At 46.5% G+C, this 1,042,158-nt stretch overlaps 44 protein-coding genes and 2 long non-coding RNA genes across 153 annotated transcripts; 20 read left to right on the top strand and 26 right to left on the bottom strand.

Moving 5' to 3' along the window:
* Positions 1-31,177: 31,177 nt before the first annotated feature.
* LOC143369084 (uncharacterized) lies at positions 31,178-78,828 on the bottom strand. 2 transcript variants are annotated; one of them, XR_013085335.1, is made up of 3 exons: positions 78,584-78,828; positions 32,180-32,417; positions 31,178-32,090 (listed from the first exon to the last, which is right to left on the bottom strand). It is a non-coding gene; the product is annotated as an uncharacterized LOC143369084 (long non-coding RNA). The 2 variants fall into 2 exon arrangements; XR_013085336.1 differs by having other exon boundaries at positions 31,178-31,951.
* A 121,615-nt stretch (positions 78,829-200,443) lies between these two features.
* LOC143369074 (mitochondrial import inner membrane translocase subunit TIM50-C) lies at positions 200,444-202,537 on the top strand. Its single transcript, XM_076812502.1, has 8 exons — positions 200,444-200,669; positions 200,897-201,237; positions 201,337-201,456; positions 201,530-201,637; positions 201,715-201,846; positions 201,918-202,041; positions 202,134-202,237; positions 202,307-202,537. The coding sequence occupies exons 1-8, from the start codon at positions 200,528-200,530 to the stop codon at positions 202,397-202,399; spliced, it is 1,164 nt and encodes a 387-aa protein (XP_076668617.1). The 5' UTR covers positions 200,444-200,527; the 3' UTR covers positions 202,400-202,537.
* A 54-nt stretch (positions 202,538-202,591) lies between these two features.
* Positions 202,592-205,748, bottom strand: Taf1c-like (TATA box-binding protein-associated factor RNA polymerase I subunit C-like). Of its 3 annotated transcripts, none has more exons than XM_076812494.1 (12): positions 205,617-205,748; positions 205,262-205,534; positions 205,091-205,192; positions 204,887-205,017; positions 204,695-204,785; positions 204,502-204,621; positions 204,218-204,416; positions 203,997-204,132; positions 203,706-203,926; positions 203,361-203,626; positions 203,116-203,289; positions 202,592-203,030 (listed from the first exon to the last, which is right to left on the bottom strand). In XM_076812494.1, the coding sequence occupies exons 2-12, from the start codon at positions 205,503-205,505 to the stop codon at positions 202,621-202,623; spliced, it is 2,094 nt and encodes a 697-aa protein (XP_076668609.1). In that variant the 5' UTR covers positions 205,506-205,534; positions 205,617-205,748; the 3' UTR covers positions 202,592-202,620. The 3 variants fall into 3 exon arrangements, with proteins under 3 accessions (XP_076668609.1, XP_076668608.1, XP_076668610.1); XM_076812493.1 differs by having other exon boundaries at positions 205,714-205,744; XM_076812495.1 differs by having other exon boundaries at positions 205,262-205,524; positions 205,617-205,742.
* A 676-nt stretch (positions 205,749-206,424) lies between these two features.
* On the bottom strand, positions 206,425-210,891 carry LOC143369075 (lysophosphatidylserine lipase ABHD12). 8 transcript variants are annotated; one of them, XM_076812505.1, is made up of 10 exons: positions 210,737-210,756; positions 209,576-209,735; positions 208,213-208,331; positions 208,021-208,126; positions 207,756-207,955; positions 207,530-207,665; positions 207,339-207,456; positions 207,096-207,257; positions 206,903-207,030; positions 206,425-206,832 (listed from the first exon to the last, which is right to left on the bottom strand). In XM_076812505.1, exons 2-10 carry the CDS (start codon positions 209,644-209,646, stop codon positions 206,793-206,795), a joined length of 1,080 nt encoding a protein of 359 aa, XP_076668620.1. In that variant the 5' UTR covers positions 209,647-209,735; positions 210,737-210,756; the 3' UTR covers positions 206,425-206,792. The 8 variants fall into 8 exon arrangements, with proteins under 8 accessions (XP_076668620.1, XP_076668618.1, XP_076668621.1 ...); XM_076812503.1 differs by lacking the exon at positions 210,737-210,756 and adding an exon at positions 210,393-210,723; XM_076812506.1 differs by lacking the exon at positions 210,737-210,756 and adding an exon at positions 210,393-210,723 and having other exon boundaries at positions 209,576-209,690.
* LOC143369083 (U6 snRNA-associated Sm-like protein LSm6) lies at positions 209,180-212,222 on the top strand. 2 transcript variants are annotated; one of them, XM_076812524.1, is made up of 3 exons: positions 209,180-209,297; positions 211,791-211,881; positions 211,966-212,222. In XM_076812524.1, the coding sequence occupies exons 2-3, from the start codon at positions 211,791-211,793 to the stop codon at positions 212,112-212,114; spliced, it is 240 nt and encodes a 79-aa protein (XP_076668639.1). In that variant the 5' UTR covers positions 209,180-209,297; the 3' UTR covers positions 212,115-212,222. The 2 variants fall into 2 exon arrangements, with proteins under 2 accessions (XP_076668639.1, XP_076668638.1); XM_076812523.1 differs by lacking the exon at positions 209,180-209,297 and adding an exon at positions 211,237-211,663.
* On the bottom strand, positions 212,037-213,413 carry LOC143369078 (TIMELESS-interacting protein). Its single transcript, XM_076812517.1, has one exon. It carries the CDS (start codon positions 213,187-213,189, stop codon positions 212,278-212,280), a length of 912 nt encoding a protein of 303 aa, XP_076668632.1. The 5' UTR covers positions 213,190-213,413; the 3' UTR covers positions 212,037-212,277.
* A 369-nt stretch (positions 213,414-213,782) lies between these two features.
* Positions 213,783-226,780, top strand: Bgm (acyl-CoA synthetase bubblegum family member 1). Of its 5 annotated transcripts, none has more exons than XM_076812500.1 (13): positions 213,783-213,807; positions 222,047-222,105; positions 222,397-222,451; positions 222,548-222,758; positions 222,827-222,961; positions 223,051-223,246; positions 223,320-223,421; positions 223,527-223,673; positions 223,750-224,225; positions 224,402-224,616; positions 224,702-224,853; positions 224,933-225,058; positions 225,183-226,780. In XM_076812500.1, exons 2-13 carry the CDS (start codon positions 222,052-222,054, stop codon positions 225,375-225,377), a joined length of 2,064 nt encoding a protein of 687 aa, XP_076668615.1. In that variant the 5' UTR covers positions 213,783-213,807; positions 222,047-222,051; the 3' UTR covers positions 225,378-226,780. The 5 variants fall into 5 exon arrangements, with proteins under 5 accessions (XP_076668615.1, XP_076668614.1, XP_076668613.1 ...); XM_076812499.1 differs by lacking the exon at positions 213,783-213,807 and adding an exon at positions 215,299-215,456; XM_076812498.1 differs by lacking the exon at positions 213,783-213,807 and adding an exon at positions 215,299-215,456 and having other exon boundaries at positions 222,394-222,451.
* A 685-nt stretch (positions 226,781-227,465) lies between these two features.
* On the bottom strand, positions 227,466-228,740 carry Endos (endosulfine alpha). The gene is made up of 3 exons (XM_076812521.1): positions 228,495-228,740; positions 228,087-228,203; positions 227,466-227,930 (listed from the first exon to the last, which is right to left on the bottom strand). Exons 1-3 carry the CDS (start codon positions 228,534-228,536, stop codon positions 227,760-227,762), a joined length of 330 nt encoding a protein of 109 aa, XP_076668636.1. The 5' UTR covers positions 228,537-228,740; the 3' UTR covers positions 227,466-227,759.
* Positions 228,741-228,972: 232 nt separating this feature from the next.
* On the top strand, positions 228,973-230,267 carry LOC143369080 (uncharacterized). Its single transcript, XM_076812519.1, has 2 exons — positions 228,973-229,299; positions 229,407-230,267. Exons 1-2 carry the CDS (start codon positions 229,282-229,284, stop codon positions 230,169-230,171), a joined length of 783 nt encoding a protein of 260 aa, XP_076668634.1. The 5' UTR covers positions 228,973-229,281; the 3' UTR covers positions 230,172-230,267.
* On the bottom strand, positions 230,145-231,844 carry LOC143369073 (uncharacterized). The gene is made up of 3 exons (XM_076812501.1): positions 231,359-231,844; positions 231,228-231,284; positions 230,145-231,164 (listed from the first exon to the last, which is right to left on the bottom strand). The coding sequence occupies exons 1-3, from the start codon at positions 231,734-231,736 to the stop codon at positions 230,289-230,291; spliced, it is 1,311 nt and encodes a 436-aa protein (XP_076668616.1). The 5' UTR covers positions 231,737-231,844; the 3' UTR covers positions 230,145-230,288.
* Positions 231,845-246,013: 14,169 nt separating this feature from the next.
* Hbn (aristaless related homeobox homeobrain) lies at positions 246,014-256,092 on the top strand. The gene is made up of 4 exons (XM_076813550.1): positions 246,014-246,625; positions 250,576-250,841; positions 254,092-254,179; positions 254,876-256,092. Exons 1-4 carry the CDS (start codon positions 246,553-246,555, stop codon positions 255,337-255,339), a joined length of 891 nt encoding a protein of 296 aa, XP_076669665.1. The 5' UTR covers positions 246,014-246,552; the 3' UTR covers positions 255,340-256,092.
* A 24,298-nt stretch (positions 256,093-280,390) lies between these two features.
* On the bottom strand, positions 280,391-316,711 carry LOC143369079 (retinal homeobox protein Rx1). The gene is made up of 5 exons (XM_076812518.1): positions 315,765-316,711; positions 302,123-302,355; positions 283,903-284,000; positions 283,646-283,824; positions 280,391-282,885 (listed from the first exon to the last, which is right to left on the bottom strand). Exons 1-5 carry the CDS (start codon positions 315,937-315,939, stop codon positions 282,722-282,724), a joined length of 849 nt encoding a protein of 282 aa, XP_076668633.1. The 5' UTR covers positions 315,940-316,711; the 3' UTR covers positions 280,391-282,721.
* Positions 316,712-335,522: 18,811 nt separating this feature from the next.
* LOC143368828 (kynurenine/alpha-aminoadipate aminotransferase, mitochondrial) lies at positions 335,523-340,312 on the top strand. Its single transcript, XM_076811933.1, has 8 exons — positions 335,523-335,914; positions 336,037-336,224; positions 336,528-336,698; positions 337,257-337,517; positions 337,863-338,042; positions 338,723-338,849; positions 339,100-339,308; positions 339,631-340,312. Exons 1-8 carry the CDS (start codon positions 335,821-335,823, stop codon positions 339,703-339,705), a joined length of 1,305 nt encoding a protein of 434 aa, XP_076668048.1. The 5' UTR covers positions 335,523-335,820; the 3' UTR covers positions 339,706-340,312.
* A 17,033-nt stretch (positions 340,313-357,345) lies between these two features.
* On the top strand, positions 357,346-381,329 carry Otp (orthopedia homeobox). Of its 3 annotated transcripts, none has more exons than XM_076811738.1 (6): positions 357,346-357,612; positions 362,523-362,663; positions 362,995-363,176; positions 375,003-375,180; positions 375,757-375,936; positions 378,947-381,329. In XM_076811738.1, exons 1-6 carry the CDS (start codon positions 357,567-357,569, stop codon positions 379,270-379,272), a joined length of 1,053 nt encoding a protein of 350 aa, XP_076667853.1. In that variant the 5' UTR covers positions 357,346-357,566; the 3' UTR covers positions 379,273-381,329. The 3 variants fall into 3 exon arrangements, with proteins under 3 accessions (XP_076667853.1, XP_076667854.1, XP_076667856.1); XM_076811741.1 differs by lacking the exon at positions 357,346-357,612 and adding an exon at positions 362,397-362,452; XM_076811739.1 differs by lacking the exon at positions 362,523-362,663.
* Positions 381,330-382,239: 910 nt separating this feature from the next.
* On the bottom strand, positions 382,240-387,829 carry LOC143368722 (peptidyl-alpha-hydroxyglycine alpha-amidating lyase 1). 2 transcript variants are annotated; one of them, XM_076811736.1, is made up of 6 exons: positions 387,211-387,829; positions 386,781-386,970; positions 386,075-386,704; positions 385,586-385,990; positions 385,304-385,513; positions 382,240-383,973 (listed from the first exon to the last, which is right to left on the bottom strand). In XM_076811736.1, exons 1-6 carry the CDS (start codon positions 387,304-387,306, stop codon positions 383,765-383,767), a joined length of 1,740 nt encoding a protein of 579 aa, XP_076667851.1. In that variant the 5' UTR covers positions 387,307-387,829; the 3' UTR covers positions 382,240-383,764. The 2 variants fall into 2 exon arrangements, with proteins under 2 accessions (XP_076667851.1, XP_076667852.1); XM_076811737.1 differs by having other exon boundaries at positions 385,409-385,513; positions 387,211-387,827.
* A 19,619-nt stretch (positions 387,830-407,448) lies between these two features.
* On the top strand, positions 407,449-583,639 carry Nolo (ADAMTS-like no long nerve cord). 3 transcript variants are annotated; one of them, XM_076812419.1, is made up of 24 exons: positions 407,449-408,090; positions 498,353-498,469; positions 519,593-519,645; positions 521,478-521,577; positions 546,214-546,540; positions 555,724-555,865; positions 556,533-556,665; positions 562,782-562,884; positions 564,169-564,267; positions 571,343-571,484; positions 571,660-571,753; positions 574,590-574,981; positions 575,939-576,068; positions 576,437-576,650; positions 576,802-577,112; positions 577,173-577,300; positions 577,371-577,511; positions 577,719-577,888; positions 578,074-578,166; positions 578,422-579,454; positions 579,550-579,632; positions 580,604-580,990; positions 581,134-581,287; positions 581,367-583,639. In XM_076812419.1, the coding sequence occupies exons 1-24, from the start codon at positions 408,067-408,069 to the stop codon at positions 581,465-581,467; spliced, it is 4,671 nt and encodes a 1,556-aa protein (XP_076668534.1). In that variant the 5' UTR covers positions 407,449-408,066; the 3' UTR covers positions 581,468-583,639. The 3 variants fall into 3 exon arrangements, with proteins under 3 accessions (XP_076668534.1, XP_076668533.1, XP_076668535.1); XM_076812418.1 differs by having other exon boundaries at positions 577,371-577,538; XM_076812420.1 differs by lacking the exon at positions 578,074-578,166 and having other exon boundaries at positions 577,371-577,538.
* Positions 583,640-583,905: 266 nt separating this feature from the next.
* LOC143369046 (hydroxylysine kinase) lies at positions 583,906-587,142 on the bottom strand. Its single transcript, XM_076812455.1, has 2 exons — positions 586,216-587,142; positions 583,906-585,197 (listed from the first exon to the last, which is right to left on the bottom strand). The coding sequence occupies exons 1-2, from the start codon at positions 586,247-586,249 to the stop codon at positions 584,104-584,106; spliced, it is 1,128 nt and encodes a 375-aa protein (XP_076668570.1). The 5' UTR covers positions 586,250-587,142; the 3' UTR covers positions 583,906-584,103.
* A 487-nt stretch (positions 587,143-587,629) lies between these two features.
* On the top strand, positions 587,630-598,740 carry Spel1 (DNA mismatch repair protein spel1). 4 transcript variants are annotated; one of them, XM_076812432.1, is made up of 15 exons: positions 587,630-587,817; positions 587,902-587,951; positions 594,865-594,988; positions 595,078-595,334; positions 595,424-595,591; positions 595,688-595,876; positions 595,953-596,344; positions 596,446-596,657; positions 596,748-597,065; positions 597,151-597,372; positions 597,452-597,684; positions 597,748-597,839; positions 597,926-598,148; positions 598,231-598,323; positions 598,467-598,740. In XM_076812432.1, exons 1-15 carry the CDS (start codon positions 587,784-587,786, stop codon positions 598,620-598,622), a joined length of 2,763 nt encoding a protein of 920 aa, XP_076668547.1. In that variant the 5' UTR covers positions 587,630-587,783; the 3' UTR covers positions 598,623-598,740. The 4 variants fall into 4 exon arrangements, with proteins under 4 accessions (XP_076668547.1, XP_076668548.1, XP_076668550.1 ...); XM_076812433.1 differs by lacking the exons at positions 587,630-587,817; positions 587,902-587,951 and adding an exon at positions 593,280-593,523; XM_076812435.1 differs by lacking the exons at positions 587,630-587,817; positions 587,902-587,951 and adding an exon at positions 593,601-593,731.
* On the bottom strand, positions 588,087-593,143 carry LOC143369038 (uncharacterized). Of its 8 annotated transcripts, XM_076812430.1 has the most exons (4): positions 593,002-593,143; positions 591,019-592,798; positions 590,361-590,412; positions 588,087-590,231 (listed from the first exon to the last, which is right to left on the bottom strand). In XM_076812430.1, exons 2-4 carry the CDS (start codon positions 592,780-592,782, stop codon positions 588,295-588,297), a joined length of 3,753 nt encoding a protein of 1,250 aa, XP_076668545.1. In that variant the 5' UTR covers positions 592,783-592,798; positions 593,002-593,143; the 3' UTR covers positions 588,087-588,294. The 8 variants fall into 8 exon arrangements, with proteins under 8 accessions (XP_076668545.1, XP_076668540.1, XP_076668538.1 ...); XM_076812425.1 differs by having other exon boundaries at positions 588,087-589,448; positions 589,707-592,798; XM_076812423.1 differs by having other exon boundaries at positions 590,361-592,798.
* A 77-nt stretch (positions 598,741-598,817) lies between the features above and the next one.
* Positions 598,818-603,444, top strand: LOC143369043 (actin-related protein 6-like). 3 transcript variants are annotated; one of them, XM_076812443.1, is made up of 6 exons: positions 598,818-599,421; positions 599,657-600,478; positions 600,550-600,694; positions 601,007-601,310; positions 601,394-601,678; positions 602,228-603,444. In XM_076812443.1, exons 1-5 carry the CDS (start codon positions 599,294-599,296, stop codon positions 601,483-601,485), a joined length of 1,491 nt encoding a protein of 496 aa, XP_076668558.1. In that variant the 5' UTR covers positions 598,818-599,293; the 3' UTR covers positions 601,486-601,678; positions 602,228-603,444. The 3 variants fall into 3 exon arrangements, with proteins under 3 accessions (XP_076668558.1, XP_076668557.1, XP_076668556.1); XM_076812442.1 differs by having other exon boundaries at positions 598,821-599,421; positions 600,550-600,913; positions 601,394-601,674; XM_076812441.1 differs by having other exon boundaries at positions 598,821-599,421; positions 600,550-600,913.
* Positions 603,445-604,377: 933 nt separating this feature from the next.
* Positions 604,378-607,565, bottom strand: LOC143369050 (ras-related protein Rab-39B-like). 5 transcript variants are annotated; one of them, XR_013085326.1, is made up of 4 exons: positions 607,431-607,565; positions 607,016-607,125; positions 606,418-606,912; positions 604,378-606,292 (listed from the first exon to the last, which is right to left on the bottom strand). XR_013085326.1 is itself a non-coding variant. In XM_076812459.1 (4 exons), the coding sequence occupies exons 1-3, from the start codon at positions 607,536-607,538 to the stop codon at positions 606,474-606,476; spliced, it is 657 nt and encodes a 218-aa protein (XP_076668574.1). In that variant the 5' UTR covers positions 607,539-607,565; the 3' UTR covers positions 604,378-606,292; positions 606,430-606,473. The 5 variants fall into 5 exon arrangements, 3 of the variants coding, with proteins under 3 accessions (XP_076668574.1, XP_076668576.1, XP_076668573.1); XR_013085327.1 differs by having other exon boundaries at positions 604,378-606,289; XM_076812459.1 differs by having other exon boundaries at positions 606,430-606,912.
* A 442-nt stretch (positions 607,566-608,007) lies between these two features.
* Uba4 (Ubiquitin-like activating enzyme 4) lies at positions 608,008-610,403 on the top strand. 6 transcript variants are annotated; one of them, XM_076812449.1, is made up of 6 exons: positions 608,008-608,143; positions 608,526-608,752; positions 608,898-609,111; positions 609,173-609,471; positions 609,542-610,009; positions 610,083-610,403. In XM_076812449.1, the coding sequence occupies exons 2-6, from the start codon at positions 608,575-608,577 to the stop codon at positions 610,232-610,234; spliced, it is 1,311 nt and encodes a 436-aa protein (XP_076668564.1). In that variant the 5' UTR covers positions 608,008-608,143; positions 608,526-608,574; the 3' UTR covers positions 610,235-610,403. The 6 variants fall into 6 exon arrangements, with proteins under 6 accessions (XP_076668564.1, XP_076668565.1, XP_076668561.1 ...); XM_076812450.1 differs by lacking the exon at positions 608,008-608,143 and adding an exon at positions 608,146-608,373 and having other exon boundaries at positions 608,502-608,752; XM_076812446.1 differs by lacking the exon at positions 608,008-608,143 and adding an exon at positions 608,146-608,398.
* On the bottom strand, positions 610,083-613,374 carry Galt (Galactose-1-phosphate uridylyltransferase). 4 transcript variants are annotated; one of them, XM_076812452.1, is made up of 7 exons: positions 613,037-613,374; positions 612,358-612,423; positions 612,110-612,294; positions 611,348-611,553; positions 611,053-611,281; positions 610,748-610,964; positions 610,083-610,652 (listed from the first exon to the last, which is right to left on the bottom strand). In XM_076812452.1, exons 1-7 carry the CDS (start codon positions 613,050-613,052, stop codon positions 610,405-610,407), a joined length of 1,167 nt encoding a protein of 388 aa, XP_076668567.1. In that variant the 5' UTR covers positions 613,053-613,374; the 3' UTR covers positions 610,083-610,404. The 4 variants fall into 4 exon arrangements, with proteins under 4 accessions (XP_076668567.1, XP_076668569.1, XP_076668566.1 ...); XM_076812454.1 differs by having other exon boundaries at positions 612,110-612,279; positions 613,037-613,368; XM_076812451.1 differs by lacking the exon at positions 613,037-613,374 and adding an exon at positions 612,503-612,545.
* A 490-nt stretch (positions 613,375-613,864) lies between these two features.
* On the top strand, positions 613,865-615,243 carry LOC143369049 (proteasome subunit alpha type-6). The gene is made up of 5 exons (XM_076812457.1): positions 613,865-614,029; positions 614,195-614,289; positions 614,454-614,535; positions 614,630-615,059; positions 615,139-615,243. The coding sequence occupies exons 1-5, from the start codon at positions 613,954-613,956 to the stop codon at positions 615,194-615,196; spliced, it is 741 nt and encodes a 246-aa protein (XP_076668572.1). The 5' UTR covers positions 613,865-613,953; the 3' UTR covers positions 615,197-615,243.
* Positions 615,244-615,334: 91 nt separating this feature from the next.
* On the bottom strand, positions 615,335-616,242 carry LOC143369051 (putative small nuclear ribonucleoprotein Sm D2). Its single transcript, XM_076812462.1, has 3 exons — positions 616,104-616,242; positions 615,670-615,925; positions 615,335-615,514 (listed from the first exon to the last, which is right to left on the bottom strand). Coding segments are annotated over exons 1-3 (363 nt in total). The 5' UTR covers positions 616,106-616,242; the 3' UTR covers positions 615,335-615,409.
* Positions 616,243-616,463: 221 nt separating this feature from the next.
* On the top strand, positions 616,464-618,890 carry LOC143369047 (rRNA-processing protein UTP23 homolog). The gene is made up of 3 exons (XM_076812456.1): positions 616,464-616,604; positions 616,690-616,922; positions 617,040-618,890. Exons 1-3 carry the CDS (start codon positions 616,485-616,487, stop codon positions 617,470-617,472), a joined length of 786 nt encoding a protein of 261 aa, XP_076668571.1. The 5' UTR covers positions 616,464-616,484; the 3' UTR covers positions 617,473-618,890.
* Positions 618,360-623,465, bottom strand: Ge-1 (Enhancer of mRNA-decapping protein 4 homolog Ge-1). Its single transcript, XM_076812431.1, has 9 exons — positions 623,265-623,465; positions 623,079-623,154; positions 622,627-622,832; positions 622,173-622,552; positions 621,826-622,094; positions 620,090-621,732; positions 619,811-620,018; positions 619,447-619,737; positions 618,360-619,357 (listed from the first exon to the last, which is right to left on the bottom strand). Exons 2-9 carry the CDS (start codon positions 623,129-623,131, stop codon positions 619,168-619,170), a joined length of 3,240 nt encoding a protein of 1,079 aa, XP_076668546.1. The 5' UTR covers positions 623,132-623,154; positions 623,265-623,465; the 3' UTR covers positions 618,360-619,167.
* An 804-nt stretch (positions 623,466-624,269) lies between these two features.
* Positions 624,270-695,011, bottom strand: Dgk (diacyl glycerol kinase 1). Of its 4 annotated transcripts, none has more exons than XM_076812436.1 (18): positions 694,766-695,011; positions 665,924-666,052; positions 663,691-663,779; positions 641,143-641,277; positions 640,584-640,800; positions 638,374-638,535; positions 632,270-632,392; positions 631,912-631,961; positions 631,512-631,586; positions 630,645-630,882; positions 630,228-630,433; positions 629,505-629,678; positions 628,995-629,286; positions 628,798-628,922; positions 628,442-628,729; positions 628,166-628,367; positions 627,899-628,080; positions 624,270-627,048 (listed from the first exon to the last, which is right to left on the bottom strand). In XM_076812436.1, the coding sequence occupies exons 2-18, from the start codon at positions 665,985-665,987 to the stop codon at positions 626,959-626,961; spliced, it is 2,712 nt and encodes a 903-aa protein (XP_076668551.1). In that variant the 5' UTR covers positions 665,988-666,052; positions 694,766-695,011; the 3' UTR covers positions 624,270-626,958. The 4 variants fall into 4 exon arrangements, with proteins under 4 accessions (XP_076668551.1, XP_076668553.1, XP_076668554.1 ...); XM_076812438.1 differs by having other exon boundaries at positions 628,995-629,250; XM_076812439.1 differs by having other exon boundaries at positions 628,995-629,247.
* Positions 695,012-696,502: 1,491 nt separating this feature from the next.
* Start1 (Steroidogenic acute regulatory protein-like) lies at positions 696,503-701,906 on the bottom strand. 2 transcript variants are annotated; one of them, XR_013085303.1, is made up of 12 exons: positions 701,671-701,906; positions 699,560-699,841; positions 699,375-699,455; positions 699,187-699,264; positions 699,054-699,107; positions 698,852-698,984; positions 698,546-698,769; positions 698,295-698,450; positions 698,132-698,236; positions 697,873-698,048; positions 696,580-697,785; positions 696,503-696,544 (listed from the first exon to the last, which is right to left on the bottom strand). XR_013085303.1 is itself a non-coding variant. In XM_076812096.1 (11 exons), the coding sequence occupies exons 2-11, from the start codon at positions 699,800-699,802 to the stop codon at positions 697,584-697,586; spliced, it is 1,452 nt and encodes a 483-aa protein (XP_076668211.1). In that variant the 5' UTR covers positions 699,803-699,841; positions 701,671-701,906; the 3' UTR covers positions 696,503-697,583. The 2 variants fall into 2 exon arrangements, 1 of the variants encoding a protein (XP_076668211.1); XM_076812096.1 differs by having other exon boundaries at positions 696,503-697,785.
* Positions 701,907-702,713: 807 nt separating this feature from the next.
* LOC143369257 (NAD kinase 2, mitochondrial) lies at positions 702,714-705,775 on the bottom strand. Its single transcript, XM_076812978.1, has 6 exons — positions 705,366-705,775; positions 704,318-704,615; positions 703,927-704,250; positions 703,760-703,841; positions 703,416-703,680; positions 702,714-703,332 (listed from the first exon to the last, which is right to left on the bottom strand). Exons 1-6 carry the CDS (start codon positions 705,397-705,399, stop codon positions 703,100-703,102), a joined length of 1,236 nt encoding a protein of 411 aa, XP_076669093.1. The 5' UTR covers positions 705,400-705,775; the 3' UTR covers positions 702,714-703,099.
* A 137-nt stretch (positions 705,776-705,912) lies between these two features.
* LOC143369254 (bromodomain adjacent to zinc finger domain protein 2B) lies at positions 705,913-850,008 on the bottom strand. Of its 18 annotated transcripts, XM_076812962.1 has the most exons (32): positions 849,802-850,008; positions 842,908-843,782; positions 784,685-784,763; positions 758,024-758,081; positions 748,504-748,663; positions 731,009-731,248; positions 730,582-730,767; positions 729,543-729,738; positions 729,377-729,394; positions 728,564-728,807; positions 728,172-728,433; positions 727,503-727,885; positions 726,939-727,253; positions 726,583-726,857; positions 725,816-725,897; positions 722,719-723,585; positions 718,686-718,751; positions 717,994-718,038; positions 716,559-716,612; positions 715,454-715,652; positions 715,268-715,387; positions 714,627-715,200; positions 714,312-714,531; positions 713,436-714,183; positions 713,093-713,353; positions 712,525-713,023; positions 712,093-712,438; positions 711,165-711,286; positions 710,943-711,084; positions 710,691-710,821; positions 709,582-709,866; positions 705,913-709,328 (listed from the first exon to the last, which is right to left on the bottom strand). In XM_076812962.1, the coding sequence occupies exons 5-32, from the start codon at positions 748,652-748,654 to the stop codon at positions 709,151-709,153; spliced, it is 7,209 nt and encodes a 2,402-aa protein (XP_076669077.1). In that variant the 5' UTR covers positions 748,655-748,663; positions 758,024-758,081; positions 784,685-784,763; positions 842,908-843,782; positions 849,802-850,008; the 3' UTR covers positions 705,913-709,150. The 18 variants fall into 18 exon arrangements, with proteins under 18 accessions (XP_076669077.1, XP_076669072.1, XP_076669079.1 ...); XM_076812957.1 differs by lacking the exon at positions 758,024-758,081; XM_076812964.1 differs by lacking the exon at positions 758,024-758,081 and having other exon boundaries at positions 726,939-727,241.
* Positions 850,009-857,686: 7,678 nt separating this feature from the next.
* LOC143368954 (uncharacterized) lies at positions 857,687-862,383 on the bottom strand. The gene is made up of 9 exons (XM_076812216.1): positions 862,211-862,383; positions 861,089-861,135; positions 860,890-861,016; positions 860,710-860,803; positions 860,499-860,614; positions 859,449-859,685; positions 859,010-859,215; positions 858,857-858,925; positions 857,687-857,932 (listed from the first exon to the last, which is right to left on the bottom strand). The coding sequence occupies exons 2-9, from the start codon at positions 861,114-861,116 to the stop codon at positions 857,784-857,786; spliced, it is 1,026 nt and encodes a 341-aa protein (XP_076668331.1). The 5' UTR covers positions 861,117-861,135; positions 862,211-862,383; the 3' UTR covers positions 857,687-857,783.
* Positions 862,384-863,299: 916 nt separating this feature from the next.
* LOC143369256 (glutamate receptor ionotropic, delta-1) lies at positions 863,300-870,490 on the bottom strand. 2 transcript variants are annotated; one of them, XM_076812976.1, is made up of 13 exons: positions 870,143-870,490; positions 869,461-869,713; positions 869,231-869,375; positions 867,412-867,591; positions 867,180-867,334; positions 866,940-867,036; positions 866,804-866,870; positions 866,340-866,580; positions 866,083-866,266; positions 865,827-865,917; positions 864,732-864,887; positions 864,578-864,661; positions 863,300-864,224 (listed from the first exon to the last, which is right to left on the bottom strand). In XM_076812976.1, exons 2-13 carry the CDS (start codon positions 869,630-869,632, stop codon positions 863,856-863,858), a joined length of 1,941 nt encoding a protein of 646 aa, XP_076669091.1. In that variant the 5' UTR covers positions 869,633-869,713; positions 870,143-870,490; the 3' UTR covers positions 863,300-863,855. The 2 variants fall into 2 exon arrangements, with proteins under 2 accessions (XP_076669091.1, XP_076669092.1); XM_076812977.1 differs by lacking the exon at positions 870,143-870,490 and having other exon boundaries at positions 869,461-869,716.
* Positions 870,491-871,515: 1,025 nt separating this feature from the next.
* Positions 871,516-874,417, top strand: LOC143369258 (3-hydroxyisobutyrate dehydrogenase, mitochondrial). The gene is made up of 7 exons (XM_076812979.1): positions 871,516-871,829; positions 871,920-871,999; positions 872,071-872,249; positions 872,496-872,617; positions 873,419-873,629; positions 873,701-873,827; positions 873,915-874,417. Exons 1-7 carry the CDS (start codon positions 871,781-871,783, stop codon positions 874,095-874,097), a joined length of 951 nt encoding a protein of 316 aa, XP_076669094.1. The 5' UTR covers positions 871,516-871,780; the 3' UTR covers positions 874,098-874,417.
* Positions 874,418-877,326: 2,909 nt separating this feature from the next.
* On the top strand, positions 877,327-916,483 carry Schip1 (Schwannomin interacting protein 1). Of its 3 annotated transcripts, none has more exons than XM_076813381.1 (11): positions 877,327-877,733; positions 884,639-884,713; positions 889,240-889,535; positions 891,503-891,834; positions 893,825-894,193; positions 896,396-896,933; positions 898,284-898,381; positions 908,288-908,399; positions 909,373-909,731; positions 910,621-910,832; positions 910,895-911,199. In XM_076813381.1, exons 2-11 carry the CDS (start codon positions 884,655-884,657, stop codon positions 910,935-910,937), a joined length of 2,418 nt encoding a protein of 805 aa, XP_076669496.1. In that variant the 5' UTR covers positions 877,327-877,733; positions 884,639-884,654; the 3' UTR covers positions 910,938-911,199. The 3 variants fall into 3 exon arrangements, with proteins under 3 accessions (XP_076669496.1, XP_076669494.1, XP_076669495.1); XM_076813379.1 differs by lacking the exon at positions 910,895-911,199 and adding an exon at positions 912,851-916,483 and having other exon boundaries at positions 877,332-877,733; XM_076813380.1 differs by lacking the exons at positions 877,327-877,733; positions 910,895-911,199 and adding exons at positions 884,325-884,394; positions 912,851-916,483.
* Positions 910,992-915,737, bottom strand: LOC143369459 (uncharacterized). The gene is made up of 2 exons (XR_013085412.1): positions 915,601-915,737; positions 910,992-915,530 (listed from the first exon to the last, which is right to left on the bottom strand). It is a non-coding gene; the product is annotated as an uncharacterized LOC143369459 (long non-coding RNA).
* A 2,102-nt stretch (positions 916,484-918,585) lies between the features above and the next one.
* On the bottom strand, positions 918,586-931,472 carry Rock2 (Rho-associated, coiled-coil containing protein kinase 2). Of its 5 annotated transcripts, none has more exons than XR_013085409.1 (12): positions 930,955-931,096; positions 929,790-930,112; positions 929,296-929,456; positions 928,870-929,208; positions 927,652-928,785; positions 927,276-927,576; positions 926,467-926,882; positions 925,686-926,327; positions 925,207-925,617; positions 924,925-925,141; positions 924,400-924,704; positions 918,586-922,184 (listed from the first exon to the last, which is right to left on the bottom strand). XR_013085409.1 is itself a non-coding variant. In XM_076813373.1 (12 exons), the coding sequence occupies exons 2-12, from the start codon at positions 929,968-929,970 to the stop codon at positions 922,097-922,099; spliced, it is 4,113 nt and encodes a 1,370-aa protein (XP_076669488.1). In that variant the 5' UTR covers positions 929,971-930,112; positions 931,368-931,472; the 3' UTR covers positions 918,586-922,096. The 5 variants fall into 5 exon arrangements, 4 of the variants coding, with proteins under 4 accessions (XP_076669488.1, XP_076669487.1, XP_076669486.1 ...); XM_076813373.1 differs by lacking the exon at positions 930,955-931,096 and adding an exon at positions 931,368-931,472 and having other exon boundaries at positions 924,482-924,704; XM_076813372.1 differs by lacking the exon at positions 930,955-931,096 and adding an exon at positions 931,212-931,348 and having other exon boundaries at positions 924,482-924,704.
* Positions 931,473-931,650: 178 nt separating this feature from the next.
* On the top strand, positions 931,651-936,013 carry LOC143369451 (uncharacterized). 3 transcript variants are annotated; one of them, XM_076813404.1, is made up of 5 exons: positions 931,651-931,791; positions 933,083-934,074; positions 934,146-934,511; positions 934,592-934,768; positions 934,857-936,013. In XM_076813404.1, the coding sequence occupies exons 2-5, from the start codon at positions 933,178-933,180 to the stop codon at positions 935,019-935,021; spliced, it is 1,605 nt and encodes a 534-aa protein (XP_076669519.1). In that variant the 5' UTR covers positions 931,651-931,791; positions 933,083-933,177; the 3' UTR covers positions 935,022-936,013. The 3 variants fall into 3 exon arrangements, with proteins under 3 accessions (XP_076669519.1, XP_076669520.1, XP_076669522.1); XM_076813405.1 differs by having other exon boundaries at positions 931,659-931,795; XM_076813407.1 differs by lacking the exon at positions 931,651-931,791 and adding an exon at positions 932,185-932,344.
* Rt (Protein O-mannosyltransferase rt) lies at positions 935,123-939,235 on the bottom strand. Its single transcript, XM_076813382.1, has 7 exons — positions 939,093-939,235; positions 938,669-938,847; positions 938,217-938,518; positions 937,969-938,143; positions 936,807-937,893; positions 936,439-936,740; positions 935,123-936,362 (listed from the first exon to the last, which is right to left on the bottom strand). Exons 1-7 carry the CDS (start codon positions 939,210-939,212, stop codon positions 936,176-936,178), a joined length of 2,352 nt encoding a protein of 783 aa, XP_076669497.1. The 5' UTR covers positions 939,213-939,235; the 3' UTR covers positions 935,123-936,175.
* LOC143369449 (ATPase WRNIP1) lies at positions 939,113-941,887 on the top strand. 9 transcript variants are annotated; one of them, XM_076813402.1, is made up of 7 exons: positions 939,402-939,659; positions 939,861-940,147; positions 940,230-940,418; positions 940,489-941,299; positions 941,389-941,610; positions 941,692-941,778; positions 941,818-941,879. In XM_076813402.1, the coding sequence occupies exons 2-7, from the start codon at positions 939,869-939,871 to the stop codon at positions 941,820-941,822; spliced, it is 1,593 nt and encodes a 530-aa protein (XP_076669517.1). In that variant the 5' UTR covers positions 939,402-939,659; positions 939,861-939,868; the 3' UTR covers positions 941,823-941,879. The 9 variants fall into 9 exon arrangements, with proteins under 9 accessions (XP_076669516.1, XP_076669517.1, XP_076669515.1 ...); XM_076813401.1 differs by lacking the exon at positions 939,402-939,659 and adding an exon at positions 939,113-939,250 and having other exon boundaries at positions 941,692-941,887; XM_076813400.1 differs by having other exon boundaries at positions 939,402-939,545; positions 941,692-941,887.
* A 1,619-nt stretch (positions 941,888-943,506) lies between these two features.
* Positions 943,507-945,928, bottom strand: LOC143369447 (dnaJ homolog subfamily C member 21). The gene is made up of 2 exons (XM_076813388.1): positions 945,787-945,928; positions 943,507-945,631 (listed from the first exon to the last, which is right to left on the bottom strand). Exon 2 carries the CDS (start codon positions 945,529-945,531, stop codon positions 943,657-943,659), a length of 1,875 nt encoding a protein of 624 aa, XP_076669503.1. The 5' UTR covers positions 945,532-945,631; positions 945,787-945,928; the 3' UTR covers positions 943,507-943,656.
* Positions 945,929-946,436: 508 nt separating this feature from the next.
* Rbcn-3b (WD repeat-containing protein Rbcn-3B) lies at positions 946,437-963,759 on the top strand. Of its 16 annotated transcripts, none has more exons than XM_076813355.1 (25): positions 946,437-946,570; positions 947,548-947,726; positions 948,105-948,337; positions 948,426-948,568; positions 950,357-950,547; positions 950,621-950,766; positions 952,133-952,159; positions 953,499-953,589; positions 953,660-954,074; positions 954,186-954,406; positions 954,574-954,793; positions 954,887-955,001; positions 955,105-955,310; positions 955,382-955,519; positions 955,629-955,697; positions 956,361-956,462; positions 957,097-957,309; positions 957,380-957,644; positions 957,706-957,925; positions 957,992-958,217; positions 958,303-958,643; positions 958,734-959,057; positions 959,135-959,227; positions 959,433-959,630; positions 959,712-963,759. In XM_076813355.1, the coding sequence occupies exons 2-25, from the start codon at positions 947,562-947,564 to the stop codon at positions 959,895-959,897; spliced, it is 4,548 nt and encodes a 1,515-aa protein (XP_076669470.1). In that variant the 5' UTR covers positions 946,437-946,570; positions 947,548-947,561; the 3' UTR covers positions 959,898-963,759. The 16 variants fall into 16 exon arrangements, with proteins under 16 accessions (XP_076669470.1, XP_076669477.1, XP_076669473.1 ...); XM_076813362.1 differs by having other exon boundaries at positions 946,514-946,648; positions 948,426-948,547; XM_076813358.1 differs by having other exon boundaries at positions 946,514-946,648; positions 953,502-953,589.
* Positions 963,760-964,540: 781 nt separating this feature from the next.
* On the bottom strand, positions 964,541-978,937 carry LOC143369448 (protein no-on-transient A). 7 transcript variants are annotated; one of them, XR_013085411.1, is made up of 13 exons: positions 978,572-978,937; positions 976,642-976,830; positions 976,304-976,522; positions 975,816-976,117; positions 975,268-975,581; positions 974,997-975,187; positions 974,551-974,722; positions 974,173-974,192; positions 966,092-966,152; positions 965,821-965,908; positions 965,473-965,628; positions 965,135-965,190; positions 964,541-964,744 (listed from the first exon to the last, which is right to left on the bottom strand). XR_013085411.1 is itself a non-coding variant. In XM_076813389.1 (9 exons), the coding sequence occupies exons 1-9, from the start codon at positions 978,782-978,784 to the stop codon at positions 970,913-970,915; spliced, it is 1,842 nt and encodes a 613-aa protein (XP_076669504.1). In that variant the 5' UTR covers positions 978,785-978,937; the 3' UTR covers positions 969,545-970,912. The 7 variants fall into 7 exon arrangements, 5 of the variants coding, with proteins under 5 accessions (XP_076669504.1, XP_076669506.1, XP_076669508.1 ...); XR_013085410.1 differs by having other exon boundaries at positions 965,821-965,921; positions 966,108-966,152; XM_076813389.1 differs by lacking the exons at positions 964,541-964,744; positions 965,135-965,190; positions 965,473-965,628; positions 965,821-965,908; positions 966,092-966,152 and adding an exon at positions 969,545-971,134.
* An 821-nt stretch (positions 978,938-979,758) lies between these two features.
* On the top strand, positions 979,759-981,996 carry LOC143369454 (growth hormone-inducible transmembrane protein). 3 transcript variants are annotated; one of them, XM_076813412.1, is made up of 5 exons: positions 979,759-979,915; positions 980,103-980,336; positions 980,779-980,890; positions 980,987-981,604; positions 981,686-981,996. In XM_076813412.1, exons 2-5 carry the CDS (start codon positions 980,135-980,137, stop codon positions 981,771-981,773), a joined length of 1,020 nt encoding a protein of 339 aa, XP_076669527.1. In that variant the 5' UTR covers positions 979,759-979,915; positions 980,103-980,134; the 3' UTR covers positions 981,774-981,996. The 3 variants fall into 3 exon arrangements, with proteins under 3 accessions (XP_076669527.1, XP_076669528.1, XP_076669529.1); XM_076813413.1 differs by having other exon boundaries at positions 979,792-979,892; positions 980,079-980,336; XM_076813414.1 differs by having other exon boundaries at positions 979,901-980,030.
* Positions 981,871-991,147, bottom strand: LOC143369442 (uncharacterized). Its single transcript, XM_076813378.1, has 9 exons — positions 990,366-991,147; positions 986,971-987,080; positions 986,303-986,398; positions 986,049-986,211; positions 984,863-985,520; positions 984,348-984,735; positions 983,966-984,274; positions 983,446-983,862; positions 981,871-983,379 (listed from the first exon to the last, which is right to left on the bottom strand). The coding sequence occupies exons 1-9, from the start codon at positions 990,405-990,407 to the stop codon at positions 982,959-982,961; spliced, it is 2,604 nt and encodes an 867-aa protein (XP_076669493.1). The 5' UTR covers positions 990,408-991,147; the 3' UTR covers positions 981,871-982,958.
* A 12,721-nt stretch (positions 991,148-1,003,868) lies between these two features.
* On the top strand, positions 1,003,869-1,041,771 carry LOC143368728 (G-protein coupled receptor Mth2). Of its 3 annotated transcripts, XM_076811748.1 has the most exons (11): positions 1,003,869-1,004,287; positions 1,004,841-1,006,408; positions 1,008,117-1,008,515; positions 1,009,531-1,009,917; positions 1,022,593-1,022,881; positions 1,023,272-1,023,506; positions 1,027,903-1,028,126; positions 1,030,522-1,030,600; positions 1,036,352-1,036,530; positions 1,040,234-1,040,414; positions 1,041,200-1,041,771. In XM_076811748.1, the coding sequence occupies exons 3-11, from the start codon at positions 1,008,231-1,008,233 to the stop codon at positions 1,041,531-1,041,533; spliced, it is 2,193 nt and encodes a 730-aa protein (XP_076667863.1). In that variant the 5' UTR covers positions 1,003,869-1,004,287; positions 1,004,841-1,006,408; positions 1,008,117-1,008,230; the 3' UTR covers positions 1,041,534-1,041,771. The 3 variants fall into 3 exon arrangements, with proteins under 3 accessions (XP_076667863.1, XP_076667865.1, XP_076667866.1); XM_076811750.1 differs by lacking the exon at positions 1,004,841-1,006,408; XM_076811751.1 differs by lacking the exon at positions 1,003,869-1,004,287 and having other exon boundaries at positions 1,004,812-1,006,408; positions 1,036,352-1,036,534; positions 1,040,238-1,040,414.
* The last annotated feature ends 387 nt before the right edge of the window (positions 1,041,772-1,042,158 follow it).

Here is a 1,042,158-nt window from a genome sequence, read left to right as displayed (position 1 = left end):
CATTGAATGATCAGTGTATCGGGCGTGTTTGTGTGTTTTTGCGCGGCCGTATGCGCGCCTCCGTTTGTAGGAACAGGTCGTGTCGCTTAATGTATTCCTGGCGATAAAACCGCATGGTTAAAATATAGGTCGGTTTCTAGGTCGGCCGTAGCCTCCTGCTACTTCGGTGGTACCTATTGCCTGTCTGGCGTATGAACTACGCGGCCGCTTGCGCCGCCGGTATAAACAAGTCACCTGTAAAGGTGTGCTCGCGCTTTTCGCGTCGCCAAACTGGAAGAAATGACCGTAACGCTGTCGTCCGCTTTTGTAGACCAACGCGTGCTTTACGGTCGCGCTGAATTTCGAACTGTAACTGGATTTTCCTCTGTCTCGTCGAGAAACCCAGTTCTACCGTTCTTCTCCCCCTCGAATCCCCTGAACACTGTGGGCAGATGGAAAAACTATTTAACACCTCTCTGTACCGGGTTCGCCGTCGCTTTCACCGTCGTACGCGGGATATAAGTACGAAGGAAAATAATTACGAGACCGAGAAGAGAGGTAGGGTAAGGAGTGGAGAATCGATGGTAACAACTGCAACAGCAATTTCCACGCTGAGTAGTCTGTGTATGCGAGCTAGAGATAGGTTCGTAGCAAGTGGAAACTGGTAACAAGAAACACGGGCGGCAGCCAAGCAGATTTGCGAGTTGGAAATGGATGCGCTGGGGTTCCTTGGCAAACGATCCGGCCGAAATTAACAAGGACATTATCGTTTGGACTCAATTTCTGATGATAGCGATCCCGAATGGCGCTCCGGGGCAAATCGCCGTTTCGGACGTTTCCCTGATTGGTTTCGATGCACGTGGTCGCATCAAGAGGCGGGCAAGTCGTGGCCGCGGCAGCCCCGCGCCTGGCTCAATGACGCTGGGAATTTAATAAAGGGAATGATTATGTTTACCGCAAATCACTATCGAAATGCGTTCGGCTGACTTTGATGAATCGCGAACACCGCGCACACTCCCGCACGCGACTTTGGCCAGTTCGCTGCCCCAAGATAAACCAATTTAATTAATCCCGTAAATACATCAGGCTTGATCGAAATGATAGATCTCTCCCCCGTGTGCACCACATACCCTCGCGATACTTTGACGCGACGCGTGATTATGTCGGTGCTGCCCATTGCATGGACGCAATTACTGAGTGGCACGTCACCTGGAATCGTGGTCGAGCTATTAGAGGCAGTCCTTTTGGCAATATGGAGTTCTAATGGACGTGAATGTGTTTGTTGGGAGAATACGTAACTGGAATTTCAAGCGAATCGCATCGATGGGACTCGTGAATGGTAATGTGATTCATTTGATGCTGCGACTTTATTTTGCTCTCGTTCAACTGCGTTAGGTGATTTATCCTAATATCACCCGAGCTTGATGAAGAAACAATAGGAAGGAAAGACCGAGGAGAATGATTTAAAGATGTCTTAAGAGAGAACGATGCCCACTTGCTTTTTCTCGTGGACGTTTTTCTATCGCCATCGAGGCAGCTGCTGCTTCCCTCAGGGCCGGGGAGAGAGAGCTTTTGATCGAAGAAAGCAGGCGGAGAATCGCGGAAGGAAAGCGTTATTGTACGCTACATTACCGTGCATGCGAGCCAACGATTAGCGAGACTTCCTGCATCGAGTATTCTCTAAGAAGTAAGGGAAATAGTACAGATAATAACGAGAAAAGAAACATTCCACAAAAGGTTCCGTGCTCCCTTCTGAAACGTTATCTACGACGATCAACGCGAGACGCAGCAAGTAAATGTTGAGAAACTTGAAGATCCTCAGAGATTGTTTCTTTCACCCGAAATAGCCCGAAATTAAAAGGATAGGGTTATTGAAAAAAGAAGCTCGTGGGTACCACTGTGCGAGGGGGCTTTGAAACAGAAGGACGAGACGAAGAATAAAAGAGAAAGGACAAGGAGCGGGCCGAGGGAGAAGGAAGATAGAAGGGGAGAGGGACGGCGCGGCGGATCGCGTGTGTCTGAATGTACGCGAAATGACACGGGGGCAGTCGGTCGAAAGGGGCCCCCCACATGCATCGGACCCTATAGAAAAAGAGTCACGGATCAGAGGAGACGCAAGGATTTGCAGAGCGGGCAGGTGAAGGAGAGAAACGCCGAAGAGAAGGTAGGAAGTCTATATCGAATTTTATTCGCGCTTTGTTGTCGATGTTCATGTAGTGCTTCGGATAGATCTATCCCGATGTTTCATTTATCTCTTTTTCGCGGGCGGAGAAAAAAGGACCGCGTAGGTAGCGGCGGAGGATGATGAAAAGAAACTCGGCGACGCTTTCGGGAATTTCTACAGGAATTCACGTTCCGGGAGGTGTAGCCTCTCGACTCGGAAACCGTTCCCCATTTTCTCATCGCGCCCAGGCAATGAACGTACGTCTCTTCTATATCGCGCGTTTGTTCGACACGAGGAACATGATTCAAACACCAGATGCTATGTGTATAATTATATGTACTTGGATCCCTCTCTTGTCTTCCGTCTTATTAATGGGAGCACCTGAATTAAATGGGGACTCAGCGTGGAGGAATGATGAGGAATGCATCTTCTGGTAGCCGAAACAGCAGCGGGCAGCGAAATCAGTATGCAAACGGAGAAAGAAGGGCCGAGAGAATGGAGAACGTGTTTCGCACGGATGTGCAACGGTGCAGAAGTGAATGGGGGAACCGGCCGAAATCGTATGCACCGCGTCGGTCCGCGTCCTTTTTCGCGTGTTGCACGTGAGCAGGCTGACTCCGCTGACACTTTGCCAATTCGTTCTCCGATTGTCGATATTATCGAGCCGTCCAGGATACCCTTAGAGCGTTACTCTGAATTTCAAGTGCCCGGGCGAGGCGCTCGCAGCTACCAGAACGCGCGGGCACTCTTCATCTCGGCCCCGATGAATGGGGCATTTGTATAGCCGTTCCGGAGACAGGCTCGAGTTTCTTGATCTTCCGTCTCGTCGTTTGCCCTCTTAATTGGGAGCAGAAGCGATACAATGCGACGGGAAAGTACGTCCTCGAATTTCCGAGCGAGGCAATGTGTAACGTGAAAGATCCGAGGCGAAGAGGGATTGTACGTCGTACATTAGACGAGATATATATTGGCGAGCGCGTAACCCAGTTCTTGCCTCTGCAACCTTGCTCCGCGGAGATGTGGAGCAAAGAGGCTACATCGACGATTTTCCGTGCCAAGAATGTAACCGAGTGTACATACTTTAGGGGACCCTTTTTGCATTAATACGCTCGCGGTACTTTACTTGCACAGCAAAAGAACGGAGGGGGAGGATAGAAAATTCAAGAGAGTCTCCGAATTTCTTCGCAAGTATATTTATTTTCCATTCAGCGCGTATTCATTCGAGAAGTTCGCGCCGCGAACTTCCCCGCGCCTCGTTCGGCAGGGAATTCCTGCCCTCGAAACATTCCTGCAAAACACGCGACGACTCGAAGAACTTTTCTGCACTGCCAGGCCGTTGAGAGCCACGCGATAACCCGTATTAAGTTCTAAATTTTGAGAATTTTCATTCCTCGGTTGGTTGTTTTTGCTTCTTTCGTTCTCGAGATACCCACTTAAAGTCGTGGGTGTAACAGATCACGGAACTGTGGCGGAAGTGGCGTTCTTTCGCCCACGACACAACGGACGCTCGACTTCATACGACTTCGGTAAGAAATCGCTACAGGGGTCTCGAACTTCTCCAATAATACTTTCGACCATTCGGCGCTGGTCACCATCCGCCGTTCCCCCTTTTTCTCCGAGAAAGCTCTTTTCAAGTTTTCATCGGGAAGCAGTACAGTTATCACGGGCGGGCACATTCTACCCCCTCGTGAAACGAATTGCGCTGATTCGTTTCAGAACTCCGTCGATCGCTAGATATGTAGGTACGTCGTACACCGGGGATTCCTGAGGACAGGAATTCGTGACAGAGAAAGACTGGAGTAGGGTTGGAGCGGGTGTGGAGGGTGCAGAGGAGACAGAATAGAGTCCCAATTAAATCCTCGTAGGGGTGCTATAGTATTTAACGAAGAGTTGCGCAGCGGAGAATCAAGGACGCGAAGAAAATCATGCCGCGACTTTTCCTTTCGACGGTTCCTAGCCGAAGGTCACATTTACCCTATCAAGGGTCTAAGTCAGCGAGGGTTGGAACGCCGAAGCGGACGTTTGCGTGCCGCGACTCCGACGTGGCCGTTGCACAATACAGTGAAACGCACTTCACTCGGGGGCACTCCACTCGAAGTGCGCCTAGATTACGAGAACGGCAAAGGTAGGTACGACCCGAGTATAACCCACTTTCGTGCCTCAAAGGGGAAGGATTTATGCGGAGAGGTCGGCCCTGCGAGCATTTCGCGCGAACGATTTCAAACGTGTCCTTAACGGCGACCTCCGGACGCGCTCGGGATCCTTTGAAAGACGAACGAGCAAAGCGATGAAATGAAAAAAAGAAGACCGGAGCAAGAAATTTCTGGACTTTCGTTTAAAAAAACGAGGTCCCCTGCGACTGCAAGCGGCTTCTCGCGTCAATGTTAACCGCGCCGACGAAATGGACGAGATGCAACGACCGTGCTCCGCTCTAGTTCGACACGGTGCCGGAGCTAGAGTCGCATTGCAAAGTAAAATATTTCAGTGGCTTCTATTTATTAACCGAGGAGATTAATCGCTGTGGAAGTGAACTCTAACTTTGGTAATGTAGAATTCTGGTGAGGTAGAAAGGAATTAAGTTCGATAGCGATCCAAACTTTTCGATTTAACCGAGAAGCTCTATGCACCTTGGTTGGAATCGCACCGCGGGAATTGAGTCCGTAAAATTTCGCAATGTGTTTCGCGTCGGTCTTCTTTCGCTGCCGGCTTGGAATGTATTATTTCGAACCCTCTGTTTATAGCATGATCGTAAGACAGTTCCGCCGCAAGAACGGCTATTTGATAAGTTGTGAAAGCTCTCGAAGTGCCAGGTATACTGTCGCCGACGTGGCTCTTTCTTTTCTCCGCCACTTTCGAAACTGCATCCTGTTTTGATGGAGCTATGTGACAAGAAACACGAATCGGGGGAGGTCGAAGCTGCTTTCGGGATCGTTACGAGCGCGCGAATCGTTGTGCACGTTACGACGCTCTCCTCTTCGTTTTCATGCTTGGAGAAACAGAAGATTCGAGGCACAAAGAACAGTTCCCCCCGATCAGCCTCCGCTTCTGGCTCGTTGAAGATACTTTAAGCCACATTTCCAAACCTGATGCTCAATTGGCGGGTGAAATAGTTCTCGCTCGGTTGATAGCGTCAGATTTCACCCTTATCAAAGAATTACCTCGCAGGAACTGCCCCGACGTCATACGAACGTTAATATTCATCTGAAAGAAGTTCCTTCCTACAGGTCAAGAGAGAGAGGTGCATTTCGTGGATGCAGGAAACGGCGGACAATGATTTGACAAATAAATGACACTTTCGTGCAGTCCATAATTTACAGCGCGTCTCTTCGAGACAAAGGTTTCTTTCACAACTCCAAACTATTCACTAAACAATCGAGGCACTTTTGAAGATTATTTTAGAGAAATTCCCGCCGCGTTGCCGCAGAATTACATTACACGCTTGAGCTTGCGAACATTAGCTGTCGCGAGTTCTCATCGAATCTTTGTCGGGTATCTTTTGAATTTAAAAAGAATTTTAAAATACCGCTCCTAAGTGCACGGCCCAGCATCGAGATCTAAATTTCAATTCGAATGGCTTGCTAGGCGTCGAAACGTCGAAACCCTTTGAAAGGTACTTATATACATAACTGCGCGAGGTCTCTTTGGCTGTTGGTCGCGTCGCAATGAAAGCAGAGGTTGAAACGGTTCCGAAAATAACTGTTTCAAACTGTTATATGTCGGTTCTGACTGAAACAGTTACGAAGAACCGATATTCTGAATAACTGTTATAAGGAACTGAAATTTCTGGCTATATCGATTTCGGTTACGGTCCTACAGAACCGATGATATATCGGTTCCAAAAAGGTTATATATCGGTTTTATACGAGTAATGTATGTATCGGTTACGCATCGGGTATGCATCGCACGTTTCAAAATATTTACGAACAATATCACACTTTGTGAATGGAAATTCTATTTGTTTATAGGTTTTTTTTTATCGCCGAGCCTCTCTATTTGGAGTCTCTCTTTTCAAAACTTCTTTCGATGCAGAAAGAACCGAAATGGAAAGCAGCATCTGTAAATTAATTATTGAAAAGGGAGACTCCCGATAGAGAGGCTCAGTGATGAAGGATCTTATAAACAAACGCGAAGATCGATTCTTTGGATCGGGGGGTTTCAGACCACTGCGACCAGAGTCAGTTGTATTCCTGAGTCAGTGGCGAGCACTTCGAATTTAATACAAAAAGAATTATATTTCACAACAATTAACGTTTTCGTCCACGAGACACTGTGTTCGGTTAAAAAATAAATAAATAGTTAATAATCTTCATAATTAATACTAAATTAGTCGTAAGTTTGTACCTACACATTGGGAAAGTTATAGCTGTTAGTGTTAGCAAAAATTTAAATTAAGTGTTAAATTAATGTTAGTCTGACTGTATAACCGATATATAACCGTATAATATCGGTTCTGTGGAACTGGAACCAAAACCGATATAGGCCAGAACCTTTCTCACTCATAACTGCTTCAAGATTATTTCGGTTTTTATAACTGTTTTGACAACCGAAATCGATATCACAACTGTTTCCAACCCCTGATTGAAAGCCACGGTTCTCTGGGAGCCATTAACCACTCGGCGTGGAGACGGAGGGCTTTCCAGCTTAAAAATAATTTTAGATGGACTGTGGTCGCGTCTCCGGCAGCGCCAGATTTTTATCGGGGGGATCTCGGAGCCGCAGGACACGGGAACAACGGCAGCGGCGATCGGTCTCGTTGCGGAGGCTCGAAGCGCAACTGACGTCCTGGCAGCGAGGCACCGCCTCGCAGATGCACCGGTGCACTGCAATTAAATGCAGCTATATAGAGGAGCGTAGTGCAGATTTATGCGTCACTGCCGGCTACGCGTCGCGCCCCGTCCTCGTCGCTCGCCGCTCGCCCTCTTGCTCGGGAATTCTCCGCGAGACAGGCCGCGGAGCCACCGATCGCGGCCACCACGGCCAGACACGATCGTTGCGTATCTCAATCTCGAAGGAGGATAAGCGGCTGTGCTTTGATTAAGTATTAAGCGTGATTAACCGCGGCTCGCGACAGTGGGCAGGCTGAAACTATGACCGGCCTCCAAGGCTGCATTGTCTTTCTTCTGTCGGCCGTTTCTACTTCTCTCCTCTCCGAGCTGTCTCGCCTCGAGACTTGTGCGTGAAATAGCTGCCTCGTTTAAGGAGCCATCATTCCACCATCCTTAAACGAATTCGGCAGTCCATTGTATTCCCCCGAGCGCATCAACTCCCATACAAGGCATCTCGAGCGTACACTGCCGGACTCCTTCTTCCCATCGATACGCGGACCTTCTTCTTCTTGTCCCGATACATATAACTCGAAACCCAACGCTCCGATCAACCACTCTGGGACACCTTGCACACCATGCCACTATTTTCACGCCCACTTCCAGTCCCGAAATACTTTCGGCCCGATCTGTATCGCTTGGAAACGAATCGGACCTGCCTGACAGCCGATCGCGTGAGACAGACGAACCGCGAACGGATTAAATCCGGCAGAAAATCGTGTCGGAGCGTTTCAGGGGCACCGGGATAAAAACGAAACGGCGACGAGGGGGCCGGCGACCACGGAATCCCTCATTTTTACGTGGCGCGGCGAACCGGCGAAATTTGTTCCAGCGATTCCCGGGAACGTCTTTACGGATGCGCCCGATGAAATCCGTATCGTGAACGTTGCACGCACACGGGGACCAGAGGAGGCGAGACGCGTAACTGCAGATTATCGTGTGTATCGCGGCGTACACGTGGCGTGCGAGCAAGAATATCGAGCGAGAGCATTGTGGCCCGATCGTTCCGATCCGGTTACGACAGAACGGACGATCGGGACGCGATAGTTATTTAGCGTACCTGGCAATCAGCGACCATAAAAATGAACATAAACCGACACGTTTCGCACTGGTAGGTGCACACGCGTGTGTATGCGAAACCGTGGGCACCGCGTGTGCGTTCACCGGGCCTGATAGCAATGAGCGCCTAAGTTCCGGCAATAAAGCCTAAGTGCCAACTTGGATCGTTTACGGGGGTCCTTTTTCTCTTAACAGCTCCGGGAGACCCTCGCGGTGCGCTACGGTTGAATCGAGTTTAGAGGGAGGTTAAGCCCCGCGATCCCGTCGCAACTTAGCTCAGTCCTCTGCCAGAGATGCAAAAGGAATGACACCGCTTTTTGGGCATTTTCGTTCGTCTTTTTTACGAGAGACGCGCGAGATCCGCGAGGATATACACGACGCGAGGATGATGTCTTAGCTTTCGACTGGGATCGAGATTGCGTATAGAGTCCACGAGGTCAGCTTTGGCGAATATATATCCAGAATTAATTTGGAAAGAAATATTCTTTTATGTACCGTCCATCTTTCGTCATTTGCATCGCTGTCGGGAGAAATACCACCGGAGTAATCAGCGCGAATCATCGACGCTCGCGACGAAGATTAGCCAGAGGCCGTCGTTGCCAGTGTTGTAAGAACAATTAATAAGGATCGTTAAGGGCGACCCAGTTTTCTCGGCGGTTAAAAGAAGGAAGGACGAAGACCGCGCAGGAGGGACCAGTTCTCGGCGGGCATCTACCGTCCTCTCTCGCTTGCTGGGAGGGAGCAGGGCAGCGTGTTCTCGGGCGAAACATGATTCTTGACTATCCCGGTCGGGCCCAAGGATAGATCGTCCGCGGAGATTGTCGGGAGCGCAATTTGTTTCACTGCCTAATACGAGTCTTCTTCCACGAGACGCTCGCTACCTGGCTCCCGCGCCGAGGATAAAATCCGGCCTCCATGTATGCGAACTACAGCCAGACGAATTTGTCCGACCGGCTGCAATACCATAATTTTGCGCGGCCAACACGGGTCGGGGATTTTTCGAGGGCGAGCCGCGGTCTTGCGCGTCATCGAGGAAATTGACTCGTCGGTGTGGCGAACCGCGCGCGGAGATTCAATCCTGTTAATCGCTCGTCCCTGCTCCGTAGCGTGATAAACGCGCGCACGAGGTCCTCGAGGCTAGATCGCACGAGTTCGCGTTGAACGTGAACCAGTAATGTGACTCCAACCTTAAGGGGTTATACCTAGTCAGGCGGCCGAAAAGAGGCGAATGTTTGTGAATTTTTTTTTAAGAAGCGGAAGCATATATTGTTACAAAACCATTTGCGCTTAACTGAGCAACATTTAAAGAACATTTGGTAATTTTTTCGTAGAAAAATATTGACGTTTATAACAAAGTAACAACCGACATCCAAGGAGCATTTTTTCGTGCAAAAATCACGCGAAAAAATCAGGATTTCAACTTTAAATAGCCGCTATTTTGTTTTAAATTAATATTTCGGAAAATTCTTTGCGGAAGATACATTAATATACTAACGAAATCTTTTTTGTGTTTTGATTTTAGATAATCTGGTTCCGAATGGCAGTGCTCACCGCAATACCAATTTTTTAAAAAGGCTCCTTGGACGTGGGTTGTTACTTTATTATAAACGTAAATATTTTTCTACGAAAAAATTACCAAACGTTCTTTAAATGTTGCTCTTTTAAGTGCAAAATGTTCTGCAGGAATATATTGAAGTAAGTAAGAATAAAGTTGGATATCGTTATCCGATCTCGCGTGCAGGCTCGTACATTTTTTACTGTAATTCCTTCAATTTTTGGAATTTCGTGGCCTGGTTGCGCTTAAAATACGTAGAAAAGATGTAGCTAGCGGAATATGCAACATCCTAAAAACCAATTTTCGAACATTTCGAGGTTAACCTACCCTCTTAAGACGCGGCGGCGTTTAAGCGAGCTGTAAGAATATGAAGTGCGTCTGGGAAGGTGCTAGAGACAAGTGGTGCGGGAAAGGTGAGAACTTAAGTTGCCATGACCTTCTGGTAATTTCATGGCGAAGGGCGTATGCATTGAGAGTTTAACAGCAGCCTTGTTCACGGCCTTTGTTAAGGACTAATCCTTTTCTATCTTGTTTTTTCTTCTCGCGAAAGACCTCCGAAGTATCGACGAATTGCTTAAAAGTATTATCCCGTTCAATCAGAAATTTCTATCTCAGTGGATGGAGGCAATCGTGATAAATTATTCCGCGCTGCTCCTAAAGAAAAGAAAATGAATCGCGGGAGCTTCTGCTCTGTCCCGTTAATATCACCATCTGGAGCACTTCTCACATCCAATTTGAAATTTAAATACGGAAATACGTGGTACCGCTGTCTTGTGTTGGAGTCGCCGCATCAACGTGTCCCCCGAGTCACTTCGCAAAGTGTCGAGGGTATTAAAGTTACATGTGGAGGGTATATATTTTACCAAGTAAGGGATTCCTCTGGCGTCTTCTTGCCCGCGCGATAGATAATGATATGGTAATTATGAAAGAATATTCCAGTCGGTTCCTCTCACGTAACTGACCTTTTCTTGCGCGGATCATAAACACCTTGCGTCTCCACGTGCCCCGAGAAACGCCAGTCTCGATACATCTGGAAATATCGATGGCTCGTAAAAGTCGAAGTAACCGGGCACATCCATCGTCCGCATACGGTATCCGGGTGATAAATTTTCAATTTCCTCGATGCCAGGCGAGAGAGGAACGCACTGGGAGGGAGGAAAAATGGTTCGCGCGAGAGCATTCGAGGACGATTTAAATTCCCGTAATTGTTTCGTCTTCTGCATAAAAGAACAGTATGTCTGATTTTTCTTATACATTCAGGGATAAAAGTATTCGTCCTTGTTCCTATTCAAATGTGCCCCGCCCGATATACATCCGAGAGGAATATCGGGCAGGCTATTTATTATAAACGGTCAATGGATATTAACAGCGCGCTCCGACTAATTGAAATCGTGTCATGAATAGTGAACGCTTATAGACGTCTCCTTTTCTTTTTTAAACCGATCCAATTGAAATAGTGAAAGCCGCTGTCTTCGCTGTTAAATCGTAGAATCACTTGGAGCCCCTTTTGTAAGTTCAAGCCGTGGATCTTTCGAGCACTCCTTTCGTAGTTTCCAGCGACAGCACGGAGGGGAGAGGAGGGCGGTGAAACAATTTTAAGGTTTCCATTCGCGTAACGTTAATAAACCACCGAAGAAAAAGAATGGAGATTAACAAAAGAGCCGACGAATCGGCGGAGAGGAAAGCAGCAGGCCTGCTCACCGCGTCCAATTCGCGTGATTGATTAGTGCGGCCTGATTAGCCTCGCGGTGCATAGCGATGCAGCTTGGAGTGCCCTATTTTTCCCGGGGCGCGAGCAAATTAACGCGATATTCGCGGGAGGTCCGTTGAGAAATTAAAAGAAGCTCTCGCGCGCCGAAGGTCAAAGAAAGCGGCGGCGAGTGGAAGAAAAAGTGCACGACGACTGGGAAGGAGAGGGCGCAGAAGAAGGAGAAGAAGCGAAGGTAGGAAGAGCGAAGGGAAGAAATCAGCCGCGGTCCTAATTACCGCCGAAACACGAACGCGATGCGCGCCCGTGCGCACGTACGAGAGCGCACACCCACTCGCGAGCAGGGCCGCCGCGTGTGAAGCGAAAAAAAAAAGAAAGTTACAGATACGAGGTCGACGGGGGTGGCGAGTAGAGGGCCGTGGGTGCCCTGTGATATTCATGTTTCCAGATTATTTATGACTGGTGGAACGAGTGGTCGCACGCGCGTACAACGGGGTAACGAAACGCAACCCGTGCGCCTAACACGTACATTATACGCCGGGGAAAGAAAGGAGCGCGCGAGCCGCGGGGGTGGAGCTGGAAAAAAATAGAAACAACCCCGTGGCCAGCGTCTATAGTACCTACTCGGGGCGCAGGGGCGGTCGCTAGGTCTCGTGCTCCCCGAGCTTAACGCCACCTCGCGCCTCGACCACTCGGCCATTCGAATAAATGAGCCCGACGCGCCTGAGTACGCGTCCCACACTGCCACGACACAGGCCGTACGTGCACCAGGCCTCCCTGGGCCTCCATGGTGAGAGTAACATAATGCTTGGCAGATAGAACAGCAGGTATAAGGGGAGGTGTGGCATCAGCACGCGTTACGGGCATAATTCATCCGTGGCAACGCGGCGCGACCGGTCGCGGGGATATACACGTGTACGAATGTACGTTTTATCGTCCGATTCCGATAAGGGCGAACGTCCACGGACCGCGATCCGCGATCCTCGCCGGCAAGCGCGCACGAGCGCGAACCAAGAGTCGAGTCGAGTCGAGTTTAGTCCGCGTTCCTGCGTGACCGTCATTCGGTGCCGCCGGTGCTGTCCAGCCAATCGATATTTAATGAACATGACGAATGCGTGCCTTGCCGCTAACGATCATGTACGATGGTCTGGAGGCCGGCGTTTCTGCGCGACGATCGATGTCCCGGGTCTGGCTTGAATGCGTTTCTCGGAATCCGTCGGGGGTTCGCGGTAGCCTCGATCGTTATTGGGTCACCAGAGAACGGGAAAGTTTAGGGCCGGCGGAATGGTATCGAGTGCTTTCGAATTAGACGGACAAGAAGGGTGGAGGTAACGTTCGACTAGTAGGTCAATTTAAGGAAGATAGGCGGAAAATGGGAAAGTGGTTTCAATATTATGTACATACATCCTGATCGACCCTATGGAATAAAGAACACAGGTGGACGTCGCGGAAGAATCTACTGCAACGTTACTTCAGAACGTCTTGCATTTGCATTTGCGGTTTCTTGTAAGTTTTCGAATCATGTTTCGCCACTCTTGAATTAAACATCGGTGTAACAATCTTAGCCAAAAGTTAATCAATTTCCAAGATATTAATCAATTGTCCGGAATTCTTGTCACAATATAGTTCGGTGCTTGATATTTCTTTACACAAAATTTCAAAAACTTTGGCCTAATATTTCACTCTTAATTTTGTAGTTATATTTCTCAATATTGCGTTTTCCCATAAGAATACGCGATACATTAAAAGTTAAATAATTTAAAGACTACCGAATCAATTTTTCTAAAAATTTGCGAGGGGTTTTACTATTGCAGAAAAATTCATTCCTCCATTTTTCAAAGATTTTCGCTTATTTTGAATGTTACTGAAGTTCATCCTTAAGAGAGGGACCTGGTGTAGCGAGGCGAAGAAACCGATTTTTTTTTTGCATAAATCAATAGTTGAACAGCACGATAATATGTTCCCAAAGCCGGAACACGAAATTCGAAAAATTAAAGCGGATATAGCCGGTTTTGGAAAACAAAAATTGTTCGATTTTTGGTTTCAGATGAATACAGTAGACGCTACGTTGCCCGCAGGGGAACAATTACGCCGCTAACGAATTGGGCGCCCGTATAATTCTGTTATTTGCTGCTCTTTTTTAATACATTTTTTTTATCTACCTTAATCTGATAATACAATATCCTGAACGTTTCAGAAAAATCGATTAAATACTTTGTTTAAAAAAAAATCGCGAAAAATGCCTCAATTTTCAGCTAGTTACATCAGGCTCCCCCCCTTAAGAGTGTATTCCACTGTCAACGGTCGAAAAATCAAGCTATTTTTAAAGATTTTTTTTCTGAGTAAATACAACATGTAATGAAATAAATCTTTTTGATATTTATTAAGCTACTCTTATATTATAAAAAAAAAACAAGTAACACAAATTGAAAATATTCTTTTTAATTTTTTTGGTACAATATAAGAATAGCTTAATAAATATCAAAAATATTTACTTCATTATATGTTGTATTTACTGAGAAAAAAATCTTTAAAAATAGCTTGATTGACCGTTCACAGCGGAATACCCCCTTAAGTAAACCTTGCAGTGCAGAGTTGGTGTTACATAGGAGCGAGAGTTAATTATTCACAATTCTCTTGCTCATGTGCATTTACTGCATGGCATTATCTACGCTGATCGCCTTTAGTAGTATTTCTTGTGTTCGGGTAACGTTCCTGGTCTCATCGGTGGGTCGCTTAAAATTTACGACTGATGGAATTGAAATCCGAAAATGGTCGAATAATCAGCGGGGAAGGAACAATTCCTGATCGGTCTCTGTGTATCCATCGGAATAGTACTCCGATTAAGGGCACACGGCGAATCCTTGCGCAATTCGCTCTCCCGTAACAATCGACGCGGCCATTATTGGTATAATTTGTAAGCGACGCTTGTAGCCCCCCTGTAAACACACGACCACGTTATTAATTTATTTACGAGCGGGGACGACAATACGCGCGTGGCCTGCGCAACCGGCTGGGAATCAATTAATATCGGCCGTTTTATGCTTTCGCGGAAGCCAGCCGACCGCTCTCGCTTTATTCGCGTTTAAACAAAATCATCAGGCGATTCGACAAATACGCGAGCTCGACGGGCCCCCGTCGGAAATGTATGCAAACAGAGGAGTCAAATACGCCGCGACGAAACGGCACCGCGCCATCGGGGATCGAGAAGTGTTCGCGATTTTCGATAAAATGCACGCCAGGGTGCGCAACAAGGGTGGCTCGAATTTTTCGCGCGGAAAACTCATAATTTCGCGTATTAAACCCGTCGCCATACGGCGCAGAAATGAATAACCCAGTAATCGGGGCCACTGTGATTTACAGGGGACCTAATACATTTTCGACGCGTGCACTTTGCGCTTTGAGATTTATTGGACGTCGTGTCTTCATCCTTCGACAGCTCTTCCCGCGAACGGCAGCAGCTAATATGTGTTTCAGACATTTTACGACGTCCTCTTTCCGGTCGGATCGTGTGTTTCAATTCCAACGCGGTCCGCGGGCACGTTGCGCTTAAGGGGTTACCTACCGTCAAGGGGTAGAAAAACAATTGATTCTTTGGGAATTTATTTCAGAAAGTACATGCATATTTTTATGTAATGGTTTTTGTATTCATATGAGGGACACTTTAACAGGTTATTTTATTATGTTTTGGTATAAAAATATTTAGTTATTGCGCAATTACAACTGATTTCTCGGAAGCTGCTTTTAGAAACACGTGTTGCGGTGACAAAAATTATTCGGAACTGGGTTATCTGAAATAAAAAAACGAAAAAGATTTAGTTAGTACAATAGTTTATCTAGTCTTTAATCGTTCCGTTTTATAAAATATTAATCTGGGACAAAATGGCATAAGTTTAAAGTGAAGTGATCGACTTTCCTAAAAATAACACTTAATTTTTCATCCATAAAATAAAAACTATGCATTGGAAAAACAAATGCTTCGATTAAAGACTAGATTTTAATGTCTAGAAGAAACCTACAAAGTTTCAGAAAAATTGGTGAAGCGGTTTTGAAAAAATCGTGGTCACCGGTCTGAAAACAGCTTCCGGGAAATCAGTTGTAATTTTGCAGTAACTAAATATTTTTATACCAAAACATAATGTAATAACCTGTTGAGGTGTCCCTCACCTGACTACAAAAACCATTGCATAAAAATATGCATGTACATTCTGAAATAAATTCCCAAAGAATCGATTCTTTTTCTACCTCCTGACGGTAGGTAACCCCTTAAAGCGCGGCACAATCTTGCGGAGATATATGCTCCTGCGAGACCCGTAATGTTATAAAGTTCCAATAAAACGGCACGAAACAAGGAAATTAGTTTTTCATCCCGGTACGTTCACCCACACGCGTATAACGCGTCCGACTCGGCGTCGAGCCGCCGCCGAGCTCCTACTTGCCTTGGAATATCGCTGAGTTATTAAAGTCGCGTTATATAGGTACTTTGTAGCTTACGCGCGGCCCTCGTAACAAAGATAATTCTAAAAAAGGGGAATCGTTCGAGCGAAATTGGAGTCTCGAGGAACCGAAATTAATGAAACAGTGAAAGCTGTCGGGGTCTGAGAATAATTTCGTTACGAGAGAGTTAATCAGTTAGAACGAGCGGCGCGAGAAGCGTCAGCTCGAATGCCTCTTAAAGATGCATCCGCTGCGAGAAAGCGATCCCAGGAGCGTACCTACTTATGAGGATTGGAAATCGTGCTCGCTAATTTCAGCGATCCAATCCATTAATCGGGGGGTTGGGGCCTAATCAGCAAACTTGGCCGATAATTCGTCGCGGGTGCGACGCGACGCGAGACTTACGGGACAGGTCGTGCACGGGCTCGAGTCTGCATACTCCTGAAGGCGAGGCCGCGTTGTCACGGCGAAACGGACGAGTACAGAATCCATTTAGATAAGTAAACGACTTTGTTAATTAGATTTGTCGAAAGTCAGGGGTAGGGGCCAGCGGGAGCGTGCAGGTGGAGGAGGTGAAATAATCCCCGGCGTACTAAACGGAGGAGTTCGCGGAGGTGCAGTCGACAAAGAAACTGCACGGTGCACTTTGACAAAGATCTGTAAGGGTGGAAGAAGGGCGGAGGGCGAGGACCTCGGGAGCAAAGCGAGCAAAAGTTTCTCGCGATAATTGTCCGACTTTAAAGTGGCCCGTGATTCTAAATAACCTGCTCAAACGTTGCCATTTCCCCAGCGACTGCTAAGTCCTTTTTACGATTTCTTTTTCAGCGATTAGGGATCACCGTGGTCGTCGTGTGTGGACGTAAGTATGCTCGAGACGTGTTGCGTGTTTAATTCAGTGGTAGTAAGAAGGCTATTACACGATACATTACAACTTCGCAGTGGCTAATTTTCGAATATTCAATTCTCAACTTGCCGAAGCATTTAAAGTTCCTCTTAATTGACTACCAATATAGGAGTCTTCTATCCCTTGGAAACTCAGCGTGGAGTCGAAACTGATTGACGAGACGACAGCTTTTCGCTCGAAAGTGCGTGCCAGTGATTAAAGTGTTAATTACTTTACCGAGCGCTGAATCGGCAAGAGGACGGAAGCAGTGGTCCATTCGGCGAGACAATGGTGTTCACGATGCGCGGAGGAAGGAAAAGAGAGGAGTACAGTTTGACAAATATCTGCGAGGGAAGAGGGACCGTCCGAGTAGAAGGGCAAGAAGGGACCGAGGGTATACGGGAGAGGGTTGAAAGTTTTTCGCGATAATTGTCCGGGTTGAAAGTACGTTTGGTCGTTAAGTTCTTGCAACTTGCACGGGGCAGCAAGGTTGACCTCCTTCGTCTTGTGACACGGCGTAATGCAGCCTAGCATTTTTCCCCTCGGTAATCCGCTTCTCTGTACGCGGAGTTACACGAGCATGAGTGCAGGGGGGTTAAAAACATTTAGGCAAACGCACAAATCAACGGACAGCGACGATAAGTATTCGCGTCCTGACTAACGAACGAATTACGGAAACAAACTCTGCATCTAAAGAAGAGGAGGCTCCTGTAGAGCCCAAATTATTTGACATAGATCCGTTTGCTCCCACTGGAAGACCTCTGTACGCGATCGTAGCCACAAACGCGGTAAGCTCGAGGGAAAAACGAAAGGCACCCCGTACAGTAGTGCACGATGCGTGCGATAGTCTGCCAGGGCAGAACCGAAACGAAGGCACATGTTCGGCAAGGTTTCCGCAAAACTGTCGCTAGCAGAGGAGAGGCGAATAAGCCGTGAACAAAGAGGCAGGTCTCCGTGGACGAGGACGAAGAAGTCGGTGTTGGACGAAAGGAAACGCGGTGCGCCGTAACGGCAGATAACGATCGTGGGGATCGCGGATCTAGTACCGATTCACGGTCTCCCGTTCTCTCGAACAGGGCCATACGTATGCCCCTTTGCGCATACATCTACCGTGGCCGCGAGATTCCAGCTCCGTGGAAGTAGCTGCCTCTGCAGTTAAGACCTCAGGGTATCAGGTTTCCCCGATTGTATCATCAAACGGTCCCTGCTCGGTTTCTTCGTCATCTTCCACCGCCGCGGCGGTTATTTTCAGTCTCCTCCTGCGAGACGGTGCGGTGCAGCGTGCACACTCTGTACCCTCCGCCCTTTCTCGTCCCCTATCGCTCGTTCCCGCTGGCTGGCGGCGGTGCACCGTGTCTCGGCGTCGTGCTTTCGAGAAACGCGTTTAATCCGTAAGGACATCTCCCGCGAAAAGGGTCAACGCCAGCTGCACGCCCTGGGTGACGGCTAGTCTGCATCCTGGTCCTCCCAACCGGCCGGCACGGCGACGCGACGTCGCCGCCGCCTCTCGTTGACGCTAATTTGACGGTACTATCGTCGGGTGAACGTTGTCAGGTTCAAGAGAATTACTTTGTGACGAGCGCCGACAAGGAGGAATTTCGGTAGCCGCAACCAGTACGCCGGGTGGTTCTCGTGGATCAACGGAGTCGTATGAGTTCCTAAAGGGTGATTATACGGTGCTTCGACTTCTAGTTGCACGGTGACTCGTGGATCCATCCTGGACAGTATTCTCGTTGCTACTCGCTGGGAATCTCATCGTACGGTCGCGTAACGACGTCTACGCTGAAATGGTTGGTAGCGTCGCGCGAGGGCGAGCTCTTAATGACGTTTAATAAACCGAGAATACGCGCCTTCTGTCCGCCCCGCTCGTAGATAGCCGCGAGCCGCGACGGTATATTGCGGCCAGCGTAGATTTCGCCAGCTCGGAAGTCGTCGAAATTTATTAAAACTGCCGCCGAGACGGCGATCCTCTTAGCCGAAACGGGATATTGTCTCGGATTGCGCGCGTGTCCTCGCGCACTCAGACCCGACACCTTCCTCCCTCGCTTCTCCTTCTTTCTTTCACGCTCGCCGGGAAAAGAGGCGTAAATTAAAAATTTCACCCGAGCGCGCATAAATATTCAGCGCATTAAGCCTCGTACTCACGGATTCGCCGGTTAAAAGCCTCTATATATAATACACATAAATCGAGAGCGCTCGTCGAAAGGAAGCGAGGGTGTGCGCGCCAGGTCCAAGTGGTTGCCACTTAAAGGAAGTCACAATGGAATGCGTGGCTGTCTTGGGAAGCTTTTTAGCCGACGCGGATCCCCACCGCAAGCTTTCAAATGCTGCTGATCATGGATTCATTCGGCGAGAATCGAGGGTAACAATGGAGGAAACTGTTTCTGCAAATTAAACCACTTTGGTGGACCTCTGAGGCGATGCTCGACGCGTAACGAATTCAACGTTCGCTTTTTGCTCGCCGCAATTCACGGGAAGAACACTAAGTTGAGCAACTTAATGGAGGGATACGGTAATGGACACCTCCGGGAATAATAATTGTTTGCAACTGTGCTATTTCGCTGATTTTTCCAAATGCAAAAATTCGAAAAGCAATATCGATTATCGGCTGGCGTCCGGTAACGAGTCGATTAACCGGAAATTATATTAAATCGTTATTAGAAAATCAACGGTGTAGACTGTAGCGTATTCATTACGAGCTTATCGCGAAGTTAGCTGAGGTTTCGCGGTGGCTGTTCTTTCCGTTCGTCTCGCAGCCTGTAATGGATATCCCAACCCTGGCTGATGACCTATTACCGCGAAAATAGGTCAATTAGACCGGCTGGCCCGGGGCCACGAGGTTCGTCCCGAATTTCAGGCTAATTCTGTTGGCTGCTTTAATTACTCTGGAGGCTGGAAACGCGGCAGATCAAAGCGACATATCTGGCAAAACGATTTGCAATCGCGAGGAAAACGCGACCCCCTGAATATCGGGGCACAAGGCACAACTCGCTGATTCACGCTCGCCATTAGTGTCTCCGAGTCAGAACAATTATTGCAAGTTTTATTATTTCACGTCCGTTCGATCGACTGATTCACCCGCGTATCCGAAGATCATTCACTATAGCCGCCGTTGTGTTTAATTTCTACCCCCTCGAAGTAATGTCAGATTCGTACCTCGTTCCCCAATCTTGACAGAAACTTCTCCTGTGTGATACGGTAAACTTAGGCGTCTGCTTCTAAAGCCTGATGCTGCCCAATTTTCGGGGTTCTCAAATCGGTGGTGGAGAAAAGGATCGACGAATCTTTGGAAATTTTATAAGCAAACTCCGCGTGCGGTGTATAATGGATGGTTCGGGTTGCCAGGGGTTTTCGCGTCTCGTCATGGACCAGCATCGAAGTGGATGCTGCCACAATGTAACAGGCCGATAGGGTGGAGAACGCGAAGATACGGGCGGAGGTAGAAAATTAAGTGTTCGCGTGTGGGTTCGGCGCTTCGTGTAATTTTACTTTGTGCGCCGGCCACGGCCAAGCTGGAATTTCATTGAAGCCTCATGCAGCCGGGGGAAGTTTCTTCTGTAAAATGTACACGATACAGCTTCGGGTCGGTGGTGGTTACGAGCGGAAACGGAGCTTCGACGGGAAGATAATTTCGCGCGCGCGCTCTCTCGGCGAAGTTGAATGCGGAGAGCGGAAGGCTCGCGATAAAGTGATCAGACAAACAGGAAGTTATGCGCGGTATTTGTATCACGAACGTTCGTTGCGCGTTTTTCGAAATTGCCGGCGAACAATTTTAGAAGGATCGTATTTCTTTCGCCGGGGCGTACACTTTGAACCCTCGTTAGCGTTAATAGACGTTAACGCGCGTTTATTGTCATTGTGCCTCCGTGGATGTCGTGTAGAATGGAGGGAAGTATTTCATCAAGTACCTCATTACATATTTCGAATCTCACTTCGAAGAACATCTAAACTCCGCGCGTTTCCCATTAATGCTCTTCCATTGACAACGCTTCCAGCGATCATTGCGACGAATCGAATTGCATTTGCACGAGCCGCGAGAATGGTAGAAGCTCGCCAGCTATCAGCTACACACTATTAAATTCTGACCATAACGTTTCGCGTTTAATGACCCAGCAAGCATGATCACACTATATTTACCGCGTTACGCCAACTATTCGAGGCTTAATTAAATGTTTATGACGTATTATTCCTGGAGGATATTAAATTCTCAATTTGCATCGAATATTCGTTTGCACTATGCAAACCAATCTCGGCCCTCTAGTCCAGCTCGCGGCCTCAATTAAACGCATTGTCGAATTTTAATCGCTTTCGAAATTCGGACCTCTCCTCGGTGAATTGAAAAATGTTTCGTGTCGCGCCCCCCACCCCCCCCTCCGCTATCGATCAGCGACCCCCCACCTAGCGCCAACGTCGGACCTTAATTTTGTCTTAATCTCCGCGATTTCGTCCGCCTCAGCGAAACACGCTGATTACATAAGCGTTAATAAAAGTCCGACATCAATTTCACCGCAGTTGCAGATTAAGGTGGCTGGTCGGGGGACCCGAAAGAGAGATAAGTTGAAGGTCGTATTGGAGAAGAAGGACGAGCACCTTTGCCCGGAAGTATCGCAATAAAAGAGACCGCGGTGGTCCGTGGCGGTGATATTAAAAGTTCCAACTCGACGTTAATGAAATTGTTCCGCGGTGTATCTCGCGTTAGCATCGCTCGTTGCACGCTGGCCTCTTTATACGCTGGACATTTCCTATTTTTTTGCGCTAAAGACCACGCGTGCTCGCTGCATGTTAATCATGGTCGACGCACTTTACGTGGCCGGGCAGGCGACGGACGTAAGTCCGTCACGGAATCGAAACGTTAGATCGCGCCGACTTGCTCGGAATCGTGGCGCCCGATAATCTCCGCCACGCGTTATCAGCGTTACACGTTCGGCCTAATCTTCAGCTTGTCAGACACGATTTCGAACCCCTTTCTCTCTCCTGAACTGTAGGTACAGTTAACGGTGATCTTTTGCTCCGTAATCTCGACATAGCCCGACGTTGATTTTGGTTTTTTTAGTGTAAAATTGAAATAGAGTAGACCGGGTCGAATCAACGTGACAATATGTATATGAATTATATTTTTCTAAGTTAATTCCAAAGATTTGTTATTAAAATTTCAGTTTTATCAGAGATTCTTGGGTTATCCGATTCGCCCCAAGTTTCGGGACGAATCGGATATTTCCCACTTTTTCGTTTTTTATTTATAAAAAAAAGATTTTTATGTTTAGTTTTAATTTTGATATATTCATGTTAAAGCCAAAGGTGTACTGGTCACGAATATATATTAAAAATTAGTTTTTTAATGTCTGATTATTATTTTGTTTTTACCATCGAACACAAAGTGATCCGATTCGACCCGGTCTACCCTACTGAATATTTCCAACGAGTTCGATCCCGCTGCCCATTGCGACCAGATATTGCCGCGGCGAAGCGTTTCGCTGGTTCTCCGAGGTCGTTGAGTTTCATCGATGCCCAAGATGCTTCTGGATCTTTTAACGGCGTTTAAACGCCGCGCCCCAGACGCGGGGAACTTTCATTTGGGCCTCGCGAGTCGCCCAGGAGCCGAATTAGTCGACTCGAGGGATTATTGCTGCTCCGCCGTCGCGTTATTCCCGGCGCGGCGTTTCGACTACGTCGAAAGCATCAGGTGCAACAATATTTCTGGCCCATGTGGCGCGTTATATTGCTCTATAAAGACGTACTTTCTCATTAAGAAGTTTCATGCCATTCGCCATTACCGGCCCGCCCGTATGAGCCATGCATTCACGTGCCAGTTGTTAATAAATTCATCGCGCCCTCGCTGTAAATAACGATCATTCCGGCGACGGAGAGGGGCAAGGAAGCTAAGCCGAAGCCCGAAAGAGGTGAAAACACAGCAGAAGGCATTATTCTTCTAATCTGTCTCGCTGCTATTAAACCCGCAAATTGCATTAAGCCTACGTTTTATGGCCGTGCTCCAGATTAGTTTTATTTATATTCTTCCTCAGCCGAGACAAGACGGGTACGGGCCAGCACCTTTCGGCTTCGTTTCTACAGCCGTCCACGAGAGTATTACATATTTTTATCGCCGGGCGATAATGTTAAAGAACTGGCCGCCGTCACGACACTCGACAGGCATCCGTGAGCCTGCCACCAACGCGACGTCACGTGTTCCGCGACCCGCAGAATCGTGCCCGGCCCGCGACCGCGTCTCCTAATCCGATGGAAATTAGGGCGGGCGTTATAGCCCGGCCCGGTGACCGATTAGCATCCTTGCATAATTTATCACCTGACTCATTTTCGGCGGGCTGTCCAAGCGTAAAAGCCCGCGCAAAAACCGCGCCAGACTGCCGGCCGTTTCGGCCGCTAATGCGGTTGAAATTAAGGCCGTAATACGGAAAGATACAAGTTGCAGATCCGGCAGAAATTGCCGTGTATCTCGCAGCGTCCCGCGGGACCTGTCCGAGGAAGGAACGCGCATGCATATAAAATTGGGCGTAGGATGCGCGCGAAGGATAGCCCAGCCCTGCCTCGCCAGAAATTGTGTTTATACCCGTCGCGTAAAGAACGCTGCGAAACACGGGTGCCACGGAAACAGGAAACGTCTTAGGGAAATTTAAGATACTCCCTCCTCCGCCGCACAGAAACATGGTAAATAAAGGTTGAAAGAACGGGCAGCTCAAACAGAATGTTGCTCTGTAATTGCGTGTCAATACCGCAACGAGTAAATCCGAGGGCAAGATGGAGGAAATAAATGGTAGGGGAGAACGGGGACAAAAGTAACACTTTGTACATTTCGCCTTGCCTAGAATTATCTTTTATAGATATAAAAATGAAAATTGTGCCTTAAGATACTATGTTTCTTGGTCTATCATTTGAGCCCAGATTCAGCCTTAAGTGATAAGTAGTTAAAAAGTTATGGCAGTTTTCCGCCGTGACTGTCATTGTTACTTTTGTCCTGCAGGGGTAGGACGAAAGTAACACTAATTATTTTGACGAGAATTAAGTAAAAACACTTCGTCCAACGCAAAATAGGATTTTTATTATAAAAAAAAGATAGAAAGAAACATTTAAATAAATATATTTTAAGTAACGATAAAAACCAATAAATTTTAAATAACGAAATTACCAAAAAATTTGTATTAACAAAAAAAAAAATAGGAGAAACTTACCTGAATGATCTAAATAACAAGTTCCGCTTGACCAGGGTATACGATTCGTGTTACTGCTCAGCCTCACTCAGTACAATAAAAGAGACACTATACACGTGTAACTGTGCGAAGCAAACGTTTTGGAAATGTTTGTGGAAGGGGGCAGAAGGCGTGTTACTTTCATGACGCCGTTACGTCTGTCCCCGGTCTCCTCTACGCGATCGTAGGTTATACGGGGTTGGTTCGTCGAGTTGTTACGAGCTAACCGTTGACCTAATAATTTATATGCCGATAATAAAATCCTCTCCCTTGCTTTTCGAGTTAATCACTCGGACATTAATTGCATTCCCTGGGAAATTCAGTAATACCGGGATGATTAATTTACACGTTTGAACGGTGATCGGAACTTTTGCAGTTGTAATGTTCTCATTAACGGGTCCCGTTTGCGCAAGCCTGTCATTACACTTGCACGAGACACATGATGTACATGTTACATCATGGAACGACTCGTCCCCCACTTGATTGCTTGCCCAAAAGGCGTCAGCCCTTCGTCGCAGAAAAAAAAGGAAGGAAACTCTTTGCTTTCCGTTCGCGTTCGACTCGACCGATATTTATGAGCCGTCCTGTACAAACAGACAGCCACGATCGAGCGGGGGACGTCTTTTAGAAGAAAATCCACGGGAGAGAAAGAGCGGATACGCTCATTGTGCCACTCTGTGTGTCATCGGTGGAATAAGCAAGACGTTCCCTTGCCAATTTATCCGAGCGATAGTGGCCGTCATTCCTCGTTTCAAAGAATATTCCGATGGGGATAGAAATGAATGGACCACCCCCCAGCTTGTTTCCTCCCTCCGGGATACTCTTGATTATTGCCGGGGAAACAATGATTCGCGGAGAAAAAACCGCCCGCCACGGGAACGGCACCGCGGCCGGTGGTGAATCGATCGAGAAAAGATTGCGGTTTCTTTTGAAGGAGACGAGATCGAAGAAAATCGGCACAGCGGCTGCAAATTGATCAATAGTAATTCGTTAGGTTGTTTTTAGGCAGGTGAAATTGTATGGGAAGGACCGTGGGGAGGCTGCATTCACGGCGAAAACACGGTTCACCGGGTCCCTCACCCCCCTTATCCCGTGATCACACGGCAGAATTTGCCTTGTGGCGGGAATAACGCGAGTTCAAGAATTTCCAGGTCCATTGTGCCTGAATTTATTGTCGTTGCGGCGCATGAGAAAATTTTTTTTCCTCCTGTTTGACACCGGCCACCATCTCCGTTTATGCGTTTTCCATGGTTGCGTTAGGAGTTCCCTAACGAGTGTCGAGCGACGCGGCGTGGCGCGGCGCGTCCCGGCGCGCGATTGTGATTGCGGAGCATTGTTTTTTCGGAAACAATTCAGCTCCGTTGGACGCAGAGACGTCGACGTCGCGACGCATGGATCAGGGAAACCTGGCGATATTTTTTTCCACCCCCTCCCTCTGAGCGGTTCACCCTCGCGCGTGATTATACGGGTTGTCGCATTTCAATCGACCCATTTCTGTAGCTTTAAAACCATTGAAACCGTAATACTAGTGATGGGCGTGATACCAGTCTTTCTCATGAGTTTCAAGTAGTTCGATACCCAAAGTACTCGTTTGGAAGTTTGTTTGTTGTAGTAGCCGGTTAATCGGATCAGAAGATCCATATTTCGTTTTGTTCACGATATAATAGAATAAGGGTTTTTCCCTGAGCGATCTGGGTGGAGCATACAGTTTTATGAGTTCCGGCAGGGGCGGACAATCAACTTGGCCTTTTAGTGTTCGAGATAGAAAAGACAGGCCTGCGACCATTCTGCGTGTACGTAGAGGCGTTATACTAAGCATAATGAGGGTGTAATCATGATCTAAAAAAGACATCGGTTGGCCCAACTTGTAAACTGCGTATCTCAAAAATCTATGCTGGACTTTCTCCAGGATTTTTTTATATTTTAGATGTGTTGGAGCCCAAATTATGGATGCATATTCCACGTGGGGCCTAACCAAAGTAATATATAGTAATCTGAAGGTGGCGACATTCTTGAAGTCGCATGCCGATCGTTTGATGAAACCAAGGGTTCAGGCAGCAGTATTGGCAACATTCGTACAATGCTTAGAGAAATCCAGCCCAGGTGAAATACAAACGCCAAGGTCCATAACTTCGTTTGCAACCGGGAGTGGCGTGTCGTTAAGCATACACGAATAAACCACAGGATGATTATTACCGAGTGACCTCATAAAATAGCATTTTGAGATATTTAGCGTCATCCTGTTGACTTTACACCACTCGTCTAGGCCATTAAGGTCATCATCCGCAAATAATAGAAATTTGCTATACAAAAATACGTCAGATAAATCATTTATAAATATATTAAACAACAGTGGACCCAAGTGAGATCCCTGCGGTACACCCGAGGAAGTAGCAATGGGAGACGACCTACCATCTAGCACACGAACAATTTGATGCCTATCAGATAGGTAACTATCACATCATGCAAGAATGTTCCCAACACATCCATATTTAAAAAGTTTAGATAAAAGAATTCTGTGATCTACTGTATCGAAGGCTTTCCTAAAGTCAGTATATATTGTATCAACTTGTAACTTGCGTTCTCGTGATCTAGATATGTAATTACAAAAAATTGATAAGTTGCTAATGGTCGATCGCCCAGGTATAAACCCGTGCTGTTCATTACAAATCATGTTTGAAAAAATTGAACTTAGTTATTCGGTTTTTCGATTGTGCTTCATTCGATGATGATTGTAGAGGAGTGCTGCACGTTAACTCAGATTGAAGACTAATCCAGTTGGCACGAGGCAGGTTATAGTCTCCAAGTAGATATACAAGACTCTCTGGATGTAGGTCCATGACTTCAGTTACACTTTTGCAGTGGTCTTCGTATAAGGAGACCGCAGAGGCAGGAGGGATGTAAACGGTTCCAAGTATTGCTATATACTTCCTTACAATGAATGAACTTGATGGATCTTCGTAACTCTTCGACACTGTCGCCTATGAGAAAACTATTATCCGAACCGTTGGTCGGTGCAGATAAGGGAAGAAGACCATCGGTGACCTAATGGTCGAAACGAGCACGGGTCGCGTGAACGGTCTCGCGCGCGCGATCCGTAACGCGTAATTGAGATTAACCGATGCACAGTGCATCGCGCGGCTGCAGTGGCAAATATTGCCAATACGCTCCCGTCAATTTGCGATAAAACGTCTACCGGTTATGGACGGCAGATGGTAAATATTAATTGCTGCCTCCCTCCCCGCGGACCGAGTTGCTCGATCGAGCGGTGACCCAGCTCGACAATCTCGCCGCGTGAAAATTCAGCTGCGTACGTCACTCGCCGCGCTCGTCGAGTCGGAACACGCGCGACACGCCGCAATTTTTCCCTCTGAAAGGGCCGTCCTCCACCCTTACTTCGCCTCTTTCTGCGAGGGTCGATATTAGCAGCCCGACGCCCGCGGCGTTGGTCGCCCAGAGGGCTCCAGGACCGTTCAGCCCTTTCTGCGAGTCCTCTGCTCATCAGGATTCCGCGTTTAAGCTCGTAAAGTCAACACGCGGGGAGGGAACGCGCTGATACACGCAGAATCGTCATCAGCGGTGGCGCGTAGTCGTCATCAGAGGGCTGGGAAAGCGTGATCAGGCAACTGTTCCCGATATTAAAGCACGCCTTCCATTCAGCTCTTAATGCCGAGCCTTCGGGGTAAAAATTTGCATCGAAAGCGAAAACTACGGCCACCGTCGGCGTGCCAAACAACCGGGGGATGAAGGATTCGAACAGGGAAGGGAAAGTGAGAGCAATTGGAGTAATGCGCCCTTGCGCGGTGCATCGAGGATACGAGGTTGTAACCTCGATCCGCAATCGTCGATGGGCAATAACGCAGATTCCGCGCGTACCGCCTTCTCAATTCATCTTTTCACTTTTATTACTTTTATTACCTTGTTTCTATTTCCCCTTTGGCTTGTCGCCATGCACCACCCTCGTTCGGTTATCCGTTTATTGCTGGCGGACGCAGTATGTACCTGTTTACTCTCTATATGGATAAAATTCTATTGTCTCTGCAAATATTTGTAACGCCAGGGTAATAGTGTCATGGATATCAACAGTGAACGGTGCCAACGTAGGGTAGATGTACCGTTTGTGGCCGTTGCACTGTTTTTGGCCATGTGCATAATTATCTTATTTTTAAACCGCTCGCAGATCATTATTATGTGGAGAATTTCACACCATAAATATTTTGTTTAGTATATCGCCAGAAATATACTTAATTTCCATCCATCGCTTTTGTGGAAAGAAGGCAGACCTTAATTCAGTATCCTGCCGAAGACAAAAGCATCGTTGGAACCTGTAACCTGTTATGAATATCGTTGCAATTCAGGGTGACGGTAGGGGACGCAGCAGGCTGACGTGCCCCGTAATCTCAGACGGTAAAGATCGTCCGTTTTCAAGGATAATTAAGGATCCTCGGAACGTCTGCGACCCTCTGATACGAGACAGAAGTCAATTAATAATCCTTTGTGAAGAAGCCAGTTTAGCCCGTCGCGTACGGTGACTCTATAATGTCCTTAGCCAGCCGGTGGCAAAAGGCTGCTATTCAAGATGCCCGCCGGGGACAATGGCTCCTTAATCCCGAAATTTTTTTTCAATTATCCCCGAAGAATCGTCGGGTCGGTGGCGACGAAAACCATCGCTGCCTTGCGGCCAACCTAATTAAACTTATTTCAAAATTCGCCTCAATTTTCTTTCGCAAACATTATTCATTGTTAAGTGGCCCCTACCCGGCTTATTCTCTCTGACCGCGTTTCCACTCGCTTGCGCGCCCCCCTTTCCATCCCCCATCGGCCACTCTGGATAGCCCTCCTCTTTCTTTGGAAAATTCAACGACCTTCGAATTAATCTGGCCAGCTTGGACCCGCTCGGCCATCGCCGTTTCCGTAATCACAGCTACCCCGCCGCTCCGCCCATTCAACATTATAAAATGCACCGTCGATCAGAAAATTGGATTTCCGCGTCTCGAGCGTCTCGCGGAAACTTCCTCGTCTTTGCCCGAGGAGGAACGCCTCGCCTGGACGATCGAGCCGGGGATCGTGGAGGGACTCTTAGTGCCCAGAAACACCGACGACACCTGAGAATAGCGCTGGTCGATAGCGAGGGAGGGGGCGACGTTAGTTAGAACGAGCCCTGACTGTCCTCGCCGTGTCCAACTAATTCCGGGAGAAATAGACGAATGGAAAGCTACTTTAACGCGGCGCGAAATGGAAAGTGCAATTATTCTTTGGATCCTCTTAGAAGTTTCTAAGCTATCTCAGTTTGTAAGCCGGTCTTACCCTGATTCGGCGAAACTTGGAGCCGACGGTCACGCTAGTCGAGCGAATAATGTCCCCGTGTACTATGGATACCGGGGCTCGATCTCCGAACGGCGAGGGGACACGTCTCAGTTGGACCGCTCTTTAAATATTTCCTAGCCGCGCTGACTAGTTGGAGTTCGCGACAGGGAAGATTCAAATAAACGGGAGCTACCTTGGCAACCAATCGGGACACGCCGCAGGCTAAACACAAATTCGTGAATCTAGCCGGCAGCGATACCATATTCAAAGCAGCACTAATTAAAACACTGTAGCTACCTACACTCCTCATATTAGGGTAATCGTGGGAGAGATGCCGCACAGGGAGAGACGCCGCACCTTCGGTATTTCGGGGTTATCGGTAATAAAATACAACACAGTAGATTTTATTTGCTTTAGTTTGTTAGTTTAGGTTAGTTTAATAAGCGAGAACGTGTTTCCATTATTACTTTTAAAGATTTTGCTATTTTTCGAGGTAAGCCTGCCGCACTTTGCCTCAAACACTTATATGTTGAGTTTATTTTGGCTATCTAAGGGTGACAGATATTAAAATTTTGATTTTCTTTAATGCTAGCACTAGGACATGATGTACAACTAATAATATGTATTATTGGAAAAAATTTTGATTGCAACAATTAGACACGGTGACAATTTTGCGTAAGGTGCGGCTACTCTCCCACAATTACCCTAATTATTTAAAGGATCACCTCTAGGAACCTGAAAAATAGGGGCAAGTTCACATTGCCATAACTCCGGAAAAATAGTCATATCGATATTTTGAAAGTATGGTTTGAAAGCGTGGAATCTCTACTTTCACCTGTTTTTTTTTAGATTTTAGCTGTATTGCTTTTCGACAAAGTTATAACGATATAAAGAGCACTAGGTCAATTTTACAAAAATTTCTTGATCCTTTAATTAATGCGAGGAGTGTGTATACCTACACAGTTTCTTTTATCATTTTGGGACGAGCGTGATCGAGAATTCTACAGAATTCAATAGCATCGCGTCGACGCAAACAATTTCCCGATTCCTTATCGCCCGGGCGATAACATTTTTTGTAAATAATTCTAGCCCAGTCCGTCCGCGCGTATCGTCCGGATTTGTTCAAACGGAAAACTTATCGTCCCCGGGCAGATAAATATTTCGTGTTTAACCAGGCTCCCCTGGCTGGCCGCGCGGCAATAACGGGTGCCAATTTGACAAATAAATGATTGTTATAGACTGCCACGTCGTGTCGCCGATTGCCAGGCAACGAGAATGTAATTGTAATTGTACAGAATTCATTAGTCCCCCAATTAACGCGGTAATAATTTCAAGCCGCAACGGATAAATTGGTTTTCAAATTTTAATTCCCGATCGTTATTATTCCAGGAGTTATTGGCTTATTCAGTTATAATTATACAAACGACCGGGCACGGGACCGCAATGCGATTTCAAAATATCATCGGCCGCGTTGCTTTGTCGGCGCTCCGGCCTCGCGAGTGCCTCGTATTCGTCACCGGAAAGGCTATCGATTCGAAAAATTTCCAGATCGCTCGGCCGGGGGTGCCCGGGGATCGACCCCTGCCGGACGGACAATGAGTCCGTAGCTTTCACGCGAAATTCAACGGTACAGTGGACGATCTCGTTCTTTATTCTATTATTTCCCGGTGAAACGAAAATGAAAATGGCTGCAACGCTCCTCTGCCCACGAAAAGGGCACCGGTGAAAAAAAAAAAAAAAACACATAACCGAAACTCATCGCCCCTCGAACAAAGTTCACACGGTCGCGCCGATAAATCCCAAAGATAGGAAGCAACGTCCCTTTCGCCGTGGAAAATATGCCCACGTCAATGGCGCCGGTTTTCCCGTAAGTTTTGTTAATTTATCCGTGAAATAGCCGTGCCGCTGACAATGGTTTTTATCGGTCGCGGAAGGGACAGCGCGCCGTAGTCGCGGGCGCATGCGCGCTTCACGCGTGTACCTTGATTCAAAATTGAATGGTCCTCGCAATTACGCTCGTATCTTTAGCATCCAGTCCGGCTGGGCTCCAGCGCGGGGCCATTCAATTTTTATCGTCGTAGAATATTCAGCTTCGGAGTCGCAGTGCAAAGGGGCGAGGCCGGGGCAGAGAGGGGCGCTGGGGGTGCAACATAATCGCATTTGACGGTTCGGAGCGCTCAGAAATTAACTGGTTCAACGGCTTTAATATTATTATGAAACGCTTCCTCGAGGGCCACTCGAGTTCTCTGGCTGACTCTTAAATGAATTTTTTTTTTTTTCAAAAACTCGCTGAGAAACCGCAGCGAGTTCGGTTGCGAGGGACACTCTCGCAGAACGTAATGACAGGGAAGTGGAGGAAAGGAAAGTAGATGCAAGCGTAATGGAAATTTCTACTGTCAAAAGTGGAACGCTGCGCCAGGTTGCAGTTCTTTCATTGCCTGATAATACATACGCACGTACTACTTAATTCTTTGGTTCGTCGAGCTTCAGAGAAACCGTCTGCACCAGCCAGGAATGTTATAATCTCGTGTAACTTACTGATAAAAGGCTGCCAGCTTTCTCTGGCCCCCTTTTGTTACAGGAAAATGAAATTCGCATGGGCAGACGGAATGAAGAGTAGAACTTTTGTATTAGGTTCATTAAAGAAGATCTTTATTGTCTTTTTTCTAGTACAGTCTATTACCATTACATCGCATTGTTAGTTTCCTTCAGGTTTCTGTATCGCTGAAAGGGAACGTTGTTGTTTTCAGCTCGCGCCTCTCCCCGTTTCCGTTCCCCTTTGTCCAGAGAACAGAGCGCGAGTTAAATCGGGGTAAGCGCAGCTCCATATCCTAAATACAGAGTGGAAATCAGGTCGTGTAGCTCCGGTGGTTCAAGTGGCAAGCAATTTCTTGACTTACGGGCCACTTCGCTAAAGTAAAACGAAATTGCATTCGTTACATCGTAGACGCCCCGACGTCTCGAACTTTCCTACGGCAGGCCATTTACAACTTCGTTAGAACTTGCGCGGAAGTTGCCCGCGAGATACGAGTGTGTGCGGAGTAATTTTTAGGATTTACCGGCGCGAACTATGGACCGAAGTCGATGCCAGATGCAATTTTTCCGCGTTCCCTTTGGACGGCCAGACCCAGATACTGAACGAGGGAATGGCGTTGGCGGGTTTAAATCAAACTCACTGGCTCCTCGAAACCTCATCCGTCCGACACTTTTAATTGGAGTCCCTCGGAGTATCTTGGTCCGTTTTCATGGGTAACGAGCATGCTTAATCGCTCGATCGATGAAGAATCTTAATGACCTCTGGAAAAAGAACGTTCCAACGTAAGTTAGTAGTTAAAAAATAAAGGGGTCCCCTTAAGAGACTACAAGTTCAGGAGTCGCACCGACTGGGATTTATTCTCGCCCAAGGAAGTTGGCCGTAAAATTTCTGATAAATGGTCGTAGATACGAGATACGCGGCAGTGCCAATAACGAAACACCAGTCTTGGTATCGCTGCGGGATTCGATACACATGTTACCGTCGACGCGGTTCTATCGTTTATCATTAATAAATCAGCGCACACGGCACCGTCGCGTCGGCGGAGGCGCACCGTCTGCAATCTCCCGAAACGGTCGGGCATTAGTAAACGATCGAAGCGATATCCGGTGCCGGAGGGTAACGCGACAGATTAAGGGCAGCCGGTAAATACGCTTAGCAAATATTGGGTCGCAGGAGCGGACTAACGGAGCCTTAAAAATAACAGACTTTCCTGAAAGCTCGACGGACACGTCTACTGACGAGCCACTCGAAACGAGAGGGGAGACACCCAGAAACCCTGTCCCAAAGTAACGTTCCCTGCTCTTTCCCCGAACGACCGGCTGGGATGTACGTGTTATGATACCCGCGGCTTTTACGTGTTTGCTTTCCCAGAAGGAAAAAGAAATCGCGGAGGCCACGAATTCGACGACTCATTGGCCTCGGGTTGGTCGTTTTTTAATTTCCGTGCTATATAAACAGGTCCGTCCTGTCGTCTCGTCTTGTGAGCCGGGAATATCATCGCTGTTATTCAAGGGAACGGCCAGCGAGCCCGATCGGGCAGTCCAAATACTTTAGCTGCTTTTTCAGAAAATATTCCGGTGGCACAAAATTTAATACCGGCTAATATTGGTTCGTTGGAATCTCTCTGCAGGTGAGCTTCCTTTTGCGATCTTTTCGGTTTCGCTGTCGCCAACGTTGCTCCCAACAGTGGTGCAAGGTCCCCAGAATTTATGCTAGCCTCCCGGTGCATCGTCTATTCGATGCAAGTGTTCGCAATAACCTTCAAGCCGCTTATTGCGGTAGAGTGCATGGCTGCGATGGACACTGAAGGGGAGCGAAAGGAACGCTCGTAATTTATTCTCGTACGACGATATAATGTTGCAATTAAGGTTGCTGCGCGAATGATAAAGGCATTGTTCGCGAGCGTATCGCAATTACTGCGGTCCTGAAAAAGGAACGCGCGGCTCATTCGACGTTCCTCCACGATATCGCGGCGGGTCCTCCGCCATTCGGCTCTCAGTGTATCGTCGGAATGAAGACGAATCTAAACTACTCCATTTAAATGCGTGCGCTAATTGCGCGTACGCGCGAAGCGTGAACGGCCATTCAGAAGGGTTACGCGCTCGACGAGCACTTGAAGCGTTCATTATGCGCACTTGTTCCGCGACGTTGTTAATTAGATACTCCACGATGGAAGGGAGGGAGAAAAGCTGCGTTCTTGCGTCTACGTGCGTTGATATTTCAGAGTATTACAGCCAGTTGTGTCGCGAAGAGAAATTTATCGTGCCTCCGGAGTCGTACCTCTCCGCTTTAGAGATCGAAATTAACTTTCATCGATGCCGCTTGCATTGGTTTATTACCAATGTCTGCAACAACTGTAAGGCTCTTCTTTTGAATAATCTTTCGTTTCAGTTCCAAAACGGGAGGTTCTTAACCATTACACAATACACTCTACAGAACACAGTACACGTGTGTGCCCTGCGCTACACTAAACAACACACCATTCTAAAATTGTTTAAATTATATTGATACTACACAAGACACTGCAGAACACGTTAAACAAAACACAACGTGTTTCGCAAATCGATATTTGTTTCTCACGAAAACGCAGCAAAGTTGCAAAGGGCAAAATTTTTTTCAACAATGTTGCAAATGAAATGTCAGTGATCAGAATTCAGAATCCCGATTTGCAACTTTCCGCGTTCTCGCTGGAAGCTAAAATTTGGCTTGCAACTTCGTAGTTGCAGGGTTGAAATTTTACTTTTTGCGGGGAAAAGTATGTTCTGTGGGAAAAATGCTTGTGGGTCGCTTAGAATTCTCGAATTTGTGGGTCGTGCGGTATGAAGACAAGAAACGTGCAATGAATTTCGGAACAAGCGGTTTTCGAAGTGCCACGCCTGCAGGAGAAGATTTGCGCTACAATTGATTCTGACCATTGCAGGCCGATGCAGTTGATGTCGTTCTCCCAAGGAGTGTTTACCAACAATTGAAGAAAGAAATATCACTGGAAATTAATTGGGTATCTATTTCCGCATTCATTGCAGAAATAGGTCGGATCAAGTCGAAGTATCGGATGGACAATTACCGTCGGGCGGATTGTCTGATCTGCCCGCGACAGCGAAGTCTCATCGAGCCCCACCGGCCAGCGTAAGTATCTTCTGCCAAAGGCAAGCGGTATTTCTCACATGCTAGAGAGGAGCATCCGTTTCTAGGACACAGCGTCCTTGCTGCCAAATCGAATCCAGGTGCAGCTTGAATTACACACTCTTCAATTTTACGGTATCGGCCGCGCGCCGGGGCAGAACCAGTTTAGATAAGGCGATCAGTGACACGGAGAAGTAGGAGAAAAATGGCGGAAAGAGGTGGAGAGGGAGGTTTGAATGACGTGACCCCGATCTTTGGGCTCCGCCGTGACGTCCCGTGTAATTGGAAGCACCTCGAGGTCCTTCGTTTTCAATCGAGCCTGATTGGTGGACATCATCTCAGCCCCGCCAAAAAAGGGAAACGCGACTTCGGATATAATTGACGCGATACTATCCGGCGAAGGCCGCTGAAATCCCTTGACTTTTTCCGCCCGGTGACTCGGGAGGATTTACGAAGAGCATTCTAGACACAATTTGTATCAAACGCGACGAACGAAGGGAGAGCATTTTCACTGGATGAAGATTAACGTCGGCCATTACGCGAGATCGACGAATATTTTTTTGTTCTAAAAGGGGACGAAGGAGGTGAGTGAAAGAGCAGGAAGGAGTATAAAGGGAAAGAGCAAAGTTGCGCAGCTAGTCCACTCTCCTCGACGATTCATGGACTCAGCGCGATCTCATCTTAAAGATTACATCTGAGGAGACTGTAACGAACGGATCTTTTTTCTCCGTTTGCGACTGCTCCGATTCCTGCTACCCTTTATGATATCGTTCTTCCCCGCCCCTCTTCCTCTCTCTCTCTCTCTATTTCTCTGGCTCTCCCTCCTTTGCCGCGAGAAGAATGGAAACTTCCAATTGTTCTTTGATGACGATGCGTCGCCAACTCGTGCTGTAGCTTTATTTTATAGGCGTCTCTCAATGTAGATATTGATTGAGATTCGCCGAACTTCCCGAAAGACCCTCCCTAAATCGTCAAACGAGATCCATCTAGGAGGGTGGCCTCGCGTTCGGTATTCCAAGAACGTTCAAAGTGGTTTGCTCGCGATCGTGGATTTATAGATGGCGGATGCCAGACGGGAATGGGAATGGTAAGCTTATTATAAGGAAGACAATGATGTCTATTGTTATTACAACTGCTGCAGCTTTCAAACTAGTAAATAAACCCGTGTTCAAACTATTACTGATTTTATTTATTTATAACGCACCCACGCTTCATTATCCACGTTCCCTATAAAAAATCAGAGTCGCAAAAGACGACGTTTGAAATTGGAATCCAAGCGAATGGCACAATTACAATTTTAGATCCGCTGGCCCTGACAGTATTCTCGAGGACTTATCAACGTCTGGTAATCAGTGAAAAGGAGTCTCGTTAAAGCGTCGGAGCGGGGCTGCACGAGGACCAATCCTTGAGTCCTCGACGTGAAATCTGTCGCGTTGTCTTAGCTCTCAATCATTCAAAAAGAACGACGGGGCACTCGTGGCTCAACGAGCGCGTTAATAGCGAGAAGAGCGCAATGCGTGTCGCACAATGCGGCACGTCACGTCGAGGGTGCGCCGAAAAGGGCGCGGAGGGGTGGCGGAGTCGTGGATCCGTGGCACAGGCGGGGAAGTTTGTTGCGCGGCGCCTGCCTCGACAGTTTTCTCCCTGGTGCGTCATTTCGATGCCATATGGGACGAGAACGCGGACGTCTAAGTTTTCGACAATACCCACACTCCTTTTCTCTATTACCCCTTTTCAATCGCCCTCCACCCACCCCCCACCCCCTTTCGGCCTCCAGCGATTCTTTCTTTTTATTTGCAATTTATTGCGTACGCTCTCCTTTTGTGCATCGAGGACGCGTGAAGAATCAATCCTCGGCGCGCTCGCTAGTTTAATCTCGTTGCATCGGTTCCGGCTCGAAAGCGGCGAGATTAAATGTTTCCAGGCAAAAGCGCCGTTCGATCGATGTCAACAAGCTCGGGGAAAGGCAGGACGGAGACTGCCATCTTCGGCAGATGTCCGACCGCGATAACGTAATGTCAGCAATAATACCGAACGGCAGTAGAATCGATCATCCACGGACTTGGCAAGACAAGGGTCGTCCTAAGTGCGCGAGGGGAGATGACTGAGGTTAGGCTAGGTTACCGGGGCGTTCCATCGTGGATTTCACTCAAAGTATCATCCGGAACATCCCCCTCAAGTGGCAGACGATTTCCCGCCCCCACCCCCGTCGGACCGGGATTACGACCAGAAACAGTTCAATCTTCCCGGATTTTACACAAGCAAATCCGGCTATTTATTAAAAGAAAAAGGCGGGAGGGGGTGTTCTGTCATCGACCGATATACAGGGGGAGCGGTAGGGGAAATTTAACCTCGGTCAGAAGCGGAGATCACAGCATCCCGCGGCGGAAAGGTAACCTCCGGTAGAAGGTGACGTCTGGCGTAGGTGACTTTATTAAAATTTCATGCGTCCGGGAACTGCTGTCGGAATCATGCTTCCCAGAGTCGGGGGTTTATACTGTCAACCCTCTTCTGGGTCTGCGACGCCAACGGGGGTTGATTCGACCGGGTTGACGATGCTAGCTGCGCACCAGGAAAAGGGGTATAAGGACATCGACGTCTAGGAGAGGAAGACCGGATGGCAGCGGCGCCGTCGGGGACTGGAAAGGACAGCACGGCTAACGCTCCTATATATGTATCCCTTCCCTTTCAACCCTCTCTGTTACCAGCGCTCGCTAGCTATCAGAATTTTACCCTTTCCTAGTCGGTGTCCTCCCTCTTTCTTCGCCGAACAGCCGACGACGACGACGAAGACGACTACGTCGAGGTCTTGGGCACAAAGACTGGCACGCCTCTATGCCCGGGCCTCATTTAAATAACAGATAATTGCCAGGTCTGTTAATTGAAGCGCCGCGGGGATCGTCGCCGGGGTAGAAGAGTTACCCAAGATTTCGCGCGGTACCACCCTCCCGCTTCCGTCTGCCGTTCTCCGTCGCGCTCCTAGCGCGAGTTAATGCGGGACCCGATTTTCCGTGTACAAAGCAACGACAAATAAATCGCTTTTGTCAGTAACACTACGTCCACCCTCTCCCTTCCACGCCGCACCGTTCCGTAGCCAGGTCCCAGCCCCGCCGATGCTGTGGGATTACTATAATTATTAAAAAGCAAAAGTGATTCAACATTCAGGGAAACCTGAATATAATAAAAGATAATGATACGTCTGTAGAGCGTCTTTCTCTTTCAATATCCGGCAACGGTGATAAAACAGTCCGTTGTTAGAGAAGAGCTCACTTCTGTTCGGTACACCGTGTTAGAAAGACATTCTTTCCTAGTCGTGAAATAAAACTAAAATAAAAAATATAAAAGACTCATTTATTTAATAACCAATTTCCAACAGATGTTTGGGGTGGCGGCGGTAAAAAGTCGGAGAATCGCGGTATAGTTAATCCAGCTAATGGCGACGGGGTTTTCACGGCGAGATACCCGTTGCGCGGAAATTGGAAACGTATCATTATCTTAGGACCGCGCGCCACCCACTCCATCGACGCCTCCAACCCTTGTTTCGCCGAGCGTTCTATCTAGCCCGCGTTGAAGGACAAAACGAAGGGAAGACCTCGTTTAAATAACGGATAATTGGAAGTCTCCTTAATTGAAGCCGCGCAGCGAGCACGGAAGAGTTAGGCGCGTTTCTCGCGAGACGCCCCGTCCTGTCTACCCCGAGACGGATCTTGCTATTAACGTCAGCCGCAAATCGTCGGGCCGAGCGTACTCTCCGCGGGGAGGAAAGTTGCTTCTTCGGGAAAGAAATACGCGGCGAAATATGGTTTGTTCTTTGGCGACCTGGCGGGGAGAGGGCGGGGTGGGGTGTCAGCTGCTGGCAGATACATCGGCCGAGGGAAAGTTTAAAACGCGAACGGTATATCATTTGACGAGAGGGACACTGTGCTCTATGGTCTGTATCAAATAAAGGGCGCGAATTTGTCAGGATACACCCGGAATAGATCAGCTCTAAGTTTCCTTCCGATCGTCGCTGTAAATTTCTCGGGAGCCCGTCGTTTGTGCGAAGCACCGAGGCAAGTTGGCCGGTAACGCGTCGCCACGTAACATTTCTAATAAGAGGGTCGGTCCGCCGGAAATGGAGCATATCGCGGGTATAGATAGAGACGTGTGTGGACAAAGCGACGGATGCCCGGAGGAATTGTAAAATATGGTTTACGACGGTGCTGCAATGCAGGTCTCCGAGGCGACACGGGATTCACCTTCTCTTCTTCGACCGATCGATAGGTGGAATCGACTGGTGGCAGCCGTGTCTCGATTCTCCGAGGAAACGGATTTCTGAACGGGGGGAGTTGGGGGGGCGGCGCGGCAGGAGCAGCGGGGAGCACAGGGTGGCAGGCGAGCGGTGGATGCTGGGACGAAATTCGAAATCTCTTCGGGCAGATTGCCTCGGGGCGCGAAGTTCTCTTTAACTCCCCGCCGCACAAAGAAGCCGCGTTTGCCCGACGAAAGTGTCACGATGAAAAGTCGCGAGAAAACGTCTCGAATCAACGTGTCGTGGGGCAATCGACGCGCACACGCCGAGCAACGCTTTCAACCAGCTCTCTAGATTCCTCCGGGCGACCCGAGATCAACTAGCTTCCGGCTCCCGATTGCCACTGCGCTCGAATCACTTCCGAGTTTGACTAAGCTGCGTTTATCCAGACTGACTGCTCCGCCTGTTCACCGCTACGGGTGATAACGTGACGTAGTAAGCACGAGACAGGTAAAAGGTAGGGAATTGATGAGATTGTCCAGATGGATTCTGCTTTGCACGATAATTGTAACCGGTCGGTATGAATCAATCAAAGCTTCCTTAAGGGGGTATTCTGGTCTGACGAGGCGTTTTCGTCGCGTTATTTCGGAATTTTTTTAAAAAGAACCCAACAATTTCATTATTATTTAGTTTATTGCTGCATGTCTATTGATGTTTGAACTATATTTACAAATTTTGTCAATAGGAAAAAATTAAAATCAAACGAAGTTGACTGCTTTAAAGTAATGGTGAAAAAAACATGGTGTCACGGTGCCCATGATTGGGCTCGTTCTAGTGATCTATAACAAAAAATGAAAAGAGATTCTTTATCTGTATGCCTGTGGCTATCGTCCCTACCAGAATGATAAAAAAATTATTAAAAATTAAGCAAATGGCGGTGGTTTGAATATTAAGTTTCGATTTTCGCACAATTTTTCAACTTTAAAGGTCTGTGAAAGTTTAAAAACAAAATATTATATCATAATTCTGGTAGGGACGATGGCAACATGTGTGCTGATAATATATGCAAAACTTGGACTGAGTTGGTCCAGCCGATCTTGAAATATCATGGTCACCGGTTCGAAAAACATGGTTTCGAGAAAAACGCGTTTAAAGTTTTGCGTGCAATTTAGACAGAAAGGTGACCTCGGAGAGTAACGATCTCTTTGTAACCAAATGGTCTATTTTTGTGTTTGAAAAAACACAGAAATGCACCCCCACGACCCCCAGAAAGAACAGTCCGTCGAAACTTTGCCAAATTACACTTGCAGGAACAAAACTGTTATGCGTCGCCCGGCCCGCTCAGTGAGCGCGCCCTATACCTACCTATTCTGCACCCTGTAGCTCTGCAAATAATACGAATTGGAAAAAATCCCTTTGCACACGTATTACCCATATAATATACCTGTAGAAAATGCAAAAAGAAAATCGATTTTTTTGCCCGTCAGACCAGAATACCCCCTTAAATCGTGTTAAGGTCTTTTTCGTAACATCACTGGTAATAAATATCGTGAAAGGTACTACTTCGCATAGAACGAACCAGGGGGAAAGAACACAGCTAATCGCGTTCGAATTGCGTGACACGTGGTTCCACAAAAGGCACGAACGATATTGGAGTGACTTCTACAGGGACGAGTTGATTTTTAAATTACCAAGGTCCTTCTTGGCACGATGTCGCGGTGACGAGAAGTCGTCGCCGCCCTCGTCGTCGCCGCCTTCGTCGTCGTCGTCGTCTCTCGGGTGCATATCGACGGCCAATTTCGCGTTTCATCCGTCACGGTCAATGGCTGCCAGTGCCGTATCGTCGTTGCCCCGCGAGGGTGGCCCTGACAGTGACATGTGGCCAGGAGAAAAAACAGAAAATTCACTCGTGAAAATTCCAATCACGAGCGGGAGCCGAATGCAATTGGCATTTCGATTGGACAAGACAAAAATTGCGGTACGATCGCTCGGCGTAGCGACGTACGGCTGTTAAATCGGAGTATCGTACGCGCGTCAGCCGACGACAACATCGACATGATCGTTTGGACGAGAAGCCACGGCGGACTGTCGGCCAATTTCACAGAGACACGTATGAATTACCGATAGACCGCTGACAACTGTTCGTCATCGCCGCGTTATACTCCTCTGTTTCCCTTCTTCCCTGAAAACTGACCCCGATACTTTGCCGTTACCTTCCTTTAAACGCCTGCCCCGCCTGTCGATGCTAAACGATTCAATGGACACTGATACGCATTGGATATTCTCCATTTTCTTATATGCCTCATCCTGTGAGCTCAACTATCCCGCTCGTCCCTCGCCAATGATATTCGTTTAAATAGTCCGACACATCATTGATCCTGTTCCTGTAAAGGCTGGATTTCAACACCCCGCGAAATTCCATATTCTGTCCCGTGCATGCGTCGAAACTGCACAGAGAAGCAGAATTTTCGGAGAGACTTTCGCAATAATCAATGTTTCACCGTAAACGGCTGCTGACTTTTGAGTGAATTTGTTCCCCGGGACGGGATAAAAGGAAAAGCGTACGGAGAAGAAGAAGAAGAAGAAGAAGAAGAATCCAATCTCGAGATCACGGAATGTTATACATTCCCCGTTTCCGTTGGAACGCTTGATTTCTCCGCGAGAATTCGAATCAATCCCGGCGAGTCGTACGATCCGGATTTTATTCATGCAGGTGCGTTTGTACACATCCAAGTAATAAACCTGTCGCTCGCGAAGTAAATCAATGTACCCCCGGCGCTCGCTACCGAGGCGGGGAGGATGGCAAAGGCCACATCGATTTTGGCGCGAGATTAAAGTCAGGTAGTTTCAGAGATGTCGGAATGGAAGAACCAATTTCCACTTACCGGCGCGGGATGTAAAGCGTGCAATTTCACCGGGCAAGTCGACCGAGATTTATAGCGTGCACCGTGGTAAAGCGAACGCAACTTCTGTTTCTAAAAAGGATTTTTCGAAATATCGATACCGGGCTCCCGCGCGATTCCTAGTCTACGATGGCTGTAAGCAAATAATTTCTCCGCCGCCGATCGGCCGTAAATTCTTCCGCTCAAAATATCCGTAAAATATTCGGGACACTGGGGAATAGAGTAGCACACAGGTGTGAAGAATAGATCGAGGGGTTAAGAATATTTGTCTGGAATGTATACCTACTTACTTATGGATACCCACTGCCCAGAGTTGGGCATTAATCGAATTCTTTATTCAAAATAAAAAAATATTCGTTATTCTCAAATAAATTCATTTCATTCGCCATTCTTATTCGAGATCATTCGAATAAAAAATTTCTTATTTAACTACCTTCTGGAAGGTACTTTTGTAAATTTCGATCACAAATTTTCAGGAAACATGACATATCACACACTGAAAATATGGGAAATTATTTTTTTATCTTTTTGGCATAATTCGGTATATGCCCCTCCCTTAAATGTTTAAAAAATAGTACTGGAAAATAAAAATTCCATTTTTTTTTGTTCGCCTTCATAAATAAAAAGTGTTCGAGAAGCATTTAAACTTTCAAAATTTGAGAGAATATTAATTTACGTTAGGTGTAACCAAAAAATATTCTCGTAATCCATATTGGTTATAACGTAACCAAAAAAAAATTCTGGTCATCGATAATGGTTATCCGTAACCAAAAAAAATTCTCGTCATCGATAATGGTTATTCGTGACCGAAAACAATATCCGTCGTCAATAATGGTTATTAGTGACCAAAACATATTTCCGTCGCCAATAATGTTTATTAGTGACCAAAAAATATTTCTATTGACAATAATGGTTATTCATAACCAAAACAGGCAAATATTAATATGTTTTAATCACTGCATTTTTCGAAAATTTTCTGCAGAATTTAATGACGATTGCCTTCCATTTGAAAAGAAAAATAATTTTTTCAAACATATTTGAATAATAACTGTTATTTTGGATCTCTGTTTAAATGTTTATTTTGGAGGGTGCCCCGAAGAAAATCGTGAAATTTTTTTTTACCGAAGCAGGTAAATAAGAGCCACCCTAATACATATACATCGAGCTCTCTCGGACAAGATACCTACCTTCATCACGGAGATAGTCAAAATATCCTTCTCCAAGACTCGAAGAGAAAAGAATTCGCCGATATCCCAGAAACCCCAATCCTCGTGTTTCTCCGGTCTTTATAGAAACCGCACCGAGCTGGTGAACAGCGCATCGGGAAGGTGAAGCCTCGTCCCACCCCTAATTTCATTTATTCACGCTTCCGCCGCAGCCAGCGGAGGACGAGAGGAGGCGCTCGCCGGTAATTTGCCTGCAATGCACGCGAAGCGAGCGGTAGCGGACGGTATCTATTAGACGTATATCAATATGGGATCTCATAGAAATCGCGAGCTAATGGCCATATCGGCATGTGGCATATGGCGCGGCGAACGCGCCTCGTTGCGTCTGAGAACGCGAGGAGAGCCATGAACGCCGGCGTACAGGGGGACGATCGTGATGGAGGAACGTACGGCTACGAAAGTACTTAGTCGTGCCCTTTGTACGGGTGCTTAGAAGCATGGAGGCTCGCGCAGACAGTATTACATTACCCCGCGTGCATGTAAGGGTGGTCGTGTGCGTGTGTGCGTGCGTGTCTTAATATAACAGCTCCCTTCAGGATCGCGGCCGTACTTGTGCATCGCCGAGGAATAACTTCCACGAACCACACCTTGGTAATCGGCGCGCTTCATAGAAGCACAAGCGATACCTGCTGGATGCATCTCGTGCTGGAATCGTGTAATTCGGGGATTCTTTGGTAGGAACGTGTGCGATGCTCGGACACAAGGGTTGCGTCGAGTTGTAACTCGATATTGGAGCTAGCTGTAGCATCATCCACTTTTCCAAGTAGGTATCTACGTATCGAGAACGAACGATAAAAATTAATTGTCCCAAAGCTATCCTCGAGCGGACGACTTAAAAGGATCGAGGATACATAAAACGCGCGTCGTTTGTCGCATTCGCGACGCCATTAACCACCCGCGGGCTCCTTATCTTTCCGCCGGAGCTGCCGATTGCGACCGGAGACACGCAATTCGAGTTTCCGCTAATTTCTTCGTTGTTACCGGAGACATCTTGCACAGATCCGTGTTACCTGGTCCTTAGTAAGCCACCGCTAGGCCCCGTCCTTAATGGGGGGTCATAGATTATGGCAAATGAGGAAAGTTGGGCAGCGTGGAGCCCGAGGGGCAGAGCCATGTGGCAGCAGCTGCGCATCCCCAGCTTCCAACTTCATAACCGGGCAACGGGGATGGGCCGAGCTGGCCATGCACCATGAAATTTCCACACCGAGAACCTGCCCGTTTGCATCCTTTTATTCTTTCCTTCGGTACACGTCAGTTGGCCGCTCAAGTTTCCTCGTTAATGTCGATCGATAGCGAAAGCGTAAAAGGATAACAAAACGTTGAGAGGGGTGGCGAGCTCGTTTATGGGATTCAGCAAGTAGATCTAGCCCGAACGGTATAAGAATTGTAATACAGCCTTTAAAAACGCTGGGTTTAACGAGGCTCATTGCGCCATTGCGCCTCGTTAAGGAAATCCAAGTGACGCAAGGTTAACCCGATGCCTCTCTTCGCGTGGAATACGGTGTGCAATGAAATTTCCTTCGGAACTGCGGCCCCCTAGTACACGGAGCCACTGATTATCCGTAAATTTCGGGATGGCTGTTCGGGGAAGTCCCTAAAGTTATTACGTTCGGTGAGCCATGCCTTCGGCAGAGGCCCCGCCGACATTTCTTAGGAACAGTCAATCGATAATTGCCCGGCCTGGACCCACGTGTCCATGTAAACTGTACAGCCGTCCTGGCACCTGATCCTCCTACATCTTGGTGCATGTGCGCTGCTGGCCAAGCACCAGGAAACGGCGGGAATAAGTGCCTTGTGAAATTGCAAACTTGAACCTTGACTACGTTCCGTCGACTGTAGTATCTAAACTTGTACAGTCCTCGACGATGGATCCTCATAAAGGATCCTGTGCTCTGCCGCTGCGCTCCCGGGACATACCGCATTCCCTTGCAATAAAGTAGAGGAGGGTGAGACGCGACGGATCTTAAGCAGATTTTCAACGCGAATACCTACGGCCTGGGAGATCTGATTCGGTTGACCGTGGTCCCACAATAATCTACTTCTTTGTTATGCTTCTATCTACCCGTGGCGATCTAAAAGTCAGCCACGCGTAGCAGAAAGGAGTTCATTCTTATCTGACTCGAAGACGTTGCTTCCAGGGGCCACGTACTCTTTCCGCGCTCAACGATTCACCCGCTCCTACGAATTTACTAGTTCAGCTCATAAGAGTTTATTGCCCGGTTCGTGGTGGAAACGAGATAGTCCGGCAAGAGATACCAGAGGTCAGAGATCTATGTCTTTATCTCACCCTTATAGGGATTCACGGTTCTCCCCAGCTCCCTGCCCTTTTCCAGTCGCTCGTTTCCCTCCTGTCTGCGCCTTCTGTTCTTTCTCAGTCCGCGTCCCACGAGCGCCATTCGAGCGGAATGGTAACGCCGGCTCCCCGACAACAGTCGAGGAGTTCGGCAGCTAAATAATTAGGTTAACCCTTGTTGGTTTGTTGGCCCGTCGTGTCGCGTCGAGTCGCGATAACACCGAGGGGGTGGTGCGCGAGCTTTGGAGGGGCGAAAAAACACGAGGGGGAGCACGGGCGTTTATCTCTATTTCCCGTCCACGCACTTTTACGCTAACAAACTTCGATAATGAACAAACGCTGACGAGACGCTTCTGAGACGTGTACACCCGACGAACACTGTCGGCTGTCGGTTCCTTGGTAGGCAAACACTCGGAAAGAATCGTCGTTAACATCGATCCAGTTTTCGGCGAGGAACGGTCGCATGTTTCGCGTGTAGAAAATACTTGTAGCTAATTATTATAATACCCCTATTACAACAATTAGGGTAATTGTGGGACAGTTGCCGCACCTTACGCTAAATTGTCGCCGCGTCTAAATTTTGCGATGAAAATTTTGTTCCAAGGATACATATTATTAGTTGAACATCTTGTCCTACTACTGGCACTAAAGAAAATCAAATTTTAATATTTGTCTCTCCCACAATTACCCTATCGGAAGATCAATGCCTCCAATTAATTGGTACTTGGCGCCGAGGGGGAAGTTATTTTTTAATCGTTCGACGACGGTCGGTCGGCTGGTCGTGTTGAAGTTAAATAATTTTACGGACATTGCACGGTCATTCACTGTTCTCACTCGAGCACGCGCGGCAGTGCTGCGAATCGTTCTCTTCTCCGATCTCTGCCTTTTTGTCGACCGCAAGAGACACGTTAACCTCGTAAATTGTTGCAGGTGGGCGTTGGAGATAGACAGCGGTTTGCAAATATCGTTTGGCGAGACGGGTAATTGGAAATTAGCAGGGGCTAATAGCGGCGACGGGCGAAGAACGACGCTGGAGTGCTGTCATTTGTGCCAGAAAATCGAGTCGCCCCGGCCAGAGTGCCTTTTAATGCAATTTTATGATCGAATCCAGGAGCGAGGGTCGCGCAGCCTACTTCGGCCAGGATTTTCCTGCCCGGGTCCATTGTGGTCGATGGCCCGAGATTGACTTCGCAGACCAGGTAGGTACGATCGATCTCGCAACCACCCGCCGCACGCGGTGGTGCAACGTATTTTGTATTTTTTTTTATAGCTGGCTGGCGTGGATAAATTAAACATCACGGAGCGAAATAAGGTTGGAAGAAGTATAACGCGAGCGATAAATAACTGGCAAACACAGTGGAGGTGTTCCGACCATGGAAATGCTTGCACGCAATGGGCTTAGCAGTCTCGGTGCACTCGGGGCATCTAAAGCGACCGGAACTTTGACCAGAGGAGACTAATCCCCGAGTATCTAAGCGTGGCATGAATATTCTAAATATTTGGCCCCTCGTGTACGAAGATAAAGCTGTCGTTGCGGGTGCCCGACGCAGCGACGCATCGACGTGACGCGAGGTCCGTAAAACCGATGCCCCGGGAAGACGAATCGTTTCGCTTTACAGGAACGGCAAGGAAGGAAGCGGAGGAAGAAGACGGGGTGGAGCGGGCCATTAAATTTCGCTCGGGCCACGGGGAAAAGAATGTTTCTTCGGGCTATTGATTCGCAACGTTCAAGTAACTTCCGGCATCCTCGGTGTCCCCGACAAAGTGCCAATACCGTGGCCCGACGTCGGGAGGAGCAGCCGAACTTTCCAACTATTACAAAACTTCCGCAAACTACACGGCGAAAGATTACCCGGGAATTAGTGATAATTTCGAGCTACTTCCCGGGCGAATTCCTTCGGCCTGGTAACTACACCTAGTTACACGGCCGACGAATCTCTCCATCCCGCAGCCATGGAAAACTCCGGAATCCGTTACATCGCGGAGCATCCGAGGGGGGAACTTTTCAACCCTTTCGCTCGGCACGACGATAGGCGATACGATCGCGGGGACACGACGCTGCCATCGGCTATTAACGATCGCGGGAACCGAAGAAAGTCGGCGGAGGGCGAACAAGGGCCGATAGATAGACCAAGGAAATGAGAGAAAACGGGGGAAAGATGAAGAGAGGCGGCAGCATGGAGAAGGGGAGAGTGAGAGTTCGCTTGGCAATCTATTCCAATTTAACACTCGAGTCCATGGCATTAAATAATCGCCCTCGCCTTCGGAGGAACTGGTCTCCATTCAATAATGGACTTTTATCCAACGAGCTTGTACTTAGCGCGAAACGGGCCCGGCCGGGTTGGGATATTACCCCCGGTAAGTCGGTGTTGTGACAGTAAAGAGCTTGAAATAAATCTTAGTTACAATCATTTCTTTTGCGGCCCGCGGCCCACGACGGGCATAAATCAAATATCATCGCTCCGCGCGCTCTCTTTCGCCCGCACTTTCACGATCCCTCCACCACTCCTGTCTCGCCATTTCTGTCTTCCTACCTTTGCCCGTGCTCGTCCCCCGGCTCATTGCACTTGCATTTATATTCAAGAACATCCGAGCCCTTCTCTCTTCCTCTCGCTTCCAGGGTCCGCCGTCGAGAGCCGTTCGTTGATCCGTCCTCTCCCTTTCTATCGCGCCAGCCGCGCGGCCTTGATCGATAAAAGCGGCGCACGCGGGCGGATAGAAGGGCTCCTATCGATCTAGAAATTTATTTTCTCCAACCTCGCCCACCTCGTCTCGGGACCGTGTAGCCGTGCACGCGGATCGGCCATGTAACTCCGCAGGAACGCACGCGGGACTTGCCGTCGAAGAGGAATGCCGCCTGTTATGTATTTCGGAGATCGTCCCGCGCCGCGCCGTTGATTTATCGTTCGCGCCAACTCTCGTGTCTCTGCGCCACGAATCGGTAACGCGGCTCACTCTTGCTTTCTGCCGGTGTATTATACATCCCGCTGGAGCTGGGGAATAATACCGTTGTGATCTACAGGGGTAGCGGTGGTTCAAATAGAAAGAGAATTTTCCGCTTCTAGGCGCGCGGACTTGTGACATCGTGGACGATGAACGGATTCCCTCGGCTACGGTGCAGCCTCGCCTGTAAATAAGAGGCGGCCGGGCCGTTCGGATCGGGTGGAAGGAAGAGCGCCGCTCACACGCGAGGATCGCGGCCCTTTGCGCGCCTCCACGACGATGCAATAAATCCTCGACGATGATCGAGGGATCCAGTTTATCGGCTCGCGCCCGTCCGGAGAGGTCACGACGCTGCATGCACCGGGACATTCATTACGGCACGTTGGGAGTAAAGGGCTCGGCCAGCGCCGACCATTCGCCAGAGAATTTCCATCTCGAGACTATGTTGCGCTTGTGAACAAAGCGTTAACACCGGGCCAATTTGTCTCGTGAACGTTTATCAGGCGTTTTCGGGCTGGTGCACGATGCTCGCGCGCAGAAGACACAGTTGTGCGTGTTTGAATTGCATAAGAAAGGGTGCCTACCTCAGGAATAATAAATGTACCTTAGGGTGGACCTTAGCTACTCTTGACGAAAATTATTTTGCCAGATTTTTTTCAATAGTGCCATTGGGAATGACACGAAAATAAAAATGATAGAGGCAATAAATGCCAGTGTAGGCAGTGACGACAACGAATGCCTTAAAAAATATAAAAACCTTCCAAAGGATGTGGAACAATTGGTCAACAAAAAAATGGAACATTTTATTTCTCCTGATTCCAAAACTATACTAACGTATTAAGACGTTGTATTGGGAATTGAAACAGGATCTTCTGGGACTTACTGACGAGTCCACGAGCAGATCTGGAACGCAATACTTTGATGACATTTCTATTCGTAATTTACAAAATAGCTATAATAACTTATTTTCAGTCTTGGAACTTATTTTCTTCTGTATAATGGAGCGTTATAATGAAAATAAAAAATGTTTAATATCTCAATCGTTTATGGGTATACGAAAAAACTCTTCAGACAAAAGTTGTAGTATATAAAGAGGTAAATATAATGGAAAGAAAATTTTTTTTCAAGGTCACTCTTTCGAGTTTTCAAGGTTACGGACGTTGTTTTGTTAACAATCGTACATGCTGTGTATGTATTCTTAAACAGGAAAAAAATACAAATTCAACGATATATCATAATGTATATTGATGTCAAGGTTTAAACAGTTCAAAATTTTCAAACTCGTGGCGCTTCGTTTTCCCGTGGTCCAATTGGGTTGAAATTTTTTCCAGATCATTTTCCCAACAAGTGTCACGTTTCTGGGGGGTGGGACCAACAAAATTTGATGGTGGAAAAATAAGATTCACCGTAATGTACCTATTGTACTTTTAGCCCGTGTGACGCACGAATAAAAAAGTGAAATATTATGAAGAATTAAGTGTTATTGATTTGTCCCGTGCACTTTTATTAAAGGTCTTCAGTTAAGAATGAACTCCTGAACTCAATCGACCAGGAATAGGACTCACATTTGAAACGAGCGGAGGAACCGTCGGACATTGATTTCTTGTAAGTATAAGTGCCGACGTTGGTGTTTCATTTAAGTAACTAATTTACGAGCACAGGGTTGATCGACGAGTCGCGTCCAGCGGCCAGTAAACCACCGGGACCGATGATCTAACGGCATTCGGAATCGATTTTCGCGGCCGATACCAGTGAATCATCGGCGAATGAATATGCATCGTGCACCGTAGCCGCCTATGGCCGATTAAAAGCGACGTGCCCTGGCTGCCGTCGTTTCAGCTCGACAGAGCAAAACTTATATGCATATACGACAAAATATCGGTTCATCGACGCTCGCGGCGCGAAACGTGGTCCAGTTCCCTCTTTGAGCGCTCCACGCACCGCCGCCACCGTACGATCCCCTTTTTCCTCTCCCCCTCTTCCCAACGCTTTGCTTCTCTTATTCCTGCTGCTCGCTCGCCCAGTGTCCCCTCCGCCCGTTCGCAATTTATTCGTCGAATCCGAATGAAAATTTAATAAGCAGTCTCCGACCTCCGTGTATCTCCGATCGCGACGCGCTTTAAACGTTCGCTTTCTTTACAGACTTCTCCATTCTTCTTCCTACTCTCCCATTGCCTCCTCCTGTTCCTCCAGCGAAACGGGCGAGTCGCGACAAAAGGACGCGCGGTAGGTACCCACACCTCGCCGCTGAAATTCAGCCGAAATTACGCGGCCGTGCGTATGCTAAGCGAATGTAGACTGCGCGGGGGGCAATAATTCAAAATTCTCAAAGGGGGCGAAGATCGCGCGCTACGAAGCTTCCTCTTTCAAACGTTCCACCCGGCACCTGATTCCTCCTCTTGTCTCCCATTCTCTCCGTTTACCCTCTGCCTCCAACTCACGACCCAACACTCTCGCAGAGCGTGCGCGTGTTGGCCACGTCCGGCGTGTGCGAGGATTTTCTTTGAATATCAATGCGTCTCGGTGCGTCGCGAGTTATGTCGCTACATTCGCCGCGGTGTTATATGTCCAGGCCCGCCCGACATTACGCTCCACGCCGCGCACCAAGCGCGCGATCTCACGCGCGCGCCGAGTTCCGCGTGCCCCCCTACACGCTCGCGTTCCCCAGACGCGATTCAAGACTGTGGGAATTGAACGCGACATATCGTTCTTCCACCTTTACGCCAGTCGACGTCGTTCGCGCGTAATTCGGCTGGTCCGAATGGGGTGAGGGGCTGATCGGGGGTAAGTGGAGTCGGTGTTTATGGACAGCCCATTCCAACATCCCTTTCCTCCCATTTTTTATTCGGGCGTTTCATTGGCTTTTGAGGATACCCTTTTCTATCCTCGCATCGAAGATTGCCGAAGTTTCTCGAATTTCAAAATAATTATATTCGACATTGACTTCGACATTTTTTTATAGTTAAAATTTCTTTTGGAGGAGCTACATTTTAGTAAATTTAGTGGAAACTAACTTCAATTGTAATTGATTACGGCGATATTTTCAGTGGGAGGAGCAAAATTGTATTAAATTCAGTTGGCATTAAATTCGCATTTGTATTTACTCCATGAATTTAACGAGCACGCTAATGAGGAATTTAATCGATCGCGGGATCTTGGTGTAAACGGTACACTGCTCGACTTCTATCTTACGTGTATCTACCCAGCGATAAAAAGAGCCCCAATCTCTTGTCGTGTCGCCCTATCACCGCCGGAATAAATTATTCACGTCTGCCGAGGGTTGTAGGTTACTCGATTCAGCCCCTCGTGATCGGCGCGACGCCCGGTGTTCGAAACGCGTCCATTAAAAGTCAATATCGCGCTCGGATACGCGTCATCCGTGCTGCCGGCTGCCTGTTACGACAATTAACGAAATAATAAACGGCGCGTGGGCGCGGTAGATCGGGCCAGAGGGCGAGAGGGGTGGGTGGCCACGAAGGAAAATGTAACGATGTAGCAATTTACTCGTTACATCGCCGCGGCACCGGCGTTCCCCGCGCCGGTGTGCACACGGTGCACGCGTGTGGGTGCGTCGTAATGGAGAGTACGTAATATCATAAGCCACAATCGACGTTAGAGGTTATACGGATAATACGTACGTATCCAGGGATCGCGATTTGCCGTACACGGCCGCCCGTGCGGCATACATATTCCCGGGTACAGCCGGTAAACCCTACGGGTCCCGGCTTTTACGTGTCCAGCATTTCTAAGAGCCCGCTCGAACCGGTTACATTTCGAATTTCCAGTCCCCAGAATGCATATACATGTATATATGTTCCGCGCGGCGTTATTGCATCATTGTATCGAGCCGTATAAATCGACCTTCGTCCCAGGGAGAACGGACATTTCGAATTCGATGGGATCTCCAAGTCCCCGAGATTTAGCGGGCAACGGATAGGTACATACCTAAGTAGTGAGTTGTGGAGGAACACCAACGACTGGTTCCATGCATTAATATATCATGCTAATCCCCTCCGTGCGCACCTTTCAGGCTTCGATTAAGAAATGGTCCGGGTCGCGGTAGTCCAATGATGTTTAGGAAGATTTCGTGTTTCCACCTGTAACTCGGTATATTAACGTACGCAGTCTCTCTTTAGAGCACGCGGAACGTAACGATCGTTTCTTCGCCAAGTTTCGCGTATGTTCCGGGCGATTAATCTGCCGAGGGTTTAATTGGAATTTACAGCGCGACGCGAGAAGTCATGTTTCAAACAGCTCGTCACGGGATTTATGTGGAAACTTTAACCGCCCTCTTAATATCGAGTATCAGAAAAGAGCACGGATGGCCCAGGACGACAGCCATTTAGTTAGAACGTGGACCAATTTCACCCTCGCGAGCTTAGTCAAGATTAAATTAGACCATTCGTTTTGTCGATTGGCTCTTGTTCGCTCCTCCGTCCATCGCTGCCGTCGCCGAAACTTCTCAGCCGATAATTCCGTCCCTCGGCTTCCATCTAAACGCGATCTAACAAATCGTGGCCCATTTCTCCGAAACGATACGAAACCGATACTTCGATGCTCGGGTGTCATAATCTCCGCGAACATTCTCCACCTTTAATCGATCGCACGGATATATTTGATTCTATCTCGTGCACTGGAGGCGCTGGAGAGATACAGGACGCATAGATGTGAGGTAGGGTAAGCGCAAAAAAATGCTACGCGAATTTGCTTACGACGCGGCACCGGAGCGCTGAGTAGCAAAAGGAGAGGGAAGACCGACGAAAAATAAATTCGAAGCTTGTAAACACTACGCTTCTGTTGTTGTAAACTACTGTTCGCGCAGTATTTAGTCAGCGCTCTTGTTACCCACTTGCTCGCCGCACACTTCTCTCTGTGCCGCTGAACTTTCGTATTTATCTACCCGCAAGCAGGCGAAATTTGCAATTTGCATTGGAGATTTTTATTGTGGCTCACGCAGTGGCGACTACACACGTTGCGCCAGCCCCTTGATCACCTGCCACTGGCTGTACTGGCTCTTTGAATCCGTTTCCACTCGCGCGAGTCTACTCTAAATCGCCTGCTCCGCATACATATCCCATAGTCCATGCTCTACGATGAAATTCGTTGGCTCTGTAATGTAAAAGTCTATCACGGAGAGCTTTATGCTCCCGCCAGCCGCTGATTTTTCTGAAGCGATTTTACCATCAGATTGAAAACCTAATTTACTCGAAGAGCGAAGAAAAGAGTACGTACCGAGCTCGCCCGGCTGGCTGGCTCGGCTATCCCAACGCAGCTGATGAATGATATTTTCGGTAGGGCTGGGTATCAGTAACACGTCACGGATTTAAATGGATCCTCGAAACTATCCGTAACCGTCCGTGTCCAGGCCGCTGACGAAGGCTCCGCGCCGCCTCCGTGAATGGCAGACTAGGAAATTAGATCTTCCAACCGCTGTCTAGAAATTACGAAATGTCGCGGGCGCGAGAGAGGCAGCGCTTCCACGGAACAACCGTCTGATCCGGCTGCTAGCGTTCGCGTTCAAATGAATTATTCGACTTTCCCCCCGCCCTCCTCCAGTCAAAGACGTTTATGGAAATGTGCCGCGGGGATGACGAACGAAATGTCATTATTCGCAATCTCGCGAGCCGGCTGTCTACATCGAGTGGTTGTCCACCTTGATGCATGTAAATTGACGAAATCACGGCGTTACACTGGCAACCGTGCGGACGTCGAGCGAAGGTTGGGGTTATGAATATAGAGACTTACAACGTAGAAAACTGTCCCTCGCTACGACGTATGTACGTTGCGCTTGACGTCGATGAAAGAAGAAACGAGGCCTTGACCCTAGCTGCCGAAACGTCGCGTTGGCCCCACGAGAAGCTTCGGAGCAATTTGTTAGTGTCACAGTGGATACGTCAAGCCGAGGGGAAGCCCCTCCCAGACATCGGTAACCATTTCTTGAGCGCGGGGGGCTGCGCGCAAAAGAAATTGGAAATACAGGCGAGAACAGACTGCGGACGGCCACTAGTAGCCAGACTACTAGGGGCGAGTGTGTTTTATTCCGGCTGGAAGGAGCGCGCTTTCCCCGGCAAAAACGTGGAGCCAGACACAAATTAAACGGCTGTTAAGGTTCGAGGTTATCCATCGTCGTGGCAGTGAATCTAAGGGAGTCTTGGAAAAAGGCTTGACGCGCGGTCTATTAGTGGACAGAGGCATGTGGGCAAGATTGTCTTGCTGGGGGTCGGTATCGTTTAGAAACGCGCACACTCCGGGCTTTCCCCATTTCTCTTCCACGGGGACGTTCTCGCCCGAACGTTTCACTTCGTAGCCAGGGATAATTTTCTTTCTTCCCGTCGTGGAGCTGAAGGGAAGATAAAGAAACACTTACTCGGACGGCCGCTGATTTATCATTCGGCTGAACCTGTCACGAGGTGGCTGGCGCGATGAAAGAAAAGTTTTCAAGTTTGCTTGCCCGCTGTCTCGTCCGAAAGTTCAACGAACAATGCGCTGAGAGGGCGGAAAGAAATTCTGCGTCGAGTACAGATCGATGTTAGACATCGTCGGTTAATGTTTCCATCGTCGCGCGCCGGTAACAATGAATCGCGACATTCGAGAACTTCCATGCTCCTTGATCCCCGGGCATCGTTAAGGGATTATCAGGGCAAATCGCGTTTTCACGTAGAAACCGGGGACCGTCGAGACGGAGCGGCGCGGCGTTTCGAAGAAAATGAATTCAGATACGAGCGACGCGATGTAATCTATTTTTGATGCAATGAGGGTCTCCGATGGAAAGTTACCCCGAGGTGGGGAGCAGTTACTGGTGCTAATGTAGTTAAAAAGTGATTAGACCAACCCTTCCGTGCGCCAAATGTGCGCTGCGGTATGAAATAGTCGCCGTTTCGGTATTACGGTGGACACGGTTATAAATGATCGTGACGCAGATTGAAAACATCCTGCCGGTCGATACGCGCTGAGCAGTCGGCGCCGAGTACACAGGGCACGCTAAAATCGATTGTATTCAAATATTGGAAGAGGGGGCGGATTGAATAAATAAAGTAGAAGGCAATTCATTTGCGGGGATTATTGCAATCAGCTGATTCATGTACAGACACGCGTTTCGGGTAAATCTCCCCTCGACCTTCTAGTCTCTTTATCATTACGTTTGATGCTTGCAAATTAGGGGTGTCCGTGCTGCGAAAATCGCCCAATTCCGCGCCGCAATTTCGTCGCGACGACCGTAATTCGGCCAACAACTTCTAAGTACGATCACTGCCGGCGTCGTATGATGAGCCAACAGAGGGGAGAAACTCGAGGAATAAGAATACGAATAGAAAGTAAATTCTCCTCCCAATGAATTGGAGCTTAAAGGAGGAGTAGGTTCAAAGTGTCCTTTGGATATCACTTCAAAAGAATTTGCAACTTCCTTCGAAGAATACTTGACTGCGAAACTCGGACAGGGGACTCTTCCGCTAGGTTTACGTTTACGATGGTCATTTTGATTAAATTACTGGAGGATGGAGCCGTTCGGCGAGCCTGGATTTATGAACATTCACTGCGGGGCAGTATAAAACAATTACAAAGAAATTTATTACGCTGTAAAGCTTTACGGTAGCTTTCATCTCGGCAACTTTCGCCAGCCCCGCGTTAATTATTTCGGTATCACGGGCTTTCTTGGATTTCCGTGTTCAACGCGAAACGCTCGACATTTTCTAAAACTTTCAAACTGTCTCGAGAAACTACGGGGGCAGATTGTAACAGCAGAAAAAGGACGTTCAGACACTGCGCCGTGCATTTGTATAATGGAACCGACCATGGCAAGCCCTCCGCCGTAATTTTCACACGGAGTACTCGCATTCCCAGCAAGTTAAAACACAGTGAGGCGAAGAATGACACGTCAAACCGCGTCACACGCGTAACGACCAAAGAAACACGGGCGTGCACACCCCCTATTCTCGGCGCGAGAACAAACGACGCTGCACGCATAATTTTTACCATGCTTTCAGACACGCCGCGACCCTCGTCGCGCTCGCAATATTCTAACATTCGGGTATCGCGTAATGAAGACGAGCCCGTTCGCGGCACCGAGCACAATGCCAGGAAGGAGCAAACGTATAAAATGGTGTGTGTGTGTGTGTCTGTGTGTGTGTGTGTGTGCCTTAAGCCGCGTCTCGCCGTGTATTTAGAGTTCTTGCTAATGTTTCTCTAGACAGGCCGCGCTGTGCGTTTGCAGTAGCGTAGAATCCGCGCGTTTCCATGCCCCTTCATCGTGCCCGACCTTTCCCGACAACGAAATTACATCTGTCTGCCCGCAGTGAAAGAGCTAAACGCATCGCGCCACGTATGTATATACCCACTCGAATTAGTCGAGACGGTCCAAGTCGCTCTCGGTGGCGCGGGGGAGTTCAAGGGTTTTGCATTCTTCCGCTTCCATGGTCGCGGGTTTTACGAGCCGGACGAAAGGCAGGGGACACCTTTATGATCGTACACCGCTAATGTCGGCTCGCCCTCCAGGCACCCCCTTGTCGAGCTTTAAACGCCGCCATTAAACGAAACGTTCCAGCGCGGAGGGTATCTGGCCGCGCGTGTTGTCAAAAATTCTCGTGCCATGAATTATTAATACGGCCGGGCGAATTATCCGCGGCTACGCGTAATTTTTCTCGACTCGCGCTTACCCTACACCTCCCCGTCCCCGCTAATGACACATGTATCCCGTCACGCGGGATGTTAGTCAACTTTTTCACCCCTTTCTGACGATGTTCTATCTGGCTGGCTCGCCACGAGCTTGCTACGGGCTGCGCCGGGCGAGCCGTTCGATGGAAGCTAAGCACGCCACCGATGGCGTACCTTTTCTGCTCGTCTGACACCCGAATCCCGTTGGTAATTCACGTAACGCTCTTGCGTCCGTCGAAGGATGAAGATAGTCTTCCCTTGGAAACGATGCTCGCTCCTCCGAACCGATGATACTGTTCGTAGTCGGAATTAGAGTCACAGAGGGTGACAGCAACGACTATTTCAGAGGCAAGTCCGAACCCTTGGTTCTACGCCAATGCCAGTTAGTCTTCGACCCTTTCCATCGACAGGGACGACCTCTCTTCCTTCGAATTCACCTGCCTCTGCCTTCCTCTCTCTTTCTCTCTTTCTCTCTCTCTCTCTCTCTGTATGTGCCACGATACACGCGCGTGTACGCACGCGTTCACCCTCGCAAACACAGACTGAACTGGCGTGTGCGCGGTTCCAAGGGAAACCGAAGCACTACCCTTAATGACTCTGACGACAACCTATCGGCTCTGCACTTACTTCGCGTCCCTTTATTTATAGACGCGAAGGTGAGGCAGCCAGAGGAGGCTGAGAGAGGAACTGGTCGGAGGTCGCTGGGAACGCGGAGGTTGCCACGAGGTCGACGGAGAAGGTCGGGACTGACCCGAAAAATGAAAAATGTCCGGCTGGTCCGAGGATATCCGTCCACCGCACGCGACACCGTCTCGATAGAATCGCCCATAAAGATTCGCGGATTATTCGCCGTCGGATGCGATCGTTGATAAGGGTGGTAGCGGGTGCGTGGTCACGTGACCCAACGGAATTTTTTAGTATTTTGCCCGGAAATCGAGTTGCGTTTCGAGCAGGTGCACATTGCTGCAGGCATTACTATTCTCGATAGTCTTCGAAAGCCTCCCTTATTTCACAGTATTTCCCTCGATAGGAATAAGAATTGTAATTGAGAAACGTGCTTTCGTTTCCACCTGCCCCATGCCTGACCGTTTCCTTTTTACGACGGGAAATTGCGTTTTATTACAGTTTGGTGGCACAAAACGAGGGTGATACGGTTACCCTCGTTGCCCGATTCACGGGTTAGTCGAAAGCCACCCCTCGAACCTATCTAATCGTTCTACATTCTTGTAGTACAAGCGATAAGAGATAACGCTCACGTAATTCCAGCCGATTTCTCCGGTTACTTTGTGTGATATCGAGACGACGAAAGCTCCCTCCGTGCGAGGGGGGACAGAAAGACCGTGGAGGAAGGGAGAACGGTGGCCAGTTAACGCTTTCGTGCGATGCACGGGGACTTATCTTTTCATCGATTCCTTGTTAAATGTCAAGTCGTTTCGCTTTTACGAGTCGCGCTCGCTAATGAACATCACGTAACCGACTGTGCCGAGTCGATGTACGACGTTCGACGCGCGTGCCCTCCTGCAACCGCGCACGCCACGTCATATTTTCGCTCGGAAAGATCGAGCGGCGCGATGATGGATAGACACCGCGATTTTTCCGGATGCCGAGCAAGAAAGCGGCGAGAAATACGGCGCGGTTCGCGTTCATCCGTGTACATCGATCTGTCGATCGCGCGAATTCCAACTGCGACCCTTCAGGAACTTGGATTCGCCCGATGCAAGTAGACGTGATACAGAAAGTTTGCATTCAAGCAACAGTATTCAATGGAATTTCGACGTGCCTTGTGAAAGTGATGATAGAAGAGTACCGGAATGTAACTTCTTAGAAGAGGCTGCCGCAGCTCATACGAAGATCATTTAGACAGACACCCAGGCGGTTTCACGGGGATTAGGATGCGTGGACGAGTCTTTGTCAACCACGGTCGCGGAGCATTCCAACCGTTTCCGGATTACACGGCCCGGAAGTGACCGTCTCGGTCGGTCCATCAGCGGAACAAGGCACCGAGAGTAAACTTAATTAATAGAATAAATTTCGCGGAGCTGTAATCTCGCGTGCATTTACCTTCTTGCGAGCAAAACCGACGGCTCGGGAGCGGGAGAGGCGGCGAGGGGAGGTGGAACGTGGGTGACACCGAGCAAATGTGGAATTCCCGGGGTGATTTACGTAAGTGGCCGCGATCAAGACTAACGAGAGCTAATGTCAGATACTTCTTGCCCCGCGGCTCGCCGCCGCTGCGCGCAACCGGAAAAACGAGGCCCGCCGACCCCGTCCCACGCCGCTCGCAGAAACTACCCTCGCCTCCAGCGTTTTCAATTGCACCAGACTCCCGGGAAAATAGGTGACATCGATGGCTAATGAGTTCCCAGAAGTTTCTTCAATTAGGGAATCGCGAAAGCAGGCGAACTCGACGACGCGACGCAACTAGCCCCAACCGAGCGAAACGCTCCTTAGGAACTGAGAGAAAGAATTCTGATTAAACAATCCTGATTTCTGATTAACACACGAGTCGCATAATCTCTGACGAATCACCCTTTCCGTGTCGAGGCGCGAAGAAGATGACGCAGAGATAAGAAACTCAATCCATCGTGTACCATGTCGATTCGCGTGAACCCATCGGTTCTCACCCTTCGCGCCACTCTGCCCCTACTTTCCCATCGACGATAATCGAGTGCTAATTAGGGTAAGCACGCCAGTAGATGCACGAATCATTGGTTAATCGTTAATATTGAAAGAACTAGAGTTTTAATCTATATTATTGTTTTTTTATTTTGTAGAAAAAAACGTTTGTTGTTTTATAAAACATTGATATATTTATTGAAATTTTTTTTGTATGCGAACAAGTATTTATATGTACGGTCTTACTCCAGTTTGTTCTTTAAATTTATACACTTTTACGTGCAAAGTTTCTGATTTCTATTTAATACAACAGATATTTCTAAGAAACACCTTGATGTAAACATCGGAATCCGCTAAACCGTCCATCTACTGGCCTGCTTACCCTAGATGGCGCGAGGAAAAATAGAATACAGCCGGGAATTCGGCGCCGGCGAAATTTCCGAAAATTTATGGCCCCGCGCTGCCGCGAATTTCGAGAACTGGGCGAGAAACATCTTAACGAGGGGTTGGGCTATCGGTGGGCGGATGTACGTCCCACTTCCGGGAGCGGGACGGGGTGAGCCGGTGTAGCCCGGGGGCTGCTGAATAACTGTACAAGCGTGAGGCTCCGTCTCGTCGGTTCGAGGCGGACAAAACTTTGCCCGGCAGCCAGCACACCTGCAATAACGACGGCATTCCCTTTAGTCATTGCGAGATGCACCCTAGCAGCCGGTATACTTCAATAATTGGGCTTCGGCGTAGAGCATCCTTGCCAGAATGGAAGCGCCTCGCGTCCATTTCCCCGAGAATATTCCATGCGCAACTTCGTTTGACAGTCTCGTTACTTGGACCGATGCGGTGGTTTAATTTAATGGCGAGCGGGGCGAAAAATGATTTCGTTAACGAATAGACTGAGAAAATATCGGGGAATACGCTCCTAAATTCGCCCTGACAAAAACTGATTGATTAATACTGGTCGCTAATAAATATTAACGCCCAGTCGGCTTTCCCTCTGTCCGGATCGACGCCGCTTTAATCGGGTGTAACGAAATCTTCGTCACGGTGATATATGAGATTATAATCGCGAGATCGATGGAAAAATAGCACGTGCACGGTTCCGCCGGCGAAATTGCCTCTGCGAGTGTCCGAAAAATGCATTTGTCATTATTCCAGTGCCGCCGCGGAGGTCGCATATTTTAAATAATGCGCAGGACGTGCGCTGCATAATGTCGGACAAAATTGCGAGCGGAATTTTCACGCGTGGCCGTGCAGCCGTTGTTCAATGAAACTCGATTGCTCATTGCACGTAATTCCCCCGTACCATTAATACGTTACCATTATACGTTGCAAACCTGCTAACGAAACGTTCGTTTGCTTAATCCGCCCGACGTTATGCAGGCCGCCGGGGTCGGAAAAGATTACCCCGCGGGCGAAAAACGTGCGCGAGTGAATCTTTTAACGACTAAGGGAGGAAGAAAATCGTTCGGGACAGCTCGATCATGAATTTACCGAGAAAATTTATTCCCGCCAGTTTCATCCGCCACTGCCACGGGAAGCCTTTAAACTTCTCGCTTCTCTTCGTTACAGCCGCCATTTCTCACTTTCCGTTGCAAGCACTCGCTACAAATAGTCCCTGCAGTGCGAGGCGCGCGCCGATGTAATCGCTTAGACAAAAATCAAGGGGCAGCGGCGACGAGGCAATTACCCGGCCCATTGTGCGCGTAATGAATTCAAATACGAAATATGAGCCGTGCACCGGATCATCCCCTAACCTCTTCGTGTTCCTCGCGGATTCTTTACGATCGAATTACCCGCGGTTCCGCCGGAGTATTACAAAAATGAAGCACCGATCAAGCGATCACCTGGCACAGGTGATAAAGCAGCCACTGAACCCGCAATTATCGTCGACCAATGGGATCGAAGCGTGTTAAGCGACGTACCGTGGTAGCCGGGACAGCAAACACCTTGAGTGTACACACGACGTGCGAGAGAATTATTGCGTCTGTGATAAACGGCGCGGCAGATTACGCGATTATGGAAGTAGGTCTGCTCGGAGCGCTGCGCTCGCGCTTGCAGTTTGCACGCGGGGCATCGAAAGCGCGAGCTCGAGCCCCGAGCCGCGGCTAGCTTAGGTACTCTCGTTAAAAAGGGAACCTAAGGTCTAAAGGGCATTGCTAGGTTGCCTCGAGTGGCGAGTGATTTACGATCGAGCTTCCCGGGGGCAGGAAATTCGTTAGGGGAATCTCTGGATTCGAGATGGGCTCCCGCACGCACTGCCGTACACAACGCTCAAGATAATGTTAACGAGTCCGCTTGAATAAACGCGCGCCTCGCGCTACATACTCTCTCTCCCTCTCTCTCTATGGTTCCTCCTTAATAACCCCATGTCGTGACTTCCTCCTTCGAGCGAGCCCGAGTCCTCTCCCGACGTTCGTCGAGCAGCGAACGCTCGTCGATAAAGTGCTACGAATTCATCACGCTCGGCCCGTTGTTCGCGCAAAAACCCCGGTAATTCGCACGATATGACCGATGGCTTCTTATGCCTCGCTGGAGTAACCCCCGCGCAGGGTGCAACTGTACGAACGGGGCCGCGCAACGAGCAGGAGTCTCATGGTTCGCCGGGCTGACACCAGAAGCTGCAGCGCGCAAACACTTGCGGTTACCCAAACGCGATTACTTTTCACGCGTTTCTATCGGCGTAGATTGCAAAACGCGCGAGCGACGATCTATCACTGTAAAGTATCGCGATCGTCGATGCGCGCACAATAGTTGATTACGGGCGAAGGAGAAATTAATGCACAAGATTTATTATTCTTTTCGGCCGTCGCGAAAGAAGCCACCGAATAGAAAGCCGTACTGCCTAACGCGGAACGAAACGAAACTTATTGGGATCATTAAAGATTACGCGATACCCTCCTGATCCCTGTTACCAGATGGTACTCGATCGAGATACCCGGACGACCGCTACGCCGCCATGGGCGCGCGAATAGAATCGAATCCCTTTCCTAGCGGGAAAGTTCGATTTCCCCCGTCGTGCGCGCAGGACTTATCCTCGCCGCGCTGCCGCGTCTTTTCCAATCCTACTTCATTCTATTTTAACTCCACACGTGTCCTTGATTCTTTAAACTTAGACCTCTCGCCGGCGAATACGTAGGTATAATTCTGATTTCTCGAGGCAGTTAATCCAAACTTTTTCCCCGGTTCGCGCAGTCTTTCATTCCTACGGCGCTTTTTCTGTCCAAGAGCGACAGATCGGGCATTCACGGAGGGATCGTTAATCTTCGTGGCGCGTTACTTCGTTTCCCATTAGTTTCCTTCGACCAGCGGAATCCGCTTGCCGGCTACCCCGGGATGCGTACGCGCGCTGAATCGTCTGCTAAGTACAGAGGAGCAAGTACCCCGGAGGACTTGAATTATTTCAATTCTAGCGAAAGTCCGCAGTTTTAACGCCGGCACGGGATTCAACGGGGAATACAAGACGCTCGGCTCGGCGATCGCCCCGGGGTACCTCGTGTAAAAGTCGACGCTAAACAGCCCCTTTTACCTCCGCTTTCACCCTCCCCCTCCTCCCCCCCCCTCCCCCGCCATCGCGCTTTTCGTCTTCCCGCACGTTATACGGCCGCCGCGAGTGATTAATAACATCTTAGCGCGCGTTAAACGCTCATGCTTCTTCAGATTAGCCCGGGCAAAAATTGCCAAGTTCGAACGCGCGCGCATGCTCGCGGCCACCAAACGAAATAAATCACTTTGGGAAAGGCCCCGGTGCGTTGCTGCGAGAGGGCACCTCTTTTCGCTGCTTCCTCCTCCCACCTCCTTCACCCTCTTTCTTCATCTCCCTCCACCTCCACCGACCACCTCGTGCCTGACTTTTTTCCCCCGCCGGTGACCTGAGTTATGGCAAATAAAGGAACAAGAACGGCGGCTTCAACATATTGTACGCGCCCGTAAATATTATTTTTTGCTATGCGCGCGTGACGTCCTCGAGAAAATCCGGGACTTAAATGACCGGGCAGGAGGACGACCATGCGAAAAATTATTTCGTGGGGACCCCCGGTACGCGTCCCTTCGGGGGACGTCTTGTCGCGAAGAAAGGAGATACGGGACTGATTACACGGATGAAAGGCCGCCCCTTGTAATGAGAGAGATACATGGAAAAGAGTCTCCTTTTTTTTTTATACCGTAGCATGGCGCACTCTGGTTTCGATCAAAGCGCGCGGGATGGCTTCGAATGTAAAAGCTGAAATTATTAAGCTTCCGTCCGGGCGTAATATAATCTGTAAATGCGGTAAATTCGATTCTGCTCGATTATTTGTTAATATCTGCGGACTTTGTTCGATAAACATGCGCCACAGATGGGCCGGTGTGGCTGGCGAATTCGTATAACAATATCGTGTTCGAATTGAAAATCACTACTTTGGCACGATTATCTGCAGTTTCGACCGAATTACGTTAAATCGACGGCACGCAGCGAAATGATTATAACGTTATTATCAAACACGGAAATGCTTAGCAGGCCAGGGAGAAATCGAATTTCATCATTAATTATATGGCGCCCGGCTAAGTTAATGTGCAGAGCATTGCTTCCAAATTGCCTCGCGGAATAAGTCATTATGTCCAGCGAAGAGGAAGGTATTTCCAATGGGTGTAGAATAAATCTTCGCGAGCTGGATTCTCGTCGTGTTGAAATTACACGAACATACTGAATAATACGAAGCAGGAGTCAAACAGAATAGAAATTACGAAATCCCCTGCTCTGAATATAAATTCTATAAAACGATCGCGAAGCCTTGCGTGGCTCCACAAATGAACGTGATTAAACATTACATACGTATTATTCTGTTCGTGCAGTTATGCATTGCGTATGAAGCATTATGTGCTTCAACGTTGGAAAAGAGGCTTTCAGAGAAGTGCAGATGAAACGCGAGATGAGAATGAAAAATGTAATGTAACCAACGTCGATATTATCGCATACGAAATTCTGTGCTTCTCCAGCGAATTAATAACGCCTGATGCTTACGTATAATACTGCGACCAATGACGCGGGGTTCGCGTAGGGAATGCACGAAGATTGAAGCGTAGAATAACGAGTAACAACTTCTACGTAACACGACGAGCTAGACTCGGCATTTGCCCTTTATGAAAGCTAGGAAATTATTTAATGAAAAATCGCTGCCTCGAACTATCACTTACCCGTGATTTAAGATGCTTTGGCGCACTCGCGTCAGAAAGGGCAGGGAAATACGCGATGGTAGCGGGAGCGCGAGTGTCTCGGTCATTACCAGCGCAGTCAGTTACTGTAATACGGTCTCCCGCTTATAAACGCAAGCTGTGACATCGAAATGGAGTGTACCAGGCATTCTTACTGGGGCCGTTCGCCCGCTCGTCCGCCTCTGCTCGACTTCTGCTTTCAGCCTGGCAGCCAGGTTACATCGCGCCGTCTGGAAGCAATCCAGAAGTAAGTATTACAATTTATGAACGAGTTGAACACAGGGAATCTCCCATGAGAATCCTCCCCGTCGTCTACGCGGCGCGTAAAGTTCACACAGTCTGTACACGCCTGTGTGCGATTTAGAAACTCTCTTCCTCCACCGAGCACGTTACAAAACCGATTTTTCGTCGATGCTAGGATATGCTGGGAATGGAGGTTCGAACAGCAGCAGCCGCGCATTTTATAGAAGATTTACGCGACACGCTGATCGTCGGGGAAAAGCGTGAAAGAAGCTGGCTCCTAAGTGGCTTGCAATGGCGATTGTTTCCATCGCTATTGCGTAAGTAGAATGGTCCTTCAAATGTCAGACGTCGTTCATTTTACGATGGATAGACTACTTAGACACCTAATTACCCGAAGCTTCGTTCAAAAGTTCCCACTCAGAAATGTGCCACTGGGTTACTAAACAAATACAGCTACGTCCATGACTAACATTAAAATGGGCCCATTTGATTAACCTCCCTCCCAATAGCTTGAGGAACTTCATCGTCCTCTTCGTCTCTATTCCCTAGCAGCACGCAGAATCGTCGGCCTCAGGCTTTCGAAATTCGCACCGTTCATTATCCAAGGTTGCATTCCTCGGCTCGGACAAAGTCCTCTGCGATCTCCGGCCATTAGTCGTGGCGCGGGCAAAGCACAAGCGATAATTAAATGCGATAATTAAATTACAGGCGATATTTTTTACCGAGGGCAACTGACGAGGGACGGACAATCGAATGAATAAACGCGACGCTCTTACATAACCAAAAAGTGTCTCTGGTGTCGGCGCGGGGGCGCAGAGAGTAATCCGCCTTCATAAGGCGAGAGCCATGGAAAATCGGGGGCTGAGAATTATTGACAGAATTCTCGTAGAACTTTAGGCGTCGTAGCCGCGGCATCGCGAATACCCGGGGCCCACCAGTGACGCAAATACGAGAGGAGAGGCTGGAGGATCCACCAGAAATCCGCATCGCGAGGTCTTAGCGGTTGAATAATGTAACGGGCATCGGGCTGAATGATTTAAAAGTAAAAGTCCTGAGCGACATCACCGAAAGAGAAGGGTGGAAACGATGGTTGCTGGCCGGCGAGGGAGAGGGGGCGGGAAACGAAAAGTTTTATGTTATTCCATGCCGGGGAACAGGCCCTTTGGGGTGCGAGCAGGAGATTAACATGGAAAGTTTCAGGCGTTGCCGAAGTTTGCATCGAGTACAGGGAGGCAGGGCCAAATGAACCGGCGTCATTCTTTTGCCCGAATGGAAATGGGAAAGCTCCTGGCCCTGCTCTCGTGAATCAAGGATACAACGCATTAAACTGATTACATAACGCGGCCAGAGTAGCCGAGATAAGCAATGTTCATTGGGAGGCAAGGCTGTTGAAACGATTCTTGTGCCCGCGATCGAAATGGATTTCTAAATTTAAATAGGAAAGTGCTCGACTACCATGCGGGACTGAAGCGACAATAAAGAGTAAAGGCCTAACAAAGCGTTTTATGAACACTCACCCACATTTCCCTCCATAATTGACACGCCACCAACTACTTTAACGTCTTACTGCCACGGCGAACGTCTCCATGGACGCAAAGTAGCGCCCCAGCCGCAACGAAACATTGAATTATCCAGCGACTGGAAGCTGGTAAAAACGCTGGCGTCTCGAACGACTTCGCTAACGAACTATTCGCGTCAGAGAAATTACCCCGTTTATCCCGTCCGGCTGTCAGTTGTGGGTCAGCACGGTGTATCAGGCTTCCCTGCTCGACATTAATAACCCATAAATAGCGGCCGCGCACACGGGGACCCTTCCAGGGACCACCGTAGAGGCTAACTTGACCGGGGTGCGCGTGCACACGTGCACGTGTTACAACGAAGAATTCATTTCACCGGCTTGCCACGGGTATAAGGAATGGGGTCCCGACCTGCCCGACCGTTTCACGCCTAACGCGGCCAGCCGGCAATAGCCAGGCGATGCAGGTACAGCCTTGCAATAATAAACATCGCGCAATTGCCATGCATTGCTTTCGCGGTAGTCACGGGACCACTCCCCAAAGTCGTTTGTCGGTATCGCCGTGCACCGTTGTATCGCGCATCGATTCCTCGTGACACCGCTTCCGCGAGGGACTGATAGGTATGAAATTAGACCGGTATCTATGCGACTGTGACACACAGAGGCCAGGGCTCGATCGTGACATGCGAACGCAGGGACTCGTTTCTCGCAATTTATGGTGATCTGCCTGGCGCAAAGAGACGAATGCTTCCCTCGAAAATACAAGCGGGAAACGGGTGGCACGGAACGGGCAGCTTGGAATTTTCTTGCAAAATTGAAATCGTTCCATTCGGGCAGTTTCTCAGATTAACGCGATTCATTGCAACGGTTCAGCCCGGTGAAACGAAGTTCGCCTCTAATTTCCGCGATCCCAGATTCAGTTATTTTTCAAAGCACACTCCGCGAAGGTGTATATTACCGCGATAAGCCTTCAGCCCTTTGCAGATCGCGTGCATTTTGTAACTGGAATGGTCACGAGGCTAATAACAACGGGCCACTGTAAATTTTATCGTTATGCTGATAGTAAAACTGTCTCCATGCATTTCTGATAGAAGATACGGGGAAAACGCTCGACTTCACTACGAAAGCTTATCGCGGAAAATAACCGAAAATTAGGCACTAATACGCAATAGTCGATGAAGAAGCGAGACCAGGGCAGCGGGAAAATTGTATGTCAGAGTATGTATGTACCACTCGGACTAAATGTCCGTCCGTGCGAAGAGCCAGTGATATCTGCCGGCATTAATCAGACGCCTGATTTGCGCCATTCTTTCCAATCCACTTCCACCCATTCTTTCGCTGGATGGTTAATTTACGACGCAATGAAATACTATCTCGCACTCTTCCTATCCTTACCACTACATTTTATTGTACACTTCGCCAGGAATGCTTTCACCGGGGATCCTTAAAATATTTTACAACGCACTAAAAAGTTTCGTCTATGCGCGATTATCCCTCGCTCGCGTTACATTCTTTCGCTTTATCGTCGGAACCAGCTCGAAGCGTGCCCAGCAAAATAAATTCAAGCAACCCTTTATTCTGTACTGCGCTCGCAGGGGGGGGGGAGCGGACGTTAGACGGCATTAATAATTTTTACGCGAGGAGTACAGTCGCTTTTGAACGGCCAAGGAGCGCTTTCACGTTTCTCTGTTCCCGTGGATTCTATCTGGCTCGATACGTCGATAATCTATCCCTGCCCCGGTCGATCGAACATTCTGAACACGTACGATATCGTTAAACTCGAGACCCGTACGTTACGAGATAGTCTCCTGGCGAAATGGGTTAATGATCTCTAAATAGAGAACTATGTCACGAGCGCTCAAATGAACGCGATGGCTCCGGCGATAAAGCGCCGATACGTTTCGCGATTTCACCCGCGGATCACGGGATCGACGGCTAATGTATGCACGCGTGTGTGTCGACGAAGTTTGAATAGATTTTTATCGCGACCGAGTCGTTAAGGGGCAGCTCGATTAGACGCCGATGGAATTCATGCGAGCTGGACGATCGTAGAGCAACTCTTTTACTACCACGACCAGTCATGCGTGCGATACTGCGGTGGGTATGCAGGTACATGCACGGTTACGCTAGCAAAATGTTCACTGAGAGCACAGGGAAAGGACTAGAGCCTAACACCTTGCCACAGGTAGCTAAGTATAGAGCTGCGGAGTTCAGCATTGAAGCGAGGAGAAGACGTAGGTACGTGTAGTTGTATCGAAGAACGAAGAAACCGCGGTTCGTGGTGCAACCGCCGAGCGGTATCGAACGGATGAACGATGGTAGCCATTTCGCGGTAATTTCTTTTTAATTTCCCAGCCAATTGAAGCCCGTTTCGTGATGTAGCATCGTTCCGTGATAGCTGCGTATTCTTCAATCGTAACGAAACGCGATTTTCGTCGGATGCAAGGAACAAAACGATATCTCCGCGAGAGAGTCGACGTTCACCGCGAGCGTGGCCGAGTGTCGTAATCACGTTTTCGCGTGTTGCCTAACGGATATTCCTTTTCAAGCGTAAACGTTCGATTCGTTCGCTCGTTGGTTCGCTCGACGATGGGAGCAGATAGCAAAGGCGTCGTGGAACGCGAGCTTTCCCCGTGAAATCTCAAAGCCGCGCCAGACCACGGCCGCCGCGAAGACGGCTTTGAGCCGTCGTTATCGCCTACCTACGAATTATTCATTGTCGCTTTAGACAATAGAGATTACTTTATCTCCCGCGATGCGAGAGGCCCCGTGTACGCCTTGCGCCACGTACTTTCTCGCGCGGATCGCCGTAAAAGACACGTCGTATCAAAAGCCTGCGTTGGCCAATCGTAATTTATATCCAGCCACTAAGGTTGCCTAATATGTGGACCGCTTCCCTATTGTAAACTGACCTCTGCGCAGCGAGCGTCTCCCGGGAGAAATCGTTCCGGAGAACCGTGGTAGTGACGTATTAGCATCTGCGTATGTCACAGATATATCTATGGAATTAGGAAAGCGTTCGCTGCACGTACATATTCGTTTCAGAGACTTTTGCCTAAGCAGGTCAGTGACTGCTGGTCGCTTGAACAAATGACGGGGACAAGGTGGGCAGATAAGTTGATGATGTATTTGGACAAAATTATTCCCCTTATCTCGAACGGGAGTATAACGGAAAATGAGCGGACGTTCCTATAACCACTACTCGGATCCTTGACAAATTACGTCCCTGGGATGTATAAATCTGCGATATTTCAAACATCTCCAGTCCCTACAAGAATTCGATAAGAAATTCGAGGGAAACTTAACCACGGGGTTACATGAATCGTGTCCGAGGAAGTCTGAATATACATCGGAGCCATAAATGCCTGACTAGCGAGGAACGTACATTCCCAGGGAGCGGCATTAAGCCTGACAGTTAAGCAGGAGCGATTGGAAAACTCTTGCCGCAGAATTTTAAACGACGCACGATCAAACTATCCCCATTTCTTCGAGGGAGGAGAGCTAGAATCGTTGCCCGTAGCCAGGCACGAATGCCAGATACTTCTTTGGAAACACATAAAATCCGTCTGCGTAACGGGGAAAAGTGGCGTGGAACTACTTAGCTTGGAAAAGGAAAGATCGGCGACTTTCACGTGCTGGGACGTCGTTGCCGATCACGGGGACACAGCGTATGCATGCGCACGCGGGGATATAGACGGTAAGTGCGTTTTCCCAAGACACTCCTTGTTCACTTAGCCAGGATCTGATAGCGGCTAACTACAATCGGAGTTTTCTCTCCGATCGCCGGTATTATTTACTATATAACGTGTAGGCGAACGTGCGCTGGGGAGCGCGCGCGCGCAAGCATGCATGCCAGCTGTCGATGTATGCGCACCGAACAGATTAAACGGATATATACAGGTAAGACACGGAGTACGGTCGAACGGAGCGAGCGACCGTACAGCCTCACGGGGTCAGGATTACGACACATTGGATCAACCGCATGCCTTTTGAGCTCTGTAAGGCTCATTCATCTTGGGGGCCGGGTCTCCTGCCTCTCCAATCTCCGCGTGATTATGTATTACATTAATATGTAAGTCGGCCTACCCACGTACGGATATTGTATCCATCCGACTATGCCATTTTTACACCGCTCTTAATACCCTGTCCCACCTTTCATTTTCGGGGAATAGCGAAAAAATAGACAACAATACTGCCCTCATTAGTTAAAACGTCCTATCTAGCATTTCGAAACATCCGAGAAATTTGAAGTTTAATCATTTCCTTTGTGCCGTCTTTGTTTTTCGTCATTTTTTCTGCTGAAATTCCTTTACATCGAACTCTGGCTTTTGGTTTTGATAACTTAGTTTTCATTGTTTTTGCATTAAGAAAATTGAACTCCTTAAATTCAGCAGAAAAATCATTTTTATACTTTAAGATTTTTCCCCCTCTTGTGAATTGAACAGATACAAAATCATGAAGATATGGTCTAGGAATTTTTTTTTTAATTTGTGCTGAGAAGTGAAGTCTTCCCAATCAAAAAAATTATCGATGTCCATTTCACAAACGTCTACTTTGGAAGAATTTGTCTCATGCACAGCACATTTAAAATCATTACAATCAAACACCTTACGTTTTCTTTTTAAAGAAAGTTCCACCTGATGGTGGAAGGAATCGACAGACATGAATGTATGTCCAGCCTCAAAATATTTAATTTCTAAGCATACATACTACAATATAATGTCCTATCTGCATTTCAGATGTAAACTTAGGACAATCTAATTTAGTAGATAACACATAGGACATTATAAACTAATAAAACAATCTGAAAAGCAGTTAGGATGAATAAATTAGACTGTTTCTAGGTCTCTACGAAGCACGTTTCTAACTTTACCTAAATGGTAGAAGACACGCGGAACTTCAAATATTTCAACATATCTTGAAAAATTAGAAAAAGCTAGATAAGACGTTTTAACTAAAGAGGGCAGAATAGATAACACTCTGAACTACCCTTTATGTGTGCACTGTATCCAGCGATTTCACACTTATTATACTCTCGGTGGATAGGATTCTTTAAAGTCCCGAATACTTGGGCTACCGCCGTCTAAATGAAATACCAAGTGGTTGTCCAAGTTTATTCAGATTATCGATCGATCAGAAATAAACTAATGATCCCCAGCGACGTAACGGGAGAATTACTTGCGCGTCACATTTCATAGCGCCGTGTATCACATTCAATCGAACCACCCTTCGGTCCGTTAAAGAAACGCGCGGGACCGGGCCCGGCGCGCTGATCGTAAAGTTAATGCGAGCCCTTCGGACGCTTGAAATTGACGCGCCCCCGTGTGCCTTTTAATTCGCGGGGAAGATAGCATGGAATTATCGCGGACGTTAATCAGGATATTGTAAAATGAATTTCGAGCGGGATAGTTTTTTGTAGCAGCTGCGCGAGCCGTTTCGGAACTGTTAATTGTTGCCATTTTTCCTCCGCCCGCCATAAATACAATACGGAGCCGTGGCCGAATATGATGTATGGCGCGATACACATAAATATCACCGGCATATACGCGGCAATACGGCAAACAAGCGCAAATATCAGCGGGCCTGTAACTCACGGCCACTTCTGCCGGCCGACGAGCAACGTTTTTTTTCAGTTAGCCGCGCGATCACGACTCGCGGCATAAATAATTATCCCCCGACAGGCGATCGTTAACGAGACCTAATGGGGTACAAAGTAGCGCGGCTGTTATTTTCCCCTAAGCCCCGCGTTTCTTCCCCTCCAATTATATCCAATCTTTTAACTATACGCGCGCGCATTAAAGCACCAGTCCGCGGCCACGTTCCAGGCCCGAGCCGAGACATTTGTCTCCGGTAGCCAAGGACGCACGCCACGGGTCGCTCGAGGGATTAATGCGCCAATTTTCATAGATACGTGTCTACGAACGATCTCACCCCCCTTGGATCCGTAGAATCGAATTCATCGCCCGGAGACTGATAACGAGGCTTCCCCGTGCCTCGTAGTCCGTCCACGGGATAGCCGTGCGAATGAAAGTTCGCGCAATTACGTCGGTGAATAACGATTTTCGGCGTAGGCGTGCGTACGAGCAAGCAACGCTTGTAACCGATCGCGAGATGAATGCAAGACGTCTGACCCCCGGCTACGAATCCCGGTATTTATAGGCGTGCTGGATCGCAGCCAGATTAAGTAGATAAGCCTCGATCCGAGCCGATTCCGATTGTCTTTGGTCGATCGGCGACTGCCTGCAACCTTCGTTGCCGTTGCACCAGCCTCCAGTTTATGAGGCGTCGCACTTGCTGTAGCTGCCGCGACGAGCTTCTTATTGTAATTTACTCGGGATGAGCCGTAACTCGCGTTCCACCTATGGGACAGGTGTCTTCTCTTACGAAAAGAGCTCGAAAGCGTGGAATATCATTTTTTTCCCGCGCGATCTTTCAATACACCTGTTGGGGGTAACTTGAGTTTGTCGAGAAGGGAGCCTCGAACGTGGAAATCGTCTTGTGCCGTAGCTTTCGGTTACTTCGAGGCGAGTAATCAATTCCTCCGCGCTTGTGCAACTACTCATGCCCCGCCTCGCGTAAAAGTCAGCACCCTGGGTCGTATTAAGAAAGCAGGTCCACTTCGTAAAAGCCATTATGCAACAAAATACGCACCGTGAAACACAAGGAGATATATATTTACGACCGTGCCGCGGTGGAGCACCCAGTAACACGCGTTAACAATCCAACTGACGATTTGCAGCGTGTCGTCTACCCACGCTCTCTACGAGCCGCGCCGAATATCTATTGTCACGCAGTCGGATCTGCAGGATTTTGTGTCCCTTTTCATTCGAATTTCTCTCGTTACCCCAACAGCTGTTCGCGTCAACTCCCTAATGAACATTACGGGGTACAGCTTGCGTACAATGCCGCAGTTCTTTTACGTTTTTTTTTTCTTTCTAAATCTCTGCATGGATCCTTGTGCTAAAGAAGAGAGAAAGAATACACTCGTTCGCGTAACGTGTTTCTTATTAAAATTTTCCTATTCAAATCGAACATTCTAAATGCAAATCCAACTGGGCGAGGAATTTTTTTAATTTACCTCGAGGAGAGCGGAGCACGAGGATGGGGGATGAAACGTCATCGGGAAGACAATTTCCGTAAGATTCTGACGCTTTAGAAGCAAATCAGCGTAGAACTAGAAGCCTCGGCGTACGTACCTATAAGAGGCAATTTGCGTCGGAATTTTGACACCGTTATAAGAAACAGTGGAATAGCCGCGCAACGTATTTATGATTTTGTTTCGCTGTAAATCAGCGACGGGTTACGGCGTCATTACATCATGTACGGGGTCTCTTCCTGAAACGAGTTTGCTTGTACGTGTGCACGTAGACACGGGCGAAAACCTCACGGTAACACCCACGCAATGGTCGTTCGCTTTCCGACGCTTCATTTTCTGTCCCGAACGACCTTTAAATGCTCGTCTCCCCAGCTCGTTTCATACGTCGTCTTCATTCTCCGGGAACGCACGATTTCATTCGCGACTTCCCGTGTACTTGATGTTCGCGAATCGAAAGTACCGGGAGGGGATGTCAGCGGGGCAATATCACCACGCGTGTGTTACAAGAAAAATGTCGACGGTGGTGAATGTAGCCCGTGCTCCGTGTCCTATTACACGGCCGAACGTGTGTAGTAGAAATTGTTTCTGGGATTAAATTGACTCATCCATCGCGGAATGTGAACTTGCTTTCTGAACTTTGCTAAAAGGCTGGAGAGCGTAGGGGCCGTTCTTAAATTACGTAGCTACGGGTAATTTCGGCGATTTCTTACTCCCTCCATCCCCCCGTACCTATAAGAATTCGTATGATTTTATATCCCCCCCTCCTTGCGTAATATTCTTTACATTGCATTTTATCGGTTATTAAAATTCTTTTAACGGTTTATATAATTCATTTAACTCGGTTCCGCGTGGGAGATGGAAGATTGTTTTTTACGCAATTCATATTGAACATTGGGTTAAGAAACTATTTTACGTAAAGCCAAAAGATGTCAAAATGTAAAACCGAAAAGTCATTTAATTTAAGGACGACCCCGTAGAAGATTCTTAAAAGATCTTCCCCAACACCATATAGGTACCTTCAAATACGTAACCCGTTTCACTAGATCTGTAAAGATAGCCACACTGCCGAGTCCGATTAGCAAGTCCAGAAAGAAGTGGCATTGAGTACTTTTAGCCATCTCCAAGACGAAGAAATTAACCTGGAGCCAGTGACTATCTAAGAGACATGTCTCTCTACGTATGTAGCTGCTCCTAATTTCATTGTCCAATCGAAGAATCTAAAAATACCGTTGTAACTAGCAGTGGCTAGCAGAATGATCTCGTACACCGAAAGTGGCACGGGGCCCGGTGTTAAACCAGTTGATTCTCTGAATTAAGATAGCTAACCCGGCCCTGCTCTCGGCGGATAGCTGCAGAGTGGTAGCGGTTTAACAGTGTCGATCAGATAGCGGTACCAGGGATCGATTCCACCGTCGTTGTTTAACAAAACTACAACCCGCCGCGGCCGCGGTACACCCGGCCGGAATGGTGATTTATAGTAATTTGCATGATTGTAGAAAATGAGGGAACACGGACGGGCCCGCGTCAACGATCCACGCGAGAAGGGGAATCGGAATGGGGGAAAGGCGCAAAGGGAGAGAAGCAGAGGAACGGACGAAAGGAAGAAGTGCGGACCGCAATTGGCATTCTGTATCGCGGCAGGGCAGCACCCACTCGTGCCGTGTAACAGGTATACGTATGTACCAAGGTACTAACGTAATTACCACGTACGTACAGACTGGTCCCGCGTATTCGCTCTCATAGAAACCGTATATACCGCGCGGCTAATCCAATTAAATAGCCAATCAGATGCCCGATACGCCGTGGTTAATTAACGGCACATTCTTATGCATGTGGCTGGCAATCTCGTTAGGTCATATGTACATGCATACACGCGTCGATACCGAGGGCCCTACATATCATTATACAAGGTGTCCCGAACGGCCGCATTTGACGCGAACGGCTTAAGCCGCTGGTCCAGCTGATGTGTCGTCGACGATGTTCGATGGAAATGCTAGGCCAGCGCCTGTTCCTCCGCAACGTACACCGAGATCCGTTTTCAGAGCAAGCTCATAAATATGCAGCTTGTTATTCCGCGGCGCATTTTTTTCCACGGGCTCGCCTTCTGTCCCTGCGTTGCTCTTCAACGTGCTGCACCGAGGGGTGATTGAAAATTCATGCGGCGCGCATCTTCAGGGACACCGGCGAGGGTGTTTATCTTAAATGGATGTATCGGAGGTGGCCGTGACGCGAAACGTCTCGAGAAGAATAATATTTGATCGCGTCCCTTTTTCATGCACCTTCCCTTTTTATCGCACGAAGGACGACATTGAGTTCGATGGTGCTTCGGAGCGAACGAGCGTGCTGAGGAATGATTTACTATTAGACAGTTGCAGGTGTGAGCCGCGTCCTCTTCGAAGAATATTCCGATGTTGCAGCATGGCGGTTATCCATTTCACGCCTCTTGCCGGGAGCTTGTCAGAAGAATGACTCGGTTCATCCAAAATGCCACCAAACTTTTTCGAGCTTTCCCCGTGTCGTTCAACGGCGAAACTAGGTTGGCCAAGGTTTCCAAGAAAAGTCGTCATCTCTCTAAATGCGAAAGACCTCGATTGACCTATCTACCATTGGCACGAGAGCTGCCAAAACGTCGCAGCGAAACCGCATCAAAGGCCACTTAAATCCTGCAGCACCGAGCTGGCGTCGACCTATCTAAGACTTCTATTTCGGGGACGGTCTTAAAACAGCTTTCGCCGAGTAATAAATTAGTAATCGAGCGTCGATAGGAGAGATCGGGCCAACGCGAGCCGTCTGGTGAAATCGAGGAACTGCAAGCGACGACGGACAGGGGGCGAATCGTAAAAGATCGACGCGCGAGTCTACAACGATCGCGCTTCCCTCGAACTAATTATCCGTCCGTAAATGGAATAGAAACGTTAGCGATCGCAGTGTACGTAGGCAAGCTGGTCCCGGCGGATAAACGTGTGCGAGCGATTCCGAACGAGGACGAGACCGTGCACGCGGCACAAAGTTCATGTGAAAGGGGAACCAATGAGCATGAAACATGCCGCGAATATATACGCGGGTTCGCGAGATACGTCGGTGTACCCATACGTTTACCGCGGGATACACATGCTCGAGAGTAATCGGCGTATAAAGTCTTAGGAGTGCAGAGAGCACAGTCCCATCGACCACTGTTCGCGAGCGGGCCTAATAATCGCCCGATAATGCAGCGAGACTCGCTGGATTGCCGTGGAGTCGTTAATCTTCCCAAGCGAGATTGATACGCGAAATTTTCTCTGAATCCAAGATGACTCGTCGCGTCGCGTGGGATTGTCTGTAAATTGTTTGGCGAACGGTCCAGGAACGGTAGTCTCGCCTGTATTGATTTATGTTCTATCCAAGCTATTGGACACGCGTTAGAATCGTGGCTGTATTATTCATGAATTTCCACTTGCCTGCTGCTATAGATTGTCGTGTTTTCAAATAGCATTACGATAGACCGCGGAGAATTGTTAGATGCCGTATTTTATATGTCCTTCGCCTCGAATTAGCGGTGTCAGGGCGGCGAACTTTGAGAAATGTATTAAGGGATGAATTATCGCCTGGCTGTAGATTTCCTAAGCAGCAGTCGATATATCGTAGTTGCCGTGGGATATTTTTCGCGTAGCAACGATGCGATAGAGATAGGTGGAGGAAAGCTTGGGGTGACGATAATTTCGGGGGAGCAGATATGGGACCGAGTCGCGAAAAATTGCATCGGAACGCGTTAACGATTCACCGAAAAACCGAAACAATTTAATGGAAGTACGGGGATGGACAAATTGCGCTTCTTTCGCGATTAAACGGTGCACTTGCATTTCCCCGGAGTATAATCGAGGTCCCTGTGTGGCGAAAAAAGGCTACTTCGACTTGGCTGGCTGTATCCGCGTGTTTTCGTGCCAGCTCGTCGCCGTGCAATGGAAAAAACCAATTTCCCCTGTGGCGAACGGATGGTTGGAGGTAGAAAAAAAAGAAGAAAACAGAAAGGCAAAGAAACGGGAGAAAAAAGAAATTAACGTGCGATTTCCTAGGACCGTCTGGCCGAGCGTGCCAAAAAGGGAGCAAACCCACCCCAATTTAACACTTTGACTGCGAGACGCGTATTACGAGACACGCGTATAAATACGGCACGGTTGCATTTTCCAAGAAGATTTCTTGCGGGAAATCAAATAGCACAGAATATGGGAAACAACTCCCACCGAGCGCACTGTTCCTCTCACAATTTCACTTACAACTTTTCACCAAACTTTGCAGACAAATTACAGAATCGACAAATATTTCACCCACGCTCGGGCAATTCCGTAAACACCTAATAACGTATATGATATTTAATCTGAAAAATGGCACAGCTGGTGCGTCGGGTGTCCTTGACTTCAAACTTTCATCCAAGTAACTTCGATCTGTGCGGTGAAATATACCACGGTGAATTGAATTGAATGGGGACGATAGCAAGCTACAAACTACCAGTAAGGTAGCGAATTCGAGCGTCGGACGCCGAGGGTGGTGGGAAAAGTGGCTTGAAGTGGGCGAAGGACGCGACAAAGGGCGAAAGGGATGCGCAACACGCGCGGCGACGGAGACAGGGCGACGAAGAGGAGAGGCGAAAGAAAACCACGTGCAACAACGCCGGCGCAAAATGAGTGCCGGCCGGTATATTAATTCTGCATTTAAAGCTGCGGTCAGGGCACACCGGTCTCGGTGGTCGAGTGGTTAGTACGAGTGTAGGTAGAGAACGCAACAATTCAGAGGGGTTCGCCGGGTGTAATGGCTGGTAATTAGAGTGCCATGATAGCAGGCTCCGCGAAACCAGTTATCTCGCTACGTGCATCGTGCATGCCCATACTGAAACCCTCTCCAGAACCCGGCCCTCTCCAGCTTACCTCACTCTCATCGTCCTCCTCGCCTGCTGCTGACCTCTCTTCATCTTTGCACTCGTCCTTCTTCACTGGACCCTCTGCTTCCCGTCCTCTCCAAGCCTCTCCTCCTCGGCTCGATCGCCCCATGCTTCTTCTTCGCGCACTTGTCACTATTGCCCGTCGATTGACACGTCACGGAAAATCTATCACGACCGACAGCGAACGCTTCCGGCCAGGTATCGCGAGGCGAGGGACGCTGGAGGCGTGCGACCGCGGGGTGACACCGACACCGACTGGCGGGACCAGCTCGATTCGGGATGTTTACGATTAGGCACGGCTCAATTCGATTCTTCGCTCGTGTCAAGATCGCTAGGCGTGGAGGGGCGATCGATCGTCATTCATTGTGCGTAGTACTTTACCACTGACGTAAACGTGTACTGCAATAATTCTTCCTCAGAACCCTGCGACGTTGAACAGGTGAATCTCGTGGGGCTTGGGGCGCAGGGTGTTTCGCCATTAGCGCTCGTAACTTCGAGGGATGGATTTAGCGCAGGAAAATGATAAAAAGAAAAGTAGGAGCAGTGAGAATAAAATATTCCATTGTGTCCGTGGGCCAAGAACGAGGGTGGATCGACTGAACTGGGCGCGTTTCAGACGCTCGAGTTGAAACGAGCCGGGACGAGCTTTCTCATGCGCGGTCACTTTGAAAAATCGCGGTATTAAAGCGGACCTTTGGACCCTTATCTAAGTTATTGTCCAGTCCTGGTAGTACCTCCGGAGATTGCTCCAAGGGAATGGTGCAAAGTTATACGTACACTACCTTTAGCGCGCGTGTGTTGGCGTGGCTACATCCACCAGCGGGAAGAGGAGCCCACGAAGGACCGACGTCCGGACTCGAGACACGAGGATTCCCCCCCTGGAGCGTTATCAGTGTCTTATGACGTGCATTAAAGGATTGAAAATGCCAAAGATTGTCAACGAGGCCCTTTATCTGTCCATTAGCCAAATAGCCTCGTACGAATTTCACGCGCCATTCAGCGAGCGTGATGAACTCGGCCAGGGTCCTTTCGCTGCCCGGGACTGATCCCTGCTGTCCATAAATATGGAACATTTCGTCCTATGGAGCCTCTCTTTTCGTCCTTTATTCGTGATCCCCTTCCTTTCTCCCCAGCCACATTACTGAGAACATCGAACCTTCTAAATTCCCTTAATTCGTCCGAATACCAACGCGAAGAGCTTCTAACACGAATCCGAGGAGTTGCTTCGAATAATCGCCAGGATATGGCTGGCTAAACATGTCCCAAAAAATAGATCCTTCATCTCTGCTGCTTAGTATATAAAGTCCTCTCCACTCAAACACCTCTTTACCTCCGCGACCTAATCCCTTGCAACGCCGAATTCCATCCCTCCAACTCTAGCCATACCAGAAGTGAACACCGTCTTTCCACTCCTATTTTACATTCCGCTAAATTCTCCGGTTCATTTTCCTATGCTGCATCTCATTTCTATAATCTTCTTCCCGATGCTATCTGTTCACTTCCCACTCTACGCTCTTTAAAAAATGCCACCAAATTATTTCTTCTCAATCATCCGCACTTAACCTAGGACTAACCAGACTGACGTGATCTACCGAATCCCTTTAACGTCTTATTATTATTATTATTATTATTATTATTATTATTATTATTATTATTATTATTATTATTATTATTATTATACTTTGCACGAAGACTGGAATCGAACTTGAGATCGATTATTTCCAGTGAAAAAAACAAGACGGAAGATTCGCTGGGGCACGTAGCCAAGAAACCACGAGGCTGTAAAAAGGCGAGGAAGTCCGAAGGGGAAATCCCTCTTCCAGCAAATATATTCCTCCGTTCGTGAAAGAGTGGCCGTACGAGTGACAAAATGGACGCGAATCGGTCTTATAATATCCTTAAGGTGACTGGCGCCTTTATGGTCACCGCCGGGGCGCAAATGTACGGTCTCAACTTTCCTTCGATTGTTCACGTGCCGGTCTTCCTGCTCGTGACGAAATGGTCGGGCGTTAAAAGTGCTGCATCCGCAGTAAGTACAGCGGGCTAGGGTGAAAGAAGAAAAAGGGGGCGAAAGAGAACAGAGGAGGGTCCTTTTTTATTCTCCCCGGGCTGGTATGGTCGCGGCGGTTCCTTCTTGCGGACCAAAACCGATTAAGCCGGGGCTGTCCTGCAACGGGGATGTACCGAAAATGAAATTGCTCTAGCAAGTGTCTGTATTATCTTTCGCGCGTACGGATCCCCGGGCACTCGGTCTTGTTCATGAATAAAAAAGATCCTCCCCTTTCGTGGGAATTCTCCGGGCACGTCTTCCGCGGACAGCGGTATTGAAAGCGATATAACATCCCTGGTAATTCTTCGCGCTGGAGCAGCTAAAAGAATTGCGGCTAGTCTCCCGTTAAAGTGCGCAACTTGGGGCGAAGAGCGCGTTAACTCTGGCTAATTTAAAGGCCAAGTTAAAAAAGTTCACGTCGTTACACATTCTGACCAGATCCGTTCCGAGTTCGATATATTCAAACATTTGAATACCTAGGTAGGTAGGTACGAAGAGCGTAACCTGGCAGTGGAAGTACCTACCGCGAGCATCATTATACCTATCTCATTCTTGTACCACTTCCATCGAACACCGTTCAGTTAGAGATTACCAAAAGTGGCTTTTACATGGCAAACTGAAGCTGCGCGTTGGCAAAGCACTGTTAGCGTAGAGCACCGACCGGTTAAAGGATCTGGACATGCTAATTTATCGAAAGAATGTAACGCTGGCTCGAGGTGATACGTGGGCAGCGGTTATCAGGGCCAGCTAAGCCGACCGACTCTAAATGATCTCTCGTATCGTGATTTACCGAGACCTCCTGGGATCACGACCGTTTCACGGATCCGTCAAGTGACATCTTCCGATGGAAAGCAACGTGTCAACCAGAAGTTAGACCTCGCGACAAATGCCACGTTTAAACTGTGCCATGGACCACTGGAAATTCGTGCAAGGTTCCATTAGAAGCAGTTGCCGTCGCGCAACAAAGGAAAATCGCCGACGGATATTAGAGGAGACCGTTGGGTCTCTACCGCTCACGAGCCCCTCGACGGTTTCACTTTCCATCTCGCGTAATCTCCGTGCCTAAAGTTCAACAAGTCGGAACGCAAAGTCGTTATAATAATTTTTCCAGCGGCAGAGACAATCCGAACGTTTCCCTGGCCCGCTCCCGGTGCAATAGGAAATATAATTGCGAGAGACTGGTAACGATACCAACGACATTTTCCCCGGACAAGTCCGCGAATCGTTTCGATTAATCTCGATGAATGAGGTAAATTATATCCTCCCGGCCGATCGAGCGCGATTCAAACGGTACAAGGGAGGAGAAAAATAACGAAGGCGGCGTGGTATTGCGAAACTTGTGAGTCGAATCTAGATAAGCATCGGCGAATATCTAGGCAGAGCCCCCGGGGGCAGCAAAACTGCATCCGAATATCTCCGCGAGAGCGGAGGCTCCCACGATTCTTCGGCGATTCCTTTCGTTCACGCTAAATTGCTCCTTTATGAGAAACAAGTGGCATCGTATGGTGCTACTCGTCCCGTGGAATACAGAACTCTCCTTCGAGACTTTTAGCCTCTGTAGACATTTTCCCATCTCATTGACCGAAGAATCAAATTGGTGCATGGCTTTCATTTCGAGTACAATGGTATCTGCGATTAAACGATACATCCCCGTGCAGCAGTCGCGTGAAAAGAGCCGAGCCGGAATCGCGGGAGTAAATAAAAATGAGAAGAAGGAGAAGAAAGAAGTAGTGGTGGAAGAAGAAGAAGAACTTAAGGACGGGCATGAAAAAGTGGGAAACGCTCAGCCTTTACTCATTAGTCTTTGTACCTCCGGCAAGAATAACAAGTTCGAGTTAACCAGGCGTTTCTAAAGTCTTACGCAAATGAAAGAAAGAAATGAAAAAGGAACGAGACAGCTCCTAGAAATGGAAAGTACAGCGGCGGAGTACAGCTTAATCAGTCGGTGCCGTTCGAGATTTTCTTATTTCGTCCTCCGTCCGCGGAATACGGGATGAGATTTAAAAAAAAAAAAGAGGAGGAAAAATCCACGGACGGCCAGAGCGCAGGCTGAGCTTTTAACAGACTCTGGCCGTGCAGCATGGGGAGTAAATAAGAAACTTAATCGAACGTAGGAGCAGCCATATCGACGGCCAACGATTAAGTTTCTCGGAGTTCTCTATGCAGAAGGAGCGAGGCTCGCGTGGCCGAAAATAGCGTGCACGTCCGCGTGTGCAAATGGAAGGAACGAAGGGCAGGGGATTCCACGTAAAAGATGCGTGGAATGTAAATTGTCGAATTTCATTTTCTGCGCCGATGCGAGACGGTAAAATAAGGAGAGTTAAATGCAAGTATAAAAGGGGGGAAGGAGAGGGAATATCCGGGAGAGGGACGGCGCGGTATCGCGAAACGCATAGAGTGGTAGAGTGCAGCCGAATCTCGGATTCCTGGAAGGGACGGCATGTAAATGGAATTAAAGTTTTTTTTAAATATCGCATCGGGGCTCCCTCGCGACGTCCTCACTTGTAATTAGCATTATTATCTCGGGGCAACTGTCTGCGAAACAGACCATCGGGGCCGAGACCAAGCGCTGCGTGACTGGCACTGGCCGGTGGGAATTGAAAAAGGAGCAACCTTAATCGCACGTTCGCCGCTCAGAGACTTCTCAAACTCGCGCGTACAGGTATTCGCTAATTATAAACGGGACACGTCTCTACTCCTCTATCTGCGCGGAAATTTTCGCCGTAACATCGCGAATTCCCAACACTTGTCATGGGTAGTTTTACTTACTTTTCTCAACTCGCTTTGGAACGGATTGCGCTTTCAATCAAATGATCCGCAGGGGAAGCACACCTCTTACGCTTCGTCCCTTAGGCTCGTTTATAAAGTATTGGTGCGCAACGAAGAATCACTCTACGCGTAGCTTCTGATATCTACTCAGCCATACTTATATCGACGTTCGCAAGCACTTGCAGCGTCTGTGACCCTCGACGAGCAAGTTAATGAGTGAAATCTTCCAACTTAACAACAATAGCCTCGCTCTTCAAACGAACTTTCTTAAACTGTCTTATGTACTTATAATATATAACTACTTAAGTAGAACAGCCCTCGTTTAGTTCATTTGAGATCGTACGGCAGTCTGCGCACCAATTAGTCACAGCCTCTAGCTGCCGTTTATATCGAGGAAGTCCTAACTAATTCCATGCTTGAACGAGCTACTTCGAACGAGATATCTGTTGTACCTGCAGAGGAAAGAAATTCTCCAGAAGCTATGCACGATGGGGTAGGTGCTTGTTCCATCCAAGCAATTACCTCGAGAGCCAACCAAAGTCGGGCGGGAACAGGGATTTTCCACGCGTGTGAAAACACGCGAAGTGGAATTAGGCGGCGGGCAACGCCGGGCCGGACTGTGTTCAACCGTTTCAATCCGCCTCCCTGCGGCAAATTTCTTCATTTCAGGAAACAAAGCGGCGTAACAGCGTGTCGTTACTGTAGCGAAACAGCCTCGCCAGGAATAGCATGCTAAAAATTGCGGCCGCAAACGTTTACTGCCGCGTTCGCGCAGCCTCCTGGACCAGACTTACGTGCCGCGCCATTCAAAGGAGCTTGCAAATGTTTAAAAAAAAAATCGCACTTGCGCCTATTTAAAGCGCGTTCGTTCACAGTTTAACTTATTACGATCCGCTATCCAATGGGTGTTTTCAACGAACGTCCGTTCCCTTTAACCCGACGTTGATAAACCGGGATGCGCGTTTCGATTCATCGCCAAAGATTCCATTACGCGTTTCCGCGCGCGCTGGACGGGAACGAGCCGCGTTGGTTAAATGATTATCGCGCGCTGCCGATTGTCCGCGGAAAAACAGCACGCTTTCCCCGAATATTATTAATTGCATTGTGAGCCGCGTATTCGACGCTGTCGGCGGCGTTTTCATCAGGGAACGATGAAAAACGGATCCCCGGTGTTTCTATATCATTGCCGCGAGTCCGATTGGGACGTTGCACGCGTGTCAATTCGGCGCTCGTCTACGCGCGATATAAACTTTACACTGTGACAGCCGCTGTAACAGCGCCAACAATGGAGACGTTAATTTACAACGCGTTCGCTCGCCGGAATCGCGACGGGCCTGGGAAATCGTTAAACCTGATGGATCGCGAAATAGCCTCGCAACGATATCGACCACGAGCGTGTACGTGCAGGGCGCTCTGGAAAAGTTTGGCGCGGTCAAACTTTGGGAGCGTATCCTGCTGATTGTTAAGAGTGCAAGAGGGTTGGTGCGAAGACGATCTTCCAAGGAAATAATTCCTCGTGGTAACCGTCGAATAATTGCAACGAGTGCATCAAGTGCAGTCTTGAAAGGCGACGATAGGCAGGCTGTCGGTAATACGCACAGACGTAACGGGATACGTAAATATTTGATATCGCGCGAAAGTTTCGCGAATGTCTATGATCGAGGCGGGCTAAACGTTACGGGAACACGTAGTCGACGGCCGCCGCGAACTTTTCCCGGAAGAGCTCGATCATCCGTAATCACCGATGCAAATCTCACACCTTGGAAGCGGCACACGGTGAACCGTTCGCGCTGCCACGGGAGAAAGTACGATTTTCGCATCGGCAGAGCCGAGCACCGTATTCGTACTTGTCGATAGAAATCGCCTGCCGTACGTTTCGCTCCCGCTCGATTAGGAAAAATATTCGCCTCATCTGGAAGCGTGCTACATGCCATTGCGCAAGCCACCGCTCGAAGATGTCTGTCGATCGGCCAATTACACCTGGATACGGTCAGGGGTCAGGTGGCTCTAACGAAACACCGGGACGAATGAAATTTTCCACGGATGGATGTATGAAGCCTTTAATTAATCGGACCCGAGCATCGTGGCTTATAATTCGGTGTGATTATAATATAGACGAATATTGCGCAGCGTTCAATGTAGGTACATTACCTATATCAAGCTAGAAGAGCTGGATTCGGAATAAGCTAGTGCCCGATTACAGAGACGGATTTGATTATCGTAAAATATCATCAAATATCTTAATTCAAAAGAGTTGAGACAATTTCAGAATCAATTCGATATGGCAATTCACATGTGAGTTATTGCTAATTTGCTAGATGAAAGATAAATTTTTAAAAAAAAAGTAAAAAACCGACTTCAATGGTGCGGTAAAAGGAATAAATTTTTTTTAAGTCGGTGACAAAATAGAAACAAAATTCAAATCAATTTCTAAACCTTTATCAGTTACAGTCCGTTAGCACACTAACGCCCGGGAATTAGAGCGCCCAAAAATTTAGTGGGACGTCACGCGTCCAGCCGATTTAATTTTGTTTCTATTTTGGCACCGACTTAAAAGAAATTATTTTATTCTTTTTCGCGCACCTTTGAAGACGGTTTTTACTTTTTTTTTAAAAAAAGTGTAATATTTTATAATTTTTAGTGACCTTTGTTTGAAGTCAGTTAAAAAACATTTATCGTGGTACGATAAATCCTCCTCCTTTTGAAGTCGGTTAAAAAGTGAATTGCTAAATATTAAAGTTGTCTCAAGCCTTTGTGTTTAAACATTTTCCAATTTCTTCCGCCCAAAGTTTTCCGCCCTGGACCGCAGGCTACTTACCCTACAGTAGCGGACAAAAAAGTTACCACTTTCTCGAACCACCCTACGTCTATTACTTTTTAATATCAACTTAAAATTGCAGTATGTGCCTGACATACGTATCCTGAAAGAGAATTAAAAGATGTATAAAACCCAGTTACAGTTGAATTTATTTAACAAACAAAAGCCCTACATAACATTAAACAAGACAATACATTTTCAAAGCCAACACTTTTGAACACTAATAAAAAAAATCTAATATTTTGTGGAGGCACTTTTTGCTTTTAGGACAACCTAAAAAGTTACTAAACGTGGTAACTTCTTTGTCGGCCCCAAAAATGTGTTACCCCGTTCAATGTCATATAACACTTTTGTTTGTCAGTTAAATAAATTCAACTTTAACTGTGTTTTATACAGCTTTAAATTCTCCATCAGAATATGCATATTAAACATACCATAGTCACAAATGTATGCTAAAAAATAAAAAATAGAAAATACAACAAATCGACAAAGTGGTAACTTTTATGTCGGCTAGTGTATGTGCAAATCCACTGCTGCCCGATTATAAATACATTCTTCTAGTAGCGAGTAAAAGCTACTGTGCACGAGTAATGCGTCGAGCTGCAAACATTTCGCGTGCACGTTTGTCTGGCTCTATCCAAGTTGCCGTGTAATTTCAAAATTACGAGATGAAGCACACTCCCACACCCACCGCCCCCCTTTTTCATCGCAATTTCGCGAATTTAATTGGGCCCCTAACGGTGCAGACGAATGCGTCGGGCGCATCCTTTGGCTGCCCCGTTCAACAAGTGCACACCATGTTGAAACTGAAGGGTAGCTGGGGCGGGCGCCAGTCGACGCATTACACACGCATTACCTGCCAATCAGTAATCGATTTGACTGCCATGGTAACGGAGTACTCTTTTTTTCTGTGCCCCGATAACGAAGGGAGAGGGATAACCAGCAATCGGGTCCCGGCGATAGTACACTCGGTATTAACTCGATTCGCGCTCAGTGCGCCGTTCGACAGCTAAATGAATTAACCGCGGTGAAACGGGAATCGCCGGTCGTAAACAGCCAGCTGCTAGGAAACTTCGGTCCGCCGATGCATCCCACGCTTCTAGATAGAGAAAAGTGAACGTTTCGCTGGATGAAACGCGTGAATACGCGTCAAACTTTTCTGGCGATCTCGTTCGCGCTTGGTCACCGAGACCGTGACTCCCTCAGTTTCAAATTAAAAACAAGAGCAACTTTACTGGAAAGTTAGCAAGCCTTATAAACGTACAAAAGATCTAAGGACGCATTCACTTTTCCCTAGGCATCGTACCTGCGGTCCACAGAAAGCCTGTAGGTAACCGTCGTGCATACATCGCCGTAATCGCGGCATGCATGCATGTATGCGCAAAGTCACGGGTTGCAAAGTGAAAAATAAAGGAAAGGGGCGACATGGGAATCGAAGAGCAAAGGAGCCCAGCGATATTCGCAACGGTATTTCGATGTCGACCATAACCATTCGCCGCGGTCGTTTGGACTCGAGCTTCGCCCGCGACTTCCTGCCCGGCATAACTTTCTTGGACGGAGCGCCACCAGCGAGATTTCGGAAATGGTCAATTGCGGCGAGAGCCCCGATGCTCGCTTGCGCCGAGGGTGCATCGAATCAATTGCACGGAGTCTAAGCTCGCGGCCAAAGCTGGCAAATTTAAATTCGGACGCAACTGTTTGGAGAACGGTGCAGTAAAGGGTGCATAGCCTCGTGCCAGGCGACTGGCTGGATTCCGTAGAGAACGGCAAGAAAGATTCGCCTGATAGAATGCAGGTAACTGGCGCCTTTGTGACGAGAAGCATTAAAAGTGCTCGATCAAACGGGGATAATTAAAGAGCCGGAATCATCCGTCAAAGAAGCGTCGACTAATCGCTCACAGCCGTTCTGAAAGCGGCTGCTATTCGATTATGATTAAGCTAATTCGAGTTTGATCCGCGTCACGTGGAAATAATGGAGGTCTCGGTAATTACATATAAATCAAATTATACTTCGAGCCGACAGCTTCATTTGATAACTGGTGGCGTGCCATGTCAAGTGATCAAGTCAATTAGGACTCGCCGCCTATAACGTGTACTGAAAATTTTATCTCTATCATCCGCGCGCCCCGCATTAAAACGCGATGAAAATGAATTTTCCATCAAGTGGCGAACCCGCCATTCAAGGAGACGCGAAAAATGTCCACCGTTTTCGAGATTCCGGCTGGCAAACGATGCTTCTTAAACTTCCGCCGGGGTTCCATTGGAATTTACCGTTTTGACCGCGCCACGAGCCCAACGTCTCGCCGAAAGCTTTCGCCGAAATTCTATCGCGGTGATCCGAAGAAGATGGTCGAGAAATTCGATTTTGGGGCCGTCTTTAGTGTGGAATAAACCCGACACGCCAAAACTGAAGCTTTCCACTTCGCCTGCGGTATCTTCTAGAGCTGTGACTATTCGAATAAATTAATATTCGAATATTTTGCAAGTATTCGAATGCTACGAATAAATTTCGAATATTTGCTTCTGATGTATTCGAATAGTGCGTGTGAAGTGGGTCAAAATTAGCTTACAAGATTTCACCCTGACAAATGAACCTAAAGAACTCGATTTATAATTCACACGATACTATTCGAATACATCAGTACTCGAATACTTAAATATTCGAATAGTATTCGAGTACTTGGGTATTCGAATTATACTCGCCAAATAATTGAGCAGCTGAAGTATTCGAATATTTGAATACCGAGAAATTCGACAAATAGTCCCAGCCCTAGTATCTTCTACGTTTCCTCCGTCCGCGAAACAAACGGCCAATTAGAATAATAAGAAACGACGGCTACCTGATAATTAACATACATTACCGAGAGAAAGCGAAAGCAACATCGATTCTGGATGTTGATACACCGAGTGATTGATGCATCCAGGCGGCAGCGGGCTGCGCGAAAGAAGAGCATCTTCCCATGTCCTTAGCCCGAGCAACGAGGAAGGAGGTACACGTAAAAGGCGGCCGGTATATCGAACGTTCCGTTATCGATGTCGGATCTAGAAGGCATTTAGAAAGAGATCTCGGCCCGATGCACCACGAAATCGTTCGTCGCCAGAGGCGAATGCCAAAGTTACCGGGGGCCTCGCCATTTCCTGAGCGGCGCGTCTAATTGCGGACGGTGTTCGGCGCGGGAAACTCGCTTACACGGACAGGAAGCACACGCTGGCGCACGCTTACGTAGCGTGGATCTAGCGGCGGCACAGCGCGGCCGGGACCGTCTGCCCACCGGCTCCCGAGGATCTGCATTTAAAGGCGATAAATTAGATCCATACTGGCGGCAGCGTAAAGCGGGCGTAATTTTGGTTTCCTGCCCGTCCATCTCACCCGTGTCACCCCCACGGTAGGTCGGCCTCCCTTCGGATGGCCCGAGTTGCTCAGGAAAGAAACTGTTGATTTATCGCATCGTCTCTCAGAAGTGCCCGGGGCTGGCCGCCACCTATCCCGAACGACACGTCCTGGATCACGGGAAGATCGTCTACGGGCACAGGTGTCTGACCATTCGCGTGCGGACCTTAATGGACGCGGCGAGCCTGTGTGCCGTCGGTGAGCTGGTATCGAAACGAGGGCGTGCAACGTGCTTGTACCGCGCTGCTGCAGAGAATGATCGAATGTACCCCCGAACCACATTCTCAGGCCTGCTCCAAGCCGCGTGGACTCGCCACAGCCCCCTTCCTCGCGTCTATCGCAACCTGCCTCGGAACAATTTCCTTCAATTTACCGCCACCGTTTCACTTAACAAACGCATCAAACTTCTGGGCGAAAAAATTCCCCAGGCGTGGGACGTCTCATGACGGGGCTTCACGGGCCACGGCGCACGGCTTAATTAAACGTATCCGCGTAAGACGATACCCGGTACGTACGATCCCTGGACACGGTTTCTCACGTGTAAGCGTGCTTGCACGAATGGCGCAAGCCCGCCGTACAAGTTATCGTACAATTATCGTACCGTACAGCCATCCCGTTGACGTTTATCGCTCGACCTCCCAACATTTTCATAGTCTATTGCTCTCGCCCTCCGCTGCCCCCTTCTTTATCCGTATTCTTATACATTCTTGCGCGCGGTGCTTCGAAATCCCCGCACAACGACTCCCTTACTTTCCATTTGCAAATTATTACCGCTGCTCCGCGCGTACATCCTGAAACTATAGTCTTGTTCACTTTCCAATTGTTGGGGTCTATAAGATGACGAGTGTACGTAGTCGGTGGCGGACAATTTCCAAGGGAAACTGTGCTGTTAAACGTGAGTATTTCTTCGTTGCTCTTTCTGAAAGATCGATTACCGTCTCTTAAGGTATTTATCATTACAAAGAGTTCTGCGGAAAGGTGCTCTAATCGAAAGACACGACTCGCAACGTTCACTGGCTCTCTGCATTCTTCAGGGGCACAATGGAACCTCGATTCCCCATTACGGTAAACCCAACACCGGATCAACGAACGATTGAAAGGGGCCGACGATTTCTGCACACCCCGTACACGATCGTATCCATAGCCAAGGAATCTACTGGACGTACTTGTCTGTTAATCGTGTACAGCTATAGAACAGGAACCGCATTCTCCAGTTACCCGCGTAATAAATTAGCGGCGGGACTAATTTAATGAAGGATAGATCGCCATTATTCAAGTAATTCAATCCCAGACGAGCTCACGATTCCATTCTTCCCTCCGTAACGCCGTGCCGCGCCGCGTCGCGGAATATGCGATACAACGATATTACACTGCCGGGCAGGGGAGAGTTACCGTGTGACGTTTATCTTGTCGGAAAATGCCTGGCAACCCGAGGTGCCATATTCGACGTGATCCGGCCCCGCGGTATTGTTCCGGTGTGATTTGCAAGAGTCGTCGCAGTAACTCGTTTCCCGCGATTGTTAACACTCTTTGTTAACCGTACTTCGTCGTCACGACTAGCAGCCGCTGCCATCGCGTACTGTTGTAATATATTAATTAGTAAGACAGCGAACGCGAAACATTCGGGATATTTTTCACCGACCCCCCAATCCCGTCGACGATGGGAACATACCAATTTAATTTTTAATTAGAAACCCCCCCGACAAACACCCGCGGTCGTTATTACCTTCTGTACGTCTGACTCTGAAATTCCTCCAGCCCCGATCGACCGCCACGTTCGGTCCACTTATTAATCGTTATCTCCGTACAGTTCGAAAGTAATGATTTCGAGGGAGGAAATCGAAACGCTCGCTCGTCTAATACGCTCCGCCGCCGAAATCTGCTCCCGCGCGCTAGCAATTTCCTGTCGTTACATCCGGTAGCGGGCGCGTTCGAATTCGCCAAGCCGATAAATAATGTATCAGCGCGCGCGAAACTTTATCCCGCGATGAATCAACGTATGCGCCCGTGCGCCTGGCTGTGTGCGCGCCCGTGTACGCGTGGAAATACCGCGACGGAGTAACTTGTTGTGATGTAAATCAGGACGGATGAATCGAGACACTGAACAGAGAGAAACTCTCCGCCGCGTCGCTTCTGAACCAGCGAGCTTGTAAGCGATTCAACGAGATTACGAAGATAGCATTGATACGAAAAAGAACGAAACGAGACGAGCCGCGGAGCGCTTGGCCTGCGCGACGGCGTCGCCCGCAGCCTGGCTCAATTAGTTGCCAACGAGAAATGTCGTGAAATCGAGTCTCTGCTTTCCTATCCTCGGTCCTCGCTCGCCCACGGTGCAAGAAATTAATGTATCTTGTGGCAGTAATTAAGTACAGCAAAATGTGAAGCGAGAGCCATTGTATCTCAAACACTTGTTTGTTACTCGCAGTAATATGGCCATGCGGATTCTGAGCCACACCGTGAGCTACATACTTTCAAGCACCATTCGGTGACGATACAGAGTCTTCGTTCCAAAAGATGATGTCCCATATACCCAAATTTGATTCAGAATCCACGCAGCTACTTAAGTAGGTACACTACCATCCACGAATATAATTGCTTGAAACCAGTAAGTTTCATGGCCCATTCATGGCTGCCTGGTATGACAATCCCCCCTAAAATGGAAGATGTCTAATCAACGGAGCTTCCAAGGAAACTAACTGGTGTGGTCGCGCTTCCCGCTTGCAGTCTAGAATAAAAGCCTGAAGGACGCGTCGAGAACAGTAGCTCCCCCGAAAATTCATCGTCCTCGTCCCGGGCAGAGGTTCGCCTAACGATGATTGCCGATCGATAGTCGATGCCACTGGCAGGAGGCGATTCGGAGGGACGGATTTACGGCTGGCTCGACCTCGAGTCGTGAACCGGGAAACGTAACGACGAGTAGCCGTGCAAATTAATACACCCTGGCTCCTGCGCGCTTTAATAAATTGAATATGGTTGCCATCGACTTGGCAGCCGACGTTCGAACCGGTCGGAGCGTCATCGGGGCGTGAAGCGCGGAACTTCGTGTTCGCGGGCGGAAAGTGACGGTGAAAGCACGAACAACGCCAGCCAGGCAGCTACGATGGCGTTTCGATGGAAACCTTAATAATAGGAATCCGATAGGCGTGTGTCTGGCCGTCTGTTTCCTCTATTGGAATCCCCCGGCTGTACACACGGTAGATGCAAGTCGCGTAGACACACTGGCGCACGGTCCTGCGCTTGATACACGGTAGGATATGACGCAAAATGTACGAGCAAAATATTCTGGATTAAACCTCCCAGGACGAGGAGAGGAAGCGGGGCGTGGGAGGGGAAGCGAGACGAAGTAGCGTCCTAGAAAGAAGGAGGATGGGAGCAACGAAAGCCTGATAACACGCTCAAAGCTGTAGCGCGACGCTTTTGTTCACGGAAAACAGAAAATATTGCGAGAGGGCTGAATGAAAAACCTCGAATGTCTGATTATTAACTAGACACTATTAACCCACTTCGCACGGCTACATTTCAGGCGGGGTTAATTAAATTCCGACGCGATCCCGACATGTCGATTGTCCGATAGAAAAAAAAATTACGTCACATTTTGAAAAGAATGTTTGCCGGGAAAATATGTGCTCGGTGGTTTTTTTATTGAATATTTCCTCAGTCATAGAATGTTTTATCTCGCGCGGAGACCAACTCGATGAACTCACAATGGAATGACGTTCAGGGAAACTCACCCTACCCCGCACCTGCTCCAATTCACATCGCTACGTTTCTGAAAAAGGAGCAAACAGTTGAAAGATACTTCAACTGCTTCGCGCCAACTACAGAAAGGGTGTATCTAAACTGTTGGCTCTGCACGGATCGTTGCAGTGCTTCGATATCGTTACGAGGGTAACTCCGATGCTTTTGTAAATCACGCGTTACGACACGTCGTTTAATTGAAGTCGTCGCGGCGTCGAAGGCGCAGGCTAACTTGCCTACGTGACTGGGTTAAAGCGACGTCAAGTCGACATCCACTAATCGGTTAATTAAATCTAAGAAATTAATATTCTGTCGCCGCGCAGCACGCAACACGCGGCTGGCATACGGGATCCGCGGGTAAGAATCTTACGCGATTAGCTTCGCGGCTCTATCTTTCCAAAGGATGCACGAATCATTCGACGAGGCGATGCGAATCGACAGCTTTCTGACGGCCGATTGTCACTCATGGTGAGCAAAAGTCACGTCCCGACGCGACAAATTGCTGGTTTGCATAATTGAAGAGTCCTTATAGGAAACACTGTAAGTGCCAAAATTGGAAAAAAAATTGTTGGAAAATGTTCTACGTACCAATGGTAGCACTATAGAATAGAATTTGATTTTTGGCACTTACAGTGTTTTCTACAAAGACTCTTGAATTTATTACTGTACAGAGGATCGATAGGAAGTGTCTTCTACAAAAATCGTGCAAACATTAATCCCAGTTTTCCAGGGCTTCCTGACATAATTGCTTTTTACAAGAACTTCTCGGATTTCTTTCACTGTTCGGAGCAGCGATCCCGTATCCGATATCGGGCGCAGTATATAAGGCCTATGTCCGAGCAGAAGCGGGACTTAAGACGCAATAATTATATTCTGGGCCTTCATCTTCCTAGATCCATAAGAATAGAAAGACGCCGGCCTCCGCCGACAAAAATAATAATGGCCCGTGAAGGGGCTTCCTGTAGGAAATTTTCTTTGAGGACTTTTGACGGGCCCTGAATGCTCGAGGTGTTCTGCGTTATGGTTTATGATGAATATGTCGTATCGTGTTACCCGGCCAATGGTTTTCTTTTCTTCTTCTTTTCTCAGCATACTCGAGCACGGTCGTGGCTCCTTCCTTGCTCTCTTTGTAACGTGAGCCGTCAAACTTGTGGGATTCTTTTCCCCCGTTTTCCACGCGCATCGTGAAACTTCCCTGCTCGAGGAAAAAGGAACGAGGCACGTCGAACCGAACAATGCTCTGCAAATTAATTTCCCGAAATTGTCAAACCGATTTCAGCGTTCTTGCAAGCGGCTCGATGCGAGAATAACTTTATCGAACACTTTCCATCGATGGTATTTAAATACAGCCCGACATATATCCGTGTCGATATTATATTAAAACCCATAATAAAATGTAATCAAGCTTCACCGATATACGACAACAAATTAATTGCCGCCGCTGAGATACAATGCATACCGATACGTTAATATCGCATAAAGTGTAGTATCATCGAATTTAATTCGGGAAATGTATAGGCAGAATATTGTTACGTGCCTGCGAGACTTTATTCGACAGCAGCCTGGCAATGTTCCGCGGCGAGAGGTATCGAATCGATAATGACGCGTCAACCCTTCCTTTTTCGCGCGTTCGCAGCAAAATTTCGCGTGTATCCGGGTTTTTCAAACGCGGGATTCTTTAACAAACCGGTGGCTGCGCTCAGGACCACCGTTTAAAGCGTAATGAAAGAGTAAGTGCTCATATACGAGCACGGGAAATAGGAATATAAACCGCAACGCGAGTTCGCGCGCACCAGAGAACCCAACTCCCTGCACCTCGCTTTTAATCTAGGTCAAACACGCTTCACGGTATTCCCGTGATGAAAATTGCTGCGGCTGCAGTTTCAATCTTACAATTCTTTTTTTCTGGTCGAAATATTAAATTCGCGCGTCTCGTCAAACCCGACACGCAACAAACGGTGTCCTACCCTGGGTGTGCGCCGAATGAAAAGGGTGCAATTACCTAACCGTGTGCGACGTTTAAATTGCTATTTGTGCAGAAGCTTCGGCGAACGCGGTAAAAAACAAGGGAACAGAATTCCTCACATTTTCTGCATTTCTATTCGCGCAGCTGGAAATCCATAATTCCCTACAATTCATGGTTTCCCGAATGCACGGTGCCCCGCTACGATCATCTACCCGCAAACTTCGCTCGCCAAATTCACCGTCTAAATCCGAAGATTCATCGAGCACCGGGTGCCCCATCCGGCAAGATTCGGTGTTACAGCTTGTTGCAGCCGAAAAATTCCCACAAAGTTCGCTACCGTGGATGCTACCTCGAAAGGATGAGGGCCCGGGACACGAGTCGGGCCTCGTTCGCTCATCGCTTTTATTTACTCTCGCGCAGCCGCGTATTATACGCGCGCCGTGTAGACGTATCATTCGAAACTTTTAACACGTCGTGTCTTATCGAGCGGCGCCTCTCGACGGGCCTTAATACAACATGATAGCGCTAAATATGGTTCAGTGAGTCCTTCATGCTCGAATGGGTCGGGACCTGCTCTTAACGCGAGAATCCCAGGGAGAGAAGCGTTCGCTACTGGCTCGGTGTATACCTGGCCGACGACGGACAAGTGTATCGCCGTGGTGCGTGGATTGTGTGTCCGTTTTCTGCAACATCGAGCGCGACGTGTCACGCGGCCGTAACGGCCGATTCCGCGCGTGTTTCCGCGGCGATCCGCCTCGGGACGGGGCCCCGGTACCCGTCCCCGGCCCCAGCCGCGGAGCACCCTTTTATTTTGCGTATACATGCGTTACAATGTTCCCGAGGGGAGACGCACGCAGGTGCAACAGGCGGTTTCGTAAATTGACAAGCGTGAACGAACAGAAAAAAGGAAGAGGAGCGGTGAGGCCGCGCGGCATCGGCCCGAGTTTAACGACCGAGCGGAATCGACTGGAGGCGCAACGCTTCTAGCAACGGGCAACACTTGCTTCCTTCCAGCGTGAAAGCAATAACTGCAATTTCCCGAGGCCTCCGCCGCAGACGGATCCAACACTCTTCCTTTCGATCCATTTTAGCTTCCTCCCTCCCTGTCGTACCCTGATTGATGCATCGGCCCTCGAAAACCGGCGTCCCGACGTTGGACAGCCAGGTTATTTATCGCTCAAGCAGGCGGTGATTTAATTGAGTGGAAATTCGGAGAGTAAAGAGTTGTGTTCCAAGTTGCGCGAGGGTTTTCGGTATTCCTATCGAAACGATGGGCGAGAGGATTCCACTGCTCTTCTATCTCAATCTACTCGGGAATCTGCGAGCTTCGTTCTTACACTGCGGGAAGAGTCTCTGGAGCCTCGAATCCCACCAGAGACACGTTTCCTAGCTGCAAAGAATTTTCATAATCACGTTCCCTTCGCAGCCAAACCGGGACGAATAATATTCCAAAGGGGCTGGAGCTTCTCGGCGGCTATTTTCGATTAGCCAGCGCTGGATATCCTCGCAGAACCGTCTCGATTTTCATCTCGAGTGGCGGGAGGGCCTCGCAGAGATATAGGATGTACAATTTCGTGGCCGACACGGCCGGTATATATACAGTTGGCCCGGGCGGCGTCCTCGAATTCCAATTGTGGAGATGCGTGGTCGGTTCACGCATCTCCAGTCGGATCGTTCGGACTTAGCATATCAAAGCCCTTATCGAGTCAGCCGCTGGCTCGAGTGCGAGCAGCCCTCGCCTCCCCCCCCCCTTGGAGAGCGCTACTCGATATCCCTTTGAAAATACCCCGGGAAATGTGAAATTCAGCAAGTAGGTGCACACGCGTGTCGTTGTAAGTGTGGCCCCGTCCGGGCGGCCGGTCAACCGAACTGTAAATATGCGGCCGCGTGGTCGACAAATCACGATCCCGCGACACGCGTGTCCCTCCACCCACGTGCGCTCGATACGCGTCCACTTGAAGTGGAAAATGGTGAGGTCTGAGATGGACATAGTCGCCGATAAAAAGGATATACCAACCCCTGGCGCTCGAATTTTTCAGTTTCTCTTCTCTCGATCTCTGCTAGAATTTCGGTATTCTCACGGAACTCGGATATGCGAGCTGTCAAATGTTTGCAAACGCCAAGGGGCTTTCGTTGCAGGTGTTATTGGCTATCGTAGAGTAAACGGCTACTCCTGATCTCTTTGACAACACTGAAGTGTACTCTGCGACGATGTACATAGGATGCTGGGAACAATCAGACCGATTCGTAACTTTCAGCTCTCTCCTGGAACCCAATTATCCGTCTGTGGCCCGACACGGTTCATACTCTTCCAAGTACGAAAAATAGAAAAATAGAATTCCAGCGGCGTGCAATCCTTTAGCGTCACTTCTCGCCGATCAATAGCGATGAGGTAGGATAAATGCACGAAGGGCCTCCGCGGTATAATCCGTGGTGTGGCGCGCCGCGCGTCAACTTCGCCGCAATCTGCATAACCGTGAGCTCATTACCTTTTAATTACCAGACCCGGTGCAGCCGCGATGATTTTCATTGCCACTGAACCTCATCTAGGTACGCGGCGCGTTCCCTCTCACAATGGAAGGGACTTTTCCTCGACAATGTTACACAGCCATTAATTTCGATGGTAACTCCGGCACGGCGTCGAGGCGATAATTCTCTCCCTCTCTCTCTCTCTCTCTCTTTCTCTCTCCCTCTCTCTTCCCCTTTCTCCGTCCCTTGGTACACGCAACACGAGGAACCAAAGCAGCACGGGTATTGTAAGTACGTTTAAACGTGGCGGGTACACGCGAAATATCAATAAAGGGAATATCTAATTATATTTGATCGCGAAAATGCGCGACGCGCTTCTATTGTACCGCCGCGAATAATTCCCATTTCCTGCTCGCATTTTCGCCGTAAAGTCCTGCGCACGCTCGCGCTTTTCTTCCCTTCAATGACGCTGGTGTAATTAGCTGCGCTAGTGTTTGTCGATGCCGACGTGGTCGCCGGCAAATGGAGTGGAGCTTCCCATTTCATTCTCGGCGGTGTTTCGTCTGTGAGTGACCAAGGATCATGAAGTCATCAAACAATCACGCACAGCTGGCGAGTTTCCTCCGCAGCAACGGTGCTTTTGAGTAAACAAAGTATCGACAAACGCCAAGGTGCAAAATAACCACTTGCAATGAAACCGATAACCCTCAATCTCCCTTTAACTGTACTGTGTAATACACCGAAGCAATAGCGCGCCCCGTTAACACGCGCATTGTATATTAGGGTGTGTCAATTTTATGGGTAAATTTAAAATGTTTGAAAATTTTAAAATCACTAGTGACAAAGTAATGCTGCTTTTAATCCTGAAATTATCTTTAGAAATTGATTTGTGTGAGGTTTAGCTACTTCAAATCATAGTTGAAAAAAGTGAAAATTAAGTAAGATTTAACTGCAAACTACATATTCATATACTGCTTAAAGTGAGTCTTGCTTACATAAAAGCATGAAAATGAAAATAAGAATATGTGGAAATTAGTATTTATTACATTCACATGAAAATATATGGAAATGTGTATTTATTACAAAATGAAAATATATGTACATATAGCTAGATCTGTTGCTGAACTGTTTCTAATATGTTTACTACATAGTAAATTTAAAAAAGTTATTTAACAAAGTCCACCAAAGAAGCGATATCTTGTCTGCTTCTGTTGCGATTCATAAGCTCAATTATTATTATTTTTTTTAATAATTTTAGTAATTTTCGTATTTTTCTATAATTTCAAATGAAATTCCAACTAGGTAAATAACGCATTACTCAAAATTTAAAGGTAGGGTTTAAGTTTAAAATTGAAACTGTGCCGTTTTTCCACTAGTCGTTTTTAAAATTGAAACATTGAAAAACTTGACTTACTACTCCCTGCCCTTTCCGCGCCCGTAGCTCCGAGAATTCCAAAAGTTCCGGATTTTTGTCCCCGTTAAAGACGAACGAGCAACAAGACCCGCGGTTTTCAACGTGTCAGCAGCGGCACCACGGATGGAAACCGTAGCGACTTAAATAGGCCGCGGACGCGCACGATATTCCAAACGATCGTAATGATACGGGCAGAGGCGCGGCGTGATTTCGTAATCTCCTCGAAATGATACCCGCTGGTATCCTCGGCTGCAGGACAATCTAGCCGGGGTATTACGAAAGCACGACGGCCGACGTCTTCGTTCGTTGCTGAGGGTGTCGCGGAAATTATATCGGCAGAGGCGCAACAGGATGTCCACCGGCTAATGACGGTAATCACGTCGGCCAGGTATAATGTCTTTGTTTGAAGGTCTCGACGAGGAGGCCCACGGAGCAACTACTATTCGCGCGACACGCGAGCACCGCTGGAGGAAGTTGCGGACGCCGCCGAAACTCGAGGCCCGGCAAGCTAGAAATTGGGGGGAGACGACGAACGGCAAATAGAGAAGCGCGAGGGAGGACGAGCGGCCGAGGGAAAGCGGAGGAAACGAGCAAAAAGCGCGGCACACGAAGGGGCACGGGAAGTGGAAAGACAAATGTCGGAGAAATTCCAAGGGACAGGAAGAGGAGCCATGGGCGAGGAAAGTTGCGAGGTGTGCTGAAAAAATGTCGAGGAGCCCGTAGAAATCCAGGAGGAAGTGGCAGCAAAAGCTGCGCGAAAAAGAAGACAACCGACGGAGGGGTGGGGCGCCCGACCCCGGCAAAGAGGGAGAAGAATGCAAGGGGAGGAGAACCTTGGCACGTATGATTATACACCATCACGTACGATTATGGTCGTCGGGCCGTGCGAGACCGGTGCATGCACCGCATTACAAGCTTATCGTAGGCGTATAAGATAGCTACGGCCGCTAAATTGAGATAGAAGCGAGAGAGCGGGACGGAGGAGTCGAGAGCGATAGCAGACAGGCAGACAGACCAACCAATGGACGTCCTTGGAAGGAGAAGAATAAAGGGTAAAGGGGGAGCAGCTTGGAGAATCCTAATTAACGGCATTGATCCGTCCTCATTTGCATACGTAAACAGAGGGGCCCCCCGTTAGGCGTACTCCGAGATTCTTGGTAAATTCGAGAACGATTCTGCGTACAGCCACCCTTCCGAGCGGCTGTACGGCCGTGCAAGCACTGACGCTTTCCACTTTCCACTTTCCACGCCGGCGACCAACACTATCGGATGATCGACACACCGTCGACATCCACTGCAACGAGCCGCGGACACGGATGCGGATGCACACGACGAAGGAACCGAGGGGGTGGCGCAGGCGCTCTGATCGACCCCCGGCAGAAATGAAAATGAAATCCAACATGGCGGTGGGGTAGTCATCCTGCCACGTCGAGATTGGAGTTGCCCTTTCTCTCACATCTCCACCCTGTCCCTCGGCCCTCTCTCTCTCTCTCCCTCTCTTTCACCCTTTTCCATTCCACCCTCCTATGTAAACTTCGACCCCCGCGAGCCCTATCGACACCTTCCATTAGTCGGTGGCTGCGTCGAAGGGTGAAGGAGCAGGTTTTATCGCGCTGCGAACTGTCTTTGCCCCCGAGTCGTTCGGCGAGTCCAAGTAAACTTGCGGGATTTCACGGGTTCCTAGAAACGGAATCCAAAGCTTACCTATCCAACCGACCTCCTCCCCAATCCCTCCGCCAGCTCTTGCCACTTTCGCCACGCCGCCTTTTTCCACCCCCGGAGCCCGGAGTGGACTCTTCTGGAAACTGAATAAAGACTATCGCGCCCGTTGAAACCAGAGAGGACGGCGAACCGTAGAGGATTCGATTGATCGTTCGATTACTGTCCCCCAGCGGATTTTCAGGGAATGACTGCGCCGCTGGGAACACTCCTTTCCACTCACCCGTGCAAACAGCGGCAAAAAATGATTCTAAAGAAGCGCGCTATGGTAAAGACGTGGCAAAGAAATTCTCACCCAAAGACATTACGAACGCTGGTGGAGTGGGTGATCGAAAGACCCATTGGCAACCCAAATAACCGCGCGCACCTATAGACCAGAGATATCGATCTCCTCTAATGTACTTACATCGTGATTAAACTCATTGCGCATTCCGCGAGCAGTTTACACTCGCATCACGCGTCTCAGCGAACAACGAACGTGATAATTTAGCGACAGGAGATTGAACGTACGTCCACGATGACTACTTGCGTGCCTGCACAGACGTTCCTCTATCGCGTGGAAAAGGAAAACTTAGCACTTAACATCGCCAGATGAGATTCCTGATAAATTTTTTATAGATTCGTTTGCATCCCGTCGTAACACAGTGTCGCGGCACGTGTTCAAAAAGCGAAACTTTGAGTTTTTAAATTTTGTATTTCATTTCGTGGAATTGGTAGTAAACAGTCTTCCGATGTAAGAACCTTATAGCTTAGTAACATATATAAAGGATTTAAGGTCAGTAATTACATTCAAAGTCGAATAGCAAGCTGCCACAGACTACACATAGGAAATATTTACCCACTGCATTTTTGTTGTATTTATAAGTTCTTTTCTTTCTTTCTTTTTTGAAAATAAGCAAAATATATCCTTCTTTCGTTTTATTAATTAAAAATTCTGGCATTTAAAGATATGGATACGTACCAGTGGCTCAAATTATTACCTTTTTTTTTGTCGCATCTTCTAAATTCTGGAGAGAATTAAAAAAAAACGAAACATCGGTTCCTTCATTTTTCTACTACAATTAGTTCTTTTTATGCCCTTTAATCGGGTGTAAATTTTATCTGCTCCCGTGTGCTCCCACATAAGAAGATATACACATAATAAAACGAAAAATTAGACAAATCTGTGCTAGAATATTTATTTTTAAAAGACACTGATTGTGAGCTTTGAATTCCTTCAGATTCAACTGATAGTGATGAAGACGTATCATAAGAATGAATAATTTAAAATGTATTATCAATACGAATTATTTAAAAAATTGATTTTATCTTTTATAATTGTTTCATATGTTTGTTATTAATTTATGTTTAAATGTATTTAAAAAATATATATACTTTACTTGTTTTACAAAAGTATGCACGATATAATTAACTAATAAAAATTATGTTCAAAAATATATTTTAATGAATTATTTTATGTAAAAAATTAATTGTTTTGTGTACAAGTATGATTAACATATCAATTACACGTAAATAACTGTATCTTAATGGAAAATTGATTTTTTTTTCTTATGTACTCGTTACACTGTGCGTCGTGCGCATGGAGAAAATATATATAGCTGAACAGAAATAGAAAGGAAAACACGCGGGAAAATTGTTTCGCGGCGGAGAACAGGAGACAGTCGGAATTGAAAATATTGGATTACTTCGGTGACGCGTTGCCGCGCGATTCCCAGGCTGCGCCGACTTGATCTCCTGACAATGGCGAGCCGAAAATCCGAAATCAGTCGAAATCAGAACGCAGCGACGAGCGGAGCGTCGGAAGAGCAATGGGGGAGAGGGGGTGGAACAAGCGGATGGCTGTCACAATTTCCGGATTTCAATATTGACGGGCGGTGCAGACGCGCGCCCGCGCGCGTTATCCAATGTGTAAACTTTCGCCCTGTATTTTAATTTCGCGACGCTCAATATGCCGTCGTAGCCGTCGACGATGACGACGACGCCGGCACCGCGGAAAGTTTGCAATAACAGTTTAATCCCCGATGATGAGAGACTGGAGGCCTCTTACCTCTTACCCTTTACCCCTTTCACCCGAGTGCACTTCAATCAAGCAGTGTGTTTGATTTAGAGCTATCCAAGATGCACCCGATAATAATCGATAAATCCCGGTTTTCGAAGCGCTCCTCGTGCCTTCGAATCTTACCATGCACGCGGTGTCTCTTCGGTAGCGATTTAAAACGCGAATGCTTTAAAAGCTGCGCGGTCAGACAGCTTTGAAGTATATCAGCCTTCTCTTTTCACTATTCTACATCGAACAGCCGGTATGTACTCGAAATAAGGGCCTTCGTGTAATTCCCCTCTTATCAAGCATCTCCCTGGGAAGGAATAAAAGAAACCAGTATCGTGATTAGTCGGCGCGGGTCGATGCCGACCCACCCCTCGGCTCCCCGCGACCCCGTCAAATCGATTTACCGTTTCTAACACTTGCTTCTTAATAGCCGGTAATTGAAGGTACTCGGAGAACGGCCGTGTATCACGCACGCGGTAGACGCGCACTTGGCGGTACACGGCTCGTGGCACCGTTCGGTCGCACGACGGAATGCAATATGTCGTGAGTGGCGCTGAAGAACCGCTTCAAACTCCGCGTGTCATGGTGGATCACCGGGGACGAATTTCAGTTACGTTATTGGCACGGCGCTCATCGGCAATGCCCTGCCTTGAGAACACTTTTCAAATACCGGAATCTGGGTAATGATTTCCTGGCGAGTGCGACTAATGTAGGGAAAGAGCACGAGGAAACGCTGAGCCTGGTTTTGCCCGAGTGCGGCGGCGGTTACGTGGCAAGCTGCGACAAATCTATAAACGTAATGTTCAATAATGTTACCCCTGGCGAAAGGCAGTATCGCATGACCGCACGGCACCCTCGACACGCGAACCTCCACCGTCGACACGCATCCACGGCTCGGCCTGTATCAGCGTTTATTGCTTACGAACAACCCCCGAAGACGGCTGGGGATCGTCTGCACAGGCGTCACCTTCTAGGTCCAGATAAGACCCTGCGGTCTCCTGGAATAGGACGAATATCCTCGGGGATTATCCGTGTCGTGTGGCACTTGGACACTTTGGAGCGTTAGGCTCGATGGACCGGAGAGAAGGGGGATCGATACTGCGATTAAGAGTCACTTTGGAGACGTGTGAATGTTTAAATACCTACACTGTTTCGGTGGAGAAGGAGTAGATACTCGGAAGAACTTTTCCAGAAGCGACTCCCCACTAGCGGAGCTCTGGAAATTGGATACGTTTTTACCAGCAACGCGGTCCAACCAGCTGTGTAACAGTTCTTCGACTATACGTCGAGATGTATCGCTACGTCGCGAGATAGATGACGAAGGGGACGCTGTCGTGTTCTCGACAGGGCGAAGGGGAGGAAGGAAAGAAAGTAGGGACGGTGGACTTCTATGAGGCGAAACACCGCGGGATCTTCGACCCGCTATCCTTCGATTTAAGCATTTGTCTCGCGCCAAATAATGCGTGTTATTCAAGCTAAGAGACAATAAAACGCACATGTTAAGTTTCGCTGGGGCTTTCGATCCGACGCGACCGCCTTTGGCATCCTCTTTTTCAGCTACCCCTCTGGCCACACGGTAACCCGCCCGACGATCTACGACCCCACGAATCGGATGGCTTTCTCAACGATATCCGACTGAATCCACTGTATTTCCAGTTTGTCTTGAGGGGGTGGCATGTAGAATGGTACTTTTTCTAAAAGGGAGGGCTTCCTCGAAGCAATGGTTACAGAATATAAACGTCTTGATGTATCGCGGGATGGGGAAACTTTGGCATTCGCACGGCTAACTTCGGTGGATCGCGAATAATATTTCTTTTCACCCTGCTGGCATCGAGTGCCTTTCTATCCCTTCGGGAAGTTCGACAACGATCGGCCAAAGTAGGTACTACGAGGGAATCAGAGTTCTCTGACATGTTTATGTACTACGAATAATCAAGTAGAAGAGTTTACCGACTGACACTGGTCTCTTAACACTTCCACGCCCACCTGGGTACACAGTCGTGATTGAGAACGAAAGGGCAAAGTGCTTTCTACTACGTGCAGTCTGCAAAAGTTCGATGTCCCTACGATAATTAACTTCTAAGGCCCTCACTCCTCTTCCAGCTTCAAAACAGGGCACCTAATTCTCAAGCAGACGCCTCTAAAAAATAACAGCGTTCCCGACATCCGTCTCACAAAGCCCCTTATCAAGAAGTCCTAACGACGATCTGCGCTGCGAGCGCTCAACCAACGTCGAACCGAGCACTTAACTCCCGTGCAACCGTCGAGCGATCTAACGCGACGCGACGGTTCCCGGAAGGAACGTCTTCGACGGTGATACAATTACGCCGCGCAGGATCGCCTGATGTAGATTCAGACGTTTCACTGGGCTAGAGAAGAGAAATTATTCGGCTCGGCTCATTATCCGGCGGAGTCGATTTACCGGCGCAGAATTCGCCCGGTGCCTTCGGCCGGTACTTCATTTTCCGCGAAACCGGAGATTACGCGGAGGCTACGACGCCCTGGGTCCCCACACCGACCCGCTGGAATTCGATTTCTGAGTTGCTCCTACGTGTGCGGAGTCGCTGCGGTCTCTCTCAGCTCGCAGCTCCTCTTTCTCTGTTCCCTCCTCTGTGTCCCCCGTAGTACAGACCTCTCTATCGCCCACAGGTCGCTAAGAAGTGTATACCGCGTCGATATAGCCGGGACTCTCTTCCGCTGGGATGGATATACGAAGTTAAGCCCGATCGGGGGAAGTAGGCTTTTACCCGGTCATCGAGTTCTGCCGAAAACATGATTATTCCAAGTGCAGCTGGACCGGCTCCCATTCGCTAGATTAACGTTGCCAGTCTGGTGGTACATCGACTGGCGAACGCTTTGCGGGCAACTCGAACGATTCGATACGAAGTCCCTCCCTGTAATTACACGGGCTGCCGCGACGCGACTATTGCGATCTTCGCTGATCGCGAAGACCGTTACGTGACACTAACGGATTAATCTCTCTTGGTCAGCCTTCGTGGGAGCGATCAGCCCTCTTCACTGAGTTTCTTCGAGCTTTGCAGGAGGATCTTTAAATGTTCCTATTTATTACATCAGATCTGTTGTGCAGAAAAGGTTTAGGCAAGAGGACAAGTCGCCAGGGCAAACGGTGTGCCTAACAGTGTGCGTATCGGCAAAAATCGATATTCCCTTTGAAGAGGTATATAGGATTGGTATGACCCTTCGCGGAAGGAGATCGCTCCTGCTCCGTCACTGCAGGACTATCTATCTGACCAGTGAAGCATGCATACCTCGGACTACAGAGAAAGATCACAGCCCACCCCACGTAATGGGCTGCGGCCCGTAATGCAGCCAGATCCCTTTTCATTATTTTATGGTAATAATGCGCCACTCGACCAACTCCCTCCCTTACGCTGGATGCCATTTCCATCTCTAGATCGCACAAGGATAACCATCGAATTTCTTTTCCATCCCGTGGACGGGGATGATAAAACGACTCCGCGCTGATAATGAACTTCTGGATAAGGAATTGCGAATCACCTCTCGCGCTCCGAGTCAATACGTTTCCTTCGCTTTTCGAGCTCGATCGGGGACTGATTTAATCGAGCGGTCGCGTTAGCTGGGCGATGACTGAGGAAAGGAAGCCGACTTCTTGAAACGAATCATCGGGGGCTAACGTTAGATATTAAGGAAACGGTGGATAGAGAAGCGAATCGGACACAGAGATCAGACACCGGCGGGAGAGCTTCTGGCACTTGCTCGAAAGCAATTTGACGTGCCGATCAATCAATAAACGCAGGAATATCGGGCGAATAAAACGTAGCCGGTCAATCCCCTGTGGGAAAGAGAAAAGGAATTCGTACGTGAGTACATTTCTGACCGGTCTAGGTGGCTGCCAGCGAAGTGTGCCCATCGTCCTTCACCAATAGGGAACGTGAGCCTCGTTTTAAGTTCTCGTCCTGCCAAATCCCGAACAGATTTGGAGTCTAACCACTCCACCGGACCATTCGTCTTTCCGTTCTATCAGTATGTGACGCACGATGACCTCCTCGCTTTCCCTCCCTCGCTCCCTTTGTACCATCGCCCTCTGTCACTCGATATCGTGGAAGAAAATTTTCGCGGATCTCGGAAGTAGGTGTATTCCCGTCAACATCTACCTATCGATCTGTTCCCTCGAAAGCCCGGGTAGATATTCTCTTATACCTTAACGACTTCTATTCGCGTCACTTCTAATTATTCCCCGGGCACAATGTCGCGGCGCCAGTGTGTGGGTAAAGCAGTGTATTTTTCCTGGAGCCCCGCGTAAAAAGAATTACGGGAAATTAATTCACAGCGATTATACTGGAGCGCAAAGCGTGGATTAATAACTCCCGTCGAGCGGCTCAAAAAGTCCGAAACAGCTGCAATTTTTCCTCCACCAAGGAGAGAACGTTCCTACGGTGGAAACCGCTGGTAAAAAGTTGAGGAATATGGTGCAATCACGCAGTCAGCATTCTTGCTAATCGCGCTCCTCCCCGGCCAAGTGACCGCGCTTCGAATAACGCAACCCCGTATAATTTAATCGGGGATCAACGTCCGGTAAAATAGACCGTTCCAGCGTGAATTAGAACGACCTCTATGATTCATACTTTTATTCCAACAGTTTTGAATAAGTTACAACCGTTTCTCCTGTGCTCTATTTTAGCGTGATAACGCGGGCAGAGCTGTGCTTATTTCTGATTAATCAATCGGAGTACCTAATCAATTATTAGGGGGATCCAATTAAGATGGTTTATAAAGAATGATAGCTGTGCCCGAGGTTTAGCAAATATTTCCGAGCGACTGCTATTTTCAGCGCAAGCGGCAAGAGCTACCGGAGACAACGCAGACACGGATGGGTGAGATTGTCGACGCTGGGCTCAAATCAAGACGCTGCCTAATCCAATCAGGGATGGTAATTGCGTGCGTAGCTCGGGGCAGCAAAGCCATCGGGGGAGGGGAGGGGGTGGCGGCTGCAGACTACATCCCTGTACAGCGAGGGGTGAGTCAGAGTTCACCCCTGGTGCGCGCGCCCATTTGCTTGTCTCTACCTACCTAACTCAGCCGTTTCTACGACGCCAATAGAGGACAGACACATCCGTTGCTACCCGAAACGCAGAAGCGTCACTCTACGTCGTTATACCGAGTGCTAGGATTCTTCGAGTTAATAATTACAGCGTTTACCCCAACCGTGGGAAACTACATAAAGAATGTGTCGCGTGAAGACGACCGTAGATATAAATGGCCCCGCTTGATTGTCATTGCAGAGACAGATTTGTCGATGCAGGTTGCTGCTTCGTGTATCTCGAGCGAAATTATTGATGGAGGTGTTAAAGCACCGAAGTCACGGCTATTCGCGAAAAAATGGGTCGATTGAAAAAAAATTCGCCGATGAAATTTGGCCGAGTTGACAGTAACTTCGAATTGCCGCGGACCTCGATGAAAAAGCTCAGAGAGAGGAGGGAAATTGAAACAATGGTTCCCGAGATAGGGATGAAATTTTTAACGCCACAGAGAATCGAAGGTTATTCACGAGCAATTTTAAAAAAAAAAACACACACATATACACAGCGTGTATCGTACATACGGTTCAACTACGAGTACTTTCGTCCTCACCCCATGGAAACAACCCTTGGTGACCCTACCTAGTATTCGTGGCGTAGAACAGAGCGCCTGGATGAAGAATAGTCGCAGAATCACGTTAACGTCCCGGTGACACTATAATCTGGATAACAGATGATTCGAGCTTTTTCGTTTCCGTGCTTCGAGTTCTCTGGCACGAGAAGGATATTGGTTAAGCCACTGTAATGGCCAGCAATCGTTGCGATGCGTTCAACACCGAAATGAACAAAAATCGCAGCACTGTGGCCGGCGATTATTCCAACGTCGAGCAGAGAATTTATTAACCGACGGTAAATGTAATAGGAGGCGAAAGTTAGTTATTGCCAATTACATACGTGCTGACTTCAGCCTTCGACTGCAGGCATCAACAATTCGTTGGCAGTGTAATTATATAATCAGTTCGCAACATTAATTCCTCACAAGCCCTCAATTCACCGAAGCAAACTAGGTATGTTTCATTTCGCCAGTCCGACCAATTTTCGTCCGAAACGTTTAACCGCATTTAACAACAATGTGTCGACGAAATTCGCGCTGCGGTAACGTTTCTCTCCCCCCTTCTCTCGTCTCGCTTGTCTATTCATTGAAAGCGTGTCTACGCGTCAACTGTACGCGAGTCGATTTTCGCTGAAACGAGTGCGGCACGTGCCTTGGAAATAATAACGTTATCTTAATTAGACGGAATAACGTTCCCACGATTAATTCACCTCTATCCGTGCTTTCCACGCTGAATGGTCGCCCAAGTGGCTGTCTGTAACACTTACCATCGAGCCGCGACGTATCGTTCGCGCTAAGGTAACCAGCGCTATAAACAGGATCTGGCACGATCGTTTTCACCCAAGCATAAAGTCGATACGTGTCAAACCGGCAACAGTAATTGCACCGTATATACACCCGCGAATCTGTACGTCCAACCGCGGCTGTATACGTGATAGGCGCGTGTACGGGATAATGGTCCTGCGTCGCGGCAAGGATCGGCTTACGACACGTGTCAACCAAGGACTGGGCGCATCGGTTCGCTCGTCATGTACCCGTTGCGCTTTGGTCACCGTGTAGAATTCTCAAGCTCGATTCGCACGGATGCTGTGCTCTAGCAATGCACTTCCTTCACTGTCTATCGCTATGTTCCTCGAGTTGCTCTCGGACTAAAAGAGAACTACGCAGGGAAGCGTGAGTGTGTGTCGCGTTTTAATGTAATTAGAAATCACTACGCTAGATTATTCCAGTCCATTTGCATGAACTAATTATATTAGCTAATGTGATTGGAGACACTTTTCCCAGATGTAAAGGTGTTAAGACTCTTCCACGTCTCCAGCTGCAGCCTTTCATACGTGCATCACATATTTATCCTACGTGCGCCCGTGTGCCTGCGAGTATTCCCGATGAGTTTACAAGACCATGTAAATGCCCTACAAACACAACGACTCCGTGATGGAGAGCCTGCATGCGCGTGCATAGAAAACGACCACCGGCGCAACTCTCGAGAATCAGTGCACCCACAGGGTAATACGGGATGATCTAACTGCGTCACTGCCAGGTCATTCCACATTGTTCGTATCGAGCTGATCATCGTAACTCTGGGATTCAGATACCTATGCCAGACGGCGATCGTAATGCTGGCAACCCTCCTTCACCGGCACCTATGTTGCGGGTTCTCAAACCAGAGCCCGAGAAAATAGCCTAGAATTGCGTGTGCGAACAGCTGCGAAGATGGTAAGAGGTTGGAAATTCTTGGAAGATTTACTAGAAGCCAGAGCTTCAGCTATTGAAAGGAATACGGAGTTGAGAGATTTAAAGGAAATTTTCAACCATCAAATTGCGTTAGATTAATACATAGTTCTGTTTTTCGTTTTCCGGTACAATGGACGAGATTCAGCAACATGCTGTTTTAAAATCCTACCCTATTACACTTATAAATAACTCACAGATTTTCAGTCTTTATGCACAACGAAGCTGCTTGCCTGAATTTTTTTTTTAACTGATGGATCTAATGTTCTCAGGCAACGAGTCGTAATAATGCGTGGCCGCGAATGCAAATGCACCCCGGAATTTCGATGAATGGTGGGGGTGAGTTATATCTGTGGGATTAGAATCAAGAAGAAGATGTATGTATATGAAACGGTGTCTATCGGTAATGATAAACTGATAGTGGAGTACAGTATAGTATATCTCTTCTTGTCAACTGTTCGAAATTTCCAGGTACAACGTGGCATTGTTTGAGAACCTGTGATCAACGTCCCTTCTACCTTCGGCTCGACCCTATTCCCCGTGGCGAGTTTTAGTGATACAGCGGGTTCTCGGCGATTCAAACGAACAGTATTGCCAGTCAATCCTGAATAACAGGGTGGATGTGTGCCAGAAGCATAGACGCATTCTTGCTGATCACAGAAACGTGTACAGAGGCAAGCATACAGGGTGATCAGGTGGGATATAGGTCGTTTGATGAACCGAGCATCCATTAGCTCAACTATTAATTATTCTCACATTGGATTACCATAAACTCAGCAATCATCGGGTGTTGAATTTTAACATTTAGTATAAAATAATTACCAGCTCTCTTTTGACAAAACCTGATAGAAGCGGAGAACTTAGAACCTCCTATCGTTAATCGCTGCTGGGGAGGTGTTAATCGTCCCCCGAAACAACCCCCGGCCGGGGCTAAAAAGCTTCGCGGAAGCTCAGTCGATTCCAGAACCGAAGAAACTTGCCGGCTAAAAGCCTCACCTTCGCTGCAGAGATGATCATCGCAATACCGTTATTGCCGGCAAGTTCGTATCTACTCGAGAAAGTAGCTACGGGGAGAGAACACCAGTTCCGAATGATTCAACGTCGGGGAACAATGAAAACTTTGGCCGAAGATAGCCTGCATTAAATACGAAGAATAATCCGAGCTGCAACAATGGTGCATCTGTTTACCTGCCACCTAGGGGAATCTGACAAGCAAAATGCTCCTCGCCAGAGAGAGAGAGAGAGAGAGAGAGAGAGAGAGAGAGAGAGAGAGAGAGGTAGAGAGAGAGAGAGAGAGAGAGAGAGAGAGAGAGAGAGAGAGAGATAGAAGTGTATGTATCGCGTCCCAGATTCCACATACCTATCATTGTAACTTCTCCTTTGCTTCGCTACCCCATTTCCATCCCCTTCTTCAGCTCGACCAACACTCTCTATTGCGTATAATTAATAGCAAGGTAACTCGCGGATCGATTCGCTCCATATATGTTCTGGGTGCTTGAATAACAACGAGCAACCCCATGGAACAATGAGAAAGTTCCGGGGTGTCTGATAGACGACCGACAACCCCATATTTTCTCAATTTTCTCGAAGCGTTGTCACGGCTCGACACCCCTCGCGGCGCGACAGGCCAATCGCTCATACATCGTCGATTACCCAAAATAGATTTAATCAACGACGCATTTTCCGTGGACTGGAGAATAAGCCAGAGCGGCGAGGCTCGCGAAGGGGGATCATTGTGAAGTAGCCAGCCTCCGCTGATCATGACGAATCGATGAGACCGGGCATATGCGGCCGTGTGAACGCAAACACGCATCTCTCTCGGCATGCCTCGATATTAGGAGCCGCGTACCGGGCAATATGTTACCCGCGGTACATAAAATCAACCCTCGATACGGGGAAGAACGAGATCGATGTAAACGCTCGTCCATTGTTCGTTTCTCGTCCTCGTTACGTCGAGGAAGGATAACGGATGACGGCGAGGGCTCGCGATGTGCATTTCGTGTTCGACGGAATGTGCATCCGTGGATGCGCAATACTTCACAGGTATTGTATTATATCAAGTGGGAATAAAAGGGCAGCGTAAAAGAAACTCTGGGCGTTGCTATTTCCCTAGCAACCCCAAGTTGCACAAGTTCCTAAGACAAGAAAATATTCTAAGGAAGACTTTCCTCTGTGGCAGATCAACCCGAAATTCCCTTCACGTCCGGAACTCCCGTTTCGCCGTGTAAAAAGCAAACATTCCTGCAGCCAGTACACCCTCGAACGCGTCGCCTTCGTGTCAGCAAACTGTATAATTTTCAATCCCTATCCTGTGCACGCGATGCACGACGACGCGCAGCGACACCGGCGTCGCCGACAACTCGTTACGTCGCCGTCGTCGCCGTGACGCTCGGTAGCTTCCGGAAGTTCGGCGTGATAAAAGGATCGGTGCAGAGAAAGGGCTGCAGGAGGCGACGCTTTCCACCGTTCCACACAGAATCAGCCAGTCACAGTTGCAGCACGCCCCCGCGCCTCCACACGCACACACCCTCGCTAGCAGAAGCTCGCGCCGCGCGAGACGTGGCTTGTGCAAACGGCGCGACCGTGGAAACGCGAACCCCCCCCCCCCCGACGAAAACGCACGGTTTCGCGCCCGTTGTAATGATTTTCGGCTGGCGTGGATGTGGGCACGCTGGCGCGGCCGTGTGTGGGTGCGTTAAAACGATTAGGAAGGTGAGCTAACATCGTTGCGTCCTCCGCGAAACGCGGAGAGCGAGCGACTCGGAGAGAAGCGGTGAACAAAGTGAGCTGGAGTCAAGAGGCAGTGGGCGAGAGAGAATGGCGACTAACAGAGGGACAGAAGAAGCGGCGGAGGAAGAAAGGGGTTGCGGAACGAATGACGAAACTCGCGGCAACTCTATACAAGTGAATTACGCGTAATTGGCCTTGCCCGTGCAAGTTTCAAACATATTTTTGGCGATGCGATTCCATCCGCGCGTTTCAGACACTGCCATTAGTCGGACTTGTCTAATTGTTCGCTCCGTTATACGGTCTCGCGGCATAGCTATGTAAGCGGCTAGGTGGCTACGTCGCCAATCCCATTTCGGTAATCCGACTGCTGCCGCCTTGTTTACCCGAACTCTGGCCGCGGCTCCGGCAATACGAAAACTGGCGAACTGAGGGAGGGAATTAAAACGCCGCGACACTCTCGTGGCCGGGCAAGTTTCGTCGGCAATCCGGAAAAAGCGTCGCAATCGCGTTACGCGGTTTACACTGTCCGAATCGGCTTTGCTGTTTAGAGTCTGGGAATCCTCTGACGTCTTTGCACGGAAGTCTGAAGCGTGTTTGATTCGTGACTCGTGATCGCAACAGCCATCGACATTTACCTCGCAGCAAGTAAATCAGAGAGCGAAGGTCTGTTATCAAGCAACGTTCCACCCGGTTTCTGATATTTGGCCTATTACAGAGAGACAGATCCTCTGTCCTCGAGTACCTAGGCCCTGAATATCGCAGATTCCCGTGCCATTTATCGCGACGCTGACGATGGCTAGCGATTCGACCCCCCTCCGACGAGGCAACCATGGGGGATGTGGTAGACGAAGTATAAGGGCCGTTCATAATTGCCAGTGCATTGTGGATATTAATTTAGTGGCTCGTTCATATCGAAAGTAATATCGACCGGCCTGGCCAGGGAAAGTCTAATAGAAGTCGTCCCAAGATGAGTTACTGCCTTTAATTTCCCGATAATAGGGCTCGAGCAACCCTCCTAAACCGTTCCTCTACCCACCCTCCCGATATCCCTTGCTATTCCTTTCTCTTTCCGCGCGTCTAGCCACTTGGAAGCCAACGAACCGTCCTCCTGGTCGGACCCGGTGGCCTTCCTTCGTCCTTCTTCCGTGGCCACCACTGCTATAGGTGGCTCGAGAATTGTTCACTGATAGTTTCCGTGCGGGGGACACACTCCAGCCGGTAGTTAACTTTGCGGTCGGGGCCATTCATTGCCGCGGAACAACTATTTTATTGGCAACCCCGCAATAACCACCCCTTCCGTCCCTTTTCGAACGTTTATCAGAGCTGAACTATGTTTACCGAGGGTGCTGCAGCTACCGGCCGACTATTTTTTTCTTTTTTATTCAATAGTCGGATAAATCACTTCTCCGCGATTACTGAATGGAAAAGTAATTAAGCGATGCTTGTTCCTGTTTTCATGGACAGATAGGATGGAAACGGGAGAGAGGTTTTATTTATCGGCGAGCTGTAGCATAGTGTAGGCACAGTGACGCAACCGCGCAGCCAGAGACAATAGGATTGACGTTTGGAGCATCGGGAATTCGTCGGTCCGGTGGAAGCTCCGAATTCGTTAGAAGGTCCGTTATACTTGGCCAAGTTTCTGGCGACTCAACTCGAATGCAGCCACTCGGCGGATGGCCAGTCTGCATCCTTCCGCTTCACGCGACGCCGCGTTTCTTTTTCATCCTGACAGAAGGCAGTCTGTCAGAAAGAACGAAGCAGCCAGCCGCTGGGGCACAAAGTCGTGTCACGTAATTGAAACCGTCGAATCGTGCCGCGTGCCTCCCCCATCACGGTCACCCGCTCTCCCATCCTCCCGTCAACGAGGATATTAAACATCCCCTTTTTTTCAAACCACCGCAGCTGTGACCATCAAAAATTCGTTCCTCCGTAATTCGGACCAGCGTCGTTTACTCGTTTCGTTGCAAACGGGCAGCGCGCCTCCTTCTTTCTTTCCGAGCAATTTTTCTTTGAGGAGAGACACGCTGTTCGTTCGTAACAAGCTGTCTATTTCGGAATCACAAGGGGGATGACTGGCGGGAAAGAGCGAAAAAGAAAACGAACAAATGTAACCCTTGTTAGGATATGTGTGGTTGTTAATAAGTTTCCAGGAAGTGGAAATTGCGGACGCTCGGTGGTTTAAGTGATTGGACATTGACTGATCGAAAAAGAGGGGAATGCAACCGAAAGTGTCGCCGCGTACGGCTCGGCCAATTTCGTGGCCGTCATCGGTTTTATTGAATTAGAAAAATGACCCCACTTTCCTTGTATATCCGTATACAACTGCCAATCCGAACGCAACCTGCATCGTCACCTTTACACGATCATGCTGACGCTGCTGAATCTCCCTTTTGTCGTGCGCCTTGTATCTCTCGTGTCCCTTCTTCAGCCGTGCATAAACCTTACCACGAGCCACGGTGTTGCCGTACGTACTTCAGAAAGTTTACTCGCGCATTCCGATCATGTTGAATTAGAATGAACCGTCCTCCCCCCGCGAGCTTTCGAGCAGCTGAGAAAAATTTCTCCAGTCCAAACAGGCAGCTCTCGCTTAATGCAAATTCTTCGGGAGAAACGAACGCTTCGCGGCCACGGATTCTTTCACTTGTACATTTCGAGGGAATTCAAACAGATTTGCGAGTGACCGAAGCGAACACGTGCATAGATCGGAGCGAATCGAAGCAGGTTGCCTCGGTTTAAAGAGGGTTCCTAGAGAAGAGAGCCTTGGTTCGCTCCGAGATCTTTCCGCAATCCCTCCAGCTAATTATCGACAGCGGGCTGCATACGAAGCGGAATAGTAGGACGGGAATAGGCGAAACGGCGGGCACAGAGATACCTGGGCCGTTTCGAAAGCGGCGCGAATGATTCATAAACCCGCGGCGATCTGCAGCGTCCGCGTCGGTGCAAAACCGCACAAGAGCTATTGGAATTTGCGACCTTCGGCGGAGCGAGGCGCAGCCCGTAATGCCGCGTACTCGCGCGGCCACTTGTGGGCGTCGAAATACGTGCCGTCCGCGTCGGTGAAGTTTGAGCAAATAAATTCATTCGATGGCCGATACACGCACGCCGTGTAATACGAGACTGAATTATTTTAACCACCACCGGTCCCTCTGTATATTTAACGTGGCGGCATCGCGCGCGTTTCCCTTTGTTACGTATCAAATCCGCTGAAACGATGCCAGTGGGAAAGGTCAACGCGCGCACACGCGTCTAAATCATCGTGTTTCGTTACGATCAAAGGCAACGTCACTGATTACCATTCCGTCGATTTTCGTTAGCCACGCGATCCGCGGTATTCTTTGTCTTTTTCTCCGCACCAGCATCGATCCATCGAAGCTTTCAGCTCGACGAGAGTCGTCGAATTTATTCGCTTCTCTTTACTCTGGCGCACGCTGGAAAGTCTCCGCGGTACTTATCAGAAACGGCAAATAATTTCCCGTGCGGGCGTGAGGAATGGAAGGGCCAGCGGCTCATTAGCCCCTTCCTTTTCATTCATTCTGAAACGATTTCCCGTGTTGTCCCTCGACACGGAAACGGCTCTCGGCGAGCACCCTTATCGCGGTTCCTTCCCGTTCGCGTAAACCAACCGTGCAGGCGACGAACATCCTCCAGGCGAGCTTGCGCCTCCAGCTTTCTCAGACAAATGCCTACCCTAACCAGGGGGGGAAAAGTGTGAAGAAGAGGAGTCCAATGTAAATTGCATTGCAATTAAAGTTACGATGAAACAATCGCGAGGACCCTGAATATTAAGTTACTTCAAGCATTCGCAACTGCGGCCCTCATTCAAAGGACGAACTCTATTATTCACCCCGATAGATGACTTTCGGATGAAAGAGTTGTGCGACAACTCGACTACTCGATGGCTTTTAGCGCGGCACCGTTCGACATGCATCGAATCATCGAAGGGTGGGCGGTATGAAGACATCGACCATAACGTTGTCGAATCGTGCAATGCGTGTGCATTAGGACGGGCAAAGTGAGGACAGATGTCACGCGTCCCCCGAGCGGTGCACACGATTTTCCACGCATGTGTCGCCGCAGATTTGCCGCGCTGGCAGCGGTCGCATATGTTGTCAATATCGGGCCGCGATGGTCATTAATTATTCGGTGATTTTTTCCACGAGCCCTGGGACACTTGTTCCGCCCGATGGCTGCTCGACGTGCGTCTCGATCGGCGATCGATCGATGGACGAACGAGAATAAAGCTGCAACCGGGTTTACGGTGTCCGGCGTAATCGAGAATTATCCGGATTAGATTTGATATCGGAATGCCAACAGATCGGAGGAGAATCGATTCGGCTCTTTCACGGTTTATTCGATCAGACTGCCACGGGCACGTGGAATAAGGGAGTAGAGCGTAAAGGCTGAGAAATGACTCGTACTCCTTGCGAGAACGGGGCCAATTGCGGTGTAACAGAGCTCTCAGGTATTCAGAAAGAGGAGCGACTAATTAACGAACTAGGAGCAATGCTTTAATCCGCGCTACGTACGCGCCACCCGCCGGAATCTCCCTTTACGAGCCAATTGAAAATTCATTATCAACGGCTATTAAAACTTCATAGAAATCCGATGCGCGTACATCGGTTGATTCCATTAACTTTTCCATTTACCTACCGAGCGATCGAAGAACGGGACGAAGTAGTTGGCGAAGGGGGTGGGAAAAACTATTCTGTAAAAACTGTCGAGTGGCTGGTTGCTAAAATAAAAGGGACCTTTAAAGCTGTATCTAGTACGCGGATTTCGCTCGACAGAAAAGCCTTTAGCGTTCCCTCCGCGACCCCTCGTTGGCCCAGCTATAAATGAACGAGTTTCTTAATTAACCAAATTACACGCAACTGCATCAAAATTTCGCATTACCAGTTAAGGGTTAATTGCATTCGCGCCAGCCGCGCTGAGCCCTTCACGCCACTCACAACTATACGCGCCGGAAACGAGATTTGCATCGTCGCAATTTCCATGTGTGCACGGATACGCGGGTGTCTTCGTGTCTACGGCTGCAGCCGGTGTTGGAATTACGATTTTCACGCGAGAACTTCCAACAGTTCTCGCGTAACGAGGGTGTGCGTGGAAAAACTCTGCAGCAATTGCACTTCTTTCGACGGGGTAGCATTAGATCGCAACGCGAAACGCCGGTCGAAAGAGGCATTAAGTGTTGCACGATACCTCAAAACGAGGTGCAAGCTGGCTCAGGCACCCCGGGATCGCCATTGGATCGTCTTGGAAAACCGAGAACATGTTTCTGGGGAACAATCACCGATGCAGCAAGTCCCAAGCCCTGAGAAAGGTGAGTAGGGAAAGAAGAACTTCTAAATAAGGTAAATGTCCCAATTATTGACACTTTGTCCTTTATATTTAAATATGAATATTTTTCAGTTCGGAACGGGCGTTAAAAGTATTGAATTCGATTCGTGAATAATCAAAGTATCTTCCTGATGGTTTCGCTAATGTATTATGATATGATATAACACATAATTAAGTAATTAATAAATGTTTTCACCTGCGTCAGCTACAAAGCCGTGAAAAAGTAGTTTCTTGTTACCGAACTTAAGAACGGCCAAATTTTAGGTACTAGGTATTTCTTACACGAGTATATTAATGTAAGAAATCTATATTCAAATAAGTTAAAAAATAATTGTAAATTTACTGTTTAAAAGAATTGCATCGAATTTTTTATTAAATGCATAATAATTATGGGGGTCAATAATCGGTACTCGTAAAATGTATGAATTAATATTATTGACACGAGATGCCATGTGATGTTTCCGTCTTACGTGTTTGTCAGTTTGCACCATAAACTCAATAAGTAAAGATGGCTAAGTAGTAAAGACTAATGAATATAACCGACGTAAAAACTATTCGCAACAACAATTGGAATATGCTTTGGCAGCTATCAAATCTGGTCATAGCATTAAAACTGTTGCAATTTATTTTGTTTTGTACTAATTATTTTATAAATATCCTTTTCCGATGCAGTCATTAATTGGGACATTAGATTGCATGTCCCGACCAATGACACGGTCCGACATAGGTCAATAAAAATGACCAGGAACCTGTGTCGAAATGTGGGAGAAATTTGGAATGGCTTTCAATTCGCTGATCTTTCGAGCGAAATTAATAATTCACCCCCGGTCGTACGATTCGAATCGCAATTTCCTCGTCCGGACACCATTACAGGCATCCCGCTCAATGATAAAAACGGTATCTCCTCGCCGACGATAACGATAATAGAATTCCAAGTGAAAAAAACGAACGAAAAAGGAGTGCAGAAAGAAGAAACAGAAGATCGGAAGATTTAAACGACGCGAGCGGCGAGAAAATGGAGCAACAGGATGAGCGGAGACGAGGGAGGAGGGTGGAAGGGGGAGATATATAAAAGGTAGAAAAAAGAAGAGAAAAGGCAGAAAAAATTGATACGATGAGGAAGGTAGAGCGTAGAAGGAAGAGACGAGGCGGAAAGGAGCAGAGGAGGATGAGGAGGCGAAAGGATGAGGGAAGAAGGCAGCGAGTATCTCGCAGTACGGTAGCCACGCCAAAGGTGTATCATAGCAGGGCCCAAAGTGTCGGATGCTCGTGGGATGTTCGGGGCCCGTGAAGCCCCATGCCGATCGGTCGAGTCGACGGTGGTACGAGTAGGTGCTTCGCCAGGGGATCGGGCGGGTGCGAGAGAGAGGATGGAAGTGGGAGCGAGGGATAAGAGGTACGTCGGATGGACAGAGAGGAATGGAGGGCGAGCGAGAGAACGGAAAGAAGAAGAGCCATCGGGCAGAGGGGCAGGAAGGCAGTCGGCGTTCCGTCTTACCTTGTAATTTACTCACCGCGGGCCCCAGGCTATCCATCTCGTGGCATAACTCAGGGATGGGCCCATCGGACCCCGAAAATGTCACTTCTCGCGGGGCACCGACGCGCCGCGCCACCTCGGTGAATTTCGGCTCGCGAGCAACGACGAGCAACGCTCGAACGCGCACGACCACCGTTTAGACTCGTTACACGCGTGTCCAGTTCCCTCGGACCACCTTCCGGCGATTCGGTTATTATCGGTATAATTTCGCGCTAGGCCGATATTAACTCTGCTACATCGCGACACAGTATCCCCTCGTTCGAGGAATCGCCGCACCATTCAACGAACGGTTAATACTTTTTGGAGCAACAAGGCGAGCACCTTCCCAACACGGGGGACTAAGCTACCCGAGAACGGGAGGGGGACGTTTTTCTCCAAGGAAAATGGCTGGGGACATTATCTCGTCGTCGGCGTTCCCGTGGAGGAATCGAAGCTCGATCGTCCCCGGCCGATCGCCCGTGACAAATAGCGCCATCGGAGATAATAGAATTTATGATAGCATTATGCAGCCGCGTCTATTGTTTTCGCAACCGGTGAACCGAGGTGCGCGTGTACCGCACGTTGGCGAACCGATGCTCCGAGGCCGTCGAGCCGCACCGCGGCGATGCGCTCGCGGATAACCCACTCTTATTCTCTTCTATGGCCGAGCAATCGCTCAATTACCCCGCGCCGACTAATCCTCGTTAGAGAACTTGCGCCACCTACTAACTGTCCATTGTTCGGCCAGAATTATTACAGGATGGGCTGCCTCTCGCGTGGCTCTCGCCGCCAAGTCGGTGCGAAGATTCGCGAGGCGGAATGCACGCTTGGTTCCGTCTAGTGTTCCTGATTTCTGCATATTTTTTGTTTTTCGAGAAATCAGAAATCAGATCATATTTCTTGAGAATTCTCGAGAAATTGAAAAAAATATTGCAAACATTATATTTTTGGAATAATATTGATAATATTTATCAAAACACACAAGAAAACTTTAACTAAATGATTATTCCTGTCTAATTTATACAAAAATAGTCTTATCTCCTGTTTTCTATATTTCTTCTTTAATAGCCACAAGAAACTCATTAGGTACTTAATTCAGTATACAATTTTTCTAAATTTTTAAATAAGAATTTAAGACCACCTTCAGCAGTTAATAATATCGAATCTTCTGTACTGTGATTTTTTATTAGAATTCATATAGGTTCTAATGTTATTAATAAGATGTATTATAAATTGTAAATGTGTTTATACGTTCGCGGTTAACTAGTAATACATTCATTTACGAAAATAAATGAGATTTATAATATTTTTCCTAGACTTAAGTTTCTCGAGAAATTATAGTATTTCTCGAGAAATAAGAAATAAGCAATTATAGTATTTCTCGAGAAATAAGAAATAAGCAATTATAAAATTTCTCGAGAAATTCTCGAGAAAGCATTCTCGGGAAGGAACACTAGTTCCGTCGGTTACTCGAAGGGGCGCGCCGGACGAGTGCCGCGGCTAGGCACAGCCCTGATTTCGAAGCCGAGCTTCAATACAACGCTGCATACGTTTAGCTAAATTACACTTTATATATACCATTATTATTTCATGGGTCCCACTGATGTGCCCTCTCACGGCTGACGCCTTTTTCTCGTCCCACCCCAGCCTCCCCTGGCCCTCTCGCATCCCTCATCATGCCCTCGAGCCGAAGAAAAAGGCGCCGCGCGTTCCATCGTACCGGTATTATTTCATTGCACGTACGGATATTACCGCTAACTATATTTTTCGCGTCCGCCAGCAATGCTCGCGGATCGTTTTAATGTTTGCCAGATAAGAAGCGCGTTATTACGGTTCATTAAGTAGCCATCCGCCGGGGCCTTGGTAATGCACAAATTGCCACGGAAAACACGATTGTTTTCGACGTAATTTTTCCTCGGTCGCGTTTCCTCCTACTTCGTCTCTTTCTCTCTCTTCTGCGACGTACCATGGGGACGAAAAACGGCGGAGGAGGAAGAAAACGGGATTCCACGATCCGCTGATAAAACCATTCTAGAACGTCAATGGTTTTTCAGCGGAGGAAGTTGGTAGTCACAAAGACCCTTTACCGTAAGTAATCAGACATGCAAAATCCTTCTTTTGTGCGCTCAATCTTCCCCCCTCCTCGTTCGACCGTGCATACTGTTTCTCCTCCTCCACTCCTGTCCACCCTTCATCTCCTCGCCCCTCTGGTTTTAATCGAACCTCCTACCTCCCCTCCCTCGCCTTCTTGATTTCAACGATACTTTCGGGCAAGCGTTTTGACGAGCAAACGGAGCTCTCCTCCATGCAGAAGCATCTCTGAAACGAACTTTCCAGAGTCATTAGTAGAAGCGGCGTATGATATACGGCCACTCCTCTGCCCTCTTTTGCTTCTTCTTCCTCTTCCACGGGATAAAAAAGTGTATTAATCTGTGACAACATTCTACAGCCCCTGTCTTCCTCCGATTCTTCCTCCTTTCCTTTGTCCCTCCCACCGCCCTTCCGTCGCTCCTCCTGCAATCTACCACCAGCCCGCAACTTAAGGGAACGTTTGAGACTAAACTACCACTAAGGTTGTCATATTGCTCCCGATCCCGAATCTGAAATTCAAATGGTCGCCGCGCCATGACTTTCAAATCTATCGATTAGCAGATAGCACCGCGAGCAAGTACAAATTCACAGTAGCAGGCCGGGGCCGCCACGAATATTTATGATTTCGAGACCGGAAGAGGGTAATATCGTGGGGGAGGGGCGAATGAAAAATTTATTCCGCGGGACGTCGTCTGTCATTTAGCGTTCTCTGCACCGAGAACTGCGCTCGCGTAATTTACCGTGCGGAGCTGTTAATACCGTCGTAAATGGTTTCCACCATTTCTGATTCGCCTGTCCCGTGCAGGAGGAAGTGCATATGCACGTGAATTTAAAGTACTCGCAGAACAGTACGTTACCGCGATCGATGATCTTCCAATCGCGGACAATGGTCCCGGAAGGCCGCAAAACGTCCGTCTCGAAGGTAGGGGGAGAGGCAGAGTGGCGAAGCCCCGATTGACCAAATAGCACGTATCATGTCGCGTCGGCCACCGCGCCCCCCTCTTAAGACGTAACGATAAACCCTTAATCGTCGCCCGATCGCACGCAAATCCCCCGCTTAAAAAGATTTACTTATCAGCCGTCATGTAAGACGGTAATTAATTATTTGGCCCCGAGGGGCAGAGCGCGGCCGGGATGAGAGGCCGAAATTAATTCAATTTAATCCACGTCCGCGCTCGCGCGCGCGAGGCAGGCGCGAAGATTCAGGTTCTTGGCGGTCTTTCTTCGCGGTCGTCCAAGCAAAAACAAACGACGGCGGGGGCCTCCGAGGCCACTTATGCAAAACACAGCCGGCAGCAATTAAAACTAAGTAACAATTACACTTTAAAGGGCGCGGGGAGGGGGTGCCGAACGCGTGACCCTTTAATGCGGCCGCAAGTACAAAGGCGAATCCTGCTGGCCTTTTCTTCGAGTTTCGCCGACCCTCTTCCAACCTGTCTTTTTCCACTTATTCATTTCTCTTTCTCCCTCTTCGTGGTGGCAGTCGCTCACCTGCACAATTTCGTCCACTCTGGATGCGCGCGCGCACGAGCGGCCGCTTAAGTATGGCTTTCAGTGCGCGCAGGCAATTTGACGTGGCCCACGTTTTTGCCAGGATGCAACCTCTGGTAGCCAGAAACGCGACCACGCCAACGATCGCAACTTTGTCGAGTAATAATTAGCGATATCAATTAAAAATTTCTCCTCGTCACTGGCAATTTACCCTGGGCCGCTTTCTTTTTGCACCCCTCCTTTCTCTTCCGTGACTCCCGAACGAGTCTACTCCATCATCTTTCGGTTTCGACCCGTGCGTTACGTGCCGAGCAATTTTTTTCTCTGCTTCTTTTGCAATGACCCCCTATCGTCGTGGAATGAAAATGTGCTTCTACTCGGCGGCTTTTACGGGCGCTACACGTTGCACCGGCGAGCCGTTTATAGCGGGGACTGTTAAATATCGAAGTGGTGATTTCATTGTCCCGAAGAGGAACGTCGAATGCAATTTCATAGAAAGATCCAGCACTCGCCGCGAGAGGCGCATCACAGTCAGTGATCGGAGTCATCCTCCGCTAGCACCGCATTCCTCCGGAGAAGAAATCCTTGTAACTGATGAGTCCAATTAAGTAGACCGAGGGCGAGGCGTGTAAATTCCTCCCATTTCCGTGCCTCTCCTCTGCTACAAATTACAAAATGGCCACAGGTTGAATAAGGCGTTTTTAATGAAGGTCGAATCAGCCCCGCCACACACCAGTTACGTAACCACCTGAGGGTTAATGTTCCACGCTCGCTGACAAACAAATCGCCGTATTTCAATCCTAACTAGCCTCGCACGAGGTTGCAAATAATCCCACAGAGCATAAAGAAACTGGAACCGTTTCGAGCTATCGTGCATCGCGTTCACGGAGAGCAAAACAAGCGACATTCCTCGCCTCCGCGCAATTAAGCAATAAACGCGAAGCTCCGCGGACGTTGCTGCGTTCGCAAACGAACAGAAGTATATGCAGCCGTAATATCTATATCTCAAAGGCTGACTTACAATTAGCGTAACATTCTGCGTAGAACGGAGCCGTCCTGGTAAAGTGCGCGTCCTTGATATCTGGCGAAATTTACAATCGAAAGGCGCTTCCCATGTGGGAAACGGGAATGCTTAATGAACTCTTATGGATAATCCCGCACACTAATGAGAAAGCAGAGGAATACGCGCGAGCAAAGCGGATAGACCAGGCGTTCCCTGTGCAGTGCGCACGCGGCTAATTATAAGTTTTTCAGCCCCTCAAGGCGGCGAGATAGCTCGAGTATCGTTTATCGCGGTCCTCAAGGTCTGTCGAATGAGCATCGGACAAAGTGCGATCAAGGTCGTAACGACAGCACTCGCTGGAGTAAACTTGAAACTTTTCTCACGCGAGTACTCTCGAAACTGCCGGCTTTTAGCAAGTTAAATAAAACGATACTCGCCTTTCTAGCCGAGTGGCATTTCTCCGTTATTCAAGATGTAACTTCCTAGCCTTATAACGGGGGCCCTTGAACCGACGTTACTGCAAATAAATTCCTCGCGAAAGCTGCGCCAATCGAAGTATCTGTTATTACTTCCATCGCGAATGGTTCGCGGCCAGCGGTCCAAGGGTGGCGACGCTTGGACAGGGGGCTGAAATTCCCTTGGCCGATGATGCCACGCCGGGAACCGTCAGTAACGAATGGTCGTGGCTCGAAATCGCGCGATCAGAAGTCACGGTAACTTTAATTACCAGTTTTCGATTCGTTAGCGGCGGAATACGTGACCGGAATTCAGACGCTCCGGCTGGCAAAAAATTAGCATGCCTTCCTGCGACGGTACCGCAGTCTGGCTAATTTGCGAAGACGCAAGGAATCGATGGCTGGGAAACGTTGCAGATTGGCCGCCGTTACGGTGGAGAACGAGGGAACAATTCGAAGCGCGGCACGTCCCGATCGATTCTGAATTTCGCGACGGACCGTTGAATGATTAACTTCGAAGTTTCGGCGACATATTTCAAGAAGCGGCGACGGATGGTCAGTCTTGGAGCTCCGACTAAATGGATTCAGCACGGGAGGAATCGATCGACAAAAGATTCCCGATAAAACCGTGAAGCTGATTTTCATCAGTCGTGGATGAAGGTACGCGTCCGTCCCTTCTGGAAATATGTATGTAGATGCGCATATGAAATATGCATACGGTTGTGTTAGGCGAGCGATGAGTTTACGCAGTGAACCACGTCACTCTCGGTGATAGACACCGCTTCGGGGACTTGGCGATGGGAAATCGAAAACGGCGGAGTTGGCCGCAGCCGCGACTGCGTGACGGGGCAAACGTTTATTCATACTTGATAATTAATAGTATTATGGAAACATAGAACCGCGCGGGTGCATGGTACGGAAAGGTAACGCCAACAAGTTGCATGACGCCGCGGCCGAGGAGCGGAAACGTTAAACACGGCTACGTGGAGGAGTAAACGGCGCCGGCAATTAACCGGCGGAGCTAATTTTATTTTCCAAGAAACGTATCTTCAATTCATTCGATTACGGGGAGTACCTGCAATTTATCTCGGACAAACCAGTAATAGAATCTATCGAGCGGCTCTCGACGGAAAAATAGCCTCCCTCCCAGAATTGGCTGTTTTCGGTACACAAAGCGAGTGAATTTTAAATTACGACAGTGATGGACGGCCGATCGGCGGGTTTACATAAATTCAATTAAGAGACGCGGATGGAGAATTATCATTCGCCTCTATGAGCGTAACGCGAGCGGCATTGAAAAACAACAGCGGCCGGGGGTGTCGCCCGTATCTGTCGTAATCGCGTTATCGTAACCGGCGACACAAATGGCCAAAGAGGGGGATTCGATTTGAAAATACCGCGGCGCATAAAACACAACGCGTTTGCCGCATTGCGAAATAATTTACTCGGTCCGCGGAGCCACGTCGTGTCATTACACGTTCGCCGCTCTGGTCCCTGTGTAATTCAATGCGGCCCTCCCGCGCTTTCTGCTTTGTTGCCCGGGCTAAACATCATTATTTGTAAACGGGTATGATTGATCGAAACGCGATGAAAGTGGCCAGCCACTCGCGGAAAGATAGATCGACGTGGAAACCAACGCTATTTTCTGGCCCCGAGTAAATTTCGTTTCATGGAAATGAGCGTAACTCACCTGACTTTTGTTCCAATTCGCGCCGCTCCCGCGAGCACGTATTTATTCTGCGCGACGTAACGTTATATCTCGGCTACGAGACGAATTTTTCATGATCACGTTTCAACGTCATTCTTACATTCCATTTACCTATATTAGTCGAATCGGAATCGTCCGTTTCGTTTAAGGAATCCCTCGAGCACCGCCTACATACGTCTAAGAACATGACGTTCGCACCGTCGAGTGCTCTTTAACAGCACCACTTCTTCCAAAAATCGTCGGGCTGAAATCGTCCGTAAAAAAGATTTAATTGAGGCAATTAACGGCGGCAGGAGTCTAGGGCGCGGATCACAGGGAAGTGGTGCAAGAGAAGGGTTGTCGACGAGAGTGTGGCGATCTGAAAGAAAGGAACCGACACGCGTGCGCCTCGAAAATTTCTGTACAAGGTGTGCTCCAGCGCTGCAAATTCACGAGAGGAAATTTCGTGGAGAAATTACGTTGTGCTGCAAACAGAGGGATCGTGTTAATACGTACGTCAATCTTTGCGAATTAAAGGATGCGTGGAAAGGGTTACGCCCGTCTGTATCTATCGCCAAGTAATGCTCCACAAACAAAATTTTGCCAGTGAATTCGTTGTGGACTTTCTAATTAAAAAGCTGATTGACACGAGCGTTTCAGAGCGGTGAGTGGAACCGACAAGCTTTTTCAAAACCCGAGTGAAATTATTCAATAGGGTAGACCGGGGGCGGTAGTAACACTTTAACTTTGAAATACGCTTACGCAAAAACTATCACAGATACAACAATAGTTTTTTTTACGAAAATGTTACTTAATTATCTGACATTATTTGAGCCACAACAGTTTCGCTGTATGTGAAGTAATATTCCGGTTATTAATTAAAAATGAGAAGCGGAGAAAGTGTTACAACCGTCCTTGACCCCGGGTTTTGAACTTACATTATAAATTTTTCTTAACGAGACACTTAAAAGTGATAGGTAACGATCAGTATTACTTTAAAAATGGCCAGATTAAATATTAAAAAATAGAGAAAACACGAACTTGCAAAGGGAGTATTTATATTACAATTTTAAATCAGTAAGGAAAAGTTACTTTAGGGTATCGAAAAGTTATTTCCTTCACTATGCATGTCTATTATGTATTTATACTGCTAAGATATGGATGTGTGTATTCGAAATGTCATTCTTCATCGTATCAAAATTTGTGTTAATATCTATCATATGTTTTGAGATATTTAACGCGTTACTATCGCCCCCGGTCTACCCTATTGGCTTCCTATGAACGATCAGATGCAAAGGCTTTACTAAAACAGTCCCAAGAAATGATGACTTCTTCGGCGCACATTAAATGGAGCTGACAATTACACCAAAGTCAAAGAGAATCTCTATAATTTATAGAACCCCTCCTGCAACGTGTACTTTTGGGACACCGTATATGCCACGTCCAGCTATATCTACTCGTACACGTCCCGATAGATATAGAGCAGAGTGCGAGACACTCCGTAAGGGTGGAAGTCTCGCTGAAGGGTCCTCCACTTGGACGAAAAGGAAAGGACTTGGAACGCGTTATTTGAAAAGGGACGTCCGTTCGCAGGGGTGGAGACCAGCCCCGAGAAGTGACCCTCCATGTATTATTCCCTTCGAACGTCATTTCAAAAACGGCTTATCCGCCGCGAGACTATTAATGTCAAGCCTCCTCCTCGTCGACGCATAAACGGAGGGAACGGCCCCGAGGATGACGGCGACGTCGCCAACGACGACGATCTGATTTGTCCAGGGTCCTCCTGATTTAAGGCGACCCCCGGATTTAAATCCTTCTGACGAGCTCTCGACCGTAATGAAGCTGACATCGAGTTTGCCACGGCACCCCGACACGAAATCCCCGGACTTTTGATAATTATTAACGTCCAACAGAAGGTGAGAGGTGAGAGGGAGGAGGGACATGCAAACGGCGCCGAGCGTAATTCCCAGAGAAATAAAATATCAAAGGTTGGGGCAAGATTGTACGTTACGGGATACTTCACACCGGTATCTGGTAGTAGACGGTGAACAAACACTGGATGTATAAAATTATTCCCGTTCCTCGTCCACGATTAGTCAGGAGCCATTATGGAATTTTCCGTTTCGCGTTACAAGGCGCTTTAGCCACTGGTCACGCCGTCCGACGTTCGCTAATTTCCGCACACCGGTTACCGTGTCAAAGGGGGCTAAACGCGCGGGCGTAGTTGCGTGCTTCGGCGCGAATATCTCACCTCCGGGAAAGAATAATGGGATTAGGTGGCGATAAATTGCAACTAATCACTCGCGAATTCCTTTGGATCAGCCTGAAATCGTTCCAGCTGATTTTCGGGCGTCCCGACGACGCAGAATGCTGCGGGAATATCCTGTCTAATTACCGAGTCTAATAATTGGATTCTATGTAAATGGCAAAGCATCCGACTCCTCGAACAGTCCAATAAGGCGTACAAACATGAGAAGTAGTAGTATTCTACAGAATTCCAACATCCGCCGTTGTAAGCCGTCAAATTAGATCGTGAGGGTAACTAAATAATGGAGGCTGTGGAAGTTAACGAACTCCGTTATTCATCCGAGCGAAAAAAAAAGGCTATACCTACCATCGAATAAAGTACAATAGTCCTTTCTCGGGGTATTCATTTTCCTGAGCGGAAGTCGTTGTTCCCGGGGAAAATCTTTATCCCGCGGGTAGCAACGGCGAGTAAAAACCGCGGCCTGGGCTTCGCGGATAGCGTGTTTAAGCCCGTGAAAAGCGATACCGCGTATCTGCTGGTTATAACGCGGGACACTGGCATAATTAGAGGCGATCCTTAGCTACGGGCTCGCATGAAACAGCCATCGTAAAATTCCAAACATCTCGCGACCCAGCGCGTCACAAAAGCCGCGTCCCCGGTGAAAAACCCTGAGCAATGAGAATAGGCGCGCCATACTGTATCGCGGAATAAACCAAGACGTTTTATTCCCGCGTAAAAATATACAAGCCGAAGGAAAGCATTCCGCGGGGCGGCAATCAAGTTTTACGCGACACGCGACGCACGATCGTGATCGTCGAAAAAATGTGCGTCCCGGGGAATCGCTGATGTAACAGGCGACCGCGTATAAAAACCGCTCGCGGAGGGGTAGAGTCCGGAGTCCCGTGAAACGAATCGCTGACGAAACGATCGGTACGGGGAATAAAGAGGAAACAGAGGGCTCCTCCATTCTGGGGGATTAGGACGTAACGCTGCATTGTCGCCGTGAATACTTTCCACCTACAGAACCCCGTCCCTTCTCCCTTTCTCTCTGGCGGGCACACTCTTTTTTCTCCCTTTAAAATCCAAGCAACTACGACTTCATAAACGTTTTCATAAATTGTCCCTCGGCGCGCACACGGCCAGGCATAAAATTCCCCGAGCCATTTTCCTGAGGGCAGTTACGCGTTATCCGGCAGATTGTCTGCAACGTACGGACGTTTCTATCGCGGGCGAACGAATAAAAACGCATCGCCTACCAATATCGAAAAATCGTTAGAAAGCGTAACCCCGGTGAGATATACGCCCCGAGGATTCCCCCGGTCGCGTGTGCCCACGAGCGCGGCACGTGGGTGTATCTAGGCGGGCCACGGATACATCCGGCGCCGGCTACTGCCGTTTCAATTATTCTTCGTTACAGATCGCGCATCTATGAAACTCCGCTCACTTTACTCATTTGAGAGCGCGAACGCCGTTGCACCGATCCTCGTGTTTGCTCTTCGAGGATGGCTGCCATAGATCCTGCCCATTCCAATCATGGAAATCGAGGAGCAATGAAGGGTACTGGCTTTGGGGATTCGATTTTCTCCATCTGGAGTGCTCGACGCGGGGTGGAGGCAGTAAAACGAAGAATGGTTCTGGATAGGTGGGGTACAAGCTTTAGGCGTCTTGATGAACTCATCAAGAAGGCTATTTCAGCAGGCCAGCTCCACGAAGCTTTCCTACTCTTCAAGGAGAAACTTGGAGGGAGAGAGGGTCTCTCATCGAAATTGTCTGATAATGATCGTTATCGCCAGAAAGATTTACTTATCGATTCTACTTAGTATTCGCCAATTATTTATAGTGTGCTATGAGCAGACAAATCAGGACAGATTTGTAAGTGTCGCGTAACGCTGTATTTTACAGAGCCCCCTGGTGCGTGGGTGGCGTCGAGGTTGTCGCCACACGCGTCACACAATTCGTTTTCATCGTGTGCTTTACACGCGCGGATTCGCCGTCGTGAATATCGATGGGCCAGAGAACGGGACGATAAAAGAAGCATCGGTGCTGGCGACGCAAAGACAAGGGATTGCGAGTGTCGGGACGCCTACCGACGCGAGCTGCATCTCTGACGGCCTCTCGACGCTTTTATTACAGCAATCGTAAAGTAACTCACCGATCACCTGTGGCTGGTTAACCGAAGTTACGGCCAAGCGGTTTTACGTCGTCGGGGTGGATTCCCTGGGATGTCGGGAGCGCCAAGAAGTCGACCCTGACGCGTCGATTTTTCATGGCCCTTCGATGGAAATATACGAGACAAGCGTAATTGCCAGTGAGCGTTCGACAAGATCAAATACGATGAACGAGGGGGCAGCTTCTTCATAGAACGAAAGAGTGGAATCGACGGGCAGTGGTGTTGCGGGCGTGAAAGCGAGACGAACAGCGCTTACGGTTTCGTTAATTAACGAGGTAGTACTTTCTCTTTGTCCAGCCAGTTGGAGTAGCCGAGGAACCGTCTCTGGCACGTGACACTGCGTAGACAGTGCTCCGCGAGCCTGGAAAAACGATATCTGCTTTCCCTATCTACGTTGCCTTGAACTTCATCCCCGCTGAAACGGGGCAGTGATTCGCAGGCTTATTGTCAGCGAGGTAGATACAGTTATGAACGGCCGAGGGAACGAACTGGAGCAGCAGTTTTGCCCCGGTACACTTTTTGTAACGGATTTTAGGAGATTCTCGCGAGTAATACCTACCTCGTTCTAGAAACGCATTTGGTATTACAAATCATACAACAAAGTGGCTAGCTGTTAAAAGGTAGCTACGGAAAGCTCTGCCACAGCTGTAAAATGAATCACGTTCGAGGAAGCAATTGCAGCTTTCGCGATGCACATAAAATACAGACGTCGCTCGGCGACAGGCGTCACGCGGTTGAAATTCGCGAGACACGGCCAAAAATATGGCACCTCGGCGGACATTTAATCGCGATGCCTGGCGTCGTTCGCGTTATTATCTCTGCGCGGGGACTACATACGTCGAGGGCGCGTATAAACGAGCGTCGACCTTATATTAATGGCGCGAAGTTTGCGCCCTGACGTTTACCGCCTCCCTCCGCTGAGTTCTCGGAAGTTATGAACTTTTCAGGAATTATGAACCCCGGACGAACGCGGCCGAACGATTCCATACATTCCGAGCCGGGGTTCACTGAACGTGGACAAGGTCTGCGTTAAGACGCGCGAAACCGTCGAAAGTTTCAGCAAAATGAGACGTTCGACGGCCCACGAGGAGGACCAATTTGGGATCGGACATCGACTCAAGCGACGGATCTCTTTCCTCCGTTCGGTATCTAGCCGGGCGATATGTCGCGCAAGAAAATTAGCGATCATCGATTTACGGCGGTTGTTTTTTTTTATCGGCCCCGAGTGTTTCCCGGGGAATAAAATGGCGGTAAGGGTCGTAAACGGGCAACGAAGGGACAGGAAGAACGATGCCACTTGGCGGGAACAGCCGTTAAGGTTAAGTCGAGTTATCGTCGTGGATTTACTGCAATGGATCGGCGTTAATATATCGTTTTACTGGCTCGCATGCAATCTATTTACGACGAAATAACTACCGCCGCGACGCCCGAACGGAATCGAGCTATCGTAAAAATTCGATCGAGCGTACGTACGGCACGCAACTGGCAGCGCTGGCGTTTTACAAGCCCGATGAGAAACGTAGAAAAGGATGCGAGCGATTAAGTATCGCCCAGCTATCTGGAAAAACGTTTGCTTTTCCGCGCGCCTTGTTTGAGGATCGAGAATCAATCGAGGACGTGCAGCGGGGTAGTTCGGCGATCATAAAAGAGGAACAGAAAGGAGGACACGAAACGGGGGGACACGGTGTCTCTATTTGAACGGTATTTAAACGGGACAGGCTGGCACGCAGCGCGATCCATCAAACGATTCGACAGCTTAAGAGCAGATCAAGCTCAGATTTATTTATAACGCCGCGACTCGAAATGAACGATAAATTTTTCATTCGAGCTCGCGACCCGCGCGAGGTTACGATATTTAAATCGTTAAATTACTATGCAAATCCGCGAGTACGTTGCGTTAGTTGCGTCGCTGCGACCCTGTTCCCATCCATCGTTTCGTCACGCAAAAATAATGCTCGGGTTAATGGACCTCGTATGAATTATAATTACGAAGGTGAATAACAATTTGCGAGCTCGTACGCGTTTAACGAAGCCCCTTACATCACGCGCCCCGCCGCGTATCTCTTGCAAATTACTCCTAATCAACTTGGGAAACCTATCTCGCGTGACCGAGGAGGTCAACAGCAGAAGATACTCCAGTTTGTCCACTCTTCGGTCAACTAGGTTTAAAGAAATCTGCATGTACCCAGCCGAGCCTTTGAAACGGCACGATAACGTGAAATTACTCGCTTTATAGGTGGGCCAGAGCATGTTCCACTATGCTTCTCTCATCCTACCGCGGAGCATCCTCCGAAAGCATTCTAAATAACTTACAACGTATCGCGTTTCGCCTAGTTCAATTGTTCCACAAGAAACTCAAGATGCTCGAGCAACGAGCAATCAAAGTAACCCGCGGGAAGCAGAATCGGCGGCAGCAAGACTATTTTCTTAACCGAATTATATGAAATTCTCCTCGAGACGGACAGAACCTCCGACTGTATTTTGTTTCGCTATCGTGTCGGCAAATAACTTGTTCCTGGAAGCTAGCAGCGTAAACCCGACGCGTATCCTCGCCCGGTTGCTGGCGTGAACTTCTGCGTTAGCTGTTCATCCCCGACTCCTGTTCCCGTGCATCCGTACACGCGAACGAGGCAAACCGCCGCCGTTATATTGTCTATCGAAATGAAACACCAGTGAGATGGAAATCTGAGGAAAGTGTAACTGGCGAACGCTCTCTGACTCGCTAGCTAGCTCGCATCCTCACCCTCGCCCTCGCCGTCGCCTCTTCCACTGAATCTGTCTGCGCTAGACGTCGGATATCCAGGCTCCCTGTACATCTATATAACCATTCGTTCTTCCAGAAAGCAGCACACCACCACTACCACCACCATCACCACCACCCACCGCGAATTTTACCGCCTGCACGACCGCGGCAATAAACCGCTATATTTAGTGAGCTCTGCGAATCTCGCCGCCGAAGTAATGAAAAGCTCCGAGCACACACATCCGCCCGCGCAATATCCTTGAACCGTGCTACACCCTCGGGGGAAATGTCTAATTAGGTCAAGGGGCCGTGACCTCCTAACGCCTAACGTGTGTGGCCTACCGGCTCAGATGAGGAGGAGAAAAAGAGCGGAGAGGAAAACTGCTCGCTTCGCAACTCGAGTGGCTATGCTGAAAATAGTCAAGGTCGAGTTACTCCTTTCTTCTCTTCCGAAACTACGCCCTCCTTCTGCGTTTTCTAATTTCACTTGATTTAACGTGACAAGACAGAAAGAGATTTTAAATTTAAATGGATCCATGTTGTCCGTTGCAAATCTAGAGTGAACTTGAACATCGCGAAGGTAAAGGAATGAAATTCCCGTGGCAAGTGTATCAAAAATGTAGAGTGCAGGTTTTTTTTTTAGACGACACTTCGGGAGAATCGAGTTTAAAAATTAATGCTGTGTGCTTGGCTTCTACGGACTTCTGTTGTATCTACATAGGAAGTGTAGGTGAGTTGAAGTTAGTGTACTTGGAGGAAACGGAGGAAACGTAGTTTAATCCTCGACCTTCTTATTTCTTTAATCTGGTTCTTCGTGGACAGTCCCGTCTTGACTGCGCCGACATTTCGACCCGCCCTGTACACACTCCTATTTATTACGAGAGAACGGTGATTGCGTTTTAATTAAAAATTCTAAACGCCTTTGCTTTTTAATTGTCATTTAGGCGGGAGTTCTTATTGCGTTGTCAGAACGAGCGGGGCAGCTAGAAACAGCGAAATTTCTATTCACCCGCGATATTAAAACCATCCCCCCGTTACTTTGTGCAACGGCCGAATTACGAAATTACTTAAAGGATCCCCCGGCAACTTCCACCGAAGGCTCTTTTAATTAATAGTTCGCTAGCTGCCGCGTTGAATACCCAGCAATCACCGGAGTGGTTATCAAAGTAATCTCCGTTCAGCGCGGGAAGGCTTAAGGAGATTCCCTTTAACTTACTCCCCCCCTCATTGTTATGCGAAATGGAAATTGGAAAAATCAGACGCGCAATTATCCAACCGTAAATCTCGTTGCAAGATCATCGAATATTTATCAACCGCGTCGTCCAGGTCACAAATGCATATCACGATCTAGATATGCAGCTATCCGTAATCTGTTTCAATCTCGTGTCCCCTGGAGCGATTCACTTTCATAGTTCCGCGTAAAGAACAGTCCACCGGAGCGAATTATTTTCATTTTACTAGCCGTAAAGCGGGGATATTGGTCGAACGATGTCAGCAGATCCCGTCGGATGATTCGCGAAGATCGTAGCTCATATTTCTGGCCGGTGCGCCTTTTCGTATAATAAGTACCTACGACCCAGTGACCTAACTCCCCTTCGAATAGTCCGCTGCTCCTGAAAGCGCGCGGAACCGCCTATAAAAAGCAAACTCTGAGCAGTAAGTCTCGGTAAGAACCATCGACAGGGTTAGTGCCCTTAAAAATGCATACGATCCCGCTCCTATGTTTTTTATGGACCCCCTTTAGTATCCCTTCGCCTCCAACGTTTCTCGACTCAGTGTAGCCGATCCCCTGTAAGTATCCGGGCTTCTCAACCACCTCGATACCGCGGCGATGCAGATTCGAGTAATTGATTTGAAGAAATCGATCGACGAATTAAGTCGCAAAGCGAGCGCCGAGGAGCACTGTGGGTAGAACTTGGACAAGTGTCGAATATTATGCGGTTCGCGCAGCTCGTATCTGCAAATGCAAGTAGGGGCATCAATCTCGGTACAAGCTCCCATAACTAATTATAAGTTTGTTTCGCTCCAGCAGATACTAAGCATAGTACAGTCTATTGTTCGGTAACTTCAGCTAGACGATGTCCCTTTGTGCGCGACGTGAGACCTAGCGTGCTGACCCATCTACCCGCCTTCGATTCCACGATACGGCGGTGTTAATGTTAGCAAACTGCTGACAACTAATGACGCACCTACCGGCAAAGTCTCCCACCTTACGATGCTACCCTGTTTATATTACAAACTGGACATTTAAGGGCTTAATTAGCTGAAGTAATTACAGACGACGGGTCTATTACGAACTGATCTCGGAAACCGCATCGCTGACCGAGAAGCAGGGCGAGCTTGGTGAAATTCATCGAAATTCAAAATATGCCAGCTAACTAAGCTTATTGGTCTAGGGGGAGATGATTAATTGTCGGGAATAGATCGAGCAGAAGACGTGCAAGAAAATCGATGAACGGGATATCGAGTAGAACCGAATTAATCATCGTGACAAACGATGCAAGACAAGTCGGGGGGGGGGCAATAGTTAAGTCATACTTCGCGCGATGTAGTTGAAACGGTTTGAAGTGGGGTAGTCGAGCAGCAGGCGCGCGGGGAAGAAGATTCGTCGGTGACAGAAATTAATTTTCGATTGGCTGATCGCAGGGATTTGTGATTCTGACATTTCGAAAATGATTTCGCGAAAACGTTGCGCGAGAGGACATCAGGGAAGACCACTTTGCTGGATGCTCGGGGAGTAGGATCGTTACGAGGCGAGGAAGAGAAAGAGAGACAGGTCCTACAATTTATTACATTTTCCCGTTAAATAACCTCGCTCACGGGGCGGAAGGAATTTGATCAATGGAAATGTTGGCTTGGAGTCCGGCGATAATGCAATCTCCTTTATCATTATGGCAGCCGGCCGACGTAATTATACGCGAAAATGCAATTCGAGACGGTGTGTGTAACGATTTCTGAAATACATTCCGCATTCACGACGCTGCATATGAATATGTATGAAACGCGAAAGGCCGCGGGTGTGCGAAGTCGCGAAGTCTTTCGTGCCCTCGAGTTTTGTAAAAGCCAAAGTGCACCTCTGTTCGCGCAGATAGCAATCGTTGGAGCTCTAAAAAAAAAATGTAATGCCAGGGGAAAGTAATTTGGACGGGCGATATATTCCCTTGCATAAATCGATAGGGACCGATTACGTCAGACCGGGTGGTCTGCCAAACAAAAGTGGAAAGGAAGGAGAGGATATGTAAAAAGTGGGGAGAACTTCTGGGTATCCCGTGGCACGATAAAACGTTGCAAAAGGTGCACCGCGGGAAGAAAGGCGGAACAGGAGAGAGAGGGGGGATAGGTGGAGGACATTAATTTCTAAGCTTTATGCGGTTCTTATTAGAATCTCCGTGGAGACGGTGCAGGCGCAGCTGCCCCCAGAAATATGACTCTATTTTTCGTCGGCCGTCGGCCGTCGAGTTATTTGCACGACTGGCGAAAACGTCCCCAGATGGGGAACGCTAACAGTTTATAAGACGTAAAGGAGAACAAAGGTGTGATCGTAACGTCACCAGCCATTTCTCCTTTATCCCGCACGATCTCGATAACCACACTTTCTCCGCCTCTCTCTTTACACGTGTATATTTGACAGGCGTTACGGCGCATTCCCAAGCAAGTCGCTGCCTGACCGGTAACGATATATCGCCGGTACCGATAGCATTTTAAAATTCCCTCCGCCGCGTGGCTCCTGTAAAAATGCCAGGGTAAAATGGCACGACTTAATTAAATGCATTAAAGTAGTTTTTTGTCGCGGCTGCCCCGTTTCTTATATTATCACCATATTCGCCAAAGTAATGGTAATTACATACAGGAGTAAAACCGTAAAAAGCGTAATTTTTCACCAGGGAGGGGGGGGGGGGGAGAAATGTTTCCCTGATAAAGTGCATCGACCGCGTCTACCCCCCGAGAGCGTTCGCGATTACTTTCTTCTTTTTCCTTCGCCGCCCCCTCCTCGCGACGCTCCTTTCTTTCGATGTTAGTATGTCCGAATGAAAATATTTAATATCGGAGTCGCAGAACCGGTTGCTTTTTTACCGTTCCCTTTCTTCCTTCCACCCGTCCGCCCTTCCTGCCTTTCCTCTGCGCTCCCTCTCCGTCTTATTTTGTTTCACCTCGTCGAGTTACGCGAGCGCCGACGTATCTATGCTTTTACGCTTATCCCCCTTATCTCGTTTCCTTCGCGTTTCATCCATACGTCAAAAAGGTCCCCGCCGATATTGGTAGTCAGTCAAGCGAGCGGGTCATATGAAATTCCCCGGCCATCGTTTCTGCAGTAATAGAGTAGTATTTCTATACTTGGGCGGAGGGGGGGGGGGTGGAGGTGGGGGGGTGGAATTTAATTCAACGGTTCTTTTGAATGGCGCCGATCCTCCGTGCGTCGCGGATGAAAAGTTCGAGAGGCTTCATAAATTTGGTTGCAAACAGGAGCTCCTGCGTCACGTTCAGCTGAACAATGGGGTCCCGGGGAAATCAGCATGCAAACCGGGACGAATGTACGAAAAAAGTGTACGTATATTCGCGAGAACCGGGGCTGCGCAATTACGTACAAAGAATAATGATGGAAATCTGGCCGGGGCGACTAACGCGGATGCATAATTACGCGCGTCGCACCGGCAACATTATTCGCGACAAAGTGTACCTACACCAGACACTCTACCAACCCCCCTTCTCCCTAAGAAACATGCAGAAGCTACACTCGAATTGGACGGGCACAATTACTTTTGTCACAGCCATCGGAAGGCAGATAAAAGTGGAGGCATTTTTGCGCGGGAATTCGCGCGAGTGAATGCGACCGTTCTTGTCGCGTTTCGAGATCGATTATCCATACCCATTCGGTCTGGCACCGCTAAAAAACGCGAGCCCCCCCGGATAATAGTAGGTAGGTAGGTACACGAAAATGCGACGGCGAGCAGAGTAACAAAATAAGCACAAAAGATTATTTACGCTGGCTGCACTAACGTCCAATAAAGAACAAGTATCGGACGACATCGCCGGCATCGTTGCCCAGGATCCAATATGTTCCCTTGTATCCGATGCAAGTGCAGTGGGCACGAATACAAATAGCGCGAGGGGGCTGCCCTTTAAACCGACTTCCACAAAAATTGATATTCTTGCTTACTCGCTCCTGGCGCTCGCCTTAAAACGTAATAAAGCTTCGTCTGCATGGCGAATTTATCGGAGCTGGAACCATCGCAAAATCAACCAGTATTCTCCGATGTTTCGTGAAACCTCTGCGCAACCGAAGGAAGACGTTGCCCACGAATGCATCTGAGAGAAGAGGACGAACAATATGACCCAATCGATCTGTAATAATTACATAACGAAGGGGGCGAAATTACATGCAAATTGAAGTTGAAATTGCCTCATCGTTGAGTAGGGAAACATAAAGAAGATTGCATTCGTTCGTTACACCGTGCACCTCTGTTCCCGTTGAAATACTACTTTCACGTGGCAAGCTTACATCGAAATCAATGTGTGACGATACAAGATAACTTCGAGATGATAGTCTTGACGCAACAATTGTGCCAAGGATGTGATTCGAGCATGCGGGACGAACAGAAGGAAGCTACGACCTTCGTTTCTTTGGAAAGTAGCAGATTAACGAAGTGGTTAACAAGGAACTGGCACAGGAGGACGAGCACGGGTATTCGCAGCGATGAGAGCAGAGACGCAAACCGGTAGGATCGAACGTTAACCATAAAGGACCACGGGAATAAATATAAGCACGCTAAAGAGTAGGATTTATTTGAACAACTGTTAGCACGCGATTCGCACGGAAGACAGAAGGCAGATCTTTTGTAACCGTGGAAGAACGAAGGGAGGAGAGTAGACCGAATCTAAGAGCGGTTTTAAATCAGCGTAACCCAACGTATTGCTTGCGGCGCTCACCTGCGGTAATGGCTGCATAAACTGCCGACTCCGGTTCCACGTCGGTCCTTTTTCCAACCTGCCAAGAGTTATTCGGTCGTGCGCCTTCCTCCCTGTCCTCCCACCCTTTATTTTCTCCCATTTCCACCATCCACGCCATCCATACTTTAATTTACCCGTGTCCGTTTATTCGGCAAACGTCGAATGCCACCAGCGGCACGAAGAGCTGAGAAGTTAGAGAAGTTAGCCTTGCTGCCCCTTGGGAAATCTACGCGAGACAGTTCGATGATCCACGTATGAAAATAGCACTAAGAAGGATCTCGTCGATCAACTCTGAGATACGCAATAAACAGACGGTGCCATAAATCCGTGAGTGCAACTAAATTTAGTTGGTGCCTCTTAATTACAAGCGGATGATACGTAATTTGTAGCAATAAAATTTACCATTCCGCGATCGGCGCACAGGTTACGGCCACTTGAACAGGCACCGAACGATGAACGAATAGCCCACGGCGACTGGTTTACACGTTATTCGAAATCAATAGCGATCTGCAACCTCACAGTAGCAAGTAGATCAAGCATCATCAAGTTACGCGGCTTGGGAGATGTTTATCATCCCGGATTTTATCACAGGCTCGCATCGATCTCGCAGCGTTCACTGAAACAACTGGCGCAGAATTCGTTGCAGTTCTGTATTAATTAGCTGTCGTTCATCGCTAAAATTGGGCGATTCGCGGCATCGACGGGGCCCAGCTCGCGAGGGCCAATTCAAAGGATACGCGGGACAAAAAAATATACCTGCTCGCAATTAGCAAAGCTTTCGCGGGGAGACAAAGTGCGATCGAGAATGGAAGAAGTCTCGTTTTCTTCGTGTACCCCCGCCGGTATAATGGCGGGCCTCGAACGCAGCGTCGGAAGGATCCTGCTCTCGCACGAATTAACCATTATAAGTACCAGCAGAGCGGACCAGGATATCGGATCATTTGTAAAGCGGTAACGCCCGATAAATCTCCATCCTTTCATTACTATAAATTCCCGGGCGTTGCGGATTTTTGCTCCTCCGCAACCGACCGGTCAGACGGCCGGCAATAAATGTTATATAGGTATATAAAATTCAGGCTGCATCCGCGTGGCTGTGTTGTATATAATCACAATTAGCGTCCTATTAGGCACCGAATGCGCCTCCTTATTTATGCCTTGCATTAACATACCTGCCTCTATGTAAACTTATATCATTTCCATCATCCCGCGTGCCCTCCCGCCATCCCTCGCTGCAACATTCGTCCTTCGCCTGGCTTCGACCCGAAACGACGTCCGCCGTGGACGAAACTCGCAAGACAACGGCTTCCCCGGGTTGCCCGGGCGATTTATGGTTATATACATTTACACCTGGCTGAAGACTAAGTAGCAAATGCTCGTACCTCATTCTATGTACATACACACGCTGGGATTACTTTCGCCGAAGCTTTGTACAGAGATGAGGCTCGCTTGCGAGATATACGAGCCACTGTGCAACAAAGATTCTGCGGCTAACGACATCGATGGTGGTCTTTAACGTCGGGCAATAAGTCGAAGGTAAAGGCCCGGCTGCGGAAATTACTTTGTTGCTGACCACCTCAACGATTACTGTTATAGACTTAACCCGCATGTTACAGCTGGAGGTTCGGTGGAAAGAGGGGAGCGTTGATGTCTCGTACGAGAGTAAAGCTACGTTGCAAAGTCGAATCGAGAACGAACAATGAAAAGCACCGTGCGCCTCTCACCGTGTGTGCGATGCCGCACGTAGGAACCCAGCAACGATTCCCTGGACCCTGGCGATGGTGAGGGCCCGAGGTCAGGGTCTTGCCCATGGTGTATCGTGAGGACCTCAGCAGGGTGTCCATGCTTTCCTCTGTATTAATAACATGGCCCGGCCACTGCCAGCTATACATTAAAGAAAATAATCATCATAATCGTGCGTAATACGTCCGGTGAGCCGCGATTTCGTGTACGCTCATTCCGCTGCAGACAAATAGCGCTCTTCCATTCGCGGGGAACGTGGACGTTAGAATTTAGATTTATCAATGCTTCTTCTTCCTACCAAGTTCAAGCCTCAAGTGCTGTCGGTGGGTAGGTACCGATCATAGGAGCTTGAATTCATTTGACTAGAGCAAACGACATCTAAAGCTACGCAGACCAATTCCTGTTGACCCGGTACAATCGAAGATCAACGGTGCCAAATTCTCCGATCGAAATTCCGAAATGAAGCGATCAATCGCGCAATCACGATCGGGCGAGCCACCGCGACGAATAAAGAGCGGGGTCTTATGAAAACAGGTGAAAAAAATGATATTTGAGTTTTAATCTAGCTGGACGCATCGTTAAGCTCGAACCGCTCACGTACTTCGTTAAGGGGGCACGTATTGCTAACAGGGTGTATATGCAAATCATGAACGGAATTAATTTTTCGCATGCTGCGCATACACAGCCGCACGGGCGCACACGTACGGGAGGAGCACACCGCGAATCGGTGGGATAGACGCGAATATTGCGAAATGCTAGGGCGAACCGATGGCCGCGACTATGCGTACAATTGATTACGGACGTGATCGTCATACCGCGCTGAATCCGCGACATTCTCCTCAATCTTGGCTGCGGCTTTGACCACGTTCCCCGATTGTGATACGAAATAATCGATTCCAAAACGCTCCGTCTCTCTCTCTCTCTCTCTCTCTCTCTCCCACTCTCGTTTGTTATAACAAAAGTCTTCGTGTTTTCCTTGAGATGTGTTCGATTGGAGCGGTGATTCGCCAAGGCGAGAATTCCAATTTAGAATCGTTCCTTCGTTCCTAAGGCTCGCATATTTGGCGACAAGCTCCTTTACGGATAGCAGATTGACATCACTCACTGCTATCGCTCTGAATGCCCATTTACAGACGACGGAACCAGGCTCCTTAACGTGTTACTAATGGCTCCCCGAGCGGCCAGCGCGGACACGCGCTCTTCCTTCCCGGTGTCTCGGCGCACGTTTTCAATAATTCATTTTCCGGAGAAGCGTACCGGTAATAAAGTGAGTTATATCGATTCGGTGTAAGTCCTCGACAGCCACGCGTGACATTCGTTCTCGTGGAATCACCGCCGGGGTACCCCATCGCTGTCCTCCCAGCCTCTTCTCCCCCGTCTTCTTCCTCGTCGTCGTAGTTGTCCTAGTTGTCGTCTCCTATCGTCCGTCGGCGTCCTTATGCGATCCGTGGTACCCGTCACGGGCCTTTGTCATGTATTTATGTGCATATTCGCCTATTTGTCGAGAAATTCCAGCGCCGTGTCGGCTCTAGGCTGCTCACGACTCGCTCCATGCACGATCCCCTGAACGTCGACCCCGAGGAGATGTGCTTTACTCCGCGTACACTCGCGTCCCCATATACGTTCGTACACGGGAATACCGTTCCGAGCGCGGGCCGCGACTGTCTTCGTGCCTGTTATTCACGTGACTACCCTCGCACGGCGTTCTGCCATAACCGAGCAGATTTCTCATAGATTCGATGGGATTTCTCCGACGGGGCATGATCTCGATCGCTGGCGATGCCGAGGGATATTAAAGTAAGCCGAAGCGAGCAACGATTCCGCGTACCTACGTACCTGTTCGTCAGCAACGAGCCCCAGCGTTTCATTGGCACCATCCTCTTGCAACAGTTACGCTTCTCGTAATGGAGACTGAACGTGGATTATCGATTATCGCCAAGCTTCTATTAATAATCATGGGCTCAGAGCGATGCGGATCTCAATTGATACAGAACTCCTGGATTCTAACGTGCATGGAATCGAGGCACCGCGAGTACACGGTCGTTTAATTACATGGTCCCGATTAATGTTCCGGGCTTCAGCTGCTGTATCATCTGATACCGATGGTACGGGATTTGCAATGCGATTGCAACGTGCACTATCCTGATGTATCGGGAATTACTTTTGCCCTGGTCCGACAGGATCCTAGCGTGTCAACGTTCGTTTCGATGGGTAATGGAGTAGTTATATCAATTCGTAGAATAAAACCGGGACCAGGGAATGAAGAATATCCAGCAAACCGTACAGGCTCGCATTCCTTATTGCGACGTGTTTCTTTTATAATGCATACATTTGGAAGTTACAGTGCTGTTATTATCAACTGCAACGGTTGCCTTGCGCAAGCAAATTCTGCGGGGAATGGAACGCATGCGAAGGAATCTTTACTCAAAGTATATACCTACTCATTTGCCGTCCCGTCGCTTTCTTGCAGGGAGAAAAAGGGATTCGACAACGTTTGCTGCAAGCCCGAAGGCGCAATCTTATCACGGCAAACAAGAGACACAAGCCTCCGTGCGCGAACACGCGCCATTACACAAAATAAGTATGTAGCGCGATGATACACGCCGTCGACCGGTGACTCTGACGCGGAAGACGCGAACAACAACACCGCCTTCTAGGTATGTGCTTTTCATCTGCATTCTTTATCGTCGATAAATTATCCGCTGCAAGTGCTCGTTGCTTCTTGCTGATAAAGTATTCATCGTAAAATCAACCCTGCGGAACTGCTGTTACGAGACTGTGCGCGATCTCGGGGAAAGCTTTGGTCGATAAAACCGACCTGTGTATGCACTCTTAAATCTGGCGGAACGGGTCGAACTTGATAAATAAATTCTTCGCGAGAAGGCTCTCGGAATACAATGGACATTCATCGCGACGCTGCATCCTCGCGGTGCGGACGCAGCCCTCTCGAAAATGGCCTACGAGTAGGTAACTCCCTACCTCTCCCTCGAGAGGGCCAATTTGCAAATTCACGCGACACGATCCGAAAAAAAAGATGGTTGCGAATGACAGCGAGCCTTCGTCACCTCTGGCGTGACTTAAGACTTGCACGCGTGGAACAGCGATGTCACGCAAAAAAGCGTTGAGACGAGAAATCTCAGGGTAAACGTATTTCATCGAGGAATGAAGTTATTCTACTTCATTAGGTGTCGATAAAGGGAGAGGGCGGGGCAGAAGGTGGAAAAATGCGCGGAAGATAGATGATTTTTCCAGGGACGATCGCACGGTGCCCGTCGTCTTGTAAACACACTTCCTCCCATTCGCTCGTTGCAAATAACGAGCAGGCGGTGCTCTCGCCCCGGAAAAATCTCCCATTCCGGTTTACTTGGCGTGCGTTCGTGGAGGCGCTACGCCGTAGCACCGAGGTCGTTCTCCAGATTTATTGATTACAAATTGCACGGCGATCAATCGCTTAATGGTACCCGCGCGCCACGGCCATCGCGAGATGTATTTATGAATCAATACGAAATATAGCCTTATTAAATCACCTATCGGCCCCCACCGAGCCCCGTTGCGAGAACGTTCGTACATTTAGCCGCGATTAATGCGCTCTCCAACGCGATCCCGGGGGCCATTATTTTCTTTCGCGGAGCGCGACATAATCGACATTTCGCCTGATGTAATCTCACCGCGGGATAAATTGAAATTTTCGCCCAGTTCCGATGCGTGGGTCACGACGCCACGGGATTCGATTCCGCGTCCACAGAGGAGCAAGATAAATATGCACCGACGGTCATCGGATCCCTCGCGATTCTTCCGCGTAGGTATTTAGATGTCTACTTACTTGCTTAAATTCGTTTATTTCACGCGACGAATAGCGCTTCGAATGGCTCCTCCAAAGAAGCGTTAGAAAGCCCGATTTTCTGTGTGTGATTATGAAATTTCTGACGAGAAGCGGCGAAAGGGGAAACGTCGGGACGAGGGCGCAAAAAGGGAGCGGCGAAGGTAAAGCAATAAGATCAAAGCTAACGATCGATTCCTCGGAGACTGCACCTTGGCACGATCCTTTGCCAAGATCGTTTCCGGAAATCGACGACTCTGTCGACGTTAAAATTCAATCGCAAAAGTAAGAGGAAGGGGGGTGGGCGGGAATAAAAGCAGGAAAAGAGTATGTACACGAACGCGAACGAGGGTCTGGAATTCCTTGGACGGTTCTCGCGATCGATATATCTCCATTTTCCGCGGCGTTACACGCGCTCCACCCGTGATCCCGGAGAATTAACAATTAACCGGTACAAATTAAAAGCCAACTCCTCCAGCGAAAAAACTTGGAGCGCTAATTTGTGCATATTAAATCGCGCTGCGCCGGAGAACTCTCTGCACAATCATCGTTCAGCTTCAGATACACTCGTCGCGTTCCCTTTAACGGAGTTTGTCTTTCATGTTTTAGCAACCCGCCGTTGCAGCGATAATGGAACAAGTTACTCGAGGCAGTTGCCTCGGCGGTGCCCGATTGGGGAGAAAGACGTTGGAACGGGGGCGAAGCGTCGACTGCGGGAGACAAAGTTGGAAAAGAAGGAAGACTTATCGCCAGGAGGGAGGAAGAAGTGGAACCTTTGAATACTGCACTTTGAACACTTTAGCGTAGCCCAGGGTTGGAGCCAATTGCCGGAAATCGGCGGCTCCTGGGCGACGTAAAAGTCGAGGAGCCGTGCGACGCGACGGAACGGAGGAAATCGAAGGAAAGCTGAGAGGGAAACAACGAGGCGGAGATGAACGGAGGGACGAGCCAGGGACGACAGCGCGAAACACGAGGAAATAAATAAATCAAGGGCTGCGGCGGTCCCGAGGGTGAAGCGGAGAGACAGGAGGGGGTCGGGAAGGCTGCGCAGGGATGGGAGTGGAGAGGGTGGAATAACAAGGAAGAGGCGAAGGGGTACGGTAGTTCGCGCCAACGAATTCGAAACACGGCTCACTATCGTAGACTCCCTCCTTTCTTCGTTTCTTCCTCTTATCCTTCTAGCTTCATTCAAATGTAAGAAACTCGAAAGGAAAGCGAATTTTCCCTCGCAGACGACGCAGACGACGATACCGACCGATCCCTTGTGCCGCGAGCGGAAACGGAAAGGAGGCCTTTCCAGAGACACCGCCGAAATACATCGTCGAACAGGCAACGTAGCCTGCCCCTCAAGATATTCCACTGATATTCGAACATTCAGAATGTAAGCGGAATCGTGGGCACATTGGAGTGTACGAGCGCGAACTTGAATAAGTACTTGACACGCGTTTTCTTGTTATGCTCGATATGAGACGATCGAGGCTGTTGGGAACTCAGACGAGGATGAGATGAGGGCGATAAAGTGGAATCGACAAATTAAACAAATCGTCTGATTATACCCAGCAGTTGATTTCGCGCGAATGAGCAGCACGGAAGCGTCCTCTGCTGAAATCCGGGAACAGCAGCTATAATCGGAGACCACTAAAACGACCTGGTCGTTATGTCAGAGGATTTACATATTAGAACTCAAGCTCCCCCGAGATTATGCGATATTTGGGCTGAACTAATTTCACCGGCTCGTAACACTATTCGATTATTGATTTACATGTCGACAATTTCGCGGCTGCCAATAATGCCGTAATTGAAAAAGCCTCTTCTGCCGCGAGCATTTATTTCAAACATGTTCGTGTATACGTACGTACATATATAATAAACTCGTAACACTGAAAAAACACGGTGCTGAATGTCGGCAAGTAAAAGAATTAAGGGGTTATACCTAGTCAGGCGAAATATTAATGTAAAACAAAATGCCAGTTTTTTTCTCTTGTTTTTTGCACGAAAAAATCAGGATTTCAACTTTAAATAGCTGCCATTTTGTTTTACATTAATATTTCGGAAAATTCTCTCCATCAATCGGAAGATACATTAATATGCTAATGAAATATTTTTCGTTTTTTGATTTTAGATAATCTGGTTCCGAATGGCAGTGCTCACCGCAAAAACGAATTTTTAAAAATGCTTCTTGGATGTCGGTTGTTACTTTATTATACACCTAAATATTTTTCCACGAAAAAATTACCAAATGTTCTTTAAATGTTGCTCTTTTAAGCGCAAAAAGTTTTGTAAAAATATACGCTTCCGCTTCTTCAAAAAAAATTCAAAAATATTCGCCTCTTATCGGCCGCCTGACTAGGTATAACCCCTTAAGAAAGAACGTTGAACTTTCACAGAGTATCGGCTTTCTAATCATCGAATCAACCACTACACGTAGGTACAGTGGATCCAGAAGCAATCGATGGCTCGCAATCAGTTATTCACGAGTTCCGAATGCTCGTTGCTCGTAGATTTCGATGTTATTTTTACTCCACCAGGAGGGTTGACTTTGTAAAGCAAATAGCCGACACCGCGATCAACAATTCACTTTTGCGGCCAGCAGAATCGCGCCGTGGACCTTCTTCGCGTTGGGCAACAGCTAACAAGTACGAACACGTAAGACTCGTTATTGCGTCTAGGGTTCTCGGTTGTCATTCTGTTTACGGGCTCTACGCACTAACTAGAGCGGAAGCTGGGTGGCCGGCATTGTGTATCCGGGACTGGCTTAACCCGTGGGCCTCCGGATTAAGTCACCGTCGCTGCATACTCCCTGTGTCCACGCTTCGCGAGCTTTCCTCTGGAGCTGTTGCTTCGTCCATCGTTCCACCTATTCTCTCAACGCGCGTGTGTGTGCTGTACGTCCGCGGGTCTGTGTCTTGCTTCTTTTCTCCTCTCTATCGTTCGCGCGCACGTGAGTTAAGAAACTTTTCCCTCCTCGTCTCGCGCAGCCCAGATTCCCCAGGCCGTGTCTCTAAAAAAGGTAACAGGTGCGGAACGCCGCCGTTGTGTGCCACGAGAATTGTCCCCTCTCTCTCTCCCATGCGCGCTACCCCGCCGAACAATGCTAATTTATTACGCGAGAAGACGGTGCTCTTTAAAAGACCGCGCCGCGAACAGTCCTAGACAAACGCGCGAGCCCACAATGCTTTGATACCGGTGGCAACTGGCTTCAGCGGAGACACCGAGCGGATTCTTCTTCGCCTTCGCTTCCGGTCCCCTCCGAAGGGAGTATCGGATCATCCCCATTGGTCGTCATGTTTTACGCGACGTTGAACATTCGTGGAACACCAAAAAAGGGACTTGAGGTCTGTCTTACGAACCACATCTTACATTTTATTACTCAACAAATTAACGGAGAATCGGAGTTCCACTACTGGCATTCGTTTAACAGATACTCTAAAGTATGTAGGCTAGGGGTGGCTCTTATTTACTCTCGGTAAAAATTTTAGGAAAACAAATTTTTTTTTACTTTTTCGGACTGTTTTCGAAAACCGTTTGTCGCACGAGAAAAAGTAGTACAACATAAAATATGCTCCTTGTCCGGATCTACAACTTTTGTTTGGCGTATTTTTTTAATTACTCAATAGCTTGGAGGATATTATATAAAATCGACTTCGCGAGCTGTTAAATAATGATTTAAATGTTTAAGGGCCCAGGGACACCCTTTCCCGTTATCCGATCGAGCTCAAACTTTACGCGGATTTTTTTTTAATTATTTGGAACTATTCTGGGGAGTGCCCCGAGGAAAATTCAAAAGTCGAAAATAAGAGCCACCCTAATGTAGGCGTAGGAAGTGAGGAAACTCACCGCGGACATACGACAAAATAATCAAGCGTTTTCGTCGAGACTTAATTGCTGCAATTATTTAAATCGTAGTTACTTATTCGCGCGTAATATCTGGTACCAGCGAATAAGTACGAGCAGTTAAATACCATGACCATTAAACCGCTTTGCTCGCTGCTGAAATTGCAGCGGAACTTATACCCTCCGGTGCAACCGGAACGTTACACTGTTTACCCGGCCGGGTAACGCGTTAATAATTAAATTTGCGCATAGTAATCGAAGGTAAATGGCAATGAACTTCTGCAGTCCCCGATAGCTGGGAATTACGGGGCCGCGTCGATAAAAGGAATCGAAAGGAAGGCGATTCGCTAGGAGTTTAAGGTCGGGGGGGGGGGGGGGCGAAAACGACTGAAAAGCACGGGCGCATGCCGCACTTACGGCGCATTATGGCGTCACGTCCGCCGTAAAATTGAAAATTATTTACCCTCAGAAAAATTCCCTCTCCCGAAGCGATTTCTAAGGGGCTCGCGCCGCCGTGTAATCCGTTGCGCCACCATTAGCGTGGTATGTAGGTATATAGGTACACGCATATGTACCACAGCGAAAGCTCGACAGCCACCGTCTAATCTCCTGCCCACGATTCCTCCGCGAGGAAAAATCCACCTTTTGTACACGCACGTAGGTACATCGGTTCGACGGCATTTTTTGCCAGCCCGCACAATGAGCCGGTGCGCGCAAAAGGTACACGCCCTCGCCCGTTCACAATGCAACCCATCTGGTTGCGCTTCTCGCCGGGCAGATGCGGCAAGCACGGCCGGAATGCGTGCCACCAGCGGACCGCGGGCTTGAAAAAAATATTTGATTGATGAAGTGCGCCGCGGCGCAAGTGGAAAAAAGAAGGTCCCCGTGCGGCGCAATTACGCATTCGAACTCGCCATCAATCTTAATTACCCGCGGAGAACAAAAATGCTTCGTTAAAATATTAAAAGCGGGCGCTTTCTTCGCACGCGGGCAGGGACGCGAGCGCGCGCGATAATTAAAAACGGAGAATGATGATCGACGGAGGCCGCGGGTCCCGCGACTACTTGTGCCCTCGTGTGGCCAGCCCAATTCAGATCGACAGGTATTAATTTCGCCGACTGTACAGCCGGTGGCAAACTTCCTTGGCACGGTCGATCCGCCATCGATGTTTCCACGTTCGATGGAATTTCGTCCAACGTTCCCGCGGCGATCGTGCATCGCCCCGTTACGTATCTGGTCTCCGAAAGGGACACACGTGTGTAATACCTATGCGCATGGTTGCGCGTCGCCTGGAAGAATTTAGAAAGTAAGCAGCAAATGGTACCTACTTTGGAAAATGTTCTCTGGCCGCTAAGATAATGCCGAATGTCGGTACTTCAAACGCGCGGGACAGCGATAGTAATAAATAAATTCCGCCGGTAGAATAAGCTCGGAACGCTATTACGGCCTCTTTGTACGCGCGTACCTCGTGATTGGTATAAATTAACGAACCCGGATTGCTTTCAGCCCGCGAAACACCGTGTCAACGTAAGATTTATCGGTTACCGTTGAAGAATTGCACGCCAGCCGGAACGACCTACCGAATTAATTGCCGGTTTATCTCTCTCATAAACTCTCGATCGTAATGTAGTCGTTCCGATATTGTTCCGTCGATGTCGCTTTTTAATTCGGGGCACCTGGCGAGCAATGGAAATCGCTCGATTCCACGCAGGACATCGAATAGGCAATCTATAGCCACGTTGAAAAAAAATTTATACGTACCACAAGAGTGCTCGACCACCTTCTCACTCAAACATGAATAACGTCGTGCAGATCCTTCAAAACTGATGGCACATCCGCGTGCAATTTATCGCCGAGATTGGAGATTTGAAAAAGTTTTATTTGCATAAAATATTGATTAATGCAACGTCCGTCATTGTACGCGTACAAAGAGATGACAGAAAACTGGTGTATCGCGGGAAACGAGAACTTTCGGGGCAAATATATCGACTTTTAATTATCTGTCGGTTTACAGAGAATGATTAAAAAGAGAGTCGAGAATTTTTGCTCCAAGCGGCAGGAGAAGCAGGACGAGCCGAGAGGAAAGAAAAAGCGCTGGCAAGAACTACTTTCGCGGACTGTACGTGGTCAAAAAGCCCCGGTCGACATCTATATTTATAAGGCATCGCCGAACGGATCTCCACCCCTCCGATCCTTTGTAATTAAAATAATAAGATTAATGTTTCGCGCGCTGGCGCGCAAATTGAGCATTTATACATATGTAGCTGTCAGGCGGCAGGACATAATGACTTTGGGTACGGTACGTAGCCTAAAATACAATCCACCTTTACAACTGCTTTAATTGTACTCATTACGCGGACCCGGGGAACCGTGCGTGGCCCATATCAATTCGTCCGGACCGTTTAAACGGATCGATTCCGGATAACGAACCAGTTAAGGCCAATAAGCTTCGAAAGAAACATTATTTAAGGCGCGAAACGCGGTGGCAGGTACGAGCAGGAAACAGCGAAACTGTATGAGAATACCAAACGCACAAGTTCTTCCAGAATGTATCGAACGTTAAGTGACTGGAGTAGAGTTGATCTTCGGTAGATGCTAACGAATCGATCGAGTCTGGTCACGAGGATTAATAGAAAAAGCTTTCGAATTCCTCGATAAACTGCGCGACAGCGGGGGGAGGATAAAATGGAAGTAGCAGAGACGGTGAAACGGAAATAAAAGGGGGCAACAAAGCCGACAAATCCGTTGGCGTTTAATCCACTGGTTGTATGGCCAGCGGAGAATGTATCAGATTTATACTGGCAGACCAGAAACTTTTACCGAGGACTGTGCCAGGCCGACCACAATGCATGCATAAAACCTCTCGCGAAGCACCTAATCGAAATGCGAGGTTCATTTGAGCACGGGGCCGCGATCGCACGAATCCAATCGGTAATCGAAAAAACTTCCCCGTGACCCTTTTTATTTTCGTTCCGCCGCGCGCCGTGGCCGTGAACGGCACCCGAAGTCGTTCGTTAGCTATCATTTGCATTCGCTCGTTCTCGTATTAGTTACATCCAAGTGTCTGATCTAATTAGCCGTCCAACTTAGCGGATCGTTAGCACGTCCGCTATCGTGTACATTATGCGAGGGCCCACGGGTAACAACCGGATCCGAGGCCCGCGGGCACCGTCCAAAGAATTATCGAAATTATCGGAATCGCGGCGGAACAAGAACGCTCGACATGTCGTACAAAATGTTCCATCCACGGTGTACAACTTAACTCTGCTCCTGACCCGGAGGAACCTGTTCTCTCCAACCTTCTCTCCATCTGCAACGAGATCGTTACGCAACGAACGTCCCTTTAACGATAACCACTCGATATTCGCAAGTAACAGATGTAAGGTCCCCGAATCGCTCCCGAGTGGCTTCCAAAAGCTTTTCAAACCACCTCCGCCTTCCGGAGGCGATCCTTTCTCGTACAAATTCGCAAGTGACGCAGAAAATCGAGCCGCGAGAGCGTGCACTCGGTGAACGTATCGCGCGACGGCGTAATCGGTGCGATTCACGGCCGACGTTCCATGAAGCGTCGAAATCGGTGAAACTTCGGTGCATCGACTGGTGCGGTTTCGCGAGACAATCTGCTCGGACCTGCGGTTTCGACGTAGGCGGGCCGTGGATACGCCAGTGCATTACGAACTGCCTGTACTCTCCGTGACCGCAATAAATACGCACGCGTATTCTTCGGCATCCGAGGGTTTCTTCCGCGGCGCGTTCGTTTTCTCACGGCCACGGAATTACAGAGCCAGCGGGCCCATTCGACGCGAACCGCACGACAAATTAAACCGTTCCGTTCGCCGAGATGCGAGCCGGCTAATCCCGCATGCTGGTAATCAAGCAGGCTTGCGAACTCGAGACAGCGTGTCTTTAATTCGTGCCCAACATCTTCCACCGAGGGCCGGAGGGTTGTGCGTTTCCTCGGCACTCTGTAGCTTCCGGCAGTGGGTCGGAAGGGCCCCGCTCCTTCGGCGTATAATATCCTGCTGGTCAGAAGAATAGGTAACGCACTCGAGGCCCCGAGTGCTATTGTTCTAAAAGCCGCGCTTGCCTCTTACGAGCGCGCCCAGCAATGCGGGCAAGTCCCTCGCCCGCCACCCTCTCGGCTGCTTCTTTCACCCAGACCTCTTTACCTATCTCCGCGCCCCTGGCGCGCAGGAAAGTGTCGAAGCCTTGAAATCAAAGGAGCAGCCGTGAGAACGGCTCAGTCTGCTGGACGAATAGAAAAATTCGGTCTTAACGTCACTTGGTCGTACCGAAGGATGGTATTCAATGTTAGGATTGCGGGCAAGGTACTGTGAAACTTCTTGCATCAAATATAAACCACCTACCCTTACGGTCGCTGTCACGACAGCCAATAACGTGTATCTTCTCTTCGTTCCGATCCTCTCAACAAGAAGACAGCTCTGAATTGATTTCTAAAGCTTTCATCGGATAGTTTTATGTTGCCTGCTAACAGATTCCCCTGGTTCGGTATGTCGTGGCTACGTAAAGTCCGGAGATAATAAGGGGAAGCACATAAGGAATGGTTTTATCAAGTGACCTTCAGTACGGAGCTCCTTTTCTTTCTTATTTCACTGTCTCTTATGCCTCCCCTTATTATCTCCGGACCTTGCGTAGCCGCCGAGAGGTTAAGCGGGGGGAAGTTCGAAGCATCCGCGAGATCAAAAGATTGAAACGTCCGTCAGACATTCCATTCGCCAAGATCCTTTGGAAAGCAACGTGGTATCTGTTCGTGAACGCTTCTGCCACGCGGATCAGTGTAAAAGGAAGCCAGCTATCCTGCATTTTGGTTTTCCTCGTCGCTGCCTGATGCGTCACGTTGCAACGTGCCGTTACAGAGTCTTATCTAGGCGGCCGCGTCGTAAAACTATCTCTAACGACCATACCTCGCCACGGATGCTTTTACAGTTGTCCTCTGCGCGCGGCATTACGCTGGGCCAATCTTGGCGAGCAGAACGAGATTCGAGATTCGAGTAAGCGTCCAGGTCGCTGCCACGTAACCTTGCCGCCGTCCAAACTCTCGGGGAAACTCGTCGTCGAGCAGAAATGCATCGAGCTGCATCGGTTACCCAGCGGGCGTCACATTTCGATAAGTTGCCCGCAGTGGAAAGGACTTTCACTCATCGGGGAAATCATAATGCTTCCAGGAGGTAAAGCTAGCAAGGGTGAGGATCCAGGAGGAGAGAGAGAGAGAGAGAAAGAGAGAAAGAGAATGAAGACAGTTAGAAATTTCGAAAATAAAGGAAACGCTTCCGTCGTGCAGTCTGGAGGCTCCGGATGCGTCAAGCAGCCGCGAACAGGTTTGAAAACGACGAAGACGAGGGCGAAAGCAAAGAGGGGTGACGTTTCTCCCAACACATATCGCGGGGTAACTTTCCACGGTGTCCCGAGTAACAGCAGATTGCTCGTGCATAATTAAGACCGGGGCAATGTTGACTCTGTGTGAATTTAGAGAGGAGGACCTTATTGAGTCCGGGAGCCCGATGAAGATCTCAAGAAATAAATACAGATGGGGGAAACAGAAGGAACCGAAGGTAGGTGGCGGGGTACGTAGCCGCGACATTGGAGGTACCGCCTTGGCGAGCGTACAGAGATTAAACCAGTAAAATGCAAGTGCCCATAAAACCGGTAAACGCTGTGCCCCCATCTCCAGGGCGCCAGGACGTCAGTTTAATGACGGGAATAATTTTACATGTGACCTGGCCGGCCGAAGAGAAGCATGGGGCCAGGGGGAACCGGTTTTGCTACCGCAATACGTCAATAACGCGGCTGCGCTTTACCAAGGCAAAATATGCATGACGATCCTGCAAACAAATGGATTTTTCTCGGCTAAGCTCCGCGGGCGCAGCGTCGACGTATACCTGGCGCAACGACGCGTCACGGGAAATATATTCAAAGACAGAAGCAGCAACGGTTTCATAAACGACGGACTGCGGGATATTGGATTGGATTATTTGCTTTATTAAAGGGTGGAGGCGACTGTTCGAAGCGCGATGCGTACGCAATCGCAAATCGGATCCAATTGCTTGCTTGGAGGCCGAGCAATTGGTCCTACACGTCCTATCCATTTACCGGGCAACTGTTCATCCTGGTAATACCTGGCTTCCCGATTGGAGATAGGTGGAGCACCATCCTGCATGAACCACATACGACATCCAATGTATAGGAGGCTCTTCATCGAGCAACTCCTGCAAACGAGGTTCTAGAAAATTGCAATCGGACGCCTCTGTTATACTGGTACGTAAGATGGAGGCTAATGAAATTGGAATAGAAACGTCGAGCGTGAATCTGGCCCCAAAACGAGCGAATGATAAAGTATTCACGGCATTTCAGCCCCGATGGACGCGTGAGCCGACGCGTAATCGCGATGGGAAAGCCCAATGAATCAAGGATCGTTTCTCGGACGCAGATTATCCGACATTTCGAGCGCGCGCGTTTCAGCGTGGAACCGAAGCGGCGAGGTCCGTCGTGTCGGGAAGCTGCGTAAATATACATGACTCTTGCAGCCACGCGCGCGTCCAAACATCAATCCCCTGGATGGCGGTGCACGCGCTGCTTATGCACCTGGTGAGCTTCCCTGGGCGTATCGAACATCAATGCCGAGTGTAATACCGAGCGAAATACATTCGGTGGTCGTCCCGTACGGTCAATCGCGCACGCGTTCGTATGTCCGGGCAACATTAATGCTCGAATCGATCATACCGGGGCTATCGGTACTACGGGGTAAATCATTTGCCTTGGCCGGTGGTGCGCGGCCGCTAGAAAGTCGTTGCCGGTACGCTCGTGTGTACCGGCCGTGCACCAAGTAGCAATTGCCGCTCATTTGTCAGACGCGCCACTGAAATATCGCGGCTGAAATAGAGGCTGCGCTCCGAAACGACCACGTTTCCCGCTTGCCAGTATCGGTCACTTTACGCTTTGATCACCATGCCCCGCGTTCCACGCGAATTTCCTTAATGATAACACCACCGTCGACGTGGCGTTGGCGTTTCCGCGCTGAGGCGTGCACGGTGGTCCGGGGGAGCTGGGCCAATTTAATCTCTTAAGCACTAGGTTTTAGCTGAGAGCCATTAGTCTCGAATATAAATGCGTAACTTTTCGATCGGATCGACTCGATCTCGATCGGACAAGTGGATCGAGATCTATATGATTCTGATTGCGATCAGTCGAAAAGCTCAAAATAGATGTGTAACTGCAGAATGGTAAAGTGTAGAGGTTAAGATAAAAGAGTATTCTTCCTTTCAAAAATCAATGTAATTTAAAAAAAAAATTATAAAATGCAAAACGTGTAGAAGCCCAGTACATGACCGCATACTTTTAATAAGAATTGGACTTATTAATGTTTGCTTAATACGCGTAACTAAAAATATAGGATATTAAAAGTTCAACTACACTCCATTTATAAACATATAATAATGTTTAAATTTATAATTGAGTTTTGTTTGCCTAATGGTCATTCACTGGTACGCGGTCAATTACTGGTTGGTTTACCCTACAACTTTTTCGTGCATTTACCCAGTTTCTATTAATTTCACTTTCCTGTTTAGTTCTAACTTGTTCTAAATTATTGACAATAAGCGATGCTAAGACGATTACCTACATCATTGCCTTAATTCTCTTTCAAGTATAGGTCTTTTTTGAAGAAATCATTCTCATTACATAATTTAGAAAACTTAAAGAGTATCTTTGGGCAGCGACTGTCACAATTTAATGGCAGAGCAAGTAGTTACTACTGTTTACGCGAAGGATTTCTCTTAACTGGTGAACTACTGGTGCCTTTACATTATATACGCTGTCGTAGCCACGCTTCCACGGGGCTTCATAGATTTCCCCCTCGCCACGTTCTTAACCCACCCTCCCTTCGCCCTTATTTTTCTCATTGCCCTTTAGTATTGCGTGTATTCTTCAAGTGCCCTTCGCTTTGAGCCCACTCTGACCAAGTCCTTGCAGAGCTCTAATCCGTAGACAACTCTCCATAGCACTCGACCCTGAAGAGGTCGAAGGATTTACCGCCGAGCTATGTGCTTCGTACTACCGAGCCCTCCAAGAAGAAGTAAGAAAGATAATACAAAGAGGAGGGAGAAAGAGCCGAATGCTGGGTATTATCGCTCCAAGTAAAAGGCATTACAGTATCCTAAGGAGTATTTATCCGGTTGCTGGTTTACTTTGATAAGTAGCTTTATCTCCTTGCTCCAAAACCGCCGTTTAATCAGGGGGCTACTACCACGGTTCGGGTGGACGAGAATGCTGGATACAACGAAGCCTGTTACTCGCAAAGAAATTGAGAACTCGAAGGAGATAATTGCTCTGCGACGGTTCCCAACGGTATGACGAATCCTGTCAAGCGTGGCGAGGGAGCGTACGTCCCAGATTCGGGGGACTCTCAGAGGACCCCGAAATCGGATCTCCACGTCCATTCCTTCGCGTCCAGGTAAGAACACGGTGATGGCATTTCGTTCAATGGAATTCCACCGTCGGATTCTTGGACGGCAATTTGCCAGTTGCGTTCGGATTTCGCGAATTCCTAGCCCGTGTATCAGGCCGAGAGGTAACCGCCATAGTCGATAGGTACAAAAAACGACCAGCATAGACGCACGGACCACCCCACGTGACCGTGTTCCCCTTCATCCGTCTCTGTTCCCTCGTCGGATCCTGGCGAGCCAACGTTTGACCCGGGTTCTAGCTGACCATTAACGTTGCAAATATCGAGGACGTCCTCGTGCATACGGATAACGTCATTGATTCATCGGCTGACCGATCCCGAATTACACCGGGCAGCCACGATGAACACTGACACACGACTGATCGCCGGCGTCCTCGTAAAGTACACCCACAGCCCGATCAATCGTCCGTCTCGCTTGATCCAATTGCAAATGGAGCCATCCACGTCTCCCATAAATATTCGACGCCCTTTGCACCTCGACTGGAGCGCGGCGGAAAAAAGCACGGAACGAAAAGTTCGCGGAGCAACGGCGTCGGGATCGATTGTTTGTCTCGTTTGATGCAATTTCAATCAGGACTTTTGCTCGGGTAGCAGCAGATCGTTTATCTTGCAAAGTTCCACTCCAGTTAGCCGGCGACATGAATTTCACGACGGAACCGGTGTTCATATTTTACTTTCCGTTGCTGCGCTTTTAATCAAATCGCTTTGAGCCCGGGAACATGGCGAAATCGAATCGCGAAGCGTGTATGCTCGTTTCGATTTTATACACGGGGCAGAAAGGAGAGGTATCCGCGCTGTGCGCAATCGTAAATCCACATTAACCGCGTTAAGAGACGAGGAAACGGTGCTCGCGCTAAATTCCGAGGCACCTGCATAGCCGGGGCAAGCGCAGGAAAAATTCCCACAAGCGTGGCAAGCGTTCGCTACCCCGGCGTATAACTTAATAACGCTCCGCTGTTGGAGCGGCGTCGGCGTCGGCGCGTTCGCCGCCTTGCACGTAGCTCACGGCTGAAATCCGCGGATGTGGGAGTTCGCAGGTACATACGTGCACGCACATGCCGTGGCGAGGCGAGGCGAGGGAACTAAGTCGGAAGGGTTATGATACGCGTGTCAAATTTGGACGGGGCCCCGAGAGACCGCCCACGCAGTCGAACCGGGCGCAACAGTGAAAAGCTGCCCCGGCGCGATCGGGGCCCGAGCGGCTCCTCGCTTAATTATTGTACCTACGCCACATTCGTGCGCGTAAATCACTTGACGATGCCTTGAGACTTTGAGACGTGAGATGTTCTCCCTCCACCCGCTTCTCCACCCCGTGGCTCTTTTTCTCCATCGCTTCATCGCTCCCTCGCTGTTGGTCTCCTTCAACTTCACGCTGGTTCCGACCGCGTCTCTTTCTCTTCCTCCAGTTCCTCTCCCCGTCTCGTTCCTCCGCATCGTTTTATTTCCTCCATGTCTTAACCCCTTTTCGCGAGCAGGCTATCCGTAGAATCTGCCCCGTCCCTCTCAGCCGCCAACCGAAAATACCTTCCCCCCTTCGTCGTCCTCCCCCGCGAGAAAACGTTCACTCGCGGCCCCTTCGCGCGGGGCCTAAAATATGAAGGGTTCCGGAGTTAATACGGCATTTAATCGGGGACGTGTAGGCACAACATCGTGGCGTAGCATGACGGAGGGGCGCGAGTGGACACGCTGGCCGCGGTGGAGATCGAGTATGCTCGCGCGCACGGATAAATATACACACGCGTGCGCAGAGCCACGGACATCGCGGCTAATTATGAAATATTGCGGCACCATTGGCAGACCACCACCGCCGAGGCTCGAGCGAGCTCTTCGCGCGTCCACGCGCGTATGTCACGCGTCTGACCTCTGTTCGGCCGCCCTATGCCCTCCTCCACGCACAGAGACCGGCCGAAAAGTTCGCACGCGAACGTCGCCCAAGGACGGCTTTTTCGTGCGACCCTTTCAGTCTCTGCACCGGGCTGACCCCGCGCCGCGTGCTTCTCGGAACCTATTTGACGGCTCTTCGGGTTCCTGCTCGAATACTTTCAAAAGATGTGGACGTGGAGGACGCCAAGTTATTGGGGATTAGGTGGCCAACTTCCCTGGGCCCAGATATTTATCTGGCTGGGGATAAACGAAAGCATTCCTCGCCATTCTCGGATTTTCTTACTCTCCCGCCTGTAAAGCCGGATCCAGACTTGAATACGTATACGCTGAGCAGGCTGAGCGCGAACGAATGGCGCATGCGGAGAGGTCGAAAGTGTCATTGTGTTTTTCTTCATCAACTTCTGTGCTTAGCTTAGCCTACTCCACACTCTATCATAGACAAGTATCACATCTGCTTCTATCTTCCACGCTGAACGCAATGCACTCCAAACTTGCTTTGATGTGTGGAAGAAAACCGACAATGGTCGGCTCAGGCCATGTGCCTTCGTCGGCGGTATTTGCGAGTCGGGTCGCATGCGTCGAGTCGCCACGAATGAAACGTCCACACTAGCATATGCGTTCACGCTCACCCTCTCTGACGTAGAAGCATGCGACCCTGGCTACCGTTTCACCCGTCCGCATCAGAATATTCGTGCGCGTTCAGCCTTGCTCAACGTATATTCATTCAAGTCTGGATCCGGCTTAACGAGGATGAATTCGCGAGGGGAGGACGAGATCCAGAAGGACGATTTTTAAAGGCAACTCGAACTGAAACTTTAAGTCGAATCACCACTCGGGTGCAAGTGGAGCGACCTCGGCACCCCTGAGAAAACCGGAGAAAAAGAAATAGACTTGTCCTATTTTCTAACATTTATTACAAAGTAAGACGAACCAACCCCGGCAACGTATTCTTAATAAGAATAACGCAGGTGTGAAAGTACCGCGAGGAATATAGCCAGCGCACTTGGTGGGGAAGGTCCTTCCTCTCTTTCGAAGGGCGCGTGATTTAAACGTGACCGCAAATTATCGAACGTCCCTTCACGGTTAATCAGAATTGTTGCTCGAAAAACTCTTCGAAAGAGCGTTTAATAATTTATATCGTGCCTCCCTCCTCGGCCCCTCTTTCTCGCTTATTATCACCCTTTGCTCCTTTTTCATAGCCCGGAGGATCTGGCCAGCCGCTTCCCCGTCCTCTTTCACGGCGCGGCCTCGCGCCGCGACCACGCGTGTGTTCGTGATACGAAGAAGCGGCCTTATAACCCCCGCCGGTGAATGGTGGTGCACAGCGCGGAAGAATGATTGGGAATGTCGCCGCGGAATCTCGTTTGCGTGCGCGAAACGCTTCCCAGGCAGGACCGTTTCGCGGAACGAATTTGATTTAACTCGGACCCGCGCGCACACGCTTTATGGCCCCGGCGAACTTTCGGGGGATAAAGTCGGATAAAAGCCGCGTATCTCCTGCCAACCCATTTGCGAAGCTGTTCCGCGCTCCTTATTGCGAATTCTCGCTGTCCCTCCTGACTACCGTCGCCAACGAAATAACGCTGTAATTGACTGGCGGAAAGAAGCCGCGTCGAGAAGCGCCTCCAACCTGGCCAATGACAATAAAGAACTGATTCCTCGCTAGAAAGCGTTCGCGAGGATACTCTCATCCGGAGAATTCTTCCCCCTGCTTTCATGGCGGACTTTTTTAGCTTCACAGAGGACCGGACCAACGTTTCGAGCGTTTCACCAGCAGGTAACTCTTACGAGCTTCGCCATAGTCTACGCTTCGTCACCCGTGCCCCCGCGAGATTAGAGATGTTAGGCTAGGCTCCCATATTTAATCTCACATTCTGCCCGCATGCCTTTTCGAAAACGTAACGCTGCGCGACCACAGAGCATTCGTTCACGCGACACCGCGGCGACCCTTACGCGTCCGGCGTGCACCGCAAAACCGCAACCGGCGCGAAATTTTCGGTGAAGAGTATTACTAAGTAATTTGTCCGCCTGGCCGTCCCGAAGTCTGCGGTTAGAAGGAGAGATCGCCGCGGCCTAAGCCGCAATATAATCTCGTCCATTCTGCGCAGCGTCTGGTCGCGGAAAGGGCCCCCGTCTGCTCGTGCGGGCGCGAGAAAGAGGGAACGCGAACCCTCACGTGGCCGTTGGCCACCATCGACGACGAAGAGTAGGTAATTAAAGCGGACAATGTCTTACACGGGGAATTAAAACGGCCCAGCCACCCCCCGTGTAGCGAGAAATACGATACGCGCGAGTTTGTACACGCGAGATCCTACGAGGCCGAGCCCTAGCCGCGAGCGCACGCGTGTACGCCTGTGTGCGTGCACGCGCCCATGCGGAACGCGAGTAGATGAAAAGCGCTTATGGATTATTCGGCAGGTAGCGCGGGCGATGCGCGATTCACAAAATCTGACAAACAAGGGGGATCGTGATTCACCCTGACGCGACACGGAAACGCTATCAGAGCCGGGGCTACCGTCCGTCGGTTTGATAATGCTCGTCGAGGATCGATGTTTCAAACCTTCCCCCACTGTGACTGTTCGAATGCCGTAGGAGCATCAGCAATGAAGTACCTACGAGGTCTAAACAGGACTTCAAACTCATCTGACTTGCTCGGAGACACGATCTGCCCGACAGCGTTCAATTATGTGCAACTAGCAAGTTTTAAAACTCTAAGCTAGATAAGGTGAATGTCCCAATTTCTGCTCATATCCCCATTTCTGCTCATTTCGTATTTTCCTTATTGCTATACGCGTTTCGTTTGTACTATAGTTGCAACAAAATAATTCTAAATTATTTAAACATTTACGCGAGTGTCGCACGATTTAGAGCATTATATATTTAATTACAAATTACTAATAGTTAAACATCTTGAAATATCTTTCATAAATAGTTTTTGAATTAGTTGATTTATTATTAAAGAATTAATCAATTACTCTGCAAATTTTGATGACAAAGAAATTTTTTACACCTTCTTTATGACGAGTTACCTCTTAAATGAGCAGAAATTGGGACATTCACCTTATGCATAAGAATTGTGGGTAAAGGTATACTGTGATGCGTGCAGGTTGCGCGCAAAATTTCGAGTGGCCTTCGCGTGTAATTTCAATCCCATTCTCCCCGGTTGACGTTAATCCCCGATAACGGTAGCAAAGACATAAGCTTCGTGTCCCCGAGACGCGTCCACGGAATACCATATGAGACAAGTGACATCTTTTCAACTTCGACCGATAAACCGCTCCACCGGGTGGCCCAAATATGGGGGGACAGGTTTTTCCCCCGGAGACGCTCCGAAATATCACGGTGCAATTAAAATCAAGCTTAAGTCTCGCCAGGTGACGTTAATCCCCGGTAATGGCAGCTAGAACATGGTCGCGATATCTTTCTGCAGACGGCAACGGATAACGATGCGACCGTAACGCGTCTCCGTTGTTTTCTCATTCCGCACCCTGTTCCCGTGAGTTTCAACATATATATTAGAAAACATGGAAACCGGGTCTGCTCTTGATGACACGTATGGTAGTTAAACGTTGTGGGACGAACACGAGATTTAGTAATTATTTCACCCCAACGCGTAACGTGTATGCATACTGTAGACGAATTTAATTACACCATAAGCGCTCGTATACACCACCAAGAAGTAGGATTTATTTAACTTTTAAGATTCCCGACACCTCGAGCAAAATAATAATTTATGGAGCAATCTAATATCTGGAAGAGAAGGAAACTGGATCCCGAGTCACTGGCTTCTTATTTAACATGTACTTAATGATATTAGTAGTTATTATGCGAAACATTGATTAATCGCGTCCAGTATACGGAGCAGAGTGGCTTTAATGACTATTAATGACCGTTAGCCGGCAGGCACGGTTATTCGTGGGATTTTCTCGTTGCTTTCGTTTGCTGTTTTCTCCCCCTCGATAGACTAAGCAACGGACAGCCGTAATTCTAATTCTGGGCGTCAAACGCGCCCAACGTTTCGCTAGGGCCCCATTATCGAGCCATCGATGGCCATTTTCCCCTCAATTACAGACGCGGTCGCCGGAATACGAAGCGACCACGGTACAGAAAGAGGAGTCAGAGTCATAGAAGACTCGGTGTCGTCGGCACTTTCATCTCAATCGACACAGTGGCGCGGGGATAAAGACATAAAACGTAACGGGCGTCCGTGAACAGAGTGCATAATGGTAGCCCGTACTTGGACGAAACGGTCGAAAAGCGATTGAATGAAGGAAGGAAGAACGAACGAATCAACGAACGGAAGAACGGGAGGAAGGTATGAAGGAAGGAAGGAAGGAAGGAAGGAAGAAAGGAAGGGAAAAAGAAAGGTCCAGTTGGTGTACGCAATGGACGGTAGAGACGTCGAAGCGGCCCGCGGTCCACGGTCCAGAGCAAAGGAGCACTCTCCTCTCCTCGTCTCTCGTTGCCGTGCTTCCCTTCTTCGCCAGTCTTCATTCTCTCTTCCTTTTCGCTTCTGCTGCTGTCGACCCGCTTCTTTCCTTTCTCCCGCGTCTCTTCCCGTTTCCCTCTGTCCGCGACGCGACGATGTGTGTGGTCCCTTCGTGGCAGCCGCCAGGGTCGACTCGCTAATAACACCCCCCCGGCCCTTCCGGCCCCGCTCACCTTCGCTCCCTCCCCTACTGTCCATCCTTCCATCCCTCCCGTCATCTCCTACTCTCACCCGATCTCGGCCGGCCGAGGAAAAGGGTAAAAAGGTACCAAAGATTCAGCAAGCCAGTCCGCAAATCGTCTTCTATGAATGCCTCCACGGAGAGGGCCCCCGGGCTCTCCTGCGGCTTCCACGCAATTCGTCATCCTTGTCCCACCTCGCAGTAGTAAGGGAGCGCCTCCAATCTTCGAGAGATTCGTTCGTCCGTTTCTCCATACCCTCCTCCTCCCTCCGCGGCCGACGTCCTCCCTTCCGTCCTTTTCTTCTTATCCTGTTCCCCGGAGCAGCGCCGCTCCGCCCTTTTTACAATACGCTCGAAAACGCTCCAACGCGCGTCCGCTTGTCGAGCTAGTGAATTTTTCGCATTCTATCGCTTCATTATAAAGGGCCCGGCCTCTTACCGGCTCCCGAATTCGGGGGATCGACGACGCGACATTGGCCACGCAGTCGAATCACGCCGTCCTTTTAGAATGTACGAACCTGTTTCCAGGCTCTGTCCCCCTGGCCCCTGTACCCTGGTGCCCTGCGCGCGCGCGCGTTTACGCTCGCGACCATCAAGGGTGCATGCTCCTTGGCCCCTGCCGTCCTTCTTTTCTTCCTCGATCCTGTCTGTCTTACCGCGTATCGACGCGGCCAACAATTTCGCCACTTTCCTGCCGGATCCGTTTCCTTTCCAGCTGAATTCCTCTCGGGGTGGTGCAAATCGTTAGGAGCAGCGGTACGGCTTCAAACGTTGGGAGTTTCTTTCGATCGCGGCGGGATTGAAACATTAATTAATGGGACTGCTCGAGTACTTGGAAGCGACGAGACGTGATCATTTCGGCGAGAGTATCTCAATTTGAAAAACTACTGGATATCGCGACGCCAGTCGTGCTCCTGATTAGTGAATTTACACAGCGATGGATTATGGCGCGCAAGCTGCTCCCACGGCAACTTCACACCTGCCTGTACGCCTCAAAGATTCCACGGGCAAATTGGCCGTAAAAAGATTGTATAAATTTCCATCGAGCGCGGGATCATCCGAGATGCTCGCGATAAGTCATTTTACGGTCGGGAGTCACGGTTGTCCGCTGGTTCTCGGTGCCCGCCGCCACCAACGAATTATCTATTCGCAAATTAAGGGAGGCGAAAGAGTTATGGCTTCTTAAAAGGCGCCGTTTCACGAGGGGCCCATTCGTGCTTTATCGTCCCGACCCTCGGTGGATCCGTATAAGCACAAAGTGGTAATCGATTGTTGTCCTCCCCACCCTCCTCGCGCCTCCTAAACGTCGGGAATTTACGTTTTGGGTTTACGAGACGCTTTCGTGACCCGACGAAACGCGTGAGTCAACGATTCTGCGTAGGGAAAAGAAAAGGAAATTGTACGATGTATCTCTGGCAATTCCCGCGAACTGCCAAGCCACACAATTCCGAGTTCGAAATTTAGGGCCTCGAACTGTAATTTATCGTCCTCTTAAGCTCCCGTTTTGTTGCCCCGTTCCCACCTTCCCATTTGGAAGCCTTTACGGGCACAAATTATGACTAATAAATTAAATTAAGCTTCGAGGCTTAGAGGTCGACTGTCAGCAGTATACCACGTGCCTTTTCTATGATTTTATTAACCAAATGTTTCCATCTTGCTAGCCACCGCGGTGGTAGAACATATGTCTGCACATCCCCGGTGGTTTAACGCGACAATCCGCGAAACACCCAGCCTGTGCAATGAACGCAGCCGATTCAGAAGCGAATAGGTATAAGCCGCGTCGCGTCGGGCGATTCATCAGCCACTCTACATCTGTCCTCTGTTTTTTAACGGGCGACAAGTGTGATCTGCGCGAGACGGGTGGCTGTCAGGAAAAAATGCATTTGAACGTTTCGAAAGGATGCATTTAGAAATAAAACAAAAACGTGTACAAAGAGAGGGGGGGAGATCGCACGCGCGAACGCGCCGGAGAGAGAGAGAGAGAGAGAGTGATAGAGATGAAAGAAATAAAGTGGAGTAAACTGGTAGACTGCGTTGCACGCAAGGGATGTGGCGCGGACGCATCGTTCATCCCTGACGCTATCGTTTCGACTCTCGCTAGTCGTACTTTGTCATCATAGCTCGCGTTTAACGATTTGTCCCCGCGTCAGGTTTCGCCTCTCTCCGGATCTATCGTCTATCGGTTTTCCCTTTTCGCGTCCGAGGTGGCCGGCTGCACCGTTCGCAGCCCCCCCTCCCAAAAAAGCCATCGTTAGCGCAATATTTTCGGTGCAGATCGCCTCGCGTCGCTGGCAGGAAAAAAGCAAAAACCGCCCGTATGTGTCCGATCCCCGCGAACAATACCCAGTGATATCGATACCCGGGGAAATCGATAACACATTTCTCTCCAGCACCGACCGGCCGGCCCTTCCAACCTACCCTACCCAAATTGGCTCCACTTTCATCCCTTCTTCCGACGACAACCCCGAAAACTGCTCCCCCACCCCGTGTTCCCGACACACCGTACGCACCGACGAGACGTGTCATTGACGAACGACGCCCGTCGAAACAGATTACTTTCCCGATGGCGACGAGTTTCTGGGTCGCGGATATTTTTTCACTTCACCTGCAGCGCATCATCGCTACGTCCAAGGGTGTCGTTGTGCGTCACGCTTCGCCTATCGCCGTTGGACTTTCACGCTGCGCTGTGCAGCGATTCGTTGGCACAGTCAGAGCTCCACTAACGGGTGATTCATTTGTCGCGCCTGTTCGTGTGAGCACTCCGCGTCCTCTTTTTCGCAAACGAGGAAGAATCGTTCCAGTTTACCACGCCCTTTCTCCTGTTAAACAGACACGGATTCGTACGACTGGCCTGTACTGGCACGATACCTACTATTCCTTTTCGATAAGTAAGTTGGCGCGTTTAGAACGGCCACACAGATTTTTCTCATCGAACACCATTAAATTCAGGAAACGGTGATAGCTTCTGGCACCCCTCCAGTGCAACATCGAAAAGGAAGGAGGAAGGAACGCTACCTGTCGGTAGCACGTGCGTCGCGGAAATTCGCAAAAAGGAAGCGGAGTTGCGTAAAGCCGAATGCTAAGGCATAAAGCAAGCGAAGTTCCGTGCCATTCCTCAGCACCAGTTCACCTTCGTCCCACGTACAAAACGAGACACTTGCAGCGACCATTTCTCACGGTGCAACAAAAGCCGCCGCGCTGTACATATTGCCTTATACCGTAACCGTTCTAACCCAACGATGTACACGCGCTCGGCTACAAAAGTATCCAGCCGGTATTATATCGTTCGGCTCTTTAATAATTGGACAGGTGGACCTTGTAAGCGAGTGGTATTTTCACGCACGATTAACGCGATTGGCGCGTGCTGCCATTGCCACGAGCAGGAATCGAGGACAAGAAGTGTGCCTATTATTCTTGCGAGTGCAAGCAACTGGCTACAGTGACCATGTTGCACTTATTTTGTAACGTTTCGGTGGGACACGAACACTGATCTGTGGCAATCTTCCTGCGGACGGGGGAAAGAATCGGCGAGCAGAAATATTTCGTTCTCGGTCGAAATAGCTAGCTGGGAGTTTGGGTAGAATTTAGAATTCGAAATAACGAGAAAATAGAAGGTAAACAGGGTGATTGCATCCCGATGAATTCTGGAAGAAGGAAATCGATCGGTCGCATCGTTGAACGACCTACTTTTTATACGATAAATCGGGGGGTGGTTTCATTATGCGGCGTATATTATGAAATATTCTATGGCCCCTTATTAACATAGTCACGGTCCGTGACTATGCCAGGTTCAAAAGTTTCCTCATATTGCGTAACCCCCCATTCTTCTCAGTCTTAAAGCAAGAAAACGTATCAAATGTTCTCTACAACTTGGTCGCGGTGAAAAGCGCTTTCTACTTCTCTACGTTCATAGTTTCTCCTCTTTTTGTTACCGCAAGCATTCGCGATGTGTGTTCCTTTTCGCTTGGAGGTACGAGCTTTGTGCTTCTGACGCAAAATGCGAAAGAAGAAAAGCGGTAATTACTATGGCAAAAGTCTCATTGTAATTCCAGCGAAAGACCGAAAGGGGTATTCGTTATTAAATCCTATAGTACTGAGAGTTGCGAGTAATGGAAGCTGCGTTATTGTGGATTGCTCGAGTTCGCCGGGAAAAGCAGCAGCTTTCAATTGCAATGTCGATGCTGTATCTAGCACGTTCAATCCTACGTTTCCCCGCCGCACAGTCGCTTCTACCATTCCACGTAAAAAAAAAGCAGCACCACAAACGATTCATAAATCAGTGAACACTCCCAGACGAGATTTTATATCCTTAGTGTCGCTCTGCGGTTATTCAGCGGGACGAGGCCTGCATAGGAAGTGTAAAATGTACTTAGACGCGACCAGGGTCTACTAAACATTCGCGTTAATTACTTTTTCAAGTCCCTCGTGGTCGTTGCTTATTCACGATGTTAACCTTTTAATCTTCCAAGGATCGTTGAAGATCGTTGAGCTTCGTTGGGGTAACGCGTAACTCGTACGCGCCTTAAAAGTAGGTAAGTATAAATCTAGGATCGTGGCCGTTCATTGCTATTACCGAAGAAGATAGAATACCTTGAAGGTGACAGAATTGGGGCTAGAAAACCGTGGGATGATGAACGAGGAGAAAGGGAGAGGGCGATCAGAGTGCCGCGCGATTATTAAAGAGTTAGTTTCACGAGTGACACCGCGCCTCATTGCTTATTCAGGCTGCATACTTTATTAGGCTGGGACGAAGACATACGCAGCAAGATTATGAGATGGCCTCACCCTTGACGGTGTTAAGGGAAGGGACAAAGACGGTTGCACGGAGGAGAAACTTCGGGGTGGCAGAGGGCAGTCTGGTAGAGAGGAAGAAAGGGGTTGCAGAGGGGGGTAACCGAAGTGTAGAGAGACAGAGAAGCAGTTAACGGGAGAGCAGAGGGACAGATGGAGAAGGGAGCGAAGAACGAGAGAGTTAGGTACACAGCAGAGTTGCAGGGGGTAACTCGGATACCTTGTACAGACCTACAGGCGTTTAACTTCTAATTGAATTGTGAATCCCAATGCTAGAGCGCTAGCACAGAAAGACCCGGCAGTTAAATCAACTGTGTGAGCCGTCTAATTGAATTATCAATCCCGGTATGGAGGCGCAACGAACAAAAAAAGCCCCTCAGTCGGAAGATCCGCGATCGAGGTAACGAGATTAACGTGGCAAAGAGAGAAATCTGGTACACAAGAAAAGCTCGCTTAATAAACGATTATTAATGGCCAGGTGACGGCCACGGAGGATTGAACTTAAGCACTCAATGGAATTAAGAAATCGATCATCATTAGGTGATCGAGGTGAACGAGACGATGGTTTATTAAAATATAAAGAAGTCTCGCGAAGTGATTAAGCAGATGTCTCTAAGATCGCGGGACCACAAAGAAGAACCTCGTATTATGAAGCTAATTTTCATTTTTCTGTGAAATCCGGCCCGCATATGGAAATTAGTTGAACGGAACAGCGTGGTTATTAAGTTATCGAACGAACGTAGACGGGAGCTATTGTACAGGGGATACGTGGCCAGAGCCGCGGTAATTGTAGTAACTAGCGGTGGTGAAATGAAGTTCGGTCTCGATTCAGGATCGAACGTCGAGTTACACACCACCGTCAACGGTCGAATTGGCACGGGAACAACTTACGCTTTTAGGTAATTAATCAAATCTGCGCGCGGCGGCGAGAGGTAAACTTCAATGAATGAACGATACACGGGTGGTTCCCGTTAAAATCTCTTAACCGCAAATATGCACCCGGAAACAACCGTACGTTGCAGTACAATGCTCTCCAACTTCCGCCTAAAAGCGAGCAATGCCCTCTCTCCGCCACTTCACGCGCCGCACTCCAATCGGTTATATCGCGCTTCATTGTTCCGTTCGGCGCAATTGTAGCGCGTGACTAATCCACCAACTTTCTATTTAATCCTCTCGTTAATAATATCACGCGCCACGCAGAGAATTCGACGAGAGTTATTGAATAAATCGGCATCTATTTGCGAGGCGCGCGATGCAGATAAAGAACGCGAATGTGGCCAATCGAAGACGTTCTGTGCCTCTTGCATGCTGATACAGTTGAACCTACGTTCATATTTCGTTGTGAAATTGATAACTGATAATAGAAAATCATTTGGAAACAGAACTTATAAGAAGATATGTAGATTCAACTAAGTATGCACTCGACTACTGATCATATTTTTCTACGCCAAGGTATGCACAAGTGATTTTAAGTGATAATTCACGGAGACTTACCACCGGCGTCCGAAGAGTGCAACGGTGTTCCTACATCCAAGTTCGCGGTGCAATCTCGTGGACGGAAACAGCGATCGCGTTCCTGGAACTATTTGCAATCACGCATTAACCTCGGCGAAACGCAACCCCGTCAGACTTCAGCTTTGCTAGTTTTCGCTCGCTACACGGCCACTTGCCGACGTGGCAGTTGCCTCTCGAGAGCATAACCACCCGGAACGGGTTGCAGCGTCGGTGGCTACCAGCTACCACCAGGGGAATGTTTCACGCCCCCGAAATGGAAGTGACGTTTCACTCATGCATCGATCGAGGCACGTGTGCATCGCGGGCTGACCGTGGGCTCATTCGTCTACTCACCGTCGTCGTTGATCGACGGACGAGCAAAACGAACGAAAGACCGGACGGGCGAAACGAATCCAGACGGAAAAACGCTAACGAGCCGAGCGAAAGTGAAGTCGAGCGGCGGTAATTAAATATGTACCCTCCATTCCCAATTTCACAATTAAACGGGGTTATGCAAAGGAGCGGGCGGTCAACCCGCTCTTAAAGCAGAGTCCTCGGCGACTAGCCGATTCCACTCACGTAATCGCCTTGGGATCGCGATTTTTTCATCTCTCCAGAACACGGAGGACCGGATTCTCACGAGCACCGCCTAATTAAGCCCTGCGAATGGCGCATAATCATGACTATCGGGATGATCCGTACCACGGGGCGGGAGGAGAAGGAGGGCGGAGGGTAGAGCAAGGGGATGAAGCAGATCCACGGTGGCGGTAGATCGTCAAGAGGCGGATCGAGCGCACGATTATTTTTAATTCAATCAACGTCACCGATGCACGCCGTTCGAGGAAGCTTTCTTTCCCTTTTTCTGTCGTATCGTGAGTTAGGGCAGTCGTCCGGACGGATTTGAATACGCACATGCCAAATGTCCCCGGGATCCGTGCGCCGTTCTGCCCGTTCTGGCCATCGATCCGTTTGTCCAGCTCGCTCGTGATCCCGCGGCAATAAATAAGGGGAGACGAGACGCAGTAGGACAGTCGCGATGTCGTGCGGAATGCATCGGCTTCTGTCAAACGGGCGAGTGCTGCCGAGACAACGACGACGACGACGGCGACGACGAAGAGGACGACGAAGACGGGAACGACGACGAGAGACGAAGAAGAAGAAGTAGAGGAGGAAAGGTAGCCCTGAAGGGGGATGAGAACGACGAGGACAACTACGACAGCGACGACGACGGGCCATTGAACGCCCAGAGGGGCACACGCTATACCCATGCGCTGATCCGAGTCTAGATTGCATTAAGGCTTTTCCAAAATGAGCGATCCCTTGCCTCGGAACGCCAAAGAGGAAGAGAGAGGAGCAGAGGACCCTCCGGAGGAGGATCCTACTAACGACTCCCAAATGCGGAACATGCCGAAGGTCCGAGGCACGTAGACCTCGTCACCTTTTCGTGCTTTCGGCCGGAGATTTCGTGATATCGAAGAATGCCACTACGCGGAACGTAGTTGCCATTTTAACGATGCAAATGATTCGAAATGCCGGATGGATTACGATAGCGGCGCATCTGTACAAACTTTGATTAAACCCACGATCATGTCGCTGGTATACGAATGGGGCGAACGCTGGTGCGATATCTTCCTGCGGCGAGCATCCGAAGAGGGTCGCTCGGAACTCTCGCTACAAATTCTATTTGTCAAAGCAGCATCGCGAATCCTTTTCGAGGTGTAATCGAAGGGATCAGTCTACGATCTGCGCTCGAGATGTCCTTCGTCTTATTCAGTACCGTGGAACGAGGGAGATTTCGAGGCATTCGACGAGGATTCCGAGTGGAAGCTGCAGAAAAATCGATTATTTCGATCACGAGCGGCCACGTCGAGGGGAGCAAGAGGTATGTGCTCAGGCGCAAGCTTCTGGCAATTTTACGAGCGACCGTGCCACTTAAAGATCATACTTTTGCGTGAATTTCACATACAACTGATGAGACACCGCTAACAATGCCCAGTCATACATCCAAGTCGTCAAGGACGCGGGTAGCCTGCATACAAACGAGCAACAGGCCCTGGGATGTGCACCGCGCACCGCGCCACCAGAGGAACAGCTGAATACACGCGAGGGCTTTTCTTAATCATGCTACCGATTCCTACCCGTCCCTTCTTTACGATCCCTGTGAAAAGTACCGCCCGGTTGTAAATCGCCCATTTGCTGGCCTCCTTTACGGAAGAACCGAGCCCAATTCTTCCGTTTTACTCGTGCATCGCGATATCCGCGCGTTCCATTTTACCAGAGCCCATGAAATCCCACCGTTTCATTGCAAGTTCTTACTGCTCCGTTTCAATAGTAATACTGCTTTCCTTCGGCTCAATATTCCCGGGTCGAGTCTAATGATCGGTCAATTAAATATTTGAACCGTTAGAGAATTGAAGGGAGGTCGAATGATATCGAGAAATATCGTCGTCCCTTGACGAAATGAAATTACGGGACGCTGAGCAAGCACGCGGCACTTTTCAACGAACTGTCCGCCTGAAAATCCTAGAAATGTAGGAATTCAGGGATCGCCGTTAACGAACGGATATTGCGTCAAACGGCAATCAAGGAATTAGTTTCATTTAGGCGGTCTAAGGGCAATCGAGCTCTGATCAATTTGAAAATTGACACGTTTCAAAGCGCAATACGAGGAACCATTCCCGGAGAGGGCACTCGAGCGAACTTTAGCCGGCTACCGTTGGATCCGCCGGAAGAGGAAGATGTAGCAAGTACCGATAATTCAATTATCTCGCCACCGGACATGAAGGACGCGGGACGATCGTATAACGAACCGATCAAATTCCCCACTTCAACATCACGACCACCGATTAGAAGTCTTTGAACCGGGTAATTTTCCTAGATTCCAACAAATTCTCAGATTAATTGCTACTTCTCTCTCTCTCTCTCTCTCTCTCTCTCTCTCTCTCTCTCTCTCCGTGTCTCTCATAAGATAACGAGTGTGTAGCGACTAAATCTACTCGAATATTAAAAACTCTTGAAAATCGATAAACCGTGGCGTCGGTGGGATGAAAAAAGAGGGTAAGTCCGCTGGTGGAACAGGGCAATGGGTATATAACAGGCCAACCAACGTCGGAATATACATAACCCTCGACCCCCTGGGTACAAATCTGATCGCCTGGAGATAGGTGAATCTATCCGGCCGAGTGTATGTGGATATGGGGCCGAGGAGGGTGCAACGATGTCGCGATCGCCGTCCACTCGCCGTCCTATCTCGATTTATACTTTCCATATATTATCCCCACGGCCGTACGTCGTAAAACGATACTCTGCTCGCGCTGTTTGTCCAGCGAGGATAAACACATTGCCACGGCTGACAAAGCCAGCAGCAACCTCTAACCACATTACACATTTCCCTTCGCGCCTTCTCGCGACTAACCGCGTCCCTTTTCATCGCCAATCTTTCCCCTCGCGAGGACGCGAACACACGTAAACGCCTGTAACCATCCGTGCCCACGACCGCTCGTCTTCATCCTCCTCGGAGAATGCGGACGGAACGACAAAGACGGGGCACGTAGCCGATATTCGAATAATAAACGAACCGCGAAAATATGCTTGTCCCGCAGGCTGGTCCCTGGTGGTCCCAACTTTTTTTTATTGTTTATTCGGCGGCAAGTTGATGGGGAGGGTGGAGCGGGAGACAGTAGGAACGCCCCTCGTCGGGGTAGTTTGTTCGCTTTAGGGGACAGATTCATCCGGAGGCGCAACCCTCGTGGTTTGTCTCAAGTATGAAATTAGCCTTCCTCGGTCTGTGATGACGACTGATTAAAGAACATCAGCACTCAAACAGCACCAAGCAAGAAATTCCAAGGTTCTGCAACGCTGAGCTTTTATCGCCAAGAGAGATCTTCGATCCACCTATGAACTAGGATATAGCTAAAGAATCTGTTCGTTCTTCAGGTTTCCTTCATGGAGCAATCATCGATACGTAGGAGTTCCCGATCGAAATGAAAATGGGGTTGATCGACGAACGCGCGCAAAGAGACCAGCTCGACCCACATCCGCCGCGAGTAGACGCACCGTGCACGCACGGCCACGATAGGTAATACTCGTATGGGGGGATTTTTGAAAGTACCAAGGGGTAGAGAAAAGGGTGGAACGGGCCCGATCCAGCGTGTCTCTCGCGTACGTACGCGCACGGGCCAGCGCTCGTTAAGCGCAGTGCGATTCCCCGAGATATCGTGCCGGCTTTAAATCAAGTCCCTCTGCCTCTCGACTGCTGACTGACTTTGAGCCAAGTCCACGGGGCTATACGTAAAACAAAAGAATCGTTAACGTCCGCCGCGACGATGCACGGAACCGCGGCGCATTCAAATGAGCTATTGGCCGTTGGAAAAATGACGACGAGAACGGGAGCAGAGCGACCGCTCCCGAGAACCACACCGAGCACCCAGAGCGAACCGAACCGATGAGAAATAAGACAGGCCTGACAATCCCAAGACCCCTATGGGGGGAATGTTTAACCTGTTCACTGGGGAGCACGAGTGACCATGTTTGAAAATGCCTCTGCATTCGGCAACACGAGTCTACATACCATTTACCGAGGCCAGAACGATCTAAATTGCCCTTATTTATTGTTAAGTACACAGACGAGGGTGCTCGGAGTTAAGAAACTTACCAGTGAACAGGTCAATGAAAGATGATAATGATGGGGTGCCAAGTGATCGTTTGGTAGCTTGTACTTTCATAAATTTATTATGCTTTCGATTTCTATGACTGGATCGAAGAGTATTAGCGAAAGCAAAGTTCACTTCGTTATCGCTGCAATCGAATGTCAAACTACTTTGAATTAACAACGAATTTATGACGAAGGGCAGAAAGGTGTTATAGAATTTGCTAAGCGAATAAAATAACTGAACATATAATTTTTCTTTATTTTCGTTATGCAATATTCTTTTATATTTTTTAACAACTTACTCTAGATTTTCCCTAAATTAGATATAAATCAAACTACGCCAAGTTTAATTACTTGTATCTGAAAAACGAAAGCTTGAACTGCAGAGTGTTAAAGAACCTTTTGACTTAACTTAGTGCAAGAGCAAGCTCGGTCTGAATAGCCTGCAAAAACGTTCGCTTGGCTGCCGATTGAAGCGGCAGCAACGTAAATTACACCGTGTTGAATTGCAAAAAAAATGAATATTGTCTCTACTCCGGGCACTAACGCTCTCTGTACTGTGTCGCAAAGGATGTTGCCGCTCGCCACTGTTCTATAAATTCTTAAGATTTACGTGACAATTAATTGGTCCGAAGCAGCGCGGCGTAATCGGAATCGGTGTTGGCGCGACTATCGCCATGCATTCAAATAAGCTGTCGACCATTGGGAAAGCGACAAGAAGAAGAAGAGCGCCGCGGCTACTCGGGATGCTGTGTCGCGTGAAAGCAATCTGACGAGAAATGAGACCGGTTTGACGATTAAGTGAGCTTGCGTGTCGGCTCTCCGTGCGATAAATTTCAGCCTGTACTATTGCACCGAGGTGGAATAAGAATCCCTGCACTTTAATATCCGCTCCTTTTTGTCGCCATTCGTCAAGCCGCGCGATTCTTCGGGGCACCGATGATATATCAAATTACCTTTCTTATCCAAATATATCACTGAGCGCAATTAGGTCTACACGCTTCATTATTCCGCGTCCCAGAAATCGAAGATCGAAAGTTAGAAAATATGAGGATTAGGGGGCAATAATTCCAGAGGCCAACCAACCAGCTGCATCTCGATGAGAGCGCGGCAATTTATCCGGGCGTTTTACCATAAAATTATTCGCCAGCGGAATTCCGTGGATACGATTCAACTACGGAGTAGGTATGTGTCTGGCATTCCGTTTCGAGCGCCGGGCAAAACATTTCGATGCAACTTCTAACGAGCTGATACGTCATAAAAGTTAGAGGTGTACAGCGAGCTGTTCGTGGCACGAGCGCGTTCGCGAAAGTAATTATATTATCGTTTAGAAGTCGAGGAAATTCGCGCGTGGCTGTTCGCGAGAACTGGTCCAAGTGCAGCTTCTTCGTCTGCTCCGCTGCGAGCATTCAGATTTATTGTGCAATCCACCGTTGCGCACCTGGAGAAATTTCATCCTGCATCGAGATGCCCCCGAAAGGGTCTAATTTCATGAGCATCTTCCACGGCGATACTCCTGATAAGCGATCGACGTCTTTTCCCTGGCAATTGCCTCGATACGTTTCACTTCGTGCGGGCTTAACGCGTCAGCGAGGCCTGGTCGCGAAATCAAAAGGCACGCGTCACCACCGATCCGCTTTGAAGTCCCATCCAGCCGAGATTGATCTTTGAGAAACTCTATTTCTAACGAGGGCGACGCCGTCGACGGGCGGCCCTGTATTAAAGGGGGACAGAGGCGATGGGGAGATTGGTATTTCTGTTCGTCAAGTAACGACGTTTCAAAAACACATCCACCGCGACTAGTATATCGGTAATTGGCAGGCCAATGGGGACAGATGAGACCGTAGGTGGCGAAAAGGTCGCGGCGGCTGGGATAGGTAAATGTCTTAAAAGTGAAATGTCGTGTCGACACTGATAGACGAAGATAAATAGGCTTCCTCCTCGCCAATTCTTTCGAGGTGACTGCTAGATGGCTCAGAGATATAAGGACGATATACAAGAAATTGCTGCGCCCCTAGAGATCAGTCAAGTGGAACGTCGAACGAACCTCCAAATAATTAGATGATCGCCTATGCAAATGAAGCAGCCGAGGCTTCGAATGCTGTTCCTGCCGTACAAACTGAATCTTCTAACTGTCTCCTGATTATCGCCACAGAGGTATAACGAAAGGTTGAAGGGTAAAGAGGGAAGGAAAGTTTGTCCGAGCACCTACGCGATAATCGTCGCGGCGATCATCGACGGTCCATTTAATTTAAAAGAAAGGGCAAACAGATACGCGTGATCGCGACGCAGAGGGGTGCAGTAGTAGACGCGGCTGGTAAAAGAGGGATAGAGTAGTCGATGGCGAGGCGGAATTGGCCGGTGCTCATCTCTGCCTAGAAGCCAGTGCATCTCCCGTATATGATTAGCATATGCATGAGTCGACCAACCCCCTTCCGCAGCCTCCAACGACTGACCGCGCATGTCAGCGTCAGCGTTCTCCGCTACCATCCCCCTTCAGCAATGTGCGTCCGTCGCTACGTGTACGCACACTCCGTGGCACACGTAAACGTTGCCACGCGCACACAAACAACCAAGGCCCCCACCGCCATCAGAAACTTCAATAATACCTTCCACGTCCCTCAATTACCTCCTATTTAATTACACCGCCGCATAATTAACGTCGCGAGAGCACCCTCGCCTGACGTGACGTGGTGGCTTGACCAACCGACTATCCGGGGACAGAAAGGCTGCGCAGTGCCCTACATCCTGGCGCCGTATCGCTGCGAAACAGGTGAAACAGGTGAAACTGGAGCCAACGATCGGCCACAGGTTACAGAGATTCTTGGTTATAAAAAAGTTCCTTGGGAAAATGGCGGGTATACTGTTTCGGGGGATCCTTACGAAGCGATGTGAGTGGCGATTAAAGTCTACGCGAAACATTGCAGTTAGCGAAGCTGTATGTTCGTTGAAATAGCGACGCAAGTGGAACGAGTGTATGTACTTGCCCCATTCCTTCGATGCACACGTTCGCGTCCGTTACATTCCTACGGCTAAAAAGATCGCGCACGCTCGATAAAACTTTCGGAAGATCTCTGTCGGTTGCATAATGCACGAAAGCAGCGGACAGTGAAGTCGCGACTGCCGAGACGCGAGAAGTTTCTCACGTTATTCCGTCGTTGAATGCCGCTGGACTTCATCCACTTAAGGAATCCGCTGGTTGGCGGAGGAATTAACATTAGAGCCTCTACGTTCCACAAATGTCATCCCATTTACCACGATATTTTATAATAAATGCACCGATATCGCGATCACTACGACCGTTTATTCCATCGGTGATAGTCCTTGTTAAACGGTTGCATCCTTCTATCCGCGGCAAATAGACCACTCGGAAAGGTAATCTGTGGCATTGCGTAGGAGCGCCGTCGATGCAAATGGAAAACTGATTGAAAAGTGGTGCCTTAACCGCTTTGATAGACTATCGATCGACCGGGACTCGCAAAGATACGGTTTTAATCTGACTGCGGGCGTAATTGTCTTCCCTGGGATTGGCATACAATTTCCGCCCAAAAATGTCTCTTCGAAAGCTGAACGAAGCTATTGCAAAGCGATCCCGCTGCTAAACTTCCGATTAAAGAGGAGTGCCCCTATAAAATCTGCTGGGGATCAAAGGGGTGGCTGGAACGGAGGTGTCAGTGGTACGTTAAACTGCGGGAATGTTTTGAGAAATAACCTAGCCGGGATACCATGGGTAGAATGAAATAAGGCCATTTCCCTGTGGAAATATCAAAGCAAAGCGTCGACAGGTTTCCAAGAGAACTGTACCCTTTCACGTCGATCGGCATATACCCACCCTTCAGGCGTGCAGGGTCGAAGTGACGGACTTAGATTAACTTAGGAAAGAGGACGGGGGAAGTTCAAAGAGGCGTCGCGACGCCGTGCCACCGCGAAGTATTCGAAGAACGGAGATTCGGCGGGCGCAATCTGAATCGGGGGAACGGCGTGTAGCAACGTCGCGGGCGGAACTTTAAACAAATTTACGGGCGCGCTGCAGGGAACTAGAGGAAGCCGAGGGTATAGAGTGTAGGGCGTACGCTGCTCTTATCGAAAGTTCCCTGTGCAGACCCTGCCGGTGACACTGAGTAAGCGCGTCAGACTTTCGTATCGATTAGACGGGATTAGAGAGAAGGCACGCGGGGACAAGCCGCGACAATCGTCCGCGAATTCACGCCAGGCGATTTCATTTATGTTCGCTCGAGGTCGGCCGGGTTCGAAAGTCTGCCTCCGCCTCCCTCGAGCAGACGCTCCCACGCATCTCGAATACAAAATTAGCCGAGAGGTAATTGATCCCCTAAATGAACATCTTGGGGGAAACTGCCCGACGAATTCGCGATGAGACCGCGCTAGTGCGAAACGGTGTCGTCGTTAACGCTTCGTCGGCTGAAGGGATGATACCAATTCTCATCGACTCTATTTATATCACGAAATATTTGAAACCCGATACACGTGACTCTAAATTCACGGAACACACACTTTCGCCATTCGTTTTTACTACCCACGCTTAACGCAGACAATCTACCTACTAGATCCCCTCCCCAACGTTTTCACCTTTCGACAAATTTCCCGGGGTCTAAAATATTCACGCAGTTTTAAAAGCATACAAACATTCCAACTTGGCGAAATCATGTGCGCTCGCTCGTATATCTACGTGTCCGAGGCACGTGAACCGGGCTCAGTGTGCATCGAAAATTCGAAATGTCCGAAAGTACCTAATATGAAACGAGAAGATTATGGAAAGTATCGTGAATGTATTCGGCCACTTGGCGAAACGTGTCGGCGGTAGGTGCATCGTGGTGTGGCGCGTGTCGACGATGAAAGGGTGTGCGACGCGGCCCTGGCGAGGGCGGGCCATTTAATAATCAGTAAACTAGTTACAAGCCCGCATACATTCATGCAGAAGCGGCCTAGCACGGTCGCATGTGCGCCCTGAATTATTTACACGTAGGATGACCGCTCGCCAAAATGGACTTAGAATTCGCAATTAAGGTGCACGGAGCCATAAGCCCGAAACGCATTATCGCATTATTATTAAAATCGAGCAGAGCCGTCGCGGCCGCCTTGCCTGCCGCAAAATGTAAGACCTTCGTTCGCTTAAGCGCCGCTTGTCAGAGCCGAGAATGAGAGGCCGACGGCGGAGGGAGAGGGGGCGAGGAATGAAAATGAAAATTCGCCGAGCGACGGCCGAGGCTGCAACCGAGGGCGGCTTACACGACTGGCCAAATTTTAATCCGGAAAATACGAGTGCGCGTTTCTGGGAACTACGAAACTCTGGTTGGACCTGTTTGTACAACAATTTCGTGTTCGCCGCGGCTGCACCCGCTCGCCGCCAGAATGCTTTCAAATAATCGAAATTCAATCAAAAGGCATTGCATCGCCCGGGCAAACGGCGAGTACAATGGGTGTGTTGGTGCCGCTTACTATGTTGCAGAAATGGAAAGCTCGTGGATTAAAGAGGGGGGACGAACGAATTTCTAAATTGCGCGGGATCGGTGCTCGAGGTCTCCAAGATAGTTTTAAAATTATTAATCGTAGAAGAGGACAGGAATAAGAAAGCTACGTGCGTTTAAGTTCGGCGAGTCCCCAGAATGTTTGCTAATTTAGAACTACACAGGTACTATGTATTCAGAGCTGAAACTGCGCAGCCGTTGCGCGTGGGATGACGGGACAAAAATTTTCTCCTACGTTGACCGACACGATAAGCGCAGAGTTTTCAGCTAGACGCCGAACGTATGGGTCGTGTACACATTAGAGACAGCCTGCCACAGAGCCGTACATGCAAATTTTATAGGTTAAATAGGGCGGCCGACCGACCACGGAAATAATTATCCTGGTTACCCTGCATTCAGTGCCTTACTCATTCCTGTCTAACACACCCCCGCGACGCAGCAATACGACGACTCACACATCGGTGCGTCCACTGGCGCTTGTACTGGCTTTGAAACAGTAATTCGTCGGTAATACGATCGGTAATTCGATTACACGGAATTTGTATCAGATTATTAGCGAATGCAATGGCTAGAAGATTTGTTGTTACAAATGAAGGTACAATATGAGCGGTTTCGTTTAGCTACTTGCAAACAACGCCTCACTTTCTGGTAATCTAAATATTCTAAATCATTCATTTCTCGCATACGTAAGCTTGTATAGAATTTCTCAACAAACAAGTACATTAATCAGGTAACACGAAAGCAGCTATATTTCGAGAAGGAGGGGGGCTTTCCTATGGGAAAGCGTCTATCGTTGAGTACCAGATTTGCATAACGTATAGATACTATGAAGAATAAGTTGTACCTCTTCAACAACCAAAGATGATGAAATATTACGTAATATTCGGAAGTGCTGCTGTCAAAGGCTGACAAATGTCGGGAATTACCGCGAAAATTATCAAGACGCTTGAACCTCGAGCAATATCTAAGGATCGCGTCCAAGAGGCTTGCGCGATCTCATGAGCTACGACACCGGCTGAACTGGCCGCTAATTCCCAATTTCAAGCACGGGAAACTATAAATCGACGGGAACGGAGTTAAACAGCAATAGGTAAACCCGATCGGTGTGCACGCGCCTTTCCCACACGGGGCATAAATTCTCCTTACGCTCTATCCGCGCCGCGACCAGCTCGCGTGTGGGCACGGGTTTTTGTTCGTCACCATCGCGAATGGTTCTTCCTACGAGCACGTGCGCGCACAGATTACTACGAAAGGTCTACAAATTGTCGGTCCCTTTGGCAATAGCGAATCACGCGGCAGCTTGCTCTTATGGGCGATTCACCTGTCCATATTAATCGCGAATCGCATTCATCATTATTTCGCGTCTTTGCAAGATTACCCCGCCAGTACCGCGGAAATATGTATGCGAAAAAAGATGTCTGATACAAATTTCTCGGTGCTCAGGCTAGAACCAGAGGCGTATCTAGGGTAGGGCAAGTAGGGCTCGTGCTCTGGGCGCCAATGACGGGGGGCGCAAAAAAAAAACTAAAGAAATTATTTCTTTAATAAAGAGTAACCCAAAAATAAGGCCCATTTAAGCCTCCTTTTGCTCCTACGATTTTGGAACTGAATTTTGTGCCAATTCACGAAAAAAAAAAATCAAGAAATATAAATGTCTGTGTAGGGGTGTTTTTTTTAAATATATCGTCCACCATGTTGAATCGGCCATTGTGAATTTTGAAAATCTAAGTTCAAATTCATTGTTAGCAGTCACCAAAACCCCTGGAAATAATTATTTAAATTATCGGACTGACACAAAAGTCCGCACATCGAAGCGTATGGGCTGACGCGTTAACGAATTTTCACTTCTTTGACCTCCCATATCTCAGAAACTAATTGTCACCTCAGCTTGAAAATTTCGTGTGATTGATGTCTCATCATAAGGTATCGTTTCGTATAAAATTCAGTTCGAAAATTGTAGGACCAAAGAGAGGCTATTTTTTGGGTCACTCTTTATTTGGATGGTTAATGGTAGTAGTTTACGCTTGTTGTTTGTGTGCTTCGCATGTCTGTTTAGGGAAGCTTAAAGAAAAACTTGCTGCACTTTTCGGCTTCATTTGCCTCCAACTTTCGTCTCTTCCGCCCCTCAGCTCCACTTTCTTTAAAAAGATTATCTAATTTCTAAATAAAATGTTTTGTGTGATGAACACTTTTAACAAAGAAGTAGAACAGCAAAGGTGGAATTGGAATGATATGCATGGGGAGAAGGGGCGGGGAGGAGGCGCAAATTCTACGCTTGCCCTAGGCACTGTTCACACTAAATACGCCACTGGCTAGAACGCAAGAGAAGAACCAGCCCCTTCCACAAAGAGCAAGCTAACTGAAATTGTAGTAAAGGAACGGAAGTGCGTAAAAATTTAATCAAAGCGGCACGGTAATCCCCGTTGCAACGTATTATAACGGGCGGCAGCGAAAATATTGTGCATTCGTATAATCCCGAGCCATTAGAGCGCGCCTTCATAACGAATAATTAATTAATCGAACACTCGGGAGCTACCTAGGCAAAGGCCGCCCGAGATCCCACGTACGCGTGTCCCGTTAGCAATACCTTAATTCCAGCCACCGCCTAGGAAGTAATTAAACGTCCGATGATTATCTATTTCCTACGTAGACCTCCAGTTACCATCTCCTCGTCCCGTCCCTCCAGCCTTCCTCGCCATAGTCGCCTTCGCACAATGACGATGCGCCACCGGACGAACCGGAAATTGCCACGGAATCGGAGTTAGTCCTCCGTGCTCGGGAACATCATCCATCGTCATTACGCATCGACAAGATGTACCCGCGCACCCCATCGGCCTCGAGAGCACGATATACATAGAACACAGCGGATCAGCCTGGAAATGCTGGAATCTGTACTTTCGATTTTCGCACGAACCACCTCCGACGATTAACACGCGAATTTAATCTTCGTTCTACACGAGGTCAGGGGCGAATCCAGAGGGGGGCGATAGGCCGATCGCTCCCCCCCCCCAAGAGTAATAAAATAGAAAAATATTATGACATTGGTGTATTATTCCGTACAAATAATTAATGTGACTTTAATTATTTAATTAATGTGAATTTAATTATTTAATTATTGTGAATTTAATTATTTAGGCTATAGTATCAGATAGAGATATTCAAATATAAATTACAAGCAAATTTTAAATCTTGTAAAAGAAGTTTCAAAAATGTACTTATGTACTTCTACATATTTCGCCCCCTCCAAGAAAGGCTCCTGAATCCGCCTCTGACGAAGGGAGGTACATATGTGCAGGGGTTGTGTTAGACAGTTACCACGACCGTGGAGAGAAGCCGTTTCATCTTTGTGGAGGATGGAGAACAAGGGTGGGCTCCCTTGTCGCGACGGGTGTAATTAATGCTCCAGCGTTGGTCCCGGGCTTTTTTCTATTTAGGTTTATCAGATACTAGCTTTATTACTCGGCTTCGCCCCACATTTAGATTCTGATTTTATAAAAAAAAATGTATTTATTTATTTTTTCAAATAGTCTCACATTCATCTGGATTGACGAGGCATAGTGAGCTGTGCACATATCGCGACGCCAGAGTTTACCGTTCGAAGCATTTTAGGCAGCAGACAAACACAAACATATAAACTTTCTGCTTTATATATAAAGATAGGAATCTACTGGAGACTTAATTAGGTGATACCATTGCTTCGCATCTAATAGCCACAGGTACTAGTAAACTAGAAGATTATCCTGACAGTGACGCAATATTCAGAATAAAAAATGTGGGCGCAATTTGCGTAGATACAAGTAATCAACGCGATGGTAAATATTGAAACGTCCGAGCCGGTTCGATCTTAGATATTTGACTTTGTAAAAAAAAATTCAGTCGAACGTGGGAGGAATTTAATTTTGCCCCAGCAGGGGTACCGTGCAAAGTCCTTTTTTCAACCCCCGGCGAACTTACAAACTTGTTCCTTTAACTTGCGTCGAACGAACGTGAGAAAGAATTCAAGCAGCGAGCGTTCCGCCAGCCAACCTCCGGTTTTAATTCTACGGTTCTCTCCCCCTCTCTTTCTCCCGCTCTGATATAATTTACCGTGTAATCAACTGAAACATCGCAGTGGGTTACTCGAACCATTCCCGGCATACCGGGAAGATTTTTCGCCTAGCTACTCGCGATAATGATACCGATGTTTCATCACCGTTCCAATAACCCTTAATATCGCATAGCCGCGTGCATACGCGCGTAACTGCATGTTCACGTGGCTGCATATTAATTCTCAGGCCCCCGAATCGAGCAAAATTGAAAAGCCGCCGAAAACCACGAAATTTCGTACGATGATGACGATGTACCGGGCAGGGGAGCTCATTCGCCCCCCGGCGTGAAAAATAATACGCGATCTCGTCGAAACCAGCGCATTCCGCGCGTATCATTCGACCGAAATTAAGAGGCATATACCGGCGTGTCTGTAGCCAAATGTTCGATAAGAATCCGCGAATGAGAAAGCTTTGTTTCAGAGGGCTATGAATACACTTCGAACACAATGTTCGCACAGGAAACACGATTTTTATTTACATTCTCTTAAATTACTCTATACTTCCGAGCGCCTAGCGTGATCGCTCCGAAAAGCGGGTCGAGTGAGAGGACCGGCAGATACTCCATCCCGGGGAAACTGAAATCCCTGAAATCCGTCTCGCTAAGCAGAAGGAAATTCATTTTACAATGGTGTTGAGAGCAACCGAACGGAGCCGATGATAATAGTCGACTGCTTACCATTCTCCTTCGATCACGATTCTCCTCTAAGCACAGGCGCATATTATATAAAGCGACGCGTGGTAATATATTATCCATATGACGACGCATATCAGATACAGGGCCGCGTACGTGATCAAGATACGAAGGATCCATATGAGGGAATCGGCTTGCGAGCATCCGTCGCGGAACACAAGCTTCCAGTTCAGGGACTGATTCATCGTCCTTGGAAGATTAATGAGTCCTGTGGGTCCCACTTTCGATCGGGTATCGCTCCAATCGATCAGGTTATAGAAAACGTATCGCACCGTTGGAAACAATTGCTAGCACGCGTCACTGCTCGCGTCCACGTTACTCCCAGACATTGGTCGCTTCTTTACTATTTTCCCCGTGAAACGGGCGAATCGAGAGATCCACCAGGCGCCCTTTCCCTGTCTATGCGCAGGAGAATTTGCTACACTAAAATCCGTCGCGAGTGCAGCCTCGCGTCTCGACATCGACAGTTCCAGCGATAACTGCCTGCTTTCGCGACTCCGCGCGTAGAGAGCCCGTAGACGACGGTGACAAAACAGCGGAAACAAGCGACAGTAAACAAACGAGAATCTCGTCTCGGTGCTGTTCCGTCGAGCATACTTCGGATTTGTTTGCTGCGAGCTCGTTCGACCGTCGTGCCCCTCGCGCCTGCTTGATTTTACAACGTCGGACGTGCACGGGCTCGGGATACGTACATAAGACGATGTTGAAAGTAATTCTTATCGTTAACGATTAATCGACAAACGATACGATGCATGTGTAATCAAGGAAAGGCGAAGGGTATATAGCGGAACCAGAAAATGGAACAATATAAAAATGCCAACTAATTTGCGAGACCGGTAGAATAGAAGTACCATTTTCGTAGTATCTTTAGGATTCTCAGCACGAGGGGATAGATGACTATCTTGGAACGACTGAGCTTGTCATCGAGATGGACGCAGTAGACGGTGCCGCCAAAGCGCGAGCTGCAACTCGATCGTTAATTTACGCGTCGGATGTTATTGTGAATCTCCTCCAGGGAACTGTCAATTGCTGGTGGGTGGTGCCCGTGTGTCGTGTAACGAGAAATTCTCACATAAATCAGAGTTATTAATGGACCCGCCCGTCGAGAAGCGCTCCGACGAAGAAAGTTAACCCGCGTGACCATAATGCGCGTATGATCCCGGGGAACGCCCGCTAATCTCGTGTACCTGGCCCCGGACGAGCAGTGCAATTTAATAACAAACGTATGGAACTGCCCGGTGTACTCTGCTCCTGCATATTCATCGTCAACTAATGATCGTTTACCTCGCCTAGCGCATTAGACGAGAACGAACAACGCGAGGAAACACGAGCTCGAACTTCGCTAGCGTGAAAATTGAGCAAGGTGAAGAAACCGTGCGGCAATAAGAAGAGCCAAGAAAGAAACGAACGAGGCTTGAAGGAGGATAGAAATAAAATAGGGGAAGAATTCGAAAGAAATGGTAGAAATTCGTGAAAATACTTAGTCAGCGACTGTGGCTGCTGTGGGTACCATTAGCGACCCAGCAAAGGCAATATTCCAGACATCGTAATCCTATTTAAAATTGACAAATTTATCGCGGCCTCGTTTCCTACTCCCCCCTCCCCGCGAGCTCATCGAATCGTCTCTTCCGTATAATTTATCCCCGAGCCCGGGTTTGTTAACGACGAGCAATTTGTTCGTCGAGTGTTTATCGGGACAATCGTTCGAGGGAAAAGGTAATGAGGTCTGAGAAAGAAACTGCCGGGACAAAAGTATCGGACCCTTTACCGACATCGAGACCCAGGGACCCGTCTACTGCTTTATTATTAATATGCAACTCGCGTTCGACTTGTCTTCTCCTTCCCGTTGCCGATCAGACGCTAACGATTGCTATTTAACGAGGTAAAAGGGATTCTTCGGTCGCGGAAGGTATAATTTGAAAAACAGATTGTGGCGCGAGGAGTATTTGGGTCGAGGCACGAGAGCTTCTAATAAATACCGCAAGGCGAAGGGAAACGTTGGCCGTGCTCCGGAGTGTGCAGAACTTTAACGCAGCCCTTCCTTCTCGAATCACTTAAATGTCCTGACTCGCAACATTTTTAGCGAATTGTGGTTACACCGTATACTTACCACTGGCCGGAATAATCGTGCCGCGGTGGAAAAATACGAGAAGCTCGGCAAATCCCCTCCCCGTTCCGTTCCATTTCTGCGTAGGGAAGTTTGCCCCCCGGCCATCGTGCTGCTCGATTTAAGCGGAAGCGAACGCGAGAGTTCGAGTAGCAACACAGATGCGTTCGCGAAAGCTCAACGAGTTAAACCACAAACTCAATTGGACGTCGGAAAGAAACTCTGCAACAAATGGGCGAAGTCTGGCCCGGACACGGGCCGGCCTTAGTCATTTGACGCCTCATTTCTGTTCCCGCAAAAACCAGGGTAACGACCACCGTCTGTATACCGTTCCCTGTGTATCGACGCTCAACATCCCTCTACGCTCTATAGTACTCTATACTTTCGTTACTATGCATTATGCAATGGACGTTCGCATTTAACAACGCGAATGGGAATAGATGGAAACGCAGATTCCCGTCGACAATGTTTATTGGGCGGGGATTGAGAACGGCGCTCATTTTCAGGGATTCATTTCCACGAACACGCCGGCAGCAATTGTCAAGGTGGATGGCCACGGATGTGCGGGAAGAAATTTGATTAACCGAGCGACTGCCAGCGTCGTTGCGCGCATCTCGTAAGTGGATGGATGAAGAACTTTGCAGAACAAACAATTCGAAGAGATTACCATGAAATAGGATATGCGGCGTGCACGTGCAGGCGCGTGTACTCGCGAAGAAAACGATCTCTGGCGCGCAAGAAAATATTATCAGAGACAGGAAATCACGGGATCCTCCCGGACTTATGAATTCGAAACATAATCTGTTTCGTCAACGGTGACGCCAATTTCCACGGAATTAATGCAACGGGGGAACGAAATGGTCGCAGGAGTGTTGCCACTGTAATGAAAGGGAGGATTGACACCGATTTTCAAGAACATTCTTCTTGTCGACCAAGGATGTTAGATGCGCGCCGAGCGAAAGAATAGACAAATCGTGCCACTCGAGTATGTTAATGCGCGTCACTATCTTACCGCGACCTTAATCGCAAACGATGTCGATGGAGAAGCCATCGCGCATGCAGCCGCTCGGCAGGCTCCTCGAGGGGTTTAAAAATGCAGATCGTAGCGTACATATGAGGCGGTGTGACCCAAGAACGCCGCTAGTCAGCTGAATCTTAAGGAGTTCACTTATCCCGCCTTACGCCGCCGTTGCTCATTAGCGGCGCTTCTAATGTCGAGGTAACATTCATAGCTCTGGCCGGAATGCCATTAGCTAATAAAACAGAACGGGCTACACGCCTACCGACACGTCCAGCCGTGTTCTCGCGTTCCCTGCCTCGGCGGCCGCAAAATAAGCATGGTTGGCCAGCGCCCAAAACCATCCGTGGACCATTACAGGCTTGGGGATAACGTACCATTCCCACCGACTTCCCCGCTCGTTTTCTGCCGTTTCCCTGTAAGTGCTGCATAAAGAATTCAAAGACGAACCCAGGCAACTCTGTATTGTGCTGACTCGAGGCAGGAGTTCAGCCCCGAAGTGAGGTACTCGAGAGAGAGAGAGAGAGAGAAGCCTGGACACTGTAACGTAGATGCTGATTAACCGTGGCTATCGTTACACGAGATGAAATTCGATCATCGGAAAATCGCAACGTGCCCGGGAGCTTTACACGCCGAGCAAGCACGCGAGGATTATTTACCTATGCAACAACGATCCCTCGTCGCGATTCAGATAATATCGTAAGTTTCATAAGCATCTATGTACTCCCTGCCAATGAACCGCTATTGTTATATCTCGCACCTGCACTGCGACCAGGCGCATGCAACGTCCCTCGCATGCACCGAACGATATTGGTCGAGCACTTTTATGGGCTATCCGTTGCTGGCTTTACGATCGAATCCAACGATCAAAGGCAAGCCGAGTAGAAGGGTGCTGACAATGACACCGGTCGACCTCCTTTTCCTTAATTTATTTACTTCCGATTGCCAGTAAGCGACAGCGTCGTAGAGCCAACGCTCCTTGCTCCAAATATCAGCCCTAATAAAACCCCCGGCTTTCGACCCACGGAACAGAAATGAAACACGACTCTCTACAACCGCGCGTATGCAGATCATCGCGCATTCCTGATCGCTTCGCCGGAGAAAGGCCGCGAGGAGCGCGACTGAACGGCGATCGCGAGTACCGCGGCGGACTGCTAATTAATCAGGCGAAAAGTGATTTAATTAACGCAAAGATACCACATCTAATTACGTCCCCGCCATTCGCCGTAGCGAATCGAGCTCGTATCTAACTCGCGCCGCGAAAGCGGCGTTTTAATGATCGGCCGCGGCCGTTCGAGGGTGGACTGGTTTTCCAGAAATTCCGTCGTCACGTGGCGCCGATGGGTGCGTGCGTAGCTGCACGCGTGGACGGTTCACACGTTGGAAAATTATGCCGATCGATGAGCGCACGGCCGGACAGAGGCGACGCGGAGAAAGGAGAGAGACCAAGGCGAGTGTGACGGACAGTTTTGCATGTACTTTATTATGTGCATAATTAGAATAACGGATAACTTAACAACTTTCCGCTCACAACTAACGAGGGTGTATCGGGCGTATTATCAGCGGCCGCGTGAGACGATGATACGAGCGGCGGACACGACGCGGATCGTCGGTGAGAACGGTGTTTTCGCCGGCGTCGGAGAAAGCTCATGGCTTAAAGGTTGCTCGTAATGAAGGACACCTGCGCCGACTCCCACAGCCGCGTGCATTTTCTCTTTCTGGTTCGCAGTACGCGTTGCACGACTGATGCGCGCGATTGCATCCCGCGAAGGCATCGCTCTGCCGGACGGCCGCGCCGCAGCGCTTCTGGGGGTTAATACGAATATGCGAGACGACTTAATAAGGATTCGAAGGCGATCCGAATATTTCTGTAGCCCCCGCAGGATCGGGCGAAATGATACAGGAAGCGCGTCGGAGGCTAGCGTTCGCGGGAAAGGGGCCATAAATTGAGCTTCACCCCTCGGCAGACGGGATGACTGATCGATAATGTTGCCCTGCGAAGTATCCGCTACCGAGCCGTAAACGGCGAGCCGGGCATAACACACTTTAATGGCGAATTTAAGCCGTAAGTGAAGAGGGCGATGGGTAGCCCGCGACGGCGGCCTTGTTGGACCATATGCCGCGTCGGATTAGGAACACATATTACGCGCGAAGCGTTATTACGAACTGCTGGAAACGGCTTAATTGCCGTTATTATCAGGACAATAATACGGATGCAGCAACGCCGACACCTGCAATCTGACGTTCTCGGTGCAGCTTCGCAATCGACCGGTTCAAGTAACCGTTACGATAATCTTCCCAGACCGTCCCGATGGTATTTTAATTACATTGCGACAGAGGGTGGTTGAGCTTACGCTCTGCTAACGCGAGGACGATCGATGACTTATCCTCGAGTCCTGATCAGGGTTCAGGAATGATACAGTAACGGACGGAGTCTACTTAATTTTATAAAAAGCCCCGCCTGTACTCGCTCGTAGCGACGGCGCGCGTTCGGAGAAGATCAATCGTGTGCGAATGGAATTCTAAAGCTGGCCGTGGAAAATAAATCACTTGAGAGTCACGTGTACACCGTATTCACGTCTGGATCGACAAACGACGCGATATATACGGTTTATTGACAGACGAAATCAATAAATGAGACTTTACGAATGGATACAGGGAGACCGTCTTTCGCGTCCCCTTCAGAGCTCTACATATAATGTTCGGAGTCCAACCCCTTTCCCTCTAGTCTCGCCCCTTTCTCCCCGGGCGATGTAATGGGTGCATAAATTATACAGTCTGAAATATGCTAATGCTAGGCTCAACCGGCATTGCTATATCGAGGGACATAATCTAATAAAAAAGTCGGGACATCCTGGGAGGAAAGTTTAAGAATCACTGCCGGAGCGCTGGCTGGCGTTTCGTGGGCAACGATAACATCGCCGTGCACGTTATCCGCGCGTTTCCTGTGTCGCGATAATTACGATCGCTGTAATTAATTGATGCAAATAGTTGAGCGATAAAACGCGCACGCTGGATACCCTGGTATTTATTAAGAACGGAAGAGCGGTTCGTTTCGCGCTGCCGAAGAATGCGGTACAATTATTTAATCCACCCCGGGGTGCGCGACTATCCAGCCGACCGGTTCACTGTAAAATATCGATACAGAGACGTCCCAGGAATAAGACATTCATGAATATTTAAGAGACGCTTTTAATATTCGACAAACAGTTCTTGGAGGTGTCGGGAAAGGGCGTCGCAGACGCTTCGCTTCGCGGCATAAATAATTCTTTACCACCTGCGCCGACGAGCATAATTATCGTCAGGCCGCTAAGTAACAAAACAATTCCAACGACAGGTTGAATGCCTCGTGCCGCGCTACGCTTGCAAGCCTAGACGTCCCTCGTCTTCGAGGCGGGGCGCGTCTAATCGGAATAGAAGCGGAGTGTAAGACGCGATTTCACCTCCAACGTACATGCAGATGGAAACATTAATAATATAGATACCATCGAACGTAATCTCGGGCTCTGGGATAGTGCCTCTATTGTGCGCAGTGTACGCCACCCACAAGCGCGGAGGAATTATTCAATAAAAATTAGCGACACCGCGCCCTGAAGGAATCAACGTTCGGAAAGCTGCTGGAAAGTTGGGTAGGGTGAGTAGGGCCTTCAACCCCGTTAAGTTCCGTGCGAGTTATTTCATGGGCAATTCCTTTTATTGAACCGAGACAGCGTTCATCTTTTCCTTGCCCCTTTCGCGGCAAAGAGGTCGTTAGTCAAGATAAGAAATTAAAGAAGCAATGATGGAACGAAGGGAGCACGGAGTGGATCCAACAAAGGCGCATTACATTCGTTTTACTGCCAAACGACCGATATATCTAATCATTCGAAATCTGCATAATGGTCAGTTGGCGTGTTTCGTACGTGCTGCGCGCGTACTTATTCTTGAAACGACCTGTGCCACCTCTCTGCACGTTCGAAAACGCTACCAGTCGAATAAAAACTTCCCGCCGCCCTAACGACCACCGACGTTACATTAAATTGCGGCGATTCGCCATTAGCGGCCGAACAAAAACGGGTCCCAAAGCATCGTTAATACATTCCCAATGTAGAGCGAAGTTAAATACAAAACCGAGCTTTTCAATTACCAGTCCCTTATCGCGCGGACGTTTCAAGTCTTTCAGATTCCAATTCAAAGAAGAACCAGCACCGCCACCTATCATCCTCGCGCTCAACTACTTCCCGCGATCCCAAAGGGTATCCCTATTTTACAGTAGTTTCTCGGGACTGTTTAAATTCCTCCACTCGCGGCACACTTGAACAACAATGACAATAATGCGCACGAAAATTAGAATATTTCATCAACGTTGCTATGTTGTACAAGAAACTTTAATTCGCTCTGCGTAGCAATGAAGAGAACGCGAACACCAGAAGGCTTTTACAAGCAGAAAAGCTGCTCTCCAACGTTCCCTTTAAATTAAGAAGATTAATATATCCGTGGCGGTGTTAACACCTGCTTTAATTGCAAAGTACTAGCCTGCGTAGAGGCTCATTGGAATATCGGCATCCTGGATGAAGTGAAACAAATAGGACTTAATAGGAGGACCAATATGGTTGACCCGACACGTCCTACTTTACATATAATGGGAGCCCATAAGTTACAGTGCACCGCGGCGGCGATACATCGCGATGGCGTGTACGAAAAGGCCGCCGTGGCTCATGGCTGTTGGCGCAATTGTACACAATGCTCGGACCCGTGGGGCCACCCGACCGAGGAGCGAGGAGGAAGAAAAAGGTACCGGGGGGAGGCCAGTGTCGAAACATTTGGATCCCACTTACTGGGCCCCGGCCACAATGCATTGATTAATGAAGGACATCAAGACCGACACGCGGTACCCGCTAAGAATTTAATATGGACCAACGCCGTGGCGTCGCCGTCCGAATGTTTTACTATCGTATTAAGCCTGTCTGACAATGCCCCGGGCGCGAGACGGGCACATTTTCGTCTTTGATATACGCTTCCTTGTCAAGGATGTCAGGTGGCGGATTCAGAAAGAGTGATCGCTAATAAAGCAGAAATAATGATCCTATACCTTGCCCCGAGGTTACTTTTCAGTTGAAAAAAAAAGAAAGGTACACGGTAGGGCAGCGAAAGTTGTTTCGGATAACTTAATGTTGATAGCGCGACTGTGTTCCGCGCACCTTTATAAATAATTCCGATTGAACGAGGCCTGCGGCTATGAAACGACTTCTGGGAGTCCTCGCTGACCGCAGGTGTTTCTGCTCCGAGGTGTGATTGAGAGAGTATTTCTAAACGAAGGGAGAAAATGGGAGTTAAAAGGCTTTGCATTGATCATGGAGTACGTACTACGAATCTGCTTGCTTCAGTTCGGACGAGCCTCGAGTACGCGGAGGTCTGAAGTGACCCCAAGAGTCAAGGCTAACAGAAGTCGTACTATTGTCGATAAAAGAATTTCACCACGTCCCGCGTCCAATAAGATTTGCTCATAATTTCTCGCGTAAGTACCGCTTCGAAATCACGGCGCCGCTGTAAATCTTCCGCAACGCGAACAATGCGCCCCGCCCGTTGACAACGGGGTATATGTACATATTATATTCTTTCGATCCGCTTCTTCGTGGAACGTATCGCCGTGCCACGTCAAAAGTTATTGCCACGTGGATGAGCGGGGGTATTGTTCGATCTGTGTGCACACCTCGTGGCAATAAGGATAAAGTCGCATTGTCTAACTCAAACGAGAGTAAGACACGAGGCCATTCATCGCGGAATGCGATTGTGAACGACGATGGACCATTAGTCACCGTTACTCGCCGGAGAAGAAGCCCACCTCGAAACTCTCTAACGTAAACCGATAAAAACTCCTCGAAGCTCTGACCGACGGTCATCTCTCTAGCAATTCTGATTAATTTCATTAACGCACCGATAGAAAATCGCCTCGAATAATTACGAAGACTCGACGAAATCGAGGGTGGAACGTTTACGAGAGGACACGAAGAACATATTTTGTTAGATGGAATCTCGTCGCTTTTGAAATGCTCGCGAAACGCTAGTCATTTCGATCACGTTCAGGCGCATGTGCGCGTGCACGCACGAAATTTAATTTGCTAAGTATTCGTGAGCGGAGAAGCGCAGGATCACGTACGGTAATCGGTCACACCCACCAGTCGTCATTACCTATGCAAATGTCTGAAATATATGAGAATTAATTTTATTGATCCCCGGCGAAAATGCGCGGGGGGCGCGGCCGCTTATTGGGCAAATTCGTTGCCGGGTTTTTCGGTGGGTTTATCCTGCCGGGCGTGAATAAAACATTCGCGAAATGGTAACAAAAAGCCGCGGGAACAAGGCGTCGCGCCGGTTTGTTTGGTTGCAGAGCGAAGGAATTCAGTTTCATACCTTCTGGCGTGTGTAAACGTCTCTTTAGAAGAATTTATGGACGGTATGCTTTACGATCCGCAGAATAGCGGACACCTAATTTGGCCCTTATGACGGCGCGGTTACCTTTTGCGCGACGGTCTAATGATTTCGCGCGTGGAAAGGGCTCGCGCTGTATTGTGCGGCCGTAACCGCGGCCGCACAATGTATAACAATGAACATCAAACTCGGAATAAAGGAGAGAGGCCGTGAAAGAAGGACAAAGGGAACGCTGCTTGCGTAACGAATGTAAATTCGCGTCTCGCTGAAATTCAGTCGCGCGGGAAGAACGGCTCCTTCGAAATTTACACTCCGCCCATTAAAAGCCTGCGCGGCTATCGTTCCGAGGCGGGGGTGCATTGATGCCGTCGCGGGCAAATATTAATTCCGGCCGGCGCGGGATTAAGTAATTTTATCAGCTCCGCCGGCTATTCCGCGGGAGAACATGCGTATCCACAAATCATCCATTGAAAGGGTAACGTTTTACTAGAATCGATCCGTTAACAAGGCCGCGGCCGACGATAAATTATAGCGTAATATCGAAATGCGCGGCGGAACAATGGGAAAGGATCACATTGCAATAGCGCCGTTTGAATAAGTTCCCAGATACGTGCCGCTCGCGGACGCGAATTCATGCAAGACTTACGAGAGGAGAGAGACGAATATGAAAGCTTTTGTCGAGGATTCTGGGCGCGAGTACGAGACGCAAAAGAATGAAATTCGCACTGTCCCGAATGGTATTGTCCGCAAGAGCACTGTAATCGATCGTCGCTCGATGAATGCCGGGACGAGGTGGCGGCGCGGGCGCGGCGGGAGGAGAAATCGAAGGGTTGGAAGAGATAGGGTGCGTGCACAGGCAGATACGCAGAGCCGATTTTTATTACCAGGCTGCGCTTCGACGAGCTTTGTAATTCCGACCATCTATATGAAATCTCCCGACTTCCTTTATCCTCCGTATAAAGGAGGAGCCTCCTCGTACACCCCCCTCTGGTCGATCGTTTAACGCGACTTCTCAACGACCTGGCACTCGTAAACGAGCGAAAACAGTTCCAATATCTGCCGCTTACCAACGGAACAACTCTTCGTGTTACTTCAGAGTGACATTGGGGGCTAATGTACAAATTACTCGGGATGTAATCGTGGCGAAAGAAGCGAACGCTGTACAGTCTTCCTATCCAGAAGCAACTGAATTACAGAGTCAGAAGGGAAGATTCTAATCTCTGGAATAGCGAGACGGTCACGTAGCCATCGTAAACCCCGTCCACGATGAAAAGCTTGTCACACGCAATTGCGAGAATTCTAATTTCTCTGACGGTGTATCGTCTGCGTGAAAATGAAGACCATGGGGCCCCTCCGTATTTTCAGCCGCCCTGAAGGAAGGACACGCGCGAGGACGCGTAAATACTCGTTCGCTTCCCGGCCGCCGGGGGGTGAAAAGCAATCTTTACGTTGGAAAAAAAAGTGGGGCGCAAAGTGGCGCGAAAAGTTAGATTATTAAAGTCCCCGAATGGCCGGAGGAGGCGCGTATTATCCGCGCCTTTGGTTTACTTCGGATTAAGAAAGTTCAACCCTGGAGGGTAGGCGGTTTTGTGTCAAAAGCCAGCGAATCATAATAACGATCCGGCGAATTCGGACGTGTGCTCGAGGGTTCGTGCATCGAATTACCTGGGGAAACTTTTCACCAGCGACAGGCGAATTAACAGCCAGCGAGCGGAATGGAAGCTGCTCGTAACAATTTCGCGTTCGATGTTCCTTCCTATAGCTGCCCAAGAGTTTCATCTGGTTTCGAGTAACAGTCGATGCGATTCGAATTTCGCGATGCGCACGCGAAACGATTGGACGTGTGTTGAGGCCATCGGCTAGCTACTCGTGCCTAAGCGTGGCCGTCCGACAAGTCTCTCCCAGTTATATTTATGCGGCTGGAAACGTTGCTTTCCCACGCGAGGAGAATTACTCGCGTATCTCACGCACGCGCTTTCACAACAACGGGCCGCGGTGATCGACGAAATATCAGATCGTTCCCGATAAAAATGTCCTGCCCCCGCCTGTACGTATGTAGGTACGTTTGTTCTCTCGCGTAATGGAATTATCGTTCCGCAGGAACCGCGGCACGCGATACTTCGATTACGCCAAATGCTCCCTTTCGCGGCTGCCAGCCACCACCCACGCCCTCCCCGTTCCCCGCTTCACCGCCCGCCCCGTCGTCGTTGTTCGACGCTTATAATTCCAACTTATAGCCGCACGTAGAAACTTACGCCGGGCAATTATAATCACCGCTTAAGGGAGATTAGCGTGAAGGAAAAGGGTGGCTAGGGGGTTGCGAAATTGTCGTCGCACGCGCGAATTTACGCGGTAAATCTGACGTTATAATCTTGCTCCTAATGGGTGATAGATTCTACGTGCGGAAGGTAAATCGTCGTCGCTGAACCTGGTGGGAAATGAATCGTGGAAAGGGAAATCGCTCTCGACTCGCGAATCGTAAATAGAACGTCGCCAGGGGCTTGAATGACGCGACTATTCCCGGCTCGGGAAGGTATTTTCGTACGGCAATCTTTATATACCTATCGCGTATAGGCGCGAGCAAATAGCGCTGGCCATTACGGTCCTAACGTGCGCGAGCATCGCCTGGTATCACGATTTTCCCATTTCCAATATGTTTATGGATCTCGACGCGTTAAGGAAGCGTCGACGAACCAATCACCGAGCATTGCGCGCTAGGAGAAAGTATACGACACAAGCTTACGCAAAGGTGAATTATGCATATTGGAATTCCGAAGACTTCTACTTAATTCGAACGTTTCGAGAATATGCAGTGGCAGGGGTGTGGACTAGACGAGGCATGACACCTGCATAAAGGATTCTATAGTGGGAGGAACGTTGAACGCCAAGAGAATATGAACGCGTGAATATCATACGAGAGGATACGTCCTTTCTCCGAAAGCAATTTGTCGCGAAAACCTTGGCGCGCAATCCGAAAGCAAAACAGAACGTCCAGGGCAACGTCCAACAAACAATGTACGCGCCCTTTTTGTGCCCCGGAACGTGGAGCGGCCATATGCCTGCTCGCTCGCCTGCGCCGTGAAAATATTTCGCATATTTTTGTTAGGAATTAATCCAGCCCCGTAATACTCGTTGCTCGGCGTGTTCGCCGCTGAAAATTCTCTTGACAAACAACCCTCTCGGCTGCATTCGCACCCCCGGCCGGCTAAACGGCACGTCGCGGTCGCCTCTGTGTTTGTACGCTTTCCGGCGCGTGTGTACACGACCGTCTGTGACCGTCTGCGGGGTGCGAGCCAGGAAAACGCGGGGAGATCCGACGAAATGGTCAGCGGCGGCCTCCGCCGCCTCGGCAACCCCTTTGCGACCCCGTTGCCAGCCGCGTATTCTCAGCGCGGAATTCCTCAAGTTTGCCCAGGGACAGAAATTAGTTGGAGCGGCGTAATTGCTCGAATGTATGCGTTCGCCCGTTAACGTTATGGCACCTCTCATTACGGTCCTAACAGCAGCTGACACGAGCAACGGACGGGTTCATCCCCTATGCGCACGGTTGACGGAAGCAAAAATTTCAGCGTCGCCTTGGGAGAGATCCCAGAAAAATTCCACGATTAATTCCCGCCCCTTCCTACCGCCCTTTCTTCCGCCTATGCTCCCCGTGTCTCGGGTAGAATTGAAGACACCAGACCACTTGAAAGGAGCTGAGCCACAAATAAAGCTTAGTTGCTTTGCAATAGTAGCTGGGTCACTGGTGTATACTGTGTCAAATCCACTTAATTCCACAGAGTTGAGGGATAGTGGTTCGAATGGTACTGGGTCGTCCTTAAATTACATAAGGCTTTTGGGGAGGGTCAGGTAGTGTAATATTTTTTAATCTAATTTTCAATAAACACAAATTCTATCATTAATGTTCCAGAAAAGTAGTTTCAGTTTAAATTTCCCGAAACCGAATTAAATGAATTATATAAACCTTTAAAAGAATTTTAATAACTGAAAAAATTATATGTAAAAAATATTACGTAAGAAGGGGGTTGCAATACCAAATCTTACGAATTCTTATACTGGGAGAGGGGGTAAGAAATCGCTAAAATTACCTTTACGTAATTTAAGGACGACCCCTGCCCAACCGCGTCACTCGATGTCAGAGGCGGATTCAGGAGCCTTTCTTGGAGAGGGTGAAATATGTAAAAGTACATAAGTACATTTTTTAATCTTCTTTTACGATATTTAGAATTTGCTTGTAATTTATATTTTAATATCTCTCTCTCGACCACCACTACCGCCCCCCTACGGATCCGCCCCTGCTCGATATGGTTTAATTCCATTACGTGGTGGCGATAAGAAGGCTAAGGGGCAGTTCTAATAATCGATATTTGTATCGGCAACGCGAAGTGTCGCAGTCCAACGTAGCTTTACATCGGTTGCAATTTCGTCGGGATCGTTAGCCGAGATTGACGCGGCTAGTGAACACCGGCGAATTATTGTCATTCCATTGGGTCATCCCGTTAATCATGATTAAGCAAATTTCATACCCGAGCTATTAATATTATAGTGGTTGACCGCACGATGTCCACAAAATTCCCCTGGCTAGTATAGAATGCATGCACTCACCCCGGCTACCACCGCTGCCAGCAAACTTCCCGTTGTTGATTAAACCAGAAAGAGCTTCGACCACTTGCGTCCCCGTTCGCACCAGCTTCGTTTCCAGAAATTCGGCGATTTATTACTTATTGTTAGCATGCCCGAGGATAAGTCCCCCGACCAGTTAGAGCGATGTGGAAAAAAAGCTACGGAGCAATGATAAATGTCGGTAAATGTAGGCGGCACGCTTTTAATTAAATGTTTAATTTTCTCGCGATTACGTGAGAGGCAACAGCGGAACGTAATCCGCTAGGTTGGAATAGAAGCATGGTTTCTACGAATAAAGTTTCATTGGATAATCTCGCGTGTTGGCAAGTTTCTTTTACAGACTACCTTTTTTCCGTATTTTTTCGAATATTTCACCCTGAATTTATGATCTTATACCTGCTAATAATGAATGCAATCCCCAGTGTCACGAAGCTATTTCCAAAAACAGCTACAGAAATTTAATGAAACCGTTACAGAAATTTAATAGGTTATTATTGTGCCGTTAACGTACATTTATCATCAATAGTATTAACAAATACCTCGCTGTGGTATACCAAGTGGTATTGCTCGAAATGCAAAGTCTTGCAATTTGAACATTAATATTTAACAATTCACGGGACTGAAGCGCACGCATTTGAAAAGCGCGAGAAACAAGCTGCTTCGTTCAAATGGTTCGTGAGGGGCCGGTGTCAGGGCTGCAACTTTCTTTAGGTCACGATAGATATACGATCTCATAGATTCGATGTAAAAAGTTGAATTAAAACTCTTACTTGCAACGTGCATGGCGCTGCGACCGTTATTGCTTCGATCCTCGACGCACTTAACCGACCGTTTCACTAATAAGTCGAAGTTTAGGAACACATCGGGAAACCGAGAGTTCCCTAAAAATCCCCAGAAATCCCTAAAACAGCGGCTGAGTATAGTAACATGAGAGAAAATGCGAGCACGAGCTTTTTGCGTACATCTGCCAGAAAGCTCATGACCTCTTTAAAGTAATGGCATTTGCTACGAGGAGTCTGCGGCATTTATATAAAATATACAATGGAAGTACAGCAGCTAGATACTCTACACTTCGCCTACCGATTGCTCGAATATCCGTCGTTCAAACGGCGCAAAGATGTTATTACAACACTGAGGGTAAGTAACCCCAGGAAATATAACCTTTTATAGCCGGAGCATACACGGCTCAAATACTTAGTGCGCACTACGATAAGTAGTATGCATGACAAAAAAGCAATCATCGTTCGTACCGACACGCAGTAACACGCTTTTATTTACCGCTGATAGCACCTGCTTAATCACTGATTTTTTATGTGAATATTTCCTATGTAAATACTTAACACATTAACTGTGGCTTTCCATAGCGCATAGACCAAAAATAACAGGTAGCTTAACAAATATACAATCAACCGGGGGAACCATTCAGTCTCTGGCAGTGGATGGTTTGGATAATAAGAAACAAGAGGACGAGGAAAAGGAGGAGGTGGAGGAGAAAAAGAGACGCGAACAATCGAGAAGGCTGCTCAAACATAGTTTTACATTCTTCGGGGTGTTCATTACTGTTGGTCTATCTTACATGATATACGATTTAACTAGAACCAAATACGACGACGACGGAAACATCATTGAGGATGAATTCTCAAATTTACCATTACACGAGAGGATATATAGAAGGCTAACAAGAGAGCTTAACTATTATACTAAGGTATAAAACTCGAGCTACCGAGGGAGGGAATGATTCAAATGAGTTTCAATAATACAGAATAATGTGAAAAAAAATATATAGAAGAAATGTATTTTGTAGATGGTTCAAGAACCTAGCAGAGATAAGTTACTTCCAGACCCTCTTAAGTATCCTTACATTCAACCTCCTTATACTTTAGTATTGGAATTGACAGACGTACTCGTGCATCCCGATTGGACGGTAAATTGCACATTAGTTGAAGCGTATTAATTCGTTTAACATAGATATTTATCTGTATTAACTCACGATTCAGTACGAAACTGGTTGGAGATTTAAAAAGCGACCTGGAGTGGATCAATTTTTAGAAGCCGTAGCTCCCCCACAATTCGAAATTGTAGTGTATACAGCAGAGCAGGGGCTGGTAAGCAATGCTGATTATATACCGTCCGCGAACTTATTAGCGAGGGATTTAAATTATTTGTTTCATATGACTTCTAGACTGTTTTCCCTATTTTGGATATCTTGGATCCTAATGGATATATCATGTACAGATTAGTAAGAGATACAACACGTTTTGTAGATGGCCATCATGTTAAAGATTTAAATGCCCTTAATCGTGATCTTAGTAAAGTAAGTACTCGGTCGATGCTTTTAATATTTGCTAAAGCCATTGTAACATATTTCACGTGATGTTTTATCAGGTTCTAGTAGTTGACTGGAATTCAAAGAGTACAAAATTCCACCCTGAGAACACATTGACGTTGCCGCAATGGACGGGTAATGACGACGATACGACGCTATATGACTTAGCTGCATTCCTCAAAAGTAAGTTTCCTTCATTAATTTCGTAAATATGTTTAATCTAATATGTTAACAATTTTTACTACTTTTGAGCTCATATTTTACACATCTTTCAGCTATATTAGCAACAAATGTCGAAGATGTGCGAGACGTCCTCAATTATTACAGACAGTTTGATAATCCGTTACAAGTTTTTAGAGAAAATCAACGAAAATTGCTGGTAACTATAGTTGACATTAATCTTTATAGTGGATGAATTTAATATTCGTTAACGCCTACAAAATTCTAGATGCAAATGGAGGAAGAAGAAAATAAGGCACAGCAAGAACACAGCAAAGTACTAACGTCAAAATGGAAACCATCTTTCCTTCGAAATCGTTAAATCATAACAGAACGTGCAACTGTTGTAAAATATAAAAACTTGTACACCATCATTAACATGTTCGTTCACTTTATCAATACACATTACATGTAATTATTGTATAATTTTTGCTATAAATAAATAAACAAGTAATTCGTACGTCCAAATGATTTGTTCTTGTAATTACATTTCGCCATATAAATTTTATCAAGAAAAAACTTAATCTCTTACGAAAGAAAACTTCACACTTTTCGTTTCTTTCGGGCGTTATCTTTTCTTCTAGCAGTTTTCACTTTCGGTAAGAGCAGTTCTTGTAACATATTACTGTCGTCTAAACAAGTTATATCTATCTCCTGAGATATGCTTATTAACTCTTGAGAATTAATTGGCGTTGCCACGTTGTCCAATTCTTCCTGTGAAGGAATTACTGCTTTCGTATCTGACGATTCTAGCCAATTCAAAACCTTCTGGTGTGGTGCGGCCGTTAATGGCAATGGAATTTCTTCGCATATTTCCCATACAGCTAGAAGTTCCGGCGCTAGTATATCCATATAACAGTTCAATTTGTCTAGAGATTGCTTCCAAGTCGGTTCAAAACAATCATCTAACTCGCGTTTATTACATTGTAACCGTAATTTTTTATTTGTAAAACCTGTCAGATTAACATATGAATAATGTTTGTCATAATATTATGTATCACGTGCAAAATAAGCAACTTTAATATCGCATTGACTTACTTTCATAAACATGTTGCATACTTGATTTATCTGAAACTGCAAGAGGCACCACGGTGTCTGTTTGTGATGTTACCGCATTTCCCCAAGCATTTAATATGCAATACAACTTACAATTGATAGGTGAATACTTGTTTAATGCAGTATCATGCGTTATGCACTGATAAAATACATCGCCTGAAAAGAATATTTTCTATAAGTCTCGCGTGAATAAAACGAGATACGCAATAAGTGAACAATATCCGTACCAATCGAATTTTGAAGAAACAAAGATATAGTTTCCGCATCGCTTTTAATAGCCGTGGAGCCGATATTACATAATTCAAATCTATTTCTTAAATATGGATTTAAACACATCCCTTGCATTTGAGATTCATTCAACGTTTTCAGAACATGAGGAGGAGTGAATGGAAAATTAAATGAATGCGAGGTCTCGCTACTTGTCCATGTGTTTAAAATCACTGTACTTTCAGTAGCTATTTGGCTAGATAAGATAAGAAATTCCTGAGTCTCTCTGAAAATAATTGTTCGTTAATCTATTTCTAATTCAATTATATTTCGATACATTTAGAATTACAATTATATTCTGTTACCTATTTATTGTATGACCCATCAGAGGCGGACCTTTGAACTGATGAGTCCATTTTTGCTGTACGCATTGTTTCGGAGAACGATTATCGCACATTAAAACGCTATGACGAGCTCCTAAATATCTACAAGAGCTGTGTCTGCTTGCGACATCGAACGAAAGATTCTCACATTTTTCCAATTGAGGTTTCGGACACAGCGTTAGCGCCGGTCGATCAAATGGAATCTAAAATACGAACGAACTTATTAGAATTTACATTTAGAATATACTTCATAAAAATACATATGATTCTTACTCTAACATCAAGATAATGAAGACAGCATCTATCTACAAGTAAAATAACATTTGGATCTATCGATTGAAACTTAATAATCCCCCAAGGGTCGTCTAATACAGTACTTTGCGGTATAGTGTTACTGTTTATATGCTTCCTATAAGAACAAAAAACAAACGCACACTTGTTACGTATTTGATAACACGCGTATACTTAATACCGCGGTTATACTTAATATTAACATTTTATTCATATCCCATAATGTCACGGATCTTTCCACATTCACTGTACAATACTGGTTTGTATTAATTAAGTTTAAGTCTGCACTAACATAAGGAATTTTTGATGATTGTTTGTGGATTTTTGTAAGGCTACACTTATTCTCATGATCTAATAGTAAATAAAAATTGCAATGATTCTTGTATCTGCCTAAAATCATACCTAAAACATTGAAAATAAATTTCAAACCTTCAGCGATAATGCTCCCTGTAAATATTACTCCAAAATTGCACACGCATAAACTTACATGTATCGACATTAATATTATGTTTTAATTCATACAATGAACCATCAAGTTCACATTTAGCTGCCGTTTGTAATATCGGTCTCCATAAAAATTCTTCCGTACTTACAATAGGTGCAGCAACTACAAATACATTGAAATAAAAGACCAACCACTTTCGATGTATAGAATAAAACACTATTCCAATAACGAATACCTAATTCTCCCATGAATGGAAAGAGTAATATATTTGCATTATTTAAATGCACATGGTCCAATGATCCACCCGTACGATACCAGTTATAAGTCTAAAATGAATTTCTTTGAACTCAATCATATATTCTCCCTCCAAATCATTTCTTTATTTAAATAAAGTTCCTGATGAATTATAGATGTTAATTTGTCATACCCCTTCAAAATAAGGATCTGGATCCATGTCAATGATTTCTGTTAAATCTGCTAAATATTTAGGCACTTTGGCTGTAACTGCATTTCCCATACGACTCCACTTTATATCCTTCTTACGTACTAGTTGTAGCTCTGTAAAAAATTCATAGAATTATAAATATGCAATCTCTTGAAGTTGCGTTTATAGTGATTACAATGTAAATACCTTTATCATGCTTGAGGTAATAATGTTTCATTCGTTGTATGTCGTCCTTCATGTGACATTTAACAGTAAGTAGTTCTAACGCAGGGTCTTCTTCATCTAACACTGTATAATTTACACAGATGTAGTTAATTTGTTTAATAAGCTACTTCAGCATTCAATCAAACTGCTTACCACTTCTAGGTAATCTAGCAGGTGGTAGCAGAGGCTTGGGTAAATCGCAATGGTACGGATAATCTTGATACTGTTCCACAACATTTTCTAAATCTACATCATCCACAAAGACATTATTATGCAAATTATAGCCTGGTACTAAATGATGTGGATAATGCTTCAGGAATGTTGGTTTCAATTTGTTCTTTAAATTTGCCTCAGCCCGCTTATATGCTTTCGATGCTAAGATACTCTGTTCTTCCATTGCTTCGTTTCCTTTATTTCTATACGACACTGTTAATAAAGAAATTGTTTCCAAAGATGTAGTTGCTACCCTTGTATTTATATATGTACTATTCAAGTAATCTATACTAACCTATATCAAATTAAATTCTTTATGTCATGCAATGTATAGAAAACATGAAAAACCTTTATGTTTAATTAACATTTTACTATGAACAATCAATATTAACCATCACAATAATTCATTTAGTACTTGTAAACACATTGCCACTACTGCCTGCCCAAGTTCCCATGTGTTGAACGTCGGCGTCGCGCGTGGCAGCTGAGCTTCCTTATTTACGCAAATGTCACCTTTTCAGCGTCGCGAGGTTTCCTTGACAACAAGCAGGGATTTTGGAGCAAAAGCGGAAGTAGACAGAGAAAGAAACTGTAAAAAAGAAAGAGACAAAAATACTGACAGAAAGAGAAAGAGAGAGAGAGAGAAATACTGATAGAAAGAGATAGATATATTTATTTCCGGTTTTGCTCCAAGATGGCTGCGGTTATACCGATCACTCCCTAGAGGATCATTAAGGCAACCGATTCCGCGGCGACACTGGTTGGCCTGGCTTGGCTTGACGGTGCGCCGTTACGTTCCCAAACTTGCATTCCCCTACCGCTAAAATAACTACCCGATAAGTTATTGCCGCCCCACGCTGGTTGAAGCTGTCTCGCAATATATTTGCAATACACTGAAGTGTATCAAATTACTATTGTCATTAGTCGTATATAACTATAGATTCTTTCTAATTAAACGATATGAACAAAGAGAAGAACAGCAAAAAGTACATACGTTACAGATAGGATTCTTGTTATTTCTCTGTCTTGCTTTGTTTTATTTCTGTAAGGAACATATACATACAGTCACATAGCAGTTTACAGTATTTTACATAATTGTATCATACATTAATTGACAAATATAAAATCACAAAAAATACTGTTGATGGTATTGAAATAGTTATCACATGACATTTTTCTATGAATAATATATATGTATATACATTTTTGCGTTTGTTTTGTAATACATGTATTAAGTGCACTGTTAATACTTGCTTGTCTGAATCTTGTATTCAAGAAAATTGAAACAGTAGAAAATGTACAATTTTAAAACTTTTGTTAATACAAAAGAATCACGCAATTTCACGGATATTGACAATGTAATTCTGAACATAAAAATTGTAAGTTTTATAAGAGTATTATTTATATTTCCGAACTACCACAATCTACCGTAAAAATACTTGTCACGAAAAAAAATTGTTTACTAAATAATTTAATCAGTCTGATTTTGATGTGTCATCTCCACAAATGATCTGAAAATCATTTAAAAACATCAATAAAGCACATCTTAAATATTGTATTGAAGTTGCGATTGGGACTTACTTAATTATATTCGGTAATTCTTTATAGCGACATATATATTTATGACCAAGACCATACGACGAATCTATTCGTACTAATTGAATATGATTTGTATCATTTCCATGATAAGATGTTGCTATATTAAATAACTAAAAATACAAGTTTAAAATGTATTATCATTATTTTATTAGGATACTGTAAATAGATTCCATACCTTTTCACCCAAAGAAATTGGTATAATATTATCATCTTCTGCGTGTAATATCATAACAGGACACTGAACTTTTTTAATATGCTTATCTGTTTCAAATCGCAGATGGTTCTTGTAAAATGGGTCGATAACCACCCAATGGAACCATGGTAGATGCCTGAAAGGCTGAAACAACAATTTTTATATACTACTTAATACTATAGCGTATTAATACTCCTACAGCATTTTTCATATAATTCCAAGTACCTGTGCTAAAGGATGTTCATTTATTTCATCGGCAATGTTACTGAACGGTGCCTCTAAAAACAAACCGGCAGGTTGAACATTTTTTCCTGCCAACAATGCTAAGGCATGAGTGGAAACACTGCAATCAAATAATAATAATTATAAGGTGCATGGAGATCGAATGTTGCTTAAAACAAATTTACAATTTTTACCCAGTGCCTAAGGAATGGCCCCACACAAAAACAGGAACTGTGCTATTTACTATTTTTAATAACCATTCAAGTACATATTTACTATCTGTAACTACACCCATTTCGGAAAGTTTTGCTCCTTCGCTATCGCCGTATCCTGTATTAATTGAATAAATTTCAGTTCATAAATAATCCAGTAGCTATGTATGTATATATTTCTTTAACAAACAAAATACTTTATACTTACCTCTGTAATCAAAGCATATAACATGATAGTCTAAATTCTGAAAAAGTTTATAAAGTTCTAGTCGATGACTACTTGCTCTATTGCCACTATTGCCATGCATATATAGAAAAACAGGTTGATTAGCATTACTTAAAACAGCCTCGTAATCATCGTCCGTTACGATAGAAGAATCGTTTAATAAAGATCGAGGTAGCGTTTGCCTAAAAACAGATTTCACCCATGTTGTATACATAAGTAACAAATGTAAACACGCACGGCTACCCACCATAATCCTATTGTTACTTGTTCATCAGTTTTTAAGTAAAAATTTCTCGTTCCTTTCACCCCAAGTAATTCTGGTTTAGCGAAATCTACATTAAATGGCCATTGTACTAAAAACAGTAAAATGCTACATTTTATTCTGTATGCAGCTAAACATGAATATTATTAAAACCATGTCTTAAATCTAGCCACTTACCCAAATTTAAAAAGATTATTTTCTCTTGTATGGTCGAAGAATAATGAAATATAATAGGCAGAAGCCCAAATAGAACAAGGTATATAATTACCGATACCTTCATTATCCAAAACAAATATCTGTAATATACATTAATCTAATTTATTCCAAATACCATTGCACTAACAATAAGATTATAAAAAAATGAATAAGAAGAATTTAATGTATTTATTGGCAGATATAACGCTCCAATTTATTTATGTCAAAAAAATTATATTCAGTCTTAAGTAACTGAAACAAACACTTTCACATTTTAACAATGTTTAAAAAAAAATTGTCAAATTATACATGCACGATATTCATTGTTAATACACACGTGTAAGATAATCATTCAACCAGCTGCAGGTTAAAATATGTATATAAAAATATTACAATTCCTTTATAATAAACCATGAACAAAGTGTCAAAGGATTTGATATTTATAAAATTATACCTTGTTAATTTCATGGCTGTTTGACGTACATATTTACAAATATTTAAATCGATAATTATTCCATATCATTTAATGGGTTTAGTTTGAAAGTTGTTTATATAAAGTACAAATTAAATGCACACCAATTGAATTTTGCAAATGAACCTTTTCACTTCTCATTTCATAAATTTAATAAAATATTTCAAAAATTTGTCTTTACTTTTTAATTGTTTATCTGTACTTTTCCCAATTCTTTAAGTGCTTTGCAATATATGTCGAATACTATAATAAAAGGGCAAAATAAGAAAGTAACCTTTTGCACGAAAAAGTGAATAATTTAAGAAAATATCGATAACTGCAGGTATAGTTATAAAAATCAAAGCAAAAGAAACCAAAGTGAGTTTTTCCTACAATAAACTACATTTGTAAAAGAATACCTGTTATGCATTTATATTAAATATACATACATTTAATTTATTAAGGAGTTAGTCAAGTGTAATCGATTTCTAAGGCATTTAATATCACCCAGACTTACAAAGAGGGTTTAAAGTTCATAGTTGCATCTAGGTACTGACATAAGTTATGTAACAGAAAACGTTCTGTCTCTGATAGAAAATTTTCTCTTTTTTTTAACGTGAGTAAGAAACCTTCAAAATAGTCATACGTGATAAATCTTTCTTTCCTTTTTTATAAAGAAACAAGGAGCATTGCCATTTAAATTTTATAATTGCAATATTCACAACACATCTGGCTTTATGCGATAAAATAATAGAATGAAAAATATATTTTAAGAGAAATTCACTTTAGAAAGTACACAGGCTTATGAAAGTATGATAGATATAGGTACATTAGCATTATTAAGAATCTGAAATAAAGAAGTGACTAAATCATCATCATGATAGAATAACTTACATTCCTGTATACCAAATATCAAGAACGACGAGTGGGGTCACTGCTGCTAATAGTAGATAAATGGTCTGCATGTTTGTTAGTAGCTACCAATTCTAAGCCACCTTTTTAATTCCTCCTTTTTAAGATAATTTAGATGCATAAAAGTTGTTAGGACAAAGTACTACATAATAACGATAGACAAATAATCAGACTTTATGCTGCTTGTTTCACTTATGCAAGTGTAATTATATTCACATTAGTTTTAGTGTTCAAATTATCGAGAACATCGTATTTCATAAACATACAATTTTGTCCTGGATGATCGATTAGTCTTGCACCTTGTTTTATCATTTAGAAAACCATTTATTAATTGAAAATTACGTTCTGGCAAATTTATTATTAAATACATTATTATTACACTTTCCACTACATATTGGATTGTTTAAGCAACAGTGAAAAATTTACTGTCATAACATGTAGCTATACGATTCCCTTACAACAAACTTTAAAAATAAAAAAAGATTATAATACTATTATCTTCATATACATATATGAATAATTGTATTATTTTTAATTTAAGTATCCCATATTATGATAAGATATTTAAACAAAGGGTTCAAATTTGAATGTCCACTAAACAAGGCGTATTGTATTTAAATTGCAAAATTCAAGACGCAGTGGTAATAATTACACTTAACAGCCATATTAGTGATAAAACCATTATTACTTTTTGCATAGACTGCTATATTAAAATATTAGTATTCAGAAGTGATTGAAAGGCATTCCTGTGTAACAGAACCAAAATCAGAGAGTGACTGATTAAAAGCGAAAACGGTACCTCTTCTTAAAGCGTTTCTTTGGTAGCCACAATACCATAATAATACTAAGTCAATAAAATTTATACGAAAAAGAACAGAATCTCTATCCACGAAGAATATAGATGCTAATTTATGTAATTACACTTTAATCATTCAAATACATAAAAATAGAACACTTTGGACGTGACACTCTTTAAATAGTTAGAATAACGACAAATTTTTGAAAATTCTACGCCTTTATTTTAAAGAGTACGTAAATGGAAACTACTATGCGACTTCGTTATGTTCTGTTATGTTCGTTCACTGTTACAATTAATACTAAAAGAACGAACCCAGAAGGCTATACATATATGTATATATATACCTATAACGCATATCGAACGATTTCATACTGTTTGACCTGAGCACGGCAGAGAGATGATGAACATGGACGCACAAATGTTATCAGACATTATTTTTTAAAAATGCCATTTGATCTGTTAAACAAACAATATAATTTACGTACTTTACGTTTGCGAAACAATGCAAATTAAAGTATGGAACAATGAATCATTAAAGTAATGTATTGCTTCATATGGATATTGCGTATGTACATTAGAAAGTGAAATGATAAATACAAATTGTTTAAGTCGTTCGCAAACGTCGCTTTTATTAACTTTAATACACTTTCGCTTTTGGTATCTTTATCAAATGACTTCAGATACTTTTTAACTTGTTGCTGTTAGAAATTTTTAATACTTTTATACTTAGTTTTTATTGCAGTCAAGAATGTTGAAGACTGTGCATACATATTAACATTTGAATATTTAAATAATAGACAACCTTAAGTTTTTACTTCATATTAGTGAAATAATTGCACGAACACTGTATATTTACAAAAAGATTTTAAAAATCATCACTTTATTGAATTTCAGTTCACAGGTACAATTTACAATTTGATTGGTTGAATTTATTTGGAACTATATAAATGCAAAACAAATCAAATATTTTATAATATTATTTAGACATGCCAACAATGTTTTCTACTAATATTATTTTGCTTCATTGTAATTGTAAATGTAAACATATTCATAATTCAATTATAAAAGTAGATAAAGGACTCGTTCCCAGTAGTAGGAATATTTTTTTATCAAGTATTGCTTACTGTTTACAACTGTATTGTGTTGCTTCCTTACGCCATACTAATAAAATTTGTGTATCGAAACGTTAGTATCGTGGCTTGAAATTCGAAAACGAAATATATAAGAAAAGAGGATATATAAAGAACTGTACATAAATTAATAATTGCAAGGTACACATTAGTAGTTATAAGAATTAAATGCTAACCTCACTTACAGATATTTAACAAACATGCCGAATGTTATTTAACAATCATGCCGAATAAACATTTATGTTCGAAATGTAATATTAATTCGCAGATGAGTCGCAAAGAAGCATTATCACAGTTTATCCAACAAATACATGGACGCCCTGTTGTTGTAAAACTAAATAGTGGGGCAGATTACAGAGGTGAAGTATCATTTGTAGTTCTTAAACAAATCGATACTATCTAAGGTATTTTAATAATTAATGACATGTTCTTTCAAATCATAGGCGTTTTAGCTTGTCTCGATGGGTATATGAATATAGCTCTTGAACAAACAGAAGAATATGTGAATGGTCAGTTAAAAGACAAATACGGCGATGCTTTTATTCGTGGAAATAATGTATTATATATCAGTACACAAAAGCGTAGAACCTAAGTAAAAATAAACATATAATTTGTAGTAAGTTTTTATTATTTTAACTTATATAAGTATTTAAGAAACAGTACTGTCAGAAATTTTTCATAATAAACTTTATTTTATGTACTTATTCTTCTCTAAATGCTGTATTAATACCTTTGCGTTATAAAATTCTCAAAACTCATAACTCTTTATCTGCTCCTTGCGAATTATCCTCAAAATTTTTATTTCCAAAATTTACACTTTTATCGGGTACTTGCAAATTAGAATTATCTTCCAATTGTGTGCTATCAATTCCTTCCATTTTATTTCTCTCAGCTTCTCCCTGCATAGCTGCGAGTCTTGCCTTTCTTCTTTGAATGGCTTGTTGCCTATTTCTTTCTATACGTTCCTTTACTTCGTCACTTAATTGTGTGGGTGTAGAACTTTTTAAAATAGGTTCAGCGTTCTTACTATTGGACTCGGACAGTAGCTTATCAAATACATCGTTAGTAGTAGACGCATCAGACATCAATGATTGATTAACAACTTGTTTTTGCATTTCTATTTGTTCAGCAATTAGTAAATCAAATTCGTCAATAGGTTCATCTTGTTCTTTATCATTTTCAGCATCTACATTATCCTCTATAATTATATCATCTTCTGCGGTAATCATATCTTGTCTGTATTTCGTTACAAAGACCATAAGCTCTTTCTTAGTACCCAACTTCTCTAGTCTATCCACGAAATCATCAAATTCTAATTTTGGAAACAGTCTGTGTGCCCAATGTTCCATCCTCTTCATGACCCTATCCAAATCTAACTTCTCGTATCCTTTCCCATGAAACTTAAAGCCCTCAAAATATTTCTCAATAGTTTGTATTCCCTTGGGACCTTTTAAACGCTGTACGTTTAGCTTGGGTAAAGGATTTCTTACTACGTGCGTCTTAGAAGTCGACGGGTCAATTCTTCTCCCAGTACTTTCTTCATAATCCGGGTCTGCATCTTCATCTCTGTTAACATCAATCTTATCTCTCTCTGAATCTTGATTCTCATACTCGGCTACTATATCGTCTACGTCGTCATGATCAGAACCATTTGATAACGTTGGCATATTCAACAAGTTGTACCCCCACTCTTTTTTAACTCTATACGATGCGACGATTTCTTATTTAACGGTAAATATCTTGGGCAGCCCTTGAATATAAACAGCTGGGTAAAAACACTTAAACCGCGTTTTCCCCTTGGCTAATATTCGTGGCTCAATAATTGTAGAATTGTAACGAGAATATTGTCGCCTGGCGGCATATAGGTTATGTAGTGCAACAAATGTATTTATATTCTAATTAAACTCGTTGTCATCTTGAGAATCACAACTGCTAGTCCCTTTTTCCATAAATTTATCGAACTCGCCGTTCGATTTATTCATTCGCTCTAAAAGGGACACCAATAACTTTTTGTTCAATCTGTCGGTTTGCGTTATTTCCCGGACAACAGGCTCACAATTCGCATTCGGGGGGCGTTCTGTCGTTTGCGATTTCTCCAACGTGTCGTTTTCTTCCTTCATCGGTGTGCCTGGCATTTTGATCGATCAATCAAAATGTTACTTCCAGTGGTCTTAAACTCGACTTTGGTTTATAGTATTGTAAGCGGCCAGTAATAACAAGACTTATGCGCAAGAACAAATATCATTTAACCTGTGTATAGAGCTGTGCCGTTATCGCCTGCGCATGTAAGTACATTCAAGGATTTTACACGCGCCAATATGTAATTACTTTAAACACATTAATACTCTTCGACTATGCCCGGTTTAAAATATTTGTATCTTTTAAATAAATTTTGAAGTAATAATCAGTGCAGAGGTGCCAAAACATGTCCGTAGTTCTCCTACTTTATAATTTACAAAATATTTCCTTTCAATTCTTGTATTTCAAAGGAAAGGAAATAGGACATTGAGAGAAAATACTTGGGTATAGAAGTATGTAGCGAGTTATCTTTTAAGAAACTTTGCGTTTGTTCCTATTCCTTCGGTAATCTTTAGATAGGTTAACTCTGTCGAGCCGAACAAAAGTCCGACAAAAGAAAAACGATCGAACTTCGAATAGACAGGAACATTTGCAATTAAATCTACTCTTTTCATTGACGGCATCAAGGAAATTTCAAGTTTCCTATCATGACACGATCAGCTTTTACTGTGTTATCTCTGTACACTACAGGTATGTACAGTTACTTCGGGCACCTGCTTAACGAAAAGGTAGGATGTGTGTAGAAACATGTTTGAAAAGAAGTTACCAGTTGTATGTGACCCTTTTCATACAACATTGGCTCCTAATCCCTGCCACATGGTGTGAAATTCTTCATCTGCTAATCTAATCGTGTAATCAGATAGCACATGTCGTCTATAAGCCGTCTTTAAAACGTCTTCAGACCTCTTGAAAGTCTGAAGGATGTCTTAAAGACGGCTTATAGAGGTCGTGTGCTATCTGGAATAGCTGGATATTCCAGCAGACTTATTGCAAAATGAGTGTGGGTTAGCGCGGCAAAAACGACGTTATAGTACATACAAGAAACTCGTTCGATTGTGGCCATGTGTATTCGATTAGTGAACCGCTTCACATGGTGGACCTTTTCGCACGAACATTTCTATAATAATTCGTGGACATGGTCTAAAGCATCGCAACGCCACAGCTTCCCGTCTAGAACACTTCTATTTCACGAGGAAAGATTACTATCACAAAATTCATTTTTGATTACTTTGGTTATATATACTTTCCCATTGTTTACATACAATAAAGAATGGTAGATATTGAAATAAATACGTATTCCTTTGTCCCACACGTTTCTACTAATTGTAAGCGTGATACATTTCTTAATGAAGAGCGCTACGAATGATATACAAGACGAAACACTGTTCATTTCAATATTTAGTTTTTAGTTTCCTTAAACCCCCTTCTTTTCATTATTTCCCTACCCTCCTACTTTATTCATCTCCTCCCTTATAATTCCGGAGATTTATTTACTTTGAACATTTCAAGTTTACCATTTGCGATTCGTCAATGAGATACGGTGCTTCCACGAAAATTTGATGAGTGACATCACAAAGTAGAAGTGTTCTAGACGGGAACCTATGGCGTGCTAATGCTCTAAACCACGCTCACGAAATGTTGTAGAAATGTTCGCGGGAACAGGCCAACCATGTGAAGCGGCCCGCTAATCGAATGCACGTGGCCACAATCGAATGAGTTTGTTGTACCGTCAGTATCGCAAGAACTTTCGAGTCGCGTGGAACTTATCAGACGGAAAGACGTTCCAGGCACGGACTACGTCGCGCAGTGTTCATCCGTGTAGTCACCGAGAAATTGTAATTCAGCGAACAATCAGGTACGTTTCAAAGAAGCTGTCTCTCCTAGAGTTTCGCTGTCGGAATTTAGATCCCGTTGGTAAGATCGATTCGCGACCTTGCTGTCGACAAAATTATTACTATGTAAACACGTCTAATGTTCGATCAGTGGTCCAATCGATTCTCGTTCGAGACATTCAAACGGATTTCGATAGGCATAGATTCTTTTACATTTAAAACGGCGCGTTTACTTTTTGTCGACACGTCGAATTTATAATTGGCATACGAAATTTGTGCGACCAGGATAAAAGACCGCACGGATCTCAGAACATGGTGCGGATTCCAATGTGGCGTGATCGCCGGTAACGGGCTGCAAGCCCGTTCCCCTCTTTTTCCAGAGGTTCGTCGCTGATATATCGTTATCTTGGCCACGACGGATATCTGGACCCCGTAGTCGGAATCTATTAAATCCACTTTTTTTTTAGAACGCGCGAAATGTCATTTTATAAAAAAAAAGTAGACTTAATACACTCTGGCTCGGGGGTCCAGATATGTAGATATAAAAATAGCTCGAGTAGTGTTGTTCGCAACTTCAGAAAGCGGTATTTTTGAAAAAAGAGGAAAGAGGAATGCAAATTAGCAAATGGTGTGACGAGTTGCTCGAGTCGTATGTTCGCATTTATTAGAGAGTCGTCCACTCACGGGCCTGAATGTCAATGGAAAAAATCAATGATTCCCTGTGGTACATATCATTCGCGATTATTCTGTGTGGTAATAGCTCGTAGTATAGCAAGGTAATCATTATAAAAAGTCTGGAAACGTGTTCACGTTCGCACGTGTACTTGAATGTTTTGAATTTCATCTTCTGTCCAATTGGCTCAAATTAACTCTGAGTATCGACACATACGCTGAAAAAATTGCAATACATATTCGCATTTATATTTATGCGCATCTTTGATTTGATTTTACTGTTACCTTTTTTTTTTAATACGATGCAGAGAGTTTGTATGTAGTAATGAGAATTCTTAACGTTGAATACATACGAGTAGGAAAGATTCCATAGTTATCTCCAGAAATGTTATCTGTCGCGGAACGGAGGGAAAATAAATTATTAGGACAAAGTAAATCATAGCGTACAGTTTTGAGATTAGTTACTACCGCTAAACAAAATTATTCATTATTTTTCGCGAATGCTAAACTTGCCGTATGTCCCCACACAAATCTGTCGAAATTATATGACAAGATAAGCTGCGATAAATTATATTCTATAAATAAACAGTAACAGTAACTCTATATCGAGCACCAAAAATGAGATAGACTACTGTGCTATACGTTTAGTAATGCCAGAGTTCCCATAGAGGATTCTGTCTATTCATTTAGGTATTTCTACTGCCTTTTGGACTTTTACTATCGGGAACATGTCAATGCCCTCAAATCGTCCTCCTTCGGTAACTTCATAGGCAAATTATTCGAGCGCATAGACCCACTTTCCGTGTACTAAACGAACCACTGACATTTAACGGTACTATTCGGAACAGAACGACGAAGAGAAAGAAAATCACAATAGAAGGAATCGCCTCAAGTACGACTCCGTGGATACTATTTTATCGCTCTTATTTACTCTGCTCAAGAATCTTCGAATTCATTCATTAGCCGCGTATGGTATCGCAACTCTGCGAATCATGCACGGCCCTTGTGTAATGAATTAACTTTTAACCGGCGATCAATCACGAATCACTTATGCGATTCAGTAATAGCTATCTGTTCATATATCACGTTAAAGGTGATCGTTGAAATGTAGATCACTGCTGTAGGTATACAATAACATTTACACACATATATCGTGCTATCTATCGGCAGTTAAAACTCTGCGCTGAATGCTCCACTAATAAATTAAATAAACATCTCAGCACATATTACGAATATTACTTCATCTTTATATCGATCTGTTTGTTAACTATCGCCGAGGTGTTTATGTGGCGCCTGAACTCCAAGCTCAAATTTCAAAAGTCCTCATCTTCTCGAGACCAAGTATACTGAAATCACGGTCATATTTAAAGGTCAATTGTCCCATACCGATGTCCCAACCTAATGCTATGTATTTATTGCGTAACATGGCAATTTATGTGTTTTCGTTTTTCACAGATGTCACCTAATGAAGGGACACGTGTCCATCAATGTCTAGCATACGGAAACGCGCGTTTTTTTTGTACGACCGTAGTTTCAAGAACGATACGAAAAATGATTATGCAATGGGTCGATCCTTGCATCTCTTTTGCCGCCAACGGCCGACGCACCGACAGCATTTTGGGCCCGCTACGGGGCGCATTTATATCGACGTTGTGTACATACAAACATCAGAATGGCTATAGTCCGCGTGACCCTTTTACTTTTTAATTAAACAAAATAGGTAGAGGCGAAAGATCCGCTGTACGGTTGAATCTACCGCCGAAAGGTGGTGTGATGTGCTCTAATATTGATTTTAGCGAGCCCCGACAGTTCAGTCGCGGTATTCCTAACAGGGCAGCGTACCTCGATATCCGCCAAGATGGTTATTCTCCTTTTCAAAGGTATTTTATAGAATTAAGGCAGATCGGGCGGGTCAGGTGTAGATCGTAAAGTAATCCGGATCGTCGGTACGCGTCGGTGTTTCGTTGCTACATTCCAAATGGAGAGCGTTCTTGGAGGCGCACCCTCGAAGGGGTGACGATGACGAGGTCGCCTTCGATCGGGCGATTCAACGTTAATTGTTCATGAGATACGCTTTAAACAATACTTCTTCTTCCGCACATTTGTTCGAATTTATTGGAAACTCGTTTGTAGACGTTGCTTGAAACGGTTCTGCGGAATTATAATACCTTCGCAAGCGATTTCAATTACTGCGCACTATATTTTCACCCTGTCGAGAAGCTCGTTTAAATTATCGCAAGTCTTCGCGCACCTTTTGCGTAGACATTTTATGCTTGGATTTTTCGTAACTTCTTAATGCTTCGCGTAAACAGGGGAACCCTGGTGATTAATTACCAGACGTATTCAAGAGTTGCTGATATAAACGTTTTACGCGCGCGGCGCTTATCGAAGCGGGCAAATAAGTGTTGGCGAAGATGAATCCTTATTGGTTACTCGGCCGAAGAATATGGTACGAGCGATGTCAATTTGTACTTTGAACTCAATATGCCACTGAGGCACAAAGGAAACTTGTGGTATTTTTGGTAATTATTTAGAAGCTTTCCATCTTCACCGATTTCAATGATTTTTGGATATGTCGTCGGGGGCACGATTCTGAACAACTTTTTCCTATACGTGTTACCGCCGGTCGACCTTCGTTTTCGAGATATTCGCGAAGAACTGCTGCTACTACACAATGTATTCTGCCGTATACCTGTCTATACTACGCGCCCGTGGCAGCGTGTGCGCCAGCATGGGACAAAACAAGTGACGAAGTTGACCTTCGTTTCCGAGATATTTGCGAAAAACTTCATTCCGACGCAACGCATTCCACTTTCCAACTTGTCCCGGGTATTAGTATTGGTTGGGGCTAGATTAGCGCGGGGGGCGCGCGCCCGCGAGCGGGCGCGTACAGCGTGATACCGAGCCGATATGAGTCGGGGTGTTGACGGGCATCCGCAAGTTTCTGATTCAAATCTCTAAACTCACATCAGTTCGCTATCATGCTTTACGCGCCCTCGCACTAATCTAGCCCCAACCAATACCAATACCCGGGACAAGTTGGAAAGTGGAATGCGTTGCGTCGGAATAAATCAACAGAAGTTTTTCGCAAATATCTCGAAAACGAAGGTCGTGCGGCGGTAACATGTATGGTAAACAGTTGTTCGGAATCTTGATCTTGATAATATATCCAAAAATCATCGAAATCGGTGAGGATGGAAAACTTCTAAATAATTACCGTATTTTTGAGTCTACGCGAAGGTTATCGTAGGGACGTGTCCAATTATGTATTCAGATAGGCAGAAGATAGATTGTAGACCTTCTAAGACGAATAAGAGCATTATGTCTTCGCTTGAACACGATTGCTGGTCAGGCGTACGGTACTCGTATCATAATGCGCGTGCAGTAGTTAGCACTTGAACGATGCTTATTGCAAAATACGATAATAAGTATAATGATGGTTGATAAATAAATTAGCAGGGTGATATATCTGGGGCTTGTATTACCGCAGTGGTCATGCGCGAGAATTGCGACGACTGAAGGGTGCTCTTTCTGGAGAGAAAGGATTTTTCACGACACCAATGCTAGAGAAAGTGCAGCTATTTAATTTTGTAACACCGTAGATAATAGGAGCTAATGACCTGTTAACTAATGACATTTGTGGATGAACCGCTATTTTGACATTTTCGATTTAATCTGCAGAATAAGAAAACGTCGATCTGCAAAACTTTTTGAACAAGTATTCAATCGTTCCAATCGTGGTTAAAATATGTCGAAACTTTAGAGTTAAACACTTAATTTACTCATCTGCATGTTCCTTCTATAGTTGCCTGTCAGTTTTGCGATAATTTCGAGAATACAAAGTGTGACATGAAATTTTAGGTTTTTTCATGCCATGCTGATAATTCGGGATATTACACAGCTCAGCGATGATTAGATTGCATTTATATTTAACTAATTGTAAGATTGTTCCTATATTGTGATTTTTTAGCCTGATTAGATCATAAAAGAAACTAATTGTACTATCTACGTGTTTTTTTTAAGTTTATAAAGTGAAGGTAAATTGCAATAGCGGTATTCCAAATTACCTGCACCTTAACGAAATCGATACTTCCTGTCGTTTTTCATTTAGACCAAAGTTTCACTTACTTTTTGTTTCTTATTATTACTGAGAGTTTGAAATATAAAAGTTTATTAGTTTCCCTATGATATTATGCAGTTTTATTTCTTCCCATCCTCTGCCGTAATTTTTTTATTCGCCTTAAACAAACTGGTATTCCACATATACTGCACTTCCTATAATGTATAGAGGAATATTAGAAATTTTACAACCCCGGAAATACCGAAATTCTAGACTCGAATTGAAGAAATATTCTATTCGCGCCGGTATGTAATTGAAGTCGTTGGTTCGAACGAAGGGGAACGATTTGAGCGGTACCATTGATCACACAATTGCGCGTGTTCAGAGTCAATGATGTCAACGACATGAAACAATAGCGTTCGGTATTATTGTATCGACAGATGAAACTATTGGATAACCGCAAGCAAGTTAACAGCAACGAGCCTCCTATGCCAGAGATTGAACAGCCATTTAAAATTCATGATTGCTGACTCTATAGTGGCATAGTCAAGGTCATGCGATATATACGAGTGTACAGATAATACAATAATTCTCATATCCGCCACTCAAAAGTAATCTGTCATTTTACGCAATATGTATACGAACAGTAAATGTTTATACATCTGCTGGGTGCACTTTGGTCCCGTATCGCCTGATGCGAGGAAGAGTAAACAGAAGGAATAAACGAAAAGCTCGAGACGTTTGTATTACGTTCGACTATAACAGCTTTCACCAGAATTTGAACTCTGTTAGGGGTACAGAGTTTGCGTAATTTAAAAATTCCAGATTAACGTATAGCGTGGAACATTATCGTGTTCGAAAACTTGGACTATCTGAGACTTGGGACGAACTATACATAGGACCCACTTATGTCTTTCGACACATTTTTCCCGATTAATTTGCTCAAATTATAGTAAACGCATTCAACTGTCTCCTTGGAATGACGAAAGTCATCGTAGATAAACGAAGGAAGATATGTTTTCAAAACAACACGATCGTTAGGACAACTCATTCTTCTTGCTCGCGTTCACGTTGTACCGTTCCAATTACACAAAACTTACTTCCGCTTCAGTTTGAACCTTCTATGCTAAACAAATAGAAAAGTAGAGCGCGGTATAAAGTATCTTATGCTCGTACGATCTGCATTGAAGAACTGTTCTTTAATTAATCGTTCTTTGATATTAATGGAAGGCAAAAAAGAAGAGTCACTTTTGTACACGTTTGTTGAACAGCTGTGATGACTGTTTGCCCACATGTGTCTTAACAATTCATATATGCAATCGCGTAATTCGATGCAGTGACGCGAACGCCAACTTCTAATTCGACTATGTTTTAAAAATCAAAATAGCTTTTATTGATTTCTAATATTTGCTCGAACTTGACGAAGTTACAAATTCACGTTCTAACCAGATAAGAGATTCTTGTTTTTTTTTTACGATAATGACTGCCCGAAGATGACCACGAAGCCTCGTTAACCACTATCGAAATCATCCGAACGCGATTATGGTTTATGATAATGCCTGCGTAGCGAGGCAAGAGTATTGCGAATGACCTTTAACATCATCGGCGGTCAAGTCGTACGATTCAAACTGTGATGATACATCGAATTCGAATCATTTTTGACGTCCCAATATGTTCCATACATAGGTCAAGAGTACATATTGTTTTTATCCCTTCAATTATCTCTGTATTTACAACTGTGTTGCGTAATCGGATACGATACATGCATTATTTGCGGGATTTTTAAGTACGGAGCATTACGTGACTCATCTAACTTCGAGTGCATAATTGATTGGCTACTGAGCTATTTTTTTTCGCCACTGATTTATTTTGTTATTCCAGATAATATGACTGCAGTTCAAACCAATGGGGAGATAAAAGGTTTCGCGTTAAACGACAAGGTATGGTAGCAAAGTAAATAATTACTAGAGATGTACCGACTAGTGGCCGACTTTTGTAATCTGCGACTAGTCGGCTTCTTGGGGGCCGATTAATCAGCTAGTCGGCTAGTCGGCCAAAACCTTAGTCGGTACATCTCTAATAATTCGTAACTCAAGCTGGTTAGTAGTTAACACTAATACGAATTTCATAGTTTACACAGATAGATTCGATGCGATGCTTGCTTACTTTGCCCTCCTTCCCACGTTAGAAAAATAACTAGTATACTAATCATTTAATTAACATTGTAGCAGGAACCTATAGGACAGCATACTAATCATGCGAGGTGCACTGAAACGGGTCTCGATGGTACGTACTCGTAATTATTCCGTTGCAAGAAGAACAGGAATAAATGTATTCATGCTAGACTACGCTTAACATTGTTTTTGTACACTATTGTCATAGGGCCCGATCAAATTCTGCCCGCGGACGATTACGTCGCAACGAAGTCGAACGACCGCGTACGAATCAGATTCAACGATAACAGCCTAAATTCAGAGGCTGCGCCTTTGTCAGTTCCTGGATTATTAAAAAGAACAGCTACCATGCGTCCTAATGGGATTGCTCTTGTAGCAAGACTTAACGCCCAGGGCGAACGGAAGACGTATACCTACAGGTATGTGTGTAACTCGATGAACATTTAATACCTATTCATTCGTTTTCATTAATCCTTCCACTTTTTAGTGAATACGAACATAACGTGAGAATCGTGGCCAAGGCTTTCCTGAAATTGGGCTTAGAACGGCATCATTCTGTCTGTATCCTGGGATTCAATAGCCCGGAATGGTTTTTCTCAGATCTTGCCGCTATATACGCAGGGTAAAGATGAATATATATATTTCTGACGATTATACATAAACCCGACTAAAGATTCGTCTCACGTGCAACTTCTTTGCGCTTCTCTTCAGAGGAATAGCGGTCGGAGTGTATACCACGAATACCCCAGATGCGTGTCGATATTGCGCTGAAAATAGTAAAGCGAATATAATAGTCGTGGAAGATGCCAAGCAATTGGAAAAGATATTACAGATAAGAAACAATCTTCCCGATTTGAAAGCAATCATCATGTACGGGGAAACACCGGAGCATAAGGATGTATTGAGCGTGAGTAACGTTGCGCACTAGATAATATAAAATTCTTAACAAGCGGTATTTGATAAGAATTCATATCTTCTAGTGGGACGACGTAATGCAGATGGGAGAAGCAGAATCCGATGATAAACTGAACGAAGTGTTAAAGAAAATTGGTGTGAATGAATGCTGTACTTTGGTTTACACGGTATGAAGAATAAAATAAAGTTTCTGTAAAAATTTTATATTCGCCTTTAGCAACAGGCATTATGGAAAAAAATATCGGAATCACGTTTTTAATTTTATGTTACAGTCGGGCACAGTCGGTAACCCGAAAGGTGTAATGTTAAGCCACGATAATCTGGTACAGGATGCACAAATCATCACGAAGTTTCTCAAACTTGGCCGTACCGATCATATTCTAATTGGCTATCTACCGTTATCTCACGTTGCAGCACAAGTGAGTATAGGCGTCCTACGTTTATGCGTAGACCAAGCCTACTACTACAACTGTTCAAACAACTCTTGGATTCCAGATAATCGACATATACTGCTGCATGACTATAGGAGCTACACTGTACTTCGCAGATAGGAATGCACTTAAAGGTACTTTAGTTGATACTATGCTCGCAGCACGGCCTACTGTTTTCGTAGGCGTACCTAGAGTATGGGAGAAGATATGCGAAAAGATGCAAGCAGTTGCGCGTAGTAATGGTCTGATAAAAACTTGGATCGCTTCTTGGGCGAAAGCGCAAGGGCTATACTACTATACGAACAAAATGAACGGCAATGATTTTAAGCACTGGAGCTACTTATTCGCCAGATGGCTAATTTTTAGTAAAATAAGGATAGCGCTCGGTTTAGATAGATGCGAAGTATGCATAACTGCAGCTGCACCTTTAAGTGTAGAAGTTAAACAGTACTTAATGAGCCTAGATATTCCTCTACTTGATGCATACGGAATGTCGGAATGCAGTGGTGCGCACACTTTATGCACGAATGAACATTTCCGGTAAATATTTAGATGCCTACTAAATGTGTACTTTTACATTGTCATACTAATCCGTAAGAGTTCCAATTGATACTTGTTAATACCGAACCTAATGTGAAACCTAACACTAAGCAGCGGCATTAGGACGTCGATGATAGAACTAAAGACTGACGTTTGACAAAATATTTTGCATTTAGACTAGGCAGTGTTGGGCTTACTCTACCTGAATTTGAGACAAAATTGAATGAGTCGGACAGTGAAGGTGAAGGGGAAATTTGTATTCGTGGTAGACACGTGTTTATGGGATATTTAAATGAATCTGAGAAAACTGTGGATATTTTAAAACCAGACGGATGGTTGCATACTGGCGATATAGGCAAGTTAGACTCTGATGGATTATTGTACGTGACAGGTAAATATCTATTTAAACACATACGTGCATTCTATTGTTTTACTTTATGACACTTTCAAGACAATATCTTTTTACTGATACTCAGGGAGAATAAAAGAGTTGATTATTACTGCTGGTGGAGAAAATATACCACCAGTCCATATAGAACAATTAGTATTAGCTGAATTATCTGTCTTAAGCAATGTTATGCTGATTGGAGATAAAAGGAGGTATCTTACCATGGTGGTTACACTAAAGGTAAGACATTCATTGTACTAGCGCGTGCACGATGAATTATATAAATTTTACGGTGAATAATTCTTTTGTATACATTTAGTCTGATATGAATGCTGACACCGGAGAGCCAGAGGATACAGTCACTTCGGATACTCTGAAATGGATGAAATCTATTGGAAGCCAGTCAAAAACGATTTCAGATGTCATAAATACACGTGACCCACTTGTAAGTACAATATTTTCATTACTTATTACACGTAAGCGATTTTCGTAATCCACGATCGATCTTTACCTGGATTTGTTTATTGGCAAATTGGCTACTACAATAACTGATTTTTACTTGCCTTCAGGTATATGACGAAATTGATAAAGCAATTAAAAGGGCAAATAATAAAGTCATAAGCAATGCCCAGAAAATACAGAAGTTCCAAATTTTGCCTCATGATTTCTCAGTTCCAACCGGAGAGTTGGGACCAACACTTAAACTTAAAAGGAATGTTGTTTACACAATGTACGAAAGTTTGATAGAAGAAATGTACAAGTGAAATGTACAAGTACAGAAAATGTATCACTTAAAAAAGGAAAGAAAGAAAATAATATGAAGAAAAATACAGAAGGAAAGAAATAAAAAAAGTTCCAATAATATCAAAAAAGTAAATATTGAAGCAGCTGCCAATATGTCTAACTAAAATGCTTTAATACTTAAGAAAATTGTGATACTATACAAGTAAAGAAATTGTAATACTTATACTACCGGTTTATTCAAATTCGAAAACCATTCAATCGTTACTCAAAATAACTATTCACATTAAAGGATAATCTCTTGATTATTAAATATTTTAACGGACAAAAGTCTACTTTAAATATGAATATTTATATGCTTCATAAGGATCGTTATTCTTATATTAAACTGTGAAATATGTATAAACAATTGTTTTGAGATATATTATAATTTAATTTTCAAGGATGAAATTTTACGCATCTTTTGGTAGAAAAAAATACTTTCTATTTTGCTGTAAGAACGGTGCTCGTTAGTGTCGTATTATTTTTTCCGACAATAAAAATTGCTTTAATTATTTCTTGTTAGTCGTTCGTAAATGAAATTAAGACAGGGAATAAATCAGAGGGATTTGAAATTTCTTAAAGTATGATAATAGATAAGTGCCTCTGTGGATGAAAATTATATGACACGTAAAATAATGCCACGTTACTATAAACAATAGTGTATACACGAACATTATTATTCATAAGGATACTACAAAATGTTCACTTTTAAAACAACTAATTTATATTCATATACTGCTGTATTATATGGTAGTACCGAACAGAACTAAAGTACACCCAGTGTTATAACACTTTTATAAAAGTATATACACGTAGTTGTCTGATACAGCAATAGCAAGCCAGTACTTAATGCATAACCAGCCGCGCGTTTCACACGAAACCTTATGCGGGTGTAAAAGCAGTAACTAACGATTGAGCTCTGGAACTTATGCGGGCGTAAGACTGGACTGGTTAAGTGTTAAGTCGTATACGAAGTCGGATGAATAATTCATATGCAGCAAAATTTCTAGCGATTTCACACCGAATATATTCAGCTATACTTGGAAATGGGCAAAAGTAATTGATACTTCTTTTAATTCACTTGTTAATGTATTATAACCTTTTATGGGGGAAAATTCAGTAAAAGAATAAGATGTCTTTGTAAAGCCCATTATTAATGAAAGAAGGCAATCAAATATAATAATGATAGATATTTGTATGAAAAATGTAAATTAAGATTATAGTAAGTACGTAATAGTTCGTTTTCACTTTTATTACATTTGAGTGTGCGAGTGGCATGGTTTAAATGTGTATTACTTAAAAAACATTGTACAATGAAATTTGAAATAAGTGGTGATGTTATAGTAATAAAAATATAAGAATAAACACTCGATGCTTAAAACCATTTTATTCATAAGAGCACTTTTATCACTTTAATATCAGTTTTTTTTTTTTAAATACAGGTAAATATATTATTAAATACTCATCACATTATTCATACAACAAAATAAATTTATTAACGTTTCTATGCACTTCAACACACAGATATATAATAAAAATAATTAATGACAGTTAATAATGCATAGAAGCTTACTCTGTAAGTTTTTTTCCCTCGTTATTATGATAATGTATGTAACTAGAGAAGTAGTTAGTAAATTTAAATTGCAATATATTACTAATATAGTTTACAATAACCAAAAAACTGCTATGCTTATGATTGTTTTATGCTATGCACATATTCATATGACAACCTGACTTCTTATAAGAAAATAGTCTTACTAAGCGCATCACAGCAACTTTGGAAATGCAGGTCTGTAAAAATGTCTTATCCTGAAATTCTATGCATGTACAAGTGGTTACATTTACATTGTTATCCTTTGCCACCAATCATATTTTATTTCTCGTATCCTTAAATACCTAGCTTCATTGCTTATCTATACAACAGATTTTGAAATCCTATCCTCGTGCATGTGAATCTAACACCGAAATGTATCGCTGTCTGTAAAAATAACTAAAGTACTCCCGTTCCTCACAAACGAAACACCAGAACTAATAATGCTTAATACATAATACATTGTCATAAAGCAGTATAAATTATAATGTGTTTTATTTTCGACTGCCACAAAAACCTTCAGATACAACTCTCCGAAAATGCTTTCCTGGCACACAGTATATTAAATATCATATATATTATCGAGAACATAAAATTTTTGTGTCTAAGCTTTAATCATAGGGCAAATGTTTGAAGGATATATTACGAGAACTAAACTTTTAATGATAATACCACCTACAAAATACTAAAACATTGTATGGTTTAAAATTTGTATCGTGTAAAATTAAACAGTATCACTGGAGTTGTAAGAGTTTGAAAGTAGTAGAATAATTTATGAAGTACTAGACGTGTTAAATTTTTGTTGTATTATAGATGTTTTTCGTTGCGGTACAGTTTCAGGTGTAGGTATAGCATCACCCGTTGGCAATACACCAGCTGGCTTCGGTTTAGCCGTATATTTTTGTTTTGCCATTTGATAATCCCCGGAGTCAAAATATTTTTGCTGAAATTTGTTTCATGTACTACTTAGGAAACTTTGGTTTCCCTAATTATTATTTCATTCTGCCAGTTTAGTAATACTGCCATTTCTAAACATTCCATTCTAAGAAATTGTCAATTGAATTACGAGACATTAAGTATATCAAAATTATATTTTTACCCCTTTAGCTAGCCTCTTTTGTAGGAAAGCTGAGGGTCCACTAATCGGGCGCCCCGCATTTGGAAACTTTGCTCTCAATTTTGCCTCTTCTATCTTCTCGATATCGTTTGAAGACAACTGTAAGAAAAATCATTCCATGCTCTTCAATACAAACTACGCATCTAAACACCAAAGGCATGTTGCCTGCATGCTTCCTTCTTATTTCAGCTGTATTTGCTCATTAACATTAAACCTAGGTAATACCAAAATACATACTTTATTTAAAGAAACGTTAACGTTAATATAACGAAAGAATATGAAAATATAGAGAAAGAGTATTGGAAATAAATTTAAATTAACAAGCATAATATCCTTTTATCGGCGAGATATATGAAGCAAAGGCGTTTTGTCCGGTAAAGCAGATCTTACCTCGACTGTTTCGGTCATCTCATTTCCTTGATCGTCGCTCATCGTTGCTGTTTCTAACCACTTCTTTCTTCGGTGTTCGTTTTCAGAATATATTAGTCACGTTATAAATACGTTCGGTCTGGCACTATCGTCGCTATAGCGTGCAATGCAGCGACACACCTTTATTACAACTTATTTGCTAATCGAACAACTTTGCATATACCGAGTTTTTAAAACGGTGTCGTTACCGAAAACAAATAACTGTCAATGAAAGTGTACTTAAAAGACAGTGCAGGGTCGTAAGTTTCCGGGCGACCGTTACCGGAAATTTGATTTAGGTGCGAATTTCCATGACGCGCGCAGGCGATAAAAATCACAGTTTAAATAAGGATTTATGAGCAGATGCCTCTTGTCAACTTACATAAGCGAATTTTCATCGATTCCGCCAATAGTAAAGTTGGCATTTCCGGTTGACGGAAACAATTAGCATAAAAATTTTATATTGTACACAAACGCTTGGTGGTAACGTGAGAACGGGTCTTAAATTTGTAAATTATTTGCCACAGAATTTCGCGACCTGCTTCGTAACGAACGATAACTGTAGATTTTAATCGTTAAAGTAGTTGAACTCATCGCGGTAGATAGAATCAAAGAATTCCTTGTTTTTCTTTTATCGATTATGTTCAAATCGGTGCTTCTCATAAACGGGCAAATCAGTGAAAGTTTCTGTGTCAGGAACTCTCGGAAAAGAGCGGGACTTGTAACGGTTTTTTAATTGGACAGTTAAGTACCGGTCTCTGAGTTCACTATGGAGTATAACAGCGAGGTAAGTTTTTGAAACTTTCGTAACAATTGACAGCGTTACCGAATTTTTGAAACAAGAAAAATGCACGTAACGCCGTGTAGTAATTGTGACCGAAACTTGAACGGCAGGTGGAATCATTCTCGCAGAATGATTCTATCTCCAGCACCGCATCGAGTGCGAGATATCGTGAAGACAGTATTGCTCCAGAAGAGCAGTCGCTACTTCAACTTCTACAGAGAGGTATCTTGGAAACGACCGAGGAGAATATTGCATTTGCAAAAGAGATTTCGTCTTTATTAAGTAAATTACACGTGGAACCACAGTCTTTGTGTAACGACATCAAAGAGGGGTTGCAGAAAGTAGCTCTGATTTTACGGTTTGAGAAGCTATCTGATCTTGACGATGTCGCATTGCGCATAGTGTGCGAAAGAAAGAAAATAGAGGAGAAGAAAAGACAAAGAGAAGAAAAACAGCTGGAATTACAATACCATAATGTATTTAGACAATATGCTACTTTCTCCAAGAAACTGAACCGCCTGCAAGAGGTTCTAAGTTCTTGCGAAGGCTTTGTAGAAGATGCGCAGAAAGAACAGGATCTTTATTGCAATCGCATTTCGTTGTCTACAAAATTAAAAGAGTATCAGCAGACAGTGGAAAAGTTGGAAGCTGATTTAACAGATCTGGAAATCGAAGATCTTTATCCACAAAAGATATTAAATAAATATAACAGCTATCTAGAGATGTCGGGTGAGTTAGCAGACCTTAATCGATGCCTTAGCCACTACAGTGATTTACCGCCAAATTTGCTACAAGCTAAAGCTCTACTCGAATGTAAACAAAAGGAATATGAAACATTGGAGAAGGCATTTTTAGAGAAAACAAGTTATTCTTAAATGATAAACATAACAATGTTGTTAATTACATATGCAATATGTTTCTCCTGTAAGTTTCCATTTTTGTACAATAATAAAGAACATTGTATGTGTATCGCTTTTAGAAATCTTCTTTATTCAAAAACCATACTTTGACTGCGTCTGTTTCCTGGTCATCCTATTTTGAGCCCATTGGTTTTTTAACTCCATTTCCATTGCCTTAGCTTGATGCGCCAAGTACGTTATTTGGTGCTTCTTCTTAGACTGAGAGCTCACTCCGCCGCTTTGCATAGAAACCGGTCTTTGCACGGGCTCTTCTGTTAATGCCTTCACCAACCATTCCCTTTCATCTGGCTTAATATCTTCGCCACTTATTTCGATAATATTTGCTTTCTCAATCTCTTTAGCTTTCCTCTTTACTCCCCTCCTCCCGCAAAGATACTCGATAGCTTTATCATCGAAGGCCACGTTACCTTCCACGTCGATGTTATATTCTTGTTCAGGTACAGGTAACTTTGGACCCACTTCAGCTTTATTTTTCAGTAATATCTCTTCCTTTGGCAAGTTCATGATATTACTCACCAATGTTTTCTGAGAATTATCAGCGCAAGTTTCTTCTGCCATTGTATTAGAATCATTCGAATCATTCTTAATCTCTGAATCAAAGTCACTGGATTTATCGGACAAGTCCACACCACTGCTTAGGGTATCCATTGCCAGAGGAGCAACAACAGGTTCGCTTGTTGTCAGAGCAAAGAAATCTGTGGTAGAAGCGGCGCTAGCATCTGCATTCGTATCATCTTCGTCTTCAGAATTTGAATCGTAACTTATTCCTATGGCGCTCTTTGTTGTCGCAGCTTTTACTACTTTCTTTGCATTCGAATCTTTAGCTGACGGAGCTTTTGTCTGATTTGTTTTTGCCACTGCTTTATTCATAACGCTAGGTATCAACTTAGTACTTTTTAACTCGCTTCCTTTCGGCGGTGGTAAAAGCGCAAACAGTTTAGTGCCTTTCTGAAATTGCATGTAAAAATTATTGCGCTTTGCCTTTAACGGGTACGTTATGAATATACTTACAGTAGACGGCCTAATCCTATTGCATTTTGTTCTACTTTCTTCATCCAGGTCTTTAAACTGTAATCAATGAACAGCATCAGTTTCTCCGATTAAACAAAACATTTTACAGACAGAATAATTCTTCTCCTTACTTCCGATAAACAGGGAACTGTGATTTTCACTGGTGCCCTGTCCTTTTTTGTTGGCTTCTCGTTTTTCGATTCGATCTCCTTCTTCGGAGGGATATCGTCCTCTTCTATCATATCTTCTCGTTCAGCGGTTAAATTTTTCGGTTTCGGTAACGTGTCGAAATGTATCTTTTCGGGCGAGCCGTTCGTGTTGCCCATTTCCCCGATATTTTCCTTAGTTTCTTTCGCGAGTACATTATGCTTAGGATTAGGTAAACACAATTTGTCATTTGTTCGTTTAATCCCAGGTTCCTCCGCAACTTTGCTATCACTCTCTATATCACAATTAGTTCCCTCGTCCTCTGAACTTTCATCGCTGCTGCCATATGCGACAAGACTCATTTTTCAACAATAAAACACTTCTCATTTAAATAAAGCTACCGTTTCGTATGATATACGCATTAAAAACGTAACCTTAAAGGGAAGGGTTGACACTTGGTAGAATGCAGTTGCTAAAACTTCTGTTGGAGGTCTCTGAGAGAACAGATCGTATCATAGCATGCTAACTACTCTTTTATCGACCGTTAAATTCCTAAAGCTGATGATAAAGGTACTTCTTAACGTTGGCAATAGATAGCACCTGTAATATAATTTGAGTTTGCTTCATTTCGCGCTTAAAATAGTTTATCCAATTATTCGCCGCGTTTTCTTCTTCTTTTTTTAATATACCCAGATAAATATACAACTCAAACCCATTGAGCTCTAAACAGAGCTCAATGCTCAAACCATACACTAACGTGTAAATAGTTTAAAATGTATTGGACTATATCAAAGCAGATGGTATTTAAGATAAAACAAACAACTTTGTATAATAATTTATTGTCCGTGATTATCTCATCCGTGGGAAACTAATCAAAGTTACTTCCTTAAAAGCTACATAGTTAAATGTTATTGCAGTAAGGTTTACTCAGCTGTTACTAATTGCTCAACCATTATAGAAGTAATAACTTTTAGAAACAGATGTAGTAGGGATTAATGCAGAGGCAGAAGGTATGAATTGTTTTCAGAGTTGCGCTCATAAAATCCATACACGCTACCTGAAAAAGCGAGATCGAAATTAAATTTTCCCGCAGGAAATAGAAGCAAATGATAATAGTACATAGATAGAATAGGATAAGAGGATACCATACCGTTATAATATACTGTACTCCTTCAACTAGCGCAGACGGAAGGACCTCTAATTGGTATCGAGTTCGTTTCTGCGATTAATTCTCAAATATAATCAGACGGGAAGAGCATGCGTCTACATTTCTGTGTAAACGAGAAAGTGCAGGGGGTTGGCAGGGGGCGTAATGAGAAGAAAAAATTCCGATTCGGTAGTTGCGGAACGGCCGCGGCATAACTCCTCCTCTTCGTATATGCGGAGCCCGTCGACGAGGAGGGATCAACCGTCCGACCCTGATTCGCTCGTCTGAAAACCTTGCTCTTTTACGCAATTTTAGCGTTTATTAAAGTTTGCTCGCAAATGAAACGAAGCCCATATAACCTACCTAATTTAGCGAGTAGCATTTTCGAGTGGGGGCCACTCCAGGAGAGGAGGAGAGGCCGGGTTCTATTGACAGCGGTTATTGCCTAACTGCGTGCCTCCACCTAATATGCCCGCTCGGGGATTCGCATGCAGGGCCGCTCGAACGAAAACTGCGAAACACGCCTGTGAATCTTTAATTCCGTCGGTGGTAATCCAGCATCCCTCTCCTCCCTTGCTGGTCCTCACCCAGCCTCCCCCCTCGGCCTATCCGGGTTTGATTTTTTCCCCGATTCTTCGTAGCCGACCGTATCGTATGGGAATTTTTTTTATCGTCATTTACAAACCAACGATCCACCTTCGTTCGATCGTTAATATCAACGTTAATCGTTCAAGCCGTTTTTCATTCGAACCCCCATTTTATTGTTCCGGCGTTAAATTGCTTGCTTTTGTTATCACGCGCCCCTGTTTTCTATAACTTTTGATCGAAAGTCAGCGGCGCCGTTTCATCAAAGGTTTGTTTAAAGTTAACACTTGTGGAAAAGTATGTTCCCTTCGTTTGCCTGTTATCACAGTCCTGTTTTCGTTATTGGGATAAACGCGTCCAGAATGATTTTAATGACGACGTCGGTAGAGGCTGGGGACGTTTTCTCTTCTTTTTTGGTTTTTTTTCCCCTCTTTCGAATGCCTCGCGCTCGTTGATGTTGAGTTTGCGCGGATATTTCGAAAAATGAAACTTTGTCTAGCTGGCGCGCACGGTCGTGAACGGATGCGAGCAAATGACGGCCCTGCCTGCATTTGAAACTCTGTTAACTCTCCGAATATTAGCTCGTCGAGCGAGATTAACCCCATTGTGGCCCGTTGAAAATGATGACATCACCATTAAACTCCCGTCGGCTTACGGAAATTGATTAAACTATCAAATTAGCTCTACTAATATCAACACATCAACGTCGAACGCTCTGGTCTGGTTTCGGGCTTTAAACCCCGATGGCAGGAATTTATGTGTCCGACGATCGTTCGACGTGCATTCATCGGTCTGATTATATTTCCTAAGAGGTCTGCAATCACCAGTCGGCTGCATGCACGGCCGGATTTCGGAAGGAGCTTAATACCAATAACTGCCGCCGAGGTTGCGTATAATCTCGCGAATCTTTGACTGAAACTAAACGTTGAATGATGTCGTCAGAGCCTCGCTATCGAGCACGACTCGTTCCCAGCCTTTTAACTAATTCACGTGGCACCATTCCACGGATCCTTTATCTCTAGATATCTTTTTGAGCCACGGTATCCAAATCGAGCATCCTCTACCACTGCCGCTGCTTAACTGCAGAAGGAAAGAAAGGAAAAGCCACGGCTTCGTTCGTACACATAAGTAAGCGATAATCGGGAATTGTGTATGCACTAATATGCTGTTACATCTATAACCCTAGCATCCCAATTGTCTCGAAAAGCCCAGGGGACAATGAACGAATCTGCATGGCTCAACAGCTGGTTTGCTAATCCACTTAGCGTATTTCGCATTCCTGTATCCTCATAATCCGTTGCCCGGGAGTAAGTGCTTAACGCGACGATGATTAAGGGCACGCCTTAATGAGGGTAGTCTTACGAGCACAAATGTGCTCTGATCCTCTGTTCGGAACAATATCCGTTTATAGAAATCCGATTAGAAACTGGGTCCATCTGCCCGGAGCAATTTTTCGCCGAAATCCGAATATATCGTCCGGCGTACGAGGTAATGTTCGAAACGCCAGTTTCAAGAGTTCTAATAGGCATAGGGCAGGGTGGTGGGAACGCGTTGGTTGGCCGCCCCTCTGTGTCGAGGCATCCCTTTGCATCCCAGCATCCAGGAACTACGGAGCGTTAGATGTACTGTCAAGGGAAGTGTGAACAATTTCGTGCATTGTCGAGACTATAATATGGATGGCTGGCAGGATAATTATTGGAGGCCGTTTGAATCTAACTGTTTCCTTCATTAGCAGTCTCAGTTCGCCCAACCTGTCTCCTTCCCAACCCCTCACCCTCTCTCTCTCTCTCTCTCTCGCTTTCTCTACGCCTCTCTCCCTCTCTCCCTTCCTCGCTCGTTCTCTCTCTCTCTGTCTGAATTTTGTGCAGAATTACCCACCATTATCATAATTGCGCTATTACCGATAATATCTGCGACTCAGCTTCGAAACTGTACCTCGATGCTCTTAATCCATTTTCTATTTGGACAGCTTGGGGCTTTCGGTGGACGAGAAGTCGCAAATTCCGTTGCGTAATTTCCGGTCCATTGAGCGCCTCTCTTAGGTATGGAATTATGTGTTTCGCAGAGCCCCGTCGGATTGCAACGGGCAGCGGAACCGTGTGTCGCGGATTTCGCGCGTCGATGGCAGCGCAGCGTCGATTAAAACGGGAGGCAAAGCTAGCGAAGAAAGAGAAAGAAAAAGGGAAACTTTTCGCGCTGCACGTTCCGCGAATATTGCACGTTGACGTGCGGCGTTCCTTCGGCGTGAATATTTCCCCCGCGATTTCGGTGCCCCGATCATCTCTCCCCTGTGGACACCTTGCGGCATGGTCGTTGTACGGGTTCCGTTGGAGGGCACGTGGATTAACGCCGGGGAAAAGTCGGGTGGTTGCGGACCGGGCGATCTTCGACGTATCGATTCTTGTATCCCTCGCCGAGCAATTAGCCCGGCCAGCAGGTGGTAAGCTGAACGTGACAGTTTTTAGTAGGGCGGGCAGAATGGAGGGTCACCTCAATGCCACAAATAAATCCCAACTCTATTATTGTTCGTAATGAGGCCGCGCAGGCCTCACTCGGGAGTAACCGTACATTCCGTATCCTTGACACGCTCGAGACCGGCGAGCCACTAACCGAGTACGGCAGAATCGATGGGCTCGTCGATGTGGATCGGCGCTCGTCCCATTCGAATGTCGTCTAATCGGGCTGAAAAATTTCATCCCTACCCTCGCGATCTTCAGCGTCGCCCGCGAAAAGAACAAAGAGAAACAAATCGGAACTGGGTAGATGGGGGCGGGTCAGAGTTAATACGTTCCCAATGTCGTGATTGCAACTTATCTCGTTAAAACCTGTTCTCCTTCGACAGGACGGCGAAAGTAACCGTAGAGCACGGAGCGAGACAACGGATAGAGAGTAGATGGGTGGTGGGGGAGAATGGGGTAGGTGGGGATGTGGCATAATTACGAATATTAATTGCGTTTCCAACGAGCTGCTGGAACCGGGGGCTGCTGAGTGCAGATGTCAACCTATTATCATCCCTTACCTTACAATGGGTGAGATCTCGCTTTCTCTGTGTCGCTTTATCCCCCTCCCGCTCTTGCTGCTTCATCGCTCCTCCCTACCTCCCCCTGGCCGCTTTGTCCCCTGGCTGACGGTATCACCCCCGCTTTATTGCAAAGTTAACAATGTTACTCGTTCTTGAATAGCTGCGGAGTATCATTATCAACGTGTCATCAGCAGAACGAGGATCGCCCGCTTTTATAAAGTAAGACAGCACGGCGCAGGACGGAAGCTAGATAGACGCGAGGGTAATGTGCGCCGGCAGGTGTTTCGTTTATTTCTTGATCGAGGTTCTACAGAGTGCGTAGGGTATGCGAGGTTCTAGCGAACGACAGAAGGATTTTTGTGGTCCCTTTTCACTTGAATTGTTGGAAAATAGAACGTCGCTTAGGCAGAGACACAGCGATCGCGGTATTAGAAGATAGCCATGGATGTTTTCACAGGGAAACCGATAGAATATAGGTGTATAGAGCCCCGTTGAAGTAGCGTCCTGATTCGTTATCGATGTTAACGAAGCTAGCAATCATCCCCATTGTAACCGACAAACTTTTGTGTCGAGAATTCCGATGGCGCGTCTTAGCCCTGAATTTTACAGCTATGTAAACGGGAGATAATGAAATTTCCTGCGCTGATATCCCGCGGATTAATCGTCGGAACTAATTACTTAAGCAGCTACACCGCGGATACATATCGTTCCGTACCACCGATAGTCGGGGCTCCGTCTGGAGAACGAGAAGTAATTACATTCTCGGCGATTGGCCGCGGACGGGCGTATTCTCGGGCCGGAAGGACAATAGAATAAAAATCGTAGCAGAGGGCTTAATTTGCCGTGAGTGGCGACTATACATCTCCGATCGGCGCTGGAGTAAAGAAAAAGGGTGCCAGCTGGAGGCGGAGGTTGGACGGCGAGGAGGACAAGGAGAACAAGGAGGACGAGGAGGCAGAAGGAGAGGACCGTTTAATAAAAGTATGAATATCGCCAATAACTCCTCGCTCGTTCCAGAATAATTTCCACTTTATCGGAAAATAATTATACTTTATCGCGGCGGTCCTGTCTCCTCCTCTTTCTTCTCCGCACCCGCTGCCCCCCGCCCCTCCTCCCTCTCCAAGTCATTTCTCTTTTTCTCCCTCGACGACGTCTCAAATCGCTCAATTATATTTCCTCTTCGTTCCTTCTGCCCATTGTCTCCTGAATCCTGCCACCGACCAATCCACCGTCGCCGTTACCCGCCGGAGAAATCCTTTCGGCGACGATCATTTCCTTGTCTTCGTTCGCGGTCTTCGTTTCGTCGTGATCGTCGATTTTCAGCCTTCAGCCCCAGCTGTCGTCTATCCGGCTGCCTCTCGACGTGTAATCGGCGCGGCGTCTTCTTCCTCTACTTGTATCAATGTTCGGTTAATTCGATCATTCCTCCTTGCTCCTCGGGCATACCAGGGACGATAAGGGTATCGAGAGCTCGGTAACGAGTCCTCGTGCCGTGGGTGGAAGAAATATGGGCAGGTACTCGCGACGCACTCAAGTGGTATTTAAGCGATACCCTTGCGCTTTCACTATCCATCGCAGGGTTTTACAGGCTTAAAACGTCCGTCCACCTTAGCGCGCTTACTAGCTTCGCAACTTAACAGCAAGAACGCCACCCCTTTGGTCGCTGTTAATCTTAAAATTATCCTCGCTCGTTCGCGGTGACGCGTTCGTTCTCCTCGCCTTTCAATAAACCAAAAAAAAAAAAGGAGCAAAGGAGCGGAATTCCATGGCAGCCAATCATTCTCCGCTCAACAATCGGTTTCACCCTCGAATCGGAGCTATTCATCGATGTCCAACGCGTAGCGCCTGTGACAAACAAAGCGGATGCTAATACACGCGCGCAGAAGGAGCGCCTTCCTCTCTGTGCTCCTTTCAACGAGCGATCAACGCGCGATAATAGAGCGAGAGAGAGAGAGAGAGAGAGAGAGAGAGAGAGAGAGAGAGCGTGACGCGCGTCCAAGTTAATTGACTAAGATAATTCCCGATCGGCTCTCGAGGCTGATCGCTAAAAGCCCGCTGAGAAAGAAAGAAAGAGGGTGTCGCCCTGCCTACGTATGATGGCTCCCATCGTGTTGAGGGCTTGATCGTTTGGTAGGTTACATTGGGGATCGAATAGAGATCGCCCTAAAGGGACGCGGAGGGACAGCGAAGGAGGACGGGAAAGGAAGCCGCCGTGGAGGAAGGGAGAGCAGGGGAAATATAGAGTCCTTAGCGTGCGTAGGGGGTGCATCGTTCGTGGATGGCACGCGTGAATGCGCCTTTATAAAGAGCAGTCAGTGAATTGATATAAGTGAGCGGTTATTTCGCGATCATTTGGAATTCCCCGTGAATACAGGGACTCTGGAGGAGCGACGGTGTGTGTGGATGGGGTGTCTTCTGGATCTGTGGTGGGGCCCATGGGGGGCATTCAGCCACGTGCTGGTCGCTGCCGCTGTACTACGTAACGGATCAAAGCCAATGGCCCTGATCGGACTTCCGAATGTACCGCCGGTGTTCCTCATCCCCAGCCTCGTCCTTCTATCTCTCCAGCGACGTACCTTGCATGGCGATGTACGCGCGATTTACCCTGTCGATCGACTCGTTTATACTTATACCCCCGTTCCGATCCCACCCCTCTTTAATGTCATGCCTTCGTTAAGGGCTTTCGGTTACGGATAGCTGCCCAGGTAACTGACACCGTTTTCCATGCAACGAACGTGAAATTACCTTGAATTTGTCCAGTCGTTCAGATCTCTTGCACAAACTGTCAACTCCGACGAATAAAACCGTACAGGAATTTCTCGACGGTTTAGGGCGCCAGTTTCCGCTCAACGTTCGTCGAAGTGTCGCTCGTGTGCTGTGTATCTGAGAAACGAGGATCGGGGAAACGTAATTCCTGGGTGGACGATGAAAATACAATTTCCACCGGATTAATTACGGGAGAAGGCTTGTCCAAGAGACTGGCGGTGATTTTTTAAGGAGCAGCCGAGGCGGTAGAGATCGGGCTGATGCTCCAAGAGGAGATTCAGGTAGTGACGAGGAAGGGCACGGGCCAACGAAGAAATAAACCGGGCACAAACACAATAATTACTATCTCTTTATTTGGCTGTTTGTCGGTAGACGAGGTCTCGGCCCCCTCTGTCCCTGTCTGACTCCAGGGAAACGTGCGGCGGCGTCGTCGTTGTGCAGAAGTTAATAAAATCCCGGCAGCCGCGCCGGGGCGCGCAGTAACCGCCCCCTCTGTCTCCGCTGATCCTTTCCCTCGCCCCTCGGGGGTTAGTTTATTTAGCAGAGGCGTAGTCACCATCTCTCGGGCTTTCTATCCTTCCTTTTTGTCGATCCGCCTATCTATGCGGTTAGCGAGCAGATTTTAATCTTGTCCTCTGTCTCGCCGACACTCCCGGCAATCCTATAAACTACCCTTTTAGTGCATTCCACGTACCGAGCATTTTCCTTAATTTTCTGGCGCGTTGCATAGAGGCCATCCCTTGTAATACGCCAGCGTGTTGCCTTTCGTTTAAAGAGCATTGCACGGTCTTCCTTTAGACCATAATGCAGGGTATATAGAAGAGTTTCAGATCCTAGAACTATAGAAAAAAACGACCCTACTCGCTGGATTTATTTTGATTCATTTCATGAGTTCTATTAATTAGTCAAGCTTGCGTCAACAGTTCTGAAACATTTTACTTAAAGTACCAGGTAACACCCGTTTATCCGCTGCTCCACTATACAGATATCATTGACGTTCTCACAGAAATTCAGCTAATACAATTCACTCCGTGCAAAGCGGGTAAATTCCTGGCCATAAATATCCCATAAACACAATTCATACTCATCTGGCCTGTTCTCTTCCTTCCACCCGTTTCTGATCCTGTCTCTCGCTCTTTCAGACACCGTGTACAAGCACGCCCCGTTTCTGTGTAGCCTCGTACATCCACAGAGACGTGTCGGGGGTAGTCTTTACCCCGTTTATCCCATAAAAGTCAGTGGTTCTTCGGTCTCGGTTTATCCGGTGCACGGTGTGCCAGCCGACAAAGCTCGGTGGCGCCTCGGGGGCCAATAACGCGACGCCCCTGATATACAGCCACGAAAGAGCGTCCACCCCCGACCACCGACCTCCTCGTGGTTGCTCGACCGCGTTGTTATCGCTTGAAAAGGATCCGGAATTAACCAAAAAGAAAAAAAGAAAGAAAGAGAAAAGGTAAAAGGATAAAGGACAGTTTTGAAAAAGGTAACCGTTGTTCGGTGACGTTGCGCTTTTTGCCTGTCTCCTCGATTCTTCCTCGGGTTAGCCGAAGAAAATAGACGAACCCGCGCGCGTGAGAATATTTAACAAAGGTGCTGAAGTGTCATCGACGCGGTTCTCCATCATTTTGTCGCGCTAATAAAGGAGAGGAAGCCACAACGTTCGCCAGTTTACGTTTTCTCTTACACGGCTTTTTACCGCGGACGTGGCTGCGCATAAAAGTTCATTCACGTCAGTAATCTCTTCCGAGTTCGTAATTTACGAGTTCCGATTAGGGCTTATCGATAAGTGGATGGGGATGGTTGATGATAAATAATGAGAAGAGTGGCACGGTAATTGTAAGATTAAACGTTCGAATCCGCCGATTATTTGCCGGTACTTTCGTTTCATTCGATTCGTGCCACGTAGATTGCTTAAACATGCAATCTTTTCCTCGTTTGTCCGCGTAAAATTCAATGGTTCTCCCGGCTCATTCGACGGCAACAATACGCGCGTGCCCCCGGGAGATAATAACTACGTCCTTGATACCGGTGACTTCCCTTACAGAATCCACGCTAAACTCGTTCCGCCACCCCCTTTCTTCTCGCTGAAAGAACGGACGAGCGCCAATTTCAGGCTCGTATTATCTCGTTGCTTTTACACGCTCCAATAAACTGGACCGCGACGCGACGCGTTAATAAGCGATTTCTTACCCTTTCGCGGTGAAAGGAACGAGCGTTCCTCATTGTGGTCACTGCAATTACCCCTGGCTTTCATTCGTTTAATACTCTTCGTCTTGCTCATTTATTACCGCGTGTTTTGCAACCCGTATCGATGCCGTTCTTCAGTTCTCACGCATTTAATGGCACCTTACAATTAATAATGTTACAAGTATCAAACGATAACCACTTCCATTTCTATCTCCTCTTTTCCCATTGTTTCTCCTCATCTTCATCCCTTTAACATGAAGACTGTGGTTCAGAGCAACCTTTACTTGATATCGCACTGCATTATATAATATTTCACCTACCGCGTTCTCCAATCTAAATCTTTCCACCTGCAATTCAGATTACGTTCGTAGTAGCTTTTTATCCCGCCAAATTATTCCATCGACGTTAATTAACGAACGTAAAGAACTGTTGAGCGAACGAATGAAAGCCTCTTTGATAATCGGCCGAATTCAACGATCGCTACGGTTTTTCACCCCTTTCATTCTGCTAACGAAATACAACGCTGCCGAGGCGCAAAACCGGTGGAAAAATTCGTCATTTTTTTTTACCTTTTTTAACTCCACGTCATCAAGTTATCAATGCCAGGCCAGCAACGGTTACGGGCAGATATGATCGAACTTTTGACACTCCGTCTTGCGCTTACGGTTATGGGCGTCGGTAGTTCTTGCAGGGGTGGCGTTTGATCTTCGAGCCGGTTCGCCGGGTCTATTGTGAATTGTATCTGCTTCCTTTACGCCCGATTCCACCCCCAACCCCTTCTTTCCATTCTGCCGCGCGAACGGGAGAGAATCTCCTCTCTTTTGCAGATTTAATGTTGCCTATTGTAGAACGTCGCCTTGCATGCCATCTCCACCTCCCTTTCCTGCCCTGTCTCTCCTCTTTCCGCTGCTCTTCTTCTTTATTCGGCTTCCTCATCCCCCGAACCCCTGTTAGATTCATGATATAACAATTACACCCACGAGTTATCACCCCCTCCTTCCACACACCCTCCCGCAGTCTCGCCGATCGCATCAAAGGTACACCTCCCGCGTTTTTTATCTCGTCCGTTCGCGAGCAACGAAAACGGCTTTACCCGCGTCGCGCGTGGAGGAGCGAGACGAAAAGTTTGCGAAGCGGTCTTTTTGTTCACCCAAGTAGTCTGCCGACCATTCGGTCGTATCTGGTTGTCGTTTGCAACTTACAAATTAGGATACGAGTAATGCTCTTCGATATGCAATGGTCGTTAATGCGGAAGATCTGTTTCCGCGATGCCCATTCTAAATGGCTTTCTGAAACTCGTCGGTTTATCAGCGAGTAGAGGCAGTAGTTTATGGTGCAGGCATTTTCGCGCATATATGAGTCACTCATAACTCATCGCGTTGCATTGTAATTTATCGCAAAAAGAACCGAACGGACCATTATTCTGGATCCATCCAATTGGCTCGCTGTATTCTTCCAAACTTTTTATATTTTTCAGTATTTTATGGGTCCATGGCACTTCGCGTTTAATTTTCGTCTACGATACGCGCGGCGTGAATAAATAAACGATAAATATGACGCGCGTATAAGGTGAATGTCCCAATTTCTGCTCATTTAAAAGGTTACTCGTCGGAAAGGAGGTGTAAAAAATTTGTTTTCGATCAAAATTTGCAGAGTAATTGATTAATTCTTTAATAATAAGTCAACCAGTCGAAAACTATTTAAGAAAGATATTTCAAGATGTTTAACTACTAGTAATTTGTAATTAAATATAATGCTTTAAATGTCCGTATTTCTGCTCACGAAAAATAGCGATGTACGTATTTCTACTCACCATTTGTACCAATTTCTGCTCACATAATATGTTGCCTTTTCAGGTTAAAATAAGTTACATCTTTCATGGAGATGTTTCATAACACAACAGTAAAGCATAAAATAATGATAAACAAAAATTAAAATGCCTTCGAATAGAAATAGAGGTTACAGCATATATTGTCAGGTTATGCTGCTAAAATTTTGGTGAGTAGAAATTCGGACACGACGGCGATTCACTTGACCCTAAACCTAATCACGTGTTTTCTACTTAAAATAATAAAAAATAGTACAAAATCTACATCCAGAGCACAATACGGTATCTGTTTTTGATTATAAATAAGAACTTTTACTGCAAAAACTATTTTCTGCCCAATTATCGAATACCAATAGTGACCCTGTTCGTTACCACAACCAGCTAAAACACGGTCGAAAAATCATGTGTCTCTCATTTTAAAAGTTTTTCGTTGCTTATGCTGCACTTTGATTTGCCCCAAGCTCGCGCAACGCTCGCGTAAATGTTCAAATAATTTAGAATTATTTTGTTGTAACTACAGTACAAACGTGACGCTTATAATAATAAGAAAAATACGAAATGAGCAGAAATTGGGACATTCACCGTAGAGTTCGGAGAAAAATTGTTTCGGCTTCAAACGCAGCCTCTATTGTCATTGATTGTATACCTACACTCGGCTTGTACAGTTAAGTAAATGATTTTACTAATGGCTGAACATCGGGCGGATAATCTTACTAACGTCAAGACCAACGGCGTTCGCCGTCGGGATTCCCAATTATCTGTAACAAGTACTTGTACGTTCCCAGAGTCTTTAATACCCCGCGTTCGAGTTAACATCTGTAAAGTATTAACTGCTCGCTGTTATCTTGCCTCGGGGATCATCCTGATTCCTGTAGATCGTTTCAACAATACATTTTCACGTTCATGTTGATCGCCTGGTCAGATTACTCTGTTCAATCGATCGAGTATCGAGGAATTCACAGTCTCGAGCTTTCTAGTGCGAGATTACCGTCTTATTTACCTCGTACACCTGCTTCTTCGGGGATGTATTATCGAAGCGCTCGTCGCATTTTGTGATTACGCAAACATTACAGTTCTTCGATTGACTTTTACCATGTAGATTTTACCCAAGACCATTTTTTTCGGGCATATTTTTTTTTAACGGAGAATTTGAAATTGTTCGTTTCATCCTGTATCGGATAATCCGCTGTCGAGTGCATGTAAAATCGTAGCGTCGTTTTTTCTCCGACAAAGCATTTTGTTTTGAAAATCATTCGCGTAAGAGGTATTTTTTTACGATATGTTGTCGCGATATTCCCCAAAAATCTGGTTTGTAGCGTCACAATCGCCGTGCAGTGACCCCCTCCGCTTTATTTGCATTATAAAGCCGACTATACAAAAGGGGGTGGCGCAGAGTGACACACCGTGCACCCACACCTTTACGTGATTGCCGGAAGATACTCTGTTTAGTTAAATAAATCCGGATATTTAATATTCATTCGACCGGCTCTACTCTCCCCCGCCCCCCCCCCCCACCGGTTCGTCCTAGTAACGATCAAATTTCTGCCAATTATACAAAATGTATCCATTGAATTGCGCGACTTTGTTAAATTCGCTTATCAGTAGGTACACCAGTGCGATCACATTTTACAAAATTTACGTGATTTCCGTGCAGCTGAATATCAAATTAAGTGAAATTCTTGCGTTAATTAGCTTTCGAACGTGGAAAAGCTCCGAATCTAGTTACTTGCTTCCAAACGTCAACAGTTTTATTTACGACAATAATTTTTGGGTCGTTAACTCGGAATGTCACGCCTGCCATTCATTTCTTTCACCGAATTTATTACCTACACCTTACCCTATTAGCAGGTAGTATCCTTTTATTACGGTCGAAAGATTTACGACCCTGTCACCTTGCTTCGATCTGCACCACATCGATCAGTAATGTCACATTTTTCTTATCCGTCCGCAGACGGAAGTGTTTAAAGAAAGACACTTTCTACGGCTTGTAGGCTGCCGGTAATTAGCGAAAAATGTAACAGGTTGTTTCGCGCAACAACAGAAGTGAATTGGAGCGGGTATTCACGAAGGATCGCTCCAAGTTTTCACGGGGCGGGTATCTTCGGATTAGAGGCGGGTCGACAAAAGCAGATTACGAAAGAAGATTTCTTAAAAAGGATGAAACTTTGGGGAACGGCAGAGGGGATGAGAGATTTCGTGTGCGCGTTCCGTTCTTGGGCCTAGGCCTGAACCGCGTCTTTGGGGATTAAATGGCCGATTTACGCGGGCTGCGTGCAAAGGCGTTGTCTTAGAATAAGTAGGATAATCGTAAGCAAATTTTCGGGCGGTCCTATTCGTGGACACCGATTAACGAGGCGACCTCGTTTCTCGTAACCGCGCTCGAAGCCACAGGGTTCCAGTATTCCCGGGTTACCTGAGGCTTCTGTTATCCTCTCGCGTAATCCGTTCACGAGGGAAGTCTCAATGGACGTAGGAACAGGTCAAGATGCTTCGCGGGACAACCAGGCGCACAGAGTATCCCGAGGAACACTTAATTACCGATATCTGGGGGTAGTTGATCTCAATGGCTGAACTAAGGGCTGGTGACGTTTCAACAATCGACTGGGCACAAATTGACATTCCACGAAATCTTTATTCATCAGCTGCCGCGTATGTTGAATCGCTAATTACACGAAATTCTCCAAGCGCTCGAAGCCTAACACCGCGACGTTACGCGATCGAAGGTGATCGTGTTGTTAGAATCGAATCACTTCCTCCGTCGAAGGAGGAAACCTACCGCGTGACCCGTTCTCGGGCTGACGAGAGGGAGATTAATCGCAGCCCCGTAAAATTTGCGTACACCTGAAGACGCGGTAAATAATCTCGCATTGTGGTGAAAGAGAGAGGGAAGAAGAAGAAATATCCCGCCGGTGGATCGAAACCGAAGCGTCGGAGGGAACGGAGGAACGAGGAAACGAGGAAACTAAAGACATAGAAAAGGGACGGATGTACGGAGGTGGTTGAGGAGGGACAGGGAGGAGGATAGGATCGGATAGAAGGAGGAAGACTCTGCTGGGAGGGGGTAGGAGGAGGAGGTGGAAAAAAATCCGGGGATTTACGCGGAAAGGGCAAAATATTCCCCGCCCAGGCCTCATTCAACCCCCGAGTGCGGGGTGGCTTTGGGTGAGAAGCGCGCGCCCTCATTGGCGGGGAGGCTAATATGGCGGTGTTAGGGGTTGCGAGGTGGGGCGGGTGTATGCGATATTAAGGGCTGCTTTCATGTCCGACGAGCCAGTTCGTGGTGCGCCGTCGATTGACGCATTTTCTTTTCGAAGCCAGAGAGACAGTCGCGTGGAAGCTCGACGGTCCGTCGTTTACGCGTCTCCACTCCTCACTTCACGGTCTCCCGTGATTTATTTTCCTCGCGAGAAAACCTCCCCCATCTCCTCCCTCTCTTTTTCTCTGACGCGCGCCAAGGACGTTCTCTCGCGAAGCTCCATCTGTCCGCGGGAACAGCGGGAAAATACGATTTTCTACGGGATCTCCGATGAGAGAGCATCCTCCGTCAGTGATCTATCGCGAACCGTACGCTGCTTCCGGTTGCCGCACGGCACAATTGCAACAGTGATTTCCAGCGTCGACGCTGCTGCACCCGCCAAGAATCATGGCGCAAACATACAATCAGAAGAGGAACGTGTACAGCATCGACCAGATACTGGGGCACGCGAAGGACGAAGGTACGATCTCTTTCTAGCGCTTTCTCTAGATCGCGAGGGGGGGTAGGGGGGGAGGCTGCAATTACAATTAAGGGATTTAACCGTCCGATCGTTAGATGATCGTCGGAACTACTTAGGGGTGTAGAGATCGATTAATTAAGTGATGCATGTTACCTCCTCGTTTTCTGTTCCGCGAGGCAATATTATATCCCTCGATCGGGGCGAAGCGATCGTTATTAAATAATTGTAGTTTCCAACGACGTTGGCATGTTTAGAATACCGATTGTAACCTCTAGCTCTCTGTTTACTCGGCGACGATGAACCGCGCGCCGCGTAATATTGCATCACTATCTATATAGTATCTAATATCGTTGAGCAAACCGATGTCGCGTTTACCAACATTTTATTGCCCTTGCATCGACCCGACCGCGATTGCGATAAAAAAGAGGTTTCTTTCTAACTGAAACAAAGTGGGTTATCTGCGTTAACCCATCGCTCGCGGGATCAGATAGGTCTCGTAATTGCACGCCAATTTAGCAAATGGCATTTCGCCGATTCTTGAAATCATTACCGTAGATCGAAGCATCTGGTCGATGGAGTTCCGTAATGGAGGACGCTTTGCACCCTCCTAGAGTCTCGCGCGTAGATCGTCGCGCGAAAGATGTTTCTCCGCGCCACCTTGGCGGCAAGGCGCGTTCTTTTAATTGCCGTGGTCATTTGAAGAGGCTAATTGGGTCGAGGTTCGAATCTGCGACGACGATCAGTGCAACGTGAATTTACGACGCGACTTACCACACGCGAACGGCGCATAATGCACGCTTGTTTGCTGGGCCATTTTTCGCGGGGAGGTTGTAGGAGGACAGGGGAGGGGGCGACGAGTGTAAACGCACGAACACGCAATTATTTCATTAAAATATCCTAACAACGGTCCGAGGGATTTCTCAAGGAGCCGCGATTACGTTTAAATGGGACTAATTCCTGTGCTCGCGATAAATCGCCGCGTTTTCCATACAAACTTACGGCATAAATCGCCTCGCGGCACGACATCCAGATGCGTCTTGTAGCGCAGCGTACCAATTAGCACGTGCACGTAATGGCCTCTCTGCTCTTGAATTAAGAGCGTAGAAAATTAACGCGCTCGACGCTGGAGAGTTTCCACGATCTTGGAGTGAATGTCGAGTGCGATCGTCTATCGAATGCCCCCGTGGAAAAAGTTAATAAACTCATCGGGCAACTTACACTTATTAAATTTCCGGGAGAGTTTAACGATGAACGTATTACCCGTAAACCCTCTTAGGGATTTTATTAGATTCCCCGGCGCAAAGTCCCGGGCCTTGTGCTATCCGTTCCAGCGGAGTGTATCTTGTCCTTAACTCGCTGTGTCCACGCCAGTAATAGAGGCGATACACCGCGGGGAAAAGTGTCCCTTCGTGGACCCGCGCTAATTAGGTATCATTGAGAGCGATAGAATACTCTCGCACACCTCCGTTTCATTACGCACGCTCCCCTGTATGCACATCTCGCGATGCATCTGGTTGTACAAGTAGGAACACAGTCGCCGATCATCACTGTATACAGGTGGACCAGATTATTGGTCCGAGGGTGATTGTGGCTCACAGAAATCAGGATGTGTTTGCGGATTTCGAGCGTAACAGTCGTCTAACATAATTAATGCGTCTGATAATACCCGTGCAATCGCGATACCTATTGACACGATTCATCGGGGATCGCTTGCGGACCCCCGCGTCCGAGGTCGAGGGTCGAGTTTCGTTTCATTCAGTTTCGACCGCTGTAACGCGCGCGCGACTCGGCGAATCGTCCTGCAATATAAACATTTTGCCCGACGACGAAGGAGCCCGGGAAAATTCAATTGGACGATAAAATGTTCCTCGGGCGAAAAAGGGCGAGCGAGTACCGGGACATGTGGTCATCACAGGCACGGTAAATAAATCTTTAATTTCGCGCCACGAACCGCCTTTACGGGGTCCACCCTCTCTCTCTCTCTCTCTCTCTCTCTCTGGCTGGTTTCCAACCCCTATCGGTGGGTCGTAAATTTAATAAAAAGCAGCGGAGAGTTAGGCATCAAGTGGGTGCCCCATTGTGCCCTAGCATGAAAACATAAAAATCTCTCTATTCAGCGTGGATTATCCGTGCGTTATTTGCGTAAATGTTAGTGCGATTACGTGCACACGCACGGGCACAGAGGAGACGTGCACACGCAGAACGGGGAGCCTCTGCTGCACGCGGTCGGCGCGCGATGTGTGCCCCGTTCGAACGATTCGCATAATCGCAAACCTATCACAACTGCCGGTTTAGAGCGCCGGTACCGAAAAGTAGGATTAACGTTATTACGCACGAGTAGTAAATGCTCGTCTAATTAGTTCAAGCAAATGTATGTAAAGGGATGATGAAAACGGCACGCGGTGGGCAACTGGGTGGATCTGAAACGTGGGCGAAGCAGACTCTGAAAGTCGTGTAAGCCGGGGGCGGTGGTCTGTTGCGAAATTTGGAACGTGCGTCGCGCATCTAATTCGGTCGAATCGACGATGATTAGACAGAATCGACATTCCTAATGGACTTAATCTCTCGTCCTTTCAAGCGGTATTACTATTTCCATTAACTTTCCAGGAAGAATAGCAGGACTTTCATGTAAGCGCTCCAACATATTATTGTAGCATTAGAAGACACCCCTTTGCCGCGTGGCGCTAATCAAATGAGATACTTACTTTCGTTTCTTTCCCCTAACCGTTTTAATATCGCTCGTATTATCTTCTAATCTCCTACGGCACTTGTCACGCGGCATAGGGTTAGTTTCCTACGGTACAGCTTCGAAAACGAAACGCGGATGTGTGCCGTTTCGGGTCGCTTATACGAGAACGGAAATTGAAAGAGGTGCTTCTTCCGTGAAACGCGGCGATAACGGAATCGATACACTTTTCGGATACGTCTCAAACGGGTCCCTCGCTACATCCATTTTAACGCGTAACTCTAATCGACTCGCGATAGAGTAGTTGTCCCGATCACCGAGTAGAGATCTACATTCTGCGTGTAGTTTTATTTCAACGAGCCTCCAAGCTCGCATCGGTGCATCCGTAAGGACGAGAAGCGAAGGAGAACGGGAAATGGACAGAGGAAGGGAGAAAAAAACTGGGTGGAGGGAGAGAGAGAGAGGGAGAACGGAGAGCAGAGAGAGAAGAGAAAGGCGAGCGTGTGTTTCACGGCTACGTGCAAGGGTTGCACCGATGGCGGGGGTTGGGGGCACCGAGGGGGGCGCACAGTGTACGACATGCACTCGTGATATTTGCTAATCACTGACGGCAACGGTTTTTAAGTACTATCGAGCGTGTAGGTATAATGTACAGGCTCGCCATCGATGCGTCATATTTCATATATCGTGAGGATGTACAAAAAATGAAGCGCCGGGTGAGGCTTAAAATTGGCAAATCCGCCGATCGGACATCATCGGCGTATCGGAGGGGGTGTATATCGGGGGGCGCGAGCCGTTGCGCGGCTTAAAAATGAAATTGCACCCACACCGGCCCCGCAGCATCTCCAAACCCCCAGCCAACCCGTTGCCTGGCGCTCTCCTCGCGTTTGCACTCTGTATCAGCGAAATGTCAATTTCGTTTTGGCAACGAGGACCATTCGGCTTAATCGCCCCGATCCTCTCTTGCGCTCAACCGTCCAAGGCCCGCGAATTGTTTGATACGCGCATCTGTCCGAAATTCAACACGCGTGCACGGTCCTTTAACACCCATCCTGGCTTCTGTGCCCTCACGCTGCCTATCGAGTATCGTTAACGATTCAAAACCGGCTACATGCCGTAGCGTTCTCCGAGTATCGATTCGTCTTTGACGCCTTTGCATCGTTTCCCATACCTCAGATTACCTTATGCATCGGCACAGCCCGGTTGGCGAGAAATACTTGGCCCAATAATTTCTTATTCTTACCGTTTTTCTTCCTTGTTCCAGACCACGCGACATCGTCCGACGCAATCGGTGATGGCGGGGACACGGAGCTCGGTCACTTGAGCGATCACCAGATAAACGATTCCCTGCACGATCCCTTGAATCTGGGAGAGTCAGACCGACCACGCAAGGTTCGACGATCCCGTACCACCTTCACCACCTACCAGCTGCACGAGCTCGAGAAGGCTTTCGGCAATACCCAGTATCCGGACGTATTTACCAGGGAAGAGCTGGCGATGAGGCTGGATTTGTCGGAGGCTAGAGTCCAGGTAGGTTCAATTCAACGTACTACAAAATAGTATACCACTCAATCTGATTATCTTTTCCACGAATACCTGGTGTTTTATTCGGGTTGCCACGAGTCAAGTTATTGTTAGCGAAAAGCACCCTCGAGTCAACATTACACGCGGCGCAATAGTGTTCAGATTTCGGGAGCAAGCCCGACGTTCTCTTCAAACCCCTTGCATGCTCGCTGCGGCAGCTTTTCAAGCACGATATTTGAGCGGAGGGAGCCCCGTTGGTGAATGAGTCGCAACCTCAGCGCGGGCCTCTTAACTAATTACATACTATTGTACCGAAAATTTTCCGCTCCTCATCGACGTCTGTAATTCCGCGAAAGACGCGCGCCAGACCATGCTCCCGCTACGGGGATTAATTTCATACGAGCCAGTCGAACGCTAAAAAGCACACGGGGTCGTAATCTGCTTTGAAATTATTTTTCAGCCGCGCCTTTTAACGGGCTGTGAGAGCGGGATCGCCAGGTGCGTGCGTAGTAACGTCAATGAACGAAAAAAAAAAAGAAAAAAATAGAGAGGAACAAAAGATGGGGGGGAGATTCGCGTGTGCAATTGTAATTTACTGAACGATAAATTTAAAACAGTTTCATAACTTCGTAGACACGTTCGACAGGCATTTCGCTATTATTTTTTCGCGGATTAAACAGCACGCATCGCGCGAATTCTATATTTTTGCATTTACCCTCGACCGACGGGAGTTTGATTTAGCAAACGATAGGCAGATGGTGCTCTCCATATCAACAATGTTTTAATCTGCTTGATATTTTTCCTCTGTCGCGCTCGCGCTCCTTTCGAGTGCGCCAGGACGCGTAAAACGACAGTTGCCGATAGAGCGCTAATTCGAACAGGGACACAAAAAAAGAGAGAGAGAAGAAAAATAAAAAATACGGGGGAAAAAGGAGGAAAGATATCGCGCTTCCATTTAGCAAATGCGTCCTCTCATTAAGGGTAGTAACGTCATTAACGCCGATGCGATTTTGCACGCGTGGAAAAATTCTGTTTACACCCCGACCCCCCTCTCTCTCATCCCCTTCTCGAGATACTCCGATCGCGTCAGTTCCGACGATCGCGATAAATACCCACCCCCTCTGTTCATTTGTATTATCAGTTAATCGGGGCAGGAAACGAGCACCGGTTACGTGACGCGACGATTCCGCGGCGACCGACGGCAGCTGGTATTGCCGGCGCTCACCATAAATTATGACTTTTCCATGGATGGAAATCGGTTACTCGATTAGCGTAACCATCCTGACACCCTCGTCGTACATACGCGACGGTGAGAGAGACGCGGGATGGAGAAAAGAGGGGCAGAGAGAGAGAGACAGAGAGGGGGGGGGTTGGAAGAGGTTCGAGAAAGAGGGTGGAAGAGAGCGAGAAAGAGGGGTATATATAGGTTTGTGTGTGTGTGTGTGTGTGTGTGTATAGCAGAGAGAAGGGTCGTGGATGGAGCCGTCGTCGAAGGGTGGCGTGTAGTTGAAAAGAGACAGAGAGCATTCCGATTGGCCCATTGTGGTACAGCCAAGCGACAATGCCGGCAATTGGCCGTCGCTCGACAAAACCGCTAAATGATCCGCCGCGGCGCAGTGGTGCCACGGCCACTTTATTTCAATCTAGGAAATCCTCCGCTACTCCTCCCTCGCCGCCCTCAATTCCAGATGCGAAATTACCCATTTTTCGGTATTAATGGCCGGCCGATGTATCGCGTTCGATCGACGATCGGGCTGCCCGATGGGTAATGGAATCGCGATTTGCTTCTGCCCGCGTTTCCTTCCCCCTGCTCCGTGTCACGCTCGGTATCAGACACTCGCTTTCGCTTTTCCGCCGCGCCGTCGCGCCGTACGACGATTCGATTTCGTGGAATTTTCGGAAACGCTGTTCCGCCGCGAGTCAAGTGGCGAGCATTGTCAGCCACCGAACAAAAGACGATGTTCCATTCGGGGTTGACGGGCGATCGCTATCCTCGCATACACATTTCCTGCTGCTGTCGCTGTTTAGTATTCGTCGCGCTTGTATCGAGTATACTCAACGAGATAAGATCGCGTGGTTCGTAAAAATGTGAACGCGTTTAACGAGCAAGAGCGTTAACAGGAAATTTGCGGCGGAGCTGGTGGAAACGTTACACCACCCGAGATTGTGCAGACCGAGAGACAAGGGGGGATTCAAACTTTCAGGTTCGCGTTGGGTCGCTTAAATGACGCGCTGCGAGGTTTGCGAGCACTTAGGCGTTAGCGGGGTATTCAGGAGCGATTAAATAATTAACAGCAATTAGGCAATTGAATTTCCCGTCCCAGCCTCGCGACGCTCCCCTTGCTCCGTGGCTTCTCCTCCGCCAACTGAACGCCCCTACCAGTCACTTTCAAACTTCCCTCGATTCTCCTCATTATTTCGACGATATTCCTAATTTCTCTTTGAAAAAACCGCGCGACAATTTTAAACGCCGCATCCCTCCTCCTGTGTCGCGTATGAAGTGGCTCGCTGTTTCCTTGGATCAACTGCGCGCAGATGGTTCGATGGGACATCGAGTTTCGCCGGCATTATCCCGATTCTCCGGCAATCGAGCAGAATGTTGGGAAGAAAGGCGTCGCGAGAAGAAGCGTCATCGAACGATCCACGCGTACGAGGGATCGATAGCGACGAGGCGGCGTCGGCTGAAAAGCACTGGATTTTCTACACAATAGAGGCAGGATGTAAAATGCAATCTCCCTCTTTCTCTGTCTGTTTCGCGGGGTCTGCTGCCGGTGGCCACGAAAAATCAGAGCAGCTCAGGCGGAAAGCGAAAGCATTTATATGGCAACGGGGCCAGCGGGAACGGCGTGTCGAGAGGGGCTCCGTAGGGTAGGCGAGGGGGCGAGGGCAGGGGTTGCTGCCACTCAGGGGTACGGAGGAAATCAGGATAATTGTTAACAATTAGCTTAATCAACCTCGAGAGCAAGCTTTTGTTGGGTGGCTCTGATACGGCTGCCTGGGGTTCTCATGCGTCGCAGCCGTATTTTCTTCCAAGAAATAACTCGATGATTTCCCGCGATAATTACTCCCTTCGCGTGGAAGAGAGAAAGGGGCGTGAAATCGCGATGTAGTTTGCGATAAATGCTCGGACACGCTATAGGTAATCTGAAACTGTTGACCGCTTCCTTCCAGAGTGAACGTAGATGGATCACTTGATAGGGACACTTGGACGTCACCGATCGCAGATGATTCGACTGTTCAATCTTTGTCTTTTCAGGTCTGGTTCCAAAATCGCCGTGCAAAATGGCGCAAGAAGGAGAAGGCGCTGGGCAGAGACACCAGCTTCATGCACGTGGAGCAAAGTGGTGAGTGCATCCTCGAATTTCGGCCCTCTCGCTGGTAGAATAAAAAAGAAAACCTTCCGTTCCAATTCACCTCCTCCCGTCACCGGGTACAGCGCGACGAATCGCGTGGTCTGTTTGTTAATGTGCGAGCAGACGAGGTGCGAGGAAGGTTAGAGGAAGGTAGATGCAATCGGCGCAAATTACATCTAATTTCAGTGTCGGCCATCGCGGCTATCGCATGCGAACGATGCGCGAGACGGAAGCTCGACCGTTTAATTTTTCATGAACCGGCCTATCGAGGCTCCGTTGAAACTTGTTCCTATGTGACCGTCGATCTCGGACGTGAAGCGAGCAAATTTCTCCCGATAGAGAACTCTAAATTAACTTCCCTAGCCGTTCCTCGCCGATAGCACCCTTTGACCGGGATTAGAGCTCTCATTCATCCCGCTAGAAAGAAAAATTAAAAGTGTTCGCTGCGGAAATCGATCTAGATATTCGCCGGCGAAAGAATTAACCCCTGAGAACGGTTCGTGGTTCGACGCGCCTCCCATTCACAGCTGGACTCCAAACTCCCATATCGCTCGGTCCATGGGAGGCGCAATTGAGCTACCAAGAGCTAATCGGGCGTCCTCCAGCGTTTCTCCAGCTACCAGCGGGTTCCTCCCCGCACTCCCAGAAACAACGGACTAAAATCCCTGCGAAACGATGTGATTGCAGGTGTCAACGAGTTGTCCCTTCACGCTCGGCTGCTCCAAAGCGCCGGGGGTGTGCCAGGTGCGGATCCATCGGGTGGACCAGCGGGTGCCTTTCCCTGGTTCATCCCGCCGGTGTTCCCACCGCCGTGGCCGGCTAGCGCGCCGAAGCTACCCCCGTGGCACGCAATCTTGTCGCAGTACATCGGCCTACCCCTTCCGCAGAACCTGGCGTCTCTCAGCACGGTTCTTCCGGTCGGCTTGAACCCTGGCTCGCCCCTGAGCCACAATAACGTGAACGGACACACGCTCGGGGGCCACTTGCACGGCCACCCGTTGAACCTGGGCGTGCAAAACCTGCCGCAGAACTTGAGCTCGAAGCACGACAAGGAAGAGGACTCGGCCTCGTCCGACGACGAGATCAGGAGGCAGAGCGCGGAGGTGCTGCGGGTGAAGGCCGAGGAGGTTCTACGCAAGGTGGATAATTAACTGTGGAGCCTGATGGGACAGGCGATCGTCTGATGTCTTGTACATATGCCTCCAAGGATAATCGCGAAGGATCTGGACACTGCACGTCCCGGAGTGGATGTCGATGGTCTTTAGAGTTTGAATTATCGGATCACTGCCTTGGCTGGGGTACTGTGTAGTGAGCCGAGGGCTGAGTGTAAGTGTGGATGTAAATTTTACGAATCGTTGGGTCATGATGCAATGTAAGAGTGTTCGGAGCAAGCTGGCAGATGAACTCTAAGAATCATCGTTGCGATCGCTCGTATTCGGGAACGACGTGGAGCCTAGCCTAGCCGAATACTCGTGGACGAGATCGTTTCCTCTGTTGCAGTCTTGGTATTGAAGTTTTGCTTTAATTTAACTGTGGTGAAAATGTTGTCGAAACCGCTGGCGGTTTTCTAGCCAACATGTTTCGGAGTAGCCTCTTCCTTTTCAGTACGGGATCGTTCGGTTTTTCCTGCTATCCTGGATTTCATCCGATCGGTAATATTTAATGTAATTTCGTTTCGGGACATCTGATTCTGTTTGGATATTAGTGGATCGCAAACGTAAAAGACTTTAGCAGATGATGAGTTTCCTTAGAGGTTTCTTAGAAACCGCGACGAAAACGACCGGGAGGAAGTATAGTGGCCGAAGAACTTTTGTAATATACATGTATAATACGCAAACGTACATATACATATAAAATACGTATAGTTTCCTTCATGTAAATATGTAGCTAATTAATTACATCAAGAGAAATATATGAAACTACTGAAATTCGCTAATTTGTGATTACCTGTCCATAGTAAATACCGCCACTAACTCCTATGATTTCTAAATATTCTCCACTTTCATCGAAACATACAACGTTGAGCCTCCAAAACTAACCAGTTTCTGAATTGCCTATCAGTAGTACGAATCAATGTTAAGTCCTCTTATGAAGCTTCCGACACATCAGCCTTCTCTATCCTATACCCCACGCATTATATCTATCAAAACCGATCAAAATCCTCCGCTAATGAACGTATTTTTGAGCTGCACCCCTTTCCTCGCTCCCTCCCGTAGTTTGCCCGCTGTGAGAAGCCGGTTAACAAGGTCGCGCGACAAAATCGCTTCCGTGCCGTTAGTCATGAAAAGATTTCGCATTGGCGGCGATTTCCTGAATTCTGGATTGTAGGGAGGGGGGCAGCTGGCATGGGGTTTCTGCCGGCTACACAGGAGGGGCGGAGGGGAATGACTCGATTCCCACGGACTTTCGGTGTAAACATGAACGGTGGCGTTTAATCGCGTCTCCACCCCTTCGTCCACCGCCTCTCGACGGCTTCCCACGTGCCCTGTCAGGTATACATTCCCTCCCTGTCTCATCCTGGTAACACGCACAACGGCAATTACAATCTAACCAATTTAACCGCCTTATCAGAAATTTATCTGTGGGGGTAAGGACGAACGGTCGAACGACGACACCGCCGCGACAATTATCGTTATCTTTATTGAACGCGCGCGCGAGGCGGCGTCGAGGGTGGCTGGAAAGCACGAGGAAGTAATTATTGCGCCACCTGCGCCGCCGGGACGATCGCCATCGTTGTTCCTCGATAAGATCGGCTGATAATGGCCACGAGTTCGCGGGAAACGTGGTTTGTTTCCTGCGACCGAGCTTTTGTGTGCTATGATATTTCAGCTTCATTCCGCCGTGCCCGAACCGACCGTGGGAGTTTTGCTTCCGGGGCAACTCGTATCGCGATGGTGTCGCCTAATTACGAGCCACACTGTGGGCCATTCTGACTAAATTAGTTTCGGCTGTCGATGGCTCGTCGAGCGAGCAAAATTGGATGAACGTACGCCAACGAGAATGTTGCCTTTCCGCGATGAGATTTCAGTTTTCGAGGGATAAGCTTGTGTTGTTGAAACTGAGTCGTTGTAGCCGTCGTTATACAGGTAACTGAAGGTACATATCGCCCAGAATTTTAGAGGGGACCGCTCAAGACAGCGTCCAGGCGGAACGATTGTGCCGCACTCGAGTATATTCCGCAGACATTTCATATATTCGCAACATTAGAAAGGGCACGCGCATGCCTTCGAAATTCTTTTCCCTCCGCCCCTTGCATTTCAGCTCAACAGCCGCGTCGCATAATGCTGTAAAGTTCCGCTAAATGGAACCACTAGACGGAGAAAGAAACGCTCCGGCTCCACTTTCGCCCGGCATTCATTCGCCGCGTCGAATCGTAAGCGTTCGCACCTATACCTGTACTCGATAGTCGTGAAAGTCAAGCGCCCGGGGAACACGAAATTTTTCCTTCGAAATTCCAACGTCGCTCCGTGAAAACGCTGCTCGAAAGGAATACCCTCCGGAACGATAGCTGGCGGAACATTTGACGGGGTGAAATTGCGAATCACTTCCGTTTGAACTTGGAATATTTCGAATGTAACGAACTCTCAATAAACGTTGTAATACAAGAATTTAATAAACGTTTATTGGTCGTTGGAAGTTTAATTGCCCCGTTAAATATTCACGGGACGCATTTAAACTCGTGCCGCGTAAAAATTGATACCGCCACCGAGGAGAGAGGTCCGCCTACTCCTTCCTCTCTCTCTCTCTCTCTCTCTCTCTCTCTCTCTCTCTCTCTCTGACCATTTTTTTTAACCGCGTAATCATATGTTTTATGGAGGGGGGTAAAAGGGGCGGGAGTGGACGAGGGATCAGAGTTGAATACCACTGATCGCGATCGCGACGGCTACGAAGGACAATTAGATTAAAAGCAGCGCCTCTCGCGGCGGCTTGAGATCCATTAGTGCCCATTGTACCACCCCATTTGTACCCCCGACATGCCACCCCCGTGTGCCGTTACTTCAGCCCCTTCCACCTTCTCTCCCCCTGAGCACAGCCACCATCTCGAAGCCAGGTACTTATTCTCAATAGTAATATGCTCACTTCATACTTCCATCCTCCACCCCCTCCGCGCCCTCACCCCCCTTTTCCTGCCTCCGACACCCACGAACACGTCTGTCTCTCTTTCTTCCACTTACTAGCGCGTTCCCGCGTATATACACGCTCGTTCCCGTTACCGCCCTCTCTCTCTCTCTCTCTCCACCGCTGCGTTCTCGAGAAGCGGAAAGTCGCGGGAAGTGGCGCGCGGTCTGAAAAGATTTCTCCGCTTGTGAAAATCACTGGCAGCTGATACGCGTCCAAGAACACCGGGCATTAATGATACCTTGAATGACATCAATTAGTCCATCTGCCGTGATAAACCTCCATCGTCGAGATTACTACCTATTCTCTTGCCGTTTCTTCCCCGGCCAGACGAGCAGAACGCTTAAGTAACTGATCTTCCCGGCGCTGCCTTGTTCCGCGCCTGATCGCGGCGCGTCGTCTCCAGCCTTAAGGGGTTATACCTAGTCAGGCGGCCGAAAAGAGGCGAATGTTTGTGAATTTTTTTTGAAAAAGCGGAAGCATATATTCTTACAGAACCTTTTGTGCTTAAAAGAGCAACATTTAAAGAACATTTGGTAATTTTTTCGTAGAAAATATTTACGTTTATAATAAAGTAACAACCGACATCCAAGAAGCATTTTTAAAAATTTGGTTTTGCGGTGAGCACTGCCATGCGGAACCAGATTATCTAAAATAAAAACAACAAAAAAGATTTCGTTAGTATATTAATGTATCCTCAGGTTGACGGAGAGAATTTTCCGAAAGATTATTTTAAAACAAAATGGCGGCTATTTCCGCGAGAACAATTCATCCTCGATGCCCGTGCCTGCGCGCAATCAAATGTTCGGTTCTGCGTGTCTGTTTGACTACTCTACGCTAAGGGAACATCTTTTTCCAACTTCGCTAGGTCCCCACGCTTCCCAACCGTTTCATCCGAGAGTGCCACGCGAAAGGATACAGAGAAACACGGTACGTATCACTTTTCCCTCGCCCCCTTGGGGCTGGAGTTAACCTTCCGCGAGAAACGTAATTGACCTCGAAAGAGACTAATTAATCTCCGCCCGACGTGACGTTTTCTCTGGCGATTCTTGTCGACAAAAATTATTTCATTCTCCCGTTTCTTCAAGAGCGTGACTAGACTCACGCGTTTCCTTCGAGTGCTTAATTGCCGCTGGAAACGCGTTCTGGTTACCCCCGCTTGGGAACGCGCACCGATCTTTCCGCGAGCTTCGTGGCGTTTAAATTGTATCTACGTTGGTAAGCGCCTAGAGAGCACGGAGCCACTCGAAAACTATAATATAATGGTATATACGGTACCACGGAGTGGAACGATACACGAAAGACGAAGCAATGACACGATTGTTCACCGCTGCGTCTGGGTAGCAAATCCTTTTGGATCGTTTCCCATCGCCGCGGATATTACTCTTCGACTGGCACACATTTCACTAAAAGTGTACACGAATTCGTTGGCTGCGATCGCTCGTCAAGTTTCCGGCCGAATTGTGGAGGAGACATTAACGCACGGAATCTGAATGGGCCAAACGAAGCCGTCGCAACGATAAAAAGAAAGCTGCCAATTAGGGGAGGTAGCTGGTGCGCCAGGCATTCCTAAAATCTCAAAGGGACGTTTGTGGAAGGGGCGAGGACACCCGCGGCGCAAGAAATTCCGCGCGAAGACCGAGAAGGACGCGGTCGGGGCCGGTGATGCGGATGTTTGAGAACCGAGCTCTCGTTCACACGTTGTGAAGCTGAGTGTACGATTATGCTTAAAAATTAGTGTCGTTGCGTTCTAACTCCATACACGCGGTGCGTACACACTTCATTAAGGCCATTAGAGGGCATCTGGGCAAAGCAAGGCAACGACCTGCCAACCCCCGAGCCGATCTTTTCGTCTTTTCAGCCCCTCCAAGGGTGACCGACAATAATGGCTTTTACGCCGATAGGCTTACACCAGATATCGTGAGCACCCTGTACCGCCTGCAGCCCTCCAAACTCAGATACCTGCGGTCCGAGCATTTCTTTCTTTCTCCGATCTCCATTCCGAGTTCGGGCCACCTTTCGTCTGGAGATCGTTCCAGGCGCGGTTACTCCTCGTTGCCGCGATAGCGCGATCGAATCCCATTGATCTACGAGTTACGAAACGGATAGGGGTAGGTACTCGTTCCCGCAGTTCAATCTAGCTTCTTCAATTGATCTGAATCGTGACTTCGTGCCGAGCAGTGTATAATAGATTCGTACATGTAGAAAGGTATAAAATCGCGGAGGGAGATAATTGATCCAAAATTGCATAATTTAATCACCAGAAATGTCAAGAGCTTTCAAATCGAGGGAGCTCGGTGGATTAAATATGCAAGAAGTTATCGCAGTAAATCATGACGCGACGGAAGGTCATGCCGTGATTCAGTTTTAAAAAGGTTCTCGGCTGATTCCATCAAAGACGCTTTTTCGTGAAAAAAAAAACGAAAATAAAGAAAGAGGGGGCTCGACCGATCGGATGCTCCGGCTCGTTGGAAAGATCAAAGCTCGCTGGCATTCTAATGGATCGTGGAACGAGGTCTTTCACACTCGATCAATTTTCTCGAATGAGGCGGTTTTCGCGGGATAAAAGGTGCATCAAGCCATGCACGTACGCGACGCGCATCGGGGGTCCTCCGACGTCTCCCGTGCGGGGTTAAAGGTGTCTAAACGCGACAAAATTCCGAAAGCCGTGGAATAAAGTGCAGCGAGTGTCATGGCACGTCTCACGAGCTCTCCTCGCCAGTCGTTTACAAAGTGCTTCACGTTAACGCGATACTCCATGCTATATCGATTCTCTACGGTGAAAAAAAGCTATTGAACTTCCTAAAGGGACATTTCATTACTTCCATGGTGCTCCATAAAATATGGAATAACGCGGGGAATTATCTGTGTACCACTTCGCGCTGCGGCACTGAAGCGGCTTTTAAATACCGCTCCGAAGGGAAAGCATGCTGGGAAAAGTGCGACGTTTGGCATATTTTACAGTCATAAATTAATCGTGCTACTAATTTCCAGCCGGCTGTGTGCAATCTAATAAAGCGTGAGACACGAAAGGCTGCAGGTACACTTTGATAAACCATCCGTTTCCCCGTCTCTCGGCTCACCTGTAATATTACATTACATTTAGCTGATTATCTCTGTCGCGCGGTTGTATATACTTTTTATCAGGCTGCCTTAGATCACGCCCGCAATTCAACGGTGCTCTTTTGAACGGGGGCGGGTTCCGCGAATGAAAATCGGGTTGCAGCCGTAAAAAACGACGGGTTTTTAGCTCTTTGCCCCGTGGCTCGCTCTCCTGTCGTTGTATGTAACAAAGACAATTCTGTCCCTTGGAAGTGGCTTACAAGGGAAGATCCCGAACACGAAAATTCAAAAAATTCTGAAACTTTGCGGATATGTAGGGAATTTCCCTACATATCCGCAAAGTTTCAGAATTTTTTGAATTTTCGTGTTCGGGATCTTCCCTTGTTAGTTGGCACAAATGAGAGTCGAGATTTTACTTTAACCAGCCGCGATACGGGAGATAAAATCTCGCGTTGAATAATTACCTAACCCCTCGCGCGACTGGGATCATTTAATATTCATCTGCTTCTTCGTAGCGGAATCATTTTTAAGTAAATTCACCTTGATACTGAATACTCGTGTCCCCTCGTTTCTATACCTCAGCGAACCACCGCCAATTACGATTTGTATCGGAAGTAGCCACGGTCGAGTCCGAAGAGCGAAGTATCGAGTTAAGGCCCTTACCCCGACAGATATCCCTCTAAATAGAGATGTCGATTCGCCTTGATAAGCTATTTGCAGCTATCTTCCCCTCAAGACAACTCGGCTGGCTATTAAGAAAAATCGAAGACGCTGCAGCGCTACGTTTACGTCTTCAAAGCATCGATTTCTAGGAAATCATCGGTTTCCACCGCGGCGAGGAGATCCCTCGGTGTAAGAACCGGCCGTCATTATCAAACCGTTGCTTCCCTGGCCCCAGGACGGTGGCAAGAGGAGGCAAGAGGAGACAGCGAGAGCAAGAACTCTCTGGTTCTGTATCCGTTTAGCCCTAAAGTGCTTTTACGGCGGTTTAAGGGGCGGGTTTAATGGCCGTTTAAGGGGATTTCGGTGGATAATTAGCGGTGCTGGTGGAAGAAGAAGAAAAAAAAAGAAGCGTCGTGTCCCCGGGTATGGGTACGCGCCTCTCGGTGTGAAAAGCCGCGACAAAGGGGGTCGGTTACACGATTAAGTCACCGTCGGCCGGGGGTACGACGCCGGGCGAGTTCCGTTCGACGATTGGTAGCCGTAGCGCGAGTTCGGTGCTCCTATTGGCGGTTACAAAGAGAGCGCCGATCGTCTGGACTCGAAATTTACAACGGGCTCGTCCGCACGGAAGCGTGGAAGGAGATTTCTCGAGGGCCTTTCTCCTCGATGGGGTCCTATGACCGACCTCCTGCGGCGCCACGGCAGATGCGGACACGCGGTATACGTGCACGCTGCTGAATGTGTACGCGCCGCACCGAGGCCGAATAATAATCTCGTCGCGCGTTGTTTGGCCACAGAAGTGTATCTTTTATTGTAATTCCAGTCGGCCCCGTGGAAGGAGACCCGAAAAAGGCACCCCTTAGAGAGGTGTAAGCTTACAAGCTTTTCCTCCCTCCACCGGCCACGCTAATATCCGGAGGAGCCAGGCAAACGCTACCGTCGCACCGACGATCTCCAAAGGACACACTGTTTACGCTTTATTTCGCTCAGCGTTGTTTCGCCTGCCCCGCTGTCGCCAATATCGATCTCTTCCGCGATGCATACCTACGATGTTACGTGTAGTAGCGTCGACAGACGGTAAGTAGTCTGTCCAGTATCGCGTACAGACACGGCCGAGCCTTCTGTCACGCCGCTACGAATTTCATCCGCAAATTTCTCCACATCGTCTTCGACTTGATCACCTTTCGAAACACCCTGTTCACGTTGCAAGAGTTTCTTCAAAGGAGGATAGCGGCAACAAAGCAGAACAACGCTCTGCATCGCAATAGAAATAGCCTTCCACGATTAGACGCGCAAGTATCAGCCCATTCCTGCGTGGAACTCGATATTGTCGAAGACCTCGGTTAATACACTTCACAGCCTCCTTAAACCCTTTTGTGCTGGAGCACGACGCTTTGAACCCTGCGAATTCGCCGAGAGAAATCGAAAGTATTCCATCGGCGAGGTGCGCGTCCCCCTCTTCTCCCATCCTGGATCAGGGATCGTTAAAGATTCGGCGAGCAGACAGAAATGTAGGACGAGGCAGAATACGGGTACCGGTCGTCCCCGGTGTTATTGATTTCTTCTTAATCAGATCTCAATATCTCAATTACGTTTTGAGCCGGGCTTTCCCATTTGTTTGCCGGAGAGATTTTAAAGCCAGGGCCTATTGTCTGCACGCCACCCCTGAGCCTTCTGCGCGGGCTTAACTTTTCATTCTCCTGTAAATTGCAGGTTCTGTATTACGGGTATGGAGCACGGGTGTAAATCGAATGAAACAATGGAGGCTGCCGTCTACGCCGATCCTCGAATCCTGATTATCCGTCTAACGTGTCCGTCGAGAGGGGGAATTTAATTTTAACTCGAATCAGCTGTCTGTCGTCAATTATTACCCTACCTCTACATTTTCGGCGCGCTACTTACCGTACATGTCTGAATATGATCCCCGACGGCAAGCTACCGGTTCCACGATCCGGTCATTTCATTCCAGGAACGTTGGCTCGAACGACGAGCTATAAGCGGCGACCGAAACCCCGATTAATCAAACCGCGGAACAATTATCGATAGTCAGTTTCTCTTTGACATATTAATCTACTCGAATGTAGGTACACTGCCTTCTATAATAAAACTCAATTGTTATCCAACGCTAAGGTTTGCAACTTTCCGTCAAGCCGATACGCGTCTCAAACATCCTTCTTAAATTACGGAAAAATACCTCGGATTATCACCGACGTATTTCACAGCAGGGGCGAAAAAGTGTTCGCGTTTACCAAGCGACGAGCGCCTGTGGGAAACCGAGAGCGTCGGATACGCGGCACTAGCGTCGAAAGTAGGAGTAATTAAACGATCGCGGGATCGTTTCGGGTAGACAGTCGCGTCTGCGGTCTCTCCGAGGGATTAACGAGCGGCTATTGTTATTTAATTGATTCCCGAATCCGTGGACGGGCCCCGGCGCTAATATATACCGCGTTCCACGGACTAATAACACATTATAGTAAACCGTGGACAGGCAAGGCGTGCACACGTGTCGGCACGTGCGCGCACGCCACTCTCGTCCTCCTCCATTTCGTCCTTTTATTTAATTAGCGCAACTTCATGAACGCTCCGCTCGCATTAGCCTCTCCGCTCCATTTCCTGCCAATTTCACGGATCAGCGAATCAATCTGGCCGCGTGGGACGTGGCTAACAATAACAAAATTCATCGCTCTCGCCCGAACGATATTGATATTCCTTGCGTACGTGCTGTCACTCGAACCTATCCTTCCGCTAACAAAACTAGAGCGCGGACGTCGCCTTCGCTCGAACCCTGGCCTCTTTGCGCCGCGTGCACGCGCCCGTGGAACAGAGAAGCTGGATAAAAGTAACGCCGGGGCAAAGAGACGTCTTCTGCGAGTCTCCCCGCGCGGAAGACCGTTTTATTGAGTTTTCCACGGCATCGTTGGAATATACGAATCCCTATCGCCAAATATAATAACCCGACCTCGTTGATCCCGACCGCGACAATTCCGCTCGAAGCGGAATGGAGCTCTTTGGTCTACGCGGGGGTGGCGGTGACGGTAGCGTTTTCACACTCCTCGGCAGCGTTGCGTCGACGCAACGGGGATTTCCTTAAAAAGCTGTACCAACCACGCGCTTATGCGGTCGGTGGTGTGCGTGGCGCGTCGTAACGTTTCATCGAGGACGAACACAGGATAGCGCGAAGATAGACGGTACCGCACATAGCGGACGCGGCGACCGCGGCAAGTTCCATTCACGCATACACTCGCTCGCAAACAGATTCCCGGCTTGAGTCGAATATATTGAAATAATCTGGGCAAATACGACAAGTTCGGTTATGAAATTTGCCGAAGGGCTTGTGAGCTCTCTCTGCTCCTGTCTCTGCCTCCACCCCCGTCGCACCCTTACCTCTTGGTCCCTTTGCCGCCACCGCCCCCTCTTCCTCTCCCGGCCCCACGCCCCCTTCCGAGCCCCTTTTCACCGTTCCCAGTCCCCCAGCCTCCCTCGGCTCTTCCAGGAACCACCAACTACCCCGTCACTACGGCATCGCGGATCTCCCCGACCTGCTTCAAGTGATATTTGCTCAAAATCGGTTCAATAGCAACTTGGGTATTCGCCTGTTCCTCTTATACGTTTCGGGGCACCCCCTCACATATAATGTCTGCACGTGTGTGTGCGCGGTACGAGCCTGTTTCTCTGCAGGTCTTTGCTGGTATGAGCCAGTTTCAGTGTGCGTAGAACGCGGGCAAATACGGTTTGTCAAAGGGTGCACGGCCACGTCGTCGTTCCGTCATCGCCGAAGCCCGAGCAGATACCCGCGAGTAACTCGGCCTGGTCGTGTTGTTCCTCGCTTAGCGGACGTCTGTTGGATCGGTTTCTTGGTGAACCGACCATTGCCGGCAAGGAAGATGAATATTTGGTCGTCGGGGCTGACGGGGTGCGGTTCTTCAGATTTTTCGCGGGGGTGGGACTCGAGGATTGCTGGATCTCGACTCGGGATTCACGGTGGAATTAACTCTGGGTGCTTCGTTGAATGGTCCGTGGCTATATTGAATGGTGCATGTCGCGAGAGAGCACAGAACAAATAAAGCTTAGCATAGAGATAAAAAGAGAGTGCAGTTAATTTGTCAATTATCCTTTCGTTGTTATTAGAATTTTAACGAACGATCTTAAGTAATACAGCAATAATACGCGGATCGCGTATAATCGTGCGAAACGACGAGCGTACGTGAATTTATAACGCGCGTAGTCAAGCAGAAATCGAAACCTTTGATACACGGGGTGGGACAATTAAACGCTAAACTACCCCTCGAGGGCACGGGCGCACCCCTAATGCGCTCTTTATGGCGACTTAATGCCCCTAATATTGCATGCGACCCTTGTTTATACCAGTTCAGCGCTTCCCATTTTCGTCCTGTTTTCACTTACGTACGTACGTCCACACGTACCCGCGGATCTGGGCCCGTGTACGCGCCGGTGCATACTCGGCCACATGTAAATCCCAGGTTCATTCTTCTACGAAATTCTCGGCCGGATGGCCGTGCTCGCGATACGCCCTATCACGCGCTTCGTTTCTCTGTAAACGCGAAAAGGCTTCGCGCCTAACCTTTCATAAAGAGCTTCAATAACGAGCCTGGAATCGTAATGTTACAAGTAAGGGCCTTTGGCCAGCACCTCGGAACTTTCGCAGACTATCCAATTTATATCAGAGAAACTAAGAACCATTCCAATAGTTGAAAAAGCGACACCTTCCATATGTATGCTTAATGATTGATCTTTCTACTTACGATCCGCTATTGTTTCAGGTGCACCACTTTCTCGTTGAATAATTTCATCGAGCCCGTTTCTAAGCGACTTCACAGACCTCTCTTCTATTCGCGAAACGAGGAAACGAATAGAATTCGATAAACATTCCTGACAGAATCAACGATTTCTTCACGGATGCGTCACGTTTATCCAAAGGGAGGATCCGGGCAAATACGGTTGTCACGAGGATAGAGAGAGAGAGTGAGCGAGGGTAGGAACTACCCCCGGTGGCCAGTTCTGAGAACCCCTGCCGTGCTAGAGGGAGAAAGCATGGGAAAAATTGATGTTGTGTTTGTCGTAGAGATCTACCGGTCGAATAATGTAACGCGGACGTCTGTCTATTGAGTCGTAGCTAATATATCTGTCACCGTTCGGGGAGGCTGCGAGCTGTTTGACGTGGCCCGCGGGACCTCGATTCTTGATTAAATTACCAAGTTACGTATTAGCCTCGTCATCAGGACGCCGATGAAAAGAGCCATCCTCGCCCATTCGCTTGATCGATACCCCACGGGGAAGGTGCATCCCATTCAGTTTCCAGCCGGGAGGTGGATCTTTCGTGGAAATTAAACACGGCGCGCCGCTTAATTGAAAAGCGAGCAAGACCTCCGGGGGGTCCAAGATGAGGCTGGCCAGAAGTACTTAAGGACTTTCTTGGTTAGCGGTGATTAACTCTGACGCACGTCGATACACACCGCCGTGAGCTTCGGCTCGTTCACTTTAATTTCACCAGCGAGCTTAGAAGTTTATATTTCATTTTAATAATTCACCTGCGAGTGACACGATACTTCAGGAGTGAAGTTACAGTGGCAACGGAAAAAGCTGTGATCCAATGATTTTTCTTGGACAAGGGTAGTTTAGGTGCCGTTTTCAAGCTTAATTAGGACTAGCTCGCTCGGAAGCGCGAGTAGATCGAGGCGGACAATTTAATTGAAAAATGAATATCGTGACAGAAATCGGGCGCCCGGCACGCAGGCAGGGACCAAGGAAGATGTTTGAGGATTTTTTGGTCGACCAGGGCGCCTCGTCACTTTTACGCGACTGGCACTCGTTAAAACCGTCATACGAGGAAGCTTACAAAGCCGTCCGACCGGGTGCATTGATTTCCGGCTTAAAACTTAAGCTCTCCGGCTGGCAAAACTAATAACTGCTCGGCAAGGCTCGCTCTCTCCTTTTTTCCTCCGGCGTTAGAGGATTTTTTAGGTAGTAATTTTTGATGACTAGATCGGACCGAACGGTGTCGCGTTCCTTGCCACTATTGGGATCGCTCGTGTGCCCTCGTCGATGGAAATCGGGCTCATTAAATCATATTCCGCTCGCTAATTGCATTGAACCTTCGATTTAATACTAAATTCGGCATTTTCACTTATGAATGAAGATGATCGATGAGAAATTGCTATAGGTTTTATTCCTTCTATGGATTTTGGGCAGCACAATATTTCTCTCCTCAGCTTTACATCGCGGGCTTGCAGACGTTTGTTAAAGAAAGCCTTTGAGCACCCGTCAACTTGTTAGAACAGTCTCGTCAACATTTTTCCACCTATTGTATTAACATTCTGAAAAGCTAGATCGCAGGGATTTTAATGCGTTTAGGCAGGATCGATACGTGCGCCATTGGGCCCGCATTATAATTAATATTCCATGATTCCATCAACTTTTCGTTGAAACGCGTGGATGATTAATATATCGTTCACGCGGTGCAAACGAAGAAATCGCTCATCACGCGCTTTACGATTCGATACGTTATAAATCGCACGCGATGTTTTCCCGTTTCGCTCGGCACCCGCGTACACGCGATAAGGATCGGTAATTGCTCGCTCGCTGCATCTGAAAAAATATATTCCTTCTTTTTTCTTCTCAGCGCGTACGAAATTGTTTTATCATCGTTATTACCATTTCCTGCTCAGCGATAAGTAATGGCTCGTACTTTCGATCAGATATTTAAACCAGCGATTCTCGTCCGACAGAGAGAAGGGAAATGCATTTAAACACGTTGAAGCTTGTTATTCCATGTATTTATATATGAAAAAAAAAAAAACGAAACGGAATCGTTGTTAAATGGAACAATGCAGCTGAAACGCTTCGAATCGATGAAACCATTTATAAATACGGAGTAATTCGGTTAAAACGCTCGTGGCTGTAATGGTAAATCAATTACTTTGCCGTATGTCATACGAAGCGACCAATTCGCAAAGTTCTAATCTTACGCGCGCTTTAATCGTGTTATCTATAAATTTCTGAACTTCAGAGTCGCGGGGCGAGTATAACCGTGTCACCTGCGAATAATTCGCTTCCACTTTGGGAACGTCTGTAATCAGTTCGATCGATAATCGTTCGACCCGATCTTCCTCCTTCAATTATCGCCATTAAAGAGCTGCGCGTATAAGCTTCTCGATTGTATAGCCTCTATTTCTTTCTCTTCCTGTCATAATCAGGGAAAATAGATAAGATACAGTTTCTCCATTTAAGTTTAGAAGCAGTAACTTTGATATTGTCAGACTAACGCCGATGATTCGATTCCTTCCTCTTTACGCCTTCATCGTCTGCAACCTGCCACGCGCATACTGGGAAGAATCGAGGAAACATCAAGACGCATTAACCAATCCTCCCGGCTCAGGTTGTCACGCTGCAGGTTTCGCGAACGAGCGCGGGTGCAAGGCAGTCCAACGAGCGTCGCGTCGGGTGTGTAATGTGCATCGCAGACAAGTGCATCAGGACGAAGACGGTGCGTGTCAAGTGGTGGCTGGTCCACCCCCGGCTTGCCAGCAAGGCACTCGTCGGTAAACTTCAACCTTCTTTGCCACGATTTCTCTCTCCAGTCTATCTGCCGTTCAGTCGATCTCCTCTCGTTCCTCTCCCACTCTGGAGAGGGTCTCATTTCTCTGTTAAGCCGCGTACAATGCGGCAAATGAACCGAATTTGCGAAACTCGGGTGTCCGGGGTGCGGCGGATGGCCCTCCACAACAGTCTTAGTGGCCTGGGCCGGGCTGATCTATAGGCGTTAGAACTAACACCATTCAAGGTGTCAAGGAAAAAGAGGTTGCAGGCCGCGGGGTACTCACGAAAAATCCTCCTGAGATCCTGAAGAGTTCATTACCTGGCTGCGCGGGTGTCTCTCCACAAGGGGATATCCTCGCAGTGCTTGAGTCGGACGCCACTGCGGACCCCATTCTAACGGGTAATTCCTTCTTAAACGCGGGTCCCAGCCGAATGATTTCAAGCTTCGGCGTACCTCCTGACTTCCATCACTGTCTCGCAATCACCTCGCGACTGGTACAGTCAGCGGAGATGACCACCCACGAGCGAAACGCGACCGTTTAATTACCCGTTCTTCCTTATTCCGCGGTGATTCATGGGATTTCGAGCATTTAAATGGAAACGCGGTGTTACGGGCGCTCGTATTGACGGCCGACGAGATATCGACGGGAAAGAAAGGGAGGCGGCTGGCGGAATTTTCGCCATCAGCGAGGCCGGGAAGCAATTCAATGGCGCGTTTACGCCGGACGAAATTGTTGGGCAGTATTTGCGAGATTAATGAGTTTCATAACGTGCTAACGGCATTCACGGTCAAAACGAAAAGTAGATTACGCGGCTGAATTGGAGCAGTGGAGGAGGACGCGGGGGTGGCCAGCCCCGAACCACGGGGAAAGGAGGGTTGGACGCGTTACGTTTAGCCATCTGCGAGTTTTGGTGACGATGATTTTACTTGATGAGGCCGCTGCTACTATTGTCAAGCCGCTCCCCCTGGGATGGTGCCCCGGAATTTTCCAACGTTCCGTAACGAATTAAACCGCGCACGCAACGTGGCCGCGACTGTTATAAATATTCTACGCGCGAAACGAGCGTAAGCCGATCTTCCAGGTATCTTTCAATGATCCAGGGGGATTAAGTCCATTACGAGATAATTGCTCTCCGCTCGAAGGGCTGGCGTTACCTGAAATTTCCAATTGATGCGCACATTTGTTTTTCACGGTGTTTCGCGGGTTTCGTAAGCGCCAACGCACAGTGGGGAAATTTCGCGATTTTACGGCCAAAATCACAAAAATAAATTTTTCAATTCGACAAAATAAATGCAAACGTCAATTGAAGAACTAATATGAGTATCAAATGCCACCAATTTTACTGTTAAATGTTTTAATACAAAGCTCGTATAGACTCGCAAATGTTTATGTGAGGTTAGACCGATCGCAAAGAATTAATCCAGATTCTCAAGTTGCTTCAAACACTTATATTGTGTTATCCAAACGTCTGAAAATAATTTCAAGGCATGGATTCAATTCCTGGTGGTGCGTAAGATATCTTTTTATCCCCCAAATAATTATCTTTAAGATATCTTTTTCTCCTCAAAATAATTTTTAAAGTAGTGTTTTACAAATAACCTTTTCATATAAGAAACAATTTTCAGTAAATAAAATAGTTATTAATCCCATAATACCCTGCAATGATTTTCATTCCTATTTTACGTTGGACTATTTTGATTTTATTAATGCAATTATTAATTGCTAATAGTTGCTAATCTCGTAATTATATGCATTTTTTTAAACACGATCCAGTGTGTCTTGTCTAACATACGACATAACTGTGACCGAGACTGGTTCACATGTTATACGTTACAAACCTTTTTATTCTTTTTTAAACGATTTTATTCAGCTTCGATCCTCTGTTTGATTTTTTGTATTATGTATGTTTGTTTGTCGTCAGAAGCGATAACCCTTCTGCTATGCCCTGCTGCACTGTAGCAGAGGCATGTTCTAACAAAGAAAAAACTGTATAAATGTAAATAATAAAAAAATCTTTATTGTTCGTAATTTTTGTAAGTGCTGGTTTTCGGATAATTTAGTTTCTCATATATTAGAACGTAAGAGTGCCGAATTTTATATATTAAAAATAAGTTTTCAGGTTTCGACCACGAAAATGGATATAGTTCTTCAATTGACATTTGTATTAAATTTGTAAAATTAAAAAATTTCACTTCTGTAGTTTTGGCCATAAAATCGCAAAATTTCCCCACTGAGCAACGGTATCAATCCGACGATATTTCGATCAGCCGAGCGGACGAAAGGTCTCTGATAACCCACGACGAAACCTCTAGCGCACAGATATGCGTCAACTTCCTCCGACGTCCTCCGAGCAAGGAACTTCTTCGAACGGGCAAACCTTGACAACTCACGACTTGACGCGTTCGATGCGGATCGCGACGAAACGGCCGGAGCCTGCAATTCGAAGTTTTTAATAGAGATTTGCACCGCTCGGCCGGACCAAAGAGGTCGGTATAATCCAATAGGGCCCTATTGTCTGCCCGTTCTCCGGACATAACCAACCCCCCTCCGCCGGGGTGCCTCTCTCGCTCGCACTCCCTCAACTCTCTGGCTACACTACAGTCATAGGACACGGTCACAAAGACGTGTCCCCATGTATATGGATGCGACAGTGCACCGGGAAGCAATGCATATTCAAAATCCAGCCGCGGGCGGCTTGCCAGGGCAACGGAGTCTCTTGTTTTGCTACAGGCATGGAGCACGAGTCCGCAAATTCGGTTACTTCATTTTGAGCCCTGACCACCCGACCCGCCACCCACCTGGCCGCCACCCCACCTCCTTTCACCGACCTCCTCCGCCGCCGACGCCTCCACCTCCACCTTCTACCCCCGGGGTCCGCGTAGAACGCTACGCGTTTTAACCCCTCGGCGTATGTCCGGGGTTATGAATTTTAATAGCTTTACGCCGCGCCACGCGGGAGGGGGTGGTAGGAGAGGCCACCAGGGGGCAGCTGAAGGGTGCAGGCTTCGGGCGCGGAGGAGGAGGGGTAGCGTAGGTGGACGAGGCGGAAAGCGGAGGAAGGAGGGCTGCAAAAATGGCGGCGAGTTTTTCGCCCGTCAAATTGTCGATAGATTAGATTAGAGAAAAAAATGCGCGCGCGTTGCGAGCCTCTCTGTGTACGCGGGCGTGTGCAACGCGCGTGGGGGTGTCTGTCTCTGTGCGTCGAACGATGACAGAGACGGAAGGATCGCGACCGGACCGAGAGAAAGAAGGGAGAACGAATAACGCCGACGTCGCGTTCCATAGGCAGCTACGACCTGTACGCGACACGTTTTGCCGACCGGTCCCGTGCTTTTCTATATTCCCCAATTTCCCTTCCTTTTTTTCGGCAGACATTTTTGTTTCAAGCGTCGGTACTCGACGCGAAAAATCATGAATTCGCCACGCCAGCGGCACAGCGTCCGCGTTACTGTCACGGGCTGCATAGAATCCTCCTCCAAGATGATTGCTTGCTCTTACAGATTTCGTTTCGACAGGTCGCTTAACTCTCGTGCCTGTCAATTTAATTAATTTAATGAAAGCAGTATTCTGTCCAGCCCGTAAATCACGCAAGGAAACTAGAAAATAGAGCTGGTAACGTTTGCCATTAAATCCCGTGCAGGGTTGATTTAATTTATTCGAGATAGAAATATTCGCGCCGGCGATATACCTACAAGGCTTTCGGACGGTCGGAGGTGTCCAATGGAGAGCCATCAAATATTTGCGCAAACCGAGCCGTGGATCGCGCAAAGCCGCTTATATATACATTTTCTAATAATTGGTACAAATCCGACCGCCGGTTACGTTCTACGGTTCGATGAGTGGCTAACCGTTGGCTTAATGAAATTCTATACAAATTCGCGGGTCTCTCCCACCTTCCCTCGCGTACGCGTACCAGAAATCACGTCGAATTAATGTTACTAATTGTAAACAGCGCGATTATGGCGGATGCGTATGGCGGCGGGGGGGTGGGCGCGGCAGCCGTTTCATTAGAACCGTTTTAACGAGTGGGATCAGAGGCCACCGCGTGTCAATAGGATTAATTCCTACGCGGATAATGTGAAATAATTGGAGCCGCGGACGTTTGATGTAATAATGAATATGCGGCGGCACAGAATTCTCCGCGATTAATGCGTTTTAATGGCTTTAATGGGTTTTGGGACTTGTTTCGTTTACCGAACTGCAACTTCTGCGAATCGAATTTGCGAATGCCTCGTTCGGAAGCGCGTTTCGGAATGAAGCAGACACACGGCGAGAAATTGAAGAAAGCGGGGGCTGCGATTTCGCTGGCGCGTCTGCAAACATCTAGCTACTTTTATCGACAACATTCTTACCAGTCGAGGCTTTCGTTGACCAGGAAGTGATTCTACATTTCCTAGCTTCGATAAAATGTTATCGGCGGTGGTACGTTTCGTATCGATCCGTCGGGGGGTTGCAACCCCCTCGTTTACGTTCCAACCGCTACGCGTCACCACTTGTCCCAAGGGTGTTTCAAGAAGATAGAAGTTGAGGGCTGCTCTTCCTACACAGCGTTCTTCCGTCAACTTCCTCGATTTGTAACACTCTTCGCAATAATGTTTATAGAATGGTGCAATTGTATTCTTTAAAAGTACACAAAAGATTGTTTGTCAATGTTGGTAAAGACCGATGGCACGTTTCCCTGTCCGATTTTCCACATTAAAGCGCGCATTCGTGTATAGCGCGGGCAATAAACATTTGCCGCAGAAATTCCACGCTTTGACCAAATAACCGGCTCCATTGTACACAATTTCAGGCGACCACTTCTCGATGCTTGGGAGGTTTCGATACCGGTGTCTGGCAGTGCACCGTTATAATTACGGAGTAGCAATCAATTAGTACACCAATCATGCGTTGATTAAGGGGTCGATTGGAATGTAATGGGACTGTAGGTGGTCAGTGATAATTAACGTTCGTGGAAACCGCCCCCGTGCGTGCTGCGTAAAATCAAATGCTGCACGGGGGGACAGCCAGCGACGCAGGAAACGAAATATTCGTTCTGCGGGGGTTGTGATTCCAGTTCCCACACTGCCGATCTCCTCTGTAAACCCTCCGTATCGCGACTCGTTAAAATCGCGTCTGGTTAACTCAATACACCCGCGCAAAATTTCCATGCTCCTTCGTGAGAATTTATTATAAATACCAATAATAAGATAAGCCTTCGCCAAGGAAATTTTTCACCCGATTAATTGGCCGTGACTCGAAGCGGGATGAGACGTCGCGGCAGCGACGCCCCTAACTTTCAAAACATTATATTCAGGAAGGATGATCGGCCGTACCGTGGAAAAAGCGCGCGAATCGACGTTGTTTCATCGACGGCTTTAATCCGGGCACGAGTTTTATGCAATTTGTCGCCCGCGAGCGTCCGTTCCAGCCGTGTGCGTCGGTGCACGTACGATCGGGAAGATACACGGTATCCGCGCGCACACAGCCAGCCCTGCCGCCGCCAGTCAACTTTTAACGGGGCGCATTTTATTTTTATGCCGGGCTACCTTTGAAATGCAAATCGATTGTTGGCCGAGCCCCTGCAAAAAACCGAGCAATTAGCGGCAGAAACAATCCTGGCGTATTTGCACGGGTACTCATTTCGGAACTTCTCCACCGTCCACCCCCTCCTGCCCCCAACCTCTCTCCGCCCGTCCGTCACAACCCTCACTTGCCACCTACCAAACGACGCCCCCTCTTACCGACCAACCCCTGTGCCCGTCACCCAACCAGCCGGAAGTCGGCCTTCGATGCCTCGATACCGGTTCCGCGGATTTTTTTCCAATTACCAAACGGCCATCCATCTGGCGAAATTGTTTAATTAAAGCGTCGACGCGCTACGTTATTCGCGACTTTATTATCCTTTTATTACGCCGCTGGCCGATTTATGACGTTCCCGGGCGAAATTGGAACGTTAGATTGTTCGCGGGGCCGCTGAAATGGGAGGGAAAAAATATATATTGTTTTCCCGGGGTGTGGGTGCCCGTGTGTGCGTCGAGCTTTCAACGGATTACCGTTTGGTCGTATTATAATGATAAATTCGCTGGAAATGCAGAGTTTGATTGCCGGTGAACGGCGGACAAGTGGATTATATTTATAATGAACGGGCGCGGATGAAAAATATCTGCTCGATCGATGCTCGGCAGAGAAAAACTTGGCGTCGTCGTGCTACGCGAGTTTGAAAATTCCTGTGTTTAATCCCGCTCGATGACCCGGAATGTTCATTCACGGGATTACATGCGCCGTTTTTCGACTGTAAATTAGATATTTATTTATTTCATCAGAGGCTCGATCCGTGTCGACAGATTGGTAATTTTATTTCGCATAGCGATGGATACGTTAGCAGCGCGGCAAATTCTTTGGGTTTAGGGCGACGGTGGAGTCTGATCCTTACCCCAGGGACTTGTTTCATGGGCGATTTTTCCCAGGAACATGTCCTCAGGACGGGAACTGGCGATGCCGGGGCAGGGGAGAGCGGGGACAAAAGCAGAACTTTTTACATTTCGCCTAGCCTACAATCCTGTATGCTATTTTGCTCGCCCAAGTAACATGTTACCTTCGTCCTCGTAGCGACGTGTTACTTTTGTCCCCAGCCATGTTTTTTAGAATAGAACTGTTATAACATACGAACTATACAAAACTTGTTAAAATCAAAATGCAGGAACTTATAAACACATTATATAAGAACGCTCTAGTAAATAATTGATTTAATATCTATAGTTTATGTATGAATATTAAAAAAAAAAAAAAATAGGAGAAACTTACCTGAATGATCTAAATAACAAGTTCAGCTTGACCAGGGTATACGATTCGTGTTACTGCTCAGCGTCACTCAGGACAATAAAAGAGACACTATACACTTGTAACTGTATGAAGCAAACGTTTTGGAAATGTTTGTGGAAGGACGCAGATGGTGTGTTACTTTCATGACACCGTTACGTTTGTCCCCGTTCTCCTCTAACTGAGTTAACTTTCCAGTGCTGAGACTCCGTAAGTGGCTCGACTGGAAGCAATCTGTGATCGCGTCAGCTCCACCCGGGTTTAATGGGGGCGTTGGTGCGATCACCGATGTCCTAATTCTTCCTTCTTCTATGCTCTACGCGAGAACGTAGAAGAATCGTTGCCGCTAAAACACATGCCGATTTAAAGTGGAATCAAATAGAATCTTCTCTCTTTTACCCCGCTATTACTCGCTTTAACTTCTTGCCAAGTCCAGCATGAAAATTCCGCGGAAATTCGTGCCCTCGGGAGTTCAGTACGCTTCCTTGAGGCGCGCGGATTCGCGAGTGGGCACCGTTTAATCCGCCATGCGGGGAAAATTTATTTCCAGTTATTCCCGCGGGAGATGGCGACCCTTGGCGCGTGCACACGAGGTACACGCGTTTACCGTGGAGCTGCACAGGTGGTGAAGCCACCACCACGGAGGAGGAGAATCAAAGCCGAGCAGGAGAATGACCAATTAGCGTGGCCAGCAGCGTGGCAGCAGCAACGTCGGGTATTACATTAATCAGGGTGAAAAAACGAAATTTTCCCTCAGCGTATTTTCGCGTTAAGGGGGTAACCGCGACTTTCATTTAAGTTACCTAGTGGTAGCCAAACTACCCCCGGTAACTCGTTCTCCCCCCCTCCCCCCACTTTCCTCCTTCGTCCGTTCCCCACCCCAGTCTTCTCTTTTCCTCTGCAGTCTACGTCTCACGCGCTGCTCAGGAGGGTTAAACAGGAGAAAAGTGGCGACAGAGGAGGAGGACAGAGAGAGGGGTGGTGGTCGTCCACTTTGTTCATCCCCGCTCTCGGCATTTTATTCTTTCTGCTCCTTCTTTTTGCTTCTTCTGCCTCTCTTTTTTTTTTTGCCCCACCGCGACAGAAGCTGCATGGTAGGAGAGGGAAGGGTTGACGAGTAGGAAAGGCAAGGTTATTTTAATGAGAATCCCGTCCCGTTTGCGGCGCCATCTCGTTCCCTCCGCCACGCCACCGTCTAATGAACGTCCGTGCAAATATTATTTCTGCTTATGTACTTGCCAACTTAGAATGACTTTGGCTCTAATTAATAATGCTAAATAGTCGGCTTGAGTGGCGTTGCCGGAACATCCTCACCTGTGCTCCCTGCTCTTCCCCTTCGTCTGGCTCCCTTCTTCCTTTTCCTCTCGCCATGCCTATTTCCAGTTTCTGTTCTGCGTTCAGGCCTATGTGCTGGACTTAACTTATCGCCGACTGTCCGCGTAATTGGATTTGTTGGGTAAAGGAGCTCCCCAATTTCGAACGAAAACTTCCGCGCAAAAGGGACTAGAGTTCATTGGGCTACATAAGAAGTTTTCTTGAGATGCCGCTTTGGTATGGGGAGTATAATCTTTGTAACTGTACCAAAGGAAAAATAAACCTAACCCAACCTAACTTCCGCGCAAGATTTTTTATACTCGATAATGGGTCTTCGTGACGTAAGCTCGGGACAATTTTCCTTATCGTACTGCCCGATCTGTCTTATCCAAACCCAGAACTAATTCCGTCCTTGGAGAAAGATTTCAATATCAAGTCGAGTGCCCTGTGCGTACTAAAGTGAACAGATAAATGGGCAAACAAAGCGTTGCCGTTTCAAGATCAGGTCGAAGATCTTTGGCCCTGTTACAGCCGAATGCTCGGGGTATCCATTTCCATCGTAGCCACCGAATTGTCTTCGGAACTGTTTGTGGATTCCGCCCCGTTGGTTTGGTGTTTCATTGATCTGGTTGGTCTCCTAAACTGGTCTTATTCGGGTCTCTTGTCGGTTCTTTACTTTGTCGAGGCAATAAGGTTAGGCAGGCCAGGCATCGAGCAATATTAGACGGACGACGTCGGCTCTCTGAGAATTTAGGTCCTCCGCCGCTCTTATCGCCTTCCACCCTGCACCCCCTTGTACCTGTCCCTAAACAAATTTAATAAAGCCACGATTTCCGTGCCAATTTCGACCCTTAAGAGATTGCTCGCCGCCTCCAATCTCTGCGCCGCTCCGTAACGCGATGCATCATGTATATTGGTGACTTGGTCAGTTAGGTAAAATCAATTACCTGCGATGTCATTTCCTAGCACAAATTTCGTGCTCCACCCGTACAAGAACCTTCTTATATTCAACATCCCTACGAATAGCGATTCTACAATTTACAAATTCTAAATCTCGGTTGTATCGGAGCTTCAACTTGGCGAGATGTAATTAAAAAGCCCGTTTCCAAGTCGCGTCACTACGAGAGCCAGCCAGCGAACCCAATACCGAACTGTTACTGCAACAGACACTACAAAGTCCACTCTAAAGGCTCTGGCTACCCGACTAGCTCCCTCTATTTTTCCAGCCCACGGACTCTCTATTCTTCGCTGTTCGCCTAGCTCTTGACGCCTTGAATTCCGCTCAGCGGATTCAAGATCGCCGACCGCTTTCACGGCTTCTTCCCTACAACTATATCACTGTTGGCAGCCCCCTGTCTCTCCCGCTCCCTGCGCCCTCCCCGTCCCTCGACGTATTATTAGTCTTTGGAGTTAGGGAGTACGCATGGACTCGAATCTCCAGGCTCGCTCGCATGGTTAACTTGGGCAAACAGGAATTACCATTTTATTGGGCGAGTTCTGCCACCCTCTTACCGCCACCAGCCGCTTCCAACCCTCCGACGCCGCCGACGCCGCTGCCGCCGCCGCACTTCACAGCGACCCCTAACGCGACGATTGGAATACCTAATCGTTCAGGGACCATTCAGCAGCATTGTTCCAGCAGGCCGGCGTTGTTGGTGCTGTTAACGTCGAATCCTTTCACGCCCCGTCGCAGCACACCGCTTTTTCCCTGCCCTCTCACCCTACCCCACCTACGAAAAAGATAACCAGTGCGTCTGGCCGTGATCGGGAATTTTCGAGGTGGGTGGATGCGCTTTTACAGGTTTTCAAACGATCCTTTGTACCAGAGTCCTCTAGCAACGATGGGTGGATTAAGGGGACAGTCGCGTTTGTCGAATATAATTCGATTCATCGGCGAGGAGGAAATATTCGCGCACACCCCTCTTTTATTAACCCTTTCACGATCGAATATAGAGTGGCGTGTCTTTTAGTTCAATAGTTTTTTTAAAAGGTGGCAAACTTTAACGTTGCGCTTTAATGAAATGCATTTGATCCGTCAATTTTTTTCTGAAACGTAGTCGTTGAATAACTCACTGAATAGTCCGCGGTATCGATCAGAATGTCGGACAAGTGGCCTGAACGATTGCTTTAATAACCCTGCTCTCTCTCTCTCCTTCCTCCGGTATCTCGGTTTCTTCAATTTGTCCCAGGTGGATCTTCGATTTCAATTAAGTCGAAAGTAAGGCGGATAACGAGATGCACGGTGCCCCAGCTCGGCACGGTGCAACCCAGCGAGATTAATTAAAGCTTAATTGAAATCGTTCTTTGAAATGCTAATTCTTTAACAAATACGCGCGATCTCGCACGGAACAATTAAAAATCCGTGGAGCCGCGCGGCTGCGCGCCAATAACCCTCCCCCGCGTTTCCATCGAACCCCGTTCTGCGGGAGGATATTATCTCCGCGTCTCGCCGCGCTATTAACGCGTGCACGTGGCGGACGAAATAGTTGAGCGGTGCTGCGGGAAAAGACCGATCTGGACGTGATCCCCGTCGAAGAAGGACCGTTTGAAGCTGTAGAGAAAGGACGTTTCGCTGAGGAGTTTTGTAAGACGAGCGAATTTCGTCGGGGCTGTTTCGTGGTTTTATTTCGAACAGGGAGGTCGACTCTTGAAACGACGTGTGGTATGATTAAATATGTACATCAAATTTTATTTTATCACGAGCAGGTATATATACAAATAGACGTTCGGGGGTGGGTAACTGTCTACGCTCTGTCTTCACCCTCTACTTGCTCTCCTTCGACCAGCTTGGGAGCTGACTGGCGCAAGTGGATCGACTCTAAAGCTACTTGATCGTGTGACTTCGTTAAGAAAGGTGAAACACGAGTGTCCAAGTGAAATAAAGTAAAGAGGTGGTAAGATAGGATAGGTACACTTTCACCCTTCCTCCCTCGATGCGAAACGTTCCAGTGACCTCGAAGTCACCATTTCTGTTCCTCCTTTCATCCAAACACTCCCACCTCTTTCGTTCGCAGCGCCAGTCCGCTCCCGAGCTTACAGATCCGCGTACCGGTAGTCGTTTATTACGTAACTATGCACAATTTTTCACCTTAACGTATTAATACTGCAGAATATTGTGTATGTCAAAATGCGTCTGCCTCCGCCTCTGTACCTTGGAATCTATATGCTACAAGAGATATTTATCTAGTCTCTCGGAAACCACGAGGCTCGATCCAGCAGCGATACGCCTCGTTCGGCTAACGAATTCCGGGAGAAATCGCTTCGTTGAACAGAGGGCTGCGTGACACACGCCCCTGTACCAAAAAACAGATGAAAATTCACGCGACAGCCAATTTTCCTCGTTTCGCGAATTCTGCTGTCTGATACAGACGAGTGACACGTGTCGCTGCTAAACACACGTGCCAGTGCTCTCATTCACCTGACGCATCTCTCGATCTCTCGCTTCTATTCGAGGTACATGATTACCAAATAAATCATGCTAATCGTATATCGGATTCGGCAGCAGTTCGCGGAGAGAACGATCGTTCGGCTGGGTCGTTGACCCTTCGCAGTTTGTACCAATTTATTTCGCTCGAGATAGATCGTTTTGTGTGTTTATCTTGCACCGACCGATTCGATCGAGTGGCATCCCATTCCTATGCGAAAGGTCTTGCTTGGTCGTTCATCAGCACAGTTTGATTCGTGGAACCGTGTTCAGAGCACGCGCTCAAAGCACATCTCGTGGCTGTTGATCGTGTTAAGAATGCCAGCTGATGGACTCGAAATTTTGAAGAACTTTGACTCGGGGGTAGTAACTTTCGATCGAGTTTCACTCTTTGAGACGTCTACCTGGAAATCGAGTCGAAAGCATGGTGCGCACTCTTAACTCCATGATCTGAACATGGCTCGTGGCCTTGGCAAGTAACATTATACGTCGCGTGTCTCCACGAGCGAAATCGTTTCACTTCATCACGAACAACAGGGTTGCAATCCGATGCTCCTCTGTGTGCATCCAGGCGCGATTGTCTCAGACACTCGATCGGTTAACACGTTAGCCAGAGTTCAACTGAAATGTTCTTATTAATCGCGAATGATTGGTCCGACGATGTGTAACTCTGTGGAAAGGCGGTTATCCAGTTCTCTTTACCGAGATGGCACGATTTAACACTTTAATTTCTCTAAGGGTAGTGATGGCCACGAGCTAACGTGTTAGATCCAGCAACGTTCACTTTTCGAGCCGACCCTCAAACGCTCCGCATTCTTCTCCGTTCCCGGACGCGCGTAAAATAACATCCATCTCGTAAGAGTACTCTCTTCCAAGCTTCCGCGAGAATCGACTTTCGCCTCTGTTTAAAACTATATGCAATACATTACTTACTGAGCTGTACCGTTCAGGAAGTTAAAGAGGGGGGTGGTCCGTCGTAGCTCGGACAACTCGAGCCCACCGAACGGAACTTGTCTTTGGGATTTTAAATCTACTCTCCCTTCGTGACGATACAAAAAGTCTCTACGCGCCTCTAACCTTCTCCCTTATTGCACTATTTCCGTGAACTATAGTACGCGGCACCAAGCTGATCATCCCGGAACGGACTCCGTGTCTCTCTGCCACCGAGAACTCGAACGAACATGTGGCTCCTCCCGCGTATCGAAGAACGATACTACAAATCTCGTCTACCACTCAGTCAGGTAATAACCGAAGCAGAAGCCAGCCTCTGGTTCTCGATTACCGCTGAAATTAGCCTCGAACAATGATCGCCCGTGTCTCGTCGCTAGAGTCCTTGTACTTTTCATCGTGTTCGATAACCGATAAAACGTCACACTGGAATAGAACGTGTCCGTGTGGTCCACCCACCGGGGAAGAGGTGACGGGAGGACGCGTTTGTCGGTTCTGTCTGCTCTGTTACTCCGGCATTCCTCGGGGTTCGAAGGGTGGAAGGTAGAGTTGCTTCGCTTCTGGTCACGCCGGCGGTGTTAAGAGCGTGGCTACGGCGCTGTCGAACGCGGTGTGTAGCCCTCCTCGGTTGTACGTTAAACTTCAGACCATCTGCAACCCTTTGGTGATGCTCTCGACGTGCTCTTTGGCTCGCATTCTCAGAGCCTGGATGCTGGTGGTGCGTGGATCGTGGCCCGGCGGACTTGGAGGCGCTGCTGGAACGTGCCCTCCGTTCCCTATACTCGTCATCCCCGCGCTTAGGGCTCCTGTCGACAAAACGGATAGTTTCTGCGTAAACATCCTACGGATCATTGAAGAAGAATCACTATTACTGTATGCCAAACGATTTGGTATTCTAGCATTTCGATGTTTCGCGAATGCCCTAGTTAATATCGACCGATAGTACTTGCAATCATCTCGAGCGACAATGCACGTGGCTTACAAGGGAAGATCCCGAACCCGAAAATTCAAAAAATTCTGAAACTTTGTGGATTTGTAGGGGATTTCTTGCTGATTACAACGCAATTTTTTTCGCTGCCCAAAATCACTCTAAGGGGGTGAAATTTACCCCTGAAGATTCGGCTATTTTTCGATTTTATTTTATAACACACAATCCGTCAGAGATAGAAAAAAAGTTTCAAGACAAAAGTTACTTCTTTTAATTAGATTTATCAAATCGTAAAAGTTTTATCGATTGTTTAAACATTTAGAAAAGAATTATAAACAAAAATATGAATAATGTTTTCTAAAATTCGGGTTTTCACGTGAAATCTGAACTGGATGTTTAAATAATTATAAAACAGTATAATCCATATTTTTTTATATATAATTTCAACTATTGTTGTATTGCGGAACTGTGCTCCGCGACAATCGAAGAACTTTTGGATCCCATTGTAAGGTGCCTTAAGCTGCACAACGAGCAATGTTTTTCTAATTCGGTTCGGGATCTTCCCTTGTTAGTTCGCTATTCTCTCGAGTATCGAGTATCAGACTATCGAGGAAACATTATTAGGACGAAGATCTTACCAGAAACGACATTTCCAACGGCGGCTACGTTCGGCGGCGACGGCAGTCGTCTCGGGGACGTTAGATAACTGGGATATCCCGAGTGGGGAGCAGCCAGGAAGCCAGGAAGAGCGCTTAATAGCCCTGGAGGAGTGAGCCAAGGATCTCCTGGCAGACCCAGAGCTGGGCCAGCTACGTTTCTGTGAGAAAGACAGGGTGTTACGATTACCTTGAGCAAAAAGGACGAGCAAGGTTTGTATAATTCTCACGAGAATTACCTCATATTGGCAGCGTGGTGGTACTCGCTGAGCCCGAGTCTCGCTGCTTCCATCTTCTCCTGTCTGCGCCATTTTGCTCGTCTGTTCTGAAACCACACCTGGAACGAGAGAAACATCACACGTTAGTTCAACTTTCCTACATAATTAACGAACAATCTAAAATACATCGGACTTCTCCTTAGCTTCTAATAAGAGACGTCCCGAGGCGAGCAAAACGAGGCGGAAGCGTGAACGCAATCCGGAGGTCGCGGTTCAGCTCGCGCGAAATTGGGGGTAGAAGACGCGAGGACCGGCGCACAACGCGGGGCCAGTGAGTCGGGAAATTTTTACTACACGGGAAGAAACGAGGAGGAGGATCCACGGGGAGTTCGAAAGGGAGAGAGGCAACCCCTAAACCGAGGGTGGCCAGGAGAATGGAGTTGCGAGGCGAGAAAAGTGGCAGCCAAACCTCCCTTATCCTCCATCTCTCTTCCTTCTGCAAACATTCCTTCCTTCAGCCGTCTCAGGCGCTCCCTTGCCGCTACTTTTCTTCGGGCCATCGTCCCTCTCGTTTCGTTGCATCACTGGCCCTACCGCTCTATCGTTATTCCTCTCTTCGTCTGTCCCGTCCGTTTCTTCGAGTTCGCTCCTTTGCTCGGCCTTTGTCGAGCAACCCCTCGAAAGGAGGAAATGTCTCTCTCTGGGCGGGGCGGTCCACCTCTGGAGGCAGCGCGGGGCAAGAAAAGGAGGTAAGAAGGGTGAGTCCGTGCGGGGACCACCCTTCTTCGACATCAAGAGGGTAACGTGGCTGCGGGGCGAAATCGAAAGTGAGCGAAGTGACGGCGCTCCGCCAAGGTGTGGACCCGGGCAAGAAGGGCGAGCAAGAACGGCAGCCGTAACGAGGCGAAGAGGGATGAAAGGGACGGGTCGGCCATGTTGATTTCTTTATTGTAACATGGCTGCTGTTGGCAGCCCGCTAAAATCTATCGCGATAAGTATCGGCTGTTGGCTTCTCTCGCCTTATGAATTATTCAGCGCCGCGGAGACACGCCGATAGGCCCTATTGAGTGTGTCCGTGCACGAGTGGCAATGGGAACGAGACGGAGGGATCCATCGATGGTAGTACCGCGAACGATCGGTCAGGTCGAGGGTATCCCTCTTCAGCCTCGATAAAGTCACATCGTCACGCTTAAGCCGGATCCAGACTTCGCATAGATTGCAATTTTATTTTATTTTTTTTAAATTTATGATTATTTTTTTAATTCAATTTTATATTATTTATCTAACTGTATTTCCCCTTGCAAATATATTTCTGTCCTTTATAAAACTACTAAATTCACGGTGTACTGATTATTTTAAAAAAAAGTGGGCCATCTCTCCGCGACTTACCCTATGATAGACTTTAAAACTTTATTTTACTAAATAATTTGTCTTTCTTTTCTTCACTACACCCTGCATTGTTCTTAATTCATACAGCCTGACCGACTCGATGTTGTGTTGAAAAATCACACGAGACTATTTTTAACGAATTCAGCTTAAAATGATATAAATCAATTTTTCATGAAATTTCCTTCATTATGGTTCGAATTACGTCGTTCTTGGTGTTAGTTTCATCGGCGAAACATACGGAATCAATTGACGTCGTTTTCGCAAAGATCTGATGAGAAACTCCTGGACATTTCTGACTTTTTAATGGTATTCCAACCGTTTCAAGGGTCGAAACCCATAAAATTCGGTGAGCCACTGCGGGGGGTTGTCCTCGCTACGGGGTACCAGGCGTCGCTGGAAAATCACCCTGTATTGGTAAACAGGATGACTCGGAGGGTTGAGCTGTAAGTTTATTTAGCTAATCACACCATCTTTACGACTGTGGAGTGGGCTAAGCTAAGCACAGAAGTTGACGAAGAAAGACACAATGACACTTTCGACCTCTCCGCATGCGTCATTCGTGCGCTCTCAGCCTGCTCAACGTATACGCATTCAAGTCTGGATCCGGCTTTATGCGAAACATTGTGGCTTCACTGCGGCTTATTAATGGTCGCGGGACGTGCTCGAAAATTCATCGTATAAAATACAGGCTAATGGGTGCCGGGACACGCGACAGAGGAATTCCTATCGTTTACACAGCTATTTCATTGGCGCGATACCAGGATACAACAACTAAACCAATCAGATTTCGCGAGAATCTGCAGATCCTGAAATCGGATTTCCCAGCAAGACTTCCGTCGCGTCGAATATCCTCTTCGTCTCCGGCGGCCTGTGACGAGACGCGGCCCCGTGCGCTCGCGCGCCTACACCTCCCCAAGCAGGCCGCATACACACAGCGTCCCGTCTTCGACGCTTGTGTTTCGTCTCGCCGTCGACCAGAGAGCATTTCTCTCTACCTCGTTTTATTATGTAATTCACTCTATAATTTCCCGCTTAACTCCCTGAATTCTCCCGGCCCATCTTAACCCCGCGCCACCCTCTCCGCCCTCGGCAAGCTTCTCGCTGCAACGAGACGAGCAGTGTCGCGTTCGAATAATAAATAACGAACAAATTGAATGTCCCGTCTACGCGGGTGAAGGAGAAACGAAAGAGAAACAGCCGAAAAGCCAGGTGGAAGGAATGAAGGCAGCCTAGGTGGGATGACATCGGTGAGGCTGAGAAGAGACGAGGGCTACAGTTGAGGGGGAAGCGGATATCGAGGCATTCCCGGGCTCATCAGGACGATATTCCGCTCTCGAGGACGAGAAGCAATTTTCTTTCCTGGCTGCGTGGATGAGGAAAGGCCGTGGACAAGATGCCACGTCGAAATGATGGGAAAATAAGCGAATTTCCCTTCGTATCTCTTATATATCCACTTCTTCTCGTCTTGTCTCCCTTCTCTCTTTCGCCCCCACGCTTCCTCCCTGTCTTCTTCCTCTCTGTAACGATGCCCGTCGCCTACACCAGGCTCGTTCTGTCCTCCTTCCTCCAGAAGAAGAGCGTCTCCGCGGCTGGTGACTGGTGGTGCCTTCTCCCACAACCTCTTCATCCCTCTCTCGCGCGGAAATATAAAGAACAGGGCTAACGCGGCTTAACCATTTTAGGTCGTAAATTTATTAGAGTAGGTACTTCCACCTTCTCCATTCTACGACCCATCTCCGCCCCACTCTGCCACCCTTCGGTCCTGGTCTTTGCGCTTTCTTCTTTCTCGGTCACCCCCGGACAGCATCCCCCATCGCTCGTCGCCTCCTCGGCAATGATATTGCCAAGGTAAACTCCCTTAGACGGTTTAAATGCAAGAAAATTGGAATAAAATGGAAGTAATTCCGGGATTAAAATTGGACGTTGTGTTGTTGTTGACGTTACTGTTGCTGGCCTGCGCGCAGAACCGTGGCCTCCGGGCCCATCGCGCATGATCGGCGAGGGTGGGAGGCGTGGACGTAAATCCTGCTATTACAGTCTCCCGGTTTCAAGTGTAAATTTTGATGATGCAGCTAGTGGAACATTTTGCCTACTTTGTACGCCCAATAATTATGCCTCATAGCGTCAAGTACGAAGGAGAGAGCGGGAGACAAACGTAACGGCGTCATGAAAGTAACACGCGTTCTGCCCCCTTCCACAAACATTTCCAAAACGTTTGCTTCACACAGTTACACGTGTATAGTGTCTCTTTTATTGTACTGAGTGACGCTGAGCAGTAACACGAATCGTATACCCTGATCAAGCTGAACTTGTTATTTAGATCATTCAGGTAAGTTTCTCCTATTTTGTTTTTTTTTTGTTAATACAAATTTTTTGGTAATTTCGTTATTTAAAATTTATTGGTTTTTATCGTTACTTAAAATATATTTATTTAAATGTTTCTTTCTTTCGTTTTTTTTTTATAATAAAAATCCTATTTTGCGTTGGACGAAGTGTTTTTACTTAATTCTCCTGAAAATAATTAGTGTTACTTTCGTCCTCACGGTATGTTACTTTCGTCCTACCCCTGCAGGACAAAAGTAACAATGACAGTCACTGCGGAAAACTGCCATAACTTTTTAACTACGTATCACTTAAGGCTGAATCTGGGCTCAAACGACAGACCAAGAAACATAGTATCTTAAGGCACAATTTTCATTTTTATATCTATAAAAGATAATTGTAGGCTAGGCGAAATGTGAAAAACTGTTACTTTTGTCCCCGCTCTCTCCTACAATTAGTTTCGCACTGACCACTTCGATGACATCACTGAACGACTTATGCCCCGAAACATCCTGTACTTCTACTCGTACTTAACCACCGAATCTACGCACGAAACTTATTTTCCTTCCAACACTGTGCAAATTCGAAGCAGCACTCATCGAATCGAAGTGAAGCTCGGTGCGTGTAACGGTGCATGAAACGCTCCACGCGGGTGCAGCAAAAGTTATGGAAAAGCCCCGCGTCAGACGCGTGTAATTCGCAACGACGCGACCACGAAGAGCGCAACGGTACAGAATTCTCGATGACGGTTTTCTCGTCCATAAAACACGCGCCGGAGAACGTGTTCACGCCAAGCCCCGTTACTCTTTCAGACAGAAAACCACTTTGGCCGCTGGCGCGCGGCCAGTCGGACCTGGAAAATCTCGGTCGTCGCTGGGAACGGGGGCGGGAAACAAGAGAGTGGTCGTTTACAGGGAAATATCGACGTTAACGTCGGTTCCGGCGGCTGCGTAACAGCTTTCGCCCTATTCCATCGTTGACATACGGTGACGAGAGCTCGACGGGCTCGCGATATCGCCGGGAAAATCACTTTTCCATCGGTGCACGGGCGTCGTTGTTGCCCCGTGATCTTCCATCTCGCCCGGAGCGATCCCGCCGCCGTCTTCGCTCCGCTCCAGCGAATCGTTCCGGGACGATGATCGCTTTATCCGAGCCGACGACCGCTCTCCCGTCGAATTCGGATTAGCGCCGGTAAAAAGGTATTCGAGGCGATCACGCCACGTCGAACGCATTGTCGTTCGTGGCGGTATTAACAGATTTCGCCTATTGTTCGGCAATGCCGGTGGCCTTCGTCTACTTTGGAAGAGTTGCGAATCCATGGAGATGTCGCTGCGCGTCTCACGCTACCGAGCCCTTGCTCTTTTACGCCCCGGGATTATCCACTTGCTCCTATGGAGGCGAGGAACATTCCAATTGCGTTAAATTATCGATTGAACGACCGGTAGAATCGCAGCGTCGATCTTTCATTGGCTTGCCAAAAATTCTCAGCAAATAGAAATCAATCCTCGCTGCGGGCGAAACCAAAGAAGAGCTGGGTGGTTGTTTTCGGGTGTATTACAAGCTTATCGAAACGCTATCTTGAGCACAGTGCCAGGGGAAGGAAAAGTGGCGTACGCGTTTCGAATATAAGCCGAGATTCCGGTCCAGGGCACCGTTTGCCGTGGTATGCATAGAGAAGGGAGATGTTTGGAGAGGGATGGAGTCTATTATTCACCGTGCTTTTTATGCCCCCTCCCCGAACGTCCCGCTTCTACCCTAGCCCATACTATTCCCCCCTTCTCCTACGACCCTGTCAAACTGTCGTGCAAATTCAATCCCTATACAGTCGTTCTCATTTTCGGCTCGGTTTCGGGGAGCGTGCTGAAAGGACAGCGGCGTCTGTGCATCCGCACTGCGGATACGTGTCCCGACGATAATTGACGATGCGGCGTGACTCGTGCAGCGTTCGAGTTAAATCAATTCCGTCGGGGTGGGCGGCTGGATTTCCAGTTAAACGAGCCTGGCTGGCTTTCGTTTCGATTTTGCCTTTCGACGTCGTCCTACTGCCCCCTGTGCGACATTCTGGAGGAGCAGTCTTTTTGCAGCAGGAAATTCATCTTGAAGAATTCAGATCTCTGTTTGGGTGTAACAGCGCGCTGCGTGTATCGCCTAAGAGCTAGTTGGTGATTCAGTAAGTAGAAAGATTCGCGATGAGTTTACGAATCGGCGGATAGGGGATTGAGCGCCACTGGCGAGCTTCTCCAATAAAGCCACCCCTGTCGTTGCGTGTAATCACCCTTAAACACTCCAACGCCCCGGCCTAACCCTGGCACGCTGCGATACAATACTAATGTGCTACAAATAACATCCCAAACACGAGGCGATTTCACTTTTACAATGAGACTAAACGGCTCCGTGTACGCCGAGGACGGACACGACGATCGGGATCCGTTCGTTTGTCCGTCGAGAGGATCCTTGTGCGCACCCGTTGCCGAACAATGAGCCCTGTTGTGCGTTCTTTTCATGGTGGATCATGGAGATCGTTCCTGTCAGGAAGTCACCAGACTGCTTTCCACGGAACCGAGACTGCGTACACTTTCCAGCATTCCTCGGCAAACTTATTGGAGATTAATTTTCCGACGTTAAACGGGGAGAAGTTGTGACTTCAAAGCGGAGGAGGAAATGGTCGAGACCGAGGAGGGACATCCTCTTCCAACGGTCCAAGGGATCGCTGCTTTCGCGGTATATTTAAAGCGAATACTTTTACGTGATCGAGGGAATCGCGCTCGCTCCGAACCAGATCGCCTGTATTTATCAGGCCAGTTGCGAAAATAAATATGCGTATATTCCAGTTATTTGATTAACGGGGAATTATTCAGCGTATCGGGCATTCGTTGGCCGATATTAATAGCAGGTAAAGAGCCGGGCTTAATCTGTCCACTTAAAATCAGTTGGCGATGGCCTAGTTCGGACATTCTATTTCGCGCGTCCCCGGGTGCCTGCATCATTTGTTCGGCTGCTTTTCCTTAACAGCGAATAAAGCTTCTGATGGTAAACGTTATTAATACCCTCGCCGCGGGCGTCCAGCTGGGCAAAGGATTATTAAATTGCGGGTAATCCAAAGATAGACAGATGGAAAGTGGAGGCAGCAGCTCCTAATTCTGGAAAAAGGGAACCTTGCACCAGCCAGAATAATATACTGGCAATTAGGTGCAGCGGGGGCTCAACGTTTTTCCTTCCCTCCATTCTTTTTCTCATTTTCCCTTCGCTTTTTTTGTTAGGAGGATTACGGACGATCGACTTTCTCAATGATCGACGAAACACGGAAGTGTCAAGAGCACGAATCGTGCCCTGAAATTCGATCCGTCTTATTAAGACCCTGTCGGCGTCGAAGGAAAGGGGGGTTTAAATCGAGCGAAGGATGCAGGGACTCGCTGCTACGAAGAAAAAATTCTGCGGTAGAATCACGAAGATCCTGCAGCTCCCTTTTACCGGAGCAAACGTCGACGAATGTTGTCGCTTACGTACGCGAATGTTTTACTTAAAGTAATTGAACGATCATCCACTTGAAGCGCTCTGTCGTTCATTATCTACCCCACCTTTTTAACTGCCGATAGAGCCACCAAATCGCGGCGAAATCAAAGCCCCAGACCTTTTATCCGCGCACGTGATTAGCGTGGTCTCGTTTTAAAAAGTCGGCCACAATGCGCCCGAAACAACGGGCCAGTGCTCGGAACATAATCGCGAGGGTGTCTCGCGTGAATAAGGCGAGCAGAAATTCGGCAAATTAGCCTTATGGCCTTCGTATTTTGACACCGCGCGTTCATTGTCCCGCAGGGACTCCCTTTTTCGTCGCCAGCCGCGGAATCGGCATTCGACTGAATGCACCCTTTGTCCACGGGGCTATTTACCGAGCAATATGCTTTTACAACCCCACGCGAGTGATCCTCTCTATTTTCCCTGGTTGGACGCTGATCTCGTGAATCGCGGCGAGCCGGGAGAACGATCGAGTTCTGGTGCCATTATGGAGAACGCTATCCTCTTCAAAGATCAGCGAACAATCGATAAGATTGTCCCAATTCGGGCAGTTTCAGTCACCTCTATTTTGAAATGTACAAATGTATCGTTCGCCTGTCTGTTTTAAAGCGTCCAATTATGCACGAGGGATGGTGAGTTTCGGGACACAGAAATACACACAGATGAAAGTGGAATAATGCGAGGAAAGCTTCGTTGAACGGTACACGCGAAGAATATTCGTGGAGCGGTGGTTTAAAATAGTAGGTACGTAGAATCGAGGGCACATTGCTGATTAAGTAGTTCAAAATACCATAAAAAGTAGGTACTGTAAGGTAAATGTCCCAATTAGCGACCCAGTCCCAATTGTTGACACTTTATCCTTTATATTTAAATATGATTTTTTTCGGTTAGGAACAGACGTTAAAAGTATTGAATTGGATTCGTGAATGTTCGAAGTATCTTGCTGATGGTTTCGCTAATGTATATCATAATATCATAAAATTGTAATTCAACGCGCTTACACAGAGATTACTAATTATTGTAAGTACAATCTTCGACAATCTTGCCGTCGATCGAAGCCTGAAAGATATCCCCTTCTTTGCCACGCCTGGTAGCGTCTCCTATCGCGATAATTGAAAGTTTGGACCTGTCGGAATAGGTGGAAAAAGTGCACGAGCGCGGATAAAGAGAATACCGCGTTGCAAAGCCGGGCTGCAGGCCGCGTGCTGCACGTGAAAATCCGTCGCCGATGTAATAACTCTAATAACTCGTAATAAAGCCCGGGTGGAGTCATATTAGCGTCAGGAACACGCGTGGGCGCACAAAGGGCGGCCGCCCTCGACAAACACTGTGACTTTTGATGATTATTAACTTCACGGGGCCAGCCACGTCGACCAGGAGATGGGTAGCAGAGGGAAAAGGTGAAGGGGAGAGGATCCATAGGCCGTGCACAGTAATCTGCTGCCCCGAAGGCTTTCTGGTCCTGCCCTTCCACCCCTCTTCGCCTTCCTGCTCTGCTCCTCATCTCGTTCTCTCTCTCTCTCTCTCTTTCTCTCCCTTTACACCGAAACCCGCCTCCCTCTCTTCTACCACCGCCTGGGAACCAAATTAATAGTTAGTTCTGCTGGATATATCTCGAATTCGGTATATTCCCCCGCGAGTGGACCCACGCTTCCCTTTCCTACCTCCTTGTGTCTCTGGCTGCGTTTGACATCGGTTACTTGTTAAAGGGCCGCGCGATATCTCGATCAAACGAACCTCTTGCGGCGCTCGAATGGGATTAATTGAACGGGATCACGGAATTGTTAATTTACGGCGACCTTTGCCCACGACCAGCTCGACCGGTCACTCTCGGCCGGTGAATGTTTCGATAGGGATGAACCCTCGCGACTGGGTTCTCTCTCCCGCGCTTCTAACAGAGATTTCGCTCTTTAAGTTCCCGTTCGCAAGTTTTAAACAGCTCGTTACCCGTTCGTAGTAAAACCGTGGCAAGCCCAGCTCCCTGTGCGGGCTTGTAAATTGAGATTGTCAAACATCCTTTATCGAGGAAGCAACCGATAAAGTCTTCTATCTTGCACCTTTGTCAGCAACGCTTCCTTCATCCAGAAGGAAACCTACACCAAGATCCGTTATCGGCAGAATCACGAAGCATCCTGCCGGCAGTTTAGTGTTACTAATCCTCGTCGCGATTTCCAGGTTCACATTCATCGCCGCGCCGGCCGCGTGTAGAGCGCTCCCGCTCGTCGGTACCTGCGATCTATTGCGGCAGAGGGACGGAGAGCAGAGAAATCTCAAACTCCCTGAAACGGATATATTTTCACGAAGTGACATTCATCCCCGGCGTGGAGAGTGGCTCGGTCTCCTGCCTTTGTAAGGGATCCCCTCACGGTTGCATTTTGCATCTATGCGCCGCCTGAACCCGTCGAGCGCATGCAGCGGCAAGAAATTCGATCTTAAACCACGCCGGGAGAAAAAAAAAAGAAGAAGAGACGAGCCAATGAAGGCGAGGAAAGGGGGCGCGAGGGGTTGGGAGGAGGTAGGGGGAGGGCAGCAACCAGTGGAACTGAATACGTTTGTACCTGAGCCCGACAATGGCCCCCGTAATTCGATTACAAGGACCGCCAGCTAATTGTTAATTGCTGGCCTCAGGACCATATGCCGACAAAGGTTTCATAACATTATATGGAATATTAAAACGAGCAGGCACATGCGTGGATTTTCTATGCGTGTGCCCTACGGACGAACGTCCTTCGGCTGTATGTAGGCTCCTAACGCGGTCACGGACCACCGTTTCGTCCTCCTCGACGAGTTCCTGCGCCGCCTCGTGGGAAAGCTTCCCTTTTCTTCCGTGTCCTAGCCCGCGAGAGCATCTCCAGCTCACTGCCTCCTACGATCGATCGCCTCGTCGATGATACTTGCACCGTTCCCGGAGATTCTTAGTTCTACGCGTTAAAAGGGCAGCTTTGTAGGAGAGCAGTTTAGCTCTGACGAAGGATAAGTTACAGGACTCGATGGGACTTCGTGTCCGCGATTAGCGAGATTTAATCCCCCTCGCGTGTCGAGTATCGCCGTTAGAAAGTTTATGTTGCACGCGTGCAAGCACCTCCTGTCGTCTCCTCCCCATCGAACACGGAGGTCCTCTTTTCGAACTCGTTAACTCCTCCGCGGCGACTTGGCCGCAATTAATTATCCACGTAATTACGTCTCCGACTCAGTTCCGCGAACAGCCCTGGAACAGCGACCAGTCTTTTTTCAGCCGACGCACTCGTCAGGCTCATCCCCCGTGTCCCTCGTCACCCCAGTGCAGCACGGGGACGCGCGTGTTCCTACCCTTGGTGTTTAACGGCTAATCTGCCAAATGAAGTGTTTTTGTGTTTGAGCACAACACTTCGTCTCAATAGAGGAGAGGCAAAACCGCCCTCGGGAAAAGGGTTGCTCCAACATGATTGATGCTCGAGGGGGCAGAGCAAGGGTCTCCGGCAACCAACCCTTTTTAGTCAAGCGCTAAACGGAGTGCTTAATTGAGCCACAGACCTCAGAACCTCGGACAGCTAATCTCCTGAAACGTATTTACGGGAAACGATGGACCTTGCTCTTTCTTCCTTCGCGCGGACTTCTTTGCTTGTCTCTTTGAACGAAGAGGGGGCGAGCGTTTGCGGCGAGCTTTTCGCTTTTGCGGCTGGCGCTACAACCTTTTCAAACGTTTAATGGTTGCTTCGTAGCCTCGAGTGCTTGACACGCGTTTTAAAACACTTCTGCCGTCTTTTGTTGCGATAAGTGGTGCTCGATCAACGTCTCTGCCGGGAATAAGTTTTTCGAGCGCTCGGCAAGGGATCCCCTGGGATGTAGCCGTTTTTTTTTGTAAACGGGAATACAGAGAATTGCTGGACGAAAAGGGTTGAATGGTTCTACGAGGAGCATCTCGTTAATCGTCCATCTGGAATTGCAATAACTTTCGAGAAGACATACTTTTGAGATGCTGAAGGTCTCTGACATCGAATGAATAATTTTTTCATTTTTTCCCTTTTATCATTCGACGAAGCTCCCCTTGAATTGAAACCCTCCTAACGGGGTTGCGCGCGGGCGCGCAGCGTCGACGTGTGCGCGCGCGAACGAAAGGACGAACACTGGCCCGTAATGGAGTTTCCAAATATTCGGGGAGCCCTCGCTCAATTTCGAACAATTTGCATTTAGGGTGAAGTGCAATTAATAGAAGCGGGGTGTTGTCCCGCGCCATTCCACGCCTATTAACACTATATTCCGCGGGAGTTTAGCATATCGAGGGGGCAATATTGAGTTACGCGACAGTAATTATAATACTCGTTAGACGGCGCTGCAAGAGTTTACCCACTTCGCATGCTCTCGCGACCCGCAGGATCGAAGGACGTGTTTCTGCGCCGACTTAAGGGTCTTGACAGTCTGTTACCGAGAAACGGCGCCACCCTCTCTAACCCTCTCCCCTCCGCCTCTTAAATGGTGAAAAATCCCCCGTTAATGAGCTCGGGAGGTGTTAACGAATTAAGAAGCATAATTTCCGCACGAAAGCTATCTGAACGGAGACAAACGTCTCTCGATGAGATAGCTTCTGAAGAATTTAAACTCAACTATTTTCTTTCCTTCGCATCGAATGCTAGCTGAATTTCATTCCCATCAAAGCACCCAGATACGCTTGTAGGTACTATGCTCCGAGGAGTCGCTGGAACGTCTAAATTACGCGGTTCGTTTATCAAGCGCCCGCCTGACGGATCCGTCTGACTTATTTCGTCTCTTACCACTGACACCCGATTGTAGTAGCGCGAGGTGCTGGACATTTTTCCACTTCCCTGTCACGTCCTGTTTCTAGCAGTGGAAGCGTGTCCGTCCTTACGCGTTATTTTTTCCTTCTTCGCTTTTCTCCTCGCGACACCCTTCGTTGCGCCAGCCAGGTGTCCCGCTCCCACGATCTTCGCTATTTCCCACCCGCCTCATTCTCTCTCTCTCTCTCTCTCTCTCTCTCCCGAGGCGCGAGGCCATTATCTTATTTTCCGCCTGAAAACATCGCACCCAGAAGAAAAACGATCTGACGCAGTGGAAGGAGGGCCCGAGGAGAAAGGCCATTGGCCGTTCACGCGGAAGATCAGAGGTGCTTGCGTGTAATAACATTTGTATCCGCGATCGTCTTCCCTCCACCGTTCATATCGAGCTCGAATGCTTTTTATCCTGTTCGTGGAGTGTCGGGTTTGGGGTGTCGGTCCATCAGAATCCGATATATCTGGATCGTTTCGGCCGTTTGCTGGGTTGTTGAAGGATCATTCGGGGGTGGATGATGGTGGTAGGATAAGAGAAAAAGAGTGAAACTCGTGGACGTGTCCTTTTTCTTTGGAGGATGTAGGGTGATGGTACTTTCGGGGTAACGGTGCACTTATGAGCCTTATAGGTTGCCAGAGAGATCTATTATTTCGGGAATTGCTAGAAATTTGCCCGAGTCAACGTAGGAAGTTGAAGGGACTGCCATAGATGAAACGTAATTCGCGAATACGACAGGACATTATCTTGATTTATGTAGGGAAACGAGCGTATATATATATATATATACGTCATTAGTTGTCCGTAACCTGGTGCGAAAGTTCTCACTGCGTGCCCTTCGCTAAACAGCTTTATGTTGCCGTGTATGGGTATTAATATTGCGAGCTTATGGTTCTCGGTCTACTGACCACGAGGGGTACGAGCTGGCTGGGTGCAACCAGGGGGACTATTATATTCGTTCAGAGCTACCGCCGAACCACCGATACACATAATTGACTACAGAATCCATAAAAGAAGAACAATTTCCACGAGGAAGCACGATAGATGAAACTACCCTTGTCACAAATCCCCAAAACAGTGGTCGATCTTCTTCGAGTCTACATACCGCCCTTGTGTCCCCCACGTGTCCTCGCACGTGAGATCTCGGCTTAATATTCGTCAATTACCTCAACGTTAATGGGGAAATTGCGCGACTACCCCAATTGGAATTTTACTGTAATCGAAAATAATCAGGACCTCCGAGCTCGCGCGGCCTCTCTCCACCCTCGTGCAAGAAAACAGAGAAAGAAAGCTGCGTAAGTTGGATAAGGAGGCATCGTTCTCTCAGCTACGCCGTTAATTTCAGCACGTTTTCCGCATTGCGTGCGCAATTGCGTCGGAAAGCGACGCGCGAGCCGTCGTGCAGAGAAATTTCGCGGCAGTAGCCATGGTTACGGGGGTTGATCGTCGACGGAGGGGTTGGCCGGAGGCGGCGTGCGTGACTAATTTGACACCCCGTAGATATAGGTGCGCCAAACCCAGACAGTCACCTGCGATTCGTGCCGGCCTCGTGTCGGCGCTAACGATCACGATTTGGGCCCCTCCGCCACCCCTCACTCGCCCCACCCCTCTTGCCCCTGCCTCTAATAAAACCGAATTAAACGGACCGATAAGCGCCGCTGCCGCGGAAGAAGCAGCCAGCGGGTTTCGATAGCTTCCCCCGGTCAGGAATTTCTGTCGCGATTTCCGCGAATCGAACGTTCAACGGCGCATTAATCGAACGGTGCCCCCGAAAATTAATCGATTCACGGAATATGATAACAAACTGGGCTCCGGGGACGATAAATTGCTGAACGTTTCGCCGATCCTGCATGATAGTGTGGGTCGGGAGTTGGAAGGATGGGGGTTGTGGACACCACGAAATGAATCACCCTGTTCCAGGGTACACGGTGTTCAGAAAGTGACGACGTTCCTGGGTTTTTGCTTCTAGGAAAACTGTAGTCTACAAAGTTAAAGATCAAAAGCTGCTGCCTCGATAAACAACGAACAATCGTTTCCGGTTAACGATTCAGGGGTGGGTACTTTGGTAGAATTTCATTAGCGTAGATCGCGCACAAGAAAACAGTTGTAGAACGACATGTGTCTTTTGTCTTTGAACAGTGTTTCCATAACGACGTCGACGTGACGGTAAATAACGTCAAGCATCCCAAAGAAGCTTTCTTGGCCCGCCTCTTTCCGTCCCTCCATCGTGTACGCGCTTTTGCTTCGTTACAGGACCAGTTTCTTGTTGAATAAACTAACAGCCCCCGTCGTTGCGAAGGCCAACGAATTGTTGTTGGCACGACCCGGCGAAAACAACTTGGAGCACATCGGTGGGAAATGTTTTTCGGAACGGAGACACGGTCGGTACAGATTTTCTTTGTAAATGGAACGAAAACAGGGAAGATCGCTTTTAAATTGCGCTCTCAAAAGCTTTCAGAAACGATTGCAGTGCTCGATATTAGTTTCACATCCGCCTGCAGCCCCCGACCCCCGCGTGCGCCCGCAACCCCTCATGGTTCGACGAATGTATTTTCCGTCGTAGGCGAGCCCACGGTTTGAAATTCCTCCGGTGGCGTGGTGTGCGAGCGTCGGCAGGGAGGGAAAAAAAATTGTAATCGAATTGGAGTATTTTTCCAATTGGCAATCGTCGAGCGGTCGTGCGCGCGGAACGATGGCCATTCAGCCGTCTCTGTCTCTCTCGATTCCAAATTAGTTGGCCTACCGCGAAAAATCAATCTGCCCGCTTTTTTCCGCCCGCCTCATCGTACTTTTTTCCACCGTTGTCGATTCCATTCTCGATGGTCGCGGGAAAAATAGCGTTTTAACGGTCCCTACGAAATGTCGCGATTTCTCAGCGTCATGTTTCCTTAGATAATGGACCTTCATGAATATCAGTCGATAGGGTCGCGGAAAAGTAATTATACAACCTTTGGCCTCTCTCGTTCTCGGATATTATGGATTTAGATAAAGTGCCGCGTACTTTCGTTCGTCTGTTTAGCTTTGTATCGCTGGAACATGGTGCTTCCGAAGACAATTATTCGGATCAGCGGGTGTTACTCCGCGTAGTCAATTTCGTTAAGTGTTTCCAGCGAAACTCACCCCCGTATCAATTTCAAGTCTAGCCGACGAATCAGTCGGTTGCTCTTTGTTTCTCGTTCTTATACATAGAAGCTTGCGATCGCGTGACAGGAACATAAACCGTGCACCGTATAACGCGTGACAGTGAATTTTCTTTAATATCTCGTCGAGAATAAAAGAGACACGAATGTGTCCGATGTATAACTTTTACCCAGATGGAGATGAATTATTCCGCGGTGAAAATCAAATGCCTCTTGAATCCATTGTATCAAACGGATATACCTATGTATGCACGTACATTTAGTTATGGCCAATCGCTGTCAATTTCAATGCGAAGGCTTTTATAGAGGGCAAGAATAGGAATGGAAAGGAAATAAATGCTTCCATACGTGAAAAAAAAAACAATACCGCGAGCTCGGCAGTCGGAGAATCGCAGCGTGGATTCAATAATCCACGATCGAGCTTGCTCGTAAATTTAACAGAGCGTGCTTGCGTTAAAGAAATCCATTCGTCTTTTCAAGAATTCTTCTAACTTTCCAACGATCGTAAATTCCCTTCATTTCCACGGCGCACACACCCGCGCGTAAACGCAATTTACATCTCTGTACCTTCGATTACAACCGTTCAGGTTGTCGTTTGCAATAATAATTTAATCTCCGAACGTCGACACGCCGCTTTGATCAAATTTCAAGAAAGTCTCGGACTCGGTTCAGCGCGATTTAATTCCCCTGCGGGAAATGCGAAATCAATGAACGTTGCCGGCGTTAAAATTATGACCGATGTAACTTTCCATCAGCCGCGGCGAATGTTTATACGTGAAAGTGATTTGCAGTTGCCAACACTGTCGACCGATCTTGCGCAGCACTCGCGAGTCCGGAGAACGGTTTTTTATCAGTAACGTAGCTGAGTCGCAATAACGAGCTTAATAAGCAATTCGACGTTTCGACATCGGCGGAGGCCTGCGTGGAGGAGATCCGATAAAATCTCCGCGCTATGGACGATAATTATCGCGAGAAAACAGCGTTAATCCCCGCAATCAATCTGGCGTATATACGTGCGCGCGGTGGACGGGTGGGGAGGATGCCATGAAAATCTGGAAAACGCGCTTTCCCGGTGACAATCGGGCCACGGTGACCACTGACCGGGGCCCCTACCACCGAAACAACCCGGTTTGTCCAATAAAAGCTCCGTTTCCCTTCGCTATTCACCCACCCCCGTCCACCTCGCTCCGCAAAACCATCTCGTCGAGCGGCCTAATAAATCCGACAGATAGGATTGGCGTGCGCTATCAATTAAAAATGATGAAACCGAACGTGCGTCCGCCTCTCCGTTCCGCAGCGAGCAGTTCTCTCCTTTCCCTTCGCTCCCTCCGCCCCCGCATCTCCTCCTCGCGAGGTGCACGGCTGATTCCTCCGCCTTGTCTGCTCGCGTAATAAGCTTAAGCGATTAGGTGTACCTTAGGGGCGCACCGGTGTGTTCCCTTCTTCGGCCTTCCAGCTCCTCGCTTTCCAGTCGACGAGGAGGGAACGGGGGAAGCAAAATAAAGCGGGCTCCGAGAGGGAGAAGGACAGCCGCGCGCCAGCCACCCCCCCGGAGAAAATTGAAAAAAGTAGAACGAGATAGGAGGGCCGGGGGGAGGTCGGCTGCGCGACGGCAGCACCGGCAGGTTTTAAACGCAATTTAAATTTTTAATTGCGACTCTCCTGGAGGGGAACACCTCCGCTCCGACCAGACCTTTTCACGCGATCGCGCTCCCATTCTCCCCGGACACTCGCTTGCGCCCCTTTCCTCCACCGGTTTCTTTCTTCTTAATTGCGCGTATTGTCGATCATTAGGCTCGTTTAGACACTTGCCACTGAGATCGTAGAGACCGTCTGGGGGGCTGACGATATCCTTGAATTGAGAAGAACGTGGCGGACCACCGTCGCGTTTCATCTACATCCAAGTTCCAACGAGATTCGCTTCATTTGAATTATAAATTCAAATTAGCACGTTCCTTCTGCCATGCTGAATGCCCGATTTTACGCGTCACGCGTCCGCGTTGGTTCCTGGTCGCGGGATCGGGGAACGGTCGATGCGATAACCGAGTGAAAAATCAATTCCGCGCATCGACAGGCAAAAAAGCAGGTGCTCGGAAAAAGGCAGGTTATTATCCAGACCAGTGGTAAATTACGACGACGTGCACGTACCGCCGTGCCGCGCCGCCCGCTCGGAAAGCGTGCCCCCGGCTGCCTAATCGATGCGTCGTCGCATGCGACTGCGTGCTTTTATCGCTGTCACGCACATAATTAATTTAATTTAGTTTAATACGTCGGGCCAGCGTCGGCCGGCGATTGCTGTTCCGATTGTTTGCACGGAAACGCTACCATTAAACCCGCTCCCGCCCGTTCGCCACCGCCTCGACGCCCGTATCCGCTGAATTTGAGCTCGAGCCAGGCAGATAAACAGAGAGGGCCAATTATAAATCGGCCGATTCGTCAGGGATCGCAACGATTAACCTCAACGGCTGAACACGTAAATTCGTAATCGCTCAACTGTTATTTCAGCGCGCACATTTTTTGGCGTTTCCGCGGAGTATAAAAGTCAACGGAGCGAGATTTCGATTGGCGAAATTACGGGCTCTGTCGCTTTAAAGGGCCATGGCAAATTGCGAGTACATTTTGGAGACGGGTGGCCGATGAATTACGTCTCGTTTTTTTTTTTTAATACACGCTGTCGATGGCGATCGGGGCGCGACACAGCCGGCCACGTCCTTGCTCCCCGTTTGCCCGTTGGTTTTTCGTTAAATCGTAGCAATACGTTCGGCGAACAGTGTCGTGTGGGTTAACGAGTTAATTCCTCGGTTAGTCGCGTGACTGTGCGGCCGCGGCGATTATTTAAAAATGCATGAATTCTCGTTGTCCCCGCGAGCGCCGGAGGGGTAGAAACAATCTTCCACTTGATACCGGTTAACAACGCGATTTCTCTATAATTATTCGCTTCAACCCTTTGATCGCGCGACGGATCTTTGGTGGCGAAGAAACACTACTTCCGACGGGAGGGTCGACGGGGAATTTGCTCACCCCGGTGGACGACGAAATTCTCCACGCAGCCTGGCCAACGCGCGGCAAAAATCTACGCCGAAGAAACTACGGCGCGCGGGTCGACTCACCTGGACGCGCACTTCCGGAAGATTGACTTTCATGGCGAGCTCCTCCCTGGAGTACACGTCCGGATAATGAGACTTCTCGAAGGCCCTCTCGAGCTCGTGCAGCTGGTAGGTGGTGAAGGTCGTCCTGTTACGGCGATGCTTCTTCTTGCCGCCGTTCCCGTTCAAATCGTCCCCGCAGCCCGCGCCGAGCTCCTCGTCGCTGCCGCCGCCGGTGGAGTTGCAGCTGTTCTCACCTGGAACCCACGGGAGTGGTCAGGTCTCCTCGGAAACGGTCGTTACGGTTAATAGGTACGGTAATGGTGATCGATTTATCCAGTCCCGGCTATTACCTCTATTATGCCCCGTATAATGCTGCCCATTACAAGTGTTGTAACGCTCGTCGGACGTGCGCGAGCCGGATTTCGCGTACCAGCCGAACTTTCCATTATACGGTTTTGTGGAAAAAGAATGTTACACCTCTGTCTCATTCTGCACCTCTTTCTCTCTCTCTCCTTTAATTTCGTTAGAGAACGTACCTTCCAAAGTGGCAGGATTATAGATTCCTCGTGTTCGGAGGTCAAGGGATTGGAAAATTTATCATATCGCATGTGCAACGATGATGAATGCTCTGCCCGGAAAGCTGAGCAAAATGTAAATGGTCGAACTGGATTGTCGCGAGCGAGGAATTTAGAGCATGAATGTTTTAATTGGGGGTTTTGGTACGATTAATGGAGCGAAGTAGAATTCTGACATGCCTCGGGTCGTGTCAGGGCGTATTTTTACGTTACTTTTTAGCTTGCAATTACGTTTGTAAAAGATTTCATTTAACACGCGAAGCAACGTCCGTTTGGCTGCTCGAAAGCTTTCCTACGCGGACAGGTTCGCCTGCGTTTCGATCCCGCGTCATTTAATTTCCGTGCTTACACCGTAGGCTTTTGCCGATTATTGATTTACACGGTTTTGTAATTATTTCCTCTGTTACACGGCGCATAATGCAGTAGCCATTAAAATGGCTGCTATGGATCCAATCTGTGCGCGCAACCCGTTGCAGTTTACGCACGAGGCATTGCCGAATCTTGAATAATGAGTTATCGATCCCGGCTAGTTATGAATTTGAAATGAGCTCGCTGAACGTGCCGCCGCAATTTTTATTAACTTCCCTGTCAGCTCTATGGGATCAAAAATGAAGAAGTAACATTGTTAATTGGACGCTATTGGAATAGAACAGGAAATTAACTTGAAAAGTGTCGGTTCTGCATGTCAAAGGCGTTCGAACGTATGCTATGTGACGTTAAATAGTAACAGTGCCATGTTTCCTGTTGTCGAGTTTATCGCGAACAAGATCGTTCGTGTATCCAGTATAATTTCAACTTATTAAACGTGTCTTGCCTGCTTCTCGGACGTATCGATAAGTTTCGCGCAAAACTGCAATTAATAACCGGTAAGGGAGCTTCTTATCTGGAGCGTTGGGCAGAGGGAATGGATGTTAGGCGTCAAGGTACGAAAATACACGTGTCAGTGAATTCCGTGACGCACGATCCAGCCATTTATCGCAGAAATCAACGATCCAACGCAATTCTGCTGGCGCGATGTTCAGTGTTGCCTGACGGAAATTGAGGGGTCAGCTGCGAGGAGGGTAAAAAACCTCGGTTTTTGGTTGCTTCTGACGGCGTAAGTTCTCGTCCAGTGCCGATCTCACGCTTTATTTCCCCTCGCAGAACGAAGTGCCGAAGTACGTCTGAATTTTAAGTTCTCCGACATTAGGAAGGAAATTCACTTTCTTCATAAGCCGCGAGACTGTCAATTTCCAGGCGACAGCAAATTTATTTGACGGTTCAAGTGAGATTGCTTCGAAAACAGGAGGAATCTGGGTTTCCTCGAGAAACCTTTATCAGAGATTTTACACAGTGGTCTTACACCGTTAGTCGAGCAACGACAAGTGGCTAGCTTCTTACGCGACCCTGTTGTCACTATTAAACAACTTGCCACAGGTGAACTAAGTAACCTACACTTCCGACAAACTATTACGCGATCATTTTCCCTGCAAATTACCATCAGACTCCGGCATTATCCGTCACTATTACGGTGTCCAAGATTATGAGCGGCGTTATCACGAAGACGGAATTGATTAGGTACTGAGCGTTCGAGCTGTTCCCGAAACTGCTGCCGCGCACAATCATTTGGTTCTCGTAACACGTGCACCGGCAAGTGTTCTCTAACAATCCTCTCGGAGAACAGTGCTCGCTGGATGAGCTTTGCCGCGTTTTGGATTTGTATAAATTTTAGGGGGAATAGAAAATGTATGCCGTCCGACTACGCGAAACGGTTCCCCGCCGATGGAGTTTCATTCATTCTCTAACGCGGGTAATGCGAAACGGAAAGAGAATGGAAGACCATTTTCCGGCGTGGCCCGTTCGAAAATCAAATTGAACAATCGAATACCGGCCAGGTACCGAATGATTCTCTTTTCTATCGCGGCATCCCGACACCCCGTCGGGTGTATATATTCAGGCTCTCATTAACTGCATAATTAACCTTCTCTCGCGTCGCAGCGTAGCGCATTAGATCGAATTGTGGGGGGTAATCGGGTGGCTCAATGGCGGCGTTCCCTCACACACGAGCAGCGGCACAACGAGGCACCTATCCCTCGTGTGTGCGCGTCGGTGTGGCATCGGCCCGGTGCTAACCAACAGCCTAATAACCTCGCCTTGCCTCGTGATTGACGCGCCTGTACCGGCTAATTATCAACAACAATCAATAATGGCCCCCGAGAGTGCCAACACCGTCGTCCTCCTTCGCTTCGGGGCCCACCTTTCGCCCCCTCCCGGTGTATCCGTGCTACCAGAGGGAGCTGCGCACCCTTCTTCCCCGAGGCTGTAACCTCGCCGAGCGATCCAACCCGAGAGAGGAACTCCTGTTTTAGGAGATGACGATAGAGGATGATCTTGGGATCCAAAGGGAGAATGGAGCGTTGAAAGGGAAGCGGATGGCGAGGCAAGGGATGAGAATTTCCTTATCGAATTTCAGTGCGGTGCTTGTTTCTAACAATTCTATTTAGTTTGTTAAATTCATGGTACTCGGATGGAGGTCTGATTACAGGAAAGAATTCGGAGGTGGCAGGTGCTAAGTGACAATTGCAGGGGAAGGGAAAAAACGTGGCAAGTTATGATGTACAGGAACAGTGTATGTTTGTAAAATTTCACAGACGTCCACTCCTAAAAAGAAGCGCAGACTATTCTCCTGCCATCCTCGATTCTCGATGCCCATGGAATCGCAAGCGTTCAGAACGAGATTAACGGGGGTATATTATATAGACATGCAAGGATACGGGAGGTTTATAGAGGCGTGTATAGAATGTCTGCATAACTGGGATGCGGAAATGTGTGTGTGTTAGTACGTCTGCGCAATAATTGGTTTCGGTCGGACAGAGTAACCATCGTGATTAAATTCTACGAGGCAGGTGCAGAGTGGTGGTGCGCCGTCGCTGTTACTCCTTGCTCGTTCCGTTATATCGAGACACCCTGTGGATCTTTCCGAGTGGCTCCGGTTTTCGTGGATCAAAGGCAACGCCGTTGTCGCCGAACGCAAAGGAAGAATGGTCTACAAAGTCATCCGCGACCGAGGTAGTGCGCACGGTGAAAAAATCTGTTTAAGTGAAATCTTTTCATTGCGAAAATCAGGTGGGAACGGATCCGGAAATGGACTGAAGAAATTGAACGTTGTATATATCCAAAGCCAAGCGAGAATTCGAAATCCCGAAGAACTTTTTATCGAATACGAAGGACCGTGGCAACAACCCAGACAAATACATTAGCACGACTTCATTATCCTCCTTAATCGATCCTTTGACTCGATTAACGCCCCGAGGAAGAATCGAAAGGCGCTCGTGGCGTTCGAAAATTTATCAACGATCAGTGTTGGCCCCATTAGAGCCGATGCCCGATTCAGAGGGCCACGATTCCTCTTCGAACCGCTCCGTCCATTATACTATCTTCCCGTGTCAATCTCTTAAGTAGCTGGAATGGACTAGGACCGCTTTACAACGGCGCGATACCGATCTTCCTTCTCTCATGGACGCGGAATACCGATGAAGCGCGATTGTTTTCCCGAAATCGAGACGAATCGCTTCAGTTACGAAGACGATCTTCGCCGGCTTCCTAATTGAATTCTCCCCGCGAGAGGATCATTTAATGAAACCACTTGTTTCGTTAAGCATTAATGTATTGCCGCGCGTATATTCGACTGTCGCCACTGGTCCAATTCAATTCCACGTCTCTCCTCAGCCTTCTAGATTTGTACAGGGATCGGAGAGCCCGATTGGTTCCCCGAAAGTCGAGAACGCGGACTTCGGTTATTCGATCGACGGCGGACTAATGAATCCGTCACGGGCGGCTTGACAGAGGGGGACACGTCCTGAAAGAGTCATACCGTAAATCAACCGTGTCGAGATGGACGCGTGAGCCTCTCGACACTCGCTGATTAAATAATACTTATCGCTGACAATTTGCCAGCTCCCGCAAACCGAACGGAATTGAATCGTCGATCAACGATCCGGTATAAATAACAGCTCCCCGTCGCGGCAGCGTTTCTTTTTCCCGTAAAGAGGATCCTTCTATCCGAGCCACTCCCCCCCTCGCTCTCCACCTTGTAAATTCCTGCTCCTCCACCCCTTTCAACGTTGTTCGATGTCGCTTCGTCGTTTATACTTAAGCACGGCTGTCGATTCGAAATCTAATTTCCTTGATCGGCGTGGGAGGACAGGGTGAGACGAGGAAAGGCAAAACGAGAGGAGGAAATAAGAGAAAGAAGATGGTAGCCGTCACACAGAGGGCTTAGCTCGCCGACCAAAGAGGATTACAGAATTTGTCTTCTCGTGGACCGTCACCGTTGCGCCTCTCTCTCCCTCTCTCTCCCTCTTTCTTTCTCTTCCACTCGTTTTCTCTGATCTTTATTTTCTCCTGTCCATGGGCTCCTTTCCTCCTCCTCCTCCTCCTGGCTCCCCTTTCTCTCTTTCTCCGGTTTTTATCTCCGGAACGAAACGCAATGGCCACTTTGCGCGGCACAAAGTTTCGACGGAAATTTCTTCGTAAAAGCCACTGTCACCTGTCCCGCTCTTTAATCCGACGCACTTATCGATCAACGAAAAGTGTTTCCAACCCCCGCGGCGCCATTCCTCCTTCACCACCTAGCCACACCAGTTTAACCAATGTTTCTATTATTTACTCGAGCTGCAAGTCTTTGCACCACTCGGTCCATCACTGACCACCTTCCCACCCCTTCAAGCGCGCAGCACTTCGGAATGGGATACTACCGAATTGACGCACTGTGTTTAGTAGCGAAACACTGCGCTCTCCAGCGATATAAATATCCATCCCTCGACAAGATGCGACGACGCGTGGGACACCAGAAAGAGAAACGAGACCTGCAGGCTGGGCACTGCAAAGTACCATCGGGACACGACAGGCTTTCAGTGGCGATACTTATTATAAAGGTTGTACTGCCGCCTCGAAAGAGTTACATATTTTACAGGGAGGGAGTCGAGGAATAAGGGGACATTATTTTTATTTCGAAGCAAAAGATTAACGCAGACTTACGGGAGACCGGTGCGCGGCACGATGCTAGCTGGTGGCGAGTCGGAGCGGAGCTGATCGGATAACGATTTTTCCTGGTGCTGGCCGGCGTTCAGTAATTCAAGCAATGAATTTTATTTCTCGTCGAGCCCAGGAAATCGAGAAAATAACTGGGGATACGTGAAGAAATTGGAAGGGAGACAGAAAGAGAGAGGAGGAGCGGCTAGAACGCGGTCTCTTGATTCTCGATTGGTAAGAGGAGAGTATCAGGTTCGTCGATTATTCGCGTACCAGGTATCGAATTATTAAATTGTCAAAGCGGTGGCGAGAACGCGAACGAGGCAAGAGAGAGAGAGAGAGAGAGAGGGAGGGAGGGAGAGAGAGAGAGAGAGAGAGAGAGAGAGAGAGAGAGAGAGAGAGAGAGCGTGCAACGTGTCTTAAGAACGCTCGGCGAAAGGCTCTTAAGCTGTCATCAAGTTCTTGCAACAGGGGAGGGATAAAATTTCCTTCTAAACGGGTCAACGTACTCGGTAATCATCTCGAGGCGCGTTAATTGAAACGATACCGAACTTAGAACACACCTAATCGAGTCAAACGAATTGCTACGAAGGGAGTTAAATGAGCGAAACGTGCAGTTCTCACGAAAATCTCGCAGACACAACATATATTCACAGCCTACGTGTTTTCTTCAAGAGCTAGCTCGGTTTAATGACCATGTATATGATTTAATTATTCCTTGGGCCCGCTAGAAGTAGAACTGAGGCTTTTTTCCAGCGATTTGCCGAGCCAGGATATTTGTTTGCGTTCATTCCCGAGGGATTAAAATTCGCGGCTGCTCGGTGCCTTCGTTATAATAGTAATCAACGCGGCTGCCCCTCGTTATCGTTACTACTTAATAATTTAATTGTTCGGTGGCGTGCAGCCTTTATTGGGAAATCTCTGGGCTGCATCGTGCGACGGTCGATCGCCGTTGTGTGCGTCCGTTCGCGAACGCGCGCCCCGTGTTTTATAAACGTGTTCAGAAAGAAGCCGCGAAAGTGCCTCGGCGAAATTAATTTCGGACAGAGCCACTGTATATCGTGAGTCAACGATTCGCTATCCCATCGGGTAACCCGTTAAACTGTGAAACAAGAAGAAGCACATTCAACCCCGCAGAAAGCAGCGGCTCGCCGCCCTCGAAAGGGTGAAGGAACTCTCAGAAATCTGTTGGCTATCGTTGATAAGACTCTGCCCCGAAAGGCATGCAGCCTCTGCAAGAAATCGAATGGAATATTACGCGATCGTCCACTGGGTGTTCTCGTAAGCAGGCCTCGAAGGCAGACCGGAACCAGAGCGCGCCACGCAATAAAACACCCCCGCCGTGCACAATGTACCTACTAATAATTTAATTGTTCCCAAGCATGCGAGGCTTATTACAATCTCTCCATCGTCGTCGTGCAAGCGCACGAACACGAATTCTCCTGTATATTGAACACGAATTTCTAAAAGAGTCAACCTGATCCCTCGCGCGCAGACCATAAGAATGTTCCGTTCTAACGACCCGACTGATCCCTAATCTGCGCGCAAATCGCTTGGTACCCTGCCACGAGCGTTTCTGCTTCCTCTACCTGCGTCATTCCCTGCATCCACCCCCGCTTCACCGAGGCTGTCTGTCTCCGTATCGTCGCCCGACGATGTGTCTCATTGGACACGTCTGTGCACAGAGCCCTATCCACCTCGCGCCATTATCGATCACGGAGAGTTTCGATGTAGGAGAGTGGCGAAATAGCTTCCCCGACGCCCGGTGTACGATTGATCGGCGACACCTGTGCGCCAATTACCACTCGTAAGCTTTGATCCAACGGTAATTCGGTTAAATCGGCGCGCCTCTCGCTCGTTCCAGCGATCGGCTCCGTCCCTGTCTTCGACTGGTGCACGTCCATTGGTCCCTTCCACGCGGAAGAAACAGCAGAATTTCGCAGGCGTGCGCGGAAATCGAACGGTGACGCGACTCTGCAACCCTCCGCGGCAACTGTTGGAATCGATCAAGTCCCTGCGCGAAAGGGGTTGGATCGTCTGACGACGGGAAAGTCTACCGCTAGATAGGGTCCGTTGATATAATTTAGAAGAGCTTTCACCAAGAAAGCTGTGGAAATCCATCGCATACTTGGTTAAGGCGATTTTCTGGAGTTTTGGGCCACATTATTGGGTACTCGGTATTTTTACCCCCGAAATAAGTGCCAACGAAAGTGCACGTAATTCGCATTGCGGCTACTCTGTCAATTTCTCGCGACAGTGACGAGATTATCTCGACTTTCGTAAACAGAAAATCGATCCCTCTAGTACGTGGATTCGAACCAGGGCAGTAGCTCCTGTATTCGAAGACTTTGAACTCAAGCTTCCAGTAAGGGCGTGCCATTTTTCAGTGATCCTCTAGCTTCTCGAAGATATCTGCGTTTCGAAATTCCAGATTAGAAATCGATAGCTATTCCCCGATGTCAATCAATGTACCTACCCTATATTCGTTGTGAACGGTCGGAACCGCTTTATCTTCGAAGTAAAACATTCCACGCATAGGCTCATTATCGGTTTAAATATCGCGTCATTTTATTACTCACGGTTCGATAATTGGGATACTTGTTACCCCGTTTTATTTCACAAGGGGGAATCGATCGCGAGTGACTCGTACAGCCGATTAATCCGATGCAGTCGACTCGTTTCGAGTTCCGTCGATCAAGCCCGAACGTCGGTTAGCGAGACTCGAAAAGCAATCGAAAAACGAGCTATCCTGGCAATAAATGGGTATGAAATTACACGTAATTGCCCGCGCCCCCTTCTCCCCGCGCTATATTGCTGTTGTCACGCGATCGAAATTACTCTCCCTAACAAAGCACTTTTACCTGCGGCGTTCCAGAGCGCCGCGACGCCGTTACCTCTGCCCCGACCGCTTTAATTCCGCCGTTCCTTTCAATAGGAACACCGTTTCCCCCTGTTAACTATTCAGTTTTACGTTGTTACGCTGCTTTTGTTGCGCGAACATATATTTCATCCGTTCAGTCCCGTTCTTCGCCGGTCAATGATACCACGTTTGTTGTCACTAATATTTCTAAGTGGATGGTCGTCGATCACTCGTGCGAAGTATATCAGTAGCAACCGTCGATTGTTCTCTCTGTCAGAAATCGCTCAACTTGGAAACAATGAGATATTTCTATTGAACTGAAGTCGCGGCCCATTCTCTATAACTTGGTAACGTCTTGCAAGTTATAGTTTCTTGTCAGATGGAATCCATTTCTCGCGTTGGAAATTCAGGCTTCGGGGTGGTACAGTGGAGACGGGGACGATTATCCCGCTGCAGCGTTTACTTGCTCAAAGGCACTCGATTAATCGTCCCGATTCGTCGCCACGGCGCACTCTAATTACGCGGAGATCCGTGAAGGCCGCGTGTGATTAATCGGGAGCGTGCTGGGGAGCAGTTAGCGCCGTGCTGGCCGGAAAATCAGAAAGGATAATCGTGCGAATTACGAAGGAATTGATGCAATTACGGGCGGGCGTTATCGTCGCATTAAGGAAAGTTATTCGTTCGTCCCGCGGCTCATTATGCAGCGAGGAATTAATGAAATTTGAAAGTGCATTAATCTTGGGCGCGCCACCGTACGAGGTAAGATTGATTGCGGCACGCTTCACGCTCCTCCCGTGCCCCTTTCCATTTTTCCTCCTATCGAGCCGATTTATCTCAGCGACGTGTCGTTTCGAATTAAAACCTCACGCGGGGAACTTATCGAGCGCTCCTCCGTGGAGCTCGCTCGGCGAACTAGGAGCTATCCCTCTATGATGATGGCGGCTCAAGTTAAACAGACGGACATTCGTTGCCACTGTTCGACGTCAAGTGAATTAATACGTAAAAAAGACGATCGATGGTCTCGAAAAGCGCGCTACAAATGATTAATATCTTCTCTAATTGAAAATATTAACGATCGTTCCATACACGTCGGAGGCACTGAGTCGCGTGCTCCACGAGATTCGTTTGATTAAACGCACGAGGGGGTATTAAAACCGGTGGCAGCAAGCAAAATGTCGATTATATGAAAATGCAAAATGAGTCTGTTTAACGGCTGTTCGCGTTGCAGTGCCATTTTTTGTCCTTTCCGTGCCGGCGCGAATCGCACGATCGAATTGTGCAATTCGTTGGGGCAAGGGGGAGGCGTTTAAAAGTTTCTACTTCGAAATCCATTATTTTTTTTAGAAAGGAATCAGTATTCCACCGCGAAACAGCCAGAAATGGTGGAACGCAGCGTAGAATCTGAATGCACATGGACGATTCTGCGGCAGTAATAGCGGTGGTACGCGACGAAGGTGGAGGAGGAGAAGAAGGCGAGGCAGAGGAGGAAGAAGGACCACGACGAAAAAGAGGCTGAAGAAGAAAGTAGATGGGGCAAGCGCGATCCATTAGTAGACACGTCAATTCAGCTCTTAAGAAGCGGACTGACTTAAAGCCGCTTCCATCTATCTCTTTTTTCGCCCCCCTCTCTGTTCATTCCGCCGTTCTTCTCCATCATACTTATTAGCGGAGGCCGACCTTGCCTTTTACCTTTTTCTTCTTTCTCGCGTACGGTATCATAATTAATGATAATTCGATTAGCGGGACAAGACTGGCCTCTGGCTAAGCAGCCTCCGTTCCTTCTACTTATACACCATCTCCATTCTTCCTTTCTTCCCTTTTCTTTCTCATTCACCGCTTCTCGATTTCTCCTTTCAATTTCCTCGTCACGGAGATGAACCGCGAAGGTTTCCTCAATTGTCCGGGAGCTCGAAGGGTTAAGTGGTTCAATTACTCTTCGTCCTCGGGGAAGACATGGCTGATCTCGTACCACTTTGTTTCTCAGATTTTCCCTCCACGCCACCATTTGACGGTGGTATAATTCCCCGTGGAAATCGAGCTCCTCGCCTTATCCAATTGTGCATCTTTCCTCTATTGTAAGTATACTGCAATCGAATTGAAACAAATGGAACTCGGCGTGGAATAATTGCTACTTGTGCAGCCATGAGAGTTTTACTCCGGAATAAAAGTCCTCCACCCACGTAATTGTAGCTTGAAACAGCAGAAGAGAATTAGCAGGATCGCGTGCAATGCTCCTTGCGCGAACAGATTTGTACTGGATATCCAGGACGTGCATACAAAGTGTCAGAAAATTCAGAACGGAAGCCGATGATGTTTAACCAGCAACCAAGATGTAGCATCCTGTGAAGTTGCTCTTTTCGCGACTTCCTCCGCGCGGCTCGCCGGTACTGTACAGCTGCTAATCGAGCTTCCGTGCCGTTTATTCACCTGGATGTCGATCCCGTCGCCTCGTTTCTGATTTCTAATTCGACGACGGTCGTGTTTCTTACGCCTCGCCGTCTTCCGCCTTCGCTGACCTTAACAGAACCCCTTAACGATGGCTGGCGGACTTAGTTGGCACCGAGGCGCATCCAAACGACAGATAGCCGGCCAATCACGTTATCGCGGCGCATTAATCAGCCCGGTAGAAAGAAGATGAGCGAAATCAGAGAGTCATCGGTGACGAGTCTCTCGTGTGCGCGCGCGAAGAAGTCGATCCAACGGATCTCCGGGTGGACAAAATCGATCGGGACAGTGACAAACGGTAAGTGCATTATGCAAAAACGCTTTGGTTATCGATCACCGACACCGGCCGCGACCAACGAGATTACACGGGGGCTTAATATCGCAAACAGAGGATTGGAGCGGACCTTAACTGGAGGAGGCGTCGTAACACGCTAATTCCCGTCGTCGAAACGTTTGCCCCATCGTCGGGCCTCTCTCCACGCGGGTCCTTATTCGTTGATAAATCTTTCTCGTCGCGCGGCAGCCGCAACGGCCCCCCCGATAATACGGCAGCAGCGGGGCAGGGGCCAGAGGCCAGCGCTCGTTCAAAATTGTTTTGTCGATTCTCACCCCTCCGCCGAAAGTGTTGTCGCGTCGATAGCGGTGTGCGACCGCGTGCAGCCGATACAGCAAGAGTGACATTATAAACGACAGTCGGTGGCCAGAGCGTTTTCGCGAGACGACGACACGGCATCGGCGACGACGACGACGACAACGGTCCGCTCGCCGAAATTGGAATTATCGGATATACGTTTGGACGGGCCGATACAGGAGTCTGGTTTCCGTTTTCCATCGTCTCTGGACGACTAATTAGCGGCCGTGCGCCAGTAGCATGCCACCGCCACATGGGCAACCAGATCGACGCGATACTAACGATTTTTCAATTATGCTTTAACGTGGCCTGCTCCACGAGCGTCCTCTGCAAACACTGCCGGGACAACGGTGCAACGCTGGCGTCAGGAGTTTCAGTCAAGAGAGACAAGAGCGATGGGGATGAAATTGGCAGGGCTTCGACGAGTACTCTACGACCGATTAATGGTCTGCATTCACTGCCATGAACGATTTACTAATGATACGCTGGCACGGTTCATTCATCTAGCCTAATCGCCACACGGTGTTGCAAAGGAAACGAGATAACGCGTAGAAGAAGTTACTTAGATGTCAAGGTGATTAGGTATAACGTGGGATTGGTTTTGTAGAGCTTGTTCGAGCTAATGGTAAATTGTAAAGTGGGTAATCTTTTCTAATGCGATAATGACGACACTGAGCGTTCGAAGAGGATGAAGTGCTTAGCGGAACGTAGGTGCTCTGTTTGATAAGTGTCTATTCGAATTCTCTTATTGGATCTCGATGTTTGCATGCTCGACGCGGGGACGATTTACGAGACTGCCCGAAAGCGGTGTGCCATATTAGGTTGCGTAGAGAAAAAAGAACGGAGACATAAAACTGGAGGTACAGCCCGAAGCAGCTAACGGGACGAAAATGCATTCTGGAAAATTTCAGCTCTGATTCGTGATTTCTAACGTTGATCTCTAGCAAAAACTACCGATCGCGCTAATGCACTCTGGTAATTAACGTCGCGCAAGATACATTAAGTCTTCCGCGACGGAATTATCTCGACCGTCATCTAAATTCGCATAACCGGAGTATTATTAATTGCCTCGATCGGAACGCTGCAGTCACGCACACGGGAAAAGCAATTTATTTGCCGCAGTAATTACGGGAGACGTATTGAAACAATTGTGATATTACTCTAACCGCCTACAATCGCTCTAAATATCTGATGATAAAATTCAATCGAAGCGAATGGCAAAACCTTTCAGCCACGTTCCTCTATGTAATATAATAATCCCATGATATTTCTGGTTCAGTGAAAACTTGTTCGGCGGATCAGCCTGTGTTTACGATCACCACAAAATTGCATGCAAACGTTGCAGGTCAGAAATTGATACAGAAGTCCGATCAATGTTCATTAGGTGGAGCGCGGTTATACCCAAGTCTGGATTGGAGCGGGGGATAATAGCGAAACCAGTAATTGGATGAAATGATTGATCGGAGCTGCTTTGTTAATAAGTCTCCGAGGGTAACTTGAGCCGTTTTGGGATTTGGGATCCAGTGTCCTGGATCTAGTGCAGGGGTAGCGAGGGAAACGCTCCAGATTCGTGCGGTATCGGCTCCATGCGTGTCCGTCGGATACAACACGCGACGTGTTCGGTATTCTTCGACTGTGTCGTCGAAATCAGCCCTTCCACGGTGATTTTTGAAGGTGGACGTACTTAGGACCAAGCTAGCATGAGTTGACACGTGTATACATTAAGTTTAACTCTAGTTTTACATGCCACAGTACGTCCTTTACAGCTTTATAATATAGTTTAGGAGACAACGGGCGTAGAGATAACAAAAGGGCACTTAAAACGCTCACTTAAAACAGCAGTCTTTACTACTGATTAATGTATCTGCTAAAGACAAGTGTACACTAAATTCGGGGTACTTTCCAAAAGAGCGTAGATCACACAAGGTTTCGTGTCTGTTAACTGATTCTAAGTGTTCAAGTGGCTGTGTTTTCTAGCGCAAGAGTATCTTGAAAGGAATCTTGTACTTTGATCGATACCTGGAGATAAACATCGTTTACTCCTTACTCCAACAAAACTACCGCATGATACATTAAAACAGAAGTGGAAAACGAGTCTGTGAAAGAATGGAGGGAGTGAATTCAAGAAGCAAACGTTACCAGTGTTCTCCTGGGTGTCCCGGGTGTTATCCTCCATTTCCTGGTGGCTCCTTTTGTTGTTGGCAAGCCCGAGGATAGCGTCGATGCTGTGCCTCGGTGTACTGCTCGCTGGCTTCGGCAGGACGATGTCCTGGCTGTTCTGAGAGGCTGTGTCGACGAGCTGCTGCGAATCCATCCTCGAAAAACCAAACGTCCGACCTCTGATCAGCTGCTGCTTAGGTCACTGGCGTCGCTGACGAAGGGATCTCACGACCGACCCCTCGTGAACACACTAATGTTCGACCGAGCCGCGAAATGACTGACCATAACACGTGTTTTCTACTGCAAAGTGCATTTTGAGAGACGCCACGGTACCGCGCGACGGAATACAGAATCGCCGCTCGAAAGTCTCCCTTAAAAGCACTGGAATTGTCGCGGATGCCTCGTTGCCTCGGTACCACTCGATTAGTTCCTCTCCGCGGAGTCCTTCCAGCTTATCTAATTGTTTAATGAACGACAGTCTTCACGCGCAGATGCACACGATTCTGACAGCGATACCATCGGTTCGGGGCGCGTCTCATGGCTGATCCTTGGCGCACAATAACACTGATCATCAAAGTCTTAGGTCCTCGATGATGCCTAGTCCCTTCGACACTGTACGATGAGAAGTTCCTCTTCTTATCTCGCTGGATGCTCGAATCAGACAGTCTCAGGAATAGAACTTGAATGATACTCGTGCATCAGGCGTCTCCTTTCCTCAATCCTGAACATACTTCGACTTCAGCTGCCCCAGACGATCTGCCTTGGAATCTATCCACTCGGAATCCCTGCGGCTCGATCTACATAGTCGTCGGATCATCTAGCCGGCCGATAAATCAATGCTCCGTCCCAGTGTCCAGTTGGAATCGCTGCTGAAGGCACCGCGAGCCCAAAAAGAAGTAAAACAGTGGCGGGCTAGGGTCGAAGCTGTTGTGCGTGCGTCGTGCCAACGAGGACTACTCAGCTAGCAGTCGGACGGGGTGGCCTTTGTTGTAGCTGCACACAACTATACTCGTCCAAGACACTCGGCCAGAAAGAGGTGGTCCAGGAGTTGTTGGGCGAGGCGTGGCCCGGCTCCGCGAATCCGCTTCGCTGTTCGTTGGATTTCGAGCCAATCGGGACCGGGATCCAAGAACATGGCGAGACAGTGGTGCTCAAACGGCAGGAGAGAACGATTCTACCCTCCCTTGCGGTATCTAGGTGGGGTTAATTCGCAGGGGTAGAGGAGGTGGACTTTTCGTCGGGCTTCTGTGACACCGCACGCGCACAAGTTCAGCCCCTGATCGTCCACACGCTCCACCGGTGGCTGTGTGCGAGTGCTCGAGGGTTGTGATGATGGCTGTGGCTGTGCGCGCACACGCGCCTCGCAGAGGGGTGGCTCACCCTCGGCGGACGTCTATGTGCACACAGACGAGCGCGCGCCACCGGCGCGGCTTGATTCTTGCGGCGGATTCTGGCATCCCCTGTAATTGCCAGAAATGAGGTAAAGCTTACCGCTTACGCCAAGCCTCCTACGCTTCTGGGTGCTCCAGCGATGCAACTCGGGGCGACTTTGCGCGCCGCTACCCTGAACGTGTCTCTGCCGCTGGAAGAAATACAGCCAGGCACTTGGCACGTGCGAGAATCACGCGAGAAAGGATATCCCGAAGGGTGTCACTCGACAAATGGTATTTTCATTACTCATTACAGGGCCGCACTGATTCAAATCGCTCGCCCATCTTGGCGCGGCCGCATCGATGCTATAATACTCTTTTCACCCCTCGCTTTATAGGATGTACAATATTCCGCTGCTGATGGAATAAAAATTACAAAGTTTAACGGGACTTGATGAAAAATTGGGCAGTTTTTCGAATCTCCGAAGGATGGAACGAGCATTTGTTACTTTTCAGGAAGAACCCAGTGTATTCTCTACTTCGAGATCTAAACGAGATTCGAAGCACAGATTTTTATCCCGACTTCCTTCCCAGCAATCTTTTTTTCCGAAATTACCCACCCGACAAAGAGGCAGAAGGAGCGGCGGTTTTCACTTGCGTCCACCGGCAGCGTCGCGTCCGCCATGGAAATTGTTTCTTTTTGGTTCGCGCAAGCCGAAAACCAACGTACAAAACAAATCCCCGTTTCCCATTCCCGCATTCGATTCCCGCGTATCGTCGTTACCATTTGGCGCTTTAGCCCCGGGGTGGAAGTGCACGCCCACAAAACCGCAACAACAAAAGATATCCGCCTGTAGCGAAACAGTAGCTGCTCAAAATCGATCCGGGCTAAATCGAGGCAAATTATACGTTGCGGACGCGAATTCACGGTTCTTCCGCTATAGAAAAAAACCCTCCCGCGTGGTCCAGGACACGTCTCGATTATAATTGGCCGCCGAAATAGTTCGCTAAACGATAGCTGTTAGGGGTGGCCGGACCTCGTCCGAATTGCCTGTAGCGAATAACCGTAATAACTGTAATTTCGGTTGCAAATTGAACGCGATTTTCATCCAGCATTAACAGCCACCACCGTCGAACTTCAAGATGAGATTGGGGACGAAGCGATGACTTTTATCGTGGCGCCATCCAGTCATCAGGACACATACCTTGAATTTTGAATCGAAAGTGAGTTTCGGGGGGGAACTCGTGTTCGTTGCCATCAAGAGTTTGAGAGCTGGAGAGAGATTTTCATCTACTTTGAATGGGAATGATCCGCGATTCTCAGGAAGCCGGATCGATCCACTCGAAAGCTTTTGTATATACGAGAGTGTTCCCACGTGCGTGCTCTGTGTCGCACGCTGCGTTTACACGCGTAACAAGCGTCGCGCGCGCTTCACGTTTAACGGCGCCTGTTCTCCGCGATGGCAATCTCCGTGACGAATCTGGACTCGTGGTGCCCGGGCTACGAGAGGTGGAGAGAAAAGGCTTTTAGGTTCCGTAGAAATCAGATCACAGAAGTTGCATTTAACCGGATCCCACTTACCGCGATAAATATCTACTGGAGGATCGAGGGACCGGGGCCGAGTTAGATCGACGCGTTTATTTCGTGCCTGGCCCCAGCTCCGGGCACTTAGCTCCAGTTTTAGCTAATTTCCTGAACGTTGATCCTCGACTGAGCTCGAGGGACCCGCTCGGCGCTCCTCCAAGATTACTCTTTGCACCCCCGAAAAACTCAGGTAGCCCCTGCCGGGTAAACGTTTTAACCTGTCTGACGTATTCGGAGCAGCTGATACCTCCCGACCCGAGAGATAAGCGGATCCTCTAAAACTGGAGTAATTCCCAGGCACCACTGTGACCAAACCGATGCCCTCCCCCTCCTTTTCCAAGTTTCCTTCGAGCAACGGAAAAGGGGAATTTCTGAATTGACGAAGTTCCAATCACCAGAAGGAGTTTACCAATAATTCAAGAAATCGCTCCACAAGGATCGCCAAATGAGCCCCAAACGTCCTCTGTGGCAAAAGATTTTCATACGCACGCGAGAATGGAGTTCAAGCATCGGCCATTCAGTCCCCAATAAAGGGCAGAGAATCGAGTCCCCTGGAAATTGCCTAAAAGCTCAATAGAGAACTCCCTTGGCGGGATTCCACCACGTTGAATGGTGTAGCATCTTGGAGATCGGCGATCAGGCCCGATCGGCCGTTCACAATGGCGCGTGTCCCCGCCGTCGAAAGGAGCAGCGCGGACACGGAACACGGCCCAGAAAAACTGTTTGCAAATCGGACATGAGTCTCGCTCGGAGCAGGGCATAATAAAGAAGAATCGGCCAGGCCCATTCACGTGGACGCGAATCCTCAAGAGGCATGGGGCCGCGCAGCTGCGTGGAAGCTGCCCCCCTCCGATGACCGAGATAAGTCTAATTTCGTTCTATTGGCCATTGAGACCGTTTTAGAGCGGCGGAATCCGCTCCAATTTTCCTGCGACGATCCGCTCTGGCTGGTACTTTGCCCCGGGTGCAAACGATCGTCGCCGAGGTGCGAAACGGTGAGTGCGTAGCGAGATGAAAGGAATCCAGAGCGCGTCGGTGCCCGCTGGTTGGCCAGCGATGTTTTGCTGTCGCTCGCTCTGGGTGGAAGAAAAGCTTGTTTGGGCTACGGTAGCCGCGGGTGGCGGTTGTTCGAGGCATCGGTATTGTCGACGCTAGACGGATTTCGCGACAGGTTTTGGGAAAACTCTCAGCGGGTGGCCCTGGCAACGGGAGCGCCTCTCGAGAAGAGGATCTTCAGATTTACCGCGCGTAATCCGTCGCGCGCCACTGTGCGTTTCATGAAAATTTCGGACAACAGCGCGCACAAAGGGGTCGTAACGCGGAGGCGGGCAGAGGATGATTTAGTTGAATTGATACGCGCGTTGCGGCGGGTATCGCGGAAGCGGAGTTTTATCATTTTATACGCCGGTGGTGGAAGAAGTATCAAGGGGTTGTAAGGGAAGTTTAGGCAAACATGTAGCTTGCTTGTGTTTTGTAAAGTTTTTGGACATCAGGATGCTTTTTCCAAGTTAATGTTTGCTCTTCCAGTAGAACGATTCCGTGCGCGGCTTTCGCTGGAACCAAACGCTGGCCCGCGGAAAGTAATAACGATTCGAACGGAATCGCCCGGCGAAATTAAAAAAAAAAAGCACGATGCGACAAGCCACGGCGAATCGAGTTAGGGGGAATTCAAAGTACTACAATGCCCGTTTTTAACAATTCCAAAAAGCGCTCGTATTGCGTTTTAATTTGAATTCGCTTCGGGGATAGTTGGCGGGGCCGCGTTTGCAAGAATCCCGCCGCGAAACGCGATTTCGCGTTCGCAATATCTTCGACAATCGCGCAATAATCCCGATGGAAGAGCGATAAAGCTGGTCCGCGACGGAAAAAACACCGGTGATGGAACGGTCGCCTTTGTTTACGCCGTAATATCGACGGACCGGAGCGTCATCAAAAGGTTTCGCGGCAACTTTTCCTTCGGGTTGTAAACGAAATTTCGGGATCGCTGGTTCGGAACGGTCTCGGGCACGCGGCGTACACGGTTTACCAAATTGAGAGCTACTGGGACTGCATATCCAGAGAGCAAATTACCTTTGCAGCCCACAGGACAAAATCGCTCGGTCCCTCTCTGGCTTTGGAGCGCACAAGTGCGTTTACCTCCTTCCATCCTGGCCCTCTACCTTTCCCTCTCCCGCCCCTCTCTTATATTCTTCTCTGTTTGACGTTCCGCCGATCTCAACCACCTCTATCCTCGCGCGCTTCTCCGCCCGTGGTACTCCGGCTTAATTAACTGTGTATACACTGCAGTCAACTCCTACCGTTCTCTTGCTCCCGCCAATTGGAGCCCGAGCCGAGTCCTCCGGTTCCACGCGCTGCCGACGACGACCTAGACGACGACGGCGACGACCTAGACGACGACACACGCCCCATGGGTATCCCCGTTTAATTCTCGCAGCATGATTTCATCAAGTCAACCATCTCCGAGTTGTGTCTCGTTCTAACCGCCCGCTTCCCCCGTTCCCGCTACAATCGTCTCCTCTGCTCCAGTGAACTATGGCCTCGTCACTTTGGAACGGCCGAGAAGTGTTCTCTCAGACATAACCGCGGTAAATTAATTAACTCTCAGCCACTGATTGGCGTGTCATTCTACGCTGATGATAGGTGATCGATCGTGGCTCGCGTCGATTCCATCATAGACTTGTTCGACGTGCTACTGTCTTCAACCCCTAGTTCATTCTATGACCTCACTATGTAGGGTAAATCCGGGAGACGCGGTCGACCTAATTTAAAATGGCTATTAAACTAATACTGATATTATTTATTTTAACAGATAGAACCTAATATGTTCAGAATTTTATACTGATTCAGAAGAACTGGTCGATATTTGCTTTAAGACAATGTTTGCTGAAAATCCGGTTGAAAAGTCATAGCAGAGACCACTCACATAATTATTCATGGAGAAATAACAAAGAAGAAAACAAAATCATTTATGAATGAATGCAACTACAGATTCATTGATGTTTAATTTGTTTCCGCTAAACAAGTAAAGAACACATCAAAGAAAAAGTGAACTACTTACCGGCAATTAGCAAGACAAATGAATACAAAAGTGAACGAATAAAATAAATAAACAAAAATAATAATATAATAATGATAAAAAAATAAAAAAATAATGAAAAAATTATAACTCGACCATCTCTCCTTTCTGCAGCGAGAGATGGTCTTCTCGTTAGTTTCGAGAGGAAGAGTTAATATGGCCAAATACTTTGGCTGCATTGTCCCTCAATATCTCTTCTATCTCATTATCCCAAACTTAGAAGTATATTTTAAATACGATTCTGTACACCGTTGTGTGACAAAAGGGGTTAAATGTAACCTCAATTTACCTTTTATAGCCTATAAATCCAGAAAAATACAGAAGGAAGCGAAGTGACGCTATTCATTCGACTGTTTCGCTTCTAAAGAAGTGATTGGTCTGCATTTTAACGCGTTTTTACGTATAGAGTCTGAAATACAGCGACTCGACCAACTCCCCGGCCCGACCGCGTCTCCCGGATTTACCCTACATCCCTTTCGCCTATTAACCCTCCATTCCTACTGCTACACTATGACTGCCTAGTTGCGCGTATCGCCGAACGAAATGCCTCCACGTGCGGTGTTCGACGTAGGATAGACGTCTCTTGGTAACAGCGAACGGTGTATAAATGAACGAGACTCACCGGCACAATTGGTCGAGTGGATCCCTAGGCGCGGTGCCGCGCGACCTGGCGCGGCTGAAATCGCGGCGAAATCTCCTCGACGCCTGCGTTATCGCCCCCGTTTCATCATGGTTGAAGGCGATAGATAGAGAGGCAGCCTGGCAGCCGGCCGACGAAGTGGGAGAGACAACGATTTGGCGTGTACAAAAAGCACAAAATTAAATTTCGGTCCCCCTCGCGCATGCAATATACGAGCCTTGGTGTATTCCGAGCCGGGGGAAGGGACGCGGGCTCCTCTCCAATGGCGTTTAGCGGTACGTTAACTATCATTCGGTCTCGCCCTGGGGCCAATTCGCTAACCCGTGTTTACCGATGCCCAGGGCGCTGTTAAATAAACTACGGGGACGAGACCCGGGGTCCGACAGTCGTACGCGCGATTAAAACCGTAACCGTGGGCATGGACCACTTCGAGTGAGGAACACTTCGGCCATGGCTACTGTCGTTCAGCGGTGAATCGATGACCGTGTTTCGGCCACGGGTCATCCTCTAGGTAAATATGTGCTCGTAACAGTATCCGTTGGTATTTAAGGTTGTAGTAGACCAGGGATTGTGTCTGAGAATCTTGACGAAATCTTCGGCTCGAGGGATGGATTCAGGGTGCATTTGAGGCGAGGCCTCCGGCCGCTTCGAATGTGTCTCTGCGCGTATTCAGCGGGTTCAGAATGCATGTATTCGATTTGCTTTTGGACTACGAAAGTTCGATCACATAACGCCAGCATTTACAGAGAAGCGTTGGCTTAATATGAAGCAGAGATACATTGTTACATCTCTGCTGTCTCATATACAAATTGATGTCCAATGGTGTACCACCGTATCTGCGCGAATTACTCGTCACAAATCGCGAGCGTCGAGCAGATGAATCTACCCGTCATGAATTTCACCTTTCCATTCCTTCCTGTCACTCCACTAAATTTTACGGCTCCTTTTCCTACTGTTCCGCCTTTTACTTTAACTCCCTACCATATGAAATTCGCTCTGTAACCTCTTCCGCATCCTTCAAGCATGCAGTGACACTATTATTTGCTAATCAGCATTAACAGTTAATTATTAACTTTTACTTTTGTCATTATGTTATTTGGCCGTCTACATTTACTTTTCGCGTACTCTATTGTGTCAGTTTTAGTTTTAAGTAGCTTTAAATGGTAAGGTTAATAACAGCTGACAGCTGCACCTCGCCTTTTGCGCTCTTCTAGTGTTATATGTGCTATTCAAATCTAACTATTCTTTTACTTTTTCCTCTTTCTCTTTCTCGCTTTTTTATATGTTTCTTATTGTATAGTCTACTGTGCAATAAAGAATTATTATTATTATTATTATTCGATAGTGTTTCCAATTCGACATGTCGTAGATCAGCGCAAGTCCCAGAGGGGAGAATTGGTCGCTGCAAAGGGACGGAATTCCTTCCTCCTTGATGAGTTCTCTGCCTGCAGATTTCGTTAATACTGTTTCGAAGAAGCTGCAAACGCACGGCCATAAAGGCACGGAGGAATCCTGTTACCACCATCGTTGCAACCACTTTGCGACTTCCCGGAGCGTAAACAATTTCAACGATACCCCAACTTCCGTTTCATTACGCCCAGCGGATAATTCTATCAGGAACGGATCAGTCGAAGATGAAGGACGATAAGCAGGGTAGATAAGGGAGCGAGAGTGACTCGCCTGTTCTGGCAGGCGCGCGTACGTGTCCGCTATTAGACGTTATCGAATTCGAAATCGATTACGGTGCTTTTGTCGCAGAGTCGGATCGCTGCAGATGGACCGAGCTCGCTGCCTGCTGCGTGCATATGTGCAAGATACACGGCAGAAATACGCGAGGCGTGTGCTGGAAGTTGCGACGTATTTATCCCTGTTGGATACCTTTGTAGCCGATACGGGAGTACCCTTTCGGGCCATGTGTTCCGTTTACTAAGTCTCCTCTCGCTCTCTCCTTTCCTCTCCCCTGGCCTTTCCTCGTCTGCTTCTCTCTTTGATCATTATTACCCCGTTACCAACGGGCGATCCTTGCTTGCTGTAATTGCAAAGGGATTTTTGTCAACGAGGGTATCATCGCTGCATCGCCAGGCAGGATAAGGATGACAGGCAGTGACAGGGACTGGTGGAAGGTTTAAAGCGCGAACACTGCCATTTGGCTGAAGTTCGAGGGTGAGGTAATTCGAGAATGAGAGGATATCACGATTCAGCGGATGATATATGTAGTAAAATTTCATCGGGGAAGGATGTAACAACCCTTTCGATCGTTCTCTTTAAAGCTCTTCTTCGGCAAGCATCGGCGTCGACTAATTCCTCGCGAGAGAAACAGGGAGCAACGCGACACTGCGAATCCTCGAAAGTCAAGCAAAGGCTGAGTAACGAAATCACGGTGATAGAGTTGATCCAGGCTCGTTTGTCAAGCCTGCGAGCTTCCCAGCTTGCACGGGATGAAATTGCACGGTGCGCTAAGGCGACCAGACAATTTTCCTCCGCGTTTCGCCTCTTCCTCCTCCACCACTGCCGCCTCCCCGTTCTTCGGCTCCATTGTAATCGGCCTAGGCGGTCGCCGTGGTCGTGGTCGTTTATGCGAACGGAATTTATATACACACGCGTGTCTACGGCACATGGTGCACGGCTGACTCGGCTTTATAAATCCGATGTTCGCGGTGTGTTGGGATTCGTCGGTTGACTAGGCGAGGCAAGACGAGGCGAGACGAGCACCCTCCGCCAGCCATGTTTGCGGGTTTATAAATTGGGTTCGGCGCTGGGGATTTTTCTATTAGGACAAAATTGGTTCTTTCAACCGCCACCAGGGCGGTCGGTTCTTCCCTTCCTCTTCTCCCCCTCTCACCCTCTCTCCTCTCTCGTTGCAGAACCCACGGCGTTCCACGTTCACCGAACTCGTCGATCCTCTCTCCGCAGAGCCCTCCTCGCCCTGTTCACCCGCCGCGTCACCGTGTCTCGCTCTTTCTCTCTCTCTCTTTTCGATTCTCCGCGGCTCTCTCTCTCTCTCTCTCTCTTCACGTGCAACTCTCTCTTTCCGTCACTCCGTCCCTCCCGCTCCCTGCAGGCCGCGTCCTCGTCCCTCGCGAAGCGGAACGAGAGGTCCGCTATGATGGGGTGATTTGCCAGGGGCTGATGTGCCCCGGCAAGCGGGAGGGGATGCTCGTGGCAGCTCTCAAAAGTCGATATTTCCGTCACCGGTGTTATCGGTGTTTCCTACATTCTGTGTCCAGCGTCACCATAAACGAGGTTACCGATCAAAGTGCCGCCGTTGTCGACGACGCGACGCCGGCGTCTCTCTGCTCTCCGTGGACGATTCCACGCCGCCATGGATTCGCCGCCAATCGTTTTCACATCGCACGCGATGCTGCGCCTAATGGGACGGAAGGCGTCATTGTGTCTCCCCCGAGAGGGACGATTCACGGGGGCGGCTTTGCCATCAGAGATGTAATAACAAATCCGAGAGTCCCGAGCGCGCAGCGTGGATGACGTCAACCGTCTTGACGGCGGTGTAATTGGACGGTAATAGCGCTGGTACAGCTTTCATTGCGCGGACGTTAACCTTCGTTAGGGTAATTTTTAAAAAGTTCCAGCACTTTTCTCGTGTAATTCCCTGCAGAAGCTAATTACATGGTAATTGTAGAGGGTGCGAGCAGCGATGGGATGCAAACATCGATGGGGGGGGGGATGATTTCTGGCGGAAAAGTAAATGGAAAACGGTAGCGCGAGCTTTTACAAACGGGAATGGTTATTCTTTCAGCAGGATTCATTCTATTCTATGGCCCACCACCATTCCCACATTGTGCGACAAATTTTCCTGGAATCCTTTCGAAAACTCGTGACTCGTCCTAGAAGGAAATACGTTTTAACGTGCCGTATCGCGCGCGGACGTTAATGGCGAACCTAATTACCGACTTTCAGCGAATCTCACGGCAGAAATTGCGAAATTGCCGGCGCGAAATAGCGTAACTCGCTTAAACGCGCCACTTGAAGGGGCTTCTCGAAGTGCTGCTGATCAAACTATCCCGGAGCGCAGCTGCGAAACACTTTAGAATCAGTTCTTATTAGTTTCCCTATTCACGGTTACTTCGGTCCTCGCGCGTTCTTAATAGGGGAATCTAATTAGCCCTCGAGCGCGACACCGATGGGATTAATTCGATCGGGCCCCGCGATTAATAGGACGATTGTTCGTGATACTTGACTTGAAGCGACGCTCGCCGCTTTTCTTCCCTACCTCGCGCCCTGCTAATTAGCTATTTTTCCATCGGGCAATCCATTATCGGCCATCGGAAACTGGCTAGCCAGAATAGAAGTTTAACGAGATTTAGGTACCGGTACAACCGGATGATTTCGCGATTATCACGGGAACAAGAGCATGCACCGATTATACCTTATCTATACAGTATACAGACATGTATAGTGACCTCACACAATCCCACCTGAAACAGAAAATTGCATTATTTCCCGTTTCCATCGAGTGTCTAGAATCCTTCGGGCTGGAAGCTCTTCAGCAACCTGTCACCTCTCCGTCTATATGGAAATTAACCCGGTGGGACGTAACATCAACAATTAACAGCGTTGCGAATCTGTTTCTACAGCTTCGTACGTTTTGTCACGATTCGTCCATCCGTGAACGGTGCCTGTCACCGGTGTCACGGATAATCGGTTCTCCGCGGCGCATCGGTCTTCCTCAGAAATTAAATTAGCTTCCCACGGTGGAATTGAAAAATCCCTTAAACCGAGGCAACGCGAGGAAAAGTGGCTGGGCGTGGGGAGGACCGTCGCGGCGCAGGACGAGAAAGAAGGGGACGTGGCCGGGTAAAAACTCAGCGCACCGCGAAAACTCGTTTAAAGATGAAAGGCTGGCTAACGACTTATTTTCGATAAGGAAAAGTTAAGGCACTTGCCCCTCGCCCACCGTCATCCACCGAGGGCCGTGCTCGCCTCCGCGGCTCGTTCGCGAAACCAGAGGGGTGAAAACTCGAGCGTTTCTCCTTGCCGGAGGAGCGCAGGAGGATGCGCTTCTTGCTCCTCCACACCCCCACCGACAGGCATTCCTCTCGCTCCTCCACACGAGCAAAAACACAACAGTTGCGCGGGACTCAACTCAATTGCCATGTCAAAACGATGTGAAATGGGATTGATGTAATTTGGTTAGGCGCGCAACCCCCATCCAAACTCTGTCTCTCCCATTCTCTCTCTCTCTCTCTCTCTCTCTCTCTCTCTCTCTCTCTCTCTCTCTTTCAACCCCCGCGGTGTACCGTTTATACGTCGACGACACTGTCCCTCCTCGTGTCGCCGGCACCGCTGTGTACCGGGTGTTTTGTGACAAACGACTCGATTCAAGGCTGATTCTAATGACTTATGAAGTCAAGCCAAATGACCGGGGCTCACCCTCTTATGCGGCGCCTCCTCCGCTCATCACCACCCCGGGGACTTTCGATAACTTTCGCGTGCCACGCTGGGCAAATCGAATAATTTCATTCCCCGACGAACGGGACGGCGAATCGGTCCTTCTCGTCTCGCCTGTTTGACTGCCGCTCGTATAACTCGCGTTACGCTCCTCGTTGTCGCCGGGACAAAGGGGCCGCGGAGGGCCGCTAGAGATTGCTGGGAGAAGAAATCGAGAGACGGGACGATTATGATTGCTGCTCGTTACGGAAGCCCGTTTCCATTATCTTCCCTTATTAGGTTTGCAGCGGCCACTCTGCCACCCTCGCGTACACGCGTAACGAAACGTTGCTCGAGCTGTACCAGCACTTTATACATACGCCCGACGTCGGATTGAAATTTTGGTCGTTTAGAAGCTGAATCACTGGTTTCAAGCCTGCCTGCGCGAAGTCGGACGCTTCGAGCCACCCCTGTACGGGCAGAAATACGCGAGAGTATCGATTCGTATTCGGTTCCGTTCGATTGGAGATCTCTGTCTCGTGGGTGAAAGGGAAATAGTTTCTTGGTGTTCGGAGGGAAAAATAAAAGTGGCTATGGCGGAACAGAAGAGAGGGTGAGAAAGTGAGAAGTTGGAGGAGCGTGTTGCCTCATTGTCGCTCGTCGCTCGAGGGGGAAGCGAGAAATAACGGTCCCCTTCCTCTTGTCAGCCTCGTGGTGTGGCTTAGAAGAGTACAATGCTTGTAAAACCGCCAGCAATCCGCTTACCGAGTGACATCTTTACGCAATTACCAATAATTGGTCGCTTTGGCGGGCGAAAGCCTCGTAAACCTAATTAGGATAAAGAATGCAATCGGAGACGCTCTCGAGGGGAGTGTCGTTTGTCGATGGCGACGAGGCTTTGCGAGCTTTGTAGCTGGTAGCGCGTTCTTCTGAACTTTCGGAGCCTCCTTGGATAACGAATATGCTGTTACTCCGACAACAGTATCTCCACGGTGGCTGGCCGTAAAATTGACCTTAAACGCGATCCACGCATGGCGCTCTCATTAACATAATCGCGCGTGAGCGTGTTTAATCGTGCCGCAACATCGTCAGCAGGGATACAGGCGAAAACGTAAATAATCGATTTAGGGCGCGAACGTGATAATCGCATCATCGAAATCGAGTAATAATCAAATGAAAGCATTTCGTCCCGGCCCAGATGAGCGTCTTAACGAAGTTCCACCGAATTATCAGCAATTATCGGTCCTTCTGTGTAATTCCGTTAGCGACGGTGAAGTCGGAAAAGGCGCGAACCGAAAGCGTGCTCTGTCGAAAGGTCAAATGAGATTTCAGCCTTCGTCGCCGGGAATCCTCTCGATTAAATCGGAATTTTCCCATTCGCGCAGCGCCAATTTCGTAATTACCCCCTCCGCGACAAAGGAGGGTAAAAAAACTTACTCCGACTGGGACGAGTTTGACCGTCGTTTCCTTGGACGGACACGAAGTCACGGGGACGGTTAAAATCACGAAAGGATGGTGGATGCTGGTAACCGGCGACTCCGTAAAGCCTGCAAGGGCGAAGCCTCCCCTCCACCCCTGTCAGGAATGCGCTCATGCTCGAATCGTAACCGATACGTTTGTAAGGGAAACCGAGATCCGTTCGTTCCGCTATCCACCTCCCCGAGCACGATAAAATTGCCCTTCCCCCGCTTTGCTTTCCTCTGTCGATCCTGAAGACGACTCGACGAGCTCGAGACGCAATTGTCGCGTGTGCGGCCACGAAAATGAAGCGTGTGCGGCCACGAAAAGTCCCGAGAACGGGGAGGAACGGAAAGGCGAACGGGGAATTCGTCTGGGGAACAAAAGCTGAGGGAAAGGAAAGGCGACGAAGAGCGAACGTGGGCTGAAAGGGGGTGAGATCGAGCCGCGAAGGAGGTGGAGGTACATACGTATATAAACACGTGTTGTTACACTTGGGAAAGCACTTCTGTTGGAGGGTCTCTTTCTGAGACGGCTTATACCGTTGCCAGACGAGCCGAAGGAAACGTCTCTTACTCCTCGGAATGACGTGTGGCGACAATTCTATTGTGCATTCCATTCGGTCGGCCGCTTTGAGATACAAGCACGCATACACTCTTTGTCCTGGGACGAGAGGCGCGGAAGGTCAGGGGGATGGAGGGGTTGTATAGGTGTACAGGAGGATTACGAAAGGTGGAGAGAGGTATTTTGACACCCCGTATAATGCCACGACCGCGGGGTGCACCCAATTAGGTAACGTTGGGGCGTGAAGGGCCCAGTTTGCGGCAAGAATAAGATACAAACCTATCTCGCGCGGACGATGAATGCAGGGAAACATTTCGGGGCTCTATTCACGGGATCGTTCCGGGGGATTTCCCTTGGTCAGAGAATGGGGATGTTTGGAGACGCTACTCGCGAGACATTGTGGAATTTTAAACAGGGCATTCTGTGTCCTCCAAGGGGGTTCTGTCGAGTGCTTTCTACGAGCCCTGAACCAAAATTGTGCACAGTTTGTGTGAAGCTTGGATCACTGTTATCCTTGAATAATCACCGAAGTATCAGTGGTGGGTAGTTTCTACCCCTTTAGCATGCACATCGGCAGACCACGTTCTCCGGATGACACGATTCTTTCCACCGATCTCGCCCCGGTATGACAAAGGAAATTTGCCCGAGTTTGCCAGCCGCCTCGGCGAATCCCGTGCGATCGACCAATGCGGGCGCGTTGGCGTTTCAGCGGGAAAATAATGAAATTTGCAGGATAATCGGTAGGCAATTCATAGTCGCTGAGTGGTTTCTATTAAGGCTAACGACAGCCGTCACCGGAGGGGCTTACCAGTCCTCGAAGGAAGACAATCTCCCGTGAGGAGATGGGCCTTTTTTCCATTCCCCTTCTCTGACTACCGAGTCGTCACCTCCTGATCCGCGTCTCGTTCTACCGCCAATCGTGAGGATCTATTTCCTATCGACGGACCCGTCTCCTTTCTTTTTCACCTCTTTGCTGGCTCAACTACGCCGCCTACGACACCATTTCTCCTCTCCATCTCCTTCTTCTAGCCTTTCTTCCCCCTTTCATCCCTCCGCTTCTCCTCCATCCTCCCGACAGTCGGAGCATCTGCGTCCCTCGCGCGGCTCATCCATCCGCCGCTCTATCCGCGTCCTCCTCTCGTTCCATCTCACCTGTGGAGCTGACGGGTTTCAGGTGGGTAGCAGGCGTAAGCGGAATCGTCGGCGAGTTGATTTTAGGTCGGCTAATGTCGTTTCGCTTTTAATGAACTTCTCCGTTCGTTAAGTACGTTTCTCCATCTCCGTCTTGCCAATCTGCCATCTTGCCCGATGATCGCGATTGGCCGATTTTTCAGCCGTTTCTCAGATTCCGATCTCCCGGCCGCGCCAGCCGCGAGATTCGCGAAACGCCTTCGTTCAACTCTTAATTCGCTTCTGCAGGCATCCCTGAACGGTGCACTAGGTCTGGGTTAAAATAAATACCTTCCACGTGGCATTCGCAATCCCTTAAAACATATTCGCCGTGCGAGAGCAAGATGTCGATACCGATTTTCTTATTATTATATGCGTTACGTTTGTACCATAGTTGCAACAAAATAATTCTAAATTATTTAAACATTCACGCGAGTGCTGCACGAGCTTGGGGCAATACATACATCGCTATTTTTCATGAGCAGAAATACGGACATTTAGAGCATTATATATTTAATTACAAATTACTAATAGTTGAACGTCTTGAAATATCTTTCTTAAATAGTTTTTGAATTGCTTGATTTATTATTGAAGAATTAATCAATTACTCTGCAAATTTTCATCACAAACAAATGTTTTACACCTTCTTTATGACGAGTTACCTCTTAAATCAGCAGAAAGTGGGACATTCACCTTATTATCGTGCCAAGTGCACCACGAACTCAACAGATTTCGCGAAAGAATACGATTGTCCGATTGGAGCCTCCAAGGCAAACAACACTCTGCCACGTAGTCGCACTTTTCTAACCGTAGGTACCTACCTACATTGCGAAAGTGCGAACGAGATCCGTTATCGCGATTATGTAAAGTAACGTCGATCGTTGCATCATGCGGTAGTTGGAATCGATCGCAATTATCGATATCACCGTCAGGAGTTCCTCATTTACAGCGACGACGATCGCCTATTCCAACGATGACGATTGCCCGTCGTTGTTATCGAAATGCAGATTAACTACGTCAGGTCACGTCAACACCTTGTCGCCGGTGAATAAGCAGATAACCCTTGAACAGTTAATTAGCGATCACTTTTGGCCTTTCCAGAGATAACCTTTCGATTTCGTCATGCAATCGTAACTTCCTCGATGGACTACATTCTAAAAAATTCTTGTAGAAACAAATGTTGTGGCTGAATTTAATCGATCGATTGGACTATCTTTCAAAGTACCTGTATACCTGAGATGAGAGTGGTGGCACTGTGAACTCGATAGAGACTAAGAAAATAGTAACCTTGGACGATACAGAATTCGAGGAAACTAGGAAAAGTCTTAGAAGACATCCTGTTCAGAAGAAGCTTAGGGTCGTCGAAGGGGTGTTCCGTAAATGCACGTTGAATCGCACGATAAGAGTGACGTTCGTCGTGGAGCGTAAGATGTGCCTGTCATTGATGAATCGCGATGAATAAACTTGCACTTGACGCTCGAGGATGCAGTTGATGAATGGAAGAACGCGATAAGTGTGTTGCCCTCTTCGGCGGGCAGCGTGGTTTTATTCCAAATATGACGCTATTGCGTTCACGTCTGCTACGATTTATTAGCGGAGTTGAAAACGGGATTCTAATGGAATAACGTTGGTTTCACATTATCTCGATGGGTTAATGGGTTTACCGTAATCGAACGCATCCGTTTCGTTCTTTTTCGAATCCCATCGCGCCACCAGTCGCGTGGCGTCACCGAACTCGGAAAATACGAATATACTTAGCAAATTCCAAAAGGTGGATGGCGTAAATTGTTTTCGTAGAATTTTCCTTATAAACAGCCTTATTAGACATTAATTGGCATGGAAATACTATTGGACAACATAGTGGAACAGTGAGAAATGAGTAACTTCCGGCGGTTTATCCAATCGATTTAATTTGGACGTAGACCGCGTCACATCTTTGCGATGAATACCACATTACCGTTTTTCCCTTTTGCGTTCATTGAACATCGTTACGTAATCCGCCCGAAAATAATCGGAACTCCGTATGTCTTCTGTCGAATTATAATAGCAATACATAACCAAACCGCTTTTTTATCGGTAACGCTCCCTTATCTTAATTTGCGATATCTATAAAGCAAACCTTTTTGGTTTTACTAGATTTGTATTTGTATTTTTGTTTTCCAGTTATATATATATTAGATATTTTCCATTTATCATAATATTTTTGGAGTATGTCTATATGTATTTAGATCTGCTTTGCCGCTACTATTGCGCTGAAAGAGTCTGCATAGACAGCCGTATCGTCTGCAAATAATGCTAAACACGTTTTTTGGAATTGTGGAATATCATTTATATATATTAAATAGTTTAGGTCCCAAGACAGAGCCTTGTGGAACGCCAGCTCTGATCTACTAACGAGAACCGGTGTCTCCATCACGGCTACGGCCGCTGGTTTTATTAAATTTTATATCTATGTTTGTAAACTGGATATTATTTGGATACTCATCATATTCTTCAATTTTGTTTCTACTTTTGTCGTATACTATCTATCGATATTATTAGTGTATCCAATTGCGAGAATCTTCCAAGCAGTTATCTAATAAAAATTATCACAGCAAGCAAACAAATAACGAAGTTGAATCATAGAATGCTGATGACAGACTCCACGTGACTTGGTCCACCAGTGTCTCGGAGCAACTAGCCTAAGAGTACCTCTCGGAACGTATCATGTTGCTGAATCGGCACCTTATCGCCGATTATTTTGCGCTATCAAATGAGATTGACTTTTAGCTTTCACGCATCGAGAGTGAAATCTTGAGTGGCAGAGATCGAAGGAGAGGAAGCAAGAGACCGATCGACAGTACAGAACAGGCTTTCAGAACGGCGAGCTTTTCCCACCGAAGTGTCAGAGAGCTGGGAAAAACGCACTCGAGCAAATCCTCCTCGTTTCTTGCATCAGAACTCTGCTTACGAAATTCCAGCTGTTAGATTAGCGCGGAGCAAAAATAAAGAAAGTGGCGTGCTCCCGCTGATGCGGAGTAGGAGTTGCTATGAGATAAATGCATACGTTAACAATGATGACCGATAGAAGCCGAAGCCGAGATTAATTAATTTTTCTTCCCTGGTAAATCGAATGTCAAGGCTCGGTCGCGTGTTCGTGCCACGTGGGTCGTCGTTCGCTTACGATAGCTACTTTAAAAAACGCTTTCAAAAAATCGAATCAAAAAAGGAGAACGGAGTAGAAAGTGTGCAGTTGCGTTGTGAATTTACTTAGCTTCCGCGTGAATTTTAACCCTCGTCGACCGAATTATCGATTCGATCCTAATAGGATTCCATGGCCCACCGATTCGCGTCTTCCAAAGCCACTCCTTGCCTCTTATCATCGTTCCAGCGATTTCGCGTGTATGCACGGCTGTTTTTCAAATTCCCCCTTCGTCGTCCTATCAGTCGGCAAGCACAAAATAGCAAAACAAAGGTCGCGTATCTCGCGTTCCTAGCATGCTGATAGAGGCCTCGGAGGAAACAATAGAAGCAGAACGCGTCTTTACCTCGGCAAGGTGATAGGAAGAAGATTGCTAAACGAAGCATCTTCTCGCGATTTATTGCGCAATGAACAATTAATCTCGCGAATCCCTTGCCCAAACTTTGGCTAGAAACAGCGAACAGTCCTGTTGGTTGAATTAAAGAGATTCGTAGCGCGAACTGTAGATTCGGGGACATTTTCCGCTGTCGGTGTAAATAATTATTAAATCGTGGAGTTTTCTTTGGACACGCGACTACTTCCTATCGCAATCTACTGCAATGTTGTGGAAATAGTGGAAATCCGTCTCGGTTCGATATCTGTGAGTTTTTCGAAGAATTTAGCAGTACCATTGAAGAGAAGAAGGTCAATGCCACAGACATTTTTTCCATTTGTAGCCGTGTAATGCTAAGCTGCGTTACATCATGAATATCCATGTTGTGATTATGTCGTCAGATACTCTCAAAGCGCAGAATTCCAAGTAATCACTGAGAATACCGGTTTTCCTGATAGCTTCTTTTTCGTTAGCACGTTTCCTCCGTCGATGAACAGAAAACCCGAAATTTTATCTAAACACCGAATTCCCCGCTCCGATAGTTCCCTCCTTCTAATCGGACAGAGACTTTTATCCCGCTGTCAGATTTTAAAGTTCAATCTTTATCCGAAAACGTCACTTGCTGGTGCGTCATTTCGTTTCTGAATGAATACATGTCAATACGATGCAAACATTGGTTATACGTTCGTGCGATTCCACTTAAGCGTCAATATTGATTAAACGCCCATTCATTTCGTAACACGAGGTTTTTTCCAAACTCGCCATCGCCGGAGACGACTTTGCACCAAATTCTCTACGCGGTATTATATTGATAAACAGTTGAAACCGTAGCTATGTGTCTAAATGCTCTGTCCGCGACCCGCGTGCTCCTTTTTGAATATGTTAATGCGATCTGACGCAACTAAAGTTATCGCGAAATATAAAAGCCGCGTGAAACGAGGCGCGCTGTCAGTGTTGATAGTGGTGGCGTTGGTATTTCATGAAAAATAAGTACCTACGTGTCGCTCTCGATCGTTTCCCTTTTTCCATCTCCGTGGTGCTTTTCGAGACGTAAAGGATCACGGACAGCAACAATAAGGAAGAAGAAACGCAATTCTACTTTCACTCTGCAAACTTCTCATTCTCCGTTCGTTTCTCTCGCGATTATTCGTGGATTCGCGGTACTCTCTTGCTGAAATTATATCGGCAAGTGTTCAGAAATCATCAGGAGAGAGCGGTATCGTTGTACCAAAGATGTACATAAACAAGGAGAAGATTCAGATGGATTATTCCACGTTCAAGACAGAAGTCTCGAAGCGGAGGAGGTCCGCTACCACCAGGGAATTGAGTAAGAAGATTTCTTTAACGAATGCAGTCGTCGTTGCGACCGAGAGCATTGGCGAAAAGGGCGCAACCTGTTGGAGGGTGATTTCACAGTAATCCTCAGTGGCTTTATTGCGTGTGTTTCAGCAAAAATTGCGTATTCCGCGCCGAGGAACGTGGTCTCCCTGGCGGAGGGTATGCCCAACGAAGAAACCTTCCCTTTCAAAGAAATCTCCATCAAACTTAACGACGGATCGTCCTTCACCCTTAAGGAGAGGGAGCTGGGCGCAGCTTTGCAGTACATACCAACGCAGGGCTATCCACCGCTTCTCCAGGTAATTAAAAATCAGATATTTGCAAATTTTCTCCAGTAAGATTGAAGTTTCTGTGAAGGTACATATACTTGGAGTAGTCTAATTTCTTACTATCGGTAGAACGCGATAAAATCTCGCGGTACGCGTATCTTGAATGGTGTTTGAATAATTTTTGTTTATACTTCGGCCACGTACTAGGTAATCGCGCGTTCGCTCTTAAGCCGCCCCTCTTTTCCTCCTCTTCTTTTTCTTTCTCTCCTTCACCGAGGATAATGCAATTGCCTCCAATATGTTTAACGACATTGGATATTAAATTGGTTTCAGAGCCTGAGGGAGTTTCAGAGGAGGGCGCACGCACCTCCGTTGTGGGAGAGCCGCGACATCGTGATCGTCTCCGGAGCTCAGGACGGATTAAGCAAAACTCTCGAGACTATAATCGGTCCTGGCGATCCGCTCCTGATACACGATCCTTTTTATCCCGGCGTGGAAGTTGTGGTCAGTAATTATTCGTTGCTTTCCACTTTCATCGCGATTTCTTTCTCATCGGATTGGCCCTTAGCCTTAAATGATCCACGACGAAAAGGAGTTTTCCAATGGAATGAAAAAATTGTTGCACCGACGAGGCACATTATTGCCAGTACGCTATCGCGAATGTGGGAGACACGTGCATGAGAATGAGAGGTGAAAAGTGCATGACATCGTCTCGGTAAAAGTCTGTTGCGTTTATCTGTTACGCGTGCACCCAATTAATTAATCAGTCGGCTCGTCTCGAAGTTATCAACGTATGTGCTTTACAGGGTGAATGCATTTTTACTTAGGCAATCGGTTTATCGCACAGTTTGTGCCAAGAAAGTAAAGCTACATCGCGCTCGTATGATAAATTACGTTATCGTGCGACCACGATCACCGTAATCGCGACGACGTTAAACGCGTAGCAGGTAAAAGGCCGTAGAATTCGAGGCGCATCGTGTCGGCTGCTCTCCGATGCACTTTGATAAAGAGAGATTATATTTTATCGAAACAGGTTAGGAAGAAGACGTTTCTCGGTTACAGGTCGCGCCATACAAGGCGGAGCTGATCCCAATTCCTCAAGATGAACACGGCGTGGTCCCGGAGATCCTCAGGGAGACGCTGAGGACTAGGCAGCTCTCTGGCAAGAAAATGCCGAAAATAATGTACATAAACGCCACTGGGACCAATCCCACCGGTGTCATTATCCCTCTGGAGAGGCGGAAGGAGATCTACAGGATAGCCTGCGAGTACAACTTCCTGATCCTGGACGACGATCCTTACCACTTCATGCACTTCGACGAGGCAAGCATCTTTCCCTCTTTTACGCGATAACCGCAAGGAAAGCTTGGGCTGAGAATAATCGCTGATCCTCTGCTTCGTTAGAAGAACCCTTAAAGCTCTAGCCCAGTTCCTTGCGATTAATACAGCCGAGAATTGACGGGCGTGAGTCGCGTCCTTTTAAAATTTCGCAGATGTAAATTCGGAATTGCTGGGTTGCGAGTAACTACTCGAGCCAGCATTTTCTTTCCTAAGCAGTCGATACAGTCACTGTGCAGGGCGTTAAGGGTTGAAGCGACGAGTGAAGAACAGTTCTCTTATGTTCGTTAAATGTCCAGTGTCGCTAGAATGTAACGTTCGTGTGTGTAGGAGGAACCGAAGTCATTCCTGTCATTGGACACCGAAGGCAGAGTGATCAGGTTGGACTCGTTCTCGAAAGTGATCAGCAGTGGCCTCAGATTAGGCTTCATAACAGCCGCAGCGCCCTTAATAGCCAGCATAGAGCTCCACTTGCAGAGCAGCCACCTACACGCCCCTACGTTATCCCAGGTAGGTAGGGTGGTTTCCCACTGCCCTGCAGGAGCCACGATGCTTCCCATCATTCCCCGCCGCGGATACGATCGTTTCATCCCTCTAGGAAGAAAATCGATTTCACCCTCGTTCTCTGTGTTACCAAGTACCGATAAGCTGCGATCAAAAGGATTTGTTCCGAGCTTATCAAACCTGTTAACCGAGGATATCTAACGTTACCTGCGTTTAGCAACCCCTAAACTTGCAACGGATATTGTGTTCCCACTATGGATACAATTTTGATCGTCGAATCGTAGGATTTTTGCTAGTGAAATGTTGACGATAAAATATCGGGACCAAGCTGCACCCCCTAACAATAAGCGTAGCGGGAATGAATTATAACATCGATACTGTCCGGGTCGTCAATAAAATGCCTGCCGCTGCACGCTTAATAATGATATCGAGGAACGGGCGAGCGTTCGCGCGTCACGTCGTAAATATTATTCTTCGCTTTTTATGTGATGAAATACTGTGGAATATATGAAAGCGATTCGCACGCCTCGCGTAATTATCGTGGAGCACGCGTCAGCAGTGGAGATGGTGGCGCGTGTCGGCTCTTATCACCGAAAGTAAACACCGATCGGCTCATTATCGCCGGGGATAAGCAAAAAACGAGGCGGTTTTCTTCGAGATGTACATATGTACCTCGGTGTTTCTAGGTGATAATGTACAAGCTGATTAAAGCGTGGGGATACGAGGGCTTAATGAGCCATTTCATGGGGATAAGATGCTTCTACAAGCGACGCAGGGATACTATCGCGGTGCTGGCTGAAAAACACTTGAGTGGTATGTATGGATGATTAATTTGCTAGTGGCTGCCATTAGTCATTGGGAATTATGCTGTTCTATTAAATTACTGCACTTATATGCGCCAAATTGCTGTACAATTTGAATTAATGATTGAATTAACTCTTGATTATCGCGAAGGTGTTTAATCGATATAGTTGGACGACTGATTAAGCACTTTACTTCACTGGATTTGTGCGCTGATAGTATATCATCCTGACAGATACGATGTAAATCATCTTCTCCGCAGGTTTGGCAGACTTTACAGTCCCACAGGGAGGGTTCTTCCTGTGGATCAAGGTGCGAGGCATCAAGGACACATGGAGAATGATCATGCAACGAGGGGTCGCCGAAGGGGTGATAATGGCACCTGGTGCAGCATTCACGAGGGATCCCAGTAAGCCGTGTAACGCTGTGAGGGCGAGTTTCGCCAAGGCTTCCTATGAAGAAATGGATCTGGTATGCTTTAACAAATTCTCAACTTTAATAATTACAATACTTGCTAATGTTTGCTTTGCTATGCTAATATTTGCTTTGCACCTATGTGTTCGACGTGTATAAAATTTGTGTATAAAGTTCGTTCAATTTTTCGGAAGCTGAATTTCATAACTGGAACTCTTACATTTACAGAGGTAGCAACAGATGTTTAAGCTTAAATTGTATTCTTTAAGTAGCTTGGTCTTTGGCAAACTGATTCTCGTTACGGTATCGATTGATTGTGCCTGCGAAGTTACCTTTCGTAGGTAAATACTCATTGATTTTCGTTTTATTGCACTTTCAGGCATTGGAAAGGTTGGCACACCTCATCAGGTCCGAGCTGCAACATAATTATTCAATTATGAATGGAAATTCGTAACATTGGACTTAGTATTATCGTCCTTCATACCTCATAACTCCATTTCCTCGGTGGAAATGCACGATTCTACCAGCATTCGATACTAAAGGAACGTGGAGATAGAGTAGGGGCTTAAACAAGTATCATAGATTGATAAAAACGCAATGGTTTTTATCTAACAACAGTACTATTCCGATAGATAGTAAGATTTAGCGTAACAACTTCTTTAGCCATTTGATGGTACAAAAATTGTCTTCAAAATATTTCTCAGCTTTTCAGCTAGAAAACGCTATAAGACCGAAGTATCCGTTTCTCTTTAATATTTATAATTGCGTATTAATTCTTATTTAGCACTTAAGATATTGACAAATAGGCGACATTTCATGATGATCCTGCCGAACCATGACTCCATCCCCTTAAGTAACCATCATGATACTTTAAATTGGAATGATCCTTGGAATAACTTCCAAACGATAACTACAAAACTTCGTACGTACTTAATTATCATAGAACTTAATTATCATAATCGTTCTTAATGCGTGTATTTATCATATGTAGATCGGCGAAGTATTGTCTGAATATTAGACTTGTAGAATTATCATTTTGTAAATAAAGTACTCAAATTCCATTAGCTCTTCCTTCGCCCCGTTAAACCGCAAAGCAAAAACGCTTCGAAACAATCGCTTCGGATTAAATGCATGCGTACAAGAGCAGTTTAATTTTGTAATTATTCAAATTTTCATATACTGTTAGAAATTCAGCGTACGTTTAGAAATTTACTGGGCGCAGAAGGGGAGGACGCTGGAGTGGGGGGATGAAAATGAAGCGGGTGATGATGAAAGGAGGGAAAGGCGGAGAGGCGTGTGGAGCTGTGAGATAGGGGTAGGAAGACAGGGACTAGACTCTTTCACTTAACGCTAAACATCTTAACTACCAATTAATTGACCGAAATTAATTTAATCTGCTGCAATATTAGCTGAGGGAGATCCGTCCTGCGGCGTGCACGCATCCTTGGCCACCGACTCACGTGCTACTTGCTCTTCCTACAGGCACACGTGCCTTCAAAGCCTCTCACTCGACTCTTCTTTCGACTTTCGAAGACATCTTTATTCGTCGCTTAAAATAAGCAGAAATCCAGACAGCTTTTTTCTGACAAATATGACGTGCATACGATACGTCACGTTTGATTCTCGCTGCTCTCTCTTTTTGGATTATTCGCGAGGATGCCGAGAATAAACGAAAAAATTAGCGCGTTTCTTCCTCTGCAATTATTATTCTCATCGATTTCCTATAAAGTATATTTTCAAAAAAAAAAAGAGAGGCGGTAGCGCTGGCCGATTTTAATATTAAGTCACTTGGAGAAGAGGCGAGCTGATACCCACACAAAATGTGAATAAAATGCAGTCAGGGCTTAGCCAATTTTTAGCTGAATTCGTTGTGTTCCGTTGCCTATCTGTAATGTTAGCATTCTGGTACAGGAGTGTTCATCATTGTTCCGTCAGAGATTTTACTTTAATTGCACATTGGAATTAACGAATGGATATATAAAGAAGGGATTACGTGGAAGTGGTGGTATAATACCTAGGTAACGAGAGGAAAGTTACGCTTATCAGCACGGGGGCGTAGAGGGAACCGACGAACGAGGTTAATACGCACGTAATGATGGATTTAAGGCGGCCAACTTGTGTATTTTCTCCAGCGCGGAAGAACGAAGGGAAATCCCCGGGCCCTTCGAAGATATAGTGTATATTAAAAGACGTTTCTGGGAGCCGTTACAGGGGATGCACGGATACGGCCGATCATACGAATGGCCACATTTTCAGGAGTGGGATTTCGGCGGGGACCCAGTTCACTTTCGTTTTCCGTGCCTGGGGGGATCATCGGGGTCGGTTCTGCAACTTTACGAGCGTCGATTGACCACAAAATACGGCGACGTACCGATAACACGTTCAGCGTACAGTAAACTGATGAATACATGAAAATCTAGACATTCGCGAGACTTGCGTGCATTAGCAACAGCCTAAGAGGTATTTCGAAGTGGAAATTCCCGTTTCTACGTTACATTAGACAATATTTTGGAACTTGAATGCGTTAGTAGACCAACGGGGTTGAAGCCACTCCATTCCAGAAACTTCAAACCCGTTCCAGGCGCAATTTCCTCAACAATCTTCCCCATTCACTACACCTCCCTTCGCAAACGAGCGTCAGGATCTACCAGAATTTAAACTATGTCCATTATTAACAGTACAGACAAGTAAAAATCTACCTGTGCATTAAAACACCACGGTTATCAATCACATTCCTGACCACGCTCTGCTCGATCCGCGTCCCGATGATCCTACGCGGTCTCTCGCTCATTGTCAGCACCGGCCGTAAGCATTATTTTTAGAAATCTAGCCTCAGCCCCTCCATCGAAAGTCAACGGCTTTCAAGGATGCGCGCCACTCCGTTACTCCGCGATACACGAGCCCCCGTCGGGTGTGCGAGGGTGGTTGTGCTGGCGCCGGTAAAAGGAGGAGAAACGCAGAAGAGGAGCCGGAATTCTCGGATTCGAGCGTACCCATAGCTCCCGCGCTCGTATATAGCCGCTCCGCGCTTTCCGTCGCTCCTCTATCCGCCTCTGGCTGCCGCTCCATATAGCACGGACGAGCGGACAAGGGGGTTATTCCCCGGGGGTAGGTGAGATCGGGAGGTGAGATGCGGAGGCGGCAGGAGGGCGGCTCGAGGAAGGGACGAGACTCGGCGAGGGAGACAGTGAAACACGCCGGTAGAGAGGGCGGGAGAAGGGTGTAGAACGAATGGAGCGAGAAAGGAGAGAGGCTGGCAAGGGTGTGCGAGGGGTAGTGCAGTTTCGTGTTGGCATTACTCTTGATTTCCGTGGTGACGTCGCTAGCTCGCCTGCCCTTTCCCTCCTTCCACCACCTTCCTCCTCCATCTCCTCCACCTCCTCCTCCTCTTCTTCTCCTCCAGCGTCGGTACCTCCGTGTCTTGTGTTTTGCCGTTTCTATGCGAGGCCCGCACACCCTCCGCCCCGGCCAGCCCGTCCTGATACGGAGAAAGAGCAGCCACCCGTACTATCCGGCGAAGATAGATCCTTCCGTGCAACCCCTACCTATATCGTCCAGCCCACGAATACAGCGGCAACAACCAGCGGCCTTGGTTCTCGCGACCACCACCTCCGCCGCGAAAAAAGCCTTTCGCAACAGCCATTATATCACGGGGAAACATCTCCGGCCTCCCGAAAGCACGTTACACGGGGGATAATAAAAAATTAAGGGACGCTGCGTGGGACAACTTTCTCGCGGCGACCTCTGGCCCGTCACCCTGCTCGTTCGCGGGCTAAATGACTGATAATGAACAGATGCCGCGCGGCCGTCCATTCTGCCTGCAAGAATGTTTCATAACACGGGGTGGATTGACGGAGCACGGAGCGGGCACCGTGGGAGAACATTCAATCTACCAAAACACGATGACGATTCGGAAATGCTGAGTATAATGAAAGAGAAGACAGAGCAGTTGGTTGTTCGGTGTTGGAAATATGGAGGGCTCCCAAGTGGAGCACAGAATACGCACTGATTAAATATCCTCCGAAGGCAAGAGAATACCAGTAAAATATTTAATTTCCAGCCGCCAGCCGAGACTTTTCCTTTCCTCGGCGTCACCCTCGAGATCCAAGAGGAAGGGGTCGCTACAGACATTATGTTACGCGTAAAAAATCCTTCAAGGAAGAAGCAAGGAGACCCAGCAGGCAATGCTCGGGGTAAGCTCAAAGAGTGGTCGCTACCTGTTTCTCCTCGGAGACGCTCTATCTCTTATCCGGGTTCGTCGTTAGTTTTCCTAACGTCGACGGAGAAGACGGGTGCGTGTTACGAAACATCTTTATTTGCCCCGCACACACGTATCCCTTGCCCACCCCTGTCCACCCTTTTCGTTGCCAACAGATTTACGTTTCGAAGGAGCATCGGACGCGATCGTTATGAATTTATCCCCGGATACATCGCCGGGATAACTATTCTCGGATGGAAGGACAGACGTGTCCTGCTTCCTTCGATCCGAAGGAATCCATGAATGCTTTCTTGCGGAATAATTGCAGACTTCCCCGGGAATTGAATTAAGGTACTCCTCGTCTCCGGTTCGACGATTTCAAATAAAATGCAGACTCGCTCATCGATTATAAATGCGCGGTTGTATCTCGATGGCTGCGCCGTTCTCTGTGTGCAACATTCTCGCACGAAACACTTCCAATAAAGCCACCCTCCGCAGCTTCAAGACTGATCCATCTACTCGAATCGCCAAATGAACATGACAATTCTAAACACTGTGCACCGCCAAACGATAATTGCTCTATAACTTTACATTCTTCAAAATCACTCTCCCCTCTGACGATGGATTCAAGCGTCACGCCTTACGCCTTCAATTTACACCAAAGACGAAATTCATGAAGCGAAAATCTGTCTGCTAGACGTCCGATAGCGAGGGGGAGAGGGGTGGTCCTAATCGGAAAGCCGATCGCGAAAGGTTGAACACCGTAGAACACAACGAGAGAAAGGAAGATAGGGGAGCCGGGGGTGTATGGGTGGTCGGGTGGGTGGGCAGAGGGGTTCGGATCGGGGGTACGATACAGCCTCGCGATTGCCCAGTAAATATCGGGGCGAGGTTATAGCCGGCTCCGCGGCCCGTAAACCAAGACATTAAATTTTATAATATTGCGTCCCGTCTAGCTCCCGTCCCTCCTCGACATCGGCGCCCCGTGCCCCTCGCGCTGTTATTCGCCTACCGAACCCGCGCCCCCTTCGCGTTGGTCGGCCGGCAGCGCGAGCGCGAGCGTACCGTGCTTTTATTGGCTATTTACAGAGGAAATGGCCTCTAAATTAACTGCAGACTGCCGGATTGCTACCTATATCGAGCTGGCCCCAGTATAACGCCTCGTTGCTCTCGCCCGTTAAGATCAAAATCGAAATGACAGACCAGACGACGATTAATTTCGCGCGCCCGAATAGAGGCGTGAGGCCCTCCTCTTCAACGGTGCATACACGGGTGGTTCTGGCAAGGTCCTTCGCCTGACACCTCTTGCGGAAGGTGAACGGATGCGACGCTGACGTAGGGGTGACGGGAGTTTCGGGAGGCTGCTTTTAATTGCAGTGTGAATCTTTTATTATTTGGTTGGAACGAGTCATAGGAGTTAAAAGGGTTGATATGCTTTCTGGCCGCGAATGGTTCGCCGATTTCAGTGTCCAGATTTCGTGGAATGCTCGATGGCATTTAATAAACGAAAATTCAATGGAGACCGAAATGGACGATTACTCGTTAGAGAAGTTAGTTTTTCCTATTATCTTCAGACGTCGATACAAGGGTCGAAGGTGCGTCTAAGATGCTTGGGGCACGCTTAATTGAACTGTGAATTTTTCATCATCTAGTCGGGAGAAAGTTTGGGGATTTTCGCTGGGAGAGACCTGGAAGAGTCGATTTGCTAGGTTATTAACATTTTCATGAGCGATAATGGGAATCCTAGGGATGTCTGTTGATGGTGCAGAGACCATAGGAATATAAGTGAATCGTTGTTAGTTACACGCCTCCCTTCTAAACCGAATGTTTCAACCTGCGAATGATCGCACGCCGAGCAAAGTTTTCATCAGGAACATCGCAGCTGACAACACGGTGCCAAATAAATTTTATATCTCAATTAGTTTTTGGGCCACGCGTCGTCACGTGGCCACCGTCCGCCTCACGGCCTGCTCCGCTTTCCCCCTTCTGGTTCTTCAACCCCTGTAGGCAGAGGCGTAATTCAAACGCAAATATATTAAGTGACGTCTACGGCAAGGCTCCGTTTAATGTGTCTGTTTCATTCAGCCCGGATAAGCATCTTTTGCATGGGCGAGACGCGATTCCAACTGACAGGATGCACACAGACAGGTATCGAGTGCTGGGGCACGATTCCCTCGCTTGTCCAGAGGTACCTTTAATCTGGGATGTTTAATAAAAAGCGGAGTCCTGCAAGAACTGCGTGCTTGTTCAATGTTCACGGTGGTCTGTTTATGATTCAGACATTACAAACTTTGTAACGGTACAATTGCGAAATGTATTTAGCATTTACTACAGTTAAGTGCGCGCGTGGTTGTTTAAGCGTAGTTTAAATCGAATGATCCGTAACGCAGCCGCAATCTCTGTATTCCCTGCGCAAACGCGATCAGGAAAGACATATGTTTGAGCAGTGTAATATATACATAGTTCCTCCTCGGACACATCGTCCTACAACATATTAACAGCTTAGCCGGTAAGCCTTTTATATTACATTTTTCCCTCTATGGGGTCTCCTAATCCAATGGGGTAGCCGCTCGCCTTATAACACGGGGAGGGTGCACATAGCGAATTTGACCTGAATCGAAGTTTAACCCCGCGCCCCGTATCGAGGAACCGCAACTGCTATGGTTCCCCTAAACACACACGAAAATCTACAGGAATATTGCTGGTGTATCGGTCATTTAAGCCACCGGAATGACTCCAAGAGTATCACGCGAAATACTTTAAATGGAGATCAAGAAGGAGAGCAATTAGCAAGTCTTCAAGTAGGGGAGAGGTGCTATAAAACGGACAAGCTTTAAATGGGACACATCGAATCGCCAAAATTCTAAACGCATTACAAATGCAAGTTATTTTCCTGTTTATGGCAACACTAGTGCCCAGTCATTAAACTTCACTGCGGTCTCACTTGCAACAGAGTAGTAATCCGCGGTTGATGTTTTTCAGCAGTAAAAGAAAAATTTTCGTTGGGTTTCTGTGCCGTTTTCTGAGATCAAGATACAAACAAAGTCTTAAAGTGTTATATCTTTAAAATAGCCTGTATTCAACCGAAACGAAAATACTTAGCGGGTAAGCTTGATTTTAATTGATTGTTTTCTTTGTTTTTACGTTGTTTTATATTCAATTCACTTATAGTCTTAAATGGGACAGCATAACAAGTCTAAAATGGGACGTCCGTTGCATGGCTGTTCTTCTTATACACATGTAGGGTAAACCAACCAGTAATTGATCGCATACCAGTGAATGGCCATTAGGCAAAGAAATGTCAGTTATAAATTTAAACATTATTATATGTTTATAAATAGAGTGTATTTGCACTTTTAATATCTTATCTTTTTAGTTACGCGTATTAAGCAAACATTAATAAGTACAATTCTTATTAAAAGTGTGCGGTCATTTACTGGGCTTCTACACGTTTTGCATTTTATAATTTTTTTTTTAAATTACGATAAGAATAAGTAATTATTTTTATAGAAATTTCAAGAACAATAAATTTAAATACAATTTCAACAGTTGTTTTTTTTTTGTTATACATAAATATATTCAAGTATTAATCTAAAAGGTACATAGATTCAACAATTCGGTCATTCACTGGTTGGTTTACCCTACTGCTGGACACTATTTTTTACTCTCCTGTAAAGTAATTAAATAGTGTATCATCTGATACATAGATGGCATTGTTTTAAATTACCAATTATTAGTTGATGGCGTATTGTTTCACATTTAAGAATTAATAAAGTGTCAATTCAAAGCGACAAACTTTATCGTAAAAAATTAATAATAAAATCTTTTCTCTGCAAAACGGAAATGTGCCTACCTATTTTAGTACACTGGATCTCATTTTTGCATAAGTAATATTTAATTCTGAACTATTTTATTATTTAAGTGTTTCATAGATTTTTTATATACGTACTTATAATTACCACTCGTGGGTATTCCTATGTTGAACTTGGTTTGTAAGACACGCTTTATAGTGATGTATTTATTTTTTAAATACATGACATTGTGAGAAATGATCGCTAAAGAAAATTGTCCCTTTTATAGCACCTCTCCCCAACTCAAAGTTTCATCACAGGCCCTCCACAGAAAGCGACTATAGTCTCGGAGACAGTTAACTTCTTCTGAAAATTCCACTAGTAGAATCTTCCTTGTACCTTCGACCCATCGTTCAGTTAAGAATTGAACCGAGACGAGTGATTATTCATCGCGCTAACGCTTTCCCATGGCACATTGAAACGTCGATGATCCGAGGGCCGCTTTCCTAGCGACATTCGCTTCCTCCGACTTGACTTTGTGAACATTTCACGCCCGGAGCCCCAATTAAGTAGAATGACTGACCCGGCCTCCTGCCGCCGTGGATCTATTGTCCGCCGATCTTCCCTGGGAGCTGGTCCCCCGCAACGGACATAACATTGTCGGTTAGCCAGTGTTTGCGGGGCGCACCCTGGCCGGGGTTCGGCCCATTGTTTGCCCCGAAACGCACGCAACGCGGAATCATCCCTTGACGCGTGACTTACGTGCCTGCAAAGCCAAACACAGCGGGGAGCATCGCGTACGCAAGCGTATCTTTCCACCGCGAGAGATTCACGCGATGAGTGGACGACTTGCATCGAACGGGGTCGCTTTTCCACCGAAATCGCATGAAATTTCGCATTAGATTGCACAGTCACGAGTGGGTTCCAATGCAACATTCGTCGCTGGGACAGTGAACATTCGCGGAGCAGTAGCTAGGTCTGAAATAAGTCAGACCTGGGTTGAGTTTGGTCTGTACTAGATCTAAAACACGCCCCAGATCATGAAGAGCATCCAGATGAATCCTGACGCGTGTAAGACAGTCAGTGCTATAGTTGTGAAATGATTGCACTCGACTATAGATCGCTAGGTGCGAGAGGACATCAGAATGCAGAGCATTGCATCTGTACGCGGCAGTAGTCAAGCATTCGAAGATATGAGAGGCTGGTAATAAATCTTTAGCCGGGACTTAAGTTTCGAAGTAAATCTTGCCACGTTTTAGCAGTAAGTCCAGAGCTCACCACCGAAAGGGATCAGGAATACCGACTTGCTGGATAACAGCTTGCATAGCCTCTCTCGCCACCGGCGGCGGTTGCGACTGCGTAGACCAGCAAAGGTGCTAAATCCACTTGTGACGAGTTTAAAATCGACTCTATCGCCCATACTGATGCGTCCCGCCTTAATCCGCTCGGAAGGCGCGCGATCCGCGCCTTCACGAACTTCTGAATGCGTTATCCGGTGGCTACTTGCTGGTTTAAGCTTCCCAAAACCGAGTTCTCGTCATCCACAAAGGAATTGCCAGAACGCAGTCCTTCGAAGGCAGTAAACGGTGGGACATTTGTGAGATTTTGTATTTTACACGTTGCACGTTAGAAAGTTTAGACTTTCAGCCTTAGCATCGTTAGAAGGGTCAACGCTCGCATCGCATCACTAAAATCGATGGAGCGATGTTCACATTAACGCGGAAATAATTATTCTTGCAATTAAATATTCGTTAATATCGCGTTGCGAAACGATATTTGGGTAACCAATCCAGACAATAAATTATTTCCCAATGAATTAGACAAATAAACAGTTTACTTTGATTTCGCGTAGAACGCTTTTGTGGGAGTTTGCCGGGTCGAAGAGCTGCAAAATAGATGGTGCAGATATATTTACAGCGCCAGCAGCCTTGCACCAGTGATTATCGATATAAAAGAAGGCGTCTGATAAAGAATTGCGATGAGCCCCGCGAGTGGATGGAAAGAGATAAAGTTCGCGCGGGCCAGAAGAGAGAACAACGTGATTTAGATATCGCCTCCTTGCGGTAATCAATTTCCATTAACGAAGTCTCGGCACAGTTAGAGAGAAAGAGGGGTCAGGTGCGAAAGCTGAGGGAAACGGAAGGTGAAACGGAGATCAAGAAAAACCGAGAAGCTGGGGACAAATCTAAAGAGGCTCTGCCGTAATCCAGTTTTCCGCATTTTCATCGAAAGCGTATCGAGAAATAGTAAGCAGGCTGTTTCTTTCGTCCAGAAATTGTCACAAGTTTTAACGCTTAAGGGTGGTCAAGTTTATTCCGGCAATAAGTAGAATTAAGGAGGAAGTATGAAAAAAAATTAGATCGATCGGATGAAGAGTAAACGATAAATCGAAGTCGTTGAAGAAGCCCGACGTTTTGTAGGAAACTGCAGCCGAGCCATCTTCCCTGGGATTCCGTAAGATAGCAATAAACAAATTTGGGATAACGAGAGAAGCGTCGGAGCGTCCCCGATCCTTTCCCGGGATAGTCCGCGAGCCAAGAAAATTGAAAAACTTCTCGGTAAAATTGTCCCGCCACTAGGCAACTTGCACTAAACTTAACCTGTCCCCGTGCCCAATACATTCTAAAAACTAATTAAACTTTGGACATACACAGGAAGAGACCCGACCGCAAGTTTCCGTCGAGCGATTCTCAGGGGTGGATTAAACGGGAGGAGTTCTTCGCTCGCAAAAATGCTTGCAGTTGAAGGCTACGGGGAACAAATGCAATTACAGGATCGAAATAATCAGACTCTCGACAGGGTTTCAATCCTGCTCTTCCTATAAAATCGTCGCACGCAAATGTTTACAAAGAGCAGCGTGCATAATACACAAAGTGAATCCACCAGCGAGCGCGATTTTCATTCAGCAAATTTTCATGCAGGTTTCCCTCGGCATAGATTAAAACGGGAAGCCCCTCGATAAAAATCTTTTTGATGAAAATCCATAATATTCGAAAATTCCAGAGAGCACGGAGCTTAAATAAAACCTTCATTCGTTCAATTTAGCAATATTTCCCAGCCTTGAACAACAACGCGATCGGCGATCCAACACCTCGACTAAATCTACATAAAAAAAAAAAAAACAGTGCAATTGGGAAAGGACGCACCGTGAAACGGTCCATCGACAGCGAGGAATTAGAAGTCCTCCCCTCCGATGTGCCTCGGGAATGGTTGGAGACGCGGTTTAGCCGGAAGGCCACGGCATAAGCGCGTATCCGTTCTGTCGGCAATTAAGCAAAGGCCGGCCGCCGCGTTTTGGAGTGGCAAAATATTTGCAGAAACGTGGCATCGAGGTTCGGGAACTCGTTGGTAGCTGGTAACTGGAATGTGAGATATGGCTGGAACTCGATCGACGTCCAAATGAAGCACGCCAGAGAGTCGGCAAGTGCCTGGTCGGATATTATAGACCTGTGAACGATGCTGCAGGGGCGGCAGCGAGCGCGTAGGGGGAGAGAGAGGGGGGGGGAGGGGTCGGTTTCTGCGTTAAATTGAAACGCTCGAAGGTAACGTCTAATGAAAGCATATGCGCGCGCGGAGCTAATATCCACCCCACTAGAATGTAATAATTTCGGAATGGTACTTCAGAGAGAGAGGCCGTACTTCTGCAACAAAGGTTTAAGCACGTGTGCAGCTATTGCGGGTTAGCGCGCTGGCAGAATCCTCCTCTCCCACCGGCCGTGGCCGCAGCCGCCGGTACCCCGGCAAAAGTACGGGTCAGATCATAGGCGATTCATTAAAAAAAAAGTTCATCCTACGATCCGCTGCGCTGGCAACGCGTTGATTTCGTTAGCCTAGCCAGGCCAGAAGTAACGAATCGCGGAGGCCAAACGAGAGGAAATTAAAATTTGCACTTCCACCTGATTCGTACCTGTAGCCGCGCGCCTCTCCGCGCTTCTCGCGCGCACTGCGTTCGGTGCATTCTGATTCTATTTCACGTGTGATTGAAATCGCTTCTGGGGTCGCGGATAGGTTTTGGTAGAGAAATTTCACGTGAATTACGACGTGTGCGCCGTGGGGCGACTTGAATACCTTGAAGTAACTCGGAGCTAAATTCGGAATCGATACGGGGGGCGGCGTCGTTAAGCCGCGGGTCGATTCATCAATGATTTTAGAACGAGGAAACTGAATTTGTCTCAATAAGAATGGAATGTTTTATTGCAAATGTTTCGTGTCCAATTTCCCTTCATTTAAACGAACCCATCCGTGCTCAATAATGGAGAATATCTTTTTAGAAGCTAGTGTCGGACAGTGGCTAACCCCCGTCGAGTACAAGTCTTGCCTTTTTTAGCTTTGAATGGCAAGAACGGTGCGGCGGTGATGCGCTCGGCCGCCGGAAATGTATTTGCAGGCATATATGCCTGCCGCTCTGCGCGCGATCGATTTTAAACAGGCGAGACGAGCAACGGCAAATTGACAATGTGTCGAATGCAGACAAGCGATGCCTCTGGCTAAAACTACCCTTCCGCGTTGCCGGGCCGAGGTCCGCTTTCGGTATAACGATGCACGAGCTCGCCGGAAATCCTGCTGCAACCGATCCTCCACGCTTTCGTTCTTTCAACGGTACAACAGTAACCGGGGTATAATCTCTAACAGTAACCAACCTATTTCATATTTCAGGGATCGCTTCGGATTTCTGCGAACGCGTCCGCGAAACATCGTACTCAAACAATATCCACAGCGCCCGCCATGGAAGAGACGCGTATGCGGAAAGTGGCGTCAAAATAAATCTCGGGGTGGATTCATTTGGCGTCGTCAAACGAAACCTGTCCCAGGTTCCTCTGGCTAATTTTTACCGTAGGACTCGCATAGTTTCGTACTCCGGATATTCGACGAATCAGAGGGACGTATGCTCGTGGCTCACCCTCCTGGGCCTCTATGCCGGCGGAAGTAATACCACTTTCGCGACGCGCCGTGTGCCCCGCCTGCTCGAATTGGAACAACGTGCACGGGCAACAGGCGACACACAGGTAGACAGGAATTTCTGATATTACATACCAGAAGCCGGAATGCCCCCATAACAATCCCGAGGGAGTGTACGAGGTTCTCCACATACGCCAGACATATTCCACATCTAGCCCGCCCCCGCCCCTCTCGAGCTCTTGTCAGTGTCTCCTGTTTGATACAAATAGGGAACCGTTCTGTCTATCTCTTCCTCTTTCGCCTCCTAACCTGCCCCCATTCTCCTCTTCGATTTCGATCCTCCACGGTTGTTCACGAGCAACGGTGCTTCTTTAACGGAGGAGAAGGGCACTCCAATAAAGGGCTCCTTTTCGGGGGGGGAAGAAACTTTCTATCGGAGTTCGAAAGCATTCCGGCCGATAGGATTCGAGTGAATGTTACTTTGATTAGTTCGAGTATTTGGTACGAGATTGGTTACGAGAGGTTTTTAATATATTGCAGCCTCGTACGAAGATCTTCTCAATGAAACGCTCTTTCATCCACAAATCCTCGAGTTTAGAGCGTTCGTTACAACGTTAGTCACAGCGAATCATAATCGACAGACAGAGAGGATCGAGTCCTCGCTCGCACGCGAGAACGTGCTAGGTTCTATCTCAGATCGGGGTAATCGCGATTCGTCAATGGAGTGTTTTAAACGCACGACATCTCCTCACTTATCACGAAAATGGACTGCATGTTGAGATAGGTCGTTCCACAAGGATTTAGTGCCTTCGTTAAGCTGTAAGCTTCATTCAATTTTCTCCAATTTGTGGCAATTTGTGCTTACAGCACCCACATGCTCTGCTGCCTCTCACCTCCCACCCTTTAACACCATGCCTCGGACGAGAGTGCGAACGCGCGCGCGCGCCAGATTACACCCACGCGGAACGCACACACGAAGGAAATCACACAGAGATGGCCCTCCAGCGAAATTCATTCTACGCGCGCACTTCTAGCTGCAACTCTTGAAAACTCTTTCCAACGCAGGCTTTCCGAAATGCCTGCCGGGCTGTATCGGATTACTGTCGATCGACGAGGCGTTTCCGCACGATAGGTTTTCGCGAAACCAATGGTCGATTGTATTAATGTCAAGTGAAAACAGGGGGACTACTCAGGGCTGCTTCGTTGCGTTCCATTTGGACGTAACTCTGTGAAATTAAACGACTATAAACGACGGTACCGAATATACAAAAATACATATCGACGGGCGCTTCAGATCGGATCTCCGTGAATCTTTCATTTTGTCAGGACATTTGAAATATTCACTCAAAAGAACGTCATCCTTGATTAATCGAGGACGTGTCAATACTTGGAGGAATTTTGGCAGGCCAGACCGGGGTAAAGTGAACATCGGGGTAAATTATGTTTTCTTAATTTATTCTTTAACAATAGAATATATTTAGAAATGTTGGTGACGCAATAAATGTAATACGACGTATGTAATATAACAATGATAAATATGCATATTCAGATATCGAAAAATGTAAATTCATTTAAAAAATTAAGTTTTAGAGACTTCCGATTGGTTTTCTTTTCAATTTAGCTTTTTGGATAAATGAGTCATAAATTTTAACTCCATTTTTTTCTGCGTGTTTAAAACAAGCTTACAAACATACAGATACATTTAGTATCCCTCTGATCGTTGAATTTTCTCTTTTCAGCTCCTTACAGTCCTCGTTTTCCACCCGTCCTCGTAATTTTCTGCGCACTTTTGCCACACTTTTCGTCAATCTCCTTCGCCTGTCTGCCTACGCACGTTTTTCTTTCACGCACGTCACGCGCTTTCCCACGTTTAAATTATATTACAAATCTATTTCCACACATTTTATTGAAAGGGAAAAATTTTATTCGACTTCATACTTCTCTCGGCTCACTTTACCCCAGTCTCCCCTACACTGCGTTTGAAGGTTGCACGATCGAGGCGACGAGCCGATGCGATGTAACGATAATTGAACCTGTAATCAACTTTCTCCGACTAACCGCGCGCGGTGTTCTACGAACTACTATAAAAACTACGAAACGCCGAATATTCGATATAATAGATATATCGTCGCGAAGGATTCCTGTGGTTCGCGGCAGGATCGTGCCACGCATACCCCGGTTATGTCTGTTTCATTAAACCAGGAGAATTCCTGGGTATTTTTGGAAACGCGCAGGAACAGAGCGAAACCGCGCTGGTTACACCATTTTCCATGGTTCGCGTGCATATTGCCGCGACACCGTCGAAAATTTCTCGACGTCATCGAATATTACGGATGCGGGGACGCTAATTACCCTTAATATGATTAGCGAGCATATTTGCATACGCCAGCCCGAATGTTTTGCGATGCGTGCCAACGGCGCGCGTCTCGGGATCGAGGGAACACGATGCAAATCAGAGCCGAGCAAAGCGAATCGGGTCGCCCATTGGTTTTCGATGCAGCGAGTTATAGGTCATTCTTCTGGATGTTTGTCCTAATCTGCAGTGTCCGATTAAATGACGAGGCAGACAAAAAGAGAGAAGGCGCTGTATCGGAAAAGTGTACCGTAGATTCAATTCTTATGTATTAAAATTGTATTTGCCTGTATATTACAACTGCAAGGTTCTTTACTCATCTGCCACCGTTAACGGGTAGAAAATTGTGGAGCTTCTTCCAAAGTGTCCCAATGATTGAACGCTTTCCCAATTTCCTCTTTCTCCGTGCCATGTGACAGTGGCGCCAGGCACCGAGGGCGCTCTCAAAGCGCAACGTCTTCGATATGAACCCCTCGTTGTAAATTATTTCCACATTAATGCAAGAATGCCAAACAGTCGACCAACGAAGCGTTTCCCGTCGTGTTTATTAAATTTCTTTGACATCCGCCATCCCCGCGAGCAATATGGCATCTTGGCATGTACACGTGGCGTTCCAAGGCGATCGACTTTCAACGTTAAGGAGTAGCAATTTTCCACTAAATTTCACCCGGTCGAACTGCAAGTTGCTTCCTGAAATTAAGGATTCATTCGGTTTCAGTCGATGCAATCGTTTCGAGCCCCGTCGTTGTGCGTCACCGAGCGAATCGTAGATTTAACAGCGCGACAAAAACGAATTTCGGTTATTTGTCGGCCCGTAGTATTTCACGTTTATTACGAACTTACTTCTACGCTGAAACATCCGTTCCGTCGAGGCGTGTCACTGGGTAAATATGAATTTCGCTTCGATGCTCGATGCCCGGCGAAATGCGACCAACGAAATTGAATATTTATAATAATCTGTACGCATGAACTGTGCGCAATTACAAAAAAAAAATAAATAAATAAAATTTTCAATAGGTACAAGAATTGCTTATTGTATTCGCATGTCTGTTTAACTGCTGCTTTTTCATATTGTAATACATTTCCAGTTTCACAAGACTTTCACCAGACGCATCTACACAGATAAATCACAAATGCTTCCCTTTACGCGTGTATCGCAACAGATACAAGGCAGAAAACTCTCCACCGTACTATAAAAGCAGGGCATAAAATAATATAATTCAAGTACCACAGAGTTAAAATACCCCTTTCTTAACCACCGAGCCACCACCAAACTGTATCTCGTCAACGGTCTTGAAAAGTTCTGAAAAAACGCCCGACGGCGTCAGGCGTTTTACCTAGTTTCCGTCCCGCGGAGACCGTAATTCCCAATTGTCGCGATAAACGTAGTCCACGGAAGGGCGGCATTACACACCCCCGGCCGGGGTTGTCGCGGACTCGTCGTGAAGTAGGGAATAGTAGTAACAGTAGCAAGCGCGTCAATACGCGGCAAGGGGAGGCACGAGTGTTCGCTGGCGTATCGCTCGTAGCTGACGTTGGAGCGGCCGACTTCCGTCTTCGCCCGCCACCTTATAAAAAGAGGGTAGCTATTGAATTAAAAGGACGGTAGCGAATAAAGCGGCCGGGAGGCTACGCGGGAGCGCGCGTCCCCGAGAGGAAGAGGGTAGCTGATGGGGGTGGAGAGTGGCTGTCGTCGCCCAGCGGGTGAAACGAGGACAGAGGGAAACGTGGAAAAAAAGTTGGAGGAAACGAGAAGGAATCCTCTTCTCTCCTTCGCCCCGTCTGTCCTCCCTTCCTCCCCCCGGCCGCCCCTCGACGCACCCCGCATCCACCGGACGCCGTGCTCACCGGCCATAAAAATAAAATTTCAATAAATCTCCAGTAGGGGGTAAGCTAGTGGGGCATTCAGAGGGCGGGCTACTCGCTCATTGGAGCCGCGTCGGTGGCGGTTACCGCCTACCGCAAAACAGAGACAGCTAGACTACAGTAACCTGGATAGAGTTTACCTCGGATATGGACAGCCCCGCCAACCGCCGTACTCTGTCGGCAGAGCACTGCCACCACCGTTCTTCCAAATTTCTTTCCACCGGCTTTTCTCTCCTCTTCCCTTCACTCCCTTCGTCGTCGGCGATTCGCGTCTTTCCTTCTTCCCCGGCTTCACGACAATTTTCGTCCTCTACCTTTCCTCCCCTAGGCTGCTTCATACGCCCCTCTACCTCGGACAGGTAACCTTCCTCGTAAAGTGCTACCGGAAGTCCGCCGATTTTATCAGCCGCGAATCCGGGGGGCGTTCAAAGGAGGCCTCGATTTTGATAGCGTCCTTTCTCCACCGGTGCTTTCAGGGTTACAGATAAGACCATTAGCACGAGGAGGTTAGCAGACGCGCGTGCAACGAAGACTTACCGATTTACCCTTGGAAGTTCTGCGAGCATATGTATCTCTGCAACGATATTAACATTCAGTCTCTTTATCGTAGTCATCCGCTACCCCAAATCTGTCTTCCGAATTTACCTACCCCAAAATCACCGATCACAGGGTACTCCGTTACCGAACCACGACGATCTTCTAGCCAAACGATGCTCCGTGAGATGCTCGGCGCTCCGTCGCGCGTCGTCTTCAGGCTTCTCAGCGGCTAGCTACGTTCCTGGTGGCGGTGCCGTGTCTGAAGCACAGCAGCGATTTAATATCACGCCCACAAGCCAGGGACAGAAGCGAGAACGACCGAGCGCGAACAACGGGCTAAAAGAGGAGAAGCGTAGGAGGGTGGTTCGCGCCGAGGAGAGAGAAAGAGGGACACCCGCGCCGTGGGCGAAGGTGGGGGAGCTCGGATATGGCAGCCAGGCAGTCCGCTGTTTGCCTTGCTGGGGCACGGGCCGTTTCCTCGGTGAAGTCTCGAGTACGAAGCACTGTCGCGCTAAATCCACGGCTAAATCCACGCTGAATCCACGCTAAATCGTATTTCCTGGTGGTAACATACAGTTCAAGAGGCAACTATTTCGGGGGTGGTTCGCGGTGACACGCGGGTTTCCGGTACCGCGTTCTCTGTGTCGGGGGTTACGCTCCCCTGGAACGGCATGCTCAACAATATCTCCGCTGGCGGTTCCGTACACGGCATATCCGGTAAGTATCGGCCTGAACATGTCGATCGATGGTCAATCTCTGTAGCACCTCCAGCCTTTCATCCCTCTGGGCCGATTTTCTGCCGCGTCTTCTCGTGTGCGCTGATCGAGGGATGAGGGGTTGAACGCGTGGTATTGACACTGAACTCCTACGACGGGGAAGCTTCACTGGTTGTCGTAGGCGCAATTGTTCGCTGTTTGCGAGGACGCGTTGAGGTTTTGATTGGATGTGAGCATGGAAATTAGGGGCGGAGGGGGGGGGGGGGAGTTCTGTGACGATCGAGGGAATTGGAGAAAGATGGATGATCCATTCAGACAGGCCCCTCGTGACATTGGTCCCTCCACAATGTTTGATGTTAGAATATTTAAATTATTGGTGGTAACTGTTGCAACTGCTTACCATTTGGAGGAGGGTGTCGTGCTTCTGGTTGTGTAGGGAATGAGAATGTATCGTGTAAATATGGAAATGGAGGGTGCACAATCTCCTTCGTTCGGTGAATGCATGATAAGAGAGGGCAGAACAGTTTGGAGAGGATGTTTCTTATTGTTTGAAGGTGACAAGTAGTTTGATGGTGCATTGGTAGTTCGTCTGGTAGCGACGGTTGACGTTAAAGCTGACTGGGATGCCGTGTTTTCAAATGTATTCGATCGTATCTAATTTGATTATGAATTATAAGCGTTGATAAATTGGTCGTACCCAACTGCAATTGCTTTTCTAAACTTTTCCAAGCGTGACGTGCACCATTGAAATCTTGTCTTACCTTTACGATCTTCTGGTGAACGTGATCTGATGTTTCACAGGAACCAATAAATAATAATTCAATTACGACTTTATTTTAAGTGAAAACGGAAACGGTAGTTTACGCAAGAGCAACAACATTCTTGGTATCACGGTATTCGTCCCGAAATTGAAACATCGTCGCTAAATGCTTACGCTTCGCGATCATTCTATCTTTTCATACATAACAAATCCCCGAGCGTGAAGATTAAACGAGTAACATTAACTGAAAACGCGGTAATCGCGCAGACAATATGGCAAATCTTCAATTAAAATGTTGTTAATTATGAAAGAACGATTCGTGCAATGTTAACATAAAAATTCGTTAACGCATACGTAACTCTGTGCTCTTTTTTAGCGACATTCTAATTCGCGTGTAATTTTTTATTAACCGATTACATTTGAGGCATTGAGAGCAACAACAGACTAACCCACATTCTTCGCGAGATTGAGTTAGTAGCAATAATGTATTACAATGGACTCTACTAATCGTATAAAATAGGAAAAATTAATTTTTTTTTCAAGGTTGACTTGATTATTTACTTATCACACAAATTTTCAAGGTAGATACAAAATAGACGTTGGCCGTCGGCACGCGTCCCCCTGCTCATCTCTTTCGTAGATTGCAAAGTAATTAAAACTTAATCCATGAGAAATCACAATAGGTATCTGTCGCCAATTTCATCCATACATTGTTTACTGTCTTATATTCCTCTACGTCGGTACATTCACTGCTTATTCTACTGACAAAACGCACAGCTTTGGCTTTGCGCGTTGCTCGTTGTAACGTGTTCTTCCCCCCTCCACAGTTTTACAGAAACTACATTTTGGGTGCATGCAGTATAAAAGTCACTAGTCCAATCGAAAGGGAAGAGTGAGATAAACGAGGGCAAAAACGGGAAAACTTTGCTATAACATCACGTGGGGCGGTGTGGCTGGCCGTTCGCTTCTCTCTCGCTCAAGGAAACCGCTTCTCGAGTTTGATGACCTTAATTACCTCAACACTGATTACATTAGGCGGGAAGTTAAGGAACGATTTAGAGTTTGGATGTTGCTAGTGATAGAAACTGAGGAAGGCCCGACGCGTTCAGCCGATTAAGGAACAATTAACCCTGGATTTTTATCGACCATACACTGGCGCATCGCCACCTTGGATGCATTTCTTCAATGAACGCGATTCCATAAAATTTCTACTTTGAAATATTTCACTTTCCCGACGATCCTGCAGCAGACGGGTCTGGACACTCTCGACGTATTTGATTCTTTTTTTTTTTTGTTAATTTGCTGATCGAGTCGGAGGCACACCGGCGGTTGCAATCCACGGTTCTCGTCGAAGAAACGTGACGGCTCGATGAAGTAATTTCATTACCCGCATTAATTGCAATTTGGTGCAACGTCGATGCACTGAGACAATGCGCCGATCGCGACGTCCGAATATACGCGTCCGTCACAGCGTTTCCATCACAGCGCTTCCGAATCGTAATATGATTTATGAATTTATTAATCGGACGTTTTCGAGCGGGCGTCTGTCAATCACGAACATTTTTTAAACGCCCATCAATGCGGCGCTGAGTGATATTAAATCACCCCTCGGCGTGACGTGTTCTTATAGTTTCGCGCTAAAGTTGATGAAAAAAAAAAAAGGAAAGAAGGACGAATACAATCGATCGGGACGTGGACGCGCTCTCCACGCAGTCTTAGTCATTATCGCTTTAATTCGATTAAAAATATCCGATAATCCCATCGAGCGGAATAGGATTAAACAATCATTCCTCTGGGCTAATAAGAAGCGAAGCACCGCGAAGGAAACGGGAGATTGTATCGCTAATCCTTAGAAAACACCGTGCTCGAACTAGTCATACCCTGTTTATATAAATTTTTATCGGTCCCCGTGCAATTAAGCAAATTAAATTCCCACCCTCCCCCGTCCGCACGATTGATATTCATTTCCTTCTTTTTATACTTTCCGTACTCGAAAGGATCAGCGCGGGTTTATCACCTGTCCGTGCATGGTGAACTGGAAAGGACGCGTGGTCCGCGATTTTTAAATAAAATTCAGGTTTTCCGCGTCAAATTGATCTCAATCGAGGCAAATTGAATCACACGGCTGATGGCGCGCCTCGCATCGCGACAATTCAATTTCACGCGTCCTTTTTTTTTTGTTCTAGCCGGAGCTTTGCGCGGGGTCAAAAATTATTGTAAAATTGATGGAAGAATCTGATATTGATGCCCGTACTCTTTCTCCCCCTTTTTTTTTTGCCAGAGACAAAAAAAACACGATGAAGAGATCAAAGAAACCTACCGAATTTCAGGCGGGAGTGCGAGGGCGCTCATAAATACCGGGTCTCCCAGTAAAATCGAAATAAAATCATCAACAGCCATAAAAGTAAAACGGAAATAAAGACCAGTCATAAAGTTCATTCATACGGAGTTTCCATTGAGTAAACGGCTGCTGCTGCACGGTGGTCGGCCGCCACAGTCGGTATCCGTTCTTAAAGGAACAATGAACACAATGCCAAAAGACTGTCTCTCGACTCTTCTCGCAATCACCTTCCAGCTTGATGACTATTTCAGTTCCGAACTCGCGTTTTCTATTATATACTAAGTAATCGATTTATAGTAGTTTATTACGCCCAGTCTGAGTTCTAAACTATTATCGATTGGTCTATTATCTCCTTGCGCCCCATTTTCCTCTATTTTTGGGCGATTCTACTGTCCAGACAGCCGAAAATAGTTTCGTTCCCATGATTAGATTTAACAGAATAAAATGGAATGTTACTTATACGTATAAATTCCATGAATGAAAGGAGCATGATCGGAAATAAGAGCAATGGAAATGATGTGGCGCAAGGAAAGTTATGGAATGATCGTTAACCGCTCACACAGAAACATGGCGCATCGGTCGATATATTGGTCGAGTGGATATTATATTAACGCATGCACGTGCATCGAAATATTGACTCAATAAAATGCAACGGTTTTTAGGCTCGACATTTGCATAACTTAGCGGAAGGTCAACGGTCGATCTCCCGGGGCATATACGCGGCGCGAAAATTCTGTAACTATTTTCGCGATGATGTCGGTGTCATCGAGATTCCACGCTATTATATAACATTATTATGCATAAGCGGTCGTATTAAACATTTTGAATACGCGGGGACCAGACGCTGGAAATGAATCACTATTAACACCGCGGATTATAAAATATCGATGCAAAACTGCCGGCCCCGTATCAGCGTATTTATGAAACCAATAAAATTCCTTGGTTACTATATTATCGTTCCGCTTGCGGCGCGTGTAAAGCTTCATAACGCTTGACGCATGGTTTGATACTTAATTAACGGCCCCCGAGAAATCGGGCTTGCGGATAAACACCCTGGATTAATCTTCTTCTCCGGAGATTATTAATCGACAGCGTGTAAATTCGTTGTCCATCTTCTTTCGAACTGCTCCGCTCGAAGGGATGAACTTGGAAGTCTGTTATCCAGCTGCAAGGAGATGGAATATTTCAGAAAATCTCTGACTTTACGGTCCTCGGATATGTTCTTCATCCTTACGTGCAAGCAAACCCTCAACCTTGTGACTATTTGGAGACCAGTTGTTCTAGGCCGCGATGCCTCCACTTCCGATCCCTGGATCCCTGGTTCCGTTCGCCAGCGGAGCCGAGAGTCCCTAGATCGTCACGAGGAGTTATAGTTTACCCGATTGCGTAAGCGGCTTTGACAAAGCGCGACGACGCGCGATGGCCGCCGCACGATCACGGGCACCGGCGTGCACACGTTTCCAGCCGTCCACCCACACATTCGTGGAATGGTCTTTGGCCAGCGTGGCGCGGCCACGTGTTCGTGTGTGCATGATACGTGTCTGGATGCGTGTGTTTGCTCGCCTAGAAGCCGGAGGCCGGTGACGATTCTCGCACCTTCGTGCTAAGTGGTCCGTGCTCCCCTCGCCGTCGGCCGGTCAGCTTCTGCTCCTATACAAATTTAAACTACATAGAGCAGAAAAGGGAGTGAGCAAGAGTAGAGGGGTCCCCGCGGCTGGCCCCGGCTACGGGGAAACAGAGGTGAAAGAATGAGAAAGGAGGTGGAAACTGTAATGGCACGGTCTTTTTTTTGCGCGTTTCGCGTTCGCAGGAGCGAAGGATCTTCATGTGCAGGACCTAAAGAGGCACGAGAAGTTGGACGGCGTGCTGGGAGTGAATTTGGGCACCGGCTTGTCCGCCGGCGGTGGCCTTACGCTTCATCAGGAATTAATCATGACCATGCCTGTCACGGGTAAGCGTTTTACGGTGCTCGCATGCTCCCGTTTCCTTTTCCTTTTTTGGATGTGACGTACGATATTCATCCATAAATTCTGACTTATTATTTATTCTCCGACCGAAGGAGCGCATTCGTTGCTTGATCTTGCGATAGAATGTCGCGAGCATTCGCAGAACATTGCCTGATTCTAAGTAGAACGCGTCACGCTGCGGCGACGGAGCTTGTCTGGCCAACACAGGCTTGTACTACTGCGAGCTCGCGTCTCCATCGTCGCCAAACCGTAACTCAATTAGGCAAACAAACTCGATGAGAAACAAAGGATCGACGGGTCGTATTCGTGTTGCAGGGAATGCGGGAGGGATGGGTCAGGGCGATGACAAGCCTGCCAAGCAGAAAAGACATCGGACAAGATTTACACCAGCCCAGTTGAACGAGCTGGAGAGGTGTTTCAATAGAACGCACTATCCAGACATTTTCCTCAGGGAGGAGCTCGCCGTGAAGATTGGCCTCACAGAAAGTCGAGTTCAGGTAAGTGATATCGATAAATGTTAATTGTATACGAAGGTAACGACCTTTATCTGCCTGTCACATCGATCGCGATATGGTAGAACTGAACGAATCCGTATTTGCTGAAGCAGCTAGTCTTTTTATCGTTCTGGTGATATCTTCATTTTACTTGTAAATTGACCAAGTGCTTTTCGGACACTGAATTAAAATGAGTGCTGTATATATTCGCGAACGTACGTCCGCCGGAATTCCCACAATGCGGGCGACGAGAGGTGCGTTTAATAGGCATAACAAGATGGCAACGCGGGTGTCTCGAAATCAATTTCACCGGCCTACAGTGGCTTTTCGGATTAAAGTGAAACTTGGAGTAGCGCTAAGCCTTCACCCCACGGGGTCTCGAATTTTGGTGAACTCCAGCTTGCCACGGGGTAACCGCAAAACTTTCCGAAATCTTTCCCCACCTCTCTCCAAACCAAATTCAAAGATCATACGAATAGTCGCAGAACACTGTCCAATTCTCGACACCGGAATACTATTATTATCGCGTTTCATTGGACACACCTTCGCTTATTACATCTCCACTGTATTAATCGCAATTGAAACTTGCCAGAAATGTGAAGGAAGGTACAAGTAACCGATAATCGTGTCAGAATGCAAGAATTTGCAGATGTGCACAGTATTAAATAACAAGTCATCGATCGCCGCTGCAAAGCGGTAATTGATAAAGCCGATACTCATCTTGACCAAGGGGGTAGTTTACGCCGTTCCCCTCCGCCATCGACGGGGCTTTTTTAAGTCTCCGGGGCACGTCTAGAAAAACGAAGCTAATAGAAATTCATGAAAATTTTATTCGCAACTTGGAAGCGTCAGTCAAGCCAGGCGTCGCGCTGCATATCAAGCAGTTCCGCTCGTCTCCTTTCCCGCCTCGTCACACACGTGCAAAACCGGCACGTATGCATCGCTCTTGCACAGAATTCTTCAACATACAGTTGCCACGCACTTAGCGCGACTATTACCAGAGAATTTGTCAACCCTCGAACAACTTAATCCCGAAGTTCCTACGGTTCGGCGATCAAGTCGCGACGCGTGCACTTTGTCCAAATATCTCCGCGCGGAAACATCCGACACAGTTTGCTCTATTGAATCCGCAAACCAATCGTGTGTAGCTCCGTATAGGGGATTTTTTTATCGCCGACCAATTTTTCACACTCCCCGGTGAGATCAAACTTTCATCCATCTCTTTTTCGGACCACTCGATCGCATACATTATTTCCTCCCACAACACCTTGTATAGAGGTATAGATACACGTTACGATTCCTAATCGTCCCCATTTGGAGTATCCCCAGGCGACTTTTATGGAACGTCTTGCAGCTGAATTCAAACATCGGCCGCAATTATTGAAAAAGAAAGGGAATCGTCGGGCAGGAATGAACGGGGATGCTCGTCGATGCGAGAGAGAATTCCGCAAAGCCAGTTTACGGGGCCGTTCGACGCAGGTAGACGCGCTTGAAGAGTGTAACGCGTATAGGCGGCTGGACGAGCGGAGAAAGGAGGAAGAGGGACCCGTTTGGGGGTGGCTGGTCGCCTAATTGAAAGAGGTTTTCCGTGGGCGAGGGTAGACATCAGAGCGAACGAAGCGTTTCCAAGGAAACCCGGCGGCGGGCACCCGCGTGGAGAGGGACTCAGGCACCAATGGGGCTTCCAGGGAAAGGCGCCGGCGCCCAGCGTCGCTATACTATCGAGCGTCGCTATCAAAGATTTCTTGCCTCGCCATGGCGGACCCATTGCTGAATATTTTCAGGAGGGACGAGCCACCCCCGCGGTTCTTTCGCACGGTACCGTGCACACGTGGCTCGCGTGCCTCCTGAGTGCACTCGTGTCCACGGGGGTGCAGGTGATTACCTGTCGCTATAGGGATTCTGGAGTGTTCGGACTCGATAGATTTCTGAACTAAGTACAAGTAAATGGTCGCTGGTTAAAAAAAAACTTTCTGCATTTAGATTCAGCAGATTCGTCTCGCTGATTAACCAGTCCTTTTTATTTAAAAAAAAAACCGTACCCTCTGTCCAACGCAGAGAGTTTCACTGGAACAATAGGCAAAAGGCCCGATGCAATATTTACAGCGTTCGACGCGCGGGTGTGTAGAATTAATTGCAGAAAAAAAGTGCCGAGAAAATACTCACCTCGCTAACCAAAAGAGCCAATAGACGCAGATTCGCAGCGTTCCAGAGCCCATTGCGAAAATAATCAAACGATTCGGGGGAAAATCGGAAAACGCTGGCGCTCGCTATTAAATTATACTTCCGACCGGTTAATTGGGGATACCAAGAATCGGCGGAGAAACGTTTCGCTGATAAAGTTCTCTGCATTCGCCGGGCGGAACGTACCGGTGGAGGTTTTTAATCGGACGGTGAAGCAGCAGCGAGGCTTCGAAATTGATCAGCCGAGGCGGATAGCACGGCGGGTAAAAATTACCCGGGCTCGTAGAAGAGGCCGGCACGGGATGGCGCGAAACGTTTCTGATTACCAACAAAATACTTGAAATAGTATAATGAAATATTACGATTCATCGATCCCTTGTAATTTATCAACTACTCGAAAAGAGATGTAATTGCCGCTCCGTCTCTAATTGACGTTAATTAACAACTATTATATTGCTTGCACGGTGCACGCATCGTTGGCAACTGCTTTACAATCAACAATTACTTGAGCGCGGGCATCGCGCAGCCGATACCAGAATTATGCGAGGCATTTAATTACGCGTTAACGTAATAACGATTTCAATTGCGCCACTCGTTTATCGTGGCCGAGCGGCCAGCTCCGGGGCCTGGTCCGTCTGAGATACGCAACGGGCGTAATTTTTTATCGCGATAATCAGATATTTAATGGAGGCGAACCGGTGCCCCTCTATCACGTTCGAAATAGCTCTCAATCAGCCGAAATAAAATAATCAAAAGCCCGCCGACTTCATCGGTGAAAAATTCACGCGCCTCCACGCTCACCTTTCACTCCGTTTCATTAGATGTAATGGATATAATGAATTTTACATTAGGCCAATTCTTATTACTTCAAATAAAATATAAATACCCTCTGTTTATCTTTATATATTTTTCACTCCCTACGCTCGTTCGTCTTCCGCGTGTAGGTACTGGACGAGCGAGAAAACGGGAAGAGAGCAACTCTCGTGATTCGGTTCGTTAGCTCTGTCGGAACGTCATAGAAAGGGTGCCACAACTATCGAATAACGCTGTGAGTTGTGATAGTGAAACTCGCGAGACGCTTCCGACGACGATCATATTCAAGGGAGGCCACAAGTCGAACGGAAAGCATCTGCGGATCTATTATGCACGCGACATTATTCCACTACTACGTTCAGTAAAACACCCTCGTCGATTTTAGCCAAGTACATCGAGAACCACCCTGCGCGCATCTCTTCATCCAGCAACTTACTGTTTGTCACACCGACTAATAAAATCGTTGCCCGTTAGTAGGTATGCACCGCGGGCAAAACAAAAATGCAGCCACGCCGACAAAACCCGGCGATATTCGGAAATTGTTGGTCGCAAAACGGCGATTCGAGGGCCATAAATAATTTCCCGTGGCTCGCGCGGCATGGTGAAAAAAATCTCTCTCTTTTTTTTCCCACCCTCTGCATCCCCCCTCGAAATCCGCGCAGCAGCCAATGCAGGGGTCAATGGCTCGTTTTTGCGCGCGGTCGGTCTCGTTCGCGACCGGCGATTTTAGAAACGGACCGAGCCCCGCTGGCTCCTTACCGTCAATCATTTCTAGAATATTAATTAACCGGCTCTCGATGCTTCGAATAAAGCTCAATCATCCCCGCCGGTCGGGAGGCGGCGCGCGTGCGTCCAGATCAGAAGCTTTTTTCAGCCGGACATTTATTGCAATGCCGACAGTCTATTTTCGGGGGACATGAATCGGCGCTTTACAGTTTTAATTACGCGTATTTTAATCCGCCCAGGAGACATTTTCTGTTTCCGAGCGTGCACCGACGCCGACGCCCGCCGCTATGGAACGAGCTTTATTAGACCTGCACAGGGCCGATTTAAATTTAATCATAATGAAGAGGCGATTAAAATTGCAATCGTCCACGGAATAGAACCCATAGCGGCGGGCAGTTAACGTCTGCTAACAGGCATTTAACTTAACTGCCTCAGGTAACTGGTCGTTTCTAGGCTGAAGGGTCCTTTCCGATTACTACTGCCCGGAAATTTTATGGGGCACCGACCTTCCGTCGATGGCCACGGCCTGTATGAAAGCTTGGGCGAGAGGCTAAAAAAAAGGGAGGAGAAAGGCTGGAGGTGTCGAGGGGGAGGAACGTTGTCTCTTCGAGCCACCCTATTGCATTGCGCGTCGCCCGTTCCCTGCACCTCTGTTGCCCGTTATCTGTCGTGATCTTCCTGGAAACGTGAATTAATACCACTAATGGATGCGGCCTCGGGCGAAAAGAGAAATGGCACAGTTTATGAACCTGAGTTTCCAGTTTTATGACACGCCGGGGAAGTGATAAAGATCGTGTACATGGATGCATGAAAGACTGCTCAATTCCTTGGAATGGTTCCGTATACAGGGGTATAAGGAATACTTGCGGTTCTAACGGACAGATTTTGTGAGCGTATAGAGATATTGGAGATGAGAAGAATTCCTGTAAATGGGTGTTTGTGTTTGCTTAGTTGTGTAGATGCGGTGGCGATTGTTGCGCGATTTGCAATCGTATTTGGAGAGCAATTGGTGATCGGTATAGAATTTCGGGGATTACGTTTCGAATAATCGACCCTTGAATCTGTGTCTACGGCTCCCAACACCGCATTTCGACTGCTGAAAGTCACATATGCCGTCCTGGGAGACGGTCCACCGCGGCGAATGTTGGGTATTGCTTTCAAAGTATCCCACGGGAGCTGGACGAATGGCGCGGTGTCATTCGACCATCCTCTGGGACAAACAAGTGACTGCACCGAGGGGTAAATGTAGTTCGTTATTGTCTTGTCCTGAGAAATGGGAAATGGTTTCAGTGTTCGCTCGAAAAGTTGGAAATCCTCGTGGCGCTTGCAGCTGGACCTTCTTGATCTCTCGCTCGGAAACTTACATCCACGTTCTCGTGCGATTTCCCACGGAATCTGCTTCGGGATGATAAAATTCCCGCTCCCGTCATTGTTCTGCGATCTTTTTTTTTCATCCCTCGACGAAACAATTCGTTCGATTAATCTTTCTCGACCCGCTGGAAAAAAATACGGAAAATAAAATAAAAACTCGCGCGGAGGGCTAATATGGAATTATGGCTTCGCATTGGCGTGCATTGAATCAAGCATCGAAAGCCCGCTGTATGATCGATATGCAATATCCATCCGCAAAATTTCGCCCCGCAAACTATCACTGATCATTTACGTGGGATGCGTCCAGGGTATAACTAGACACGTGTACGGGGCAATCGAGTGTTTTACGACGGTGCATCAAACACACACGCGTCAAGCTTCGCCTGCAGCGCGAATCACTCTCGATCACGGTTCTGTCTCGTGTGTTAAATCACTGGTCACGTCGTTTCTGGGACCGTAAACGCGTACGAATGTCATCGAACGAATATCGAATATGAGCCCGTGCACCGAGACGCGCGTAAAAAAAAAAAATAAATCAACGTCCTGCGGGGGAGAGAATAAGAATACACGGACGTACAAAACATTAGCCCGATATTAGACGTGAAATGTGGCTCGATGGATCGCATCGATGCCCTTCACGTATATCATCAGATTATGAGCGACAAGAATTCAAGTCAAGTGAAAGTATAGTCTTAAAATAGCGGCGTTTAATTACTTGTAGATAAGAATCACTTTCATTGAAGATTTCTTACAGATGCATATTAGGGGCAGATTAATGAAGCTGTTGATATTTTTTATCACTGACTTCTGTCTAAACTTCTAACCACCCCCGTTATGAAAACTTGCTCACCCTCGCTACTCGATCGCCAAGAAAATGGTGCTATAACGGACCTCGAATTGGAGGAAACGTCTGAATGAAACAGTAACAGTTCAAAGGGAACGAGGTTCCGCCAGCTACCCCAACGTGACAAACGCTTCAGCCCTACGCGACCTCGACGAAGATTCAACGCGTCTGCTATGCAGCAGCCTATGCATTTTAAGGGAGGGGTGATTTTTAATGCCGTATAAATATGCATAGACCGCGATATTAGCTCTTACGTGTCGCCAGCCGAAAAATATCACGCCGGGTACCCAGCGCACACCAGCGTACACCCGTGCAGAGGAGCGGACGCGCGAACACGCGCGGAGAAAAGCATCCCCGTGTACGCGTGCTGTGGCTAGGTGTGGAGGAGAACGTGGGGGTTCTCAATGGATAAACTATGTCGCGGCGATGACCCCAGGGAGTATCATCTAACGCCCATTTTGTTATGACGTCTACCAGCCCTGAATAATTTCACACCCGCGAAAATGCACAACTGTTTCCGAGGGGATGAAACCGATCGCTAGCGGGTCACCCCATGGACCCCGAATCTCAATTTTCACGCTACGGTTTTGGCTATTCGATGGCAGGCTCTTACTACGTCCAGGGAGCGAATCAGGAAGAAGCTAATCAATCGTCTAAATGTTCGAGGATGCTTGAATGTGCACGAGGTGGGGGCTGAAAGATTTTGGTTGGAACGAAGGCGTTTCATTCGAGGCAATTGATAGATCGTTTTCCAGTAACGGTACGACCCTGTACGGATCTTTTGCGATCGCACTTACCGCGGTGGATAAATCCAGCTCCACGAGCAATTCGAGCTAATTTGACGACAGGCATCCGAAGCCAACGATATTGCGTCCGTGAAATAATAATAAAGTATAAATGGATCAAGTTTACGGTTCGCCGCGCATGCGGGGGCTGCGAGTGTGCATTTTATCGGCGGTTCCGCGACTTTTATGAAGTTCCCCGTGCTATAGAGGGGAACGTGCATCCTTCTTTCTGCAACTTTGCGGTACTGGCTTTAAACCATTCGAGAGAAGTTTCCCTGAAACACTCTGGGAGACGTGTCATTTGTCGTAATAGCAAATTCATTTAACTTATCACGGAGGGAAGAGTGTTACGGTGGGACAACGAAACTTTGAATTATACGTCGAGCGTTTTACAGGGTAATATCAAATGAAGCTTATGAGAGTGTTGCGCGCCGATAGGACGCTGGATACGCGCGGAGTGAGGTGTGAGAAAAAAAAGGTTAATTTAAAATCGGTGTAGTATGGAGCTTCGAGGGTGATCCTCGAATTTTAATTCCACGTGACGTTAGATCACGACGACCCACTAATGGCCCAACGAAAATGTCCCTCCTGACGACGTAACGGGGCATGAAACGGTAGGTGGTCCGGGTAATGCGTCTTGCCACCCTCGGACAGCAGCCTGGCCACCGTCATCAATCAGGCCCGCATCGCGCAAACTTATGTAGTATTTATTTTCATTAAATATTAGCCGGCTTTCTCGCCCCGCGACGCAGAGAAAAAACCGCTGCTACTTCAAGCTGTTGATAAAGGTATCCTAGAAACAATCGCCCGGTGAGAGTTACGAAAACATGTATTTCGATTAACTCTCATCGGGCACGCCAACCGTGCACTCTCGAAGTTCAAATTTCACGGGGATTTCCGCGAAATAATGCAAACAGGAAATTTACAGTTATCACTGTTATCAGTGCGGGGGTAATTGGTTATTTTGTAATGAACCATTTTATAACCGTTACTCGGTTCAACTTCAAATGGATTTGATTAATCCCAACGCGTTTGAAATACCGAAAGGGGGGGGAGACATCGATTGCTTCGGAACGATGGCGACGTTATTTAAAATTCAGCGTCTCCCGTACTGCCGGGCTCGTGATTGTACTATTCTACTTTCGGCGACGCACTTGCTGTTGCAGGGGAGTAGGGCTTCGTGTAGCCGTCTCCACTGTCGTGGAGGGAAATCTAACCTCCGAGGGATAAAGGTGCCCGGAGGACGATGAATTAAGTTTTCATCGCGAAAACGTTTCTCACCCGCCCACGTCTCGTGGAAAGTCTCGAAAGAGAAACGTTATCCCGCTTCGTGGCGATTCCAGGCATTTTTCCGCGAAGTGAGTCGAACTATTCTTCAATGGCGTGCTGAAAGCTACTTCTATATATCTTGGGGTCTTGGGCAGATCCCGCCGCTTGCCTTGATGGCAAGCTCAATTTATATCAGCGCCCGTTGAAACCCCCTTTACGAGGTCTCGCCGCCACCTCCATCCCCTAAACCTCGCCCTAACCTTTAGGCCACCCCTGTCTTGCCTGGCCGAGCCTTGCTTCTTGCTGTCTGCGGACCCGTCGAGACCCCGAAGACTCTTTTCCCGAGTTAAACTAAGCTATTCGCGATTGGCACTGGGAAAGAGAAAGAAACACGCTCGCGATTCCGAAGCCTCTTTCCTCCCCTTCCCTCTTTTCAGTCCCTTCCGTCGCAACCGCTTAAAATATTACTGCAGTGAGCTATGCTCGACTCGGAAAGAAAATAATTAATGTTTGAACTTTCATGCAACGTGTGTTTAGAAATTAATTCGCGTCAGGTGGACGGCGACTTTGCGTCACGCGAATTTCAATCGTGCTATTGGCTCTACAAATCGAATAAACTTCAGTCAAAAGAAACCCTTGATTATACGAGGATGCGACTAAATATTAGCCGCTGACATGCCTGTCTAAATGTATGATATTCGTGCTGATACCTCGCAAATTCCCATCGATAATGCATTATGAATCTTGCAAGGAAAAATTATATTCTCGCGCATCAATCTCTTAAGACTTCTGTACGAGTTTCAGATTTAGGTAATCGTTTATGCAAATTCAATGTCAGTTTCCGCGGATTGATCCACCTATAGTACCAGCAGTACGGGAACAAGATCCCAATGAATTGTTTAGTGCTTTAGAAACATATGCATCTACTTTTGTTTTCGAAAACTGTCATGACCTCATGAATATGCAATAACAGCTGGGAATACGGTCAATTAGTAATAGGAATTCTCTTACGCGTGTAGGAGCATGAAATACTATTTTCAGATAGCGTTGTCGATCGTATGTTTCGATTTTGCGGTCGGCCCCAGTCATCATCGCGACTGATGCTGATTATCCGAGAGCATTTACGCTCGCTTCCACCCTCGCCGTGATTCCAGGTGCTTCCTGGGAACAGCTGCCGCGGCGCACGCGCCTCTACAACGACGATACGGTGATTGATCAATTTTTAAAAAGCAATGTTCCTAATTGACCCTCCGTCCCATCTCGGACTGAGGCTTTATACCCACGAAAGGCATCAGTCTAGCCCGCGTTAGTCATCGAAAGGTGTGTTCCGTAGTTCGATCCAGCCGGTTGGGCCCTTTACCTTTCGAATGCCTTCCAATCCGTTCGTCGGCAAATCCATTGAGCCCGGCAAACCGCACTGACGGACGCTTCTCCCTTAACAATATTTCATTCAACGCACACTAGTGCCTTGGTTTGATAATTACGCCATCATAGTGACATTTGAGGGGAACTATCAATTACTCTTTCAATGGCGCCATTTCGCGATTTTTAAGATGAATGAATTTAATGAACGGTAATCTATCGATCACCGGAGGTATGCAATTACCGCGGGAACGTTCGTGCAAATCACCTTTGTCCGTGTGTCATCATAGAGAACGATAGTTTCATTCCTGTCATAGCGCGGGCCATATCGTGATATTTGTAATTAACGTAATTTCGTAGGAATCCATGAGCATTGGTGATCATCGAGGCGCGTGTGCTTTACATAAACGCGGACCGAATCGACCAGCATTATTAACGAAGGTGTGACATTATTTGACGGCTACTGAAACTCGTCTTGAATGAAACTGGGGTAAAAGATCGTTGTCAAATTGCGGGCGCGGGGTACTGTACGTAGCTTCCGAAACGAAGACACTGGGACTGCAGCCGCAAGCGATCTCGAGTCTACGAAATGCGAATGAATTTGAATATCCCGAAGGAACGATACATCTGGGACAATCGAGGCGTCCGACTCGTTGAAATGGGCATGGGTAAAGCCATCAGCCCATCGTCATTCGACGCGCAGCTCCCGATATCGCGTCCAGCAGACGAAAGCTCTCATTTCGCGTGCAGTTATTTCGTAACAGGCGTCATTAGCATTCACCTGCGTTAATTAACGGAAGTTCTGCCGTACGTGTATGCAGGCTGCATCACAGCCACCGGGATGGAGGAGGGAGTGCACGTGATAATGCGCGATGTATGCCTCGACAGTCCCTTGTGCTTTTTCCCATTTCTGGCTTGTATCGTCGATGCTCACGTGGCGTGTAACAGCGAATTATCCACGGGCTTTTAGCTGTAGCTCCGCCGTAGCTGTACCGTGAAATCGGCGCCAACCACACCCACGAATGCCGCAAGAAGCATTGACATCATAGGAAGCCGATAGGGATCGAACAACTGGGGAGAACAGATTCTGCATATTCTCCGGGCAGCCGTGCGCGTCGCGAGTGCACCGCAGTGTTCTCATCCAAGTGTAAGGATCCGATCGTTTCGCTTGAAACGAAGGAATCGGTTGGACGATTAATTATCGCTGACAAATGTTGCACCGACCGGTGATCTATATTTATACGTATATCGATTCGATTCCAGCGCACTTAACACAACCCACCACTAATGCCATTCTCTCGTCGCGAGCGTTCATCCTTGAGAGGCAACAGACGTGCCAGATGTTCCTAAGCTTCTCCAAATGAAATCAGATATCCCATGATAATAATCGTCGAACAGACAGAACGTTTCTGCGGGCTGAGGGATGGTGTCGTGGAACAAATCACGTTCGATGCGATAGGTTCCTCCCTGACTCTGAATCTTCTTTCCCTGAAGCAATTCGAGCAGCCCACGCATCTTGAACAGTATGATCATAGATCTATGCCTCGGATGACTTTTCAAAGCCCGACTTTGGCTAAAAACCTCTCCAAGTACACAAGGACGACCCCAGCAAGAGGCCAGCAACAGCAGCTTTCGGTCCCTTCGAACTTATTGTTAGTAGTGGCTCATAATAAACCGCCTTCGCTCGTAGAAATCCGACGATCGCTTTCTGGCGATACCTGGAGTACACCGGAGCGTGTAAATCCCATATATCCAATTAGATTCGTATAATCCCTGCATGTTAGCAGAGGGTGTCTCCACCCCTCGAGCCTGCCCGACTGTCTCGTTCCTGCCCGGCCCCGGAAGCAGCGCACGGTTTCCGTTGCCCTCGCGGCTACGTGCGCGTCGCGTCGCGTCGGCGGCGCAAGCGCGCATCGCGCTCTAATGCTAAAGTACTAATTTATGGGCACATATGAGATGGCTATAGCGCGCTTTGCCGCGCCACGAAAGGGACTGTAGCCCGTTGGAGCAGGGCGGACGGGGGTGGCTGGTGGGAGGGATGTAGGACGAGGGTATATCGGAGGAACACAGGGGTGGGCTTTGCATGCGATATCAATAAATCAAGTCCCCGGGACCCTGGCAGCTTAGGGGGCCACTACGTGGCCAGAATCAACAGCTCATAACGTCGGCTAATAGCTACTCGCCGTGGGGTCGAAGATATTGTCGTAACACCCAGGGACATCTTAACGTCTTCTGCCGAATTTGCTTTTCCCCCGACCGTGGAAAAAAAGTCTCTCCGGCGCTAACGGTAACGACGAATCATTACGTTCGCCGGTTTTTAGGTGCGATGCTTTGATCTTTTCTGATGCTTTGGCCTCGGTGTGATCTGTATTGTTTGACAGTTGAATCTGAGAGGATTGTATGAACTTTCGGGATACCCGAACTCAATAGAACATGGGTGCTTTCTGGCTGTTTCAACCGACCGAAACTTTCCAGGTGTGGTTTCAAAATCGCCGGGCGAAATGGAAGAAACGGAAGAAGTCTGCGCCAGTGTTCCGGTCCCCAGGCACGTTGCTGCCCTCGCACGCTGGTTTGCCTCCGTTCGGGATGAGTTCTGATCTCTGCGGTGCTGGAATGTTTCATGGACCTGCCGAAAGATGGGGAATGGGAACAGGTCGGGTGTCAACGTTTCTTACCATTTGCATATGTCAATGAGCCGAATTACCTGAAAGAGAAGCAGCTGAACACTCGCAAGTGGCCAATAGAGAGATATCCTGGCATATCTTTATCGCATCCTAAACGATTCTGTAAAGTATCACATCGGTCCCGTGTCTCTGATAAAATGCGGTATTACGTTCTCAAAGACGAAGGGTGGACGAGCCACCGTGCCAAGGTTATTTCAACGCAACAAATTGCTCGATTTTATGTTAATCATGTTCAATTCCTCGCGTCATCCCCCGTATACGTATTCTTATTATCAGCGTTTCGTGCACAGCTAGGAGAGGGACAAGCTTTCTTACACAGCTGTAGACAATATCTCGACAGTGCTCTCTTTCTAATTTAATCTCGCGTGTTCACCGACCGGGACAGTTTAAATTATCTGCATATATTATCAGGTCTATAACCATTCGGCGACCCGCAATATTGTTTCTTTCTCCTTTCTGTCGCGCGCTCTTGATCGAATCCCCGGCCAACATCCCGCGACGAGCCACCTCGAGCTGCCTTTTAATCTAAACCACTTGTGTTACAGGTCTTGGACAATTGGGGCAGGGAGGCATGGGAATGGGCGGTTTTGGGCAAAGTTTAGGGCAACTTGGTCAACAGAGCACGGGTAGCCTAGGCTCGAGCTTGGGGCTTGGTAATTCCGGGCTCCCGATCAGCAGTCCATCGCAGACCGTCTATCAAGCCAGTTACGGCCTGAATTCCCTTGGTAAGTTAATCCCGCGCACGGATTAACGTTGATTAAACTATTAATGAGTAATAATATTCAAGTTGTCGATTGCGTCTCCCTCCTGTCGAGCGTGACAACTGTTCTCACACACTGTGTCACTCCGCGATTAAGTGTAGAGAAATGTGCAGCTGATCCTTCCTAAATGCCTACAATTTACGCTCTTCTGAATCCGCATTATGATAACGCATAAAATATGCAGACTTTGCCGCGTTAGCCTTCCAAAATACGATTCGGGCACGACACTGGCCGCGAGCGGATCTTTTAGGAGAGGAATATTTCGCATCCCGTGGAATAGGATCGAATATTAACGCGGCGGGCAAACGCAGACGCTTATAGGCGGTTCGATAATCGTCTTGCCAAACTTTTCGACCGTGGTCCTCCGAAAAAGGTGACGCGCAAACAGTATCGAGGAACTCGGTACCTCTTTGACGAAGTCGTTAAACGTTACGGTGCATTATCGCTCGAAGGGGTTATGCGCCTGCATGTAAGGAATTTGAGACAGAAACATAAACTCCGTCCTCTTGTCTGTTTACGCAGGCAAACCTCGAGCCCGGTCTCGCACCTAGGTGCGAGATCTTTCGCTGTATGTTTACCATAACATCCCGATGCAACCTGTCTTGGTTGAGTTACGCTTCTTCATCCTTATCCGGGGACCTTGTCCCTTCGGAGCTGCCTCGGAAGACCAGGCCTGTGTGAAATTCTTTGTCTCACGAAATTCTGTCCGTCGCGCGATCTCACTCTCGGGACACATTCACGGATGATAACCGTTCAACCGTTCTGACAAGATCCAGATCCGAAGTTCAGTGGTCTGCTACCTTTTTTGCTCAATCTGTAATTGAAAGAGAAGGAAAACGGTCCAAGAGATTCAGAGTATACGGGGGAACTTGTTAATTTTAAGGTTTCAGCTCGTTGACTTCCTTCTGTTCAATCCTTTTTCGCGAAATCTGCTTCGAGTCGCGAAATGGACTCGGCTTAAAATCCTCTGATACGTAGCAACCGTTTGAAATGCTGTTCTAAGCTAGTCTTAGAAGAAAGCCAAATGTAAAGGAAGAGGTAATCAAAGTATCAATAATCCGTTAAAGGAATTCTCCTCTGATCAGTGTCTTTCTCACTTAGCCGTTTCTATATCCGTTCAATAACTCATATTTAAAAACATTCCGCCGTCGGCGAGTGCATATTGACACGCATAAATGGATTAACTCGGACGGATATACCTGCACCGTCATTCCCCGAGGTCAACAACACCTAAGATCGGTTTTTTACGTCATAGAACTTTCAGTGGACCAGCGTTCAATTCCATTGGCTTTTGAATTTCATCCGTTTCGTACGTTCGCCTGGGAGTGTTTAATTATATTGGCGTTTCCTAAGCGTCTGGCGGTTAATTGAAAAGCAGTGTCTATAATAAAAAGTGGAGGGAATTATAAATAGACGTGGAAGGGTCGTTAAAAAAAGGGACGTTCAATGCCGGGCAGGATTATTTTGTGAAAATGATCAGTACAATTCGTGACACAGTTTCCTTTCCGTTCCTAAACCTCTGATAGGTTTATAACGTTTCTGAGACATCGCGCGAAAAACGAACTCGTTTCTCATTCATTTTCACTCTCAACCACGAGCAACGAGAAGAGCCGAGCATGCGATTAGAAGTTTGAAAAGCAACGAACGTCGACGATTCGACTGTGAATCGACATAGAGAGCCGCCGGTGCTCGCGCGAAAGGCAATCGGATAGGAGCGTATGGCGAAACTGGCTTTAGGTGTAGCACAGTTTCACAATGTACGGCACTAATGTGAGCGTGTCTCAAACGCGAACACGTACCTGTGTACACACGTAACACGTACAAGGTGTCAATTATCACGTATTATCGCCGCGAGCCAGGTAGCGACCACGGAAAGGAGAAAAATCGCCGTTCCACAGCCGCGATTTACCTGTCCGTGTGGTTCGTGTGGACTCGGTTTAAGGTAGACGCCAATACTCCCGAGGCCTGGCCTCAGTCAGTTATCTGCTTTTACTCGCCGGTAATGCCTAGGGCAAACACCTTTTAGAGAAGCGTCTTATTTTTCGGTTTTCGATGATGATTAGCATCGAACGGTAGCCGCGGCCATGGTTCGCCCGGTTTCCAAGTCGATTACGGAGCTCGATTTTGTTTATCCACCGGTCGGCAGAAACCAGCGTCTATGAGGTGTAAATTAACGTGTCTGAAAATGCCCGATTTCCAAGTCGCCCGCGACCCCACGGTACTGCTTTTGAAATCGGGACACGCCAACGAACTGGCCCCGCAGACGTTCAGCTTACCTTTCCTATTAATCAGGCTACTAACTAGACATGTCTGAATATGCAAGTACGTACATACCCGGTTGCGCGATATAAGATTTCATAAAGCCTGCGCGGGAGAAGCTTGGGTTCCACGGGAGCCGCTGAGAATCCGAGATGGTAGTAGGACTCAGCCAAGAAACGCCGTAAAATCACGTACATCGATGCCATTAGTTATTCCATTCTTCCGTAGGGCTCGCTAAAAGGGGCGAGCCCCGTAGTCCTCGGCAAACTTGGTGCTTTCGCCGCGATACCGCCATAAAAAGATCCCTTTTCCCTGTTGTCTCACGTCGGAGGCCACCAACGTGGCGCAGGAACAGGCGGAAACGACTTTACGACACCCGGTAGCGAGCACCCCACGCACTTTGTGAGCCTACCGTATTAATATCTCCTGCGAAGAAAGGAAACAACGTTCTCCCGCGCACCTGCGGTATCGCGCCTGTGAATTGCCCTTTCGCTACCTGGCCCTGTCCAGGCTTTCGGTGCTCGGCTAAGAACAATGTTCCATCAACCATAATAGAACCGAGGTTTCTGCGACCAATTTTCATCTTCGTAGCAAAGTATGAGCTTTCGATACACGAAGGATTACATCCACCCCACGAATTATTCCTCCGATCTTAGTTAGCAAGAACCTGGGAATTTTCAGGAACAAAGACTCACAAGCTTGTTGGAAATTTCAGGGGGCGTGCACGTGTCAGCGTCTCGGGGTTCGCCGCCGGTGGGATCCAGCGTGGGTGGTGGCCAGGGTGGGCTAGGCTCGGCCTTGAACTGCGGCCAGGGCTCGCCAGGGACGACTTCTGGCAGCGGAGGCGGCGGTGGTGGTGTCTCCTGCGTGGCGGCCGACGTGAACGCGACCGAGGTATCGGATTGGAGAGGCGCCCACAGCATCGCGGCGCTCAGGCGTCGCGCCTCGGACGCGTCCCAGCAGTACAGCCCGCAGCCACCGCCGCCACCCGCAGGACCACCCCAGTACGCCCACGACATGGAGTACAATTCCGTTTACTGATGTGCTTCGGATTTCGCCGGTGTTAGACTCTACGAGGATAAGTTCCATCGGGGAAACGTTTAAGGGCTAGGGTAAGCCCACCCCTTCGTGAGCAGCGGTTCCAAGCAGTCGACGCGCAGGGTAGCGAATCGAAGTAACGCATGGCAGGAATACCACGGCTGTTCGATCGTGGCTGACCAGCGGGGTGCTTTCTAGAAACGAGCGCGTTCGATACACCCCGTGCAAACCTCCACTTTCAGCGATTTCAACGATGGACGGCGTCGCGGCACGCGACTCTGTCTGTCGAGGTGTCTTCAGTTATGCTTCGCGGAAGAGAAAGAAGATTGACGGAGGATTGTATAGCCACATCCATGCAAGAACCTGCCCGGTCTTGATTTCAATGATGTCGCAATTTGGCTCGCGTTTCACTGAACTGCGCAAGAGATTCGCCATTGGCAGCAGCTGACTAACAACAAGTTCCGGAGATGGTAGAGGAAGCTACAGTAACAACGAATTTTTGTCGGTCTCTATAGTCGTAACGGAGAATGCGTACTTCTACTGCTGGAAGAGTGAATGTTCCGTCTCTGGTGGACGGTGCGTCGGAGTCGCAGAGGGGAGTAAGATAAATGCAAAATTTTTATCAGCTTCAGCGAGTGTAACGCTAACGAACTATCTACTTAACCATGTTGAAGTACGTTTATTCCTTCAACGGTACGTGTGATCGTGAAAGTCCCAGCAGCAAGGAAAATGCAGTGAACCTTTAGACTGAATGAAAGTAAACCCATGAACGTTACAGCAGCTTCTCGGGCACGAAACGGTATTGGCGTTATCGACGTCTTGAAGAGGATTCGCGTCGGATCGAAGCTGTGCCACACTGAGAAACCGCTGTGGTTACTTCACGTACATATACAATATTAACTTTAATCACCGATGCTCGTCGGACGATCTGCTACGTTCCATGTATCTCTGTCATTTCAATTGCAGATTCGTAGCTTCCATGAGCGCACCATGGGTGCACGGAAATGATTCTTCTCGTGGTACCAGTGCGTTATGATCGCGCTCTATGTTTATTCCGCCCATTTCATTGCGAATTAATTGCGTTTGAAATCCAAATGAAACTACCTGTTGCCGTTTTACATCGCATCTGATTTTTCTCTGTAACAACAGTCGGCGGTTCGGAGGTTTACTTAAGTGAAATACAAAACTTGTTTTAGCCGCTGCACGGTGTAACGAAAAGTATACGACAAGTTATCATAGTATTATGTATGGCATTGTAAATATAGGACAAGAAGTGACGTGACAGATATTATCGACTATGGTTATTACTATTAAGTTTTGCAGACGATGATAAGGCCGGTTACCTTTGCTCGGTTATTTAATAATGTTTCGTGCGCGGTTCGCAATTCACTCGCTCCCGAAAATGGCACGATTCGATTTCGTTCGCGGTTCCTTTCGGCAAAGCCTATTCGCAAGTAAACCAAAATCGACATCACGTTACCATAATTTCCTGTAAACTTGCTCTAAATGTGCTTGATATAGTCGGCCAAGCGCAATCATCCACGAACCTGTCCAACGATCGTACTGAGTTTTAAAGGTGAAATCAGAAGTATAAATTAAATCGCGAAGGAAAAGGAGCTAGTCTTTCTTTGATCAGCTTCGTAATCGGGGCACGGTCTGGATCGATTCTCGGGGCAGTGGAATCGAGTAAATCCTTCCGAAGAGAAGCGCGACGGTGTGCATCGAACGAGTAATCTCACTCGCCTCGAGGTTGCCAGTCTTTGGCTGCGCTTCCCGCGGAAAGGAACGGTACTTTGTGCAATTAAAACGCGAGATAGCACCTCCGTATATCGCATTCCTAAATAACGCTCGTCTAGAACGCTATAAATATAGATTGTTCTGTTGTTGTACACCTGGGGCGTAAGTTTTGTAAATAGAGTATACGTCTAATAATAATAATGATAATTAAATATTGTAAGCGAACACGGTATCCCCATTACGAACGAACGAGTATACTTGGACATTGTGATATTTTCGGCCCGCTGTTCCCCCCATTTTTCCCTCCCCAACCCTCCCCGCCCCGCCCCCAAAAAAGAACAGCGGCGAGCTGTGCGCACGATATTGCAAGAGATATAACTGAGGACGCGGTAAACAGTATAGTGATCGCGAGCGACGACGAAATGTCGGATTATTCTAGTTACGAATTTATAGTAGTCTTAGGTAAAAAGTTAGCGGTAAAATATGAAACTAACGGATATACAGTTGTCAGTGTATTACTACGAAACGTATACGATTTTTAATGTACAAAAAAAACACAATATATATGTATACATAGCCGAGAGGTGACGATGTCTTTTCCTCGGAATTTCATCCTGCTGGTGCGATTTTGTGTTCGGGATGAAATAATTTATACTCCAGCCGACTTCGATCGTTTTTCTTCTTTCGCTCTTCGTTCTTTCCTTGTAGCTCTGTTCCGCGCAATATTTTCTACGCTACGCGACTCGCACATTTTTATACGTGTATTTAAATAAGATCGGCCACTGCGAACTCGTGGGCACGAGTGGACCCAGGAATTTTATTGTGGGACACGCGATAAACAATGACACTTATTTAACATCTCCGTGCGTGGTCCTGGTAATATTATAGTTTCGCCGATCGAATATGTCGGAATGCCGCGCTTGATACCGACTGAATGGATTTGCGTGAATATCCTGCAATACTTGACGTTCGGAGCGTTCTTTCTCGAGCCGCGCGATTTGGGGAGTAATAAAGCATACTTGATCGAATGTGTCACTGAAGAATGGACTGACTTTATCGCATCTTTAACACAGATCATTATCGTCGACGACCTTAATTAGTGATAAATAGAAGAATTTTAATTTTTATCGTTGTATAGTTGTGTATAGAGGGCAACTAAGTGTGTAAAATAAATCATTATCAAAAAGTCAAACGCTTCGTGTTACGATGCAACGAGAACCTCTGGCCGAATGCTTACGGTAGTACAAACACTCATTTTTATTTGAAAATATACATTTCCATGTTCACGGGTACATATATATCATGTTTGTATAGGAGGCTACGTACAACAAACGGATTACATAAGTACGTTAACTTATCAACTAAATTACAGCATTCGTATGGAAAACAGATTAAGGAGAAAGTAGAGGGAATGGAGTAAATATAAGTCGCAGTTATGTACATCACAGAATTGAATGCATTTGAAGTTAAGAAAGTCATCATCAGGTACTAGGAAAATACTGTTTTCGTCAGACACATTCGCTTGAATGTTAATCGTTAAACCTTAAATATACAACGATAAGAATACGATTACATTGAAAGTGAAACACAGATTTCGAAATACTTTTCCTTGTGTCCTTCAAAGGGATATGTTAACGCGTTACAATATATAGTTTCGTAATACGATTTGTAAACAGATATTGACAGATAGTACACATAGCACATATTTGGTCACTTCCCAAGTGTCATTTGCAAGGCCATTATTAGAAGGTAAATTATAGCATTCCGAGACAAATGTTCTTAGAGTTAATCCTTTGAAATTTCAAAACGTACATTTGATACATCCGTCTTATCGTCTCAATATTTTCAATAAACGTGATAGTTCGTGATTTCTACATATCACCTGTTGATCCCAAAGCAATTAGAAAATAAGTAATTCGATTCACCGTGAGAGTTGATTGAAACCGAAGTAGAAATAAAAAGACTCCCAGTTTCTTAAGGATTATGCGATTACATTCTTGGTATTTTCAAGTCAAATGTCACTTTCTACAAAAACGCGAACATAATCGTTTGAAAAGCGATTGGAGAAGTATCGGCAGCAGTTGAAAAATACTTTGTCACAGTAACGAATATTGAAACGACCACCTGGCCGTGATCAATCCAATATCCAATTAATTGAACAACTAGAAACTAGTATCAGCCTTAAGTATTACTTTAAAACACACACATATATCGTATATCAGTATATATCCCCTCTGAAATATAAGGGAAAACGTATAATAGTAAATACTTTGTGTAAAATCGAATTGAATTAAAAGCTAACGCGCGCTCAACGCGACAGTGGATTCAAATTTCAAACAGTCGCGCTCGTGTACTTTCGGCCGTCGTCGGTTGAGCTTGGAAAATCGACGAGCTCGCGAATTTATAAATCGGAACGCGACGATGTAAATCGGTACTGCATTCAGTCCTCGCGTTATAAATCCGTTCGATTACATTGATCTCGTATAATTCAAGTAATTACGTATAATCAACAGAGTCGGTGATGTGTGAGAGTGTTTGTGTCAAAAGGCAACGATCAGGAGACGTGGAATCCGCAATCATCGAAATTCGAGCCGTTACAGGATCATCGTCACGGCGTTGCTTATTTGAATCTGCACGGAAAGTGGCATCGAGACTCGTCGACTTGCCCTCGGTCAAGGAACGCATTAAGATGTCGGAGCTCGAGGTATGACTTTTAATAAATCGTGCGTGCTTCGGCTCGTCAAGGGTGATTGGCGCGTTAAATGACTTTGGTCAAGCTATTCTCTGGATGCTCGTCCTCCGAGGTCTCCGGTTCCGTGTTCAACTTGCTAAAGTCTCGCGGGTTCGGTCGCTTCTCCAATATCTTGAAACTTTTGCTCCTTCTGCCATCCAAGAGACTCGAGAGCTTAAAGTTTTCTCGCCTCTCAGCTTCCCAGCGCATTCTCTTGCGCATTATTAATAAACATCCTGTTTGTAAAAATAATCGGGATTAGAAAACTTTCATAGAATATGACCACCCGAGCTCGATTAGCAATGGCGTCGCCTCTTTCTATTGTTTATCATCGTGTTTCGTTCGCGATCGTGGATCGTGGCGAAAAGAAGCATGACGAGGACAAAATGGCACCGAGACTTAGCCACTAGTATGTTTTAAAGCATCGTGCACTATCATCGCTAATAGAAGTATACTTACGCGATCGCCGTCGAAAGCTAGCTAAGTTAAGTAGGGTAATACGCAAGGGGAATAACCAAAACAATGGTTGAAATGAAGACACGTATATTTTCGTTTACAAGTTATGAACATCCAAAATAAATAAATGATCTGATCGTGTACAAGAGGTAGAACATAAAAGATGCAACATCTCAGACTGAGTAGGCGCGAGAAATATTGTAAAGAATCTCGAGGAAAAATTCCCAATGTAAAAATCATGAAGCAATTCGGTTTTCTATATAGTACAAAGTTCGACAATAAAATTATAAATAAAAGATATTTATACACTGGTGCGATCACAGGAGATTGTAAATAATATTTACAGAATAAGTACATAAATTATTAAATACTCTACTGTTAAAATGGAAGTCGAGCAAGGGCGGTCGGAATGTCAGTTTAACAGGGAGATTTTTAAGTCTTTAGTCAGAATTTGATAACGAGAGATCTGATCCGCTCCCATGGGAGACCGCGAGAGCTTCCGCACGGAATAGGAAGGATAAATACTAATATCGTGATATAGCGATAGTATTCATAGCATCTGTGAAAATCATAAATGCGACTGGCGTAAGAGTAAAACTTAAAATAATACTTAACCACGTGACTACATTAAATGCATATTTATACATAGTCCTCTTGTACTGGCCTAAATCTAAAACTATTTTCCACAGATATATTGTAATTTGTCTCGCTAAATGATAAAACAGCATTATGGTGCATGAAACGCGTGCAAAGCCAGTACAAAAGCTTGTAAATCAGCAATCTCATTGCAGCGAGAGAGTTAATAACCTTTAAGGGAGCTAAGAAAGAAAGAAGCAGATTTCTCGAGAATTTCGAATCCTCTAAACATTATTCGCCCTTCCTTCCATTATTAGCCACTTAAGAAGTTTACGCTTCGCTAAATAGCAAATGACAGATCAATAAAATTAGACTACATTCGACAAAGTTCACTACGTAACGCTTGGTTCTGACTAAACTAATCGGACATGCGTGCACAGCTATTGCTTAACAACCCAAAATTAGTCAAATCGATATGTTATTCGACTAGTTTTGAGAATTCAACAGCAGATTCATCATACTGAAACAATCTACCTCTTTTTTGACATCTTGCTACAACTGCAGCAATTGCTACACAGAGGGCAATAAAAATGACTGCTGCTGTAACAAGGGATAAGACTAATGTTGCTGTTGTAGTACCTCCGGTCGAAGGGTTATTAGTGTTACTGTCCGTCAAAGGTGCAGGTTCGTGATGAGAGTTTGTGCGTACCACTGACTTTCCAGCTGTCATCGACACATTTATATCTGCAAGGAGAAGACGGGAATAATTCTGCATTCACAGGCATACACGTTTCTTTGCGCAATGCATCAGCTTACGTTGCGTAAATTTATAGATAGTGTGTATGTCCAATTCCACTACATATATTTCGGATCCATTTTCAGTGACAGCGATGTCGTGCGGCCTGCCCATTTTCTGTTCAGGCCCGAACTGAGATAGTATATCTCCCGAATTCACATCGAGAACGAATCCTCGGATGCGTACGTTATTTGCATCGGGGCCGTTGATCAAATATAGCCTTTCCTTAGCGTATGCTACGCTATAAATCTTTGTACCCATCGCAGGGTGTTTATATTCTTTATGGAATGTTCCGTTTGTAAGAAAAGATAGAACTCTGCCATTTTCTCTATCGGCCACAAAGATTAAGTCAAATTCACTAGCAAGAGCTAAAGCATGTGGTATGCAGAATGCATATGACGGAGGAGCTTGTCCGTTCATTCTTCCTGCAATAATAATTACATTCGTAACATCCTAATTCAAGTTACACTCTTATTCTTCGAACGAGTACACGACGAATGGAAATATACCTTCTCCTTCCCAAGATCGGCCCCATTGTAGAATTTTTTGCCCTTTCACGTTGAACTTAATAATTCTAGAATTGCAGTAGCCATCACTGACAAAAAAGTCACCGTTACTCATTACAGCGACCGCGGTCGGTTTGCAAAATCGTCTATCGTCGTTGCCAGGTTCGAAAGCTTCGCCGAGGCTCAACGACGGTTTAGGAAGATATTTCTCGAACGAATTATCGGGATCACGATGATCAAGAAACGTCGCTTCTCGGTTGTATTCCCTCTTCTTCAGCTTTTGCTGATCTCTCATCGCCGCTATATCTTTGGCGTCAAATTTAAATACCTGATGCATGGCGACATCGGTAAGCCAATAATTCCCATCTAAATCGATTGTTAAACCATGCGGCAAGTAAAACATATTCGCACCCCATTCAAATAATTTCCTCCCAAATTTATCTAAAAGAATTATAGTGTTTTCCCGAATGGGCCCTTTGTTCGAATCGAATTTATTGTTTGTATCAAATGTTAAACTGCTCCAGGTTCGTGTTCCTCTGTGAAATACTACGATGTTACCATCTGGGTCTATGGAGACTGCTGATATCTGACCAAACTTCAAATCATTGGCCCAGTGAGAGTCCCATATTATATCTGTACATTAAGGACATCTTAATACATGTGGCTCTATGTTAGATATCTCCCGATGGAATCTTACACTCCTACTTACTTTTATCAAAAGCATCTGTGAAACGCGCGTCAGAATCTGTTGTAATTTTTGGTATACGTCCGTTGTGATACGATACAGGCATTACGTTCCATTGTGGTACCATAGCTCCTTTGCTTCTGTCATCGTTATCACCATATTCTGAGTATTCATTGAAAGCAAACTTCCTTTCTGGCAGACGTATCTCTCTATGCTGTAACAATAATTACATCCTTGTTATCCGAGCTACCAGAAATGAAATTTCAGCTTCCCTATCTAAAATGTATCGGGTGATTGAAATGAATAATTCTCCAATAAGGAGTAAAGCAAAATGCCAGTTCAGTCTCAAATGGATAAGACTGGGAGTATCTAAACTAATTTACACTAAAATTGTCATGTTTCTATAAAATTCAATAAGTAATTTTATACCAGTCTTTCTAAAGCCACTGTTTACCTGAAGATTTATATAATTTTGGCAATCCGCTTTGGTAAAGCTTAAAATAAATAAAACTGAAATGCAACAGGCAATGTCATGTTGTATGTTCATCATTTTTAGACTCCACAGGCATTAGATTCCTATGCTTTCACGCTACTTCATCGAGAATGCCTTTAATCACTGAAATTTATATCACATTGCATGATATACTCCTTAGGAAATTAGCAGCCGAACAGAGATATGGGTCATCTCAAACTCCTGAAACTCCCTCAACGCCACGCGTATGTTCACTGACGTATGCAACAGGGAATGCAAATAGCCATCTGACGGCAAACCAGCAGAATACGTCTAGCGTACACGAGTGTACTTCTACGAAGAAGTTTTATCCTAATCTTTATTTCTCTTTTATTAATATTCGAGTTGCTGGAAACACATTTGTACGTGCTGTTACTGACGATAATGAAAGATAACGCTGCGCATAAATATCGTATCTAAGCGTTAAAGCAACTCGGGATCGTTGGAACGAATTTTCAAACTCGTGCTCCATGCTATTTTAGAGTATTGATTACTTCTTCCAGAGATTAGTTGTGTTCTAGACAGTGCGTATTAGATACAACTCATGAGGCAAATATTATACAGATCAAGCAGACTTTCTCTTCTACTTTTCATCTTTATGCCTGCAAAGTTTCACTGTATTCATCTGTCTTCAAATGTGCTCTTACGTCGGTAATTTTTCCCTTAAGTTAGGTCGGGACACAGACGAAGTATAGGCACAGACGAGGTATAGAATAGACCTATCAAGCAATGTATTTTCACAGACGAGGTATAGAATAGACCTATCACCTTATGGGACTTCGAGTCGCCACCCAATCTGTGTTACCGACCCATAATTTGAGGACTGAATTTAGCGACCTCTGTTCATGAACAGCGTCCAACTCAGCAACTACTCTGAAATGTGTTGAAATGCTGAAAGGTGTTGCGTACTTGTATACGTGTGACTTGTTTAGAGAGAGAGTTTGACATAAGAGGGTAGGCTTTTGTTACGGTATGCTTTGGCTCGGTTGGTCAACGACTCACGCGGATTTCTCTCCGAAAATCCATTTCGTGGATCAAGACACTATGGCGTTCAGAAATGGCATTTCTTCAAAGCCCGTGCAAGCTATAAATTGCAAGATGACATTGTTTATTAGCACTTTGCGTACCCTTGCGAACCCTTTAAAAAAAAAACCATTAAAAATTCACGCTGTTACTGATATTCCCACAAGTTTCTAATGCACTGTTTAATCATTCCAGTGAAGTAATAATAATTGGATTCCGTTTGCCGCCAACACTGAAATTTACAGTAAAATCTAATTTTAAAAGTCTCGCAGAAAGTTGCATGATGCATGAGTGTCTTAAAAGTTTGTCTAGCCCTGAGAAATTCATCGGTTCAGTGAAGTGTGTGCATGGCATAGTGCATATTATCTCGTGATTTCTCAATTCGCGCATCAATTTCATCGATTACTGGATCATGTGGGAGGCCTTTTAATTTAACAGGATTCCATTCAGATATACCCGTTACTTAGAAGACTTTTTCAGAAACTGAAGGATGTTTAAAAACAGAAAATGATTTGCGATTGTAGAGTCAGTGCCTGTGCCTGCCAAAAAGTGTTTCATAGAGTACCGTGCCTCTACGTGTTAGTGATGTGAACGCGAATTCCCATAAGGTGATAGGTCTATCGTTTTAGCCTATACTTCGCCGATGTTAATAACTAAGGGGGAGAAACAAGTATCTCACTCATATTTCTCCAAATATTCCTGCAACTATTCACTTACACTAAGTTCAACTAAAACGTATTTATACATTATAAATAATACTACGTGATATGTATAAGCATTAACATTAATGTATCGAACGATTAAACATTGAGAATAAAAGAGAATTCAGTCGGCGCAGAAAATCATTTGCAAATCCAAGGCCAAATGTTACAAATTGCTTGATATCTCGAGTTCTATCGATTATAGTTAATAATAATTTATACTGGGCGGTTAGTGTAAATGTTGTTAACATTATTTGTCACAGCAATAGCCACTGGAATGGATATTTTAGCCGAAAATCCATTTTTGCCGAAGAATTCGCTGGATTTCGCAATTGTAACTAACCGTCGACCTTGTTTTGATCGGGGGACATCATTCCTCGAAGTCTACATAAGGAGCAGCTCACAGATCTTCATGTACTCAGTCGTCGTCGGTCCTCCGGACTTGAAGGACCTCCGGGAACCCTGGAGCTGCCGAGCCACCTGGATCTACTGGACTTCCTGGGGACCTGGTTCTTCCTCCCCCTCCCCCCTGGAGCTGCCGAGCCACCTGGATCCACTGGACTTCCTGGGGACCTGGTTCTTCCTCCCCCTCCCCCCGGAGCTGCCGAGCCACCTGGACCATTCGGAACTGCTGAACTTGCTGAGGACCTGGTCAGGATTTCGCCCCTCTGGCCTGGGTTCGTTTATTCGCTTGGTGCTGATGAAATTTTGGGGTTCGGTAAGTCATTTAAAATTTTATTGTTTTGCGAATGTCAAATCTGATTTCTTCGGTCGTTTTCCATCATCTGTCCTATTTCCATGCATACTTTCGAGAATTTTGCGCGAGTCGTTCTATTTTGTGTATTTCTTCGATGGGTTTGCATTATTTATTTTATTTCATGCATTTCTTCGATGGGTTTAAATGATTTATTTCATTTTCGCGAATTTCTTCGATGGTTTTCTCTGATTCATTTCATCTCGTCGGTGTCTTCGATGGTTTTCCCTGATTCATTTCATGTCTTCGATGGTTTTTCCTGATTTATTTCATCTCGTCGATGTCATCGATGGTTTTCTCTGATTCATTTCATCTCGTCGATGTCTTCGATGGTTTTCCCTGATTCATTTCATCTCGTCTATGTCTTCGATGGTTTTTTGTGACTTCTGTCACTCTGTCATGCATCTCATCGATGGGTCTACATTCTCTGCTCTTTCCTTCAAGTACTTATCTCTGCGGTGGTTTTGCATGCTCGTGCGTGCTCTGCTGTTGGTCGAAATTATCTCGATCGTCTCCAACTCAATAAGCTTTTCCTTAATTTCTTTCCAGGCCGACCACACCGTTACTAACATATAGTAGTTGATTGTTTCAGCTTTTCAGGTTCACCGTTACTCGGGGAATGGAGTTAATAACACGATATATTTAAAAAGAGACTAGTGAAAAGTGATAGTGAAAAGTGATCGTGCAAAGTGACAGTGAAAGAAGACATCTAAGGTAGGCTAGGCTAATTTATTATAGTATGAAGTATTTAAGGTCCCATGTAAAATTGCCAAGCAGTCACTAAATCATTAACTTTGTTGTTCGTTTATTGGCTCCTCATCTGTGATGAGGAGGTTACCGCTGCTTCCGTTTGCGGAAGCAAGTGACTGAGCATGGAAACGGTATGGGTGGACCAGTTTCATCCCTTGGTGTTCTTGTCCAAAGGGAAAAGTTTCGGGCGTAGGGGGTGCACCTTTTGGTACACTGCCTGCGTAAGTCACCCGGTTCGATTACCCAATCTCCGTGTTGGACGGCTTGAGTCAGGTCAAGTGTTTGCTCCTGACGAGTCGCATCGGAGCAACAGGAATCGTCTGGGAGGCGCCGAGCGCTTTTCCCTTTCGACTTGGACAGCAGGGTGGTAGGAACTGCGCCGTCCAATACTTGTTTCATGCTTACCCTTCGCCTTTCCTTCTTTCCTGAATTTCTTTTAATCGAGTGATTGCTTGGCAGTTCCCTAGATTCTATATCTAAACCGAAGGGATCGATGGAACTTTGTTTCCATCCATCTCTTTGGTTTAGTAGGCTTCATGTACAGGGAGATCGATGGAACTTTGATTCCATCTATCTCTCTACGGGTCTCCAAGCGCAGCAACCTCCTCGCGGTGAGACCTGGTAATCGGTGAGAACCGAGCCGATGGCTGCGATTGTCAAATATTCTAGTCGTATATAAGAATTTCTTTAACTTGCAATACTATGGTAGAATGTAAGAATAAAATGTGTAACTTAAAATGTTGTTCGATTGTTCCTACCGAACCCCAGAACACGAATATAGTGTTAAGATGGAAGAATAAGTGCAAGTTGGAATATTTCAGCGAGATACTGGAACTGTTGAGTTTTTCACAATTTTTAAAGTCCTCTCTGCTTCAGCATTTTATTGAAATATACAAAGTTACAATTCCTTTGCGAGGTATTCCACGTTACATCATGAAAGCATGTCTTCCACAAATAATGTTGTTGTTTATATAAATTTGTATGTTAAATAAATTTGTTTTGCGTTAAATAAACCGGAATTGGACAGCAAGGTTAAAAGACGAATGTGATATCGTTTTATTTTCTTCCTCCGTTCTCTTCCGTTGAACGAAATATGTTCATAAGACGATTTTTAAATTGTTACTCTAACAGAAACATTTGTAAATCGCGGGCATTGACTCTCAAAACATAAACTAGTTTTACTCGTGCTTAATTCTAGTTTCTACCACGCGTAGCGTTACAATCTGTTTTGAGACTTCACCGGTAACGTTGCATGCGACACTAAAATGGCAAGGGGGTCCTAGGACCCCCTAAACCGGCGACACAAAAATACATTGCTTGATAGGTCTATTCTATACATCGTCTGTGGCCTCAAATTATGGGTCGGTAACACAGTTTGGGTGGTGACACGATCATCCATAAGGTGATAGGTCTATCCTATACCTCGTCTGTGGTCGGGACCTTGCTTTAATACGTGCTTGGGTTCCCCGCCGTTGTAAGGCACCACGGGTTTCATTTTGTACTTTGCTATTATCACAGCACATTTTTCAGGATTAGATTTTTTACACCACATTCGACACAACTTTCCCATAGTAATTTAATCAGATTTTCATATAATTTTTCGTTGCACTCTTTAAACTCGGATTCTTACATTATTCATTTATACATCCCATACCGGTAATAAATTATAGTCTCTGCCGATGAAGTTCTTTTTATCGCGTTTGCTGGTCGATTTGTATCGTTCGTATCATTCCCCCGATTCATGGATCAGTATTCAGCGTTCATTACCGACATTTAGTGCTTCATGAATAGCGTGTTAATGATACCGAAACCTTAAAAGGAATCAAATCATGGATCTGTTATATCCTCGCGATTAGAATTACATATTTTACCTGTGTATCAAACACACGGAGTGGCAGGGATTTAGGTTTTTCATTTCTTATCATAGATTCTTTCTCACATCGAAATGAATTAACAGTAACATTAAAAAGTTAAAAATCCTATCGGGACAACTATACTCGCTGTTTTAGAAATCAGTATCGCCCATCAGTTGCCTCCTCGTGCAAACAATTTTCTCGCCATGCTGAGAACAGCAGGTTGCTAATGCGAACCAAAAGAGACCCACTGTTCTTTCTACCCATCGCGAATTGCACACCATTTTATACGAACTATTACAAATTACGAGTTCCTTCTAGTTACACAACCCATAGAATGCCTCTCCTGTGGCCCGCGCTGTAATCTATCGTCGATATTCTCTACCTTACCCTTGATGTCGCCTCGGTTCAAAGAATTCGACACGAATAAAGGCTCTTTATGTCACGAACTACATTGTTGAGCCCGACGCAGACATATTACGTACCTATAGGGGTCCATTTTCATAATACGTACAGGGTTAATCTTACGATTAAACTTCCTGTTCTACATGTCTCGTGATCGAACGCGGTCGCCGAGTTTCATTGTCTGGGGCTGTGAATCATCGTGGTTGTCTAATAGATTTTCTAGTCGAGGAAACGAATGAACGGTTGCTTCTAGTGGTCAGATAATGCTCCTCCACGCTTCTCCCTCGGGGCTTCCTGTTGTCAGAACTTTAGACGAACCTTTAGGATACTCGGCATTGTAGTCGTAGTAGTTACGAACATATTGAAAATTAGAATTCAGATCCGGAACATTTTGTTCCTCTGTACGTGTCCATATACCAATTCAACTCTTCAGGGGGCTTCCAGTCAGAATTACCGTGGTAAATTCTATACATGCGCCGGAGCTCTAATATTTAGCTGATACGTGTGGTAAACACATACGTTCAAGAAATTCAATGAATTTGTACCGCCGTCTAACGGGAATCGATGCTTCCCAGATATTTTATACAGCATGTTCGCGTTCCACCATTGTACCGTTATACTCATTGTTCGTGAGCCTAGAATTTTGACACCTCTGCCGTTATATCCGGTGCTGGCAAGACTCATGGAACTGCCGTGTCGAGGCTCGACAATGGTACTTATCCCTCGGCGCGATTGGGAAAGGGTTGCGTGTTCGATTTTGCCCTAATCGACACAGGCCTCCCTCGCGCGTTCTCATCTTACGCTGCAGACGACAGTGATTCCTGTATTGTTGTGCGGGGACAATCGCGGGGGTGAAAATAGACGAAACGGATCGCGGCCGGTGTTGTCCAGGACCGATCGTACTCGATGTCCAACGGCGCGTGTCCCCTTCGATGGCGCAACTTGACGAAGAACAAGTTGACAGAGTGGAAGCCCTTTATCTTATATCTCAACGTTTTTCCTTCTCTCCTTTCCTCCCGTGAAAGGCTCGCGTCCACTTCTGCGGGAAGACCACTCGGGCTTTCTTTTAGTAGAACCAACGGTGTTGACACATTCAGAGCCAATCGCGCATTTCACTGACGCGAAAGCTGTCGATTTTGCTATTGGTATACTTGGACTCGAAAAAGAGGCATTACTAAAATTAGTTCCATGTGTCTAGACCACGGCGCAATAGACAAGTGTTCTGACTCAGCACTTTTACCCCAGCGAGTTTGTGTGCCGATTTCTGTGTGATTCCTCTGGCCGTCGCGAGAGGCGTCGTGTAAAGAAATCCATGTATGCATGCATTTATGTGATTATAGTAGTAGAGCTATTAGCCGTATTTTGCGCAAAAAGTCAGCCTTTTCTCCTTGAGCGTCAATCTAGCGGCCGCCAGAAGAACTAGGACGAAAAAGTCACACATTCTGAACAGGAGTCAGAACACCTGTCTATTACACCGTGGTCTAGACCGATGAATGCGCGGTTCCAATGGTCGGAATTCTCGATTCCCTCGTTACATCCGTCCGCTTCTGTCCCCGTGACAAACGTTAGCCGTGATTCTTTCGTATTTTATAGATTCCTCCTCTCGAAACACGTTACGTTAGGTAAACGCTCCGAAATTACACCTTCAAACTCGGCGACGAATATTTCCTCCGCGATCCATTTATTCGATTTGCCAGAGCCAGGATAAAATAGAGGGGTTGGGGGGATAAACGCACCAACCGCGTTGGAAAAAGGAAGCGTTCCGCGATGCAACGAGATTTCTTTAATCTCGTCTGTCGTTCGACACGTATCTGTGACAGATGTTCGAGCAGATACCGTCCCGTGCACGTCTATCGAGTTTTCGGTTTTCCGCTTTTTAACCTTTTAGCCGCGGGGGCTGAAAGGATTGTCGATGCTTTTCCTTCCCTTGCGTCTCTGCTCTATTCTTCTGGAAATGCGAAAACAAGCGTGGCATGTTGTGGGCGAATGGGGCGAAAGGGAAGGTGGAAGAGGAAGTGCAGAACTCACGGGAGCGTCAGTGGGACTCCCGTTCGTTAAAATATCCGTGTGAAAGAACTCTAGGCATTCGCGAGTCTGATTGCGACGAAATAGAACGGCGAAATGATTTAACGCTTTTGCGTGTGTTGTGTGGTAACTACATGAAAACGAAAGAGGTGGAGGATAAAGGGGAAAGAGGCAAAAGTGTTTCGCGATGGTAATAGAGAAGAACGAGCCTCGCGTTTCGTGTGAAACCGCGTAAAGGGATGCGATTCTCCTTTTGTGGAACTTGTTGGATAATGGGTGAATTCTTAGGGATGCGATGAAAAATTAAACGATCTGCTTCTTTTGGCACAGCGGAGATCTTAACTCCCAAGTGGAGTCAAACTAGTGGGGATACTTAAATGATGGAAAGCCAGCACACGATTGGCAAATATTATTTATGCAATCATCCCTCCGACAAAATGGTAATGTCCGTAAGCTTCGTGGAAATTTTCTTCGGAACATCGATGCACCGTATTCTCCAAATTCTCCCTTCACGCCAGAACTGAGAAGCTTTAGAAGGAGCCTGGAAAGGGATGCAGCAAAACGGGGTTTCCGTTCGCAAGAAAATTAGAAAATAAGAATGAAAGGATGAGGATGAAATTGTGAGTTCGAATGAAACACGGGCGGATAGAGGGCCGGAATGTTCGTTGAAAGAGTTCGTGACGACGGTCTGGAATCGGAGAAACAAGCTTGCCAGAATTGCGCCTTCTTCGGCTGAAATGTTAAAAGCACTCACCGTCGATCGATAACACATGCAACGGCGCTGCAATAATAAATTATCCGAGCGGGAGGCGCGAAATAGCGATCCGGCTAGATAACGTCAGTGTACTAGAACATGCTAAGATTACCGTACGATTTCTATTTGCAGCTCGTCCTCCTTCTTTCCCCGTCTTCTTTAAATCTAGCTTCCATTCATTATTTCGCCCGAGAAGCCGTTGTCGATAAAAGAATTTATTTTTGTATCCCCCTTTCCATTGAATTCCAGGCTACGATCTCCTCGCGATTAAAGGGTATCGATTCAACAGAATACTCGCCCCGCGAGACGACTGGACGGATCAATGGTTAGGTATGGATGTAGACGCTTCGGGTAAATATTCGGGTACTACACGAAGTACACATTCCTTCGTCATCTCTAATACGTGTTATATAGCTAATAGTGTCGAAGAATAATTTGACTTTGAACGTATCGACCGTGGTAGTCGATAACTTAACGAACTTATTAATGCATTAGCTGTGAACGATTCTCCGATCATATTCTTAATATCCTCTCAACGAGCGAAACAGGTGTCTTGAAGGGCTCAGAATTCTTGGGACAATGGACAGACCTGATATCGCTGATGCAATTAGTGTCTCGTTTGTAGTAGGGGATCAGTAATGAAATCGGATTACTTAGGTCGCGGGGAGATGAGGGATCAATGGCTGCGTTCGATTTTGTACCCATTTATGCTTCGGATCCGTGTGCGATTAATTCACCCGCTCTCGTCATAAAGTCACCGCGGATAGGTATTTAAGGAACCATTCTCCCTTGAGCAAATCCGCGGCGAATCGAAGGATCAGAGGCGAGGCTCCGCCTTTACGGGGCTAGGGAATTCCTGGCGGAGCTGAACTCGGAAAGACTTGCGGTGCACGTTAAGTTGCACGGTAATAAAGCGAGGGAACAAAGACTCCGGATACTGGCTGGCACGGTAACCATGAAGGTCAAAATTTCTCTCTCGTCCGGAGATTAACAGAGTGCACGCAGGCGAGGAGGGTTGATATCACGTTGCCAGGCCGTGAAAATTAATTACAAACTCCACCGGTTTCGCCGGGGTGCAAGGGCACTCGCAAGTGGAGGAGCAAGTGGAACAAAGGGAGGAAAAAGAATATTATTACGCTAAAGAAACTCATCGCGCCGAGCAGGCCCGTGGAATGTAGCGAGAGGTGGCATGTATATTTATGAAGAAGAAAGGGGTAAAAGACAGGGGTTTCGCAATTTCTTCTCTATCTTACATCCTGGATTATGCTCCAGTGGGATTGTTAACAGTCGTTCCGTACCATTAGCGCAACGTTAAATGCTAAATAGGGTTTAAATCGTTCCACGTATATCACTTCATGGCCGCACAAATGATAATTGGTGTTAACGACACCACTCGAGGGCGCAATTGTTACAATTCAAGTGACATTAGAGGTTTTTGCCGTTGGAGTTTTAAGCGCCACGATCTGCGAAATCTTGGGCTCTTCGTTCCTGTGATACAACGTTCAATAAAACAATTCTGCTCATCTAAGCGATACAGTTATTTCATTCGTTAAATACTATCTCGTTGCGCGCTCACCGCACAGTTTCGTCCCATTACGAGTACCTGCACATTTGGAACGTTCGAGCTTCATCTCCCTTCCCTGGCAGTCGTTATCGAGCGATTCTGAAATAACATTCCCGCCGAATGTGGGGTACATTTTTCTCCGGTGGAACACTTCCTAGCACGTACTATGACCGCATTACGCAGGGGTGGGTGACGAGGTGGGTCGGCTACGAAGGGCTCGGGGGTGGGCAAGAGATGTGAATGGGACGTGTAGAAATGGAGACGAGGTCCTTCGGAACGAGCTGCATTCTTCGATAAATGCTCCCGCTATTAGGTTGTATTCTTTCATGGCACAAATCGCGTAGATTTAAGAAATGGATTGCCGACATATTGCTGGAGTCCATCGCCCCCGCCGTTTTATTTGCCGTGTAGCCGTAGCGAGCGTACGCTGCGCCAGATTCCGATTGCATTGTAATCGCGGCTCCCTGATAAACAAGCCGGTCCATCGACGATAGAATCGATTGTGAAAACTCGTTATACACTTGGAATATTAGATACCGTTTACATGGCATTTATTTGATGTATTTACCTACCCTCTATCCTTTGGTAAGAATTGGCTTCTCTCGTTCCCCGTCCGTAGCCTTTCCGTTTCTAATCGGCATCGTAACTTTCTCTCGGCGAACAGTCGCAACGAGGCAAGATAACATTGAGCGAGCCTTATAAGACGGCCGTGTTCGCGACAGTGCTCGGATGTAACATTCCGGGAATGCGGATTGTACTCCTATTCCCAATGCGTCTGGAGTCTAGAGGAACACGGTATAGACGTAATAGAGTAGCCAGGGACGAATAGAAACTTCGAATGGTATTCGGTGCCATCACTCTGAGCAGGCACGTTCACGTGCACCGAAATTAAGCAACAACCGTGCAGATATCGGACCAATGTATATCGGATTACAGGGCTGCGACGGTGTTGCAAAATTGTTGCTCTGCGCGTTCCTCCCTTTGTAACTCTACTCCCCAACACGTCTTAAGATTGAATACCATTAATTTCGTTATCGCCGAGCGACGCACTTAACCCTGTTCGTTGTGCTGTATTTTCTATAGGTACAAATTCGAGAGACTCTCGTACAGACTCTCGTACTACCTCTCGGTGAGGTAGCCAGTAGAATAGCTCAACGAATATCCATCCGTCAAGAATAGAGCCATGCTACATCCTCCGAAATCTTTGAATTTGCGAAATTTCATCTCTTCGGCTGGACCGAAAACTTTCCACCGGAGTGTTCGTCCGCAGGCCCCCGTATAATGCCATTAACGGTGACAGATATCGAGACGGCATTGAACGCGGCTCACAATACGTTTCCCGAGCGAACCGGAAGTAACGTTAGGTCGAAATGTGGGTTACATTCTCATAAGTACAGCCGTGCTGGTCCATAGCCGTATTTGAGCGCCCAGGGGCGAACGACGAGCGGGGCGGGGGTGGTTCAGCTGGAAAGGACGAGGAGGGCCGATGCCGAGGAGACGGAGGGCGCGACGAGGATGCTCTCGGAGCCCTGGAGGTAAAGGAGTGGAACGTGAAAGGGGGATGAACATAGACGGCGATGGAGATGAGGAGATGGTTGGAATGGGAATGCCAATGGGGTGGATAGGGGTATGGGGGTGTGTACGGATGTATATACGCGGCGGGCGCGGGAGGACGGCGACGTCTGCTGGCTGGAGCCACGCTGTCGCTGCTGTGGCATCGATCCACCACTCGCCACGACTTTTTGCCGCGGCACCAACGAGATCTTTAACCCGAAAACTGCTCTGCGGCATGGCCAGTTCCCGTTTCACAGCGGCCAAGTGATTTTCGCGAACGCTCTGCTACCCTCAGGGCTTCTTGTAGCGTCGCCCGACGCTCGTGCCTCGAAAATATCCATTGTCTTCGATTTCGACTCGGGAATCGAGCTTAAACGAAATCGTAACTCAACGGGCCGACGAATAAGACATTCGATCGGGCGACGATTTATCGGCCTACAGGCTATGTTAACAGCGCAACTCATTTGCCAAAGTCGAATTACACGGAGACGCCAGTGTTGGTCTGGAACTCGATTTAACTAGTCCCTTGATTGCTTCGTGCTTTGACTTCCACCACTATCTAAGTCATACGCGTTCGTTTATCGAAAAGTATCACGATCCATTTCTTGGGTTTCATTTTCCCCCGGGAGTAAAATGGGCGCTAAACTTTCGTCTGCAAATTTCGCGAAATGGTTGAGGTGTGCTTAAAAAGAGGAAGGAGAAAGGAGATTGGGTATCTAGTTGAATTGTTCATAGACCGAGTATCGTTAACGAAAGGTGCTCGATAATAAAACACCGTCGTTTCGTCGAGCGTTCACGGAACATGGGAAAAAGGGCGATGAAACTTTAAGTTACAGGTTGTATAATTAATGTTATAGCTAATGCCGGCGATACTTGGTAAAAGTTTCTGACAAATTACTTGACACTTTGCCAACCAAGTGGGCTACATGGTATCGCGGAATTTGCATATTTATACTAAAATTAATTTAACTTCCAAACTACTTTCAAGATTCAGATGTCATATTTCGTGCTATATTAAACGTTATTTCGCCCCATAATTGGGTTTCCTTTTCTCGAGGAGAACGACTGAGTTAATGCAGACATCTTTTCTTATATTCTCCAGCATGAATACGAAAAATTTCAAAACCCCGGGGTCGAGAGGTTGCCCCGGCGAAGTCTAACTTTGAATATCGCGTGATATTTGACATTTGAAAGTGGAGCGTCACGTCGGCTCGTCGAATGAGACCGGCGAAGCGTACAATAGGGAACATTAATTTATTTTCATCAGCAGTGAAAATATTTGTGTAACAGTTCGCGCTCCTCCATAAAGTGTCGCGTAACGACAAATGCACTGCAAAGTAACGATGTTTGCGCGCGACATTATTGACTGTTACGTTGCTGCAAATTCATTTACCGCCGGTAGTATGTTCCTGTGTGATCGTTAAAGCTTTCATTTTTCACACGCGCGCACGTACACGTTACTATCTGATCTCCCTCTCGCGCCCGCGATCATGTAAGAGGGTCTTAGGCAGTGTAACGCAATAAAATTTCTCGTTGAATCTCAAGCGGCACTCCATTTTCGCCGGGGGATAATTTGTCACTAGAAACTTCGGGGGAAAAGTTCAAATTAGTCTTCGGCCAGTGCAGGCTGCCGAGCTTTCTCAACTTTCCCCCGCATATTTGCAGAGCTGCTGGCGTCGAATTTGCAACAGGCACGCTTGTATTAATAATACGAATTCAGGGAATTTTCTCAATCTTTAGCTAGATTCCAGACGTTCTTCATTCTTTCCCTTACTTTCGAGTAGGTGCGTGGTGATGTGATAATGGTAATCATCAATTTTCAATTGAAGAATTGCTATTCCCAAAGTTACCCTGATTCCAAGTCAAAGACCAGAATCAGAAAGATTCGCGCAGGGATCCAGCGCTCAACAAAGCAAAGCCATCGTCCCCGTGCCCGACCATTGTTCCGCGCGAAAGTAACGCGTCACTTTTGGCAACAGCCCCGCGGTTCGCACTCGGTAGAAGTTCCACGACCACGGAGCGCTTCAGACAAGCACGGGACGCGGCTGGATGAGTCTCCGCGGGTACCAACGCTCGGCGGCTAGAGCACGAACGAATTAAGGTGAACGCCTAAGCGTTCGCGGCTGGAGAAACCAGAAATACGACGGTGTCTGGAGTTGCTTGGCGCGGCCTGTTGTATGCTTTACGATCGTCTGCAGTAGCCTTGTTGGTACCCTTGCTCCGCGCGCCAACCTGAAACGTAGGATACACCAAAGGGAACGTGGAAAAGCTCGGCCGAGAATAATGCCCTGGACGTGGTGTGTCGGTCAAGTGTTTCACACTGCTGGACGTGACCTTTACAAGAGCGCGTGTATACCTGACGGGTGACATCATGACTCAGCCACGTTAATTAGCGAATTCAAGGGTCTCGCCGCGTAAGTGGGTCTCAGGCTTTCAGGGAGACTAGCTGAGGCAACAGTAAACGCTTTCAATGCAAAAAAGACGTCCTTTATTACGGATTCTGCTAACGAAGGGAACTCTCTGAGACCAGTCGGGTCTTTAACCCCGGAAACTAATCGGCGTGCCTCGGTATCTGTACCACTCTCTCCCACTTTTAGTTTTTTCTTCATCTCTTTTCTGTTTTCATCCGGTGGCCCGTACGCCAGGGCGACTCGTCTTAAACGATTAAACAGCTTTGAATGCGAAACGAATGGAAAGCTTCTACCTATTGTAAATTCAATTATGCCGCGATATTAGCATTCAGTCGTTGCTTCTCTCCATCCCCTGTTTGTCACGGATCTTTAACGTCGTCGATTATATATCCCGCTCGACCGGCATCGTCGCCGATGTTCGACTTTTAATTATCGACGTATCGGTCCGCTCGAAAGGACGCGCGGACTCGCAAAAGCCGTCGGCTCGATGTTCGAGAAGCCGGTGTACAAGTCGGCTCTGGTCTAATCTGAAATTCATGATTGTGCCGGTTGAAGTAGGAACAGCAGTATGTAATTAAGGAGGGAAGTAGCTTGCGCGTCTGATCGACTTATGCGCGAATGCTCGAGCTTCATCGTCGCGGGCACGCGCGCCGCGGAGCCGAGGCGTGCATTATCAAATTTTCGTCCATCGCGGCCCCGTTTTTAAATCTCATATTCTCTCGTCGTTGTTACGCCCCCCCCCCCCGATGAAAAGCCGTCAGCTTCAATGTTCACGGCTCAAATCGGTCAAACGTTCCCGTGAATAGGAAAAAAGACCACCCCCGTTCATTCTTTCAATCTAAAGCGGGGCTTAATGGCAGTGGAAATTAATTTTTGACGTGGATAAAAAAAAGAGAGTTCTTGAAATCCTTTTCATCGTCAAGTAGATTCCTACGAACGGCCGGGGAACGCCTCGTGTTCCCGTTATGGAGTATAGTCTTCTGCACCGCCACGTTTCCACCATTTTTCTCCAAGGAAATAAACGCGCGTATAGCCCGGGACCAGGAACGCTAACTTCTGTTTCTATGAGACGCCCTCGGAAATCGTTTTACAGCCTCCCTCTTGCTGGCTTTTTTAGTTTCATATCTAGATGATCCTTGATCGGTCTCTGAGAATCTTCTCGGTGGCTACGATGGCTGGAGCGGTTGCGAAAAATTCAAGTACAATAGAGATTAGAATTCGAAATAAGCTCCTGCAGATCTTGCGTGAGTGACGTTCTTGTAAAAAATGGGCGGAGAAAATGTTTCCCCTCGACCTTTGTCAGAGTTAAAAAGCTAAGACTGGTCGAAGATTCCAACGTAAACACTCCACTTCATTGAAACTATGACCACGCATCCGAAATGTTAGCCGCGCCGCATCGACGTCGGGGAAGATTGCCCAGGAAAGTACCATCGCGCTCTCCAATCTCCCCTCCTTGCGGTAAACGTGAATTTTGCAAAAGAGGGTCACTGTTTGACTTGCCTTTAGCGGGCCCCTCTATCTTCTGCTCGTTGCAAAACGTCTCAGGCATCTGGCTGTTGCAGGGCACAGAAGTGGCTCTGTATCTTTATAGCTGTTTCGCGCTCAGCGAAATCACCTGCGGAAATTCAGTTAGGCGAGCGGGCCTGGCCTTTTACGAGGGACCTGGAGCGCGCTTCCATCGCGGCACAATGAACAATAGACCGTGTCGTCTGCTTGTTCCTGCACACGGTCGCGTCTCGCGCGCGACACACCGCTGGTTTCACGTACGAAACCCGAGGCACGCGTGCCCCCTGGTAGCTTTATGCACCGCGGAACAGAAGACACACACGGCCAACCCTTGTCGCGTATAATGTCGCCGTTTATGCGGCGCACGTGCGCGAACAGCTGCATTTTAAAATCACGGTTTCCGGGCCGCGATTTGTCAGAAAATTCGCGCGTGCGGTCTGGCCCGACGTCTACGGGAGAGAAGTCGTCTAGCTTGTCGCGAATTCTTCCCGTCCTCCCGCGCCACGGCCGCATCAATTTTCCACCCCCGCCCCCGCGCAAGGACAATCGATTCGTGCCCGCGAGGATCCCGCGTCAGGGAACAACGGGGACGGCTGAGAAATCGTCGATGGATTTTACCGTGACGGAAATACGGGCGGCAGGCTGGGACGTTTTGTTATTGGCGACTGAAGAATTTTATATTCGTACGCGGGAAAGAAGAGGGGGGTCCTTGTCCACCCCCCCCCCCCCGTGTACGCGGCGAACGACGATGACGGCTTGAATGGCGATGAATGCCGGCGAGGGTGACGCGAGAATTGTAGATTTTAGACGGTTCTGCGTTGATGGTTCGAGGGGTAGTCAAGTGGGATATTTCGGAGGTGGTATTCATCTATTTGTGTGAGAGTTTAATCCTCTAGTGCATACGCCTGCCTTAAGGCGGGCACCTGTTTAATCCAGGAGTTGGGCGCCCATAATTTTTTTTCAGAATTCTTTGAACATTTTTCAAAGTTTTTCATTAAAAATAAAGTATTTATTTTATATAAAAAAACACTACATTTTTTGTACTTGCTACATGATCACGCCTTAAGGCGGTGACACAGAAGGCTGCTCTGGGGAGCCCAGACGTTCTCCAAATTGAAAACAGACATCGGATTTGGTCTTTTCATCCCCGAATTAGACTAGTCTAATTTTTCCAACTGAATTAAAATTTTATGCACTAGAGGGTTAATAACTAAAAGAATGATTCGCAGACTTTGCAGAGGTGCAGAATAGTCGATAGAAAATTCAATCTATGGCTCGCAATCAGCTTACTAATCACTCCATTTCCTTGTTTCTCTTTGGACTACATTCTCATCAGACACATCGCGCTTCGCCCTGGAACCTGCGAACCCCGAAAAACGCCAGTCGACATTGACATAATTTCTCGTTCATCTTCCGTCTCTTCGCGAATTCTCTGCCAGCGGCCGTGATGTTTTATTTTGCACTCGAGCAGAGGCGAATAACGCGGACAGGTAACGCGTGTACCGTCGCGCGTCCATTTCTCCGACTACGTACGCGGATAAACATAAAGGAGAGGGGAAAAAGGATGCAGGTAGCTGGTGCGCCTAGCCAGGACAAAATAAACCGTGCCACTGGATTCTGCTTTCATCCGTCGCGAAACAGCCGCTTGAAGTTGCATAGGGGACACGGCCATACGCGCGCGGTTATACGCGCGTGCAACTCGCGGGGCAAGGCTTCGACGTAGAATTCGGTTTGCATCGCTCGCGCGAGGCTAAGCCCTCCCTTCGCTCCTAGAAAAATCAATGTCGCGCCTAAAGCGTGGACACATTTATTTGTGCGCCGCACACACGTTCCTGCCAGCGGATCGTACGCAGCCGAAAGGAAACTGCATTATTTTTCATTGGTTCTGTTTCTCGCGAATATTCAAACGTTGCGAAGGACTTTCCATTTACTTTTTGAACTGATTCCAAGAGCGAAACGGTTACGCAAACGGCCCAACGTTTGCCAAGCAGAAATCGGCGAATTTTAATTCGAGCTCGATTGTCGATAATAAACACTGTCTTCTGCTCGACAATGATGGGCCCACCGTTCGTGCGAATCGAAACAAGAATGGACGAGCTTCGTTGTTTTCCGTTCTCGAATTCTCGCGTGCACGCCTCCCCCGCTATCGCTAATTGCACGCGCTCCCCTCGTGTAACGAGGTAATTTCTGGTAGAAAAAAAGAGAAGTTCCGCAAAGTTTGATATTATTAAACGTTGCAGCGGGAGAAGCCTGTATAATGAGATTTTCATTTTTATTCGATAATTGGAGCTACTCCGAAACTTTCTGATTTCCTTCCTCCCCCTTCAGAAATTAATGGAAAACTTTTTCACCCCGAAATAATAAACTTCGAGGCAGTTTTAACGCCAAGATTCCGCCCCTCGCTGGAACTTCTCTGTCTTCGTCGTTGCCCGGCGTGCCATCCTGAATATTCGCTTTTCCATTTCCCCGTTACTGGGATTCGCGGCCCGTGACACGCAGCTTTTCATCGGAATAAATATAGCGGGAAGAGAAAGACGGTTTTACAAGAAATTGGTCTGTAAAAATTGTATACCTTCTGTGCAAACGTCTCAGCAATATGGACATCTGCCTCTCCGTCTACAAATCTTAACGCAATTGTGCATTTTCATGGCTCAAAGCTGTGGGAATCTATCACCGAGCAATGAGTATGATCGTTGAAATCGTGGGAAGAAAGTTGAACTTTCTGCGTGTCTATCGTGACGGTTTCCTTATTCGTCCGAGCAGATGTCCCCTCGTAATAAGAGAGAGCGACGAAAAAACGTCGGAACGAGCGTCGCACAAAGTGCGCGTTCGGTTCGAGACGCGGAGGGATCCAGTTTATCCGGATACCGCGTTTATCTAAAACGGCGATCGTCCGAATACGGCTTATCCGAAGTGGTATACGGATGTACCGGTGTGTCGTACGCGACCTTGCCTTGTATCGAGCACACGTCCTGTGGAAACTTGAGCATGCGTTATACCTATCGGTTCGGGGCAGTTCTGAACAACGCGCATCGATGCGATCGAAAAGACCTCTTCTTCTCTTGGACAAACGGCGCACGGTTATTTCCAGATAGGAAAGCTATAGAAATTCGTACGGTGATTGAAAATTATTGGGAATAAGCAATCCCCAGAAACAGATACGATTTAAAGTACATATTGGGTAGCTTGCTAAGGAAAAGCTCTTCGAATGGGTGACGCTCGAATCGCTTCCAGCAATGTTTATTCTCAATATTTTCGAGTGTCGGGGTCTTTAACAAATTAGGCATAAACACTCTTGCCAATACAGGAGGAACTTACGAAAACCCGATAAGCCGTGGAAAACTCCTCAACGGTGGCCATTTAACCGTGAAAAAAAGGGGTGCGGAGAATAGGGTGGTTGGTTGAGTTGGTTATGTAAAGATAGTGGGTGCGTTCAACGCTGTAGTTTGTGTTACCAAGTATAATTTGTCAGAAAAATACAAAAAAAAAACGTTGAAGAATTCAATACGTTGTGACGATGGAATGCCGATGGCCCGAGGTCGCACGCATCATTTCTCATGTACGCGGTGTGCACGTAGAACAAATAGACGTTCGATTCGATGAGCGCTTCCGTGCGCGGTCACGCACACGTGCGCATAAACAAGCGGACACACACACGCACACGTGAACCGGGTCAACGTTTCGATTAACGTTCATCAAACAACGAACGCACCGCGGTACACGACAGTAATCATTTCTGTGCTGACCGATTTTTTGACGCATTGACAAGCTTTCAAATAATAGTCCCGGATACCGATGCTACCTACCCCCGTTGGATTTTCAACGTCGATAAATCTCCATCGGTGCAGCTTCAATCTCCGTCACCGGAATCCATCTTTCCTCCCCCCCCCCCTGGCTAGCTTCACAAAAGATATTTCCTTGGTAAATCAGGAAATTCGTCGAGCTATAAAACTCTGCCCGTTATGCGACGCGGAAAAACACGCCACCCCCGGTATGTTTACAGCCGCTTTTTCTAGTCCACCTGTCGCTAATGTCAATACGTACTGAACACGGATCCCGAACGGCTCGTTTAATCCAACGTAGCCTCCTTCCGTTTTTACGGGAATGTAAATTGGCCTCGATTACGGAGGAACGAAGATGCAATTGGGTCACTTTGTGGGGGCAGTTGGAAGTGTAGATAGAAAGGGGATGATAATTCCAATTCAATTAGGACAGCGAAATTTATATTCCTAGCGAATAATCCTGATATTCAAAGGTTATTATTCGCGGTGCTACGCCGATCATTCAAGCTCCTAATATAAAGCAAGGACATGCTTAATCCTTGAAGGAGTGTTCCGATGGCATCGCGTAACTCGTATAGCGAGCCCATATCCCCGGAGGCTTGCAACCACCCTTCATTTCCCCGAACAATCGCCGTATCCTCGATCCTCCAGGTCCATCAATCGCCATATTTAAGAACGTCGTAAAGAGGGACGCATCCACGGACGTACATGAAGAGAACTCGACGGTAGGGCGCGTGTGATCGTCAGAACCTCGCGGCTTACATTCAGCCGTCTCCCTTCGGCCCTCTAGCCGTTCCCTGTGGCCGTCTTTCTCGCCACTCTTACCCCACCTCGGTCGCGCAGCCAAACCACCCCCTACGGCAGCACTTTATTCCAACCTCGGCACCAACGCGAAGCGGGTGGTCGCGGGGTCGGTGGGTACACAAGGGGGCGAGAGAAACGGAGACAGAGAGCGGGACGGAGTAAGGGAGTTTCGGTGGGGGTGCAACGAGGGTTGGAGTTGGCGTTGGTTAGATGGGTAGGAGGGGAAGGGCAGACTGTGTTTCTCCGCGAACCCCTCCAGCCCCCACCTTGGCCGCACGGGCGCCAACGTCAAGCGCTTTCGAGACGTTAAGGCCGACACTCGTGCGGCGCACTTCGGCCGGACGACATCGGCCAGTATCGTGGGCACGTGCTATCGTGTGACCCTTGCAGCAACCCCCTGAATCGTCGCGAATTCTCGCGCATCGGACGGCAATCGTCGACGCGCCACGAGGGCCGTTGCACGCACGTCGACCGACCGTCTCGCAGTTCGCGGCTACGTGCTCAGTTTCTAATTGCTCTCCCTGCATTCCTCTTTGTTTTTTTTTTTATTTTCGCAGCTCGAATCACGCTGGAACGCACTTTGGAGTCACGTGGCGGGAGATACGGTTCAAGTGGCGATGTGTAAAGCGCACCGCGAGGAAGGGTGAAAAGTGTGTAGCCCGTTGTAAATGTAATGTGAGACACCTCCGCGGCGTGGTTCGACACGGTGAAAGGGTTGGACCGGTTCCTCGATGCGACCTTCCTTGGAGGGCGCAGCCTGTACGCGGTGGGAAGCCGAAGATCTTTGACAAAAGCTCACGGGACAGTGTGAGACCGAGTGGCTGTGTCGCAGCGAGGGATAACTGTACGCGCTTAGGAGGAGGCTACAAGGATCAACAGCATTGCCGATTCGACGGCCACGACGACGGGGACCATGAGGACGTCTTACTTCATTTTCGTGAGTAACCAAAAAGAATCTTTCCTGTACTCTATGCGCAGACTGCGACGTCTGATTGGAGTATGTATCCTTGGATAGGATCGCGCTACCTTTTCCCCCCAGTCTTCGTCTTTGCCACGCTGTCTTCTTTCATTTCTTCGTCTTCGTCCCCTCGGCTCCGAGGCATCCGTGTTTCCTTCCTTCACTCGATCGCCGTTACTCGCAGGTTTTCAGTAAAAGCGAGTCGCTATCCTCCGGAGGGTTTGTCACCCCCTAGCGCCGTGGATGCCCGCGTTTCACGCTCGTCTTGCCTTTTCTTGCTTCTTGCCAGAGATCAAAGACCACCGGCGTCGCTTTAATCTGCCAATGGCAGAATTGCGAAGTCTTCTTCGCTTTTCCGTTTCTTTCTCGCTTTTGAGGGGTCGCCCGATTTTGGATTCCCGTCGGGATCCCCTGGGCGCGCAATGCCGTAGTCCTTCGTGTCCTCGCGTCTGCCTATAGTGACTATTCCGCCTATAGCCCTTCAGGGTCCTGAAACGGGGCGAAATTAACGGGCGGGCCACGTGACTCTCTTGTCACGAGCAGGGAACGAGGTCAGTCGGTGCACGCGACCCGCGCGATCTCCATTTCCAGACTTTTCGCCGCTCCAGGAATCCATCCGGAAGTTTTACGAGCGCAACTTAACCCTTTCGACGGCCACCTGAGTCTCGGCGACGTATCGACGCTCCTTCTTGGCGTTGATGAAGTTTAAAGCGCCATTTGGGAGGTTGAATTGAATCGCGAAGGGAATTTCTTTTTTCTGCATTTCTTTCTAATAATTTGTACGAGGAAAGTTGTACAAAAATCCAGCTCAATTGCCTCGAAATCTTGCTGCGTATTTTCCTATTTTGAGTGTCTATGCGTTCCGGGGCCAGATGATTCCTACATGCGTGGAAAATTATTGTGAAAGCTCGAACGTTGCCAGGGAGAATGTTTTCACGGTTGATAGCTATGTCGCGTTGGAAATTTGGGTTAGAGAAAATCAGAATTTGAGAGCGCGTCTATGACTCTATACAGATACGAAATGAATGATCAGTTTTCCAAGCTTGTGGGATATTTAGGTCGCGCATCAGAGGAGCTGTATCTAGCTCCGCTAGAGGAAAGTAATGAGCACAAGCGGGAGGCAAATGACCGACGAAAAGGGTATTCCATGAAATCACTCGGCATTCAGCTGGATCCTGGTGAATTCGAAGCAAATTATCATCGATTCTAAGTAATTATTCGCAGCTATCTATACCCCGCGCAACAAATTTCAATTTTGTCATTAGCAATCTGAAACGCGCCAATCTGCATTGTTCGAAACTATGCTTTATCTGCGTTCCAATTAATATCTTGATAATGTGTTGGGAAGTTAGTAGATGCGCAGCGAGTTTCGCTCGCGGCTCACTTTCTGAAGGAAGTTATATATCTTTTGAATCGTATCGCACGAATTTCGGCCCATTGCTGTTTGATGCCGTCGAAACTTGGTCGGAACTTACGAGCGAAGCTTCGCTGCTGTACAATGGGAGGGAAAGAGCTTCCAGGGCTTGCTCTCGTTTGGGAGGAGAGCGCTCCGAAAGAACTCGCGAATGCGCAGACCTCTAATATATGTCATACGACTGACTTGCCGTCCAGATTTATTTCCCCGATGCTGCTGATTTCCAGAGCGGGACTCGCTGCCCGCTTGCGCCAAGTTTTCGGCCAAACTTGTATGTCGAACGTACATTCTTTCTCCTCCACAGTCTTTCTTTTGACAGAGGTTATTTACATCCCGCAAATGGGGAGATACAGCGCAGCGAATTATATTTACAGGGAAGCCGGTATCAGCGACTATTGTGCGATTTGTATCGCAGACGCAGCTGCGAGGGCGATTATTAACGATAATGGGACATCCGCGATAACGAGATTACGGGTCTGAAAGGGATTTGAACGCGACGTCACGGTGGAACATTAGAAGTTCCATTGATAACGTTTCGACGAAACCCTCGAACGTGATTCGACCTATTATTCCAAAATTCCTGGTTAGCTCTTGAGCCTGCTATGATTTCGTCGTAATAGAGAGAATATAGTAGGAGCTTCGGATACGTACGTCGACGTTTCAATTTAGGTTTCGGTGCCTGTCGAATTTTCCGCACAAGGCTTTCACGAAGCGAAAGGATGACTTCATTTTTTCTCCCCCCCCTGGCTTGATTTGCTGGGCGTATTGTTGCTCGAAACAGAAAATTTGTTCCATCAGCGAGGTCAAATTGTTTTCCGACACGCTACACTGTTAGCGCACGGAACGGTGGCAGCTGTTTACACTGGCCGAATGAAAAACTAGGAAAATCGAGCGTGCAAATGACACGAGAACGAACGCAAACAAATTTCCAGGCAGCGATTGTTTTCGTTTATGCATTTCGAGAAGTTGGCTGCAGCGAAGTCTGCGCGAAATACAATAACAAGGTTTGAAATTTGTTCTAAAAGTTCGTAACAACGCAGTTCCTGTTAACCATTAGGAGGATAATAGTATCTTGTGTTAAAGTTTCTGCCTACATTTAAATTAGTGCTGTTACTTTTTGACGCGTCGGGTACCCGGCTACCCGGAACAACTTCAAGCCATTGAATGTGGTATTGTTTGATTTTTTTTTGGCTAACATCAAGCAATACCACAGACAATAAAACATTCAATTGCTTGAAGTTGTTTCGGGTAGCCAGGTACTCGACGGGTCAAAAAGTAACAGCTCTACTTTAAATACGTAAACACAAGAATTGCCAGCTTGGCGATCCTTGCAGCTAAAGATCCATCAAAAGTCAGCACTCTATCAGATAAAAGTTGTCATCCACCCAGCAGCAGGGTTTTAAAAAAAAAGAATCCCTAGGTCACCTTCGTTCTCCATTGTGCTCAAGCATGCACAACAGACTTCGATCCCTTGTTTCAAAACCGCGCAAATGTATTTTCTCACTCACGGTAGTTTACCTGTTCACCCCAGAAAAACGCTCCTCTGACCTTGTTTTTCTCTTTCAAGAATGATGCGTAGGGCGGTAGGCTATAACGTTGAAGGACAATGGCAGAGATCTCTGTTACTTTTGTCGCGGAGTTTTCTCACCTTGCGAAAGGGAGCAGCAGGACCCGTCTCCGTCGACCCAGCAAAAGTCTATTTTATTGCCGGGCGATTTTGCGTGACCACCCTTGTAGACGTGGCTCTCGCGGTCGAGAAAGAATTGTAGGGTCTCCTCTCGTACCTGTCGCCTCTCCTCCGTCCTTCTCCCTGTACCTGGGCCGAAAGGGCTCTCGGGGAGTGGTGTCCCTCGCAGACAATAGGCTTCGGAATCAGCACGAGCCAACCGCCCACAAACAGCCAGCCAAATACAGGTTCGTGAGCGAGAACGAGATGGACAGATAATGGAAGCGTGAAAGCAGATAAGTCGAAAGGAGGGACGGGTGTCCGGGCGTCTCTATGGAACGCGGCGAAGGGTGGTGGCTGTGGTGGTTCGGGGGTGAAAAAAAGCGTTGAAGTGGTTGGCGTGTTAATGACGACCAGCAGCGGGGATCACGAGTGGCCGAGGGCTTGCAAATTCTTGTGTACCGTGTACGCGGTGCCTGATAGCACGATATCAAGCAACGCTTGACATAAAATTATTTTTTCCCCGTATTGATCACGTGGCTCGAGAACGGTCCGGGAACATATAGGCCATGCGTGTCACTATGTGCATCGCTGTAAGGATGGCACGTGGGGGTAGACTGACAGAAGTAACTGAATTAGAGAGTTTGACGTTCCATTCGGAATCACAAGGTTTAGCTTAGGTTTTGCTTTGTGCTGTACGCGCTATGTAAATTATTTCCTATGCTTTCGCTGTCGTTAATGGAAATTATAGAGTGACGGGCAGCAGTGGGATTTTTGCAAGAGTTTGCAAAGGTTCGCAAGCCCCTTTGCATCGAGACGACACGAAGCGACGGTACGTGCCAATTTCTCTCCGGGTTTTGAGACAGCTTGTTGCGGCCTGTAGCGCGACTTGTTCATGCAGTTTCGCCAGGTGGAGTTTCATCGCGCTCGTTCACGGCTTTTGGCAGAAGCGGCAAAGGTTGTCGGCCAAGCGCGATCAGGCTTTGTCGAGAAACTCCGATGAATTCGGCCACGTTCGTTTCCTAACGAGCTGGAACGTCCAGCCACGGGCGGAATTACAAACGCCCGAACTCGCCTTCGCGCGGATATCTGTCTTCTATCCTCGCAAGTGTCGCGACCTGTTGTATTTTCGCGAGCCAAGTGTCAGATGAGGACCGTGGCAATTAGAGGTTCGACGATGAGGACCGACAATACCCCGGGCGATCAGATATTCGGGGGAGGAAATCGAGTTACTCCGCGCTATCGCGTTGTTTAATAGGATGCACGGCTAATATCAGTTTCCTTTATCAAACTTAACATACTACTACAAGTATTCTTGACATCGCGACCGTATATCTTGATTATTCTTCCTCCGAACCGAGCAGCGGCATAAAATGGACTTGAAATTCTGAAAATTTCGTCTGAGAATTCCTCTCTCTATTTATCGCAAATGTACAAGGTGCCTCGCTAGTGCCTAGCGCTTGGTTCGACGAAAATATACGTTCCTCTAAAAACAGCGAAGATACATGAGGCAATCGTGTTAGGCAAAGCGTCTCGTACGTTAACACTTCAAAACTGCTGCTCACTGGGTGAAAATTCAGAAACTCCCTGACACGTTCGAAAGTTCCCGCATAAGTAGAGCGATCCTTTGAAAATTATACACGAAACTGCTCCCAGCTCCTTACGCTCACCTCTAATAACTTGCAACTGGCGCGCAACTGCAAATCTGATTGCCTGCTCCTAATTGACGGCTCGTGGCCCGCAATTGAAATCGGGATTATGGTTGACGCGCTCGCGTTCGCGCTCGAATCCATGTAAAGTAGCACAGCAAAGGCCTACAGACCGACTTGTTCCTTGGGCCCTAGTTACTGGACGACCCATGGGAAATCTCGGCGAGCACCTCCCGTCGCTGCAGCCTCTGAGTCACACGCGAGGCATTGGGAAACATTCTGTAGATACGTCTACGGGCGACTGGTGCACCGAGATCGGTAATGGCCGCGAGAATTTCCACGGGTCTCCTCAGGATTACTAACCACCACCCCATTTATGTATTCCGATCGCGTATCTCAGTCAATCCAAGCCTTCTGGGAAAAGGCCTAAACCCTTCAGGCTCCTGGCTAACCTTTTGCACTAAGATCTCTACAACATCGCGTCCCAATCAGTCACCCGAGGACTCAGAGTCCGTTCAAATTGGACCCTATATTTTTGCCAAATATTCCAGCACTTTCTCATGAAGATATCGGCGTTGGTGAAATGAGAAAACGACACGACCGAAATCGCGACACCGGCTTCTTCCTCGCGTTTTACGCCAGTATCGGGGCACCGGTGCACGGCGCGCAAATACAAATTGAAGGTGTTCCGAGAGTCTTGGTGCGCATCGGCCGATAAAAAATGCGCTCATTACCGGGATGTCCTGGCGCGGCAGCGATCTCCGTCGTCCCTTCGATCAGTCTTTATTCGGCTGCGCCGGTAAGTGGCCTGTTAATGGGTCGAGGAGCGACTCAGGACCTAGCCAGCCACTTTACAGATTGCCCTCGAGTAGCGAGAGCCGTTAAGCCCGCGCTGTACGGAAAATGTTTTAAGAACCGAAGGGCTGCCGGCCTAAATGGATTACGGTTAACCAGCGCGACCACGCGCGCCAGAGCGTTTAACCGTGGAAGCTACCCGGGGGCTTATCTCTCCTCTTAACGACCAGCTCTCGCGTTTTACGGATTCTGTCGTCTGCCAATCGGTCGGCCGCAGGTGAGATGTCCCGTGAATTCCGAGATTACGCGGGACGATCTATGAATCACCGCCACGATAACGATAGGGGTCGGCGCGGACGCGTACGCGTGTCTGCTGAATCATTCCGCTCGTTATTCGCTGGAATCCGTCGCTCCGGTGCGCTTCCTAGTTAGACGAAACACGGAAAGATTAATCGATCATGGTGGAAATGGATCCCCGATGGGAGGACATTCTTGGCTTTTCAGATTTCCCGGGAGTTCCTTCTATCAATCTGTTTATAGGGGGTTGGTCCGTGCCGAAAGCGAACTGTGTAAATTTCGAGCGGATTCGGGGCTCGTTAACGAGTAGCTATTCTAATTTTGAAGTACCTTTGAACCTGTCTCTGGCTGTAGTTCCAATTAGATTGAAGTTCCGTATTTACGTCAGCGCGCCGTAAGGGTAGTGATTAACGCGACGATAGAGAGGAATGTAGATCCATTCAACTTTGTGACCAGTTTACGTGCCAGAGAAGGACAATGCTTTCCCCCTGGTAATGGCTACTCTCGAGCGTTTTATGGATTCTTCAGCGCCCATCGATATAAGCAGGCGTTCCGGATGACGTGCACACAAGTAAGATCTGGCTATGAAACGAGACAGTGGTGGTGTCTAGGCTCCTTCCATCATCCTCAGTTGGTAATGGGCCAGTGCTCTCAAAATACTCCGTGTATTGTGTCTTCAGCTTCAACGACCGCATTGTCGGTCAATAATAAGGCGTCTGGTATCTCAGATGAATATTTCTCGTTCACTTGTATCTTCCTGTATAAATACCTGCATCAAAGGAACCAGAAAATTCCATCGTCGTTAGGCATGAAGTTTAATCAAGCTCGTTTCTTTTCTCTGTATTAAGACATTCAGCGTCATCAGCAGACAGCATCTAATCGCACATAACACAGAACTCCTCCCTGTCAACGTTGCTATTACGTAAGAATAAAAGAATTCTCGTGTACACAGGTGTATTTATCGCGTGCGATTAACCGCCCTTCCCCTCCCTCTTCGCTCCCATCGCGTATTCAGAAGAGATCGTCCAGCACGACGTTGGACGCGCGCACACGTGTCGGGAAAGCAATTACCCGCGTAAACGTCAGCGGGGCAGCGAACAAAACAGCCCAAGAGAGAGACTCACCCTTTGCCGCCACCTCTCCCTCCCCCTCTTCTTCCCGGGTGATTGATAGTCTTACTCAGCTTTTATACACTCCTTACGGCTGTGTTTCACCCCGACGGTGACCGCCTACCTTCTCCCGAGGGAATCCCTGCTTGTCCATAAATAAGGCATCGGCCGGTAGCGGGTCTCGTAACGATCCGCGTGAGTTGTAAAAATACCCGGCGTATTTACAATGGAGAATTTCCTGGACAACGTTCGTGGACAAATGTTTGCTCTCGTGGAAACGTCGGGGCCGGCTTCCCCTAGCCGCGGAGCAGATATCGAGCGAAGGGCGCATTATGAAAATGGAATATCCCTCGGACGCGTCCGAATCCAGCAAGCTTTTTGACTTGAACGACGACGACGCGTCCCTTTTTCAAGAGCTCCGCAGTCTCGGAAGATTACGAGGACGCTGGAGCCGCCGGGAGATTTTTGCCCGCTAGCGGATCGTGGGGCATAGAAGCACTGCGACGAGATCGTTTTACATGGAGCAGCCCCCTATGTATATACGCGTGTTCGAGATTCCTCGAGAGAGGCAGCCGAGACCGTGTTCGATGGATTTTTCCTTTATCATCGATCGATCCACGGCCGTGGAATTCGGGATCTCACCCCTCGCACGGCTGGTAACGAGGACGACGAGATTAGATATCGATTACATCGGTGTCACGCATTGCAGACCGAACGATATTTTGCTTGGCCGATGGCCGACCAGTTCGGTCGATGAAAAGCCAAGAGGGATACCTCGAGGAAACGGATAAGCAGTATCAATTTTAACATGGAAATATGTAGTTTGGATTCCTGTGGCTGGCTTTATTATCGGTATAGGAGTCGTTATTGATCATTGGCTACTACGGACTTGCTACCTTGTGCCTTTGGTCGATTGACTCGCCCGACTCTGAAATTGTCTACCTTGATATTCGTTTCTGCGGTCAGTGGATACCAATCTATCGAGTAATGAAATTCCATAGACCTGATACTGAATAAGATTCACTTTTCCACGCTTTGTCCTAGCCCAGATTTAAATCAGAGTTCATCTAAATCTAGTCTGTGTCTCCAGGATTAGTTCTCATTATCAGCGCAGAGAATCTGCCAGCAATCTTGCTGCATTAGCTGCATTCAATAAACTAGTAGCAATGTTATCCTATTGAAAATGTCTCAATTGCAAGGCGGATTCTCAGGGATCTCGTCGCGAGAAAACGACCTTAAAAGCCTTCTTTCGCTTGCCTACGTAACCGGTACACCTAATCGCACGTTAGAGAGGAGGATTCCTCGAGGGTGTCACGTTGTGCGCGCTGATACGAGCGATAAGACGCGTGTACACAAGTATTCCGGAGCAGCCCTGCCATTGTGGAAGTTCGAGGAAATGATTTCTACGAGCTTCGATCGGCGTGTCTGTGTGACCACGTACACCCACGCACAGACTGGCAAAGTCGTGTGGGTCGATGGTTTGTACACGGCACCTTTATCGACGAGGGCAAACCCTTCTTATCTATCGACAGGGTCGTTACTTCGATTGTTTCATAGGACTCGCGGTTGTTTGGCCTTCTGTACGCTCGTCCATACTGTGTTCCCTCGTTAGGGGATCGTTTCTCGATAACCTGGACGATCTCCCTGCTAATTTCGATGCCGATGCATTGTCGGTTTTTTGTTCGCGAGAGATCTCACGCACATTTTCACGTCGCTCTCTGTAAAAACTCCATCAAAACATAATTAACATCCTGATGATCGATAAATGGGGACCAATTGCGAAGCTATGAATAGAATTACAGTATGAAATCGGGATTCCATGAACACGCTGCCAGCAGGCGAGCTGATATGAATATCTATCGGCAGTGTCGTTGCCTGGATGCCTAGCTTCATACTCCTCTCGCGATTCTCTATTCGATTTCCTACCGCGGTTTCAGTCTGTCGGGTTCAGTCACTCATTTCCAAGGGTTGCTGCCCTCCTCCGCGGGAACGTCCGCTGGAATGCAATTAATTTACGACCGGCGTTGATGAAAAAGTCGCGAATCTACCAAGGGAATTCCACTTCTGCGTAGGACCGCGCCAGATACGAGCGCGTTTAAACAAGCTCGTACACAGATACCGCAAGCTACAATCGGGGACGCTGGTTTTACGATGCCCGTAGCCGGGGAATTAAAATTTTTATATCCATTTTGCTGGCGATTGGGCGTGAAACGGAGTAAATTGGTTTCGTAATGGCCGTGCGGTGCTCGAATTACCACGGATTCGATTTTATCGATGGGACAGAGGAAAATAATCGGGCCTGTTATAACAGCTGCGCCCTGGCGACGATACTTTCCAATCGAGCTTTGATTGATACGTCTCCCTGCGTATCATCGAATTTTCCCCGTTTCTCTACCGCATCCCGTTCTCTAATCTGGAATTTTTCAGAACTAGCTGCAGAAATATGGCCGTGCCTGTACGTACAACGAATTTCACCGCGACTCTTCGCTTTACACTACACGCAGAAGGATATGCTCGCGCGCGAACGCATTGTGCCCGCGTACACGGTTCCTCGAGCTACGTTTGTAAGGTTCGCCGTGCACTTTATTAACGTTCAGCGGCTTGTACCGCGTTTGTAAGGTTCGCGTGGTCGGCGATCAAGCAACCATAACACGCTGGGCCACGATTACAACGGCTGGCTTCATTACTGTCGCCCGACTGCTCCGTGATGTGTGCAAAAAGCTTTCACCGTCGTTATCCTCGCGGTCCTGCGAATCCATTCCAAGGACCGTCTCTGTAGGTCTGCGCAGACCTTGCCGCATTCCCGTGAACTCTTGGACAAAGTGCTGGTCGATAGAGAACTTGGAATTTTTAAATTTAGACAGTACTGGCGAGGCCCGTGCCCCACATCCTCGAGATCTTCCACTTTCACCTAAAATTCTCTTGATACCACTTACGCTGATGGTGTAATTACTGGGGAGAATGCCAGGAAGAAAGAAGAAGGGAACGGTGTGTATTGCCTCAGCTCTTTCCCGCAGCGAGCTCAGCAGTAATAGCTAATACAACATTGCTTATCCGTTTGAAACGTGACGAGGTACATTCAGCTCGATTCCGTCTCCACCCACGTTCAGTTAATTCACGAGATTATGCCGCCTTAGTTATAGAAAGAATAATTCAAGGAGCCGAGTTTCGCCTTGTCTTTGAGGGATTATGTAAATCGCCCGAGTCGATTCGAATCTCTGGATTACTCCTCCAGGTATTCCAATCGCGATAATCGTCGCTAACTGCCGTCCGTTTCTTCTAATTACTTCCCGCCGTCGCCTGCTCGCGGATCGTCTCCGCCACCGGCCTCTTTTCCCCGCGCTTCTCCCAGGAGAAATTCGCCGGACCGGCGGAACCGCGAAAATTCCGTCTGCAGAGCGACGAGAGGCACGTTATACGGCGTTTCACGGTACCCATAACTGGCCCCGACGACAGTCGCATTTAAGCACCTGATTACATGACGCAGCAGAGGCATAAGCGCCTCGAAGAGATCGAGAGCACGGCGACGCGGCATAAAATTTTTATAGAGAATTTCTGATTGAACGACCGTTTTACGATGTTAATACGGCCCCGCGCGCTAGTTCTGCCCCTCGATACCTTCACTCGATACATGCTCCGTTCTAAAGTGTATCCCCAAAGAGGAGCGAGCATACGTTTCCCTTTAAATCGTCAAATCGCGCTCAATAGTCGCACGTGAAACGTTAAATCCACGATGAGACAAAAGTATCGCGTCTTGCGTGAGACAGTAATTTTCACGAGACAATTATTTAATTGTTTTATTATACTTTAATTACTTTGTCATCAGTTTCATGAAATTAGACTCCCATGAGGCAAGTTTCATGATATATTTTCAAAAATCTCATCTCTCGCGACTATTTCCATAATTTATTGTACATTTAGTTGTTACTGAGACTTTTGCCTCATGATAGAAAAGTCTTATGTAAAATCTGATCGTGGAGTCGCACCTTTAAGGATTTGTTCTTAGATATCTAAGCAACCATCCTGCATGTGCATGGCAAATGTGTCGTGATATACAATAGAATTTTTATATCATCGCAAAAAACAAATGGCTCGTAGTAGAACATATCGCGTATAAATAAAGCTGTTGGTAAACAAGTTCGGCGCGTTCTGCCGCGGAATGCTGCTTTCAATCATCTGCTGTCGATTGTAGTTAGACGCACGGCTCGTATCTGCCAGTCATATTTGACAAGCACATTGAAAGGATATGAACTCTTCACCCCCATTCGTCGTTATCCGCCGCAGAATTGTTATTTTCATTCTCATATCGATCAACTTCATTCCGATTCCCCTAGCCATGGTTCCAAGAATATTTATTAGTAAGGAACCGTATTGAACTCTGATATTCGAAATAGCTGTTATCCACATCCTGCGGATAGACATGCAAAGGTTGCCTACGGCCCTAAAGAACTGGATCAAGAACGGTCACTGAACAATTACCCCCCGTGTTGCTCTTACTCTCTCCTGCAAAGCCTCGTTAATCCGCGAAAAACAATTACCGCGTAAACAGGATCGAGCAGACACCAAGTCGATTGAGTTGTTCAACTGGTTAACCGTGGAGCACCATTAGCGGCTACTTAACCAGTTATTAGGAAGTTTCCCGCTCGTTCCCGATCTCTCGACACAAGAACGTCGCCGGAGCAATTACTCGGACACGAGGGTTCCCGGAATGGTTCGTGTCGCGCGACCAGACAGGGAACCGAAACACCCGACACGAGTAATCGTTTCGTCGATATCGACGGTAACCACGGCGCGAAAAGCCGTAGCCGGCGGCGCTTTTCTTTCCGCGCGACAAGGAGGCAGGAATTACCGGCGGCCCTTTGGCCCTCGATCGCGCGATTTAACCCCGTGGAGATCGAAATGGCCAGGCTGGAAGAGGGACGAGATTGGCTAGGAGCCGTTTGATAGGGCAATCTTTACGCCAAGAGATTCCCCCATTACTCGATCTTCGAGTGGCTACTTCCTCCGCCCTTTCGGCTGATATAATTTCAACTACGAGGCTGGAAATTTCTTCGAGCCCCTCGCGTTTCGTCGGTCGCTGGGGGTTGTCGTCTAGCTGTTCCTCGGCAGCCAGCCAACCCCGTATAACCTTCCTCCCCGAACAGATTAATTGCCAGCGCGTTTGATCCGTTATCCTGAATATCTTGCTAGAACGAAACGCTCCTCGGCGGGCCCTTTGTGAGAGGGAAGCTTGCTCGATGGGAATTAGCCTGTCGCGTAGCTGCAAATAGAGATGGGAACGTTACCTGATCTAATTCGTTGGTTCAGTCCTCTGGTATTATTACGCGAGCGCGTGGAAGACTAAGCTTTTAAGTGCAGTCGTAAAGTGTTCCGACTTGAAGCTCTTTTAAAGCACGGGGGAAGCACATTTCTCGCGCTTCCGCGAGAACTTGCGTCGTAAAACAGACGCGTGACGGTTTTAACGACCGTGCGTCGATTTTATTGCTTATTGTGCGCAAACGAGCACCGCAGAGTCACAGGCAACCGGATAATTAGCCAAAAATTCATCTGGCGAGAATTATGAGCGACCGCGCCGCCCTCGCACGCCCTCGTTGCACCCCTTCGTAGCCCCGAGACGAATCGAATTTTGCGGTCGATCCTCTTCGTTTGCCCGACCTTAATTACCTTTACGCAAATGACTTCGCATTGGCGCAGAACACGGCTGCAACCACCACGGGGGCTATTGATGGCGCATCGATCGCCGAGATTCGCGTTGGGTTTGCATTCCTTATCTCGTCCTGGGTGTCGCGTGCCTCGAAGAATTATGAACTCTACTGACCGGGCAACGCTGATGAACGATTGCCAAGGAGAATCGGCAGTAAAAGAAGAATCGATGGGGCTGGACTTGAGCTGATTCGAGGGAACGTTCAACGACTTGGTGTTCGGGCATGCGAAAGAGGTTTGCCAATTTTGGAACACTGTGCTTGAATCGCCGCGTACCGAAGAATATTAACTCGTTTGCGGGTGTGCACCTAAATAAGGCGATTGTTCTACTCGACTAGCGACGATGCAAACCGCGCCCTGTCGCTTTGAACGGAAAGCCCGCTCGAACGCTCAAAGCCAACCTAATTAACACTCCAAGTGCAAAGGGCTAAATGTATCCTAAACGTGTGCATCTTGGACCTTTGCAGCGTAATCAGTGGAATATTTCGGATGGGACGTTACAGCCCAATAACGTTGGATCCTCGAGCGTAAACTTTACGCCCCTTTATCTTTACGCCGCTGTAAAGTGAAACACAAGGGACAGAGGAACAGATTATTGGGTCGTTGTAGAAGGAAATAATTTCACTCCGTTCTCCTGCTTGCAAGATAACTCCCATCGGTGTAACACAATGACGCCAGTCAACGACAAACGACCGTGCCAGTATTCGCATACAAAGGTGACAAGAGTCCGCGGTTCCAGATGAATGATATTTAAGCAATAGAAGAGCATCGAAGGAGTTTGGCAGATCGGGACAGGCGGAAGCATTTATTTTCAGTTTCCGGGTTTCCTCCAATATTCGAGGGTCTGACTCGCACGCAACTTTCGACAATATGAAAGTCCCAGGAGTTTGCCGCGTCTCTCATACTTTATCGAAGAGGAGAGCCGAAAATGGTCTCCAACAACGGAGGAAATAAGGGCGACTCGGCGGGACGTTGAGCAAGATCGTGTGCGGGCGTCGTGAAGTTGCGCCAAGTAATGCGCTAAGTTGGCCTCACCGCGCTGTTGGCGGGATGGGGAGGGTGAAAAAAAAACTTGTTCGAAGTTTCGCGTCAATTTGTCAAGCGTACCGAAACGTATCCGGGGCTCTACGTTCCGTTCGAACTATCCTGAATCGTCGTTTTCACGCGGCCAACTGAGAAGACGGAGCGAAGTCTGTCCGTTTCTTCGTTCGTCTGTTTACCGCCCCTTCTCGTCAAGAACCCCGCTCTTGTATCGCTCCGTGAACTTTGAACAAACTTAGCTCAGCAACGACTGCATAATTATATTTCTGGCTGAAAAATTAAAGTACAAAACGTATTCACCGACGCAGTAACTATCTGAACAACTACAATTCTCGCTTCCTTATGGATACAATGGTAAATTATCAAGAAAATTCTTCCTCGTGAATCTTGAGCCTCGATGAATGCCGCGGGACAGACGGAGACTGAAATGGGATGGCAGGATGAAGGTATCCTTTCTTCGTGGAAGGATATGCCCCTACTATGAAATTCGACTGATTCGATACCGTCGATTCGACCTTGTCACGCTGTTCGAGCATTCGCCAGCCCTCCGCGTGCAGGTTCCCAGAACGAAGCGTTTCCATCACGCCCGCAACGCGGCGATGCTGACAAGGCGCGAAGAGTGCAGCCGCCACTTAATGAGATTTGTGAGATACGAGACACCCCGAGACGGGCGTTCCTTTTTTCCGCTTCTGCGTACATTTCCCGCGGCCTGTGCATCGGTCCAAACGCGACGGTTCCGCGTAAGCAATTCGCAAGCGACGTAAATCACGGGCGCATTCGAGTGTCGCCCCGGGCTAAATAGAATTTACGCGCGCATAGGCAGGATAGGAGGGACGAGTCCTTTTCACGGGATACTCTTTCAGCGGACGGTTCCGTGTCTTTCGCGAATCAGCAGGAAGAATTCTGTCGTATTTAACTTGACTCGTGAAACTTCAAGGAGGGTACATCTCAACCCGTCCCAACTTGGTATTTTCAATATTGAAGTAAAGTTTGATTGTTTAATTGACGGAAGCCAAGAAATATCACTGCAGAGTTTTGAACCTTGTGCCAGTGAATCTGCATGGTCGGATATAATTATGCAAAAATTGGATTTTGCTAACTAAGAGGCGATCCTCTGCAAGGGCTACGCGCTCAAGTTTGCTATAAAGGATCGGTATATATATATAGAACACGCGAGAACGTACGCTTGTTAGGAGTGCGCTCCCTAGAGAACGGAATACGAGGAGGAATTATAGATCTGGAGTGGGATATCCACGGAAATTCTTGAGTTAGGTACAATCTGAATGTACCGGATGCATCGGTGCGTACAGTCAACATGGAATACGGTCTCACGTTTGCAGATACTTCCAGCGATGCCGGATTACGGTCTTTCATTTATGGGACCCTCCAATTACTTTCGCTAATATCTAATAGTCATACGTAATCTGATAAGCGGCAAATGGTGTAAGAAAGGGGGGTAAAGATATTCAAACTTTCTTCCCTCGAATAAACTCGCAGCCCCTCGAAAACACAGGGGGAGTTTCGCACGCTTTCACTGCGAGATGTATATTTTCCAGGGGAAACCGTTTGCGTGCAGGAATATCCTTATTTCGTGGTTCGCACGTTCGCAGCTTCCTTCTAAATTCCTCCTCGAGTTTTCCTCTCCCCGGCCTCCAGTCTCCAGCAAGTTGTGAAGAGAGGCCAGTTTATTGATCAGCCTGTATAAACGCGGGATAGCCTGGCGCGGCGGGGGATTATAAACGGGCCGGAAAGTTCCTACGGGTTTGTCGGCTGAATTTCACGGCGAACAACGTTACGCAGCCTGGACTCGGCGTCTTGAATTACACGTGTATTACTCCTCGAGCAGCCAGCCTCTACACAGGGTCCACGAAATTATTAATCCCCGCTTATTTAAGGGACGCGTGGTGCCCGAGTCACGCGACCGCTTCCCGCCGCGCTTTCCTCGTTCGTTACCTCGAACCCAGACCTCGGCTAATCAGCCCGTTCGTATCAACTTCTTTTTTTATTCATACCGCTGTTCCGCGGCGCCGTTTATCGTTCCCGCGAACGATCCCGTTCCGCGAGGCGTATTTTCCGCGCGTTTCACGGGGGGGCGGGGGGAACGTTGAAAAATGCACGGCCATCAATTGCAGCCCCGCTGCAAGCTCCTTTGCGTGCCGCCTCCGTTACGCGGTGCATTTCATTTTTCCCCGGGCAAAGTGTCGATAGCAAACCGTTTTCCCCCAGCCCTGGCCCCCTCGATATAATATCGAACAGTTCGTTCCTTAGCCAAGGGAGAGAGAGGCCCTTTCTCGCTGCATCATGCAAACCGTTACACGGATAAGTCCATCAATCTTGTGGCCGCCCACCGTTGGCTCGTCGTTCAGCTCCTTCGCGGTGTTCATCGTGTTCGCAGGCTCGGGAATCGCGCGAAACGTCGATATTACGAAGAACACAACTCCCTCTGGCTCGGTCGGACGGCAGAGTCTTGTTTATTCGTCGAGCCAGTGATCCCAGATTGCCTCATCCGATAGATTGTCTGTCCCGACCTCTTCAGAGAGGAGCCGAGGGTGGGAGGATGACGCGGGGGATAGATGCAAATGCAATTTCATTCATTGATTGGCGTCGCCATGGCGACCAAGACGTAGACGAACTGACGTCACTTTGATGTCTTTTTGCCTCTCCTCCTCGGCACGGATTCTGGGAGGAGTGGATTAGAAAATAGGTCCGCGGCTTTGCAATCACGCGGCGCGAATCGAGATCGTGCTCGGGGAGTACGTGACGCCTGGAGAGTGCGCGTGTGCGAGTGCATAATCGCGATTGCCAGTGAACTGGACTTCCGATACCAATGCGCTCTTCCGTAGTTCCTTGATTGCTTGTTAATTGTTTCTCTCGTTCGAGAATTATTTACCCACAGTCCAAAGCTTAATAGAATCATATTTGCCGACATTCGGATGCATTTCAATCGCTCGGCCTCATCGAGCCACTACCGGAAAAAGCTCGGTACGTCGTTCGTTCACAGGTAGTCGGTTGGTAGTCTATCGATGCGCGAGAATAGACGGGCGGAAATCAAGAATTCGATATCGTCGGATTAGCGTGCCGGGGGAACGTCGTCGAGCCTCGGCGAGCACGAAGAAGGCGGCTCTGCGAGCGCGAGGAAGGAATATTTGACGGAGCACAGCCGGTCGACGGAACGAATGTTGATCGATTCAATTGACTGGAGTTGCCTGCTGCTTCGACGAGCCTGTACCGTTTCGGATTCGCTGGGACTGGCTTGCTGCTCGTTCGCTCGTCACATTGTTTCCCTCGGCTCGATCGGTTTTTCCATAACGCGCCGCCGCGATTCTCTCTTTGAAAACCGTTCCGAACGAAACCCACCTGGCTAATTTCCACGAACTTTTCCCCTGCGCCGTGCTCCCAGAGGCTCCGCGATTTCTGCAGTCATCCCCGGCGAAAAACGAAGGGAGAGACAGCAGGGGAGGGAAAAAATGGTTCCTTTCGGCCGGATGACCGGGCCAGATTTTGTTTCTGTTCTCGTAGCCCCCGTACCATCGGTCTGTTTCGGTTAAACAGCTTTCTGCAGAGTCGGCTGGCCCGATTCTTCCATCCATTTTGGCCGACGTTCCTTTTTTATCTGCATCCTTCCCCATTTTTCCGTTGCTTTCCCTTCGTTTTTTACGTCGTGTAATTGACGTTTCTCTGTACCCGCTTTCCTCCACTTGTTTGCGTCCCTCCCTCTTCGCTTGCTCTGACCATTTTTTCCCCCCGTCGCTCATCCTATATTCCAACGGTGTCCACGATTTCGGATTCCATCGTCAGCGTGGAACCATTCAGGTAAACTGAAATGCGTCGCCGGTGGTTTTTCTTTCCGCTCTCGCAACGATATCGATGATTTCCTTCTCCCGTGATTTCATAATCAGCGGGCCTGTTCTCCCAGCGTTTCTCGGTTCACGTAAATTTCACGACTTTCCTTCGCCATAGCTTCAATTGCATTCTCCCCCGGCATTTTCCTTACGTTTTGCACGCGAGACGGTAGCTTTTGTGCCTGTGTCTGTTGTTCCCTCGCCTCCTTTTTTCCTTTTCTCGGACGGATAAAAACTGGCAATAAAAGGGCACCGTGGATCTGCCTTTTATTCGCAATTTCTCCCTAGTCGCTCTACTTGCTCCTCCTTTTGCTGCCGTTCGCGGCAATTTCTCGAAATCGCTTCTGCGTACTCGAATAGAAATACCAATACATAACTCGAACAAACTCGCCAGAGAGTTTGTCTGGCGGCGCGAACCGCATAAAAATAGTTCGCCCCCATTCTCCCGCAATTTTCAAATCAACACATGCGTTTTTCCTTCTAGCCTGCCGCGTCATTTTGCACACATTTACTCTACTATTTTCCTGGAAATAGAGTCATTCCAAATTCATCTATCATCGCGACAAATCTAAAACCTACGTAGCTCACCTTCGCCACAAAATCACTGCAACCCTTTACTTCGTACAGCGTTAATTAAGAAATTAACGCGTCTCGCGGTGGTTGATTAACACTCCTTGTTACACGTCGTGACGGCAAAAATTGCGTAACTGTTATCGCCGCGGCGTGCGCACGGGGGTGGCTGCCGGGGGCGGTAAATGTCTGTTAGAGGGATCGGGTACGAGTCGTGACGACTACGAGCCACCCGCAACAAACTCAATTCCCACTCCCATATTTCTGTCTCGCGTCGAACTAGAAGATACATCTAGATAAATGCGGCGAAACGTGCGATCGGTGCCTGGACCGCGAAACTTTTGTCCAGTTACGCCGACGGAGGTTGGCCGGACTAGGGACAGGACTTGTTTCGTCCGAGATGCAGCGTCGCGACGATGTCGCAGCAGCGTCGCGGTCTTCTGGGAGAACCACGACCCCGTTCCTTTTTTTCACCCACCCCGAAAAATCTTCCAAAGGGGAAGACACATTAATCCTCGTGTCTCGACCACCAGCCCGAAAACGTGAAAATTGCAAGTGGGCGCAAGCAAATTGGTACTTTTCGAAGTAGAGTGTAATCACCTGGGGGCACGTGGCTTTTGCAACGTGGTTTACGAAGTTTATGGAAGCGGGAAGTTTTCCGCACAGTGTTGATATCTACTTGATGGATTTTTAGAATCGTTTAGCTGACCGGTATAATTATTTCGGACACTTTATTCGGCTTACCGTATGCGGAATTACGCAAAAGCACTTTGCATAGAAACATCTGGCTGTTTCTTCTAAAATGAGGTTCATAACTTCCGACCTGTACATATTATCGCGACAATTTCGCCAGACCCACAGCTCACGTCGCGAATGCGACTAGCCGGTGGCCTGAAAATTTTAAGCTGCTTTGAAAAACTCGTGGACGAATATCATTCCCCGAGGGTTGCATACTGGCAATGCAGAAAATCACGTAGCGCGAGTCTCCAATCTCCACTGCTTCAGCTAGATCACAGCGGTGGAAGAAGCCATCAGAGCGTGCTCTCCTTCCGTATTGATAAAGATTAACAGTGTCTCGAAACTCGACCCTTCTTCTACCCCTGGAAAAGATTAATCATACTTTAAGACCCGCCTCGGAGGACTTTCCCTGGGGCACGAAATAATCCTGAAAAGAATCTTGGCAGACTTCTGTGTCAGAAGAACGCATGGAAAACATCTTTCTTTAACCTGGCCCCTTGTGTACTCGATGCATAAACGATCAGATTAGACGCTCTGGTGCTCGTCGGCCAGGGAGATTAATTATCGGCCCTTGTATCTTAATCGTGGCTAATTCGAGGGGCAACGCGACACTTGCTGACACCACCGACGATTTATCTACCTCGATGGGGCCGACATTTTTCTCTCTCCCCGTCGGCGAGGTCGCTCGATAGAGGAGCGAAAGGGGAGCTCGCAACGACGGCGACCTCGACCGACTGGCTCTCCCTGTAAAACGCTTCCTGGCCACCCCCGAGCCTGCTTAAAAGACTGGAAAACAAGGGCGGATGGGCCCGGATGTGAGCGCAATTTTTTTGCCAGGAAAATTCGATTCATCCACCTCTTCCTACCCGTTGTACACGGATGTGTGGGAGACGATTTCCTCTCCCGTGGGGCGTGAACCTCGAGATTTTCGTTCGTTCCCTTCTTCTTCATTGCCTTGCCACGTCATGCGATCCTAGTGCTTTTCGTTCTCTTCGTCTCCCTTTTTCGCGCCCTTGCGGAAGATTGAATTTTTGGAAAATCGTAACTGTGATTCGTCTGCCATACCGCAGATGAATGAAATAATATTGGTTACTCAAGGGACCAGGATACTTTTATTTTCTTTTAAATCTCTTTAGATCCTAAACTCGTTGTTTCAGTTGCCGTTTGCTCTTCCTCTGTAAACTCTTTGACAGGCTAGCCATAAGTTAGTTCTGAATCCAGGCCGTTCAACTTGTCGGCCGCACCACTTTTTCCTTTTTTTTTTATTTACCTTCTCCACATTGATTTCGTCGGTTCGTTATATTGAAAAAAACGGCAACCGCCCTGTATTAATGCAGTGCAGCAGTGACTTTTTTTTATTTCCCCACGGAAGTGGCTGCGCCCGTTAAATATCTACCAGGCACCCGTACCAATGGTGGGATGCGAGGGTGGTCGACGAATTTCCCTGGCAGTGAGAAAGAACCGACGTACCGAGCGCCGCATGAAAATAAACATTTGAATTGATTTTACTGTATCTGTTCGCCGGTGCTCGTGTGCACCTACACGCACCATGCACCTAACTCACGGTTCTTGATTTTCGTCGTCTAAATTCGTGGAACACTTTCTTCTTGTTGCGCTCTAGACGCATCCCTCAAACTATTACGATTAATGTAGGATCATCTTCTAAAACCGGAACATGAAAGCTCTATGTCTCTTTGGAGGGTAGGTCCTCAGAAGACCCTCAGAAAGGGTGCAGAGCAGATTGCCTCAATTCCTCCCTTATTACATCAAACACGATACATAATCACTTTCATTTTCGAACCACCTTCCACTTACTCAAAACAGTCCACAACTCTTCCGCTCGCTAGAAAAGGAACCTCCATGGTCCATGAAGTAATCATCCAGCTGAAGCAAGAAGCATGCATTCTTTACGTAAACTCTTCGAATGTGCCGCTTAGCCGCCTCGCGCGTTCTGCACGCGTGTTTCAAGTGGGTCTCGGGGAACAGAGGTTCCATGGGATTCGAGAGCAGTCCAGATGCTGAACCTCCATTGAATTTATCGATGTTGACGGAGCACTCATCCGTTCGTGTCGCGTTCTCGGTGCAAGGTTCCTCGGGAGAGCGGGTGGTAACGGTTCCAACGTCGTCTAGAGCGTTCTGTCGAATGCGTGTCGAGTTCGTGTCGCGAACACGCGGCTGCTGGAGTCGCAGCCGGTATTATTTCTGTCGCCGTCGCGTCGCCTGATGCCCTTTCGTTCGAGCGACGCGCGAAATTAACGCCAGACACGCCGTGACTTGGTTTTCCCTTCAGTCCGCGGCGAAAGCGGCTTCTTTGTTGGAGTTAACGGGTTACCGCAAATGCAGAGAGCTTTTCTTTGTCGCGGGCTGTAGCGAAGTCACCTCGCATGTCAACCGAATCTAGACTTTATTACTTGGCGATGAATTAACTAGACTCACTTGGTCTCAATACTACCTGCTCGTTGGAGCGGGGGTTATCTGCACTATTGATCATCAGATCGATGCGCATGTTTAAGAAAAGAGAATTACAGAGTTTTACTTGTAGATTTGTGTTTGGTAATATCAGGCCCATTAGGCAAGGTACACTGCGAACGTCGATAAGAAAGTTCGCAGTCGAATCGTTTGCAACTGGGCGAGTTCCTCCAGGGAGTGTCTACCGTGTTTGTCCCCGGCAAACTGGCCTAATAAGAGAGGGAGGAGGGAGGAGTAATTGCGAAACACCCGTAATAAAGCCAGTTAAACAAACTCCGTCGCCCGCTAATAATGAGAATCGAATCAGGAAACCCTTCGTTACCCTACCTCCAGAGGGATTGGCAACTCAATAAGCACAAGATCCTCCTCCGTTTCCTCGGACCGCCAGTCGGAGAAATATCGTCCACTAACTGTTTTTCTCACGGTTTAAGAACCCTCCCCCCCCCGAATCGGGCTCTATTGATTTCCCCAAGTATGATTATAAGGGGGCGGCGAATTGCTTCTCGAACCTCCACTTGTTAGTTGAAGAATCGTGGCCAATGGAGCGACGAAACCAGCCGGGGTTCCTTTAAATCAAGACCGGCTCGTTTCGTAGAAGGTGGCCAGGAAATCGTGGCGCGGGCACCTCGATCGATACCGTTCGCTCCGTGGCTGAGCTGAAGCCTTGCGATCTAACGGAAAACATTTTCGATGGTTGCCAAGTGAACGCGAAAACAGGCAGCATTTTTCCTTCGAGAGCTCAAGTGTCGCAGAGAGGAATAATATTTTCGAGCGCAGTTTCTGTTCTTAACTGTGGTTCGGCGGAAGCCTGTGTGCCCGAGTTTCAGCACCTTTGAGACCCTCGATGGTGCTTGGTGCAACGTTGACAGAGCGTTGGAATCACTCTTGACACGAAGCTACCTATATTGCATGGAGCCTTCGGTCTTCGGGTTTGAAACCATTCCGTCTTCCTCGGTTGATGGGATCTCCTCTCCCTCGAGAGAAAAAAAAAATGTGAAGATCCCGTGAAACGAGTGATGATTACTCATGGCGGGCAATGTGGAACGAACCAATCGGAGTTTCCAAAGATGAGCGGCATGGAAAGTTTCCCAATGCTCGTCGCGCATTTCCATCGGGCATCCCCGCAGCTACAAATGAGATCGATTCCGCTCGAGCGATCTTCCGTTACAATGCGATTGCGTTCTGCTCTGTACGAGCCATTTCGTGTCGAAACACATACCGAGAAGCCACGTATTCTCCAACTTTTGTCAAATATGCTACACTTTTATAGCCCCGGCTAGCCAATTTCAAGCAAAGTCTAGCTTCCTTGTTCACGCAGCTTCCTAGACCCGTTTCTGCATTCCGAGCTTCATACGGTATTCGATAATTGAACCACCAATGAGGAAAGGGAACGGTTTATAACAATTTTCAATACGTTCAAGAAACATCCTCGAGTTCTTACACCGTTACAGCCTTATTACCCCGTTCAGTTCCTTTTCCAATTCTCGCCAATCGAGGGCGACTAAGTACCAGGTTCTTAAGCCAGCGAATTGTAATTCGAAGTGCTTCAGGCATCCTTTTTCTACTGTTAAAGCTACTTTAACGTAATTGCAAGCCTTGGAGAACACCTCCGGAGGGGGTTGAAGGTGTTCGTTCTAAGAACGTCTGGTCCTTTGTACGAGTAACGCTCGCGAAACAACGCCCAGCTGCCATTATCGGCGGAAACAGCTAAACGGATTTCACGTTGCTTTATTTTTCTTCTACGGGTAAATAATGTCGTTTGGTCCGCGACGTTGGAGCGGTTATGCGGCTAATTCGATAAACTCCTTCGGTGATTTGTTCTCGTTTCCACCAATCAGCCTGCTCACCCTCCCCCCTGGTAAATCGGTTATCGATTAAGAAGTCGAAGGAAAAAGGGAGGCCCTCGTGGCCTCTCCGGTTCACGAGGAGGGCGTCCACGGCACGGAGTTATGGAATTTCGCGGAGGATCGAACCCACCGATAAAATTAACGATCTTGCTGGCTCGATTTTGCGGGCATCCGAAGGAGCGCACTGGTCGATGAATAACTGCGATATATTGAGAACAAGCGCTATATTACATGGAAAGTATTCGATAAAATGCTCTATGAAAATAACTTCGCTGCCTGACCGACAGGAAGCCTTCACCCCGATACACATCGGTATTATGTAATAACGGTGTAACGAGCGAATCAATATCGATTTCAAGCGCAAATGTTATGCACGCGATTCAAAATTGTTTTTGTTCGGCTCCTTCGGCCGGAAATGCGTGAATAAATAATTTAACATTGCAACCCCGATCACACTGAATATTCCTCGTTAAGGGGGTAGACCTCTGTAAGGGTCCGAAATGTAAGGGTGTTTTCGGGAATTTATTTCAGCAAAACAACGCAAGTAAATCAATGTATTGCTTAGTGTAGTTAATAATGTACATATCGAAGGGTAAGAAAAATTTTTTTTCAATCAAATTCATAAATCAGTTTCCTGTACATTCTTCGTCAAAATGTACGCTGCGGCAAAATCGTGCTTGCCGCGTTGACAGTGCCCAGGCCGTATAATTAATCCGAATTTAAAAAGACAAAAATATTTAGAAACTAGAAGCCTACTTCTATTACATGCCGATCAAAAAAAGTCAAAATCGCAAGCAGAGTCTCGAAAGCAGCAGGATGTGTCCCGATTCTGTCTAGCTAGTAGATGATTCCACGAATATGCTTTCGTTCTGATAGGATTCGGTCTATTGGAAAATATTCCGTCAACTGTGGAATAATAACGGAATTAATAAAATCGATAGTCGCGGCGATCAACGGTACCGCACCAACAACGCGAGAATGGAACTGATTTACATTTCCCGGTGAATTTTAATTAACGCCCCTTAATTAATCCTGGACTCGGCGAAGGGGGAAGGAAGCTGGCGCATAAATCTCGCTACAATCCAATTCCGTAAAAACTGGCCCTGTTCCGAGAACGGGTCTGCGTACGCACGCCATTCGTAAATCTTCTTTAACCTCCTGTGACGCTGGTGATCCGTGCGAAATCTAATCATCGACGCCATCCAAACGTAGAATGGCGCTATCGACGGCGTCGGAATCGTGGGGATAATGCGACCGACGCGATCGAAGCTAATCGCCGTTGTGATCGACGCCACCGAAACTCGGCGGTATGTCGCGGTCGACGCCACCGAAATTCAACGTTACTGCGATCAATACTGCCGAGTCTGACCGACCCTGATCAACGGTAGTGGACATTCTGCTCTTTCGTGATCGGCGCGATCGATATTCTGCTCTGTCGTGGTCGACGCGATCGACATTCTGCTCTTTCATGATTGACGCGATAGAATCTCGGGGTTTTAGCAATCGATGCAACCGAAACTCAACATTTTGTGATCCACGCGATCGCATTGCTGTACAAAGGTTGTGTGGGGACGCGTCCCTGGGTCTTGGTGGAGTGGAGCTACGTCCAGGGAAGGAAAACGAACCGGAAAAATGTCCATCGCTTGCTGCGGTGCGGTGTCTCTTCTCCGACCCTTCGTCATCTCCAAGAGAACGGAATCACGGGTGTATGGAGTCTGATCACGAAGCGACACTCGACGCTCCCGCCGTATATTCTGAGAATCTGTTCGTGACTGGCGGCTGGACCATGTTCTTGATTTCTATTTCTTGGCTGGCCATACTGTGTCTGGATGGAGATCAAGGGGACGAGCAAATTGATTCCGACGTAATTGGTTCTTGCTTCTCTTGCAAGAGGACTCAAGAAGTTCGTCGCAACATGAAAAGGATTACCCAAGAAGCGTTACAAACCAATACAACCCCCGTAGAATTATAAGCACAGAAATCAATACCCTTCTCGAAAGAAAGTTCATCTGACCCAGGTTCCATCGATACAAGGCCTCTGAAGACTCCTTTAAAATGCAAACAGCTTCCCGCAATTTCTTCAACTTTTATTAAACTATCATTTTTAGCACCCGCGCACTGTATACATCCAGAATTACACAGCTTCGGGAGAGTTCGAAAGAAGACGCAACATAACTACCGGGCCGAGGGTGGGGAGTTAAACAGTTTCGGCTTTAAAGTCAATCTCCCCCACTGAATCGCGAAATCCGCCAGATCCGCTTCTCGTTACTCGTGCGACAAAAACCCAACGCGTCCACGATCCGGTTCACGAATACGCATTCGTCTAGCCGTAAAATACAAAATCCACGACGCTGGTTCGTGTCCCGTGCCGTTCTCTTCTTCCATTGGCTCGTGAATTGTACCCGGGGCATCCTCGATCGCCTCGTGCCCGTTTCTAGATCCACTCGTGACGATATCGAGGCTTCCTGCCCGTCCTCCCCTTCTACCTCCTTGCGGATTCGTCCTGCTGGCCTCCTAGCGGTGCAGGCCTCCGCGTCGGACGCGCGCGCGTGTTGCATTGCGGCTGCAGCCGTCGCGCGCTGCACATCCGGATGCAGTTTCACGCAAGCCAGCGAAGACCGCTGCTCTGCGGCCAAGTCGGAAGCATCCTCGGCTTAATAGGCGGCGAAACTTGCCCATCGACTGGAGGGGAAACCCTCTGCCCTGTTAACCGTGGAACATCGTCTACCAACGATACTGAACGTGTCCCATTAATTGCGTTAGATTCGCAATATCGACGATCGCCTATCTAATAAAATTAACAAGGGAACGGAACGGGAGCGCTGGTTCATCGACCGACCGTCTCCGTTCCCAGCACCGCTGATTGCGAACCTGGTCGATCGGTGGATCTATCCTCGATCGAATTTCGTCAATTGAATCTTGTAATGGAGAGACTGTCGATAGTTGCTGCAATGAAATTAACGATAGCGCGAGGAGCGCTGGCGGAGCAGACCATTTCCTATTTCCAGTATTGGTATTTCGTGGTGGAGTTGTCCCGTTAATGCATAGAATAATTTGGCAGGAATTTCGGTAATTGAAGCGCCTATGATTTCTTGGTAATAGTTTCTGTAATAAAGTTAACCAGAGAAACAGGATCGTTAGCTCCAACGGAGATACCATTTGTCGACCAACGTTTTCATTTCCAGCATATGCACTTGGATTTCGCGGTGAAGCCCTTGAACTTTCGATTAATGGAGAGGCCAGTGCTGGACCGAGTTTTGACAATTGAATCTTGCAAATGGGGAGTATTTAGGATCCCCAGAAACATGGGGGGGGGGGGAGGCACTCCAAGTCCGAGGGAATTTCGAGTAATTGTCATTTACAAGGAACTTCGTAATAGAAGCTCCGCCCGTGGGTCGTTGCACAGGGAGTTTCTGTTTTACGACACTGATATCGAAATATTTCTCTGGTAAAGTTAACAGGAGAACGAGACCGTTGGTTTCATCGAGTACAACGCTTATCGACCGCCATCTTCGTTTATAGCGTGGCCGATGGCGAAGCTGTTCCATTAACAGATCCCCACCGAATTCCAGTAATTGAATCTGCGAGCATACGAACGGAATTATGTCTTCGTCTTGTACAACGAGATCCGGAAACTTTGCCGTAATGGCTACATCATTCGACGCGCACCTCTTGCGATACATTACGCCGAAGAAATTCAGTAGAATCAGCGGACCAACTGCAGCCGCACGAGACTGCGCGTCTCGCGAAACTTGCGCCATTCTCCTGCACTATCGTCATTGCCAGTTTCTTCCTGTCCCTCTTTGTTCCTCCATCTGACCATAATTTATCCTTATCTTTTCGCATCCTCCCACCGCCGGGCGCAATTAAATTTCGCCAGACGCACGGAGAAAAACGAGACTTGCGACCCCGTTGAAATTATTGTTACGCCAGCCTGGAAACATTTAATTACAGCAGGAAACGGCGCCTTCAGCCCTGCTCTTCTGCTTTTTAACTCGAGCAAGAGGAACGTTAATAAAACCTCGCGTTACCTTCTTTTTTCCTCGCGTCCCACCGTCACATCCCGTGCCTCCTTCATTCATCCCTTCGCGGATCCACTCTTCCTCTTGTCTCTGGCTTCCTCCCCCTGCTGGATCCCCGAGGGATGGACCACCATCATAACGGCGTTTTCTCGCGTACACGTGGAATACAAAGTATCGCCGCGTCTACGAGTCCCAAGAGTGATGAGTGAACATCTCGGTGTGTATACGCCTAGAGACCCCAGCAAGATCGCAAGTTATCGCGGGATGAAGAAAGGGAACAGCTTCGCGACTTTATTCCCCTGGAATACGAACGGCGAGCTGCGCGCCGTAGTTTTGCAATTTGTTAAAATTCGAACGCTTCAGCTTCGGAGCAGCGTTGCATAGGAATTTCGGAATGGTATTTCCCATCTCCGCTAGCAAGTACGGGGGTGAACGGTATCGATGAAACTGTAATTTGAATTTTTCATTGACCCTGGGGGTGATACGCGGGTAGTATCTAAATCATGATTGAACGCCCCGCTTTTGAAATATAATGGCCTCGTCTGGGGGGAAATTTATATTCCGCTTTATCGCTCTATGTTCTTCGTTTTTCGATACGCTGCGCCGAGATCGGGGACACGCTGAACGTGCTCGAACTTCGCTGCAGATTGTTCGCAAATTGCCGGCTCGGTTATTTTCCAAGAAGCTACAGAGAATTTTTAGATATAACGGAAGATGCATCCGTCAAGTATAATGGAAACACCGATTGTAATTTGAGGAGCGAACATTTCACATACTTAACTTCCAACTGAATTCGTTAGCGGGATGTCATCATTTGTCTCGTGAACATGAAACATTCACAGCCGAACGGTAAAAGCTCGTGAAATTGAAAAAAAAAACAGAAATTTTGCATAAGATTCCACTAAAAAATTCAAGCCCCACGTGCATCAGTAGAAAAAATCGGGATAAAGTAAACCTCGGGGTAAAGTGAGCTTTCTTGCATCATTTCTTTCAAGTCGAATTTTAATATACTCTAAGTTTATTTTAAGTATTGCTCTTCATCATTTATCAATAGTAACGTTTAAATTAAATTATAAATCTGTTTCCACACATTTTTATTGAAAGAGAAAAATTTTATTCTTCTTCAAACTTTTTGGACTCACTTTACCCTGGTCTCCCCTACGACTACCAGCTATAACCAGAGGACGAGACATAGTACCACTAAACCGAGTTTAAGAGGAGTAAACAGAGATCGCGTAGCTTCTGCAGCGTCTCAAAACATTACACAAAGAAAGAACTTAAAAATACAATACTTCTCACAATCAGCTGGCAACCTCCTAAAAGACCACTCGTCATCCCAGCAAAAATCCCAAGTAATCAATCTCCCATCTAAGAAGCTCACATTGGGCAGCCTCGACCACCTCTACGAACAGTGGAAACAGACCACTGAAAAGCTCGTCGTTTACGAATCCTCCGGTGTCCCTGCAATTCGAGCGCTGACGATTTGCCCGTAACACCTATTATTTAAACTGTCGCTCGACGATCATTTATCTGCACGTTTGCGCAGCCGATTTACACAACAGAATTGTCCCCGTGTGACGTTATCTCCATACAAATATGCGGAATCGCACCCCGCGTCTCATTATCGAAAAACACGCGACAGTGTGATCGACGCGCGGCGAGAGCAAACACGCGCACGGGAACGACCTGGACGCCGTTTCCGCTGGCACTTTGCTGAGGCCAGCGATCGTCGCGTGGATTTTTCGGTGAAAAATCGCTGCTTGCTGCGATCGATCGCTACAGGCACCGATTGGTTCTCTCGGAGGTTCCACGAAGCACGCGAGTAATGAGGCTTTTGTCAGCTGGCGCACGGTACATTCTATTACCGATAATGCTCGAATCGATGGCGCGTCAGCCTTTGTCCGGCCTCTTCCTTCCTCCACATGCATCAGTTTCGCGAAAGTGCGTCGCCGTAACTGTACGCGGAGTTGAATTAATACCGACTGAACTGAGCTTCAGGTTTTCTTCTCTGTCCCTTGTTACGCAACATGGCTTGCTGTATGGACATTGAGTTTCAGAGGATGCTACTAATTACGGGATATTGGAAAGGGATAGCTACGTACCCACTTCTGTTTTATCAACTGTTTTACGAGCAAGTTCATTTATTTTATTCGGGAGTAACGTCCTGCAGGGTGCTCCTGAATAAGTAGAAGCTCTCTATTAGAAATTGCCCGTCAATGTCACTCGCGAGCAAATAGCACTGTCGTCTGCCAACATGTTAATCCACCATACTCTTTTCGTAACCCCGGCCGAGCGGAGGCGTTTTCAAAACACCGAACTCGATTAACCCACTTCGGCCTTGTGTACACGCCGGCGCGTAGCCTCGGCCCAGGAATATCAAACTAATTTAAAACTTCCCTTCGTTACGCAGCTCAGGCGCCAGAAGAATGCTCCTGGCAGTTCAATCGGGACGAAAAACCGGGCGGGAAGCGCTTTTAATCGAAACACAATTATCAGCCAGCCTGAGTTTTAATCGCGATGAACGAGTGCCAGTGGATACGGCGTGATTTCTAATCGAGAGGCTGAAACTTCCAAAATGGACAATGCTAGCCACCAGAGAACGTCCAAATTTTTAGTGAAAATCGCACAGTTTTACTAAAAATGCTGCCATTCCGCAAATTTTTATTTTTAGAGGGCCTCCGTGGTTCCTACCATAGAGACAACCATAATAAATAAAATAAACCTCAGTGTTTCCATTTCGGATGAATAGAACAGTTCCCACACTAACGCCCATCGGAGAAGAATTTTTATGCAGAAGTTTGCACCACCGACTATATCTATGTATATATGCGATGCAAAAATCCAACAAAATTCTGAGTGTTACTTCAAACATACCTTAATATGCAGGAAAAGCGCCAGATAGTATAAACATATAGTTTTTGTTAAATAAATTCCCGAAGATGGCGTGAAAAACGGGGAGTTACACTAGAGTACTTAAGGTGCTGTTCCGGTCTAAAGCCAATAAAAGTAGGTGATCTTTAGAAATTAATTAATGGAAACCTACTACATATGATTTAATGGGACTTTTTGCGTTGTATTAAGGATATCGTAAACTATAGAAATATATTTTTTTATTTTATAATTAATCATTGCAGACGGCACTGGGGAGTCGTTAAAGTCGAGGCGTCAACAAAATCATCCAAATCGGTGGAACCTGTAGCACCTAAAGATTGACAAATGAAGCAATAAAGCTGGAAGTAAATATACTTCATGGTTTTGTTTCAAAAAATTGCCAAAGTTCGCATCATTTTTCGTCCGTCAAGGCAGGGAGACCCCTTAACACTCTACAATCTTCTAATTAAAATAACCCTGTCTAATATCTAATATGTACACGGGTCATCCACTCGTTCTTTACAACCCCTTACTTATTCATCCAGTTGATTCGTTGAGGAGGTAGCAACGTTTAACCAGATCCTGCCAGAAAAACGTCCAATTGCAAAGGGAAGCGCGTTGAGATGCTGATCGCGTTCGACGCTGGTGTCTTCGTCGTGACCCCCCATTTTTTCCTCTGTGCATTCTGCACCACGAGGGTATGGCATGTCGGTCGCTCAAGATGTAGGAGTGATAACGAACTAATACAGGTTACGGTGTAATCTGCATAATAATGCGCGGTCGTTATTGGCCCGTGGATTCCTCTTCGGCTGCATACAGATTCAAAATTACCGAGAGACGCCGGCGACGAGTCCCCTCGTGGCGCAGCACGCGCCTCCGCGGGAGTTGAATCAGCGATTTCGAGTTACCCTCGATTTCTTTCCCAAGCCGATACAGAAAGCGTTCATTTGCCGGAGCGCAACCCCGTTGACACTGTTCCCCTCAACTCTTTCAGCGCAGAGGGGCCGAACGTTTCGAGATTGCTGCCGAGTGGAGGCGTTCAGAAGCAGCTCGTTGTTTCAAGCCAATGCACGCGAGAAAGCTCCGCGCCGAGGGCACAAATCGAGATAGTCGCCGCGTGATCCTTTACTTACACTTTCCCAAGCTCGACGCGGCAGGTCCGCCTGTTTCTCGTCAGAACGAGAGATTCCGATGATAACAAAAAATGGTACGCCGTACTTGTCGACTCTCGCAATCCAATCAGAGACGCTCGCAGAAGCGAGTTTTTCGACCGGAGCGAGGCGCACCCCTAATTAGCATTCTAGGGAGCAATTAAAGTTTCACGGTAGCTGCAAACGTTTTTACGCCGTTGCCGGTATTTGTTATTACTGCTGCGCCGGCGAATTTAATAATAAATGTTTAATTCACGATGGCCGAAGGAAAGGGCCGGGGCGCCAAACTTGCGCCCGACGCCCGGGCATTGTAAATTCCAACGGTGAAGTAATTATTGAAGTTTAACGGACGTCAGGCAAGAGTTACCCGAGTACAAGAAAACTCCCGCTCCTTTAAGATTGAGTTTAATATCGCTCAGATATCGCAGCGAAACGGAAGCTCCGAAGTGCGCACCGACATCCGGGTAAACTTCATCTAGAAGTTAGCGCCGCCGCGTTCCTCTCGAATTCGTGTCAATAGCTTCGATTATTCGATACGGATCATCGGTTTCCTCCGCGGTATCGCAATAATTCGGTGAAAATAACTCTTCTAGGATGCAATTAAACACGGAACCCCAGCCAAATTTCGCGAGGAATCGAATTCACCTATCCACTCTCAGTAAATGGGTATCTTTTTTGCCGACGGTACTTAAGTAATTACCCTTCCAATTGACATCGGGTCATCCTCCACAGTACCCTACTTACGGAAATAACTGAAGCGAGACGAGATTCGTTACTCTCGTTTCATCTGGTATTGCTCCACAAAAACGGGACCACTTTCATTCCAAATTAACGCGACTTAATCGCGCAGAATGACCGTTCGGTGGTTCGTGATTCTCCTGATGAAAGATGAAGTCCCTGTTGAACAATCACACCGAGGCTTAATTGTATTTTAAGCTCGGCAGCATTATTAAACGATTTTTCTGCGACGAGGACGATGTGGCGCGCCGCACATTACCGATCCTCCTCCCATTTTTTTTCCACGGAGTTAAGCTCATTCCAGATTTACGATAGGGGCCACTAATACCACTTTGAATGTCTGATACGTTGTAACGCCGGGAACTCGACACTGGAGAGCCTCCGGTTCCGCTTTGGCCGTTTGGAACTTGGCTGATAACACTATGTTGCGAAGGGACCATCCCAACCCCTCGCACCGCAGTTAATTTACGCTTAATCTCTTGATGCCGCCTAATTTTTTCCTTTTTCCCGCACGCTTTAATACTCGCTTTCGTTTTCTTTACTCTTGCACCCGTTCAAATACACAATCAACCGCAACGGTGGGATCACACTTCGATTAGAAACAAATTACCTATTCTATGAGCACTCGAATCCTACTAAATTCATATTTCACTGTTTTCAAATAACTCAGTCTCTCAAACAGTCCTAATTCCACGATAATCTAGTCTCTAAAGTCAACATATACGACATTCGCTGTCGAGATCAAAGACGCTTCTCGTGCACGTCACGGGGACACTCACCCCATGTTCATCATTAATCGAACTTGTTCAATAATTTAGCGGTCTATGGTCCATTGACAAAGTTTGAAACTTTAATTCCTCTTTTGCGAGCCACGGTACCGTCACTGAGGGATAAACACCCGCGCTCTACAAACTCCACGTATATCAGGATATGTGTATTTACATATGTACATATTTCGGTTTCAACTTTTCGCGCATCCTTATTTAATGGACCAGAGATGTGCATTGATCGCAGTGCGTTGCGCCGAATCTCTGTGCAATTGCATCAGTAAATGAATTGATTGATAAGAGCTTGCTGTTAAGATTCCGTCGAACCTATTCTCCCAAGAAACCGAATGTTCCGCTGCGCCCAGAAAAATCCGACCTGCAAGAAACCGAGGGTGGACACAATTTTGCGCCACGCTTTCGTCACAGGCAAACATTTGCATCCTGAGACGACTGCGTCGCATCGCGTGGCATTTGTTTTCGTGATTACGCAATTAACACGGCTTGCCTGATTGCTGCCGAACATATCAAGCTCCATTTTCGACGCAAATATTTATCGTCAAATGTTTCCTCGAGAGGGTGTGTCCACAGATGAGTAGCTACTCGCGTGCGCGCCGCGGCTCGTCGAAACTGTCGTTATATAATAACGAACAGTTGCCATTAGGTGCAAGCCTGATTACTCATAATCAGCGGCGTTTAGCCGTGTATCTCGAACAAACGTAGACGCGTAATTACCCGGTACGTTGAATTCGATGACGAAAATTGGGCATGAAACGGGGAAAACCACCCCAGACACCCCCGGTGTTGTAATTAGCGAATTGTTGACAAATAACGGGAACTCCCGAGCCATTTCTTAATAAGAGGTATCGAAGCGCTGCAACCTTTACCCATTCAAATGAAATCGTCACCGAGCAGAGCCCTGTATCGCGCGAATATTCGCGAACGGTGTTCAAGCGAACGTTGCGCGCGACAGACGCAGCCAACTGCGACGAATAAAAACGTTTTCACGCCCAGATGTGTTTCCCGGGGCTTTTCAACCGGCACGTGCACACGCAACAAGTTATTTTTTCGCCCCGGTTCCGGCGAGGTGACAGTAATCGGGTGGCGGTGTTCAAACAGCCGTAAGATTTATCAGAGCGCGCTTCGCCGTCGGCTCGCTCCAATCGGTCCCGCGTTTCCGTTAATGCCGCGCTAAATAAAATCGATCCGCGGATTCGGGGGGGGGAGGGGCGATGATTGCGCCCCCCCCGGGCACAGATGTGCGCGCACGCACACACCTGCGAGTGTACATATCATAATTAAACTCGCGATTGTAACACGCTCGGACGCGACTCCGAGTTATTCACCCAGCAATGGAAGATTAACTGGACGAGTGCCGTGCGATCTCTATCCCATGGAGTTTCATCGAGATTGATGAGCTGCGGGTCAGAGAGGCTCTTTTTTATCAGCTGGCAGTTTACATGGGGAATTAAAATAGATTTGGACCTGGGAAGACTGTGATATATTGGAGAATTCAAGTATTATCAGAGTACTCTGTATTTTAGAGGAGAATTGCAGAGTACCAGGGAATTTTATAAATCGTATAAAGTCCGGTGCGTTCTGATTCAAGCTGGTATCCTGTCAGCGCTCCTTCAAGCTCTATTTAGGAATCCGATTGGAACTGTTCCGAGGTTTGCACGGGTTTTAAAGTATAATTTTTGCTATTGACTTTGCCGGGAATATAGCCTTGGAAGCGCGATATTCCTGGACAGTCGACGTTCGCACCATTTCCTCCCCACTAAATCCTTGTTTCTTGATATTGGACGAACCTGCTTCTCGCGAGCAATTCATGAAAGTGTAAAACCGTATCGCCGCGAGTGGCCGTTCCCGTTGTACGACGCTCCTTCTTTGATTTCGACAATTTCATCCGGAGCAATAGAACTCGATCGTTAGACACCGTGCAGCCCGAGGATATCGCGTCGTAAAATATTTTCCACCGAGGCTTGGGAAAATGTTTATTGCTCCGCCGCTGGGGGAGGGAATACGACGATTGAAAACGCGAACACGAAACGATTCTACATTAAGCTCCGTCGATTCACGATACTTCTTTCCGCACTCGATGCCCCGGCGACGGTGTATAGCTTCTCCCTGAACCCGGTGAATTATTCACCGTACGTGTCGATTCGTTGTCCGTTTACCGTGCACGAATCGGCAGCTAATATTAGATGCAAATGATCGTCGGTCGAGGTACGAGTCGCTGAAGGATGCAACAAGGACGACGAGTGTAAAAATAAAGGCGACCGCCATTATTCTTTCAGACTTTCTTCTCGCTTCGACCTACATCCTCCCACACGAGTGAATAATCCAACCTCGTGTTATTTACGCTGCTCCGTTTCCCACCAAGGGATCGCCTTGGACTCTCGACCGAGGATCAAACCCCGCGCGGGAGCCACCAGTCGATTCGTCCTTGCTCGGCCACAAAGGGGTAAACTGAACAAACAAGCGGATCCACGGTAAACGTCGATGCTAAAATAAAACCGCGACGAGCTCCTCCGGCTAACCTCCAAAGGATTTGCATGGAATGGAAGCTGGAGTTAAGCCGAGTAAACTATCGGGTCCCTTTTCTTCACCCTATTTTCTCCTCTCCCCTTTCATCATCCAGCACCGTCCCTTTCGTTTCTTTCTCTTCTTTTCTCCCCCTGTACACTCTGCTGGGAGAGCAGAGCAGCTCACAATAATGGCGATTGTTTCCTCCTCTTTCGAAGAAAGGAAATCTAACGTAACTCGCAAGAGGAATTTATGCAACAAAGTGTAATCGAGTTTCGTAGATCACGGAGGCACGCTGGTTATTCGCTTGTCTGTGCTTGTCTTCTCGCGCGGGGTTCCTCTGAAAGACCTCTAGGGCAACGAGGGTTCTTTCCCGCACGTTAAAAATCTTCCCCATCCGTGACGTTTCAGATTCCTACCCGAAGAAATTTGCGTCTCTGAATTCTGGTGCCGCTCGGATGAACGTTCCCAGAGAGGCTCGCGGAACCACGTTTTCCATCAGCTGGAACATTCCGACGCCAAATGTTGCTCGTGACGAATTCGGCGAAAAATCCTGTATTATCCTTTAGTGTCCTCCTGAGAGTTTCGAGAATGGGCGAATAAAAAACACACACACATCTCGAGGAGAATCTAGCTCTAAACTGGACTACAGATGCCACACGATTCCATTTCCTCCCCGGAGCCAGATCGAAATCGTAACGAGAGGCTTTACTTTGTCTTATCCGCTTTCCACCCTCTGTGATCCCCTTTGACCCGGAAACCTACATGCTCCCTCACGCCTCCCACACTCCCCGGGCCGGCCTGGAGCGTATTAAATTTCTGGGTGGGATATTTTCGCGGCGTTTCCTGGATTTTCATACGATCAGATGAATATTCGCCCCGGCACGAGCCTCTCTTCGCGGTTTAAATCGTTGAGTAAACGACTTTATCCCCACGCCCTCTCCCACCCCTTCTTCATCCTTTTCGCGTATTTCTCTCTACTTATCCCCCGTCCGTGTCGAGCTGAGATAGGACTCGTCGTCCTCGGAACGAGGGCACACCGCCTCCGGGGGGTTGAACTCGTCATCCCGACGAAGCGATTCGACATTCAGAGGAACAGTTTGGTGGAATGGTCCCGCTGGTCCTCACAGATGACTTCATGACGCTGTTGTGATTCTAGCTGAAGGAACGGCGTTGTTGCTATTAAGTAGAGCGTGAGCAGGGATCGGAGGGGCCCTAAACAATCGTCTGTTGCCGGAGTTACGATCGATAGTGCCGCTTCAGCGAGCTCCAGACGATGAAACAGTCGATTTTGTTTGAATGTTCCGTCACGTGTTATGAGCTACTGGCGGCGTTTCCTCGCTACACATCAATACCCGTTAGATATACATTACCGCGTGTTCGTTTTTATTTTATCGTCACTCGGAGACAACTTAATCATCAGTTCACACCAAATTGCTTACCTGGAGCATTACGGTGCGCAATCATCGAATCCAAGGGAACTTCTGTTACTCGAAATAAAATTCTTTCGACTCGATACAAAGTTGAGTGTTCAATTTTATATAGAGAAGAGGGTACCATTGGCCCTCGTTGTTCTTTCATTCCTCTTTACACGTCAGATCAGGCGAAATAAACGCCGCGGCAGAGTCGTTGTCCAGAAGCATCGCAGAATCGCGATTAATACTTGAAGATCCTCGGAACAGACTGAATCGCGCCGCGAGGAATCGTCCGGGTAAATGAACCACCTTATGAAATCTTGAAGCGCAGATCCTGGACCAGGTAGTCTCTGTTTTCCTTGCGTCAAGCAAATTTACTCGCGTCCCTACACGAATTAGCGCCGCCGTGAACTGCGTCCCTGACTTAATTCACCTCGAAGTCGCTGTCGTTTGTTCGAAACGAGGTCTCCGATTCGCGGAGGACTCTCTCTCTCTCCCTCGTGTTTTTCCCGGTCTTCTGCGAAGTTCCATTTATCTTGGAGACGCTCGAGGAACTCGGTGCCCCGAGACAGGTCCGGGATTACGATGCATGACGAACTGAAAATTTCACCTTCAACCAGTTAACTGGAATACCGACTGCCAAACAGAAGACAACGCCGGTAAAACTCTCCTTGCATTTTGCATCAAATTGAACGGAGAGTTTCTATCGTTTTCATCCTCCTTTGGTAGACACCCGTGTACCATCTTGACTCGAACACTTTTCACTTTGCAAAGAAGTTGTGTACGTACAATGCGTCCGCTGTCTTTGTCACCAATTTCCATTTCGCTTCGTTTAAAATTCTGCTCTCTGCTCTGCTGACCAATTTCCAGTAACTATGTAGCGTACCTGTTACCTAGTTTCACAGAATAAAAATCTATTGATGGTTCAACCCAATTTTCCTCCCTGCCCTTCAAAAGCAAAAAGTAAACTATTCCGCGCACCAACATCGGTGATAACACTGAACACGCGATATCACGCTGAATATATCTCGTCCTCCCATTCCCAGTGCTGTATCAATAAACACAACTCTCGGCCGCTGTGGTCCGCGGGAGCACGGTTTTTCACCTCGAATTTGCAAACTCAATCTGGAACGGTCCGCGGCGGCGTGTCTAATTGAATCCTAATGTTGACCGTGCCGTCGGAAAATCAATTAGAATTCGGCGAAATGCGGGGCGGCTGGCGCCGTCCGTATCGCCAATGAAATTAAACGACGCCTGAGGTAATTGCAGGCCACCGTTGCAAAAGCTGCCCTCGGAAACCGGTCGATCCGTGCGCACGGCCCGCGATGCCACGCACCTTTCTCGATCCGCGTCACTGGAATCGCTTCGAGTGCTCGCTCTTCGATCACGCTACCCTCGTGGCCCTCGTTTGAAAGAGGAGCAGGAATGGCGCGAGGCGAAGAATGCCAGGCATAAAAGAGATCGAGGATGAAAGATTTCGCGGAGTCTCGCTGCGACTCGCTGGCACTCTCGGCCGTTTGAGTGCGCCGCTTAAAAAGGAGGAGTCAGCCGTCGGCCGAGATTAGCGCAATTCCTTTCGACGAGCCGATTACTTTTTGAAAAGCGAACGAGACACTTTGAGTCTTCTGCCTTTTCACCGTGAACGGTTGCCTTTTTTTCCCGCCCCTGTCCCCGCCCCCGTCCCGCTCACACCCTTCGGTGGCGTGTTTCTTCCAGCGGACTTCCGCGTCGTTTTATTCGGTTCGTTTTCCCTCCTTTGACGACGAGCAGGCAGCGTCCTCTTCTTGTCGTTCTTACCTCCTATTCTTCTCCTTCTACGCGCCTCCTTTTTCTCTTTTCTGAACGCCGAATCCTTTGGAGGATCGCGCGCATTATGCGAGGACAACGTTGTTAGTCGCTGCTTCGCAAAAGTGAGCTCGAGCAACCTGATTCTGCGATTGTCGCGGCAGCTTGTGAACGAAATTTGACTACCCTTGTCGTTCATCGGTTTGGCTTGATCTCTTTTAGAAGCTTGAAGAAGAATATACCTATATTGATTTTTAGTCTTGAACGAATGGTTTTTAATCTGAGAAAGAAGAATGGGGACACTGTGGAGTGTGGGGTGGGCTTAACGTTTTATACGACACTTTTGATACGTCGAGGCTGGATGTGTCCATAGACATCCTGCGGCCTCGAACCCTTTACAGAAAGACGCTCCTTTTTCTTCCCCCCGCCCCTTTCGTTTTCTTGGCTCCCTCTTGCCCCATTGCCTCATCATTTCTTCATTGACCACTTCCGCGTCACCTTTGTCCTCCACACCCCCGGCCAGCGGCTCGAATAACACGGTCCTCTCTGCAATTATCCTTGGGGCAGTTTTCTACTTAGACGCCTTCTGTGAAGCGAGATGAAAGAAGAGAAAGAGAGTGGGATAAAGGGTGTGTGGGGTACGTACGTGGAGAGAACGATATTGCTGAAGCATCTCTTTCTGGAAAACCACTGACAGTGAGGTCCGTGAATTCAAGAAGTTCCTGTTTTACCGTGACTTTAATTCAAGCTTCATTTAAAGTTGTACAATGTTAAGGGTTCGGGGAGCTGCGGCTGCTACAATTACCTCGAAAAGAAGGAAGTCTGGCTGAAGATATTCAACAGATTTCTGAGTACCCTAGTTTACAGGTGTGCCTCTTGCTAACGTAAGCCAGCTTACGAGCCCTAAGACGCTAAACGGTTCGCTATTACGCGTGCTCCCAGTTGGAAAACATGTAAATTACCGTCTGCAGTAATGGGCTGCTGGGAGTGCATTACCGCCACAGGCGCTCAGACCTGGTATCATGTCAGTAGATCCTCTGTTGCTGCATCTCGTTGTCACGACAGGTGAATAGAGGCTGATCCTTCAGACAGATGAACGAGCTAACAGGATACGAATCAAACAGCTCGATCCTATAGGCTGATTCAAGATTCCGTGTCAGGATGAGTTATTCTTCCTGCGGTGAAGGAAAAATGTCGAGCTTAGGGAGGCTTAACCTCCCCTAGGATAATCTCTTCATTCAATTACAACGATGGCAATCCAACACGTACTTATACTTCTTTTTCTGATTGAAGAAAACTGTCGTCCGTACCCTACGCTTTTCTAGCTTTCTTTCTCTCTCGAAGTTTCGGTCCACCCATCCCTTTAAGTGTGCGAAACGATCAGAGGTGCACGGCGTCCTTGCCCTGTGGGGTCACCAAACGTCGCCGGGGCGTCTCTCCACCCTGTGGGCTCGTTTCCTCTCTTCCTTGCCCCGTTCGTTCTCTTCGTAATTGAGCGGACGATTTTAACGCTCGAACGAGCTGGAATGGGCCGCAGGTCTAGAACCGTGCCGCAGCTCGTCGAGTGTTTCATGAGCCTCGGCGGACCAACGATTCCTATTTTGTGCCCTCTACGCGGATTTCAGCTTTGTCCTGACTTTGTCGCGGTTTTGTTCTCCCACGCGGAGTTTGGGTAATCGTGCTAGATGATAGGTGAGGGAAAGAAGACTGAAAGTGTTTCAGGCTATCCCGACACTCTATCCGAAGCATTCTGAGTTATATAGATATTGAATTTAAATAGCTTAATTGATTAATTCAATCGTTCAGCGGCCGCAAGGCAAAGGCGAGAACCCCCCCCAAACTAGAAATTCCATCCGCCGCTTCTTCACTTCCCAAAAAAGAGATAACGAAAGACAGCAATCTATGCTTCCCATCATAATTCACCCAGCAAGCCCACCGAGAGTGTATTTACAGAAGACAAGCGGCATTTCGACGGATTTCCATCCCCCTCTGAAAGTCCTTTAAGAATCCCTCTCTTTATTCGCGGGGCTGGCTTCAGGGGCCGCGGTATTTCCAGTAGAATCGTCCTTTAGTCAGCCAGAGAAAGCCTTTCAATAAGCCGACGGGATAAAGGGGGCAAAGGATGCAGACTGAGGGCGAGGAGTTCCGCGGTACAAATTTTGTAACTGAGCCAAACTCTTTTAACAGTTCGCCAGCCTTGCCTTCGTCCCTCGTTCACCCTCTTGGGACCCCTCCCGCTCTCCCATCCCGGCGCTTGCGTCACTGGCTAAACTAGACACACTCGTCGAACGTACGAAGAAACGACAGAACCGTTGTGGGTCCAAAGAAACGAATTTCCTATCGGGCGGGTAAGTTGGAACTGATGTAAGAAGAGACAAACTTCTCCTCTCTTCTTCTCACTCGTCGAGCCACGGGGGTCTCGAAGACCCCCGATTAACCACCGTTTTCATTGGAGAATGCGCCCTGAATGAGCAATCGTCCACTTAGGCGAACTCTGTTTTTCCAGCGCGCGGCCGCGCGACGCTTCCGCTCTTGGGAAAGTTGGTGAAGGATTAGGGTCTCCGAGAGGATTCGGTTCACTTGCGATGTAGTTAGTTAGCTGATAATTAACCCATCGTTTCGGTGATCCTGGAGGAAGAAGAGAAAGGATGCTTAGTGGAATTACCTGTAATTATCAATTGACTGTTGTCAATTGAAATCATCCCTATTAAAATCCCCAGTTTTCTTTCATAATTCAGTGCACACAGTAGCGAGGGGTAGGAATTTTCGGATGCACGTCAGGTACGCGGGAAATTCGATTACGGAATATCTATTTAGCCCGTAGATCGATGGAAAAATTTTATTTCAGGCCTGTTTCCGGGGGCGCATTCGGGTCGATGGCAAAGTACGTTGACGCGGTGGCTTCTTTCCATGATAGACGAGAGTTTCGCGGGCCGATGGCGAAACTTCGTTAAAGTGCAACGTTAATTGCATTCAAAACGTTCCCGCTCGCAGATTGTCAAAGACTCGGCGACAGTTCGCGGACGGGCGTCGTTTAATTACAACTTGCTGAAGAATACGGTGTAACAACGGACTGTTGGTACGTGGCGGAAGTTATAATTATGGATGTCAGTCGTTGAGGAGGTAGCATTAATAACATCATCGAGTTTAAGATGATCATACGAATGCTTAAGATGATCTTAAGAATAAGCAGCGACTGTGAATACCGCTCCTACTGTCGACGCGAATGAAATTGTTAAAAGTGGGACAGTCACGAATAGGAGTTTGTATAAAAATATAGAGTATTTAGTCGCAATTGATGATTCCATATGTTTCGTTTCCACCGTGGCATCCGTACTCAATTAATTACAACCCAGACGAAAGAAGTTTAATTTCCCTAATTGCGACTATCGCCTCCCATAGAGCGCCGATAACTTGAGCCGTCTGTCTGGAAGGAAAGGGCGCAAAGCTGGAAACAGACATTTAACCGAGGAATCCTCACATTTTACCCTCTCTGACCGATGAAAGTCTCGCGGATCGTATAATTACCTTTGAGTGGAGACTTTGATCGTAAGGTGTCACGGCGCGATAGCGTCGTCTACGGGAAAGATGGCGCGGCCCAGTAAAGGCAGGCAATTTGCAAGCAATCAGCGTTGGGACGTAGTTAAAGGCAAGAGAGAGATCCGTTCTGGGACTTGCCCGCTAACCTGTGAGTCAGACGACGCGATCCAACTAGGACAGGACCTCTCCTGAGAAGCGCACCGATGGCTCTCCCGTGCCCTGAACTTTCCTCGATTCCGTTCGACCCTTGCTACCCATTCGCCCTCAGATATATATATATATCTGCTTATTTCTTCCATTAAGTTACATTCTGTACCTCGGAGAGTGTTCTTCGGGGATGACAATCGCGTCCGAGGCAGGGATTGCTAGTTAAGTCCAAGATATTGATACTCGGGATTCATTTCACGCGAGCTCCGCCATTTCTTCACCCGTTTGCCGGCCCATTAGGCGGCGTTCATTCCCGCTAATTAAAATACTCGCCCACCGAAGCGTCCTTCTGCCGCAGAAATTACCCCGACGACTCGCGAGCGCGACAAGCCCCGCGTGTATGTATGAATATGGAAATTGGTTTTACACGCTCGCGGAGATCGATATCGCGGACCGGTTTCCACGTGGCGCGGAGAACACGTTAACCAAGTTTGCGGACAGTTGGCTGGCCGTCTCGATAAGTTAATTTAATTGCGAGCCCCGCGAGCAACGCAGCCCGTCCCCGGAGTCTGGCTAGCTTGGCAGCCAGCTAAATCATTCGTTTAGCCCGCTTAATTCCCGTTCACCTTTTTAAAACTCCTGGTCACATCTCCTCGCCTATTTTCAAGTCAGCCAACCGCTCCTTAGTCACTTCTCGGTAGCGGTTCCTCCTCGGAGCTACTTGGCACTTCCGTCACAGTACGCTGCCTTTCCAGGTACTCCGCGAAGTCCGATCGTCCCGCGGAATACTAAGCGCCATTTGGCAAGCCGACCATCCAGCAATCCAACTTTCCTCTTCTCTCATCCCCCTTTCGCACCACCCCCGCCCTTTCCACCCCCGCCACTTGGGCCACTTCGTTGCAAGCACACCCCCTTCTTCTTCTTCTTCATCGTCGGCTGGAATGTTTTATTCGCGGCGCTGCGAGCAAAAGGATTGACCGTTCCCGTTCCCCTATTGATTCGTGAGAACTTTGCTTCTGAAATTTAAATGCTCCCGTTAAGGCTTGCCGGACATTTTCTTCCTCGCCCCCAGCGAGCAGTTGACGCTACGCTTCGTCGCGACCGGGTCCACCCTCTCCACTCAACGCTTTAAAACTTTCTTACTCTATTAGTTTTAATATTCCACGCGTCCCATCCGATGCGGGGTGAAAGGTGAACCCTAGTTGCGGGCGTTGCGCTAAGTGGCAGCTCTTAAGAGGAGGAAATGGCGGATATGCCTCTAGAACGTTGGGTAATAAGGGAAAAGGGAAAATGGATGAATCCATGGATGAATCTGTGTATCTGAATTAGCAGAAATTTGATGGTGGAGATGAGATGTTTCTTGCCGAATACAGAATATTTCAAAGGGCTCGTACGTAGAAGTGTCTGAGAAATAAGGAATGCACGAAGAACGACTAGGATGCTAATAACGCGGCGATTTGAATGGTGGGTGAGGGGGATTAAGGGCGTACTGGAATTTCGTGTCCCACTTCCATGGCTCGGTCCCACGTCGTTAACGCGAGAAAGAAAACACGAGAGCGTTCGTGTCGCTCGGCTTAAAACAATTCGAACACGATTTTACGACCGCGCCGTGACTTCTCGCGTGGACGAGGGCGAGGGCGCGCACGATCGCCGGCCGTGTGATCCTTCCCCTTTTAAAAACACCGTTTTCCACTCTCCAAACGTCCGCTAAACGGTCTAAAACGGTTTTTATCTCCGTAACCGGACGAGCTTCTCGGTAACGTGATTTCGCTGCAGCACGGCGCCTGCATCCACCGATCGATAATACCGGAAAGGAAAAATAGAGGAAATCGAGCGTGGCGGTGGCGGCCAACTTCCCTCCTCTCTCACGGGTTACTTGGACGATATTATTCTTTGGGATTTCTTCACCGTAAAGTCTTTATTAAAAGCCGCTGGTCTACTCCACCCCCTCCCTAACCGAACCCCACCCACCATCGGCAGCCTTGTGCAAACTTTTAACTCGATTTTTTTGATACCCTTCCCTCCCTCTCGTTATCGAGTTGCCGAGATCGAACGGTCTCCGATCGCGACGTCTTTCTTTTGTGCCGCTCGACTACTCGTCGCGTCGAGCGTCGAACATTTATCGTTTCGAAGTGGTACGCGTTAAAGTGTGCCGAGTAGAGCCGTTCCTTATTGTCGGTGTACTATAAACCGTAGCTTTCCTCTGTTCCTCCTTTTTCCTTCCCTTTTCCGCCGTTTTTCAGCGAAAATATTTCTCTCGGCGGGGGAAATATTTGTCGCCCGCCCCTCCGTTGCAATTCCAACGAACCGTTCCGCGTTCCCCGTTTCAAACGGCTTTCAAATTAAGCGGAAACAGCGTGGCGCGTCGACGACAATTAGTCGGAGGATAAAAATGTACCCGCGTTCCTGGTAATTGTGTCGCGGCCGCGGAAGACACGCTTCGGTTTCCGCGCGACGTTCCGACCATCAATTAGACTCTCTAATGAAACGAACGCGCTTGTCACGGGAATTAGCGCTCGATTACACCCGCGCCCGGCACGGTTTTAATAGAATATTCTGCGTGACACGAGTCATTAGAAAATGACCTTGCGGCGAGAAGTCGTGGCAACACGCAATGGAAACACTTGGGTGTTCGTGATGAGTTCTACGAGCTGTGCAATACCTTAAAAGCTGTACGCTTTCCACAGCAAACATCTATTATCCCCTAATTATTTCGGGCAATGTGAATACAGGTGCATTCGAAGAGAGATATAATGGTGCTCAGGAGTTATAGTTACTTTTTCAATTATTCCCAGTTTCGTTGAGGTTTGAAATATTATTATCGAGCACGGGTGTACACTTAGGGAAGTCTGAAATTTTGCTGTTTCACCGCGAGGACATTCCCTGCCGACCATTTCAGCAAATTACATTTCACCCTGCAGGGCGGTGCTTCCAAGCTGGTATTAAAATAATTCATTGGCATTGTCCGCGGCGACAACAGGCTCAGAAACGCAACCTATCATCAATCATATTTTAGAACAATTCCCCATTCTGTTCGGCGGCGCGGCTAAAGGGGAATCCAATCGAATGGCCGCGGTATTACTGGTAATCATCAATGGTCCTCGTTCAACGATATCCCCGCGCTTCTAATTACGCCACGCCGCTGGAAAACGTTTAACGTGCCGCTGGGAACCCGTGTTTTGCGGCCCATCGACTGACGAATGAACGCGCGCTGCCTAATAATGAGAATTACTGATTTCTGCCGGAGAACGTGCTCGTTGAATGGGACACTTATTTGTAACTTTGATCTGATTTACGAAGGAGGAATAGAGATGGGAGATTCCATTCAGGAATCTACTTGCGATCCAGCAGTTAGATAATTGACACACGATTCCCAATTAGAAGCAGCTGGAGCAATGCTGAGCTTTAATATCGACTTGAGTCTGGAAAGTTACCTACAAGGGATTGATGGACCCAGTTGTTAGAGGTCCACGAAAGTTGAATCTATCGAAGTTGAATCTATTGATAAGGCTGATAAGACTGAGCAGTCTGTCTGTGGAAAGGAGTTTAGACCGTCGTAACAGCGACGGTCGACTGAAACTGGCTTTCTATCACTTGAAGTCTGACAAATCACTGATACCTACACCATTGTTTCGAATTTTCTCCAATCCCTGATGATGACTCATATTGATTCCAAGACACTCGCAGTCCCAGCCTCATCTTATGGCCACGGCACTTCTGTTTTATCAACGCAATACTACGCCCATTCGAGGAATGAAGGGGCGGCGAAAATGAAAAAATTGCGCACGCGTAGCCGGGTTTAAAGGGAATTACAGTCGCAATGTTATTACGCAGACAGACACCAGCGGGACAAACGCGATGTAAAATGCAGACGATGCAGTATCAGCGGCAACGCGTAACGAAGAATTTCCATTTGCCTGGTTACGTGTGCTCACATATCACGGAACGTATTGTTGCACGCAATTCGTTGCAGGGATACGCGTAAAACTCGATTCCGAGAGTTTGTTGTCGCGCGGGCACTAATTAACGAACTTTCCGCGGTTCCTGGATTGCGAAAGGACTCGAACCGCACTTGTCACCTGGCCATTATTGTGATTGAGATTTTAGTACTTCATTAGCGTCATACTAATTACGCGACGCGGCAGAGCGGTGTTCAGTTCGACAACTATTATGCACATTTCGCTGTAAAACTTGGCGACACTAAATGGAAGAAAAATGCTGCAGCAATTGCACTGTATGCAAGCTTATAATACTTTCTTACCGCAAAGTGCGTGTTTTCCTTCCACTTTCAACGGACTTGGACGCCAGACATCGTTGCAACGAAAGAAACCTTTCGGCAGTTGATGGCTGACACCTAACTGTAGCTCAAAAATTCTGATCGGGGCTAAGTGTCCTGGAACTTTGCGGGCCTGAAAGTGCTTAGGCAGGAATTCACTTGGTTGATCTAACGACTTGGTGACTCATGGGTCTGGAAACTGTTCCCCGAAATCCTCGGGTTATATTAAGATAGCTTGAGGAGAGTGTTGGTGACTCGCGAGCCTAGCAGTATGTACTATGTAGGTACTGTGGCAAAATCTGACATTGATTAATGCAATGCCTTTATGTCTCCCAAATCAGGGAGCTATTCGACGATGTGTTCAAAGTGGACCAAGATAGAAGGAAGTGCAGATAACCCGCGGGCACGGAGACTTGGTTATTTAAAAGCATCGTCTCGTTTCAAAATCATTCCTGTTAACGTTAATACCCAGACGCCGCGCGCCGACCCCAAAAATATTCCTCCGCCGTTGCTCACGAACGTTTCGCCGTTATTGTTACGCGAATAGCACGTTAACCGCGTGCACGCGAATCGATTTCGCGGCACGCACGCGCCCTATCCCGCGGTTCCGCTCGCGTGTACGTCCCGTGCACCGAGTAATTAATAACGCGCTATTGATTAATCACGTTTTTCAACGAATTCACACTTCTCGCGGCGCGAACGCCCAGCGACTGTTTGCCGGACGCCAGTCCATTAAGGGACGTCGATTGAAAAGTGAACTTCCTGCGCGCAGCTAGCGAGCCGCGTGAGTCGCTTAGCGGCAACGAATGCGCCCTAACGACACAGAAACACGTGGGGGGAAAAAAGAATTCGCAAATTTAATGAAATTACGCAGCTCGAACGAGCGGGAGTGACCTAAATGGGGGGGTTTAAAACAGGCACCACGTTGGGCAAAGGGTTGTTGTCAATCGCGCGCACATCGGCCGATGTTGAAGTATTTATCGACAACGCTGGGAATTTTTATGGAAAAGCCATTAAGGGATAGGTTGCGGGGGAGCGGGACACTCAGCCAATTTCCCTTTCGCGAAAAGCTGCAGAGAAATCGTCGGGGGGAAAATTAACTTGGTGGAAATTTTTACGATATCCGGCTCGCGCTAGTTCTTCTCGAGACCGTGGCACAGCTGTGTACACGCTCCGCGAACTTTTCGCGACGTTTCCGCTTGGTTTACGTTCGGATTTAACTGCCTGCTCGGCGGAGACTCGAATGCAACGCGAAAAATTAACCTGAGGTTGTTTCCTGAGAACGGTGCTCCCTCTGCGACTGAAAAGTTCTTGTGATCGGGTTCTCCTGTTGAATGTTTTGTCGAAGCAATGGTATTGCTTTGAAAATTTGGAGACCGACGCAAAATGTATGCGACAGTGTCTATTCCGAAGTAACGTGAGACATTTTTGGTGCTCCGTATTATTTCAGCGAATTTTTCTGCGTATTTCGAATTATAAAAAACATAAATTCAATGTAATTCTGTAGTTTAATGTTTCCTCGAGCGTACCTGAATTGTAGTAAATTATTCTGCAGAGGGATTTCTTTCTCCCTGAAAAACTTTTCAGGATTTCATAACACACCCATCAGCAATGTTTCTCTGCCAGCAAGTATCTTAAGTAATTGACGGACAACGTGAAATGGAATAAACTCGCAACTCGTCGCGTTTCATTTTTATTCCCTCTCTCTCTCTCGGGTTCGTCCTAATTTCGTTCCATCGGAAACAGGTAACCAGAGGAGAGAAATGATCGTTGGCCAACTTCCTTTCCCTCTCTCTCGACTCCCGTGAAAAAAAATGCAATAAATCTGACAAAACGGTCTCTTGAAAGACGCGGGCTTAATCCACTGCCTACCTAAATCAAACTGTAAATCACAGCTTCCTCTGTAAGGTCGTACATCGTTGAAGTCGGGGCAGGAGATAAGCCGAGACGCGCATCAGGCGTTTGTAGTCATCCAAAATTGCCCTGGGGGACACATTTTTCAGAAACACTCCAAGTCCCGAGTAATTAAACGTACTCAGTAGGGATCACTCCTCATCGTTCGAAGAAGTCGAGCCAGCTCCACCTTTTCTCTGAAAACCCACCGCTAACCACGATCGATCGGTTCCACTCGTTAGGGCCTTTCGCCACACATGGCAAGAGACCACCAGATAAAAAGCAAAAAAAGATCGCTGTATCCGGAAACTCTTCGTGTGCCGCGCTCGGAACCCTTTCTCTCCGAGCTCGACCCACATAAATATGTATGAATACCGTGGAGGTTAAAAAAAAAATGACACGTACCACCATTCCCTTCACAGCCGTATTCATGGTTTTCATAAAGCTTGACCGGATGGTTCCTCACGGGCAACACCGTCTCGGCGGTATAATGGAAGCTGGTGGACGGTGGCTCTAAAGAACACGGGACATCATCGACTTTGCCCGTGCTCCGACGCCTATCAGATGATGTAACCAAGCCAGCGTCCCTCCCCTCCTGTTTACCCTTTACCAAGGGAGGGTGAGCGGCATCCGAGCGCTCTTTTAGGCGCCACAACGGCTACCCCTCTAGCCTAGAGTCGCAGCGTCGTCAAGAGGGTCGATAACCATGCGTCTCGCCCGTTGGATATCGCGATCTCCCTACTGCTCTCTTTTTATCTGTCTCTCTACCACTCTCCCTCTGTCTCTCATCCCTACATCATGCTAAATTACGTGGTTCCATTCCTCGACGTTGAAAAGACCAGTTCTGCGTACTCGCCGGCCGACGCCGCTATTATCTGGCGAAAGTGGGTCGGGAAGCTGAATGCGCGACGGTTCAGCTGCCCCGCGGAATCGATTAATGGGCTATAGTTTTTGGTAGAGTCGAGAATCGGGCGATTCGCGGGCTCGACGTGCCCGTTTGGGATTGTTGTTTTCAGCCGGATGGGAAGGAGAAGGAGTTCAGCGGAGGGTGATGGTGTTTGGAAGGTTTCATTGGACGGATCTCGACATTTCACACCTGTTCCCGCTTTGCGAAATCGAATCAATGAAAACCCTTCTTATTCTGCTTTGCTCCTTCGATAGAGGCAATTGTATAACAAGATGTGAATAATCTACTGTAGTAGAGGAATAACGAGTGAGCAGTTTATTTTCATTCCGGGGGATGTAAGGGGTCGAGCTGATTCCGCCTGGTTCGGAACTATCGCGCCTTTCTCCGCGTTGCACACGCGATGTACGCCACTCGACAGCACGAGAAGCAGTCACGAGTAATGCTGGTTACATCAATACCAGCGTCCCCGTATCGCGATGTATCTATCATGCTCCTGGCGGAATGTAAAAAGGAGGATCCAACGGGTGGATCGAGGCACGAGAATTTGCCTACCTTACCGTGGATCCACGATGTTAATGGAAGATAAATGATATTGCGCCCTGCGCTGGAATGCAAAAGAGCGGGGGACGTGGGACGAGTAGAAGGAAGATTGATATACCTAGTGCTTTGTGAACTTTCATAAATATTCCGAAAATGCCCGATATATTTGTATCGAGGTCTAAGACGTGTCTTCATAGACATTCCCAGCATGGAGAACGACTCTCGCGAACTGATCGATGGAATCACTAAAAAGTTTCCATGACCCCGACGACCCTAGCTTTATCTGCGATTCATTGGAGGATCGTATTTTTACTTTCCCTCATTTTCAACGGAATTTATTTAAAAATAGTATCACCAGCTTAGTTAATAATGTCGGTAGAACCAGCTAATTCCTTCATCCAAAAGACGATGAAATATTAAAGCGAAATAGAGCGAGTGTACAGGATAATAACTCTACCACGTCGAGGACAGGTTTGTACGCGAAAGCGTTACCCAATTCACGTAATTATAGGTGCATGTAATGCAAACATTATGCGGACGTGAATTATCCAAGTTCTCGATTGTACGGATGCTTGATTACGTTTTATTAACCAGTAGGCACTCTCCCTGCTTTCTGCGCCACTCACAGGCTTTAGCGCTTCCACTACTTTATCATTAACCTAGCGATGGCTAATGGTGCCATGAATTTAACACATTCCCATATTGACGCAAGTGCACTAATCACAAATAAGAGTTGAATGAAAAATGCCTTACACGTACAAATACGTACAAGTCCTCGATCTAGGGAACGGTGAAGAAGTGAGGTTCTCGAACTGAGCTCAATCCCAGGCCATCATCTTCACGAATCAAGACAAAACGCCGCCTAGATCACGTCCCAAAGACCCGACGCGGGGGTGCGGGCCGAGCAGGAACAGGATGTTCACGCAGCACCACTTTGTATCCCCGTTGAAGGATCGGACGCGTCGGTTCCGCGTTCCTAGTTCCCCTCGCGTGGGTAGCGCGGAGTCGGGCGGTAGCCAGCCGCGCCAAAAGTGCGCGAGTAATGCCCGGCGATTTGTCACGGGGACAATTTGTAATCGTTTGTCAGCCGGTGTACACCGTAAACACAACTAACTGCCGTCTTATTCAAATGAGCACGGGGGCGCAGCTCGCCGATGCCTATCCGCGCGGCCCCGCCTCGTCTTTCGAAGCTGCCTCGTCCTCTCCTCGCCTGGAAATTCCTCCTTGTACTCATGAACATCGTGTGATCCGCGCCATTAATCTTGGGGAATAATTCCTGGTTTCCTCCTGAACGCGACGCTGCTCAGCCACCCCTTTCTTTCCTTCCGATCCTAGCTGCATTCTGAGAGACACTCGGGGAGACGTTAGACCGCACCGGATCGCTACAGGGAAACCATAGAGGTGAACGGACTTTAGGTTGAGGTAAACTGGCGTAGCTTCTGAGATTTCTGAGCTTTCTCTGTTCACACAACACTCTGGCTACGACGTAAATAGTCCCGAGGCAAGTGGGCTTGTAATCTACCACTGCCGCCTAAAGTGCTTCGAGAACTACATACCTCGCACACGTCGCGTCTACGACTAGCGTTAACGCGACGCGACGCGTACTCTTCAGAATGCAAGGAGCATTTCGTCGACGCAGTGGGAGCGACAGAAGACAAATTCCAGAATCTCGATGCCCCAAATGCAACCTCCAATTTGTTGTTCTGTCCAAGCTCGTATTTTCCCCGATTTTATTTCTACACCGTCGCGGATCCTGCCGCTCCCTTACGCGCGGGTAACTGTAAATTCGCCGATATTTACGAGCCCGTGTCCACTCCGTAAACCAGGCATCGATTCGCGGAAATTACGCTTAACCCCGCTCGCCCTTCGCGAAGGAAGCGTCCCCCAAGAGTCAGCATTCTCGTTGCAGAGAACAAGGCGGGGATGGCCCACGAGACGGATGGTCACGAGTATCGACGAGATTATCGCTGGGGTCGTGGGGGTGAAGAATACTGCGCGTGTGTCCTCGAGGACGACTCCTCGGGAGCAAGCGTTTATGGAACCGCCCCCGCCATGAACGACGACGATATAGCCGAGCCACGGCGCCACGATGTCTGTCCCCCGACGGCATTACGTCGTCGGAACGGCGGGAAACGGAGAGGAAAGAGGAGAGGGGCCATGGCCAGGGCCGAGGAGAGGCGAATGTTTGCGCCCGGGACCACGGCGAACAGAGAGGGACGCAATTAGGTTTCAGACGCTGGAACTGGGAAGACCGATTCGATGAGAAATCGAGGGATGCAGCGTCACCTGCCTTCCCTGTCTCTCCTACCTCTCTTACCTCTCCTGCCAGGATTAACGAGCAGAATTGGCGCGAGACGGGACGCTCCCTCGCGCTGAAGCGCTGTCGGAAAATTTGCCAGGTGTACCCCGCTGAAGCTGAACTAACGAGAGAACATATCAAGGGGGATGAGAATTTCAGTCGCAACAGTCTTCCAAGAATTCCATCAACCCTCTATCAGTGGATGTTTACATCGTTCTTCGTTCCAAGAATTTACTTCAACTCTGCAGCTTCTTGTACATTGAAACATGCCAACAGAGTGGTATAACAAACAGACAGCCCGTCTTCGTTACCACGCGGCGTTCAATCGGTCGTGTAACAATTGAAACGATCGTATCTGCCCCGCGAAGCAGGTAAACGCGCGCATTCCCGTCGATCATCGAGGATACAAGTCATAGCCAGCGATGGGACACGTTACAGCGGGACATGATATCGTATAATCTCGCACGGAAGGCAACACACTGTGACGCGCGACTCCCATTTAGCTTGATCGGAGGCTGATCGTGCAGCGAGTGCCTGTCGGGCCAGGCGTGCGTCGCGCAGCGAAGCTCACCTGAGTCGACTTGCCTGCCGTCGAATGAGGATTATCAATTAAGCAACGAACAAAGGTCTTGTCTGTGACAATCGAACATGCGCCCTGTACATTAATGATTCATCGATCGAGCCCCCGATACGCATACAGCAGCAGGGGATCCCCTCTGTGCGCCTGACGGCTGTCATCTTCTGTTAATTACATCTCCGGCGATCCATACGGTCGTCGGATTTGATAAAGTTGCTCCGTCTCGGCCAGGAGGAGTCGCGGTACCATGGAACGTCAGTGTTCCGCGCTCGCTCCTCGATGGAATGTAATTCTGGGTAATTCTGTGTTTCTGCGAATATCATTGGAGCTTTGGAACTATTAGCGTAACTTGATCATTTGATATTAAGTGGTAGGGGTAAGGGAACGAAAGCAACGCGGTACGTCCACTTTATATAACTATTTAAACACTCCCTTCATTCATAACTAATTATCCACATTATTTTTCAGTCACCCGCCGCGACTCGAGCCTCGACACGCTCCTGTGCATCTTCTTCGCGTACAACTTGGACTTTCCCCCTCGAACACACATCTTCGTCCCTCTTGTTTGTATCCATAGTCCCATTCTTTCCAGCAGCTACTTGTTCAACCTTTTTCGCCTCTGATCAGAGAGCACCGACGAAAACAGACCGCCAGCTTGCCCCGTCTTCTTCCGTCGAGCCCCTGTAACTCGGTCAGCTTTTTCGGCGCGTACGTTCGACTTCGTTCGTCCTTGTTGCACGCGTCTGCAGCCTGTCCTCCTTGAACCCGTCTAAGGCCTCGTCCCCCTTTTTTTCTGAAGCTACATGTTCTCACTTTTTTGCCCCGCGGCTCGAGCCTCGGCTCACCCTTCGGTCATCGCAGCGGAAACAACTTCGTCCGTCTCCCTTGCACGCACTGGCGACTTCGCTAGCCGTCCTTGCTCGCGGCCGAGACCTCGTCCATCCTTACACGCCTCGAGGGAATTTGTACGTCCTTGTTCTGAACGCAGCTGCTCACACTTTTTTCCAAAGGGTCATGGGATATCGCTGAAAAAACAAACAGCCGTAGGCTCGAGCTCCCCTCGTCGTTTTTTCTGTCGAGGTCGCCTCTAACTGGGTCACTTTTTTTTCTCGCACACGTAGACGGCCTTGCTAGTCGTCCTTGGTGACGTCTGCAGTCTCGCACCGCCTTTTCTAGAACATGTTCACACTTCTTTGCTCCCAGTCCCGAGCGCCGATGAAAGATTTCTTCTACCCCGCGCCTTTGCTTCTAAGCTTGCAGACTTTTTGCGTCGTGTCTGCGCGTGCCTTAAGACTTCTTTCACTGCGTCTGCACGCGCCTGACACTTAAGGGGTTATACCTAGTCGGGCGGCCGAAAAGAGGCGAATGTTTGTGAATTTCTTTTGAAAAAGCGGAAGCATATATTCTTACAGAACTTTTTGCACTTAAAAGAGCAACAATTAAAAAACATTTGGTAGTTTTTTCGTGGAAAAATATTTACGTTTATAATAAAGTAACAACCCACATCCAAGAAGCCTTTTTAAAAATTTGATTTTGCGGTGAGCACTGCCATTCGGAACCAGATTATCTAAAATCAAAAAACAAAAAAGATTCCGTTAGTATCTTCTGACTGATGGAGAGAATTTTCCGAAATATTAATTTATAACAAAGTGGCGGCTATTTAAAGTTGAAATCCTGATTCTTTCGTGCAAAAATCACGCGAAAAAAAATCAGGATTTCAACTTTAAATAGCCGTCACTTTGTTTTAAATTAATATTTCGGGAAATTCTCTCCATCAGTCAGAAGATACTAACGAAATCTTTTTTGTTTTTTGATTTTAGATAATCTGGTCCCGAATAGCAGTGCTCACCGCAAAACCAAATTTTTAAAAATGCTTCTTGGATGTCCATTGTTACTTTATTATAAACGTAAATATTTTTCTACGAAAAAATTACCAAATGTTCTTTAAATGTTGCTTTTTGAAGCTGAACATTTTTTGTAAAAATATACGCTTCCGCTTCTTCAAAAAAAAATTCACAAACATTCGCCTCTTTTCGGCTGCCTGACTAGTTATAACTCCTTAACCACCTGCGCTCGCGTCTGATGAAGCTCGATACCTAATTAACCACCATCGATTTTTCTCACCCTGAGATTTAAACGAGACCTCATGTACCTAGACCAACGTTCTGTTACCCTTAGGCAACTGCATCCTAACAGAACGCGAACTGACCCCCACCTGAAGTCGGGTTCTTAACGGACCCTCCAGGGAAGAGTGTGAAAGGTCAGGCTCGAAATTCCGGAGATTCATGGGATCCTTGGGGAGCGTTCTCCTCATCACGCTAACGGCGACGTCGATGGGAACGAGCACGTACACGGTAACCGACGTCCTCTGTCAATTCGGCATTCCGGATTATTAGAGCACGATTGCGTAGGGAACCCCGTTTACCCGGGACGTGTTGCGCAAGCGATTGCCGCGGGTAGGCCAAGGGGGATGAAACGGGGTGGATCGACACGCCGAGGCGCACGACGTCTGCCGGAAATTGTAAACGTCGTCGAATCGCGTGCAGCCGGAAGGTGCGACTGACAGTACTCGGACACCATAATGCCGCCCTACCCTCGGAGCCTTGGCTTTCGTGCCCCGCCGCGGAAACTTACGCCGTGAGAACGACGTGTTCCTCGAGGATGATGGGACTGGATGGATACCCAGTCGAACTTGCAAGATTGCACGTAATTATCTTGCCCGGAGGGGGTGGTTTCGCACGGACGGTTGCGCCTGGGCGAACGTAGCGTGTCGTGCAATGACAATGGGCGGATCTGGGCTACGTAGCTTTGAAACTTTGGTTCTTGTGGATTGTTGGCTTGGCCCTAGAGGTGGACGGACCTTTTGGGTGACTGCGGACAATTGGAGTTTCTTCGAGGTTTTTGAATTCTCTACGATGGAATAGTTGATCGGTGACCTATGTAGATGGGTAAATTGTACGGGGAGTCGCCTATGCAAAGGTGGATGCTTAGTGTTTGTTCTACTTGTTGAACGGAAGTCGATACAAGTTTCCGTATGGCAGTCTAGGGGGATGGATGTTGATGGTTGGACAGGTGTGTTCGTAGTCAAGGCTAATCATTCTACACGGGTAATCCCCCAACGTGAAATGAAAGGTCGTTATGCAGATCTCCCGGAATCGGGTATTACAAACTTCAATCTCCGAGGGGATGCCCGTTTTCGTTCGGACTGTAAGTAAACGTCCCTCGAGTGCCATAGATCTGCTCGGGTCTAGCGCTGACCTCTATAAGGGTTAACAACACGATGCATTACGGTCCAGGTGCGGCGGTTTAGACGCTATGCATTATTTCACGCAATGGAAATTGAATCGGGTTAAGTGGATGGTATTGCAGCTCGAAATCGCTTTCGTCTCTATTCATCTGCTTTGGTAGTGCAAGGTATACATATTTTGCCTCGGCACATAAATAATTCCCCGATGTAACCCAATTAAATTCTTCCGAAGCGGCCCACTCAATTTTCTAACCCGAAATACATACCCCCTCTTCGAATGCGCCGTGCAGAGCCATTAATTGCCAATCTGAAAGCATCCAATTCGTCGAACGAGTGGTAACAAGGATTAAAATAGAAGGAATCGTTGAAATTCCAATATCTGATATCTCGTGGGGCACTCAGCCGAGTTACGAACGCCTATCAAGAACGATGGAAATCACCCTGTCCTCTCTCGCCCGCCTCCTTCCGTGCAATATACGATCACGTGACAGGACCTTCTGGTGTCTGGCACCGAAACGATCAGGAATCGATGTTCACGCGTACCTCGACTCGCCCCGACATAGCCGGCGAATGTTCGTGCCGTCGAGTACGCGGGTATCCGTGGTATCCCCGACACGAGTACCTCGCCCACTCGGCCGAGTCGACGTTACACATCGCGTGGGGCTTCTACAAAGCGCTTTCGCCAAGTAAATCGGCGAGCAGTCGTAAATACGACCTGGGTTGTTACAACGTAGACGATGACGAGGAGCGAACGCCAGCTTGAAAATTACTAGCCTCGAAAGTTCGCGGCTGGCTACACCGATGTAGCTATACGCGCGATCGAAAGTAGGAAGCGATGTTTGAATTAGAAGTGGTTCTTTACAGGATAGATTGTCGTCAGACATAAAGTAGACAATTAAGACCCCTCGGAGGAAAGTAATTAAGAAACGCTCAATGATCCAGGCTACAACCATCAGGACATCGCCAGTAGCCTGTGCTACACTAACTTCACCAAGAGCCCCTCCAATCCATCCCTCTTAATCCCTCGGTTAAGGCTCCTTCGTGGCAAACAACACAAGCCTTCGATGAGCAATCAGAGCCGCACTCCCTGGCCACTGAAGGCTTCAGGGGCCAAAAAACCGGCGACCCGTTTAATCTGTTCGGTCAGTCGGAAGCGAATGGGACGCAGGCGTCCTTGGCGAAGGTGAAGAAGCGAGCGACCGCGGAATTACTTGGCGTGGCGTATCGGAGGAACGATCGCCAAGGGGGTAAGATCGTTCGCGCGAGCTGGAGTAGGGTCACAGCCCCCAGAAGAGCGGCTCGTGCGCCCGTGTCTGACTGCGTACGAGATGGTCGTGGTTCGTGTTCCCGTGGAGCGACTCTGCGTCGTCTTGCAGCAGAGGGAGAGGGTGGGCGACGCAAGCGACGCTATATACCCTGGGTACGCTTGCCAAAGTTTAATGCACCTTTGGTTTTCGGTCGTCGCGTTTCGCCGACGGCGCACGAGGACGCGGCCGCCGCTCTGGCGCCACGGATCCGCTTCCTTCTTCCACTTCTCGCTTCATTCCACCCCTCCGCCCTTCTCTATCTTCCCGTTTCCATCTTTATCTGCCCGTCTGCTCGCCCGTCTGCCTCTGCTCTTTTATACCCGGCTCCTGGCTCGTGGCTCTTTCTCCTCGCCTCTTCCGCTCGTCCTCCGTCCCTATTTTCTTACGACGGCTCGCCACATCTGAACAGGATATCTTTCTGTCGTCGCGCTTTACTACCGCGGGCCCCTCCTCCTTATCGAACATCTTCCTCCGCGATTCTCGCCGGGGATTCGCGTGTAATTTTTTCACCGGTCACGCGACTGCTTCCAGGGTAGCAATGATAATGCCATGCACGGGAATCCTCGTACCCCCTCCATCGTTATCGTCTCCATCCCAAATGTTTGTGTCCGATTGAACGTGCGCGGTGCTCGCATAAAATACACATTATGCAAAGTGCCGCGGACCCGCTCTTGATTCGTGCGATCGAGTACAACGAAAGTCTGGAGTCGAATGCTTTTTCCTGCTCGGTTACACGTGTCATTACGCTTACACAGGCCGGCTGTAATGTAAAGAAGCTGGATTTGCATATAAAACGAGTAATTTATCTTGTTCGCCGAAGGAGGAGAAAACTAAGGGGTGTCATTAGTTTCGTTCCCTTGTCGAAGAATTTTGATCATTCCTTAACGAGGTTTAATACATCTTCTACCTACGTTGGTGTCCTCTACCTAGCTATTTTCTTGTCGCTGCTCTTCTAATCTGCGCGCGCTCATTTCTGTAATGCTAGATGTCGCAAGCGAGGTATTATCATTCTGTTAAATTAACAGAGACTATCGATACCCAGCGCCCCATCAGCGAAACGCTGAATAATGGTCACTTATAAGGTCCCATCAAACGCCAGAAATCGCCATCGAATCTGCAGAGGCAGGAGCGCGCTGCTGCTAGGTGAATCCCGATTGGATTCATTAAAAAATATCGAGCAATCGAGAATCTGTCATTCGATTAACCGGATTAACGGCAGGCTACGTTTCACCACCTGGCAAGGCAACGGGGATTTAATTTCGCTCGAGCGCCCCGACGCCAGTCACGGCGGAGAATAAAAGAGCCTGGAATTTCGAGAATATCGAGAAACAGTCGCACGACCGTGGAACGTTTCTGCACGTCCGCTTTAAAGGATTGACCGCAGGCGTGTTTGCAAGGAGAACGTTTTATCCTGCTTTGTCTTCTGAAGCGTTGGGATGCGGAGCAGGGTTCAAGCAAACGAGCTTTCCTCGTTTCTACGTCGTGGAAGTTTGCACGGCTGGATCCTTTTCGTTCTGAAAGGCTACTGAATGGAGGAGATTGTGGTAAACGACGGTCGGACAATGAAAGTGCCAGAGTTTTCCAGGGAAATTACTGTTTCACATGATGGAGGAATCTCGTGCCTGTACAATAGACTATCAAATATGTGGAAATAAACAACGCGCGAGCAACTAAGGGTGCCCTTCAAGATCTGTTTCCCGTTTTAATGTTCGCCATTTACAGCCCGCAGGGTTTATTTCCGTTCGAATGACGCCACGAATTCTTCATTTTCTTCAACTCGTGACATTTGCACAGCTTGCACGTAAACCCCGCGCTCTATCCTCCCTGCGCTCGTTTATAATCGTCCTAGCAAAGGTTCCGTAGTATACACGAAAGTTCATCGAATCCGAGCAGCGTGGCGGCGAAAAGTGGACGATTAAATAGCATTTAATTAAAAACATTCGCTCGCGTTCCTCCTATCGCGAACGCGACTGTATCTCGTGGACGATGTACTTCCTCCGTAGGAACATCCGAAGCGTTCTAAATAATTTAGTAGCCGGGCAAAAAAGAAGAATAAACGTCCTTCCAACGGGTGGCACAGAATATATACATAGTATTTTGAATTTAATTAAAACGTCACTTCGCCCAAGTGTTCCACGTTTCGCCGTTGAGACTCGAAAATGCGTCTTTGAATCGGCGGAATATTTTTTTAGGGGATCTGGCTTAGCGTTGATGATGAATTTCTACAAACTTTTCTGTATCGACGAGCTCGCGGACAAATTGGTGTAGGCGAACATGGGCTGACGGATTTTCGGAGCGTAAAATTAACGGATTTTAAAATAGTTAAGCGTTCACGGCCGGTTACTCGCGCGGGGTGTATTACACGTTGCTGGGTATATTCAAATCGACTTATCGATTCGAAAGCCGCCCGACAGTCGTTCCCCCGCACGAGCCATTCATGTAAGTACGGTGTTATGCTTGTATCGTAATCAGGGTCGAGCACCCCGCTGCCCACGCGAAATTGTTTTCCTACAGGCTAGTTCGAAGATAAAGATTTTGTTCACCGCGTACTTACTTTATTCCCAACGCCCTTCTCTTTATCACCTACCCTGCGTCACGAAACCGCTGGTGTACGTTTAGTTGCAATTTTGTTGCGGGAAATCTTAAATAATTCATAAGATGCGTAACTCACGAACCAGTGAAGCTTGCGCTTGGAATTTCTTTACTTGTGCCTGTGAAAGTAGACGAACAACGCTGGTTTTATGAATTATTTTTCTAGGATAATCGGATGTAAGTCGATCCACCGTTTAGTTCCCTTCTTTCTGGCAGAATTCTCATAATTTCGAGAACGATCGCGCGAAATTGGGAAGATATGCAGAGGGGGATGATCGTTTCGAAAAAATTGAATCAGGAACTCAGCGAGGGAATGATAGCTTGCGATTTGCTTACGGAAGCGAGCTTTAATTTCGACCCTGCTCGGCGACATAAATTCGAGGATAGAAGTTCCCTACCAACAGTTCGAGGCCGTTCCATGCAAGAAATATCGAATCGCTGATCAGCCGCGGAGAAAGTTCCCGTCGATATTATCTACCTGATGGATCGAAATTATATTATAATCCCCGAGCCGTGTGATGGATATTCTGATTGGATCGGTAAATCGCTTTACTAATAGTCCGCAGTTTTGAAAGTGGATCGTGACCTAATCGTCCCGCGGCCCGTATAGATCCTTCCCCAAACTTTTTCGTCGTACATAAACTACAACCTTTCCATCGGAGGATCGACTAAAATACTCCTCACTTTCCTCAAGAACCACCACCCCCGCTTGCTATTTCCAAATCCGAAATAGAAAGGGAAGCCGAATTGATTTCTGACATCTCCAGAAACGTGTCTTTTCGCTTTCGAAAACCAACACCCATCAACTGTACTCTCTTAGTTACCCACGAACGAGAAGAGAAGGGTAACGTTCCAGTGCATTAAACGAATGATCTTAATCCGCGGAGGATTTTCCTTCCATCCAGCAAAGTGACTTTGGGCGATGTTTCAGAAGGCGAATGGTTCGAGTGGCGGCGACCACGAAAGCGTGGAATCGCGGAGGGGAAAAAAGAAAATGCTGTCGAGGGGGCGGGAAGAAGGGGGGGAAAATATGATTGTCCGTCTCGAGAGTTTCCGAGCATTTTCGCAAACGAGCGGCCGCAAGCAGCCTTTCTCTGCCTATAACGAGCCGGGCGCAGCATCGCCGGTTATTTGCTCGGTTAAAACACAGCCCATTTCGCCGTTTCTGCCGTTTCTGCTGGGACCCAGAGAGCCCCGCCGTGATTTATATCGCGCCCGCGCGCCATATTGAGCCGCTGCCACCGGCACGCGACGCAGGAAATCTCCTGAATTATTTTCCCTGCTCGATCTTCGGCCGGTCCGCGAGAAGTGTCAGCGATTCGTCCGCCCGCTTCCACGCTTTCACCCCTGCCAGCGAATTCTCCCCTATTCTCCAACTAGCTTCATAGACGCCAGAATGAAATTATAGAATTAATGGAAAATCTTCTAGCCGGAAAACATTTTCTCACGGCCATCTTAAATCGGTTGACTAATAAATGACAGAGTTCGGTCGCTATCTACGTTTACACAAAACCCTTAAGGCCGACGCGAGCCGTTATCGCTCGTGTTTTTCGAATTAGGACAATTACCACTGGGCGAGCTCGTTAAACACTTGCACCGCGGAACGACCGAAGTTCCATCAGCGTCCTCCATTAAACTCCCGCTCTGTTTCATAATTTTCACGATGGTTTCCGGCGCGCGTTGCACTCGAACCGTCCGAGCCTTTTCCGCCTCCCGGTGGCCTGTACAGTCGCAATAACAACCGAAAGTTGCGGCGTTTACGCTGGCATTAACTTTGAATAATTCGCCAACTTCTTATCTCGCGGCGTCGTGCATGGTGCGTAACCAGGCGACGGCGACGACGGCGATGGGAGGAAGTGGAAGAAGAAAACCGGCGCAGACCCGGCTGGTATTCTGTTCTGGTGAAATTAATGCTTTCTCCGGGGGCCAAACGAATTTCCAAAGCCGCCAGTCGTGTTCCGCGATCTCCGCTGCGCGGCATTTCCGCCTGCTGGCAATTAAGATCCTCCGCCAGGCTCGTTGAAAGAATCTAGACCACCAGCGTTTGCTCTCCTTTGGTGGCAGTGTTTGGAGGATCGGCGGAGCACTTATCGGCACGATTATCGAGGCAATCTCTCCGTACACTGTCTCGTCAGGCCGCGATGGAAGAGTAGTTTAATCTAATAGCGGCTGATTGGTCTCGTCGCTATCATTTGTACGCTACTTACGTTCTTAACCCGAGAGTAGGCGCGCCAAATAATTTACGTTAGTAGGCGCACGTCGGTCATTTCGACCAATGGTAATGTAATCAGAAATAACTTAATAAAACGACTAAAATAATATAAATAATGCATAACATTGTATTTTACTTACTTCAGAATCGTTATACGTAAATAATTTTCATTTTTTATGATAAAATGATTAATCGTATTATAATATTATGAGTTCTGGAAAATTTATTTTTATACAAATAATGCGAATGATGCGAAAAATTTGTGCGAATGCAAAATATAAAATTACATTGTCTATTTATCAATTTGAATTTATCACTTGGTTTTTAATTTTCAATAATAGCAATTATCTAATATATTTTATAAATAAGTCAAGAACTCCTTCAAAGAGGAATATCTCTACGGAAAAAGTAAACAGTCAAATGCTATGGATCATGTTTCAAAAACATATGAAATCGTCGGTCGAAAAGACCGACATGCGCCTGCTCCCGGGTTAAAGTACAATCGATTACGAAGAATATTGTTCCCAGGGACGCGACTTGATCCCTCGGCTTGATATCCCTTCAATTTGCGGGTGATTTGGTAAATTGCCACACTCCAGATTCACTCCCCCAAGTATTGGCTCTCGATTAGACAAAGATAACTCCTCCAGCGCTATGCACTCCCACGAGACTGCCTGAAGAATAGGCCAGTGCTCTTAGAGGTTCTCGCCTTTGTCGGTTTAACCGATCTGCCCGGGCTGTATCTTATGCCTGCAAACTTGTTAAAGCTGTCTCCGAAGAGCACGATCGGGCAGGAAACGTTTCTCATGACCGAGGATTCATTGCACTAAAGATAGCGCATCGTCGGCCACTCTGACGAAACTCCCCAGTCCACCGAGTTCGTACATCCGTTTGTGATGCTAAAAGTTCCAATTTGGGTAAAGGATCGGAATTCATTCGCGTTATGGAAACGTTGTCTGGAACGGCTGAGAGAGAAGTCCAGATAAATGACACTCGAGAATAAAGGCTACAGGTTGTACGGTCCCACGGTTCCGGTTATGCAGAGCTTGCGAAGCTCTTTCCTGCCCATAAAACTCGGGGCTCTCTTTCGGTCATCGCCGCCTGTGCCATTAAAACCCTGGCCCGTGTCTTTCCACGCCAGACACTCGCGTCCCCCTCGGAGAAGTGGCCCTGTACCGAGGCGAGGATCCAATCGGGACGAATAGTTACTGTTATCGGTAAACGATGCTGTAATCTCCGCCGCGAAAGTATCGGCGGTTATAAAACGAATGGATTCCACGAGTGCGGGGTGAGGGACGTCGCCTTAATGGGGTATTTACGATATTGTTTCGGACGGGAACCTTGTTCGCGGTCGCACGCGCAGTGACAAGCATCGGGGACCACACGATCGCTCTATTTTCGTGGCAAACGTAATAACTGGTATCCCGGTACGCGAAAGGACAGTTAAGCGAGTGGTAGACTGGAAGGAATAATAAAAATTGAGGGAAATCATCGCCTTTCGCCTTTCATTCCACTCGATGACTCATGGGTAGTGTTTCAAGCTACTCTTAAATCTGACGAGTTATTGCGAAGTTATCTTCGATGGGTTTGAAAGAGAGGCGGAGAGGATTTCTACGTAGAATGCTGCACGTTCGTCGAGGCACTACACGTATCTTACGTAACTCGATATAATTACATAGATGAAGAAAGTGGATAAGCTGCCTGGCTCGCATCCAATTGGCTACCTGGGAAAGAAACGACATTTACCGATACTATCGGCGAGTGTACTCGTCGCCTCGTCGATACATGAAACGTGCCCTTAACCGAGCCGTTAATCCTTTCGAATCTTCGCCTCTAACGGAAAAGTCCACCATCCTCTATATGCGCGAAAAAATTTCGCCCTCCGCTCGCCGGCCGCTTACAAATATCCCCAACAGAGCGGCAAGTCAATGGCACGTGGAAACTCGCCCCCAACAACTCAGCGGGCCTCTGAAATCCAAGGGAATCGAGGCGAAATCGGTTGAAGGTGTTAAGAACGGTCTGGCACGGTCGTTTCCCGTCCACGGTTCCCCGAACGTGAATTTCAGCCGGCGAAACGAACGAGCACGCCGAAGAAAGGGAAGAAAGGGAGGAAAGGGAAGAAAAAGGCGAAACGTTGGCCGCTGGGGGAGGAGGTTTCTGCGGTCGGCGATGCATCGGCCGCGAATGGCGAAGCCAACGAAGCGTCAAAGCCAGGGAACAGCTCGGATTCTCTCGCACGCTCGTCGAGCGACGCGACGGCCGCGCATCGGTAATGCTGCCCATCTGTATTAGGATTCGAAAAGAAGGAGAATCCGCAATAAATCTGGCTCGAGGGTGGTGGTTGCTTCACGCATGACCGCAGCCCTCGGCTGCTTCTTCTTCTCGCCCTTTCCACGAACCTCTCTTCCGTGGCCCCGCGTATTGTTTCTCCGCGCGCCGTTCCTTCGCCCATCTTGTGGCCCAGATGCAATGGACTTCGGGCCTCGAGGTCCTCGTTTGCGAGGCTCGGATTCACCGCTCACCTCGAAGCTCGAGTAGTGGCTGCGGCTAATGGAAAAGGTTTTTGGGTCTTTCGTACTCGTGGGAGTAGATTACTATTAGGGTACCTGGGCCGTAATGGTTGCTTCTTAGATTTAGGTGTTCCTCCTCTCCTGCTGCAGTTTCGTTGCATAAGAAGCCTGCATCGATGTTTCTTTTATAGCAGCCGCTCGAGATACGGGATCGGTATCGTTGGATGTCCTCCTTTTTAATGGAACTCGATACTTCTACTATGTTCTTTCTTTGCATCGCTTCTACGACCTGGTCCCACGAACAAGCGCCGTGGCGCCACTTAATTCCCGCAAAAAATCTTCCTCTCCTCTATGGGACCTTCAATAAGCCTTGAGAATACCTCCTATTCAGCTGAAATTAAAGCCAGAAACAGGGGTATTTGTTCGCCGATGCTTGTCGTGATTACCAAGTATTCGGGGACTGTAATCTTCCAATCAATCAGGCCACTTTGAAACGTTTCTACCCTCCAAATAGGTTAATAGTGGGTATATCGGAATGTTGAGAATGGAGAGCCGTTGGAAGCAGTTATAATCTTTGTTTGCCCTGGAATTAGTTAGCACAGTAATGCGCAATTCGCCCATTACCATTACGCATTAATCAGTGGAAGATTCTCTGTATCCTCTCCTCTAAAAATTCATACTTCTATCGCCGAGCTTACCCCTGGCGAAAGCCCACATTCGTTTCAATTTATTTCTCCTGCGTTTCGAGAGTCGGCGTCCAGAAAAAAGCAGGAGGGGGCTCGGAAACGGTCTCCGAACCGAAAGAAGAAACCGCATTAAATAAATCCTCCGGAACAAGGTATCCCGCAGAACGGAGCTCACGAAAACATGGCTGCCTATAAAAAGAAACGCGTCCGCCGCTTTAAAAACAACGACTTCGAAATTTATTCGCCTTACGCCCACGCCCCTGGCTTTAATCTAATCAGTCCCCCGCCCGTGGCATCGATCGTGCTCGATCGGATCGACCCCCGAGCGTAACGGAGCGGATGGCCCACGATTTCAATCTACGCTACGATTTCCGAGGAAAGAACGGGACAGAAGTTGGGGACGAGAACACGAGGAAACGAAGGTGTAGGCGGAGCAAGTGAAACACGAAAACAGGGTTAAGGAATGTACGAACGGACGTCTGAAAGGAAACCATGAAGGTCGAAGGAAAGTATTGCTGCGTCTTTAAAAGATGTGGCCTTAAGCGGACTAGGCAGTCAGAAACTCGATTTTTTTGTTGTTGGTGTATTTTTCGAAAGTACCATCCTTCACGGAGAAAATGCCGTTTGGTTTATGTTAAAATTTGCAAAATTAAGGATTTTACAGCTGAAAAGGTCGAGCGCGTCATAAACCGTTTCTGCCCGCACGCAGGTAGACTAATTCCTCTTTCGAAACTTTAAGGGGGAACACCACTGTGACGGCCGGAAAAGTAAGCCATTTTTGAAGATTTTTTTTCAGGAATAATTTAGTTTTCATAGAAAAATTTTATTACCTACCTTTAGTACACTGTCTTAAGAGACTATACAATAAAAATAAATAGAAAAACATACATAAATTACACCTTCGAACAGCTCGCGTGAGGAGGCGTAAAGGTTAATTAATGTATTATAATTTATGGATGTTTTCCTATTTTTTTTTATAGTCTCTTAAGACACCGTACTTCTTTTTCAATAGGTTCAGGGCAAAGTATTCATTTCAGAGGGAATTTCTCAATTCAATTTCTTACGGCCAGAATCACTGCGAAATTACAGCGGCTCCAGAAAAAGCACCTATATATCAGGCAACTGCAGCGCTGTCATACATATGTATATAATATTCAAATCATTTTTTTTTACTGTTTATAGTATTAAAAAACATTACCCAGAAGTACTAGTCACAATTTGCATTCATCTCGTTTTAATTAATTCGCAAAAAATACTTGATTTTCGAGCTATCTGACTGCCTAGTCCCCTTAAAAAGAGGCGCGCTGCGGAGGACAGGGGAAGGGTGGTATATTCAGTTCAGACAGCGTAATCAGCGATGGATTATCAAATAATCCCGAAAGGGAAAGCGGGGTAAGCACTGGCCGCGATTAGACGGATAGCAATCCTGATTTATCCTCCGCCATCTGTTCCTCTGGATTCAGCCAGGGGGCTAGGTACTTCCGTGATTCGTATCGAGGGTAAGACTGTAGTTGTCTTGGGATACACATTACGCTACAGTCTTGCACGTTTTAAGTCTGGGAAAAGATTTACGATCACAAAGGGGGTTGCAAGCCTATCTGACCAGAGAAATCGACAGGTTCATCTGTGAAGTCCGTGGCCATTGCGCTTTTTACACCCTGTACACACCTCTGGACCGTACAAAACGCAAGCGGGAGAATAAGGATGGTTAGTTTGCCGAAGAAGCATGATCGAGAGAGGTTCGCGGTGCAGAAAAGTTTGGATCCGACCCAATATAGGCAGACGGGGTAAGAGGACTTTTGGGAATGAGGGCGTTTGAATGCCACCCCTACACGGGTTATCTAGTTATCTTTAGAGGGTTGTTTCACAACCCTCTCCCCACTTTTGTCTGAGGTTACACAGCCACGAAGAAGTGTATTAGGTCTCAGACACTGTCCCCGCACCTCCCTCCAATCTCAGTGGATTCAGAGGGATATTTGGGGTGTATCCGGATGAATATTTTCATATCCTCCCCCTTTCCCGTGTCCCCAACCGCGGATGGAAATGTAAACATCGTTATAGAGTTTGATTCCCTCGAATTCAGACATTCTTGCGCAGCTTCCGCAGAAATATTTCTATTTCTGCCTCGCATTGTCCTTTCGGATATTTCTATTCCTACCTTTCACACCACTTAGCCCTTTACAATTCTAACGATATATCGGCAAAAATCATACGAGCGCGATATCGGCTTCCTCTTCCCCCGAGTTTCAGCCTTATACATATTCTACACTTTCGAAACGCCTGACGCACGATGCCTGCCATGATCGATCGATTAGCATACGCGAGGGGATGCATAAAATTTGGCAGACGGAAACGACGGAACGTTACGAGCGGGGCCGATCGCGTGTCGATGAAAATTGCATCCTCTTCCCGTTTTCGAGAGACGCGGTGCGCGCATTCCCAGTTTCGATTTGCATCTGGCACGTGTCACGCTTTGCCAACGTATGGATGTGCAAGTTTCGGATAATCGTGAAGGACGCTCGAACGGGTCGTTCTCGGTCCGCCAGAACCCGAACCGTGTTTCGATTACACTCGATCTCGTTTTTGTTCCGCCTGTCACAGGAGTGGGCACCCCCCCCCCTCCCCCCCCCCTCTGTTGCGTCGATGTTGACGTTGAATCGCGCCGCATTTTAAAAAAAGTGCAGCCACCCTTTTAGAAATCCCCGCGCTGGGCTTGAACGGGATAAAACAGGGTGAAACAGGGAACGGAAATGGAGCCGAAAATTCGTTTGCCTGCTTTCCCATGGTAGGCACCTCTTCGTAATGGCGTTTAAGTTCCATCATCGGCTGGCTTGTCGACATCGTTGCTCGTGCTGCGCGAAACAGCGCACTCGTGCATTAAACAATACCTGCAGCGCGTAGTGGGGAAATTTCGCGATTTTATGGCCAAACCACAAAAATAAATTTTTCAATTCGACAAAATAAATGCAAATGTCAATTGAAGAACTAATATGAGTATCAAATGCCACCAATTTTACTGTTCATCACAAAATTTCCCCACTGTGCAGCGGACGAACAGATCCGGTTAATTATATTAAGCCATTGTTAAGTGGACGTGGTCCTCTCGATATTGTGGTGTCGATATTTGGTGACGCCGATTTAATTGTACTAATTAAAACAAGTTATAGATATAATCATGTAACATCTTGTTCAATCTTTTGACATTCTCGTTATAATTATTGGTACGTGTAGGTACTCCATCGCCGCTAGATAATTGTCTTCGTTGCTTCGATTGAATAATGGTGCAATTAAAATCAGCGAGGCTATTATGTCGTTATAATCTGAAATCACTAGCGTTCTCTAGGCGGTTCGAAGCGTTTCGGAGCGTCTCGACGCCCATCGCTAGCAAGGAGGCGGCGTCCATAAGCTCGCTCCGTCGAAAGGAATCCCTTGCCCCATTGTCGACCCTAAAGAGAGCCGCGAATCGTGGCAGGAAATCGGAGCCGTGCGAATTCAATCGCACAGAAGGGGTCAAACGAGCCTTGGGCCTCGGGGGAGAGCGGGGGTTCGCGCTTTTCATGCGTCCTGCGCGAAGGACACGGCGAAATCCGAGAACCGGGGTACGGGCTTCTGCAGCTGCAGGTGCAACAATACGCCCGTATAAACGCGCCCCACCTAACCGAGGACCCGGTGGATCAACCGATCGGGGAAACGGCTGGGGAATCAAGGCGAAACGGAGGGAATTTAAAGTCGTCGCCTGTTCACGCGCTGGGATAGAGCAGGCTCATCTCGCGAGATTTCCCCGATGTCTTTTCCTCGTCTACTGTGTTCCGCCTCGATTCAGCACTCTCCCGGACCCACGGACCCGTTCAAAGGTTTCCACGGCGACTGGCGGTGTTTTAAGGCGAACTCGGGCGCGGCGTAATCACAGAAACTCGTTCGAGAAGGGAGGCAAACGACGCCGACGCCTCGCGCTCCCCCGATCGCACGAAAATGGACGCCCCCCTGCCGAACCCCGCGACCGATGAATTTCCGGTTTACGAGGAATCGATCGACGCCAATTTTCTTGGCAGACCGATACCCACGGCTTCCACTTTCCGAATGCCTTTCTGGTTTCGTTGATTGAAATCATTAGACTTAGGACTTAACGAGTATCGTTCTCCTTTTGCCTCTTCCTGCGTACGTCCTCCGCGTAATTCATCTTCTACCAAAAAGAAACATGCGCCGTGCTCTATTCGCATTTCGCGGATATCCACCCGCGATTCACTGCAGCCGCAATATCGAGCGGTATCCAATAAGAGTTTTATCCAGCTCGAGGAGAACGATGTTCGATGAATACAGAGCACGTGTTCCTTTCCACGATCCCCAGGTTCGCCACCGATACCGCGAGTTTTGGCAGGCGACCAGCGTCGTCGGCGCAACTGGATTACGGGACCGGGTGCTCATGAGTTTAATGCGACGATCCGACGAACGTTCGGTGTACATGTATTTAAAGAAAAGGGGAGGAAAGTCGATGGGATGGGAGAAAGATCGAGTCGATCGGGGGCGCTTTTACGAGGTCGATCCATCGCGAAGCGCGGCCGCGCCGCTTCCATCGTGCACAACAAATGTCATAGCAAACGATGCTCGCGGTTTTTACGAGGGGCCTGGCCATTGTTTCCCTGGATTTACACGAAATCGATAAAAATATGGAACATCTAGCGTTCGAGTCGAGTAGGCAGCGGCGCGTCCGCCGGCGGGAGCATTGCCTTCCTATTCTAGTTTTCTTGGATGATGTACGCGGTCCCACGATTATTCTCCCCTTTCCTGTACATATGTAGAGCCGCGGCGTGCACGTGTGCGCGCGCACGCTCTGCTATCAATGCGAAACTGTGCATACAGCCGCCGAGATTATTGCCGCGACCGCGTACTGCGTGCCGCGAAACTATATTCCCTGCTCCCACTCTTAAACGTCTGCCTGTCGAATATCGTTAGCAGCTAATGCTATATCAGGCCCCAAAAATTTCAGTTTTTTTCAGAAATTTATGGGTTATCCGATTCGCACAAGTTCCGGGGCGATCGGATATTTCTCACTTTCTGGTTCTTTGTTTGCAGAAGAAACATTTTTAAGTTTGATTTTATTTTCTACTATTAACCTTAAAATCAAAGGTGTACTGGTCACGAATATATAATAAAAAATTAGTTTTTTAATGTTCGACTATTATTTTTTTCCTGTCAAACACAAAGTGATCCGACTCGCCCCGGTCTACCCTAACAAGGGTAAAGGCTACCTTCGCTAAACCTCGCGGCCTGTACACAGAGCAATCTGAATTGCATTCCCAAGTTACACTTTGCGTTTCACTGAAAGGGATCTTCGCCTCTCGTAGAATCATTTGTACCCAGTTACTTTACCAACAACACACAAAGTCCATGTTTGTGTCGTCAAATATGAATCGTTCGCGTTCGTGATCCTTGTTTAGCCGGTGGTCGTTACTTTATACGATGGCCGTTACTCCGACTCGGAGTTATGCTGCTCGCGTTCTTGCGGAGTGTACCGAGAACTGGGGAAAATTGCGCAACTTATTACGTCACACGTGAATTACTCGCACGTGTAGCCGAGTCACTCGTGCCCCCGACCATCCCGCCCATTTGTCGGCGCACAAAAGGGTTAATTATGATGCGCCGCGAAATTTAATGGGTCGTGACTTCAGTTGTGTATTACGGTTCCCCAATAAAAGGGATTAATACTTCTCGGCGCGAAAGCGGCGGCGCGCGTTTAAAGTGGATTACACGCGCGTAATAACCGACCGTTTATCGGCTACCCTTCGAGAACGATGGTCGTCATTGGGGGATTACGGCTGACATTGTCGAAGACGATTGATAGCTCGTGTAGATACAGGGCCATTCCGGGAGAGACGCACCTAGCGGAGAGATGCACCACTTCCTGCTCCGGCCACACTGCATAAGTGGCAGCATTGTTTCCACGCTTAAGACGCGCGTTCTTATCTACAATCATAACCTTATTAAGCGAATCACATCGATCGTGCGGTTTAGGTTCATTAAAATTGAAAAAACTTTTCGTTGTGTTGGGTTTCAGGCGAAAAATTTGTGTGGACGGTGAGTAAATTGTGGATTCGTTGCCCGGAGTGCTGAAAATGGCTCCACGAAACATGTACTATGTATCCTCCCCTCTGTAATATGTGCAGAAAAGAAGAGAAAGAATGAAAGTAGGTAGAAGAGGGTACCAATAAGTAGTTGCATCGCCCCCGAATCTGAAGTGCATCTCTCCCTCAGGTTTGGGGTTAGATGCACGTTTTCGAAGTTTTTTAAAAAGCGTATTTTAATATTAAAACAAAGTTTTTATATATTTAATATGTTATTTTGTGAAAGAGATTGAAATAAACAATCAAACTACATTTACGTAAATTTTCAGTTGTATATTTTTAAGACTTTACAAGCAATCTAAAAAAAGTGGTGCGTCTCCCCCGAAATGACCCTAACCGTGCCCCTATATTAAGCATCTGCATTAAGGAGCCTATAGTTAGACAAGAATCGGCATTGATGCACGTCCATCATCAACCATTTCCGGAAGCGCGGGTAATCAGTTAAACGCTGCAATAGACGGCCAATTGAAACCTGACTACTCCAATCGAAAACATCAGCTAGAAATTAGTGGCTCCTTTCGCGGCACTGATGAAGCAAATCGCAATAGCGGCGGCGAGAATTTCCAAAAGGACTGCATTCACCCCTCTGTCGCCAATGACACTAACAGCAATTTCCAATTTCGTTGCAAGGGCGTTAACGCTCTGAAGCCCAATGATGCCCAGCGCGCAGAAGCGCGAGCGAGCTAGAACGAGACCAGTTGCGCGCCGAGGCTAAAATAAACGGCGGCTAATTGCCGCGTATTGAATACGCGGTGCCAGTAAATTCACCGCCGCGCCTCTCCCACGTATAAACACTAATTAGGCCGGCCGGCGTCAGTAAATTAAGGTAATTAAACGGTAATAACTATCGCGCGATAACTGCCATTAGGTATGCATGGTTAGTCATCGAATCGCCAATATCTCGGTATAATGATCGCCGGTTGTAACGGTTATGGTGTCTTCATTGGCGCCTCGTATCACGCAAACACGGTTACGCGTCAGCTGCAAATTCGAACGACCGAGCGCTGCGGACCGCAACGAGCTCCGCCGTCAAACTCTCCAGCCCCCTTTCCCTCTATCACCCTTTCGTTCCTCCCGAGACTTTCCACCCCCCGAAATCAATCGCCGCGAGAACGATGAAACGCGAAAACCGATCGAGTGGCAGACGGTCGAAAATCGGCGTGCAGCGAGGAATCTCGATTCGGAACGATAACTATTATTTACGCGTGTCCATCGGTTACCCGTCGCCAAGGGGACGAAAAAAGGCGAGCTGGGGCGGTCGGTCCGCGCGCGCGCGCGTTCATCAATTAACAGGTTCGCAGGGGATTATCGACAAGCCGCGGTTCCTCCTAACTCCGTGGCCATCGTACTGACAAACCATTTCAATTTCGTCCGTGGCTCCTCTGTGCGCAAGGTGTAGAAAAAGGTAATACATAGTCACGGCTCTGATAGACGATGTATCACTTTTTCAGCCTGTTATTGAGCTTCTGTCGTCAAATGGAAAGACGAATCTAAGCTGACGTTGTTTTTCGTGGCTCAGATGCATTTCGCAGCAAGTTTTCCGCTTTAAAATAGGCGAAAAGTTGTTTGGCGATGTCGTCGTTTTATATTGTTATGTTTCTCTCGTTACTTTATATTTTCCGTTTTATTTTATTTTTTCTGTTTACGTTACGTTATTTTATATATATATTTATTGTACTGAATTGTTCAAGCTGTGTATACTAAAGGGTTCTCCCGTCGAAATAATAAAAAAAAAAAAGAAAAATCATTTTGCCGCATACTGTGACTCGCGCACGTAACGAGGGAAGATAAACGACGATACGTACTGTAATACTTTGGAGAGGCTGACGGGAAGGAAGGCGGAAAACTCGGGTTTCCCAGCATTTACCTGATTGCTTGAATTGCCTCGTATTATACCCGCCGTGAATTCGGTATTGCTTCCCTATCTACCCCCTTCGATGCCCAATTTCCCCCTCTAGCTAGAGCGTATCCATACGTGTATCGATATCAGGCTGGATGGAAACGCGACGGGAATTCCGTATATTTCCGTTCGATTCCTTAAAAATTATATTCGGCCCAATTTAGCGGAATTGCCGTCGTTCCTGGACCGTGCACCAGATGCTGCTTGGCTATGCGCATGTGTGTGTATGTACCTGCCCGAGGGGGGAGGGTGGCGCGATTGCCGAGCACCTCGAGATTCCGTCTGTCCTCTTCGTGCCTCTCATCCCCGTGTCGCCTCGATTCTCTTCCAGCTAGATATCCCATCTCGAGCACTGATCAACGAAACGCGGGCGGGCGCGCGCGCGCGCGCGCTTGCAACCCCCGGGGCTGTTCTACGTGAACGATTTTCGGAATGAACGAGGGCGCGTTAATTCGCCATCCGTCTCCTACCGGCGGAATCGAAGATTCTGATTTCTCGACGGCGGTAGTCCCGAGGAGAAATTTTCTCCCAAACGATATCAGGATGTAACTGGATATTACCTGCACCGTGATTTCCGTCGCTGATGATTACTCGCGTGGCAAATCACAAATTTCGTGCGAATTTCTCCCTCGCAAACCTATAACGCCTCTCGGCAAATGATACCTACTTCTGCGCTCTAAACCGTTATCGTTCGGTGATTCAGAAAAATTAATTATCCGAGCTTGATGTCCCTGGGGTTGATTGAATAAGAGAGGCTCCTGCGTAGCTGCGGGAAAGAGGGACGTGTCGTTTTACACAGAAATATCCACGACACCAGCTGCCAGGCAATCAAATCCGCACGTACTCCACTTGATTCAACAAACAGTCGCGTTCCTACAATGGTCACGTGGAAACTTATCATCGCCGGGGCATCCTCCGGCAACTCGTTCATCCAATTAGCCCCGGGGCGCGATCCGGCGAATTTATCATCGCGTCCGTGCATACTGTGACAGGCAGGAACGCAAATAATGGCCAGTCGAGGTAATTACATCGATCAGCCGGCCAATATCCACACGGCTGAATCACGCGCCGATCGGAAGGTTTAAAGACGCATTACAGAGAGGGTGGGACAGGAGGCGAGTCGCACACGGGCCACGTTAGGTTCCCAATTCCCTGGAGCCTTGCATCGTCCACGTAGAATCGTATGCAAAGGCTTAAGGTTACATTATCGTAGGGGGAGCCGTGGCGGATGCACGGGCGCTGATATATCGAGCGCGCGTATATCCCGAGCAGATCGTCCACGTCGATGCTTCTCGGCGCTCCCACGTGGTTGATTAACGCGAGATCAAGCCTGTCGTCCGCAGGCTTCCATCTCGGATTAATATCGAATTCCCCCGCACGCACCGGGCAACCCGCGACCACGGGCGAATCGATCGAGGACGGCTCGACGGTCCGCGAGCACGGCCGCCTCTTTAAGCTGGACATGACCCGTTAAGTGGTCGCGTCTCTGTCTAAAACGTTCATATCAGGGATCACCGTCACCGTTTTTTCCTATCTGCAGAGGGACGGAGGAAGCGTGCTCCAGTTTCGTCAGATTTAAGGGAGCCTATGATGAATTCAGAAATTCTACGTCCTTGGTCCCAAATCCCTGGGTCTCTATTTAAACTCTTCCAGTGCGGATTTCCCTATTTCAATCCTGCTCGGCGGGCAGATCGATTTCTCAGAATAATCTGCCATTCCCCTAAGCATGGTCGTTCAGCGGCCTTTGAGAATCGGCTATTAGGCCTGCAGTTCGATAAACGCGGCCGCATTTCGGGAGCGCGGGTGCGGTGGCTTCGCGGAGGCAGGAAAACGTTCGTTAATTGCATTCGGTTATATGCGCGGCAGGGCACGCGTGGGCGTATTATCGTACGTCGGGGGCGAACTACGAGATAGAAAACGGGGGAGGATGGCCGATGGAACTTATTAAAATGCCAGCCGCGCACGGGGCCGTGAAGCACAATAACATTTGTTCGTTACGTACGGAAGAAAACAAATTGAAGCCGCTCGCGCGCGTCCGTTTTTAACTTTTAATTGGATCGCGCGGACCAAAGTTCACCTGACAAACATGGCTACCCGGACCCGTCTAATTAATTTGCGATCCCGTTCGATGCGACAGCGCCCTCGCTCGTTTTAACAGAATATCCAAGGAGAAGAAATAAAAGGAAAGCGCGTCCTCGAGCGAGGAGTTATCGCTCGAGCTGCTCGACTCTCCCCCTCGCGCGTTTTTATCCAAACATAAGCGTCGCGTCGACTGATAGCTTTATTTACCTGTCGATGCATCGAACGTCGCCGCTCTCTGCCCAGCCAGAGAATTCCTCTCCCTCGCTTCGCGATATCATGGAGCGGCGAGCCTCTCCGCGCTATCGAATCTTCGGCGGGACGATCTTCGGCAGGAAATTACGGGATACCAGCGGCGATGCTGGAAATTGCGCGAGGTACTAAATCCTGGTGGTTAAAGAAGGAAGCTGGAAGCCGACCGATGCTTTTGACGATCGGAACGAGTGTAAAGCATGGAGAACGGGTTAGAGCGTTTCAATTCCAAAGCGGATTCGCCGGATTCCACCGCGTCTTCCACAGGTATTAAACGCGGCTTTTATTTTTAACCGCGTTATCGAACGGTCGTTGCGCGCGAGCCTGCACGGAATTGCTTTCCCGTGTACGGGTCGGAGGCCGGACGAAAACGCGAGAAGTCATCGCGAATCGCCCGGCCACGGCAAATCTTATTATCACTGGCACGGCTTCAAACGATACCTCGAACGAGCAACGCCAGCAGAGGGTAGACACATCGGGCGAAATTCCCGTGCGTTCCTCTTTTCTTGGATACCTTCCGTTGCCGATGAGTTCCTCGCGATGCTCTCGAGGGGAGTGGGCGAAATTTCACCTGGCGATTTTCCAGAAGTTCCTGACATTGTATCGGAGGAGTCTTTACACCTGTGACCGTTTGAATGTACCCACCGCGCGAGCTTAGAGTTCTTTCTTTCACCTGTGAACTTTCACTGGTGTAATTATCCCTCTGCCTTCGGTATGTCTCCACTGTGGTTAGGACGGATGTTGTAGGAGCGTATGCAATATACATATAGCCATAGAGATTGCCCGAGCAGTTGCAACCTAAGATCCCCAAATCACTGGGGGCACGGGCCCAGCTTCTGCGACGGGAATCGAAATTGAATAATCCTTCCATATCGATCGGATTAGCTGCAAGTATGCAGTACACGTGCAGGCCCGTTGCAGGACGCCCCATGTCGCGTTGGTACACCTCCGCTGACCAGTAAACCGATAAACACCGCTTGGTGTCTGCAGTCTCTGATGCCAATAAGCCAAAGTACACAGTGCCAATCAGTCCGCTGATCACTCGGCAATCTTTCCGCGCTCTTCCCGCTCCCGCTTGAATTAAAATGTGACGGCTAGCTCGTTAACGGTTCGAAAATTCGAGGGTCCCGCGAACGGGATCCTTTCCCTCCGAACGCGCTGCGCAAATGTAGAATAAACATCCGCGGGGAAAAGAACTTGGAACGCGGCACTTCTGTAGTTTCTGCAGTGCAGGGAACGAACCACCTACGGAGGCTCCCGCGAAAGGTAAAGCCAAGAATCTTGGAGATCGTTAAGACTTTGGACGAGCCAGCATCGGCCCCTCGGATCTCCGACCTCTCTTTCTCTCCATAGAGGTCTTACGCGGAAACTTCCTGGACGAATGAAAGGGAGAGACCCGTGGGCACGGGGCGCAGGAGGAAAAACAGGGGAAAAAAGCGAACCGGGCAGCGAAGCGGCGACTGCAGCTGCGAAACTTCTCGAATCTTTTCTGCTGTCGAGTGGTCATTGTTACGTACGTGCAACAATGCCTGCTGTTCTTTCACCCTCGATTTACCGGGCTTGCTCCACCACCCCCGAAAAGAAAATACCTGAGATCCAATGGCGCAACGAGTTTTGAGAAAGAGAATACAGATCCTGGCTTGCCGATCGCGCAGAGTATCGAGGAACTAGCGGCGGTCCTTTGGTTTTCTCAGCGGAGAAATTCGCTGCAACGGTCGCTTCGAGCGGCTCCGTTTTTTTTTTGGGGGGGTGCAAAAAATATCTCTGCTTGTCGAAAGAGACACTGAAAACTGATAAAACGCACGTGCACGATACAGCTGCGGCGTTTCCGCGTGAAAGGAAATCGTAAAACGCGGACCACGCCAAAGGGAGATTACTCGATTCAGTTATAAAAAAAAAGGACTACTGACGTTATGAAAAAAATAGATGTCCGAGTATTGATGAGCGCATATCAGCGACACGTAACTCGTTAGATCGTTATCGAGATTTTTAAGGGTGAAAAACGTAGCACCGCTACCTATTTGCTTTTCGAAAGCTTTTCCGAAGGGTTGCGTGGTCGATACGCAATTAAAGTGCTCGTTAGCCTCGTGATTGTAACGGGTCAGCGTGAGACTATCGGTGTATCTCGCACGGGCAGGACGGTAGAGAGCTGGAAACAATGGGGGGACAATTTATTGCTAGCATAAGTTAGCCGGGGAATTAAAGCAATTATCTATCCATGAATCGAGGGTGCATCGTTCATTTTTTGCCGCGCTTCGAGCGCTATGCAGTTACGTCGCAAATTCCTCGGCAGAAAAATCATTTCTATGGGTAAGGCTGTTAGCACGTGTGTCCTTACGATTAATAGTTTTCCGGCGTCGCCTAATTATAACTTGGTCGTAAATTTCGCGCCGTCGCCTGCGAACAACGCGCAACAAGTCCCGCCGTGTCGTTGCAGTTGTGCAGCTGTAATTTTCGAAGTTGCCGCTCGTGTTCACACGCACCCGAGGGGTGGGTGGCGTATTCGAGATCCTGTTGCGACTTAATCGAAGCGACCCCGATTCTCTGCCGCCTTTAAGGAGCCTGCTGATTCATACGCAGAAAATAAAACGGCTCGTCGTCCACAGGTGGCTTATCGTCGCCCGTGTATCCTGGAATAATGTCGGTGCACGCCACTCGACACCGTTCTCACGTTCTTCTATATTTACCGGTCCCTGGTGGAGACGTTAATGCTGTACACACAGTTTCGCTCGTGAACGAAGGTGGGTATAACGGTGACGGTACCGCTGGATCCTTAATGAAATTAGCAAAGTTAAAGCGCTTCGATGTACCCCTGCCTTTTAAGTGTTTATCGCGCTGGCCGAGGATGTGGTCATTGGAGCCTGGTGGGTTAAGAGCTACGATTCGGGGATTATTGGAACCTCAGCTGGTTGCTTCTATTCTAGGTACTAGAATTCAGTGGGACTGGTGTATCGACTTCTACGATACAGCTCGAGGGTTGTCGTATATCCCAGCTTTTACAGCTCGAGTGATATCGGTCCCTCAGATTCCAGAAGCCGATTTCTATCGGTCTCTCAACTTTCTGCAATTTCAGGATCATCAGTTTGAACTTTGACCATTACCGTTACAAGTTTCAGCCACCACTATGCCATCAGAGCCCTTGATATATATTTCATTTATCAGTCCTTGAATGTAGAACGCGAATTTATTCGTTAGCCGGGAACTGGGTCGAAGAAGTGATTCCTCTTAATCATGTGCAGGAATTCTCAGCGCCTGTAGGTTCGTTTCCAACCGTGGATCGCGTAAATCACGGTCAAATAGGGCTGAGAGTCGTCGAGCTCGAAAACTCGCGGCGATAGGCCGCTTTGAACGGTGTAACGCTCGTTCGCCAGTGAGTGATTGGCAACGAGTGGAGCAGATCGAGAAGATCGATCTGACGGCTAATCGATCGGCGCGATGAACCGAATCGTAGCACGAGGACGAAGGAAAAAGGGGAAGAAGAACTCGGCGGGGGGAGAAGAGAAATGGACACGGTTCTAATAACGCCAGGCCGAGTAGATGAATAGATGCGAGTAGAGCGGAGGCGTGGATCGGTGCTATCGTACGCTCGAATCGGGAACCAATTTGAAAGCAATACCGCGCTCATCGTTCTGCCTTATCTGATCGCCGGCTCCAAACAAAACGTTCTTGGATTTGGCTCAGATCGCTCGACGAAAGCCTGATGACTTAAGCGCCTTAACACCTCTTGGTATTTAAGTCGATTCTAGAGCTCCAACTATCCTGATGGGATTTCTACGTTGTACATAGTTACATACCACTCGCCTAGCATTTTATTCACTTTAGTCCTGTGTACGATTCGACTGCCGGTGCACATGGAAATAACTAAATGCATGCCCACACTCATAAAATTGAATAATTTCCTCGCGTGACCACCGAGATTTCCATTGGCAGGCTAAGTAATGGTTTTACGTAACGATATTCGTACCGTGGCATCTGAGCTTCTCTAAATTCAATAACCCACGTGATAAGGTAGAAGAGGGTGGGCAATTCTCCCAAAATTATGAACTCGTATATTCCCCCGAGAGCAATCGTCGAGTAAAATCAAATTCTATTATGGGGACGCCCACCGTGCGCGTGCGATGCATCTTCCCGGCCCACCCTGTTGCGCGGGAAAAGTGACAAAAGGGCAGGTTATAAATTCCACCGCTTTTCTTTGCCCTCTGTCCGTCCTCGGGAAGAGAGAAAGAGCCGGACTACAATACCACGCCCTCCATTTTCTTCCCCGAAAATGGTAAAAGACCCAGCCCCGCGCCCACGCGGGGCGAGCACCCGCGCCCGAGGGGCTCTAATAAATTTCTAATCCAAGTGGTGGGACGCCTGGTCAACGACCACTGGGAGGGAACGCTGGTGAACACCGTGAAGGACAACGAAACCGACCGACCCCGTGCCCCATCGATTCCACCGGACAACCGCCTAATTGGCCAGCAAGATTTCTCTCGATTCTCACGGCATCCTTCAAAAAAACCGCCGAAATTTACGGCCAGACCACCGACGGCAACGTACCCCGTAGCTGGAGAAATTTACGACGCCCGACGGCGCGTGGAATCGATCTTTAAACGGTCCCAGAATTGAATTTCGACTTTGAATCGGTAATTACGGACGGTCGAGATGTGGCTTGCCCTCTGTCGGGGCTTCGACTACTACGTAGGAAAGTCGCGAGGCTGAAGTTTTACAAAAATAATCGAAGGATGTTACTATGACTCAATCGATGTGTGAATGGATCGGTATGACCTCGCCCTGGGTGGTTTGTTGCGCTGTCTTGATTCTCGACTCCCGAGGACCTCGCACGAATACTTTGTACGCGTATCCATGATAGGCGAGAGGTCAGAAACGGAGTAGCAATCAGGAGGAAGGAGGACTGGATTCCATAGAGCGATCGATCACATTAACGGAGCCCTCGGAATTGACTTCCGATTACCACGGAGGAAATAATTCCACACCAGGGTGCTCCACTTAAATTCGTCGGCGTTCCATTTTCGAGGTTAACCCGATGGTGCAGGCAGCTCCATTATAACCTATCATTAGCGGATCTGGTCTGCGCGGCCTCCTCGATAAACCCACCCTTCCTGCCCACCCCCCCGCGCACCCTTGGGCCGCTCGTCCATTTTTTCCTCGCCCTCGTACCTCCACCCACGCTCGACCTCCTTGGGATAATTCAATTTACGTGGTGCCAGCGTGATTAAACGGGACGCTTTCCTTCGAGGCTCCTCCACCCCCGGCACCACCACGTCCGTGCACGCAGGGTGCAGGGTGGTCGGGGAGGAAGGGACGCGTGAGCAACGTCGCGGGGAAATAACGGGCTGGCAGGTTGAAGCGATGAAAAATGCAGGTGAACGTGCGAAACGACGGAGGACGACGCGGGAGGGATAGAGCGAAGGAGATGGTGAGACGTGAAAGTGAAAAGAAAGATGGGGATTCCTCCTCTGGAGGGACGTGACAGTGTACGGAGCTGAGAAGACGCGAGGATGAGGGAAAGTGGTGTGGAAGAAGGAGGAATGAAGACGAGAACGAAGGGAAGGAAGTACGAAAGAGACAGAAAAGAAGAAGACTATCTTGGTGTAAAAACAATTTACCCAGGACCTATTTTATTTCACCCTTCCCTCTGCTTCGTCGGTCCACTTTACCCGAAGTACATCGTCGAGGAATGCGGCGACGATTCGTCCATAACGAGGAAGATCTCGCCGGGGACGAGACAAAAGTTCGAAGAACACGGGTCTGGTCCTTATCGCGTCGGATCGTTCGTTTCGACGAACCAGATAAGCCGATTCTATCGGCAACAGGCCAAAGCCCCGGGTCTTTTGTCTTCCACGCCGCGGCACCCTGTTAAATTTATCGCGGGCCCTTGGACACTTCCGTTCCGCGTTGAAATTTCCTGCACACCCTTCTCTCCGCGGGAATCCATTTTTGGGGATCGTTACCCTCGTTCCACGACGGTTGCTGTGTGAAATCCACAAGCTCTCCTCGACCACGGCGCGTTGCGTCCGCGAGCGGAGAAACTTCCGCGTCGGAAGCTAATGAAAACCGATACGCCCGGAATATCATAAATTAAGCCGGTTTTTCTTATCCACGGCACGTCTTCTTTTCAATCTCACCGAGCCACCCCACGCGCTCGCCGACGGCTTTTCCTTCCGACTGCTGCTTGATTCCGCATCCCCTTGAATAAAGATGCCTATCTCGACGGAATTCTCCTTGCCGCGTAGACCGCGTCCTATCCGCCATGCAAAATTCGTCTAGATAACCGAAGGGAACGAGAGGAGAACGGCCGCCTTTTATTCCGTCGCGTCGTTGCAAATACAGTCCACGAGTTTTTACGCCCTTCCCTCCCGTCGGATCTTTCACTTACGCGAGGGGGCGAGGGGAGCATAAAGCAGTGCTCGCAGATATTTAAATCCGCAAACGAATGGAGGACATCCAGTACACATGGGGGATAATCCTGTACCCTGTGAGTCAAGTAAATCGAAATTTGATTCTGAGATTTTCCACTCCACACTCCACTCGCTGCTATTTTTTTTCCCTTAAAAGTACCTATAATACAAGCAGTATTACTCATAATCACAGTGTGAGCATTCGTTTTTCTTTTGAGGTCAAGTAGATCTTGATTATCGCTTGGAACCAAGTCCACGTGTGCACTTCGAGCTAAGGAACAGAAAAAACTCTAGACTAAACTTTTCGTTCTGCAAGATAGCACTCTCGAGATTAGTTTTCTCAGGCTTCTTATGCTTGAAATCGTGTAAAGAGGTACTTAATAGAATCTAACACAGATGAACGTGAATATAATTGAGCTTGTCCTTAATACACGGAATTGAATTGCCCTGATTGACGTTCGAGATTCTCCTGCCAGAAATAATATTTGTCTCCAAAGATAATGGACATATTTTCGGATGGCGCCGAGCGCGTGTTAGACCGCGTCCGATCGATCTGGGAAAATCCAGCCGCAAGAATGCCGGGGAAGTTTGACAGCGAATAGACAGCGTTTGGCCCCGATGTATTATTCAGGGAGAACGGGCACGATTGGCTGGAAAATTCACGGGCCACCTTAATTGGCGTAGTCTGAAGGGAGATCGGGGAAAACGCAGAGATAACTGGGATCGAATGCCTTGGACGGGCTTGACTCGCGTTTTCACGACACCGGGAAATAACGATTTACACTTGACACGGTACTGGGGGTTATGAAACACCAGCAATAATAACAATAGGAGTAAAATATAAATAGAAAATAGAACGGATCAAAAGATTCGCGACATAATTGAGGACTTTGCAGCAAGAGGGATGGAGCTGCATCTTTGCCAATTTCGAGTATATTAGAAAGAACTGTTTATGAAATTATAGCTTTGGCTTAACATTAAAAAGAGAACACTAATTGAAAAATATATATTTTCACACAATACCTAAGTCGTAGTTATTGAGTCGATAAGTTTTTATTTATATTTTCGGCGAAACAATGTTCTATAGGTAACAAAAGTATTGGAATTAATATTAATATTTCTATTTCTATTTATTTGCAATACATCGCTGATTTGTTATCGGATTTGCGTCAGACGTGCACCAAACGATGTAGAGTTTTTTTTTACGGTTTTACGAGGAGCTGCACTCCTCTTGGTGCAAGGTCCTCGATTGTGCATTCAAGATCCAGGTCTCTACTGATTTCTTTACTAATACCTATTAGGTATAGGTGAACATGAGATGTGTAATCTAGAGAACAGATTACATACGATTTCCTTTAGAATTTGAAAACGAACAAGACCCTCGTGCTTGGAAGACGAAGAGAGATCGCGCTGGCTACGAGGCTGGCTGGAGTGTTCGGGACGGTCCAATCTTGTTTTATGGAGGGATAGGGAACGGTAGGTGTTTAGGTTTATAGATGACGGGCGGATAGGTGAGCGAGTTTAACCCCATTTAAGCGGGAGAAAAACACCTTCTGGCCGTGGGAGGTCCAGAGAGATTTTATCGCGTAACTATTGGGCGGTTACGGTGCACGAACATCGACAGAGTTTAGCATACAGACGCCTGACTCCTATTTGGTACAGGCCGCGTATCTGGCCATCGTGATGCCCGAGTAAACGGGCTTGCCTTCTTTATGGCTCATCGCGCAGGAATGAGGGAAATTCGCGTGGGTAAATTATTTTCCTCAACTTTCTGCTTATTAAAGAATTTCTTTCGCAGAAATTCCATATTAAGGAAAGGACACCTTCTCCGTAATCTGACTAATTTTCATTTTAATTTAGACGAGGGGAACTATAAAAGAATCATAACGTAACCAGAGATTAACTTTTGCTAACAATATCTTATTGACAGCGAATAGAATGAAGCATTAAAGGAAATAATAAACATTCTGCTTCCCTTCGCGTCTCCTATTGATTTCGCGATCTCGGTACTTCTTGAAAGGATTTCCTCTGTATTATTCACAGGATAATAAGAAATTTCACGATCGACGGCATGGCGACCGCCAGTTTTCTCAGGATCGTTGAATAATAAACCGGCCAAAGGTATCCAAGTGCTTCGCGATTCTCGAAGGCGTCGACATCGTCGACGCTCGTCCTTTTAAGAGAACAATCTTCTTGGCGAAAGTCTATCCTCCGACCCCGAAAGCCCTGCAACGAGGTAACAATTTCGACGGCAGTTTCCGCGTCGTCGACGGACTTCCGTTGACTTTAAAACTTGGGCGAACTCGGAGGACGGCGATCTCCTTCATCGCCGTCGCGTAACTAATTACCGACGATCTCGTTGGATACGAATCCCATCGCTATGGTCGTGTTTCGTTTTCTCCTCGAAAACCCATCGATTACATCCTGTAATAATACAGACACAAACACTGCCGCATTGTCCAAGCTTTCTCCTCTCAAGCTGTCCCAATTCCGTTTGCGCAATCAGGCTTGAATTGCTGCGGTTACCTCGAGGAACCGTGTTGTTTATTTCGCAGACAACACTGCGATTAACAATGTCACTAATTTCGTAGGCTAATTTCGTCCCCATTTAACTGGCAACAGACCTTCATCCCCTATTGGGACCTGACGAGGTAACGACCCCGATCAATGCCGCCCCAAAATCGATCGGAGCTCGAAGGGGGCCCTTAAGTAGCTCTCGTAGCCATTTATTACCATCCTCGCGCGCTTTTATGCAATCACGCGTGCCAGCACAGCGCCGAAGGTGCTCCACCACCAATGCCAGCCGCGCGATGCATTAAATCAATCCCTCCGGGGAAGGAGAATCCATCGCCAGAAGTCGAGGAACCGTTTTTCATTTCAACGGCTGTGTTTGATTCCCGCGGCCGTGCTAAAAACCTTCATCGCCACGAGAGCTCGTAGCGAGACACCCTCGTGTAGGGGGTGCATCATTCAGGACGATGTAGAACGATCAAGAGTGCCTCTTGCCTGCGCGAGTGAATATTGGTCGAATTCATCGCGTGTGCAATCGTGACGATCGTTTCATTGCCGTGCGGCACGGTTTCCGCACGCGAGAGGAATCGTTTTGAGCCGTGTGAATCCTTGTTTTCAATGGGAATCGCGGGGAGTGAAAGCGTCAGAGGTGAGCTCGGTAATACAGGAAACATTAAGTACCTATGTCAGTGAAGGAAACGCCATCGAGACGTAGAAACAGCAATGAGAAACTGTAGCCTCGAATCGTTTAAGGTGCGATGTTCCCTTGATAAATCCACAGCGACGGTTACGACCACCGTTTGGCTACCCCTAGTACGCGATCATAAATAAAGAAGTTATCTTAAGCGATACGACGTGTACATCGCGTTCGGTGCATTGTCCGGGGGCATCCCAGGAGGAAGATTAGGTCGCTCCTCGAGGAGGATCTAATCTGTTTACACGACGCGCCTTTTAGCGGAGGCGCTTCTTCACACATTCCTGGGTCATCGCCCAGCGCCGGGCCTCGATATTAATTCCCCCAGGCGGGAAAATTAATTTTATTCACACCGGCCCGCAAAGTAGCGTCCCGTGTTCTCGGCGAGCTTCACTCTTTCGTCCACGGACTTTATCGGGAAACGGTGCAAACACACGAAACCAAGCTTTGATGCTCGTACGGGCTACGTAATCGAATATCAATTTCTCTCCGACGATAAGGCGGCTTCCTCGATCCACGAGATAAATGGTGGGCGTGCTCGTTCCTCAACACTGAGAAATGATTCCTCTGTCCGTGGAGCGTTTACGGTCGCGATGATCCGTGACGCATCGTGAATTCATTTCTCCACTCGCCTTAACGTAGATCACAAGATTTCCCAGGGAAATTCTTTTTCGGGGGATCACGGTTTTCTTCCTGGAGGGGGAGATGTTCGAGAGTTTTCTCGTGGAACCGAGGAGGGAGGTTCCGTGTCAGCTGTTTTGGAGTCTGCGGAGAGGTTGACAAGGGAGGAGAAGAGCAGGGACATTTGGTCACCGCGAATTTAATTCTGCCAATAACGAGGATGGTTGGCGTCGTGTTTTCTGGGCCAACTAATAAGAGCTACCCAGTTTATCTTCGTTGGCGAGAAATTGAATTACACACCACTCGGATTATCCATCACAATTATCCCAGCACGTTCTTCCCCACTCGGGACTAGGAAAACAAAGGCAACAGAGGTTCGCTGGAGGAGGAATTTGCATAATATCCCAAACAAGCGTTCCTCAACATTACCGAAACAGGTACATAAGTACGTACACCATCTTCGGAACGAAATTTCCATCGAAGACGCTCATCCCGAAGCCCCTCAAGCTTCAAGTGAAAGATCACATGCGCCTTTCAAGGTTTCAAGGGAAAACACTAAAACCTACGAAGGACTCCACCTTGCAAAATAACCCAAACACCATATGGATTGCAGACAATCTGTCCAGGCAACCGAAATCAGTGTCCTATCGCAGCAGCACTTTTAATTCCCCTGGCACAGGGGTCACCGAGTCCCCCTGTCGATTCCGCCGCGATTCAAGCCGTGTGTCGAGGCGGGACTGAGTTAATTACCAGAATTAATGTGGACCGACCGGCGTTAATCCAGGCACGGCACGCGAGCCAATCAAGGGAAGGGCGGCAGATAAGAATTAAACGGTATCGAACAGACGGTCTCGTTAGTCGCGTCGTGTCGAACATAAATTTCCAGTTAAGCCGGTCCGTGCGAAGCGTGTTCGCGCCTGTGCGCCGTGGAATCCGTATCCGGCAGGCATCCCTCGCCCACCGCGTATTACCGCGTATTTCAATCGAAATCTGGGTTATTCATCGATATTATTGTCCACCCGGGCGTACGTACGCGTGACGCGCATACGCCGTGCTTTTGTATCGCCTGCCACGGGTTATACCTACGTTCGTTTCTGTCCACTTTTACATTCTGCTTTTTCGAATGATATCCAATCCCGTGGCTTCTCGCCACAATGAGTATATGGACGCCTTACATTGGCGGTCACCGTGAACAGGGACACGAGGTATCGTTTCACCGAAACACCCTCGTCCACAGTGCCTCCACTCTACTTTTCCAATCAGCATTATCAGCAAGTCGCGAATTCGGAGCAAATCGTATTGTAGAAACACGTCTCCATTCTGGTATGATGGTGTACAGATGAAGGACGCGGCCTTTGCGACGGAATACTTACATAGCTGTGTTTGTAAGTAGCTTCAAATTGTAGCTACTACGTGGACACGGTCCGATCTAAATAGCTATTCCGCCGCTCTGGGCAAAAATGATTTTTTCCGCCCTTTACCTATACTTAATTATAAGCAAATATTTTAAAATTAAATTTTTCACCGTGTGTGAAATTATTGGTAGGTATTTGTTGAATAACAAAAACCTTTTGTTGTATAAAAAGTTGAATATTCATAAAAAAAACAGTAACAGAATGAAATGTATAGGTAGGTGGTAGGTACCTGTTCTTTAATTCACAAAAAAATATAACTCATATAAAATGTTTTAAAAAATCACTAAAAACCAAAGTAAACATTTTTCAACTTCAAAGAATCTTTTAACTAGCATGGGTGATTTAAAAACATTTTATATGTTTGATTCTAAATTCAAGCACGTTTCACCTATTTTTTACCGCTTTTTCAAAGAGTTTTACTTTTCAATTGGATTTTATTTATTTTAATTTTCTCTTTCTACCAATTTTCCCGCTCTGGGCAGTTATCCTGCTTGCGGCTCCCTAGATCGGGCCCTGTATATAGATGATACTATCCTGGCTGGAATATTTCGTTGAATGGTCGAATAAGAAAGCGCGTGGTTATTTGCCTGTTTACTTCGGGTTGCCCTTGCTTCTGAGTTTGCGAATGCTAAGTAAATGTGATCGAATTATGGATACGTGTATGGTTCTTGTCCTACGTGTAATTACTCCATGTTTTCCCGTGGACCTCGGCGACAAAGAGTACTTAGTCGCGATTAAACGATACAGAGGGTATTACCAGCAAGATAATAACGGTGATCAGCTAATCGATCGGGGCTACGATCACTATAATTTTCTCCTTTCTCAAAGGCACGCTGCAGAGGCACGCCGGCGAACGCCCTAGGTGGTCGATTGGCTGATCATAATGATCGCAGTGTACTAGAGGATGAATAATGACTTTCCAGTTTCAATGGGAAGTCCCGCCATGTATTACCACTTGATGAATTTCGATGGAATTATAATACCGAATATTTTCAAACCTCCTCGTTTGATCTTTCTTTGATCATCGCCCGTACGTTTCCGATTAAATATCAACGATTCTTACGAAACCTTAACCTTAATTACGATCCCATTGAATGATAATTCATACCTATTGAACTTGGTGTATGGGAGAAGCTGTGCTGAATGAAGCTACAGTCCCTACTTGACCTCTTCCCACCTCTCTTAAATTATTCATTCGTGTAAATACTTCGATAGATATAGCCAGATTTCTATGTTCGAAAATACATTTCCTACAATTTAACAGACATTAAGGAGTCTCCCTACTTTAACCCTCAAATTGTATTAATTGAAAACTTTATGCCTATATTTGTACATATTTAGGGAACATTTACAAGAAAAAATAATTAAAAAAACGGTACCTAAAAATTTAAACGCGTTATTCTCAAACCGATGTTTTTTCGAATTGGTTAGCATGATATCTCAAAAACCAATCACTCGATTTACTTCAAACTTGGTATATATCTTCGGTAGATGCCCATTCTCGTTGTTACTAAAACTAAGTCGGTTTTTTGCAAAATTAGACTTTTGCAACTTAAAAAACCGGCGAATTTTTTACAGAAATCGATGCCTGTTTTTTCCTTTTCAGTATTTCTCATTTAATCTAGTTCAGACGATAACCACGCTCATACAGATTACACAAATTTCTAAATCTTCTATTTCAGACAGCTACAATGGCTGATTTGATGCTAACAATGCGCTCTATTTGAAGCACTATAACTCCGGATATAACCACTATTTTTGCGTACAATTTTTTTCTCCATATTCTCTAAAGATTGACAAATAAAGCCACAAAGCTGGAAGTAAATATATTTCATGGCTTTGTTTTAAAAAATTCCCAAAGTTCGCATTATTTTTCGTCCGTCAAGGTAGGGAGACCCCTTAAGTAACACTTTTACGAGCATCGTTGCCTCGACGAACATTCATATGCGTTCATAAAAGTTAAAAAGCGTGAACGGTGCATGATTCCGTCGATGTCGAGCAGCAAATCGCGGCGGGAGCTAATAAGAAGCCTGTAAACACGACGTCATGATCGTAAAGTCCATAAGCCGCGGGTACCTTCGCCTCGCCTATACTAATCCCAAACCGTACGAGTTCATTTTCTGGGACGCCCCAAGGCGTCTATCGTTAACGTTTAATTACAGGGCGGACCGGGCGTCTAAATTTATCGCTAATAACACGCGGCAGACGTTAGGTCTCATCTTGTACGTCGAAACGACGCGACGTTCACTCCTGCAAACACGTTCCCCTTGTCAGAAGTGAAACAGCAAACGCGCAGCTTCATCGATCACTATACGAATTCCCTTCCATTTACTACCCGCCCAACTTTGTCTCTCGAAACGTAGGAATTTTGGCGCGCTCATAGGTCCAAGCCTCTCAGCTTCCTTAAAAACACTCACCCGCGATCCAGCTGCCGGAAAAACGGCACACCGACGGCTCAACGATCGATCACGCGACAATGAAACGGAACGTGGACCAGCGCGGCCCTCCAGGTTGTACCGTCGAAATAAAAGAGGGTCGGCGCCGCTTCTGGAGAACGGAGACCCAAGCCGCAATTTAATTGTAGCCGCGCTTCCGCTCGAAAACGGATATCCACTTTCTGGCGTTACCGTGGCAAGGGTGGAACTTTTATAACAAGCCCGCTTTCCCAGCGCACGTACAACCCCCGTTCCGGAGAATTTCGAGGCTCCACCGTGAGGTGGCGAGCCGCCGACCTCGGGGATCCATATTTCACCCACGCTTTTCGGCTTACACGCTGTCGCCGGTGTATAATGCATTTTTGTCGAAACAATCGACCGCCAGCCAGCCCTTGGCGCGTCTAAAACGTGGTTTCGCTCGCTTTTCACTCCGGAGCGAAACGATTGTGCTTGCTCGTTGGCTAATTAACAGTCTCGCGAACGTTGATGGTACCGGGACCTCTTAGTTTGTAAAAGTTGGAAACGGTTGACCGGTACGGTGTCACTTCACGGAAGACGTGGGGGCGTTGACGTTGTCGCGATACTTGTTTCACGGTTGCATCCCCTAATTCCACTAATTCGGAATCTACACGGTGCTAAGCTGGCTTCCTTGAATTCTTTCAGATATGCCTGCTGGGCCTCGTCGTGACCGACAACAGCACCATCGGCGACTCGAGCATCGAGGACACGTCAGAAGTGATCAACACCGACAACAATCTTGATGCAGACTCGGGGGATCAGGTAGGATCATTCGTTTCTTAATAAAGCTGATTAAACGAAGGTGGAGATAAAACAATTCGGAGATGAAAAGTTTCTCGCACGCATTCACCCCGCGATGTTTCACCCGCCACCGCGGGCCACCCCCCTCGTACCTGTGGATTGCTGAAGGAATAAGGGCTGCAGGGAAAATAAACACCTTTATTCGTGCCAGCCAGCCGGAAATGGGTCGCAGAAACCGTTACACCCAGGCTGAACCCGGCTAAAGCTCTCTATGCTAGCATTTCATTCTTTCTCTTTTCCCTTGCTCTCTGCCCCTTGACAGGCGGAACACGGTGCACGCCCGTGTAAGGTCTTTTACGCCTCGCGAGGCCTCCTCGTTGGCCTTTCGCGCTCTGTTTAGCCGGGGCAGTTCGTCAACCGGGGCTTCCGGCGTCTTGCTCGGTCCCCGACGCGGCTCGACTGTGCAATCTCAAGATGACATTACGGACGCACTCTTGCGCCCCCTTTTTTTCCGGGATGCAGCCGCGAAACGACGCGGAAACGGGGTCCGCGTGCTTTTGCACGCGACTTCCAGTCGGTGGACGTTCACCTCTGCGCGTCGCTCGCCACCCCTCGCGCCCTCTGCGTCAGGGGTTGGCTGGTTTGCATAATTTCGCCTTAAATCAGCCCTCCCATATTTTATCGCTTCTGACCCGTTTCTGTTCCCTTCGTGCGTCGGGTTAATTGTATTCGTCGCTCTTTACTTCCGCTCCTCTTCGTCCCTCGAGCGACTCGCCAGTTATTTCTACTCGTACAATCGCGTTAAGCGTTGTTACAGCTCACCGGCACTGTCATGTAACGGTAGTTCCCTCCCGCCGTGGTGTTTCTTTGATCACGCGAGTAATTTCTGTTCTTGCTGCGGATGGCTGGATGCGGTTCCCACCCTCGTAATCGCGGATCGCGATCCCCACGACGTTTTGCGCCCACCCGTCGGCGTCTTTTTGCGACGCTCGGGGGGGTAGGCTGCCCCATCCTCCCTAACACGAGGAGTTTCCACTCTCCTTGAGAGCTTCGAGAACCAGCGGACTAGGAAGCAGAGTGGCCTAGTTTTATTTCGTGGCAAGCCGAGACACGAGTGCACCGCGACGCAGCCCCGCAGTCGATACACGTGTAACACTTCCTCATATTTCCTCCTGGACGCGGAACGCGTTTTGAATATCGCCCAGAACTCGCTGGATCGATCGCCCACCTTCGCTTTTACCGTTCCATCAGTCTGTCCAGCGTACTGCTTGGATCTGTACAGCTAGCTTTCGAGTTTCCTGCAATTGTCTCGCAATCCCTACGATGTCTGCGTGCATCGATTGATTCAGGACACTGTGTACATGTAGAAAACAAGGTGGGGTGAAACCCAGCGGTGGATATAAGGAAAAAGGCCCAAGTGGCAAACATTCTGTGGCACCCTGTGTAGATAATAGAATTGAGGACCTTGCAGCAAGAGGGTTGCAGCTCCATCTTTACTAATTTCGAATAAATTAGAAAAAACTAATTATATGAAAAGGGGACGCTAATTGAAAAATACATATTTTTACAGAATAAGTAGTAGTTATTGAGTTGATAAGTTTCTATTTCTATTTTTGACGAATTTTTCAAATCCGGAGCTGCCCAAAACAAAAATATTGCACAGAACAGTAATGGGCGTTCAGGTTCAAGATTTGCAATAAATCGCTCATTTGTTATCGGGTTTTCATCAACCGTGCACTAAACGATGTAAATTTTTTTGCGTATATTACACGTCATAACTGAAAAACTGTCAAAAATGGAGTTGCACCCTTCTTGCTGCTAGGTCCCCAATTATATACAAATAAATTTACGCGCGTGTAGAATGAAAATTAATTGGGAAACAAAAAAATATAGTGCTTGGATAAAATCATAATTTTTTAGCAAGATGAGCCCTGGGGCGGCCTTCTGGGCAGGAGCACAGGCGGCAACTGTTCATCGGCCGCCCGTTAAATCCCCCACTGGTACAGCCCCGACCTCTACAATTTCTCTGAATCCAGAAAGATCTATTTCAATTTCACGCGAGACGTACGTTCATTGTCCAGCTCTCGTAATATGCAAAACACGCGCACCTCTCGGATCCGTAAACACGATAAACCCAGAAAAAGGTCCACGCCGCGTTTAGCGCGTGTTCCCACCGCGTAGCACCCGTGAATGCATCAGCAAACATGAAAGTTAAACGTGTCTACGCTCAATTCCGCGTCGAATGTACGTAAATTACGAGAAGGGAATCTCTCTTCCTGCCCGTCGCGTCGTTTACGCTCGCTTCCCCTTTTCAGAATTCGTCGAGGAATTCTAAAATCTCGAAACGTTTTCGCACGTAATTCCGCCTGTGCCTCGCGCTCTTGAACACGCGTGTTCGGCCAAAAAGAACGGAGGAATAAATTGTGACGTTCAACATCAACACTTCCCACGCGTAAACCCCATCGCGAGGATGTCGGTTTATCCGCCGAAAGTTGCGTCGATGGAGAGAGTGCAGGCTGGTTACGTTCAACGTGTTGCTATATTGCAATGCACAAAGCACCGTTGAACTTTAATTTAAAACGAGAGAATTTCAATTCTAACACTTTTAAACCTTCCTACCATTAATTACCCTGTAACCTCATCCCGAAAGTATTGCGTTAATTAAATGCATGTGGGCAAAAAGAAACAATCGCTCAATATTATACACGGCGAAACAGGAGAACAGTTCGTTCGCATGTGGGTCAGTCCAACAATTCTCCCTCATCGCACTTTACTATCAAACTTCGCCCTCTTCACAACCAACCGGTTAACCAGTTTTTGAGCGGCCAGAAAAATGGATCAGAACTTTCTGAAGAAGAATTCTCCCTTCATTCCACGCTGCGCATTGTGTCCATTCTTCATCTGATTTATTACAAGCTAGAACTTTCGATACATTGTCAACAAATACATTTTCCCCTTGCTCGTTCATCGGTGTGACGCGTTGTTAGAAAACCAGAGGCGACAAAACGAAGGGAAATGAGAGATTTCCCTCGCGCGAGTCCATCCATCCTAATTCACCGTGCGTCCCCTAAAAATCTGAACTCCCCCCGTGTCTCCCGCGGCGTAAACTTTACAGCGCAGTCTCTCCCCTTCCCGACGTCGCGATTAAATTCCCCCGGCGGTGTCCGCGACGACCGGAAGCCGCTGAAAGTCGTCACGGGCGTCGTTGAGCATCGCCGTCGCCCGTTCGCGAAACGACGGCGAACGGTGAACGCTGGAAAAAAACGCGCAGCAGGTTTTACGAGCCTGCCACCCGTGGGACCTCGAATCGCTACACTCTTGAACCGTCTCTCCTTCGTTTCATTTCGGCCCGCTCTAACGCGACAGCGAGTCCTCCGCGCCTCGCGTAAAACTCGCGGTAAAAGTCGCGTGTCGCCCTCGCGATTTCCCTAGATCGTTTCGCGGTAACGATCCACATCGAGAACCGCTGGGCGCGGGCTAGATCTGCGCGCTCGAGTTTTACGGTGATGTTTTTATCGGCAATCAGTTAGCGCTTTCATCTTTTATCGATGCTGCGACATCGCTGGCGTAAAGTTCGGACGCCGGAGGAGGCTTGTCCCCTCCTTTATGGCGGGAGACAACGCGAGGGAGGATGAACAACGATATGGTGTATCTTTAATGGGGCTAAGGTTGCACAGAAGTTGTAGAGTGATTGTACTGGTCGAAAGGGGGATGATGGTTCGCGGAAGACTAGACTGAAGTGGAGGAATAGATTGTCTCTGTTCGGATGTTCTTCTTTAGAGAATCGGGGTTGAAGAATTGAGATACCTACTTGATTGGGCGGCTCGACAAAACTGAGTGGTATTGAATAGCTCGTGGCTAGTTCAAGGCTTCTTGATGAAATCTGGCTCGCCTTAGATTTCTCGAAAGCTGCAACTTACTATTACTCCAAGCGATTCGGAGTATTTTAACGAATCGGACGTATCTGCGGGGACGTTTGCCATAAAGAAGAATTGCACCCAAGGGATGAATAAAAATAGGATCTACCCGATAGATCGCCGCAGCAGATTAGGAAAAATTCAGGCTGCTCAGTTTAACCTGCATGTATCACCGTAGGTACACCCTTATCGCATTTTCAATACACAAATCAGAATTTATGAATTCGATACGAACTGCAGTAGAGAGCTCTCTGTAGGCAGCAATACCATCCCTGAAGATGACCACGGTATACCTTCGCTGTCGCATTGTGTATGCATGTATCGTATTGGAGACCTGTCCGTATTCACATATAAAAATATACCCAGGGCAAGCCACTGTAGCTTAATACTTTGCATAATTCGATATTACAAAATAATGTCTCCGGTCCGACCCGGGGCGCCGAATGCCTAACCGTAATTCTTAAATACCAGGATCTTCCACGAGACGCCGTCACTCCGAATCGCTAAGAAATCCATTTAACAATATTACATAAACCGCCCCCGAATCCACCAAAGAGATTCTCGTTCTCTCAACATGCAAAACACCTAAAAACAAATTCATACCGTCGTCTGCAGGAGACGCGCGCAACTCGCGTTCCGCCGTCTGACACACATCCGCGATCAGATTTCAGCATAATCCAGGCGCGCAGGTCTATCGAAAGAGCCACGGCAGGGAAAATTCGACGAGCAGCAAGACCGTTCCCCGTAAGACAAACCATGTATCTCTCGCTGTGTCTCGCACGCGAAACTATTCTCGCATGTGCATATAAAAATACCTTTGATAGGAGCACCCTTCTCCCTACCCTCGCCAGCCCCGACAGATAAGGCGAACAGGGTCATATCCGGCGTATAGGAAATCGTGGGCGACGTATATATACGTCCGTACGGTCGCGTACATTTCCCACGGATATTTCGCTGTTTCGCGGTGATTGCATTGCGCCAGCGACGAGCATAAAACTTAGGTTCGCGGGAGGCCCTACGGCCTCCGACATCCTTCCCCCATTCCTTACTGCTGTGTGCGCGCACTGGATCTCGCTAGCGAATTAGGATGTCGCCGTGGCATCGAAATAACGTTTGTCTCCGGGCGCGCGTATTTTCAGGAATTCCTTTTGCCGCATCGCGAATACCGAATGAGAATGCGGGCCGAACTTTGGGGAGCACGGGAGAAATTTTGGCAACTCGATTCCTCTGATACACGGCCTCCAAACGGCGGAATTCTGAACGAACTCGGATATATGTACGTGCGCCTAGGCGAGGGGTGGATGGAAAGGGGGAAGATGCAAGTGGGACGGGAGGCGGTTCACTGTTCGATTGGCTGCAATTTTTCGAGTTGGATTTTATGATGTTTGGGGAAATTCGGCAGGTCGATTCTCCTCGTGTACAGCCTCGAAAGCACGGCATTTGGAGTGATACCAAACGTGCGTGCATCGAAGCGTGAACGTTAAGGGGACCTTCCGGTCTAAAAGTTGATTTTTTTTTTATTTCATTTTTCGAATGATCAACTTTTTAGGAATACGTGTTTAAAAGGATTTGTTGAAATTCGTAAAATTCCCCAAGTTATAGGCATTCGAGTAGCGGCAAATGCATGGGTAACAACCGGCCACTAGGCGCCCACGTAAAACTTTAAACGCATTTTTCTCGAAACGGTGCTCTCAAAACGGTGGGACCTGTATTTCCAAAATTTATTATCCGATTCGACTGGAACTTTTTTTATTTCGAAGAATATAGTTCTGGCTAGGGGAAATACCAGAAAATAATACAAAACATTGAAAATTTATAATTTTCAAAGCCGTTGAAAGGATGAAAAATATAGGGAATAATTGATTTCAAACTTGAAATGTCGTCATTTTCTAAATAATGTAATTTTTCCTAGCCCCACCCCTAGCCAGAAGTATATTCTTCAAAATAAAAGAAGTTTCAGCCGAATCGGATAATAACTTTTGGAGATACAGTTCCCACCGATTTGGATCAATTTTTTGACGCATTGACTTTGACGACTCCGCAGTGCCGTCTGCGATGATTAGTTATAAAACAAAAAATATATTTCTATAATTTAAGACATCTTTAATACAATGCAAAAAGTTCCATTAAATTATATACAGTAGTTTTCTTTGAATTAATTCCTGAATATCATCTTTAAGAAGGTCCCCTTAAGCAAATGTTACGACCACGGAGACGCCAGATTTAATTGAACCGCGTGAGACGGTATTTTATTTGTAATTAGTCGCTTTTAAATCTGCCCGTGGCCCGGTTCCGATCATATGTCGTTGCGATTCACGTCGCAGCGTTTCAAAAGCAAACCTTTGTGTTTTGGTACACGAAAGCATCATTATGCGGGATGTAGAAAACAGAGGAAGAGGATATTTCGCAATCTCCGCTTTCCATGCTCAGCCAATTCGAACCACTGTTTGCCACAATATTTGTGCACTTAACTAATTACAACTAAAACAGATACCAGCGGGAGGTTAGGAAGTGCGCTATGTTTAGGAAAAGAATATTGTTGACTGTAATTTATGACATTTCCCTAGAACTGTATCAGACATCGGGCCGCGCGCTCATTATCGTCGCGCAATACCGTTGAGACACTTCGTTAGAGCATAAATAATCGATCAACGAAGAAGATAATCACGTGGACCCCCGATTGAATTTTCCACGATGAGTGAACAATTCAACTCGATCTCGATCGATCAGCGCGGGATATCCGCGGCCGCGTAAGTGGCCGAATTAATAAATAATCATTAGCAGTCGCATTGTAGATTATTTCACGTCGCTCCCCTTTCAATAGTCGCTCGCCCCTCGTTCCTTTTTATTCGTTATCCCCACTCGTCGGCTTTCAATTGAATGCATTCACGCAGAACGAAATCAATGCTAAAAAATTAAAGCTCGAGTGGAGTATCCATTGAGCGCCGCTCTTTCAGCAGGAATTTTTACTACGCAAAGATTCAATGACGTACATTCAAATGCGTTTCATCAAACGTTTGCGAGGCGAGAACCGTCCATTAAGAAATTCACTGCAATGAATCGTGACAACGAATATTTTAAATACATAGAACGAAGCTGGTGCACGTGGAAATTGCTTTCCTTTCTACAAGTGCAGCCCCAGCGCTCAAAGTGGAATAAGTGGATTTTGCAACAAAATTCCATACGCTGTACATACATATTCGTACGCGTGCAGAATCACTATCTTTATCTAGTTTCTATGTAACCCTATGTCTCCGTCGTAAAGGCAGCCATGCATTTCTCCTAATTCACAGAGAAGAACGATTCTTTGCATATCAAGACCAGCGTAGAGACGAAACGACGAACCCATTGCCAGCTCGCAAGGGGATTAAAGGGGTGCCTCCTGTGGCAGCAACGAAAGAGAAAAGAAATTGGCTCGCCACAAAGAAAGCAGAAGAAAAGTGGGGCGAGGGGAGGCGTCGAAAGGTCTCCGACGGAAGACCGTGCGTGCTCTGACAATGAACATTCCTATCTCACCCCTGGTGGCACGACGCGGGGCGTCGCTCAGCCGCCTCTAGTGGCGCCTCTCGAGGAACAGAAGGGTGAAAACCGTCGACGAAGCACTCGCCGGTCTATCGCGCTCCCAGCTAATTGTCTAATTGCGTTTAACGGGTGTTCGATTTCAAAGGTGACTGCCACACGGCTGGCGGCTGCTGGCACCGGCAAAGCAGGAGGCTCGGAAATCTCCCCTCGCGAAAATGCCGGTCGTTTGGCCCGCGAAGTGGGAACGTCCTCGGTATTACCTGCAACCGATGCTAATACTCCTCAAGGCGCTCCTGAAAGACGCAGGAACGCTGCACGCTGCAATAAGTGGATCTTCCCGGTGTTACGTTGCTTAATGCTCGCAGCCCCGCCACCTTTACGGCCTCAAATAATCGTTTCGAGGCGTAAAAGTTTACGGAGCCTGTGTCGCGAAGGAACTCGTTTCTGGAGGAACATTCCGCCTCTGTTTCTCCGGGCTTTTCGTGGAGGAACGAGGCTCGATGACTGAGGCCTGACGAGTGGTTTATCGATTCTCAGCATTTTTTGGCAAACCTGAATAGGCTGGGGAGCAGAGGAAGATTGAAAGATTCAAGTGGCGCTTGTTCGAGGCTCCGCGGCTGATTCCACTGTGCCAAGCAGCGCGTACATCGCGCGCACAGTGGAAAAGGTCAACGATAAAAGCGGGATTGGAGATAGCAGCGAGCGTTCGTTATACTAAGCCCAATCAAATAGATTTCATTAAAAATTCATTTTTACCGAGTGGCAAGAACCATCGTAGAAGCAGAAACTTTTGGCTGCCCGAGGTCGCTGAGCACATCTACCCCTTCCCTTTCACACCGTCCATTATGTATAATTACTCGAACCAGGAGGCTTATTACAACCAAGGTCGTCTTGCCCCCTTCATTTGCCTTCATTAAAAGCCAACGTCACGATATCAAAAGTACCGTCCTCCGCCCGTGTTCATCATTCCTCCTCTCGGTCCCAATTACCAGTTCAATCTCTGAAATGACGAAGAAAGAGGGGAGAGAGAGGGGCGGAAATCACGACACACACACAGCAAGATACGGACTCGGAGCGAGGAGACGCCAAGAAACATTAAAGAAGATAAACGGCCGTGGAACTCGGTCTCATTCATAATTCATGCCGCTAATTTCTCACTGTGCCGCGCGGGGCTACGTTATTGCATTATCTGGAAAATCCTTGAATAATTCTCGTCCGCCTCCTGCCACGAAACTTGGCCGGTTTTATATCTGGGAAAGTGGGGAGGGGCGCCACCACCCCCCGCCTATTCGTCGAGGACGCCGGCGACGGTACTTCTGGTTGCGATTATTTCACTTTCCAAATTTTCATCAACCGCGTCCGACCGGTTAATTACATTTCACGGCGGGCGGCCGCGTGGGCACTTCGAAAAGAGGGCCCGGCGGGCGTGATGGCCACAGAGGGACGCATTTGACGGTTACATCTGCAATTTAATAATGTCACGAATCACACGGAGTAATTGGAATTTGTCGGTGGATATGGACGACCACTCTCCCGTGTATCTATTGCTTGAGGCTGCCGAATGGAAACCGTGTCCCTTTGAAATATCGGCGCCCTTGCGTCAGCTGGACCCTGATGCAGCTGCAGTGGCGAAACGTCGAAACAATATTCCTAAAAGACACAGTATACAGTCGGAAGTTTCAAGTAGCAGCGACCTGGACCGTGAAAGTCCAGCGCGTCCGACCCTTCGTTTGTGTGATAATTCAAAGGGAGCCTGAGTATGGGAAGGAAATATGCTCCATTTCCCGCGCTATTCGAAAGAGAGTAACTTTTAAGGAAGAATCTTAGCTCCTCGAAGCAATCTGCTTTCCGCGGCGCAATAGTGGTCGATAGAAGTCGATAGAAGTCCCCCCGTCGTCGTAAGTCGCGCGGGACGTAATCGGGGATCGTTGTGTCTCACGAAACTTTCACAATTTTGAGGAAGAGGTGTGACTGACGTGCAATAACTTGCCGCTGCCACGGGCAAACATCGGTTCCGAGACGACTTTTCAAGCACCCCTCCGCGAAGTCGTCTTCTCCAGCATCGATTCCGCCTTCGACCGATCCGTCGTTTACAAATTAACCCCGCAGCGTGGCCATTTTTTCCTCCCTCTGCTCCGCCGAGGTAGCGAGCGTGTCTCGGTGGGAACAAGTTAAATTAACCCACGGGGGGGCATTTTTCCGTCTCCCCTTCTTCCCTTTCCCGCCGTTCTCCTTCTCGCCCAGCTTTTCCACGGTAAAACATCGAAAACGATTATTTAAATGCGCGCTGGTTTAATATCTACTCCCCGGCGTTTCATTAAAATATGGAACTCGAGCTTTTAACCAAGTAATCTGAGCCGCGGAACGCGATATTCGACGGACGTTATGTTTCAAATTTAAACGGGGTCGTACGCCACCCGTATTCGCACGCGACTACCCATGCTTTATGCTATTTACGGATGATCGATCAGCGAATGGGCCGTGATGGATTGCTTCTTGGGTGTTTGCAGTCTCTGCACTCGGCATAGGGAGTATAGAAGCACAAGTACACACACCTTCTACCCTTCAACGTCCTCGTTCGCCTCCAGTGGCCACGGAATTCGTTAATCGAAGTACAATTAACGCGGAAAGAGGCTAATGAAGCTCCCGTGCGAGATTGCAGGTGGAACAGAAGGCAGCCTGGAATAATCATAAATACAAGCTGTAATCCTGCGCTATCAGAAGGTTCGCGAACTCACGGCTCACGGTTTTATCGGCCCATAAAGCGCCGCGCTGCAGAATCATTCCGTATTTAGCGCACACTCGACCCCGTCTCGCTGTATCGTTCTGTCACGGGACGAAAATTTGTGTCCTACGTGGCTCGGCACACGTTTGTCCTTCCATGCTCGTTAGAGCCTTCATTAGACACCAAATTGGACCGGGTTGCTGAAGAGACGCAGCTAAAGCTTATCGTCGAGGGTGTGTGATCGAGCAAATGGGCAGACGCCGTACGAATTTCAACCCCGCAGTAATATATTTGAGAAGTGGTTTCGGGACAGGCTTATGAACTTGTCAACTTGCCCCGCGCTTCGTCTGAACAGTCAAGAGCAGCGTCAGGGCACGATCGTGTCAAGCAAAGAAACGCGCCCATTGTAAAAAGCTTCTCGATCCATAATTCCATTTCCTGGGCCCCGATTAAGGTTGACGCGCGAGGGAATCTCTCGAGGGCTCCGTTCCTCGGGCAGCATTCATCGTTCTGGCAGCATTAGCGGCGCGGAACAAAACCGATCACCGCGAGGACACGGGTCCCACTCGAGGCGTCCCTCGCCTCGATAACGAACGGGGACAGGTGGCGCGATCGACTGCAACAGCCGCGTTACGCTCGAGTGTCACCCACGTCTGGTTTTCCCAGCGATAAGCGGGCAGACACGATTATTGGAAACGAAGATGCCTCCTCGAAGATACCGATCTTGGATATTCAGTCGCGGGCCCTCCTCCATTAGCAATCGACTGGCGGAGATGGAATCGCTGAGATGACGGGGCGACAAGCGTGCTTAACGGGAAGGGGGGGCAGAGGGCACGAGGGACGGATGGCAGAGGTTTCTCGGTCTGCTGCTGTTGCTTTCAATAATTTGGGAGTCTAATGGTGCCATCCTGCTGTCGAGCATTTCGGTGGAAGCGCGCGGAAGAAAGATCGAACGATCGAAGATGCGGGCCTTGAGACGAAAACAGAGGGGCCAGGATGCACGAGGGAGAAGGAGAGAGAGAGAGAGAGAGAGAGAGAGAGACAGAGACAGATTGACACCTGCACGCGAGAACGGAGGCTGGATGCGGCGAGGACGAAAGCATCGGCGAGGAAGAGGAGTCGCCTGAATAATGCAGGCGGCTCGAGGATCCTGCTTAAAAGTCCGATCATCCGTTTTATTCCCAGCGTTTCGGAGCCCCCCACTTGTCGAAACCCGGTAAAAGAAAACACTCGGTGACATTAACGCCGATCGCGCGATGGCGAGCCCCGATTGGGGGCCAGCCATGAAAGAACGATCGAGCGCGTCAGCCTGCCAATAACTTTGGGTCCGGGAGCCTTGGAGCAGTCTTACTCGCGTCCTCTTGATATCTAATTCCTGGATCTTGGGAAGACACAGTTTTATTTAGTTCTACTATAAACATAGTAGACAAGATGTATTACAAGTTTTGCGTAACTTTAAGAACTTGCCCTATTTGGATGACAGAAAGGTGCGTTTCTGATGGCATGCCTCATCGTTCAGGATTCTTATCTAACCCTCTTTCAGACGGCTGTCAAATGAGTCACGATACACTCAAGCTTCTATGAAATTTACGATCCTCATTCACGCCTCAATATTCAGACTTCCATTGTTATTAAAATCGTCCCATTATAGCCGACGGCTGCGCCAATTTAAGTCCCCTCCCTCTCACGAAGGATCTCCCAGCAGCCTCTAAACGGTCGGAGCCAATGAGCCGTTATCTTATTTTTCGACACCCGAAACTCATAAGCGCTTCCGAATATCATTACGCGGATAACCGGCCTCTCAGACCATCGAGAACACTCTCTGTCCTCGGGAGAGGGCCAGGCACGAGATTCCACGTGATTTATTTCCGCGGCTTATTTCTTATCCCGCTCAAGACATCAGTCTTTTTAAGCCTATTACGCACCCCTTTTAACCTGACACCAAGAGGGCCCGAGAACGATGCTGCCTCGGGTCCTTCAGCTACGTGGCCGCTTTTGGTGAACTTACGTTATATATAAACTCCTATAATCCCTTGTTACCCTCGACATCGTTATTCTCCTGCTAAGAGGTCGCTGGAAATAGGTAGACCGGTGATATACTAGCGCCTACCGCGACCGTTTCGCCGTTGCTCTCTTCGTTTTTAGCGGCGCTAAGTGTATATCCTCGAGGTGAATCCAATTTGCCGTTTGGATACGGTGCGAATCAATCATACTCAAGTCGAAGATGGGATATTTACGTAGGTACGGTAGAGTTTCGGTCCCCTTGATTGCCTTCTAAATCTTCCCCGCTAATTTTAGACAATCTTTTGGAAGGAACGTGCTGTGTTTACCTCGCTCTAAATTTATTCCCCGCTCGCGATAAATTAGGGCAGAGTACCTCCCTTATCGTATTTCGTGTTTATGAACTGCATGGTAGTTTGGTGTAGCGGAGAGGTGCTATAAAATGGACAGGTCTTAAATAGGACAAATCGAATTGCCAAAATTCTAAACGCATTGCACATGCAAGTTATTTTCCTGTTTGTGACAACACTACTGCTCAGCCATTCGACGTAAACTTCACTGCGGCCTCACTTGCAACAGAGTAGTAATCAGCGGTTGATATATTTCGGCAGTAAAAGTAAAATTTTCGTTGATTTTCTGTGTCGTTTTCTGAGATCAAGATATATACAAAGTGTTAAACTGTTATGTCATTAAAGTAGCCTGTATTCAACTGAAACGAAAATACTTAATAGGTAAGCTTAATTGATTGTTTTCTTTGTGTTGAGGTTATTTTATATTAAACTCACTTATGGTCTTAAAAGGGACAGCATAACAAGTCTTAAATGGGACGACCCTTTAATGGCTGTCTTTCTCATACACATGTACTGCCGGATACTATATGTATTTTACTTTCCTGTAAAGTGATTAGTGTATCATCTGATACATAGATGACATTGTTTTAAATTATCAATTATTAGTTGATGGCGTCTTGTTTCAAATTGAAGGATTAGTGAAGTGACTATTCAAAGCGACAAAATATTGATGATTTATAGTACAAAGAGTTAATTTTTTCACAGATTCCATTGTTTTGTATCGTTAAGATTTACAATTATAATTGTAATACTTAATAAGTATATTTTTATTAACGTGTCCCTTTCATGACTTACACTGTCCCGTTTAAAACCAACTAGTCGTAAAAGAGACATTTCCCACTTATTTGAAAATCGAAGATTTTGTTATTTTCCATTACAATTGATGAGTTTGTAATATACTTTTATTGAAGGGGAATAAACACGTTTTCTATTGATGTACTTGTTTTTTTATATACCTATAATGATATTGTCAGAAATGGACGCTAAACAAAAGTGTCCCTTTTATAGCACCTCTCCCCTAATAACTGTTAAAAATCAACTACACAGTACGGCTCCAAGAGTTCATTGAAGCCCAGGAACTGAAATCTGAAGTCTTGCAAAGCAAGGACTATGGAAGTCGTGATTTTGCGAGGTGCAAACGCGACGAAACGCTCCGACACCCTTGGTGCGAGAAGAAGTCGCTGAAGGGGTGGGTTCATTATCCAATGTTCCGCGCGCTGTGTCCGCGTCAGAGGGTAGCAAGCAGCTCGAAGAAATCAAGGGTCGCGGAGACCGGGGAGGATCGACGAGAGAGGAAGCAAAAGAAAACACAAGGAGGAGGTCGGGTTAGGTCTGGTTTAGGTCTGAGGGCGAAGGGAAGCGGTAAGACGCTTCCCCCGAAGCGTTTATGCCGGTATTTTCTGGTTTTTCGCGCGTCGCCGCGCGCAAAGAAGCTTAGAGCGTCGGGGTACTCGCGCGGATGAAAAAGGGAGAGAAGGGACACGGGATCGCGCGCGAGAGGTCGTGGATTTTCAACCGGGGGAGCGTGATTTCGAAAGCTATCGCGGCCACGGTAATTGTAAAATGTATCTATCGCGGCCGCGAGCCCGTGTTTGTTCGCGCCGCGATAATCTGACGATAGCAGGCGGTGGGATTTCTAGCTGGCCGACCGGCTGGAGCGCGAGGGCAAATATTTGAGGCGCAACGCGCTTTAACTCGTTATTTGTACGGTTGCTTTTTTCGCCAGCGCGTGTCTGACGGGCCGAAAATGCGAGAGAAAGGGGGAAAACTAGAGTGTACTTTAAACGAGAGCGTTGGAACCGCGCGAGACCTTGCTAGTAAATGGCATTGAAGATGCCAGACGGGACTTTGAACGCGTAGCACGCTTAACGCTAGAATTATCAATAATACAATACACGTGTGAAAAAAAAACGTATTATAGGGTAAGTGTGGGTATTACTGCGGACTTTTAAGATAGATTAACTTTAGAACGTTCGATAAAGCGCTCCAATGAATGAAAATCCCTGCTCCTTTTTTAAAAGAAAGTTGGGACCCTAATAATTTTATAAGAAAATATGTGAAGGCGGGGTAATAGGCATAGTTAATTAAAAATACAGAGATTGAAATATCAATGTCATTGCAGGAGTTACTGCAGACATGCATGCATTACTGCGTACCAGTTACTAATGAAATACCAATTACTGCGCGTGCGTTACTACGCGAAATATTAGTATAAGAAAGCCTATTGACGTTTCTGTTATTTTTTTATACTTCTTTCACTTTTATCTTTTCTTGGCATCTTTATAGAGTTGTAATCGGCTCACTTTGGACGTTAGATTGACGTACGGTCGGAGAAAAATTTAGGTTACGCAGTCGTCAGTCCGCAGTAATACGTGCACATGGTGTAAAGTACTGCACCTAATACTGCGGTGAGATGTAAAAATTAAAACTTAAATGTAGATGACTGATTTACTGGTTTTCTGAAAAAATAACTCTTACTCTATCGAGTAATAACGCTGCATTACATTTATTACTGTTAATATAAAAAATATAAATGTTTTGCAAGTAGGTGTTCATGACCGCCATATCGGGAATCGACCGAAGTTTCGCCTTGACGAATTTCAAACTACGATAAAAGAATTAATAATAATTTTGCTGTACATATTTATTAATAATTATCTGTAACAGAGTTTAAAATAATTTTATCAAAAGTTTCCAAGAGATTATGTACTTTCCAACATTAAATGTCTTAGAATATCCGCAGTAATCGAGGCATCCGCAGTAATACCCACACTTACCCTAATTGTTAAACATCACTTCGACAATTTTCGGAGTCGAGTTTATACGTTTCACCTGGTAGAGATCGATCGAAACAATTTCTCCCGAACCTCTCTGCTACTTCTACGCGACTTCTAACGATTTACTTGCATATGGAGAGGGCGATTCGAAAGAGATCTCTGAAAACTTACTACGGTGTGTATCTGCAATTCAAAAGCAAGGGAGAAGGGTCTTAATATATTTGCAGCCTCGCGCATTACCGAAACGAAAACGGGCGGAGCGGGTGGTGCGCGAAGGGATAGAAAGGACGTCGTGGAAAGACACAAGGGGGTTCCTTAGAGGGTGCCAATGGAACTACGGTTTGGTTGGCGGTGGAGTTTGAATAATGCAGACTTGCAAGGCCTGCTTAAAACTGATCGGTCCCACCTCCCTCACCCCACGTCGCACCCCTTCACGGTTCCCTTTAGAATCCTACTTCCAGTTCGTCTAAGAGCACGAACTAAGATTGATTTTAGATTGGGTGGGAATCGGGAATAGCTGGTCCGTTACTCTCTGGCTACACACTTTCCTCCCTGTCCCACTTCTCCCCCACGCTCAACCCCTTCTTTCCGCTTCCTCCCACGCTTTTATCTCCCCTCTGCTTGATTTTATTAAAGTCCCCGCAAGCGGTGTGAACTTGTATGCATTGTAAATTGGCGGAATGCCGCGGAAGAAGCTGCGAACGCGTGCAATCATTTTGTCCCGAGGAAATCGGGTGAAAACGAAGCTCCAGGAACAAGTGTTGACATTCGATACCGCTCGTGAATTTATAACACATCGGGATAACGATTCCGCTGGAATGTCAGTTCTGATTTGAGATAACCATTCTAGTGTATGTTAGTATCGATCGGGTTTAATGATAGGATCATGAAAACCATACTGCTTCAGCGACCTGTAACACGATATCTCCCGAGTTAAAGATGTAACGAAGTTACGCTTAAAATACATTTGGCATCGGCCGAATGCTTCATTCACAAGCATCCTGTGAAGGAGCTATCAATATCTCCTTGTGAATGAAACGCATTCGGTACGAACTACCTTTGGAAAGCACCTCGAACTTCGAAGTTCAGCGACAATTGGATTGCCGGTGAGCAATCATCGCAGGGGGCATCCTGGTTATGGTGATCACAGGGGAACACGGAGAAGCGTGTAACGAGGTTTCCCATATAAACGTCGACGGACACGGTCAACCATATTTAACACGCCGAACCTGGTGGCCACGCTCTCGCATGCATATGCAAAATCGTTGCGCGACAGCCGCGTAACTACACGTGTGCGATTGCACGCGACCGCGAAGGCTAGCATGCATAAGCACGCGGAATCGCCGGGACGGATGGAAAACTGTGACCACCGCGGAGATACACGCGCAATATGCAAAGAAGAGGGATGTTTACCTTCGACCGGGCCGACAACGCTTACTTCCGCTTGGAGGAAGTTACAAATTAATTATCGGATTACCGCTGGCTCGTTCCCCTTGGGCTTTGCCGCGCTTCAACCCTTTGCATACCAACGACCACTCAGAATCGCGGTCCGACTCGTGGCTCAGTTAAAACACAGGGATAAACATAGTGGTATGTAAATGTAAGAGGATACTAAGAGGAGCATCGTGTAATCGAGTTAATTTTCCTCTAAATCCGCAGAGTGTACCAGTGACATCCGTGTCTTCGAATAAAATACTCACACACGGCCCAGGTGTTTCTGAGGCTCTGATGGAATCGCGGGTGAAGTAGTGCGATCAATGTATGGTCAGACGTAGCCAGTTCACGCCGTGCACACGCAACTGTTTACGTCCGACCATTTATTCAGCGTTACTACTTGCCAATTTCACCACAATCTTCGCTGCGTACCATCGTTTTGTTATCAAGAAATGTGTCGCAAACGTAGCCATTGGGAATCATGTATTGCCTCGTTCAATCTCGACCCTGTCTCCGAGGACCCTAGCGGGAGAATCGATGACCCCGCTTATCAAACTCATCCGCAAAGAATGTACGAGCATCGCTGGACATTTTCCCGAAACGGATCTCCCGTCGTTAAATCTTCCTTCGTCCAGCGTCGATCCCGATCGACGATTTATGCGATCGCCCGGGCACAGCCGTGGGTCCGTAGCGAAAAGCGATTCTTATCGGGACACGCACACGTCGCGGGGGCTGCTGGTATCACCTCGAGCCGCGAATCTCTCGCAAATTGGCAGCGAAAGAGGACCGATCGGGAAGTGGGAGCAGGGAGGGGTAGAGCGGTGGGTAGAGACAGACAGGCAGATAGCCAGGGTGGCAGAGGGATGGAAATAGACGATGGGACAGGCCAATAGGCCGATAGGCGATCTCTCATTCCGCAATGCGGGCTTTCGCACCGCCCTATATACGTACGGCACTGTGCTAGTCACTTTGCCTCTCGCATCGCGCTCGTTCCTACCCCCTAGGAGCCGCTGATCGCCCAGACAAATCTCGTCGAAGCTTTCCACCTTCCGCTGCTCGGACGTCTAGCTCGCTCTGGGCCACTTTCGGATCGTACAGCGACGCTGTTATAGGTTCACCGTGCTGCTGGGACTCGTTACAGTTTCTGCTGAAATCAATGTGCAGTAGCTCCCTATACGCGACAGCCGGCTTGCAGGTGGATGTAATGGTAAATGGGGATGCTGGCTTCCCGGAGAATCCTTAACCCCCTTGACGATCATATTCGGTGTCTGACATGAGCGCGTCTGGTTACAAGAGTGCTCCCGTTGCCTCGCGCCCTCAGGAACGGGGAGGTTTATTTACCGCGCGGTCTTGGCTTCTAGAGCGCATCCCGCGTGATACTATCCCGGATATGGTGATTTCCATGAAAATGTACGGGCAAGTTTTTCAATTCAATACTCAGCTGTGTCTGTCGGGCAGCTGTCGTTCTCGTTTAGGCTCACTTGGGAAATCAATTAAAATAAAGAAGGGGGCGAAAGTAGAGCGGGACACTTCTTTAATCAGCGATTCAAACAACGGAAAAGCCCCGGGAACTTTTAACAAATGACCGCGCCGCGCGCTTGTTCCACAGTTTTTTAATGAACCAACTCTGGATGTTAACGCGCCACGTATACCGAGCCCGATGTCAACCCCGTTTGCCTCGTTGCTTCATAGAAAGTTTTGGGAGTCCGGTGACACGAGCTTTTCGCGAAATAACCGCCAGGGAAGATAAACGAGGCGGCCGTTTTCGGGAGCGTGTGCGTCGAACAGCTGCACCGGCACACTTCAACCCCAATTACTAGCCTGGCGCATTCGTCCGACCATCGAATATTAATTCTGTTGTTTAACCCACCGCTCTTCTTGAATCCGTTTAACCTAAAATCATGCCCATTTACATTTTGGCCACGAAATCTCTGGAAGCCTAATCTCTACGGAAATTCGCACGTAGAAGAGCTAGAGAGAGAATATAGAAGGGAAAAGGTAAAGTAGAGTAAAGAATTGGAAAGTTCTGGTCCCGAAAATAAATTTCACCAAGGGAGTTCATGAAAAGCACCAATGGCCATTAACGTTACGTGTCGAGGCATGTTTCCTCCCCTTCCCTCCTTTCTGATCACTTTTGCCCCCATTTATTCCTCACCCAACTTCCTTTTTTACAACTTCCCCTACTCGGTGCCTTTTTTTTCATAAATTTTTGGCTCGTCGTTTTGTTTCCCCTTGTCTTTTGTTACTCCCAGTCCCCTTTCTTTCGTAAGGTTTCCTCGTTCTCTCGGAATCTTCTTTCCCCTTCCGTATTCCAGAAGATCGATAGACGGGGTAAAAAGGATTAATTGTTAGCCTCCCCTTGCCTTTTCTTTCGGTGAAAAGTCGATACAACAGCTCATTATCAGGGGAGCCCGGCTGAAGAGGGCTAGGGAACTGGGTTGGGGAAGAAATTCCATATTTTATTCCACCCCTCCCCCCCCCCCCCTACCGGCACAGAGGACCAGCCCCCTCGAACGGCGAGATAGTGTTAACGATTCTGCGTGGATTTAGTGGATTGTAAATTTTAGTAGTCGTACAGGGGATAACCGTGTTCGGTAATTGGAGGCAGCTAGAGCTTCTTTGTCGGAGTATAGGGGCTAACGTAATTTCCGAGGAAACTATGCACCACACCAGCGTCGAGTTTTGAAACATTTAACGCCGGCGGTTGTAATCGAATTACCAGCGATAACGCGGGTAATGCACGGGAAGGTGCTTCGATTACGATACTTGCAAGTGTTGGGTAAAATTCTGCTCCTCTTTTTTTTCACGCGCTATCTCGCCGAGTCTTTGCTTCGTTCCGGAAAGTTGCGCATCGGATAGGCCGCCATTAAATATCGGCGAACCATCCGGCGCGAAACATAGTAACCCTTCGCCGCGCAAAATATAAAGCAGCAAACCTCATATCGCGATCCACCCCTGGAAGGGAAGCAATAAAAGGAAACTCTGCTTTTCTCTCGAACAACAATCGAGTTACCCAGGGAGGATCCATCAAGCGACGTATTAGTCCATGAAACCGCTTCATCAATCTTTCACTCTTGTTTCTATGGGGCGTTGAACGATCGTGAGCCATCATCGCGGCCGCCCCCAGTCGCGCGGTGAAATATCCAACGAGGAATTCAGCACGACGGGCCTCGAGCCGACTGGCAAAAGTGAATTTTCGAAATCCGCTCGGTTCGGCTGCGGACGTGCCGAGCATTCAGCGTATCTGCCGCAGGAGGGGGCGCCGAAATTTTTATCACGTCTCACGGCGAACTTATTGCTCGGGGAGGGATATCGATGTGCAACCCCTGCCCGCCCTCTGTACGAGATTTCTCCGTTCCCGTATCGCACAGGGACGCTAAATACGCTTTGATATATCGACGCTCTTACGGCGCTGCACCTTTATCCACGGCCCTCCCTCCCTTTCGCCAGAATATCCTTCGAACTTTTTTCGTGAATTAAAGGAAATTAGCTTCTTTCATACGTGAGTCATGTTTATGGGGGGGATTTCATCACTTTTTTCATAATTTCTGAATTTTTGTTGTGTTGATCTTATCAAGCTAATGTACCGCCGGTCACTCTCTAGGAAATTTCACCACAAAGAAAACGTATATATGCGAGGAAAGAAATTTATTACTTAATAAATTATAAATAAATTAACAATATTAAGTTAATAAACTTTTCCGCCTTAACGGCTTTCCTCCTGACCGCCACGGCCCCGACCACGACCACGGCCTCGGCCACGATACTTACTGTGCGTGGATATTAACGTATGCGAATTTTACATGTTCGTTTACGTTAAACTCTGATATGTTTCTTTTCTTAAATAAGTTTATTAAATATTTTCTAATTAATCCTACCTTTAACCTTGAAGGGTGAATTAGCTTCCAGACGCGACCGCGTCTGTTGATCTTTCTCTCTTCACTCATATTTCGAGTGATCCTTGCTTGACGGTTTCCAATGAAAAATGTCGCAGTTGGTCCATGAAAGGATTAAGGTCGCTTGACATTACTTCATTAAGTCGCTTCGGCGGAAACGGTCCAACGATCGTGAATACAAAAGTTCCCGCTACAAGGATAAATTGTCCAACAATTTTCGCGGGGGAGGAGTCGATGTTCAATTACCTATCGAATAATTCTCCGTTATTCGGTGTTTTAACAAATTCATTCGCCAGCGACAGACTCTCCGATTTCGTTAAAAATAGCGTCGGCGCGGGGGAGGCCGGCGACGCTCCGCAAATACAATCTCTGATTAATTCAACGCGTGGAATAATTGAATGTCGAATTTTTGCGTCGCCAGTGATGCGCCGCCGTGTTTTATTCAGCGGTCGTGTCGGTACGGGGACAGAGCGTTTTATTTGTACGATTTAATCGCTCTGACAAATCGTTTTCTGGTTACAGAACATCGCCTGGGGCGAGTGGTCACCATGGTCCAAGTGGTCCAGCTGCACTAAGTAAGTACATCATAGATTAAATAATTACTCCATTCGCGAATCTGAAGTTTCAGATTGGAGAACAATCTCGTGGGGATAACTTTCGTCGCGTGAATCGCACATTCGAGTGGCAAATTCTCCCAGCGATAAGTCATTAGTAATTGACCGTAGCGGGGACTATTCTTTTTATACTCAGTGAGTCGCGAAACCATTAATGAGTGGCGTTTCGCGGTTCGAGGCTCGCGAGCCCCAGTGGGACATATCGCTGCGGCCAATATCGAAGTCGCGGCGTCGACACACCGGCAGAATGTTAAACGTTTCAGAACTCATTTCGTGTAGGGGCGAGTTCCGTTGGCGGGCAGCTCGTTTTTCAGTCGACCAGAAACGGCGCAGACTGCGCCAGCAAATAATTTACGACGCTTTACCATCGGTGAACTGCACTCGCCTCCCCCGGAGAAGCTTATTGTATGATGTACGGGGCCGTACATTCGACCCTCCCAGCCACCGGAAGTCTGCTAAATCTTCCTTCCCCAGGCCCGATACAATTATTAAAATTTTTTCCCCGCACAGTGCCGCGCCGGCCTGCCGCCGATTTACGATCCGCGTAGCTTTCAAAATTTCGCGAATCAACGGTCGAAATGTCCGCCACCACGGCGAACGTGAATTATACGGGTACTAACTGGGGATCGGGAATCCCGATTCCAGAAAGCAGAGTAAACAAGCATGAAATCTAGGCTTCTCAGATGTTTGCTTGCTTAAATAAGCCGTTAATTTTGAAAGTGGCGTAAGTCCATTTATGTTCGAATCGAGATATTGAAGGGTTTGCGTTGGATTAAATTTTAAAATATGGGTAACAGATAACAAAGTAGTATAATGTTTTTGGGTTTCCAAGGGTGTCAAATTTATCATCCCAATTAGCATAATTAACATGATTTAAGAAATAATATGTTTGATGGCTATGAATGGACTTACGCCACTTTCAAAATAAACTTTTTCATCACTTCATTAACCAGCACATTTTCGTTTTACAAAACATTAATGATTTTAAATATATTAGTAACAATATGCTTCAGAATGAAAAGATCATGTAAAAATGTAACTATTAAGATAGCCAGCTCGATTTTTTTGGAAAATGGCAGATTTGTCGTAGAATTGAATAAACCTGCTGGAATTTAGAAGCGACGTTTATTCGAGGTACGAGAGTATTTAGGAATGACATCAGAAGGAGGGGCGATGCCTACTTAGATTGCAAGCCACCGTGGTTGTAATTTCGTATTAAAAGTTATCGGATATTGTCGTTAGGAAAATTTAATCTCGTGATCGACTGGGGGACGTGCGCCGACCAATCCCGTGGAATTTCATTCCGGTAACATCGGTGGAAGTTCCGGGAAACGAGGTCCCTCCGAGAGCAGTTTCTACAAACGCTCCGTTGTCGCGAAATCTGGATCCCCTTCGTTTGCCCGACCCTCTTCGTTATGCATGTTCCCCCGGTGTTCCGGTTGCTTTTAAATTCTAAAGCGTGCGTCTGAAACAAATTTTACGCCGGTGACGTCGCGACTGCGAGCCAGGGAGTGGCGTGTGCCGGAACTGTATGCGAGTGCCACTTAAACTCTCGAAGCGCGAGTCGCTTGGCGATCAGTAAAGGCCGCGGGACGCGTAACTCCCCCTCGCAGCCTCCAATTTCTCTTGTTACATTCCCGGAATTCCCAGCGCCATTAGAATGAGACCTTTGCCGGTGGAAGGTGAACTCTCACTGCGCAAGCCCCGCGTTCACGGAAGTTGGCGTCAGAAATCTCGTTCATGGTCCATGTGCAATATTGTTTTTTTAATTACGCCCGTGCCCTACTTCGCAGGAGCTGCAGCGGCGGGATCTCCAGGCAGCAGAGGCGATGCAGGAGGAAACCCTGCAAGGGCAGACCGTGGAGCACCAAGTACAAGATCTGCAATCCCGAGGTGAGTTGCTTTTTAACGACTTTCAGCAGAGAAGTATCGAAAACTTCCAGGGATTTCTCTTACTCCGCAGCAACTTCCTTGCTGCTGCAATTTACTTGACTCAAGGCTCTGCTTAGGGTATTATCGTGCTCAGCCCTCGGAAAAGAATGATTACGAGGTGCTGTGACGTGGGAGTACACGTTAAGCTGCGAGCGTTGCTTAAACTCGATTACGCCGCCACAAGCAACGCCCTTATCGATATAATTCTATTCACGGGCTGGCTGGAAGACAGGGAACGGTCTATAGGAAACAGCAACGAGAGATAGAACTGTGCTAGCGCGAGGTAGTTCCGCCGTGTTACCCGCTATCCTTTATCACGAATGAAGCGTGCGGCAAGCAAGTTGTCACGCGAAGAGGAACGGGACACGGCGAAGCCGCCCTTTCTCCCTCACCCCCGCCGGTGGCGCTGTACATCCGCGCGATTATGACGGCACCCCTGGTTGGAGTAACTAGGATATTTGCGGCTCGCGACAAACAACGAAAGGATGCTAACTCTGCCGTTTAGCTGGCAACTTTTGAGTTGCCGTCGCGATCCCGGGCCTCGGGAAGACGCCGACTATCTCCTTATCCTCCTGCTCTATTTCGCCGACCCTTCCACGACCGAAATAGGGAGTGTCCGATAAAATCAAGCGAATTTGCCGATTATGCAAAGCGTTTGCGCGAACAGTATTTCTTTTGCTCGTGGAGCAGAATGGTAGTTTGGTAGGACGCCAAGGAGGACATCCTGTTTGGTGGAAGTCGCGAGGGTCTGGCGATTTAGAGGGATACAGGGGCAGTTTTCGGCGAAGTCGTTGGCAATTGAAGCTGCGATGCCCAACGGGGACACGCCACTTAAGAAATTATACACGATGCGCGCGGTACAAGCGCAGGGCCGCGTGGCCTGTGATCGCCGAGGGGGCGGTCGGTTTGCACGCCAAAGAACACCGCCGGTCAACACGGTAATTAATTATTCCCGACCGTTATCACGGCCGCGGCGACACGACGGTCAGAAATTACGCGTATTATCAATTCAAATTCGACGCGTGACGGTCAGCTGCGGCTGTCGCGTATGACCGTGTCCCGGAGCTTGCAAGTGCATCGAATACGTGCTCGCTCTGCGGCACCCGGCCATACCCCGGGGGATGTAGGGATGCAGGTGACCCGACCCACATACGGATCTGGGCCGAGTCCCGACCCCCACGGACACGTGGCCGTCCCCCCATTGATATCTGCCAACTCGATATCCACGCCTCCGTCGAATTTACCCTGAGCATTTTTGAAAGCCCCACCCGCCCCCTCTTGCCGCCACCGCGAACGACCGTATTGTTTCTACTGTGTACGCTCCCTACTGTCCATCGAATCTCCATTTCCTAAGGAAAAAAAAAGTCACCGACCGCAGAAAAGTTGCGCCTGCCTGCCGATCGTAAATTCCAGGCTGGAAATCGATGTCCTCCCGGCATCCCTTTGTGCAAAAGTATCCCCAGGCTCTTTGTCCCGGCGATATTTCTCCCTCTCGACCGTAGCCACCCCTTTGCAAGCGCCAATCTTTGCTATCCCCGGCTGATTAATTTTCATCTGGGTCGCCTTTTACTTTCGCTAGGGAATTTTCAAGCGCTGGGAGATTGTAACGGGGCGATACAGGTTTGATGAGTTTTTGGAGGTTAGTTGAGGCATTGAGAGCAACAACGGACTAACCTACATTTTTTTTGCGAAATTGAATTGGTAGCAGTAATTATTTTGTTGTAACTATAGTACAAACGTGACGCTTATAATAATAAGAAAAATACGAAATGAGCAGAAATGGGGACATGAGCAGAAATTGGGACATTCACCTTAGTCTCGCTACGTAGGAAGAAGAATAAATCAGCATTCGTTGTTGATGGTATTTAGATTCTACTGTTTGTATTACATTTTATACGAGATTTCTTCGATCGCGCCATGAATATTGCGGAACGGAACGAGGTACTTCTAGCCGCGGAATACCGCGCAATGGAAATTATCACCGATTGATGGGTAATCAGTCGCTTCCCATGCACGTCACGATTCGATATTCATTCTTCCTCCTTGAAACGTCTGCACATTTCCACGACCAATCGTTGCGCAATCTTTTCGCCTTCAAATCCCCCAATAACAAGTTTCGAGGGTCTCCGGCATAAAAATTCACGATACTCTACTGTGGCAGAGATGCGAAGCATTATTTGCGATTCTAGATTAAAATCCACGAAGATGTAGGAAGAAAATAATTCAATACGAACCACGACTCTGGACTCTCCAATCGATTTCAAATTAATCACGAATACCTCGACCAGCTACCCCTTAAATTACCCAAACGTTAAGCTTCGATACCCGTGGAAGTAGGGGGACAGAGACATCGCGGGGATCTCCAAAGAAATCGGACGACTTCCATGTTAAACGCCTGCACGATCTCGCTGCCAATCCCGTTCCGTTTCACGGCTACACAAGGGACACGAGGGCGCTCTATAAAATTGCGCCTCGAGTTTCTCAGAGGGTTGCGAAACGGTATTTGGTCCCAGGTGAGAACGGACTCGTCGTCGTGCGACCGACGTGACATTTCGCCCGGGGGTGGCGACGTCGCGGCCTCCCTCGGAGGAGGAAGGCTGTCGTCTGCGCCCGACGTTCGTAAATGCGCCCCGCCGACAAAGCTGTCGATAGGTTCCCTTCACAAAGGCTACGTCGATCTCTCACACCCCGCCCGCGCCGCCCCTTTTTACCTGCTACGGCCGCCGCATACGTAACACGCGTAATATCTCTTTCACTTAACCAGCCCCGAAACCGGCTTTTATTGGGGCTTTGTTGCGCGCTGGCCAGCCACTCTTTTCGCTCGCTTGCCCGTAAACGTGCTGTCCATTACGTCCTGGGAAATGGAGAGACCTGGCGGCCGGAATAAGTCGGGCTCGTCGGGAATTCCTCCGGCGGAATTCTGTGTGCCCGCGACGACGACGGCGTTCTCGCGCCGCTCGCGGAAATCCGCGTCCGGGGCAACGATCGGCGATGGAGAAAAAGGAACAGGGAGCAGAGAAAGAGGTCCTCCTTTAAATAAGTACTAGGTTCTTAGGATATTCAGCCGCTAGGTGTTCCCAGGCTGAAATACAATAAACATTTCAAGTTTACCTTCACGGAGGGTACCATCCGAGGAGACCGCGTGTATTTAAATTGCCGCTATCTTGCGAATTCACTTACCGCGTTGCAGCCTTGATTGCACTTTAAATTAGATTCTGGAGCCTTTTACACCCTCTGCTCCGCAGATACAACGTCGCGTCGCTGTGAAAAAGTGTACGTTGAGAATTGCTTGACCTGAAGCTCTCACCTCTCGTTGAAGACACTCGCTTTGGGGGGCTGGCACCTGGGTGGACGGTTTCTTAATAAAACTAGGCTAATACAGGCAAGTTCCAGAATATTAATGTCGCGTCATTGTGTCAGAGAATGAATTGCTATGCATAGAATGGCCAGGAGGCAACATAACTTCGTCCCGAAGTCCTTTCATGGATTGAAACTCGATCTTGAAGATCCATCCAGCTCTTCTTCTCTCTTTCTAATTATTACTCGATACTACCATCGAAACACATCCGGCATCACCGACGACGTTCTCTCGACTTACCCTAAACTAGCACCCTCTCGGATTCATTTCGCCCAGCAACAGCTAGGGTGTTTCATTTTGATTGCTTCGAAGTTTCGTCACGTATTTCGCGCAGCCAAAACGACACGATTCCCCGAGATGTCCCCGCGACATCCCTCGTTCAGGCTGATGGACAATTTCCCGTGGGCCGTAAGTGCTCGTCCACTTCTGAGCTTTTTATGGTGTCACATCCAATCTGTCCGATTGGCCAACGCGAACAATTCTTCCGCGGTACAAACGAGGCAACGCGAGCCTGGCAAATCTGACGGTGGCTGGCCATTCATTCCGCCCTTTCGCCCAACATCCCCCATCGACTCGCCCTCCACCGTTCGGAACACATATTACGGTGCTCCCAGGACGATTTCCGGCGACACAGTGGAAACAACGGGAAGTATACTTTTTTATTGCAACCGGCGAAAAGATTTCGCCCGGGTATTCGTCAAGTTTGGTGACGACCGGTGGAAATGTAACGAGAGATATAGGAAGGCTTCTGAATCCTTTTTGGCAGATAGCGCTTCGCTTCCATGAAGCTGGTTCTTTCCCTTTTACGCGACGTTATCAACGGTGACGCGCCCCATGATCGATTCACGAAACAAGACACCGTGGATAGAACGAAACTTAATTAACGCGACCCTCGGAGCAGTTCCACTCGATTCGGAGAATTTATTTCTCAGTTATAAATCTTGCGGTTGCTCGAAACGCGGGCGACGCGTTCCACAGCCAGTGGAGGCGTTCGCGAAAAACGTGTAAAATCTAGCTTTCGAAATTATAACGTTAACGACGGACAAACAACGCGCGAACGAACAAACTGAAAGAGAAGAGAAAAAAAAATGGAAACGCTGCGCCGGCAGCCACGTGTTACAAGTACCACGGAATATTTGAACGCGGGTTAAGCTCGAGATCAAAGCGATAGGGAAATGAATTTATCGCTGTGGGAAATAAAACGCGAGATTACGCGGGGATATCGTCGACTTGGCGACCAGGAGATTTACGAAGCTCGTTAACAAAACAGAAAAACGAAGGAGGATGGGAAGAAAAAAAAAAGGCTAGGAGATGGGAGACAAAAGGGCGCGAAGAGCGTTGCGGCATCGTAGGGCCGAAACGGGGGCAGAGGGGCGGAAAATATTAATGCGTGGAAACGCGATACAGCGGGGCGATACGTTTCAGCGGACTCATCAGTCCTCGAATGTAAATTCGGCCGGCGAAGCAGTATCCAGCCACGGTTAATACAAAACCAAGGGACGGATTACGCTGAAAGGAGGGATTACGGTGGACCGGCGACCGCGAAATTGGAAAATTTATGAAAACCACCCTCGTTCGTTATCCGCGGTTCCCGCGGGGGAGGGGCGCGTGGTAAGGGTATTTGTAAAAGCAATCGAAGACACGGCCAGCCCCGCGAAATATTAATCGATCGCGCGGGGGCTAGATCGAGGGCACTCCAGAACTACGATCCTCGGGGAGGCCATGACGGACGATAATTTACCGTCGACCGCGATAAATTTCACGTTAAAATCCAGCCAGAAGGGATTTACGTTCGCGGGTTACCGGGACGACCCTTCCGTTTGCGTTTCTCCCCTCCGCGTCTCACTTTCCAGCGTTCTTCTCCTCCCGATTTTTCTTCTCCGCCCTCCCCCACCGTTTTATCTCGCTCGCCATCGCTCTGTGCGTCACACTTTCGATTCCCTCCTTCGTCATTCCATTTCTGGCCGCCCCTTTGCCTCGTTATACGGCTTTATACGGAGTGCTTCGTGTGACTGCATCGCTGAGGGCGTTGAGAGACGCTGACCCAGTGCGAAAATTTCACACCGAGCACTTTCTATAATTATAAAAATCAGGGGAATGTTTCTGGCGTTGCGATTCAAGTGATTTTCCTCCTCGCGTTTCTCGCGCTGATCGGAGAAAGAGATTCGACTGCATTTAGACGTCGGATAGGTAAATAATTTCGCTATTTGTGCCTCGATTCAAGCGGACGGATCGGTTATATCAAATCCAGACGGCGGGCAACGGCGAGAGTGAATGTTTAAATTCCAATATCGAGATCCGCGCTCGCTGGGAGCGACTAAAAAAAAAACGCGGAGTCGCGGTGAATATTGATAGAATCGTTTCATTCTCGCGGGTAATGCGTGGCGCGATAATCGAACAGCGATAAAAAAAAAGAAACAGTCGGGACAGAATTTTGATTAGCTGCGGGGACGTTTATTAATGGATCCCCGGCTCGGAACGCGCGATTTTCCGTTTCGCGTATCCAGCGAAATCGGCGTCGTTGGATCGCGCCTGGTTTCGCTTGGAAATTCTGAACTCCGGCGAAATAATCCGCGAAGGAACAGTGTGTGCTTTTGTTTCAAGGATAAGTAGAAACGTTTCGATCGTGGAGCACGATTTTCTATCCCCGAATCGAAGGAACAGGGGATGGAAAGATGTCTAGCGAAGACGAGGGGATACCAAGTGCCCTGTGTTTTCCACCCTTTCACCAACTAACCGCAAATTGCTCTAAATTCTTTATTCTCGCCGAGTGTCTCTCCTCCATTATTTCTGTCTCCTTTCATCGACGCGTAAGGAGCTCGAAAGGAGAAGAGGGCAATGCTGTGTACACACTTTATCCTTTGTATAAAGAGGACGTTAAAGAACCTGGCAGATTGAATGGATAGACGTCTTGTGGTTTGAGTACATACTCTTAAACGTTTGTACCGAAAGTGACATTTATATTAAACCGTTAGGTGTAGCAGTCTGTCCTAGACATTACGTCGCGAAAGGAAACATTTAACTCCATCCCTGCAGCAATAGGCAAGCTTCTTGGTCGAAAATATGTAGTTGAAAAAAAATCCTTGAATGTTCTCTGACGGGGAAGGTAGATCCCGATGCAAAAGCACGCGCAACACTAACGAGACGGCAAAAGATTCTCCTCTTTACGTGCCCTTTACAACATACTTTAAACGCAGTCGTGCGTCCTGCAGGATTCGCGTTTCCCCGCGCCATAGTTACCCGGCGTACCAAGACAAAGGAGGGAACGCACGATAAATTGCGAAGATTACGGTGCCGCGTCTCGTTTCAACAATACACTGTCGAGATGTTCCCTTTAAAGAATGCAACCTTCGAAGCGTGTAAATCGAAGCTCCAGTGCGGGGCTGTATCGCAACATAAAACGAGAGAGAAGCGCGCAGGGGGCTGCAGGATAGCCCTGAACATCCGGATTCCCCTGCACGTGCCGCGATAAAACGCGGATTTTTATCCGCGACCTCCGCGAGCCTCGGTGCACTTAAAAAATATAAAATCAATCGTTGCCACGTGCCGCGATCGACGCAACGGGCGAGCACAGGGCGGTGAATCACTCGTGGACGTCCGGTGGATAGCAATCCTCGTGTCCACCTGCTTCCCCGTGGAAGAGAAGCGAATGTCTCGGGAGCCTGGGTCCGGGACTCGCCTTCGAATTCACTTGACGGGGGAAAGAATTTAATAACGCCGGCATTCATTTATGAATTTATGATTCGCAATGGAACGCGCCTTGATCCACGAGTCGCAGCGACGTTATCACGGTTAGCCGGGCGAATTGGTCGGAAGAGACACGTCGCAGACGCTCGTGCGGCAGATAATTTGCTAGGTAAGATCGCCCGAGTACGGAGAAGCGATGCCGTTCTAGCTTTTATTAGAGTAATCGAAACTTTACGAGCACGTTAATCTCGCGTTTAACGCTCGCATCGTAACGATCTGTTCTGTTACGTCGTGGCGCCGTTAAATCGCGGGCCTCTTCTTCCCGAAGCTGAATAATCTCTTAATAACACTTTTATGCGGCTGCTAATCACTCACCTCCCTTTGCGAACATGGCAATGAAACGGAGGATCGATATAATTTCTGTATCGCTATATTGCTGAGAGGCTTTCGCGGATTAGTTTCGAAGAGAAGAAGAGCGAGCGTGTTGTAGACGCCGCGACGATACGGTTTCGCCGTATCAATTGCGCGAGCAAACAAACGAACATTTTCATCAGCTTGTAGATTTCAACCGGGTGTAATTATAACTTCGTAGCGAGATACATTAGTGTAGCATTTGGTCCGAGCACGGCAACGTTGCGCGCCGCGGCAATTATAAATAATAGAACTTCCTCGGCAAGTGAAGTGCATTTAATCCACGTGTAATGCATTTCTTCCGGTTCCGCGATGTCGACGATAATTGCTGGCGGTTTGAATTTGTTGCCATATTTCCATCGAGGCTGGGCCCACGCTCTTCCTCTCGCAAATACGATTCCACTCGTGCTAATACAAAAAGTAGCTGCAGGAAATCTCTGACGATCTGATCCCCTTTCAGAACCGTAAGTGGAACACTCGTCCATTTGCTAGTTTAAAAATAACGTTCACATTTGGCGCATTAACGAGGAACACCACTGTGACGGACGGAAAAGTAAGCAGTTTTTAAGAATTTTTTAGGATTAATTTACAGTTTTCATACCAAATTTGTATTACCTACCTTTAGTAGGGTAAACCAACCAGTAATTGACCGCATACCAGTGAATGACTATTAGGCAAAGAAATGTCAATTATAAGTTTAAACATTATTATATGTTTATAAATAGAGTGTAGTTGCACTTTTAATATCCTATATGTTAATGTGGGTTTTTGCTCACAATACCTCCTGAATCCTCAAAAATTTTCAGCGAAGCAAACTGGTCATCGATAATTCTCCAGTCATTTATTGAGAAACAAAAATGCTCAAGACTAGCGGTGGAATCACGGGGGACGAAACGAAGGGGATGAAAAGATGCCCACAATGTCATTAGCATAATGAAACGCAGAGGCGTGCAGCGAATTCGGATTTTCAGCCCCTCTAGTTTCCCTCTGTCTCCAACTCTGTTAACACTCGTAATGGCCCAGCGTGTGTTTCACCGACGCGGCTCAACCCACCCCTTTCCGCCGGCGGGGAAAAACGAGGGAAATTCTTTTGCGGATCAACAAAAGTGCAGGATAATCGCTGTTAACGTTATCCCTTAATGTAGAAACAATTTGTGCACCGAAGTCAAACGCGGTCAGCAAGAAAAGCTGAATACTTCTGCACTCTGGATCATCCCCCAGACGCATAATCTGTCATTACGAAAATTCCATCACATCGAGGGGCTCATAGAGAACCGGAGCAAGGGATTCCCCAAGTAGGAGACTCCCGCGGAACGACTTGCGTAATTTGTGATTAGCGGCGGGAAATTTGCTGTATGAATTTTAAAGTGGAAATTAAAGCGGTTTCTGTAGCACTTCCGCCGCGCCATGCGAATGGAATTTTTACGGATCTTTTCATGACAAGCTCGTGAAATCGAGCCACTTTACTGCTCGGAAAATGGGGGTCGCAGGTTGAATTCCTGGAGCCGCGAGTCGAAGTCTATCTGTACCGATAAATAACGAAATGTAAGCTGAGTTTTACAGTTCCCACATTCACGGAATCGTGCATCGATGCCGCGTAATTTCACGCGAAATAATCGCGGGACGTTCTGCAGGTACGCGTTTATATGTGGCGATTAAGTGTCGATCGAGCGCTTGGAATTACTCGCTCGTTAAGCGCTAAACGAATTACGCGAGATTTCAAAACGTCATAACTGCGAAGTTAAATGCCGTATTCACGCGGCATACCGGCGTGCAGAGTGGTACACATTACACCGAGATTCCCGGCGTTAAACAGTCGGATCTCGGCAGACTAATATTGCTTAAAGCTTCTCTCGATGCGCGGTCAGCGTGGAATTGCAACGACCGGCGCGGGGTTACGTGTGAATAATTACGTTAAATGTCACGTGTTCTTTCACGCGTTCTCCGCCTGCGACACGAATCGCCAATTTCCTATTGCCGCGCCGTTTCTATTAGAATTTTTATCCTCGAAACGGTCTGCACCGGCGAATAATTATTTTCAGTAGGCAGGACGGTAATGGCTCCTCCGCGTCATTATTTCGCCCCGAAACGCGTCCCTCGCCTCGCTTTGCCAATCAAACATCACGCTTTATTGCCACGTCTGCCCAAAACCGACCGGCCCTGTGACGATTGCTCGATGGAAATTTACAAGAACGTTCGATGACCGAGCATTAATTAAACGTAAAACGCGGCCGTTTCGCCGGGCATTGAAATCACCGACGACCGAGGCGTGCGGATTTTAAGTGCGCGCGAAAAAACAATCGCTTTTAACGAGCATATTATGTAAATCCCCGTGCCCCGTAATATCCAGAAATCACGAGCGGACCACTGTGATTGTATTCCGTGAAGGATCCACGGAATTGCAGCGAAATAACAGGATGAAAAATAATCGCGAACGAATTATGCACGCCCCCGTGGATTGGTGGACAAACGTCCACGTAATTCCCGTCCCCGTCGCGTTCCACCCTTTGTTCCTTGCGACCCTTCTTCACGAGACCGCGCAAATGACAAATATAATCGCTCGTATAAAAGCGAGCAACGACGCGGCGGGGAGGGATATTAATTAATTTCGCCCGCGCAACAGCGACGCCTCGGAATCGCGTCATTATCGCGCTGGTAATTCGGTTACCAGTGATTTTGTGGCGACGATGCACCCGGATTTTACAATAATAAGCCACGACCAACTCATCGCCAGCCCCTTGATAATAATAAATCGGAAGGATCGATCACCGCGGCGAGAGGGTTTCGCTATAAACGTCATTTGCGTTTCGCTAACCGTTTCATCGTGCCAATTAGAACGCCAATGGTCGATGGATCTTTATTGTTAATCAGCGACCGCAACGCGCCGGGGACGAAGCAGCGTGTTGTTCGATTGAAATCGTTGAGTCGCGATCTTCGTCACTGATTCAGTGAGACTGGTTTGTTTAATTACCGTGCAGAGCAGCGGTCCAATTAAGTGGCGCTTGCTGGAATCACTCTGTCACGTCCATTAACGCCCAGTGTTCTTTGAAAAGGACGTTAACGAACGTCGGAATAATCCGAATGACTTCGAGTATTTTCGAATGAAGCTGCGAACCTGCGAATCGAAATTCAAGATCCGGATCAGCTATCAACGTCCCACGGATAAAACGAGATCGCTCCGGCAAGCCTCCGAGATCTCCTGCCGAATGTAACAGAAGCTTCCACAAGGTTATCAAACCTGTATTCAGATTTCAATCGAATCGTCCAGGCTCGAATGTGGCCGCGAGCGCTGAATTTCTCGTTCCACTTCCTTTGAAAGGAGTGATTCCGCACGTTTTTCCCATCTCGCGCGAGCTTCCTTGCAGTAGGAAAATTCCCGGCGAAGAGCGCGCGGCGAGCTGGGGCCGAGCCGATGTTATAACCGATCGAACTTCGTTTAAAATAATTCCTGCGCGACGTCCGTCATCGAGGCTGGCTCGGAGCGGTGCAACAACCTCGATAATGCAATCGACGAGTCCGCGTATAGAGCCGTGGACGGGACGCGCAGCGTACTTCCGCTTTCCGGGCGATTAATTTTTTACGATCGAGAGTTTGATACCGTCTAGAGGCCGCGGACGTGGAACTTTCGACCCGTTTACATGGCAACTCTCGATTCTCCCCGGGGAGTCGAGAGAAGGCCCGTGGAATCGCGATGCGCCGCGCAAAAAGGTGGCCCCCGTGGGCGTGCGGGGCTCCCGCCTTTTTGCGAGCCGCGTCTCGGACAGAATAAACGTGGATTTACGCGAAACAGATTTGGCATGAATACACCCGGCTAGAGTGTGTAAATCGAGACCAAACGATCCCCCCAAATCGCGCTCCGCGTGCGAAGCTGTCCCGTTGTCCCTTATGTCTGTATCCGCGAGGAATTTACTGCTGTAACCGTGAATATTTTAACCCTTACGGGAGGTGCCCGAGCAACGGTCACTTGGAAACCGTGATTTGTAAAAAGGCCACTTGCTGCGGTCGGTGGGAACTGAGGCGCGACTGGTGAATCGCCAAGTGTTTGCAGATACCAGGGCCCGATCGGGGCGACAAATTTCGGGGCGGCTGAATTGGTAGAAAGAGAACATTAAAATGAATAGAAACCAATAGAAAGGTGAAACTTTTCGAAAAAGCTGTGTAAAAGTAGGCAACGCTTTTATTCAACAAATCTATTTTAAAAGAATTATTTATAAGTAAACATAGAGGGCGGCAAAATCATGCGCTAATTATGTGCTTCGCGGTATCATCGACGATTTTGATGAAACTTTGAAACGAGGAAGACTTTACCCCCGGCGAAATCGCGTTTGTTAATTTTCTACCGTGAAGAATAAAGAGCAGCGAGGCTCGTTTCCGTGGAGTACCTACGGTCTAAAGCACGATTGAAGAATGTGCTGGCTGGTGAATGATCACGCGGAAGTGGATGGCCGTAGCAGACACGTTTCAGCGACTTGGCGACTCCTGAATCCCCCGTGAAGCATCGTTCTCGCGCATCGACGGGACGTTGAAGCATCGCCGTCGTCGGGAACGTTGCCCGGCCGTATTTTTCATCGATGGCTCGATAATCGACCGCCTTTGTCTCCTGCAGCGTGTACAAGCGGCGTGGAGAGCGAGCTGCTCGGGGCGGGTCGCATGCATGCCGCGAAACCGCAATCTCGGTCGCGACAGAAGCTTGCGGTTCGGCTCTACTAGGTTTCAAGGGCACTGCGGTGTCATGAAGTTCGTTGGGATCGTCGCGTGTCACTTCGGGAGATTGATGAACCGGTGTAAAAACATTTCACGCGACACCCTTGGATTTTCCGTGACCAGTTACCGTTTCACCGACTTCGTCGATTCGAACGCGAGGTTCGGAGAAATCGTGGCCAACAAGTGTGTGCACATCTGCTGAAAGGAGCTTCGCACCTTATCCTCCATTCCGAGCCGCCCAAGCAGCTGTAATTTACATAAAACACTCCCATTACAACGAAACGCGAGCCAGCTTTGTCTCGAACAAGTCCGCGGGGGTCTAGCGAGCATAGCGCGCTGCAAATTATTACCGCGGCAGAAAAATATTCCACGTCTCTCTTCTCCGCGCAGCTCCGACGCGGATGCCCAACAAAAATAAACATTTTACTGGCGCCGCGCTCTCGCAAACAACGAGTATTATACTCTCCCCCCGAGGACGTCGCGCCCCGTCAAACGTTTCCGCTCCGCGAGTCGATAAACATGCATTTTTAGTGGCACCGTGACGCGACATCGTTGAAGCGAGAGCTGGAGATCCCACGCCGGCCCGCGGATCGATTTAACGCGAGGTCTTGTGAAAGAAGTGGAGGAAAAAGAGGACTCGGGACAGTGCTTGAAAAGACAGGCGGAGAGATTCCTTCAGTGAAGATCGAAATTCCTGTTCCATTTCGTCGAGCTCTAGCCTCTGCTCTGGCAATCACAGAAATGCATTCACAGGACCCTGCAAAGTGTATCCCGCAACCTGGATCATCGGTATAGTTGTGGATCCCACTTGGAAGGCTACAGATTCGAGATTCTGGGATGGATAGCTAGAGGATTTCTGGGAAACTGTACGATGGCTGTCGATGACCGTAGCTCTGGGGGGATTGGAAGATGAAGGTTGAAGTTGATGTATGTGATTATGGGTGAAAGAGGGATTGCGGCAGGTGGAGGTCGATTGAGAAGGTAGACCGCCCCTGTCTCGCGTTATAATCAGCTTCGCTGCTAAATTATTCGTCGGGAGGAAATAATGAGATTCGCATGGAAAATATTGCCACCGCGTAGCAGAGGTACTCGAAATCCGTGCTTCGTGGCTTCATCAGAAATTGCTTGTTTCGAAGAGGGAAAATGAAAGCTCGGTTAATTTTATACTTCATTCGTGAAGGATCATCTGACGTCAGTGGAGCACGAGTAGCTCGAGCGTCAAGCGAAACCAGGTCAAATAGCTTGAACCAGGGCGTTATTAGAATGTTGCGCACAACGCAGCGGAACTTATTCCCTGAACTTTCCGGGTAGAGTTAAAAGATGCTCATAGGCCGCGGCTGGGAGGCCAGAGTTACCACAGGAGCGTGGAATTCGCCGAGAGATTGGTCCCTTCGTACCGCCCCTGCACTGCTGCAGTATTCGCTAATTAAAACGAGAGGACGCTGCTAGGCATCGATCCGAGAGAATTATTTATGCACCCACGGCCCATAAACACGCGGCAAACCGTCAACACGATACGGCGCGCAGCGGTTGGAACGTGAAAGGTCGCTTGACGTCAATACCTGACGGAGAACCCGCTGGAGAATCAGGTCAGTTACCATGAAACCAAGGGCAGCCGCTGACCGGTCAATAACAAAGTTGCATTCGCCTCTGACGCGCGTATCTTTCAATGTCCTGGAGCTGTAATTAGAGATCGATTCGGCTGCCCGACGCGGCGGGCTCCTCTCTCCTCGCGACAGCGTGCCAAGGTTCTCGCGCGAACGGAAAGCTGGGAACGTTCGCGCCACCGCGTGAATGAAAAATTCCACGAAAGAGCTCCCTCGTAACCGAAGACAGACGTACGAAAACAAATGGCCCTTGCTGTACGTAGCGGACGAGAACGGGGCAGAAGAGTAAATGGATGGTTCGCTTCATTTATTTTTTCCACCCCCGAAAAGTAGAAGCTGGAAACGAACTTATATCGATCGAAGTCGGCCGCGCTCGTGGTGGTTTCCATGAAAGTTTGAAATTAAAAGGGAACGTAAGGAACTCGCGGTGAAAAAGTGCTTCCCAGAGGGTGGTTGTCGGAAAAATGCCACCAGGCGGAAGGAAATTAATTTGGCTTTCGTACGCGCCGCCCGGTCATTGAAGTGCTCTGGCAACTTTCGGGACGCGAAATGAAATTAGGAGAAACGCTAGGCGCCGGTTCGCAGCCGGCGAATATATCGAACGATCACTTGGTAGCGCACGCGGTCGATGTAATTGAAACGCCGCAGATCATTTGACGTCAATGGCTAACGAAGAGTATCGAGCGGTCCTGAATCAGGTCAAATCTGATGAAACCAGCAGGCAACTACATCACGGCCTAAAATGAAGGCGAACTTGTTGCACCGCTGGTCCTTTAATCCAATTAATGAGAGAGGCCGTGATCCATAGATGGGCTTGAAAAGACGCGATTTACGGGGATTAAATCTGCGGCTGATCGCTCTCAATGAAAGATCTAATCTACCATCGAGATTCAACGATCTGACGAACCTGGATCCTCCTTTCACCTCGGAATTTTCAAAAGTGGTGGTCGCTCGTGTTACCTCGGCATTACTTCAAACTGATCTAAGAGAAAAAGAATCTACCTAAATCCTAGCCAATCCGTCGGACCGATCCTCGCGCACCCTGCAAAGAGACACTCTCAACGGTTGCCACTGCTCTTCCATCGATCTCCAACGACTACAGCGAAAGGATACCCGACGCGAGACAAGCCAGATATTTACAGAGCAATCCGGGGAACGTTATTACCCGAGGTTTCATCCGTCCGCGGACTTAGTCAACGGCGATAATCGAGACGCATCTTTTGCGTGGCGAAGGGTAGCAGTTAGCTGGGACCGCGGGGCAAAATCAGGTCGCATTGGAGAGGGAGGCAGGGGCGAGATGCCATTGCAATGTGGCTGGGAACAGGGTTGAGTCTGTTTGCAGTGAGGGTGGTAGCAGGGTTACCGTTGGGAATTGGTGGATCAAGCGGAATCCACGGGGCCGTCAGGATTAAAATCGTGGAAAGCTGCGGGTTACGTCTGGAAGAACTGGTGGCTCTCGTGTGCGCCGGGCTGCATCGACGATTCTTGTTATCCAAGGGATCTGTCCTTGGAATTAACGCGACCGTTCTCGCAGTGTAAACTCGGCGATGCTGGCTGGATGCATCGTATCGTTTCTGTTTCTTGTTTGCCCAGCTATCCAGATACTCCTCTTCGTTACACACCACGGTTATTGTAAACCCACGCTAGAGGACCAGCGTTAAGCCGTTCGAGTGTGATATGACGGAACTTCTTCCTTTCTCTTCTTCTCCTTCCTTTTCGTAGACGTAACACTCGTTCCTCCTGGATTTTTGGTTCGGGGGTGGACGTTGAAGTGGTTAATTGTATCGGGGAGAGGTATTAGGCATCCCGGAGGGAATTGCTTTTCATTCTGTTGACCTTAGGATCGGCCTTCCCTTCGAGTTCGTTCGTTTTCCACTCGAATAGCTTTAATAGCGAGGAGAGGGTTTCGCACGTCCCGATCCTCGATCCACGGCAATAAGTGTCGTTTTCGGATATTGCTGCAACACCGGCGAACTTCTCGATACGTAACAACCGAAACGTGAAAGGTCGAGCGATCGAGATCCAGATGGGCGATAACTGAATCGCGTTCCGCGTAATTGCAGAAACTCAGAATGCCCGGCTTTTTCTCATAGAACACTGTACGTTCCCACGCGAGATAATTTCTTTGCTCGTTCCCCATTCGATGATATCAAGTAGCCTCTAGTCGCGCAATGGATCGAGTCGCGCGATAACCACCCATGGAAGCTAGCAGTGGGCAGCAAGAGACGCGTATTTCTGTCCTCCGAGTAGAAACTTTATTAACCAGCATTTTACTTCTGTAACAATCTCGTAGTTTTCTTATCTGGATCGAGTCAAACAGTCGGGAAGTTTTTCAATCTTGCACGGACTCGGACTGTCTCGTTTTAACAGACTGCTATAAAGAACAGCTACAGGAATTGTGTGAAAACAGTGTCCCTCGAGGAGGCAAGGCAACTCCACTTTGACACAGGAATCACAACGCATGGATACACTTCCTTTTCCATTAGTACCTTGAAGTGTCTGCATTTTCACTGTACTTTCTTTTGCAGTAAGAATGTTTATAGCAACCTCTTCTCTACGATAACTTTATTACATGTAAGCTAGTCTGACGAATGGTAAAGTATTCCACTGTCACAGCCAAATCGTTCTCACTGTACAAATCTATCAAGAAAAGGTATTGCAAAGGACAGCGTGTAAAGCTCCAAGGACTGTCGAAAGGTCTCGTTGTGCTCCATAATCGAAAGTAACTCGCGTGTCCGCCGAAGAAAGCGTTCTAAAGAGCATGGCAGCGTGTTTGTAGTCGCGTCCTCTTAAAGCGAAAGGAAGGGTTGCCCGTGTAAACCACTCAGAGTGGCCGAGAAATTCTGGGAATGAAAATTCTCAGGGATGGACGGGTCTCCATCCCCCCCGTTGGAGCCGATGCCAGCCCAAGGGGTCCATTTGACTGCATTGACGATTCGCTCGGTGTAGTTTGTCGGGTTGAGCTCGCCCAGGCAGCAAACTTTCGCGGAGTAATCCGTTACGAAAGTTATCGGGTGTAACGTGCACGGAATTTCCGTAAATACGGATAATCGAGAAACGTGCCGGCTTCCTCTGTTTCCCTTTATTCGTGGAGACACCACCCTCGTCCCTAGCTCGTCGGGAGATCTCACTTCGCCGACTATCGATCGATGCTGGGATCACGCGATAAACTCCACAGTCACTGAGGCGAATTTCGGGGGGATAAATCTCGATCCCGAGTTTTGAAGGATTTAAAGGCAACCCTTTGAAATTTTCACTCATTCCGCGGCGTGATTTGATGGGACTCTTTGGGGACGGAGGATTTTTTAAAAGAAAGGTGAGAGTAGGGCAGTCCGAGGCTAGTTGACTAATTTTTAACATTTCTAATTTTTATAAATAGACCATTGGTATTTTGTTGACTTGTTGCACACCAAAGGTTTACATATTTCATTAGGTATACAGGCTTAATTTTTAAAATTGTTTTAATTGAATCTGGTCGTAGTTTTTATTATATTTAGAGTAGTGAGACGAGTAAGTCAACAAACCCCGACTGTGGGGATGAGTTTAGAAGGATTTGCGGTGGGGGAAGTGGATTTGAGCAGCTAAACTCTTTGCCTCGACTGCATCTTGAGGATAAAAAGTGCAATTTTTAGTGTTGTTCCTATGCTTAGTCAAGTAACCCCGTCCGACATTGTCAAGGGTCGTACGTACAAAACCTCCACGCACCGGATAAAATAAAATACCCTAAATTATAGTCAATGTATCACGTTTCTACAAAATATTCATAAAAAAACATCAAGCAATACTTAGTGGACAAAAATTCATAAATAGTCGAAACAGAAATATTTACTTCCCGCCGACCTTTTTAGATTCTTCATTCTCACTGATAGAACACGCGAGTTTTTGTCACGGTGACACATTGAATGACAAGCTGTTCATTCATATGCGTCAATATCGCGAATCGCAGCATAATTTATAACATAATACAACAATTAAAGGGAATTAGTCAGCTAACTTCGTTAGCCAACTAGCCCCAGTCTCCCCTACGGTTTGTAGTATCGAGGAGTTTTATTTCTTTAGGTGTGCTACCTACGAGCTTTTACAGTGAAATTAAGTTGAACGTCTATCACAGCGTGCGCTGTTCCTTTCCCCGAATTGTCCCCGCAAAATATCGACCTCTATCCCCTCGGAACTTCCCCCCTCCCAGCATACTTTCTAGAATGCTTACCCGCGGCAACGCGAGATAGACCTCAAAGTTCCGCCACGGTGAGATTCCACGAACACTCGAAGGAAACCGTATTTCCACAAATTTCCCGAATCACCCCGCGACGTAACTGGATTGCCCCACTGCCACTTGTCCATGGCACGTTTCAAAAACGTTATTTTCGCGGGCGTTTCCACCAGGCCTGGGTGCAGGCCCCACGATGGTCCCTGTTTCTCTTTCTCCACGACGAGTCCTTGGGAAAAAGGAGCTGCTGTGTTATCGTAGGAATAACCTAGTCGCGGCCGTGTGTTTTCCTTTATACCGACCGGCCTGAAGGGGAACGTCACTCGGTCGGCCGTGGACGGAGAAAATGGCCTTCCTACGAGGCTTCCGTCATCTCGAGAGATGCGGTACGATTCTTGGACGACCACGACGACGAAGGCGCCCTCGACTGTCTCTTTTATTTTTCGCCGTGCCTCAATGAGCCGGCTATTCATGAGCTATTCCGTCGGACAGCGCTCCCTCGACTTTGACATCGTCGAAGGTGAACCGTATTCTTTTCTCTCCGCCAGCGATTCTCGCGTTTCCACGCTTTGAGCCACCGCGGGGTAATTTACGCCGCGATTCTGCTCCTCCATTCGCCGCGGCTGCCTGGGTAACGGATGCTTTGAAACGAATTCCTCAAGGGGAGAGAAGAAATTATAATTTCGCTGTTACGCGCGATACCTTTGATGTTAACGCTGTGCAAGAGTCACTCCCACGCTTCCGGAGAAGGGGAAGAACATATTTCATTCAAGCGTATAGAGTTTTCTTGTAAATCATCAGCGGCTGGTGAAGAATAGAATGCTATGGAGCTCTGTGTTGTACTTATGTAGTTTTTCTGTATCGAACGGTTTAACTTGGACGTAAAGGCCATCATTCATAGGGCAATCGTTTCCAGTAAATTGCTTTTCCCCTTTCGAGCCCGACGCGTGTGGGACTTTAGAGCCAGTCTATATGCTCCGAAACTTTGCAAACAATCGCCCTGGTCATTCTATATTCCTCGGCTCCGTGCAATCGTGCTCGCCACGTGATATCCTCTTTCGATTCAAAGGTTCCGTGCTCTACAAGCCCTGCAGCTTAGCGGCCATTTGCATCGATCGTTCCCTAACGAAAGCAGTAATTTTCATCCCCGTCCTGGAGATTTGTAGACCCAGGAGAACGACCTATGGTCAGACGTTTTTCAACCGAGACAACGACGTCCATGTCGCGAGGTATTACCCATTGTTCCCGACACGGGGCGGCCGCAATCGGCTAAAACGTCTGGCGAATGCCCGTCGGGGTTCCCCGAGACGCGATGGATGTAGGAACCGTTCCCCGCGTAATGAGTAGTTGAGATTCCTTGTTAAGGAGCGTCTGAACTCTGCACTGCGGCTTTCGCGGTTCCCAGACCCCTTGGTCCCGCATAGTTTCTTCCAACCCCTCGTGGTTCTGCTTTCACGACGCCATCCCCTAAGGTGAATGTCCCAATTTCTGCTCGTGTACCCATTTCTGCTCATTTCGTATTTTTCTTATTATTATAAGCGTTACGTTTGCACTACAGTTGCAACAAAATAATTCTAAATTATTTGAACATTTACGCGAGTGTTGCGCGAGATTGGGGCTAATCAAAGTGCAGCATAAGCAACGAAAATCTTTTAAAACGAGAGACTCATGATTCTTCGATCGTGTTCCAGCTGGTTGTGCTAAGGAACAGCGTCACTATTGGTATTCGATAATTGGGCAGAGAATAGTTTTTGCACTAAAAGTTCTTATTTAATAACAAAAACAGATACCGTATTGTGCTCTGGATTTAGATTTTTTTTACTATTTTTCGTGAGCAGAAATACGGACATTTAGAGCATTGCATTTAATTACAAATTACTAATAGTTGCAACATCGTGAAGTATCTTTCTTAAATAGTTTCTGAATTGGTTGATTTATTATTAAAGAATTAATCAATTACTCTGCAAATTTTCATCACAAACAAATTTTCTACACCTTCTTTATGGTGAGTAACCTCTTAAATGAGCAGAAATTGGAGCATTCACCTTACAGCTTTCTCGCCATCGGAGCCAGGCTCGCGCAATGTACATCCGGATGCCCGGCGATATATCATGCATCGCGTATGAGCTTCCCCCGCGTGCCGGCGCATCCTGACAGCGAGAAAACTTTGGCCGATGAATAATTCCGGGATTAAAAATTGAAGCCGACTCTGGGCGTGTTTCGTACGACCTTCTACGTGAAACGAAAAAAAGGAACGGATGAGATATCATAAGCGAAAGGAGGAATGTTCTAGTCAGGGGTGAACGATATTGTTTCTAATTTAAGGGTGGTATTCGATGATGGCGATCGGAGTACCTATAGCCCGCTCGTGTGCTGTTGAAGAATTTTAAACGGAAGTCAGTCGAATGCCGGGTGCCTCGCAAATGAATGAAAATTTTATTAACCACCCTAAGACACTTTTCCCTCGAGTTAGGGTTAATCTAGAGCTTCGTTTCGCAGAGTGACGTGTGCGAGTATTTGACAACGATTACGGCGGCGATGGTAATAGTATGTTAACAGGGAGTAATAGCGGCTGAATCCCATTGTCATAATTGCGATGTAATCCCGGGGGGATTAAGAATTTAAAGCTCTCGGGTCTCGGCCGGGGCGGAATAGAGTGTGTCTGCGTAAACGTAGGAAAAGTGAACGACCGGAAGCAGGAGGCTGTCACCCTCTTTCAGCCGGTGGAAATTACTTTCACCGACGCTGGCTAAATAACAACGCCGTCGGGGCAGAAATTCTTTGAAATAACGCTTGAAAGATAGCGAGCACAGCAATTTCTACGAAATTCCGCTCTGACAGCCCTCCTGTATCTACCGCGTTTAATCCGCGAGTAGCTATTGGAATTTGTTAGCAAGCGAATTTCACCGCTGTATTTTAACACTGTGCGTTTAACATCCATTTCCATCCCGAAATTATGCTACAGTTTAGACGCAATTTTGCCCCAAGAATCAACCTGTTTGCACCCCCCGCGCCACGGTTATCGATCGCGCTCCGTGCAAGGGCGGCATTAATAACTTTTCGACGGTGCATCGAATTTTTTATCCCCCCGGTAGACAGTAACAGGTGTCCCGTAAGTAGCGTTTTGCATTCCAGCCGCGAGAAATGATGGATCGCCGGGTAATTCGACGCCAGTGTCCCGCGGAAAGAGGGTATAGGAAAGCGACGTGCAGCCCTCGGAGGGAAAGAGGGCGCGTGGAACGGATGTAGAGGGGAATGAAACGAGAGGGATTTCCGTGGAAAAACGAACTGGCAAAAAATTGCAAAAGCCAGTCGGCGAGGTACCTACCCGTGGGTTATGTATTCCGCTGTGAACACAGGGGAAAAAGCCTGCTCCGTTGACGGAGTCAATTTCATCGCGAATTTTCAGCCCTTGTAATGGCTGAAAAACTTTTACCTACGCTCCTTCCAGCGCCGGGCGGGATTCTGCATTGTTCCGTGTATCGCATCGGTATCGACGCGGCTGTTTTGTTATACTTTCGCCGTTTAATTGGTAACAGCGTTGTCACGATAGGGGCAGAAAAGCTGCTGTTTTTATTCGCACGGGAATGGACGCGTGTGCAAATTAGACGGCCCGTTGGCAACAGAAAATATTTTCACCGTTCCGGCGCGACTAAATGTGGCCGACATGGTGGAATAAAAAAAATATATATTCGCGAGCAAATTCTCGTTACGAGCTATCCATTTCATAAAAACGCTGTCCCCTGTCGCGCCGTTTATAGGTACTTGTTTAATTATTGATAGCTTCGCGTTACAAACGCGACAATCCTTCGCGGACGAGTTTACGAGTCCCGATGTCAACGCTTCCGCTCTTCGATTATCATTCGATTAATAATCGCCCGCGGAGCCTATCGTTAATTTACAGCTGGCTGCGACCCGGCCGAAACGAGGAAAGAAGCCGAACCGTTGTGTAATTGCAACGGCAACAGCGGTGGCGCGAAGTCCAACTAAACTGCAGCCGCTGCACCGCGTTAATTAATTACCATTGGCACCGTTGCTAATCAGCTTCGTTAGAACACGGAAAGTGACACGGGACTTTGATGTCCCCGTTGCTGGAAATCGACCGGGGTCCCGTCAGCATCCAGGCAGACGCGGGGTCACTAGTTCTCGACGCTCCGCTTTCCCTGCCACGATATTTTTGATCGAATCTCATAATAGCTGCACATATGTAGAAGCTGTCGCGTATCCTCTCCCTCTGAAAATCATTAAGCGGCATCGCTAATCAGCTCTATGAGGGCATTGATTTCTTTGCCGATCCACTTTCTAGCTTCAAGATTAGTAGGTATTCGGAGAGCCCTTGTTGCGGAAGGCATTTCTTAGTATAGTCCCCACTTACCTACCTGGCAATCTGTGTTCAATATTAGCGTTTTTTTCTGTAAATATATTTTGCTTCGCAGTGTTCTTGTTCTTAATGGGCTTGTCCCGTAAATAAATTATTATGATTATTATTAGAATAGCTTTCCATTAAATACCACCCCCCGCGTTTAAAATAGCTGCCTTTTCGCGAACGAGCGATTTCACGTTTCTACAACGCTCCCCGCGATCATTTATTTACAAAAGACGATCACTTAAAAGTCACTGCAGACGTAATGAATGTCGACGAACATTGTGGATGCTATTGGACACGCGAATCATCGGTAGAAGTTGCGCGCGAGTGAATATTTACATGGGTCGAGGAAGTTTTAACTTCGTTTCTGGATCGTAGCCTGACGGACAGGAAATGCAATGTGTATATGGCTCTAACGCTGCTTCGAGCCCGAAACTTGTCGCCGCGTCGGGATCTGCCGATGAATAATTTGATTGCATCTTGAGAGAATTCGATAGTCTGTAACTGGGTTAAAAACGGCTCCGACATAACACCGATTCGAAGCACAATGCCACTCTATGTTGCTGAAGTCCTTTGGCACGAAATTCCCAACTTCCGCCAGTGGAATAATAATAATAATACTACTACTAATAATAATAATAATAATAATAATAATAATAATAATAATACTACTAATAATAATAATAATAATAATAATAATAATAATAATAATAATAATAATAATAATAATAATAGTAATAGTAATAATAATACGTCTTTATTACACCAACAAATTGCGTTAGATTATTACATATTTGGCAAAATATCAGACAGATACCAAGATTGGTTAAAATATTATCGTAGCTTGAATAGAAGTGACCCGTAAATCCACATTAAAACGAAATGCATTTCCAACTCGCGTAATTAACCGAAGACCGTTGGATTACCTTCGACTTGAATGGTTCCCTTGGCGTCTGAACGGCTGAAAAAAATGAAGGTATCAATGAACGGGACTGTCGATGATAATGGATCCCCTCGACTTCGCTCGAGTTACATTGTAGAACGGTGATTGGATGAAAAACGAGGTAGAACTTAGGAGCCCGGCGAAAACGTGCCGTCGATATGCCCCGGAGTCATATCTGATCTGATTACGGAGCCGTTAATTACACCGATAATTAGCGGGCACTGGGATTCGCGCACGGTTTGTCGGGCAACTCGTACCCGCGAACCGTGACTGATCCGGCACGCTGGTGCGTGAACGAGACATCGATCGATTTAACCTGCCTCCTCTATAAATCTCCATATTCTTCCAATCAGTGCCGCGTGTAACGTTATAAATTAATCCACCCCCCCCCCCCCCAGTATTATGTCCCACATTAATTTCTTCTGGCTGGTAAATAACGGGACCATCGGGCGCGAAACTGATTAAACGGCGCAGAATGGTATAATACCATTGAAACGCAACAGTGCCGTGGTAAAACGCTCGCGGCAACTTCGCGGAAGCCCGTATCGTTCCAATTAAACAACTCGCGGCATAATTACAGGCGATCCATGAATTACCATCGGTACCAAAGCTCAGCTGACCGCAACCAGCGAATACTTTACCGTTTTATTAACTCGGCTGGTAGGCGCGTCAGTAAACTCGCCCCTAGCTCTCGCCTACCCCCCGAAAAATGCACATCTTAAAATATCGATAACGGCCCGACCTAATTGCTTAATGATCCGCTGCAGGGCGGAATCTGCGCCTTTGCTATCATCCCCGTGAAAATCCCAGCGTTTCCCGGGGCCGTCCGGCCACGCTTCGTTTAACACCCCGCGGGTAAACCGCGGCGGGAATAATAGCGAAACACCAGCGCATATTACAACGACGCACGTCCAACGAAATAATCGAGCAGTCATTAAAACGATATTTCATTATCATAATGCGAAATTGCAGCAGAATATCCCTTTGCAAACAATAACGTTTGCGACTTCGGGGGGGGGGGGGGCAAATGAGAGGGTCGAGGTAAAACGATACACTTGGGGGATAGTAAAATACTCCCAGCGTTTGAAAGACGGTGTTACATGTACAAATTGATTAATTAGATAATTATTACAGCGATTCTTCCCGGTACCTAACAAAACTTTGCGAGGTATCATTCACCACGTATGAAAGGGTTGAACTTTTCGGCTCGTAAAAGAGGGGTGCTTGTGAAAATTGGTCGAAGCTCGCTATTCGACGATAAACAGTGATCGAGTACGAGGTACCTCATTCATAAACTCCACACTCTGATTGCAGCCTTGCGCGAAGCCGAGCGATTTCCGGGCCGAGCAGTGCGCGGCATTCGACGACGTACCTTATAGCGGTCAACTACTGAAGTGGTATCCTCATTACGATATAACCAGACCTTGCGCTTTAATCTGCCGCGGCGAGCAATCACTGGAGGACACCGGGAACAGGTTCAGGGAGGAAAGCACCGCGGAGAAGACGCTTCCACAGGACGCCACCGAGGCCTTGCAGCTCGACAGCGACGAGACCATCGTCGTCCAGCTTGCGGACAAGGTCGAGGACGGCACCAAGTGCTACACCGATGGCACCGAGGTCTGCGTCGGCGGGGAATGTATGGTGAGTACATAACAACGTCTTTTACAATCTAATCTTATTTGTGATAGTTCTTGATTGCGCGCGTAAAAACCTTCGTTCGAGTTTCCCTGGGTTGGAAATACTTCTACGGATTATTGCGTAACATGTAACTGCATAGCGCTGGATTTTCCATTTATGTTGCATCGTTCACCAAATACTCTCATCTCATGTCCCGCCTTATCTCTATAATATTCTTCGCAATAATCTCTCTTACCATGGGCCTAATTCTCTTTCCACTCGACACCAAAGTCTCCTTTCCATACCGACACACTTGACATCTAAATTTGAATCATCCTTTGCTTATATTTCGGCTCATTACTATAATTCCCTCCCGCCTGATATTCGAGGTTTAAATTCGTTTCCTGGTTTTAAATGTAAAGCTCGGCGATATATATATGGTTACATGACGCGTCACAATAACTTTCTAGTTTCTTAATGTTAGTTAGTTTTTAGTCATTTACTTAGTTATTTAATTATGGTTAGGCTTCTAACAGTATTGTACTGCAGCCTCGCCATTTACTTCGCTGGTCTTTATGTATTATTTTCTTCTCTGGATGTGTCAAGTAATAAAGACGAATAATAATAATAATATTAATAATGTATCCCCCGCTTCCTTCAAAATTCAATGTCCCAATGGACGTACGAAAGTAAGAGACGATATCTGACTTGTTTGTTCGCCCGGAGAAATCGGCGGTTAAGGATTCGGCACGGTTAAAAATCCAATTCGTTGAGTGAACCGTACGTCACTCGATTCGAAGGAAGTTGGCGCCAACGGGCCCGGAAACGTTCATCCCCCCCCCCCCCCGGGGGAGCGTAATTTTTGCGCCGCATCAGTATCGCTTCCGACGCGCCATATTTTGCTCTCCGCGCGGAAGTTGGCGAGTTTCGGCCTGCCGAAACCCCCGCCCCATCCAATCTTGTGTTTTACGCGGGCACGCGGCCGGGGCGCGATTTCCGGTCGCCGTTTAATCGGGCATAGTGCAGCGCGACGTTAAACTGTCGGCGGAAATTCAATTACCGAAGTTAATCGAGGGACACGCAGAAAAAGCTTTCGTTCGTTTCTCGTTGGAAAAAAAAAGGACACTCGCCAATTTGAAATCCCTCGAGTTTAAAATCGCTGCAGCGTCAAAGGCGCCTCGGAACACCGGCGTTCTCGATAACCCCACCGTACACTGAATTTTCATATCGATCCCTTTCCTCTCTCTCATTCGTCTCCCTATTAAAGCACGACGCAATTTACTTTGACCGAGTGAAACTTCGTTCCGCATTAATTGAAGCGCGCAGTAATCTTCAGATTGATTAACAATAATGGACAACCTCGATGGGCGCGCTTATTATACTAGATTAAATTTTGTTACCAGCGAATTACCCGCCGGTGCGCGGCATAATTTCGTAACGTGACGGGACACGCGCGGGTATAAGCGAAAATGACACCATTTGTCCCGAACCGGAATTGCACAAACAATGATATCGAAGACTTTTTAAGCCCGGCGCGTTTATCATGCGGAAATCCCCCCTTGTCCGTTTCGGGCGTGGAGCGATCGATATCGGGGGCGGGTTGAAAATATTTTTCGCGGCAGGTTTTACGGCGAGAACGTTGCTTCAAACTTTCGATATTGTTTATGGTATCGGCGAATTAGCCAGCACTTTATTAATGCCCTGTAAAGATAAATATAAAATTGGAACAGCGCTTGTTTACTCGCAAATGTTTATTGTAAATGTTGAATAATACGGCTGTCGTTCTTAATGAAAAGATCTCGTGCAAATATATGGATCAATAAAAACCACGGTTGGATATATCAGCCAATCGGCCATGGAACTTCCATTCAACGAAGCTTTTATATAATGTATATTTTAATGAGCTGTCGCTTAGCTTACCGAACATTTCAACAACGATTGTATTCAATATATTTGCTCCGGAGCCTGCGGCTGCTCTCAACAGTGATACAGGCTGATCACTGATCAGACGCGTAAAGCGATCGTTGGTGTGTCAGTCATGCGTGCTTTTTGATACAACTGCGCCAACTAGTGGGGCAATTTCGACGCGTTAATTTTTTAAATATACCACGCAGCCGCGACAGGATCCGTAAAACAAACACTGGCTCTCCCGTCGAAATATTGGTCGGGGAGAAATATTTTCATCGTCTCGCTGCACGTGCACTCAGTCAAATTTAAAAATTTCCATTTGCAAGTTTTATCGCCGCGTTAATATACTGGACTTCATTTTCTTGTGAATCATGGGTGTCTGTAAAATGCTCTGCAGTGTGAAATCGTACATTTTTCAAAGCTCTTTCTGGTAACGCAGCAGCAAAAAGAACAGAAGATTGGAATATATTTATGAAACGAGTACAGCATACAAATTACCATCGTAATGTAAAACTACCTGCGTAGAACCCGGCCCACATATTTTCCCGTCTAATGCAGTGAAATTTTTCCACGAGCAAATTGCATTTCTCGTTAGATATACGTTTCCAATTACGAACTTTCGATCCGCCAAAAGAAGCATCATCTTCATCCCATCCACCTGTTCGTTTATTCGCCCGACCAACCCGCGAGTATCCTACCTATATCTGCCCGGAGGAATTCTAAGTACTAGTCGAACGCGAAGTACTGAATTTAAAGCGGAGATGAGACTTCGAAATATGCGCTCCTAACTCGCCTGCGAGGATCACGGCCGAAATAGTGGGTTAAGAATTAAGTCGCAATTGCTGCACTCCTTGTCGAAACTTGCGGGGGAAGAAAGTTCCGTCGGGAACTCGAGGCCCCAGGATTTACTAGGGTGGAGCACACAGTGCTGGCCTCCGCTCCGGCCCTCTCCAGTCTCTCTTGTCTGGCTCGTCCAAACTTATTTATAACTTTTGGTTTCCGCGACGATTGCGCGCGACCGCGTTTTTCCTCCGCCAAAGGGGAGAATGCGAGCTAACGAGGCGTCGCACGCTCGTCCCCCGCCAATATTTACCGTTGGGTGCGTCGAGACGCCCGCACTTCTCGTCCATTAAGTTAATTCGATCTTACTTTACACCGCGGTTACCGACTTTGTGTACCGAGAAACGGGGGAACTTGGCGAAGGAAGGGCTACTCCGTCGATTAGCTCCGTCAAAGAGTCGCGACCTGGGGCGAGTTGACGTTCTAAATTGAAAATGTATCTGCGCCCAGGGACGCGTGTTTAAGTTATCCCCCAGGGATCGATCAGGAGGTTGTTATGCACCTGTCGTAAGCGTGGCTCGCTCTAGATTCATCCACAGATTCGTATGCCTCAGATAAGATATTCTTCTGTTCCTCGTTTCCGCCATTTCACTTGGATTACTATCTACTATGTGTACAGGAACGGATTCGAAGATTCGACGCCCCTAGGCTGACGTGCGTCTGCCGCCTTTTCCGCGACATATCATCAAATATTTCAATTTAAAAGAGTCAAGACAATTTCAAAATTAATATACGGCGACTCACATATGAGTTAATACCGCTAATTCCCTACGTGAAAAAATGTGAATTGGTTTTAAAGCTGTCTAAACCCTCTGTGTTTAAAGCTTTCCCTAATTACTTTCGCTGAAAATTTGCCGATCCCCAAAATTTGTCGCCCTAGGTTGCAACTACTTCGCCTACACCCAAATTCGTCCCTGTATGTGTACAAAGCGCGATCCGCTGTATCCGAGAATTATTCTACTTGTCACTGGTTCACGTGCGAACCTCTAATCCTGATTATTTTTTGGCAACGAGGGACTGTCCTGAAAGGGAAGAGCCGAATGTCGGTAGGGAGGGATATTGAAGAGAAATAGCGAGAGAGGGTAGACAAGCACGGGCGATTCACAGAGTCCGAGAGGTGCGTGAAGAAATAATTAACGGGATTTCATAGAGAGGACAATGGCAGGGAAGTTGGAAGGACAATATCTAATCAGCGGGACGAGTCCGCGTAATTAAGCACTAACCGAGCTCTCACTAACCAGCAAATGCAAAATGGTTTTGCATTATTAAAGCAACGGCGAGTTCCTCCTTTCGCGTTGGACACGCTCCATAAGTGCACGAGGCTTTTGTGCTATCACGACTCGTTAGAGTCTGCCTCCCTCTTCCCTGAGTATGAGATTCCATCAATTGTTTCGTGTTGCATCGTCTCCACCCGTCTCCGCGGGTGGCTTGTAACGCGAATTGCAATCTGCTTTGTCCACTGATGGGAAACATAAAAATCGTCATGCAGGTCGCAGACTTTTGATTACTTACGGCACCATAAGCTGGATGGTCGACTCTCGCACGAAATATTTATTCAAATCCGCTCGAGAAACGTCTGAAATTACAGTATCCGTACCCGGTCCATGATCATTCTATAAATCTCTTTTGTCCAAGAGTATCCTGGGAAAGATCGAAGAGAGTACCTCCTCATCCTCTCAGCCCCCTTTCAGTCACCCTTCGAGAGTAATACAAAGCTCATAATATCCGTCTACGTTCTCTCTGAAGGAGAGCTCGGTACGGGCAGAAAGTACGCAGGAAAATTAGAGATGTACGAGGTTCGACGGCTGCACGATAAATTCCATCGAGTTCCAGTGAAAACGGCCAGAATAAGGCGGACAAAGTGATCGCGGAGCAATCCCCTCTCGCAGTCCGGTAAATCCCATCCCGCCGGTGAGCTATGTTAAAAGGCAGAAACGAGTGTAGAGAAAAGAAACCCTGGGAAAGGCTCGAGAGGCGAAAGGGCGGGCAAGGGGTGTATTGAATTTAATGGGCCAACTCTGGCCGGGTGGTAAGGGCTGCGGAAGGTGTACCGACCTGCCGAATGGAGCCCTGAAAGCCAGCTTGAATAATTGAACGCCTGTCAAATTTACGTAACGAAATAGCAGGTAGACGGAAAGTCACGGAAATCGCCGATTTACCTTCGACTGAGATTTTATCTAACGGTAGGGGGTTTAACAACGAGGCATTGATACTTACAAATTCATCTCTATTTTTTCGTTTAATTCGAAACAAGAAATAAGAACCTATTTAGAAGTTCTGAGTATGAAACTGCGCTAAGATCAAAGTCAGTATTCAAATAGTCCACTTAGTTTCGGGACAATCGTAGAAGAACCCGCAGTGTAAAATTAAGGAGGTCCGATACCTCACTCTACAATGATACCAATCTTAGATAAAAAAAAATTATGTAGACAAAAATGTTATTTACGTGTCTATTCCTAATAAAATTATTACTACATATTTTGTTTTTGAATTCAGTTAAACAAAAAGTATGTTTCATGCAGCTAGAAACACAATATTTTTATTAAAAGTAGCGTAAAATATGTGAGTGAAATGCGGCAACGTCGTTTTGCGTCCATCTTTTTTTCTCTTTTGTAGTATAGTAAATTCTAACCCAAATTTGAATTTTGCGTTCAATACACGTTCAGAGTGGTACGATAGACGTTCAATACACGTTCAAAGTGATACTATAGACGTTCAATATACGTTCGGAGTGGTACTGGCGCCATAGGCGCATTGAACGTCTATCGTACCACTTTGAACGTGTATTGAACGCAAAACTCAAATTTGGGTTAGAACTCTCTTTACTATACTATTCTTTTTCCATCTCACTCTTGCGGCGTCGTATTACTCGTTCGTACCGGTTCGCAAAAAATTACAAAATACATACATGTTTACAGTTTGGTAGTGTTTTCACCAATTTGTACTGTACGCTTTGTACAAGTTTACATAGTATACATCACTACCAAGGGTACAGCGTTGCCACGTTTCAAACAGTTCCTTCAGGCAGTTAAAAAAATACGAGATTACTCAATTATCTAATAAACCGGTACGGTTCATGTGCGATTTTCTTTTTCAGAATTTCACAGGAATATTTAAGCTTTTCATTGCAACATTTTTTAGAACTTTCTCGTCATTTTTAAGGACTTTGCGTAACATTTTATAGAAATTTTATCGTTTCGCCCATAAGAGTCTGTGTATAAGAGTGCAACTTTGATTTCAATTTTTTTCGAAAACCGTGTGGGCAATCGACTTGAAATTTTGACACAGTGCGGACTACACTTCGAACGTTAGATTAAAACACTTCTCAAAGATTTCTTATCATTTTTGTTCCGATATCGAACGTCCTCAAACGCGTCCACATTGTCGACTAGTGATACGCGGCTGACCATATACAGAGCGTTACTACTTACCCGACTTACCTTCTTGCGTTTTTAAAATCTGCATTCGGTAAATACGTTCTACCCAGTTTCGCGAGTACCTACTATATGGCTAATATCGATATTCTTCGTTTCTATTTTTAAATCACTCTGTATCGAATCCTATCATGATTTCCTCACGGGCATCTCGTTCCTCGTTAACCAATCCACATCTGAAACACGCAGCCGTGTCTCTTCATTCGTTAGTAAGCGGTCCATTCGTCTTAGGGCGGTATTTACTGCATGTAAATGGTATTATTTGCACGCGCGGAGCGGGGACAGCGAGAGGAATCGCGAGTACGGTGAATCGTCGCCGTTAAGTTCCGCGATATTTCATTTTGCACGCCCGACCGAACTGGTTCTGGCCGTTTCTCTTCGCTTGTTTACCTAGAGAAATAACCGGTTGCTTTGATGGTCCTATCCTTCAATTACGACCCGCTTCGCTGCAGGTTTCCACTTCTCGGGGCAAAGTAAACCTAATCCTGAGCGCCCGTATTGTGTGTCTCTTCCGTCTCTGTTTGCGGGCGCTCGCGCACACTCTCTTGTGCGCTGTGGACACAGGGCACACGTGTACGCCCAGCCGGCCCCTCTCACATTTGTCCAGGATCTAAAAATCGAGCCGTCCTCGAAAGCGGATTCTCCAACCGGCGAATCTCTATGAATTCTTTAAGTGCACCAAAAATGGATTCTCCCGAGACAGGAAACGATTCCCCGATTTGCCAACTTTCCGAGCGCCTGGAAAACAGGATACTATTTAAAATGATATCCGCGTATCTAGAATTAGAGGCGTAGCTCCAAAGCCCCTTCAGTTTCCAGCTGTATTCGTTCAGCCGCGAATTACTGCGGAATTCTAACAGCTGGTTTTAACCACAGTACTTTCAAATTCGTCCCCCGAATTGCCTCGAAACAGCGAATCACGGGGATTTGTTTTTCCCCGCGGAAAACGAGGTTAAAAAGTCAAGCTGTGAAAAAAAGGGGAAGAGGCGCAGGATGGGTTGTTTCAACGCGTTGCTAAATTCGTGTATTCCAGATTTAAACTCCATTCGAGCTACCAGCGCTGCACTCGAAACGCTGTCGCCTACACGAGTACAATTGGCGCACGTGTGCACCAGTGCATGGCTAGAGAGAGAGAGAGACGAATAGAAAGGTCGCGGATCCGACTTCGTGTAAAATTAAATCGGAATCCGTCCGCTCGATATCGCGCTCCTCATTCGATCGCGCGACTCCTCCCTCACGGCTTTTCTCTTTCACCGCGGGAATTATTCTGCCGTTCAATGGAACCGTTAAATCGTACCTCGCACAGGTGAGTAAACTCCGACTTTAAACCCCTTTCGCCCGTTTCACCCCCCCCCTCCCCCTCCCATCCTTCGGCTTCCCCCGCGTTTTTTCGCCTCTTCCTTTTTCCCCGTCGAGGGGCATGATTCACTGAAGTTACTTTGCCGCGCGTGAATTCCGCGGACGCCGCGTTTCCAACTGTCGAAGAATTCCCCGCGATGTGTAAACGTAGTTTCTAAATGCCGGCAAGAAGGTGAACGTGTTCGCGATGTAAAGGGCCGGTGTGTTTTTTACCTAAGGGAGACAGGGGATTGGCAGAATATTTCGAAAAATTCCCCGGTCGGGGATGGAGATTGAATATTACAGGGCGCCGAAATTCGCTGAGTACGTATGCCGTTTTACCGATGTGAAGGTTGAAGAACGTAGGTACGAAAGGGAGATCCATAGGAATTGCCATTTCAGCGGCGAGATGAAATTTAGAGGGGCGCAGAAGCTGGAATCAACTGACGGCTCCTTAATTGGCAACGTTTAATATAAGAGGAAGAAGAAGGAAGAATTCGTTCGTATTAATCCCGTGGCATTTTGCAGAATGATTTCACAAGCGACGGCGGATGGTAAAGATTTATTCAAATCGACGTCGCCGGGCAGAATCTTGGATTATCCTCCTACGACAGTCGATCGTTCCAGGGATCTCGTTAGGCTCGTGTCTCTCCCTTTTTAACACCCTGCTTCTCGTCCCATCGGTGTCCTCCCTTGCCTCGCCCACCCCATCCGGCTAGCACCTTTGCCACCAGTTTCGTTCACTCTTCTCGCCCGGATAAGGGATGAATAATGTACTCCCCGACCTCGGAGCAAACCTCCATGCAGCCTGAATGACAAATCAGTTTGCCGTCCGAGCCAGGTCACGAATCGACGTCAGTCCTCCGCTTCGCCTTTTTCCTTCGCGGCGCCGAAGATGCTCCTGAATTTGTACAGAACCGCGTCGAGCTGTAGCACCCCGCATCCAGATTCTGCGCCAATCACGGGTCCACTGCATCCTTTCTTCTCCCTCCTCCGTCTCATCGATTAATCTTTAACCCTTTCACCCGTTCCTGCTCCAACTTACAGACTGCTGCTGTTGCCGCTACAGTCTAAGCACCACTCACAAGGAGAGGACCGAAAAATATGAAATACGTGTTTCTTTATTTTTCCCCGTTTTCATACTTGAGGGGTGAAAACTGCGTTCAAATGGACTTTTTGAAAATCTGGTGAGTCAGTCATATTTCGCATTCAAAGACACAAAATTCGTCCATTGACACTGTTCCCCTATCTCTAATAGTTCTCGAGATACTCCACAAAAATGATTTTCCAACCCTAACTTTGAACGCAGTTTTCACCCCCCAAATATGAAAACGGGGAAAAATAAAAAAACACGTATTTCTTATTTTTCGGCCCTCTATAACATATCCAAAAATCAAAATGATCGGAGGCGGACACCTAAAATACTCTCCTTGTCAGACCCTGGCAAATCAAAGATTCGGAAAAGAGTGTGAATTTTCCAGTCCTACATTCTCCCAAGCTTGTTTGTCCTTTGGAGGGAAAATAAAGAGCTCGGGGGAACGGGAGGCACTTCTATAGGTGAATTTTTCTTTGCTAATTCCCCAGGGCGTGAGTAATAGCCGAAAGAGTGATTTGTAAGGCGGACGGAGGGTTAGGTCTGGCGGTGGATGATTTTATTAATCGAGGTCTGGTGGAATTTCTGTTTCAGAAGGTGGGCTGCGACTTACGTGTCGGTAGCAACAGGAACACAGATGCGTGTGGCGTGTGCGGTGGAAACGGATCGAGCTGCCAATCGCGGTACTCGTGGAGTTTGGAATCGATATCCGCTTGCTCGAAATCATGCGGCGGAGGTTAGTAGTGGTTACCAAAGTTCATTTACTTGAGGCTCGCTTAGTTCTCGGCAGATAGCCGTGCGAGTGAGCGAGCGCGTTTGGTCCATTTACATTGGCACTGGGAGCAATGAATTCTAATGAACTTTGAGCCCTGCGAATCGTTAAACACTCCCAGGACCCTGTGCCCAAATTAATAACGACTACTTAGTCGGCCCCCACCTATCGGGGGTGTTGCGCTTTGAGCCGAGATTGCTTCGCCCTCCCCGCCATTCCCGTGAAACTTCCCTTTCTAGCTTTCATTGTTTTACGGGGAAAATAGCGGAAAGTAAAGGCAGAAGACTGAAGAGACTGATTAAACTTCTACGTGGGGTGCTTCGGAACTGCAGCACGCGAACCGTAATGAAACTCATAATAGCACTATTGACACTATCCAACACCTCGGCTCTCCATTTCCTTTGCAAAATCCGGACACGTTCGTGCTCGCGATTGTCCAAGCGTCGGCAAAGATGTGTATTATCGTTAGCATAATGCAGCTGAAGGGGAGATTGGATCGGGGGCAGAAAGTATTGATACGTACCACTGAAAGTGAACCAAACATCGAGTACAAAGCCCGCAGAATCCCCGATAGATCCTGAAAGGCTCCACGATTCTTGTCACGAAGGGAGCATTCCCCTTTTACCACCAGGCTTCAAGCTGGCGATGGCGGTGTGCAAGACCATCGGCCCGGACGAGAACGTGGTGGACGACAGCTACTGCGACCTGGACACCAGGCCCGTGAAGACCCGGATGCCGTGCAACACGCACCCCTGCACTGCAAAGTGAGTACCTTCTGACAAAACGGAACTTCGCAGAGTCTGCGGCGTGCATACCACCCGCGTCAAAGGGGGTTAAACTATCCGCGCTCGCGCCTCAGATTTCCGCGTTCAACTCCAAAGGGCGAGCGCACACGTACTCAAATAAGGGTACGCGTGCAGGGGGTGTGCCCTTTGACAGATTAATCACGGCTTCTTACACGCATCGTGGCTCGCGATAAAAGAAACCGATCCCCTTTCTTCCGCTTGAAAAGCTGCACCCCATGGAAGATCAGATCGGTCCTCCCCTATATTCGATTCTCTAAACTAGTTGGAGAAGCAATTGAAGTATCGCTGCTGATGGTAGTAGCTGTCTGGCCGAACTTCAGTGGCTATTGTAAGAAGTGATTAGGGTAGATCTCTCGAGTAGACACAGATACGAATTAGTCTGTCAGAAGTGACCGGATACTACAAATTCGCCTCGCGATAAAACCGAAGTGTATTTTGCCTGGATGTTTTCCCATCGCGGGAATCGGGGAATCCCACTTTCGGGATTAACGCCGGCCAATCTTCCTTCCGCCAATTTCCTCTTTCTCTCTCGCGCGCGCGCGCGGCCACCGCGAACGAAGCAGCCCAGTCCCCTTGATTATTGGTAGGCAAGGTGCAGCTTACACGCCGCAGTTGCATGCGTGTGCGTGCGCGGGACGGCGTAGAAACGGATACCGTGGCCGTTGGTGCAGACTTGAACGCGACGCACGGGCTCGTGGAACGATGGGCTTTCAAGCGGACCGAACGGCCATTAGCGCGGTGGTGGAACGGCGCAGGGAGGGAAAGAGCAAAAGCCCGGCAGGTCTCTTTCTGAAAGAGACCTGGAAAAACAAGCCCCGGTCCTTTCTACAGAGAGACACAGACCCGCCTGTGGAAAGCGCGGATCGCAAGCGCTCCGCCCGCCGTGGATCGCTCGCTACTCGGGAATCACTGAGGACCTGGAACGATCGTTTGATCGTTTTATCATCGCGAAGCTGAACGCTTTTTCGGGCGTTTCGCGAGTCCATCCATTATTAAGCGTGGAAGGTTTCCAAGCGCGGGGGTGGGTTTGTTTAAATTCATTGATACACGGTAGCTACGTGTAACGTTGGCTAGCACGTGTCGCGCGGTGGGGCTTGAAATAAATACTTCAGTGGAGTAATAGTACTAACGTATTGGAGTTGAAGAGATAGGATACTTAGCGATCGAACGATACAGTGTTAAGTTACATTGCAATTTCTTGTTCGCGAGCTAGTTCCATTGTTACTGTAACAAATCCTACAAAGCCCATGGACAGCAGCCGGAAAAACGTCCACCAGAGTACGACGCCCTCTTTCCTTCACCTTACAGCTGTGTCCCTCGCTTTATGTGGCGCATTTTTCATTTTTTATCGCTACGTCGAATCGCGTGCCGTCGAAAGAGAAACGAGAGCTGCGGGAGGAGCAGAGGAGCGCTAGCTGACTTCCAGACAAACAATTCGTCCAGCGATATGACTATTTTTTTCCGGAGGCGATGGATTACGGGCGATGCGAAGCTTGCTTCTTCTCCGTGCTGCTCCTCTTCCCTGCGATCAAAATCGCCGCAAGAAAAGCCCGCGAAGCGATGTGCTGGCCATAAAGTACCGGCCACGGAGAAGGATCGGCCGGCTAAAACACCGCTGGGATCTCCTTGCGCTCGTTGAAAAAGTTGTTTAACGGAATTCCTCGACTTTTACGCTCGCTGGAAGGCGAATTCACGGTCGCGCGGCGGCTCCACGCGACGATACCTGTATCGCACTGCTCGAGATTACGACCCGTGCAAGACAAGACGGTTTATTTCCAGCGTCCACGTAATGTGCTTTTGTCCCTGCCTCGCTACTCGCGTGACAGAGCATTCGGAGGCCATTTATGGCTGACGGGAGAAGACCGCGACTCTGGAGACTCAAAAAGCTGTCAAACTCTGCGAGCATGCGCTCGATACCTGATACTCTATTCTCTTCCACTTCAATTCATAGCGAGGCAGTCTCGCAAGAGGTGTCCAGTTTTACAGTGGGATTAAGATCGAGTGGTCTCGCAGATCCACTGAATCTTCTCTGAGCTTTAATAACCGAACCCTCACGATCGACGACGCTTTCTCACTAATTACCAATTTGTTTAGCAGTCCCAGTTCCCGCGATGCCCGAAGAAAAACGTGCGCTCCTTGATTCGTAACGCGAAGAAGCAGGGGTAACTGCCCCGGTAAGGCGCGACGATCGAAGCCAGTAACAAAAGAAGGAGAGCGAACGTCCCGAGGATATTTTTTCGAAGAAACAATCTTAGATCCCGGAACGATACAGCCTGTTCTTTGTGCGGATAAAGGAAAGGAGTGGCGAGGGGTCGGGGGATAAAAAGCGACGGTTTAAAGCTTGCCTCCCGGTGAGAATCGTTCGCTGGACGTGCAGACGCTACGTCGGCGACGAAGCTCCGGCAAAAAGCTCGGCGCGGACCATTCTTGCCGGATATACGGCCGTGATGGAAACGTGGCACGTCGTTGGAACGTGCTGAGCCGTGTCTGTACACGGGAGATGTCCCTTTGTGATCGAAATTATGGTTCGATGTTCACCAAAGGCTCGTGTCCCCCCGACGAGTTCCTTTTCGTTTATCGTCACCGGTTTACTTCTCCTACTTTGCAACCGGACGATTCTCTTGGCAGATCTATACTGCGCTGAATGAATGTAAACTTAAGTAGCCTGCAGCAAGGAACACTCTGGCGGATCGGCATTTCAGAGGTTTAGTAGATAGTGGTTCACGAAGATATGTTCTGATCTGATGAAGTTGAATAAAAAGAACCCAACTGATACTTCGTCCCTTATCACCAAAATTTAACAAGAGGAACCTTATTCAACCAACAATGGGCAACTCTACTTGCTCCACAATTTATTTGCCTTAGGTCTGGTTCGTTTTATCTCGAGCGATACACCTGGCAAGCAAAGCGTTCGCGGGGGTGGTTCGCGAAAATTCAGTGAAATACGCGTCCAGCGTTCTCCCAGGGCAGGTCTTTAGCGTTATTATATGCACTGGGTGCCGCGAAAACTTGGCGACTTCGATGACGCACGTAGCCAGGAACTCGCAGGGTTAACGGTGCCTCCAACCAGAATTTCGAGTGGCTCGGGTTACTCAAACCTCTCAACTTGCAGCGAGAAGGGGCGTCACGCGACTAACTCGCATTTTCCTCCACGACTTGCTAGACTTTGTGAGGATGCACGCCGAAAACGGGGCTTCCCCCGAAATACTGGCAAATACTGGCTGGAGTAATTAATTGGTTGAGAGATCCATGGGTCGGTACAGAATGCACGGGGTGAAGCATCGACTTGAAAGTGGCTCGTGCTTGTCAGCGATCAATCGCGAGCGTTATGACTCCCTGTACTTTCTGTGTATTTAATTTCCGACACAACTACTCAGTTACTAACTCAGATGCTAACTCTAGCATCTTAAAAAAAAGTCTTAATTTAGACATTTCCTCTGCGTTTAGTGCAGGATCCTCGAGGTGCCCGTCCGTAATCAAAGCGAAATATGAATAAGCGTGATTTCAATTCTTCCGTAGAATAAGATTAATCGACCGCAATTGTCGTAATTGGACCATGAATAATTTACCACCCGGCATGCTTCGTTAATTGCGAATGTTTGGGTTGCAACGCGGAAGGGCCGTGAAAATCGATGAGCCTTGGTCGCGTAAAAATGTAGACGTCGCGGTAGGTGATTGCAACGTTAACGGGAACGGCCGTTAATAAATCACCGATGGAGTGGGCCTCGTCAACGGCAAATTGGCGCTAATTGCCGCGGCCGAGGATTTAGTTTAATTTGGTTGAGGGCAGGCCAGGCAAGTGGTCGACGTTTCAGCCGTCCCCCAAGAGGAACGGGATTCCTAAACCGCCGGCCTACCCGCAGCTGTGTATTAACCCGCTAAATACTTCAGTGGCTATTATTCCATGTCGCGCCATGGATACGACACACCCACCAATTAAATTCTATTATGCGCCCCTCGGGCGGATTTGACGGGCAATCTTGCGATCCCACTCGCGGGATCGGTCTGTGAAAATCGCGTGGGTTACGTGAAAAAGGCCGATTACACGCGTGATAGTTGATTGCGCTATATAATGAGCGAGTGTAATACACGGACGGTAATCGTGTTATTCCTGTAATTGACGATAAGCGAAAATCGCCCATGGAACATGATCGAGATGCTTATTACGATAGTATCAGGTCTATAAAAGCGTTTGAAAGTGACGCGAAGCTCTTCTTCGATACATTTTCATTCGAGTAATTTCCACTGGTTGGCCAATGACTTACAATTGCGGAGTTTGCAGCTAAAGGGGTGCAGCTCCATCTTTACCAGCTTCGAGTAAATTAGAAAAAGCTATTTATAAAACTACTGCTTTGACTTAACATTAAAAATATAACTCTAATTGAAAAATATATATTTTCACAGAGTAAGTAGTAGTTCCTGAGTTGATGAGTTTTTATTTCTGTTCCTAGCAAATTTTTCAAATCTAGAACTGCCCGAAACAAAAGTATTGCACAAAATAGTAATGGATGGTAGATAAGGTTCAAAATTTGCTATAAATCTAGAATTTGTTTACGTATTTAACACGTCTTGACTCGAAAACTGTAAAAAAAAATGGAGTTGCACCCCTTTTGCGGCAAGGTCCTCGATTCTTACGATGGTCCGCCTTGCCACGAATGTTTATTTTTCAAGCAGCAGCGATCTATTTCAATTATCGTGCCGGGACAAATGAGCGTCGAAAGGGGAAGCATTACAGGCAGAGAAGGAAAGAGGAACAAAACATGGCTGCATGGAATAGGGCAGCATTCATTGGGCATCCGTTTCCCTGGCATTACGTCCGCTTTTATGCCATGGACAACATCTAGGGAGAATAATTGTCGGGCTAGCTGCGCGTACCGTCACACCCGTACACGTGTCGTACGTGGTAGAACAACGCAAAAGTTTCGAGCCACCACTGACGACAGGATCGATGGACTCGTCTAGCGACTCCCGGGACACTTTCACCTGGCGAGCACGCGATGCGCTGGAAATTGAAAAAGTCCACGCCGATTAATGTCAGTTCGATTGCTCCCAAGACTTTTTTCCATCTTCTCCCGGGCACCGTTCCTGCGACCGAGTTAAATCGCGGCTAATGTACTTAAACGGCGAGAACTAATTGATAGGAGCCGAACCGAAGATTCCAAGAGCTGAACGGTCCACGGTGTTTGCTCGTAGCCAGGAATACCGATACCTGAACGATCTGATCACTGGCGAGGGATAATCCACTCTCTTAGAACCCTACTTTCGACCAGCAAACTTTATTCGCAGAAATTACACAGGTGGCACTGTACCTCAGCCAGGGAAAGGAGTTCTTTGCCGATCATAAGAGCCGCCAGCAATTAGTTCCGCGTTGTAAAAAATCGGACCTTTGATCGGCGCGCTTTCATGTCGAATTTGTGTTCGCGCTTTTTCACCGGCGATGAATCTCCTGGATCCAATCGCGACATCAAAGGTGATTCCTGGCGGTACGAGGCTCCGGTCGAATGGAAACCGTTCCACGATTTTAATTCCCGGCCCGAAACGATTTTCGAAATCCCATGGTAATCTCGTACTTCGGATTTCCAAGGCGAACGGGCTCGGGAATATTAAAAATCGGCACCGCCCCGACGATCCCTATGAGACGGTCCCCACCCTTTTATCCTGCTCGATGGAAATATTCATTTCTCCATAAAAAGGCATGCAAATATTAGGATTACCAAGGGCATACATGAATTTTAAACGGCCCCGCCGACCTCTCGGTGCTTCGGCTTCCCACAGGGACGCTAAGGTAATCACTTTTTATCGGAACGCGCGATTCTATCGCCGAAGAATCTGCGACGACCACACGCGACAACGTAGGTGTCGAATCACTCGCCGAAATTTCATTTCCTACCGAATCTCGTACCCCGCGCGACGAAAGCTGCATAGATTCTGCAGACACCGGGAGGGCTCGGCCGTTCTCGTTTAATAAACACCTCCCGTACGCGGAGATATTGCGTAAGACCATGGCTGTCTGCCACGAGGCGGAAACACTTCTGCCGCGGCACGTTCCGAATCGATTCTTTTTACCTTTCCAGATGGGCAGCGGGGGAGTGGAGTATGTGCAGCGCTAGCTGCGGGGGCGGAACCAGGACCAGGGCTATTTTCTGCACAGAGGAGAACGGCAATGAGACTACAAAGGTAAATAAAGGCTGGAACGGAGATAATTTAAATACGCGAAATCCCTTTATATTAAATTCCGGGATTTCTACTCGAATTCCGTCCCGGTTCCCTTCCGTGAAAAACAAGCTACACACGCGAGAGCGTATCCCCACCGGCGGCGGCCGGGAAAAAAGGAAACTCCCCGCGCGAATTACGTACGTTTCTATTTTATTATATCGCGGAGGGAGGATTCGATTCAGTTTCTCAAAGGATCGCGCTCGGGCTTTTACTCGTCACGCCTGTAGGATTTACTGTCACGGACGCAGTCGAAATGCGATCCCGATCCGCGGTAACGATATAATGTAATCGAAACTCTCCCTGTCCCCGTCGTTTTTTTTTTTTTATCGCTGGGGGAATTTCGTTGCCGTCGCGGCGTCGAACTTTTAAGATCCATAATCCAGACGTTCCCTAATACAGATCCGTGCGAATCCAGCTGGTTACTCGCGAGCGTAAATAGGTTAATAATTCCCTTCATCTTTCGAAGCTTTACCGCGACGCTCCCGTCGCCGCGGCTCTGGAAACGTCGTACAGGCACACGTCCATCCATCCATCCATTCGGCGGCTACGACAGCCTCGCAAAAGCCCACCAACCCTAACCCAGTTCGGTTCGTTTAAACTGGAAGGGCTGCTCGCGGTTCTCTGTCAACCACCGTAAAATCCTCTCATCCGAGACTCGGCGAGCGCCTAGAGCGCACACACGTACGCTCGCGGGAAGGAAATATGTATGGTCGGAGGTGTACCGTGCATCACGAGGATTTCCATCCTCTCTAGGTGCTCCGAGGCGCGCGGCAGTCCCTAGGAAACGGTTAGGTGGCCCTTGGGCCGGTAACCGGGGATGTAATACGTGTAATAATGTTTCGCAGATTGCGCGGGGTATCAGGGAATGCGAGGAACTATATAGCCCATGGGAGGCTATTGACTTTGGGGATTTTAAATTGAAGGTTCAGGTGTATAAACGCCGGGGGGAAATTAAATTCGGTGCAAGTAACGAGGGATGGAGAGCCGGGAGTTATGTATAGATTATGCTCGGGGATGTATGTAGCTAGCTAAAGGCATTACCGGTACGAGGAGGTATTCCACTCTGCTAAATGCACCCCTGATGTTGCGTCCGCGTTTCGTAAAGCATTCTTCCGCGAATCAATAGCAGCTACCGCTGTTGATTAATGCAAAGGACGAGAGGAATGCTGCCGCTCGACGAATATATTGTAACAGCCGACCAACAGTTGCCAATCGTGTAAGAAGCTAAAATCCTGCTCGTTTCAGCTGCCCGACCACAAGTGCAGCGGCACGCACAAGCCACGCAGCCAGGAAACATGCAGCACCATCTCCTGCCCCATGTGGGAGACCAATAAATGGAGCGAGGTGAGTACAGGGCAATCTCAGGTACCGGAACTGCGATCCTCGCGCGGACCCCATGAACATGCAAAACGGGGAATGGGAGTTACTCGACGAGACAGACGAGAGTCATTCCCTTGACGCAGGAATTTAGGGCTTTACGAGACGCCACCACGGGGGGGAGAAGCGAGTATTTATCGCCACCTAGGGTGACGGCTTCTCGACGGGGGTTGGGCCAGCGATATTTACTATCGTTTTAGATGAGCCCCACCGAGCGGGACGGCCCCTGAATCGGGGGAATCAACTCATTTCTCACCCTCGCAACCGCGTGCGAATCGTCCACTTCTACTTTGGGAGCGCTTGTAAAGCGTTCGCCATGAATCTGTCGCTTCCTCTCGCATTCTTACATCGCTGTTGTTCTCGAAGATCATCCCTACGCATCGTGGCGATCGTGTCTCAAGTGTTTCACATATCTCCAGTCTAAATATCGATCATTCTTGCGCGCTGGCGAGCTCCGGGTGACGCGATAAGCGCCAGGTAAACACGGAGGGAAGAATTTCGACTCGACGGGGTTAACAGCGTTACGCGAGTTAGACGGACATTTTGACTCTTGAAAGGACGCTAACAGGTGCACCGGGGATGAGGCAGACGAACGCGTAACGTTTCCTCCATCCGTTTATATCTGTGTGTTCGTATCGGGAGATCCGATTTCCTGTCGGAGCAGTAAACAGGTCGAGCTGATTGTTGCAAAGGGAAGCGAGACTCGTTGCGCGATCTGCTTTGTGCAACCTGGATGTTTTGTTACCGCGATTCAAGCGGGGCCAACGCGGGCCCAAGCAACCATCGCGAACGCGATTCTCCGTTTCTTCTCCGGGCCGCTCGGGGATCCCGAGCACCGAGCTGCCGCTTTGATGTGATTATTTTTTAAAAGGAAGAGGAGGGTTTAGCACTTTGAAGTTATTCTACCCAGAAGCACGTGTGCCGTTTTGTATTCTGCGAGAACAGAGGTATCGACGTTGAGGGAAATTTGAATCGACGTGTTGGCAAGATCGACAACGAGCCGAGCACCTGCACCGGCAAAGAACTTCTCCACTTAGGACGAAGGAAACTTTAAGAATCGAGTAGTAATTCCAGCAACTTCTGCTCCCGCGAAGAGGAATAACTGTGGAGCTATGAACGGTCGAAAGGAAGAAACCCTTTGCTACTTTAATATACTACCGTTGCAGCCGTAATCAAAATTGACGCGCGGTTGTCTAAGAGAAGAGGAGACGAGGGGAGCCTCCTTGAAAATCCTTTGAAAGTTCAGCTCGCTCCTTAAACGAATAGCGAAACTAGACGGCAAGCGGTTCCCTCCGTGCAAGTAAATTTCATATCCTGCCCTCGTGTTCGGTGGTCGGAAAGCTCTTAATTTCCTCAAACATTTTTGCCGCACTCTAACCACATTAGCGCCTCTCCAAAGCGTCGCTGGGAACGAGCCGGCGCAAAGGACTTCACCCCCAGCTACCAGAAATTCGCTTGAAATCTGATTTCCTCGAAACTGCGAAGTTCGACCAAGCATAACTGCCACTCTGGCATAACCCGCGGAAAAGGCGATGCGTTTGGACACGTAAAAGTGGCAGGCAGGCGAGGGCAGATGGATTTTCACCTTCGCGACACCCCGTTCGAAGAGTCGCCTAAGCTTGCAGCGATAAACGCGGAGGGTGGTTACGTCTACGTGGAATTTCCCCTTTCCTCGTTTATCTTTCCGCCTCTGAATATTCGTCGGTGTTACCCGAGGACTTTTCCAGGCCACAGCAGCCACCGACATCAAACAGGACAATTTAGGCTTCAAATAACCCTCTGCCGTCCCCTCTATCCGTTCTTTTCCACGTTACACCCACGCGCCCCTCGACGCTGTTCTGCGGCAAAAACGATGGGCACGTCTCCGTGCAACACCTTCCCCATCCGTTCGCGTGGAAAGGACGAAGAACTGTGTAGTCCTCGAGCGTCGTTTCTAGGTTGGGTGTAGAAGCGAGAGGGAGAAGAGCATGAATAACAACAAGGGGATGAAAACAGGTAGAAGAAACGCCGGCGAGATGCATCATTGATATTTAGCGCGAGGACTGGCCGGAGGTTATTTAATCTCGCCACCCCGCTTAGCAGGTGAAGAATTTTAATGCCAGCCTGGAGGAGCACACGCGGAAGGAGTCGCAGGGCTTGAAAGAGGCAGGTTCTCGAAGTTCGGAGGCATTTCGCGAGGCCTGTGAGTAGAAGGCAAACGGGCGTAAGAGGGGAAGAAACTACAGGAGCGATAAGAGGAGGCTCGAGAGGCGGAAGACTGCAGGAGAGTGCGTTCTCGCGCAAAAATGCCTGTCGATGCTCCACCGATTCATCGTTACCGATCGCACTCGTGCTACCGGACATGCGTGCGAGTTAGTCGAGTGTACTCGGGTGTCAACGAAGGCACACACGAAGGAAAGTGGGAATCGAATCGATACGCGACACCGAGAGGCATCGCCAAGTGCCATTGCAGCCTACGTCGCCTATCCCCTGACGCTTCCACGTGGGACCATGCGTCGACCGCGTGACAAACGTGATTCAGATACAGAGGACACACGTTAAGGAGGCTGGAACTACTCCGCGGGCGCCTACGGGCGTTTCGGGGCTCGTTTTGGCACGATGCTCGATGACCGACCCACCCCCGTCCTTCTTTCCGCGCTGGTTCCTTCGCAGGGTCGGCCTGAAAAGCGCGATATCTGCTGGAAGCATTCCAGACGCTCAGGCTTCGGGGACGTTCGATTTTCATGCGTTTATGGAAATTTAAGTTCGCTCGAGCCTCCTACAGTCCCACTGCTTCCCTCCGCCTTCCTCTCTGTCTCGCCTCTCCTTTATTCCTCTCCGTGTTCCGTGGGATCCCGCGGCGCGTTCGTAGAAGCGTCATCGAGGGAGGAGAGGAGCCCGAGAGCGCGATGGCCGTTCCGGTGCAGGAAATTAAGGCAACTTGTGCTGTAACTCCGCGCGACACCGTTTCGTTTATATTCAGAGACAAACTGGGAAACGCCGAGAAAGTTTCTCGGTGCGATAAAATTTTACAACCTCGTATTTCAGCGGCGTGAAACAAGAGGGAGGGCCGTTTCGAATGCAACGAGCAACGGAGAAGAGTGACTCCGCGCTCCGTTCCCGGGGCTCCACGCCGCATGGCGCGACCCAGCGCAACACGGGCGAGACTCCGGCCGCAGTAAGAGGTGCAAAGAGACGCAACAATAAGAGACAAGTTGTACACAAGAAGGTCGCCTCGCAGCTACGACCGTACTTCGAAGGAACGAAGGGAGAAGTTTCCCCGGCTGGTATGCGCCAAGTGGGAAAAATCAACGGTGGGGAGGGTTCCCCGCGGAATCCAGCGCGTTATGCTTTATTCATGAGGCCGCTAAATGCACTCGCGCATCCCCGGGACGCGTATTTATTCCAGTCGCCGGCCGATACGTAAAAAGCACGGCGATGTTTTGCGGATCGTGCGGACTCATAATGCGGCCGCGTAACGACAGGCCGGTGCGCCGTTCTCGCCGCGGCATATTTTAAGATCCGGAGGCGGATCGAACACGGGGAATCATTCCGCTTGCAGAGCGAAGCTTCGGTTCTGTTTTCCCTTACTCGCCCGCTGGGAGATCAACCGGCCTCCGTGCACCTTCCGCAATCTGTTTCCACCGTCGACGAGCGGTTTATTCGACACCGACCGCTTCGAGAAGGAATCATTTAATTCCTCCATATTTCCGTGTATTCGTGAAATGAATTTGTAAGGATGATCAGAGCGAAGGGCCGGCCGAAGATTGCCGTATAGCCCTGCGGCTGATGGGGAATCCGATCGCGAAGTAAGGTAAATTTCCCAATTAGCGATCCAGTTCCAATTATTAACAATTCATCCTTTATATTTAAATATGAATTTTTTTCGGTTCGGAACGAGCGTTAAAAGTACTGAATTCGATTCGTGAATATTCAAAGTATCTTGCTGATGGTATCGCTAATGTATATCAAGCAAATAATTAAGTAATTAATAAATGTTTTCACGCGTGTCAGCTACAAAGCCGTGAAGAAGTAGTTTCTTGTTACCGAATTTAAGAACCGCCAAATTTTAGATATTAAGTATTTCTTACACGAATATATTAATGTAAGAAATCTATATTTAAATAAGTTAAAAAATAATTGTAAATTTGCTATTTAAAAAAATTGCATCGAATTTTTTATTAAATTCGTAATAATTATGGGGGTCAATAATCGGTACTCGTAAAATGTGTGAATTCCTATTATTGACACGAGATGCCATGTCATGTTTCCATCTTACGTGTTTGTCAGTTTGCACCATAATCTCAATAAGTAAAGACGGCTAGTAAAGACTAATAACATTTGCCATCATTGCTCCGGCAGGTGTTTTTTTCTCAAAATACTTAATTTCCTTCAAAGATATTAATTCTAATAAACATAAATTAGTCACGCTAATATCTCGGGCGAAGCCGAGATGGGGGACGCTAGTTATTAATAATTATATTCGAACAATTTCATCATGAAAAAGGGGCGTCTTTCATACCGAAAAAGAACCGGCCATATGACAGGCTATTAATGAGTAACTGCGATAAATACTTCTAATATGTAAATATGTTAGAACGTGCCCGTAGATCTTACAGGGTCGCTAATTGGGACATTTACCTTATGCGAGAGTCGCAGAAGGCGACGTTGGCGACCAAGTCTGTTGAACGATACGCCCGGGCTGGTTCTTATCAAGCGCGATAACAAAGGCGGTAAACAACGTGCTGTCGAGGGCATCGCGGGAAATATCCGTAGTCACGTGTAAGCAGAAGTGTGCGCGGTGTGATTTACGGCTCATCTCCTGCTTGATCGATACACAATGGCCCCTGCTCCTCTCTGCTCCGCCATGGTTCTCGATGAAGGAAACCGGCGCAGGCTGTCAGGAGCGAGGAGATGACGTCGGTATCCTTTTGCCAGCGATACATAAGGCAGCCTCTTATACCCGTCAGCACGGTAATGATTTCATCCGAGGCTGCAAAGGAGAGAAGGAGAGAGCCAGATGAGAAGAGAGCCGTCGCAGCCCCTGCTCTACCCCCCGGAAGACAGGAATTGATAGATTTCTCTCTTTTGTGAGCTCAAGAGCCATGCAAATATTGAACTGAAAGCACAGGGCTCCTTAAAGCACTCCCAGCGATATCGCCCCCCCCCCCCCCGCCTTCTGAGAATAAGGTATGGAACGTTCCTGAGAAAGACGTCGAGGGGGAAGAAAAGACGAGGACGACGGGGGAAGTGGCTACTTTGGGTGGAAGTTGGGAAACAGGGGAAATTGGGGGGAAAATAGGGGAGGTGGGTGTTTCGACTGGACGAAGGAGAAGCAAAGTGGAAGAAAACGGAGGTAAAAGATGGGAGGCAACAATAGAGAGAGTTGTTTGACGATGCCGAGAAGTGTGCCACGGTGGAAGTAGAAATAAAGTGGCGAAGGGAAAGCGGACCATGCGTGGAGAAGTTAACGGGTTCGAGGACAAAAAAAAAGGCTGCGGCAAAAAGAATGGGGGGGAAGGTAAAGAGGAAATCGAAGTGAGAATAATCGAGGCGTAACGGGGGATAGACGCAAACACCGACAGAAGGGATAGAAGAGAGGGCAGAGTGCCTAAGTCGAGCAGGTTTCCGCTTCTCCGTTCGTGTCACCTTTCCATCTTCGACGTCTTGAACGATAGCTCCGGCATCCGGGCTTTTTGTTCATCGTCCTTCTCGCTCCTCCGCCTCTGAACCTCTCCGATCGACTCCGCCGCCCCTCTTGGGTTTCCCCGACCGGGCCAGACTTTATTCTGGCTGAGGGAAGTTTGAGGCCGCTGCTACTTATCAGTGCAGCCGAGAATCGCGGCCGCCACTTTGAGATTCGGCAGCCGATGCGGCGCGGCGTAAAAGCGAATCTGATCGGCACCGGATAAAACAGCTCGCAATAATCGAGCAGCCGGCGTGTCGCGAGGGGGTATCGATCGGCTTTTGTTCTCGATGCTAATCAATCCGACTGCGACGGGACTCCCGGGCACATTTCCCGGCCGGAGTTGCCCGTTTGATTTGTAATTCCGTAACGTAAGGAAGTTTAATCAACGGCTCTTCCCGTTCCATCGTCCTCGTCTCGCCGAGCGTTCCGCGGGGCTCGCGGGACCGTGACGGAAAGGCTGAAAAGAAGCGTTTCTACGCCAGAAGCGATCAACGGAAGCAATTACTTCGTGTCTTCCGTGACAGGAAGCAAAGAGGTCAGGCGCCGAGCTTTGTTTCCGGATTTGCAACGTGCCCGGGAGGAAATTCGTTCGATATTTCTGCACGTCACGTCCCTTGTACGTGAGACCCCACACGTTCAGCCGATAATCAACCGCGAAAATCGCTGAACTTAAAGAACCCGCCGCGATACGAGCGTTTATACACTTTATACTTCTCTCCACCCGCGAGACCGTTTCACCGCGGCAGCTTCGTCCCCCTGGGAAAGGAAGCCCGCTCTAATCGAAAATAGATCTATCGCGATACAATCGCGGGTTACGTGATAAGATCCGCGTGCTCAAATGTCTGTAGGTGCGCCGAAGCTCGTGCTCCCAAATCGTCGCCACTTTCTCTCGCGTTTGTCCTCGTCCCTTTTCAGCTTCCTCCAGCGCATCTAGCTTCGATAATGATCTTCGAAGTTTCAAGTGCCCCGGGAAGGATCTTTTAAATCCTTTGAATGATAGAACGGAACCTGGCAAATACCACTTAGTGTACGAAATTAGATTCCGCAGCAGCGTCGCGAGAGTTTATTGTTCTTTCGCTCTGCCTTTCCTTTGCGTTTTCACGTTCACCCTGCTTCCGCGGACTTTATCCCGCGACGGAGGAGTATTATCTTGATCCGCACTCTTTTCCACGACCCCTGCCCTCATTTCTCTCCAGTTTTATGGTTCTCCGGTCGAGGAAAGGGTTGAAAACGAAACTGGACGTAAACTTAATTAGCCGAGAGCGAGGGAAAAATGGGGTCGTTCCCTTTATCCTTCTGCATTCATCAAAGATCACATTCTGAAAAGATTCGTGGTCAGTAAAAAAATGAACGTTTCCCTGGTGTCCCGGGCAGTGCTCGGTGAGCTGTGGAGCAGGAGTCAGGACGAGGAAAGTCGAGTGCAGGGACGCCATCGGTGCCATTTCGAACGACTGCGACCCCCTGGAACGGCCCAACACCGATCAGGAGTGCAAAACAAGCATCCCCTGCCCGATATGTAAGTTTTATAAGTTACACACCCCGGGACCAGCATCGGGCCGCGTCCCAGTACCGTTCGCTCGCTCGAAAGGCTCGATTTCTCGCGTGCACGGCTCCGGGAGCATGTCGATAGTGTGCCATTAAGCGCGCCGGTACAAGATTACGCGACTACAGGAAAAACTCCTTTCGTTCAGATGCCGAAGAGATGACGCAGCCGTTGATGCAGCCGTACCCGCCGCCGCCCGTTTCGGAAAAGCTGATCGACCAGCCGATACCCTCGGAATCCACGTGAGTATCGCCAGAACAAAAATTCACCGACACCCACAAACACGCGCGGGCATTCCATCTTTCCGCGTAGACGTGTTAGAGGAGCTTCGCTTGTCCACCCGCCACCCTCTGTACATTACGAGACATCGTACAAGCGTAGATAGAAAAATCTTGCTGTCTTAAAAGCGCTCATCTCTTGACGTCAATTGGTCTGTCCTGACAGATATACGATCTACTTTGCCTGTGGCTGGTTGTATCTGAGGTATCCCATTACTGGTGTCTCTTTCTTCTATCACTTTAACTCTTTCTTCTCTATCTACCTTCTTTCTTTCTCTCTTCTTCTACTTGTTCTTCTCCTCTGTTACTCGCACCCGCCCACACTCTGTACCTGTCTCTCTGTCTCTTAAGTCCCGCCTGCCCTTTCCCTCGCCCTCCGTCCTACGGCGTCCCGGCGCAAAGCACGCGTTTACCATTTCCTTTCCTCTCCGCGACGTGATTTTTCTCTGTTTTTCTTTCTTGCCGAGCCACGCCGCCCCGTGCACTTTCGTAGACCCCCCGCACGCTTTTGTAACTCACCGCACAGGGCCGCCAAGTTCCACGTCGTCTCTCGTTTCGGAACGAGATCAGGGCTAAGCGAGTTTTATACGCGCCCCCTGTCCTCTTCCGACCAGCTCCTCGGATGACTTTCCGCGGGGCGCTTTGCTTCGTTACATTCTCCCTTCGTTTACTACGCCGCCCCTCCCTCGCCGGGCCCGTGGATGGAGGAATCCTATTTGTCGTCCCTTTGGTTTGATCTCCCTTCGTGCTTTTAAACGTCAGCTGCATGCTCGCAGAGAATTAGCGGCATCATTTTTTAGCGGTAATATCGTTCCTTTTTGCCCGCCAGTTTCGAGGTAAATGGGATCTCCTCCGTTAGCCGGAGAAAATAGTTTTACCCAGTCGCGACAGGAGGCTCCGTTTTCTGCTGACGCGCAACAGTTCTCCAAGTTGGAATCTCCTCTCCGCTTAAATTCCGAGGGCTTAATCTCCCTCTGTGTTTTTTTTCCCTCCTCCCCCCCACCCCTGGCTCTTGCTCCCCTAATGCATTTACGAGATTACGAGGTTTACCGTGATTTAATTAGCGCATAACGCGAATGCCGTAGAACAAGCATTAGCATAGACTTACGACGATTACGTGTTACGTCGGCCTGTTACCCTTGCCCCCTCTACCACGCCCCTTACCGCCCCGAATGTTTTCCCCGTTTTCTGGCTTCTACATATTATTCCACGGTAACCGCACCACGATAGGCTTCGGCATGCAGAGTTTCTAGAGTAGCGCTGCCCCCTCTTTCTGCTCGTCCTACGAATTTTATGCAAATTTAACTCGGACTCTCCTCGAGACACGAGAATCGTTTCTCTTTCAGATGAATCTGTTTACTACCCCTCTTTTGTAGGAACATCGAACGAAAGAATAATTTCGCCGCGTAGAACGAAACATCCATGCTGTCGTACCTACGCGCGCGTTCACGCGAACTCACCTACCTTCTCGAGTCGTAGTCCTAACCAGAGATGGGCAAAAGTTTTACTTAAATAAAAATATCGAATAACGAATAAAAGTTAGAAATAATCATTCGTCGCGTGTCGAATAGAGTTAATGTTTTTATTCGTCGAGCGTTTCAACTTGAGCGTCGAATAAATTTGTCAACTCTAACTTTCACTTTATTCGTCAAATGAAGGGTCGGATGCAATAAGGGGACCAGCGCTCGAAAATGGGAAAAATTATTGTCCAAAGGCTACGAAAGATTGGAGAATTAAATGTTGTAAAACTGAATTTTAAAAAATATAGTGTTGTGAGGCTCGTCAATCATTACTATTCGAGCTAAAAATTATAAACAAAAAAATTTTCATCGTCCAAAATCATTGTTTCTTTAAACATAAATTGCGATAACTTGAGTAAATATTAACGGATCGTTATGAAACTTAAAACATTACTTCAGAAAACTCTAGCGAAGCCGTAAAATGTATGCACAAAACCCTTATGTTAACAAATGTAATAATATTTAATTAAAAAGTAGTACTGGGCATAACCCATGTTTTTCAACGTTCGCTGTTAAAAAGTATCGAGGCAATTTTGAGGTACATATAACTTGCAGCGACAAAGTTTTTCCTTAATATACAAGGAAGATTTTCACCAATTTTCACACAGATTAATAAATAATTGTAGAAGGTATGACGATCGTATTTTTCTTATTATTATATGCGTTACGTTTGTACTATAGTTGCAAGAAAATAATTCTAAATTATTTCAACATTTACGCGAGTGTTGCACGAGCTTGGGGCAATACATACATCGCTATTTTTCATGAGTAGAAATACGGACATTTAGAGCATTATATATTTAATTACAAATTACTAATAGTTAAGCATCTTGAAATATATTTCTTAAATAGTTTTTGAATAGGTTGATTTATTATTAAAGAATTAATTAATTACTCTGCAATTTTTTATCACAAACAAATTTTCTACACCTTCTTTATGACAAGTTACCTCTTAAATCAGCAGAAATTGGGACAGTCACCTTAGTCCCTTTATTGCATCAGACTCTTCAAATAATCTGAAGTTAAAATAACTTTTACTTGATTCTTTATTTAAATAATATTCTATTAAAGTTAATGCCCAACTCTGGATTTAATCGCGTAAGTACGTGTAATCCTCGAGCCACGCTGTAGATCCGTGTCGAGGATCGCGTCAGTCGACGTCCCAGATCGATAACCGAGGCGAAACCGCGAGCCATGGAAAGCTTCGAAGGGACACCGATAACCAGGCACCGTTTCGACTGGCATTTCGCGCGCGAATCATCAAACGAACGACCCTCCAGGTTCATCGCGGAGGAATGGTCGCCGTGCAGCGTGACCTGCGGCGAGGGGATCAAGCATCGCGACGTCCACTGCAAGATATTCCTGGAGTTCAGTCGAACGATCGCCGACCTGCCCGATCGGCAATGCTTAGGCCCGAAGCCCGTTCAGACGGAGAAGTGCGTGATGGAGCCGTGCAGCATGATCGAGAACAGCCTGTCCTACGGCATCGACACCGTCGGTGACAGCGGATACGCGGAGCCCAGCTTGACAGACACCTACAGGTCCTCGGCGGGCGGCTCCAGCGGAAGTGGCTACGACGGTGGCATCAAGGTGGTCCCGGGAAGGGACGTGCAGACTACCTACTCCTGGAAGGAGGCTGGCTACACCCCTTGCAGCGCCACTTGCCTGGGCGGTAAGGGATGCTTTCCTCTGATCCTTTCTAATTCTTCTTTCGCGACGATGGAACGCGCGGCGTAGTCCACACACGCGGGTAAAAAGCTGCTGGTGAATCGTGCGAGTCGTCCAAGGTGAAAATATTTAGGACGAGCTGAAATTTAACAGAGGCTGCATCAGTGGTGGATTTAAGGGGGTATTCTGGTCTTTTTTACAAAGAACCCATCAATTTTCTTATTATTTAGTTTATTGCTACATGTTTATTGATGTTTGAACTATCTCTACAAATTTTGTCAATAGAAAAAAATTAAAATCAAACGCAGTTGATTGCTTTAAAGTAATGGCGAAAAAACATGGTGTCACGGTGCCCGTGATTGGGCTCGTTCTAGTGATCTATAACAAAGAATGAAAAGAGATCCTTTATCTGTATGCCTGTGGCTATCGTCCCTACCAGAGTGATAAAAATCCGCCACTGTGCTGCATTCAGATCGAATGCAAATTCGGAACGGGGGAAGGAAGAAGGAACTCTTAAAGTGACAGGGCTAGAGGAGAGCGACGCGCTTCTTTGATTACCGTGGCTGGAGTTAGGAAGGAGCGATCGTTGGAGCGGTGAGGGAAAGTCCTTTAAACGGTATTATTCGATCGTAGCGCAGCTATGATTCAGACGTTCCCCGCCCCGGGAGTAGTAGATACTATATTCGATGGACGATAATCAGCGGCGAACGTAAGTCAGGGAATTATCGGCGATCAGATCGCGAAGGATTAACGGAACGAGATCCAGCGCCGGTCTCCACGCGGGCCGCTTAATTATCCGGGATAATTCGGCGCGATTGTACAATTAACAGGGCTCGGGCTGCGAGTCAGCGGATTGAATTGCGTCGGGCTGATAGATTAAAGTCGGGCGATACGGGTCTACGCGGAGACATAGACGTACCATTCGCGAACTCGTCGTATCGACGTGCCTTTGATCTTTCAGGTGTACAGGATCTGATAATAACTTGCGTGCGGGACGACACGCGCAAAACCGTGACCCCGTTGCTGTGCACCGCGGAGACCAAGCCGGAAGCCAGGATAAGAGTGTGCAACGATCATCCTTGCCCACCCAGGTAACAGAGCGAACGATCGCAAAATGCTGTACATTGAGTGGCTGAATTTCTGAGTCGCACCTACTCTGCCCGGATGGAAAGAAGTCGGTCGAGAAACTCTAGGGTCCGAGTATCAGGTCCGAATAGTATATCCCTATTGGCCGGCGCGACAACGTCGACGAATACAAAGTAAGCAAACGGGACACGGGCGGGGGGAGCCAATGCGAGCGAACAACCCCTCTTGCCTCTGTGACATTTCAACCGACTTCTTTCTATCCGGGCACAGTACGTGCTTGTCTACGTTTCGCCTGTGGCACTCTGAATCACTTTAGTCATTAGTGATTACTGTATAGGGCGGTTTGATTAGTGACATTCGCTCTGGTCCGCAGATGGAATTACAGCGAATTCTCGCCGTGCATGAGCCCATGCGGGATCGGTATACAGACACGCGATGTCACGTGCATACACGAAGTGACGCGTGCATCCACAGGTAAGGCGGTTCCAGTGCCAAACCAAATGTGCCCGCAACCACCACCGACCGACAGACGATACTGCAACGTATGGGACTGCCCTGTTAAATGGAGTATCGGCGAATGGGGCAAGGTACTTCCTCTCTGTGCTCACCGAATTAAACAGTTCGCTCAGCCCAATCCATATACGTGAAAATTAATACGGTCCACTTTAGTCTCACCTATCGCGAGACTTTGTCTAAATATTTCGTCCTGCTGTGTTAATTTCGAGCCTCGCTTTTCAGTGCTCGAAAACTTGCGGCGGGGGCGTGAAGAAACGCAAAGTGACTTGCGAGCAGATAATGGCACAAGGGCGGAAGCAGAGCAGAGAGGACCGCGAATGCACGTCGCAGAAGCCTGCCTCAGAGAAGCCCTGCAACACCAGAGCTTGCCACGAAATGGACGCCGGTCCGTTGCCCATCATCTCCAGCCAGAACGCCACTTACAATCAAACGGACTTGAACGCGAAGGTGGACCTCAAGATCGGCGGCCTCGCGAAGGTGTTCCAAGGCACGCCTTCCATCAAGATCCGCTGCCCCGTTAGGAAGTTCGACAAGTGAGTACCTTTCCCTAAATCTCGGGGAGCTTCTCTACACCGTCGTTTCAACGTCTTCAGAGCGCAGATCATATGGACCAAGGACAACAAGGAATTAAGAAAATCGAGGAAGTACAAGATCAGCAGGAAGGGGGCGTTGAAGATAAACGACATAAACTCCGCGGACACCGGCGTTTACGCGTGCATAGGTAAAGCTCGGGCACAGCCTCCTCGAATAAGATCGATCGCGACAGGCCGCTATGAGAATTTCCGTTGCAGCGGGGAACTCGCACGCGGAGACCCAGCTGATCGTGAAGTTCCGTTCCAAGGAGCAGATTAGCAGCGAGGAGTATCTACGTCTGAGCCATTCCGTCCATCTTCAGCGAAACGCGAACTTGGACTCTGCCCCAGCGAATTCGGGTGAGAGTCTGTACACCGATCGTGCAGGTGAATATTAATCCTGCAGTCTTTGTAATCTACGATCTACTCGGTAGCCATTGCATACTAGACATGAGATTAAGAATTTTACTCTGTTGGGATTGGTGGAAATTGGAAGTGTGCGAGCGATAGTGACGAGACGGTGAGTCGGGGATTGGTAGTTTGAGATTTTTAATGGATCTTCCACAGCTGCCTATGGGAACCGTTTCGTTCCCATCGACAGCGAGGACCTGAGCCACGAGCGAGCATTCCCCAGCAAGCCGACGAGGAAGCCTCACCAGAAGAAGCAAAAAACCAGCCCCGCGCCACCGGATTCCACGATGTTGCACAAGGAGCACACTGAAACCTCTCTGAATCAGGTAGGGACCCCTGATTCGTATGCTCCCCTCGGTTTAATCCCCTCCCCTCTATCTGTAATGGTTTTACGAACTCTCGGTAAATGCATGATGAACTAATTCTGTGTCGATGATTCTTTACTTTACTGCTTCCTACTCGTGAACTAACAATGCGGGTCGACGGATATTCGGGATATAAACGTGATCAGCCGGGACACCACGAATCCGTGGAGTCGCCTGGTCAATCGTCAAGTGCCTCTACTCTCGTACCGCACTTAACTTATTTTATATCGACCTTGAAGGTGAGAGCATATGGTCAACTACACAAGCAGGATTACTAGTCGAATGCTAAGCCTCCTCCAGCTACTTTCATCTCACACCAACTCGATCTTTCACGCTTTCCCTTCGCTGTTCCCTTGCTTGCGAGCCCCTTAACAGAACCGTCACGATTGAACTCGAGCACGCGACTACGAGCTTCTCCTAATGACAATCACTCGCGCCATCGTTTTTAAAGAAGAAGGTAGAACAAGTAGCCCAACTATTAATCTCTCGAACAGGAATACTGGCCATTCCAGAGTGAAAGCTCTGGGAGGTCCCACAGAACCGCGCCAGTAACTTTCATAGACGACGCGCGGAAGGAAGCTGTCGCGATGAAACGCACCATGCCCGACCGAGCGTCCGGTCTCAGATACCAGAACGTGGAGGGGAACCTAGAAGAGAACCTGGACACTCTGTACCGCAACACCGCCATTCCAGACGAGACATTCGGGCCAGACGAGGAGAGAATATTCATCGACGTCGATCCCTATGGTCTGGACGACTCCATGTTCGGACTTCAGCACAGCGATCCAGTGAAGATCACTCCTGTCGCGAGTAAGGGCAGCCCGATGACGCCCACGATCGCCCGCGCTGACAACGACTACGTGGAGGAATCCCTGAAGAGCGTCAAGAGGCAATGGCAGAGCGCAGCGGAGGGCAAAGGTCGCAGGAATTCTACCCCTATGGACGACAAGCTGGCTGTAAACGCAGTGACCACTTCAGGGAACATTGGTTTGGAGGTGTACTACGTCCCAGACTCGAGTACCAAGCACGAGAGCTCCGAGGAGTCACGCAGTAAGGAGGCCAACCGAAGGAACCACGATGGTTCAGGAACCGAGCATGTGTTTTCCACGATATCATTTAAACGCGTAGATGACGATTCGAACGAAGAAGCCACCAAGGACGAGAAAACAGAGATTTCGAATAGGACAGATGATTACAGGGAGGTTCTCCAGGATGAAATGAAGAAGCGGAGGGTCTACGTGGAGAACGACACCGTCGACGATGCTAAAGACCTAGAAGACGATCTCAGCCAGCTGGCGTTGACGGAGGAACGCGGATCCACCGCGATAGAACAGCATCAGGATGCTAAGAACGCGTCTCGGAACCAGGAAGATCGAAACGGCTCGCCCGGTGAGGCGGTCGAGTTTCGGGAACGCTCGACGAAAGAGGAGACGCAGGAAGCGAACAAGTCGTCGGAGCTTGCGACTACCACGACGGTTGCACCGAGCCCCACCGCCGATTCAACGATCTCTTCGCTCACTATCGGAGGTACGAACACAGAAACGAGCTCATTTAATCGCCGTATCGTCGGTGTGTCTGTAATCATAGTTCTACGATTTGCTAATCAACTTACAAATGTGTAGACACTACGGACGACCTGGTATTCGAGTGGGTGACGACGGATTGGTCGGTGTGCACCCAAACCTGCGGAGGAAGCGGATTCCAGGTAGTGATCCTGATTTCTCCATATTTTTTGTTTCTCGAGAAATCAGAAATGAGATCATATTTCTTGAGAATTCTCGAGAATTCTCGAGAAATTGAAAAAAATATTGCAAAAATTATATTTTTCGAATAATGTTGATAATATTTATCAAAAACGCAAGAAAACTTTAACTAAATTATTCCTGTCTAATTTATACAAACCTTGTGTAAATAAAAAAATAGATATTAAATATAATTGGTAAATTTATTTATTTAATACAAAATTTGTACAAAGCGAAACATTACTCTTTGGTTTTAAAATTTATTTTTAAATAGCACAATGCGTCTAATGTAGCGTCAGCGAATCTATTTCTTTTTTGTGGCAAAATCTGTTACTGTTATATTTTGACGTTTTATATATATATCTATCTTGGCTGTTAAATGAAAAAATGCGTCTTTTGACCCTTTTGGAAGAAATTCTGGATCATGCAAAAATTTTATACGTGATACAATAGTCTTATCTCCTCTTTTCTATATTTCTTCTTTAATAGTCACAAGAAACTCATTAGGTACTTAATTCAGTATACAATTTTTCTAAATTTTTAAATAAGAATTTAAGAGCACCTTCAGCAGTTAATAACATCGAATCTTCTGTACTGTGATTTTCTATTGGAATTCGTATAGGTTCTGATGTTATTAATAAAATGTATTATAAATTATAGATGTGTTTATACGTTCGCGATTAACTAGTAATACATTCATTTACGAAAATAAATGAGACTTATAATATTTTTCCTAGACTTAAATTTCTCGAGAAATTATAGTATTTCTCGAGAAATAAGAAATAAGCAATTATAAAATTTCTCGAGAAGGAACACTAATTCCAGGTACAAGAATTTCTCTCTTTACGCAAATCTGTCGCACTAAGCTACGGCGATCGGGGTGCCGGAAATCTAGATTCTAATTAACTGGGTACACCCTTTCCCCTCTGTCAAGATGAGAGGAGCTCAGTGTACTGTCCGTTCGTCGAAGCCAGCCGGAAATTCGACTCGCGCGGTACCGAGGACAGTGATAGGAGCGACACTGTGCGAGGACGCGGGACACCCCATGCCCCAGAAAGTGAGAGCTTGTGGGTTTGGCAAGTGTCCTCAGTGGCACACGACAGAATGGACCCCCTGCGACGTGTCCAGGTGTTTCAATTGGAAAACCGCGATGCAGAGACGCGACGTCACCTGTCGCTGGGCCGAGGACGGGGAGAACGATCAGCAGAACGCCACGCTGCTGGATCCTAATAAGTGCGACGATACCAGTAAGCCCGTACAGAAGCAGGAATGTTACAACGACGCGTGCAAAGGTGTATGGAGGGTTGGCGAGTGGTCCGAGGTACGTCCTCGTAACTCTTTCCATTCTAAATTCATTTATAAAGTACCTATATGCAGAGCTGGCGGTTCGGTCACTGAAACGTTTGTGAGATTTCAAGGTTTAGTTGAGGATCCTCAGAAGTTGCTCTACTTTAATCTTTACAGTGTACAGCGTCGTGCGAGGAGGACGGCATTAAATACAGAATCCTGCAGTGCGTCTGGTACGGAACGAAGAAGCCAGCCGGGAACGCGTGCAGGGACATCACAAGACCCCCTGTCATGAAGCCGTGCAAAGGCCCACCCTGCCCTCGAACGCCTGGTAAGAGACCCCACGCGAAACGACGAACGAAAGCTTCAAAATATTGCAGGGATATCCCTTTCCATGTTTTTTTTTTCAGACGACTGCAAGGATCACTCGCAGCTGTGTAGCAGGGTGAAGACGATGAACATTTGCAGGGTGCCCCTTTATCAGAAACAGTGCTGTCAGTCGTGCCACTAGGCCCCTCGTTGGTAATTGTTGTACGTAAGAATGAAATTAGGTCGAAATTGATGACGAGGAACGGGCGCTGAGAAGAATGTTACTTGAGGCAACCGAGTTCGAAGGTTACCCTTCTCGACGTTTGTCGAAACAAGGGGTGAGAAGAACGTTCGAAGGTCGGTACGCGTTCGTTAAACGCGATGCGTAAGAGATATTCGAGAGCCAGTATCGACCAAATTACTTCCGTTGGTAACTGTTCCCCTGATCCTTTCACCGTGCCCGCGAACAAAGGTATTCTCGTCTGAGCATCGGATTCTTCCCGGTCCCCATCCTCGAATAAGAATCTGATTCCTAATTGTGTGCTAATTAAAGCTGTAATTTTTGAACGTGTGTATCGCGTTGTTAGCTTGGCACCGCTCCTAATAGCGCACGCTCACACTCCCCAAAGGGAGAACGAGGGGATCCTGGCGTTCGTCCACGAGAAGGAAAGAAAAACGAGTTAAGAAATTATATTGTTGAAGTTCATTGAGAGAATAGGAGAGAACTGTATTTATATCCTGAATGGAGCTGTAGCGAACGTTGGTGTTTTCTATGGGCGAGCTTCAATGCCATTCTCGAATATTAGATGAGCCACCCCTATCGCGAGGCGACGAACTAGAACAGTGGTATCTCGATCCCGCAAAGAGCTGCACAAAAATCCCCATTCTTCGAGGCTTTATTTTTTTACGCACTTCCTTGGACGAAGCAACCAGGCCGATCCCGACGCTAGGCTCGGCTTGATCTCGGAAAAACGACAAGCGCGAAATCCTTTTATTCGAAGACTGAAAACGCTGCGCGCTTCTTCCGCGCACCTTCGCGCTCGAACGTTCCCCATCGGGCATTAGAATCGAGACGAACTAATCTCCGTCACGTCCCAAAGAGTCTTCATCCACATTCCAAGCAGTTTCCGTTCGAGGAGGTTTGTTGTACGCGTTTCGTTACGTTTTCTCCTCGGAGTATAGTTTCTATTTATTGCCACGTTACCGTTGCTTTCGGCACGACGCGAGGTCGACGAAACTGTTAACGGCGAGACGTTGAGGTATGCGAACGACGCGGAAGAGAGAAAGATAATGAGAAGTATATAGTTACTAACGACATAAGTTATAAATGAAATTATTATACGCGCCTGCAAGCGCCTCGTCGGGCGAACGTAAGCCGATAGATTCTAAGCAATAAAATATATAGGTACTGTAATATACTATTTTGTTAATAACCTCTGGCGAAAATTCGTTAACATGACGTTCCATTGTTAGTCGAGACAACTCGGCGGAAGGAAACAATTTACTTGTGTGCCTCTGATCACGCGCGATCCCATCGACCGGTCGTCCCTTACTTTTAGCCAACTACGGCCACTTGATTCTTTACAACGTTCCTTTATCACCTAATTCGCGAGGAAAATTTAAAAAGATTCTGGGCGTTCAACAAGAATTTTTCGGCCCCTCTTTTTTAACGTAACGTTCTGGGTTCACTTTAAACTCGGTTACACGATATTGTGAACAGATTTTCGCTATCAACGAATTTGCCTCAACACAACTAGACAGTTTGCCAAAACGAGCTGACGTAAAATGATAACGAGATATAAATAAATTAGTATATTATTGAAATCGAGATTATGAGAAAAGAATATATATATATATGACAAGCTACGTAACATAAGACGAAAACGCACGCGGATAAGAGAGAAAAAGAAAATGACTTCTACAGCTTAAGTGCAGGTATGAGCGTATTATGCAGGTCTCCAAATATATTTCTCGCCGCGGTATATATTTACGATACCAACATTCTGTACATTGTCTCGACGAACGTGTATTTAGTTAGTACTTAAGTCCACGACGGTAATCGTTACTCGATCCGATTTAATCACAAGCTGTTACGCGTTTCTTTCGATGTCGTCTGTCCACCTTCTAACCGCACGATCTCCCTCTCTCTCACTCTCTCTCTCCCTCTCTCTCTCTCTCTCTCTGTTTCTCTCTGTCCCTATCTCTCTCTCCAAGAATTGATTTCCGATACCTGCATTTTTGTATATAACACGATCTAGTTATGTAAAGTGACTTCACCAAACTATTATACGGAAGAGCATTATTGTTCATTATATCTATGTAAATATGTAACTGCCTAAATACGAATAAAACCAGAGGATATATCACTGCACAATACCTGCAGTCATTTCTTGGTAAATTCGATTACATCCAGCCACGATTTATTCGTCAACATCTCTTACCACGCAGAAAGCACCGGTTTAAGTGCTCCACCTAAAAACGTTCATGTGCTATTAGCGAATATTACCAATCGACACCGCGTTGATATAAAGATACGTCTACACGACGACACTTTTTTGTCTAGATAAAAACAAATAAATATTTGCCTTCCCGAACGTACCTGTAGTACTTACCTCCATAATAATGTTTAAAGTGAGCAAGTTAAATGGAATGTCCTCTATATTTATTGTTGAGCGAATTGACGACGGCACCGATAATTGACAGTATACAGTATTTGACGATGAAAGTAGACCACACCAACGTAAGCGGTATAAAATAGATTAATCTAGATCTACAACATTCTATAGCTACGCATTCGTATCCTACAACTGTGCCCTAGTCGCATAGGAAAGCATCCTTTCAGTCCATCAAGGCCCACTTTCGAAGGACCTCCTCCTCGCTGAGGGGCCAAAGCTGCTTCAGCAAACTCCAGCCCGATTTCTGCGTGGCGAGCAAGTATTCGTTCTGCGGGTCGTGGAGATGGGAATAAGCGCCCATGACGAGGCTTTGGCAAATCCTCGCGCAGACAGTGACCTTAAGGATCCTCTTCTCCAACTCTGCCAGCTCCCTGACTTCCTGGTAGCCCTCGACGACGTGTTTACCCATTTCCAGGTCGCCGGCCTGCAGAATCATGTAGCACAGAACGATGGCCAGTTCGAAGATCAAGCAGGCCCTATGGGAATCCCCGAAATCGATCACCGCGGCTATCTCGGTGCCGTTTGGGCACATCACGATGTTCTGCTCATTCAGGTCGCCGTGTATGATGCCCCGCTCTAGTTGCGAGGTGACCTGAAGAACACCCTTCTCGAAGGCCAGTATCACCTGGTGCGCCAGATCCCTCTCGGGGGCGTTCTTCAACGCGTAGGTGAACTGGCGCAGCTTGGGCACCGAGGCCAACATCCACAAGGTTCTGTGGTCGTCGTAAGCCGGGTGGGAGAAGCCCGTGAGGACTTTACCGAACTTAGCCGTGAAACGGCCCACGTTTCGGAGCAATCCGCTGGTGATCGGCACGCGGTGCAACAGCTCGCCTGGACGATAAACGAGCAGCCTCACGGCGTAGCTCTCCGTGGTACAATCCCCGCCTAATTTCTCCAGGGAGTAGTACGTTCCGTTCAGATTTCTCACGGGTAAGGGACACTTGATGCCCCGTTGGTTCAGGAACATCAACATCTCATTCTGCGCGTCGATCACGCGGCCTTTTCGGGAGTCCAGGGAGTTAATTATCTTCAGCACGTAATCGTGCTCGCCGGCGGCTGCCGCGGGATTCTCCTGCAGCTCTTGGCAAATCACGCGGTAGTTTCTATCGTCGTACGCGTTCAATTCGGTAACGCTTATTGTCGTCAGCCCGTAGAGCTTCTCGAGGAGATCGGAGGCTATTTGTTTGCTACCTGGCGGCCGTATTCGCTGGCCTGGCGTCAACACGCCGTCCTCATCCTCCATTCTTTGGTTTATCTCTGGAAGTATTTTAAAGTACAATTTTTTCAACAAATGCTATCGATCTAACGACACTACCGAAGGCTACGTGCGGTAAATGTTTATCCCCATAAAAAACTTCAAAAGAGTAAAAAAATTGCGCCAAGTACATGAAATCAAATAAATCACAAAAATAGAAGATAATAATAATCACAAAATAAAAAAAAAGTGAAATCAAAATTGAAAAAGAATTATTTAAAAACGCAAAATAATGAAAATATACTCATATTCACAGAGCTTTAAATTGGCAAATTATCTGAAAGCCTGCGAGGGGGGTATCGTGTCGTAATTCAAATTTTGGCAACTTACCTTGCGTTTGAGACTGCATTTTGGTTGCAATTCAATGGTACAACGATACATATTTGTAAAAGCACGTGGCATCTCAAATTTTGACAACCTACCTTATTTGACACTCGTCAGGTTATAACCTGACTGTAAGCTGTCAAAATTTGGAGTAGATCGCATAGTGAAGATAGCGATTGACGAACGAAACATGTGTTAGTTTCGTTTTTGCTGATGGTGTGTGAGTAACACGTATATACGTATTATGTTGACGAAAATTTGGTTGGAGAATCAGAAGAAAAAAATCTTACCGTTCCCGACTGATCCATGATACGATATTACGATATCTCTGTTATGCGTGGACCGATTTTATTGAATTTGGTCTAGATCGAAAGCTTATGTGCGGTTTACATCAGAAAAATGCCTTTAATTTTAAAAAATATTGCAGGCGTGATGAGATATTAATGAAATAAGTTTCAGGTAAGGTTGGATTAGCCGGGCGACGAGTAAATGATAGCGGCAGCGACAGTCGACATATACAGGGTATCGAAACATGTACTTGGCGTCGAGACGCTACCGCGTCTCTATATAGATCCATCGCTTTCTTTTATTATTAGAGATTATTATAACTAGATCGTTAAAATTACAGTAAATGATTCTCGGTTTCCATATAAAATTAGGACCTCCTCAGCCTCGGATGGACATATTTAAAATTACCTGGTCGAGCGCTTCTCTCCGAGAATAGAAACATTCCATCAAGCTCACAGGAACGAACGCGGAGAGTTAAACGAACGGGCGTTGAAATTTATACTCTTTTAAGGCCAGTTTGCTCGTTGATCAGCTAACTCCCAAAAACACACACGATTTTCGTCGCTCGGTCGCGTTTGTACGAGATACACGAGGTGACGCGTACCATGGGTGAAGCAGTTCAGGAAGCAAACTGTATGATCGTCAGTTTGCAATAAATGTAGATGACAGTGAATTAGTCCAACGATGGGGCGCAAATGCTCGCTGATTGATATTTATTGTTGCTCGTCACCGTGCATAATGTCTTACAGTAGGTATCTTTATGCACATACATACGCTGAAACCATGTGAGATTAATCAGCCTCTTATCACGGCGATAAGAACGATACAGACGTTCAAGATTCAATTTTAAGATAGTTCGTTGAACTGCACACAGCTGTATTAATTATTGAATTGTGTACTCTTATCTCAACTTCCATCTACGTAAAGTATCAACGAAATGTTAAACAGAAGGTGGATACGTCCTGTTTGTACTATTAACGTTACAATTACGACAATGAAACATATTACAAATCCTTTTAATTTTCGTAGATATAAATGTAAGTTCCAAAATAGAACATGGAAGCATAAATTACTGCATGCTGCATACTCTGTATTCGAAGGCAGGAACAAGTGGTAATACGAGCGAGTCAGAGAAACTGTAACCGTGCAAGAACGCTAAATCATGTATAATATTTTAAGGAATTAAATTTGTACAATTCCTGTTCCATTCTCGTCGCAGTATTTATATCATACTTGCGAGAGCTCTTTTTATTCGTTTGTGATATAGAAATTGCAATCAACATTTGCACGTAGAATTCTGTAGAGTTTAAGCAAATATTTAAACTTCTGGAAAACCGCAAGGTCAATCAGTTCGATCGCAACCGCGCAGCGATCAGATGTGTGTGTGTATGGGGGGGGTCGCTATTCAGCACTTCATTTCGCGATGACTTTATTCGTACTTCATTTGTATTGATTTCTTTACTGCATGAATACCTGCTTAATAATATTCCACGGTAATATATTGTATTATTGAAAGGACTTTTTGAGAAGCACTGTACTCGAACCCGATCACAGGTCTTCACGAAATTTTAGTAGCTACAGAGTCATTGTTTGTTTCTCGATGCAGTAAGAACGAAAATTGAATCAACATTGAATCAACAACTTTTAAACAAAACGGATCGTTTATGCACTGACTCATTTCATTAGTGACATAACTTTAAGAAAGGAAACGGGATATAGAACTGTAGTGATTGGCTGTTTCCATTGACCAATCAAATTCACGAACGTTTGATAAATTCAATGCAGAATCTAGTATTCATTGTATTTATGGTGTAATCAATTTTTGCGGGAATGTATTGAATGTGTTTATTGCGAACTTGTGAATAATCTAGAACAGTCTTTCTAAACGTTCGTGGGACTACGTATTACTGTACAATTTTTCTACCATATTTATTAATCAAGTTGTTCGTATTGTTACTTACCTTCGTACAAAAGCCATGGCTGTGCAACCGAATCAGCAGTTTAATATGGGTTAGTGAAATACGGTTTAACTTCAGTAATTTGATTTCCAACTCGACCTTTGTTTATAAATAATTTTATGATAATATGTTTCAGATCCACCGAGTCAGCAATCTTTTGTTAGATTCTTTAAAAACCTACCAGATGTAAGTAACTGTTTTGCATTGTGCTTTTGTATAGTTTCAGTAACCATTTTCTGATATTCAATTACAAAATGAATTGATAGATATGCTACTAGAAATGTTCTCTTTATCGCTAGTGGCTGGACAAAGAAGTAGTAATTAAAAACATATTCCTTTATTAACAAAATATATAGCAACTTCAAAATAATGACATTCCATAATACTACATCACACATTCCTGAAATCATTAGATTCATCACGCAAACGACAACAGTACATTACCAGACACTGATAAATAAATTGTATACAATGACAAGGATTTAGAAAGAATCACTTATAAATATGTAATAATTAATGCAGCTGAAAATTATTTTTTTCCAAAGATATGTTTAGCCTTTTCTTTAGCTTTATCAAAAGTCGTCGTTATTTTACTACCAATTCTTGACCAGAACGATAGAGGTGGTGCTACCTCGTCAGTGTCATTTGCCAAAGGTTCCACAGGCATTGGCGGAGGTGTTACCTCATCGGTTGCTGTGATTTCTCGTGGTTTCTCTCGAATGTCCCATGCATCAGCACTGTTAACTGGGGGCAGCGTAGCGCCGGGATTTATTGTCACTCCGTTATATATGTCATCGTCATGATGCGCATCGTATGGTCCACCTCCATAGGCTTCTAAAATTCTTGGTTCCAACTTGTGTTTGGTTTCACTGCTTCGAACAGCTTTCTGTTGATCTTCAGGTTGACCAAGTGTTTGCTGTCTAGATTCCCATTCAGATCCATACTTTTGAGATTGCTGATCTAATCTTGATGCTTCAGTGTCTTGATTATTCCACTGTTGATATTTATCTTGTGTTTCTTGCTGATCCAAATTTTGTTCGAAATCAGAGAGGTTTGAGTGACTTGATTGTTGTTGCATATCTTCTATATCGTCTTGATCTGGTTGTTGTACAAACGGTCTTTCATCACTGGGGTGATACGTATAATGCCATTGAACGCCTACTGTTGCATCATTGGACTTGTGTAACAAGTTTACTTGATCCCCATCTCCTCCAACAATGTTAAACCCGTTACTCTCAGATGGTTGATTTCCATTATTGGGAGCACTATTATCCTTGGGATTAGCTGCACCTTGATCTCCTCTGATATTTTGACTCCTAATATTCTCTGCATCAGATGCTGGTACAATTATTGGAGGTATCTCATGGATATCCTGTACAGATATGTCTCTACTGTTAGGATACAATGTTTGCTGACTGATAGTATTGTGCATATTCTGATTTTCTGTCTGTAAATTGTTCATTGATCCAATCCTTGAATACCTAGACCTTGGTTTTGGTTTCCCCGCAGGTTTAGGTAAATGCATGGTAGCTCCATGTGGTTCCATAGATAAATCTTTATTGTCTTGTTGACTGAACTGCCCAAACTCAAGTTTCCCTGCTGTTTGTTGACTAAGGTCATCAAATTCACCTGTTTGCTGGGTCAGATCGTCGGAGTGCTGGTTTCCTGTATGAGGCCTCCAAGGTTGATGAGGTTGCTGTGAATCCTGCCCAAACTCAAGCTTCCCTGATGTTTGTTGGGTGAGATCATCAAATTCACCTGTTTGCTGGTCCAGATCTTCTGATTGCTGGTTGCCTGTACCATGTCTCCAAGGTTGATGAGGTTGCTGTGAGTCCTGCCCAAACTCAAGCTTCCCTGATGTTTGTTGGGTGAGATCATCAAATTCCCCAGTTTGTTGTGTCAGATCTTGAGTGTACTGGTTTCCTGTACCAGGTCTCCGAGGTTGATTAGAGTGCGGTGATAGCTGCCCAAACTGAAGGTTCCCTGATGTTTGTTGAGTGAGGTCATCAAATTCCCCAGTTTGTTGTGTCAGATCTTGAGTGTGCTGGTTTCCTGTACCAGGTCTCTGAGGTTGATTAGAGTGAGGTGATAGTTGCCCAAACTGAAGGTTCCCTGATGTTTGTTGAGTGAGGTCATCAAATTCCCCAGTTTGCTGTGTCAGATCTTGAGTGTGCTGGTTTCCTGTACCAGGTCTCCGAGGTTGATTAGAGTGGGGTGATAGCTGCCCAAACTGAAGGTTCCCTGATGTTTGTTGAGTGAGGTCATCAAATTCCCCAGTTTGCTGTGTCAGATCTTGAGTGTGCTGGTTTCCTGTACCAGGTCTCCGAGGTTGATTAGAGTGAGGTGATAGTTGCCCAAACTGAAGGTTCCCCGATGTTTGTTGAGTAAGGTCATCAAATTCACCTGTTTGCTGGGTCAGATCGTCGGAGTGCTGGTTTCCTGTATGAGGCCTCCAAGGTTGATGAGGTTGCAGTGAGTCCTGCCCAAAGTTAAGCTTCCCTGATGTTTGTTGGGTGAGATCATCAAATTCACCTGTTTGCTGGTCCAGATCTTCTGATTGCTGGTTGCCTGTACCATGTCTCCAAGGTTGATGAGGTTGCTGTGAGTCCTGCCCAAACTCAAGCTTCCCTGATGTTTGTTGGGTGAGGTCATCAAATTCCCCAGTTTGCTGTGTCAGATCTTGAGTGTGCTGGTTTCCTGTACCAGGTCTCCGAGGTTGATTAGAGTGAGGTGATAGTTGCCCAAACTGAAGGTTCCCCGATGTTTGTTGAGTAAGGTCATCAAATTCACCTGTTTGCTGGGTCAGATCGTCGGAGTGCTGGTTTCCTGTATGAGGCCTCCAAGGTTGATGAGGTTGCTGTGAATCCTGCCCAAACTCAAGCTTCCCTGATGTTTGTTGGGTGAGATCATCAAATTCACCTGTTTGCTGGTCCAGATCTTCTGATTGCTGGTTGCCTGTACCATGTCTCCAAGGTTGATGAGGTTGCTGTGAGTCCTGCCCAAACTCAAGCTTCCCTGATGTTTGTTGGGTGAGATCATCAAATTCACTAGTTTGTTGTGTCAAATCTTGAGTGTGCTGGTTTCCTGTACCAGGTTTCCAAGGTTGATTAGAGTGCTGTGATAGCTGCCCAAACTGAAGGTTCTCTGATGTTTGTTGAGTAAGGTCATCAAATTCACCAGTTTGCTGCGTTAGATCTTCTGAATGCTGGTTGTCTGTATCTGGCATCCAAGGTTGATGAGATTGTTGTGGAAGATCATGAATGCCAGTTGGATGTTGCATTTCACTCGATTCAGCATGCTTTATGCTGCGCTTATATTTTCTTTGATATTGAGATCTGCTATGCACGTGTTCAGTGGTTTCATGAGCGCAATCAACAGTATCTTCCCCTTGACCTAAATTGAGTGCTCCAGTCATTAATTTACCTAAATTTGTTTGGTGCGCAGAGTTAAAACTGTCTCCTCTCGATTGGTACATGTGTCTGTCTTGATCTTGTAGAGCTTGGTGGGAACGGTGTTGGTGCTCATATTGTTCATTATTGTATTGTGCACTCTGCTCATTATGTTGTGAAATATCTCGAGAATACTCAGGTACGGATGATTCTTTTGTTTGACTAGAACTCCAGTGTTCTTTATAATGTGCAACTCGCCCTGGTGTGTTTGAATGCATGGCACTGTTTTGATTATATCTATTTCTCCACAAATTGTCATCACTCATTTGGTTTTGAACAAGGCTTGATCGAAGTCTATCTAAATGCTCTGACTGCTCCTGAAGGGTCCCTGCATTATACATATTACTGTTGTAACCACTTCTTCCACTATTCAGTACATTAGTGTATCCTGAACTAGGATTTATAAGTTGTTCAGTTGGTTGATGGTTTATTATTCGTCCCTCGTGTCTTGTGTATGTTCTGAAGTTACTTGTACCGTAACTGTTCGGAAAAGGATTCCTGTAAGGTAAACGTTCAGTTGAAGTATCTGCAAAGTGTTGTTCTTCGTTATGTTGCGATGACGATAAACTGCTTTCATGGTTCACTCGGCTCCTATAAGTATTGCTGTTTATATTGTGAGTATTATCACTAGCCAAACCATATCTATTAATATTTGTTTGTGCAAGGTTAGTAGATGCCACGTTTCCTGTAGTAGATATTTGGTTAAATTCTTTCCCTACTTCTCTATGGAGATTTTCAATTTTATTGTGTATGTCCGACACTCCAGTCCTATCGATTTCTGGTATGGGAATTCCACCGGTTGAGCTATAAGTGGAAGTGTAATTCCGTTTGTAATATCGGACCTTTTTAGGTCCTGATAGATATTGACCCTCCTCTTCGAACACACGTCCACGTCCCCCGTCAGTGTTGTACGAATCTACTTTACTCCAGTTTCCAGATTGTCCATTAGCATGATGAGGTTCTTGCGACGTTTGAGTGTTTAAATCAGATGCACCTTGTACAACTTGTGAATTTCCACTATATTCTCCAAAATCTTCAAGTCTCTCACTTTGAGCATTAGTTCTTTGAATCGATGACTGTGTCTGTTGTTGGTTCTGTATTCTGTTATATTTATGTTGTGCAATTGACTCAGAATTACCTACTTGATTATATGTCCTTTGAGAATTGAAAGCGTCTTCTGTACTAGGTACGTGCGAGCCGCGTCCATAATTACTATTTTGATTTTCAATCTCGGACAGTCCTTCGCCATTCGAGTATCCTGTACTGTAAGATGATGTATAATTTTTCTTATAGTACCTTACTGTTTTAGAGCCATCGACAACCTGACCCTGTTCTTCGTGTACTTTCCCATGGCCATTGTTTATATCATAATCGTTATGTTCGGACCATGTGCCAGGTCTAGAATAGTCGAGACCTTGCAAACGTGTTGCACCCTGATTTTGAAAGCTGCCAGATGATTGAGTTTGATATTGTTTAACATAAGAACCGCAGGATTCTATGCATCCACTTGGTGCAGATAATACATGCGTTAGTAATAAGGGTAAAATAACAATTCCTGGTATCACCATATTAATGGCTCGGTCTCTGAAATACAAGATATATTAGTTATTATCTATTATAAACCAAATCTATATAACTATATATATATTTATAGCCATACTGGATTTCTCCCCATACAACAATTTTAAATACTTTATTTGTTAAAAGAAGAAGTATTACACTCCTATTATTTATAGTACAGTACTAACTGTGTGCTTATTCTGAATTATAGCTAGAAATTCAATTACCTTCTAACAGTAGACCAAAATCCACTGCTTCGCTTCAACTGAGACAAGTGATAGTTGAGATGTTCTCAATGGCAGTATATGTTGATATGTACTACACGTACGTTGCAGCAATTCCATTTATGTTGGCTTCCCCTTCTTTTCACCACATCTTTGAAAACATTCTCTTTCATTCTTGCACGATGATAATTTATTCCTGCTAGTCTCCATTCTTATCACTACTTATAATTCACAGTAACATTACATTCATTTCTGTGAAAAGGGGTACCAATAAATACTTATATTATCTAACTGTATACCACAATTGTCTGTATCATGTATGTAAAAGTAACATGACATACCGAACAAGCTACATTTTCATCGATCATCAAAATGTATAGACATAATCCTGCGACTTCCAAGTATAGCTATAAATGGTTTTCCATATTTGGTTTGGTGTGTCATCAGTGAAGTCATTCTGAATGTGTAACATCCTTGTTGTGACGTTTTAATTAATTCTCATTTCATAATATGAATAATTCCAAGGTGATTTATCACAGAGGAGTAATAGAACTAAATAAAGTATTAATATTTCTCTTTTATGTACCAAAGTATTTCATATACTGTCTTTTTTTATTATTATTGTTTTGCTCCCGATTAATAAATGCAAGAAAATCGCTCTAACATGGGTAAATAATATTACAGATGTCATTATTACTAGAGAGAATTTATTATACAAGAAACAGCACTACAGGTATTTTAGTCTAGGTATCCTATTGTAGGTTTACACATTGCATTTAACAAAATATCATTTACATAATTGTACACTCTAGAAAAGTAAAGCGGTTCATGTTTTTGTCATGGTCTACTTAAAACATTATTGACCTTCATGGAACATGAACTGTGATCTTTTATCGTAATGAGGGGAAAAAATACTTTAAAGATAGTGCCGTGAAAATTTGTAATATTGAAACTTCAAGAGGTTCCTTCTAATTACTCTTTTGTCGACTACATTTTACATTGATATGTTTTTATGTAGCACGAAAACGAGCAAATAATAGTAGTGCGAAAATCAATAATTCAGTAAACGATTTACATCATACAGAGTATTACTGCTCATTTTAATATTAGTTAAACTCTCATTTTCCATTGTAATGTTTTAAGATACGATAAGCTACTTAAAAATTGCATACTGAAAAATTGATGTATACGTTCCACAAAATGCCAGATTTCATTGGAATCTTACACATTAAATTTATCAGTTCATGATGCTGTGACCCCCAGATAGACATTGACCTACAGATATACACGAAGATTCATTACTTGGAAATGTGAAACGTAATAACGATTTACTATTACTTTTCACAATTTTCTGGTCCACAATACTAATACTTTACTCATAATTCAAACACTTTGAAAATGTGCATGTGTAAAATAATGATGTGTTTCAACTTTGCCTTCGAAATCTGGAGTCTGTTTTAATATCATATAAAATCAACGAGCACCAAAGAGTACTAAAGTCTGTTACTGGTACAAGCAATTAATAGTAGCATTTAAACTTTGTGAATTTTTAAATATCGTGTTTTGCATAATGTAAAATTTAAAATACGTATTGTATTATCATGCCTATGTAAGAGAAAATATAGTATCAATATGGTACTTGAATGCTCAGTCTGTGCTTCATGCTCTTCTATTGCCGAAGAAGCATATTTATCATTTCTGGACACATGCAGCTTACATAAATAGGTCAAGGATATATTGAAAAACAAGCGCCACAAACGTAATTCTTAATACAGTAGTATAGTAGCAGATAACATATAGTAATCACTGGAACAAAATCGTAAGTTTTACAATATGCATTTACATTTAAACAATCATTGATTTCAGAAACTCAACACCACTATACGATTTTTCAATAGATCAGATTATTACACTTTACATGGTAGTGATGCCCTGTTTGCTGCTGAGGAAGTTTTCAAAACCACATCAGTTTGCAAAATGATAGGAGCAGGTAAAACGTTGACTTTAATTATAATGGTTCATTGTGTTTTCAATGGTTAAAAATTGCTTGCGTAAGACAAAATTTTATGTCCGATATAGATCCGTACAAAACTGAGGGCGTTATTCTGAATAAAAACCATTTTGAAGCTTTCATACGTGATTTATTGTTAGTGAAGCAGTATAGAATAGAAGTGTATATCAATCAAGGAACTGCGAAAAATCACAATTGGGTATTGGAACATAAAGGGTCTCCTGGTAATTTAACACCCTTTGAGGATGTATTATTTGGTAATAATGATATTGCAGTTAGTGTACGCGTAATAGCGGTGAAGCTGGGAATGGAGGGGAAATCCAGAGTGAGTCACTATGAGTAATCTTGTTCGGAATTTTCTGCAGAAGAAAGTATTCATATTTAATATGTATTACATTCTGTAACAATTTGTAGGTTGTAGGTTTAAGCTGCGCAGATACAACTGCAACCTTATTTTCCGTCTGTGAATTTCAAGACAACGAGTCATTTTCTAATCTGGAGTCACTTATCGTTACCCATGCACCCAAAGAATGTCTACTAATCCAGGGTGACGGGAGTTATGAATTCCAAACTCTGAAACAGGTAGACAAATAGGACATTCCCTTTAAATAAATGTAACTGCTTGTTTAATGAAAACTTATCAGGGAATGTGACAATACTAATCGAGCATTCTTTTAGCTAATGGAACGAAATAATATAATGATCACGTTAAGAAAAAAGATCGAATTTTCCAGTGATTCGATCGTACAAGACTTAAATACTTTGATAAAATTCAAGAAAGGTCAACAGCAAACTGTGCAGTCTTTGCCGGAAATCAATCTGAATCTTGCTATGTCAGCTACTTCCGCTCTTATCAAATATTTAGATGTGAGTGTAAAGCAAATCTGCTGATAGAAGAATACTACTTTTTATACTACGATTTAATGTAATATCTTTCAATTAGTTAACATCGGACGAAGGGAACTTGAATCAGTTTAGCATAAACCAAATAGAACAGTCACGTTATTTGAAATTAGATGCGGCTGCTATGAAAGCGCTTAACATCGAACCACGCGTTGATACTTCTGCTTTGAATGGAAATGCACCGACAAGTATTCTAAGCCTTCTAGATAAATGTAGAACACCTCAGGGCCATAGACTTCTTGCACAATGGGTTAGACAGCCCCTTAAAGATTTGTCTCTAATAAAAGAAAGGCACGACATTGTGGAATCATTGGTGAATGATAATGAATTACGATCCAATCTTAGCGAAGATCACTTGAGACGTGTACCAGATCTACAAGTCCTTGCAAAAAAATTGGCCAGGAAGAAGGCGACATTGCAGGATTGTTACAAGTAAACTTCGTACACTTTGTATATCCTAAATTTTATTTGTACATATTTATCACTTATTCGCACTTCAGTTTGGAATTCACATTATATCCTTTTCGTTCCAGGATCTACACGAGTATGTCGCATTTGCCAAACATAATAGAACAACTGTCTAGTGCAAACGTGGTGGCCTTAAACGCAATGTGTACCGATCCATTAGCTGAACTTATTAAAGACATGGATAAATTTCAACAGATGGTTGAACAAACAGTTGATTTGGAAGCTGCTGCAAAGGGAGACTTCTTGGTGCGATCTGAATTTGATAAAGGTTTAGAAGGTACTCATTATGATTTGTAATTGTAAATATTTATAAACTAGGGTGCAATTATTCAAGTTTATATTTGATCCATTAATTCCATAATATTAGAGCTAAAAAATAATATGAATGAAACGGAAGAGGAGATACAAGCACAGTCCAGAAAAGTTGCAAGCGACCTTTCAATCGAAATTGGTAAAACATTAAAGTTAGAATCTAATCAACAGTTTGGATATTATTTCCGTGTCACATTGAAGGACGAAAAGGTATTGAGAAATAAGAAACACTACACTATTTTGGATTCTAATAAAAGCGGCGTACGATTTCGAAACAATAAATTGAGCGAATTGAATGACGAATATATTGCTATTAGGGATAAATATACAGGGGAACAGAAGAAGGTTGTGACGGAAATAATTGAAATTGCAGGTTTGTACAAATTGTTAGTGTTTTTTTTTAAAAAAAAGGTCTTTCTCCGATTTTCGTTACTAACTTATATTTGCCACCCGTATAGCTGGTTACAGCAATCCACTGGCAGCTATTGGAAATGTGTTGGCATGTCTTGACGTACTTACTGCCTTTGCTTCTGCCGCTATAAATGCCAATAAACCTTACGTTCGTCCTAAAATGCTACCCAGCGAATCAGGAGAATTGAATCTTGTCCAAGTTCGACATCCATGTCTAGAGATTCAGGAGGGAGTAGATTATATAGCTAACGATATCAATTTCAAAAGAGGTAATCGGATTGGGGAATTAAAGACTATAATATTTATATGTTATTTGCAAGTCCTTTTTCATAACTATCCAAATTTTAGGAAAATGTCATTTTTCAATTATAACTGGCCCAAATATGGGGGGCAAAAGTACTTATATAAGGTCCGCGGGTGTTGCTGCGTTAATGGCACATATCGGAAGTTTCGTTCCTTGCGATAAAGCAACGATATCATTACTGGATTGTATCTTAGCCCGTGTGGGTGCCGACGACTCCCAGTTAAAAGGACTTTCTACGTTCATGCTGGAAATGATAGAAACTGCTGCCATATTGAAGGTAAATTTGAATAATTATAGTTCACGGTATAAAGTCTCAAGTATATGAAATATCTTTGTATAGACAGCAACATGTAACTCCCTTGTATTGATTGACGAATTGGGAAGGGGAACATCTACTTATGAAGGTTGTGGTATAGCATGGTCAATCGCAGAGTAAGCTCTAAACATTGCTCCGGTAAAAGCATTTAGCCCCATTATTTTCTGATTCGCGGATGTATCATCTTGCGATGTCGTTGTAGGTATTTAGCGAAAGACGTTGAATGCTATTGCCTTTTTGCGACACACTTTCATGAGATTACTAAATTAGAAGAAGAAGTACCTGCTGTTACGAACCAACATGTTACAGCTCTTGTCAATGATAATAAATTGACTTTATTGTATAAGGTGAAATCAGGTATATGCGATCAAAGCTTTGGCATACACGTTGCTAAAATGGCCAATTTTCCGGAAGATGTAATAAAGGTTAACATTTATTCCATAAATCTTTGAATGGATTACATAAAATTTGTCCATGATAACATTTAACCGTAAATGTTACTTTTAGTTTGCTAAGCGTAAACAAGCGGAACTCGAAGATTACCAAAGCTCAGTTTTCGAAGGATCCGATGACCCGCGGAAGAAACAGAAAATTATCAAGGTAATAATATCAACCTTTTTAACAACTTTTTAATGCGAATAAACTAATTATAAAGTGAACGCAATTATATTGGCCAGTTAAAAAGCGAATTGAATATTGTTAGTGGATATTATACAGGTTTATCTTTACTAACAATATTACAGGAGGCTGATGGACTCATTGAAGAATTTATTATTAAATACAAAACGTTAGATAAGTCTTTACCAGATGCAGATTTAAAGGATAAAATTTCAGAGTTCAAGAAAGAAGTTCTATCTCATAAAAATCCTTATATAGAAGCGCTGCTTGCTGCTTCGTGAATGAAAGCACAAATTACGTAATTAAAATAACGATCAGTATTATTTATATACTATTATATATATTACTATTACAATCATTTTATAAACATTTACAGTAAATCGTTAATTTCTCTATAAATCTGTGTCAGTTTTTTATTACCGTATTTTTCCACGTAACTTGCATCGATTTAGATTGAGAGTCTATTTTACAGGTTTAGAGGGGTCTGTAAGTCATAGTGATCTCTTTTATTAATCATTTGTCCAAGTTTTTTTAAAGTTACATTCAGTTTCTCCAGTGGAATATTATAAGCTCTTTCGTTTATCTTTCAGCAAATGCACAGGTGAATTCAAGAAGCCTCGTCATATTGTAGGCCCCTCTGAACTAAAGCATACAAGATACAGAAATTTGAATCGGTTTTCCTGATACCGGAAATAATCAAAACGATCGAGTTATACGGTTCACCCGGTGGATCCGTAACGTTTACTTTCACCAAGTAATATGTATCGTCGGTTACATAATAGTCTTTATAGTAATTCTCGCGGGGGTACCGCCCGCTGATAACATATTGATTCACTATTTTCACCATTGTAACCTTGAACTTGACTAGAGTATTCGGTGTTTCTGGGGAGTGTCTGCAATCTTGCATTAGTGGCTGTTAATTGTACCTTTTGTATCGTTTTTATTAACAATTATGGATCCCGCGATCTTCCCCGAAGAAATTTGGATAAAAATTTTAGTGTATTGTGATGTGCCTGATATTATTGCTTTCGGTAGCACCTGCAAATATTTAAGAAAAACGTCGGATACGGACTACCTGTGGTAAGTTTGCGGTTAAGTTTATATTTAAAGTCACATCGGGGTTCAATAATATCTGTGTTCACGTCAAATCTTTGGTAAATCGTTTAGATTTATACAAGAACTTTTAAAATTCTGCGACTGTAGAATTTTCTAACAGCGATTTTTCCTTCGTTAATTTAAAAAAATTACAATCAATGTTTGCGTTGCGTATACACCATGAGAACTGATTACTATCTGTTGTTTATTCTTGTTTTAGGAAAATGAAGTGGCTAGAATTAATTTCGAAGGTGCAGTTCAGATTTCCAGACATCAAGTGTTTACAATTACTTAGCGTCAGTTTTAAAGCAATGTGTTATAGATTGCATATGGTAATTACGTTGGGGGAGAATGTCCCTTTCCCGAAATGCTGCCACTGCAGCGGTTACACGTGTCAAAGGAATTGCATTGAAAGTTCCAGCGCAAAAGTAGTAATTGAAATTGGAAATAAATACACGTGGATTATTAAGCCATACTTTGGCCTGAGGAGACATTTCTCGATGTTCGCTATACCGAAGTACAACAGCGAAATGTATCTAGAACAGATGCAAACCCAAAACATTCCAAGTAGTAGTACACGCTCCAAATATGATGTTACATCACTAGCTAAAACATTGAAGTTACTGAAACTACCTGAGACAGAAACTAAGTTTCCTAGGCCCAGCGGTCCGTTCTGTGTGTTTTGCAACCCCGTTAAATTGTACAGAGAGAAGAAGAGATTAATTACGCATCAGAATGATCCGTCGTGTTATACAAGGACAAATCCGATTTACGAAAAACTTATAAATGGTTATTGCGCCGATACCGTCGAAGTGTTTGGAATTTCGAATGTCGATGTTATTAGTCCAGCGAAAGCGTTAATAAACGATGGAACATTCCCTATTGTTAAAACATTCGTCGATCACTTATTTCATAAGATGTGTCTAACCGCCACGCTGAGAAAACCCAATTCGGTGCTGATGTTCTGTGAACCATTAGCTATGCATCCGACGCTGAGGAAACAATTGCTACATTACTTGTTCCAAGAGGTTAAAGTAGCAAGGTAGGATATAAGAATCGCATTGTAAAATGTATTTTTCAAAGATGATACAGGAGGTTGTTCTTAATTTTTAGAGTATGCTTGGTCCCAAAGCCGTTGGCGGCATGCGCAATGCTAGACGTAGAAACTTGCGTGGTTGTTGATAGCGGAGCTCTCAGTACAACAGTAGCCGTTGTGATTGGTGGACGTGTTATACCGCAGCGCTGGAGATTGTTACCCGTAGGTGGTTGGCATGTAGCTTATCATTTAAAACAAGCCATGTACTGGCAACCAAAAAGATATAATCAAATTCCTATATCATGTTTGGACACGTTAGAAGTTAAAGAGAGGTGTAGATTAAGTTACAATATTAAAAATGAAGAGAAGCAAGTAGGGCAAAAATCTAGGGAACATATTATTCTTAAAGCTGATAGTTATGCTGACTATAGACACGTCTGGGTAAGCGAGTTCTACGTTTAGACTTGTAAAAGCAGAACATTTTTATAAAATCGAGGTCTAAAAGTAATGCGAACATAAAAATTTTGTTTTCAGAGAGTGTCCTTGGGTTCGGAATTATATATTGCTCCTGAAATTATGTATATTAATCTTGGCTTGCCCCAAGTGATAAAGGATATAACATCTGGTTTATCAGAAGAAATATTGCACAATTGCCTTTCGAATATATTACTTACAGGAGGCAACACAGACCTTTCGGGTTTCGAGTTAAGATTAGCTAAAGATCTGCGAGAATTATTGCCCGAGCATAGTAACATTTTGGAAGTGAGAAGTTGTCCTGGTACACATAGTTGGAATGTCGCTATGGGTTCAACGTATGTGCCTTTAGCTATGCATCCTGGTAAGGATATACAATAATCTTTAGTCCATAAATATGTTCGTATTTTAAATTCGTCTAAATTCGTTGTCCGATCACTGTTTCAGATAAAACTCCACCCGAATACATAGAAGGTAATCCATTTTGGCTGTCGAGAGAAGAATACGTTTTGTTCGGGTGCGAGTCGTTGGAGCAGTAAAACTATAAATGATCTCTCACAATATTAATGCATCACTTATGCAAATGCACCCTCGGTACGTGCAATTACGACTATAAAGCTCACCATCCCGGAGAAATTCTTTTTGAATTACCTTTAAATTAGCCACAAACTGCAGTCACGCACGATTGGGGAGACATTTCAAAGTGAAACACTTGGATAAAATTAAATGTTGGTTGGTATTTATTATATAAAAGATTCCTTCATATTTTCTAGGAGTGTGCGGATCGTCCCGAGGTTCGGGTTCCCGGTCCTCGGGACGGGTCGGACAATTTCGGACAATACTGCTCGAGATCCCGAAGTTTTTGTCTTCCTCCCAAGTTTTGAATATGGTATTTATTTAACTACGTATATGGGCATATTCAGTATTCACAGACTATTTGGTAGCAATGAAAATATATATGTAAATGAATAATAAGATACAAATTATGATTCAACAGGAGACAAAAAGGTAAAAACTTATCACTGGTAGTGAAATAAATGATATACATAATCCTTTCCGTTTCCGAGTTTTGCCAAGCCGACCTGAAATCAAATTGCCCGCTCATGGCGGTTATGTTTGTAGCCCAAATCGAGTCTCGGGATCTCGAGCAATACGAAAGTATCGGGATCCCGCCCGAAAGTTTCCGGCCCGTCCCGAGTCCGAAATGTCGGGTACCCGCACACCCCTGATATTTTCATACTACACTGCAGTATATTATTGAAATGCTAACTTATATTATAGCACTTTTGGATTCCACGTTATGCAATCGGGGATGTACGAGGTTGTGGAAGTCCTCTAGCATGCATCCAATGAATACTGAAGTAGGATTTCTACATGATTTTAACCATTTCTTCTTTTTAGACTCCATATTTTTGAAATCCCTGATTAACATTTTACACTTCTACAAAATCATCATCCAGACGCAAAATTTGGACTCCGTCCACCCCAAGTTTTACAAGTCTATTCATAGGGGCATGTATAAAATGTGCCTGCTAAATGAGGCCAGACATTGAATTGGGGTAAAACTGATTTCGATGGTATCCTCCACTTTTATTGTATTATTACATATTCACTTTGTGTCTCCCTCTGTTAAGATTATTCTCCCTTGTCATCTCATATTCACGACGAATCATCATCGTTCCTAATCATTTTCCACGACTCTATAAACCTAATTCTCCCTTTTTTTAAAATTGAAATTATCTTTGTGTACATATTTCAAGTAGCAAATTATTTTATAAATGTAAAAAGTCTAAATCGCTCGAATTACGATGTACAGATAAGTAGCTTTAGAAGATACTATTCGGAGATTAGATATACCTATATATTCTGGATATGGTATTTCTAAGAAAGTGTCTACGGTTTATTACATTTACATCTCATCGTTCTTGCCAAAATGAGAAGTAGGATAATAATATGAAGAGAAAGAAGTAGTAACATTTCTAGTCACTTTAAACATAAGTAATTACTTAGATTTCTCTTCCAAAATAGTGAGCTTAATACTTTTAAAGCTAGGAACACAATTAAGTATTCATCTTTATAACGTAAAATCATCGCTAATATAATTTTGTTTCCAATTTGGATTGAAATTCGTACGCAATTTACGATTATTACTTATAATATGTACAGTGAAGATATTTTATTGATTAATGAATTATTATTCTATATGTATGTAGTATTTAAAGAATTAAAATACACTTTAATACTACTTTAGATAAAGATTTAATGTAATAGTGTACAAATAAGAAGATATACTGTAAATGTCATATTGTAAGTTACATTTTTATTAACGAGGATCCATACAAATTATTACATTATTGTAATAAAGTTTTATTTATAATATGATACCGTTGCTAGGTGCATGCGAACCGTTCGACATCTCTAATGTAAACGTGTATATAAATTAACAAGTTTAAATTGTGAAACAATATAAGTATTTATAGTATAATTTATACATATTATATATGTCTTTAATATTAAGTATACATTTCCTTCATCTCTCAACAATTGACAATTCAATCTTCTAAACAATGATTCCCTAGAGGGATTTACGTACAAACATGCATTGTCACAATATGATTTGGTATCAAATTCTTTGTTCCATGTACGTAGAAAGTATAATAAGTATACAATTGAAAATTCAATATTTTACTATTAACTGAAGATATAATTTTACGCGATAGTTCAATTCACTGAAAAAGGTAATATATGGAAAACTATTTCATAAATTATATAATTGCGAATATGTAAGAAAGTAGTCTGGGGTCTATATTTTAAGACTCGACAGCGGAAGTGTATAAATTATTTTTAGAACATCTATAATTTGTTGAATAAAGTGAGTATTTACTAAAGACATTAAATGACTTTCATTTTAATTCTATCCATGCCGAAGGTCTGATAACAACGTTGCAAAGCGGGGGCTTTGATTCACGGGGCACGCAAATTTTATTTGTAACATTCTTTAAAAATTCGCCCGTTGCAACTTTTTTGCGTTTCCGCGGGAAGCTTAAAACCACTATGAAAATTTATGAACTATTGCGATGTGTGGCATATGATATATGATTTGGGAATAGAGTCAGAATCACAGAATTGCATGGGATGAGTATGGAAGTGTTTTAGGAGTATTTTGGAAATCGTGTAGAAGTGATGGAGTAATGTAAAAACGTCGTGGGAATCGTGTAGAAGTGGCATAAGTGTATTATGGAAATGAAGTACGAATAGTGTAGCAGTGATATCTATTTACTAAAAAAGGCTGTAATAAGAAATATTCCATTTTTTTTTCATTAATTTATTTTCTTGCATTTAAATATCCTAGTCGTTTTACAGAGTCATTGCAGCTCATCACGCAATTATATTGATCAACATAATTTGTTGTTTATTTGCATGAAAGAATGTTTCAAAGAATTGTTCATTTTATTGTTAATTCAATACATCCGATTATTTATGCAGAAAGTAACATGGAAATTCTATAATATAATATTTATTTTCCAACATGACTATATATAAATGTGTAGTGCACAAAGATATATTATGCATCTCCCAATCTTTGAAATTGTACAATTCATACGAAAACACTTCTTACAGAGCATGTACGTTCCAGCAAGTACATGTACAGATATACATTTACTTTCTTCTGTATGTTGCGTACGTAATTACGTATGTCGAGAACAATTTAACACAGAGATTTATAACGATTCCCAACTCGAATGTGAAATCAACAATTTCTTATTTACAAGAACACATTTAAAAACGTAGAGGAACTTATTACAACTTTGGACAGTATTAATACAAGAAATTTACATTCCTTACAGATATAAAACTCATTCTGTTAATCGGTATTTTGTAGCACTGCACACGTACCCTATTAGCATCTATCGACTAAAAGATAAATGTAATGTACATACAGGGAACTATACAAGTTTGACGACCATTACTTTATGTACCATTACTTTGCATCTTGTTTTAAATGTATCTATGATTTTTCGTTCTATGCCACAGTTAATGAGTATAAAACTTCAAAAATGAATTCTATCCATTGCTGCATTTCTGCTCGCTATTTATACAAACGTGGAGAGCTCGCTGCGTCTCCCGATCCGAAAGTATTATACATCGCCGTATAATGCTACTGCATGTAAACCAATACTTTCCTACTGGATTATACTTGCAAAAACTGTGCAAGTCATATAAATCATGTGCACTTGAATGTGTCTTTGCTAATTTGCTCTTGTCTTAAATACATATGCGACTACTGACATTCTTAAATTATATTTTGAAAGTCAGAAAAGTCCGGCAGGTTTTGCCTTCAAAGTGAGATATGAAAAAGTGTAAAACATACCACCTGGTAAAAAATGGTTATATTAAAAATATTATACTAATTTATATAAAACCTTTTCTTCGCCTTGCAGTCAACGTGGCAATATTTATAATACATCTTACGATAAAAGTATAACAAAGCAATTGTTAATTAGTTCGTAACTAGCTAACGTAAATTAAGGCGTCCTAGCTAATACGATATCTCATGATAAGAAGTTTCGAACAAGATATTCTTACACGAAGCACGTGCTGTAGTTATGTACAAAACTAAATGTCTATTAAATTTTTTAAAATCAGCACGCTGTATATTATGCTCGTAAGTTAAATCGTTATAACAAGTTACGATTCATTATCCTGTTTGGCGTTAATCAAGTATGAATAATAGCAAAGTATATGTAAATTTGGCGTCTCGCATATTATGTATAATATTGTCACAAACTGTGGCATTGAAAGCAAAAAAGAATACCTAACAATAGTTAAGAAATAATAAATCAACATATCCGGTATAAGCATTTCATTAATAATTTATGTAGGTACAATATACAATCTGCAAACGTTGCATTTTCGTATAGAATTTGCCTCTAAGTTTCTTCTAGTGTAAATACCTAAATATCTTGCGTTACAAATCGGGAGTTTTGCATCTCCCTTTGTAAAATTTTCAGATAAACCGCTGTTAGACTGTTAAGAAATGATTCTGGCGATGAAACACAGCCGTTATTTGTTTCATAGAACAGAATAATTGTTTGATACGACAAAATACATATGGGAAAAACCATCACGCTTACGTATGTTGTCCTTTAAATGAGATAGAAAACACTCCTAGTTCAATGCCTACGTGTTTCGATGACGTATCTTGATCCGTTTATACAAACTATGTACAAAAATGTCTACTCCAGACTTATACACAGTTTATACCCATTGTTAGTCTTCTTCTTAAAATAAGAATGCAGTGGAATGTTTCCTATGTATAAAGATAATTCATATTCCGCTCGTCTACTGAAATCAACATTATAATATCTTCGATGTAAATCGTATACAAAGAATTTAACCGATATATGTGTATAAATCAGAGAGCATAAAGTTGCACATAAAGTACGAATGAAATTGTAGAAGATACATACATATAATATTACCACTGCATTCCAGAAAGAACCACCGCTCCCTTCGATAAATTGACTTAACAACACGATGTGCTTTCGGGTTCCGCCTCGACTAGATTAAAATCTAAACCACCAGGCCTGGCGAATCCAGTTTTGATACCATCCCAACCGTCCTCGACCTTGTATTCTCCAGTTTGTATTCTATTATAAACTTCCTGCGTAACTGTTCGAAATGCCTCCTCCACATTAACTCCGTTCTTCGCACTGGTTTCAATGTGGTGCACTCCGTGCTGGTCAGCGAAAGCTCTTGCCTCTTCCTTCGAGACCTCCCGTCCACCCCCGTTAGTGACTAAGTCTAATTTACAACCTATCAACGCAAATACAGGTCGGTGTGGCTCGATATGCCTACGAGCTTCCATCATCCATTGAGAAATATGCTCGAAACTGGATCTATTACACACATCGTACACGAGCAGTGCTCCAACAGAATTTCTGTAGTAGGACTTGGTAATTGACCTAAGATAAACAGAGTTCAACAGTGTTCCTGTGAATTCTTCTATTAACTACAAGTAATTCTGGGATTACCCATCGACGAACACATAAGACAAACATAACGCACCTAAATCTCTCTTGGCCAGCCGTATCCCACAACTGTAATTTTATTCTCGTCCCATCTTTCACTTCGATTAATCGGGCAAAGAAGTCTACGCCAACTGTTGGGTCTGAAAGCTAGAAATACAATAGGAAATGTATCGTATAAAATGTATCACGCTAAGGAGAAGAGTATTTGGGTAGCAGGTATTGTGTTGCACTTTAAAATCTCTATTTTCTTAAGAAAATTACAATCTATCGCGTGTGTATTATTAAATGGAGGAATTGGAGGTGCTCCAATTGTGTCATCGGATTATCGAAATAAAGATCTTCGGGCCATGCGAGAATCTAGCTGAAATTGCGGAGCAGTTTATTGGCGGCATGAGAAATGCGAGAGCGAGGCGCGACATTGTTGACGAAACGGGTTAGAAGTCGCTGCGTACCTCCGCGAACTTCCCATCGGTGAAATACTTGAGCAGCGAGCTTTTCCCGACTGTACTGTCACCGATGAGTATCAGACGGAACTGATAATCGAAAATTGGCTCCACCATCTTGACGTCCGTTACGATTAGAAGCTCTTCACAAGCAACGCTCGCGTTGTCACTTAAAAAATCATCATTTCCCTGTATACACACTTGTCAAAAGTGAGAACAATTCCCGCTGACCGTGACATTAATCATCAGCTTCCTACCTTTGCACGAGACTGTACTGCGCTTATTGCGCACGACACTGTGCGAATAAACACGCAGATCTCGGGAGGATCATCGTGATCAAGTGCATCGTGATTTCCAGTGAGCTGGCCGCCGTTCAATCGTTTCTGCTTTCCCCGTTTACGTCCACTATCGTATCCCCTGAATTTTCTTTCAGGCGGTCTATTTACCTAAACTAATATATAGGTACATTTCACGCGTTAATCGTCGATGACTCGTAAATTTGGTATAACTTCGGTTGCAAATGTTTGGTGGTTTTAAAGGTACATCAACGGACACTGGAGAGCCAAACGATTTACATTTCACCATCTAAATAATAAATCTGGCTTGGATCACTTCGGAAGCACATGCTTTACTATACTCCAAAGATCATCGTTGCGTCTTTCTCTATTGCGGGAAAACGACACGAACCCTCGTGGCATATCTACTACGTCGGACGATTAAAGGTTACTTACATGATTCAATTAATCAGTTTTACGCACACACCGACACGCAGGAGGAGTGCCGTTTACGTTTCACGCGTAAAATCACTTGCAGCGTATGCACGTACACGCGCGTCCCGATACGCAGCTTACAGGCCGTTCGAATCATTGCTGACAATACCAGAGATTAAACAGTAGAAGCCCGAAGGTTTTCAAATAATTCTATTCAGTTTCTTGTCGAAATTTTATCGGGCGTGTCGCCAGGCTGTATCGTATAAAGTACATATTGACTAGGCGGTTGCAGTATTTTAGCCAATTATTAGTCATCCACTTTTCAAATGGGTATCTTTATAACCTAACCGAGGCTTCATTTTCATTTGAGTGCTCTACATGATACTGCTTTTAGAGTTTCTGAGCGAAGCAACGGCTCATCTTCGAAAGCCCATTCAATAAAGATGAATGAGCAGAAATTGATTGATGAAATTACGGAGTTGCGTGAGCTGTTACGCGCGAAAGAAGCCCAATTAGCCGCCGTCAGGCGCGAAAAACAAATCTTGCAGGACTACGGTTTGAGTAACGACGAGATATCGAGGTATAGCAGGCAAATCTTTTTGCCGGAAATTGGTGTGAAAGGTGCGTTAAATGTTTTAAACTGTTGAAATATGTTAATTCTATGCGGTTGCGACGAGTAGTTATCGCGAATTAACATTATTTTATACATTGATTGTAAACTACTATAATCTGAATTTGTAATCTTTCTGTATATTGCAATCTATAGGTCAATTGAAATTAAAAAATAGTGCAGTACTTATTGTGGGAGCTGGTGGTCTGGGGTGTCCCGCTGCATTGTATTTGGCCTCTACTGGTGTCGGGCACATTGGTATAATTGATTATGATAACGTGGAAATGAATAATCTTCATAGGCAGTTGCTATATACAGAAGCAAATGTTGGAACACCAAAAGTAAAAGCTGCCGCGGAAAACCTTAATTGGTATTTATGAGTTGGCATTCTATTTAATCTGTCTATGGTAAATACATGTACCGAATTTCAGCCTAAACAGTAACGTTAAAATTACTCCGTACAAAGTCCAACTGGATAGTAGTAATGCTCTGGAAATAATAAAGCGTTATGATGTAGTGATAGATGCGACTGACAATGTAGCTACCCGTTATCTGTTGAACGATGCGTGCGTCCTAAGTAAGAAGCCCCTAGTTTCGGGATCGGCGCTAAGATTCGAGGGGCATTTGTCTGTATTCAATTACAACGGACCTTGCTACAGATGTATATTCCCTAAGCCTCCTCCCCCTGAAACAGTAACAAATTGCGGAGATGGAGGTGTTTTTGGACCAGGTATTCACGATCTTCTATTCCTTTTACGTATTTTCAAGCAACAATGATTAATACCTTTGCTTTACCATAGCCGTGGGTACCATTGGTGTTTTACAAGCGTTGGAAGCGGTAAAAGTTGTACTTAATATGCCTTGCGTATTGTCTGGTCAACTTCTATTATTTGACGGACTAGAAACGAAATTTCGCAATATCAATTTGCGCACCAAAAACTTGAATTGTGCTGTGTGTAGCGAGCATCCGACTATACACCAGCTGATCGATTACGAACAGTTCTGCGGCGCGAAAGCAAATGATAAGGAACCGAACTTAAATTTATTGAAAAAAGAAGAAAGGATAAGCGTGGAAGAATACAACACAGCGCTGAAATTAGGCACGAAGCCTCACGTGCTAATCGATGTGCGTTCGCCCGAAGAATACCAAATTTGCCATTTAAAGAATTCTGTAAATCTACCGCTGAACGAAATCAATAACAACGAAAGGGTAATGGCACTGAAAACAAAGGTTCAAGAAGTGAAAGAAGAGCATGATGAAATTAGTTGTAAGTATATAATAATTAATCGTAAATTTCGACAAGTAACTGTAACCGCACTTACGAATATGCATCCTTTCAGTATACGTTATATGCAGAAGAGGAAACGACTCGCAAAAGGCTGTGCAACATCTTCAAAAGATATTCAACGAAAGTAATATAGATATAAAAGATATTATTGGAGGAATTCATACTTGGAGTAAGAGAATCGACCACACATTCCCTGTGTATTAATTATGTGAGATCTTATATGTATCTATGTTTCTTGTTTATGCTTATTATACCTTTTATTCATAAAATTCAGGAGTGCATAATTCAGCAGTATCCAATATGAATTTTCGTAAATAATGCATATGCGAGCGACATATACATCTACAAAAATATATTGTTATGTGTAAACTAATTCACTGAGAATATTTTTCTATTTCACAAGTAGTTAGACTCGTTTCTGGATGCTTGTAATGAGAATCCGACAAGTTCCTTAATTTCTCTGCCGCTTGTTCCGGCGTTAAGTCTCTCTGTGCTTGTGCAAGAAGTTCGTAGCCGACCATATGCTTCTTTACACTTCCGGAGCGTAATAAAGGAGGTAGGTAAATCCCGTGGAAAGTCCAATAAGGATAATCCTCCTTCGCATATGGACCAGTCGGGGCTCCTTTAAAGTAAAAGCCGTACGATAGATTAAGTCGTACTTCCGATTATAGAACAATCTTTTAATAAATAGATAGAATGAACGATCTTATGTTATACCGTGCCAGCCCATAGAGTACGGGAAAGAGCAACTGAATAAATTATCGTATTTTGTACATAATCTTTTCATGGCAACAGCCAGTGATTCTTGTTGGCTCTCTGTTAAATCTTGCATTCTGGATATTTGCTTTTTAGGTAGCAACATAGTTTCGTACGGCCATACTGCCCAGAATGGCACTAACACCACCCAATCTCGATTTTCCAATACAATGCGCTCCTGCAACGTAAGTGAGCGAAAACTTTGGACCTTTTGCACTTTAGCGTATTCAAATATTGTGTATTTTATTATCATTAATATGTCTCGCCTTTTTAAGAAGCTCTTTCTGCACATAATCGATGAGTAATGGTTTCTTATTGCGATTATAATAATCACTGAGGTATCTGTCTTTTATTTTGGCTTCGTTTGGTAAGAAAGAGCTAGCCCAGATTTGACAATGAGGGTGTGCATTACTACATCCCATCAAAGAGCCGCGATTCTCAAAAATCTGCACCCAGGTCCATGTTTCTCCCAATTCAAGCATTTCGAAGATCCACCTGACACAAGGTAAGACTCATTCACCACGGTCCTGAGTCACGGATGGATATTATTAACAGGCATACCGTTTAACTACTTCCTTGATCTCTGAAATTCTCATGAGTGCTATCGTTACGTTCGATTTTGGATGAAAGCACATCACTTTGCAAGCGCCTCTTGCAGAGTCCATCTGAAATAATTCGTCCTCCGACTTTGACGGACTAGGAACCGATTCTAACATTGTGGGAAAATCATTTATGAACGAATATGTATTTTCATACATCGGAGTTACCTAAAACATAAAAGAAATATAGCAAACACTGGAAAATTCTAATTGTAAAGTGGCGTGCAAAAGTATTCAGCCACCCTTTAAAATTGCATAACTTTTTTAAAATTAATCCAAACGACGAGTTTTTTTGAGAAGCTAGAAGGATTAGTTTGCTAAATGACGTGATTCGTCGTTTTGAAAAAAATGCACTTGGTCGGAATAGCAAAAAAAATAGAAAAAGTCGTTTTTTAAACTTTTTTTTATGAGCCTGTAACGAAAATTCAAAAAACCCGTTTGTAGATTTAAGTAAGTTATATATGTGCCTAAAATTTCAACTTAAAAAAACCATCTTTTCTATTTTTTTTGTTATTCCGACCAAGTGCATTTTTTTTCAAAACGACGAATCACGTCATTTAGCAAACTAATCCTTCCAGCTTCTCAAAAAAACTCAAGTCGTTTGGATTAATTTTAAAAAAGTTATGCGATTTTAAAGGGTGGCCGAATACTTTTGCACGACACTGTATCTATTGATTGTGTCCAAGAATAATAAAATTTGGAAATAAATATGGGAGGGCATCACCTCGCCGCTAGCTCTAAGATTGCCTGGGCAAAGCGGATTATCAGGGTCATAGTCTGGGAGGTCTTCCTCTGTACTCGGTTCGATTTGCCCTCCCCATGGTCGCTTCAGCCGATGCGGCGATACTAATACCCATTCCCCCTTTAAAGGATTATATCGAATATGCTGGTGTTCTATAAAATATTGATCTAAAAGTTGAAACATAGAACGCTAATTTAAAACGGCTTCCACGCAAGAATAAAAATTCTAACCAGTAGGATTGAACTCTTCCTTCGATGCCTCTGTGCCATTTTTCTGGCTGACTTTCTTCTTATCACCTGTAAAACAATATTAAATCTGTAGATATGCAAGAAAACGGAAAGGGTCATTTAGATTATATACATTAAGCTAATTTACACTGTAAGTAAACAAGTTTGTTATCCATGCTTATGGCATATTACATAATTTATTAGTTAATTACGTTAAAATACGTGATTGCGTAACATGTAAAAAAATATTCGACGAAACGAAATGTTAAATAAAGTGTCCTTTACGATAAGTGCTTACGCGGACGTTACTTACGACCTCAGAACGTTATAAATCGTAAAGTGAATGTTAGAAGTCACGTGAATTTCATTTTATCTTCTCGCGAATAAGATTTATAAAAAGTTTGCGTGGATGTCGCCTTAACTTTTATCATACATAATCTACGCACTAATCCTCAGAATGATTGATATTCCGACATGACAATAAATTTACAGTATGAAAAACGAAATATGAAATTCGCGAGTGGTCATATGACCGCCACTTATGTTTCTTAAGAATCTATAATACTTGTTCGAAAAACACCAGTCGATCGATAATAGTATATATACAGTAGACAAATAACAACGTAATATTTATTTTATGATAAGATTTATATTTATTAAGCTTTCGTCCATCGAAATTTACCTGTTGACGCAGACATCTGTACCTCGGCGAAAAGGAACAATTGCTAGTACAGCTTTCGGTACCGTACTGGAAAATTTTCTAGTATGTACCGGCAGCAATTTAAGAATCCGTACTACGTATCATCATTTTTCATAAACGATAGACTCGCGTAACTGAGCAGAATAATATGTGATAACGCCTACATCGCTTACGAGACGTAATAATGCTGCACGCGTGTATATGAACATCGCGATACCTGTTACATATTATGTGTTACATATATATGTATATGAGCAGATTAAATTCGATCTTGATCGATAGAAGATATTGAAACTAATACAGCAGATCGTAAACATTATCTATGTATATTAAAACGCGAACAGAACGCTCTCCTATTGTTAACAAGAGAAAACAATAATACATGCATGGTCATGACCATGAATTTCTTATGCTTTTTTAACAATAAAGAATTTTAAAATGCTTTCAGCACTTATTGTTTTAATAATAGTAATAAGTAGATGATAAAAATAGAAATATTCGTGTTAAGACTTTCTCTAATAAAGCAGCATTTAAAAGTATTTGACATTCATATTCCTTGAAGAATTCAAAATTTGAATCCAATATAAAAGAAGAAATCTTATTGTCTAAAGAGGTAATGAAAAAAAAAGAAGAAAAGCGCTCGTAGTTAAGCATGTATTTCGATTTCGCTGTTTAGTGTTAAATAATTATAATAGTTTCCAAGAGAGAAACTGCAACGGAAAAAAGTGAATTCTGATTTCAGCCTCGATTGAATATAAATATTAAATCGTAGAGATTGTCCTGGCAGCGTGTCGCGTCGTTTCATATAAATCGCCTTAATGTAGCTTCTACATGATTTGACGTTTCGAGTCGCCAGTAAGTTTTGAACGCGACCATTAAACGGCTTAATATTTGTGAACATGGCGCGAGGAAGCAGTGCTGGCTTTGATAGGCATATTACGATATTTTCGCCAGAAGGGCGGCTTTACCAAGTGGGTAAGATTCGCAGAAACATTTTATATTATCGTATTAACAGCCACCAAGTTTTTATCGGTGTATTCCATGTTATTATCCTGCGTTGGTTTTCCAACCGGGAATCATGACATGGCGTGATCTGCACTTTTGAACTTGTTAAAGAAATAACTTACAAATATCTTGCAGAGTATGCGTTTAAAGCGATAAACCAGGGTGGCTTAACATCCGTCGCGATTAAAGGAGTCGACGCAGCCGTTTTCGCGACCCAGAAGAAAGTGCCCGTAAGATAACCTCTGCGTAACCTATCATCGTTTCATTCGTTCTTAACACTTTCCTTCGGGTTTCTTTCATAGTTCTTCGTTCTGTAATACGTTGGCGATTTAAAACGAGATTTTCGTCAATAATGTATGTAAACCTAGTCGAAAGTATGGACCTTTGTTTGTAGGATAAGCTACTCGACTCTACCAGTGTTACTCACATTTTCCAACTCACTGAACATGTTGGTTGTCTCATGACAGGGATGGTAGGTGAGTAAAACTACCGAAAGAAGTAAATGGAGAAGTGGTTACTATTATATATACATATGGTTTTCTTCATTAACGAAATAATTTTGCGTCGCAGCTGATAGCAGGTCACAGGTGCAGCGCGCGCGATACGAAGCAGCTCATTTTAAGTACAAGTACGATTATGAAATCCCCGTGGATGCACTGTGCCGTCGTATCGCCGACATCAGTCAAGTCTACACCCAAAATGCAGAGATGCGGCCACTTGGATGCTCTATGATGCTTATTTCTTACGATAAAGAGAAGGGCCCGTGTATTTATAAAGCCGACCCCGCTGGATATTTCTGTGGTTATAAGGCAATCTCTGTCGGCGCTAAACAAAACGAGGCTAACTCTTACCTTGAGAAGAAACTAAAGAAGAAGCAAAATTACGATTTCGATGAGACAGTGCAGTTAGCTATCACCTGTTTATCTACTGTTTTATCCGTCGACTTCAAGCCAACAGAAATAGAAGTCGGTGTGGTATCGAAAGACAATCCTAAATTTCGGTAATTACGTTAACCATTACTTGTAAAGAAACGCATAAAGAATCTCTGCATAAATGTTATAAATATTTCTCTATTTCAGGACTTTGACAGAACAAGAGGTCGATAAACATCTTACTGCGATTTCTGAAAAAGATTGATAACTTTATGTATAATTCGATACGAATAAATATCACGTCTTGCTTAACACATTTTTTTATTTCAATACTTAAAAGTTTAAGAATTGGGAGTTCATTGCATTATACATTCCTGTTGACATGGAAATAAATTATACGTGCTTGCAGCTTATATTAAAAAGTTTATTTCCAGTATGTTATCCTTATCATATATAAAGTAGTAAACTTATCCAAAAATTATTTTCCCGTTGCTGTTGCCAATGGATTCCTTAGAACTAGAATTACAGAATCTCCTCTTAAGAACATTTTAGAGATAAATCTGTCTTTGTTCACGGGTTTCGCCTGAAAAAAACATGAAATTTTCAAGTTTTTATTATGTTTCCAAATAGAAAACTTATTTGCACAGTAGAGCGGATACTATATAGGCGAAAATTTAAATTTGAATTTTCAGGCATATAGTATCGCTCCGCCCTATTGCACAGCCCTAAGTATTTCACCTTCTTCTTCCCTTTGCCTGTACGTGGAAGTTCAGTCCACATTTCTTTTACATTTTCTAACACCATGTTACAATGTCTATCAAATGCTTTTACTCTTCCCAATAGTTTCTTGTTGTTTCTGCAGTTAATTAAAACTTGAGTGTTATTTTTAACAGATTGAGTTAATACTGAAAGTGGCCCAGTGTTAAATTCTTCTTCCTCCCTTTTCGCTAGCTCCTCGGGAGTCATCTCAGATTTCGGTTTAGTTAAAGAAGACCTGCAATAACATTTATTCAGTAAGAAAATATAAACGAGATTCTTAAAAACAATTCCACAGTTTACGAGTATAATTCATACAAAAATATTCGAAATAGAAGGAAAAGATTGAGGTTAGACTTCGGTTGTAAACTATACAAATGAATTAAAATGAATGAAAATGTTGTTTAAATACTCACATTTTTATATTATTTGTCTACAGATCGAAGTAGCAATAGAATCCTTTTTCCAAGAATAGTATTGTCAGGAAACTACTGATTGTGGTTTGAAAGCGAGGCACGACACGGCTGCAAACTATTCTATATATGAGCGTTACCCTTTCTGTTTACAGATTACCTTTTCAGGTTATGTTTTCTATGTTCACTTTTATATAGCCAAAAATATATAACGCGTGAAAGTTGAATGATAATACAGTTCTGAAGTTTAATGTCTAATGAAATATATATTTATAATATTCCGACGAAATTTTTTGGGGGGTTAAGGTCGTATGTATCGCAGCAAGAACTTCTCAAGGTAGCACGCTTTCGAGCTTTCTTAAGTGTGGTGAGAAATAAGTAAATATGAAGACCGCCCGTCAGAAGAAAGCGAGAAGAAATTTAAGTTTTTTCATTAACAATTTCAAATTCAGGCCGCCGTTTCAAATACTTGTCGACGGCACATTTGCATTTGCTGCATTGGAGGTTTGCACAAATAGATGTAGTTTATTTAATATTTACAAGATTATGCGTTATATGTAACCGCGTAATATCTAACATTCTTTTCTAGAATAAATTCAATATACAAGAGCAGTTAGCGAAATATTTTCAAGCAGAGTTGAAACTATTAACTACGCCATGCATAATTCTGGAAACTGAGAAGCTCGCTTCGTTTTCAAAGGCAGTTACTGGCGCTGTGCAAATAGTTAAACAATATCCCATACACAAGTGTGTACATGATAGACATTCGATAACTGGTACAAAATGTTTACTCTCAATGGTTGGGAAAAGTAATTCGTCTAGGTAATACAATCATGCATTTTCATGGATGAAACCAGATTTATGTAAATAATAATAGATGTAGCAGCTTATAGAATACGAAATGCTAATTATCGTGTACCTTCCATACATATATTACAGGTATATCGTAGCTACTCAAGATCGAGAGCTTCAAGATATCTTGAGAAAAATTCCAGGCGTTCCAATAGTATATCTACATGGTAAAGCACCAACTTTGGAAGCACCTTCGCAAGCAAGTCGCGAACATGCTGAAAATGTCCGTAAAGGATTAGGGATGAGCGAATGGGAGAAAGAAAATATGAAAACATTGAAAGAAGCAGCGGGTCTACTGGAGCAACCAGAATTGAAACTAAAAAAGAAACAGAAGAAAAGGGGCCCAAATCCACTTAGTTGTTTGAAGAAGAAGAAGAAGAAGCAGCAAACTGATATCTCAAAAAATACAGCAGCAAAATCTGGAAGAGTTAAGAAGAGAAAGAATAAGAAAATAGCAGCACACATTAAAGAGGCGTTAATAACCGAAATCAAAAGTAAACATGCGCGAAAAGAGCACTAAACAATAAAGACAAGTGAAAACTGTATCTATTAAGATAAGTTACACGGACCAAATGTCGGATTTTATGTAAATAAATTTCACTTTTATTCATAATACAATTCGTTATCTTCGATTTGTAGCATTAGAATAATAAGAATAGTACTGTGATATAGTATTACTTGTACAAGATGAGTTTATTCACAAATACAAGCAATGTGCCAATGTTAATGGTAAAACTGTCAATCTTAAATACATAGAATATCACACATCGAAAGTTCGGATTAGTTGTGGCGGAGGAATTTCAAAATTTATAGAATGTACTTTGTTTACTTGTTTAATGAACTTTTATACAACATTTATTAGAAATCTTTAAAAGCATAATTTTAGCAATGAATGAATACTGTAATCGTTAGATTTGTCATATTTCAAAATACCTCACTTCTCGTATTCCTATGCATTATGAAAATAGTACTAAAGGATACATTTAACATGAATAAGAAAGATAAGTAAATGGAGTTAGCACTTTCAAGAATGATGTACAACACTTCTCAAATATGTTACATTTCTATTGCAAGATCTACTCGTACAACGAACACGGCGTAAATATTAGAGTTAGGAACTTTCACACGTAGGTAGCATACAAAATTTTGAAGGGAATTCTACGAATGCATATAAATTGCATATTATTTACAGCCCTTTTTTTCCAAGGATCAGTTCGTACATAAATGTACGTGTCATATGGCACAGAAATAATACTTAAGGAGCAAGTGAAACTAAGTGAAGAGCTTAGTCAAACACGTCCATGTGCTAAACTACACGATGAACAGACCAGGTGTTTAAGAAAAGTAATCTCCGACATATTAACATACACATCGTGAAATTTGATGTACAACTTATAAATTTTAAAGTTTTTATTATTTTTTTGTTCATAGTAAGAAATATAGAATATCTTGTTTCATTACATTATACTTAGTAGCGCATCGGAAAAGAAAGAATGTAGTTGAGACAGAGGTGAAATAAGATGATTAATAGAAATACTTGAAAATGTAATCGATACTGAAACACATTCGCGAGAGGAATCTCCGTTACAAGAATTATTAAAGATTACAACTTAAAATTTTATTAAAACGTTGGAACTACTTCACCCTGGTGAGTATGGAAAGTTTAATGCGTACTATACAATATGTTATGAAATGCATCAGTAGATTATTTAATACAAAGTTAACACACAGGAGTATTTGAGAGCGTATTTCTTCGTACGCCGATTTACGTACTAAACGTTTTTAAAATTGGCTTCAGATATAACAGCGTAGACCGACATCACGGAAAAATTATATCAAAAGACGAAAGCAGTACTTAGAAATTAAATTTTCTTATTGCATGTTATATACTATAAATAAACTAATACGAATAATTTAAGTTAAGTATATCAAGCGATATTTGTGTAACGTTAAGGAAATACTTTGCTGATAATCTCTCAAATATCCTGCAAACCTGCATGCTTTGTTGAACAATCAAGTTACAGGAGTAGGTTTCGATGAACTGAATAAAATGGTTAATGACGAATTCGTACAATGTTTCTTTCACATTCTATGCAAATTACGGCCAGTATTAAATACGACAAATTGCAGATATTGATAGTAATCCTTTAAACAAAATGTATAAAACCTGATGTTACTTTATCAACGGGGCTCTCTATTCGAAGCGTGCCTGGCATCACGGATGTTGGTTTAAAAGCGCGCGCGCGGCCATAGCTAACATTTTCATACGTCGAGTAGCATTGTGATTTGTATTAGCTGCTAGAAATCCAGCCAACTGACTTTGTAAAGTCATTAGCACGGTGCCCATATGTTCACGTGTAACTGGATTATTAGGATCCAGGTTTAATATTGCTTCTTCGAGCCACCTGTGCAAAAGTTGTAAGCATTCAGTGAAAATTCACGCAATACCGTTAAATGGATTCTTTAAAGAAACAAAAAAAAAACGGTCCGTTACCTATGCTTGAGCTCTGTACGGTGTCCTAAGTCTGCAGACAGTTGTTGCACGAGTGAAAGGATAACAGGTTGCTGTAAGATACACCTTGAATTCGGATCCTGAGACCCTACAGAAGGAAATACTCTGGTAGGCTCTGTTTTTTCACAAACTAGCACCACCAAACCTAAGTCACTTGCACTCAGAGCTTGTTGGAAGGCAGCGTTCAATTGTCCCCGTTGAAGAAGGGACAGTACCCGTGCTTGAGCATCGGCAACTGCAGGTACTGGTATAGCTGGAGTGGTAGCTCGGGACCTACAAATTACATTCACCAATTATATTCTCTGATAAAAAGAGGCTCGTATAAACTCCACCCTCGTTCAGTTACCGTGCATTCGTAATCTCTGTAAGCTGTTGATTTAAATTATCCCTGACGGAATCTCGAATTGTACGTAACGTTCCTTCTTGTAGAGTAGTTAGACCTTTGTTCAATTCAGTCTGCAATTCCTCGCGAACTAAGGCCGATAACGCTTCGCTCTGTCGCTCATTTCGTTGCTGATACTGCTTTTCGGTAATGGTATCGATATTTTGCAGGTCTGCGAAAGAAGGATAGTTTACATTCGACTGAATATATCGAGCGTTCGGGACGTGTCGATTGATTTCTTACATTCGTGAGTACCTCTGACGAAGGCATCTTGCACTTGTCTGAACATCGTTTGGCAAGCTTTCTCCATGCCCGGTAACAGAACATTCGCGAAGGTTTCCTTGAACGCCACATCCAATGCTGGTTTTGCAGCAGCCGACGCTGCCGCAGCGAGCGTCTCCTGCACGTAATTGCTGTTGATTAGTTCCTTTAAGTTTTCTTTGAAAAGTTCATCCATTCGCGCTGAATCCAATCTGAGCTGATCTTTCAGCGGTTCCACCGTGTCTTCGATTATACGCGGTAGGGTTGTCTCGATCTTATCCTTGATCGTTGTCTCAAGTGTGTTGAGGAATTCGCGCTGACGAGCCATTTGGCCGTACAGGGTTTGCTCTAACGTCGCGTTCTGCTGTTGGGAAGCTCTCGCTAAAGCAGACTCTACTCGGCTCGAGATAGGCGTCTCTTGCCGCAATCTAGTCACCTCTGTGCGTAATTCTCTCAATTCTTGCCGTTGATCCTGAATTATTTCCAGAATGGATTCCAACTTATTAACTAATTCGAGCGTATTCAACTCGTTCGTTGTTCGCCAATTGTTCTCAGCATCCTCCGCGGTATGCGTCGTCGGTTTCGCTTCGTCCTTCAACTTTTTCCTCTTGTCTTCCTTACCTGTAAATCCCTCGGTCTCTTGCATCACGAGTCTGTTTACGCCTAAAAAGTAATCGAGTGAGATGTCGCGCCAGTCTTCGTCGTCAGCATTAGCGGCTTCTGGCTTGCTCTCTGTTTCAGCTTCTTCATCTGGCTTAGTGAGAGAAAGGATTTCTCGAACTTCCCTGGATGGACTACTTCCGCTGCTAGCAGGGGCTTGCTCTTCTAGCTCGCTTGTAGCTAACGGGGGATCTGCTGTGTTTAGAGCTTGCACTGCTTGCGCCAAAGAGGGGCTGGCAGACAGCACTTTACCTAACTCTGGACTATCAGGGCGAGAATCTAATTCGTTATTCTCTTTCTTGGCAGGCGAACTGAATGCATCGGGTGTCATCAGATTCAGCCCGGCATTGTGATTCGTCGCTGCCTCGATCGTAGCGGACAACGAACGATCTTCTTCGCAATTCTCTCCTGAAATTCCATTGTGATTAACAGTCCCCAGTTCTGGCAGGTCTTCAGAATAGTCCAGCGAATCGTGAGTCAGTGTGTCCATGAGGCAGTTACCACTCACTTGCGAAGCAGGCTTAAAAGCAATGTGACACTCTTGCAAAGACTTCGGTTGGACCAGGTACATCCGGATGACGAGTTGCTCTTCGGTCTCTTCGTCGCAAGGGCATAGATCTTCTAACGATTCCCCTGTGGGGCGTATTTTTCGTAGACCGGCGTCGACAATCCCGAAGCTCAGTATCGGGTACGGAAGAAGGAACTCTGATATCGTTCTTACAGACGCTAACGCTTCGCCGCTATCTTTCGTCAGACTTAATATATACAGAACTTTATTGTATATATCTGACAATAAAAGATACCCGGCACTCAGATCTAAACCTGCTTTCAATATCGGCAGTTTGCCGGTGGATGGTGTCGGTGTGAATTTAATGGTTTGTAAGCAGGACCATAATTCGCAGGACCAGATCTTTAACTCTGTATTATTGTCGCATCCAGTTATGGCGAACCTCCAAAATTGTACGCTACGAAATAGAACATCGTTATCGAAGCGACCATTTCCTTTCGGTATTAAGATAAATTTAGCAACACCTTACGTTGTAAGCAACGTTACTTACTCTGGATGGTACGTTTTGTGATCGTCTAGGAAGAACAAGCAGGAGATGGGCCGCCCGCCGTGTGGTCTCCATTGGTGTAAACAACGGGGTTGCGCTTGATTACCATAAGAATTACCATGTAAGTAAACTTGGAAGAATTTCACTTCTCCGTCGAAGCTAGCTGTAGCTAAGGCTGTGCCATCTGGGCTAAAAGTTGCTTCGATGATCGTATCGGAATGTTGATCGATTTGCAACATGCCTCCATTTTCCTTTACAGCTGGATCAGTTGCCTATCATTCAGTCAAACAGTTGGATACTTTGTTCATTTTGTACGGATTTTATAATCTGTAATTAAGGTACACATTCACCTCTATTGATCTGAATCTTGATGTAATGGTATTAACTGACCACAACTCTGCTTTCGAGCCACGCGTTAAAACCAGAAGTTTCGACACTTCGTCTCCATCGGATGGCACATCCTCGGGAATATACGGGCACCATATTACGCGGTGGCTAGTTCCGGATACATCCTCCGCGTCTACTTGCAGTAATAAACTACACAAGAGTTCAGACGGTGTCGACTCAATGGTATGTATAAAAAGATTTCCCAAATAGTCGACGCATGCTAAAATTGCATTTGAAACATGTGCGAAAGCCAGATCTTGTATCGCGGCACGCATCCCCCTCAATAGCGCTCTCTGCTCTAACTCTTTGTATACGACTCTTACCATGCCGCCTCCGCTGCCAACTAAATAACATCAATTTCTTAAGTTCGTAAAGCAGCAAGGCACGTGTAACGCCGATGTAAATACAATAACTTACCTTTTATCCCGTAAGCCAAATATTTCCCGGACATATGAACGGCCAGCAACTGGCCAGGATAAAAATTGTGTTCCCATGTGAAATCGACGATATTTTTCAGCTTTACTTTAGAACTACCATGATTATGTCCCCCAGGCGAAGGTACGACGATAACGTCGGTACTATATAATTCTACCGAGTGTTGATCCTCTTGCCCGCTGAAAGCTCTAAGCAGAAAATATACTCGTCAGTGCGGACGTTAAAGCGGGGACGAGCAGAGGAAGCCGACAATGATAATCGCATAGTAAACAGACGGTACAAGGTTAATAATCTTGTATTCCAGTGTGTTTACATTGTCCGGCAAGATGGACAAACGAATATCTTGAAACAATGAACCTTGGGATCGGTAGAAATGCATAGAAATTATGAATGGAAATAGGAGGCAAGCCGAGGTGTTCTAAGTAAACGCATACACTGTTTGTTGATAGTGGAGATGCCTTAGGTTATCCTCTCCCGTTTTGATCATTTTGCCGGAAGTTACTGCGTGTCCTGAAATGCAGCAGAGTTAATGATATTTACGGCGATAAGCGTGCCAGAATTCGGGCGATTCTAACCCCAGCCGGTGGCACGCCTGATAACGATACTTCGTCGGGTCTCACCTTTCGTGCATATATTTGCCGGATCGCGAGACCGTTTTCTGATAACGCGTCGCTCAGTTTGATAAACGGTGCGCGGTGGTATTATTTCATTTATTACAGCGAATAATGCGTCTCGTGGGCATAGTTAAACGAAATTAACAAAAGCGAAATGTCAGGCGGCCATCGGCCACTTGTCAGAAAAACGAACCGGAAGTACACCGGCGGTACTTCGTACGCTTCGCGTTGCGCGGCGCTCCGCGCGATCTCGACTATGAATTTTCGACCCCCACGCGACTGAATGCCATTCATTACTTCAATAAATAGTATTTATATTACTGGATAAAAACAATTCTGTCAATGAGAACGAATCGCTGTTTTTTTTTTTTAGAAGATTTAATAGTAACTGATCTACACAGAGGACTTTCTATGTAAATGGAGATTTATATCGTACTTTACACTTTATTTCGTATATTACACTATAATAGACAGGCTTTTCTTCCCATACGCGACTATCTTTTGGAAAATGGCAGTAGTGCTCAAACATACTAGTAGACCCAAGAAAGGTGGCAGTAAATTCACCTAATTCCAAGACAATTTTGAATCGCGCTTAACCACTACGAATCCGTGTATCCTGCGAATGAAATCTTCCCGACGGGAGTGAATCGAACTAACGACAGAAATTTCTTCGAGTCGCTACTCTTATCAGGGAAACGGTAGCGAGAAGAACGACTCCCAGTAATCTAATTTCGCGGAGAACTGCAAACAAGGAGAGGTCTGCCGAGAGGATCGACGGCCATGGAAATTTAGCTGACACGCGTGTACATGTATTCACCCCGGAACATATGGATTTGTAGATTAGAATGAGTCGCCCGGTACGCCGTGCATGTATGCTGATTCGAAATTTGAATGCTCAAAGGGAGAGCAGAGGTGTCTATTTCCGTTTCTTTTTTTTTTTGTTTGTTTGGGTCTGCTTTTTATACCATCGCAACGTTATACAATGACAAGCACACTGAGACACTGCGCCAGTCCAATAGAAAAAACAATATTCGTTAATTATTGTGCCAATAGTATTCACGGAGTCGCGGCGAAGGAGACTGACCGACGCCGTGATTACTTCTTACCGGTCGGATCTCGCGGATCTCAGCCCTCGTCGTTCCCCTTCGCCCGACTTCCCGCTAATGAATAACGACTTAACGATTAAGACCATTAACGGCCGTGTATCATTACATACGTAAGCGTAATATCTCGAGTCGTCTAACGAGAGCAACTATAATCAATTCATATAATCGCTATGGGGGAAGAACGCGCATAATAACGATCGTCGAGAAGGGGGAGCGACGCGATTATTACGCGGCGAACGAGCAGAAGGAATTGCACGTCGATTCCTCTACGCAAACGATAGAAAGAGCTATGTCCGAAAATATTGACTCGTAAAACGCTGCTGGCTCTACGCACGCTTCCTTCGACGTTCGTTTCGAGAGCGACACGCTCCGTTCATTCGCGGGCACGAAGGCTAAAGAGTCTCTCTCTCTATATATATATATATATGATTTAAAAATGAAGTGAGGGGTAAAAAAATCTATCTTATCATCGCGCGATAAGGACTAACGTACCCTAAGAAAAACCTGTAGCGCTGGCGTTGCTGAATGTGAAATATTACGCAGGCTAACGGTCGTCTTTGCTAAGTAGAAGATAAGATTTAGGATCGATTTGTATTGTTAATTGGATTTCGACGATGAGATGGTCCCTGCGGGATGTTAATCGAGAATCGTACGTTTTTTTTTATTATACCTTTCTTTCCCCTTAATATAAAAGCATGAGGCGCGCCTGTGTCGTGGCAGACGAGCGAAGGTATAGACATATTTATCGGAGTACAAATGGATTCCGCATTGACTTCATCTGTCTCGCGAAGAGCATTGCCTTTCGCGAGAAACGACCGAAGTATGCTACCCGACATTGCTGCGGACGATCTGTGAAAGTACGTCGCGTTTCGTTACGATCACTGTTACAAAATTGACACTTCGGAACGCGATGCAAACGAGCCGCTTGACGAGTGCTCGGAAATATACGCGATAACCGAATAAAGGCTTAGTCGACATAGAGCGTTGAGGCTCGGCTATTAATCGGTTCTGTTGTCGGACGGAAAATTTGCAAAATGCTCTGGAAAACTTGTCTGCTGTAAGTTCTCGATGGAATAACGGCGGTTGTGTTTCAAGAATGAAGGGAGCAGTTGAATAAAGATCGTAGTGTGATATTTCGGAGCACTCGTGGAGGTAATTGTACGATTACAAGAAAACAGTAAAACGTGGAGAAGCGATTCTGTACAATTAATGACGAGATGCGCCTCGCTCTGCGGTCGCAGAAGAATCGTACTAAAATCTTTGTAAACTCGAGGCTGCAATACTGATTAGATTTAACACGTTGGCTGAATCTAACGATGCAGACGTAGCAGGTCGTTGCGTACGACTAGAAAATTGCTAGCTCTCATGAAGAACGGCCAACGTGTGAAAGGCGATCGTAAATACCGAAGAAAGAAGAGTAATACTTAACAGTCTAAGTACAAGTGCGCAGGAATCGAAAATATACGCGTGTAATTATCAATAAGACTTCGCTATTGATACGGAGTACAAGAACTGTCTCGTTGATATGCTCACGGTGTTACGCTGCTACGGCCGGTAAGCCGCCGGACAAATAAATAGCACAGATTGTATCAATAAATAAATAAATAAATTAAACGATCACGATTTATGTCTAAGCGGTTACGCCTAAGCTTCCGTACAAAATCACCTAACGTTAAGGGAGGAAAGTAGAAGATCTTTGATCGTTGGACGGAGTCGTGCAAAAAAGAGGAGCGATCTGAAATCGTTTCACTCGCCGTTGCGAGATACATTTCCATGAGACTGAAAAGTGTTACGGGACAAGTCGGGGATAGACAGACCACCGAGGATAACAAATATAATAGAAAATAAATATGCAACATGTAACAGACACATATTCAACGCTTAATCAATATAAATCTAAGTCCCCACCTCTCTTCTACCTGCAACAAATCTTACTTATCTAAAGACGATTGGTCTGTTCGCTCCCGAGCTGTCCCACCGTAATATTGCCGTTCTCTGCGGAGAAACGGCGAAACCCTTGCGACATCGTTAAAAGAAAAGTAGCTGTTTGTTACGTTAGCGATACGTTAATTGTCACGTACACGAGATTATATTCTCTTTTGCATGATACCGTACAATCCGTCGTGTCGGTGCGCCCGATTCGCGATAAATAGTACAAGGCTTGTACTTGCGTGTATCGAATCGGTAGACTCGGATCTTCGGAGCGGAAGTTGTCATCGTGTCGCGGCGCTTCTTCTCGAAATACAAAACCACTCGAAATTTCGGCTCCGAGCTCCTCGAAGCGTGACCACGGAACGAGCCTACCGCCGATCCTAACTCTACGATGAGAGATGCGTACTGTTCTTTCTTTATTATTCTCAAAAATACTGTACACAAGAATACCTAAAGTTACGTCGAAGCTCGTCCATTGCGCTCGAACGAGCACTGAAGCACTGTAACAAGTACATACATACGTTGCGACCGAACTGATACGCTTCTTTTTTTTCTTTTCCATTTTCTCGCTTTCTTCTCGCCTTTAATCAAGAGAAGATAAAACAGGCGGGGCGACGTTCAAGACTACGCACGGAGTTGCTTATTTTCATCCCCCTCGGAGTTCACCTCTTCAGGAAACGGAAGAACCCTCGACCCTTCTCTGGCGGCGGTGCCATCAGCATCGGGACCTGGTTCTTGTGCGTTATGTGAATCTGAAATAGCCAAGAGCACGTTGAATGCTCAACGCCCAAACATGTTCGCGGTCCAGGTGCTTTAAAGGGCCATGCCTGGCAGACGAAAAAGAACGTCATTTTCGGGAATTTTTTGTGAAAAATGTGACGTATGTTTCTTAGAACTATTCCCTTATTTTGGAAGTACATATATTCAGCAACCCTCAGGAATTTTGTTATAGGAAAATATTACATAATGAACGAATAACAGCCACTATCGCGGAAGCTGTTTTTATAATGGCGCTGCGCGGTGAGCACAATTTCTCCGAACCGGATCATCTGAAATCAGAAAGTGAAGAAGATTCTGTTAATATATGAGTTTATCTGGTTCGTGAACGAAGGATTTTTCAAAAAAATGATTTCGGAAATGATATAGCAGAATCTTCTTCACCTTTCGATTTCAGATGATCCGGTTCGGAGAAATCGTGCTCACCGCAAAAAGAAAAGCTTCCGGAAGAGTGGCTGTTATTCGTTCATTTTTTAATACTCTCCTATAACAAAATTACTGCGAGTTGCTGAATATATGTACTTTTAAAATAAGCGAACGGTTGTAAAAAAATATACATTAGATTTTCCACAAAAAATTCCTGAAGATCACGTATGTTTCTCGCCTGCGAACTAGGCATGACTCCTTAAGCGTGGATCCGCGAGCGTATCTAGAAATATGATAAACTTCCAATAGCAGCAAACATACTGGCATCTGCTCAAAGCGCACACATATGGTACCATGCGTAATAAATATTTCTACATCAAAGACTTCAGTTGCTTTCAAGATCCACACAATTATTCTGACTCCGTGATTCGAGTCGAGCGTCCAAAAAGTGCGACTCACAGTGCAAGGGCCCTGCATCCAGGGTTCGCCGTCGATCTGCATTGGGAATCGTTTGCTGGTGGTGATGGTGACGCTGCTGCACTGTGCCAGCCTTCTACCGGAATGACGAAGCCCCGTTTTCACTTGGCCCATGTGCAGACAGTTCTCCAAGCCGATCACTTCTATGAGATTGTCTCCGATGTCTGTAAACATTCGGATCATCCCTCGTTTTCTACTACTTGCTTTATCGACGCGCTGACTCCGAACTGTTCTCGTCAGGATACTCGCCTTGTATCGCGGCGGTCAGGTCCACCGAATTAAAGCTACTTGTGCTGAGTTCCTTGTCCGGTCGTTTTTTCCGCTTGCCAAGACGATGCCTCGGGTGATGCTCACCCCAGAGGTTCGATCCTCCGTGAGTGAAAGGAATGTTCAATAGCGCGACCCCTTGGAGAGAAGGGCCGTGGGCCAAGTCCAAAGGAGTGCCATCGCACTGGAAACGAGAAAGAAGGCTGAATATCGGCAAATAAAGCTCGAGAGTTTGGTAAACGGTTGGTGTGCACGTACGACGATCTCGAGATCCTCGTGAAGATTTTTACAGCTAGCGGCGAACTGTTCCGTGGTGGCGTACTCGAAGTACCAGAGCTTGTTCTTCATTCTGCTGTTGAATTTCTCTGGATTCTTCTCCCTCTCCAGGTGGAACTTGACGCAGATCGCCGCGTCCACGCCCACCGAGAAGTAATTATTGATGATGTTGTACGGTATACAGTCCTGATTCGGTTTCTTCTCGTCCTTCTGATCTAGCACCTCTATCTGCCAGCGATCCATCATCACGGGCGCCGCTTTCTCTATTTTCTACGGAATCGTTGGAAGCATTTCAGTCGCATTGTCCGACACCCCACCGATCTCGCGCTAATACGTACTTTGAGGACTTTGTGAATAGCCTCGCCCTCGTAACCGCCGCCCCATCGCAGGCATCTTGCGAGGTCGTTGCCTGTCCCCAGTGGTATCACGCCTACAGCTGGTTGGTGCTCGAACTGGACACGATCTGCGGTTCAGACACTAGTTAAAATATACATCTGCCTATCGAACGTTACGGTATCAAACTATTCCACCGTACCCATAGTCTCCAGGACCCAGCCGACGGTGCCGTCGCCGCCGCAGCAGATCACCTTGAAGTTCTCCACGTCCTTGAACATCTGCAGGCCCTGCATAGGCCCGCCCACCGCCAAGTTGTGCACCTGCCGCGGGTTCAAGATGTACTGGAACTTTCTCAGCATTCGTTCGCCTTGTCTACCACCGGATTTCGGGTTAATGAACACCAGAAGAGGCAGAGAGCCGGGTGGCGGGGTGATTTGGAAGGACATTGCTGGCTGCTGATTGGAAACATTGCTCGACGTTAAAAATCCGCTCTGAGAACAGAATGTCGCTTCCTATATTCGAGTGTTTTCACGTTGGGACCGTTCGAGTACCTCTACTTGTTATTAGTCCAGCAAAAGTTACGTTCTTTCTTACAAAGCAAACTCACATCCAAACAGTTTGGGTAATTCAGTGTATTTCAAACTGGCCGAACGTGCCGAGAAGTTGCAAGTTCTTGGGGACGTTTGTTCATTTATGTGACGGTACTCACGGAGCTAACGGAAGAGGTGTCTTGGCCATGCTTGCTCCCTCTTTTACTGTCCCGCGACAGCGATCTCTGCCTGTCCAGGACGACTGGACAGATCGCTGTAGGTGGAAGGATATGAACTGCATATTCGCCGAGCGTGCATTCTGCTCTCACTTGGGAGACGCATCTGTTGTGCAGCTGCAAGTTTCCCATCGCGTAAACATACGGTTACAGTGGCTGTCTAACATCCATTCAACCCACCGAATATACCTATCTAGACTGCGTTAAATGTTACTTGCTTCAAGGCAACATTGCAACTTTAAAGAATCTTCTTTTAATCTAATTCTAAGGCTGTGGATATCGTCTATCCAAATCTCCAAGTTTACACATCGAAATAGGTATTTCAGAATATAATTCTAACTTAATAAGAAAACACTTCGCGAGCCACCGGTTGCGGAACACTGTTCTAAAGGTGCGAATCCACGATGAGACTTTACACGAGACTCTTCTATCGCGAGACGAAAATCTCAACGGCAATTAATTGTAAATAATGGAAACAGTCACGGGAGATGAGTATTTTTGAGAATACATCATGAAACTTGTGTCGCGAGGCTAATAGACTCTAGTTTCGTGAAACTAATGGCAAAATAATGAAAAGATAACGAAACAATTGTCTCACGAGTGGATCTGCACCTGCTTTGGATACGCTCTATCTAAAATCAGTTCGCCGAAATAAGTTTCACTCACAGTCAACTGACACCATCTGCAGTGCAAGCCCGTGATGCCATTGTAGCTCTTGATGGTCTTCCTGCACTTGGAGCATTTCCCGTGGCAGTTCCCCTCGACCCAATGGTGCGCCATCGTTTGCGAGGTTTTCTTGCTCTTCACGTAGGTGGCTATGCACGAGGCTGGCGCCCTTTGAACGCATCTCTCGTGGACCGTGTACTTGCAAACTGCGTGAAAAGGAAAGGCTCGCTCGTTAACTCCCGGTTACCATCGTGGAGGCGTCTTTGCGCTCCGGAATTACTTAGACCGGACGAAAGAAACGCGAAGGCACTGGCTTCAAGAACGCTCGAGATTATTAATACCGAAATAGAACGGGAGAAACTAAGCCGACGAAGAAGACTTTCCGACGGGACAGACGACAAAGGCCGCGACACTCACAAACGCAACAAAGCCCTTTCTTGCCGAGGCCGACCAGCATGTTCAGGCAGAGATTGCAGTAGGCGGGCTTGCTAAAGTGTTTCAGCCTCCAGAGATGATTCCCGTCCTCCTTCACGTGCGAATCCAGGCCCAGAAGCACCAGCAACGGAATCGTCGTCAGGCCACCCCTCTTCCACTCCTCCAGAGATACCGTGCCATCCGCGTCGTAGTCTATTTCTATCATCATGTCTTGCAGTATCTATAAATATCGGGGATTTACGTCTAGATATTGCTCGTCAATTCCCCGTCTCTTCGCTGTGTAAACAGAAAATTAGAATCCCGTGTATCTTCGCCGGGGGAGACGCGATAGTTCCCGCCGCGAAGATTCTTCGGGATATTTTCGGCAGATTCTCGGGGATACTTTGCGATAAAAAGTTCGCGAGGATCGCTGATATTTTGCGAAGTTTTATCCACGTTAATGGAGAATAACCCTTCGTGGTCGCACGAAGTGTATCGCACCACCAAGAGCAATTTTAAAGTGGATTTACCGCGAACAAAACAATAAAAATATCGCCTTTTTCCACAACCGTGGAAAATTCCTCCTTTTCTACGACAAATTTTATCGCGTGAAAATTAGCATTTCTAGAAAAAGACTACTAGAGCATGATTACGCGAGAATTACGAATAATGATCACCGAAAAGTTAAAAGACTGAAAAATACGAAAATGGTAACTGAAACATGACGCTGGCGTGCAGCGAACTCTGTGCGACCAATCTCTGATTGTAACAAGGTGTGAGAAAGCGTGATAAGAGAGGTTCTGTATCGCGAACGCGTGGGCGGTTATCGCCACGCATTTACAAGGAGGAATCACATTCGCCCCGACTCACCGGTTTCAATTCCGTGACGTCCCATCCAAGATACTCGGCGACGTTCATCATCTGATTGACAATGCAGTCCATCTCCTAGGGACACGTGGTAATGATATTAACCGCGAGGCTTGCAACAGTCGAGGCGCGCTTGGATCGATCTATCTCACAGTAACGTTTGGGTTAGCAGATTTAACTACAGTCAATTTGCTCGTGGCGTTTCGATCGTCGCGAAGTCAATTACTGCGAATTCTGGAATTGGGAGCTCTACCGCGGATCCCACGACTGCCCTACACAATTTCGGAGCTTTGATCGTATAAAAATGAAGTTACGAGCCCGTTCAGTTCCATTAGGCGGAACGGGGGGGCGAGTCTGGTCGCGCGTGAAAAATGCCGAGCCGACGTTCGGTCGTTTTACTCACGTTGGTGTCAAGAACGCCATTGCCATCTGTATCGTACAGCCGGAACATGACTGGAAAAAAAAGAGGGAAGGACGAACGAATTAATGCACGTCGAAATTGGCGTGCAACAAGTTGCAGCGGATGTGCAGGGCTGGGGAGCAGGAGCATCGAGAGCGATTGGTGTTAGACACGCGAATCCGAATGCCCGGGGAACTTGGATGCTTCCGCAATCGCGATTACAGATTCCTTTATAGATTAGAAACGCCTGGACACCTTTCAACATCTGCTTCACTCGGCATTAAACGCACGGGGGTCTCACGGTGGCAGGTCGTTTTCTGGGGAGTGCAACTAGCCTCCACTTGCTGGAAGGGTTACTTACATTCCAATTTGTCTTCTGGCCTGCCAGCTTCCAAGAGAGAGAGATAGCAGACGATATCCTTGAGGCTGACTTTAATCGAATGAACGTCTATCGTGCTCTGCTTCCTGACGAGATGTCTCATCTCTGCGAACGGAAGGGCAGCGTGTAAATGGAGAGCGGTACGGAGCAGTAAGTGTTCGATCATTCTAAACGACAACGCGAGTTTCGGGAAGGTGGCGGGCTCCCTTAGCGTTCTCGGAGGGGAGCCGAAAACAAAGCTGGAAAAATGCATTCCTATTTCCACGGCTGATGTCACCGGAACGTGCCGAGAATATTCGCCGAGCGATATTTTTAACGCGACGCGATAAATCACGAGACAGTCGCCGTTTGTTTATACTAGCGAAACCGCGCTGAAAGCTAACACGTGACGAAGACGTCACGGAGGAAAGCTACGTTGCACGCGATCCGAGCACTGGGAGGTCTGATCGCACCGGGGCCTGCCCTCCCCGGAGTCCTCGCTCTTTCTTTTATTCTAAATACGATGCACCGTCGCGAGGACTTGTTGCTTCGCGGATCGCTCGGCGGCTTGAAATATTGTTGGACCGGGTCCTGAGATCGGTATAAATTTTGCGGGGCTTCCCGGTGAAGGGTCGTAACGGTTTCGCGCGCGAAGACGGAAAGGGAAGTCTGATCGGGAAATTAATTTTAGACCGCGACGAGGCGAGCTTTCGTCAGCCGCGTCCTACGAGCGTCTGCGAAGGAACCTGTTGCTTCGCTAGGGATCTAGGAGCCAAGTATCGATGCGCGCATATAGGAGGACTGCTCTAATTATAACGTTCGAACGGTTGTACAGCGCCCAACGACGGCCTGATAGACGTTCGGCGACGAATATTCTTAGAACGATATTTGCAAACAGACGCCTGGTGTCCGCGTAATACCGTGTGACACTTCGCTAGACGACGCTGAACCTATCGGACGTTTGCTCCATTTACAGGCTTCCCAGAAGCCTGCCCATACTTCTCGTTAGACATACTCTGAACCTAGTGACGATTTAGTTGCGCGCAAATCACCCGAGTACTGAAGTAGCTTTAAGGAAAGGGTTACTAATTACTTGATCACCTGTCCGAACGATAATTCTATGTACTTTACGAGTTTCAATTCAGCGATGGAGGCAGGAGGAGACTTCTCCTGAATCACTAGGAAGACGCGATAAGATGATACAGGCAGGGAATAGGGTCAGCTTTCTTTTAGAAAGGCAAGTTATGTTAGGACGGTTTCGCGAAGCGTTTTGCGTCTGCTAGAACCGTCCTCCGGTTGAAGATAAAGCGAAACGTGGCCGGTATCGATATGCTCCCTGAAATTTCCACGTGGCTGCCCGACGAGTCTCCGGATAAATTGGAATGGCCGTCGCGATGCCCGGGAAGTAGAGGAAAAAACGAAGGATGGGCTAAAGCGAGCGGTCACGAGGGAAATAAAGCTGGTTGATCAATCGTGGGAGGAGGACGATTTATCTTCGGTACGTGCAACAACGTTGAAACAAATTCACCGACTATTCTATTACTCTCTGGCGGTCCATTTTGTCCTCGTTCGTGATTCCTTCGCGGCGATGTCGCGATTTATCTCGCGACGATTCCTATCCAGCCATCGGCGGACGATAAACTTCCTCCGTGCAGCTCCGATGCGTATTCGAACGTTTCTCCTCTTCGACTTTTAATAGAGACACGTCGATTGCGACCGGAATCCAAGCGCGAGACTGCCGCTCGCTAAATTGGCCCAGGTTGCAACGATAAATCCCAGGGGAACTTGTGTTAAACGTATCAGGCTTCTAGCGTTCGAATAATCATTGACTGTTTCTACTGCGACCCGCAATGTAACCAAGACTTCGAAGGGATTACTCGTGGACCGATGCTTCAGGGCGCGCATAGGGTTCGCTGAAATTTACGTGACGTAAATTATGATGGAAGAAAGGGTGAAACCTTGGGGGACGCCCAGCGATGATTTATTTTCGCGGGTGTATCGGGCGACACCGATGGACAATTAATTTAATTGGAACGGTGGATGCTGACCGGGCAACGCGACTGATCGTCTCACCGCGACGATCGCCCGTAATGAATAACGGACGGGGGTGGGCAACTTATTCGACGTTATTCTCCATGCGAGAGAGCTTTCATTTCGCGTATGAATGGAATCATCCCGGCTTTCGCGTGCATTGTTCCCCGCGGCGATTAATCCTCGGTAGCAACGAGCCAACGCTCGCGAGACTTTCGCGATTTACTCGTTCGAAAAACGATACCCTTCATCGGCAATGCTATTCCACGTGACGCAGGCCAAACCGCGATTTTCCGCTCTTCGAATATAATACATACTAGCCGGCCGTTCTATCCGCCAAGTCAAAGCAACCGTGACGGTCGCTGGTGACGCAAAGCGTTTGGCGTCAGAGTGAAAATCTCTGACGTTTAATTCGTAGTTCGCGAAGGTTCTATTAATAAAATTGCACATCCTCTTGGCCTCTTCTTACTCAGTCTAGCAAAGTCTATGGACCCCTTTGCTTGCTGTTTACATTCGTGACCGAAGGAGACGCTGCACTTCGACACGTGTTAAGGGAAACGAAGGTGCGCCATCTTCTCCATTAAGCTTCGCAAACCCGCTGGAATCTAGCAGTGGACTCTAAAGATACCTACACCCCGAGCTAACAACCCCTGCTCTAATAGAACAGAATCGAATCGATCTCTCCACCCCCTGGCCAACGAACACGATATCCTGTATTCAGAAACTTCGTACCTGATCTGGACGTACCTTTTCCACTCACCTTCTTTCAGGAGTGCACCTGAAACGTTCTGTAAACGTAGTCGATCGGTCTTCAGCACCATTTGATTAACGGCTGTTTGAGGGACCCGCCGAGGTGTAAGTAGTAACGGTCAACGTAAGACGTCGCTCGCCGGGGAACGTAAACTCGAGCAGCAGGATGTAACGGCCACCGAAGTTGCCGATTCGAGATGCGACGTCGAGCGGACAGTGGATCACGATCGATGGATCACGAGGGGGAAATAGAAGAGCACTTGTTGCTCCCCGCGTGACTCGGGAGATACTGAGAAAGCGTGTCGGCCGAGCTTTAAGCCAGGAGACTCGCGTTGTACTCTGACTCTCTAAGCGTGACGTTATTTATACCGGATGATACCGGCTGGCGTTATTTCGGGGATCGAACGAGCACGCAAACTCAACGGCGGAACAGCGGGACAATCGAAATGGCAAACATCGCGCGCTGGAGGCGACCAGGGAAAGCGGAGGGACGAGAGAGGACTTCCATTTGCGAGTTACTGTTTTTCCTGTGTCCTAAAGCGTCGTGTCCCTTGGAGGGCAGGGAAACGTCCGAAAGGGACACCCAACGTCTCGTACGATTGTTCGACTTAACTGAAAATGAAGACGAGATCGTTTTACCTCAGGAAACGCTGGGAACTCTGTTTGAAATAATTAATTCCACTGGTTTGATTAATATTTAGCACCCCATCCGCGTTTCAGAAATATCCTTCTATTCAAGGAACAAGCAGGATCTCCATCGACGATTTCATCAGCCAAACTGACACCGGCTTTTATATACGATCGAAGTCTAAGTCTAAACAACCCTGCAAATAGGTGACATTTCGCAAAGATCAAGATGTCACATCAATTTGGGAGGTTCAGACGTTTCCTGGATCTACGAACCGGGGATAGTTTAGTCTGCTCTATTGACGTCTTCTATCAAAGTTTGATAAACATTTTGCTCGGTGAGCCGCGGATTCCGGCGCGCTTACAGCGTTGAACGTCACTCGTTGTTAGCTGCCTAATCAATTTCTAATAAAAATACTATTTCGCTACGTTCTTCCTGGGGAAGGATCTCATTTCACAGTCCTGATTTTAATACCGAGCCACTCGAACAACGGCAGCGTAACACACGAGTAGATATAATACTAATAAGCGACCATACGAGGCTATCCGATTTTTATATGAATTGCGGCGTGTCCCCTCTGAAATTCGTAAGCGCCACCAGGAACGAACAGATAGTAACATCCGCGTAAAACACGTGGAACCGAGCGCAGGCTCGTATTTTTTTTCGATTTTGGCCGTCGTTGCGGCACGTCCAACTGCACTTCCGACAGAAACGACGTCCCACTCGCGTCATAATTCAACTGCATTTACGATCGCGGATAGATATCCCGAGGACGATGCATCACCGTAAAAACGATAGCGCCCCTGAAACGAACCCCTTATCGCCCAGACAGTAATGCGATCTCCCCCCCAGAAGATTCCTAGGCGTCCTCGACACACACATAAATTTTTCCACCCCGGTAAAGGGTAAGCCTACGTGGCTGCCCCAGAGTCTGAAAATCCCGCGAGAAGCTGGTTGTATTTTTCGTTCGGCTGAACGACACCATGACTACGCCTCTCTCCCCCGCAACGGTCTAATCAGTACGAAAATTGCATTCTGAAGTTTCGCAAATTACGTTCCACGCCCCCTCCCCTCCTCCGCTCTTAGATTAAGGGGTTATCTAGAAAGTTGGGCTGCAGTTTCGCGTTACAGTCGCGTTTAGATTGCCGCGCCCCAGCGGCCCAGGATGTAGACTTGGAGAACAAGATTCGACGCGTGTCAGCTTAAGGAAGTTTCTTTAGTGACAGGGTAGGTCAGTGTTTCCAGCGTGCAGTTCACGCTCAACGGTCCAGGAAGCAGGCCTAGGGAAGGAAACAATAAAGTGTAAGGTTTCCTCAGCGAAATTTACTGCAGGCTGACTCGGGGGCATAAACTTACTGAAGAGGATCTGATGTGTGTCTCGGTGCAAGGGAAGCGTGGTACTTTAGAGTTTCCTTATCCTGAGTGGTCTAGGACGCAGATCTACATAGAGGGCTCGATGCGCGTCGTTCTACGTTGAACAGGCACAGTTCAGAACTTCCTAGCCCCGGCTGTTCCAGAATGCAAGATTTAAAGAAGCTTTGGCGTGCGTCGTGCCGTAGAACCAACCTCTGCCTTCAAGTTTTCTGGATGAAATTTACCGGTAGGTGGTCTAGCGCATAAACTTAGAAGGGAGGATTTAACGTGCCTCCTCCTCCGAGGAGAAAAAGGTTAATTCGGAGATTCCTTAGTGAAATTACTTTCGAAGTGGTCTAACGACAAGGCATAGACTTCACAGCGGAGGATTCGATGCGAATTGTTCCTCGGAGAAAAGTTTTCTTCCTCAGCTTCAAGACCCTATATTTCAATCGGCTTTAGTGGAACCTGCTTACTATTACGTTTCCCGACCCCGCGGCTTTGTGATTGGCAAGGAACTGTTCTTCCACATTCAGGAGGAACACTCGACGCGGCGAAGGCCAAGTTTACTGAGAAAATAATCATTCCCCCTCGCGTAATGTGCCAGCGCCACCGCGTCAAGGGTTTTTTATGTCGGCTTCGGTGACGCAAAAAAAAAAAAAGGATCGATTAGGGCATCGTCGAGCTACCATGCACGCTGTCCAGCGAGTCGTACGCGTTCCAGAAGGCTTAACCGCGCCGAGCTGCTCGCTTTACGGCATCGATTTGTTTGCCAGCGTGTATGTCGCGCTCCATCATAAAGAATTCTACGACGGTCGTAAATAGTTGCGTTACGATCGTCCCGCGATGCTATTGTTTATCCCGCGGGCGATAGGCCATCGTCGCGGAATTATCGACTTTATTTCGAGCCGGGCGTTTATCGTCTCCGCTCCCGACACATCTACCATCGACTTCAACAAACCAAAGTGTAAATATAACCCGCGCTTAAAGAAACCTATAAAGGCGCACCGGCGTTAGAAAATATGATCTGGGCAGGAATTTCATTAGACTTCCCCGAGAAGACAATGAAAAGGGAGGCGCCACGCGAACGTTTCCCCCCCCGGTGAATTTCTGAAGGAATACTCGAAATTCAGAATTCTAAGTATCCCTGAATATCGCGCGTTCGCCCTAAAGCCTTTCGCAGCCTCGCGAGCCTTGAAAGCAGAAATGTATCCCTGCGGGGTGAAATAAAAGGATTCGGACCTGCCCCGGGGTCTACGACATTCCGCTGAAAGCCAAGGGAGCATCCGCGGAGAGCGGGGGTCGGCTGGCCCCGCGAAACGCTCGACCATGGAACTCGACCTACCTTCCAATTTCCCGTTGTTGACGAGCAGCGAATTGTTCGACTTCCTGGACGAATTCCGTGACATTTGGCTGTGGCTGGGGCTGCTGTCGGTGCTCTTCTTCTCGATCACGTCGTGGCAGCTGTACGAGGTGTGCTGTATCGTCAGTATGGGATGGACGCTTCCTTGAACCCCCGGCAAAACAAGAGGATATTACCAAGCGGCCGATCGGATGACCGAAATGGACGATGACGAGCGGCTTCCTGATTTATCGCGGCTGGACTCTCGATTTACCGACGAAGTGCACCGGGTCAAATGGCACGGGGAGGGGCTCGTCGAGTTTCTCGCCGCTTTTGTCCCCGATCCCCCCTTCGATCAATCAGACACGCGAGTCGTGGTAAACCGATACCGTGATCGGTGGCTCCGTCTTGAATTTCACGGAATCGCGCTGGCCCGTTTGGCCGGGGTGAAAAGGGTTACGAGGGATCGGACGAAAGCGCCGGAAATCGATCACGTTGACGAGCGTGTGTACACACACCGAAGGCTGGCTAATTAATCAGCTTCTAATAGAACAGCTATTCTAAATGAACGATAACGAGAAACTACACGACTTCCTTCAGTTTTCAACGTGTTCCCTAGATAGTTACTTCGGCTGCCACCTAATTGGGTCGTGTTTCTGTTTGTAGAACAGTTGCCAAGGATATTTAGTATCGAAGGAAGATCACCTCAAGTTCCAAGTTTCTATCTCTGATTTTTCTTCCCACCTCGTCCCCTCTTCGCTCGTTCGCGCCCAGAACTTCAGGGGAAAAAGGCCAGCGGACGATCGGGGACTCGTTTCGACGAACCAGTCGCACAATGCCGGCCGAGATCGTGCGTTCCGTGCTATTTTTTTTTTCGGGATCCACACAGCCGATTACGATTCACCAGCTATCGCCAGGGAACAATGGGCGTCTTTGATGCATGGCGCAGCCGGGGGCGGGGGGGGGGGGGGGGGGATAAAAATTGACACCTCCGACGAATCGTGGCGAGATAAAATCACCGAACGAAACCAGTGATCATTGCTGCTGACCCACTTTGTGCGATCGATCGATTTCTACCGTGGCACGGCTCCGAAATCCGATTTAAACGCCGAGACCCGTTGCTCCTAGCTGCTGGACGATCGGAGACACGGGACCGCGTTGTTTATCGTCCTCATCTGCTCAATGACGTCGATTTTAACTGTCAAGAGCTTGTTGCAAGGATTTGTTTTCATGCTCCGCAACGGTCACTGCGTCTGAGACCCCTTTTTGTATCCCGAGTCCCAAATTATCATTATTATCTCTGCCGATCCCATTAATCGTGCTACGGAGGAGCTAAACCAGTGCCCTGCTGAATTAGATATTTCCTTAACCTCCTTCGCCTCGTTTAGGACTCTGGCACTTAGGAGACTACCATCTCCTTAATTTGCGCTCAGTTGTTTGGCGATTTCGTCGTTTTATATTGTTATGTTTTTCTCGTTACTTTATATTTTCCGTTTTAGTTTATTTTTTCTGTTTATGTTACGTTATTTTATATATATATTTATTGCACTGAATTGTTCAAGCTTTGTATACTAAAGGGTTCTCCCGTCGAAATAATAATAATAATAACAATTTCAAAGTGTATCGGCCTGGAATATTTTTGCTCCGCTTTGCAGGACCGTGCTGCGAGCAACTGGGAAACTTACGCGATTAAAAAGCAAGTTCCATAGCGAAAGGATCCTCTGCTAGCAGTTTAAATAGCATTAAACCTCAACGCTCTCCCGTTATCGCCCTTCCGCAATGCTTCGTGCGCCATTGTGTGATAATATTCTCAGCAAACGATCTTCGGAACATTAATTGTCTCGCGCTGCCGGTAAACAATCCGGCCTCTCTCGGCCAGCAGGAGGAAGTCAATAATGCGCAACATTGCCGTGCCGGTGGAACGCGATTCACCGTGAACTTTATTAAAGGCTCGGATCTGCCGTCAGAAGACAGACTAAATAGACATTTCCTACGCCGACGTCTGAATGTCTAAGTTAGCACCCGGAATTGGGGGGAATAGCAGTTGTTCCTCTTGTTTGCCTACAGCCTTTCACTCCAAATACAGCAGCTGTCTTTAGGTATTAAGCAGGGAGATTTTGTCGAAGACCTAGGCGATTCACTTGACAAACACGATCGACCACTTTGCCTCCGTTTCCCACAGGAAATATGCGATCGGAATATGATTTAAGTACCTGTACGAGTCCTATTGGACGCTTCGCTCTCCGTTCGGTGGTGTCCCAGAGCCTGCAGCTTCTCCGTGAGGCCATGGATCTTGTCGGCCAAGGAAGAGCCTCCGTGGCTTTCCGTGGACGTTCCGCCAGGTAGACCGGTGCTGTTCACGTTGCTGTTGGACGTTGTGTGGGACGTGATGGCGGCACAGGCGGTGGTCGACGACAAGACAGCCATCTCCTGACGCAGAAATTCTTACGTTTCATTATCAGTTGACGGAGAGCCTGGCTCAAGCCTCCGTTACTATACAAATATAAGTCGAAGGTATTCTAGTCAGCTCCGTTTAACTTTATTCGCGAAACTTAAGCGAGCGAGAAGTTACGGGGCATCGAATATGTATCTACGCCCGCTATTCGCCTCGACATCCTCCAACAAGGGGCTAACTTTAGAAATCGATGGCTGCCCCGAAAGCTTTTCAATCCCACAGGATTGAAAAGAATAATCCAGTTTCAGGAGGGAGGCATACACAGCGGGCGGTTTGCAAAGCGCGGGCAAGAAACTTCGTCACTCGGCCGAACGTACCTTGAAAGCTTTCCCGTCGACTCCGCGCGAAACCCTCTTGATGAACGAGAGAAAAAGGTGCCGCGACAGCTCGTCGGGCGTGGCCACCTCGAGATAGGTGTCCAGAAATTTGCGGAACCCATCGTAATCGATGTCCTGGAAGCAGAGAATCAATCGCTGGTTACACAGGCCGTAAGCAAGGGGCGTTTCTTGCTCGGCACCCGCGGCCAGGCAATCCGGCGGCTTCCGGGACGCGAGATGAACGTATTAGCCCGATAATAGGAGTAGCCAACTTGTAATCAGCAATGCCAAACAGTTTGCCCAGGGTACGCGGGATGGATCAGCAGCCATTGTACACGGATTATGCGGCGGTCTAGACCCGGTTAACGCGCAGGCTTTCGGCACACAAAAGCGATACCGGCGTTCTCGGGGCAGATGAGATTTCGAATCGTCTCGCATTCAGAATGACCGTATAAGGGGCTCGATCGAAGCTGCAGCCTTTCCGCGGGGATATTAAATACAGGTACCGTGAAGGGACAATATCTGGGGAAAGATTCGGGGGAGGCAATAAGCGTCGATGGCACTCCGAGCGGAGGTGAAATTAAGTTTCACGAGGGCTCAGGTGGAAGATACTCGAGCGTCTGTTTAACGGCGTAATTGCTTCAGATGCTTCGACATTTCCCCGTGAAAGTGTACCTGTTGATCAACAGCCGACGTTACATTGTGATATTCCCTGCAAAAAAAAAAAAAATGGAAATCGAACGGGATATTACAAAGCGTCGACTGTTTTAAACGAATGATAATTGAAAGTGTTCTTTTTTCTGAATTAATTTCGTGCCCTGTGCACAGGTAAACACTCCTTCGTGAAGCTCTCCAATGCCGTTAATTAATTGGGGTCGCGCGCACGGTGGCCCTCTCCGCACGCACACGTACGAGCGTTGTTATTAACATAATCGATAATCACAGACGGCTTAACGCAAATTCGCAGGCGATTAATTAACTTTCATTAGTCAAGAGTCCATGAATAACAATTAGGAACAGCGCGGTCTCGATTGTACCATGACATTCCAAAAGGGACGTTTCTAGTTGCTGCCCTTTTCTAATCCTACGCTCGTGTACAGTTAAGGAGTAGGACTTCCCGCGCTATAGGAAGGGAGTTCGCGATATGGGTCCAGGTACCTTTTAAGGTTACAAAAGAGGGGCCAACAGTCGAGTCATCGCTGCTATCTGCCCGAGCGTGAAAGTTGACGAGGAAACGAGCCGGTTGGCGGGAGTTTCGCTAACGACCAACCCAGTTTCGCGCTTTATTTGAAGAGGGACACCCGTTCGAGAACGACATTTATCGATGTGCCCGTACCAAGGACGGAGGGCGTTGCCTTTTACCTTTTTTTCGTTCAGTCCGCCTGCCCCAACAGTTGTCTCTCCTCGTCCCTCGGCAAAACCAGACCGCCACGGACGATAAAGCCGCGGGGGCGGGAGCGGTTACAAAGCGAAAGGGCGCAACTAGCTGATAGCCGAACAGGGGCCCGTCTTAAAGCGCGGGATTGCCCCGAAACAGAGCGATTTCGATTTCACAGCCTGCCTCAGACCTGCGCGAGACTCGTATCGTCGCCGTGGTCTTCGACGAGCAACGAACCCTGGAAACTCTGTAAAAATTCCCCGACCGCGTTCGAACGCTGTAAAATCCCCGACAAACTGCCGCTCCGAAAGCCTCGGCCATCGAGAATTCACGTTCAAATGGACCACTTTGCTCTTCGCGTGTATCGTAAGTTTTACGAGTTTAAAGCGAGCGGGCTGTTTGCTTTTGGAACGCGTCTCTGTTTCCTGAGGGGGGAGGATCAGCGCGGCAGAAGGGTTTTTGTCTTCCGTTTTGGAGGGGACATTTTTATGATCCTTAAGCAATCGGTCGTGAATCTGGGTGACTGAGGAATCAGATGGATTTAGCGTAGCAGTAAGCTGTACCTAAGGCAACTTTCTGGATTCTATTGGAATCCTAGGAGCTCGCTCCAGTCGCTCAAGTCTCACTCAAAACTCCCCAAACATTGTCCGCAGTTGTTCCCTCGGATAACTCTGTACAGATCGAGGAAAAGATGCTCGCAAGCGGCGTATGAATAGATTTAGCGTTGAACCATCGCAACGAGGAGCATCCAACTCGCGGAGTACCACCCGACTTCGCTGGCCGACGGTGGAACGTTCATTTACCGGGTGCGAGCGGTATTTTACATTCAGTTTTCGCGTTCCTAACGACCGCACGGTGGGCAAACGTTGTCAATTACCAACGTTCCTCCAGCAGAATAGTCGATTCAGCTACTCCCGCGGTAAGGTTAACTAACGATTGTGCCTGCGCCGGCGTTACGGTTTACGAGCGGTCACTTATCCCGAGCCAGGCGTTGCGTTTTCATTGACTTCATTGAAAGAGTTGGCCGACTTTAACGAGGCCATTGAATCTTCGTGGGAATGCAGAGAGCCGCGAAAGCTTGCTACCCTTGCACCCGTCGAATCCGATTGCGTTTACAAACCCCTCGCATTGTTCGACTCCCGTCGTCAGCGGTTCAATCTGACGGAAGAAGAACGAGGCATTTGTTATACGTATAAATGCAGAGAGGTTTAACTCTAACGCAACCAGCGAGAATACCTCGCGCGGACAGGAAAAGGGATTTGAAGTTCTTTTTCCAAGAGCGTAGGGGATAACTTCGGAATGTTAAATGGAACAGCTGACGAACTTGAGCATCGCTTGGAAGTTTCTTATTGGTTCCGGTAACTTTTATCCGATACAATTTTCAAAATAATGCGCCTATCTAAAGTTACAAGGAAGTGGGATTGAACAGTGCGCGTGAAATGTGAGCGGGGACCGGCGCAGGAGACTGAGAAGCAAGTAGAGCGAGCAAGGGAAACGGATCGTATATAGTCAGACGCGCGGTGGAACTGACGTGCCTCAAGCAGCACATACTTTCTGTAATTTCCCAAACCTATGTTCTTGCAAAAATTGATTCAAGCACACATCGTTCAGATGAATAAGAGCTTCGAGAAACATTCAACGCACACCCTCCTACCATTCGACTACCCACTTAAAGACACTGGCCCGAACACCCCGAAACATCTCTATGGGACCGAATGCCGAATTGACCCAGAAAGAAATCGAAGCGAGCTGGCAGGAATTTGGCAAAGAAGGGTCGCGCGAAGATACCACCCTCGGGCGTGCAGGGAAATTCGTTGATCGGTCGGGAATATAAAGAATCAGGCGGTATCGCGTGGGTTATCGTGGACGCGGGCGTACGAAGCTTCCCGGAAACTGGGTCACTTGCTTGTCGGTGGAAGGAATATCCGCATGAATGAGACAGGACACGGCCATTAAGCTTTGGGGAAGAGACAGAGACCGAGAGGGGCTGCTGAACGGCGGGAGGACGAGCGGGAGGGAGGAGGACGAAGGTTGGTGGGAGGCTTGAAGGGAGGCAGAAACCGGGTCGTTCTCAATGGTCACGTAAGGGAGTGCTGGTGACGTCAGCGGGCCGATGACATCATCGTGAGGTCGTCATAACCCCGATAAGCACGGCCGGGTATATGGGTCAGAGCGGGAAAGTATAGCCGCGGCGGAATTGTTGGAACAGTTGGTATTTTCCAAATGTCACGTCCACTGCCGTAAAACTGACTCACTGCAGCCGTTAATACGCGCGCCAGGGTTAGTCGGAATGGTCAACAACGACTTCGGTAATCCTACGCGTCCTAAAACGAGAGGCGGGCAGCGAGTAAGTGGTACGAGTCAATGGATGCGCGATACAGGTCCACCTTTGTAAACGCAGTTTCTAATTAGAACGACTTCGCGGTCGTGAATAGAAATGCGGGTTGAATTTTTCACCCTCCAGCCGGACGAGATGAGTTAATCCCTCGTTCGCGGGGGATATTCGTTGAATAACATTTTTACCTTTGGTAGGATGTTGTTAAGGGTTTGGTTTCAAATCCCCCCCCCCCATTTCAGACGGTTTAGAAAAGTGGGGCGTTCGATTCTGTGATTTCTATCAAGGGCGAAGTATCGTTTTGAATTGAATTCCAGGGGGGAAAAAATTGTTTAGAGCGAAGAAACATGGTGGTGGGTTTTACCTGCGCGTATGAAACGAGCTTGAAGCTAACACTGCGCGTGTGTACACGTATTATGGGGACCACACACGCTCGATCATTCGATAGGGGGGTGGAGCACAGTGTCAACAATTTAGGTGCCAAGAATAGCTCGATTGCTCGTGTGTACCTGGCTATAAGGAGACCTTAAAGGTTGCCTGCTCCGCAGGTGGGTTGGTTTCAATTAAACCTCTTGTGGAGGGAATCCACACCTTGCTCAAACATAATAAGCTCTTCATCCCCTCTCGCGATAGCTGGGCAGATTCTACTACGTTTTACTCCTGCTGCAACGAGTATCCTCCGAATTTGGTGAAGAAATCAGTAGTACAAGTGTACCATTTCCGCTCGGGATGCAGCGAGCGTCACTGGCGACTGGAACCTTCCGCTTTCGAATTTCATGAATATTCTGCGGATCGTCTCTGAACGAGTAATTGCCGTGGAATGCGTCATTCTCGTAAGAATGAAGTGTCCACTCTGTTTCAGAGAAATTTTCATTTAATTATTCGTTACGAAATTCGACTGTAACTTCAACTTTAGATTCCTCCTTTATTAGCAGCATCGCGGCATTGCGAACAGCGAAACGGGGGTTCGCGGGGACACTAGGATTCTTCCAAATTCACTTGGACCCCATCTGTTTCACGAGCGCGTCGTTTATCCAGCGTACGGGCCAGCCGGCTGTTCCACGCCCGGCGAGATTTATGCCCGCTGCTCTCCGGTTTTGAAACTGGAAAGTCTCTGGCTTCTGGGTCGTCGTCTCGACAGGTGAATCGCGACTTCGTTAAACGTCGGCAAAATGGAAGCCACTGAATCGAACTTCCCGAGGGAAACTTTTAACCGAACGCTTCCGCCAAGTGTCCTCCCGCGCTCGAGCATAAAATACGTCGAGAGCCAGCAACTTTCGAGAATGCAAGCCGCATAATATGAAGCCCTGAAGGGAAGATTCTTTGCGAGGACGCGGGAACTCGTAGAATAATTTGGCGACAGACCGTTTTCCCCGACGAAATGGCCCACTCGGAGGGCGATATTACACGTTTACTCGATCGACGTTAAAGGCAATTTCGATTGACCGTATTTATAGGGTTCTAGTACGCTCGAAGCCTCTCGGGCGCTCCCAGAAGGGCGGCCAAGTATCGTCGGATATTTTTCGAACCGATAGCGGCTGGATTACATCAAAGTAACTCCCGCGGGGAGGGGCTGTTCAGGGCGAATCTCCTGCCTGCAGGTCCAATATCGTCGCGGATCAACGCGAAACGGTTTCGAGCCACGAGAACCAGTACCGGCACGCGAGACCGTCGGACAGATATTAAATCTCCCGGCTCGATTGTCTTCGGCGCGACGGGGTAAAAAAAAAAAAAGAAAAGAAAAGAAATTGCCGCCCCACGCCGAGTTAAGCCGGAAGAGAAATTAAACGACGCCGTCCGAGGTGAAGTTAGACCTGAACTTCGGCGGATTGAGTAGCGGAAAAAAGAACAGAAGAAAGAAGATGAGACTTAAACTTTCCATCGCTCTAGCCAGGAGACTCTACTGCGCGCTGAGACTAAATCGAGGGAATCAAACGTTTCATCCATTTTATCCCCTCGCGAACGGGGGGCTGCGAAAAAGCTGCGATTCGAAGGCGGATGCGTCGATGGACGGCGAACAGTCCAAAAGTCTAAACCGTATTTTAGATCGATTAAAACAAATATAGACGCGCCATTTGGGAGTGGCGCTGCCTCCTTCCGTTTAGAAACGTTCAAATAAACTGAAATCGCGGCAGGGCGGGGACCGACTAAGAATAGTGCCTGTGTATATCAGAATTTAAAAAGGCTCTGTACCGTAAAACTCCGAGGGAACCGTTAAATCTGTCTACGGGAACCGAGCGAGTGTGTTATTTCCAAACGGGCGGGGGTGAGTCTCGTCAAACGTTAATGACGGCAGCCTCGCTGGAATATTAAGCATCGGGAAACGAACATCCACCGAAGGATCATTCTTTCTTATTGCTAGTGAAATTGAATGGACGGGGCCAGGAGATTGCCTGGGACGATAGGGAGTTGCCATAGAACGTAATGGGGAGTGTTTGTTGAAGAGTAACTTCAGCTAACTTGGTGCTACCCTCCGGTACCATCAGCTTGGTACGGTGCGTTTGAATTAAGAAGTGACTGGCCTACAGATCCACGTTTCTCCTGCATTGTTTATTGAGGAGGTCAGTGGCACCCTTGCCAGAGTGCGTCACTCGAAAGGGAATATGTAGTTGCGTAGACACACGCGTTCACGACGTGCATGACAGATGGGTACGTTTCATCTAAATATACAGTGGACCGGCTGATGCTCTGAAAATAGCCGGCTTCAATGTTTGTTTCCGTCCAGTCGACCGTGTGCTCTAGTACGAGCCGCTCCGAGCGCGGGTTCAATCGGCATCCACGCTTTTTTCCAAGGCGCGGATTCAATAGCGCGAAGAGGATCGCTTTCGAGACCCGGCGTCTTGCCCTCCTTTCGCGACTGTTCGCGGCGCGGCCGGCCTCTCCCGTTCCCGAATAGACGGCGCTCCAGCCGCCGGCGAAATGTGTGCGATTATTTCATACGGAGGGCCCCTAGCCCTCCTATTTTTGCAACCCCAACAGCTATAAAAGATCGGCAGCGTAACACGCACGTTATGTGTTGTCAGAACGAAGGAGGTCGGCCGTTAGCTGCAAGGTATACGATTATGACGCGGGAGCACATTTTCGAGGGTAATATATCGACGTTCAGAGGGGATGGCGTTTCTTTTTTCGCGATTATCTCCGCTCCTCTTCGTGCCCGAGGAGTCATCCTTAGCGAAATCCAACGCGGGATTCCTCGAAACTTCGGGCAATATTTTCGAGATCCCAAGGAAATATCTTTTAAATAATTCGAGGTGTATTTTCCACGTCCATCTATTCTCTATTCCCTCTCCTATCAAGCTTAAGTATGAATAAGATACTTAAAGCTGGCAGTTCTCTATTTCAAAGAGAAGCGCTAAGGATCAGAAGAGTATAGTGGCCAAATATTTCCGTTTCAGTGAGTGATTCTAACAAGGGAACACCGCGAGCCCGGACTCGCCGATTGGAGCGCAACTTCGTGGATTTTTAGAGTGACTCGAAACAAGAACAACGGTGTGTTTCATTTGGGCCCTACCGCCCTTTAACGGGGTGAAAACTAACATCAAAGTCAAATTGGCACTTCCACTTTTTCGCGTGTAACTCTCAAAGTACAACAGACAGGATAAAATGCGTCGAACAAAAGTTTAATGGTGCAATAAGCGCTACAAACTTCCGTTACCAAAATTTTGAAAAGAGTTAAAAAAAAATATATAACTGACGAAAAGAATTATTTTCAAAATTTAGTTAAAGGAAGTTTGTAGCGCTTATTGCACCGTTAAACTTTTGTTTGAAACATTTTTCTCTGTCCGCTGTACTTTGAGAGTTATACGCGAAAAAGTGCAAGTGCCAATTTGATTTTTGGGGTTAGTTTTCACCCCCTTACAGGGCGATAGGGCCCAGGTGAACACACACCGTTGTTCTTGTTTCGAGTCACTCTAAAAGCCCACAAAGTTGCGTTCCAATCGATGAGTCCGGGTTCGCGGTGTTCCCTTGTAAGTAGAAGAGCTGCATTTGCATGCGTCCCATTGTCAATGGTTTGTATTTAATACGTATCGTAGGGAAACGTGCTGCAACCTTTGACCACGCTGATCCAAAGCGTGGACTTACGCGGAGTGCCTGAGAGATAGCTTCAACAATAGCGAGCAACCTTTTACAATGAAATTCCCTCTCTCGAAGGAGATCGGTCACGCTTGCATCCGATAAAACGTGAATCGGTTCGACGACCGCGGGGCGAACGCGGATATTCACGGCCCGAAAAGTACGACGTCATTGTTCCCATGGAAACGGAAGGGGGCAGATCGGTGACGTCACTAGCTGCAGCTCGGGGTGACGGAACAAAGGTCGGTGCACCCACTGCTGCATCTGGTGTGCATCTGTGCAATGACGTCACTGCATCATTCCTCGTTGCCGCAAACAGTATATTCCTTGGGCGCTCGATAGCCGCGAAATATTACAGCTTTGCTTGATTGATGGAACACTCTAATTGAATCGACAGCTGTGGATTGGATTTTTCTTTTTTGTAAAAGGATTGGATCCTCTGGAATACAATCGAGATCGTACAGTTCTGGGAGTACAGCGATGCTCGGAGCACACTTCTCTGAGCTTCGCCAAGCACATCTCACTTCCCCGTCCGCGGTAGTTCTCTCGCCGTTTTGCTCGATGAAAATCCCCAGGGACCACGAGAGTCTCCACGGAAAGCAATCCGAGTAAAGACACGGAGGATCGTCTTATTTTAATTTCGCCCTTCGCAGCTATCTCGATCTGCGCGAGATCTCCCCGATCCTTCCATCGAGCGCGACGATCACAGTGAAACGACGGTGGACCGTAACGCGAGAAATGGGATTCGGTCAACTCTGATTAGCAGAGGAGAGTTTCGACCGACGCCCCCGTTCCGTTCCCTTCTCCGCTGTTTCTAATTAGCGTGGGAATCTGTCGGCGCAATCACGGAAGACGTTGACGTTCAGCCGCTAAGACGCCAGCGCTCAACCATATTTCTCGGCCCTTCAACCTCTCTTCTCTTTTTCTCGTGGGTTACTTGGAACAGGAGATGTTTGTATTATAGTGCGAGCAGTCGTTAGATGTTTTAAAAGGGCGCTGTAACGTGTAGGAAAATAGCCGGTTGCGCAATAGCAGACGAAGGGGAGGAACAAAATGGGAGAGGAATTGTTTCCTCGCACCTATTCAATCTCGACGCTCTTCGGCTGATCGAAAAAGTGCAATCGAGCGTCGAGGCATTATCCAAAGGAAAACAGAGTACTTACTTGTTTTAGTAGCACAGAAGTTTCTCCACGAAACCCGTCATTCATTATCGAATTGCACGCAAGCACTATAATGCTTCCTAAATAGGGGAAGGTGGGGTACAACGGAACGCTTAACTTTGGAAGGTGGTAACTTAAAATCGGGAGGAGAAAAAGACACGAGACTTCAACAGGAGTCTTCAGTGGACCTTAGACTATAAGAAAATCAAAGTCATTGTTAAGAAAAATCTTTGGAAACGACGAAAAATTAAATTTACCGGAGGTATTGAAATCTTCGCCTCGCTCAAATGGTGGGGTAAGACGGAACACCCATTCGAAGACCGTGTAAACGTACAAAATCTTTATTTTTATGATTTAAAATGTATTCGTTTATGTTAAAATCTATAAATATATGTTTTAGGTGTAACTATTGCAAATAAAATATAACAAAAATATATATTATACATATAAGAGAAAATATTTTATTAGATAACATGAAAATTACGGGAAATAATCAAATATAAATATAATATCGTAAAGGAAGGATAGATTAATACGGTTTGTTTATTATTTTATGAACAAAAATCACGTACAAATGTATCATCTTCCTTTTCAGCACTGGTGCAGGCCTCACGGGCCCACCCTTTACATGCAATCATTTAGTAAACATTTAATATTTACACTTCAGCGCGAGGTAAAGAACTTTTTATATACGTGAAAATGTAGCGTAAGGACTGTAGAATCCAACGATGCACTTGCCGTTATTAATTTTCCAAATCCAAGTACCGAAAAGTGGTCGAAAGTCCAAGGCAATATTGAAACGTCGATACCGGAAATTTTTCCAACTCTCTTAATGGAAAAATAACGCGTGCAGGGTTCTATGGTCTATCACAAAATGCTACGAGGACCCTTTGGTTCCATGTCACGCGATACCAACTCATTCGCAGCTCTTATCTAACAGAAACATTGGTGCTCCGTTTTACCCACCCGTTCCGTTTTACCCCACTTTCCCCTACTAACAAACTCAGCGTAGCTCAGCTTATAAACAGCACTGCACTGCATCTCCATTACTTACAGTATAATCCTTCTTTCTCATCGTTCGATGCCTTCCCCCCAAAAAGAGAATTGACCCGAGTAACTCGAGAAAGAAAGACACCGCCGAATCCCTCGAACCCTTCGACTCCGCTGCGCTTCATCCAGTCGAGAGATAAGGAGGAAGGCAGCCTCTTCGAAATGCAACGAAGAAAAGAGATCAGGCCAGGTTGGATTAGCCGGAGACCTTCCGAGGCGTCGCTTTAATCTCGCGCCCTCGCCCGCCCCCTTCGCTCCGCGCGTTAAAAACCCTGCCCCTGGGCACCGTAGAAGGGGGCTGGTAAATATTTTCCCGCGACCCAGGGAAGCTCGGTGGAACGGATATACCCAAACAGGAAGCGAAAGGCACAGCAAGCCAAACACAGACGGCGCGCAGAGACGGACAAAGGGGAATTCACGGAATTGCATAGTAAATTCAACTGCAGGATTTCTTTGGAACGCCGGCACCCCATCCGTCCCTATATTTTCGCGTCTCTTATTGCAACGAGGGGGGAAAAAATCTACGTACCGCCCTCCTTTCGAATATGCATCGGGACCCCGTCTACGACGTATTCGCTTCGCGCCTCCCTTCGTACCTCTGTCCTTCGATATTCGATATCAGCGCGCACGAATTCTTCACGCTGAACGGCTTTACGTGAAAAATATAAGGAGGAGGTGCTATAGCGTCGGACGTAAAGCTCCGTCTATATTGCAGCCTGCTCCGCAGCCAGCGCTGTTTCGTTCGCGTGGAATTTGCGTGCTTAATGTTTTATCGCCGGAATACGGAGCTCTCCCGCGATGAGAATTTAATATCGTCGGGGCTGGTTGAAGCAGAATGGTCTGTCGCGGCGGTAACGACCAGCGACTCCATCACACGCGTTTCGCGCGCTTAATTCACGCTCGGACATTTCGTAATCGCGCGTTTACGCAAGTCCCGCGGAACTCTTCTTATCGAGGAGTAACGTCCTCGTAAAACAGCGCTAATTATTCGCCTGCAAGTATCTGCCGCGCTTCACTGTCCTGTAACACCACTTTCTTGCTGCATCTCTCACGAGATCCGGCGACATTTTCACGCGGTTCGCTCGCTTTTTACTCGCAATTCTTCCGTGACAAGTAGGCGCGCCGGGCCACCTCGTTAATTTCGTACTTTCTGTTTGCCGACCGAACCGCCGCTTGCTTACCGCGCGCAACCCTTGCCCAGCGTTTTCTATCGTTTCCCCAGCTGTCCAAAGCGTTCACTCAGTTCGTTAGCGCGAGATTCGCGGGAGGCGATACGGCGTAATGACGCGAGCGAGTCTCTGACACAGCGTGATAAATTTCCCGGCAAGGGTTCACCGAATTCCACGCGAAAATCCTGCGAATTTTTCCATTCCATTCTCCTGCTGAGAAGGTGCCCCTCGACTTTCATACTTAGAACTTTCACGTCCAATTTGTAGAGTTCCCCGGGGCATCCGCGATCTAGACGCGAAATTTCCGCAGACTTTCTTCCGTGAGAACGCGTAAATCAATATCGGTATCGGAAATTTCCACGCTCAGATTCGGGGATTTGTTCGTCCGCATTACTGATGCAAGGTTCCATTGAACTTACCCACAGAATCCTTCCCGCGGACGTGTGTACCAGGACGCGTCGTGGCTCTGAATAACAATCGTTAATTAGAAACCAGCCGTATGAATAAATAAAGCGATCGGTAACGGATTGCGGGCAGACTGCCGACTGCTTTCATCCAAGTGTTCCAATTATTGCTTCCGTCTCCGTTCCCCGCCGCGTTTCCAATCCATTATTTTCTCCTCCATTCCAGCCGGGGCTTTTATCAATACGATGCAACTGGCCGGGGCTTGTTTGCGCCGGGCTTTAATGAAAGATCTCGCGAAAAGAAGTGCGAAAACAAGGCGTCGTTGGTTTCTCCGTGCTTCACAGCCGAAAGCGAGCTTGCGGTATACCAGTGAACGAAGAAACACGGTTGACTTATCGTCAACTTCGGTGCAACGTGATGAAATTTCTTTGCTAGGTCTCAAGCCTCGTTCAGATTAGTCGATTCAAGTAACTTGGAACTATTATCACTAAACTGTTGCTCACTTGAGTTGAAATATTCTTTCGAGTTTCAAGCGAAGTAGAGAGTCTTTCAGCTCGCGCTACTGAACACAAACTTGAAGTCAAGTTGAAATCAAGTAGCTTGAAATCAAGTCACTTGAATCTAGTAATGAGAGGGAGGCTTTAGAATTGCCTGTCTCAAGTTTACGTTGTCGCGCAAGCTATTCGTGCAAAGCAGTGGCGCTACGGGAGAGATTCCCTCGGTAACGATTCGATGAAGAGTTTCTGATACGGTAACGGAGGCGGCGCACGTGTTCGCGCGCGTTTACGGACGGCGGATTCCAAAGAAACCCTCCTCTGAGGAGCGTCTAACTTAAGCGCCCCGTCTTTTTCATCATCGTTTTCAGAAGCAACACAAGCAGCCGTGATGTGCTTCATCGAGCGTGAGTAAGTTGACATCAGTGGCCATAATCGTTGCATGGGAAGATGAGACGACCCAGAGAAAATGTAATATCCGTCGGCTCTTTCGCGTCGCGTCTGCGAGAAGTTTCCCTCGCCGAGGGAGAGGCCCCCTTGCATCCCCGATCGTGATATATGTATGATTCTATGGTTGCAAAGCATTCGAGCCCAACAATAAATTCCATTGTCTCCCTCCCGGGCTTTTAGAATCCTATTGTGCCATACTTCTCCGTCGCATAAGAATTCAATTCCCCTTGAAAAGTCTTTCGTGTAGTCACAGTGTCTTGATCCGAGGCCGAACGAAAGCTTGTATTCTGCACCATACACAGACAGTTCTCTTACCAAATGAGCATCGTGTTAGCGATCTCCCGTAACTAATGCGCCCCCCCCCTTCACCCGCTTCAAGACCCCAACACATGCTTCGTCGTAATATTTGTCTACGCTATTTGAAACGGAGACGAAGGTCGTAATAGTAAACTGCCCGTCTGACCATAACTAGTGTGTGCTACTTGCAGCTTTCGTCGCGGGCAATGCTCTCCAAGCTTCCAAGCTTATAAGTAGCTTCCAAGAATATCAGAAACCGGGGGAACACAGTGCTAACGATCAACACTGCTCGTTACCCCTGCCTATTAAACGTAATAAAGAACACGTTCGTCAGACCGTTCCTATTTAAGCAGACTACTTATTCCACCACATTCCCTAAAAAATAGCATTAAAAAGTTTACCAACACCCCCTTGAAACGAACCACCGTCGTTTCAATCCCCACAGTTCCAATGCTCGCGCGTTTAATTCCTCCCAAGTAGTATACACCTAAATGTGATCAGACGTATGCGTCCGCCCGATGCCATTCGTCCTCCCGTGTACCAGTGCGTTAATAAATAACAGGAACATCGGAAAGTGAAGCGTTCCCGCACCAGTAGAGCACTTCTGCGTCACCCTGTCCCATCGTTCCACGAGCTGGGGCGAAATTAATCCCTACGCAACGAAGGAACGTGGCCGCTAGATATCCCCGAAAAGATATCCCCGCGTAATCCGGTCAATCCACCTTCGGGTGGCCCTCCCCTCGTCCCACTCCGCTCCTCGCGGTGGATGATGACGCGTTGACCTCGCTCTTCCCTCATCTCGTTTCTTCGTCGCACCCCCGCCGACCGTTCTCTTGCTCTCGAGTGCGTCAGAGGTGACGTCACGTAGTAGCTAGGCAACCGCACCCTTGCGGTCCACGATCACACCCCGCTTTTTCTACCTTTCTCCGACCGTCTCTGCCCTGCCATCCACCGTCGGCCTTTTCCTGTCCTTCGGCGACGAAGGACGAACCTGGAGGCCAGGCCAACTACGCATCGCTACAGGACACCCCTACGGGAAAGGGGAGCACGCAGACAATGCCGCCCCGAGATGCGTGGACGTTTAATTTCATTTTCAGCGGGAGTGATTGTTCTCCGATGCCAATTAACTGTATCGTTGAATCCCGCTTACGTAGCGCGGCGACGCTCGAAGTAAATGATTAGCTGCTCGAGGTTTATATTCATTTTATCCGTGAGAACGGCTATAAATCTCTGAGTATTCCAGTGGGCTGACATTATCACTAAACTCCCGGCCGCTGATAACGGCGCGGCCTGTATAATACCTCGTTTAATAATCCACTCAGCATCGCTGGAAGAGTTCGTTAATCCTCGGCTCGTTACTACCGAGTTTCGGTATAATTTAGACGACCTCTCCTCCTAATTGGGCCGAAGCGAGGAGACGATACGCCACTTTTATTCCCATAATCGTCCAGCAGTTACTGGGAAGGCTCCCTCGGCTAATCCGGGCCTCGTTAACTCGCATTTTTAACTCGGGATCATCTCTTGCCCCGTAACTAATTCGAGCCTCGCCGCGCCTGCCCGGTCGAAGCGCGAAGGGGGAGGCCTCGAGATATTTCCCTGCCGCCCTGCCATACCCGCGAGAATGAAGTTTGCGTAGCTCCGGTTACTTAAGAATCTTGGCTATCGTCGACTCACAGCGCTCGTTTAAAGAAGACGGAGCGTAATAGACAATGAGCAAATACGTGTCGTAGTAGTGCCCCGCGCGAGAAGACTCTTTAAGCATCCATGCTTCTGTTTCTTCCACGTTTACTTTCGCTCAGGCAAGGATAAAGCGCACGCTTAATAAATCGATAATTATACGAGACTCCGGCAGGGTAAAGTAGCGCGTTTAATCGGTGCAGGAGCTGAGGAGAGAGAGAGAGTGAGAAGGTGAAATGGGGCAGAAGAAGGTCAGCGTAAGGGTCAAGAGCGGATGTATTTTCTTCGCAAGGAAAAGCCGTCTTTATAAATAAATAACGGCACGCGTCTCTGTCGTCTTCTGCGCTTAGCAACTTTGTGGGCCGCCCTTGGGGAACCGAGCACCGTGAGCTAATTTCTACGCGAGCACGTAATTATCTTAGGCATTTAAGGCACGGTCGATCAACGAAAGTAGGAGTCCAGATAGAGACCCGAAGGGGGGGCGCCAAACTTCTATGTTTCATCGATTTCCAAAGATCCACGCGACAATCGTCGGCTCTTACAGAAAACCATCAAATCTTAGCTTCAACGAGGAACTACTCCTTCGCTCCACGGTATTTTCCGAGCTCGCCAAAGCCTCGACTCTGCCCGGGCCCGTAAATAACAATTGTTGAACGCGGGGGGTCAGCTTAACTCGGTGAAACTCGAAATAAAACTAGCGTAGCGCTTCTATTTATCTGCGAGTAGCCGAGGGAGCGTCTGGCGACCGAGAGCAGTGTAACAGGGGCGCGAGTGAAAGCGGTAACACTTCGTGAAATAACGCTTCCGCGAGAATAAATACCGAAAAACAATGGTAACAGCTACGGTTGTAGCGAAAATATTCCTTTCGCGCTTGGTAGACTCTTTTTCCATCTCTGTCAAACGATACCTGTTCTTTCCCAACCGAAAAGAAAAACATTCTAGACAATTTGTAAGCGATACGGTTTAACCACCGTCCAGCTGCGACTCCGCATGGGCAGCCCGCTTTAATTGTGAGCGTAAGGATAGCGCGAATAAGCTTGAATAATTATCCTGCCTGAAATTCACATCGTCCTCATCCTACCCCATGAATCAAGGGTAACATCAGCATCGCCGGGAGCACAGAGGAAGTGTAAACAGTACAAGCATCTCGGAGCAGGGAAAATCCAGCGTGCAAGCGCGCCAAGTACATTGTTCGCTTCGTCGAAAGATGAACAAAGGCTTCCTTAATCGCACGGCCAATTGCTCCTGGGCTTGCTGCTCGCGCCCGGGCGATTCTCACCTGCCAGCGGAACGACCATTTCAGAGGCTGGCGCCGCGGCGACACAGCGAGTAAAATTAGCGGAAATTAGCGCGATTCCGGCGCTCCCCCCGTTCCGGCGTGATTTTTCACGCCGTCAGCTTGGCTGCCGGCCAAAGCGGAGGCAACGTTTCACGACCGATTAGACGAGATCCTTTTCGTCGAATTATTACGCTCGAATATCTCGGAGCACCGGGGCAACGGTTCCCTCCCCCTCTAATTATCGACTCGCGATCCGATCTCCGTCGCGAACACTACTTTCTAATTACCAGCGGTGATCCCCGCGCGTCGATTGGAGTGAATCGCCGTGATTCGAGCTCTGCCAATCGCGGGAACCGATTGTCCTGATCCCTCTTCGAATGCTCAGTCGGGGACCGATCGTGGGAATTTCAGCGTTCCACGCGAGGTTAAAGCTCGTCGTTCCGCGGAAAAGCTTCGCACCTTGTACACGACAGATTCGCCGTCCCTTTGTTCGAGGGAATTGGATCTGGATGACAGTTGAACCTTGTAAAAAAAAGATGTCACGCGTGGTAAAGCTTCTGCCTGGGATTTCGAATCGCAGAGGGAAGTGAAGTTATAGGATTCCACTCGTCGACTGTCTTCCCGTTCTTCTTTGTCCACGTTTAATTCCCAAAGTGCAAGACAACGAGCTAGCAGTGCAACGTTAAGTCAACGGGATGAATTCGGTGCAAGGATCCAGTTAGTTCACAACTCAAGAGCTCAAGTAGTTGGCGTAGATCTTCCGGCTGTATCTCAATTAAGTTCGACTTCGTCACTGATCTATCGCTAAGCCGAAGCTTCTGATTCCCCTTTCCGAGACGTAGCTGCGCCTCCTCCGCGCACGGGACGTGGACATACGCGACGTGGGGATATTGCGCGCGTCCTTAATTCGGCATGATTGCTTTGCGATTCCCTCGGTTCGAGTGCTCCCGAAATTTGGTTATCTCGTCGGCTCGAGGTATATACGTTAATTGCTGCGGAAAGGCAGGAAGATCCTCCGAGCATTCCAAGCTCCGACTCAAATTTTCAATCGGAGTCTGTCCTCCAGAGTTCCAAGTTCACTACCATAAAAAAAAATCTATCTCCATCGTCATCCCTCGTGTTTAGTGTTCCTGATTTCGCGATATTTTTAGTTTCTCGAGAAATCAGAAATGAGATCATATTTCTTGAGAATTCTCGAGAAATTGAAAAAATATTGCAAAAATTATATTTTTGGAATAATGTTGATAATATTTATCAAAAACACAAGAAAACTTTAACTAAATGATTATTCCTGTCTAATTTATACAAAACTTGTGTAAATGAAAAAATAGATATTAAATATAATTGGTAAATTTATTTATTTAATACAAAATTTGTGCAAAGCGAAACATTACTTTTTGGTTTTAATATGTATATTTAAATAGAACAATGCGTTTAATGTAGCGTCAACGAATCTATTTTTTTGTGGTAAAATCTGTTACTGTTATATTTTGACGTTTTATAAATATCTATCTTGGCTGTTAAATGAAAAAATGCGTCTTTTGACCCTTTTGGAAGAAATTCTGGATCATGCAAAAATTTTATACGGGATACAATAGTCTTATCTCCTCTTTTCTATATTTCTTCTTTAATAGCCACAAGAAACTCGGTAGGTACTTAATTCAGTATACAATTTTTCTAAATTTTGAAATAAGAATTTAAGAGCACCTTCAGCAGTTAATAACATCGAATCTTCTGTACTGTGATTTTCTATTGAAATTCATATAGGTTCTAATGTTATTAATAAAATGTATTATAAATTATAGATGCGCTTATACGTTCGCGATTAACTAGTAATACATTCATTTACGAAAATAAATGAGATTTATAATATTTTTCCTAGACTTAAGTTTCTCGAGAAATTGTAGTATTTCTCGAGAAATAAGAAATAAGCAATTATAAGATTTCTCGAGAAATTCTCGAGAAAGCATTCTCGAGAAGGAACACTACTCGTGATAGATCGTTGTCGCGGCGATCATCGAGCCGAGGAGAGATCTTCCTCGGGGCGAACTTGCTCGAGACAAAGTGTCTGACGCGTAGAATTTATGTACCGTGCATATTTCTTCCTGTCTGAAGCTCCAGAGATTCGTTCGCGCTGAAAAGTTCGATAGAGTCTTTCCCGCAGTCCAACTACGAAGAAACGAGAAACAGGGTGGAGAAGCTGGCCCCTTTTGATCGCGAAATCGAAGGTTTCCCGAGGTGGAGCGGACAGAGAGCACAGGAAGCTTTCGCCGCGGGGAAGTGCCTCAAGTTTTTCGAAAGAATTCCATCGCGAAGGCAAAGCTGATTTGGTGCAAACGAGTCGCGGGTCTGTAAGCCGCTTTGCCAGCCAACCGAGTTTCGACAGAGCCACTCGTATTCCTATGGAGAGTCGTTATCGGCCGCGTGCTGCTATCAGTCGATGCTCGACGGTCTGTTCTTGCGTACCTGGATAGCTAATGCAGGAAATATGCGAGGCAATCTGCCCGGTACAAACGGACCACAGGGGGAGGGGCTAATTTAATTCCCTGCACCCTAATTGCGATTCCTCGTACTGTTTCCTTTGTTCAATTTCAATCCTCTGCTCTTCGAACGATTCGACCGCCGCGCGCTGTCGGCTGGGCCAACTGGTGGAAAGTTCGCGGCGCGAATCGTAGCGGATTCAATCTTTTCCACGTGACCTGCGAGATTGCGGTGGAAAACTTTCGGCGAATTTTCCTGAGGTTATCATCCAATCGAAACATTCCGAATTCCCTGCGGCCGCAAATTCTCGAGCTCCTTGTGCGCCTGGCGTGGCCTTTTGGAAGATAAAAATTCCACTAAACGTTAGGGTGGAAATAAGAGAAGCGTGCGATTAGAGCTCGAATGACAGTTGATGCGTAGAAACTGGCTGTTGTGTCTCGAGGTAACCGGGAATTAGTTTCATCGCGTACTTCGAAGCACCCTCGCAGCTTTCGACCAGCGCGCAACAAGATACATCGCTCGAGCTTGTTTTCTACTCTCTTTACCGCCAGCCTCCTTTCTCCGCACGAATTCAGCCACTTCTCTCCCTCTCCATCTTCCCGGACGCCACGAAAAAGAAGGTTCAAATTACATCGACGATCGCTTAGAACCGGCGTGGCGGCGGCTGTTATTTCCTCCGAGGCCGAGGCGGCTGCTGATGGGCCTCTTTCTCACGCCGCAAGCTCGCGCAATAAAGGAGGGAGTAATTTCGCCCGATCAAAGAATCTCGTCTTCTATTTGTGTATCCGCAGCGTGCCCTGCTCTCCGCTTAGGTACAGAAAATAGAAAGAGAATGAATGGGATTTATGTGGGAACCGGTCACATACGCACGTCCATCTACTGTGAATCGATTCATTTCCCCAGCGACAAGGATAACGGATCGTTCGCTTCGAAGGTATAAGGAGAAAGTTGAATCCCAAAAATCTGAGAAGCCTCTGCGAACTTGAAAGTTCTGACGAGCCTCGATGAGCCTTGACAAACTGTCCTTTTCCTGTGCTTCTGGTTAGCTACTAGTGAAACGTATCGCTGCCTTCGCCACTGCGCTGACAGAGCCCTCGGAAATCATGCGCCTCTTCTTCAGAGCAGCAGCGTGACGAAGAATCACTTGTCGCTCTTCGATATTTATTTTTTCAAGCAAGAATCTTTACTTCATACTCTAAGCCCCAAGTCACTCGTTCTTGCCTGATAACTAAGCTCCCTACCAAGCTAACGTGCATTACTCTTTGCGGAGGACCTATTCAGTGCTCCAGCCAGCTATAAATTTCGCCAAGACGTTCAAATCCCAAACTATACATGCTTGGAATAATCAAAGCACGTCGACGGTACAGTTGGAGCAAAATAGATTGGACCACGAAAGTCACAATCCCAATTGTGCACCAGGCCAAAGTGAAACACCATTCTGTTAGACCGTGCCGAGTGATGGGCGTAGCCGAACGATATGGTAAATAGAGGGGCAAATCGTCGGTGATACTGCAACACCGCGTACGAGCAGTTTGTAAATACCGCGGTTCTGCATTTTACCGATTTCACAGGAGGAAGAAAAAACTTAATATTTCAGCCATTTTAAGGGATCTCTTTGACTGAACTTTTTTGGGTCAGTTTCAGCACGCCTTGTAATAAATAGTAACATCAATTCGTCATAAAAATGCTTGATTTCTGTGCTAAGTCACTTTCACGCACCAAACGTGCCGTCGCTTCACCTGATTTCTCTGTAAATGCGCGGTTTTGCCGCCAACTTGCTATGAGAGACAGATTCACGGCATCCTTGAACCTGCTGGTTCCGTTGGTAAAAAGGCGGCTTCCTATTGGCTGTTTCACATGGTGTGACTTTTAAAAAAAAGTGAAACAGCGCTTGGCAACCGTAGGCGCGAAATCTCAATTTTGCTACTTTTGTAGATCCGCGGTATTTACAAACTGCTCATACGCGGTGTTGCAGCATCACCGGCGAAATGATGACGTTACGTTTATCTGTATGGCGACAGCTGAAATTATTAACTGCAGATTGCAAACAGAGAAAGTAGGATTAAAGTGGCTCTATCTCGACGCGGTTAACCGTGATTTAAGCAGAGAAAACCGCTGGCCGGATTAAAAGCCTCCGGCCAGAGACTCCTTCGCTCCCTGACAATGAGAATTAATCGCTTTCGCCGGGACACGGAAGGGGGGGAATAATAATTTTTATCGGGACACACGGAGTGTCAATAATAGCCGGTTATTAGGAGAATTTATGATGCCGGTCCCCCGCGCCAGGATGAAACTATAACGACGGGGTTGTTATCGCAGTTGACACGATGGCTGATAATGTTCCGGGGCTGATGGATTGTCGGGCGGCGCGTCACAGCCACAGAGAAACCGTGAAAGACGAGTATACATCGTTATCCGGCACAAGGATAACGATCCTTTATATCAAGCCTCTCTCTCCCACGTCTGCATTTAGTTCTCTTCCACGGCTGCGTCGTGAATGTTGCGCAACTCACTTCGCGACATCTACATTGCCAAGTATTAGGAAATAATTTGTTGCGAGAAACGTTGCAAATTTCATCTGGTGCTTTAAATTATTAAATTGAACTATTAAATTAAATATTCAGGTTCCTTCTATTAGAGTAATAAATACGATTAGTGATAATAAAAAAGAAAATTAAGAGCAGTGAAAAGTCTTCAATCTGTGCCAAATGTCACATTTCTCGCAGATACATCAGGTGTCCTGATAATGATGAATAATTCGTCTCCTCTGCTAATTAACAATCCAACTCTCTCCCGTGCCATTAGCTTTTTAGCAGCGGACCTTCCCAAACAATCAGAATCAACTCTTCCCGTTGCAACGGGTTTTTCGCAAACAATAAACAGCTCGTTCGACTACGGCAGAAGTTTAACGAATTTCGGACCCTTCGGGTAAAACGAGGCGCGTTTGTATGCGACCGTGTCGGTTCCAGGGAGAGACTGGCTACGCCGTCGCACCCCCGCAGCAAATACGGGCGAACACACGCGCGCACACACAGTGGTATAAACTCGCAATAACTCGCACCTGTTCACATGGGGCCCAGACGTATTCCCACTGTAATAGCCACAGGAATAGTTTGGGATTTTATGGGACGCGTGTTTCCACGGTGCATGCTAACGCGATGTTCCCTGTGGATGTGGCTGTTGTACACGCCTAAGTGCCCAGCGCGCGGGCGTGTGCTGGTGCTTGAACGTTCGCATTGAACGGCGATGTACCACGGAGCACAGTGTCTCCTGCAAAGCAGACGCAATTCTAACCGCTGCTGACTGTGCCTTTTACGGTCGCCAACTTTTATACCCGCTATCACGATCATCCTGATTTATCCACTGCTTTATCGCCAGGCCACCGAAGCCTGTCCACAACTGTTCGCATTACAATCATATCCAGTGTTAATTTATACCGATTCGCGTCTGCCGTTGAACCGCCCTATACTGCGTCGCATATACGAGCGTTCGGAACACAATTCGTAATAATGTACTATAAAACTGTTTTAACGAGAATATAAATATGCAAAAAAAAGATACAAGTCCATTCAAACAAATTGAGTTGATCTTGATTTTTTATTGAGTAAACAGTCAAGTGTTTTCTGAGTGTTGAGGGCTTTTATTTTGTTTTCTTTCAAGCGTTCGTATAAAAATAAAGGGTCTGGATTACGCTCGTGTTAAAAATCGTCGCAAGAAAATATTGGTTTTTAGATTTTTGACCATTCAGCGTCGTTGCTTCTGCGACGGGGTGTCACTCAATATCGCCCTCTGATATCGCGGGCAAATCAATTTTCTCTTCTAATCAAGCAGCCTCGGCTAGCTTCTATTTATTCGCGTCTCTGTTAACGAATACGTTCCAGCCAGTTAAAGTGAATTTCTCGGCAGCCGGTGGTGGGTTTTTAATATGTAACGCGCGCTGAACTTCTTTTCGCGGTAGACTGGCGGGAAATTAATGGAAGAATTCGGTGTGCTGGAAAGTCGAACGAAGTGGAACGCTGTTGGAGGTTTTTAATAATGTCCCATTATTCTCCAGTGCGTGGGCGGTAATTTTTAAGTTTCGGAGAAACTTTGATCCTCGACATTCTATCTCGCTCGAGAGGTAATTCCATTCGGACTACTCGTCAAAGGAATATTTCATGATGGCTGCTCTGGCGGTCCTTTGATACCAGAGATTAATCGAGTGCTTAAATATTCCGTGCGACGGGGTCCGATCGAAGGATCGGCGGATTAAATTTTAACGCTTGCGGATTGATTGATGGGAATTTCGGTTCAACTTACGCCATCCGGGTGGTACTTCGGCACGCCACTGGGCGTTGTGTTCGATCCGCAGAATTCGGTGAGGACATCCTGTAGCTTTCGCGTTGAATCTGAAACACAGTGGGTTTCAGATTGAATTTCCACTTTCCGACACGCGACATCATAGGTTTCGGATAACGGGAAGCGATCTACTGGACACAATTCTACGGGGGCATAGTTAAATGACACACCAACCAGCTCCACACTCCCCGTAATGAACCCGATCCTGGTACCCAACTATCAACCCAATAATCTGCAGCTTCAGTCACCAAAAGAACCGCGAGTGAACGAACACTGATTGCGCCAATGAAATCGACGTGAATGGGATGTCCCCCGGTGCAGGCTCGAAAACGAGTGTCTGCAGCGAATGGATCAGCTAAGAAAACAAGTTGAGAGGGAAAAAAGGTTTGCTTTCAGTTGGTTTATCGGCGGCTCCCCTATAAGGAAGAAAGCGTCCCGGTCGAACGAGAGAACGATCGATTCGTTGGTGTCTGGGATTCAGCTGTTTGCAGAGGAAACAACGCCGCGGAATCGACTAATAATAGGAGACCATTGGCCTAATCTACCCCCGCGGACGTCATAATGCACTTAACGGACAGGATATTTCTGGACGTGGACTATTTTCGGCGAACCGATTGACGGGAACGACGATGATGGATCGCGCCCCAACAGCCGCGTGATTAACGCTCGGGAATTTGCGTTTCCCCTACGAAAATCGGCCCCTAATTCGACCAGTCGATGGGGACCGGCTCGGGAAATTGCCACCGGCGCTGCCGAGAGCGAAAAATCGAGAACAACTTCTGACGCTGAAGCGACGGCAGTGCTTCATCGTTTCAACGAATGTCGGTGGAGTAGTGGTAAACAGGTGATCGATTGTTGGGGGATGGGTTTTTATTAGTTAAACTCTTGGGAAATATGAAACCAGGGAGTGGGAGGTTACGCGCGGAAGAATGGTAGACACAGTAGAAGTGGACGGTCATAGTCAGACGCGGAGTAAAAAGGAACACGTTCCACTTTGTGGCAGGAATTCCTACCTGCTCCGACGATCGCCACTTCGTTATCACTGCGAGATTCGTTGCAAGTTTACCCACGATACAATCGCACGCCCGTGCAGCTTGCGTAAGAGAAATATTATACATTCCTGAAATTGTGAATGTATCTCTGGCTCAAGCATCGCCGTGGTTGGAATAAATTCCAGTTCCTCTTGGGCGATGTCGCTCGAATTTCCATAATTCCATAAAGAACGAGCGCCACGTTCCATGACTTTACATCGAGATCGCGGGAAGCTATCTCATTAGCCGCGCTATTCATTGCAATCGTTAAGAAAAAGGGGCAACGAAAAGTTGAATGAAAAAGGAGCGCGAGTTTTAAGAAAGATTCTTAACCGCTGGCTGCCGGGTTCAAGATCACAGACACGCGTGCGCGAAACGTATTTGTCTAGCGATATCATCAAGGAACTATGCGAAAGTTCCTCGGAGTCGTTTCTCACGGGGCGCCACGATCATTCATTAAGACTGGCGAATCTTATTTTCCGTCTGGATGATAAATGGGTTATGTGGAGTGCGAAACCTGGCCCGCGTTATTAATTCTCAAAGAAACACGTGCAAAATGTAACTTCGTTGTTTCGAGCCTCCGGTTGCCACGTGAACGTCGATTAAAAACGGAGGGGAAGGAAATGACGGGACCCTGAGACGAAGAACGAAGCCGCGCGGAAGCTACGCTAAATCCCATCGACGTCCAACGTCCCCTTCGTGGGGCGCATCTTTAACCTTTTTCATATCTGAAATGATCCTATGAGCGATGGGCACTGCCCCGAAATGGCTCTTTTTCAGCTTCAAGATAAATAGGACTCATATGTATTTGATGGTACGTCATCTCGTGAGTTCTTTTGCGAAAGGGGCGCCGCTGAATTAATCCAGGGATGGTCAGTGGATGAATAATGATTTCTGTGCACAATTACTTCCCCCGAACAAAGCGTAATTAAGGAACCGTCTATCGCTAGAAGAGTAGCGAAGGAGTGCTAATAAAAATACAGAAAACACAGCGCTAAACCAGCCACCCTTTTCCGTTCCTCGCGCTTGAAGATGCGCACCGCGTCGCTACAAAACTCCCTACATCGACAGCTCTCTTATTCCCAACCTCTGTTCTCTTTCCAACAAAGTTCGACGCTACAGTAGCGGAGTCCCAGCCAAAAGATGTTTCACGTTTTACTTACAAGCTGCCAAGTCCTGGAGCTGTTGAAATTCCGCTGGTGAGAGCTTATCCCAGTGAAAGGCCATCCTTACTTCTGGTCTCTGTCTCCCATAGGACGAACGCCCGGTCGCTGAATGCTGAATGCCGTCACCTGTAGATAGAAAGATATCGCTGGATTAGGAAAAGCTTTTCGATCCAGCTGTCCACGGCGCAGCTATCGAGTGTGACAGAAATTCGCAACGAAAAGAATCAATCACTGTATCAACTAAACATCTATGGAACATATGGCTTGTTCGTTCCACAAATAATAGACAATCACGCTAGAAATAAACACGATCGCAACGGCGCCTATATTCACCACTGTCCACCAACAACATCCCGCCCCCGAGCTCGCAATGTTTATTCCCACCAATATACATGGCACGCGAGCGCGCGACCAGCTAACAAAATCCAGGCAGAATATCGCGTCGATGGGGAAATTCGCGGAAACAGACTCGGTGCCGTCTCTCTTTTTTTTTTTGTTATTCATTCAGGCCAGTACCTTTATTTTCGCCTCGACAGTGGGGATTCTGGCGAAGCTTTGTTACGGACAACGCAGTTTCCCACATTCAAGAGTCGCCAGCCCGTACGGTGTTCCGCTGGATAGCCGCTCTGCCTTTGCGGGAAGCCCTTCGCCGGCCCTTTTCCTTTCCCCAGCGCGACGCTTTGACTGGGTCCTGACGCACATCGCTTACGACCGCCCTCGGGAGCTCCAGGGAAACGAAGAAGAAACTTGCGAGAAACGGCGACCCCCATCGGGTGTTCCCTTCCCTCGGGAACTGCACCGAGGGGCCTGTGCCGACGGCCATCCAGTCGTAGGCGTTCACGTGAGAGCGGAAGTCGTGGAAAATTCAGGAGGGAAGTCGACGGAACACGGGCGCAAGTGGGTGTCGAAGGAGGTAAAAGTTTGCAGCGTTCGGGGCTCGTTCAGGATTCTACGAGGCCCGATGAGAATCCTTGGGAAACGTAATTCTTAATGCCGATGGGAAGAAGAGCGCCCGTAACTTGGACAGAGCCGTCCAGCGGCCAGGGAGATTCGAACGCGAAACTTACGATGTTGTCGGGAGCAGCAGGCATTCTGTAAACTGAAAGTTCCCAGCTCCGTTCGCGGGAAACGCGGAAGTTTACCGGCGAATGTTGAGGAACGTCGCTGGAATTCCACGGCGGAGGCTTTTGTTATCCGTACCGCGAACCTCATCTATACGACGCTAAACAAAATACAACGCGCACCGTGCAATTTCGACGAAACGTCGAGGGGGACGCTGCGCAGAGCCGCGCGAAGCTGAACGAAGAAGATTCTTAGAGAAGTAAAAATCTTTCCCCCATCTTTGGAAGAATCCTCCGTTCGCGGCGGAGCTCCGACGCTTCTGGCGTCCGACTCTAGGCACGCCGAGCCACTTAATCTCTACGGATAGCGAAGTCGATAATAAGCTTAATCGACGGTAATGGCGCGGAACGCGATCGTTTTAATCCTAATGAATGTCCATACGCGGCCACTCGATAGGGAGCTCCGTTCGATGACGATTCAACCAGGTATGGTGTAATTATGGCGAAACGGGAGGTTACAGTCGCAGAAAAATTCAATGATGGAAGGCAGGGGACTTTGATCACGTTTCCATTGAGAGAAATCGAGGACCTCGCAGCAAGTGGTGCAACTCCATTTGTGACAGTTTTTGAGTTACGACGTGTAATACAGGTAAAAAAAAAATCTACATCGCTTGGTGCACGTTTGCTGAAAAGCCGATAATAAACGAGCGATTTAATGGAAAATTTAAACCTGCGCCCGTTACATTTTCTGCAATATTATTGTTCCGAGCGACTGCAGATTTGAACAATTCGCCGAAAATAGAAATAACAACTTGTCAACTCAATAACTACTATTTATTCTGTGAGAATATTTATTCTTCGGTCAGTGTTCTTTTTTTAATGTTAAGTCAAAGCAATTGTTTAATAAACAGCCTTTTCAGCTGCGCCCCTATTGCCGCAAGGTCCCCACTTTCAGCTTGCTGGCTGAAGTTTGAAAGTTTACCGAATTGATCGTCGCCCATTGATAAATACGTCAGCCAGTCGAATGTAAAATCAGGTGGAACTCCATCGCGCGATATTCCTACTCGGGGAACATTTCTAATTTTTTTTTCATCCCGCTCTCTGGGGCTCGCAGTAATTTCGGAAAGTTTTCGCAGCGAATGGTAATGTTAGCTGATACTATTTCCCGCGGGTTCCCTCGCGCAGCCTCGGGCGTCTATTATCTTATGATAATTTAAATAACCAACATTGCCGGGGCGTCTCACGTCCGAATTACAAAATGGGGAGCAGTCGGACGAAAGGAAACTTGCTGAGTTCTGTAACCGTACACGAGGATGATTGACAAATACCCGTGTCCCATGCAGAGCCGATTTGAATTGCTAAAAGTGCAGTATTGGTTGGCTCGGAGAGGGAACGGGTTCTAAACTCGCAGGAGGAATCCTGCTGGGTGCACACCCGGCGAAATGCTGTCTTTAAGTAACACGACGGCGATATATCATGCAAATAATGGTGAGACGGGAAAATACGGGGACGTATCGAATCGATCGACAAGCTGTCGAAGATGGGGCAAACGCGCGTATCGAACTTCCAAATGGAATAAACGATCGCACACATCTCCGTATCAATTATGTATAAATATCTCTGCAATCCACGTGCAAGCTACTTGAACCTACCAAATAGAATTAGTAGGTACATACGTACGGAAATAACAGTGAACTGTTCTTCCAGCTGTGATTTGCAATGCTTAGAATCTTGTTAACATTCCGACGGGAGTATCGAATTAAATCGTAGAGAAGTTTCAATGGCGTCTAAAAATTGCTGTTGCCGAGGCAGCAAGAATTTCGACCAGAGACACGTACCTACTGTCCACAAAGCTGGTAGCAGCTTTTATTTCCTAATGGAGTAATTCTGTGGAAGCAGGGGCCACGTGGACGTAATTAAAACCCTCGCTAAAACGCAATTCAGCGACACGCCAGTGAAAAATACCGCTGCGCGTATATGCTGCTCCTGTATATTTGAGGATCGATCCAACGCGGCGTTACTTCGTACAGGACTGCTTCCAGCGAGGGAAAATTGGCGAGTTCAAACGGACGTGCAAGTGGCAAGAGACAATAGCCACGCGGCCGGGATCTCTGCGTAATCATGCGACATTAAACCGCGACGAAGTTAGCGCCGCTGGAGTAGATGGGATAACAGGATTTCCTAACAGAGAGTTCACACTTTTCGTCGTCAAAGCTTTGTTCTTTTGGCAGTCCGCGGAGTCCGCTCGATAGTGGCAAGTTGTTAGATTAACGGTGTAATTATAACTTAACCTAGATTCTGCGTTCTACGTCTGGACTCACTGTTCCGCGCATAATTACAATGGCGAAGGCGGTGCTAATTAATTGCAATTATGTTACCGTCGTGTGAATTAAGGCGCAGATTCCTGTTACAAAATGCACGACGTAACATTTTTACTCGTGCTTACTTTGCGACCGGGACCATCCGAGTTCAGCAACACCGAGTATTCAAGACGCTGCAGTTCGAAATGTTTACGCAGTGACTTCCTCGAGAGAATCATGATTCATCGGTGAAAAGTCTTCGCCGTTTCGTTATGACTTTCGGTTAATTAGAGGGCCAGGTAGACGTCGAATTGGAAGACAAATGACGAGCACGAGGGAACGAGTATGCCCCGTAAATAAACGCGCAGCGGTACGTTCAATTTAATTAGTGTTTCTCTTAATGGAAGCCCGTTCCTCCGCGGAAAGTGTGCTAATTATCCTGCGTGCGCCAGCGTCGTCTGTATTGTTCAAATTAGCTAAATTAAGCGGTGGCCTAAGAAGAGGGTGGTTAAGAATGTATATTTTATTTGATGGATTTCGTGTGAAATACTACAGCTCCCTTCCCTCGCGGCCTGCATCTAATAAAAAACAAGGACGATCAGAGAAAATTGGCGGTTTCTAATATCGTTCGACCGCGAGCCCCGATGAAAAATGTTCACGCGCGAGGGGAATCTTGTTTCCTGCGCTAAATAACAAGGATCGCTAATGAACCGTAATTAATCGACCTAATAAAGTCGTGACTGTGCCCAGAGGTATTCGCATGCGGCGGGGCACTAAAAATATTATCGATCCGAGCCACCAAGACTTCATTACGTCATGGATCCTTATCAGAGGGACGCGTGCGTAAATTAACTTGCACAGACCGGTTAATAGCCTCTGCGTGCAAATTGCAGCAGCTTGACCACGCAAGCAACTCGCATGGGCCAACATGCGTTCATTACACGAACACAGGGCATCGAAGCTTTAGGTATTCGTAATTTCAGAAGAGTCCGCCGCTCGGAAATGAAAACAGGAAACGTCGAATCAACTTTTAACGACAAGAGATTTAAATCCCTCCGGCGGGTTCTGGTGCCTCGAATTTAAATGGAGGATGCATTTAAATGCCGCGCGAAGGTTCTAAATAGAATCCAGTTCCCTCAGACACCACTGACGCGAAACTCGAAACGAATTGCAATTATACGGGTGAAAAGTGAAGTGATAATATTGACAACGCTGGGCGCCATTGTCGGACGTCCATTTAGGCCTTTGGTGATTATGATAAGCGAAATCAACCCCGCCTGTATAATATGCAAATGAGTGGGGGGAGTGTGGCAGGCTCTTAGGTGCAATCTTCAACCCTTCTTCCAAACACCTCGCACAATGAAATCATGACTACTTTCTCGACTCCTTTTGCTCGATCGTCAAACGAGAGCACGGGGACGAATCTAATTACCAAAGTAGTTTACTTACGTTTGGCTACAAACTTCACAATCGTCGATCGCGATTCTTAAACTGCCGAATACAGTGAAACTTTCGCGCCATGCTTGTACGTTGCAAGTGCGTTAACGGAACCGAGATCGCACCGTGATTTCCAGGATTTTTATACCCCCAGGTGTTGGGTGAAACCGGGGGGAGCATCTTTAGCAGAAACACAGTGGCGCGGCGTTCCTGCACGAGTTTATAAAGCGGAGGTAATATAAAGCTGCAGGTTGCCCGCTCCTCGATCCCCGTCCGCTCGCAAACTGGAACTAATTGTACGTCAAGCTGGGAAATTACGGCGCGACTTGACGCGACCCATTAAAAACGAACGCTCGTTCCTCAAAACGGCCCCGCAATATCGTCGATCTTCAACGTTCGAACGAGCTGGAACCGCCCAGACGCCTGAGCGGCCCTTGTTCCATGGGGATAAGTAATGGCCGTTAATAAACTGCCATTAGTCGGATTAACGAAGATGCGATAGCACCTAAGGCATCGCCTCGTGGGCATAAAGCTCACGGGATAGCACTGTTCGCGTGCTCGCAGCTCTATCCTCTGTCAGAGCACTCCGAGCAATCGCGTTACGTTCATGAATTAAACCATGAAGATAGAAATACTATAAGATTTAATCCGATAAAAGGGGCATAGAGGCGCGTTGGATGCACGTGAAGCAGAGTTTGAGACCTCTAACTGCTCGGAAATTAAGTTACTCTGATTTTGCGACAGACCAGAAACTTGGAGCAATGAGCTGTTAATCCGCGCTCGCGTTTAATGAAGGCTTGTTTGGAGGCACTGCATAAGCGACTTTCGTAGTATGCATCGCTATCAGAGTTTCGAACACTTGGAGCGCGCGTGGCGGGGATAGGCGAGCCAAGGTGGGTGTTCGCAGCTAAGCAAGGGAATAATAAGATGTTCCCTTGAACGTCGTGAATGGCTGGGCGTGCTCGTTAAATAGCGATTGTTCGGCAAATTGCGCGGCGGCGAGGAGTGCACTGGCTGTTCAAAGAGGAATGGAAGGGGATCGAAACGAAACTGGGGCTCACTGTGGATTTTCGATTATCGGGGCCAATTATCGGTCCACGCCGGGCTGGGGAATTTGGCAAAGGCCGTGCGCGTACGTTCGGTTGATTTTTCTTCGAGCCTCGGTCCCCTTGTTCCGAGCGTGTGGCGTTAAGCAATACACTCGAAGAACGATCGAAAGACGATTCTTCTGTTCGTCCAAACGAGATCCTGCTCACTGTAGCTGGGAAATGAATTAGGTTCGATCAGGGTCGATGCCTTTTGTGGTGGAGCGACGAAAAAAGAGTAAACACATGGAATTTCATTAAGAGGAGGCAGGGGAACTGGTTAGCCAGGGGCGAAAGAGAAGCTCGATAAAAATTTCTTCACTGGTTATTCCGTGACACTACTAACGAGCTCGTGGCCCATTTGAATATTGTTATTAGGGGCAGAAACTACCCCGTTCGTAAGAAGGATGACAATACTTATTTAAATGTAAAAGTCAAACGGAAAGAAAGGAGCGGCAGCGATGCTTCGAACGAAATTAAAGTTCCCCGAACTCCATCACGAGCCTTGCATTTGTATTCTCCGATTGCATGCCGGCTTCGAACGACGTTCTATTGTAAAAAGTTGTAGGAATAACGAGTGGGAGATTCGAACAGGAGGTACTGAGCTGTGTTGACAGAATACCCAAGCTTATTACACGAAATATCTTAAGGGGTTATACCTAGTCAGGCGGCCGAAAAGAGGCGACTGTTTGTGATTTCTTTTTTAAAAAGCGGAAGCATATATTCTTACAGAACATTTTGCACTTAAAAGAGCAGGATTTTTCTACGAAAAAATTACCAAATATTCTTTAAATGTTGCTCTTTTAAGTGCAGAAAGTTCTGTGAGAATATATGCTTCCGCTTTTTAAAAAAGAAATCACAAACATTCGCCTCTTTTCGGCCGCCTGACTAGGTACAACCCCTTAATACTATCTCGCAGATCGGATTTCCTCGTAGAACCCAGAAATGTCCGACTACTCCCGACACTCCAGCGACCCTGCTTCCCTCTTTCCCCTTCTAAAATTCGGCAGCCACGCACAGCTTGATTCGCAGTAATCAAAGTGGCCCGAAGCGGCCGCTTGATTTTCCTACCGCCGCAGCGTTCGTCCACGAAAACATCCTCCCCAGCAAAGCGGTTGGATAATAAAGTACCCGGAGTAGGAATCGAGGCGATAGCCCGAGGACGAAGGCTTTCAGCGGTCAGCCATTTCGCGGAAACAAAACATCAAGGAAACATTCGACGTCCGACCCATATTCGAGTATCGAGATGAGCAAATCCTCCGCGATTGCCCCGACCTTATAAAGATGTGATCGACGTTCCACTCTTCGTGCGTGGCGGCAAACAAGTCGGTCGCCGTTTCCACTTCCGGCGCGGCTGATTATACGCCGCGATCGATGAAAGGAAGATAGCAGCGTGTGGGGAAAAAATGTTACGTTCCAGCGGCAGCGTTAGAGAGAAAGAGGGCAGAGGGATGTCGAGAGGGCGGCGAGGAAGACACGTCGAAGAAACGAATAATACCGCCACGTTAGGAGGTGGAAGATAGGGGATGAGGAGCCTGATAAATTATGGATATGAAAGTATATTTATACCGTGGACGAGAAGTCGGGGGAGACGATGGTGGTCAGACGAGTCGCAAAATAACGCAACAGCGAAAAGAGGCGGGTCAAAGGATGCGAAAGGGAGGGGTGGAAAAAACAGTGACGCGATCGGGGCTAGAGTTGACTAAAGGGAAAAAGAGGCGAGCCGGATACAGATGGAAGGAACGAACGGGCGTGGAGAAAGGGGCGCAGAGAAGGCTGCAGCAGGGGCTTGCGAGCATTTAATTAAAAATAAAGGGTGTGGGCCCCTGCCGGCGAACTTACGGGAACGGGTGGAATTTATTTGCCACCGTGATGGCCCCAATGGGCATTCGCGATGGCCGCACGAATTCGCGCTGGGACACCCCGAGCATCTAAAGTGCCAGCCAGTTGCCAAAACACGTATACAGGAAGTTGGTTATTACAGGCTGGGATGGAAAATAAGGGACGGTCCAGTCGCAGGGCATTTTCCTGGGGACGAAGGACTGGGCGTCGATTTTTGCGAATGGCTGAGCCGATTTGCGATATAGTTAGATACCGCAATTTAAATTAGTTAAATTTAAGGGAATTTAAAATTTCTTTAAATTTAAGGGAATTTAAAATTTGTTTAAATTTAAGGGAATTTAAAATTTGTTTAAATTTAAAAAACCAACCATCCGCGACGGATGGTGACTCGAAAACTTTGCTCCAAGTTGTATTCTCGAAGGGGAAGACTTGGAACGAGAGCGAAGGGAAAATCGTGAGGTTGCTTCGTCGAAACCAGCATTTGCCAAGCCTTACGATTTTTATCGCGTACTTCTCACGCGAGCTGCATACGCTGACTCTGTTAATCACCCTTATACAGAAGCGTCGTTGTACGATAAACTTTCGCGACTCTAGGAATTTTGCTTTCAACGAGAACGCATAATTGCACGGTTTAATTGCTTGCTCCACCTTAATTACTATATTCCGTTGAACACTCTTGAATGCTGTTTCTTTCGGACTAATGTCATTAATGTATGGAAACCCTGCTCCATGTTCACTCGCAGCTGCTGCTTCGTTACTTCTGCTTTAATCTAGCAAATGTGTCCCTCGCCTCACTGTTATCTGCAACTACATAGATTTCTATCAAAAGTACCCACCGGAGAACTTGAAGTTTTCCAGGATTAAGAAAATACTTCTCTAGCCACTTATTTCCAGAGAAGAGGAATGGGGTACAATATGTAATACGATTCGCCCGGTACCTAATCTTACTTTAAAATTCAAATTTTCTACGTGTTCGCACTCCAAATGTCCTTACTACGGCGTAAAAAATTCTGCCTGTACAACAACTAATCCGTTTATAGCCAGGGACTCCGTTGAAATGCGCTGCAAGTAGTATAAGACGGTAAATGGTCAGGCGGACCCAATTCTGCGCGCTGACTACTGCCACGTGCCACATACGCCACTCTAATACCGTTATCACTCTTTCTAATCGCTAATACCACCGCTTTCCGCAATAACTGAACAACTGCTTTCGCAACGGCAGTTGTGCAACTATTCGATTGAATTACACAATACAGGGTCTCTCCGAAGTGTTCTCCGCGGGAGGACTACAAACTGCGGAGAAAAAAATCGAGGAGGAAGTCGCTGAAGAGGTTTGATTATGTAACATTTCCCTCGTTACCGCGGCAACGTCTGTTTCTCCGCGAGGCAGTGGAAGTGTCGCAAAACTTCGCGTCTGCCGTCTATCCCGCAGAATCTTTTTAGCGAACGAAGTCTCCGGATGCCTCGTTACGTATCTGGCCGGCGAGATCAAAGGGACGCTCCTGCTGAAGGTAGTGGAGGTTTAAGGAAGTACCGAGCAGGGCAAAGGATGCTTCTCAAGGAGGTGGGGGAGGACGCCAGGAAGGAATCAATACGTACTAACCGCCCCGCAACGCATTTCGACTGGCACATCTCCCCGTGACAAAATCAAGGATCCTCGTCCAATAACCAACTTGAAATTTCAGTGGCACGATAATTTCTTTCAAAATCCACCGAAAGAGGGCTAACAATTATCACCGGCGGTGCAGAATATTCCACAATTCCCTCGTTCTCTTTTGATCGCCATCAATGAAAGCGCACGGGAATAATTTATATTTCAATTTACTCCCCCTCCCCCCCCCCCCCGCCCCACCCCAATTACGGCTGAAACATTAATCCGCGACACACATGTTCGGCGTACTTTCGAAAACCGACTGGAAATTGATACAGCTTCCCGTGCGCCGGGTTCATCCCCGCAAATGTGTCGATGCGCGGCGAAACGAGATCCGTCAGTGAACGCGACGCGTAACGCGATTAATAAATAAATTGCGCGGGCGGGGCAATTACGCGCGTTGCGAGAAATTAACCCGCTCCTCCCGCCAGGAACGCCGGTCCCTCCAGCGGCGCTGCAGAACGCTCGAATATCGAGGAATCCATCGTCTCCGGCATTTTTAATTCCACCCGCTCGGTCGATTTCGACGTGACCGCCGAAACGCCTCGACCCTTATGCAATATGCAAGGGCCTCCCCGTCGCGACCGAGCCTTTCGATATAATCCTTTCTATCGCCGGCTGTCGCTCCCGATGCAATTCCTCCGCGGGACGAGTAACGGCCGGAATGCTGCTGGTTTAATGAAGAAAGCGTACCACCGTTCGAAATTTCGAAATTCCCAGGGTTTAATTACAATTCTATCACCAGGCCGTAGTCGTATTCATATTCGCCTCCCGGTCGGGAGTAAGCCATTTTTCTACCCCTTCTTTCCATTTATTCCGCGTTCCATTCGTTTCCGCATAACGCGCTCCGAGCACGCAAGGCGGACGGGCGCGTGCACGCTCGACGTTGTCCGCCGGCAAAGCGATTTAATTCTCGTCATCTGAATATTTAGCCTCCCCCCCCCCCCCCCGCCGCTCCGTAAATATGTAATATTGCGCGGCAAGTACGATGTGCAAGCAGAACGGCCGTCATATTATATTCCGGTGGGAACCAATATCGAGATATCCATTCTTTAAAGGGAGACGTCGTGTTTTTCCAGGCTCCCAACATTTATAAGGGTATAAATCCTGTCGGTTTTTATTTTCCGTCGCCCCCGATTTATCTCGAGATATCAGGAGCATCGATAGATTCGGAAATATTGGACGCTGGCATTATAAATCCTCGGACCGATGGATCCCTCGGAGGAGATTACGAGATGACGCGCTCCACGCAGCCAGAACAATTTCGAGTTGTGCAGGGAACGCGCGCGCCGGGTATTATCGTGAAATGTTTCATCTTCCGCGGTCTAATTCCGAGATTACCGCTCCAATCGAGAGGATAACAGTGGGAGTTCAGTGTGCATGGACAGGTGAACTTAAGACGGAGATACAAGCCACGAATATTGCAAGGATACGGTGGCGAACCTGAGGATGCATTCTACAATACATTCGCGCTACCATTTACTGGCATTACAGACGACGGGCCGCAAACCACACCTTTGGATTGATTAGTTGGTCGAATGGAATGAGATATTCAAAGGGGGCGAAAGTTGTAATCGAATTTCACGAGGGTGGCCAGGAAATGGTGTCGGGTTAGTGATCCCAAGTACGAGTGAATTACATTAAACATTAAAGCTACGAAAATTCCGCTGCAAAACCATCGACACAGGTTACCAAAAATTAATCCACGAGTAGGGTAATTGTGGGAGAGATGCCGCACTGGGAGAGACGCCGCACCTTCGGTATTTCAGGGTTATAAAATACAACACTGTCGATTCTATCTGCTTTAGGCTGTTCGTTTAGGTTAGATTAATAAGCGAGAACGTGCCTCCATTATTACTTTGAAAGATTTTGCTATTTTTCGAGGTAAGCCTACTGCACTTTGCCTCAATAGTTATACGTCGAGTTTATTTTTACTATCGTAGGGGTACTTTCAACTTTGATCGACTTCCATTTTAATAATTTTTTTATTTTCGATGATCCAGTCGTCCGAAATTTCGACCGCCAGCAATTCTGAAGCCGCCAACTTCACTGCGAAATATTTAAATAAACAAGTAAAACAAACAAACAACACAGATTTTTTCTTGCATTTCAACAGTGGTACAACATACCCTCCGAAATTCGAAAACGTTAAGCGTTTATTTCATTACAAAAACCATCACCGAAAAGTGGCGGATTTTTCGACCGAGAGAGAAGAATGTCCCCTTAATGCTAGTTGTAAGACACGATGTTCAACTAATAATATGTATCCTTGGAACAAATTTTCATTGCAAAAATTTAGACACGGTGACAATTTCGCGCAAGGTGCGGCAACTGTCCCGCAATCACCCTACCCAGAGTTAACGAAACGAGGCCCCAAAAATTAAAGCCCCGAAGCCTGTCCCTTAACCCTTTCGAGGCGCCCTCGATCGCCCATCCGTCGCCTGCCAGCGACGTTCGACGTACAGAGTCTCCTAAAAATTTTTGGAGCGCCCGTCGTCACCCCGGAAGCGTCGATTTCCGTCGGACGGTGGGGGGTCGCGTGGAATTATCAATTTTTCAGAGGGATCGCCGCCAAGAGGGAGGTCGACGCGCGCCACGTTCCCTAGCGAGCATCGTCCCGTACGCGAGCACACCTGGCGCTTTGGATCGCCGACAGATCGATGGGCAACGGATCGATGGTTCGCGAGGATGCCGCGATAGAATCACGTACACGCGAGCTCCATTTTTCGCGAGCTTATTGCCCGTCGACGCGAGCCGAATCGTCGGCTGAAAAATTTACGATCCCTCCCGGTCGTGAAGCGACTTAATGCTGCCTGACGCTCGCGCTGCTCCGCTTTTCCTCTTTCTCTTCGTTTTCCGACCGCGGCAAGGTCGAACGGTGGAATTAGGTGGAGCACATAACCGAGCCGAGACAGGCTCCACTGCAATCACGAGCAGCAACGGGAGTCCCGACGTGGGTCGACCCGAAGCCAAAGATATTACCTGGTCCACGGTGAGTTCCACGATTGATCCACGGAATTCCGAGGCTTAGAGTCGCTACAAAGGCTGGCCTGTGCTTGTTGATTTACTTCCCCACGCAACGAAGCAACGTTTAGCGGAGATCTGTACGATTAACCGAGGGCAAAGTTCAGAGGGGAACGGCGAAGAAAGAGGACGATATTTTTTAAACATCCCCGTATCCTTGAAAGAGGGGGAGGAGATAAGGGATACGCGAAAGGGAAGTAGCCGTCCGGGAGGGACGTTATCGCGAGAAGGAAACTTCTTTTCGCACCCTCTCCCCTACTTTGCCAGCCCTTCGTGCCGAACCAAGCACGTTCGATCTGCGTTCTCATCTCTTCCTTGTTGGCCCCCGTGCGAAAATCAACGCCCCTAGATAGCGGACCTAGACTCGAGCGTGTCTCAAAGGAAATTCGATCGAGCCAACGATTGCAAATTCTCTCGCCGGAGAAATAGACAATCTCTGGTGCGCGCTCCGACTTCCGTGTCGATTGAAAATTTACTACTCTCCCGCAGGACGTGGAGGATCTTTTATCACCAAACCCGCGATTATCGCCAGAGTGTTATTCCAGATACAGCTACCGCAGTCATCCGCTTAAAAATACATCGCCGCGCTGCTTCCAAGCAAATCTGAGAAACTGATATCAACAAGGCGAGGTTATCGAAGTTGCAAAGCCTTCGCTGCAATTGGAGGGAAGGGAAACACAATCTCCGAAAGTAGTTTTGCGTCATCGGCCGCGATCGGAATCTTCCGTCTCGTTTAGCTCCGAAAATATATTTCGGCGGTCTATTTACCCCCGATTTACTGTTTTACGCCGATCGTTGCTCGTGCACGTAAGTAAACGCGCATTGGCGCCGCCGCCGCCGCGCGATCGACGCCTGCTCTTGCGTGAATATTACCCGCTGTTTATACACCATTGTTCCGCGAGCGGGCGCGCTCGCGGAACGCGCGGGGCCAAAGGAGCACGGTATTGTACTCTGATGGAGCCTGCGTTTCCCGATATTCGATATTCTGCTAGGCGGCTTAATCCTGCACACGACAGCCGAGTCTCGCTCGTTTCGGGAGCGCCGTTGTCTTCCGGCGGGGTAGAAAGTAAATGTGACTGGATTGATGGTGGCGTTGCTAAGCCACAGTAGTGATACTCGTGTCGCGATATTGTAACGCTTATCTTCCGCTGGTGTAAATAAGTCTCCGACGTTGACTCGTTGATTGGAAACCGATTCTGTGTTAGTCAGTTTGGATGTTCGTACGGGGAGCTCGCTGTTTAGTAAATAATCCGCCCAAATAAGTGCGAGGGAGTACGGCTCTCGTATCTAAAATAGTATCCACAGGAAGACACGGGAAAGGCCATTGCGCGAGAAGTCGAGCTATTTTCACGTGGCGAAAATACGCGGGAAGGACGCGATGGAGAAGCCACGCGACTCCACGCGTGCTTCGATGTACGTACATATGCATCCAGCTAATCTCTGATGAACCACTGCTTTACTTCGACTATCCCTAAGTTTCTCTGAAAAATTTTTCATTCAAAGAAACCAGAACAGGGGCCAGGAAAATTATGTGGGTCCTCTCTCCCAAAAAATGGCTCCCGGCACCTGCGGAGAAACGAACTGATGTCGCGCCTCCAGTTTTCAAGCTGATTTTCAGCAACTATCGACCAGTTTTTCTAAATCAGCATACAAGTCTGAACATATTAGGTTTATTCTGATGTAAGAAATAATAGGGTAACTCGGGGTAATGTGCCACAGTTAACTTTGAAACGCGATGTCTCGCAAGTATAAGTAGATACAGGGAAAAAGATAGAACCATATGAAAGTGTAACTAATTCTCTGCATTGGCTAATAAGTAGAGATATGCAACTTTTATAGCTCAATGAGAAAGGTACAAATACAAAAGTCCTCGAAAGTGACATATTACCCAAGTGGTGGGTAAATATGCCACAAGCTAGGGAGTGCGAACTAATCACTCAAATTTTTGAGAGTCAACAATATTTGAAAATATTCAGGCTATTAGTAACTAATAACAAATATTTGAACTCAATGAAACGTAAAATATATTTGAAAAAAATAGCTGTTTCTTATAAATTAAACAGTCTCCAATCTCTATGCAGTCTTCATGGACCCACTTTTTGCAACAAGTAGTTTTTTTTATCGTAATAATATAGTTCACATGTTGCACTGTAATTGTCATTTTCTGCATCAGTCGAATTGTCATAAATAATATCCACATTCTCAAAATTTGTTTTCTATTGTAGTATGAGCCTCCTTCACCATTCGAATGGCTTCCTTTAAACTTTCTGACCCAGCAGCACGGTCTGAAGTTCGTACATACTTCTTAGGCATGGTTCTAATACGAAAAAACAACTCGATGCCATTAAATAGAGAAGAGTTACAAAAATATGAGTGGCGGCACTTGTGGCATATTATACCGACAAACATGTGGCATATTACTCCACACGGCCATAAAAAGAAGGATTGAAAATCTCTCCGCAAAGTACATAGTTTTAACAGATGCGTGAGAGGTTGTAAAATTCGTTTGTTTCTAAATCGTAATCTATTGATTTTCATTTTGCAGAACTGTTCACACTAACGTATAATCTGCATTCTAGATACAGTGTGAAATTAGATCAAGACGATACTTTTATAACTTGCCAGGATTCACTGGAAATAAAAGAAGGTAAAAGCCAAAATCTATTGTCGTCTTAGCAGTTACACTAAATTGAACGGAATTGGTGCAAATGTAACGCCGGCTGTGCGTTATTTAAAAAATGATTGAGACGTGGCATATTGCCTGCGGTGGCATATTACCCCGAGTTACCCTGCGAGGGTTAGTTTTAATAGCCATTCTATATTAGGTGTATCGACAACCCCGGATTCACCCTACGCCACAGAAAAAAAAGCGCAGTTCTCCATTGAATCTCTACACACACGCGACAACAGACAAATACGAGAATGGAGTAGGAAATTCAACGAGGCTCCAGCAATTGCGTAACTGGCCGATCGTCCATCAACAGGATTTACATCATTCTTTACTTTCCACGTTTCTCACGAAGCGGATTTATGAAAATGCCAGCGCGCGGGCGTATTTACGAATGATCCTCGCCCACGCGCGGCAATGCGCGAAATCGCAAATTCCCATTGAATTATTGTTTCCCTGGGGCCGTCGAAATAGGCGCCATCGTTGTATCCCCCTATTAAATACGTGCCGCGCAGGAACGCCCGTTGATTCTTTCTGTCTGGGCACGTGAGCATTATTGCCACCGTTTCTCCTGCCATAAGTACAAACTGATTGAAAAGTGGCGTGCACAAACCTCGCGGAAGACTCGTACTAACCAAAACTATTATGCATCTTCCTAGACATCGTTCTGCACATCTTGGTCTCGCGCGAATTTCCAAAGTACAGATTTCAGCAGACACCGCGCGCTGCCATTAATCCCGAGCCGATGCCAACGCGCGCGATTATTGTGCCTCGTCACGCTTTTTCGCGAAACACCGGCGGCTCCGTGCGCCGTTTAATTCACCGGACGCCCAAACGCGTTTACCGTGGACGCTAGGAATAAAATGATATACAGTTCGGCTGCACGTCGCCGTCTAATTGGACGGCCTTAATATTGTGGACATTACGCGGCACCGTTGGAAACGCTCCTTCGCTCGTAGTCGAACGGCTTGTGTACAGAAAGAAATTGCTGGATGATGGAGACGACAAGCACGATACGGTAGGTACTTGCAATTATTCGAAGATGCGCTGGAACTAGCTGCTTAACATTTCCGAAGCTGGCGCTCGCCGGAATTTTATTCATAGCAGTTGAACGACTATTCAGGATGCTTGCAGCACTGTAAATTCTAACTGCAATATCGCAGCGGCTCCAGTAAGCCAGGATAAAACTGCGGAACGGTCCTCGTGGGTCTGAAACGTAGCAGATACAGCGGCACGATCTCAACCGAGCTCCCCAGGCGCCATTTCCAGCGTTCTTCCGTCGATAACGAAAAATTCTAGTGCTCCTTCGATGGCCCCCGGTAGTCCATAGAACCGAAGCGCTCGTTGGAACAGAAACGCTGGCCAGACGTCTCCCGTCAGCGTCACAATAGGCCATGCAAACCCGCCGCTCTATCTGCCCGCGTATCGACATAGACGTCGGCTTCGTGACGCAGTGCCAATTGATATCGAGCTCGCGCCCTCCTTGGAACATTATTGTTTCATCGAAGTTGCCGCCTCGTTTCGGCCGTAAAGCTCCCCAGCCGAGCATTGCGCCGGCTCATTGTGTCGCGCGACAAAAGCCCCGCGAGCCTGGCCAGAGGAAGAACGGGGCACGAAGAAAAGCAAACGGGCGAAGCGCCTCGAGATCACTGGAATCGTCTACGTACGGCTCGGAAACGACCTCTCGTACCCCTTGAAAGAATGCCTTGGCTCCCTCAACCCCGCCACTCCAGCCCGGCATGTTACCATCTTCACTGCTAATTACAACTGTTTCCTGAGATCCCTTTGTAGCCCTTTTAATTAATTTTCGCCGCGGCGCATTGGTTCGCCGCGTATCCAGCTGCTCGATTAATCACAAAAAATCACCGCAGTCGCGGCGCCCGGTTAAATATTAATCAGCTCCGCCGTGCCACGCGGAGGATCATAAGCCACGGGGTACCGCCAGCGCGCATTCTGTTCCGGAGTCGCACGGCTTTCCGTCGCGACCGTGCAGCCTGAAACGCGACGCCTTTAGATTCATCGGCGAATGCCCGCGGGCCACAAAAAAAAAGAACATAGCAATGGACAATTATGCGCCGGAGGGAGGAGCTCGAATTCGCAACTTCCGAATGCGATTCTATCCTCGAGGGTCGCGGGGTAGTCGCGTCTTCGAAGCGGAGCGGCGTAGAAAGCTGCTTTCCAGCGGTGCGCGGAGATAGATCAATATTTAGGAGATGAAATTGTTCCGGGGGTAGCGCAGGCAGGCTGAAAAGCAACGCACACAAAGACGTTGCGCTTGGAAACGCTGCGTTTTAAGGTAATGAGCTGGATCGAGTAATACGGTCGAGGAGTTTCCAGGGGATTCCGGGATAAGAGTGTGCTCCCACGCGTCACAGGAGTCGAACGCCGTTCGATTCTTAATAGGCTCCAGCCAGCCACGTTCTTTCGCCCCATTCTTCTCGATACGGACTCCAGGCCCCTGGCCAATGAAAATAAAGTGCTCCGGCCGTGTACGTGACAAATAACCCGGGAGAAGTGGGCGCGAAGGGTAAGCGCTAGGTATGAAATAGACGGGGGACGTGTACCGAGCTCGGCGCTGGCCCCAAAAAGCCGAATTCAACGACACGTTTCGCGAGAATGTCTTGCTCCTGTTCGGAATAGGCAACGTTGACTTCTGGATTCCCATTCAAGCCTGATTCATAGCGCTCCGATCCGCTACTTGCATCAGTTTGTAGTGAGGCGTTCGGTGGATTTCATTTCTATTCGACGCTCGCGAGGCGGCAAACTCTGCCCGCGTGCAATTCGAGTAGACTGCATTAAGAGATTATACAAATAGTGGAGAAGCGGGCACTAAAACTTGAGAATCTAGCTCCCCTGGGGCCCGTATTATTTCTCGGTTAATTTCGTATACAAATATTACAATAATCCAGAAAGTTCACAGTTCCAGCGAGCGCAATATGCACAGTGTAATCGTTCCCCGACTACTTCGTTGCTCCACCAGCGAAGTGCTGTTGGAAAAGTTCCGAGGGTGCCTGGGAAACCGTCGCGACCCCTCTGCGAAGTATAATCTCTCTAGTATTCTTCCGTTTCCTCGTTCTGCTCGCCGCCATTTATTCCGACCACCTCAACCGTGCGTCTCAGAACAAGGCTGTCTGAATCAATCACTGCCAATTAAACGTATCACTTGAAAGCAGAGCGTCCAGCTGTTTCTGTAAAGGACTCCGTTCATCCAGCAAGGTTCTTCAATTATCCTCGGCAATTTACAACACGTTGCGACGCGTAACTAGATAGTCTGCCACAATTCTCCGACATTCCACGCACAGTGTTAACCTCTCATTGCCCGCGCTGTTGTAAAGATTACAACAGTTGTGAATTTCTGTTTCTGCCTGAGAGCGACCAATTGGTTTGGAACCCTCCTCTAATCTATGCCTTCTGCACTTTATGAAAAATCCCCGCTCCTTTTGCTTCAGTTTTTCGGCCTGGATGCACAGGCGTCGAAGAGAAAAAGTCGTCGGTTCGCAGGAAGTGCAACGCGAGTGTAAAAGTTAATTGGCAAAACACATTCCAAAGTGGAACTATTGCGCGAAAGGTGTCACCAGACCAATGGAAGTGAATAAAACAATACTTATTTATACTAGTAGTCCTTTACGCTATTCCTTCTTTCCCCTTTTTTTATATTTTAAAAGAAAGTCGTGTTCTGAACTTCGAAAAATCCGAATGCCAGTTGAAACAAAGAACAGGTAGGAATGTAAAAAAAAACACGATAAAATCGTGATGCTGTGAAAAGTACAACGCGCTAAAAGAGTCCCGCCAAGAAGCATCTGGGACACGCTTTAACCTCGGAAAATTCTCAACACGAGACTTTCTCGCCAGAACACTAGGAACACCCGGAGCCCACCAAAAGCTCGCAGAAGGGACGAAGCCACGGCTTCAAAGGGCATAAAAACACCAGGCTCCACCAACGCGTCAGACTAAAATCCAAATCGCAGAGCTAGGCACGTCACCCTTTCGCTTCGCTTTCCCATTCGCTCCCTATTTCGTTCCCGAGTGTAACTGTGTAACGAAGCTTCATAATAAATTACGTTGCTCGAGGCACACGAGTGTTTTCCTCTGTAACAGCAGACCCCTAACGCAACACCGTAGCGGAGGATCTACCGCGGGTGGAATCATCGAGTAACGACGGGAAATTAGGGCAACCGCCTTTCATGCAACTTTTACGACCCCTAAAGTCCCCGGCCAGGGGCTCGCGAGATCACCGCCGGCCGAAATCCTCCTGGGCGGCGGGATCGATCGCGAATCCTCTGGTCGGGTATCAAGCAGCAGCTTGCAGTTTCTCACTGTGCATCCGGCGCTGCCCCCAGAAATCCTGATACATCGCCGGGCGTATTTATCGCGCGCATTAAGCCCGCTGTACTTGGCGGATTCGACTCACAAATTCCTGTTCGCGGCGGAATAATGCAGCGGGTAGGTGGGCACCGGCAGGCATGCACGAATGCGACATGCAAATTTGAAGGAACGAGGGCGTATAATGGGACTGGCTGCCTGGGCAGTTTAAAGGTCCGCCTGAAAATCCGGGATGAAGACTGGCCGAGTTACGAAGCAACGGGTCGCGCTTAAGTGGCGACCGAGGGTGAGAGAAATAAAAATGACAAAGAACGCCGGGGAGGTGGCAGACTTATAATTCCGCACGCTTAACGACCGCGGCGAATTAGCGACGTGACTGTGGAGGCGAAATTTGAAAAGCGCAAGCTCGTAAACGAACCCCGTCACGCCTCGATCTCCTTCCCTTCCGGGGCGTCGTGACTGATTTACCGAAAGACACTGCGAGAAGAAGCGCGATCGCAGTGGCCTGCGCAGGCTTATTGTTGGAAGTCGGACGATGGAAGCGGAGATCGAGTTGCATCGCGTTGATGGAATACATGACTTGCGATGGCGGGAAGGTCAATGAAAATTGAAGCGTAAATGGAAGACAGTCGACCGATTGAAGTTGGCTCATGATGGATCTTAGAGGAGCAGCAATGATTAGTCCAAGCACAGCCTGTAGATCCATGGAAGACTTGGCAAGGTTCCTGTCATCTGCCTAAGTCTGATCTCGCTGCCAGACACCGCGCAAAGTATCCTACCCGAGATCCGAACTTTCGAAGCAATCAAACTCCGCGTAAGGCAATTTCGAGGACGATACTAGCAAGTTCCTAACGAGCTCTAAGTCTTGCTATTACCCTGGCAAGAATATCCCATTAATTGAAGGCAAACTGGACTAGTCTATAACCTCTGCCTGGTCATTATAACCACGGAACTTCGCGCAGTGTGAACAGGAAGGATGGACAAAAGGCTATCATTCCCAGATACCGTTCGCTGCCGCAACCTTCCAAATAGAGGCAGGATAACGCGTCGAGGATCGACACCGGGTCCCGCAGCGATCTAGCTCGGCGTCCAGCGATACCAAATGTGACACCGGAGCGGCGTTATTAGCGGGATGACGCCCAGGTTACATCCTCCGCCTAAATCCCCATGGAAGTTTCGTTACTCGACTCGCTGGGAGCTCGTTAAAGCGACACGAGCTATCGCGGATGAGACTGCTGGGCGATTGCATTAGTTGGATGCCTCTGCGCGACAGACACGGCCCCCGTCGTGCTCAACCGATCGAGTTATATCGTCACGCCTGGATTCGCCCGAATCTCTGACGGGGATTAACGTGTCGCTGCCGCGTACGAATCGCGATTTCTCGCGGATCAAACATCACCGGGCTTCGCCGCCGTTCTCGCCAGCATCCCCCGAAATTGGCAAGTTTCTGCGGGCTTATCTAGGAAGCACGCGTCGCTGAAAATGCTCGAGCGAAGAGTCGGAAGTATCGGGGAGTTCTGGTCGCGAGAAGAGGAAGTATGGTAGGTGCTATGGGAACAACCAGGGAAGATCTAATCTGAAGCGGAAGGGGAACTATGATCGATCGAATGCTAATCATTCTGTCTTACTTCCCGGAGTGTAACATCAAGAATTTCATTATCGAAAAATTGCTCGCAGCTCGAGTTTTTCCACGGTCTCGTAATTAAGATCACATCGAGTAATATTGCTCGCGGCTGGAGTAATGAATTCCAGAGTAACGGAAGGAATAAATCATCTGCGGCGGATCTCGTAGATTTGATTGCGGGAAACAAGCCGGGTCGGATGAAAATTTCAAGATCCCAGGTAGCCGAGTGGCTCGCCATCATTTTCCGTCCGCGAATCCCATTTAACTTCCACGGAATCTTGAGTCAAGACGCGGGTTCGCTACTCGCGGCAATATTCCCTGAACGTTGCTTCGAACAACGGAGACCTGTCTTTATTTCCTGGCCAGGGACCGGTATCGATAAACTTCCACAAGCGACGACCGCCGCGACACGTTAATTATTGCGCGGTAATTAATTACGGCCGACGTAATCGTACCAGCGGCCCGTCTTTAGTACCATGTCGCGGAAAATCGAGAGTTCAGTCAGAAGTTCGCCTATCCGCGCGCATGGCAATCGAAAGTTTCGCGCGCGACTATAGAGGCTTCGTCCGACGATATTCCTGCAGTCGATGCTGGGAAATAATTACAACCCGGCGGTATAATTAAGACGGCGCAACGGAAACCGAGGCATAATGGCTTCCGGTCAAATTTCAGACAAGTAGGAGCGATACAAAATTCAGGAACGAACGTTTAAACTGTTTAAAGCCCTCTTAAAAGTGTGCATCGACGTCTCGAATACGAAGTGCCAATGTCGTTTCAAAGGCCCAGCACCGGCTCCTTAATCGTATTCAGCGTTAAATCGAATTTATACCTTAATTGAATAGAGAGTTTAAAATGACCGGAGAAGACGGGGAATTGCCGCAGACGCGATTCCAAGGGCTGCTGCGTGATTAACATAACGGGCGCGGATCGTATACCGGGATTAACATTTTCTAGTGGCGCCGAGGGGTGGTTTAAGCCGCGCTTAAACAGTTTACGCTTAGCCGTCGATAAGATTACGTAAGGTCGTCGACTATTGGCTCGATAGCCTTTTCTGAGAAATTTCAAAAGTCAACCCCGCCTTGGATCTATGCGATCAAAGTACGATGCAGGAATACACCGATTCTTGATCGACAGCGTACGATTTTCGTTCCTCCTCCAACCCTAATTTTAGTTCGCTAATGTAACTGAACCGCTTTACTGGGTGGCTACAAATAAGCCGCGAGCGCGCAGTGACCTTCGGCAGGCGAGATCTCTGTGATCCATCCGACGCCGCGGGATCACTCTCGTATCTAGTTAGGTGCCTGTACGATAACAGCAGGGCCGTGCTCGTTTGCAAGAATTCTCGCCGGCCGCGAAACGCTCGAGGGGGATGCCATTTCGTTGGGACCCGTAGAAGGGGCGCAGGGATCCCGTCACCGTAAGATTTCGAGTGGCCACTCCTTATACAGATAGCCCCGGCGGCGCGAGACCACCGGAACATCCTCGTTTCGGACCCTCTGATTCCCGATAGCACCGGCGGAATTCGCGTTTATTCTATTTACGCGGGGGCCCGGGGCCGACGCGTGCAAATCTCGATCGATCGTTTTGCATGGCCGGAAGGGGAGGGTCGCGACGGATACGCGGGGAAATGGATACAAGTGGGCTCGCGGGGAAAGTTCTCGGGAGAGCGTTATGTTGACGAGTTACGAGATATCGGTGGTTCGATGGGATGAAACGCGTTATGGTGATGGAACGGAATCGTCGGGCTTACGGTTATTGGTATCGGCGCGCGTGAGTTTACCAAGCCCTGGTCCTTTCCGGCTGTTCCCCATTTCCTGGCTAACCCTAATCGTTGCTCACCCTTTACCGCGTGTATTACATTAACCCACATTGTACTTAGGGGCCGGCAAAAGGGGACCCGTCGCTTTCTAATCGAAAGTAGCTGGGTATATGTGTTCCCTGAAGCCTGTCCGCGAGGCGTGTGCTTTGAAGGAACGGAGAGATTTAGAGAACCACCGGGAGGGAACGAAGATCTTCGTCGAAGATCGCTAAACAGTTGAGAGAAGCGCAGAGAGTAAAGACTTCCTGCAATCATAACTTACCTCGATTATATTCCCAGTATATTATACACCACCGGTCCGGCCTCTGTTATCTATTGCCAAACCCATTAACATGCCGCGATCGAGTGTCCTCCAGTCTATGAAAATTGAATGTGCTAGCTGGCAGCGTACAATCGGCCAGCATCCAATCAATAAAATATTCCACGCTATATATTTTCCTTATCCCGTGTAATTTAAATATCTCTATCGCGCAGCACCCCATTATAAACACTTTCTTCCCATTTATAATTCGGTTCGGTCCCTGTATCGGGTATCCGGTGATTAATTTGTCCAAAAGATGCTGAACTGGTATATAAATAAATGAACATTTCACTGCGCCGTAATTGCAGCTGCGCCGTTCGCATAAATTAAACGTTATTGAGCCTCAGCCCTATATTTCGTCAGGCGATTGTGGGCGTGTGTCGCGTGGGCCGATTGCGGCGAGTGATCGACGGGTTATCGCTGCGATCGCGAGTCGAATTTGCAAGCTGGAGCATTAATCATCGCGATTACATGGGCCCGGACAATTAGGAAGTATATCCTTTATTCACGCGTTTCATTTGGTTCCTACAAAGGCTTTTCCCTTCGCTTTAATTCTCGGCGAACACGAGAGCCGTTCGACGTCGTCGTGGTTCTCCCGGGTCTACGCGTGGAGCCCGATGAAATTAGCTCCCGGGATGGTATCTCGGCGACGGACAATTCAGACTGGAGCAAGGGAAACGGTAAGAGTAATTCGACCGAGGCGAGTTACGATAGCATTTTCTGACAAGTTTCGAGCCACCAAAAACTCGAGCGAATCCCGCTCATGGGCGCCCAACTAATTTCGAGTCTCTAATGAGATCGAAGCGCGAAGAAACCTCCACGGGTTTCCTAATCATCGTACTACCAAGGCTCGCGCGATGAAGAAGGTAATACCTTGAAAGAATTTAAGGAACGTCGGCGAATTGAGCGGTAGAAATTGAGAGAGAGAGAGACAGAGAGGGGGAAGATTGAATTTGGCTCGACTTGGCTCACGGAGGTGCGGTACGAGCTTGAAATTTTTGGCAACCGAACGACCCTCTGCGAAGCATGTGCACGGAACGGCACGTGCCCTGTGCTTCACAAATTTCGGTTCAGGTGAACCTTGGCGGTGGTATTCTCAGATAGGAGATAAGAGCTTGTTCCGAAGTTCTGAATTAAGGAAGGAAAGAGCTAATCTTCTTGATGGATAACAAATGAAATCTGATAAAGTGGAAGTTGGCCTGAGAACAGCGAAGACGAATGACCAAGAAAACGAGTAAGAACGTTCCAAGGGGAAGGAAGTCCTGCAAATGGTGCTGGGACCGCGCTGCGGGATTTGTCCGACTTATGATGCGCTTATACTACTTGCAACGTAACTGGTTCCTGTTCCGTCGGTAAGTAAGTACGCAGGTACAGGGCTGTAGTCTAGAAACTTGCTCCTACGATGCTGGAGATTGATCTAACGGGCTGTCGACCAGTGGTCGCCCATTGACACCCGGAGTACACGGAGCAATTGCAAAGTTAGCGCGACACGGTCGTGGACGACAGTGGTTTGGCTCGAACGTTCGTTCCCACAGGTGGTCGGTTGGCATTCTGGATGTCAATGGCACTCCGTCGGATTTGCACGACGGCGGAGCCCCTGTTACGAAACTCTTGGCAGCGTTGCGCGAAGTCTCGAAGGGCCCGTGGAAAAATCCGCGGCGCCTCCCCCGTGGCAAAAGCTACCTTCCGATTAGCTAATCCAATTCAATGCGATAATAAACTGCGCACGCTGCGCCGGATTAAGGCAGGCTCTCCTATACGCGACTGGACGTCCAGAATTTCAAAGTAAATTCTCTCGAGAATGAAGCACGATATGAAAAAAAGTTACTGCTCCTTTTCGACTTGTAACAAGCAAACAAGTCAACAAAAAGGAATAAAATTTTTCGATATTACGACTAATTTTCCAGAAAATCGGCTTTGAATTTCTTAACGTTGCATCTAGTCGCGTACAGGAACACCTGTCCTTAGTATCGACACCTCGCACAGGATAACTTCGCGTTCGCACTCGTCTGACGAGCTTCTGAAAGTAATTAGAGCGACGCCTAGCCGATTGCTGCTGCTCGGCGATATAGCTGTACGGTATAACCATGATAAATTCAGTAATTAGGGGATAAAAGATCAGGGACTGGTCTTTTCACAGATTAAATCACCCTTAACGCGATATTTATTCTGAGAGACCCTCTGCGCTCATTAACAGTCTGAATACTCGTTGTCCCGAAACAATGCGCCTGCTTGATACACCGTACCTGCTCCTTACAAGATAGCGACTCGAAATAGGAAATTAACGCAAACACCATTTCGCCCGGTAAACAACGAGAGGCACGAGGGTGACTTTAATCAGCCGGGGACGCGCAAGAACGTCTCGGAAGGAGGGTCCCCGGGGGGCCTGGTGGAAATTATGCATGGTTTCCGCGTCGGTGGTGGCTCCTGGCCGCGGAATGTGCGAAGGCGCGATTAGCACGCGGAAAAGGGACGAAAATGGGAAGAGGGACGCGGCGGCGAACTTATGCGTCGCTATGGTAACCCGTAACCACCGCCGCTTGACCTTGGCGAGGGGATGATGCCGAGGGAACCGGAAGGAGAGAAAATGTTACACAGAGGGGGGAAGAGAAGGACGGAGTGTAAGAAGGATCCGAGGTAACTCTGGAAAAGTTCTTTACGGCAACAAAAGGATATTTCCGGCTACCCTCGGACCCAGATGGTTTGACAACCATCGTGGACGGCACAGGTAAGAAATAATTGGGACAAGGTTCCAATGTTGAACCTCGAGATGATCCCTCCGAAGATACTAACAGGAATCGGTGCACCTGAACGCTTCGCTCCGGTAGAAAGTAAGGGAAGGTTCTAACGAGGCCAGAAAGATGATCAAGAGGAAAACGGACGGCTCTGAATGGTGTCGGGAGTGTAAACGAAAAGTAACAAGTCCAAGAGATTTATGGCCAGAAGAATAGTCGCCGGAGTTAATGGAACACGAGGCGAATAAGCTCGGGGGTGTATCTTGAATGTTCACTTTGAAGGTAACAGGGTGGCAGAGAGCACAAAGGATTAGCAACGCTGGAATGGCGTGTAAAAGTTTTTATGTGACTTCTGTCGCTCTTTTACGTGTCTCCCTGAGCCTTTGATCTCCTGACTGGACTCGTTGCAGTTGCCGGGCTCCTCGCGACTCGTTTCGCCAGATACGAATTCCACGATTCTCAGGGCAATTGAGGGGAGCCATCGCCGAGACCAAAACTTTCATCTAAACTTCCTGCTAATCGGCTGGGCCGCGTTTCAGGGTCGATGTATCGATGAATTGATCGCTTGATTGAAATTGATTGCTTAGCGAGCTTAACGTTAAATCTATCTCGAGAAGTGGGAAAGAGTGCAGATGGAAGATGGGCGTGTTGTGCGGCTCGACAGTCGAGGAAGCAGGATAATTTACTGCAAACAACCGGGGCGTATGTACCAACGCGATGCACCGGACGACCAGCCGTCAACTTCGTTTTCGCGCGAATTTCGTTTTATCGCAAAAGAGTCGTAAAGCGGCTAAAATTAGGCAGCCAGGATTGTATCACGCTCCTTCCCAGCCGCGCATTTATTCCAGTTTTCGGTAGCACGGGTAATATAACTGCGGCAACTCCAGAATAGAAACAACACCGTCGGACAGGAGTTCGGAGAGGGTGGTGTGCGTCTTCGATGATTTAGGGGAAGAGGAATGGGCAAGCGAATCAACAACCTGTTGAAACGCATCGGGATATTTCATAATTTTTCGTCTCTCTTTTCGGAGACGGGAGAGGTAACTCCATTCATCTTTTCACACGGTCTATCGCTTCCTTTGAAGAGGGGTAATTCTATTGGAAGGGAATGTAAGGATCCTGCGCGATTTCTCCCCATCGTTTCCGGTGTTTAATTAATTTCCCTCGAGAAAGACTAATTGTTGCGTTAATTTAGTGTCAGTTGCACGACCAAACGTTCAACAGTGGCGGTACGGAAAGGTGGGGTTGCAACAAAGCCACGGTTATTTACCAGCGAAAAGCAAAAGTTGCTCTTGAAATTAAGCCAAGACTGGATTGATGATCTCTCGCACAGGAAGGCAACCCCAAGGGCGTCGCCTAAGCCCGGCTCGACGCAAGCTAGATTCGCGACAGTTTCCGGGATATCAGTCTCGATTAGACGTTATTTTGCATAAACATTCGGTACGCGCCGAGAATATCTCACGTCGACAGATAAGTTTCTCTGTAGGGACTCCAGCGCGTACTCGACGGTTTTTAACGATTGAAAACGTCTCGCGTAAATATCGCCTGAACATTCGATGAAATTCGATAGTCGCTCGGCTTAAATTCTTCTAAACAATTCGACTGTGCGAGAATGGAAGGTGATAATATTTCTGCAAACTCTATACAAGCGCTCTACGCTTCCGGATAGATGAATCCAGGCAGAAGCTCGGCATCGACGCGTTTCGCGGTGTTTAAATTTAAATTTCGAAGCAGCGCGCGAAATCGATTCGCCTTGGGCGAAAAGCCTGCGTCACGCCTAGAAACTATTCGTCCCTTTGCCAAAGGTCAACGTGTTTACGTTCGATTGTCAACAAGTACCCCATGCAACGCGGCTCGTTTACTTCTATAGGAGTACCAGGGAACGTCGAGTAATAAAAGAAATTGTCTCTCGAGGCGAAGAATAAACATTACCCAACCTAACGCCAAAGCCCTGCGGTGTAACACGAGCGACATCTGTAACATCTACAATTTCGCATCGAAATCCGCACGTATCTTCCCCGAGGGAATGCAGCACGTAATTTTCGGAGAATATTAGCCTCAACCTTTCCTTTGCGCATACTTGTATAACCCCCAGTCCCTAAAAGATAGATTCCCGTAAAATGTTCGGGATGTTCGATAATTAAAGAAGTACGAGTTCCCGTGGAACGAGGACAAGCGAGAAAGTTCTGCCGTGCGACGTTGAAAATTCCCCCGGAGGAAAAAGGCGGCAGGAAGTAGTTTGAAACAAAGTTACCACGGAACGGAAGTGCGCGTACGAAGGGGCGACACTACTTTCCCGACGATAATGCATTCGAAACCGCAGTATCCTGTCTTTCACTGGGAAACGGGGGCATCGTGCCGCAAGCCGAGCTGTACATAGGACTATCTACACTTCTGCGCGTAATATGCATGGTCGGTTTGGAGAAGGTCGAAGGTCAGAAGGATCCTACCCGAAGGATAAGGGACGGACGTGGAACGTGTGACCCCGATACGCCTCGAGACGCGTGAGCGAGAACGGAATGACAGGAGACGGAGACTCCGATTTATCAACCGTCTATCTCCTCCCTTCGCAGCCTCGAACTCGTCGATCTCGAAAAATTCGACAGCTCCGAACGAATCTTACTGCCTATTCCTTATCGATCGGATCCACCTTCTCGATTCCCTCGCGATCGATCGAACCATGCGTTCCCACACATGTGTACTACTGTTTAAACACGATCGTCTACGGATTAGAATCCATAAACCATAACCAGTTGAGAATCACTGGCAAAAAGACGCATTTTCATCGATTTGAACAGCTAGCTAGATTCTTTTGAAAGCAATTTTGCAGCCGGTGTATCAACGAACTTTTCTCAGGCAACAGAGCGTAGAGAAGAAGATACGAAGAACGAAGGGATACGGCAGTTTACACGCTCGATAAGGCGCGTCTTAGAGTGGAAGAGATCTTCAGAAAAGTCACTCGTCCTTACCATTTCTGCATCATACTGTCGCAGACGCTCCGAGGCGTCCCTTAGGTTTCCGGCATCGTCCTGGACCGGTGTCGCTCCGTCGGGATGCAAGCGGCAGTCACAGGCTCGTACGATCGCAAAGGAGGCTGCCTCTGGTCACGATGATCGTTGACAACAGTCTTAAAAACGAACACGCGAGCGCGAAACACTGTAACGACTCGCACGGCTACAACCTCGCACTTAACTACATACGTACACACGTGAGGCGCGAGACCGACTGACTGACTCTCGCGATCTCGCTCGTGGTTCCCCCTCCCCACCTCACGCGCCGCCCCGCCGCTGTTCTTTATCATGCGCGCGCACTGTACCGAGAAACATTAATAACTTTATCTCCCGAGTTTTCTGGTCTTTATTTCTTAATTACGTGCTAAAAATACAACGCACTTCAGGTATTTGATTGTCTCGTGAAATAAGAAACAATTCCTGTCGGTATTGCCTGTCGTTTAGTACAAAATTACCGGCATTGCAAATCTTATCTGGCGCCATACCATGACCGCGAAAATTACAAATTCAAAACGAAGCTCTTAAGGAACTTTAAATTATCCAAAATCGTGGCGTTGAAAATGCATTTTTCTCGTGATACTGACGGATTATGTTAGATTATGGTACAACATAACGAGGCAACGATGCTCAAACATTAACTATACGTAGCTTGCAGTGCGGATGAGCGAAGGCACATTTAGTCGGTGTAATGTGGACAAGTTTCGTGCGATTTGTGCAACAAGATGCAGGGAATGTGTGCTAGGAATCGCACGGTGAATAAATATGTGGCAATTCGTCGTGTTGACCGTGTTTACTTGCGTGGGGATTCTCGCAATTGCATCGTATCGACCAGGAATTGGTTGTATAAATTAGAATTGCCTTCAGAAATGAAATGGAGTTTCGAAACGACATTAAAGCCGCGAATCCACCGGGAAGCTAAACTATGCTATGCGATGCTATGCTATGCCATGCTACGTTTTAAAAAAATTAGCTTCGATACATTCTTATGGAACCGTTTCCACCAAAAGCTACGCTAAAACATAGCATCGCATAGCATAGTTTAGATTAGCTTCCCGGTGGATTCCCGGCTTAATGATTTATTTTTATTGTGTAATTTCGAATGATAGAGTACGCTCGATTATAAATTAAATCATGATTATTGTTTTCAGAAATAATACAAAGGACCGTACGAAATTCCTTAGGAAAATACAGTTCCTCCATTTTATTATCCTTATACAGTTAACATGAATTCGTACAAGCGTTGTCATTTATTTAGGCCAGCTTTATAAAATTAGACACATTAGTATCGAATCTCGATAAGTACAACATTGATTCAATCGTTGTTTCATAAAAATCGTAAACTGCTCGCAACTCTTTCGTTCCTGAAGCCCGAGTGCACGATTAATTTCATTTAATTGACGTACAAGCAATAAAAACGTGACTAGCGAATCATGCATTGATTATACATTTAAAAATACAGGAGTATAGGAATAAAATTAATTATATGGTCGTATAGTGATAACAACGTTTTTCATTTTCGCAATTTTACTAGCAATAGAATTAAAGTGAAGTAAAAAAGAAATATCAACATTATTTCACTAAACTTCGCGTAACGATTAATTAATTGTATTAAAGAAAATGCAAGAAATATGTGTAAATGTGCAATTTACTAAAATGTTCGATACACACATTTTAGTATGATAGCATCGCAAGCTCTTTGCTTTTCTCTTTCTTTCCTTCCTTCACATATCAAATGCGCTCGACCCATGCACGATTCAGTGGTCAAACTACACTTCACGAATCGCAAGGAATACGATCTATGCAATTATTAAAAGAAAAACAGTTCTAACAGAAGAATCATTTCTGTATGTGTTGTACGATGGAATTTCCAATGGAAGTAAGAAGGGTCGATTGCGTTCGTATATGAATTATGAGTAAATGTGTACCATAAATACACAATTAAGTTTCGTGAATTATTTAGACACATAACGGTTTGCACTAAGCAGAAACCACTTATGCATTGACATATATTCGTCTATGTACACGTCGAGTTAATGGAAGTTCGTTAAACAGACTGTGCTTAATTGTAAGAATGTTTCAAAAGAACATTTGTCTGATGAATATCATTTTACTTAATAGGACTTTACATTTAAAAATTAATTTTGGGGACAACTGAATATATGTACATACAAGCAAAGCTAGATTAAAGAATTAAACATCTAAATACTACAAGTTCCGTCGACGCTTAGGCGAACTGTAATGGAGAAATATATCGAATTTAACGAGCGATAGAAAAAAACGAGTAATGGACAAAGAATTGACATCACGTCCTATTGCAAGGTGATCACAGAACATGGCTCTTATCCACCAAATTGTGTTTCACCTCCTCCATTAGAAAGCTAAAACGTCTGTATTACTTTAACATACAGCTCAGTAGGAAAGAAAAGTTGAATTATTTCTACATACTTTATACATAGCGTGTCTCTTAACATAAAAAATTCTCGTTCGCGGAATACAAAGCGTGTAAAAAAATGTCCTTTCCTCTCACTCTGTCAGTCTGTTGACTCTCCAACAAAAAGAACTATTCACAGACCCATTCTACATCTGTCACTTAGTTTCCCCTAGTAGCTAACACATGGAAACCGTTGCAGAGACTGTGTTTATCAGGATTTGCGTTCGTCTTAACACATCAGAAACATAAAAAAAAAACGTGGAAATTTCTTCGATCACACGTCTATAGAAGATGATCAATGAAAGACCTTGGTTCTTCGATCGATTATCGAAACAACATCTTGCGCTAAATGGACGATCTTTGCATCTGTTCCGCATATTTCCTTACGTATGACATGAAATCTATCAATGCGGTAGACATTGATTTATCTACGATCTTCTGCGGTATCCAGCCCTTTAAATTTGTATTAACGATCCACGTGAATTGACACTTATCGTGTTCGTTGGGCAGTTTTTCCGCGGCCCAACAGCTTACATTGTTTTCAGCCCTTTAATAGAATCGCAGATGATGATATTTGATACACACATTTCATGCAACTTAATGTAATTAAAAGAATTCTTTCTCATTGTCTTACCTGACGATATTACTGCGACTCGGTAGCGATGAAAAAGGCACCGACGTACCACTATTAATGTAAAAGTTACCATACTGAATACGTCGTCTTAGGATAACGAAATCTCGGGCGCCAATGATCCCACCACCTTGGGGACTCGTGGCTTGGTAAACGATGTCTGTGTTCTCGTCAATATGCTAATCGAGAAATAATTAACGATGAGTGGAAATTCTACTTAAAGCAGATTTAAAAAAAAAGAAGAAAAATCAAAATGCGTTACTTGTATTTTTCTCGATTCCGTGACAAGCTTGTTCCATGACGGTATCGATTCGATCTCATCGAATAATTGATCTAAGAGTATACTAGCAGGGGCATCAACGATTCCCTGTAAGAATAATTTATCGAATTACTCAAGTAACATTGAATGCTTCGACGAGACTTACCACTATCTTTAAGATTTTTCCCTCCGGCTTGGGACGGTCCATGTAAAAGATAACATCGCCGTTGGGCATGATATTTTCAATTTGCCAATCTTTGGACTGCAATAAATCGTGGCAATTTTGAACTAATACAGATGCCTTTTTCTTGTAATCTTCTACCTAGGAATCGGAATGGAATTACTTATGAGAGATTTTGATGAACGCATCGACATCTTCGTGGGGCAGTGAATCGCTAAGCAAGAATCCTCCCTCACCATTTCTGACGTGAGCTTCGCCAAGGGTTTAGACCCAAACAGCTCATTCGACTTTGGTATACCCCTCGAACCCGCCGGCCTTCTTGAACCTTCGTCCTCGTGATCCGAATGATTCGGCGAATCCATGGGGGTGAAGAATGTACCAGTTGGTTCGTAGCTGGTGTATTGTCGCGCCTCCGAAGTAACGCCTCGAAGAAGTGGGGCCCTCTCATTCTCTGTGACGTCTAAAAATGGATTCGAATTTGCCGGTCACACCCTGACGTAAAGATAAGTTACTTCGTTCGCGAACGAAGGTAGGCGTCATACTTCGAAACCAATTTCTGGCCTGTGTTTCCTGGGGTAACACGCGAATATCAAAGAACCAAGCTTCCACCCAGGGCAATACGAAAGACGTGAGGATGAGGAGAACTTGAAACACTGGCTGCTTGCACGTTGACCACTAGAAACGGACATCGTAAAAGAACAGCTTTATTGTTAACATTCGCGGAATGATAAATATGTAACTCACATCGAAAAGAAACACTTTGACGATTAAGAAGGCACAAGTCGTGGCAGTGGATAACTACAACAAAAGATAGAACAATCTTTTTCTTCATAAAATTCATTTCATAAGTGTAGATGCTGAAACTTGCGATACTAACGGCCACGATGATCCAGTGGTCCAAGTAGAGCAGCGCGTAGAAGAGCAACAACACCGTAAACCTGCAAATCCCTGTCATCTAAGAAGATGAAATTCGTAAAATGTCTGTCCCCGACGAACGACGAAAAATTATCGCGAATCGAATGTCGCTCTGGACATTCCCCGCTTTAAGTGCAAAAGAGTACTCACCACGATGTCGAACAAAGAAGTTTTTATGTGATAATGGACCACTTGATTCATGAAGGCGGACTCCAGACTCTCGCCGGCAATCTGCGGAGAAGCATCAAGTGAGTAGAAACAATGGTAATGAATTTAATCGAACGCGATTATTTCTGCCCGCTCGCTCATTTTCGTGTAGGGCGCGTGTGATTTACCATCGTGCAAATGAGCCACATAAGAAATGTGAGCAGGAGGTCGAAGGTGACGAAGAGGCAAAAGAAACGCCTGACGTTCGACATCCTCCCGTTTTGCATTGCGCCCGCGATAAGATCCTCGCTCAGAATGATGTCCGGGGTGCGCGTTATGGTGTGTTGAGTCTGCAAGCTCCTCTGGGAGTTTATAGATCCGCTCAGCAAGGTTTCCGCGGCAGCTCTAATTTGCCCCTCGTCCTCTGTCATTCTACCAGAGATGCCCCTGATATCCACGATGACGTCGACCTGAAAATAGTAACTGGAAAATGCAGCTTATTAGGGCCCCGCGCAAGATTCCGCGCGTCTCACAGATCGCGTCCCACGATTCGATACCACGAACCCGCAAAGCATTCCAATTCATCGGAAATCTTTCAGTACCCTCGTCAGATTCCACTGCACGCAACGTTACGCTAATTATATTATATTAAGCATCTATTTATCGGCAACGAGGGAAGCATTGCAATTCGATTGGTGGTATCTAAATTGAAATTCATATTTCACTAACACTCTGTCAATCTTCCGTTGCGATCGAGAAACCATTGCAATTTGCTCTAAGACGTCTTTAATAAGTTGGATATTGAATTCGGATGCTAATATACGAAGTTTGCTCTCAATTATTCGTAAAATGAAATTTAATCGAAAATTTTGTGGCATCTTTACGGTGGTGCTTTTGTATTAGGTGCAATTTTGAGAGTAATCTTAATATATAAAGCAGAAAGCTTCTATGTTTGTGTGTTTGTCTGTCGCCTGAAAACTTTCGAACGATAAACTCTGGGATTACGAAATGTGCCTCAGCCTATTATGCTTGACTAATCCAGATGAATGTGAGTATTTTCACAAAAAAAAACTAAAAAAAAGTGTTTGTTTATAAAATCAAACCCTAAATGTCGGGCGAAGCCATGTAGCAAAGCTAGTTGTTTACACAATTCACGTTGCAATCTTAAAACTTGAAAAACTTTGAGTTGTATCGCTCCCATTGCATACAAACGCTTCGTTCTATCCCGCGTTCCTTCCGAACCTTCACTTGTATGTTCCAAGAATATCGCTATGTGATAAGATGGTTTAGAATACTTTTTATCACTATACTCATATTACACAGGAATCGATGTAAACAATCGAAAGTTCTTTACTTAAGCCACTTAAGGAATACCATTAGCTTTATGACTAAGTGTTGTGTATATAACTATCGATTTCTTTCTCGCGACTATGTCTATTGTCATCTACAAGTACTTTGCCAAAGGCCTTTTATTAAACACATTTTTAGCATATTTTAAATAAAGTTACAAGCAAATACTAATTTCTGTCCTTCCTAGTTGGAAAACCTAATATCCGGAAAAATTCAGTGTTTAGTCATTTACCATTACTTCGTTTGAAAGAATTCTAGTGTGTGAAAATAGTGAATTCGCGATCTTTTATCGTAACTCTGTCGGTAATGTCACTAATTATGGAGTTACCGACGTACGAAACAATTACGGAATATATTATTATTATGATGATGTCCATTTATAATTATAAATTATCCTGGCTTTGTCTCTGAGCAATTTTAATAGATTCACCTGTATCACTTATTAAACATTAATATGCACACTACTCGTACACAAAGAACAATAGTTTTTCTAAGTAGAAGATGTATATTAAAATTCCCAACCCCAAAATTATGCGAAATGCAACAGCTATCACGGTCGATGGTCTTTCTAACCCCTAGAAAACGCATCCTCCGTACAGAAGCATCATCTGTTTCATGAAAATTGTTCAACGTCTTTTGGATCGCTAATCTCGTATTGGTCTTTACACTGATGATCCAACATGAATGAGAAAAATTATAGATAAAGCGTCGATAACGAAAGGCCTTTTATAACTTCTTCTACGTAATTGACATTAACCATGGAATCTAACCTCAAAATCGACTCCGAAGCGTTCAGCCCATTCAACTTCGGAGATTCAATAGTATTAATTTTGCACAACGAGAGTTTAGGGAATGCAGGCGTTTGTATCTGCCGATAATTGGTAAGAATGGGAATCATGGTGATTCGCTCATTCAAAAAAGAACGCCGTACAAATTACTGATTGTTTACCGTTCAGGTCTCGTGAATCCTCATAAATCCAATCGTGTTGGTGAAGACTGAACTGTCGAAGTGATGCAATCGTGCATTGTTCTGCTGAACACAATTTTCAGGCAAATTCTGCAATTACAAAAAGCACCGCACAATGTCACAACTTCCTTTGTGGCAGAAGTAAACACAACCAAACGTAGCCGTTTATCTCTTACATGAGTTGCGTATAAATTGTTCACATGATGGCGACGCCATGTGATGTAGTGCAATACCATCTCGTGGCGGGTGCATAGACGAGGTATAGGATACCCTATAACCGATGAATGTTAACATTCCATCGGTAAAAGCCTAACAGCATAATTCCACAGGAACTTTGTGCAAGACTTTAAAGAACTAGATACAAATACCACAGACGAGGTATAGAATAGACCTATCAAGCAATATATTTTTGTGTCGCCGGTTTGGGGGGTCCTAGGACCCCCTTACCATTTTAGTGTCGCATGCAACGTTACCGGTGAAGTCTCAAAACAGATTTAATCCTTTGATACATTAATGTTAATCCATGCACCACAAGACACTCATGCATCATGCAACTTTCTGCGAGACTTGGTAATCAGTGGAAACCGAGCCGATAGCTGTGATTGCCACATATTCTAGTCAAATATAAAGATTTCTTTAACTTGTAATACCTCTGTAGAATGTAAGAATACATGTAACTTGAAATGTTTGTAATTTCTATATGAAATAAAGATATGTGAAATTATATCAAGCGTTGTCCGATTATTTCCACCCGACGCTAGAATACGAATATAGTGTTAAGATAGAAGAATAACTGCAACTTCGAATATTTCAGCGAGCTGCTGGAACTGATAGGATTTTTAAAATTTTCAAACTTCTCTCCGCTTCGGCATCTTACTCAAATATACTAAGTTCCAATTCCTTGGCGAGGCATTTCAAGTTACCGGGGCAGAAAGGTACACTGAACGTTAGGTCTATTCTATGTCTCGCCAAAGGTATCCCATGTATCCACAACTGGTACAAGGAGTGCTTGAAATCCATATAGCCATCGTTTCTTTATTCCAGTGAAACACGCTTTCATAAAATACAATTTATATTATATACAGTCGTCACATTCACTCGTTTACTGTCCACCTATTTAAGTTTAACGTGCAGTACATTTCAGGCCACATACGTGGTGTCGTGTCTCGTTTCTATTATGCATAGACTTTGGGTAAGTCTCTAACGGTCTTTTTTTGTATAAAATGCCCATCCGTCTATTCGAAATCATTAGAGAATTATAAAATGCAAAAGTACTGTTCCATGCTTTTCTTTTCGTTCGTTCTTACGCACTGTTCTACGGAACGTATTATTGTTGCTATCTACGTGTAATTAATTACTCATTAACAGTTTAGCCTAAATCAGATTCGTTTTTGGCAGGGGTAAGCGTCCCTTAATCTGGAAGGTCTAAAGTTCGCAGGGAGTCTTCGGGATGTACTTCCATCACCGCTGTAGTCCCGAAGTTAAAAGGCACCGCTATGCCCCCGTCGAGAACTAAGCCAGCATCGAAACACTGTGATCTTGCTGTGAACTTGAGACAAGATCCATAAGGCGGCAGAGTTTTTGCCACAGGCCAAACGTCAGTCATTATCATGTCCCTTATCACATAACGCAGCTTCAACTCCTCTGAAATATAGGATAAGCGATTAGTATCTACTTCGAGACTGTATGTACTATGACTATTACGACTATTCGCACGGTACACCTACCGGCATCGAAAAGCAAACTGTTGTTAAAAACGGAGCAAATTCTCTCGATTTCTTGGTCGCTAAATTTTCGCTTATCATCTACAAGACTCAATATCTTCTGTACTATCTCGGTATTAACACTAGTTATTGATTTGTACCAAGAAGTTGATCCCGTTCCCGTGCAAACGCACACCCCGGAACTTTTCACCAAGTGATACTTCTCCAGGTCGTCTATATTTACGAGCAACGTGCTTGTCCTAGCCGACAACGACTCCGCCAAGAAAACCTGATTGCGAGGAACCACTGAATTCTATTAACATTTAATGATTCATAGAATACTAGTATCGAAGCAGAACTGGGCTTACTTCGTTTAATGCTAACCACGGTAGACGTCTCTCTTTTGGTAAATTACTGGTCGCCTGTCCTTCCACGCACTGCGTGTAGAATCTGAAATAAACAAGCCGTTGTTTTAGTGCGCGAAGTGTTCTGCTGATCCAAGGTACGTGAACAGAAATCTATTCAATTTCATTACTTTTCACCGCCCGCGACGCGACCTTTCTCGTGCGTGTGAAAAGGGGCATCCCAGATAGTGTCTCCTTTTAATGTCGTTCGAATTCTTGTTCTTAGTACCACGCGATAATCGCCCGCTTTTAACATTTCGAAAACCTCCGGTATCATGCTCGTGTATTTCGGCGGCAGCATTAGAAATCCCTCGGATTTTTCGGGGTGAGAGTTAATACCCATTATCGGCTTTCTGTTATCGAATATTAAATTTGAAGCCAATAGGAACGTGCCGTCGCCACCAATCGGTAAAACCAAATCGGCCCAATCGAAATTCGGTTGGTCCAGATTTTGTCTGTAACACGTGCATCAAAACCATGTAATGCAATAGTGTATAATGCTTGGCATCGCGTCATATTTACCTGTTTATTATCCTGTATTCTATGTTCATCTTTCTCAAGACCTCGGTCACTTGGCGCTCAACGTTCCTAGTCGCTATGTGACCAGCCAGCATCCCCTCGTAATCGGAACCTCTCTCCAGCAACTTGGCCCTTAATTGGGACTCGGTCAGTTCTGGTTCCCGCAATTGTTCGAAATAGTATCGCGACAACTTGGCCACAATGAGCACGCGCTTCGGTACGAAGCTCGACTCCTCTCGTAGGAACAGTCGAAGGCTGGTGCGTACATTGTAGCTGCACGGTTGCAAGAATTGCAAACTTCCTGAAATTATGCAATGCAGATTTAGGAAAGCTTCATTTATATTAAGAGATCAGTTCTCGGAGCTTTCGTATCGAACGATTGCCAAGGAGAAAATGGAGGGGGAATCTCCGAAGTTACAGGTGTGAAGTCGATATTCGTGAACCTCTTTATTTAAAAAAAAAAAGTTCGTTTACAATTATCAAGGAAACAACAATTATCTTCAAACAATGTCGTTGTTTTCATTAATTCTACTCGCTCGAGCGACGTCCGTTCTGTGGACTGCATTCATAGTTTTGTACAAAAAGGAATCTAGCGCAAGGTCAACCGGTTTCGATACACAATATTACATATTACATTGTTATTAATACATCTCTAAGTAGAAGATCGTTGGGAACCGATAACATTCCACGGGATATCAATCGCGACTTAATGCTTCTTAAGCTTCGCATCGTTTTGCGATCTATCGTTTGCACGAACATTTTGAACTCGCAACCAATCGGTTCCTTTCTCGATTACAACGCCTTCATAAACTAGGTAGACGCAATTATTCAATTCTGTCGCTCAAAGTGTAAGATACCTATTTATTGATGAATCATCCATAATCGAGTTATATACACGGTTAATTAGCTAATGTTCGACCGGAAGTACACGCCGAGATTATTGGCACGAGTCGTGTGTTTTGCGAGCGAGTTTCCATTGCAGCTGATTGCAGCTTGACGTTACGTGCACGTCGCCAGGCAAATCAAGCACAACGATCAAAATTCCACTTACTGGCAGATCGACGAAGATGGCCGAGCGCCGTCATCGCATGCTGCTGGAAATGTTTACGTGCGGGTCGCGTGCGAACAGCAATCCAGCAGAAGGAACATTTCAGGACGGTTTAATCGGTTTCTAACCTCTGTGCCGGCGTGAACAGTAGGTATATATCTAAAATCACATGCGAGCCGCACACAATCGCGCGGTGCGAGCACGTTCATGACCGAAGCGTAACAGAGAGATAAATTATCGAGTGAGATAGTAGAAATGGCGACAGTATGGCGGACGCGGAAAATTTGAATGCGCGCAATTATTGTTTCCGCCGGCAGAAGAGTAATCTCACGTGGAAATCGTCTTAGAATTCGGTGTGGATAGAAACATACTGAAAAAAATATAAAATAAAACACTTGCAAAGCTTGCAGAATAAAGGAATAGAAATGAACACAGAATCACATAGCTGCTTTCGCATGCATGAACCGGTTACAAAGAAAGGAGAGCTTGTAAACGCGTCTAGTTACTGAATTCGAGCGATCCAAATAACTGAGAGAAAAAGATTTCACTGTACAGATACACGCTTCGCTTACACTTTATTAATTCATTTGCAATACATTAATTAAGTCTGTTTAAATAGCATCGAGGCTACCTAACGTACGCCTTCGTTTATACTATAGACAATCAATCTAGCTTAAACACACGCTCTCTGTGAACTTTCTCCCGTTCTCTCTGTTTCACTCACACTCTCTCGCTCTCTTTCGCTCTCCCGCACGCTCAGTTTCTCTCGTACGCGCATATAATTTCCTCGTTTCTCGTTTTTTTTATCCGTTCCATTATCGATATCATCATTTATCGTTATTGTTATTACCATTGTCATTATCATTATACCATATAATATATCATAAGATCGACGTTAAAAACTAAATTTCGTATAAAAAGCGTCGTTATTCGTACTAACAATGTAACTGTACTATTTAAATAATAATTGAATCTTAAAAAATTATTTGTTCTCGTGTTGTTCGTGGTGGTGGGGTGGGTGGCTGGTGTGTCTGAATGTATGAGATGTTCTAATGCATTCGGCTATAATATACGAGGGTGCAAGGCGGTGCATTAAGTGACGGGATACGCATCTTAACACGCGTACTCTCGTTTCGCCGACGTGCATCTCAAGAAGATCCGACGAGATCGCGAAATGCCCCGATATTGCGCTCTCGCGGATCAAGCTACGTGGGCTCCACGTTCACTCGTGTCATTACTAAATAAAAAAACACGATTGTCTCGAAAAATTGGAAAATTATCGTTGACTCGCGGAAACGTATAATCGGAGGGGGGGGGGGAGAGGGCGGGGTAGGAGAACCATATAAACCACCTCGTGCACTCGTTGCATGTCCGCGAAATGAACAAGCGTAAATCACCTAGCGAGGAGAACGCGCGTTTTACTCGTTTACGATCTCGCCGTTTCGATCGTTCTTGGATCACGTCGGGGCAACAGCTGCATCCTTTCGCATGCCCAGCCGCACCCTGCACATACTTTTAATAATCTTTCATCTTCATTTCAACTCTCGTAGTCGTTTCACGCGGCATTTCTTTTATAATCTAGCTAATACTTTTATATACTACGAATGTTTAGCACAATCACTACGGCCGAACCACTTCCTCTCGCTCCGTTTCCTCCGCGTTTAATCTTCGTTATTACACAACTATCCGCTATTACGAGCAATAATGTACATCAATTACATAAAAAAAACAAGTTATCGTTAACGTTCTCTCACCGTTGAATCGTTTGCCGTCGCGCGATGGTCACACTTACGTACAAGGTACCGCGGTCTCTTGCCCATTATCCGCTATATATCCCATGAAATTGCTACCGACACCGTCAGCCATTAATGTAAGCATGCACTTACAAACGCCCTGACGCGCGATAATGTAATATCCTGTTTAAACATCGTGCCCGCTCGTTCGCCACCTCTCGGCTACACAGCGCGAGGATATTACACAATTCGCCTATTCCTAATCGAAAAGTCGGGCATCGCTTAAAAAACTCCCGCGCTACGCGAAGAATCAGTAATAATAACGAGGTTCTAGAGGGGCCTGGAAACTCGACGCGGATAAAAATTCGTTAATGCTTGCGCATCGCGGTGGACGCTACGCGTCACCGATGATAAATAAAAAATCTCTGCCCTCGTCTTTTGCCTTTAAAACTCGTAATTCTTTGTTTAAAAGAAAATGCAGCTGCCATTCGATGTGCGCAATCGTTACGGTCTATTAAATTTCATCGGTATTGCTTACAAATATGATATCGTGTTCCAATGCGAGGCGTGTCTAACAGTCGAATCAGAAGTTTAAAGTATTATACAGTCATGGAGGGATAAAAAAATATATAGAGAATGCTTATAATCGCTTGCTCATACATCGAGTGAGTGTTAAGCTACGGCTTATTTGGTTGCATTTGTAGTTGCATATCGATTACTAGGAAGTTCGTTCTGGCAGTGAGTAAAACAAACCATTTTCAATGATCTTAAAATGTACACGCAATAGTTATTGCATGATGTGGTTACGCCGAACACGTTTCAACAAAGAATTACAGAGACTTCAGCGATGGATCGTTCCTTTTGTAAGAATGTACGTCGAGTTGTCACGGGTGTTTCATCTGTTCTGTTGCAGTCTGGCCTGCCCATCGATGAGCATCGTTTCCATTCATGATTCCAGTTACCGAGCAAGGGAACGAGTTGAAAATAAATGGGTAGGGGTGAAGAATCCGTGGAATGGCATTTAACTCCGTCCTTAATTGGAAGATTGACTTGGTACGTCATATACTGTCGTATTCTTGCTCCGCAGCAAATGTTACCCTTAAATCGTGCTGACGTCTTTCGCGGGCAAAAGGTGTTAGGTGTGAGTGTTGCGTGTCTGTCGTGTGTCACGTTGACTATCTATATGCAGTACACATATACACTATATTCATATTTATACAATTATATTTACATATATATATATACCTCTTCTCTTTTTCACATTCATTACTTTGCAAAATATTTCTTCTGCCGACAGCTCGGCCCTAAGCCCGTATAATACAATCGCAAATTACAGTCCTGTTCGCTTAGGCAAAGAAGTTTTTACTCGTTAACTCTGTAAGTACAGTGACCATCGTGTCTCGTCCCTATTCGTGTATCGATCGGAGCCCTCGCAGACGGTGTTAGACGCGGATCCTCCACCTTCAAGGTCCCAAAACGAATGACAAAACATAATCTACGCGATGAAAGTCTCATCCGTTGGCTTCCTCTCCTGGATGAGGCTTCTCGATTACCCTTCTCCTACTTACAATCGTCGACAAAGACTCGTTAAATTAGAGTTGGACCATCGTCCGGCACCAACCATCCCCAACGAACGAGAATTTCTTTTACCATAGCGCTACATGATCGCCGATGCTACGGAAAGGAGAAGTACGAGCCGCTCGGGAAAACGTTTCCCGCCGACCGTGCGATTACTTCCGAGTATTTAAAAAGTATGCGTACTTGTGTCTGCGCCAGAATGCGAGAAGCGCCCGCGCGAGCGTCGTTCACGGCGACGAACGTGTTTTTTTTTTGTGTTTTTTTTTTCTTTTCTTTTTAAGAAGTTAGGAGAGGCGACTTGAGCCACTTCGACCGCTAGAACGAGGCCGACGTGCACGGAAACGGAGAGGGTAGAATTTTATCTCGCCTTTAGTCTCTCTTCGACGACTCCCGGGCGCGATATTCGCCGAGGCGCGCTATCCTCTAGTAGTAAAAGTGGGCAAAACTGTTGCAGGTGTTGCGGGATCGTACCGATCCTCAGCTATGCGTTTGGGGGTGAGGGGGTGGCGTGCCTGTGATCTCGGTCCAGCGCATTTCGAAGAAACTGCGCATCCCGTGTCCCGCCTTGCCCACGGGACTGTCGTCCTCGTTGAATACCTCGCAGTTGATGAACATCTGTCTGACATCGGCGCAAAACTCATCGCGAGACTTGTACCTGTATCATCGAGAAGCACTCGTTGGGAATATGTTCGAAACCGAGCTCTCTTTGTGTCCGATTATTTGGTCGATCGAAGTTAAAGAGAGAGAGAGAGAGAGAGTGAGAGAGATAGAGATGATAGGGGGGGAGACAGCTTGCATAGATCTTAAATTTGTGTGTATATATATATATGTTTGTTTTTCTCTAAATGAACCTTTAGTAAAAACGTTAGTAGTAGAACTAGTTAATCGTTGTGACGCGTGCAACTTACACGGAGTCCTGCAATTTCTTCTTGATCGTACTGAGATCCATGGGCGTTTTAATGATTTTCTTGTAGGTCGGGAACTGTTTGGTGTTCACCGGCAAGAGGAACGGCCAGGCTTCGTCCTGTTGCTCCAACTGTTCGAGTAGCACCTTACAAGGGGCCAGCTCTCGTTGCTGTTTCTTCGTCAGCGTCCTATTGTTCCCCTCCTTCCGTGGCGAGGCGGTAGGAGTCGCCGGTTCCGACGAACTGACGTCCTCGACGTGCGTGTTCGATGCCGTTGACGGCGTTGGACTGCGACGCAAAACAACAGAGAGAGAATTATTTGCACGATTAGCCTTCCCTTTTGCAGGCGGATGGATTTTCCGGTCATAAAAGCTTCTGGACGAACGCATAACACTCGAGCGTGTATATTTTTATAGTTTTCTGCTTGAGACGGTTAACGTCGCTCTCGATGGAACATTTCGTCTTTCTGACTCCTTGCGTCTTCCGTTTTGTCTCGCCACTGGTTGTTTTTATTTTTTTTTTAATTATTCTCTCTCGCCCTTTTCGACCATTTTTTTTCGTTTCTTTATTATTATTTCTATTTATTTATTAGCAGCTCTACATTTACGACGAATTCTCTAAGAATATACCCATCCCATAGTCGATGATCGTTAAGTTAACACGCCATGGCGACTTACAGGGTGTACCGACGAAGGGAACCGGCAAGACATTATTATTCACAGGGCATTGGAAGATCGCTTCGAGCGAGGAAAGACCTATTTTCTCGACGATCTGCTTTTTACGTGGAAGCGTTTATCATAGAGCTAACCTATCGTGGAACACCCTGTATAAAGTGGAATACTTCCATAGAACAATAATTTCTCGACGAGTGTGTATGACACGGGCCGAGGATAGATAGTCGGTATAAATCGCATGAGAGAGCAGCGTATGTTCATTCGTTCTAAAGCGGTTTTTTTTTGTTCTTATTCGATTCGAAATACTTGTTCATCGCTTCCGGTTCGCTGAACATTATTGGCTTAGCTTGACAGCATTTTGTCTCTACTTGTACATCGTATGAAACGTTGTTAAGCCAGCGAGTCGACAATGTTTTGGTTTGGTTTTAACGTAATCACCTAGCTGGTGGATGATCAGAACTTTCACTTTCTCTGGTCCCGCCCCCTTTGGTATGACTCCTTCGACTACTATTTCTCTTCTTTGGTTGTTTACTGTGGCAATTAGAACAATACCATTTCCCCCTTGGCATCTGAAAGCACGATGCATGTAAATAAATGAAAGGATCGGGGAGAGGCGATCGCGTTTCGGTTGAAATGGATCAATTGGGGGCTGACGCGCGGATAGCTAACACCAATGCCGCGGTAACTCACTTTTGGCATGACAGGATTGTGGCAGTCGGTATGATAAGCCCGTGGACAGAGTTCGCATAGCACTAAGTTTTTACCAACTCTCTTCCCGCATACCAGACAATTTCGTTCACCTGTTGCTTTGTTCATGCATTCGTGACAATACCTAAGGAGAGAGATCGATAAATTTTCGCTCGCGCGTGATATCGCCGGGGTAAATCGGGCGTCTAGGACAGAGCTGCTCACCAATCACCATCAGGAATGTTTTCCATTTTTGGACGGAAACAATAAGTATGGTAGCCGCGGTCACAGCCATCACACAGTAGCAATTTGTCCTCGTTATCTCCGCTGTGACAAAACTGACAATTCTGTAACAAAAAGACACTCTCGGATTTAAAGGCTGAATGTGCAAGCCGTTCGTACTGAACCAAAAGATGTTTTATTATTCCAGCGTTATTAGTCAAGCGCTTGAAACTAAAGACCACATCGATGCAAGAAATGTTACAGTGCAAAAAACGTACGTTATTCAATGAATGAAACATAAAGAAATGGGACAAGCTGGATCAACGGAACTAACGTAAAACGGTTCAATCTGAATTCCACCAAATCCTTGGTGCATCAAAGTTGGATCGGATAAATGAAAATTCGTTCAAAGTAGCTTTCGAGCAGCAAGATGTGTATTCTGCTCGTAACAAGGCGCATAATGTAAAGAGCAGTTATGATAAATAAACGTGGAAGCAGAAACTCTACGAAACGGAAAAATACGAAGCAAAGGAAACTATTATTAAAACGATAAGCGGCATAATTCTTTTGCATGCTACCGTTACGTTAGACTCTAACCACCATTAGACGCATCGAGACACTCTATTTAAAAATACACTTTCTTTCAACTTCCTATGAACACTCTCTTATCTCGTAATAGATAAAACTGCCGCATTATTCGCACCCACGAAGGTCTCGAATCGCTTTCACGAATACTTTTCACGATATTGGATTTATTAGTAGTACGTTATGGAAAGTGCCACGCGAAGAGCATTTCGTTTAATCATTCGCAAGTTCCTTGTCAACTGCCGTTTAAATCGATATGCTCTCTTTGGTTCACTGTGCGGGATGGGCGACAGTTTACGCAGGATTTGAAGGATAATTCGGTTAGTAAGTTAGTGCGAATACCCACAGAGGCCTGAGAAGTAGTCAATAGCTGATTGTACTGATTGGTAGCTTTGAGTGAGACGCAGCGGTTTCGTAGCTTGACGCAGACCGAGTTTCTAGCTGGTGTTAGACTCACAGCCTTCATGATGCTCTTGTCCCAAGCGATGCTGGCCTCCAACATGTAAAGCGCCATGGCGAGCTGAGCGGACGTGTGCGCTCGAGCTGTCGCTTCGCGCCAGTTGTTCAGCCCCCTTGGGGTCGTTTCCTCTTGAGGTACCGGCGTCTGATTGCTCTGATCCGAATTATTCGAACTGGCGTTCGCAGCTGCCGCTTGTTCTGCCTTCAAGGCTGCCAAATTTGGATCCCCAGTACTACGATATAAGAGGCACGAGTAAAATCACGCTACATCTTCTAATACCACCTTCTCCACCACTAAACACTCCACGAGCAGCCTTACCAAACTCCAAGCGGTGGCTTCAAGTATCTCCTTTCAATAGCAGCTTCCAAAGACAGTAGCCTCTGTCGTGCCTGTTCAACAGCACTGATCTTCTCCATTTCGTTCAACTTCTCAATTTCCTCGGCCTCCTCGGTACCCGCCCGCGGAGGCAGCTTCCAGCCTTTGACCTGCATGCTGGCATTGGCTACTTTGTCCTCGAGAGCCTCGACCTGCTCCAAGAGCTGCGCGTCCACGCGCAGCGCCACTTGCTCGCTCCAGTCTTCCGGGTTATCCGGCCTTGGGATCGGTGTGTCCGGTTCGTCGGGGGTCGCTTGCAGCTCGGTCGCTGTAACATTGCCTGGGTCGACGTTGATTCTACCCGTGACTGCTAGGAACGACTCCATCGTCGCCCACGTCGTACGTTTCAGTTCTTTCTCGCGAACGCCGCGCGAATGTAGGTGCTCTAGGAGTTCTTGAAACGTGTCGACGTCCGTTATTCTCCACCAACCGTATCGTAGATCTAAAAGTCGGCAATGGAATGGGTTAGCAAGAATTCAATACTGAATAAGCAAGCTCCCATCGAACCTACCTTTTGGCACCGGTTTCGCTTCGCCAGGTGGCGGCAAGCCGTGCACTTTCAAGTACTCGAGCTGTACAGCTTCGTCTTGAGTCAAGATGAGAGGCGCCGGACTGTCACACCTGTCGTAGTTCGGGCTAGCTGGAGGAGGGAATATCGGTATTCTCAACTCGGTCGGTTCAGCTATCCCGAAAATCTGCTTGGTGCTCGGCCCTGAGGTGTCACAGGTCTCGCGTGGTAGAATCGAAAACCAGTTGAACTCGTTGCTGTTATCTGCAAATGTTGTCGGTATAAGTAACGCTACTGACAAACCTTCAAGGTGTTGCGTCAATATCATAAACGCAGAGAATCTTACGGGAGATGAACGTGCCGTTTAACTCTTTGCCGTTGTGAAGATTGTTGACATGATTGAATTTGTCACCGTTTGGAATAGTCTCCACAATCTTATCCTCCATCATTTTCACCGCTGGCTTCATATCCTCGTCCGTGTCCTCGCCCTCTTTCTTCGTTTCTTCAAGTTTCATGTCCACGTCCATGCTGATCACCTCTGTTTCTTGCTTGATCTCCTCGGACGTGACGTTGGTCTTCGCGTCAGTCATCGTGCCGTCCACGTCGTTCTTCTTCTCCTCTTTTATGTCCGTCGAATTCTCCAGGCCACAGTTCTGCACGGGTTCTTTTTTGCAGCTAACCTCCTCGATCTCAGACTTTGCATTATCCACCAGTGGCTTCATATCCTCCTCCTGCTCGCTCGAGTTGAACTTCTCGTCCTTCGCGTCGTTGGGAGCCTCGTTCTCTCCGTTCTCCGCCGCTGTGTCCTCTTGCTTCGCCTCGGGCGTCTCCTCCACAGGCATATCTTTGTACTTTTCATCTAATTCAGCTTGCAGCTCCAGGATCTCCGGTTCGGCGCTCTCCATAGCCTCGACGAAGATGCCACCAGCACATGCCAGCTCCCAGTACCGTCTCCAGTACCTGTCTTGGCCGAATATGTGTGCCCGCAGCTGCTTCGACGAACTGTTCAGCTTCTGAAGCTGCTCCTCCGATTGCTTCAGCAGCTTGTCCAGTTTCTTGCCGAGCTCTTCGCCGGACAAATTCTTGTCCTCCTCCTAAATTACAATTAATCATCGGTAATGAAAAGGAATTGCAATTTGGCAATGGTCGCGGGAAAGTTTAAAAGGCGAACGAATCTCAGACTTTCTTCCGACCACTACTGCGCAACGTAGAACGACCATACCTCTTCAGGCTGCGTTCCCTCGCTCTCGTTCTCGGACATATCCTCGACTTCGTCCTCGTGATGAATTTCATCGGGCGTGGGTGTCATTCCCACCGCCGTCGATGTGGTGTTGCCTTCCTCGTCGACCTCCTTCTTCTCTATAGTGATGGTGTCACCAGTCTTGTTCACGATCACCCCGACCGCTTCCATTCGAACCTTTCGACTGTGCAATTGCCTGAGTCTGTAAACACGGAGCAACGCCGTCAGACATCAGCGGAACAATCCTTGAAAAATAATCTGCGCTAACAATCCGGGAATATAGAAACAGTCACTCACTTCCTGATCTTAGTATCCAGCACGAATCTCTCCTTCCTGAGCTGCGCCACCGTCTCCAAGCTACCCTCAATCTGCCTGATCACAGCCTTGTTCTGCAGCAGCTCGTTGCAGAGGAACGCCAGCATCTGCGCCTTGTGCGTCGGGTTGAGCGCCAGGAACGGCTTGTCCCTCAGCCTCTCGGACATCCTCCACGTCTCGTTGTTGTGCAGGTGCTCGTAGAACTGGGCATTCTTCCCCGAGCAGGTGGACGCGTAATCGCCACCGTTCTGGTGGTGATCGGCGAACTTCTTGTCGCGCTCGCGCTCGAGGCAGACGCCGGTCAGGGCTTTCACCTCCCCGGTCGCGTTAGCGTAAAGGTAGATCCGCAGCACCTCGCTGATGTTCGCGTGCGTGATGTCAGCTTGCCGCAGACTCTGCCCGAGCCCCGTGGTGTGCCTCGCTGGCTGAGGGATCCCCGGGTCCTCGATGGCGCACACAAGCAGGTGCGTCATCACCGACAGCAACTCCTCCTCGGCCTCCTCGTCGTTGAGCAACGCCAGCTGGAGACTCTTTAGACTCGGCAGGGACTCCATGTCTGTGGCGAGCAAATCGACGATTAGTGGATCTATCAAACGAACGATAATTCAGTCGTTCGGACTCACCAAAGCCTAAAGTCTCGCCGAAATTATGCAGGAACTCGAACACCATGACGATGTCCGAGAACGCCTGCCCGGACAGCTTCAGTCCAGGTATTCGTTTCAGTTCTGGCAGTGGTCTGTGATCTGAAATCGAGCAACGACGAATCGTAGAGGTCCTCCGGGTTCGGGTAGAGATTCCTCGAGGCATACCTGTCAGCTCCATGTCCTCCACGGGCTTCCTGATCTGTTCTATCAACTCCATCTCCATCTTCCTCTGCTCAGCGCGCTTCTCTTTCGTCGCTATCCTCTCGGCCCTGGCCTCCAGTCGCTTCTTCTCCCTTTCCTCCATTTTTCGACGATTCTCCAGCGCCCGCACCAACGCCATGTGCTGCCTCCTTCGCTCCCTCTCCTAGGAGTGCCCAACCAGAAGATTCAACGAAACGACGCAACGAAAAGGGGTTGGAGGTTTCATGCAAGAGAGGAAGATCACGTAAGTTTCGTTGGTGAAAAGCACAACTTTGGCACGCACGGACTACGACAAACTTCTACAACCGTCCCAAATATACTGTTTCATAGAAGCTACGCATGACAGTGGTGCGTACACGGATGCATCGTAAAAGGTTCTGCTCGGTGACGGATCCCCTCTGACTCGGAACATCGTGCAACTGTTACCCCAACCACGCTCCGTTCCCCCCCGTACGGCCCGTCAGGTCTCCGGGACCGAGTGCTTTCGTCCGGCAGCTATCGCGGGGGATGCTTCTATCCCGTGCACTGGTTAAGCTCTCTATCGAAGTGATCGAAGCGAAAGTAAGCGCCTGCTATGCGAATGACTGATCGCGGACGTGTCACATTATCACATTGTCGCCGCGGGACTGGTTAGTGAACGTGGATCTCTTGGAAGGCGGATGTTAATCGCGATCGTTTGGTCGGTCGCTCGCCGAGGATCGGATCTTCGGCGAGAGATCGACGGATCTGAGAATGAGTGCGAATAGCAACTCACAGCTGAGCGTGGTAACTTTGAACTCTGCTGTCCGATCCACCCTGTCGCTGCCGATCGTTCAACAGGCTGTCGACGGATCAAACCTTCGAGTTCGGCTTGCGATTGTAAGGCAACTGATTTGCGACCATTTAGACACGACGAGCGAGTGATCCCCGCGGCACGATCTTTATGGATTAAGATTTAATCGATCGACGGCCAGCTGACTCTGATCGATCGCCGGCGACCGGCAACGAGTTTAAAGTCGGTGAGATTCGACTCGGTATGTTTAGTGCGGGATCGTGTTATTTATTAAACTAGATTGGGTATGAGACATACCAGCTCGACGGTGTAGAGCATCTCGCGCTGCTTGGTGAGCTCCTGCATGTACATCTGCGGCACAAAACACATCCACAGTCCACCAGTGCTCAAACTACCCCTACGCTCTCAGGCTAACAGTACTCCTCGCTCTCTTTTTACGCGGCCGAGTATCCCGAGCCGTGTCGCGGCCGTACCGAGCGCCACGAGGATGCCAGAACTCACGGGCGAATCTGACTATTTCCAGTTTCCCCGACTCTACCCCCTTTCGACTGCAACTTCCGAGCAGGCAAGAAAGGATAGGCGAATTCGCGTCTTTTACGGCAAGTGAAATTTCGCGGCGATAGCAATTCGAGGAAGTATCTATTGCCGTGTCGGTGTTACTACCTCGATAGGAGGACTCGTATCTCAGGAGAACAGCACGAGTCACTATCGTCCAACGAATGCAAAACAGTAATTACGGAATGCTACGATCGTAATCAAGGGTGGATTTGTAGATCTGACGCCTCTAGGCTTAACAAGTGTCTGCCGCCCTTCCCGCGAAATAGCGTGAAATAGTTTAATTCAAAAGGGTCGAGACGATTTCGAAGTTAATTCAATGTGGCAAGTCGTGTCAGTGTTTCCCAACCTTTTTTAATGGCGATCCCCAGTATTCAAGTAAGGCAAGGTAAATTGAATAAGCCAAAGTAAATACATTAAAATTAGGTCTTTCAGAATATAATTCTAACTTAACAATATTTGAAAAAAAAAACCCAAAACCGTGGTGACCCCCCAGAAAACACTTCGCGACCCACCGGTTGGAAATCACTGCGCTATATGAAAAAGAAGTGAATTGTTTTTACAGCATACTTCTCAATTTCTTTCAGAATTTGCCGCCCTAGGCTGCAGCCTACCTAGCCTATACACAAATCCGCCCCTGATTGTGATCGAGCAGGAGCCACGGTGTACAACTAAACGGGCAGCAGACGTGTAACAAATGGCCCACAGAGCAGGTACGTTTAAATCAACTCGAAAAGTAAGAAGTAACTATGAGAGACAGATGAGAAGAGAGAGTTTTATAAATCGAATGTAATCGATAGGCGATAGTCATGATCTCCTCACCGTCGTTACAGCTCTGATTTCGCAATATGTGATCGTATAACGCGATTCCGTGAATGTACATTAAACAAAGAGAACAGCACCGAGAACGGTTAATGAACAGTTGATGATCGTTCGTAGAAAAAAAAAAAAAATAATGAATGCAGCGACTTCTGTCGATAAGAGAGATGAAAAGTAATCGGCTGCGTATATTTCGCGAAATACATCCGCGTAGATTAGTACGAGAACCAATGAACGGAAGCGATGGAGATAATGAGAACGAAAGCTAATTTCTACGAGTAACGCACACACGCACACATTATCTAGTCTACAGCAACGACACGATCCGAAAGGATCCACGATCTATGGCTGGACTCACCTGTTCTTTCAGCATCACCGCCTGCTGCCGCTTCAGCTCCCGCTCCTGGGGAATCAGAAAAGCACAGGTTAGAAGATTGCCAACAGCAAGCGACTCGTAAAGTTTATGCTACCGGGGCGTAACCAGGATTTCATTCCCGCAATTCGGAATTACTTCGCAATTTAATTCAATTTCACTTAATTTTGGACAAGCTACTATTAATTTATTCTTTTTTTTTTCCTGTGCCGTTAGGGGCACGGGGGTAAGCGCGCACCCCTGCCGCACCTTCGCTACGCCCCTCTTCAAATCACTTAAACAGAAGTGCAACGAATGGGAAAAGTATCGCGTTCGTACGTCGCGCAAATGGAATCAACGGGATTTATAAAATCTATCCAAATCCGACGGAGAATTAAATTATGCTCTGCCGGGCGGAAGCTGGGTATCTTTTTAAAAGGATTAACTCGCGGAGATGCGATTAATGCCGGCCAGGAAAAATGCGAATCAGCTAACGAGTCGGGGTTGGTTTGTCGCTAAATAACAATCGCCGGTTTAACGAGGATGTGCCGCGAAGGTCGCCTGTCGATTTTTATTTTACCTCAAGAGGGGGAGGGGGGGGTGGCGTGGAGGGGGCGAAGAATGCGAAACGGAGGGTCGTGCAAAAATGATCGCGAGGAGAAGGCACGGGATGCGTGTAACAACGAATTTATGATTACCTGTTGCTTCCGTTGTTGCTCTTCCAGTCGTATCTTCTCCACCTCTTCCTGCCGTTTTTTCCGGGCCTGCGCACATGCCATACACACGTCACTCGCATACGTCCATTATTTTCAAGTGATCAAGCTTATGCAATGATTTCTTTCACCCCCGATCAATAATCGTCTGGTATACTACGAATGCTACCCTCTTCAATCTTTGTCATCGCGAATTGAGCGAAAGCGAAGCCGTACATCAATGTACTATAAAATAAACACCGTCCCAATCCATGAACAGATGTTTACCATAATACAGCGATGTATCGTTTCCTCTTCGCCCGATCAGCACGAGGTATGCCATTAAAGTCATCTGGACTATTCGGTCAAGGAAAAAATATGAAAAACAGAGATTATATGTTCGTGGAAGATTCTGTGACGTTTATCTCCACACCCGCGTGGTTGGTGGGGGGGGGGGCTGTTGCGAAATTTTCGCCTCTGTGATCTATAATCTGTACCTCGGCACTGTAATCCCGATTTGTCTCTAGCACTCGGCTTTATCGGAAAATTCCTTCGTGTCGTCGCGATCCGAAGGCTACGTGTAGAAGCCACAAGCGACTATGTAGCGGAGTCTGTGTCGGGGATGAAGCGCTACTCTAGGATATCTACAACTAATTTCACGTACCCACGGCCGCCGCTTGTTTTTCAAATCGACCTGGGGACCGTTTACGTAATCGAAAGCCGCTCGCGGGTTTGTCACGGCGCACGCGGGATCGGCGGGGCATTAAGATCCGAGCAAGTTGGGAGTGTACGTTCGCGAGGAAACAAAAACAGAGAGAAAAAAAAATATTAGGGAGTAATCAAGAGTCAAGAGCGCGTGGCTACAGAACACACCGTGGAATCTTTCCCCGTAGGCGAGTGGTTAAAAGATTTCCGCGAAAAGGGTGAGCCGGGTGCTGTAATCGAGTCTCTCTTTGCTGGCGAATCGATAAAGTTCTCGACAACGAGGGGAACCTGTTAATGGGTAATATAAATTCGGTGAAATCAAGCTCGATCGAAGAGTATACAAAGCAATTCGAGTCACACACAAAAGTCTCGCCTCGGAGGTCCCCAATCCTGTGTATACCCCCGTCTAATAGAAATATAGGCAAAAATCGGGCATGCTGTCGTAAGAAACCTCAGTAACAAAGAACGTGATAATATACATAACGTATGGAAAGAACAGCAGTCAAGCAGAGAGTGGAACGAGCGGATGATCCGCGTGTTCGTGGACAAAACCGACGGATCCCGATCGAGAACAGAAAGTTAGGAGTCCTGAACGCAACCAAAAAGCTTCTCACCAACTACCAGAGAAATATATATATATATATATATATATTTATGTATATAGAAAGAGAATTATATGTGTATATATATATACATAAATATGTATATAAACCACCACCATTTTATACAGAGAGAAGTTGAAAGACATAGTAGTGGAAGTGACGTATAATGAAAAATAGAAGCGACCAGTATAGAAAGTGGAATAAGAGAAGACAGAAATAAGAATAGAAAAAGAGAGATAATAAAAAAGAGCGCATGCAGGAGCCAAGCAAATATACTCGCCTTATGTATGCACATATTATAATATAATCAGTGTCGCATTAATCGCTGAAGCTGATAAGTGTCTTGTTAATTGGCACCGCGTGGGTGGCCTGCACAGACGTTCAATCTTAAGAGCTGTGAGATGTGATCGCAGCGGCATTAAGATATACAATATTAATCGCAACGATAATAGAAGGAGCCATAATCGCAACGGAGCGGGCGATCAATCGATTAAAATATTAATGCATAAAGTAAATGGTCCCGCGGGAGCAGCAGCGCCTCCTCGATCACGGGCGCGAACAACGGAAGAGAAAAAGAGAGCGGCGGTGAAATAAAAGAAAGCTCGCTGCTGCTCGTATGCGTTTGATTTATCGGCGGTAACGCTCGATAACTCGGTCGGGGGCACGGAGAGTATTCGGAAGAGAGATACGGCATGCTGGATCGATCAATGTAGCTAGCTGTTATTTTCTTGTATAGTGACAGGAGAAGCTAGGCACAGGATAGCGTTACGACAGTCTGTATTACATATTATCGTTTATCGTCGCAGATCCGCAGAGTATGTATCGTGATATAAGAGTGCTCGCCTCCGTACATGTATTGTGTGTCAGCCTCGATCGCGACTACGCCGACGTGTCTCGGATCTTCCCGATATAAAGGAAAAACTAGGGAAACTGTTCGGTAGAACTGAGAAATGTCCCGAGGAGATCGCATCCTCGAGCGCTCCTTGGCCACCGTGTCGTGGCGTTCGTTCCGAATCGAGCTCCATTCTCGAAGCGCAAGCACACCGGGAGCTTGTAATCGCATGATCCATTCCGTTAATCGCTCCAGAGCGTTCCGTGTCACGATGCGTAAACGTTGCTCGCCGGCGGACGCGAGTCTAAATATATTAAAGTGACAGCTCCGTTATCTTTTTTTTTTCTCTCATTTTTCGCGCACTTTCCACGCGTGTCGGTCGAACAAATGTTTTCGCGTATCGAGCACGCGCCAGGAGTCGCCCACAATGGCCCATCCCTACGAAAGCGCGGTGCGGGCGTTTTGAATGCGCGTGGCCGCGCGTGTGTGTCCGCGCGGTGTGTCCCTCTCTCGTTCGATCGCTACTGCGTAGCGTCGATATTGAACGTGACGCGCCGCTGGTGCAGCAGCTATCGCGCTTTTGCCCCGTCGCACAAATCTGCGGGAAGAACTTGCGCGGATCGCCGAGTTTCCCGAGCGCACGTGTCGCCGAGGGGATGCTCGGCGATTCGACGAGCGTGAAACCTGACGGCCCGCTAAGAACACGACGCCGTCGAAGCTGGAGGCCCTTCGCCCGCGAAGGGGTGAGAAAAGCGCGGCCCTCGTGGCGGAAGAAGCGCGCGAGAGGAAGAATCGAAACCGGGGGATCGAGAGACATCGATCGGGTAGGTCTCCCGTACAGAGCGCGTATGCAACGAGGATGAGACAAAAGGCAAGCGAAGAGAACCTGAGAGAAAACTTGCGAAAGAACGGAGAACGTATACGGAGTCCCGATTGGTTATGGGGGTGGAGCGCGGCGCGGCGCGGTGAGAAATGAAACAAAAGAAGAGACGGGTCGACGATAGAGAGATTTAGGTGGCTGATGTTGAATGACGATGTAACGATCGATAATCGATAACAAGAATGTTTATATGGTCACATATACATGAAACTGACATGAGATACGATCATAAAAACGAGTAATATCTTACCTCTGGTGGTCACAGTGAAACTTAATCTATCGATTTGAGGGGGGGCGGGAATTGGAATTGGGGGGGGGGTGAGATGAGCGAGGGAGAGAGATCTGGGGTGGCTCGGGGAAGATTCTCGATCACAAAGAGGAGGACGACATAGAAATACCAGGCAATCGTTGTCTTACCTCGAGAGGTCCTTCGCATCAGTCCCCGTGAAATCGAAAGAGAAAGAGACGAGGGGGCATGGGGGTTGGGGTCTGGGTTTGTGGGGGGTGTGGATCAACGAATCGCAAGGATGACACAGTAACGTTCGTTAGTGAACATGAGGTCGATGAGGGTTTAATGACGATGTAGAGGGGTTGCAGTTCGCGATTTATTGGGGGGATCGACTGTGGAGGCGGAGGTGGTAGGTTCCTCGAAAGCAATTAGTCGAGGGACGCGACTAATGGACGAAGGATTCGTAGAAAGAAGTTTGAAGAGAGAGAGAGAGAGAGAGAGAGAGAGAGAGAGAGAGAGAGAAGCCTCTAGAAAGGTAATTCTTTGGAGGTTGCTCAGAAGGGTATGTTTACACCGAGAGGTCTGGCGCAAAATACACCCCAAGATCATCGTTCAAAGAACTTTCGCCTGGAATACCTTGTTCCACGAATCCCCTCCATCAGTGTACAGCTCGCGGATGGCTCGGTCTCGCGAGCCAGAGAACCAGGAACGACGGAGAGATCGAGGGTGGGGCTCAGGTTGAGGTGCGGGTTCAGGGGTTGGTTTTTGGGAGGCGTCATACGACATCTTACCTCCAGAAGCTCCTGACTTTGCGTCTGGGTCTGGGCCTGCTGGGTATTGTCCATGCTGGCGTTCGTGGTCGTGGTGCCTGTGGACGTGGTGCTGGAGGTTGGCGTGGAGGGCTGCGTCGGTTGCGACTGGGACGTGGACGTGAACGGCAACGGCGACGACGAGACGACCGTCGTCGGGGTGGTCGGCAACGGTATGGGTGGCGGTGGTGGAGGCGGCGGTACCACCTGCACCGTCGGCGGTGCCACCACAACGGCCGGTAGGGTGGCAGTGGCAGTGGTGGTAGTGGTGCTCGCGGTGGTGAGCACCGTGTTGCTGGTTGCCAGCGACGTGACAGATGCCAGGACGCTCGAGGATGTGGAGGATAGGCAGGACTTTTTCGCGATCGCGTCCTCGGGGTCGGCGTGTTGCATCATGTCGCGGTTCCTCCAGCTCTCAGCGATGCTCTCCCGATTCTTCCAGATGGTGGCCACCGTGCTGCTGGCCAGACCCAGCTCGCGCGCCACGTCGCTCTTGCTCTTACCGCGTTCGATCTCTTGGATGATCTTCATTTTCTGCTTGATCGTGAACGCTAGCCGCTTTCGACCCTGCGTTTGTAGGTTTAGGGATGCCCAATAATCGATCGTGTTAATCGGCGGTTCGTTACGTGTCGGAACGCGTGCGAGTGATACCCTTCGCTCTTTTCGCCGGTCCGTCCTTCGTTCGAGGAGGCGGACGTTCGCGAATTGTTTAGAGCTCGGGTGGCTAGTGGTGGTGGTGGTGGTGGTGGTAGTAGTAGTAGGTGGAGGTGATGGTGGTGGTAGTTGGTTTCGTAGCGTGGTCTCTCTGTGAAGAGGATAGGCTGAGCCTTTTTCAAGCTTCGCAACGAACTGAAAGTTGCAAGAGAACAAACTAAGGGGCTCAAAAGCTGCGACCAGTTCTTTCTCGCTACTTCTTTCTTATCGGCCGTGTTGTGCGTGTGTCGGACACTTTCGGCGAATCGATACGAGAATCACAATTTACGAGAGAATAATCCCTTCGGAACCGTTCTGATTGATTAGCAGATCCCGATAGCATTCAAAACTCTGGGTAACAACTGTTCTGCCGCAAAAGGATCTTTATGACACCGAGAAATATCGTCGATCGACCAGGATCGATTATCAGTGAGATGGGCATCCCTATGTCGCGCTCCCAGGCAATCAACCCGAATTACATCTACATTCGAACGTTTTCTCTGTCCGATCGGCTGACGTTCTTTCCTCTAACAGCTCTTTCTGCACAGCTTGTGTTGCGTGTATGTTTCTTGGAGGGATCTGGGGGTGGGTCACACGTGTGATGTACAGTGCGTGTGAAGGCGGAATGCGAGTGAATGCGAGGGGATGAATGATCGAATGAGTGACAGTGATTGAAATGGGGCTGGTTGTTGGGAGCAACGGGTGTGTTTCTCGCTCGGGGGCGAAGGGATCTCGATCGGATACTTTGGACAACTATCACAACGGATCGACTATCGCGAAACTTTCTACACTCGCGCGTCTACTTCGCCGAGATTGGCCTTGCCGTGGAAAAATTCTCGGGTTTCTTCTTTTTTCCTCTCTTTTTTTTTACGAGATCGTAAAACTCACGTCTCGAGCGACGAATTTCCCTTTCGCGGGGCTCGGCGAACGAGAAAAACTTCGTTCCCCGTCTTACGATGGCGCGAAGCGGCGCGACGAGAAGTTTTCCCAGGCGAAGAGCGCTTTTCCTCTGGCGCATTCGAGACCGTGTACTCCGATTCGTTTGCTCCCGACTCGAGCTCTGAACGGCAATCTCTGCTCGGCCTGAACTTGGCAGCGTTCGATAGGGAAGCTAGCTTGGCTCCTTCGGAACGAGAATCGGAGGACACCCGGTCGAAAGCGAAGTTCTGCTAAAGATGCAAGGGATACGACACGTGTTCTCGTTATGCCGTTCGAGGAGCAAAGAGAGGCGTCTAATCACGTTCTAATTCGATTAGTCTAACGTCTCGCAGGATCATTCCGCCCTTTCTATGGATTCAGGCGAGGAGGATCATATGCCACGACAAAACTGTTACTCAGAGACTCGTCTACAGCGCACATAAAAAGCATCGGGAGCTATGCATCGAGTTCACACGACACTAGACAGATTTCGAGCAGCAAAACTTCGACTCTCGTTAGTGGAACACTATACTATGTACTCAACTGAGAATGTCGAGGCCACGGGGACGCATCCCATCGTCCCTCTTCCACGCTCAGTCCCGCGGGACAACGCGCTTGACTCTTCGTTCGGTACAAGCAGAAGAAAGCCCGCGCCTCGACGTCACCGTTGCCTCGATTTTCTCAGCAACGTTCTGCCTTTCGCTGTCTAATGAAAGCCGCACGGGTTCAACCGGTCGGTTGAAGGGACCGAAAAGTCGACGGGTCCTCGCTCGATCCTGTCGATTCTCGGCGAGTGGAGGACCCGGGAAGCGAGATATGCAGCCACAAAACGATCTTCCGTAAAACGATCAAGACGTAGGTACGTTCGACTCACTGAGGGGACAACGAAACAGAACAAACGTGGAGAGACGAGAAATCAAAAGTTACAGGGGGGTTGGATCGTTGGTCCGGGGGGGGGGGGGGTTGTCAGAGTCGGAAAACGAGGCTGTAGGAGGACATGCTGGGCTCTCCTGTCACTATTGCTAGCGAATCTCTATAGGGGTGGTTTTCGTGAGTCCTGGGACGTTTTTGGTTTTTGGTCGGATCGTAAATGGGGGGGGGGCTGGGTTGGCGGGGGGGGGGGAGTTCCAGGATTCATATATATATATATGCGAGTATACAAAAGTATCTGGTTACAAAAATAATCCACTGGAGGGAATATATATATAATAATGTACAAATAGATTTATGTATATACTATAATATATATACGTATATAGATATAAATAATATATATATGTATATGTATAATATAAATACGACACACACAGAGAGCATGCGACACGCACGACAGGTGGACAAAAATACAAAAAACGTAGTAAAGGTATCCCAAATAGAGTAAGAGAACAGATTCCTTGTGAATGAAACAACGAGAATCGAGACAAAACGTGGAAAAGGAAGAGGCACGGTGGTAAGAGCGTCAACTTACCTCGAGCAGCTGCTGATTCCGGATCTCCCGCTCGCGCCTCACTGCCTCCTGCCGCTCCGATTTCTCCTGTTCCTTGATTAGCCTGCAACGTCAATCAGATTAATCGTTCCTACGCTTTAGGGGGGGGAGGGGCACGGGTCATCTAGACTCGTCTACGAACATCTACGAATGTCTAAAGACCACCTTCGATTCTATCAAACGTTCTACCATTACGAGGAAGTGCCGAGGCTATAAGCTCTGCCGCATCCCAATTAGGGCTGGGGCTATTCGAATGATTTAATATTCGAATATTTTACAAGTATTCGAATGCTACGAATAAACTTCGAATATTTGAGTATTCGAATGTTATTATTCGAATAAACTTCGAATATTTGAGTATTCGAATGTTATTATGCGAATAAACTTCGAATATTTGAGTATTTGAATGTTATTATTCGAATACTGATGTATTCAAATACTGATGTATTCGAATACTGATGTATTCAAATACTGATGTATTCGAATAGTATGGTGTGAAGTGGGTCAAAATTAGCTTACAAGATTTCACCCTGACAAATGAACCTAAAGAACTTGATTTATAATTCACACCATACTATTCGAATACATCAGTATTCGAATACTTACACATTCGAATAGTATTCGAATTATATTCGCCAAATAATTGAGCAACTGAAGTATTCGAATATTCGAATACCGAAAAATTCGACAAACAGTCCCAGCCCTAATCGCAATGCAGTTTTTATACGTAGCCAGGACATGGAACTCACCTAGCCTGCTCCTTGTGCCGTTGCGCCTCCTCCTTCGCCAGTTTCTTCGCGTACGCGAGCTTTTCCCTCTCGTACTGATTGTTCGTCCTGACGTCCCTGAAGCCACCCGCGGCTCTCAGCTCCTCCAACCTTCTGGCCACCTCCTGGGCGCCCAGCCTGACGAACTCCGCCTCGGCTAGGCCCATCGTCGGTTGCAGGAACTCGCCCACCAGTGGCCGGGACGAGAACGAGAAGTTCGCTGTCGTCAACTCCGGCGGATTCTGCTGCTCCAAGAACTGCGACACGCCGCGCGGGTCGCGCTCGTTAAATCTCGAATCCCTCCGATTCCCTTCGGTTGCGTATTCACGCGGACTCACCTTCGCCAGGTCCGGACTGCTCCTGAACGTCTTCCCGCAAGGACTATAGTAAGACACGTCACCCTTTATCACCCCGGACTTGCCCAGTCCCTTGATTACGGTCTCCCGTTTCCAGCCGCGTTCGAGCGGCACCTGAAGGTCCCTCTCGCTGGGCTTCACCTTTCTCCTCTTCGCGCTGGACACGCCGTCCGCGTTGTCGTCGTCGGTGTCCGTCACGACGTCCGTGTTGCTGCCGCTCTCGCTGGTCACGTCCATGTTGCTCTCCTCGCCGGACACCTCCAGCAGCTTGTTCTTCATCTTCTCCTGCAAAGACCGCTATATAGGGAGCATGGTTTTAGTGCGAAATCATAAGTGAAAAAGAAAGCAAAGCGGGGTGGTCTCGGCATCCTCCAGCGCCGTTAGCCGCCTCCTCCGTCGGGGGGACAGTGCCGAACGACTGTGCTCGGTACGGCGTGAAAAATCAGATCCCACAGACTCGGCGACTCGCGAACGAGAAAGAATAACGAACGAATAGGGAGCGAGGAGAGGGGACGTGTACAGGCGCGGAATGTTTCGAGGTTTTACCTGATTCTTATCGTCGCTCTGGCCTGTCGCGGTGGCGTGCAGCTGGGCAGCCAGGATGTTGGACCTGAGCAACGAGACCTGATGCGACAACGGCACGCTGGGATCCAGGGTCGGCATGGGCTTGATCCCCAAGGCTCTGCTCTGCGCCAGCAGCGAGGCCACTGTGTTCTTCTTCGGCTTGGACACGCCACGGCCGAGGTTCCTCGGCCGGCCATCCTTGTGGTGAGTGGTGCTGGCGCTCTCGCTCTCTTCGCTGCCGCTGCTCGGCCTCTGCGGCGAGTCCGCCGCGGCGAACAATTGCGCTAACGACGGACTAGGCGACGCTGGCACCGGCACAGAGTTCTGCGGCACCCTTCGGGGCTTTGGACCGGGCTTTCGTCTCGCTACGATTGGCAAATTCAACGGTTCCATTTGAAATGGGCGTGGACAGTCGCAGCGGCCTTTCTTCGCGACAACTCCTCTTAGCTAACTCTCTCGATTGCTATTGCGAGGCGCTCGATTCATTGCGCGTCCAATGGTAGTTAATTGAATTCTAATTTAAAGCACAGGGACGACCTAGGCTCCCTTAACCGGGCGCGCGACGAGTAAACAAGGTATCGGGATATTTCCCCGCGATAACCGTGGTGGAATTAACCATTGCGTCACGGGCGGAACGCGTACTCAACTCACATGTTCGATCGGAGGCGAGCAGCGATTGACTTAAATTACTGAGCTGGCTGAGCGGCTGGCTACCAGAGATCGGCGAGCTACTGCTCGTCGTCGCCGGCTTCAGGGATAGATTCAGAGGCGCGTCCGAGTCGTTGGAGCTGTTCGCGTTGCTGGCCGTCGTGTAGGACGTAGGCGCAGACAGGACCGAGCCGTTGGTCGAGTGCGCCGGCAATTTGATCACCTCCACGCGATCCACCGTCTCCCTGTAGTCGTTCGACTCGGCCTGAAAGAGGATCAATCGACAGCGTTACGCGAGAACTCGTCCGCAGTGAATCCTGTCACTCGGCAAACTATCTGGTAGAACTCTCAGAGGTGACTGTACTACGTATGTGCTAATGGGACAGCGCAATTACCCCTGTACGATTGTACTTCCTCGGCTCCATCATCAGTGACGCCGTCGTCGTGTTCGGCTGATGAGCGGAAAGAGCTGGCACAGGTGGTGGGTGCACACTCACGCTCGGCGTGTCCAAGGATATAGTCTTCTTCCTGCCGCGGTTCGTCGTCCCGGGGACCTTTGGACCGACTATGCTCGACGTGTACTTGATGATCTCCGTGTCGGGCGGCAGCCGTACACCCCCCAATATACTGCTAGGATCGCTAAATCAAAAGGAACCTCGGTTCGTCTCACTTTCTCCTGGTGCTTCGTCACGAATCCTAAACCCGCGATCATGCTCCCAAGTCCGCCGCGGTCAAAGCGCGAACAACTCCGCGAATTTCATCGCGAACTTCTTCCGCGAAAGCGTCCCAGTGGGGAGCCGGAATCAAACAGAAACCCGAGGCGATAAATTGCCCCCGGTCACGCGGCCGCGGAGAGTCGACTCGCGGAAATATTTAGGCACCAGAGGCGGCCGTCACCTTTTTTTCCGCGACTGTTTCCGATCCTCCAAACTGAATATTTAGGTCCGCTCGGCGGGCATCCAGTTGAGAAATAATTTGTTGAAAGCGGCGCGATGTTAAGAGCCATCAAACAATCGTAACAACGGGATTGCGCGTTTATGAGCGCCGTACGAAAAGTTAAATGAGCGGGGAAAAACGCGGGGAGAAAACTACGGGAACAGAAATTACGCGAGCGGTCTCCGTTTGAATGCGGAACGAAAATCGATCGCGCCCGGAATCTCCTTCGCACCCAGTTTCTGTGTTTTTTCTCATTCTTAACGATCTCTCACCTGCCCTCTTTCGCTGTACTGCAGGCGTAACCCGGCAAGCGTGGAAAAACAATTAAATGGGAAAACCGTGAGTGCGGGGCGTCTGTTGAAAATAATGGGCGACATGGGGCGTTGGGGGGGAGGAGAAGAGAAAAAAATCGATTTAACGAGCAAAGCACACTCGTACCTGACGACGTTCGTTTGCGAATTCGGCGTGCTGCTGGCCGAGGTGTTGTGATGGGAGGACGTGATCGGCGCTTGAGTAGAGACCGGCGGCATGCTGCTGCTGGTCATGCTCGGCGTGGTCGAGCTGCTGCTGTTCGCCGGCGTCTTGTGACTCTTGCTTGACTTAGCTTTGGTTTTCCATGGAAGAAACGGGCAATCTTTCATTTACACTTTCAATCGAGGTGTCCGGTAAGTAAGAGGCACTTTTCGGCGCCTCAACTTCGCTACAGACATCTCTCGCTCCTATGATCCCCTTACAAGGAACACTATTCCAATTGATGATGGAATGGCGCAGATTTTTTTATATAAATCGAAAGGATACGTCACAAAAATTGTAAACTAAAGATGCTCCCAAAAGCTGGCCTGACTTCGAAAAATCGACAAAGGTGGAACCGGGGAAAGAAGAGAAATGAGGGAAAGAGAGTGACAAATCCGTGTGTTCAAATTTAATTATCTCTATTACATGAATATACATTATAGTAAATGAATGATAATAGATTAATGATAGATAGTAATTAGAAAAAAATGAATGATAATAAATGATAATACTAATGAAATCACAACAGTGGGTAATATTACATTTATGATAATCTTGTCGACAAGAAGGTTCAAAAAAGTGATTGAAGCATGTCACTGACATCATTAGTATTATCATTTATTGTCCTTAATTTTTTCTAATTATTATCTATCATTAATGAATTATCAATCATTTACTATAATGTATTTTCATGTAAAGAGATATTTAAATTTGACCACACAGATTTGTCATTCTCTTTCCCTCATTTTTCTTCTTTCCCCTGTTCCACCTTCGTTGATTTTTCAAGGTCAGACCAGCTGTTGGGAGCATCTTTAATTTACATTTTTCTGACCTTTATGACATATACTTTCCATCTATAAAAAAAATCTGCGGGATTCCATCAATTGAATAGTGTTCCTAGTCAGGGGTTCTCTGAACACTGACGGGGAGGGTGGGAGCGCAGAAGAATTGTCTCGATACTTACACTTACTGGACTTGTGCGACGAGAGGGACGGGGGGTTAAGTAGCGAGGCAGAATAGGGTGGCAAGAGGCTCTCGGCGACAGACGGAAATCCGGGTAGCCCTGCCGCTCCTTGTAGCCTCGCGAGGTAGTCCTGGGCCGCCAGGTGCGAGGCCATCGTCCACCATGCTGCGCTAGCGGGATTGATACCTGAAACCATCGGAGAGCGCGGCCGTGCGATGCATTCTGTAACGCCGATAGTCTTCGACCGATAAGAGCTCGTGTTACATGGGTATTAAAGGAACACCAACGGCACACGGTAGTGTACGAGAAGTGAGGATCTGGCCCCGGCTGTGCCCGCGGGCAAACGATATTAATGAAACGGTCAGCGAAGTATCCGGCGTCGATGTTTACAGAGCGGAGGATAAGGTGACAGAAAGGGAGACGTTACCTAAACTCACAGCTTGACTGGCGGCCACGCTCAGGGTGCCAAGACTGCTGTGGGAGTACGGGGGTGGTGGTGGTGGCGGTGGCGGTGGGGGCGGCGGTGCGGAGGCCTGTGTGTGGCCCCCGAAACCGGGAGCGGAACCACCTCGGCCCAGGATGGCGTAAGCCGATGGCAAATGATGGGCCCCCAGCCCATATCCACCGAAAAGCGACGAGGCTGCACTGTCACCCCGAGGCCAATACGCTGCAATGAAAATGAAAACCAACGGGGGTTCCAATTAGCCGGTCCAGCACGAAACACACCCGCGCGCTCGGTCACGTTCGAAAAAATAATCCGTTCCCCGGTAGCCGGAAAGATTCGAGCTCCCCATCTCCGTCGTTTCGAGTATCGAGAGCGGCGAGAAATGTATTCGTCGGCTCCCGCGGAAGAAGTTGCCTGCTCCGGGAATAATTACGCGATGCCCGTCGCGGCAGCGAAGTTAGAGCTCGCTGTCGTTCAAATAATTATGCCCAGGGCCGCGCGGGCCCGCTCGCGCAACAGGGAAAACCGATACCTCGGTCAAATTTGAACAGCGCGAGAGCCAGGCTCGATAGGTACTCTCGTCGTTGGTTGTTCAAACTGCGACAGGAAAATGTTTCTTCTCCCGTGTCGTCTGTTATCGAAATGATCGATAAATTAATTGAGCGGGGGGGCGGGGCGGTTCGTTAAATATTACATCGGGAATCCAGGACTGTCTTTCTTCCGTTTCGGGCTGGCATTGTCCAGCGAGCGCTCGCTCGTCCCGGACTACTCGGCTGCCAGCGCGTCCCCGGCTGCAATTCCAGTTAATTACCCAATTATCCGGGAACGATGCGCGCAATTGATTTACCTGGCAGAATTAAATATAACCGCTGTAATAACGATAATTCGGTCAGGCTCGATAACAGACAGCCGGACGGACGGGGGCGCGATGTCGTCGAAAAATATTTGTAAATTCGCGAAACGAACGTGTAATTAGCTGGCCGGGAGCAGAGTTCCCTCGTCAGGGAAAAATATTTCGCACTCGTTCGCGTAATCGAGTTCGGCGGGCGCAAAACTACCGAAAGCTGAACGAGGAAAGTTGGACGTGCCGGAGAAGCCCGACGACCATCGTGTTGTTCCAGCTAAATTACACAGAGTCGATGCGAAAATATAAATCATCGTCGATACATTGCTACTACCAATTCGCCCGCGATTCAACGATGGAAAGTGGAGTACAAGGATGTTGAGAAGCTATCCTCTGGTCCGAGGAGCGAGAATTCCTCGGCGAAATGAAACTCGAGGGAATCCTAATACGACACAGCCTTCCCACGATAAACAATTACATGCTTCGTTAACATCTCTCGATTATGTTCGGTAAGCAATTCGTCTCCGGCTGTTCCCTGTTAATCAGGATTACAGCACGAGTTCTCCTATCGAGCAGACCGTAATTAACGAATTAAATCTTATCGACAATAATAACGACGATAAAGTAGCGCGTGCACGCGCAATGGAACAGGAAGCGCTGCGGTAAATGGCTAAAGAAGCTAGGAACTCGTTACGGTAATGCCAGGAGCGCGCAAAAATGCGAATGGGCGTCGCGGGGGTACTTTCTAATTTTCATAGACGGCCGACAATTTTCATTAACCTCTCCCCCTGCCATCGCCGCGATTAACCCCAACCTCGTTGCGTAATTCATGCTCGAACGGCGCGTCGCGAGTTACAGCGATTACGACGAGTAACGTACAGGGTGGAGCGCGCTTCGCGGTTAAATTCAAACACCGGGCTGATTCGGTAGAAATAATTCCAAAAGCGCGAGACGCGACTGTTCCTCGCCGACCCCTCGTCGATCGACAAAGCGAATAATACCCGTTTAAAGTAGCCGCGGGGACACAGCGAAAACAATTGCGAGAACAGTGTTCCGGCGGTGCGAGGCTCGAAATGTAATTGAAATCCCCATAAAAAAACTTGAAAAAAGTAAAAAAATTACGCCAAGTACGTGAGATCAAATAAATCACAAAAGAATAGAAGATAATGATAATTAGAATATAAATTGATGAGATATTAATGAAACAAGTGTCAGGTTACGTTGGAATAGCTCTGCGACGAGTAAACGATAAGCGGTAGCGACACGGTCGACATATACAGGGTGTCTTTCATGTACTTGGCGTCGAGACGCTACCCGCGTCTCTAGATCAATCGTGTCCGCTTTAATCCAGCACGAGGCGACCGCGTTCGTGCATCGCGCAGCTATCATGCTCGAATTCAAGACGAGGATCCGCTCCGAAAGCTCCGTTCGAAAATCATCCCCTCCCTGCCTGGCGAGCTCGTCATCGCGAAGGATTTCGTCGGTGAACGTTTGGCGAGCGTCGTTGCGCGGCCGGCGTGTTTGTACAATTTATTGTTACAAACTCGCGGGCCGCGAGTGTACCGTTGATTTTCTACGAGTACCGCGGCCTTGAGCAAGGCCGTGGCATTGAAATCCAAGCGCCGCTTTAATTTATACCGGTCGTTGAACCCCCGGCTGGCTTATACGACTACTTCACCGGCTGAGCAGCTGCATAATGCTCTAGGTGCATATATATGTGGGTGCACACGTGGTGCTCGGCGCACACGTACGCGCGCGTTACGAGGCGCAACATGAAGCATTGCGCGCGGCGCGAGATGGAAATTTCATTGGTACAGATTTTGCCTTTCGCGTGCCTCCACGTGTCCTTGGCCCCGTCGTTTCCCTCCTATTTTTTTACGACTCCTCCTGGTACGATTATCCTGCCATCTTTATCCGCTTCTTCGTCCAATTGCTTTTTCACGACCTTTCCTCTCTCTCCCCCTCTTTCTCTCTCTCTCTCTCTCTCTCTCTCTCGCTCTCTTTCGTGACGTAACGTAAATAGCGGAGGAAGCTGGTATTAACGGCGATACGCCGAGGATAGGCCACAGCCGTTAAATAATATCGATGATTATACGGTGATACGATCATTTATTTCCAAGCCGCCCCAGGATGTGAAATACGTAGACACCGTTTTCCCGATTCACTTTTAACGCAGGCACAAATATCTTCCTTTAATGAGACAGCGACGGCGAACGAACCATCTCGTGCTCTCCTCTTTAATCCGGATGCTTTAATGGCAATCCATTATTCGAGTAACCGACCGACCAGCCGCATGCAGAGAGAGAGGGAGAGAGAAAGAGAGGCCAAGGGAGTATTAAGCCGCTGGTCCGCCATTTTCGGGGCTGCTGCTCGATTCGTCGGTGACTCGTAACGATTCCCGATAAAAGAAGGGACGCAGGAGCGCGTCTCGTCCCTGCACGGATCTCGTAACGTTCCAAGGGGCGATCCAAAATACGCGCGCACAGCTGCACAGTACAGCACCGAGATCACCTTCGAGGACTCGCGATCAAGGTGATTTCCGCGAGGCTGGCGCGCTCCTCGCGGATCGATATACGCAACGGTGGATGCGTGAATTCGCGTAACAAAGAGGAATTAATCTGTCGGGCCGATATTATCGAACAGTTCTTCGTTTCTTCTGTCGGAGGGGGGGAGAGCGCAAACGTTCGACGCTCGTTTCCAATGGAATTAACGAAACCGAGGGGTAATCGTGCAATGGCTTCACCGCAAACGAAACGGGATATTCCCTTGTTTAGGCTGTTTTTTCCCGACGAAACGCATAAGAGAGTGGCTTCGAGGGCTCTTAAATCGTTTGATTGAAACTCGCTCTTAAGACGTTTCCAAGGAAGACGGGTAGCTTTTTTCTGCGGGGAAACGTGGGAGGAAGAAGCATCGATGACGAATGCCCGTGCTACTGTGCACCGTAGAGGGACGGGAATCCCGAGAATTCGGTGGACGAGGATATTTTCTGCCCGAAAATCCGACAGGGAAGAGCGGTTTCGGTGAGATAAGGCGGCGGTGAACGCGGCGAGGACGTATCTCCAGCGAGATGCGTCACGTTTATCGATTTATGATTAAGCATTTGAGCAAGCTGCCCGATGGTGGGGCTCGAGGACGAGGGCGGACAGGATTAGCGATGGCTTGGAGGCGGCCCTAATCGCTACGAACAACTGGCAGCAGTTCCATCATTCTCCTGCATATTCTCGCGTTTCTTTAACAACCATCTCCCAATAGAAAGCGGAGGCAAGGGGTACCGAATTATCGCATAGGGGAGACCGGGGCTAGTTGTTGCAATTTTCAGTTTTTTATTTTTTCTTTTTTTTGCATTCCATATTCAATACTATCAATGACTCTCACTTAAAGTACGTTCTTTCCTCTACCGATGACCGCTATCGCGTGTAATTAAACGAAAACCATGACTTTGGAACAAGCCATTTTGAAGGTCGAGACATGTTGTATCAACGTGCCCCGAGTAGGGGCTAGTTGTTACACAATACGGGGCCAGTTGTTACAGGATTAAATTTTACGAAACGAGGCTTATTGTGAGTAGTATAATTATATTTTCTTGGACAAAAGTAAATTTATTAATGGTAAGAATCTATGACAATTAATATACGATAACAAATCTATTTTAAAAATAATAAAATACTACTGAAATCAGTTGCACTAATTATCATCGTCCGTTTCATACGGGGACTCGTGCCTATTATTTGTGGTGGTTTTATTTCTCATCTGCCTTTTCTTTACTGTATGTTTTTTTTATTTTTATGTCATCAGTTTCCTTTTTAAAACTTTTTAATACAATCTTTTTAGTTTTTGATTTCTTACTTTTCGTTTTTTCTTTTAACAGTTGCTCGTGTCGTATAAATTATTTACTAAACGCAATGTAACAACATGCCCCTTTCCCTCTGTAACGACATATTTCGTATGTAACAACATGCCCATTGTCTTGTGTAACAACTTGTCCCGGTTGACACCGTTGTGTATAAAAAGCTATAAGTAGAAAGAGCAAACTTACTATTAGTACCGAGAACACAAAAAACTGTAATAAAGTGACAACGCGTGAACCGACTACGAACAAACAACATACACAACTGTGTATGGTTGAAACACATCAGTCGCTTCATCGTCGAAGTGATAGTCCAAGCGAAAAAAATTTAAACTGCCTTGTAACAACCTGCCCCTGTAACATCTAGCCCCGGTCTCCCCTACCTCGTTTGCTGATAGAAGGCGTCAATTAGTAGCTGAGACTCAAATTCCCCAATTCTTGGAACAGTGGGTCCTGTTTTAACTGGACACCTCCAACAATCACCAACTGCGACTCGCTGGTTCCCCTCGACTTTGCGGAGCAGAGAATCCAGGCAGAATTGCATGGAAGAGGAACGGCGGAGCAAGGATCGGGAGGGTGGATGAGACAGAGGGTGATCCCCTGGTGCATTCCGGGCGTCATCGTCCTCGGCGTGGGCTGAAAACGACGGGTCGCGGCGCGTCGCTAATTTCCTGTTTTTCCGAGCACGTTAATAAAGAGCCCCCCTGTCCAGGGGCGTGCATCCCCCGCCCAGCCACCCCTTCCCGCCGAATCGATGGCCACGCCGAAAGCTCTCTGCCGTTAAAATCGTTAAAATCGCAGCAATAAACGTCCGCTGTCGAGAGTCCGGTTATTGCGAGCTCGGGAATCGCGCGTGCAGAGTGGACCAGCCGTTTGTAAGCGCGCAGATTTATTCCAAGACACATATCGACTGGCCGGCCGATTTTATGGCCGACGTAAAAGCCATCTGCTGCGGCAGAGCGCGATTTGTTTCCACGGTGTAACGAGCCCGCTGCATTCGGGGGCTATCCAACGGTCTCGAGTGCGACCGGCCGAGGTCGGAAGGAGATCCGACTTCTCGCCGGGTCGAAGAGGTCGCGGGCTACTTTCGGCTGGCTCCTGTGAACTTTTCTCCACGGCCGCGGGAGGCATCGGAAGCGAAGTTCGAGCGAATTTTGGAAACAGTTTGGCCAGTAACCCAGGTGTCTCTCGACCCGCCTCGGCTCTGATTTGTTATACGTCCACCTGACGCGTGCTTCCTTCACGTTTGAAGAACGATTTTCCCAGCGCTCGAATAGTACGAGCACCATTGTTTCGATGGAAAGGCAAGTACTTAATAGTTGTTTTTCGAAATCGAAGCGGAAACAGAAGGGAATCCAGCGGAGAGCTGGACAGACGATGACCCTCGGGCAGTGGAATAACAAATCCTCGTGTACCGCTGCGAAATCAGCGAGCGAACATCGCGAGTAAGGGAAGCTAAACAAGCTAGGAGAGAATGGATCGTAGATGGAGGAGCGTTACGGCAACGGGTTCAGGGAATGCGTTCGGTCCGTGAGCCGGGAAAATGGCCGTGTTATTAAATCGATCGCCGCTCTGGCCAGTGGGGGGTTGGAGCTAGGCCAGGGGGTTCCGAGAGGGAGAGGAACGGTATATAGCCGTGCCACGGGGATGATGAGAACGCGATGGAAAGGGGCCGTGGAATTACGAATGGTTCTTGCTTGGCCGCCACCACCGAAATCGGCCGCTCGCTCGTAATTATTCCGACGATGCTGCATCCTTCGGATATCACGTGTTTACTGCAGAACCTATGTACCGAAATTTCCATTCGCTTCGCCAAAATCTCGCCGCAGAACGAGTAACAAGAATGCCCGGTGTAATAAGGAAATCACTGCGCGGGATTTAATAAAGTCGAATAGAAGCTTAGACTACACCTATTGCCATTTGCAGCGCGCGTAGGTTTCTCTAGCTTCGAGGATTTTCGCGTCTCGCTTCGCCGATTCGTTTCGGAGCGCCACATACGCCCAGCGGAACGAAAGTCTCCTGGAATTCCGCTAAACCCTTACGATCAGGGAATCCGTCTCGAGACGAGAGTAGACTATTGCGGAACAGGGTAACGTAACTTCTCGCCGCTATTTTAGGGGCACGGAATATACGGGCCGGGATCTTTTATTTTTTTTTCCCCTCCCCCCCGACGGTGCAGTCTCGTCGAGAGGAACGTGCCGAGAAGAAAATAGCCCGGACCAACGGCGCGGCACGGAACGACGCGAATCTTACTGGCTGGAGAAGGCGACGGAATGAAAGATCCGGGAGATTTAACGCGACGCCATATTCATTCAGCCCTGCTCCCTGCGAGGTACGAATAAAACTCGCGTTATCGCGAGGGCCGTGAATCCTCTGCGTCCTACATCCTCAATGGGACCCTCTTCTCTCGCCCTGCTGCCCTTAGCGCGAGAGCCCGAGGACCGAGGCTGCGACGATTGTCCTCCCCCGCTGACTAAAAATCCTTGGGAAAAAAGAAACGAGAATTCCTTTAACCCTTAACTGGTATACTGTTTTTGGCAAACGTGACTGGTATACTGGGGTCAGATCCCAGAAAAAAGGACACAGAAATTTGCAAAGTCGACAGTAGATCAACCTCAATGAATATTTTGTTCTTAGGTAATGTATAAAATAATAGAAACGTAGAAAGTTAAACTATTATTATAAAATTAATTAGAAATTCAGTTTACAAACTTAGACAACCAAAAATTTTGCACCGAAATTTCCGTGCTTGGGGTCATGAGCGACCCCAGGATAACAGTTAAGGGTTAACACTCCGGTGGCCCTGCGAAGAGCAATCTTTCCCGCTTACAGCGCCCTCTATTATTGATGGATTCATAGTTTGAAGTATCTTTGAAGGGAGAGGATCGCTGGATTTATTCATGAGACGGGCGGGAAGCGATTGTATCGCGTAACTAGCACAGCTCAGATATTCCGGCTCGCGGAGACGTTTAATACCGCGCTGCCGTTGGAGGGGTTGAAGAGATGGCAGAGTTTCAAGCATCTGCATATCTTTTAATAGTCCTGTCGCCGATGTATCAGCCTCGGTGTTTATTCATTGCGGACGCGGCTTTCGCGTGATCCGCGAAGGAAGGAAGTATTTCGCGTGTCTCGCTTTCGCGGGACAACACCCGGCGCGCATCGCAATTAACCGCGCCGCATTATCCGTGCGGGCAGGCCGGCGAAAGACGCGGATGTCCGATATATCGACGACATCCCCCTCCGGTTTTACACCTTGGCGTCGGCGTCTCCGCTTATAACCGTCCAATCGCGATTCAGCCTGAATCCGTGAGAGCGGCGTTACCGTACATGTGTATCCTGTCCCTCGAGGAACAGGATCGATCGAGGGATCGGAATGCCGAGTGGGGTGGCGCGCGCGACCCCGTCGCCGCGATGGCTGGCTCGCCTCCAAATCGCTTTAATTTCGTTTACGCGACCAGACCGAAAGGAGGAGCCCAGAGACGACGAGTGCGCGGTGACTCTCTTTTTCAACCCCCCATCTCGCGCGAGCGGAATCGTTCGCGTTTGCTCGGTCAGTCATTCGCTCGCAGCCACTCCGCGGCGGATGATAGATAATTTCGCGGGGAAAGTCTGCTAGAAATGCAGAGAATCCTGGAAAGCCTGCCCAGGGTTTAAATTCGCCACGGTGTCCGCCTCCTGATCCTTTTATCACGGCTGCTTCAGAGACCCCGCGCGACAATGGTCACCGGGATAATAAAATTTCAATTGTTTCACCGCGCTGCGAAATGCAGCCGGGTATTTAGAAGCGGGGATCGATAATTAATTTCTTCTTTAACGAAGTCACGTGGACTGCCGAGACCCCTTCGTTAAACATAATCGAGCCAAGACGTCGGCTAAGTTCGTTATGTATGTAGGATAAGCCCCGACGTAGTAATAAAGGGTTTCAGCGGTCGCGGTAATTGTAGATTCATCTGGCCGAGCGATGGGGAACTTGTAAATTATGTTTAACGCCGGTAATGGGAATCGTTTGTGTAAACATAATGCCCCGCGATGCCTGACGGATGTGTGTTAATAATTGCATACGGCGCGCGGGGGGCTCGAATAACGCCAGTGGCTCGCACGATCAACCACCGTTCGCCCTTTCGCTTTCGATTCGCGTATGAGGCAGCAGAGGCATTTGCTCCGCCGACAATTCGCTTCCCTTGGATCGTTGCAGAGAACCTCGTCGCCGTTCGCTTATCGGGCAGTAACTCCCTAAACCTCTGTCCTGCTCTAAGGTAAAAGTACCAGTGGCGGAACACGTCCCAGTAGTGGAACGATTCAATAAAAATAAGTTAACTAAATTTATTCACAGCGTATGAAGTAATTTAAAAAAAAACGACAATTATTTATAATATTTTGGGATAACAGTACAATTGAAAACATTTATTAAGCATACTCGCGAAAATTAAAGAAATAATAATTTTATCATCGCTTCTCGTACGATACGAAAATACTTACATTTTCGCCAAGCGTAAGAGAGGCACTAGACTGTTTTAAACTTTATTTCTATATAAAAAGAAAATTAGCGTAGCAAACCGGAGTCTCGAAATTTCAACAGATTTTTACTTGTAAATTTTACTTCGGATATTATTTTTTCAATTTAGCAGATTTTTTATTTTTAAAATTGGTGTTCCGTTATACCTTCGTCTAGTCTCCGAAGTGTATGTATAGAGGAACAGTTGTACAGACCGTTCCGCGTGCCATTCAGCTGGCTGTTGCAGAATTGCTGGTATAGCGGAACATATTGGTGAACCAAAATCAAAATTATTTTTTTCATTTTGTTCGTAAAACTACGGGCTACCACGTAGAATTCATAATTTATACGTAAACACTGTATTGAATTTTTAATTCATGAGAGAATAAAAACGGGTCTCCAAAACGTTCCGCTACTTGTACTTTTACCTTATTACCCTCGCTTGTGCCCCAAAAACACTCGAAGCACCGTACATTTCCTTATCCTCTCCAGCCCGACTCGGTCCCGACACGATAACAGATCTGACTCAAGTTCTATCACGGTTCCAAACCACCCTAGCGCCAGTGTAAACAGGAAGCCATCTTCGCGATCCGACCCTAGTGCCAACTCCGACGCAATACCCACCCACGCCAAACCTCTATCTCCTCCGCGAGCTCACGATTCAAAATCCCCATCGTATGGTTCGCGCTTCGTCCGACAGCTCGTAACATCCACTTCCATCCGCGGGTCGCCCAATCGCGGTGAAAGAGAACCGGGGCGATTCAATCCTCGAAATCTCGACGCCATCGGCATGATTCAGCCGCGGTTTCGCAAGCCGTCTCGCTGGTCGCTTCTTAAGGAAAGCAGCCGCGAACGGCCGCGGCCTCGAGCCGACGAAATCGCGATGGAACACGGAGAGCTCGTCGTTGGATCCCCGAAGTGCCAGCGCGACCGCATCGCGCAGCAGCGGGGCGTATTGTATCCGAAGTAGACCATCGCCGGTGCGCGTCGCTCTTGGCTACGTAATCTCCCCCGCAGAAGAAACTTCCACGGATTACCCGCGCTACATAATTCAACGGCTTAATGTTTAAAAGGGCACGGAGATGGCGGCTGCCCGGGGGAGGGCATATCCCGTGAGATTCGATTGATATTTTTTTACAGGCGGACCCGATCGATGCGCTCGCTGGCGCACGTACGCGCCGGGGACCGTTTCTAGCCCCTCTCTCTCTCTCTCTCTCTACCGCTGCCCCCGTCCTTTATTATTGTACCAAGTGTCTTTTCTTATCGAGCATCTTCGAGGCCCGTTCCACTCTCTCCATATCGAATTCGAGGCACGCCGAGCGCATTTATCAACCTACACACGTTGCGCGCCTTCGACGTCGACGGGGAGGGAGGAACGGGGCCGGGAGAAGGGCATCGGAAGGACGCGGGGAAAAAAGGGCGAGCGAGAGACGAGAGCGAGCTGCGTGGGAGAGCGGAGAAGGGGATACGAATGGAGATGGATGAAAAACGAGGGAAGGAAGCTCGAGAGGGAATGGTTAACAGCTCCAGGTGAACAGCGGTGGAGAGAAAGGATTCGCGTGATTAGAAAAGAAATCGAAAGGGGAGGGGAGCGGAGTCGATGTAAAAGGGAAAGTTTGATCCTGGGGAAGCACAGCGGAGGGGAGGAGGAGGAGGAGGAGGACGTTGGACGGGGGTTGGAAATTGAAGAATGACGGAGGGAGGAACGGATTTCGGCTCGCGAGCCGCGAAAGGCTCTAGAGGACACTTCGGGAGAGGATGTCAGAAAAATCGAAGGGACGTGGAAGACGGAGAATGAAAGCAGAACGGTGGAGAGTAAGGGGTGGCGAAATTGAAACGCGACGTAACAGGGAGGGAAATCAAGCTGGGAAACTGCACAACGAAGATAGCGGGGAGGAAAAAGAGAAAATGGGGATCGATGAGAGGGTAGGGGACGGGGCGAGGAGCAGTTATTCGCGCGAAAGTGACGGCCACGCGTGGGACGCGATCTACTCACACTGGCGCGTGATCCAACGATCACGTACGTGACTTTACACGAACGAGGTCCCTAGGCTCGCTAGCCGAATGTCACTTTTCATTCTGTGTGCCTGCGTTTACGCGTACGCCCGCGCCCACGGTTTCAGCGGCCAGTTTCGGTGATACGCCACCTCCTCGGAATGGAAACTTAGCGGCGGTTACGAGTCCGCTGGAATTCGTACCGATCCAACGAGTGTTTCAGCTTCGGCTATAAAACTGCTCGCGCAGGGGCCATTGGCCGGGTTGGGCTTTTTGGCCCCGAGCTCTCGGCAGAAAGAAAAATCTGTAAATTCCGTTCGCGTTCGGCTATCAAATGCACAGTGTGTGGAATTCAATTCGCACTCACCTAAGCTGTCCATCTTCGATAAGAAGTTATGTGCATACTTTCAACAATACCTACGTAGGGGAAAGGTGGGACAGTTGATCAGCGGGGATACGCTATCACATCAGTTTTTTAATTAATATATTGGCAATTTGTGCCTGCTGTGTATGTTTGCGTTATCGCAACACTTCGCGGTGCAGTTTTCTTTTGGGAGTATAGAATAATGGTGTTAGAAGCTTCGATCTTTATTTGCAGCCAAAAAGTAAATATTTCGGTCTGCTTGTTTCTCCTCCTTTTCGAATAAATAGCATCTTCAACGATTTGAAATATGTTAAGTAAAATCAGCCATTTCTGGCCTATTAATGCTATTTATTGATTGAGCTAAATATTTAACGTAAGTTTCATTTTTCATCTTTTTCAAATCGAGTGCATCGAGGGATACTTGATCAGTGTGTGAGTTGGGATACTTGAACAGCTGAAAATGCCCCAAAGAAAGTGAGAAGGAAAATCTTTTATTCATCATCATCTTAATCAGATGATATCTAAGTGAAATGTCTTTTAAGAATGCATTTATGTTGTTTTATGTCACAGAGTTTAATTCTTCGGTTTTTTTTCAGTAATTCTTTCTAGTTATAGTTTACTTTCTTTTTATGATATTCCTTTTATTTCACGTTATTGACGAAGATAATAATTTTTTTTAGAACGTTAATGTGTTATTTACTCTTAAAGTTCACTGATCAAGTCTCCCTAACCGTTTGATCGAGTCTCCCCTTCAGTGGGGGATACTTGTGCATAACGTCACTGCCAGAAAATGTTGAAATTCAGTCATTAAAATTAGTCATCAGCTCTCAAATTTGTACAAGTATATTGATAATCCTCTAAGAATCACAACTTACATAATTAAATACAAACAAAGCAAACCATTATTATTATTTTACTAAAAAAGCAAAACTGTGATCAACTATCCCCACCTTTCCCCTACTCTTTCCTGCATAGAAACTAAAATCAATCTCGAGTCAACTGACCGGGCAGTTGGTATCAATTTCCCATCCAGATTCGGTTCCCTGCGCGCCACTAAACTCTACCAGCCACGATTGGTAATCTCTTACAGTTTACACAGTCGAGCAAGCATTCGCGGTCAATTCTTCCTCGCGTCCACCAAAAGTCGAAGCGCGTTTCCATCTCGCACGACGCTCCTCCTCTCAACCATCGCGCGAGCTCGCTTCGCAAAGCTCCGGGGGCGCAGACATCGCGGCGATTCTTTAACCGTGGCGCGTAATGACGAGGATGCCGCCTAGGAGGTGGAAGAGGAGTATCAGAAGAGCGTAGACACTGTGAAACGAAAATTCCGGCGCAAGCAGCGCGTGGTGGGTTCGCATCCATCGACGGAGATAAAAGCGGCGTACCGGAGCACGGTGGAATTAGAAACCGACGGGGGGAAATGCAGAGGGAGAAGAGGAGCGAGGCGAGCAGAAAGAACTTATTCCTTTTCCCCTCGGCGCCTCGGTCGTTCTCGGATCGGCCGACTAACAGGATTTCATCTGCGAGCTTCTTGGAAACGTAGCGAGACGCGCGTCCGCTCTCGGTGTTCCGTCACGCCCGCGTAATGACGACGCCGCGTATGACGTTCACGAGGAAAAGGGAGGCCGGGGAGGAGCGGTGAAACGAAAGCTGCAGAGAGCGCTCGTCCCACGCGTCGCTCGCGTGAAATAGAAGCGCGCGCTCCGCGGAGGGTCAACGGCTCTGGCTCGAGATATAAACGAGAACCAAGAGGAGAATCCCAGGAATAAGGTGCTCCCTTCCCTGCCGCGGCACGATTGTCGGAATATTCCCTTGCTGGATAGAAATCCTGCGTCGCGTTTAGAAGAGAAACCGAGTCCTGCAGCGAAATCGATCGAGCCCTCCGCGCGATGAACGAGCAGAGTCCACGAGCCGTCGTTGTAATCCATTTACTGGCTACTAATAATAGCCACTTTCTCTCGGCTCTGCTCGAGCGTCTACTCGGAGACGCGTCCCTGTTAACGACACGGGCGGAAGACGCGGCGCGGCGGACGTAGGAAAAGCTCGGCCGAAGCCGACGCGGTGGTGTCGGGTGAGTCGCCGAACCCCTCCCCGCCGGCCGGAGGGTGGCATCAAACGAAAACTCCGACGCGTCCGACGAGTTTGTATCGAGCGTAGGAGGTAAAAGCGCGCGCTAGAGGATACGGAGGGTCGAGCGGAGAGGAGCGAGAGGACGCTGCGAGTAGTACGCGGCGAGCACGCAGAAGGGGACAGCGGAGGAAGACAGGGAGTTAGCCGGCGACGACGGCGAGCAAGAGGAACGAAAGAGAGCCGGGGCCCTGCGAAGTCGGAAAGGGACGAGAGGAGGGACAGAGAGGAGATTCTCTATCCTGTTGGAGCAGCGCGATGCTGCCTGGTGCTGGTTGCTGCGGAACGAGCCTGGGACGAGGGAAACGAGGGACTGCCGAAGGGAGGGGAAACTGCCGCAGACCGAGGCCATGGTAGGCGAGGTGAGGTGGCAATCAATAAATATACAGAACCGGCAGAGAGCGAGAGAGCGAGAGACAGAGATGGAGGGAGAGACAGAAGGGGGAGAGGAGATCGCGGTACCGAGAGCCAGCGAGAGAAAGAGAAAAGGACAGCCGAAGGGGGTGTGAGAGAGAGAGAGCGGCGAAGGGGTGGAGAGAAGCGCTCGTCGCGTCTGTCCGACCGTCGGTCCGTTCTTGCGTCCCCAAAGCCCCCACGAATCTAACCGACGGCCGAGAGAGACGGAAAAAGAAAGCGGGACAGAGGATATACACGCCGAGGAGGAAAGAGAAGGGAGGAAGGACGCGGGAGAAGCTTTGCCTGAAAAGACAGGAGCAACCCGGGGAGAAACGTGGGACGAAGGGGGCACGCGGTGGTCCAGGAAACGCGAGGAGGGACGCCGGGTCAGAGGTGAGGCAACGAAATAAACGAAATCCTATCCCCGCGCGATGGGAGAGATCCCGAGAGCCCGTGCTCTCCGCGAAGGGGGCGAGGAGCTCCGAAACCCTGGGCCTCCGAGAGTCCACCAACCTTGTTTCTTTCGGCGGATCGAGGATGCCGGGCCTCGTCGCCGACGTCTACAGGCTCCTGGCCACGTTTTTTTTTTTTCTCGGGGAGCGCAATCGGAGCGAGACTGGCCGGCGCGGCGAGCCCCGCGAGCTTTGTTATTACCAGCATCGCGAGCTGCGGTCGGGCCGAATGCCCGTCGAAGGAAACCATCGAGGGCCGTGGTATCTGGGTACGCGCGTCTTGTAATTCGGCTTGCGAGCCTGATGGGTCATTAACGTATCGACTACCGACTGCGGACCGCCTCGGTGTGGGCACGGTCCAACGGTACAGGTCTGAATCGAGCTGTCGCAGAACGGATTGCAGGCATCGGTATTGATTGATGCCGCACGAAAAGCTGCCCGTTCCGAGGCGAAGTTCCTGCGACTCTCGAGAGACCGCGGAGGTCTCTCCCCTCCTTCGAGACCGAGGCGAGCTGTCTTAAAAGAGATCGTGAATTTTCTCTGGGTTGAATCGCCTGCGAACCTAAGCCGGAAGAAGGAACGCGCGAAGCGGGCTGGAGGGTGAATAATTTAATTTCAGCTCGGGCACAGATCCGAGTTGACATTGTCAGGTTAAACATCGGTAATGAAGACGATCTGGGGGTAACACCGTTAACTTTAATCAGTTAATAGCACCTGGACAGATGGAGTCTTATCAACGTTAGAGTGGCACGTGGTCCTCGAGAAAATGTCTCGGTATTAAATCGCTTAAAGTGAATACTTGAATGAAATACAGTTTAATCGGCGTGTGTGCGTCAAGTATCGCGCGCAAGAGAGGCGTAAGTATATCCTCGTTGCTCGAGCAGGAGCGAGAGAGAGAGAGGGAGAGGGAGAGGGAGAGGGAGAGAGAGAGAGGAGGGAAAGAGAGAGAGGGGGAGGGAGGAAAAAAGGAGAACAACGTGAGAAGGATCCTCGAATCGCTGGAGGAAAGGCTAACCACCGACTGAAGGGCTCGATCGCAAACGTGCAAGTAGTGCTAATTAAAGTAAGTGGCCGAACAGTGCTCTTCGACGAGAGCACGTAGTTGTATACATGTATTATGAACGGCGTGGCTCGGCTTCTTTGAAGAAAATAGCGCCAAGAGAGGGCTTGGACGATATTCCAAGAGAAACGAGAGGCTGAATGGGCGCGATGAATCGTTGGTTTACGCGCGAACATGCCACGGCGATAGTGTAGCAGTAGCTGAACTCGAGGAAATTATATTCGAAGAAGTTTGCTTGATCTAATAACGTCGAACTTCCGCATGGTACGTAAGCTCCACTTGCCGGAAACGGTGAAAGGGGATTCTAACCATCGCGAAGGCCAAACGTTACAACTGTTCCTGAAACTTTCAATCTTTGGATCGTCGACGACGTATTACGCTCACCGAGGTCGCTTCGTTGTACGAATGACCTTGGGTGAACTTGAACGATCCCGCATTATATATGTCACTGAATCGGCAGTCGTTGCAGAAGATTTACTCGTCCGCCCTTTACCGATTCGCGTCGATGAAAATAGCTTGATTAACGAAGCGCGGCACTTCAGCGGCAGGTGAAAGAGATAGCGTCGATAATCTCATTCGATATCCAACGCCTTTGCCCATCGATCGCGTTATTATTAATGGCCGCCGTTTGATTCCCCCGATCTTATTCCTTTAAACGCACCCCTGCGCTCGTGTCTCCCGTGCCGTGTAATAAATTAAGCAAATAGAACAATGAGCCAATCCGCTGAAAACTCCGAAGCACCTTCTTCGATCGCGTCGACACCCCATCAACATTCACGCCTGCTTTAACGGTCTCCAATTGGCTAAGGAACACCCCAAAATGCCGTGAAATAAACCGAAATTCCACCCTCCCTCCCGCAAGATTAAACACACAGATTCCCTGACCGGAGAACAAACACCCAATCCACGTTCTACGGCAAATAGGGGAGACCGGGGCTAGTTGATAGGTTTTTCAGTTTTCAATGTTTTTCGTTTCTGTTTGAATTAATTACTTGATAACAAATATGCCAAAATATACTTTGGTCCTTCCCCTTTAATAAATAGTAAGCGAAAACTTGAGAAAGTACATACAAAGTGAATGAAAATATGTTATTTGGGTGATCAATTTGTATAAATCAAAACTATTTACTTTTTCTCTATATAAATTAAAACAGTTAAAAAACGATTGTTAACGTCAATGTACACACTCGTACGCTGGATCGTAGGAAAGAATTGAACAACAATGGGCCTGATGAATTAAAACTAAGCAATTCCTACAAGCAATTCCTTATTAGCCAAATCAATTGCTTAAAAAGCGATTACTTAAACAAAAAAGGAATTTCTTATTTTCATACGAATAAAAATCATAAGGAATTGCTGGTTTTGCTAGACTTTAAGCAATTCCTAGGCAGTTTAGGTATTCCTACAAGATAAAGCAGATGCCTGTGTTTTTATTCGCACGAATTTAAGCAATTCCTAGTGAAATATTAAGAAAAAGCAATTGCTTACAAATCTTCAGATATCTCGCTGAAACGGAGCTACATGTATACGGTGTCGAGATAATTCGTCTGTATCAACTTGCTCCCCGTATCAACTAGCCCCGGTCTCCCCTGCTTCCCGATCTGCTGTGGGCAATTTACATCGGTCCGTGCAAATAAGTAAATGAATGAAATGAATGAACCCAAGGAATGCCGAGAGTCGGTCTTGCGTTCATCGCTGCCGAAACGTGCCCACGAATTCGTCGTTGTCGCTAATGGAATTACCGTGGAGAACCGTTCATCGATTTCCTAGGGCGCGCGTGTCAATTAAGCCGTAGCGTCGCGACGCCTTCGCTGCAGGCGAGTATGTAACGCGACCTGCAGAGAGCAAAGGAAGAAAGGGACGCGCGTGGACGTAAGAGAAAAGAAAATTGGCTTACCGCTGAAGAGCGCCGTCGGATCGAGCAACGGATTGGCCTGGTCCGCCTGGAGTTTCTCGGAGGCGGAGGTGGCGCCCGGAGTCGCCGTGGTCGCTGCTTCGCCTCCTCCACCTCCGCCACCTCCGCCCGTCGCGGAGTTCTCCTTCTCCATGCCAGTCCCCTGAAAACGTGCATCAGCGTTTCGTTAGACCCGTTAACTTCGTATGCTGAGTGGTCGACGGTTTCCTTCACGCTGGAGGGTGGAGGGAACGGAGCAGGATGGAGGAGAGGAGAAGGGTGGTGGAGTTAGAGCGAGCGGGTAAGCGAACATTTTTGCCGGGGTCGAAACTGATGGGCGCTCGTGGCAGGGGAGGAACTGAGCGAAAAACGAAACAGGCGAAGCTGACCGGCGTGAGTTTCTTTCCGGGTACAGCGAGGATTGAACACTGGTAGATTAAGGGTGAGTTATGGACACGGATACGGGGACAGATCTCGGGGACCTTAAACGCTAATCGATCCTCTAACTCGTCCGCGTGGGCTTGATGGTAGCCGGGAAGGAGATGCCTTGAATCCAAAGTAACAGACGTCGGGGTCTGTTGGGTTCGTGGACCGTGGAGGGACGACTTCCTTTTAAAGAGAAAGACGAAGGAAGAGGAGAGTGATTGGAGGAATTGGTGGAAGTTCTGTCGGAAATACCGATACCAGCTCATAACAAGGAGGAGCCGAGGGAAAAACGAAATAATAGAGCTGACCAGCCAGAGTTCTACCGGGGTGGGTAAATCATCGCCGCGGATACAGCTGCATGGTCGAGAAATCCTCTGACAAAGTAATTCATTGGTGATCGTTAGGGAAAGAAGAGCGTCGTCTGCGCTACGTCTGGATTCCGGTTAATTATGTTAATACGCAGACGCTCCTCTTTCGCTCCACTCTGCCTCTCCGCCGTTTGGTTGCGCGCGAGCCAACAGTCAGGCACAGGGAGACAGAGGCAGAAAAATCCCTCGGTTAATATTTCAGTCACGCGCATACGTAAGCGCTAGTCGGTGTCTCGCATGTTCATTCGATGACTGTTTACCAGTCGAAGAAAGGCTTCCTCGGGCGCTTTAAATAAAGGCCGTTCTCCCCTCCACGGTTTCCCCTCCAGCGCCTCGATCAGCTGACTGCCACAACTCCCCTCCTACGGCCGCCAGCTGTTGTATAAATATACACGGTTACAACGTTGAGTCAGGTTAGGCTGGTGCCTAGGCTAGACACCGCGTACACCGGCACAGCCGCTGGCACCGTTATTATCATACAGTAGGCGGGTATTATAGCTGACGCGCGCGTATCGTCCACGCGTCCACGCGCTCGTCGACGGACGCCGCCGACGGACGGCACCGTCGCGTTGTTACACGTGTCGTTATGGTTCGATCGTGTCATAAATCTCCGTCGGCTATACGTATCTGGGTCGAGTGACGAGTGCGTGCGCAGGCCGCCGGGGTGAGACTCGAGGAGTCGCGAGTATCGTTACTCGCGGGCGATCCCCGCAGGATGTTATCGTTCGAATCGAAACGCGGTATTTAGGAGGACATCGTCGCTAGTCGACGAACGACGAGACTCCCACGCATCGTTTTAAAGTGGAAGACCACGGCACGGGGAAGCCTTTTGCTACTAATTGAAGGACGAAGCCGCTCTCGCGGAAGCCTTCGATCGCCGGAAATTGCCTTGGACCGTGTTCCCTGTTCTCTCGGCAGGATCATTGGAACTCTGCCCTCAGGCTAGTGGAGAGATCGATCTGGGACTCTTGGTTCCTTCGAGAATCAACGAGTCATCCAGAGTGAAACATTGAACCGAGTCTGTACTACCCTCGTCCTCCTTTGCCTGCGCCACAAAGCGTTAATACCCCACCGTGCCCATCCGCCCGGCGCGAGGGTCGAGGGGTCCCTCGACCAGGAGTTGCTAAAAATTCGCCGCTCACAGTGGCAATATTCCCCGGATACTCGAGCCATGCAGAGAATACCAAAGTCCCTTGTACGAGCGTCGAATTCCCGGTAGCCGGAATATCGAGAGATTAGGAGGCTGTCCGCTGCGGCGCTGCGCCACCCGCTTGCTTTCCAGTCGCGCGAGCACTCGGAGGTGCTTGTAAATTGGCGAGGGGGAGCGAGAGAGAGAGAGAGACAGAGAGAATGAGAGAGAGAGAGAGAGAGAGAATGAGAAAGAGAGAGAGAGAGAGAGAGAGAGAGAGAGAGAGAGAAGGACGGCGAATAAGAAGGAAGACTTCGGTCAGCGAGAGAGAATGAAGGGACTCCAAAGAGGCAGCGGGGGTGGCCGGAGGGGAGAGGATCGCAAGACGAGAGCAAAAGGAAACAGACGCTGGACCCGACCATCGATTTCTCCAACGGCGTTATGCTCCTCCGACCAGGAAAAACTTGCCGCCCGAGGATCCGCGGGTATTATACCGCCGCTGGGAGAAAAATGGTGGCCGAGGAGGTTACGCCGGGCAATCGAACGCCTTTGTACTCGCGTGACGTACAAATACGTCGGCCTGGCAGCGTTACTTCACAACGCAACCGGTCGTTCTTCCGAGGGCTACACGATCTTCGACTCGTGCACGGTTCCTTGCAATTCTGTGCGTCGCGATTCGGCGGGCGTGTCAGCTCGTAAATTATTACGCTGGGAGACAGGAACAGGAGACGTTCTTTAATTTGCTATTTTTTTTTAAATATTTGTGACGTGTTTCTTGTGCCTCTTCAGAGAGTTGTCCAATTGGAAGTAATCCGTGTTCTATAATTTCTGCACGGCTTTAAACTGTAATAATTTGAAAAGTTGGACGAAGTTGGAAATGATTCTTACGTGATTACATAGAGGAAGATATGCTGAAAATATTTCAATTTGGTAGAACGTGGGACTTTTTGGGACTTTAATGATATCCTCTCTTAAAGTGAAGAATCTCGAAAATTTACCATACTGCATTCAGCATTATGTTTTTAATGGATTATTTACATTGATTACTAATAAAAGATGCCATTTTGTCGCACAAGACTGCCCTTCAATTTAAAAACAAGCAATTTTCACTACTTTCCTCTACTATTCGACTTCCCTTGTAACTTGGAAACGAAAAGTTTTCTCAACATGCGACTTGAACCACTGAAAAGAGTATTAAATAAAGTACCAATTAAACAGCTATTAAAATTTTTTACAACAATTAACTGAAAAAAATTGAAAAAAGAATAAATAAATAAATGTAAAAATTATTAAGTTATACATCATTAGAAGGGGGCGATTTTTCCCTATTTTTTGGCATAAATTTCGTTTCGATATCTTATTTAAGTGAAAAGCTATAGACAAATGTCACCAAATTCTTAATTCCAGACCACTGTGCGCCGTCGTCACCCCGCTCTTAATTGCTATTACCACGTTCTGGTAGATGCCCGACTCGAATGCTTGTGTATCGGAGCGTCAACGGAGATGCTCGTACTTTCCCGGCGGAGGCGTTACACATTGAGACGGCATTCCGCGCGGCGGTGCGCGCCGCCACGGGCGGGGGATTTTGCGTTACAATCGCGCGTCTAGCTACGCGGCCCGCTCCTCGGCCGATCTTCAGCGTCGCCGAAGGTCTGAAACAATCGTGACGCAATCAGAAACGGACACGGATCGCTTGGCAGGAAGCGGCGTTAAACGAGAGAGACCCGGTGACCCACATCTCGCCCGCTCCAAATCTCGCGGCGTTAAGCTAACGTCGAATCGACCGCGGACGCATTCTGCTTTTCCGACTGACAATCGACTTCCGCGGGCGAAGGTCAAGCCGGCGCACCTCGAGGAAAAGGGTTATTTATGTGCGACGGGCGATGCAATACGGCTGGCTAATATCTTCGCTCCAACGGCTTTGGCGAGACAGAAGGATGCGGGAGGAAGGGTGCGCGGGGAGGGCGGGGGGGCTGGGAAGAGAAATGGAGCTCGCCACGGATGCTGGCCGTGTAACAATAACATGGAAATAGATACAGGGGACAGTCTCGTATATCTTGCCCAACACGCTGCCGAGCGCCGCTTTTCTTTTCCACATGCGCGTCGTGAAAAGTTTATCGGTTATTGCGGGGCGGGCATAGTGACCCAGACACGACTATGAAAGTTTTCCCAGGCTGCGCGGGCAGGGAAGTTCGCCCCGTTTATGATTGACCGCCCGCACACCCTGTCGACCATCTTTGGCCGTTCTGCGGAGCTATCGATTCGATCCGCGAATATTTCCCATCGGACGGCGTTTTCCCTAATGAAATTTAATGAGAGTTTTCCGCAACGGTTCCGCCGTACCGAGACCGTGACGCCGGCAAATTTTGCTTTGAATATTTCGGTAATATTGCTCCTGGGCGTGCAGGTACAACAGCCTGTGGATAACTCGGCTCTCGTTTTCTCGATAAATAAGCGGCGCTATTTTCGCCAACCATTTTCCACGCGCCCCGTACATGGCTGCAACGACAGCTTTGCCCGACGAAGCGGGAGGAACGTTAAACAAAGCGGGAATTATTTACCGACCAATGTGTAGGACAAACTCCCGCGTCGGTTTATTTGCATAATGACTTATATTTTATTTACAGATTTCGGTCGCTTAATCGAGGCCCCGTAATCCTCGCTGGTCGACTTCTACCCGCTGCGGAAAATGATACTGGTTTACCACCGTGCGTTCGCGCGAAGTGTAACACTCGCGTTAAGGAGGTTTAGGGTAATTGTGGGAGAAACCGTGTCTAGATTTTGCAATGAAAATGTTTTCCAAGGATACATAGTATTAGTTGAACATCTTGTGATTCTACTAGCATTAAAGAAAAACAAAATTTTAATGTCTGCCACCCTTAAAAAATTGAAACTAAAAACATCCCTTGGTAGGAGAGACGCCGCACGTGCGGTAGCGGTGTCGCATTTCGAAAAACGTTTAATTTGGCATTTAAAGCTTGTTAATTCTAACTTTTATATATAAAAAAATAGTAAAAACAAAGTGAAATGAAACATTTTTATTTTATGCAATTATAAAATTGGAAAATTAAATGCGTAGGGTAACTCGGGGTAATATGCCACCGCAGGTAATATGCCGCTTCTCAAAATAATTTTTTAAATAATGCACAGATGCCGTTAACATTTGCGCTAATTCCGTTCGATTTAGTGTAACTGCTAAAACGACAATAGATTTTGGCTTTTACCTTCCTTTATTTCCAGTAAATCCTGATAAGTTATAAAAGTATCGTCTTGATCTAATTTCAGACTGCAACTAGAATGCAGATCATGCATTTGTGTGAACAGTTATACAAAAAATCAATACATTATGACAAAGTAGACTAACAAACGAATTTTACAACCTCTCGCACATCCGTTAGCACTATGTACTTTGTGGAGAGATTTTCAATCCTTCCTTTTATGACCGTGTGGAGTAATATGCCACGTGTTTGTCGGTATAATATGCAACAAACTAATATTTTTTATAACTCTTTCTATTTAATGGCATCGAGTTGTTTTTTCGTATCAGAACCATGCCTAAGAAGTATGTACGAACTTCAAACCGTGCTGCTTGGCCAGACGAAAGTTTAAAGGAAGTCATTCGAATGGTGAAGGAGACTCGTACTACAATATAGAACAAATTTTGAGAATGTAGATATTTTTTATGACAATTCGAGTGATGCAGAAAATGTGCAACTACTGTGCGATATGTGAACTATATTGTTACGATAAAAAAAAGGACCTAAATGTGACTGGGTAAAAACTACTTGTTGCAAAAAGTGGATCCATGAAGACTGCGTAGAGATTGGGGACTGTTTAGTTTGTTAGAAATAGCCCACAAATGTGATTGGATTATAAGACTATTCATTTAAAAATAAATAATTTGCCTCGAGATACCGCGTTAGCTATTTTAAAAAGCTTTTTTGATATTTTAAACATTAAAAACATCAGTTAAATCGACTTAGTTTCCGAAACAGTACGGTATCAAAGTGCGGCATCTATCCCAAGTAAAATTGCGGCATCTATCCCAAGTAAAATTGCGGCGTCTATCCGAAATGCCCGGGAGAGGGGCCGCACTTTTGTATTTCCACATGCTATGTCGAAAGTAACCGATTCTGCCAAGGAAATATTCTACAAGGTCTCTTTAACGTATTACAAAAATTGTATCAAGAAAGACCATGCATTTTTAGCTACTATGATAGTAAAAATAAACGCGACATATAACTATTCAGGCAAAGTGCGCTAGGCTTACCTGGAAAAACAGAAAAATCTTTAACAATAATACAGAAAACACGCTTGGCAAACCGACCCACATCAACAGCCTCAAACAAATGAAATCGGCAATGGTGTGCTTAATTACCGACATCCCTGAAATACCGATAGTGCGGCATCTCTCCCACGATTACCCTACATCAAGTTCCATACAGTTCCCTATTCCTCCGGCTTTCGTGATTTTTATTTTCCCTCTTTCCTTCCACGGGTTCTGGATATCCTCCGTTTGAAGCCCGGAGTCCTCCGGGCGCCTTCATTATCAGACACGCTTGCAGACACCGGAGCAAAGCCCTAGCCCGTTGCGTAAAATCTGCACGGCTCCGTGCATCGCGAATCGACCGAACGGATAGGGCTGGCCTGTAATTGACGCGGATAAAACAGTGTCTCCGCGTTGCAACGGACAGGGCGTAATTCCGCGAAATGCCTGGACTCTGCGTTAACCGCGATATCGTTTTCCGATAGGTGAGCGATTGCTGAGGGGAGCCTGGAGCCCTTGCTCCTCTCGAATCTTCGCTGGAGCAACTGTCGGGTGCACGGAATCCCCAAACGCCTTGGCAACAGAAAGAATCAACTCCTTCCTCGAACCAGCCCGTGAGCACCAAAGCTCCTAGGCCCTTCAAATTCCCGTCGTCCGCAATCGTCCCAAGCAGCCATCAACGCGAAACGAAGCGGACCTCCCCTCGGACTACGTCGAAAGACGGGGGCGAAGTCGTCGTTACGATGAATTTTCCGCGGTTAGCAGGAAGAATAACGCGCAGCGCAGCATCATCATCCGGCCTCGTCGAAGCCTCGCCGAAGCCTCTGTCTTGTATCCTCGCGGACGAGGATAGCGAAGCCTGTCCTATGGCATCTGCGTCAATTACAGGCCGACTTGGCCGTGCAGCAGGGCGAGCGAGAGCGGGCGAGGGAGTATACGCGGGCAAACGAGGACCTCGGATCTTGATGGTTTCGCGGAGCGGAGCTGTGTCGGTCGGCGGTGTGCGAACCGAGGGAACCAGGGGCGAGACAGGGACAGATGAACGCCGGGCCAGGGGGTACAGAGATGGAACGGGGGGTTGGGAAGAGACGAGGGACGCGGAAAAAGGGGGAAAAAGACAGGTACGTGTAGACGGAGAAATATACAGGGAACGTAGAGCGGAGGAAGCCGGCCAGAGAGATCCGGGGGAGAAAAAGAGAGGACGAGAGATATGGTCGCAGGAGGCGGTGGAAGAGGTGGAGGAGGAGTAGCAATCAATACAGAGCCACCAGAGCAAAACCATCCCTCGACTTCTCTCTCGCTCTCTCGCTCAGTCCCTCTCGCCCACTCCCCATCACCTATCTCTCTCCCGCCGCCGATGTTGCTTTCTATCGCGGCCGCTCCATCTTTCTCTGTTCGCCACCCTCGCTCTGCACCCCTAACAGCCACGAATACGACGGTTATACGGATGCTGTAGGGCACAGAGCGTCGCTAACAGGGACTTTCGTACGCTTCCACTATGGTTACCCGCGATTGCGAGCGATCGTGCGCGCGCGAGCGTACGCAAAGGCGGCCGCCGTGTCGTTACGCGCGAATCCCAGCTCGAGCATCGCGCCCGATGCGATCAGGTTTTTCGGTCGAGCGGAGAAGCAGGGGGTTGCTGTCCGGGGATGGCCCAGCCGGGGCACGTTCGATTCTCGTGCCGATTCCGGCTGGCCTCCCTTTCAATCGCTGCATTCAACCCCTCGCGCAATAACAACGATGGGGAGCCGTGGTCACTCGAGGTATCCGAGGAATTCGTGGCTCTGACTCGCGAGCCAGTTAGAAGATAATTATTCGGATGCATCGGTGGTGGAATCTGGTGATAATGATGCACGCGAAGGGCGCGCGACGCGCTTTCTTCGGGGTACCGGAGTATGGGAATGTTGTCGTAGTAAAATGACTGGGGATTCGGACGAACGGGCGGTCAAGGATCGAAGGTCGATTCATTGTACAGCGATTCACCTCTCAGCTGGAGAGACTCTTGGGATTTCTTGGGAAGTAGGAGGAATCGTGAGGTATTTCCCTTTTACGTGTGAAATAGCAGTCGGGGAATTTTGGAAACGAAAGTTTCGACGATTTTCAGCCGGCATGAATGGGCGAACGATACCCGAGGCACGGGAGTAGAAATTCCTCCCTCTCGTGGCGAGTGAACCAGTCGGGGCAAGTAGTATTGTTCGAATAATGCTACGTACTTGAGCCGATAATTACACGGCGCGGTTCAATGCTACACAATTCAAGGGTAAAGAGAAAGGTTGTTCGGTTGGACGTTCGCGATCCACGTGAACTTGGATCTGGCAGACCTTGACTCTCCCCGCTTCGCTAAACCACCTCTAATGAAATGAACGCGCATCGCTTCGCCGTTGCGTAAAATCTCCGCGGATAAGCGAGCGCCAGGCAAATAGGCGCCGAAGGATAACGCGTGAAATCCCACTGACAAGCCGGCAGAGAAACATCGCAGCGTTCATCTACGAGTAGGGAACACAATCCCGGCCATTATTCTCTATCCCGGGATTTCGGGATTTTTTAAAGTCTATATCGGGATTCCGGGACTAATCCCGGGATTGGGTAATAGAAAATTTCAGTGATTAAAATGATTAATTATGTGCTAAAATTCTAAATCTTTATTTAAAGCAAACAAACTTACATTCAATCATTAGTCTGAAACATAAGCTAAAATCGTTCCTCGCAATAAGACAGTGGAACAATGATGAATAATAACGTCTCGATAAGTAGATAATATCAGTAAACCATTATGAAGATTTTTGGGAATGCGAACGAAGAAACAGCGAAGCACCTAAAGTACGTACGTACGTAGACAAGTTGCGATTTGCAACTCGCGCGATACCGAAATAGCGGAAAGTCAGAATTTCATTGTAAAAATAAATATGGTGCGGTTAGTTGTATGCGACTTAACATTATTATTTAAATAAATCATTATTATTATTATTGTCCTTATTATTATGGAATCACTATGTTTATTTATTCTGTTCATTTTTATATTTTTTTTCAGGTGTTCATAAAGTATTTCATATTTTTAAAAAATCCCAAAATTCTCGGGATTAGTTACATTAAATCCCGGGATTTTTGGAATCGAAAAAACAACCGAGATCGGGGGATCCCGGGATGCCGTATCCCGGGATTGTATTTCCTATCTACAAGCCTCTCTCAAAAGTAAAAAAAAAGAAAGAAGAAGCAACGATATTATTATTATTATTATTATTATTATTATTATTATTATTATTATTAATATACGGGAAAACCCATAGTTTACAAATTTCTATACAGTGAATTATTGAGAGTTTAATTACTTACGATTAATTACGAGGCCTCAACTCATAGTAAAAGCTGGCTCCACGAGGCTCCATCGCACCTGAAACACAGAAACACGCGTCCCCGTTAATACCTCGTCGTCGGACAATCTCTGGGAGCTCCTATATCATCGTCTCGAGCTATTAGTATGCAAACGGACGGCCATTAAGAGGTTTCCGTCGCGGTTGCATATTAACTAGACCGCTTTCCAGTCGTTTATTGTGTACAGCTCCTATAGTTCGCGTCGTACGAATTGCCACGCGTTAATGTATTTTCTGAATATTGACGAGTCCTCTTCTATGGCGATCCTGACGATCGCGGGACGTCCGATTGCTCGCGAGCGTTCATTCATAGACTAGTCGAAGGTGGCATCAATGAACGAAGCCTACGCCTCCACGCTACCCTATGTGAATGAAACAAAACTATAATAGCTTACGCGATTAGCATCATTCATATTCATAGAGCATCCATTTCGTGGTAAATCACAGAGCTGCTGGCGATAAATATTTATACGGGGACACCGAGCCGACGGCCCGGGAGATGCACCAAGGGTAAATATTTAATTTCACCGCTTTCGGAAGTTCGCGATGTAAACAAGAGGGATAAAGTTTCTGCCCGGAAGAACTTGGATGATGTCGAAACGGTATCGAGAACAACGGGGACCTCCTCCCGCTGTACTGTGTTCGACTACTGTAGACAAACGACTACGATTAATATTTAGCATGGGTTCCTGCAGTTTATACCGCTCCAACCACCAGGGGGCGTGAAACCTGACATTTCGTAGATGTGTTCGGAGTAGGGCTGGAACTATTCGAATAATTTAATATTCGAATATTTGATGCTGAGAATAGAGACAACACTGTGCTGCTTGGAATAAAGTGCTCAAACCAGTGGAATGGTTGAACTCGCAATTTCGATAGAATAATTCGTGGGGGAGTTAGCTAAGGGGCGGTCTTAAGCTCGCGATTGGCAGTGCCCAAGTTGGGCCACCTAAATTATAGTACATCGAAATCCTCAGAATCGTTTAGACGAGACTGACCAATTCCAGTCCTCCTTCCCTCGCCCATGATCCGCGGACGAAAGTAATACCGCAAACGAGTAAATTGATTTCGAGCTGGGGACAAGCGGTGGTAACATTTGTCGAAGCTCAACGACGGTGTTCGTCATGACGAGCGGGGAAGAGCGTGGCAAAACGTCCGTATAGGCGTTCGTTAATACGAAATCAATATTATCGCCCGCCGCGTCTATCGACTTCGTTCCGGAGCTCGCTCGAATTTCTGTCAAGCGATATTCAATGATTCACTCGGCGAGGTCGTTGAAAAATGAATTCTGCAAACGAGGCTAGTGACAGATCGATCGCGGGCTCGTTTAGGGTTTGGGGCTTGTTTCATGGGTGATTATTCCCCTGAAGCGTGTCCCCAAGACGGGAATCGGCGATCCCGGGGTACTTGAGCTGGCTCACCAGTGATGAAACTCTGAAAGTTTCAGCTGACAAGGGACGATCCCGAACCCGGAAATTCAAAAAATTTTGAAACTTCATGAATATGTAGGGAATTTCCCCCTGATTACAGCGCAATTTTTATTTGCTGCCCAAATTCACTCTAAGGGGGTTGTAATTGACCCCTGAAGATCCGGTTATTTTCTGATTTTATGTTACAACGCGTGAACTGTAAAATAATTATTTTACCAAATGATAGATTTAATTTAAAAAAGTAACTTTTTTTCTATCTCTTACTGTTCACGAGTTATAACACAAAATCGGAAAATAGCCGAATTTTCAGGGGTTAATTTCATCCCGCTCGAGTAAATTTGGGCAGCAAACAAAATATGCGTTGTAATCAGGAGGAAATCCTATAACTATTCACAAAGTTTCAGAATTTTTTTAACCGGTCATTTTGGTAATCACGCCGTAAAATTCGGCAACATTCAGGCTTTTTCTCTCAGTATTCACTTACGTGGCTTACGTGGCTAATTCCGGCACCTGCGATAGCGGTACTCATAATGATTAAGAATCAGCTTGGTTCTTTTGTTTCAGATGAGTCTGCGAGCTGAAATCACTCCCGCCGTCTTTTCAAAGGCGCGATTTTTAACTCCAGATAACATTGAAAACACACAATTAAAAGTGTAAGTAAAAAATTGTTCCGTATACATTACAAGTAGCTTAATAAATGAAAAAAGTTTCACATCGTTATTCATTGTATTCACTGAGAAAGAAAAACCTGAATGTTGCCGAATTTTGCGGCGTGATTACCCGAATGACCCCTTAATTTCCGGGTTCGGGATCTTCCCTTGTAGGAGAGTTTTGTGTGATCGTGAGGTAACGGTGAGCTGAAACTCATAAGTTACCAAAAAGGAAGGAAAGTAAAGAAAGTATAGAGCATTTGAGGAAGATTAATTTTACTTAATTTAATTTAATATTACTTAATTTCGCTCTTAGTTCCATATTTTGATTCCCCGCACGTTCTCCCTTTACTTTTCCTCGATTTCCTTGCCGATTCTTTTTCCACGCAAACGTGCCAGCGACAAGGGGCGCGGAGACCCCCGCTGCAACCACAACCTGGATATAATCCAAATTCTGTCGCATTAACCAAACCACCAGCCTCGGCTGAAGATCGGGAGGCGATGTACCGTCACGTAACGGTATTATGCCAAGGGGCTCTAATTTCTCGCGCGGCAAGAAATCCCCGGGAATTTCGCGAACACGTTCCCGATTTGCACCCTCGAGAACCTTCCGCGAGGATCGCGATGGATTTCGGCGCCGCTCCCCGATACGCAGCGCTCCTAGAAATCAACACCGACGTACCCGCGAAAGAGTATATCCAGTTGGCTGCAGTTGCTCGCAAAAGCTCGTAGTAATCATCGAAATGAACAGAACGGTGTTGATAAACGCGAGGTGCCAGGGGCGACCATTTTGCTACCGTATCTCCTCTGTTTCCAATTACTGTATTCTCTGCCTACATTGTTGTTTACCTCACTCTTTTATTTCACCACTCTGAAACGGTTAATTCCGAGACCCCGCGCGCGCCACCCGCTACTTTCCCCTGTTTATTTCCACGAACGTTGCCCGCGTGGAGAGTTCGCCTCCCGAATTCGCGAGCACCCTGTAATATAAATGCACCCGAATTTTCAACCAGCAGCCCGACGACGGGGTAGCGAAATTAATTCGCGCGGCGCACTTACAACTTCTCCTCTCCAATTTCGGTCACGTCGCGAGGAAAAAAGTCACGGGCCCCGCGACAGGTGGACTAATCAAATCACGTAGCAAACTATGTAATTCGCGTTAATTGAAGCGGCACTCTGGAGAGGTAGCACGTTCGATATCGCATCTGGACGAGGAGGGAAAAAATCTGCCTCGTTTATTTAATTGATAGCCCCCAGCCTGCTCCGAGCCGAGCTCCGCAGCGCGTGGAAAACAATTTTCCCCGTTGTCACGAGGATTAAGGATTTTGACGACGGTCGCGCGACCTCCAGGCCCGCCTATCTGGCGTCGTTAATTCATTAATTAACGAGGGATGCCCTTATCTGTCGACGGCGATAACGACGCGGAAATCCTGACCTGGCGCAACTCACTGCAACTTCGAAAGGTCTGGGGCGTGCTTTTCGAAGAGCAGATAAGAGCGCGACACGCTGGAGGGGGGCCGTGGACCGTTCTGAGCATCGCCCGACGGTCGATCCGGCACGGGACTCCGGAAAATTCTAGGGACTCGAATCAGCTGTAGCGGGGAGAATAATTTCTAAGGTATCGAACGTGTCCGGGGAAGTATGAATTACTATCGGTACGTAATTAGTTGTCTAGTCTCACTCGGCCGTTACGGTAATTCGAAGCGTTTGTTGCTGTTACAAGCCGATGCATTATTCATACGACATGCAAATTTCAATAGGCGCGCTTGCGGCGCGTACGAACGCGCGTTACGTGAAAAATACGATAATGCGTGGCAGGGATGTGTCGCCGTGAACGAACGAAAGTAGTCTGTTGACCGCGCGCAATATGAATGGGTTTAACGTATTCGGGCGCGCGGGGCGGCGTTTTATTTGCGTCGCAACCTTCTTTTATGAACACGCGAGTTCCTCGCTGAATCGAAGCTGCGAATTGTCGCGCGGTAACGTGCGGTATGGGACTTGTTCGGAACTGCTGGCGATACGAAGATCGATCGTACACTACCTTTCTAATCACGTCCATGGGGCGCAGAAAGAGGCCCGCGCATCATCTCGTCGACTCCCTCGACTCTTTTCTCTCGAAATCCTCCAGCAACGAGGCAATATTATAGTGCCTCTCCGAGATATAGTGACTTAGGTGTGCAGTCCCTCAGCGGGGTCTTACCCAACCCTAGTACCTCTTGCAGGACTGTATTTAGAGAAGATCAGGACAAAACCGGGGCCCTAACAGAAAATAAAACAGAAGTTGAAGATACGGTTTATCATTATTAAAAGACATCAATTAAGCTTTGCTACTGGCTATGAAAAATTGTCTCATATTAAATACAAATACATTTTAGTAAGGTATATGCACTGCATTAGAACAGTAGCGGAGAATTTATGAATCGATATAATAATTAATCAAAGCCTAATTGATGTCTTTTAATAATGATAAACCGTATCTTGAATTTCTGTTTTATTTTCTGTTAGGGCCCCGGGTTTGTCCTGGTCTTCTCTAAATACAGTCCTGCAAAAGCAGGGTGTCGGGTAAGACCGCGCTGAGGGACTTCACGCCTAAGTCGCTATATCTCGGATAGGCACTGTACGTCGCGCGACCCACGTGACGAGATTCAGACGTCATATTTCACGTTTAAAAATCCCTGCTCCCCCGCGAGCCGCACTCCTCTTGAGTGGAGTAATACGAAAACACAGTGACCGAGTTACGTTAACCTGTCGATACAGAGGCTCCAGGGGCCAGCCAGGGTGCCGATTAGTTTCCGGCGTCGGTTTAACTCTCGATAGGTACGGTAGCTGCAAATCCACGGGCACCGGTGAAAGTAAACAAAGGACCATACAACGATATATCCCGGAGTGAATTCCAAAAGTTACTCGTGCATTCCAAGAGTTGCGGAGTGCAACGGGGCGGGAAACAATTAGGGGATCAGCCGCTCGTGTGACTTTGGAACAGTTAGCAACGCGCTGCAGGAGTTACACACGAGCGACGGACACAAATATTAGTGAATTAAACACACGGCGCTGTCCTCCGTCCTGCGCGCTCTCGTTCCACCCGTAGCGTCCAGGAAAACACGGCGCGCCTTAATTGCATCGAGGGGAGGGATCAGAAAAACAGCCAGTCCGCGCGTGAACTTTGCGAATTCCATCGAAATGAACGTACCTGCTGAACGGCAGCCGAGAAAGATTCACCGGGGACGAAGCTCCGCGGCCGAGACGTGGAAAGAGGGAGAGAGGAAGCGACTGCGTCGCGCCGAGCGAGAAGGAAACAAATATGCATAGCGGGTGGGTGGAGTAGGATGGTTCAACGTTCCCGGGGAGCGGTAATATATCGCGCGAGTGCAACGAGAGACAGAGGCTGAGTCATCAATACAACTTTACGCACGTACGTGCAGCGGCCCCCGTTCACCACTACAATCCCATTCATAAACGTAAAGGCCGCGACTTACGCACACCGACGCTCGCGCGCGCGCGCCTATTAAAGGACCGTATGTAAATGCGTGCACGTGCGCCCGCGCACGTGTACCTGCAACACCGCGTACACTATTCCCCTAGCGATCGCCATACGAGCCAGCCACCCCCCTCGGCGATGTCACGCTTCTCACGGCTCCGCCGAAATTCGAGCTTTCCGCGTGAAACCTTAATCACGGGTCAAGTTGCACCGCGACGTTTAGGGCGGTATTCTTAGTCGCTGCTTATTCTTAAGCGAATGCTTAAGCACGCGGCATCCTCTGCTGACCTAGAAGCTAGTAAAGCATGCCGAATGATCGAGCATTTGCTTTTAAGAATAAGTCGCGAGAAGCTTTGAAAGCTTTTATTAACCCTCGAGCGGGCGCGCACTCGGTTCACCAATCCGCGTATTTCTTTGTTTACGTCTCGGGAAGATAAACATTCTTGGGTACATTGCTACTATTCTCCCATCACATTTGATGAAAAGTTACTAACATCGACGGGAAAACCGTTTCCGAAGTGTACACTTTATATATAAGGGGCTAAAATGATTATTTTCAACTGGTGAACCGAGTTCACCACGCGCCTGGTCGTGTAACTCTCACTGGCGCGCCCGTCCGAGGGTTAAATACCTATCCTCCGAAAACTTGGAAATTCGAAAAGATCGATGGGGTCGCGTGACAGCGGAAGATCGAAGCTCCCGAAGGAAGAGGACACCTCTTCTTTTTTTTACAGAAATCAGCTTTTAATTCCACTGACTTTTCATTGTGAAAATTAAGGGTGCGTTGCAGCCACCGAAAGCCGGTGATTCGCAGTGACGCGCGAGCGTGTTGAGTCCATCGCTACACGGTGCATTCCGCGAGTACACACCGGCGTGCACACAGCGAAACGACGAGGAGGGAGGGCGATACGTGCGCGCGGCGCACGTACACGGTGGCGCGTAAATGGAAACGCACGAATACACGCAGGTAAGAGGCAAGCAAATGGGTTGGCTCTCGTGAGCGAGAGACCGAAGAAAATACATAACCCTCTATTTTACGTGTCTGCCTATTGTGTGGGTTGCGGGGACGCACGCACGCGCGCCCGCCTGTGTGTGTGTGTCCGTGCGCACGGACACGCGCGCCGCCGTCGGTACGTTATTCATCCGAGCCGTAGGTACGGAGTATATAGGTCTGGTGCGTGTACGTGTGTGTTTACACACGACCTTCCCCATGTACACGGGTATCTGGGTCAGTGTCTTCCTCGAGAGCGGCTTTTCGAGCCTCGATTCGCCGTTTCCCGCCACGATTTTCCTTGATTCCGTTACCTCCCGCCTTCCTCTTTTTTCTTTCGTTGCCAAGGTCAGCTGTGACGACCCGTCGCGCTACCGATTTCCCAAAACGCTCCGATTCCCCTATTTCCTTTCCGAGAAGAGTCTCGTTTGCTTTGCGGCTCCTTGCGCGCTGAATTTCCAAGGAAACGGTAGCTCCGTCCTCTCCCATTGAAACGCGCCGTTCGGTGGTTGCTGGTGGAACAACGCGAAGGGGACACCGAGAAGGAGCGGTTATCGCGAAACTATATTACCCCTCTGGCGCAGAGCGGTGCATTATTTTTGCATCAGCGGCCCAATTATTCAACTGCATCAATCGTGGCTCGTTGAAATGTCGACGTGGCAGGGCCCCCCTCCCGAGAATACGATATTATCGCGGTGCTTAAGCAATCACGATAATAAGCATGAATTAATTCCACGGGCAACACCTCGTGGTACCGCGGTGCCGGCAATCGGACACGTCTTGTCGTAATCGTCTCGAGTGCTCGCGATCGGCCGATGTGGGTGAAGGCTAATGGCCGACCTCAAAGTTTTAATCGACCATTTTCGCGAAAAACAACAACGCTCTGCTTTTCTCGCGGCACTTGGTCCGGCGAGTTTGCTGCGGAGTAACACGGGCGAGGGTGGAAGATACAGAAACGAGAGATCGATACCCTCGCGGCAGGGGAGGCATTGTTCCTCGGCGCCCTTCGCTGGTAACTAAATCTCTGTTTTAATAATCTCCCGACTATTTGCGCTTCCTTAGGCAAATATTGTACGGGGAAAGTAAAGAGGGTTTCTTTACGTCGCTGTTAATTCCGATGATTAATTAAAACGAGCTGGCGCCGCTATTGAAAGATTTCTGAGAATTAAAGTAGAGCCGAGCGGAGGGAGCGGTTTCCATCGGAATGATTTGATTTCACGCTGAAAGGCGTTGTCCTCTGCTCGAGCGCGACACAGTTGCCGAGCCCAAGGAGAGACCAGTTACAGGCGCGCGGGCGCGCGACGGCGCGCTAAATCATCGGCTGGCAATTAAAAATAATTATTGGATGGGATCCGTGCGAGCGCTGCTAAAGATGGAGAAGCCGGTGAACGGTTGAAATTCAACGGATCGATTAAAACGAGGCGGGATTCAAAGGGGAAAACCCGTGGCTGCGGATTGAACGCCGCGAGGTTTCGCACCTGTACGCACGTTCCAGTTCTCAGAGAGTCGCACGGCCCACATTTCGCTTCGTCGCCAGCCATCCAGCCCCGTTCCGCGCAAGCAGACCTTGCGCGCCTTCTTGCCTCGTGTGTCGCTTTTCTCCACCGTTCGTAGCCCGGTGTCTCCGGCCGTCCTCCAAATGCCACGTTCATCCGCGCGGTTTCTTTTACCAAGCTAGTGCCCTTCGAGCATTTCTCGGGCGTATCTCAGTAGATGCCGCAGCCGGCTGAAAGGCTGCCCCGTTCAAAAGTGCGACCGAACCGAACCTTCAAATAGTTCGGCGACAATCGAGACTTTCAGTGGCTCGAACCTTTTAGGAACGATGGTAGGGGCTGCGGAGTGACGCGAAGAAATCGGTCAGCGGCTCGATTAGAAGCGGGAAAATCCGCTCGAGCCGCGTCAAGATGGAACGAACCTGGCGGAAGTTGCGCAGCGAAAACGCCTGAACGGTATTGCCTATAAATCAGGCCGGCTTCGTCCTCCCTCTCCCCCTCGATCGCCGTCGTCTTTCGCCATCCTCTCTTCCCCTCTGGCTTTGTGCTCCTCTCTTTTCTCGCCGTTGCACGCGCGTCCCACATTTTCGAGCAAGAGACCCCCGCCGATCGATCGACCGGTCGGGCGGATCGCGCACGAAGCGGGAGCGCGGCTCCTCGCAACCGCGTGTCACGTTGCATCGAGCTGCATCGCGGCCAGGGCTTCTAGAGAATCCCACTGCAACTGACTTGGCCGGGGACCTCTCTAACAGTCCCGACCACTGCAATCGGTACAGAGCGTAATCGAGTTGCAGCGTATTCGCGAGATGCACGTATAGAAAGCTAACGAGCAAATTATCCCTGTAATTTCAGGCGATCGCGACTTCGCCCGAGCCTGCGAGCTTTTCAATAATTAATGCGTTAAATGTGTTTAAAGAGAGACACGAGTAAAATAATACCTACTTATTAGCGAGCGAGTGCGTAGGGTCGAGATGAGCGTGTAGGGTAATTGTGGGACAGTTGCCGCACCTTACGCGAAATTTTCACCGTGTCTGAATTTTCCAATGAAAATTTGTTCCAAGGATACATATTATTAGTTGAACATCTTCTACCACTACTGGCATTAAAGAAAGCCAAAATTTTAATATTTGTCACCCTTAAAGAATTGAAACTAACAATCCATCCATTTTTTACGAGAGACTTTTCCTGTCTGTTATCATCTTCCTTTTCTCCGCGGCGCTCGCGACAGAATTTCGCCGCAGCGTGGAATCCCATCCGTCGCGATATGTTTTAATTCCGCGGCTAGTTCTCTCCGTAACGTGGTTATTTTTAATTTGCGTGATTTTTCGTATCGGATTACGCCGAGCAACGAAAATTCGCGAACGTCGCCGGAAATCCGTCGCAATCGGATAACGGCTGCCGCGTCGCACGTTGGCGCGTCGACGTTTTCCATTCGCGACGCGGCCGCGGCGCACCTACGCGCCCCATTAATTTAATTATGGTGTAATTTGTGAAACACCGACAGCACCACCTCCTCCCGTTTCATCACTTCTGACGCAGTTTTCGTTTGAAGTGATAAAATCGCGGAAAGCAATCGATACTCCGCCCGCTTTTATAAAAATATAAGATGGAATAAGAATAAATTAGGGTAGGGGAAAGGTGGGATAGTTGATCAGCGGGGATACACGATATTTAATTAATATATTGGCAATTTGTGCCTGCTGTCGCGCTATCGTGGTAATGTTCAGATGATATCTAAGTGAAATGTCTTTTAAGAATGCATTTATGTTGTTTTATGTCACAGAGTTTAATTCTTCGGTTTTTTTCAGTAATTCTTTCTAGTTATAGTTTACTTTTTTTATGATATTCCTTTTATTTCACGTTTTTGACGAGGATAATAAATATTTTTTAGAACGTTAATGTGTTATTTACTCTTAAAGTTCACTGATCAAGTCTCCCTAACCTTTTGATCGAGTCTCCCCTTCAGTGGGGGATACTTGTGCATAACGTCACTGCCAGAAAATGTTGAAATTCAGTCATTAAAATTAGTCCTCAGCTCTCAAATTTGTACAAGTATATTGATTACCCTCTAAGAATCACAACTTACATAATTAAATACAAGCAAAGCAAACTATTATTATTATTTTAATAAAACAGCAAAACTGTGATCAACTCTCCCAGCTTTCCCCTACTACACAACGCCAGAAACAATTTCAAGCTTCTCTCGTGAGAAATCAATAGAAATTTAAACAAATCAGACGTTAGTAAAGTGGCGTCTCTGCCACGGCATGTAGTAGAGATGCCACACCCATGTGGTGAGATGCCACGTGCGTTATATATTCACTATAATTTCTATTCCTTCTCTGAAAGTTACCCTGCACTCGAATCGTGGACGTAAAATCGTCGATGCTTCGTGTCCACGAAGGGAGATTTAATTCTCGTGGGGACTCAAGGATTCAAACGACGCTCGGAATCGCATCCAGGCGACTCGGAGCGCTCCTCGGGTTTCGCCTTCGATCGTTCCCAGCCAGGTAACCGATTGCGTCACGACGCTTGAAATACGTTCAGCCGATTACGTGGAAGTCGAGTGGAATCCATCCCTAGCCGGAAGACAAAGAAGACTGCTCGTCTCTCGGCCTGATCTCTGAAAACCCGAGACCCGTGCTCAAGCCCCGCCGTATGTGGGCCGACTTCGAACCACTCGCGACCCAGTAAAACTGTCTCCCTCGCGGGGGTATTAATAAACCATAAGGTGTAATAAAGCTAAAATGTAATACGCCGGTGCTTCGCTCCTCCCCCCGGGGGAGGGGGAGGAGGGGATCCTTTGAAATGTTAAAGAATTCCACCGTGGATATAGAAATTTCGGACGGGCGGGAATAAAAACGCTTCCACCGTCAACAATCGTTATCGATCACGCCTGTGCGGAATGCAGAGGGGAGCTGAGCGCGGGAATTGTGATTGATAGGGGTAGAGAAAGTTGCTCCCGCGGCGTTGATCGTCGAATTAATCCAAGTTTCCATCGGTACTATTCGGTAGGGACTATTATACCGCGCGGAGCAGCCCCTCCCGCGATGGAACGCTAAGCGTGCCCCCTGTTTTCACTTGGTCGGGATTTAATCACGATTGTGGCCGAAGTTTTTTCGAAGCCGAAGCCAGAGGCCCGCGGCGCACGTGCCGCGCGAACTAGCGCAACATTCAGCGGCAGAAGTTTCGGCATTAGTTTGGCCGACTTCACATTATGTACCGTACATAGGGTAACAAGTTCGCGAGCGAGGCAGCTTAGGCAGCCAACAGTTCTCGAAGAAATTGGAAGAATAAAGTCTGCGTAGAGTTGCGGACGGGAAAGTCTACCCTTTTCATTTTCATTCACTCTCTCCTCTACGATCAACTACTTCGTTCCTCTCCTTTTCCCTTTTTTCTTTTCGCGAATCGAGTTTCCTCTTGTCCCGCGATCGAGCCCCGGATAAATCGCTGCGGAAACCCACGGACCGTCGCGCGGCGTTCCTCGAGCGCACTGCGCTTTGTAATTAAATAAGAAAAAAATGCCGGGCAACTTCGCTCGAAGTCCCTCGGCCTCGAGCAGGTTGCAACCTTAGCAAATTACGGTAGAATCTCAGCTGTCGCCGGGAAACGATGACGAAAATCCGAAGACAACTATCGAGCCAGTCTGTTATACGCGCGGTGCACAGTAGTTAGGGACTACAACTTTCGCTTGCAGTTGCAATTTCAATTGCTCGTTACGCGGCGATCATCCCTCCCATTCGTCAACAAAGCGCAATGAACAAAGTTCCCGTGGAAGTATCAATGTCGCGTACGTCGCGGTCCTTTGGTAGCACACGCTGGCAACCACGAAGTGGCTATTAGGTATTCGCTCAGCAGCTTTAATGCCGAACATTCCTTGAAATGACAAGTGACGTTCCTCCTGAAGCAGAGAAACGAAATACGGGGCAAGAGGGACGGGGCTACAATGAACTCCTGCAACTGAATGTTGGAAACTAACTTTCCAACCCGTTTTCAAGGTCCCGCCGAAAGCCTTCATTTTCACACGGCGTTTAACGTATCAACGAAGCTTCTATCGATCGAGCATCACACTTCTGGCAAGCTAAACGGATCTCCCCGCGCCCTGGACACGGTGGCGAATTTAAGGGGGTTCCGGTCTAAAACTGTCAAAAATTCATTTCTTTTTTATTTCATTTTTGGAGATTTCAGCTGCTTTTTTTTTGAAGATGAGGCCCTTCTGACAAGGGAAGATCCCGAAGCCGAAAATTCAAAAAATTCTGAAACTTTATGAAAATGTAGGGGATTTCCTCCTGATTACAACGCAATTTTTGTTTGCTGCCCAAATTCACTCGAGGGGAGTGAAATTAACCCCCGAAAATTCGGCTATTTTCCGATTTTGTTATAACTCGCGAAATGTAAGAGATAGAAGAAAAGTTTCAAGACAAAAGTTACTTCTTTTAATTAGATCTATCATTTGGTAAAACAAATATTTTACAGTTCACGAGTTATAACAGAAAATCAGAAAATAACCGGATCTTCAGGGGTCAATTACAACCCCCTTAGAGTGAATTTGGGCAGCAAATAAAAATTGCGCTGTAATCAGGGGGAAATTCCCTACATATTCATGAAGTTTCAAAATTTGTTGAATTTCCGTGTTCGGGATGTTTCCCTGTAAGCCGGGGGGCCCAAGCAGCAAATCCGTCATTGCCTGGCCACCTTCGAGCATCCAATCCACGTTGAATTAACCGATCGGATCGATCGAATTGATCCTCGCGCAGGACGACGAAGCACGATGAACGCGCGGTACCTAACTGCGGAACTGTCTAGTGGAAAGATGGATACAGAAATACCAACCTTCGCGGACCAGAGAATCGAACATGCGGCATATTACGTATTACGAGCAATGTTGCAGCGCGGACACTGCACAAGGGACGCACTGCGTGTCCGCCTGTGAAAGTCGATTCCATAATACAGTCCCATCCAGAGAGAAAGAGCAGAGAGCCGCAGCTGTCGGCTTTGCCCGCTGTCTCGGCGTCCTGTGATTACGCTTCAACGGTTTCGGTGCTTCCGATGATTCGAGTCGTTGCGCCGAAACGAAACCCTATCGCTAAATATCGCTGGAATTCCTGGCCGCGCGTGTATCATCATGATGAGCGAAATTTTGCGCCAGCGTTTCGGACTGGCGCGATCGATAATGCGGTATTCGAGTAATTCCTGCGAGTTATTCAAGTTTGATCCATGGCTCGAGGAGGTCGCGGCGCAAGCGTTCCGCGGGGTACGTTTCGGTGACGCTCTGCGTACGGTAGAGTGAACGAAGAGCGCGAGGGCTGAACCTATCGACTGACGTTGCGAATGCCCATCCACTGCGCGGAGAGAATCGGCGATTGTGTTATTCCCGAAGCGGTGATGTCCAACGACGATATGAAAACCGACTCCCATGGTCCGAGTCGCGAGGTGCTCGGAACATAATTGCGTACTCCTCTGCCATCTATTTCTTGCGTCGCCGAGCGAAGGCTCGCAGGGCACGCAGTAGCCACCGAAACATTCCAAGCGTCTCGCGCGAGACAGGTCCAAGGCGCATCCAGAGGCAGAAGAAACGGCGCAATTGGAGCGACGGTAAACAGGATACGGAGAAGTGGTAATAGCTACCCTATCTGGAGCAACCTCCAGAAAGCGATGCAGCGTGAGGCCATGCGGCGGCGGCGTCGATCGACCCTCGGCGGCGGTTTCCTATCCCCGCGCACGGGAATCACGCACTGCGAGGCCGGGGGGGTGAGCAGGGAGGAGCGGAGTATAACTCAGGCTTATCCGTCCAGCTGATACTTTCAGGCCGGTATCTCGACTTTCGTTGCGACAGATCGATACCAGAAACCGGGGTGGGGCATTGTCGTTGCCCCCCCAACCGCTGCCGTGTCCCAACCTCCCCCGGTTGCTGACGACCGCGATGAGGGTCCTGCCGCTGGGACACGTAGATCGCTCGTCCTCGAACCTCGCTCCGCGCTCTCCTTCTCCTCCCTCTCTGCGAGCTCTCTCTCTCTCTCTCTCTCTCTCTGTGTGTGTGTCTGTTCCTGTGTGTACCAGCGGATACCCAGTGTGTGCGCGACCGGAGGGTTTCAGCGTGCAACGCGCGAACAAAAACAAGCCGACGGTTCGGCAAACTCGATCGGGGTGGGGCTGTTGGGTTTAAGGCTTCTAAACGGCGTTTTGAGCACGTCCACCCGGACGAACGTACGAGGCCAACGTTTCCCTTCGCCGCATACGATATCTGCCTTTGCTATCGCCGTGAAATTCGAGGCCGCACCGCGATCGATACACCTCCATGTCCCCGTCCACCGGATACCACCGAAACGATTCTTAACGCGCCCTGATATGGGAATTCAATTAGCGCCACGACCCAGGCCCGCCTCTAGGTGCTTCTAATGCAAATCTTTAGGCAAATCGGGTCGGCAGAAACGACTGTTTCGCGAAGAGGACTCTCTGACGTCCATGCGATCATCCCAGGGTTTGCTGTCGGATTCTTATAGGGTGTTTAGATGCAGACTGGCTCGGCGAGGGGCTCTCCGCGTAGAAATAATAGGACCGGGTCGCTGAATCGGGAAAATGGCGGTGCACGGGGTCAACGTGGCACTGTGAAATGCAGCTAATAATTATGCGCGATTAGGCCGGACGTTGCGAGACGATACTGCACTCGTTCGAGCGTGGCTATTGAGCCACCTACTTCGGAGCTGCATATAAGGCGATGCGTCCGAGTCGCGTTGTACAGCGGTTAGGAGGAAGTTCGAAAGGGGAGGTGTAACGAGAATGCCAGGGTTTAGCGAGCGGGAGCTTTACAGTCGTTCGACGCCGTGTAGAGCCGAGGGAGGCTTGCGCGTGATGCCGGTGTTATACACGTGTAAAGAAATGATTTCCAAGCGTCCCCGCTGATCGCCGCTGCACAGCGCGACGCTGACAAACAAGATCGATTACATCTGTTCGATCCCTGACGAGCGGCCACGTGTCACCCGTGAAACGCTACACCCAAGTGCAGCGGCGGCGCAGCGATGCACCGCGTGCACACATGTTCGGGGAGGGGGATTCCTACGAAAAAAAAATTGTCCAAATAGAATCCCAAGCGAGTCTACTTCCGCCCCGAAATTTTTGTCGAGAATTCCATTGAAATAACAGGCCACGTACCGCGCGGGGGCAAACTCGATATTTGTATGGACGATACGTGTCTCGATACTGCATTCGATACGGTGCATTCCGGTTGAACGCGGGGCAAGAAGATTTCTAACACACTCCGGAGCGTCGATGGAAAAATTCAATTAAACAAACTGGCGCACCGAGCGCGTGTAGCCGGTTGTCGAAAAAAAAAGAAGAGAAGAAAATAGAAAATACCGTCGGCACCGCGAGGTTTGGAGTCGGTTAACAGTTCAGTCGAGGGACTCGCTTTTATACGGTCGCTTCCTGTTTATACCCTTCGCGCTTAGTTGAATAAGTGCAGGAAAAGAATCGTCGTTTCGGAGAAATTACGAGGTGAATGTTTGCCGCTGGACATAGGGATGCTGGGGTGAAGATATTCCCGTCGGCTTATCGTTTATCAGAAGCTCGGAAAGGATCGTACAAGTATAAGCGACAGGAAATACTGTCTATTTAAGGGGCTGCCTCCTCCGTTCCGTTCTAAGTAGTAAATCAATAGCAGCGAAGGAAACTCTACCGCCAGACGCGATTGGTACGTATCCAGGAATCGGAAGAGAATCCGCCAGCGGTATCTGCTCGCGAGCTCGAAAAGCCTATCGAGGATCGGTGCATCATCCAGCGACGTCGGTGCTCGCACCATCCATTCCGCTGCGGCGGATGCAATTATCCGACGCGCGGCTGGATCACGCGACCATCTTGGCGTGCAAAAACGCGAAATTGTCGCACCACGCTGCGCGATGGCGACGGTGACTTTACGCCGTTGAAATTGCCGCGACCGATGCGACGTGCAACTGCAACCTCGTCACGGAGCCTCCCATCGACCGAGCGATTGTTATCGCGGCGGCGTCTCTTCCTGCTCCCCCCGCCGCGTACACGTCGTCGGTGTGCATCGAGAAACGAGCGTCGCGACGGATTCGTCCCTTCGGCCCGGGCGCGCAGAAACGAGTAGCTGTGCGACCGCGATGGCTGGCGCGTCCAAGACTGCAGGCGAGCAATGCTAATCGCCGCCGATGCACTGTCACCGTTCCCCGTCCAGATGCAGCCGGGTCAAGGAACCCCGGGACGCGTTTCCGCCGGTGCCGGTCCAGCGACGTGCTGGCTCTCCAGGTGCGCGGGCGACGAGGTCGTGAATAATCCCATCGCGAGATATCAGCGACGCGCTCGTTCTGTCAAACTGCCACTCGCGGCGAGGACGTGGAAAAACTATTTTCACGCTGCCTCCCGAGGGGATCGATACGGCGGCTCCTTCCTTCCTTTGCCCGCTCCGTTCGCTGTATTTTTAATACCTCCCCCCCCTCTCCCTCTCTCTTTAATTTGTCGCTGCCGCAACGACCACGCGACGACCGACAAGACCACCTCGCGTAGTATGGAGACGTGGAAATAATCGCGACTAACAAGGAACACTATTTTCAATTGATGATGGAATCGCGCAGATTTTTTTTATAGATGGAAAGTATATGTCATAAAGGTCAGAAAAATGTAGATTAAAGATGCTCCCAGCAGCTGGTCTGACCTTGAAAAATCAACAAAGGTCGAACAGTGAGGGAAAACTGAGGGAAAGAGAATGAGAAATCTGTGTGTTGAAATTTAAATATCTCTGTTATATGACAATACATTATAGTAAATGAATGATAATTCATTAATGATAGATAATAATTGCTTGCTTAGGCTGTCTCGTTGATCAAGGTATGAAAGAAACAGTGCTCGCTCGTTGCAGTGATTGTGAAATTTATTATTGCTTCAATCACTTTTTTGAACCTTCTTGTCGACAAGATTATCATAAATGTAATATTACCCACTGTTGTGATTTCATTAGTATTATCATTTATTATCATTTTTTCTAATTACTATCTATCATTAATCTATTGATTTACTATAATGTATTTTCATATAATAGAGATAATTAAATTTCAACACACGGATTTGTCACTCTCTTTCCCTCATTTCTCTTCTTTCCCCGGTTCCACCTTTGTCGATTTTTCGAGGTCAGACCAGCTTTTGGGAGCACCTTTAGTTTACATTTTTGTGACCTTTGTGACATATACTTTCGATCTATATAAAAAAATCTGCGCCACTCCATCATCAATTGAATAATGTTCCTTGTAAGTTACGATCCGACCGTCTCGATGTCTGCTAAAACGGTCGCGTCAGACGCTACCGGGTCCGAATCAGCTTCGCCAGGGACGGGCGGCAGCGGCGCGATTCGATAAACCGCGGCGGACAAAACACCGTTGAATTAACGGGCGACGCGTTAATAATACGAGTTCCTTAAATGCCGATGACGCGAGCGCGAGAAGTAAGAGATTCTGGAATAATTCTTCAAAACAGCAGATTCTGCATCTCTTAGATTATGGATGCAGGAATGCTCTGAAGTTTGACGGGCTTGACAAACGCTCCAGTTGGACGATCTCTCTCTCTCTCTCTCTCTCTCTCTCTCTCTCTTTCTCTCTCTCTCATCCCGCGGAGTAAACAGCCCAGACAGGATCGAAGCACTTCTTTGTATAATCACTGATTAAGCGTGGAGTATCGGAATCGTCGTAACAGCCGCGCGAGGAGCGCCGGTTCTGCTTCAGCCACTTCCAAAGCTGACACACTAGCTCGACACTTCCACAGTGTCAATGCACAAAACGTTCGCGACTCGGTCGTCGTGGCACGGCCGCTGAGTAAGCGGTTTAATTTTATTCGATTTGCGTAGCGAGTCCTCGCGACTCTCTCTCGATCTGCCTCGTCCATATTAGACGCGACTGTTGGGCGCCGTTAATGTCGCGGCGATTGCAGTCGAATTAACTATTCGGAGGCGGTAAAAACCGGCGTACGGCCGGCCGGGGCGATAAAGACGCGCCGCGGCCGTGATCGCGCCGCAAAGACGAGCTTTCAAAGCCTGCCCCGAGCTCGCGAACCATACGCGCCCGAGTAGCCAAGGAACGAAGAGATTGCGAGAGGGGAATCGAGTGGGTGAATAAGATAAAGCTAGAGGAAAGGGTGGGACGCCGGGAGATATAGGCAACGCGCGCGTGTTGGCGAGGTGCAGCTTCCTTGCAGCCACGTAGGGTGAACGATACAGTTATTGGCCAGGGTAGGGTAGACCGGGGGCGATCGTAACACGTTAAATATCTCAAAACATGTGGTAGGTATTAACACAAATTTTGGATATATGATGGAGAATGACATTTCGAATACACACATCCATATATCCTAGCAGTATAGATACACAATAGGCATGCATAGTGAAGAAAATAACTTTTCGATACGCTAAAGTAACTTTTCCCTTACTGATTTAAAATTGTAATATAAATACTCCCTTTTCTCTATTTTTTAATATTTAATCTGGCCATTTTTAAAGTAATACTGATCGTTACTTATCACTTTTAAGTGTCTCGTTAATAAAAATTTATAATGTAAGTTCAAAACCCGGGGTCAAGGACGGTTGTAACACTTTCTCCGCTTCTTATTTTTTATTAATAACCGGAATATTACTTGACATACAGCGAAACTGTTGTGGCTCAAATAATGCAAAGAGAAGAAGAAGAAGAAGAAGAAGAAAAGAAAGAACAGGTGAGAGAGAAATCTAAGAATAAAAAAAAAGCGAATGGGAAGCCAATGAGACCGCGGCAAAGTGCACGGCATACGTCGTGAAGGGAGCACATGAAACTCACCCTGCCCTAGGACAATATGTCTTTGATTTTGATATGGTGACAGATGGATATAATAAAAATGATTTTACAGTAAAAAATATGCCATTTCCTTTTATATTCAGTAAGTGGTCAACAACTGTACCTAGACCGGTCAACAACTGTGCCACGACCAGTCAATACCCATACTTTTGAGTTATGTTTCTTTATAAGAGCATAACATCGAAACTACTGATTTCTTCAAAGTTTCTTCGCTGTTAGATTCATCTTCGATACTTTTCCTTTCGCCTGGTATAACAAAATTTCATTTACAAAATTCAAGTTACATATTCCATAGCGTTTACTTAAACTAAAGCTCTTAGGTGGTCAACTACTGTATCGTTTACCCTACGCATGTAATCTTTCGAAGGTGGGTTTAACGATCAGCTTACGTCTTCTGCAATTCGTCAGAGCCGCGACGAGACGCTTGAGCCTGGATTGCAGCTGGAGTGGTTTCTAATTAAGCGGAATAATAGGTGACGAAGAGGTGTGAAATAGATCCAGGCTCTGCGACGGGACTCGAAGTAGGTTTCACCTGTGAAAGCCCGAAGTTTACTTACCCCTTCGCTCTTTTCATTATGCCCCTCCCGATACGCGTGCGCGCGAGTATCTCTGCTCGCGGGATTAACGCGATTCGAATCGGTCGGTTCTCCGCCGAGGACTCTTTATACGAGCCGCTTTGCGAACTGGCAACCGGTACGCTAGGCTAACTGCTGGCCGCGAAACGAGCGCGAAAGAGACGCAGAAGGAAACGGATGGAGACGGAGAGCGAGCAGGGCCGTGCTCGAGCACCTTTAGTACCACGAGCCTGGCGATTTCCAGGGGGGAATGCACTCGTTCGACCAGCGACCAGCCGCGATATATCGGGGCGGTTCTTTTTTCCACCGAGGCCGCTCGATTCCTCCGCGAGCGCGATACGTTCGCTCAAGAGACCGCGCCGTGGATCTTGCGCACTTTGCATGCTTCTTATGCGCGAGCCATCGGCAGCTCCAACGTCGACGAGAGATAACGCGCTCTCTGTGAATCTCAACTAACAAATCGTCGATTCTTCCACGATGGCTTAACACGAAGTAACCCGACAATGACCACTGTAATCGTCGCGTCTAATACGCGTTGCGATATTCCCCGACCGGCAGATAAGATGCCAAGTCTCGGTGCTATTGATTCGAATCTCCAGCGATCGAGTAAGGCTGAAGGAAGGACGACTCATCTGGTCCGCGACGCTCTCGAAGACGCCAGCCGCGAAGAACCAGTTCAACTGGCTACCAGGGCGCCGCTATGAACGCTGCTTTAGCCGCGCACGTCTGCAGGCGCGTGCACGGAGCAGCGCCGATATCTCTGGGCCTGCGAGCCAAGCCCAGCGTCCAAGGTGCGTCACGCTCGGAAATATGCGTGCCTTCCGCCTCACCCTTGGGTGCTGCAGTTGCACCGCGGCCAATTCCAACTGCACACACGCTCCCGAGCGGCTACCAGATCGCTGCTGGCCCTCGAATTAGGTGCGCGAAGGGGAGAGGAGCGGGCAGCCTCGCTGGGACCGCAGCGGACGCGAATGCAGATGACCATTCGCGGCATTGGAACCGATACACGCTCTTATCGGGGCTTAGATACGCGCTCCTATCTTTCCTCTAGTCGCCTTATCGCGTTTTAACGCCTTGTAAGCTGGAACGAACACCTGTGACGTGCAACGAACGAGAGATTGTCCGTGTATGCAGCAACGAAACCGATCGATTCCACTGCGGGGCCTAGGGTTCTGTGCCCCTACGCGCGCAACGCGCGGAGTAGAATATAATTGAGATCCAATTTCGAGGCAGGTTGGTCCTGCAGACCGATGGTCCTCCTTGGAGCGCCTGAAAATTCCCTTCGCGTCTGCTGACACACGCGCGAGGTCGCACGGTCTATGATTCGGCGTCGAATCTTTCGACGATCGATCCGGCGATCGAGCTGCGCTCGAGTCTGCCAGCGAGTTTTCCCTCGGACCAGTAATCGAACATGACCGTCAACTAGAATAGAACACGGGTGCTGTACATGCAGGCACGATGTATCTCGCACTACGCGAAAGAGAGTATTACGTGCCTCGGCGATAACGCAACGTGCATGTGACACGTAGCAGGTACGTACCGCATTGACCGTGCGTTAATCCCTATTCTTAGCCGATGTCCATGCTGATTTCCGAGATTCTGGGACAGAGCAAGTATGTACCCGTGAAATTGAGGGAGCTGTGTATCTTTGAGAACGGACACACTCCGCACACAGCGACTGGCAAATCAATTCCTCGGCGACTATCAACAGCCACGGTCAGCCTTGCTTCTCCCACTAATCTTAAAGGAACCAGAGGGCAATGCGAAACCAAGAAGATGACACGGCAGGAAAACAGTGACTCCCAGCAGTTACCCATTCCCCGGAGCGAATTGTGACGAAACTAAACTCCGCGTTCGCAGCCAGACGCTCGCAGCGGCACGGGTCCATCGAGGAAGAAAAATGGAGCCCGGCACCAGCCGCCAGATCATCGCTCGTCTATCCCACCTCTCGCAATTTTTCCGCGTAGAGCGCCTGGCCGTCGCGCGCTAGATGCCTGGCGACGAGCACGCCGGAATAAACGTTACCCAATGGAGCCTGATCGATCTTTTCTCTCGCGTCCTCTTTCCGCTCCCGTTCCTCGGCCCCGACCACCCCCGGCCCGCCCTCCCGCCATCCCTGTAATTCGTATTCCACGGCAGTTGTATCCCGGGATCGCCTGCAGGCTCCGGGCTCCGGCTCCAGCGAGCACGGCTGGCTGCCTCTGTATTTGCCGGCACGTCGGATAGTTAGTCGATGATGTCGGACGACTAATGCGTGCCGGAGGAAGAGTATCGACGTGTCTCTGCGCCGCGAGCCCCTTTGCACGCGGTCCCGGCCCCCCTTCTAGCAATTTTAGAACGGCGGTTGCCGTGTCGCCTGGGCTGCGCGCCGCTCGCATCTGTATCGGGAGATCGACGCCGAGCACCGCGGGGCCAACGGGGCGAGAGACGGAGGCTTTGTTCCAGCGGCGTCGTTCGCGAGACGGCTTTCGCGATACACCCCCGTTGCACCAGGGAGATCATACAGATTCGAGAGTAGAGGGGGGCAGGCAGAACTGTCGCATCGGTGTTCCAAGAGGCACGAGTCAAAATCTACTCCTCGATAATTGATCCACCCCAGGATTTTCCTATTTGGCTAAATTTCCTCCCCCAACTGTTGGTCCTCACCCCGAGGGTCGCCACGGTTATTTTTCGTTGACGATTCCTAGCATTTATTTATTACGCTAAAGAAGATAATTAAATATCTTAATATATAAAGCAGAAAGTGTTTGTGTGTGTTCTGTCGCCTGAAAATTTTTTTAAGGTAAACTCTGGGTTAGGTCTGGGTTAGGGAACTCTGGGGTTACGAAATGCTTAATGTGTAATTCAGATAAATGTGGCTATTTTCACAGAAATATATATAGAAGTATTTTCTTTTATAAAATCAGAATCGCAATTTCGGACGAAGCCGAGTAGTAAAGCTAAATAGTATTATATATCTTTATGTATACCCTACTAATATATAAGAGTGAAACGCTGTCTATTTATTGTCCTTCTTTCACGCCCACACGACTGAACGGATTTCAATGAAGTTTTCAATATACAAGTCTTAGATTAGATTCTAGGCTATTTATAAAGAACGTGGGGAACATCATAAATAATTCCCGAGTGAAACCGGGTAACGGATCAGATAGTTTAATGTATGTATTAAGATAATTAAATATTGTTAAGTTAGAATTATATACTGACAGACATATTTTTAACCCTCAATTGTCACACCTCCTTTTTCGAACGCAGTTGTCACACTGGTTCAATTTGACCCAGCCAATTTTCAATCAATTGTTATTTAAAAACTGTTTGTTAAATTCAGTCGCAATAATTCTGAGATAAAGCTTGAACATTGTAGAATTTTTTCCCCTTCGTTGAAGGTTGACATTTAAAGTATCATCAGGCTTATAAAATTTTCGAAGGAATAAGAGTTCCGACAAAAAGTTTGTTTGCTTAAAAAATCATAACTTTTTTAATTTTTAACATTTTCAGCGAACAATTTATAGTTATACTCTTGAGATATGCTGCTTTGATAAAAAAAATAGTCCTGTATCAGAGCTTTCAAAAAAGGTATTTACTTTGCATACTGAATAGTGGCTGCATACCTCATTTGGGTTGAAAAACACGTGCATTTGTACAGAAAAAACACATTATTATTCCAAGAATACAGAATTTTATTTTAGCAACAACAAAGTATGTTAAATTAAAAACATGTCTATTGCAGACCGCCACAGTGATTGCATAAATAAGTACGGTGCCGGTCGCACATCGAGCGCAAGCATTTGGGAAACTGCATTTGTCCCGTAATACAATAACAACTGTATCCCGATTGTCGCTTCAGTAAAAGGAAAAACAATTGGTATGAAAATAAAAAATGTCTGTATCTGATTTGGAGTAAGAACGACGCCGTTGGCAACACAAGGATTAATTTGACCCTACCTCAAATTTCGACGGCTTTCATAAACGCACTGACGCTTCCACTCGGTCGGGAAGTATCTCTACTTGTAGAGGATACATGAAAATACTACTACATGCCGCCAGTAGCATAATTCTTAATGATGCCTCAAAGTTATTGGATCGCAAAGTCGAACTCCGGGTCAATTTGACCCAGCGTGACAACCGAGGGTTAATTTGTTTTCTTTACATTATTAAATTTACCGTAACTTGCATGGGGGGAGGTGCGCAGGTTATTTGAATATGATAAAAGAGGGTCGCGACTGAGAAAAGCTTGGGAAACACTAGGTTTCGCTAGGAAAGCGCTCCTTCTGTCGAATTCTGTTTCTGTTTCCCTTCGGGATGAACATGTTGCGCGGGGTAATCGATACGTGTTCGATGAATGGTAGTTGCGAAAAGTGCCTGTTTCCCACGTTCTCGGTGCCGCGCGCGGATTGATCGGTAGAGCGCGGATGGCAGATAACCGAGCGGCCGCAGAAGCGAATGTCTCGCCGATTCGGCGACCGTGGACAGAGATGAGGGACGCGGGCACAGCCGTTTTCAGCGACCGCTAATCGATACCCGCGCGGCCCGAAGATGCGAAAGAGATACCGGAAAGCACGGCTCCAGCAGGCAGGTGCGAGGACGACGAATTAATTAATGGGACGGGCGGACGTAATTAAGCTTAATTAGTTCGACCGTCGCTGGCTGCTGTGTGTATACAATGCCAAAGTATCGGTGCAACGCTGAAAGGCACCATTACCGCCCGGCATATCGATGGACCGCGACCAATTTCGCATCTTGACGAGGCGCGGATGGAATCGAACGCGGAGTATGAAAGCTGACGGCCCTTGCGTCTACCGAAACTACAGAGACATTTATAAAAGACGGCAGACCATCGACAGGACCGTCGAGGATAGCCATAAAGGTAGGTTCTCGTATACGCGACTGGACGCAGAGTCCAAAAATTCCAAGTCGATTATGTCGAAAACGAAGCGCGATATCAAAAAATTGTATTCCTTTATCTCGACTGATTTACTTGTTACAGGTCGAAAAGAAGCAGCAACTTTTTTTTGTATCGCGCTTCATTTTCGAGAAAATCGACTTTGAATTTTGTCACGCTGGTTCCAGACGCGTATAAGAAAACGCACCTTAAGGGGACTTGGCAGTCAGAAACTCGATTTTTGTTGTTGCAGTTTTTTAAAGTACCGCCCTTCCCGAGAAAAATGCCGTTTGGTTTATGTTAAACTTCGCGAAATTAAGGATTTTACAGACGAAAAGGTCGAGCGCGTCTAGATAGACTAATTCCTCTTTCGAAACTTTAAACGCGTTTTTCTCGGAATCATATTTCCCGTTCGTTTTGCAGTGATTGCGAGGAAACGGATGTACAAGTCGATTTAAAAAAAAATTCAGCATATCTGAATCATGTCTAGTTACGACCTGAACCTACGCGTAAGTCTGTGAACACTTGTGTTTTGAAAAAAAAAAAATAAAATAGCTCTTTTCCCTGGCGAAAAATCAAGTTCCTTTACAATTTGCCGTTTTACAGCCGCCAATTTTATAATTTTGATATTTTTTTCTTTTTCAATAGGTTCTTCTGCCTTGAACCTATTGAAAAAGAAAAAAATATCAGAATTATAAAAAATGGCGGCTGTAAAACGACATTTTTTTTTTAAAAGGGCAAAGTATCAATTTCAGAAGATATTTCACAATTCAATTTCTTACGGCCAGAATCACTGCAAAATTCCAGCGGCTCCAGAAAAAAAACACCTATGTATCAGGGCAACTGTAGCGCTGACATACATATCTATATACTATTCAAATAATTTTTTTACTGTTTATAGTATTACCAAACATTACCCAAAAGTACTAGTCACAATTTGTATTCATCTCCTTCTAATTAATTCGCAAAGAAATACTTGATTTTAATAATAATAATAATACATTTATTTTACGGGACAAGCGCATTACAACAAGTACGTGCAGTACAGTAATTCGCACAGACAATATAGGAACTAACACCGTGTTCGAATCAGCAAAAAAACAAGTGAAAATATATATATTTTCGAGCGATCTGACCGCCTAGTCCCCTTAAGGTTCCCACTGTCTTCTAGGAATCGGTGGCTGCGTCTTTAACGGGAAGGCAGAGCATAATGATCGCAAAAGGACAACGCGTGGAATCGGGCGTGCACGGGATCGGCCGAGCAACTTCTTTCCACTCGGATCGTTTTCGGCATGTGTTGTCGAGCGCGAAGAGGCAGAGGCCAGGCGATCGACGCTTTGAAAATTCTCAGGCGGTCCTGGTCTCGCGCGGCTGACCGAGGTAAACCGCTTCGCTCTTCCCAAAATAATTCCTGTCGGTCTCTCGCTCGCTAAAATGCCTATGTTTCCTCCCTTACGTAATACGATCTCGCGCCTCGAACAATCGATGGCCAGGAGAGGTAGCGGCGTTTCGAGCATCCTATCGGAAATCGGGAACAGGCAAGGGACTCGGGGGCGATCGCGGTAAATCCGGATCCACCAGAAACCGGCCAGGGGGTCCGACCGTTTCCAGTTCGTCAATCATTCAACGGAGGGGGATCTGTAACGAGCGGCGAAATAAAACCTCTTAATGGGCCCTGGATGTACGAGGACGCCGCGATATCGTCGTTCTAATTCGGAATTTCCAGTCGATCGGGGGACCATCAAATGCCATTCAACCGGCATTCTATTTCTATCGGCTGGACAGATAGATATTCCGTTGCGTCGAGCCGCGAATACAATAGACAACCGTCGACGGGGAATAGAGATGCCTTAAATAAGTTAGAAGGGTTCGCTAACGGCGATCGATAGTCCGTGGTAGCTTCACGGGAGCAGCGTCGACAGACCCGTTTTCGTTCCCCGAAAATAATCGCTGCGGTCCTCCGCAAGTTGCTCCTGGAGGGAGCGAAAGGGACCGCGCGCAGAGCTGAGCTACGTAGGCACACGAATCCACGAGTCCCGCTGCAACGACACGACGACGTTCGTCCAGGAAATTTAGCGACAGTCGAGGAGGGGGAGGGTAAAAGATTTGGCAGAGGCTGGGCCAGCCTCGTCCCAGATATCGAGCCGGCGAGATCGATAGCGACGAGGGTTTTTCGTTGCCAAAACTTCTGCGCTCGCTAGAAAGTGGCCAGCGACCTAAGATTCCGCGAACGTGCGAAGGAGAAGTCGTACAACATGCTCGGTAGAAACTCGTCGTTGCTTGCTTACTCACCATGAAGGAAGATCACATGCTTTTCTTGATTATCCACGGGTGGGCACAGCAGACATCCTTGCGATTCGCGAACAGGACCCTGCACAGAGGATACGGGACGAGCGATTAGTAAAAGCGTCTCTCGTCGGTCTGCGTCGAAGTTAGTGGCGCGGATCGCTGGAGGAAAGCAGCGCTCGTCTAAGTCGCAGGCTCCGGCGCGGGTAGGTGGACATCATCGTTACGAAGAAAGCCACGGGGACGATAATCGGCAGGGACCAACGATACCATTACGCTCGTACCCCCAGGAAGATATTAGCACGCGAAACGCGGCGGCGTGCCACCGCGCGGTTTCGTTTTGAATAGTAATTGCCGGCGGAGCAGCGAGTCTTTTGCAGCGCGCAGGGGCAGCAACGCAACCGGGAGGAAGTCGATGAAACCGTGATATCCTCTGCACACAATACGAGGGCCCATGGAACGTCCAGCCCGTAATTACAAAGTCGCCGCGGCGTATCATTACGCGCTCGGCGGGTCTACCCGGCCGCGTAATAAATTACAATATATTACAACAAAGTATTACATTGCGAGCGGCGGAGGAGCGGGGGCCTCGCGAGCCGGGGGATATATCGGTGACTCCGCGAGCCGCCCTATTGATCTTATCGGAGCCGCGCTCGGAAGCCGGTCTTGGCTAAAAACGTACGTTTATCGATCTTCCTGAGTGGCAATTTGCATGCTCGACGGCTGTTCTCCTCGTGGCTCCGCGCGCGCCCATCATCGGATCATCATCGGCCAAGACACCGCGCACCACCGTCGGCCGTGTCCCGCGGACGCGACCAGTTTTTACTGGCGGGATCCGCGCCGCGTCCGATCGTGGCACGGTTTTCTCTAACTACGCGCGTTACTCCCGGTCGGCCATTACACGCGCGCATTCCCGACGTCGCCCGGCGTCTTCCAACGCGGAAGTCTCTCTCCTCGTTCAGCAGCTAGGTACTCGCCAGCTACGATATCCTGGATGATGTTCGCCGCGGAATGCGTGAGCGTTCAACGATCGATAGACGGCTCGCGCGGCTATTCTAGTCGCGAGATGCCTGATTAAGAGGCTGGATGCTTCCGTCCATCCGTGGTGACTGATATCCTTCTCTTATCATGCTTCTTCGAGTGTTCATTTGGAGTTGACGATAGCTTCTGGGCACCGAATGAGAAACTTAAGAGGAAGAACATCCTTTTACTGTTCAAGCACCAAATCTAAGTTTGGTGCTCGCGATCCGGTGAATCGGATCGTCAGCGTTGCCAACTCCTACTCGGACCACGTGAATTTTTTCGGTGGATCAATGCAAACGTTCGAAAGCAATCTGCGCAGAATTGTCATGGATTAAGTAAGGTGCATTACTTAATTTTTTTTTTCTTTACGGCTTGATGTATTGCTTTTATTGTTTTTCTTTTATTTTCCTCTTTCCTTTCTTGTGCGTATGCCACTGTTTTCTTTATTGTGCAAATTGGGCTTGTCCCGTAATAAATAAGTATATATATATATATTTATTTAATTTCGACCTTGCGGTCCAGAAATGTGACTTGGTTTACAATTCCTCTTAACCTCACCCCTACACATCTCCCACTCACTCACACTCATCCACCCCACTCTACAATTCACTTACCCTATTCGCCTCTATATATTCATCGCAATCTCTCCCCTATACCATCCGCTTTTCTATTAAAACTAGTCAGTCTCCTACTATTCTATTCTATTGCACGCAATTATTCTTTGGTGCCATTTTGCTCTCTCCCCTCCTTATCTTTTCTTTCCTCCTTCCTTCTGTATCCCTTAACCATTCCACCACCTTCTCTACCCTTCTCTCTCCTGAAGTATTTTTTCCACACTTATGTTTACTCTTTCCACACCTCTGCAATCCTCCGCCAGATGTTTCAACGACCCTATATCTCTTTCGCGTAAAATACACCTTCTATCCTCCTCTTTCATCCAATAAATAAGTAAATAAATAAATAAATCGTATAAATGATCGTTCTCGTCCGATCCAACGCGACTCCGCGCGAAAATGCGCGAATTCCTGCCCGTCGAGCAGCTTTTCCGCGAAGCAACGCGATCGGATTTCAGCGGGCAGCACTCCGTGGGAACATCGATGCGCGTGTATTTCACGGGGAGACAGAAGACGCGCCAATCGGTACACGCGACTAATATTACGCGCGTAGAAAGTCTCTTTCCGCGTGCCCGGGGCCGATGAATTGGTAATTAAACCGAAAACCGTCGCGACCTCGTAGTTCGCCCTGCCTGCGGAGAGCCACTCGTCCAGCTTCTCTCTCGTTCCCTTCGTAACCTTTCTCCACGTAACTTAGAAAGTAGCCTCGATACACCTCGCGCAACCACCGCTGCAGCTCGCGTTGGCTCGTAACGGATGCGCGACCGAGGCTCGCGGATCGTTCTGCAATCTGTTTACATGCAGGATCGCGGAGACGCGGCACCGCGCGAGTGGATCCTGACTCTTAGCAGGGCTCCGGAAATTAAACCTTCGCTGCTCTGCATCGAGAGCGCAGTGTTGCTGAAACCTCGGCTCCCATAGAGCAACGCCAAACAAGAAACACCCACAGCGTGCAGAGAGAGGCTCGGAACCACCTACTCGTTACCAACACAGCGAATCGGGGAGTCAAGGCTACGAATACGTGGAACCACGAAGTGACTCTGCGGAGAAGTCGACGCACATACTGTCCGAGATCGTCGGGACAGCGATGTCGATCGAAATTATCTGGCAGTTTCTCCCCTCGCGGTTTCTGTCTCCCGCGGACCACCTCGGCGAGATGCGGCCGACTAAATTCGTTACGCCAACGGCATGGCGAGCCGCGTCTGTTCCTCTTTCGAGCGGCTCCTGGTTGGGTAGAAAGTCGACAGGAGGCTATATGAAAACTGTCGGGACGCGGAGGAAAGATCGTTATATGGAAAGGATCGCGAGGCGACAGCTGCCCGGAGGCTTTGCCAGCAAGCCTCTCTCCCTCTCTCTCTCAAGCTCCCCGTCTCTCTCGGCGTGCCTCGATCGAACGCGCCGGAGAGAGAGAGAGAGAGAGAGAGAGAGGTCGGCCCACGCTGGATCACTGACGTCATGCCCCTTTAAAATCGAGACCACGACGACGATTCTGCGGCCCCATCGGGCGGCGATGGCTCGTTTTCCACGGGGACGTTCGCCGTGATACGCGTTACGCAATACCCCCGTTCTCACCGGTCGCGAAACGTACCCCAGGGGCGTCGAAATCGCGAGAACCAAGAGTAAGCCAGGCCGACCTCTCGATCGCGCGAGATGCTTTTTGAATAATTACGCGGTTGCGCAACGCGCTGGAAATATCGTTGTACAGCCAGGTTGGATGCGGCCGAGTAGAAGTCGCCCACGTAGTCGCCGGGGATCAATAAGTTCCTGAACTTCCACGAATAAATCATCGCTGCGGGACGATTGAAGCGTGGCTGGCACAGAAGCGTGCCGAGGATGCGTGGACTTTGCGCGGCGTCGATGCTTTCGCCGCTCCGAACACGATGGCGGGAGCAGCAATGAGATTCGAGTCAGCCTCACTGGCCGACTTCGTTACTGGCGTTTCCGAAGCGAGAGTCTCTGGACCCGTGGTAGGATTCTCCGGGGCACTGTTCGGCGATGGACCGGCCTCTATTGCCCCGCGAATTAGGAGACAAAGGTGCAATGAAGCGCGTCGAATCAGCAGCCAGAGACACCTCGTTGATCGATACAACGGTGGGCAGGAAAGTTAGTGTTTTATCCGTCGAGAGTTATTATTTCAGGCGGAGGTGCTCGAAATCGTCGCTGGAAATCTACAAAGAAAAGCCGGGGGCCGGAGGGGGGCGATTAAAGCGGCGGAGTCCCCATTTTCTTTTCTCTTCTCTGGCCGAGAATCGATTACCCGTCTGAAAGGCAGCATTCACTACGATCCGTCGTCGTCGTCGAGAGGTGATCACGAGGCGTGACGCGGCGGACCCGCCGAACCGAGTCGTCCTGTCTTCCTCCGCGAGAAGGAAAGAACGCCCGCGTGGAAAAAGGAGCCGAGATCCGTCGCTTCCGTCCGATCGTTCCTTTCCGATCGGCGGTCCGTTGCGGGGGGAGGCCTCGATGTTTGACAAAGAGCAGTCGAGAAGCAGTTAATAACCGTAAGAGAGAAAGCGGGGTGGGCTGGGATAGCCGACAGAGAATTCTCGCGCAATTCCGAGCGTGACTGTTCCTACTCCCTCGAGAGCCATAGCTTCCACTCTTTTGAACGTAGGACACTTGAGAAATTATTTCTCGTCCCTGTTTTTAATTATATGCGACGGCCGGCCCCGACGCTCTCGCCGGGAAACGAAGACGCAGGGCGCGTACCACGCGGTCGGCCCTCGAAATTGAACGAAACACGAACGAGATACAGAACACGGCAGGAACAACAGCGGAGAGCAAAATACTTTTTCGCGCGCAAGCGCCCCGCGGTGCTCTCGGGCGACCGGAGGGCGACAACAAAAACAACGGCGCGACCACCATCGATCCACATGGAATTACGATATCTCCATTACCGGTGCCTCTGAATTCTTTAACATCGCGCCCGTTTTATTAATACTCGCAATAAAACAGTCGAATGAACACAGTTCCGAAGGTAAATATTAATATGTAGATTCCGCGCGCGATGGGTATATATTCGATATTAAATAAATGTAAATTTACGGTGCCGCCCGGTCTATTTGTACAACTTATATAAATCTCTCCGCGCCGCCTCGTCCCGGCGATTTATGCGCGTGCACCTGTTGTCATCGAGTGTCGAATAAACAAATTAAACGTACGTAAATGCCCCGGCGCCGTTAACAATTACAGCGCGAGGCGCGACTGGTCGCGCTGGGGGAGAAAAAAAAACGCGCTTCGGCTAGCGCCGACTATAATTCACCGGGGAGAGTGGGGCGGGGGGTCTCGCATTATCCCCGTTTAATCCATAAACAACCGCCGTTTATACGAGTAAATTTCCGGTTTATCGGCGATCGTGGCTGCCGCTGACGCGAATGGAGCACTGCGTGCATCGCGGAGCAGCACTCGTGATCGGGAAATGCCGGAAAAGGGGATGCTTGTTCTTCGGGGAAGTAGGTCGAAATCGTAAAGCGTTAGGGGAGGCTGAGAACTCCGTCGGAGGGTTAAGGTCTGCGCACACGTATCAGTTCCGCGTCGGTATCGTTTCGACGTGCCAGTGATAAGAAGAAGAGGGGCGTAGGGGGGTCTCTTCTTCCGAGAAGCGTGTTTAGACCTTCACTCGTTCCCTATTGGGCGGCTCGGTCACGTTTAGACTCGGAGTTAATAGATATCTGGGCGGTTGACGTTTCCAGAGTCTCGGGCAACAGTTTTCGGGTCAGCGTGCCATTGTCTCGGGCTTCTCGGATTAACCGCGGTTGACAGTGGAGCATTCACCTAAGCCACGCGTCAATCAAAGACAGATAGCTCAGACCAGCAACGCGTACCTGGCCCGATAAATCTAGCTTGGCAGGGCTATCGGGATTCGGTCGGTCGTAACGCGTTTATTTACGACGCGCGATGTACCAGGTGATCGGACGGGCCAGACGTTTGTCATATCTGCTGGCGAAAGGAGCGAGGGGTAAAGATCGGGGGAAATTGTGTGCCGAAGAGTAACAACCCCTCCCCCGTGGATCGCACAGTGGGGCTAAACCATGCTTCGAGCGCGAAAGAAATATTATTATCTCTCTGGCAGGGTTATTGATTAAGTAACGAAACGTATTTGAATTATAGATGATACTGGGAGGACAAACAATACAATACCGTGATTTTGTTTATTTACAAGAAACAGGTTTAACTTTATTTTTATCTGAATTGCTATCTATAACTACAAGAATCATATTTTCTTGACATTCTATTGTTGTATAACTGTTTGGCAAGTCCAAGAAGTCGAGTATATCTGCAGGAATCGCTTCTTTTTCGCGAAGTAAAAAGTTTCGTAACTCCAGAAAATGCACAGATAGCCCACCTCTTTTTATACCAATAATTTCTTAAATATATGTGTTATTATATACGAAAAGCACGATGCGTGCAAACACGTGCTTTTTTCTACACTTCGATAAAGTTAGAATATCTGCTGACAGAAACTATGAGAATAACTTTAACAAATTTGACCGTGTGATGTGTAAAATATTAATACAAAAACATGTTAAATACCTGGAGGAACACAGGCCATCACAGAAAAATAGAAAAAAAAATGAAAAATGCTTGCAATTCACGACTGTACACCACTAAAGACTGAAGACGTTTGGTGAATACGCGTAGCCGAAGTCGAGGGCGTACGGTAATGTACCTGGTTCCCACGTGCTTCCCGATTTCTTAAAATGTTTTACGATTCCCAGTGCTCTCAAAAGTAATATACGAGGACCATCTTTTTCTGACTTTTTTCGCGTTCGAAGTATGGTTTAGCCCGCTGTGGATGGTCCGCGCGATATATGCTTGTCACTACTGAGTCGCGAGACATAGGTAACTAGAAGGCCACGTGGAGGTGACGTGCAGCGAGCAAGTGGGTTTTCCGAGCAGCGAGCTAAGCCGGCAAGATTCAAGATTCTTCTGAAAACAGAGATCCAACACGGATGGGACGCGTGAAAAAGCACCTCTACTCGCTTCTCCCAGAGGAGTGCCCCTGGTTTCGTATCGCGTCGCGATTTTCGTCGCACCTTGTATGCAGGAATGCCCAGAGGAACGTAGGTCGACGGTGGAACCGCGTAAAACGATTCCGTTAGCTCTCTCTCCTGCTGCCCCTCCAGCGAGCGCCGGAAAATGCGCAGGACAGACGAGAAAACGTGGGCGAGCCGTGCGAATGCACGCGCACCGGCGCGCAAATGTCGTCCCGATGACGCGCTGCTGTCACGGAAAGTCCAATTTAACCTCGATCGCCGTAGACCGACCCATGATCCCAGAGGGGGAGGCTTGCTACTGCTTCCAGAGATAAGGAAACTCTGCGTTGCGTGCGAGCCTCGAGACACTTCGGTTCCTTTTATCAGGCGTTAAGCCAGCTTGGTGCACGAGAACGATGCTCCTAAGAAATGGCACGCATTGGCCATGCGTGTTTGAAGGGTGAGGTGAAACAGCAGGGAATGTCACAAAACAGCTCTGTCGAGAAAATTAAACAAGTGTTTTGCTCCGGTGGAAAGTGGACACTACCGTCAAGGACCCAGTTCCTGATCACTTAAGAGTAACTACCGCGGGTTTTTAAACGTCTAAAGGGAAAACTTAACCAAATTTAAAAGATTTTTTGTTGTTTCAGTAAATCTATGGTCTATCTTTAATTGGGTATTAAAAAAAGTGCACACATAATAATAATTATTTTATAATTTAACTTTGAAAGTGAAAAATGCAAAGGCAGCAGTTTCTGATCACCTTCACGCGTTTTACTATGAGCTATCAAATTTTGCGTATAAATTTCAAAATACTTCAAAATTATTTAGCAATTTGTTAGAATAAATTTGTATCATAATGCGCTTATTATTTGGTTTATTTTCCTAAACTGATCAGGAATTGAGTTCTGATCAGGAACTGGGTCCTTGACAGTACGCGTTTTTAACGAGTGCCTAGACCAAAGCTTCGCCATTATCTTACGGGGACATTTGAACTCTATAACCCATTGTGATTCGACAGTTTTGGCGGTTGCCACCAACAAGGTATGCTATAAATCGCAGGATCGCGAAAAATATCATTCCTCGTTTTCAGCTTACCCTTCATTTAAGGCCGACAGCGTTCCAATGCGCCCCCCGTTAGGACGGGGTAGTCCACCGACCGAGTTCGTAACGAGCAGAACCGACCAACCACTCGGCCCGATAAAGAGACCGACGGGAATCGGCATTCGACCGATTGTTACGCGACCAAATCGACCAACAACCCGGCGCGTATGTACATATGTACCTGGCCGCCAGTACAGCTGATGTCAGCGCTAGAGTGACGTCAACGCGGGCGCAACCGTTCGTTATCTCGCCTACATCGATTCGCTGAAACGATCCGAGAGAACTCGCGGCGGCGAGGATTCTTGCGACACCGCCGTGGCGCGGGAAAAGCGGAACGGAGAGGTGAAAAAGAAAAAAAGAAAAGAAGAAGAAGGAGCGGGGATGAAGGGAACGGTTACGGGAAGGAGTGCACGCAACGCGTGCGACAGAATCGCCCAGATTTAAGTCCACGCGTTGCATAGGCGTTACGAGACGTCGTCGCGGAGTGCACCGCTGCACGACCACTTGCACCAGCAAGTTCCACGTAGGTACTCTCGGCGCACTTTCTCGCGGCTGCACGCCTCCCTGATCGTCCGCGGCGAATAATAATGGAAACGCTGGATTTGCATACAAATGCAGCGGGGCGGCTGGCGAAAAGTTCCTTCGATCGGCTCGATTAACCTACGACGTCGGATCGTTTAGCGGGGGCCTAGCTCTCGACACCCCCGAAGCGTGCTCTGGAAAGAATCCTCGATAGATCGGGGCGATCGATTTATCGCGCCCGGGGTGGAAAGCAACGCATTGTCCCGCGGAATTCCCGGCTAATTAATCTCGAGGAGTCGGCGCGGCCCCGGGCCGTCGTTTCCCTTGTGCAAGGAATCGTAAATACCGTGCACGGCCGGCATAAAACTGCGGCGCTGCGCGATTACCGTTGTAACTTTTCTTCCAGCGCAAAATGCAGATATTCGAGAGATTACACGGTAGACGGGCGAGCAAGCACGCTACCACCAAACGGGCTTTCCCGCTGTGGCGCAAGCTTCCGTTGGCGTTCGCCAGCGAGCGTGCGTGGTGGTAACGATGACAGTGAACGGGGCAACGCCGGGTCTCGCATGCGAAATCTCGCCCGGCGGTTTTCACGGGAATCGGATCGATTTCGCTGATGAACGTGCGCGCGGCCGCGTTGTCTCTTAACAAATTGCGAAACTATTCCCAGTATTAACGATCGTGGTAATTGGTTGCGTCACGACCGTAACGCGCTGCGTTGTTGGACAACGCGTGAAAACGTCCCTCCTCCTCTTCCTTCCAGCGAAGTCGCAGCAGGGGATATTACCGGGTCCTGCGTAAATCGGGAGCGACTTCGATCCTCGATGACAGGGTGAAATGCTTGTTACGCAACGCGTGGAGCGGGATCGTTTTCAACGAGAAATTCGATTTGGCTGTTGTTTGCGCGTGAATTTCAATGGCAGCCTGAAGACAGAGCAAATGCAGCTCCGAGTGTATTACAACCGGAGTACCGAAGAGCAGGGGAGGGGACCGGGGCTCGTTGACTAAGTTTGAACATTTCTAATTTTTTTTATAAATTAGATTGGTATTTCGTTGACTTGTTGCACACCAAAAGTTTACAAATTTCATTAGGTGTACAGGTTTAATATTTAAAATTGTTTTACTCGAGTCTAGATCGTAGTTTTTATTATAGGGCAAATCTGGGAGACGCGGTCGGGCCGGAGAGTAGGTCGAGTCGCTATATTTCAGACTCTATACGTAAAAACGCGTTAAAATGCAGACCAATTAATTGTTTAGAAGCCAATCAGTCGAATGAATAGCGTCACTTCGCTTCCTTCTGTATTTTATCCGGATTTATAGGCTATGAAAGGTAAATCGAGGTTACATTTAGCCTATTCTGTCACACAACGGTGTACAGAGTCGTATTTAAAATATACTTCTATGTTTATTTCCGTTTAATGTTTGGGATAATGAGATAGTAGAGATATCGAGGGACAATGCAGCCAAAGTATTTGGCCATATTAACTTTTCCTCTCAAAACTAACGAGAAGACCATCTATCTCTCGCTGCAGAAAGGAGAGATGGTTGAGTTATGATTTTTACATTATTTTTTTATATTTTTTATCATTATTTTATTATTATTTTTGTTTATTTATTCGTTCACTTTTGTGTTCATTTGCCTTGCTAATTGCCGGCAGGTAGTTCACTTTTTCTTTGATGTGTTCTTTACTTGTTTAGCGTAAACAAATTAAATATCAATGAATCTGTAGCTGTATTCATTCATAAATAATTTTGCTTTCATCTTTGTTGTTTCTCCATGAATAATTATGCGAGTGGTCTCTGCCAACGACGAAAACCATTTCTCCCGGCACCTCGGGAGAGGTGGTCAGATTTCGTGACTTCAGTTTTCAACCCGATTTACAGTGAATATTGCCTTAAAGCAAATATCGACCAGTTTTTCTGAATCAGCAGAAAATTCTGAACATATTAGGTTTGTTTTGATAAAATAAGTAATATCTGTATTAGTTTCAATAATCATTTTATATTAGGTCGACCGCGTCACTCGGATTTACCCTTATTAAAGTAGTGAGACGAATAAGTCAATAAACCCCACAGTCGGGGTTAGTTGACAATTATGATGGGGTTAGTTAACTTGACATTTACTTTTCAGTTTCAACCCTTTCCCTGCGAAAGGTGTATATATATGCTGTCACAGTTCCATCAATATAGTATACGAAAGGCGTACACATATATCCTACGACCAATAAAAATTTTTTTCACTCTTCCACACTGTTATTTTTTTATTAAGTATCATGGTGTTAGATACTGTAATTATTTTCTACTTGTTTGTTATGATCTATTTGGAAAGCCTGAGAGTTTGAAGGGAGGCTAGGGCGTAACACTGGCAGGGGTGAGTTTGGAGAGATTTGCGGTGGGAAAAGTGGATTTGAGCATCTAAACTCTTGCCTCGACTGCATCTTGAGGATAAAAAGTGCAATTTTTAGTGTTATTCCTATGCTTAGTCAAGTAACCCCGTCCGACATTGTCAAGGGTCGTACATACAAAGCCTCCACGCACCGGATAAAACAAAATACCCTAAATTCTAGTCAATGTATCACGTTTCCACAAAATATTCATGAAAAACCATCAAGCAATACTTAGTGCACAAAAATTCATAAATAGTCGAAACAGAAATATTTACTTCCCGCCGACCTTTTTAGATTCTTCATTCCCACTGATGGAACACGCAAGTTTTTGTCACGGTGACACATTGAATGACAAGCTGTTCATTCATATGCGTCAATATCGCGAATCGCAGCATAATTTATTCCATAATACAACGATCAAAGGGAATTAGTCAACTAACCTCGTTAGTCAACTAGCCCCGGTCCACCCTACCTGCGAGTATAGCGGAGGAAAGTCGGAGTCATAAAACAGGCAGGGCCATAAACGGGAGCGGGGTCTTATTGTTGGCTGAGTCGAGTGGTTGAAACTGAGAATCTCGGGGAAAAAGTGAGCGAAACCTTGTTCAGGAACGTCCTTCCTAAATTAGTTCCTGCCGATCAGTTTTTCAGAAGCTTTTTATTACGCGGACGGTCCCGGGACTCTGGACCCCTGCTGGGCCGATCTCTCGAGAGGTAATTCTGTTTACCACCCCCGGTAATTTACGACTGGGAATTTTCCCTACCGCCGACTGTACCACCCGTATCATTATCGCAGCCATGGAAGCGAACGGTCGCTGACAGGTGCAGGGGTTTCGGTGCATGTCGTCCGCGTTGCTCGAGGTGCGTCATCAACGCAGTTTCTTCGAACGGCGTGAAAAGGTCATTGCGAGAATATGCAAGATGGTCGGCGGTTCCCGGATCCGTCCACGTACGGCTGGCTCGATTACGAGAGCAGCCAGGCTGCTCTCGACTCGGCTGGCCGCTGTTGAACCGCAGCTGCACTTAAGCCCGTCTCCCCGTGTGGCATTTCCGCATTGTCCACCATTCTTTCGACGATTTTTCGTCGCCACCGTGGCCGGCGATCGTTGATTTCTCGGCTCCGCAGCCCCTATTACCGGGCGACGCGTTCCCCGAATGAATTTCAACCTTAGAGGCTTCGCCCTTTGCTAGCAATATGCAGCTTCACGCGCGTACAATGCGCAGTCAATCCAGACGAGATAGTGTCCTATCCAATTTCAGAGATCGTACCTTCCGAAATAAAGCAGCAGAATTCCCTCGATTAATTAGCAATTTGGAGGCACGGGGCGGCGTATCGCGGCATCTAATTACAAAGTACGAACGCGGGGCCGATTCTCGGAAAAGAGTCCAATGTTCCAGCGCTCCTCTCACTTCCGGAGTGCGAGGAGATCGGGACGCGGACGCTCGGCCAGATAGCGCGATGCATTCGAGTGGCCAATGCCGCCGCTAACCAGCTGACGTTTCGAAAGAATCGCAGCATTCCGGCCGCGGGGCGGGAAGGGTCGACGGAGGTGCCGCGAGAACGAGCGAACATACGGCGCGGAGCCGAAAGGAACAGAGAAAGAGAAAGTCGAGCGCAACGTCGGGGAACGGCAGATGTAAACGAGAAGCTTTTACCTTTAATGGATTCGCCCCGGGGCCGTTCGAGATCTTCGGGGTTGAAAATACTCGGCAGTAACGAAGTTTCGTAACGAGCGGGCGGCGCTAAGCGCTAAGCGCACTTGACTGCGCCAATTTAAATCCGAACTGCGCGTCCCGATCGACACGCCCGTATTAAAAGTTGCTCGCCACGCGCTGCGCCCAGCCACGAATCTTCCCTTTGGTCCCTGCCAACTCACCGAATCGCCAAAAAATGCAAACCGCCTCTCTCGCGCCGTATCGAGCTCTCGACTCTGCATCGACCAATCTCATCCACCCCCGCGCGCTTCCAGAGAGTTCGCTTCACTGTACACGGGTCTGCTTGTACGCGCCACGTAGATTTGCGGATGTTACTCCTCTTTCGAGTTCGAGAATTTACTTTTGCAACACTTGCGTGGTTCGCGCTAGCGGCATCGATGGTCCGGATGGTGTTCGTCAGAAGCCACGCTCCTTGTACTATTCAGCGAGCCGCTTTCAGCTCGAAAACAATGAGAATCGCGAGTCCGAATACTTTACCCGTTCGTTTCCACCAGCTCGACGCTGGATATACAACTATCGCCTGGGAATCTTCGATTTCACTTGCACAACCAGCTGGCTAGAATTTTCAATCGCGAGCGTTCGAACGCTTCTATGACTCACTGTACTATACATCCTAAAGTAAGAATAGACGACGGGAACGCTTAACGCTTAATTCGCCCGCGCATTTCGGGGCACAGTCTGCCGCTGGTCTGCGTCGAACTTTCCAGCTAGTCTCGCTGGATTCTTGAAATCGCAACTGCACTTTATAAATCCTCGGATCGCCGCGCGTTCGCCAACGCGGTGCCGCGGGCCGCGTCGGGTTCGTCCACTGAGCCGCGCACCCGGAACACACACTCGAACGAGGTTACGAAACCGAGATTTTTAGGCGGACTCGAGAGTCAGGCGGGGACTTCGTCGTCGCGATTCGAAACCGTGGGCAAAAGTCGCGCGTAGACGCGAGTCCGCAGGCGAGGCGTTCGCGGAGATGGCAAGTACGTAGGAGGAATTTACTCGGAAGCAGCGCGTGCACATGCGACGATGCAACGGTGCAGCGGCTCGTGGTCGTCCGCGTCGCAGCGGTCGCGAGCCAGGAGGACACTGCACGTAACGCGCAACATTAGCCAGCATCGGGGCCGAAGCGAGACGCGGCGAGAGCCGCGTTCCACGTTCCACGTTTCGAGGCGGGCCGAGTACGAGCGGGCAAAGCGACGCGCGGCGCGCGTTTCCGCGAACTCGGGGGGATCTCCGATGGATTATCGTGACGCGATCGTGTCGGGACGGCGGCGGACGACAGGGCGATGCAACGACCAGCGTGCATCGGCGGCCGTAGCGTCTGCGGATTAAGAGAGCGGCGCAGCGCGCGATTAAACGCGCTGTACAAGGAAGTATAATAATTGCGTAGGTACCGAGCGACGTTAATGGAACGTCTTGCCAGCGGCTGTGGCTCGATCCAAGGGACAGCGTGTAATAAACGTGTGTACGGTTTCTCGTTCCCTCGCTCCGCTTCTACAGCGTCTCCTCGTCTCTTCCTGCACCTTGCACCGTCTCTCCTTCTCCCTCGTATCTCTGTGTCACCGCAGCAGTCGCGTCGTTCCTTCCCGCTCTCTCAATCTCTTTCTCTCTGTCTCCCTCCGGCTGCCAGCGTGCAGTCCCCGCCGCGCCGTCCGCTCTCGCTGGCGAGCGCGTATGCCCGCACACGTGTATACACAGAGGAACGCGCGAGAGAGACGCGCAGAGTACGGTTAAAAGGCGCAGAGACGAGAAATCGCCTGCGACTGGATTCCACGAGCCGGCCAACAGGCCACAAAACTTGGCCGAGGCTCAAAAGAATCGTCTCTCCTCTCTCCCTCTCGCCCCAACTCTCTGTCCCGTCCTCGTCGTCTTCCTCCTCTTTCTCTGCACGCGCGCGCGAGGATATCTCCTCTCCTCGGCTCGCACCGCCTCCTCTTTTTCCTTTTCTCGATCGTCGCCTTCTTCTTTTATTCGCGTTTCCTCCGTTCTCCGACGCCGCGCCGCGCCACGGCGTGGACTCCTCTTTTGCATTCTGCACCGCCGAATTACTGCTTAAGGCTGCCTCCATTCGGCGAGAGAACTCCTACGGAGCGAAGGATCCGCAGGGCCCCGGCCCGGAGAGGTAAGGAGGGGCGCTGCTCCCACCGCCAACGAGACGGCTGCGATTCGCTTGGAAATTAACGAAATTACTCGGGGCAACGGGCGCGTTCGAAAGGCGAGATTCGATCGCTCGCTACGCGCGCAAATTCAATAACGCGCTCGGTGATTAATATCGCCCGGCCCGGCCGCGCCTAATACTTTCGCACCGTAATTCATAATTGATGCGTCAACGTACGCTCTCCACCTCGAGGCAGCGTTTCCACGCGAGACGAGCTACAAAAACCTGCGTGCAGGCTCGCCGGGACTCGGGCGTCCTCCGCGCGTAGCCGCCAGCTAGGAAGGCGGAAAATTATCCCTCGCAACTTCGCGGCTCTTGTTTCTCTTTCCTCTTTTCCGGCGGCATCTAATTTTCTCCCGGCTCCCTAAGCCGCCCAACTCTGCCTCGCCGCCCCCTTTTATCCCCGCTCGGGCTTCGTGACCATGTACGAGCGGCTACGTGATCGCGGCGTTTAAAAACTTACTGATTTCGAATCTGGCAGCGCTGCGATAACGATAATGGCGGCGGCGACGCGGGCCAACCGATGTCTTTTTTAGATCACGATTGCACCCTCATTATGGATAAGCTTGGTATAACGCCTCTGCGTACACGCAGAATGGTCGCAGGCCTGTCTTTTCTATCTCGAACACTAAAAGGCCAAGTTGATTGTCCACCCCTGCCGGAACTCATAAAACTATATGCTCCACCCAGATCGCTCAGGGAATAACCCTTATTCTATTATGTCGTGTACAAAACGAAATATGGATCTTCGGATCCGATTAACCGGCTACTACGACAGGCAAACTTATATGCTGATGCAGTTGATTTCTTTCATGAATCCGTGGACGTATCAAAGAGTAAATTGCACAGAATGCTAAGAGCGAACGATCAAAATAGCTGGTAATCCGTTAACCCGACAAAACTAAATTTAATAGTATAGCATACACTTTTACTTCCACCCCTCACTTTTCACTTTTATTCTATTTTCTATGTATTTCTATTTCCATTTTCGTTCTCATTTTCATTTTCATTTTCATTCTTATCTTCATTTCCATTTTCATTGTACATTTTTCATTTCGCACTACTCATTCTTCGCCTCTATTTTTTCATTTTTCTCTCCACTGTTAAGTATAATTTGATATAGTATGCATATATGTAGATTTATTTCTATTCAACGCGCAAAATGTTATGTATCCTTGCTATATAATGGGTTCTAAGCCGTTTATGATTAATAAATAAATAAATAAATAAATAAATAAATATCGGTCAATTTTACGGAGCGTAATGCCGTGCCTTCCGCGAGTAGCAAATCCACCCTCTTCACATCCTTCCTTCACCCTTTGCGCACCGCGGGGCCCAATTAACTCCAGGTGAATGGACAAATGGTCTACTCATTCCTAGACCAACATTTATCCAAAAAACAACCTGCGTCCCGTTTCAGAGAGCACTCGCGTCAGCCGAGAGTTCGCGGGGGCCGAGTGAACGTTTAAAAACGTAATTTTCGATGCCCCCAAGGCGACAGACGCGTCGCGAAAGCACACTCCTGGTCGAGATTTTCTCTAACCGAAGGAGGGTCAGAAGGATGGAAAATTATCCCTCGAATATCTGACTCTCCCCCGTCGTCTCTCTCGTTCCCCCGACTCCCTGTCGCCCCCCGCCACCTCCCTGCTCCTCTCGATCGTTCCTTCCCCGTCGAACCTGTCCGATTGCCCGTTTCCTTCTCGTTTTCGTCCTGGCCGACCGGCCGGTTTCCTCTCTTTCTCCCCGGACACTCGGGTTCCATCGTTTTCGCGTGTGTACGTGGGCAAGCAGCAAGGCGCTCGATATTTCAGGCCGTCGCCCACGAGAAACGCAGTTCCTGGGGGCGTGTTCCGCACTGGCATGGTCGACGGTGGCCGCCCGGCGTTACCTCGGTTCGTTTACACCGAACGTAGAAACGGAGAGCTGGCATAATTTCCGGCGGAGACGGTGGCGTGCGCAGCTAACGCCGTTTCATGCGTCCGCAACGATTCCACACTCTGCCTCGCCTCGCCTGGCCTCGAATTGCCACGAATCGCCTGCCGGCCGCGAGCCGAGTCGGTCCCGCGACTATCAGCCGCTTTTAAGGTAGCCCCCGCGCGTTCGTCGCTCCTTCCCAATTAACCCTCCCGGTGACACCGTCGCGCTCAGATTAACTCGGGCCAGCCGCGCGTCTTCGTTCTTCCCCCGCGATGCCAAAGTCCCTCCATCGGCTCATCCGAACTACATTTCCGGAATAGGGACTCGCTTGGACACTAGGAGTGGACCGAAAAAATTGAATTTTTGAAACTCCAAACTCCCCACTGTGTCACTCCTCGTGGCTTAGGATCTGAGACAGTCAGATCTGGGGAACAGAATTCTGACCTGCTAGCTGATGCTATATTCACAAGATGTTTTTGATCCTTAGTACGTTGTTTGAAAACTTTCGCAACAATACGGTACACCGGGGCGAATCGGATCGCTTTGTGTTTGACGGTAAAAAAATACTAGTCAAACATTAAAACAACTAATTTTTTATTATATATTCGTGACCAGTACACATTTGGCTTTAAGATTAATAGTAGAAAATAGAATCAAACTTTAAAATGTTGCTTCTGCAAAGAAAAAACCAAAAAGTGAGAAATATCCGATTCACCCCGAGAAATCGGTGGTTTTTCAGCAGAAGCGGCTGAGAGTAGTTGTGGAAGCGCTGGGTCGCACGATTACGTATGCCCGGAGAGGAGGAACCGCATGAACCACCCCGTCCGCATTCTGGCATCTCCTAAAAGACGCTAGCTCGCCATGAGGCATTCGAGCCGCGTCTCGCGGGGCACGGTGACACGCACGGGGCGCGAATTTTAAAATCTATTCGCCGGGCGCGCGGCCCGAGCGACGCGGCGAAACAAAGGGTGGGAATAATGGGATTTGCATGGATACAGAGTAAATCTGGAGGGGAGGGGGGGGGGGCGTGGAATAAAAGTTGCGCGGCGCAGAGGAGGCCGCTGCCGCGGAGAGACAGCCGCGGCAAGGATATATCGGATGATCGCGTTAAATGTAAATTTTCTCGGTCCCGCGAAAATAATAATTGGGCACATTCGCGCGATAAATCGAACGCAGCGATTTAAAAGCGAGCAACGCGTTTAATAAAACGTGTCCGAGAGCGATTTATTAATCGTTCGCGAATGAATCGCTGGCCGGCGAGCCGGTTCGATTCGTTCGTTAAAATACCGCACCTCGGTCGCGTATCGCGCTCTCCGCGGAGATCGCCTTATATTAATACCGCTAACGGAGCGGAGATATAAACCGATAAAATTTACTGTAACCATAAAATATTTTACGCCCCTCCAGTCGCTTAAGTTCCTACTTAGCCCGAGTTATCTCCTCCATAAATTCGGTCCGCGAACACGCCAACGGCGGGGAGGGCCGAGCGAGCGGCGAGGGCGCGGGCGCGGGGCGGCGGAAAAAATCGTTTTCCACCTCCCATCGGTAGAGTTCGAAAACGGCGAACGGAAAACTGTGAGAGCGACGGACGTCGAGCGGCGCGGCGGGATCGCAAGGCGATATAAAGCGAGCGGGCATCGAGAGAGCGTAGGTGGGTGTCCGCTCAGCGACGAGGAACACCGTGGTCGTCGAGGGAGTGCGTCGGGTTGACTCACTCCAGCGGGCTCCTCAGCGCGCCGCCGTCCCTGTAATTTCCATGCGCAAGGTGCAGCGTGCGCGTACCGCGATCAGAGCGCGCGTATATTCGCGCCGCGTAAGAGACCAGAACTGTCCGTTGACGTCATCGGGAGAATTTATTCGACACGCGGGAGTTCGACGTGCCCCGCTCAGCGTGGCATCCCTGAAGTGAATGAGTGTCTCTGGCTTCTCTGATTAGTCTCCCTCGCGAGTGTTCAAGAGGAAAGAGCGACGCGGCTGGACAGCGCCGGGGAAATCGTTAGAACGAGCATCGACACTTTGCGCTCGCCGTAATTCAGCTTCGGAATAGGCAGTCCTCAATTTTGCTAACTGCCTGACACCGAGGTCCGCTAGGAAAGCCGATGATGTCCTTATGAAATTTCCATTTGCCGATCGCGCGACCGACGAAACACCTCCTGACATTAATTCCCACCCAGTCCACGCCAGTGATCGATCCGAAATCACGAACGATCGTTGGTGCGTGAAACGACATCAATCGGGCTTTCTCGCAGAGATAACGAGGCTGCGCTGCGGGCCCAAAAAGGGGTGGCTCGGCGCGCGCCCCGCTTGCGAACGATGAAGCGGTGGTTCTTCGTAGAAAGGGTTGCCGAGTGTCGAGCGTATAACGTACAAATTATACGCGGCCACGGAACGGGTGATTTACACGCAACAAACGAACCATGGAGAACCGTTATCCCGAGTTCAGCGCGGTTACGTGCTAAGTATCCATCGAGAAATTGTATCTGATACACTAATCGGAGTACTTGGCCGTTGCCATTACTCCAACCGTGGCCAAATTTCAGGCTTCCAGGCATCGCCTTAAAAACTTTCGAAGGATTCGTATGATCGCCGAAAAATACATCCAGGGGCTATATGGTAAAAAAGGCAGGTAATATGGAACACATCTGATATCAAAAGCTTGTCAGAAATAGGGGAATTTGTATTTTTTTTTTTAATAAACCTAACACGAGGGGACGAAGGAACTAATGCATAATCATATTTACATCGTCAAATGTAAAAAAATCCAATTGTTTTGCGATATAGTAAAATATTTGAAAAGAGTGAAAATCAGCTGTTCGAAAAAATGGGTCCTAATATGGAGCACGTAGGAAATTTGTAAAGAAAACTGAAAAATCTTTTTTCTTTTTTTTTACTAAAAAGCAAGATTTATTAAGTAGAAGACAATAAATAAATATACACCGTTTTTGGAATTAATTCGTGCTTTCTACGTCTCCTACACATTTGGCACGCGAATAATACGTCGGAAGCCCCACATTCCTCGTGTGCCCACTGAAAGCAGCGAATACATTGGGTCTACTTTTCATCGTCATTATTTTTATATCTACCATCGCAAAATAATCATTCCGCATCATTGTCGTAATCGTCAACTTCGTCTATGTTACTCGGTATGTTCCATATTACGTACACACATGTTCCGACAAGAAATTAAGAATTATACTAAGAAGAAAGCAACTTTATTGGTAAACTATTGTTGAATAATCAAGAACACACATATTTAACGATAAATTATGTGAAAATGATACTTTGTAACATACCTTCGCTACAATATTTAACTGTTTCATGCACTTTTCAGAAACTTCTACACCCCGCGAAAAATATAAACGTTCCTCTTTCAACGATGGATGCCCAATTCATGCTCAATTGTCAATATCATCGTCTCTTCTATCCAGGGATCTAGTATACACGATTGCCTAAAGAGTTCGTTACTTCTTTATCGAAATTTTACGTAGTTCCATATTACGCGTCGTTCCATACTACCTGCCGCGTTTACCCTACACCCTGCACGTCGTCATTACTCAAAACCCTTATCTCATTGGTACAGCGAGACGATCTGGAATCATTGAAAATCGGATCTCCGTCGAAGTTCGCGGGTCGTTTACCACCGCGTTGCACGGAACGGCACCGAAAAGTGCCACGGAACCGCCTAGCGCTGGTAATTTCCACAATTAGCGTTCGCCTCTCGGCACGCAGAAGCCGCGCGTCTCGCCTTATTTATAGTTCTCGGTACGTCCCGCGGTTCGAAGAGTTTCGTAAAGTACCGTTCGGCTTAGAGTCCGGCGGAGCGAGCTTGAAGTCCACGGGCTGCGGCACCCCGTATAATTATCGCCGGCAGTGGTCCGCGCCGCGGCTAACTAAGCCATCGTTTCGCGAACGGTTCTCAGTTTGCGTATATAAAAAATTCGTTGGGGCATAAATCTCGTTTACCGAGCAACACAGAGGCACCGGGCGCGGGCACACGCGCGTCGGCCTCGACTCAGCGAGCCGTCGATTTGCCGCATGCCCGACAGCGTTACTTTTGTATCGAGCTACGCGACCGCGTAACGCGCCGACATACACACGCGCGCAAAATAATTACAACCTCCTAGGAGAGGCGGCGCAGGAGAGGGGGGGGGGGATGCGGCATGCCGCCGAGGGGAGGTGTAGGGTGAAGCGAAGGGAGAAGGAGCGTCGAAACGAGCCAGTTTAAAAAAAAAAAGCATCCCACCGATAATACCCATATTCCCGGCCATCGAGGCCCGCAGAGCTGCGCAAAATTCCAGACTCGGTGGCTCTCTCGTTCCTTGCCATCGCTCCGCGAAGAGCAGAGAGGAGAGGCCGCTGACGCTACTGGTTCCCGTGCTACGCGCGGCATCGCCGGGAGCGACGATAATATAAAGCTCGTCGCTCCTAGCCGTCGCGGCGCTGCGCGCGTGTGTGCACGTACACGTACGCGGACGACGCGACGCAACGGGAATAGAGAAACCGAGGATAACGAAGGAGAAGGGATCATCCGAGAGGAGACCAACAGCCGAGCATGTGTACGCGCCCGTGCATCTCTACTCGCGCTTTCATCTCGCGCGAGCGCAAACAGACACGCAGCCGGAGGAAGCGCTCGCGAGCGCCTGCGATCGGACAAAATAGTCCAGTGAAATTAGGATCTGTCTTCGGAATAAATCCCACCGAGCTAAATTTTGGTACGAGCCTTTACTTGGTCGTTTTAAACGATATGTCGAAAGTCCCCATCGATGCGACTGTTGCTGAAAATTTTACGGAGGGATGAAGAAAACAACAGTTTTTCGCGAATATCTCGTTATCTAACAGTTTTGCGACAAAAATAGTTATTATACAGTTTGTAGCCTAGGAAATTCTCTACAAAAAAGGTCCTATGAGTTTTTTTCGTAGGAGTAACCATTTTCATGTGTGTCGAGTTACCAAGTTTCAACCCCCATACATTTGTCAAGGGAAGATCCCGAACCCTGAAATTCAAAAAATTATGAAACTCTGTAAATATGTAGGGGAAGTCCTCCTGAGTACATCGCAATTTTGTTTGCTGTCCAAATTCACTCCAAGAGGGTGCAATTGACCCCTGATTTTTTTTTTATATTGTATCATTACTCGCGAACTGTAGGAGATAGAAAAAAAGTGTTCAGGAAAAAGTTACTTCTTTTAATTAGGACTATCATTTGGTGAGTTATAGTTCTTACAGTTCTTACGGTTCGCGAGTTATAACACAAAATAAAATAAAAACTGATTTTCAGGGGTCAATTTCACCCACTCAGAGTGAATTTGAGCGGTAATTTTATAATTTTTTGAATTTGCGAGGCGAGGATCTTCGCTTGCGAGAAATAATACACTCATTTCCACACCACCTCGGAGGTAGAGTACCGACGCGCTGACGTTCTCATTACTCCTACGAAAAAAACTCATACGACCTTTTTTGTAGAGAATTTCATAGGCTACACATTGTATTATATCTTTCTTTGTCGGAAAACTACTAGATAACGAGATATTTGCGAAAAAAACTGTTGTTTTTTTTCAAGTCTCTGTAAAATTTTTAGCGGCGGTCGGATCGATGGGGACTTTTGACATATTGTGTAAAACGACCGAATAAAGGCCCGTACCAAAATGTAGCTTGGTGGGAATTATTCCGTAGATTGGGCAGATTTGCGTCTAAATTCACTGGACTAAAAAGATAATCGCGAGGAGCTTGGCTGTCGCTGGCCAGCACCCGAACGGTGACACGGGCGGAGAGAAGTCGCCCTGGTGGGCCGCTGAGGGGGAGGCTGCGAAGACGCGAGCGAAGAGAACGAACGAAATGCCGAGGAGTGCCACGGAGGCAGATCGAGAAAGGGACCCTCTATCGCGGGAAGAAAGACGACGCATAAACGAGAGAGCGTAACGCGGAGACAGAGAAAGAGGGAAAGGTGCAGGCGGATAATAGGGAGAGAGCTGGTGCCTTCGCTGCCGCCTGCCGTCGGCGGTACACCGTGGGGTGAGTCGGCGCGGGAACGAGCGGTTTCGTGGGTCGGTGGGTGGACCGGGAGAAGCGTAGCGGACCGAGATAGAGCGCGGCAGAAGCGGTGGAAAGAGCGAAGGCAGCGGGGGTGGGTGGGATGAGGTTGGTTAGGCGGGCGCCGCGTGGGGCGGCGCGGCGGGGCCATGAGACGAGCGCGTACTCGTGCTAGAGCATAGGAAGCGAGCAGGAGGTGCACGAGGTGCGCGAGTTGTAGGGGAGGGCGAGGGAGACACGCTGCGAGAGGCGCTGGCTGAGTTTGCGAGCACGCGCTACTACTCTTCGAGGCTCGAGTTCTATCTGGCCGTGTGTCCCTATCTACTTCTTTCTCCCTCGCCAGTTACCCCGCGGCCCCTCTCGCTCTCTCTTTTCTTCGACCGGTGCACGTAGAGTACTCGATCCTCTCTCGCTTACCCTCGTTCCTCCCGATTCGCCTCGTTCGTCCTTCTCGCGTCGAGGGCGTTTTAGTCCCTCTCTGTCCCTCTCTCTTCCTCGTTCGAGTTGTCCGCTGGGATCGCTTCGCTCTCCTCCTCGCTCCTACTTTCCCTCTGGGTTTCGTTCCTGACACTCCACCAGCCGGCTTCCCTGCCTCTCCCTCCCTACCCCGGGCCCCGGTCCACTCTTCTTCCTCGCGACAGCCGCATCGGTTCTCGTTCTCTGCGTCCTCGTCTCTGTGTTGGATCGCGCACGTACGTGTACGCCACAGTACCTCTCTCATTCCTCTTCCCTCTGTTTCTTTCTCGCGCGCACAAGCTCGGCGTGGCCCCGGTTCCTCTCCTGCTCGACGCTACCCTGGCCTCCTCCTCCTCCTCCTCCTGCTCCACCACTACCACCACCATCTATACGCTCGTCCTCTCACCGTCTCTCTCTCTCTCTCTCTCTCTCTCGTCGAACCGATCGTCGGCTCGCTCTGACCAGCGTGCGCGAGGCACGAGAAAGGCTCAGAGGCGAGTTCACGTTCCATCGCGAAACCGTCGGCGAAATTGGTATATCGGGGGATGGAGCATGCACCGAACGGCTTCAGGGGGACCGAGATATGGCCGCGACGTACCCGACACGATCGAGACGGACGTTCCAAGGCATTCGGGGTTTGCTGCGCCGAAAGGATGAGCCCGCAACCACCCCGCTCACGCTCTACCTGTCGCGAACCTTCAACCCTCCCCCAATCCCTCGCGAGCAGCCAAAACTTTCCATGCGCCAGATAAAGGAGACTCGATAATTAATAGCAGAGGATGATGGACGGCAGCAAGAAGCATAGAAGACCGAAGGGTTCGGCTGGCTTCTTTGTCCGTGGAAATAACGTCGGTGGAACGAGGGCCTGGACGTCAGTGGCATGGATAGAGTCAACCTGTCCGGTCTCGAGGCCGTTATTCATATGTCATTAGTGAACTAATTATCGATAAGTAAACATTTGGGAGGCGGCAGGCTCGTAAGGCTTGTCTAAGGAGATTGTCATTGCAAGTTGAGCAGAAGGGTCGGGAAACGTTCGCTAACTTCCACGAGGAGACCTGTGATCTTTATCGCAGGCGGAGCTCTGGCCACCAGCGATCTCGATAAAGAAAATGAGGAAAGTAGTAACGAGATTCTCGACCCTCGCAAGTTTTTTAAATTACCTAGCCGTGCAGTCTCGTCGGTGCATTTGTCGAGTACCGTTGGATGACCAGGCTTCTGCTAGCCCCGACTCACTGACGAGCATAACCGATAACGACAGCCTACTTCCAAATCCGATTACTCAGCGCTCTGCTCCGTTTCCAATTCGAGCTCCGATTCTGCGCGGAGTATAAAGCGTCGCCAAATAAATACGATACAGGGTAAACGATATAGTTATTCACCAGGGTGCAGCAGTTGACCACTTCAAATTTCGGCCGCCATAGTCTAATGAACCATAGTCAATAACATCGAAACTACTGATTTCTTCAAAGTTTCTTCGGTGTTAGATTCATCTTCGATACTTCTCCTTTCGCCTGGTATAACAAAATTTCATTTACAAAATTCAAGTTACTTATTCCACAGCGTTTACCTAAACCGAAGCTCTTAGGTGGTCAACTACTGTATCGTTTACCCTGGAACCGAAAGCAACTCGATGAAAACGACCCGTTCCCATAAATGGACCAACAAGGCGCTCGGAGAACTGCAAGCTGAGAGCGACGAAGTGCTTTCCCGACAGTTTCTGCCGAACTTCCCGCGAAGATCAATCGGATTCTAACGGTGCTCGGTGGATTAATACATATCGATACATCATCTAGGGCGATGAAAAAACCAAACCGCCGAAATTGGGTAAATCGGTGGCGCGAATGGGTCTCGCCCCGCTCCCTGTCATGTTTCATTCAGATCAAAGCTTCGGTTACTTTTTGTTTCTCATTATTACCGAGAGTTTAAAATACAAAAGTTCATTAGTTTTCCTACGATGTTATGCAGTTCTATTTCTTCCCATCCTCTGCTGTAATTTTTTACTCGCCTCGAACAAACTGGTATTCCAAATACACTGCACTTCCTCTACGCGACTTATGAATGAATACGTCGGCGCGGGGTGCATGTGTAATCATAGCTATGCTACACGTACACGGGCAGCCCGGGGTATAATATCGGTCAAATCGCTTGTTGTGCGTCGGGGCAATCAGGTTTCGCGCGCGAGCGAGCCGGCGGCGAGCATAAACACGCCGGCGCGGCGCGTAGATCACTTTCATGAGCGCATAATCGCGCGCCCATCGATTCGTTTGCCGATCGTTAGCGTTGCGCATTAACATATGATAATGGCCGCAATAAAGTGATAGCGGCGCGACGTCGAACTCGGATTAAAAAGCTGATAAACACGCCCGGGCGGCACGCGCGAGTTTCGGCCGCGCCGGTTAAGCGTAATTGCTCCCGGCCGGAGCTTTGTCCCGCGGAACAAACCCAGTTCCCCTCCGTTTCGTACCCTGCCGGAAAAATGTTCGCGTGTAGTTTTCGTGTAAACCATTAAAAATGCTCTCGCATGAAACTCTCTCGCCTTTCGTCTCTCGACCTCGCGCGATAACGTTTTACAAACGCTGCCCCGCTGTACCCCCATCCACCCTCGCGCGAGCCCGTGTACGCGCGTGCACTCTGCTGTGCAAAGAGAGAAACAGCGGGAAACGTACACCGGCCCCGGGGCGTTTCACGCATCAAGCGCAAATATAAATTTATGGACGACTCTGGCTCGCTCCCTCCGCCTTCTCGGCGGCGACGCGGCGTTTAACACCGAGCCATTGATTTGCCCCATTGACACCCAAATGAAACGTGCGACAATGGCCCCCGATAAAGAATTCGTAACCCGAGAAATCCACCCACGCGCCAGCGGTGTGCACGTATCGTGTCGCGCGGCGAGAGAGGGACAGAGCGGGAGAGAAATGCAGCGTAATTTATTTTTATCGCGCCGCGTGCTCCGTCCGCCGTCGCCCTTCCGCGTCAAGGTTGCTCGAAAGAAGCCCCCAATTTAAAGGTTCAACCGCGTCCTGGCACACTTCTAGCCACCCTCGGCAGCCCTTTATCACACGCCCCCACCCCCGCCTCCCGCGACAGCTGTTAATTACGGGGGAAAATACGCGCGACGCCGCGGAAGCGACACCGTTCTCTCTCCGCGTGTCTCCGCGGAAGCTGGTCGTTCCCGAGGCGGGGAGCTCCGCGCATCGGGCGAAAACTCTACCGCGTGCCGTTTTAATTCGCCGTGTATTTACCATTATCGCCGCCACGGGGGAATTTTAATTCGTTCCGCGCGGGGGCGGTCCGGGGGAGAAGCGCGAACGTAAACAGAAGAAAACGCTGCGCGCGTAATTGCATGCGCGCTAGCGGTGCATAAACACGGCGCAAAAAAGAACGGGGGCCGGGCTGCGTTACACCGGCGACAATTGCTTTCCAATATGGGAGGCCGTTGCGAATAAATTATTAATTGATCATGAGCGCGCTAGCCGCTGCTCGCAAAACCTCGTGAATTACGGCGAAACGCTCGGTGGGATACGTTTAAATACGCTGACTTTTTGCCGGTCGATTGATTCGTTATTTAAATCGGAGCGTCCGGAAGAACCTGTCGGCGACTTTACCCGCGAGAATTCAGGGAAGAGGAAGCTGGTTTCGCGGCTCTGCATAATTCAGCGTAATATTTAACCGAGGATTGAAACCGACACAGAGTTAAAGCGAGTCGAGAGCGCGCGAATCCGAGATCGATACTCGAGATTATCGCTGCGAGTTAAAGGGTTATACCTAGTCAGGCGGCTGAAGAGAGGCGAAGATTTGTGAATTATTTTTGAGGAAGCGGAAGCGTATATTTTTGCAAAACTTTTTGCGCTTGAAAGAGCAACGTTTAAAGAACATTCGGTAATTTTTTCGTCGAAAAATATTTAAGCGGATATATATTAGACCAGATTGTCTAAAATCAAATTAATCTGGTTCCGAATGACAGTGCTCACCGCAAAAGCAAATTATTAAAAATGCTTCTTGGATGTCGGTTGTTACTTTATTATAAACTTAAATATTTTTCTACGAAAAAATTACCAAATGTTCTTTAAACGTTGCTCTGTTAAGCGCAAAAAGTTTTGCAAAAATATACGCTTCCGCTTCCTCAAAAAAAATTCACAAATCTTCGCCTCTCTTCAGCCGCCTGACTAGGTATAACCCCTTAAGATGTCAGGCAAAGAAAACTTCCATTTTTCCCTGCGATACGCTTCTCGAATCGCGTCGGCGTGGCTCCTACGGGCACGGTGCTTCTTTCGTTGCTTGCTGGAGTGCCACGTTCCGCGTAACAGCCGAGCAGCGGGCCCTCGCAGAGGCTGACGAGCTGTGTCTTTGACCCTAGCAAGCTTTGACCATGACACGATATAAACGAGCCGACAGTCGCCGCTTATTATCGTGTCATGAAGGTTCGTGTGGCGCGTTAGAATCGCGCCGATGTCACCGTCGCTGCGGAATGCCACCCAGATCCGCCGCGAATTATCATAGCGTCAAGAACGCGTTAAGACCTCCCCCGTGGATTCGCGGAAACGTGACGCGACGAGCCGCGGGAATCGCGAACGCATCGATGATGTCAACGCGGGGAATCGACCCTCCCCCCCTACCATTTTATTTCGCCTTCAATTCTTTCTGCCCCCAATCAGTATATTTATACCGGGGAATCTACAGTTCCATCGACCTCGCATTCGTACTTTCAATTACACGTTATTGGAGGCACGTTATCAGCGAATAGATATCGGATAGATTAACGCTGATAAGTCCAGCGGTGTCTGTGGACTTTTCCCGTGATGGACGGGCGCGACGCGTCGAACGGGCGAGTGAAATCTCCGAAATCAGGTAAATGTCCCAATAGGTACGTGGACACGTCTCGATAGTTGGACACCAGTGCAAATAATACTGATTGTTACAGTTAATATTCGCTTCATCCATAAAAGAACTATTTTATTCAATTAGTCAAATATTTAGTAAAATATATTCATATATATACGTTTCTTAGTAAACTTGCAGCACTCGTAAAAAAATTAATTCTCTTGAACTCTCCAGTTTACACTATTTTAGTATTGCTCGTATCTGATTTGCTAAGCAGTCTCTACTTTTTCTCAAGCGAATATCATTAATAATGTTTAGTATACTGTGTGTAACTAATACAATTTTAGAAAAAATGGTACCTTGTGGTATTATTTTCTGTTTGGAAGATTCAAATTAAAGTTCGTATTAGGTTTTTATCCGCGTCTATCTACTGGTACAGTGAAATCCAGGAAGGGTCCCTAAACCTGGCCCCGTGTCCAAACTGTGAAATAAGTACGCGTTATTGTCGACACAATAATAAACTAATTACTTAACACCGTTAGCAATTATTGCTTTGCATTCCTGCTATCTTGTTTTAATGATAATATTTAATTCATGCGTGAAATTCGTGTATTACACACGAATACACAGCCGCAAAATTAGTCACTCGATAACAGATTCTTTTTACTCAAGTTTGTTTACTGATTTGAATTAATTACATATACAGAAGAAGTATGCCAAAAGAAAAAACTATTATGTCTTTCTTTATTCAAATTCTCTAGAAGACATCCAAAGTGTTGATGTTTCATTTAAGGGAAAGGGCCCAGGTGGCAAACGTTCTGGGGGGCCCATTTATTTAGAAAATGAAGAGGTAGTGTACTAAAAACGGGTCAAGCGTGGTAGTACGAAAAAAATGTAGCGCTTGAATACCTATACCTAATCATAATTTTTTTTTGGACATGGGCCCTGGTGCCTTCAGGACAGGGGCCCAGGCGGCAACTGCTCATCGGCCGCCCTGTTAAATTCGCCACTGATCGTATGTCCATGTAATGGGACAGTGAAATCGGGACAAACTAGTTAAGCTGTCCATGTATCGAGACATTTTACCTTGCGCTCGGAAGCGCTGGGTGACGGTGCCGCGCGAACCCGCCTGTCGCATTAACGGCGGTGATTTTTCCACGGCCGGGGGCCGCGGAATACATTCGACGCAGCGCTGTTTTCGATGGCGCGGCGCAATTATGCAAACGCGGCACGAATGCTGTCGCTCTGCGCGTAGTTGGCCGCGACGCGAGCCTCGCTATCAGCGGAGCGTTTTCTTTGCCGTGTCACACACACACACGTGACGCGATTGCGAAATCCCCGGGCAGAGCCGCACCAGACGCGCTTTTTGTTCGGGAACGCGCGATCGCCCCGGGAAGTAAGAAACGGAATACAACGGCGCGTAATTCGACCGTCGGCTGGCATCGTCCCACGGCGCAGTTAAAGATCGGCCCCGACGGCTTCTGCCGCACCGTCGTCGAGGCGTGCCTCTTCTAATGGCGAACCTCGAGCAATCAAGCGAGAATTAATGGAATCCCGCGACGCGCGAGCATCGTGTTACGGATCTCTGGAAAGTCGCATGCGAGAACCCGAACGATTCTACACAATCGCGAGAATCCGCTTTGAATATCGTCTCGAAACTGTATTACCCGGAGAGGAGCATTCATAAGAAACAGGTGCGCAGCAATGCTGTGAAAACGGCTGCGGCTGACCACGAAAGATGCGAGTGGCTACAAAATTTCAAAAGTAAAAAATGGGGGACGGAAAAAAAGTTAACAATATTTTTTTATTAATATTTCGGAAACTAATGAATACCCGAAGCTACAATTTTAGATTTAGGGTCCATATCCCCTCCCCACCCTTCCCACCAAACCTCATCTCGATCGGCCACCGGTCCCTTTCGGAATAATATCCTCGAGGGGAACTCGTATCGGTCACCCGTGCGAACTTCGATACGAAACCGATGGAACACGGCGAGAAGGAACTCGACGCGCAGAGAACGCGGTGATGGAGTACAGTACGAATGGCCAATGTAACCGGCGTATTGAATCTGGACGTTAGGTATTACAAAAGCTTCAGGCGCGCAATTATGCCCCCGCTGGTGATAGCCAATTGGGTCAGAGTCAGAATTCTCTCGGTTCGTTGGTTGTCACAGTGGTCCAGTTTGACGATCTGCAGGCCCAGCACATAGGTGTTTTCCAGGCAGCGGCTAAGAAGCCGCGTCAGCCATCGGACACACCCTGTATCTGAGGAACTCCCCTTATTCAGAGTCGAGAGTTACAGCGCGCTGGGACTACATCGGTATCCTAGCGTGCGCTCAAACTCAGATCAATAAAGCGCTCCTTTATAGACTTCACTACACACGGCTGTACAAGCTTGGCCAACTCTCCCTCCACCGTTCGTTCGTTCGTTGGTTCGTCGGTCGGACGCGGTCTTCCTCGCTCTTGCGCGTGCACACACGGAAAGAGTCAGCCTCTGCCACCTCCCTGAAATCGCCACCCTCCCCTAGCCACGGCATCAGAGCGCACCGCTGCCCTCCTGCTACGTAGCAACCCCTCGCGCCCTGCGTCGTTCGAACCCCGTGCACGCCGGCAACTACTAGGCCGTAAATAACCGAATGACCCACCGCGAATAACAGCCGGCAACGCGACGAGCTCCGATCCGCCCACCCGTTATATGCGCGGCCAACTTACGCCGCAACCGCTCCGCGCTTCCATCGTTGCAACGAGTCAGGAGAAATTCGTAATGCCGAGGATGCAGGTGAGTACACGGACGAAGGCTCGAGGTGTCACGGAGAGGAATCACAGGGTGATTACGGAAACTCGGTTAACGATCTCCCCGAGCCATCCGCTACGTACATACGTGTACGTAAGATTCGCAATCTCCCCACTGGACTTCCTTCGGACCCTCGCCGATCGTGCCAACTCGGCCGTGCCGGTAAGTGAATTCCGCGAGTCAGACGGGGGAATTAATTATACTTTTCCAAGATTTTCCACGGCGCCCGAGCGGCTCGATCATTGGAAAAGATGATGGAGCCGGGCAATTAATACGGTTGCCGTATCAATCACCCCGGCGTACCGTTACCGCAACGACGGTAAAAATTTCATATCGCTGCAGGCGCGGAATCATAAATAACCGACTTAACCGGCAGTAATATGTGGGTAGCGAGGTGGTCGCGATCTAGTCACCGGTCACAGGCGAGACACCCGCGCACCCGAAAGGCGGCTACGACCCCGCGTGCCGAACCCGTGCTCCCTCGCGCATCCGTCACCGGATCGCGACCCACCCAGGGGACGTTAAAACATCGAGCGCGAAAAGCGCAAGTGTTCCACTAGGATCCGCGGCCTCGTATTGCGCCCGTGCATCGCCCTTTTACGCGTCGGAGCTCGTTAATTTCACGACGGCCACGGCGGAGTACCGTAAGGAGGCCTGCGAATGGAGGAGCTATCAGGCACCCTGGTGATCGGCGTTATCGCGAAAGATATCGGGATCGTAACGCGCCATTAATCACGGGAAACGAGAGGAAGCGGAACCGCGGCAGACGAAAGACAGGATCCGTTACCGAGGAACGGCTGACGCGGGCAATTAGGCGCACCGAGGGAAAGAGATTGTGCAAATGATCAAGACATCGAGATATTAATGGGGCGATATGTTCTTATAATGGTCACGCGGAGGGCATATGCCGCGCGCGCGTTGCGAGCGCAACGCAATTACGCGTCCCCCGGGCCCGTAATTCAATTCACAAAGGAAGCGTATTTTCGCCGACGCGCATCAGTTTTCACCGATGCGAAAGCATTTTCTCAACCTTGCCCCCCGCCCCGCCAGTAATTAGACGCCGTTGCACGCCCCGCCGCGTAATTAGCCGATTATCGTATCGCGGAATTAGCGGAATGATAACTCATCGAGGAAACCGGGAATTATCCTGGTGGAAAGTGAGCGGGGGAAATGAAGCTCCTCGGGACTGTTACGCGCACTGTTGGGCGCGCGATTCTAGGTGGTCGAGGGATGATTAGGTCCGTCGTTAGCGAATCGGTGGACGAGCCGGATAAGGGAATTCCAGAAAATTAACGCCGCCACCGCGTGGATAACGCCGACTCGTCGAGCAGAGTCGAGACGAACTGGGGGAAAAGGAGAAGAACGGACCAAGTGGGCTCGAGGAGAGAACGCACAGTGGTTCGAAATCGCTAGAAAGCGGCAGGGCAATGGGCCAAAATTTTGAAATCTTGTGTACAGATATATCCAGCTCCGAACTAGTAAATTGTCATAAGAATTCCAGACAATTGATTAATATCTTGGAAATTGATTAACTTTTGGCTAAGATTGTCACTGAAATTCATCCTTAAATGTGGATATCTTAAAAAAGTGCAAATATGTGCTTGATTTTTTCAATTGGATATCATACTTCACGTGTAACTTTAAGTCAAGAAACTTGTCATTGCGTGAAGTTCGGTGAATAAAATAACTATTTTCCTTCCGTTGTACTAAAATATCAGTAAGATTTAGTACATCTTGAGAAGGGAAGTACAAGAGTAAGTTCATAGATATTTTGCATTGTTCATGTGCGAAATCTATGTTCATAACACGTATCTTAATGGTAAAATGTTTTACATACGAATTTCTAAAAAACGAACTTCACCCGATACATTAAACATGCTAGCGTTTTCAAGCCATCTAAGAAGCACAAAATTTCGTCAACTTTGATGGCCTATATCTCATTAACCGACCGCTATATTTTAAATTTCCAAGCGGCATTTGTTGGACTGATATATATATATACATACACATATATACATATATTAAATGCGCTATACTACTAACAGGCTGCTATTCACTTCAGAAATTGACTTTTGGCCAGCTTTTCGGGAAAAGGCACCACTGTGGAACGTCTCCGCTCGATAAAAGACACCTCGTGTCCTCGTCCCTCTCCACTGGCCTCTCCGCCGAGCAGGATCCGACGATAGGGAAACAGGAACAGAGAGGGAAGGGAGAACGCGGGGCGAGATTCCGTTTGAAATATTTCAACCGAGGTTCATAAATAACTGGTTTGCCGATTACGTTCGGGGGTACGTGAACATCATTGCTCGCGAGCAATCCATTTGTCCTGCGCATTACACGGGACCTAATACGCCTGGCCAAATCGACGGACGTTGAACAGATGCAACAGAGAAGTAGTATACCTACAATCTCGTATTCGACGTTCTACGCCACTGTGCTCCCGTTTTAAGAACGAGGGGAGAACCTTCGACGACTTCGTCTCTAAGGGTATCGTTCTACTCGCACCTTGCGCGCGCCGGTAGAGGAATAGTGAAGTCGTAAAATCAGCCAGGCGTTAAAGTAAACATGCTCGAGCATCGGGACAACCGGTTTGAAAAAAACACTGAGGGAGATAAGTCCCGGGACTCGCGCAGGGCCCCGCGCTCAAATGTCGCGGCGACTCGCCTTCAGTTTTCGTTAACCCCGTGGCAGGATCCAAGGAATCGCTGTAACAGCGTTTGCTTCACTTCCCCGAGTCGTCGATTCCAACAGCGCTGACGCTTCGCCGTCAGACACGCGTACGTACAACTTCGCTAAGCCTCCAGCATCGAGCGGACACCTCGATGAAGTCGTTCCACTCGCGTACGAGTCCCTGTCAAGCGTTTAGCGGATGTTTCCTCAAAGGTGCGTAACATTCGCGGCGCGCTGACGATTCCCACCCAACTGCATCTTATAAACAAGATTAGCATCATCGATCGTACATTTTTGCCCGAGATAAACGCAAAAGGGAGGCCGACGCGCGATAAGAGATGGCGGTACGCGAGCCGGCGCGTTAGCAGCGGCGATAAAGCGTTAATATTCCCGGAGCAGAGATGACGGCTCGTTTTCGGAGGTTGAACGCTTTTTCGGCCAACGTTTCTGGTTCTTGCCGGTAGCCCCCGGCAATAATACGCGGGGAGGAGAGAGAGAGAAAGAGGTGGGCCGAGGGCGAGGAGAAGGGGACGCTTGACGAGTCCGGGGCCTGCATTCTTTAGCCCGGGATCCTCGGAGTTCGACATTGCTCGTGAATCTGCCATTGAGAAAAACAGCTTTAATGCGGCGGTGCGTCGTCTTATTCAGCCGGCGTTGCTCGCATAAACTTGAAATTCGCTCCATTCTGTTCTGCTCTTATCACACGACGATCGAGAATGGAGGCAGGGGCGGGAGCGGAAACCGCAGCGTGCATCCACGGCCCCGCTGCTACCTGGCGTCGGTGTCGAAGGTGACACGGTTAATTAGCCCGCGGTCGGCGGTAATTAAGAAATTGCCTCGAAAATAGAAGAGAAACCCGGGATGCCATCCCTGACGGTCGGACGTCGGGAAGTTGGCCGCGGTCCAAGCGACCGGAGGGGCCAAGCGCCGTCGTTCGAATTTTCCCATAGTCTGCGAGGAGTCGCGGGGTGATTCGTCCCCAATTCGTCCTGGCCGCGGTGAAAAAAAAAAAAACCCGAGGAGGATAACGTTCGACCGGTCGGGATTCTCTGGCCGCGGTCGGGGCTTCTTGCTTAAAAAGGAGGAAAAACGTGGAGGGACACGAAAGGGGTTGGGTGGAGGCGAGTCGAGCCGAGGCTCCTCTTCAGCGTTCTTCGGCCACGGTCCACGAGCAACGACACCATCTCTCCGCGCTACGTTTTTGCCCGGAGCGCCTCCTTTCTCCTCTATCTTTCCATTCTGTCCTTTCCTCTGCCGCCGCCTCTCTGGCTTCTCGTCGAGCCGTCTCCCTCCATCCACCTTCTGCTCGGTTCGTCGCGAGCCTCAGAAACAACGCGAGAGAGCGAGCGAGTAATCGAGACGGAGCTTAGGGTCCGCGACCGGTCGGAGAGGGAAAGAGGGAAAACGGGAGAGAGACCCGCAGAGAGCGAGCAGACACCTGCAGTCCGGCTCTCTGAAGAAGGCCGAGAGGCAGAGGGAGAAAGAGGGAGAGAGAGAGAGAGAGAGAGAGAGAGAGAGAGAGAGAGAGAGAGAGAGGGAGGGAGAGAGAGGAGAGACAGAAGCAAAAAGGTCGGGGGCTTCGCGCGCGTAAAGACAGGCAGGATTGTTGGGGGGCGGGGGAGGGAAGGGAGCGGGCCAAAAGGGGATGCCAAAGAGACGACGAAACGAAGCGACGCGAAAATGGCTCCCGAACGATACTCGGCCAGGGACCCTCGCCAGTTTCGAGCGAAATTATAAGGACCCGCGCGCTCCTCTCTCGGTTATTTACTGTAATTTCATTACCCGCGTGCTTTCGCGACGGCGACGTCGACCGCGGCCACGGACGATGATGACGGCCGTCGCATTCGCCGGACTTTGTATGAAGACGCCATTAACCTTTGTTTCCAGGCCCCCGCCAACGAGCTCAAATATTAGTAACGGGTTATTATTAATTCTCGAATTAGACGGCCGCTAATTGAATTGCACCGCGCGGGTGGGAGGCCGCCGAGTTGCAACCGCGTGCACGAGACCATCTTTTCTCTCTGCTTTCGAGTACGCGGACTCATGACGCGTTATTAATTTTTTGATTACGTCACCGCGCTGCCCGCGGTATTCATATTAAAATGCCCATCGTAATGCAGCGTTTTCAATTTTCGCGCGCGACACACGCTCCCGGGGGCCCCGCTTCGTCGCGCTCCCGCGAGGATATTAAAGCCGTTTCGCCGTTGCCGAGTATCGTTGGCCGTTCTATTATCGTTTTAGCGGCTCGTAGGTGATCACGGAAAATCATAGGGGAGGACAACGGAATAGGGTGGAGGCGCGTCAAGCGGGAAACTTTCAAGACACCACTGTCGCCTCGGTACCCTTCTAACGTTTCCATTCGCCAGTAACCCCCTGTCGGTTTAAGGGGTCATGCTCAGTCAGGAGGCCGAAAAAAGGGTGGTCTTTGGAAATTTTTTACTCCGAAGCTATAACACATTTCTCAAAAAATCTTTTTTCCTTTTAAGGATTGCATCTAGTACCGTGCATCGTAATTTTTTTATTTAAAAATATTTAGAAATAACTAAGTTATTGTGCATCACTCGAAGGTTCTCTAAACATAAAGGTTTCTGCGGTGACCACTGCTGCTCGAAAGTCGATCATCTAAAATAAAACATTCAAAAGAATTTACTTATTATATTATATTATCTAGTATTTGAACGAAGGATTTTTCGAAATATTGATTTGGGAAAAAATGGCTGATGTTTAAAGTAAAAGTTTCAATTTTTATCATAAATCATGCCTGATTTTCGTCAATTAAAAGAAAACTAAGCATCGGATAAAAAAATCCTTCGTTCAAATACTAGATAATATAATACAATAAGGAAATTCTTTTGAATTTTTTATTTCAGATGATCGACTTTCGAGCAGCAGTGGTCACCGCAGAAGCCTCTCTTTTTAGAGAACCTTCGAGTGATGGACAATAACTTAGTTATTGATAAATATTTTTGAATAAAAAAATTACGATGCACGGTACTAGATGCAATCCTTAAAAGGAAAAAAGATTTTCTGAGAAATGTGTTATAGCTTTTGAGTAAAAAATTTCCAAAGACCACCCTTTTTTCGGCCTCCTGACTGAGCATGACCCCTTAATTCTCACGATTTTTAAGCGAGATGGTTATAGACCTCACACCCCCGTCCTATTTCTTGTTCTCGTTCGCTTTTCTGGTTTGCCTCGCGCTATTTTCGCCACAGTGTTTATGTTGTTATTACCGATTGGACGTTGGTCCAGAATTTCGATAACGCGCGGGCGCAAAGAATTATCCCCAACCGCGGAATTGCATCTTGTTGCAGGATCCAGTGAATCGCGACGATAACGACGATAGAACGATAGCTGGGAACAGTGCGTAGCGAGGAACCGTGGATATAGGGCTGCCATCTGTAAAATCATTCATCCAGGACAGAGAGCATTAAAACCCCGGACATTTCCACTTGAAACCCGGACACTTTTAATTATTTATATATTAGGTACGATATACCAAGACAAAAAATTCTGTAAATTATAGACTGTAACCGCAATCAAGAAACGAAGCTAAAGTATTTATGACTTTCTGATCCGGATCACTACAGAAAATCCTCCCGGACGCCCTAAAAAAAGAGGACAAATCCGGGGAAACCCGGACGGATGGCAGCCCTGCGTGGATAAACGCTGAACCCTTGATCGGCGATAGAAGCGATCGTTGGATCGAACCGAGAGGTTCGTTTAACGATCATTATATTTTCAGACGCTGCTTTCACCCGCCGTCATTAACTGCGATGATGTGTCTGCCGTTGCTTAACAAACTCGGCCCGTAGCAAGCATCGAGTCGCGATCTCCAACGCTGCCCACAAAAAAAAAAACCAATCCCCACCGTTCGATCCTATTATTATTTAATAACCGAGCAGTCCACGCGGGCAAGATACGATTCGAATATTATATATCATTCGATCACCGCATTAGACATCACCGTCTAGACATTAATAGTTATGAGCTGCAATTAGTAGCTTCACTTTTCACCGATGATTTATGAGCGCGTGCGCGCGCAGAAAGCCGCTGGACACGCGAGACAATGCGACTCACACTTTCTCTCCAACTTCATTCGAACACGTTGCAAAGTCATCATCGGCAGCAAAGTAGCCTCTACTCGGACCGGCACGAAGACCACCGTGCCTCCGGACCGGTGCACATTTTAAAGACGTCCCTGGATGAAAGACGCGCAACTCTCCACGAAGAGTTGCGCGGCGTCGGAGAGTAGAAAGGAGGCTGGAGAGTACTTTCACGCGACACTCGAAACGCGCCAGACGCTTGGTCTTCCTGCGCGCTGGCTATCGGGCCGGGCAAGTCAATTACCCTTGATAACGGACTGACCGAGCCAACTGTGCCCCGTGTCCCGCCCAGGCTGCCCCCGAGAAAACCTGGCGTATCGACCATCTGCGATCGCGATAAGATTCGGCGAATACATTCCAGCCCGTGTCTCCAGCGGCCTCGCTAAGCGCCTCCGACACGATCCTCGACGGCGAGCCACGCACGGAGGAAAAGGGGAACGCGGCGGCGTTTTCTGTCGCGCGGAGCTGCCAACGTTTCTACGCGTCGGACGAGGAAACGTCATGGCAGCGCGGTGAATCATCGCCGGTGATCATGAATCACTCTGCCCTTCGGCGAAACGAGCCTCAGAGCCGACGATCGGTGTCGTCTCTCGCTGAGGGATCCGGCCGATCGGTAGGTGGGTCCGCCAAGGATTCCACGGGACGGCGGATGAAATATGTCCCCCTGGAAGCGGTATAATTAACCCTCGATGCTCAGGTTAACCCGCAGGTAACACGGCCAAAGGGCCGCGCGCTGGATTTCGGTCGGGGAATTTCACTTTCGAAACGGCCTAGGGAGGAACATCCGACCGATCGACCCTGCCAAAGACGCCTGTGGATTTCGCTTGAACTTGAGCACGGTGTAACGTGGCCCGGGGTATTAGAAACGCACGCGTACACGCTGATAAGAGATTCTTTTCCGTGCGTCGCGTGGCGTGCCGCGATACCCAGCGCTTTCGCAGCAACGCGATACACCACGATTTAAATACCCCTCGTGGCGGCGCGTTACGTCACGCAGTACTGTTATACAACGGATATTTAAAACAAAAAAAGAACTGCACACCATGCAATCGGAGGCTGTGTTGTTATCGTTGCGCAACGCGTGCCGCATCGCGTTACAACCCTCCGCGTGAAGCGAACGGAAACGAAGCTTTTTTAATTGGGAATTTTATCTTTTGGTTCCACCATCGACTGGCGGGCTGAAACGGTGCGTTCTGATAGTTCGAAGCGTGGCGTATTGTGGGTTACGGCAGAAGAATCGAAGAGGGAAGCATGTGTTCGAGGAGAATAGAGATCAAGGTATATAGTCAGGCGTCGAAGCAGGCCAGCCACAAAGAAGACTGCAAGGCTACTCGCAAATTTCCATCGCTCCCTTGCCGGAGACTAAACCTTTCTCTGGAACACGGGCGAGCGCCATCGATCTCTGATCGCCTAGCTCAAGGTCGATCATCCTTCCACCAAATTATAACTCCCTCGAGAGACATATCCAACGATCGCTGCCTTAGTTTACCTTCTACAAGAAAATTCTGCAAAATAGTAGGGCTCTTCGAGTACCCGAATATTCGAGTAGCTTGACATTCGGACGGAGACGAGTACTCGAATTTTTTCGAATGCACTTCGAGCGGATCGAAATTTTCGAGCCGTCCGGCTGTGACGAGTAGCTTGAACGTTTCGAGTAGTGTTTTTCTGATTTCTCGATACCTATTTCTTGTTTCTCGAGAAATCAGAAATTCGATCATATTTTTTGAGAATTCTCGAGAAAATGAAAAAAATATTACAAAATTCATATTCTTGGGATAATGTTGATAATATTTATCAAAAACACAAGAAACCTTCAACTAATTGTTCATTCCTGTCTAATTTGCACAAAGCTTGTATAAATGGAAAAACAGATATTAAATATAATTGGTATATTTATTTATTTAATAGAAAATTTGTGCAAAGCGAAACTGGAATGCAAATAATGCCTGACTAATGAATCTTAATAATGTGAATAATTGAAATGTAAACTGCAAATAATAATATTCTGCAACTACTGAAAATAATTATTAAATTCGAATCTTTCTTTTTTTCACGTTTTTCGTGTATGCATGAATGAATTCACATGTTTCCCTTTATTTTATCCTTCATTTCTTGTTACTTTTCCTTTTTTTCTTTATTTTTTGCCTCTTTCGTGTACATTATACGTACATGATTTCTGTCGGGTCACTGTTAACAAAGGTTGTTACCAGTTAATAAAAAATGAATAAGTATAAATAAATAGAGAAACGATTATGAAGTACAAATCAAGTATAGTCAAAATTAAGAGATGTGTTTTTCCATGTGTTTCTAGATGAAATCTAATTGTTCGCAAAATACGACATCACCACGCCGTGTAGTTTAGAAAAAAGCGAAGTGGCAATTCATGATCTGTCAAAGTTTGTGTTACTTTAATACGGCATAATGTGATACATATATCGGCTTCTACACAGCATCAACTTATTTTCAATAGTTACAGAACATTTTCATATGCAGTTTACATTTTAATTATTCACATCAATAAGAACCATTATTTACATTCCAGTAGATACACATTTCGTAACCTAAAATATTCGAAACTTTCGTACTGCCATGGCCGCCTGTACTACAGACAAGCCTACTGCTCGAAACGTTCAAGCCTCAGGCTACTCGTCACAGTCGAACGGCTCGAAATTTCCGATCTGCTCGAAGTACATTCGGGTCGCCTGAAAAAAATGCGAGTACTCGGTTCTCTTCGAGCCGCTCGGTTTTTACGGGCTACTCGGCTCGGTTCGGTTCTTCGAACCGAGTCAGGCTCGGCCCGTTTGTTTCGAGTTACTCAAACAGCTGTACAAAATAGCTATTTCACTAATTCGCAGATTACATTCTCAATGCTTCCTCTGGACAAGTCTAGAATACTTAAAAAAAAAAATGGAATCTTGGAGTTCGTAAGGCGTGTTTCCTCTCGTCCCCCTCGCTCTGTCTCTCTCCTCTGAGCCGTGCCGGCGATTCGTTGCGCATGTAGTCGGACCGACCACGCGAGGAGATACGCGCAGGCCAGTGCATCGCAAACGATCGTGCGCGCATGTGTAAACGTGTAGATGCATACGTGTACCGAAGCTCGGTCGCGATGAGAGATGACTTTCTAGGTAGGAGGAACATGGTGAAGTCAGACGATACGATCTTCCGATGGACGTGTGAGTGTCACGTGTCCGTGATGCACCGATACGAACACACATATGAATCGCATATCTTGTATCCTTCGGCACACGTGCCCATTTAACGCGAGCTTTTTAATTCGTACGCGGCAGCGTGTTGTGGTATTATATTTGACGCGCCCTGGCTGTTAGAACCCGGAGTATCGTGTTAATGCAGTATCAGGGCACTTATGTTCTTGTATCTCGGTTCCCCCGACACTTTCGGTATTAACATATCGTACACAGATCGCGACGCGTTACGGCTTTTAATACTTGGACTACACCTTGTAGATGCTCGTACATACTCGTCTATAAACCATCGCCGCGCACGCTGCCCCGATTCACCGTAATCGAATAGCGTCACCAGAAGATCGCGGCACTTCCGCGAGTACCGATATACCAGCACCACCTTCTCGGAAACCGTGGAAAAATATCGCGCAGCTAATTCGCTGGCCGTTCTGCCCCGACATCACTCGATAAACGTCTCAGCGCGTCTCCGGCTCATCCTCCTTCGAAAAGCTCGTTATTTGCGCCCGCGCTAATTACCTCTCTGCCGGTATGTACCAAACACAAACATATCCGCGGGCAGCGAGCGTGCGTGGTCAAAATACACGCGTGCTCGCGCCCTGAACGCACTTTCCTCGTCGGTTATCTTCCTCCTCGTTAAGTACCCGTACGACGCACGCGCGCGCGTGCGGCCCGTGCACCGATCCAAACGCGGTGGTGGAGGAGCGTGTGTCGCGTTCGTGTGTGGGTGTCCGTGTGGTCGAGTATAAAGAGCCACTGCAGGAACAGAAGCGGCGACGACGATGGTAACGACGAGTAAACATACGAGCGACGTGGAGCGAGGAGGATGCACAGGCCGAACCGACGATTGAGGACGAGGGAAAGGGAGAGAGAGAGAGCTAGAGAGCCCTCTCTCGAGCGGCAAGCCGCGTATACATACCTAACTTAGGTCATACCGGCACGAACGTGATAAGTGTCCCTACGGCTCGGCCAGCCAGAGGCTATAGAGGAGGACGAGTCGCGGAATTCGAGCCAGGGTGGTCCACGAAAAGAATCGGCCCCTCACAGTGACAAATTTGGTCGATAATTAGAAGCCCCTTTTCTCCTCTGGTCACGATTCAGCCTCGTGTCGATTATCTTCTTGCGACGTTAGTTGCCGGAGCAACTCTCCGCCAACTGGTTATCGATTCTGCGTACCTACTCCAAAGTGTCGGCGGAGCTTCGTCGAGATTTCTCGCGTCCTTTAGATTCGAATGATATCCGAGGCGTCCCCAAGGCCGCCTTGCCTGCTCTCTCGCGCTGCACCCGACGCGTAACAATAGATAATAAAAGCTTATACGCGTGTGCCACTTTTTCCCAACGGGAGAGAAGGCGCTCGACTTAATGGGTACTTTCCTAATTGGTTACGAGCCATTCATCGGGTCACGGTCGTGCGAACCGCCATAAAACACGATCGTCGATGCCCAAAGCGGAGAAACAAATTGCTTGTCTCCTCTCGTTTACGTATCGTTTCCTCGTTAATTAATTCCCCGGCACCGCGAGCTTCATTACCCGCGCTGATACCGTAATATTTATCATCGCCGCTATCGCCGCGATCGATCCGACTTCGGCTCTCGCTGATATGATGAATGTTTTTCTAGGAATCGCTCCGTCCGAGGCGCGGACGTAGCCGCGATGATGCATCGATAGCAGCGACGCGGGCGATCTTGGCGTTAAAAATCCCCGGGACGACGCAGCCTCGTGTCGGGGCTAATTACCGCCCCGGTGCGGAAATAAATTATATCGAGGCGGACGTTCACTGGTCCGGGTTCATTGTTCCACTGATTTACAACTCGCGGGTGACGTTGGGAGCCGCCGCACGCCACGTCATCGAGGAGCTTTCTCGTTCAACGGGGGATGATATCTGGAGAATCAAATTTCGTGGGACGCTCGAGTCCACCTCGGGAGCGACCAATCACCTGCCCGCGGCGATAAATCCGAAGAAACCCTTATTCCGACGTTCTCGATTCGTCCGCGTCGCGCTTTTCCCTCCCGTGAAGTATCGCCGATATTTCAGGTCCTGCGTCCCGGCGAAATAGCCGTCAGGAGCCTCCTCTGAAGCGAGCTCTCTCTACTCCTTTCGCTCCAAAAATCGCCCGCTAATGCAGAATTAACGCCCGCCTGTAATATCCTCCCGGGTTCACGCGAACCGAAGCTGGCGATTCGAAAATTCTGCCACCGGTGATTTATGATACGTTTGTAATCGTGAAACATCGAGCGCGATTTTGACGCGCCATCGATAGGCGCAATAACGAAACTTCATCTTCCTCGGTGGAATCGCGCGCGCTCTGCAACGACAGAGACCAGAGGCACTAATTAACGTTCAGAAAACTTAAACGTCGGATTACAAACATTCCCTGGATTGTTACCGCAAACATGCTCCATTTACACAGCCGTCCGGCAGTGTGTTTGAAAAAGTTGTATACTAGTATAGCAGTTCCCGGCATAATAACGCTCGATACAATCGTCGCCTTTGAAATACGATGCATCATGAATGGAGCTACACTCGCGATCGTTCGAGTGCTTCGTTACACGGCGGTGCGTTATGCAATCTCGAATAACAAGCCGTAAAACCGACCGCGTGAAATTTCACTTCGAAACGGCTATAGCGTCCCTCGCAACTATGTAGACTATTATTCGTTATCCTCCCGCGCTTGTGTACCATTTCTAAGACCTCGAAGAACGGTCGAGACCAGTGTTACCGAACCTACGGATTTTTCCGTGGATCTACGGAATTTTTACTTTATCTACGGATCTACGGATTGTAAACTGAAATCTACGGATCTTTTCACCTTAAATTATTTAATACTATTAATATGTATAATTTTAAAACTAAGGCAATTCGTAATTGATGAAAAACAAAAGATTCTGATTCTGATTAAAGAAATCATTTACTGTTTAATTCGACCCATTGATTTTACGATTCAAACCGCCGATTTACTGCGGGTCGCTAAATTCCACTTCACTACAAGAGCTTTTCATCACACTTAATCGCTGGAATTCGAGCTATTATCTTCTAGTTCTACTGCCCTGCATTTTGAACGAGTAGAATAGGAATTAGCAAAGTTGATTTCAGAATCTTTGCACGCGAGCTATTTTAATTCCTTTTCGTGAATTTACGTCGGGACGAAAGTCTTTGGCGAGAACGACTTTCGGGGAAACATTATTTTGGGGAAAAGCTCTTGTACCGGAGTGGAATTAGTCAAAGTCGATTTCACAACTTTTGCACGTGAACTTTTTTCGTAATTTGCGAATTTTCGTTGTGACAATAATTTTTTTGAAATATATAATTAGCTTCTTTCATACATGTAATAATTAACACTTATAAAGAAAACCCGTAGATCAACGGATTTTTCAAAGGAGGATCTACGGAATTCTACGGAATTGTTGAACATTTCTCTACGGATTTTCAAAAAAAATCTGCGTTGGCAACACTGGTCTCGACTCTTCCAAATCTCACAGAACAAAAAGCTCGGCTTCCCACCCACGAAAATCCTTCTCAATATAGAACTCCAGCTCGGACTCGTTTTAAATTCAAATAGGCAGGGTAAAACAATGAATGTCGCGGAAAATTTGCCCGCAAAATTTCCATCGATACGGGCCAGCAGTGTCGTCGGCGAAGCTCTTGACCATTACTTTGCTCGCCACCCTGCGCTGAATCTTATTACTAGGCTGCCGCGTGTACGACACACGCGTGCATCCTCGCTCTCCGCTCTTCCTCTCGCTCGCCATCGTTCTCCGATTGCAGCGCGTCGCGAGGAGAAGCCGAACAAGGCGAAACGACGCGGCAATACATTTCAATTTCGCCCAGCAACGCACGTGCCGCGCACGTCGGTCCACGGCTTATCGTTCCGTTTCATCTTTCATATCGCGATAAACGGCCCTCGCGATTCGGTGCATCGGCCCAACGAGGATATGCACGCTCCCGCGTCCCCTGGAGCGTCGCTCTTCCCCGGATATCCCTTCAAGACGATCTTGCTCCCGTCCCCGCTGGCTTATCGGATCGCGTACGTATCGTCTGCTGACCCGATTCCTTCTGCGTTACCGTTCCACGTGCCGGTGCATGATCGATGACACCCCCGTAATAAATTCGCGGTGTCGCGTCGTAAATCTCGCGGAGGGGGCAGCCTGTCTCCTATTGCTATTCGAATGTCACGTTCGTTTGGTATACGTATGTACACTGAACGTTCATCGGGCGCGCCTGCAGCTCCCCACTCCGTCGCGAGTGTCTTCGGCTTTGCCACCACTTTGTAACCCGTGAATTCGTCGGTTGCGTTGCTAGAAAGGGACGTCTACGGACGTGCCACTGTGGGTCCCTGTGCATTCGTCAATAGGAGCAATGGGAGCAAAGCGAGAAACGAGACAGACGCTCCTTGCGATCCTCCTTTGCCACGGGTGTTTATTTTCCCACGTTTTTTTTTTCTCGAGCCGATTGTCTCGGCGCCCGAGGCTTGTTTACTTTAACGCGCGACTGGGCCCCGCGACCTTGCGATTTCGCTGACCACGCATGTAGAGCGAGTTGGAGAGAAATAGGGGAGTGGGTCATACCCCGTGCAGGTGTTCAAGTAAACAACCTCGAGCGCCCGAGAAAGGACGTTGAAAAAAAAAACGTGGGAAAACAAGGAGTCGAGCGTTGCTTAGGGTCGTAAGCAATCTCGCTTCTCCTTCTCTCACCGCTACCATCGAAGAATCAACGAAACTTTGAAATACGACACCGCAGAGGGTTCCCAGTCTCTCTGCCGCAACAGGCAACGCGTTTTTATTGCTGCCGTTCCAAATACGTCTCCCGGACGCACCGTTCAATTATCACTGCAAACTGATTTTTGTCGCACATTGTGGCAGCGGAAGAGATGTAAGTTTATAGAAACAATTCCACAGCCTCGGTACGTAGGTATGTACGCAGTTGGGATCCTTCGAATGGACGATCGATTAATCTTGGGGTTCATCAGCGTTGATCGAGTAACGGTTGGCAAGATGGTGCCGCAAACGAGTCTGTCGATGAGGCGTGTAATGAGCAAGTGTATATTTGCGGCGCGCGGCTCGACGAAACGAAATAAATCCCCGGATGAACGTCGAGTCGCGCGGTTAATCCGTGTATAACTCACTGACAATTAATTCACGGCTAAACGCGAGTCCACCTTCCTCGGATTTATAGCCGGGGCGCCGATCGGCGGACGATGTTGGTGACCTTGCAACGGTGCACAGGCGACAAACGCGTTCCTACGGTCGCTATCGAGCAGCGAGAGGCAAGGAGGCGCGTTACGCGGGACAGTTCGATTCGCGGAACGGTTAAGCCTGTGCACACGCTTTGGGCATCGAGAATCTAACGCGCTGGAGCTGTTATCTACGATTAAGTGGGCTGCGATTAGGGAATTCAATATCCCAGGACCGTAAATCCCGGGATCCCGGCAGTTTTTTGGATTCCACTTTTATATTTTTCGGTTGTTCATAAAGTAATTTACGTTTTTAAAAATTCTCGGGATAAGTTATAACTTGATACATCAAATCGCGGGAGTTTTAGAATCCAAAAAACAGCCGGGATCCCGGGATTGAATTCCCTAGCTGCGATGGATAGGCGGCCTACGAAAGTGAATGTACGTCGAGTTAACTTACAAGGGAACATCCCGAACCCGGAAATTCGAAAAATTCTGAAACTTTGTGCATATGTAGGGAATTTCCTGCTCGTTACAACGCAATTTTTGTTTGTTGCCCAAATCCACTCCAACGGGGTGTAATTGACCGCTGAAGATCCGGTTATTTTCCGATTTTGTGTTGTAACTCGTGAACTGTAAAATAATTTTGTCACCAAATGATAGATCTAATTAAAAGAAGTAACTTTTGTCTCGAAACTTTTTTCCTATCTCTTACAGATTGCGAGTTACAAAGTAAAATCGGGAAAATAGCCGAATTTTCAGGGGTTAATTCCACCCGCTTAGAGTGAATTCGGGCAGCAAAGAAAAATTACGCTTTTACGAATTTTTTGAATTTTCGGATTCGGGATCTTCCCTTGTTAGTCGGCACGAAGATCGCACGAAACTCGAACTCTACGGAACTGACGCGGAATCGTTGGCGAAACGTACGCTTTTCGATGGACACAGGCAACAAGGTGGACCGTGTCGCTGCGCATTGCTGGCTCTGATTGGAAGAGCACCCGCAGTCGATCGGGACGGGTAACGATAACGTTTCTCAAGGATGGCCACGCGGACAAAACGAATTGTGGAAAATTAATAGGGGAGACGAAGGGGTTCCGAAGCTCCTCTCCTTCTCTCCGGTCCGAGGAGCAGAGCTGCTCCTCTCTCGCGGCGCACCGGCCGAGCGGAGTCGGCCGTTAAGAGCTGCGGAATACCTGAGAAACGAGTTGGAAAAAAACTCGCGCTGCCGGGAGCGAGAGGTGAAGGAACGAGTGCAGTCCCTTTTGCCACGGGAAGCAACGTTTCGCGAGCGACGAAGAGGGAGCGAGAGACAGAGGAGAGTCCCTGGAGAGGTAGCCGATGGGGAAACGAGGAAGGCGCGCAAGAGCGAGCAGAGGGAAGGGGCGGGGAGAGGGAGAGAGAGTTCGACCGCGGTGAATTTTATCCGAAACTCGGTACGATCTCTCGCTCCTCTCCTCCTTCCTTCCGACCCTCCGCCCGCCCCCCCCCTCCTACTCCCCCTCTTTCTCCAGCCGTCTTTCCCCCTTGGCACCCGCGATCTTTCGTTTTGTCTTTTCGTCGTTCCCTCTGGCCGGTCTTTTTCTCTCCACCCTCCTCCCACCCTCCGCCCAACGCGACGGTGTTACTTACTCGACCGTGCAAGAGGAGCGGGAGGAAAGAGGAAAAGGAACGTGATGGAGAGATAGAGAGGCAGAGAGAGGGAGAAGGTAAAACTCGCCGACGAATCTCCATGCTAACAACGAACCCGTCCTAATTATTCCTCGAGTGTCGGTAGGAAGATCGTCACCGCCGCGAAAGAGGGCGAGGGGAGCGCGAGGAAGACGCAAAGATGCAAGGGAGAGCGAGACAGAGCGTCAGCAGAGGTCCGTCGTGCAGCCAAAGCGGCCGAGAGAGGGACGGAGAAAGAGACGAAGAGTAGTAGTCGTTCCACCTCGTGGCAAATGAGCGGCACTCTGTATCGATCACCAGAGGTCACGACTCGAGATGGGTGAATGTGTGAATATACGCGTAGAGGTAGGCGCGTGTGCATGCACGTATGCATAGGTGTGCGGGCGGTTATAGCGATCGCGGGCGACCCCGCGTACCGAGAGAAGCGCGTAAAAAGAATGGAGTGGAGGGAGGAGGAAGAGAAAGACCGCGGACAGGTAAGCGACGAAGCAACGACTTTACCGCTGGTAACTTGACTGAACTCGGCTGCGCTCACCGGTACACGCCAAGCCTGCCGCCACTTCCGTATACAAACACCAACGAGTGCTTTTTGTTTAACGATACATCATCGAGCGCGCGCGCGTAGCCTGGAACGGGAACTCTAGGAGGCCCTCCTTCTTACAATAACGGCCACGCAGCGGGACAATGGTCTCCGAAGCCGACGGGCGTACTTCGCTTTCTAATATCCGCGACTTGTTTCCTGCATTTCGACCGGCGACCTTGCCGGACGCCCTCGACTACGGTGACCGGTGACCAATAAGAGGGTACCGAAGTGCTACGTGCCTCGACTACGACAACGGGACCCCCTACGTGGCGTCAACCGCCCGTCCCCCCTCCAACCTCCCTCTGCGGACTCTGTATTTTGTTTGCATAGGCGGTGCACGCGTATCGTTGCATCAACTACGGGAATGATCTCGTATATCGCAGCGAAAGCGAAGTGGGGGATAGTCTGTGAGATTCGAAGCTTAAGTTGGACAGCAACACACCGGAGGAGCTTGGTAAACGCATCCAAGGCTGATGGCTCCCCTCCGCGGAGCCACCACTTATTTAGCACCCGAGCAGTTCTCTGTCACCTCTTGACAGCATCTCCGCGACCGAGCGCGTCCCCTTGCACAGGCGGGTCACACGAAAATGGGACTAGGGGAAGGTGAGGGCCACGCGTGTCCGGCCTTGGAGGTGGCTGCGAAGCAGTTGCCCGCTGCAGGACCCAGGGGTCCCTGCCGCGTTTTTCCTCGTGTCGCGGTGCGAAATTCGGAGCGCGTCGGTTCGACGAGTGGCCTGCGGCAGGCCATCGACCTAGAAACCGTCATTAGCCGGTCGTAACTGACGTCGTCAACTATTTAGAAACGATACTGCCAGGCGTTTCAGCCGATCGCGGTTCCATTCCGTATCAACGAGCTCGGAGCTCTGGCTCGTTCTCTCTCCCCCTCTCTCTCTCTCTCTCTCTCTCTCTCTGTCTCCTTCTGGCTCTTGGCTCTCCTTCGGCCGGGCTGGTTTCGATCGTGCGAACAAACCATCCGTAGCCCACCAACCAACGGTGGAATCGTGTTCCGTGAGTCCGTCGGGTTTGCGCGCGAGAGAGCCTGCCGCTTCTCTCCCTCTGGCCTCTGCCTCCCCTCGTAGCCGTCTCCTCCACCGCCACACCACCTCCCTCACCCCCTACCTCACTCTCTCGCAGAGTATTGAACGAACGAGCGCGAGGAGAGGAACCAGGAGACCAGAGGCAGCGGCGACCGGAGAGAGAGATCGAGCAGCGGCTCTAGATAAACAGGGACGCGTAGAACGCGGGAGTGGAAGAGAGAGATAGGTAGGAAGGAGCTGGAACGAGCTGGAACGCGAGCCACGGGGCTACGCTGGAGAAAGACGGAGGCAATGTGAAGCAGGGTAGCCTGCCGGCATACACACAGCACAGCCAGAGAGACGTGTCGGCTCTGTGGATCCCCCCTTGGCCCCCGGTCCCTTTCCCGCTATCGGGGCCCTCTCTTCCTCCCTCACAGCTGTTCTCTCGCTGACTCTCTCCTCCTTCGTCGCCTTTACCGTTTCGCGTTTCTCTTTCTCCGCTCGCCAGCTAGCCTACCTCCATCCAGAGCGCTAAAGTCCTCTCTGAAATGCGACGGTAACACCCTCCCTCCTCCGCCTGCGCCTCCACCTCGTCCTCCTCATCCTCCTCGTCCTACTCTTCTGCCCGACGGTGTCCCAGCGTCCCTTTTCCACGCTCACGACCTCTCCTCGCCTCTCTCTCTCTCTCTTTCTCTTTCGTCGTCCCTTCCCACGGCGACCCCTCCCGCGGTCCAATCGCGGCCCTCCGTGCCGTACAGATTACAGAACGAGCGACGAGCTGAGTCTGATGCGAGCGAGCAGGAGAGCCTTGACACGGAGAGAAGAGAGGATCAGGGGCTCTGCTCTGGCTGTGCGTCGTCGTCATCTTCTCGCCAAGTCGATGCTCTGTCTCTCCCTCTCCTTCTCTCTCTCTTTCTCTCTCTCTCTCTCTCTCTCTCGTTGCCTGTTCGCGAGCACGCGTTCGGCTCGTCCCTCGCACGGTCGAGCAAAGAAGCCCAGCGAAACGCTTGCGTTTTTACAAGCCGACCGAAGACTTCGAGGGGTATATACCCATACCAGGGAGCCAAGTCGAGCCTGGGGGGTGTGTAATGACGTGGCGGGGACTCGAATCGAACCGCGTTTTAGGGATCGAAGTTTGCCAACCGTCCACCCTCTGCCCGCAGCCACCCCCCGCGCGGCTATCCGGCGGGGGAGAAGCTCAGGCAACGGGAGCCACAGGCGCAGAGACAGATTCGTAAGAACCGATGAGACAAACCGCGATCAATGATCGGCAGAACTTATGTGTGCCACGGTCTGATAAGATAACGACAGTTGGTAGCTCGCTGTCCGCGCGACGACGCTCCGACGGACTGCAACCCTCCACAGCTCGGTCTTACGTCCGCTGAGATAACCGATTTAATACGGAAATACATTCCACCGAAGGGGAATGCGGGAAGCTCCGAATGGAACACACACTGGGTGTCCTGTAACTGGCGATGCCGTGGGTGGCGGGAATGCAGCGAGGACATAACAGTGGAAGCTGAGGATGTTAACGCGCGGAAAATCAGTTTGGTCACTGCTGAGCCGGCGTCCCCGGCATACGAGAGAGACGCCACGAGTTCGCGAGTTATTGAAAAGAAGGGAACAATTGTGGCGCAGCGATGCGCGCACCCAGAAGAATAAATCTCGGATCGTAAATAGGGAGCGCGGAATTACATCCGTGATTAAGCCAGCATTTAAGCGAGACGTAAGTCAACGCGGCGTATCGCGATGAAAATAACGGCCAGTTAAAGTAAAACAATCGATAAGATTGAGGGGCGAAGGGGGAGGCGAGGCGGAAAGAGAATAAAGAGGAAGACGGCGCATCGTTGATCCGTAATACCGAATACATTAATCAATAAAAAGAAGAGAGGATGCTGTCTGTTTCGCGAATAGAACGGGAACAGGAAAAGCGAGAGATTTCAATGGGAGAACACGGACGTAATATAACGTGGAAATCCTGAATGGTGACATTAGTCGATCTCGTTGGCAAGCTGCTCGACGCTTCAGGCCGGGTACGGACTCGAGGCACGAACGCGAGCGAGGCAAGCCGAGGCAGAATGAGCATAGTGAAACTTCACACACGAGCTATTCCACGTCCAAACGAATAGGTGAAAAATTTAGTTCCACCGATTCTCTTCAAAATTACAGCATTTATCGATAACCTTGCAAAAACAAAGTATACAGAATTTCAACGGCCTATGTCAAATAGTTTTCGAAATATTTAATGTTAACGTTTCGAAAATGTGAACAAAATCGACTGCGCGTCATCACTTAAATTGTAATATCTCGGTCATTTTTAAAGATAATGCCACCGTCTTGGGCTCATTTTAAAGCTGACGGAATGCTTTTTCAAACTGTACATAGAATATTTTGTTTATTGTTGATAATTTTAACAGTAATCGATGTCAAAGTTTCAAATCGCGATTTTACGTCGTTCCCTTCCACGGTTCAGGTTGAAAAAAATACCATTCAATTCGTTAAGTCTTCAACTAATAAGTGCCTTTTTCAAAAAAGTGCAGAGATTTTGGGAACAGTTAACAAGAAACTAAAACTTACGATAGTGCACACCGCTTGGAACTGCACGGATCCCATGGTCAGTCCGCACGCACGCGTTTTCAAAACAATAGCCTCGCGTAGGAAAGTATTTCTTTCAGTGTTTTCGGTATTCTCGACAAAAATAGTAGGAATATCTGCTACCTACTATTGCTAATCTTTTATATGGTGTGTCGCTCGTAATGTCTTCGAGGTACTTTATCTGCGGAAACTAGCCGCGAAACCGCCGACGTGGCCTGTACGTACCTTTCCCTGTGGTCGCACCTTTACGGGACCCGATGCGATACACGGGAGCTGAATGTCCCTCAAACTTCTCGCTGAATAGTTCCTCGAACCAACACTTGGATACGACCCACGTCCTATTATTCCACCGGCGGAAAATCGGGCAACTTTGCTGCCTCGAGATCCTCGAGTCGGCTCGTCCCCGTGTCCCCGAAAACTTGCACGATCTTCGGAACTAGTCTAAACATCCACGCGCACGGTTCCCGACATCCGGCTGTCACGCTGCGAAACGGAGCAAGACAAACGTTCCGCGTATTCTTCCGTTTTCGAGGGCCGAGCGCACCGGTGGCACAGGCGGGCAGGAATCTTTTCGGAGGGCCGCAAAGGGCCGATCGGAGTTTTTTTCTTTTTTTTTCGTGGCAGCTGCCAGCGACCTAGGATCATTGTACGCACACAGCCGCGGCGCGAGATGTCGACCACGAGCGCGTGCCCTGTCGGTGTGCACGCTCGTACAATGGGCAGGTAGTACTCCCGGCGGTGTGTGGGCACGAATCCGTGCCGCACTCACACGCGCGCCTGCATCGAGTTTCAGAAGGCACGTTAGGCGTTACCACCGGCCTTCTTATATGGAATCGCGTGCGAGAGCGGCAGGTACGAGGAGTCGTCGCCTGAGAAACAGCCGAAGGGAATAAAACGCGAGTGTGCCGCGTTTGTACGTGTCGCGGGGACGAATAATTGCCGCTGGCTACCTACCCCGCCCTGTCCGCTGACGGGTAATCTGATGCGTGTATCACTATTGAGCAGCAAACGGAGGACTCTCCTTATCGGAATTCCTTGCCACGGCCGGGGATATTAAATCGCTCCAGTTTCGAGGCTCGGCGATAATTACACCTCGGGCAAATTAAATGCCTTCTTTCAATCGCGTGACCAGAGCGAAGATTATATGATAATTCGATAACCGGGCCGCCGCGATCTCTGCGTTACCAGTACGCTGGGATACGCCGCGCTGCTCCTTTGTGCTCTGTTGCACGGAGATCAGGGCGAACCAGCCGTCTAATATATTTAAAGTAATTGCGGGTTCCTAAGTGAGCGCGTAATGCGTTATCTGATGCTTCGGTTAGCGGCAAGAAAGTTTGGATTCGACCGTCAATGGGAGGCGCAAACAGCGCTAGGTCGGCGGTGAAAAATATTTTATATACACACCGGTAGAAGCTGAAACGTACCGCGTGCACGCGTGCGTTAATTACTCGCGTTAACTGCAGGTTTACTTCCTGCCCGTTCGCTTCTCGCTTCACCGAGACCCAAAGAACTTGTCGCGTGGCCGCCCGAAACGAATCGCCCGACGTTTCTCCACGTTACGTACAATGAAGCGGTAACGCGGAGGGAATGGCAGGCGAAACTGTGCTGCGATCTTCTATTCAAATTCAAAGTCTTGCGGTCCTTTCTCTAGGAACGACGCACAGTGGGGTGAAAGACCATAAAAGTTGGAATGAATTTCTAGGCGTCGTGAAAAGTTATGTTAATTGAATCATTTAATCAGAAACGATTATTTTAAAGTAAATAAGACAAAAGATTCCTCTTTTAAACTTATTTAATACATTTTTGTAGATATTTAATAACACAATTTGTGAAAACTTTTTATTTTTTTTTTTATATGGCAATGCAGTGATCGTGTCAATGATCACGTGAACTAGTATCACTATCGTCATATTCATTATCAGACTGCAACGGTGTGGTATGATCGTCACGACTTATAACTGGAGGCAATAATAAGTTTAAAGCTTCTTTGGGCAGAGATCGACATTTTTGGGGGGTAATCGACTCTTGCTGGTTATTACGGGATCTGAACTTAATAAAAAGTGATTTAAGGGGACACTCCACTCTCTCGGTCGAAAAATCCGCCAGTTTCCGGTGATGGTTTTTATAATGAAATACACACTTAACGTTCTCGAATTTCGGGGGGTATATTCTGCCACTCTTGAAATACAAGAAAAAATCTTTGTTGTTTGTTTATTTTACTTGTTTACTTAAATATTTTGCAGTGGAGTTGGCGTTTTCGGAATTGCTGGCGGTTGAAATTTCGGACGGCTGGATCATCGGAAACGAAAAAACCAAACATATTTTAAATTTGCATGAGTATGGCTATCTCGCTAATCACAAATGTCTTAAGATTTTTTAATATTTTCCCACATTTTGTATCTATTAAACAGAAAAGAAATGCCCTTTTCGGGGTACTTTCAACTTTGATCGACTCCTACTTTAATAATTTTGGTTGAAAATTGTTCTTTCGTGGAAAGCGAGATAACCATACTTCTGCGAATTAGAAATATGTTTGGTTTATTTATTTCCGATGATCCAGTCGTCCAAAATTTCAACCGCCAGCAATTCTGAAAGCCGCCAACTTCACTGCGAAATATTTATGTAAACAAATGAAATAAACAAACAACAAAGCCTTTTTCTTGTATGTCAAGAGTGGTAGAATATACCCCGAGAAATTCGAAAACGTTAAGTGATTTTTCTGCCGAGTGAGTAGAATGTTCCCTTAAAATATCCTGATTGCAAATGGACAGTATTTTCATGAACTCGGAAACTTTTTGAATAACTTGAAATTTTAGGGATTCGAGCAAAAACGAGCAGACTCTAAAAGTTAATCTCAGTTCTTTGATAATCAGAGACGATAACTGTGCAAACAACAATGCCTGATCAGACTTGGAACTATACTAAATGTTTAATTGTTTGTGTGGATCAGCTATGGTAATTAAGGTAATCCGAGGCAATTTTCAATTAAACTTTATGAAGGTATTATTGCTTGCCACAAACGTATAGCAACAAAAAGTAATTAAATAAACACCTACAATTGACGGCTTCATCGCGAAACAGAAGTTTATAACACAGAGAACACAAAAAAAATAGCTGCGCAAAATTGTTTGATAAATCGCTTTGAATAAACATGTAACGGAGTTCCTACAGCTAACTGTTTTTGACCGACTCGGGTAAGGAAGGCAGAGTTGTAGCAGGCTGTGGATATACGTTTTATTGTGCGGACATATTTCGACTACAGCAGGGATAAAAAAAATCAGATATGTAAACATCCTTTTGTATTTCGATTTTCCGCCAACTTTCAGAGTCGCCCAGCCCACTGTGCGACGGAGGGGAAAAGAATTTTCCCCGAGTTACGGAATGCTCGATCGCCGGACCCGCGAATTCGAGTCACCGCGAGCTCGGCTCGATAATACAGCAACATAATTGCTGAATTAATCTTAATCAAAATAGATTACGCTCGGGCGTAAGGACGTTAACGGTCGTACTTTTAAAGTGATTAATTTAACCGGGCATTAATAATTCTGGGATACCATTGTTCCCGTTCCCTCTGCTCGCCCGCCGACCCCCACTCGCCACGTCCGTCGCCACCCTTCAGAAGCCACGCGCGTCCTTGTCTCGCGCGGCGACGCGAGCACGCGTTTCACCGGGGCTCGCGGATGTGTACGTTTCGGCGTGATTTTAACTCGCGTCGCATTGCTAATACAACCTCGTCTATTATGACTTTCGTACGCGCGATCGCGATCTCCCGCACCCGTACGTCCCATTGTTCCATTGTACCGTGTGATATCCGTCAGCGATACCGCGGAGCGGTAAGGTCAATATTAAAACACCGGGAATAATCGACCGTGGACTCGCGGAGGCTGTAATCACCCTGAATCGCGCGAACCAGCCGTCGCCCAATTATTTACGATCGTTTCTGAACAAAAAAAAGGGGAGAGAGAGCTCGGAATGCCGAACGCCCGAGCTGCGCTCCCAGTTAGAATATTAAAGCAACCGAAGCACGGGCGCTGGGTGTTCCCTGCTCCACCATAATCGTCGCATCGTCGCCGAAGAGACCAGCGATGGAGATCGTCCCGGCCAGCGACTCGCGCGGCCCTTCGTGGCTTTTCGATGCGGAGTTTTTAGGGCAGACGAGGGCACGGCGGCAGTCGGCCGGCTCGTATCGATCACGCGACAGCTCCGGTGTAAACGCATTTCTCCCCCTTGGCTGCGCGCCGGGCGACATCTAATGTCATAATGAATCGATAGACATCGTTAGCAACGTTAGGAGAATTCGATTAACACCGTGGGCATTGTGCACAGCCGCGGTGCCTACCGCGGTTCCTTCGAGGTGCCGGGGTTTCGATGGCGCGGCCTTAACGCGACGAGGAGAATAAAATCGCGTGGGGAAGGGCGACGGGGGAACACCGCGCGCGACGCCGTCGCTGCACCCGTGCGGCCCGAAATTCTAAATAAACCGGGGACAGCGGGAGACGTAACGAGCGGGTAACAACTGTCGCGCGGCGTCGTGAATAACGACGTCGATGTAATCGGGGATTTTCGAACGAGCGCCGCGTAACGACCAACGTGACTACGGGGCCGTGGCAAAAAATTTCAAGCCGTTACGCAACGAATATAAAAAATGATTTCTCTGCGAGCAGCGAGTCGCGCGAGCGGCGTATCGCGTTTCCTTCTCTGCGAAAGAAAATGAGTCACCGGTAGGGTCGAGGAATCGACTCGGTCGGCGGGTGAAGTTCCACGAACGAGAGGCCTCACCCTTCGGTACCGTGCCTGCCCCTATTGTCGTGGACGGCCGTGGGGGAAGCGCAAGAAAGATTCCGCGATAAGCAATAGCGGCGGGTATCGATTTTGCTTGTACAATAAGCTTGGACGGCGTTAATAACACAATTAGTAATATCAACTAGCCATTTCGCTACTTTCGCCGGACAATTCCTCAGCCCTGACCATTAGAACCGCCAGCAAAACGACCGAGGAGAGGCCTCTCCGAGGAGGTCGACTGGTGGGAGGCCTCGCAAGTAGACCCCCCTCCTTCTCCGATCCTTTTATCGACACGTAACACGTACGTAATCGAGGAACGAGCCTCGTACAATCCTTTACAAGACTCCAGGCTTCGATCGTTTGAGTCGCGAGATTTTTAAACGGACGACGCTCGGTGCGCGCAAAGAGCAGGCCGCCGTGGCCCGTCGACAATACGTCTCATTAGCATAATGGCGAGAACGAGTGCCGATCGAGTACAGTGGGATAGGACTAACTCTACCCGACACGGTCATTGTCATTTAAATCGTTTCAAGCTGCACCTAACGTGGCCCGACGCTCCAGCGTTTCCTCGAAAGGAGGAGACTACACCCGATTATGCCTCGGTCTACGAGCCGAGTGCCTATAACAGCGCGGCTCGCTTAAGGGTTAACTAAACGCGATATTTTTATAAAGTGGGCGCTCAGCAACGATTATTTCGCCCACTAAATAACGCGGCTGTTTCGTTCGGGACTTTATCGGGCTGGAACTCCGTGGCAGAGATTGCACGGCCTAATGGCACGTACTAAAACTGCCTACGGTCACTCTCGTCGACGGAACCGACCCTAACGGAGGCGGTCCTCGGGATTACTAACGGTAAACGGAAAACTTTTGAATCTGCCGTAACCGCACCGGTGCGTTCTCGTCGTGGCGTGTACCTCGGCAGGCTTTACAGCAACCCCCCCCCCCTCTGCGCTCCTCGCGCGAGAATTCCTCCGAACGAGGCGATAATTTCCATTTTACGTTCCGCGCGAGTAATTAGATTATCGATCGACCGAGCGTTGTAAACGTTTTCGGTCCTGTCGCCCCCCAGCAGAGATTCTACCGACATACGAGCCAGAGTAGGGTAGATGAGTAGAGCTGGGACTATTCGAATAATTTGATATTCGAATATTTCACAAGTATTCGAATGCTACGAATAAACTTCGAATATTTGAGTATTCGAATACTGATGTGTTCGAATAGTGTGGTGTGAAGTGGGTCAAAATTAGCTTCCAAGATTTCACCCTGACAAATGAACCTAAAGAACTTGATTTATAATTCACACCATACTATTCGAATACACCAGTATTCGAATACTTAAATATTCGAATATTATTTGAGTACTTAAATATTCGAATATTATTTAATTACTTAAATATTCGAATAGTATTCGAATATTGAATACTTAAATATTCGAATAGTATTCGAATAGTATTTGAATACTTAAATATTCGAATAGTATTCGAATATTGAATACTTAAATATTCGAATAGTATTCGAATAGTATTTGAATACTTAAATATTCGAATAGTATTCGAATAGTATTTGAATACTTAAATATTCGAATAGTATTCGACTATCGAATACTTAAATATTCGAATAGTATTCGAATACTTGGATATTCGAATTATATTCGCCAAATAATTGAGCAACTGAAGTATTCGAATATTCGAATACCGAAAAGTTCGACAAATAGTCCCAATTGAGACTTGCAGCAGAAGCGAATGAAACTTAAGACATTCGTTCGTTTTGAAAGAAGGAAGCTGACGGTTCGTAAACTCGAACGACATATAGCGGCAGCCACCTACGTCGATTGCTCCAGTTTTACGTGAGCGCGGATAGTAACGATTACCAAGGACGGTGATAAAGTATAGCCCGACAGAACAATCGTGCGCTTAATAGTGAAAATGTTTCTGTACCTTTTCGTCGACCGGTGGAAAGTGGTCCCCTCGGCAGAATCGTGCGCGCCGCTTTTCCCTCTTCTTCCGTTTTCCAGAGCACCACTCTTTCACCCACGCACCAAGCAACGAGGACCACGTTCGATCACTGGACGAATCGGTCGCATCGTTTCCCGTTCTCTCCCTCTATCTCTCTGTCCCTCCTACGTGTCCTTATACGTTGCTCTCTGTTCCGCACTCGCCCTTTGTCCTATCCGGTGAGCCGTATGCACTTACACACAGGCGCGCGCTCGTGCACGTATCCAGAGAGCGGCTGTCTGCTCTTTCCACTTGCAGTTTCCCTTCTCGCTTGCGCTCCTTCGATGCTCGGAACAACAATCTCCTTCTCTCTGTCGCCCGATACAAACTGGACTCTCCACGCTGTCTTTATTCTCGCTCTCTCTCTCTCTCTCTCTCTCTCTCTCTCTCTCTCTCTCTCTGATTCTCTCTTCCACGCTCCGTCTTTGTCACCCGACTTCCTTCTCCCTCGGTCGTCCGCTTTCTTCTTGATTTCACTCGTTTGCACAGAAATCGAATTTCCAGCGAGGCGTGGGCGCGACGCAGTAACGTCAGGGCAGGGGTAGCGGCAGCCTGCGATCACGGAACGTCGCGATCAGGAGGAGGCGACATTTCTACGAGGCGGTGGCGGCGGCGAGCGACACGCGATTTTCGTCCAAGTCCCTCGTCGACGAGCGACAGAACCCGGGAAGGGAGAACTCTTAGGGGGAGGGAGGCGCGGAGGGGACGAGAAAAAAGAAAGAAAGCCCCCGGGCCGGCGTTGTCTACGACGAGCGTGGAGTTTTCCTTTCCTTCGGAGCCACCACGAGAGGCGCCCTTCTCCGTCTCCGACCAGGCCTCTAAACAATGAGCACAACACGACCGTGATGGCTGACGTGCGGACAAAACGCGGCGCTGCGAACAATGTCCCGCGAAAAAACGCGCAAGGGTTCGAGCGCCGCAGTGACGCGCGAGAGCGAAGAGAGGAGGGGGAGAGAGAGAGAGAGAAAGAGAGAGAGAGAGAAAGAGAGAGAGAGAGAGAGAAGGAAAAAGATCGGCTGAAAACCAAGGGACGACGGGGTCGTTACAGAGCCGAGCACGGGGAGCATAACGAAGAAACGCGAAGAAGTAAGACGACACGGGGTCATGCTTTTTTTAACGCCTCTCCCCGTGCACCGGCGGATCTTGTCGTTGCCCGTTACTGGCCGCTACGGCTTACGTTCTTCCCGAAGTCTCGCGTCGTTTCTACTTACGATCTAGCCGAGTTTACGATCACGTACTCTCGACTTCGCGTCGGGATACGACACGCGAGGAGGGGCTTCGCGATACGTTCGCCGGGTCTCTCGGTTCCAGTTCCAACGTATAAATACGGCATGCTAGCGGCGCGACCACGATAGCGGCCCGGAAATGGTCACGGAATGGACGTTTCTCTGTGCGTCGCGTCCGAGGAGGAACGCCAAAGCGGATCTGACGGCTGTTAGAAAGGGGCAGGGGGGAGGGCGCGAGCAACCGAGCCAATCAATCGTTGGGAGGAGCGTAAAGGAAAGTTTGCGCGTGTAATCAACTCTGATCCTGGGCTGCGCTAATCGCGTTTGTATCGCTGAGCCATTTCCGCCAGTGTCCTTATTCCTTCCCCGGTGCATCGCGCTTCTTACCCCCAAAGATCGTCGCGTATACCTTTTGGTCGCTCGCTTTCTAAATTTCCCGTTCACCGTCGCGGCACCGAGCTAAATACGCAGCGGGATGAATGTTTGATAGGAGCAAGGGCTGACGCGACCGTAAAGACGGCTCAGGTGTAGAAACCTAGCCGTTACGACGACCGAGCGATGTCTTATTCCACATTTGGTCGTTCGATACGAGGACGCGGCGCGCGTGCTATTGCGAGCGGCGTAATTGCCCCGAATATTTCCCGTAGCGAGCGATCTCCGCTGCTGTACGCGTGTCACTGGCAAACAGGCCGTTATGTATTTTCCCCGGGACAAACAAGCGGGAGACGCCGCTGCCGCATAGCCGCCACGGCGCTATAGTTTCCACGGTATATACCCTTCGTTTCTAACGCGGAACGATTAAGTAACGAGGCAAGCTTGTACGAGTCCCTCTACCTCTCTCTCTCTCTCTCTCTCGCTCGCTCGCTCTCGCGCGGCTTCTCCCTGTGCACGAGAATAAATTCACCCTGCACGCCCCGCGTAGGGATCGATACGCACGATTATTTCGGGAACTCGCCCCGTTCTCGTCGAGTGCGAGACCGAGTCGTCGTCGAGCGTGCGAAAGAGGGAGCGAGAGAGCGAGAGGGGAGAGAGAGACAGACCGAGCGACGGTGAAAGAGCGGCACGGAGAAAGGAGCAGGAAAAGAGAGACAGAGACCGAGGCGGGTAGAAAGAAAGGGAGGTGTGGAGAAAAAGGGGGATACCACGGGAGTCAGGACGAAACCCCTTGGAAGAGAGACAGAGCGAGAGCGAGAGAGACAGAGAGAGAGAGAGAGAGAGAAGCGAGGAGAGGGTCCCTTTTTGCCCCTGGAACGAAGGCTGCGAGAAGGCTCGGGAAAGGTCGAGCGAGCACGTAACGTCACCGTGCGACGAACAGCGCGCGAACGTTCAACGTTCGTTCCTCTTTTTCTCTCTCTCTCCCTCTCGTCTCCTTCCAACGACGATCGATTTTCATCGAAAACGTGGACAGGCACGAACGAACGACAGCAGTCCTTCTCGTTCGCAAACGAGTTCATTCGACAGCGAGTCCCACGATACCCGGGGCGTGCGTTGCGTGACCGAGCACGGACGCGAACGAACCAGCGAACGACGAACGAACGAAGCCCGAGTAATAAGCGGCTGAGAATCGTTCCAGCCGTATACATCCAGTCCTTTTTTTTCTCTATACATATAACGAAATACGGCCCGTGTAACCCACGATCAATTTACCCGGCCGCGTCGCAGCGAGATGGAAAATTATGCTCGATACCTGCGCCTCCGGTTGATCTCGGCCAACGAGACTCTACACCTTTTTTCCGCTCCTCTCTCTCTCTCTCTCTCCCTCTCTTTCTCTCTCCCTCCGCTTTTATCGGCGGAACGAATTCCAATGATTGGATGTACCTGCGAGCTCTTAGGCCGTTCGAGGTAAACGGGCGCACTTTTTACACCCGAGCAACCGAATCGATTTTATGGGACGCGAGGCCCCGAAACCGCGCAACCAGAACTCGACTCGAGCTGCCGTTGGTTCCCGAGGAAACTGCGATCACGGCTGTTTTAAGGTCAGCTCGTAACGACGAGCGATTCGCCGTTGGCAGTAAAATCGTTACCGGTATGGAAGTTTATTACCTGTCACCGTCGAAAACAACGCCCGGGAAAACAAGCCTCGGCTCGGCTTCCTTCGGACGCGATCTCGCGATGAGCGTGTAAAAACAGTGGAACGAACTCGACAAATTGCGTTCGAGGCTCGCACGAGGACTAACGCGGTACGAAGACCCCCAGCCAGGGCGCGCTCGTGGGACGAGGGGCGCGGGGGGGGGGGGGGGGGGGGGGCACTGACGATCCGACGAGTATCGAAGGAATGCACGAATTCGCTGGGAAGAAGAGAGAAACCGAGGACTGCTGGACGTTCCAGAATCTGAGTTCTAAATACGTATTCATTCACCACGCGTTTGGAATCTGACTTAAAGGATTCATAGATTCTTTATTCATGTATGCTAATTGCGCTCCGCGGATTACGCCGGTTAGTCACGAGATTCATCGCCGGGGAAGGGTTAACGCGTCGTTTGCATTCGCCGGGTCCAGCGTCTCCGTGGTTTTTTGCGCGATCGCCGTGTAACTTGCGCGGCTCTTGTTTTCCACGCGCCGTGGAAGGAGACGATCGACGCCAGCCTACGCTTCGCTGCCGGACTGCATCGTGTCTCCCGCGATTTAGGTAGTCACGTTTCGATTTCGTAAGACGATCGATCCTGCGCGATACGCCCTTCGCGCGCCCCCCCCCCTCCCCCCTCTTCAAACGACATTTATCGTTCGAGCATGCAACGCTACGATTTTACGATCGAGACGATAGTTGCTCAACCCGAAATCGCTAAGGTGAAACAATCGTTGCGTAAGTGGTAGACTGGCGCCAAATTTCATTTAAAAACCAAAGGAGCATGTAAAGTTTTCACTTTGCTCGTGTAAATTAGCTGGATCCGCTCGCGATAAATCTGCGCGTCTACTCGCCTGACCTATTCATCTATTCTTTCTTCAGGAATACTTGCTTTCGAGATTAGGAATCCCGATGCCCGAGCTTCGAAGACAACACGGATTAACAGAACAAACTCAGCGACATAAATTCTGTTCCGTGGCGATCTTCTATTAAACCGAACTCATACGCGAACTTCCACCGCGAACTGAAGACAGAACCGAAGCTTCAAATTCACTACCGCCACGACCAGCAAGGTGCAACACTTTCTCGAGACTTCGCGATCTACCAATTCAGGGTTAAGTACATGTTCTCTCCAACTTCAACGAACATCTCCAATCAAAAACAACTCGAATTTCTACGAGCACCTCTTCACCGTCCAAATTAAAAGAAGAACCTTTTTCTCCTTAGCTGCCGTTTTCCCCTGAGCTGTTTAAAGCCGCACTTTGCATGTGTACGTCTCGTCGTACACCGAAGAAGAGGCGGACAGCTATTGGCCGGAACGTTACGCTCGAGAGGCTATGAATCGGTGGAAACGAAATGCGGAAATAAAGCGTCGCCGCCGCGTGAAAACCCAATCGAGCTCCCCCCCCCCCCCCCCCCGAGCCGGGAGGGGATAACTGTTTCTCGAATGTTATCGATCTATTTGTCATCGGTGTAAGCTGCAGCCAGCACCACAGAGGTGGGATTATTACGGCGTAGACCCCCGGCAATTTCGTTAGAAAACCAGAACGCGCGAGCGTGACCGAACGGGAGACTATCGCGGTACGTGCTTCCGTTGCGTTATCGTCTGACCGATCCTCTCCGCCTCTCCCACCCAGCGTGCACGGTCACCTATCATCGATAAAGATACGTACACTACGTGTACCCTCGGTGCACGATTCTCCCAACGACCCTCGTCGCACCGAATTCGGTTAGAATTTCGATTTCAAGTTCGAAACGCGTCGTCCACGCTCCCAACCGCTATCCGATCGCGCTAACAACAAATGGACGAATCCCCGAAGCTCGCAACCAGTGTTCGCGCGAGCGGAACGCGAAAAGATGACGGATGATCGACACTGGCTGACAGCGTGTCGGGTCGCGTCTTTTAACCGACTACGAAGAAGTCGCTCGGCGAACGAAACGGTGGAAGGCAGAAGAAGACTGCTTGCCAACTACGAAGTCGCTGGCGCGGACTCGTATCTCGGCCTGGCCCTCTTCTCTCCAGCCGCACTCGACCCGAGAAGTGCTCTCTCGGTTCGTCGCGGAAAGAGCGCGCATCTCGTGGCTCGCTCGCCCCGTCGATTTAGGTCGTTAACGGTAAAACGTCGGCGATCGCGGCGCTCGCGAAACCAAAGAAGACCCGTTACGACCGCTCTCGATTTTGCTGACGCGCTCCGCCACCGGCGATCTCGCCGCCTGTAATTGCACCTGCACGAAAATTGCGTCACCGCGGTCTTAAAGCGTTGCCACGGTCCCGAGCGAATAAACGACACCGAGAAGACCCACCAGTTCCCCAGCCGCGCAGCTATCCGCAGCGGCTCTCGCTGGTTTCGATCACCGAGCTGCCCGGACACTAAACGTACGTTCGCGCGTGAACGCGTGCATCAAAGGATGTCACGCGTTAGCCATGCAACGCACGCGTCGGGCCGCGCGAATTTTTTTCCTTCGTGGAAGAGAGGCTTTCGAATAGTTTTGGGGAGGGGGGGGGGCTGGCCTGGCTCGGCGAACTGCGACGAGGACAATGGGGATCCGAAGGACGCGGCACAGGTAACGGGCAGGGTTGTTTGCGCGAAAGAAATTGGAAGAGGACGCGTACCGTTATAGCACAGCGTTGGTACCTTACCTAACGAATTAGCTCCTCCCGTCCGCCGTATTACCACCTGGCTTGTCTTGCTTGCACTTTCAGGCCGTACCGTGGAATACAGATAGAGCACACTACCGGTGTCACGTCGCGGAAAAGAACAGGCACTGAAGAGACTGCCACGGGTGATTCGAAGACCTCTCGCGTCTCACCTATCGATCTAGCGATCTATGGATTTCTTTTTCAATCGAAGCACAACTGTGTCACAACCTCGGAACCTCAAGGATCCCGGCGTAACCGTGTTCTCGCACTCGTGATAGGTTGCGGGAGGGGCCGGCGGAGGAGAGAGGAGGAGGAGGGGGGGGGGGGCGAGATACCGTGAAAACTATGTTTTTTTCACTACGGGGTGATCGTGGAACGCCGGGCGAACGCTGGCGTATTCTTACCTAACGTAGCGAAATTACTGCGATCTATCGCGTGTCACGTCGCGAGGAGTAACGAGCCCGGGCTGCACACACCTCCGATTCGACGAAATAACATTCCACGAGTGTGTCCAGGCAGGCACGAGGCGAGGGACCTTCGACGAGACCTTCGGGGCCGCACTTTGTGAGAGGGACGCGCAGGTATAACACGACGCTGGGCAATCGGGCCTCGAAGCCACGACCAGACAACGACGACGACTCTCACTCGTTCCGAGCCCCGGCACGACACGTCGCGGTGGCGTCCCGAGGAACGAGAAGCCGTAACGACGATCACACAAAGGACAATCGATGCTCTCTCCCTCCCTCTCTCTCTCTATCTCTCTTGCTCTCTCTACCTCTCACTCACCCTCTCCACTCTTCTCAATCTCACTCTCTCTCTCTCTTTCTCTCTCTTTCTCTCACTCTCTCACTCACTCTCTCTCTCTCTCTCTCTATACAGCGCGCTCTCCCTAACTGGATTCTTACTCGAGGTACGTCGTCGCACAATTTTTCACACGCTACCGAACTGTAACCGCGTGCCGCGAACAATCGACTTCACGACCGGCGACTCGCGACTGCCGTACTCGAGCAGTGCGCGCGTACGCAACGTTGCCCCGTTTCTCTTCACGTTGTCCGCCCAAACGAGAACCGTGCTCGCGTCTACACACGTCCGTACGTCGCGGGCGCCGATGGCGGAATGAACCGGTGGCGCCGCGACTGCCGACAAAGGCGCCCCCGCGAACTAACCCGCCTCCTTTGCCATCCCCCCACCAGCGTCGCGCGAATCTTACCAACACGTCCAGCGACGACCGGCGCGCGCGCTCGCTCACCCGCCGGCTCGCTCGCTCCTCTCTATCTCTCTCTCTCTCTCTCTCTCTCTCTCTCTCTCTCTCTCTCTCTCTCTCTCTCTCTCTCTCGTCGCGATGCCAGAAATACGCCGCGCACGAATACACGGAAAATGAGTAGGATCGTACGACAGCTATACTCCGCCGAATCTATAATGGATATTCGCACCGACGGACCACCTGGCCCGCCTCCCCTCGCTGCGCACCGTCTAACGGGTGTCCATCGTTTCGCACCGACACGGAGCCAACGGTGCGGGCATCATCCGGTGCACCCTGCATTTTCCGGGGGGCACGCGACGCCTCGTGACTCAAACGGCAAATTACGCGCCGATAGGGTAGGGGGGGGGGGGCGGTTGTGTGTCGTTGCAACTGCACTTTCTATCGTATTGGAATATTAGTGGCAAGACAGGGTCGGCGGTGGACGGAACTTTGATTCTTAGGAGGCGACGTGAACTTTCACGACGCTGCCCGATTATGCTCGTTACGAGGGTCGACACGTTCGCGAGCGGAATTTTAATACTCTCCTCTGCTTGTTTAATTGAATTGGATCAGGCCCAAGTGTTACAGTTTTATCGAATCCGAGGAAATCGGATCGCGATCCTGAGCGCGACGTACCGGCAGGGAGGGAGGCCAGTGTAATTTGTTGCGATGTCGCTTTCTACGCCGTACAGGAGGAAAAGCGAATTATCTTGGAAATCTGCATTTCTCGAGAGCCGGCGAGTCGGGCATACATTAAAAGTTACGTTACTGCCGATTTCGCTTTCGCCTCGTGCTTCTGTGCGCACGAGCGCCGGAAGAGGCACCGAGGGTTTCTAACGGGTGTCTTCCACTTCGCTCCCGATCGTCCTATTTGCCCTTTTTCGCCCTTCGCCTCGTTTACATAACGCGTATGCGTACCGTTATTAAATCAGGCTAATCCTCGCAGGTTTACCTTTACACTAACGCAATGGGAAATCTGCTCTTGCTGTGGAGAGCTTGAAGAAAAAAAAAAAAAATACGTAGTCGTACTGATCAAGCTCGATGATTAATGCAAATATTTATGCAGCCTTGAAGAAAACGGAGCCTCCTGCTTTCTTTTCTCCGACCAGCGGCGTGTAATTTGATCGATGCTATAAGCACGGGAACCTGTGGCAAGCTTGATACAGTTACCTAGTTACACCCCTGTCGTAATCGTAATAAAACCTCCAATGTTCTCGAACTCTGCTCCCTATTACCACGTTAATTGGCCCCTGAACAACCCGTGCGGCGTGCATGACCCAATTCGCTAACGGGTGTCCGCTTTTTACCCGCCTGGACTTTTCGACAAACGGCTCTCGCCGCACCGCAATCAGCTTTTCACCCTTCACTGTCCCATTTCAGTGGACAGTCGAAAATCAAGGGAGCGACTCGAAATGTTAAGCGCAACTTCCTCGACGCACCGAAATGCGAGGGTGCTTCATGGGGATGGACGAAACCATCGCGAAGGAAAAAGTAGCAAAAATTGACGTGTCGTTTCCAAGATCGAGCGACAATGACGCAAACAGCATCAGCGAGGCTCCAAGCGGAGCCCTTCCATTGGTGGATTTTTCAGGGCGTTCTTCGATCCACGCAGTAGTTGAAACGACGCAACCCGGCTGTTAAAGCAAATCCAATGCTGCACCCTTGGTTACCGTTCTAATTTCGCCGCAGATCCCACTGGATTCTCAATCGTCCGCTCGCGTCCACGCTCCGCGTCTCTGCGCCCGTGCGCCTCCGCCGTGAATTTCTACGCCGGTCATCGTAACGTGTAATTAGCCTCGTCGCGTAATAATGTATTTCCTTATTTACATCTCGCGAAAGATGCGAAGCAGGGAAGAAGGAGAAACCGTGGTGTTCAACGAATTCAACCGCGCCTGGCTCTCGATGTAATCTTGGGAATAGAGGGATCTTAGGGAAACTCATTACAACTGCTCGCACTTCGTCGTCCGCCGTGCTCGTCGCACGGCCGTTCGTCGTCGGCGTTGCGCCGACTCGAAAGCATTGGCGGACGCTCATTTCTTATCCGACGATAGAGGAGAGCCGCCCCCTTCGCCGTTTTCCCCCCCGCGCTACCAATATCCGTTAAAGCGCGACTTCGGTACACTCGCGTCAATGGAAACGCCGCCTTCCACCCCCCGTAGCACTGATTAGCCAATAATTTGTCCCCGGCGATAGCGGCGTCTGGCGAGCATCGATACACCCGTTGTTATTTTAATTGTTTACCGCGTGCATAACAAACTATTTAACGTCGATCGTCAATTATCTACTTATAAACGGTCTTCGAGCATAATTCCCGTTGCAAACTGTCGGTCGACGCCGGGCAATTCATTACCCGATTGATCGCTTAGCGCTAAGTGCAGAAAGTGGCCCGTTACCACGCATAATCGCGTACAGCCGAGCTTCGAGCACAGCGCAAGCCACGGCTCCTCTTTAGTCCAGTGAAATTAGACGGAAATCTGCCCAATCTACGGAATAAAGCCCAGCAAGCTAAATTTTGGTATGGGCCTTTATTTGGTCCTTTTAAACAATATGTTAAAAGTCTCCATCGATCCGACCGTTGCTAAAAATGTTACAGAGGGATGGAAAAAACAACTGTTTCTCGCGAATATCTCGTTATCTAGCAGCTTTGCGACAAAAGTAGTTATTATACCATTTATAGCTTAGGAAATTCTCTACAAAAAAGGTCGTATGAGTTTTTTTCGTGGGAGTAATGAGAACGTCAGCATCGTCTTGAGCGTGTTTCACGTTGATGTTGGCAGCTTCCAATTTCTGAGACAGCATAGCACTAAACCTACTCTTGTTCTTTCTTTTCGCTCTACGCGTGCTATATCCATTGATGCTGATGTTCTCATTACTCTTACGAAAAAAACTCATAGCACCTTTTTTGTAGAGAATTTCCTAAGCTAAAAATTGTATAATAACTATTTTTGTCGCAAAACTGCTAGATAACGAGGTATTCGCGAAAAACTGTTGTACTTTCCACCCTCTGTATAATTTTTAGCGGCGGTCGGAACGATGGGGACTTTTGACATATTGTTTAAACGGACCAAATAAAGGCCCGTACCAAAATTCAGCTTGGTGGGATTTATTCCGAAGGCAGATCCTAATATCACTGGACTACTTTCGGCTCGTAGATAAAGAACAGCCCCCTTGCCGGGTGTCTCGAGGAAATTCACTCCGCGTGCCCGTTCCCTCGCTTTGAATACAGCGTTCGGTGTCCCCGAGCCGTCATAGCAATAAACTCGTAGCCCGGCGAGAGGATTCCTCCCGTAACTCGATCCTCGGTACAAACGAGGCGTTTAACCGGCCTCCCCGTCGGGCGGCTAATGATCGATATATCGGTTACATTGTTAATTCGCGGACGATCGTGCGATTAACGGGCGGGCCGCGCGAATGTGGGAAATCCTTAAAATCGAAGGAACGCTAGTGCCGCGCGGCGAGGGCAGGCGAACGAGAGGCTGCCGGCCGTCTATAGCAACGGAGTGCTCGCGTTTCATCGTTCTCGGCGTCGTTGCCGTTGCGCGCCGGCTCGGAGGCATCGAGAGAGGACAGGCATCGTTTCCCATCCAGAGAAAGAGAGGATTCGCCGGTTCGGTCGCGTACCTCGCGAACCACGACGCGTAAAGAAAGAAGAAAAGGAAAGGGGTCGGGGTAGGTACAGGGCGAACGGGGCGGGACGAGGCGCAGGTTGCGAGGGCGAAAGGGACAGGAGGGGTTCCCTGGATCGAAAGACGCTGGAAGGGATACAGGGCGATGCGGCGAGGGCTGCTGAAGAGCGGCCAGGAAGGCGGAGAGGAAGGGAAAAAAAGGCGCGTCGTCCGAGTGGATGCGATACGCGCCTCTCGGAGATCGTACGCAATGCCCGCGGCTATCTACCTCGACTCGTGAAAGCCTAACGAACGTTCCTCCTCTTACAGGCTAACGTGAATTTCTGTCGCGCTCGCGCACGCACGCCGCTCGTACACCTGCGGGATAATGTCTCGTAATAGCTTCTGTACAAGGCCTCCGCCGGCTCCGTAATCTTTATACATAGTTCTAAGGGCGGAAATCACGGCGTACCGGAAGCGCCGGGGGATTTATACGATTTACGCGTGCACCCGCTCCCCCTGCCCTTGCATCTTTCCAGGGCCACGTATAGGCGTGTAACGATTTATCACCGGTGGAAAGACAAATACGTCTCGGGAATAAGTGGCCAGCGAGATTTGATACTTGGCGGAGAACAGTCGCGAAGACGTAAGTAGGTATGCAAAGTGCATGGAAAAGATAGAGGATACAGGCTGGGGTCTATTTACGTGGCTGAGGTCCGTTTAACCCTCTAGAGCATAGATTTTTAATTCAGATGAAAAAATTAGACTAGTCTAATTCGCGGATGAAAAGACCGAATCCGATGTCTGTTTTCAATTTGGAGGACGTCTGGGCTCCCCAGGGCAGCCTTCTGGGTCACCGCCTTAAGGCGGGATCATGTAGCAAGTACAAAAAATGTGGTGTTTTTTTTATAAAATAAATACTTTGTTACTTATTTGTTTTTTTTACTTTCACAAATAATTTTCGCAGCATGCTTAGCTCAAAAATGCACTTCAAACTAGATATTTCTGTCAAATCGAAACGTCAGATTGGCATGTTTCTTAGGCTAATACGTGCGGTGTGGCAACACTTTTAAGGCTGGCAACTGAGAATTCTGAAGAAAAAAAATTATAGGCGCCCAACTCCTGGATTAAACAGGTGCCCGCCTTAAGGCAGGCGTATGCACTAGAGGGTTAAAGATCGACGAAGATCGATCCGTGTGAAAGATCGGGTGATACGTTTATTGTAACCTTGACACAGTTTTCGAATCTCCTCCTAGTTCCGAGGCGAGCAGATCTCGCGCCCCAGAATTTATCGCTAGTTTTATCGCTAATGCCAGCTGCATCGCGAAACATACCTAACGCTCTCTCCAGAACTCTGTTGCGTCAAACATGTACCCATCGATCCCGGGCAGCGTTGTAACGCGATGCAGGATGATATTCCCCGTTTAGCTTAAAGGAGAACGGCGCGTGTAACGCGGCGCTCGGGGTGGTGGGGAGCGCCTCGAATGCAGAAAGACGAACGGAATCGTTGCTGTGACTGAAGTTGCGCGACGAGGTAGCTAGCTCACCTCGGTTAACGGATCCTGCCATCGGACTGCTTAAATTCGGAAAAGTTTGCCCGTAAGGGTGGTTGATTTCACCCGCTCGTACGGTTGAAAATTTTCGCACAGCAGTGTCCTCGGAGAAGGGCGGGTCGAGTCGGAGAGGAAACGAAACGCGCGACATCCGTCGTAATCCGGGTCTCCTCCCTGGGAGAGTGGAGAGGAGGAGGAAGCGATGCGGGACGACGACGGCGTCGGCGACGGTGGCAGCGATGGCTCGCAATTTACAGCGGCGCAAAACGATTTCGAGGAGCCCACGTTGCTGTGGCTGCGTATGGATCGGGCTTTAGAGGCGGACGCGCGCGGATCTCTTTGTGTAACACGAGGGCCGCAGGGCCATCTTCTTTCTCCTCTCTGGACGGCCTCTGATACCTACTCTCCTCCTCCTCCGCCTCTTCCGCCCTTCCCTCCCCTCCTACCCTTGCGATTCTCATCCTCGTTCTTCCCGAGCAACGGCAGCCAGCAGCAGCAGCAGCAGCAGCGACGGCGGCGGCAGCGTCTCCTCCTGACGCCGCTCCTCTCTCTGTCCCCGCGACGAGTCATCTCGTTTAGGTCGTGCAAGCCGGCCAGGGGGGATGAGGAGGACTCGATGCCACGGCGGAACGGGCCGAGGGAGGGCCGAGGGGATCGCTGGCTGCGGCGATGCGACGGGGGAAAGGGCCAGCGAGCCAAGGAACGAGGAGAGCGACCGAGAAGAGAGGCGACAGGGTCGAGGGAGAGTAGCTACGGGACAGAAGGATATATGGCTGCGTATTATGTACTCTGGGCCCCGTGTTACATACGCCTTCGTTCCTCCGTGTACGCGCGGGCCGAGCAGGTGTGCGTTTCCTTCTGCACGCTCCGCCGATGCCTCTACGTAGTCTGTCTCTCTGTGTGTTCGCCTCTGACGGCGGTGAAGGTGTGCGAGCGGAGGCTCACTTCGCACGCAAGTCTCTAACCAGCTCGCATCGAAGATGCGGCGAACATGGAATCACGCGACCCGCGTAAAAATCATCCTGCGATCCTGCCGCCGCAGAGCGAGCAGCACCGCGTCGCGCGGAGGGACGGGGGGTTAATGGCACGTTGAATGGACGAGCACCGCCGCGGACCGGGAGAGAAGCCGGGAGGAAGGGTGGGAAAGAGAGACGAGATTCGAGCTATGTTTCCGTGGGTGGAGTTGAGCGGGGAACAGTGCGCCAGACAAATTGCGACTGATAATTATCGCCGGGCTTGGGATATCGACGTACGCAGAGCCGCCGCGAAGTAGAATGACCAATTTTTCACAAGCCTGCGATGGTCGCGGGCATGGCGAGGGGGTGGCTCGCGAATCACCGGGATCGATGCGTCTTCCGAACGAAAGGACGTCCAGGAATTTATTAAGTGTCGCAAACCAGGGCGCCGAACGCGGCATACCCTGTAATGCGGCCTGAAACATATTCCTCTGCGAGGAGGCTGTCTCGCTAATTAGCAAATCGCGCCGTTTCTTACATACTCGCAATCATACTCTTCGTACTCGTTTAGTGGAGTGATTAATCGATTATTTATTGTTGCCCGGTGTTACGTGGAATCATTTCTTACAATTAGTTGCCTGTGGTGCAGCTCGTGTTCCCTCTCATCGACGTTGATCAAGAAGATCGGCTAGGGAAGCTCAGCTGGTAGTTAAGGAACTTAAATTAGTGACGCGCGACACGTGGCGCACTCTAGAGATCCAAGTTGTTAATACCCATTTCGTTTAGCAGTTCCATTGTTTTCGACCGAAGGTAATGCTATGGTAATGTCTCTGTTATTACCCCGGCATTTATTGATTATTTCGTTATATTTATATTCCGAAAGTTTTTGAATATGTGGGGAATTTTCTCCCGTTTACCACGCAATTTTTGTTTTCTGCCCAGATTCACTCTAAAGGGGTGTAATTGACCCCCGAGAATCCGGCTATTTTCCGAATTTGTGCTGTAACTCGCGAAGTGTAAAATAATTTTTTTTACCAAATGATAGATCTAATTAAAAGAAGTAACTTTTGTCTCGAAACTTTTTTTCTATCTCTTACAGTTCGGGAGTTATAACACAAAATCTGAAAATAGCCGAATTTTCAGTGGCTAATTTTACCCCCTTCTAGTGAATTTGGGTGGCAAACAAAAATTGCGTTGTAATCAGGAGGAAATCCCCTACATTTTCACAAAGTTTCAGATTTTTTTTAATTTTCGGGCTCGGAATCTTCCCTTGTAAGTAGCTTTACTACTCGGCTTCGCCCGTTTAGCGTCTAATTTTATATAAAAAAAATTGTATTCTTTGGGGAAAATAGTCACATTCAATTATGGGACACATTTCGTGAGTTTACCGTTCGAAAGGTTTTAGGCGACAGACAAACACACAAACACACAAACACTTTCTGCTTTATATATTAAGATCCCCATACATTCATATAAAAAATTAAATTATTTTAGTCCTTCGTGTGATATTTAACTGTATCACCAGCGACGTCATTGCGTTATCGAAAACGGGCAAACTTGCGCGTTTGCTTTACCAAATCCTATGTAAGCACCTACTGGATAGTTCTCGAGCATCCAATATGCTACCGTTAATATAGTATTAAAGATTGCTCTGACTACAACGCCAATATATGGGGTGCCTGAAAAGTTCAACAAACTTAATTAGAATACACTATAGGTGTCATTTTGAATCCACATAATTGTGCGCCCTCTAACAGGCAAAACATTCACTTATAGCGAATGGAGTTTCCCGATCTGGAATATATTTTTTTAAAGTACTCATAGTAACTTAGAAATCCTGAAAATTATATCTGAAATGGACCTATTCTACTCATGTTTATTTAAGCATAATTGTCTAAAACCTGGCATCTGTATGTTTTTTGAGGTGTCGAATCCGAATACGATGTTATTTTCTGTGTGAAAAATTTTTCCCAAGGTAGTTTTCTTAATAAAAAATCGTTTTTTTTGCAGATAACTCAAAAAGGAAAGGTCGGAGATTTTTTTAAGTAGACGACTTCAAAGTGAACATGGGGAAATATGACGAAAACACTTATAATTTTATTCGAACACGGTAGAGCAGTCAATGTGAAGATCGTTGAATTGGTATCTTGCCCTAGAGGCCCAGATGTGGCCCCTGGGAGTTAAAAAAGCAGGGTCACATGGACTTTTATGTAAATTGGTGCGAGGAATCCGAGAAAAATATTAAAAAAATTCTTCGACCTTTCCTATTTGAGTTATCTCCATAAAAAACGATTTTTTATTAAGAGAACTACCTTAGAAAACTTTTTTACCCAAAAAATAATTACCACAAAAAACATACAGATGCCAGGGTTCTAGCCAATTATTTTGAAATAAGAGGAATTCTGCCGTTTTTCGCGGACGCCTCAATAACACGAGTAAAACAGCTCCATTGCAGATATATCTTTCAGGATTTCTTAGTTACTACGAGTACTTTAAAAAAAAAATTTCAAATCGAGAAACTTCATTCACTGTAAGTGAATGCTTCCTTGTAAGCAGGCCACAGATCGCTTTGCTTTCATATTTCATCGGGAGAACTCGCTTACCGTGCAAATATAGCATTACATCGCGTTGCTTCTTATTTAAGTACGAGTACCAGTCGAGAGGCTTGTCATCTGCGGATCATGAGACCATCAGTCGTCAATAAAACGATAGAAGCGCTACTGATAAATCATTAAAAATAATCAAATGGTACGAACATTCTACTCCCGTTATGTTGTGCATTAATGTTAGCATAGCATTTTTGTTGAGAGAGACATCGGAGTACCACAGACCGTCCACTGCATCTTCTGCCAGCTTTCGACTTTCAGGCACGTGATTGCTCAGGTGTTTCCCGACTATCTCGTGCATCACTCTGGTGCACAATTCGATCGTTTCCTCCATCGTTTTGCGACAGACGTTCATCCTGAGGATCATAACCGACGTATAATAATAATACTAATAATAATAATAATAATACTACTACTACTAATAATAATAATAATAATACTAATAATAATAATAATAATAATAATAATAATAATAATAATAATAATCCCAAAAAACACGAAGAGAAGTAATGGGTGAGACTCAGGAATTTGCTGCTTTTGAGTCTGACTGAGTCCAGCGTCAGATTTATTCGCACGGAGATGCACTTACCGATCCGATATACCCAGGAGGTGACCAGTGACGCGCCAAAAATGATGGAAGCCCAGTTGATCCTCGGGTGTGGCGTGGGCGAGGCCCACTTCCTTCGGCGCCACGAGAACGTACCCTGCGAAGGCGAATTGGGTGATCGCCATGTCCTTCTGATATATGCTATTGAGCCCGTTTTTAACGCGTTTGCGACCCACTGCCGCATGCTTCCAGCGTATCGTATTCAGCGACTTGAACCACCTTGAACATAACAACGCTCCCGTGTGACCGATTCGTTTCAAGCGTTGCCACTCGCGTGGAATGCCTAAATGTGCAAATCCACGACGAGACAGCAACATCGTGTCTCACACGAGACTTTAACTTCACGAGACAATTATTTAATTTATTTTATTATTTTCCAATTATCCCGCCATTAGTCTCGTTAAACTAGACTCTAATCGGACGAGTTTAATGATTTTAAGATTTTCAGAGATCTCGTCTACCGCGACTATTTCCATTATTTACATTCACTTGCTGCCTCGCGTGAAATCTCATCGCGGATTCGCACCTTAAGCGGCGATTGCGCCTTGTTGGGCTTGAAATCGGCAATTCTTTGTGAATTTCTTGGACAAAAACGGTTCGACAAATTATTTAACAAAAGTTTTCCCGATTTTGGGGCAAAACCTTTTGCAGACTCAAATCGGGGCGCTTCGTCGTCTTGGGGAGACTGCCGTTTTAACATTTTTTTATTTCTCTTTATGCATCTACTACCGCAGATAGTCACATTCACATAGATTAAGAATCTCGTTTCCTTTTTGTGCGTTCGGATAACTCTGGCAGTACTTTCCGTCAACGTCAGGAGCTCCCGATCATTTTCCAACGCTCTCTCTGTATCTGCCATGTCCTTTTGTCACTGTTGCGCAGAAATTCAGGACACAATGAAACAGCCTGACAAGCCTGAAATTAATTTGTCGACCCGTTTTTGTACAAAAACAATTCACAAGGAATTGCCTATTTTTCGGCCCAACAAGGCGCAGTCCCCCCTCAACCAGGGACTCGCTTCCAGGGACTCACTTGGAATCCGGGGCGAGCATGTCGGCGTAGTACAGAGCGTACATGAGCAACAGCGTCTGGGCGTACCGCCTGAAGGATAAGCAAACTGTCGCACTTTGCTTCGTGTATATCAGCACCTGCGAAAGTATTCGACCCGTAAGAGTGTTTATGAAATTGGCTTTATCTAAAACCGAGCGACTAATCGTCGCTGAAGGGAGAGGCGGTGTTATACCTCCGCTATGTCCGGTACGGACAATATCGCTAACAAGCCAGATAAGTGTGCCGTTGATATCCCTAGTAAATTCTTCATCTGGAACCTCTGGCCGCTAGAATAGGAACGCTCATGAGTCACTCCTCCGTTTTCCATCCCATACAAACGCCCTTTTACCCGCACAGCTTTCGTTTCACTTACATCTTGAACAGCCTCTCGTCGAACCATTCGGGCAAGTCATCCGGCGTGACTTTCACAAATTCCGAATCCATGGTGGACCTATCATCCAGCAGCAACTGGAAATGCTCGTCCACCGTGAGCGGTTGAGCTATCGAATGTTTGTTAATTTCAACGAATTCGTTTTAGTAAAGCGACTGCGAAGGATAGAAATCTCGCTTACCATCATCGATGTGCGGTTTCCTCGGCATCGTTCTTCGCGGCTAGGATCTGTTGAGGATATAATGAGTTATAATTAACGTGACTGGCGGTAGACGATTACTACAGGGAAGGTGAAGTCAGAATTAAACACGTGCAGCGTGTAACAGCGCGTCGCGCGCCGAACACTCCGCGTTTTATACGGCGCGAGGTTCCTCATTGCGCGTCGATTCATTGGAATCGACACTTTCAAGGGGATAGAGCGAAAATCACCTTGAGTGTGAAATTCTTTTTGTATTATTCGTCGTACAAAGTAAGCTACACGACTGTTCCGCTTATTATTTGCATTGTTATCTACAACAATTAGTTTCCTTTCAAAGCTACAGTCGAAAAGTATCTTATCGAGCGCGATAGTATCAGATGCCACGCTCAGATAAGTCCGGCTCCGCCTAACATAAAATTCAAGCCGTTACTTATATTATTCAGTTCAGCAGAACAGGCTTATAAAATAGGCTTAAAATTTTCTGCCGATTCGAAGAAAGTGACCAATATCTCCTTTAAGAAAATTTATTGCGGCAGAGATGCTCCGCGTAGTTGTTCGAGAAAAAATAACGAAGAAGAAATCGAAATTCTTTACGAGTTAATGCTACAACTACGGGTTTATTAGAATTCGGTTATAGTTAAAGTTCAATTGCAATTAAACCTGACGTTGACGTTGTAAGTCGTTAAGAGTAAGACGAATAAGCGAAACAGAAAGAAAATTCGAAGCGACGAAGATTTTTATTCTCATATTTTGTTCGGGGAAGAGATGCTCCACTCGCTAGCTTCGAAAGGAAGTTTTTTAATTCGAAAATTAACTTAGTAAGCGTATGTTAAATAACGTTCTGTACACTGCTGCTTTATGCTAGAGGTGTAATGTAGCCTCCAGTTATCCTTTCTCAGCATGTATGTATCTAGGCAATCTAGAGAGACGTAGAATAAACAACGAAACACGGCTCTCCACTAAACTGTTCGAATCGTACCGAAGAGAATATTCTACACTATGACACGTTCTCGCGTTTTGAGTCTGAAATATATAGCGAGTGGGTCGTCTCTTCCGGCGGGGCATCTCTCCCGGATTTATCCTATATAAAACACGTTTACGCACCGGTGAGAGCACTTTCCACTTCACGTTTACTGCTTTATATTACGACACTTGCGCACTCGAAACCCTTTCTTCGTTCACGTCAGTTACTACTTTGTCGCCGTGACTTCGTTCAATCACGGTCACGAACCAGCTGGCTGTAGCTCGCGGGCCGACTGACTTGTGCGTTAATCAAGCGCGATTATATCTACCGACGATGAGGCCGCTTCCCGCTCATTCTCTACCACCCCTGGCAATGACTTTTCGGTCATGCGTAATGCCGCGAAGTCGGCGCGACGCGCCGGATTACTTTCTACGCGAAGCAATGCGGTAGTAAATATAGGACTCGTGGTAACGGTGGATTGGTCTAATACAAAGTAATTGCCTAAAAAATAATTAAGGCATTCGTTTGTTATCCACTGAAAAGTAATGGATAAACCAAGTACAGCTTGGAGAAAAGTATTTGGCAAACGGAAGCTTTGGGAAAAAGTATTCGTCCATATAAATTTCCGAAGAAATTAACCATAAGGCAAACGGAAGCTTTGGGAAAAAGTATTCGTCCATATAAATTTCCGAAGAAATTAACCATAATTTAACGCATAACTTGCATTACTTATGGCACTTAGCCATGATTCACGCACAAGCCAATATTATTCAGCTACGACTTTCTCCGCAAACAGTCGGCATACCCTCAAAACGCTACGTAATTGTAAACTCTGTGTCATCGCTGCTATCCATCGTTATCCTAGCTGCTGCGTCATCCTACGCTTCTGCCCTATCCCGCTATTCCCCCGTCTTACTTCCCAAAATCCGTAAAAACTCACCACATTTCCTCATCCGCAGCTATTAGGATTCTAAAAGTCATCAGCCTCAGACACAGAGTACAGTTTAAAACGGTGAAACGTTGAATACTTTTAATTTAGTATAATAACTGTATTATTGATAAACGGAAGTTCAGAATATTCTTTCTCTCCATTACAGAAGTGCAAGTAATCGTACAAGATGTGGACCTCGCCTAACCGAGTCTTAAGGTGAATGTCCCAATTTCTGTCAAATGTCAAATTGACACAGTGGTAAAAGATCGATGAAGTGACAAGGTCACAAGGTAGATAGTTATTTTTCCATATTTGTATATTCATATTCACGACTTAACACTTGCTTTTTAGATTTTTCACAAATTTCGCATAAAATAAAACGATACGCGGGGCATAAGTACTGCTTGTTTACAAGAATCACAAATAACAGAGCAGTATAACTTATGACAAAAGTAAAAATTATTACAAAAATTACGACAGCCAGTGCCTTACTTTAAATGGCAGGTATGCCAGCGAATTAACGAAACTAGCGCGAACCATGCATATAATTTTCCGAGGTGATAACGCTCTTTGATCTAGTATGCGTTCCGTGGCCCTGTGTTAACACAAGCGCGGCAAGTTGGCGCGAATTAACCCTTGCTTGCGAGCGTGCGAGCGTGACGTTAACAGAAAGCCAAAATCTTTCAAGTTGGAATGACTGGCTTAAGTGTGCAGACATTACGTACCGTGACACACGATATCTTGTTTGGAATGTATCAAAGTTCGAGATTAGAGCGGGTCATTAAGCAACCGAATTTTATCTATTCGGGAGTTAATATGTCAAAGAAATCGGACCGTGTCTAATGAAAACACAATCAGTCCATTGGCGCTGGAAATCGCGACGAAAACATGTTGGGTACATCTCGTTTAGGATCGTCACGGTGCCGCTCAACTTTCTCAGCTGTGGATCTACGGTTGCTGGCTATGCTTCGGAGAACGTCCCGAATGGAGGTCGATCTAGCGGCACGTGTCAGCTCCAAATGAAATACTAAAACCGCTATCGTGGCACCGATCAGAAGCAACGAAAATCCCGCAGCTAACGGCGTCAGCCCAAGGACTTGCACGCTCCCGTCGTATCCGTCATGTTCTATGAGAACCTGGCGAAGGTTATAGCTGTCGCGTCTGCGGATGACGTCGCGCAAATGCCAAATCGTAATACCTGCTTCTTTTAGCCGTAGCATTACCTGCAAAAAAAAAAACGAATAACCAAGTAGTATTTTCCTGAGCTGTAGCACTGCTAAGTACGGTCGTAACTTTTTCTTCCTCGCTTGTTAAGATTTCGCCGTCTTACTGCCCCCCAGTGGCAATCGCACGGATGCCTCTGTGCGCGTCCGACGTGCTACCAGGCTCGTGCAAGGCATAATAGTTTGTAGGCATGGAAACAGTTCTGCCTGCATGTCGTAGGCAGCACGAGCCGACATATCATTAGCAAGTTACACTAGATCAAGTCATTTAGAAATTTTGGCGCATAGTCTGCGGCTTCGACGTAGACGCTGGAGTGTTAGACGTTGCGACGAAATATTTAAAATGCCTTTACCGTGTTCACAGGTTTTAGTAGCCACGATTGGAGAGCGAAGGCGGCGTAAAATCGCCCCACCGGCTCCTTCATGAGTCTGTAATTCTATCGTAGAGTTGAATTAGATATTCGCACGATCCCGACATCAAGTATTCATCTGACGCAACAGATTTACCTTAAGATCCTCGTTCTCGATGTAATCGTCCGGAAAGAAGCACGTGTCGACGATTTTACCCAGTATTGCGTAATTGCCTTGCTTCATGTATGTTTTCCATTGCGTGTCATTCTCCAGGTAACGATATCTTCTCGGAAGCTGCGCCGAGTATTGGTTCTAAGGGGGGATAGATGAGACAGGTAGGGGAGGCCGGGGCTGGTAGGCCAGTTTTACAGTGTTTGATTTTTAATAAATTATGCGGACGAAGTATCATTAAACCGGTTAGTATATTTCATAAGGCATGCATTTGGCTATCTGATTAAATTATTAAAGCTGACTTAATGTGACTGCAATTAAGGTATTTTAATGTTTTTCTAACACCATCCACGCTGGTCAACCAGCCCCATGATCGGGGCTGGTAGACTTACAGTATGGGGTAGGTTGACAATCAGTTAAGGAAATGTTACTAACAACTTATCTCAGTTGTAATAAACTAACACAATGTCACAAGAGTTGTTTCATTATAAAATATTAATTATCTTTCGTTCATTTTTTAATAATAAACTGAAAAAATTTTTCAACTTAATCATAAATTATGTATATTCATAACATAATGAAATTTAAATGAAAAATAAAAATCGCTTTCCGAATAACAAAATAACAAGTTAAACCTTATCTACGTTATCAGTCAACCAGCCCTGAACGATCATTTTGACTTTAATAAGCTATATCACCTTCAATTATTTATGTGTAAACAAAAAATACTGCGTCAATAGATCGTCTAATAGGCAAACTTTAAAATAGTCTGTTAACATTTATTCTGTTGCAACTATATAGGGCGTGAAAACAAAAAATCTTGAAGAAAAAAATATTTACCTACGCAGTCAATTTTTCGATAAACGCTGATAACTGTCGAGAAACGTGCGATCGCGGGGTCGGGCATAAATGCATGGCATAGTAGAAGTGACTTCTTTCTACAGTAAGTCTTTCCGCAGTCGAGCATACGTCGGTGCAGAGTTACGAACAATTAGTCAACCTACCCCTTGCCACAACCAGCCCCGGTCTCCCCTATTACAGGTTCGATTGAAACAGCCTGGCGGAATGTGTGACACGTACGGTCAGATCGAAGTAGTCGCGAAACGATGGCACTTGACCCTTCCTTCCCCAGGTCAAATTCGCCGCGAGGAACTGCTCGACGGTGTCGATCCTGAGGATGCAGAAGCGCGGGCAAAATATTTTCTCAGATGGGAACTATAAGAGCGTCGATTAGACGGCAATAAAAGCCGCTCAAAGATATCCTTTTTGGCTGTGTTTATAGTAGCTGCGCTAAGAGTAAAAATCAACTCCAAATCAACGATCACTTCAGCGTTACCTTTCTTCGTACTCTGAACTGGCCAGCCTGGCTGCGAGGCTGCTGCAATAAGCTGCGATTATTAACCATCCGGCGGTGCGCCACAGAAGCACCTGTATTTTGTTGCTCTCGGTAGCGCTCGGTACCGAGCTGCTCAGCAAGAAACCGATCAGGTCGATCAGAGTGATCAGAAAGTTCCGGAAACCTGTGGAGCGTGGATTAGGGGCAGTCGCGCGTAATGGAATTTGGCAGGGACCAGCTGCGTATTTCGGACATACGTTTCGGATACTTCGTATCGATCCAGGCACGGCTGTACGTGTAAAGGCTGTGAAGGAGCACCGTGGCCACGAGGAGGCACCAAACTTGCCTTGAAAACGGCCTAACGAGCGCCCAAAAGTTTGTCGTTCGGCGAGGACGAGGTACCAAGAAATGTATGTACAGTTGGTACCACGGCTCTGACAAATGCACGAATGTATTTTGATCGTGCGTTATCCAAATGCTGGCGAATGCCACGTCTGCCTGAAAAATTCAGCCACGCTTTTTTAGTCGCAGGAGGAAATTCTTCTAAGGCAATCGTTTCAACATGACAACTCACAGATCTGAGTTATGGTTGATTTGCTAAAAAGACAGTGAACTGTTTTTAAAGTCGCCCCAAGCCTCTGTGTCTATATTTTTTCCAATCTCTTTCGCCCGAGACTTACCACCCCCCGCCACACCGAAAAAAATTTACAGCGATAAATACCTTGTTCTCGCGTAGCATTTCTATCATACCACCTTTCCACACTGTTTCGCTGATACGCCTGCCATATCTGCGCATAGATACGTGTTAATACAGTATTGCGATACATGCGAAAGTAGATGTTGTAATTCACACTTACGTCTCATTTCCCTCCGGTCTTCTTATTGTCCAAGTAAAATTCAATTTCTCCGCCATGATCTTGAACAGCTGCATTTCGATACCGTCCCCCTCCAAATCTACAGTTTCAGGCCAGCGACACATTTGCGTATTGTCCGCGCGGTCGGTCCGCGCCAGCGTAACACACAGGGACTTTAAGAGTATGCTTCTCAACAATTAACCCGCCACGGTTAATAACGTAATAAGCGTGAACGTAACTAACCGTCGTCCACTGCGAAAACTTCTACTCGCACGCCGTCGATAGTTTTATTTACCGTGCGATTTAGATATGTCATCGGAGGTCGATATATACTGCAAGCTTTTAATTCCCTGCCGCGCATATTCGGGCTATCATTTGTGCGTTCACGTTCCTCGTAGCTTTCCATGTCAGCACATAGTGAAACAATATTATAAGAGTGTTTCGAAATAGCATATTTGTGTTTTACTCGGTGTACCTATCAAGCTCGATGAATACTCGCGGCTTTATGTAATTTTCCGACAACCTCCAGTTTCCCGATAAGGAAACGATATTTACATTCGCGAGCCCATATATAGACTCATTGAATACATTGGAGTGATTGGGAACATAGTTATCCACAATGACAAGTACTTCTGTTTTCCACATCGGCGACACTCTGCGATAAGAAGGTAACGTGTCATTTAGGAGAGACGTATTCTTTTCGTCGTAGGGTCATTTCGGGAGAGACGCGCCACATTTCTTCTATTGCTTGTAAAGTCTTAAATAAGTACAACTGAAAGTATAGGTAAATGTACGTGTAAAAATAAGGTTAGAACGTTATTATGCCGCATTGTCGTTCCCGTGAAAGCGAGCGCTCTGCTTCGTATCCCCACCCGCCGACGTAAGTGACGGTAGCACCCGAAAGCGAGCCGAGTGACGCCCGACACTACCGAATGTAACTGTGTGCGCGCACACATGTGAACACATACCTCCACGCGACGTGCCATCGGTGACGCCAACGTTGGCGGTACGACAGTCGCGCGTCGCGGCCGCTCAAGCCACAGCGGAACATTTTCCTAAACGGTAACTTCAAACATAAAGTCCGCAGGTAAAAAATTATCGAAGCGGGTTCTGGCGGGACTCAAAAGAATCGGCGGACTCTCCGCTTTAAAACGAGCTTAAGACAATGATGCTCCGGTCATCCCTCGCGGAGATACAGTGAGTTGAAGAAAAAATGGAATTTCTACAATTTTTAAGCATATTTTCGAGAGGACATGGCACACCGAAATGTTAGCCGAATGGAAAGAGCAAAAGATGCGTCTCAAAGAGGAAAGAATTAAAGTAAATGAAACGATTTTTCCTTCGAAATTGAATAACTCGGCCAAAAAAAATCGCACAAGAAATTAATTACTCTGTTTTTACACAGGTAAGTGGTCGCTTTGGACTGGTGTAAATGGAATCTGTGTAAAAAATTTCATACTCCTCGTGGAACATCGTAAAGATGAAGAAATTTTTTTTAAAATCGACCATGTGCTCTTTATATCGCTATAACTTTGTCGAAAAGCGATACAGCTGATATTTGAAAAAGGCAGCTGAAAGTGGAGATTCCACGGGTTCAAACCATATTTTCAAAATATCCATAGACTATTTTTGCCGGAATTATGACCATGCGAACTTGCCCCTATTTTTCGGGTTCCTAGAGGTGATCCTTTAATGAATGCGAGGCGTATAGTTCTAATCATTGCTGGCTGCAGTCCGGACTGTCTTTTTATGTTCTTCTGTAGTGCCTTTTCTACGTTTTCTTGTTTTACTTCCTCGAATAATTTTCTTTTACTTATATTTTCTAGACTAGTACGTATTTGATCTATATTTTCTTAACAGACTCTATTTTGAACGCTACAAACTTCCGTTAACAAAATTTTGAAAAGAGTTAAAAAAAATAGATAACTGACGAAGAAAACTCTTTCCAAAATTTTTTTAACGGAAGTTTGTAGCGCTTATTGCACCATTAAACTTTTGTTTGAAACATTTTTTCTGCCTGTTGTACTTTCAGAGTTATACGCGAAAAAGTGGAAGTGCCAATTTGACTTTGAGGCGATAGGGTCCAGATGAAATACACCGTTGTTCCTGTTTTGAGTCACTCTAAAAACCCACAAAGCTGCGTTCCAACCGGTGAGTCCGGGTTCGCGGTGTTCCCTAGTAAGTAGTATTAACAGTTCAATGTATGCTGCCAATTATTTAGTGCAGAACAGGATGCGGTGCATCCCTCCTTCAGGTGCGTCTCTCCCGAAATGACCCTACATTATGTCTTTTACTTGTCCATGAGTTTCTCGAGTTCTTCGGCGTTGGCTCCCAGTAAGAAGTACCCGTCGCATTCGTGGGCGCTCTTCCCCAAGAGATACTCGTACGGATATACACTCCTGAATTGCCTGAAAATCAGCCCGGAATCCTCGATAGAATCTGAATAAAATTTAGGAAACAGATGCAAGTGATACTTGCGAAAGCACACGCGCCTCAGACCCTATGAAAACCTCGTTGCACCAACCACTTAGGAAGACGCTGCAACACCTGGAAACGGGAAACGACGACTTCACGATGGTCGTAAAATTGTCATCAGATATCCAGGGTCCAGCGCGGGGCACGCGTATATCGTTCTTGTTAGCCAGCACGTGGAAAAGAAGCAGCGGAAATGTGCGGAGAAACGAGCTCGCCTGCATGGTGTACCCTAATCCTCGCGCAAATAATGCACGCTCGCGTCGCGTCGCTCAGTCCTCGACGCACAGTGGGATAAACTGCTCCTTTTTGGGTAAAAATCGTAGAGCTTTTGATAGGAATAGGATAGAGGGATGATTCTTTTTCGAGGTTAAAGCTAAGATGTTGCAGAATAAGGGAAAAATATTGGGAATATTTGACAAAAAAGTTTTGACCTTGAAAATCTACGTCAAACTTGACATTTTCGAAGCAAATGTTGGTTTTTCCGTTATAACGTGTAGTTGAAGCTTTTTCTTGACTTATTATACATCGTTTCGTATAGTTTTTGACACGGTGAATGTAAATCCGTTCGCAGAATTTGCGTAGGCCTTCAGGATTTTTTCCCTTATTCTGAAACATCTTAGCTTTAACCTCGACGAAGAATCAACCCTCTATCCTATTCCTATCAAAAGCTTGACGATTTCGACACAAAATGGAGCGGTTTGTCCCACTGTGCGGCGCGCTTGTTTACTTACAGCGTACTTTGACCGGCACCAATCGTATCGCGAATCACGGAATCAATCTAATCACGGAATCAATCTAATCACGGAATCAATCTAATCACGGAGCCTCTGATCTTGCCCCCGCGATACGCGGCGCAAACACAATGCCCAGTCTAGGAATATGAGTAGAGTTCCTACTTATTGTTAGAGTGTACGACTCGACTTAGGCGACGCATATCGTGCGTGGGTACAGAGGCTACTGTTTATACATGCCTGCGCGTGCAATTTATAGGCAAACACGAATGTTCAGGGTGCAGTTTGACGGCAGATAAGAAGCACGATAAAGATGCCTGTGCAAATGGAATTATAGGCCTTTGGATGGCACAAAATGTAATTACGCTTCCAGCCTCGGCCAAAGTTTCGTACTCCAGATGCTTAACTAGCGATGCTTGAAATATTAATAGACGACGCGTTTCGCACGTCAAAGTGCAATGAAGCCATTAATGAGAGCATTCGGTCCTATCATTCGTCAGGGCTTGTGCCGTCGTTGGTTGTTTTACGTGTTCCTGCGCGATATGATCCGAGCACAAGTAATGAATAGGAGTCTCGTTGACTTGCAAATGTTCTTTTTTAGTCGATCAACCGCTTACTATGTGGCGATATCATTCACGACCGCAACTAGCACATCAATCCAATGACAGCATTTGCAACCGGTCTAATTTATAGCGCGAAGAGGATGATTGCATATGATTGAATATGCATCGCAGCACACGCGATACTATCTACATTTAAGCACTCTTCCTTTATCCCCGTGTAACGCTATTGGAGATGTAAGAACATAATTTGACTGCAACGTAATAGGATGCGCATGTCTAATTAACAATAGTGTCACGTCCTGCGCCAAGGGCTGATCAAGTTCTTCCGCCGCTCTGGGCGAAAACGATTGTTGCTGCCCCTTGTATTTAATTGCAAATAATTATTTGAAAATATCATTTCTCACAGCGTGTGAAATTTTATTACTAACGAAAGCCTTTTGCAAAGATCTTTAATATAGGCACGCGCCTTTCCCTAGTATAATAGTAATTATGTGGGTGATTTAAAAACAATTTACAAGTTTGATAGTAAATTCAAACATGCGTCACCTACTTTACCGCGTTTTCAAAAAGTTTCACTTCTTTAGATATATTTTCGCATACAGTTCTCACTACGATACAGCTTACGATACTTGCTGCTTCTAGTGGCGTCATAACAGCGCGCAGAGAAAAAGGGGCACAGTTCGACTGGAATAAAATCAACAAAATTATCGTGCCGATAAAAGTTCGCCAGTGTCGCGGAGATCTATAAGCGCCCGTTGATAACGCTAATCGTGTTCTTTTTCTGGTAAACATTTCTCGCACGCCGACCGAAACTATCGAGTTCGTATTCCGCCTGAAGGCATTACGTCGCTGAGAATCATTCATACTCCCTGCTTTACATGCAACGAGGCTCTCTTGAACTTACGACGCCGCGCAACGCCTATTCACTTCTCCAAGTATATCCGGCAATCTGGTATTAAAATTCAATTCCCCCCCGTTAATCAGCAGTTGCCGCGACCTCGTCGGACACCATACCGGGTCAGTAAATCACTGGAGCATCGCTCTGTCGACATATTGCGGAAAACACTTTCCTGGCATGAGCGTCTTCATTCTATCCACTTCGCTCCTTGTCCATTCTGCTGCGGGTAAGCCTACCTTCCACAGCCAACTAAGTCTCCCTGCGCGACGTTCTGCACGAGGAACCCATTCTGCTAACCCTTCCACGTGTGCTTCAGGAGCACGATGCTTCTCGCGAGTAGGGTTCGTTGGTTTAGGCAACATGGGTGGTCACATGGCGAGGAACCTCTTGAAGAAGGTAATTCGTAATTCCAATCGATGCAGAATGACCTTGGAATTCAATGCCAATCATCTGCATGTGCATCACAGGGTCACAAATTGACCGTCTTCGATGTCAACGGGTCAGCCGTTTCGAGTCTAACGAAAGCGGGTGCTAATGGTGTCTCAAGTGCTGCCGAGGTAGTCAAAGACGCAGATGTTGTTGTTTCGATGCTGCCGTCGAACCAGCACGTCCTAGATGTTTACAGTGGCAAATATGGCATATTAAGGTAAATAAATAGTTCCAATACTCCTCGATTATAGTCGATCAATAATCTGCCAACCGCTTCACCGTTCGGAGGCTGAGTTGGGCATTAACTAAATTAAAAATCATTTAAATAACGGATCGAATAAAAGTTACTGTAACTTCGCTCGATAAATGGCGAATAATTTGTTTAACTTTCATTCGTTATTCGAAATTTTTATTTAAATAAAAAGTTTGCCCATGTCTGTCCTGTAGTCCTTTGTGCTTCCAGTTCAGCAAAAAGAAGTGCCCTGCTCATCGACAGCAGCACCATAGATCCATTTGTGTCCCAAACGTTGGCAAAAGAGGCTAGCAAATCCGGGGCTAGGTTTATAGACTGCCCAGTGTCTGGAGGTAATTTAAGGGGGTATTCCCGTCTAGAGGGACGAAATACTCTATCCTCTTTAAGAATGACGCACAAAAAAAACAGAGTTTTTACCCATGGGCATTATATCCACAAGTGTTTATTAATATTTCATTAAGATGTAAAAAAAAAATTTCAGCTATATATAAAAAAATAATAATTAATGGAGATATGAGTTTTTCTCAAATGGTATTTTTCATACGCACGATATCTTAACTTCTAGTTGGCCCATATGGTCCATCTTTTTCGTACACTTTCAGAAAACATATAATTGTAGTCGGTAACAGAATCAAGGCGAAATAGTTTTTTTTCACAAATTTAAGGCCGTTTAAAAACGAAAAAAAAAACACGGAAAAGATAAGTTTAAATTCAAAGTCCCGCCATTTTGTGAATTTTTAATTTTTTTTCATAAATCTGCTACCGGCTATAGCCACTCTCTTGCTGATTAAGAATCCTTTTGGTTTTTTTGTTTTGGATCAGCGGAACAGCTGGAATCGTATCTACCATGAGGCAACTTTTTTTCGCGCACGCTTTACGAGATCACGCATATCTCCATTAATTATTATTATATATGGGTGAAATTTTTTTTACAGCTAAGTGAAATGTTAATAAATACGCATGGACAATGCTCGTCGATGAAAACTGTGTGGTTTTTTTTGTGCATCGTCCCTAAGGGAAGGCAAAAAATTGGCCTTCTAGACGAGAATACCCCTTAAGCTACTTAGTCTGCAGCGTGAATGTTGGAAGGAGAAGATGGGAATGGAGATTCATAGTGTGTTTATTTTGCACAGGCGTGAATGCTGCTAAAGACGGCACGTTGACGTTTATGGTGGGAGGGTCGAGGGAAAATTTCGAGCTTGCCAAGCCGCTGTTAGAATCAATGGGATCTAGGATCGTGCACTGCGGGGACGTGGGTATGGGCCAAGCTGCGAAATTATGCAACAACATGCTTCTGGCTGTTAGTATGATCGGCACAGCGGAAGCGTTCAATCTTGGGCAGAAGTAATGAGTAAACGATTTAGTCGGTAATGCGCCACGAGCAGGATTCTTCTACTGAACTTGTCGCGTTTCAGGCTGGGCTTGGACGCAAGCGTGTTGGCTGACATAGTAAACTCGAGCTCTGGTAGGTGCTGGTCCTCGGAACTGTACAATCCTGTTCCAGGAATTCTCGATAATGTGCCAAGCTCTAAAAATTACGAGGTTGTCAAACATTTGCTTCTGAACGTGTCTTGGTATTCGAGCTGTGCGCGTTGTTTCTTAATAATTAAGGTGGTCTTCGAATTATAGGGAGGCTTTGGGACAGCTTTAATGGCTAAAGACTTGGGCCTGGCGCAGTCAGCTGCGATGAAAGCGGAGGCAACTATCCCCTTGGGTTCTTTGGCCCATCAAATTTTTAGAGCGATTATTGCTCAGGGACACGCAAAGAAAGACTTCAGTTTTGTCTACCACTTCTTGAAAGGACAGAAGTGATATCAACGCTGTGTATACTCTTGATGGCGAAGTAATTATTGTTCATTGGCGTTGCGTTAACTGTGATTTAATAAAAGATGGGGGATTCAATTGGTATCCTGTTTTAATTAATCAGGAATTTAAAGTAATGACAATTTTTAAAGTCCTCTCTGCTTCAGCATCTTATTGAAATATACCAAGTTACAATTCCTTTGCGAGGTATTCCACGTTACATCATGAAAGCATGTCTTCCACAAATAATGTTGTTGTTCATATAAATTTGTATGTTAAATAAATTTGTTTTGCGTTAAATAAACCCGAACAGGGCAGCAAGGTTAAAAGGCGTATGTGTTCTTGTTTTGCTGTGATCCTTCTTTCTCGGTCGTTGCACGGAATACGTTTATAAAACGATCTTTAAATTGTTACTCTAACAGAATCATTTGTAAATCGCGGGTTTCGAATGACCTAGGTTTACACGTGTGGAATTCTAATTCCTACCACGCGTAGCGTTACAATCTGTTTCGAGACTTCACCGGTAACGTTGCATGCGACACTAAAATGGTAAGAGGTCCCAGGACCCCCCAAACCGGTGACAGAAAAATGTATTGGTTGATAGGTCTATCCTATACCTCGTCTGTGCCATTAGTGTTTCAAGAGATCGGTGTTTAGATAAGGTAAAAGGTCTCTATTCCTTTATCTTGTCTGTGTCATAGTCTAGGAATCTGTACAACGAAGCCCAAATGGTATTTGCTTTCAATGCTATCTCGTAGCTGTATAACAATATTTACTGTAAAGAGGATTCCAGTGTCAACAGATGTCACTATACACGAGTTTTCAGGGAGACTTGCATAGGTTTTAGTAACTATGAATGAATGAAAAGGGGAGGTCGAGTACGAGGCAGACTAAATTGTTACGCAAAAGATATAGGAATACAAAATAACCCCAAAAAGCACTATGAAGCATTGCGGAAAGTAGCAGTTTCAATCCATAAATTATTATAGGAGATCCGTGAATGATCTTAACGCGAATTTTATGCGGGACGTGTCGTGTCGACAGCGCCTTATGAGTAATACGCTAAATATTCGCGTGGTATCGCGATTACGTGGCAATATAGCTGAAACTCGTTCCTCGGGCGTTGACTTCTTGCAAAACCACGATAGAGCGCGGTGTTTTGGGAATTATTCAATTTCTTTAAACATCGTTCATTTTTGATTTTGGGTACCTATGTGGATTCAAAATTAGAATTGTAATGGAATAACTTGATTAACTTCGTTTTTATTATTCTACACTACAAATCTGTTTCGAAGTAGCGCAAAGGTGCTTTTCAAAAGTGGAGTTTTTATGCAATGGGACATAATTCTATTCATTTGAATTCCATTATTCGTAAGTGAGAATCAATCATTTGTATTATATTTTCTCAACGAATAGGCATAAATAAATGACGCTTAAGTCAGAAAATAATTTGAAGCGTGACTGGATTTCGTGTTTCATTTAAAACTTCGCCCATCAAGGAAACAGATATTCCATTATCTTGCTCTTCAGTCATGGTAATTGGACGAGCTTTAATTGCATAAAATAATTGGCAACCACGATAACAGTGTTCATGCACGCGGCAGCATGGACATTATATCGCCGCTTAATTACTTGCTGCGGAATTTAGAGAATAATTGTATACCTACTGTGAGCTAGATTTTATGCTGGCTGGAAGTGCCACATCTGCTAAACGCACGAACGGCCAAACTTCTATTCCACGGTGCTTGATTCTAAACAACAGCATCCGGGACAATAATGTCCAATTGTCGACTTCGCGGATCGAAGTATCGAAGGCGAGGTACAATTGACACCATTAGAAACCAGCAGTGCCGTTTTATTCGCCTTGGTCAGCGTTTCCACAGGGGCACTCTCGTTATTCTTTCATCAAAAAATAATGCAACGGGCTTGTTCCGCGGAGCAGATAGAAATTGATGGTCACCCTTGGCATTTCGCGCACCGAACTCGAAGGGGGGAATCTTGGAACCATTTTGTCCATTAATTATCTTCAACGAGCTCTCTTTCTTTTCTCACCATTTGGGCACTGAATTCTTATACAATATTGGGCCCGTCAATAGCGAAGCACCTTGTGTACATTTAAAAGTGAGCAAGTAGAATAATCTTTCTGTGTTTCTTCTGTTGCTAATGCCATTACACTCACAAGATTGCTTCTTAATGCCCATCTACAGGCCCGGCTCGAGCCTTTTCGCGCTTTTTATTTATTACACGATTTATAAATTTATAAATTTGAGCTCCGAATTTTTATAAAAAGATACATTTGAGAAATGAGATGTCGTTGTTTTAATGTAAGGCGAACGTCCCAATTTCTGCTGATTTAAGAGGTAACTCGTCATAAAGAAGGTGTAAAAAAATTGTTTGTGATCAAAATTTGCGGAGTAATTGATTAATTCTTCAATAATAAATCAACCAATTCAAAGACTATTTAATAAAGATATTTCAAGATGTTTAACTATTAGTAATTTGTAATTAAATATATAATCCTCTAAATGTCCGTATTTCTGCTCATGAAAAACAGCGATGTATGTATTGACCCAAGCTCGTGCAATACTCGCGTAAATGTTTAAATAGTTTAGAATTATTTTGTTGCAACTATAGTACAAACGTAACGCATATAATAATAAGAGAAATACGAAATGAGCAGAAATTGGGACATTCACCTTACATAGTTTTATTTTGTAAAATTCTCCCCTGAAAAGCACTATATTCTTTCACAGTGTACTATATCTTCATCACATTGGGCCGTACAGTACATTTTCCCCCCAAAAGTTGGCAACCCCATATTTAATCCTCCGCGATCTACAAAAGTTCAAATCTGCATTACACACCTTTCCCACTAGAGCTGATAAAAACAAAAGAGTTACATCGCGGAACCAAATGAGCTGCCAATCTCAGAATCACTACCATATCATCTCCCATTCAATAATCGCGTCACCTACTAAAAGCACTCTGCTCGGTCGATCAGATTAAGGTGAGCAAGTTGAAGCGCGAAGGATCAAGCACCCGTCAAATAAACCCGTCGAATTAAACGCGCCCCAACATGGTGCTCTAAAAACCATCCGCCTTAGAGCCTCACCCCATTACAGGCCTTGCGAAAAAAAATAATCATCCCCCGATGTCCCTCGAATTCCAGCAAAGTGACGTAGAGGAGCCAGCTGGCGGGTTTCAAGCACCGGGGCGCCCGAAATCTCCACGTTCACCCCGAACGGTGGCGTCAGCAACCCCGACGATCCTCCGCGCGCATGCACCACCCCCCACCGAGGGGGTAGCTACCGGAGAAAGAGAGCGTCGGGGAGGGAGAAGACGAGGAAGAGGGGGGGATCGAACGCCGACACCGTTCCTCGCAGTCTCCTTTTGTTGCCCGCGCGTGCACCGATAGCATCTTCCTTCTAACGTGGCTTCAGCGGCCGAAAAAGCGAGGGAGACGAGGCTCTAAAGCGCGAGCCCAGGTGAACACCGTGCCCGTGCTCGTCCGACCACCTTTCTGTCACCTGCTCGCGGCGGATCTGATGCGAAGTCAGCAACCCGACGCTCGTGGGCTTCGCGAAACCTGAGGGAACCGGCTCTACAGCCCCTGGATAGGCAACCAGCGCCACGTAAACCGAGAAAGTAAGTAGCCGGAGAAAAGAAGCGCCAGGCTGCTCGTACACCTGTGGACCGACGTGGGCGACCGCACGAGGGGTGGAATGACGCAAAACGTGACGGAGAAACGTTCTCGGGGTACGTTGAGGTGAACGGGGATCGGGTTTCCTAGGGAAGTCGATGGGGAACTGGATGCTTTCGGGGGATTTTAGTGGATGCTGGGTTTGGTGAGATTTGGGAAGAATTGGGGATGAAGTGATCGATGGGGTGGGTATGGTGGGGTGCGTGAGGATTATCGGATCGGTGCTGGAGCTGAGGGTACCGAGAGGGAATGCAGGGGACATTGTTAGCGTAGGAGGCACTGATGTGAAGGAGATGAGATATTATGTTGCTATGATAGTTGCTCGCATACCGCTGGACACTATTTATTGCCGATCGGTCACGCGAAACGTTAGACGAAATTCGTGTAAAGTAAATAGTGTATTATCTGATACTCAGGTAGCATTGTTTTAAATTATCAATTATTGGAAGAAGATGGCGAATTGTTCGAAATTTAAGAATTAGTAAACAAGTGACTGTTTAAAGCGACAGACTTTTATAAGTTTTCCAAGGTAGTATGTAAATTTCGTGTATTCGAATTGTTTTCGCTGTTCTCTTACACGAGTTTTAAGAAGATTGTACCTATACGCCGTTTTTTCGGCATTTATTTTTCAATTAATTTATACGCAATCAAAGAACAGTGGCGAGCAGTATATCAGCGTTGTGAATAGAGCTTGACGCCTGCGTACGATTTCTAAATAGGGCAGTTGAATTTTCGAGAGAACGAATCTATTGTTAGCGAGACTTTTGAGGGAAAATATGAAGATGCGATATGATGGAGCGGAGATTATGCTTCTCGCAGTCATTCGTTTCGAACGGTGCTGGAATTGAATATTTAGGGCAGACTACAAGTGACGAAATTTATTGCTTGCGACCTCGAACACAGCCAGAAGTGTGTTGTGCGTTATACGATGGCGCCACGAAGTCTGGCACTACGTGCTACGCAATCTCGGATAATTAAAATCAAACTATCACGTTGGAATGCTTGATTTAGAGCGTAAAACTTTGAAATGGTAACGCGACATTCTTTCTTCGTCATGGCCAATGGAGCTATTGAAAATAATGTAGAATCAGTTTCGACTGAGGTAATATAAATGTGCGTGATAAGTGTTTCGTTATATATCTAACACAAAAATTCGTAATGACTTCCTTGCATAATATATCTTTTTCTACGTCATTCTTTAAAAACTTCATATTGCACAGGTAGTATCCCATTTCTATAACATCCTTATTTTGCAACGCAGAATTCTTCTTCTTCCATATTTTAATACTATAGTGTTCCTCCGCTGCAATATTACTTCTCCTACAATAGTTTGCTTCTATACCATTTCCCCGAATAGTATTCTTCTCTAACATTCTATTTCTATGTGTATACACCGCGCGTCTTCTACGAAGCTCCTTTCATATAGCAGTCCCCTTCCACAATACACTTCTTCCTCCATAGAATCTCAAACGCATCCATGTAACAGAGCTTTGTCGTCAGCACTCCTCAAACAGCTTTACGAAGCTTTAATCATACGGCTCGTGCTGCAATATTTATGCGGGCTCGCAATGGGCGGTACATATCAATGAAGAGACGCAACAGCCTCTCCAATGGAAATCGTTCTGCTTTTCCCTATCAATTAATTTGGCCGATATGCGAAACCGAAATCCAATCAAACGGACGAGCAACACCGATATCAATCGCCAAGGGAAACCCTTAATCTATACGCGTGCCGATAAGAGGAGAGGAAATTGTAATCGCAGAATAGGGCACAGAGAAATGATAGCGGCAATCACTGCCTGAGGCTATACACACAGCAGGGAAATTGAATTGAACGTTAACAGATCCGGGGGTAGATATCAGAACTATATTTTATTTGTATTGGATACATTTGTGCTTCCACTTTTATGATACCGTGGATGAACAGTAGCAGAAGTGTTCAGAGGTGCTGATCCGCAGTGCACGAAGCATTTGTTTCTTGTACTTTCAATTTATAGAATGGAGAAATTCCAATTTTATATGTACTCTTGTAGTTTAATTGCAATGCCAGATGTTTCCGGATTTTCTCTACCTTTCCTTACCGATCAGGTGCTTCTGAAATCGCTTTGCAACTCTGTGCCTGTGAACCAGCGGAGTGTACATTTTAATAACTCACACTCGGAAACCATAATCTCCAGGATCTTAATTCAGAAATCTCTTCTTCCTACATCTTCCCAATACATACCTATATTCCCCCACACTCACCCCCGTTTCTCAATTTCATATTCACTCACAAACTCCCCCGAATATTCTGGCAATTTCAATTTAATAATTCCCTCGCAAACCACCCTACAATTTACAATCATACACCCACCAAAATATTCTCCAACCCTTACTCGATCCTTTAAGAAATATAAACTTCTTCCCAAAAAGAATATAAATTTCTTCTGCATCGTTCAATTTCCAACACGCCCATTAGCAACAGCCAGCAGAATCCACACTTTCCACCGTTTCAATTCAGAGATCCTCTCTAAATCACTCACGGCTTTCGACTTTCTCCCAGCTCCAGCGCTCCGAGCGATAAAAAAAGCTTCCCGCAGGTTGTCAGCGAAATATATCCACGGAGGGCGCGAACGATATCTCCCTTGATTATTACTTCACGGACTCGCGGTTCGTTTGCCCGTGGCCGTCTTTTTTTTCGCGTGTCTATCGATAGTTTCATCCGCTCCATCGATATACACACCCTGGACTGGGAACCCCCCTCCGATGTGCTTGCGGCCATGGTGGAGCTCGCCACCAGGAAGGGTAGAAAGGACTCGGTTGGTCGATCGATGCCTGACTCTGAAACAGAGGGAATGAGACTGCCAGGGGAGAGAATAAGAGAGAGGGAACGCGAGGCTTCCCCTGGTCGAGAAAACAGTCGGGTGTCAGGGCTACTCCGCTCTGTGCAACCCTCGTTTCTTTCCCCCCACGTTTCCCCTACTTTCACCAGCCCGGTCTCTTTCCCTCATTTTCTTCGCTTCTCCGTACGATAATGAAAGAATGCCATTGGCGGCGGGGACGCGTGACAGCCGCGACTTCAAAGGGACCGTCGCTCTGACAACTTTTCTCCATTTAAATTCGAATTGGTGCCTTTATTTATTCATGTACCTAATACGTCGAGCAGGGCCATTGGCGAGGGATGTTAAGGATTTGCAATGTACCTTTCAACCTGTGTAACTGTAATTTTTAGGAAGCTGATGGATAGGTACATTTTAATTTCATTTCGAAAATGTTTTGTTGTAGAATAAGGGTTTGTGGTTCCTATGTTGCAGTAGTTTAGTGTGAGAATGGCACATGATGTTAGAATACACCCTTGTTTTGGTCAAATTTTGAACGATAGGGATGACGTGGAATTTTTTTTTTTTATTAATACACCTATTTGGGATTTTAATTGTTAATGGGAACCCAATTTTTGTGGAACAGTCGAGGGACGTGTTTCTGTTTATATCCTTCTTTTTAATTTCATCCTTCACTGCATGAACTTTGTTCTGATTTTTTTTCACAATTTGTTAGGCAAGCAATTCGATGAAAAACGCTTGAAACATTATTTTCTGTTTTATTTGCGTATTGTTACACTTTGTGGGTATTTAGCACAGGATTCTGTATCCATTCCGATAGTTGAAAATAGTACGAGTGTTTTTTTTCACCGATGGTATCTGACGGTGTGGAGTTAATCGAAGGCTTAGTTGGCAAACGCCCATTGACCCTATTCTCATCGCGATCCCTCGCCTGAAGTGTAAATTTATCCAGAATTTCTGTATCAGCCGTTGGTGCTCGTTGGAAGTTCTGTACAAATTGAAAGAGGACGTTTCGGTACAAATTAAAAGAGTTCGTTTCAGAGTTTAATCATTGAATTTCTAAATCCCAGAATCCGAAAGTTAGAGATTAATAACAAGATTTCACAGATAACCGTAGCAGTTTGTATATCATTGATGGAATATTAATGAATCGTTGTAGAAATCGAAAGATCGACAGAGTTGGGCGAATTGTTTTACTTGGGACGTAATTTGTGCACGAATGAGTACAGTGCTTTACTCTGCAGAAAGGAGATTTACTGTTAGGCTACCCTATCTCGAAATTTTATTGGGTCACTCGATAACGATCAGGCAAATGGGCGATTGTCGAGGTAACTGCGATGAGAATTATATTGTCAGCGACTTTTGGCACTGCGCAGCTACCTTCAATTCTCCTCGAAATTCTTTCATACTAATGTCCCCTGGCTGACGACCATTTCTTAAAGAGACATTTCGATTGGAACAGAAATCGTATTTATTACAATTCAAATGAGGGTAAATCCGGGAGACACGGTCGGGCTGGAGAGTTGGTCCAGTCGCTATATTCAGACTCTACATCCGTGTATATGCAAAAGTGTATTATGGTTCGGAACAATTAATTCTCTAGGAATCAACTGTTTCGACCAACTCTCCGGCCCGACCGCGTCTCCCGGATTTACCCTAGTAACGCATAATTAAGGAGAAAATGCTTAATCAAGGAATACGATAGTAAACAGGTCGAATTATTTTGCCTTCAAATATTGAGCTTTTATTTAAATGCCACGTTTCAAGAAGAAACGAGAAGGCCAACTTTTCAAAACTACACTTGGCAAGAGAAACTTTCGCGACCCTCGCTTTTCCAATCTTACACTGGGAAGTTACGATTCCCTTGCTTTCTACATATTTAAAGGGACAGTCTGGAAAACCGAATATCTTGCTCTGACAGGGAACATCCGCCCATTCCTTCTTGTCTGGACAGGATAGCTGACGCATAAATAATAAATTCTACTAAATATAATTGAATTGAATCCACCCCAGTAACGCTTATCATTTATTCACTAGCCATTCCAGAGAAATCCTATCAGAGGGAAATGATTATTTCTCTTTTAAGACAGCTATAAGTGTATTTGCTTTTCATCACATTTCTCCCCCGACTTAATTCTTAAATATACTCTGAAATATTTTTAAAAGGATCGTGTAACTTTTTACAAAATTATCGGTGAAGAATTATCGCGAGGTTTCCTTTCAATGTTTAATTCTATTCCTGTCGAGAAGGCATTTATGCAAGTATATGTTGGTATTTGGAAAAGATAGTTACTTTCAGTTCGAAAGGGAACTTGAATCGTGCCAATTTTGGGGATTACTGACTCTGAGTATCTTTAGAGTGAAAGTGGATCAGGAGTCATTATTCCTGAGTTATTCGCTTAACTGCGTCCTAAGAATGCTTTGAAAATCGAGGTAAACGGATGAGAAAACAGAAGCCGTAGGAAGTAAGTAGGCGTCAAATAACAGAAGCGAGCCGGAGGAACAGTAGAGCAGATACACAAGGTAATCCACTACCGGTTTCAATCTCCAGGGAGCAATCGGAAGGGGCAACGTTGTGTTTTATGTACTTTTTCCAACGCGCCACGGCCTATAAATTTTATAAAACGTCCGTAGAGGCAGCGAATTAAAGGCCGTAGAAATCAAAGTCAGGCGAAGGCAAATAAATCAGACACTGATCAAGATGGACGTTCACAAAACGATAAATGCTTATTTAATTTGAATATTCAGGTATTTAACAATAAATACTTCGATTATTTAACTACAAAGCCCTGTCCATCAAATATGGATTTCATTAAATATACAGTGGCGAACAAAAAAATTACCATTTTTTTTTTATTTCTGTTATTGTTATTTTTTTTTTATTTCTGTTATTGCCTTGTTTAATGTTATGTGGGGTTATTGTATGTTAGTTAAATAAATTCAACTTTAACTGGGTTTTATACAGCTCTCAATTCTTTATCAGATTTTAAAAAGTAATAGAAATACAGGTGATTAAAAAAAAATGGTATATTTTTGTCCGCTACTGTACGTTTCGGTTTATTCTTTCAATTCCTCTTCAATAGCAAAGGAATATTTTATATAGACACCCTAGACTCCAGAAATGTGCCTACTGATTTGCAGAAGCTACTGTATGCTAGAACAGAAGGCAAACTGAAAATCCCAGAATTGGTAGATTAACCATGTCCCAAACCAGCAACATATAAATCAAACCCAACTAAAATGACAATACTTGGACATTCACCAAAGCCTAACCATTGAACCAGCAACTATTACTATATGCAGAGCCAAAAACCACCGAAAACTCAGCTCCCCAAAACGCCCTCAGCTGAGACAGAAAGCCTGCTAAACGCAACATCCGACGATCGATTAAACGTCCCCCACCCAACGCGTGGCCCAAAACCCTTGCAAAAGCCAAGAAAACATTTACCCAATAAAAAAAAAACCAACACACAACCACAATATTTGAGGGTCTAATAGAAACGCGAGACCTGAGGGTTGGGAGGGCCAAAATGAGAAATTAAAAACGCAGAGCCGAGGGGGTCGAGCGCCCAGCAGCAGGTTGCGCAGAATGCAACGGCAGGGGTGGGGGAGGGTTGTGCGAGAGAGAGGGGGCGTTGGGGGTGGGGGGCAGAGGGTGGAGGTAGGGAAAGAGCGAGGGCGAGAGAGGTAGGAGATCGAAAGGAGAGCGAAACGAGGGTGTTGGTTGCGAGTCGATAAACCACGGGAAACGCGAGCACCCTTGCGCACGGCTTCAACATGGCGGCCGGTGAGTCCCTTTTTCCTTGCACGTTCGCCTAGGGTAGAGCGGAACGGCTCGCGCCGTCTAATCCATCGCGCGTTAATTCCTGCCTCCCGTGCCCCACCGGTTTCGTGCGTGGCCCACCGCGAGAATGATCCCGCGGTGTCGATGAGGATCGCGTACGTGCACACCGTGTCGTCGGCCACAGGCTGAAGGGTCGCGCAGCCAACGAGCCGAGAGTCACGAGACGATCTGTTACCACTATTTTCAGACGAGGATCCGGCGACATGCGGCTCAGGGAGGCTATCGTCCCGGTACCGCTGCACCCTGGGGGACTGAACAACAAGTAAGTCGATCCTCCATGGACAGAAACCCATTCATCGTTACGTTCTGACTTCTTCTCCCGTAGCCCACACTCTGTTTCTCTCATTGTCGCTTTGGTTCGTAATATTAACGTGAAAATCGTCGCGAAGAAGTTTCGGACGCGTGAACCACAGCGGAGGGTGGTTTCTGGGGATGAAGATTGCCAGTGGCGCGCTCAGGATTTAATCTCGCGGGCAGCCGAGCTGAATGGATGAAAATATTTTTAATGCAAATTTAGTTAAGGAATCAGATCTAGTTCTCGTATCTTGAAGTACTTCAGTCGTGGTGATATTAATCTCCATTCTCGCTCTGTTTCGCGGGTGCCAGGGACCCTTGGCACCCCCTCTGGGTGCGCCACTGAAGATTGCTATCCTTGTAGCTTTTCTTTTTTTTTCGTTTTTAGGGGGCGGTGTCGTGGCTTCCGCGGAACCTCTTTTCTTATTGGAATTATTCGATATTTTGGTTCGGTGATTAATTAGAGATCTTTTTCGTGGAATCTTTCTGTTCTTGTGTCTGCTTATTTTGGGAACCGGGGGAGTCCTGATTGAAAGACGTTTCTTTTGTTTAAGTTGGATGTATGTACGTTCCTTTAATGCTGCGCTCGGGTTTATTAGAGATGGGTTTGATTGTGTGATCTGTCGGAATTCTGTGAGACTGTTTTCTTATGTTGAGTAACAGTGTCGTAGATATTGGAGGAGTATAGTACAAGAGTTCACTTGGATGACATCGTGAATCTCATTATTGTTGCTTTATTTCGGATTTTGGAAGTGTATAGTAGTCACCGAAATGGAGGAGTGGTATTTAGTTAGAAAGGTTGGTGAATCAGCTCTGTCGAAATGATAGAGAAACTTCTCGAGCCACTAAGAAAATTATGTAGTCCAATTTATTACGAGTCTTTTACCCAACATTTCCATTCTAGGAATCATTTTTCTTCCCTTCTATTGAGTCTGATAAACTGACAGCAATATTATAAATATTTAGTCACCGTTGACGTTTACTGGCACGTAACATTTAAAAAATAAAATGGATGCAGGCTATCAGTGAACAGAAAATCGCTAATTACTCAGACAAACACGTGATTCAGGGACCTATGCTAATTAAATACTCCTTAACCATCTCCACGAGTACTATAAGCCTCTAAATTAGATACCTGTCTCTCCAAGTCACCCTGCGTTTAATTTCACAACCAGTCCCGTACTTCACCTGTTTAAGTAGTACGTTTAATATCTCTAGAATAGTCTCTCTATCGCCAAAGTTAACGAGAGTGCAGTATTGGTAGAGTTAGCAATTAGCTCACATTGAATCGCGTAGTTTCACTGATATCTAGCAATCGAGTCGCTTTATATGTTACTTATCCAGTGTAAATTGTAGAATATTTATTCCAAACCTTATTATTAGCAATGCCAAAGCATTTAACTGAAAAGGAAAGCCAATAAGGTTAGTGTTGACTCTAAACGGTCCCCTTTTGATACGATTTAACGTTTACATTCATTTCTATATTTTCCATTCACGCATTCCAAGTACATACCATGTGCTTCTTATGGTGTTGACCGAAAAGCAATCCCCCCCACTCGATCTAGATGTTTATTTATCGGTGTCATCATTTTGTAAATACTCAAACCTGCCCCGTCTTCTTTCTCGAACATCTCGAACAACGCACACACGTCGCAACAAGTAATTGTCGCATGAACCCTTGCCACCCCTCAACCCCCACCCACCCACCCACCCTGCCCCAAGATACAAGTTTGTTGAGCGAACGATTATTGTTATAGGATAGATGTATACCTTCTCTTAGAGACAATTTCTGTTTCCTCACTGGGCCTCGATGTTCGCCCCTTAGGGAACGAACACGTGAAACACTTAGAAATTTTTTACTGTGGTGTTTTAGTCTCCTGGGTAGATATTAGAATATTAGATATACAAACCACTTCGTGCTGGAGCTGTTCGAGTACTTGGGGAACGGGAGACAAGCTTGTAACACTCGATAGCCTCGAGTAAGTGGTAAAATGTTTCGGGAGGAATTCGAGGAACCCAATTCTGTTCGAGCTAAAGCTAAATGAAACCATTCGAGTAATTAAAATATTCCATTGCTCCGAGTCACTTGAAATTGCCCAGCTGCTTGGAATAGCGGTGCACTCGGGAGTTTATCTTGGGGGGAGCCGAGTTGAAGGAATAAAAATATTTTTAATGCAAACTCACAAAAAATTCATTAGATGGTTATAAAAATTTATTTAAAGAATGAAATACAATTTTCTTTTCTTTTTACAAAGCCCCTTCTTTGAGGGTGCCAGAGTCCCTTTGCCCCCGCCCCCTCTCGGCGCGGCAAAGGTCTGGAGAATAATACTGCTCCATTTATTTTGCAGCTGTATTCGAATAACAAAAGTGTTGTAGCTCTTTCAGCCGCTTGAATTTCTTCTAGTTACTTTTGTAATCAAGCTACTTAATTAATTCACCTCCACGAATCATTATCTCGCTTTGACGAGCCAAACTTTTCCTCGGCCCGAATTTCGACCTACCGAATGTCTGTTACGAATACTCGAACGGCTCTGTTTTGTATAGATTTTCAAACTTTTTTTCGATCTTTGTTTTATAAATGACGCTCTGTGTGCACGACGTGATACGAATTTCATTTGGACATGCGACACGTCGAGATCGAAGTATCGTTGTTATCATTATCGGTACGATTGCACATTCTTGCACCATGGGATCTACCGTTCAACTCGATTTCGCGGGCTTAGAAATACTTTTGCATTGCTTGACGTTTCAGTTGCGACAATCGAGTTTAACGACGCCTGCTGTTTAATTTCATAGAAGAATTTGTTCTTTGCACTGATAGTGTACGAGTAGATGTGTTTGTGTACCTCCTAAATCATTTACCGTCAGCAATGAAGAGCGAGCTTTGTGAGGAATGCGATTAGAGTGGACGCAAAATTCAGAAAGAAAGTCAGATAGATTTTTTTTGGAATTTTTTTAATGAAAATGCAACAGTATTCTCTGAATATTCCTGCTGTTTTGAAAATGAGGCAGAAATCTTAGGGACATGTTGGAATTTTGAAATCTAAAAATTTTGCATATTTGAATGTTTTAAAAAATGAGGTCTGCAATTTTGGAGATCAGTGCTTCATATTAATGTGATATTACCTTGGAAGTCTTTAGTTCCTTGAAAACTCTTAAGGGAATGTGTACTGGTATATTTTATACATATAATTACAGAGTAGTTGAATCATTTTAATGAGAAATGTAAAGACTACGATCTCGTACATCAATATACCATTAGAGTAGTTGAACAGTACTCCTGAAATATTCCTTCTCATTAAAAGATTGCGATACCGTTCTGTATTTATAACTTCCAATTAGAAGGAGAAAAAGATTCAAGATCCGAGGAATTAATATTTGAAGTTACTTCAATATTACCATTCAAATATTCCTCTGCCACCAGAATTCGAAGGTAGATGTTTCACATCTAATATTTCAAGCATCGATACTTTAATATACCACTTTAATATGGTACTCGCCAAACGTTCTTCTTCCTCGAAAAATAAAATCAAGGACCACAGTACAGAGTATTAAAAACATTGGGTAATAACAACATTTAACACTTTGCGCTCCATCGGTGCCTTTCACAAACTCAAATCTGTTATCACTTTGAGCGGCGCAATGTTTCGAAAAATGCACCTTCGAGGCAACCACATCTTGCAGAACATACCAACTGGAAAACACGCCAAAAACATGCACAGAATGCAAATCCGTCGACGCCACTCATATTGATACACTTTGCAAAAACTATAAAACTCCCAACCCGCAGAAGCAACGCAGCAGTTTCCACGTTTAATTATTCGCTTTTATTTGTGGGGCCAGAGTTGGGCACTAACTACATAAAAATTGATTTAAATTACGGATCGATTAGAAGTTACTTTAACTTTCGATTATTCGACGAATAAAGTTAATTTTTTTATTCGTCGAGAGTTTCAACTTCAGCGTCGAATAAACTTTTCAACTTGCAACTTTAACTGTAACTTTAACTTTGACAGTAACATTAACTTTAACATTAACTTTATCCGACACATGGCGAATAATTTCTTTAACTTCCATTCGCTGTTCAAAGTATTCATTTAACTAAAAATCCTACTCATCTCTGATGCGAGCAAGCCTGTGACTAGCCGTAACCACTCCAACAATCAAAAACACCTGTGCTCGATCGACGCGCAGATCAACCGACACGTTGGAGCGCAAAGTGTTAAATAAAACCAGCACCAAAAAGAAGCACCCACCAAAAGGACCACGGTTCAAGGGATCAGTGGTTGACACGGACGACGAATCGGTACCTCGTGGTCGCGAATATTCTCCTCGCAGAATGCAAGGGTTCCCCGATGGGCGAGCGGAGTCTCGTCTGGCAGACCTCTTACGTAGGTGTGCCCGCCTATATTTGCATCGCCGTGGATCGCAAGGGGGCCGCGGCTAACGGGACGTATCGATCCGCTTGGACTCATTTCTCTGTCTCGCTCGCAGTCAGCTTCATAGGAGCGACCAGAGCCAGCCGATCACAGAGGGGATCGGCAACCGGAACGACACCTCGTCGACCAACGGCCCGGTCACCAGGAGCCCGTCCTCCGGCGATTTTGCCGTCGACGACGCCGAGGACTTCCGCGTCGCCGAGGACACCACCACGTGGTCCTCGCTGGCCATCACGCGCGACAACGTGCACATCGATAGCTCGATCAACGACGCCGGCAACTTGAACAACAATCTGTCCATACCCAGGATCCGCAGAAGCAGCTCCATCGAGAGCTTGGCTGACTACGAAGGTAAACTTCAGTTCTGGCGCGGAAGATAGGGTTTGGAGATTTGGCACCCCTAGGGGGCCGTTCTTAAATTACTTAATGGTAATTTTCACGATTCCTTACCTCCTCCCTGAGTTATTGCTAATTTCCTACGCGAAAGGAAAGCTAATTGTTATTAAAATTATCTCAAGCCTCTGCGTTTAAAGATCACCCTGGTCGAAACAGTGAAAATGAAGAAAGGTACGAATACCGAATATTAAACATAATTTAATAGGAAGGGCCCTTTTTTCATTTTCACTGTTTTCACCTGGGTGCTCTTTAAACGCAGAGGCTTGAGATAATTTTAATAAAAATTAGCTTTCCTTTCACGTAGGAAATTAGCAATAACTCAGGGAGGAGGTAAGAAATCGTGAAAGTTACCCTGAAGTAATTTAAGAGCTGCCCCCTAGGGGTGCCAAATCTCCAAACCCTATCTTCCGTTCTGTCGAAACAGAACTGTTCGCCAAATTATTCGAGTGTATCTCCGCGCTGTGCTCTTATTCGGGAAATGACGGTCGTTTCGACTCGTGATCGGCAGCTGCGAACGTTAGTACAGAAGCTCGCGCAAACATTTGATAATCAAGGAACAGGGAACGTTTGCTTGCGTCTCTAGATCCACGCACGTAGTTGCTCGCCGAATGTACGATTCCGCCTTAATAAGAACACTGTGGGAAATGAAGGACGCCGTGCAGAATTGAAAGCAATCGATTATAGGCGCAATTGTAAAATATCTGCGGAAACACGGTCAGTATTATAAAAGTCACGAACTTCGGTATTTCGAACTAACCTGCCCTTGACATTCACCAGAACTTTTACGACCTGACGCACATGGTCCTGGCACGCATAGTTCACCGCCAACACGCCAAAATTAAGCGTCTTTGTTGAGCAAATGAACGGAGATTTGCAATAGAAGTAGATTTTTAAACTATGCAATATTTAAATTGAGGGCCCCGAAGCCAATCGGTGTAAGTCCCTCTTAGCATTAAAATCGACATTTGCACTGTTTGTCCTCTGACTAACAAGGGAAGATCCCGAACCCGAAAATTCAAAAAATTCTGAAACTTTGCGAATATGTGGGGGATTTCGAAGGGGGTGAAATTAGCCCCTGAAAATTCGGTTATTTTTCCGATTTTCTCTTATAACTCGTGAACTGTAAGAGATAGAAAAAAGTTTCAAGACAAAAGTTACTTCTTGTAATTAGTTCTACCATTTGGTAAAACAAATTATTTTACAGTTCACGAGTTTTAACACAAAATCGGAAAATAAACGGATTTTCAGGGGTCGATTACACCCTCTTAGAGTGAATTTGGGCAGCAAACAAAAATTCCGTTGTAATCAGGAGGAAATTCCCTACATATTCACAAAGTTTCAGAATTTTTTGAATTTTCGGGTTCGGGATGTTCCCTTGTAAGTTTGCCTAATAATTCCGTGGTCAATTTGTTACTTACGTATGAAAGTAATGACTTGATCAATTTATCAACTGAAAGTTTCAACAGTAAAGAGGTTTTTGAAGCACGTAAACTCATTTTCAAGGGAAGCTGGACTGACTGGCTGAATGAGACTTGACACTTCATCATAATCTCCCATCCTGCAAACTATTATTAATAGAAAACCTTCAAAGAGAGCCCGCAGGGTCTCGCGAGGCAATCAACAGCTTTCCTTAAACTCCAAAAGTTACAATTCATTTCAAGATCACTCGAGCGTCTCGTTCCTAAATGCTTCCTTCTACCGACCACCCCATCTATCTCTACCCCCCGAAAATTAGTCACCATCGCATCAGCGCGTTAATTGACCGTCCCGGGCTACGTGGAAGCGTCCACTGCCCGTGCAGTTTAATCAAACGGTTCGATCATCGTATCCCCCAGACCTAGACACAGGATGAGTCAGTGCCGCGTTACTGCGCCCGATTATTCACTATTCCGGCAATGTGCAAGCGGCATGAAATTCCGCAGGGCGTAACTCCTCTTACGAAGACTCGTCCCACGAGCTGACGCCGTCCGAGTGGTCCGACTGGTCCGAGGAGGGAAATCTTCCGGCGGGTTGCCGCGGCATCGTCAACCCCAACTATCCGGGTTTCCAGCACCTGGCGCCGTCGCTCTTATCAGACACGGACCTGACGGAGGACGAGAGCTGCCCCGATTACGCCAGGTTCAACGAGATCGACTCGCGGCCGGTCGAGAACGACAACGAGTACAACAATAACATCGAGGACAGCATCAACCATCTCTGCGGGCAGAAGAACGAGAGGAAGATCTTCTACGAGAAACCGAAATTTAATATACAGGTGAGCGGGGACGTTTTCGAGACAGACGTGGGCAGAGGAAGTAGGTGCTTGATAAAGTGCACTCTGCATTTTGGGAAGTGGGATTTGCTGTTTTAATTGGATGTTGAACAACGAAACTGTGGAAAGATTGTGAGAGGGTTTTTTGGGAAGGAATTTAGGGTGGGAGGCTTGTGGTTTAGTTTCACTGTTTGAAAGAAAGAGAAGCGAGAAGTCTGTTATCTGTAAGCTCTTGTATTCAAACAGTTTAGGTTTAGATAATGGTCTACTGTGTTTAAGGGAGGTTCCGGTCTAGAGACCCCCAAAATAGGTGATTTTTAGGAATTAATTAAAGGAAAACTACTATATATAATTTAATGGGACGTTTTGCATTGAATTAAGGATGTCTTTGATTATTGAAATATATTTTTTGTTTTATAATTAATCATTGCAGACGACACTGGGGAGTCGTTAAAGTCAAGGCGTCAAAAAATTGATCCAAAACGGTGGGATCTGTATCTCCAAAAGTTAGTATCCGATTCGACTGAAACTTTTTTTATTTTGAAGAATATACTTCTGGCTAGGGGGGAATACCAGGAAAAAATACAAAAATGACATTTTTTATAAAATACGACACTTCAAGTTTAAAATCACTTTTTCCCTATATTTTTCATCCTTTCAACGCCTTTGAAATTTATAAATTTTAAATTTTTTATATTTTTTCCTGGTATTTCCCCCTAGCCAGAAATATATTCTTCAAAATAAAAAATGTTTCAGTCGAATAGGATAATAACTTTTGGAAATACAGGTCCTACCGTTTTGAGAACACTGTTTCGAGAAAAACGCGTTTAAAGTTTTATGTCAACAAATCCTTTCAAACACCTATTCCTAAAATATCGAACATTCGAAAAATGAAATAAAAAAAAATCGACTTTTAGACCGGAAGGTCCCCTTAAAGAAAGTATCGGTGTGATCGATTGAAAATCAGGTTCAATTAAAACTTGTGATACTGATATAAGCACGACAGGCTTAATGTGCTAATCCACTGTGAGATTTTACATGAGACTTTTCCATCTTGAGACAAAAATCTCAGCAACAACTATAATGTAAAATAGTGGAAATAGTCGCGAGAGATTTTTGAAAATATATCACGATCAAACTTGTCAAACAATCACGACAGTCTCGTTTCATGAAACTACTGACATAATAATTAAAAAAATAATAAAATAATGAAATTAAAGCCCCATGTGAGACCCTATTTTTGTCTGATCGTGGATTTGCAAGTTAAGGATACGAAACATCTTTAAACATAGCTACAGTTTTTATCACAGCTCTGCTTTTGCCGCGGATGATCGAAAATAGTATCCCAAAATACTTCTCGATAGAAAAATAAATGCGTCCCTATTTTTATATCCACTAATCGAATGATTTCGACGACTAAATTAGCTCAGTCCACAATGGAGTATATTAAACTCCCAGTTCGACAGGAAGAACCAAAAATCAATTGCACCGACGCTTTCAATTACCTCCGACGAAAATATCTTCGAACCCCAAAATACTTCTCAACAGAAGAATAATCGTGCCTCGATACATTCGACTTGATTAATTCATGCTCTGAAATTAATTAAGGCAAAGTTGAATTACCCACGTTAAACTCGCAGTTCATTCAGAAAATAAAAATCGATAGCACTGACTCTGGAATTAAAAGCATTATTTCTTATTCTACTGGCACTTACATCGTTTACCCTTTCAACTCCTCAATTCGGGCAGCAAAAAAAGTGAACGTAATTATATATCCTCCACATATCCCCAAAGCTTCACAATTGTTTTTTTAAATTCCCCACTTGGTGATCTTCCCAGTTGAATAAAAAAAAAAACAACAACCAACACCATCGACTGTAACAGTATCAGGAATGATCGGTGGAACGTAGCCAGCACCGCTGCGATCCCCTCGATCAACCAGCCTCGTAAGGGCCGCGAGAGACTAATGATCGGCGGGAACGTCTGTTTCCAGACCGTAACATCTTTGTACGAGTCGGTGGTGCCGCCGTCGGAGAAGTGCATAAACTACGTGAAGAGCGTGGAGGACTTGAGGACGGAGGAAAAGCCGTCGCTGGGCTTTCTCTCGCCGGAACCGGAGATCATCACCGGCGTCGTCGAGGCGGAGGCGCATCTGACGGTGCTGGAGCTTGAGGAGGCGCTTGCCGACACGGTCGCCGAGGCTGCGCCGGAGCTCTCCGAGGCGGTGTTGGAGAAGAAGCAAGAAAGGGAGGTGCCGGTCGAGGTGGAGATCGTCGAGCTGTCCACCAGCGTGAAGGAGACCCTCCAGTTTCCGGAAATCGAGGAGATACCGGACTCTGGCAAGACCAGCGAAGTCGGCGAGGTAGGTCCCGAGACGTCGGTCGTGCCTCTGTTGCGAAACGAACGGAGCGGACTGGCGCGGGCGTTGGGTAACGATGCGTGCTGTCCATTTTATATGCGAGCTGAATCTCCAGTTCTGTTCTACATGTGAAGCGCTCGAGTTGTAGGAAGATCGAGGAACGTAAATGGTGAACGCATCGGTCCATTGCGCGCGCGGGTGCGTCAGCGTGCAGCCAGTATTCCGCGCGTAGTCCGTGCTTGGAAGTGTCACACGGACCATCACGTACAGTGAATTCTCGCTAATCTCTGTCTGACAGGTTTTAATTCTCCCGAAGAATTGCCAGAATTAGGGGCTCTTGAAATTGATTTTCATGGGGAGCAACAAACGCGCGACGTGGATGATGTTTACCGGAAACGAGATACGCGTAATGCAATCAGGTTCGGTACCAATTGCATAATTGTGGTAGGTTCGATACTCTCGGATGAGTTATCAGAGCGCTATTAGGGCTTCCTTTAAGGGTGGATCCTACTTTTTGGGGCTGAAAATGTAGCATGGGATTGCTTTTAAGAAACTACTCAGCAATTCGATTCATCTGAAATTTGGACCAGGTTGTTACCTGTCTTTGAGGAAGTTGCAGATTTTTAGCCCGTGAAATACGATTCCCCCCATTAACCCTTGGTGGTCACGCGGGTGTATCGCATCCCGGGATACGTTTTTGTCAATATTAAATTTTTAGACCTTGATCGTAAGATTTAAAAATTCGGCGAATTTAAGTAATTGAAGAAATCGGTTTTCCCCACAAAAAGAGATGACTGCTTCTAGAAAAAGACTGTACAATTTGTAAACGAATGTACAATTATGACTGAAAAGTTCAGTGATTCAAAAATTCGAAAATTTCACGTAAAAAATAATTGTGAATATAAGGTGTGACCGCGGGGGGGAGCGGTGGTTAATCGTTAGCTGCTCGTGAATGCAGTTTTTATTCGCTTTTACGGGCTTCAAGTAGTCGACGATGGGTTTTAAGGGTGTTTAATCGCTGCAATTTTTCCGCGGAGATTAAAAAGCGAGAGTGGTACGGGGAGTTCTGGTTGTGGTGGAGCACGGGTAATGGGGATTAATGAGAATTTACTTTATATCGTTCGTGCCATAGTTGCGAGGATGCGGGGGACTGCACGCGGCACGCACACCCGCGCAGAGCACATTAATGTGTTGAGCAGCGTTCACGCCACGTTCCTCGTTTCAAAACGGCGCAACACTTGACTGTTTCACGCGCGTCGTTTAGTTACAAGGCAACGCTAATCATAATTTCCTGAATCCTTAACACGGTCTTACCTTCGCTTACTAACTGAACGTCAGCTAGCAGGCATACAAATGAACCTCGAGCTTCCAAATGAACTTCAATTATCAAATACTCTATTTTACCATGAACGTTACGATGGCCACCGCGCGTGCACGTTAAACAGTTTATTTGTGATGTAAGTACCGTTCCTCAGAAAAACAACCTTGAGTTAGAGGACAATAAGTTCTTGGCGCTCAATTTTGAAAAGTCACTTTGAACCAGGATCACATGGAATTTCGCATAAAATATATTCCCCTTCATAGATTCTCGATTTATGAATTATAAAACTACTTAGAAGATTAATTGTCGAAAGCAAATGAAGGAGGCTTGTATTATTAATAAGTCGTACTATAATCTACTAATGCAAAATTTAAAATTTCTGATTCCTGATTTCTGATTTCTGATTTCTGATTTCTGATTTCTGATTTCTGATTTCTGATTTCTGATTTCTGATTTCTGATTTCTGATTTCTGATTTCTGATTTCTGATTTCTGATTTCTGATTTCTGATTTCTGATTTCTGATTTCTGATTTCTGATTTCTGATTTCTGATTTCTGATTTCTGATTTCTGATTTCTGATTTCTGATTTCTGATTTCTGATTTCTGATTTCTGATTTCTGATTTCTGATTTCTGATTTCTGATTTCTGATTTCTGATTTCTGATTTCTGATTTCTGATTTCTGATTTCTGATTTCTGATTTCTGATTTCTGATTTCACATTTCAGATTTGAAATTTCCAATTCCAAATTTCATACATCTCTCTGTACAAATTAAAGAAATACACAAGAGCCTCTAACTCCGATAGTCTCTCTGTACGTTCGCTACTCCGTGTTCTTGCACCGGCCACGAGAAGCAAGGGGCTGACGAGCATTCTCGTTTTTCAGACGGAGGATATCGTAGTGGAGCACATCGACCTGATACGCGAGGCAAAGGAGTTGCCTCGCCAGGCCCGTTCCAAAATAGGCAACCGTGAGAGCGTCACGTCGAACGGCTCGGCCGACGACGACACGGAGAGCAGCACCGACACCGACAGCTCTCCGGAGGAGCAGCCCACGTACACGAAGCTCGAGGAGATCGACCTGCTCTCGAGCATCGGCCGCGACATCGGGGTCGACCTCGAGAAGTACGTGCAACCGGTGCCGGACGTGGTTGCCATGGAAGCGCTGGACCGTCCCATCCACTCATCCCCGCGGTCCTCCTCCGCCATGAGCATGATGATGAAAGAGGGCATCGAGGACACGAACAAGCTGCTGGATCGCGAGCTACCGGACGCGTCGAGCGCGGACAGCAGGAAGAAGGAGAAGATGGCCAGGAACCAGGCGAAGAGGAGGCAGCAGCAGCAGCAACAACAGCAACAGCTGAGGATGTCGAACGCGCAGAGGCGCCCTGACAAGAGGAGGGCTGACGCTGACAATGGGCCAGGTGGGTCCGGTTGCTCCATTTTATTTGGGGTTCTTTGGTCCTTTCGTTGGCTTTTTTTTAAGCAACTAGTGGCGGGCGGGGTTTAAGGGTACTAGGTTTTTGTCGAAGACGAAGCATTTCTTTTTCATTTAATTACAAACAAATAAATTGATGCTGGGACTTGTACTTTGACAGAACGTTTATTAACATCACAAGCTTTAAAAAAGCATGTTTGTTTAGCCAAAATATTAGTGAAAAGTATATGCTAACAAGCATGTATTTCTTAAGTTTATGATGTTAATAAACATCGTATCAAAGAACAAGTCCCAGCTTCGATTTATTTATTTGTAATTAATTGAAAAAGAAATTCTTCATTTTCGACGAAAATGGTTGCCTAGTATCCTTAAGGGAATACGGTGGTTGTATATTAGAAAGTTTTTAAGTCCCGATGGGTTTGGAACTCTTGGAAGGTAGAGAAGAAATTCAGACGTTACGTCGAGCAGTTTCGATGCGTCGTTGCGCTTGTAATCTTCCGCGAATGGAAACGGAAGTTTCTACTCTGGATCCCACTTAATGTCACGGAAACGCGGCTGCGTTTAATTCACTGTTGCCCAAGAGAAGTGAAATTTTACGGTGCAGGAGCGTAGAAGACAATAAGGCGCATGTGACTGCAGCGCGTGAACCTCGATCCCAGCGTAACTGGGGAACGCGTAATCGTCAAACTTGCTCCCCGTTTTTCACGCGCGCCGTCGAGGAAGCCTACACGATTAGCGTAATCTCTGGGACAATAAAGGCACCTCGACGTATCTATTATACATGACACGTTTCTTTCACCATGGCTGCCATTTACGCCTCTCATTCCCTAGTATTCTCTTGCGCTTGCCGCGGTACCTCGGATTTCACGCTGTGATCGTGTAAAATAAATTTTAGCAGTTCGAATTACTCGACATCAAATTCTGTTTAAAATTCGTGGAGAGCTTCAACTTCAGAAGAATATTCCATTTCGAACAGCGATCTAAAAGAGAAGGGCGGAAAATGAAAAAATGAAGCGTTCCAAACTCTTCAGCTTTAAATATAATTAAAATTTTTAAAATCGTGGAAAGCTCGGTAGCTTCGACTTCGAGATAATATTTAATTTCGAATATTGGTCTAAAAGAGAAGACCTGAAAAATGAAAAAATTCCAAACTCTTGAATCTTTAATTTAATCTAAAATTCGCGAAAAGTAGGTTCAACTTCGGATGATTATTTAATTTAAAACAGAAGAATTGAGAAACGAGGATGCGAGGTGATAAATGAACCGTGGAATTGAGAGACAGAAATTAATTTATTCCCAGTTCGATAAATTTACCTATAATCTTGTTTCTTTGCAGGCGGCTTCGACGTCTACAATATCGAAACGGCGATGCCAAAGATCGACTTGGACGCGATCGAGTCCCACTTGAGAGCAGCCCGCGAAGAGGAACGACGGGTGAGTGGAGACTGTTCCCGTATAATTGCTTGATACACCGCAACGTTTTTGCCGCGATTTTGAGAAACGTCCGGGACGAGCGAGCTGAAAGCAAATAATCGTCGAAAGCAAGGAAAGTTTCGTGCGTAGAAATTGGTTTCTCGTTTTACACGCCGGGGAACGGCGTCCAGCCTTTCACTTTGACACAGGGTATGTTAATTACGTGATATTTATTCGCATAGAGCTGCGCGATATTTGCATAGTAGTATTTAAAGACGCGTTTTGTGGGCGTGCAGCATGCACCCCGAGAAACGATATTCATTAGAGATTCATTGACTCTTGACGCAACGCACAACTCAATTTTCACACTTATCGAACTGTGTTAATTACTTTAATACTTATTATAAAAAAAAAACAATGTCAGTGCAGTTAGGTATTTTTCTATTACATAACTAGAAAGGGGCTAAGAAATTAAGCAAGAGGTCGTTATTAGCTGAACCTATATAATTACACTATTCTTTTAAAAATCGTTAAAATTTACCCCACCAAAATTTCACGTGAACAACAAAAAAAATACATATTTGGACCCCCAGAGCTAGAGTGCGTTAAGTCCACGTTTCTAAAAAAACTGCATTTCACATGTTTCCCGTCTGAAATTTGTCCCTCCTTCGGAAACGCGTGAAATGCCATTTTTCAAACGCGTGGACTTAATGCGCTCTAGCTCTGAGGTCCAGGTATGTGAAAAGAAGTAACGCAAGGCTGAACCCTCGATTTCGCTCCACTCGAAGAAAGAACTCCCCGACGCGACGAGAAAGAAATCGAGTTACTTTAAAAAAGCCACCGCCGGTTCGAAATTTTCCTCGCTCTTGCCCTCCGATGGGTCGATGAAATATTCATGGAGCGTCGCTCAGATAAGCGTTATCGCCGAGCGAATAGGAATATACGTGGAAACAAGCAGCGAATAAATACGAGGTGGGAAACGTATATAATTGCACGGCACTCGTATGGAGAAGGTGGCATAATCAGCGGCGGAGGACGGGCTGGAGAAAAACGGACCTGGTCGATGTTCCCGCGGATAGAAACGGCGCGATAAAACTGAATGAACACTCACACGCGACGAGATTGAATCGCTCTCGTCGAAGGCCGGGATCTACGTGTACGCCGGCTCGTAATCATAAATGTTGCATGCCTGATAAACTCTGACTCGGTTCGTCTAAATAAAGCGGCAAAGGATGCGGTGGGCGGTTGCGCGGAGATAGCAGGCGGCCACATCGATCCGCGGTGAAAAATATGCTCCCGAGACTCCAGGAGCTCGTTGCTTAATTGCAATTCAAACGAATGCGCGTAGAGTACGGCCACTCGCAGGCTCGTGAGATGGTGATGTCAGAAGGGCGACGAATTGTGCGAGACACTACCTTGCTTTTGGCTTTTCAACCCTGGATTGACATTACTTCGTCATTACAGAACTTTCATCTGTAGATATGCGATTGATTTTTGGGAAATAATCTGGCAGGGGCTGTATGTAGAAAGGGAACCAATGATCGAATTAACTTGGAGAATTAAGAGGGATACTCTTTATTTATAGGGATCGTATGGCACTTGAATTAAGGGATGAGACCACCTTGGCCAGGTCAAGAAATACCGCACCTTTGGGGATTTATTTCTAAATCACAAAGACTAGGTTCGATTAATATTGTAATCGATATTTCAGGTTTTACCTGACTTTGATTACTGATTTTTGTACACTCAGCTTTTGGCTTCAAACTGTAGGTATTTTGTTATTTTTCTAACCACTCGAAAAAAGTAAACATCGGCCGATAGACAACTTAGTTTCATTTAATATTCTTTTTATTTAATATTCTTCCCTGTCCACAATTTTGTTTCAAAAACCTGTTCATCAAAAATAACGTACACCGTCGTATTTGTTTTTAAAGAAAACTTGGAAAAAATATTGTACATATTATTCAAAGGTGTCTATATTTATCCAAAAAATTTAATCGAAAAAAGTATTTTTTATCAGTTAGAAATAAATTCCCAAAGATGCGGTGTTTCTTGACCCGGCCAAGGCGGTTGAACCCCTTAAGGGGACCTTCCGGTCTAGAGCCCCAAAAAATAGGCGATCTTTAGGAATTAATTACAGGAAAACTACTATATATAATTTAATGTGACGTCTTGCATTGTAATAACTCCAAAAAAACATATCAGAACACCTACTGAAACCGCTCCTAAAGCAACAAAATCGACTCCTTCTTAATCGAACATGGAACTAATACGCGCGCAAACAAAAACCGTTTCCTATCGTCTAATAGCACGAGCACCCTCTCGCGAACTTGCCGCGGGAGCATTTTTCCAGTTCGAATTAATCCAATTAATTCGCAAGGCCGTTTATGCAAATGCCGGCCGATTCGAAGTTTAGAGTTCCGCCGCAATTACGCCCGTTCCTCGAATAACGGATCGAAGAGCTCGTTTAATCCACTTCTGCCAGGGGTGAAGTGGAGAGCAGGCAGATGCCTCGAACTCGCTTTCGAGATTTTAATTTCTACGCCGTTTTCGCCGCGAGCAGCGAAGAGGAGGAGGGGCCGTAATTTCGACGTGATGTTTCGCGCGAGGATTTTCTGGATTATTGACGCGGAAAATAAGGTCGACGAGGTTTACGCCCCCGTTTTTCGGGTCCCGATAGCGAGAGTCTCATTAAATCCGCAGACGATCTATACTTGTCGGCGCAATGTGTCCATTGTATGGAAATGGGGGAGCAGGAAACGGATGCCGGCACGAAGCCGATCAATGCATTGAATGCAACCGTCGGATATAGCGCCGCGTATCACGACACGTAAGATTTCGAGAGGCCTCGAGTGATAACGAAGAGAGAAGAAGAGAGATCGATATAACCGTGTGTTTTCCCACCGATTTTTCTTGTGTCTACGATCGGTGGAGTTTTCCAGCGGAGCTGCTGACTGGGGGGGTTGGTTCCTTCCTTTGACGAGTTGTTGGGAATTACGTAATTTGTGGACCATTCGGGATTGTATCGAAGGGGTTTTATTTAATTCTCTGTCGAGGGGAAATTTATTGTGTGCCAAAGTGCAACTTTGCAGTTGAACGACGATGAAAATTTATTCTATTACGTAGGAGGGAGTGTAGGAACAGATTTTTATAATTTTTCCAAGTGTTTCGGGAGCCACGGAAAAAAGTGCCGGGGCGATGGGACTCGAACCCACGATCTTCGGATCCACTGCGTACTGGCCTAACCAACTCCACCAAAGTCGCACAGTGGGACAAACTGCACTTTTTTGTGTCAAAATGGTAGAACTTTTGATAGAAATAAGATAGAGGCATGAATCTTTTTCCAGGTTAAAGCTAAGATGTTGCAGAATAAGGGGCGAATATTGAGAAAGTATGACAAACAAATTTTGCCCGTGAAAATCTAATTTAAGGACGACCCCTTATGGGGGTTCCTGACCCCACAGTATATTTGATAAGTGTTTGGTATTTCCATTTTAAGCGATACGTGTATCTTAATTGAGTTGTTGAGAAGCTAAACTAATTAACTGCACTCGTTCTGTAAGTTTCTCGATGTTGGAATCCCAGAACATGGTTAGTGCTTGATTTGCCGATTTTCTCATGGAATTTATCAGTCCGCCTTGCGAGAGGCTCAATTGCTGCATGAGAAAATCTCTGCAGGGCTATAGCGACGTTAATTTTATGCGCGGAGGGTAATTAACGGGAAAGTGCCGGAGGTTAAATGTACAGAAGGATTTTCTTCACTTGTGATCCACTTCTGAAAGGGTACAGTTACGTCTCGAGATAACGTATCGTTGCCCCTTAATAGTCGAAGCAGCCGTAGGTCAAGAGATTCGCATGAGCAGCCAAGTGAAACGCTTTGCGTACAACTTGCGAGTGATACACCATCTTGAACCGCAGCAATTCGAGGATCAGTTTCGAGGAAGGGAACCTGCGATCTACCCCTTTAAAATCAAAGTTCACCGTGTTAAAGTGGCAATCAAAGATTCAAACATTTCTTCCACCACGTGGCATGAAAAAAAGATCATCTGTAGCAAACGTACGTTCACTGTCAATCTTCTTCATCGACGCACTCAGGATTTAATCTTCTGGGAGCCGAGTTGAGGGGTTAATTTTAATGCAAATTTAGGTGTTTATACAAATCTATTTAAAGAATAAATTCCAGTCTTCTTTTCTTCTCGCAAAGCCCCATCCTTAGGGAGTGACCCTCATCCCCCTTTGGGTGCGCCACTGATCTTCAAATTTCCAAACTACGTTCTCCAAAACCTTCGCACTTGGATCTCGTAAATAGAAAACAGCTAGGTCCCGAACTTACATATTAATTGATTACACAGTCGAGATTGATTTCACAAAAAGAAAGTCTAGTAAAGTCAGGGGGCCCGCTGTATTTCAACGCTGCAATTTAATCCCCGCTAGATACGGAATGAGATCGATTAGCCACGCTCACGAGCGTTGATAGATGGAAATCGCGAGGTCGTGGATCGCAACAGGGATAGATAGAGCGTCAACGAGTGCCAAGCAATTTGTATCGATGCGCTTCGGGGCGTACCCACTGGCTAACAAATCCCGCCGTCCGCAAACGCAGAGCCCCGGCATCAAAGGAAGGCAGCCACTTTCACCGAGGACTGTGAGAAGCGGAGAGCTAGCCCAGCCTCCGTAGACGGCTCTCCACCACCTCCTTCGAGCAGCGAGCCTAACCGGAAGATCGGTTCGCCGCTCACTTGACTCGCTTTACGCCAGTCTCGCGTTGTTCGCGATTCGCGCCAGTCTTCCGTCGCGAGAAACGCGAGCGATCTTGCTGCAATTCCGGCGTGCCCTGTCACGGGAACGTGCGGGGGGAAAGTCAACGTCCTAATCGCGGAACGGCGCTCCTGGAATTAAGAAACGCCCGTCCTCGACGATCGATTAAAGAAGCCATCGGTTGGATCCTCGTTGAACTTTGGGCGAGCGCTTGGGAACTCGGAATAGGATCGATTTCGCGGACTAGAGTTTCACTTGAAGGAACACCGTGGCTATGTAATACCCTGCGGCTTCCGGGTGCGAGCCGCGTCCATTATTTGCGAATCCGTGTTTTGTCAGCGTTGCGGTCAGGCTGATCAGGGCCAGAGACATTGATATGTGCACGCCGCGATAGAGTGGAGATCGAGCAACCTTGTAGTGTCGTGGATCATCTGCAACAATTTGCCGTTTCTTTTTGTGGGGGAATCTTTGAGGATCGTGGTCGTTTAAAGTGCGTTTTTGGGGTGCTAAGACTGAAAGGTACTTCTGTGGCGATTCGATGGGTGTTTTGTTTGGGAGTGATTAAGGTGTACTTGAAACATGCTGTGGTAATTTTTGCAGTATAGTCGTCAATATGTGGGGACGATAAAATAATTCTCCGCGGAAAAATAATAATAATAATAATAATAATAGAGAGCATAAAAGAATAATAATAGAAAGCACAAAATAATAATAATAGAAACCAGAAAATAATAATAATAATAGAAACCAGAAAATAATAATAATAGAAACCAGAAAATAATAATAATAATAGAAGGCACAAAATAATAATAATAATCGTGTGCACTTCGAAATTGAAGACTGAAGTGCCGCAAGAAACTGCAATATTCCTTCGAACGATATCTCATTACGAAGCAATTAAATCACACTTCCGCTTCGCTGGCGTCTTCCGCGTGTCTCTCATTAATTAAAGTAATACAAACGCGCGGGCTCTTTGACGCGACGAATGAATGCGCGTACTCGTTCCGATTGTGTACAGAACCGAAGGAGTCAATACTCTATCGCGATCAAGGACTCCATGTCGAAGATCTCTGCTCTCCATCTGCTTTCCTCGGCACAGTGCGAAACGAACGAAAAGCAGTTTCTACGCGTGTGACTCGTATCGCCCGTTTTGGAGCCCCCGTCCAACATCGCGTGGTAAATAAAAAGAAAGTGGATCGTGGAAGATAAACCCAGTCCACTGCGTCGTGCCGCGAAGAGGAAATCATTCGAGAACTTGTACCGCGATATCTTCGGTCGCTTTAACAACTGGATATACGCTTAAATAATCTTTTCCGGGATCGTTTCCAACCCGTTGACTTTTTACCGCTGCCACGATGAGCGACTGCTGGTTTCTCGATGGAATCTCGGCTGTTATGCGTGCCCAGAGAAAGAAGAGATTGTGCAAATGAAGTGAAGGGAGAGTGCGCGCTGCTTCGAGGACATAAACAATCGAGGAGGCTGTCGAGTGCCTAAAAACCTGGGGGAAGTAGAGCGAAGACTGAAAATATGGGTAGCAGCAGCAAGGCGAGGAAGCATTACAAAAAGGACTCACCTTTCGTGACAGACCTTTACACCTTCACTTACGATGACTCCGATCTTGTAAGAGTGACCTTTCGACATCGACGCGATGAATGGCGACGGAGAAGTTATTCCGCGTCTGCTTCATCTTTACCCTCGCACGAAGCACTCATAAATTTACAATTCAAAACAGTGCTTCCATCGTAGAATACGTTCTTCTAAGGCTCTCGTAACTTCTGCGAGAAAATTCACGCACTTTATTGGAAGTTCTTTTCACAGTAATTGAAGAGTCCTCACAGAAGACACTGTAAGTGCCAAAAATAAAATAAAATTTATACGAAAATGTTCCCGATCGAATAAAAGTTACTTCAACTTTAGATTATTCGACGAATAAAGTTAATTTTTTTACTCGACGAGAGTTTATTCGTAAAGTTTTTATTGAAATGAAATTAAAATTAAAGGTAAAATTTTCACTTAAATAAAATTAAAATTAAAGGTAAAATTTTTACTTAAATAAAATTAAAATTGAAAGCAAAATTTTTACTTAAATAATATTTCGAGTAACGAATAAATGTGAAAAAAATTATTCGTCATGTGTCGAATAAAGTTAACTCGGGTCACAAAATGTAAAAAAAAAATACAAATTTTACCCATCTCTGTACTACAGTATAGAATATGATTTTTGGCACTTACAATGCTTTTTTACTAAGGCTCTTCAATGTTAGAAGAGCCTCGTAATAGCAATTACTTTTGCTTAAATGAAAAGAATGCCTCTTTCTCTTAACAATATATTACGTCAAAAGTGTACCGTTGTTTTATCAGCACCAACCAGAGTCGAAGACCCAGTATTTCTATACAAAGAAAAAAGGGACAGCTGTAAGCGTGCGGAAAGCGAGAAGAAAGAATTTGTTTCAGCTATAGGATATCGACGACGAAAGCATTGTTTCGCTGACCCTGCTCGACAAATCGTTTCCTGCGCTTGTTGTCGTCCCGTGGAAGGTTGACGACCCACACGATTCGATGCATCGAAGGGTGAAAGTGGGTCGTGGGCCTGCAAGTGCAGGGGAATTAATTTTCGCATTCTCCTTGGGCTAATTCCTCCAAAAAAAAGAAGTGGTTTTGAAAATTCAATTAACGATGTTCGAAAACTTCTTCTACATTTTTCTTCGTAGTAATATTATTATTAACAGTATATTTAGTTAATTGCAGATTTCTTTCTTTCTTTGTTTACAATATAAATAAAACGAAATACATTACGGCACACGAGATTATAAACCACTAAAACACCAGAAACAAAATAAAAATTACCCGATAACTGGAATATCGCAAAATCAGGAATTGAGTAGGTAACTGAACAAGTAAAAGAAATTATCATATCTTACCATAGAGGACTCCAAGCAGTTCAGACCTAAACACATTGATGTTCCGTGCAAAAATGTCTAATCTGCCATTATAATTATTTCGTTAATAGTGTCCCAAAAGTGTCTGAAAAATTTGAAAAGTATTTCAGTGTAATTTGCCTTTGCAACGCGATTATTCATAAAATCTAAAAATCTGCGGGTAAAAGAAATTTCTCGATATGTCACGGACTTGGATAAATGGTAAAGGACAAATCATTTTCAAAGGGAAATTCTGAATGTCGGTAAATCCCCGTGGTCGAGACTGCGATTGCCATATTGAACTTCACCTTCGCGGGCCAATGAATCCATTCCACTCGACTGGCCCAGTCGATGTCAGTTTACATCAGCTTTGGACATAGTGAATATTGAAATTTCAATACCACGAAGTTCGGGAATCTTGGTCGAATTTATCTAAGTCGAAGGCTTCTATAAACTTAAAGCCGAGAATATTTCATTAAAAAGTTACCCTGCTTGCACAAAAAATTGGAAAGCGTTAAAAGAGAAAGGGGCATTCCCAAAATTCCTCGACTGAAGATTTTTTCTTTAAATTACGCTCAAAAAGTGGCAAAAACTAATCAAACCTACAATTCTGCTAAAAAAAAAACGAGTAAAGTTCTGGCTAAAGAGAAATTGAACTCCGAAATGCTTCGGGGGTAACGTCGCCACGTTTCATAAATGAAAATCTCCGTCGCCATTCGTGTAGTGGAAAGTCACATATCCCGTCGATGCCCTGTAATCGATTACCGAGCCGGCTTTCATTTCTGGGGCATCAGGACGACGATAAAGAGCCCGTCAAGGAACAGCCGAAGTCAGAAGGGACGATTGCATCGCTCCAGAAATCCGACGAAACGAAGGAGGCTGAAAGGGAAGATCTTGTCGCTCGATTTGATAGAGTCGTACGGGGAGATCCAGATGAAACTCTTCAGGTGTGACTTCGGGCAATCGTATGGCCACCCTCAGAATTTTCAGCAACCGCAGCCGCGATAAGACCCGAAATTGCGGTTTAAGGAACGCTAGCTGAAAGAACATTTCAGCCCAACATTTTGAATTTCGTTTGGCATTCGAAATGTAGAATTTTTTAATCTTTTCTTTTATACTTTCGAATGGAATCCTGTAAGCTGATTTAACACTAGAGCTACCAACAATATTAATGTGGACCTATTTCTACCAAACCAGTCGAAATGACTGGTTATTTATGTAATACGTTATGTAAGGAAAATAAACCTTTATTCATATATTTTTAAAAAATTTTAATATTATATATATATATATATATTTGTACTACTTAGAAATACACTTTTTTCATACTTAAAAATGGTAAATTTATTATCAAATTTAAAACCAGTCTGGTTTGGTAGGTCTAGTGTTATTGGGTGTGAAAAGTACCTATATGAATCATAGAGTAGATTAAGTTTGGTGGTCTAAGTAGTAGCATTATGTATTCAGGACGTCTGGTCACTTACGTCTGCTTTCACTGAATCTGTCACGCTACATATTCGTCAACGTATCTGCTGTTCCCTAGTAAGTGGTCTGGCAATAATGTTTTTACTGTGATTCTGTACACTTTCACATATTTTCCTCTAAAGGGGTGTTGATATAATAATGTTATTATGATATTATGGTGAAGTGAATAGGGTACGATATACGACTGGAACGTAAGTACCTACTTGGATTCAGAGAGTAAAAGTATCGAACACTTGAGACGAAATACATAATGTAGTTTACTATGTATACGCAGCATGTTCTTAGAAATTACAGAGTCAAACCTATTTCTGAAACTCATCAGCTATAAACTTGACGCGTAGAAACGACCTCTTGGTTCTAGCCCAATAAACCCACCGTTTTGTGTGTCTGTTTTTTGCAATAGTCGTCGAGATTTCGAAAGTAATCGTCAGAATTTCGAAAATAATCGTCAGTCCTTGCGCTTACCCGAGTAATGGATAATAAAGGGTGTCTGAAAGGGTTGCGAAGAAGTTCCACGCGCCCTTAGATTAATGGGAAATCCATTACACCTCTCCCCGCTGATAATTCGCGGCGCATTACACAGTGCCGTTACCAGAAACACGCTGTCAATCTCATTAATGGGCTCACCTCCCACGCGCCACTGATTCCGATACAATTCGAGGAAGAGAGCCGCGAAACTTTGGGGGCTTAGAGCACCGAGGGGGCTTCCGTCCACCGGGTGTAACAAGTAATCACACTTCAGACGGCCTCCTCTGTCTGTTCACAGCGACGAAACGACCGCGAAGAGATTCGCAGGAGGCTAGCGATGGGTCCAGACGCTGAAGACTTGCGCGCTGAACGCGGAAGAAAGCCGAGCCTTCAGTCGCGGCTTCAAAGCGGTCAGTATCACTCGCACCCTTCGCGACTGCGAACAACCTGCCTCCGCGACACGTCCCCCTCGCATATTCGGCAGCACATCTGCTCGCGGTCGTGCTGCAAACGTGATTGTTATTGACAAATGAAGAGGGGGTACGTTTCGCGGCCCTGAAAAGCAAAATGATAGAGTAACAAAAAAGACTGGTGAAAATTTTGCAATCGATCGTGAATATCGTTTTTCATTTTGAGGAGTTTAATGGGGTGGATATTTAGTGAAGCGTTTGGAACGACACAGTCGCAAATTATGAGGCAATGACGGGGTACAGAAATTTCTAAGTGGTGGATGAAGTGAAACGTCGAGGTTTGATTTCGATATGAATTTTGCATAGGTTTTGAGATAATTGAAACTGATGTGCAACGCGTTATCGCTTAATGTGATCTGCAATTCATAATTGAAGCGAAGGCTTCGTCCGAAGATTGTTCACGAGGAGATTGGCGGTTTTAAATTTTCAATCCGAATGCCTGACTTTTACCCTGCGAGTGTTCTTCGTCCAGTAATCGGGAGTTTTGTTAAAATAGTATGAAATCGATATAAAGAGCAAGGAACTTGCAATACAGTTACTGAAGTGGTGTGAGCGTTACCTAAAAGGGGAATCACTGCAATATAAGTGATTGTTCGTTCAAACCCACGATATCTAAATAACAAACTTTTTAAACAACACACTTCAAAATACGCAGCAAATAAAACAGGCCATTCTCGGCAATCCACCACTAAAGAATACCAAACAAAAATAAAGAAAAATGTCACGCGAAACTTCGATACAAATTAACGTCTCAAAATATATGATCGATATCCAAACGCTTAAGGTTTAAAGCACCTCGCGTTCCACTTCGGAAGCTCTCATCACGAAGAGTTCCCTCAAACTGTGCCAGGATAAAGAGGAGTTAATTGGCGATTAAATAAAAAGAATTCTCACGAGTATCGTCTCTGTTTAGGCATGAATCTCCAGATCTGCTTCATGAACGAGACGCCATCTGACACGGAGTCCCCGTGCTCCGAGAACGATGCTTCGCCGGGATCCACCCCGACATCCCTGAACTCGAAGCAGCAGCAGAAGCAGCAGATCCCAGTCAGACCACAGGTGCTCACTCTTCCTCCTCTGAGGCTCGAGTCGGGCTCGAATTCGGCACCGATCGACGAGGCTGACTTCTTCGCCAGGCAAGCCAGATTACAGACGGAAGCGCGAATGGCCCTGGCGCAGGCCAAGGAAATGGCCCACATGCAGATGGAGGTCGAGAGGCAGAGGCTGAAAAAGAGTCCCATCACGGAGATGGTGCGATCCAGCCTGGAGAAAGTGGGTCCTCGTGCAATTTCTTATATCCTACTTCGCGTAAAGTTTAACGGAATGGAACCAGCGAGACTTATCATTCTGGCCAGCCTGTACTGTAGTCCGCTTCTGAAGAGAATGTTTAATTTGAATATCTTCTATTTTCCACGATACTATGGAGGAAATTAAAATTCTTTCTCAGGACACAGGGGCAGGTTTTGAGATTTCGTGGCCCCAGGCTAACAAGCGTCTGCCACCCTTTCTGTAAAATATTATCAAATATTTTAATTGAAAAGAGCCGAGGAAATTCAAAAAATAATTCAGTATCGCTACTCATATGTTTTTGCTAATTTGCTACGTGAAAACAAAGTGAATTGTTTTTAAAGCTGCCTCAAGATCCTGGGTTTACATATTTTCAAATTTTTTTCGCTCCCCAAAATTTCCTGCTCCCTACATTTGCCGCCCTTCAAAATTCGTCGCTCCCTAAAATTTGCGCCCCCAAATGTACTGCCTCTGAAAATTTGTCGCTTCCCAAAATTGCCGCTCCTCAAAATTTGCGCCTCCTAAAATATGTCGTTCCTCAAAGCTTTCTAGCCCTCAGGATATGTCGCTCCCAAAAATTGTCCGTCCTAAGCTGCAGTTCTATCTGCGATAGAAGTAGGGACAAAGCGTTTTGTATTAAAACCTTCGTCATGGTCCTCCGGCGAACAATCGAATCCTAATCCATCAAAATAGATTAACGTTTCTATTCTGAGTAGGTAGGTAGTAGACAAAGTCTGTGCCAACTGAAAGAAGAAACGGAATAAAATAGACCATAAAGAATAATCCCCGAAATTCAGGCAGCATTAAACGCTCGAATGCCGAAGAAGCAAGGAGGCCCTTCACTTGACAAACAATTTTCCAACGTTGTTCCCAGGTCGGCGTTCAATTAGGCGAGGACAGACGCCGGTTGTCCCGAGTACTCTTGACAGAGCTGAACGTGGCCCAGCTTCAGGTAGTGGCGAACGATCTGCACGCCAGGATCGCGTCGTTGAACGAGGCGCTGGTCGAAGGGCTGCTGAGAAGGGACGATCTCCACATGGAGCAAGATTCGATGCTCGTCGATGTCGAAGATCTCACCCGATACTTGTAAGTTGCTCCTCCGCCGAGGCTAAACCATTTGCTGCCAGTTCCTTTTGTTTTCAATGCAGTCTGGGGGCGCGCGCTACTCTCGACGCAATTAAGATTACTTAGAGAAAGAAAAGAACGCTCGTGGAAAAGACGCGTGGCCCCATTTTTTTCTCTCTCTCTCTCCCGCTGAATGCAAAGTAGAACGAGGACTCTTTAGGGCGAACGTCGATGCTTTCTCACACTGCGGCAACCATGATGTTTTTTCTGCTATTTAGACCCCTTTGCTCGGTTAATTATTCTGCACCCTCGCGTTGCCATCGGAAATAAAAGATTCTTGAAATAGAGGACGCATAAATCTACTTTTGTTAATAAATGTTGAGCGAGATGATTTGGAAAGTAATAAATTGAGGTACGATTGTGGGAAACAGCGTAACTCGAAGATTTTTTTTAATTGTTTCATGAGTCTATGGATTGGTAGTCTTATAATATTTGGTTTCGTTATTATTATTTACTAAATGATTTGATTAATACTGAAGGAGTTTAACTAATCGTTGCGATGTGGTAATCGAAACCTTGATCCAGTTTTAGTCTTTACAATCTTGTCGTGCTCACGCTGTTTCAAATTCTCTGATCAGTAATCGATTTCTTCAGTTGCACAACCCTTAAACAAGTGCCACATTGGATACTCAGAGTGAACCACAGAACTTGATGATCTTCAATTACTCGTCAACTGATTCTATGAAAAATGCTTCAAACAATAGTCCCAAATTGTTTCCCCTTTATCGAAATACGATGCTATTATGCAATTACATTGATTACAACGATCAACATTAATGTCCAACTTTTACTTAACAGAGAAATTAATTTACGATCTTCTCTACTCCAAGTATCATTTTATATTCCACTAGCAAAGTACCGGTGCTTCGCTTCGGTATTGATTAGTACTGCGCGTAAAACTTGGAGTTTGGAACTATTCTATAGCCTGTAGCAGTCCCATTAAAACAAAGATTCTTCTGGTATAAGGTTCATCGAAATGGGTTCAGTAGTTTTTGAGTTTTGCGCTTTCAAACATACATACACACATGGCACGAACATTTTTATGTACCATTTAGGTATAGATAGATATAAAAAGCCGAAAGTGCTCATTGTACATCGATAAAGATTCAAAGTACCGTCCTTCTTGGTACTATTTCTCACCAAACGAATAGTTGACGAGTAACATAAGTCCCGCAACTCACCCTGATTATCACCGACCTCCTCACACTTCTGTACCCTGCGCTTCTTCAACCTTTCACCACCGAAAGCGATACCAAACTGCACATCACACTTTCACTGAACGCTTCCCTCTGACAGCATGAGCGTCCGCAGGGAGGGACAAGGGGGTGCAGTCCCCCTTATTTTCAAAACCTAATCTTTATTAAGTTTATACTAAAGAAGTGAATATTTTTAAATTTAAATGTTAAATTAAATTGGCGCTACAAGAAGAGTTCAAACAAACAACCAATCGTCGTCTGTCAACTTGGCTGCTTCTCAAAGTTACCACCCACCCTGGAAAGAATCTGCGGACGCCCTTGCTTAACAGTATAGTACCTTGCAGAAATAGTGACCTCATCCCTTGTTACCGAAGTGAACTTATTTGGTCAGAATTTCCGCACGCCCCAATGTCTTAAGGTACTAATAAGGCGCTAAAATGTACTTAAGCCACCAGAGTCCAAAAAGTAGGTACACACGTACGCTGAGTACTTCCGTGGTCTCTTGACTTGCTGCCACGGCACTCAGGAAGCTACTCACTTCTCTCGCTTCCACATCAGTATATCTCTGCAAGGCACCACACCAGCTTACCACCTGAACTCTCATCTCCAGCTTGATTAAATTGCCAACTATATCCCTTTATCCTTTATCCCGCCACTGCCGTCCAGACATCTCGCAGCTTCCCCAACAATCCCAAGATCCTCCGTGCGAGGTATGGCAGAGCAGTTGTACTCGCCGGGCCCTGTCGCGCTACTAAACAGCTTCTGCTGCGTTCGCATGCACAGCGGTGCCAAGCAGGAGTCCCTGAAGAAGAAGCAGCAGAGCGCGCGGGACCAACAGCTACCGAGCAGGAGCTATCAGCAGGCGCAGGCCGCGCAGAACAAGCCGTCGTCGCTGAAGCCGAAGCTGGCGCACCGCGGTCTGGTCTCCCTGGTAAGGAAATAATGCCTCGCCGCGAGACTGCGCGGTCTCGTCGGAAATTAAACCAGCAGGATGCATCCTAGAGTACGCGTAGGTCCCCTCGATAGACCGAGGTCGGTTCAGGACGAACGAAGCCCAGACTTGCCGGAAAAAAGCGTAGCGCCGCGCTCGCAAAGCCCTCCCTGTCGGGCAGGGAGGAATTGTGATCCCGGAGCTGTAGCACCCGGTCCTCGGGCAGAAAGAAATAAATAGGGCCCTTGTTCTCGCGCGAAGCGACTAATCGAGACGGAACGGGGGTTCGACGGATGCCACCATCGCGAATCCTCCTCCCCCTTCGCGGATCATCGCTCCAGAGGGGGAGGGGCTTCACCCAGGATTTCCAAAATTTTTACAGTTTCGCCGTTATGGAGTGAAAGTAGAATATACGTACGTACATATATTCGTAGCCGGACACGTAGCAACGAGCAGGTCCCCTTAATCCTCACCCCTGATCGAGGCGGACACGTTTGTCTCTGTTGTTGCGGGATGCTCCTCCAAGTGGTCCGGCGTGGTTTCACTTAGAAAAGTCCGAGGCAGGTATTCTATATCCTGCTGATCGCGAGAGCGAAGGAATGTGGTTAGTGGAATGGGACTGATCGTAGTTGGATATGAAATAACAAGAGAAATAGTATTGGCGATAAGATTCAACGCCAGACCTCTTCAGTTTTCAGTCGTGGACGTTGCTGCTGTTCAGGCCCCGCTCGGGCCCTTTTGGCGCCATTTACTTATATTTACTTACATACGTATAAATTTTAAAGTATAAATTTTACTTATATTTTATATTTTTTCTGTTAGGTACTTTCTGTTTTTGTTTAGTGGTAACGCTTGATTCTCTACTCTGTGTCCTTTTTGCCTTCTTCTGTCACAAAATGGGTCTTACCTGTTCATTGAAAATAAATAAATAAATACTACAATATTTACTCGAGCTTTTTCACGACCTTATTCTGAATTTCTCATTCAGCTTGTAATATTTCATTTATAACTTTATTTTAAAAAATGTCATTTTGCGCCCCCTGTCAACCTCCCGCCCTGGACATTTGCCTATTTAATTTTGCCTACAGGGACGAGCTGGTCTGCTGGTGTTCAGATCTGTAGTGCCATAAATAGTAGAAACTTGTCACTCAATTAATACACTACTGTTCCTTCACGAACGAATCGTGAAACGTCACGCGACTTCACCCTGGAAGATGTCCAACGTTTTACCCTGAGTGGAAAAATTGGCAGATTCGCTTTGATATTCCTCGTTCGATGCGATTAGCAGGGCACCTTCGCACGAAGTCCAATGAAACACATTGAGGACATCCCGAACAACCGATCTCCGCCCTCCGCTCTGGTTATATCTTGCGGCCGTGCATGTTCCCCGAGTGTATCGCCTTTATAATGATAGCGTTTAAAATGGTAGAGCAGATCTCTTCTCTATGTTGTAAATAATCGAACACCGAGGTCCACGGTTTGGCTGAGACTTCTGCGCGCGTTCCTCCGTCGCTATGGAACAGGTTCTTTGTTCTAGACGAAGACATTTCTCTTGCGACAGGAGTAAATTGGCGCGCCAGGTGGCCGGGTGATGTACCACTGGGCCAATTCGCCCCTGTCCCTTCGCGTATCCGACCGTGGCCGCGACAGAACGACACGTTGCCGCGTATCGAACGATCCAGAGGCCTTCGAAAAGCAAAGCGGCTCGTCGGAGGGACCGACTCGCCGGCGATAGATGATTGTACAGGGGTGAAACACCTTCCGCGTGTTCTTTCACATCGCTCGAATGGAAACGTGTTTGCTCATCGATTGGAAATGGCTGCGGAGGAATTTTTATTTACTCGATGCTTGGAGCTGGCGCGTTTTCAGTGATCATGTATCGCAGTGACCTTGAGCGAGTTTGTCGTTCGCGACGACGGTCGTTGGAGCATCGTAAACGTAAAATGCGCGTTACGCGAGTAGAAGCTACTCGAAAAGAACGGACGAAGGGCGATCGTGGGAGATGCACTGAGTTTGTAACGGCTGATTGGTTCGTCGGGTTCGGTTGAACGTATGATTCAAAGGCGCACGAGCGAAGCGATGCAAATTGGGTATTCATTGGCACGTATGCAAAACGGGGAGATTTAAGGCGAGCGACGCGGTATGCGCGAGGGAAAGCGAAAGGAAGACAATTGCCACGAACGGGTATATTATACGCGTCGTTGTGAAACTTAACAATATACGTTCAAGATAGTCGATCCTCTCTTCTCTTTTCGAAAGGAGGGATACATGTGTTCTAAACTTGCATAATTTAATTCGTCGGGGTAAACGTGAATCAAAAGCGTGCACAAATAGAAACCTGCAGATCTTCGCCGATATTGTCGGGAGCTGGCACGTGACGCGTTGCTCCTCTCCCCGAAGTATACGCAAGCGTTCGTAGAAACTACCGTGCGAGAGAAACGGCTTCAATCATTTGTACATACACGTTTTTGTAATGCCCTCTGTACGCTGAGGAAGGACGTCTCTTTGATCGTTTCATGGATCTTAGGTGCACTGTGAAGAAGTAAAGATTTCTGAGTATGTGTAAAGCCAACAAACTGGAATTGCGCTGATTCCATCTTACCGATTCCATTTTGTATAAAGACACATGGGATCCAGGTTTCATTGGGATTCGATGTTGATTACTTGGCGTACACGCGGCGAAGAAATATAGAGGGAGTTCCCTTAGTCCCGGACGCTTAAGGTTCTTCTGAAGAAAAAAATAAGTTAAATGGATCTCCTTAGCCGTGCACACACGACTGGAACGTCGAACCGTATTGTTGTTTTTACTATCCCCTCTACGGTTCACGCGGAATAACAGCTCGGTAGCGTTCCAAGTATTCACAGATATAGCTGATGACCGGTATTTGGTACAGTCCGGCGTTAGGGGAACCCCCTCCTATCTACTTGGAAACGAAGGAGCGAAGTGGTTCGAAAAGTAAATCTATCCAACGTGTTTCAACATTATCGGTCCATTTATAATTACGAGGATTAATACTCATTTTTAGCGATATCTACTCACTTAAATATCACCAAAGAAACGAGCGCATTCCTTTTGTATCGCAATGCAATGGCAGCCATGAATGTACCATTAAGTACTCTGTTTAACGACTCGCTCGCGACTAAAATGCAAAGCGTTCCAAAAGCTACCATGCGTTTCAGTTAAATAGAATGACATCCGAGCGGGACGACTTTTTATACAAAGTAATAAACGTTAACTGGAGGGAGTTCGAATATCGAAGATCGGGTGTATCTTTGATTAAAAGGGGTCAAATGAGATTGAACTTGAGTGCTTCACCACATCCGCCATCTTGAGAAAGGACCGTCGAAGTATTTCGAAAACTGGAAATCCGAGGAGACGTTAAAACGCCTCGACGCTCGCATCGATTTAGCAAAATGTACGGCGGCTTCTGGGGCACCTTGCACCCGAATTTTGTACAGAAATATATGTATAATCGTGTCATCGAGACATTTGCTTGAAACTTACCCTACTTCACCAAATACCCGCTGACGTTTCGAAGCCCCTGTATTTAGGACCAGTCGTTTAAATAGTCCCACGCTGATTCGTTCCAGTGCTTGACACGAGGATGTGATCAATGTCGGACGAAGCAGTTAGCCAACGACAGAAAGGAACAGAAAACGAATTCCATATCCAGATTATCGGAGTACGGGAATGTGCGAGAGATCGGATTAGGCGGCGAGGTTAGCCATACGAATGTACAGTACATTCTCGTTATAAGCGCCACGCTCGGGGTGGCGGCGAATTGTACATACAACGCATGGCGCTGACGATTCTGAGCTGCAGATGGCGCGAGAGAGAGAGACAGGGCGTAGTGATCCTATAGGGAGTGAGCGGAACAACGTGTGTCGTCGCTGATTGGTTGCCGCGATTTTGGAGCAAAAGCGGAAGCAGCAGAGAAAGAAACTGTAAAAAAAAGAAAGAGACAGAAATGCTGATAGAAAGAGATAGAAATGCTGATAGAAAGAGGCAGAAATACTGACGGAAAGAGAGAAAGAAATACTAATAGAAAAAGATAGATATATTTATTTCCGGTTTTGTTCCAAGATGGCTGCGGTTATACCGATCACTCCCTAGAGGATCACTAACAGAGCGTAAGCATGTGAAAGACGAAGCAGGACAGAGTGTAAGCACGTGAAAGATAAAGCGAGAGAAAGTATCATGCTTTCACTCTTTCGTCGTAAACGGTAACCGGAGTTGGGCATTATTCGAATAAATCTTTATAAATAAAAATATAATAAAATTTTATTCGAGTAATGCTCAACTCTAACGGTACCGTTGTGTCGACTCTTTCGATCCCTCTCGCTCGCTCTCGATCGAAGGATTCCAAGAAGTGGTGAGGATAGCGACCGCGCATACAAAGCATAGTCGAATACACACGTTTATAACGAGAATTTACTGTATTCGAATAGGGACAACGGACTGGCATAAAGACGATACGAAGTGAGCGTCCCATCGTCAACCGCCCGTTGGAACGACCTTAGACTTAGCGAACGTAATCAAAAGTATATAATCGTGTACTTGAAACGGATTACTCGAGTTTTGTATAAAAGTATTCGCGTACTGACTTTCATGTATCCGTACTTAAGGGTCTACCAGGCACAGCGAGTCGATGAAGAGACGATAGGCAGCGTGTGCCCACGCGTATCGAATCTCCGATTCACCTGCGCGAATCTCTTGACGACGATACGAACTTATAAGTGAAAGTAATAACGAATAAACGGCGGAGCGTTTGGTCTCTGAGGAAAACGCCAGGTTATTCACCCCTTCGGAACGCTCGAGATGTTTATGTAACGTTTTATACTCTGTTTCTAACGAGGGCGAAGAATGAGGGGGTTACATACCCTTACCAGATCGGAAAATAGGGTCCTTTTTGTGATTTTTTTTTCATATAAAGAAACGTGATATTAAGAGGCCTTAAGAGAAGGGGCTGCTATGGCACAATTTCAAAATATATCAATTTCTTTTTGAAGAGAGTTAATTTATACGCAACAAGGTGTGTATCTTGATTTTTAAATATGACGTTTCTTTATATAAAACAAAAATCAGAAAAGTGGCCCTGTTTTCCGACCTGTCAAGGGTATGTACCCATGGGATTCGACATTGGATTCTGTGAAAGTTGATTTTTCTCATTCATCGAAGTTTCAAAGCGGAATTTTTAATCGTGGTGCGAAGATAAGATGTAATAAATTTATACGAAAGTCAGCTGTAACAGCGTCCACGATAGGAAATTCCATTCCTGTCGCGCAATGATTTGCGAAGGGGGAAGAGAGAGGTGATTAGATCGTCGATCTCAGGAAATAATTAAGAGGTCGTCGACACGCAGTCACCCGTGCAAAGAGGACCCTTTCATTAATTCAAGACGTCACCTCGGCTCGTCGATGCGCCGCGAATAACCAAAGGCTACTAATTAACTATCGATCGCATTCTAATTAGGCACCCAGCAGTTTTAGACGTTCAAGAAAACAAACGGCAAAATATCCGCAATGTTTCTGCACGCGAGCAATAATTAGCATCGAACAAATATCATCATGCAGCCGGTCGACGAAATTTACTCGAAGATAATTCTAAATTTATTACAAAAATCTACAATTTAGATTCGACGGTTAATTACATGCCCTTTTGCCGGGGAAGTGAACGAAAGGTCCCATCGCGAAAAATTGTATCACGGGACTTCGATTACAGATTAAAAAAGAAAAGCGTAATTAAATCGTGTAGATTCGAAGGTAGAAAATATTTTAAATGACGGCGAACGGTGTCCTTTTGTATTACAATATATCCGTTAGGAATAAAAGAATATTCCACGCTACTGATTGTCAGTACTCGCTAAATACGCGTACATAAGTAGGTCGTAGAATATGTAACGCGAAAAACGAGAACGTTCATTCAATATCGTCGCTTGGAGTCCTTTATACTTCCACGGCGGTCCCTGTGACAGGTCCTCGGGGTAGAATGCATTCGCCACAGAAAAACAAATGAAGAAACTGATGCCAGACATGCTGACTCCGTGTTCTTGTATTGTCTTACCGATTAATATCATATAAATATATAAAAAGACGGTGAATGATCGATCGGGACCTCTTGGACGAGTAAACAAAAAAAAAGAAAGAACGATCGCCTGATAAAAAGAAATCGCGACCGAATCTGTTTAATAATTGATCGTATATCGTAATCATCACTGATGGTGGAAACGGTTCTATGATTCGCGTATTATCTACAAAATACTTTTAATCGTAATATTAATTAATAATATACAGATTGTAAATAACTAAACAATAATAAAATATGCTCTAACAAGTTCACTTTCGCTTCTCCTTTGCTCCTGTCTTCTCTCATTGTCTCGCACTGTCGATACACTTCTGGCCCGCCGCCAGCAGTGCCCTCCGGTGGCAGGCCGGAAGAGGGAAGAAGGCGCGGGGCATTCAGTCGGAAAAAATGGTGTTCCTCGTTTTCGCGATCGCGCTTTGTTTACTAGCACTCGAGGCTCATTATTGAATCGAATGAACGACGGGCAGAACGGATAACGAGCTTCCTTCGGCTTCCGGTTCCGCGGGGGCCGAAGGAATGGCGGCAAGGGACGAAGTGGGTGAATTAGGGAGCACCATTTAAAATGTAGCGACCAGTGAAGAGGGCAAGGTTCGAGGGGCGAGTTAACAGATCGTTGTGGGGCGAGAAAATTTCGCTTTTCAGTTGTCTTATTCGTCTTTGCTCGACCCAGAGCGACGTGACACGTCGCTGAGGTACCATGGTAAGAACACAAACGGCGCGAACGATTAATTAATAATTTCCCTACGCTCGTTAACACCTTCCTCTCCCTCGTCTCCCTGTATATCCCTGCCTCCTCGACGCACTCCCGCGAATCTCGCTCGACGCTGCTCTCTCTCTCTCTCTCATTATGCGTGTCACCTATCCCTTATCTCTCTCCTCGACGTATGTATAATAGCGAATATCGTACATCGTATTAAAAATCCTTAAATTACAGCTTGCAAATATTACCTCTACTATACAAAATCAAGCTCGTTCGTGGCGCTGTTTCTTGGCGTGTCCGCCTCCGTTTGTGCTCGCTTTCGCCCGTCATTTGGTCGCGATCCGCGTTCGTCTTCTACGAACTACATGGCAATGGGGACGGGAAATTACGGCGCAGGGGAACGTCGGCCTCGAATCTTCGAAAAAAAAAGACGGTGAAGGTGGACAGTTGAGAAAGAAGGGCCTACTACGCCGTGCAGTAGTTAAGAGTCTCGAAGAATGTTTAAGAAACGAGAGACATTGAGCTCGAAAGTTCGATCGACGTTTTCCCCTACTGGTAAATTCGCGATGAAATCATTTCGACGCTCATCGTCGCACGTTTACGCCGATCGCGGCATTACCGACGTTCAATATACAAAGCATAATATACGTGTCTCTCGTGCTAATAAAAAGAGAAACTTCGGCAGCCGCTCCAGCTGGCTGGGCAGCGCGCGTGTCTTTCTACAATCCCCCTCGTGGCGCGACATTTTAAATACTTTAATCTCGAAATGTATAAAAATAATAATACTATCGATCTGGCGTGGTAGACACACGACACTGCGTGTCCTCGAAGCGCGCGTTTAAATAACCGCGAAGCAAGCTACATCGCGCGCGTCGGCGTTTCCCTTCGACCCTTTCGATGCTGAAATCCGAACACGTCCCCGTGCGGGGGCCGCGTGGTCACGTCGCAGGACTTCGTAAGCGGAACGCGCCGCGGGCGTCCCCCGCACGCGCTGCACTGTGTTTGAACGCACATAAAGAGGCAACAGCATCCGAAAGGGTCGAACAGCGTCGCACCGTCCACTTTCTTTACGCGATCGTCCGGAAAGTAACCAACGAACTGTTACCAAGTGAAAAACAGCTCCTGCGAATATATGTACAGGGGGATGGGGACATATTTTAAATCCTAAGCGTCTACAAGACAAAAATTACTATTAACACTCGATCCTCGTGGAAAATATTTATAAAACAACACGGTGATCCTCCGGGAATACTACGCGTACTATCGACGAGCTTGCTCGCCAGCTACGGTCGCGAACGCAGTCGGGCAAGTACGAAGAACACGGGCCACGCTCTCAATTTACATACATCGCGATCCCTGTGCCCCATTCGTGAACGCCGCTATCAACTTCCAGATAACAGCTTTCGCGCACTTCCGCCTGGTAAAATTGTCGTGCTTCGTTCCCAGAGAACTTTCATCTTATGTTATTCCAAACAGGCTCCTCCAGTCTTGATTCTCTGTGACATGACTTTCCAACATCCCTTCGATCGATCGAGTTTCCCCATCGTGCGCAGGGTGTTCGTGCTCTTAATACTCGGCCTTCTCTTCTTTTAAAGTAGCGAAGGGCCGAGGGGATAAAATGGAAAAGGATACAATTTCACTGTGTATATATATATATCTCTCTCTTTTTTAATCACTCTTCAAAATTCCTAATAAATTTAGGATCATCAACGCCGTCGCGCATTGTGGCGAAGCGAATTAACTATTTTTAATTTCTTCGATACGCTTCGCCGCGCCTCACTTTACCAAAATGCGGGACGGCCTTAAAGGGACTCTAAACTCTCGAACTGAGAGGCTGTAATTTGTTTTTTAATATTAAGACAGTAAGAAAGATTTGTTCCATCGGAGAAACAGACTTCGAGCCATTGGCTCTCTAAGAATAACGAAACACGTTCGTCTTCCATTTTTCTCCTCGCACCGTTCATTTACAGAAGCGTCTGGTATTAGCCAGGCGAACGCTCTGCGCATCTAAGTCGTGCTCGATTCGTTTAACAAGCCAGCTGCAAATTACAGTTGATACGAGTGACAGCGTTACCAACAGATTATCCGTTTATTCAATTTGTACTCGGATAGGATGCTTGTAAGACACGGGGAATCCGAATTCGAGTTTCTCTGGCGTCGCAAAGCTGTCGCGAGGTTTGAGCGTCGTTCAAGTGTCGTCCGGAGCGATGCGCGCCCGAGCGAACTGATCGACTTGATTCGGTTTACCGGATCGCCGGTGCGGACGTCGAAGCAACGAATTCCAACCAGGTATCGTCGATGCTAACGATAAGGTCACTTGCCCATGCTGGCGTTCGCTGGTAGAGTCGCGGATCGTTGCTGCACCGATAAATATGGCTTCAAGGTAGATCTCGTGGACTCCCTGAAAAAATATAAATCGCTGAGGATTAAACTCGAAGACTCGAGGAAGGGCTGCTGCCACGTTCGGCTCGTTCGAAATAATATCGAGAGCACAGTGTACACGGAGGAGCTAGTTACACAAACAGAAGCTGCAAAAAGCGCAACAGCGATTTTCACGTCTATGAAAGACGGAGACATAAATGCGAAAGCCCCGTTTCAGTGAAACAGTCTCGAAACTTGTGATTTTTTTTATTTCTATATGGAGACACTTAGGGGCCGTCCTTAAATTACGTAAGGGTAATTTTGGTGATTTCTTACCCCCTCCCTTCCCCAGTATAAGAATTCGTAAAATTTGATATTGCAACCCCCTTCTTACGTAATATTTTTTACCGTTTATTTTTTCAGTTATTAAAATTCTTTTAAAGGTTTATATAATTCATTTAACTCGGTTTCGGGAAATTTAAACTAAAACTACTTTTCTGGAACATTAATGATAGAATTTGTATTTATTGAAAATTAGATTAAAAAATATTACGTAAGATACTACCTGACCCCCCCCCCCCCCTTGTAAGAAAACGTAAGAAATTCGCGACCTCCCCCCGGCTTTGGCCTTACGTAATTTAAGGACGACCCTTTACGCGGGATTACTTTCCATCGGTGTCCGAAAAGAAAGTCAACAATTAACAGATTTTGTACTTTTTAAATTTCCTACTTTTCTCTTTCTTAAAAGTAAAATTAAGATTAAAAGTAATCCCTGTAAATGAATATTTCGTTTCGTGAAAGGCGACATTTATCGTGCGTAATGTGAATTGAAAGATATGTATCGCTTAACGTGTCGTATGTCTTAATTGGTAGCATGCAAATTCGCTTAAGAACACACATAATTAATACATTTTAAACTGCGGAAGCGAGATATATCGATTCATTGCTTATCGTGACTCGCAACATGTCGACTCGATTGTTACAACTTTCCATTGTCGGACTCGAAGGCTCGATGGAACAATCGATCGAGGACATCGAGTTCACTGTTTACTGGAGCAACGTACAACCTTTGAAAAATAGGAGATTATAATAAAAACGTAGAAAATAACAGAATAAAAATTAACAAAGATGTGTACTGCTGTACTGCAAGTGTAAACAACATTAAACAATAGCGCGTATATTTGCAAATGATTCATTCATAAATAATAACTTGTTTTTATTAAAATCTATGGACCGCCCTGCAAAAGTTACAAGAACGGTAGCCGTTTCAGCACGTAAAAAAAATATACTAATATTAAGCGCGTGCAAACAAAACGAACCATGGAATGATCAAAATCCACACATTATTTAAATAAAATGAAAAATCAGTCTTCTAATAATTCAAAAAAGAAGCAAGAAATGCAATGGTAGAGGTTATAATTTACGACCGAATAACATTTTCATACAATTTCGATATATCGAAACATCGATTGTAAACATCGATTTTTCGAAGACGATATACTACATCGACATATCGAAAGTGTATCAATCCTCCAGTTCTTAAAATCCTCGATCGTTGAAGTTGAAACAGCCACGTAACACTCGTGCATGCTTAGCTCAAGACTTTTTAGAGCAAATTTTCGATAAAAAAATCTGTCGATATAAGACAATGAAATATAATTGACAATGGTACTCCGTTTCCGCTTTTCGTTGTAAAAACGCACTTACAGAGCACTAAGGGTGTGAGTATCAGAGACATAACAGGAGCCTGGTTGGGTTGGATCAAATTCTAAAACTTATTTTATCAGATTACCCAAGTACCCTACTACAGAACAAAATTTAACTAAAGTCACAATATATCAATCAGCCTGTACTCCAAAGTGAGAAAGTATTTACGTAAAAGTCACTTAACAGACACCCCACTACATTTAAATTTCTCAGTAATCAGCAAACATTTATTTTCTACTTCGGAAATGTTAAAAAATATGGTACAATTAAGTTTCTTATATTCAAAATTCAAGCAATGTAAAATTAAATTTTTCTTTCTAACTCTTCCCTTGCATCTCGAACATTTACGTGTCGTATATTTGACAAGGAAAGTCGACGATCCCAACCAGTGGCCGCTAGATGTACTCGTACACCCCTACTGAACGCCACGCGCATTGATATCGCGCGTTTCTCGTGCGTTTTCCGTGCATTACTGTTGTCGGAAAAGGCACCGAGCGTCTATATCATATAGGGACACGGGGGTGCAAGAAAAATCAAACGACTCTAACCTCGCTACACCCAATCATGCGATGCCACAATACAAGAGAGCTACTTAGTCTCCGGTTACGTTGAGTCGCACGGCTACGCTACCTTGGCGAGATACGCTGCCCCGTGCCATCGACGTGCGAGTTTGCCTTGTAGCCGCATTTTTGCACACGCCTGGACAGTCTCGCTACCCAGTATTTCTGCTCGTCAGGACTACCAGCCAGAATCAGTAGCTCGCGGGCGCTGTTAGGGTCGTAGTGCAATTTGCACGGCGCTATGGCGTCCTCCTTCTTGTCCAGATGCTCCTTGTGCACTTTTATGCGACACCCTGGCACAGAGCGTGATCAGTTTAGTACACTGTCAACTGCTTTAAGGAGGGCGATTTGAAAATATTCGAAGAATCGCAAGGAATTTCCAGTAATATTCGGCTGCAGAGGCGATACGAGTTGATGGGAAAGAAACGAGAGTCGAAGGCCAAGAGATGTGGCCAGAGACGCGTGAAAATTCGGTAAACAAAGGAATATTTATGATGCTGGCCCCGTACTCACTTCGACACTCGAGCGCTGGTGGTGGTCTGAACATATGCCACAGCTGCTTCGAGCATACCTCACAGGTAGTTGGCATGTGATACGATATCGACACGAATTCGTGGCCTTTTAACGATTGCGTGCCTGGCTTATCCGCCAGTTGCGGCAGCTCCACTCCGGGCAGTGTGTTTCCCTCGTCACCTGGACGCCTCGCTTCGCCTTCGCCAGCGTACAGTAACTAGAGATGGAAAGGGAATACGGTTAGTGAAAAGAGTTTCTCTTTTCTCACTGCGTGTAGTTTACCTGGAAAATTCTCGGAATATCTTTGGCATCGGCTCGGATTACATCGCCCTGAGTAACAGATCTAACGTGGAAGACTTTATTCAGATCCAGTATTAAAACCGGATCGGCATTCAGCTTGTCATTCTCGCTGTTGTAGAATATTATCTTCTTCGAAGATACGACAACGTATTGCTTCTTCCACCCGTGCCTCTTAATGTTCTGCTTGTTCGGTACGTTCAACCAACCCTCCAATCTCATCGCGCCGTGCTCGGATAAAACCGAATCCTCGCCGTCGTTCTCCACGGACGAAACGCTGGCCGTTTCCGAGTTCAGCGATGCGATCTTCATTTGCAGCGTCTCTATTTCTGAATCTTTCGAGTCGAGCTCCATTTGTAGCCTCAATTTCGCCTGATTCTCTTCTACCAATTGTGCCTGTGGGAATGTGTTATCGTTAAGAAGATTGCATGGACATTTTCAAGAATTAATGATAGTTTGTTTACTTGTAAATCTTGCAAATCCTTTTGCCATTTAGCTGTCAGTTGCCCGTATTTCTCCCTCTCCTGCGTCAGTTCTTGTTGCAAACGCCTGCAATCCTTCTCCTTCTTCCTCAGATCTGCCGCGGACGCTTTGTTCTTCGTTTTACCACTCGACGACAAATCCTTCCTGTTCATGATCTCCGCTAACTTATTAACCGCCTGCTGCTTCAGCAATTGCTCGGTCCTTAGTTTGCTGCTGAGTTTCTCGATCTCTTCTGCGTTGCACTGCGCTTTAGTGAGTTGATCCTGCAATTCCTTAAGCCGTTTACTTATATCGTCCTTCTCCTTGAGATATTGATCAGCACTCTTCTTCAGTTCACTTTCACTGTCTTTAAGCCGATTTATAATTTGCTCTGTCGCATTCAGCTGTTGATAATGCTTGGTCACGCCATCTCTATACTCCAATTCCTTCATCGTTCGCTCCTTTTCCAGATCCGCCACAGTTTCCTCGGCTATCGATCTCGCTAAAGCTTCGCTGTCTCCTCTGGCCAGCGATAATTGCAGTTGATGGACTAAAGAACTACGCTCTTCTTCTAACTCTTGTTGTAACCGTATCTTCTCATCGAGCTCTTCTCGGAGTTCCTGCGTCTGCGTCTTATACAGTGTCTGGAAACGAAAGATAGAAATCACATACACTGGTACAAAATGAAAGTACCAATATACTCAGAAACAGGGGTTGAAACGGTTTCGAAAATAACTGTTTTAAACCCCTGCTCAGAAATGGCTATTTAAAATGTAGCCTCACCGAGAAGTATGCTTCTGCTTCCAACTGCTCCTGCAATTCCTTTGCCTGCAACTGATCCATGTTCCTCTGGGTCTTCACGTGATGTAGGTCTTTTTCTATCTGCCGTTTCGCTTCTCTCAGCTGATCGACTTCACCAATCAGCTGCTGCTCTCTGGCACGTAACCGTCCAGCTTCGGATGACTGCTGTGCCAGTTCGGTCTGCAGAACGTTTCTTTTCTGCTGTTCCTGTTCGACCTGACCCTGTAATACCTTTACCTTTTCCACCTCTTGCCTATGCTCACCCTCCAGTTTCTGTAATCGTTGCTGTATCTGGCGATAATCCACAGAGAGCATAGAAGTTTGCCGTTCCTTCTCTTGTGCGAGCAACTCGGCACGTTGTCTTCCACTTTTCTCCTCGTTTAGTTTTGCTTGTAGTGCTGTTAATATCACATTCATACATTAGCGTTAGTCGCTTGCTCTCCTTGGCGATTGGTGTGCCAAGTACGTCAATTCGAATACAGTAATGTACGTACGTAAACGGAAATACGGTACGTGCAGCAGGAAAATTGAAAGATTACAATTAGTGATGAAACGCGTGTGAAATAGAAAGGTAATAATAAAATGTAATACTAATCAATTAAATTTAACAGTTTAAAACGATTCAGTATGAATGCGTAAACGCCACAATAGAACACGGATTTATACGGATTGGTGTACATTACCTTCGAATATTTTATTCTTTCGCCCTGCCACGCATATTAGGATAGAAAGGTGTAGCGTGTCAAAAATATAATATCACAATTGTGGAATTGAGATTCAAGGAAACGTACCTTTTACGACCTCCACGTTTGCTTCTTCTTTAGATAATATACGTGAACGTTCTGTTTCTTGATGAGCCACCACTTCCTGATTGTACCTAGCTTGCGCAGCTTTTAGTTCGAGAGTCAAACTAGCAGCTTCTTTCTCCAACGCTGAAATCCTCTCCGTCAATTGCCTGTTATCCATGATTGCTTTCTCCTCTTTCTCGTGACTGTGCTCAAGCTCAAGATGAAGAGCAGAAAGACGAGTTTCCAGTTCAGCAGTTAAAGATGACGCCTGCGACCGAGAGCTACGCTCCTTCGATAATTGCCCCTATTAAAGAAAATGAGAGATAGTTAATCTCCATATTTTTAATAATATTCAATAATCTGGAAGCAGTCCACTTACTTGTAACGTAGCCACCTCTTGCTGTAAATTGTCTCGCTGTGCTTGCCACTGTCCCCTTGCCACCTGCAGCTCGTTCGCCATTCTTTCTGCAGCTTGGCGCGTAACAGTGATTTCAGTGGCTTGCTTCCGTAACCTCGTTACAGTCTCCGTCTCTCTTTCCAACTTCGATTGCATTTCTTTAATTTGTTTCTCCAGCGTCGTGACGCGCTCAGAAGTTTGTTGCGAATTGCTCGCGTCGCGAGCTCTTTTCGTCTGCTCTTCGTCAAATTTCTTCTTCAACTCGACGAACAACGACTCCGCCTTTCTGCGCGACTCCGTCTCGTGCTCTACCCTACGTTGTGCCTCCTTGTAATTGTGTCTCAGCAAAGTCAATTCCTTATCCGCCCTGCCTATCTCCTCGCGCAACTCAGTCTCCCGGCGTGTCATAGCTTCCAACTGCGTCGTCAAAGCCTTTTGCCTTGACTCCAACGATTCCACCTGCCTCTTCTCCCGATCCAATAAATTTTCTAACTGGGAAATTTTAATATCATCGTTTATACCGTTATTGATATGATTCTCTAATCCGTCCACCGACTCTTTCCCACTAGCAGCCATTAATTGATAATCTCCGGAGTACGTGAAGCCGATAAAAGGTAGATGGTTCCCAGAAAATGCTTTCGGTACCGGAAAGCTCTCCTCCGGCCCATCCTCTTTGTCAACATCGTCGAAATTACTGGTATCATCGTCGCCGGATAGCTCTGGTACCACTGGTGGCACGCATTCCCTTAAATTGTCGAAGGTCCATTGATCGTTTTTAAAGAAAGGGTGACTTTTTATCTCGTCCACGCCGTTTCTTCCCAAGCGCTTAGTTCTATCTGTTAGGAAGCCGCATATCAGATTCTTGGCAGAATGAGAGATATCTACTTCTTGAGGGAATTGTAACGAATTTCTATGGTCCATAATCTTCGAATATGTCCCGACTAGTGAATCTGCGTAGAAAGGAGTATCACCAACGAGCATTTCATACAAAAACACACCAACTGACCACCAATCGCATTCCCTTCCATATACACCTTCGCCACCCTGAGATTGAAGTACCTCGGGAGATATATAATCTGGCGTACCCACTGCGGTATCAGAACGAACAAGTCCATCCTGAAAGGCAACAATTAAATATCATTATAACTTCATCGGTCTTTATCTCGTACACTTGACAGAGAATAGTATAACTGTACATACAACGTCCATTCTCATACACGTGCCAAAGTCTGCAAGCTTCAAGTGACCATGCTTATCCAGCAACATATTATCCGGCTTCACATCTCTGTGAACGAATCCCATATGATGTATTGCGTCTAATGCTAGCACCACCTCTGCGCAATAAAATTTCGCCCATTTCTCTGGCACATCGTAGTTTGACATTAAGTTTACTAAATCACCGCCCGGCATGTAGTCCATCACCATGTAAAGATACTTTTGATCTTGAAATGCGAAGTGAAGTTGAACTATCCATTGGGAATTGGCATGCGCCATTATATCACGTTCTTCCCAAAAAAAAGCGGAATCCGATCGCTTGATCTGAGAGAAACAGGATAAGAGCCAAGGACGTAAGTATACATATATAAGGATATGATTTATTTTAAACGAATCATGCACGTGTCTTACCATCTCGAATTTACTGAGTAATTTCATAGCATATACTTTCTGCGTAGACTTATGTCGTACCAACTGTACCTCCCCAAATGCCCCGCGACCTATCACTTTTATTAGAGTGAAGTCATCTGTACGCATTCGCATTTTACAAATATCTTGAGCCACTGAGTCATCTGGAAGCATAAATAGCATTTCCTAAGTTCTATTCCGAGCAAATCAACGCGACCATCGCATTAGTTTAATAAATGTACTCGATACTTTGCTCTTGTCGCGCAAAGTATCTCGTAAAGAATTTAAAAACAGGCCACAATGGTACATCAATTTTAAAATTATTCAATTAATAAATTTGTAACTAAAATTCAGTTTACAAGACCATATCGCTGGCATGAAAAGTATTTTCCTCCAAACATCCTTTTCGAAATGAAAGAGCATTTCCTAGTTTTTCCGCGGAATGAAATATTCTATGGAAATGTTCTTTATATCAATGAAAGGGGTTAAGTACTCACATCTATTCATATATGCTTCTATATTCTTCATACGTTTTACGCTGGGATGATCACAATCCGCCACCAGGGCTTGGACTGTATCCAATAAGCAATCAATATTTGTAATACTTCTCGGATCTCTTATACGCTCCTCCAGCACCCTCAGGCGCCTGCGCCTGTCCTCATCCCGTACTGCATCCATTCCTCCTATTAGAAGCTACAAATGATTTCCCTCAAAAATGTATTGTTCGCGGTGCATCAAAAACAATGCAGAACGAAAGGCTACATGCGATGCGAGCACAATTTACGCACTGCTGCAACAATGGATGGGCAGTCCATGTTTCCTGAAATAACAAAACAATATCAGATCAGTTTCCCACAGAAAACTAAATGCTACAATACCGAAGCAATTACTTAATAAACTCTAAATAATATACACAAATATTCTGCCGCGTAATAACTATCAAACTTGTTTGCATAAAATGATCTCACATAACAGGAACGCATAGGTAATAGTAAATTTAACGTAATTCCCAGAAAAATTTGGTTACCAATTCGCAGATAATGCGCGCATTAACAGCAAACAATTTGAATATTAAAAAACACTGTATCGAAGAAGAAAAGGAAAATATAATACAATTGTCACTTTCATCTTCACAGTTTGCGACAGGAGCAAGATTAACCCGCAGAGAACGAAATTTTTCATAATAAATATAAAAGATTCGTTGGTGGATAGTACACAAAACATTGCACGATGACTCAACACGATTTCTGTACAAAGAACGATCATTGAGGAACAATGACTAACGAATGACTTTAAATAATTGGAATCGATCGAGTAGTGTTCACTGAAATATCTCCCGTTTACATCGAATAATAAGTGGACAGGAGAATTTATTCAACTCGTGATGTCACTCTGGTCGAAAAGAATTTTTATCGCGAGAATGCCAGTCGCGTGATCTCCCAGGCGAATTAGAATTCGAGTGATCTTTCTGCATGTTAATATCCGAGTCGGAAGGCGAGAAATTCTGGTATTGACAAGCCGACGAAGTCTGTCAAGAGGCTCGCGGAGTAAGGTGGATCCCGTGCAGGTGCCTCCTGAGCCCGTCACAAAAGATGTTCCGCGTTGCCCCGTATCTCCCATGGTCGGTTAATTAACGCCAGAATGAAATCCGCTCTAACGTACCTAATATCACGAATACCGTGCTCAGTACTCCGTCTAATCGAATAAAAATACTATAAAATACATTATTTCCCTACGCAAATCGGTCGCGACTGCACACAGCTGAGCCGTGCATGCGCCATTGGGAAAATTCACAACGGTCATCAAAGCCAATGAAAAAATTGCGGAAAACTTGAATTCGCTCGGTTCGCCTCTCGACCCATGTACGGGACAATCGAGGAGAATTCCCTCGGCCTTTGTCCGTGAAAACTGCCACCTACTTCGGACGCGAGCTTTCACATTGTCGGGATTTCAAAATATACTGGCATGTCTCTTCGCGGAGATGTTGGTTATTCGCACTGCACCCGACCACCGTTCGAACCTTCGTTTCTATCGAATCCAGTAGCATAGAGGCGGACCGTCCTCCATGCGCGTACCATTTATCCGAGACGGGCCGAGCGTAGACTGTTCCGCGGCGTGTTACCGAAAAATTACGTCGAAGTCGTTGACGCTCCGTCTCAACGACTTCTTCAAGAAAATCGATGTAATGGAGTGCGGGTATAAGCAAGATGGCGTAGCATTCCACGCACCGAGGTGAGATGCGGGTTTCTGCGCTTGTGTCATCCGTTTGTTAGTCGATATTCCTTTGATTAACTGAAGGAAAGAACCTCCGAGGTGGAAGGCCGTGTGCGCTACGTGATCATAATTCCTACGGTGCGCCACACGAATCTGTAATATGGGAATATCCTTGATTATCCCCTGCGTATTTTGACGCTCGACGAACGCGTTCTATGGATCTCTTTGACACCGTTCGTTACATGTTGCGTATATATAGCGATAATACGTATCGCTGAGAGATAGGTACGTATGGTCATTAAGCTAAATATGCACTTCAGAATATTGTGGCTGAGATTAGCAAGTATATACTGTTAGAGAAGTTATAACTATAAAGACTGTTATGTAAAGCTGCATTTCTTGAACAGTTATGGAGAAGTGAGAGTGCTGTAACTATATATTACGAATAGGAAACGATGTATTTAGCGAGTCTGTATGCGATTTGAATATTCATTCCTGTATCGACTCTGTACCTGCTTCTCGTTGGTGGTTCTAATATCGGTTCTGAGATCGATCCCAGTATTGGTTTCAATATCAGCTCCGCAGGGATTGCTACTAAAAAATATTGTATATGTAAGCATTCTTTATGGAATTGTTGCGAGGAAAGAAATATTGAAACTATGTAATGCGAAATGAATCTTTTCAATAAAATAGAAACAATTTTTACATGCGTCGGCTTCTATTGATGTCGTAATCAGTTCCTTTTGGTTTTCGGGCGATGCGTCCATAATGCTTGCAAAAGGCTAGGCTAATGTTGAAAATAATAGCATCAAACTGTAAACTTTTAGGTTTTACCAGGGTATGTAAGGAACTAATACCGATGTTGGTACTGATGCGACTTTGATGCGTGAATTAATATTAGAACCATGACCAATTAATTTTAATATTTAATATAACAGTTCGTTCAAGTTGCTTCAACAGTAGAAAGGAATATTTTAACAGTTTTCAATCCTGCTTAAGGGGTCATTCTGGTAATTACGCCGCAAAATTCGGCAACATTCAGGCTTTTTGTGTTAGTGAATACAATGAATAACAATGTCAAACTTTTTTTTCATTTATTAAGCTACTTGTAATGTATACAAAACAATTTTTTAAATACACTTTTAATTGTGTTTTCTCAATGTTATCTGGTGACTTCAGATAAAACAAAAAAGCCAAACTGATTTGAAATTTTCCATTCTTACTTGAAGTTTGAATGCGCGCAATTTTGTTAAATTTTTACTTACGTGGCTAATTCTGGCACCTGCGATAGTGGTACTCATAATGATTAAGAATCAGTTTGGTTTTTTTGTTTCAGATGAGTCTGTGAGCTTAAATCACACCCGCCAGGGAGGTATTTCTTTTCAAAGGTAAGATTTTGAACTCCACATAACATTGAAAAAACACAATTAAAATTTATTTATTCATTGTATTCACTGGAAAAAAAAGGCTGAATGTTGCCGAATTTTGCGGCTTGATTATCAGAATTACTCCTTAAGATGTTTATACTGTATTTGTTTCTCATACCTTTTTCTACGAAAACATTTTGTTATTTAAGGGACTGGTGTTCTCTACTTTCTGTTCTCGTTGAAGTTATAATCGATGCGTCGCCGCGTGAATCTCAATTAATTCAGCATTGTGAAATCCGTGAATATGGATCTGCCTTGTGACTGGCAGACCGACAAATATAAACTCTCTGAACGTGGCCAGTATCTACTAGAGACAGGACAATGGTCCGACTGCAGTTTCATCGTTGGGAACGAACCCCATCAGCAAACAATAAAAGCTCATAAACTATTTTTGGCGATGTCCAGTCCTGTTTTCGAAGTCATGTTTTTCGGTAAGATGGCAGAAAAGGACGAGCCGATACCAGTTCGAGATATTCAACCAGAAGCTTTTAAAGCTCTGATGGAATACATATACACGGATCAAATTCACTTGGGTTCCTTCGAAGTGGCATGTGAATTGTATTATTGTGCCAAGAAGTACATGCTGCCGTCGTTGATGGGATTATGTAAGAAATATCTGTGGTCCGATCTGTCTCCAGAGAAAGCTTGCAGAGCTTATGAATTTGCTAAATTGTTCGAGGAGTCTGTACTCATGAGGACTTGCCTTCAAATTATTTGCAGTAGGACAAACGAAGTTATAAAAGAACCCAGTTGGGAGGAAATTGAATTAGGAACGCTGCTAACAGTACTAGACCAAACGAAATTGCAAATAAATTCTGAGCTCGAATTGTTCCATGCCGTGGGACGCTGGGCGAGAGCTGAATGTATAAGGAAATCCCTTGATCCTAGCGATGGGAAATGTTTAAAATCTGTGATCGGCAATGCTCTATCAAAAATTAGATTCCTAACGCTGAGCCCTCAGAAATTTGCAGAAGGGCCGGGAATGTCGCCATTGCTTACTCGAGACGAGACCTTCGCAATTCTTATGAACAAATTGTGCAGCAGCAATAAAATATCTATGCCAGAAGGATTTTCAACTATCGCACACTGTAGAGATAGGCTGTTAAACGTTGGTCACACTACGAACAGGGACCTCTTTCCTGTAAGTTTCCAAAACTTTGCGTTAGGTAAGATGCGTACTCTCGGTAGCCTTCATGGGATTTTATGTTTTAGATCGCTAAAGAAATATTTAGGGAACCATGCTTCGCTCACACCCTCGGTCCATCCATTGTTCCACCTGTTGCTGCACCCGTTGCTCCACGGGTTCGAATCATTGAATCTAGTAGTTCATCTCAAAGTACACCGAGAACATCTGAAGTTAGAGGAAGGCAGGATGGTGAAAATTTATCTGTAAACAATTCGTGTCCAGTTATAATTGATAGAGGCATACCAGAAAATCGAAAATTTTATTGCAGCAGAATAGTATACAAAAACACTTACTGTTATAATAGAGACGTCTTAGATTGCTCTCTTACCTTTAGTGTAAATAAAAATATTTGCGTATTGGGCGTTCAAGTACCTTCACAATTTCCTAACGGAGTAAGTTATACGTATCAGAGTTGAATTTAATTCTGAATTCTGTTCAGTATCGATTGCTATATACTATCTGTTTATTACAGGTGGATAATGTAGTTCGGGATCGTCGGGATCGCACACCGTATACTGAAATTTTTTATGCCCATCTTCTCGATTCTGACAATGTTCGATTGACTTATACGCATTGCACAGTGAAAGCGAAAACTTATTCTCTTGTGGAGATCATATTTAATCGGCCTGTCTACATTCAGAAAGACAAGGTATATCAGCGAACAGTTCTTTTCAACTTTGTATGGTATTAATGCTTCGAATACTTTGTAAAGTTATTCCTGCTTCTTTTAACTATAGGTTTATCGCATTGAAGTTGTATTTAATAAGACCGGATACTATCCAGGGGGAGTTTGGACCGGAGAGACTGACTGTAATCGTGTAGCTTTCTCGTTTGGCGTAGGTAATATTTCACATACTATGCGGGATGATCTTATTCGGGCTATAGTTTTCACGTACCAATAATAAAATTGATTTGTATAAAAGAAATTTAAATATGTATTCTGGATTTGTGATAACACGGGAGTCTACTTTATTCTATTGTCATTACATTATTACTGTATTACTTTATTTTTCAAGTTATGTCGGTGCTGTTCGTTATAAGAATTATGAAATCAAATTTAAGAACTACGAAATCACGTGTTCCACGCACATTGCTTTTGGTTGAAATGAAAAGTAAATCTGATATAAGACAAATTCCTTTAATTCATGAAGAACATTAACTTTTATTGAAAAGCAGATCGAAATTTTGCAGTTTGCATCTTTATTAAGACTTACATTACACCTTGATATCTTATATACTTCTGTTTCTCCTTCTAACATTATTTCTATTGCAATAATTTATACCTTCGAACGATTTTTTTTATAATACAAGGATTAATTGAAAAATCAATGTAAAATACAGTTATCTATTCGTAACATATCAAGTACTGTTCATCATTTCTCTGTTACAACATTAAAAACACAAATGTATGATACAAGATTTTTATTTATCATATTCGATTTATTAGGCTCTTTACAATATTCTATTGCACAAATGAGTATTCCATCATAAACCTCGTACGTTTCTGCATAACCCTTTCACAGTGTAATAAAATGGTAAGCAAGAGCTTAAAAATGTGTATTTCTTTTATCGTCGAAATTACTTGCGCTCGCGATAACAAATAGAAAAATACAGCTTGCCCGACGTCCCTCTCGTACTACATTGTGAAAGGGTTAATTATGTAAATTTTATACTACAAAGTAATTTATAACTCTCATAAATCTCATAGCTTTTGTTTTCAACTCTGTTCACAATATATATATAAACGCATACACTTAACAGCATTAATAAAAATTTTATAAAATGTAATCAGTCTATGCAATTAAGTACACACTTTTTATAATATGAAAAGTAATAAATCTATAGCAATTGTACTTGTACCTTGAGCACGCGAACTATATTCTCACAAAAATGATTGAAATTTGTGCATCGCGATGTGCATGAAAGTACATAATGCCTTACTTTCGCAATATACTTGATACACTCTAAGATGAATACTTTTCGATTACAAGTAAGTACAAACGTAATGAGTATTTAGCTAAAAAAAAAAGTATTCGCAACATGATTATGCATTTCTTTACGACTTATGTACAATGAAATCCCACGTGTCCCTCCATCTTAACTTTAAAACATCCTTGGCACTTAAATGCGTTGTTCCGAAACTTAATACAGCGAATTTCTTGAATACGTAAATAACAGAAAATAACCATATAACGGTACCGCCTCTCAATACGAGTAACAGATGATTATGTTGATATCGAGCTCTGAAAATCAGAAATAATAAGTAAAGCTTCACGAGCTTATTTAACTAGCAGATTTTGTAACAACTTTCTAACGTACCCAATTAAGTAATACAGATGCTCTATCGTCGCTGCCATAAGCAACAGTTTGAAAATGAATGCTGGTAAATAATGATGAAGGAAGAGCGTCCTTTCAACGAATACGAAGGGCAAGAAGTGTAGCAAGTATCCAGCTAATAACATACTTCCGCTGTTAGAAAATCTATTCCATTCCTCGTGCGCAATATCAAAATACATTCGCCTTCGTCTTAACATGTAAAATATTAATAAAGACGAATATATGATTATGCAGGCTGTTCCAGAGTACCAGATTACTATGTTCCCTAGAAGATGTACTTGAGCCTGTAATAACAAGAGGATATTTTAACAGGAATGGATTACAAGTGCATTAACATAATTTCTACTTACATTGCTGTCGTTCGAAACCCAATACGCAATTCCTCTGGACATCAATGGCCAATCTAAAGGGTCACTAGAATACATATGACTATTTTGCCCTTCTTGCCCACTGAAAAGCATCTTTATCTGCAATTCTACAAACTTCTCCCAAAAACTCAAAGTGGTGGCTTGTAACGGAATCATTTCAGCATTGATCAACTCCCTTTCTCTCTGTTTCTGATCTTCGCTTTTAGTGTACCTATGCTCTTCAACGTTCCATATGGAATCCGTTTGATCCACCATCCTATCCGCCACGGCTTCGTGCTGATTGAAACCCCAATCAGGCAACTGTCTTCCGCTAAACTTCAACGCATAATCTGAATTCGCGTGTATCAAGCGCACTTGACTCTGAATCGCATGCCAAACATCGCCAGTGCTGTCTTTGTTGGTAATTTCCACCCTCCAACGATTCTGCGCTGGCATGGATATGTTGTAATCGATGTAGCAAGACACTTCTTGACTCTGAGGTGTCATCGGAGCTGCTACGTCGTGCGAATTCAGTGTTCTACTTGTAATCCCGTGTACTAATTGTATTATATCGCCATGCTTTATTGGTTCGCTAGGTTTTGTCACAACCAAGTCATTTCTGTCTGGCTTTTTTACAATCCACCAATTATTCACGTCTTTGAAAGAGTAGCACGTAACTTGCTGCTGATGCGAACTGCCTCTACCATCTGGGTACCTTAACGGGTACATATGGTTATGACTGTGAAGCCAACAGGCCCTTCCGTATGTGTGCCTTAAAGTAATCTGCGATCCATGCGTAACTTCTAAAGGTTGGCCTTTTGTGATGCTAGCAAGACCGCCGTCCAAGCTCGCTTGGAAAGCACTTGTCATTACAGAATCGTGTGGTCCGGCTTTAGAGAGTATCGATAAATGTACATAAAATACAGACAGATAAATAGTGCAAATAACGCTCAGTATCAAACAAATTCTTATTGCAAGATGAATACACAGAATTGTGCTGGATAAAGTCTTCCTTGGTATCAGATTCCAATAATCATAAGCAATCAAAGACAATGCAAGGATCAACGAATATAAGCCAATGTATCTGATGCTGAAAAAGAAATTTCATTGAATTTAATGCGATAATTCCGATCGCAGAAATTACACAATATTCTTTAATCTGTACCATAGTGCGCATGTTAAGCTGGCAGTGCCCAGAGTCAACCATATCCACCAGGATACAGTTGTCGGTTGATCCATTACTTTTCTAAATTTCACAATGCATATCAATCCAAATAACGAAAACTGCATAAGAATGCTTTCCATCAAAATAAATCTAGATTGTGTCAGTAAAGCGTTATCTGAAATATTAGTAAAAGTTTGTATAATTGTAAGAGATTGGTAATGTGTGTTGCAGTAAGGGTAAAATATTACCAAGTAACAACAAAATTCCAGCTAATGTGGCAGTCCACTGTTTCAATCCCAACTCTAAAATCAAGTGATAAGCTGTTGGAATTAAAAGGCTGCCGCATAACGCGGGCACCAATCGTAACGCGAACAGCGGAACGGCATCCACGTACGGGCTTCCTATTCTGTCAAATTTGAATTGCCCATCGAAACCCGCTAAGTACGACACCGCGGAAATAAGTTGCATCCCCAGGGGTGGGTGCGAATCGAAAAAGAACGTCCTCTTCATATAAAGCCCCACGTATTTTCCATAATGCAGCTCGTCGAACCTGTTCGAAATAACAATTCCTTCTAAACATTTCTATAACAATTTTTTGCAATCTCCGAGAATTGAAATTACTAAAATTTACGAATTACCCTCGGAGAATTGCTCGACTATTTTAACATAATTTCAATTTAATTGGTAATTTATAACTTACACTATGCTTCGCGGCTCTTCTAAGCGATACAGGCGACTAACGATCCCAGTTACCAATAAGATGAGCGAAACTAAATCGATCTCAAGACTTATTTTAATTCGGGTTCGTGTCCTCGTGTTTACCGGTTGCTCCTTCATCTTAGATTTCTCGTTCCCGTACGAGGCAATTCCCTCATCTCTCTGTTAAAAAACGAAAAGGACAATAATGCGCGCGTAATTGCTCGTATCATTTATACGAATGTAGCGAAATTTGAAATTAAAAGGTACAGCATCGAGATGACGAGCTAAAACAAAATTGCGCGTTCCGTTCGAGTCGACACGTTTCGAAACATCGAATGGAACGCAAGGAATGTAGATTTTGAAGAGGGTTCCAACAGAATTTAAATATAAGGTGTCTTCGCGCGGGTTATATATTAATCTCTCACCTCGATCGGCGGAAGATTTTCGACGTAATTGCCAGGAATATGCTCATAATCAAACTTGGCGCTTTGGGCTTGCGACTGCTTGTTATCTTGCGTCCTTGTTCGCCTGCGACGAACTTCCATCTCACGAATTCACTGTGACTGGGGCCCGTCGTAAATAAGTACGTGCGCGGTACTCGATTGTCCCCGATTCTTTCGCTTCCAACGAAATCAAGAGAAACGTTGTCTAGTCACTGCTCGGCGTCTAGTCTCTACCCACGTCATCAATCGAGCAATAGGTGTAACCGACGCTGTCCTGTTTGAAAAATTTCGGTCCCCCTATAATGAGACAATCGACACCTCGACTTCCTTAATACTGCGCCGAGATCAACGCCGCTAAATACTACATATTTCACCACGGTGAAATGCCAAGGATATCTGATATATAGAATCGATGATACTTAACATCGAGCTCAGGTTAACACGGTACAGCATAATATAACGGTACCGTCGCCGAAAATCCTCTGATAATTCATTCTGCGCATCGCGCGGTAATCTTGTATGACCGGTCGCCTTACGAAGTGTTACGAAGTAAAAGACTGGTTGTTGGAATTTTTAACAGCCACGGACACTCTCGTAGCATTTACAAATGCGAAATTCTGCGATCTACAGTGTTGGAACATTTAGCAACATAGGGGACCTGTTTCATCTACTTTACATAAATTTCTCAGATGAACTCTCATTGTAATTGTTAAACTCAATTGTTTGTACATATATGCCTGTCTGTTGCAGGTTTTAAGATGAGTAGCAATCAGATCTCTTGTCCCGTTTGCTCCAAAGAATTCTCACCCGCGGTAATAGAAAGCCACGTCAGTAAATGTTTATTCTTGAACGAGTCAGCGAGCAATGAATGTACGACTTCTCTCAAGGATGGAAGCCCTGCTAGGAAGTTGATGAAGTTAAATACTACGAGAGCAAAGAAAACAGATTCGGGAGTGACTAAGAGGAAGAGTAGCGTAATAGAATCCTCTCCTGTAGACACGGACTTTCAGAGTCCAGGAATTTCGTCTAATGCCAATGTAATTTATATTTCCCTGTGTTATGGGACAGAGAGCGATAACAGCGGTACGAAAGATAGCGATTAATAAGAATAATTTCTAGACAGATAAAGAAGTTAAGAAGACACTTGGCAACAATCATGTACCCCTTGCCGAACGGATGAGACCAATAGCACTTTCTGGATATGTCGGGCAAACGCATATTCTTGGCCCGTCTACTGTACTTTCTCAATTACTGCATAAGTGTGAAATACCGAATGTAATTCTATGGGGCCCACCTGGTTGCGGAAAGGTATTTTATCGAAGAGTTAAGTGTAATTATTCCTAAGACTTCATACATATATAAATTCTCTTAATTTCAGACATCTCTAGCGAACGTCATAGCTCACATCTGCAAAAATAAATCGAATGGCAAAATGAGGTACGTTAAGTTGTCCGCTGCGATGGTTGGTGTGAACGAAGTGAAGGAAGTAGTCACTATAGCTTCCAACGAATTAAAGTTTAATAGACGAACAGTAGTGTTCATGGACGAGATACATCGTTTCAATAAAAGTCAGCAAGACGTGTTTTTACCTCACGTCGAGTCTGGGACAATTACACTGATCGGTGCTACAACAGAAAATCCTTCGTTCAGTTTGAATTCTGCGCTTTTGAGTCGCTGCAGAGTAATCGTTTTGGAGAAACTGACTATGCCTAATTTAATATCTATATTGAATCGCGCTGTGACTTCATTGGGAGGGGCAGTATACAGTTCAACTAGAAAGTTAGAGGACACTGAAGAAATACCAAAGTTTATAATAGATGAGCCGACCATAGAATGGTTGGCTGGAACATGCGACGGCGACGCTCGGATAGCTCTGGGCGGTCTTGAGCTAGCAGCTCAGTGTAAAACACCAAACGAGGAGGAATTTGTAAAAACTGGCCCTGCGACGATCACATTGGATGATATTAAGGAAAGTCTGAAGAAGTCTCATATGTTGTACGATAAGAAAGGAGATCAACATTATGATATGATTTCTGCTCTACACAAATCTGTTAGAGCAAGTGACGAAAACGCTTCTCTTTATTGGCTGAACAGAATGATGTTAGGTGGTGAAGACCCAGTTTACATCGCGCGGAGATTAGTGAGAATGGCATGCGAAGATATTGGTTTAGAGGACCCGAAAGCTCTTGGTAGCGTCAAACTTCCATGCGATAAGTCGTTAATCGTCGTGCTTCAGTTTTCGTAATACATTAAAATAGCTTTGCAATATCGCTTTCAGGAATTGCTGTACATACGATGCATGGCTGTAAAATGATAGGAATGCCTGAATGCGATGTCCTCTTAGCGCAGTGTACAACATACTTGGCTAGAGCACCTAAATCAAGATTAATGGAAGACGCGCTTAAAGCTGCTCAGAGAGTAGTGGCTGAACATAAGGGGCCTCAGCCGGGAGTACCTTTACATTTAAGAAATGCTCCAACGAAGCTTATGAAAAATCTCGGTAATCATCTTATATTGTTCGTTACCATTTAAAACAATAAGGCATAACAGCACAAGATATTTTATATACATTTTATTTTAGGATATAGTAAAGGGTATAATATGAGACAGAAAGATGAATCGGGATTAAATTATTTACCAGAAGGATTGGAGAATGTAAACTTTTTTGATTCCGATAAAAAATACATGGCATAAATACACAAATTTGTATAGGAGTTTATAAAATTCAACAAAAAACAGCACAATGTCGTACAATTAATACTTGTCAGATCTAATTGTAAGAAAAAATAATACTTAATACATTTAGCAAGTTAGATATAGGAAAACTTGATTAATGCTTCATAATTACATATATGTTTAGTTCGTTTTAATGGGTTCATCACTTATTAAAGCTTTTTTCCATATTAGTGTTTTATTATTAGCAGGCATATCGACAATGTCTATTAATTCGATACTATTCTTCGCTGCCAATTCTTTTAAATCTGTAATGTCTCTGATACCCCAGCTTGGGTCTTGAAGCTTCAAAGATTTATTAAAATTAACGTTACTTTCTGGCTTTATTTGTCCATCTATCGCGTATGGCCCGTACGTAAATAAAATGCCATTGTCTTTCAATAATTCACCTGCATTCTCGAATAAACTAATAGAACATTGGTAGGGGGAGATGTGCATCATATTTGCATTGTAGATATAATCGATACTGGCTTCCTTAAAAATGCCATCGCCCCAGGTGCGAAAATTTGTAGTAATATCTATTCTTAAAGGATCTTTTACATTTGAAAATACATAAGCATGCGCGGCGATACTTTCTAACAGCCTTGGCTCATACTCAGACGTATGAAATACGATATGAGGAAAGTGGGGAGCAAAATGAGCTACATGCTGTCCAGAGCCAGATGCAATTTCCAAAAAAATTTGATCCGGTCCACGTCGGATATATTTCTGAAGAACTGAGAGTATCGGTTCCTTGTTGCGATCAGCAGCAGGATAAATGAGTTTTTTGGTAGCCATTATTCTGGACCTTGAATTAAAGTCCAACATTTTTGATTGTTAATTACAATTGAAAATATACATAACAAATCACAATTATCTTCGTGGAATTGCATATACTGAAATCTCTTTTATTTAGTTGAAGGTGCTCTGTATTGTATACATGTTTGTTTAAGAAAGCGTCTAAAGAAAAGAGAAAACAATAAAAGATATATAATTCTTACCTATGGTTAGCGGCACAATGGATAATTGCATTCATGCTTAATGGTCACATTGATTTCTACCTGAAAAATTTCAGTATCAACTTTGCTATCATAAAATGTTGCGCGTTAAAGGAAAAGTATACTCCGGTTTTATGTAAACTAAGCTTTCACGTAGTATGTCTTAATATTAAACCTAGAGTAAATTATCAATAATATTTCAAGTTTAATATAATGGAATTAAAGCTTTCGGCAGTAAATTCAAATTAATTTAATCGCAATTTATTAGACACACATTATAAAGCTTATTCAGTAGATACTATTATGGCAAGAACTGCATCATTTATTTTGTATCTACTTAATAATTCCTTTTGTTAAATATTTAATTTAGGCAAGATGGAGACCAGTGGCGGATTTAACAGGGCGGCTGATGAGCAGTTGCCACCTGGGCCCCTGCCCAGAAGGCCTTCCCAGGGCCCCATCTTCAAAAGAATTATGATTAGGAGGAAGAGGTATAGGTATCCAAACACTATATTTTATTTCTTTAATACTACACTTAGCCCGTTTTTAGTAAACTACCTCTTCATTTTCCCGAAAAAAATGGGTCCCTTAGAACTTTTGCCACCTGGGCCTTTTTTCTTAAATCCGCTTCTGGTGGAGACATGTACGTACAAGTACACGTAAAAAAAAAGTATAATATCAGGTGATGATTTACAGGATACATTTATTAGTCGAATATGCTTTGCATTTCTTGTATTAATTACAATAAATAGGGCTATACTATATATGTTCTTTAACGTGACTAACGATTCTTTCTGTCACTGTTTCCTTCGCCTCAATTAGATTTATCTTACTTTTCATTGCACTAGAAAGTGCACTCTTTGATAGTGCCCGGTTTTCTGCAAATGTTCAAACAATTTATTTTTACTAGGAAATTCAGATTTACACATGGCACAGCAATGTGATAGATCAGAAACTTCGGAGTCCTTTTTATTTCTAGTCCCACTTTCCTTCTCAGTCGATTTATGCAGCTTCCTCGCATTTTTAAGCTTCTTGTTTCTAACTTTTCCGTTAATGTCATCATTTGTTTCTACATGAGCAGTACGCGCACCTGCTTCGTTTCTTTCTTTCTTCATTTGTTCTTCAACCTCCTCCGTTTCGTTATTACATGCTTGTTGACTAGTTTCTACAACTTTATTTATTACTGCTTTCCTCTGTTGCCGCCTTTTTCGTTGTTTCTTTGATAATAACATATCCTCGTCGATACTCCTATCTTCTTCGTCGCTGGTCTGTTCTGCTAACGGATTCTGAATGTTCTTCTTTCGTTTCTTCTTCTTCTTTTGTTTCTTAAGCTGCTGAACTTTCTCATCTTCTTGATCGGAAATAAGCTCGTCTTCAGAAGTTAAGTACTCATTGTCATTGTCAGCTACTTTAGGGGGAACATAAATAGCATCATCCATCTCAGGCTTTGTAGCAAGTACAGTCCCTTCTGGATAACTTTTTCTGGCTTTAACATTACTCGAATCATCGTCATCTTCGTTGTCCGATATTAATTCATCTTCCGAGGCTTCCTCTTTAACGTTAACTTGATTATATGAGCTTTGCAATGGATTTAATATGAAGTCTGGCATTTGCGAATCCGTTGCCAACTTCTTTTCACTTTCCGAAGTCGTATCTGAGCTAATATCACTATCTTGGGAGCTCTCAAACTTTTCTTCCTTTAATATAGACGCTTTCATCACGGTAATATTATCTTTGTGTCTCCTGGAATTCTCATGATTTGTAAATGCTTTACGGGTTTTAAATATTTTATTGCAAGCCACGCAGTACAGAGAATTATCATCCAATACATCCTCGTCTTCCGTGTCTCCATCAGAAGATAAATTCTCGCCAAACTCCCGAGCAAGATTAGCTTCGATATTTTTCAGTTCAGCCTCTATGTTGGAGAATTTCGACCATTCCGATATTTTATGTTCCTTCAATTCCTTTTGTCTCTCTAATAACTGTTGTTTTTTCCATTCTTCCGCCTTTCTCAAATTTTCCTTGGCACGTTCGGCGAGCTTCATTGCGTGAGCTTGCACTCGTTTATCGCGCTTGCGCACAAAAGCGACCAGATTTCTCACCTGTTCGTTCCTTTCCCTTTTACCTTTATCCCGAATCTTTTTATTCTCTTTCTCTATAAGCCGTACAACTCGTCTATTAGCAGCATCCTTTATATCATAAGGATCCAGCCAAGCGAAGGATCTCTTTGTACTATAACTCTGCCAGTAAGCATAGAAGTTGTGAACAACTTCTTCGTACGAGCTCTGCGAGTCTCCGAATCCTGGGATTTCTTCGTCTGAGTCTTGATCCTTCGCAAACTCCGAGTCTTCGGCTGCCAATGTCTCGAAGACAGTGCGATAAACAGTATAGAACCCTTTGTCGTCATCGCCGTAGCCTTTGAAGCAAGTGCTGGTGAAATATTGAAAGAGGTCGATGGAGTCATCTTTGTAGTTCTCGCCGAGACCACCTTTCAATATGACCTCGCGATGGTCGTCGTACCAAGCTCGTTCGTGGGGATCGCTTAACGTCTCCCAAGCTTGCTGCACAAGTTGGAATTGCTCCTTGGCTTCTTCCAGATTATCTAAATTCTTGTCCGGATGCCATTTCAGTGCCAACCTTCTGTAAGCTTTCTTTAGCTCGTTGTGAGTAGCATTCCGCGCTACTCCTAATACCTCGTAGTGACATTTCATCGCTGGCTGACGTTGTTGAAAGTTGCGATACTACTTTCCATCCACAATTTTAGAAACTGAAGCGTATTCCCGCGTAACACGAAGCTACGCAAGTCACGTGCTAAATGAAGCAAATGGATTAACCCTTCGATAGCTATGGATGCTCACGTTATACATATTCGCACACATTCGTTAATTAAAAACGTTTTCTAAGAGTCTCCTCCAACTGTGTATAATTTAACATGTTTACATTGGTAGATCGAAAAAATTTCTTACCGAGTGCCACTCAAGTACGATTAATCCAACTCGTGATATAATCGCTTCGGTTAATACTTCCAATGAGAAGAAATTAGTTTCGACGGGTTCTGCACTTTGCGGACGATCTGTTATCCGTGTCTGCGGATGTGATTAAATTCGAGGGAAAAAAATTGATCCTCGAATTTAAGGTTGTATTCGCTCGCATACGAGTGATATGACTGATATGAGGTGCATGGTGCAAACACCATCGTTCGTGAAGTTAGCTCTGTTTCGATAAACTTGTCACGTTTATTTCGAGACTTGTGACCTATATTTCAAAATTGCGGATAGATACGTTTGTATATTTGCATTTTCTAATGGAATATCCGAATAATTTCGTCTAGAATGATCACCGACATCGTTCTATTTTAAACGATGAAAAGGATCGCTCTACCCTCGAATAATAAGAGCGTAAATTTCCGTTATTCGAAGGTTAATATAGTTCTCCGCTTATTGTTCGTATTAGACGTCAAGTGAAGAGGGTAAGCATGTTGTCCACGTGATTATTTCGCTAGTAATAGCCTTAACCTAATCAATTCAAATGGCTGTTTCGATCCAGAACCGCCCGTTATTTTGTTCCAACGCAAACGTTGCAGGTAGCAGAATTGAAGCGCAGTTCGCGGCTGCCACCGCTGCCCACGTTACTTTTCCAAGGAATTAGACAGGATTTTACTAGGGATCTTTTTGACGTGGAACAGCTGATTGTATGCGTTAGTCCACTGACTATCCTCAACATCAAGATGGCCGCGATTGTGAGAGTGCAGTAAGGGTTGTATGATTTTTGGCATATATCGCCAGTTGCGACGTTTGGAGCCGTTGTCATTAATAATCTGTATTTTCGGTAAATATTCCCACGTTCCTTTCGCATAGAACACGCCTTGCTTTGCCGAGACACTTGCATACAGAGCGCGAGCAGAAATCAAAACCCTGCACAGATTGTCAGTGACATCTCGTGAATGTGATGTAGCAGACGCCTCTAATTGCTTTTAATAGGTTTTCTCCGAGACCCTTAGTGTACCCGCGTTATTGCGATGGACTTTGTGGTAGATGCTTGTCAAGCCCTTTTCCCTACGGACGGAGAATCGATTTGTTATCGACGAGTATACCTGCTGTTAATATCGATGTAACGCTGATTACCCTTCGGCCACTATAACAAGGTTTTGTCATCCACTTTATTACGGGATTATTTTATTGCATTGTCAGTGAACCGCCCGCCTCGCGTCACATTACTTTGAATTAGTGCTGTCTGGCGTGCCGTAAGGGAAATGTATAGTTCCAGGCACGACTCCCATCTCGATATTTTCCCAAATCAAACATGTGCTTAGCCTATGCATCTGTGTTTCTATATTGTCAAAACAAACACGTTTCTTCTAACTGCTGCTGAAATGTAGATTCGTGTAAGATGTATCGCGGTTGCATTATGAGTAACGAGTAACATTCAGCTTTGAAATATGAATAAATGGGCATTATATAATACGAACAGTCAATAAATGTGAAAATTAGATGCTATCATTGTAGGATTATTTTCAGACTCGAGGTATGAGTCGGTGACGTTACATATAATTCTATGTATCATTATAGTACATAGATCATAGCTGCTTGTATTAATAAGTATCTGATAGCTTGACATTTATTGCAGTAATTATAAATTGTGTGCATTTTTTATGTGTATGTTAATAGTGTAAGATGGATAGATTGGATCAGCGACATAACTAACGATGCTTATGAAATCAATTGTAGGTTGAATTTTAAAAATGACATCGGGTACGAGCTTAGTGGTACCCATAGTTTTATGGGGTCGTATAGCTCCGACTCATTGCATTTCTTGTATCTATTTATCCCGAGATCAGAAAACTCTGGTAACAGGATGTTACGACGGCCAGATATGTTTATGGCAAGTGGATCCAGAAACACTAAAGGTAAATATAATTTATCATTATCGCGTATGAATTTTGTAAGATTTTTAAGTAAAATAGTAACTGTAACGTTTAGTTGGTTGGTAAAAGGAATTTGCTAACACGATGTATTAATGGTAAAAGCAAGGATCTGTTAGTTGGACAAAGCCTCACTGATAAAGGGACAAAAACGTTTTCGTAATGAGTGCATTATGTTTTCAAATTGCTCCCATTAATCATATAAGCTTCATAGTTATGATTCGATTGGAGTATACTTGTTTGTAAGCAGCTCGCTGGTAGAGCAGCCGAACAAGTTGCTCGTTCCTAAGCAAACATATAAATGAAGAATTTATTTCAGTACTTATACGTGATATCTAATTCTATTGTCAAATGTATTTTCAGATGACCCCAAGATGTTTACTTGTTGGCCACACTGCTCCAATATTGTGCCTGAGTCGAGCAAGCGTTATTATGGAACAGAATTATATTGTCAGTAGTAGCGAAAGCGGGGAGATGTGCACTTGGGATCTGGTCGATGGAAAGTGCAGGGAAACCGTCAAACTCAGTAGCGTTCATACGCAGATGTTGCCTTATGTCTCTGCTGGTGGGGAAGACGTTAGACTCTTTTGTTCTGGGTAAGTCGAAGGGATATAACAATTTTCTTACTTAACGTCGATGTACGTGTACCTCTGAATATTCAGAATGCCTTCGTTGCGATTGCAGGTACTACCCTGAGGTTTTAGTGATGGACCCTTTCAGTTTGGAAGTCTTGTTCACCTTAAGTTCACGTGTGAATCCTGATTGGATTAGCGCTTTGCACGTTTTGCGGCCGGCCAAACGGAAAGGTCGGTTCTACGTGCATACAAGTTAGTTACACTCCATCACATCTACGCCTTATACCATATACCGCTACCTTACCTCTTTCTGTTTCTCTCTCTCGTCTCTACCAGTTTGTATTGTGCAAACATTTATTGCTGTAAAAGAGTAGTATTGGTCACAGTATAATATATTTCGTGTGGGGTTCGGAGGACACTTGCACAATATATTTGGTACTCCTTAGCCTGTTAATTTTTTATATACTACCTATCTGCTCGATCGATCTCTTTCTCCAAGTATTAAAGTCATCAGCGATATGCACTTCTTTTGGGCACTCCTACGTATTTATAAAATCAAAGTACCTGGATATTCCTAACTGCGTCGGGTTTTGGTAGAGGAATTAACAAAGATCTGTGTATATATCTCGTATCTTTCTCGGGTTTCGAATTTTTCGCCGTCTTCTTATTAAGCAATTAACTTAAAGAAGCTTTGTGCTTTGGGTATTCTAGGGACTTTGCACTTGCCTAATTTTCTCTGAACAACGTATTCTTTGACAATAATTCGATTGAACGGTGATACTAATGATGTGTAATATATCTTCGCTATTTAATAATAATTTATACGTTATTGAAATCTTAATGAAGGTTACATTGTTGCAGCATGTTAATGAATGACATGGATACACATAAGTGCGATCGCACTGGTAATCGAGGCTGTATCATTTCTTTCGATAACTTCTCTTTCTTCTAGTTCTCTTCCAAATTTCATTCGTCTGGAAAGTAGATTCAAATGAGCAGGCATTATTAACACTTCAACGATCCCTTCTCTCATGCTAATCTCCTTCACTTACTCTACCTCTCACGAGACCTCATCATTAAAGCATACATTGCATTTACCTGCATTCATTGATCACTTTCACAACATTTCTGTGTGATAAACTATACCCGTCGTAAGTATACGTTGATTTAAACTCATAATTATATAGTATATGTATATTCAATATTTGAATGCAATGAATGCAATTTTCAATAGCTTTTGTGATTTTTAAATATAGAATATTAGTTGCCAAATTAGTATCTCCTTTTTTTATGTTATAATAGCGTGTTTGACGTAGAAGCTTTAATGGAAATGCAAACAACTTTCCTTTTTATTTATCGTATTGTATAATAAATATGGAAAAGACATGTAACGCTATTTATTTATTCATTATTTTACAGCTAGCTACAATGAATATTCGTCTCTTGCTTAGAATTTAAGCTTCTAGAATGTAATGCTATTATCTAACAAGGAATAATGTAAATTCTAATATAAGAAGTCTAACTGCATGTACTTTAATTGATCAAGGGTTGTCACATTATTTTTATAGTAGATGTGATTGTGTAGCTTGAGTACATACAAGGTATCCTTGAAGTTCAGTATAAAATTGTGCTTTTAAAAAAGAATAATTGCTTCGATGGTATTTCCCGTACATATACCATGAAATCAACAATCTTACACTCGATATTCAAGATACCTTGCGCACGAGTTAAGTAAGCATAATTTGAGATCTCCATATATCTTAGACCTTACTTTGCATGGAAGTATGCATAATAGTTTGTTACGTGGGTTAATCGGTTAGAGCTATAACAGCAGTCTTTTCCTTTATTTTTACTATACTTATTCAGCAACGTTAAAATGCTATTTTACAATTTTGCGAAGAATCAGTACTGTCTCATGCATTTATAACATTTGTAAGGTGTCACTTTGTTGATCCCTACTGAGGATTCTTTTGCTTAAAACGCTATGACACCTTCTTCGATGTAGTTAAACGCGCAACAGGCGCTTCTGTTCATTTAAAGACGACGTTGTGCTGGCCTTGACAACAACTGGCACAGTGAAGGTGTGGACTCTTCTTGGCCACGAGAACCGTAACAGCGAACCTCTTTACGAACATGAAAGCAAACAGATAAAGTGCTTAAATGCGCTTGCGATGACCTGCTGCCCATATAATCAGAGGACTGTATTAATCGTGTGTTCCAAGGATTGGCAGGTACGTTTACTTATCATTTACGCTGAACCAATTTGCTTCAATTTGTCTTTATTCATGTGTTCTTTTATATCAGATATATGACGCCGGTGACTTCTCTGTCCTATGCTCGATATCTGCGGCTCGTGGCGAACGTTGGATGTCTGGAGACTTTTTAGCTGCGGACAGGGTGATTTTATGGAGCGACGAAGGTCATGGTTACCTCTATAAACTACCAGCTAAGTACGTCTTCACATGGTGCGATATTCTCTACATTTCGTTTCTCTACTTTTGGATCTTGGATATTTTATACATGTATTAGAATTTACATGAAATGCTCAAATTTCGTTGTTTCACTACTTAGTAGAAGAGCTTTTAAATAATTCACAATATCGAATATTTGCAAGGCGAAACATTCGTAATCATATTACATGACACATAGTAACTTTTAAATTTATCGTAATGTCAATTTATTTAATAGATCTTTCATTTGTTGGTTATAGGGTTCTGGTACACTTTGACAGGTAGTTCCTTTCAGAAATTTTAGTACTGTAAATTATTTGGGTATAACAATTAACATATCATTCTCTTACGAGAGACATATACTATTCAATGAAATAGTATAGCTTATTCTTATAGCATGGTGAAAGATATTGGTATGCATTTGTTGGTCCTAATAAATGTTATAACAATTAACAAATCCAAACACAAGTACTTATGTAACAGGCATTTTTCAATTAATGCTACAAAATTTACAAGTACTCTCAAAAAAAGAATATCTTTCTTATGTGTTAGTAAATATTAAATACTTCACAGCACTTGCAAAATGATACTTTATTAAAGACGCATCTGCTCTGAAAAGTAACAGAAAATATTTAAACCCTAGTTACTTATACTTCTACAAATTTGATTTTACAATTGTCCAATATCTTTTTCTCAATATATTTAGATACATAAATGAATTCATCCTGGTCAGAAGCACCAACATTTAAATTAAGCAGAGGCTTTAATTTAAAAATTGAATGCTATCCTATAGAGGCACTTGCTGGCAATGCGCACACGTAGTATTTGTTCTCCTTATAATTTTTTACTTCATTTATCATGAAACATTCATATTCCATCGTTATGTACAAAACCGAAATTCTAATCTCCCTATTTAATACAACAGATTATTACAAACAAAGGTCTAACTGTTGAAGAAGATATTTGTCGATTACGTGCTAAGTACGAAATATTTTTATAAAGAATAATTCTGCATTTATTTTTAACATTCTGAATTATTGGAACAATGATTTTCGCGAGATATTTATTACACTTTCTTTCGTATATTTTCATATTTTTTTGTACGAGTATAACATTACGTATTAATGATATATTCGTTGTGTAATGAATAAATAAAGTTTTTAGTAAACAAGAAAATATCAGAAACAGTACCGACACATGAGGTAAAAAAGATTGTCAGTGAAAATATGATTACATTACAGTGAAGTCCTTCATTTCCACATGTTACAAACCTTACATTTAACACTATGACTTGTTTTACGGGGATGTGTCTTTTTCATATAATACACATCTACTGCATTCTACGGTGGATCTGGTCTTCTTCTAGCAAGCTGAAGGGCAAGGCTCTCAGCAGGTAACCCTGCATTATCTCTATTACACACTCTCTTCTTCTTGTGTTCTCCACTGTAATTTCTCTGTCTCTCTATCTGTACTTCTCCTCGTATTCATTTTATTAAACACATTGCTCTTCTACTGATTTACTTTTCATCGTCAATGTTTCCTGTTCTCGTCAAATGTTGTTCATCAGGTACAATTGCGTATATCTTTGTGGGTATATAAACGAAAGATAAACACAGTGAAATGAAAAGTAAATGTTTATTATAGTTTGTAAAACATTTGTTAGTCACAAATTAATCGATGTTAAATGTGTAGTATAAGAACCTTACTATATTAAATTTTTATTACAGGTAGACATAATTAGCGTAACTTATGATTTAATAGGAATTGAAAAATTAGCCTGTTCTGTATTTGCTTTAATTTATCGAAGAAGAGGACGTTGTAGAAAGATAGAAATGTTCACGTTCCTCGAAAATTTTATATAAAGGAGATTTCCATATAAAATTTGGTAAAGAATGATATTTCCCTTTCAATTACTGTTCTTAAAAATTACTTTATATATATTTTAGAGACTCGCAAATTTTCATGTCTCCCTAGAGAAGATTCTATATTTTACATGATTTTGTTTCTCTGCTGATAAAATTTTAATGAGATAACAGATCGTTTAGCTTTTGTTCACTGTTTGCTTACAAGCATTTTCTTCACATTTTGCTTTCTGAATAATTGTAGCACCAGAATATACTAGTATAATAATATAAAACACGTTGAATAAAGTCTATAAACAGAGGCACATCTCTTTGCTTTTCATATCTTGTGTTTTCACGTTCCATTTGTTGTTCGTTGCTTTACGCATACCACTACTTCATATATTACACTATCATGGAAAAGGTGATAATAAAAACAGTTATGTCAACGAAGCTAGTAGTGCCATGCCAACTTATGTAGCTTTAGTAATCGATGCTAGATTTAGTTATTTGCATTCGTTATGCGAATAAATTTTGCTGCCGAAGGATCTTCTTTCTTTGTATCCGATTCGATAAATTGCTATAAGGAGTGTATAATTGTGTAAATTAATTTAAATGAATTGTGTAATGCTTTACTGCTTATTTATACTTTTCTCATTGAACAAATAATAAATGAAGCTATTAAAATTAATAAATACAAGTAAGCCTTCGTAAAATATGATACTTACCATTTATGGACTATGTCACAAGGTATTCTTGATTTAGTAGTTCGTAGTCCATTAAAGCATGCAAAAGCTTGCGCAGATTGGTGTCCATAAATGGTATTATTATAAGGCAGAGATTTTTGAATACTAGAGTAACATAATATTGTTTTTTGTTCCGATAACTTAGTAGCGTTGCAGACAATAAAAATTTTCATACTGCAAGTGCCGAATATGATCAACCTTATCTGTACTGCACTCTGACACAACCTGGAGACAAGGTAATTTACTTAATAAAATAACTTCAGAATCGAAAATACCGGGCGCTACATTACTTCATTTCTATTTTAGCCTCTGTCGTGTCCACCAGCAATGCGATTAGTTACAGCCCAACGACAGAGCAAAACCTTGAAATACTTGTTACGTGGTGACAGCGAAGGTGTTGTTGTTCTCTGGACAGTCCCAGAAGTAACGAATCAACAGCTAACTCAAATCTGTCAGAATGATCGCGCACCGCCTCTTTCACTGCCACCAGCAGTCAAAACAAGTCTGACGGCTGCTTGGGAAGACATGAAGCCACCACCGGTTGGGATATTAGATCAGTTAGACAGCGGAGATGGGCATGGCATAAAATTAACAGCTAGTATATATCTACCACAACAAAGTCGACTAGTCGTTGGTCGCGAAGATGGCAGTATTATCATTGTTCCTGCGACACAAACAGTTATGCTTCAGCTGCTTCATGGCAATCACCAACAATACGATGGTACAATACATTTCTCTTTCGTTCTAACAATTCATACTTTATATGAACGTTTCTAACAAAAAATGTATACAATCATACTTCTTTCTTTTTATTTTATTATGTGGTTTATAGATTGGCCTCCGCATCAAGTGCTCTTGGGCCATTCCGGTCGTGTAAACTGCCTTCTGTACCCGCATGGAGCAGCGCCACGTTACGATCGGGTACACCTTGTTTCTGGTTCCGTCGATTTTGCCGTGTGCTTATGGGACCTTTATGCCGGCACGCTTATTCACAGGTTTTGTGTTCATGCGGGTGAAATTACACAACTGATGGTACCACCTGATAACTGTAGTGTATGTTCAGTTTCGTTAATCTCTTCCACTTATCATTTATCGAATTGCAATGAGATTATTTTACAAGTACATTATCAACTGATAAAGCTTCTTAAGAGTTATTTCATCAAGTGCTTGCCTTATCAAGTCTTACGTACGTACTTATAATTGCATTGTTTGCCTTTTAGCCCAGAATACAAAAGTGTGTTTGCAGTGTCGCATCAGACCATAGCGTTACCTTATTATCGTTAGCGGAAAGAAAGTGTGTTGTTCTTGCTTCCCGACACCTGTTCCCCGTTGTCACGATAAAATGGAGGCCACTGGACGACTTCATGATAGTCGGATGCTCGGATGGGGCCGTGTACGTCTGGCAAATGGAAACAGGTCATTTGGATCGCGTGTTACACGGTGCGTATAAATTTTATTTTAGACATCCATGTATTTTCAAATTATAACGTACCCATAGCTACCGCTCTAAGATCACAACTCGAATTCTTGCAGGCATTATCGCAGAGGAGGTGCTCTACGCGTGTGACGAAAACACCATGGCTGCGGCTGGCGGGTCAGCTGCTGGTGGCGAACTAGGCTTAGCAAATCCTGCCGTGCATTTCTTTAGGTAAATGAAATCTTGCAACATAGATGGTGAGAACCTTGAGTGAATTTTCGGGAGGAGATCTGAGAAACTGATATTCTTTACCATATGGTATTTGCTTCTTCAGAGGTTTAAGGCATAGAAACCTGTCTGCTATAAGACACGCGACACAAAGAGGGTTGCACCAGCTGCAACAACTCCACGGCGGCCAGGGTCCTGATCACGGAAGCCAAATAAAAGCGAAGGGCACACCATTAGTGATCCAGGGCTTCAGAAGTAATCCTAAAGATCCAGAGAGTCACATTTTATTTTTCGACATAGAAGCATTAATAGGTACCTTTTCTAATTTCATCGTTAACACACGTAAGAACAATCTGATAGTATTCGTTTTCTATTTCACACAGTACAACTACTAAGCGACGAATACGGCGCGATGTCACCCGGCTCATTGGAAGCGCAAGGTCTGATTTCCGCTTCGGAATATCAAAAGGTTGCCGCACTTACGCAGTCTGCCAGCCCAGACGCTCATAAAAAGATCGCAGGTGAAGGCTCGTCATACATTTCCCTCGTACTACAAATATATTGATACTAAAAAATGTAGTTCACATGTATATTAATGAGAGATGTTTACGCTAACATGCCACTTTATAGACTTTTTCGGTCGCGTCAAGGATAAGGCAGGCGATGTTGAACGAATTTTAAAGGAGAAGGATCGTCATGGTATCGTGCTCTGTTATTGTCTCTTTGTCATTTGCAAATTGTAGTTTGTGTCTGGTTAGTTTTTCTGTACATTTTGTAAAGTGACGGTCTTAGCAAGGATTTCATCCAAGATCATTAGCCCTGTTTTATGTTACTTTACGCACAAGTTGCTCGACAACAATCCACACAAATACAATTCCCATGTTACTGCATGTGCACAGACGTAGACGGAATTATGTACACTTTTTGAAATTCACCGTACTGCCCGAAGCGTAGTTCGAGCATCGATACATTCTTGCCTCAGGCAACAGCTCGGTCCGAGGAGTATCCCCACATACTTGTTTGGTCTCGATCTTCGCCGCACATGTTAAAACTCTTGATCGATGAAAAGTTACTGTATCGTTGTTCGTTGAATATGTTTGAAATAGAAGCTGTGTATAGCGGAAGCAGAGCTTTGCATTCTTAATTCACTTAATGCTTGGTAGTGTTCTCTTCTGTATTGGATACATCGATTCACGCATATAACTCGGATATGCCCTTTCTTGGAATGTTTATTTCACGTAATACTCATCGCAGACTCCTTAGTGCCTTTAATTCATATCTCGGCTGTAGTCGTTAGCTAGAAGATCCGCGTTGAGAGTGCTCTCGTTTATTATACCATCTAAAGCCAGTTTCTTTCTGTAGGTATATTGGCTAAAATGAAGGAGGGTGCTGAGAACGTACACACTAAGATTCAGGCCAAGGTGGAAAGCGTTGGCCTCAAGCCGTCGACTCTCGACGGTAAAGGTTAGCCATGATTTAAGGAAAATGGCAAAGTTATTGTACCTTTTATGCTGTTCGAATCACATCGCATGGTTGTTTCTTTTTCTTTTTTTTTGTTAGTTTAGATTTGACGTATTGCTTCTCAATTTAAAATGCATTCCTTAATTCAGTGTCTCCGACACAAGTCGTTGAGGATTTCACTAACTATCTTTCCGACGCACTTACACGTTTAGAGCTTAACTATTTATTGATCAGTGAGCCCATGGGTTACTTTGTTACCCAATTAAGCAGATAATATAATAGTGTGTTAAAATCCAACAGTTTCTCAAACATGGGAAATATAAATTGCATTTTCAGGGAATTCAGGAATCGTTCGTTGTTACAAACTTTTCGTTTCTTTTATTTATTTCACATTCACGTATAGGTTTTGCTTTATACATTGATCCCTTTCTTCATAAACATCGTATCAGTGCATATTGTGACAAAGCTTTCCATATGGTGCAATGAGTATCTAGAATTAAGAGCTAGCATTCTGTTGTTTAAATATGGAAAGTTTTAAACTAAAGTATACGTTACACTGTATTTCTTCAGCGCACATTTTTGTAGATCTAAAGCTCGTTGAATTCGTAGTTACTTAGCTGGTTTGAATCCTTCGCAGGTGACAATTGGAACAATAATGAAGCCGCGAAGAACAATTTAAAACGAAACGGAGCCTTCAGCGAACCAAACGCAACTATGGAAGTCGCTCAGCTTATCCTGAGCTTGCTGCACGCGTGGGGCTTGGATCCAGACTTGGACCGTGTTTGCGAAGGAAAGCTGGGTCTGTTAAGGCCCATGGTTCCTGTTTCATTCGGAGTACTGTCTAAAGGAGGTACGAGCAGAAAATATCGAAGCTCGCGAAATAGGTACCCCCGGTACTAAATCAACACCACTTATTGCAGGATACATGTCATTATTATTGCCAACGTGGCAGATGCAGTTGGAGCCGATCGGGGAACCGGCAACGCAGCTGGAACAACGTTTGCCGGCTGAATTAGTCAGGCAAGAAAGGCTTACCAGAGCGTTCACGGCAAGGGCACACTGGGAGCTGTCTACTACTTTAACCAGCAACCATTTACTGGCGGTAGTCGCTCTGTCGAATACTTTAATGTCAATGAACAATGCAACCTTTGTACCTGAACAAGAACGGAATCGTAAATTGCATAGGTCAGCACTTACTTGATAGAATAAGCGAAGATGTAGGATAAATTTCCATTGATCTGTTTAGGCCTGGAAATAGATCAGCTGTTAATTGGAATAAAGCGGAAGAAGAGAACGAGGAAATGTACACAGCGCAGCAAGCTCAGATTAAACATGGTTGGTCCCTTTTAGCGACGCTGCATTGCGTGCTTCTACCTGACAAAGTGGTCTCGCAGGGCGGCGCAAAGACGTTTAAACGGCCCCAGGTCGAGATGATGGCACGCAGATGGCAGCATCAATGCCTCGAGGTTAGTGGTTCTCAAGTCCGTGCACGGTAAACATGCACGCCGCTGTACGGAATGGTGGTATTTCAGATCCGCGAAGCCGCCCAGGCTTTGCTACTCGCCGAACTAGGTAGAATGGGTCCAAAAGGAAGGAAAGTACTCGTAGATAGCTGGTCGCAGTATCTGCCAATGTACAACACCCAAGAGCCTATTGCACCGCAAGTGCAGAACCAAAGCCCTCCAGCTTCCGGTAGCCCAGTTCCTCCGACCGAAGTCCATCCAGAGGAAGAGGATGAGGAAGAGGAGATGGTAGAAGGTGATTCATATGCGATATATCCCTATTTCAGTCTTAAGGATAAAGGAGCAGAAGCTTATCCTGATTACCCGCGCCTTATAATTAGCAGAGATCAACGTGGCCAGGAAACCATCGAGCGTAGCGGAGTTGAAACGGAAGCAGACGACAGCAGTTGTATTGCTGGGCGTGATAGGAGCCGAGTTTGGCCAGGACGTCACCACGGCCACTCAGAGGAGGGATAACGAGCAGAGGCGAAAGAGCTCGATCGTGGAAGGTTTCGGTATAGGGAATAATAATCTCGCTAGGCACACTAGTATGGCGCTCACGCACCTCTTGCACGCGCCTCATTCTCCAAAACTGCCCCTACACACGCCACTACGAAGAGCAGCGATCGATCTCATCGGTAGAGGATTCACCGTTTGGGAACCGTACCTCGATGTATCAAAAGTAAGCGGCGAAACATGAACCATCTTCTGTTTAATGAATACAGCTTGAGATTGCGATTAACTAAATCGTTGGCGTATCATGGCAATGCAGGTATTATTGGGACTATTGGAGATGTGCTGCGACGCTGATAAATTAGTACCGAGTATGACATACGGCCTTCCGCTTACGCCTCAAGCCGACACGTGTCGCACGGCACGTCATGCTTTAACATTAATCGCCACTGCCAGACCTGCGGCGTTCATTACCACGATGGCCCGAGAAGTGGCCAGATACAATACGCTGCAGCAAAACGCGCAGACGCTGAATGTAAATATGGGTGCAAGCGTTCTAGCGAGGGCGAAACCGGAGATACTCAGAATCGTCGAGCAGTTAATCGACAAGATGCAGAGTGAAATGAGCGATCTTCTAGTTGAGGTGAGAGTGCAGATATTCCCAGGGAAGTATCTGAAGTACCCTCTATTATCCTTTACTACAACGACCAACATTTGCAGGTGATGGATATTATTTTACATTGCCTGGACCCAGGCCATCTAAAAGCTAAACCACTGAACGAAGTGTTCCCAGCAGCAACTAGATTTAATCAAGCAAGTCACCTTATATCACTATTATTTCGGATGTTTGTTTATTGAGGGCTTCTGGTTTGAGGTTGGGCTCGATAAATTGTATTAATGTTTGACTGCCGTGACCAACTTGCTCGACTTCATATCAAATAACCTTCACGTACTGATGTCTGTAGTATACTTTTTAACACTCTCCACGAATAGTATATAATGGGATGTTACGTTTTAGGTGAGTCATTGTCCAGCGACGCGCAGGATAGCAGTAGGTAGTCGCAGCGGTCAACTAGCACTGTACGAATTGCGAGCGACCGTGAAATGTCAGACGGTACCTGCGCATTCAGCGTCTGTAACAGCGCTAGCATTTTCACCCGAGGGCAAGTTTCTGGTTAGTTACTCGTGTACGGAGAATAAATTGTGCTTCTGGCAGGTAAGAGGATACGTTCAGTTTTCATTCGTAACGAATCTAGTCTCCATGTGCACGGATAATTATGCTCTTTAACATTTCCAGCAAACAAGCAGCGGTATGTTCGGCCTAGGAAATTCCCAGACACGCTGTGTTAAATCGTACAGCACTGCGCCTATTAACGACGTAGCGCGATTAAACCCTATGCGACTAGCTCGGCTGATATGGATAAACAACCGAACGGTCACGTTAATGCTTGCCGACGGTTCTGAGACGCGGTTCAACGTATAAAGCCGTGGACGTTCCTCGCCTATGTCACGGAACTGGAGGAGAACGGAGGGGGGCACAAGGAAACGAACAGTGGGAACCAAGCGGGATCGGTTTAGAAGCAGGGACGTTGGGAGTTGGTAGGCGAAATGATTGATTAGCCGAAAGTGGACGTCGTGAACGTTTGGTGCGCTTCGTTGGTATTTAATATAGTGCTAGTGGTAACTAATCGGATATCGTACCATACGGAGTACGCTCGAGTGATGAATATCATCGGCCTGCGACGCAGGATACGGCGGATAATCGATTACCGTCGAGTATGGTACGAGATATTTGTTCCTTCTTTCAATCTATCCACTTTCTTTCCATTTGTGTAATTTAAAGTAATTCGTTGGTTGCTCGTGCACGGAAACGCCCAATCATTTGCGTTGTTTTGTCGTAGCGCCAGAGATATTTTGAATGCCGTCACGCTTTAAGAAAAGTATTCTTTTTATCTAGTGATTTAATTGCACCGTAATTTCATTGTTATCTACGTAGACACAAAGCTGAATATTATTTTCGTTAGAGTTTCGCGAGAGTCTAGGTCGAGGCGGAAGGTACGAAACACTTTCATACTGACGTTACGTGTAGAGCGTCTGTCTAGACGAGCGCCGCAAGGAAATGGTTGCTAAACAATACAGGAAAATGTGGGAGGACTTTTTTTTTAATTCTACTTTCTGTTCTTTCTTTTTTTAATGTAGTTTTAAGTTTTTGTTTCAGTACCATTTACAGTATTGTCTCGATCCTAAGGACCAGGTTTCTGACTCTGTATACTTTTTCTGTTCTCTCCGCGACGAATGAGAGTCTGTTTCGCTCTGCGCGATAAAGCAATGAAGGGAAGCCGAAAAGACTCTGTTCTCTAAATTTGTAATCTGCGGGAACACTGTACTGAATCAAAGATATAACATTAGATTAGAAAAGAAAAAAAAACAGAGACTGATTCTGAAACAGTCTTCGCAAAATGTCCTTTGGTACAATTAGATGATGAACAAAAAATAATGAAGGGAAGCTTCTTTGTGTTGCCTTTTGACATCTCTCACTGTTTACCAACTATTTCGTGCGACGTTTGCCTAATGGCAGCCTGTATACTATGATACTAGTTGAACATTTCTACGTACAAGGATTTGTGTGCCGCTCTGTACATTATGCAATGTTATGCTACCGCGTGTGCTATGTAGGACACGTATACGTATTCCTGAAAGCCCCGATATAATAGTGGAGAGGTTGCCATAAGGAGCCTCGCGTTGAAAGTACATACATGTGTATATATACATACAAAAAGAAAAGAAGAAAAAAAACAAAACAGAATTGTCGCCCCAAGGATTTGTACATACATAATACAAGTGGCGAGCCCGTAGGTCAATGTAGCAATTTGTATGAAACGTTTTACGTTTAACCCGTTCATGTATGGTCGAACGCTTCAAATGAATTCCTGTCTCGCGAACTTTACACGCTGTCTCGCGTGATTTCTACCGTTTAGCGAATTAAATATTTCCGCGGTCTTTTAAAGCGAACTTGTGCGTCGGGATCTGATCTTAATGGCCACTCGCGTGGCTCGGTATTTACGACTAAAAAACGAGGCGAGAGAGAAAGGTGGTAAATCCTCAGAGGGCGAAGAGGAGAACAAATTCCTGAGACGGTAATCCTAGACTTCGAACACGCCCTGTAGAGTTACACTGCGATTTTTATAAAACTATTCCATGCGTAAAACGATCATATAGTAATATTTATTTCGTTGCTTTAAAGTGAAAAGTGCGAGGCGATTGAATCGTGATCTGTGTATAGTCGACCGAACGTGAAGTGTGATTTCTTTGTTATTATTTCCTCTCTCTCTCTCTCTCTCTCTTCCTCCCTTTCTCTCTCGAGCTGAAATGTTTCTCCACTTATAAACGAGCGCATGCGATGCGGTGGAGGATCGTAGTTGATATTAAGTTCATTTAGCGTAATTTATTGTCGTTATTGCCTCCTACGAGTTTAGCGCAATGTTCCATATTTAAGCACCGCGTTTTCGCGTATACGTCTTTCGTTAGGCAAAATGGCGACGTGTCGTTGTCTAGATTCTTACAGACGTGGCAAGTGTAACGAGGTATGCAATCATGTGCGTTGCGATAATCCCCGCGTTGCAGTTTTGTTACGTCTCTCCACGAATCGCACAAAAGTCACGAGAGGATCTTTCAAGGGACGAGAAAGTAACGAATCTTTGGATGTGATCGAGAGCCATGGAAGAGCGGGAAGTCTGTTGCACGTGGGCTATGTGACATTCAATTCGCCAGTTCCAATCGTACTTTACACTGTTATTGAAAATTAAGCCGAATCGGTAACTGGATGTCATGCAGTTCCCTCGTCGAGCGACGAGTAGCACGAATCAAGCGAAACCCAGCGAACGCATATGCCAAAAGAAGTTTTGTTATCGATAATCGGGCATGCTCATCAAATCCGTTCAGTCCATCCATCAAATTCAATCCAGCCGTGGTAACTGCGACGGTTCGCATGGCGTACAGTGAATTTCTTGTAAAATTTTACAAGGCAAGGCCGCGCGATGTATAAACAAATCTCAGAATGTTGGTCACGGAAGACTAGCCGTTTTTATAAAAGATGATTTTAAACATTTATATCTCCTTAACCATATTAGAATTTAGATTTAGAGGAAGCACTTTAAATTTTAGTATGCCCAAGAAGACAAATATTTTTGGATTTGTTCGTACTTATTGTTCTCTACTTTTCGAATCCGCTCCCGTGCGGAACTTGCTACATGCATTTTACACGTTACGGGCGGCTCTTCTCCTTATCAACTCGAAGAAGTGGGGCGAAGAAGCGAGCGATGGATTTAAAGGGAAATGCGAATTCTATTTATCGATGACAAAATTTAAGCGATAGCAGTGTCGCGATTGTCGTGGGAAAGAGGAAATAGTACCGCAGGCATTTGTCACGCAGGCGTGTCTACGATCGGTACCGAAGCGAAATACTCGTAAACGTCGAAAGAAACGTTTACTGTGAAACAAAAAAAAAGGAAGATACGAGACGGCGGACAGCCCGCTCCCCAACGTAGCATCCCGTCGCGGAGCGAACGATTTCTCCGTGTTACTTGTATCTTGTATATAAAACCGAAGTATGCCTAATTGTATCTATGTAATTATTTATGTGTACATTATATACATTATCGTGCGTTGCATGTGATGAAACCAGCCTTGTCGCGAGGCGTAATCTTTCCCATTCTGTTACCGTCGCCATTGCACGCAAGCAAAGTAAAAAGTAAAGTAAAACGCGTAAGGAGACTCCATCCATAGTCAGGGCTGGGATAAAACAAAGCTCGCTGGAGAAAACGGTGAATGAAAGGAATTTCAGTTTTACCAATCATTCTCTCGCAGTCGATATAAATGACCAGTGACGGATAATCGTTATTCCAATCGTTGAAAAAAAACTTCGAATCGTTCTTACTGTCTTCTTAAACGTTACTTTTGAAATTTTGCGATGAATACTGCGACTACCATTGGGGTAAAAATTTATTCTGGAAATTCACTCTACGAGGATGGTGCGATAGTAAATTCTATATATTCCACTCGTACGAAACGGGAATGCCTACTCTTAAGCGCTTGAATTTCTAAGACCTTGTATTCGTCGACTATTCTTCCGACCTTTCGAAATCTCGATGTTTTCCATCGTTCATTGGAGACCGTTCGAATAATTCTAAGATTCCATCACTAACGATAACGTTTAATGCAAAAGGAAAGTATATCGCACGTGTTGTTAATCGTTATGCAATAATTGAATGTATTTAAATGTAATCCAATGTGAAACGCGTTGCGTTGAGAAATCCGATAATATATATATACCATGAAGACGAAAACCCTATCTTGGCGAATTTTACGTTCTCGTGACATTATAAACAGGAATATCTCGCCGTGCTGTAGGAAACCTCCAAGTTTTTATTCGTTAAATTAAGGATCGCACGATTAACTGAATTCCTCTGATTAGTATCAGAGTAGATATCGAAGATCTGTTGTAAATTCAACAACCAAGCTTTAACAGTAGTCATTTTTACAAGGAAAGGAAATATATTTGAATGATAATAAACATTCGATGCTCTATTTCTAGGAATACACTAATTGTTCGTATAATTACATGAATAATCTGTTAGTTTACTTATGATTCAGTGACGGAAGCCATTCGATTGAGTTCTTTGAATTTCTTTCGTTAGCGAAGTAGCTCTGCTCATTACGTTCTGAATTTATTACACTTAATAAAATATCGTATACGTGATGACCTTTTATTTTAAGATTTACATGGAGATTTGAATTTGTAAATGGCGCCACAATGCTTTTGGAGGAGCGGGAAAGGTGTAGTGGGGAATCCTGCGCAGTGGAGATATATACGTCGTCGCGTTTATGCTACGGTAGGGAAGGGCAGTTTTCGTGTCGATAATTAATTAAAGCAGTGTGTCGCTACCGCTTCTTTAAACAGTACTGAGGGCACCTTCCATTCCAATGAAAGATTTATTTTCAAAATTTTCTTAATTGCGTACCTCGTGTCATTCAATATTCTAAGCTTTCGAAATCATTGAATACGTGCAATGAAAATTTCACTCGTAGTCAGGTGTGGATTAAATAACTTCGGATATTAAAAATGTGTTACGAAATATATCTGATACTTTATTGTTTAAATGTACAGTACAACATGCAAAATTATTCTTCCTATAAAATTACATTTGTACCATCATCGAAATAAGATCAATTATTTAAAGCTTATTTATGTAGTTAAAACCGACTCGTACACGAATTGGATCTCTCGTATTACGTAGAATTTTATCCTGCTTTGCATTTGGCATCGGAACACTGTAACAAAGAAACAATGATATTTTTTTACATTTCATTTACATTATTTAGTTTTATTGTATAATTGAAAGGTTCAGAATATGTATGAACAAATATTGTGTCATCTCTTTTAATCAGGACTCTAGCCAAAATTTCATCATATAGAAATTTATGTTCGAAGCAGCAATTTTTAAATTCTCGAGACGCGCTGCGACGATTCTTTATTTATTGATTTTATACTTTTTATTTCGCTTTCGAATCACGAATAAAGTGTAAAGTTTCTAATTCTCGAAACTTGGTTTTGACGCATCGAGAAACCCACCTATTATAATTCATTCAATCTTTACACTTAAAAATTTTATTTATTATGGTGGTAATAACGAATTCATGAATATTAAAGTAGATAATTACCATTAATCTTCCATTTGAAATTAGAGCGATTCCACCTCGTAGCGATTCATAAAGTGCTGAAAAAGATACAAATCTAATTACTCATAGAATACAATTGAGGTAAATGTATAAGATTATCATTCTATCTCAGTTTTTATTTGTACACGTTGGAGTTTTCAAGTTTCGTCACAAGTACTCAGCCCCGAAAGATTATCATCATTAAATGTTTGAAAACGTCTATTTTATCACTTCTATAAACTAATCAATCTTCTTTTATACGAAGTAAAATACAGTTCAAATTATTATTTATATATTCAAGACACTCGAAGTCTAAAGAATCTATTTAAAAGATACATTACCTTAAAATGGAAGATCCAACGTGAGCTAGATTTCTCCAGGCATGTAGGAAGCGTGCATAATTGATTATCTTGATATTAAATTTTATTTTCTATTAAACGCTTTATCCATACTCTTGAATTTCAACGCCTTGTGCACAGTGTCTACGAATCTTCTTCCTGTAAAATGAATAAAATATTTAGTTAAAATATGAAACCATTTTCGTAAGCATGCGTTTTTAAAAGCAATCATATACATAGATGTCAATAATATAATTATATATTATTGACATCAAATATCGAGAAATATATAATTATATTATTGACATCAAATATCGAAAAATTTTCAAAAGGAAAATGAAACGAACGAACCTTAATACTTCAATCTCGGCCTTCCTCACGCAATCATACTTCACGTAGGGCATATTCTCAATTGCGTACAGCATGATGGAGCTCAAAACTGTAATTAGAAACTCTCGTTTAATAAGGCCAACGAAAGTTTGTTCGGTTATCTCACGAGTTGCGTAATAATCAGTACATCAGGACTGTTAGTACTCTATCATAGAATCATTCACAATGACTGACTGAACTCTAGTACTGCTTGGAGTTTTAAATTCTGCCATTAACATCCATGAAAACCTACCTTTTCACAGTTTCACGAGTTTCATCAAATCATTTCCTCAACCAGCAACTGCTATGAGCATCTGCAAACACAAAAGACGATATAAATATATTTAGTTCATAGCACGGTATTCATCCCTTAATTTTTTTAATCTAAAAACCAGCGAACTGACATGTTTTATACGTAAATTATAAACAAGTTTGCGGCCTGCGAAATAAAATCGATAAGGGTGCTATCATATATCACCACAAACATTAGAATCCTGAATTAATAAAGTACACTTATTTTGCTTATCGAGCACAACAGCACGATGGCCACGTCATAGAAAAAAATTCGAACTTCTCTTTTCCTTTTGATAGCTAACATCTAATGCGAATAATCATACGGTAAGATATAATACGTACTAGCAAGTATACGGTAAAGCAACATGAGGAGAAATCCTCTTATTACGGGAGCTACAATTCTTGCAAATCATTTAGAAACAAATGCGACCAGAATGATATCGGAAGATTAAAAAATACAATGTATTGAGACGGTTCTCTAAATGAAAAACACATAATTTCCCCATAACCGAGCGAAGCGCTGAAATCTTTCAAACTGTTCAGACTTTAACCGAGATTTTTCACGTGGTTTTCATAAATGAAAATTGGTTGCAGTGTATTTCCAGCCTATCTAATTTTAATTAAGATTTCTTTGAGAACAGATTCGATAAATTGTTATGCGTGTGATGTTTAGAAGGCTCAGATAGATGGCCCCATACGTATTACCACCCCAGACATCCAAGTAGAACATCGATCAGTTGAAGTAGCAATTAGTTGTAACAGCCTAGATTTCAATAGCGAACCTAGACAACCTTTCGCTAAAGTCGGCACGCAAATACATTTTGGTTGTCGTAGGTAAAAAACACAGTCTAGGCTGATAAATTTGCACATAAGGAGTAGTAAATTCTTGCAGAATCGTGTAACATAAAACGGTCACGGTTGCACGAGACAAGTATAATCAATGCCCAACGCGATGTCGAAATATATTTAATTCTGTTAACGAAGTGGACCATGTACCGTAAACTCCTTATTCTTTTCGCTAACAGTTCGAAGCTTCGCAACATTACAGATAAATTCAAATTTCCTGGTAAAGATTACAAATGGGAATATCAGTCAAATATCGAGTCACAGCTTGTGCACCTATTATTATATAATATAAAATCAGGTACACTGAAAATACAGAATATTCAGGATTTATGTTAAGGATACGTTTGAACCACTGTCGACGAAAAATCGTATATTAAAAAATTGCTTAAAATTCAGTAGCAGTAGCATCCCCTTTGTAATCTTTACCATATGCCTTGTGTGATCGTCCCACCCGAAGATTAAAATAGAATTACGCATAATAACAGTTTTACAAAATCTACTCACCTCGTACCAGTAGATTCATTGACACTAGTAGTTTCAAGTAAGTAAGCCTATCTTGTCATTGCTGTCTCTCCTCCGTTAAAAGACTCTTGCTTAATAATCGTTCGGTTTATATATCGTGCAATTATTTCGCGATGTCAAGCGATCGCGTGCACTCGGGACGGTAATGTCGTTTTCTTCGAGAAAGAAGATGGGATACATTCGTCCGCAGAAATTCTCAGAAGTGGTTATGATTAAAGTCATAGCGTTCCCGTGATCAATTTAGTAGCACATGTGCGATATATATATATATATATATATATATTACATATACATATTTATATATGTATATATATATATATTATATATATATGGTTTACATTGTTCGATATCCACGTGTCAGCAGAAGTTCCATTTTTTTTTTTTAAAAAAAAGACAGATTCCTGGTTTGTTAAAGAACCTTTTGGGCGCACATAGAGCGTATGCATCGAATAACACATGCACCCTATTTTTTTATCATTGCATTGCAACGTTTTCGTGCGGGGCAAGTGTTCGCTGAATGAATTGTTTTATCAGATCCTATCGAGAGGATCGTGAATCTTTCATTCCGCGAATACAAAGTCTCCTTGCAAGTACCTAATTATAAATATAACGTAAAACATAATATTATACATATTAAGTATCTAAACTACGGGCACACAGTTGTAGGTCAGTTGACTTGGAATGAATCGGGAGGTTTTCATAAAATTCATGAATAAGAGAGAAATAAGATTAGATGATTGGTAGATTAAGAGCAGATGTAGGTAAAGACACGTTGAAGAGTAATGCGAGTAATTAAAAGAAGATTGTGCGAAAAAATGGTACACTGTGACGATCTTCTTTACGTGTGTAGAGAAATATAACGTTTCTTTGTGGGAAAGAAAAGTACCGTTGGTTATACGAAGCTAAGAGAATATTAAATACCACATGTGTTTAAAAATAATAAGTTCCATTTATCGGTTTCACTGGATGTGGAATGTTGAAAATTACAGAAATTATGCTTAATAGTTCCTGAAAGAAAGGTGTAACAATTTTTGCGAACAGTAGATCTGAAGTATAAGATATAGAATGAAATATAATCGATCGATTTTTATTACATTTACTTGTATTATTTCAAGTGCTTCGATTGTAAAAATTTTTACTTCCCAGTGGGAAAATTATATTTCGTATATCGTTGTATAGACACTTCTCCTTTAAATACACTAAACACGTTTGACTTCGTCTGAAACATTCTTGCAATTAGTTGGGAAGAAGCAGAAAGTATTGAGAACCACAATAAAAAAGAAATAGAACAAAAATAACGATCAAGAATAAACGACGTCGAGAATACAAAAAAATTACCTATTCATTTATGCATCTAACATGAATAGAAATTTTTTTACAAGTCGTTCTTCTTAATAATTCTTTTATTACAAAAAAAAAATTGAAATATAAAAGAAGCATACCATTCGTGTGTTATAAAAATTACTTCGAGAAGTATGTCGATGGAAGGACACTTCTTCCATTTACGTCACACCCACAATACGTATCATTTCAAGACCTCATGTTCAGAAAACGCTGGGACCTAATCCAGCCGGTAGGAATTAAAATCATTCCTATCGATTTCAGTTCGATTTTCCCCATTAAACCAATGCAAGCAAAAATATCAATGTACTCTTGTCACCTCCAACTTATAATTTTCATTAAGTATCGTGGCAAACAGTTGTGTGCACACAGCCAAAATTAACCGTCTTATCATTTACTCGAGCAGTCTGTTTATAAAAATAAACGAATAACTACTGACTTATACATCGTAGAAGTATAATGTTGATTCTGTGTAATAGCAACTTCGGAAAACCTGCAAGTGATTAAGTTTTCTACAAAAATGGCAAATGCCCCGTTCGGGCTGTCAATTTGCCCTTCATTGGGTACAATCTGTATCGAAAGCAACAGAAACGTGATAAGTTTTCGCATTATCCTTCAAGCACGCATGTTTCCAATGCATCCACAACCGTGAAGATCGATAATATTAAATAAATAGTTCCTACATATAGATATATTGTATATATACATGTATATATATATAGACCTTTATTCATAAAATTACTTCTTGTCAGTTAAGTTCCTTCACAAAGTTTCGAGTAGTATAATTCCAGATCACTTTGCTGGTATACGTCTTATTCTAACATAATTACTTTTTACGAAGTTCCAAGCAATGCTGAAATTGCATATACTCCTTAATGGTGAGGCCCACACCATCCGTTAGCTTAAAAACACGTACGTAATGCACTAGCTAAAACTGTCCGACACTCCTTTCCTTTTTCCCTCCTTATGGAAAGGTGAATTACCGAGCGACTGATATCGATTTCAGTCAGGATCAACGCATTCTCACTTATAAACTAATTTAATATTCTCATTGTGTATCGTAAAGTATAAAGCAAAGGGGACGATCAGAGCGTAATTACTTTTACTTTGGAGAGCTATGAAATCAAACAAATGATAATCTAATGGTTATAATACGACAATACAATAGTGACAAAACTAATAATATATATATATATATATTATGTCGTTTCTTAATTTTTTTGGGAATATGTACACATTTTTCTCAATTCGAATGAAACTCCCATATGATTTCTATAAAATACTAATTGACGATGAATATATACTTCGTTTCTACATGTTATAATTATGATGGTATGCTACCATGACAGAGAATTATTAGCGATACCGCCAGCTGAAAAGTTCAGTTCTTCCTCCCTATGCGTTTCGTTCTCTCAGAACAGAACAGTCTCTAGGAAATAAAGGGGGGGGGGGAGAGAGAAAAGGGCATATGATTTAAATGTTATGATTTCTTATACTTAAAGAGTTCGAAAATGATATGATCGTGTTAGTAGTCAGCGTTAACAGGGAGGGTTACTCACACCTCGGTAATCGATTATCATAGTTTCTATGCCTCTCAAGAGAATAATTGTCTGCCGGAGCCTAAAGAACTCGTCAATGTATCAAATATATCTGTTGTGTGTTAGTATTATAAATCATTCAAACAGATGTTTCTCACATATTTTTGCTCGCGCGCGTCGGTTCGCGTTTCGTTGATCCCTCCCCGATCAACTTAAAGTCTGTATAAAACGCAGCAGTCCCTTGCACGCGGATAATAATTCGCGTCAGATCCAACACGATATAAAAAATCGCATCGACCACTATTCATCCCATCACATTAACTACCCGCACTCATTCTTGCCAAGAATCACACCCTCACCCCTACCCTATAATGTATAAAACGTGAGAGATGATCGATAGCAAAAGTCGTGGAAATATGACTGAAGAGTACAATGCGAACTATCGGCGAACGTAAATTTCTTCTCAATCGATCAATTAAAAAAAAAAAGAAAGAAAAAGAAATGGGGACTGTTATAATACTGTCAGATATTCTTTAATAGCGTCTCCTCTTGTTAGGATAATCGTCCTGACGATTTCGATCATTCCCACCTTGCCAACGTCCACTACCACCACCACTACCTCCACGACCGCCACCCATGTTGCCCATATCGACCCTCATGTCCATTAAATCCATTATCTGACCGCGATCGTCATTGTAACCCCCTCGGCTGCCGCGATCCATACTGTTGTACGCATCCATGAAAGACTTTGGATCCTAATCCGCGAGTGTCGTCAGAAGAAGGTCGGGGCGTGTCCGTTTATACCACGCGTGGAAAAGAAGTGTTTTTGGTTAAGTCAATAAGTGCAGTCGGGAGTGCGTTTGTCGATAATCGTTGGAAGTGAATTGCCACCGATTATTCCCGTTTACGACAACGGTTGAACACACACGCATGGGGTGTTTCGTAGATATTTGGATGTACCATAAATACACGGTTCACGGTTTCAGGTCGACCATCCATGTTTGCGACAGCAGCACAGGTCATCGTCAATTTTCGTCAAATCACATAGAAAAGAAAGGGGAAAACACAATGTTAGATACGCTGTTTGCAATGTACAACACATTAGTAGAATGGATATCGTGCGTGATACACGCGCTAAAACAAACGACATACGAATAAACGTGTTATACTCCTTTTTCAGAATATCATATGACGTTTTTCTCGACATTGATCAACCGTTGCTTGACCAAGCAAATGCCCAACGTATAGATCTGACGACGGTGATTTCACCGCCGGAGTCGGTTAATACCTGTTAAGTGGATTACGGATAATCCACGCCGCGGACCAGTCGTTTACAGTGCCTTTTTCTCAATCATCGTATTCGGGTTTAAGAAGATCGAAAATTTGTGCGCCGCGGCACTATCTTCAGAATTTGTATTCAGAACTAATGCATAGATTCCTGTTAGAACGACTTAATATAATTATGCCACAGCTGTTCGATGCTTCGAAGCTCCCATTTTCAAAGTTTTTCAGTTTTCCACGTCGATACCAAGTATGATACCCACGAGAATCTTTCATTGCTCCGTGTACAAAATGTAAAGTGGCGTGGACCCGCAATCCCCAAAGCCTAATATTCTCACAAAATCCTGTCAGAATAGAATTGCTTCATCATAGAACGATAAAGATATACTTCGTCGAATTAGTTACCCTCGTAGCTGTTTAACAGCGACATTCTTCGGCAAATTTACTGGTTTCATATATCAGTATAGATAATATGGATTAGAATTTTGCACGACTCGAGAGTCTATACGTATTCGTAGGAGTAGCAAAGGGGCGTGATCAAGGTCCCTAGGCAAACTCTACTTAATACGTATGCCTCGGAGTGGCGCGTATACTTGGTGAATGTTTAAGTGGATGTTGTATGAAGTAACGCATATAGGAATATTCATAGAGGCTAACACACCATATTAAAAATAGTTCCCCCAAAATCTGCGTTGTGTAAAATTAAGATCATTTCAAGCTTGATTATTTATCATAAATTATAATCAATATTGCTCTACTCAGAAACTACACTTCAACTATGTCACATCTTCGAGCGACTTCCGATACGCAAGATAATACGGCAATTTTCAACTTTACGTAGTTTCTGAATACAGCCGCCGATCACTTTTCATTGATGTTTAATACAGTTGGGCATTTGTTTGTCAATAAATATCAAATTATTACTATGGAACTATTATGAGAAATTAATATTCGGTAATGTAGAAGGTGCCGAATGGAGAGCTCGGTTTTAACATCGGAATTTTGTCATTAATCAAAGCTTAAATGGTAGTTCCATAGTAAGCGACATACCTAATCCTTAACACATCTAGAGAAAATAGAAGACAGAGCCTCCTGTCTGCAATCATATGGAGAGACCAATGCGGCAAAGCGTTAATGTAGTTTTCTTTTTTTTTGGTTACAATCATTTCGTTTGCCCAGAGAACAGTACCCATTATAACATTCGTGTTTCTATTGCGAGTCAAGTTCAACACCCGAGTTTCTCATATCTTTTGCATAATGAAGGGCTTTGGAAAGTTCGTTATGCTGTACCTCTGAAGCGCATTTTGCCAAGAGTAGTACTGAAAAGGAATTTCGCAAGAGAGTCGTGAAAATCGTTTATGAACGGAATAAGTTCAGAACATGTAGAAATTAATAACGTACGAAGTGGCCGAAGTAGTAATCACAAAATTAGATTTCTTATCAAAAAGATAATAAATGTACCGAAGGTTTGGCACATTTTAAAAAAATGAAGGGGTTTTAATGCACGAAGACGAATCTATCAGATAAAATCATCCTACCTACATAATTTCTTGTATTAAAAATTTCCTATGGCATTATTAAAATGTAAGGAAGATCGTTTCAAATATACATAGAAATTAGGTAATACTTCTAGTTATCTTTCGGTTGTTTGTGCACAGTTCCAAGAGCTTGGACGTTATTAAAGATAATTAACTTGATGAGATCCTCCAATGAACGTTATGGAGATATCTCAAATTTATAGCACCACTTCGGACTAAAATGTTAATTTAGAGATTTCGTTTTTAAACATCAGATCGGATCTGACAAACTTGAATAAAGCCAACACAGCTTGGTAGGTGTTTTGCTGTCGATTAAGACGGGAAAAAAAGTATTAAATAGCTGATATCATTTCAAAGCGAAAATACTCGTGATAATATCGTATCATTTGAATGTGGGTGAAAAAATTGCGATTGAACACCTGATATAGACATATCCTATCAGTGTCTAAAATAAACCCTACTTCGGCGAAGACAATAAAAATTACACAATTTAAAATCCTACGTCTGTCCGCACCACGATATATCGATCAGAAACGGCTGGTCAGACAGAAAGTTTCAATATATGCCCTCATTGGCTCCTCCACATGTTATAGCCAATTAATTGAGATCGAATTATCTGTACAAAGCATGCGCGTGAAATTTAAAGACGTGACAATGAAGTTGGCATTTGCAGACATTAGAACTCCGCTACATTGGAAAGCATGCGCCATGGGAATATACTTGTAAAGAAGTTCTCTCGCGTTATGTGTCGCGGAACTTTTTCACTAACGATACTGGCTCTTTTTATGTCATGCAAGAACGCAGTTCTCGATTCATCTAATAAAAATTCCCGTGTGTAGGCTTAGTTTTCGGAGTATCACCAGATAGAAGTACGTATATAAATGAAAGATCGAAATTAAATGTTTCGAAAAAGAATAAGCAATTGTTTTGTCGTAAAAAATTAAAGGAAATAATAATTCAAAGGGATACGTTACCACTGGTATGCCGCTTCCACCTGTAATAAAGTTGATGCATTATTAGAAACTATTACTACTTCTGTGTATAATTGAATATTCGGAATTTCCATCGATTTTAATTGTATTTTACGCGCAACTTAGTCGTGCGATGATCACGAACTTCGCGTTTATTTTAACATCGCACACTAATAGATATTTATGACAAATCGATACTCTCTGTGGAGAATTTACGTAATTTGGTAGAGCTATGATAAAAGATAAATGGATGTGTTTAACTACTGATCTGTGAGATACTTAGCAATGACTATCACTTAGTTGAAAATTTCCCAAAAAAAAACCATCAATAATAGTAGATACTTCCTAATAGTACATAATATTTAAAGTTTTCGAACTTACCGTCAGGTTGACCATATCCATCGCGATCACTATTACTAACGGAATCGTAATTTTTTCCTCCTAGACCACCACCACCACCTCCTCCGCCTCCTCCGCCTCCTCCACCGCTGCCACCACCACCACCTCCTCCTCCTCTCATCGCTTGCTCCTTAAATATAGAGGGAACACAACCCTAAGCATTATTAAGAAAAATGAGTAACGTGAAAATTACGAAGTGTCGGTGTGGTAAGCACATGGTTCTATTCATAATTATAAATGAAAAAAAAAGTTGAGCATAAAATATAACAAATAACAGAACCATTAAGCGTTCTGCGCAGTAGAATTTTTCATAGTGATTTATAATTTCAAATACGTTTATCATGTTACGCGTGAGTGTTAGAATTGAGAATATTAATATCGAACTGCCATATAATTTTCATCCCAAAATCAGTTTCTCAGTCTATTACCTGCATGAATAGGTTATTCTCTTGTTGGCGCCTGTGCAGTTCTTCTTCTTGTCTTCTTATACGCATCGCCATTTCTTCTTGCTGTCTCCTTCGTAATTCTTCTTCGCGTGTCCTTTGTTCTTCAGCTTGCCTCTCTTTCATCTCCCATTCTCTCTTCTGTCTCTCGCGGTCTGCCTCGCGCATGCGCAGCTCTGTAACAAGACACAGTATGCTTGTAAGAACACGTCCGTCGCGTATAAAAAATTCTCGACGTACGGGATAAAACACTTACGTTCCCTGAGCAATTCCGTCTCGTGCTCGTAACGCGCGAACTCCATTTGAGCTTCCAACTTTTCCTCCTCCATCGCCATTTCCCTCTTCAGCGCTTCTTCCTTCTGCTTGTACAGCTCGTGAAGCTGCTTCCACCTCGTCCCGTACTCGTGCTCGAAGCTCCCAATTTGCGCGAACCTCGGGCCGATGTCGCGGGCTTTGAAGAACTCGGGATTCTTTCGGGGCAGGTTCTTGTCCGGGTAACCGTCCACGTCGTCTTGCTGCTCGAATGGTTCAACGACCACTGGGCGCAACGAACTGCAACAAATGTCCCATCTAAATATTTGTAATAATTTTGCAACGTTTCAAGGAGATTTCTACTTTATATAATATTTTGTGTTCCAGCCTTCAGCACACAATACAAACAATTATTGTACCATGCTTCCTATGGGAACTAAATTTTCTTTCCCCCAGTCATATTACTTTGGCACTTGCTGATTAATGAAATACGTCAAGCAAGCGTGGCGCCGGGGTAGATAATATTTATGGATCATTATTGTAGAAACTTACGCAGTTAAAAAGTAGCATCCCTCGGTGCATTTTCGTAAAGCGAGCTGTGCCGATGGTTTCCTGCAGAATTCTACGATCCCTTCGCCAGTAGATTTCCCTCTATCGTCAACCACAACTATCGCCCGCTCGATTTCGCCGAAAACGCTGAACGATCTTTCCAGCAACTCGTTCGAGATCCAGGGTGTGAGATTTTTCACTTTAATCGTGGACGAGTGCGGCGCGAAGCGTACTTTCAACACGCGGCCTTTGCGCATCGTCCCGTCCAATTCATGTTTCGCCTTCTCAGCATTTACCCTGTAATCCTACAACACAGGTACCTTTAAGTCATAGATTCAATATCGCACCAATATTGTGAACACAAAATCGTCTATCATACATATAAATTTGCAGCCAATTGTTATTATCATTTCTATCAAACGGTAATTGTTTTAATCATTTTTTTTTTTTTTTGGATAAAAGAATTTTTTAAATATGCAAATTTAATTTACCATTCTGAGAAACGCGAAGTTCTTCTCTTTGTTGACGAAAAGTTCAGATATCTCCCCATATTGTTGAAACATCTGCTGGATCTCTTCTTCTGTAACATCGTTTGTCAAATTTCCAATGTACAAGCGATTTCGACCGCTGAATTTCTTTTCTGTGGTTTCTTGAGGCGGCAAATCATGGGTCGGCCCGCTGATGGCCATAATGCGCTCCATTAAGCGATCCTAGTTAAAGGTAACAAGGACATTAATTTAAATACAAATTGAGTCTTTCACTTTTTCCAAGCAGAACAGTCATAAAACATAATAGGCTTAATGTACCCATTTTCATATAAAGCGCTTACATCTTGTGATCGGTTTCCCATGTTTCTGTCGCCACCTCCTCTGCCGCCTCTACCTCCGCGCATTCCTCCGCCGCGTCCCATACCCATACCCATTCCCATCCCCATCCCGCCGCCCATACCTCCCCCACCACCCATTCCTTCGGACATGGTGTTATCCATACCTCCGTCCATGGACTCGTTCATCTTCATCTGAAATAATTACCATTTTCGTATTGTGACCATTTTATTTTTAATACGATCGAAAAATAAAACATTTTGATGATAAAATCTTATACTACAAAGCAGAAAGTGTATTGTATGTTTGTCTGTCGTCTAAAAACTTTCGAACGGTAAACTCTGGGGTCACGAAATGTACCTCAGCTCATTATGCCTGGCTAATCCAGATAAAGGACTATTTTCAGAAAAAAAAGTAAAAAAAAAAATTTCTTTTATAAAATCAGAATCCACATTTCGGGCGAAGCCGAGTAGTAAAGCTAGTATTCTATAAAACACGCGATTGAACGACGAAAAATAATTATTCGGAATAGGTTTCATTTTAAGAGAATTTGTATGTAGTTGCGATTAATATAAATTTTTGAACTCTCATGTTCCATTGCCTTTAAGAAATATCGTGTTGTGTTTTAATTATGACCCAAGGCTCGGGTCACCGATAATTGATGATAGATATGTTAATAAAAACAGAATCTTTGGAATTTTCATAGAATTCAGACTATGTTTAAATTCTAAACTACGTGTAATTCAATTGTTTCATTACTTTATGGTAACTTATAGTCAGTGCTGGATTAAACGGTAAACAAAATAAGCACGTGCTTGGGGCATCAGGAGAAATGGGGACTCCTTAGAAATTTTTAAAACTTTAATATCTAACTTTTGTTACAAGCACTTTTCAGTAAAATTATCGGAAATCGTATATTGCGTTGAAGTCACCACCCTGTATAAGGGGGCCTTAAAATCTTTTAAGTGCTTAGGGCCTCTAAAGGTCTTAATCCGACCCTGCTTATAATCAGGAAGGTCTCACTGTACAAAGTTGCAATGCTGTTAAAGTTACATTTTACATGAAATTGCATACAAAGACTACAGCATATCTGTATTTTTAGCAGTGTTATTATTAGGAAGGCTCGGAATAATCATTTATTTTTGAATATATTTCTTTTCTGGAATTACGTTCGTAAGTAAAATTTTCTGCCCCACGTGTTCGGGTACAGAATGCTTGTCCGCCATCTTAGTTTTCGTGTACGTCCATTTTGTAATTACTTTGTGCGGAAAATCGATACGATTAACTTGCATCTACGTAAATGATACAGCTTCTATCAACATTCTGCATTAACAATTTCAATTCCAGTGGTTTCAAACGTGATATTTAGAACATTTACTAATTCCTAGTATGCATCCAGCATGCTTAAAACTTAATTCTATCGTGTTTAAAAAATTTCGGCATTAAATCAGCTACACGTAACTCTAGCAAATATCGAATATAACAAGTATCCTATCCAATAACTCTAATAAGCGCGGCGCGCTTCCTCTCTGTCGCCCCTACAAATTTCAATTGCGGTATTAAACCAATTATTACATAGTTCTAAAAATCCCCCTTGAAAACATCTATTGTAACACTGATTAAGCCTTTTAATCGAAGAGAGACAGACTCTACATCCTCCGGAGTACTCATTATCATAAGTGCGCGATACACGCTACTACAAGCTCATATGAAACTAGCTTTACCTGGCTTGCAACAATTAAGCAAATAATTATCCATGAGTTGTAACTTCGGTAATTTTACGAAAGGAAATGCACGAGACGCGAAACCAAGCTTGAAACCGGTGAAAGTATTACGCACCAGTTTAGAGCAAACATGGCGGGCGGGAACAAAGAACGCCGAAAAGTGCTCGAAGCTTGTGCCGTGGAATGTATGAGAAACTCTTAAAACTCTTACCGGTCCGTCGTTATTTCTGTTTCCACCGCCCATTCCGCCTCCGCGGCCGCCGGAGAAGCGTGTACCGCCTTTTCGACCACGCGGCCCGCGATTACCACCGCCGCCACCGCCTCCGCCGCCCGGTGGATTACGTTCTCGTGGATTTTCATTTGTGATTTCCGCGGCTGGATTTTGCTGCTCCTGCTTCGTGCTCGGCGACTCAGCTCCTGCCATCGTTCGCTTGGAATGAATGAATGCTCGCTGATATGGCCGCGTACCCTAAGGCGATAATTCGTCGGAACGAGGCCTCCTCGCTCACACTCGACCGTCCTCTGGAAACGAGGCGTCCACTATGGCGTCCGACAACGAAGAGAACGAAGCCGCCGCGCGGTAGATCTACTAGACGAACTTGTATCCCCACCACATGCCGTCATATCCGGTGCAGCACGAGTTGGATTCTTTTAAAAATTCTCATTGGTTGCCTTCTCCACGGATTGGGTTGTCGCCATTAGTCGGCGAATGCGGGTGCGACGTTGCCACGTTTCGGCGGGAAACTTTTGAGAGGGGAGACGGTAATACTTTAGTGTTCATTTGTCTGAACTCGCCCGGGGAAAAATATAATTAGGATAATTGGATCGTTTCTATAATAGGGGTTTACTAATTTCAACACCAGCGGCCGTAGCCGTGATGGAAAACACCGGTTCTCGTTAGATCACCGAAGTTAAGCATCACGGGGCGGTGTACTGGGGAAAGATGGGAGGATCACCTTTCTCCCGGTGCACTGCTGCTGCTGGGACCCGAAGGAGAGAGGGGAGGGATAAAATAAAAAGGGGACTATAATTCGTTGGGCAATATAAGCAAAAATAAGCTTGAAACGCCATCCTGCTTAAAACACAGGAAAAACAATAAATAACAAACAAACTAATTTCAACAACTGGTTATAAGTTTTCCTTCGTGTAAAGATCGAATGATGAGGCTTAAGAAGGGGTAATTTTCGTGGCTACCTGTTTCTTACGTATATTTGTGGTTTACTTAATTTTAACTGAAATACCAGAGAGCTTGGAATAATATTCCTGTTATATTACATTATTTTCTGCAATAATTTCCGAAGGATGCGCAAAATCGTCTGTTGCTAAAGTAATTTTTATTGCGCACATTTTTCCTTCTGTTATCGATAGCAGATGGCGCTTCTTTTTAGGTACAGTAGCGCTGCGATCGGTGTATGTACTTGTATTTAGCAAAGGAACGCATGCGTGGAACTGTCAGTGGAATAAACGTAACGATTGAAATTCTCAACGTTTCGCTAGTAGTTTCGATCGCTCGAAGGAGAAACAATTGCAGCGTTATTGCGTCCAATTACGACATGTGAGTAATCACGCGAAAATTTTTGGGAAGAATCTGGTTTCTGGAATTCCAAATAAATCTCGTCGAGTGGGTCGATTTCTCGATTCCTCAACTGTACTTCGATGCATTTCGGCTCGTGTGTAATCCTACTTATTGCGCGACACAATTTTCACGCAGCTAACAGGTAATTACGTTTCCTCGTTGACAGATCACCGAACTAGCGAGCACTAAACGGCAAGGATGATGCTTGCCAGGGTCTGCCGGGCTGGTGCCTCACCAGCTTTGGCCAGCTTTCTAAAAACTCCGATCGCTCCGAGACCACTTATCCCGAGACTACAATCTTCGAGATTGTTCGCCAGCGGTGGACGTAGTGCATTCACGAGGTCCGCCCGCAGGTCACCCACCGTCGCCGAACAGGCGATGGCTCCTGCGGGAGAGACAGGTAAAAATTCAAACCCCGAATCAGAGAAATGGCGCGTAATATGGCGCAATCCAACCATGAATATACATCATTATATGGGAGCTTTTACGCTATTATTAGCCAAGTTTCTTAGTAATTAAATGATGCAAGAAACAAGAGGAAAAGTTTCATTAGTAATACAATATATATATACCCTCGTTTATTTTTAATACAAATTATCCAGATATGGTTCGACCACCCGTTCATTATTTTCGAGAGTTCCATGCAGAAACTGTAAACGTTTATGTAAATGAAAAAAAAGTTTGACATTGTTATTCATTGTATTCACTGACACAAAAAGCCTGAATGTTGCCGAATTTTGCGGCGTGATTACCAGAATGACCCCTTCAAGTAGAATTTGGTCACTCTTGTTAATAGTACTTAGAGAGGCTGCGTAACATTTTATATTACATTTTTCGTTCAGCATTCAGTATTGGGAAGGGAGCCGTTGCTGGTGGTGCTGTTATTGGATTAGGTGCTCTGTGTTATTATGGACTGGGTCTTTCACCAACCGCAGGAACCATAGATTATGCGAGGTATCCATCTCCTATAGTAGTATAAGTATCGCTGGCGTCGCGAATTTCTATGATTAATTTCTGTTAAACATAACAGAACGTTCGCTTCTTCCCCAGAATGTGGCCCGAGTACGTGAAAGATAGAATTAAAGCAACATACATGTACTTTGGTGCGTCCATAGCAGTCAGTGCTGGGTCGGCAGCACTTTGCTTGCGCTCGCCAGCTATTATGAACATGGTGATGCGCCAAGGGTGGGTTGCCCTGGGCGTAACTATGGTAGCCATGATTGGTAGTGGAATGGCGTTACAAAGTATTCCTTATAACGAAGGTTTCGGACCGAAACAAGTGGCGTGGTTGATTCACACTGGTATCGTTGGCGCGATCCTGGCGCCTTTGTACTTATTGGGAGGACCTTTGGTACTTAGAGCAGGATGGTATACTGCCGGTGTAGTTGGCGGTTTGTCAACACTTGCTGTTTGCGCGCCGAGCGATAAGTTCTTAATGATGGGAGGGCCACTAGCGATTGGTTTGGGAGCTGTATTCGCCAGCTCCGTGGGATCGATGTTCTTGCCTCCTACCACAGTCGTCGGGTCTGGTCTGCACGCTTTCGCTCTGTATGGTGGCTTGATACTCTTCTCCATGTTCCTGTTGTACGATACCCAAAGAATTGTCAAGCAAGCTGAAATGCATCCGAAATACGGGCTCGTAGCGAGGCCGTACGACCCAATCAATAGGTAAGTTCTCTGTTAAAAGTACGCGAGATCTGAACGTGGACGAGTATACGAGCCAGCGCTCTCGCATCTGCTTAATTTCAGCGCCGTTTCTATCTATCTGGATACGTTGAATATCTTCGTAAGGATCCTCACGATATTGGCGGGCGGCGGAGGCAATAGGAGAAAGTAAATTGGTAAAGTTTCCCTCCTTTTTTTTTCCCCGGTAAAGCAACGCAAAATTTGCGAGGTCTCCTAGTTCCCGTCGTATCTAAGAAAAGCGCTGTGACTTGGTATTGCTAATGTTACAATAAAACTAATGAATTTCAGCATTAACTATATTTTATATCGTAGTCAGTAGGTAATATAAATGTAAATTATTAGTTTATTTAAAATAAAATACAAAACAGAAGAAATGAATGTTCCTTACGTATGTACAAGATAAAGTGGAAGCGAATCGAATTCAACGTTCACTGTTAGCGGTAAAATTAAATGCACTTTATTGTCGTTTCTCGAGCATACTGTTTGAGAACAAAGTAAGACACGGCTGCTAACACGATCGTAGATATATTTTACAAATTTAAGCTAATTACTTAATTCTAAATCGAGGTACAGCGAAAGGGTTCGTCGACGCGGTGCAGATGGTGTTGTGCATAGTGTCGAGGATAAGCGAACGGAATCAACGATCCACCATCCGCGACTTAAGTACGTTCCTTCTCAGTTATCCATTTTAAGACGATGTGTCGTAAACTTCGTACGTTAAATATCAAAGAAATTTTCAGCCCACCTGATTCCGCGAGCTTGGAACTACGCGCGAGGTACGAAAGTGCTTTTAACAATGGATAGTAACGAGTGCTGCTAATCTATAGATCATTTCATGCACGCCGAGGGAGTAACCCTTTCGAAACAAAAAATCAATCTCTCCTAACTAACCTCTTCTTGAAAGAGAACTTATCAACGGGCAGTAGAAGCGGTCAGATGTAAATAAATGTTATAAAAGGTATCATCGTCGTTTTAAACATTTCAATATTAATCGATAGGGATCCTAAATGCGAACGTTTAAATAAGTAAACATATACGTTTGAGAGGGTAAAAATCTGCGAAGAATTAACGATTTTCCATAAACGTATTATCGGAAGAGCACCTTGGAAAGGTTCCTTTATTCCCTTATTGCCTAGTTTATCACTGATACGTATCCCATCTGATATCTTTCTCTTTCGTTTACGAAAGTATTCCGAGTCACTTTCCCGATTTAAAAAACATACTTTAGATTTCTTTCCCCGCGGTGTGCCTTTACCGATAAGATGTATTTTAAACTCGTTCGTTTCGTGTTACATGATGTCGGCGAGTGAACTCGAACAGTGAACATTAGAGAGGATTAGACGTTCACGGAGTCCGACTTCGCGGACGACGACGACGAAGAATGCCTTCTCAAGTAACCAGCGAACAGCTGCCTTGCCTGATTGAGGACTCGAACGACGTTGTGTCGACGGACCATCTTATCAAAATGCATTGCCATTTCATTGTAATCCATTTGATTGCGCATTACAAAGTCTCTGTGTTGAAGCAGAAGAGTGATGCACAGGAACATGAGGAACGGGTTGCCGCCGCCGAACTCGTTCGGGGGTGGCAAAGAACTTTGTCCTAGTTGATCTACGCTGGTGCCCGCTGGAATGAGATTCATAAGCTCCGTAGCTTCTTCGCATTGCTCTTGCACGGGCTGTTTCGTTGGACTCTCGGATATCGCTGCGCTCTGGTGCCAGCTCTCCGTCTCCTCGCTATCCGAAGCGGATTCGGACCTGTGCGAGACACAGATTTACAGCAAAACGGCGCACCCTTGAGAGGCTGTAAGCGGCGGTTCTTACCTAGTAGTACGCTTCAGTAATCTAATAGGGGTAACAGACTTGACACCGTTCTGGTCCTCCAATATTTCCCCGTCGTACTCGAGCTCTGCTTGCTCGTCTGGAGTGGCTGGGTGATGTCTCGGTTGTAACATGTGAAGGGGATTCGCCCAGACGAACACGTCCGCAGCTGGGCTACACCTCGCCAATTCCGTGTCCGTTTCACTTTCAACCAGCTCGCTTTCCCGCTTAGAAAGAACGCAGTCGCATTGCTGATCGCTGGGCGGCGATGGCCCGAATACCTGTCGGTCGAGTGATTCTAACTCCAGTCTTAACTCTCTAGTCATCGAAGTAGTCATTGGAAAGAAGTCCGTCGGATCGTCCGGGGAGCTCGGCTCGTCCCTCAGAACTTTGATCACCCCGCTCTCGCTTGAAACTCGCCTGCGGAATGAAACAATGGTCGGTTACGAACGTGATTTCTAAGAAGAAACTACATTTTTAGGGGCAGTAAGGGGAAAGTTTCAGTGTGTAATTTGAAACGAACCTCAGTTCTGGCTCAGCGTCGCTTGGTGTTACTTTGTTGCGGTTCAAGCTCGTGAAATTGAAGAATTCGTTCAAATTCTTTACCACCCTGGCACAGTTCTTCTCGCCATCGCTCTGTTCGTTATTCTTATTCTGGTCTCTGCCGGGCACCGATAGCCTTTCTTTCAATTCCAACAAGTTCACCCGCTTCGCTTTGCCAGGCAGAGAACCTGTACTTAGGCACTTTTCCGTGAACTCGTTATTCCTTCGATTCTTTGCGGTCGTCAGGTCATTTTCTGGCTCAGAGAATGTTTCGTAAAGGGAGCTCGATCTGCAAACAGTGAGTTTTACGTCATAATACTATCTCTACCTCGATATTTCCACTGATCCATGCCGATAAGTACCTCTTCGAATCTCCATTAGCTTCCGCGGAAGATTGTATAGACAGCTCGTCTGTATTCAGCGTTTTTCTCTTCCCAGTGGCAGCGATGCTCGCGGAGGAGCTTTGCCGCCTAATAGCGCAAACTTTCGTGTACGCGTTTTCACGAATGTGCTTCACGTTTGGGCTCGGAGGTGGCGAGGGCGGAGGGAAAGGTACCTCTGCAAGGCTAAGTTCTCCGTTCGGTGGGGACGCTGGTAAAGCAGCCCACAGAACTTCCAGCATCCTTAAAGCATCGTCCAAGGCAAACTCTCGTTTCATCTCCAACAAAAGCCATCGATAGCAAAACAATAGATCGTCAGCCTGATGTAGCTTCAAGTATGCGTAGAAGTCAGGATCGTAGTGTTGCAAACCTGAGAATGTACATCATACGTGTCACAGTTCTGTGAAGGTGTACTAACTTCGTACTATTTTCTCTTACAGTAATTACATTCTACACTCCCCGTGCACCGAGCATCCTTAAAAGCCATATTCACGTACCTTCAGCCAAATGGGCGAACTTGGTGGTCATCGCGATCCCATCGAGCATGAAGTTGTCCTTTAATCTTCTCATAAGAGCGCACAAGCATATGTAAGCTTGCGCTTCGTCCCTCATGGTGACCAGAAGAGGAGAAGCTAGATCGCTCATGCCTTGACAGTAGCTGACGCTCGGGTGGTTTAAGGCATAGGTTGTTAGAATATTAAACAGGCTGGCTGTGTTCTGATTGTCGTCGGAGCCGCCGTAAAACTTGTGGTGCCTGTCCGTTCTCAGAACATCTTTCCGCACCATGCTCGTGACGTACGCCAGGTCCCCGACGTTCTGCCCCTTCTGCACGAGGGTTTTCCACCTCTCCCGAAGATTTTGATATTCCTGAGACTTTTTCTTCATGTAGTCCATTCGCCCGCGGCCCGACATCCCCTCGGGATATACGTTTAGAATATGCTTCCACACCACCTTGCGCAGGCTCGGCTCAATTCCGCCGAAGTATATCACCGCCCTTAGCTCTTTAGGATGTATCACTTGCCCTATGGGATCCAGAAACCGTCGGAATTCCGCGTCGGTCAGTGGTAGCCGCGGTGGTTGGAGACTTTGCTGATGAGACGACTCCTCGCCCAAGTTACCCAGAGCACGTTGAACCATGTTCAGCGTCCTCTCCATCTACAAAAAGAATATCCCAATTCATAGAACATACTGTATGGCGGTTTTAAGGAAAAAAGGGCCCATTTTATCGGGAAAATGAATAGGTAGTTTATTAAAAACGGGCTCAGTGTAGTAGCACAGAAAACGAAATATAGGGTTTGGATAAAATCGTAATTTTTTTTAGAATTGAGCCCTGGAGGGCCTTCAGGGTAATTATTTTTCAAATTGTTATTTTCTTTTCGAAAGACAGATCACTTTCCAAATTATTATATCCCCACGCAGTCTCTGAACTTTCCCAAGTCAAAGGACATTCTGCATTTACAAGCAACTTCGTTGCCAGTCGGTTATTCAAAATCACACACTTTCGCCGCGAAAGAACAATCTTACAATAAGTATAAAGCGTTTCGAGGTATACATCTCATAGCCACTTGCTGGAGCCTGTACGATTCTTGTGCTTAATTAGAAAGGGACTTGTGAAGAAGATAAGTGGCTGCGTAACGCCGCAGCCAATTGTAGTCAAACCGAGGGCGGTAACTCACTACTCGCCTTATTCATTATAAGACCGGGTAACTTGGGCGTTCTATACGGGAACCCGGATTCTTGCCGCGTCGCCACTTCCTGCGCATTCTGCTCCCAGTAGCACTCGCAGTCGCCCGTCTCCCCGAAAGGTTTCAGGTTCACTTGCAGGTACAGATACGGCTCCGAGGCGCTGAAACAGCACCCGTTATCGTTACTCTGCGCATCGCGAAAGTCTTATCGGCTAATTCCCTCCCCGATGCACGGTCTTATCTGAAAAGTACCTTATAAACGCCGCATCCAAGTCCCAATCAGAAAGCAGGAACAGGTATGTTTCTGATCCGTAATCGTCTATCGCCCGATACGAGACGGTGAATTCTCTGTAAAAGTCCAACAGGCACGCATGTGATTATTTATAAACTTAACATTCGATCGAAATTTATTTGTGACTTTAATATTCCATGAAGCACTGTGCAATCAGGCCTTTGAGAAGAATGTAGGCAGAAATATTTTGCACAGCTATTAATACGCGCTTGGAAATGCCCAGCGTCCGCGAAAATGTTTCTTTTATATTCCTTTCGTTGATTTTCAGATTGAAACTTTTTCGTTCACTCGATCAAGGACGTGGCGAGAGAATTTTTAGAAAATTTCTTCCCCACGTGGAAGAGGAGTTTTAGAAAATTTCTTCCCCACGTGGAAGAGGAGTTTTAGAAAATTTCTTGCCCGCGTGGAAGAGGAGTTTTAGAAAATACCTTCCCCACGTGGAAGAGGAATTTCAGTTGTACAATGTAAGGGGGCCATTATCCATGTTGCAACATTTTCACAGATAAGCAGGGTAATCGCCAGCATTTCCAAAGTGAAAGGACGAGGACGACGAATGAACTTCCCTCTGTTTGCCGATGTAATACAGCGGGCGTTTACCCGGTCCTGACAAACAGTACTATCTCCTCACCCTTTGATATCGAACGCTTTGATGAGGATGCTTTGGAGCACTTCGATAGACGTTATCTGCGGGTCCACGCTGAACTTGCGGTACTCGGGCTGGTGTCTGGTCTCGCATTTCTAAACACAAACGAGCAAAGTTTGTTAAACTTTATCCACAGAATTACTCTGTCCTTCGTTCAACCGGTTGCCTTCGATAGGATAAGGGTAAGAGGATTAACAGTATCGTGGGCTACCAGTGTGAATTACTGACGTGCCTGTTCCCGTGGCAAGTGGATTCGTGTCACCCATTTCCCTCAAATCTTCCGTGTAATTCAAGCAATTGGTGATGTATTAAACGCGTGGCAGGCAACACTCAAGATTTCACGAGGAAATCTAGGCGGAGGTTGTGCCACTTTCGTGGGCCTGGATGTGGTCAGTGTTCTTTTTTAAGCGTATACAGTGTTGGCCAAAAGAAAGCTCGAACTGTGAGCGAGAACATAAATAACATAGCCCCATTAGAAGCAATAAATATTCCACACATTGGGGGTGGGCAGAATAGACTAGTGGTGAAGCTTAGTACCAAGTTACTTATGTGTCCACACAAAAATAAGAATTCCAAACCAGAGTTGGGCAAAATGTAATCTAATTACAAATTGCAGATTACGATTAAACTGTAATTGTGTAATTGATTACACATTATTTTCTGTAATCGTTCATTTAGATAGTTGACAAAACCAAATGGTCAACTACCTAAATTAACAATTACAGAAAATAATGTGTAATCGATTACACAATTACAATTTAATCGTAATTTGTAATTAGATTATATTTTGCCCAACTCTGTTCCAAACTTCCCTTTGACCACCACTTTATGTACACGTTTTTTCGAATTTTTATTATTTCTAGGTTGTTCCAGTTTCTTTTGTTTTTAGATATATGCACAAGATTTGGATAGGGCATAATCCTCAAGTTATAAATGGTACATGCTATTCTTATGCAAAATCTGTGACGAATCAATGATTCGAAGGTCGAGCAGTCTCCTACGCGAGTAAAGCATAGAAATATCAAGAATAAGTGCCAAATTTCTACTTCCATTAGTGCAGTATATTGCAATAAAATTCGCCTGTTATTCGTTAAAATTCATCTCGCAAGGCGCGCTCTTAAATACCCTACAGATTTAATTATTCCATTTCTAGGAACTTGTAAACCTAGGCGTATCTGTGCCTCGTTAGCTACGTCGCAGAGTTCGCCCGCAGTCCTAGTAGTGCACGCATCCAGAGTTTATGCATCATAATCCAGAAGTGTGCCGGTGTAATCGAGATCCCAGAAGTCCCAGCGCTAACCCTGGAAGCCCGCCGTAGAATCCGTGCAGCATCGCGAAAGCCTGGAAAATTTGTCGTAACACCGTTGTATCTATTTTATGTAAGTCAACGGTTGTGGCACACGCATTTACGCAATCGTGCACGCTTTCCTCTTCGCTCGGCCGAGGAAACTCGCCCTCGCTTTCGCAAGCCTCATCGGCAAAAACGATTATCCAACGGAAGATTTTAATTAACGCTGGTAAACCGATCTGGACGCGCGAGAGGCTTCCTGCCACTGGTCCCCTGAATTGAAGAAATTCTATGTATGAGAGTCAATCAATGAATATTAAGAGAGGGATTTATTAAAACGCGGGGACAAAAGGTTGGCCGAGGTTTCAAGGTCACGCTTGAAATACCTTTCTGTCACGAGACGAAAGAAGAAATTGGAAATAAAGTAGAAAGATTTAGTTGAACGCTATTATGAAGGTATTTTAAATAACTACTGCAAACATTGCGCTACTTAGTCATTGGTTGTTGAAAGTTTTATTGCGTGAAAATGGACGAATAAATAATATAACGAGCTTATTATACATTTCTGATTGTATTACTACCGAATTTACATCGCGACTTTCTATCGTAGAAATCCTATCTTTGAAAATATTCGACGAGCGAGCACGATCCTCGGGACTTCTTTAATCGCCCCTCTAATCTTTCACTCGGGCTTTCAGGGATTTCGTGCAGCAACGCGATACTCGCGTCGCGCCATGCATATTGCATTCAGGCTGAAACGACAAATTGAATCGATGCATACATATTAATCACGCGAGGGGGTTCGATCGACGCGAGGATCGATTTCGAGGAGACGTCGAATATTTACCGACTTGTTGCTAGCGAAAGGTTAAGGTCGATTGGGCAGATGCCGCTGGACTTGCAGCTTGTCGCTTTGCAAGTGTACTTAAATGTTATTCCACGCAGAAGCGCCAGCGAAATTGGACTTTTTAACGATGTTAATCAGTGTTAATCATTTGCGGCCGCCTGCACGCGATTTACTGGGCGGAGCTAACGTGTCGACGATCGGTCGGGAATATTTTCGAGAATGCCGAATGTGGGAATACCCGTGGTGTCTGCGCGAGGCACGTTATGGCGGTTTCTAATTGGACGTTTCTACCGCAGTGCTGTTGAAATATTCGCGGACTGCGACGTTCTAATTATTTTTACAGAACGCTGGTTATTCCAATTACGCAGCGCAACGCGTTTCTACGCGACCTTTCGCGTACTGGAAAAAAGGAAACGGTTTCTTTTTTTTAAATTTCGACGACTCTTGACGGTTGGAGGTGTGGGGATTATGTGGAGGAAATGAACTTTATTTTCGGGGGATTCGCACTAATTTCCAAACGATATTGTACGTCTATCGTACAGTGAGTTTTGAATAATGTTAGGGTCAGAAATTTAAATTACGTTTTATTTGCATTCTGTTAAAAAAATTTAATTAAAAAAATCAAATATCTGATATTTCTGATTGTCTATACCCTTTGCCAGTTAGCAGATGATTGTAGACTCAACTATTTTCCTTAAGTCCAGTAATCAAAATATATATCCTCTACAGCAACTGTGTAATACCATCTGACCGAAGGGTAAACCATAAATTATCTATTAATCCTGAAATTTAAATTCGCATTGTTGACTAGTGATCATTCTTACCAACACCCAATGCATAAACACACTAATCTCTTTTAAATATCAAGCACAGTTTCCTTTGTTCTATCAATTGCACAATTCAAATCTCAGGGAAACGTTTCATACCTACCAACCCAATGACACAATAACTCAACGCATTATTTACACTTCGAAGCAATTAGCTGTCCCATAAAAGTTACCTCTACGAGAAATTGCAAATAACGAATACCAATATCCCTTCCTTTCACCAACAATAGAAGACTTTCCCTTTCGAAGCTCCTTCGCATGCGAGAATCACCGCTCGATTACAACAAAAACATCCCCAGCAGTGCCACTAGAGTCTACCAAACAACTGCCTACGAGTCCCTAGCAACGTCAACACCGACAAGCGATCTAAAGAAAAAGATAAAAGCTCAATGCGACTGGAAGCTTAAGCGAATCGTACCTTCACTTTGACGCGCACGGCCTCTCTAGGGCAGCCGAACATGTTTGACGTTGATATGCAGGTTCTCCTCCATGCACTCGAGAAGGCCGCTCGATAATTCAGGACAACACCAAGCCTCGACGGAGGACCCGTGCCTCTGCGTGGACGTTCTCATTGCACCTGATGGAACTCGACATTCTCGCGCTGGATCCGAGCGAAACGGTTTCACGGTTTTGTCCTTAGGTTAATTCGTTTCACGCGGCGCAGATCGGTCGAGCTTGCGAGCTTTCGCTGCCCACCGCGAGGAGCATTATTATCTCTCGCCAGGACACTGCACTGCGTTCCACCAAGATGCGAATCGAGATCTCGCACCGGCTCGCACTTCGCGTCGAGGCAACGAGACAACTTTTTCTGAGTTTTCAAGAGCTCTGCTAGGCAACCACGACGGACCTGTCCGATGGTAACGGGTCTGAAGATGTTGATGGATCGCTGAGTGGTTGTTTCGCGCCTTCCTCGAGGTTCCACCAGGTCTCACTGCACAGAGCCGCCGTCACCGTAACATCCTTGACACCCCGACGGAAAGCACGTTCGATCTCAGGATCGTAAACGTGTCCCCTTTCGTTCGCGAAGACTGCAAAGACCACCGACACAGGGGAGAGACAAAGGAAAGAGTCTGGAAATGCGACAGGCGGGACAAGGACGGACAGAGTCGCTCGAAATAAACGGCGATGCGTTCTTGCGCGAGCAAAGAGAGAAAGAGCGAGTGATCTGAAGGGAGTCGCGTCTGGTGCTAGGGTTTAAGTCGCTATTGTGTATCGATTTAACTCGAACGTCGCTTTTAAGATGGACGTTCGAGATCTTTTCAGGGTCGATGTATTGATATCGAATGTTCTTTCGAGTGTTTTCAAATAATGAATGTATTCTGCGGCTTTGAGATTTGTATTTAAGTATATGTGATCGTTGTAGTACAAAAATGAGGTTAGAATAAACCGTGGAATAATACATTTGGAATATAGTAGCAGAGACGACCATTTTTTTTTTTTTTGACTTGGCGGAAATCCCCACGGATACCCCGAACCCTCGGGAGAGGGTCAGGGGTTATGTGGAACTCTATAGCACAGACGATCTAACCTAGACCTATACCTCGTCTGTGATAGTAGTACCACTTGATAAGTTCAATTTGCCTTTAAACAAGTGATAATGTGGTATTAGTTCCCAGACTCACCATTCTCAAACGTGGAGCGCGCATCAAGCATTAACTTTCCACGCGGTCGGTATTTCAGTTTCCACGACAGGAGCTCTTCCAAGACGTTAACCAACCGAGGGTATACAGCCGATCGTAATGAACAGTCTGTTGATAAGTTAGATCCCTTCTCTGCCGCCTTCCCTCAGCTATGATCGGAGTGCCGCATACACGCATTTGCAATGCAAATAGATCGCCGTCGAATATTTCCCAGCGCTCGGTCGATGCCCGCATTCGTCGACCCGTTCCGCATCGAATCGCTGCATCCGCGATATTTATCGATACCCAGGGGACACGTCCGCCGCGCGCAGTTCAATTCTAGTTTAAAATCACGTTCGCAAATATCAAATATCGCGTCGATACAGAAACTGCTGAGACGCTCACGAAAATCCAGCGAACACACAGATAATAAATGAAAACGCTGTGGACAATCCAAAATGGTGTTACATAATATAACGATGTAATTCTTTATTTTACAATTGGGAACAGGAATTAATTGTATTGCAATGATTCCGTGGGCTGAGAAAGCAACGAAAAGGGAATGGAAGAAAGTGGCGTCGCGCCGTTGAAACTTTTATCACCATGAAATTATTCACTCGCGCAAAAATCCTCCCCGCGCTGGCTCTTCCTGTAACGCACTCCCTTCGCCGAGCGTTCGAAACAGTTATCGAAGTTACTTTTTAGACAGCTGGACGCGCGTCCCTCGGTATCGACGCCTCGGACGTTCAAACGAGTCCCATTCACGGAACCCTCACCTTTTCTGGCGAAGGGAAAAAAGTCGCGAACCACTTTCATCGCGCGACCCCACTTTTCGGGGGGTAAGTAGAAGCTCGCTGCCGGTTAAAAAGCGCCGCTTTAAATTTTGCCCACGCGCCCCTTCTTCTTTCTTGCTTCCGAACGGATTTCGGGGCAAAGTGTTTCTCGGGGGGTGGGCGATGAAACGCGTTCCGCTCGAGCGAACGCGTTGCCCTTCGTTCCCTTCCAAGGTGCATACACCAAGCGCAACTTCTGATCTCAAAATGTAGAATTAACTGGAGAGAGAGATAAAAATATTAAGCTGACTGTTCTGTAAAACCCTACACCTTTGAAAGTCGCGCGAATTTTGGGCGGCACTGGCTCGCCCATCTATTCCGCATACATAGAATTCACATTCTCAGATTTATGCAAATAAGCAACGGGCTAAAGGTCAGGGAAATCGAAGGATATAATGCAGATACTTTCACTTGCTCTTTGCACCAAGGCCTACAGCAGTCTTCTCCAACCGGTCCGCGAATAAATTCGCTTGAAACAGCCGCTACTTTAAATAAAAAACAATGGAATTAAATTAAATAAAATTGTAATATTAAAACACTGGATTTAATAAATAAAAAATACTATCTACATCTGTTTCTATTTCTGCCTTCGCTGTCAACCGGTCCGCGAAATATGCTTTAGAATAGAACCACGTTTCATGAAAACGAGCGTCAGTGGCTAATAATCTAGGATTCGCTTAAATTGGTTGACCCATCGCCGTCCGCTATCAAAGGGCCACTCGATTTTGTCCCCTCCCATTCAAGTTCTTGCTGTCTAGCGCCAAACTCGTGAAATTTACTTGCCCCCGCGTACGAGCAGATTGCAAAACACATTAACGTCCCGGCGGCACGCGGGAAGCAATTTTCCTTCGCAAGCGGTGCCGAGGTGACCGAAGTGTAAACAGTTGGCCCGAAGAGTCATCCTTCCCCGATCCCGGTAACGGAATCACGAGCGTGGCACGGCCGAGCGTAGCCGGGCAAACAGAGCCCGGACAAATTAGCCGCGACAGGACAAAAAAACGCGCGATCCGCCGTGAGGGGATGATGTTAAACTATGGGCGCAGTTGAGCGACACGTTTATGCCGGCCCATTGATTCCCTCGCGCCGCGCGAGCTCTCTTTTCGCTCGTCAGTCGACGGCCCAGGAACAGATATTCCGAGGTAATTTCGCGGTTCACGTGACGCCCCTGAAAGGCAAACGCGATTTCGTAACGCTGGACGATATTTACCCGCCAGGGGCATAGGTGTACTTAATCGATTACGCAATTATTGTTAGAAGGCCCTGGACCACGCTAGGATGGCCTGGTCGAGCGGATGAATGGCACAGAAACGCCACCGGAGATTCGTACGTGAAGAAGACGGCTGCGATGAATGTGGAAGGTGCGGGGTACGCGGTTCGTAAATATTAGGACACCTGCTCCCTGTGGAGTAATTGGGCCTAGTTGTGCAGAAAGCTGGCAACCCTCGGAATGGCGGAAAATTAGGTAAACGCAGTACGGATCCCATAATTCTGTGATCTTTATTTTGCAAAAAGTTATTCACCCATAGAGCAACTCTTAGAGTATACAATTTGATTACGAAAGTGGTGTAAGTCAAAGGTTAAGAGAATTGAATTTGTCGCTTATTTCATGGTGTAAGGTGATGTAACACGAAGTAAGTGGTGAATTCAATTTTTTCTTTTAGGTTTCCGACTTACAACACGTTCATAATCACCTGTATATTCATTAAAACCACCAAGCCATAGTTCCATTTTGAACTTGAAAAACAAAAGCTGCAGAAAGTTTTAAAAAATATTAATCGCAATACTCGCTATTAAATTGTGGAACAATAAGTAGAAATTCAATTATTTCAAAGTTTTATTTAGTTTCAGTTGGTTGAGTAGCTTTCTGCATAACTAGGCCCAATTGTGAGAAATGCTGAAAATTTATCAAAGAATTCTAAGATATTCTAATTAAATTAAAAGCAGCGAATAGTATTCGATCAGTACCACCGCATCTTCTGCGAATACAGCAGGTGCCCTAATACTCGTGAGTATGTGGTACGTGAAATGTTTAAGATTCGTATTTTTACATGCTTGCATAATTAACTCGATACAAATTGGACTTTAAGTATCACATCGGTATTACTGGCTTATTCTGGTTTCAAATTTCAAGATATTCTTTGTAACGGACTACCTTATTTTTGGTACCTAATACTTTCTTCTTCTCGGCGAGTAAACCGGACGCAAGGTATCACATTCATCCCCGTAATGCCACCGCAATCGGTCAATAAACGTCTCTCTATCCCTGGCCCCAAAGTTACCGAGCGTGGTCCCCCGTATCTTCTTGCTCGATTGATTTTCCGATTTCGGATTCGACTCCACCCTTGCTGTGTACCGGAGATCTCGATCAGAAAAGTTATATCCCTGCGACATGGGCCGCGGGTATGTCTGCCGAACCTTTCGATCCACATAATTCATAATGGTGATCCTCGAGGAACGAGTGTTATCGGGTCTACTGGCGCAGGCTGGAGAAAGTAGGAGCGCGTGAGCTCGCACGTTCCAGAATAGGCTATAAAATGGGAACGTTACAAGACCAGATTCGTGTGTAATGACGCTCAGGGAGAGCCACTTCATCTTTTCATCGACCACGGATCTTCCTCCGCGGAGAAATTCTTTTTCTTGGTGCTAGGGCGCTGTTTCTGTTCGAGTCATCCAGGCGAACGTTTCTGTGGTTCAGGGGTGGGCATTATTCGAATAATCTTCGATTAAAATCAAGTTATTCGAGAATAAGGAATAGGTAAATTTTTAGCAAATAACATCAAGATTATTAACTCTATTCGAGAATAACGAATAGGTAAATTTTTAGCAAATAACATCAAGATCATTAACTCTATTCGAGAACAACGAATAGGTAAATTTTTATCCAAATAAAAATTTATTCGAATGATGCCCAACTCTGCTGTGGTTAAATATACAACGTTAGAACCACAGCAGAGTTGGGCATCATGCGAATAAATTTTTATTTAGATAAAAATTTACCTATTCTTTATTCTGGAATAGAATTAATGATCTGGATGTTATTTGCTGTATGAGATAAATGTTTCGAAATGATTGGTGTTGAGTTCTTTGTGGAGTAACGGAGAGAGGTAATCTTATTGGGGATGTGTAGATATTGTAATTGTTCTTTAAGCATCTTAGTTTATTATGTACGTACCTAATGAAAAATATAATTATACTTGTAGCGAAATTTTAATAATTATTTATGGTGCTAACAAAGGTGTATTACATGAAGGTAATGTGTGAACGGATCAAGGGATTACAAAATTTACACGGAGGGTCGTAAAAGAAAAGAATTTTATCAGTTTGATAAACTGATAAAACACACAAGTCTTTTTGACCGTTTATATTAAATTTCTAACTATATAAGTTTTCGTTGGAAAATGTTATATTTGTTATTACACTGTATTGGAAAATAAAATAAATTTTCAATTCATCTATTATGATTTATTTTAATTACTCTGAATTAAACTATTAAAAATTACTCTCTGTTAGAATGATGTCCACAAACTTGCATGCTACTACCTCTGCGAAATGGGGGCTTATTTCTCGTCTCCATTCGTCTTCCATCCTTCCCTCCTAATCGATATTTCCCCACGATCAACAGTGGCTTTGGAAATCTTACGTGATCCCATATTTCACATCATTCAACGGTTTCGCGGTGTTCTTTAATATGTATTACGTTACTCGGCATACATTATGAACGTGCCCCGACTAAAACGGGCAAACTTCGTCCCAAGGGTGACAGACGAAAATGAATTATTAATAGACACGTAAGCCCTCAAAAGAATTTTTAAGGGACGCGGTAGTACGTGTTTGCGACGACTTGTTGCATAATATTTACCTTACGTCTCCTCGACTACCTGCGCCCATAAATCTGGCAGAGTAATTGGAGCTTTAGAAACAACGTCCCATTAATAACAATATTAAAAGTTACATTTAATTCCGTAAGTGAAAGAATTCACGATGGAAAGAGGATAAAACATAATGTGAATCGGTTCAGAGAGATATCCTCTAAACTATCGACCACTTTGAAAAGTATTTCAAGTAACCGTTGAATAATTTCAAGGCGAACAATTAATTTCAATTCTGACATGGCGAAATTAGATATTCCCCAAACTATCGACGAATATAGTTAATTCTTCACCTTTTATTCGTTATTCGAAATTGTATTTAAATAAAAATTTTGCCCATTTCTGCCTTTCCGGCGCCTGAGCCAAACAGCAGGCCGACTAGTGCGATCTCACCCCATTTCCCCCTATCGATATCCCTGCAGTTACTATTACAATAGCTCTTCAGCGCAAATAAATGCTCAAATACGTGAGGTACATATTAGAGACTAAACTATATAAGTGACTGAACAGCTACAACAACTGATACATGAAAAAATATATATTTCAAAGCCTCGCAGTTTGCCTGATCTTCCTTAAAGCTCTACCCACAAGAAAGCCATTGACATCAGATTACAGCTCCCCTCCTCTATTCAACCCTCTTCAAGAAGTCGAAGCATTTTTCAACATTACCAATAATTTCAAAGCCTCGTCCCACACTCCCCCTCCATTTTCATTCACTCAAACAATTATCACACAAAGGGAGGGGCATAAACGAGCTTTCATTACCAGTTAAAAATAGATACAGAAGAATCGACGAGCCGGGGCGAGCGGTCTCGTCCTTTTGTGTTCTTCTGCCCGTTCCACCGAAATGCTTCTTTCCCGGCGCATAAAACGCGGCCAACGAGCACCGTGCCGAAGAAGTTCCTCCGCGAAGATGAGTGGAAAGGCAATCGGGATATTAAATAAACCGCTATCGTTTTATTGTGCCGTGGAAGAAAGTGTAGACGAAGAGAGGAGCGAGGGGGTGGGGGCGGGAGATTGCTCGTTTCGGGGGCACGTTGTCATCAGCTTTGTGCACCGTTTCATGGCCAATGCGCGACCGACGGAAAAGTGGAGCAATAAGGACGAGCGTCTTATTAATCAACCTTCAAGGGATAGTATGCTGAAAGAACAAGCCACGGATGGGGGATGAATAAGGGTGGTTGAAGGGTCCTTCCAGAGGTCGTTTAACTTCCTGCGATATTCCTGTGGCTCATTAATGCTTCTCACAGTTTGGGGGAGGGAACGAACAATGAGCACATCCTTCGTTCTCCCCAAGTTAAATGGTACTTAATTAATGAGGAATACTAGAACGGTAGTAGAATGATTGTTATTAACTCACAACGTTGCTTCAAGTGTTCAGAATTCACCTTCAGGCTTTTCGGTTCGCCAACGTCGTAAAAACGTGGCTCTGTTATTCCTGAATTAATTTGTTTCTTATAACTTTACTTGGAAATTTCAGTTCTCAGAAATTCGCGTAGGCGAATTATTGTATGAATGAATTTCAAATTTATCAAACTCCAGCAACACTTTTGCAACACAAGCAATCCTGACTCTATTGTTTATTATTTATCACGCTGTATTTAGACATTTTTACTAAAATGAAAAGGATCGTTTTGCAATGCGGATTGCAAAGATGAATCTTCGAAGATTGTGAACTTGAGTAATGTTTAAAGGAACAGAAGGGGGAGAGCATAGGATCTAAAGAAAAGTACATCTTTTTTTGTTAGGGTAAGTTAAATCGAAGGAGGCGATTGTATGGCAAGTTTGGGTTGCGAGAAAATTTTACTCGATTCCGGTCAGTTGAAATGAAATTTCCGCCAGCGTATAAAAGCGCTCGTGGTACTTTTTTGTTGCGATATGAAAATGGGGGGGTTCCTGATATGGAGCTTTCAGTCCCTTCCCGTCGGATGATCCAATACTTAGTTTTCGAATGCGGCGTTGTTCAATAAGTTCAAAGGAGGAGTCCTCGAAACGCTTTTATTGCCGAGAAATCTGTGAACCATTGCTGGGGGACGAATTTCTGGCAGCGAGCCCTGAGCTTGCGACGCTCCTGAGGGCCTGCTTAAACTCTTTTCTCCGTTTCACGACTCGCTTCACCCCTCCTGGTCGATATATACGACGGGGGAAAGGTGGCTGTTGCGAGAAGATCGAAGCCACGATCGATGAACGATTCGAAGTGAGCATCTGAACTCGTTTTTACCGCGGATGAACCACTCCAACTTAAATATCCATTCGTAGAAATAATTAGAAATCAGTAGAAACATGCCTGGAATTACTACTTGTAGTGAATAAGTATATTAACTTATAATACTAATAATACCACCAACTGCGCCTTAAATAAGCTTTAATTACCGTGCAAGAAGCAAATTTTTTCCCCGAATTTTTGGAAAGTACTTACGCCTCATGTATAATTATAGATACATATACAATAGTGTCCACTAACGATTTAGAGAATTTGAAAATTTGAACCAGATCGGTGACTTCAACCTGATGCACCCCTTAGAAGTCGATTCCGTGATTTCAAAATGTAATTTTAATCCACTATTGACAAAAACGTCTAAGCATTAGTAGCTTAATAATATCCTACGATTTGTTTATATTCGTTTAAAAGTCAGTTGCGTGACTTGTGCGTAGGAATGTTGACACGCATGGCCTCTAAAGAAGTAGTTATTCTTTCCGTCTTGGTCTTACGTTACTCCAAGTTAATGTTAGCGTACTTATATGTAATCCTTTTTTCTATTTCTTATTAGTGTAAACTAAAGGGTAATATACCCGTTCAATAATAATAAAAAGATTAATACTAATAATACTAATAGCACAAATAACACAAATAACACAAATAACACAAATAACACAAATAACACAAATAACACAAATAACACTAATAACACTAATAACACTAATAACACTAATAATACTAATACCACTAATACCACTAATAACACTAATAACACTAATAACACTAATAACACTAATAACACTAATAACACTAATAACACTAATAATACTAATAATACTAATAATACTAATAATACTAATAATACTAATAATACTAATAATACTAATAATACTAATAATACTAATAATACTAATAACAAGAACAATAATACTACTACTACTAATAATAGTATTAGTGGATCCCTTTGTTAGTTCTGCAGGAACGACTCAGACGCCATTCGAATGGAGCGATTAGGTTACTTGGCGCGGCCACGCAGCCTTGTGAAATTTTTTGGAATGACCATCGAGAAGCTGGAACGGCGAGCGTGCACAGACAATTCGAAGGAGATGGGACGAAGTTACTGGAAGCGGTAATGAGATTCCGTGGAATCCTGTCTCTCTCTCTGACACGTCTCTATCGTCCGTTTCACGGTCGGCGGACGACGAAAACGGCGTTAGCCGGCGATGCGAGAAGAAACGGGACGGTATGCCAATTTACCGTACGACCAGCGGTTATAATCGAACGCGATGGCAATTTTATTCGTAATAAAATTTTGTAATGCGAATGTGGGGACAGCGGGCGTCGATTCGATGGGAGGGACGACGCAGGACGCACGGAAGGAGTCCAAGCGTACGTAAACGTACACCGAGGCAATTGCAGCTTCTGCACTGGGGATAATAATTAATATGTACAATTGAAGATATGGACCGCTAAATGGATATACAGTTTTATTCACTTTGCCATTTTTTAAATTTTTCATTACAGGCTCAGATAAAAATGTTGAACAAATGATCTTCAGTATCTTCTCCGCTATTCCGCCCAATTGCATTTTTTTTTCAAAACAACGAAACACCTCAGCTAGTAATGTAATCCTTCTAGCTTCTTAAATAAAACTCAAGTCGTTTGAAAAAATCTGAAAAAAGTTATTCTGTTGTAAAGGGTGTCCAAATACTTTTGTATCTCACTGTATGCGGATGGGTTGAAGATTACCAAAAACAGAAACTGGTTAGTGTCCTAATAGAGCGAACCTCTGAGACTATTAATTTGGATATTCATAATTTTCGGAATATGTGAGAGAATCCATTAGGCTTACTGTATTTCTCCCCTCGAATATTCATTAATCTCACTGTTATTTAGATCCCTCTATTCGTAAAAAGAAACATTGAAGCTTACGAAATACGTTTAACGAGTTCCTTAAGCTAAATCCTAACGAGTTCTCTCATAATGGAATTCGTTAATTAACAGGACACTGGGGAGACTGTAGTGAATATGACGAAATCTGGTTCGATTGAATAAAATATTCAAATTCAACCGTTTCGGTAGCCGATAGCACACATTACGCTGAAAATGGTAGCCATCCGTGAAGAAACACTACAGCAAATGATTGATCGCTTCAGCAGGAGTCTTAAAGAACGCGGTGAAGAGGAATGGCGACATTTACGAGATAGTGTTTTTGTAGAAATGAACCAATCACGCGCTCAATGAGGGGTTCGACGTTCTCGTTAACTACTATTACGTTGATTTACGTTGCACACGTGTCGAATAAGTATTCCATCATCTTTATTACTCATTAAATGGAAGATATAATACATGTAAAGATAAAAGTAAAATTACGGTAAAGGCGAGGCAGCACTAGGAACTGTTATATAATAAGCCATAAGAACATGTGATATAACAACTCGCAGGCACATACAAGATATACAATTTCAATACAACCCAGTGAAAGTTGATCCTTCATTTCGTTCGACCAGGCCTTTTTGGGCGAAACGTGAAATATCCCAACTTTCTAGCACCGCGTAAAGCCATCCTCGTTTCGATATTTTCTCTCGGGCTTCGAATGGAGGAACTGATCTATACACCTGACGTATAAAAATTTCGCGCGTGAGAAGGGTCAGGTCCCGGCAACTTTCACCGGCGTCGGGGCTCCTCCCTTCATCTTTTCCGCTAACCAGCATCCATTTCCACGGCCATTTAGCCGAGGATTTACCGTTTCGAGGGGTCCCCGAACCGCAGGGGCGAACAATACACAAAACGACCCTATCGCTTCCCTTCCGCGGCAGACTCTCATACCCGTTGAATTCATTTTCACGCGATCCCTCGGCTTCAAGAAGCTGCAGGACAAAGAGAAGCAAAAGAGAAGGGATGGAATAAGGCCCGGATTTACGGAGGGCTTGGGGGGGGGGGGCGGGCTGCAGCCCCAGGCTCTACTTTCCAGGGGGGCCCCGTTCTAAGCCTTCAGCGATTAACTCACTCTGTCTTCATTGGAAATGTTCTATCGAATGAACTGTCTATGAGTTCCACAACTTCCAACTGTATGTTTTTATTTTAAAATTTCATTGTTTAAACCTCCTTTATGATATCTATTTAAATTTCTACAACTTATTAGGATTCTACTGAAAATATATAATCCTAAAAAGTTGTAGAAATTTAAATAGATATCATAAATTATTTATTCAAATAGATTTCATTAAATTTCTACAACTTTTTAGGATCATACTAAAAATATATAATCCTAAAAAGGTGTAGAAATTTAAATAGATATCATAAAGGATGTTTGAACAATGAAATTTTAAAATAGAAACATACAATTGGAAGTTGTGGAACTCATAGACAATTTATTTGATAGAAAATTTCATTGTTTAAGCCTCCTTTATGATATCTATTTAAATTTCTACAACTTTTTAGGATTATATACGTTTAGACATACACGCGGTATCCCGTTTGAAATTTCACATGCAATTACAGTGAATTCTCGGTATACTTACTAATGTTTAAATCTGTTTAGCCCCCGCTTTTCGACCACGGGGGCCCTCGAAGGTTTGGTAGCCCCGGGCCCCAAAAATCTTAATCCCGGCCTGGATGGAATTCGAATATTCCAAAGAGATGAGTAGAAGTAAAAGCCGAGGGTCAGAGTGCAAGGAGAATCGACGAAATTGAGCAAGTCTGAACACCGAAGGGTGATAAAAGATGAGCACAAAGCGACTAAAGGGAGAGGAAGGGGGATGTCAGCAAAGGTGTGACAGGATGGAGGAACGACGGCGGCGTCGAGCAAAGAGGTCCGGGCAAGCACCATGGAATTCGCGAAGAAAGGTGTGCCGCGGGAAGGTTCGCAATCATTATTTAAATTAAAAATACCAGCGGGGCGGGAGGGAGGGTAATGCCATCGCGGTGAAAGCCGAGAAACGGAAGGAAGGACGAGGTCGCCCTGGGATAACTGAAATGGAAGAGAAGATGGGCCGGTGTGAAGCGTAAAAAGAAGATCGGGCGTGAGGGGTAGGAAGGGGCGATAAAAAGACAAAAAGGGGTTTGAAGGAAGACAAGCCGGATGGGAAGTGTAGGGGCAAGGCGAAGGAAATCGTAGCGAAGAGAGTCTGAAGCTTGTAGCGCGGTGCTGCGTTGCTCGAAATGAAACATTCGCGTAATATTTTACAGGTGGGCGGAGGAGGAGGGGCGCGCGCTGGATGAGGATCTTTTGGAAATTAATTAGAAGTCTCACGTTCATCCTGACTAAGGGGTTATGTACCAGCTATGAATTCAGTTTTATCCACGTTTCTCGAGGTGCGCACCGTCGCTGCCGCGACTAACAAATGAGCCAACGAGTTTAAAAAATTGTTCCACCCTCTGGACGAAAGGGAACACGAATCCAAGACGCAGGGATGGGGAGGAAAATGTTCCTAGAACGGACGCGATTAATCAGAGTGGTAAACACGACGTTGGCGGACAGAAAGTAATTCGTATTCTTCTGCAACAGAATTACGTTTCACTTTGGTGGCACTCTTCTTATGGGACTTTGGGGAGGAGGGAAGGAACCTGGGGTGGAATTAAATTGGAGGCTGGGGAGTGTTAATTTTATTGATAAATGTGTTGTGTGTGGATGGCACATTAGGATTGTGCTTTCTTTAAAGGAAATGGAAAATTGAGTGACAGATGGGTGGAGTAGAAGTTTCGGGGAATAAAGGAAGATCTATGTGAATACATCTATGTGAATATCTATTTTCCCTGAAAATGGAGCATTTTTCTTAAGTTCGTCGAACTCACCATTACCTCACAATTGTACTCACTCATTTCAATCAGATATAAAAAAATGCCAGCAATGCAGAGGACCCGAAGATCGTGGGTTGGAGTCCCATCGCCCAAGGTCCTTTTTTTCGTGGGTCCCGAAAAACATTGAATTACAAAACCTGTTCCTACAGATAAGTTACACTGATAAACGTTGGAAGGTATTAAACCACCATATAAATTAAAATAAAGAGAACTGGTTTCCCCATACTGTGGCAAACTACTTTTCACTTCCCTGAACTCCCACTTCCCCCGTCATCGTCTCCAAAAACCAACCCTACAACCATCTCTCCGTACCCCAGTCCGCCAAACCAACCCCTCCGCGAACCTCCTTCACCCATCAAGCCGAAAACGTGGCTAGCTCAGCCAGGTTGACTCTTACGCCCCTCGCCAATCCACCGCGTTCCCGCCTAGCGATTAAGCGCCGCATCAATCTTCACCGCGAAAACGAATCGCGTGAAGAAGAGCGAAGAAGTCAACGCTCCCGTAGAGGGGAGTCCTGGCGAGTAGAGGGAGGCCTTGGCGCCAGCGGAAAGAGGCGCGTCCTGTATGGTCTCTTCGTCGGTCTCGTCCACCAGGCCTGGCTGAACTTCTGTCTGATCTCCGCTGTCCGCTGGTGCGAGCGATCAGTCGCGTTTCTGCGTTCGCATTCGCCGCGTCGTTGCGTGTCCCGGATATGCAGACACGTCCGCGGGAATCGCCACGAGCACGGGCAAACTCCGACGAAGACGATAAACGATAAGGGCAAGGATCCGTTGCAAGCGGCCCGCAAAAGAGGCCCCTGCCCCGCGAAAGCGGACCACTCGCGCGTTAAACGCTATAGCCACTAGCTCCAGTTTACCTGCCACGAAACGCCTGGGATTTCCCGCCATCGTTTCAAGAATTGCAATCACGAATTGCACGCGCGGAAGAATGCACCGGGGACGAGAGTGAGGCGTGTGCTCGACGCGGGATCTCGACGGAAGAGGAAGATCGAGGTCGCGCACATAGGGCTATCGAAGGTGAATTCGAATGAGCTGCGAACGAGGGAGGATTGATTCTGTGGGGGAGGGAGGGTTCGAGGGAACTTGGTACTGATTTCGATGGTAGATATTCCGGGGGCTATTGAGCGGAGGGAAGGAGGATTGGTAAGGCTAATCAATGAGTATTACGAAGGAGTAACTGCCGAGGGAGATTCCTACTGGACTGATCTTCGATGCTCATTGCTGGTCGCAGCAGAGGTTTAAGCGTCGCAAAGGTTCATAAAGAAGAAGCGTTGCGATCGTCAAGTAGGTATGTAAGAGAAGTTTGAGAAGGCGTCGTTGGGATAATTGCGCCTCGTAAGTTGAAGGGAAGCGATGGATTCCCGTTGCAAAGTCGCTTGGCAAGGGATGCCAGAGGAATAATCATAACTAGGGGCGAAGAAAGCGCGACGTAAAGGAGGGTGTAAAGGGGTGATAAATTCCAGACGAGGGCGGCAGAGATTGTGAGATCAATCTAGGGAAGAGGAGGGAGATGGAGGGTAGAGGGGGGGGGGTGAGCGAGAGGGATGTAAGAACCAGATTACGTTTACAGAGGGGACCCAGGTCTTAAACGAAGGAATCACTTGTGCACGAGCAACGGAACAAATGATCCACTGGGATTGAGCCAGGAAACCAGGCTATACGGGCGGTCGAAAGAATCGAGTGCTCTCCGCGCGGAGCTAGTTAAATAAATAAAGAACACTCGGTGCGCGTCTACGTGGACATATTGAATCTGTGCAGGAGAAGCCTGTGTCCAAAGGCAACTAGTGAAATCGACGGAAAACCGGACGAGATACCAAAGGCACGGTGCGCTTAAAAAAAGGGAAACGAGTGTGGTGAAAGTGGACAGTGGATGAAAGGCAACCAACGAATCTCAAGGAAACTAGTGACTCAATAGAAGGCACAGTGCGCGATTGGGTGTCCCAGGGACGTTGAGGAACAATCACCGAAGCAGGGAGCAACGCGGTGAGAATAAGAAATCGCGGAGAAGAGTTGAGAGAAGAAGAAAGTGCAAGGGCACGTGACCGCTGGTACAAAGAACAGCCACCGCGGACTTTGGAATCAATCAGAGGTGTTGGGAGGTGAGGGAGTAATAATAATTTCGCGGAGCCTGCGGAGTATCCAAAAGCGAAGCTTTTGGCCAGCGAACCGAGGAGGAATCGCGAAGTTCCCTACGAGCTCGCGGTCCAGGGACCCACAAGCGCGGATTACTCTGCGCGGAACGTGCCAGCTAATTTCGAGTAATAGCTCCTTCATAATTGCGCGGGGTCCTCTCTGGAGATTACCGGGATGCAGCTGCGTGCGTGCATCGCGTTGCATTATGCAACGGAAGCGACGATTTAATCGACCAGCGCCTCCACTGAATCACTTCAAGATTACCGCTGGGATTCAGCCGGACTCGGCGAAGAATACCATCGCGCAGCGTCCACCGGCGGTATCGATCGCGCGCACCCACGGATCGCTCCCGCAGGACCGCCCGATCTATCGGGCGAATTCAAGCGGCAGGCAGCTTCCTTTAAACAGCCGCTTTCCCTTCGCGCTCGACGTCACCGCCAGTCAATCGTCCTGGCACTTATGCCCGCAATAAAATCAGCTCCCTCGTGCGCCTGACTCGCGACTGTGTTGACGATAGCCGCCGATGAACGACAGATCAAAGTCCCGGGTCCCGCTGATTTCCGCGGGGATCTCGTAAAGCGATACGGAAATAGAAGAAAAAAAGGGGGAACGGTTCGGTAATTGGTTGAGCGTAGACCGCCCCGAGCGATTTTAGTTATCTATTCTCGGAAAGTCCACGCGGCTGGACGGGGGTCGGGGGCTGAAATGATTCGGGCTTGAGCAGCTGCTTCAAGAGCCGCTCGAGAGCCATCAAGCTGTGGGGACCGGCGCTCAGACATCGGCCAGGTATCGTTCAGGGGGGTTGGGAACAGCGGACCTTTTACGGGGATCCTATCGATTTTTCGCTACCTCCACCCGCGGACCTTCCAAAGGGTTGACCGCCGCCGCGCGAAACGTCAAAGAACGGACACGAGGGTTCGGTGTGTACTTTGTGCAAATATTTTGGTGCCATAGGTGATTGCAACTGTGCAGCACGGTGGCGGTAGTTCGATTGTTTGTCGAGTGGTAAGTCCTCGTTTGAAATGCAGCTTTTTCGGGGGTTACGAGTGCCAATTAATTAGCAACGATACTTTGAACGTATAGGGATGTTGTGGTTAGTAATGGTTGTTGAACAGCTGCGTGTTTGGCACTGGTTAAGGGGTGGTGGGGTTTGTAATTCTTTGGGGGCTAGATTTTAAAATGTTTAGAAAAGGGCGCTTTTTGTTTTTTACTGGACGAGGAAGTGGGAGCTTTTTGAGGGGAAATGTTGTTTGGATATAATTCTTGATGGAGGATGTAGATTGTAAATTGCGGAGGGCTTTAAGAAGAAATTTAGAGATAGTATTTTACTTGGGTGTTTCAATTAAGAAAGGCCGTTTAGCTTTTGGGGGGTCATCCCACTTTGATCGGCTGAAAAGTTAAACTATTTTTAAAGATTTTTCTGAGTAACAGAACATAGCATGAAATAATTCTTTTTGGTATTTATTAAGTTACTACTATATTATAGAACAAAATTTAAAAATAATTTTTTCAATTTGTATTAAATATTTTTGTATAGCGTTGAATATGGTACCTCAAAAAGAGGCATATTTGTGGCGCTGGTGATTTCATAAAAAAAATTTTTTTAAAATAGCTCCATTTTTCGACCGATCAAAGTAAAATGACCCCTTAATGAAAAGGTGCGGAGATCTTACTGTATTAGAAATTTACGGAACTTCGAAGGGAACTTTAACCTCATCCATCTTATTTCCCATGCTCCCACCTAGTTGCTCATAATATATTTCAGTCGATGCAGCGCAATCTTTCTGTGAGACACTTCCGAATTGCGCAAGTTATCCGAAAGTGCATCGATGATGTCATCGTGTCAAAAATATGCTACACTCAAGATAGAATCCAAGAACACTGTGAAAGATAAAGAAGACTAATAGAACACCCTAAACAATATTACAAAGCTGTTTTTAAGAACAATAGCATCTTCTATAGAAACTTAAAACTACCCTTAATTACACTATCCTTCACATTCTGAATAAAAAAATCACCCAAACTATTACACCCCTGCCCCCAAGTTCCACAATAAACCCCCGCTACTATAAACAAAACAAGCCTCCACCAATACTCATAAAATAAAATCCTCACAACACAATAATCACTCACATTACTTACAAGGGAAGATCCCGAACCCGAAAATTCAAAAAATTCTGAAACTTCGTGAATATGTAGGGAATGTCCTCCTGATTACAACGCAATTTTTGTTTGCTGCCCAAATTTACTCGAAGGGGTGAAATTAACCACTGAAAATTCGGTTATTTTCCGATTTTGTGTTATAACTCGCAAACTGTAAGAGATAGAAAACAAGTTTCAAGACAAAAGTTACTTCTTTTAATTAGATCTAACATTTGCTAAACAAAATATTTTGCAGTTCACGAGTTATAACACAAAATCGGAAAATATCCGGATTTGCAGGGGTCAAATATACCCCCTTAGAGTGAATTTGGACAGCAAACAAAAATTGGGTTGTAATCAGGAGGAAATTCCCTACATATTCCCAAAGCTTCAGAATTTTTTGAATTTTCGGGCTCGGGATCATCCCTTGTTAGTCCCTTGCATTCTCTTCACAATTTAATTTCTCCCTGAAACTGGAGTTACCCCCCCCAAGATCAAAAATATTCGCAGCACATTTTCAACTCTACCCAATTAATCATCGATTAACAGTCACTGACGACTCTGTGTCTAGAAAGAACGAACCTGGGCAGAGCTACGTCCGCCGAAACAGAGGAAACAGAGATTCCCTTCGGGGGCCATTATCGAAGCGCCATTCATCCAGCTGCTGCAGCGACTGCGCTTCAAAATGACGAGTGCCATAGGAAGACTGGCTCTGCTGGGTCTCGTCTGGCTGTCAGCAGCTGTGGTAGGAATCTCGAGCCCGCGGCTGAGGAAGTGTTGCCCTGCGGGGGAGATTTTCTCCGGTCAATCGAAGGTGAATTGCGTCCCGACGCCCCCGCGCGCCATAGAGCTCCACAGCTTCCATTACGATGGCGAACTCGTCCACGAGAACGGATTCCCGGTCTGCGAGCTAGTGGACGACGTCACGACGACGCCGCTCTTCCAGATCGCCTCCACCGATCTCCTGCAGGTACAGAGCCGATCGGCCATTTCGCCATTAAACCCTCTGCCAGTCGTAAATTCCCCGGCGAGCGCGCAATCGAACGCGCGGAGTAAACGGGGCCTAGTTGTTTTCCTAGTGATTTTTAGAGCCGACACGTCCCATTGATTATTCCACGTCTACCGTCCCCTGTCGTCTTAGTCCTTGGCGCTTGCACCCTCGTTTGGCAAACTGGCGTTCATTTTCTTGGGTCGATTTTGTAGAATTTGTTTTTCGAGGTGTCTGAGGGTTTTTGGAGGGAGATAGAGTTTTTTGATTTTTCATTGAGTGATGGTATTGGTTGGTAAGCGTTATCTGGCCGAGGGAAAATTAATGTCACCTTCAGAAATCTGCAAACAGAGACTTCGACTGAAATTTACTGTAAAAATTTGAGATTTTCATAAAAAAATTACGAAGTCACCGGATTTTTTTCAATAAAAAAATCGATTTTTAGACTGCCTAGTCCCCTTAAGTGTTGCAGCAGATGGTTGTGGCACTGAGATTCAGAAACTTCTGATTACTTCATTCAACACACTTTTTAACTTTGGCCAAGAAAAATGCTTTACACTCATTTGATAATTCTTTCTCTTTACGAATTATACATATTTTTCAAATAATCATACGACGATGACTTCTTATTACTTAGTACGTAAATTACTTCGAAACTAAAAAAAAAACATCACTCAAGTTGCAATCATTTTATAATCTGCAAAAAATGTCTGCGTATTTAAATATTTTTCAATACTATTCACGGCTATTCAATACTTTTCAATACTATATACTTTCGACCAAAACAATTAAAAGAGACTTGGAGAGTCTTGAAAATTGAAAACCACAAGGAACAAAGAATATCGCACAGCCATCGTACAGCAGTCTTTGAATTCTTCGATATCCTTGCCAACCAATTTCTCTTAAAATCCATATTCACGAAGTTACGAAATTTCATTTTCATCTGACGAAGGAGACAGGAGGGGTAAAAGTAATTCCCACTGAATTTCATTCACAGTTACCGCTCTGCCTCGAAATTCTGCACGTCCAAGGCAACGAGAGTGTCCCCATAGTTGCCCACTGCCGATCGAACAAAGACAGGGAGGAGGCTGAAGAGACACAGTCCGTGTCACTGCCACGACTATTCGACGTCCGGCGATGCTGCCCAAAGAACAATCTCTTCGACGTGCGCTCGAAAAGCTGCGTATCGGCGTTGGACATCGACACTTACGTCAACCCGATCGGAAATTACTCGGACACCGACGAGCTTCTACCATTCCTCGCGGGCAAGTTCGCCGAGGTGGATTTTCTGAAAGTCAGCACAGGCATGCCTAATTGCACAGAAGCGATGTTCACGTACGCAATCTCCGAAGGAGACATCACATTTGAGAATGGAGCTTTACAAGTGAGTACACGCCAGCATCTACCAGTTCTACGAACCGGGTGAAGCAAAAGTTTTTTTGGGATCAAAGAGACGAGTCTTTTGAAGTTCCCTAAGCTAAATGGAAGCTGTGTGGGCACTGAAGGTTTCGAAAGCAGAAGTTCCACGTTTTTGGAGAGCTTCGACGCAGAGATTTTTTTCTGACCTTTTATCGAGAATTCCTCGAGAAGTCCTGAAAGCTTAGAGTTTCAAAAATTTCCTCGAACTTCCGCTAGGAAGAATTTCATTCCCACTTCCCGACGTTCCTGCAGAGTGAAAGGTGCCGGGACGAATAATTCCGAACGTCAATTATCGTTCCCGAAGGAAGATCACGCGTTCGTGCTGAAATATTGTCTTACATTGCCCCATTTCCACGAACGACGCTCTGTTTTTATTGCGCTATAGAATTCTCCCTCGAAGACGCTTTTTCCGCGGTAATTCGAATATTCCGGAAGGGAGGTTGGAAGCGCGGTTTCACGGAGAATCGCCATCTCATATTTCACGGTTCGCTGTGAAATAAACGTGACTACATAGTTAGAACGAATGGCTGACGAGCGAGTGGATTCGAGGGAGGTCAATTTCGATGCTGTTCTCCATACTTAATTTCCCCGAAGAGCGGGACGTTATCTAGCAACGCTTTGGGTTTCATGATACTGAACAGTTAAAACTTGAAGCACCCGCCCCATTTACATTTTCTGCAGAGGGCATTGCGAATGGAGGTGTGCCCGCTCTCACCCAAGTTCCTATCAAGTTCTGTGCCACCCATATGCAACCCTGCCACACAGTAGTGCGCTCCGAATTTAATCTTGGGCGGAGCGGAGTTGAAGGGATAAAAATATTTTTAATGCGAATTAAATAAAATTCATTAGGTGGTTATGAAAATTTATTTAAAGAATAAAATCCAGTTTCTGTTCTTTTTACAAAGCTCTTGAATTACTTTCGTAATCACCTAAGGAATTTCAGTGAATTTGTATTAACTTAAATTCCATTAAATAAATTCTTGTTAAAAATAATTTTGTCCGCATTTTAACTCGGCTCCCTCCAAGATTAAAACCTGAGTGCGCCACTGCCTCGGACCCTCCCCCTGGTCGCGCCACTGCTGCCACACCTATTTTATTTAAGTGTTGCTTTTCGATAGCACTCGTCAGATGTGTCGTAAAAAGAAAACGTCTTCAACTAGATAAAAGGATCCATTCTCATCTGCTTAACAAATTTATGGAAGCTATTTCTGACGGCGGCAGGCGGCGTAGAAGCAAACTCATCGGGGAGAGGGTTTGCTAAACAAAAAGGCAACTTGTTTGCACACGAAAGGAGAAACAAACCATGGCGATGATGAGGTAATTTATCGTTTGCACGTTCGTGTACTCGGCACGCCCTTTTGCGTAACTGCGTTACCTCCCGGTGAATCTATTTCGATCCTCTTCATTCATGAGAAATGTTATCCTTATCAGTTGGGGAGGGCTGGCGTGTCAGGTCTGACATTCGTGTTCATCAGCGGTATTGGATAGTGTTCGGCCGTGTCGCACTGGCCATTGGTTTTTAACGTTTTTTTTTTTAACGAATTGAGTCATTACTGCAAATGGACTTTTTCCTGGTCTGGGTTAGGTTTTATGCGCACATGTGCGATGTGCGGTAGAAGGGACACGAAACATTGTTTTCAGATTTCAAGTCTCTGACTGGTATATTAATGGTGAATTGTAAAATGGTAAATTTCGCTGGTGATAAATACGAAATGGAAATTGATTTCTCAGGTTCGCAGGAATTCATTTTTAGTATATCTTAGTTTCTCAATTTTTTCGTCACTTTTATTGAAATATATAACTGAGTAATTCTGTAAAATAGTTTTCTTCTTTCTCATAGTATTTCCGTACAGTTCAAACACTCTTTTTAGAAAACTAAATACATTTCAGCACATATACGTTCTACAAAAAATGCCAAACAGTACTTGCGTGTTATGTTTGCTTAATTGTTGTATTCTTCATTGTCCTTTTCCATGCCATTCGCTTGTTCATAAAAAGAATGAAAAGCATTGAAATTCAGACTTTTATTTTAAACGTGATCTGTACAAAAAAATTTACTAGGAACAAAAACAATTTAGACGAAAAATTTTCTGACACTGACTGTGATGAAAGTGATTCATTTGTCCGTGAAAAAGAACATCGACAATCAGGAAACGGAAGCAAAAATAGGGCATAAGATACTGACAGTGCAGATAAGGGTTTCGTCATTTGCATAAAATACGGAAAACAAGTGCAAGTTAAATAAAGCAGAAAGATATATAAAAACGCATGTCTCGTTCTTTTTAAAGTCATGTTCTTTTAACAAGTCATTTTGATCCTGCTTCTACTGTTAATAATTATGTCTTGCTCCACACGTTGCACCTGTGAGAACGCGGCTGCACGAGCAATGCCGATTACAAGCCTGCGTGTAACTACCAGGTTGAGCAACATGCCTGTTCGGAGTAATCAGCAGATTGTCAGCTCGTAATACTTTTGCGCGATATATAGGTATTGTTCGCCAACTTTTCCTCGTGTTTCGTTTCACTTATGCAGCCCATCGACGCAAAAAACTTCGGACACCGTCGTTGAAAGGTGCAGACATGTCTAGGCTTCCACGCGATCTTCCACGAAGTGACTCATGGAATGATTAGGATAAAAGAAAATTTAATGGAATAGAATTCCATGGAAAACAATTCCCAAGAGTTCGACTGCTTTTGACAAACAACTGCGCATTCGCAAGAATTATTTCAGAGGGGCTCGGGATGGCAACTGGGGACGTTTTAACAAAACAGATAGGAGGACATCATGCAATTCGATATTATTAATTAAATAGGAATATTGAATATGAGAAATATTGAAACTACGAAAAGAAGGGTGAACTATAGGTGCCGTTTTTGGAAGAATGGCACCTGTAGTCGAATAAGTATGGTAACAAAATACCCCCGAACCAAATTGAACTTGATGTATAGCAATCGGTAGGTTCTTAAAAGAAAACTGTTTCTGTCAAATATCAAACCGACACCTCTGCTACTAGGGTAGTTACGGGGCGAAACTTAATTTGCAGTTTAAGCTCCATTACTTTTCTTCTATTCGCTAGAAAATTATACAAAAAAACAGGGACATTCTACACATTGGTGTCCAAGCCTGTGAATTTTTTCAGAATTTTCAGCTGCAAACCTGAATTTTAAAAAATTCAGGAACATAAATCTTGCCGATTTCATATTTAAATTATCAAATGACCACGTTTACATCTTTACAGTTTTAATGTATTTGTACGGTTATGTTTCCTATTTTGTCGAAAGGGTGGCACATAGTAGAAATCTAATAACTGCAAAATTATTCGACACTCCTCAATAGCGCTTAAGCTTCAGAGCGACACTGAACATCTCCTTGCTAAAAGAATTTCGCCTCGTTTAACCATCTCTCATTGGATGCATCGTGCGAGGAATTTGCCAAGGAGTTTAAGAAGGATGAAATACTGGAAATAGCGTATATAACGTGAATCCACCTGCGCGATAATAAAAATAAAACGAACGTTCATGTTAAAAATTCGTGGACTGGAGGAACAGGTTTCGTAACGGGTGTTTCTTCGCTTTGCGTTTTCCCGTGCGCGTTGTCAATCCAACGCACATGCTGCCTACAGTGTTTACAACTGCACGGCGAGCTTTTTATGGAAAGCCCGGTATACTTTCCGAACATGAAAAGCTGCACGGGGAAGGTAAATATTTTCGTTAACACGATGGGAAAATTCTGTGCCGTAGACCAGCCTCGAATGGTACCTACTTATTTGGAGTTAAAAGTTAAGACTGTTGTGAATTTTATACGACCCTTATAACGAGTCTTTACATTCTCGATTCCACACAGATCAAACTAACGCGTGATATTCGCTCCAAAAGTTGAAGGCACTCCGTCTTCCCTTGCAATAATTTTCCAAGTCAGTACCACGATAAAATTGTACATAATTGAAGAGTCCTTGTAGAGAACACTGTAAGTGCCAAAGATAAATTTTTCAGGAGAGAGGAAAAGCTTCCCTGACTTTAAATTATTTTATTGCTAAATATACTTAACTAGACACACAATAACCCAAATACATCACAAAATGTTCTATTTTTTTGCATTAATATATCACTGTAGTACTATTACTATTAATAGGCTCTTACATTGTTTTCTACAAAAGTGACGTTCGACGTACCCAGCGGTACCATTTTTTAGTACCATTGGTAACCTATTTACAAAGAGAAATTGCAGTGGAATTCGATATCACAGTATTACCATTGGCACCTAGAACATTTCACGAGGATTTTTTTAATTCTGGCACAGTCATTTCTAAAATGCCTCTTCGCAATGATCAACACGAAAACTACCAGTGTAATGATCAGATGTTCGGGCAAAACTTTAACCCAAAGTTAGCGGAACAGACTTCCCATCCTCTCCTCCAGTACAATGCACAAAACGGAGGAAAGAGTCTGCCACCGAGCTTCCGAATTCAAAACAACTTCTCCAGCAGACTCCCCAGGCAATTTCCGTCGATCCAAGTGCGTAGATTGATTTGCAAACCGCGGGCCCGTTGTTTCTTTGCTTCCCGTACCCACGGCGTGCAGGAAAACTGGTTATCGCGTTCGCCTATTCACATGGTCTCTATTACCATATGACGAGTCGACACGGTTGCACTCTTGACACGTTTATTCGAGATATGCGGGGGATTTCCTGTTGCAGTATGCCAGCAGTCGATGAGATCATGCCGGCGGAGACCTCCCGCGATAGTTTATCGTAAACAAAGCTACGACGAGCCGTGTTAATCTTCCACGCGTTGCCCCCTCCCGCGTGGAAGATTAACACGAGGCCCCAGCCACCGTATCATTACCCTTTTTTTCTTCTAAACAGGCTATTCCAGTGGCTCTCGTCCTGCTTTCTCGCGTGTCTGCTCGCACGACGACCCTAGTAACCGGTAACACTGGAGTTTTATTCTCCTGGAAACGTTTGTGTACTCCTGCTCCCTCTTTACAGCTCCCCGTCCTCATACAGGGCTAGAGAAACGTGCCACGAAACGGCTACGATCCAGAAGTTCTGACGGACGTTGGAATTCACCTGGTTCCTTCCTACGCGAGCGTTTGTAACTCCGTGACTGGCGACGGCGTGCTTCCACGCCGAGGAGTTCGCGCACTGCGCACGGTTTTGGGACGTTTTTGTGGCGATATTTTGTTGAAAGTATTAAAAGTATTGTGTTTGGTTTGGATATGTGGTAGTCGATAAGTAATATACTCATCCATTATTTATGCTAATATGAAAATATAGGAAATTTGAATTTTCCTATTTGCTGTAGGTTTAATTATGTATAATTTAAAGTAGCACGAATATGGTCGTGTTTGTACTCGTTTTCATCGGAAAAATATTGTCTATCCATTGGTGGAGCTTTCGTGAAGATTTTCTGTTCAAATATTCATTAGTGTCGCCCTGAAGAATCTGACCGATTTCAGGTGGCATTTGTCCGAACCTTGCTCCACTTAAGCGTTAACGACCCAAAGAGCTGATCGCTTCATTTTAACGACGATCTTCAGCTTTCCCTTGCGCCTGGAACGCAATGGCTTGGATCGTCGTTGCTTCTGTTGATTATTTTTAACGGTGCCTGAAAGGCTGGACCGAGTGTCAGTGTTTTGCAGCAGTTGCAGGTGTTTAGTTTTAGATTACTCTCAATTTGTCGAGGTTTTGTGATTGGATAGTAATAGGGTTTTAATGGCTGTGTTTTCGTTCGATTTCTTGCTCGACGGAGGAGCAAAACTTGATGGGATTGATGTTGAAACCATTGCTGATGGTTTATGGCTCTTTAATCGGCTGGGTGATGAAATTAGTTAATTAACAAGCCGGAGAGCATCGTGCCCCTCAACTGATAATGTTTCTTTAACCCACTTTCTATTTCGAAGTGTAATTCGTGGGAAGTCTGACTTGCTTATATAGAGTTTAAAAATGAGATACCATTTGACACTGTTACTAGCTATAATACATCTTCGTGTTAAATACCTGGGTACATAATTCCTCCGAAAAGTGCAAACTAGAGCGCTGCGAATCAAGCTAATTTTAAATAGACGACTCCTGTAGAAAGTAGATCAAGAACTTTCAGATTTCTACCTCGCCGCAGTGGCGCGCATAAAAAATAGACCTACGTTTTTATCAACCTATATACGTACTCGTAGATCCATTACGTAACTCAATTTTGAAGCCAATTTACGGGACACTCTTCCGCGAACTTTAAGAAAAATGTGCCCACAATTTCTTCCTCGAGCTCCAAGTGGACGAGAAACAGAAATCTAGGTGTAATAAAAAAGTCCTGAGTTTGGAAATTTTAAATCGCCACTTGAAGCACGTGTTATGGTTTCCAACCTATTGCAAGCTATTTCGTAATGACGGCAATGCTCCCTGGACCTCTATTCGATGATTCATCCACCAGTGGCTTTCGATACTTTTAGCAAGAGTCCAGCAAACAATTTCATCCACCGAGAGAGCTGGAAAATTTCTTGCACCCGTTCGTTCGGTTTCAGATTAAAACACAGCACTGCACAGTTTCGCCTCGCCCTTCAGTGCCTCGTACCAACTTCTTTCGTTCCCAAAATAAAATCCTGGCTACGTGCCTGATCACCCGCTCACCCCATGGCATCGAACGTGTTGAAGTGCCTGCACCCTTTTCAGTCGATTCGCTTTTACAACGGCGCTGCCTGGCGATCGCACGGAACACGACACGATTCGCAAACGTTCGAACTTATCGAGCCGATATCGCGATCTTTGAAAACGTCACAGCTCTCAAACAGCGCAATTTACTGTGCCGCAGCAGCCGCGCTGGAACGCAACTTTCTTTCTCGATTCTATGAAAAAATAGTTTGGGTGGGGTGTTTGCATGATGAAATTGCAGCGGCGCTGAAAGAGATTTGCTTGCAAACGTGTTTGCTCTGTTCCCAAAATGGTGGCAGATTCATTGGAAATTGGAAAATATACGCGCGTGGCATGAGGCTCTTTTTGGGTATTTTGAAAGCAAAAATTGCAAGCTGTTATGTTGGAGGTGTACGATTATTAGTTGCTTCTTTGGAAATACTACTGGAAACTATCCCTGTTGTTCTCGCTACTTGTAGAGAGTGTTCTACACAGTAACAAAGAAATCTATTAATTTAATTTTGGGAAAGAGATGCAGAGGGTATTGAGTTATAAATTACTTAAGTACCGATTGCGAAATGAAACTTGAATACCGCATTTGTGCGTGTTCTATAGATGTCTAGTATTTTAAGGAGCATAGATGATTTCAGGGATTCAAGAGAATTATGCACAATGTTGCTGTTGAAGGGAAATCTTCCATCAAGAAATTGAATGCGACGATCCTCATCTTTACGGAAGTTAACTGTGAAGGATAGAGCGCTGAATTGGGGAAAGGGTGAAATCGGTTAGGTGGAATTTTACACGGTACTTTCGTAGGAGTAAATTTCGTTTTTCATTCGGAGCCATGGGAGGCGATGCTTGCTCAGCCATTTTGCAATATACGCTTCGCTATCTTTGCTCGGTATCTAGAATAGGGAGGGAACGATTCGGGATTTGATATTCGAACTTTATGGCTTGTGGTTCATAACTTGGAGGTTTGGCAGCGAGCACGATAAAGAAATCAGTTCTTCGGTTCGAAGGTACTTACCCCTTGGCAACTTTCGCGACAGAAAGATAGCCGAAGATTACTAGGCAATTCGTGCGCGTTACTCTTAACGCCCTTACCGCCAGACGATAGTTTATCCGATTTGCAGTCGCAGAATCTTTATAAAAAAGAATCGAGAATTTACGATGTAAACCGTTCTAATGTTTGGTGAACGTGGGTCGAGAAATAATACTCCAGTGAAACTAGACGGAAATATGGCCAATCTGCGAAATAATTGTCAGCAAGCTAAATGTTTGTTTGGGCAATTATTTCGTCGTTTTAAATCAAATGTCAAAAGTCCCCATCGATGTGACCGCCGCTAAAAATTGTATAGAGGGTGAAAGGTAAAAGAAAACCGGGTTTTCGCGAATATCTTGTTATCTATCAGTTTTACGACAGAAATAGGTCTTATAAAATTTGTAGCTTAGCAAATTCTCTATAAAAAAGATTGTATGAGTCTTTTCCGTAGGAGTAACCATTTGCATGTATGACGGCTTACGAAGTTTCAACCCTCATACTTTTGACAAGGGAAGATCCCGAACCCGGATTTTCCAAAAATTATGAAACTTTGTGAATATGTTGTTTGCTGCCAACATTCGCCCTATGAGTACTGTCAGGGAAGAGAGTCAATTTTCCTTTTTGGAAGTGCTGGTGACTTCTTTAGTATTGTTTTTGTAACATTGTAAAATGAATATGCAAGTGATAACTGTATTTAACCAGTATCGCGGTTAATAATTCTTACCGCGCCATAATTTTGTAGTCTTACGACAAGGAACACTTTCTTGCAGCGGTGTTACCTTTCTACTTAAAGTAGAAAGTGCCCGGCATGCACAGACCACACGTATACTTTTCAACGAGCTTCGAATTCTGTGGTACAAAGAAGTGACACTTGTATGGAAATTTAAGTATAATTCTTTGGTCACGGATGCAGGTATATTGTAAGGAATTTGTTTACATACTACATGCAATAAACAATAGAAAGCAATTTAGTTGCGTCACTAGAATAAAAACTGTCTTCAAACTCAGACAATGCTCGTTTTTCGACGTATGTTCACTAAGCAATTTTTATTCAGCGTAAATATCCTGAACTTTTTTTTAAAACGCCCCGCGTATAAACTCTAGGGTTTCGTTTCTACGAGTACTCGATTATTCTCGTTTATATGCACCAAGCTCGAGCGTCGTTGAACCTGCTATTTGCATATGTATTTGCTCTGCTACACATTCAACTATGCGTGGCACAATGAATAAGCAAAGCTTGCAAAAGTTCATGAAACAGTGGTACTTCACTTGCTTTAACTGCGGCAGTCAATCCTTCCACAAAAACACTTCTACAAGCTATTGGCCGTCACGTCTCGCTATCCTCGAATTAAAAAGCGCCCTTTGAAGTCCAACTCCCGTCATCCTACTCGAAAGCTTGACACGATATTCATAAATATTTAAATAAGGAAGATTAAAGACAGAATAAATATGAAGCCTATTAATCCCATTCCTAAAAGCTACAAACACAAAAAAAATTCCTTTATCAAAACTCCCCAATCCCACCCCCATATAAATCAACTCACAAATCCCACAAACAAGCCCCCCCACAATTCCCTTCAAACTAAAGCAGAGATTGGTCAGCGCGTTCAATAATCGCTCACCATCGACCAGTCCCCAACAAAAAGCAATTCCCAATCTTTCATCAAGTGCCGTTTCCCGTGGCATCGAGGCGTCGAATCGCGATCCCGAGTCACTCGAACGCGCATACAACCGAGCGGCATGTATTCCCCAAAGAAACTAGCGCCCCAATCAACCCCTCCGCCCTCCAGTAACATCCCCCAGCCCCCTCGGTTGTCTCTTCCGGCGACGTGCGATCCACAGGCGGTTAAACATTCCCGCTATCCACCCCTCGCACCCCCATCGATATTACAGGAATATCGCGACAACAATACGGCCGTGTACCGATCGCGTTCGTCGCGTTTCCCTGCCGCAGTCATGTTTTATCGGCGCCAGATGTAATAAATATCGGCGGCTCCTTTTTCGGCGCTGGACATACTAGCTGGGGTTGGCTCTCGGAGGTGCAGGCTTTATCCCGGCCGACGAAAGGATGCGGCACGGTAAATAAATCCGACTCATCGCTGGCGAATCTGCGGGGCGTGGTGGTTGGGTAGCACACCGGTGTGCAATGGCGTAGGAAAGGATGCGCCGTCGGTGAAACCGAGGACCGCATTGCGGAGGGTGTCGAGTAGAGACCTGGTCTTCGGTTTCAATCGAGCGTGCCTTTGCGGGGGATCGCTGTAACGCGGCATTCTAATAATGTCCCCTGCCCCTTGATCGATGCCTTCCCTCTGTCGCGGACGGATCTTCGCGTTCTACCTACGTAGGGGGTGCGTGGCGTTCAATTCAGGTCTCTCGATAATTTTTCGGTTGGCCGAATTCTTGGCATGTTTGGGTCGCTTTCCATATTTGGAGCTTTGGAAATTTTGGGGTGCCATTTTTCGGCGGGGGACTTCCGAATTGAGATATTAGGACTGCGGAGAGGTGTCGTGCGAAAAGAAGGACGGGTGAGAAGAGAATTTAAGGGGTTACGCCACCCTGAAAAGCTCAAAAAAGTACTAATTTGCTTGTTATGATACTCTTAGGTTGAAAATTATTTCTATACTTCGTATGTTTAGGGCATGTATTAGTGAATATATTGTATAAATATTGCACAGTTATGTGTTATCCCGCGAAGCTCCGCGGAATCACTGTTCTGAAATTGGCTAGCAGCATAAATTGAACAATTTTTATTCGATTCATTTGAAATTTTAATAGTGTCTTCTGCAATAAATTATCTACAGAAGTACCTACGTACGGATTTTACGATTCATTAAAAATCTAGGCTTAAAATTTAACTGCTAAAACTGACATTCTCTTCAAATGTCCACCATTTTTACAAAAATCAATATTTTCACACATCGCTATGTACTTCTGTTGTAAATGTCATGTAAACAATAACAATTTTCGGTTTTTTATCCTACGTCAAAGTATACGGGATTTCTACTGCTCGCAGTGGAGAGTGCCTTTTCAAAAACTGCGGGAATGAAAGAGCACCGGTACCGTTATTTTGTTTAAAAAATATAGTTACAATTTTTTTTATATACCATAAGACATATAGAACAAAGCCCTTAGAAAAGTATTTTCATTTCTTTTCTACTTTCGCCAAAAAAAAAAAGATTTTCGGGCGTCCGTGCCGTAAAGCCCTTGAGAAGATCGATTCATTGGCGGAGAACACGACACGAAGAGCGACAGAATTGGTAATTAGACGCGTGGAAAATAAGTACCTCGTTAAAACGGAAGTGAATGCGGCGAATGAAAGCAGTTGTCGGGGAAACTCGCGAGGAGAGCGATGAAAAAGGAACCGACCGCGATTTTACGGGCTGTTCCCCGGTGTTTGACAAATCTGACAAATCCCTGGTGTCATTCGCACGACGCCAGAGCTTCCTCGTCCCAGCTCTGTTAACAGACAAATCTTATTTCCGCGGGATATGGTCTTCCGCTCGTTATCTCGTTTTCAATAGACGTCGGGACGTCATCCCTGGGATTTCAGGCTTCTCCTCGATCGTTCACCTTCGAGGTTTGCGAAACAGGGGCGAAGAAATACGCGTCGACTCGCCGGCTCCGGCTGCCGGATAATGGAGCTCGGAGTCGAGCTCATCGACAGGTATTAGTTGAAGAAATTTCAGGGTCACGCGGACGTTTCCTCGTTGATGGCATTGTCGGGACTGGCACCGTTGTTCCTCCGTGAATCGCGACTCCAGTCGAGTGTTCTTCGCAGTGAATTCTATTCTGTATAGTTGACGAACGGGGGACGAGGCTAATTCCTACTTGGCAGCAGTTACTTTTCTAGGACAATGATATAAAAGAATGTTTTGTCACAGAGAGGGGAAGTTGGGTAGTATAGTAAAGAGAGTTCTAACTCAAATTTGAGTTTTGCGTTCAATACACGTTCAGAGTGGTACGATAGACGTTCAAAACACCTATGGCGCCAATACCGCTTTGATCGTGTATTGAACGTCTATCGTACCACTCTGAACGTGTATTGAACGCAAAACTCAAATTTGGGTTAGAACTCTCTTTGCTATGCTGCTAAGTTGCTTGGATATATTGGGAGTATCAGAGTGTGCTTCTATTTCCTTTCTAGTATTTCTAAGATAGGCACGCTTTTTAAGTACCGACCAGAAGAACAAAGGTTATCCTGCTTAGGAGGAGGAAATAGAATTAAGAAAGTGAAGAAAAGAATAACGGAGTTGGGCATTAGCTGAATAAAAAATGATTTAAATAACAGATCAAATAAAAGTTACTTCACCTTTAGATTATTTGACGAATAAAGTTAATTTTCTTATTCGGCGAGCGTTTCAACTTCAGCGTCGAATAAATTATAGGAAGACTACAGATAATTCTTTTTACGCAGTTTTGTGGATATAAAAAAAGTTGCAATTTTTGTTTAAATTTATTTTCTATATCTCTGACCGTTCTCGAGATATTCCATGAAAAAGAAAATTCTCCATCTTTTTTCAAGGGTTGATTTCACCCCCCCAAAACCGCACTATAGCACCAACAAAAAATAGTTTTGTCTTACGCATGAACTACTCTACTTGCGCACAAAGTTGCATAATTCCCTTCTGAGTGCACTGTCAATAAAAGATTCCTCGATATATAATAGCTCGAGTAGTAAAACTCCTACTATTTCTCCGACATTCACCGATATCTCGAAAAGAGTTCATTCCCCCGCGATACTTTATCTTCCGGAGACCTTGGCACGAAGTATTTGCATTGGGAGCTAGCAACGTACCGAGCAAATCGAGCTTGCGTAGATCTTTCGACGAATTCATAGAGTCAAGGAATCCTCGAGCGTTTCTCCAAACTTCCCGGGGACTTCGAATTTCCCCCCAGTGTCGGCCGAGTGCTCGCAGTCGTTCCCACATTTCCCTCGTAAATCGTCCACGTTTCCACGATTTTCCCGTAATTTCGCAGGCGATGCTGCCTTCATCGTCGACCGGAGAGGCGCGCGAGAGGTTCGCGATGACAGTGGGGAACACCTGCTTGGGGTTGACGACGGATTTCCCAGAGAATCGCCAACTAGTGGCTCGCGTTTGCAGGAGCTCGGACACGTGCCAGCACAACAGATGCTTAAGGAAGTGCTGCCCGGAGAATCAATCTTACGTGGCTGGCTCGCGATGCACGACAACTGACGCAGGAGATGCCTCCATGGTCTTTTACGAGAAGATTTCGGCTATCACCAACGGGACGTGGGAGGACACAGGTCAGTTTCCAGATGAAAAATTTAAGGGTCGGTTGTAGGGAGGTTCTTGGCGAACGGGGCTTCCAAGTCGCAATTTTTCTGGGGACTGCAATGTATAAAGTTTTAGATTCGCAGACTCCTGAACAGTGTTTCTGTGATTAGGAATTAAAAAAAAAATAAAAGATTCAGTCAGAACGCGTAGTCACTGTTGCAAATTCTTGCCAGTATCTTTCGATCTGTAGGCTTGCAACTCTGCTGTATTTGTTATTTTTCCCATTAGAGGAACAGTATCTAACATAGTTTCAAATACACTCGGACAAGTACTTTTCAAATACACTTTGAAATTAATTAGAGATTAATTAGGAAGGGGTAACTTTCCAACCCCCTCACATTCACGATTTTCTCCTTCAGGATTCGGCTTGATGGTCAAGCTGGAGTGCAAGAACGACATGTACGCGTTAAATTCGCTCGAATTCAAAGGCCTGACAGCAGAAGGCTTCGTCAAAGATGTTGCTATTAACAAGCCGGTCCCACACGACCAGTACTGCCTGGACGTGTTCTACAACACGTCAAGCTGGAACGAAACCCTAATTCCCCTGCTGTGTTTCCCCACAACGCCGTTGGAGCAAGAGTACTCAACAATCAGGTAAGTCTACTCCCTTCAAACTCCTATATCTATACAGAGTCGAAGATCTTCTCGAAGTCGATTTCCACGGAAACGAAACTTCGAGTGGAGAAACTTTCCTCTCCACTTTCAACTTGTTTTTCCTCGAAATTAACCCTCACTGTTGACTGCGCCACGATCTCGAGTGAATTTTGGGTAAACGATAAATGTTGCTGTTGGAAAATTATTTCTATGATTCTTTTAGTATGACGATTCAAAGCACGTGTTCGAGAAAACATTTTTTTTGGAGTACATTTTTGAGATTCGCTTTAATCTGGTCCCGCGGCAATTTTTTTTTAGCATTTTAGTACGATGCGAACGTAACAATTTTTTAGAGTAATTTCGGTGTTCTGTTTCTTCGTTTTCTTAACCCCAGAACATTTTTCAGCCTACGTCATTAAAAAGAGAAACGTAATCGTTTCGTTCCTCCCCAAAATCGCGGAGCGTAAACGCCGCGCTATAAATATCCCCCGTATTTATTTCTTTTTTTTTCGAGGGCTGTAAACGCTTCACATTCCATTAACTTTAGTTCGCCGTTAAGAAAACTGTGATACATTCGTTACGCAGGGTTAAAAATGATCGTCATTAATCTCCTCGCTGCAGCCATTATTGCCATGGACCAGTGGTGCCAAAGATTCGTTTCAAGCATCTCTAAACGCCGTTGTTTAAAAACAGCAATCACAGCGAACAAACAGTGGAATTATTAAACTATGAAACTTTTCGAAATACATTTTACCATTAAAGGGGCCATTCTCATCAAATCAATGTTATTTAAAAAAAAGTATACAACTGGCAGTAAAAATCTTTATGGCCTTGATTTATTTGTTATTCAAGGATATGATTTTTTCCGAGTTACAAATATATCACGTGGAGAAATTGATTTTTTTTTAAATTTTAATAAGAATGTCCCCTTAAACGAACACTTTTTGAATCTAAAACTTCCAGTAAAAATACGTTTTCATCGCCACGTAGGTTTCAGCATCGAAGAGAATAAGGCAATGAGAAGTGTGCTCCTCCAATTTTTACCATTTTCTGCTCGACGTTTTTCCATCCCTCGCAGAAAAGATTGTACAATTTTCGCCTAACAAACCTCTTTCTGTTTCCCTCCGCGCAAATAGTGGCGCAGAGGGTGCTCGAGCACTGTTCCACGGCAGCCAGCCCGTGGAGCTAACATCCGCGGTACAAAAATTCGATCGATCATTAGCCGCGCTTCCTATCGGAAGGCCGGCGCAAAAAGGGAAATCGAAATGGAGCGGGGATCGTATCCAATTCGATGCCGCGTCTTCCGCGAGCGTCAATCCGCGCGTTCGAAACTTTTAAGCCGATGAATGGCCGCCATTTATTGCCCCGAGCCCGTTTGTTTGACTCCGCGAAGTTCAAACAAGTAAAGCCAGTCGGAGATTCGGGGGCTCCGGAACTTTCGTACTCGTCGGCCTCTGTGTTTTGCAGCATGAGCGCGGACTTTGCGAGCCCCGTTGTCCGGGGCCATTGCAGGTTTTCCGTTCTTCCAGAATCCCGCGGGATCGATTAGCAAAATAGAGACCCTCTAACAGGATTGCGAGCGTCTGAACTGGTTGAATAGTTCGACTCGAGTGTTCTGACGCTCGGGGAGATGAGTAAGGTAACGTTGAGGAAGAGCTGCATTGTCTGCCGCCGTTCTATCTGTGTGCCATCTGACAGTTCTGATGGAATAGAATGTGTATCATTTTGAATGCACGATTCTAGAGTCTAGAAACTCACTTCTGCACCACAGTTTCAGAGATAGTTTGTTGCGAAGAATGAGTTTCTGTTGGTTCTGCCAGCAGAGGAGGTGAGGCCGAGGAAAATGGCAATGATTTCTTTCTAATTTTAATGGTAGATAATAGGTATCAGGCACTGAGAACGCAAATGCACTGCCCATATTTTCTGCGAAATTGAGTTAGTAGCAGTAATGTATTCTAATAGGCTGTACTAATAAACAATAGGGAAAATTATCTTTTTTCAATTTGAAATTTTGCGGTGACGCCTGTGTGCCACTTATTAAAATTAAATGCAAGATTAATTATGTGTTTATGAAGAAGCATTTCGAATAGTATCAGAAGCTAACAATGACGACTGCGCTGGCAGCAACGCCTGGAAAATAAAGTGCCGTTGACCGACGTACCAGGGTTGGTCCGTTGTTGCTCTCAGTACCTCATAGGTGTATTGAAGTGATTCCATATTGCAATGATATTCAGAAGTCGAGGTAGAGGTTTTTCCTTCTGTGATTCATTAACAAGTGGGATAGAATTTTTTCAACGAAGCCATCATATCACGATGATGCACACTGCGCCTGCATCACTGCCAGATGACCGAGCGGTTTGCCAGCGACGCGGACAATGTGTCCACCCGTACATCTTCAAGTAGAAGAATAAATGTAACAATGGTGCAAGTCCATTTGTCTGATGAGTCCAGGAGAATCCACTGACCGGGAGCAGTTACAACAAACTGGTCGCACATTCGTCCCTGCATCCACATATCGTGGTGTACCTTGTATATTCCTTTCGATCGAAGAAGGCAACTATTTCATTGTACCATTCTCTTAGAATCGGTTACCCGAACATCCAAATTTGTTTGAAACCCTGCAGGTTTGTAGAGTATAAAACTATGTAACAGAATTGTTTAAAAATTGTGGTGGGGAGATTTTGCTGTTTAAATTAAATTTTTTAAACAATTTGGTTAAACAGTTTTATAGCCAATGAAATGCCGTTAAGTTTTCATGGTAATCGTTTTTTTTGTATCTACTATAGTTTTCAAGATATACTGGAAAATGGAAAACCATTCATTAATCCTTAGGGGGTGGCTCGGGTTACCGATCTTCCCTTGTGAGAAACATTTTCTAAAATAAAACGCAAGTCTCTAAACTTCCGTTTCAATCCTCTTTAGCAGATTTCGCGAGGAAGTACGTTCGCTTTGACATAAATAAAGATCAGGCGATGTTAAGGGGGCTGTTAGTGTCGAGGAGACAGAGGAATAGACGGAACGAGTCGATTTATATTCAGTGTTCGTGATAATGAGAACACTTACGCGAGGACACGAGTCCCTTTGTATGTAACGAGAACGTTACTTGGTGTTCAACGCTACTTAGGAGAGGCGAGATAAAGTTCATTCCGCGTTCCTAACGTTCCACGGGGAAGTCGAAGTAATTCGTTTTATCAGGGCCCCTGGCTTTCTCTTCAAAACCACGTACACTCGACACCGGGCGTCGAGATTTATGAAAGAAGAGCGAAATAACGCAGCAGGTCTGGCTTAATTAGCGAACCGTAACGAGACTGAATGAAACTGTGGAATCGAGTATCCTCGAATTTTAGGTTTTTCTTCAGTTTTTTAAGTTAACGGGTGGCATGCTGAGAATAATATAGTAGATCATGAAATACGGGGTTGTCTATTCACGATCGAATGCTGAGAGCAGAGTGGGTCAGTTTTGTGAGGAAATTAGAGGTTCTTTCGGCATTAATAATTACGCGATAGTTATTTATAAATGTACTCTGCGTATACATATTATGAGACATTTATATCTTTAGCGAAAAATATACGACGAAAGTTTCGTCTGAATCTTATGAACCTAAACTGTGAATTATGAATTATCAATCGGGGTCGAATGAAACTGGTAAAATTTTCAATTAATTATGAAACAACTGTAATTTTCTGATTATTATCTTTTCTGTTATCAGAAAACTGTTACCTGTACAACGTAGTGTATTAACTGAAACTTTTATTTTGTACGTTGCGTTGTAAATAAGAAACTTTTATTTTCTTGAAGGTAGAAAAAAGTTCTAGTTATGCAGAAACATTTATCCTGCTCTGGAAAAGTTGAAGTTGTGACAAGCAGTGAAGTTGAAAGCTTAAACCGTTCGGTGAAAATAATTACATAAAAATCACAATGTGCTTTCTCTTCTATATGTATCCTGCTTTTAATTCTAAAGAATAATAACAATTAAGAAAATATTCCTAACTTTTATATCTCACCCTTAAATATCTGTTCAAAAGTATATGATCCTCCAGAACTTTTATTAATCGATAACGGAGTTAAAGTGTTAATGTACAAAGTTAACTTGAAACAGAAAAGCAATGATTTAAAAGTTAGAAGTTCGGCAAATAACTTTTATTTATAAAAGCTTTAACAGTCTCATTCGAGCCCCTGATTATTAATAAACTTGCAAAGTCTATTTATTGACGAATAATTGCTTTTCATGGGACTAATGCTTCTCCACAATGAATCTCAGAACTAAATTTTCCTTAACGATCTAACATTCAATTAAACTATTCGAATGCAGCTGCCACTGAAGTGCCTGGTGAAATAGTATCCTTAGATGGGAGCTCACCTAAAAGCCCGCAATTCTTTTCCCACTGATTTCAGATTTACGGTCAATAGCATCCTCCAGTCAGTGAGCTGCGTCTTTCTGCTGTTAACGTTGCTGGTCTACATATGTCTACCCGCTCTGCAAAATCTCCACGGTAAGACCTTGATGTGTCATTCGGCGAGTCTTTTGCTGGCTTACACTTGTCTCGCCATCGTGCCCTGGGTGACACCGAAAAGAGGAACCGACGACAACTACGCGACCAATTTGTGTGCTACTTTGGGTACGTTTCTGTTTCATTGCTACACACTCTGCTGCAAGTGATCACAAAACCTTCAATCATTTCACCGAGTAATTTGACCCGCACAAACACTTATTTAGCAAAGAATAAATTTCATAAATTGGAAATTTGTCAGAATTTAAGTTTCCTTGGTTCCGAACGAAATGAATTTTAAATGTGTCATGGTTTTTAGAAGTTTGACATTTCATGGCTGTCTGTGAAATGAATTTCGAGTGTCTTGTAGTTTGCAGAAATTTAGGATTTATTGCACGTCTACACATATATATATATAAAATTAAAATTCAAATATTTTAAAATTAAAATAAAATAAAAATTCGCGCAGCGAAGAGACAAGGTCATCTTGACTTTTTTAAGACTATATATATAAAAAGTCAAGATGACCTTGTCTCTTCGCTGCGCGAATTTTTCGTAGGAGTAGAATTTATTATATAATAAATTATACGTTTCTTTTATTTATTACGGTTCATAAACTTACTAGCAAGTAAGTAGACAGTAGTTTATGAAACGTAAAAAATATAAAAAAACCTATCATTTATTATATAATAAATTCTGCTCCTACGAAAAATTCGGGCAGCGAAGAGACAAGGTCGTCTTGACTTTTTTAAGTGGAACACTGTATTCTTCTTTTACATAACAGTGGCTGATGCAGAAAGGAATATAATGGCCTGCAATATCGGGGCCTCGAGATTACTTGAAACCTGTATACTCATTTTGAAAGTATAATGGCTCACAACATTCACTGTATTATACTGCACACTTGTGGTGAAAAGGAAACATGTGTATATATGTACAGTGACTGACTTGTTTGTTTACATAAATTAAAGAAAATAACTAATTCTGAAAGACACTGCGTTGCTTTTGCCTAGATACACATCACTTGATACAAAATTTTAATACGATACACAAGACTACAATCATGACGTGACGAAACGCACGTGACAGCCTTCCGCGAACAAATTTCTGGGTAGTTGTAAGAGTTTAATATTAGAAATCATGTCACTTTGCTGTAACTAATCTATTCTGAGAAATTGCTTAACGTTATGCCACATAAACAGTGGACAGTACTTGAATTCCCTGAATTACCCTGTACACGTTGATACGGTTAAATACATAGATCCTTTACTATTACAATAAAAACGGAGAGAGGAGGAGAAGTATCCATGGCATAAATCACTAGTTACATGCAAACTTGCATAAATATCGAAGGGGAATAAAATTCAAGCTTTGCAGAAAATAAATATACAGCACGGCTAACGTATCGTTCCAGGAGTTATTTTCAGAGTTCTCCTGCTTTATAGAATATCTAGACATCGCCCACGACACAGCGTTCTATTTGAAATCGACGTCGAGACAGAAACTACATACGTCAAATTCGGTGTACTGCCAACGCGTTTCCCGTTCAAATATTAGTCATTGCATGTATACCGTGACGCTGAGAAGAAAGCTTGAGATGCAAACACTAGCAAAGAATACTATAATTCAACGAGGGGACGAGCTGTGCTTTGCAATCTAGATTCTAGGTCATCCGTAAAGTTTAATATTAAAATTGTTTGCATTCCACCGGTGCTGTAGGAAACGTCACGTTTCTAAAGGGAAAATTCACACGGTGCCATCTTTTTCTGGCACCCCAATGTGGAGCACACGACACTTCTGTATTCCTTTCGCTTTTTTAATTCTCACGTGGATAAATATTCTAAATATGATTCTAGCAGAAGACTTCTTCTAGCTCGAAATCGTTGACGATAACAGTGGATTCTTAGAATCTACGGCAACTTTTGAATGATTTATTTGAATAGTTATGGCGTGAGAAACATCTTGCAACGACGAAAAGGAAGTCTGCTGTGTACCCAAGAACCACTCATGTGTGCCATTTCCTATATCTCATACATACGGTGACTTACAAGCTTCTTCACGAACCACTATTCATATTCACGCTTCTAGATTTTATTGATAGTTTCATTTATTACTTTGGAATTTGAAAAAAAACCAAACGCCACTGGGTTATAGTGGCCAAAGAAATCAAGCAACGTAGCAGTTTTCACAATTAATTATCCTTTTATATTAATGCGGGGGAACCTGCGAGTGACTATAGACTACTAGTGTCGTACAAACGTATTTGCACAGATAAATATAATTTTCAAACCATCTTTTTATTCCCGCTACCTATCTTCCTATAAAATTCTCTACAGAATTCCAAAAAACCCTTTTTCTACCGTTCCCTCGTCCGTACCCTGCCCTTCAAAGAACTTTCATCGGACAAAAAGCGATGGACACTAGGGAAACTGATAAAATCCAAGGAACACGACGAAACTGACAGAATTCCATGCTCGACGAAAGTTTCCCAGCGATACGTGAAACCATTTGCCTTTGTTTTCAGCGTACATGATGTACTTCGCCTTCCTGTCGGCTTTTTCGTGGCTGAACGTCATGTGCTTCGATATATGGCGGACCTTCGGGTAAGATATTTCGAGACATTTAAATTTTCTCTCCCCTGAGAAACATTCATACATCTCGCACCATCGCCGCCTACCGATTCGCCTGTCCTCTTCCAAAATTCTCGCGAAAGAAAGTTCCTAACTAAAGGGCCACGGGCGCCAGGTCGTTCCTAAACCGAAATAGAAAGGAAATTAGCTGCAAAGTGACTTTAAGCAGACGGTGACTAATGCAAGGAAAATCCACCCTGCCCCTCAATGAGCCACGGGATCGAGAAGGATCTTTATCTGAAAGTTCCCCGACGAATTATGTGAGAAGTACTTTACACGTTGCAATTTTTCAAGTGTCGCCGGCGAAATAGATTACCAGGATGATGGAGACCGGTAAGGGTAGTTTTTGCCCGACTTAATTTATTCGCCTAGGAAGTCTCCAATGGGGGATGACTTCCACGGAGTCTCCTTAAATCTCTCCAGTCGATCGCCGGGTGGACCAAAATTTAGCTGAAACGAAACAGTCAATTTAAACCCCTAAATACTTATCGGCTAAATGAAACTGTTTTTCATTTTCGATTGAGAGAACTTTCAGAGAATTCAATCCTTAAAACCGACTTTTACTATTAATTACAATGTAAGCTGTTAGGGTCCGCGCTTAAATTACGTAAGGGTGATTTTGGCGATTTTTACCCCCTCCCTCCCCCAGTGCTTATATTTAAATTCGTATGATTTTATATTCCAATCCTCTCCCTCCCTTCCTTGCGCAATATTTTTTACATCGCACTTTTTTAGTTATTAAAATTCTTCTAAAGGTTTAGAATTATAATTCCCCCAGCCTTACGTAATTTAAGGCCCTCACATAGTAGTCTGATTTACTTCCTGCATCAGTTTTGATCCTCTTACAAATATCCTTCGATTACGGACACTGGAATAAAAGATCTTTTAAATTCGTCGCGTGCCAATGTGGGTCAGAAGTTTCTTCGTTCCTTGGCACTCTTCTCCTTTGTCCACGTCGAGCACTGGATGCATAGGTGCACGAAGTTTAATTATTTATTTGCAGCCCGGTATTTGCAGCCTCTTGAATCGATCGAATTGAAATTCTACATACGAGGAACGCGCACGCGATGAATTCAGAATACAGCGGGGGAGTTTAATAGCTTCCAGCTTCTAGGGCTTTCTTCCGCTGGCATTTACGTGGTGCCATTTTTGCTTCTACAATGCGCGCTTTGTGGGCACGTATTAATTAGAAACCAATTCTCATCGAGGCGGTGTTTGGTGAATAAGTGAATGGCTTTATTGTAGGGAATGACCTCGTCCAGTTTTTAGAAAGGCTTGAATCAAAATCGAGAATTCAATGGTCCCTTATGTGCGATCGATTTTTTATTGTCTCGAGAGGGCTTTCAATGGCATTCTGGCGCTATGCCTCCCATTCCCAATGCGTCGTGACAGTTTGTGTTTCTAAGGTGCTATTCTAGCTGGCGAATTTGTAAATATGCGGAGAAAATAGATCTACGCGAACGGGGAGCCGTTGGGATGACGCTCTTTGCTTTTCTTCTCTGCCTTCGAAAAATCGTTTCGTCACGGGTGGACGGCGGTTCCTGGTTCACCCCCTCGTTTATTCCGTTTCCGTGTATCTCTGGACGTTTACAGGGATTTCTGCGATTCAAATTCTGATCAGTTAAAAGTTAATGGCTAATTTTAGTGTTGGGTATTTGGACATTATATAAGTGGGAGGTTTGATATCGTAACGAATACAAGGTGGTGAGTTATTGGCGGTACAATAGGAAATAGGTCGATTCTCTATAAAAGAAGAAGTTGAAAGTGTGGAATAAAGGTTCTGCAAGTGAGTCTGCATTTTGTAGAGAGATATCTTCGAAAATTCATTTGTTCAGTTTCTTCATAAAGAAATGTGGTTTGAAATAGGTTGTCACTGACATCGATGCTTGGAAATAGAAACAAGCATGATGTGTACTTGCTAATTTAATTCGACGAATCTTCGAAGTAGTTTTTCTCAAAAGCCACAACTAATTAGAGAATTTTTATTTCACGTTTTCGAATAATTTTTTTTTTTGCGCTGTGCGAGTAGTTTAAAGCTGTGGAATATTTTGAAAATCGAGTCAACATTTCGAGCTGACATTTTTGTGGAGCTTCGATATTTGAATTACGATTAGCGTTTTACGATTAAATCTCGCACGTCCATAGAGCCCTCGCGATAGCTTTGTACAAGAGTAATTTGTTTTCTAGATTGAATTTGAAGCATTCGTCAAGTGGTCAATAGAGATTTATGGTGTTTAATACGAGGTGGCTGCAAAATTCCGGGAAGCCTCGTATGTAACTGTCGAAAATTCTTCTGTCTCGCGAATCACCGAATAGTTTTTAAATCCCCCACCTCCAGTGATTTATAACAGATTACTTTTAATTATCGATCAGAAATTGAAACGTCGACAGCTGCGACCTGTCGTTTGTTTGGCCAATTTAACCGGGATATGTGCGAGGAACGCGTGAAACGCAAATTGTTTCGGGCTCAAAGCGACGATTGACAATTGGGCTCGCGCGGAATACGCGAACGATTAATAATTAATACAGCATTTCAGGATTAATGAAGCGAATAATGCACGCGAAAGGTTTTCCTCTTATTTTTTCCATCGAAAACATGTTTGTGTAGGTGTGGTTACCCGACCAATGTTTCGTCGAATTTAAATGTTTGCACGATTTAAATTTTCATTTTCATTTGGAGATAATATTATATTGAACGTTGAATGCAGAACGAGAAAAGTGACTGCTTGTATCAATTAAATTGGGTGTGAAGTCAGTAGGTACTGCATATTTGAAGCTGTCCTTTTAGAATTATTAATGTGTTATGAATATTTATCTGTTAATATGAATTCAATATAAGTCATCATAACCACAGACTGCAAATACACGGGAAATTTGCTGTTTTTGCCGATTTTCTAAGATTGTAATTTTCTAAATTCAGTTTTAATATCCAATAGAAACTCCATTATATAAAGTATACATATAGTAACCAGATAAAAGTACTTTGACGAGGAAAGTGTTATTAGTTATAACTTAGTAATAACTTAAAAGTTGTTAGTTATAACTTAGTAATATCTTAAAAGTTATTGGTTACAACTTAAAATTAGTAATATAACTTATTAATAATAATAACTCATTACTGATTTTAATTTATTACGAACAATTATTAATGATAATAATAGTAATAACTTATTACTAATTTTAATTTTAATTTGTATTACTTCATAATAATAATAACTCATTACTAACTTTAATTTTAATTTTTATTGCTTAATAATGATATTAATAACTTACTATCGACTTTAATTTTACTTTTTATTACTTAATAATAATAATAACTTATTACTAATTTTCCACCCCCATCGCCAATTACAGAATTGATTTCAACACTTCTACAAGACTGCTTCGATTACATAAGAAGATATTCTATATATCATGTTCTATTCGAAAACTAGAACGTTCACATAAAATATAGAACACTCGAAAAGCAAAGCTCCTAGTAATGGAGGGTTCTACTGTACGTATCTTAAATATCTACAATGTAGGCATCTTGGAACCCCAGCATCATTTCGATCTCGCGCAGCTGTTGCCCCCAAGAACCGTGCCAATTATTCCAGGCACTTCGTCATTACGATTTTGAATTTTGAAGGACGGTACCTCGACACTTACACGTTGCACCTGCTCGATCGTGGAACGAGAGTGCCGGGAAAACCGATTATTCGATCACAGTTTTCTAAGGATCGTCGCAATCGACATGGAAATGCAACATCGATCCTTCGAACTCCTCGAGTATTATTCAAACAACTTCGTCGCGAATAAACACTTTCCTGTTCCTCCTGCGTTTCTGAGAATTCATCATCAATTCATCCTCTGTCTGCCCAAGCTTCTCCTTTCCCGACGATTGCACAGCTCAATGTGATTGGGAGAAATTGTGTCTGGGGAATTGTTCGAATATGTAGAGAGAGGTGTATATTTGTGGACTGTATTTTTGGGGTAACCTCTGAGTCAGAGATTCTGCTATGAGAAAAATAAAAGTTAAGCACAGCAGGGTAGTGGCCAAACAATCGCGGAGGACCAAAGGAAAAATGGTACAAAAAATGGCAAACTGAGTATCTCTTGAGGAATCGTCGAATTCCCATAGTACTTGGACGTATGCGATAGCAGCCAAGTAAAATTCTAAAAATATAGATAAATGTAAGAGTATAATTTATGAGATAACAACAAAGTGAAGGACGAGATTTAATAATTCCTTGAGTTATACCAGCGTAGCGATACTCTGTACCTTGCCATCCTATATCGATTAACTAACTGTTGTTTCCCGATGAAAAATTGTATCGTATACACTGGACCTGCCTCTGCGAAATTTATACTCCACAACGGATGGAGTGACTACGGAAGTATTGGGGGAAAAAAAGGAAACTTGTATGCTACGTATATGACACGCGGTTCGGAACACGCTTTAACACTTCGAAGGCCACTATGGCTGTGTCCATTATAAATTTTGATGGTAATCGAGCTGCAGTAAACAACAGCCGCCGGGAATTCCCTTGAGTGGTGAATGGGACTGCGTATATAATTATTATTGCGCAACCAATCGCGGTGATTTCAAGGCTTCGAGTAAATATCGACGATGCGTAGATACAGGTGTGATAAAGTAAAGTCGGGAGTTTTAATTATCCTCCCAGCATTTAATTATGTGTAACGGTGCATACAGCATCCTTCAATATCTTCTTCTTTTTTTTAGGAAAAGATAAGACGTGGTTAAGAGAACTTGGTGAAGTTGTGCTAATTATTGTTTCATAGTAACAGCTGTAGGTACTTATCTTTCTGAAGCATATATGTACCTCGTCGTACATGTTTATGTATAGTAGTAAATATTTAATGGGACATATATCAATTACGAACGTCTTGTTCCAGCAAAAATGCATGACCGTTATTAATAAGATGCTCGTTTCCTGTCACATACGAAACTACTCCCCCACTTCTACTGAAAATTTATCACTTACAAGGGAAGATCCCGTGCCCGAAAATTCAAAAAATTCTGAAACTTTGTGAATATGTAGGGGATTTCCTCCTGATTACAACGCAATTTTTGTTTGCTGCCCAAATTCACTCGAAGGGGGTGAAATTAACCCCCGAAAATTCGGCTACTTTCCGATTTTGTGTTATAACTCGCGAAATGTAAGAGATAGAAAAAAAGTTTCAAGACAAAAGTTACTTCTTTTAATTAGATCTATCATTTGGTAGAAAAAGTATTTTACAGTTCACGAGTTATAACAGAAAATCGGAAAATAACCGGATATTCAGGGGTCAATTACATCCCCTTAGAGTGAATTTGGGCAGCAAATAAAAATTGCGTTGTAATCAGGGGGAAATTCCCTAGATATTCATGAAGTTTCAGAATTTTTTCAATTTCCGGATTCGGGATGTTCCCTTGTTAGTTAATAAAGCGATCTCTAATGAAAAATATCACTCAACCGCTCAAACCTTCTTCTGCAAATTTTGCATTGCAAAATAAAGTAACAGTTTCAAGGCCGCCAGAAAAAATGGCACTTACAAGTTGCACCCTAAAAAATGCCAACCTCTTAAAAAGAAAGGCACATTTTGTAGAAGAAGCTTCAAAGAGGCAGGTGACTTTTTTTTAAATAGAGATACATTGATGTGATTGTAATGATTTCGAAAGAGTATTAAATGTTACAAACTGCTCGGTATTGTTTATGAAAAATGGGTATTTGCTTTTTCCAGGAGTCTACGTGGGAACGTTGGCAGGGGACGATCGCATGGCAAAAGGTTTCTGTTGTACTCCCTGTACGCATGGGGATTCGCGATGCTGGCGACAGTGTTTGCAATTTTGAGCGACACAGTGCCCCTTCTATCAGAGAATTTCAGGCCTAACTTCGGTTTGCTCAGATGCTGGTTCAATAGTAAGTCATAGAGTGCAAGTGATAATCCTTGGGACCATTTTAGATGAGATACCACTTTTGTGGTTTAATATTGGTATTTTATATACTCTATAGACTTGACAGAGCTGATTTAAAATATATAGAGCAAGATATGATAGATATACTCATGACTGGTATTTGGTAGAAATAGCTCTGAACACATCAAAATTTAATTAGTGAAATTTAAATTGAACTTCTGACTCATTGTCAGCCACAGAAGTATTTCGCGTCAACGGATAACAAATTCCAGTATGAAACACCTCGTGACCTCAGTTTCGTACGTTTTATGGTATTTAATTAAGCTCGTTTATTATTGTCAACTCAAGGTGCCCTAATGACACCAGGAGTCTCGAGTTCAATTTAAGACAGCGATGTCAAATGTCGCATTCAAGACTCCATAATTAAAGACCTTCCCTAAGTAATTTAAAAACCATCTAGTTATAACCAGATCTTGCAGACTCCTCTCCAATTTCAGAAAACTTTAGCGCCTTCTCGATCGACGCCCGCGACCGAGTACATAATCGATTGAATACTTTGGAACTTTAATGTCCAAGGACTTTAGTAAAAGGGGCTTCAATAATGGACGAATTACCAATCTTATTACTAGGATTTGCAGGAACTAAATAGCCAAAGTTCGTTCACTGCCCACCCCAAATTACCTTTGAAAATCTTTAGCATTATACGTTGCCTTTATAGTTTAAAAGGATCGTCTCTAAATCGTTAGAAAAATTGGTGGTAACCATTAGAGCTAGCTGTCACTCACCTACTATTTCGTACGCGAGAACAGGTCCCAATCATTTGTAGTCGAATGGTCATCGATTATCAAGGACCAATTAAAAAGTTTCTCGCCGTCACGTTTCACTGGAAATCAAGAGCCGAAGAGAAAATCACGGCCTAAGGAGTTCAATGGGGCGGAAATTAACCAAAGAACTACCGTTGATTTCTGAGGAATCGAGCGACGCAGAAGTTTGCCGCGCTCGAGTTCGTGTAACGAGTGGGGCCATGTTTCTCGTAATTAATTTCTTGCTCAACTAGACACCCCCATATCGCCATTTGTGTTATAATACGGTAGAAATCTTGGGACGCGCAATATATATTTCACTTAACTAATTGAGGCTCCCAGGTTGATATCTACAGAATCTTTCCAAGTAAACACTAATAGCGGATCGCACAACCTGGAAGTAATTGTTTTCCTCTGCACGAAAAATGAGCCCATTTCGATACGGAATTCTGCCATTATGCAGGTCTGCAGGCCAGTTAACAATATTTATATCTAAAATACTAATTCCGAGCGACACTACTATTTCCAGGGAAAATGCCTCGATGATCGATGGTTTCGTGTGTAATTACAGGCGCATTGTCGAGTCTACAAATGTTTACCTCACGTTTCACTAACAAGGAAACAAATAAACAAATGAAGCAAAATTTTTTCCTTTTACATTTTAGTAAACCATTGCGAATTATAACTTTTACACGGAAAAAGATCGTCCCCAACCCTCACGGTTAGAAATTATATGTAAAATAACGAAAATTTTAATTTATTTATAAATCGTTGGACGTATAAACATTTCTTTTGCAGCGCGTTATACGGCATCAAACACCGAACATTTTGTCCATTTACGGTTTTCTTCTACCTCGCACCGTTACAAAGTTATACTCGAAAAACGAAAAATCGCTGAAAATTTGGGGGCTGATTTCACCCCCTCAGAGTGTTTTTCCGCAGAAAAAAAATCGTTTCTTACATACTCCGACATGCTCTACAATCGTACGGAGTTTCATTACAATCAGAATTTTCGGGTTCGATATGCTTCCTTGTAAGTAGGTCCCTGTCTACCCTCGAATTTCCCCGGCCTTTAAATTCCCGGAATTAATGCGATATAATGCGAGAATCCCGCTAAAAGAACAAGCTGGCAGCTCCCCCAGGATTTCCGTTCGTCGGGGGCACAAATTGCGACCGCGGATTTCTCGCTCTACCAGATCAAATATTGAATTAACGCGAGCGCTTTCGCGGGATTTCACTCAGCCTCGTGGCCCCGTGATACGGGAAGCCTTCCGCGGTGGAAATTTCGTTGTTTTGCGTATAAAGGATGCCGTGGAAATTCGCGACACTCGTTTCAGTATGAAAGCCCTCTGACGGCTCTGACTGATCGCGTCTATGTAGGTACAATTTCACGTCAAATAGTTCACTTCTCGCGGACAGTGCCAGCGATTTTCACGAAATCGAAATATGATATGGTCCCCGCGAAATTAGGGCGAGTTTAAGTCATCACTTTCCTCGCGTCGGATTTGTTTAAAGAATACAGGCCGTCAATTTTTTCCATTTTTGTCCTCTTCGCGCAAGTAGGCTTTACGAATAAAGTTTATTCATTTTATTTTAAGGGGTTTGTTCTTCTCTTATTTTAATCGAGAAGAACTTGTCTATGACTTGCAGATAAAGTTTGCTTATTAGTTTTTTTCACGTAGAGTCACTATACTTTTTCGATTGTGCCATCAGCTAAATTTCATATAATATTGATTTCTATCGATTTACTTAATTCTCGAACGGAACAAAGTTATTCGCAAAATGCAAGAGAATACGAGCAGAGTGCTACAGAAGCCTGGCAAGCATATTTCGGCCGCAACGAGGAAATTTCTCCTAAGCTTTTCACGTCACGTCACGCAACGTTTCTTCGCTGTTTCGCTAAACGAGTGCCGGCCATTCAACTAATTACACTAATTAGTTCGTGTTGGTAGACGATGGTTTTGCACGAAATCCAGCTTCAAGAGTCAGCTCGTTAAAGACGACTGGGGCGCAAGCTTTTTATAATACGAACGTTCCGCGGGCATTTCTGTCCTCTTTTTTTCACTCTGCCTGTCTGAGCAGCCGGGCGAGATTTTATTGTAACTGCCAGCGTGGTTGAGCTCCCCGAGGGTTCTTTAACTCTTTCTGACCGTGCTCCTTGGTATCACAAACAACGAACGCATCTCACTGCGAAGCCAACTGCTCAAACTACCACTAATGCCAACAATCAGATATTCAACAGCAATGAACTGATCAGAAAATTCGATTTTCTACAGATTTATCTATCACCGATTAGCAATAGAAGGAATAATAAATCCACTTCGAGGAGCGAGCAGAAATTCTAATCCCTAGAAGCAGCGGCCAGCGTGAACTTTTGCGGGTTCCAAAATTGTGCGGGGCCAAAAAGAAAACGGATTTACATATACTGAAAAAATTTATAATAATAAATATCTATGCACAGGGCACCCCAAACTTTACGAAGAGCTTTTCGTTGGACGGCGGGGCCATTTAAATTTTTTTTATGACAATAAATATCTATGCGTAGGGCCCCGTAAAATTTACGAAGCTTTTCGTGGACCTCGGGTGCTTTTAAAGCGCAGGCCCGGGTTCCGGTCTGCGCCTAGTAGCCCTAACTAAAGCTTCGAATCTTCGTAAACAATGACACAGACAGCTAGTAAAACGGGGTACGTAAACCGGGGGTCTGAAAAATGGCGGTCGAGTCACGTCCGCGTCATAAAGCCAGTTTACGGTCGCGGAAACTAACGGCCAGATACAAACCCAATACCAACCAAACCGTTGCCATAAGCGATTAAAGAGTTCTCTGTCGCAACTGCCGCATAGTGCAAGCTGCTAGTCTCGCGGTATCGATTTCGCTTGCGTCAGTCCGTTGCGTTTACGTTACAGACAGACGGTCTATGTACGGCGAGCTGATCTTCTTCAGGGTGCCGATCTCGATCCAACTGATCGCCAACGTGGTGTTCTTCATTATCACGTCCGAGCACTGTAGCAAGGTGAAAGCCGAGATAAGGAGGGTCGCGGACCCATCAGATCCCAGGAGCAAACGATTTCACGCTGACAAGACTAAGTGAGTTTATCGGATCACCCTTAAACACTGGGCAAAAGTGAAATCTGACGAGCTCGACGCGAACGCGGGCGCACTATCGCGGGGAGCAGATGCGCCGATGATTTTCGCTTGGTTGGCGTTAACAACTGCTCTCGTAGTCCTTAAAATTAAACTTCTATATGTATATCTTTGGCTCGATTTCGTTAACCTTTCTGAATATTCATATCGGAGGATAGTTTTTTTTTCGTCGTTACTCTCTAACACTTTTATTTCATTTATTGGGACCAGTGGAGCACCTAGGATTTAATCTTACGGGGAGCCCAGTTGAAGGGACACCTACGAATATTTTGAATGCCAATTTAATCAAATTTATTAGGCGACTATAAAAATTGATTTAAAGAAGAGAATCCAGTTTTCTTTTATTTTCACAAAGCTTCTCTGGGTGCGCCACTGTTTTGAGGAACCATCAAAGGAAGCTTTCAGATAAACGTCTATAGAAATCACTGAAACAAGTTGGAGTTATCTGTATTCAGTCAGAACAAACGATAATTTGGTGAACCAGAATCGAAATATTATAGTTCCATTGCTAGATAATGAAGACTCCTTGTAGAAAGCACTGTAGGTGCCAAAATTGAATTCTATACTATATCACTATACTATACTGTATTACCATTGGCAAGTAGAAAATTCTCCGATAGAATTTTTGTTCTCTAATTTCGGCACTTACGGTGTTTTCTACAAGGACTCTTCGATTGTTCTGAATATTTCTCGTCGATAGCCATTAACGCTTGATTTCGTGAATCCAGGTTGGTGATGAACGTAAAATTGTTCGTGGTCATGGGGATTACTTGGATCGCTGAGATAGTGTCCTCGTTCATGAACGAGTACACGGACGTGGCGTGGAAGGACGTAGTGTTCTACGGCAGCGACGTGATCAACTGCCTCCAGGGTCTGCTGATATTCATACTGTTCGCGCTGAAGCCCCGGGTCTACCAAGCACTGAGGAAACGACTGGGCTTCGACGAGAAAAAAAAGTGCTCCAGCCAGGGCAACTCGACGCTTCAGGATCCGTTCAAGGTGAAGAAGAGCGGCAGCAACAGCACGCTGACGTCCAGCTTCGCTATTAGCGCGACCCCCTGATCCAATCAGGGCAGTACTCTCCTACGGCACACCGTTCGCAGGGAACAGTTTCTCCAGTCGTTCACGCTTGATCGCGAATAAATGCCACTGAAACGCGAGCGACCATCTTTTGTACATTTTTACTGTATTATTTCTCCCTCTTTTGTAGCGTTACCGCGAGCTGTCTGCCCTTTTTTTTGTACCTTGCACTTTGTATACTTGCGAAGATGTAATAAATGTTCCACAGTGATGCAACGAATGGGGGAGTATTACCGACGATTCCCATTACCTCGTTCCCTTCATCAGGAAACTGTGAAAGACACGCTTAAGGTTTCTCTAGCTGAGCTTGTTGCGAATTCTCGCGCGAAACAGGTGAGAATGGGTGAAGTGGTGAATAAGGGGAAGGAAATTTTTGGTAGAGGACAGGCTCGAAGAGGGTGGCAGGAGCTGAGAAAGTTGGGAAAGGCTGTCTTTCGTTTTCTGTTACGTGATACGAGGTCTGCCTGAAATATCAGTGGAGTAGTTCAATGCTTAGTCAGACTGCACAGAACAGAATCGTGTAACTGCTTGAAAGGGTCATTCTACTTGGATAGGTCGACAAATTAAGCTATGTATTTTTAAATATTTTTTTCTCACTAAATACAAC

The sequence above is a fragment of the Andrena cerasifolii genome, chromosome 5 (genome assembly GCF_050908995.1).
Source record: "Andrena cerasifolii isolate SP2316 chromosome 5, iyAndCera1_principal, whole genome shotgun sequence".
NCBI classification, from domain to species: domain Eukaryota; kingdom Metazoa; phylum Arthropoda; class Insecta; order Hymenoptera; family Andrenidae; genus Andrena; species Andrena cerasifolii.
Note: the sequence above shows the minus strand (reverse complement) of the source record. Positions and strands in the feature narration are given on the sequence as shown.

Excerpts from the sequence above, each read along its gene's own strand:
- LOC143369046 (XM_076812455.1), bottom strand. The coding sequence starts at position 586,249 with ATGTTTCTATTCTCGGAGAGAAGCGCTCGACCAG. Across the intron at positions 585,198-586,215 it reads GGAGAGAAGCGCTCGACCAG|AGATAAACCAAAGAATGGAG; the intron begins GTAATTTTAAAT and ends AAATACTTCCAG.
- LOC143368828 (XM_076811933.1), top strand. The coding sequence starts at position 335,821 with ATGTACATAAACAAGGAGAAGATTCAGATGGATTATTCCACGTTCAAG. Across the intron at positions 336,225-336,527 it reads GCTATCCACCGCTTCTCCAG|AGCCTGAGGGAGTTTCAGAG; the intron begins GTAATTAAAAAT and ends AATTGGTTTCAG. Across the intron at positions 336,699-337,256 it reads ATCCCGGCGTGGAAGTTGTG|GTCGCGCCATACAAGGCGGA; the intron begins GTCAGTAATTAT and ends TCTCGGTTACAG.
- Taf1c-like (XM_076812493.1), bottom strand. Across the intron at positions 204,133-204,217 it reads TTATGGGATATGAATAAAAT|GAAGCATATAAACAGTAACA; the intron begins GTTAATATTAAG and ends TTGTTCTTATAG. Across the intron at positions 203,031-203,115 it reads TATGCAACATGTTTATGAAA|GTTTTACAAATAAAAAATTA; the intron begins GTAAGTCAATGC and ends TTAATCTGACAG.
- LOC143369073 (XM_076812501.1), bottom strand. The coding sequence starts at position 231,736 with ATGAGTCTTGTCGCATATGGCAGCAGCGATGAAAGTTCAGAGGACGAG. Across the intron at positions 231,285-231,358 it reads CAGTTCCCTGTTTATCGGAA|TTTAAAGACCTGGATGAAGA; the intron begins GTAAGGAGAAGA and ends CATTGATTACAG. Across the intron at positions 231,165-231,227 it reads ATAGGATTAGGCCGTCTACT|AAAGGCACTAAACTGTTTGC; the intron begins GTAAGTATATTC and ends ATGCAATTTCAG.
- LOC143369078 (XM_076812517.1), bottom strand. The coding sequence starts at position 213,189 with ATGCCAACGTTATCAAATGGTTCTGATCATGACGACGTAGACGATATA.
- LOC143369074 (XM_076812502.1), top strand. The coding sequence starts at position 200,528 with ATGGCATTTGCTACGAGGAGTCTGCGGCATTTATATAAAATATACAAT. Across the intron at positions 200,670-200,896 it reads ATGTTATTACAACACTGAGG|CGCATAGACCAAAAATAACA; the intron begins GTAAGTAACCCC and ends GGCTTTCCATAG. Across the intron at positions 201,847-201,917 it reads TTAATCGTGATCTTAGTAAA|GTTCTAGTAGTTGACTGGAA; the intron begins GTAAGTACTCGG and ends ATGTTTTATCAG.
- Schip1 (XM_076813379.1), top strand. The coding sequence starts at position 884,655 with ATGCGGCTCAGGGAGGCTATCGTCCCGGTACCGCTGCACCCTGGGGGA. Across the intron at positions 889,536-891,502 it reads GAGCTTGGCTGACTACGAAG|GGCGTAACTCCTCTTACGAA; the intron begins GTAAACTTCAGT and ends GAAATTCCGCAG. Across the intron at positions 894,194-896,395 it reads AGACCAGCGAAGTCGGCGAG|ACGGAGGATATCGTAGTGGA; the intron begins GTAGGTCCCGAG and ends CTCGTTTTTCAG.
- LOC143369442 (XM_076813378.1), bottom strand. The coding sequence starts at position 990,407 with ATGTTCGGCTGCCCTAGAGAGGCCGTGCGCGTCAAAGTGAAG. Across the intron at positions 984,736-984,862 it reads GTTCGCCCATTTGGCTGAAG|GTTTGCAACACTACGATCCT; the intron begins GTACGTGAATAT and ends GTACATTCTCAG. Across the intron at positions 983,863-983,965 it reads GACGCTGAGCCAGAACTGAG|GCGAGTTTCAAGCGAGAGCG; the intron begins GTTCGTTTCAAA and ends TTCATTCCGCAG.
- LOC143368954 (XM_076812216.1), bottom strand. The coding sequence starts at position 861,116 with ATGCCGAGGAAACCGCACATCGATGATG. Across the intron at positions 859,216-859,448 it reads CTCCTGGGTATATCGGATCG|GATGAACGTCTGTCGCAAAA; the intron begins GTAAGTGCATCT and ends TATGATCCTCAG. Across the intron at positions 858,926-859,009 it reads CAACATAACGGGAGTAGAAT|ATGACAAGCCTCTCGACTGG; the intron begins GTTCGTACCATT and ends CATGATCCGCAG.
- LOC143369038 (XM_076812421.1), bottom strand. The coding sequence starts at position 592,782 with ATGGTGATACCAGGAATTGTTATTTTACCCTTATTACTAACGCATGTA.
- LOC143368728 (XM_076811750.1), top strand. The coding sequence starts at position 1,008,231 with ATGACGAGTGCCATAGGAAGACTGGCTCTGCTGGGTCTCGTCTGGCTG. Across the intron at positions 1,008,516-1,009,530 it reads CCTCCACCGATCTCCTGCAG|TTACCGCTCTGCCTCGAAAT; the intron begins GTACAGAGCCGA and ends TTTCATTCACAG. Across the intron at positions 1,023,507-1,027,902 it reads CAAGAGTACTCAACAATCAG|ATTTACGGTCAATAGCATCC; the intron begins GTAAGTCTACTC and ends CACTGATTTCAG.
- LOC143369447 (XM_076813388.1), bottom strand. The coding sequence starts at position 945,531 with ATGAAATGTCACTACGAGGTATTAGGAGTAGCGCGGAATGCTACTCAC.
- LOC143369047 (XM_076812456.1), top strand. The coding sequence starts at position 616,485 with ATGAAGACCGCCCGTCAGAAGAAAGCGAGAAGAAATTTAAGTTTTTTC. Across the intron at positions 616,605-616,689 it reads TTGCATTTGCTGCATTGGAG|AATAAATTCAATATACAAGA; the intron begins GTTTGCACAAAT and ends ATTCTTTTCTAG. Across the intron at positions 616,923-617,039 it reads GGGAAAAGTAATTCGTCTAG|GTATATCGTAGCTACTCAAG; the intron begins GTAATACAATCA and ends CATATATTACAG.
- LOC143369083 (XM_076812524.1), top strand. The coding sequence starts at position 211,791 with ATGAGTCGCAAAGAAGCATTATCACAGTTTATCCAACAAATACATGGA. Across the intron at positions 211,882-211,965 it reads TAGTGGGGCAGATTACAGAG|GCGTTTTAGCTTGTCTCGAT; the intron begins GTGAAGTATCAT and ends TTCAAATCATAG.
- LOC143368722 (XM_076811736.1), bottom strand. The coding sequence starts at position 387,306 with ATGATGAACATACAACATGACATTGCCTGTTGCATTTCAGTTTTATTT. Across the intron at positions 386,971-387,210 it reads AAAATTATATAAATCTTCAG|CATAGAGAGATACGTCTGCC; the intron begins GTAAACAGTGGC and ends TTATTGTTACAG. Across the intron at positions 385,991-386,074 it reads CCGATCTTGGGAAGGAGAAG|GAAGAATGAACGGACAAGCT; the intron begins GTATATTTCCAT and ends TTATTATTGCAG.
- Hbn (XM_076813550.1), top strand. The coding sequence starts at position 246,553 with ATGGCGCAAACATACAATCAGAAGAGGAACGTGTACAGCATCGACCAG. Across the intron at positions 246,626-250,575 it reads GGGGCACGCGAAGGACGAAG|ACCACGCGACATCGTCCGAC; the intron begins GTACGATCTCTT and ends TCCTTGTTCCAG. Across the intron at positions 250,842-254,091 it reads TGTCGGAGGCTAGAGTCCAG|GTCTGGTTCCAAAATCGCCG; the intron begins GTAGGTTCAATT and ends TTGTCTTTTCAG.
- LOC143369451 (XM_076813404.1), top strand. The coding sequence starts at position 933,178 with ATGGATCTGCCTTGTGACTGGCAGACCGACAAATATAAACTCTCTGAA. Across the intron at positions 934,075-934,145 it reads CGAACAGGGACCTCTTTCCT|ATCGCTAAAGAAATATTTAG; the intron begins GTAAGTTTCCAA and ends TTTATGTTTTAG. Across the intron at positions 934,769-934,856 it reads TCTACATTCAGAAAGACAAG|GTTTATCGCATTGAAGTTGT; the intron begins GTATATCAGCGA and ends TTTTAACTATAG.
- Rbcn-3b (XM_076813355.1), top strand. The coding sequence starts at position 947,562 with ATGACATCGGGTACGAGCTTAGTGGTACCCATAGTTTTATGGGGTCGT. Across the intron at positions 948,338-948,425 it reads GTTAGACTCTTTTGTTCTGG|GTACTACCCTGAGGTTTTAG; the intron begins GTAAGTCGAAGG and ends TTGCGATTGCAG. Across the intron at positions 957,926-957,991 it reads GGCAGCATCAATGCCTCGAG|ATCCGCGAAGCCGCCCAGGC; the intron begins GTTAGTGGTTCT and ends GTGGTATTTCAG.
- Dgk (XM_076812436.1), bottom strand. The coding sequence starts at position 665,987 with ATGGCCTTTCACTGGGATAAGCTCTCACCAGCGGAATTTCAACAGCTC. Across the intron at positions 638,536-640,583 it reads GTCCAATAGGACTCGTACAG|GAAGCGTCCATCCCATACTG; the intron begins GTACTTAAATCA and ends CGGGGGTTCAAG. Across the intron at positions 628,368-628,441 it reads ACGAGGATCTCGAGATCGTC|TGCGATGGCACTCCTTTGGA; the intron begins GTACGTGCACAC and ends TCTCGTTTCCAG.
- LOC143369051 (XM_076812462.1), bottom strand. Across the intron at positions 615,515-615,669 it reads CAGGCAAAGGGAAGAAGAAG|GCGAAACCCGTGAACAAAGA; the intron begins GTGAAATACTTA and ends TGTTTTTTTCAG.
- LOC143369049 (XM_076812457.1), top strand. The coding sequence starts at position 613,954 with ATGGCGCGAGGAAGCAGTGCTGGCTTTGATAGGCATATTACGATATTT. Across the intron at positions 614,030-614,194 it reads AGGGCGGCTTTACCAAGTGG|AGTATGCGTTTAAAGCGATA; the intron begins GTAAGATTCGCA and ends AATATCTTGCAG. Across the intron at positions 614,536-614,629 it reads TCTCATGACAGGGATGGTAG|CTGATAGCAGGTCACAGGTG; the intron begins GTGAGTAAAACT and ends TTTGCGTCGCAG.
- LOC143369257 (XM_076812978.1), bottom strand. The coding sequence starts at position 705,399 with ATGACGGCGCTCGGCCATCTTCGTCGATCTGCCA. Across the intron at positions 703,842-703,926 it reads CGCGTCGCGGGCGGTGAAAA|ATTCTACACGCAGTGCGTGG; the intron begins GTAATGAAATTG and ends TGTTTATTTCAG. Across the intron at positions 703,681-703,759 it reads CGTGGTTAGCATTAAACGAA|GTTTTCTTGGCGGAGTCGTT; the intron begins GTAAGCCCAGTT and ends CCTCGCAATCAG.
- Rock2 (XM_076813373.1), bottom strand. The coding sequence starts at position 929,970 with ATGGATGCAGTACGGGATGAGGACAGGCGCAGGCGCCTGAGGGTGCTG. Across the intron at positions 925,618-925,685 it reads AGGATTTGCAAGATTTACAA|GCACAATTGGTAGAAGAGAA; the intron begins GTAAACAAACTA and ends ACATTCCCACAG. Across the intron at positions 924,705-924,924 it reads ACCAGCGCTCGAGTGTCGAA|GGTGTCGCATAAAAGTGCAC; the intron begins GTGAGTACGGGG and ends GCTCTGTGCCAG.
- LOC143369079 (XM_076812518.1), bottom strand. The coding sequence starts at position 315,939 with ATGGATTCGCAGCAGCTCGTCGACACAGCCTCTCAGAACAGCCAGGAC. Across the intron at positions 284,001-302,122 it reads TTCCGGAAGTGCGCGTCCAG|GTGTGGTTTCAGAACAGACG; the intron begins GTGAGTCGACCC and ends CTCTCGTTCCAG. Across the intron at positions 283,825-283,902 it reads CACCACGCTGCCAATATGAG|AAACGTAGCTGGCCCAGCTC; the intron begins GTAATTCTCGTG and ends TCTTTCTCACAG.
- LOC143369256 (XM_076812976.1), bottom strand. The coding sequence starts at position 869,632 with ATGCAGGCGAGCTCGTTTCTCCGCACATTTCCGCTGCTTCTTTTCCAC. Across the intron at positions 865,918-866,082 it reads AGTTCAGAGTACGAAGAAAG|GATCGACACCGTCGAGCAGT; the intron begins GTAACGCTGAAG and ends CTGCATCCTCAG. Across the intron at positions 864,225-864,577 it reads TACTAAAACCTGTGAACACG|GTAATGCTACGGCTAAAAGA; the intron begins GTAAAGGCATTT and ends TTTTTTTTGCAG.
- Otp (XM_076811738.1), top strand. The coding sequence starts at position 357,567 with ATGCTCAACAATATCTCCGCTGGCGGTTCCGTACACGGCATATCCG. Across the intron at positions 375,181-375,756 it reads AAGATGGGGAATGGGAACAG|GTCTTGGACAATTGGGGCAG; the intron begins GTCGGGTGTCAA and ends CTTGTGTTACAG. Across the intron at positions 375,937-378,946 it reads TTACGGCCTGAATTCCCTTG|GGGGCGTGCACGTGTCAGCG; the intron begins GTAAGTTAATCC and ends TGGAAATTTCAG.
- Ge-1 (XM_076812431.1), bottom strand. The coding sequence starts at position 623,131 with ATGATCAAAACGGGAGAGGATAACCTAAGGCATCTCCACTATCAACAA. Across the intron at positions 622,553-622,626 it reads TTTGGCTTACGGGATAAAAG|TTGGCAGCGGAGGCGGCATG; the intron begins GTAAGTTATTGT and ends GATGTTATTTAG. Across the intron at positions 622,095-622,172 it reads CAAGATTCAGATCAATAGAG|GCAACTGATCCAGCTGTAAA; the intron begins GTGAATGTGTAC and ends ACTGAATGATAG.
- LOC143369454 (XM_076813412.1), top strand. The coding sequence starts at position 980,135 with ATGATGCTTGCCAGGGTCTGCCGGGCTGGTGCCTCACCAGCTTTGGCC. Across the intron at positions 980,891-980,986 it reads GGAACCATAGATTATGCGAG|AATGTGGCCCGAGTACGTGA; the intron begins GTATCCATCTCC and ends CTTCTTCCCCAG. Across the intron at positions 981,605-981,685 it reads CCGTACGACCCAATCAATAG|CGCCGTTTCTATCTATCTGG; the intron begins GTAAGTTCTCTG and ends GCTTAATTTCAG.
- LOC143369254 (XM_076812957.1), bottom strand. Across the intron at positions 715,388-715,453 it reads GGAGGACATGGAGCTGACAG|ATCACAGACCACTGCCAGAA; the intron begins GTATGCCTCGAG and ends GCTCGATTTCAG. Across the intron at positions 712,439-712,524 it reads AAGCCACCGCTTGGAGTTTG|TACTGGGGATCCAAATTTGG; the intron begins GTAAGGCTGCTC and ends CTTATATCGTAG.
- Galt (XM_076812451.1), bottom strand. The coding sequence starts at position 612,530 with ATGGATAACAAACTTGTTTACTTACAGT. Across the intron at positions 612,424-612,502 it reads CAAACTTGTTTACTTACAGT|GTGATAAGAAGAAAGTCAGC; the intron begins GTAAATTAGCTT and ends ATTGTTTTACAG. Across the intron at positions 611,282-611,347 it reads ATCAAGGAAGTAGTTAAACG|GTGGATCTTCGAAATGCTTG; the intron begins GTATGCCTGTTA and ends ACCTTGTGTCAG.
- Spel1 (XM_076812432.1), top strand. The coding sequence starts at position 587,784 with ATGGCTGTGCAACCGAATCAGCAGTTTAATATGG. Across the intron at positions 594,989-595,077 it reads TTGCAAAATGATAGGAGCAG|ATCCGTACAAAACTGAGGGC; the intron begins GTAAAACGTTGA and ends TGTCCGATATAG. Across the intron at positions 596,658-596,747 it reads ATTTGATAAAGGTTTAGAAG|AGCTAAAAAATAATATGAAT; the intron begins GTACTCATTATG and ends CCATAATATTAG.
- LOC143369043 (XM_076812442.1), top strand. The coding sequence starts at position 599,294 with ATGGATCCCGCGATCTTCCCCGAAGAAATTTGGATAAAAATTTTAGTG. Across the intron at positions 599,422-599,656 it reads TCGGATACGGACTACCTGTG|GAAAATGAAGTGGCTAGAAT; the intron begins GTAAGTTTGCGG and ends TTCTTGTTTTAG. Across the intron at positions 601,311-601,393 it reads GCCTTTAGCTATGCATCCTG|ATAAAACTCCACCCGAATAC; the intron begins GTAAGGATATAC and ends TCACTGTTTCAG.
- Bgm (XM_076812496.1), top strand. The coding sequence starts at position 217,964 with ATGGTTATTCTCCTTTTCAAAG. Across the intron at positions 222,962-223,050 it reads CTTGCCGCTATATACGCAGG|AGGAATAGCGGTCGGAGTGT; the intron begins GTAAAGATGAAT and ends GCTTCTCTTCAG. Across the intron at positions 224,854-224,932 it reads CCATGGTGGTTACACTAAAG|TCTGATATGAATGCTGACAC; the intron begins GTAAGACATTCA and ends GTATACATTTAG.
- Start1 (XM_076812096.1), bottom strand. The coding sequence starts at position 699,802 with ATGACAGAGGACGAGGGGCAAATTAGAGCTGCCGCGGAAACCTTGCTG. Across the intron at positions 699,108-699,186 it reads ACCACTGGATCATCGTGGCC|TTATCCACTGCCACGACTTG; the intron begins GTTAGTATCGCA and ends CTTTTGTTGTAG. Across the intron at positions 698,985-699,053 it reads TCAAAGTGTTTCTTTTCGAT|TGGTCAACGTGCAAGCAGCC; the intron begins GTGAGTTACATA and ends GTCCGTTTCTAG.
- LOC143369050 (XM_076812458.1), bottom strand. The coding sequence starts at position 607,538 with ATGGTGGAGCCAATTTTCGATTATCAGTTCCGTCTGATACTCATCGGT. Across the intron at positions 607,126-607,430 it reads CCGATGGGAAGTTCGCGGAG|CTTTCAGACCCAACAGTTGG; the intron begins GTACGCAGCGAC and ends TTGTATTTCTAG. Across the intron at positions 606,913-607,015 it reads GCTGGCCAAGAGAGATTTAG|GTCAATTACCAAGTCCTACT; the intron begins GTGCGTTATGTT and ends TGTTTATCTTAG.
- Rt (XM_076813382.1), bottom strand. The coding sequence starts at position 939,212 with ATGGAAGTTCGTCGCAGGCGAACAAGGACGCAAGATAACAAGCAGTCG. Across the intron at positions 938,848-939,092 it reads AAAATCTTCCGCCGATCGAG|AGAGATGAGGGAATTGCCTC; the intron begins GTGAGAGATTAA and ends GTTTTTTAACAG. Across the intron at positions 937,894-937,968 it reads AGCTTAACATGCGCACTATG|CATCAGATACATTGGCTTAT; the intron begins GTACAGATTAAA and ends TTTCTTTTTCAG.
- LOC143369448 (XM_076813389.1), bottom strand. The coding sequence starts at position 978,784 with ATGGCAGGAGCTGAGTCGCCGAGCACGAAGCAGGAGCAGCAAAATCCA. Across the intron at positions 976,523-976,641 it reads TGGGAAACCGATCACAAGAT|GATCGCTTAATGGAGCGCAT; the intron begins GTAAGCGCTTTA and ends ACCTTTAACTAG. Across the intron at positions 975,188-975,267 it reads GACGGAATTGCTCAGGGAAC|AGCTGCGCATGCGCGAGGCA; the intron begins GTAAGTGTTTTA and ends GTCTTGTTACAG.
- LOC143369075 (XM_076812505.1), bottom strand. The coding sequence starts at position 209,646 with ATGCAGACCATTTATCTACTATTAGCAGCAGTGACCCCACTCGTCGTT. Across the intron at positions 208,127-208,212 it reads AATAATCTTTTTAAATTTGG|TACAATGGCCATTTAATGTA; the intron begins GTAAGTGGCTAG and ends TACTGTTTTTAG. Across the intron at positions 207,258-207,338 it reads ATGAACATCCTTTAGCACAG|CCTTTCAGGCATCTACCATG; the intron begins GTACTTGGAATT and ends TTGTTGTTTCAG.
- LOC143369449 (XM_076813401.1), top strand. The coding sequence starts at position 939,869 with ATGAGTAGCAATCAGATCTCTTGTCCCGTTTGCTCCAAAGAATTCTCA. Across the intron at positions 940,419-940,488 it reads GCCCACCTGGTTGCGGAAAG|ACATCTCTAGCGAACGTCAT; the intron begins GTATTTTATCGA and ends TCTTAATTTCAG. Across the intron at positions 941,300-941,388 it reads AGAGGACCCGAAAGCTCTTG|GAATTGCTGTACATACGATG; the intron begins GTAGCGTCAAAC and ends TATCGCTTTCAG.
- Uba4 (XM_076812449.1), top strand. The coding sequence starts at position 608,575 with ATGAATGAGCAGAAATTGATTGATGAAATTACGGAGTTGCGTGAGCTG. Across the intron at positions 609,472-609,541 it reads TGGAGGTGTTTTTGGACCAG|CCGTGGGTACCATTGGTGTT; the intron begins GTATTCACGATC and ends GCTTTACCATAG. Across the intron at positions 610,010-610,082 it reads AGAGCATGATGAAATTAGTT|TATACGTTATATGCAGAAGA; the intron begins GTAAGTATATAA and ends GCATCCTTTCAG.
- Endos (XM_076812521.1), bottom strand. The coding sequence starts at position 228,536 with ATGAGCGACGATCAAGGAAATGAGATGACCGAAACAGTCGAG. Across the intron at positions 228,204-228,494 it reads AGATGACCGAAACAGTCGAG|TTGTCTTCAAACGATATCGA; the intron begins GTAAGATCTGCT and ends TTTTTCTTACAG. Across the intron at positions 227,931-228,086 it reads AAAAGAGGCTAGCTAAAGGG|CAAAAATATTTTGACTCCGG; the intron begins GTAAAAATATAA and ends AACAAATTTCAG.
- Nolo (XM_076812418.1), top strand. The coding sequence starts at position 408,067 with ATGAGGACGTCTTACTTCATTTTC. Across the intron at positions 564,268-571,342 it reads AGACCAATAAATGGAGCGAG|TGCTCGGTGAGCTGTGGAGC; the intron begins GTGAGTACAGGG and ends TGTCCCGGGCAG. Across the intron at positions 571,485-571,659 it reads AAGCATCCCCTGCCCGATAT|ATGCCGAAGAGATGACGCAG; the intron begins GTAAGTTTTATA and ends CCTTTCGTTCAG.
- LOC143369258 (XM_076812979.1), top strand. The coding sequence starts at position 871,781 with ATGAGCGTCTTCATTCTATCCACTTCGCTCCTTGTCCATTCTGCTGCG. Across the intron at positions 872,250-872,495 it reads GGCAAATATGGCATATTAAG|TTCAGCAAAAAGAAGTGCCC; the intron begins GTAAATAAATAG and ends TTGTGCTTCCAG. Across the intron at positions 873,828-873,914 it reads CAAGCTCTAAAAATTACGAG|GGAGGCTTTGGGACAGCTTT; the intron begins GTTGTCAAACAT and ends TTCGAATTATAG.